The sequence below is a fragment of the Marmota flaviventris genome, chromosome 7, assembly GCF_047511675.1.
Source record: "Marmota flaviventris isolate mMarFla1 chromosome 7, mMarFla1.hap1, whole genome shotgun sequence".
NCBI lineage: Eukaryota > Metazoa > Chordata > Mammalia > Rodentia > Sciuridae > Marmota > Marmota flaviventris.
In genome coordinates this window covers 100,817,556-101,927,593 of record NC_092504.1, presented here as the reverse complement: position 1 = coordinate 101,927,593, position 1,110,038 = coordinate 100,817,556, and the positions used below count along the sequence as shown (strand labels likewise).

The 1,110,038-nt window shown below is 35.8% G+C and overlaps 3 protein-coding genes, 1 long non-coding RNA gene and 2 other non-coding genes across 17 annotated transcripts; 3 read left to right on the top strand and 3 right to left on the bottom strand.

The window, feature by feature from the left end:
- The first annotated feature begins 43,474 nt into the window (after positions 1–43,474).
- Pdlim5 (PDZ and LIM domain 5) lies at positions 43,475–256,045 on the top strand. 11 transcript variants are annotated; one of them, XM_071614537.1, is made up of 17 exons: positions 43,475–43,553; positions 47,167–47,304; positions 109,150–109,301; positions 156,426–156,468; positions 158,716–158,807; positions 167,980–167,997; positions 168,215–168,387; positions 168,719–168,755; positions 190,377–190,496; positions 193,307–193,450; positions 194,379–194,510; positions 200,752–200,939; positions 230,088–230,262; positions 247,761–247,941; positions 249,784–249,904; positions 253,577–253,692; positions 255,284–256,045. In XM_071614537.1, the coding sequence occupies exons 2-17, from the start codon at positions 47,209–47,211 to the stop codon at positions 255,371–255,373; spliced, it is 1,878 nt and encodes a 625-aa protein (XP_071470638.1). In that variant the 5' UTR covers positions 43,475–43,553; positions 47,167–47,208; the 3' UTR covers positions 255,374–256,045. The 11 variants fall into 11 exon arrangements, 10 of the variants coding, with proteins under 10 accessions (XP_071470638.1, XP_071470631.1, XP_071470630.1 ...); XR_011708012.1 differs by lacking the exons at positions 190,377–190,496; positions 193,307–193,450; positions 194,379–194,510 and adding an exon at positions 254,452–254,568 and having other exon boundaries at positions 158,389–158,807; positions 255,284–255,365; XM_071614530.1 differs by lacking the exons at positions 190,377–190,496; positions 193,307–193,450; positions 194,379–194,510.
- A 15,767-nt stretch (positions 256,046–271,812) lies between these two features.
- On the bottom strand, positions 271,813–276,231 carry LOC117794833 (uncharacterized). The gene is made up of 2 exons (XR_004618705.2): positions 276,149–276,231; positions 271,813–272,108 (listed from the first exon to the last, which is right to left on the bottom strand). It is a non-coding gene; the product is annotated as an uncharacterized lncRNA (long non-coding RNA).
- A 181,225-nt stretch (positions 276,232–457,456) lies between these two features.
- Positions 457,457–721,384, top strand: Bmpr1b (bone morphogenetic protein receptor type 1B). Of its 2 annotated transcripts, XM_027926643.2 has the most exons (12): positions 457,457–457,526; positions 585,110–585,204; positions 679,347–679,506; positions 690,217–690,319; positions 690,818–690,920; positions 698,293–698,389; positions 699,303–699,441; positions 706,813–707,005; positions 707,766–708,063; positions 715,869–716,044; positions 719,594–719,724; positions 721,259–721,384. In XM_027926643.2, the coding sequence occupies exons 3-12, from the start codon at positions 679,364–679,366 to the stop codon at positions 721,382–721,384; spliced, it is 1,509 nt and encodes a 502-aa protein (XP_027782444.1). In that variant the 5' UTR covers positions 457,457–457,526; positions 585,110–585,204; positions 679,347–679,363. The 2 variants fall into 2 exon arrangements, with proteins under 2 accessions (XP_027782444.1, XP_027782447.1); XM_027926646.1 differs by lacking the exons at positions 457,457–457,526; positions 585,110–585,204 and having other exon boundaries at positions 679,392–679,506; positions 690,222–690,319.
- A 12,291-nt stretch (positions 721,385–733,675) lies between these two features.
- Positions 733,676–1,090,050, bottom strand: Unc5c (unc-5 netrin receptor C). Its single transcript, XM_027926684.2, has 16 exons — positions 1,089,817–1,090,050; positions 881,305–881,526; positions 850,941–851,084; positions 831,204–831,307; positions 804,132–804,312; positions 800,163–800,330; positions 797,422–797,586; positions 779,719–779,910; positions 778,493–778,837; positions 775,633–775,720; positions 766,078–766,246; positions 763,777–764,010; positions 748,855–749,004; positions 746,583–746,747; positions 735,409–735,587; positions 733,676–734,637 (listed from the first exon to the last, which is right to left on the bottom strand). Exons 1-16 carry the CDS (start codon positions 1,089,938–1,089,940, stop codon positions 734,472–734,474), a joined length of 2,796 nt encoding a protein of 931 aa, XP_027782485.1. The 5' UTR covers positions 1,089,941–1,090,050; the 3' UTR covers positions 733,676–734,471.
- Positions 740,942–741,045, bottom strand: LOC114085620 (U6 spliceosomal RNA). The gene has a single exon (XR_003581509.1). It is a non-coding gene; the product is annotated as a U6 spliceosomal RNA (small nuclear RNA).
- Positions 996,146–996,277, top strand: LOC114085630 (small nucleolar RNA SNORA40). The gene has a single exon (XR_003581517.2). It is a non-coding gene; the product is annotated as a small nucleolar RNA SNORA40 (small nucleolar RNA).
- Positions 1,090,051–1,110,038: the final 19,988 nt, after the last annotated feature.

The following is a 1,110,038-nucleotide window of genomic DNA, read 5'->3' as shown; positions in this document are numbered from 1 at the left end:
TTTTGTACACAAACACAATAGTAAAGAAGTCAGGAATGTCAAAAAAATTTAACTGGGGTCACAGAGCTAAATTCCTGAGGATTCCATAGCTCAGTCTGTAGAGATAAGGGCTCTGAACATTTAGGAGGTCACTGAATGGTTCAAGTTTAAATTCTGGGCCTCCTACCCAAATAACTAACTTGCAGCAGTCCCTGTCCTCTTTTATGACTAATTAGTTGCAAAGTAAGTAACTTCACCCTGTAGTGAGACATCCTCTTAGAGTAGAATATAGGTCAGCACTATACTATTTTTAGAGAAATCATGTGTCCTTAGAATCTACTTGTAAATTTTGCATATGTTAGAAAATCTGGTAAGCTTGAAGAGTTCCAAGTTCATTTCTGGTCACTCAATCTACAGCATTAACTTAACACTATTGTATTTGTGTACAAACACACTAAAACTCACTAACCCTCCACCATGGACTAAAGAATAAATCTCTTTGCATAATGCATGATGACAGTGGAGTTGATGAAGGAACTGGCAGCTCATTCTTGGTGTCCAATAGACCTTTCACTTTGAATAATAGTGATCTACTGACCTAAATCTTTTATAAATGGATTGTATAAATTACTTGGTGATTAGTGGCTCTTACCTTTTTTTCTTGCTTTTCATTTTGAACAAAAGTTCTAAATGTACTGAAAAGTTACAATAGTACAATCATCTTTTACATTCTTACCTAAGATTCATTAGATTCTTAGCTTTTTATATATCTGTTTGCTTCTTAGTGATAGTTAGTACTAGTGTTTTTGCCAAATCGTTATTATATATAACCAGATGTGATTATAAAGTTCAGAAATGTTTACATTAATAAATGACTGTTATCTAATATATAGTACACATTCAGATCTTGCCAATTATCAAAAAATTATTGTTCTTTGTAGCAATTTTTTAAAAAATCTAGAATATACATATTATGAGTTTTTTAAAGAAAAAATATCCTACTTAAAATTTTAAAATGCAGATTATGTCATTGTGTTTAAAGATAGGTCATCTCACCTTCATGGTACCAATAAATAATACTAAAATTTTTAGAGGGAAAATTTAATCAAATTGTGCAGTGTCATTTATGTACCTAGAACTATCTAAATTTCTGAAGATTTTAGAAAGTTGTCAGGTTGAAGCAGATCAAAATCCAGGTTAACATTTGGCTGATAAATGTTACATCAGTTAGCATATCCTGTAATAAACACCACCCTTAAACTTAATGACTTAAGACAGTTATTTCTTTAGCTAGCAATTGTGTGAGCGGGCCAGTTTTCCTGCTGGTCTTCCTCAGATCAGGCATGCAGCTTCAATCTGCTAGTCTGGGTGGCCAGGACTTAGTGAATCTAGGACAGTTGTATTCAAATATCTGGCAATTGAAGCTGACTGTTGATTAGTGCTGACCCCGAACAGGGAAAGCGGGGATGAATGGGCCACCTGGTCTCCATCAGGGCAGCCTAAACTTTTCACATGAGTGTCTCAGGCTTCCCACAAGCTGCAAGAAAGAGAAAGCCCTAGTGCTTTTTCAAGTCTCTTTCTGCATCACATTTGCTTATTGTTTCTTCGGCCAAATTGTATCAAATGTCCAAGTCCAAAGTCACTGTGGAAGGGTCTGTTCAAGGGCATGAACAAGGATACAAGGAGGAATGAACAAACAGGGGACGTTACTGCAACAGTCTACCCCAACAGTGCCAAATATGACTAGAATGAGCAATGTCTAGGGCTGGAAATATAGCTCAGTTGGTAGAGTATTTGCCTAGCATGCCCAAGGCCCTGGGTTCAATCCCCAGCACCACCAAAAATAAATAAATAAATAAATAAGTGGTGTCATGAAATAAGTATTATTTTATAACTCAATCTTATTTTTAAAAAATCAAGCACTAAACGATATGGTATAGTCAAAATAGGCTGTAAGAATTGTGAGACAAAAACTACTATGGCTAAAATTTTTTATTCTCACCAGCACCAGGTAAAGACTGACAGAAATGCAGAAAACATATTATATGAAAATAAGGAATATAACAAATTTGAGACATTTTCTGTAGCAAATGATGGAGTTTTGAAACTATAGGTTCAACCTGTTTCAGCCCCCTTCCTTGTATATCATTTGAAAAGAGTGAAAGTATCTCTACATCTTTAGTACTTTAGAAGCAATGGCCTGGTTAGTTAAGTATTCTCTCTAAACATCCCATTATTGTCTCTGAACATTCTGTGGCTTGTTGGTATCAGTAAATCTGATCCCCAGAGTAGAGCAGTGTCTTCTCTGTGCCTGACCAGGGCACAGTACAGCCATGATCTGAACATCATATGCATGTTAATGAGGTTAGTGGTATATTTGTACATTATTTTTCCTTGTGATAGTACATAATCAGTTTATATTTATCCTATAAATTCCATTAGACTCCTCAGTAACTTTACAATGACATTCAAAGTCAGGTTATCTTCCAAATCAATTTGTCTTCAAATATGTGTACAAGTCATGCTCTGAAAACATTTAAATTTTAAAAATTTACTCTTATAAAAATTTAAGAGACTCATTCTAGACATGGACAAAATTTAAAAACTCTTTAGGGATATTTTTAAATCTGTACGAGTGACTTATTTTAGTATTAGCTATCATTCAGTCCTGAATGTGTGTGCAATCAAATGCCATATTCAGTATGAATTATGATTTTTTACTTGTATGATAAAAATTACTGAATGTGATAATAGAAAAACTCTAAAACCTATATCTCTGTTCTTAAACTCGAGCTTTAGAAAGCAAGGAATTTGGAGTCATGAGTTATAAATGCCCTGTAAACCCAGGCTTTTTCTGAACACCCATGCATATGACAATGTACTTACCAGTAAAAATAGCAGCACAATTAGTCCTGTAAGGCCGTTTAATGAACTAGAAAGCAGGGTGATGGCTTTCTAGCTTTTCATCTTACAAATAAGACAATGAACAAACATGGCAGTTGAAGAGCAGATATAAATAAGGGACACAGCTCAGACAGGAAGATCATCTCTAGTCTCCCCCATTACTCATCTATACATTCTACATTGTAACACCTCTAGCATTATAATTATCTTTCAAAATATTTGCTAAATACTGAAAATCATCTCATCTCAATGACCATGTAAGTACAAAGAATTATTGCTTTAGTAAATAAAATACATACACCTATTCTATAGTCTTATAGCAAAAAAAAAATTAACATAAATTTCATGTTTGTATGTATCATCACCGACATTAAAATCTCGTTCAGAAGAACTATCTCACTATCTTTTATATTTTGTTAAGTATAAAAACCTATGAGAGCAGCAAACTGAACCCAGAAAAAAGACTGTCCTGACTTTTGATAGTTGGACGTTCTGTTTTTATGGTGGCGTGAAAGTAATGTGCATTCAGCGTAAACTGTACTCCAAATTTTTAAATTTCTGCCGCCCCGCCCAGTGATAGTGATACCCACTCACAATGCTGGGCAGCTGAGTGAGTCATGGCTCCCAGTCAGCCACACTATTGCAAAGATCAACAACGGGTACTCTACAATGCACTGTGTTGGTGAGTTATAATGTTCAGTAGGAGAAGTATAGATAGTAAATACATTTTGACTTAGATGTTTTAATTTACAATGGGTTTATGGAGATAAACAAACATTTTAATTCAAGGTACTTCTGCATATAAAAATACAGCTAAAGTATGTACCTTTTACTAAGGGAAATGAAAACCTTTTATGACATGAAGATGAAACTACTGGCAATAGATGACAAAACAACTTTTTTAAGTGGTAGGAAACTTCCCAGGGCAATGTCTAAAGCACCTGAGTGGGAGACAGGGTACCGCTAGAGGGCGGTAGCCCTCTCACTTGCCATAATTAATTTCACTTAAGCATAACTTCCTATACTTCAGGCTGTTTAATATTTCTTCCAGCTAATAGTTTTCATTTGCCCTTCCTACAGTACATATCTGTTCTGTGCTTTCCAAGCTTTGAAATACCAGTAATTTAGAGGTATAATTACTGAGAGTGTGAGCTTGACAGAATATTTAGAATCTGTTTTGTTTTTATTATTTCAGTCAAATAATGGAGAAATAAGGTGACACTTGGGATTTGGTAATGAAATCATTTCTCACACCAAGTACTATGCTGACAAGTAAAATTAACTCTGTGGCCTGGCAAATGTTAGTTAAGGTTGCTTCTTCTCAAGGCACACTTTGCCCTTTATCCTAACAAACAGGCAGCTGCAGTGAGAGCCCCTTGACCCAAAATAGCTCTTCACCAGCCTGTCACGCCAATGAAATGTGTTAGGACGGTGGTTCCCAGCCTTTTCAAAGTGGGTCCTTTACAAGCAAAATTTCACAGACTCCTGTGTGATAATTCTTGAAATCTTAACAGCAATACATTAAACTGTGCGTGTAACTTCGGTAACACCTTTGAATGAATTAGTATTACATTAGCCATACTAGTATGTATTGGAAAAGTAGCAGTACATATATACAAAATAAATTAGTCAATAGTAAGGCTCAATGCAGGAGCTCATCACCTGAGGTCCTGCGGTAAACTCATGGTCTAACTCTTCTCCAAGGAGGGAATTACTCCACTTTTAAGATGGAAACATCTTATTTTCTGGTTAGATTTTTAAAAAACTTTCACAACATGGGAAATATACATGCATACATACACACATAATATATATGTATATTTATTTCTACATACAATTAAGAAAGGCCACAGTTCCCTGGCACTCATCAATTAGAACACCTGATACAAATTTAAATATAGCTGCTTACATATCATCTTCCTGTGAAGATTTTCCATGGTTAAAGTTTTTGAAATAACGAGAGTTTGATCTCCCAAAGACGTCAATTCCAAATACAATTTGTCTGTATGACCTGAATGTCTTTCTTTGGTGTCCTACTAAGTATGTAATGTGCATTCTTAGCTCAAATTTCTTGCAAGTTTTGACATCATAGATGAAATATCTCCTGGCACTATTAAGAGAGTATCTGGCATCATGTAGCTCTGAAGAGAGAAGAGAGCCAAGATTCCACAGCTCATGTGAGCTGACAGTGAAACTCTACCATGTAATTCTGGGAAAAGTCAAATAATTGCATCTTTTACAAAAATAACTTACTGTACACTCTTCTCCTTTTTCTCACTGGAATTTATGAACCAAAGAACAAAAATTTAAGTAAAATAATAACATATTCATTCTCTTATCAAGATAAAGCTCAAACTATAGTAAACAGCATATACAGTAGTAACCTGAAAAAAAAAACTTGTCAAAAGATAGCATTCAATTCCTATCAGATTATGAAATAATCATTTTATATGGGGAAAGTCAATTGATTTGACTTTTCTGTGCTTTAAAGTTATTTTACTATAAAATGGAAGTGGTTATTCTTTCTCTTGCCAAAATTCTTACCCTTGATAAAAATATAAGAAAGGTCTGAAGGTCACAGGATAACAGAGAGATAGAAAGAAGCTTGTGTCACCCATCCTTTTTAAGTACTGGGTCCTTGAACATCATAGCTCCACAACTTTTCACATATGATGGTAATCGGCAATTCTGGGTTTCTGGGTTAAATTTGCATTTGTTGGACCCTTGGCATCAAATTTTCTGGAGTTTGGGGTTTGTAGATTGAGAAATACTAATCTGGGCCAACCTTCATTTTCTGAGATCCAGAGAGAATAAGTAATTTATGCAAAATTATCAATTAACTTGGGCCAGCTAAAATATTACACTAAAAAGGCTAAACTACAAGCCTCTTCAAGGTTTATCTAATACAATTTTTACTATACAAAATTATAGATAAAAATACCTAAAATCATCAAGAGGATATTCCTCTGAATATTCAGAGAACTATATTATCAGGTAAATTTATCAGCTAAGGGCTGGGAACACTATGCTTTCTATCTGGAAACTCAGAAGGGTGCTCAGAAAACTTATAAATAGAATGGTTACAAATGGCTTGATGTCAGTCTTAAGGCATAAATAATGTTTAACAGGTGTCAAACCAAGGCCTGGTTCTGTTTGATATTTTCGCCAGTGACCTAGATAAGACACTGGTAACTATAGAGCCAAAATCTCTCAAAAGAATTTTACTTTGAAGGAAGCCTTCTAGTGTCTCCTGCCCATATCTTGCCACTCTTCTCTTTTCTCATAATCCAGTTTTGTTTCACTCTCATAGCTCAACTGGTGAACTATGGGAATGAGGACTTGTATTATTTAATTAATTGCCACTATGCTACCAGTCAGTAATATACAGGTCTTCTGAATATCTGAGAAACCATCCATTTTTGAAAATGAGTTTATTGAAAAGAATGCTATTTAGTGGATAGAGATAAGCATCTCTGTTTTCCTTGCCAACTAGACTATTTCCTCCAGCTGAGCAATAATTCCTTTATATTCATTAACATTTTTAAAAATTCTGGAAAACTTGAAATAACAGTATACTTCTTACTGTTATTTCTCTGAAATCTTTTCTATATGGTTTATCAAGCTGCCATTAGCAATTGAGCAACAAGAATTGATCCATACAAGAAATGAAGCATTTGTCATTTCTGATTATGTTGTGAATGTAAACATTATCACACATAAATTCAAATGCATTACCAGTTGTTATAATATTTGATAATCTTTCAAAAAATATATATATATAGAGAGAGAGAGAATGTGAGGTAGCCTCCAAAAGCTCATGTGTAAGACAAATGTTCAGAGATGAAATGATTAGGTTATGATAGTGGCTTAATCCACTGATATGGATTAATTGGGTGATAACTGTAGGCAGGTGGGGTATGGTTGGAGGAGGTAGGTTACTAAAAGCATGCCTTTGGGGAATCTATTTTGTCCCTGGTGAGTAAACAAAATAGATACCACAAATATTTTCTCTCTCTCTCTCTCTGCTTCCTATTGCCATGTCCTGAGCTGCTTTGTTCTGCCAGGCTCCTCCACCATGATATTCTGCCTCACGTGGGGTCTAAGGGTCAGAGCTAAAGGGTCAGTAGACCTTGGACTGAAACTCTGAAACTGTGAGCCAAAATAAACTTTCCTTCTCTGATTGTTCTTGTCAGGTCTTTGGTCACAGTGACAAAAAATATGACTAAAACATACATGTAATTCTTTTTTCTGTTCTCTCCTTTCTGATGAAGCTTAAAGAAAAAGAATATGTCAGCAGTTTCAGTTTTCTCAGAGATGGCTGGTCCTTCCATCAGGATCATGTAAATCTAAAAATTATTTTGGAAGTAACCAAAATGACTGCAGTGACATATGATGTAGAATTTTGTAAAGTGAAGTTTTAACCATTTGTAATCTGTTTTTATTGAATAGGGCACTCCTTTACTACTACTACTACTTCTTCTTCTTCTTCTTCTTCTTCTTCTTCTTCTTCTTCTTCTTCTTCTTCTTCTTCTTCTTCAGTAAAAATGACACCAATTGGAAAGAAAATTCCATAAGGGTTTACAAATGAGGTTACTTAGAAATAGCCACAAGTATCTGACAGGTCAAGAAAGTAGACTGTCTCAGGCAGACTTTGCTGTTAAAAATACTCAGTGATGTATTTTTATAGACAAGCGAGGGAAAATGTCCATAAATAGCTCTAGGAAGTTTGGCCAAGAACTTAAGTTGCCAGTAAAAATACTAAATAAACCACCATTAGAAATATTTCAAATTTGGTTAATACTTTAAAAGACAAAAATAAGAAGAAACTGGATTATAGCTATACATAAATTTATAGAATTTTTTTTGTATTTGCTATCTTCTGTAATTTTCTCATTGCTTTTTTAATATCATATGACTTTTTATTTCATTTTCATTCATCATCAGTTTAAATGTGTTATTTCTTTTTGCTGCTGAGTGTGGATTTTTTAACCTTATACCAGAAACTTTCCCTTCTGAATTTCAAATCATCACTCATAGTCACTTTCTTTTTAAGGAAAAACAATCTGAATGGATAGGCAGAGTTGGAAGGGGAAAACCCTTTCTGACAATACAAATTCATGTCAATACAGTGTCCTTCATCCTGATATAAGCTTCCTTGGATATTAAATATAGGCATTCAACCAAGAACTATGACTTGGCTGCTGAGGATACTAATCCTAACTCAGGTTCGTGAAGTTTCACAAATTTTTCCCTTGAGAACAGCCAATGCTGAGTTGGCACAATACCACAGACTCAGATCTTTGAAGAACACTCTGCCCAAGTCCATATAAGGAATATGGTACTTGGTTGTGGCAGTCGGAAAAGAATGCTCCACTCTTCTGAAAGTGACAGCCACCATGATGGAGAGATCGAGACTATGTAGCCTCTCTCTGACAGCCTTTTCTTGCACCAGTTTGAGAAGGAGAGCTAAGAAGAAAGGGAGATGCTAGTCGGCAACGTTTCAGAATGTTGGTCTGATTCATGGTACATTCTAACTGAATCAGATGATCTGATGTATGGTATCTTCTAACTTATTAAGAATGACAAATATGTACCTGTAAAGCCAATTAATTAGACAATTACTTAGCTGGTTATCAATTTAGAAATTGAAAATCTTCCTAAATCAGACTTACATGTTTTAACTCCTTCCTTGGATGAGAGTCTATCAGCTTTTAATTTATGCCAGAGTTAGGGGATGAGGCAGGGAGCCCGAAGAGAGGGTCTGGAGGACAGAAGCAGGATCAGCGGTGCTCTTGAATTGTCTTTCCAGTCTTCTGGATTTGGGGAGGTTATCTCTATTTTTACTTTAGCCACAGGCACTATTCTCCCCTGTTGTAAAGTGTATATGTTTATCCCCCACTGATATAAGTTTTATTTTTTAAATATAATTTTCAGTAGAGTTTTTTTGTTTTGTTTGTCTGTTTTTTGTTTTGTAATGGGAATTGACCCCAGAGGCAATTCCCAGCTCTGAGCCATATTCTCATCTCTTTTTATTTTTTATTTTGCTTAGGGCTTTGCTAAATTGCTGAGGCTGGCCTCAAATTTACAATCTGCTTGCCTCAGCCTTCTTAGCTGCTGGGATTACAGGCATGCAACATTGTACCCAGATTTTAATATTTTTAATATGGTAAACTTGTGAGTTCTCTCTTACATTCTAATTTTCTTTATACCTGTACTCTGACAGGTCTCTACTAGTTACTACAGTCGGGGTAATATTAGCAATTTTAGAGAATACATTAAGTTTTAACTAAAACCATCCTCAGAATTCTTTCACCAGATGATAGGAATCATTTCTTATGATACTGGGCCATTGAAATTTACAAAAGAGGTTAATTGTCAGCAAAAGCTTCCTTTTCCTGTTTTCCTCAGTTACTGCAGTTCCAAACTCTTGAGAATCTCACTGTAAACAAGAGTTTGCAAAGATTTTCATACCACGTTCCCTGAAACCTCTGAGCCTCATAAACATCTCTGGGATTATGTAGAGGTATGTAGAATGACCACAAATGGATTTAATTTGTTTTCCCCATTTCTTCTGTAGCTTAACTTAATAAGATTGAGGTTCAGGGACATGGAAAATTAGCTTCAGTTTCAGAAGGCCGTTTCATGACTCACTGACAAATATTTCAGGACACATTTGATAACTTAGAGTAGCTATGTTAGTCTTCAAAACAGAACAAGGAGAGGTTTCTGCTGAGCTTTTGGCAAAGCATATTCATCTTGTACAGATGACAAGAGGGAAAATAGTGAGGCTTTTCAGTGTTGCTCATGGGCTTTATGTTTGTCTTCAGCCAGTATATCAAAGGTAATAAAGCCCTTCGGAATTTTAATTTCCCAAACATTGTCACGCGTAAACTCAAATGCACTACCAGTTGATTATAAAATGGTTCTGTAGGGTGTGAATGAGGATGATTGCTGTGCATGCAGATAGTGTCCAGCATACAATACTGGGAACAGAGCCAAGAAATGTCATTTCCCTCACTTGGTACTTCCATAAAAAGTCTCCATCCCCAAACACTTTCCTCCATTCTGCTTTCTGAGTAATCTACCCACTCAAAATCTTTCCTGTTTACACTGTAAAAAGAATGGTATTTTAAAAATCCTTATCCCTTAGCAAATGTACCCAACATAGAGCCCTGCACATAGGGGCATGTAATAAATGTCATTTTGAAAATCTTTTAAATAGATGTCCTTTAATGAATTCACAAATTGTAAAATACAGTTGATTCTCCACTATAAAAGTACTACTGTCAGAGACTGCTGGAACCCAAGAGAAAGATTCAAATTCTTAAGGATTTTATCTTAACACACAGCCACAGGATCAATATCACTGTTTCATAAAAGTTGGTCCTGATTTGGCAGAACCTTTAATTTCTCGTAGCTTGTGAAATCCATCCTCCCCTTGACCTAGATTACTGAACTTTGTAAAAGACATCATTAGGCCTAAGCAAAAGTTTGCTTCTGGAAACTGAATAAAAAATAAACATGCAGTAACACAGTAGGTGATGACCCACGGTCATTTCCCTTATACTAACAAGCTGTGTTCAACTAAGAGGCCCAGAAGGATCTTTAAATGATATAACCTACAAAGGGCCAACTAGTTAGTTTGTTTTACTTTCTTCCCTTTGTGGGAATTTTAGAAACCATCATTATTTTTTTATTTTTATTTTTTGGCACTGGGGATTGAACCCAGGGATACTCTTCCACTGGAAAACATCCCCAGATTTTTTTAAATTTTTATTTTGAGGGATGGGGGTGTACAATGGTACAGTGCTTACCTAGCATTCATGAGGCACTGGATTTGATTCTCAGCGCTGCATATAAATAAATAAAATAAAGGTCCATTAACAAAAAATATTTTTAATTTTTTTTTTTTGAGAAAAGGTCTTGTTGAATTCCTGAGGCTTGTCTGTAACTTGCAATCCTTCTGCCTCCATCTCCTGAGTCACTGGAATTACAGAGGTGTACCTCCATGCCTGGCTCATAATTTTTTTTAAGACCCCCTGTAGGTCTCCATAAATCAGGAATTATTTTGGATGTCTCTTTAGATGCATTGCATTGAAGCAGTTACTTTGATTTCATCTTCCCTTGACTGAAGAAACACTAGAAAGATATTCAAATAAATATGCTTGTCTTTTTTAAATTTTTTATTGTCAGATGTAGTCCTAATTCTGCAAGATGTCACCGTGATTGAGTCAGACTGATGTGAAAAGTGTGAACTTTGCTCTATCAGTTTTAGTCTTTACCAAACTTACTGCTCTCTACCATCCCATTTGACAGTTATGTCATTGTCCTGCTATTACCTATTATAAAATTTCAGTCACTGTTGACAGGTCCTAGTTACATTTTGCCTTTTTTACCTTTGTGGCTACTGGGGCTTTCTGATTTTCTTCTTTAAAGGCCTTTCTCTTGTTACTCACCAGCTCTTATTCAGAGCAGTCCCTTTTATTAGTGTGATTTATTACTTGAGTTTTATAATCTTTTGTTCGCCAACTCCTTTCCCCTTGAATCATCCTAAATGTTCTTTGTTGAACTGTAATATATAAGAAAACAACCATAATCATAAGGCATAATCAACAAAAAAAATGTAAGTTAACATAACTGAACAACTTTTATAAGTAATGAACATCAATTAAGCTTTGTTCTTATTCTCTGACACACGATGTATCCAGGCCAGGGCATGGAAGGTGAGGCCTGGGTACTCAGTTCCCAGACCAGGCTGCTGGCCTAAGAGGGGTCGCATGAGGAAATCATCTCCAGTATCATACCAGAGATGGTTCACTTAGTAACACAGATCAGTGACTGTGCAGAGCCAGGATTCAGGGATTCAGCTGAAAGTCAATTCAAAGAAATGGGGGACAAATGCAAGCAGAACAGGGCATGAAAACATGAATCCAGGCTTCAGCAGAATCTAAGTGAGAAGGATAAAGCAGGAAAAGATGGCGTGAGTGTAAAGGAACAGGCCAGCTGCCTCCGTTAACATCCCTATGCTCCCTCACAGTTCCCATGAAACCTGTTCCACCACCACCCACTCACTCTGGACCCTCCTCAGCTCAAAGAATTTTGTTTTTCCTCTCCTGCTTCCTTCCTTTCTTCCTCTCCTTCCTCTTTATGTTGACCTGCCAAGTTATCTATTGTTTTTTCTTCTTTCTTTTCTTTTTTCTTTTTCTTTTTTTTGGCTTGGTTAGGTGGTTGATTTTGATTTGTTTCATTAACTTTCAGATTGCTTTACACATTCTCTCAACTTTGCATGAGCAAAACTCCAAATCTAGATTTGCAAATACGTAGCTCTTCTTAGATGGAGAGGAGAAGGGAAGGCTGGGATGCCTGGTTTCCATATAGGGGATTCTTGTTCACATTGTACTATCACACAACCATTCTCTAATAATTGTTTTTCAAATCCTATATATTCATTTGTTTCCTCAATTAGGCTGAAAATTGTTTGAGCAAATAAGATACTCATTTTATTCTTCTTATTTTCTCTGTATTCTTTTCATTATAGACTAATAATCATACAAAAATGCTTATTTACGTCTATATTATATTTGTATTATGAATGTGTCTGTCAAAATGTTTTGGGAGAATTTTATTATATGTGCTATTGTATATTTGGCAGAAAAAAACTGTTGAATAAAATGAAAAATGATGAGCTTCTTATGAAACTTAAAAGTCAAGTGTAAAAGAAGAACACATGAAGTGATGATTTTTTTTAAAAAAATTTATTTCAGTGAACTTTGTGTAATATAATGTATTATTGGGCAGTCTATGCCGTGTACTAATAGTGCTTTACATGTAATGTCTCATTTCCTCTTCACAATATTTATAGTATTATGAAGCAGGAACTGTTATTATCCATATCTTATTAACCAAGAATTAGTGGAGGTATCTCTTGCTTGATGAGTTTTAACTATTGGCCATCTGCAGTTCTATGGTGTCTGTCTGATCCCATCACCTCTTGGCATTATGGCTGCCCTCAGACCTCTCATGAAGCCCAAGATCATCAACAAGAAGACCAAGAAATTTATCTTGCACCATGCCAAAAGTCAGCATAACTGGTGGAAACCCAGAAGTATTGACCACAGAGTTGGGAAAAGACAGAGACGAGATCTTGATGCCCAGTGTTGGTTATGGAAGCAAGAAAGCAAAACACATGTCTGTCCAGTGGCTTCCATAAGTTCCTGATTCACAGCAGCAAAGAGGTAGAAGTGCTGCTGATGTGCAGCGAATCTTACTTGTACTGAGATTGCTCACGATGTTTCCTTCAAGAACCAGAGAGCCATGGTGGAAAGAGCAACCCAGCTGACCGTTGAAGTCACCAATCCCAAAGGAAGACTGCACAGGGAGGAAAATGAATATTAGCTTATGCTTAAATAAAACCATAAAATCTGAAGACTAAAAGAAGAAATCAGAAAGCATGTAGTAACCACTTGCCCACGGTCATCTAAGCACTAAGATATGGAAACAGCTTTCAGATATAGGCAGTTAAACACCTTAGCCCATGTTGAAATGTCCCTACCATGCTCCTGTTTCAATACAGAGGATACCCGAGGGGAGAAAGTGGGACCATTGATTTCAGGCATCATAGTTTTAATAATTAGTTTTGTGTATCAACCCAACTGGGCCATATACTTGGTCAAACATTACTTTTGGAATTTCTGTGAGGGTGTTTTGGATGAGATTAACATTTATGTTGCTGAATTGAGTAGAGCAGTTTGCCTCCTTAATGTGGATGGACCTCACCCAACCAGTTGAAGGCCCAGATGGAGCAAAAAGGCCAACCTTTCCCCTAGTAAGAGAATTCCATTTGCTTGACTGTCTTCAGAGTGAAACATCAGCTCTGCCTGGATCACCAGTCTGCCAGCCTCTGTACTGGAATTACACCATCAGCTTTCCAGGTTCCAAGGCTTCAAAGTCAACCTGGAAGTATACCGTCAACACTCTGCATCTCCAGCTTCCCATCTCGCTTTGCAGATCTTGAGACTTGCCAGCCTCCATAATCTTGTAAGTCAATTCCTTATAATAAATCTCTTTCTGAATGTATGTATATGTGTGTGTGTGTATATACACACACACACATATACATACATTTATATGTATATCCAAGTGGCTCTGTTTCTCTGGAGAACCCTGACTAATACTTCTTCTAAGTATGCCATGGAGAACAGAGGTTCTTTCTTGACATCCTTCAATTTTCTCATGAGGAGATTGAGGAGACTGCCACATCATCCCCTTCAAATATAAAGGCACTATTTACATTACATTATTCTATAACTTACCATCCTGAGATAAAGTTCTTAGATGTTTATAAAAATTTTTTTCTAGTGATCAACTTAAATACTTAGTAGCTCAGCAATTAGAGTTCATATCTCAGTTTAGTCGTGTGATAAACACTTTAGAAATACAATTTTAATACAGTTCTGTAACCTGTGCAAGTCTACTAAAATGTGGAAATAGTTGAGGATTTTTAGCTATCAGTTTCATACTATTGTCTTCTCTATTCTCTGACAAGATTAAATGGGCCATTGGGAACTTTAGTAATTCTCTGCATTTAGTCCATCTTAGATGACAAAGTTCTCATTTTCACTATCAACTATATTCTTCCTCTATAATACTTAATCTGTTTGTCTGTAATATGACTTTGTATTTAGTCTCAAGTGGGAATACTGCATTCAGTTTTTGCTCCTTAAGCAAGTCTCAACTATTCCCACATACTTTGCAGTTTTTACTTGTGGGTTTGATTGCCACATGAGCTTTTGTACTTGATTTTCAACTTGGAAATCTTACACTTGGGAGGTATTTATTCATGTAGTTAATTGATCAAATATATAATCTCACATTAAAATAGCATCTCCAGTTTCATTAACCTGTGATTTAGTTCCTTAAATAGTTATTTTAAGAAATTCCTTCTATTAATATGCAAGTTTTGACATGGAACTTGTTCTTTCATGATTAATGTTGCAAAGTGTAGATTACATAAAAATCTAGTTATTTCCTTTACTTTATGGCCTCTTAAAAATTAGCATTTGGTGCATGAAGACTAGATAAATATCAATGAAAAAAAAAAGCAACACTCCTCAGGAATATAAAATAATGTGTTGGGGCTGGGGTTGTGGATCAGCGGTAGAGCACTCGCCTAGCATGTACGAGGCCCTGAGTTCGATCCTCAGCACCACATAAAAATAAATAAACAAAATAAAGGTATTGTGTACAACTAAGAAATAAATATTTTAAAAAATAAAAAAAAATGTGTTTCTGGTTTCCTGAAGTTTTTATTCCTCTAATACAGTAAATACTTGTAAACTGGAGCCTCACTACTTCTGATAACTTTCAGCTTTGTCTTTTTAAAAATTAAATCATAGTCTTATATTTTTGAACATTTAGATTTCATCCTCTCTAAAACAAACAAACAAACAAAAGTTCAAAGCAAAAGGATTGCTCTAAAGCGAAAGAAGAAGTTAAAACAGTTGAAGTCAGTCAATAGAACTGTTTTGTCATTATAATGTCTGAAAAGATAAAACATAAAAAAAATCATTTTTATATGCCATGAAACAGTACCTTCTCTAAAGTTGGTTGGATTCACCATGGATTCCTGAGTTAAATCTTGTACTCATCTGTCTGAGCTTTCTTATAAAATTATAAACACATATAAGTGATTAAATAATAATTAAATATAGATACCTAGACTAATGAAATGTAACTATTACATTTAAAATCTCCTGTTTACTGATTTATTTGAATTATTCCTCCAATTATTTGGTATATCTCGATAAATCATAGTAGGCTTTTATTCAGCCATGCTAATTATTGTGTCCAACAAGTGAATCCAAATTTCATGATTTTTTAATTGTCATTAGTCAATTACTCTAGTATTTTAGTCTATATAGGAGTTATCCAGAATTTGTTTTCAGATCAAGAATATATACTTTAGCATGCCCTTATTTCCTCTGTCAAAGATTTTCAAAGATGTGATTTTTTTTCTTTTAATATTTTTTAGTTGTAGATGAACACAATATCTTTATTTTATTTGTTTATTTATATTTGATGCTGAGGATCGAACCCAGGGCCTCACATGTATGAGGCAAGGGCTCTACCACTAAGTCACAACCCCAGCCCAAGATGTTATTTCTTTATTATTCACTCATGTTCTTTCTCCCTTACTTCTCCCCCTGCCCCCTCTCCTTAAAAAATCCTAAACTTACCCTCCTCTTTAGAGTATATCTTTTTCAAATCAGCATTTTCTTTCTGGTGCAATTTGTTTCTTTAATTTGTGTAACTAAGTTGTTTTTTCATTTGCAAGTACCAAGTAATAGCTAGATGAAGACTTTATAGCAACATTTGAAAACATATACGCATGCATGTGTGTGCTAAGGAGACAGCTATAATTTTTTTAAGTTGTTTTTCATGGTTTAGTAGCCAAATAGGGAAGTAATTTAAATAATAATCCTGGTTTATTAACCTAGAATTAGATCCCTTTTCAGGTCACAGAGTAAGGGATCTGATATTAAAGGGCAACTATCACTTTGTGTTTATTAGGAACAAAATGATATGCTTGGTATTTCTACATTCTTTAAAAAAAAATGTAGAAATAGAGACTTCAACCCAGCTATGTTTACAGCTCAATTGGAGAAGCTTGATTATAATTTGGAGTTTTCAAACAGTCCTTTGGTCTTTAATCTTATAACCTGGCCATTTGACAAACAATTTGTAAGAAAAGGGACAGAAAAATTTTCCTCAGTCTGATTGTCTATTCTCTGACAAGATTAAGTGGCCATTGGGAACTTTAGTAATCCTCTGCATTGAACCACAAGTCAGATCGCAAACCATAAGGCTACAGATACATCTGAACTTTCCTCTTTATTTTAATCTTAATGGTACCTAGGAATTTGTAGGGAAAGAAGGATTTTATTTCCTTATTGTTAATGATTCATGTGAAATTAGCTACTGTAATTTTGTGTAGTAAATATTCTCATAATAGCTTCAGGAAAAAAGGATTAATAAAAAATTTAAAACTACAACTATTCTCCAGGGATAGAGCATCTGCGGTGTAATAGAACACTTCTTAAACTGTCAAGTAGATTGCATCAACAAAACATACAGGAGATGAAATAACATTATTTGCTGCTATTCATTCTTACTGTGTCAGGCACCCAGCAAAGCACTCCATATGGTGTCTTATATAAGCCTTATAACAACCTTGAAGGTAAGAATTAATATTCTGATTATAAAATATGAAAACTGTATCTTGATGCAGTTAGTAGATGGTTGGCTGATCAGGGATTCAAACCATGGTCTGATTGACTCTCAAGCCCACATCTATAACTTGCCCTGCACTGCCTTATTATATTAAATGTCCTCAACATCTGTCTCATAGTGAAATGTAAATAACAGCTATAAACCCTTTCAATTTTGAAATATATCTCATTTGTGACCATGGCTGGGAAAGAACTAGGAGTTGCAGGAGGGAAGGACTGAGTACTAAAACAGTATCAGCTCAAGTACCAGACAAATTCCAATGACAAATCAGTCATTGTAATAATGGTTTATGGTTTTCTTTTCTTGATCACTTTCAAAACAGCAATTTCTGGTAACTAGGCAGCCTCAGCACAAGTGGCAATTCAGCTCTTTCCTTCTCATGCCATCTTCAACATGTGCCTTTTATGGGTGTCCAAATAAATGGAAAAGCATAGTGCATTGGAGAACAGGAGGTTTTTATGGGCCGGGCTTAGTGGTGATACTTACCTCTTCTGTTTATTTTTGACATAAAAATTGAGTCACATCATTTGCCTAACTCCAATGAAGTCTGGAAAATTTTCTAGCTATGTATCATGATCTGAATGTCTCATCAAAATTCGTATGTTGAAATTTAATTGCCAATACAATAATATTAAGGGATAAGAGTTTTGGGAGGTGATTAGATTTTGAGGGTAGAACCCTCATGGATGGGATTAATGACCTTATTTTAAAAAAAAGATGTGAGGGTGAGGGGAATATTTATCTCTTTTGCCCCTTCTGCCATATGAAAACATGCAAGAAGACACAAGACCTCACCAGACATATATCCTCTGGCTCCTTCTCTTGGACATTCCATTCTCCAGAATTGTGAGAAATAGATTTCTGTTTTTTTTTTTTTTTTTTTTTTTTTTTAGAAATTACCTAATCCAAGGCATTTTGTTACAGCAGCAGGAATGGACTAAGATACTATGTGACCTACAAAAAAGATCCAGTTTGGTGCTATGGCTTGGTGTTTATTAGATAAGAGTTATAAAATGCAATGTGACAGTGATAAAGAAAAATTTTTGACTGCTTACATAGTTAAGCAACTTTTATCTTTAATTTCCTTCTCTTATTTTTTCTAATATTCTCCCTTCAGTCTTTAATTTATATATTAAAGCTATTGAGGGAGCCCCACAAAAGTTGTTTCAAAATAACAAAATGCTCAAAGACCATGTATATGTGTGCATGTTTGTGTATTTGAGTTTTTCAGTTCTCTAAATAGTATAAAGACCTGTTTTGTATTTTGATTATTGCAGGTTTTTTCTTTTCCACATGACTTATAAATATGCCACTGCAAATATATCAAATTATTATTTTACAGCAATGAAAAGGTTAATGAGCCTATGTTTCTGCTATAATAGAGTCATAGGGACCAAATTTGTGTTGCATGTTAAAACTGGGCCCTATATATGAAATGATGCCTTGGCAGACATGGACAGCACTCTTAGCCCAAGCTATTGTTTAGATCTGAAATGCACCCAAGGTATTCAAGGTTTGGTCTTCATTTTGGAGGTATTGGAAGCAGTGAAAGTTTTAAGAAGTGGGGCCTAGTGGGAGATCTTAGGTCCCTGTGGAGTATACTGTCAAGGAGATTATGGGATGCCAGTCCCCCCACCATATACACCTTTTCGCTTCCTGACTGTCATGAGGTGAGTAGGTGCCTCCACCAATGTACTCCCAAAGCAACAGGACCTACTGAGCTTGGACTGAAACCTTTGAACCTGTAAACCAAAATACACTTTTCTTCTTTTTAAGTTGTCTCAAGTATGTTGTTACAGCAAGGGAAGCTAACACATCCCTGATAGAAGAAAAACAAGATGAGCTATATAATGATCCCAACTTCATATCTGGAAGCATTTTCCAAACTATAGCATAGGAAGGTAAAACCTAAACAGAGCCCAGAGATGTTAATGTATTGAATAGATAGAGATCAGAATTTCAGGAGGTTAAGGCAGTTAACTTTGTAAGATAGGAGCCAACAACACAGAGGAATAGAGTACTCTAGAGATCTGCAGAACATTCTTCTGAACTTTTCAACTGAGTACTGATCTGCATATGTATGAGAGGAGCCTACTGAATCATAGCTTAAGAAAGAAAGAACCATCAGAAAAGTACTCTTTCAAACAATTCCTGATTGTTATACAAAGTTAAGAATAGCTTATGTTCCCACCAGCTAAAGTGGAAAAAATCTTTTATTATATAGGCATTTGACATAATCCTCAGAAAGATATCACCTTAATAGTGAAGATAACTTAGACCTAGAAAAAGGCTCCTCTGATCATATCCTAACAAAGTTAAAAGCAAGCTTGAAAGGATCAACTAATTTCATATAATTTAAATGTTTCAAAAAAATTCCGTACTCTTTAAAGGAATACAACAAATGTAGCACCTACTTATGTAAAATTCGTATTGTTTGGTAATCAGACCAAAAACTACTGTGGTATGCAAAGAAACAGGAAAATATGACCCATAACCAGGAGAACATTTATTCTGTAGAAACAGACCTAGAAATGACAGAGATGATGGAAGTAGGAGGGCCACTATAAATATGTTCTAAACACATACTCGGGAAGGTAAATGAAAACATGAATAGGATGCAAAAAGAAATGGAAAGAAAAAAATCCATACAGGATTTCTAGAGATTAGAAATATAATATCTGAAATAAAAGACACTCTGGATATGAGTAACAGCATATTAGATGCTGCAGAAAAGATAATTTGAAGGTACAGCTATAGAAATGACCCAAGATAAAAAACAGAAAAAATATTTTAAAAAATGAGCAGAGTATCACAACACGAAAGATGGTATCATGTATTATATCATGGATATAAGTGGAGTCCCAGAGTAGGAGAAGAAGCACAGGAAAACTATTTGTAGGACTTTTTTTGAGGGGGTGGGTAACCAGAAATTTGAACCCAGAGGCACTTAACCATAGAACCACATACTCAACTCTTCTTATTGTTTATTTTTTATTTGGAGACAGGGTCTCACTAAGTTGACTAGGATCTTGCTAAGAGATCTTTGATCTTTGCTGAGGCTGGCTTTGAACATCCGATCCTCCTGCCTCAGCTTCCCAAGCTGCAGGGATTACAGGTGTGCACCACTGTGCCCAGCTACTAATTCCAAATTTTAACAAATATAAATCCATGGACCAAGAACATCAACCAACTCCAAGCAAAATAAGTATAATCAGTCCAAAGCACATCATAAATGCATTGCTGAAAACTACTGATAAAGACAAAAATCTTAAAGGCAGCCTGGGGGGGTGGGAAATACAGGAATACAAAGGTAAAGATAACAACAGACTTCTTATCAGAAAGTATGCAAGCCACAGGATATGGAACAATGTCTTCAAAGTACTGAAGGGGAAAAATTAAACCTGACAACCCAGGACTGATATTTGCTGAAAATGTCTTTTAAAAGCCAAGGTGAGATAAAGACATTTTCTGAAATAAAAGCCAAGAAAATCATCTCTGGAAGATCTACCTTACAAAAAAATATTAAAGTTCATTAGGCAAAGAGAAATTGATATTGTATCCACATAAAGAATAGCCCTTCCACAGAAATGATCAAAAATGGGAAATTATAAAAGACATTTTTCTACCATTGTAAAATTCATTGAAAGATAATTGAGGGTGGGAGGTAGCTCAGTGGTAGAGCACTTGCCTAGCAGTTTGAAGGCCCATTCCATCCCCAGTACCATACACACAAAGATAATTGACTGTTTAGAGAAAAATAATAATAGTGTATTATGGAGTTTATGATATATGTAGAAGTAATTCACAGGACAAAAATAGCCCCAAGGAAGAGTGAGAATGAAAGAGTACAGTTGTTAGTTTCTTATATTACATGTGAAGTACTATTATGTTACTTGAATTAACACTGATAAATTTTTTAAAAGTCTACTGCAGGTCCTTTTAGAAACAGTAAAAAAATAAAGAACTAAAGCTAATAAGACAATAAAGGATATAAAACAGAATACTAAAAGTAATAAATTTGAAAGAATAAAGGGAAAGAGAATGGGAAAAAGAGTAGGACACAAATGGAACAAATAGAAGGCAAATAAGATGGTAGATTTAATCTTACTTCATGGTATGAAATGAAATGAAACATAGGACAAACAAAAAAACTGTAAGCAAATTGACATAATCTATAAACAACTCAAATGTGAATGTACAAATTGTGATATATATAATTTATTATTGGTATGTTATTGATATATGTATATATATATATATAATGAAATACAGCTATAAGAAACAATCTATTTTTATATGCAAAAATATAAATGAATCTCCAAAATTTAATGCTAAGAGAAAAAGAGCCACACTGTGTGTAACACTACATACTGTAGGATTCCATTGATATGTATTTTTAGGAAAGGGAAATTTGTAGCAACAGAAAGATCACTAGTTACCAAAAGAAAGTTTAGGGGTAGTGTTGGTGGTTACATAGCTGTATATATTTGTCAAGACATTTAATTGTATATCTAAAATTATCTCTCAATAAAGCTGACATTAGAATGAATTAATGATTTGAAAATCACATCTTTAAAAATAGCAAGTTGACATTATAAGTGAGCTAGTAAACACCCTTGAAATAATACCCCAGTGGGGGAAGAAGAATAACTCATTGGAAGAATGTGAGAGGAAAAGATTACTAGAGTAAACATGTCACAATGAAACTCATTGTTCTGTATAATTAGGTGCACTAATAACACACACACACACACACACACACACACACACGCAAAACAAAACAGAAAAACAATCCACAGACTAGCTCTATGTTCCAGGAATTCCAGGACTGTGTATTAATAGGGACCCTAATCCTTCTGTATAGGAATCTGTTAAAATGTTCCTGAGAGCTTTGGCTACTCTCTTATCTAAACAGAAAGAGTGACTTCATTCCAGCTCTTCGCTGATTTCATGTGGAAGGCACCAGGCAATATATGGCAAGTAAATACCCTTGTATTTGCTACCAAGCTCCACAGAGCAAACAAACAGGATTCATTTAGCTAATTGAGGCCAAATGGTTTTGGTCTTAAGCAGGCACTGGATTAGGGACAGATGACAAATGCTTTTGAGATAGATGTGTGTAAACCATTTTAGAGTCTGAGGCAAAGCATATCATGCTACAAGGGGTGCAGTGTAAGGTGGAGCTGGGAAAAGAACAAACTTTAAACTGAGGAACAAGTTAAAAATCACTGTCAAATGTAAAGGTAGAAGGAGCTGAAGATGAACCTGTCTGTAAGGCTCCTTAAAGGGTTTGGAGGTTGCATGATTTCAAAATCTCTTTAAGCAGGTAAATGCTATTGTCTTTTTATTTTATTGGCTGATATACAATCACTTGCTTAAATATTTCTTATAACCTTGTTATTGGTATTCTTTAAATATTTAAATAAGAATAATCCATGAACAAAAATTTAAAAAGCAAAACAAACAAACAAACAAACAAAAAACTGGACTGGAGCTATAGCTCAGTGTTAGAGTACTTGCTCTGCATGCATGAGGCCTTGGATTAGATTCCCAGTTCCAGAAGAATAAAAAAAGAAAAGAAAAAAGAAAGCCTGAATAAGTAGAGAAATGTATTAAAGAGAACTGAAATCATCTCTTCCTGATAACCACACCTCTTCCCCACTGGAATAATGAATAATATTAAAATCTCCTGACTTTGTATGTGTGTGTCTTCATGTTGTACCAGCTAAGATTTTGAGGTTTCTTATATCTAGTTCTTATACATAATTTATATCATTAAGTATCACTAATTTTCCCTTAAAAACTTTTACTTCTGCTTTTGTTCTGACTGTTATCTGCATCTCAGTAAATGGGACCCTATTAATTCATATGCTTATGGCAAAAATGTCAATTGCGTTCCTGATCCCTCTTTTAAGAAAAGTATAAACAAAGTTACACTCCATATTTGAGTCATCAGAAAATACTTTCAGATCAATTCCTCCAAAACCTGTGTCACTGCACTACTTTTTACTGTTTCTACTATCACTGTGTTAGTGACATGTCTCTTTAACTGGTCTGATTCCACTTTTATATGTGAAAGGATGTTCTGCCCCTGCTAAAAACTTTCCAATGACTTTTTTATACTGTAGTGAAATTCAATGACGTTTTCATGGCCCCTGACATCAACTGGTTTTATCTATTTCTCTGGTCTCATATCCAAACTCTTACTAGTTTGTTTCACTCCTTGTGTCTCTTTGCTATGTAAAAGCAATTGCATTTACTTCTCTCATGATATTTTTTGCTTGGGTTATATACTGCTTTTTATCAGTTTTTAAAAATAGGTTTTAATTTTTTAAAGTTAAAATGTGCATTCTAGGAAACAAAAAAACCCGAGCAAAAAACAAAGTCATCCAGTCATAAGCAGCTTAGATGTGTCGCTCCAGGTCGAGTGTATACATACGCAACATCCCATTTTGTGTGATTGAGATCATAATGAGTATCATGCTTTTCCACACCTCATGAATATTCATCAATTAAAAATCCAAAAGGTATATTTATTTTTTTCAAGGACGCTTAACCACTGAGTGATATCCCAGGCCCGCCCCCCCCCCCTTTTTTTTTAAGACAGGGTTTCACTAGGTTGCTTACAGCCTTGCTAAATTGCTGTGGCTGGCTTTGAACCTCTGATCCTCTGCCTCAGCCTCCCGAGTCTCTGGGATTAAAGGCATGGGCCATCATGCCCATTGACCCGAGTGTTCTTGATAACCAAGAATACACTATACCAACTCAATCTTTCAGAAAATGTTGTAATCATTTCCTAGGGACAAAAATTTCACTGAAGGCAGAATCAGGCCTCTAGATAAACATGTTGGCACAGTTACAACTAAAATAATGCATTCCATTAATTCACAATTTAAAATACAGCAAAATAACAGAATATACCAAACATGTTTCCAAGAAGGTTAATTATCACATGTCTATGACTAAAATATTAGTTCTGCTTTTTATTCTATCTGGAATGCTTTTCTTTCAGGTATTTGTGTGACTCATTCTGTAGTCAGTTTAAATAGCACCTCCTCAGAAGTCTCTTGTCTTGTAATATCACCCCATCTCCTTACACCATTATTCTCTATCCCCTTACCCTCACTATCAGTCATTATAGGATTTATCACCACTTGAAAACAATGTATGCTCATGTTTTATTGCCTCTGAGTCAGACCACAACATTAATTCCCTTAGGGCATGAACTTCATTTATCACCATGGTTGCATCCCTAAAACAATGCCTGTCATACAGCAGATTTGCAATAAATATTTTTTGAATGAATGAATAGACCTTCAGCATTTTTCACTAATTTAAAAAAAATTTTAGTGGTAGACAGACACAACACCCTTATTTTATTTATTTATTTTTATGTGGTGCTGAGGATTGAACCCAGTGCCTTACACATGCTAGGTAAGTGCTCTACCACTGAGCTACAACCCAGCCCCTCAATATCTAGTTTAATGAAGTACTTCCTACATTTAGTTCCCTGTATTCTTACTAGGCCTATTCTGTTTACTAAGCACCAATAAAATGAAGATATTCATTGTTTTGCTTTCTAAGAGGAGCAAAAAGAGTGCTAACCAAAAAGAACTGAATTAACTCCAGTACTGACTTTAAAAATATTGCCAACAATCTAACACACTAGAACGAGTGATTAATTATGTGTTGAAAATTTTGTCTCATAGTTAGTAATAAATAAAAACTAAAGAAAACAGTGTTAATATTTGTATACTTCAGAGAATATTTATCTCATCTCTTCTTTCTGGATGAACAATATCATTACTGACCATCTCCCAAAGGAAAGTTGGGTCCATCTGTGTTAACCACACATTCACATTAGTTTGCTGCAGACAATATTCTGGCTTTCTCAAGTCTTCAGGGCTGTAGTGTTCTATATTAAGCTGGACCACTTCAATCCAGCTGGTTCTGGCACACTGCCAAAACTGTGGACATCTTCAAAGGCCTTTTTAAAATTGCAGGGCGGAACTGTGTTCTCTCAGAGTTTATTTGTGTTCTTCATGATGCAGATGATGACCTTTTCTAACTTCGGACAGCAGTGCTAAAAGATGGTTTCAATCTCCTTACCTCTACAGGAACATACCACGGAACTAAGAAAGGTAAACTTGAACCACTTTTTACTTTCCTCAATTTAAGCCAAAGAGACATGAGTTTCAAAACACCCCCAAGGTATCCTGGCCAATGATTTAATCCAGTACTCATCTCCCATCCTTCATTTGACAAGATGATATTTAGTGTTAAGGGAATTTTTTCCCCCTGTGTTCGTGGTTTCCAAGGAAATACAGACAATTTTGAAAGAACTTAGGAATTTAGTCTAAAATATCTGTAAGATTGGATTAATGACAAATATCTTGATTTAGATGTTATTTGCAAGTCTTAAACAGTCAGGAGGTCCTTACTTACCAAGGAAAAGGAAACTCTCAAATATGCTGATTATTTAATCTAGTAATCACATCTTGACCTACAATACATAATAAATATTTTGAAACTCAAGCATATGGAGGGGCTAGGACAACAAAAATGAACAGAACAAATCTGAGTTGCAAACTTCGGCCTTGAGTTTGAAATGTTATGAAATATGTCTAAATTGGTATTGGCAATGGTACTAGAGGGAAGCAAAGGTGACATTGTGAGAATCCATGGGGATTTCTCAGAATAGGCTTAAAAGCCAACAAGAAAATACCAAACCATTTCTGGATATTATTGTTATATTTGGAGACTTGACAGTTGATCCATGTCAAATTTCGTGTAATAATAAGACTTAGCAAGTTCTGTTGAACTTATTCAGACCTCTTATTTGGTGTGAGGCCAGCTTGGATGTGTGCCTCTGTCCTTTCTCCTGATTGTGGCCTATGTAGACCTCTTTAACAGGAAAATGTATTTGGATCTTGCTGAAACAGAAACAAAACCAGGGGCTTCCCCCTGAGATAGGCACACAACAGACACTCCATGAATCCCATTTTCTTTCACTTTATATGTTGTCTTATTTCATCATTTTGAAATGATGCTTGAATTTAAGTTTGGATGCTCCATCATATATATGGTCTCATACTTGCTAGAAAGGGCTATGAAATAGAAAAACTTTTAACCCTGTCTATCTCTTATCACACATAGACGTTCCCTGACCATGATGGTTCACTTTGTGATTTTTCCACTTGAGGATGGTATGAAAGCAAATATCAATTCAATAGACACTGTACTTTGAATTTTAAATGTTGATCCTTTTCCTGGCTAGCAACATTGTAGGATAATCTCCTACAATGCTGGGCAGCAGCAGTGAGTACAGCACCCAGTCAGCTATGCCACCACCAGGGTGAACAATTGGTACCCCACTGTGTTGCTAATCTATTATGTTCAATAGGTTAGGTGGATTAAATGCATTTTCAACTTAAGATATTTTCAACTTATATTGGGTTTCTTGAGATCTGACCCATTGTAAGTCAAGGAGCATCTGCATATAATTTTCATTAAGAACTTGCGTATATTGGGCTGGGATTGTGGCTCAGCGGTAGAGCGCTAGCTTAGTATGGGCGGGACCCAGGTTCGATTCTCAGCACCACGTAAAAATAGAGGCATTGGGCTGGGGATGTGGCTCAAGCGGTAGCGCGCTTGCCTGGCATGCGCGAGGTGCTGGGTTCGATCCTCAGCACCACATACAAATAAAGATTTGTGTCCACCGAAAACTAAAAAAATAAATAAATATTTAAAAAAATAAAGGCATTGTGTTGTGTTCATCTACAAAAAAGATTCATATTCTCTCTCTCTCTCTCTCTCTCTCTCCTTTAAATAAAAGAACTTATGTATAACTTTCAAAGGGAAGATTACTCTGTGAGTAGTCAAGTGACAGAGTTATGGTGGAAAGATTCCTGGCAATGTTATTTTGAATAACAGTAATAATTCTATACTACGCCCCACCCCCTGCCCCACCGTCACATTTAGCCAAAAACAATAGCTGATTTCCACTACATACCACTTTGCCTCCTTTTCAATAAGGTTCTACTATTCTACTGTCAAGGGATCTCACAGTTTATAAAGTTCAAGCAGTGGCTGTCACTTGGAATTCTTGGCCAGGCCTCCAAAGGAGAAATCTGTCTGAAGAAAAAAAAAATATTTGGTTCAGTTGATCCGTGATTATATTTGTTCCCATTTATCTAAGGATGAATGGGAAAATATGAAAATGGCTTCTCTATGTGAGTAAATATAGTTTCACTGTATAGTAATTGTATTAAGTAATCACCATAGAACTCTTTTAAAAAAATTAAAGGAGGAGTAAATGAAGAGTTTTTAAATTGCTATAAAATTTTGGTTACACAAGATAAATAAGCTGAAAAGATACAGAATACAGGATGCAGCATATCACACAGTGCTTATAGTTGGAGTATACAGTGTGGTATGCACTTAAAATTTTAAGAGAGTAAATCTCACGTGAATTGTTCTTACCATAACAACAAAACACCAAAGGAATTCAAGAAACTTTTGGAAGTGATAAATATGTCTGTTACCCTGATTGTGGTAATAGTTTTATAGGTGTATTCCTGAAGAAAGCAAAAAAATATATATATATCAGTTTAAGTGATGGCTCAACATAACATTTTTAACTAAATAAATACATATTTATTGAATACAAACAATGTGGCAGATCCCCTTAAGACCTGAGGATATAAGAAGAGCAAATCCTTGTCCTTGTGGAGAGTACATTCTTGTCAGAGAATGATTTATCCTGGGTCTCACTCAAAAATGCTTAGTGACTCAACTACCAAAAGAATTTCTATGAATCTCATCAACCAAACTTGCATTTTAGCAATTTCTGATAATCAGGAATGAATGTATTTATACATTCACATTAGTGTGCAGATATAGCACAATTTAAGTGATTTAATGACATGATACACTCCTATTAGTCTTAGCCTCTTAAAACAGATTCCAGAAACAATTGTGCCAAATGATATGAAAACTGCAGATCTTTGTCCCAAGAGAAAGAATTAAGGACCAAGAATATGAGATAGGCCTGTCTATAAAATGGTTATTACCAGGAAAGAAATTTTATTGTTATATGGACCTCTTTATAAAATATTTATGAAAGACTCCTGGATTCTTAACTAATCTCAAAGTAGAAAGAAAAATGTAGAATTTTGACACAAACTATTTTTAAAAATGATGTTGGAGTCTGGTGCTCAGTGATGTAGCATATGCTTAGCATGCATGAGGCTCTGAATTCAATCCCTAACCCCCAACCCCTGCCTCTCCCAAAAAGAGTCTGCTTCGTGACAGAATATTGACATTCCGGAGTATAAGCAGAAATTACAGATATTTGTGCATTTGGATGTATTACTACTAAAAATACATAACATGCCAACCTGGGCGATGCATGTCTGTAATCCATTTACTATAGAGGCTGAGGCAGGAGAATCACATGTTGAAGGCTAGCCTGGGCAACTTAGTGAGACCCTAACTCAAAATAAAATTTTAAAAGTGTTGGGGATGTAGTTTAGTAGTAGAGTGCTTGGCTAGCTTGCATGAGTACCTGAATGGGATCCTCAGACACACACACATATACAAATAACAAACAAATAAATAAGTAAAACATGTAATGCTTTTATTCATTCCTAATTGCCTTCCCTGCTCTCCCTAGCACTTCATTCCATATTATTACTTCTTTCCTGCTTTTCTTTGCTCTCTTAGGAAGAACAAACAGCAGAAATATCATTTATTTTCTTGAATCCAGTATAAAGTTAGATACCATTTTATTTTAAAAGATAGGTAACTGGAGATAGAAATGGCTTTGACTTTAATCCATAGACATAAAGTTCAACATGCTACAGTCAGAATCTAACTCAGAAGACTCCAATACTGAACAATTATTAAGGAAAGTGGTGGTTTCCCCTTCCTTAACATAAAAAGAAGAAAGATTACTCTGTGAAAATACAAATAGTATAATATTTTCCTTGCATTTAAAAAGTTCCTATATTAGCTAAACTCCAGCCACTAGCCAGGTAACCTTGGACAGATTACTTAATCTATGAGAATACATATGTAAAACACTTAGCCTTGTGTACTGAATGTGGTATACAAAGAAATGGTCATTATTTTTCTTAAGCCAGATATGCAGAAATGTACATTTGCTTATTAAATATTTAATGAATACTTACTATGTGCTTGTCACTTGCTAAGTGATAAGGATATGTTAAATAACAAGACAAATTATTCCCTCATGGGGTTTATAGTCTAGAAGGCAAGAGTGACAGTAGACATTAATTACTGAAATTACTATATAATTAGTATCATAACTGGGGCTATGAAGGAAAAGTACAGGCGCTATAAAAGGATAAACACGGTGTGTGGAGGTGAATAATTTTCTCTGAAGAGTCAGAGAAGACTGCCACCAAAAATTTACCTTTAAACTAAGATCTAAAGTCAAGAAGACAGATAGATAGAGGGTGGTACTGATGGAATATAGTGAAATAATTCAAACGTGAAAATAAAACCACACAAAATATCTTATTTCAGCTGAAGATGGTTTTATTATTAAAAAAATGATAGACGTAAACTTTCTAAGTGCACTTAAAGTTTGAAACAATTATTGTAGGATATTACCAGGTTGTTAGGATCAATATAAAAGTTAAGAAAATTTTATTTAGCGGAATCCATTAAAATGGATTAAATTGTTACAAATTCAGATATCATGCTTAAAGAGTTAGAATTCTAAAAAATTATCCTTACCAAATTTCAGGCTTCTATGGCATACTTATGTGAAAATGGATAAGGTTTTATTTGCTTTGGAGAGTTTTTTATTTGTTTGTATTTTTAGGCATCGTTGTGAAATGGAAAGAACACTGAAGCTGACGTCAGGAGGTCTGGGATCTATTTCTGACGGCTGATCATTTGCTTGGGAGATCCATACCAAGGCATTTTGTAAAAGGGGATAGTGCTTACTTGAGTATCAGAAGCTTAATTGAGGACCACAGTTAGCTCAGGAGATGACGGCATGTATTGAGGTCAGAAGGATTCTCAGACACTACACATTACTCTTCTTTCACCTGAACATCTCTTTTCTTTTCTTTTTTGGCTTCATGACTTTTTTATTTTTTGTCTTATCAAGATTGAAAGGAAAGAAAGAGAAAGAAAAGACAAGTTTTTGGTGAGAATAATGGAACCAATAATTAATTGGAGCTAAAGTTAACTTTAGAGAAAGAGGATATGGTGGGAACTGAATATTTGGCACTCAAGTTACATGAGAGCCTTTCATCTTCTGAGCAGTGCTTGGGATTCTCCTGCCAATAACAACCAAACCCTATGAAAACCAACCAAACTTTCTCATTTTCTTAAAATTTAATTTCCTCTGTCTTGCTCTTCTTCCTAAGCAACTGTCTTCTCTTATCCTGATCTTACTTTTAGTTTCTGGTCCTTAGTTTTCCTTGTCTTTTTTTTTTTTTTTTTTTTTTGCTATTCTCCCTGCCATTCTACTTTCCTCTCTTGATTTCTTCATCCCACAAGAACACAATTGTTAATTTAAACCTTTAGTAAACAACCAAAGCACACATGTGTCATAATAAAAAAACCTCAAATATTATAATCAATTGTTATAACAATGCAGTAGAATGTAGTAAAATGGCAAATTTGCCAATAAAAAAACATTCAAAAGTCATTTCTCATGTCATCTAGTACTATTTGCAAGATTTCTAGTTGTAAGAAAGCAGTATCCTACCACGGACATGTTGGTATCTATAATTTTCTTAAGGGAAAAAGTATGAAGAATGATAAGCCTTGTATCTATGTTCAATATGTAGGCCACTCTGAGATAAATACACTGTTAGTTTAGGTTATATTGTCACTTTGTAGGTGGATATTTCAAAGAAATTACTTGTCAATCCACAATGGTTGCAAATATAAAGAAAAGACACATATAGGTAAACAAGTCTGAAGGATAAAGAAGATTGCTTAAGATTTTGTAGAATTAGCAAGGGAATTTTTTTTTAAACTCCCAAACTAAAAAGTGAATTAATCTTGGCAAAATTACTTACATCTAACGTTATATTTGCATATAAGATAAACAAATGTCATTATTTCAGAGATGTTACTAGTACATAAGCACTACAGCAAGAACATTTCTCAGCATCCCCACTATTTTATCACTATATTGTCCAGCGACCTTGGAATAGACTGGCAGAGGAGGAAATGAAACAAAATGTGTTGGCAACTAATGGGATGTAGTGAACTGCTCTCTAGTATTAATCTTTGGGTTGGAACTGATTATTTAATTGTAATTGATTCTTAAAGAATTTGTGTTAATAGATAGTGACAGAATTTGGAACTAGCTATCCCAAAATATGGTGCTTTGGTCTTTAAGGAAACTGCAGAAGCAGGAAGATCTCTCTGACCATCTCCCACCCTTCCCCCACTGAAACAGGCCATGAAAGAATTCCCTGGCCTTCCTACCAAGCAGGTTATAAGGTCATCCTTCTGTAACACCAGAGGAAAGGAATGATCTTTTCTCTGGAGTCACTGGGACACCCCCTTCCCCTCCACCAAAAAAAGAAAAACAACTCTTGCTAAATTTCTCCCCGCTTATTATCATTAGCTTGTACTCCTTCTGTGCAGTCTACACCTATCCACTTCATTGTCAAATTTAGCATAAAAATACACAGGTTTCCCTGTTTCTTGGCTCTTCATTTCTAAAGGCTATATCAGATAAAACTTATCTGTTTGTATGTTTTCTTCTTGGTAAGCTATCTTTTGTTGTGGGTGCCTCAGCCCTGACCCTAGCAATGGAGATGTTACTAGTACATAAACACTACAGCAAGAAAGTTTCTCAACATCCCCACCATTTTGTCACTACATAGTCTACCTTGGAATAGACTGAGGAGGAAATGAATCAAAATGTGTTGGCAACTAATAGGGTATGGACAAGAAATCTTGTCTTTTATGGATTGGCTAGGGTTAGGTTGGAAAAGAAGTCACTTAGAACAAATAAATGAAGTCATTAAAACTTTGGTTCTGCAGACTAAAGCTTCTCATTTACTGCTCTGTTAAGTTAGCATGAGAGAGAGCTAATGAAACAAATTATCACAATCTGAGAACTCTTCAAATTATTTTGATTTTCAACTTTTTAATAAACAAAAGCTAATATAGTAACCATAAATTGATAGCATGTGCATGTGTAAAGGGAAAAAGAATCTGTTTTAATAATTGTATGGAGAAACAAATATTAATAGATTCATTAAGCTTGCAAAAAAAAAAAAGAAGATTTTTTTTCTCTAGTATTCTATGGGAAACCATCCCATATAGAGATTGGGTTATGAACCAGTCTTTCTTAAACCATCTTGGAGAAAAGCCAGAGCCAGTCCTTTCTATGAAATCTGGAAAAACAGAAAAAAAATCTATATTTGTGTTTTTCCAGTGTTCAAGTCTAAATGACCTGAGACAGCATACAATCAATGGTTGCTTACTAGGTTGTGTCATGCAGTTCAGCAAGGGACCTGGAAGTTTCCCTCAAAATGGAAGACATTAATTTAAAATGATTTTCATGTAGATAAGCTATAAAGAAAATGTATGTCTTCATTATAGAGTATATTAATATTAGAAAGAAATGGAAACCGGGAAGGTCAAGAAGGAAGGGTTTGAAACAGCTCTCGGTAGTGCTCTCCAGCCCTGGCCTGGAGCATTGTAAGTCACTTACTGATGGAACACCCTACAAGGGAAAGGCCTATCTCATTACCCTAAAAGGATGAGGCTTCTCTTGAACTTCCTGCACTTCTTTTACTGTTTCTATATTTACTAAGTAAACGTCTTATCTAAATTTTATTTTCCAGTTAAACTTTCCTGGAAGTAAAAATGCCTTCTTTCACAAATATCCTATAAATGTAAATTAACAAATTAACTTCTGGGCTTTTCCTTAGATATGTCTAACAAGCTTTCTTATTAGCATATAATGAGTCCTGGAGAGTCTTCCTGTTTCCTAGTTTAGCTAATAAAAGTGAATCTCTGAACATGCTCAGTTTTAACTGATGCAGAACTCAAAACATTTATTTTTCCCGAGAATTTCAATCTGGAAAAGCATTCTCTTTACCACTCTTCAGCTACAATGGAAATGAACTAAAACTCATATTCCTTGATTTAACTTGAAAAAAGAATTTGTGATAACTTGTTATGTCTAATGGCCATACATATTACATATTTTTATTTAAAACTATGTATAAAAACTTATTTTAGCTTTTATCAATGATGGATAGATTCATCATTTTATCAGTGATGGATTGACACTGCAGTTGAGGCTGGGAAATGGACACTCATGAGAGTTTAATATAGTATTCTTTCTATTCCTTGTGTATTTGACAATTTCATAACAAAAATTAAAACCAAAATCAAACAAACAAGAAGGCCTAACAGGAGATTTAAAGTGCATCTTCAAAGTTCCCTAAAATTGAAGTATGTGATTTCTACTCTGCCTGAGTTTTCAGTTGTATTTGTTTCCACAACAAGCAAAATTTTTATCTCTAGTTGCTTGGGCAATGCTATCAGGTGTCCACCAGCCCTGCCTTCTGCTCCCTGCTGTTTCTTAGCTAGAGGCACTATATTTGGATCCTGTGTATAACAGTTGATACTTTGGCTCAAGTTGTAATGAACCAACTCATTTCTTTTAAAGTAAGGATTGATACTTGTTTATCCTTGCTGATCATATTGAAATTTCTGTGAAAAAGGATTTTGATTTTTCTGGAGGGTATTTCTGCCTTCTTAATAAAAGAATTAGAAGTTCTCCTGCATGCCAAGTCTTTATCTCTATGATGTGCCAAGGTGATCTTGTTCAAAACTTACGTATGTTCCTATCTTTGGGTCAGAAACACTTTAGGGTTGCACAGTCTAAATTCTGAAACGATAACACACTGATCTAATTGTCACTATATTTATTTATTTATATATGCATAAAATATAAAAGATTTCATATGTATAATATATATTTTATGCATTGAGTTTATAATCATATAGTTTGTATATACATATATACATCAGCAATATAAATTTATAAATAACACAAATTTATTAAATAATATAATTTATAAATAACAAAATTATACTAAATATAACAAGACTACAAGAATTTGTGAAGGAATCTGAACAGATAGATATAAAGAAAAATAAAGATGTCATTAGTTCTTTTCCCCTAAAGATTAAATCCTACACAGATTTATCAGCTTAGGAGGCTGAGGCAGGAGGATCATAAGTTCAAGGCCAGCCTTGGCAACTTAGTGAGACTCCATCTCAAAAAAAAAAATTTTTTTAAAAGGGATGGGGGGGTGTAGTGTTTACAGAAATAAACGAAGATGCTCACTTGATGTTAATTTGGAAAATGTGGTATTTGGGCTGTTTTTCACAGTATATCCAGCCCTCTATATCTTCAGGTTCCATATCCAAAGATACCACTGACCACACACTGAAAATATGATTAAAAATGGGCATCTTCACTGAACATATAAAGACTTTTTCTTCTTGTTGTTATTTCCTAGGTAATGCAGTGTAACAAATACTTACAAAGCATTTATATCACATCAGGTTCTCTAGTAATCTGGAGATGATTTAAAGTACATGGGAGGAGGTATGTAGGTTATATGTGAGGGTTACATTTTATATAAGAAATTTGAGCATCTGCAAATTTTGGTATCCATGAAAGGTACTGAAAGAAATCTTCAGAGACTGAGATAATTTTATCACTTTTTATATTACTTAGATTGTTCAAGGCATTTGTTTAAAAAATTACCAAAATTATTTTTAATGTTTAATAAAACTTTACACCTGCTCTATTTAGATTGATTGATGTAGGTATGACAATATTAAGTGATTGGGTTAAATTAAAAACAAAACAAATTACATATATTAAAATATCTAATAATTTGTCTACCTAGGCTGAATTTGTGAATATTTTATTTTCTAAATTTAATTTAGATGATTGTGTTGATAGAATAACCATATGCTGTATATTCTGGGCTGAATCCAACTTACATTAAAAGAAAATTCCAGAGATGCAGATTTCCATGATGTACACTTTGTACAAATAGCCATCTATTTTAGGTAAGTACATGTCATATAGTCAAATTTGCTGTGTTTAAAACCTGGCTCTGCCTATATGAGCCATCTGTACATTTTGGAGCAAGTTATATTAACTCCGTGACTGCATTTCCTTACCTAAGAACAACAATATCTAGCTGGTAGGGTTGTTGTGAGGATAAAAATAATACAATAATATACAGGAGAAAATTTACCTATTCAGCATTTAAATAATGATTGTTATTCAGAATGTCAGTGTGTTCCAAAGGTGCCTGTTGTATGTATGCACCAATTTATATAAAAATGAATGTGTATATAACAATGTTATGTGTTTTATATGTGCCAATAATATACTAATTATCAGTTTCTTATAAAAGTCAGATATTTTCATAGAAAATTCGAAAAGAACAAAAAGCAAATAGGGGTAGAATAAAATTATACCAAGCTTCACTATTCAGAGTCAACCATAAATAACATTTATAATCAGAATTTTTCTGAGTTTTAAAATATATATAATAAATATATATATAACCAAAATAGGATACATTTTGTTACTTATACATAGCAAAATTGCAGTTATTTGTTAATGTTTTTGGATTCTGAGAAGTAGTCATCTAAGTTTGGCTAAAGTATAGTTTAGAAAATATTGAAGATTCCAGTATCATATTGCATAGATCTAAAAAAAATTATTGCTTACTTTCTTCAGCAGTTAACCTTTCACAGTGGAAATAAAGTGGCTTTGAAGAATTTTACAGAATTAATTTTATGAAATTAAATATCAATAGATATGTGCATATTTTGCAATGTGGCAAAATTTGATGTGATGTGTAAATTAAACATTATTGGCAGAATTAATTCTGGTTTTGGTATATGTTATTGATTCATATCCATTTTTTTCATATTATGCCTCATTTTAAAAACAAATATATGTGTTAGTCAGATTTTGATGAATGGGTCCATCAGTCTTACCACTGCATCCCTTACATTTTGGCTAGGAATGGCATGCCTTAATGTATTCCACTGTAACTACAATGTGAATACCTTCCAACCAAAATATTAGTTTCCTTGCTTTTCCCAGAGTATATAAACGGAATCTAAAAACACTTAGTAGAGGTACTATCTTTTGGATGGAGAGATTTTACTGTAAATAAATCATGGTAAGATTAGATTTCCCCAAGGGATCTTTCCAATCCAACATACTACTTGTTAAGACCTTATTTGTACATTAGCCTTGTTAATAATTATGTCCTCATAGCCACACCCTTGATGGAGAGATGAATGGGAAAGCATGAGAAATTCTAAACTCAGATTATCTATCTAAGGGAGATTGTTTAATGGGTTAATAAGATTATGTAAGGGGTTTGGAACAAAAAACCATACTTAAAGATATTAAGATTTAAAAACTAACTAATTTAAAATTAATTTTGAGCTAATGAAATTTTATATTGTGACTTTACTTAATCCATGAAGTTAAAAATCTGTTGTTCTATTGTCATTATACATAATATATTCTCTAAAATATAAATATAGAAAATTATAAAGTACAAAATTAACAACCTCAAAATCTTATGTCCTAAAGATAACTACTATATGTACATACATTTTAAAAAATATACACACACAGGTAAGATCTAGAATAAGAAATGTTTTGGGCTGAGGTTGTGGCTCAGTGGTAGAGTGCTTGCCTAGCACGTGTGAGGTACTGGGTTCAACCCTAAGCATCACATAAAAATAAATAAACAAAATAAAGGTTTTATGTTCATCTACAAACTTAAAAAAAATAAAGAATTGTTTTATTTGTGGTTCAAAATAATCACATTTGTTACTAGCTCTTTAATTGGTTAGAAAGTTAATCATTTGGTAAAAAGAAAGATTTATTTTCAGATTCTAAGTGATAATGAGTTGTGTGCCATAACAATTTAATACAATAGAAATGCTTTTAAACACCCTACAATGCTTAACTTAAAAAACTCATTAATTTTAAAAGTCCAAAAAGCAAAAAATTCTAGTACTTAAAAAAAAAAAAAGAATTTGCTTTTAACATCTTTTATATCAACAGAGTTTGGGGCCTAGCAGATTCTCCCTAAGTAAGAATGCACAGAATTTTGTGAGGTATGCTAAGGTATTGATGGTAGAAAGAGTCACCGATGAGGGTCATCCAGTTATATAGTGAATTGCCATTGAGCCATTCTGACTCCCTTTCTCTGTCTCCCTTATTTATGAAATGTTTGGCCAAGGTTTGAGGGACAACCTGTGACTTCAAATTAACAGGAAAAGAACTGAGCCATTGGAAAATCAAATCTTTGTCCCTGGCCTTTTTAACATTTTGGGGCTAAGCAATGATGCAAAATTGGCCACAAAAGAAACCATATTAAAAGTTTCATATATACAATCCACTATTGTCTCCGGCTGAAACAATACACTCCAAGTGTTAAACTGAAAATCACTTAGTATAGCTCTGTTTATACTGGTGTGGGCAAGGCTTCCGCTCCAAAAATGACTGTACTGTATAAAATCTAAGTGAGCACTGGCACTGTGAGCCAGCATACTTAATCTTTTTTTTTTCTTCATATTTTCTTTACTCATTAGTAGAAATGTGCAAGACATGATGGAGAGTACCTAAAAGCTGAGAGTCATGACCATTATCTCTTTTTAGTTTCCTGTCCTGGTGCTTCACAACACTTTACATCAAAGCAAATATGGAAATAGGGAAAATGGATAAAATTTCTATTCTGGCCTGCCTCTTACTCCAAGGTTGAGAGGATTCTCAACTAGTTGAGAAGTTCTGCTCCAGGCCTGTTTCTTACTTTCTTCAAATAGTATCTTCTGTACACCGAGCCTTTTCAAGACTTACCACCAAAATCATTCACATGTTCTCTATCTCAACCACCCACCAGACTCCTTAAGGAATTTTACTTTCCCAGAGGAAATTATCAGGATGTGAGGGCAATCTGGCTGTGACAGCTGTCACCCCATTGATCGCCAGGGTTGATTCAGCTGCACTGGCTGGCTAGGCGGGTGTCCCCTTCCTCCCTCACTGCTCCTTGTGTGTCCCTCCAGAAGCTGCGTGCTCAGTCAAGAGGACGACCTTCCCTATAGAGGATAGAGGAGGACAGTTCTTAGGTCAAGGGTAGAGTAGCTGCGCTCCCCTGCTAGAACCTCCAAACAAGCTCTCAAGGTCCAGAGGAAATTTCCAGACTGGCGAAACCTTGATCTCATCATTAGGAATGTTCTTTGCCTTCTGAAATCTCAAATTTGAAGCTACCCAGTATTTTTCTCAGCATCCTTGCTTTCTGCCTTTTTACTCCACATTCGCCAATTGACTTTCTCCCTCGCCGCCCACCACCCTCTCCTAACTAGAGAGACAGTTCCTTCAAAACTTGCTCCTCTTAGCCAGGCATTGGTGGCACATGGCTGTAATCCCAGCTGTTGGGAAAGCGGAGGTTGGAGAATCACAAGTTTAAAGCCAGACTCAGCAATTTAGAGAGATCCTGTCTCAAAATAAAAGACAAAAAAAAAAAAAAAAAGGGCTGGGATATGGTTCAATGGTTAAGCACCACCTTGGTACCAGAGTTCAATCCATAAAACAAAAAACAAACAGAAAATTTGCTCCTCTTAAAAAGAAAAGTGTGTGAGAATCTAATGAAAATTGAAAGAAGTTCAGCAGAGTAGAAGAATGAGACCAGTGGGAAGGAGCAGGGGAGAGAAATGGGATATACTGGGGATAATATGGGTCAAAGATATTGTTATATTGCATGCATGTATGAATATGCAATAACGAATCCCACCATTTTGTACAATTATAATGCACTCATAAACAATATGGAAGAAAACACTTGCACCTCTTTCTTCAATAGCAGTTATGAAAACCACTCCCAAAGTTGAGACTTGAAGCAATTTAAACTTTGCCTTCTTCCTTAATTACACATTCACTATTAGTATACAGACTTCCTGGGTCTGTTCTTACCTCGTTCCCATCCTTTCCTGCCTTTCCATTCTGTTTTTGTGCTTGCTTTAATTCCACCTTTCTCCCAGGATTCCTTAGTAAGCTTTAGAATGACACTGTGCCTTCTGTTTCTCTCTAGATTGCTAAATGTCTCTTTAAGTATTAAAATAGTTAATGCTTCCTTTCCATTCTATATTTTAAATATTAAATATTCATACTTATGAGTGGTTTATTTCTTTTGAGGATTAGGACTGTAAGATAAATTAACTTAATGTTGGAAAAATTTTAAGGACTGGCCATCTATACTTATATTAGATAAAACTGTAAAAAGTCATCATTACCAGGCCATCTTGTAATTAAAAGTTTCTGTTATTTTTGAAGTACTGCAAAAGGTTCCAAATCCATATACTAGATAATAAAATAGTAAAGCAAACATTTATATACCTAAGTATATAAGTACATATACTTATATATTTAGGTGGAATGTTTAAGTGGAATATTCTAAAAACTCTTCCTGTCAAATCAGTTTATCTTTGATCTCTTTCTTTTTTACTTTTTTTGGGGGGGGGGTATTGAACTCAGGGCCACAGCCCCAGCCCTATTTTGTGTTTTATTTAGAGACAGGGTCTCACTGAATTGCTAAGTTGCCTTGCTAAATTGCTGAGGCTGGCTTTGAACTCATGATTCTCCTGCTTCAGCCTCCCGAGCTGCTGGGATTATAGGCATGTAACACACCCAGGACTCTTTCTTTTTTTCTACTCTCATGCTTTTCATGCATTGGTTTTGATGAAATGAAACTTAATGTGGTTTCTTTTGTGGCCAATGCATCATTGTTTAGCCCCAAAATGTTAAAAAGGCCAAGGACCGAGGTTTGATTTCCCAATGGCTCAGCTATTTTCCTGTTGATTTGAAGTCACAGGCTGTCCTTCAAACCTTGTCCAAACATTTCATAAATGAGAGAGACAGAGAAAGGGAGTCAGAATGCCTCAGTGGCAATTCACTATAAAACAAGTTAAGACACATATTCTACTGTAAAGGGTTAAAGAATTTCATCCTCTCTCTTGCACAAACAATTCAGTATTTATTTTATTTTCATCATGTGCTGCAAATTGTACCCTTATGATCCTCAACAGTTCTCCTTTCTTCGGATTTGCCTTAGTTCCTGAATCGACCAGGCAGTTATGACTCAGTAAACATTTTGTAAGTTCAAGATATCACAGAGGAAAAATACATTTAATACACTTAATCTACCTGATAGAACAGCTTACCAACATAGTATACTGTAGAGTATTGGTAGTTAACCCTTGTGATTGCATGCTCACTAGGAGCTATCTCTCTGCTGCTTGATGTCACCAGTCTGGGAAAAGGTCAAAATTCAAAATATGAATTATGTTTTCTACTGAATGCAAATCACTTTGGTGCTGCAATAGAGTTGAACCCCCATAAATCAGTGATTGTTTTTAATAGAAGTGTAAAAACTTTACTTAGTTCCCTGACCCCAAACTCATGGTCTTCCTGTAGTCTTTTTTTTTTTTTTTTTTTGTGGTGCTGGGGATTGAACCCAGGATTGAACCTGTGCATGCAAGGTGAGCACTCTACCTACTGAGCTATATATCCAGTCTAAGGTCTTCTGAAGGCCATGAAAAGTGAATTATACAACCAGGAGCTTAGGGGAGACAAGAAAGCATTATATTTATTTGGAAGATTGTCATGTTTTATTTAGACATTCATTCATATTCTTTCTCTAATCTTTAAGCTGGATGCTTACTGAATTTACCAAGAGGCAGTGTACACAAAAAGAACATGATTGATGGACTGTGACCCTTCGCTCTACTTCTATCACTAGTTATGATTAATTTTAAATTGGTAAATTCTCTTATTTAGTTGTTATTTGTTCTTTTTAGATATGTAGGACAGCATAATGTATTTTGACATATTATACATAGATGGAGTATAACTTGTTCTAATTAGGACCCATTCTTGTGATTGTATGATATGGAGTTACACTGGTGGTGTATTCATATATGAACACAGGAAATTATATCCGATTCATTCTGTCCTTCCTATTCCCTCCCCCTCTCCCTTCTCTTTATTCCCCTTTGTCTAATCCACTGAACTCTATTCTCCACCCCCCACCTTATTGTGTGCTAGCATCTGCATATCAGAGAGAATATTTGGCCTTTGGTTTTTTGGGATTGACTTATTTCACTTAGCATGATAATCTCCAGATCCATCCATCCATCCATTTACTGGCAAATGTCATAATTTCATTTCTCTTTATGGCTGAGTAATATTCCATTGTGTGTATACACCACACTTTCTTTATTCATTCATCTGCTGAAGGGCTCCTAGGTTGGTTCCATAGCTTAGCTATTGTGAATTGAGCTGTTACAAACATTGATGTGGCTGTGTCTAAATTGGTAAATTTCTTAATCTCCAAATTTGTTTCCTTGTGAGAAAAAAATATATACTTGATATTGTTCAAAGAAAGAATGAAATAAGATGATGTACATAAAATGTATTTTATGTACATCATCTTATATAAAATGTATTTTATGTACATCATCTTATTTCATTCTTTGAACAATATCAAGTATATATTGAAATTATGGCATTTGCCAATGAAAATATGGTGTGAGGCATGTATATAATGTTAAAATTTCCAGAATCCACATTTTAAAAAGGCAAAGTTGATTTTAATAATATAATATACTTAATTAAATATAAAATATAATTTCAGTATGTAATCAATATAAAAATTATTAGTATTTTTTTCATACTGTCTTTGAAACCCAGAATGCATCTTAAACTTCCAACATATCTCAGGTTGGGCGCTGTTAAGGTTTGGATCTGTAATATCCCCCAAAGTATCATGTGTTGAAAGCTTGGTTCCCAGTGCAGCAATGTCAAAGAAGGGGATTTGGGGAAGTGATTGGATGGTGAGGGCTCTGACCTCATCAATATATCAAACTACTGGTAGCTGACGGACTACTGGGAGAAGGTGGAAATGTTAGGCAGTTAGAGCCTGATTGGAAGAAGTAGGTGACTGAGGCATGCTTTTCTGGACTATTGTGTTGTGTTGTCCCATTTCCCTAACCCCCCTTTCCCAGTAGCCAGGAGCTGAGCAGTTTTTCTCTCTCACTTCCTTCTGCCATGATGTTTTGCCTCACACCTCAGGTCCAAAGCACAGAGCCAGCCTACTATGAACGGAAACTTCTGAAACTATGAGCCAAAATAAATCCTCCACAGATTTTTTTTCTCAGTTATTTATCATAGCAACAAAATTGACTAACACAGGTCCAAATTTCCGCAAGTAAAATGAATGTAGTCCTATCCAAAGTAGTGTTTAATAGAAATGTTATTCTGCCTGTTTTGAATTTTGAATTAATTAAAATTACATACAACAAAAAATTTCAGTGCCTCAGTCCCAGTACATCACAGTTCAACTGTTCAGTAGCCACATGCGGACTAGTAGCTACTGTTTTGGACAGAGTAGGTTTGAACCTTCTCTAAAATTTTGTTTATACTTCTAGGGGTTCACGGACTTCATGAGGTTTATTTTTGTTTTATATGCCCCTTTAACTAAGAATGGCCCTTTCACACTTTAAAAACAAATTTACCATGTAAAAGGTTCTACAGGTTCCTTTTCATATGTTCACTGAACAATATTCACGTTTGCTTATGAATAAATTCCTGAGGCTAAAGCAAGCAACTTTATGGAAGCAGGAGAGTGGGCTATTGATTTGGACTTGGAACAATAAGTTGCATCACTCTTTGGCCACTGCTTTCTATCACTGCGGTGTGATGATGGATTTAACTTCTTCGTATTTAGGCATTTTCAATTCCTGATAGGTAAATTTAGTGTTTGCACTTCTCAGAGTATGTATAAAGGTCAAAAAACCAGGCAATAGTCGCTGAACTTGCATAGACAGGGATTTATCCAAAACCCCTTTCTATTTTTAGCCAGAGTAACTGCTGGCCAATTTGTTTCCGGAGATAGAAATGTACCCAACTACAAAACCGACACGCGGAAGGCTAAACCTCCGCCAGGTACTGCGTGGAATCCCCTAAGACTACTCCCACCGAAATTCCATAAAGTTACTATTTTTCTGTTGCAGCTTCAGCCATCCACAGCAAGCCCCTGATCCTGGCTCTGCTACAACCTTCTCTGGGCGCACCAAGACTCAGCGCGGCTCGGGGGCGTGGTCGGGTGCGGAGGGGCGGGGCCGGCCCAGAGGCGGGGCCGGGGAGGGAGAGGGCGGAAGTTCCCCGCAGGCCTTGGGGAGGACGCGCGCACCGGGAGTCACTTGTCAGCGCTCTACTGAGGCGGAGGCATCGCGGTGCCGGTCCGGAGGTGAGTGGCCGTGGTGGTGCGCGAGCGTATCCGATTCCTCACAGGGAGCAAGGGAAAAGCTGCTGCCGCGCGCCACACGCGAGGAGGGAAGCCTATTTGAGAGGAGGAAGGGGCGCGCTTCGCACGCGGGTGGCTCCTCAGGTGCTTTCTGGGCGCGGAGCGGCGGAGGTGGGCGAGCGTCAGGGAGGAAGGAGTGCGGGTGAAAGGGCAGCGGGAGCCTGGGCGTGAAGCTGGAGGGCGAGCCTGGAAGTCTTCGCAGCTCTGGCTGGCCGGGACAAGAGCACCGGAGACCGGGGCGCGGGAGCGGGCGCCCAGGGGCTCCAGGGCGCAGCCGCACCGACCCGACTGGCCGGCTCCCTGCGTTGCTGGGCACCGCCTTGACATCGGGTGCACTCCCGTCCAGCGCAGACCTCTCAGGGGTGTTGGGAGGCAGCGGGACCAAACGGTCTTTAATTTTTGTTTGCTCTCAGGCTACTGAGAATCATTTATTTCCCCCTTAAGTATTCACAGTAGCGTAACCTGTTTGGGGAAAACTTCCGTGCGTCCAGAAATAAAACTGGCTTGGAAAACAAATCTGTCACGAACACCACATTTATTAATACTTGGCATATTTGATGGGGACTTTTGTAAGACTCTGCCTTCGGTACGTTTGACAATAAGTGGAAAAAGGAAGGGCGTATAGAACCGGTAAGAACTTGGAAAGAAAATTTGTGGCTGCGCAGGGCTGGGCAGGTTTAGGGTGTGAACGCCGGATCCTATCCCAAGTCCGCCTTCCTGACCGTGAGGACGTCTGAACCCGCCTGCCACGGAAACAGCCTGCTTGGGAGCCTTATTTGGCAAACGGGGTTAGGCGTGAACCTCAGCTGGAAAACTGTCTTGTCGACCGCTTTCATTCTGTTCCTGTAGCGTTAGTTCTTCAGCATTACCTGTATTATCAATAGTGTGTGTGGGGGAACCTCAAGATGTTTCTCTTTCATTTCAGGCCCCTCTTGTCACTCAGTAGTCCATCATGAGCTCTCTCCCCTCTCCCACCCACCATAGAAGTTGGGACACAAAGTGTGGGAAATACCAAGCTTCCCTTCTTAGTACCAAGCAAAGACTGTTTAGACTTTCCCTAAAAGAAAATCCAGAACTATACAGAAATTCCAACATTTTCTACGTGCTTGAAAACAGAATAGGCAGAATAGGCTGCTATTTCCTGTCTGCTTGGCATTCTACGAAGGGTTTTGGGCACTAATAACTGCATGAAGGAGACCTGGAAAAGGCCAATAAAAATATTGCCAATGCTTAGGGATCAGAATATTTTAAGCAAATGAATTCCAAGTGAAGCTAGCAGGAGAATCTAGAAAAGAAATGACACTGGTTTTCTTGTGTGGCTGTGACCTTGCCAATGATAGAAATTTTCATAACAAATGGGAGAAGTCAGGAAGGAAATCCCCAAGTAAAGAGAAGTTAATTATATACATAGGTTGGTACATACATGAAATACATTTTTCTTGTAGAGAAGACTGGGACCATAGGAAGTTTAGCCAAATTTTCATCTTTTTCCCTCTGTCACAAGTTAAAGGTTAAAAAAAAGAGGACAGAGGACAAAATAACAGTTGGATTTACGTAAATCTGATTTGTATTGTATGCCAACATCAAGACTTTTTATCTACTCATTTTAGGAAAATCTCTTTATAATGGGAAAGGAATTAAATTATGTGTAGTTTCTAATTAACTCCTAGCTATTCCCTTTTCACCTATGTGTAGAAATTTGACTTCTGCTGTGGCCTTTTGATTCTTTGTCAGTGGTCTGCATATATACTTCAGTCCTGAAATAACATGTTATTGCCTGGTGGTTAATCCACTACCATGCCCGTGGAAATGCTGGTGTATTTTCTAGGTAGATGCAGTACACATTATCCCTGAATGTTTTCTTTAAGAACCAGGCTTATTTTAAAGTATTGCCTCATTTTCCTTTTTTGAGAAGAAACCTGTTTATATATACCCACTGGTTTAAATATCTACATTTGCTAATATGAATTTGGTGTGACGGGATAGAAATTTTGAAAGGGTTAAAAAATGGAAGATATGTTTTAAGACAGATAATAGAAAAGGTGATGATTTGACTTAACAGCTCAGATTTTCTAAGGAAGTGTGTATCTTAGCTTAAAAAAGTATTTTTTTTTAAACTAGACCTCTGTTATATTTTTAAAAGAGAGACTTTTAATGTTTCTTTGTATTACATTAAAAATAATCTTCATTTCTCCTAGTATCTCCCACCACAGTAACAACCAATAGGAAACTCCACGTTAGACTTTTTAAAACAAATTATTTAAAGTAGAGTCATTATGAGCATACTTAAAGCAAAACAGAACAAAGAAGACACTAGTTCTTTCCTAACACTCAGATTCAATATCATACATTATAGTTAACCTTGTACTTCTATGTTTAATCAGAGTCTTATTTACTGGGTGGTAAATGCTTACTTTCTGCTTTGCCTGATGAGGTATGTGTATAAAACAAGAAGAAGGTTCTGACTAAAATATCAGTATTATCATTGTCTATCTGAAGGAAAAATAAATATTACTTTAAGTATGGAAAGTACCATGCCTCTATAAGAGGGAATATAAGTTGTAGTTCTTAATTGGAGAGAATAGTTTTGTGCTATGAAAAGACAACTTGTCATTTTAAGTAATTCAGTATTTAGAAGACATGATTTGCAGTCTCCTGGTTTGAAGTCCTTTCATATGTTAGGATAACTTAGATTTTTAGGTCAGTGAAATTGAAGGCTCTTGTCAACCACAGGCAGAAAAAATGCATGAGGTAGAGGGAAGGAGAAAATCATTTTGAATTAATTCTGAAATAAAATCTTGTTCTGGGCTGGAGGTGTAGCGTAGTGGTAGAGTGCTTGCCTAACATGCCTGAGGCCCTGGGTTGGATCTGCTGGTGTGCTGCAGAGAGAGAGAGAGAGAGAGAGAGAGAGAGAGAGAGAGAGAGGGAGGGGGGGGGAGGGAGGGACAGAGACACACACACATACCTTGTTCTTATATACATTAATAAATTGTTGTACAATACATTGAATTAAAGTTTGTATGCAAGAAGTCAGAAAAATGGATTGTAGCAAGTTATAAAACTGATGAAGTATCTATAGAAATATTCAGGTATGGAATTTTTAGACTATAGAAATTGTCATGAGTTTAAATGTATGTCAATTAACTAATAGTATTTTTTCTTTTTTTTTTTTTTCTTTTGGTACTGGTGGATTGAACCCAGGGGCAGTTAACCTCTGAGCCACATCCCTAGCCCTTTTTTATATTTTATTTAGATTCAGTATCTCTATGAGTTGCTTAGGGCCTCGCTAAGTTGTTGAGGCTGGCTTTGAACTGGTGATCCCTCTGCTCTGGCCTCCAGGACCACTGGAATTACAGTCATGCACCATGGTCCCTGGCAATTTTACTTTTTAAAAGGACTGAAATTAGTGAAGAACTTAATAGACTTATCCTCTATATTTCTTCACCTCCTCCCAAAAATACTGAACATAATTTAGTTGGCTTTTTATTAAATACATTTAGGTATGTAAAGGAATTTGAATAAACAGTTTTGTTAACCATCTAATTTTCTTTCACAGTTTCTTGCATTTTCTGGCCTTGGACTTTGAGCCATTAGAACCATGAGCAACTACAGTGTGTCCTTGGTTGGCCCAGCTCCTTGGGGTTTCCGGCTGCAAGGTGGCAAGGATTTCAACATGCCTCTGACAATCTCTAGTGTAAGCAAACTTTACAGATTTTATTACAGTTGTTCATTCAGTACTTAGTCCTGGAAACCCCAGGGCTGAGTTGTTGAATATCTCCATTGATCTCTACTATACTTATTATAATTGTTTGTGGGGTTTGTTCTCAGCAGATTTAGTTATCTAATAAAGACTGCTGGTGGGAAAGGGACTTAGCAAGGATAATTGATTTGGGTTTAGCTTATTTTCAGCTTTCCCCACATTAGCAAAAATAAAATGGAAAAGCATTTTGCTAGAGAGTAGATTCTTTTAAGTTTTTGAACTACATCAATTTGGGGAATTCTCTGGGCCTTAATTTCCTTCTATGTTACTTTATAAAGTTACCCTATGTTACTTTATAAAGTCACCCTATTTTAGTGGTCCTTTCCATCTCCAAAAAATGTTTTATTAAAAACAATTGATCAAGATTGATTAAAATGACTATTTTTGGTATTATTTCCTTAGCTCACTTTCTGGTGGAAGTGATAATCAACAATAAAATGTCCCGAAACTACTTACCTTTGAAAAGAAAATGAAAGGATTGGATCTCCAAGTAGTCAGCCTATGAATAATTGAGATTTTTGACCTCATTATAGATTTAGTTGAATGTATACTGTGTATGTGGGTATACACACACACACACACACACATATACATTTATATATATATATATATATATATATATATATATATATATATATATATATATATATATATTTAATTTATTTTTAGTTATACAGGGACACAATATCTTTGTTTATTTATTTTTATGTGGTGCTGAGGATTGAACCCAGTGCCTCACATGTGTGAGGCAAGCACTCTGCCACTGAGCCACAACCCCAGCCCTATATTTTAAGAATACATTTTCATGATAATTTTGATACTGACGAAGGGAATAATTACAGCTTCCATTTATTGAGGCTTGACTGTGTAAAGCACTGTTTCACTCATCATCAGTAGGTAATTATTATTATTAATAACTTGTAAAACTTTCTTAACAGGGTATTTTTTGTGTTCCTAGATAAAAATTAATTTCATTTTTAAAATTTTGATTTATTATATATGACAACAGAATGCATTACAATTCATATTACACATATAGAGCACAATTTTTCATATCTTTGGTTGCACGCAAAGTAGAGTCACATTCTTCGTGTCTTCTTACATGTACTTATAAATTTAAAAATGTACATGTTAATGGGGTACTCTGTAATACTTTGATAATGTGTACATTGTGTAATGTTTAAATCAGTTGAAAAATATTTATCTCCTCAAACATTTATCTTTTCTTGATGAAACTTTCAAAATCCTTTCTTCTGATACATGTGAATTTCTACTTTTCGTTTACTCAAATAATAGCTATGTACAGTTCCATATGTTGCTCTTTTCTTAACAATTTACCATGGAGAACTATCCTTATTAATATATAAGGAGGCTCTTTATTTTGGAAGTAACATTTACTTAATCATAATGCCTGAATGAAGGGCATTTATATTTCCAATATTACTATTACAGTATGCAGTGCTGTAGTGAATACCATGTAATATGTAATATTATATATAGGTCATTTTGATAAGTTGTGTCAATTTGCACCCCTATACCATGCATGAAAATACCTGTTCTGTTTTCCTTTTATTCCAGTCCTAATACTCCCAGAAAACTTTGAAGTTCTTGCAAAGTGCTATAAATGTATTATCTTATTTAATTTTATACCAGTCTGTGAAACACTGATACTATTTCCCACCATACAGCAATGCTGTGAGCATCTGGCTGGTGTGGAAAAGTTGGCTTTCATGTAGTTATTCTCTGCTCCCTCCCCAATAATTCACTTTATCATTTTTTAAAAATATTTTTTAGTTATTGCTGCACCTTTATTTATTTATTTATATGTGCTGAGGATCGAACTCAGTGCCTCAAACGTGCCAGGCAAGTGCTCTGCCACTAATTTACTTTATATTAAATTTAGTTAGGTTGTTTCTCTAACCAGATATTTAGAAGGTTATAATTTTATTTAATTATATGTATGTGTATATATGTATAAACATGTATATATACTCTGCATCTTACAGTATATATCCATACATATATGGATATATTTAAATGCAACTTGATTTTGAAAGATTAAAAATAAGTTGGGGTTGGGGTTGTGGCTCACCGGTAGAGTGCTTATCTAGCACGTGCAAGGCTCTGGGTTCGATTCTCAGCACAACATAAAAATAAATAAATAAAAGTAGTGTGTCCAGCTACAATTTAAAAATAACAAAAACTATACACACACACATATGTACACACACACACACACACACACACACACATATATGTTTATTACACCTATATATCCCTGTTAAAATATTACAAATTCCCTTTTACTGATCAAATTTTCATCATTTCTTGGCTGTGGATTCAAGTAGTTATTTTTAATGTATTACCAATTTCTCCTTGAATCTAATCAGATTTTATAAGAAAATATAAATCCAGCCTGCAGTTTTTTTTTCTTTTTTTTAAATTGCAGTGCTAGGGGTGGAACCCAGGGCTTCACGCATTGGGCAGGTGCTTTCTACCACTGAGCTAAGTTCCCAGTGCCAGCCTGCAAGTTTTAAGACTTGTGGTTGGGTGAAATTTTCAATGTAAAGTATCCATATGAAAATGTGTGTTGTGACTTATTCCTGAGTGAGGCAGTGTTTTTCTTCTATTGAAGATCTATTATGAGGACAAAATATTGTCTGGTTTTGTTTTGTTAATATTATTTTATATTATTAGTATCATATTTTGATTGATTAAAGCTATTGCTCAGTTTAAAATACTTCAGTTTTTGTGGAAAAAAAAAAAGTCCCCAAACAAACTGACATCTGAATGAAACAAGGTTCATCATTACTTTATTGTTTGGTAATTGGTATATAAATGGTATATGTAAATTATGTGGTACCATGCCTTTAAAAAGTTTTATGTGCTTCAGTTCCCTGGCAGACAGTTTGAGGTACTAGCTCCATGTTGTGTTGCTGATACAACGGAACACTGTGTACATACACATAGGTGCCCTCCCCTGGCACAGAGAAATGCCTTCCTTGTGTAGACAGAGTGCTAATTAAAGGATTTTGAACATACTGATTAAAAGAGACTATGGTAACAAAGCTGCTGAGTTATTTCTGTTCTCTTACAAAAGTCTTTGCCATCCACTGTGACCTTTTTGGGCCTTGTGCAGTGGGGCATGCAATTCATTCTGGATTGGAGAGGATCAGAAGGGGAGGGGGAGGAGAGAAGGGAATGTTGGCTCAACCCTGCTGCTGGGCTGTTGGCCTTTCATTATAGTTATTTTTAACCCCTTGTGTGGTTTAGTTTAAACATGCTAGTAACATTGCCTGATGAAGATTTGTGCCTAGTAACTAATTTATATTGTGGTAACATTATTAATGTTATAAAATTTTTACTTACTCTCATTGTAATTAGTGCTCTGATTATACTTATTCAGCTTTATTATGTAAGATTATTGGGATATTTTTCAGTGGTCATCAGGTTCTTTAATTGATGGTATCAAGAAGCAGTTAAAATTGAAACATGCCTTAAAACATGTAATTTAATGATTCCTTTATTTTAATGATGCATATGAAATTCTTAGCAGGGTTTGGCACACAGTATTCTCTCAATTGTTACCTTTTATAATAACATAAAATTAAAAGGAAAATTATTTAGTAACTTGTAACTTTAAATCCCTCATAGTTATATACTTTTTAATTTATAGTCTACTGAGATTAAAAAAGGAAAAAGTAAAAAGCCAGAAGTTTGTGCTTAGTTAGGAATCTGCATCTTTATTTTTAGAGTTCAAAAGTATATAATTTTTTCTTTGTTTAGATAATATTATGTTGAACTCTGGAGGGCCATTTACATTCTTTTTAACATTGGAGTGTCAAGTTGTGTTTTGAGATAAATAAGCCACTGGTGGTAACTTAAACAGTCTGTTTTTTTTTAGGTTTTATAGTACCAGCTTGTGAACATGTTGAATATGACTTGTTTCATGAAGAATAAAAACTATTAAATTTGAACACTTCAGTCAAGTTTGTTTATCCATCTGTATTGTATGAATTTTGTATGCTCTTTTGTAGGTGGATATCCAAGATTAGATTGGCAATTCCTGCTAACTTTTTAAAAAGAGCCTCAGATTCCAATAACTGTAGATCACATGTCATTGTCTTCAGTTTCTTATCCTTAAAATGGAGTGCTGGCTTACAGGAGTTAGCAGGCTGTCTTTTTATGACCCTGCATTTATGGGAATTGCCCTGAAGCCATGGAATGTGGGGATGGGTTTCATTGTAGCAGTGTGGGTTTGTTGGTCTTTGCCAATATATTTTATAAGAAGAAATAAGAGACTTGTTGCACAATTCAAGGCTATATTTTGGCAAGTTTTTTGGTGTTCCTCATGATAGAATTACAAGAATAATATTATATTTTTGAGTAATATCTTTTATGTTCAACATCCTTAAATTGAATACTCTGTTTTGTTTTCTTTTTAAATAATGCTATTAAAAGGAATAAATAAGTTTAATGAAGTTGCAAGATACAAGATCAATTTACAAAAATCAAGTTTATTTCTACATATCTGTCGTGTTTCATTTTCTTATATCTAACTTTAGAACTTTTTTCTTCACCATCAGTATTTGAATTTCTTAAAGAAGTTCTTCCAGTTCTTCCTAATGCATTTTAAACATTTCTGTAGCAGATAAGAATGAAGTCAGACTTTCTAATACTCAGATAATAATGACTTTAATTCCAAGAAGTTAGGGGATAAGCTTAGATAAAATTTTAGTTGGATTTTTTGAAAAACAGAATGAATTTACCATTGTTGAAGTATGGAGTCCAGTTGGGAATAGAACAGAGCGAGAGAGATTTGTGAAATATTGTGCTGTGAATTAGTTTATTCAGTAGTTATAGGAATACTTCCTAGAAGTCATTCAAGAAGATACAAAGGCCTGGGGAATGCAAAGGTTGGATAGTAAAGAAATAAGCACAATAGTACAATGTATAATGAAATGACAAAGACGCTGATAAGTATTTCTCAGTTTTAGTGGGCATAACTCGTGTATTTGTAGGGATTGACTTCCTTCAGAAGAAACTAATTGAACTGATGCTTTAAGGATGGAACTTGAATACCTTCAAGTCAGCATTTCCCTGTTACATTTTAGTGCATAGTGAAGATGAGGACTTTTCTTGCCATTGGTTGATTTCTAGTGAAACTGTGAATGTAGTTGAGTGATTCTCCAGACATGCCAGCTGCAGAGTTTCCCTCCTGAAGGAGGACAGAAAGACTTTCAGTCTTTCCAAGCTGAAATGGGAGAACTATCCTACCTTGAATAAATGGGCCCATTGTTAATTTTAAGCTGTTGAGTATTTTCTTTTACATTCCCTCCCAACTACCCTGTCATTATGCCAAGCTAGAAAGTTAATTTAGCTTATGTGACAACATAATGTATATTTCACATGTATATTCACTCTCTGCTTTTAAAATATTAATTGCCTTCTATGTGGGGTTCAGAGACCTGTTTTTTTCCTTGTGGCAGTTTTGTATCTTTTGTAATCACAAATGTTAAGAATCTGGAGATAATTCTGAATGTACTTTCCTGATTTATTGTTAGTATGTAAATAAAAATCTTATCAGTATGTTTTTATTGCAAATCAGAGGTTTTAGGAAAAAAGGGACTTGCATGTTTGATTTTAATACAAATAGGGCGTTTGGGGAAGTTGTTTTTTTGGGAGGGAGGATACCAGGGATTGAAGTCAGGGGCACTCAATCACAGAGCCACATCCCAGCCCTATTTTGTATTTTATTTAGAGACAGGGTCTCACTGAGTTGCTTAGCACCTGGCTTTTGTTGAGACTGGCTTTGAATTTGTGATCCTTCTGCCTCACCTCCTGAGCCATTACAGATGTGCGCCACTATGCCTGGCAAAGTTAATTTTTAAGAGGACTTTTACTAGTAGGCAGGACTTTTGTATCTGATGGAGGAAACAATATTGTGGGGTTTGGGTAAAGTAAAAATGGCACTTTAGACCTAAGTAAGGGTTTTCATGTAACCTGTTCACCTACTCATGATTTAAGTATAGTTTTACCTACTTAAATTGAGATTGTTGATTGAAGTCTGTGGACTGATTTTCAGTTATTTTTTAGAGCTTTTGAGGCAAAGAGCTTGTCTTTATGATAGTGGTTATTCAGGGTGCATGTGAATATACAGCTTACTGGTTGTTATTGTCCACAATACCCTGTTTGCAGTAGTTTTTACCCAGATTCCCATATCCTCAGGACCAGTCATGTTCTTTTCCTCTAATCAAAACTTCATGGAAGGGGCTGGGCTTGTGGCTCAGCAGTAGAGGGCTAGCCTTAGCACGTGTGAGGTGCTGAGTTCAATCCTCAGCATCACATAAAAATAAATAAGAAAAATAAAGGTATTGTGTCCAAATACAACTAAAAAATATATTAAAAAACTTATGGAAGAGTAGAAGCAAATATTGCTTTACCCAAAAAGGGGCTGTTCCTTTTGTGTCTTAAGGGATTGTTATGTTTCGGCTTAGGCCAGTGAGATTCTAGGCCTTTATTTCAGTTTCTGAGTTGCAAAACTATTGAGTGTGTATATAAAAATTGAAAAAACAAGACACTAGCATGTGAAATATCAATGTTGATGCATTTGTAAATAAATAACATAATGGAGATGAATAGAATTCAGTTACTAAAGAGCAGTGGCTGTGGTATCCACTGATTCTTTAGATAGTCTAGGTGCAGAGCCACTTCTTAGCCCTGGTTAGAAGGCGGGTTTGATTATATAGTGTTAAAACTGAATTTCTCAAATCTTATATTTACTTCCCCCATGTCTTCCCTCACTTTTTATTTCCTGTTGAAAAAAGTGTGGTCAACTACCTTTTTGTAAATCTTAGATTTCTTTCATAGCCGTTGTTTTGTCACTCATTTTGTGTGATAGTTACTGGAGTAAAGTTCATCAGCCTTGTTGGCATTTAGTAGTCTGGGAGGGCAAAGCACTTGTAGCCAATGTCCCTGATAGGCCTAAATGAAAGAAAGTGAAATGAACTTGAAGTTAACCGGAGAGAATGAAAAATAGATGTCTGGAAAAAAGCAAGAGGCAATTTTTGAAAGGTCACAATGGAAACAAATTTGGTACTTAAAAATTCTGCATAATTCGTCATCCCTTTCTGCTTACAAGTTTAATTTATGTATTTCTTTAGATAATACTTTTGTAGAGTTCAAAATTCAAAAGATATGGTAGGGCATAGAGAGAAGAGCTTCTTGTTGCTCTGTCATTCATTTCTTTCAGTTTTACCAGTTTCTTGTGTGTACTTCCAGAGATAATTCATATAAATATATGTTAATAGGTATATATCTTCATTCCATTCTCAATACAAATACTAGTATCCTTTAAAACATATTTATTTTTTAGCATTTTCCTTTTTCTCTCTTAACCCAACAACAGTAAATATATCTTAATTTTTTTTTAATTAAAATTATTTAGCTCTCTTTTACCTCTTTATTTTATTTATTTATATGTGGTGCTGAGAATCGAACCCAGTGTCTCACACATGCTAGGCAAGCACTCTTCCACTGAGCCACAATCTCAGGCATCTTTATTATTTTTTAATAGCTATATTGTGTTTGAATTTGTTATAATTTGCTTAACCAGTTCCTATTGATGAACAACTAGGTTCTTTCTAGACTTTTGTCTTCACTAATACTACAGTGTAAAACTTGTGCATACATGCATACAAGTTTGTGAGCTAAATTCCTAGAAATGGAATTGCTGAGTCAAAGTGTTGTGTACATTTGTCGTTTTGATTGATATTGTCAAATGTCTCTATAGAAATACTACTGTCCACAATAGTACAACCTGTGCTGGCATGAATTTCAGCAGACTTTGATCTTTTCTAATCAAATGGGCCAATTTCCACCTGTCTCCCTTTTATAAGTTTAATTACAAGTATTCTACTAAGGATTCTTCAAGTTTCAAAGTGGTTCATTGTTTTCCATTTTTCAAAAGAATTATGAAATAAAGATGTGGTACCCTTTTTTAAATGATGCCACTAATTTCTTTTTCTTTTATTAAAAAATATTTATTTAGTTGTAGTTGGATATAATACCTTTATTTTATTTATTTATATGTGGTGTTGAGGATTGAACCTGGGGCCTTGTGCGTGCCAGAGGAGTGCTGTACTGCTGAGCCACAACCCTAGCCCAATGCCACTGATTTCTTATGGGTGCTAATTTTTTCTAAACCCTTCATCCAGAGATTTATTAATGGTTATCTTTTTCATTTGTTTCCTATTTCTAAACAGATTTCCTCTCTATGTTAGCATATTATTCCCAATGATATGACAAAGATTTTTTTTGTGTGTGAAGTAATAGTTTTTGGCATGTAACTGTCATAGACCTTTTGAAAAATTAAGCAAGTCGCATTTAATAGATTCAAACTTGTTGCCTTTGGAATTTCTCCAATGGCCTAATATACTATCTGGTTTTTAATTCCACTCTTCCTTAGCTCCCTTTATATGATATGAGTAGGAATCTGACCATTATGAGGTGTTTGGTACAGTTGTGGGACACAGTAAATTCACTCTTATGAGACTATGTTTTTATTATCAACATTTATTAGCTAGTAGAGCTCAACTGAAGTCACCTAGGTTTATAGAGTATTCCATTGCCCAGTGAGTCAGGCAATGTGAAAGGAAAGCCTACTAATGTGTGGCATAATATTATGACTTCATTTTTGCCAAGTTTAAGTAGCAGAGTGTATGTGCTGATAACCATGGTGACAAAAAAAGAGTAAAGATACCACGGATATTTGTATTTTATGTGGTAAAGATGGGGAAAGAAGGAATTTCCATTAATGTGTTGCTGTAAGTTTTTAAAAGTGATGAAAACAGTTTGGAACTAGGTAGAATTTGCACCACTTCTCTGAATTGTAAAGTGTTTTTCCCCAAGGTCCAAAAATTGATTTAATAATGGCCACCATACTTCATGATAATTGCCCTAGGTAAATCTTGTTTTTACCAAAAGAGGAAGTAGTTATTTTAATGGCATTAACAGTTGAAAACCATTCACCACTGATTAGATCCAGGAATTTAAGTGTTGTGATTGATTTCTGTTGGGGATATGTGCTAGTCAGCTTTCTGTCACTGTAACATATAACTGAGACATTACTATGAAGAAAAGGTTAATTTTGACTCACAGTTTCCAGATGTTTCAACCCCTGATTAGACAGACCTATTGGTTTTAGGCCTATAGTTGTGAGTACTTCATGGTGAGAGCACACAGCATTGCAAAACCATCCTGTTCATGACCTGGATGCAGTAGAGAGGAGGAAAGGTGGGATCAGGGTCCTGATAGCCCTTCAAGGGCATACCCTCAGAGACTGAAGACATCCTGGTAGGCCCCACCTCTTAAAGTTTCCTCCTCTTTCAACAGTGCCAAGATGGGGAAAAAGTTTTCAGCACATGGGCCTTTGGAGGACATTTAAGATACAAACTATAGCAGGATCCAATTAAAATCCCACTATTTAAAGAATTATTTCTGAGATTTTAACTTACAGCTGTGGTAAAATTTAAAAAAAAAATTATCAGGAGGAGATTACAGATAGGTTTCACAAATAATTTCTTCTTGGAAAAAGCTAGTGTAGGACAAATGTCCTTAAGAGATGTTCTAGAGAAAGAAGTCTGTAAAAATACCATGAGTGTTACATAGTAATTTTCATGGTTTTGGCCATATCTCTATGCTACTGTCTTTCAGATATCCTACAACAATTTCTTTTGATCTTTTTATGCTAGGCCTTTATGTTTTGTTTATATGTAGCTCTTTCCATTTTAGAAGATTCTAGTAATTTAGTGCTCGATTCTCAAAGTGATACTTTGATATTGTAGCAGACAAGTGTGTTTCCAAAATCATGAATGGCTTATCTCTTCTTAGACTGGTTCCTTATCCTCAGGCCAGCATCTTGCCCAGGCAAGAATTTTAGAATCATACATTTAATATATTACTGCCTTATTTAAGAATTATAAGGATTTCTCATTATCTGTCAAATTATTGCTTAACTCCTCTGCCAGGCTGCACAGAAACGGACCTATTTAATGCAACCAACTTTATGATCTAGAATGCTACCTTTGAGCACTGAAGTCCTTGGTCTCATCATTGCTTGCACACTGACTGGTTTTGTTTCTTCTTGTCATCCCTAAAGCCCCACCTATTTTTCAAGGTACATTCATGTGCCTGGTGTTCTTTCAAATGTTTGACTATTCCAGCTCACTTTAGTCTTCTTTCTTTCCTGTATAATAGTAGTAGTAGTAGTAGTAGTAGTAGTAATCATATAGTAGAAATAATAATAGTAATAATAAAAAATCTGCTAACATTTATTGAGCTCTTATTGTTTGGTTCTGTTCTAGATGTTTTACACAAGTTTGATTATTTAATCTTCATAATAACCCATAAGGAAGTATGGTTCTGAGTCTTTAATTTATAGATGAAGAAACTGAGGGACATAGATTAAATAATAACTGGTTAGACTCAGGATTTGAAACCATTCAAAACACTCAGTTTGCACTCTATTTCCTTGAATAGACAGCAGCCTTTACTTGGGACAGCCAAGGGCGTGCATGCACGCATGTTTATTTCTTAAAGAATAGATGCTATAGAATCAAAGACTTCTGTGTTTTGGGAATAACTGAGATCAGTAAGAAAATTTTATGACTTGGTTCTAGACTAATTATCTGAATTGTCAATGAGATGTTTTATATCTTGATTCTAGGACTTTTCGTTTGTCTTTGAATTTAGGATGTTTAGGGATTCTGTATTATATACTTAAATACAGTTTCTAGTTATTTCTTGTGTACCTGTTAGGTTCCATTTTGTAATTTGATGTTTGGGAATCATAAATAGCTTTTTTTGGTTGTTTTTATTATAGAGATGGTGATACTTAAATCATTTCAGCAAAAAGGTTAGAGCTAAATTACTTGGAATCTGAACTGTCATGGGCTTGTGACAGGTCATGTTTTCTCTAATCGATGGTCTCTTAGTTTTTCAGAGTGTAGTTGCCATAGGTCAAGTCTTTTTTGGAAATAAATGGCAATATAATACAAAACATTAGACTTTAGTTATGTTATGATATTCTAAACATCTCTGTGACAAAAGATACGGAGGACTTTGGAGTTGGCATGCTACTTACAATATTTGAATACTTTAGAATGTAACAATTCAGAAAGAATCTTTGGAATATCAGGTTTTGTTATATACCTTATGATTACGCTATAGTGGACACATTAAATATAAAAAAAGTCTTAAGTACAGAGAGGTCAGTTCAAATTTTTGGTCTATTAAATTTGAAGTAGTATTTAAGTACATATAAATAAGGTATATACTTTGTTAAATCATGAGCCTTTTTCACCAGTTAGGAAACCTACTCTGAGTCTTTATTTTACCCAGATTACATTAGAATTCCAGCACATTATAAATAATCTCTGTTTAATGATAATAACAATAGACAAATGGGAAGCTGGGTTTTAATTATAATCTTTCCTTTTTGATTTGTTAATATATATGATTGATAGAATTAACTGATGAAACATTTTGATTTTCCTTGGTTTTAATCTTGGTTAGGGTTTTTCGAGGAAATGTCCCAGAAGTTAAATTATGTAAGAGCTACCTGTTTCCCAATGTACAGTCAGAATTTGTTTTCTGTATATTTGACACAATGGTTCTTCTCTTCTTTAGTGTCATGCACAGAAAACATGCAGGTTTGCACATTACAGCCTTTCAAAAGCTGAATGAGTTTTTTTTCCCTTTGAGTCTTTTGGTTATTCTGTAGGCAGCCAATTCTTCAAATATTTGTCTCATGATGATTTCCTCATCACACCCTTAGCATTTATTTGCCTTTAAAAATAGTTCAATTTTTAAATGTCTCTTTATGTTAGGTCCCAGAACTGAGTCCAATACATGACATATATTAAGATCAATGCAGAAATGTTGTTATATAAATTATATATATAACATATATGTATATACATACAAATGTACACATATATATGTATGTTTGTGTGTGTATATATATATATATACACACACACACACATGTATATAATAAAACTTGAGTTTGTGCAGCTGTATAGTGAGAAGGTTAAAAGCTGCTCTGAGCAATATCCTTGACAGAACTTTCACTGTTTTCTCTCTATGTTTTTGTACTGTTTGAAAATTTTATGGTATCTTTGTTTTTTGTTTAAAAAGAGAGAAAACTAGACCTGACCTATCCTTTGTATGTGCTCCAACACAGACTTGTCCAGACATACATGGAGGTTGGTAGGTGTGTTTTTATGTGTGTGTTCATGAAGGATCAAAGAGACTCAGGATAAGAAATTCAAGAAAAAGATACCAAGGTATATTCAAGCTTAGTCTTACTATTATTGCTTTATGTTTTAGGAGAGGTGGGAAAATTGGTACAGCAGGTTATCCCCTTGGAATGGTTTTCTGGTACTGTCCTTCTCTTGAATGACTCATGTCAGAGCTCTGAGAAGAAGGCAGTAACGTATAGTTGCTGATTTTTTATTATGTATTGGGTCATATATATATTAAGTGGTATTTCTTTCCTTATTTTTTTGCTTTGTTTTTTTCTTTGTAGTGAACCTAGGGCCTGCACATGCTGGGAAGGTGCTCTGCCACTGAGCTACATCTCCAGCTTTAGGGTGGTTGTTCATTTACTGACATAAGAGCACATGGAACATGATATAGAAATATGAAGGAACTTGGAAGTGGATGTCCAGTTGGTCTTCCATAGCTGTGGATTCTGTATTTGTGGATTTAACCCTTTAAAAAATTGCATTTGTACTGAACATGTACAACCTTTTTTCTATCATTATTTCCTAAACAATACAATATAACAACTGTTTACATTGCATTTATTAGATACTAGAAGTGCTCTAGAGATAATTTAAAGTATATAGGAAGATAGGCGTAGGCCAGTACTAGGCTACCATATTATATGAGGCATGTGGAGCTTTTGCTGATTTTGTTATTTATGAAGAGTCCTAAAACCATGGATACCCAGGGATGATTGTATATGTAACAGATCTAGGAAGAGAAAAGGCATATTTGTTGATCCTACAGCCTGTGTCAAGGTAGCAGGGAACTTCTAGACAAGGATTCATGAAATCCATTGAGAAGACACAGAAGTAACAGTGCTATACAGAATTTGCAATATCTGTGCTTGGGGATGGAGCCATTTATTCAATCAGTATCTTTATTGTGCATTGACCTTGTGATTGGTGCTGTTCTAGGCACTGAAAATATAGAGAAAAATAAAACAAGGTTATGAACCTTATATTCTTGTAAGTGGGGACTGATAATTCACAAGTGAATAGGTGAAGCAATATAAGGTGATTTGCTGGAGTGTAATTGGGGGAAGGTAATGGGTGTCTGGGGGTACAAGTTTAACTTTAGATTGGCAATCCAGTCAGGCCCTTATGACTAAGGAGGAAGCATTAGCTGAAGAATAAGAACCAATCATGGGAAAGGACAGGGGAACCACATTGCAGGCAAAGAGAAAGCAAGTGCAATGGCCTTGAGATAGGAAGGAGCTCAAAAACTAGAGACTAGTGTGGTGGGAATATAGTGAGCAAGGGTAAAAGTAAAGTGAGAGGAGGGAAAGGAGGAGGCATGTTTAGTGCCAGAATGAGAGAGAAGGAGGCTCCTGGTAACGACCAGAATAAGCCTGTGGATGAGAGTAGGGCAACTCCTGGGGATTTGAGATGGATTCTGATTCCTCTGGATTAGCGCTAAACCAGAAATAGTAGATTACTATTACTTTGATCTTACATGTCTATAGGCTGGTGTGTTTATTAATTATTATTATTATTTGTGGTACTGGGGATTGAACCCAGGGCTTTGCACTTGCTAAGCAAGCACTCTACCATAGAGCTACATTTCCAGCCTAGGCCAGTGTGGGGTGTTTTTTTTAATTTTTTTTTTTAGTTGCTGATGGACATTTATTTATTTAATTATGTATTTGTGGTGCTGGGAATTGAACCCAGTGCCTCACACATGCTAGGCAAGTGCTCTACCACTGAGTGACAGCCCCAGGCCCTAGGCCAGTGTGTTTTACAAATTGCTTTTAATAAAAATTCCATGGAAGAATTTCAATTTTTTCAAGCAAAGGAATAATTGTATAGCCTTCCAACATAACTATTATTTATATTATTTATAGGTATAAAACATCCATGATATTTTTTCATTGTTATTTGCACACTGATTACATGTTTTCTATTTTGTATTCTTTAAAATTTTTATTTTAAGAACAGTTGTTTCCCAGATGGCTTCTGTTTTCATTTCCTTGTGATGTTATGACCTTTTCTACTTTAATAAAGAAATGTTGTGTACACATTCAAGAGTTGTTTACAGATTATGCTGGTAGCACATTTGTTAAGAGTTTGCCTCAGAGACAAAGTGAGTGTTAGGATGCTTTTCCTAGGGCAGGTCTGTTGAGCTGAAAAAATGTTTTAAAATGTGTCTGTTTTTAAAAAGAATGTTTGAGTTTACTGGCTAATACACCCAGTGCCAAGAGTTATGTTTTCTGACCTTTTATTATTTCTAGTGGAGGGTGTTAATAAGATTTAGTAGGTTTTCCATTTCTGAACTTTCAGGTAGATTATTTGATTGTGGTTAATATCTAATAAAAGAAGGCTGATTGATAGTTGATAATGTCAATAAATTCAGATTTTTATTCCTTAAGCAAATTGTAATGGACAAAAGTATCATCAATATCATATGACTATATAGTTCTATAGTAGTAAATTATAATGTCTATTCTATGGAGTAGTAAATAATGTAACTTTGTACTTTATATTTAAGATCAGCTTTTTATAAATTCAGGGAAATAATAAATTTGTCTATGAGTTTTAGTGTATTTTTGCAAAATAATTCTTTATAAACCTACTTGTGAATTATCTGTGTTACATTAAATGTAAAATAATATGCTATATATAAAACATTACTTTTGTTTTTAGATGTCTTAATGATTTTATCTGAAGATTTAAAGTAATATAAGAGTAACTAATTTCTGGCCTTAAAAACAACCTTCAGGTACCTGTGATTTTATTTTATATATTTTATTTTCTTAGTACTAGGGATTGAACAGGGGGAATTCTACTGCTGTGTTATCTCCCCAGTCCTTTTCAATTTTTAATTTTGAGACAGGGTCTTGCTTCGTTGCTCCAACTGGCCTTGAACTTGTGATCCTCCTATCGTTATTGGAAGTGTGCACCAGCATGTCTGGCAGCTAAGATTTTATAATGACTAATGGCCAAATGTCTGTGAATATTATATTATAAAGCTAACGTATGAGTATTATAGTTTATACTGATTTTTTCACAGTGATCTTTAAGGATTTTTACTTTTTCCTAAACATTTCACATCAGAATTATATTTTTATCATACTGTGTTCTGTATACTGTTGAGTAGTTATAATGGGTGCCAGCTGTGGAGCAGAATGTGTGTGTATGACACCTGACCTTGTGCAGCTATAAATTATTTAGCTGTGCCCCAGGCTCCTTACCTATCACATAGGGATACAAATTGTATTTATATCATCATATTTTTGAGAGAATTAAATATAAATAAATTAACATATGTAAAGTTCTTAGGACAGTATCTGACACTAGGTAAGCACTCATGAAGGTTGCATCATGATATTTACTAATAATTTTGATATTTCAAAATCCTTCATTTATTAAATTATAACATCTTTAAAATTCAATTCTGGTTTTCTTTTTTGAAGGATGCATTAGAAGTGCCCTTTTCAACACACACACACACACACACACACGCAGGTGTGTGTACCTCCCCCGCTGCCCCACAAATGAACTACTTCATGAAGTATCTTTTTTATAGTACATGCATAATAAGTATTTGTTGAATAAGTGATCCATTGCCTTCTTCCATCTGTCGTGGTCTGGCAGAAACTCTCAAAGAGCTTTGAAAGAAGAGTTTGCACCATTAGTACCTCCAATTAGATATTCTTTCCACAGTGATTGCCATTCACTATAGTTTTGGTTTTTTATTCTTTTAAAGTAGCATAATACATTGTATTGCTGGTGAGAGGCAGTTGCTCCAGGAAATGTTTTTCTCCTCTAGAGAAGGATAAATTTGATAAGAGAACATATATAAGTGAACTGTAGACTAAACAAGTTAAGCAACCTATCTGCCATTTGTACTGTTTCTTTCCAGGGATGTTTGCAATATCAGTAGCCTTTGTATACAAGTCTTCATGCTCTTTATCTGCTGATTCAGCCCCAGTCAACTGGACAGGGGATGTGTGCCTGACCCCAAAGTAGCCATTTATAGACAAAATTAGGAGATCTGTATGTGATCCCACTAGTTGAAAAACTATGAATTTTATGAAGTATGAAGTTTAACAAGGCTGAATTTTAGTTATGCAAATAAATGTAAATCCTTTTTTGTTCATTCATTGATTTATTTATTTACTCATTCTACAAATATTTATTGAATATTTGTAATATGCTAGATTTTTTCTGAACTGGAGATACGGCACAAATAAAAGTCTATGCCCTTTCAGTTCGTATTTTTCAACTGCTTGGAACGTTATCTTGTAAAGAGTCTGTGCAATATAAATGTAAGTGATTTTTATTATTATGGATTGTATGCTTACTAATATTTTAAAAATATAGTTCAGATGATTTTAGGTGTTTAGTCCAAGCCTCCACACATAATCTTTCTCCAGCTCTCTATCTCAGGAGAGATTGTACATGATATTGTTTTATGTCTGTTGGATGGAGATGGAGTGAGAAGGGGAGGATGGTAGAAAGGACGTTTTGGGTTTCAGAGACCTAGGTAAGATTACTATTTGCAGTTATCCAGGCTTTTCTGGCCATATTGCCTTTGGCATGTCTTGGGTGGCCTTTGACTATAGCTGATCTGAGTAGAGCCAGCCCTGCTATATCCTGGAATCGAGGGAATAGTTTTAAAGGTTTTCAACACATGGCCAGTAAAAGGCAATTTAAGTTAATGTAAATTAGTGAATTTTGGCATGAAGTCTAACTTGGAGATGTACTCTATAACCTTACTGGTTATTTTTGATTTGTGTGTCTAAGTATTCTTAAAGCATTAAAAGTGGACTATAACTTCATTTTTTGGAAATGGCCTCTTTGAATTTTTTTTTTTTTAAATGAAATTTGGAGGAAAAGAGTTAGGCTGTGGCTTTAGATTTTCATTTTAAAGTGGCTTTAAAGCATAGTTAGAAATGGGTGACAAATAATTTAACATTTAAAAAAATTGACTTGAGATTATATATTTATAAAATTTATGTTAATATAGTCTTGGGGAATGTTGTGGTTTGGGTAAGTTTCCCCAAATATCTATATGTTAAGGTATTGGTCCTGAGCCCATTTCACTATTTGGAAATGGTGTACCTTTAAGAGGTGTAGGGGTTTAATTGGAGGTCTTTAGGTCATTGATAGCACCCTGAAGAGGATGATGGGACCTCTGCCCCTTCCTTTCTTGGCTCCCTGGACATAAGGCAAGTGGTTTTGCTCTGGCACACATTCACATCATTTGAAAAATATTTAATTTTGTGATTGCTGATTTTTATATTTATTTATATCACTTTTGATAGCAAGTCAGGCACATAAGTTATAGGATGCTACTGTGATCAGTAGAATGTGGTTTAATGCGTTATTACAAATATAGAGATCATGGTGAAAGTCAGGCTTTATTGAACTGTTAGGCTGTGAGCAGGAACATTAGACCACTGACTGAAATGTATAGGATCAGAGATTTCTAAAGACATTGGTGTCTTTTATTTTGAAATAAACATTCATTTAACATTTTCCTTAGTCAATTTCTTTCCTATTTTTGATTAGTCAAAATGGCCTGTTATGGGAAATTTGTAAGCAGTTCTTTGTATATTGAACTGTTTTCAAGACAAACCATGTTGAGAAACTAAGCCATCTTTATATTGTTGTCCTATTAATATATAAATATACAAATATTGATAAACTATTCTAATATTTGTGATGTTTTCACATTACAATCTGTTTATCTCTTTTTACCATATTGTCATAATTTTATATATTTGTCTTTGTTTTCATTCTGAGTTTTTAATCTTAGCTGAAATATACTGGCAGAAGTTGATGTGAGTGTAATTTTCAAGCTTCTGTGTTCCCCTCCTCTCTCGCCCCTGCTGTGCTGGGGATTGAACCCAGGGCCTCATGCATACTATAGACAAGTGCTTTACCACTGAGCTATTTTTCTAGCCTCTTTTACCACATTTTGATTTATTTTGCTCCTGGAAAATATCATTAGATTAAGGGGGAAAAGGAAAGGTTAAGGATTTAGAGGATGCTGTGATTAATGCTTATGGAATAGAGGTTCACTAAATCAGCAACCATCTTTTTATTTAATTTCTTTTAAAAAATGTGTTAAATTCTATCTTCTGTATTTCCCATGATCACTTTTTTAAGTAATTGTGGGCTACAGAGGAGGGATGGAGATAGTTAGATAGATTATTTATTTATTTACTTTAGTGTTAAATGATTCCAGATCATGAGTAATTTATACATCTCTTTTTTCTGTGTTTTAATGTTATTGGGTCATGTGTGTGTCGTCTCCCCCCCTTCCCCCACTGCCAAAGTAAGATATAGGAAGCATTATTTTGAATTATCTGCCTCTTCTCTTGAAACTTATCATTAAGATCTTGTTTTGGGAACTGAATAAGTTAGGGTCCTGTAAGGAAAATGGAAACAGTCTAGATATTTTAACCAGAAAATTTGGAGAAAATGGATTGGTAAAATAGGTTTTGATAGAGGAAAAAAGCCAAACGGTATATTGGTAGAGCAGTCTAGAGATAAGCAATAGCAGAGAACCACTGCCATTTGTAGGACCAAGAGAGATGATAAGATGTGATATTACCAGAGCCTGGATTCTAGGACTCCTGGGAGGGGTGAAAACTGCAGAGAGGGCACCAGTCCAGAGCTGGGACCATGGAGCCATGGGCCAGTTGATAAGAGAGCATCGGTACAGACGATGCAGAAAGGGGAAGAAATAGCGAGATTGTTCGTCTATCCTTCAGGCCTCTGCCCTTGTGTCTAGTTAATGGGACCTATCCAGAATCAAGAAAGCAAAGGATCCTGGGGAGTGTTCCACCCTCTTATACAGAGAGGGCAAAGGCAGGGAATGGGTCTGAGAGTAAAGAGGCATATGAGTAGCACAGGAAATATGAAAAATGCTGACTTTCTCCCTGTGGAAACTGATATTATTAGTATTTTTGTATTCTAAGATATTCCTCTTCCCCCTGTGCTCTGTATCCCTTGTATGTGAAGGAAATAATTATGATATATATATAATCTCAGTTTTCCTGAACCCTTTATGTTTAATAGTATTAACCTTATTTGTATTTGCTGTATATAGTTTTAATAGTCTCTTTAAATTTTTATTATTGTTACATTTTTGGCTATACAAATTTTCATTTGTTGACATCTTTTCATTTTTTTAACAAAATATTTTTTTAGGAAGTCATTTCCATTGAGATATTCAATAAATGTCCAGTCTTTTTTTCTAGGTTTTTGACACTTTTAAATTCAAATTCATCTGAAATTAGTTTTGATGTGGATTGATACATTATTTTATTGCTGGTTAAAATAGCTTATTTCAGTTCTGAAAATCTTGACTTTGTCTCCTTAAATTGCCTGATCTGTGCTGGATATATTTAATTTGGTATTGGCTTGTTATAGTATTCCAAATAATATTCGAAGTGTCCTTTTTAATTCAAAGGTATTTTACCTTCTATTTTAAAAATAAAAGGTCTAGGATATCATGGTGTAATTTGGGTTAATGTGAAGATCTTTTGATATTAATTAACAGATAGCTATGCATTCAGTGTTGATATGTGTGTCTCTATTAGTTGCTTTTTATGTGCCCCCAAAGACATGTTGGGATTTTCATTTTTTTTATTTAGTCAGTCTTGGGAAAGTATAAAGTGACTGTGTTGAATAGTAAATATCTAATAATGAGTTTTGGATTTGGTCTTTTGAAATCAGTTGCCATAATCATACTATTCTGTTAATTGTAGTATGGAGTATTGTCTAAATTTAGTAGACTTAGTAAAAGCCAAAGTGTCAAGGGAAAGAAAGGAAAGATTATTTAATTACTAACTCCTTATCTTTTTTCTTGATGAATTTATTCACTTGTTTGTAGCATTTTGAGAATTCTCAAATTATCTAAATACAGAAAGCATCAGTTTTTATTTTATTTGCTTCTAACACATAGTATATTTTGACAGAATGCATTTTTTAAAACTTGGATTGTGTGAGGGGGCTAATCGAGACAGAAGATTTTATATATATAGATTTTATATATATATATATATATATTTTAGAGAGAGAGAGAATTTTAATATTTTATTTTTTAGTTTTCAGTAAACACAATATCTTTGTATGTGGTGCTGAGGATTGAACCCGGGCTGCAAGCATGCCAGGAGAGCACGCTACTGCTTGAGCCACATCCCCAGCCCCAGAAGATATATTTTTAAATGCATTATTTATAAGAAGAGCTAGTCTTTTGTATTTAGTTTCATATTAAGAGACCTGTTATCGAGACTACTACAGGAAGTCAAGCCCGGTGGCCCAGACTCACCCACACTAGCCTGCGTGGGACCCAGGCTCACAGTAGGCCCAGGTTCATCCTTTCTGCCACTGGAGCCCAGCCTTCAACACAAGACCCCCTCTTCCAACCAGCAGACTACCACAGAAGGCCAGGCTGGGCCTAAATCCGCCCATACTAACTTGTGCAGGCCCCAGGTCCAGGGTAGGTCCGAATTCACTCCCCCACCACCAGCTTAAGCCTAACGCACTTGTATCTTGGGACATTTCAGTCACCACCATAGCCTTTTCCATACAATAGCCCCTAACCTTTTGACAAGGGACAGGGCCTAGAAGCAGTTGCATCTCAGAACAGCAGGCATCCCAAAGAGAGTGTGAGGCCCACCCTTACAGCCCCATTTCTGTAAGACATTGTTTCTATCTTGGGGCACATCAACTAAATTATCTTGAGTTACCTCAGCTATTGCTGCTACCACCTTTAGATGCAGTAGCATACATTTAGGGATACCAGCAGGGTCTGGAAGCCTAACATCAAGGTGAGGTACAGACAATCTGCATGGGTACTACAAGAATATAGGGTAGAAACTGTGATATCTCAGACCTATGCTGCAAGAAAGGAAGACACATAGACAACATGAAAAAACAAGGGAGGAAAGTGCCCCAAACAAACCAGGATACTATAATAACGGAACCCATGGAGTGAAGTTGATGAAATGTCAGAGAAAGAGTTCAGAAGGTTCATAATTAAAATGATCTGTGAATTAAAGAATGACCTAAATGAGCAAATACAGACAAAATTAATCACTCCAACAAAGAGATAAGAGCAAATATAGTTAGCAAAAGATTACTTCAAGAGAGAGAGACTCTGAAAAAAAAATCCTTGAAATGAAGAATACAACAAATCAAATAAAAAACTCAATAGAAGCATAACCAACAGACTAGATCAATTGGAAGAAAGAATGTCAGATAATGAAGACGAAGTATACAATCTGGAAAATAAAGTTGATCACACAGTGAAGATAGTAAGAAACCATTAACAGAACATCTAGGAATTATGGGACACCATCAAAAGACCAAATCTAAGAGTTATTGGGATAGAGGAAGGCACAGAGTTTCAAAACAAAGGAATGCACAATCTCTTTAATGAGATATCAGAAAATTTCCCAAGCATGAAAAATAAATTGGAAAACCAAATACAAGAAGCTTACAAGACACCAAATGTACAAAATTAGAACAGATCTACACCAACGCACATTAAAATGAAAATGCCTAGCATGCAGAATAAGGATAGAATCTTAAAAGCCGCAAGAGAGAGAAATCAGATTACATATAGAAGGAGACCAGTTCGTATCTCAGCAGATTTTTCAACCCAGACCCTCAAAGCCAGGAGATCGTGGAACAAATACCAATCTCTGAAAGAAAATGGATGCCAACCAAGAATCTTATATTCCACAAAACTAAGCTTTAGATTTGATGATGAAATAAATACCTTCCATGATAAACAAAAGTTAAAAGAATTTGCAATAAGAAAGCCTGTGCTACAGAACATCCTCAGCAAAATATTCCACGAAGAGGAAATGAAAAACAATGATGAAAATCAGCAGAGGGAGGTATTACACTAAAGGAAAATCTAATCAGAGGAAAAAACAAGTCACATTAAATACCAAAAATAAATAAAAATGGCTGGGAATACAAATCTTGTCTCAATAATAACTTTGAATCTTAATGGCCCAAACTTACCAGTCAAAAGACAGACTAGCAGATTGGATAAAATAAAATAAAAAAAAAAAAAGACCCAATAATATGCTGCCTCTGAGAGACTCATCTCATAGGAAAAGACATCCACAGACTGAAGGTGAAGGGTTGGGAAAAATCATACCACTCACATGGACTATGGAATCAAGCAGGGGTTTCCATCCGCATATCAAATAAAGTAGACTTCAAGCTAAAGTCAATCAAAAAGGATAACGAAGGACACTACATACTGATCAAGGGAACCATACACCAACAAGACTTACAATTATAAATATATGTGCCTCAAACAATGGAGCATCTACATTCATCAAACTCTTCTCAAGTTCAAGCGTCAAATAGACCACAACACAATCATTTTGGATGACTTTAAAACACCTCTTTTATCACTAGACAGATCTTACAAACAAAAGCTGAACAAAGAAACTATAGAACTCAATAATACTATCAATAAATTAGACTTAACTGACATATATAGAATATTTCATCCTTCAACAAGAGAATACACTTTCTTCTCAACAGCACATGGATCCTTCTCTAAAATAGACCATATATTATGCTACAAAGCAACTCTTAGCAAATGTAAAAAATTGGAGATACTGCCCTGCATTCTATCAGATCACAATGGAATGATTAAAATAAGAAATAAAAAGCTACTCCAACACCTGGAGACTAAATAATATGCTACTGAGTGAACAATGGGTTGCAGAAGACATCAAGGAGGAGATTGAAAAATTTTTAGAGGTGAACGAGAACACAGATACAACATGAACACAGATACAACATATCGAAATCTCTAGGACACTATGAAAGTAGTTCTAAGAGGAAAGTTCATTGCATGGCGTTCATTCCTTAAAAGACAAAAAAAGTCAACAAATAAATTACTTAACATTACATCTCAGAGCGCTAGAAAAAGAACAAATCAACACCAAAAGCAGTAGAAGATAGGAAATAATTAAAATCAGAGCTGAAATTAATGAATTCGAAACAAAAGAAAGAGTTGGAAAAAGTTGACAGAACAAAAAGTTGGTTCATACTCTGGGATTGGCTTATAAATTTCTTAAATGCATGTTAATCTGTAGATTCCTATTCCATAGCTCTTTATTTCTTATAATTTTTGTGTTAAAAAACTGGGTCAAATTTCCTATAAATTTTTTTGGAGGGATAGCTTTATTATAGAAAAGTAGAGATGATTGAACATCAGTGTTTTGTTATTTTTTTAATTTTTTTAATCATTCACATTTACAGAATCAGGGATTTGATATTTATCTTCAGTATATAACTATGAAGATAAAACTCTCATCCATGCACTAAAATCATCTTGAATACCACGTTAGGAAATTCTGCTTTAATAGTCATGCCTCTTCTCATTGCTTTCACTCTCCTCTTGTGTTGAAATCTGATCAGTTACCCCAGGAGGGATCAATTTGAAACCTTAGATACATTTCCTGCATGTCTTCAGAAACAAGGTACATTCTGTGCAAAGTATGGCTTTACTAGCACACTGTTGGGAGATGTGTTTCCAATCTAAGATCATGGTCTACCAAGCTCAGCATTTTTATCTATCAGGTTCAAATTCCATTACATGTAACATGTCATTTTACAGGAATAACAACAGGAACCTGCTTTTGGATTGTCATTGAACTCTGAAGTTTATTAATGATAAATGGAGTTAAGTGATGACTGAAAACATTTTTCATTCTGTGGAGTTAGTTTTTAGGGAAAGTTAATAGTGAAGATAACACAATTTAAAAGAAAGTAGTGATTTTACAAAGTCTTCTAAAATATGTGAGGATAGCATTTCAATTAAGTAATTTTTTTGAGATGGGAAATTTGGAGGGAAGTAGAATTTCTTAACTTACTTTGTATAGGTTGTTATTTTTAACTGTTATATGTATGTATTATCCATGTTTACATATGAAAATAAACATATTGTAAATCACTTAACAAAGCTGTCATGTTATTTTATAAGGAATGATCATCCTTATTTTACAAACTAGGAAGCTTAGGGATGCTGGAAAAATCATGTGACTTGTCCATGAATATAGAACATGGAAGAGACATGTTGGAAGAGACACTGGGAATCATGTAGAGACTTACCATAGTAAGAGGGCACTGGATTTGAAGTTAGATGTTGTAAACGTAGTGCTCTTTCCTTGCTGAGCTTTATAAGTTTGGACAGTTTATTTCAAAGCTCTGAACTTTACTTATTCTTGTGTATTGGGATTATTTGCTATAGATCTTTCTTGAGAATTAAATTAGATAATGGATTAGTGAAAACTATAAAAGATTTTCAGAAGTTTAATACATAAATTCTGTGAGTTCATATTAATGTTGTTTTGTCCATCCTAGTGATCTTTTAATAAATGCTTGAAATAAGAATTATGTTTTTAAAAAGTTTTCATGAAACTCTGTCATAAAACAGTATCTGGAAGTCATTCCTCTGTGTTTTTGAACACAGTGTAGTTTTTATGCAGTTTCTTTTGCTGAGAAATAAGTGTACATTTTATCCATTTGGTGAACTTTGATAAATTCTGGGGATGCAAAAATCAATAAGGTATATTTCATTTCCTTAAAGAAATACATATTACAGTCATATTGGGGAGATAAACTTTTAAAAATGTATTTCAGCAGAGCGTGGAAATGCTACAATGAAGGATAGAACAGGACTGTGAGATTTGAGTAAAAAAGTAGTCATAATTGTTTGACATCTATAAAATGAAGTCTATATTCCTAATAGTTATTTAGACATGGGGAACCCTCATATAGGATGTGTGGGTTTTAAATTGTCAAGATGGCTTTGTTGAAACCTTTTGTGATTAGTCATATGATTAGATAAAAGGGAGTTTAGTTTAGAGTTAATTGGAAATCCCTCCTCTGTGTGTGTGTGTGTGTGAGTGTGTGTGTGTAAGTGCTATTAAGAGAGGGGGTGTCATGAAGAAGGAAAGGGAAGGGGAATGAGATGCTAATGTTTTGAGAATAGAGTCATGGGGAAATGCATGCCTAATTGTTACTGGTAGGTACAAATGGGAATAATCTTTATAAAGATGGAAGAAAGTACAGATCTCTACTTTTTTTTCCATTTGACTTTAGCCAGATTCTTTCCAGTTTGTCCATTACTGCTATCCTCCAAATTTATTTCTCTTAGGTTTTCACCATTTCCTCATGTTAGGACTCCAGGATTCTGATGGCAATATATATCCCTTTATTATATTATGTTAGAGCTATTTCATTAAACAATACAATATTATTGTTCATAAATAAAAGTGTTTGTTTTACATACTACATGGCCTATGTAATATGTATGTAATTAGGAAAATTATGTGGTTGAAGTGAGTGAACCACAGAGTTCTATGTAGTTTATAAATAAGCTTTATACTTACGGAACATCATCACTTCCAGTGGCTCTTCTAGTTCTTAAAAACATAAAATTCTATGACATTAGTGTGGAAAAGGACAGTAGGCTATGAATTAGGACTAAGGAAGGATACCTAAGGCCCTTGTCAGAGACAGGTGAGCAGAACTGGGGAATCAGTGTATTTCTTTGAGATCCCTTAAATTCATCTGTTAGCAATCTTTTATGTCTAAATTCTGCCATCAGGAAAACTTGTTATAGTTCTTAAACTCTAACCACTTAGTTGAGATTTGTAGGTTATTGCTTGTGAATACCTAGCTTAGGACTATCATTTCTTTCCTGAAAATGGTTGTTAACTTTTTTTTTAACTTGGAAACTTAACCAAATAATAAAATACTATGTGATAAGGATATTTTAGCTTTTGATCAGTTGGCAAGGTTTTATTTGTATCCTCCAGATAAAAACGCCCTACTTATTTATAGAGTTAAGGCTCCAGGAGATGATCCTTTGTGAGAAGGAGGATATATTGAGGTATTAGACCATGTGTAGTAAACTCTGTAGACTGAAATGCTGAAGTGACATTTTTCATAAGAAAGTGTTGGGTGACAGACACTGCAGTTAGCCTATCAAGTGCATTTCATTTCCTCCTTTCCTTACTAGTAGTACTGTAACTTTTGGGGGTTGTGGGTAGCAGTGTGCTAGTCTAAGAGATTTGCCTTTGTAGACTCTGCAATGTGGTCTAATTGGTATATGCTGGGGAAGATTACAGTGATACCATTCCCTTTTGGTCTCTCTCTTCTTGTCTAGAAAGTGGATGTGATACTTGGAATTTCTTGCTACTATACAAGGCAATAAAAATGTAGATGAAATCTTAAGTACATGGATGGCTGAGGAGAAAGAATGGAGGCGCCTAGGATTATAATGCCATTGTGGAGCCTCCCTGGACTGCCCACCCTTGCATGCCTCTTTATATGAAGACTTTTCTTTTTTATTTTTTTTAAAAAAAAAAGACTAGAAGAATTTTTTGTTTTGTGCAAATTGCTATAACCCTATTTTGTTGCATAAGAAACACTTTTTTTTTTTTATATCATCTCATACCCAAACCCTTTGTTACTACAAGTTGTTAGTAACTCCCTCTCCCATTAGCCAGGTATAGATTTTGTCAGTGAACTTCTTTTGACCAGTGAAGAACTTAACCAGCTAAGATGAAGAAGTTTTGATAAAAAAGAAGAGACTTGCATTGTAATTTGAACATACTATATCATGAAGGACCAAGTGACTCAAACTACCATCCTCCTAAATAAACAGTAAGTTGGAGAAAACTTTGTATCCAGACATGTTCTTGCAGTTTACCTTCTATGTATTGTTTGAAGCTTTTGTACCTCTTGAAGCCTGGCCATTCTGTAAAAGATAGAAGGCACTGAGATGGCATATTGCATCGTATTAACAAAATTGCTATTTCTCCTTTCTGATGTTGGCTTACATTTTCTCCCCTTAAAATGTTCATTGTGTTTTTTTGGTCACATGCAGCAAATGTTCAGAAATTGCTTTATTGACTTTTTTTTTATAACATGGAGTCATTCTTATAGTGGTAATGGGAACATTAAAGCTTTATGGAGACTGCTTGTGGATGAGCCATCTGTGTTTCTTAAGAAATTTGAGAAGGTATAGTGGAGTCCGTGGACCTTGACTCACCTCTATCAGAATTACCTTGAACTCTTAATAAAAATAATTGTGCCTTACTGAAGACTTACTGAATTAGCATATCTAGGGAAGAAAGTGGGAATCTATATACTTAACAAGCAGCAATTTAAGGCCAGAAATATTTGAAAAATACCATTTTTGAACTTCCCTAGGTTCTTTAACCTCTGAGGACAATTCTTTGAGGTGTGTGTGAGAGAGAGAGAGAGAGGGAGGGAGGGAGAGAGAGAGAGGGAGGGAGGGAGGGAGGGAGAGAGAGAGAGAGAGAGAGAGATGATGCTGAGTTACTATGTTCCTTTTGGTGAGTGCATCCTTCCTGGTGTTACTGACACTGATATATTCTAGCTTGCTGAATGGTGCTTCTTTATGTGAAATTATCTTTTCGATTGATTTGCATGAGTGTTTAGTGTTTGAGGAAAGTGCTTTTCTTGGAGTAATTGATAGTATTCTTGAGTGGAAGCAATCTGGATTTCTCCAAGTGACCAGGGAATTACTTTTCATTTAGTGATGCTTTTCTGACTTGCAAGATTCATACTTGAGTTTTCTAAAAATCTTATTACTTTATTTTATTGGGAAAAGTCTTTTTTTTTCTTTTATAGGTGTTAACATTTTAGTCATTCTATCCCAAAGCTTTTATAAATGGAAATAGAATTTTTATGTTAAAAAATGTATACCATACTTAAAGTAACTTGTTTCTACTTTGATTAGTTTTCAAAAATATAGTGTTAATTCTATACCTGTCTTTGCCTTTAAATACATACCATAAGTAGCTATGAAACAAACATTGTTATATTTGATGCAAAATTTTACTTCCAAATAAAATTCATAAACATATGCCATTATATGAACCTGAATCTATACATATTTAAAATAGAACACCTGCACATTTTGAAGTGTTCTACTTTTTGAGTCAGTTTTTCAACAGTGCCAACTACAGTTTTGTTGTAGGTGTTTTTGAGGGCTCCTAGTTGAGCATATGGTTGCATTTCTTCTCACCACCTCTTTGTTTATTGGGCTGTTTTTTCGTCATAAAATGCTTTACTGTTTACTAAAGCAAATGCTATAAAGATTCTGCCTTAAGGGCAATTACTTTCCGATGAGTAAGGTAGAGTAAGAGAATTAAGGAAGTGAAGTAAACAGAGTACAGCTCATTTCCTTTTATGGAAAGTAATTTTGCATCCTTTTATGGAAAGCAGTTTTACAGGAAGAGTCAATTTGTCAGGTATTTCAGAAGATGCCCTTTTTGGAATGGTCATAAAGGTGTGTTTTGAAATGTGAGTTGCCCTGAAAGATTTGGCAATCCTCCACTATTAGGCATACGGGCTCTCTTTAGTTATAGGGCATAATAATGGTTGATTGAGATAAGTAGCTATCCTTACAACTGTAAACCAAACCTTTGTCAATCTGGGACACTGTCCCTGCTTCTGGAACTTTACAGGCCCTGAGCATGTCTTCTGAACCTCTTAGGTTACATAACATGAAGTTCCTGTGAATGTATATGCATATCTGTAATGTATACTTGGGATAGACACTTGTGTATAGAAACAAAGTTGCACATATACCGTGCAATTATTCTAGAGTTTGACTATCAGGTAGTTAACATTTGTTGCTTTATGGCTTGGATCATAATATGATCCTTCCTAGTTAGGCATAGAATATTCAGAATATTGACTAGTATCTTATAACATCTCAAATTTTAAAATATATATGTATACACACATATATAAAATATTAAAAATTAGAGCTTAATCATTTGTAAAGTATAAGATACATTTTCTTAGCCTCTTTCAACTTCCCTCCTCCCTAGTGTAATATTTCCAATGTTTTACTTTTCATTTCTATGCCCTTACATGTACCCTCCTCCCCAACAAATGTACATTGTTCTGCAGCTGTCCTTTTATTTGTTAATATATACTGTGGGTATATTTACAGGTAAGTATGTATAGACATTTATCATATTTATGTAACATATTTAATATATCAAAAGTTTATTGATATTTTTAATATCCCAAGATATTTTCAATGATTACTTGCTTTATTTTGGCCCAATACATTTTTTCCCCTCACATTTCCAATACATATCTTTATGTGAAAAAAAAAATCACATAAAAAGTGTGGGTAATTCTATTGAGTGTTATAATTCATATGCAGACTTCAGTTAAAATGAATAAACATTTGAAAAAGACCTAAACATTTTTGTCAGCAATAGCTAAAATATTGTAAATTGTTTGAGTATCTTTCTGTATACTTGATTTTGTATAAAATAGTATTCTAATGATTTTAGATTTCATTTAAAATATTTTAACCTTTGGCATCTGTAAATGTACTTTCCATTTTTTTTTCTCAGAATGAAAATAAGAACATTAATGTTTTATAAGTAAAATAGCTAGCATTACATTCTCATACACTATATATTATTTGTAACTAGTGAAAAATTCTGGCCATATTCTTTCACATAACAGTGAACTAAGAATTGGTTAGATGACTCAAAGGAATTGGTGGTCAATTTGGATATTGCATGTACTATATTTAAAAAATTCTCTTTAGCTTGATATTTATAATCTGATTTTAGGTAAGTTGATATGAAAAATAATTCAGAATTTCTGATAATTGTGCAAATGCTAATGGCCATATAAGCCAGTTTAGGATTAAACAAAAAATTTGGCTGGTTTGCCAATCACATAATCCATATGTGAAAAATTGTGAGATGTTCCAAGAAGTGATGATTCAGGAGGTTAAATGATACTTTATACTACCATCTTTATAAATAGCAATGTTCTGTGTTAAGTAATCCAATACAGTAATTTGGGTTCACTTAGAATGTCAGAGTAGATTCTTAAATATACTCCATGACTGGCTCTTGTTGTGTATGTGAATGTGAATTTTGTATTCTAATATAAGTGAATATATACCATTTTTCTTTTGTATAACTTTTGTCAAAAAATTCTTTATTCTTTGTCATAAGCAACACCTCTTTTCCAAGTGGGAATTTTTATATGCTGGTATAAATTTTGCTTGTAACCCTTGACATACTGATTTAGGGATATGGTCACTTTTTCATTGTGGAAACAGTTCAGTAAACATAAGCTTATTCAGAATAAAGCCAGAAACCAATTCTGACTGCTTAAATTGATTAAACTGGCAATCTAGTAGTTGCACTTGAAAAAGCAATTTAACCTTCTTCCAATTTCTTGAGGTATTCAGGTGTGTATTAAATCATTTGCTTGTAATATGGTATTAACTCTGATATTTTAGGATTAACATTCTCATATTACAGAACCTTTTACTATTTCCTGTTCATATTTAAATCCTGGAGCAGTTTCCTTCTTTTTTTGGAATGAGAACAAATTGGATGTTGAATAATGTTTGGAATGTATCTTCACTGCCTGGTTAACTTGCTGAATACATTGCTGGCATATTATATAGCTGTTCTTTCATGACTTGGAAGTTTTTAAAAACAACTGAGATTTACAAGCCTCAGAATGAGAAGTGTTAACTGTGTTTTATTCTTTTATAGTATTTATTATCTTATTTTCTTGGAATTAGAGATTTCTTGTGCTGTAATCAGAAAAAAGGGATATCACTTTAATAATGAGACTGAAATCTTTAACCTACTTTTGAAATGACTTGTTAATTTGTTAATATCTTGAATTGGTAATTCATAATTGGGGTACAGTGTGAATAGGTTGATACATGTAAACAACATGGCATGAGGAATCTAATCTTAACTAACATACCCATTACTTTTTTTTACAGCGAGACATTTGAATTTTGCTCTCAGTTAATTTGAAAGAGTTAATTCCGTTTTATAAAACTATTCACTCTGCTGTGCGATGAATCGAAAACTTCTGATTTTTGGTAGTTGTTGACCAGTAACTCACCATTCTCTCCCTTTACTACCAAACTATCCTTTTAAAAATAATTTATATAATTGTCATTGATATGCTTTTTCCAGCTTTACTATGATGAGCTAATTCCAGAGGAGCTGTTCAGTTTTAACAGTTTCTCTTTCCCCCCATTTCACATTGGTTAAAGAATGATTGAAAAGACTAACAAATTTTGAAGCAGCATATTCTTCATGTGTTTTCTAGCTTGAAAGATTCCACATCTTTATTATAACACAATTTATTGAAATTAACTGACTTTATGTTAAATTTGCTATTTTTTAAAAAAGGAACTAATTTATTGAATTTATTAGGTTCTACAACAACGTAATGCATTTTTTAAAATTGAGGTGAAATTCACATAATATGAAATTAATCATCTTCAAGTTGTATTTCAGTAATTCAGTGTTGCACAACCATCTCTATCTAGTTCCAAAACATTCTTATCGCCCCAAAGGAAATCCTGTACCCCTTAAGCAGTTGCTCTTCATTTCCCCCTCCCTCTGGTCCCTGGCAACCACCCATCTGTTTTCTATTTCTGCAGATTTATCTATTGTGGATATTTCATATATAAGGAATTATATAGTGTATACCTTTTTAGATCTGGTTTCCTTTACTTCCTATAATGTTTCTGAAGTCCATCTGTGTTATAACGTGTATTTTTACCTCATTCCTTATATGAAATAACAGTCGTTGCATGGATATAATACATTTATCCATCATCAACTTTTAATTGATAACAAATTTATCAGGTTGTTTCTGCTTTTCGCTATTGAGAATATGGCTACTATGAACATTCATGTATAAGATTTTATATAGGTGTATGTTTTCACTGGTGTTGTGTGTATACCTAGGAAAATAATTACTGGGTCATAAGGTAATTCTGTGTTTCACTGTTTGAGGAGCTGGGACAGTATTTTCTGAAGTGGCTGCATCATTTTACATTCCACCAGCAGTGAATGAGGACTCTATCTACACACCACTATTGTTTTTTAGTAGTAGTTGTTTGCATTTCCCTCCTAGCTAATGCTATGGAGCATTTTAAAACTGGGATATTTTATCTTTTTATTAAGTAAGAGTTTATACACATGTGCATATGCATGCGTAGGCACGTGCACACATATATACACAAATATCCTAGATAGAAGTCTCTTATCAGGTACATAATTTGAAAATATTTTTGCACATTCTTCAGTTGTTTCACTTTCTTGATGGTAACTTTTGAAGCACAAATATTTTAAGTTTTGATTAAGTTTTATTTTTTTTCTTTTGTTTGCTTGTGCTTTTGGTGCTGTATCTATGAAGGTCTTGTCTAACCAAAGTCTTGAAGACTGACTTCTGTATTTTCTTCGAAGAACTTTATAATTTTAGCTCTTACATTAAAGGTATTATATCTATTTTGAGTAAATTTTTGTGTATGGTATGATGAAGAGTTCTAATTTCATTCTTTTATATGTGAGTATTCAGTTGTCCCATCTTTGTAGAGGATTTTTGTTTGCTTTTTTTTTTTAAAAAATGAGGTGAGAGAAAAAAAAATGAGGTGAGTTCTCAGGGTATTCTCAGGCTGGCTCTGAACTCCTGTGCTCTCTTGTACCTCCAGCTGCAGCCTCCTGTATAACGGGGACTACAGACAGGCACTACAACACCTGGCTTATAGTTTTAATAACTAATGGTGTTGAACATCATTTCATTTGGTTATTTTCCATCTGTGGATTTTCATTAATTGTGTGTCTTCTGCTTTTCACTTAATATTCCATGGACTAAATATACTTATATACATATACTTAGTGACATGGAAGAAGATCTAATTCCATGACCCTTTTAATTACTGAATAATATTTAATTTGTTAATGTTTTGTAATTTCCTTCCTCCCTCCCTCCCTCCCTCCCTCCCTTCCTTCCTCTCTTATTTTCTTCCCCTCTCCTTCTCAGCGTCACTTTACTACTGACTTTCATCCCCAGCCCTTTTAATTTTCTATTTTGAGATCATTGCTCAGGCTGGCCTCCCATGTGTCATCCTCCTGCCTTTAGCCCCCTCCGTAGCTGGCATTCAGACTGTGTTCTATAATTTTTAAAACTTTGTACCAAAAATATGATTAATTACTATTATAAAAGTTGTTCTAAATATTCTCCACTCTTATTTTTTAATTTCCTTAAGGCAATATCTAGATAAGTGATTACAAGGTCCAAAAATTTTGTATTTTTAAGTGTTTGGATAATTGTTGCCATATTATCCTTGAAGAAGAGGTACTCCAAAGGTGGGACATTTGAGATGGTCATAAAAACTTACAGAAACATGCATTTATCATAGAACATTGTGATCTGCTTTCTCATTGTACACATTAGATATTGGTTATATACTATTCTTGACTTATGACTGTTTTCTATATACATTCATATCTTAAAGCTGATATAATTTTTCTCTCCCTCTAATACATATTCCTTATGTATTGTTAAGACTCATAGCTGCATTTCTTTGTGCTTTTTTTTGCATGTATACTATGAAATTCCTACACATTTTATAAGGCAGAAATTAATGTGCACCGTCCTTAATGAAATTTTTTTGAATTTCAACCTCAAAGTTCAAGTTTTCCCTGAGCCTGTGCAACATTTTATATATTCATAATTGAATTTTAGAACTTTCTACTGTGCCTGGCATGTAATAGTGCTTCTCTGTAATACTAGTTAATACTTGTATCAAACCAGGTTTCATATTAATATGTGTATTCAACTGTATGTCTTTCACAGTAATACTGTATTCAACTTGAAAGCTTATTAATATGATTATAACTACTGCAATTATTTAAAAGTCCTACTTGTTTTTATGAACATAGGAGAAATCAGTGCACATATTAAAATATTTTTTTGTTTTAGCATTTTATAATCTCAAATAGCATAACTATAAAGTATAGTATTGTTTTATTTTTTAAAATTATACAGTAAAGGATTTTGTTAAACTTTAGCTTAAAATTTTCTTAAGATTTCCCAGTGAAGTACAGTAATCTGTAAATATGTTTTGTATTTTGTAAGTTGGCCATAGCATTTCCTATAAGGTAGTAAAATAAAAATTAAAATGGAACTTAATTATTTAAAAATATCATAGTTATTTGTTGATCTATCCTAGGCTTGAAGTTTTTTAAAATTATACAGTGAAAATAAGACAATTTTCCATATAAACAACTGTCTAGGAAGTCTTAAACTATTGGAATCTTTTGAATGTTAAATTGAAATTAAGTGAATATTACTAGTTTTGCAGGTAAAAATAAAAATGATTATTCTTTTCCCAGTACTTAAATTCTTGTGGAATTCCTATTAATTGATGAATATACAAGAGGATTATTACAAGCTTTTCTTCTGCGAAATCTAGGGAAATGCTATTCTTGCAGTTTGAACAACACTAGGATGCACTAGATTGTTTCGATGCTGCTTTGACCGGTAGACTGATTTCTAGAAAATATCTGGGCTAATGACTTATTGGGTGTACATTTGACCTAAAGAAGAAGAAACCAACTGACAGTTCACTGCCAATGTTAGTTTCCATTTGACTTAATCCTGAAAACAAAAGCATCAAAAGATGGTAGGCTGAAAATGCAGTTCCAGAAAAGTCACTTTTTAAAAAATTATTTCTCTTGTTATAGTTAGTTTCTCTGTAAATTTTCAGTGATAGTAGTAAATAAAAAGAACTTAAACTTTAGTCCTTCTTATTTCAAAAGATATATACCAAGCAGGTGTGACATTATCAAGCTCATACCAGATGAATCAATTGTGATTTAAGAATCACTTAAGACTATATTTTAAGGCTACTTTATGTAGGATTCTTTGTCGTATGTATTACTTAACTCTAAGAAAGGGATTATAAATGGATTAATTGAATTAACAATTTTTCTTGGATGATTTTGTGTTTTTAGTGATCTTGGTTAGCATTATGAGGTCATTGTATTAACCAAAATATTTTATTGTCAATAAAATTTTCTTGGTATTTTAAAGTTGGAAATATAATTGATTTTTTTTATTCTACTGATACTGATTACTTTTTATTTGAAAGAATTGAAAATAACAATTTAGATGCTTTGGTATCATAATAGAGATAAAATGTTAGAGGAAGGACTTGTACTCATTGGCTTATATAAAATGATATAGTTACATAAAATATGGTCATGACAGAAATATGGTTATCAATTTTAATAAAGAGGTAAATGGACACTTATACACATTTGTTGAGATATCTTTTTGAGGCTTCCTTGATCTTGCTATTAGATAAATGGGGGAAGGGTCTTATGGAATTGTTCTGAAGTTCAGGCTTAAAGCCTATTTGTAGTGTGGCTTGTCTATATAACATCAAAAATGATTTATTATAAAGATCATGAAACATCTTCACTTAATAAAATAGAAATCTGTTTTGTATTAGCTACGTATGTTATTGCAACAAACAGGGTGTGTCTAGTAGACCGTCCTGCAGTTAACATTAAAGAAGATTTTGGGCCAGTGTTAACTACCAGCATTTCTCTCTACAACTGCCAGGTTGAGTATGTAGCTATATATTGGATAGCATATGACTGTATGAGGAGACTTTGGACTCTGAGAGAAGGAGCTGCAGAACCTGCTTGTGAGAGCAGATTTGCCACTTGCTCTGCGGCCTGAGAGGAAAAACTATTTTGTTATATCTGTTATTGGAAAATTCTTTGTGGGGATCTGAAAGAGCTACTTTCTTCTGCTTGGCTAAATCTAGATGTTTGGCCAGCATTCCAAATGAGGAAATACATGCGCTTTAGAAAGCAGGCTCAATTGGATTATATGTGTGGAGAGACACTAGTATGACATTTATTCCTCACTCAAATGTAGTGACTAAACTTAAAATTTGAGCACCTCCAAGAGTGAATTTAAAAAGTATTTAACCTGTAGTTAAAAATGAAAAATAAATATTTTTAACAGAAATATTTTTGTGTTTCCTTATATTTGATTGATTTAAAATATATTTTGCTATTGTAAGACATATTTCCAACTCAGGACCTTCACATATATGAATATTCTTTTTTAATAATATTTTTAGTTGTAGATGGACATAATACCTTTATTTTATTTATTTATTTTTTACGTGGTGCTGAGGATTGAACCCAATGCCTCATATGTGCCAGACAAGCACTCTACCACTGAGCTAGAACCTTGGCACCTGGATCTTCTTTTTGAAATTCTTTGTTCCTGACTAATACCCGGATGTCTGGTTGACTTTCAGACTGTGTAACTTATTCTCAAAATGCCCTATGTTTAAAAGAAAAAGCACATTCATGAGAATTGTGCTTAAATATTGCCGTTTTACAAAAAATCGGATTAGTCTCTTTTCTGTACTACACAAAGAGAATACATTTTTCTGTTCACTACTATATTGCCTATTTCCCATTGCCTCCTGTGTTTAGTGAACATTACAGAATTAATGCATGTATGTATATATCCATTGTAAGAAAAGGAAGGGGAAACTGAAGTAGAAGGAAAGTCTCTGAATAATACATAAAGTTTTGAAGTTTCGTACCTCTTACATCTGTTTTGGAAATAGGTTCTCCAATTCATCATGTGTAACAAAGCTATTAAGTTTTTGATTGAGCTTTTTACACTGAATTATTTAACTTCATAATTACAGTTGTCTGAAATTTTAATCTCATTTAACAGACAGCTTAAACAATATGTATAAAAGCTATTACTTCTATAAATTTAGCAATTGTAGATTATGTCATGAAATTCTTTAGGATTGGCATTGTCATCTATTTTAGTAGATAAAAGGAGCTCTACTCATGAATAAGCTTAACACTTAAAAAATAATTTGAGGTAAGAATAGATCAGATGTTCACTAGATATACGTTATATTGAAGCTTCTGGAAAAAGTTAAGTCTTATCTAAAAATAAAGGCTTTTTGTGTATGTGTTGTGCTGGGGATTGAACCCAGAGCCTTATGAAAGGCAAGTGCTTAGCCACTGACTAAACTTGGGGCTCAAGACATTACTCACAGTTGGTGGGGGGAAATGTGGTGTGTGTGTGTGTGTGTGTGTGTGTGTGTGTATAGCAGTGATCATAAGTGTTTATTCATTTATAAGAAATAGAAAGACAAAATGAAGGGGAAAAGTAATTATTTATTTTCTTCATTATTCCTTTCTTGAGAACAAGTTTAAACTTTTATTTATTGAATAAGGAATATGTTTACTTAAAAAAACTGTTTAACAAACATATAGTAGATAATCTGTCTGCTCCTTTGGTCCTCATCTTCCTAGCTCCAAATGAGTAACCTCTGATTTCAGTGTTCTGTTTGCCCATTCTCCAGTATCTTTGAGTATCCTTTTTGAAATGTTTTATGCATATGGAGGCACATGTAAATTTATGTTTATTTCTCATCTTCCTAATATGAATGGCAACATTTTGTACACTATTCTATCTATGCCTTGCTTTAAAAAATTAACAATTTGTATTATATAAAGAGCTTCTTAAATGTGTCCTTATTTTTTGTACAAATTGCAAATAATTTTAATGTTTAGATGTTGCATAATGTTATTGTCAACTATTGTAGACAATGTGACATACTATCAAGTTCTGTTATAGAGCTTGTTTTGAAAGCTTGACTGTTTTCCAGCATAATTTATATATTAGAGGATAATTTGAGTATAGTATGAATTTTACATTTGATTATATGTGATTTAGTCAGAAAGAAACCCTAGATGAATCCAGAAAACCATCCAGCTGAACTGAGGCACAGAGAAATACACAAAACACTCACCTCAAATATATAATCAGTTCATGGAATGTGTTTTGCCCCTCTATTCACATGATATTACAACTTTCCATCTGATTATTTTTTTATTTTTTTTCCATCTGATTTTAAACATCTCTCCTTCCATCACTTTACAGTTCCCAAACTACAACTCACTCCCACAGCATACTCCTGGTCTTTTTTCAAGGTGAAGTTGCAGAGTGTTTTGCCTCTAATCCAGTGGTTTTTATTGTAAAATTTTGCATGGTGCAGTGATTTTCAGGAATGCATATGTTGCATCTATAGCAGAACTGATTGTACATGATTTCACCCATATGTGGAGATGTTTGTAGGATAAATTCCCAGAGGTAGAATTGCTGCATTAGAGTACATATTCAAATTTGTCATTTTAATATATAGTCCCAAACTATCTGCCAGTAATGTATCCGAATGCCTGTTTCTCCAAATCTTGGCAATAGCCTGTTATCACATTTATATTTTATCTCTCTGGGTAGGTGAAAAATGGTATCTCTGTATTTAGATATTTTTCATATGTTCTAAGAATCTCATATATTTCTTTTTGTAGGAGAAACTCAATACAAAAACTTTATATGTGGTGAAGAACCAGAAATAATATTACTTTGACACTGGTGACTATTTATACCCTAATAACTCAGAGTATAATTTTATTCTGGATAAGTTACTTTGCCTGTTGGCAAAAGCATCCTCTTTTATAGCATCTGAACTTGTAAGAGTTTTGGAAAGGTGTGAACTTTATTAACATCTGTGAATTCTTTCATTAATTTTCAGCCAAAGGGACATGGATACTTGCTATTAACATTTAATTCCAAAAGTAGGGGATCAATATTTATAATATCCGATCTCAGGAAATTTTGCCAAAGCTTATTTTTTACACTGGGGAATTGAAGGCTGAGTAAAGAGAAGAACACAGAAGAAGCTCAAAAAAGGGACAGAAGAGGTATTTGGAAAAATAAACTGTAGCAACTAAAATGGTTTAAATTTTTTTTTAACTTTTAGCTTTTTTATTTACTTCTACTAATTCTTAAGATACAAAGTATAACAAAGACACTTTTGAAATTACCCATGTTTTTTAAAATTTCTGAATTCTTTTTAGCTGTTTCAAAATTCTTGATAAGGCACAAAAATGGTCTTTGATATTCTAACATGGCAGTGCTGTTTTTGGATTTATTGATAGCCTGGATTCAGAAATTAAGAGTGAGAATTTTGATTTTTTTAAAAATTTTAGAAATTTTATTACAATTTGCCAGCAATTTTATGTCTGTTGAATCTAATAATAAAAGTTTAGGATTTTTATTTTATTATTTTAAAAGTTAAATTTTTCTGATGACTTATTTTTTAATTGTATTTACTTAAAGTATTGATCTGAAACAGATTGGATATCTTAAAAGACCAGTTCTTCATAGATGTTTAGGGAAGTTGTGCTCAGTGTTTCATTAATCAAGGGTCTTTGAGTTCCTCCTTCACCCAAAAACCATCATCAGGGCATGCCAAGGAAGGTCCTCTTACAATAAAATGTTACAGGAAATGAGTGAAACCCCATAGTGGAAGGCATATCCTGAGCAGGATGACTTCTCTCTTTCCAGGGGAGCCTTTTAGTGGATCATGGAGTAAGATTGAGGACTACAGCAGAGACTTTAAAATAAAGGAGACTTGGGGGGATACTACCTCTTTTCTCTCTTCCTTCTCAGCTTCCTTATTTCTCTTCTGTGTTTCCTTTCCCTCCCCTTCACATTCTGTTTACTCCATCTCTCTTCCTTTTTGTTCCAGTTGGTTAGAAGTTTTGACTCCGGAAATATTTTTTGGAAACTCACACGATGTTTGGAAATATCTATGTTCCTCTTAGATGCTCAATGACACTTAAGAGTTAATCAGGGTAACAATTCAGAATTAGGTTTTAGAGGAGAGAGATTCCCCTTCTGATTTATCCAGCTTACTTTATCTAAGTAGAGAAACAGACAAAAAAACTGTTCAAGAGTCTTAAAATATGTGCCTTTGGCTGGAGTATGAAATGTGTTATCTCGGGAGGGAGAATGGTAGATGATGAGACAGGATGGGAGGGCAGTTCAATTGATGATCATGAGATGGCCTTTGGAATCACACTGCCTTGCCTGTGTCCCAGCCCCAGTGCTTTTGGCTCTGTGACCTTAGACTAGTAACTAAAGTTTTGTCTTATTTCCTTAATTATAACTTGGAATAATAGTGTCTATATTATAGACTTCTTGTGGGATTCAATGAGTTAATACTATCTAACTCTGGTTAGTTTCTCCTTTCTTCCTCTTCCTTTTTGTTAACATTGAGCCTCTTTCATGTTGAAATTAGGTATCAACATAGTAGTTGCTACTGTTGTGGGTACTAGCCACACATTTTACAGGGTGGGTGTTATGGGGTTTCTTCATTTCTAGTTTGTTATTTGAAAATTTTGCAGTTCTAAATCAGCAGACAGAATGTTTGATGGTGATTGTTTTTCTGTTTTCAAGTTTAAAGATATTTGGAGATATTGGATATTACTTAAATCATTTCCCATGTCCCCATGGAACTAATAGTCACAAGTCAGAGCCATAGAAAGGTAAATTATTAGAATGGCAAGACATTCTAAATTATATGGTCTAAAATACCTCTCCTGTCCCACCACTTTTTGGCTAAACTGCTGACCTAATAAGTTCAGGGCAGATAAGTTTCTTGAATATTATTAATTCAGCATTTAAAATTTATTATAAAAGGATTCCTTAACATGTCTGTAGCCAGTAGAATTTTTAATTGAGTAATTTGGGTATTTTTCACTAACCTCTCCAAAACTCATATTTACCAAAATAATATTGCCTTTTATTATGTAGGAGGAAGATGTTTTTGATAGTACAGTTTCACAATGGGACAAAATAAAATTAATGTTGTCTAGATCATATGTGAATTTATTTTAGAGATCTACCAAGTTTCTCCTCCTATGCGTTTGTATCTATCACTTGGCCACCAAAAGAATTTCTTTTATTACCCACTAAACCACTCAGTTTCTGATAATTGTCCTGTTTAAAGAGGCTCAGACATCCAATTACCTCTGTCAACTTGGATTATCTCAGACTTCAACAAGCAAGAAAGGTCATGACATAAAAACTGTGGTTGTAGCTCAGTGGTAGAGTGCTTGCCTAGCACGTGTGAGGCACTGGGTTTGATTCTCAGCACTGCATATAAATAAATAAAGAAAGAAAGAAAGAAAAGAAAAACTTGTGTTTAGCTCTTACAATGTTTTTAAAAAATTCCATTGTTTGGAATTATTACTGATACATCTTTATGAGATAATTTAAATATCCTGTGTAGAAGTAATTTACAGTTGGGTATGATGACTTATGCTTTTAATCCCAGTAGCTGGGGAGGCTGAGGCGGAGGATTAAGAATTCAAAAATAGCCATAGCAAATTAGCGAGGCTTTAAAGCAATTCAGTGAGACCCTGTTTCTAAAATAAAATACAAAAAAGGGCTGGGGATGTGGCTCAGTGGTTAAGTGCCCCTGGGTTCAGTTCCCAGTACAAAGAAAAAAAAAAAAAAAAGAAAGAAATAATTTAAAGTTCAAATTGTCAAAATATAACCAGATCTTTTCTCCTGTTTCTGTTAATTCCTGTTTCATCAGTCTAATAGGTATTTTAATGTTTTGAAACTATTTATTTATTTTAATAATATAAATTCAGTTGTTTTAAACTCTAGTTAGGTTGAAACACATTTTATTTCATAGAGCTTGCTACAAAATGGCAAAAATGTTTTCAATCTGGCTGAAGTGCCTGTGATGTATAATGAGAATCAGAACTTTATGGCTGTACTACTTCATGGAGAAAGTCCATTTTCAATATGTAACTAAAATTGTTTAATGATGTTCTCATGTCTTATTGTTTATTCACTAATAATTTATTGAGTATATACTTTATCTCTTTTTTAAATTCATATGTTCAGTATCCATGAGCTGTAGTTGTCTAACTCCTAGACATACCCTAGAATAGGAATCTCATTACTTTGTAAAGAGGTCCATTTTATTTCTGGAATGTTCTGAATGTTTCCAGGCTTTTACTGTTCTGTCCAAGCCTTTACTGTATTGAGAATTGAAGTCTTTCTTTCTGGAACTTGCACCCATGTGCTCTATTTCTTGCCTAGTGGATTATTAGATTCCTGGGGCCTCCCTTACCTTTCTAAACCTCTTATAAAGAGTCTCTTATCTGTATTTTATAAAAGTGCCCTGAGACATTTTAAAGAGATAAGGAGAAAAATGAGAATTCAAGTGTTTTTCCTATTCTCATACCACTCAGTGTACCACTTCTGACATTAGTTGTGTGGAATTATTTCTCCACACACCAAACAATCAGTTTTCCAGAGGAGTGTGGTTGGATGTCCTCCAATTCAATTCAGTTCTGTTGTTGTGTACTTGGAGATAGCATAAGATCCTGCAGATTTGGGGGTTAGTTCTACAAGACTGCCCCCACTTCAGAAGCCAGTTGCAGATAGTGAGTTGTCATCTGTCTCTGACTGACTAGCTGTAAATCCAGGGTTACCCCGATCCCTTCCTCAGGTTGGACTGGTTAATAGAGTGGCTCACAGAATTCAGAGAAACACTACTAATACTTATCCTTTATTTTAAAGTGTATTACAAAGGATACAGATGAACAGTCAGATGGAAGAAATGTGTAGGGGAAGGAATATGAGAAGGACACAGTTTCTGTGACCTCTCTGGGCATGTCACCTTCTGGGTACCTCCATATCTTCAGCTTTCTGGAATCTCTTCAGACCCAGTCCTTTGGGTTTTTACGGAGGCTTCATTATATAAGAGTGAGTGATTATGTCTTTGACCTTTGGTGGTCAACTGAAACTTCAGCCCTTTTTCATTCCTCCAGAGGTTGACAGTATGGGTTGAAAGTCCTAACCCTTTAATCATGCCTTGGTGTGTCCAGTGATCATCTCCCATCCAGAAGCTATTTGGGGGCTCCTGAGCTACCAGCCATCTCTTTAGCATACAAAAGATATTACTTCAGAGATTTCAAGGATTTTAGGAGCTGTATGCCAGAAAAAAGGGATGAAGAACAAATATGTATTGCATAATAGCACAGATTTCGATCAGCCCAGTGTGGAAATCACTGCTTTGTAAAACCCTGTGTAAAACACAGTAATTCTAGTTCATCATTATGTTGTACTCTCAGTCTTTCCCACACCATCTGTTTTTGAAGTAATTCCTAGTATGATATAATTTCTGGATTTTTTTTTTCACTGTTCTCATTGTGGTTGTTTTTCTGGCACCAAATTACACATAATATTCTTGATGTCTCAGCTGAATAACTGACAAAGTTCCTTAGACTGGGTAATTATAGACAACTGAAAAATTTCCTCACAGGTCTGGAGAGTGGGAAGACTAAGATCAAGGCCCTTGCAGATTCTGTGTCTGGAGAAGACTTACTTTCTGCTTCAAAGATGGCACCTTCTAGCTGAACCCCCATGTGGTGGAAGGGCACAGGGACTAACAGACACCCTCAGGCTTCCTATAAAGAAAGGTACTAGTCTCCATTTATGAGCTTTGGAGCCTTCAGATCTACTCACCTTCTAAAGGCCCAGCTCCTAATACTATTTTGGAGATTAAGTTTCAACATAGGAATAGGAGAGGAAAGGGAACAGAAGCATTCAGCTCATAGCAGCCACACTGACTCTCAAAATCCTTGTCCCCACATGTAGAATACATTCATTGTATCCCAGTCGCCTCCAAAGTCAACTTGTTCCAGTATCAACTCAAAAATTTAAGTCCAAAATCTTATCTAAATGAAATATGATTGATACTAAAGGTATAATTTATCTGAGGGAAATGCTTTCTAGCTGTGGACCTTTGAAATTAAATAAGTCATGTGCTTCCAAAATAGGATAGACATACAGAAGATAGACATTCACATTGTCAAAGGGAAAAATAGGAAGAAAGAAATAACTAGTTTCAAGTAAGTCTAAAATACAACAGGGGAAACAACACTAAATCTTAAGGCTTGAGAATCAATCATCTCTGTATTCACATGCTGCCTTCTGGACATACTGGGCATATTGGGTTTGGTACTTGCAGCTTGCCCAGGCAGGACTCACATGCCTGTGGCTTTGCTCTTCTGTGGCCCCAATCCTCTTGGCTCCACTAGGCATTGCTCTAGCGGAGACTCTTGGTACAAATGGCCTGAAGATAGGGGAGGGTTTTATACTTTCCCTCTTTCTACCAGTGTTCTGTTCATGGTCACTTAGATGATCTCCAGTAAGACTGAACCTGTCTCTGCAGCTGTGCTCTTCTGAGTCCTTCCTTACCAGAATCACCCTTAAAGCTTTCATTCACAGCAGGGTAGGGGGTCTTCAGATATGTACCTCCAAATTCTTTCAACCTCTAGCTATTACCCAGTTCCAAAGCTGCTTCCACATTTTTTGGTATTTATTAAGATAGTACCCCACTTCTTGGTACTACTATTGTCTTACTCTGTTCTGATTGCTGTAACAAAATACTTTAGCCTGGATAATTTACAGACAACAGATATTTATTGCTTGAAGTCTGAACGCTGGGAAGCCCTGATCAGGGCACCAGCATTTTCAGTGTCTAGTGAGAGCCCATTCCTCATAGGTGGTGCTGTGTCCTCCCATGGTAAAAGGGCAAGGTAACTCTTTGGTGCTTCTTTTATAAGGCCACTAGTCTCATTGGTAAGGGTGGAGCCCTTATGACCTAATCACCTACTGAAGAGCCCCGTCGTAAATAGCACATTGGAAATTAGATTTCAACATGAATTTGGGGAGGAGCAAGAACATTTAGACCATAGCGGTTTATGTGTTGCTGACACACACACAGTACAGTGGAACTAACACTTTCTCTAACATGAATAATGCTGCTGCTGTTATTTTTTTAAGTGCATCTTAAGGTTATATTACTATTTAAAAAATTACTGTCACACTGTGACTGATAAGGATAACGTAGCCTTCTCAGGCTTCCCTGAACTCCTTGCCAACATTTCAAATTATGCTAAATTTGAGTACTTCTTCTTATTCTTTCTTCTTTCTCCTCCTCCCCCTCCTCTTCCTCCCCCACCCCCTCCCCTCCCTCCTCCTCCCCCCTCCCCTCCCTCCCCCTCCCCCTCCCCTCCCCTCCCCCCTCCCCCACCCCTCCCCTCCCACTCCCCCACCCCCCCCTCCCCCTCTCCTCCCCCTCCCCTCCCCCACCCCCTCCTCCACCCCTCCCCCTCCCCCTCCTCCTCCCCCCCTCCTCCCCCTTCTTCTGGTGGTGCTGAGGATTGGAACTCAGGGTCTTGTGCATGCTTGGCAAGTACTCTACCAACTGAGCTGTTTCCCCTTGATTCTGATTTTGTTATAAATTTACCTTGGTGAATTTTGTATTATCTTCAAGTCAATGAAGAACTTCTGGGTCTTTTACACAGTCCAACATATTCTCTTTTCTGCCTTGTTTTTTGATAGCTACAAGTTGATAGGCACACCTCCTATGTCTACAAAACATTGCTGAAAACAAATATTGAATCAGTGCCAAGAAATGGAACTTGTGTTGTTGATTTCTTACCATGATGTTTTCAATGTGAGAGTTAGAAAAGGCAATTTCATATATTTCAAATCCCTAAATGTTGTTTTAAATTTTTGAATGAAGAAAATATACTGAAAACTCCATTTGAATTAGAGTTGGGTTATGTTTGCTAGATTTTTGTTTGTTTAGTTTCTATGTTGCTTTAAAGAGAGAAGATTTTGTTTGCAGTTGACTTTGGTGTAGTATAGTGTGTAGTATATCTCCTTTCTCCTTTGATTATTCCAATCAAAATAAAACAACACAAGAACAATGTTTATTTATTTTTAAAAAATTTACTCTTGAAACTTGCTTTCAGCTGCTATCATGTCTCAGAGAATACTTAGGAAAAATTTATGTTACAATTTCATGGTTTTGTGCCAGAACCAGTTCTAGTCCATGAAGTGTCCCAGTGTTTTAAAAACATGTAGAAAGGACATGATGGTCTCTATTTTAGTTCTGTAGTAATGAACAGTGTACTTAGAGAACTCATGGAATAGGTAGAGGCTTTTGCTCCTGGAATAAGAGTTTTCCAACTCAGATAATATTTTGATATTATATTCTTTTTTCCACCATATTTGGAAAGTGAGGAAATGGCTTTAAAAATTGCCATCAAAAGAATAATAACTAAGCTAACCAGGGAGTTGCTATGTAGATTTTTTTGGATATGTTTTCTTTGCATTTAATACATGTAAACATTGATCAATGTTTACATGTATTGAATAAATGTTAAAACACAGTGTTAAACTGTGAAATAGAAGGGCATAACTTTATAGAAACATAATTTTTTAGTTGCTATTTATTTATTTCTTGCCATCTTACATGTGGAAATATAATGTGAAAAGAGAGAGAGAAAGTGGAAAAGTGTCTAGTACAGTGCCTGGTATTAAGTGATTATTCTGTCAGTGGTAGACAAACATTTTATCTATTAATTGTGCATACTTTTAATAGTTAAAAAAGCACAACTCTATGTTACCTATTCCCTGTCCTACCACAAATGTATACTTATACATATAAATACCTTGTGTGCTGGTATGTGTAATATATACATTTACCATTTGCTGAAAGAATGGAGTTCCACATCAAACTGTTCTCACTCAGACTTCTAAGATTAGAAGCAAAATAATTGGTCTCCTAGCATTTAATAATGATCAACAGGGGTAGTAGTAATATTTTAGATGTATAAAAGGAAATCTTGATATAGATCCTAGATTTACCTGTAACCTCTATTTGTAAATTTTTGTTTTCTCTAACAGTAATGGCTTTAATCATATCCTTATATTTGAGTGACTATTCACGGCTACTCAGGACAGAGGTGATTTGATTTATCAAAGAGCTAATATAATGAGTGGGAAACAGGATGAAACAGTACACAGGCTGCTGTACCAGGACAACCAAAATCTTAGCCACCTGCACTGCCTCTCTCCCACCCACCCCTGTGCAGATTTGCACAATCTTAAGCAGTGACACAGTTGAATAGCCTTTCCCTGACTGCTATCAGTACTCTGCCCCCTGCCAAGTCCACTGTTACCCAGACCCCAGGAACACACGGTGTACTACTGCATCCGAACAAGACTCATTCAGCATTGCTCCAAATTATTTCACTCTTATTTAAAAGAAATAAAAGAGTGGGATTCACCTAAGAACCCTTCTTTCCATTTCTAGTTTCTGTTTGTGCTTGTTTCTTTGATTTCTATAAAGGGAAATAAAGCATAGAACAAATCAGTGCTTTGTGACCAAAGTCCTAGAGGCAGCCTACCAACATTTGATAAGAGACAACTGTGCAGGCTGGTTATTTGGTAGGTGATGAGGATCTGGGACTGTAAGGAAAAGTTTAGGAGACCCATAAGGCATAGTGATGATAGTTTTTATTTAAAGAAAGCTTCAAGGAAAAGGATTTCAACAGAGTCAGAAACTTGCCTGCTTAGCAACTCAGGAGGCTGAGGTAGGAGGATTTCAAGTTTAGGGGCAGCCTGGGAAACTTGGTGAGATTCTGTCTCAAGAAAATAAAAAGGGCTGGGAGATATAACTTAGAAGTAGAGCATCTCTAAAGGTTCAATCCTCAGTATGCCAAAAAACAAACAAACCAACAAAAAACCACTAAACAAACAACTTGGTGCTTGGATCAAATGTTGATGAGCCTTGGTCTTTAAAGATATATGAGGAAATCTGAAGCCATACTTTTGGGAGCAGGAATATCTGAAGACTTACCCATTTTCTCTAAGAAATAGGAGATCAGGCAATAGTAGATAGAGCATTAGAGGGAACCAGAAGTTGGCATGGATTTCTTAAAAACAATGTGGCATCTGGGAGTGGAAGCTGTGTAGTATAAGCAATCTGTTGTAAGGAATAGCTTATACAATTTGATTCTTTGGAAGTTTATTGCCACATATCTTGCCCCTCGTTGTATGACTTGATAGCTTTATTATTCTTGGCTTCCAGCCTTGTCACTTTTGGGATCCCTAGAAAACCTCACCTTCATTCTGTTCCTTGGAAATAGAACAGAAATGGAAATTATTTTTATGTCATTCTGTCTTTCACATTTTTTTAAAAATTCTAGAATACATGACTTCTCTCCTTTTATTGTGTTTGTAAATTCCAGTCCATATATCAGTACTCATAGCAGTTGTTATTATCTCTGAGATACCTTCATGCCATCAGGGTATATTAGTTGTCTAGTCTTAGTGTTTTTGATAACTTTTATGTATTTCTATCATTATTCTGTAGTAGTGCAGAGTATCCTTTCATTTTGCTGGTCCCTTTTTCTAGAACACTGTGGTTATCTGTGTCGTTCTGCTATTCGCTTTGTTCTGGTTTCAATTGAGATGTTACCTCTTAAGGAAGTCATCCCTGGCCTACCTAATTTAAAACATACCATTGCTTAGCACTTTTTGTACTCTTTCTCTACTCTATTTTTCTTTTGTAACATTTCTTATTTCCTGATATTTTATTACATCTGATATTGACATCTTTATACTTACTTGTTTTTGTGTTCCCTTTCTCCTGATTGATTGAATTTAAGTTTCTTGAGAGCCAGGACTTAATTTTGTTCACTGCTATATCACCCTGCCTACAGCAGCGTGACATGTAGTAGTCACATAGCAAGTGTTTGTTAAATGATAGAAAGAATGAATATGTGTTCCCACACTAGTCATCAACATCTGAATCTTCATGTATTCACTCAGTAAATGTATATTGAGAATGCATCCATAATTGAATATTAAATGCCAGTGGGCTCAGCTTCTGTCAGGGAAAAAAACATTCTTGTCCTTAAAAGAATTCATCCTAAAACAAAAATGAAGTCTGAAAAAGTAGAAAAGATAGATGTTCTCTTCTAGTAAGCTCTGAAACTCCAGCTTTTTGGGTTTATAATTTTGATGTGGGTTTAGGATTTTGCTGGAAGAGACAAGAGGAAACAGTGAATAAGATCTATCTAAATATATGCACAAAATATTTGTAAAAAATTATTTGCTTAATAGTATCCTAGACTTTTTTTTTTTTTTTGTCTGTCTTCCACATTTGGATTAGTTCCCTAGTCTCTGCGTTCTTAGTGATTTCTGAAGCTTTGTTTAGCTTGCTGTGCTATTTATATTTTTCCTGGGTATTTGATTAATATATCAAACCTCAGATCTTTTTAGTAACTTTCACTTTGACTTCTGGGTATTCATTGATGAGTAAGCTCATCTGTAATTTTAATTATTTTGTTGTTTTAATTGGTTTCACAGTGATCTTATCTTGCCCATCTTAGACCCAAAACTGGTTTTAACCATTTTATAGTAATTCTCTCAAATTTATAGGAATTCTCTCAAACAGTTCAATAGTTTTTATAATAGGGAAATACGATAACATATATGAAGCAATTGGAGAATAATAAAAATTTTAGTGCCCAAGTGGAAAATGTATACTAGTGGTAATGACTATTTAGATACATGAAAAATTGTAAACTCTGTGTAAGCATTTATTGTATATTAAGGTTGAAAGGAACCGTAGAAACATTTGATCCAACCATCTTGCACAACTGAGCAGATTAGGCCAAAGATGTAATTGACTTGCCCAAGGTCAAAGGATTTCTTTGTGGTTGAGCTGAATTGTCCCCAGGTGTCCTTTGTAATACTATGGGTTACAAGAGTATGGGCTAGCAGGCACTTTGATACACAGTTTGTGGAATTATGATTGACGACATATATTCTGATTGGCACTCTAGTGCTATAGAGCAAAAATTCAAATGTATATACCTGTTTAGAAACAATTTCTAGAGAAAAAAAACAAATAATTGTGCCAAAATAAAAGTACAATATTATTCATCACTTTATATGTAATACAGGAGCAAACTGAAATGGAAAATGACTTACATTACTAAATCATAACTAATTTATAAAATAACTGAATTTAAAATGGTAGTTTCTCAGACGTTTATTATGTATTATTTTTAAGTCAGTGCACAGTAGATCTAAAGAGAAATATAAAAGTCATTTTGAAGAAGGAACATGCTTCAAGTGTGGTCTGCAGGCCTGCAACACTGTTGGGTGAACTCCCCCCCCCCACATTATTTATTGATTGCATTGTAGTTGTAGATATGTTGGGATTTGTTATTTACATATTTGTACATGCATACAATATAATTTGACTAATATCACCCCCAGCTCTTCCCTCTTCTCTCCCCTCCTCAAACTCCTAGTTATTGGGTAAATTTGAAATAAAGTAAATACAGAAATGGGGAGTTAGTATCCAGAAACTTTGGGTAGTTTGACAGAATGATTTTTTTTATCTACTGTATCTGATAATAAATTTTGGGAGCAGATATTTTATATGGGTGATGTAAATTTAATTTTCCTAATAATTCATTAAAGTTTACAGAAGAATTGCCAGATGAGAAATTGAAGGGAAAGCTGGTCTTTCAACACAGACAGTTTGGGGAGCCTTAACTTATGAAACATGTGCATGTTGCTTTTCACACACATGAAAAGTGTAAGTAGTGTAAAACAGTATTTGAGGGAAAGGGCCATGCTTATTCTTATATCTCTTTTCAGAATTGGGGGTAGTGCCTTATTGGAATGGCCCTTCCTAACTGTTTGTTTCTGCTGTGAAGGTTATAGTTTTTCAAAACACAAATTTCTGTGTTTTCTTTTTTTAAGCTATGCTTATTTGCAATTAGCCTGTGAAATCATGATTTTGCACTACCTTAAAAATATTCATTCTACTTTGAGAGTTCATAAGTTTTCTGGATACTAATGGAGCTTTTGTTTTGCAACATCTTTGGTTTGTGGGTTGTGAAGGACCTGGATTTTCCCCTCTCTTGTAGAAGTATGCTGGTACATGTGGTTAGGAACCATACTTTGAAAAATTCTGTTCTACGGTTTCATTAAATCATAAGTTCTTAAATTTTTTTTCATCAAAGCTGCTTTTGAGAGCTTGAGGAAAGTTATAATCCCACTCAATAGAAAATACATGCGTGTTTACATACAATTTGCATACAAATTCAGAGGATTCATCTCATGTTTGAACAGATCCTAATGGGGTTAAAAATATGTATTTTTAACATATATTTTAATATATATTTCATGTGGTGCTGAGTTTCGAACCCAGTGCCTCACACATGCGAGGCAAGTGCTCTATCACTGAGCTAAAACCCCAGCCCAGACTCAGTTGCTTTTAACCTTTATAGTTTCCTGTGACTTATTTTATTATTATTACCATTTCCCTTACTATGGACTTACTAGTCCATAGAGTGAACTATATAGAAATGCTTGAATTATCTATATGTAACAAATTTATTTGATTTTGAGATGTTTGTGGATGTTGTCTTTTTACAAACCATCATACTTTTTACATTTTTGGTAGAATAATATCCACAAATTAACATATTTAATCTTAGAGTATAGACACATGGATTAGCTACAAAATGAAAATGTTAAGTAGCATGTCAATAGTGAATCACAGTTTAAGAAAACATATTTGTATTTTATTAGGACTTGGTAGAGTAGAATTAGATGGTATTTTTATAAATGATGGGAAATACAGTCTCCTAAAACAATATTAGCAGAAACCCTATGTTTGAACTAGATAGTTCAGTGGCTATGAAAGAAAAGAGGCTTAATCACCTTCTTCTGTTTGGTTTTGTAAGGCATAATGACACATACTTTGAGGTATTTTCCTCATCACCACCATATAAGGTATGTTCTCTAACTTTTGGGTAAAAGTTTGATTACAGTTTGACTCATAAACCAGAAAATAAAGAGTCCACAGTTAAAGTGTTCACGAGTCAGAATTTTATACATTTACTCACCGAGAGACTCAGTGATTGCTTGTCTTCCTACTATTCTAACATAAAACAGCTAAATCATTTATTTCACAGAGAAAGGTATTAAATCCAGAGTAAATACAAATTTTAACGAAGTATGTTTTATTAGACATCTATGGTAGTCTTTTTTTTGTTGTTGTTGTGATAAGATAATACTTGAGGCTGGGTATTTTATAAAGAAAAAGGTTGAATGGCTCAAGTTTTGGAGGCTAAAAATTTTAAATTGGGTGACCCCTTTGGATCAGCCTCTGTGCTATTGGCTAGATCGTCATATGGCTAATAGCATAAAGGTGTGAGTATATATGAAAAAGAGAGGTCATGAGGTAAGGGAGGAAGCCAGCAAGTGTAGGCAAGCCAGTTTTGCTCTTTTATAACAATCTACTCTTGTGGAAGTTAACTGATATCTTACAATAACTACATTAATTCCTTCCAAGGGTAGCGTATCCAAAGACCTAATAACTTCCCACACAGCTCCAGCTCTAAAAGGTTTCACAACTTCCTAACATTGCTACACTGAGTAGTAAGTTTCGGTACATGAATCTTTGGGGAACAAACCATATCCATAGCAACGTTCAAATAAGATTGGCATTTTAAATGTATTTTAGTAGCATTTGTAGAGTGTTTGAATTGCCAAAACTATATAATGATAAATAGTTGCAAGACATTAAATAGTTCAAGAATGACATTAAATGCTCACGTAATACTGTAGGGTAGATTAATAAGCCTTGGTGTGAGAGTAAACAAATTTGGATTTGAGAAAGCTTTAATGATACATATGTATATGTAAAATATACATTTTTAAAGCAGCTTTATGAATTTTCTTTTTAGTAAAAACCTCTGGGATTTTATTTATTTGTGATATTTGGTGGTGATAGAGTAGCACCTATCATTTTGCAGGAAAACAAGTTCTGTGTAAGTTCTCCTACAGACATAATACTTATACTTTCTTATTGGTTTTTGGGTGATGTTGATGCCACAAGTCATTCTTTGATACCCTGGGAGACTGATACCTAGAATCTCTTCAACCACAGGCTCATGAGTCTGAATTCAAATTTTTTATTCTAAAAATAGTACTGGAAAACAGATTGTTAAGCAAAATTAAAGATTGCTCACTCATTAGATTTTTTAAAAAATTATATTTTTCTTAGTGCTTTCTCTACCTCAAGAAAATTGTTTATCAGATTGATATAATTTTTTTAAGCAAATTTCTCCAAAGTTTGTAACAGCACTGTTATAAAAACAATAGCTTTTGTTTTCCCATGGTTTGGTTCCCATGGTTTTTTGACATGGGAAATTTCTGTTAGTGTTTCTTTCTGTAGCTATCGTATTTATTGTTCCTTTTTTACATTCACTAAGTCTGATGGCATTCCTGCCATACCCACAGTGTTGGGGTCATGTGTTTCCAAGCATTCCATATTTGTTGAAAATATGCAGAAGTTGAAAACTTGTATTTTGATAATAGCTTATAATATAGGTACATGTCTCCTACTTGTTACCCATAGTACCTTAAAGGATAATTACCAAAGTGAATTTCTTTTGAACTAGTATAAATTGCTTTCTTTAGTAAACATCTGACAATTATGTCTATTTTAGAACTGATTTCTCTGAAATGGACTTGAGCCTACCTATTTTTCAACAAATTATTTCTCTTGCTGTTACCTACTTTCTCTTCTTATTTATTATATATCTTCTCTAGCTTATTTCTAAGGCAAGGCAAATAGAGGCTTCTGTGTGTATATTGAACATTTCCTATAATTAGGAAGAATAAATTTTATTCATTATTTATTCTAAGACATTGTTGGAGCCACTGAAGTTGCTAAATATTTGTTATGGAAAAGCCAAGGGCAATATAGCATCTGTGCTAGACGATCATTTAAAAGAGGGATTTTAGGGGTTAGACTTATTAAAAATGGCGTCTGCTGTAATGGGTCATTATTTTTTAAAGTGAAAAGCTCCATTGATTTGTTTCTGTGATGGAGATGTTCCCAGGAGTTAGTAACTATGGGGAAAGGTTGGTGAATCGGGAATATTTTAAAAGTTTCAAGAAGAAATGCTGCTGGAATCACATATTTGTATGGAGGCTAATAAACATTTTGAGAAATTATTATAAATTTTATTTGAGAATAGTAAATTAATAACAAAAATTAGTGATACACATAAGTACCATCCTCTTCTTCTGATTCTGTAAGCCTGAACTTTCCCCTCATTTAACACAGAGATGAGCCTGCTATGGAAAAATGGCTCTAAATTTGACTTGCTGATTATAGCCATGTATGATATTTTTTCAATACAAATAAAAATGTAAAATCTTTTATATTATTAGTGACCTATATTCTGTTCTGTTAAATATTATTTTGCACGTGTGTTTATGGATGGACGTCCTGTGACAAGGCCTAGATTTGACCTTTTAACACCTGGGCTATCTCATGCTCCTTTCTTCCCTCTGGTCTTGATTCTACCTTCCATACTAATACTCTCCTTTGTTCTCCTGTGTGTCTTTAAGTTTTCTTTTCTTCCCAGCCTTCCCTGACCTCCATCTCAAGGTTTCTTCAACAAGATCCACTTACTGATTCTTATCATTTGGCCACTTGGTACAGTGGCAACACCCAATTCTGGGAAGTAGCAACATAAGGTCACCATTCCGTGGGAATGGAATTTGGAAAACCCATACTTGGATTGTGGTGAACACTGATGCTGTGAGTTAAGGCTCGGAATCTGTGGCAGGCTTATGTCTATTGTTAGATGAGGGGGAAGTTTAAGCTTAGAGAGCAAAAGGAAGAGGGAGAGTGAAGGAGGGGATGTTTGGCTATCCTATAAGAATGGAAGGGGAAAGCCCGAAGCAGTTCTGATTGCTCTATATAAAAAGCTGTCTTCTTTGCCCTATAAGTTGTCAAAGTGGGCTTCTAGTCCTTATGAATTTGTGGCTTAATAATAAACAAATAGTAGTGAACCTTTGCTGTGCATTTTTTGGTATGTGCTATGTGTTGTATTTAATCAGCTCAGCAGCTATATGAGGCATATTGAATTGTAGTCTGCATTTTCAGAGAGATATCTGAAGCTTAGAGAGGTCAAGGAACTTTAGGACATAAAACGGGCAAATTGCACAACATGAATATGAACTCATTTTTTCCTGACTTCAAAGTCTATGCTGACTAATGTAGCAAGTCATTTAACCAGTTTGAAGCTCCATTTCCGGCTCCCTGTAAAACACTAAAATAACCTCATAGTTGTGATAAATGATGGAACCTTCCCCACTCCTCCTCACTGCCCCTAGTCCTTGACTTATTGTTGGTGCTCAGTGAATAGTACTAGTTACTTTTTCCAAATTGTTTCTTTCCCCAGGCAGTAAAAGATATGTGAGGGGAGCTACTCTCCTAAAATGACTAAAGAAAATTTACCCTTGGATAGTTCTGTGAAAATAAGGTGAGCGAAGGTGAAGGCACTGGTACTTTTTTCCCTGGCATTGTTTCCTACTCCCCCAACTCCTTTCCCCTGCTTACTGAAGACTGACTTCCTTTTAAAGAGAAAACTTGTAATCCATAATTATAGATAAAAGGGTTGAAATGCAGCTATCCCCAGAGGGGAGTTTTACTGTGATTGATATTAGATTCTTTTCTAAGTTGATGGGGAGGCTCAATAAAGATATAATTTTCTCAAAGAGTATACATTTGTCTTGTATTACTGTCTTTTCAGCATGAGTGCACAGAACCGAACTTAAAGGTAGTTGCAGCTTGTGCACCATGTTTGCTTGCAACTTCAGAGAGACCAGAAGTTTTTTTAAAGTTATTTTCCATAAACATAACTGGAAGTCCTAGCACACCTGTGATCTACAGAGAATAATCTCCATGGTGATCAAGGTAGTCTTTTCCAGGGCTACAGTTTGAACAGCGAGAATGAATAACAGTTTGAATGTTCATGGAACCCTTCACAAGCTTAGATAGGAGGAAAGAAAGCAATGTTCATGAGTGCTGTTGATCAATATTTGATATTGGAAGAGCAATTTAAGATTTGATATTGGGATAGCAAATAAAGGGAACCATTTAGGGGCCCAAAGAGAGTCAAAGTAATTCAGACACTATGTATAGTTTTTATGTACCATCACATAACCAGTACAAGGCTGCCATCTCCACCAAGGCCGCATGTCTTAGTGTAACAGCACAGACCATGGTGCAGGAGACAGACAGGTTCCTGGGCAAGAGTTTTCCAGAGTATTAGAAATAGGGAACAATGTGTTGGGACTAAGACCAGAGACATGGGGCTGGGGATTTAGCTCGGTTTCGAAATGCTTGCCTATCCGAGTTACATCCCCAGCACTGCCAAAACTCTCCACTGTCTGTCCCCTGCGCCCCATCTCCACCCTCCCCCCCCAAAAAAAAAAAAAAAAAAAAAAACCAAGACCAGAGGTGAAGAGGGCCTAGAATTATGTGCACATGGCATGGGGTGAATATTGGAGAATTTCAGATGACGGGGGCTGAAGTGAGAAAGGTACAGAGGAAACTGGGCAGAGAGAGAAGGAGGGAAATATTCTATAAACTCTGTGTGGGACTCGCAACCTCAGGCAAAGAAAGGTAATGCTTTTTAAAGAAGTATACAGCTACAATTAAGTCCATGGAAAATTGGTCAGCAGTACTGAAAAATGCATTTAAAGATCAAAGGAGAAGCATTTCTTGTGGTTAGTTTGATTTATACTAATCTTGACCCAGGAGCCTCCTAAGACTGCTTCCTTCCTACACGTTGTGCATTTACAAAATCCACACACCTATGTCTACCATATAACATGTACAAGATATACTGCTGACAGAAAGTTAGTACTGCTTCAGACTGACATAAGTTATTCAGACTTGCAAGATCAGTAAAAGATGAACTATGTAAACAATAAGTGACCTTGGAGTCTTTCCTTGGCTGCTCACAATTCATAATAATGCTGCATACTACCTAATTAAGAGAAAAGAAACATTTGTCTTTCTGATGAGTGAACAGCTTGAGGAAGTTGTTCTGGGAATAAATGAAGCTTATGGGGAGTGTTCAGTGAGCTGTGTGCTCCCCTTTCACAAGTCGTGAATTTATTTCTATGCATCAGGCATTTCCCACTGCATAGTTCAGGCTCTTCATGCCCTTAAATTTAATTCAGGTGAGTAGGAATCCTTGCTAGAGACTAATGAAGATGGTTAGACATAAGAAAAGACTTCTTAGTATTGAAAACCAAGATGGTTAATATTACTATACTCAAAGAACTGTAAACAAAAAGTTTATGTGGCAGTTAAATCTGTAAAAGATTGTTCAGATGTCAGTGGGCGTTTGTTTCCATTTCCACTAATTGTTTGAATTATACTCTTCCTTATCTTTGTTAGATAAAGTTACCAAGGGAAATTGTGGCACCTCTTTAGAAGTCCTAGAAACCACACATTATCAACTGTCCAAAATAGATTTACTTTGTTCTATGTAACAAAATAAGGTTTGACTTTTGACCATACTTAGATCATTTCTACCTGATTTAAGATTCTGATTTTCAGATCAGAGCCTATTTTTTCTCCTTGTCCAATGAATTTAAGAGCATTTCTACTAGAATTTAGTGTATTAAACTGATGGACTTCCTTATTGATTTTTTTTTTTTTTTTTTAAAGGGGTGAGGTTCACTATTTGCCCAGACTGGCCTTAACTTCCTGGGCTCAGGTGACCCTCTTGCCACTGCTTCCTGAGTAGGTGAGCTGGGCCTATAGCCATACACAACTATACCCAGCTGATTTTTTTTTCTTACTTAATAAGATCTAATAAAATATTTTTCTAAAAAATTCAGTATAATACAATTCAATACAATATTCAAGGCTCTTTAAGAAGAGCAAACTATGAGCACAATCACTGACCCCCTCCCCTTTTTTTAGTTGTCAATGAACCTTTATTTTATTTATATGCAGTGCTGAGAATTGAACCCACACATGTACCTCACACATTGTACCTCACACATGCTAGGCAGGTGCTCTATCACTGCACTGCAACCCCAGCCCCAAGATCACTGAACTTAATGGAGCTTATTTTGAAATTAGAAACAGATTGATAAAAGATTATAGATGGCTTGTATTTCAGACTTTGGTTTTATTCTATATGGTATGAAGCAGAAGGCATTTGAAATTTTTCTACCCCCATTTTATAAATAGGGCATTGACATGAATAGAACTTTCTAGTCTTTTTGGTAGTGGGGCCATTGTATCAGGCCAATAACACAATTCAGCAAATTCAGGTGAATTATAAAAAGGTCTATTTTGGTTCACATTCTGGAGATCCAAGGTTGAGGGTCCATACCTGGTGATGGCCTTCTTGCTGCAGAGTCCCAAGATGCTGCAGGACCTTATCTAATTGAAATCACCTCCTAGAGGCCCTACCTCCAGACACCATAGTTGAGTTCATTTTCTACCCAATTAACGCCTCACAGTTGGGACTAGATATCAATACATGAACCCTTGGCAGATACACTCAAACCATATCTAAACTTTATCAGCCACCATTTTGGAAATGTGAAGATAGAGGAAAGGAAGAGGAATTTGTAAAGTTTGAAGTTAGAGAAGGTCTTTAGAAAACTCTCATGATGCCAGGTGTGGTGGTACACGCCTGCACTCCCAGCTACTTAGAAAGCTGAGTCAGGAGGATCACAAGTTCCGAGCCAGCCTGTGCAACCTAATGTAGACCCTATCTCAAAAAAAAAAAAAAAAAAAAAGGGCTAGGGCTATAGGTCAGTGTTAGAGTGCCCCTGGGTTCAATCCTAAGTTCAGGGGAAAAAATAGGAAGAAGAAAAAGAAAACTCTGATGGTAAGCAAGTAGGTAATAGGAAAAATCAGGGTAGGACTAGAAAAGAGGAATGGAAGGCTAAACAAAATTTACTACTTTTGCTAGATATGGGACCCAAGAAAGAGTTAGAGCTATATAGGATTTCTGTGCTCCATGGTCTGAAAATAAGGGTCACAGAAAAAAAATAGTCCTAGAAAAATAGATAATTCTGAGAAGTTAGTCTTTAACATGAGATGATATGATCTCAGTAGTAGACTACTGGAGCAAAAGACGTTAAAAAGTTTGGTTGAGGCATTGTCTTTGATGTGATTATTTTCTTTTTTTGAAGGGGGGGATACCAAGAATTGAACTTAGGGGCACTTAACCGCTGAGCCACACGCCTAGCCCTTTTTTTGTGTTTTATTTAGAGACAGGGTCTCACTGAGTTGCTTATTGCCTCACCATTGCTGAGGCTGGCTTTGAACTCAACATCCTCCTGCCTCAGTATCCCTAGCTACTGGGATTACAGTTATTTTCTTCCTACATTGTTTGTTACCTTTTTGTTACCCCCAGACTGGGAATATTTAAAATGTTTCTGTTTGGTACATTTAGAGCAAATGCCTATAGGCTTTAGTGTTTCTATTTTAAGACTTTTTCATGTGATGAGGTGAGATGATAGGGAGGTTGTAGTTGTTTCTGGTGTGTGTGTGTGGTGGGGGGGTCATATGTGTGCACTTGCCCTTCTGAATCATAAATCTAAGATAAATTATAAAATCTAAGATGAATTATGATGTTTTACTTTTCCTCTTATCAGGACTCCAGATTTTAATTTATTTCATCATTTTAGTATGGAATAGATGTTGCTTTGTCTCACCAACGAACTCTTTCAGACTTGACTCTTAATTTTAGAATTAGCTCACACAGAGACTTCTAAAGAAGGCAGGAACCTTCAAAGGCCTTTGAGATCATCTAGGACAGCTCCCATATTTCTCAGAATAGTAATCTGATGTTGAGGTAATGATAATAGTCAACATTTATTGAGCTATTATCTCATGAAATCATTATAACAGTCTATAATGTATGTGAAATGGCTTTCCTGCAGTCACGTGGAAAATGATAGCCATAGCTGACTTTTTAGGACTTGTTTTCCTTAAAAATATATTCACAATTTAAACAATTTAATTCTTTGTAGTAGAGAAAGGTAGTCTTTTGTATCAAGTCAAATATTTGAATATTTAAAATAATAAAATACTAATTATAACACTCCACTTATTATTTAATATAGTAAAATCATATAAGTCATCTAGTAAAATTCATGTATTTTGTGAAGGTCTGTAATGTGCAGAAGAAACACAGTCCTGGTACTTGTCTCCATGGGTCTAGCAATCAATACTATTTTCTTGATTTTTAGATCTAAATGCTTGTTCTTGTGTACTTGGATTGCTCTGCCTTAATGATGATGATGATCTATTTATTTATGGTAAGAGGGCAGGTTGAACCCAGGGATGTTTTATCACTGAGCTACATCCTTAGTACTTTTTATTTTTTATTTTGAGACAGGGTCTAAGTTACCAAGGGTCTTGCTGAGTTGCTGAGGCTGGTCTTAAACTTGCAGTGCTCCTGCCTCAGCCTTTGGAATTGCTGGGATTACAGACATGCACCAATGCACCCAGCTTGATCATTGTTTTTAAGAGAAGAATTAGACAGCTAAGGGTAGCAAAACCTACCTGAGCATTATGTGTGTTTTATTTATTGCTTTGCCTCCAGATTATGAAATTATTAAATTAATTTTCAGCACCTAGTTCTTGTTCAGTGAACTGAGGGTTGGTTTGTTTTGTGTTGTTTTTATTAGAAAGTAATTTTACTATTTTAATTAGAAAATAATTTTGCCGGGGCTGGGGCTGGGGTTGTGGCTGAGTGGTAGAGTGCTTGCCTAGCATGTGTGAGGCACTGGGTTCAATCCTCAGCACCACGTAAGAATAAATAAAACAAAGGTATTATGTTCATCTACAACTAAAAAAAAAATTAAAAGAATTTTGCTGTGTTTCTTAAAATTATTAGAGGTTCTTTTTAGAACTTATACACACACATATATAATATATCATAAATGTTAACTCCTTTAATCATTTTTAAGTGTACAGTTTAGTTGCATTAATTGAATTTATCATAGTGTTGTGCAGTCATCATCACTATTTATTTCTAGAACACTTTCATCATCCCAAACAGAAACTTTAGTTTCAAGTACTAGAGGAATACTGGTTACTTCCTTTCCTGGGCCTCATCTCATGTATCTTCTAGATTCAGTGTAATCTGTTTATACTTATTGAATACAGAGTTTGTCATTTGAATTAGAATAGTTTCTTTTGATCTGTATTTTTTTCATATTTCTAGGTATCTATGAAAACCACATCATTTTCCCTTTTATTTATACTTGCTGATTTGGAGCAATGAAATATATACACATGAAGTTTGAAAGGAGCTCAAGCTAAATGATGTAAATACATAGAAAAAAGATGGGGGATTTAGAACTGTGAAACACAAAGAAGTCTGAAAGTCTCAGATATGAGTTTCCTCCCACTTCTGCTGAAAGCCTGGAGCAGGAAGCACACCCAGTATAAAAGATATTTGGGCCTGTGATCTAAAAGAATTCAGTCCCCAAACACTGGATATGAACTGGACTCAACAGGAAGGACTGTTCAATAGATCCTCCCTCTGTGTTACTCTCTGTGCTCAAACAAAAATACAGCTGTTTAAAGAGTTTTTAGAAATTAGTTCTAAAAGAGTATAAAAAGTCCATTTAGATTACTCTTCTGCTAAAATGTGAAGTTTCCTTGACTACTTCTCTTCCTCATTCATAAAAATCGCCTATTACTGTTGCATAATAAAGAAATAGAGAAATTATCAGGAACCTTTCTCAGAAAATTATTTCACTTTTTTACAGAGTAAGAATTTAAGAAATATGTAAAAATCATTGGGCTTTTACCTGATAAGCAGTATAATTTTTTGTGTTATTTTAAAAGTATATTAACATATGTTTGATATAAGAAAAATATAATTTTTAATCTGCCTTTACTGTTATTTGTTTTTTTAAGATTGATGCTCCTAATGAAATCTGTTTATTACAGCTAAAAGATGGCGGCAAGGCCTTCCAGGCCAATGTAAGAATAGGCGATGTGGTCCTCAGCATTGATGGAATAAGCGCCCATGGAATGACTCATCTCGAGGCCCAGAACAAGATTAAAGGTTGTACCGGCTCTTTGAATATGACTCTGCAAAGGTAAATTGTTTTAAGTTTGGCTCTGAGAGAGAAAATGATACTCAAGAATTTGTGTGTGTGTGTTTCTCTCTCTCTCTTTCTCTGTGTGTGTGTGTATGTATGATTCATGCCATTAACTAAGAAGCAGTTTCTATTATCATTGTTTCAGGTAGATAAATAAAAAATGTAGTAACTATTCAGTTGGATAATTGAGCAGTATGAGAATTGCTGAAAGCTCTGGATTATTTCTCCACACAAAGGCATGTATTTGCACATTCATAAAAATTGTGTGTACAGTTTATAGTTTCAGAGAATTTAAGTATTCCTGAAATTTCTTATAAGGGCCAAGAATTCTTAATGTAGGGGAAAAAATTCTTTACCTTAATATTCTGAACAGTGTATTAGAGTGTATTCCTATTTAATTTAAAATATTTTAAAATTTAAAAATTTTTTAGTTGTCAGTGGACTTTTATTTTATTTTATTTATTTATATGTGGTGCTGAGAATGGAACTCAGGGCCTCGCACATGCTAGGCAGGCGCTCTACCACTGAGCCACCACCCTAGCCCCTTATGGGGTATTCTCTTACAGTGCAACTTTTCTTTTTTTTTTTTTTATTTTTTATTGTTGGTTGTTCAAAACATTACATAGTTCTTGATATATCATATTTCACACTTTGATTCAAGTGGGTTATGAACTCCCATTTTTACCCCGTATACAAATTGCAGAATCACATCAGTTACACATCCATTGATTTACATATTGCCATACTAGTGTCTGTTGTATTCTGCTGCCTTTCCTATCCTCTACTATCCCCCCTCCCCTCCCCTCCCCTCCCCTCCCCTCTTCTCTCTCTACCCCCTCTACTGTCATTCATTTCTCCCCCTTATATTATTTTCCCCTTTCCCCTCACTTCCTCTTGTATGAAATTTTGTATAACCCTGAGGGTCTCCTTCCATTTCCATGCAATTTCCCTTCTCTCTCCCTTTCCCTCCCACCTCTCATCCCAGTTTAATGTTAATCTTCTTCTCATGCTCTTCGTCCCTACTCTGTTCTTAGTTACTCTCCTTATATCAAAGAAGACATTTGGCATTTGTTTTTTAGGGATTGGCTAGCTTCACTTAGCATAATCTGCTCTAATGCCATCCATTTCCCTGCAAATTCTATAATTTTGTCATTTTTTAATGCAGAGTAATACTCCATTGTGTATAAATGCCACATTTTTTTTATCCATTCATCTATTGAAGGGCATCTAGGTTGGTTCCACAGTCTTGCTATTGTGAATTGTGCTGCTATGAACATCGATGTAGCAGTGTCCCTGTAGCATGCTCTTTTTAGGTCTTTAGGGAATAGACCTAGAAGGGGAATAGCTGGGTCAAATGGTGGCTCCATTCCCAGCTTTCCAAGAAATCTCCATACTGCTTTCCAAATTGGCTGCACCAATTTGCAGTCCCACCAGCAATGTACAAGTGTACCCTTTTCCCCACATCCTCGCCAGCACTTGTTGTTTGACTTCATAATGGCTGCCAATCTTACTGGAGTGAGATGGTATCTTAGGGTGGTTTTGATTTGCATTTCTCTGATTGCTAGAGATGGTGAGCATTTTTTCATGTACTTGTTGATTGATTGTATGTCCCCCTCTGAGAAGTGTGCAACTTTTCTTAGTTTATCATTTTCCCATGTTTTTCTTCCTGAATACATTTTTTTTGTACTAAGAATTGAACCCAGAGATGCTGTATCACTGAAATACATCCCACCCCTTTCAATTTTTTAATTTATTTTTTGAAATTTAATTTAATTTTTCCCCACATTTTTTATTGGTGCATTATAATTGTACATGCTGATATCAGGGTATTGCTACATTTTTGTACACATACACAATACACAATATAATTTGGCCAATATCACTCCCCAGCATTTCTCCCCTGCTTTTAATTTTTTATTTTGAGATAGGTCTCACTAAGTTCCTGAGGGCCTTGCTAAGTTGCTGAGTGTGACCTCAAACTTGTGATCCTCCTGCCTCAGCCTTCTGAGTTGCTGGATTTCAGGTGTGTAACACCTTACCTGGCCACAAATAATTTTTATATACTTGTTTGAAGGCTGGATTTTAAAAATTTATTATTTTTTACATTATTTTGAACTCACTTATAAAATAGTCATCTTTATATTAGGTATTAGAACATCCCAACATTAGGCCTGCATTGAAATCACCTGTAGTGTATGTTAAAAATACTGATTCCTGTGTTGAATCAGAATTTCTGAAGGTAAGCACCAAGAATTACATTTACATTCTACTTGATGCTAATGAATTATAAAGTTAGAATTATTGAAGTGTCCTGGGCTTAGTTTAAAGGAAGCGAGTAAGGGAATGGAGGGAGAGAGGGTGATTGAGTGATAGCTCAGAATCTTAGGTGTATAAGAAAGGAAGCTTGGTCATAGTTAGGGAGGGTTTTAAACAAGTCTTGTGTTTGATGATAATGGAAAGTGCACTGTATTCTGTCAAAACTGGAAAACACCGTCAAGACCCTCCCCAAACATCTCACAGTCTTCCATAAATTACCATGTTTATTGTGAACCTTTAAAAAGGTTCACAATAAACCATTATCTTTGGTTATGGAATCTTTTTTCTTGGAGCCTCTTGTGGGACTGGAGTTTTGTGGAATGCACTTTGGAAATGCTTCTCTGTTCTTTGCCACTGCTATCCTAGGTGTCCTAGGATTACTATTTAAAGGATTTATATGGAGTAAAATATATTTGCTTGTCTGGATGAGTACTAAGTTAGTTGAATAAAAATTTTTTTTTTTACATTTTGATTTTGACTTAGATCTACTTCAATGTATTATGACTTTCTAACTAGTTCTATCTTTGGGGTCCTTTTTTTGTGTGTGTTTTTGTTTTTATGGAAGAAATTCCTTCCAGTAGGATTGCTGAATTGATGTTTATATGTATTTTACATTTTGATGAATATCAGCTAGCATTTTAATAATAAAAAATAGTCAATGAGAAAAGTACTCTATTGCAAAAACAATTGTTTCAATATTATCCTTCTGTTCTATATATTGAGACATGTAATATAAAAGTTGTTACTAATTAAATGAAGTATTCATTTTTTATTTATAGGCATTTGTACCATGTATGAATCTTGAAAGGGAACCAAGAATGTAAGAAACTTAACTTATCTGAGATATCTCAAAAATAAAACAAATACAAATGATTATGGTCTGTTTCTCACATTCTAAAATCACATGTGTATATAATTGTTTAAGCTCTTTTTTTCTGGGCTATGTGTCATTTTTTTTTTTTTTTTCATACTAGCCTGCTTGTTTTCACATTGTGCTTCTTATTTTATAACCAGGACCTAGTATCTTATTTTCTATTGAAAACACTTTGGGCCTCATAAGAATAGATGAAAACCAGATGTTACTCTGTTTTTATGCATTTCCAACTTAAGCAGTCTGCTACTGACTCTAATAAAGATTCTTTTAAGCTGCTGAAGTATAAAATATAACAAATTAACTTACAAAACCCCCCCAACATTTGGTAATTCTACATAATCTTATCTTCATTTTCCTAAGTATAGATAGTCAGAGACCTAAAATAGGGAGAATTTTAGAGTCCTCTTCTCATTGTAATTCTCTTCATGTTTTTGAACATTTCATGTAAAATAATATCAGCCTTTTTCAATGTTGTCTGTATTTAGCAAAATTCATGGTATATCACTGACAATGTTAACTGAAGAAAGTTTTGCTTTGTAAGGAAGAAATACAACTTTAAAGAGTTATATTTGATTCTTTTCTATAGCAAGGCCATATTTTTCTTAAGTTCTTTCTGTTTGTTATAGCCAGTATTTCTGAATTTGAGCAGCATCTTATCTGGCCTCCAGTTACTCTTTTATCCCACCTCTCGCCAATCAGACTGTTCTGAATTCCCCTACAACAGTACTTTTCTCTGTGCAGTTCTTTTCTTTATAAATATAGTTTTCCTCATGAATATGTAGTATCTCCATGACAGACTTGTCTGACTTTGGTTTCCCTAGAGGCAGAACCTGAGATGGGGGTTGCTCTGCAAGTGATACATTAAGCATCTCCTTTCAGATGTTGCTTGTTGTTCATAGTGAACGAGTAAAGAAGGATTGAGGAGCAGGAGAAACTGAGATGAACAAAGATGTGATTTCTCATTTGAGAAATCAAATTTCCTCATTTTATCCATCAGGAAACTTGGGAACAAAACTGTACCATAGAGTTTTTCTTGCCTTGAAGCAAAGGAACTGGGTTATTTACCCCTCCCTTGCATTTGTTAGTTCTTGGCTACCAGCTGTCCTGCAAGAGCGAGAGCGAGAGCAAGTACCCGCAAGCCAGCCTACACTGCAGTAGGAGGGGGTTTCTGTTGCTTCTACAAAAAGTTTCTGGTGTGGACCTTTAGCAACAAAGCAAGGATCACCGGGGGCATGAGTATACCACATCCACAGAAAGGTTCCTGAGGATCCAGGCTGGGTGCAAGAGTGTACACTATGAGCTCTATTCAGACCTAAATGCTGTGCTTAGAAGATGATGTTCTCTGCCTGGATACTGAGTGCATGTCTATTTTTTTCTAGAAATGTAGGAGGCTGAGGCAGGAGAATTGCAAGTCCAAGGCCAACCTTGGCAACTTAATGACACCCTGTCTCATGGTTTAAAAAATGAAAGGGGCTGGGGATGTAGGTCAGTGATAAGGTACCCATGCCACCGGGTTCAATCCTAGTACAATACACACAAAAAATTGTGTTCTCTGTAACCTTATCCCACTCAAGTTGCTCTCTCCATGTCACCACTAATTCTTGTCAAATATCCTCCATTCCATTTAGAATAAGTTTCTCAGCATCTCTCACATGCCCCTATGGCCCTTTGTGAAATTTGCTTCATCTGCAATGCCTACCACCTGTTCACTGCCCTTGTGTGCCTTTATATCCACAAAACCTATATCAACCCTTGTCTTCTGCCTATCGTTCCTACTGCTGCAACTCATTCATGTTTTACCTCTCAGAACTTACATGAAAGAGTTTATGCCATTCATTTCAACATTTAATTATACAATAAGTATAATCAGAAATAACAAGATCCATTCTTTGAGTCATGTACAAATAAACATAATTGGTTAATAGTTATATCCAGTGCTATCTATATTATTAAGTAATTAACTTAATTAATCTTATTTCTCCAAATAGGCTCCTTGAAAGCAAAGACCATGTTTTTTTGCTCATTTTTATTTAGCAACATCTTGGATAATTTTGTGTTTTTGATATCTAATGAATAATTATTTGATACATAACCAGCATTATTTGCCAAACATGGAATTGTTTATTTCACAAATATTTATTGAACTTTCAGTATGTTCCAGGTATTATTATAGATGCTGGGAACATAAGACTGAACAAAACAGACAAAAATCCCTGCCCTCATAATACTGACATTTTAGTGGGCAGACAGGCAATAAACAGCAAAGGAGAATGTGTTGTATATAATGTGGTGTGCATTACTGGGAACATAAAGCACATAAGGGAGACAGGGAGTGCAGAGGTAGAGAATTGCAATTTGAAATGGAGTGGTGAAGAAAGCCCCAGTGAGGTTGTTGGCTGTCTGGGGCCTGACAGTGCCAAACAGAGAGATAAGCCAGTGCAGTGGCCCTTTGGTGCAGAGTGAGTGGATACAGACTAGTAAGAGGTGAGGTCAGAGAGGTAATATGAAAGGGGCAGAAGTGGAATAGAATTTGTCAGTCACTGCAAGGTTCCAATGTAAGTTTTCTTGGGCCTATGAAAAAATTGTTAGAAGGCTTTGGAAGGTTACAACTGCTTGGCCAGAGCTAGAGCAAGATTTGGGAGAAAATTGACTTCATTATTAGAAATGGAAGCTAGAGGAAAGAGCTGACCAACCCCATCCCTAGTTTATTAGGGAATGCACTACTGAGGCAGGAGAATTGCAAGTTCAAAGCCAACCCTCGAAAATTAATGAGACTCTGTCTCATGATGTAAAAAAATGAAAGGGGCTAGGGATATAGCTCAGTGATAAAGTACCAGTGCCACTGGGTTCAATCCTAGTACCACAAAAAACCTAACACTGTAGAAACACATGATGATGTGTGGTGTGGTGGTGTATACCTGTAGTCTAAGCTACTCAGGAGGCTGAGGCAAGAGGATCATAAGTTTGAGGTCAGCCTCTGCAACTTAGCAAGCCCCTGTCTCAAAAAAAAAAAAAAAAAAAAAGAAAGAAAGAAAAAAAAAAGGAACTAGGGAATGTAGCACAGTGGCAGGACATCCCTAAATTCAATATCCAGAATAAATAAAGAAAGAAAGAGAGGAAGGAAGGAGAGGAAGAAGGGGAAGAGACACCTGATGATTACCACTATTAGCAAATTCTTTTCTCCTTGGCCCAAGAATATAAGGGTGGAGAGAACCTAAGAAAGAAAGCCCAATGAAAATTACTAGCCATTTTGTTTTATGAATCTTTTATTAAATACTTTTATTACATATCCATTACTTTTTTAAAAAAACTGTTTGTTTTCAAATGTGTCAAACTTAATATCCTAAAATAGGGTGTCTAATGCATATAGAGCTATAGGAGACTTTAATTTGTATTCTATCCTTGAAAAGGATTGGAATTTTTTCCTCCTGCAACTGAAACTAATTCTAGGAGAACTAAAACTAGACTATGAAAAATTTATTAAAATTATTTTCCTTCTCAGAGAAATTGGTTAAATAGCAGTGTGCTTATTTTTAAATACCAAATCCATTTTGTGTATAATTTTTGATTTAAGTCAAAATAGATCATTTAAAAATTATATTATTTCAACTAATAAAAGAAGAACATTACCTTCAAAAGCTTTGATGTCTAATAACTATTAACTATACTAGAGTTGGCTTCTGTGGATAAGATTTTTAACTACTTTTGTTTATTCAATAAACATGTTCTATGTTTATGTACATAGAACAGATAAACTTGCTGTTAACTCACTGATTACTTGGGGAAACCAGCTTCTTGGCCTTAATTTTTTTGTCTAAAGAATGAGGACAGGAATGATTTCTAAATTCCCTTTTTGTAGTAAAAATCCTGGTTCTTGTTCTGTTTTTTCAACTGTAAATGGATAAATTCCCTAGAACTTGCTATTAGATCAAACCAACTTAGTTTGCTTATTTTGGCTGAGAGAATCAGGAAATGAGACTTTTTTTGTTGGTGCTGTCTTAAACTATGCCAGGTTAGCACAGTGACTTGTACACTACTCTGCTGACTTTAAGGTGAAAGGTAGGTCAGATAAGATACTCAAATGGCATTTCATCATCAAAAAAATACCATGTACTCTTATCCTTATTTCATATTTTTATATTAATTTTGTTGGAATCACAGAGAACATACATACAGCTTTTCAAATCTTCCATGTTTTTTACATTATTTATAATAGTATATCTATTGGTTCTTTTTTTGTTTTGTTTTTATTTTGTTCTTCAGACTTCATTTAGTTTGAAATTTGTTATGTCTGGAAATAAAAGATCTAGAACGGTTGAGTTTTGAAAAATATTGATGTACTTACTTTCTTCGTCCTCATTCTCATCCTTCAAACAACAGAAGAATTGTCAGAAATCCAATAACTACTGCTAATGAATGACAGATTGGAATAATTTAATAAGCACATTGAGTTACAAGAAAAAAGAAAAAGTAGCCATTGTACCAGACTGAAGCTATTAGCCATCTTTTGTTTCATTTTAACAGATTGCTTAATGTCCTACTACTGTTAGCTTTATGGGTTCAACTCCCTTTTACTTTCACTATAATAGCACAGAGGCAGGATTTTAGATTTTTTTTTTTAAATAATCCTGAAGTTTTTACTCTCTTGGATATTTCAGTTCAGGTGAATTAAAAGACATTTATTTGGATTCTCTTTTTAATAACTAAAGTCGTACTTCATTCTTTTAAAGTTATTTTTTTCTCTTTAGTATTTTACATGCTTGTCTAATGTCTGTTCTGTGATTTCGATTTTACTTTGTTTTGCTTGCATGTTGCTTTTGGTTTTTAATTCTTAGGTTGGAGGATGCTGCCTTTCAGAAGGAGTAAGTCTGACTCTCTCCCCCGCAAACCCACATCATTGAAATTAAAAGTGCTGCTTAGGAGAGGGGATGAGGACAAGCATGTGGATATCTGTTTTGTGCATGGCTTTTTACTTATGTCATTTAATCCTTGTATTAATCCATTGAGGAAGGAGTTAGCATACCCATTTTTCAGATGAGTACATAATAGTTTAGAGAGTATATGTGATTTGCCTAACAAAGTCAGGTAGCTTAAAATCTGTGGCTTCTTCACTTTCTTTGCTATAGCAAAGGACTTAGTGAGTAGATTTCGTATTTATTATCTATAAAACAGACTAAGTAGCACCATAACCATAACTTATCTTCTTCTTGTAGGCACCAACATTTCTGTTAAAAATTACTTTTTATTTTTATTCACATCTATCAGTATTCTATGGTAACAATTACAATGAATTATTTTGTGTTCTTAAAAAGACCCTACATATTACAATGAAGGGAAAAGGGTTAAATAGGTTTGAGTTATTAGATAGGAGCAAACATTCATTTGATTATTGACTTGTGTATATGGTTGCCCATTCTAAATCAGAATATTATTTTTTTTCCTAAGTTTATAAGACAGTTGACTGTCTTTTCTAATTTATTTTTATATTCAAGTTTGAAGACTTTTTTCTCCCTTTCTGGTGGTGGTTCTGTGTTTTTTGTTTGTTTTCTTAATACTAGGGAAAGCACACTACCACTGAGCCACAGTCCTAATTCAAACACTTAACTCTTTAGTAGGATTCTTTGTATGTATCAGGTATAACTAAGGCTTCAAGAATTTTAGAAGTTTTATGTCTTTAAGGACTGTGTGCTCACTAACACTAAAAAATAGATCGTAATTGTCAACAAAAAGTCTATAGATGAAAAAGTGTTTATCTTATATATTTCTTTTTCTTCAATAGGAATAAAGATAATTGAAATAGATTTGAAGGACCAACATAAGTTATCTTTCTTGAATAGTTTGTGGCAGTTTGACAGTAAGCAGATGTGGTAAATATGGGTCAGTCAAGATGTATTTTGAATTTTGGAAATTTTATACTTTTAGCTTTACATCTTGAAAATGTACAGTTATTTTTTAGTATGTAAAAGTCTTATGTTTATAAAGGAAAAAAAAGTATTTCAAATCTATAGGCCTTTGGGGAAAAATTATAGGAAACAGTTATTTTAAAGACCCGTTTAATTTCAACTATTTATTATAAATTTTTTTGGATCATACCTAAAATAGTCCTTGTGACAGAAAATTTTAATATGTAGAATTCTTTGTAGGGAGAATTTTAAAAGAAGGGGCATGAAATAAAGATATAAAATAAGGTGAATGGAAAGAACATTAACTATGAAATTAGGCAAATTTAGTGTACATCCTGGATATATCACTTCTTAGCTGTGTGCCCTTAGGCAAGTTATGTGAGTTTCTGTTCTTCATTTATAAATGGGCATAGTCTTACCTGTCTTGTCAGGCCATTAAAATAAATGAAATAGCATATGGAAAGAACCTAAGACATGATACAGAGAAGTTTTTTTTTTCCTTTCTTCTCTCCTCAATTGATAAATGAGTATTAATATGGTATCTATTATAAACTTACTTCTAGGAGATAATATTTGTTTTGTTTCTTAGCAACAAAATTGGGTGTGACTGGAGGAAAATAGGGAGAAAGTGAGAAAGGGAAGTCAGGTAGGTCATTATCTGAAAAAGTCAGAAAGATGCAAGTGCTTGAAGAAAGGATTCTTCAGTCCAATAAGTGGGTTTGGGTCATAAAATTGTAATTAAAGCTTTTTAAAAGTGTAATGGATACAAACATTATACTTATTGCTAACTACTGCTTTGGTTCAGAATTATTGTCTTAAGCAATAATTTATGGCCCATCTGGCAGGGAAAATAATATTGCAAAGAGAAACCAGTACACACCTAAGTTTTGTTTATTCTGCTAACTCCTCTTGTTCTCATTAGAGGACCAGGACAGTTGTAATTCTCTTTTAGTGTTGGTTAAGTCAGAAAGATAAACAGACTAAAAGGGTGAGGTTTTTTTTCTCTCATCCTCCCATCCAAATCCATGTATATTTCCTTTTAGTAATTTTCTGAGTAACATTAAAAATTTCTAACTTTCAGACTGTTTTTATTATACTTTCAGAATACATTTCTTTCATTAACACTATCATTAATTACTGAGGTATAGTTAAAATCTCATATACTCCTCAAACAAAAAAAAATTTGAATGTTTCCTTCAGAGCTACCTTATGACTAGTAGTTTAAGGGATAATAAAGAGTGATTTATAATCTTTACATTTAAGGAATTTATAATCTCTTTATTGGGATAAGAGACAGAATGTGTCACAGGGGTTTGAAGGAGGGAAAATCCATTCAAATGGGAAGGTTGCTTGGATCGGCTGAAACATGGGCCAGGCTTGAAGGTTGAGGAGGATCCTGCAGATGGAGGAAAGCACCCTGAAGTGGAGATTTTTAATCTCCACACATGTTAAATGAGTGTGTTACTCCAACTGGAAATAGATACGAATAGAAGGAAAGAGAAATTAGAACATTACTTTGCAGGGTCTAAGGTATTCAAAGTTTTAATCAGAAAAGTGACTTGAATGGACAATACATAGTGAGACAACTTGAAAGAAGATAGAGACACCAGAGCACAGAAACTAGACAAGGATTGCATTTACCTGAGTAAAGTGAGGACTTGAAATAGAAAGCAGAGGAGAAATGAGAGAAATTAAAACTTATAATTCTAAAAGCTGCAATGTCTCAGGATTTTAGCCTCCTTGGGCCCAGGCTAGGTGTTCTGCTCCTTTCACCTTCCTCTGTTCTTCTGCTCACTGTGGTCTGGTTTCTGCTTCATCATGTTACTGAAACTGCTTTTCACTTGAATGTCTCACAGATCCCTTCAGCCACAAGGTTAAAAAGAACTCTACTCCTTGTCTTACAAATTCACATCTCCTGCTCCTGCACTTACCTTGGCAAATGGCCCAGACACCCCATTACCCAGATCAAAAAGACTCATTCCTTCCCTGAACCTCCCACATTCATCTACAACCACCTGATAATTAGCCTTTAAATATGCCTCAAAACAGATTGCTTTGAATAGAGTAGAATAAACTAGTTTGGCATCACTGTGTGGTGGTGGGGAGAGGCTCAGCTCCTAGTTAAGTGCTGACATCTTATATTTGTTGAGTATATTACAAATAAATGCTTGCTGTGCTTACTGAGCTGATCACTGGACATAGAAAGGATGTCCTTATACCTGATCTCAGGGAGTTCAGGGGACAAGTTCAGGGTTTCTTTGTTTTTGCAGTGCTGGGGATTGAACCCAAGGGCCTCACACATGCTAGGCAAGGAGGCACTGGTTTCTAACCTTATGTAAGAACCTTCCTTTTTGTGTGTAAAACATTTATAGATATCCCTTTTTTCTCCCCATATTAAGGTGATAATTGCATTTTTTAGAAACTGCAGATTTTATAATTTTTAATTGCAGTTCTAAATGAAGATGTAATTTTTCTACATTTATGCCCAAGAATTTACAAATATACACATGATTTAGGCAGACTTTATTGATGGATAACTTGTGAAAAGAAAATGATGTGCCAGTTACTTCTAGCTGCCTCATGTGTGTCAGGTTGGGAACCACTGGCCAAAAATACTTCAAAACATCTGAATATAGACAGACAGGAAAGCAGAGGAGGTACAGCAAAAGGGTGGGGAGAAAGATGCAGATGGAAAGACACAGACCACAGGACTATTAAAGGTGTAGAATACCTTGAGAAGATCTCCTGCCAGCAACTGCTTATTGGCAGATTACAAGGAGGAGGATTCCACCAGATTAACCTAATCTGTTTTATTGTTTTAAACAAAAACAGATTAACCTAATCTGTTTTATTGTTTGAAACAAAAACAGCGAATTAGAGGCTTAAAGTGAGAATAAACAATATTTGCTCATATGAAAAGGGAAATCTAAATAAGACTCAGTATGTTTACTAAGTGGTAAGATCACACTCAGCTCTTCAAGATCAGAAACTACGTGTTTATTACATAATCAATACATATTTATTGCCTTGAATTGTAGATAATGTCTTATTGAAACAGAGTAATTTTTGCTACTTTTGCCTGATAAGTTTAGAAATCATGCATGAGAAGATATTAGTAGATAAAGAATGGCAGTCTAGTTTATGGTAGCAGTGTCCTTAGAATTCCAAATAAACATTTTTGTCCATAGCTTAAGAGCTTTCAAAAGGATTGAAATTCAGGTCATTCCCATCTGTTTTTCAGTGGCTGCTGTAGCTATTATTGTCTCAAAGACTGAAATAACTTAGGCTTTTTGTGAGTTGAAAAGTAAATGGGAGTGATTGTGTAAAACACATATGTGGCACACTATTTATACTGTCAACCTTTTTGTTTAATGTACTTAGCATTTTCACCAAAAATCAGCCTTATAAATAGGCTTCTAAATGTTGCTAAGCCCCTCCTAATAAATTCCTTTTACTCATCATGATCTCTTCTCATAGTCTTTGAAACTAAAGTGCCTATGAAAAAGTGTTATATTCATGTGTAAGTGTGTATGGATTTAATTTCTCTGGTAATACAGTCAGGGTCCATTTCTGCATTACAATAAAAGCCATAGTCCATAGTCTTGAATTAACATACCTTTCTCTCATTCCTCTGTCTTTACCTTGGCTTTTGTTGCTGAGGTTTGTAACATTGTTTTCCTGTGTAATTCATTCTATTACAGTGAATCTGAGGGACTTTCCAGAGTCTTTTGTTTTACTTGAATTATGTTATATAGGCTAAGCTTTGAAAGAATGAATACTTGTTAGTCCCAAATATTTGTGTTATTGTGAGAATATTTTTGACTACCAAATTATTCTCAAAACTAAGAATATTTTTATTTTTGAAATAAGCTAGTTAACTGCCTCTTTCAAAGTAGAATTTAAATCTCCTTACTAAAATATGGAATATTATCTCTTTTCCAGATTTCACGGGTTCTATAATGTTTGTGTAGACTTTATTTTCTAAAGAGAAGCCTCTTCCATTTCAGTGTTACTTGTCTTCAAGCAATTATGTGTGTTTTTCTAGTGGAACTTTTCTGTGATGTTTTTATGTTTGCATGTAATTTCTCTTGCTATGTGTTATGTTTACAGTTTAAATTACTTTAGTATTATGCAGGAAAGTTTTCCTTTTTATTCATTTGAAGAAGCTTATATCTACTATAACAAGATTCTTGCAAGAACTTTAGCTATTAATTTTTTTCTGAAACATGAAAAAAGTTTTTCTTAAAGTTGTAGGGAAGTAATGTCAATATTGTTTCTTAGTACACCGTAGGAATTTAGTAAGTAAAGCCTACTAAAGAAAAAGAAACTTGTACTTTAAATTCTTGTTCTTAACACGTCACTAATCTAACATCTTGATATCTTCCAGTCATTTAATCTTTTTTGGTGGGGGGTGGGTACTGGGGATTGAATTCAGGGGCACTCAACCACTGAGCCAGCCCTATTTTGTATTTTATTTAGAGACAAAGTCTCACTGAGTTGCTTAGCGCCTTGCTAAGTTGCTGAGGCTGGCTTTGAACTCAAAATCCTCTTGCCTCAGCTTTTAGAGCCACTGGGATTACAGGCATGTGCTACTGTGCCAGGCTCAGTCATTTAATCTTTTTTTAAAAAATTATTAATTAATTTAACTTTATTTTTTTACACAAATGGAGTTCAACTTTTCATTTCCCTGGTTGTACATGATGTAGAGTCACACCATTCGTGCAATCATACCCATACATAGGGGTAATAATGTCCATCTCATCCCCCTACCTCCAGTCATTTAATCTTAATATCAGCTTTTTATGGCAGGTGTCATCATCCTACTTTATAAGGATTTAAACAGATACTCTAGAGTCACACAGCTTGTAAGTAAATAAATTAGAATTCAATCTCTGGTCTGTTTCCTTCTTAATGTAATGATTTTTCTGTGTCATCCCACTGTCTCTTTAAAACATAGAAGTTATATTTGTTACTGCACAGTCACAATAAATGTTTCTGTCTGAAAGGTCATTTTGTTCTTCCAAATACAACACAATAAGGCATTTTGCCATTAAATGTATTTACTAGGAGCAGAAAAAGAGTCAGTTTTGGAGACATTTATGATATTCCAATAATTTCAGTTCCATGGGCAACATTAGCAAGGAGTCAGTGGTCTTTGAAAAATTTTGCTTTATTAGAAGCTTAGAAAATATTCCAGTGGCAGTAGTACTTCATTCATTCCCCTTGCATTCTGACATATGTATTCTCTGAATAAGTTGAAGCAGCTTTAATTCTGTCTTCATCTGTGAAAAAGTTTTTTAGTTGAATTAAAGTATGTGACTAAGTTTGAGTATAAAGAACACACTTCTTAGATTCATAGCATTTTACAGTTTGAAGCACCACCAGCCATCTGTCAGTTTATAGCCCTAGTCCACCAACTCCATTTGTCTCTATTTATACTCGAAAAAAATTTTTTTGGCCTGTCACAACTCTGTCGCAGTAGTAACGGTGGAATTAGAGTTATGCAGTGGAGGAGGGAAGGAAGAACAGACGGGCATTAGCCTATGATCTTAACCTTCCCACCCTGCATGCCTCTTGTCCTTGTTTTGGTCTGTTGCTTTTTCCATCCGTTTTGTGGTTCAATTTCAGTGTTCTTTTAACTGTCTCATCAGTATTTATGATGGGAATGGGAAATTCTGGATTTAGTAGCAAATTGGTTAATAGAAAATACCATAGCTATTAAGAAACCAACATGTTTCCCATTTTCTGTAACCTCTCCTCCCACTTTAAGTCGCTCATTTTCCTGCATTTCTTTCCTTCTTTGGAGTCACAAACTCCTTCCACTTGATTCTAAGGTGCTCAAATGTCTTTCTCCAACTGTATATTTTCTAGAATTTGAATAAACCAGATGTATTTGAAATATAGAAATTGGAAAGTTATTTACATAACTTTCAGTGGAAATAGAGACCTTAAAAAAAACCAAGAGCAGCCCCTTTTATGTGGGTTTGGGTGAATGATGATGTCAGAAAGGAGCAGAGTAGCATTGTTCTGTTGTCTCCTATTTGAGGTTCTGAAAAGAAAGAAATGGTGATAGTAGGAGGAAGGAGAATATTCTTTGTAGAGCTGAAAGCATAAGCAAAGCTGTGCTCAGTTCTGGGGACTACTAACATAGATCCTTATGGCCGAAATGCATTTTTCGAGGGGGTGGGTAGAGTGAGAGATGAGTGGAAGTTTGGGTGGGTTCAGTTAAAAGATCTTGGCTACTATAAGTAAAATTTTGAAGTTTGTTTCTTAGTTAATGGGAAACTATTGAAGAGGTTTTTTATAATATAATAATGAAAGATTTAATAATGATAATTGTTATTAAGCAGGTTCTATGTGTCAGATTCTTCTAAATGCTTTATGTATAACTCATTAAACTTTGCAAGAACTGTATGAGATATAGATGATATTATTTTCTTATTAAAGATGAGGAAAGGGAGGGGACCACTGCCTAACTAATTTGCCTGAGGTCTCAGAGCCAGGATTACAGCTATTCTGCTGTGTGATCTGAGTAGGTTGGAGAGGAAAGAGAGAGGTTAGGAACCTGTTTCACATGAGTAGGCGGGAATTGCTGAAGCCCCGGGCTGGGAGAGACTTGGGGTGGAGGAGCTAATATTCTTCTGATGAAGAGAGGTGAAAGTCCCAAACTGGTCGAGTAACTTTGTATTGAGCAACTGTGCAGATCCAGATCCCTTTGCCTTCTTTCTGTTGCTTATCTTCCTTTTAAAACTGTGTTCCATTTCTTTGGTTTAGGTCTTTTTTTCCTCTTCTGTCCTCCCATCAGTGATACTTATTCAAACAAATATTTGTCAGGTTTTTATTGAAGTGATCTACATTAATTGCTTTGTAGCTACAGAAAGAAAAAGAAAAGGGTCCCTGCTTTTCAGGAGTGTTCGATATTGTATAACTGGTAGAGTAAGTACAAGACCTGTACACAAATCATTGTGCCAGGCCATCAAAATGATACAAGCTTCTGGGAGAGCCATGTGTTTTTGTGTGTATAATTCATTGTCCCTTTGTATTTTAAAAAATATTTGAGATGAAACTGGGCTTCTGAGGTCTCCAGTTCTGTGGTTTCTCAAAGGTCATAGTTTGGCCTCTTAGTAGCATTAACATCCTCTCTCTATGGGTAAGGAATACTTCATATCCCTAACATACACCCCTTCCCAATTTCCTAACATTCTTGACCTTTGGAGGGAAAAAAAACAATCTCATCCATGTAGAACCTTATTCTCATCTGTCAGTGGACTTTGGTTCCCTAAAGGCAAAGGCCATTGCTGTCTTGTTTTCAGTGGTATGTTGACATTGTCCTGCAGTTACATATGCTGTGTGCTAGAATATTTGTTGAACTAAGCACTGCATTCAAGGGTGAAATTGTCCTAAAAGTGCTTTTATTGAGAATTAGGAAATTAAAGCACAGAAATGAATGAAATTAATGAACAGAAGTTTGATGCTGAAGGATAGTCACTGATGACCAAAGGCAGTTCTGTGAGGCAGAACCACATGCCTTTTCCCCCTTGGGGAGCCAGCACTTAACATTCTCATTTTTAGGGGATGTTATACACCCAATCCCTTGTTTTGTCCAGTACCAGCTCAGGAGTGAGGCATTCTTTCTCCTCTCCACTGCTACTGCTCATTGTCACAATAGGACTTTCATACACTTCTCTGCCCACCTGTAGGAGGCCAGTGGTGCTTACAACTTCAGTCTTCCAGATCAGCTCTCCCCTGAGAGTGTGTGGCAGATTGGTTCTCACTTGATCTTCACTTAATTGCCAATGGCTGGAGTGAACTGTGCCTTAACAAGGTCAGTTTCCAAGTTGACTTTGTAGCCTCCTGTCCTTGGGTGTGGCAGGTGCACTGGTCAGGGGAAAGATATGCTATTCTCCTAGTTTCACGAATGTGAACCATCTTTACATTCATCCCCAGGGCATTTCCAGACCTGTACTCAACACAGCTGAATATGTTTATTTTGAAAACTCTTTGTAGGAGTAGGAGTGAATTACAAGTGGCAGACATTCTCTCTCTCTCTCTCTCTCTCCCTGTTTCTTTTTTGTGTGTGTGTTTGTTTCTTTGTTTTGGTTGTTATTTGTTTGTTTTTACCTACTCATTCTATGAGTGAATGGAGTAGGGGGAATGGAAATTTAAAACAAGAGGCCTCTCTTTGCTCCAGTGTAAACCAAAAGCCCTACATTTGGGAACTTAAGGAGGGCTTGAATTTACTTAAGAGTTAACATTTATTTCTTATTTGCTTGTAGTGTTTGTAGGCCATGACCTGCAGAGAAGAAAGTTTTATGAAACATCTTATGTTTAAAGTGAGAGGAGGTTTAGGGTCCTCTAATCATTTTATTCCATCTAATTAGTAGGTTAGGAGCGAACCATACTTTGTATAAGGTTTCTTTGTAAATCTAAACTTTTGCATAAATTAGCAAAATAAATGAAAAATCATTAAGAGATTTTTTTGTCTTTACTAAAGGGAAAGCTTACACAATTGCTAATATAAAAATATTTCCTAGGGTGCCAAGTATATTTTTTGTAATTTATTTGACAATGGGGAGAGAAATGTGTAATATTTTCCACTCAAAGAAAATACAAATGCAGACTACATTTATATACAATAACGGTGCCTTGTATATGTTCTTTCATTAATAGTAATCACTAGTATTTATTGCATAATTATACCTCAAGAGGCTTCACATGCACTGTTTCATCAAATCTTTTCAGTATACTTTTTGGGGTGGTGGATTAGTTATGTAATTATTATGTGATTGCCATATAAATGACCACAAATGGAGAGGTTTGAAACAGCAGTAACTTATTCTGTCCTTTGGTTTTTGTGGGTATTTTTTCTTTCCTTTTTTCTTTTTCTTTTTGTAATGGGGATTGAACCCCGAGGTGCTTTATCACTGACCGGCATCCCCAGTCCTTTTTTTTTTTTTTTTTTTTTTTTAAGAGAGCCTCTTATTTTTTAATACCTTTATTTCACTTATTTATTTTTATGTGGTGCTGAGGATCCAACCCATGTCTTGCACATGCAAAGCGATCTCTCTACTGCTGAGCCATAACCCCAGCCCACCTTTTTTATTTTTTATTTTGAGACAGGGTCTCACTCAATTAGTTGCTAAGTGTCTCACCAAGTTGCTGAGGCTGGCCTTGAGCTTTTGATCCTCCTGCTGCAGCTTCCTGAGTTGCTGAGATTATAGGCATGCACCACTGTGCCTGGCTCTATCTCAGTTTTAGAGGCCAGAAGTTTGAAATCAAGTTGCTGGCAGGGCTGCTTTTCCTCTGGGAGAGTCCTTTCTTTCTTCTTCCAGTAACTGTTGGCACTCCTTTTTAAAAAATGTTAGCTTTTAATGTTTTGAATTGGCAAAATCATTTATATTGTATATGATATGATGTTTTGAAATTTTATACTAATATATTGTGGGATGGTGAGATCAAGCTAATTAACATATACATTATTTTACATACTAATCATTTTTTTGTAGTGTGATCATTTAAAATTTATTTTCTTAGCAATTTTGAGAAGGTATCATTAACTGTAATCACCATACTCTACAATTGATTGCTATATTCTTCATTATTTTCAAGAATATGGTACCTTGTTATCAACTATAATCATGTTACACAATAGGTCCTTTGAATTTATTGCCCCTAACTGCAATTTTATATCCTTGGACCAATGTCTCTCAAACCTCTCCATTACCCCTTCCCCTGTCCCTGACAACCACTATTCTGCTTTCTACTGCTTTGAGTTGAGTGTTTTTAGATTCCACATTTAAGTGAGAACATGTGATAGTTGTCTTTCTGTGCCTCACTCTTTTTACCCCCATTTTCAGGGAGACATTGAGTAAGTGATGAGTCTGGCACTGGTCCTGCATTATAAGTAGGAACTGTACCTCTCTGCCACCACACTGTGATGCTTGCTAATTTGTTCTACTCTTATATTTTTCTATATGATATCTAGTCCTTTAAATAAGGATGAATTTTTAGCTGGTCAGCTTTTGCTTCTGGTAGAATGACTTCTGTTTGGGGAAATATGCATAAGATTTATTGATGAATCTCTTAATAACAAAGACAGGTGTTATTTTGCCATGGTTAACTCCAGCAGAAGAAATGCAGCTCACTACTTAAACAACATAGACTTGTTTTTCTGGTTTAGTGAGACTAATCAGAAACATCAGACTTCTAACCCTGACTTCATCACTTACTGGCTATGAGCAAGTTGCTTCAATTCTTCGAACTTTAGTTTATTTACCCAGAAGATAGGAATCCTTCTTTTGTGGTTAGTTGAGTTTAAAAGTAAAGCTTGAGCATTTGATAAGTAGTTTGCCTAACTTAAGCATGTAAATATTTTAAAACTATAATTCCAATGTCTATGAATTTCTTCAGGCTGATTTAAATGCTTCTAACCTAGTAATGAAAGTTATACTTTCTAAACAGTTCTTTACATCACACATAATGGAACTTGCTGTTTAAAATTTTAAAATTGTAATAACATCAGCATCTTTCCTGAACCATGTACATATATGGTATCTTTTTAGCAGCCCCAGTAATATTTGCCTATTTGTGGTATTTCCCTCAACACACATTGGTTTTATTGTTTGTGTATATTCTTCCTCAAAAGGGGGGAAAAGATCATTCCTCTTTCCCAGTGCCTGACACATACCAAAAAGGGAAAAATTACAAGAAAGAATGTTGATCAGGTCACATCATTGGGCTGTTGCACTTTTGGCATTTAGTGAATGATAGCGCCTTCCTAAGAAGATATTCTTGTTAAGGTTGGAGGTCACTGTTTCTTTTTTAAGAGCACTGTGTTCCAAATTTGAATGATATTTCCAAGACAGGAAACATAATCATCTTTCTTTTTTATTGCCATTTTTAGTAGATGTTTGTTGAGAATGATGTCTGTTGAGAATGCCATGTTCTGGGTAAAACAAAGTGGCCTAGTCTAGTTGTTAGTACTTATTCTTTTTTTCATCTATTTTCTTATGAAAGGACTGGCTTTGTTTTCAATATATTATATTCTCTCATACTACTAAATGACTGATCATAGAAATTATCAAAAAACATTTTTTAGAAAAGTGTTTTTTGGAATGTGACTTATTTCTTGGCATCTTATAATAACTAAGTCTTAATCTGTCTTAAATGGAACTATTGATCATATAAATCAAAATCATGTGAAGTTGTAAGCTCATTTAAGTAGTATTTATGAATATTTGCTTTCTATTTTTGTACAGATGATACAAATAATGGATATAAAATTTGTTTTGACATTAGCATTTGTAAGCTTGCTGCAGGAGGAATATATTCTCATAGAACTGAATGCAGTGATGGATTTTTAAAATATTCTGACCCAATTGATGTCACATTACCATTCTGTTCCTGCTATTAATTTCCTCCTGAAGTAGAAAATGTTTTGTTTCCTGCCACAGACCATTTAAATATCACCTCCCCCACCATCTGTGAACTCACAGCCATGCTTCTGCTCCAAGCAGAATAGTTTTAAACTGGAAGTAGCAATGTAAGAAAAGAAGATAAATTTTGCCTGGAGAATTGTGTGTGTGTATTTCTTTCCTTTCATCAGCCTTCAAAATTGATGTCAAACAAAAGCTTTTGGCCAGTCTTTGGAATTTACTTTGAAGAGATTCCAGGCAGATTCTCTTTAATTATATTCTACTCTTTAGGGAAGAACATTAATGTGATATAATTGTTTATCTGATATTAAGTACACATTGAAGTTGCTATCATCAATAGAAGATGTTTTGAAGTAGATGTAGGTGTTCCTGCTTTACAACAGCCCATCTATAGCTTGAAGTGCTTTTGAAATTTAAATGTAAATTTAACTTATAGTGAGAGATACAATAACATCTAGAAGGGCTGGGGATATAGTTCACTGGTAGAGTCCTTGCCTTGCATGCACAAGGCCCTGGGTTCAATCCTCAGCACCCTCCCCCCAAAAAAAGTCAAGGATATTAAATTGCTTTTATTTTTTTTGTGTGTGTATGTGTATATATGTGTATGTGTGTGTGTGTGTGTGTGTGTGTGTGTGTGTAACTTACCATTTTTACTTATATATTCAACTCTAGCACTCATTTTGGTCATTCCTTTTTCTGTCCTACCTATTATTGGACTTAAAGTATTGGAAACATGTGGTTTATAATCTGGTTATATCAATTAGCATTTATTTGTTAATGATCTTACAACTTAAGAGGGGGTAAAAAAAATTATCTCAAGTTGATGGTAAAGCTTCAGTTATTCCAGAAACCTCAGGGCATGGATAAATCTGAATAATTGAATTTGCTAGATAAATTGACACCAAATTCCTCAAGTTTTAAAAATATTTACTGTAAAATTTTCATAAAGGTTTCTCAAAAATTATTTTTTGAGTATTAGTTTCCTGTTACTGTTATAACAAATTTTTTCAAACTTAGTCATGAAAAAACATCTCTCACATTTTATTATTTTTATAGTCTTGAAGGTCAGAAGTATACAGTGAACTTCACTGAGCTAGAATTATGGGGTTGGCAGGACTCTCTTTTCTCCTAAAAAAGGGAGAACCCACCCTCTTACTTTTCCATTTTCTGGACACTGCCTGCATTCCTTGGCTTGCATGTTTTTTTGTTTTTAAAGTGACATTGGCAAATTTGCCTGTCTTGAATGGCATCATTCTAATACTGATTCCTCACTCTTCTATATTTAAGGAACCTTGTAATTACTTTGGGTCCACTAGATAATCCAGGACTGTCTCCCCAGTTTAAGGTTATCTGATTAGCAGCTTTAATTCCATCTGGTACCCTAATTCCCTTTGTTGGTACTAAAGTATTCATTAATTCTGGGCATTACAAGTATCTTTAGGAGGTCATTATTTTGTCTGCCACACTTTGCCTTCTTATAGTGTTATACATTCTGAATTGACTATAATCTTGTAGATTACATGAGATAGGAAGACTGACAGATTTTTTTTTTTTTAAATCACCATCTGTTGTCCAGAGTGAAATTGAATTTCTTCTACTTCCCCTCAGATTGTTTTTTTGGCCTCCATGTGGCTTGCTGATATTTTATGTAGGCAACTGAATTTATACAAACATAATATAGATTTTCAAGGGCTATTATTAGGACATCCCTTCTCACTCCTGAGAAGTACAGTGCTATTAAGTAATCTTTTGGTTATTTGCTCTTATCATAAAAAAGTCTTTTTCTATCCTTATTTATCACTTCTCTCAACATTATTATAGCTGCTATGTCTCATTATTGAGAGTACCAGTGTTTGACACTTCTGATCTCCATGGGATTCTAGTTTTACTGTTTCTGTCTTACTGTCTGCTGTGTCCTTTGTTCTTTCATATTTTAGAGCACTTTTTTGGTTTCTTTTTTTTTTTTTTTTAAGATGAAGAAGTGGAAGCTTGGGTAACTTGTACAAAGTTACTCATCAGCAGCTGATTCAGAATTTGAATCCAGGTTGCTTAATCTAGGAAAGCCCATGCTTGCCCTTCAACTGAATACCAATCCAACATTCAAATCCAGAGACTTTACTTTTTAAATCGTTTGTCATTACATCTTTCTAAAGAGATGTTATGCAGCTAGAAGAAAAATTCTTACTTTGTACATAAACTTACTGGCAAGAAGGTAAGAATAAGATGGAATGATAGTTGCACTTTGCCTCACCCAGTTAGAGGACTACTATAGGAAATTGGATGGATATTACCGGTTTTAGTGGCTTGAGTAGATATAGCTTATTGCATCCAACTTTTAGTTTAGGAGAAGATAAAGAATTGGATTGTTTTCATGACATTTTTCTAAGGGAAGATGAGAAAGGAAATAAAAGGGTGAACCAAAAGACATCAGATATAAAGTGCCTGTTTACTCCCTGGGAGTGACTCACATGATTCTGTTTTAAAAACATGTTAGGAATTCATCTAATCTTCTTCAGGGCACACCCACTTCCCTCTAAGTCAATACAGTTCACAGATAAATTGGTCTTTCTTGGTTCACCACTTTTACTCAGCATTTACCATGCCAGTGGTGACTTGATGTCCTATGGATGACCAGACTTCCTATTTTGTCTCAATTTCTGCCTTATATAAATAAATATCTAACAAATATTTTACCTAATCCTAAGCTTTCCATTGCCTTGGCAATGTTTCTTTGAGTTGAGAAAGCTTTATTCAAGGTGCTAAGTATCTACATACTGATAGTTATCTTGTCCTATCATAGGTTCCTTTAATGGATTACTCTTCTTAGTTTCCTGTATTCTTGGTTCCCATAAGAAACTATTTGCAGGAAGCATCAGTTTTGTGTGTATTTGCTTTTGGTCCCAAAGTTTAGAACATTCTTTGCAGTATGAAAAGTTAATTGATCTTTACTTGCATGCCAGCACTCTGGGGCAACATAATACCCACAAGCTTCATATTCTTATAAACAGTGAGACGGATCTGTACAGATTATGTGATTAATTGCTAAATGACTTTTATACTCTTTTTCTCCCTCTATCTTAATACATGTATTTTTATTCTCCTGTTTGAGTGCCTATTTGTATGTGTTCCCAGAAAAGGCTTTTGATGGACATAACATCTGTAAGATCCATTCTCCTCTTAGGATGAAGAATAGACACATCCTCTGACCTACAGTTTCATTTCTAGAACTTTATCCCATAGATATTCTCACACATTTATGAAATAACACATGCTTAAAGTAATTCATTAAAACATTGTTAAGGGTAATTAAATGTTTATCAGTAGGAGACTCTCCATATATTTTGGTTCACCTGTATAATGAACTATATAGATCTTCTTTTTCAGATGAGCAAGTTTTTATTACTCTTATAGAAAGAACCCCAAGATAACCTGAAATTTTAAAAGCTAAAAAAGCAAGATGTCAGATAGTATTATAGTTATAGGTAGATATCATAGTGCTCTTTGGGTAAGTACTATCTGTGTTCAATTGACATTGTTTCTATTGGTCTCTTTTTTTCACTGCTAGTAGAGCTTATGACCTTCTAGTATTATTTTCCTTCTTTTAAAAACTTTTTATCTTATTGCCTCTTATTTATTGGTATTGTATAGAGGCTCTAAATCCCGTAGAGTGCCTCTCTCTTTTGGCATAATGAACTGTGTATTAACTTTTCTCAGTCATATTTATTTGCTTCTATTATAAGAAATTTACTTATTCTTTATTATTAAAGTAGAGATTTCCTCCAACTACTTTACTCATTTGTTCTTAAATATTTACTAAGCATCCCTGGTGCAGGTACAGCTTCTAGGACAATTGAGTTCAGAAAATTGTAACAAATCTTGGGACTTGGTGAGGTCTTGTACACATCACATTCTTATATCCTTTGTAAAGGGTCAGTAAAATGATGGTGATACCAGTATCTCATATTTGTTAGTGATTTTGCATAATATAAAGCTTTTTTTACCATACCAGTGACTCTTCCTTGAGAGTCACTGGTATGGTATCCAGTATGTACACATATTAATTATATGCAAATTTTATAATAGTGTAAGATTACATAATTAATAATCCAGTGGAATTTTCATCTATGTACATTACTGTTTATTTTTTAAGGTTTGGTTTAAGACATCTTTCTAGATTTAAATATTCTGTCCTGATCTATAATTGTATACAATTATATGCAATACATTTTATTCTCACATATTAGATTCAAAGTTAGCATGTTTCAGAAATATTTGTGCATTATTTATTTAGTAGAAACCTTTCAGTTATTTTCTAATTTTTAAGGATGAATTGAATCACAGATAAGAAATTTAAGACTTGTAAGCAAGCATTTAACTTGTGCCATTGTCCTTGTAAAATTTTTTTAAGCTCTGGATATTGCCACACATTGAAAGATGCAAGGAAACAATGTGGCTTTTGCTACATCTTATCATCACTTCTCAGAATAACTTTGGCATATTACCTCTAGTGGTATTTTAGCTTTGTTGACACAAGGTGGACATAAGTTTTGATGGCTTGAAGTTCCATAAATGTCTAGTTTTGAAAGTCTAAGAATTTGGAATTCTAAAATTCTAATTTTGAAATTCTGTAATGTCTATCAGAAATTCTCTGTACTTGAGGGACAAAAGAGACTAATTGTGATATTTGCAGTTAATGATGTTTTTATTATTTCTGTTATTAAAAATCACCACCCACAGTATTTTGGCCTCTTCTTTTGGCCAAAGTATGTAACTTTTCTTGGAAATAGACTCTACCTGGGATTAAGGTCCTGTGGGAATAAAATTAATTATAGAAAGAAAAAGAACTGAAAGAACAGGAAATGATAAACAAACAAAACAGAATAAAATCTTGAATTTAGTCTGCCAATTTGAAAATTCAAATGTGAAAGGACTAAAACCAAGAAAAATTTAGAAATTTTTGAAGATGAGGTAAGAGGATTGTACTGTCATATGTCAAAATATAAAGCTAAGGATACTGGGAAATCAGTAGTATGCAGCTACTGAAGTATTTAATGCTTCTGCTATGAAAGATCATTTCCTTCTCAGTTTTCTAACTAGTCTGGCTCTAGCTCAATTAAATCTACGTTTTTCTTCAGTGAAACTATTTAATCTATTAATGTTTTTAAAGTTTATCATATATCTGTTTTATGTCAATAATATCACCTAGTGCATAGGACAGGAAAATTAGTAGTCTGAAAACTGTTAGATTAACTCAGTGCACAGTATCCCTGCTCCATGCCCCACTTAAATTACTTGTGCAAACAAGAATTGGATTCCAATTACAATAAGTCATAATCCATGTTATGAATATGTATAATATGTCAAAATACACTCTACTAACATATATATCTAAAAAGAACAAGAAAAAATGGTATGCATCTTTTAATTTTTAATTTCAATAATTTTTTTTTTTAACAAGGGAGCATCTGTCAGCTCATGTCTGATTTTGAAAAGAAACCCATGGAGCAGAAGCATGTTTGTGAGTTTTTTCATATGCATTAACAGGTGTTTGTCTTGCTTTTAATAGCCTTTTTGGCTGTACTGTTCTTTCAGGTCTGTTGGTATATATTTAAATAGGCTGAATCAGTACTTATTGATCAGATTCAAGTTAATTTCTCTTTTTTATCCTCAATATATCCATTTAACCATCAAAAAAACCCATAATTTTTGCAGAAGCTGTACCCTAATGAATTTAAAGATGTATAGTAAATGAAAAGATATCCCTTAGCTTCTCTAAAATCAAGGCCCTGAAATTTTACTGAGCTTAAAAATTGAAGTGGATTACTGGATTCCACCCCCAGAAATTTTTTTTTTAATATTTGTTTTTTAGTTGTAGTTGTACATAATACCTTTTTTTTTTTTTTTTTTTATGTGATGCTGAGGATTGAACCCAGGGCCTCTCAGGTGCTAGGTGAGCAAGCACTCTACCAGTGAGCAGAGATTTTGATTCTAGAATCACATCTGTCTACTACACAGCCCAATATTTAATCACAGTCACACAGTACATGTTCATTTTATCTCCTTGAAATAAGTGTTAAGGTCCTTGAAAGGATTCATTTCTTTTTTTTTAATTGGTGCATATTAGTTATCCAGAATAGTGGGTTTTGTTGCCTTGTGTTCATACATGCATACAGCATAATTTGTTCAGTTTCACTTCTCAGTGCTTCCCTTCACCCTTTCTTCCTCCCTCCTCCTGGTCCCCTTCCTCTACTTGATGGTCTCCAGAGGATTCATTTCTTACGCCACTATGTGATGTTTCTTACAGTACCCATAACAAGAGTCTTGAAACACAGATGATGCTAAAATATGCAGAGACATAGGAATTCAATCAGGTCAACATAATGGTTGCCTAACCAGCTACTATTCCCAGTATATGACTATTAAAGGAAAAAGTGATAACAACTGAGGTCAGATCAGAAAGAAAAGTCTTCCTGTACAGCTGAGCCTAAATTGTTCTCTAGGAGGAAATGGAATGGAAGAGGCTTCCTTTCTTTCTTCTTTAGGAAATAACGTTATTCATCTCTACAGAAGAACTTGACTGGCATTTTTTCCCTATGAACTGATTATTTCTTAATGTATTAAATAGGCAGAGATTACATAATAAAGTTTATTCATAAGAACATAGAAATTTTGACTCTGCCTAAAGATTTTGAAGTTTAATCTTTGTTCTCAGTAGCCACCTAATACCTCACAAGTGCTTCTGTAGCTGAGATGACCTGTGAACATGTACACATTTTTATTACTTCAGTTGTAAAACAGACACTTTGATGACTTTTTAAATGTATCATTGCAGTTAACTCTTTTCAGAATCTGAGGAACTTATCTCCTAGAATAAGTTATATATTGTATTTACTGACAACTGTTTCTTGACAATGTAATATATAGTTAATTTTAAAATATTCATAAATTGTCATGACAAGTGCTGCAAGATTTGTTTAAAGAAATATGGCAACATTCTTGTGGTTGGAAAAAATGAGGGGAAATGAAAGTATTGTTTAAAAGCTGTTTTTAAAGCTTTTATTATGAAATGGATTATGTCTGAGATTTAGAGTCTTTTTAACATAAAAATGAAATAGATGGAATTCTAACTCTGTAAATCTTGTTGGTTCATATTTAGGAGTCCTGAAGAGATAGTATTAAAGTTAACTTCTGATTATGAATTATGTGACCAATTAAATAAAAATAGATATAAAAACCTATAGGTTAAAGTTGAATTTTAATATATACTTTTTTATATGAACACAAAGCCAGAATAGGAGATTTTCCATAAGAGAGACTCTAAGAAAAAGTAGTGAAGGAAAAAATCTTTTTTTCTCTTAGATTTTGCTTCATAAAATAGAAGTAAGTTGAAATTGGCTAATAAAGAGTGATCTTGTTTCATATGGTGGCAGTAGAAACACACATCAGGATTACATCAGACAAGTGTACAGTGGTCATAAGAAAGCTGAGAGGGCAGCTGAAATGGATGACTGAGTATTCTAGTCTGATTCATGCTTCTGATGCAGGAGGGAGATAACTAGAAATGTAGTAAAGATGGGTGTGTTGGTAGATGTTTTGGTGGGTTTCTTTGCTTTATTCTTATTCAGTTTTACTGAGTCTGAAACACTCTGGTGATGAAGCATTTTGATAGAGAATGCTCAACCTATAGTACATAGAGAGGGAAAACAAAAACCCAGTTATTCCCTGTGTGCATAAGTTTGTCAAATATTATTTCATTATAGAATTGTGATGTGGTAAAATATTAGTGTAGAAAAACCCACTTGCTTTAGCTTATAAATTTTTTCATTTCAGTCCTTAATTTCAGTCACTACATGCCAAAGTGGTAAGATTGTTAATAATGAATTTGCTCCTGAAACTTCTATACAGTGATTATAATGTTAAGTATATACATTTTATAAATACATTGAAATGATATAAAAACTCTAGTCTGTTTTATTAATCAGCTACAAGCTGCAGGTAAAGTGTGTGATAATTTACATGTATTGCCCCATTTAATCCACGAATTACCAGGTGAGGTTGGTGGTATTTATCTCTTTTACACATGAAGAAACTCAAGTAATTATATGGACAAACTGCTGACAAGGTGGTATTGAGACCTAAGTCTTACTTAGCTGCAAGTCAAATTTCTGCTTTTATTTTCTTGACATTTAGCTGTTTTCTCATAATGAAGTATAATGATGAGGTAGATGATTGGGAATGATTATACTTACTTTTCAAATAAGAAAATAGAGACCCAGAAAAGGCTAGCATTCAAGTGTAGTAGAAAGGGAACTTCTCAGCCTATTCTTTGAGACTTCAGTTTTCTTGTCTTTAAACTTGAGGACCCAGCTTTATCAAGCTCTTTCCTGAACTATCCTAGGTGGTACTACCAGGAGGCCAGTGGAAAACATTCTGAGTTTCCAGCCTGTGCTTGTACTTCAACGACAGAAGCTATACTTTTACTTGTTTTATACGTTGGACCTTAAAAATATTTCAAATGTAGTCAAGGATTATAACATCACCCTAATTTGGGAATAAAAATTTGGGCTTTTAGGTTTGGTTTGCTTCTTTTATTGTAGATGATGAGCTTATATGTAAATTAGCTCTCTTTTCCATTTTTCTGTGAAATTAGCTGACATTTCTGTGAAATTAGCTGACAATTTCCTGAGAGTAGTAAAAATTTTAACAAGTTACGTATGTGAATGTTGTTCTTGAGTGTTTTTTATAAGGCCATTCATTGGGTCACCTCTGCAAATAGTTATAATGAACTTTGTTGTTGTGTTTGTTATTTTGTCTAGAGCATTTCAGCAGTGGTATATTTGAGTCTATATAGATTTTCCTGCTCATTATTTTTGGTAAACTAAAGAAAATAAATTTATAGGATAAGGATTTTAATTGGACTAGTGGGAAATTGTGATAGTTTGACATAGAACAACAGTTTGTTAGCAGTTATGAAACCTAAAAAATTGAAAAAAGATCTAGTATGATTTTGATATTGATTCTGTAGAAGGTCAGTTTGGATGATCTGTCAATGATTAATCTCAAACCATCACTGAGTATTTTGTCAAATTTTAAAAACTGGCCTAGTTCTCTTATCTAACTTTATTAAACACAGACTCATCAGATATCTAGGTTATAGCAAATATTTTTTGATGGTTCTGAAAAGGAAAGTTGTAATTATCTGATCCAGACTGTTTTAGTCAGCCTTTTCACTGCTGTGACTAAAAGACCCAACTAGAACAACTTTAGAAGAAGAAAGGTTTATATGAGGGCTCATGATTTCAGAGGTCTAAGTCCATAGACAGCTGGCTGCATTCCTCAGGGCTCGAGGTGAGACTGAACAACATGGCAGAAGAGTGTGGTGGAGGGAAGCAGCTCACATGATGATCAAGAAGCAGAGAGAGAGACTCCACTCTCCAGATACAAAATATATACCCCATAGCTATGTCCCCAATGAACTATTTCCTCCTGCCATAACCCACCTGCCTCTAGTTAATCCCATCAGGGATTAATTCACCAATAGGGTTAAGATTATAACCCAATTATTTCTCCTCAAAACCTTCTTGTATTGTTTCATCTGTGAGCTTTTGGGGGACACCACATCTAAACCATAGCACAGACTTACTGTCTAATTCTGTTTATACCAACTGCTCTTTCTCTACAAATGTTCCTCTAAACAACTGGCTTCTTACAGCCATGCTCATCAGTATCCTAGCACATGTAACTGCTGTTCTCTTTCTTCTAAACTCACATGAGGCACGTAATTCACCAAGAGCAGTGAGTCATGCTGCATCTTGTTTTCATAGAAACACCAAAGCATAAGCATATGACAGCGTTCGTTTTTTTTTTTTTTTTTTTTTTTTTGTGGGGGGTAGTGTTCCCTAGAAAACAAGGAGATCAGTGAGATGCTAAATTGCAAATTTATGTGACAGACAGCTGAAAACAAGGCCATGGGTGAAAGCAGCCAAGCTCTTAGATGTTGTGCGTGTCAAAACGGGAACAAAGATTTTAATGCAAGCTCAATTTTATTCAAATATGGATCTCGTTATTAATTGAGGTATGCAGCTCACTAACAGGCTTGGGTGTGGTCCCTGAACACAGCTGCTACTTTGATCTTTAATTATTATATTTTATTGCCATGTATGACTGGGCTTTTAGGTATAACTAGTGATGCCAATAAAAGAAAGGGACATGTTGGATATATAGGAACATGTGTTTTGGGCAGAGTACAGTGATGCATGCCTATAATCCCAGCTACTTGGGGCGCTGAGGCAGAAGTATCACAAAACTTGTCTCAAAATTTAAAAAGAGTTGAGGACCTCAGTGGTAAAGTGCCTTTGAGTTCAATCCTTAGTCCTGCCTTCCCCCCACATCCTTGCCAACATTTATTGTTACTTGTGTTCTTGATAATTGTCATTCTGTCAAGGTTTATTTTTTGAGAAAAGAACACAGCATAGAACATAGTATTTTTTTTTCTGTAAACTAAGTTACTTGTGAAATTTCACATACTTCCACAAATTTTATAGAGAGGAAATTAATATGATTCCCTTGCCCTTCAAGGTGGCATCATTTTAGCACATGGATCATTAGAGCACATGTTAGGAAAAATATCAGATTAGAGGTGATGTTTTTCTTTTACGATAGAATCTAGTACATTTCAGATTATTGACCATAAGAGTTAGCCATCATATTTGACTTCTCTATATTTGCGTCCATTGTTAGGGGAAATCTCCATTATATAGTTCAGTTTTTGGGTTTTTCTTTGTTTGTTTATTTTGTTTTGGTATAGGGAATTGAACCCAGAGGCATTTTACTACTGAACTACATCCCCAGCCCCTTTTATTTTTTATTTTTGATACTAGGTCTCACTAAGTTGTTTAGGGCCTTGCTAAGTTTCTGAGGCTGGTCTTGAACTTGTGATCCTCCTGCCTCAGCTTCCCTAGTTGCTAGGATTACAGGTGTTTGCCACAATGCCTAGCTATAGTTCAGTTTCATAAGCAAATTCCTGTGGATGAGAGACATGTCCTGGCCAGATCCTTGTGTTAATTATTATTATTGTTTCTAGATCTGTTTATTTTATGCCTTTGAGGATATTATTGTATATGTCACTTTTCAAAAGTTAAACTAGAGGTCTGGGTTTATGGCTCAGCAGTAGAGTGCTTGCCTCACTTATGTGAGACACTCAGCATCATATAAAAATAAATAAATAAACAAACTAAAGGTATTGTGTTTATGTACAACTAAAAAATATATTTTAAAAAAGTAGTTTAGGTTGATTCCCAAGTATTTTATTTTTTTTGAGGATATTGTGAATGGAGTGTTTTTCCTCATTTCCGTTTCAGAGGTTTTGTCGCTGATATACAGAAATGCCTTTGATTTATGCGTGTTGATTTTATATCCTGCCACTTTGCTGAATTCATTTATTAGTTCTAGTAGTTTTTTTGTAGACCCTTTTGGGTCTGCTAGGTATAGAATCATGTCATCTGCAAATAGTGATAATTTAAGTTCTTCCTTTCCTATTTTTATGCCTTTAATTTCTTTCGTCTGTCTAATTGCTCTGGCCAGTGTTTCGAGAACTATATTGAATAGAAGTGGTGATAGAGGGCATCCCTGTCTTGTTCCAGATTTTAGGGGGAATGCCTTCAATTTTTCTCCATTGAGAATGATGCTAGCCTGAGGCTTAGCATAGATAGCTTTTACAATGTCGAGGTAAGTTCCTGTTATCCCTAGTTTTTCTAATGTTTTGAACATAAAGGGATGCTGTACTTTGTCGAATGCTTTTTCTGCGTCTATTGAGATGATCATATGGTTCTTATTTTTAAGTCTATTGATGTGGTGAATAACATTTATTGATTTCCGTATATTGAACCATCTACATATTGTAGGGTCGGGCTCCAAATTCCTTAATAGGACACCCATAGCACAAAAGTTGATAACAAGAATCAACAAATGGGACTTACTTAAACTGAAAAGTTTTCTCTCAGCAAGAGAAACAATAAAAGAGGTAAATAGGGAGCCTACATCATGGGAACAAATTTTTACTCCTCACACTTCAGATAGAGCCCTAATATCCAGAGTATACAAAGAACTCAAAAAATTAAACAATAAGAAAACAAATAACCCAATCAACAAATGGGCCAAAGACCTGAACAGACACTTCTCAGAGGAGGACATACAATCAATCAACAAGTACATGAAAAAATGCTCACCATCTCTAGCAGTCAGAGAAATGCAAATCAAAACCACCCTAAGATACCATCTCACTCCAGTAAGATTGGCAGCCATTATGAAGTCAAACAACAACAAGTGCTGGAGAGGATGTGGGGAAAAGGGTACTCTTGTTCATTGCTGGTGGGACTGCAAACTGGTGCGGCCAATCTGGAAAGCAGTATGGAGATTCCTGGGAAAGCTGGGAATGGAACCACCATTTGACCCAGCTATTGCCCTTCTTGGACTATTCCCTGAAGACCTTAAAAGAGCGTACTACAGGGATACTGCTACATCGATGTTCATAGCAGCACAATTCACAATAGCTAGACTGTGGAACCAACCCAGATGCCCTTCAATAGATGAATGGATAAAAAAAATGTGGCATTTATACACCATGGAGTACTACGCAGCACTAAAAAATGACAAAATCATAGAATTTGCAGGGAAATGGATGGCACTAGAGCAGATCATGCTTAGTGAAGCTAGCCAATCCCTAAAAAACAAATACCAAATGTCTTCTTTGATATAATGAGAGCAACTAAGAACAGAGCAGGGAGGAAGAGCAGGAAGAAAAGATTAACATTAAACAGATACATGAGGTGGAATGGAAAGGGAGAGAAAGGGAAATTGCATGGTAATGGAGGGAGACCCTCATTGTTATACAAAATTACTTATAAGAGGTTGTGAGGGGAATGGGAAAATAAACAAGGAGAGAAATGAATTACAGTGGATGGGGTAGTGAGAGAAGATGGGAGGGGAGGGAGGGGGGATAGTAGAGGATAGTAAAGGTAGCAGAATACAACAGTTACTAATAGGGCATTATGTAAAAATGTGGATGTGTAACCGATGTGATTCTGCAATCTGTATTTGGGGTAAAATTGGGAGTTCATAACCAACTTGAATCTATTGTATGAAATATGATATGTCAATAGCTTTATAATGTTTTGAACAACCAATAAAAAAATAAATAAAAAAGGTAGTTTAATGTTGTTTTACATATGGACTGTTTCAGTACAATTCAGTGAACATTTGTATATGACCACTCTTAGCCAGCCTTCCTGTTTATTAAATGATCTTTCTGAGTTCTCTGACTTTGAGTCCAGATTAGTGTTTATCATACTGAGGTTACACATTCAGTTTATAGGGTTAGGAGCAACACCCCAACTCCCCTATGCTGTTTCTTTTCTTTCTTTTTTTTTTTTTTTGTAAATGTATTGAACTAGAACAGAATATATTTTCACAGGTTGTATATAAAAATATGTATTTTATATGTTCAGATTTGTACTGGGTAGAGCGTGTTTAAAGTAGTTTTGTAGGGCATTGGCCCAGCCCTAGTCTGATGTTTGTTCCTGGTCTGGTCTTCAATGAGATAAGTACTAAAATTCAGAATAAGCATTTAGAAGCTTTGATAGCAGTTTGACGTTGCTAGTTTTTAAGCTTTTCGTAAAGGATTTATCCATTGAACAGGTGTAGAGACCAGTTAGGGTTTTGAAGTTCCATGGTGAGTCACATATATTATAAGTAGTGTAATACTAAGCGTTCTTTTAGGTCACTTCCTAATAGATTCAAATAGTGGTGGAGAGAAGGTACATTAATTTTCAGAGGATAAAGAATTTATCTTTTGGTGAATCAGGCATCATGTGTTCCTAATTTTCTGTAGTCTCAGATTTTCTATCTGTAATGTAGAAAAGGTATCAGAATGGACAATGTAATTTTTGTTTTATATGATTCCTTTATACAAAGAAAAGATACTAATACTTTGTTAATATTAAAAAGCTTTGGAATTTTAATTTATTCTGTATTTTATAAAATCCATTAAATTATCAACCAGATATATAAGCAATGCTAACTTCCTTTATAAATAAAATAATTTATATAAGAAAAATAAAGTTTCTTATGAAGTAAAAGAAACACTTGAATGAGGTTTGGGTTTTTTTTCTCTATAATGGTATAAATGTGAAGTAAATCACAAATAATAGAACTTCTAAAAATAAACACTTAAAAATTTACTTGATTTTTTTTATTGGATTTGTATATTATTATCACCTTTGAACTAATTTAAGATTCAGTAATGAGAGTAAGATTCTACTTACTAATCAATGAATGTGAAATTAAGGACTCATCTAGAAATTATTAAACAAGAACAAATCTAGCCTATCTATTGCTAGAATATCCACTTTTGATCGTTTATTTTTAAGTACTTTGAGTAAATAGATTTTTAAAAAGTCTAAAATTATCAAAAAATTTTAATGTTAAATTAACTGGGGAAAACTAAGTTGAGAGTTATGAATGAAAAGTTTTCATTTCATATGGTTCTCCACAAGAGATAGCAGACTAACTGTGTATTCCTAATAAGGCTATGTTGAATAATGGAATTTTATTGAAATACCTAAAAATACCCTCTTTATTAAAAAAAACCAAACACCTTGTAATTTAATGTTTTTAGCCAAGATATGAATAGAAAAAGAGAAGGATGCCTAGAAAAAGTTACTGGCAAAATTCTGCCTCCATTATTAGCATAATTCAGGGTGCATGCAAATATGAACCACAAAGACCATATCTCACACTTTAAAAAGAGCAAGAACAATTAGGTATTTTGTTAATTTCTATTTGCATTTTGTTTATTAAGATATATTATAAGTTGGCAATTTTAATCCTTTTCCTTTTCAGTTAATAAGCAGGTTTATACAGTTCAAAGTGTAAACAGGCGAATTTATTGTTCAGCACTGGGATTTAGTTTAACTTTCTTCTAATGAAGTATTGTGCTAAAAGAGATACTTTTGTGTTTCATTCATAAAGGAATACAAATCCTTATAAAGGTTTTATGTACCTTAATTGTTCTATCTCCCTGCTGTCGCTAGCTTTATCTCTTGCTGTTCCCCAGTTGAGATTCCTGGAACCATTTTAGTTCAAATGCCCCATTCCTGCTTGAGGGACTTGGCAAGGAGCAGGTGATGGAGAAGCTGCTCTCTTCATGATGACCAGGAAATCAAAAGAGAGGAGGAACTGGAGATCCCAGTATCTTCTTCAAGAACACACCCCTATTGCCTAACATCCTTCTTTTAGGCTCTACTTTTAAAAGTCACTCCACCTCCCAATAGTGCCACTAGTCATGGACTAAGCCTTGAATGAGCCTTTGGGGGCACATTTCATATCCAAACCATAACATACTCCATAGTACTTATCACCACATGACCTTTTTTCATCTTTTACATGGTGCTGGGAGTTAAACCCTGGGCGCTACATTCCCAGCCTACCACGTGACATATTTTGCTTGCTTGTTTTTTGTTTACCTCTCCCAAGTACAAGTGAGCACTTTCAAAGGAGGGATTTTGTGTTTTATTTTTACTATTGTCCAACTCCCTACAGCAGAGCCTGTTCCATCAGAGATTCAATAAATATTTGTGGAATGATTTAATAAATTCATGAAATTAATTTAGGAAAAAAAGATATAACACAGATGTTTTCTTTGAACTTAAATTGACTCTGGTATAATAAATATCACTCATGAATGATAAGGTACTTATTTAAATAATTATGGTAATATAGAAGGCCAATTCTAATCATGACAAATCTAGTGTTTAATAGGAACTAGAATCTGACCATAATATAAGGTTGTTTATGAAAATACAGCCTGATTAAAGAATAGTTACATCTTGTAACAAATGTATTATGCAGTGATTATGCACATATTGTGTGAATATGTGGTTAAAATCAAATTGTGCAGGAACCATTATGGTTATTTCAGTAATTATAAATGCTCAGTATACACCACTCCCTGCATCACTAGGCACACTAAAGTCAAAAAATTAATTAATTTTGAGTCATTGGTAGCAAATAGCCATTAATAGTTGTGATGGGGACTGTGATGTAAGTTCCTTTATTTGCTCAAGACTGTGAAGATGAGGAGGTATAAACATAGGATTTTAGATCCATACCCACAAGAAGATCATATGATGTACCTTGGGATCCACATGGCTTCTAATCTCAGAAGCTGGTTGCTGTTTCAAGCACATACACAGGTTGACATTACAGAAGATATTCACTAAGAAACTTCTAGTCCCATCCTGCTGCAAAATGAAGTCATTAGAGAATTTCAGTTGCTATGGATAAAAATATGTACAACTCTGGAAAAATAAGGAATGGGCTGAGACCTATCTATTTGTTTTTTAATCTTTTTATTAAGCTTCAGCTGGGAATTTTCTGAAAAACTTAAACACTTATTTAAATATTGTCCAAACTGTAAAATGTGCACTAGATACATAAACAGTCTATCCATTCACATGGATATGTATGTGTGTATATCATACAGTAACTTGTGTTTATATGAATTAAATCAAAGATGACATTTCATAAATTCATTTTTAGCTTATTCATTTTCAATCACATTATTACAGAAATTATTCTGTTTCAATCACAGTATTGTGATTGAAAATGAGTGGTTATAGTTAATTGAAAGTTAATAGTTATTCACTGTTTAAAATCATCACTCTCTCTACTCCTTTACCAGAGTTTAATTTTATGACTTTCACTTTGTTTGATGTTATTCCTTAAAAAGTAATAGCATCTGGAAGACTTGGGTTCAAATTGTGATTCTGCCACTATCAAATTCTAATTTGTGATCATATTACTTAGTCTGTTTGAAATTCTGCTTTCTCTATTTAAAATTAAAACAATGCTACTTCCTCAGGAAGAATAATTTATGTAATAAGCTAAGTGAAATTGGCATTGGTAAGTGCTCAATAATGATATTTTCTTGCTCATCTCTAGATGTTTTTGTTGTTGTTTTGAAATTTATCCTAGTAGATAATGTAATTGGAACAGTATATAATCAGGAACAGAACAATTTCCAGAGCTGCAGGGTCTAGTAGTCTACTTAGACAGTCTTCTACATCAACATTTGTCCCTGCTCACATTCTGCAAAGCAGTTCTGCAAGGGAGGCAGTACCATTATCATTATGCCAACCAGTACCTAATTTCTTTTGTTGGTAACATAAGCTTGCAATCTTCATTTAGCTATTTATCCCATTTCTCAAAGAATCACTCAGTATCAATGAAGAGCTTGATAAGAGAGAGCTTAGCAAGATCTTTTTGTCTCTTTAGGGTTCTAAGCTTTCCCTAAAACGATGAAAAAATTAAGAATATAGACTTCAGATTATGAATTGTCAGGAAAATACCACTTTTATCCTCTATATGATCTTTGCTAGCATTTGATTTTACCAAGGTTTTCCTGAAGCAGTTAACTTTATATTTGCTGCTGAATTATGCATAAATATAGTTATAGGTATCATTTATTATTGATATGTACTCTCCTAATATGAACCATATTTATTTCAGGGGCATTGTAGTAGTGTCTCAATAGAGCCAGTAAAATGTAGACATATAAATGGAACTCGGTTTCACAGGCAGATCATTTGCTTTTCAAGTTCTGTTATTTTCATATTGGTATTGAAGTACTATGTGAATAAAAATATTGCTTTTTTTTCCTACCTGATTACAACTAGAAGGGAAGATACATTAAGTGGAAGTTTGTACTTATCAGTGGTGCCTAAAGGAAGATGTGAAGCTAGTAGATTTTCAGGGAATATAACTCTGTTATACTTTGCTTGCTTTTGTCAGTTCTAAAGTTATTATAGCCTGTGGCTGATAAGAAATAAAGTGTAGAGTTTGATGGGAAAGAGGAGAATTATATTTGTCAGCCTCTTCTCTTTCATGATAATGCATGGTACAAGCCTGTCATGATGCATATCTGTAATTCTAGATATTCGGTAGGCTGAGGCAGGAGGATAACAAGTTTGAGGCCAGCCTTAGTAGATTAAAAATTAAAATGACTGGAAATATAACTGAATAATATAAAAACCCCTGGATTCACTCCCCAGTAAAGAGCGAGGAAGAAGGAAAAAGAAGGGGATGGGAAAGAGGGGGAGGAGAGAGATGAAAGAATGAAAAACATGGTAAATCTTACTTGTTCTTTTAGAATATTTTTAATTACATTACTAATAGTCCCATTTATAGTATATGGAATCAGAAGATAAGAGGTATTTAGTAATCTCTTAGCAAATAAACTGAGGTGCTGAGTAGCGGAGTTAAAAATAGGGCTTAAAATGTTATCCTAGTCCAATAATATCTGTCCCTTCAACTAAACTTTGGAATCAGCGCTGTGCAGTGTGAATTTCATTTGAATGGGTGATTTGGAAGTCTAGATGTTTCATTCATTTGCACTCAGTATAAAAGTTTGAAATAAAGTAGGACAGAGGAACTGAAAAGTGGTATCATATAACACAGAAGGAATAATGGAAATTTAACTCTTATTTCTGATGCTTATGGATGCCTGAATATGTTGGGCTTTTCATTGTTCAGGAATGGTTATGAGGCTTAGAAACCAAAGGAGCTGTGGTCATGTGAGTTTACTTTCTAGAACATTTGTTATAATCTAAATTATAAAATGATCTAAACCAGAGGTTGGCAAACTATTTCTTACAGGCCAAATCTTGCCTACCACCTGTTTTTATGAATGAAGTTTATTGGAATGCAGCCATCTCATTCATTTAGGTTTTATTTGCATCTTCTTTCTTTCCTCAGTGGCAGAGCTGAGTAGATGAATTAGAGATAATGTGGCTCACAAAGCTTAAAATATTTACTGTCTGGCCATTTACAATAAATTTTGTCATTTCTTTACAATGGGACATAATAAATTACATTCTTTATATAAAACCCTTTATTAAAATGATATTTTCACAATAATGGAATTGTATTAATAGTAAAACTGAATTATTCTGATCTTTGAAATTCCTTTTACTTAAACTTGAGCATGTCTATCATAGAATATTTTTAATATTCTTTTTTGACTTGAATATTTTTAAATACCAGCCAGAAAGTGCTGTTTTTCCTCTCAAGTTATTTTGAGTGTGGACATGAGGAACAATGGATAGATGGAATTTTTTTATCCTCATAAAATATTGTGGAGGGCTGGGGTTGTGGCTCAATGGTAGAACACTCACCTAGTACGTGGGAGGCCCTGGGTTCGATCCTCAGCACCACATAATAATAAATAAAATGAAGGTATTGTGTCCAACTACAACTGAAAAATAAATATAAAAAAAATATTGTGGAAATAAATGTAGAGTAAAAAAATGAATTTCTTCCCCCTGAAGTCAAGTAAATATTGTGAAATTTTGCACAAAATTTAAAGATAATTTTAAGATTTGCAGAAATAAATGAGAGACTATACAAAAATACTTATTATTAATGTGATAATTTTTAAAATAAATATACATAAAGACAACAATCGATACATCTTTTTTGGAATATTCTAGAAGATTTAGGCCTTGACCAAATCCGTTTATGTGGAATATCACAAGATCAATTTGAGGGTTGCCCCAGTTAATTTTTAAAAATCCCTCCCTTCATATTGAGTAGAATGATATTTTAGTTGATTCTCATTCTTCTATGAAACTAGTCTCTAATAATTTTGGATTCTTGTTACCTTTGAAGAGTACTTGTATCCATATATATTGGAGGTTTTTCTACAAAATAACCACATCCTTACTGAGAGGTTAGAAAAGAAGGAATCACTGGAAAGCCTTTTTGCTTGGGTTGATTCATATCTTTAAAATGGATGAAATTTGTTTTGTGTTGAAAAATGAAGTCTTTGAATAAGCCTTGGGATAATAAGTCTCCCACTCCTAACTAGATGGATGACTTTTAATTTTACCCTTTTATATTTCAATTTTTCATCTGTAAAGTAAGACACTAGCACTTATATTACAGGATTATTTGGAATAAAATTGTTTTTATAAATTTAAGGTAGCTCTTATTTAGTCTAGAGTTCCTCTTATACTGTTTAAATTAGCTTGAATTGCCACCTTGCAAAATAGTTTGTTTCTGAGAGATTTTTAAGTATTTAGGCATTAACTATTTAAACTTTGAAGTAACTAGTCAGGGTAATATCACTTACACTCTTGTTACTGTGATCGTTTTCTTAGCATGTATATCATAGGCAGCTATCTTATTATATTGACATGTCTGCTTCCTATGTTACATTGTAGATTCTAGCCTGAACTTTGACTTGTTTACCACTTTGTTTCCAATTTCTGGAACTGTTTTTAAAGCTCAATAACTATTTGATGGATGGACAGATGAAAAGATGATCTCAAGTGGGAGATGTCAAGTAACACAAAACTGTCACCAAAACTGGTTATTGAAGTTGATCAGTGTTCAGTCTTCAGTCACAGAAAATAAAGCAGTATACCATAAGTGGAAGAAATATTTATTAAAGAACTAGCATTGTTTGCTATGAGATTAATATTTAGGGAAAAACGTGGACATTGGTGTTAAACTTACTAATGATGAGAGTTATTTAACACTTCTAAGTTTTTCTTTTTGTAACCTAAACACCATATTATATATATATATATATATATATATATATATATATATATATATATATATGGCCTTTAATTCATTGTTGAGCCCAGTAAATGATAGTTGTATTGCTGACTTTTATGCTCTCATTATTTGTAATAATGGCAGATATTTATTTAACCTTTTAGAATTTAATCTAATGCTCTCCCTCCCCATTCTTTTCCTCCTTGAAACTGGTATACCCTTTTTGGATCAGGGAAGCTCAGTAGAACTAACTTACTTCCTCCTTTCTCCTTGTTCCTTTGCATCCATCCATCAGCTCCTTAGCTTGATTTATAACTGGTTGATGAAAATTTCTTGTCAAACCTTCATCGTCTGTTTTAGCCACCTGAAAAGGATCATTACAACAGAAACACTCATTCTTACCTAAGAAAGTACTTATCAAGTGGTAACTGTCATCGTGAATATGTATCAGAGCCTCACCTGATTTAAATGGAGCCACAAGCACAGGGTACCTCATGTACTCAGGTGGGCAAGAGCAGTTCCCCTGCTTGTGTCCTCTTTCCTTCTTTCTCTCTTCAGAAAGTCTGTCCAACTTTGGATTATTTCTTTCTCTCACTAGGGGGAACAATCTACTCTATTAGTTCTTGTAGTAAGATAGAGAAGATGCAAAAAGGCAGAGCAAAAGTGAGAGTATGTGTGTGGTGTGTGTGTGTGTGTGTGTGTGTGTGTGGTGAGCGCAGCCTTTGATAAGCTAAAAGCTGTTATAGTGTGCATGCACACTATAATCTTCATTTGTAGGAAATAAAATATTTACATATTTTTAAGTCATTTTGGATTAAAAAAATAAAACACTGGAACAGTGTGATCTAAATGTTTAGGGTTTGAGATTTGGGGATAGAAGATTGAATGAAAGAGCAATAAAGTTTGGAGAAATTGTTTAAAGAGACATCTCTGCACTCTATAGAGTGCTCACTTTTTCCCCCTGGAGTGTCTTTGTTATTGCAAATTGACAACTTTGCAATTAAAGTGATTAATGATGTGCCCTAGTGTTTTTGGGTCCTAAGGTCAGTGGGCCCAAAGATGGCCATGCTGTGGGAAACTTTGATAGAACTCATCTCATAGAAGATGAACCACACACCCTACTCTTTACTGTATGACTGTTTATGAGTTTAGTATATTAGATGTGATTGAAGGAGTCGCCAAGACAGTGAGCAGTGTGAATAATTTTATCAGTTTGGTTCTGTTGCCTAATTCCTCATTATTAAACACTAATATGAAAATTCATTCATGGCTATTTTATTAACTAAATAACATGTTATTTTGTGAAGCAGTTTAAAAAAATATATGCATTGGTTAAAAGCATAATTTAGGTATAGCATCATTTGTTGGGTGTTTGTAAGATGAAGTTTTGCTTGATTCTTTTGAATCTAATTCATTAATTTTTCCCCTATTTATTATTCTAACTAGGACATCACATTTCTAATTTTTAATAAATCTGTCATGAATCAGAACTCCTTTCAACTATTCAGAAACTCTGAATCTGGTTATAATGAATCAAGGATTTTTATTTTGGATACTGTTTTTATAAGAACCAATCAACTTTCAAATAGATTGTTTGAGCCACACTGACGGCTTTGTTCTTTGAATTCCACAAGCCAAGGGTGGGACTGAGCTAAGGCACTCATATCTCACCATCATGGCCTACTCCTGTACAGTGGCTTCACACCAAGGGGAGAGAGAACAATAAGCAAATTGTTGAGCCTGTGGCACCAAGCCATTGCCAGCTCTCCGGTGGTTTGAAACTCACACACTACATGAAAGTGACTTGTGATGATTACTGTGGTTCAAAGGGGAGATATATTATCCTATTATGAACGAAGAGAAAAATGCAAGAATAATTTTTTATAATTACTCCTCAGTTTTTAACCATTCATTTATTTAAATATCTTTGAAAAATAGTCTTTTTCATGGAACCGGTGCCATTTCTAAAAGAACACTTTCTTGACAATATTTGTCTAAAGGAAAAAAAAAAACCATAATTATGATTAATTTAATTTTGAAAAATGCTTTTTCTTCTTATTATGTTAGGACTTTCTCCCTGGACACTATTGAAAATAGATATTCCAGTTTAATGAAGAAATAGAATTTTCTTCCTTAAACTTTGGTTAAATTATGTTCATAGGCGTTGAGTATCTTATTAAACATAAAGTTCAAGAAAGCAGTAGTTTCATTAAAAAAGATAATTTGTATAATAAAAACTTTTTTGAGAATTTTAAGGACTGTAATATTTCTTTACTTTAAATTTAGCCACTGTGGGACTCAAGTAAACATTTCAGACTTTACAGACTTGTTCCTTGGTTATATATTAGTGTTTCCCAGAGGGCCACCCCTCCCAACTCCAATCTTGAGAAATGTTTCTTAAATAATGAGTTCTCCTTCAAAGTGTATGGGCAATAATCCATAGTCTGCTCTTCTTTTAGGCATTTAGAGTCTCTGAGAAGTTTAGCAGCTAAAGATATTGTGTAACTTTAACTCCATATTTTCCAGATATCTTTGATAACAGAACATGTTTGTGTGTGTATTTTGTTTTGGGGGAAGTCGTTTTCCATGAAATGTGCTTTGAGAAATAGTTTTCTAATTACAAAAAGTAGTGCATGTACATTGTATAAGATATCACTTAGAGAGACCCTCTTCTAAAATTTTTGTGTTTTCACCCATTTTTTTTCATATATTTATCATTACTATATATGCTTGGTATCATATAAAGGAAACATTTTATCATGCAATGAAAGATTCTTCTTTAAGAATATTTTAATTGTTTCATCTTTCATTGGTGGTTATATTCCAATTAGCCATTTTCTTGTTGTGTATTTAATATTTTGTTTCTAATTTTTTACTATTAAATACCAAAGTATTTCCCAAAAGAGTTACATAGATCTCCCAGTAACATATAAGTATTCTCACAAGTATTATATATTAATATATTTTTTTAAATCTTTATACTATTGTAAGGAAAAGGTGGTATATCTTTTTATTCTGTTCTTTGATGAATAGTAACTTTTGCTTTTTAAAACTAGTATCTTTGTTTTTTATGTTTTATAGGTTTCATTTGTAATGGATTATAAATTTCTTGAACTACAATACTTTTAGTGTTATAAAAATGTGTTAATTGTGGGGCTGGGGTTGTGGCTCAATGGTGCAGTGCTTGCCTGGCACTTGGGAGGCACTGGATTTGATCCTTAGCACCACATAAAAATAAATAAATACAACAAAGGTCATTGTGTCCATCTAGAACTAAAAAGTATTTTTTTTAAAAAAAAGTCTAATTATACTCATGTCTAAAATTTTTGTAGCCTACTGATCTTTTAAAATATAACTACTACAATACAGATTTTGGTACATGTTTTTAATGTGAATGACTTAACTTATCTTTACTCCAAAAAGTAAAGTAACACACTAAAATGTGTTATTTTACTTTTTGGAGTAAAGATAAGAGAATTTCAGCTAAGAAATTAAGAGATTTCTGCTAAGAGAAATTGTCTGAGTACCCATGGAAAGTTGTGCAACGGCACAGGGTAGAACCTATTGCTGTAACTGAATGTTAGCATCCATTTTAACTGAAGAGTTCAAAATTTTGCTGAAATTATAAACTTCTATAAATATTCATACAGAAGTATTAACAACCCCCTGATTGCCATGTAATAAAATAAGGAACCTGGGGCTGGGGACATAGCTCAGTTGATAGAGTGCTTGCTTTGCATGCATAAGGCCCTGGATTCAATCCCAAGCACCAAATAAATAAATAAATAAATAGTAAGGAATCTTTTCAGAATTTAATAATTCTGTGACTCATTTGGTGGTTAGTTTTTAAAACAAGAAAACTAATTTTTATTACATCTAGTGTTGACAATTTTATTTGACATTTAATTACATGCCTGTCTCTTTTCCCCTCCTCGAAAAGGGTGTTTGTGTAATGAGTTCAGTCCTAGGTTTTTGAAGGCATGTTGCCCTTTCTTTCCCTGTCTTAATTCACGTCATTGCACTTTTAAGACGTTTTTATCAGGACACAAATTGGGCCCATATTTAAATTGCAGATTTAAATTTTTTGTGTGCATTCAAAATTTCAAACTGTATTTCTGTAGAACTTTACATGGTAAATTATGTTAGGACTCATTCTGTTTGTTCAGAACAAAATACATTGATTGGATTCCAAATGTAATGAAACGAACCATTCTGGGGCATTGTTGTTGCTTATACTCTTTAAATTAGAGCTAACAGCTCTAAAAAACAAAGAAGTTTGTTTTTCTAGACATAGAATATATGTATTTTATCCCATGTTTAAAGATCTAGCAACTGTTAAATATCATGTTCTTTTTCACCAATTGTTTTTATGTTTTTAGAAGTGCTCCATGTATTTTAAAGTGTTCAGATGAAAAAGAATACTGGCTTCTATGCTTTGGCAAACTTTCAGTAATGTTTTGGGTGGTTTTAATAAGTAAACCCTTTGCAATTACATCGTATTGTGAAATTTCAATGAAAGGAAGATTCCACTGTTCTGTACTTGAACTTGTTTCCTTTGCTTGTTATAATAACCCTTTCAGCTAAGAGAAATTGTCTGAGTACCCATGGAAAGTTGTGCAACTGCACAGAGTAGAACCTATTGCTGTAATTGAATGTTAGCATCCATTGTGGCCTTCCATTAGGTTAGACAATTGTTCAGTTAGTGCCTGCCCTAGCGAACCAAATTAGTAGTTGTTGGAAAATTCAGTTGCTGCTGAATGTGTTGATCAGAGTTCATTGTTAGGTTATGCTCATGGAGATCCAATATCCTGTCCTAGTGTCTTTTAATTGTGATCTATTGTCTTTCTAAGTAAAACAATCTCTTGGTTTGTAGAATAAAATTATTATCACATAGTATTTACCTATTATGCTTACATTTCTTAAATTATGCACCTTATGGCTTATCCTCAGACTGTCTGATATGAGAGGAGTGTAATTGCTTCTGGCATATTAAGTGTAACCCGCACCTTAGCATTGAGTAAAGTATCCCTGGTTTTCTCAGTCATTGTGTTAGTTGAATACAGTTAGTACACAGTAATGTATAAAAACAGAGGGCTTCCATGCCTTCCAAAGCAGTTTACATGAACTTGAATTTTCTCATTTGAAAATGAGGACAATAATACTTTTTACTTTCATTATTGTCATGATTATATAATTCCTCCAAACCAGTTGTTGCTGTTTAGTTCACACTAACCAAAATGTATATAGTGCCAGAAAACATATGTTAAAAATAAAGTTTCACTTGGAATTTGTAAATATTCAATTTATATGCATGGATTTTTGTCTGTCTTTCCTCTCGCCTTCAACACTCATTACTGATGACCTATTACATGCCAGGCACTGTGCGAAGTTTTAAAGATGGCACATTCTCATTGCCTTTATTAAAAGTATAGCCTAGTGGAAGAAATTACTATTTATTTCTTAGAATAGTAAATACTTTAATTTGCATAAACACTTAAGAATATAAATACAAAATACTCATTCAGTGATTCAGTTCAACCTGAATCATCTTCACAGACCCAGCACCCTGTGGTTATGTTCATGGATATTAGGAGAAAAGGCAGTTACTGCTAAAGATTAAGATTCAACTTAGATGGTTGAGGAACCTCTCAAGGTTTAAGGTGTCATGTTTTTACCTTATGCTTTAAGAGGGGGAATAGCCTCAATTTAAAGATTGAAAAAGGGGTGTTAGCAAACAAGATTGATATTTATCTTTCCTCATTTGAGTTTATAGTGAACTGCTAATGAGTACTTTGTGTGTAAGGACGTTGGTTCTTGCAGTGTTTGACTTAATTATGAATAGACAAAACTAGGAATTATGAAAATATAAATTCTGGTGATATACCATAAATCGATATATTATAATAAACTATACACTAATAAGAAATTATAGGTTTGCAAAAATTCATGGCTTTTTTTTTTTTCTTTTTTCCCCCAGAGCATCTGCAACACCCAAGCCTGAACCAGCTTCTGTTCCAAAGGTGCGTTTCTAATCTAGCATCAGTAGGTTACCACATGATTGTTCCTCCTGAGTTTCTATAATTTCTATTTTGGTCTCAGGCCATACAGACATTTAATTTATAGTCTTACAATTCCCATCATTTTCTTTCTTAAAAATGAAGAGGAAGCTGGGCACAGTGGCACATGTCTGTAATCCCAACAACTCAGGAGGCTGAGGCAGGAGGATCACTAGTTCAAAGTCAGCCTCAGTAAATTAATAAGACCCTAAACAACTTAGTGAGATCCTTTCTTAAAATAAGAAATGAAAAAGGCTGGGGATGTGGTTCTGTGGTAAATCGCCCTTGTATTCAGTCCCTGGTACCAAAAAAATAAAAAAAGGAAGAAGGGGAAAATGGAAATCAACACACGCAGAATTATCATGTGTAATTGTACCTTTATTTTAAAACGTTATTTCTAAAGCCAATGTTATTAATAATTTATATCCAAATTTCTTCTTTTATATTTATTTTAAAATTTTCCATCTTTATTCATTTGTTTGCTAAGAAAAATAAGTGATTACTCAAAATGTGTATCATAATAAATCATTAATAACAACCAAAAATTACATTTCAGAATATTCTTGAATTAGGTTATTGGAAAGTACCCTTTTTTCTCAAATACATTCTCAAATTGTCCCAAACCATTATTCATCTACATTTGATTTATATTTTTTTTAAGTTTCTCTCTCTCTCTTTTTTTTTTTCCTTTTCATTGAATTACTTATTACATTGATTTACTTAGGCCTTAAGCTACTTATTTTTCTCAATTAGCTTTCTTGTTGTTAAGATTCATTTAGATTATTTTTTTCTTAAAATTAAACATATTGGGGTTATCATTGTATGTTTTCTTAAAATTTTTCTTTTGAGATGGTAAATAGAGATTTATTTTTGAATATTATATAGGCTTAATTTGATTTTTGAAAAACATTAGTAAATATGCTTTGGGATAAAGATTGATAAATTCTGTTAATCTTAGGAAGAATTGATCTTTCTTTTTTTAAAAAAATATTTTTTAGTTGTAGATGGACACAATATCTTTATTTATTTTTATGTGGTGCTGCGGATCAAACCCAGTGCCTCACACTTGCAAGGCAAGGACTCCACCACTGAGCTATAGCCCCAATCCCAAGAATTGATCTTTCTTACGAGTTATTTTTTTCTTTGGCTGATGATAATGAGGAAATATCTAAGATAATTTTTTCCTCTTGAAACTATTAAATATTTATTTTGGAAAAGGGAAAGAATTCTATCTCTGAATCATATCTTAAAACATTCAGAGAGAGAGAACACGTGGATTATAGGAGGAAAGACTTAGGTTTGTTTATCTGTTTAAGTTTTTAAAAAATTCTTTATTTAAGATAATTAGAATGTATATGTTTCTGAGTTAGATGAAAATTATTTCATCCTTCATTTTTAAATGGGAGAGTTTGAAATGTGCTGCTTCGGCATGAATCAAGTAATCGTACTGTAGAAAGAAATTAAACATGTTTGAAAGATGGAATTATAATTGAAGCTCTGGTTATTTTAAAAACATTTCAGTTAGCAATGTTTTGTTTATTATGGGGTATTTAAAAACTTCTCCTTTGTAATGTAGCTAAATTGATACTTAGATGGCCTTGATGCTTCTTGATGGTTTCCCTGCTGTTTACTAAATATTTTGGAATTCCTTTTATTTTTATAAATAAAAATATGCTTAGTATACACCTCCGTGTTATGCATGCTGGGACCAGTTAGTGTGCATGTTATGCTATATCAAATCATTGTTTTTACTGGAAATGTGTGATATTTGAGCTTCTAACATAATTGTGTTTGTCTTTTTAAAAATCAGCTGTGCATTCTTTTCAGTGACTATGTTTGCATGTATTGGCGTGTTTTGTGTATGTTTATTTTTATTTCACATAGGGAGAACCTAAAGAAGTAGTTAAACCTGTGCCCATTACATCTCCTGCTGTGTCCAAAGTCACTTCCACAACCAACATGGCCTACAATAAGGCACCACGGCCCTTTGGTTCTGTGTCTTCACCAAAAGTCACATCCATCCCATCACCATCGTCTGCCTTCACCCCAGCTCATGCAATCACTTCATCACATGCTTCTCCTCCACCTGTGACTGCTGTCACTCCTCCCCCATTCTCTGCATCTGGACTGCATGTTAACGCCAATCTTAGTGCTGACCAGTGTTCATCTGCACTGAGCACTGGTAAAACTGCAGTTAATGTCCCACGGCAGCCCACAGTCACCAGCGTGTGTTCCGAGACTGCTCACGAGCTAGCAGAGGGACAGAGAAGAGGATCCCAGGGTGACATTAAGCAACAAAATGGGTAGGTGACCAAGGGGGCTTTCTGTTCTTATCAGAATACTTCTTTTAGGTAATCTCCAAGAAACTCTTAATCTATCTTTCCCACATTCAGCTGTTACTTTAAGGAAGGTGGAGTTATGTTTGCTTCATTAACATGTGGCCTTATATTACATATATACAACATTGTCTGCCAAGCAATTATAAGTTAATCAAAACCTAATTCCACATTTTAATGTGTTATGAACTGTGTAACATGCTGTGTGACTCTTCTTCCACCTCCTGGCACAACATTGCGCAGCTGGCACTTATAATGCAAGGAAAATCTTGAATCTTTTTTCCTCAAATTTTCCATCCTTTTATTGCTCACCAAAAGCTTAAACAGTGTGATTATAATTGTTCTCAGCTTACGTATGTCACCCTATAGGAAGGGGAAATGAGGAGTTTTTAAGAAGCCCTATCTCCCACGAAGTAGTGTAGAAAATAGAAAACAAATCAGTTTTTGACACATGTCTATATGAAGTAATGCATGGACCAGTACTCTTTAAAAGCAAATCGTAGGGACAGAACAACAAGGGATGTTTAGATAGTGTCCAAAGCATTTTATACATTTTTTAAAAAATGAATGAAAAATTTAGTGGAAACTAGATATATAATGTTAGCAGAAGTTTTTGAAAATTTGTTATTTCCTTATAATTTTTCCTTGAGGATACACTTTGAAAAAGTCAAAGTTATTGACTCATTTGAGCCCCATAGTTGTAATTTCAGCAACCGTAATTTATATCATTTCATTTATTTAGGGATTCAATGAAGGCACCTTAAAGCAAAGCCATTTACACAAAATCATTTTGATTTTTATTTATTTGACAAAAATGTACATTAAAAGGAAAATAATTTGTACACATGATGGTTTTCTCCCATGTCAGTTCCCAGGGAGATATAATTAAAATGATTGTGTGGATAGATCCTTTCTGTTAGATGTAATCCCTTCCGAGAATGTTAATTCACATAATGAAGAAGCAATGCTTTCTGCAGCACTGCTGCCATGGTAACTTGGGAACTTGAAAGAGAAAATGGCAGGGTTCCAGGTTGCTGCTGAGAGTGCAGGAGCTCTGCAGGAACAGCTACTGGTCTGTACAGATGGCTTTATGGTTGTGAGTGGCTCAAAAGTTTTGATTTCTTCTTTAAAAGCAAACAGTAATGAAAAATAAGAGGGGGCCTTTTAGGTTGCATCAGAGGTATTATAAAGATTTTTGTAAAATAAATGAATTTAAACCCATGGACATTAAATATGAAATGATTAGCAGAAGATTTTGAAAATTCACTCCTCATTTTTCCTTTTTGGGTGTACACTTAAAAATGGTCTAAGTTACTAACTCATTTGAACCCCGTAGTTATAAAATTACATTTCAGTAAACTGTATGTTGAGAAAAACTAGTGTCTTTCAAATAATGTCATTTCTTCTTTCCTGTGAGGAAGAGGAACAGTACATGGGGTTGAGGTGTGTTTGGTTGTAAAATTTTTTTTTCCTGTGTGTCTATTTTAAGATAACAAATTTTGGAATAATCAGAGTAGATAACCTGAAAAGAAAGATGCTGCCTGTTAAATGCTAGCCTCACAAAGAAACTGAAACAGAAGTTTATTGTTTATTAAATTCCAGGTTCAGTAGGAAAAAAAAGCCCACTAAAGTCAAAAGTCTTTTCTCCTAACACATCTTGAAATGTATTAGAAAGTCTTCTTAATAGAAAATTGTAGACGTAAAAAGCAGATTGAGGTTTTAGATTGGATTTAAAACAAGTTTAAATTTTGTGCTTAATAAATTAACACAACTCTGATGGTTAAATTTGAAATGATTTAAAACATTATTTTTGAGCTAAAACAAGGAAGTGATGTAGTTTCAGGGCCTTATGGTAGCTTCTCAGTCATTCAACAGGTGTTCGTTAAGCACATGCCTGGCATTCAGCACTGTGCAAAATTTAGGAGAAAAGGGATTATTACATATTTTGCATCATTAACAAGCAAATTACTGCTTTGCCTTTGCAAACTGGATGTGTTTAAAAATAACTTGATCTCAAATGTTGTCCAGATGTTAGGACAAGGAAAACTTGATTATTCCGAAAACAAAAGTGTGTTATCTGTGAAATTCAAAGACAAATCTGTAATGCTCCTTCTCTCACTATGTTTAGAGAAATAAAAAATAAATCACATCCTTGATTAGTCATTGATTTGTCATCTTGGAGAGTAGATGTTTGGGGATATTGTCAAGTACTTTTTATACTTAAGTGTCGAAGTTTTTACTCTTCTATTTCCCAGATATTTATTATGTTGGCAGAATAAAATTCTTATAATATTGAGAGTTGTTGCTTTTTATTAATTATTTCTTATTTTAGAAATAATCCATACCCATGACCAAATAGTTAAAAATTCAGAAGGATATAGAGTTAAATGCCTGAGTTATCTTTTTCTTTAAGGCATCACGAAGACTGAGTTTTTGAAAGTGATTTAAAGTGGCTATCTAGTTTGCCTCCCAAATTTGCATGGGATTGATAAACAGTAGACACAAAAAAGAGTGTTTCAATTAAGCATCATTACTAAGAATTAATTAGCTAATAATTCATCTTGATATTATGAAATCTAGAAATTATATTGCTATTTATAGAATATTTCTTAATAATACTAGGTAATCACTCCTATTCCTTCTTACAAGTAATAATGATTAAGGCACTTCAGAAAGTTTAAATCTTTCTTCTACATGTACACATTATTGGTCATGGCATTCTGTTTTCTCTACTACTCTGCTTACTCTGAAGAGCAGAATGGGACTTTTTATTTTCCAGAGCAAAAGGAAAGCTGTTTTTTGTCAAGTAATTAACTAATTTCCCTTTTCATTTGTCCTTGCATTATAATGTGCCACTGCTTTCTGAAGGTAAGTCTCTCTGGTATCCTATATTAATTTCAATGTGGTTGGACTGCAGTTTCTTCTAACAGTTTTTATATGGTGTTTTGAAGAACCTGGCCTTGGAATATACAAAAAATAATGATGTAGTAGTAATATTTTTAAATGCTTTTATTTTTGCAGAAAACACACGTGACAAAGTTAGTATCCACATTACTGGAGAGGAAATATGGTGATTTATATATGAGTAAACAGCATGAATGCCCAATTTTTGCAAAATTAAATTATATTTTTGCAAAATTAAGTTAAATTTTGCAAAAGAGCTATAATTTAAAATAACCACATATAGTGTTTTGAATAAGTTTGGTTTGCATTGCTATGTTGTGGTGAATTGCTTTATAGTAATAAATAGTAGTGTTTAAGTTATGTCATTAAATATATGTGGAGTTTGCTGTGGAAAGGTTGAAAAGAGGCAGTGCTTGGGGGAATGTAATTTATATCAATCAAAACTGTTAGAAGATAAAGATAGAAGAAAAAGCATAAACATTTGTATCACTAGTAAACAGCATATGTAAAACTGAATTAATATTAAAAGTTAGTGTTTCCTAGATTAAGTTCTCCAAGAAATTTTTTGGTGTTTTTTTTTCTCTCGAAGTTTTAATTGAGTAAATGTTTCTAGAAGATATTGATATTTCTATGTGCAGTTATATGTGTGAATGATAGACAGCCAATACACTATTGAAATCAGTTGAGAGATAATTGCCATGTTTAATAAATGTCACTAAGAGTTAACATAGGCATTGGGAATCACTATGGTATAACTTTAAACCTTGTTTTTGTGCTGTTTTAATATTGACATAAAACTGGTTAGTAGTTAGCTAGCTTTAAAGCTAAGGAAAAATCACATGAGATAAGAACTTAAAATAATTTTGCACTAATCAAGTTATGATTATTCTGAGCATGTGTTGAAATTCTTAATCCATATTATAAAGTAAAATTGGAAATATGAGATATCTAACTTAGACATACCCAACAGAATTAACTTTTGAGTTATTAGAGAACTCCTTTCTAAACAGCTATGGTCTCATTGATTGTATAGTTTCATGTTATTTATGTATAGGAATATCACACACCAGTGTATAATAAAACATTATCAAACCCTGATTTATTGTCTTTTAAAAGTTAACTTCTTATAAACAACAACTTTTGCTAGTTCCTGGGTTCCAGTATAACAAAAACTTTGATTTGGAAAGGGGGGACAATGGAACTTGAAAAAAATAAATTTAAACCTACAGATTAAATATAATTTTTAAAAATTCAAGATTCAGAGTCATTAATTTGTTAGGTATTACTATGCATTGTGTATTAGGTATTCTATGCATTGTGCTGTGTGTCTCTGAATATATTATATGATCTAATTCTCATGAGAACTGAATATCAAGAGAGCACATAATTTTCTCAAGTCATGTGACTTGTAAGTGATTAGCTGAGATTTGAGCTTAGGTCATTTAAAGCCAAATTTTGATGTGCCTTCCACTATATCACCTGCTTTTGACTTGCTTTTTTTGTTAGTTTGAGTTAGTATTTGTTTTTATAATGACTATGGAGTTGAATCAAAAGCTTATAAGTGAATTGATGTTTTTTGTTTCTGTTTTTGTTTTGTTTTGTTTTTGAGTAATAGAGGCATCTATCCCAACAACAAATCAGTGTCTACATAGTTTTCAAAGTGCCTTCAAATATGTTAAAAATGAGTCCTCTTGGGGCTGGGATTATAGCTCAGTGACAGAGCGCTTCCCTAGCATGTGTGAGGCACTGGGTTCGATCCTCAGCACCACATAAAATAAATAAAAAATAAAAATATTGTGTCCATTTGCAACTACAAATATTTAAAAAAAAAAATGAATCCCCTTACAAAAAGTCTGAAGGAGGCCCAGTGTGGTGGCATATGCCTGTAATCCCAGCAGCTCCAGAGGATCCCAAATTCAAAGCCAGCCTCAGCAATTTACCGAGACCCTGTCTCAAAATTTAAAAATAAGGGTTGGGGATGTAGCTCAGTAGATAAGTACCCCTGGGTTTAATCTCTGATACCACCAAAAAAAAAAAAAAAAAAAAAGGACAGAAAATTTGTAGTTCATTTCATAATTGAGGAACACAGGTTTCTTTAGATTACAATTTTCCTAGAACAAGGTGAAGTGGGCAACACAACTAAGGCCAAGTTAACTGGCTGCTTTGGTGATAAGTTTGCCACTTCTCTGCACTATTCCATTTGAGTACATTTTTTTTTTTAACAATATGGAAATACTTGTTTGACATTAAAATTGGCATCTTTGGATTAAAATCAATCAACCCTCCATTTGATGTCCTTTACCACTAAAGTTTGCACTAATCAAGTTATGATTATTCTGAGCATGTGTTGAAATTCTTAATCTATATTATAAAGTAAAATTGGAAATATGCGATATCTAATATCTGCCTGCAACTTCATGTTGAGATAAAACATTTTCCCTCAGCTTTAAAATACTTAAATATATATATGCCTAAAATTGGTATCAGTTCAGAGAGATTATTTTGCAAAACTATTTTCCTGTTATTTAAAATAGCAAAAAAGAGAAGAGAATGCTTTACACTATGACTGGCAAAGAATATAGACAGGCAAACTGTTGAGATCAACTTACTCCTGTGTCCCACCCTCATTGAGTGGAACCTAACCCTGTGTGTTGAGTTTGTCAACTTAATTAAAAGTGGAATTATAGCCACACAGACCTTTTTAAACACTAAAGCTGACAGTCAGTTTTTCTCACTATGAATTTTTATTTATTCTGACTAAACGTAATTGGAGGATCCAAGAACACTACAAGGTGTTCTTTGATAAATAATACAAAGTTTATATTTTGTTTTCTATCCATAATGGAACGTAAATATATTTGTTTTTTAACAATTCTACCCTTAATAGGCTATGTGAATGAATTGTTTTGACCTTCTCTCTATTCAGGTATTATTAACCCATTTCCTTTAGCATATCAAATCAGATATACTTTTCTGGGAAGTAATTATGTCACTGATAATACAGAGCTGTGGAGTTCCCACACCAGTTCTGAAGTTACTGGGACTTACTTGCTCATGATTGAGGGAGGTGAGACTGAGAAACAGGGAAAAGTATGAAAATTGAGAGAGAGAGAGAGCCCATTATTCATGATTCTACATCTTCATCAGACATTTTACATTTAAGAAAAAAAAATTTTTCCAGTAGTGTAACATTCTCTGGCAGTGTATGATAGGGATAATGTATGTAAAGAGATTACACTGGTGGTTAGTATTATACTTCTCTGATATGAGACTGAAACATTTTTCTCTTTGTTGATTTTAAAAGTGATTGTAAGCAGAACTATTTCTTCATGTTTTATCAAACTGTTTTATTCTCTGCCTTTTGTTAGGAATACTATTAAGAATTTGAACTCATATTAAAGTGAATTTTATAAAAATCTGGATTTTTTTGTAGTGGATCTTTCTTGGTATTTAGTAACATGAAGACTTGAACTAGCATTAGTACATGCAATGATTTTCAGTGTTTAGGGGATAAAAAACATAGAACTGTTATCCTAGTAATAATAATAGGATGGAATTTTGACTAACATTTGTTCATTTTTGTCTACATTTGCATGATTATTTTGATGCATGGTATTTATATAACATCTTCTCTTAAATTCATTGCTTTGAATTTTGCTATTTCATTTTTTCTCTTACTATTCTTTTTTCTTCATCTCTGCTTGTGTTCCATCATCCTTGGAATATCAATCTCATCTTTATCACGTCTTTATTATGTGTATTATTCCTCCTTCAGTAATCCTGGCACTGTGTAAGTACTTATGGCTCATTTCATCATTGTGTGTCTGTAACTTTTCATCTTGCTCTCAACTTAACACCACCAGCAAATCTTATTAATATAAATTTCATTACAAGAAGTCTCAAAAATGTTAAGGAGCATAAGAATCATGGTTTTCATGACAGAGAACTTCTTTTTTTTAAATTTTTTTTTAATTGTAGGTGGACACAATATATTTATTTATTTTTATGTGGTGCTGAGGATTGAACCCAATGCCTCACATATATGAGACTGGCACTCTACAACTGAGCTATAGCTCCAGCCCCCCAGAGAACTTCTTATAAATCATTGGGTGTGTTTGGAACATCCACCCTTTAGCAGTGGAAAAACTTATAAGCTAACTATGTTCAGGGGGATGGGTAAATGTTCTGGACAGTGTACACTGAAGTTAGAGATATAGTTTGGATTTTTTTTAAAAAAAATTGAATGAACTTGCTAATTTTGAAAGCCCATATTTTGAAATGAATTACTTGCTCTTGAGAGTTAAGTTTATATTGTATCTCAAAATATTTTAAATTAAAATTATTGTTTTCCTTAATCATAGTCATCAGAGTCAGAGTCTCAGAACCAGAAAATGTTAAGTAAATGTTTAGAAAATTCATATCACTAATATGAGACTTTAGCCATGGTTAACAACAAAGTCTAAGATAAATTCTACTTTTTGCAAGTATGCTGTAGCTAAATACTACTTCAATTATGGCATTTTAGTATTTTAGTTCTTAGTATGACAACATTGTTTTGTATTTTTATAGACAAAACCTTTTTCAAAAGATAAAAAAAAGTCTTATACTTGAAATTGGCAATATTTGGGAGTAAACTACATTCACTAATTGTAGAGCAGTTTAAAACTATAATATTTAGAAGCTGAATGTAAACTTTTCAAGTACTTACATAAGAGCTATTTTATATGTGCCCAAGACAATGTGTTTATGGAATAATCTCTATTTCCTAGTTTCTAAAAATTTTGTCTATTTTAAAAAGGACTAGATTTTGTTGAGTATTAGTAAAGATCTTTTAAATATTTTACTGCAGGGATTATGAAATCTTACCATAAATTATAATATGTCTTTCCATTTAGCGCATGGATGTTTTTGATTCTGTTCTTTTTATATGCCGATGATCCATCATCTTAGAAGACATGTTGTGATTGTTTTTCTGATCATCATAAAATAACATGTGATGATGATCATTATTGGGGGCTAGAAACTGTAGAGAGCACTTTGTGTACATTTTGAATCTTATTTATTCCTCAGAATAACCTTTAAAGATTTAATTCACAAGTCTCATAGAAAACAGAGACTCAGAGAAGTGAACTAACTTGTAAGAAACACGCTGAGTGAAGGATTTAGTGTTGCAACTTGATCTGATTCTAAAGCCAATGTTACTGACTTTAATTTTATCATGTTCTTTGTGGGGAAAAGACTCCAGTGTACTTGGGCAGTTTTGATAGTGTTACTGTTATAAAATGATAGCAATCACCTGACACGCTGATCACACTGTGATGTTTCAGCAGTGAGTAAAACCTGGCAGATCCTGCCACCCACACCTGACCACATTGAGAGCACTTTTTCTACATAGACCTTTGGCCAGTAGTCTGCTAAGCAGACTACTTACTTTTCCTCTTCTGAAATTTTAAATGTTAAATTCACAACTCCAGCTGTTTGCATTTGTCCTATTTTGAAGAAAGAGAAACAAGGAGTGTTTATAATGTTCAGTAGAGCTTAAAGTATTAAAATAATATACATTGTAAATTCTTTAGTGTTTATGCTATGCTAATAGAAAACTGAATGTTCTTAGCAAAGCCGGAGTTCTCAAACTCTATAGTTTATACCTCTCTTTGATATAAATTATTACCTTGAATCCTCAGAACAATGTAATATTCTTGCTTTATCAGTGGAAAACACTGATACTCAGTGAAACTGATTTGACTAAAATCATGCACCGAAAAGTGATAGAGCTATACTTTCAATCCTTTTCTTTTCATAAATATCTCAGTGGTTTCTAATATTGCGCAATCATCATCAGTATACTAATCCTGCCCAATAGTTTTATTCAGGATAAAGAGATCTGTATATATAAATGAAGAAAATCAATTCTGACCCTTTTCAAAATTATGTTTGAAATTACTGATTTAGCCTGTACTAAACCAGTCTTGGTTCCTAGGCTTAGTGAAGAGGTGATCTAATTTTGGTAACTCCCAACACATTCTACAGCATATTGATATTAAACTGTGGTTAAATCATAGTTCATACCTTTGTCTTTTGTGGCATATGATGAATGATAGAAGTAATTTTCAGTTGTTTGATTTTGACTACTTTAGACTTTTCATTTTCTAGTTTCCTTTTTTCCTTATTATTTTCCTTTCCTTTTCTTCATGTTGGAAATCTTTCTTCTGCTGCCTTCTTCTGTCAATTAAAGGAAAACCCCACCTAAACGGTAATGTTTCTGTTGAATATGTTTTTATAATGTTAGTTTATATGCACCTGTTAAGTACATTGTTTTTAACTGATTAAAGAAAAGCTAAGCCTATTTTAGAAAGGTACTTTTTTTAAAAAAAAATTGAGACTGGGACAGTACTTGCATAAGCAAGCTATATAAAAGGAATATTGAGGATTAAATATTTAAATAATTTTAAAAAAAATCTTTTCCCTAGGCCACCAAGAAAACACATTGTGGAGCGTAATACAGAGTTTTATCACATACCCACTCATAGTGATGCCAGCAAGAAGAGACTGATTGAGGATACTGAAGACTGGCGCCCAAGGACTGGAACAACTCAGTCTCGTTCTTTCCGAATCCTTGCCCAGATCACTGGGACTGAACATAGTAAGTGATCTTCTAGGGATCCTAATGGATGATATTCTTTGCCCCAGAGAATAGTACTTAGACTAATTTGGCAGTTACTGGAAAACAACCCTAGGACACTGTACTTTTAAATTAGTTATGCATAATATGGGTACTGCAAATGAGATGTCAGTCTGGGAGAGTTACATAGAGAAGAGAAGGAGTATTGAATAGTTACAACCAATAGAACATGGTATAGAATTTTTCTTAGTGGCTCTGTGAAACTTGAGTGTTTGATATTGACACAGATAATTGCTTAAGAGATTTTGAAGTTAAAAAAGACAAAGTAATACTGCATATTTTCATATTTCAGTGAAAGAATCTGAAGCTGATAATGCAAAGAAGGCAAAGTAAGTTTCTTTATCTTTTTGTAAGTTGAATGCTTTTCTTTCATGAATGGTCTCAATTTGGTTTTTCAAATTTTCAAGTGTAATGAATGATATGGCATTTTGTCTTTGCAAATAGAAGCTAAGCATTTAACTGTGGTGCCTTTAGTGTGACCTAAATGTACAACTTAACAGCTTTTTAAAGTAGTATATATTGTCTGGATCTTGGCTAAGGCATATTCTCTTTAGTACTGAAGTAAGAGGTGGGCCAAACAGTGTAATTGGGAATGCTTTGCTAACAGAATATATCTCTCTGAATGAGTTCATGTGTTGTCTTGCAGTCACTTTATTTTGGGCATAAAAATTGATGTTTCCAGGAGGGCTCTGTAGATTAATTTCTGTATTTCTAAAACTGCTCTACCTTTAAAATCTTTGCTATTTAACAAAAAGCTATGTGAAATTAAGCTTTTATAAGGCATGTTTTCTGCATGATGGAATTAGTGTAGAATCTTTTCCTCTCTCTTTTTTATGACTCTTCTATCACTCTTTTTTTTTTTTTCTCTTATTTCCACAGGGAAAAGATACCCCTTCACGTCTTTAGTCCCAAATACACAAAATTACGTGACTGGCACCATGAAGTTTCAGCACGTGCTCTTAACGTACAGTGATTTATGAGCCTTGCCCCCCCAAGCAGTCAGCACATACCTTTTCATTCACTTTTTCTTTTTCAACTTGATAGCAAAATCTGTATTAAAATTGCCTGATGAAAAAAATAGAAACTTTTCTATACTTTTCTAACAATTTCCTGTTTTCATGAAAATAAGAAGATGAACATGTTTTGTGCTAGGTGGTAGCTCACAAATGTAAAACCAAATGAAAAAAAATGAAGGCACTAGATCTAATCAGAGGATTTACATCTGTTTCTATTGTTACTATGGTACAAACCTTGAAAAAAATTATTTTCATAAGTTGGGTTTGTTTGGTTAGTTGAAGCAGAGGCATATGAACAAGAATAATGTCCTTGTCTAATTTGGAAAATACTTCCTTTAAAATGTGATTGCTTTTCCTGAGATTACTTTTAAGTTCATTATTATGGAATGGTCAAAGTTGATTGTACATTATTCTAAGTACACAAATAGGAGGAGGAAAGATTAAACAGAGAGGACTTTGTTAGATAAGAGTCCATTGTAAATTTAGGAATCTTTTAAAACAGGCACTCTTCAGGGGGGTTGTATGAAGAAGAGGAAGCCAAGATTTGGCTTCTAAACATGGAAAGAAGATTCTACCCCTGTTTGCAATGGGGAGATACAGTGTTCTTTTGGGTTGGTTAGATTCAAAATCCTGTTTTCTACCAAGAAAATATATCTAAGCTGGTGGGTATTTTTATGGTATAGGAAATTTCTAGGTATTAAGTATTAAAACATATAAAGATAGTTTGCTTCACTTTTAAATCAGAGGAAAATAATAAAACACATTGTAATATGAACGATTCTGAGATTTCAGAGAAATATTTTACTTAGTGTTGTAAACTATTGTGTGTTGCTGCTATCCTTAGGAAGCAATGTTTTGGGCAGTACATGGAAGCTAAAAATCTATGAGAAATGCTTTCTGCCTTGTAATATAATGTATTATATAGTAGATCTAAATGCAGTAATAAATGCGTTTGAAGTTTGGAAAATTATTGTAATAAAGTTGCCTTTAACTTAGCTTTGTACTTGTTCTGTTTCCTTGAGGCTAGTAACCTTGCTGTTCAGAACATATTACAATATCACAGGGGTAAAATCACTAATTACCTTGATATTTCTTTTGGAAAATGTTTTTAATTTTGTGACATTACTAAATGTAAAACATGGCAAAGGCCCACTTTTGTTTTCTCTTGAACTGTTACATTATTTAACATAACATCATACGTGAATAACATATATGATCACTTAAACTATGATATGACATAAAATTATTCTTTGTGAATGATTACTGAAACTTCTTGCCTGCATTCAAGGATTCATTTTTATTTTTCCAGGATATCTACACTTGAATGTCACCCTAGTAGGATAATTGCCTAATAACATAGAAAAACTAACATTAACTTTAGTTAGTGATTGGTTCCTATTGAAAACTTCACCTAGTAAATGTATTTAGAAAGTAATTCTAGAATTTATTGTTGCTCATTTCCACTATACATCCAGATATAAGATGTCTTACTTTATTGCATCAGTTCTTCTTCAGACACCAAGCAGTTTTGCCCAGTTGGGCTTTTATGATCCTGACATCACTTCCAGTTATTACTCTGTCTCTGGCCTCTGTAAGAAAATCTACTTTCTTAGACTAGGCCTTTCTATACCTAATAATTCTTTTCTCAAAAAATAATGTTTGAAAAAAGTTTGAATTAAAGTCACATAAAAATAAATAATGTGAGAGCGTTAACATGGGATTTTCTACCAAGAACCAAGTTTCTAAAATAACTACAGAATTGATAGAAAGAACTACTAAAAAGAGTTTTAGGTAAATAAAAAATTTTTTTTTCCTAATACAGACAAGAGAGCATACATAGAATTATGTAACTCAAAATAGGGGCTATTGAAAATAAGAATTTAATACCATGTATAATTAAAATTTTTAATGTATCATCACAAGAACGGACTTAGATTAATGAAATGATTCATATTTGAGTAGAAGGACAAATTTTCAGCCAGGATCACAAAGGACATTCCATTTGACCCTGTCAGAAGTTAAATTCCTGAGCTCAATGGATCTTTTGGGACATCTTATATTCCTAGCTTTAAAGCTAGCCAAAAATTACAAAAATGTTATTGTAAGTTTAATGGCCTAATTTATGACTTATTTTTGTTTGTCTCTCTTATACAGATTTAGTCCTAAGCTTTTCTTAAATATAAAGTTGGGAAGTTACTCTTTAAGAATTTTGAACATTTTTTCCTTACAGTGTTTTACCAGTCAGAAGACGGAATGTGTCTTTTCTGTCACCTCAAAAAAAAAATTGTAGAAACAGAAACACTTATTTTGTACATTATATGCCATTTAGGAAGGCTCACATATATAAACATCTCAGAGTTTGTTGAATAGAAATTATGATATTGGGATACAAAATAGGAGTTTCATATACTATTCAGTATTATTCAAAAAATACAAAATGATATGGTTTTCCCCCTAGTTATTGTCATTCTGATGTGTATTTAAAATCATGAATCTTAAATATTCATTTATTGTCTGTGTTCATTCTTCCAAGTAATTACTACATACGTACATGCTAGACACTAGTCTATGTACTACAGATACAGTAGTGAATAACAGTTAAATATAAAAACAAGATGATCAGAGGCAATTTTGTTAGCAAGGTAATAAAATAGGCTAATAAGAAAGAAATTTGTCTTAGGCAGGGCAGGATTACTTTAGATTATGTGGAGATCGGAGGAGATGACTCTTTGGAGAAGAGAAGCCAGCTGAATGATGATTTTTGAGGACGGTGTTCCAGGCTGAGGAAGCAGTGTGGAAAGTACTGTGGCAAGTACTCAGATCAGAAAGTCAGTGTAGCTGAAACATTCAGGAGGGAAGCATGACATAAAACCATAGTTCTTAAGAATATGGGCAAATAGCATATTTCCATTTCTATCACAGCATTTCAAGTGGGAAATTATCCTGTCATTTCTCACTACTTTCAAGTAGAATTAGAAAAATGAAGAGTCACGGAGGTTTGTCAGTTTGCTGAATGAAGTGCACACCTAGTTAGTGCCAACCCTGATTTCTGATTTCTGATAGTCTTATTGAGATCCAGTGAAGACCTAAAAAGAGAAGGCATAAAGGTACTACATGTTCGTAACCTTAGTAGGGTACAGAAACACAGTGTCCTGTAAGCATGTATAAAGCCACACAAAAATGAAACCTGGACATCTGAAATTTTGATATTTCATATACTCTTCATAATTTAGTGATGAATTTGACATTTTAGTCCTCTCTATAAAAACCTAGCAAGAATTATTTGGACTGATTCCTTTTGTTTCTCCTTTTGAAGGAAATTCCTTAAGCTAAGTAATAGTTCCTGATCATTCTTCCAAAATAGGCTTTTTGATGTTGTTGTTAGAAATAGAGAGAAATAGGGAATGATAAATAATTGAGGGTATTAAATTCAAATTTGTGACTGACTGATTACTTTCTGCTCCTGAGTTTCCATTTCTTTAAAATACGAAGTTATAATCTGCATTGGACACTGTGCCCACTGATAACATAACTTGAGTGGACAACGCAGGCAGCCTTCCTGTAGCCCCTTCACCATCGCCTCAGCTGTCCATGTTCAGTGAGCTCATTGATCTTAGGTGCTAGGAAGGAAAGGTGAAGAGCCTTGCCATTTCACCCTATTTAGCAACAACTTGGGAGAAATCCTGTAGCTCCAGAGGTGCTATAGAGTCAGCTGAAGCTGTCCTAAGTTCTCAGTGGTAGCTCAACTTCTGCCCATTTCTGCTACCGGGCCCCCTTCACAGATCCTAATCCTAGAGGCACTTCTTAATGAACACCCTCCATGCTAAGTCTCCATGAAGTCTGCTCTTCGAAGACCCTTTTCTGCAAGAGAATCATAATCCTTTGAATCCCAATTTGGTCCTCAGTTGCATAGATTCCTTTTTATTCATCTCATCATTTCCAGTATCCTTGCAACTTCTTCATTTATTTATTTATTTTTTTGGTAGTTGCAGTTGGCACAATACCTTCATTTATCTATCTTTATGTGGTGCTGGGGATTGAACCCAAGGCCTTGCATGTGTGAGGCAAGCACTCTACACTGAGCCATAACCCCAGCCCCTCTTTGCCACTTCTTATCCCTTCTCCTAAACCTTTAGCCCAGATCACGATCATATAATTTAAGGGAGTCTATAAAGTAAAAGATCTGTTGAGATGCCTGGAAGTCAGGAAGAAGATGCCTTTGCTTTTTTTTTTTTTTTTTTTTTTTGTCTTAAGTAGAGTGTTTGTTGATAGCTTCAGAGACTACCCACGTAGGAGTAAAAAGTAAGTAAAGGTATTTAGAAATCAAATATACTCAATGAGCTGTATCAATGAAGCAAGGAAATAAAAAGCTTCAAAATGAAAATGAGACTGAATAAATATAATGAACACTTAAAATAGGAAAGCAGTGTTGAAAATATTATTATAATTTGCATGTGCAAATTTTAATTTTCTATATGTAGCATTTTAGAATCATACCTGTTACCTCTTTAATCAGTCACTTAATAATGAACAATCTGCTGGGTTTTTTAAAATATTTATTTTTTGGTTGTAGTTGGACACAACACCTTTAATTAATTTATTTATTTTTATGTGGTGCTGAGGATCAAACCCAGGGCCTCGCATGTTCTAGGCAAGTGCTCTACCACAGAGCCACAAACCCAGCCCACAATCTGCTTTTTTCCAATTTTACATTTTTATAAGTGTTCCTCAGTTCTCTCTTGGGGGAGATGCTGCTGCTGAGTAGCTTTTGGAAGTTTTGGTAATATGTAGATACCACAAAGTCAGGAGGGGGCTGCTAGAGTGCTAAATAAATAGCCCTCATCAACAAGAAATCATCCAGCACCAAATTCCAGTGTTGTACTACTGAGAATAATGGGCTGAGTGAAAATGCCATCTCTCTCAAGGTGTTTTTTGTTGTTGTTGTTGTTTTGCTTTTTTTTTTTTTAAATCATTCTCACATCACAACTCTAGCCACACATGCTTACCTACCTACACTCTCTCCACAACCAAAGCACAAATAATCTTACTTCTGAACTAACTGTACTCTCTTTTGACACCTCTTTTTCTAATTTATATTATGGATACGATGTATCCTAACTCTCTGACTAGAGTATGAGTTTGTCAAAGACAAGAGTCTTCCTATTATGTAAATTGGAACGAATGATAAGCATTGTATTTCTTCCTGGCTGCAACTATAACTGTGTAAGTAAAGGTCTGTATGTACAATGAAATGATTTCTCTTGAAGGTAGGTGTTAGGATTGCAGGATTCATCTCTGTCAGAGTATTCTTAAATTAGAAATACACCGTGTAATGCAGCTCTGTCACAGATTGGGTAGTTTAAATAGTAGAAATTAATTTTCTAATAGCTCTGGAGGCTGGAAGTCCCAGATCAAGGTACCAGCAGGGTTAGTTTGTAATGAAGCCTCTCTTCCCGGTTTGGACATGGTCATTCCTCTGGATGAGTTCACAGGAAAGCATAGTATAAAACAAGTGGCAGGTAAGGATATGTAGACACATTAATTCTCTTTTTGTCTTCTAAGGACATGGTCACACGAATTCGGGTTCCACCATTATGATCTCATTTAACCTTAATTGCCACCCCAAGGGACCTATATCCAAATTTATTCACACTGAGGATTAAATTAATTGGGGGTGGGTGGGAGATGACTCAATTCAGACCATGACATATACTTAAACTGATTTGACAGATTAACATTTAAGAAAAAGTTGTTCTTAAGTAGAACCACTGCCTTGGACCCAATAGAAAGCATTGTTGTTAACTTTCTTGTGGCACTTTCTTTTCTACTTTAGATAGGTATTTGTCTCCATGTCCTATGTCTCCAGCTAGAATATAAGTCCTTTAAATACAAGCATTTTAGTATTCCCTGCCATGTTTGGTACTAACAGTTCTGACAGTATGTAATTGCATATTTCTTCAGTTCTCTACTTATTGAACTCTTAAGAAAAAATTAATTACAGCATGGTATACAATATTTTAATTGCAGATTCAGTATAATGTCAAATTTTTATTAAAGTGTCAAGGTATTAATATCTATGTTGAAATGTTATACCATATCTAAGTTGCTGAAATAAGAATTATAGTGCTTTAGATAACCTGACTGCCAAAAGTTAACACTTTCTCCCTGGAATTATCTATTTATTAAAAAGCTGTGGAAAGTTTTTTATTCATTAAATGAACATTTATTTCTTAATCCTCCGTCTTTGGATTTTTGGAGTGTTTTAGCATGAAATAAATACATGGAGACTCCTGGGAGGAGAACATAACTAATTGTAGAAAAAGGAATATGAGACGCTTAGTTAATGCTCTAATTGGAGAACAAAACAACAGAAATAACTTTGTCTTAAATAAGCAAATGTTTAAAGTCAAGAATCTATTCTACAACATTTAAAAGAAGCCACAGAGCTGTTGGGGGATGCAACTCATTGTTAGTATGCATCCCTGGCACTGCAAATACAAATAAATAAATAAGGCAATAGCCATCTTATTATTAATATATTAATAATAGAAATAGTGATATTAATAAGTTTACTACCAGAACAGAGTCATTTGGGAGACCGTAGAAAATTTCACTTAAAAATAATTATCTTGGGGGTGGGGATGTGGCTCAAGTGGTAACACACTTGCCTGGCATGCGTGGGACACTGGGTTCGATCCTCCGCACCACGTAAAATAAAATAAAAGATGTTGTGTCCACCGAAAACTGAAAAATAAATATTAAAAATTCTCTCTCTCTCTCTATTAAAAAAAATTATCTTAAAAAACATGGGTATACTGGGTCGGGGATGTGGCTCAAGCAGTAGCGCGCTCGCCTGGCATGCATGTAGCCTAGGTTCGATCCTCAGCACCACATACAAAGATGTTGTGTCTGCTGAAAACTAAAAAATAAATATTTAAAAAAAATTCTCTCTCTCTCTCTCTCTCTCTTAAAAAAACAAAAACATGGGTATACTTAAAAAATATCATTTTATCAAACATAGTACAATAATTTTTAATTAAATAATTTTTTTCTTGATCTCATTTTTCAGTTTCTTCTCTATGGAAGTATTAATCTAATATGCAGTTTAATTTTTTAATATTTAAATTATCTATATAAATTATAGAGTAGCATTTTAGTTTAGCAAAACTTCATCTAAAAAATTGTTGTGATCAGAACATACTTCTATCAGCCTTTCTTTTATCTCCTTTGCTAAGGAATAGTAGATTCTAATTTTTCATGTATTATACTAAAAATAATAATACATGATCTGACTTCCCAGTTTTCAAAGAATTAAAATACTAAGGAAAGACTGATTGCTTCTTTCTTTGGTAGAAAATCAATTCAAACTCAGGCCACCAGTTAGTTACATTGCAAAAATTCAAAACAGTTATGGAAGGGAAATATACTCTTTTTTGGGAGGGGGATACTGGGGATTTAACTCAGGAGCACTTGGCCACTGTGCCACATTCCCAGCCTTATTTTGTATTTTATTTAGAGACAGGGTCTCACTGAGTGGCTTAGCACTTCACTCTCTGAGTCTGGCTCACAATCCTCCTATCTCAGCCTCCCAAGCTGCTGGGATTGCAGGTGTGTACCACAACACCTAGCAGAAATACACTCTTATAAGCTGTCCAATAGCACTAAATAATGTCCACATGGTTTCTAGCTGATGGGCATCAGAATGGAATTTTGGCACTCTAAGAATAAATCTTAAGTTACTTCTTAAACCAAAACCTATCAGCTTTTGTATATTCATTGGCAATTGAGAAAGGAGAAATTACGTAAACATTTCCAAGCGTACTGATTTATGAGTTTTATAAAATTTCAGTTTGTTCATAGATATTTATGACCCTTTTTATCTCTCCTTAGAGATAGATGAAGAAACACAATTTGCTGCCTGATTCTTTGTCTTCATTATTGTTGTGTTTCACAAACATCTTAAGTCACTTTTAAATATCCTTACTAAGACATATGTCAGTTGCATAGATAGTTATTTCCCAAAATTACTATTCTTCATATGCTATATAAGAAAAGTGGGAACCATTCCCTGGTCTTATATTTGCAAATATTTTTATGAGGTGAGAATTAACTATCACACTTGCTCCCAAAAGATAGGGTACTAATATTTCCACAGCATAGCCTAATTAAAAAAAAAAAAATGTAGATGGACACACAATATCTTTATTTTTATGTGGTGCTTGGGATCAAACTGAGTGCCTTACACATGCAAGGCAAGCGCTTTACCACTGAGTTACACAGTCCCAGCCCCTAGCCTAATTAAAAAAAAAAAAAATTAAAAAAATATAGCCCTTGAGAATCTCTTAGCTGATACCATCATAGACATTTCCACAAAATATGTTGGTCAACCTAGAAATAATATCACAGGTTAAAGAAAAATGAATATACAATCAAGTAATTTTTTTCAGTTGCAAAATATGGCACATCTGTATTTGATCTGCCTTCATTTTCTGGATTGTACTATTCAAGTTTTTATGGGTTGGTGACTGCAATATAAACATCGCCATCTATTGAACATAAGTACTTATTACACTTCAGTTTTTCCTGAGAATAGTACTTTCGTTGACATACTTAATTACTGTTGAAAAGTGTGAATTCACTTATTTGAACAGGATATGTTAGAACTAGGATAATACTGTGGAATTTCTGATTTAGTGTTACACACTCATTCTTTATATCAATAATTATATAATTCAAAATAAGAAAATTTTGAACATGAATTTCTGAACAACTTGAGTGGCTCTAGGAAGCTGTATATCATCATTGGTTAGACAGTGGGTGAATTTGAGGTTTTAATACAGAGATCCAACACTTTTAAACAAACTTGGTGGATTCAGACTTATCCTTAGAGTATATCAATGGTATCAAATATTTGTTAAAATAAGTGAAGCCCTTAGCAGGGATGTTGGAGCAGCGTCACATGATGTTGAGAAAATGCCCATCCACCACCAAAAGAAAAATTCTTCAAGTATGAAATATTAAACAACCAAGACAACATTAATTTAGGAAATAAAGAAAGTAAAAAACAGAAGTGGTGTTATCAATGGTGATGGTGAAACATCAATGGTCTTTTTTGAAAGACACAATCAAAATAACCCAAATTCAAGATGCAAATACTGAAACATTTTTGGTTGATTTGCATCTTGAGGGAATTGATGTCCTGATAGAAAGTAATTCTAAATAGTTCTTTTATTCAATGATTTGTAGTCCAGAATACTTAGAATAATTACAAATGAGATTCACTAAGTAACACTATGGGTTTTTTTTTCTTCTTTAATCCTAGAGAATGGGAAATAAAATGAATGTGAAGAGGCAAATATAGTACTGCTTTTCAAAAGGGGAAACAGGTTAATTTCTAAACCATAAACTAGTTTGAACTTGTGGTCACTTGAAAAAAAACATCTAGAAGGCATTCTTAAAAACACGGCTAGTGAGTACTGAGAAAAGGCAGAATTGCCAAGACCCAGAATTACATTCTAAAGAAGCTGATTATATTCAACTTATAATGAAATGAGGTCAATGATTATAAAGTTTTTAGATTCTTAATAAGTCAAAGGAGTTTAACCAAAGAATATTATTTGAAAGGTCAATTAGTGACTTGGATACATACCACTATAATCTGCTGCCTAATTTTGCAGGATGAGGCAAGAAGATATACAATACGTGCACTATAACCAAATCATCCTTCAAAAATATTTTGAGAATGTAAGAAAATGGATCAAATTTAGTGAAAAAAGGAAAAAATGAAATTTAGTATAATTATGTGTAGTTTGGCTCAAAACATTTTGTTATTCTGCAATAAGTGGGGAAGAAAAGGTAAGGTTAGCAGAGGCATTTAGGTGAATAATTGATATTAGCTGACATTATGAGCTGGTTCCTTAACCTAAACCCATAGTCATCTTTCCCCAAACAATTTTTCTTAGTTTCAGACCGCATAGTTTATCAGTGGTCCTTGCTCATGTTTAGTTGGGTTGGCCCTTCTATATCTGTGGGTTTCTCATTGAGAGATTCAGCCAACCAAAGATCTTTTTGTAAAAAGTCATCTGTATAGTGTATGTACAAACTTTTCTTTTCTCATTATTCCACAAACAGTATAGCATAACAACTATTTACATAGCATTTATATTGTACTAGGTATTATAAAGAATCTAGAGATGACTTGAAATACATGGGAAGGTGTGAATAAGTTTTGTGCAAATAGTATTGCATTTTATATGAGACTTGAGCATCCTCAGATTTTGGTATGTGTAGGATACCCAGGACTGGCTGTGTAGATTGTATGTAATAATTAAACCCAACAGTTGCTTACTTTTTGTTCCACTCACTGTTCTAGGTGCCACTTTACAGCAAAGTCAAGGTGTTATCATGGACTTGGTCTAGAAGACATGCATGAAAAAATAAGTTTTATTTGGTGTATTTTATAAAAAAAAAAAGAGGGCAACATGATGAATGTAATGAAGGGAGGATAATTCAACACTAGTTACGGAAAAAGCAGATATTTAAGCTGCAATGATCTGAAGGAGTCAGTCATGCAGCTATGGGACAGATAATTCTCCAGACAGAGGGAGCAGCAAGTGTCAGGAACATAAGATAGGCATCAGCTTGGTGTGCTTAAGGATCTTAAAGATGGCTTTTATGAATGGAGCATGACATATAAGAGAGAGAGAGAGTGATAAAAGATTGAGTGAAGAAGTAGCCTTTATTGTCTTGTAGGTTGTGTTAAGGAATTTAGAATCTTCTCCCAATTAAATGAGAAGCCTAAAACAGGATTATGATTACCAGAGTAGCATCTGACATGTTTCTAAAAGATTTCTGCGTATACTTTGGAAATTTATTTTTAAGGGAGGAATAATGGAAGCAGGAGACCATTAATGAGCATTCCTATACTTAAGGCAAGAAAATGACAGTGTCTTGAGCAATGGAGTTACTGATGAAGATTAAGACCATTAAATACATTTGAATTTTAGAAGAACTGACAGGATTGTAGGAATATTGGGGGATGATGAAGAGTAGAAAATTGATGTTATTGAATTTGATAAGAATTGATTCACTTGGTAAGGGTCAGTTTAGTTCAGTAAAGAAGCTAATAAAATAAAGAGGTAGAGAAGTGAATGAGGAAAGGACTAAGAAGGGTATTTAAGATCTAGATTTCAGATGTGTTGTACTTGTTTATGAAAAGTGAAGGTTATGAATTAGAGAGTACATGGCTGGAATGGTCCAGACCTAAGACTTAGCCTTCAGGGAAATAATATCATCAAAGTGAAGAAATCAAAGAATTTGGTAGGTTACTTGATGATTTAACATGATGACATTGAAGTCATCAAGAAAGATTGTAGGAATGAGGTAAAGAGGAAGGCAGGTGCTAAAGCAAACTGCATGAGACAGAGACAAGACAGTGAGGTGGGTCTTTAGTGGGTACTATAGAGAGATTGCATTAGCCTGTAAGAACTTAGGATTTTGGAGGATGGAAAGTGGCTGATGGTATTAAAAAAAATAATGAAGGGGACACTTGTTCCATCTCCATAAGAAAATGGAATATGAAAGAAAAGTCAACCTCTGTTGAAAAGACTGCAGAGAAGGTGAAGAAGAATAAAAAGTGGCAGGGTGCAGTGGATGCCTATAATCCTAGAGGCTGGGGAGGCTGAAGCAGCAAGGCACTAAGCAACTCAGTGAGACCCTGTTTCTAAATAAAATACAAAATGGGGGCATGGTGCTGGGGTTGTGGCTCAGTGGTTGAGTGCCTCTGAGTTCAATCCCTGGTACCCCAAAAAAGAAAAAGAAAAAGTATAGTAGAATAATAGAGGGTTAGAGGGGTGAGATATTGATTGGATTAGGAGATGCACAGAGTAGTAAAGAAAGAGTCTAGGAGATGATGGTTAATCCAAAGGATTGGCACATGTGGTTGTGGCAGGTAAACAGAGATGGAAAGCAGGACAGGATTCATCTTTAAGGTTCGTTACAGGAAGGTGAGCACTAAAATGCAAACTCTATGAGGGGAGGAATTTAAAGTGGGCCTAGAAGGTGTGAGGATGCCTGGCATAATGTGGGAATTCAGACACATTTTTGTTGTTGAATGAATGAATGAATGCCATGAATGATTGAATGGGAACATTTAGGACATCTGATCCACAAAGTTTATCTAGAAAGTATTGTACTCTAATGTTGGCAGGACACTGGTGAGGTACTGTGGTGACTTTCTCAAAAGACATGGATTCTTTTTTTTGTAAATTTTATTTTATCAATTATTCTTAGTAAGATCCAAAGGTTTGTTAAGGAGAAACCACCTAATCCCTTCCCTCTGTTGTGCAAAGAATTTAAGCTGATGAGACCCAAAATTTCAGCAGTTAATAACAGCAGTAAGAATAGAATCCTGACTTTAGATTTCTGTTTCTTGCAAGACATGGCTTCTTCATGGATTCATAGTAGGTGGGCTATTGAATGTGAGGCAGACAAATTCACTTATATTTTCAAATAACAAATTGATACAACACTATTAAATAGAATTATGCATCATTTATCCTTTTTATCCTGAATGTTACATAAATTCTTTTTATAATAGTATGTTAAAACTACAAAATAACAAATTTTTTGACTCATGTGAAATAAGCTATTTTTAGCAAGTAGAAATCTCTGAAAATGCTGATAGGAATGATCACGTGATCACAGAGTGAAAGGAGCTAAGGTTAGTGGTAAATAAGTACCCTGAAGTTACTAAAGGGGTTGTTCCAAATGAGTTTTAAGTTGCTATTCTACATTAAAATCTTCATATTATATTATTATACATACAGTTTAAAATCTTTACCTGCCCTTATCTTTCTAACGCATAGAACATTGTCTCTGTGGAGATGAAGGAGTAATATAGGTAACTAGAATTCACAAAATATTAAGACTGGATGCTTAATAATGGTAACTCCTTTAGGTAATACCTCAGAAATATGTAAGAGTTAAGATAGGAGAAAATGGAATATATCAAAAAAGAGAAAACTCTTCCCATAATACAGATGTCTTAGTTCAGGCTGTCATAACAAAAATATCATAGGCTGAATGGTTTAAAGACTAAACTTTTGTCTTTCACAGTTTGGAGGCAGGGAAGTCCAAGATCAAGACTCTGGTAGATTCAGTGATGGTTAAGGATCCACTTTGTGGTTCATAAATTGTCATTGTCTTCCCAGGAGTGCATAAGGGTAAGGGGGCAAAGAGCTCTCTGAGGTGTCTTTTTTAAGAGGACTAATCTGGGGATGTAGCTCAATGGTATAGCAGCTACTGAGCATGCTTGAGACCCTCAGTTGTGTCCCACGTACTCCAAAATAAAAAGCTCTAATCCCATTCATGAGGACTCTGCCCACATGATGTAATCACCCACTTCCTAATACTGTCACATAAGGATTTAGGACTTCAACATACAATTTTTGGAGGGACACAGACTTTAGTATGTAGTAACAAATTGGATATTCAGCAATATCCAATTTTGGCTTCCTGTCTTTGCTTTGGTTAGTGGGAAGCTCATAGGAAAATTATTTGGGGGACTAGGACTATTAGCTCAATAGTAGGTCATGTACCTGTTATGCTGGAGGACCTGGATTCAATCTCTGCACTGCCAAAAAAGAAAAAGAAAACACCAATTCATTGAATCTTTTTTCTTTTTCTTTCACAAAGTAAACCTCATTTAGGGTGGTATTTTTTCATGTCAGCTAACTTACTTCATACCCCTCTTTTAGCCCCTAACTCATAATCTCCTTGCACCTCAACAAGCAAAGCACAGAAGTCATTGAAATCAGTTAATAAATTCAGCTGTAGTTTAGAGTGCCAGAACTTTACACCTGAGTTTTAGTAGATTTTATTTTCCAGAAGGAAGATCATAGTTATGAGTGAACACACTCACCATATTTATTATGAGGAAGCTTGTAGAAGATACTCATTTTTTGAGATGACTGGCAATTTGCTTGGCTAAAGTAAATAGCTCTCCTGTGTCACTGAACCCCAAAAGAACAGACTTCAGCTATGACCCTGATATATTTTTAGTTTCTGCTTTAGCAATATTTCTGTGTGAAAGTTTGCTTTATGGAAGAGTGAAAATATTGAGGACAATTTATTCTTGTTCCCTTCTTTATCTGCTATAAAATACATATTTTAAGGTTTGTGAATTTTTTCCTTTTATTAAAAACTTGTCATGTGGGGATAGAACATAATTCCATTAAAATCCATTTGAGGCAAATTAAGGTATAGAAATTTTATTACTGATAAAAATGTTTCATATTCTGCAACCTAGTTTCTATTCTCTCCAATCCACTGAATCTATTCTTACCATGGTTACCAGTTTATTGGGTCTACCATACACTGAAGTAATCACTTTAGCAAATTACTGGGGACAATTCTAGTACCTACATTATGAGTTTATGGGAAGGATTATATGTGCCTTCTACATACTGAATGATAGGAAAATATTATCTTTCATTATTCAAATACAATTTCTATATATAAGTTAAACACTAAAATAAAATTAATACAATCATTACTAGTGAATAAGATCCTGAATTATGAAAAAACTTTGTTTAGGACATTGAAAAATTGATCTACTTGAATGGAGTTTAGTGAATAAAGGTAAGATTGATATAGAAAGATACTTGAGAAGTAGATCTTCAAGTCATTCTGGTATTTGGGATTTGTATAGCATGCTAAGGATTTTGGATATTATCTTAACTATAGTATGAATCTATTGCAAGGTTTTAATGAAAAGAGTGATATGGTAAAGTATACTTTTCTTTTTTCTTAGGGCACTATGGCTACACTAAGCCATACCAGATAGCACAGAAGCTGGATGGGGCAGGATTTGGCAAGAGGGAAAGCAAGAGACCAGATAGACAATTATTAAAACACAGGTATTAGTGAGTGCTTTGAATAGTCTAGATGAGAGAGAGTGGTGGCAATGATATGGAACAGACAGATGGATTCGAATTAAAATTTTGAGGTGGAATGATTGGGACATGATGATGAATAACTTTAGGGGGAGAGAAAGGTATTAGAGGTAAAAGGTTTCTTACCGGTTTTTAGGAATAGTAAATATGTCAATTGAAAGACTGTATTTCAGGAAAGGTCTTAGAAGTTTTTTGAGAAAATAATTCACTTATATGCTCTAAGACAGCTAATAAAATAATTAAAGAAGGAAATCCAAAATATGGGTGCTGCTTGTAGGAGAGAGGTAAGCTAGAGTTATAAACCTGGGACACTAGTAAATAAACAATGTTTAAGGCTATTAAAGAATACAATTGTTTGCTACCAGTGATAGCAGAATACAGAGAAAGCAGGTCAAGGACAGAAAACTCTGAGAATAAAGAATAGCTAGCAACTTATTGCTTAAAAAGGCAAGTGTATAGATCATGGCACAGAAGACAAAAATAAAAGGAGCAATCATTTAGGTCAGTTACTAAGACAGCAACGTGAGGAATGCACACAAAAAGACAAATACTGGATGGTTCCATTGTAATTACTGGATAGTTCCAGGGGAGGAAGGTAAAAGGAATTTGTTGTTTAATGGGTATGGTGTTTCAGAATTGCACAACGAAAATGTTTTGGAGTTCTCTTTCACAATAATGTGAACATATTTAATACTCCTGAACTATACACTTAAAATGGTTAAGATAGCAAATTTTGTGTCATGTGGTTTTTACTACAATTAAAAAAAAAAACGACAAAAACAAATTGTCAATCATATTTAGAGGCCATTAGTGACCTGTACAAGAATATGGTTTTGGGGGGCATGAGGTAGTTGAGGTGGTTGAAGTGTGACAGGTGGGTTAGTGTACTATTATTTCAGTTTGACTATTTTAGGGGAATAGGTAAATAGAAAGCAAAGGTAGTTTATTGTTGTTTTAAGAGAAACTGTAGCATTTTGGGATGAGGATATGGAACATCCAGTGCTGGAGAGAGAGGTCACTTGAGGCATGTGCTAGACAGCTTTATGTCACAGTGACCAAAATACCTGACAAGAACAGTTTAGAGAAGGAAAAATTTATTTTGGCTCACAGTTTCAGAGGATTCAGTCCATGTTCAGCTAGCTCCATTGATTTGTGCCTGAGGTGAGATAGAACATGGCAGAATATGCGTGAGGGCATGACAGAGGAAAAGTCGCCAACTCATGGCACCCAGGAAGCAGAAAGAGAGTAAGAGAGGCTGGGAAGAAGATAAATGCTTCTAAAGCATGCCTCCAGTGACCTACTTCCTCCAGCCTAGATCCCACCTCTCAGTAGTCTATTCAGCTGTCAGTGGATTGACCCATTTGATGGTGAGAGCCCTTATGATCCAATCATTGCCTGAAAGCCCTGCCTCTGAACCTTGCTGCATTGGGGACCATGCTTTCAACTGGACTTTGGGGGTCATCCCAGATACAAACCATAGCAAGACACTTGAGGATAATGGAAGAATGGAGTACATAGCATAAGGATGTTATAATTTAACAATTGTTAGGACTGGGGAATAGAAAGAATTCCACTCATTTGGTCCTGGAGGATGATAATAATGGTAAATGAATAGCCTCATGGCTGGTTTGCCTGAACACATTGTGAGTATGGGTCCATGTTTAAAAGAAAACAGTGCAGACAAAGACACAGCAAACAAATAATTTTTTGCTCATTTCTCCTAAGTCATTTTTCATTAGAAAAGCAGGCCAAAAGGCTGCAAGCCCAATTCTGCACACATGTCTGAGAAGGAGAAAGCCTGCATATTTCTCCCTGGTGAGAAATGAAAACTCACTTAAGCAATAGACAAAGCAGAAAGTTTGGCTGCTGCAGACATGTTATTAATCAGAGCTTCTTCTAACCCTAAAAGGAGTAAATATTAGGAAATGTCAGAATAAGAATAGATGTTGATGTCTGTTCCATATTAAATAAAGAAGTTTGAGATTTTGTCATAAGTCTAGTATTTTTAGAGACTGGCTAAGTAACAAATAGGTAATCAGTGTGCATAGCACATGGGAAACCTCCCAAGTACATTTGTTTAGAAACTTGGAAATCTGGCTTTAAAACTATTTCATGAAATATATGAACTCTGTTCTCAGGTAGTACTTAAATTTTTCCAATCATCATAGTTCATGGAAATATTGCAAGACTTAACTTTTTCAGCTTCCTTCTTTTAAAACTTCTCCTCTCCTCATTATTTGTCAATATGTAGATTTTGGTGATTATTTATAGTTTTTTTTTCCTAAAATATCAATGATTTTTAAATTTTTCTTTCTTTTTTGGGGCAGGGGGTATACCAGGGATTGAACTCAGGGGCATTCAACAACTGAGCCATATCCCCAGCCCTATTTTGCATTTTATTTAGAGACAGGTTTCACTGAGTTCCTTAGTGCCTCACCATTGTTGAGGCTGGCTTTGAACTCGTGATCCTCCTGTCTCAGCCTCCCAAGCTGCTGGGATTATCAGGACCACATAAAAATAAATAAAGTATGGGGCTGGGGATGTGGCTCAAGCGGTAGTGCGCTCGCCTGGCATGCACGTGGCACTGGGTTCGATCCTCAGCCCCACATACAAAAAATAAAGATGTTGTGTCCGCCGAAAACTAAAGAATAAAAAATATTTAAAAATTCTCTCTCTCTCTCTCTCTCTCTCTCTCTCTCAAAATAAATAAATAAATAAAGTGTACAATTTAATGTTTAAAAAAAGATTTTTTTTTATTTTCTAAGGGATATTGTTATTCATGTATTTTTTAATTCTGGTCATTTCGTTGGTTGATCACACATTCTCCCTTACTTAGACAATAATACAAGTTTAGTCTGTAGAGTGACATTCTAGAAGGTATAAATATGTTCTAAGAAAATATACAAATATCATGAGTTCTGTATTTGAAAACAATAAATTTCACTTATGCATTTAGTTAATATTTATTTGTTTTCTTTATGGTGAGCATTGTATTATATTTAATTTATATCAGTAAATATCATGACCCTTGACCTCAGGGAACCTCTAGTCTACAGAGGGAGTTTGAATTTAAATAGCCACACAAATTATATAATGACAATAATGACAAATTCTATCAAGAAAAGAACAGACAGAGTACCATGAAAGCATATGGCAGGGACAAATGTGGGTGATTTGGGGAATTGCAGAGGTACCTCATTGAAAAAGCAGCATTTGAACTGAGCCAGAGGATGCTTATGAATTGGTGCAGTGAAGGTGTGATAGAGAGAGGGGTTTTGAAAATGAGAAGTAGTAGACTCTGCAAAGACCTTGAGGTGGGAAGAAGTGTGGCCTGTTTTGAGAAGAGATGAAAGACCAGATGCACGGGAGCAAGAGAGAGGGAAAGAAAGAGCTCCGTGAATGAAGAACAAATGAAGAACAGGTAGCCGAAGATCATAGTTATCCATATAGCAGTACCAGAAGGTCTAAGGAACAGACACAACAAGATTTATATTTTAGAAGTTAACTCTGATAACTGTGTTGGGAAGTTGTTCTCTAGAACAAAGCTCAGCAACTTTCTTTTCTGTCAAGTTCCAGATAGTAAGCCATGTAATGTGCAGTAATCTCTGGGTAGTGTGAAATAGTCATAGGATTTTAAATAAAAGAGTACATCAGTGTTTCAAAAAAACTTTATTTATGCATGTTGAAATTTTAATGTCGGGGCTGGGGCTGGGGCTGGGGCTCAGCCATAGCACACTTGCCTGGCATGTGTGAGGCACTGGGTTTGATTCTCAGCACCACATATAAATAAAAGTCTATCAACAACTAAAAACTAAAACTAAAAAATTTAAAAAAAAAGAAATTTGAATGTCATATGTTGTTCATGTTGGAAATAATAGGACATGTTCTTTTTATTTTTTTTTAACCATTTTAAAATATGACAACCATTTTTAGCTCATAAGCCATACATAGACAGATGGTGGGCTGTATTTGGCTTTTAAGCCATTGTTTGCTGACTCATTTTGTAGATAATTCTTATTCTTTTAACTTTTTCTGTCTACCTCTTAAATGATACTTTAGTTCCACCATAACATTTTTCTTGAATTGCTTAAATTTTTCAACACTTAAGTAAAGGTAAGACCTATTATAAATGAAAAATTAGAATTTTTAGATCTTATGATCTCCTTTTCTATTTCTTTATCTTTGTGTTAGTTTTCCAATTTAAAAGTCAGTTTAATATGACTGGCCCATTCTATTTTTTTATTGATTTTTTAAAAATAAATGACAGCGAAATGCATTACAATTCTTGTTACACATATAGAGCACAATTTTTCATATCTCTGGTTGTATATAAAGTATGTTCACACCAATTTATGTCTTTATACATATACTTTGGATAATGATGTCCATCACATTCCACCACCCTTGCTAACCTCTGCCCCCTCCTTTCCCCTCCCATCCCTCTGCCCTATCTAGAGTTTCTCTATTCCTCCCTTGCTCCCCTTTCTACCCAACTATGAGTTAGTCACCTTATATCAGAGAAAACATTCGGCATTTGTTTTTGGGGGGGGGGCGGGGATTGGCTAACTTCACTTAGCATTATCTTCTCCAACACCATCTATTTACCTGCAAATGCCATGATTTTATTCTCTTTTATTGCTGAGTAATATTCCATTGTATGTATGTATGTATATATATATATATATATATATATATATATATATATATCACAATTTCTTTATCCATTCATGTACTGAAGGGCATCTAGATCTAGATTGGTTCCACAGTTTAGCTATTGTGAATTGTTCTGCTAATAAACATTGATGTGGCTGTGTCCTTGTAGTATGCTGTTTCTAAGTCCTTTGGGTATAGACCTAAGAGAGGGATAGCTGCGTCAAATGGAGGTTCCATTCCCAGTTTCCCAAGAAATCTCCATACTGCTTTCTATATTGGCTGTACCAATTTGCAGTCCCACTAGCAATGTACGAAGTGTACCTTTTTCCCTATGTCCTCTCCAACGCTTATTGTTGTTTGTCTTCATAATAGCTGCCATTCTGACTGGAGTGAAATGAAATCTTAGAGTAGTTTTGATTTGCATTTCTCTAATTGCTAGTGATGATGAACATTTTTTCATATATTTGTTTATTGACTATATGTCCTCTTCTGAGAAGTGTCTGTTCAGGTCCTTGGCCCATTTATTGATTGGGTTATTTGGTTTTTGTGGTGTTTAGCTTTTTGAGTTCTTTATATATCCTAGCATAAAAAGTTATTTTTTTCATATTTGATTTTCCCCCCAAATATTAAATTTGGTGCTTCCTTCCTTTGAATCTGATATTGAATTTTTCATCTTTTTTTTAGCTTAATTAGAGTTCTAAATTTTAATTCTGGCATTCTAAAGAAAAATTGGTACAGGTGTCAGACAAAGTTTAAAAAAAAAAAAAAAAAAAGCACCACAATTGCTTATGACCATTTGCTGTGTGACTGGATACAGTGCTTTGTTAACATCAAGACAAACAACATCCCTGTAATTTCAGGTCTGCAAAAACAACATTTTGACTTGAAAGGACACATGTCAGGCAGCTGCACCAAAAGATGCAGAAAGTGTTATGTAGTGGAAATAGTACAGGCAAATTTCATCTGACTATTACTGTATGAATGGCATTGGACAACTTAATTCATTTGTTGGACCCTAAGTTTTCTTAAAAGTATTCTCATTCAGCAAATAAGAATTACCGTCTTTTCTCCCTTTAAGCACTGTCTTTTATCAAGTGGAAGTTGCCATGTTAAAGGCTTTGGAAGGGGAATAGCCCATACTTTGTGTTGGAGGAGATGTTATTTTAGTTTTAACCTCTTGCAGAATAATGAAGTTTAAAAAAATCAGCAGTATTCTTAGGATTGAACATTATAGTATACTCTTAAGAGATACTACAGATGATGAATGCCTCCTGTATTGTTTGTTAATGTTTCCTTTGCTTTGTTTATTTTACTTTTGAAAACTTAGGTTTGACAGTTCTCTAGAAGATCTACCCAAGAGTGAACCCCACCCACCTGCAACTCCTCAGGTGTTAAATATTGGTAGACAAGTAGCCACCCTTCTTAAAGTAGCAACTACATGTCCTAGGTAGAGTCTTCCTTCTTGGCATGTCTAAATTTCAGTGCTGGTGGTGAACCTAAATACTAAAACTGTTTGACTGAAAAAGAAAAGGTGATCATCAATTGCAGAACTAACATCTTTAACATGTAGATAAGAACACTTGGCACTTGGCCTCAGAACACTGTTTCACCCTGATTTTATATTTTGCATATATATTGTGGTTTGGTTTTAACTTCTAATATATAATCTGGAAATTGGTGTCTTTTATTGCTTTACTTGGTGATTTGCAAGGGCAACTTTTGAGATTACCATAGGTCTGCTTTTCTGAATTAGAGATTTTAACTCTAAAAGAGAGAAAGAGAGGTTGTCATATGATCCCAAGCTCTCAGACATATTCTAAGTATATTTAGTTAAATAATAGTGCTTATAAGATACTGCCAGACTCCACTGAATAAATCATTTTATATTATTATTTGTGACACAATATGATGACGTAAATTCATAAGTTTCCTTTTTTCTTCCTGGAACAGGATAATTTAGCTGATTTTTTTTTTTAATTTTGTTTAGTTATAGTTAGACAACTATAAAAGAGTGAACCTCACCCACCTGTGACTCCTCAGGTGTTAAATATTGGTAGACAAGTAGCCACACTTCTTAAAGTAGCAACTACATGTCCTAGGTAGTTGCCTTTATTTTATTTATTATTATGTGGTGCTGAGGATCGAACCCAGCGCCTTGCATGTGCTAGGCGAGCATTCTACCGCTGAGCCACAAGCACAGCCCCCAGCTGATATATTTTTATATGACTTTTTATTAGCCCAAGTTTTTAGTTTTTATTATTCACCATTATTTTCCACACACAGGTAACCCTTGCCTCAAAGATGCAGAGTGATTCAAAAACTCAAAAGTTAAATCACGTGGCACAGTGTTGCACACCTGTAACCTAGCTACTCCAGAGGCCAAGGCAGAAAAATCACATATTCAAGGCCAGCCTGGGCAACTTAGGGGGGCCCTGTCTCAAAATAAAAAATGGGAAGGGTTGAGGATATAGCTCAGTGGGAGAGTGTCCCTGAGTTCAGTCCCCAGTTCATCAAAAAAGTTAATTAATTAATTAATTAAAAATTGCATCTCTTGGTAATGTCACTTAACATTCATATTACCTGACACTGCCATCGATAGCTTCTTTCCTTTCTCTCTTTTCTAGCCATTCATGACAGTTGTTAAAACCTAACCATACCTTCAGTTTAATGAATACATGCAAAAATTACACATGAATAATTCTGTATAAGTACCGTGCAGTTAACTGATAGTGCCACTGGGGCATCCAGACATGAACAGTTATGTATAATTTTTTTGGAAATAGATTGTTCCTTTAATTTTTCTTCCAATGGTTTGTAAAGTTGTATGGAACCAAGAACAACAGCTTTATAAAATATAGGGAGAAAAGATTTATGTCTGCCCTTTCAGTTTCTGATGTGTGAGCTTTCATTAACCTGTATTAAGTTTGGCATGTGCATGATTACTTTGTGTTGGATAACCACTGTCACAAACTTCTGAAAAAAGTGTTCACAGTATGGTGATGTTCTTCATTAATAAATTATACTTGAAAGAAGAGAGATAAGTTTTACACTGTGTAATTTAAATTCTCAATTGTGATTTTTTTAATATTTATTTTTTAGTTATAGGTGGACACAATATATTTTATTTCATGTGGTGCTAAGGATTGAACCCAGTGCTTCATGCATCCTAGGCGAGCACTATACCTCTGAGTCACAACCCCAGCCCTCAATTTTTATTACCAATTTTAAAACCATTGCAGTCCTAATGTTGAACGTTAATTCCTGCTCAGGTATATAACCTTGTCTAAGAGACCAAGGGAAAATAATTATTATTTTAAGTGATACAGGTTCTGAAGATGAAATTGTATACCAGTGTTTAAAAATCTTTTCAGAGCTAACTGAAAATATAAATGTGAAATTGCAGAAAAATTGATGTCTTGATCAAGTTCACTGTAACTACTGTTTATTTTTACAAAGGTGCCTGCCCTCCCTAAAGAATTCTGCTCCTGCCAGGCATGATGGCATATGCCAGTAATCCCAGCAGCTTGGAAGTCTGAGGCAGGAGGATCATGTATTCAAAGCCTAAACATCAGCAGCTTAGCATGGCCCTAAGCAATTTAGGGGACCCTATCTCTAAATAAAATATAAAAAAGGGCCGGGGATACGACTCAGTGGTTAAGCACCCCAGGGTTCAATCCTCAGTACCACACACAAAAAAAAAGGAACTCTGTTCCCAATACCTTAAACAGTTATTTCTTGTTTGTGAAATTGTATATTGATGCTTCTGAACAGGCAGCCAGGTGTACCTGTTTTTCCTGAAAACAGAGAAGTCTCTTTAAATTGTCATGTTATTGGTATGCATCTATAAGGTGATATTCCTGATATAAGGACTCTTTGGGAAAATCCACTTACCTTTCTCTCGCTGCTTATGGAAATTCAACTTTATGTTTAGGTTTATTTTCTACTTAGTTATTGCAAGTTAGTCTTCAATGTGTGTTAGATGGTTTTAATTTTAAATCAAACTAGAGACAGTAAACATTCAAGAGCATTCCTATGTCAAAAAACAGTTTAATGTAAGAATCTACCTGAGATTTTAATTTCTTAGATAAATCATGGCCACAGTAAATAAATGACTCAAGCTCCTATTACACCTCTGACTTTGTGTACTTTTATAATACCTAAATATTAATATAGTGCAGTTCCTATCTTGTGTTTATTCTGCTACCTCTTCTCACTTTATTTTTGTGTTCCTATCTTTTTTCTTTTCTTACTTATCAGTTTAAGCAGCTCCACAAGATATGTAGAAGGTTCTTTGGAAGGTTCTCGAAATTTTTCCTCCTTCTCCTCTCCTGCTAGATACAGTGCTGCAGCTCTGAGCAGTGCAGCTGCTACCGTGTCTGCTGTCATTGCTGCAAAAACCAGGTAGAACTAACTGCATGTGTAGTGTCTGTCTGATGTGGCCTCGTCTGCTTCAGAGAATTGTTCATTTGGAACAGCCACAGCTCTGCTCTGAGCTCTTCATGGTACAGTGGATGTTTTATCTGAGTTGTGGGTAAAGCCCATGGTATTTGTTAGCATTGTTTGAAAAAATCATCTTTTTATCTCTTTCCATTGCTACTGTTTATGTATGATATTTCTCACTTGTCATGTACTTGTTGACTTTAGGGTGTTTACAATTTTCATTTTTTATATTTGAAACAGAATGAAATGTGACATAAGTTTTTATTGATGTTTCTTCTCCCCAAACCATTGGGGGGTGAATGAAAGCCTAACAACTTTTCAAAGCACCCCTTCCTCCTCCCACCCTAAAAAGGTAAAAAATTTTTGTATGATTTTGTTATGTTCTATTTTTATATAATTTCTGTAGTCTTCATAGTGTAAATGCTTTCTAAAAGATTGTCTTGCCAGGTGTGGCGGCACACAATGGCTTGGAAGGCTAAGGCAGAAGGATCTCAAGTTCAAGGCCAGCCTCAGTAATTTATCGAGGCCCTAAGAAACTTAGTGAGACTCTGTCTCAAAATAAAAAAAATTAAAAGGGCTGGGATAAAAGGAGCTCAGGGTTTAAGTACCCTTGGAATCAATCCCGGATACCCCCTCAACTTTTTTTTAATAATAAAATAAAATATTGTTATGCTCGATTTTGGTGAAAACATATTTAATTTTATATTAATGAGTAAGAGCATTCATGGCCCTTCCTTTATGCTCTCACTGCTTAGTGCTTCCTTTCCCTCTTTCTCCTCCACTCACTTACTCTCAAAGGAAATATTTTAGATCATAGACCTAAAAAAACTACTTTTTGCTCTTGGTAGTGCAATTTTTTAACTTAAAAATCTTTCTAAATGCTTGCCAGGCTCTCCAGTCCTGAAAACTATTGCTCTCTGCTGGATGCACTTTGCATCAGCCCTGTTTTCAAGCCTCTAGCTTTTTCCCATCTCCAGTCCTGCAGGAGATCCACCAGCTCTGTCCATGTTAAGCAAACAAGGTACTGTGGGAGTGGATTTGGCAAGTGGTGTTTTGCTGGTAAAGACACTACTTTCCCCGACACTTAACCACCACATTAACAGACTAAATGAGAAAACCCCTGACCTGATTTGTAGCCAAATTTGAATTAACTGTAATTTCGATGTAGTGCTAATACACAGGCATGTTATTTTGTATGACTATTAACTCATCTTTTAATCGTTTGTGACATCTTTCATTAGTACACTTGATATTTGCTTATGAAATTATGAATAATTGTGACGGTACTTATATTATGGTGGAATCCTGTCTTTTATTGCATGGACATAACTGTATTAGAATAATCTAATGTTTAATAAGACATACCTTTTGGAAAAAAAAATAACAATTTGATTTTAATTGGCCACTATCTTATTAGTTCTTAAACATGAAGGTTTTCCTTGAAAAAGCAACTTAATTTTCACCATATCTGGGAAATGCTGTGTAAGTCAGTTTTACAGCTCTATGATAAGTATCTGAGATAAACACTTACTAGGAGAAGTTTATTTTATTTCATGGTCTCAGAGATTCTAGTTTATGGTGGGCTGGCTTCATGGAGTTTTGGCCTGTGGTGAGGCAGAACATCACAGTGGGATGTGCATGGCAATAGAAACTCCTCAACAAATGGCAGCAGGAAACTTGAGAGAAGAAAGAGAGAAAGGACTCACAGTGAACTAACTTCCTTCCACTCGGCCCCCCTACATGTTGTGCCACCTCCCAAAATGTTCTCAATTTGTAACTGAACTTATTTGTTGTAATAGTTAAACAAATATGAGAAAAGAATATAAACTCAAGATAAATCAGATTGCTGACACTGAAAGTTAACTTTTATTCCTTTTTCTTTTTTCCTCACTGGCTCAGTTTTGAAAAGAATCCTTTGCTTTCTCTATTAGTATATTTTTCTCCATTTTCAGTTTTGGAATCAAAAACTGTACTTTAGAACTCATATTAATTTATTATTTCATTTAAGTTTTTGATTTTTTGGCAGACTAGTTAAAATGACCATATTTAATTCTTAGTATCTGTGATATTAACCAAAAATATTTATGAAATTTATACTGATTTTCTTACTAGAATCCTTTAGAAAGAATTTTATTTTGCATAGAAGTTGGTGCACCTTAAATAATTTAAATTTTGAAAAAATATATTTGAATCATGAGTTCAGAAATAAGACAGCAATCTAGGTAACAATGCCATACTCCATTAACAAATTAGTTACTAAGTTTAGGCTGTTTTGCTACCAGTGGTTACTAACATTTGCCTCCCAAATAAAACAGTATTGCCAATACTGTCCTAATTATTCTTTCATCTATAGCACACCATACCTAATATTTATGTATTTTCTTTAAATAGCAGGCAGTAGTTAAAAATTAGAAAAAAGACATGGTAAATTTTTAAAGTGAGGCACCATATATTTAGATATGTGATGAGTGACAGATAAAGTCTAATATTAATAAAGACAAAGTCTAAGATTCATCCATTACTATGCTAAATGTTTTAAATAATTAGGGATCTGTTTCTCCAAAAGAAAGTCAGCCTCTCATTAATTGTGAATTTAAACATAAACTTTTTTGCTTATAACCTGTACTTTTATGGATTCTTTATAATCTACTTTAAGCCCTTTATAGCTAAAGAATATAGATTTAAACATCTCAGGCCTATTGGGAGAGAATATATACCAATTTATGTACAAAGGATATAACCAAAATTAAAATATTTTTAAGCTTATGTGATTACTTATCCCATGGGAATTTTAGAAAATATCATGTTATTTAAAATTGAATTGAGGAAGCAAAATTGTGTCTGGGATCAAGATCCTAGATTTAAAACTATCCACAGACTACATTTAGAAGCAGAATTGTTACATGAGGAGTGTTAATTTAGTAAATGTATTTATCACTAATCTTGTTACCACTGAACTAGACAGGTATTTCAGGATGTAGAAATAATAGTCCCTCATTTTTGGAGCATAGACTGTGCATTGGACATTGTGCCAATAAGCACTTGATGTTTATTATTTAGTATTTTATTTAATTACGGTAACCTTGGAATAAAGATAGTATTTTAATAACATTTTAAAGATGAGGAAATTTACTAGTATTAAGTAATATGCCCAAAGTCGCAAAAAAGCCCCTAACCTCAGGTAGTTTATAAGTAAGGGAGGAGACAAGATACATAAGGAAGTTATTGTTAATGATAATTTTTAAAACATCTTTTACAAATCAATGTAAAATTATATGTCATACGGTTAATAAATGCCATGAATTAAAAGGAGTGTCTCTACCTCTAGAAACTTGAGTGTTAAATAATACATTAATTGCTTAATATGGAGCACTTAATATAAGTGCAAGATGGGTGTTATTATTCTATTTATTATAAATAGAATTTCTATGGATACCGAGGGGTGGGAGAAGTACCTATTGTGTATAATGCCTGGAAAATGTAAAATTTGGGGCAGAGAATGGAGATGGCCAGAATACAGTTTCTGTGACAGAGAGATAGTTATAATTGGGCAGATCAATTGTCACTTTGCCTAGAAGGCTTTGAATGCCAAGCTGAGCTGTAACTTAGCCCTCTGCCTTCTTAATGGTCCATCTGTTCCTTTTTAATGGTTCCATGCTCTGCTTACATACTTTCTGGTGACAGGGCTTTCATGAAAGGCACCCTTAGGAACAAATGTTTTCCTTTGGGTAATTTTACATATTAGGAAGTACTTCCTTTTATCAAACCAAATCTATTCAACTGTAGATTTGACTCACTGGCATTAGGCAAAGAGAAGGTAGCTGCATAGAGTGAACCCACATGGTAGATACGAGGATTGTGCTCATGCTTCTCTTGAGTTTTTTTAATACCCTGGGCCAGTATTACCAATCCTCACAACCAGAATCCATTAGGCTTGGCTTTGAATTCCTGTTATCCTGGTTACTCTCTTCTAAGAAAGTTTGGCAACTCTCCTGGAATTAAATTCTGATTTCTTCATATAACATTAAAACTGTTATTTTCAGTTTGTAACTTTTGTTTCATTTATAATTTCTAGTATTGCTTGGTCATAAATTTTTTCCTTGGAACTATGACTATTTAGATTATTAGGGTTTTTTATTTTGTCAAATCCAAATGAATAATTTAATCCTAGAATGAAAATTACTTCTGTTGTATGTTTCAGAAATTATTTAGTTATGGTCTGGGGATGTAGCTGTGTGGTAGAATGTTTGCCTAGCAAGTATAAAGCCCTGAGTCAATCCAGCACCACACATACACATGTAAAATTATTTTATAAAAATATTGAAAATAAGTCTTAATTGTATTATTTGAATACATTAATTATCCTTTTCATGTGTTAATCCCACATTCTGTGCCTTAGAGGTGGCTAAATACTTTTATATAATTATCCCATTTAAGCCTCATGGAAATCTTTTTTAATGATTTTTGGTATACTATAATTACACATAATAGTGAGATTCATTGTGACTTATTTGTGCATGCAAATAACATGATTTGATCACTTTATTCCAAAGTACCTCCCCTTTTTCTCCCCTTTCTCCCCTGATCTCCTTCCTATACTCTGTTGGTCTCCCTTTCTTTCTTTTTTTTTTTTTAATTAGTGAACTGTAATTAAACATAAAAGTGGGATTCATTGTGGTAAATTTGTACATGGACAGCAAAGTCTCATGGGAATCTAGCCAGCAAGGTACTATCCTCATTTGAAGTGTACGAAACTGAGGCTTGGAGAAGAAAAATAATTTATCACAAAACTTTTAAAAGGTGTCAATTTAACAACTAATCAATGATGTTTTTGCTTCTTTCCATTAATGCTTTTTATGTTGCCTTTACTGATAATAGTGTTCAACATTCCCATTAAGAGTATAATTTTAGACTTTTTTTTTTTTAGAGAGAGAGAGAGAATTTTAATATTTATTTTTTAGTTTTCGGCGGACACAACATCCTTATTTGTATGTGGTGCTGAGGATCGAACCCAGCGCCGCACGCATGCCAGGCGAGCACGCTACTGCTTGAGCCACATCCCCAGCCCCAAAGACTTTTTATGTATGATAAAAATCAAAGTGCTAGGTGTAATGATGCATACCTATAATCTCAGCAACTAAGGAGGCTGAGGCAGGAGGATCACAAATTCAAGGCCAGCCTGAGCAGCTTAGCAAGATCCAGCCTCAAAATTTAAAAAAACATGAAAAAGAGCTGGAGATGTAGCTCAGTGGTAGAGTGTCACTGGGTTCAATCCCTAGTACAAAAAAAAAAAAAAAAAAGTACTGTAAGTTTTTCATTGTATAGTCTATTTTAACGGCAAGCATGTTCAAGTTTCTCATTAACCTGATCAGAAATAGTCAAAGATGATGGCTCTGACTCTGTTACACTAGAATTTGCAAGCACAAGAGTAAGCACAAGAGTTAAGGGTGGTGGGAAATGAGTTCAATGGAATTATGTTATGTCCATGTACAAATATGGCATAATGAATCCTGCTATTATGTATAATTATAATGCACCAATTAAAAAGAATACGGTACAATATTTCAAGAAAGTTAAAGTATCTTTAATATGATTTTTCAAAATTGTTTAATATCAGAAGTGCCCCTGGACTACCCCGGGTTTCATGTTTTACTAGAAGGACCTACACAACTCAGTATATAGTTAAACTCATGACTAAGATTTACTATAGCAAAAGAATACAAAACAAAATCAATAAAGGAAAAAGGTGCATGGGACACGCCTGTAAGAAATAAGGCTCAGGTTTCCAAGAGTCTTCTCCCAGTGGAGTCTTGTGGGACGTCCTTAATTCCTTCAATAAGGAGTTGTGGCAAACTGCACCAAGTGTTATCTACAAGATAAGCCGGTCAGAGTCTAAGTACCTAAGGTTTTTAGTAATTGCTTGTTATACGCATCAGAATTCCAAAGTCTCAGAAAGAAAGTATCTGTATGGTATAGATTGTTTTTAATTAAAAAAAAAAAAAAATGTTGAGGCATGGTAAGCCACTGTTGTCTTTGAGAGGAAGTTTTATTTCACTGTTGGGGACAGTTTACCAGTCAAGTTCCTATATGCCTAAGGTTAGGCAGTCACATATCTGCTGCATTAGGTGTCAGGAGAGATTCAAGAGGAATTGGGCAAATTAGATGCCAGAAGGGTTCATTTGGTAGTATAGTACACATAATTGAATTTGAAAATTCTTTTTATTGAAGTAATCTTTACTTAAATCTTTACTTATAATTTGAGGATATTTATTTTACTAAAGACATTAATATAGTACCTTATCTTTATAAGTCTTTTCTTCCAGCTATCAGTTTCAGTTAGTGAAGGAAGAGAGTTTCTGTGCATAGATTTATTTAAGCTACCAGTACTGAAAAGTTTAGCTGTAGGAAGTATTGTTTTGTTATTATTATTATTATATTTCATTTTAGAAAAATAACCACTATCATATTTTGTCATTTCAAAGCCTGTATTTTATAGTTTGGGCCACCTCAAATTGCTACTTCCTTTGGAGATGTTCTATGTAAAATTGTAAATAAAAAGTGATAATAAAAGTCATATGATTTTCTAAACCAAACCGGAACCAGCAGAGATAAGGTTTCTGTTAAGCATATAACTCTGGTTAAGAGAAAATAATGGTAGGCTAGAATCTTTTCTTCTTAGTGTTAGGAATCCAGAATACAGGACATATCATGTTAGGCAGGGTATGTTGCTTCTTGTTTATTCCTGTATGCATGGTGTAACATCTGGCAGTAGAGTAGGGTTTAGGTTTTACTGAATGAGTGAGCGTGCAAGTGAAAATAGTAACTGGTGAGGTATCAGGAAACAGTTCATAAAATACCAGAAGAATGTGCAGAAGGGGAAACATGGATGCCATTTCATAGAGCTTATGAGGGGCTCTCCAGTAATGTATTATTTTAATATAGATGGTTTTTCTGAAATGTTGAGATGGGCAATTCCTATCATTTAAAGAAATTGGTTCTATGTTTTTCAGTAGCCCACTCTCTCATGGTAAACCTTTTAAAGAGAGTTCCCAAAGGGAAAAAAAAAAAAAAAAAGCCACTTCTTTTTCTTTACATTTTTTTTTCTGTTTCAAAGAGAAGCAATCCCTGTTGTGATTTTAGAACTTTTTAAATTGATTAATATTTTGTTTTCCTTAAACATTCAATAGATTTGGAAAAGAAAGGGTCATTGCTCATTAGATTGCTATGCTCTCACCAAAACCGTTTCCTGCTTTCCTTTACAGTAATTCTCAGGAGCCTTCTCAGCAATTGGCTTCATCAGCAGCTTCAACTCGGAGCATGCCGGAGACTCTGGAAAGCCCAAGCTCCAGCAGGCCAGGGGTGGCCAGCCTCACAACTGCTGCTGCCTTCAAGCCCGTAGGATCCACCAGTGTCATCAAGTCACCAAGCTGGCAACGGCCAAACCAAGCAGGTATTTCAGAGAAATCTCTTCTTCCTTGCTTTTCTTAGTGAGTGTAATTAGAAAAATGTGTGCTGGGATCATGTTAAAATTTGCTAGTGAATCCTGTTCTCAACCATCTAAGCTTCAGAAAGGATAATAAAGAACAACTGTAGCTATTTGTTCTGTGAAGTGTCTCATAAATATTTTCTGTATAATAAACTTGCCCTTTGCTATTCATATTATAGAATTGGGCATTCTCTGTTTCCCAGATTACTCATGAAACATGTTTTGAATTGTAAATTTAGCATATTATTTGATAACCAGTTATATTGCTTAAAAATGTAGCATTTTGGTTTTAATGATATATACAAATAACAGAAGCATCAATAACTATGAAACAGTTATTGAAGAAAGGATCTTTTACTTCTTGTTCTCTGGATAATTATGAAGCAGAATAATTATGACATAATACTAGAAAGAGAATACTTGAATGGTAGGATGGAATACCTTGGGCACAACCTGGAAAGCTGAATTCTCATTTACTTCTACAGATGGTAGCTTTAAGTAAAATCATTTAATCTCTTAGACCCTCAGTTTTCTGATGTAAAAAGTGAAGGGACTCTAAAGCATTTCCTTTTCCTCACAAGACGAACAAAGTTTATCGTCATATATGCCTCCGTTAACAGGAAGTTGCAGTTCTGCTTGAAAGTTGCTAATCCCAACCCCAGCTTCATCTCTTTTCACTCTCCATGTTTATTTGTTATCTAGCTATTCATTGATGATTTGCCATCCTTTCTCTGCTGAACTCCATGTCCTCAAACCTATTTGCTGTCCCCTGGTGGCACCTTAAATGCCACATGTCTGAAACTATTATTTTCCATCTCAGTCACCAAAACTAGAACGTAAACTTGATAACTGCCTTCCACCCCATACTCGCAATAACTAATATCAAATGATTCTTTTTAATATTTCTCAAATTTTTTCTGTCATCAAAGCCTTGCCTTGTTTCAGAACCTTGTCATCATTATTTATACAGATTATTTCACAGTGGCATATGTTACATGTTGCCAATTTTACAAAGCTAGAGGTACAGTCATCCTTCAGTATCCAAGTTGTCCCTCAGTGTCCATGATTCCCTGACTCTTTGCAGATACCAAAATCTGCAGATACTCAGGTGCCTTATTTGAAATGACTTGGTATTCACATATTACCTTCTTACATTCTCCTGCATACTTAAATCATCTCTAACTTAATGACTGGAGGGGAAAAAGAAATACCTGTTTAGAAAACACAATTTTTTTCTTTCAAATATTTCCAGTCTGCTGTTGGTTGAACCCATCAGTGTGGAACTGCAGATATGGAGCTCTGAATATATTGGTGTTGGGGGAGAGAGACAGGATAAGACATTATGTAAGATCTAGACCATCTTAAAGAAAAGATTATTTTATTACATTTGAAAACATAAAATGTTCAGACTAGTATTATTTGCCTCTGAAATTTCTGAACTATCGAGATAGCAAGACCTATTGGGGAGAAAATGCTAGCAAAGCTCAGCCACTTTGAGTTATTTCCGTTTACTGAAAGCCTTTGTATGATGATGGAGATTCACTATAATTATTTTGTATGTGCATTTAATGTGAGAAGTAACTTTCAGAAAAATTCCTTTGGTATGTGTGGTATTTGAAAGCTACCAGAATAATGTTTTGTAAAACAGCAAGGAAAAGACCATATATCTGAGGTTGAACTGAAGGGAGGGCAGAAAGTTTTTGTGTACCACAGAACAGAAGTATATGTACTGCTTTTGGAATGAAATTATGGCATTTGCTGGTAAATGGATGGAAATGGAGAATACCATGCTAAGTGAAATATGCCAAATTCAAAGGTCGAATGTTTTTTTCTAATATGCAGAAGCTAGAGTATAATAAAAGAAAGGGAGACCGGAGAATAGGATAACATAAAGATAAAGGAAAGATCAGTAATGTAGGAGTTCAAGAGGCTGAGTGGAGGGATGGGTAAGGGGAGGAAAGAGGATTAATTTTTAGAAAATTATGTTGTATGCATGTATAAATGTATATCAGGTAACCTTGCCTCTATACATAGGTAAAAAGAACCAATCAAATATAAATTAATAGGCCAGTAAAAGGAAGTCTGGTAGAGTAGAGGAAAACGAATGGGAGAGGGGAGGGAGGACAAGAAGGAAAAGTGGGAGGGAAAATCTGGGGGTATCATGAACTGAAATAGAATTTGGTTCAATTTCATAAAAGAAAATATATGTACTGCTTTTGAAAGTTCAGGAATTTATGATCAAAATAACTGCTATGATTCTTTAAAAGAAATCTATTGATATGAAATTCCAGGGGAATACAGTACAACAAAATTACCACAAGAGGGCGACAGAATCCTTTCTTCTCTTAATCTAATTTAATTTTCTTTAATAATCAAAGCAGACAAATCACAGCAACTGCAATCATGATTCATAAGATTAGTATTTGAAATATTTTGCTTTTTTCCAGAAAACCTAAGTAAATTTAACGTGAGCAAAATTATAACAGTATAAAACATTATATATTATATAAGATTATGTAACAATTTTATGAAAAGAAAATGTTTCCCATTGTGAAGTCATAGTTGAATTACATCATAATCCTTAGCTCAAGTCAGAAAATATTTCTTGAGCTTCTTCTATTTATCTTGTTCTAGGTGCTGGAAATAGGTTCTTAATAAGTTGTTATATTAATTATTTGTATTATTTTGTAAAATATTTTTAAGGACACAAAATTCCCAGCCTCTCAAGCTCTTTTATTCTACCTACCCAGAAGTATACCATATTTTTAAAAATAAACAACACCTCAAAATCTATTCTGACTTAGCCTTTGCTAGTCTTAGAGCTTCCTAACACAAGTTTAAAGTTCTTTGATTTAGAGGAGGATCGCTGTCTCCTTGTGGGATCTTGTGCACCTCACAGTTCACCTCTGTAAAGGGTGCCAAGCAAAGGCTAAAAAAGTGAGTGACTGGGCTAGGGCAGGGCCAAATAAAGCAAGAAGGCAAGTGGCAAGTTTCTTTCACATGGAGAATGGCAGACTTCTTTCTTTCGCTAATTGATGGCTGTCCTCTAGTGTCAAGGAGAAAGGGAAAAAAGATCGGATTCTTTTCCCTGCCCCAACCCTGACAGATTACCAAAAACTATTACCACTGAATCATTTTAAGATAATTTCTACAAATTGGACACACACCTGTAATCCCAGGAACTCAGAAGGCTGAGGCAGGAGGATCATAAATTCAAGGCCAACCTTAGCAACTTAGCCAGGCCCTATCTCAAAATAGGAAATAAAAAGGACTGGGTGTGAAACTCAGAATAGAGCATCCTTGGATTCGATCCCTAGTACCAAAATAAATAAATTAATTAATTCCTCCAGGTGGATGGGAGAGAGGGGATCAAAAATTACTAATTATAGTCTGTGATCCACTTGGTTCATTGTAAAATCAGTTTAATGGATTGTTACCAGCATTCGTTTTTATTTTTTATTTTTATTGATACAAATATTTGTACATCTTTATGGGGTATACTGTGATGATTCAATACATGTATATAGTGTGTAATGATGAAATCAGGGTAATAAGCACTTCTGTCTCTTCAAACACTAATTATTTTTACGTGTTGGAAATTTTGTACTCTCCTATGTAGCCAGCGTTTTAAAAAAATAAAATAGCATGGAATAGAAAATACCAGAATATTTTAATGTATTATTTTTAACATTCTGAATTTATGAAAATCTGGTTTTAGTGTATTTACATAAACATGTGAATCCACACATGCACACACATACAGATATGTTTTGGGACAAAAAGTAAAGCATTTTTCTTACTGTGTTTTACATTTTAAAAAATAGTTTAAAGTTACCAGTTTTAAGAAGTATCTTAGTCATACTTTTGTTTATTGAGTGGTGACTTATATCATTTTGAAAACAATGAGACAAAACAAAAAAGACTGCGTTGAAAGGCTTGATTAAAATTTTAAGACCTAGGGGCTGGGATTGTGGCTCAGCGGTAGAGCGCTCGCCTAGCACAGGCAGGACCCCGGTTCGATCCTCAGCACCACATAAAAATAAAGGCATTGTGTTGTGTCCATCTACACCTAAAAAAATAAATATTAAAAAAAAATTAAGACCTACCACTGCATTATGAGCCTGTCGTAGGTTTCTGTTACATCCACAGAAATTCTGACTTTCAATCTTAGATCATTTCACTCATGGTGTTACATTGCCTGTGGTAGGCAGAAATCTTTCAAAAACACTGTAATGCTAAACCAGTTGATAACTAGAAACTAGGTGTGTATGGATCAGTATTGTAGTTTAGATTGGATGATCTGCTTTTTCTCAGGAGTATAGTTTAACATACACCTCCCCACCCCGACACAGACACAATCATGCTTACCAGTGACTCACAAAAAGCTAAATATTTTAGGATGCCAAGTGTTCAAAAATTCATAGTCTTGATGAAAATAGTAAGATATAGGAGAAGTAAGAATCCAAGCCTGAGCTTCATGTCAGCTAGGAAACTCCTACCTCTTTACCCTGTGTCTTTGGCAACACTACTAACGTGAACAAGATGTAATAGTCCCTTTAGAAACATTGACTTGAAACTAGAAAAATATATCAAAGGTGAGATTTTTCTTGTTACTTTTCAAAATTGAGCATTTGTACTTTTGTAAACATATTTAAATTTATTATATTTGTTTCTATTAAAATTTTATGTAAGAAAGCTTCATGTTGTATGTAGTTGTATATATGCTGTACATAGTTATTGAGAGGTTCAATATATTTTCAAAACCTTTGTAAATTTAGTGGTAAAATTTGAAAATATGTTTCTGTGTTTATATAGGTGAACTAACTTGCTCTGTAATGCTATTCCTAGAGTCTATGGATACCAGATTAGGTAAATTTAGATCATTGGATGTAAACATATATATAAAATATTACCAACATAGTCAAATGTTTTTCATAAATCCAGTCTTAGTCACAAAGAGCCACTATGTGTTGGAATACATTAATTTGCTAATTTTAATTTTATCATACACAAAATGAAAATTATTGCTTTGCTAGAAAATAAGCAGTGCCTTGTAAGATCAGCCCCATTGTTCATTGAACCTAGTTTTCTAACTGATGGTGGCTCTAAAGAACAGGAATGTGTGCCCTATGGGTTATGAATTTTAAAAGGCTAGAGTTTTTGAGCCTGCAGTTTCTTTATTAAAATAAGGATCTAAGAAAAGTTTCTTATAGCATTGTTGTGAAGACCAATGGTATACCATATCAAAGTGCCTAGGTACCTAGAGAATGCTCGAGAGGTTAAGTGTCTGCCCTGTATTCCTTTCTCCATAGCATTAATAGTTTTCACTGTTAACTATCCAGCAAAACAGTTGTCATGTGTCTTACTGCTTGACAACATTTTAAGTACTTTGCTGCCCAGGCGAACTGTTTGCCTTCATAATAGGGCTCTCTGTCACCTTGCAGCCTTGTGCCAATCTTCTTCAGCCTTATTTTGTAAGATTCTTCCTGTGTTTCCTATAGTCCAGTAATGCTGACTTCAGAATTCATACCACTGCTTGGTTCCACACCTCTGTGCTTTGTGCAAGTGGGTTTTTTGTTTGTTTGTTTGTTTGTTAATGCTTTTCTTTCCATCCTTGAGAAACTCCTGTTCACCCTTGAAGACCATTTATCACCTTCTTTATGAAGTTTACTTGAACCATTTAAGTTAACCTGTTCTTTCTCTATGCTCCTACAAAATTTTGGTAATGTCTTTATCATAACATTCATCGTGTTTATTTTAATTATTTACATATGTGTCTTTTTCCGCTATTTTTACATCCCTTGAAGAACAGGAAGCAAGTCTTACTAATTATAGCCCCTGAACAATACCTGGCACAGTTTTTGTGGGCCTTCAGTAAATGTCATTGAGAGAATAAGTGGATAAGTCAGTTTTTCTTATTTCAAAGATCTTCTTTATTCAATTTGAGGGGTACAGCATTCACTTTCTCTTACTAGACCTGAAATTCCTGTAACAGTCATTGAAGAAAGATGGAAGTACTGTCTGCCAAAGGCAGCTACTAAAAATACTAAATTTCTTGAGGAAGAGACTCCAATCTCATGAAGTATTGAACTCACATAAGAATTAAAGTTTGTGAGTATAAGCTGTATTGTAGTTAGTATTATATTACTTCCATTCAGTAATTTTTCAAAATACTAATAATTCTGAAGTCTTGTAATAGGAAAAAAATTATATTTTTTCCCTCAAAGAATATGGAAATTTACTGTACATAGGAACCAAACAATGGAGTGCAGAGGGAGAACCTTAGGGACATAGGCTCACTTGTTTCATCAAGGTGAACAAATTAAGTTTGGATACAAAGCACAAGTAATAACAGAGAAAAAAAAAGAGTTAAATCAGATTGCAAAACCCAAGACGGAGACATGGAGATCGATGGAAAGAGGAAAAGGAGACTTGGATAAAGTTTAAGGATACAGTCTTGGGGTAGAATATATATTTGTTTATAGTGAAATCTTATTGTATTCAGGAATGGGATTTCAGTGTTTGTGCCTAAAACAGAATCACACTTAGTCAACCACCTTAAACATTTTTAGCAATACATAATACATATAAGACTCTTGAGAGAACTTGGCTTCTTGAAGGAAAAACATGTAGTTCAGAAATTTCTATTGGCAAGAGGGAAAGTTGGATAGGTTATTGTAGGGCCTAGTCAGAAAGAGTTTTGACCATAAGAGAACGGACTCGATGCTGAAAGGAAGTTATTAAAAGATTTGTAAACTAGAGGTAGTGGGAAAATCGGATTTGCATTATTAAAAGATCATTATAGTGGTCATGTATTTAAGAGATCATTATGATTTCACTGTAGAAATTAAGATTGGAGTCCTGAATGCCATGCAAGAAGTGGTTGAAGTGATCTAGTACAGAAATGTGATAATGAATATTTCTGGGTGCTAGCAATAGATACGGCCAGAATTCTATGGGGACCATAACTGCTGGGTACTTAGAATATATCCCGACGGGAATGCAATGATTCCTGGTGGGATACTTAGCAGCATTTCTTTTAAAACACGGGTGTATGATTTTATTCATAGAGGAACCATACTGTCAGCTCCTTGTCTTGAGGTTTCTCCTGCGTGGATTCAGTCAATCTGAGATGGAAAATATTCCAAAAAAAATTGCATTTGCACTGAACATATACAGATATTTTTCTTGCTATTATTCCCTAAATATTATAGTATAACAACTATTTATATGGCATTTATGTTGTATTAGTTATTTTTAGTAATTTAGAGATGATTTAAAGTACCCAGGAGGATATGCTTAGGTTATATGCAAATACTATTGCCTATTTGAGCATGTGCAGGAATCCTAGAACCAATCCCCCATGTATTTCAAAGGAGTATTATACTTTGTTCTCAGCAATTCAGACCATGACAGAGAAAATTAGTTGAATATATATTTATATTTTTTATGTAATGTGTCACATTGCGACATACAAATCTGGATTGATTGCATCTTGTACTGTAGAAATAAGCGGAAGTTTACTTTTATAATCTATCTACTTTATTTATGAAGCTTTTCTTTGTGTGCGTATTTATTTCCCCTAATTAACATTTTCTTCTTTCTCAATTTCACAATTTATGAGATTTGTAATGCTGCTTAATAAATATATTAACACTGTATCTATAATAAATAAGTTATAACTTCTTGACCAAAAATCATTGAATTATGTATTTGCTCACACCCAATTATCATTTTCTATAGAAAACAGTGCTGCTTTATTTCATAGAGCCATTTAGAATAAAACACTTTGCTATGTTTTTTCCCCAGTATTTAGTTTTATCTAGCTGTGCTGAAAATGTTGTTTGCTGTTTTCATTAGCTCATCATACAGCATGTAATACCACTGTCATGCTTTTTCTAATTGTATGTACACACAGCTTCCAGTTGAGTCCTGTTTATTCTTTGTCCCCTGAGGTTGGCAAGAAATTAGTGGCCTTCTTGTATTTTTATTATTAAATGTATCCAAAGAGACAGGAATTTTGCCAAGGAAAATTAGTCGATATTATGGTGACATCCCCCATACACAGTAGTATTGTATCTCTTAATACTCAATATTCTTGACCTCTGATACTCCATATTGAACAAGTATCAGTTTCCCTGCTTTATTATTAAGGTGTCATTCCCTTTATATTAATCAGGTGATGTGTATATAAGCTTTTTATTAATGAACTGCTTTTTTTTTATAAAGCAGGAAGATATCATAATATGTGGTAAAGGCAAGGACTCTTAGCTGACATAAAACTTTTTTTTTAATGTAAGTTGTGTTTCAAAGAAACAATATGAACAATAAAATAAAGGTTTAGATCAGTTCAAGATCTTTGGGGGACAAAGGAAATTTCTTGGTCAAATGAAAAGGAAAAAAAGGCATGAACTCCCATTTCAAAATAAGTACCTAAGGGGCAGAGCCGCCCCCCACCCCCCGCGCCTGCCAGGTAGGCAGAACTGTGACCACCAACAGAAAAGGCCCAGTGGCCTGCAGAGGGGCAGAGCTTCCAATCACTCCTGCAAGGTAGGCGGGCCTGTGACCCACCGGCAGAAGAGGAGCAGCGGCCTGCTGAGACGCAGAGCCGCCCCCTCCCCCTGCGCCAGCAAGGTAGACGGAACTGTGACCACCCACAGAAGAGGACCAGCGGCCTGCTGAGGGGCAGAGCCGCCCCCCACCCCCCGCGCCTGCCAGGTAGGCGGAACTGTGACCATCGACAGAAAAGGCCCAGTGGCCCGCGGAGGGGCAGAGCTTCCAATCACTCCTGCAAGGTAGGCGGGCCTGCGACCCACCGGCAGAAGAGGACCAGCGGCCTGCTGAGAGGCAGAGCCGCCCCCTCCCCCTGCGCCGGCAAGGTAGACGGATCTATAACCACCCACAGAACAGGCCCAGCGGCCTGCTGAGGGGCAGAGCCGCCCCCCACCCCCCACGCCTGCCAGGTAGGCGGAACTGTGACCACCGACAGAAAAGGCCCAGTGGCCCGCGGAGGGGCAGAGCTGCCAACCACTCCTGCAAGGTAGGCAGGCCTGCGACCCACCGGCAGAACAGGCGCAGTGGCCTGCTGAGAGGCAGAGCCGCCCCCTCCCCCCGCGCCTACAAGGTAGACGGAACTGTGACCACCAACAGAACAGGCCAGACCTGCAACCGACAGACAGAACAGGCCCAGTGGCCTGAGGAAGGGTAGAGCCGCCCCCCCCCCCCCCCCGACGCCTGCAAGGTAGGCGGACCTGCGACCCACTGGCAGAACAGCCCCAGAGGCCTGCAGAGGGGCAGTGCTTCTGCCTGCGCCTGCAAAGTAGGCAGAACTGCGACCACCGACAGAACAAGCCTAGTGGCCCGCAGAGGGACAGAGCCGCCGCCCGCGCCTGCAAGATAGGCGGACCTGCTACCGACTGGCAGAGCAGGCCCAGCGGCCTGCCGGCATGGTAGGCACATTGCCCCAATTGGAGGAGGGGCAGAGCCGCCGCCCGCGCCTGCGAGGGAGACTTTGCAACTATACAAGACCAATATAAATATATAGGGGGAAAATTCAATAGCACAACAGTTTCACCAAGTAGAAAGGAACGCGAACAGTATGAAGAGACAAGGAAAGAAAGGACCACAAGCAATGCAGGTCAACTCAACGTTAGAAGAGGTAATAGCTGCAGCAGATGGAATGTCAGATAAAGAATTCAGGATATACATGCTTCAGATGATCTGGAGTCTCAAGGAAGACATCAGACAGCAAAATGAGACAATGAAAGATCACTTCAACAATGAATTACATAAACAAATCCAAGAAGCAAAAGATCAACTATACAGGGAGATAGAGGTTATAAAAAACAAACAAACAGAAATCCTAGAAATGCAGGAAGCAGTAAACCAACTTAAAAACTCAATTGAGAATACTACCAGCAGAGTGGAACACTTAGAAGATAGAACATCAGACAATGAAGATAAAGTATTTCAACTTGAAAAGAACATAGACAGCTCAGCAAGACTGTTAAGAAACCATGAGCAGAACATCCAGAAATATGGGATAACATCAAGAGACCAAATTTAAGAGTCATTGGGATACAGGAAGGGACAGAGTTTCAAACCAAAGGAATGAGCAATCTATTTAATGAAATAATACGAGAAAACTTCCCAGACTTGAAGAAAGAGACAGAATCCCAAATCCTAGAAGCCTACAGGACGCCGAATGTGCAAAATCATAAGAGACCCACACCTAGACACATTATAATGAAGATGCCCAACATACAGAATAAGGAGAGAATTTTAAAAGCTACAAGAGAAAGGAAGCAGATCACATTTAGGGGTAAGCCAATCAGGATAACAGCTGATCTTTCAACACAGACTCTGAAAGCTAGAAGATCCTGGAATAACATATTTCAAACACTGAAAGAAAATGGGTTCCAACCAAGAATTGTGTTTCCAGCGAAATTAAGCTTCAGGATGGAAGATGAAATTAAAACCTTCCACGATAAACAAAAGTTAAAAGAATTTGCAGCTAGAAAACCATCTCTTCAAAACATCCCTGGCAAAACATTACAGGAAGAGGAAATGGAAAATAACAGTGAAAACCAACAGTGGGAGGTAGGACAGTAAAGGGGGGAAAAATAATCAAAGAGGAAAACAAACCATGTTTAGTAACAGAAATAAACAAATATGGCTGGAAGAACAACCCATATCTCAATAATAACCCTAAATGTTAATGGCTTAAACTCACCAATTAAGAGACACAGGCTAGTAGAATGGATCACAAAACAAGACCCAACAATATGCTGCCTACAGGAGACGCATTTGATAGGAAAAGACATACATAGGCTGAAGGTGAAAGGTTGGGAAAAATCATATCACTCATATGGACTTCGGAAACAAGCAGGAGTGTCCATACTCATATCAAATAAAATAGATTTCAAGCCAAAGTTAATCAAAAGGCATAAAGAGGGACACTACATACTGCTCAAGGGAACCATACACCAACAAGACATAACAATCATAAATATATATGCCCCAAACAATGGTGCAGCTATGTTCATCAAACAAACTCTTCTCAAGTTCAAGAGTCTAATAGACCACCATACCATAATCATGGGAGACTTCAACACACCTCTCTCGCCACTGGACAGATCTTCCAAACAAAAGTTGAATAAGGAAACTATAGAACTCAATAACACAATTAATAACCTAGACTTAATTGACATATATAGAATATACCACCCAACATCAAGCAGTTACACTTTTTTCTCAGCAGCACATGGATCCTTCTCAAAAATAGATCATATATTATGTCACAGGGCAACTCTTAGACAACATAAAGGAGTAGAGATAATACCATGCATCCTATCTGATCATAATGGAATGGAACTGAAAATCAACGATAAAAGAAGGAAGGAAAAAGCATACATCACTTGGAGAATGAACAATAGGTTACTAAATGATCAATGGGTTATAGAAGACATCAAGGAGGAAATTAAAAAATTCTTAGAGATTAATGAAAACACAGACACAACATATCGGAATCTATGGAACACATTGAAAGCAGTTCTAAGAGGAAAATTCATTGCTTGGAGTTCATTCCTTAAAAAAAGAAAAAACCAACAAATAAATGATCTCATACTTCATCTCAAAATCCTAGAAAAAGAAGAGCAAAACAACAGCAAAAGAAGTAGAAGGCAAGAAATAATTAAAATCAGAGCTGAAATTAATGAAATCGAAACAAAAGAAATAATTGAAAAAATTGACAAAACTAAAAGTTGGTTCTTTGAAAAAATAAACAAAATCGACAGACCCTTAGCCATGCTAGCGAAGAGAAGAAGAGAGAGAACTCAAATTACTAGCATACGGGATGAAAAAGGCAATATCACAACAGACACTTCAGAAATACAGAAGATAATCAAAAATTATTTTGAATCCTTATACTCCAATAAATTAGAAGATAGTGAAGGCATAGATAAATTTCTTAAGTCATATGATCTGCCCAGATTGAGTCAGGAGGATATAGACAACCTAAACAGACCAATATCAATCGAGGAAATAGAAGAAACCATCAAAAGACTACCAACTAAGAAAAGCCCAGGACCGGATGGGTATACAGCAGAATTTTACAAAACCTTTAAAGAGGAACTAATACCAATACTTTTCAAGCTACTTCAGGAAATAGAAAAAGAGGGAGAACTTCCAAATTCATTCTACGAGGCCAACATCACCCTGATACCTAAACCAGACAAAGACACTTCAAAGAAAGAAAACTTCAGACCAATATCTCTAATGATCCTAGATGCAAAAATCCTCAATAAAATTCTGGTGAATCGGATACAAAAACATATCAAAAAAATTGTGCACCATGATCAAGTAGGATTCATCCCTGGGATGCAAGGCTGGTTCAATATACGGAAATCAATAAATGTTATTCACCACATCAATAGACTTAAAAATAAGAACCATATGATCATCTCGATAGATGCGGAAAAAGCATTCGACAAAGTACAGCATCCCTTTATGTTCAAAACTCTAGAAAAACTAGGGATAACAGGAACATACCTCAATATTGTAAAAGCAATCTATGCTAAGCCTCAGGCTAGCCTCATTCTGAATGGAGAAAAATTGAAGGCATTCCCTCTAAAATCTGGAACAAGACAGGGATGCCCTCTCTCACCACTTCTGTTCAACATAGTTCTCGAAACACTGGCCAGAGCAATTAGACAGACGAAAGAAATTAAAGGCATCAAAATAGGAAAAGAAGAACTTAAATTATCACTATTTGCAGATGATATGATTCTATACCTAGCAGACCCAAAAGGCTCTACAAAGAAACTATTAGAGCTAATAAATGAATTCAGCAAAGTGGCAGGATATAAAATCAACACGCATAAATCAAAGGCATTCCTGTATATCAGCGACAAATCCTCTGAAATGGAAATGAGGACAACCACTCCATTCACAATATCTTCAAAAAAAATAAAATACTTGGGAATCAACCTAACAAAAGAGGTGAAAGACTTATACAATGAAAACTACAGAACCCTAAAGAGAGAAATAGAAGAAGATCTTAGAAGATGGAAAAATATACCCTGTTCATGGATAGACAGAACTAACATCATCAAAATGGCGATATTACCAAAAGTTCTCTATAGGTTTAATGCAATGCCAATCAAAATCCCAACGGCATTTCTTGTAGAAATAGAGAAAGCAATCATGAAATTCATATGGAAAAATAAAAGACCCAGAATAGCAAAAACAATGCTAAGCAGGAAGTGTGAATCAGGCGGTATAGCGATACCAGACTTCAAACTATACTCCAGAGCAATAGTAACAAAAACAGCATGGTACTGGTACCAAAACAGGCGGGTGGACCAATGGTACAGAATAGAGGACACAGAAACCAATCCACAAAACTACAACTATCTTATATTTGATAAAGGGTCTAAAAGCATGCAATGGAGGAAGGATAGCATCTTCAACAAATGGTGCTGGGAAAACTGGAAATCCATATGCAACAAAATGAAACTGAATCCCTTTCTCTCGCCATGCACAAAAGTTAATTCAAAATGGATCAAGGAGCTTGATATCAAATCAGAGACACGCCGTCTGATAGAAGAAAAAGTTGGCTACGATCTACATACTGTGGGGTCGGGCTCCAAATTCCTCAATAGGACACCCATAGCACAAAAGTTAATAACTAGAATCAACAAATGGGACTTACTCAAACTAAAAAGTTTTTTGTCAGCAAAAGAAACAATAAGAGAGGTAAATAGAGAGCCTACATCCTGGGAACAAATCTTTACTCCTCACACTTCAGATAGAGCCCTAATATCCAGAGTATACAAAGAACTCAAAAAATTAGACAATAAGAGAACAAACAACCCAATCAACAAATGGGCCAAGGACCTGAACAGACACTTCTCAGAGGAGGACATACAATCAATCAACAAGTACATGAAAAAATGCTCACCATCTCTAGCAGTCAGAGAAATGCAAATCAAAACCACCCTAAGATACCATCTCACTCCAGTAAGATTGGCAGCCATTATGAAGTCAAACAACAACAAGTGCTGGCGAGGATGTGGGGAAAAGGGTACACTTGTACATTGCTGGTGGGACTGCAAATTGGTGCAGCCAATTTGGAAAGCAGTATGGAGATTTCTTGGAAAGCTGGGAATGGAGCCACCATTTGACCCAGCTATTCTCCTTCTCGGTCTATTCCCTAAAGACCTAAAAAGAGCATGCTACAGGGACACTGCTACATCGATGTTCATAGCAGCACAATTCACAATAGCAAGACTGTGGAACCAACCTAGATGCCCTTCAATAGATGAATGGATAAAAAAAATGTGGCATTTATACACAATGGAGTATTACTCTGCATTAAAAAATGACAAAATCATAGAATTTACAGGGAAATGGATGGCATTAGAGCAGATTATGCTAAGTGAAGCTAGCCAATCCCTAAAAAACAAATGCCAAATGTCTTCTTTGATATAAGGAGAGTAACTAAGAACAGAGTAGGGTCGAAGAGCATGAGAAGAAGATTAACATTAAACAGGGATGAGAGGTGGGAGGGAAAGGGAGAGAGAAGGGAAATTGCATGGAAATGGAAGGAGACCCTCAGAGTTATACACAAGTACATACAAGAGGAAGTGAGGGGAAAGGGAAAAATAATACAAGGGGGGCAAATGAATGTCAGTAGAGGGGGCAGAGAGAGAAGAGGGGAGGGGAGGGGAGGGGAGGGGGGATAGTAGACGATAGGAAAGGCAGCAGAACACAACAGACACTAGTATGGCAATGTGTAAATCAATGGATGTGTAACTGATGTGATTCTGCAATCTGTATATGGGGTAAAAATGGGAGCTCATAACCCACTTGAATCAAAGTGTGAAATATGATATATCAAGAACTATGTAATGTTTTGAACAGCCAACAATAAAAAATAAAAAATACAGGCCCAATCCATTACCATGTTATCAGAAGGACAGTTATGTAAAACCTTAGCCAAATATCAAATGTTCGGATGAATGGAAATTGCAGTGTCTCAAATTCAACTTTTGAAAGACTAAACCTGCAAATATAGAAAAATTTCTGCAAGTAATCATTTACTTAAAAAAAATTCAGTACTGGGGATTGGAGGTTGAATTCAGGGTCTAGCAAACGCTAAGCAAGCATTTTACCACTGAGCTACATACCCATCCTGAGTAAAAATTTCTTAAGGGTTTGTTTGATTTTTTAATTCAATGTATATTACTCTTGTTTATTTGCTTTGTTTTAAAATAGATTTTTGTTCAAAGAGATAAAATATACCAAAGTAAAAGTCAAAAAAAAAAAAAATAAGTACCTAGTTAACTTTAGCTCCTGTGGCACCCTGTCTGGAGGAACATTTACCATCCCCCATTTGGGGGTTTGGAACTCATGAATACAGTGTACAGCCCAGAAGGGAACAGACTACCTCATTTAACCATGAAATTCTGGGTATCCTTAACTGGGGTAGTAATAATTTTTTGTGATATTTTGAATTTCAAAAATTATCTTTATTCAGAGTACACATTAAGTAATATCATTACAATTAAAATACACATTATCTTACCAATGAGGAAACAGTTTTAGAGAAGTCAAAGGAATTGTGCAGAATCCTATAGTGAGATGATCCTAGTAATTTAGACTCGGAATAGTGTATTTTCCTGTAATAAAGATAATAACATCAGTGAATATATATTTAGATTTCTTTAGCAATAGAGATAGAATAGAAAAGATTCCATCCTTGGACAGATAAGATAAACTAGGTACTTGGCAACTGCTAAGATTTGTTTCAAGTAACATGTTCTTTGTATCTAAATTTCATTCTTGAAATTCAGACTGTTTAGCTATGAGATTCTAGTTCATTCTATGCTTAATCATACCATGTCTCTGGTATATGCTACATTTTAGCAATAAAGACAAGCTTATTTACTTCATTATGGACAGAGCTTTGGAGAGATCTGATATATTCTTTGTTTTCTGTTTTCAAGGAAGACTCAGATATATTTGTGAGATTTGATTAGATCAAAACTGAATGATGTGCATCTCAGTTATAAGTGGATATAAATTCTATCTTTTATTTGAAGTCTAAAGGAGATAGGGGTGAGAAAGGAAATTACTGTTTCTACAACCACCCCAAATTTCATTGTAGGCTTCGTGCTACACTAATAAATCGAGATAACTAGATTTGCTTAGCTAAGATGGATAGATTTATTGGTTCCATCTTAAAATTTTTATACGAATAAGTAAAATCATACCAGTTGCATGTATTTCATCTCTTCTAATAATGTTTTATTGCCATCTGCTCCCCTGCATTTTGATATCATTATATAGTCCACTTGCCATGAAGGTCTGAGTGGAGCCATTCATTTTCAAAATTGATGTGTGAAGCATCTAAATATTTTGTATCTTCTTATAAAATGAGTAGATTTTTGTTTAAAATTATTATGATTCTTAGGAAAAAAAGAAATGTAACAACCATTAACCACCTGCTTTCTTTCTTCTAAATGTTCTTTTATTGGGATATATTTTTATGTTGAAAGCTTCAAGTACACATCTGTGAAAGCTCTTCTTTCTCCCTGTTTTTCTTTTATCCTGACATTAATGAATTAAATCTTTTATAAAGAAAATATCTTGATTTGTCTATAAATGCTTTTCATAAAGAATTACTACATCTTATAAATTGCATATGCTTTAAGTCTGGCATTAGGTTAGGATAATATGGTTCTTGCTCACATCTAGCCCACCACTTATTTTTGTAAATGAAGTTTTATTGAAGCACAGCCATACATATTGTCTGTGGCTACTTTCATGCTGCAATGGCAGAGTTGAATACTTACAAAAGAGTTTGAAAGTCTCATAAAGTCGTAAATATTTACTCTCTGGCTCTTTACAGAAAGTATATAAACTCTAGGCTTAAACCATATGAATAAGAAAAATTTTGTGCTTGATAATTCTGCACAGGAGGTGAAAACTTTATTGGGGGGTGGTCTGTGAACACCCTTTTCAGCACTAATGTTGCGACACAGTGCATATTTGTTCGTCTATCTTACCCTCCCAAAGATAAACCATTTGGAGGCAGATATCATATCCCTGGATGAATCTTTCATACCAGAAGAATTCCTGGGTCTAAACATTGTATGTCTCTTAAGTACTTTATGAGTGAATGGATGTTTTATTTGTTAACCATGTAAGATCTTATGTCAAAGCATAATAATAACTGACATTTATGAAATATTTCTTAAAATTCAAGGAGCCATAAGTAAACATTTTACTTACATTGCCTCATTTTACTTTCTCACATTTTGAGGTAGTTATTATTGCTGTTTTACATACAAGGAAACATAAGACCCAGAATGATGACATTTCCAATGTCACAGCTAGAAAACAATAGAACTGTGAACCAAGTGTATCTTAACATTATGTCATTATGTTAGATATATTGCCTTACTCCAGCCTTAAAAGAGCTAAGTGACAGTTCTTTTTAAAAAAAGTGTGAAAAATGAAACATACTTTTGAATAGTGATAATAAAATTGTTTTTTTATAACTTCATTTTATTTATTTATTTTTATGTGGTGCTGAGGATCAAAACCCAGTGCCTCATACATGTAAGGCAAGCGCTCTGCCACTGAGCCACAATCCCAGCCCTAAAGTTTTTTTTGTTTTTTTTTTTTAATTTCAGAGATCTAATGACTTTAAATGAGAATTAGATCTTAAGAGAATAGTTATAAAGACATGAGGACATTTCCTGATTTTAAAATTTTACAGCCATATGTATTCATCATTAGAGACATTGTGAATCAATATTGTTTGACATGGGAAACCTCCCTAATTTTTTTCCTTTCTGCTTTAATTATTTTCCCCTACATGACGCATATTCTATTTGTATGAGTGATTTAAGCCATAGATACCACCTTCTTTTTTAAAAATTTTTTTAGTTGTCGATGGTCCTTTATTTTATTTATATGTGGTGCTGAGAATCGAACCCAGTGCCTCACACATGCTAGGCAAGTGTTCTACCACTGAGCCACAACCCCAGTCCCATGATACCACCTTCTTTTATCTTTGAGTTTAGGCTTCTTTTTCATTTATATGAGATTAACCTATTTTGGTTTCCTTACTTAGGAAACATGACATGCCAGAACTCTAGATTTATTGTGAGTATGACATAATTTTAATGTATGTTCTTACAAGTTTTTTCATCCAATATGAGCAAAATTCTACAAATTTAATATTTTAAATTAGTTTTTAGCTTACATAATCTATAAAACTTTGCCAGTGATCCTCTTTAGTATACCTGATGTAATGAATTATGCCTGTTTTTTTTTTAATATTTTCTTTGTCCCCCCCTTTGTTCTTTATGTCTTTTTAATTTTTAATGACACAAACCACATTGGCCTCTCACAATTAAAGTATGGACTTGTCTTCCCATTTTTAAATTACAATTGCAATGATATTGAGAATATTCAGAAAATTCTGCATTCATTGGATAGATAGATTTTTTTACTTTAATTGAATGATGGCAAAACCGGATACTTTAACATCTTGTTTCTTTGTTTGCAATGTACATGCTGGGTTTCTTTTACTTGTAACTCTGACCAAATGGAAGTCTTCTACATAACGTCAGTCAGTGTGGGAAAAAAGACAAGTCTATGTGTTCCCAATTTTTGATTACGTGTGATGTAAGAAATTAAAAAGAGAACTAAACCTAATCCAAGTCCCATGTTCACTTTAATTAAGACAGTCTCGATCTAGTTTAATCTGTGTTCTTAAAGTTGAAAGACTGGTTGCTAATGGAAGAAACTAACCTCCTGAAGTTGCGGAAATACTTGATACTTAGCCTTGGGTGCACCTGTTCCAGTTCTTTATGGCATACATACCAGCATTCTCTACTGCTTAGAAAAATGATAATAGTTTAATCTGTCCAATTTTGCTTTTAATCATTGAGTTTAAAAAAAATCCTTGATTCCATTTAATAAAAATTACATAAACCTCTTCATAATGCTCTCTGATCTTAGATCTTGGCTTAACTTTTTCCATTTCAGTTGGATATGATTTCATGCCCGGATTACGAAGAGTAGACTGCTGTTTATTCTTCCAAAGCAAGGCGCTTGACAGACAAAATGCACAGATCCTGTGCTTCTCTTGGCCACCATCTGTCTGGGATGGTTGGGGAAGGGGCAGAGAAGAAAGCACGGACTGTGTACAATAATATGAAAGCTTGCTGCCATCACTGCTGCCCAATTTAGTATGTGTAAAATTTCTGCCATACCTTTGAGGACATATTCTGAGATGCTGAATTATGATACTTTATCTCCCCCAAGAGTGCCAGAACGTCACTTTGATGTATCCCAGTTATTTATATAAGTATAGCATTAGCCTCCACGTTTTCAACAGGAACACCCCTTGCAATTCAGCCAGTTGTTTCTCACACCATAAACTCACGGATGACTTCTGCCTTGTGAACATTTGTCTTTTCTTTTTGCAGTGGGGGACATTTGTATTCATAGATACTTTCAATACAAACCTTAACTTCTAACAATGAGACTGAAATATTACAGGATTTTTAAATAAGGAATCAGAAATACTTTATGGTTATCCCTAGATTGATTCCCATAATTTTCTTTGTTGCTTTATCTTAATCCAAATGTAGTGGTTGAAGTATTTACAGCTCTATGGAGTTTGTACAACAAAATGGATTTAGTGGTTCTTTCCTGTTTGTCCATGGCAAAAGTATTAAATCTTCAATTATGTTTCTCTTATAAGATTTTTTAAAATTTAAACATGAAGTCTCAAACATTTTTCAAAACATGGATATTCAGCCTTATAGCCATATGTTTTATTTAAGGAACCTTGTATCCATTAATTATAATGATTAAAAAGCATAGGCAGCTAGGTTTAGGGAAAGAAAGAACTCTGTAGGAAATTAAACTTGTCATTTACAAATACATGAATGGCTTAAAGGTGATAATCTAAGCTGTTAAGGACACCAGGGTAAATAAAAAATAATGCTTTCATACATTATTCCTAAATTTATTCTTGTAGGCTCAGTAGGGAAATTAAAATAGCAAAAATTAATCATTTCAGTTATCACTAGCCTCTCCTCTGAACTGGCCTGGAAGTTAGTATTTTCAGGTTTAGATCAAATTGAGGAGATCTGCCTTCATATAATGTATCAAGGCAGTCACTGGCAAAGCCATACCTTGGCAAGAATTGATACATGATAAATGCTTGATGAATGAATACAATAGGGACGTAGCCTTTGGAGTCAAACAGACATGGTTCTGGGTTCAAGAGCCCGCATTCTCCCTTCATTGGCTTCCATGACATATTCTGCTGGTGTTTATCCTACCTATGTCCATCCCTAAAGTGTTTATTATTTGCTTTCTACCTAAGGAGCTTTTCTTCCTTCATGATGCACTTTTCCTAAACTACCTCACTCCCATGACTCAAATGTCATCAATATGCTGGTGACCCCTGTTCAGTTTTTCTAGTTTTGATATTTCTAATAAGTTCACATATTCAACAAACTGTCTGGGCTAAAATGAACCACAGGTGCCTCCAACTAAAAAAAAAAAATAAAAAGGCGGGGGGTGCACCCTTTGAGGGAAAAGACCAATCTTGCTCTTATCCTCTACTGTGCATTCATTCACATGTAGCAGAGTGCCTGCCACTGTATAGGATTTTGATATATAGTTGTTAAATGACTAAATATCTATACTAGTAAACGATTCCTCGCACTTATACAATACATTAGTTAGCTTTCTGTTAGTATAACAGAATACCTGGGATAATCCACTTAAAGAGTAAAGGTTTATTCTGGCTCGCAGTTTTGGAAGTTTCAGTCCATGGTCAATTGGCTCCTACTACATTTAGCCTGTGGCATCATTGCAGGAGTGCACAGTGAGGAAATCCAATCACCGCATGGCCAAGAATGAAAGAGAGGAAGAGACTGGGATCCACCAGTCCCTTCCAGGGCATGCCCCAATGATGTCCCACTAGGTCCCATCTCTTAAAGGTCCTACCACCTTCCACTAGCACCATGGTCTGGAGACACCAAGCTGTTAACATATGTGCCTTTGAGGGGCATTTCAGGTCCAAACTAGAGCATCTTCTATAACATAATTGATCTGTAACCTTCTTTAAACTCCATGGGGGCAGAAATTATGTCTGTCTTGTTCACAGTGGTAAAACCCAGCACATTGCTTGATTCATAGTAGTTGTTCAGAAAACATTTATTTTATTTCATTATTCGGCACATCCTTGGGCAAGTCATTTATCCTTTCTGAGCTTTATATTCTTGAGCTATAAAATAGTAATAATGGCAATTTATGGTGTCATTGTAAAAATGAAACAGTGTAGTTATCCTCTATTTCTTTTAACTCTAACATTAAAAAGTTCAAATATATATAAATGTGTATATATATATATATATATACATATATGTATATACATATGTATGTATATTAATAAAGACTTGGTTTCTTCTGCATATATGTTACAAAGGATGTAGTGATAGAGGGAATTATAGATTAGAAGGAATTTAAGAGACAAGTATAATATATGGACCTTATTTGGATCCTGTTTAATACTGCAGTGGGAGATATATGGTAGCTGTACATTTTCTAGTACACTGAACCTGTGAATATGTTGTGTTATGTGGCAGAGGAGAATTGAGGATACAAATGGAGTTAAAATTGCTCATCAGTCGACCTTAAGATGGGGGAGATTATCCTAGTGGAACTCAGTGTATATCATAAGGGTCTTCAGAAGTGGAACAGGGAAGAATGAAGAGAGGATCAGAGTGACACAATGTGAAAAGGGCTTTATCTTGTATTGCTGTCTTTGAAGATGGTGGACCTGGCCATAAACCAGAGACTTTGGGCAGTCTATAGAAACTAGGGAATAAATTTCCCTAAATCCTTCAGTAGAAAGAAACATCCTGCCAATACCTTGATTTTGATCCAGCAATATGTGTATAGGAAAACTATAAGAATATAAGCTTATGGGTTTTTTAATATTATTTTTTAGTTGTGGTTGAACACAATACCTTTATTTTACTTATTTTTATATGGTGCTGAGTATTGAACCCAGGGCCTCTTGTGTGCTAGGCAAGTGTTGTACCACTGAGCCACAACCCCAGCCCTGACTGTGTTGTTTTTAAGGCAAGATGTTTTGGTAATTTATTATAGTAGCAATAGGAAACTAATACAGTATATAATAAGAAAAAAATTAATTTGATTGTTTGATGATATTAAGGAATAATTTTAATTGTGATAAAAACATTATAATGTTTTTAGAAGAGTATTTTAGGTATACTGCAATATTATGGATTAAATGCTATATCTCGAATTTACTTAAAAATAATCTAAAAGATGACAGAGAAATAAGTAAGAAATCAAACATGATCAGTTATGAAGTCATAATGGTCAAAGCTTGATTCTTTGCCTTTGTTAAATTTTACTGGTTTTCAAAATAATGAATTGGTTCCTTACCATCCTGTAGAGATTATAAATGTGGGTTTTTTAAAACTCTAGAATCATTGTGGACTTAGAATTTGAACATACTAGATTATTTCAGTCCCATGTAATTATTAATAATGCTCAAACTGCCCTATCTGCTTCTTCCAATCCTTTTGATACAACCCCAGTAGCGTTGCCTGCTTTCTAATTTGAAACGATATTCTATACTATCACTGTTCATTTTTTGGCCCATCCTAGAATCACCAATTTCTCTAGAATCTTGTTCTCTTTAATATAGAAAGAATAATTTTGTATTGGAGTCCTTCTTCTGTAAGCAAACATTTATTGGGCAATAAGCCAGGGACTATTCTAGGTGCTAGGGAGAGACCAATGAACAAAGTAGACAGCACGCGTGGCCTCAAGGTATGGAGAGACAGCTGATTAACAATTTTTAAAAAGTGTATGATACATCAGATGGTGATGGGTGCAATGGCAAAAGATAAACCAGTTAAGGAATACAGGGAGTGCTGGCTTGGCGGGGGGTGTGTGTGGTTTTGCATAGGGCAGTCAAAAAAGCAACAATGACAATATGGGAAAGAGGGAATAGAAGGCACAGGGGGGCTCTGAATTAAAAGCATGCTAGTAATTTTAGAGGAATAATAAGGCCAACATGTTTGTTATATAGTGGACAAGGGATAGAGTGGCAAGAGAGCATGGTCAAAGAAGTGGCAGAGATCAACCCTATGAGATCTTTGGGTTTAGTGGTATGTTCAAAGGGAGTTATTGGAAGGTTGAAGTAGAGGAATAGAATGGTCTGACTTTATTTTTGCTGGCTTCTGTGCTAGTGGCAAGGGTAGAAGCAAGGAGAGCTGTAGGCGGACTCTGTGGTAGCCCAAACAAGAGATGTTGATGACCTAGACCAGGATAGGATGTACTGTGGAGAACTGAGGATGCAAATGGAGTTAAAATTGCTCATCAGTTGACCTTATCAGGTTATGTTTTTTGTACTGTCATGTTATCAGATTATGTTTTTTGTATTGTCATGGGCAATTCATCTTTGAACACCCAGCTTGCCCTCCTCCTAAGTGATGTGTTTAGCAATACAAAAACATTACATCCAGTAAGATGCCTTAGATGACATTGATAACATCTGTTATCACTAATGTTTGCTCTTTGTGATATTATTCCCCAATTGATTTATAGTATGTGTCCAAGTAAAGTCTGACATAATATAGTATTTTCTCACCTAGTATATGTCAGTAATAAGAATTTTTTTAACTGTTAATTGAATAATTTTATTTGAACCAAAGAATCAACTAATTCGTGTCATGCCTATTCAAGTATAGTTTGGCCAGGTGCTTAATATATGCATTGAAATCTTCACTGCTATTTTAAATGCATTGGTTTAGAGTTAACTGTCATTTAGGAACAGGAATCAAGAGCACAAATATTAAATAACCCATCTTATTCTTAATAGAGTTAGAATACATCCAGAGAAGTCACACATTATACTACCAAGAATTCTATTGCTCACAGAAAACTTTTTTATAATGTATACATCATATATACCTTTTAATGTATATGGCCTGTTAGTGCAGCAATTATTTGAATAAACTTGATAATCACCTGATTAGGAACTTGAAATGATTAGAAAAGAAAACTAGACCTCAGACCATTTAAAACTTGTGTTGAATATTTCACTAAATAATACAAACCTGAATCATCTAGCACATGCAGTAGCACAGGCCTGTAATCCCAGAGATATGGGGGCCAAGGCGGGTGGATCACAAGTTCAAGTCAGCCTCACCAATTTAGCAAAACCCTGCCTTAAAAAATAACAGGACTGAGAATGTAGCTCAGAAGCTGGGTTCAATTTCCAGTACCAAATGATTAAATTAAATTAAAAACCTGAATTATCTGCTCAGGAAAAAAAATGCAGTTAAGATCTTTCTAGATTGAAGAATTTTCACTTTATCTTGCCAAATGAAATACCATAAAGACTTGGTGAGTAACAGCAAATAAGTGTTCTATCAAATTAATTAATATTACATGGTTCAATTTTTTAAATTCTTTATCTCCAATTAATAGTCTGTAGTCCAAAGAGATGGTTTTTCTTTGTAGTAAATTAAACTTATATGTAGTAAGCCAGGGATTTGTTGGCTTTTTAAAAATTCTGATGTATCAACATGACAAATATTTTTAAAACTAGCAACTCAACATCATATTATACACTGAGTATATTTTACTTGGTTAACTTGACAGATTTCTTTAATAAGTACTGCAAAAGCATTCTAATACACTGCTAGGTTTCTCCCTCGGTTACTTTGTGTTGAATTCATTTAATGATAATCTTTGTAACCTTAGGTTTGACTATCATAGGGTCAAAAAACAAAAGAAAAAATAAGATGAGAATATATGCCATTCATAACCTTTAGAAGACTCATAAATAACAATTTTTTAAATTAATGAGTGAGATTGTCACCAGTACTGTTGACTTGAAGGGTAGCTATTGGGTTTGAATTTCTATGAGTTTTGTGGAGCTGAAATATATTTGATACAAATGAAAAGAAATTAATTTCCAAACAGGGTCCCAGTAGAGTAGGATTTGCCCACAAAAGAAGCTGAATTTAATGAAAGTTGCTCAAGATTAAGGTTGAAAAGGAAATCTGGAGTCAAGTTACTTCCTCTCAGTATTCTCATTGTGACACTTTACTGACTCATTATTCACTTTGAGTAAGTCACTAGACTTTTTGTGACTTAGATTCCTACATTATGATGTGGGGTTGATTCAGTGCTCCTATCTAATGATCTTAATAGAACTTCAAAGAAAAAAAATCTTCTTATTACAAATAAGTAGATAGTTATCTTCAAACTATCTCTAAAGAGATCAATTTTTTCTGCATACAAATAGAAGATTTTTATAATGGGTTTCATACATGAAGCATTTTGGTCACTGTGCTATGGAAAAATGGTTTTCTGTGTGTAGGAATGCAGTTGTCTACAAAATAATAATGGAAGCAGGGCTCCTTTTGTGGTGTTTCCCTTCTCCTGAGACCTCACCTTCTTACACCTCCCCCTCCTGTGAATAGAGGCCAGGGAGTTGGCACTTGACAGCTCAGAGGTTGCCCATTCCTGTGCTGGAGTAGTGAAAAATTCAGTCTGAAGAAATGAAACATCATTTATTCATATGGGAAATAACTGTTCTTTGGAAATGTTCAGGACTCAGTAATTAACAGGGCTTGTATGACTTTGTATGCGAGCCAATGAGCTAGCAATGCAGCAACAAACGGAGGTGTGAGAATTTCTCTTATATCCAAAGTAGTTAAAATGAGGCAGTAACAGAAGCAAGGCTTTTCTCTCCCCCCCCCAAAAAAAAGGAAAGCAGTAGAACCAAGAGCCTTCTTATGTTTTTAAGATATAGTCGCATGTTTCATGTGTAAGAATGAATGCTCATGTTAAATGAGTTTGTCCCTCATATACCTTCTGCTTCAGGCATGGGCCAGATGGATACGTCCCATTTTTACAATGACTGATGGAGAATTACTACACTCTTTTATTGCTAAAAATGTCTCAGTGTCTCAGCACTTTAGGGCTTATGCATAGATAATGTGATAATACAAAGGCACATGGTAGATGAAAGGGTTTGACTTGTCTTTGAGGTCTGATTTTCAGATTTTCCAGTCAGTAACTTTCTCATTATCACAAATCCTGAAAATCCTGGACCTAATCCACATTTTTAAAATACCTGTTTGTATAGTTTAAAGGCAAAAAACAAAAAGTGATTTGGAACCTTCTTTTCCATTTAATCGATTAAATATTAATTTTTCACCTTCTATTTGCAAGGCAATCTTGTGGTAATAGAAAAGAATATGCAGTTTATGCCTATTTCTAAGAGTTAATAATCGACTGAGGAAGAAAAGTATTAATAGGATATTAATAAATACCAAATAAATTATACAGGAGGGACTCTTCTAGCCATGATGCTCAGAGGAAACTTTAGAGAAGAAAATGGTACTCATATGAACCTTGCAGAATGGAAAAACTTAAGTAGCAGTGGAGAAAGGGGCATTTCATTGACTGGGGGATCATAGAGGCAGGGTCTGGTATGGCATACTCAAGGGACAGTAGTAAAATATAGCATAGTGTTTAAGAATACAGACTAGGAAGCCAGATTACCCAGTAACAAGATTGCCTTTTCTTGCTATATGACTTTGGGCAGGTTTCTTAACCTCTCTTTACTCAGATTCCTCATAAGCTAAAAAAGTGGTACTAATCATACTGAAATTACAGGACTTTTGGAAAAAAACATGAGAATAGTACCTTTAAATAGTATTTGCACAAGTTTATCATTAAACAAATGTAATTTAGTATGATGGTGATGGAAATGATATCTAGAGAAGAATAAAAAACAGTTATTAGGAAGATTGGAGTAGGCTCAGTGAGTGATGGGCTGCATACAGTTTGCAGGGAGGAGTCACAGTTTTATGAGCAAGACAATATGATCAGAGTAGTGTTTTTGAAAAAAAAAATGTAGCATAACAGGTTGAAGAAGAGACTGGCAGCAGATATAATGATTAGAAGACCTGTAATAATCCTGACTTAAGGAATTGAAGACCAGAACTCAAATGATAGAACATGGGTTTGAATTAGAAATGAGGGACCAGCTTGAGAACATGTTCTTTGAAACAGTTGCTAGGGCCTAGGGATGAAGCATCTGGGAAATTGGAAGCAGAGTCCTGTGCCTGCTTATGTGGTAGTATATGCAGGAATAGGAAAGTCCATTTACTGTCTTAAATTTAAAGACAATAACTGGGTTTGGCATTGGAAATATAAGCCTGGATTAGAAACTAAAGAGCCAGAGATGGGAGTTGCATTGTGAGAGTAAATGAGAAGGAGGAAGCTGTACTAAGTGAATATTGCAGTAATTCTCTTTTCCAGTTCTGTGAGAGAAAGTGAGAGCCTAAGATAATGGAAACATGTTCCTGGTCTAGCAGACTTCACTATAATTTATTTGGTATTTATTAATATCCTATTAATACTTTTCCTTTCTCAGTCGAGATCCTTGTCCTATAAAGTGCCATTTTACAGATGGAGTCTCAGGCCTAGCACCAAAGATGTGCTAAGTGTTCACAAATGCTGGGCTTCTGCATCTGTAATTGCACATCATAGCGAAACAGGCTTTATTCTTGTGAGAGAGGGGTGTCCATACAATTATTTTAATTAATCTTACCCCATTCCAACCACACTTTAATATAGATACTGTCAACTTGTGTTGGTATATATGTAAATATGTCCATCTATAAACACACATTCTGTTGTTCATTTGAAATGATTTTCATGTATTTTGTTGTTTATTTAAAACGATTTAGAATGTATCTTTTCGCTTCCATCATATTTTAGTGGCCTGTGGGTAAGAGGAAGGCCTTCTGCCGGTTTCACTCACTTCCAGTTTTCACATTTGTTCACTTATGTGTCAATCCCAGTTCATTCATTCATTTATTCATTTCAAACACTCTTGCAACTGCAAGAGTGATAAATAAGACAGTTCTTGGGAGCAAATTATCTAATTGGAGAAAAAGAGACACACACATATGCAGTAGAAGCAATAATAAAGACATTCACAGAAAATTATGGGAACATCAGAGAGAAACATTGGATCTAGAATGTGTAGAAAGGGCCATGTGCAGAGGTGGTTCAGGGAGGGTTTCTCAGAAGCTGACTTCTGGACTCAATCTTAAATAATAGGCAGTGGTTACTTTGCAAATAGGAAGGAGGGTAGAAAAATGACATTTTTAAGAGCAAACCTAGCCTGTGTGTAGATAGCACCATTCACAAGAAAAAGTGAGGCAGTTTAGTGTTGAAGCATTAAGTGAGAGGCAGCATAGGGGAATGATGAGGTTGTAGAGTAGGAGGGATTTGCATAGGGTGCTTAGAGGCCTGAACTCACTGGCCATGAACAGGAGGTCTTGAAAGGCTCTGCACAGAGTTGTGGTTGATTAAGATTTCAGTCTTAAGTGGCAGTTAGAAGGGTGAATTTTGGCAGATAATACAGAAGATACTGAGAACCTGAACCAGGACACTGTTGCAGAAATGGAGAAGAGGGAGCAAAATCAAGAATTGTGTGTGGTATACAATCAATCAGCAGGACCTGTTCTCACCAAACATGAGGAGGGGAAGGAACAAAGATGATTCTAGGTAGCCACCTTATATGCTTGGGTAACTGGTTGCATAATCTACTTAGCACAGATTGCAAGAGGGAATATAGTTTGTTTTTATCTTCAATACATTGAGGTTTTTAATGTGCCAATGATACATTTGGAATGAAGTCTAGTTAGTGGTTAGTAGAAATTTCTAGATAACTAGAAATATATTACCTTTGTTATTGACCTAGCCATAGCTCCTCTTGGAAGCAGAGCAAGCATCCAATGCATACATTTGTCATAACTCTTCTACTGTGTTATAATTATTTTCTTCTTTTATACTTGTCTGTATAACCAAAGCCCAGTATTTGGGTCATAACTTTACCACAAATATAAGACTGAGTAAAAGATAATTTTAAAGATTATTTGCTTCTTAGGAGAAGTTTTTATTTGACTAATTCTCATTCTGATTTATCTGTGTTTTAACTCCCAGCACCTTCCATTGGAAGAATCTCAAACAGTGGGACTCCCTCAGGAGCAGGAGCACCAGCCAACTCCACTGTGGGGCAGCCCCAGCCAAGTGACCAGGATACTTTAGTGCAGAGAGCTGAGCACATTCCTGCTGGGAAAAGAACTCCAATGTGTGCCCACTGTAATCAGGTCATCAGGTTGGTTATTTATTTTTGAAATTTTCTCCAAAGTCCTTGATGACAATGTTGTTGTTGTTTTAAAATATTCTATAATATTTGCAATTTTATTAGTAAAAATATTCTTGCCATAATTCTGTATAATAGTGTTGAAATAAATAAATGTAAATATATATTTTAATTAAACCTATTTTAATGAGAAGTAATTCTGGGCCTGGTAAAAATAAAACTAAAAATACCAATTGTTTCAGTTATTAATTCCTATCAGAACTAAGGAAAGATAGTGATTAATTTGGCCCTTCAGAGAATAATAAAATTTTAAGACTTAAAGGTACCCTGAAATCATTTATCTTAACTTTGTGTTTTACAGATTATAAAAGTGAGAACTTTCATTTAGATGAAAAATAAGTAGCAGTATAAAGAACTTTAAGCCCTAGAGAAAAGATTGGATTTTCAAATACCTAAGCATTGAAAGATAGATTTGTTCATAAATGCCCTAAATGTTAGGTTAGGTCATAACCTGCTTCTTTAAAATATTTTTTGCTCAAACCTATTTTACTGTTTCTTAAACTGCCAAGAAGGGAAAAATGTACAGATATCTTAAGTGAGTGTACTATTCTGGAACTTTTAAAATCTCTTAGCATTTTTAATAGGTGGCTTTTAAAATTTTATGAGGTGTAGGTCTAAGGGCCAATTTGCAAATATCTCATCTAAAGGAACTTGTTTCCTCTTTGTGAGTTGCCTTGTTGACAATAACAAATAATTGTTTGAAATTATTGCTCATTCTCTGTTCTTTTCTAAATCATCCTGTTTTGAAACTGTTGAAACAACGGCTTCCCTGAATGAAGTTAAGACTTTCTTAAAACATAATCCCCTCCTCTAGTACAAAAAAATTACTTGGCATAATATTAAAATGGAACCCAAGCCTCAGTACTTGAATAATTCTTTTCCTTAACCAACTATTAATTGAACAATGTTACAAGAATATAACACACTACAAAATTAAAAATAAAATAGCATTTTTTAAGTAGTCAGTGTTGGTAGTGATGTTTTAAAAATACAGGAAAGCAGACACCAAAAATCAAATTCACATATAATCCTGTCTCCCAAGATAACCATTATCAATATTTTAGTACAGACTTTTAAAACATAGTCAGATATCACTTTACAGAAATAGGATCATAATATGGTATTTTGTAAATTGTTACTTTTCACTTAAGTCGTATTATTCAGAGTTAATTCTGCTTCATAAGAATTAACCAGTTAGTAGTAATAGTAGTGATAGTGGTTATGAGGAGAAGGGACAAATCAGTACAAGTTTCCAAAGTCTAGCACAGTGTCCACATACAGAAAACACTCAGTGGCTTAACTGCACAGACTAGATAGGACTCTAGGCCAATTCCTACTTCAGTGAATTTGGTTAGAGTGTCAATTTGGTTACTCATTTTCTTAAAAAGTCTTCAACAGAGTTCTTGTCTTACAGGAAAAAAATAATATAAAATCTAATATGGTGCTGTTCTATCCCAATAAAAGAAACAATGTAATGTTTTTAAGTATTACCATTTGTTATATATTTGGTTTAATATTAACAAAATATAAAGGTAAATGCTGACTTATTACATAGTTACAAGTTTTTTAGTACTTTGGCTACCTGGACTGGTGTTTAGAGATACTACATTTTTTTTTTAATTAGTTGCTCAAGACAATTCAATGATTTTGACAGATCATATATTTTATTCAAATGGGGTATGAATTCTTTTTTTTTTTTTTTAAAGCCTCTATGGAAACAGAAATCAGTGCTGTTATTTATGTGCTATTGTAAACAAGTACTAGATGAGATAACAAAATGTTAAACGATATCAGTTGCTGATTCATGTTGTCTGATTATTAAATTCTGTAACATTCTACAATCCCTACTACTAGTACTTTTGAAAACTTACTTAATAGGGAGAAAGTGTGAAGATAAAAGTAGAAATTGCATTCGTCACCCCTACCTGCCTTTTTTTCAAATGGAGTGCCAGGCCAGGTTGCAGTTTTAATGCAGACATTCTATCATATGAACTAAATATATGGCCATCGCTTATTGCTCCTTCATCTACTAAATTTTATATTCTGTATTGTCCAGCACTTGTTATCACTTAAGCATTAAAGCTTCATTTACTGAGGAAGTTAATAGGATTGGGGATTAGTTCATGTCAAGATCATGTAACAATAATTAACATAACACATTTGCCTGGTGCTCAAGTACTAAAGCAGCTTGAATAGACTGTGGTCAGTTCAGAGACCTGGTCAAACCATAATTCTGGTTCCCAGCTTCAGTGTCAATATTACTTACCAAAGCAAAGAGGCATTAGATCAAGTGACATTCTCTTGGACACCTGTTTTTAAAATGAGCTGCAGTTGCAAGTTTAATATTTCAACACAGAATATTATACCCTAGCAAAATCACTGAGAAGCAAACGGTTTTAGAATTTGTATTGTTAGTTTTCCACCATATAATTTATATTTGTTTATAATCCATATTGTTTTGTTTTATATTTACTTTTTTAATATTTCTAATTTTCAAAAACATTTTTTATGTAAGGCAAACTAAGAAAAATTTTGTGTTTCATTACATTTGTTTTTTTGTTGTTGTTGTTTGTTTTGTTTTGTTTTTTAAGATAGTTGATAGTTCTGGGGAGATGCTTAAAACCAGAATGTTAATACTGAACTAGTTATCTTTGTAGAACATATTCAGTTTAAAATTCCTTAGATAATCTTATTTGGATCTAATGTTTAAATGTTTTTGACTTAATTGAATTTTGAAAAGTTTATGGATGTTTTACTTAAGCTATATTATGGAGACTTTATCTTGACTAGTTGCAAATGGATAGGGAGTTTTATTTTAGAAACTTTTACTGAAGCTTTAAGTTTGCTGTGGAATATTTCCAATCCAATTACGATAGAAGTCCCATTTCTTCAATTCTTATGCTTGTGAATAGATTGACTGTTAGAGGGCTGGTGTAATTGGGAGCAAAGGAAATCAGACTAATATATACAAAACCAGGTTTTAGTTTTCCCCGGGGAATGGGCTTATGAACATTCTAGCTTATTTCTTGAGTGTTACTTCTAGTGGCATTAAATCTGTTGGCCATTTGTATTACATTGAGTTAACTGAACCATTTATGTTTAGCTTCTTAACATCTTTGTGAAAGAAGTGAAGAATTTATAGTGCTTGAATTTGTTCCTTGATATGGAATGCTTTAAGAAATAGCCATATTGCTATGGCTCTTGTCTTTGTCTGCAGTGCAGCCCTGAAACAATCAAATTCAGGCAACCTGTTCTTTATCCCAGGGAGAGAAAGAATTTTAACATTGATGGATTTTTTTTGGGGGGGGGGGCTCAGTGATGTTCAAACTTTTCTCATAGGAGAGCCATCTCAGGTTACCCTAAAGAGAAGCAAGCAGAGCCCTTTGCCCATTTCATCATCCCTTTAAACCTCTAAGCACACCCTTATTTATGGCTCTTAATTATTGTCCCTTCTGGTTAAGGTTTTATTTAAAAATGTTTCCTGGCTTAACATGTTAGCCCCTGAATTTAAAGAAATAACTGAAGACACCAAGATTTCTGAGCAAGACATATACCAAGACTTTAGTATTTACTATAATGAAACATTGGAAGGAACATAAATATTTTACATCTCTGATAAAATATTGTGCTATCAATAAGATCACTGTATTCTTAGAATATTCCAAATGTTGTGTTAAGAATTTTATTATTATTTTTTTTTTTTTTTTACTTGTGGTTATATAGCTTTAATGATTTCCCCATTCTGCATATGGTAATGGTTATTTTTTTTTTTTTTATTGTTGGCTGTTCAAAACATTACATAGTTCTTGATATATCATATTTCACAATTTGATTCAAGTGGGTTATGAGCTCCCATTTTTACCCCATATACAGATTGCAGAATCACATCAGTTACACATCCATTGATTTACATATTGCCATACTAGTGTCTGTTGTATTCTGCTGTCTTTCCTATCCTCTACTATCCCCCCTCCCCTCCCCTCCCCTCCCCTCTTCTCTCTCTGCCCCCTTTACTGACATTCGTTTGTCCCCCTTGTATTATTTTTCCCCTTCCCCTCACTTCCTCTTGTATGTACTTTTGTATACCTCTGAGGGTCTCCTTCCATTTCCATGCATTTTCCCTTCTCTCTCCCTTTCCCTCCCACCTCTCATCCCTGTTTAATGTTAATCTTCTTCTCATGCTCTTCGACCCTACTCTGTTCTTAGCTACTCTCCTTATATCAAAGAAGACATTTGACATTTGTTTTTTAGGGATTGGCTAGCTTCACTTAGCATAATCTGCTCTAATGCCATCCATTTCCCTGTAAATTCTATGATTTTGTCATTTTTTAATGCAGAGTAATACTCCATTGTGTATAAATGCCACATTTTTTTTATCCATTCATCCATTGAAGGGCATCTAGGTTGGTTCCACAGTCTAGCTATTGTGAATTGTGCTGCTATGAACATCGATGTAGCAGTGTCCCTGTAGCATGCTCTTTTTAGGTCTTTAGGGAATAGACCGAGAAGGGGAATAGCTGGGTCAAATGGTGGCTCCATTCCCAGCTTTCCAAGAAATCTCCATACTGCTTTCCAAATTGGCTGCACCGATTTGCAGTCCCACCAGCAATGTACAAGTGTACCCTTTTCCCCACATCCTCGCCAGCACTTGTTGTTGTTTGACTTCATAATGGCTGCCAATCTAACTGGAGTGAGATGGTATCTTAGGGTGGTTTTGATTTGCATTTCTCTGACTGCTAGAGATGGTGAGCATTTTTTCATGTACTTGTTGATTGACTGTATGTCCTCCTCTGAGAAGTGTCTGTTCAGGTCCTTGGCCCATTTGTTGATTGGGTTGTTTGTTCTCTTATTGTCTAATTTTTTGAGCTCTTTGTATACTCTGGATATTAGGGCTCTATCTGAAGTGTGAGGAGTAAAGATTTGTTCCCAGGTTGTAGGCTCTCTATTTACCTCTCTTATTGTATCTTTTGCTGAGAAAAAACTTTTTAGTTTGAGTAAGTCCCATTTGTTGATTCTAGTTATTAACTTTTGTGCTATGGGTGTCCTATTGAGGAATTTGGAGCCCGACCCCACCGACTGTAGATCGTAGCCAACTTTTTCTTCTATCAGACGGCGCGTCTCTGATTTGATATCAAGCTCCTTGATCCATTTTGAATTAACTTTTGTGCATGGCGAGAGAAAGGGATTCAGTTTCATTTTGTTGCATATGGATTTCCAGTTTTCCCAGCACCATTTGTTGAAGATGCTATCCTTCCTCCATTGCATGCTTTTAGACCCTTTAAATTTTCATATCAATATAGTGAAACAGTTGCTATTTTTATCCCATTTCACAGATGAAAAATTTAAGGCGTGGAGAAGTTACATGTTTGCCCAAAGTTGGACAGAGAGTAACTGGTAGTACTTGAATTTAAGTGTTGATCTCACTTTCGTTTTTCTTCATGTTTTAAACTACCACAACATAAAAAAAATTATAATATTAAGATGGTAAAATATAAGAATTTTTTTAATTTTTAAGATATTTTTAAATAATATAAGAATTTTTTTAAAAATCTTTTTTAGTTGTCAGTGGACCTTTTTAAAAATATATTTATATGTGGGGCTGGGATTGTGGCTCAACGGTAGAGCGCTCGCCTAGCACAGGCGGGACCCAGGTTCGATCCTCAGCACCACATAAAAAAAAAATGCATTGTGTTGTGTCCATCTACACCTAATAAATAAATAAATAAAATATTTATATGTGGTACTGAGAATTGAACCCAGTGCCTCACATAAAAGCGCTTTACCACTGAGCCATAATCCCAGCCCACGATGCTAAAATATAGACTTTTAAAGTGTGATTCCAACCTTGTATAAAGAAAATACATACCAAGGTACATATTTAAGCATGATAATAAAAACAGCTACTCTTCATTGAATATGATTGGTGTCATGACAAGAATTTTTTTTTTCTTTTTTTGGTACTGGGGATTGAACTCAGGGACTCTTGACCACTGAACCCCAACTTCAGCCCTATTTTATATTTTATTTAGAGACAGGGTCTCAGTGAGTTGCTTACTGCTTTGCTTTTGCTGAGGCTGGCTTTGAACTCATGATCCTTCTGCCTCAGTCTCCTGAGCCACTGGGATTACAGGCCTGTGCCACTAGGCTCAGCTCATGACAAGAATTTGATCACTGTTACCTACTGGATCTTCAAATAATTCTATGAGGTTTATATTATTCTCATAAGTACTTTGTAGATGGGAAAACTGAGGTTTAGATTGATTTGGTCATAGTCACAAAGTTGATTAGTGATGCAGCCAGGACTAACACCAGTCTCTTTAATCATATAATACATTAATTAATTTATTCAACATTTAGTGTCCTACTAGTTGTAGGCATTGTTTTATCCCTTTATAATATAATATAAACAACACACACAGTCCTACTGCTTTAGAAAAAAACAAAAGGAATTATGCCTAAAAGTTATCCCTGTTTGACTTGATGTGATTTGTTTCCTTCTACATGGCATTTTGAACTTTCTAAGTTATTGCACAAGTGTATGTATGTGTTTGTGCTATGAATATGAATATATATGTGTGTGTGTGTATATATATATATATATATATATATACACACACACACACACACACACATACAGATACAGTCATATATATATTACTGTATTAAATCAGGAAAAATAGCATAATCTGGCCTGCCATTTCATAGGAGTATGGCAGGGTGCTTTATTCATAATGTTGAAATGTACAAATAAGAAAAAAATACATAGTAAATAGGTTGAACTGTTAAATAGTGTTACCTCCCCTTTAAAATGACTTTGTGTCACCTATACACATTCTTAAACTCATAATAGTGACCCAAGGCTACTCTTCAGTTTCTCAGTAATCCAGGATTGTGGTCATTCTACAAGTAGCGCTCACCTTAGATACCACTGAAAGATAAGTGGAAGATTCAGAGGACATTTAGTCTTTGGAGAGACAAAATTAGACTAGTGTGGGCCTTCATCCAGTATGACTGGTGTCATTATAAACAGATGAAGACACTGAAACACTGAGGGAAGATCATGTGAAAACAGAGAAGACAGCCACTTACCTGTACAGTCAAGGAGAGAAGTCTTAGAAGGAACTAACCCTGCCAACCTCTTGATTTTGGATTTCTAGCCTACATTGCCATAAGAAAATAAACTCTTGTTGTTTAAGCCATCTGGTCTGTTAAGGCAGCCCTAGCAAATTAATAGTTACACTCTAGTAAACAAAAAAACAAATAAACAACTAAATTAACATGGAAGTCTCATGGAGCTACGTCTAAGATTGTACTGGTACAAAGCAAAGCAAGGATCATCTAACTTCAACAAATCAGTTAATTTGAAAGGAACAGCAAGTAATAAGATTCAGTAGACTACTTATTAATACTTTTAAACAAAAAATGTCCATTGTAAACTTTTGTTCAAATTGCCATATTAGTACCACCGTATATACAGATTAAAAGGTATTCTCTGTCCTCATATATTTTATCATCTGAGAGAGTAGCTAAGACCCTGGCCCAAATGACCGTAATGTAAACTTAATACTCTTATTAGAGTAACATAAGTTATATACACAGATATCCATTTACCCTTATATCTATAATAAGGAGTTCTGTATCATGATATGTAGGGATAGTCATGAGATAGCTATGAGATTTTTAACTGTCACAGTTGTAAAGTTGAAAAATTAATCTTAATTCAAGAAGAACATTTATGGGAAACCACGTTGGTGATTTCTGTATGTGCCTATATGATTCCTTAATTTCATGGTCTCTCAATCCCTGATGTCCTCTACTCTAGTGATCTCTTTAGACAATGTCAGCCACCAGTCTTATCCTAGATTTTATCTTTACCAGTAATTATAGTTCCTCCCTAATGTCATTTCCACGCATCCTACTGCTTATAAATGTTTCCACCCCAACTCCAAAGGTCCTTTGAGCCACTGCTTATAAATGTTTCTTCCCCAATTCCAGAGATTCTCTGACATTCATTTTCCCCTTCCCACCTAGAAACACTAATCTATAGCTCCTAATTTCATACTTCCCTTTTTACCAAGTCAATTCCATAGTCAATTCTAATCCCTCCTTGCCATAAATTCTCAGTTCCTTTGTCCACTTTTACTTTGTCATTCACTTAACTGAACTACTAGCCTGAATAAAATCAGCTCTTGATCCACAGTGCCTACAGCTGAACTGGTATGTCTGGAAGGAAACCCATAACCACACAAACCAGTCTCACTTTAAATTCTTGACTAATAATCTCAGGTGTACTATTAATAGTAACAAAAGTCTACTGTATTTCTCTAGTATGTTTACTTCCTCCTCTCCCCCCAAAGCCATTTTATATTTTCTACTTTTTCTTTTAAAACCTTTACTGCCTCCTTTCCCATTCTATCAGCTAATAACCTTGATTCTTCTTTCATTGTACTCTTTCATGTAGAAAAGGAAACAGAAAAAAGACAGATTAGAGAAAACAAATAACAAAATTACACTCATAAATCCTTCCTTATCAGTAATCACATTAACTGTAAATAGATTAAACACTAATTAAAATACAGAGTATGCCAGTGTAGATAAAGTTGAATAAGTATATGCTGTCTGCAAGAGATGTAGTTTGAACTAAAATGATACAAATAGGTTATAAATAAAAGAATAGAAAAAGATCTATCATTGCATCAGTAAATAAAAGAGAGAGATAATAACTATACCAATATCAGATAAAACAGGCATTAAAACAGGAAGTGTTCTTAGAGACAAGAATATTTTATAATTATAAAAAGTTTAATCCATCAAAATTTATAATGATTATAAATATATCCTAACAATAGAGCCCCAAAATAAGTGAAGCCAAAATTAGCAGACTAGAAGCCAGGCATGGTGATACATGCTTTTTTAAAAAAAACATATTTTAGTTGTAGATGGACACAATACCTTTATTTTATTTATTTATTTTTGTGTGGTGCTGAGGATGGAACCCAGTGACTCAAACATACAAGACAAGCACTCCACCATTGAGCTACAATCCTGGCCCCTGGTGCATGCTTCTAATCCCAACTTCGTAGGAGACTGAGGCAGGAGGATCACAAGTTCAAGGTTGTCCTAGGTAACTTAGTGATACTCTATCTCAAAATAAAAAAATAAAATGTGCCGGGGTGTAGCTCAGTGGAAAAGTGCCCCCTGGGTTCAATCCCAGTGCCACCAAAAAAAAAAAAAAAAAAAAAGAACTACTATATTTAGGGATTTACATCTGTATAATCCTTTTTCTCATATAAAGTAATCTAATGTTATGAGGTACCTCCACACAAGGGGAGGAATTTTTTCTGGCCATATATACCAGTAGATGGATATCTTGGAGGTTGTACTAGAATTCTGCCTGTCACACCTTGTGTCTGTCTTCCTTTTCTTAGTAGGTGGCATCTCTCTTCTCTTAATTACTCAAACTTTATGTGATCCATATCAGCAAATCCATTTGGCTCTAACTTCTAAATACATCCAGAATCTGAACTCTTGTCATTGTTTCTACCCACTACCCTGATCTAAGATACTATCATCTCTTACCTGAGGTAATAGTTATTTTCTGACTCATTTACCCTGCCCCACACCTATTACCAGCACAGCTGCTTGAGAAATCCTGATAAACATAAATCAGATCATACACTCTTTGGCTCAAAACCCAAATGCCTCCACTTGTAATAGAAGAATCCTGACAATGACCTAAAAGGCTCTACACAAGTAGCCCTGCCCACCCCCACCTCATTATCTCTCCGACATTATTTGCCAGTTCCCCTCTTGTTTCCAGTACTCCACAAACATAGCCCTTCCTGCTGAATCTCAAACACCTCAGGGACCTAGATGTAGCTTCATGGCACAACCTTGCCTGGCATGTGCCAAGCTGCCCTGGGTACCCCAGTACCTCAAAAAAATAAATAAATAAAAAATAAAACACCTCAGACCCTTTATACTCGCTCTTTCCTTGGCCTGGATTCTCTTTCCTAGGCATTTCAGTGGTTCACTTTCTCCTCCTTTAGGTATTTACTCAAAAATCAGTGAGTGAGTCCCTGACCACCTTTTAAATTCTCCCACTTCAGGGGCTGGGGTTGTGGCTCAGAGGTAGAGTGCTCTGACCTAGCATGGGTAAGGCACTGGGTTCAATCCTTAGCACCACATAAAAATAAAGATATTGTGTTCACCCACAACTGAAAAATAAATGTTTTTTAAAAAATTCTCCCACTTCACCCCTATCCCCACATACATAGTCTCCCTCTCTTCTTCTCTGCTGTATTTTTCTCCTCAGCCCTCAATATCTAACATGCCATATATTTTATTTTTTGTCTTTCTTCCCCACATTAGGATGGACCTAAGTTTCATGCAAGCAGGGTTTTTCCCAGCTTTGTTTTCTGCCGTGTTCCTTGTTCTTGGAACAAAGCATTGCACATACTGCATTTAGTAAATTTTTGTTCAGTTAACGAATGAGCTTTTTTAGTAGGTTGTCTGTTAATATTGCTAAATTGAAACTATATCCCATTTGTCAAATCATAGTTCTCTTACTTTTCTAATTTTATAATAATCTCAACATAAATAATTGACTCTAGGGCCCGGGGTTGAGGCTCAGTGGTAGAGCATTTGCCTAGCATGTATGAGGCACTGGGTTCTATCCCTGGTACCACATAAAAATAAGCAAATAATGGGGCTGGGGTTGTGGCTCAGAGGAAGAGCACTTGCCTAGCATGCATGAGGCACTAGGTTCGATCCTCAGCACCACATAAAAATAAAATAAAAGTATTGTGTTCACCTACAACTAAAAAATAAATGTTTAAAAAAATAAGCAAATAAAATAAAGTTTAAAAAATAGACTTAAAAAAAAGAATTGACTCTAATTGTCTCCAGTATACTCTTGTAAAATTAGCAATTAAAATTACCTTCTTTAGAACTAGTTCTCTTTATTTACTATTATGTTTAAACTCATTATAACTTTGAGTTTATTCTTGAGGGAGCAAGTTATTTATGCCTTTAAAATATAAAACTATAGTTGGCCTCACAACTCTCTTAAAATGCAGTATTTTAAAGAGCTATAAATAAAAGATAATATTCAACAAAGGTGGAACTATATGTGTGTGTGTGTGTGTGTGTGTGTGTGTGTGTGTGTGTGTGTATGTATATATTTTTTTAATGTTCTAAATTGGAAACTCAGGGCATAATCCACTGAAACTGAAGAATTAAAGAGTGACAAATATGGTGTTTCCCGTCTTTAGGAAAGTTGATTATTCTTTCTAATTTAGTATTCTCTGGTTTGATTCTCTTTTAATCTTTTGCTAGGTGTGTCTTTGCATGTGTTATGAGTCTGTGTATGTGCAGTTTCTCCCAATTATCTTTTTTGTTTTCATTCTGTTTCTCTGCTTGTATTGTTCTTGGTCTCTTCACTCATGCTAGGTAGGCCCTTCCTAAAAGTTGGTCAGTTTACAGAAGATTAATATCTAGAATATATAAAGAATTCAAAAAAACTTAACACCAAAAAAAAAAAAAACACCAAATAACCCAGTTAATAAATGGGCAAATGACTTAAGCAAACACTTATCAAAAGAAGAAAAACAAATGGCTAGCAAATTCATGAGAAAATGTTCAACATTATTAGCAATTAGGGAAATGCAAATCAAAACTACACATGAGATTTCATTTCATGCCAGTCAGAATGGCAGTCATCAAGAACACAAACAATAATAAACAATGGAGAGGGTGTTGATAAGAAGTAACACTTTTACACTGTTGGTGGGATTGTAAATTAGTGCAGCCACTAGAAATCAGTATGGAGATTCCTCAAAAGACTAGGTGTGGAACACCACATGACCCAGCTATACCACTCCTTGATATTTATCCTAAAGAATTAAAAAGTCATCACGCTAGAGTAATACATGAATACACATGTTTATGGTAGCACAATTCACAATAGCCAAACTATGGAATCAGCCTACATGTCCCTCAACACATGAATGGGTAAAGAAAATGTGGGGTATGTGTGTATATGTGTGTGTGTGTATTTGCAATGGAGTTTTACTCAGCCATTAAAAGAAAATGAAATTATGTCATTTCCAAGAAAATGGATGACTTGAAATATGTTAAGTGAAATAAGCCAAACTCAGAAGGTCAAGAGTCGAATGCTTCTCATATGTGGAAACGAGAGAGGAAAAAGAAAAAAAAAGGTGGGGGGCAAGGATATCGTGAAAATCCAAGAAATATCAGTAGAGGAAAGGCACCCTGGGGGTGGGAAGAGCAAAGGGAGAGGGAAAGTGCTGGGGAGTGATATTGGCCAAACTATATTGTTATATTATGTGCATATATGAATATGTAACAACAATCCTATCGTATTTACAACTAAAAAAAATATGGAAAGAAAAAAGTTTTAATCACCTCCCAAAAAAGTTGGTCAAAATAAAAATGACATATATTTATATTCTTTTTATATCTAGTTAAGTGGAATTTGAGATTCTATTTTTGTTTTTGAGCACAGGTTTTTTAAATTTACTTTTTTTTTTCTTTTTAGTTACACATGACAGTAGAATGTATGTTGACATATTATACGTACATGGAGAACATCTTCCCATTCTTCTGGTGGTACATGATGTGGGATTACATTGGTCATGTATTCATATATGACCACAGGAAAGCTATGTCTGATTCATTCTACTGTCCTTCCCATTCCCATTCTCTCTCCCTTTCCCCCACCTCCTCCTGTCTAATCTGGTGAACTTCAACTCCCCAACCCATTGTGAATCAGCATCCATATATCAGAGAGGATATTTGGCCTTTGGTTTGTGGGGATTGGCTTATTTTACTTAACATGATGTTCTCTAGCTCCATCCATTTATCAGCAAATGCCATGATTTCATTTCTCTTTATGGCTGAGTAATATTCCATTGTGTATATATATTGTATTTTCTGTATCCATTCATGTGTTGAAGGGCACCTAGGTTGGTGGCATAGTTTAGCTATTGTGAATTGAGCTGCTATAAACATTGATGTGGGGTAGCATCACTGTAGTATGCTAATTTTGAGTCCTTTGGGTATATATCCAGGAGTGGGATAACTGGGTCAAATGGTGGTTTCATTCCAGGTTTTCTGAGAACTCTCCATACTGCTTTCCAGAGAGGTTGCACCAGTTTGCAGTCCCACCAGCAATGTATAATTGTACCTTTTCCTCCACATCCACGCCAACATTTATTGTTGCTTGTATTCTTGATTATTGCCATTCTGACTAGAGTGAGATGAAATTTCGGTGTAATTTTAACTTGCATTGCTCTAACTACTAGAGTTGTTGAACATTTTCTCATATATTTGTTGACTGATCATATTTCTTCTTCTGTGAAGTTTCAGTTCAGTTCCTCTGCACATATGTTGATTGGATTATTTAAGTGGTTTTTTGTTTGTTTTTTGTTTTGTTTTGTGTGTGTGTGTGTGTGTGTGTGTTAAGTTTTTTTGAGTTCTTTGTGTATCCTGGAGATTAATGCTGTAACTGAGGTGCAGGTGGTAAAGATTTATGCCCAGTCTGTAGGTTCTCTTTTCATGATCTTGATTGTTTCCTTTGCTGTGAAGAAGCTTTTTAGTTTGATACCATCCCATTTGTTGATTCTTGATTTTACTTCTTGCATTTTAGGAGTCTTGTTAAGGAAGTAGGTTCCTAAGCCGACAGGATGGAGATTTGGGCCTACTTTTTCTTCTGTTAGGCACAGGGTCTCTGTCTAATGCCTAGGTCCTGATGCACTTTGAGTTCAGTTTTGGAGCACAAGTTTTATCGTTGTTTTTTTTTTGTTTTTTTTTTAAGTGGCTTTGGTAGACTTTTGTTTTTAATTTCTTTTGATGCAGTAACATTAGTTGTTAATCTGTATGGCTAGACTTTGGAAGATTCGAGCTGTGTAATTCATCATTCACATGGTCTTAAGGAAAGTTGACTCACTTTTCTGATATTTTTCTTCATCTATATCATAGAATTAATTTCTGTCACTAAGGCTATTGTGAGAATTAAATAGCAAAGGGAAGCAAGAAGTATTTGTTTTTGAAGCTATATCCCTTTTACCTTGTGCCTATTGAAATTTGCAGTTCCTTTCACCTTTCTGTTTGTAAGCTTTTCTTTTTCTCTCAGTTCTTCCTTGGCATTCTTCCCTACCTTCCCTCCCCACTCTTTTTGGCATAAGTCACAGAAGATAAATAGGGTAAAGTTTCATACCATGCCTAGCTCCTCTCTTAACCAATCAAATGCCTTAACACTCTCTCCTCCTTTTCATTGTCAGTCAACATGTATTTAGTAAGTGCTGAGGGTGTGGAGTATTATAAGAGGTAGCTGAAGGTTTAATTCCAATTTGCAGTATCCGAGCCTGTCCTTCCGGTTCACAAATGGAAACCCAATCCTACCTGGAACAAGAAGAACTTTTTTAGTGTTAATCCTGTGTTAATGAATTTGTTAAATTAGTCTTTGCTGACACAGATAAGAAGACACTTTCTTATATATAAGAGATTTTATTGTCTAATCTATATATCACTCTTGTCAAGGGGATACCTGAGAAAGATGCTCTTTGAGTACAGCCAGGGGTATCAGGTTAGGCTGGTGTTTGTCCTGAGTGTGTTTAATTAAGGAAGGACATGTGGCAAGAGCAAGGGTCATATTTTAACTCATGTTTTAAAGGTACAGAGAAAATTTCTTTACTTTCTAGAATTCCTTTCACTATTCATATTTGGAAAGTACTAATAAAATAGTTTATAGTTCTTCTTTTACTAGACTATAATTTTAAATATTTATTAATAGAACGACATGTCAAAATTTTTAAAAGACTTTTTAGGAATACATGAAAATAAGATGACCTTTGAATTACCTAAGGAGGCAAAAGAATGAGAATCATGGATTGGACCATTAAAAATGAAGCTAGTGTTGAGACTGGGCATTATATACAATAATAACCTACAGATTTGCCTGTGACTTGGCTTTAAGCCTTCTAATGGTCTATCAAAAAAGAAAATTCATTTTGCAACCTATTTCATAATAAAATAAAAAGAAAACTTTTGCTAAGAAGCAAAAACTGTTTCTTATTGCAAAAATCTGATAGGAATTTTTTAAAGCAGTCCACATGAGAAGGACCCTGTGTGATCTAAGATCACTCTCAACCACAGCTTACAGGAAAAGCAAAGGTGACTTCCTTAGAGCTATTTCCTCTAATACCTGTCAGTATAAGCTTATGTATCTCACCAGGCACTGTTTATAAGAGGAATAATTCTGTGGAGCAGGTAAGGCCCAAATGCTTTGATTCAGATAACCCAGTTCTCTCCTGATTTGACGTGGTCCCAACACATATTTTATTTAGAAAATCTGGAAAATGGATTATATGTCCTTCAGAAAGTTTGTTGTTTTGAGATACTGGTGATTGAACTCAGGGTCTCATGCATGCATGATTTATCTTTGAAAGTGAACTACTTGCCAAATATATACTAAGAAAACCAAAGAAGGAACTTGTTGAATAGGACTCTTTTATAAACCAGTTAAAAATGGATGGGCAGGGGCTGGGGCTGTGCCTAAGTGGTAGAGTGCTTGCCAGCATACATGAGGAGCTGGGTTTGTTCCGATCCTCAGCACCACATGAAAAAATAAACAAATAAAATAAAGGTATTGTGTTCATTTACAAAGAATTGACCAATTGCATATTGTTATTGAATAGCAAGCCTTATGTCATTGTCAAAAATTTTAAAATGCTTCAGCTTTGTGATACTCATGGCTGTGACTTTTCCTATTATTAATCTGCCTAGAAGTCTGGTATCGGATGCTTACCGACAATTACCTTGTGCTCACTCAATGATGGTGTTGGATGGTAATGAGATTGAAGGCAGACTGTCAGTTGACTGAGTAATAACTAGAAATTAGGAAGTTCAGCTTCTGGCCTTGACTCAGTCAGTGATTTTGATATTTGTCATATCTTTTGAACATTCTGTATCTTAGCCACTCCATCTGTTAAACTGAGTTTGTAATAACTGCCCTGGTCTATCTCACAGGAATGTTGCATGGACAAATTAGATAAGTGTAAAAGTGCCTTGGAGGTAAAGCCACTCTATGAATAAAGATTAGTATGATGTATCTACTGAAAAGTGTGTTGCAGAGGCTAGAAAGGTTCATTTCTGCAGGCTTCATGACCAGATAAGGCTTCATAATGGATTCCTGTCAAACCAAGCTCATCTTATCAGTTCATGACTGTATAGTATTTAATGGAAAAAAAAAAATCTCTTTGCAAACATATGTTACCGTGATACAAATGTGCATTAAAAATTTGTCATGTTTAGGGAGATGGGGAGGGGAGAGTTGCTAAATAGTGGGTGTAAAATTTCAGCTATATAAGATGAATAAGATCTACACAGCTACTGTACAACAATATGCCCATGGTTAGCAATATTGTGTTGCGTACTTAAGAATCTGTTGAGTAGTTCTTACGTTAAATGTTCTTAAGAATCACAATAAAATAAAAATATTTTAAAATCAGTCTTATTTTAATTAGATAAAATCTTTCTACCAGTATGGTGGCACACACCTGTAACCCCAACTACTCAGGAGGCTGAGGAAGGAATATCACAAGTTCCAGGCCAACTTGGACAACTTAGTGAGACCCTGTCTCAAAATAAAAAATAAAAAGGGCTAAGGATGTAGCTAATTGATAAAGCCCCCCTGGATTCCACCAAAATAAAACAAAAACAAAAACTTTCCAAGTGGCTTCAAACAATCCATAATATACAGTTCACATTTCTGTAGTAATTTGGGGGGGGGGTATTTTAATTTGTAATAATTTTGGGGAGGTTATTAATTTGTAGAATATGTTGGGGCCCAAAAACATAATTTTGATATGTTTAATAATGTTAATATATATGTATATGATACAGTGTGTAAGCAAGAGAAATTCCCTAGAGTATTTTCTTTTCTCGGGGAATAAATACTACTGTTTTTAAGACTCTGACATTACCAAATTGGATTTTTTTCTTTTATTTTCTAGAAATGGCAAATTCTCATCTCTGCATAATGTAGATGAATAAGATCTACATTATGTTGTTTTTCTAGTTGTTTCATAGTCTGTCCCAGTTAGCATTCTCATTCTCAATCCTAATTGTGATGTAGACAGATTGATTCACTGCAGCTTATTAAAACATCCCTTGGAACCCCTGCAGACAGTAAAAGGAGGGAAGGGTGGCTTTTCTTGAAGGAATCCTTAAGGGCTCTTACTCCACTCCCTTTTTCTGTTTCCATAAATGCAGAGAGTTCCTATGGAAATTTACAGCACCCCTGTGTTTAGTCATTGAGAAGGAAAATAAGCAAGTATTTGATTGGACATTTCATAAAAGAGGTCCTATCTAGGCTAACTTTAGAAACTTTAATCCTTGAGCCAAGTTGATCTCTTTTCTTCTGGCAGGGGACCATTCCTAGTAGCACTGGGGAAATCTTGGCACCCAGAAGAATTTAACTGCGCTCACTGCAAAAATACGATGGCCTACATTGGATTTGTAGAGGAGAAGGGAGCACTGTATTGTGAGCTCTGCTATGAGAAATTCTTTGCTCCAGAATGTGGTCGATGCCAAAGGAAGATCCTTGGAGTAAGTATTGGAAACTGCTCTTTTATTCTTAGTGAGTTTTAAAGCAAAAAACACAATAGCTGTTTGTTGTAAAACTCTTCCATCGTTTTTGCTTTTTTTATTTTCTTCTTGCTTTATCAACCCTCTTTGATTTCATCACTATGTATTATTGTAAAGCAAAACTAAATAGACCTCTGGAGAAATATATCAGACTCATGGGGTTAGGTTGCCTTTGGTTTTGTCTTACTGAGTGCTGGTTTGTCTGGTGAAAGTCTAGCCACTGTAGGGGAAAAATAATTTACTGTGGGTGTGCTACCTCAACAGGACCCTGTTTGCTCAGGAATGAAGAGGTCACACAGGACCACACACATCAGAGTCCTCAGAACTGACACCTTCACTGTTTTAAATTAAATTCCATAGCTTTTATAAGAGCAGCATTTACCCACTTGTCAGGGTTCATGCACAGGACACTGACCTCGTGAAATATATAAAACATGAGACTTATAATTGAATATATTTTTCTTGAATGCATATAAAGTTTAAAAATGTAACTTCAGTTTTACGAGAGTACATGTGATAGAAAAATAATTTCAAACCATGGGCCTTTTTTTCCTTAAGAAAATAATTTAGGAGTAGCTACATAATGAAGAATGATGAATCAATGAATATCCTATTCTGGAATATCTAGTTTGCAGTTACAAGTAAGTGTCAGGCATTTCTTGAGAGTGACTAGAAGTTGTAATTTGATCTTAGAATAAATTAAGGTACCTGGCCTGATATAGAAGGAAATGGCTTTGTTGATTGGAAATGACTTTACTGAATTCCAACTAATACACTAATATGAAAATGAAACTCTAATTCACAGTGAGAGAAAGTTAGTGTGAATTATGAGTATACCTTGAAATGTGACTAAAACTATTGAAGACACTTTAAATTACAAATATGCTGCATGAAATATTAGTGTTATTAATTTGTAGAATATGTTGGGGCCCAAAGAGTAGAATGATTCAAACTGTACCTTCCCAAATGTTAATAAATAATTAGTAGGATATACATTAATACTGTTTTAGTGTATTAATGTCTTCTGTGGATTCAAGAATAGCTAATAAAACAAAAATGAAGTAAGTCTAATAAAGTTAGCAAAGGAATTAGAAAGAATACATTACCAAATAATTATTCTTCATAAATTATTTTAATGACTTCTTTTTCTCAATCTAAAGAGATAATTCCTTGCAAAACCAACTCCTCCAAACAAGTTTTACTAACTAATCCAGCCTAAATGGTTAGTACTTGGTATATTTAACCATAAAGCTACTGCCAACCAGAATCTAGGCTTTATGGTTCAAATCATAGACACTTGCTTAAGTACATAGCATAGTCATATCTGATTTTCAAAAAGCTGAACACACACTAAACTGATTGGATTATACTGATTACATTATTGCTTCAATAATGCACCAAAGTATAGGGTTTGTTTTAGTTTTTAAATGCTTCCCCCGCCCGGACATCTTTAAGATAAAAACTTTTGTAAATTAACATTTCCTGACACTTTTGAGAGAAAGCAGAACATAACTGTCAAAACACTTTATGAAATGTTCCCCTTAGTCACCATATATACCATATAGTGGTAATAATTCTTTAAATAAGTTCATTGATTTGTGTTTGTGAAAAATACAAATTAAAGTGCATAGGTTTCAATGACGTGTGAGTCTGTCCTTAAGTATCTCCTATTGCTTTAACGGAAAGATGAAGTCTGTGTCTGCTTTGGGTTACCTCGAACTTGTACAGGTACAGCTGTTAGAATAAGCATTAGTGTGTGCTCATTGTGATCTCTCTTTAAATCCAATTACCTTTCTGTAACAGGAAGTTATCAATGCTTTGAAGCAAACTTGGCATGTTTCCTGTTTTTTGTGTGTGGCCTGTGGAAAACCCATTCGTAATAATGTTTTTCACTTGGAGGATGGGGAGCCCTATTGTGAGACTGGTAAGATCAAGAGCCATTAGTTGCTTGAGTTTTGAATAAACCCCTTATATTACTATGAAGTGAAAAGAAAATACTAAGCTAAGTAGTTTTTCTTATTGTTTTTGAGGAATTTAACATTACCCTAAATATATAGCAAAAAATAAACTACTAAAACTTTTTTTGTGACTTTGTCAAAATAGACATTACAGACCTCATTATGAGAATTAAGAATGCAAGCAGTACTAGGGCTTGGGATGTAGCTCAGTGATAAAAGCATTTGCTTGGCATGTGTGGAGCCCCAGGTTTAATTCCTAGCACTACAAAAAATAAAAGAAAAGTAAGCAGTACTTAGTAGGAAGAATGTTTTTTTTTTTGAATCTCTAATAATTTATGGATACACATTCTACCAAATCATGTATCCTAAAGCCACTTCTTATAGTATAATAGTGAATTTTAAGTGATTATAAACATGAGAAATGTTTAGCTTTAGAATATGATAAAAATTTTACTGATTTGCTTTTTAAGACAACTGTCTTGGGCTGGGGTTGTGGCTCAGTGGTAGAGTGCTCGCCTAGCACACATGAGGCATTGGGTTCAAACCTCAGCAGCACCACATAAAAATGAAATAAAGATATTATGTCCACCTACAACTAAAAAATAAATACTAAAACAAAAGACAACTGTCTTGCAAATAAACTTGAAATCCTGTGTTACTTTTATTGAGTGGTAGGATAATACCTATTTGGACTGCTCCTTTGCTACAATTGCTTTAAACTAGGCTGTATGGACCTATCTCCTCCATTTGTCTTATTTTCTGATCTCTAAATGCGTTCTTTTCCTTTGCAGTGTCTATAAGTGAACCTTTCTAATACTTATTAATATTGCCCTTGATTAGATATTGCTACCACAGTACATATTAAAAATATGAAATATTTTTCTGATCTCATATCTCCACTCATTGTCATTACATTCCCACTACTGATTTTTTTTTTTACTTTTTTTTAGTTGTACATGGACACAATATCTTTATTTTATTTTTATTTATTTTTATGTGGTGCTAAAAATTGAACCCAGTGCCTCATACATGTAAGGCAAGCACTATACCACTGAGGTACAATTCCAGCCCCCCACTATTAAGTTTTATTTTTATTTTACCTTAAATCTAAAATGTGTTGCTAGAAGGGAATATTCTAGGGCAGTCAGAATTAATAGCACTCTACCTTCCTTGCCCACTCAATGTTCTCTCTCTCTCTTTTTTTTGTTTTAACCTTTTCTTTGTCTCCTTAATCAAGAACCACTTGGATCATCCATCAGAAAGTCCTAGAAATTCCAATAAACTATCCTGTGGGCAGTTTTGGTATAGGTGGGCTCCAGGCTGCCGACCCTATCCAACAAGAATATTTCACATTTTGTAATTCCACTTAATTTTCTGTTTTTTTATGCTTCTTGTTCAAGTCAGTTGGTATGATTTTTTTAGACACTTTGCAAGACATTCTAACTGAAAGATTGTTCTTCTCTAGTCAAAACATATAACTATCTAACCTTAATGTCATATTTAACATATTCCAAGAAGCAATATTTTAAAAACCCAAAGAATTGCTTATAGAAAGATAAAAATATTATTGAAGATCTATTTAAATGTTCCTTCAATTTGGTCCATTTTTTGTTCTGTCTTTTTCTTTAACCTCTCAAATCAGTTTTTTTAATATTTATTTTTATTTCACTTATTTATTTTTACGTGGTGCTGAGGATCGAACCTAGAGTCTTGCACATGCAAAGCGAGTGTTCTACCACTGAGCCACAACTCCAGCCCCTCAAATCAGTTTTTTACATAGTTCCCCATCCCAATAAATGGCCCCATTGTCCACTATCCAAAAACCTAGAGATGACTTTAGATTCTACCCTTTTCCCTATTCTTCCCACATCCAATCTAGTGAGTAAACCTTGGCAGTTCTCCCTCCACTCCCATCACCCAGCAGGATATTGTACTATTTGTTTCTCTCCATCTCAAGTATCACCACTAAACCCAACTTGTTCTTGCCCTTTGTTCAAAATTGTAATCACTAACTAAAGGGTGTATCTCCTCACCCCCAACCCCCAAATAGCAGCTACAGAGAAACCTCAGTAATGTTTTTAAAAATGTAAATAAGATTGCTTAAAACCCTTTAGTGACTTCCATATAAAATTATAATCCTTGCTACAGCCCGCTTTGCCAACCTCATCTACCACCTTATGTTCTATGTTACTAGATTTGGGCCATACCTGGCCCCTTTGCTATTTCTGAGCATGCTAAGATTCTTCCTGCATCAGAGCTTTTGTACTTATTATTTCTTCTAACTGGAGTGTTCTTGTCCAGGTTTTCTGTGGTGATTCTGCCTCAGTCTTCAAGTCTCTTCGAAACTACTATCTCCACTGAGAAGCCTTTCCTAACTTTCCTATGTAATGTAGTACAACCTCTACACTTATTATTCTGTATCATAACACTATTTTCTTTTCTTGAGGGCACTTATCAATCATGATCTGAAAACACACTGTTATCATTTATCTTTAAAATCCAAAAAATTATGGCATGCTGTTCTCAATGGGAACATAAAAGTCCCATAAGGAGAGCAAGTACATCTGTCTTCTCCACCACTGTACCTCTGCGGTATCTAGAACAATGCCTGGCACACAGTAGGGTGCTGTGGATATGTGTTGAGCATGGTGCCAGAGTATATTAAAGATCACTGAGAAAAGTGAATCAAGCTGCAAGTCTCAGCCTACTGCACCTCCAGCTCAGGTTGGATTGACTAGTGTCAGGGGCCAAAAGGTGAACCATGAGTCAACATAGTGGTGTGAGTCAATGCATAAAAGGAAATAAAAGTGCTGATAACATTCTAATTTGGTAATTGAGAAAGATCTTATCAAAACAGTTTCTTCAGAAAGAAATTCAACTATAACTAATCTGTGCCAGGTAGATAGTGGGTATCAGGCTAAGGTTCTTCTACATGAAGTCATAAAATTGAAAGAAAAATATAATAAAAGAAATTGTGCTCATATTGTGATACAGTCTAGCTAGAAGCTCAGTCATGGTCCTTATTCGTGGAAGTTTTCTATAACTTGTTTTCCTCACCAAGTCAGATACCCTATGAAAATCTGCCAATAGCAGATATTTATTTAGAATTTATGTTAATTAGTCTTACCATTGCTACTTATTAGAGGTCCTCTTGTATTTAAAAAAAAAATTTAGGTGTGAACAGACACAATACCTTTATTTTGTTTATTTATTTATTTTTTATGTGGTGCTCAGGATCAAACCCAGTGCTTCACAGCTACTAGGAAAGCACTCTGCCACTGAGCCACAACCCCAGCCCCTCTTGTATTTTTTTTGAAACAGTCAAGTCTACTGATAATTTCTCAGAATAGTATTTTTTTAACGTATTTGGGCATTTAAGTAGCTAGAGAGGGTTGAGAAGTATAATGTGGAAAAATATAAGAAAGAATGCTACCCTGTTTACCTGTTTACCAAGGGAAACCTGAAACGTGTTAAACATGTATCTCAAGCCAAATATTATGCCATCTTCTGAAATTTTTCTAATTACTAGTATCTTTAACTTCAAGATCTCATTTAACCTCAATTGTGTTGCTGTTTTCTATGAATTATCAATCTAAAGCTTCATCACGTTTAAATTATCTCTCCCCCACCCCAAACAGATTATTATGCCCTTTTTGGTACTATATGCCGTGGATGTGAATTTCCCATAGAAGCTGGTGACATGTTCCTGGAAGCTCTGGGCTATACCTGGCATGACACTTGCTTTGTATGCTCAGTAAGTAAACTCTAAGCTCCTAATTAAAGTGGTACAGTACAGCCAGTTCTAGCATAAGCACTTAAGGGAAATAATAGTTCTTGTATCTTTTAGTCCTTCAAACCTAAAGAAAAAAAATATTTTTTTCAATGATTTTTAAAAGTTGTTTATTAATTAAAATTTGGGGACATCTTGAAATTATTTGGTATACAATAAGCTCTTTACCCTTAAAGAAAATTCTATTTTTAATACATTTTTTCCCATAAGGAGAAGCTATGTATTTCTTAAAACAGTAAGGGTCTGTTATTTTTTTTCTGAAACTTCGTTTTATTGGATGTTTTTGGTAGGTTTTAGAAACATTAGGTACTTCTTAAAATAGAAATAAACAATTTTTAAAATCTATTATTGAATTAACACTGGGAATAAACTATGTGCTGATTCATTTCCTTCCTTAGCAGTCACCCATGAATGTTCTTTTTGAGACTATAATGTTTAATAAAATATTTACTAATTTCATTTGATATTTTAATATTTTTGGTTTTATTTTTAATAATTTGGATAGAGCTCCATCTAAAATACATATTGTTTTTAATTTAGAAAGTAAATGTTCAATAAAGGTGCTCTGTTCCAATGTTTGATTATTTTCTTAGATTTAATATATCTAATAGTGTCTTGATATCCATTGTATTTAGGGGAAAAAAAGTAATGTTGATTAAATTCAGATGATTTCTCCAAACATTGCCTTTGAACTCTTTCTTGTTTACCTCATTCATCTCTTAGACTTCATGAAGTCTATAAAAAGTAACAATTTCTAGAAGATTTATCTTGTGTTCTCTGGTGGAGCTGCTCATGAACATTGTAATTAGCCAAGGCAAGAGGAAAAACAAGAAGGCATAAGTGAGAAAAACTGATGATATAATCAGACATTGGGCAGATATTGACTAGGATTTTCTGATAAACATTAAATGTATTAACTCTTTCATGAATTTGGGCTGAGGATGTAGTTGTATAGTAGAACTTGTATCTAGCAATGTGTGAGTTCTGGGTTCAATCCCCAGTACTGCAAAAGATTTTTTTTTTTTAATCATTTCATGAATTGGTGATTTCATTAAAGAATGAAATTAAAGGAGTGAATTAAAAAGAAATCTCAATTATATGTCTCTCAATGTGTGTTTTGGGAACAGACTCAAGTTGGGCTTGGACATGTTTAGAAAAGCAATTGACTTGTGTTTTCTGTTTGAATGCTTTAGTTCTCTTCAGCAGGAAGCAGATTTAAAGCATTGATTAGAATTAATCTGGGGAGATAAAATATATTTAATGTGACCTCATTACATATTAATTTTTTCATTAGAACTAAGTACTTCCCACCCAATAAAAAAGTAATGATCAGTGATTTAAATAAATTAGAATATATTCCAAGAAAAAAGTCATTCTTCATTGCCTTTCAAAGATTACATGAAATGTCATAGTAATCATGAAATGTCAGGGTTTCTAACACAACCATCTAAAGTACTTTGTCATATTATCCCATTGGGGGAAAAAGTCACTTTCCCCTTCTCTGGCATGCTTGATTAAAATAATGACAGTCTCTTAATTAATACTTCTTTTTCAGGTCTGTTGTGAAAGTTTGGAAGGTCAGACATTTTTCTCCAAAAAGGACAAGCCACTTTGCAAGAAACATGCACATTCTGTGAATTTTTGAAAGTCAACAGTTCAGGGAAAGAGAAGAAATCGAAAAGAAAGAAGAGAATTGAAATTACCAATTAATCTTTAGATTCAATATTTATTTGGAGTTTTGAAAAATAATAGTGTCCCTGAAGGGATAAATTTCAGCATTAAAAATATTTGGCTTCATAAAGTAAAGAGATAGTTTGACATTTGTTATTACTTTTTCCTGTATTTTATGCCCATAAAATAACCTTTATAAAAATCAATTTCCTGGTTGACTATATCTTTGAGTAAATTAGCAAAGAATTAAATTTTAGATTAATAACTCCAATCTCTATGCTGAAATAATTATACTTTTCTTTCCTTGCTAGGTAGTTATGAGTAAACTGTAAAATGCAATGAAAATGCCTAAAAGTTTATTAATAAGAGAATTGTTCTTTTGAAAAATCTACTGTTTATCTTTAAAACAGTGAATGAGAGTTTAAACAGAACTTTTATCAGTAGGAGATGTCAGTTTAAAAAAAAAAAAAGTGTACTTTTTGTTGTTTGTTTATTCTTAGACAGTTGATCATTCCAGTCGGAAAAGCCAATGATATTTTGGATCAAAATGTGTCAAGCCTTTCTTCTCTTACCCCCCTCCAAAAAGCTGCCATATCTCTTATAAAATCTCAAATTTTTGCCTTGTATTAAAATGTGACTATTTCTACTCATTGTGTATGCTTCATCACCTGTATTAGCCAAACCCTGCTGTTTCCCTTCCCTCGTAGTGAGATAAAGAACATAGTTTTCTTTAAAGAGAAAACAGAAAAGACTATGGTTAGGAATTATGGCAGCTGAGAGGATCGGACCTAAAAAAGCAAACAAAAAAGCACTACTGCCCCCTTTTCAGAGTTGTACCACTGACTGAAGTTTTGAGAGCTGTCTTTGCAGAAGTTTATGTTTTGTTTTGTTTAATTTTAACTTAGAATTGGCTTGGGATAATAGTAAGCTCTAGATTTTTTTTTTCGTAGTTTTCTCTCAATAATAAGCAAACCACTTCAAATGTGATCACAAAAAGTGGAAAGCTTTTATTCACAGAGATTTGGTAGTATAGGAGAGGGAGGTGATTAATTACTCAGATTGACCTATTTGTTTTCCTCATTTGTGCAAAGAATCGTGTAGATACCACATGGAAACACAGAAACAATTGTAAAACTGTGGATCCTGTTGATATTTGCCCAGTGAGAAAACAGATTATGGCATTTGATAGTTTTTCTCTTTGTTTCTAGAATGGATGAAAGCCTATGAACCCACTGAGTTATAATTTAAATCTGTGTGAGGCAAGGTGCTTTTAAAGTCCAGACAGAGTCCCCAAGCCCTTCCTGCCCCATCACTCACTAATGACTTCAATTCCATTGTGTGTATGTTTGTTATAGAGGAGGTTTTAGGCTACACTATTTGTTTAACCTCCCTAAGAACTTTCAAGGCATCTGTCCTGAAAGCTGCTAATACATGGTCTAGCAGATTTATATTATATGCAGATAATAATTAACTGGGGATAAAAGAATAGGAGGGGGTGACACAAAGTGGCAAGCTGAATACTTCCCCAGTAGCAACTCCAAACTACCTCCTCACCCTGCATCTTGTAGGGAAGGGGAAGCTTCTTTTGAGATGAAGTGCTGGAGCTGAATTGTGCATTAGATCTCATTGCTGCTGAAGTTGCCTATGGGCAACTTGCTGGCTAATGTGCATCCTTACATATCTTAATGTCAGTCTTTGCTTTATACAATACAAAGTTGGTTGTTTTGTTTGGTATGATGGAGTATTTTTGTTGTTTAGTTTTGCCTTTATAGATTGAATGCCAAGATAGTATTTTATAAGTGAAAGGCATTGGGTTTTTTTCTTTAAAGAATTTTATTTGACCTGGATTTCTTATAAAGCTGTCTTTCTCTAAGGGTATCATTAGACTTTTCTACATATATTCTTCATGGAGCATAATGTTGCATGTCTCCAAATTTTAATGCCTAAAAAGATAGTTTGCTTTCTTTTTTCTTTTTTTTTTTGTGCTCTGTCTCTGGTGTTACAGAGCTTTTTATATGTTCCTAAGACAGTTAATCCTGTGAAATAAATATTGCCCAAAACCCAGAAGAATCTCTGTGTTTTACAGTGGGGAATGCCATGTTTAATTCACCAGCATTAATTTTCTAATAACTGGCTGAGCACTTTATTCTTCTGGTGAGCTTTCTGAATATTTATTTTTCTGATTATAAATATTCTGTGTCAGTAGCATTTTTATTATTACTTCTTCACTGTAGAGCATTGACTTTTCATCTCCCTAGATGTATATTTTGAAATGATATACTTGGTAAAACACAGATGAAAATCATATAGTACATGACTCTAAAAACTCCTCTACTTGAATCTCCCACTTTAAAATTTTAGTAATGGCTTAAGATTCATAATATTTCTCTAAACTTGCAAGGGATAAATATTGCCCACTGAAATAGCAATCTAAAAATGATCCCCTCTGCTTTAGGTTATAGTAACATATGTATTTCCTATTAAGGTTACATTTAGAGTTTTGGTTTTTGTTTGTTTTTCATGTTGTGCTAGGTATCAAACCTAGAGCCTCACACATGCTAAGTCAGCACTCTGCCTCTGAGATACATCCCCAGCTCTTTTTGTTTTTATTCTGAGACAGGATTCTCATTCAGGCTGTCTTAAACTTGAGGTCTTCCTGCCTCGGCCTCCCAAGTAGTTGGGATTACAGGTGTGTACAATATTTAGAGTTTAGAACTAAAACCTATTTATTTGGTCAAGAGTGTTAAAACAAATAGAACTAACAGTTTAAATCTGCAAAATACTAGTGTAGCCTTATGTTTAAAATTATCCACAACAAAAATATATGATTTTCAAGGAGTAGTATATTAGAAGCACTTTCATAGGAAATAATTTCTTCCTTCCCCTTGTTGAGTGTGAATCCAAAAACATATTGATATTTTGTGGCATTTGGAGTTTAGTCATTGAAGGGAAGAGGAAACATACTGAGTAGTTTTACACAAATCTAACCTGGCTTCAATTTGTCTCCCTCACCCCTAAATGTTGAAAGATGTCTGATTTGAATTCTTTATGTATTAATTATCTATTAATCTCTATCTTCTGTTTCTTTAAGTTTTAAAGTTTGTATATACGTGCTCTTTTGCTTTTGGATACATTTTCTAATTAAAAAATCACATGAGAAATATAATCAGTATAGTAATACTTTAATGTGCACATATTCAATAAATAAATGCCTTCAACGGTATACACAAGTTCTCCTTGTTGTTTTTGCATAGTAAGAGATTCCATTAAGTAATCATGGGGAAAAAAATCATGTTCCATATGCACAGGATAGGATGAAATGTAATAATTACCTTAAGAATAAAAGAGGAATTGGATATTTTGGATATCCAATTTGATTGGATATTTTGCCAATCAAAATATTCCAGAAACAGAACATTTAAAAATAGTGTCACATTTATTCTGTTTTTTATCCATTTTTATAGTTTTCATGTAGAACGTACACAATAAATGTTTGTAAATTTGTAGATAAGTCTGTCTTAAAAAAAATATTTATTACTGGGTTGGGAGTGTGGCTGGGTCACTGGTAGCATGCTTGCCTGGCATGCATAAGATCCTGTGTTTAATCCCAGCACCATAAATAAATTTAAATTTTTTAATGTTTATAGCTGAAATTATTTAATGGAATAACTTAACATATTAAACATTATATTGTTATCATAGATTGTAATCAAACAACATAAATTCTCATCTACATTTTCACATTTTGTATTAGCCAGGGCTCATTACTTCGTGTGTCACATCCAGATCTCGTTAGCTAACTGTACATTAGTAGGCAGGCTCACCTCGTCCTCGTTTGTTTATTGGCTTGAGTAAGATTTTTTTGCCAACTGTATAAAGTTAAGAGGAATGTTTCTGTTGCAAGCTGTATATTGGAAATAAGAGAGAAATTCAAGTCTATTTGCTCACAGTATATTAAACTCCAGAAGCCAAACTTTTAAGGGCATCAAGTCTGCATCTGACATTTTAATAGCTGCTGTTTGGTTTCTATCAATCACGTCATTGCACATTAAAATGCACCAACAAAATAAGAGATCTGTCATTCCTTCGTTAAGGAACAGTAATCCAGTACAAGATTTATAGGCTTACGACTCAACTGTGTGTTCACAATAAATCCCCATTCAGTGTTCAAACCAGAGCAAGCCTCCCTGTTCAGTGTTTTCTAGTCAAAATGTCCTCAATATAAGATTATCAAAGGTTTTCTTACAGAACTACATATAAAATCGTTTTTGCCAGCAAAAGCTTAATTTAGGTTGGCGGCTTCCCTTTTTGAGTACCTAGACAAGATCTTGGTTATATCAGAAACACATAGGTACTGCTGTATTATTAGCAGGCCTGGTGTTAATTAGGGAGAATTACCAGAAATAGTTTGCCTCGTGGAAATTTATTACAGAATCACACTTGACTGATGGCAGAATAGGAGTTGCTGAGAGAGAGCAGCTCCCACTCATAACCACTAATTAATAGGGTGCCAAAATTCCGCAGAGAAGGTTTCATCCCAAGTGTGGGAGCCTCACAGGGAAAATAGTTCTTGTGCATTATTTAAAAATTAACAGAGGAAAGTAGCTGGACACATGGGTACCTAACAGAACAGAAGTCTCAGATTGATGGGGTCTTAGGCTGTATGAATGAGAAGATTTAACTCAGCACCAAGCCCAAAAGTTACCTGTGTGTTTGTCATGCTAAGGACATATGCTTATTATGTTTAATGTGAAGCATCTGATTCCCAAACTTCATTTTATGAAGAGAATTTAGAACAATCATTTTATCTGGTCTGATAGTACTCTTGATTCCATCACTTAGAAGCCAAGTTGGTGGCAAGATCACATCAATGATTAACAAGAAAGGTGTGGCCTCTGCACCTTGAACATGGAGTTGGGGAAAGTGAGGTGCACTTAGTGATTGGCACTAATGGTAGAGCACTGGAGAGTCCTACTGGATGAAAGCTTGCCAAGAAGGAAGTTTCTTGTTTTTTTTTTTTTACCCCTGTCTGTAACTGCATGTAATTACACACAATAAAGCTTGGAGACGTTGTTGAATAAGAAGAATAAAACATTTTCATGTCAGAAAACCACTGATCGTTGACCTCAGGGAGAAAAATAAAACAATTTAGAATTCACAAAGAGTATAATTTTTCAATTTCTCAATTATGTCAAATAGCAATCCCAAGGAAAATGACTTCTTTGCCAGGCCCATGAATCAATTGTCCCAGTCTCTTATGCATCCAGGTTTCAAAGGACAGTTTCTGTCTTTTCTGCCAGAGTTCTCTAATTGGGTTTCAAATTAGTTTTTCATCTTCATAGTCTAAACTGTCACCTAGTTCAAATATAACTAGGTTTGTTTCTCAGACTTGTTTTTTCCCTTTCTGTTTCTTTTGCTTATAAAGCACGTGGCTGGTGCAATTCTAACTTAAAAGTCCCATTGTTTCTTTGTTTAAGGTATTTTTATTGGTGCATATTAATGACACAGACTGGTAGTTCTCATTTCATAGTCCTAGATCCATAAAACATAATTTGATCAATTTTGTTCCTTAATACCTGATCCCTCCTCTGACACCCTTGCTCTACCCTAAAGGCCTCTCCTCTGTTTTCATGGCATCCTGTTTTGAGGTTAGTTTTTGTTTTCCCTCTAGTTTCACATATGGGAGAAAACATGCAAAATTTTTTCAAGTCTGACTTGTTCTGCTCAAAATATCGTCTTCAGTTCCATTTTCCTGCAAATGACATAATTTCATTCATTTGTGGCTGAATAAAACTCCATTGTGTAGATATACCACATTTTCTTTATTTATTCATCCATTGACAGACACCTAGGCTGATTCTATAACTTGGCTCTTGTGAATTGTACTGTGGCAAAAAATGGGTATGCCTGTATCTCTAAGATATGCTAACCTTAATTCTTGGGGACAAATATCAAGGAGTGGTATAATTGTTAATATGGTAGGTAGTTCTATTTTTAGCTTTCTAAAGAAACTTCATACTGAGTTCCCTAGTGGTTGTAGAGATTATAATATCTTGAGGTGTGTCTTAATTTTTGACCCTAGTGTATCAGTAAAATGCCCAACCGTTCCCTTAGAAAGTGAAAAAGTAAATATAATTCCATTACTCTATTATTAGTTTTGCATAAATAAAAGTTGGTTTATATGTGACCCATATTGATGCCATCTGACCCCAGAAGCTTTCTGTATCCCTGTTTGCTTGAGTATCCTGACAATTTAATGGCCTCCATAGTTGCCTGAACAGAGCAAAAGAATCCATGGAGCTTTTCAAGCATGAACTTTGAAATATAAATTAAATTAGTTCTGGCTTCCTCATCTGAAACTTATCATTCTGCTCGGCTAAATTATTATGCTACTGCTAAATATTGAAAATGCTTTGAGTAAAACGGAACTTAACAAGCAGGTGGAGAGGCACAGAAGAGACCTCAGTACTTCTGCCCCCCATAAAAGATATAAATCAATGCACATCTATTATAATTTGCTTATTCCTAAATCTGGGAAGTACTTGATGCTCTTTAACAATATCAACATAGATTATAATAGCATAAATTAGGGCTAGGAAAAAAAGTTTGTTTTGTTATTCATGATCAGAGTCCAATCTGGACGGAAACCACAATAACTTAAAAGTTTCGCATAAAGAATTATTAAGGGACTGGGGTTGTGGCTCAGTGGTAGAGTGCTCACCTAGCATGCATGAGGCACTGGGTTCAATCCTCAGCACCACATAAAAAAAATAAATAAACAAAGGTTTAAAAGAAAAAAAGAATTATTAAGCTGTGATAGGATAGCTGAATAGGAAAATATAAAGAAAACTCTAAGGGATAACTTAAAGCTGAGAGAGAAGATTCAGCAAAAACAACCTCAGAGGCAGGTCTCTCCACGGCTAGGATTGAGAACTCTGAGAAAGTGGTTATCAGCCCACTGAATGCCAGGTTCTGAAGCCTGATCACGCTCTCAATAGCCAAACACAAGGAAACTGCTCTGGATGGCAGGCAAGCCAGAGATCATGGCTGGGGGCACAAAAGAAGTGGGGATGCTGCTGTGGGTGCTGGAATATATAGTACTGTGGCAAGAGGGTCAGAGCAAGGTGCTGATCAAGCCCAGGCTAGCTGTGCAAAATCTCTGAGGGACTGTGCACTTTGCATACACAGCTGGGGCAAAGAACCACCAGATGTCTCCAAACACATGCAGCATGATGGACCACACAGAAAAGCAAAACGTAGCACCTAGAACCAGAAAAAGAAGCCCCTCCCAGAATATTCTTTTGTCTACCTCATCTGACAAAACAACACCATGACCAGTACAAAGAGAAATGCTTGGAGAGTCCAGTTTGGACTGGCGTAGTGGTGCATGCCTGTACTCCCAGTGACTCAGGAGGCTGACACAGGAGGATCACAAGTTCAAAGCCAGCCTCAGCAACTTAGCCAGGTCTTAAGTGACTTGGCAAGACCCTGTCTCTAAATATAAAAAGGGCTGGGGATGTGGTTCAGTGGTTAAGCACCGTGGGTTCAATCCCCAGTACCAAAAAAAGAGAGAGAGAGAGAGAGAGAGAGAGAGAGAGAGAGAGTCTATTCTGGTATCACAGTGCAGGTACTGAAGGGTGAATTTGGAACAGAAAATCAATAAATTAATAATTGGCACACTCAGTTACAAATAAAAACTTTAGATTCTTGACTAAATAAAATCCCCACTATGCAGAACATCACTGTATATTCTTGGTGAGTTAGAAAGTCAAGAAATTCTTTGTTCTTTATTTCAAAAGCACTTTTATAATATACCTTCAGTATACAAATTAAACATGATGTATCGATGTTGTGTTCCAGGGTTTACCCACTCATCACTCATTGTAACGCTATAGTTCTGAATATTTAAGAGATTCAGTTGGATATATATACAAGGATATAACCAAAGTAGTTCTTTTAATGAGTTAATTTTTTACTGCAATACTTGTGCTACAGTTAAAATGAGTAAAACAGTCTTAGTTGAAGTTTTATGTTATTTAATAAGGATTTCAGTTTACAGAAGTTATTCTGTATAAACCTCAACCCCTATCATATACAAAAATCAGCCACTTTCATATTCAGCAAGGAGACTGACAATTTTCCTTTCACAATACACTAAATCATGAAAGGATCAAGCCTATCTGATCTGTAATAACAACTTGCATTTGTAATTTGTGTGGTACATGATCTCTCACACGGGGGTATGCCAGTACACTGCAAACTCATAATTGGAGAAACTGATAGTGGATGTTTTTAATCCACATTTTAGATATGAGAAAATGGAAATTCAGAGACATGATTTTCTAAAAACAGCTCTAACCTAGCAAATTTGAAGCTTGAACTTTCTGCTAGACTAGAGATAAAATATATTCTTTTCTCCACATTCCTTTTGAAGTCCTCTTATTAATAAAGAATAATTCTTGTATATTCAGTTAGTAAAGGTTGGTGTTAGGAATATTTAGTTTTGGTAGAATATGTGGAACCTGAGGGCTACATCTCTCTGGTGTGTGCAGTTGCCTGCCACACAGATGTCAATATTTGGGCGGTTTGCAATTGGACCATCTGTTCTTTGAGGGTATTTGTGATGCGATAGTCTTCTCTGCAATGTGCCATTTGCTGTTCTTTGTGTTTTCACTCCATTTCACAGTCCATACAGGACTGTGGGTATAAAACAAAAAACACAAGAAGAATGAGAGAAAGTTGGTTTGAAATGTGGGTAACACCAAATGTGATTATTAAACTAATTAGAAAACTGTAGGAAATGCAATTAAAATTACTTCCACACACAGAGCATAAGGCCTAGATGCTGGAAAATAAGTCAGGGTGGTTTGACACCCAGTAATGCTACCTTTTCAGTGTGATGAATTTAGATGCCAGCTGTGAGTCTGAAGACTGCAAGGTAGAACAAGGTAAGACCTGCATGAGAGTGGAGAGAACAACATATAAGTCTAATTATACAGACAACATTGCAGAAGATTCTGGGTTTTATGCAATTGAAATAAAACCTCGCTGTTATTTTGTAATGGCAGGCACCACTGCTAAGTCCACTGAAGCATAGCTGGAAAAATCCAACTGCCCTCACATCTGTTTTGCATGACCTTTCAATCATCGACGAATACTTCTGCCACTAGGAGTAGAAGGCGGGGAGGATATGGCTATGTGACTTTCTAAGCTATCGCTATGGAAAACATATTGAAACCAAATTCACGCATGCCATGGACTATGCCCAGAAATTATAGACTTGTCTGGGTGGTGTTAAGGATTTGACCTGCTGAGAGTGCTCACACCTGCTTCTTACATTCAAGCTGTTAATCCTTCGTTCAGAAAATGAGACATATGAAATATGTGAGTGGACTGCTCTGACTGAAATCTTAAGAGTATGGACCCTTAAACTGGTTTGAACAAAAGTGGCAGAATAAAGTATATTGTGGATTTTCATTACATTTATGATATATCAGACTTCCGAAGCCTGTGTGACTTGACTCTCATCTGAGATCTATGGCTTAAGCTACAGTGATTGCTTGAATTCCAAGCTGTAATGAAGTGTTCTGAGAAGGGTTGTTTATTCCAAATTTTTAAATATAAAGAAAATCACTAAAGAATCTCTTGAAAGGATTGTAACAAAGAATACTGTCATACTAATAAATTTCACTCTTACTCCAATAAGATGGAGAGCCACTGGAATAAGATCAAGAACTACAGTTTGGGCTGGGGTTGTAGCTCAGTGGTAGAGCACTTGCCTTGAATGTGTGAGGCACTGGGTTCAATTCTCAGCACCAAGTGTAAATAAACGATTAAAATAAAGGCCCATCCACAACTCAAAAAATATTTTTAAAAAAGAACTACAGTTTGTCTCAAAATCAACTTAAACTGTTGTCAAGGTGGAATCATTAGCTAATAATAACTGAATGTAGCAATTATATGTAAATATGAGTCAAGTGCTTGAAGGGCAAAGACCTTGTTTATGAAAAATACAAGCTCTGGCATTTAAGAGGCATTCTGAGCACGAATCTTGATTACACCCAGCTTGAATTTATGATGACTAATAATATGAATCCCCAGTAGTGTTGCTTTTTTAAATTACATATATATTGTTTTAGTTGTAGATGAATGCAATACCTTGATTTTATTTATTTATGTGGTGCTGAGGATAGAATCCAGTGCCTCACACATGCTAGGCAAGCCCTCTATCACTGGGCCCCAGCCCCAGCCCGGTAATGTTGCTTTTTAAAGAGTATTATTCAACATTTATGTAATGGGGGAAACTGAGCACCTTTGGGGGAGGAAGGAAGAAGTGGAGAATAAATGAATTCAGAGGAGGACCTCTTAAAATGCCCTGATCCACTCAGCAATGCCCCAAACTCAGCAGAACAGCCCTTAGCCAGGAGTTGTCTGCTGTTTTCTGAAATCTCTCTTGAGAGTTTCAATTCCTGCCTCTAAACTGCTTATCAAAGTGTCCCATTAGACTAAATGGTGTTCTTTCTGCAAGAATCTTGTGTTAGCCAGATTTTCGACAATGACTTAGAGGATGAAGGTTTATTTTGACTCATGGTTCCAGAGGTTCAGTCTCTAGTCAGCAGTTTCAAGACAGAAACATCATGGTGGAAGGGTGTGGTGGAGGAAAGCTTCCCAGCTCATGGCAGCCCAAATGTAGAAAGACAGAAGAAGAGGCCAGGGATAGATCCTAGACCCCAAGGCCATGCCCCACCCACCTTACAGTATTTAACCTCTTCCCCATTAGTCAATTCAAATTATTAATTCATCAAATTGATTAATAGGGTAAGAGCCCCTTGATCCAATCATTTCACCTCTGATCATTGCTGCATTATCTAATACATGAGCCTTTGGGAGACATTCCAGATCCAAATGATAACCACTCCAGTAAATTACAATTATTTCTATTTCCCAACATTTACAATGATGTTTTAGAGTTTCTCACACACTGGTGTCCTGGGCAATTGCATGCTAGGTCAACTTCTTTAACTGGCATTCCCTCATTTAGGAAATTTCTGACCTTGGAAAAGCTATAGAACTTGATTGAGCCTGTATTTCCTCACTAATGTGTCCCTTGATCCTCTTAGAGGATAGATCTCCTGTGTCTTGGAAAATTGTTATGACACTTAAATGAGATACTATCCCTACCAGACCTCCAAACAACTCACCCAGCCCTCTTTTCTAGGAGACATCAGAAGTACTACTCATGAAACAAATTCAAATTGCTACTCTTTTGTTCAGGAAATGAGATGTATCGTGGAATATATGAATGGACTGCTGTCCTTTAAATTTTAAATGATCCCACACAAATTTGAAGATTACCATCAGCTATCTCAGGGGTTCATAATGAATGCTTAAGCTGAGTGAATAGTCTTCCCATGAAAAATAAAAGTGGTAAAATAACTGTTGTAACTATGTGTTTTGAAATATAGTTGGCCAGGAACCCCTTTATTCAAAGAATACCTATTCTACATAACACACTTTAGGGTGAACATCCTGAGTGTTTCCCATCTTCACATTTTAGACCAATGTTTCTCAAACTTTAGAGTACCTCAGAATCTTCTGGAGGGTATCTTAACACTAGATTGGCCCACTGTCAGAGTTTTGATGTAGTAGGTCTGGAGCAAGATGAAAATCTGCATCTCTGACAGGTTCCCAGGTGAAGATGATCCCATCAGTATGGGGCCCACTCCCTGGGAAACGTCTTTCTCTAGACCACTGCTTCTCACCTTGAGGTGTAACAAGCATTTGTAACAAGCTTCTGGGTGACACTGAAGCATCTGATCCACAGAACACACCTTCCAGAGGGATCCTCTGGTTTAGACATCATGAAACAAAACACTGAGAGGATTTCCTACCTTAACAGGTAGATACTAACATATTCTCTCCCCATCTTGTGTCTAAAAATCAGAGAATCATGCTTAGGTTTCTGAAAACTAGAATCATAGAAAAAATCTGATCAACTCGGGAATTATGCAAGTATTTTCCACCATTTTTCCCAGGAGTTCTACAGTGCCGGTGAAGAGCAGAGCAGATTGGCCAGATCTGGCTCCAGGTGTTGACTGAGCCCTAAATACCAGCAGTGAACATGAGCCCCACCAGTGAGTTTGGAATTAGGTTAAATCTCAGATGATAGGGTTTGGTTTTGTTTTTCTTTTTCATCATTCCAGATTAGTAGTGTTAATTTTCCTAACCTTGAACAATAAACTTCATGGCCCTGTGTATTTGCCTTTCTGACAAATATTCTGGCCAGACCTTCCTTCTCTATAAAAATCAACTAAATCAGTGGTCTTCCCCCTTTGTTTTAGTGACTTTCTCTTGAAAACATCCTCTTCAGGACCTACTCGGGAAGCAGGCAGGAGGTAAGCAATGGGCACTTCAACATCTTAATTTTTTAGCCAAAGTTATTTCTCACTTGCAAAACTGCCAAAGGAACTGTGGATCCCATAGGCTCTCAGGGACAAGGGCCTCCTAAATTTCTTCCAATCTAACATGAAACCACCTGTGGGGGATCTAGACCTGTGCTATTAGAAACCCATCTATTCAAATTCCACACAATGACTCTGGCTTGTCCTGAAGAAGAGTTGTTTTTGTTTTTGTTTAAAATCATAGTCCATTCCTTAAGTGCTTGTCTCCCCTTAAAACTAACAAGCTGATTTTCCCCCCTTTTAAACTACTGAAAACTGCCTCCCTCTGGGAGGGGGAGGTAAGAGGAAAGGCTGTCTGCGGCCCTGTGGGGAGGTCTGGGAGTTGCTTTGTTTTCTTAGCTGTGCTGTGGAAATGAACTGAAGGTTTAACACTTAGGTGCTGTTTGAAGATATAATACAACAGAGCCCAGAGTAGGGAGTCTAGGAACCCCATGGCCCGCCTTGCTGAAGCCCCTGCTGTACAGCTGTTCTGAGCACTGCAAAGCTAAAATGTGTTGCCATGGCTTAGACCTAAACAAACCTGGGCCTGTTCTGGTATGTAGATTATGTTCCCCCAGGACAGCCCTGCTCACTCATTCCCTGTCCATCTGTGGGACCTATGGGTTTCAATCATTCCTCCACCATCTCCCATGCGAAAGCCACAGTTGGTTATATGATATAGTGCCTTGTCACTTAGCAGCAGACTCCACGGTGCTGGAATCGGCCGGTTCCTCCTGCTTTCCCCAGCTATACTGGAACCTCTGTCCTGAGGGACCTCGCTGTGGGACCACCTTGCAGGCGTTAATACTTTTCCCACTAAACCTCCTTGGACAGAGGCCAGCAGGAACGCTGCACTCAGCAGAGTAATGGGGATTCCAGGATGCCTTTTAGTGAGTGCAATATTCCTCCTCTTCCATCCATGGTAATCCTTCTCTTTTAATTTCTCACTTCACCCTAGAGAGGTGGCCATGCTCTGGGAGATCACTCTTTGTTTTTTTCCTAATACAATAACATTATTTGGTTCTATTTTTGAGTTTCTGCTATCTCTGAGGTCTCAGAAGCAATTTTAGGGTCTAGGTCTCCTAGGGAACAGTAAAATGGCATTACTTCTAATTCCATGCAACATATTAAAGAGGTAGAGAATGCACATACACTGCCATATCAACGTAAAGTATAACTAACAAGTGAAAAATCACAGGTAATTTAAATCAGAACTGCCTCCTGCGTGTGCACACACACACACACTCTTTCCATGACATAGTCCTACTGCAGTATTATTTTCCTGGGAGCAAAAGAGAAAAGTGTTATATGTTCTGCACAGTCAATTTTAAAAGATGTAAATAAGTGTTGCTCTAGAGAAATCTCCAAGCCCTACATTCTTGAAGGAAATTATTTTGTTGATCCTGCCACGAGAGATGTAGGGTAACCAAGTGGCCCATGTTCTCCGACTTGGAATGGGTAAGACCATCATTCCCATACAGCCATCATCTCTTTCCCAAGAGCAAGACTTTAACTTTCACCCCAGAATGCATTTCCCCAAGGGGAAGTGAACGGATATGATCCACACATGTTGATGCCTTAGTCACTTTTCACATTTTCATTTATTAAACAAAGATGTATACTCTGCCATGCACCATTTTAACCACTGGGGATCAAGCAGCGAACAAAGCAGAAGTCTTTAACCTGCTCAACTTCACATTGCTGTTAGGAGAGAGATGATAAACTAGCAGCTGAATAAAAAGAACATCAGGTGGTGAATGGAGTACCATAAATAAGGGTGAGGGAGAGGTAGCCATGTGGGAGACCAAAGGAAGGGAAGGCAGCCACGTGGATGTGTGGGAGAAGGTTGTTCCAGGCAAAAGAAAAAGCTTGGCATCTTCAAAGAACAGCCAAGAGCCAGAGTGGCTGGAGGCAGCCAGAGGAGACTGGGGAGGGGACTAGTGAGGCCGCCCAGGGCCTGGTAGGCTGTTTAAGGACTTTGGCTTTTACTCTAATGATCCATAGTTAAGGAGCTCTATAGGCTGATGGATGCTATTCATTCTCAGTGTCTCTCCACTGTTACCTCTGAGGCAGGTCTTTGGCAGCCACGCATCACATTCCGGTGTCTGAATGAATGACAGCCTGAGTGTGTCTGTAACATTACTAACCATCTTTGACTTTTACTGTGATTTGCTCACAGGGCAGGGCTTCCTGAACACTCTATTTTTGGCTCATAAGAAAAATTATGTAGTTCTCATCTTGATGAAATTTCACAAGTCTGGACTCCCTATAATTTCCGTAATACAAAATTTGGTAGTATTCAATTTCCCTTTTCTTATTTCTTGCTCTTTCTGTGTCTGAATGGAGCTCATTCTCACAGGGCTGGCCACATTATGAGATAGGACTTTGGCAATCCCTTGTTCAAACTGGCTCTCAGTCATGGGAAGGGGCTTTTCACAGAAGAATTCTGGTGGTAGCTTGAGTGGGGAGAAGATATGAAATGACCAGATATTAAGTATGTTGCTGACGGGCCCAGGAGATTAAGTAGATGTACCTGCAGCCACAAGTGAAGGGAATAATCTTGACCTTTCTTTCCAAGAAAGTTGTGGTGGAACTTGAAGTTAAAAAACTTGGGACTCTGGCTGGGGAGGCTGAGGCTAGAGGATCGCGAGTTCAAAAGTTCAAAGCCAACCTCAGCAGCTTAGCAAGACCCTATCTCTAAATAAAAATAAAACAAACAAAAAACAAAAGAAAAAAAATCGTGGAACTCTAGTATTTTGTTTATGCATTTGCTTAACTGTTTTGAAGTGATTCTCACCTGTTGCAAAGATCTGCAATGCTTTCGAGAAGTCACATTGTCATCCCCACTCCATCTATTTTTACCCTGGAAAAAAATACCTATCAAATAGGGCACAGTTTAAAGGCAAAAGGACATTTACTAATATATCATGGATGTGTTTCTCTTAAGAGAGCGTGAAAATGATAAAGACTTTGCCCTGGCATTGTGGACTTGCCTGGTAGAGATGAGGAGTGTGGTCTGATGACATGACTGTAACCCTCAGACCTCTTTGAAAGCCACCAGTGACAGGGCTTCCTCCGCTCTTTGCCTGGCTTGGTGAGTGACTGTCCAGCCAGACAACATTCACCTGGTTCTTCAAACAATTTTCTGGCCACATAACAAAAGATTTCAAAGCTTCACAGACCATTCCCTCTAAGCACACAGAGGATGTTTTTTACTGGGGATACTGTGTGTTCCTTCTGGACTTCAGGTACATCATACACATCGGCCCCTTCATATGGCTGGATTTTATGAGCTTCAAAAGGTTTGGAACAGTTGGGGGTTGATCCTGTATCCCAAGTAAGAAAGGCTGTCTTTGATCAATCATTTATCAGGATAATTCCCCCAAACACTTCTCTCTCATTCTGTTTCCAGATCACCACCTCTAGGTGACATCATGGGAACTTAGTGCAAATAAATCTCCAGAGAAACCTATGCCCGACAGATATTAAAATGGATTGCTGCAGAAAGGCATTACTTATCTGCTCAGAGAGCATGGTTTATCACGAAGGCAAGGCTTTGACAAGAAACACTCCTGAGGCTTGTGTACCTTAGTGAATCCAAAGCATCTCACCACTGAGTTTGGACACAGCCCAGAGCTGGATTAGAGCAGGATCTTATTAGCAGCTTAGAGCTGGGACCACACTTTGGGTACAAGAGGAAGCAGCTATGATATTACATGCTAGATGCTCTTAATTATTGATAGAGTTGTTGTTATTTAACCCAAAGAGTTAAAGGGATTCCTGGTGGTAGCTATTGAAATGGGTCTTGAAATAGTTGATATTTAGAAGGTAACCATCAAAGATACTCCCTTTTCCAAGTTTCTAAATTATCCTACGTGGAAGCTTTATATGGCTACAGGGGAATCATATGATCTTATGTGGGGACTGATGCTTAGGATCCATCAAAATTTGAAATGTAGAAAATTTCTGAGAGTATAATTTCACTCTAACTCATGTTGACTTGACAATGGGAATTGGTGGTTTTCAACACATTCTTTGAAATCCTGAAGGACACAAGGAATGAACAGACAGAAAGATTTTGGGTGGTGGCAAAAAAATAAATGCTTATGGAGGATAAAGCAGAGAAGTCACTCCTGGTGGAGGTGGTCTGGAAGGGCCACATGCAGGAGGGGAATTTGAGTGGGGCCTTAAATCTGCCATGAATCCTCTGGGCGTGGAGCAGGGAACAGTGGAGGCAGAGGACAAAGATAGGTCCAAGATGCTTCCAGCCTGGAAAGAGCAGAGAAAAGAGGGAAATTAACTTTATTTTAAATCTGGGGAACTGGAGGTTCCAAATAGTTAAATATCACCAGGTGAGGTGGCGCACACCTGTAATCCCAGTTGCTCAGGAGGCTGAGGCAAGAGGATCACAAGTTCAAAGCCAGCCTCAGTAACTTAAGGCCCCAAGCAACTTTGTGAGACCTTTTCTCTAAATAAAATATAAAAAGGACTGCAGATGTGGCTTAGTGTTTAATCCCCGGTTCAAAAAAAAAGTTAAGTATCTTTCAAAGGTAGCAAATGGCCAAATTGGAACTTATATTGAGAGCCATCTGAGCTGGGCATGGTAGCATAGGCTTGTTATTCTGGTGAGTAGGGAGGCTGAGGCAGGAGGATCACAAGTTTGAGGCCAGCCTGGGCACCTAAGCAAGACCCTATCTCAAAACATAGAAGTTTTTAAAAGGGCTGGTGATAAAGTGCCCCTGAATTTGATCCTAAGTACCAGAGGAGGAAGAGGAAGACAAGAGAGACAAAGAAGAGGAAGAAGAGAAAGAAAAGAAAAATCTATCTTCAAAGCCCATGTTCCATGCCCGTCTTCAGAGTGATGGACTAGATTGCTGGTTCCAAGAAGATAATGGGAAAAAATACATCAGGGCTACTTGGCAAGAGTCTTGCTTGTCATCTCAGAAATTGCAAACAAGCAGCCTGTCCACCTGCCCACTGTGATCTTTATGTAGCCACCAGGTTGAAAAAATTTACACATAGGCATCTGCTAAAATTCTAAAGATTATACAACTAAAAGGTCAAATTTTTGTTTCTCCTAAAAGGAGAGAGATGTGGCAACTGTGGGGCTTCCTGCTCACCCCATGGGCCTGGGGCTCAAGGCCCAGGGCCTTTTCCTGCCCAAGAGCAGGTCAGTTTGCCGGGAGGCCCTGCAACTGCTTCACTCAAGGTCAACACCTGCTTGGCCTAGCAGACGCTTGAGTTGGAGGCCCCTGATTTAATCATTGGAAAGGAATGAGGGGCTTTCTTCAATGTGGTGCCTACAGCACCTTATGCAATGCTAGCAAGCCACTCTATTCACTCACTTCCACTCAGATCTTCCCACTTAACAAGCTATTCTAGGGAGCAAAGTATTTCTTGTCAGCTAAAGTAGCCAGTAAGTGTGTAATGTTAGTGTTGGGAGGTATGTTAGCGACCGAGTCCAACACGCATTTCCTAGATGAGGACAGAAAACCCATCTAAGAAAAGCAAATTTACCCAAGGTTGGTTGCATGGCCGAGAGGCATTCTCTGTTGAATATGTGTTAGAATGTATTCGTTTGTAATGGTATCAAATAGCGTGAAGTATCAGAAAGTTTTGAAGTTCCTGATAGAATTATGCATTCCATAATAGACCTGATTTTTAATTTCCCCCCAACCCCACCCCCATTTCTTTTTCATGATTTTATTTATTTATTTATTTATTTTGGTACCAGGGATACTTAACCACTGAGCCACATCCTCAGCCTTTTTTATATATATTTTTTTGAAACAAGGTCTCACTAAGTTGCTTAGGGCCTCACTAAGTTGCTGAGGCTGGCTTTGAACTTTCAATCCTCCTGCCTCAGCCTCTCAAGTCTGTGGGATTATAGGCATGTGGCACTGCACCTGGCTTTTTCATGATTCTTGAACAGAAAATAATTGTATAACTCTCCTCTTGGGTTTCTAGGTGGTGAGTGTAGCTGTCCAGCAAACCTGTTTGTTTGCACTGAGATTATGTCTGAGAACATATCTGAGGTTTTGCCTCCTAACCTGTCCCATACACTGTCCTTTGTGAGGCCAGTGGATAGGAGGGTAGATCAGTGGCCTGAAAAATAGAACAGTCAATTTTTGGTTCTGAGGCTTTTAAATTTAATGTAGCATTAACATTTCAAAAACAATTTAGAGGCTGACAATTTTTAGACTTTCTACAAATTGACAACTATCATCTACTAGAGAAATCATTACATTTAAAAAGGACATTTCAACATCAATGCCAATGAAAGGACATAATCTCAGAATGATCGACAAGTTTTCCTTAGTAAATCTCATTGGCAGTCTAACCCTGATGTATATACATTTGTCTTTACAAGTATAAATGTTAACAATATGCCTAATTTGGTTCTGAATGAGGGAACACTTTAACATAGTCTAGCATTTATGAACATTTGTTCCAAACAGCCCTTAACTACAAACTGGGATATTTTTATTGTCACTGTAACTAAATTTTGATTATTACTTTGTTTTCATGTCAAACCATCTGCCAAGTTTTTTTGTTTTTTGTTTTGAAATCTGAAAGAGCCCACAAAAGGCACATTTATATGCTACCAGAAAGTGACTTTAGATATTTATAGTCTAATCTCTGCTACTTCTAAGTCCATTCCCAAAACCTTGCAGAAGAGGAGACATCTGCCCCACACTCTTTCATTCCTAGCGCCGTCTGTGGTTGTAGTTGGTTCCTTTTAACATAAGCTGTGCACCGTAGGTGACTTTTGCTTGCTGGTGGCCTTGGGTAAGGCAATTATGAAGTCTGACATTATTCTTGGAATGATTTTAAGCAAAATATCATAGTTCATCAAAACCTGTCTGCAAAACGCCAACAAGTTAATAGTCATTTATGTACAGAAGGAAAAAATTATGCCTGCCAGACCACCTTCATGTGGGAGATTTGGCCATAAATTTTAAATATCCATTGTGAGAATTATATTATGTGTAAGGAAATCAGCATCCTGCAGTTTTACAAGTGGGCCTTAGAAGGGCATAATGCACAAAGGCCCAGTATGAACACAGAGACTTAGAAATGGAAGCAGAACAGGCACATGAACAAGCATCTCTGAAACTTCTGGCGTCTCCCACAAGGCTTCTGGGAACAGACATAGTTTCTAAGGCATAGTTTTCTGAAAAACAAAATGGTGGTGTGAGGTCCTGAGTTTTTAAACACAACAAATTGCTACCAGTTCTCAGAATTTTCAGTGTGTGGTCTTATGTGGGTCATCTAATGTAAGCTTCAGAAGAACCCCCGGGGATGGAGATACTGATGAGGAAGCCAAAGTCAAGTGAGAGGCTGGTGACTTGCCCTGGGTCACAGTATGGCAGGGTGAAGGTTTCAAAATAGGAGTTTGGGAGGACCCAAGCATTTAGTTCATGCACTCCCTTGCAGCTCTGATGCATTATATCAGCTGCCCTAGTCACATGGGCAGTAAGAGCTGCATGACCCTAGAGGCAGATGCTTAGGTGCTACCCTCTAGATCCACCTGGTCTTACTCCTCTGTAGTAGCTCGGTGCAGCCCAGCAGGCTGGTATCTGTAGGATCCACGCAGAGGACCATAGCTGTATTTGTTCCTTGCTTTTCCCTCCCAAAGTGGTTCCATTTCCCCAGCCCATGAAGGCATTTAAATTCCCAGTGACCAAGACAACATGGAGCTAGCCTTCACAGACTCCATGCTATGGGAATATCATAATTCAAAAGAGAAATTCGATAAGCAGTTAGTGCACACAGTGGTAAATGCCTGTAGGAGGGACACAAAAGGGAGCTATACGCATACAGAGACGAGTCTTTCACCCAGACATGGCATCAGAAATGACTTCTGGAGGCAGTGGAGGCTAAATCAGTTCCTACTTGAAGGACAGAGGTGAGCTAATCAAGAGAAGGGTGGGAGCAGGAGGGTGCCACAGAGAGAAGATGAAGGTGGGTTAGGGAGGAAAGCAGGGGCCAAATCGCAAAGGCCCTCGTGGGCCACTTCAAGGGAATAGGACATTATCCTATCGCACAAGGACACCATTGAGTGGCTTGAAGCAGAAAATGACTCTTGGTTTATCTTTCAGAAATGTTCTGCTCTGTAAAATAATCATCCTAGGGGCGAGCTTGGTAGCATATCCCTGTGATTCCGGGGAGGCTGAGGCAGGAGGACAGCAAGTTTAAGGTCAGCCTCAGCAACTTCATGAGATCCTCAGTGTTTTCAGTCAGCTTTTTCGCTGCTGTGACCAAAGACCTGACAATTATATAAGAGGAAAAGATTATTTGGAACTCACAGTTGCATAGGTCTCAGTATACAGATGGACAGCTCTATTCCTCAGGTCCTAAGAACATCATGGTGGAAGTATGTAGTGGAGGAAAGCAGCCGGAGACGTGGCACCAGGAAACAGAGAGCTCTGCTCAACAAGGACAAAATATATATCCCAAAGGCTTGCCCCCTACAGACCCACCTCTTCCAGCCCCACCCTACCTGCCTACAGTTACCATCCAGTTTATCCCTTCCAGGGGATTAAGATTCTCATAACCCAATCATTTCACCTCTAAGCTTTCTTGCATTTTCTCACACATGAGCTTCTGGGGAATACCTCATTTCTAAACCATAAAACCCAGTAACTTAGTGAGACCCTGTCTCAAAATAAAACAAAAGAAAAAGGTCTGGGGAAATAGCTCAATGGTAAAGCATCCCTGGGTTCCATCCCTAGTACCAATAAAATAAAATCATACTGTTATGCCCATGCCATCATATTTTCACATGACTTTAAACTTTGTCTTTTCTTTAAAGTTACATTGTATAAAAAGATCTTACCTGTTTTTTTAATCATTTCTAAGCCATTTTCAAAACCATTTTTTAACCTTCCCTTCAAGACTTACTGTTTAACCATCTCCAGACTAGATTTGACCTAACACTGTCTTCCTCTGTCACAGCATTAACACGATAGTGACTGGTTTGCCTATTCTACAAACCTCTATGAGGACAGGAACCTTGTTTGTCTTGTTCACTCACATAATAATTGCTCAGTAAATATTTGTGGAAGAAGTGGATGAGTGTTCATGGCAAGTGGCCCTGCTACTCTTTGAGGTCTGGCTGTTCCCCAGCAGATAGCCTATGGGGAACAGGAACCTGAGGCATGACCTGTGAACTCCCTGCCACTAACCAAGAGTTTAGAGCAGGCTTTCAGGATGTGCACAGTTAAAATTATGTTGAATGCAGCCTTTCCAAGATTGGCATTACATTGTCACCAGAGTTCCTCTTAGGAAGTCTATTCCCATTGATGAATGGCCTCATTGTAAATAAAGCGGAAATTGTTGGGGATAGTTGAAAACTAGGGCTTTGACTGCTTGGCAGAGAGCTTTCCAACATCATTCTCAGTTTAGGAGGACACTTGCATTAAGTCTTCACAAACCCATAATATGTTTATGTTTCTTTTGTCTCATGTTTTTTTTTTTTTTTTTTTTTTGTGTGTGTGTGTGTGTGTGTGTGTGTGTTGGGGGTATTTGGTTCATTTGGGGTAATACTAGGATTGAAACCTGGGATATTCCCTACCCACCCCCACCTTTTTTTTTATTAACTTTCATTTTGAGATAGGGTCTCACTATGTTGCTCAGGCTGGCCTTGAACTTGCACTACTTCTGCCTAAACCTCCTGGGATACAGGTGTGTGCCACCATACCCAGCTTTATGTTTGGGGTTTACACTAGACCCTGTCATTCAATCCAACAAGGATTTGCTAAGTACTTGTATTTCTAAACATTAAATCTGATTATGAATCACTCAGGAGCATATCGTCACTCTTTGGCTATAATATGTGTTTCTATTTCTGCTGTCACAAATTACCACAAAGTTAGTGACTTAAATCATCATAATGAATACTAATATTTTTTTTAGTTCTGTAGATCAGAAATCCAGAATGGATCTTAGGCGGCCAAAGGAAGGTGTTGGTAGGCCCATGTCATCCTTCTGGAGCCTCCATAGAAGAATCCGTTTCTTGCCTTTTCCGGTTTCTGGATGTTACCCAGGTTCCATGGCTCATGGCCTCCTTCCTCCATCACATCACTGTGACCTTGGCATCCGATCAGCCTCTTTCTCTGACTCTCATGTTTGTGCTTCCTTGTTTGTGTTAAAGGACCCTGTAATTACACTCGGCCCAGATAATCCAGGCTAATCCTTTTATCTCAGAATTCTTAATTTAATCACATACCCAAAGTGCCTTTTGCACGCAGGTATTAGTTTCACATATTCTGAAAATTAGAAAGTAGATATCTAGGGCTGGTCGTGTAGCTTAGTGGTAGAGCGCTTGCCTAGCCTGCCCAAAGACCTGGGTTCAATCCCCAGCACTGAAAAGAAGAAAGGAAGTGGACGCATATTGGAAGGGGGGTCATTATCCGGTTACCTCAGCTACTCTTTGGTGCTTATATCCAAATTGCTTTTAAAAATGGTGTGGCTTTGAAATCAAGTCACACCTAATTGCAGATCCATCCCCATCACTCACTAGAAGTGCAACCTTAGGCAAGTTCCTTAATATATCTAAGCCTCAGTTTTCTTATCTGTCGAATGGGAAAGATACTCTTACTTTATCTCATGGGGTTTCAGAGTTTACAAATAATAGTACATGCCACTGCTTGTACCCAGTAAAATATTTTAAGATATTAGATATCATCATTATGAATTTATCTTTCTTGAGCAGGAAGCCCTGGTATCCATAATTCCCTTTGAGGGAGTTTTACATGGTACATTTTTATTTTCTTAACATAGTTTTGTTGTTAACTTGAAAATTTATAGTTTTCATAAAAGAAAATTACAAATACTCAAAGTTCAGAGAGACAGAGAGCGATACAAATTTCCAAAAATAGATTGTAATTCAAATAAGAGTTTTATTTACTTTAGGGACTGAGTGTGTTCTCAGAAAGACTTTTAAAGTACACCGTTCCAGTCTCAGTGGGTTCAAGGAGCCTGTCAGTCTTGGGTGCTGTGCTCATGGTCTTTGTGGAAATCTGCTTTCCTCTCTCTTTTGAATCTTGGCCAAAAAAAAAAAATGTATTTGGATTCTTACCTTGAAATCATAATGGTGTATTCGGGGCTAGCTTTGTGAATTAGACAGGGCACTCCCATCCTCCTCTCTAAAGCGAAATTCCCATAGAACAAGGCGCATTTCCTGCTGCTTCTTTTCCAGCTGACTTTTGTACAATCAACTTCCTATAAATTCAAAATGAGAGGCCAGTTTGCCATAAATATGTTTTAAAGGTCCTCAACAGCAGCCTGAACTTGCCTCAAGGCGAGGTTCTATTACATCTTTTCATTTCCTTTCTCCTTCTTATCAGGGAGCAGGCCTTCCTGCTGCAATAAGAGCCCTGCTCTCTGCTGAGGACAGACACTAGGTCTCTCAATACAGATGCTCAGGTCTATGTGCACATTTTGAAAAACTTGAACAGGAAAACAATAGAGAGTGAAAAATGCAGTTACTCCTTCTCCCTCCATCCTCAGTGTGCACACGCACATACATTTGCACACACACACACACACACACACACTCAGGCAAAGTATACATACACCTATGCACATTCAAGAATGTAGGGGAAAGAATCTCTTTCTGGAGCAAAAGTGAATTGCCAGGACAAAAAGAATAAAGCCATTATTGAGGCCATTCCTAAAAGCTCTGCGTTTTGGACAAGGAAAATTCTTGGCTTCTGTGCCTTTGTCCTGAGAGTTAATAATCTTAAGTATAATTGTTTTTTTTTTAAGTTGTTTTATTCTTTCTTTTTCTTCTTTTTCTAACAAATATCTATCTGTGTTAGAGTAGACAGATTTCAGGGAGTTCAGTTGTCCCATTCAATTCTTCCTGGATTTAAAAGGAATTTGTAAAAATACATAACATTCTCACATATGTACAATCAGGCATGAGTTATGTACATACACATTTGTTAGCTTTCTGCTACTGTGACCAAAATGCCTAACACAAACAACTTGGAGAAGGAAAGTATTATTTTGACCCACAGTTTCAGAAATTTCAGTTCATGGTTGGCTAATGCCATTGCTTTGGGCCTGAGGTGAGGCAGAAGATCTGGAGGAAGGCTATGATGGAGAAGAGCTGCCCAGCTCATGACAGCCAGGAACTAGAGAGAGATGGAGAGAGCAAGGAGCCAGGACAAGATATAACCCAGTCTCCAAAAGCACACCTACTTCTTCCACCTGTGCCCTACCTGTCTACATTAAGTACAATTCTTGAGTAATGAAGTTAATTCTAACAAACATGCCAGAATGTTTGCACACAATGATCATGGTTCATCTGTTCATTCGTTGCACTTAAATGTATCAGCTGATGTTATAAAATGATCAGAACTTTCAACATGAGAAGTAGATGTCACACCCTATGATCATAAAGTAAATGTTGTTTTATGCGTTTATTAAACAGTTTCTGAAGTATTATTCAAGTTTGACTTTTTAAAGCTTATATTGTTATTAATGCTTTAAAACATTTTTAGGCCTCCTTGCAATAAATCTTTTGCATAATCAATGTTTTAAAGCAGAAATCAAAATAACACTGACACAGGAATAGACAAACTGATCCATGGAAATAAAAAAAAAATGTTCCATTTAAAATCCTGAGCACAGAACAATTTGATTAAGAATCGGGATAGCATTGCAGATTAACTAGAGAAAATCAACTTTTCAAAGAATGATGCTGTTATTGTTGGATGTCCAGATAGGAGGATTGGATTTATAATTCACCTCACACATAAAAATTTATTTCAAGTGCATAAAGATGTAAATGTGGAAAATAAGCCTTCAGAAATGTTAGAATATAGTAAAATTTGTTACTTTGAGGTAACATGAGAGTTTTAAAATACCATATATGTGTGTGCATGTGCACACATGAAGATATTTGTAAATTCTTCCCCATTAAAGGTGAAACTAATATTCAAAGTTCATTTTTAAAAAGTGAAAAGATCAGACACAGTCTGGGAGAAGATACTTGCCAACTATAAATCTAGAAATCAACATTTTATGCATTATAAGTATGTAATAGAAAAGAAATATGCATATGATACTATAGAAATACAATTTTAAGGGCTAAGTATTCTAAAAGGAAATTATAAGTGTTAATTTTTTTCTATAAATTGATGTTTTATATATGCATTGAGTAAAAATTAAACCCTATCTCTTTTGTATGTGTGGAGGTGATACTTGAAATTGAACCTGAGGGTACTTTACCACAGAGCTACATCCTTAGCTCTTTTAAATTTGGCGGGGGGGGGGGGGGTACCAGGGATTGAACTAAGGGACACTCGACCATAAGCCACATCCCAGTCCTATTTTATATCACTTGACCACTGAGCCATGTCCCCAGCCCTATTTTGTATTTTATTTAGAGACAAGATATCACTGAGTTGCTTAATGCATCTCTTTTTCTGTGGCTGACTTAGAACTAGCAATCTTCCTGCCTCAGCCTCCCAGTAGCTGGGATTACAGGCGTGTGCCATGGCGCCTGATTCTGCTTCATTTTTGTTGATATATTCTGTTGTACATGAACCATGAATATTTTTGAATTGTGGTTATAAGAAACATTTTATACCAACCAAGATGTAATTCTAGTTGTTTTATCTATCTATATTCACAAATTTGGGGAGTCATTGTTTTAATGTTCATTCCTTTCAAAATACTTTCAAATTTGATTTCTCCTTTGACCCTTAAGTAATTTAGAAGTTAAATTCCTAGCACTGTGGAATTGTGGTTACCTTTTTGTTATCTATACTTAGCTTAATTGTTAGAGAGTTTGATTTGAGAATCTATATAATATCAATTCATTGAAATAATACTTGCTTTATCGTAAATTATACTTTGAATTTTCATATATTCTTTTTTGGGGGTGGAAAGTAGAGTACCAGGGATTGAACTCAGGAGCACTTGGCCACTGAGACCCTGTCACTGAGTTGTTTAGCACCTCACTTCTGTTGAGGCTGGCTTTGAACTTGCTTTCCTCCTGCCTCAGCTTCCCAAGCCTCAGGGATTAGAGGTGTGTACCACTGCACCTGCCTCTGTCATATATTCTTAAAAAATATATCTTCTGCAGTTGTTTTGTTCTTATGTATATATCCTTTATATATAAAAAGAGTTATAGATAGATGTAGCTCTTTAGGTCAAGTTTGTTCATCAGGTTGAATACATTTCAGCCTTTCTATCCATTTGTTCCATTAAATTACTCATAAAACTCTCATTTTGACATTATTTAGTTCTCCTTTTAATTGTATCATTTTGCTTTATGCCTTTAAGGCTACATTATTAGGTACGTACAAATTTAAAGTTGTTACATATTCCCAATGAATTAAATATTAAATATTTTATTATCAAGTTACTCTTTATTTCTTTTATAAAAATATTTTTAGTTATAGATGAACACAATACCCTTATTTTATTTTATTTTTGTTATGTGAAGGTAAGGATTGAACCTAGCCTCTAGGCAAGCACTCTACCACTGAGCTACAACCACAGCCCCTCTCTTTATTTCTAACAATTCCTTTTTGCCTTAATGTGTAATAGTTACACAGGCTTGGGACATTGCTGATATAATTTCCCCCAGATGACCCAGATAATATGAGCTTGGATTGAAATCCAGGCAAGGACTGTTTGCTTACAGTTTATCTTTTCCTGGGGACAGCTTATTGGCACCTTACTCTATTGCAAGGAAGATTTTCTATATATTATTCCCAGTTCTGTGTAACCCCAGGTTTCTGATTTATCTTCCATTTGCCCAGAAAAGCCATAAGGTAAGCATTTACAGGTATGAAGCTCTTCAAGGAAGAAGCTTCAGCCATATTATTAGAACTGTATAGATTTTGAAGTACTTTTTATTCTTCTAGGATATTTAAATAGTGAATTTTTCTGAAGCAGTTATAAGAATCGTAGGCAAAAGTAACAAATATGTGTTATGTTTTTCAATTACAGCTGAAAATAGTTTTTTTAATAAAAATAACATTTTTACACGACTAATAACATATGGTAAACTCGGGATTCAAAACCAGACAGACTGGCTCCAAAGCCTACTTAAGTGGACACAAAGCAAAGTTCATTGAAGACTTCGTTCTCCTGGGGGTGGAATCCAACTCTATTTCTATATACTATGTGCCTTTCTGAGAACACCTGTTAGAAAATTGAAATTCCACATCTTTCCTAACAAAATGGCCTTTTGATTTCTCTCTGAAATGCACAACTCTGCCTAACACAATTCACAAAAACTATTGAAACTTTCATATTCTCAATAAGTATTTGAACAAAATGATAATGTTCACTTAATATTACATAAATGATCACATGAATTCAATTTCTTTCTTGATTCACAAAGTACATTTATAATCTATACAACAGTCCACATTTGTAAATAAGTTAATCTTCTTGTCCAAATTGCTGTCCTTCATGAAGAAACCACAGTGTATTTGTGCCTCATTTTAGAACATAATTTGTGCACTGTTTCCACCTGTTTACAGCAATAAACTATACAGTATATTCTGAAGTTTCTGTATACTTAGGTGTCTATTAAGGAACTTGAAGTTTTCCCTAGTTCTTAATTTAATCCTGATTTAAAATGTCTTATTGTCAACCCTCATCTTCTTGAGATGATTATTTGCTTATGATGCACAACCCTACAAGTGGGTCTAATGTTTAGAGTACTAAATACATTCATTTTCTCATTCATGACTAAGCCACTTTAAAAATCATTTTTCATTAATTCTGTCTTTAGAGTTTTCTTCTCCCTCCTCCCTCTTTTTTTAATGTGGACCTTTGGTAGTATTGGCTCTGGATCTAATGCTTACAAGAGAATATTTAATGGGTTGGTGGCAGTTTTATTGTCCCTTAAACATTTAATAGGTTTTCTGCATAATTTCTTAATGTGCTCTTATTTGTTTACTTTTTATATTTTTAGTATAAAACTGAAAACTTGTGGTATTGAATTTTATGATGTTGGCACAATTTCTCCTCTAGAATTTGTAAAGTATACTTCTACTATGTTCTTATTTCCAGGGTGCAAAATAGAAATCTATGCATGCAACATGGTTTTGATACCTAAAGTTTGTAAAGTATACTTCTACTATGTTCTTATTTCCAGGGCGCAAAATAGAAATCTATGCATGCAACATGGTTTTGATACCTAAAGTTTATGTTTGGATCAGTATTACAAATTGTAAATGTTTTCTTTATTAAATAAATAAGATTGTACATACTGTTGATTCTTTTTTATATTGTTTGTCATAAATATTCTGGGTAAATCTGTAACTACATTTTATTGTAATTTGTAAAGTTTCAGCATCAGTTTGATCAGCTGCTTTACTGGTCTGATCATGTTCTGATGGGGCAAGAGTCAGGAAACTGAGATGCTAGATTTCACACTCCATGTAGGTGCTCTATGATCCTGGGTGTCAGTTTGGACTGGGTCAGAGGTTTCCAGAATTTTTTTTAGGGCTAACCCTGTATGTTTAAACAAACTCTTACCATGTGACAATCAAAACACATTATCTGGAAAATAGTGTGATACATTATTTTTATTGTTACTTTATAATCCTTGAACAATACAGTTGACTTGCTGAAGCAAATAAAGCTTTATGGGGGACTAGAGAGATACATTTCAATTGTGTGAAGTAACTATTTTGCTCTCTATGACTACTCAATTAATAAGCACAGAAATGATAAGATAAAGAAATGACCTATAAACAATTTCTGCAGATAGGTTTATTAAAACTTTCAATCAGTATGTGTACCACTGTACTCTCTAATGATGTGTATATTAATGGTTCAGTAAAAATAAAATCAATTCTAGGGCTGGGATTGTGGCTCAGCGGTAGAGAGCTACCCTAGCACGGGTGGCACCTGGGTTCGATCCTCAGTACCACATAAAAATAAAGGCATTGTGTTATATCCATCTACACTTAAAAAAGAAATATTTTTAAAAAATAAAATAAAATCAATTCTAAAGATGCAGTTTTTCAAATTCTGTACTTCAAACAGAATTCTCTTCAATGAAAATATTTTTAGGGGCTGGGGTTGTGGCTCAATGGTAGAGTGCATGCCTGGCATGTGTGAGGCACTGGGTTTGATCCTCAGCACCACATAAAAATAAATAAATAAAATAAAGGTCTATCAACAACACAACAACAAAAAAATTTTAAAAAAGAAAGGAAATATTTCTAAGAGGGCTTTTAATCTGGCATTTAAATTTTGCACAAAGTGAGTAAACATAAATATTTTTGTTTTCTTCTAAAATTCTACACATGAGAAAGTTCACTCCCATTTCTTCTTTTGTCCTTTGGTAAACGCTCTGAAAGAACCTGGTTGTGCATCACCACTGATTTTAGACAAGCCATTTCATGCATAATTCAGAACCCACTGTCAAGAGACAGAGTGGCATTCTTCTATGTTACGGACAAACCGAGTGTGACTACCTGTCTTATCACTTTATGCACACTCTGGAGTCCAGCTGTGACCAGACCCACTCCTGCCTTTGGGCACCTCCCCTTGCTGACCTGCCCCCACCCTCGACCCTCCTTCCTTCAAGGACCTGTGGCCACCCCATAACCCCATAACCGGTCCCAGCCTGGCGGGGGGGGGGGGGGGGGGGGAGCTGCCCTTTCTCCTGCAACAACTCTCTCTGCCTGCTCTGACACAGCCTGGAATCCTCTTCCTCTTCTCTCATGTCATCAGTTTCAAAGGAAAACTTATAAGTTCTGGTGCTGCTCCTGGCTCTCTACCTTGTTTTGCGTGTTACCCCACAAAGCGTCCTCGCCCAGGCCTTCCCACGACTTTTGCTCTTGAGCTGACCTGACAGAGCAGCCCCAACCCACCGGGCCCCTCCCTTCCTGGGATAGGCGTCCCCACCAACATCCAGGGTCCCACTCTGTCAGCACCGCTTGGAACTGGGGCTTTACTCCTTTGAGTGATTTGTAAATGATAGGTTGAATTTGTATTTTCAAGTCAATTGTGTTAGGTTTGAATTCTTTTAATCCGAAGAAGGACAAAGCACTACCCTCCCCCCAATTATTTTCTTCTTTTTCTGCCTGCTGATCTCCAAATCAGCTAAAATCTTTAAAAAGTCCTTTTTTTTCCCCCATGACCTTTTGGTTCAAATCCTCTTTGGAAGAACCAGACCAATGCTCACTTTGCAGTTTTAGACTCTGTTTTGTGGTACACTGAGTTCATTTGTACTTAATTTAATAATTTTATTCTTGCTGTTTTAATGAATAACTCATACACAGTGGTAGGAATTTGATTTACATAGGTGGGCAAACATCTGAAAACACTGAAGTAACTACTCAATTTATTTTTACATTGTTGGGTGAAATAATATTTATTATTTACTCTGTACAGGATTCCGTAAGAGGAACATTTATGATCTAATGAGCAGGTCTAAAAGCTCCTACAGATATGTATTTTTCTCTCCTCACATAGTTATCATATATGCTTGTGTTTGTCTTCTTGCAGAACGGACAGAATCCCTTTGAAATACACTGTTTTCACTAAGTTATGAAATGTGTTTTATGGTATAATTCCACATAAAAGCTTCAGTTCTTACACTGTAAAATACAGTATTATACCTTAAATCCTAAACATTCTTGCTTGTGAGCTGAAAATTAAGAATCGGGATCCAGTCAAGCCCTTCCAATTGCTTTTGGAACAGGTGCTGGGGCAAAGCTGTGAAAACAGAAAGCTGAGCGCCCAGAATTCCCATGGCCCTCAAGAGTGGAGCAGACAAAACCTAAGGGTGGTCCAGCAGCCACTGCCAAGTGACATAGCTCGCTCTAATCACTGTATATTTTGAGAGCAAATGCACTGGAATAACGAAACCAGTTTCCTTTATTTTTACATTTTGAAAAATAGGATCTCTGACAGAGATTGTGAGAATTTTCTGTTTTGGAAAGAAGAATATTAGGGAGGACTCTGAAGCTCCAATTTTTGATTAGGAAAGCAAAAGTTGGTCAGAGCTGTGCTGCTTTTAGTGCTGGGTCTCCCTGGACTCAGCTGTCCCATGTTTCTCCTGGGGCCCAGAGAGCATGGGGAAGGGTGTCCTAGTGTGCTCCTACACAGTCTGCTCCCCATGCCCATGCCGGGGACACTCAATTTTCTTGTCTAAACGCAGGATCAGTAAAATAGGCCCATGTACTTCACCGAGTCAAACAACAGAATGTATATAATATACTTCTAAATGCAAGCAACAGGATGAAGATAGGTATTTTGATTGACACTGGAAATTGCCAGCTGATACAATAGATGTGATTAAGAAGTTTGAGGGAGGTTTGGGTTGGGGAAAGAGGTACAAATTGAGTATCTCTTACCCCAAATTCTTGGGATAGAAGTTTTTCAGATTTCAGATTGGGGGAAGGTTGGTTACAATATATGGCTATAATATAATGAGATGTCTTGGGAATGGGACCCAAACATAAAATTCATTTATGTTTCATATATACTTGAAGATAGTGTTATACAAAGTTTTTGTGTGTGTGCCTGCATTTTGACTATGACCTGTTACATGAGGCCAGTGTGGTGCTCAAAAAGTTATGGGATTTAGCATTTCAGATTTTGAATTATCAGATTATGATGCACAACCTATTATCATGATAGAAACAATGTATTATGTAAGAAAGATAGCTGTAAAAAGAGATAAAACCAGAATAAGAGGAAATTTAGGAAAAAGATGGATGAGAATTGAGAAATGTGAGGCTTGAACTGCCTATGTACAGGTTGTCTGGCTCCAAAACAAAACCAAACTCTGATAGCTATGCAGGGTGTGTGAGGTCAGCAACAAGAGTAGGATTTACCAGTGATGTGTTGGGGACAGAAGTGTATCATGAACTCCTAACATAGGAAATAATTTACCTATTTATTTAGCCTTGTACAGAAATGAAAGTGTGAAACATGAATCCAGTTCAAGTTTTTATTTATCTTGCCAGGAATAAATTGAAGAGGAGAAATAGCTCAGAGATCTTCTTTTATTGCAATCTCTTGATTTCTTTTAATTCATTTAATCATTTTGAAATAATTTAAATTTGCAGAAAAGTTGCTCAAATGCTCACCTTCACCTCAAATTAACATCTAATAGAACCACAACAACACAATCAAAGGCAGGAATAATATTCATAAAATATTGTTAACTGCAGATCTTATTCAAGTTCATTCATTTCTCACTATGTTCTCCTATAGCATCAAATCCGGGATTCCACATTGTACTAATTATCATAATTCTTAGTCTCCTCCAGTCTGTGATGACTCCCCAGGCCTTCCTTGCCTTTCATGACCTGGATTTGAAGAGTATTATCAGTCATTTTATAGAATGTCCTCCAATTTCTATTCATCTGGAGTTTTGCAAGATTAGTTTGAGATTATGCATTTGGGGCCATGTGTATCATATCAGAGTTTAAATAATATCAACAGGTTTTCTAATGAGAGATGCAAAATTTGTTCATTTGGCTAATGTGCTATCTGCCAGGCTTTTTCACTGTGAAGTTACTCTTTTCCCTTTTGTTATTAGAAATCATTGGGGAAGGAGATACTTTCAGATAATACAAGTAATGTTTTTTTTTCTCATTGTATGTTCTTGCCGTAAGCAATGTTTGGCAAATGGTAATTTTCTTTTTGTCTTGGTCTTTTTCATTTATTAAGAACTCTATCATTTCTTAATCAATACTTAATCAAGGTAGTGATAATGATACCCATGTTACAGAAAACAATATTTTTACTAAAAACAATGAAAGTTGGATTATGGAAATCCAGGTTGAATTACTAAGGCTTTCTGTAGTTATTTGCTTCCAACTTGTATCTAATTTCTTAGTGGCAACATTTTTAGCTTCATTAAGTTCCATAAAAAAGTTATATAGAAACTTGGAAAATTAAAACTATTTTGTGACAATTAAAGACCTACATATCTCTCTCTGTACATGGCCTGTGATTGTGAAAATGATTCACTGCTCTCTAGACCCAGAAACCCCCACAAAATTATGTAAATCAAGATGTTCAAATATCTGTGTTCACTCTTTTTGCATATGGGGTAGGGGATGTACTGGGAATTGAACCCAGGGCCTTGCACATGCTAGGCAAGCACTCTACAACAGACCTACATCCACGGCCCTTTTAAGACATTTTTGAGACAGGGTCTCACTAAGTTGCCCAGGCTGACCTCAACTTTGCAATTCTCCTTCCTCAGCCTCCCCAGTAAATGAGATTACAGGTATAAACCACCATGCCCAGTTTGTGTTCTCTTTAAAAATACCACAAAGCTGGGCCTAGTGACCCAAGCACTGGTCATTCCAGCAAGGCTATGTCAGGAGGATTGCAAATTTGAGGCCAACCTGTTCCTGTCTCAAAATCACAATTAAAATAAGTGCTCAGGGTGCAGCTCAGTGATGGATCACCCCTGGATTCAATCCTTAGTATCACCCTCCAAAAAGAACACTAATGAGGGGGGGGGTGTAGCTCAATGGTGGAGCAAATGGCTAGAAAGGGTGGTGGGAAGAGAGGCCCTGGGTTCAACCCCCAGCACTCTAAAAGAAAGAACACTCATGAACCTTCCCAAGTCATCAAGGTTATGCATTTCCAAAAAGCCATCAAGTATCTGAAACACGTTACTTTGAAGAAGCAACCAGTTCCAGCCCTTCAGGCATTACAATGCTGGAGATGGTAGGTGTGCCCAGGACATAAAGCATGACTGGACACAGAGTTGGTGGCCCCAAAAGAATGCTGAATTTCTTTTATTTTTTTATTTTTTAGTTGTTGATGGTCCTATATTTTATTTATTTATTTATATGTGGTGCTGAAAATGGAACCAAGTGTCTCATGCATGCTAGGCAAGCGCTCTACCACTGAGTCACAACCCCAGCCAAAATGTGCCGAATTTTTGATGAAACATAATTAAAAATGCAGAGTAATGCTGTGCTTAAGGAGTTAATTGTAGACTCTCTGGTCATTGAACACATCCTGGTGAACAAAGTGCCCAAGATCATTGCTGCATATACAGAGTGCAGGTGGGATTAACCTTGAACTCCTCCTGCCACATTGGGATGAACCTCACTGAAAGGAACCAGAAGAGGAGTTTTCACAGAAGGAAATGATATCTCAGAAAAACAAACAAACAAACAAACCCAAAAACATGGCATGAGAGTAAATTCGGCATAAAATAAATCAGAATCAATTAAGTCAGATGATGCTTGTTAAAATAAGTTAATTATCCAGACTTGATTGACATAATGTGGGAGAAAGTATACTTAAAATATAGATAAAATAGCAAGAAAAAGGATATTGTCCCTTTAAGAAACCAGAGTCCCGATTGTAGGGATTGTTTTCCTGGAGGAAGTGGCTCTGGATGAGAGTGGGGAGAGCTCCACTCAGTGATTTGCCACCATTTTGATAAAAGCAGAAAGTGCACAGAGGCTCTGAGCTGTAGCCTCTAAGTCAGGAACAGCCCTGGGGGAGAGAAATTAAGAGCCTAGAGTAACCAGAAGGTGTTAAGGAGGCAATAAAACCTTTTCCTCTACATGGCAGCCAGGAACTGGCTGAAGGAGAAGGTGCCAGGGGCCATGAAAAGGTCCAATAACTTGAACCTATGGCATTATTTCAGATTGCAGAGTTTAGTTGGTATAACTGATAAAATGCTGTGTGAAGTGAATAAAATGTTCCTAATTTATAAGGTCATGGGGGAAATGAAATAAATATGTAACATTTAGCAGTGGCTGGCATTCAGTAAGCAGTGAATAAATTAGTATTCATTTTCCAAACAAACATCCATTGAGTTCTCATGGAGGGTTAGCTTTACACTTAGCCATTTGGGGCCTTCATTTTTATACTCATAAAAGCAATTGTACTAATGGCTTCTAAAGAGCCTTTTAACTCTGAAATACTATAACCATATGGCCATAGGTGGGGAATGTAAAACAAAAAGTACCTACTGGACTTTTATTAAGGTTGACTCAACTGCCTGCACTCATTTCTGTATTAAGCCCTGTATTTTTTTTCAATAGGCAGTAGGCTGAAGTCTAGAAATGTTAAAACTGAATAAACAATGCTTATTTCCTGAGTGCATTGGGCTCATGTTCTATTTTGACCAAAGATCATGCAAACAAACTATGAATATGTAATAATGGTAGAGGGGTAGAAGAAAAGTTTCTCCTTGAATGAATAAGGGCTCATCTCAGAGAAGATTCAAGACCTGATTCATAGAGAACAAGAAGAAATTTTCCAAGCAGAGAATAGTACTTACCTGGAAAGAGTTTGTTTGAACAAAGACACGGAAGTAAGAAAATGGACGGTAGTGTAGGGATGAGTTACTTTGGTGCATGGAAAAGAAAGGTTGAATGTGAATCAGGTTAAATTTTACCTCTTTGGGTAGCAGGGAGCCAGTGTGATAATTTTAAGTTAGAGAGTTACATGGTGGGTCAGTATTTTACAAAGTGTTTTTCAGTAGTGTAGAAATCGGGATGACTGGAGACTGAGAAAACAGTTTGAAAGAAATTCTTTTAATTGTTTTAATTAGTTATACATGACAGTAGAATGCACTTTGATACATTGTATATAATGGAGTATGATTTCTCATTCTTATGGTTGTACATATGTAGAATCCCACCTGTCTTATAGTTATATATGTACATAGGATAATAATGTCTGATTCATTCTGCTATCCTTCCTACTCCTATGCCCACTCCCCTCCCTTCACTCTCCTCCACCTAATCTAAACGAACTCTATTCTTCCCTAGTCCTACACCCATTGTGAATTAACATCGGAATATCAGAGAAAACATTCAGTTTTTGTTTTTTGGGGATTCGCTTATTTCACTTAGCATGAAATTCTCCAGCTCCATCCTTTTACCTGCAAATGCCATAATTTCATTCTTCTTTAAGGCTGAGTAATACTTTATCATATGTGTGTGTGTTTATCACATTTTTTTTATCCATTCATCTGTTGAAGGGCACCTAATTGGTTTCATAGTTTAGCTATTGTGAATTGAGCTGCTATAAATATTGATGTGGCTACATTACTATAATATGCTGATTTTAAATCCCTTGAGTATAAATCGAGAAGTGGGAAAGCAGGGTCAAATGGTGGCTCCATTCCAGGTTTTCTGAGGAATCTCCATATCACTTTCCACAATGGTTGCACCAATTTGCATTCCCACCAGCAATGTATGAGTGTATCTTTTCCCCCACATCCTCGCCAACATTTATTGTTGTTTGTATTCTTAATAATTGCCATTCTGGAACTATCTTAGAGTAGTTTTGTTTTGCATTTGTCTAATTGATAATGATGTTGAACATTTTTTTCATATATTTGTTGATCGATTGTATTTCTTCTTCTGAGAAGTGTCTGTTCAGTTCCTTAGCTTATTTATTGATTGGGTTATTTGGTTTTTTTGGTGATAAATTTTCTGAGTTCTTTTTATATTCTGGAGATTAATGCTCTGTCTGAGGTGCATGTGGTAAAGATTTTCTCCCATTCTATAGGCTCTCCCTTCATGTTATTGTGAATTGAGCTGCTATAAATAAAATTTTTAAAAAATTCCTTTGCTGAGAAGAAGCTTTTTAGTTTGAATCCATCCTGTTTGTTGATTCTTGATTTTACTTCTTGCACTTTAGGAGTCTTGTTAAGGAGGTCAGATCCTAAGCTGACATGGTAAAGACGTGGGCCTACTTTTTCTTCTAATAGGCGCAGGGTTTTTGTTCTAGTGCCTAAGTCTTTGATCCACTTTGAGTTGAGTTTCGTGCAGGGTGAGAGATAGGGGTTTAATTTCATTTTGTTGCATGTTGATTTCCAGTTTTCCCAACACCATTATTGAATAGGCTATCTTTTCTCCAGTGAATGTTTTTGGAGCCCTTGTCTAGTATGAGAGAACTGTATTTATGTGGGTTTGTCTCTGTGTCTTCTATTCTGTACCATTGGTCTAAATGTCTGTTTTGTTGCCAATACCAAGCCATCTTTGTTACTATGGCTCTGTAGTATAGTTTAAGATCTGGTATTGTGATTCCTCCCGCTTTTCACTCTTCTTGCTAAGGATTGCTTTGGCTATTCTGGGTTTTTTAATTTTTCCAAATGAATTTCATGATTGCTTCTTCTAGTTCTATGAAGAATGTCATTGGGATTTTAATTGGAATTACATTAAATCTGTATAACCCTTTTGGTAGTATGGCCACTTTGATAATATTAATTCTGTCTATCCAGAAGCATGGGAGGTCTTCTATGGTCTTCTTTAATTTCTTTCTATAATGTTCTGTAGTTTTCATTGTAGACGTCCTTTTACCTCTTTTGTTAAATTCAGTTCTGAGGGTTTTTTTTTTTTTGTTTGTTTTTTGTTTTTTTTTGAAGCTATTGCGAATGGGATAGTTTTCCTAATTTCTCTTTCAGTAGATTCGTCACTGATGTATAGCAACATGTTTGATATATGGATGTTGATTTTTAATTTGCTACTCTGCTGAATTCATATATGAGTTTTCAAGTTTCCTGGTGGAATTTTTTGGCTCTTCTAAATATAGAATCATGTCATCAGCAACTAGTGATAGTTTGAGTTTTTCTTTTCCTGTTCATATCCCTTTAATTCTGATATAATATTTTGAACAATTCAGATAGTAAGCAATGACTTTATCTAGGGCAGGAGTCATGGAATAGAAAGCAGGGGGAAGGGGTTGCATAAGTATTTTGAAAATATGGCAGCTTTTGTGAGTTCCGCAAGCTTACATACTAGAAGGCAGAAGGAAGTGCAGGAGTCTGGAGTCTATCGAATGAGAGAGAAAGTGGGAGAAGTTGAAGTCAAAGAAGTGAGTGGAGTCAGAACACAGAACTTCATTCTGTAAGGATTTGAGTATTATAAAAGTGTGAGAGGTGGTATAGTATTGACTAAAGTAAAAGAAAAGTTAAATATTTGAATGTGTGATTTGTAGTGGGTTTCAGGAGACAATCCTCTATAGGTCCTTCATATTTCTTCATGTCTTTCAAGCAGAGGTACTGATGGCTTTTGTTATAGACTATCTTTTCTGGATGATATCCCTCTACAGAGGAAACAGTCTTGGAAGACAGAGATGGTGCCTACCTCTTGAGCCAAGGGCTGGCATGCTTAGCAATCATTATAAATTATTTTTTAATTAACTAATTAGTGTATTTTAATTAGGTATATGTGACAACAGAATGCATTTGGATTCATTGTACACATTTGCAGCACAACTTTTCATTTCTCAGATTGTACATGATGTAGAGTCACACTATATGTGCAGTCATACATATACCTAGGGTAATGATGTCCATCTCATTCCACCATCTTTTCTGTGCCCATACTCCCTCCGCACCCTCCCTCCCCTTTGCCAAATCAAAGTTCCTCCTCTATAGGAGGAACTTTTTTCTCATGCCCCCCCCAACTATGGATCAACCTTCACTTACCAGAGAGAACATTCAGCCTTTGGTTTTGGGGGATTGGCTTACTTTGTTTAGCATGATATTCTACAACTCCATCCATTTACCTGTAAAAACTCAACTCAAAGTGGATCAAGGACCTAAGAATTAGACCAGAAACCCTGCATCTCATAGAGGAAAAAGTAGGCCCAAATCTTCATCATGTCAGATTAGGCCCCTACTTCTTTAACAAGACTCCTAAAGCACAAGAAATAAAATCAAGAATTAATAAATGGGATGGATGCAAACTAAAAAGCTTCTTCTCAGCAAAAGAAAAAAAATCAATGAGGTGAAGAGAGAGCCTACATTTGGGGAGCAAATTTTTGACATATGCACATCAGATAGAGCACTAATCTCCAGGATATAAAAATAACTCAAAAAACTAAACACCAAAAAACAAATAACCCAATCAATAAATGGGTTAAGGGCTGGGGATGTGGCTCAAGCGGTAGCGCGCTCACCTGGCATGTGTGCAGCCCGGGTTCGATCCTCAGCACCAAACAAAGATGTTGTGTCTGCTGAAAACTAAAAAATAAATATTAAAAATTCTCTCTCTCTCTCTCTAAAAAAAAAATGGGTTAAGGAGCTGAACAGAAACTTATTAGAAGAAGATGTACATTCAATCAACAAATATATGAAAAAATGTTCAACATCTCTAGCATTTAGAGAAATGCAAAACAAAACTACTCTAAGATTTCATCTCACTGCAGTCAGAATGGCATCTATTATGCATACAAACAACAATAAGTGTTGGCAAGGAGAAAAGGCACACTCATTCATTGCTGACTGCAAATGGTGCAACCAATCTGGAAAGCAGTATGGAGATTCCTTAGAAAACTTGGAATAGAACCACCATTTGACCCAGCTATTCCACTCCTTAGTCTATACCCAAAGGACTTAAAATCAGCATACTATATTAACGCAAACGATAAGCTGAACTATGGAACTAACCTAAATGTCCTTCAATGGATAAAGAAACTGTGGTATATACACAATGGAATATTACTCAGCATTAAAAGAGAGTAAAATTGTGGCATTATAAATGATTTGGCAAGGGCTGGAGATAGAGCTCAGTGGGTAGAGTGATTGCTTTGCATGCACAAGGCCCTGGGTTCAATCACCAGCACCACAAAACCTAAACATATTAATGATTTGGCCATTATGAATCAGTTTAGATGATTTCCCCTAGTCAAGGTCTGTCTTTGGCTAAGCAACCAACTCTGACAGCCTATCTTCCCTGCCTCTCCTTGATTGCTCTTTGGGAATTGGGACTTGAGGAAAAAATGAAAGAAAATGCCAATACTCTGGCCATAGCTATTGGCCAAACTCTTTTATTTTTAACTAAAAAAATCTTATTCTTTCACTAGCATGCATGAAACTGAGAAAGTCTAATATATTAGCTTGCAGATAGGGTCAAATCTCTGATCTTTGCAATTTCTGGCAAGAACTTAGACTGGTAAACTAGATAATGAATATTAGAAATGCAATAAGAAATGAGATGTTGCAGAAGGTGAATTCCTAGTAACAGAACCAAAGATGAGCATGTTGGAAATATATATATAGTATTTGATAAAGAGTAAAAAAAAAATTGGAGAGTCATAGAAGTATACTTGTTACACCTAGGAAGATGTGGGCACGAGCTCCAGCTTCAGCTAAATAAGGGAAGTTCTTCAGTACTTGAATTCACCCAAGAGGGAGGCAGATTTTAGCTCAGATTTCTCAAGTTCCTAAAGTCTACTTCAAATTTGAATTGTTCTTAGAACTAAGGATAAGAAATGGGCAGATCATGTGGAGTCAAGAAAGTCAGAGATATTGGAAGTAAAAGCAAGAGTCAAGACAGAACTGCTTTGGTGATTCTATCCTCTTGCATAAATGTTTTCATGTTTCTTAGTGTTGCATGTCACAATTTTTCCCAATTTGTTTCTCATTCCTACCTTTTTTTGTGTCAAACATTTGATTTATATGAGGACTGTGTCCTAAGACCTTTTTGCCCATTTTTAAGACATATTTCCCTTTTAAAACCTATTTTTTAAATATGTTATCAGGTAGTTATTTGTTTGAAACACTTTCAAGAGGAAGTAACAAATACCCACTAGCTGAGTCTTAAACAATTAAGACATTTGATTAGCTCAACAAGAAAAGAGAAGGTAGGCAGTTGCAGGTTTCATAAAGAAAGAGCAATGTCACCAAGGATCCTGGTCCTTTTTCCCTCTGTATCCTGCATCTCTTAATGTTATTAAGGCTTGTTTGTAGTCTCATGGTGGCAATTTTGCTGCCACTGCTTTTCCCTGAACTGATTCCAAGTAGGAAGAGAGGGTGGTGGTAAGAGGCCTTTGCCTCATGAGGCTCAGTCTCTTGTTTTTCAAAACTAATAAGCTATCTCCAACATCTCTTTGGCTAGAACTGGCTCTAGACCTGTTAGCTGCACCTGGTCATGTGCCTGTCCCAGACCTATGACTAACAAAAGAAAGGGCATTGCCATGATTGACATAGGCCAGCATGTCTCAGACAAGCACATTGAAGTTATCTGTGAGCTTTAAAAGCTACAGATGCCCAGGACTTACCTTCATATATTCTGAATGAAATTGTTCTGGGGTACAATGTGGGCATCAGATTTGTTTTTTGTATATGTCTCCTAGGTGATTCTAATGTGCAACGTTGACAACTACTACCTAAAAGAACAATTGTGATCCCTTGAGGCTGGCGAAGACTCTAACTTTGCAAACTCAGGAGTTCTCAGTTGCCAACTGATTGAAAGTAAAGTAGAAAAATGGCTATTGGTGGCTTCAGACTTACATCTTTTCAACTTAGTGAATCCAGTGGGAAAAGTCTTTTCTTTCCCAATATTTCCAGTATAAGTCCACAGTTGGTCTCATGGGTCTGTATTTGGGCCTGTGCCATCCTTGAACCAATCATTATGTCCAAAAAGATTAAAAAAATAATGGATCAGTCCTAGGTCATGTGCCAGGAAAGAACATTAGTCCAATAGAGCCAAGTATACTTTGAGTGGAAAAGGAGAGAGGGAATTGTTCCCTAGGGGAAAATATAGGTGCTGTTACTAGAAAAAGAGGAGAGAACAAACCCAGAGGCTTATTAGTGCCCAGCATATATTTGTTGAGTGAATGAGCCAAGGAATGAGTGATTTCTTATCTTTTCCACTTCTAAGTGAGCTAAGGGAATAACTACCACATTTTACTCTCATTTAATCTGACATCCATTCTTCAGAGGGTCTCCACTGATTCTCAAGACATGGGTCTTTGAAATACAATTTATTTCCTCTTTATATGTTTGGGATGACTATTTCTATCCTTTTCTTTTCATATCTTTATTTTATTTATTTATTTATTTTATATGGTGCTGAGAATCTAACCCAGTGCCTCACACATGCTCAGCAGGCGCTCTACCACTGAGCCACAACCCCAGCCCCGACTATTTCTATTCTTGGGCAGTGACCAACTGCTACTAAACACGTAAGAGGACAGTTGTGTGAAAAAGGCAGCTACATGGAGTAGGAAATAAAATGGAGTATTTTTGACCCAGTTTCACTTCTCTGATCATAACATTGCTGATTATACACCTGTAATTATTAACTATTCAATGTCAGAGAAGACCATGTCATCAAATGATCAATTTTTAGTAAGCAAAAGTACTTTTGCCTGAAGGTAAATTGTTATCTTCACAACCAAATTGAAGTATGAATTTATTGTTGATAGGTTTTTGTTTTTTTTTAAGAACGAATAAGCCACCTTATGGCTCTTCCCCTATCTTAGCCAAACCTGTGAGTACTAGCACAGCACCAAGATGACAACCTCAGCAGGTGTGCAGGAATGTGAACAACCCAAAGAATATTCAAGAAGAGATAGAAGTCAGGAAGCCAGAAGCAGTTCACTCAGTCTGTGTTCTGACTTTGTGACTCTCCACTTAGAGATGAAACATTAGCTTCAGGATTATTCCTCTGCCTGGTGATTATTTTCAAGCATATATAAAAATGATCATTTTCAGGGCGGGGGATGTTGCTCAAGTGGTAGCGCGCTGGCCTGGCATGCGCGAGGCACTGGGTTTGATCCTCAGCACCACATAAAAATAAATAAATAAAGATATTGTGTCCACCTAAAAAACAAAAAATAAGTTTTTTTTTTTAAATGATCGTTTTCATAGCAGCACCTTCTGTGATGATATTCCAGAAGAGAGAATGGAGGAAGAAAACCTGAACCTGATCTTCTCAATACCTTTTGTTGATTCTCAACCCCAAACCCGATGGCGGAGCAGAAATTCTCATGAGACTTCAATTCTTGTTTGGTAAGTTGGTTTATTTATGTCCTAGTTTTTAAGGTAATAGGAGAAACATGTTCTTGCTAGTTTGCATTGGTCTATTGACTCAGGGCAAACTACCAAGGAATCTGAGGTTTCATTGTCTTATTGGGTATCCAGGAAGGCAAGAATTCTCTCGGATCAGGTTTCAGTAGTTTCTAGAAGTATTTGTGGATGCCATGGAGAGCAGGGTGGTGATTAGAGCAGAGGCAACTACCTTGTCACATAGTAACAATCTAGAGGACATAGAACATGACAACTAAATTAGAAAGTCTTCAATCCCTGACATTCTAAAATATAATTAGTTAATGCCAACTAGCAAATTTTTACACATTATCCTCTGATTTTGAGTGTGAGTGAAAGAACCTCAGTTTCAACCTAAAAAGTAAAAACTTTTCATTTATTAGAAATTTAAAAGGGACAAAAGTACACAAAGAAGTGATAAGAAAATTTCTGAGATGCCCTCAATTTAACTACAAGGGTCAGAGGATGGAGGAGGGAAGAGATAAGGGAGAGAGTCAACAGTTAAAGACAAATCAACAAAAGAAGGACTCCACATGCCTGAACGTTAAGTTAAAACCTTGACTCAGATCCCAGGTGGCCAATCCCCGGTGCCACTGCATCCTGCTTAGAATTCCAACCAATCCAGAAACAACAGTTAATTTTCCATGTGAACTGCCCCCCCCCATCCCCAATCTTTCTCCTCTTGGATAGCCAACGTAGGTTCACTTCAAACAGCTATGCCTTTCTTCCCCAAATTTTCATTTAAAAAGTGCTCTTAGCTCTAGATCTAGTGTACGTATTTCAAGCCGTAGTCTGGCCCTGCCAGCACATAGCCGTGGGAATGTGTCCCGGGACTTGGTCCTTTCCTGGCTAGCATCCATTACAGCTAAATAAACCTTGAACATCAAGAGTCTTGATTTAACAGAATGTATTATTTCACACATCTACCACCCAGTACTAACCAGTTTTAATGTTTCCTTCCTTTCTTCATTCCTTCCTTTCTTCAGCTTAATCATTCTTCGTTCTTTAAAAATGATCCATATTGGGGCTGGGGTTGTAGCTCAGCGGTACAGTGCTCACTTAGCATGGGTGAGGCACTGGTTTTTATCCTCAGCACCACATAAAAATAATAAGATAAATAAAAATAAAGGTATTATGCCCATCTACAAGTAAAAAACAATTTTTTTTAAAATGATGCATATTGATTATAGCAAATTCCAACAATGGCCAGGCAGGCATGATATCACATGGCTATAATTCCAGCAACATGGGAGGCTAAGGCAGGAGGATGGCAAGTTTTAGGCCAGCCTGGGCAAGGTAGTGAGCCCCTGTTATAAAGTAAAACATAAAAAAGACTGGAACTGTAGCTCAGTGGTAGAGAATTGCTGTGTTCAAAAATCCCTAATATAGCAAAAATAAAATAAATAAATAATTCAAATAATGGATAAAAATATAATCATGAGAAAAAAAAAAAAGAGGCTCAAATCGCACACCCCTAAATACCATCATTAACATTAGATGAGCATGAATTGGAAGATTTGTCTGTGTATGTAGAAATAACTAGATAAATGAAACTACTTACATAAAACAGGGATCATTCTTTAAGTCCTGCTTTTAATGTAAAAGCATAGAAAATTTTTATTTGAACATGAGTAAAAAATAGCTGAAGTAGAAAAGAACAAATAATTGAATATGTACACACACACACACATAGCATACATACATACACACATACAAATTACACATAAATACATGCACACACATATTGAATATGTACACACACATATGGAGTTACACATACATACATACACACATACAAATTACACATACATACATATATATATACACATAATTGAATATATATACACACACATATGGAGTTACACATACAAGTTACAAATACATACATACACACAAATACAAATCAGGATATATTATTTCCTTCAACAAATATTTAGGCTAAAATATAATTTTAAAATATATATTTTTAATTTTTTTGCATTGCTGGGGATTAGACCTCAGGCCTTGAATATGCTAGGCAAACACTACCACTGAGCTATACCCTCAGTTCTTAAAATAGCTATTTAAAATTGGCTTGCCATAAGACATTTTATAAAATTTCTTTTAAACAATAGAATTTGATCCTTTTTACAATAATGGGTACTCATGTCAATACCTCTTTTTGCCTCCCTCACATCTGGGTTTTTATTATTTATATTATTGTTTTTATATTGCTTAGGCTTATAACATTTATATTCTGTTCTATAGAACACATTCCTGTTCTTATTAAGTCTATATTTGAACTCACTCGATGCTACTGTATTAGGTTTTATCACAGATTTCCTATTTCTGTATCCTGTATTTTCACAGGACTCTTAAGGGCTGGACTTACATTCTTTTTTTCTTTTCTTCTTTTTCTTCTTCTTCTCTGGAAGGCCTCATAGGGCCGTATTCATCAGTTCCTTATTTTTGAGAATTCTACCTGTTGCATTTATATTTGAACATCTTGGCTGGCTATAATAATTGTGGGTCATGCATGCCTTTCCCTCAGAACCTGGTGAACCTGGCTTTACTGATGACCGTTACACTTTGCTGTAATTAGATTAAGAGTCTAGACTGATTTTCCAAGTAGAAAATTTGCATTTTATTTATTCATTTATTGTCTGTAACCTGAAGTTCAATATCTTAACTGGGGTGTATATCAAGTTAAAGTGTATCAAATTTTACTAAAATACAGTTGTTATCCTGCAATCGCAGTTTTCCCCTTCATTTTAAGGGAATTTTCTTGCATACTTTACAATTGAAAATGTCTTCAATTATTTTTGTGCCATCTTGGTTTCAGAGGCCTTGTTTATCCTTATTTTGGTTTGATTTTATTTGTATTCTTGACCTCTTAACTTTGTTTCATTTTAACTGTCATATTCCTTTTCTTTTTTTTAACTTTTTTATATTTATTTTTTAGTTTTAGGTGGACACAATATCTTTATTTTATATTTATGTGGTGCTGAGGATGGAACCCAGTGCCTCATGCCTACTAGGTGAGCATTCTACCACTGAGCCACAACCCCATTCCTTCCTTTTATGCGTGCACTATTGGAGATTGAATCCAGAGGTGCTGTTTACCATTAAGCTGTATCTCTAGCCCATTTTGTAATGTTTTTGTAACTTTTTTAACTTGTTTTTTTAACAGTAGGGTGTATTTTGTATATTTTAGATGTACATGACAGTAGGGTAAATTTACATACCTGGAGTGCAATCCATTATAATTTTGATCCCATTCTTGTGTTTGAACATGATATGGACAACATGGGTCTGTATTTGGGCATGAGCCATCCTTGAACCAATCATTATGTCCAAAAAGATAAAAAATAAAAAATAATGGATCAATCCTAGGTCATGTGCAGGAAAGAACATTAGTCCAATAGAGCCAAGTATACTGTGAGTGGGGAAGGAGAGAGGGGATTTTTTTCCCAGGGGACAATATAGGTGCTGTTACTAGAAAAAGAGGAGAGAACAAACCCAGAGGCTCATTAATGCCCAACATACACTTATTGAATGAATGAGCCAAGGAATGAGTTCTGTAGTTTTCATTGTAGAAGTTTTTCACCTCTTTTGTTAGATTGATGTCCAGGTATTTTATTTTACTTTTTTGAGGCTCTCATAAATGAAATAGTTTTCCTCATTTCTCTTTCAGATGATTTGTCATTGATGTATAGGAGTGTAATTAATTTATGGGTGTTAATTTTATACCCTGGTACTTTGCCAAATTCGTTTATGAGTTCAAGAAGCTTTTTGGTTGAGTTTTTGGGTCTTCTAAATATAGAATCATGTCATTGGCAAATAGGGGTACTTTGAGCTCTTCTTTTCCTGTTTGTATCCTTTTAATTTCTTTCTTTTATCTAATTGCTCTGGCTAGGGTCTCAAGGATTGTGTTGAATAGAAGTGGTGAAAGAGGTCATCCCTGTCTTGTTCCAGATTTTAGAGGGAATGCTTTCATTTTTTTCCATTTAGAATGATGTTGGTCTGGGTTTAGCATATATAGTTTTTACAAAGTTGAGGTATGTTCCTACTATTCCTAGTTTTTCTAGTGTTTTGAACATGAAGAGATGCTGAATTTTGTCAAATGCTTTTTCTGCATCTATTGAGATAATCATGTGGTTCTTGTCTTTAAGTCTTTAAGTCTAATATGAATTACATTTATTGATTTCTGTATGTTGAACCAACCTTGCATCACTGGCATGAAGCCCACTCGATCATGATGCCCTATCTTTTGAATATGTTTTTGTATGTGGTTTTCCAGGATTTTATTAAGAATTTTTGTATCTATGTTTATCAGAGATATTGGTCTAAAGTTTTCTTTCCTTGATGTGTCTTTGTCTGGTTTTGGTATCAGGGTGATACTAGCTTCTTAGAATGAATTTGGAAGGGTTCCCTCCTTTCCTATTCCATGGAATTATTTGAAGAGGATTGGTGTTAATTCTTCTTTGAAGGTCTTGTTGAACTTGGCTGAGTTAAAACAGGGTCTCAACTAAGTTTCCCAGGCTGGCCTCAGACTTGTCATCCTCCCGAATCAGCCTCCTGGCTCACTGGATGTGTTCTACCATGCCTGGCTATAACATTTGTTTTATTGTTTGTTGTATAATCACATCTTTAAACTCCATTTTATTTTTAGGTTTGATGTCTTCAGGAGGAATCTCCTGTGTCTTGATTGTACTTTTCTTTATTTTTGTTGTTTTTGGTGTCTGGTACAGGGGATTAAACTTATTTTTTTTCTTTAATTTTTTTTTATTGGTTGTTCAAAACATTACAAAGCTCTTGACATATTTCATACATTAGATTCAAGTGGGTTATGAACTCCCATTTTTACCCCAAATACAGATTGCAGAATCACATCGGTTACACAACCACATTTTTACCTAATGCCATATTAGTAACTGTTGTATTCTGCTACCTTTCCTATCCTCTACTATCCCCCCTCCCCTCCCCTCCCATCTTCTCTCTCTACCCCATCTACTGTGATTCATTTCTCTTCTTGTTTTTTTTTTCCCATTCCCCTCACAACCTCTTATATGTAATTTTGTATAACAATGAGGGTCTCCTTCCATTTCCATGCAATTTCCCTTTTCTTTCTCTTTCCCTCCCACCTTGTGTCTCTGTTTAATGTTAATCTTTTCCTCATGCTCTTCCTCCCTGCTCTGTTCTTAGTTGCTCTCATTATATCAAATAAGACATTTGGCATTTGTTTTTTAGGGATTGGCTAGCTTCACTTAGCATAATCTGCTCTAGTGCCATCCATTTCCCTGCAAATTCCATGATTTTGTCATTTTTTAGTGCTGCATAGTACTCCATTGTGTATAAATGCCACATTTTTTTTTTTATCCATTCATCTATTGAAGGGCATCTGGGTTGGTTCCACAGTCTAGCTATTGTGAATTGTGCTGCTATGAACATCGATGTAGCAGTGTCCCTGTAGCATGCTCTTTTTAGGTCTTTAGGGAATAGACTGAGAAGGGGAATAGCTGGGTCAAATGGTGGTTCCATTCCCAGCTTTCCCAGGAATCTCCATACTGCTTTCCAAATTGGCCGCACCAATTTGCAGTCCCACCAGCAATGTACAAGAGTACCCTTTTCCCCACATCCTCACCAGCACTTGTTGTTGTTTGACTTCATAATGGCTGCCAATCTTACTGGAGTAAAATGATATCTTAGGGTGGTTTTGATTTGCATTTCTCTGACTGCTAGAGATGGTGAGCATTTTTTCATGTACTTGTTGATTGATTGTATGTCCTCCTCTGAGAAGTGTCTGTTCAGGTCCTTGGCCCATTTGTTGATTGGGTTATTTGTGATCTTATTGTTTAATTTAGGGGATTAAACTTATAAGGGGTGCTTTAGCACTGAAGCACATCCTCAGTTCTTATAGTTTTTTGATACAGGGTCTCACTAAGTTGCTAAGGCTGGCTTTTAACTAGTGGTCCTACTGCCTCAGCCTCCTGAGCTGCTGGAATCACAGACGTGTGTCATTATCCTGGCCTGGCTGTGTCTTTTCCTGGCTCAGGCAGTTTTGTTCTTTGGGTGGGTTGTTCCCGTTCCTTTGGTTTGTTTTGTTGGTGGGTGGTCTTTGCCTCCCACCTTGTTGTGGAGTTGCTGTGCTGTTTCTTTTATGTCTTATTCATGCCTGGGTGACTCCTCATGTCTGTTTGCTGTGACGATGTGGGAGTGATTGCTCAACTCTCTTCTCCTCACATCTGAAATCTAATTGTTGCTGTCATTGTTTTCACACCCCCTCTATAGCTGTATGTTTTATATGTTCTTAAGCTTTTTATTTGTACCTCAAGGGAACGACGAGGAACAGGAGTCGTGTGCAGGCTGTGTTAGATGACCTGGGTTCTGCACTTTTTCCTTGAGATTTCATTACCTATCCTGGGCAAGATTTTATGCCAACTAATTAGATCTCTGTACCATCCTCGCCGGGGAGCGCTCTTGGGCCTTGGATTGCTTTCTGTTTCACCCATCTCTCCCCTTGAGCCCTTTATTATTCCTTAGTCAGAAGGGGACTAAGGTAACAAAAACGAATTCATTTCATTTCCCCCCCATATTTGGAAGTTTCTGTGAGAATTCGCAAATTTTTGTGAACCTGTCACCATGGTTTCTGGAAATCCAAGGACTGGATTTTGAGCCAAGTCGTGTCTTTCAGTATTGCTTCATTCCAGAATCAGCTATTTCTTATTGCAGGAGAGTATGTCTCTTTCCTTATTTGGTGCTCGATGAACTTTCCTCTTTGTTGGCTTTCATATTTCTAAGAACTGCAGCAGACTGGATAAAGGTACAAACTCTGAAGCCAAGCTCACTGACTTCAGGTCTCTGTTACTTGCTCCGTAGGCCACTGGGGAGGGTTAGTAAGCTTCTATAATGTTAGTTTCCTGGACTGTGAAGTACTTTTCTTAAGGGGTAACTAGTAAGATAAAGTCAGTTAATATAGGGAAATCTTTGTGAACAGCCCCTGCATACAAAACGCAATTGAGTCTTTGTTTCAACCTTATCCAGTCTTTAGATCAATGTCTCCGATCTTTTTGAGTCTATTATACATATGTAGCTAAATAGCACAATGAGGCTTCCAAGAGATAATATCAATTTGTCCAAACCTCTGTTTACAAACTTCCCCCCTCTCATATAATCATTCTCCTTCTTTGTCATCTTATTCATTTCTCAAAAATAACAGCAACAATAACAACAAAAACTCTGTCAAATGCCATGAGTGAAGCTGGGGATGTAGCTTGGTGACAGAGTGCTATGCTTGTACATAAGGCCTTGCATTGCATCCCAGAACCACAAAAAAAAAAAAAAAAAAAAAAAATATATATATATATATATATATATATATATATATATATATATATATATATATACACACACACACACACACACACACACACACATGTACTTTTTGTGGTGTTGGGGATTGAACCCAGGGCCTTGTGCATGTGAGGCAAGCACTCTACCAACTGCACTATATCCCCAGCCCTGTATATGTATAATAATAATAATAAATGAAAAGTGGAAAAATCCATGACTTTGAGAAGTTTACTAAGCACTTAACAATATCTGCTGTATAACAGGCACCAGTCAATGTTTGCTGAATGAAGATAACTAATTGCTTCACATTTGTTGGAGTAGTTATGCCCCACTGAGGGTCATTTAAGAGTGTATCTATTCTTTTATGTATTGTGTGTCTTGAATTTAACTAGTCAAAGAGACCCCCTTTATTTCTGCACAAGTTAACATGATATCATTTAAGATATATTTAAAATATATGTATTTGGGCTCTATGTTTTTAAGTGTCTCCCTTATTCCAATGCTTCCCAAATATGGGGCCCTACAAGTGTGCCACAAATAGCTTACACATGGAAATGATATTGGTCCCTTCCAGCAGTTTGTTCGATGCTGAAAAGCTGGAATTCCCTGTCCTTTGTCCTTTCTTAGCCTCATAACAGTGATGGTCTTTGGTGTGTCATGATATGGAGTAGTTGGAAAAACTGAATTGCTTTGTGCAAAAAAAACAGTAAGTTATGCCAATAATTAGGAGCTCTCAAGTGGAGAGCCATGAACCATCAGTCTACAGGACAATTGATGGGCTTAAGAAGGTCCACAAAACCCTTAATATTGTATGTGAAGTTTATGAGTATGAGTGATTTTCGGAGGCAAGGATGTGTAGCTTTTACAAAATCTGGAAAACGGTATTGTTCAGTTGTAATTTGAGGGCTAGGGATGGAGCTCAGCAGTAGAAATCAAGCCCTGGGTTTAATCCCAAGTACTGCCAAAAAAAAAAAAAAAAGAGTGTAATTTGAGGTCTAGGATAATTTGAAAAGAATGTTGTTAAAATGCAGATTCCTAGAAGCCATCTTACTAAATATTAAATACTTTTAAATTACTAAAGTACTTGTGTCCAAAATGGTTTTTTAAAATTTGCTGTAGAAATAGCAATTATCTTTTTTATTAAGTGGAAGTTGGGGGTTATTTTTTTTTTGTCAAAATCAGGCAAAGAAAAGAATCAAATACATTTGATGGTAAATTTTGAATTTGCTGATAATATAAAGAAGCCACCAAAATTTCGTAAGATCTTGTGCTTTGTGGATAGGAGCTTTATATGTACAGTGAGAGAGATGAAATTTCCTTCAATTCTTCACAAACTGTTTTAGACATAGGGTTTGTTCCCACTTGGGCTTTGAAGGGAAATGTGAAAAAAATACTGTCAGCTCATCTAAAAGAACAACTTTCTCTCAGTTAAGGCTGACTAAAGAATGATTGGGTTGTTTTCAGGAACAATAAGTTTACATCTCATTAGAATTATTAGACATGAGGGGCAAGTTCACTTCTAGGAAACTGCAGAAGGAACCCAAATATCAGGCCTATTGGCATGCTGTTACTCTATTTAACTTGTCTTTCCACCCCAATTATTTATTTATTTATTTATTTATTTTTGGTACTAGAAATTGAACCAAGGGCCCTGCACATGCTATACTAATATTCTATCACTGAATTACATCCTCAACCTTTTTTATTTTATTTTGAGGCAGGGCTTACTAAGTTGCTTATGCTGGCTTTGAACTTGTGATCCTCCTGACTTGGCCTCCCCCTTTTTTTTTTTCCCCAGTATTAAGGATTATACCCAGGGATACTTTGCACTGAGCTATATCCCTAGACCTTTTTATTTTTTAATTTGAGGCAGGGTCACGCTAAGTTGCTTAGGACCTTGTTAAATTGTTGAGGCTATCCTTGAATTTGTGATCCTCCTACCTCAACCTCCAGAGTTGCTAGGATTATAGGTATGTTCCACCATGCCTAGCTTATTATTGTTATTATTTTTAATCTGGATAATGAAGTAAGTAGAAAGTTTGGAAAATATAGAACAGCAGGAGGGGAAAAATAACACTATCCCACCCATAGAAAATTGCTGCTAACATATTATTTTAGTCTCCTAATCTTTTTTTAAAATAAAATAAATTTTAGGCGTATTTTATATGATAGCATTACATTATACCTAATTGTTCATGAATTACTTTTTCACTTTCTATTAGTTTCTATGTTAACAAATCTTATTAGATTATCATTTTAGTGTCTCTATCTCTTATTCTATCTTAAATATAGTCATCAATTTCCAATATGAAATGTTTACACTTTTCTTACTCTTTACCACTGTAGACAATATGCAATAAATACCATGAAGTCAAAGTTTTCTACATATCTGTATTCATTGTCTATTTCTTTAAAAAAAATAGGTAATTAAAAAAAATCTAAATGGATACAATACCTTTATTTTATTTATTTATTTTTTATGTGGTGCTGAGGATTGAACCCAGTGCCTCACACATGTTTGGCAAATACTTTAACACTGAGCTACAATCCAGACCCCCTTATCTATTTCTGCATTAACAAATTGCCCCATGATTAATGGCTTAACACAACAGTAAGCATCTATTATTCTTGTATTTCCCATGGGTAAGGAATTAATAGAGATGATATATAGTTCAGACTTGGGCTCTCTTGTGACGGTGTAGTGAAGATGTCAGCTGGTCCTCTAGTTATCTGAAGTCTTGTTAGAGGCTAAAGGCCTGATCTCATGGCTAGCAAGTGAGTGCTGTTGGTTCCTGGCAGGAGGCCTCCATCCCTCCCATATGGGCCTCACCAAGACTTCTAGAGTTTTCATATAACATGGCAGCTGGCTTCCCTCCAGAGTGCGTGATCCTCAGAGAGAAAGCCAAACAGAAGCTGTTCCTTTAATGGTTTAGCTTTGGAATCCATTTAGCAGCACTTCCCCCAGACTGCATCCACCAGGAGTGAATCCTCATTAAGTCTGGTCCACATTCAAGAATTGGGCTCTATCTTTTGAAGGAAGGTATTAAAATAAGACACATTTTGAAAACTACCACAATTACTAATTTTAAAATAAATTCCTAAAGATGGGACTCAGAAGGACCAAAGGATATGGGACACATGAAGGCTTCTTATGCCTATTTCTGAATTTGTATTAATTCATAATCCTATTGTAGTGTATGCTAGTTTTTATTTCCCAGAGCCCTAGGGAACACTGAGCATTCTTTTTAAAGCAGGGACTCTGCTAGTCCAAAGGATGACTTTGTGAAAATTAGAAAAAGGAGCCCCTTCCTCTGGGCAGGAAGTTTCCCACCGAGGAATATGGCTTCGTAAGAGCAGTGCCAGCTGGATTTTAGACCCTCACCCCACTGCAGACTCCTAAGCTAGACACCCTGATGTAGGCCATAACCTGAGAGCAACCATACTGGGTGGCCCTATTCAAAGTTTTATGGTTCCCTGCCACCGCATGAACAACACTGAAGTACCAATTTGTCTTCTTCAATTCATTAAAGCAAGTTTGATTTTTCTTTCTATTCATATCACTAAAGAATAACCCTGTCTATCTGGTGATTTTAAATTTATTACATATACCTGGGAATAATAAAAATTTGCTTCCTTAAAAAATATTCTATACACATTTTTAAAGATTAAGCTGGGGGTTTTGTCTCTGTTTGCCTTGTCTCTGGCCACCTCTTCAGTAAGGATAGGGCTATATCACTAAATTAACACAAAATTGTCTATAGAAGTGGTTTATTTTTAATAATATAGGCAAGTGTGTAAGATGTTAGCCAGGAAAGTTGAGTGTGTACTTACAAGCATCCGTTGCCCTTGACCATATTTACAACTTCTTACCTCCACCACCACTTTCATTTCCTGTAAAGCGAGATGTGATAAACCATGAACTTAGCCATTTATCCTTCACCTGCTAAAACTTGCCACTTGGATCCTGGCATTCATGTTCCATTAAATATACAAGTGTATTTATGCCAGTGTACATAACAATACAACAGCCTATTCACGAGTTTTCTATTAGAATAGAACTATATAAATTATTATTTTTATGCTGTCTAAGCCAGGCTATTATCACTCATTTTATGTTCTTTTAAGATTGAAAAATGTTGTCATTTATTGGTTAAAGAAAGAGTCTGTAATTAAAGTTTGGGGACCCTTGACTTATGTAAATATGAATAATCCTGTAAAGCAACTTGACTGTTTTAACTGCTATGCCACAGTGTTTGTTTTTTGTATTAAACTTACCGTTCAGTTGAATCATAAATGGTATGGCTGTTCATGTGGTTAGCACAGTTGAAGCCAGATACATAGTCACTGTTTTCCACCTCAATTATTTGGGTTTGATATTGTCATATTTAGTCTTTCATTGAATCATTGCCTGGTGGTAAGTTAAGAAGCAGCAAGAGCTTGGGTTTAGCCAATCATGGGTTTGCATGCCTATAACGCCAGCAACTCTGGATGCTTAAGGCCAGCCTCAGCAATCTATCCGGGCTCTGTCTCAAAAAACCAGCAAACAAAAGAACTTGGTTTTATATTCCCAAATTTTGTGGGAGATATAACTGAAACATTTAAAACATAATTGCTTTTCTATCAGAAAATTTGAAACAGAGAGATTATTTTTCCAGATGTCAGATAAGTTTAAACAAAAAGAGTGGCAGAATCACAAACACGTATCACAATGTGTTCTTTATATTTTGGTTCATGGTTTTAGAGGTTGAGTGCGTGGTTGAACAAGTCCATAGCTCTGGGCCCCAGGCGAGGTAGAACATCACTGTAGAAGGGCGTGGTAGAGTAAGGCAGCTCAGAACACAACAACCTGGAAACAAAGAGCATTGCTCACCAGGGACAATCTATAAACCTTGAAGGCATGCCGCCATTGATCTACTCCTTCAGCCATAACCTACCTGTCTACAGTTACCACCCAGTTAATCCCTATCAATGGCTTAACCCACTGATTAGGTGACCTTTCTCATATCACTTCACCTCTGAAAATTCTTGGATTGTCTCACACATGAGTTTTTTGGTGATACCACATATTCAAACCATACCATTGTCTAGTAATTAAAAATGAATTCTACTATCTTAAATCCTACAAATTCATTCACCTAAAAAAGATGCATAGTTATCTAAATAAGTACATGAATTAAATAATTTTTATAAAGGTAAACGGATTCTAATATGACAAAAATGGAAAGCTTACTAATGGCTTAGAACCCATTCTGAAAGAGTCCCATGTGATCAATAGATCAAGCAGAATCAGTCATATGTAGGTTAACCATGGGATGTCTTGAAGCATGTTTTTCTGGACTATTGTGTCATTGTACGAACATCAGAGAGTGTACTTACACAAACCTAGATGGTGTAACTTGCTACATATTGAGACCATATATGCAGCCCATTGTTCACACAAATACTTTAATTTTAATGGAAATCTCAATTCTCAATATCATCTTTTTTTTAAATGATAGAGTAAGAAATATTTTTGCTTCTAAAATGCCACTGTACTTTCTTAGTTGTCAACCTGGACTTTACATCAGTACAGAGAACGACGTGTGAAAAGCTTTAAAAGTTTTGCTTAAATCAATTTCTGTTAAAGTGCTTTCTCATTTATCACCTCTGAAAGGACATTTAACAAAGGCCTTCTGGTGTAACTTTTGTCTGAGGACCAGGTGAATGCTGTGTGAACATTAGCTCAGTCTAGAGACTGAGTCCTGGGGAGGGAGGGGCAGGCATCCAACTTTAATCTCTATGAGGAAATGAATTTATTTTGTTAAGTTGTGAACTTCTTTTCCTAAAACAAAAACCTGTCACTTGGAGCTTAAGAGTCTCATGTACAGGGTGAGAATGAGCATGTGAAGCATGATCCAGGGTATTAAGATATCTAAAGGCTAAAGCCAAAAAACAACAACAACAAAAAACGATGGGTGGATCACTGGAAATATCCTTTCCAATGCAATAGTATAAAAGATTTTATGTGTACTATGAACCTGGAATATTTGGATCTTAAGGGGGGAAAGTTGACTTTTCTGGCACTTTCTTGATTTTTTTTCCCTTGTTTTTATATTGTGTTCGTTTGTAGGACTTAACTGGACTTCAAGATGGAGATTTTTATGTATGTGGAAGGTGGTTCATTTCTGTGAGATATTTTCAGAGATTTAGTTATAGTAGGAGATCAAGTCCAAGGGCAAAATAAGAAGAATCAAAAAAAATTTCGTATTATAGGTGGACACAATACCTTCATTTTATTTACTTACATGTGGTGCTGAGGTTCGAACCCAGGACCTCACACAAGCTAGGTGAGCACTCCACCGCTGAGCCACAACCCCAGCCCAAACAAGAAGATTTGAGAGGAGATGCCACCTGAAAGGAGATGACCTTAATACTTGAAAGTCGTTTCGAGAGTAAAGTATATCTATCTGCATAAGTCCTGGATTCCCAGCATCTCCATTTTGTCAGCAACAGTGAGTAGGTAGAGCAAATAAGAGGCAGGCAATATATGGGAACATAGAAGATCATGCCTCTACCCAAACTGGCCACAACGCCAATTTTATTGAAACCTTTTCTTTCTTTTTTTAATACCACTTGGAATTTGGAAGGAAAGTGAGAAAACCTTTTCTGTTTTATCACTTATGCTGGATGTAGAGTCAGAAAAAGAGCACCCATGGGGATTTTAGTATTTATTTAGTATTTCTGTTTAAATGAGAATATGACTAGAGCAAGAAAAACCTTGTGCATGAATATCTCCATACATAGCTGTTATTCAAAATAGGGAAAGCAGAGGACGGGATGCTGTAGAGAAGAGAATCTTTGACTACAAGCAAAGCTTCTAGGGAAAAGTGGATTGATTTTTTAGTTATTTCTTGAAAATACTTTTCAAAATATAGAACAGTACTCTGAGACATTAGATGTTCAATAATTGCTTTTGAATAAATTATAACCTAAGTTCCTCTAAGACCCCTGAACAGTTACACCAACAGCAATAACTCTCATTCCTTTTTCTACCAGCAGGACTTTGAGATCACATTAATATCCCACCCAGTTATTTCTGGTCCTTTGAAAGGAAAATCTTCTCTGTGCTGGAAAGCAGGTCTGCCACAGTCCCCACCAGAGTCCCTACTTCAGCTCTTCTTTTTAATGTGACTTGCTTTCTCCAAGATATAGCAAGTAGATGTGCTATGCATCTGGCTGATTTGAAACTGAGTAGGCGCTCATTCTGGCAATGATAATTTCTTTAATATCTCTGCCAAGTGTGCAGCCTTCTACTTTTCTAGGCTTGTTTTGGTATTGGGGATTGAACCCAGGGCCTTGAACATGCCCAGTAAGTGCTCCATCACTGAGCTACATCCCAGCCCTTTTAACTCTTTTTATTTTGAGGTGGAATTTTGCTAAGTTATCCAGGCTGGTTTCCAACTGGTGACCTTCTTGTCTCAGCCTCCTGTGTCACTGGTGACACAGGCATGCCTTTTGCTTTTCTATACGTGGCTGCTGGTGAGGCTCTGTAAGACTCCTGATGATGTGTGGCTAGTGCAGTAAGGCAGGGAGAGTACCCTTGTCCTCTCCACCATGGTTTCCTTTATGTCCTGTCCCTCTTGAAAACATCAGCATCGACTTCTGCATATTTCCTCTGAATGCACATGGCCTTATCACAACTGCAGTGAGATCAAGATTCAAGAAGATAGGCTTCTTTCTGCCTTCTCCTATGCCCAAATCCACATGCCCAAGAGAAGCTTTTGATCAACTCCTAGAGACCCAACATGCCTGTTATGTATGATTTCAAATTGGGAATCTAGCAAAGAAACTTGCTAGAATTTGAATAAGTGAGTAAATGGGTTTTGGCATCCATGCTTGTGTCTTTATTTATTAAACTTGGTTTACCACAGAGGGAAAAAAAAAAACACCCACATGTGGTATTAGTGTCAGAGTGGAGTTAATCTGAGCTCACTTTCCAAAACATCAATGTCTTTTGGAAAGTTCATTATTTCTATGTTTTTAAAAATTTATGTAGACCCTTTCTCTGTCTGATGAGTGCATGCAAAAAGCTTTGAGTTTGATATACAATCCCTACAAAAATTCCTAATAAACTGACATTGAATGGACAATATGAGATGGCCCAATGCGTCCTCTAGAGGAATTTGAATAATTTTTAGAGTTCTGCTTGGTTTGCTGTAAATGATGGAATACCTAATGGTCCCCAGGGCATCTTTAACATAAGTAATATACTTTTAATTTTAAAGCAAAATCCTGGTTACCTTTAAGCCACAGGGAGCACTGTGGTTTTCTAGTCTGGGATGGAATAACTTGCAAAGCAGCCTGTTGTTTCCAAAGACTAAAACAACCCAGAGCCTATGGCCAGTGGCTGATCTGCATCCCCATACCTAGTTGCCCAACGTCCTGCACCCAGAAGTCTGCAGATGCGGTTTATGAGGATAAAAAGGTCTTTCAGTCTCCTACATGGTTTCTTTTTAAGTCATAGTGATTCTAACTGGTCTCTACTAATTTAATACCTTGCAATTTACCATGGGATACAGAGACTGGATTGATTGAAAGCTTTGTTAAAGTCCTTTCTGTTATTGATACTCAAAAGCCTAAACTCCTCAACTTGTAACACGGCCCTTACCAGTGTGACCCCAACCTACCTTTCCAACTGTTTTCTAATATCTCAGGCTCTGTGCCCCAGCCAACACTAAACTAACTGCCATTGCCTATAGACATCATACATCACACTTCTGTGCCATCATGCCTGCTGTTCCTTCTACATAGAAGACTCTCCCTTTTCTTCTTTATATAGCATAGTCTCATTTGTCCTTAATAAAAAGCAATCTTTGGGGCTGTTTACAAATGATCCATTTCTCCGTTTTTTTGGGGGGCACTTGGGCTGAAGTTCCCCCTGCACTACCCCATTTTAAATGAGATGTGGTCATGCGACTTGCTTTCTCCAAGATGTAGCAAAAAAGTAGATGTGCTATGCATCTGGCAGAAATGTCCTGGCAGAAGTTTCTAGAGGAGTAAGAGTTGCTGAGTTCTCTTTCACAGGAGGATTCTACCTAGATAAAGTCTGTCACCTGGGCCTTCTGGGGACTACATTGATTCGTAGTCTTTTGCTACCCAGAATTGTATGTGTAATGTGAGTGAAGTATGAACTCTGTGCTTGTGCTAAGTTGCTAAGTCAACAGAGACTGTGGTGGGGCTTGTTACCATGGTGTAGTCTTGCTGACACTGACTGGTAGAATAACTTGACCTGATTCAAGAGTAACTTTGTCTAAGAAACCTGCTCCACACCTCTCCCCAAGAGGTACATACCTGCAGCTCTCTCTACATTTCCCTGGTGCTCCGTACATAGCTTCATTGTTTCTTATGCCACAGTGTGGTGGCTTCTGTTTACCTGACTCTTCCCCCTTTCAGACTTTGGCCCTCCCAGAAAAAGACTATACCTTAGACGTCATACTCACCCTCCCCTATTTTCTGGAACATTGATTGGCATGGTTAGCATTTAATGATAATTTTAACATCAATTAGGAAAAGTGCTGAGAGCCATAGCCAAGTAGGAATGACATGGCATTTTTGGTTGAAAGGTGACCCTGATCAGGGATTAGGGTGGCTCCAGGTTTAGGGTGGATCCTGCTGGATTAGGGTGGCTCCAGGTTTAGGGTGGATCCTGCTGGGAATAGGGCGTATCCTGCTGTCTCAGGCACCCGCTCCTTGAGTTCCCGTTGAGTTCTCGCGGGGTTCTGAGAGAACTGGTACGCAGAGCCTGGTGAAGGGAGTGGATTTTCCCAGAATGTGCGTGTAGAGGCAGGTGAGAGTTCGAGGAATAAAGAGTTGATGTTTGAATCTACAAGGCTTTTGTGGTGGCTCGGTTATTTTGTGCCCAGCCAGACTGCGGCAGAAAAGGACATCAGAGAACCCACTTCCCTCTTCTGGTTAAAAGAGGTTTTATTGTTGTTGTTTAATCATTTCTGTGTTCAAAGAGGGGAAATGATTTCATTGAGCAATCTGACCAGGATTTTGTATTGTGTTCATTTAAAATCAGCAATGTATTAAGTTTATTTAAATATCTATTTTGTTCTGAAATAATTTTAAAAAATGATAGTAAGCCATTTCATTGAGCACATATAAAATTGACACCCAAACCTGCATTTGTCATATGGTACCCCCAACTCATCTGCAGTTGTGCATCCATAGTTCTATGTATTAATAGTCAACCGTAGTCAGAAAAGTTTAAATGGAAAATTCCTGAAACAACGAATTCAGAAGTTTAAATAATTTTATTATCATGTTATAATCATTCTATTTATTATTTGTTAATATTTTATAATGTCTAATTTATAAATTAAACCTTACCCTAGTTAGGTATGTATAGGAAAAATATAGTGTGTGTGTATATATACACACACACACATAAATAGGGTTTGGTACTGTGATTTTAGGCATTTATAGAACATTAGAACTTCTTGGAACATATGCTCCATGGATAAGGGGCAACTACTATAATCAAACAATTCCTTACTTCCGGCACATTAAGTTATTCAACTATATTGTAGTTTCTTATGAATATTTCATTCACTCAGTAAGCTTCTTTTTCTGTCTATGCCATGTCCAGGGTTCTGCTAAGTGCTGGGGATACGGAGACAAGTAACACACAATCTCTGACACCAGAAAGCTTATAGCTTAAGGGGCAGAAGTAATAATTTATCATGATAATACGTTGTAATATAAGCAATGATGGGGACACTCACAAAGTATTGTTTAGTAACACAAATGGAGCAGGATTCCAGCTGAAGAGTTTACACTGGGAGGATAACATGATCACATCTATAATCCATGCACTTCACTCTCGCTGTGAGGTGGGTCTTTTCTGTCTGAGGACCTGGACTTGTGCAACAGAATAAAAACAAAACAAAAGAGTAAATCGGGTAATGATGTCCATCTTATTCCACCATCTTTCCTACCAACATGACCCCTCCCCACACCTCCCTTCCCTTTGCCCCATCAAAGTTCCTGCATTTTTCCCATGTCCCCCCATTATGGATCAGCATCCACTTATCAGAGAGAACATTCAGCCTTTGGTTTTTTGGAATTGTCTTACTTCACTTAGCATGATATTCTTCAACTCTATCCATTTACCCTACAAATGCCATAATTTTATTCTCTTTTAATGCTGAGTAATATTCCATTGTGTATATATACCACAGTTTCTTTATCCATTCATCTATTGATGGGCATCTAGGTTCCTTCCACAGTTGTGAATTGTGAATTGACCTGCTATGAACATTGATGCAGCTGCATTGCTATAGTATGCTGATTTTAAGTCCTTTGGGTATAGACTGAGGAGTGGGATAGCTGGGTCAAATGGTGGTTCTATTCCAAGTTTCTAAGGAATCTCCATACTGCTTTTCAGATTGGTTGTACCAATTTGCAGTCCCACCAGCAATGAATGAGTGTGGCTCTTCCCCCACATTCTCGCCAAAACTTACTGTTGTCTATATTCTTGAAAACTGCCATTGTGACTGACATGAGAGGAAATATTAAAGTAGTTTTGATTTGCATTTATTTAATTACTAGAGATCTTGAACATTTTAAAAATATATTTGTTGATTGAATGTATGACTGCACACATGGTGTGAGGCTACATTGTGTACAACCTTAGAAATGTAAAGTTGTGCTGAAATTGTGAAAAAGAATCAAAATGCACTCTGCTATCTAATACCTAATTAAAATAAAGAAAAAAAGGGTAAAATCAGAAGGTTTTAGTGATTGGTGTGAGGGGACCAGGGAGAAGACAAAAATGCTCCTAGGATGCTAGCTTGCATGAGTGAGTAGATGATGGTATTGCAGTTTAAGACAATGGAAACAGAAGAAGATTTAGTTAAAAGTGAGCAGAGTTATTTAGACATGTTGAATTTGGGGTATGAGTTATATTCAAGCTTGATATCCTTCAGAAAAATTGAAAGTGAAAGTCTAAGGATTAAGAAGGTATCTGCTTTAGAGATATGGATTTGTGTTTACTAGCAGACAACAGGAATCCCGAAGAACTAGCGTGAAAAATCATGCAAAGGAAACAAAAGAAATTCAAACATAATAGAGCTATGATTCTCATCAAGGCAGGTATTGCTTCAAAGGAGGGCATTTTTTTATCACAATGATTAAAGTGATATTGGCATTTCATATCCTACAATGAAGGGACATTTATGTACAATAAGGAATTATCTTTGCCCGTGACTTTTGACTATCATGCTGTATACTCATGTAGATAAAAACTTATTTAAATTTGACTTAATTTTATATATAAACAGAGGATTTTTCAGTTTAAATATACATTAATTTTTCTAACAATGTAATAACCCAATTAATAATTGCCCTGTTAATGTCTGGAACTTTACCAAGTGCTGATCATCATTTTGGAAAATTATGCAATTGAGAACAGCATCCATGATACTTGAATAATATAATTATATATATATATATATATATATATATATATATATATATATATATATATATATACACACACACACACACACACACAAACACACACACATATCCAACTACATTGTAATTTTCACAATTGGTAGAGATATAGGTTTGAGAATCTCATTATCTACTCCTTTTTTATTAAATATTTTTTAAAAATATTTTTTAGTTGTCAAGGGATCTGTATTTTATTTATTTATATATGTGCTGAGATTCAAACCCAGTGCCTCACACATGCTAGGCAAGTGCTCTACCACTGAGCCACAACCACAGCACCACTTATGTACTTTTTCTTATTTCAAATGTTTTTATTAGTGCATTAGAGTTATACATAATAGCTAGGTTCATTTGATATAATTATAAACCATGAAATATGATTTGCTCCATTTTGGTCTTTCTCTCCCCACCCCTTCTCCCTTACCCTGTTCCTCTTCCTCTACTCTACTAGTCTTTTATTCATTCATTCATTCATTCATTCATTGGTGCTATCTATCTGTACATGAAAATGAAATTCACTGTGGTATATTTATAAAAGACGTAGCATAATTTGGTCTTCCCTTTCCTGCCCCTCTCCCTCTATTCCCTTCCTCTACTACATTAATCTCCCTTCTATCATGATGGGATATACCCCATTCCCCCCGCCCCTTATTTTGATCTAGCTTCCTCATATGAGAGAAAACATTCAACCTTTGACTTTGAGTCTGGCTTATTTCACTTAGCATGATCCTCTCCAGTCCTATCCATTTATCTGCAAATGCTATAATTTCATTCTTCTTTATGGCTGAGTAAGACTCCATTGTGTATGTGCAACACATTTTTTTTTTATCTCTTCAGCTGTTGACAGGCAGTTGGGCTGCTTCCATAACTTTGTTCTTGTGAATTGTGCTTCTATAAACATTTTTGTACTTGTAACATTATAATATGCTGATTTTAACTCTTTTGGATAAGTACTAAGGGGTGGGACACCTGGGTCATATGGTGGTTCCATTCCTAGACTTTTGAGGAATAACTACACTGCTGTTCAAAGTGGTTGTACTAACTTTCAATTCCATCAACAATCTTTGAGTGTACCTTTCTCCCCACATCCTCACCAGCATTTACTATTGTTTGCATTCTTGATTATTGCTATTCTAACTGGAGTGAGATGAAATTTCCGTGTAGTTTTGATTTGCATTTCCCTGGTTGCTAGGGATGTTGAATATTTTTTCATATATTTATTAGCCATTTGTGTTTCTTCTTTTGAGAAATGTCTATTTAGTTCTTTTGCCCATTTATGATTAGGTTATTTTTAAAATTTTTTTAAACATTTTTTTATTACATGGCACTGAGGATCTAACCCACATTAGATCTAACCCAGGTGATACTGAGAATCAAACACATGTGAGGCAAGTACTCTTCCACTGAGCTATAAGCCCAGACCAGGTTATTTTTTTGGTGTTAAGTTTTTTATATATTCTTTATATATTCTGAATATTAATCCCCTATCAGAGGAGTAGCTGGCAAAATTTTTCTCCCATTCTGTAGGCTCTCTCTTAATACTCTTTGTTGTTTCCTTTGCTGTATACAATTTTTAATTTGATGCTATCTCCATTATTGATTCTTGGTTTTATTTCTTGAGCTTTAGAGATCTTGTTAAGCAAGTTGGTACCTGCAGCAATATGATGCAGTGTTCACCCTATGTTTTCTTCTAGCAGTTGCAAAGTTTCTGGTCTAATTCCTAAATCTTTGATTTGACTTGCGCAGTGAGAGAGATAGCGATCTAGTTTCATTCTTCTACATATAGAAATCCAGTTTTCCCAGCACTATTTGTTAAAAAGGCTATCTTTTCTCCAAAATGGGTTTTTGACACCTTTGTCAAGTATCAGATGACTATAAGTATGTGGGTTTGCCTCTGTGTCTTCTATTCTAGTCCATTGGTCTTCATGTCTATTTTGATACCAATTCCATGCTGATTGTTACTATAGCTTTGTAGTATGATTGTGATTGATAAGGTATTTTGATGCCTCCTGCATTGCTCTTTTTACCCAGGATTACTTTGGCTATTCTAGGTCTCTTATTGTTCCAAATGAATTTTAGGAGTGTTTCTTCTAGTTCTGTGAAGAATGACATTGATATTTTGATGGGGATTACATTGAATCTGTATAGTGCTTTGGGTAGTTATAGCTATTTTGATGCTATTAATTCTGTCTAACCAAGAACATGGGATGTCTTTCCATCTTCTCAGGTCTTCTTCAATGAATTTGTTCAGTATTTTAGAGTTTTCATTATACAGATCTTTTACTTCCTTATTAGATTTTTCCCAAGTACTTTTTAAAGTTAATGTGAATCAAATACTTTCCCTGATTTCTGTTTCAGCAGACTTATTATTGAAGTGTAGAAAAGTGATTGATTAATGTTGATTTTGTGTCCTGCTACTTTGATAATTTTGTTGATCAGTTAGTTCTAGAAGTCTGCTGGTGGCTGGTGGCTGTAGGATGTTCCTCTGTAAGCCCTTTTGTGAGGTATACAGTCATTGCGTATGCACTAAGGTTCTTTGCTGTCTGCTTGGGATTATCTTCAGAAATCGTCCTCTGTGGGTCTATGTGTGGAAATGAGAATTGAGTTAACCAGAAACTCTGCAGCTTGCCGCTGGAGGCCTGCCTAGAGGTGCTGGGGCACAGGAGCTACTTCCTTGGTTGCTATGGATTTCTCACCAGTGGGTTCTTACTTATCCCCAGGAGTCCAAGCCTATGTGCTTGAAGGGTGCTGTGTCTGCTGCACATTTTGTGGGGGGAGTATAGGGGGTCAGCATGCAGGGCTCAGGACTATTGTGAACTACTATGGAATCTAAGCACCTCCTTCCTTTGGCAGGGGCTTCTTTACAGCAGCATAGAGCTTGGTGGCTGTCTTCAAGTGGGGGCCTCTGAATATAGGCTACAGGTGGGTGGTCTGTGGCACAAAAGCCTGCATATGGCTGGTGTAGATCACTGGGCTTTCACCCATCACCATGACTGGGGTAGAGTGTGGTTGACTCCTACAGAGGCTATGGAGAGCCCTGGGTTGGGCTTAGCACTCCTCTAAAGTGATTAACTCTAGGGTCAGCTCCACCCCACTCCCCTTGTCTGCTGTGGCGGGGGTATGGGGGGGATGGGGGGATGTTCCAATAGTCCTCAGCTAATAGCCATCCCTCTTCAAGTTCCTTCTAGACAGATTTCTGAAACAACCCATTTCAGAGGCATTCCCTGTGGTTTTGTTTGCTACTATCTGTAGGTGGGGAGCAGCTGTATTGATTTAGTTTCTTCTAGGGAGTCTGGCTAGTTTTAGACTTTACAAAATGGTCCCTGCCCAGCACAGTTTCCAGCCTACAATTTGGGCTAAACTCTGTTCTCCTTCACTGTCTTTGCTGCTCCCATCCCATTTTATCTTGGTCTGCTGTTCTTTACAACTGTTGTTAAGCAAGTAAGCCCATGGGCTTTTCCTCTCCCTCTTTTCTCTCTTTGTTATTCTCCTGCCTCTCTGCCCTGACCCTGGTGAGAGTTCTGGGGTCAAGGAATTCTGTTCTTATTTTCTGCTCCAGTAACCAAAATCCATGTCTCTCCAAATCTCAGACTGTCTAGTGATGTTGAGTTTGGGAGCATTTACTCTGTCACCCATCTCTCTGGTCAGCTCTTCTTTCACTGCTTCATTTCTGGGCTGTGGAGGAGTTGAAGGTTGCTGCCTAGATCTGTCTGCCATCTTCCAATTCAGTCTTTAAATATAGTTGAACCAAAGAATTTACACACACACACACACACTAATTTATTATAAATTAGTTTCCTTTTCACATCAATTAGAACTCCTTGAGTATTTTTAAACGAGTTATCAATTTAATTTAATTTTAGGATCAATTTGATTAACTTTAGGATCCAAACTGGAGAATCATATGGCGTATATTATAAGAAAGGAGGATGGTGACTGGTAAGTTGTCCCCAAATCTGAAAAGGCTGATAAAGTGTTGTTCTTCTTTGTGGTGTCACATATGACATGCATCAAGTTGTCTTTTATTTTAGAGGTGGGTATCCTTAATGCTACAGGCTCCTGAACTTTTATAGGGATTATTTCCATCCTTTGGAATATATGTTTCCTGCAAGGCAGAAAGACTTCTGCTTCATCTTTAGGGAAAGTTAGGAGGGTAAGCCTTCAACAGACAGGAGTGGGTCCCTTCTGTAGGCTCTAAGTCTTCAACAGAATCTGAGATTTTGAAATTCTTGAAGTCATTGACCCTAATGTCCTCATCCCAAATCTCAATCATTCCCAACCAGGGCTCTGGTGCTATGGTGTTTAGACGTGAGATATTTCCCCAAAACTCATGTGTGGGACCATGCAGAATTTCAGATGTGAAATTATTAGATTATGAGAAATGTAACTTTATCAGTAGATTAATCCATTGATATGGATTAACTATAGGCAGGTAGGGTGTCCCTGGATGAGGTAGGTCTTTGGGGCATGCCTTTGGGGTTTACATTTAGTCTCTGGTGAGTGGAATTTCCCTGCTTCCTGGTGCCATGTCCTGAGCTGCTGTCCTTTGCCATGTCCTTCCACCACGATGTCCTGCCTCACCACAGGCCCAGAGCTAGGGAGTCAGCCAAGCATAGACTGAACCTCTGAAACTGGGAGCCAAAATAAACATTTTCTACTCTAAGATGTTCTTGTCAGGTCTTTTGGTCACCGCAATGAAAAAGCTGATTAAAACACTTGGAATCAAGTAGATGTGCTAGACGTGAGAGTGCAAAGTCCGAACTTCACTTCTTTTATGATTAAGTCTGATGTCTGATCCTTCTGATCCTGCATTTTTCCTGCCCTTTGGCTGCACATGCACCTCCTTTACATTTTTCCAAGGATAGTCTCCAACTTGCATCTTTTAAGTTGGTGATTAATAACCACTGTCTTTTTCAAATGTATCAATAAACCCAGCAACACACATCCAGTTCCATGGTCTTCATAGCCAGTATCTCCTCTATGTTTCTCAAATGCCTGTGACAAGAGCAGTTTTTACACAGTCGCTCCCACCAGTACCTTATGCTCCATCATTGCTGGTGAACAGTTGTGCTGCTACAGCCAGCCAGGCACTTCTGGTACTCCCCCAGTTAACCCCCCTTCCAAAGCCCTACTATGGAGTGTCTTCCCAGGACCTCTTAGAGGACCAAGTCCTGGGTTAGGTTTCCTGTGTAGCAGATTTCTTGGGACTGTCTTCTGGAGCTACACCTGTAAGGAAGAGAGAAAAGCATGACTGGGGAGAGGAGAGAAATCAGTTGCAACTGACACCTCAGCTGATCCCACAGTAAGCTCTGCTGGTCCTTCAGAATTGTCTCAGATTGAAGCAAGGGGGCCTAGAGCCTTTTAAAACCCCATTGTAATTGGTGATCAGATGTAAGCAGCTCCTAAAGCTCCTATCACCTTGGATGTGGCCGTTACCTTTGACCAACAGTAATTCAGAGAAGGTTGAAGTTGTGAGCCATAAGCAGCCTAATTATTAAATTGTAACTCCAGAATGCAAGAGGGGAGAGAAGAGAGGTGCCTTGGTCCTAAGGTGTGATCTGGATGGTGCTCCATAACATCATGACAGTTCGGGTTTTTTTTGAGGTGCTAGGAAGTGCTAGGAAGGGAAAGGGAGAAGATTTCAAGGAAGAATGGAAGATGAACAGATTCATGACTGTCTGTTATGGTTTGGATGGGAGGTGTCCCCCATAAGCTCACGTGTGAGACAGTGCAAGAAGGTTCAGAGAAGAAATGATTGGGTTGTGAGAGCCTTAACTCAATCAGTGAATTAATAACCTAATTGGATTAATTGAGTGGTAACTGAAGGCTGGGGTGTGGCTGGATTAGGTGGGCATTGGGGCCATGGCTTTGGGGTATATATTTGTATCTGGTGAATAGAGTGTCTCTCTTTCTCTGCTTTCTGATCACCATGTAAGCTGCTTCCCTGTGCCATCTCCTTCCTCCATGATGTTTCAGCCTTACCTTGAGCCCTGAGGAACGGAGTCTTCTGTCTATGGATTGAGACCTCTGAAATCAACTTTTCCTACTCTACATTTGTTCTGGTTGGGTCTTTCAGTCACAGCAGCCAAAAAAGCTGACTAAAACACTGTCCCTGCCCTCTTTTTACTGATACTTAATCAACCAATATGTGGAGTTTGACAGAACTGTTTTCAAATTAAAATTTGCAACTTGCTGAATGCATGACCCTACAAGGTATTTAAATATGTACTTCAGTTTTGCCATCTGTGAATTGAGGATAAATATACTTTCACATGGGGCTATCACAGGATTAATGAAAATCAGTAGTTGACAGTTACTGAGTTCTTCCTACATCTAGGCACTCTTCTCAGAGCTTCACCCATACAAACTCATTTATTTATACTAGATCTGTGAGGGAAGAACTCTTATGAGTTTCAAACTAAGCATAGAGATTGTGGACACTTGTTCGAGATTTCAAAACCAGTGAGTGGCAGAGTTAAGAATTTAATAATAGCCAAATGCAGCTTTAGCATTTGGCTATTATTCTATACTGCCACACATTATTTAAGTAAAATATGTAATTTAGAGAATGCATATACATAGAGTGCCACAAGGTAGGCATTAAAACATGTTAATATCCTTCCAGTTTCCTTTCCTGTGGATTTCTGGAACTGTGTAATCTAAGTTAGTCTTCTAGCCCCAGGTCTTGCTGGGCTCATTATCCTTCCTGTCTTGGTGCGGTCTAAGTTCTTTAACACATGTGATACTATTATTACCACAAGAACTAGAGACCAGAGCCTGTTTCATTCATGTATTATATTCATATATTGAATATGGTGTTACAAAATATTCTCAAAATATTTAACTGAAAAATAATGGATATTTAAAAAAATGATTTCTAGAAATGCTCTATAATATGATTGTGATGATACTTAACCTACTTTATACATTTGTCAAAATTAATTGCATTAGGCACTTCAATGAAAAAATTATATGAAAATTATTCTTCAATAAAGTTGATTTTAAAATAGCTTGAGCTCTTGGAGAAATAAAAAAGAAGCTTGCTATAATATATTTAATCACTATGGGACCAAGAGAAATGTTTTCTATCACTAACAAAGGATTCTAGTAGTAAATTAGGCCATCCATTGCAGAAAGATTAAGTTTCCAGCTCAACCAAGATAATGTAACAACTTGGGCTCAGTGTTTCTTTAATTGATTTACTGTTTCCTCTCTGGTGCTTCTGTTATTCTGAGAATACTTAGAGTAAGTTTTAATTTTAATTTTAAACATGACTTACTACATTTTCTAGGAAATTGAGCCTCAACAGCAAAGTCATATTGGCCATATCCATAAAGCGAAATGGACAGGAAACAGCATATTGTTTTACAGTTCAAAATAGGCACAATCAGCCACATTAACAGAGGCAGAAATCCACATTATTATAAAAGCCTGGCACAAGAAGATTCCTTCTGCTGCTTTTATCTTTTGTTTTCCAAGGGTTGGAGGTAAAGTGATTTCAATAAGTAAATATGCATGTTTATTTTCTTAAAACTGTCAACCTCTAAAAATTAACTTTACCATGTATGATTTGAATCATCCCATCCCATTTGGAAATATAAAATGGTTTCTAATTAAAAGAATCAACTATGAAGACAGACACATTGGCACACACCTGTATCCCCAGCTATTTGGGAGCCCAAAGCAGTGGCAGGAGAATCACTTAAGCCCAGTTATCAGAGGCAGCCCTGGCAACAAAGTAGGACCCCTTCTCTTTAAAAAACAAAAGATAAAAATCAAGAATGAGACAAAATCTTGAAAGTATTATGCAAGAGCAACCTAACTTGGTTTTCTAGAATATTAATTCCTTTTTGTATTTTATCTCATGCTAATAAATAGATAATATCCTATATTGGATCTTTCAGATTTATAGTAATAGGATTATAGATATAATTTTGTTAAACTTATATTGGGAAAAATGATGTTTTTGTGCTGGATTTCTGGTTTGTTGGTATCTCTCATAGTTTTGATTTGTTTTTAAGCAACAGAATTATATTGTTGGTTTTTCTTTTCTCAGCCTAACATTCAGTTTATTCAGCTTGCTCACTCAATTTGAGCAAAGCAAGCTATCAGGTGCTAGAGGTTGTTTCTGGAAAAGGCTTTAGAAATCTCAGTTCAACTTTACAGTTAACAGAAAACAAAACTGAGGTCCAGAGAGGTTGTGTTGATTTCTTTAACTTAGAATTTAGAACTGTATATTCTGGTTCCTTTGTCTTTCAACTACCTGATACTGGCCCCATGGATAATTAATCATCAGATAAGCATTTACTCATTCAGTAGTAAACAAATACTCATTATACTCCTAAGGTCAGATACTATCTGAAATATTGGAGATAAAATAACAAAGAGTCCATCTACCTTACACGCATGAAGCTTATTCTTAAGTAGGCGAAGCAAATATGAATTTATAAGTGGAGAAATTACTGAGTTTCACTCTATTATAAAAACAATTATAACAAAAATTTTCTAAAAATAAATTATTCAGTTAATCATTTACATTGAAGGCACTATGCTAATATCCATACAATCACCAAAAATTTCTAAGTAGTTACTATTATCCCCATTTTCAGGATGAGACAGAGAAGTTTCCCAAGGTAGGGTAAATTGCCAAAGCATTCAGCTCTTCAATGTCTTTCCCAGAGAATACAGGCCACAGGGCCAGCACTAGGAACCTGGGTGGGAGAAGGTGGTGGGATGTCTCTGCACTCAGAATATGAACATTTATTTGAGACCCTGATGCTAACTGTCCTTTGCCCTAGTTTATAGATTATTTGTTGTTTTTGCCCTTTTCTCAGGATGAATTTCTGTTTTTATTTTACTTTATTTTTTCTTTTTCACAATAGTAAGGAAGAAAGAGTTAAATAGATAAGTGGTTTTGGGGATGGAAACTGTGTGTCTGATTGCTTCCTTAAACATACTTCCAACCAGTCTTTAATATCTATTGCCAGAGGCAATAGTATACACATGGTAAATTGTGATCATTGCCATGTAAATATTTGGCTATGTCTAATTACTTTTATGATTAATTACTAAAAATTAATAAAATATTAATACACTATATATCATTAATATAAACAGAATTGCTAGACTAAAAAGGCATGAAAAATTTCAAGCTTATTATTCTGGATCACCAAAATATTCTGCAGAAAGGTTGGACAAATTTATATATTGATCTGTGCTCATAAACACTCATGTTCTCATGCTCTTAACAATATTATCATCACTTGGTATTTATGATACACACATTTATAAATATAATGTTGTTAATTGTTTATAATTATGTATTCTGTAAATCTATTTTTTTAATTGCAAAGATTGTATAGCAAAGTATGGGAGGGTGTGGGTTTTGGAGGTAGCCTGACTCAGTTTGAAATGTGTATCTATCACTTACTAGCTGTCTCCATACCCCAGGCTCCACATCTGTACAATCAATAGAGACTGCTGCTTAGGATTGTTGAGAGGGTTATATAAATAGATGACACATTTAAAATTTTAAGAAAAGTCTGGCACATAGCAGGCACTGAATATATTTTAGCAATTAATAGTATTACATTTATTTGACAGTTACATAAAATGTCTCATCTTAATTTGATTACTAGAAAGAATGTACTCTTTTGTATACTTAGTGGCCAGCTGTGTATCTTTGTTTCTGAATTGCTTTTTCATGGTGTGGGCTTCTGTCACTCTAACTCCCAGTCACCCACTGCCCTGTATTCATTCCCTAAAGATGAGAATTTATGCTCCAATCTCAACCATCAGCCCTTATGACTTCATGAATAATAGTGGTTTTCAAAGTGTGGTACAGCAGTCCTGGGTTCTCCGAGAACTTTTCTGGGGATCTGCAAAGTCAAAATTGTTTTCATAGTAAGTCTGAGGTGTTATTTGTCATTTTTGCAATCACATACTTATGAGCATACTGTGGAGTTTTCCAGAGGCTTTGTGATGTATGCAACCACAATGAATTGAATGGAGTAACAGGTATGGGACTCCAACTGTCTTCCAGTAAGCCAGATATTAAAAATTTATAAAAAAGAAAAACAATATTGTTTTGATCTCTATTTTTTTTTGTTTTGGAAAAGTTATTTTTCATAAAATGTGTAATTTATGTCAATATGTGAACGTCTATTGCTACTTTGGAGTGAATTAATACAAATGTTTTAAAATTCAAAATTTCTCAATTAAACTTCTCATATAGTAAATATACACAAATATATACATATATATAAATATGTAAATAGATAAAGTATGAACTCTTGAAATAGATGTCATTTAGTAAGCATGCATCATTTCCTCAAGACAATCCCATAAAGCGGATACTTGTATAACCATTGTTGTCCTCTTCTATCATAAAGACACTGAGGCACAGAGAGGCTAAGCAGTATGTCTGATTTGTCAGGGAAACAGATCCACTGTGAGCTAGGAGATAAAGAATTTATTACAGCATGCATATATTTATAGCATTAGGAGTTATGAGAGAAGGAGGGCCTAAAGAGAAAATTGGAGAGGTCATAGCCAGTCAATACAAAAAGTCAAGCAGATCTAGCCACCAAGTGGAACTGTGAGGTTGCTGGCAGGAAGTCTTTGCCTCTGTGGATCTGTAGTCAAGCATCTGTTGGTGATTCCAGGGCTGCTCCTGGTCAGAGGAGGCAGAGTTGAGAAGAGTTGGAAGTGGAACAGAGTAGAGTGAGAAGCCAGGATCCTCCAGGTACCCCTGTGTCTGTTCTTTACTCAAATGTGATGATTTCTGATAGTGGTGCCCACTGTTTCACATCAACCTCCTAAATCTTGTACAATTTTCTTATTTGGCCATTGCTAACAGAGACCTATTCATGGAAAGAGAATGTGAAATACAATTCCCAGGTGAGCCTGGTTGATAATAGAATAATTCAGCACCCCTACAGTTATCAAGACACAGCTTGTGGGAGTCTGACCAGGACTTGAACCCAGACAACCTGGTTCAGATTCCAGTAGAGTCCACCTCTTTGTGCCCTTTGTGGTCTGGTTCCTAATAACTCTGCATTTCTCTGTTTTCACAGGTTTCTCTTGTACTTCCCCTACTTCAGCCACCCAGGGCTACCTCAAGCGACCCGACTGTAGGATGCTCTTCTGACTTCTGGGCATGTATTCTCAGCTCAGCTGTCAGTGTCTCCAGAGCAACTTTTCTGTCCTTTAAAGTCTGATTGAAGTACCCACAGTGTGATAGAATCTAACGCTTGCTGCTCTCTTAGGACTTGGTACACCATTACCAGGGCAAAGGCCTGTAACTGGGAAAATCTTTAACATCCAGATAATCAATTAAATGTGTTCTCTACCGGTTAATGGGCAAAGACTTTGCATGAAAATTTACTTGGAATTCAATATTCTTCAGCTTAGATCATTAGATTCATTAATCACACTCTTTTATTCATCTTTCAGGCAGACTTACCAAGGTAAAATGATACCTAGAAATTCTGAGGTGTTTTTTTTTTTTTTTTCTGTTTTGTGACATTACAGTATAATTGACTTCTTAAAAGGATTCAAAGTTACCAAGTAATAAGTATGTGAATAAATTGTTGTTATTAGAGAATGAGAAAAAATTGACTTTGCAAATTCTTGCTGGTTATCCTGTTGGACTTGATTATTGTGAGAGATGCATTTAACAGTTCTGCTTGCTCACGATTTCTGATAAAGTCCAGGGAATGAAGGAATTATGGTACTCATTCACAAGGAGGCTGTAATCCAGATGTGGTATAAAGAAAGGGAGAGTTAGTATTGTGTTTTCTATGAAAATACACTGGTTTCTACAGGAAAACCAAAGTGAATGAATATGCCATGCTTTCAAATAAATCCTAATCTTATCCATCCCCATGTGTGAGGGAGCAAAAAAAAAAAAAAAAAAACAGAGGAGGAAATTACATGATCTAGAACACAATCTAGTGTAGTGGCTATATTACTGTGTCCCAGGTGGGGGTATAAAAACATTTTAAAGGTAAAATCAACAGTATCAGCCACCTAAACCAAACATTAGGAAAAGATAAGCCTTTGAGAGATAAAGGAGAAAGTTTTAAATAAATGATCAGCCTGTCATTAAGTTTTACTTAAGATTAAACAAAAATGTTAGTAAATGAGACCAGAGGTGTTAGTTGGAAAGTTTATGAATCACAGTTCCATTTGTATTTGCATTGAAAGGATAAGTATTTGTTAATGCAAGAGTTTAGTCCTTGACTAAGAGGATCAACAAATGCAAGTGTTGACTGAGCCTGAGAGAAATCGAGAAGCTTATAATCCACACACAAATGTGGAGACTGAGATGCAGAATTTTTTGTTTAAACAAATGATTAAGGTTAAAATAGGAGTATAAACAGAGTCATAATTCATGACACATCCAACTCTTTTTCTTGCTGCAGTCATTAGTTTTCTACCTTCACAGGAACACCCAACAGATCCTGACTCAAGGATTTGGTAAGATCTCGCTTTACAAGAAAACAAAAGCAAACAAGACATTAAGAAAAAGTCCTGTGCATTGCTGTTTGATGAAGAACTACATAGGTAGGCTATGGAGAATTCAATGGTCTGACTCTTCTTTCATTTCCAAGTCTGTGATATACATACAGGTCTATATTGTATAAATAAGAAGCAGGACTGTAATAATCCCCTGGCCGTTAGTTTTAGAGAAATGGAAATCTTGATATTAGGGCTTTCAACTGCTACTGTTCCAGGACCTACAGGATATACATGGTATATGGTGGAAAATAGTTCAGTCTGGTCATATATAAGCATATCCTTTAAAAAAGCATAATAAAACTTGGGAATTTGTAAATCAGAAATCTACTTTCCCATATGCATGCTGAAGTAATGCTTTCAGTTATTTCTTAATTGCAAAGTAAAGTGATAAAATAGAATGGCAAGGAATTCTGAGGTGCATGCCTTTTTGCTACAATAGTATTATAGTAAAGCTTGTAGGTAATTGGATTCCTAACCTTGACCTCTCCCTCTACCATACTCCCAAGGGGAAGTCATCCTGGAGAGGAAAGATCATTAAAACAAAAACACCAGCCATAAAACAATAGTTAGGTTATTGCCTTGGTTACCTGTATGCTATCTGCCTTCATGAATAGCAACACAAAGTTGCCAAGGTCCTAAATGTAGAAATTATGAATATTGGTAATTTTGAGATTATAATGAGTTATAATAATAATTCACGTGAGACATTCTGTTGAATGATTTGAAAGCCATTAAAAGCCCAGAAATAAGTGCCTGCATTTATAGTCAATTGATTTTGGTAAAGATGTCAAGAAGATGTGATGGGAGAAGAGAGTCTCTTCAATAAATGGAGCTGGCAATACTGGATGTCTAGGCAGAAAAATGAAATTGTACCTAACAGCACACAATAAATAAACTCAAATTGGATTAAAGACTTAGACATAAGACCTGAAACTGGGGCTGGGGTTATGGCTCAGCGGTAGAGCACTCACCTAGCATGTGCGAGGCCCTGGGTTCGAACCTCAGACCACATAAAAATAAAGGTATTGTGTCCAACTACAACTAAAAATAAAAAATATTTTTTTAAAAAAGACCTGAAACTGTATATTTGCTGGAAGGAAACAGGTGAGCTGGGTGTAATGGTGTAATGGCATACACCTGAAATCACCGAGGCAGGCGAATAGAAAGATAGAGATCAGTATCAGCAACTTAGCAAGATCTGTCTCAAATTTAAAAAAAAAAAAAAAATTGTAGCTCAGTGGTGAACCACTCCTGGGTCAAGCCCCAGCTACAGAAGAAAAAAAAAAAAAAAGAAGAAGAGAAGACAGGAGGAAAGCTCTGTGATATTAATCTGGGCAATATTTTAAAAAATGTTTTTTTGTGCTTGTAGATGGTCAGAATATCTTTGTTTATTTTTATGTGCTAAGGATCAAACCCAGTGCCTCACACATAGTAGGTGAGTGCTCTACCACTGAGCTACAACCCTAGCCCCTGGGCAAAAGTTTTTTTAGATATGACCCCCAAAGCATAGGCTGCTTAAAAATAAACAAATGACACTACATTAAACTAAAAACTTGGGACAAGGTTGTGGCTCAGTGGTACAGCATTTGCCTAGCATATATGAGACACAGGGTTCAATCCTCAGTACCACATAAAAATAAATAACTAAAATAAAGATATTGTGTCCACCCACAACTAAAAATATCAAGAAAACCAAAAACTTGTCCACAGCAAAGGAAACAAAAGAGTTAAGACAATCTACAAAATTAGAGAAAATATTTGCAAACCATACATCTGATAAACATTTACCATCTGGTAAGGAATAATATCCAAAACATATAATGAACTCAAACAACTTAATAGTAAGAAAACAAATAACTCATTTAAAAGTTGAGTAAAGTTCCTAAATAGACATTTTTTTAAAAGAAGACATAAAATATCTAACAGGTATATAAAAAAATGCTGAGCATCACTAATCAAGAAATTACAAATGAAAACCACAAAGAGTTATCACCTCACAGCTGTTGGAGTAGCTATGATAAAAAAGATAAAAAAACAAGAAGTTTGGGGGAAGATATAGTAACCCTTGTATGTGTGTGCTGCTGATGGGAATGTAAATTAAGTATAGCCCTTATGGAAAATAGTCTGGAAGTTCCTCAAAACATTAAAAATAGAATACCATAGGGTCCAGCAATCCCACTTCTGGGCATATATATAAAGAATATAAAATGAGTATGTAAAATAGATATCTGCATTTCCATGTTCATGAAATAATGCAGGGTGAATGCTTGGTGTGTGAAAAATCATCTCTCCTTATTTCCAGATTCATATTAAAGTGTTCACATGATTTACTTTTATTTATTCCTTGATTTTGACCTACATGTTATCAATATAGGTAATATGATTTATATATTCATTAAATATGTTTAATGTTGATTAACATTTGTCATTAGCATAAAGTTGCTAAGTGCTGGAGACATAAACATGCATAGATATAACCCCAATTTCAAAGAGTTCAGAAACTGGTAAAAGAGAAAAATAGAGTCTAAAATTCAATACAATTTCAATGCTTAAAACCTTCAACAGAAGGAAAGGAAGATGTTAAGTTAAAATATTTCCTCATGGATGCTGTGCATTTCTTCTTGAGGCACACACTGTAAATATACTGGAATTTCTTTCTTTATGTTGGATTTTCAGTCAAGCATAAAAACTATCTTTAATAAGAAAAGAAATGATAAGAAATGTCTGTAATATAACCGCACAATAGCTTTATCATTAACAGTTCACTATCTGTATTTGTTAATCATAGTTAAAAACAGTGAAGATCCAGGCACTGTAGCCCATGCCTGTAATCCCAGGGGCTTGGGAGGTTGAGGCAGGAGGATTTGAGTTCAAAGCCAGCCTCAGCAATTTAGCAAGACCCTAAGCAAATCAGTGAGACTCTGTTTCTAAATAGGATATAAAAAAAGGGTTTGGGGATGTGACTCAGTGGTTAAGTACCCCTGGGTCCAATCCCCAGTACCAAAAACAATAACAACAACAACAAAAACAAAACAAAAAACAAACCAGTGACGTAACCTTTAAGGGAGTGAAACAGATTATAAACCATCTTCAATCATTAACTGTTTTTCTCTTCTGTGGCACAATAAAACAATGTTCTAAGGTATGTCTGTGGTAGAAACATCTGTCACTAACAGCAAAAGGAGAAAAACGATAGATCTGGTTAGAAGTACATTAGTCCCAAATGGTGCTGGGAAAACTGGAAATCCATATGCAACAAAATGAAACTGAATCCCTTTCTCTCGCCATGCACAAAAGTTAACTCAAAATGGATCAAGGAGCTTGATATCAAATCAGAGAGACGGTGTCTGATAGAAGAAAAAGTTGGCTACGATCTATATACTGAGGGGTCAGGCTCCAAATTCCTCAATAGGACACCCATAGCACAAGAGTTAATAACTAGAATCAACAAATGGGACTTACTCAAACTAAAAAGTTTTTTCTCAGCAAAAAGATACAATAAGAGAGGTAAATAGGGAGCCTACATCCTGGGAACAAATCTTTACTCCTCACACTTCAGATAGAGCCCTAATATCCAGAGTATACAAAGAACTCAAAAAATTAGACAATAAGATAACAAATAACCCAATCAACAAATGGGCCAAGGACCTGCACAGACACTTCTCAGAGGAGGACATACAATCAATCAACAAGTACATGAAAAAATGCTCACCATCTCTAGCAGTCAGAGAAATGCAAATCAAAATCACCCTAAGATACCATCTCACTCCAGTAAGATTGGCAGCCATTATGAAGTCAAACAACAACAAGTGCTGATGAGGATGTGGGGAAAAGGGTACACTTGTACATTGCTGGTGGGACTGCAAATTGGTGCAGCCAATTTGGAAAGCAGTATGAAGATTTCTTGGAAAGCTGGGAATGGAACCACCATTTGACCCAGCTATTCCCCTTCTCGGTCTATTCCCTAAAGACCTAAAAAGAGCATGCTACAGGGACACTGCTACATCGATGTTCATAGCAGCACAATTCACAATAGCAAGACTGTGGAACCAACCTAGATGCCCTTCAATAGACAAATGGACAAAAAAAATGTGGCATTTATACACAATGGAGTATTACTCTGCATTAAAAAATGACAAAATCATAGAATTTGCAGGGAAATGGATGGCATTAGAGCAGATTATGCTAAGTGAAGCTAGCCAATCCCTAAAAAACAAATGCCAAATGTCTTCTTTGATATAAGGAGAGTAACTAAGAACAGAGTAGGGACGAAGAGCATGAGAAGAAGATTAAGATTAAACAGGGATGAGAGGTGGGAGGGAAAGGGAGAGAGAAGGGAAATTGCATGGAAATGGAAGGAGACCCTCAGGGTTATACAAAAGTACATACAAGAGGAAGTGAGGGGAAAGGGAAAAATAATACAAGGGGGAGAAATGAATGACAGTAGAGGGGGTAGAGAGAGAAGAGGGGAGGGGAGGGGAGGGGAGGGGAGGGGAGGGGGGATAGTAGAGGATAGGAAAGGCAGCAGAATACAACAGACACTAGTATGGCAATATGTAAATCAATGGATGTGTAACTGATGTGATTCTGCAATCTGTATACGGGGTAAAAATGGGAGTTCATAACCCACTTGAATCAAAGTGTGAAATATGATATATCAAGAACTATGTAATGTTTTGAACAACCAACAATAAAAAAAAAGAAAAAAAAAAAGAAGTACGTTAGTCCATCCATGGGTTAGTCTGTGTGGCTGGACTCAGGTCTAGGGGGCTGCTATGGCTAGCAATGTGAGCTCTATACCCTAAAACCCCCTGTATTTAAATCCTCACTCAGTTGTATGCTACCTGTTGGTAAACTACTTAATTTATTGAAATGTCATTTCCTTTTTCTGTAAGATGATTGTATTAATAGAATCCATGGTTAAATGAGGTAACAAAGTAAATGCTTCGTACCTGGCACACAGTAAGCAATGAACAAACCATAGACATGATTTCCATCATATTATTATTGTTTAGTTATTACTCCAGTTCATCCCAAATTTTATTTGTTTTTTATCCATAATAGGAATGTGTTTGAGAAGGGTCAGTCAATCCTTATTCTGCCTTAAGAGCGCACCATGGGTGATACAGCAGTGGTAGCAATTGATATAGTCACATTGCACTATTTGTCCTCATATGTCTATCAAATCCATCATTACAGGCCAAGGTGCCAGACCACTAATTCTGCATTTATGTCTTTCAGGAGCTTTCATTTGCATCGGAAAATATCTTGGAATACTTTGTGCTCAGATAAATGTTCTGAAAATCTGGGCTGGGGTTGAGGCTCAGTGGTAGAGTGCTTGCCTAGTATGCATGAGGTTTAATCCTCAGCACCACATAAAAATAAAAATAAAGATATTGTGTCTACCTAAAACTAAAAAATAAATTTTTTTTAATAAAAGGTTCTGAAAATCAGATAACATAACTCAGCAAGAAGTATTATGATTTGCTGACCATTTTCTACCAGTTGGAAATGACAGTCTGAATTCCTGAGTGAAGAATAAAGAAATTTTACCAGCCCTCTTCCTATCCCCCAGACAGTAACTGCCATGCCTGTCTAAACTGCCATCATCTGGGCGCTGTCTAACCCTAACCCAACTCAAATTACTGCTCATGTTGGTCTGGTGCCATTTTGTATTTGGCCATTGAATTCCCTGACCATTTTTCTTCTGTGTGTGTATTTTTTTTTAATTTAAAAGTTTTTAATTTTTAAAAATATGAAACGTATTCCACATTTCTTGCTGCCTACACAATCAATTTGTAGGAGATCAGTTGTTTCAAAAAACTCCTTGTGGGTGGCCAATACAGTTGAGAATCTATGGATGTTTGTGAAATTCTGTTTCATGATTCCAATGTAACTGTGACAGTCTGTCTTAATTCAGTAGCAAAGATGTGCTTAGCAATTATTATGTATGAGGCAGATGCCCTAGACATCATCTCTTCAGTGATTTTGTGACATGGAAATTGGTATGAATGTCTTCACAATGTATCTTTTCAAAGCATAGGCTGTTTTTATGATTAGGAATGCCCACAAGGAACTCCTAAATGTCTTCCTTTAATGTATTTATTTCAATATTATTTTGACACCACCAATAGTGTGTTAAAGCTGTCTGAATTTACATAATACACAATCTCTGGAGCAGAGGCTACATTTCTACTTTCAAACAATTACTTTAAGAAAGTATGATGGAGAGAATAGGTTTTTACTTAAAAAAAAAAAAAGATTTAAAACTTATCCTTTCCACATAGCTTAATCACAGACCTACTCTTCTTGCGTTTTTGTTCTCTAACTTCCGTGCTTTCTTTTGGGTACAGAAGGAAATAGTTGCTGTATATTTCTTCCTGAGGCACACACTGTAAATATACTGGGAGTCAGGGAAAACACTGAGAAGTTCCAAGGTTGGCAAATCATTTTAGAAGGAAAAAGTCATCAGGAACATGAGACTCTAAAGAAACAGATGTAAGAATTACTTTTATAAGTTTTGTTACCAAATTTTTCCCAATTTGCCAGTTTTAGAAATTATGTAGGTGTATGGTTTGGGATGTTTCAGAAAAAAAAAAGATGCTTAGTGTTCAGAGATTTAAAACAATTGAAAAAAGGTAATATTGAAATCACATTGTATTCAAATGTGATTTCACAGAGATTAATTTATGTCAGGTCTTACATAATTTGGCAGCATATAAATAGGTGGATTTTATATCTGCTTTTACTAAGAAAAATTGGAACAATGTTGATGCCAAAAGAAAGTAAAATAATTTTAGCATTTCTACTTCATATTTTTTTCATGGCTCATGATTTTGTTTCTGTTTAAACTGAAGAATTCTATTTTTCTTTCTCTCTCTCTCTCTCTTTTTGTATCAGGGATTGGATCCAGTGGTTCTTAACCACTGAGCCACATCCCTAGCTCTTTTTAACTTTTTTTTCTTATTTTGAGACAGTGTCTCACTAAGTTGATTAGAGCCTCCCTAAGTTGCTGAAGCTGGCCTCAAACTTGAGATCTTCCTGCCTTAGCCTTCTGAGTTGCTGGCATTACAGGTGTGCACCACTGTACCTGGCTCTGTTTTCCTTTAACTTACATATTAGACAAAATTAATTCATTGTAGAACTAGAAAATCTGTTATTTTCCCATATGCAGTTACAATTTTTTTTATATAAAATCAAATAAGGTCAGCAGAAAATAGAGAAGTTTTAGAATGTTTGGGAGTAGTTTGATGTGCTTAACTAATTAATTATTTTTTGAGATAGGATCTTGCTAATTTGCCCAGTCTGGCCTTGAACTTGTGATCTTCCAGTCTCAGCATTACTAGGAGCTAGAATTACAAGTGTGTACTGCCACACCCTCCTTGGTGTGTATTTTAATTTTGAGATTGTCTTTGACATATTATACCAGAGTGAATCATCAGAAATATACTCATTCATATTAGTATTTATTAAAGGTAATAATCATACTAATATAATTAACATTAGGATTATATAAATGAAATAGATATATTTATATTTACATTCAAGTTATTACTTAAAATATATCAAGGATGTGAAATACAGAATTATAAAGTGGAAAAGGGTCTTAGAGATTTTTTAATCCTTTCCCTCAATCCTATGTAGGAAATCTTTCCATAATATTCTATCTTAATCTAGGCTACGTACACCGGGGATGAGAATCTCACTACCTTCTGATGCAGTTTGTTATAAAACATGAAAAATATTTTGAACTAAAAGCACACATTTCTAGCTAGCAAAAGTGATTAAGTAAATAAACCACCAGAGGAGAGTAGTAAAAGACAGAGAAGGATCCTCAAGATCCTCAAGAAGCTTACAACTGGGGCTGGGGTTGTGGCTTGCCTAGCATGTGTGAGGCACTGGGTTCGATTCTCAGCACTACAAATAAATAACATAAAGGTCCATCAACAACTAAAAAATATTTTTAAAAAACCCAGAAGCTTACAACTTGGCTGAGGTCCTAGTCAAGAATATTAAACACTGGCCCAGAGAGGGATATCCTAAAAACCACTGTCCCCATTGCTTCCCAAGTCCCTGGCATCATCAGCTTCTGCCCTAGGACTTCAGGAAAAGTGTAAACAAGATATAGAGGACTCAGGTACCCTGCTTTTTCATCTTTTCCAGAATCAAACTCACATATTATCTTAGATTCAGGGACTTTAGGTATTTTTGTTTAGTGTTCATTGAATACTTAAAATATTCTATCTGAGTATTTTATCACATTGATCAAGACTGAGGTGCTGTAGCCAGGCTGTCTGGGCTCAAATTCTGCCCTTCTAATTTCTGGCATAGCCTTGGGAATGTTATCTAACTTTTTTGTGCCTTGGTTTATTTGTAAAATGGAAATAAAATAATACATTCTATGAGACCTCTACCTGAGAATGAATGTGATACAGTTAGTAGTGTGCCTGGAACATGATTTATCACTCAATAAATGTGGCTTTTGTTATAGAAGCTACACATTTCACCAGTAGTTATACATTCTCATATTAATAAGTGAGGATTTAGATATTCCAGTTCCTGAGAAGTTGAACCTCTTATTTGGTCTGTATAAAGTCAAGGCATTTTTGACGGGCAGTGTGACAAACACAGCAGAATAAACCAAGAGACAAGAAAATGAACTCTTTCTTCTGCTGAAATATTTTTCACCTGATTCCTAAAACTCACAAGAGTCAGCCTTTTATTCCATAAAGACAAATAATTTGAAAGCACACACTCTAGGATGTTACTTATGATAGTATGCCTTGGTTTATGATAAAATATTAATGGCTGTCAACCTTTTTTGTTTTAAAAAAATGGGGGGTGGAAAAGGGAAGGTGGTAGAATAGAAGGTATTAGTGGAGAGGAAGTAGGAGCAGGGGAGGTTGAAAGCCCAGAAGCAAGTTCACCATAGTCTTTTCTTCCCAGGTTTGTTCAACATCTGCATATGTGAATTCCCCAGATGGTTCAGTTCTAGTGTGCCTGGGAAAATGTCCATGTTAATGGGAAATATACCTGCAACTAGTTTCACAGTCTTTGCTTATAGAATCCCGGTGTCTTCATTTACAATTGGAAGGAGAAAAGAGATTGTGCCTTTGTTAAAATTTGGGGTGACACCAAATGAAGTCCCTCCCCTCTTCTCAGTATTCCTTCCCCAGTGATCTCTGTTGCCCTTAAAAGCACAGCCATCCCAGGCTGCAAAGCTGGAAGTCAGTACCTACCAGTCCCTTGAGCATCTTTCAAGGCTGCTGGTGATCTTGTAGGCCTGCCATTGTCTTGTTTGATCTTCATTCTTTACACAATGCTCTTAACTCATTGTGTGCTTCAGTTTCTCCCTCTCTGGGTACCTCTAAACGATCTGAAAATCCTAATCCACCCCTTTTAACTCTCTGGCTTAAAAATCTCCAATACTTCACCTTCACCTGAAAAGGGAAAGACTCTCTCCTTAACATATGCAAGAAGGTACTTTCTGAACACCTGCTTTGCTAAGAGCCCTTCTGCTGCACCTTCTCCACATCACATGGGCAGCAGCCTGGAACTACCAGCCATTCCCTGAACACAGTATTATACCATGGTGCTTTTTTCTCCAGGTCTGCCCGAATTCTGTGTATGTGAATTTGCCAAATGGTTCTAGTGTGCCTGGGAAAATGTTCTCCTTAACGTTTATCCTTTTTTTTTTTTTTTTTTTTAAATTTAAGCCTCCTTTGGGGTCTAAAGATTTTTCAGGATCCCTGTAAAACTTGCTCTATGAAGTTTTTCCTGACATCTCAGGCAGAAGAGTTCCTTTTTCTGTGTGCCAAGTCGTGTGCTCATTCATTAATGTACTTCTCATAAAATGTTCTAATTATTAAAATATCTTATCTCATATGGGTTTCAAGAAGGAAAGGACAGGATTTAAATTTCAAAATCAGTGCTTGGTAAGCCACAGCTTTCAGTAAGTGCTGATTGTGAATTGGCTTGGTCTCTAGACTCCCCACTCCTACTTCAGGGAATGCTATTTCTGAGGCACCCCTCAAACATAGGTTACTTTATGGAGCCTCCCCTATGCCCTTCTCTTCCACCCACTGTGCTTTTTCTCCCTTCTATTTCTGAAGACCTATAAATTGTTTTCCTCTGATTTGAATGTTTAAAATATCCTATAATGTCCAATTTATTTCACTGCAGTTTGAGAGGACTGAAATTCCAAGGGCAAATGTGCATCTGTAAAATAAACTGTATTAATTCACATAGCATATGGGAGAGAGCCAATTAGATTTCTTTGCTTTTTAAACGCAGTTAATGTAGGATGATGGAAATGATGATAAATTTGATTCAGGACCAGGTGGAAGTTAATTTAGGTGGTTAGATACTTTAAAGTTTTGAAAGAAGAGGTGGAAAGGGGGAAGGAGTGGGAGTTGGGCTATCAGGGAAGACATGAGGTTAAAGTAAAATTAATGAATTCTATCTTGGAATTCTTGGGGCAATAAGATGAGTACTAGCACTTGGAACTTAGGACAACAGGAGGTGTGATGACACCAAGAACTCTTACATATTTCAGAAAATTTCTATTGAACCTGTTCTAATCTCACATCAGGCACCATAATGCAGATACATTATGGGGCAAAGAGATTTTCCTGGGGACCCTAATGAAGCCAGATTTAAAATTAGGTAGTCGGTGTAAATTGGGTAAATTTGGGTCTAATATTGAGTGAAATGGGTAAATTGGGTCTAATATTGAGTGAAATCTAAAATGGAGGCCATGTTGAGAATGAATTCCCGGAAAAGTTGAGCAACTCTCAGAATGTTAATGAAGTCCAGGAAACAGCCCCCAACAGATTTGAGGATAGCCCATCCCAAAGAAATATTAATGAACAGCAAACTTGAAGATGCCACTCAGAAGTGCCCAGACTACTTCTTTGGCCCACCTGTGTCCCACCCCTCCGGCCTTCCCACCTACATTCCATCACCGAAAACCACTTCCATGGATTCCACCTCTTGGGTCCCCTTCTTCCTCCGGGAGAAGTCTTTCCTGCTGTCCTTTAATAAACTTCTAATTTCTACTCTGACCTTGCCTCGTTGTGCTTCTCCTGTGTTATTCTTCAACATTGGGGAAGCAAGGACTCACAGGGTCAACAGCGGTAACACTAATGTTGCCTCTGAGAAAAATGTGTTCACATTTTACACATCAATAAGGCTCAGTTTTCTTATTGACAAGTGAAAAGATTATATTTAATGTCTAATTTTAAAAGATTCAATAGGAGTACTTGGAGAAAATAAAGAGTTAAAATAAAGCAGGGTGATAATTGACTATAGATAATCGAAATATGAAGAAAAGAGGAAGAAAGCTACTTCAGAGTGAAATTGTGTTAAATTATTTCAACCCCAAACCTGATGGTGACCAGAGAGAGCTTATCAATCTATTCGGAAACAGAAAATTTTACAAAAGGAGGAAATAAATTATGCGAAGGATGGGCAGCTGAAAGGCATTAGGAGGAAAAGCTATTTGGAAGTCATGCGATATCTCCCTGGGAAATGGAGTTGGCAAAATGGCTGATTCTAAAGAGGTTAACTATTTGCTCCAAACCTTCTGAAAGACTCTGAACTCCCTTATTTCTGTTTACCCCTTGAAGTGTTTCAACACTTAAAAGACTTAGCAAGGAGACCGCAAAGTAGAGATGTTATATGCTTTTCCAAAGTAAACACCACTAATTGTGCAATTTCATCAGAAGCAAATGGAAAAGAATTTTTTTTTCTTTAGTTTTCGTTTGTTTACAGTTTCAAAATACCTGTAGAAAGAAACTATTTCATTTCCCTAAGAGGTCCTCCAATATGCTTCAAGGTCTCTGAAATCTCCACCGGCAACTGCAGGCAGAGTGTGATGTGTGCGTCTATATTTTTTTACGAGGTGTGTAACCAACATTTTAGTAACTTCTCCAAGTGTCCCTGGCTCTGGAAAGTTGAAATCCACTGCACTCTGCCTGGTCTGGGGGCTCCTTCCAGTTCTCAGCCAACAGTGCACTTTTAATCTTTGTTCCTCCAGCCTAAAAGATTCCTGGACACCTCTCATGAACTTGACCAAGGGAGGATCCAGGACTGAAGTCCAGGTGATGCTCTGAGAAGCGGACGAGGCTCTGGGCGCACGCCCCAGCCCCACACGGCTGACCCGCAGCGGGCAGCGCGGCCGCGCCTGTCCGCCCGCCGCTCCTCACACAGGCAGCGGCGCTGGGGCCGCTCCAAGTGCGTCGAGAAGTGTAATCCCTCCGCTAAGTACTTGGCTCTCAGTCTCCAATCACTAGTGGGAGCTGGAGAGGGCAAGTGAAAAAAAAATTCCAGAGGCAGCCGAGGAGCAAGAGGGAAAAAAAAAAAAAGTCCCGCGGCGGCGGCAGCGGCGGAGCGGCCGTGGCGGCCAGAAGTTGACGGCGCGGCCCGCGGAGTCGGCGGGGCGTGCACGGCGCGCCGGACGGTGCGGGACGGCGGCGTGGAGGACGAGAGTGCGGGAGCGCAGCGGCGGGTAAGGCGCGCGCGGTAGGGAGGGCGTGGCGGGGCCGCATCCCCGCGCTGGGGGTCGGGCAGCCGAGCTCCAGGGGGCTGCTGGACCCGCGTTAGTGGGGCGGGATGGAGCCCTGTGCGGCGCTCGGCGGCCGTTGACCGGGGCAAGACCGAGCGCGGGAAGCCGGGGACTGGAGCGGGCGGCGCGGCCATGGGGCGGCGGCGGGGAGGGGGTCAGGCGGTGGCCGCCGGGGCTTTGTGAACAGGCGCTCTGCCGGGACCCCGAGGCCTCGTGCCTGCGCCGGCGAGCAGCTGGGAGCGGGCAGCGGCGGGCGGGACACGTGCTGGTGGAACTGGGGAAGGAGGGACGCGCCGAGGCGGGGAGTCTGGAACTGCACGCGGAGGGATGGGGCAAGAGCAAAGTGCAGTCGCGGAATCCGGGAAATGGGAGGGAGCCCTGCTGGCCCGGGACGCCGGGCGGGAGGAGGCAGCACCCGCAGGCACCTAACTGGGTGCGGAGCCACCTGCCTCATCCCGAGACGCAGCCTCGCAGAGGGAGAAGGTCCTCTGCGGTGGGTCCTGAAGCTCGGACTCTGCTTCTGTTGTCTCTTTCCCTGTCTCTGGCTTCTCGCTCCGTCTCCACTTCCTCCCTCTTTTTTCTTCATTTCTGTGTTTTCCCTCTCTCCCTGTCCATCGATCTCCCCTTCTCTCCAGCCCAGCTCTGCTTCTCAGTCTCAACCAGTGTGTCCCTCTTTTCTTCTTCACTGTCTCCCCTAGCCTCTTGGTCTCTCTCTTTGGAGGCTGTCTTTCTGTTCCTTGTCTCACTGCTCTCCTTCCCTCCTTCTGTTCCTGGCTGCGCCCATCTCTGTCCATCTCTGTGTCTGTCCACGCTATTTCCATCTGTCCCTTGCAGTGATAGGATGTCAGAAACTAGCTAAGACCTCCGAAGAAGGTTGCGCGGTGCGGTGGGGGTCCTATTCTTTTAGAGCCCCGCCTTTGCAGCTGAGGACTGGGTCCTTGGTGTTTGTCCTGAATGGGAACGCTGAGTTTGCTTGAGTTGTTAGGAACTGCTCTTAGTCACCTTCCACCAAGGTGAGGTCAGTGACTGTGAGCAACCACAAACGTGCCAGTGAAAGAAAACAGAAGAAGCCAGCAGTTTAATTGCCTCCAACATATAAAGAGAATGTTCCAGACATATCTGTGTTGAAGCAGAACCACCTGAGAAAAGGTTCTTGAATTCTGGAAGGAGTCACAAAAGGCTCCACCAGTAATGAGAGGGTTCATCTGAAGAGTGTTTGAAAATAATTTGAAAAAGCACTTAATGGAAATCTTTTGCTATACTCAACTAATGTCGGTTAATCTGTTTTCTTACATATATTTTTAGGACCCCAGTGACAACTTTCCTAATAATTGTTTGGGAAAAGTTATGGGAAATACCTTGTGTCAACTGGGACATTTGTATTTAAGAAAATATTCTGTCTTTGTACTTTTATACCTCTTTACACTCTAGTGATCAAGAAGAATTATTTCTAACTGCAAAGAAAATAGGAAAGGATTTGTCAGTGATTTTTAAAGCATAAGACATTCCAGGGATCAATAATTTCTTTGGAAAACTCTCATTATAAGGATGTTTTGAAGGATATTACATCTTAGTGAAATATGCAAGTTATTACACACTTAGATCATTGTGCATGCAAAAAAGTTTGTGTGGTAAGCAAATCAGTAGTGATGGTTTTTATGGGAAACATAGCGGGGAAATTAATTGCTGTGATTTTCACTGTTTTCTTTAGTCATGCATAATGTACCTTTGTTTTTAGCAAAATATGGCCTAAGGCTACAAAACTTGATACAGTGTGTTATTTGTCCAATCTGAATTACCATTTAGAAAACCACCTTTTCCTTTTGGTCACATGATATAAGTTGATATGATCTCATTACTCATGTGCTAGGGGATGCTGATGAATTTTAATGGCACTGATTTGTGATTTTAAATCAAAATGTTAGTTTTTGGTGAGTTAAAAATCTTGATTTATGTCATGTTATTGAATCATCACTATTTATAGGGACTTTGCCACCTTGTCTGCCAGGTGCTGCCCAGCATTTAGTCCAGGCAGGGTTGTCCAAAACTCCCTGTTAGATTGACATTAAGTGACGTGCTACTACTCATGGTGTGTTCATATATGCGTCTCAAAATTTTCCAGTCATTAAATAATATTTATTAAAAGGAAATCGACTTAATTTTTCCCTCATAAACTTTGAAAACTGTGTGAGACAGCCTGATAAAGTATTTTATTACAGTAAATGCTGATTTTATTATTATTTGTTTAAAAATATGAGGCAGTTTAAAATGTGGTTAGCTTTTGGTAGGTATAGCAACTCTCCCCACTCTTCCTCAGCACCACTTATTTTTTGTCAGCTATCTCCAACCTAGTAAAACCTTTAATTTTTATAAGTCCGATCATCTTTCATGCTTCTGGGTGCTCACTTCTGTAGTATAACTACTTGCCTAGTTCTCCTCCTGAAACTATTATCTAATTAAAGTGAGCTAGTGTTCTTCTTTTTTTTTTTTTCTATTTTTTTTTTCTGAACTTCAGATGCTCAGCACAGTGCTTGACATATGATAGACACAAAGTCCTTGAAGGGCACTTGGTTCTCTTTAAGGTTCTCTTTCAATTTGTCTTGTAATTCTGATTCTTGGTACGTGAAATAGGTCAAGGGAAATATATTAGCATGCAATACCAGCAGGTCATCAACTTAGACATAAAAGAGTTTTCAAGAGCTTCTTGCCACACATTAATATTGAAAATGAAGAGGATGAGGGCTGAAGAGTTTGAAAACCATGCTCAGAAATACATGGAAGCCACAGTAGCTGTGGAATCAAGTCCTTGTGCTTCCTTTACCATACCAGTACTTCTCATTGCTGTCTTTCACTTCACTCTAAATGGGTGAATCGGTCTATAATTAGAAGCTAACAATTAAAATATAAACTCTGAAGATTTCATTCTAATCAATAAAAGCCATGAGTGAAATTTATCAGTTGTGGTAACTGATAATCACTTGTGGTACATATGCATGAAGGTAATATTTATCTTTCAGAACATTGACTTGAAGTTGCGTTTATGTGCTAGATATTGTTCTGGGTGCTGTGTCATCTTGGGCAGAAGAATTATTTCTACTTGAAAAGTTCTTTGAACTTAACTATTTTCCTCTATGGCTTTCTATATGTGGGTTGAAGGCAGGTAGAGAGAAGAGAAAAAAGTTCATATCAGATTAGTGGCTGGTTTTGAAGTTTTTTTTTTTCCCCCCTGGAGACCATTAATTTTACTTAGGAACAACTTCAAATTTATGAACCTTACATATCAGTCTTCCTTGTAAACTTATTTTAAGAAAACCTAAAAACTTTAAGAAAGCTTGATAACTATCTCACTTGATGTTCTCCAATCTATTTTCCAGTTTTTGAATTTCATAATCAAATATATTTAGCTTTTAAATATGGATTTTGGGGGCTGTAGCTGTAGCTCAGCAGTAGAGCACTTGCCTCGCACATGTGAGCCACTGGGCTCAATCCTCAGCACCACATAAAAATAAATAAATAAAGATATTGTGTTCACCTCAACTAAAAAAATATTTAAAAAAATAAATATGGGTTTTGGTTGCTGGTTGGTAAACATTAAGAGTAGAAAGAGAGGGCTGGGGATGTGGCTCAGTGGTAGAGCGCTTGCTTAGCATGTGTGAGGCACTGAGTTCAATTCTCAGCAGCGCATATAAATAAATTAATAAAGGCACATCAACATCTAAAAAAATTTTTTTAAAGCTTTTTAAAAAAAAGTAGGAAAAAAAAAAAAAACCAGTTGCAAAAGGCCACATGTTGTATTCTTCCATGTATGTGAAATATCCAGATCAGGAAATCCATAGAGGCAGAAGATGAATTAATGATACGAGGGAATGGGGAAGGGGAGAGAATGGAGATAGGGAGAGAGACATCTAATGAATATGCAGGGTTTAAGTTATGAAAATGTTCTGGAATGAGATGGTGATAATGGATGTACAACTTTGTAAATATAAATAAAACACCACTGACTTAAAAAAAAAAAAAAAAGGTAGGAGAAGAGATTGATTTTGCCTAAGAGAGGATTAGTTCAGGTTTCCACATGCTAAATTAGATGTGATTGTGGAAATTAAAATAAAAGTGTTGTGATATGTTAAGGTAAGCCAGAATTCAGGGAAGAGAGTGGCCAAGATTAGAAATGTAGATTTTAAATTCATTTCCATTGAACTAACAGTTAAAATTGTGGGAAAATAAAACTTTTTAGGGATAGAGATTGGAGAAAGAAATATATGAAGATTTAGGAGTGGATAAGAAAAACATTTTCTCTCTTTTTAAGTTCATATGTGTAAGGCAAAAAAAGATAATGTATAATTTCCAGAAGACAATAATTTATTTTCATGATTCTTAGGCTATTTGCTTATATCCTGGTTACGTTCATTTTTACTAAAATATTTGAGTACTCTTTGGTAGTTACCATTATATGCGGTAGAGAGATTGCATCTTTAAGTGACACAGGGTCCTGGCTGTCATGAACTTAAATTCTTGAGAATGGAAACAGTGAACTACAACCAACCATATGAATAAGATAATTTCCAAAAGTGAAAATTGCCATTAAGAAAATCAGGATATATGACTGTAAATGCTTTAAAGTACATAAGGTGGTAAGGAAAACCTCTCTAAGGATGTTCCTAAATAGCAAAAGCACTAGCCCATGAAGATCTAGGGGAACTTCCTGGCAGAAGCAGCTGCACACAAGCTGGCTGGGGTGGTTGGACTCGGGCAGTTAAGGCACATGGCTGGAATGATGTTAGAGACAGCCAGGCCCTAGGATGGGAAGTATGCATTTAACTCACAGTACATTTTATTGAATACCCTGGAGGATTGAAACAGAGAAGTGAAGAAAGATGACTTGGCATGTCTGTCTGTCTGTCTGGTGTGAGCAAGAGTGTCTGAAGTGAAATGATGTGGGAGGCTATGGAAATGATGCAGCTGGGAGTTTGGCCAAGGGTGGAACCTGGAGAGATTGATCAGACATTGTTCTTATCACTGAATAGGAGGTTCATTGAGTTGAATCACCCTCCCCACCCCCAACCTGATCTACACTGCAGCAACTCAATGGTTCATTAGTTGTTTTTACTTTTAAATGTTGGACCTCAGCATCTTCTTACAGTTCCCAGACTTAACTTTCTTATCTTCCTTCAGATACCTCCTGGACTATAAACTTCTTTCTGGGAGAGCCTGCAGAATGTCCTGAGAAGTGCTGTGGTTAAGTTCTTAGGGCTAGGGATGATCCCTGCACTACACTGCAGTGCTGGGCTCTTTGAGAAAAGTGGCCTAGAGGGCTAACTTAAGTAGTGTCTCTCCACTGGATTTTAGGTAAGGTTTGTGTCTAAGCACAAAGGAAAGTAGCAAGGGAGAATTCCTTGATTGTCTTTATTGTGTAAACCCGCAGCTTTGAAAAGCTTGGATGCTTCTTGAAGACTTCCCTGCCAAGTTCACATGTTTAGGTCTGGATATTACCACTGTTGAATGTCAGCCCGTGAAGAGTGCCAGTTTAGAGTAGGCATGCAGTAAATATTGTGGGATGCTGTTGGATGTTTAATTCAGTTGACTTTATTTTTCATGTCTTTCAACAAGTATATGGCTGGAGCTTTAAAAGATTTTAAGTAGCAAATTTGGAAATGATTTTTCTGGAGATTGTATTTACTAATTGGTTGAAGGAAAAAAGATAATTTAATGTGTATCTGTTAAATGCTTCTTGTGCCTGGCTTTCTTAAGGTAATGTTTTAGTCATTTTTATAGTAGTTAGATAGATAGGGGCTTAAGCAAGTACAGAAACATTTGTCACTGGTTAATTTGATGATTAATGAATCTGAAATGATTCCAAGGAAGTCTGTAATGATGGTGCCTTTGTCTAAATTAATCTTTTGATAGAAATCTGAGTTTTATCTAAGTAATACATTTTATAACCGTCTATAAATGATAAGTTATCTTCAATTCTTTTTCTGGAAACAAGCTACTATTTGATTGTCCAGTACACATGTAGCCATAATCACCTACATGGTGGGGGATTTTCCTACAATCCTTCCTCTAATTGCAGAATGTAGTGCAGCATTCTAATGGGGTTGCAAACATTGGGCCATCATCTTTTTTTGTATATAGTAATTTCCTTCCACTGCCCCCCATCCCCTGTTATACTGGAGATTTAATTCAGGAGCATTCTACCACTGAACAACATACTCATCCCTTTTTATTTTTTTAATTTTGAGATAGCCTTGCTGAATTGCCCAAGCTGGCTTCCAACTTGCAGTCTTCCTGCCTCAGCCTTCAGAGTAGCTGAGATGACAGGAGTACAACATCACACCTGGCTCTACTGTATCCTTTGATGCTTCAGCTAGTTAAGAGTCCTTTCTGGGTCTTTACCATCTCCCTTTCCCCCTTACTCCATTTTGCCAAAACTCTGTGCATTATTCCCATTGGCTTCCATGTCAGGTATCTTTGGTTGCCTCTCTAGGTCTTCTCTGAATCAATCTTTCTTACGCTTTCTTCCCAGGAAGATAACCTGATGAACCACCTGGAATACCAGATAGCACAGGTCACTGGGAAGCCTGGCAGAGTAGACGGAGGGTGGGGGAGAGAAGATGTTCCTTCTTTTGACTCCTTTTCTGCTAGATCAACTTGTGCTGCCTGTGTCCCTGCACTGAATGTCACTGTCCCTCTCAAGATAGCCTCTCTGTAAATTTCTTCTTCAGATTCCAGTCATCTCTGGAATAGCTCCTTTGCTTTTACGAGCCGATCCTTATAGTTCTTTTGCAGTCCTGCCCACAACTTATTAAATTGTTGTTTATAAATAAACTCTCCTCAGTTTATCAGGAGCTAAAACAGTTAAGGCTCCATTTTTTTGTTGATTCAGCTTCATAAAGCCTCTTTCTTTTGGAGTCTTCTTGGATTGGAGCAGTTGGCTTCTCTTAGCTCTGTTGGAAATCTGCTTTCCTTTCCAAACTGTGTGTTTTTATTGATGGGACAGTGGTCTGAACTCAAAGTTGTTATTATGTAGGTACTTTTTCAGTCAGTTTGTTGGTTTAATCTTTTTACTTGCTAGGCTGTATATCTTCTACATGGATACTGTTTCACTCACTCTTTCATTTATCCATTTATACAGTGCATATTATAGAGGCACTGTTTAAGACTAGGCAGTGTGGATACAAAAAGGCAGGTCTTTGTCCTTATTTGAAATGCCCTTTTTGGGCATAGTGAACAGGAAATACACAAACATAATGTTTACAGTCAGATTTTTGTTTAGAGCTAAAAAGAAAATAGGGTGCAGTAGAACAGAGAAATAGGTAGGATTATCATTTGGTTCAGATTACAAGCAACTCAGGAATGGGCATTATCTATTAACCTGTATCTTTTATGCAGGCTTTTAATATATAAACTTTAAAAGCTTTTCCCTATGACACATAGAATAAATCTTGCAGGAAAATTAGAAATTGCAAATAAACCTTAAGAAAATAAGTTGCTTTATACCATTGTAATGGTATAAACTAAAATTAATAGTGTATATCTACATATATATCCCTTAAGAATTTTCTTTTGCATTCTGTACTTTTACACAAAAGAGATCATATATATTTTGTGACTTGCGTTTTTCATGTCATCATGTATCGGTAATATCACATCAACAGATGCATTTTGAAACATTTAAGTATGATCTAGTACAAATCACAAGGATCCTCCTTTCCCTGCCAGATTTTAAAAAAATTATTATTTTTTAGGTTTTCAAAAAAAGAAGAAAGTTAAAATGACCTAAAATGCTACCACACAAATAATCTCTGGAAATTAGTAGACTTTTTGAATGCAGGTATAGAAATTGTGTCATACAGATTTTTATTTCATCTAAATTTTTTTGAATTATGATGTCTAATAAAATTAAATGACAGTTTAATCAAATCTCTTATTTAATCATTACACTCTGGAATTATTTTAGGCCTAACACCATTGCTAGTTATCACATATTAAGTGAAAAATTGGGGTTTGTGGTAATGAGCCATTTGACTAATCCAGATAAGCCATTTCCACATAAGTGTTTTACTTGGTTGCCTTTGCTTTCTCAGTGAGCTCCATGGAAAGGGCCTTCTATGGAAGTGTGCATCCCAGGAGGGACCCCACAGCCAACTGCAAACTGAGGGGCGTTGTAGGTGACTGGGTTGGAGTGTAAGCTGTCTCTCCCTGGCTCTGAGATCTCGGGAAAGTTCATGAACCTTTCATTCCCTGCTTCATTCTCTGTAAAATGGGAATGAAAACAATAGTGTTTCCCTCAGAGGGCTGTTTGAAGATGACAGTCAGTGTTTGTAAACAGTTGAGACCAATGGCAGGCTCGTGGTAAACCTAAGGAAGTGTCTGATAAGTGAGTTAATAAATGGTCAATCATGCCTAAGAATTGTTGATACTCTTACACTGCAAACTCTTCTGAGCTTTTATTATGCTGTCAGGGATTATGACAGTTCTCAAAAAGAGTATTTGACTGTGGGACTTGTGTTTTCCCCTGCGTGATCACTGGACCGATGCTTCTCTAAATACACGTTGGGGGAAAAGATGGTTCAAATAATTGACTAAACTTTTCCACTGGTTTGTTATCTCCTGAAGTGGAGAGACCATTTCTGTCGCTAAGACTTATTCTTACACCAGTTATATTTTGAGAAGGAACTTACCCAGTTCTTGTTTGTTTGTTTTTAACTTTTTCCTTTCAAAGATAAAAGTGTATGCTTTTCTTCTTCATCTGGAGAAAGAATCCAGCCACTGTACATGAATCTCTGCTGCTCATGAGCTCAGGATTTGCAGTGTATGATATTTTCTATAAAGGTACTGATGGTTATTTTCTAATTGTAAAGAATACATATTCATTGGAGTAAATTTCTCACAAAATCACTTACTCTTACCACACAGGGATAGCCACTGTTAACATTTGGGGTCTTCTTTCCTTTACAAAACTGGGAGTATAATATTTTGTGTCCCTTTTCATTTGACTTTGTTGATAAAAATATTCTCAATCCAAAACATGCAGTGATTTATGGCTTTCGTATGATTGGTAATCTACATTTCAAAAGAGCTTCCTTCCTTCCTTACCAAATTCTGAAGCCAGAGACAATATGAAAATAAAATGGTGTATGTAGAATAAGTTTCTCCCTCATTTAAAGTGTTCTCGGAAATTGGAACCACCTGGTAAGCAGTTGGCAATTCTGTTGAAAAGACCTGGAGTAGGTGACCTCAGGTTGCTTCATTTTTATGAGTCATTCCAGTGTTCAAGCCAACAGCCAGATGGACTCAGCACAGTCCAGACCAGGTTGTTTTGGAGGCTATACTTACTCATCTTGAGTGGCTTGATTGAACTTATATAATGTTGAGATTAACTAGGAAAAGGTATTCATGGGAACCTGAATTATTCCTACATAAATTTAATCTACTATTTAATTTTTAAGTGGTAAATCTGTTCCCTCCATTGCATGGTGGAGGTAGAATTCTAATATATTCATATAGGTAATAAAATGGTCTCTAAATGTCTGAGGTAATTTTCAGAAGGAAATAATATTGAATCGATGTGACAGTGCATAGTGTAAAGACTTTAAATATGCTAATTGTTACAAGTTTTTACTTTGTGTTCTTCATAAATGATAGATGCTGAAGTGGTTAAAATATACCTGCTGAATAAGCCATTTTTATTAGAAAGTCCTTATTCAACAACTTTGAATCTTCCTATCAGTCACTCCTGTAAATACTTTTTTTTTTTTTTTAAAACATCTGTAGCAAATGAAAATATTTTAACCCTCTCTGAAGAGGAAAACCATACTACACTGTTTAATTGAATTAAATTAGCTTTTCAGGGAAATTTACCTACGAGCTGTTTCTGGAACCAATTAGGAAAATGATCTTTGTATTCTGTGGCATTTATGTTTGATTATGTTTTTCTTAGTAATTCTCAATGGACTTGATTCACTCCTTGCTTCGGTCATCCAACCCTTGTGATTTTTGTAGGAAAATTAGGCATTTCCTACCCCATAATTATGCATATTTATGAAATAATGTATGCTTCCTCTTTGAATATAAATGGTATAATAAATTTTTAATTCTTTAACAATAAAATTGAGTTTTAACATTTTAACATTCTGTGTAATATGTTAAAGATGAGATAAACAGTCATATAAAAATTAATTTCATCCAAAAAAGGTTTTATATATTTAACTTTTAGCACCTTAACTGATAGAAGCAAGTGCTGCTGTTTGGAAAAATGGTAGATAATCCAAATTTTTTCATGGACATATTGCCTTGAAATATTCTTTATTCTAGGCCTGTTGAAGATTTGATGCACTATATTTTCTGCATTCTTTTTAAATTGCAGTCTGTTGTTTTACAAAGCCATAAGGAAATGAAATTGTGCTTGAAAAACTCAATATTTTCAAGTTTTTTAGCTGTAAGACTTTCTTTTGTGATGAGTAGTATGGGATACATTTTATATGCTTGGCACAAAGAGTAACTTAAGGACTTTATTTCTTGAATACTTCTGATTTAACAGTTTAAACAAAAAACTAACCTTCTTAAACAAACAAACAAACAAAAAAACCACTTTGCTTTCTGTGCCTCAATCTGAATCTCAGAATTGCTTCTGTTTTCCATGTAAATCCTAGAATATATAAATGCTCACTTGCATTCTTTTTTTACTATCGACCTTCCAACTACCCCCATCCACCTTCTCATAATCTTCTTTTTGTCTCTGTCACTTTTGCACTTGATTTGAAAATGCTGTTTTCTGTGACTCCTTTTCTCTGGGACAGCGAGAATTGAAGTGTACTAATTTCTGTTGTGAACACCCAGAGTGTTCCCTTGCTAGCTGTACTACTCCGGTCTGTGACTGACCGGAGCTCTGACTAAAGTAGCATAATTTGGAATGATGATTTGGCATTTTATAGGCATAATATTAAAATATTTTAATGTTATAAATGAATAACAGCAAGATGTTAATTTTGTGATGAAATCACTTATAATTTCACTCCAAATGTTTTTATGAATTGCCCATGTTTTAAACATTTAAAGAAAAGCATTACATGGCCAAAAAAACTAACAATGGAATGAACATACATTATATTAAATATTTTCTAGATATTATTTGTATCTGTAATTTTCGTTCTTTTACATAATCTCTTTGATATGTAAAAATTTATAATTATGTAGTACAGGTTTTCACAAAAACCTTTTTAGCTCCCATTTTATTTGAAATTTCATGCATTTATGCTTTTGGTTTGAAAGCTGTTATTTTGCATTCTTAAACATTTTTCTTCAAACTTACTAGCATGAACCTTGATTTAGCTATAAATTCCTTTTTTGGCTCATGTTTCTTAAACTTGGAAGGTATAATGCAGTTCAACAATAATATTTTACATCTTTAGCTTATGAACAATGTCTTTCTTACAAATGGAATTATTAAATATTTATGTGATGTGAATGAATTTGATTCCATACTGTAAATCAAAGCGTGTCAAAGAGATAATCAAGTCCTGTTCTAAAGGGAAAGATGTTTAAATTTACAGGTGAATAAAAGCATAAATAGACTGAATATGGAAAAGAAAATGAGAGAACATTTGCGAGAACATGTTGAGAACATTTATGAAGTGTCAAGTTGATTCAGTCTATTATTCTGTCTTTAGGTGATGTATTAGGGGATATGTTAGGGAAGAGTAGAATTGGTGTTCCATTATTTCACTTTTAAAAAATTAGTATTCTCTCCTCTTAAAATCTGTTTTCCTTAATCTAAACCACAGAAGTCTGCCATTAATGAAACTCTGTGCTCCATTCTTGGAAGTGATTAGTACTTTTAAGCTTGTTTGATTTCTTGGCTTTATATTTTGTTGGTCAACTGAAGTGAATATTCAGTTGAAGTACAGCAGCAGTGCCTCAGCTGTGTCTTTGCCTCTGGGCACTGTCCATCTTGTACAGCACGTGCACTCCTTACATCTGTTGGGTTTCATTGTAAACTTTACATTTCTACATGGAAAGCAAGCTGACCTTTGATTTTCTTCATATGGTTGTCCTGAGGTCCATGGATCATTTTATTTGCTTGGATTTTCCTGAGTTTCTGTTTTTTTTTTTTTTCTCCCTCCTCCTTTTTGGTGAAAGCAGGGTTATAATTTTTTTTTTTTTCCATTAAGAAGCAGATATTTTTGGAGTAGCTAGCCTGGGTTAGACCAGAGCTGCATGCACGTAGCATCTCAAATAATGATGAACTCCATTGTTGTTGCTTTTGCTTTTTTTTTTTTTTGTTTTTTCTGGAATTGAATGCATGGTCTTGCCTATGCAAGTCAAGCGCTGTACCACTGAGCTACATCCCCAGGCTGAACTCTGGTTTTAAATAAGATGAGAACCACATTTTCTGTTCTTAAGTGATGTTTGTGCCATTGTTAGCTCTTCTGGCTGCAGGAACATATTAATGCAGCATCCCAGAGGTGACTTTTAAGCCCCTTTTTATGATAACTAAGGCTCATTATCCTGAGAAGTACAGTAACCCTATAGCTTTCCAATTTGAGTCTTATTTGACGTTTTCCCCCTAGTAACTCATAAAGTTTTGGAAATCTTGTAGGTTATCCCACTGACTTGGCATTTCACATAGTGGAAAAACTTAGTATCTTTTGCAGACCTGGAAAATTTAATCTACATTTCCTCTTCTGCATCATTTTAAAAGATGTTAAATAAGACCACTTCCAGCACCTTCCCTATTTGTGGTTTTCCTGCCAAAGTAATGCCTTTTTTTTTTTTTTTCACTGTCTTTGTTTCTCCAGTAAAGGTTCATCTAATCCTATGATGATTCAGTTCTTAAACTTTTGTGGTAGTTCCTTGTCAAGGGCTGTTAAAAAAACCAAGTGGATTATATTGACTGATTTCTCCCTTGAGACTCAACAGTTTTTAATTTGCCAAGAGGTGATTACCTCTGAAAAGAATCAAAGCTAACTCCCCTCCATGATTATGTTTGCTAAATTCTTCAGTGATCTTATGCTTTAGCACATAAAGATCTCACAAATTTGCCAGATTTTTAAAAAGTAATTATAGCACTGAATTAGGGAAACTTCAAAGACTGGATAAAAGAGGTGAAACTCAGCATTAATATGAGTGGTCAAAATGCAATTATATATAAGCAGGAGGAAAAAAAAGAGGCTATAGTGTTTGTCTTTCCTACATTTCAGGCACTATGCTAAGCCCATTCCATTGAAGACACCAAGTATGATCTTCTCATTTTACAGTTGAAGGAATTTAAGGCACATTGAGATTCAGTAGGTGGTGGCCCTGGACAGTCATGTAGGAACCTCTGCTGCTAAATCTGTGCAAATGTTGGAGAGGCTTGCTAGAGCCCATGTTGGTTGGTTACTCATGATGCAGAGCTCTTTGGCACTCAGCCATGTGGTCCTGAGCTTGGAAACGTGCAGAGGCAAGGAAGAGACTTATGCATCAAGAACTGCATGAGATGGTAATTGTGTGTGGAAGGTGCTTTTAGAGAACAGAGTAAGGAGTGATCAGGAAAGAGACCTGGGTTGGGTATGGTGGTACACACCTGTAATCTCGGCCACTCAGGAGGCTGAGGCAGGAGGATCTCAATTTCAAGGTAAGCCTCCAAATTTAGGAGACCCTGTCTTAAAATATAAAAAATAAAAACAAAACTGGGAATACAACTAGCTGTATGATAGAGCTACTGTCCATCCCCTCCAAAAAAAAAAAAAAAAAAAAAAGACTTGTTGATCATATTCTGAGATAAATGATGGGTGAAGAAAGAAAATGTTTAAAATCTTGGTAAAAATTTATTTTGAACCTAAAATGATGTGGTTTCCCCACCCACCCCACTTATGTAACATTCTGTAATGTTCCTATACAGGGAATACTAGCAGTAATTTTTTTTTTTAAAATAGAAGACAATTACCACATCTTTATTATTAAAACTCACTTTTACATTTGATCCACGTGTTGTGTGTTGTGGGATGCCACCCGTGAATTATTTGAGCTTATTTGAGCTATTATTTGAGCTATTTTGTGGCTCCTTCCAGTCAATGGATTGCACAATGCACGTGACCTCTGTCTTTGCTCTGCTAGGGAGACTGCTCTCTTAGCTTTGGAGTGGGGTGTAACCCTTTGGAAACTGGCAGCCCACCTCGTATCTTATTTGGCAAAAGAACATTCTATGGAAAACCTTTGATGCTTCTCACATATAAGTAAACCAAACACAGGCTCTCACTCTCTTTCCAGTGTGGAAGCTCTACCCCTAAGGTCGAAGAGCAGTCCCATCCCCACTTTCTAAAATTACTTCCTGTGTTTTATGGTTTCTTCACCCTTTTCTCTTTCATAGCTTTGTTTTGCAGCCAGCCCCTTCCACACAGAGTCACCTCAAATTTCATTTCCCTGTGGGACAAGGGTGAGAGTGTGTGTGGTGTATGAGGGACATTTAACGTGGGTTAGCTATGACATTTTTAAATTTGGGAAATTAGATAGCTCAAGTAATTCTATAAGAATACAGGAGTGCAAGACAAAGAAAAAGTCATTTAATTGGTTTATCTGAAATTACATTTTTAAACTTATTTTGAAGGAAGCATCATGACTTATAACCTACATGTGTGGCTTCACAAAGGTTGATGTTGCATTGTTGAATGGGACCAGAAGATAATGTACTAAAAAAACAATAAAACCTTTAGGGAGAGTTTTTCATTTTGTAACTTTTACAGATTTTATGTGGTATTTGAATGATGGTAGATCATCTTTTGTAGTAGGACTGTCAGAGTGTACCAGAGGGAATGGAAATGAAATCACTGTAGCATCTTCCAGGCTGGCTTGCAACCTGTCAAAACTGTCATTGTCAGTCACTTTGCTTCCTATCTCCCCATGTCTTTTCCACAAAGAAACCTCCCTTTGTTTTAAGTATAGTACTGTTAACATTTTGCAGAGAAAAATGCAGTGGGGCATTTTTACTATGGCAGCAGAGTTTAGCTGAGGCAGAGTTACTGAATTAAAAAATAAATTTTTGTTTTCCAAAATGACTGGATTAAGCATGCATGTGGTGCTATGGGGAAAGAAAGTTTTTTTTTTTTTAAATAAATCTATTTATTTATCTATTTATTTGTTTATTTATAGATGGACACAATACCTTTATTTTATTTATTTATTTTTATGTGGCACTGAGGATCCAACCCAGTGCTGGGTGAGCACTCTACCAATGAGCCACACAACTCCAGCCTGAAAGCAAGGTTTAATGGATTTCAGCATTAAAAGTAAAATGGCTGTTTTGCTTTGTAATATTTTTATTTTAATATTTAAAATATGTAATATTGGATGAGGGATGTAGCTTTGTGTTAGAATACTTTCTTATCATGTGTGAAGACTTGGGTTCTATCCCCAGCACTAGAAAAAATAATTAAAGATACCATGTATATGTCAAATCAAAGCCTTTTTTTGGTAATTGAATAACCAACAGTTGATTTTCCAAAGGAGTATAAATATTATAGAAACACACCAAGTTATAATTTGTAACAAATAGAAAGCTTCCTACTGACTCCTTATATTCCAAAATATAATTTTTCCATTATGGAAAATTATATTCATGTCGAACATAAATAATCAGATATTTGCTTCACTAATGATCTAGCTTATTTTGAAATCATGTTACTGGATTTAACGATGTGACCTCTGTTCTGTGACCTTGTGTATTCTGGAGGCTTGTTATGCTTGTCAAGGGTATTTCCTTTTATTTGTTTTAATTTTACCTGCCATTTAAATCATCGAATGACCCTTTATAATTTTATTATGAAACCATATAATAAGGAAGGACTAGTTGATTATTTTTTGCTTTAACTTTCATAATCTCATATAATTCAGATCTTCTTTGTGTTCTCATTTCTCAGTTCAAATAATTCCAATTTCTTTTGTAATTTCTCATCACAATAATGGATGTTATAGAGTAACATGTTTTAATACATTCATTCTTACTTTAGCTTACTTTACCTCACCGGAGGAAGTCAGGTAGCATGTTAAAGAACACAGGACTGGGAGGCAGGAAGGGTCATAATTGGTTCTGGAACCTCAGGTTGACCACTGAAAATGAGGTCAGCCAGACCCTCTTAGCCATGCTGGCTCTGAAATACTATGATTCTGTAACCTGAATGGGCAAATCATAGCTTGCTAAAAATTGCAGAATGGCTTTTGTTTCTTTTAGAGCAAGCCATCTTGAACTGTTTGATCATTGTATCTTTTTTATTCTGGCAGTTTGGGGAGTTTCAGAAACCAAAGTGAGTGTTGATAACTTAAGTCCCTATCAAACCTAATCAACTCTAAGATTTTATACTTCTTTATAAGAGTCTGATACTTACAAATCAAATAATTACACTCTTTACCACTTACATGTTCTTATAGATAAACTCTCTCCTTGAGGTTAGCAAAGAATTTTGGTTAATGGGAAATAATTTTGTCACATCAGTTTTGTACGCCTCTCTTGGAATTATTTTCTAAGAACTTTAAAGCAATTGTTAAACATATTTTTTCAGGGGGCTGGGGTGGTGGCTCAGTGGTCGAGTGCTCGCCTATCATGCATGAGGCGCTGGGTTCGATCTTCGGCACTACATAAAAACAAACTAATGTATCCACCTAAAACTAAATATACATAAATAAATAAATATTAAAAAAAATTTGTTCAGAATTTGATTCAGTTTCATGTTGATTGAATTGGATGACAATGGCTAATTTTTGAGAGACAAAATATGTGCAACTTGACTTGCCCCAATATAATAAATTAGTTTCTATGATTGTAACTTTTCACTAATTTGTAAGGGATGACTTACCTTTAGGTGCCTTGTCTGTTCCTTTTATCCCTTTGTGTCTGCATGCTAAGTATTCTTTTTAAAACAAGACAAAGATTGACCTAGGTTTAAATGTTGTGCACTTAAACTGGCTTCCTTTTTTCAGAAGTTAATACCCATTTGGTTCTTTTCCTAATATTCTTTTTTCATATTATTGTAGGACTGGTTAAGTGTTCTGATGTCTTTACACACACACACACACACACACACACACACATACACACACATACACATTTTTTAAAAAAAAATTTTAAGTTGTTGATGGACCTTTATTTATTTGTATGTGGTGCTCAGAATCGAACCCAGTGCCTCATGCATGCTAGGCAAGTGCTCTACCACTGAGCCACAACCCCAGCCCCACACACATATTTTTTAGTTGTAGGTAGACACAATATCTTTATTTTTTATTTCCATGTGGTGCTGAGAATTGAACCCAGTGCCTCGCGCTTGCCAGGTAAGCACTACCACGTGAGCCGCCACTCCAGCCCCTGGAGTTTAAATATCTGGGAAACTTGATATCTTAATGTTTTCAAATCTATGGATAATTTCCTCTGAAGAGACTACATTTTCATACAGTAGTCAACTTTATTATTTTTATGTATGTGGGGATCTCATAGTGTTTTCTAGATTATCCATACCAAGTTTTTAATCCCAGCATGCTAATGTTCAACCTTTCCTTACAGTATGTCAGTACGTGCCAATGGGAAAATTACCCTTATCAATTTAACTGAAATGTAATTGAGAAGATAGATCATCAGAGTCCCTAAAAATTCATCCTAGAGCATTTGCTTTAATGGAAGGCGGGAAGCCTCTGATAAAGTGAGGTGGAAATTTGCATGAATGTTTTTTGCTTTTATATAAGAGTTAGGGGAGAAAAATTGGAATTCTTAGGAAACACTAAACATATTTTTATCCACAGAAAATGGGTTAGAGTTCGTGATACTAAAACTTTTGAATTAGAATGAGAAAATGGGAACCAGAAGAAGGTGGCTCTCATTTTGTAGACTGTTTTCCTGGCAGTTGGATTGAAAAGGAACAAAATAATCTGATAACTTATGCCCAAATGTCCAATTTTAGTCATGTGTTTTTTATAGTGTTTCTATTCTTCTTACTTGCCCAATTCATAATTCACTTTTAGAAAATATTGTGTTAATCACATTGTATTGGACTCAGTCCCTCCCTTTGTCTCCACCCCTCCTCTTCTTATGTACTCTGCACTCTATCAATTTGTAATTACTAGCGTCTTCAATGTTAAAGTACATCCATCCTTTCAGTTTGAGCTGTATTGAATACCAAAATCTGTTTCTGTTTTTCACAGTATGGAAAATGAAATCCAAAAGATGCTTGGTCAGTGTTGACTGATTTTAATGTGATTATAACCTTGATTTCTTGTAATTTTAGAAATTTTAATTTTGAAAATATGTGAAGAACCTTAGGATTAAAAAATGTATCATTGGTAATATTTGTTTTAAAAATGCATTCTCAGAGGGATTGGGGTTGTAGCTCGCTAAGCATGTGCAAGGCTCTGGATTCGATCCTCAGCCCCACATAAAAATAAATAAATAAAATAAAGGTAATGTGTTCAACTACAACTAAATTTTTTTTAAAATGCATTGTTTCAGATATGGAATAGGAAAGATTATTTTTTTGTTTTGGCTGAAGTTATATCAGACTTTGAAAGTTGATGCTAGGATTTGTATTCTGGCTCTTCCACCTCTAAAGTAAAAATAATAATACCTATTCAGTAAGGATGCTGTAGGAATTAAGTACCTGGAGTACTACCTAGCACATAGTAAATGTTCAATAAATGTTTCCTCTTTTGTTTTAAATATCTTTATGTGGCTTTGACACTCTTTCTACTGGGTTACTACATAAGATTTTCTTACTAAAATAGAAGAAGAAAATTTATGAAGTCAATTGATTAAGTGATTATTTTTTTACAAAATGTTTCCAACTGCAAACATTTTTAGCTCACAGATGTTCAAGAACTTTTTACATAGAAAGTTACTTCCTTCCCTGCTTATTCAATTTTGGATTCTTCCATGTCTATTTCAAATGCTTGCTTCTCAAGAAAAGTTTATGTAATGAAATAAGAAGCTGAATTGTATATTTTTATTAATTTGAATGACATTTTCCCTTGGATGAATTATGAAGTCTGGTTAACTTTAGCATTACTGGGCCTTGAAGAGATGCTAATATTAAGCCAGTATTTAGTTGCATGACATGATCAGTTTACACTGTTGTGGAGACTTAATTAAAGTTTTATTAAACTGTGTAAGCCATGATCCAGTTTGGATTTGAAAGTAGATAGACATCTGTTTCAAATATTATTACTACAACTGGAAATTAAGCCTTTTTCTTTGAAAGTCTGAAAGTTTCCCTTTTGAAACTTTTGTTTTTATCTCCTCACCTATTCTCTGTTGTATTAAAATAATTTTGAGGCATAGGTTTGTGTTTTTGTTTTCAGTACTAGGGATTGAACCCAGGAGTGCTCTACTGCTGAGCTACATCCTTAGTCCTTTTTATTTTTTGAGACCGGGCCTTGCTAAGTTGCTGAGCCAGGCCTGGAATCTGTATCCTCCTGCCTCAGCTTCCTGAATAGCTGGGATAATGGGTGTGTACCACTGCGTCTGGCTAGGTGAAGATTACTTTTAAAATCATTTTAATAATTTATATATTATCTATATGGAAGAAAGACAGAAAAGTCTTTGGAAGTATTAAATAGCTTTCATGCTGAGGACAATTGTGCCCCCTTTCCTCTCTGCCTGTCTTGATTTCTCCTTTAGGAAGTGAAAACTAACTCTAGGCAAGTTCTGGTATTATTTTGCTCACTTAACTGATAAACTTGAAGTACTTTAATTCTTTCTCTCTCTCTCTATCTCTTTTTTTTTTTTAAATTTCTTTGCCTCAATGATCTTAAAAGGTTCTTTAGAAAATGTAGCTCTTTAATTGATTTTTATTTTTTGTTCTGGAAAGGAATTTTGGTATCTCATTCATTTAAAATTATTTAATGAAATCTGGAGAAAAAAATTAAAATTAAAATTTTGTATTACATTACCGAAATGATGGAAAACAAAACTTGTAATACCCTAAAGTCCAGGATGCATTAATTTACCACTGGGTCTTGCTTCTGCAAGATTATTAAATGAGTACAAGTTTAGTGGAAACTTCTTAAAGGGGAAGAGGTCAAAAAAGAGAAAACAAACAAACCACTTGACAGTGTACCACTTGGAGCCTGTTGCTTTTTACCAATTTGGTGGTCCTTTAATGTTTTCTCAAGCATTCTTTCATATGTTAGCAAAAGTGGGAAATTACCACCTTGATTTTGTGTTTTGTTTTTTTGCTAGAAATTTTTCCTCATGATATTAAATATGCTTAAAATATTATTTTAATTAATGTCTGGAAGACATTGTGTACATTTTTATCATAAATAATGCCGTAGTGAACATATTTATGAAGAGATTTTTATCTGTTTTGTTTTAGGAATACTTATATGAAAACTTTCATATGTGGCAACACATTGCTTTCCAGTCAAGTCATTCTAATTTATAATTCTATTGAAAGGGTATATATTTAATTTTATTTGTTTGTAGATAAATTTGTTAATAAATAATATAGTTACAGCTGTGAAATCGACTGAAGAGAATAAGCACCCCACAAAAACCAAGAAACTAAAAAAAATCTAAAAAACAGAACAATGTGAAAGACCCAAAAGTTTAAGTAGTTTTGAGGAAGTGGATTTTTAAACTTTTTTTATTTACAACAGGAAAAAGAAAGAAAAATAGCTCTCTCTTCTGCTTTCATAAGATACCTTTCACCCTGTTTTTTCTAACTTCTACCTATGAGAGAAAATATATTCCCCTCAAATTTCTCAGTCTGGCTTATTTTGCTTAATATAATGCTGTTCAGTTCTAACCATTTTCCTGAAAATGACATAATTTCACTCTTCTTTATGACTGGATAAAACTCCATTGCTATAAAAAAAGAAAAAAATAGTTTTTGCTTCTTACAAATACTGATCATTACTACTGATAATTAATTTCATTAAATTTACAGAATATACTCAAGATATAGGAAAATCTGTAGTTTCTTATGATACTGACTTTCATCTTCCCTGATGTCTAATGTTGTCAAAAATCTTTTCATGTGTTTATTGGCCATTAATATGACTTATCTGGAGAAATGTCTATTCAGATCCTTTGCTTATTTTAAAAACTGGGTTATTCATCTCTAGCAATTAGAGAAATGTAAATCAACACTACACTGAAGGGCAACCTAGTTGCCCTTCAACAGATGAATTGATAAAGAAAATGTGGTATATATACACAATTACTTAGCCTTAAAGAGAATGAAATTATGGCACTTGATGGTAAATGGATGGAACTGGAGAATATTATGCTAAGTGAAATAAGCCAATCCCAAAGAACCAAAGGCCAAATATTTTGTCTGATATTCAGATACTAATTCACAATAAGCAGGAGTGCTAGGGAAGAAAAGAGGTACTTCAGATTGGGTGGAGGGTAGTGTACAGAGAGGAGGGGGTAAGGGGACAGGAATGATAGTAGAATTATGCATATATGATTACATGACCAGTGTAATAATACATCATGCACTACCAGAATAATGTGAAGTTATGCTCCTTTTATGTATGATATATCAAAATGCATTCTACTGTCATATGTAACTATCTAGAACAATAAAAATGTTTTTCATTATAGAATTATAAGTGTTCTTTATATATTCTAAATTTAAGTTACATTTCAGATACATGATTTGCAAATAAGTTCTCCCATTCTCTGGATTGTTTTATTTTCTTAATGTCGTCTTTGGAAGCAGACTCATTTTGAATTTCAACAATGCTCACCTCATCTATTTTTTTCTGTTATTTATACTTTGATATCATGTTTGTATCATGTATTAGGGTTCTCCTGAAGAACAGGACCAATAAAATATTTATAATTATAAGAGGGAATTTATTAGCTTGGCTTACATGATCAGAGGCTGAATGTTCCCACATGGCAGTCTGCAACTGAGAGAGTTGGGGAAACCAGTAGCTGCCCAGTCCAACAAGCTGGAAGCCATTTATCAATGATGTAGCCTCCATTCATGACTGAAAGTCTGGAAGCCCCCAGGTGAGTTGCTGGCACAAGTCCATATTTAAAGGCTGATGTTCACTAGCAATGGCAGCAGCAATAAAGTGTTGCTTCTCAAGAAGGATTAAATATGTACATACATGACCTTCTCCCTTCTGCTTTTTTTTCTTTCTGGCCCTCCAGAGTATTGGATGATGCTGGCTACATTCCAGGCAGGTCGTCTCACTCAGTTCACTGACCCATAGACTAGTGTCTCCGGAAACACCCTCTTAAGACACCCCTAGAAATGTGCTTTACCAATTTCCAATTTTCTTTCCCTTTTTTGGTACTGGGAATTGAATCCACAGGTGCTTTACCACTGAGCCACATTTCCAGTCCTTTTACTTTAAAAAAAAATTTTGAGATAGGATCTTGCTAAGTTGTTGAGGCTGGTCTTGAACTTTTTATCCTCCTGTCTCAGCTCTGTGAGTCACTGGCATTATAGGTGTGCTCCACTGGGCCTGGCAACTTTACCAATTTTTTTCTAGGTGTCTCTTAATCTAGTCAAGTTGGCAGTCTAGATTAACCATCACATATCATCATATCATATTGACAAAAAGGTTGCTTAATCCTTGGTAATAAAGTTTATACCTGGATTTTTATCTTTTTTTTTTTTTTGTACAGAGAATTGATCTTGTGGGTATTTAACAACTGAGCCACATCTCCAGCCCTTTTTATTTTTTAGAGAAAATAAAAAGAGAAAACAAACAAACCGCTTGACATTGTACACTTGGAGCCTGTTGCTTTTTACCAATTTGGTGGTCCTTTAATGTTTTCTCATGCATTCTTTCATATGTTGGAATACTTCGGAATACTTATATGAAAACTTTCATATGTGATGACACATTGCTTTCCTGTTGCTTTTTTACCAATTTGGTGGTCCTTTAATGTTTTTTCATGCATTCATGCATTCATTCTTTTCTCATTTCATTCTTCTTGCTTTGCTCAGGGCCTTTATAACTTGCTGAGGCTGGCCACGAACTGGTGATCCTTCTGCCTCAGCCTCTAAAGTTGTTGGGATTACAGGTGTGTCCCACCCCACCTGGAACTTAAATCTTATTTTTGAAAGATAACTTTGATGGTTATGAGACTCATGGTTGACAGTTCTTTTTCTTTTAGATTTTTTTTAGTATTATAAATTCAGTGCCTTCTGGCTTCTGTCATTTCTGATGAGAAATAATTCAACTGTTAATGCATATTTTTGTCTTTTAGTAATTTTAGTATGATGTATCTGGGTGTGGATCTCTGTGTATATTTTGCTAGAACTGAGAGCTTCCTGGATTATTGTTTTTAATTAGTATTGCAGCATTTATTTCTTTCAAATTTCTTTTTTTTATTTTAAAATTTGTTTTAATTAGTTATACATGACAGTAGAATGCATTCCAAATTTATTTTTGTTTCTTTTTCTCTCTCCTGTCTTTTTGGTCGTCCCATTTGGAATGTGTGGTGTATGGTGTTCCACCTCTGCTTATTTTTCTTCATTATTAAAACCTGCTCTTTAGGCTGTATAATCTGTTGACCTTCTTCTAGTTTATTTTCTTTTGCAGTTCAAAAAAAATAAAGGAAAACCCGTTTCTTATATCCTTTACTATGTTTTTATCTCCAGAATTTCCATTTTAAAATAGTTCCTCTCTTCTCTGATAGTCCCTAGGTGATGAGACCTTGTCATCACAACATCTTTCATTTAAGAGTGACTTCCTTTCATTGTTTGAACATGTTTATAGTGGCTACTTGGTAAACTCCAGGCTATCCCACAGGTAGTTTTTGGTGCTGCTTTTTTTTTTTTCCCTTGTGTAAGGGTCACACTTTACTCTTTCTATGTTTAAAAAATTTTTGTTGGGACTTGGACCTTTTAGGGAACATATTGCAGCAAATTTGGATCCAATTACTCCTGTCCCTGGTACTTATTTTTGTTATTTGCTTATTTGTTCAGTGACTTGACTGTTTCAGTTATTTTCTTTCAGCAAGGTGAAGTCTTTGGTGTCATGTCTCAGAGGTTGCAGCCTTGGGCATGTGCACAAGTTACCTTGGGGTGATAGTGGTTTTAGCAGAGCTTCCTCTGTTATCTCTTGGCTGTGCTCACCAGGAATTTAGCCATTGCAACTCAGAATTAAAAATAAGAGAAATATGGGTGCCTCTCCTACCTAGCAAGAGAGTTTACCCTGGGTAGGAGAGCTAAAGAAAGAAGGATCCACGTTGTCTTTGCCACATTGACAGGGAGTGAAGTTTCCCTCAGGTTAAGCTGTGGGGTAGGGTAGGTGTGGTGGATTGTGGCTAGAGGACCACAGATTCACTGGTCTTACCAAGTTAGTGTTTTTTCTGTGTGAGTGCTTCTTGCTTTGCCTAATGATCTTATGATAATTTCCAGAGGCTTTTTAAGTGTTTATTTTTTAAAAATTTTACTCATTATTGTTGCTTTGGCTAGGGAGTGGGTCAGTGGAAGTCCTTATACTGCTGTTGCAGAAGTGGATTTTGTGTAATTAGCTTTTAATTTTCTTGTTTCCTAATTTCCATGAGAGACTTAGGAATCAGGTGTTTTAACCTAATGAATGAGGTGGGGGAATGTAGTTTACTTTTCCATTTTTTGGATGAATTTATGTAAGATTAGAATATCATGTTCTTTGAAAGTTTGATAGAATTTTGTAAATTTATCTGAACATGTGGGATTAGTTTTAAGTTACTGATTAGGTTTATTTGTTAGAGTGGTTTTCAGGACTTCTTTTTCTCTTTAACCTGAGTTTTCAAAGTGTTTGCCCCCAGGATTTTTTTCTTTTGCCTAAATTTTAGTATATACTGCCATAGAATTTATATTTGGTTCAGTTTTTCTCTATCCTCAGATTCATTTCTTTGTCCTTAGAACTCAGTTGCTTATTATACTTCCTTTGTAGAGTAGTCCCAGCAGAAGCTCAGGACATCATGATTGTAAAGCCCTGTACGTTTTCACTGTAACTTTATCTTTGAAGCCAGAGGTCATCCTAGCTTCCTCCTATAAGCTTTGATGCATCTTACTTTCTTTCTTTTTTTTTTTTTAAATATGTTTTTTAGTTGTAGGTGGACACAATAACCTTTATTTTATTTTAATGTGTTTCTAAGGATCAAACCCAGTGCCTTACATGTGCTATGCAAGTGCTCTACCGCTAAGCCACAACCCCAGCCCTGGTGCATCTTTCATATGATCTCTGGGGTAGAAGCCACTGCAAATCTAAGTTGAGGTCTGACCCATCTGGACCTCCAGAACCTCAAACTTACCCTGCCTCTGCTTAGAGGAATCAGATGAAATAACATTGTAATTCCAGGAAGTTGTCATGCTGTGGCATAAAAACTGACCAGTGGGTGGTGGGGGATAGGAAGGAGCTGGGAGATAACCATCTCCATTTAGATTTTATGGAGATATTCTTTGTGGCTTGAAATCAACCATGTTTTCTTGTAAGGTTAAAGCTAATCCTTAATTGTTCTGCCTTACAGTTGTTTTCCCTTCTGTTCTGCCCCATCTCCTCTTTATTTTCACTTTGTCTTGCTGGTAGTCACCAAAAAAAAAAGGCATATAACTTGTTTCAAATCTGATTTCTAGGGAATTTAGGCAAAAATAATTTTAACTAATGATGTTCCTAGAAAATAGACATGTAGGATGAGGTTATATAAATGGATTGCTTTCTTCTCTGAAGGCCGTGATTACTGCTGGTTGTAAGGGAGCTAATGATAATGACATCACAGTGACTATAGTTTTCAACTATGATTATTTGGTGTGGTGTATGGGTGAAAGGCAAGACATGTGGCTGCTGCACCTGATTAAAAAAGGGGCATGAATAGCTAGGAGGATTTTGGTGCTTGGCAGCATTAGAGGCTTTAAGAAAAGAAAAGATGGACTCCGGGCAATTGGTAATGAACTTAAGGCACACTGTGAAAGCCAGAAGGCTGCTGTAATTGCTTTCAGAGAGACTTCATTGCTGCACGCACATAGAAGACTGTGCTGAAAATCAGTCTCAATATAATAATTATAAGGAGGATGTAAAGACTGTAAAGTTAGGCTAAACATACAATTTTGACAGATCATTTATGTTAAAGGCAGGGCTTTAGTAGTGAAAACATAAATGAGACCTGGAAATTTGGACGGATGTGCTTGATAATACTGAACTCTCAAATTTCCCTAAATCTTTTTACTAGGGGAATATAGCACTTTATTTTTTTGGATTCTATGCAGTGACCTTACCTGGAGGTGCTTTGTAAGATGATGCTTATTCTTCTCAATATTACCCACACTATTTCTCACAACTTCCAGACTGACTATCCTATTATAGGGCCTCAGCATTAGCTAACTGGGGATTTATGTTCCGCACTCTGGGAGAACTAGACTTATATGTCATAAAATAATTGAGGGCTAGTACATGTTTTCAGGGGTTGTAGGAACATTTGTGGGAGTAGATCTTGAGGATGATAAAGGGTGGCATATAGGCCTGTGATGGGGAAAATTCCTTATTATTTGGGTACCTAACTGTGCCTTTGGATTAAATATTCTGGCACGAGCACATGAACTGTCAGAACTTTCTAGGTATATTATTGAGGAATGGATCAAAATTACTAGTGGGAAGGAATATTAAGGGTACAGTTTCTAAAACTTGAGGACTAACCACTTATCTTTCCCAGTACATCCCTTCACTGAGGCAGCAAGGAGTACACTGCTAAGCCTGTGGCTGAATGTCCAACCTGCTAGCAGCTGGGAGTGACACTGAACCCTGGATATGATGCCACTCTTGTAGATTCTGGCCAGCCACCTGATGGCAGATGAGTTATCTTGTATGTCTTTGAAAGAGACGATTTAGTTTCTTTGTCAGAACTGATACACACACACACACACACACACACACACACACACACACACAACAGATAGAAGTTTTAATTTCCTTGCCTAAAGAGATCCAAAACCCTCTGAGAGTGTAATCCACTGATTACCTAATATATCAACTAATATATCAGGACACACTACCCAAAATATGATACCTTGAACATTTTAAACTGAAGGAATTTGTGAAGTGGCCGGGTGACTTTCTGACCTTTCTCACCTTTTTCTTCAAGTAGGTTTTAAGACACTTATGTTAGATGACCCCACCTCCCCAACAGAGGAGAATATCCCTATCTCTGAAGATGGAGGGATGTAAAGATGTTGAGAGGAAACTAGTTTGATTCTCCCAGTTTGTTATACATAGCTCACCTTGTCCTATCACATTTTTGTGCAAATTTTGACTGCTCACCAAGCCTAACACAAAAATGCTCAGGTTTAGCAATGACTATGCCTCTTCAGTTCCTTATGCATTGGCTCCTGAGCCATGTGAAAAATAAATCTGTGCTCTTTTCTCCTGTTAGTCTTTTGGTACAGGATCCTAGCTTCTTGAGAACTCAGGGGAGTAGAAGGAAAAGCGGTTTTTCCTCCCCTATAATGTCAGTGTGGTAGCCCACATGGTGTTTCCTTGAATCTATTTTACACTTGAGCTCCTGGTTACAGGTTTCATGGGTCTCACCATGTTTCCCAATGCCTGGAAGCATCTGGATAGAGGAGTTGAGTGTCCTGTGGAATGGAAGCAATGTTCAGTAAGGACAGCAGCTTGTGGTCAATTCTGTGGAGTTGAATGTACCACATGTGAATTGCTAACAGAATAAAAGAATTAAGACATCAAGGGGTGGAAGCTGGGTTTACTTTCTGTGCTCTGCCTTAGTTATCCACATGCAGGCTCTGTGTTTCTTGTTTCTGAAATTATAGGCTCTCCCACAGGTCCTGATTCCTGGAGGGTGGGGTGAGGAATACTTTAGCCAGAGGATGCAGTAAGAATTCTTGTGACTGGGAGTTGTGACTACCATGTGTGTGCTTTTGATGGTGCCCCAATAGGCATGAAAGAAGTGTTGGCTAGACCAATGAATCTTGAACACCAGAAGGAGTTGAGCTTACTATTGCACAGTGGGGATAGGGAGAAATCTCTGGCCAGCCGGGGTCACCGAGCCATCTCAGGTGTTTCTCTGCTTAGTGGTAACCAAACGGATAATGTGAATAAGTCTAGTTTGACAAAGGCAGGGCAATTACAGGCCCAGGCTCCTAGGGAGAAAAGGTCTGGGTGCTGGTCATACAAGATGGGAGATGGAGGAGGGAGATGATAAATACAAAGTTATAGGACCAGATGCAAAAGGCATAATTGTGTCTTGTTTTCCTGAATGTCTTTTTAGGCAAGTGCAAGTTATCACCATGGAAAATTACATTGCACCTCCTGTCTTGGAGAAGGGGGTGGGCATCCTTGTTTCTCACAGGAAGTCTGTATTTCATAAGGTCACAATTCATCAAGTTAAGTGGATTCCAATTTGTGTGCCCCCTAGATCTGAGATACACCTGCTGGTGCATTCCTTGTAAGCACAGATCCCGGATTTCTCCTGTCTCACCTGTGGGAGCCCGCTTCTGCCATCGCTTCATCTTCTCTCACTTCTCTCCTGGGGAAAAGAGGGCCCTGCTGTTGGCAGCTCTGGTCACCTGCACTGGAGCAGGAGTTGCAGTAGTTTGAGTGCTCAGGTAACACCTGAAAGGAATGGCAATGTTTTCCTTAGAAATGGAGGAGCAGAGCTCTGCAGGAGGCACAACCTGGAAGCATGAGGAAGTTAACACCCTGGAGTGACTAATAGACAGAAGGTGCTCATCCTTTGTTCCCCTCAGAGCAGGGTTCTGAGCTTCAGTGCTGCCATTCAGCATTTCTGTATTGTGAAGGAGGAGCTTGAACTCGGCTGCCTGGGCTGGGAGGGGTCTATGTTATTCCAGATGGAGCATAGCAGCCTCCCTGGTGCTATTAAAATTGGAAAAGCTATCCTTTAGTGAGGTACTGGAGCAGCTTGGTAAACTGAGATTTTAGGAGAAATGGGGAAAATAAAAAGAGATTTGAGTGGCAAAGTCCTGACCTTGAAGTTTAAAGTCTTAGATTTAGTGATTTCCAAAACGAAATGCTTATTCATTGATGTGTAGGAAGGAAGTAATAGAACCTCTATAAATACTTATCTTGTCCTTTATAGATTTGTTTTATGGAGATGATATGTAGTATCTTAGTCCTGTATAATTTATAAATAAATATTGGGGTATGAGGGGTCAGTGCTTAATTTTGATTGAAGGAAAAGTGGGATAAAATACTTGATGTGTGCCAGGCTGAGCTGGTGTGAGTTGTTACAGTTGTGACATGGTGGATTAGCCAGTTTTTGGAAGATGACTATTGTGTGTTGGGGATGGATTGGTGGGTGGAGTATTTGAGTTCTGGAGGTGGGAAGACGAGACAGCAGGCCTATGATTTCCATATCTGATGATCCATTTTTGCTGCTTTCTCCCTCTTTCTCTGTGCCCAGCCCTGGCCTGGATCTACCTGACTTTCTGCAGAGGGGCTGGTAAAGGGAGTGCGGGGCATTCTGTGGTTTTCTCTTGTCTGCATTCAGTCTCTTCACTTTCAGTTTGTTTAATCCAAAGTTATATCTTCCTGGAATTTATTGAGAAAGAGTAAATTTTTTTTTTATCTTGGCATCTTTTTAAAAAAGTGAGGAGATATTTTTAGAGCAGTTTTAGTTTTAATCTTGGTCACTTTTAAGCAAAAATACAAGGCACTTTTTAGTTTAGGTGGTTTTCTTCTTTTTTGTTTTTTTGGTCTCATTGATGAGACAGATGCTTGATGATGAATGCTGATTAGTAGTTTGGTTGTCCTCTGTTTTGTGAAATTTTCTATAATATTCCTTGACTGACATTCTTGCACTGCCTGTAGGAGCTTTTTAAAATAGTTTTACTGTGAAATTGTCAACTTTGAGATCTACCTTCCCAAGTAAATCTTTTTATTATTCAGTATTACCATGAAGATTTTTTTTTTTTTTTGGATGGGGGGAGTAGATCTGGGATTTTCATTTCCATGGAGTCTAGGAATGGTTACAAAATCCATATTTTTAGAGTGATGTTTTACCTTTTCTACAAATAGCCCTAAAAGAGTTATAAACTTATTTACTTAGGGAGAAGTTTTGTTTCAGTTGTGCTCTTGTGAAATTCTAAAACATGAACATGTACGTGTTGAGTCTTCCAATGGCTTGCAAAGATACTTGCTATCTGAATTAATTTATTTGACAAAGTGTGAACATAGGCCAATAAATAGAAATAAAATAGACGTCATTCTCCACTTTTTTTTTTTTTCCTATTGGCCACCACTTCAGTTTTGTATTGTGAAATGCCTTTTATTCCAAAGTCAATATGGTAGGAAGAGCTAACCAAAATCAGCTTGGGAGAGGTCTCACCTGTTTTAATAATTTGATTCTTTAACATTTAACTGTCCTACTCTTTCTCTCTCCTTTTTCTCTCTTCTCCCACTCACTCCTCAATCTAATTCCCCCACTCTTCTCCACCCCCCATTTATCTTCTGAAATGAATAAAGCTTCATTTTGTAATCCCATGTTTGCTCAGTATTGTTAAACTATCCTTTCCTCCTTTGATCAGTGGCCTAAGTCTTCCATTACTTGGCACTTAGGTGATTTACAATCTATTGTAAAAGATGTGTGAATTCTTCAAGAACCCCAAACCAAGTTGTTCCTCGTTTATCTGTCATATTTAAATAATGGAATATTCAAATCAAGATAATTTTTCAGATATTCAGCTTTACCTTTCTGACCATTAAATATTTAAATTTTAATTACTTATAAGATTGCTTTAAATGTATATTTTCTTGCCTGATACAACAGGTTGATAATTCAGTCTCTTGATCACTCACTCAGTCATTGTTATGGATATACCTTTAAAAACTCTCATAAGGATCTCTGATGTACATGTGCCAGTTTGTCCCTACTCGGAGTGTTCTTGGGGCTCCGTTCTTTTGTCTGTTTTGTGGCTTTGATTTTTGTCAGCTAATATATGGCTGCAGTATCTCTTTTTGTTTTTGGCCTATACTGAGTCCCCTTCTTTATTTCATTTTTATCACCCTCTTTTTTTCTGAAATACAACGTACATATCTCATTACCTCCCTTTCTCTCCCTCCTGTGCCCCATGTGTACACGCGTACACACACACACTCTCACACTCACACTCTTACTTTTTGCTGCTTCTACTGCTTTGAGTCCTTGGGGAAAAAAAATCAGATTTATACCCAAAATAAGTGCTTTAATCTGATGCCAAGAGACTCAAGTGTCTCAGCCTCAGTGTATGTGTTATCCGACATCTTTTATTGCTTTGGTAGCTTTGTTTAATTTGCTTTTCAGTCCTTGGCTGTGTTAGAGTTGAATTTTCCAATTAAACATTCTTTAGGTTAATTGACTCATTTCCCTACTACCCTGTGGTAGTGGGGATTGAACCCAGGGGTGTTCTACAACTAAGCTACACCCTCAGCCCTTTAAATTTTTAATTTTGAGACAGGATCTTGCTAAGTTGCCTCAGCTGGCCTTAAACTGTAATTCTCCTGCCTCAGATTCCCAAGGATCAGTTTCCCAAGTCACTGGAATTACAAGATTGTACCACTGCATCTGACTTCTTTAGGTTAATTGAGAAGATACTGCAAAAATGTAATTTTTAGCTAGTTACATAAGAATTTTGAAGCAGAATTGATTATGAAAGCATCCTGAAAATAACAACTTTCTTCTTTAAATAATGTTCATTAAACAACCATAGATACACAAAACTTACCTGAGAATTACCCAAAACATCAATCAATGGATTCTTTATAAAATAATTACTATCATGAAGCAACAGCATTATTTAAATAGTTCCAGAAAAGGGAACATGTGTTATAACCTTTTGTATGGAAGGATGTATAGCAAATCTCTTACTGAAACTCATTTCCAAAAATAGTTTAGCTCTAGGTTAATATTTAAAGGAAGCAAAATATTATACCATACCTGGGTACATTAATATGACTGCAGAGATGTAGAATAGCCTCAGACTTTGCTGTTTGAATTTTGTTTTGTAGATTCCTATTACATTTTTTTAAATATATGTATTTTTAGTTGTAGGTGGACACAGTATCTTTATTTTATTTTTATGTGGTGCTGAGGATAGAACCCAGTGCCTCATAGCATGCCAGGTGAGCACTCTACCACTGAGCCCTGGCCCCAACCCCAGCCCATCCTATCACATTTGTTTTTATTTATTTATTTATTTTAGAAAAAAGAAATTTTGTAAAGGTATTTACACATTTTTTCTTCTTTCATTTTTTTCTAATTTCCAAAGATATCTAATAGGATACATGAATAATGATGGCAACATGTGAATGTCTTTACTTTTAAAACTCATGGCATCCTTCTAAATATTAATAAACTCAGTAGAAAACTGCTAGGCACAGTTTCTACTGAATTGAAATGTAAGTAACAAGGTGTCGATGTTCAATTATTCAATTAAGTTAAATCTTGATTGCATGCTTGACATTAAATCACTGTTTTATAATCATCTTGTGATGATAAATGTAACCTTAACCCATGTTTTAATGACACTTGGAGAAAGTATATGTAATCATAAACAGATAAAATTATAGTGATTTTTTTTTAACTAGAAACATTATGTCTAACATAAATTGAAGGTGTGAAAGTGTCTTCTCATTATTAGGTATGAAAGCTAAAATGGTGGTGTCATCTCAGTGTTTCACAAAATCCTGAGGTAAAAGAGCCTAATCATTTATAATTGAAACTGTAAATAACTGTCGGTAATCTAAGGCATGAAATACTCTGAGACTTGCCAAGAGAGGTCTAAAAAGATATTACTTTAATCAAGTGTAAGAAAAACAATACCTACAATCTTCAACTTCTACCAACATTCGTAGAAAGTGAATGTTGAAAATGTCAAGAGGATAGTTCTAAGAACTGGTCTATCTCTGCATTCTTTTAAAATTTCCTTTTTCATGTAGTTTTTGCCTTATAATGAACAAATTGCAAGAAAAATACCACAATACAAATGCTTATTTCTATAAGTATTCTTTCATATAAATACATTTGTGAACCAGAAAGTACTTAGATAAACATGTGCACATCTATTACTGGTTTTATTCCATCCTGAAACTATTATTTTTTTTATCCTACTAGTGCACTATAAGAACTCCATAGGAGAGAGGATATCTTAATTATATCCCTAGGACCTTATACAATATGGTGCTCAATAATACTTGAACTAAACTGAGCCTCAAAATGTAGGCTTATTGCTATATTTCCCACTTCAAATTACATTATAATAACACTAGATCCCCAATGACATTATTTAAAATGAAAAGCAGTGGAAAAAGGCCTGTGAAGAGACTTTCTTTTTCCTCAACAGATCAATTTTCTCCTTCTTTCTTATTTATTTATTTAAATTAGGTATATGTGACAGCAGAATGCATTTTGATGCATTATATACAACTGCAGCACAACTTTCCATTTTTCTGTATATGATGTAGCGTCATACCATATGTGCAGTCATACTCCTATGGCATTTTAAAAAATGGTATTATTATTACTTGGCATATTTGAAGGTGGTCAGTAAATTAGGCAAGTTTACATGAGGCTTCAGAAATGCCATTTTGCTGGGTGTAGTGGCTTGTGCCTATAATCCCAGTAAATCAGGAGGCTGAGGCATGTGATGGTTAAGTTAGAGGACAGCTTCTGCAATTTAGGCCCTAAGAAATTTATTGAGACCCTGACTCAAAATAAAAACTAGAAAGGGTTGGGAACGTGGTTAATGCCCCTGGGTTGAATCCCCAGTATGGCCCTGCCCCACAAAAAATAAAAAATAAAAACAGAAACACACTTCATCTGCAGATGTGCTTAGTAATAGTTGTAACAGTATATTTGTAACAGTAGTTTGTAACAGTAGTATTTGTAACAGTAGTTTGGCTCCATTCTGTTGGACAGTAGGTTTGGTAAAATTGCAGAGTTGTGGCAAGTGTTTATGGCTTCATCCTGCTTTTGAGTAGCCTGGATAACCAAAAAGTTAAGTTTTAGGTCAAGACAGGACTGAATAAATGGAATAAGTGACATTTAAACATATCTCTTCATTGTTTTTCTCCTTAAAGGCAGACTTTAAGGTAACAGAAGTTTTGGCAGAAGAGGGTGTTCTTTATGTGTTCTCGGTTCCTGTGTTTTGCTCCTCTGCCTTTGTTAGGCTTCACCAAATTTCCATTGATTACATTTCCAGTATCAATCACAGTTGTGTGGATTATAGGGAAGCAACATCAGAAATCACCTCCAAAGTAATTTTTGAATTTCTGATCTGTAATTGTATCAGGATTAATAGGGTCTGCTTGTTTATTTAAATATTAATAGTGTTGTGTTGAAGGTTTTAAATAATTTGCCTTCTTTAGGAGTACTCAGAACTCAAGAGAGATGTATGTAAGAAATATAATTTAGTGAAGTCTTTATTTTCAGAATAGAGATTTACTTAAAATGGTAAGGGGACTTATTTGTGTGTGTGTGTGTGTGTGTGTATACACATACATACTCATTCCTTAAGTGTCTCTTGGGGTAAGCTGAAGTGGTATGGTGGTAGATGTGTTATTACAAAAGGAATGATTTAACTACATTTTAAATATGAATACTGAAGGGTTTGGGAGCTATTGAGGCAAAAATTGTGCCCAGCTTGTGTTTGGCAATTAAGAATGCAGTGGGATCATGTCCTAGGGGCCTGGACTACGTAGTGTTCCCGAGATCTGCCTAATGACAAGGCTTTCCTGGATGTAGTGTGTGTGGTGGGGTATTAGAAGCACATTTCTAAGTCCTTTCTGAAGGCATTCTGATTGAGTAAAGTTGGGGTGGAGCCCATGGATTTGTGTTTTTTTAACATGTGTTCCAGATGATTCTTATTCTTAAGTATGTTTGGAAAACACTGTCATGGAATAAACTAGCAAGTAGCTTTAAACCCCAGAACCATTGATGCAGCTGCCAAAGAGCCATACTTGAGCCATTTGACTGTCTTCCTCAGTGGTTAGAGGATGAGTTTGTTGAACGGATGCTCTACTTATATAATTGCATTGCTCCTTTATCATAATAGGTAGCATTTTATTTGGTACTTAAGATGCACCAGTTATTTTGTTTATCACATATTGTGATTGTGATTATTACTTTATTTATCTAATTTTAATCTCTTAAGTAGGATCAAATTTAATGAGTGGTGGAAGTATTTAAATCCAGGCAGACTATTGCCAGCATAAGCACTCTTAAGCAGAGTATGTTATATACTTTGATTTCCCCTTCCTTTGATAAGAGTTTATAATCCTAAAATTATTTATATTACACAGTAGCATCTCTGCTGTGGAATAATTTCTCATGAGAACGCAGTTCTGGCAAAAATTGGTGTTGGCTGTTGAGAGTTTTAGAAGGGGTTGCTACCATTCTCAATTAAATGTGTCCCACAGCTCTGGAATGCCTTAGTATAAAGAGACATAAAGTCGCCTACCATGGTCCTACAGGGTGCCCCACTCTCAGATATGGAACCGCCACATTGGGCGTGGGAGGTCCTAGAGAATGAAATTGATTAGTGAATATTGTGTGCATGAAGAATATGCTACCATGAAACCCACTCTTTTGTGTAAGTATTATGCACCAGTAAAAAATAAACAACTCTCCCCCCACACACACCAAAATGAAATCATAACAAGCCTTCCCCAAAATATTTTCTGGTTCCCACAGACATTATCTCAGAAGCCAAGCAGGAGCACCCTTCACTTATGTTTTTACTTATTGACAGACCTTTGGCAGGTTCAGCTGCCTCTGACCTCAGTGGTAATTTGTGACATTTGCCAGTCAGACCAGTGCTGCAGAGCGGAGTGTGTGATCAGGGTGCTGATGACCTGAGGTGTTGACGGTGTGAGAGGTTGAGAGGTACAGAGTGGGATTTACCCTCAGTCCTCAGAATTATAGGTTCTGAAGGTTTCTTTTCTGCAGTTCCCACCTATTGCTGTGTTTTAAATAGATTAATTAATTTGTCCTGAGAATCTGTTCATCCATACTGTTCTTCCAGAAAGCAGCATGCAGAGAGCAAAGTAGAAGAGGAGCAGTAGCCTCAGCAAGATATTTGGTTTATCTGTGTCTTGGTGGTGTTGTACCATCTCGTTGAGCATCCCAGAGTGTTTAGGTGTGTGTTTCTCTGAGACCCCTGAAGCTTTCCCTTCTAGTCAGTTTGAAACAAAAGAAGAACAATGCTGGTGCTCTTAGTGTACTAGCAGAGTATAATTTTTGAGTATAGCCCTTCCCCCAACCCCCTTTATACTAGATGAGGACTTTTTCTCTTGGTTGGCTGAAAAGATTCTATCTTTTCATGCTGAATAGAATTCACACCCACTTCACTGGGTAGTAATGCCGACCCATTCTTCAGACTCCAGGGAAAGAGTTCATTGAGAACACTTCCTCAGGCTCTTTTTTTTTTTTTTTTTAAAGAAGAATTGCATTTTCATGTAATTTAAAATGACTGGGTTTTTAATTCATGATTTCCCCTCTTGTTTGAGTGCATTTGAGTTTCAGTATCACTTTTCTAAATGGAATTCAATCAGAATATTGTAATATATGTGGCTGAAATCTGCTCTCGGTTAAATGGGGCTGCAGGATGACCCCATATTTCTCTCATTTGCCTCTTTGCCCTCGTTAGCAAAAGATGTTCTTTCATTGCTGTGTCTACAGAAAGAAATTCCAGACTATTATCAGGGCCTCACAGGCTAGACTAAGTCAGGAATTGCTCTTTTGGCAAGGTTTACAAACTTATAATCATAGATGCTTTGTGCAAGAAGAGCTTTTAGATTCATATGTGAGATTTTGCATTAGTTCAGAGTTTATGTTTGAAGAGTGGGTAGAAGATGATTTATTTTTCTGCTGTTTCAGGGGTTGGTAAATAACCCAATTATAGACATTTTCTTTAAGGATTATTTAGATATTTACTTGTGGTGGGAAGCACAACTATTTTGAGGTCTTTTAGTTGTTTTACCATTTTCTTTGGTTAGTGAACGACCTTTTGGTGCATAAGTCAGGGACTGCTAAGTACCTAATATGAGCCAAGCACTCTTCTCAAGTAAAGGAGCAGCTGTGAAGGAGAGAGTTGCCTTTGCCCTGCCTGCTATTGTGTTTGCCTCTGTCACTCATTAGTAGTGTGACTTCAGGCTGGTCCTTTCCATCTTTGGAGTTTGGTGTCCTCAGCTGTAAAATGGAAAGGATCCAATTTGGACATTTTGCCTTCTGAACTGGGTTGAGGATCCCCCCCCCCAAAAAAAAATGCCTTTTTAAATCTCTAAAACAATTATTTAAAAATTAATTGGCTGTATTTTTTAACTCTTATTTTTTTCATATAATTGCTGCTCTTGAAGAATTACAACTTGTGTGAATAGGATTTGTATGCAAACAAGTATACTGAGAGCAATGTAAAACACTGTACAGCCAAATGCAGTACTTTTTCATCATTTTGGAAGCTTTACAGGAAATCAGGCAAAGAGAAGGTGGATGTAGGTAGATGAGTTAGAGCAGGCTTGCAGGAGTAGGAGGAATTTTACAGTGTGTACCGGGCAGAGGGTGTGAAAAGACTTAGACCTAGAGCAGAGAGGTACGTGATAGTAAGAAGGGAGGTCAGCTGAGTGCCATGGAATTGAAAATTGTCTTCATATGCCCTGTGGGACCGAGACTCAGCCTTCCTAGCTTTTTCCCTGTGCGTGGAACAACTCAAGTTCCTGGAATTCTTTACCTCCTCCTTTCTCCTCTCAACCTAGAGTCATTATCTCATGACTGATCATCACCCATCATTAAGTTTGCTCCCTGTGTTCCTATGGTACCTTCTGGAAGATCCCTTTACTTACCACATTTGCATCATGTTAGATATGGTACTGTGTGGTATAAATATATCAGTTCCTTTTGTCATCGTAGCTTCAAGAATTAGTAATACTATTATCTTGTTTTCCTTTTTAAAAAAAATTTTTTTTAGTTGTCAATGGACCTTTATTTATTTATATGTGATGCTGAGGCTCGAACCCAGTGCTTCACACATGCTAGGCAAGTGGTCTACCACTGAGCCACAACCCCAGCTCCTTATCCTTGTTTTCTAAGTATTAACAAAAAACCCTGAGACTTTAGAAATTTACATCATCCAGCCAATAATAAGTATTGGACTTGAACTAAGTCTGTGTAACTGTTTTTCTCAATGATAGAGAAACTGGAAGATCATTTTAAATTATTTATTAAAAAATTTGGGAATTGAAAGATACTTTTACATTATCGATCAAAAAAAATTTTTTTTGCATACAAATATGAGAGAAGAAAATGAGACAAAAATACTTTCCCCATTATGCTTTTACCCTATTTTGCTGAGCAGCAGATAAAATGAATTTATGGATTAAATAAAGATGATATTTGACAGAGCTAAGAGTTAATGACAACTGACTCGGGTTTTAAATAATATATTTTCTTCATTGTGAAACTTTCTTTTTTAAAAAATAATATTTATTTTTATTTGTAGTTGGACACAGTGCCTTTATTTAATCTATTTTTAAATGTGGCACTGAGGATTGAACCCAGGACCTTGCACGTGCTAGGCAAGCATTCTACCCCTGAGCCACAACCCCAGCCCCTCTGTTGTGAAACTTTCTACTATGTAAGTCAAACTTTTAAAATTCTGATGATAGGATTCTGTTATTTCATAATTATCAATGAGTGAATATATATCAAAGCATGTTGGCTAAGCATTGGAAAATTATTTTTCTGGTTTTTAGCAGGGAGGGGGTGGGAGGTGTTTGTGTTTGGTTATGTGTGGTAGTTATATTCCATAATTGTAGTGAGATGGGTTCTGCAGACCTGGAGTGTACTGGATGTGTTTGGCCTCCTCCTTTCTTTGGTCATTGCTTCTGGCTGAACCACGCAGTGTGTTGAGGGTAGTATGGCCTCGGAGTGTGGCAGCAGGACCAATGGTGAGGGGCCGCAGGGCTGCTGAGGGCCCCCCTAGGCTGGCCCAGGAGCTTCCACGTTTCCCCAGGAATGAAGTAAGGGCTCTGACTCAGGAAAACTCCTCATGTTTTTTGTTTGTTATTAAGGGGTCTTTGTCATCCCAAAATCCAATCTAACCTTAAGTTACTTTTGTCCAAGGAGGTCACTGAAGAGAAAGATGACAGAGGTAAAAAATAGAGAAAGGTGAAAGTGGAATTTGAGCTGAATGTGAGGGGTGGTACATGTGCTGAATAGAGAACATGAGCAAAGACCTAGAACTGATACCACATTGAGGATCTTAGTGGAAGTCTTGATAGCACTAAAGGAAAATGTTTTTGAGGAATCCCAAATTATGTTACAACTTGGATGCACAGAGAAATTTGAGCTTTATTTTGTGTCTGATCTGGACTTTCTGATAAGGCTCATTTTTTTTCCTCATTGTTCAACAGGAAAAAAAATAACCCCTAAATCAATCTGGATTAAAAGTAGGTAGAATCTGTAATTTAAACAGTGTCTTTGAGTAAAACTACTACTTTCTAGGAAACATCTCTCAATATCTCGCCCTTTTTCCTAGCACTTCTACAAGATGGGGTAGTGGCTATGCTGGGTGGGGTTTGCAGATTTATTAATCTTGTGCCCACTGTCCCTTGTCCTTGTCTCTGGGGCATTACCTGTAGTGCGTAGTGCTCTATCAGTCTCCAGTGCTGACACTCGGAAATGATGAACTCGTGGTTTGTTCTTTTTCATTTCCCCCTGATGATCCAGGCTCCTCCTTGGCTCCTACTGGACCATAGGCCCCTCCAACATCTGGCTGCAACTCCTGAACACAGCTGCCCTGCAGGCTTTGTTCTAGAGCTGCTTCAGTTTATGGTAGTGTTCTCCCCCTGATGAACATCCTGGCCGGTTTTGTAGGTGTGGCTGTGTTCAGTTTGCCCTCACAGTAATCTGTCCCTATGCAGGAAGTGGAACCTCAGTGTTTCCTCCACCTGACTGCACTGCTTTACTTTGACTTGACCTCTCTCAAGTTGTTACAAGTAGCTCAAGACTCTCAAATGTCACTTGGCTAGTGAGCTGAGTGGAGGATAGACCTGTGGCTGCTTGTGTGTTTCCTTCCCCTCTTCCCTTCTTTCCCACAATTCTTCCAGAGGAATTGCCTACTTCCTCTTCCTTTCAGGTCTTCCTTATGTAGGACTTTAAATTTTAACTCAACAGGGATGGGAAAGAAAGAACAGAGGGCTTTATGCAACCTTTTTTGAAGATAATAACAATATGAAAGCTCTTGTTTTGAAGCAGATTCTTATTTTCTGAGTATCAGAAGTTGAATATTTCTTCTGTCTTGGACTTTGTACATGTGAATACATTTCTTCTGTGGATGAATCTCATTTTCCCAAGATGGACTCTCAGGCCACATTTGGGAAGAGGTCATGGCTTAAAAACTCAAAAGGTAAACCTGGGTTAATATTCCATAATACATGACAAGTAGTGAAGAAGTGTTTGTACAATTGCCTAATTTCTTTGAACTAGATTTTCCAAACTGTTTTCTATAGGAAGAGTTAATGGAAGTTTAAAATGATTCTTTCCAAAAAGGAATCTATGACCAAACAGATTATCTCTCTGGCTTTTAGAGAGTCACAACGAATACTAACTTATTAAAGCTTCTGAAAAGTCCTACAATTAAAAAAAATGTTAACTCTTGATCAGTAAGTTAAAAAAAACCCACAAAAACGTAAAATATGGACTGATTTCTAGTGGAAAACAGTTTTTAACTATGACTGTGCTTTCAGGGCAGGGTCATGGGCATGTCAGTCAAAGCCTAAAATCAAGGAGGAGTCAGAAATTTGAATGGCTGTTCATATAACTTGCATAAAATGATGCTTTCTTGCCAAGGACTATTAGCAGGCTATAACGAAGGTATTTTTCAAAGTAAATGTATAGATCAAACCTGTTCACCCAGTGTTTACCTTGAACTGAACTCTGGATAGAAATCATTTTCTTTGGGACCTATTTTTTGGTAAAGTAACTTTATGTGATGTGGAAACTATTTTGTAACACACATGCCCAAGCAGCGAGCCTTTTGTTAGATCCAATTAGAGTTTTCTCTTCTGATTAAATGTGAGATTGTAGTGTTTCTCTTGGCTGCAGGCACACTAACTCACTTGGGAACTCTTCTGCATCAGCTTTCTGCAGATGGAGAGTAAAATATTAATAATATTTATTTTTCCATAATTCTGGAATTCATTATAAACAGAAATGGCTAGGATGTATACTTGTCTGAACTAATGTACTAACTATTCATACTGATTTAAGAGTCCTTCTGTAATCTACAAAATGAATATGTTCTACCTGTAAGAGGGATGTAGTAAGTCTTAGAAGTATCTAACTGAAAAAGCATCTTAGAACTAGGAGAAATGAAGCCAGAGCCTTTCTGTACCATATGTGGGAGCACAAAAATGAAGCCAAACAAGTTTAATAATTTTAGGATCCTGTAGTGAGCTCTAAAATATAATTTTTCCTTTATTGGTAAACTGATCAATAGCACTTAAGTAGCATTTTTTTTTTTAATTTTTTATTGTTGGCTGTTCAAAACATTACATAGTTCTTGATATATCATATTTCACAATTTGATTCAAGTGGGTTATGAGCTCCCATTTTTACCCCATATACAGATTGCAGAATCACATCAGTTACACATCCATTGATTTACATATTGCCATACTAGTGTCTGTTGTATTCTGCTGCCTTTCCTATCCTCTACTATCCCCCCTCCCCTCCCCTCCCCTCCCCTCTTCTCTCTCTGCCCCCTCTACTGACATTCGTTTGTCCCCCTTGTATTATTTTTCCCCTTCCCCTCACTTCCTCTTGTATGTACTTTTGTATAACTCTGAGGGTCTCCTTCCGTTTCCATGCATTTTCCCTTCTCTCTCCCTTTCCCTCCCACCTCTCATCCCTGTTTAATGTTAATCTTCTTCTCATGCTCTTCAACCCTACTCTGTTCTTAGTTACTCTCCTTATATCAAAGAAGACATTTGGCATTTGTTTTTTAGGGATTGGCTAGCTTCACTTAGCATAATCTGCTCTAATGCCATCCATTTCCCTGTAAATTCTATGATTTTGTCATTTTTTAATGCAGAGTAATACTCCATTGTGTATAAATGCCACATTTTTTTTATCCATTCATCCATTGAAGGGCATCTAGGTTGGTTCCACAGTCTTGCTATTGTGAATTGTGCTGCTATGAACATCGATGTAGCAGTGTCCCTGTAGCATGCTCTTTTTAGGTCTTTAGGGAATAGACCGAGAAGGGGAATAGCTGGGTCAAATGGTGGCTCCATTCCCAGCTTTCCAAGAAATCTCCATACTGCTTTCCAAATTGGCTGCACCAATTTGCAGTCCCACCAGCAATGTACAAGTGTACCCTTTTCCCCACATCCTCGCCAGCACTTGTTGTTGTTTGACTTCATAATGGCTGCCAATCTAACTGGAGTGAGATGGTATCTTAGGGTGGTTTTGATTTGCATTTCTCTGACTGCTAGAGATGGTGAGCATTTTTTCATGTACTTGTTGATTGATTGTATGTCCTCCTCTGAGAAGTGTCTGTTCAGGTCCTTGGCCCATTTGTTGATTGGGTTGTTTGTTCTCTTATTGTCTAATTTTTTGAGTTCTTTGTATACTCTGGATATTAGGGCTCTATCTGAAGTGTGAGGAGTAAAGATTTGTTCCCAGGATGTAGGCTCTCTATTTACCTCTCTTATTGTATCTTTTGCTGAGAAAAAACTTTTTAGTTTGAGTAAGTCCCATTTGTTGATTCTAGTTATTAACTTTTGTGCTATGGGTGTCCTATTGAGGAATTTGGAGCCCGACCCCACAGTATGTAGATCGTAGCCAACTTTTTCTTCTATCAGACGGCGTGTCTCTGATTTGATATCAAGCTCCTTGATCCATTTTGAATTCACTTTTGTGCATGGCGAAAGAAAGGGATTCAGTTTCATTTTGTTGCATATGGATTTCCAGTTTTCCCAGCACCATTTGTTGAAGATGCTATCCTTCCTCCATTGCATGCTTTTAGACCCTTTATCAAATATAAGATAGTTGTAGTTTTGTGGATTGGTTTCTGTGTCCTCAATTCTGTACCATTGGTCCACCCGCCTGTTTTGGTACCAGTACCATGCTGTTTTTGTTACTATTGCTCTGTAGTATAGTTTGAAGTCTGGTATCGCTATACCGCCTGATTCACACTTCCTGCTTAGCATTGTTTTTGCTATTCTGGGTCTTTTATTTTTCCATATGAATTTCATGATTGCTTTCTCTATTTCTACAAGAAATGCCGTTGGGATTTTGATTGGCATTGCATTAAACCTATAGAGAACTTTTGGTAATATCGCCATTTTGATGATGTTAGTTCTGCCTATCCATGAACAGGGTATATTTTTCCATCTTCTAAGATCTTCTTCTATTTCTCTCTTTAGGGTTCTGTAGTTTTCATTGTATAAGTCTTTCACCTCTTTTGTTAGGTTGATTCCCAAGTATTTTATTTTTTTTGAAGATATTGTGAATGGAGTGGTTGTCCTCATTTCCATTTCAGAGGATTTGTCGCTGATATACAGGAATGCCTTTGATTTATGCGTGTTGATTTTATATCCTGCCACTTTGCTGAATTCATTTATTAGCTCTAATAGTTTCTTTGTAGACCCTTTTGGGTCTGCTAGGTATAGAATCATGTCATCTGCAAATAGTGATAATTTAAGTTCTTCTTTTCCTATTTTGATGCCTTTAATTTCTTTCGTCTGTCTAATTGCTCTGGCCAGTGTTTCGAGAACTATGTTGAACAGAAGTGGTGAGAGAGGGCATCCCTGTCTTGTTCCAGATTTTAGAGGGAATGCCTTCGATTTTTCTCCATTCAGAATGATGCTAGCCTGAGGCTTAGCATAGATTGGTTTTACAATATTGAGGTATGTTCCTGTTATCCCTAGTTTTTCTAGAGTTTTGAACATAAAGGGATGCTGTACTTTGTCGAATGCTTTTTCCGCATCTATCGAGATGATCATATGGTTCTTATTTTTAAGTCTATTGATGTGGTGAATAACATTTATTGATTTCCGTATATTGAACCAGCCTTGCATCCCAGGGATGAATCCTACTTGATCATGGTGCACAATTTTTTTGATATGTTTTTGTATCCGAGTGGCCAGAATTTTATTGAGGATTTTTGCATCTAGGTTCATTAGAGATATTGGTCTGTAGTTTTCTTTCTTTGAAGTGTCTTTGTCTGGTTTAGGTATCAGGGTGATGTTGGCCTCGTAGAATGAATTTGGAAGTTCTCCCTCTTTTTCTATTTCCCGAAGTAGCTTGAAAAGTATTGGTATTAGTTCCTCTTTAAAGGTTTTGTAAAACTCTGCTGTATACCCATCCGGTCCTGGGCTTTTCTTAGTTGGTAGTCTTTTGATGGTTTCTTCTATTTCCTCAATTGATATTGGTCTGTTTAGGTTGTCTATATCCTCCTGACTCAATCTGGGCAGATCATATGACTTAAGAAATTTATCTATGCCTTCACTATCTTCTAATTTATTGGAGTATAAGGATTCAAAATAATTTTTGATTATCTTCTGTATTTCTGAAGTGTCTGTTGTGATATTGCCTCTTTCATCCCGTATGTTAGTGATTTGAGTTCTCTCTCTTCTTCTCTTCGCTAGCATGGCTAAGGGTCTGTCGATTTTGTTTATTTTTTCAAAGAACCAACTTTTAGTTTTGTCAATTTTTTCAATTGTTTCTTTTGTTTCGATTTCATTAATTTCAGCTCTGATTTTAATTATTTCTTGCCTTCTACTTCTTTTGCTGTTGTTTTGCTCTTCTTTTTCTAGGATTTTGAGATGAAGTATGAGATCATTTATTTGTTGGTTTTTTCTTTTTTTAAGGAATGAACTCCAAGCAATGAATTTTCCTCTTAGAACTGCTTTCAATGTGTCCCATAGATTCCGATATGTTGTGTCTGTGTTTTCATTAATCTCTAAGAATTTTTTAATTTCCTCCTTGATGTCTTCTATAACCCATTGATCATTCAGTAACCTATTGTTCATTCTCCAAGTGATGTATTCTTTTTCCTTCCTTCTTTTATCGTTGATTTTCAGTTCCATTCCATTATGATCAGATAGGATGCATGGTATTATCTCTACTCCTTTGTATTGTCTAAGAGTTTCCCTGTGACATAATATATGATCTATTTTTGAGAAGGATCCATGTGCTGCTGAGAAAAAAGTGTAACTGCTTGATGTTGGGTGGTATATTCTATATATGTCAATTAAGTCTAGGTTATTAATTGTGTTATTGAGTTCTATAGCTTCCTTATTCAACTTTTGTTTGGAAGATCTGTCCAGTGGTGATAGAGGTGTGTTGAAGTCTCCCATGATTATTGTATGGTGGTCTATTAGACTCTTGAACTTGAGAAGAGTTTGTTTGATGAACATAGCTGCACCATTGTTTGGGGCATATATATTTATGATTGTTATGTCTTGTTGGTGTATGGTTCCCTTGAGCAGTATGTAGTGTCCCTCTTTATCCCTTTTGATTAACTTTGGCTTAAAATCTATTTTATTTGATATGAGTATGGATACTCCTGCTTGTTTCCGAAGTCCATATGAGTGATATGATTTTTCCCAACCTTTCACCTTCAGCCTATGTATGTCTTTTCCTATCAAATGCGTCTCCTGTAGGCAGCATATTGTTGGGTCTTGTTTTGTGATCCATTCTACTAGCCTGTGTCTCTTGATTGGTGAGTTTAAGCCATTAACATTTAGGGTTATTATTGAGATATGGGTTGTTCTTCCAGCCATATTTGTTTATTTATGTTACTAAACATGGTTTGTTTTCCACTTTGATTATTTTCCCCCCTTTAGTGTCCTACCTCCCACTGTTGGTTTTCATTGTTATTTTCCATTTCCTCTTCCTGTAATGTTTTGCCAAGGATGTTTTGAAGAGATGGTTTTCTAGCTGCAAATTCTTTTAACTTTTGTTTATTGTGGAAGGTTTTAATTTCATCTTCCATCCTGAAGCTTAATTTCGCTGGAAACACAATTCTTGGTTGGAACCCATTTTCTTTCAGTGTTTGAAATATGTTATTCCAGGATCTTTTAGCTTTCAGAGTCTGTGTTGAAAGATCAGCTGTTATCCTGATTGGCTTACCCCTAAATGTGATCTGCTTCCTTTCTCTTGTAGCTTTTAAAATTCTCTCCTTATTCTGTATGTTGGGCATCTTCATTATAATGTGTCTAGGTGTGGGTCTCTTATGATTTTGCACATTCGGCGTCCTGTAGGCTTCTAGGATTTGGGGTTCTGTCTCATTCTTCAAGTCTGGGAAGTTTTCTCGAATTATTTCATTGAATAGATTGCTCATTCCTTTGGTTTGAAACTCTGTTCCTTCCTGTATCCCAATGACTCTTAAATTTGGTCTCTTGATGTTATCCCATATTTCTTGGATGTTCTGCTCATGGTTTCTTAACAGTCTTGCTGAGCTGTCTATGTTCTTTTCAAGTTGAAATAAAAGGAATCTGATTTTTGTTTAAATACTCATTATGGTTGTTAAATAACCCCCATTGTCTCTATGAAATTGTTTGATTCATTGAAAGGAAGTATATTTGCAAAATTGACAAACGTGAAGAAATAGCCTTGATTTCTCATTTGTAATGAAAGGAAGAGAGTTTTGTAGTTGAAGAGCTGTTGCTTTGTTGCAGAAGACTTTTGTCTCTTAATTGTAATGGATTGAGTCCTGGAGCCACTGGGAACTGAATTTATAATGCAAATATAAATCTATTTATTTATTTACTTATTTATTTTTGGTACCAGGGATTGAACCCAGGAACACTTAACTACAGGGCCCACATCCCCAGCCCTTTTTCTAAATATTTTATTTAGAGACAGGTCTCATGAGGTGCTTAGGACTTCACTAAGTTGCTGAGACTGCCTTTGGACTCGCGATCCTCCTGCATCAGCCTTCTGAGCCACTGGGATTATAAGCATGCGCCATGGTGCCCGGTGCAAATATAAATCTTATTTACATTCTTGCTCCTTAAACTGGCAATGAGTTTTATTTACTTATTTTGGTACTGGGGATTGAACCTAGAGTGCTTTACCACTGAGCTACATCCCCAGTCCTTTTTATTTTTTATTTTGAAACATTTAGGTCCACTAAGTTGCTAAGGCTGACTTGGAAATTGTAATCCTCCTACCTCAGATTCCCAAGTTTCTGGGATCACAGGCATGTGCCCCCATGCCAAACTTGAAATGGATTTTTAAATATCAAAGTCCCAGAACAGTTATGTAATTCTGATGGGGATGGGAGAATGACCAGGGGGAGTAGTGTGAAAAGTGGGAAGGCAGTGTGGATGGAGAGTGTGGCCAAAATTTAGCTTTTTAAAAAAGTTCTTCTTAGTTATACATGACAGTAGTGTGTATTTTGACATATTATATATACATGGAATATAACTTTCTTTTTTTAAAAAATCCTTTTAAGAAATATTTTGTTTTAATTCTAGATGTATACAGTACCTTTATTTTATTAATTTTTTCATGTGGTGCTGAAGATCTAACCCAGTGCCTCACACATGCTAGGCAAGCGTTCTATCACTGAGCTACAACTCCAGCCCCAACTTCCCATTTTTGTGGTTGTGCACTATGTGGAGTTACATTGGTTGTGTAATCATATATGCATATAGGATAGTAATGTCCCATTCATTCATTGTCTTTCCTATTCCTGTTTCCATCCCCCTTTTATTCCCATTTTTCTAATCCAGTGAACTTCTATTCTTCCCTCTGCCCCCAACCCCTTAAAGTGAATCAGCATCTGCTTATCATAGAGCACATTTGGCCTTTGTCTTTTTGGGATTGGCTTATTTCATTTAGCATGAGAGTCTCCAGTTCCATCCATTTACTGGTAAATGCCATAATTTCATTCTTTTAGGCTGAGTAATATTCCACTATGTTTATGTACCACATTTTCTTTATCCATTCATCTATTGAAGGGCATCTAGGTTGGTTACATAGTTTAGCTATTTTGAATTGAGCTGCTATAAATTTTGACGTGGCTTCATCAGTGTAATATGTTGATTTTGAATCCTTTGGGTATATGCCAAGGAGTGGGATAACTGGGTCAAATGGTAGTTCCATTCCAAGTTTTCCTTGAAATCTCCATACTGCTTTCCAGAGTGGTTGAACAATTTTGCAGTCGCAGCAACAATGTGTGGGCATACCTTTTCCTCCATATCCTCACCAACATTTACTGTTGATTGTAGTCTTGATAATTGCCATTCTGACTGAATTGGAGATGAAATCTCAGTGTAGTTTTAATTTTCACTTCTCTAATTGCTAGAGAGGTGGAACATTTTTTTCGTATAGTTATTCTTCTGTGAAGTGCCTGCAAAGCAGCTTTTTAACCTGGGAATGGCTAAATCTGTTATGTTTTGTCCTAGGCTTTTTATTTTTTATATTGAAATTTCCACATCCTGAAACATAGCAGCAGCTAAAAAGTTATATATAGGATGAAGGATATGAGTGAATAAATATAGATCTAGAAAATTGTAGCCAATAGAAACAGTGTAACAGAGGAATGTTTTCCATACAATTTAGAAGTTCCCAGTTCCTGTACAGTACATTTGTTTGGTATTTTCATTGCCCAGATATTAACAGTAAACCATATATTTTGGGTTCCAGTGCAAGTCAACAAATACTTTTTGAAGCAGTATATTTTGTGAGATGACTTGTAAGTGTAGTTCAGTTTACTTGATTGATGAAAAACTGGCCTCTTTTTATTTAAAAGGGACTTTTTTTTCTTAATGTATAAGGTTGGTCATGAAGGAATGTGTGTAGAACTTAGGCTGAGTCAAGGCACCCCACGATATTCAGGGAATTCAGTCAGTGCTGACAGTTAATTTCATCATGTCAGGCCCCAAATCAATGTGCCTTCCATCAGGACTGGGGTCTGAACAGTATTACTTGGTTGGCGAGGTGATGGACTTTATAGTTCCCATTGTTTGGCAGACTTTTGGCTGCTGAACTTGAAACTAGTTACTCAGGCTCTCAAAGATGTTTCCTCAGTGGTATGAAGCCATGGTAAAATGAGCAGTGCCTCACAGGGTTTGGTGAGAATGAAGTGGGTCTTTTGATATGTCAACTGCTTAGCATAGCTCCCAAGGAGGTTGTTGTACTAGTCTCTGGTAATTCCTTCCTCACTTTCCCTCTGTATTATGTTACTGTGTTGTAGGTCAAAATGTAAATAAATGAGTTAATTATGTTTCTAGTGTGGTAGTTAATTCCTTCATTACATTCAGAGCTTCTAGGTAAAATAACAGACACCCAGTTAAATAATATGAATATGTCCCAAATATTGTGTGGGATAGACTTATAGGAAGAAATTATTCACTGTTTATCTGAAATTCAGATTTAATTGATTGTCTCATGTTCTTATTTGATGAATCTGGCAACTGTAATTTATTTTGAATTTACATTATTAGTAACTCATATTCCTTTTTCATATAAAAGACGTTATTACTAAATAAGCTCATAATGAATAATAAATATTGGGGGGTTGCTAGTTATTTATTTATTAAAATAATTAGAATGTAAGTAATCTATATTAAAATTTTCACATTTGATGTAAAAATTCTGTTATTTATATATAAATTTGCCTGTGTCTTAATTCTTGAATGAAAAAACTAGAAGTGGGGCAGGACAGGTATGTGAGAGAAAGATTGTGAACATCAACTAATGAAATGGATCATTCGTCAGTAATTAATAATGATTTAATTTAACTTGAAATAGTGAGATGTGATAGTAAATCTCATGAATGTGTCAGCCACACCCGAGACACTGAAGAGAACAATAGGTGATGTTTTGTAAACTGTAGAGGATAGAATGTACAGAAGCCCCCCCCTTATCCATGGGGCAGGAGTTCTAGCAGCCTGAGAGGATAACTGAAACTGCAGATAGAGAGTGTTTAAATTTTATGTCTTTCCATCTTAGCTATGTACTACGGCCAAAAATGATTATTTTTCTTAGTAAGTTGAGAATTTTCATATTAAAGAAACAGTTTTCATCTTCTCTTTCACATATCTGGATTATCAGCATCAGTATTCTTACACTTTGGAACCATTATTAAGCAGAACAAGGATTATTCGAACATAAACAATGTGATACCAATACCATGACAACTAATCTGAAGACCATCACTAGGTGACTAATGGGAGGGTAGAGTATAAACTGTGAATACACTGAACAAAAGGATGATTCATGTCCTGGGTAGGACAGAGTGGGATGGCATGAGATTTCATCACACTACTGAAAGCAGCACACAATTTAAAATTTATGAATTATTTTCACAATTTCCCACTTAGTATTTTTAGACCATGGTTATCTTGAAAATAAAACAATGAGTAAGGAGGGACTATTGTAAATTTAATCTGGATCCAGTATTATTTTTAACTGAATTTTTGGCACTTTAAATAGTAAAGAGTAATGAGAAGTTAAGAAATTTTTTTCTAGTGCAATGCTGTACCTGTAATATTCGTCAGTTGTAGGTTGCTATTTTGCAATTAATTGCAATTGTTGAGAGAATACCACATTTGTTCTTAATGTTCTTTAAAATTTTTTTTTTTTTCATATTTTGGTATACTTATTACTTTTTTTTCTAATTGAAGGACATAATATTCTTAATACTGAAAATTTGGATTTAGAGAAATTTAGACAAGAAAAATTATCCATGACCCCATTACCCAAAGAAAATCAACACTCTCTCTTAGATATTTTAGTTTTCATCCTTTTCTCTATGCATATTTTAGATTAATCATTATCATTGTATTACTATAATATATTCAAAATTATATAATTATAATTTTAGTGGTTATGTGATATCATGTCTTGCTTTATTTGTACAATAATTTACTTAGGCACTCCCACACTGCTAGATGTTTAGTTTGGTTGTAGGTTTTTTTTTTTTTTTTTTAATTAGTTATGCTGAGGTGGGCAATTTGAAGCATAACAGCTTTTTATATGGTCATGATTTAGCTTTAAGATAGTTACCAAAAGAAAAATTTTAATGATTCAAAGAAATATATACATTATAAAGCTTTTGCTATGCAGTTTCAGAAGTACTATTGTTGTCAAGTCTGGCAGTATGTTAAGAGTTCCTGTTTTATTTCATCATTGACTTTTCAGTTTCAGAAGTACTATCTGAAGGGATTGTGCTTATTTTTGTCAACATTGGCCGTATATAAGAGTTTCTGTTTTGTTTCATCATTGACTTTTCTTTTACTTCCAAAAAATTGCTAATTTTAAAAAACTGAGTTTTTTTTTTTTGCATTTCTTTGATTATTCTTACAGTTTAACCTTTATAAATATGGCATGCTTTTGGTCATTGTACTTTTTGTTTTTAATGTGGTGTCAGCTCAAATGTTACTCATTCTTTGTCGTTCTTGTTGTTTTTAGATATACATGACAGTAAAGTGTATTTTGACATACTTTTCTGATACTTATATTTTAAGGTAGCATGTAAGGTACATGAAGGGAGTTTAATAGATGCTTGTTATTTGAGTACTTGTATATAGGTAGAACATTATAAAAAACTGTGCCCATTGAACAGTTTCGGGACTGGGGTTGTGGCTCAGGGGTAGAGCAATTGCCTGGCATGTGTGAGGCCCTGAGTTTGATCCTCAGCACCACATATACATAAACAAAGTAAAAAAATCCATTGGCAACCATTGAACAGTTTCTTGTTTTGCCTCTGTTATACTACTGTAATTTTAGGATATCGTAAATGATCAACTGCTGAACTTAGCATACTCTGATTTCTTCCATTTTAACAAAATCACATAATCTCAATAAAATAAACACAAGCTTACTTACAAATGACGTTACTATTTCTGTGTGAAATGTATACAATACAGATTCAGATGATGCCACTTTGCCTTCTCTGAGGATCATGCTGACTGTAAGTTGGAAAGTGCAAGCAACAAACATGCACAGCTCTTATTCTCCAGTAGTAAATATTCTTCTAAGAGATGAATTTTGCATTCATGTATTTCCCTCTTCCTTTTGTATGTACTGTATATGTAGCTCCTCCCCACCAACTTGTAGAAGAGATAAAACACTTTTTGTATTTTTTTAATATAATTTTCTTTTAGTTGTAAATGGATCTTTTCTTTTATATAATTTATATGCAGTGCTGAGGGTCAAACCCAGGGCCTCACACATACCAGGCAAGTGCTCTACCCCTGAGCCACAACTCCAGCCCCTGTATTTTTTATCTTCTTCTTTCTAGAACTCATTTGTTTTACTCTTCAGAAATAGTGGCCACAGATCTGAAGGACTCAGGAATACCAATCAGCTTTCTGTAGCTTTGTACTGTAGGGAGTTTTGCATAAAGCAGCACATCTATCTAGTCTCTGCCAGTGTTCAATATTTGAAGAAAAAGAAGTGGCATCGTTTTCCTGAGGAGAGGGTGGGACTTGGGCACCAGCTGTGATCTCACTCTATAGAGTCTGAATTCCTAAAAGAAAGTATGTAGGCAGGTCAGTGCCACCTCACAGTTATTCAGCATTTGTCTAAAACCACAATGCAAGAGGTCTAATTTATAGCTTTTTTGACCGTAAACAGATTGGCCACAGACTAAGATCCAACAGGCAGTCCTTTTTCTTTATTTTATGCTTTAAAATGAAATTCTCAAAGGGGAGAGTGTTACACAGGATTACAGCTTTTGGAGGGGTATTTTCTTTGCATTTAAGGGTTGGCATTGTTTGTTTTCTAGCCCATCAAAGTATTTTTATTGTTTCGTGTTGTTAGAGACTTGGTGTAATTTGTTTAGCACCTGTTGGCCATATACTGTCTTTGATGAGTGCCATGTTGATTTTATAAACTTGGGAGACTAAGCAACGTGGAAATGTGAAAAACATCCAATTTACACAATATAAATAGTGTGCAGGCTGAATATCTCTTATCTGAAGGACCATAAGTATTTCAGATTAGGGACTTTTTTAAAATTTTGGAATATTTGCATAGATTTTGAAAATATCAGATTAGGATGTACAACTTGTGTAACCGAATAGTACCAATAGTTGATCATTTTTTGTTCTTGTCTCTTAGAGGAATGTCTAATCATTTTCTGGAATTAAAAAAATTAGTGTTGGACTAGGGCTGGGGCTCAGCCATAGAGCACTTGCCTGGCATGTGTGAGGCCCTGGGTTTGATTCTCAGCACCACATATAAATAAATAAAATAAAGGTCCGTTGACAACTAAAATAAAAAAAAAAAAAATTAGTGCAAGGCCAAGTGCGGTGATGCACGCCTGTAATCCCAACAGCTCAGGAGGCTGAAGCAGGAGGATCACGAGTTCAAAGCCAGCCTCAGGAAAAGCGAGGTGCTGAGCAACTCAATGAGACCCTGTCTCTAAATAAAATACAAAATAAGGCTGTGGATGTGGCTCAGTGGTTGAGTGCCTCTAAGTCTAATCCGCAGTACCTGACCCCCGGGGGGTGGGGAAAAATCAGTGCAAGGGGAGAAGGAATAAATTTGCTTTGTGAATGGGATCTTACAGTAAATTGGAGATATTTTCTGAAGAGCAGAATACAGGAAGATTGGGAATTAAACCCTCATGAAATGTTTTATTACACAGAAGGCAAATGCCATTTGATCTGTATTTTATATGACTAAGTAGAGCCAAATTAAATTTATAATTAAATTTATATTCTCCAAATATCTAAAATGTATTTCATACTTCATTCTTTGTTTATATAAGGCATAACCTAACCTGTGTTTCTTGAGGCTGTTGAATTCATGTAAAGCCAGAGGAACAAATACACCACATTGAAACCTTACCGGGATGCATGTATATTTAACCCTTGTGAGTTGGGTAGCTACCTTAGTGTCTGGCACATAATAGGTAATTAATTGATGCTGGTTAATTTGTATGATTCTTTAAATAAGTGTCAAGAATCTTTATTAGTAGTTATAAATATGATATATATATATATATATATATATATATATATATATATATATATGTATCATATTGCAATGCTATGAATATTGAACTGAAGATGTCCTAGGTATGAAGAAAATCTTGATGTTTACATAATTCTCTATGAAATTGGAACTAAGAAAAAGGTGGTATGATAAAGACACAAAAGGAAGCATAATACATAAATGAATAAATACTAATGAATTAAAGTTCTCAAATAGTTCAGTTAGTATATCTAATCATAATACTGTCTGTTGCATAACACAGTATCACAAAATGTGTGTTGCTTAACTATTAGAAGTGATAGAAATTCCAAAACAATGGATGGTTGTCTGATTAGTGAGTGTTTCGAGGACCCAGACCAATTTCATATTATGGTTCCATCATCTTCTTTGGATGGCTTTCATGGTGCTGATGTGCATTAAACCTATTGAAGGAAAAGAAAGAGCAGGGAAATGGGACCATGAAGGTTCTCATGGTCTGGGCCTGGAGGTGCTGCATGTACTTTTGTGCACATCCCGTTGGCTAGAACTCAGGCATAGGTCCTCACCTGACTGCAAGGGAGTACGATGGCAATTTTCCTGTGTGTCACAGTATAGGTAATCAGCTGCAACCAGTCTTAAGTCACTCTTGGCTTGTGAATAAAATGACTCCAATGTGATTATCATAGTCCTGTTTAGGATGTTTACTAAGAGAATTGATAGCTCCTTTAAAACATGAGGCATGTATTGAAAGCTTGGGTACAAAATTCTAGTTTAAGAACTGCTAAGCTTTGATATCTTGGTCATGACAACTTCAAATACCAAGGAGAGAACCTTCGAATCCAAATATTTTCTTTGTATAAAAGGCCCACCCACAATAACATTCATTTGCAGAAGGAAATGATTTATTGCTCTCTGTGGATGAGTGCCAAAAAAAAAAAAAAGTTTTCTCCTAAAATACAGTGCCCAGCGTTTCCATATAAACACAGTTTTACCATATTCAGAGATGTGGAAATTTATTTTTTCATAGAATTTATAGGTTTGGAGATGTAAAGGTCCTCATAGAGTCCTAGTGTTGTTAAAAGCTTGAAAGTATTTAACTTTTACAGTTTGAAAACTTGTGCTGTCGAAATGATAGAAACACTATCTAGAGGACATTTGCAGCTTTCCTTTTTCCAGCTTAGGTGGTCTGCTTGCCAAGGGGACACTGCTTCATGTTATCTTTCATTAAAGAAGCACTTACTGAGCATCACCTTGCTGTGTGATGAATACACACCTCATCCCTAGTTCTCCAGAACATGAAGCCACTTGGGGGGAAAGAAGCTCCTAATATATGGAGTCTAACACGGAGTCCATACCATGACGGAGGGAGGAGTGAAGGAGGCTAGTGTTTGTGAGGGAACTCTGTTAAGTTTTCACAAAAAGATAACATATTTTTTGGTCCTGAAAAATCAGCAGAGTTTTGCCGGGAATGGAAAAGAGGGTAATCAAGGCAAAGAACAACATGAACAAAAGTGCATGCATAATTGGAATCCTGTAAAGTAGAAGATTTGGGGGTGGAGATTGTGGGATGTGTACCTATCTCAGTAGGCTGGGCTCATTTTACAGCCAGTACTAAGCACTTTTGGATTTTTTTTTCCCCCTGTAGGTACCTGGGAAGCTATGGAAGATCTTAATTTGGACATGAGATGATAAGATCTGTACTTCAGAAAGATTGCCCTATTAGCTGTGCAAATGATGTGTTCATGTTGAAAAGAACAGAAGCAGGGAAAGGGGGATTGAGGGCAGTCCCTGGAGGTGCCAGCAGAAAATGCGTGAGGGGGAGAGAGCGTGCGCTAACAAGTAGAATTGCTAAAACGTGGTGATGAGTTCATTTTTGAACTTTTTTTTTTTTGTCATGAGAAATTGAAAAAATAACATGTACTATTGGGTAATGTATTTGACCCAAACTACAAGAAGTTTATTTTAAATATAATTTATGGGCTGTGTCATGTGCCAAGCCCAGGAAAACATAAAAGTTAAAACGCACAAGAAAGTTGCCACAACCTTTGATGTTGCTTATTGTGACAACATTTGCCGTTTTACTCTGGCTTGATCTCACGTAGTGATTTTAACCATTATTCTAACCCGCTTATTAATTAATTAAATATTTATAGAACACCCAAATGGGCTCAGAAATGATCTAGGTCATAAAGACAAAGTACAAAACTGTTGCCTGCATGGAGTTTATATTCTGTTAAGGGAGACAATAGTGTATCAGATAAACAAGAAAATATAAACAATGGCGGATGGTGATAAGAGTTATAGGGAAAAATAAAGCAGGGGAAGGGACAAGTGCTAACTTATGGCCCTGGTGTCACATAGAGGGGATTAAAGAAAAAGTGACATGAGAGGAGAACCTGAAGGTAGTGGGGAAACAAGCTGTGTGGATGCCTAGGCCATGGAGAGGAACAGCAGTGGCCACAACTGGGATGGCGCTGTGATTGAGGGGGTGTAGGTAAGGTCGGCCAAGAGGCAGAGGGCACATCACTGGAATCCTGTCCGGCTGTTGTCAAGATCCTGGCATTTTCTCTGAATTAAATGGGATGTTGAGTTTTTCTAGTAGAGATGTGACATCATGTAGGTTTTGAAATCACAGCTTTAGCTCCTGTGTTGAGAGTAGCCTACCGTGGCCCATGCAAGGAGGCAACGAAGAGGCTCCCTCAGCAGTTCAGTGAGGACCCAGACCAGGCCGGGGGTGCTGGTGATGAGAAGTGATGAAATCCAGATTCTGGGTGCTGACAGATTGGATATGTGGTGTGAGATACAGGAGTCAAGGATGACACCAAGGTGTTTGGTCTACACAACTGGAGGGATGGAGACAATTAACAGTGTCAAGATGGGGAGAGCAAAAACGTGGGTGGAAATATCAGGTATTCAGTTTTGTCCTCTTTGGTTGCTGCATCTAGGAGTTGTGCCAGGTGGAATCTCCAGGTAGGCAGTTGTATGTAGGAGTCTGAAGGTCAGGGTAAGAGTGCGTATGTTGTGATTATATTTGAAGAATAATATAGAATCAATTTAAAACTGGTATCAAATAACTCAAGTATCTATTCATAAGTACTTAAAAAAGGTAACATTTCAACATAAATAAGGGTATGACAAGAACACACTTTCTATAAAAGTTCTATTTTATTCATGTTATCTTAAAATTATTTTTAACAGATTATTTTTATCAGTATTAAAGGAGTACTTAAAAGGTGGCTTAATTTGAGGTTCAGAAAGCTTTCCTAAATGCATGCTGTGTTATTTTCATAATACACATTACACTTAATATGTTTACCTGTTTTTTTGCTTTTCAGCAACAAATTTTTGGAAGGGTCACACATTGAGTACCAGGGAGCAGAATTACTTTGTGTTAAAGAGCATGGGTTCTGAACACATCCTGGGTCTGCAATTTATTAGCTAGTGAACTTAGGCCAATTACTTACTATTCCCTGTCTCTCATTTTCCTTAATAATAAACTAGAGATAATCCAAATATAGATGGTTGCAAGAATAAATAAGTCAATGGAGATAATGTGCTTAGAGCAGTTCCGGGTACAGACAGTAAGCATAAATGTTAGTTGTTTCTATTGGCAATTAATTGTTTACTATATGTCAAAACTTATTCTGGGCACTTTGCATATATTATTATTCAATTTGAATCTATTATCATATAATTTCTTATAAATATGTATAATATGTATATTATACATATATATATTATATATATTTAGTTGTAGATGAACACAATACCTTTATTTTATCTATTTGTATGTGGTGCTAAGGATCGAACCTAGTGCCTCACACATGCTAGGCAAGTGCCCTACCACTGAGCCCCAGCCCCATAGTATATAATTTTAAGGTACATTTTTCTGACTAGAATATACTTACCACACTCATTAACAGCATTAATGGGAAACTAAATTTTAAAAAAATAATTTGAATTCTACCCCCTCAAATTAAATGACAAGTTCTCTTTCTCTGTCTTTTTAAAAATTAATCTCTCAGTCCTGTTTGCTATTTAGTCTGTTGTTTTGTCATTTTCGGTGTTGCAGGATGATCATGATCCTTATCTATCTATTTGTCTATTTAATTTATATTTATATGGTGTTGAGGATCGAATCCAGTGCCTCACATGTGCGAGGCAAGCGCTCTACCACTGAGCTAAAACCCCAGCTCCTCCTTATCTATTTTAATGTAACAAAAATTACTTGTTACATATCTCTGATGGATATTTGAACTTCCTAAATGATAAACAGTGCTGTTATATGCTCTTATGAAGTATGCATGTTTCCTGGCATATGACTCCCATTATTTTACTTATTTTCTGATGTTAAATCTTTAAAAGTAGAATTACTAGGAAAAGGAGTATATGTTTTTTGCTGTGGAAACATTTTGCCAAATTTCTTCCAAAATTGCAGCACACCCTCTTATTAATTATGTATAGTCACTACTGGTAATATATATTTTTATTTTGCTAACTTGGGATATGTGGGTAATATGCTGATAAGTTGGTATATCAGTAATATTTATTATTTTGCTGAGTCGAGGGGACATTGGGATGAAAAACGTGGGTGCTGAAATTAGGCTGACCGGGTTCAAAATCCATATCACACCTGGCTGAGTGTGTGATCTTGGAATATTACTTACCTACGCTCAGCATTGGTTTCCTGGAAGTATGAACAATTCTACAGCTGGGCTTGTGTGTTTATTGTTAAGGAATGAAAGAGGCATGTATGAAAATAGCATAGTTTCTGACATTTTACAAAATAGTTTTTACGTCCAGTTTTTCCTATCTGTACTTTTGGCTAATAGCATGATGAGTTATATTGAACAATTTGGATGCTTGCTCATATTTTCATTTTTTATGAGTTAACATTTCAGAGTTCATATTTTTTTCTAAGTAATTAATATATATTTTCATAGAATACAGTCCACATTATGGCTCTTTTTTTGTTATTTTGGCTTTGTGTAGTTCCCTGGTTTGTTGCTTTTCTGTTCTTTTAGTTATTTTGTTTAAGAAATATAGGATTCATTACAATATCTTTATATATTTGATAAATAGTTCTGTTTTATGGTGGTATTTATATGATTTGAACTATTTGAATGAAACTTTATCTGTTTAGTATAAAATACGAAGTGTGGATCTAAATAACTGCAGATGTGCCTAGAATTATGAAAGGGTATGGCCTGATAAACTTACTGTGTCAAGAATATTTTAAGTTGCAAATGCATTTAATATACCTAAGCTACTGAAATTCTTATCTTCCAACACAGTAGACTATAGAGTGTGGGTGGTTTACCCTTGTGATGGTGTGGCTCACTGGGACCTGTGGTTTGCTGCTCTCACATTGTGAGAGATTATTGTACTGTCTCTTGCTGGCCTGGGAAAAGATCAAAGTTCAAAGTTCAAGTATCCTTTCTAATTAATGCATACAGTGTTCACAACATCATAAAGTTGAACAATGGTTAGTGGAAGCATCTTATGTCAGGGACTGCATTTCTAAATTGTTGACCTTTATTCTTTGCTATGCTGTTGTTTTATAGTAGCTAAGGCTATTTTTCTTTATAAATAAATACAAAAAAAGAAGCTATAAAATGCCTCTTAATAAGAAGTCTAGCTACTGCATTGTTTGGTACTCTAAAAAGCTAATTTTACAGGAGTTATTTTACTATAACCTAAAAAAATCTCTATTATCAAGAAAAATGAAGTAATCCAGTTCTTATTAAAGTCTTTATTTGTAAAAGTATGATGAAAATAATATTTTTTTGTGTGTCTGTCTATGTAAAGATTGTGGGGTGGTCTGAATGTGTGCCCTAAAATTCATGAGTTGAAACTCAATGGCCAATGTGATAGCATTAAGAAAAGTGGGGCTTTCAAGCAGGTATTTGCACCATGAGGGCAAAGGGCCATAAAAGGGCTTGAGAGAGTGGGTTCATTCTTTGCTCTCCTGATTCATATGAAGACTCTCCTGCTATACAGTGTTTGTCCCATCCACATGACCCAGGAATAAGGTGCCACTTTAAAGCAGAGAGCAGCCCTCACCTGACATTGACCCTGTTGCCAGTGCCTTGGTCTAGGACTTCTCAGCCTCCAGACTGTGAGCAATAAATTTCTGTTGTTTATAAAATACCCAGACTCAGGTATTTTGTTAGAGCAGCACAAATGGACTATGTCAGATAGTAATTTCCTCTTTTTGAGAATTCTTGGCTGTTATAAGAAGTTTAGTTCTGAGAAGAATGTGCCATAGAATTTCTAGAAAATTTGTTTTCAGACACTGAACAATTTTTTCCCCCTAGTACTTGGAATTAAACCCAGGGACACTCTACCACTCAGTTAAGTCCCCAGTCCTTTGTATTTTTTATTTTGAATCAGGCTTTTGCTAAATTGTGCCCACGCTGTCCTCAAATTTAATGATACTCTTACCTCAGCCTCCTGAATTGCTGGGTTACAATCGTGTGCCACTAAGCCCTGTAGACGCCGAAGCTTTAAAAAATACCTTGGGTTATTTTTTCCTTCATAGTTTAAGAAATTTCCATTTTATGTTCTTTGGTCCAAATTCTGGATCTGTTGTTTTCTAGGGGTGTGGCCTCTGGCCTGTTAGCCTCAGGCCTCAGCTTTCTCTTCCTAGTCTGCAAAATAAGAATTGGAACCCCTCCCTTGAAGGCAGGGCTGATAATTAGCCATATGCTTCCGTTGCTGCCAGCTGGTGTCATTCTGATTGATCAGTGCCTGTGTCATAGTGGTTGCTAAATACATTTAAAGTTTCCTCTGCTTTCAGGGTTGCTGTGAGGATGGGAGATGGTGTCTGTTGTTTGCTTCAGGGTTAGGGCGGTGGTGATGAGATAGATGCTCCTCAGAAAAGCCATCAAGACATGCAGAGAAAGAGAACCTTTCTGATGGCCCTATGTTCCTCTTTCAGCCCCTTTCAGCAGAGTGTCTTGTACTGATGGAGTGTTTATGTGCCTTAACTGTGTTGGGGTGGAAAAGATTAGAAACCATCACTCTAGATAAGTGGTTCTTAACCATTACTTCACAGTAGGACCACTTGGGGAACTTTAATAAAAGTTAAAATCTGAAGTGGGGTGGGGTACTCAGTTCCCCTTCTCCCCCAGATGATGATTCTCTTGCTCATCTAGGTTTGAGAACTTGTGCTCTGGGGTTTTTCTGAGATGAAGCAGTGCTGCCCTTTGTGTTCTGTCCTGTATATTACTTTGTAGGGCTCTTTATACGTGTGCTTTTCAGGGCTCCTTGACTTACACTGAGGTTACATTCTGATCAATCCATTGTGATCTGGAGATACCATAAATTGAAAATGCATTTAATACCTTGATAAGCCTGTTAAACTTTGCAAAGTGGAAAATTCCTGAGTTCAACCCTCATTAGGTTGGGGAATGTCTGCACTCTATTTTAGTTCAGCCTTCTGGGACTCCTCATTTATTCAACAAATAATAATGTAAAATATTAATAGACTGATAACTTTGTGCCAGGGTTTCTTCTAAGTACCTTAGGTATCTAACTTAATTTTCATGACAAATATATGGGATAAGTACATGAGGAAACAGGTACAAAGAAGCCTAATATCTTGCTTCGGGTTACACTGTTAGTATGAGGTAGAGTTGTGCCTTGTGGGTATAGTCTCAGCATTTATCTTCCTGCCTGTGTAACTGAGTACTTACAGTGTGCCAGGGATACAGCGAACACGGAAGTGAACAGCACAGGTAGAAATGCTCTTATGGGTCATACATTCTAGTAGAAGTTCTAAGAATTTTGTCTTAAAATGCTCCTGAATTTTAATCAAGATATTGTGTGTCAGCAAATGTTCTACCACTGAGCTGTTGCCACTTCCTGTATATTTGTTTACAATTGTACATAACTTAAAAATATGTAGTATTCTTCCTTGAAGAAATGTTTTATCGATCTAGACTGATTTTGGGGAGCAGATGAATAAGTGAATGTTTATAGAAAAGAATTCTCCATGTATTCTCTAGACTTTCTCAAGGCTGTTTGGTTTTCTTTTCCAGGTTTAGATTTGGGTCAGAACGTTTACTTGTTAGTGCTTTTGCAGGCTTCTCATAGAGGGCTCTAATACTTCCTTTTTTTTTTTTTTCTTTGAAGTGGAAAAACTTGAGTGCTCAGACCTTTATTAACCCTCATTCACCTTTACAACCTCTCTTGTGGCATCCCTTTCTCCCAGAGCCCTGTTAAGCCATACACATTGCCAACAAACTAAAGCAATTCAAGCTAAAATATTATGGTTGGTGTTTGCTTCAGGAGCTACCTATTCTAATACCAGCTACGTTCTAGGAGAGCATCAGTGTGAGCTCCAAAGAAGGAGCTGTGTGGGAATTTCAGGCACTGGGGCACAGCCAGTGGAAGTATTTTTAGTCCGGGGCCCTTTCATCACCCCTCTAGTCACATCACTTAAACAGCTGCTTACTCTGTGTGTGTGTGTAAACAAGTTCTTCTCTCTCCTCCCCGAGGACTTAGATTTGAGACCCTTCTTCAGTCCCTCACAAATATAGCATTGGTTGTGACCTTTCACTCTAATCTGGACACTCTTGAGATTTTCAAGTACATGCTGACAGGCGTTTTGTGAGAATATGTGAGTATCTGCTTCAGGGTAAGAAACAAACCTTTGAGCAAGGAGCTCACCCAGGGCTGTGCACTTGGACACAGTTGGTCTAGTACCTTAAGAGTGTAGCTAAATGTGCCTAGCAGACATGTTTTTTGAAATGTTGGCTTGAAAACATTTTACTCATTTGTTGTTAGAAGAGAGCTTTCCTGCCAAAACGAACAGTTCCTAAAACAGTCTGTCATCCTGAGTGTGTGTTCTCCCCTGCTCATTCCCTCCAGCCCTCTCCAGCTTCTCATGATTGGGGAGTACGCATGGATGGAATTTGCCTGCATTTATTACCGGCTCTATCCACAAAACTGTACGATCCTTGGAGCTGGTTGTGCATCTTGTTCAGTGTATTCTTCCCATACCTCATTCCACAGTCCATTGAAACCTTCCGTATGTACCTGTGGAAGAGAATGAAAGGGAATTTTCCTAGGGTGCTAGACCTTGACTGTGGAGAGTTTTCATTTGGGGTGATCTGATGCCAAAGTTCATGGTTTATTTTTCACACACACAAAAAGTTGTTATTAAATGAATCAAATATGGCTACCAGAATAGAAGCCATCCACAAAAGTCTTTACTTCCCGGGAGAGCCTTACATAGCTGCAGATTCCCAAGCAGTCTGTCAATGGAAGCAGGCATCGCTCCTCTGTCTTCCCAGTGGGGCTGTGTGCTGGGAAGCAGGGGGGTGTGCTTGGCTTCTTGGTTATTCCCAGGACTATGCAGAGTGTTCCCTGAATAAGTGTTTTTGAACTGCCTAATACCCCGTTTTTAAGACAGGGTTTTCCTCATAAAAATGTGGTAATGATTTGCAACAACAGAAGCCTTTTCTCTGAGAAGTTAAGAGAGATCAGCACTTTTAAGAAGGACACTAACTTATTCTCAGAGAGCAATTGTATCTCAGGTTGTAAAATAAAAATAATGAAGTCTGAAATATAGATATGTTTTCAATTCTTACAGATGTTAACAAAAACACATACATATTTAATGGATACTCAGAAACTTCCTAAATTAAAAAGATGTACATTTAAACTGGTTGGGGGGAAAAAAACTGGACTCATGTTAGTTTTAGTGCTAACTTTAACCACATAACATGTTGCTAAAATTAGAGTTTTCAAAAATATAGTATTCACAATAATTAGAATAATGGACTCTAGGAGAGATCATTAGAGCTCGCAGTGTGCTTTAACTCTTACCAGCTGGGACAGGGCACGCCCTTACTATTCCTCAGATTTTGCCTAGAAACTTTAAAAGCATCTGTTTATAAACTGGAACCAATACTTAAGTGTCACTGGATTAACACTTCAGAATTTCATGTTTACACATATATTTCACAACTCTATTTAATATGCTCTAAAGCTGGCTGAGACTTATTTATGTGTTACACAGCTATACTCAGTTCCATAATCTATAGCTACTTTCTTTTGAAATTAAATTTATTGCCCCTGAAAATTGTGGTGAAAATAAAGCCAAAAGGTTTTGCAACCTACTAATTGAAAGCATGTATTCTATAGCTAGTGTGCATGAGTATGCACTTGAGAGGTCAGTTTTATTTAGATTTTTTTAAAGTTTAACACTAGCAAAAAAATTTAATATTGTTAGAGTTGGTCAGAAAATACTTTTAGTTAGAATTTAGCTACAGTGCATATGTTATATACACATAGATGTATATACACATATACACATATGTGTCATTTAAATTTATTTTTATTTTCCTTTATTTAAACCTAACCTCTAATCCCAAACAGAATTTATGCAAGATTATGAATCAAAATTAATAAGAGTTCAGTAAAACAACAGAGCATATAATCTATTAAATTCAGTTTCATAAAACATTTCTTGAACTCCTATTTGTTGGATTTGTGCCAGCAATATATATATATATATATATATATATATATATATATATATATATATATATATATGAGAATAAATGTGTTCTAGAAGTTTTCTGGTGGAGTTTTTTAGGTTTCCTAAATATAGGATCATGTCGTTGGCAAATACGAATAGTTTGAGTTCTTCTTTTCCTTTTCATATCCTTTTAGTTTCTTTCTTCTAATAGTTCTGGCTAGAGTTTCCAGGATTATATTGAATAGAAATGGTGAAAGAGGGCATCCTTGTCTTGTTCAGATTTTTAGAGGAAAGGCCTTCAGTTTTTCTCCATTTAGAATGATGTTGGCTTTGAGTTTAACATATAGTGTTCCTACTATTCCTAGTGTTGAGGTGTGTTCCTACTATTCCTAGGTTTTCTAGCGTTTTGAAGGTGAATGCTGTATTTTGTCAAATGCTTTTTCTGCATCTATTGAGATAATCATGTGATTCTGGTTTTGGTATCAGGGTGTGTTAATAGATTCATAGAACGAGTTTGGAAGTGTTCCTTCCTTTTCTATTTCATGGAATAATTAGTTCTTTATTGATGGTCTGGTAGGTCTTGGCTGAGAATCTGTCTGGTCTTGGGCTTTTCTTTGTTGGTAGGCTTTTGATGGCATCTTAATTGCTTGAAATTGATCTGTTTAAATTTTTTATGTCCTTCTCATTCAATTTTGTGTAAATCATATGTCTTTATAAATTTGTTGATGTCTTCAGGATTTTCTATTTATTGGAGTATACATTTTCAAAATAGTTTCTGATTGTTGTCTATTTCAGTAGTGTCTGTGATGATATTTCCTTTTTTAAAAAAAAAATTTATTAGTTGTTGGTGGGCCTGTATTTACTTATTTTTATGTGGTACTGAGAATCAAACCCAGTGCCTCACACATGCTAGGCAAGCTCTCTACCACTGAGCCACAACCCCAGCCCCATCAGTTTTATTTAATTTTTCAAAGAACCAACTTTTTGTTTTATTGATTCTTTTTCTTTGAATTTTTTTGACTTCCTATTCTTTTAAGTAATGATCTCAATGCAATGAACTTTCCTCTTAGAACAGCCTTCCCAGTGTCCCAGAGGTTTTGATATGTTGTATCACTATTCTCATTTACCTCTAAATATTTTTTTATTTCATCCTTGATTTCTTCTGCTATTATTTGGTCATTCAATAGCATATTATTTAGTTTTCAGGTGTTAGAATAGCTTCTATTTTTTTATTTTATTGCTGATTTCTAATTTTCTTCCATTATAATGTGATAGAATGCAAGACATTATCTCTCTTTTTCTTTAATATTTATTAAGAGTTGCTTTGTGGCTCAAGATAGATCTGTTTTAGAAAGTGATCATTGTACTGCTGAGAAGAATGTGTATTCAGTCATTAATGGATGAAATATTCTATATATGTCCAGTCTAAATTATGAATTGTATTTTTTTAGTTCTATAGAATGTGATACAAATGCTAAAAGTTGTATGGAGTTAATTTTATGTTTAATAAAGACAAGGTTTATAGATGTTTCTTGGTTTGTAGCCTGGGTTTACCTTTTGTCAGTAGCTAGTTTTTAAAGAAAAAATTGGTTGCTTTTGATAAATTCATATCTTTTGCTTCCCAATGAATCTTCCAGTTTTTCCTTTCCCCCTCCTATAGTTAATGGGATATTTCTAATGCTAGTACCAAGCTGTGTGTCACACTTACTTTACTGTGTGGTGATTTCTTATTGTCTTATTACTATTTGTGTTGCTATAACACAGTACCTGAGGCTGGATAATTTATAAAGGACAGAAATTTATTGGCTCACAGTTCTGGAGGCTGCAAAGTCCAGGATTAAGGTGCCAGTGTCTGTCTGAGGCCTTCTTGTCTTACCATTACATAGCAGATGTGTAAGAGTAAACAGACAAAAGGTGGCCAAACTTACTCTTTTGTAATAGCATTACTCATCTCCCACGGGCTCCACATCCTAACACACCACCGCCTTGGCAACTAAAATTCAACGGGAATTTTGTAGGGAACAAATACTCTAACTAGAGCACTCATTATATCTGTGGTTTTTGTTTGGTTTTTTAAACTTGGAGCACGACTTTCTAGAAAGTAGAGACCCTTTCTAATATTTGCTGTCCAGAGCTTCCTAACACATTGGATATATTTTACTGTGGTTGGATGTGCATGGATTATACATTGAAAGGAAAGGAGGAAAGTGGAAAACAGCAAAGAAAGAATGAGAACAAAAATGGACAGGGTTGAAGACAAAGAGAGGAGGAAATATAGGGAAGAATAGGAGATAGATAGCCATCTCTCTTTCCTGTTCTCTTCAGGTGAGACTAGATGTTACCCTAAGTCCCTGGGTGCTGGAGATAGTCATCTCTTAAACTCACCTGAATGCCCCCTGTCAGTGATAGCATTGCCTGAATGGCTTTGGCCTGAGAGGAGTCTCTCGGGCTTATTTAAATGTCACCATTGTAGCCCTAGTCCTTAGGTGAGTCATTTGGGTGCATTCCTAGGATGCACTCCAACCTAGGCATATGGGGACCTGCCAGCCCCTAGTTAGTCTCCTGAGGAGCAGTGTTACCTCTTATCTACTTACTGAACCAGGGCAAAGCTCACTGAGGAATTTTTAGTGTAATACTCTGTTCTTCCCACATGAAGTTATGCTGATTTTTTTTGTCAGCCAGTCATTGAGTGATGATTACATTTGAATGGGAAATGGCTATTCCTAAAATGTGTGCTTTAGATATATTTTTGACTCCTGGTTAAAAAGTATCAATGATGGGGAAAAAATGTTTTCAAGTTAATATTTGGTATCAATGTTTGGCAGCATTCCCACAGGCAGCCACTGTTTATGCTGTAGTATTAACTTTCCTATTAACCAGAAACACTTTTAAATGCTTAGTTGAAATATTTTGAAACCATTTGTTATTGAGGTTGTGGTGCCCTTGCTCAGCTCATATCCTAAATTAGCCTTACCAAGGAGCAAGAGAAGTGCTTACAGAATTCTAAGACAAAGCCAGTTCTCAAAATTTTGCTTAAAGCTAGAGTGGAGTGAGCCAAGGAAAGGGGTTCTTTGCTGTTGAGGGGCTGCTGAGAGAACTGACTTAATGGAAAATGGTTTTCCTTCTTGTACTCACTTCTCTCCTGGTGGGCTGCCAGGTTCCATGCATGGTCATGTGTGAGCTGTGGGTGAAAACTGATTTTTGGATCTGTGCTTTGGGGAGCTCTGCCCCCATCTTGGAGAACCAGTGGTTCTGGGAAACACCTAGCAGAGAAGGAAATAGTGTTCCCAGTTTGAATTAAAAAGCGGGGCAGGGAGAGTACGCATGTGCGCCAGGATTACACACTTTAATCCTGTGCTGCATACTCAGCTCAGCCTATCTCTATGGCCAAATACTGATTTTAAATTTACTTCCCAGGGCTATCATCTGCCTGAGATATGGCACAGAAAAGGTTGGTTGTGCCTATGAAAGCAGCGCACAGATTGAAAAATAATTGATGATAGCAACCTTTTAGTTTTTGGAATTTAAAGCAAATTTTCTTTAGCATTGTAGTGAAATAAAATTAAATGTTTAATTGAGCAGCCGGGTCAGTGTTTAAAAGTTTAAACCATTTTCATTTGAATTTTGATGTATTGATTTACCGAATAATTCTAATTAGTCTGTTCATTGCCAACCCTTTTCCATGCATCTACTGAGGTGAGAGCTAAGGGAATCTTCCTCACCAGAAAGGATTTCTTAACTTTTACTTACCCACAAATTCCTTAGTTGACCAAGTACTCCCTTTGTACTGGTACATCTCTCTGTGGTGCTACTAATTATATTGTATGGTGATTGTCTTTTCAGTATGATTTCTTTACTAGACTGTGGGCATATGAACAGAATAAGTATCTTTTAAAAAAATCGTTTATTTTTTATTTATATATGACAGTGGAATGCATTGCAATTCTTATTACACATATAGAGCATTATTATCCAGAATAAGTATCTTAATCACCTGTGAAACCACTTTATGGTTTCACCCCAAATGCAGAACCAACATAGTGTATCCACATAATGTTTGAACTGATTGGTTTTTAAACATCCTAGATATTTTGTAAATATCTCACTAGAATAAACAAATTATAAAATCAGTACTTTTTTTTTTAACTGTCTATGTGGCGTTTAGAGACTAAATATATGAAAGCAATGACTTATGAAAAAAGAAACAAACCCTATTTGAAATGTTTGGTTCACACACTCAAAAAACTTTCCTGTTAAATGAAGAAGTCAGTAGGGGAACTTTGCTGGTACATTTTTGAATAGAAACATTTTTATATTAGGTAAAATTTTTATTTTGGTCTGTGAATGTAGTAAATTTCTATATGATATTAAAATTACTGTCCAGTTTTTTTTCTGCAAAATTTTTGTTATAAACTGTCTAAAAGTTATCAATGTGACTGGAATCTTTGTCAGTTTATTAACCAATTTAAATGGACATTTTGTTCATTGCTGTGTTAGATGATTTTGGGTATAAACAGAAAATTCTAATCACAATGACCTGAACAAATAAAGAAGTATATAATCCTCTTCAATAGATGTCCCAATAGTTTGGGTGCCAGGGGTGATTGAAAAGAGGCTCAATAATGTCATTGCAGACTCAAGATTTTTTTTTGGGGGGGAGGGTATGGGGGGAAAGGTATATTTCTAGTCCCTGACATTGCATGTTGTCCCCATTCTCTGGCTGTTAACACCAGACATTGCCTTCAGATGCAAGGACATTTCCAGAGGGGGAACAGTGACATCTTGTATTATGCTTCTTTCTTCAAATGGAGGAAACTTTTCCCAGAAGTCTCACAGCAGAGTTGTTTTCTTGGCAACAACTGGGGCACTTTGGTTTCCCTAAACTTACGTCACTCAGAAGAGAAATGGATGACAGTGACTGGCTTAGACTTGTCAGATGTATTGAAACCGATATATTCCCCAGTATCTGAGTGGCTACTGTAATAGGCAAATTCTGCATATGTACAAGTATCAAGATGCTTTATTTACACAGTGTGGAAGCAAAATGGAATTCATTGCATGTGAATGAAGATAGGTTTATGAGAAAATTAAAGCACATAAATACACATTATATTTGTATGGAATTGAAAAAAAAAACATGACAAAGGATTTATTTTTCAGGTTTTCAGAGTGTTGGAGCCAGGCATACAATAACTTTTTATTTTATTTTAGTTTTTGCATTAAGGATATTGCTTTTTTTTTTCTTCTCCATGCCATTGATTACCAGAACAAAATGTGAATGTTTTTTATTTGGGGAGGGGGAGGAATTTTATTATAATTTCATGAGAAGAATATGAATTTGTGTTTTATTTCTTTTTATTTGATATGGCCAGTCAAAAATAAACAAACTGACAGAATGGTACCAAATATAGAACTTATATTTTTGGAGATACAGAGTGGAAGTGTAAATGAAACGTTGTTACTTCTTTAAATATGGACTAACTAGAGATCTTAGACCAAGAGGGTTTTGGCTGCGCTGTATTGGTAGTGGGCTGATAGCTTGTGAAGAAGGTTAAGGATTCCGCAAGGATTGGGGAATGTCGCAGATGTTATTCCTCTGTCAGGAGCAGACATTTGCACACCTGCAGCACTGGGGTCTTCTTTCAACTTGCTTAAAAGCTCACTTGGGGCCAGACTGCTTCCAGATTGACTTCCTGCCCACTCTGTTCTCTTTTCCACTGTGCTTTTCTTACTTTCATTTGTTTAGGCATTTTTGGAAGGAGTTGGTTTGTTCTTGCAGATTTTAGATTTCCTTATAATATTAAAAAATGGAATCATGGATATACATATTGTTTTTTCTTTCTATTCAATTACTGTTACCATTCTTAAAGTGATTATAAACAGAATCTAGTAAATGTATTCTTTGGGGAATACCAACCAAGCAGGAACATCTGGAAAGTTCTGTACAATAATAAAAAAAATGGAAACAGATGCATAATTGCTACTCTCCCTCCTGTCAGAAATCTCCGTTATTAGTAATTTAGGAAAAATTTCATTCTGCCTAACCACAAGAAAAGGTCAATATATACTTAAAATATTAAATTGTTGAAACTGAAATCAGTAGATTTCTGTTAGTCATAATTAATTTCAGTAAAAAATCCTACATTTCCAAGAGTAACAATTTTTTTTGCCAATAAAATGTAGACATTAAAATATAGTAACTGCCAAACAGATGTAAATTCTTTAATTAAAATTTATGATTAAAAATGCAACATGATACTTTACAAATATAATTATAAAAATAAGTTCCAAATACTGAATTCTAAAAAGAAATCTATAGGATGTTAAGGTAGTAATTTTTCTAATATGAAATATAATTTAATTTGGCTCATTAAAGGAATATTGTTCCCAAAATGGCATTCTGTGTAGTAGTAGTAGTTCTCTTTTTCTCATTCCTAATCCCTGTTTCTCTGATACAGTTGGTTGAAACTAGAGTAGCAAAGCTCCTCCCTTTGCAGAGTAAGAATTTTAAGTGATGATTCCTTTGTGTTTGACATTAGATAGTATGATTATGATATAAGGTCCATATCACCCTTTGAAAATTAAGTGTATATGAAGGATTAAGCTCTGTTTCTCAAACATATTATTTATGCTTCTGTCCTGTTTTCAAATTGCTGTCTCAGTCATTCTGTCATAGATTCAGTAAATACGTGGAATAGCTATATTACACCGGATGCTGGGTTAGACCCTTGAACAGACAGATTACCTCTTCTCTCAACTTACTTTTAAAAAAAAAAATCTTTATTTTTTTTTAAAAGTAAGTTCGAACCCAGTGCCTCACGTATGCCAGGCGAGCGCACTACCACTTGAGCCACATCCTCAGCCCCTCAACTTACTTTTAAAATTCTATTAAATATTCACTGATGCGTTTGTTCAGAATTAACTAGTCTTTTTATTCTTCTTGTAATTAATTCTTGCTCTTAGGACAGCCAGCAGGGCTTATCTTCTAATATAGGAGTATTTGGAAGCATCTTTCTGTACTATGATATGAAAGATTTATAATGTGCATTTATTTTCTCATGCAACTTTTGTGGTTAAAGGGGAGGAGAACAAGAAATGTCACTCCATAAAATGAACAGGAGGAGTATAGAGTTGTCATCGAGGCAGTTCTGTGGGATAGAGAGGTGACTGGAGTGTGAGTCAGAAGACATGTCATCACCTAGTTCCAGTGAATAGGTGACTCACTCTGCTGTTCCTTTTTTCAGTTGAACAACTCATGGTAGGAGAGAGCAGTGTTGCCCTATTAGCTTCACACCCCTTGTTTGTAAACATCAGATAAGATCACCCCTGAGAAAATGTTTTGGCCTGAACAAACTTAAGGTATCTCATTCTGTTTACTCTAGCATTTCATGAGTAAATGTGAGCAAATAAATATCAATTTGTGGCTTCCAGACATTCAAATTAAAATTGTGTTAAATTATGAATAATTTCTAATTAATTGGATTGAAGCACTGTGTAATTTTGATAGTGACTTCACACCCATAGCTACAAAATTTAGTATTGTAGGGAATAATACATGTGATGGGTAAACTGCCTGATCTGAAATTAAGGTGCTGTCATATAGTAAGAAGTTAGATTATTTCTATGGACAAAATTATTTTTTATTGAAATGCATTTTAAGGAAAAAAGAGAGGAATAAAGCTTAAAAGAGTTAAAAGTAAATTTTTTTCAAATGTGTTCTATAGGGCATGATAAGATATTACTGCTCTTTGATTAAAAGATTTCAGGGTCACATAATTTTGTCTGATAAGCAATTTAAGTCATGTTAATTTGTTGCAAAGCTTTTTAGAGTATTTCATATGCTAATGTGTATAATGAAATTTTTATGCAGCAATTTCCAATTCACACTCCAGAATGGATTTCCCCCCTCTACAAGTTCTGTTAACAGCACATGTGGTAGGGCACTTGTCTTCAGAGTGTGGCCTAGGAACCAGCAGCATCAGCACCACGTGGGTTCCAGTGCAAACCTACCGAATTGGACTCTCTGAAGGTGTGGTCCAGCAGAGTGTTTAACAAGCCTTCCAGGTGATTTTGATATGTGTAAGAATGGCTTACCAGGCTTTCCTGGAACATAGTTTGGAAAATACAGATCTAATGAATTTAAAATATTATATGCTTTTAAAAGAAAGGCATTCTATTCTGAGTAGTGATATTTTGATATCAAGGTTTTGTGCTGAGGTGTGTGTATGTGTGTGTGTGTGTGTGTCAGAGAGAGAGAGAGAGAGAGAGAGAGAGAGAAATCATCAAAGAAAAAGTAAAAGCACCTTGCCAAATAGAAAAAGTGTGGTAGAATGAAAAAGGTTTATGATTTATGATTTAGTAAAAGTGGAATTCCATTACCTTTCAATTACATATCTGATCTCACATACTACACCCTGACTATACTCCTAATTTATACTTCCTTAAGTCAAAGAAATGCATACTTCACAATTAATGAATCAGTAAAGTTTGTCAGGATTTTAATTTGCACAAAATAGTATGATTTTACCTTTTTCTTTAAGCTTCCTAACTCTACCAGTTTATTCCAGTAGGTCACAGTTCCTTATGCTACTGCTAAGTGCAGGATATACATTAGTAAACATAAACGGCACAGTAGCACACATCTACAGCACATAGCAAAGTAGAGCATGGAGCAGCTATTTGCTCAAGAGGGAGTATTCTGGTAAGGAAGCTCAAGGTGCCAACAGAAAAGGAGGGCATGTAATCTAGACCTTGGGGATTAGGAGAGGTTTTTCAGAGATAATGTAGAATAAAATATTTTTGATGTGATAGAGACAGTTTATTATTTTACACAGTGATTGGCTTGTAAAATATTGTGGGGGATATTACATTTCTAAAATTGAGAAGGAAAAATAGTACTTAGTTGGAAGGCATGTAGGATAAAATTCATGGTATCTTTTGTAGAAAAGAGTTTGAGAAAAGACAAAGACCATAATTATGCTGAATTTAATAAATTGGAAAGGAAATTTAATAAAATAAGTATATGGTGTGTGGTTATTTTAAACATGTTTTGATAAGTAATATTTGGGGGCCATCATAAGAAAAAATGTTATATTAACACTTGCATATATTTCTTAGAATGAATTTCTCTCAAAGTAAAAAATAAATTATTCATTTGGTTAGTTTTAAAAGGGAAAATTCCAAAATTAGGAAACATCATATTAGAGATGTTATTAGAACTTTTTTAACTTAAAAAGGAAAGTTAATGTGTTAGCACAATGTGAAATTATAGAATTCTTTCCATATATGTGTTTACATTTAAGTGCTTCAATATATTTTGCATTTGTAAATATAATTTTGTTTGACAAATAAGCCATTTATGGCAGTAAAAACAAATATTTATTTTAAAATTTCAGTACTTAATATATTTTTGAGTGACTTTCATTAAATACCTACTAATTATCAGCACCATAGGTAGGATTTGACATTACATAGTATATAATTTAAAATTCTCTCTCCCTCCTCCCTTTTAAACTCTTTCAGTAGTTGTTACTCTTGGGAAAATATACCTCTCTGTACTGTCACAATGTCTGAAATAAAGATGGGTGTTAATAAATATGTATTGTTTTTTAAATATTTACTGCTAAACGTATATAGTCTACTTCAGACACTATTATTACTGAAGTTTAACTGGAGTCCCCAAGGGTCCACAGAGGAAGGTTCATTTGAACAAAGGGGTGGCTGCCCTACTTGTTCCATCAGGCTGGTCATGTAAAAAGGGGGAATATAGATACTGTGGCCATACTCCTGGGTCAGATCCCCACTGCTTGCAAATTGAGCAAGTCATTGAACTTTTTATGCATTTCAGTTTCCTTGTTTTTAAAATGCAGTTATAAATAGTACCTACTTCATTGAGTTGTTATGATTAAAAAGGTTAATTGTTGCCAAGTTCCTAGAATAGGAACTGGCACATAGATGATTGGTAAATGTTAGTAATTGCCATGTTTCTTTTTGACCTTCAATAGCCTTTCATTACTCTTAAAATGAAGAACAATATTCTTAACAAGGTCATAAAATAGCCTCCCTGTATCTGGCCACTGCTCATGCTTCTCTTTTTTTTCTCTGAACCTTTCAAGATTCTTTCCATTTCGGGGGGCTTTTGTACTTCCTTTGTTAATGCTTCATCCTCCTTCCTTGACTGTTTTCTGAAGCAGATTTGAGCTCAAGTTCACATCCTTAGCACACCCTTCCCTGGTGTTCCTACCAGCTGTCAACATCACCCTCCCCGCCCAGACCAGATACTGTCCCCATGTTACCAGCTAACGTCCAGGTAGCATTTCAACAGTGTCATTATACCATTAGGTCATCTGTTATCTTTCTATAACAGAGAGTTTTATAGACCCAGAGTTGCTCTTAGCACACAGTAGGCACAGAATAAATATTTGAGTGAGGGATAAAGAGTGAATTGTGAGTAAATGAATTGCCTTTTGTAAAGTTGGATCATATGCATATTTCGGGATTATTGTACAGGTACCAGATAATCCTTACACATGAGGTTGGATTATTTTGTTATTCTTGAAAGTAGAAAGTAGATACTTCACTGGATGCAGTTATACTTGAGAATGACCCATACAGAGTGTAGTGTATTGCTTGGTTGATTCAGTGAATTTTTAATATTTGTGTATTGTGCTAAACAGATTAGAAGTATTACAGTACTTGAAATATGCTAATCACTGTATGAACATTGCCAGTCCTCTCCCATTATACCTGGGTATTTACATCTCTCTACTTTGAACATCTTTCCTGGCTGTGGAGGAGCACATCTGCAGGTGATCACCCTGAGGCTGTTGCCTGCAGGAAGCCACTGAGAACTGGGACGAGTTGGATGCCAAGGCTCCTGAACTAGCATTACAAGTACAGATTTGTTTGGGGGACAGATCAGTTCTGTTAGGTTGTACTTTCATCATGTGCTTATCTTCCTTGTTTTTTTCCTCTCCCCTTTCTTTTTATATTTGTTCTACTTTCTTTCCAACCCTTCTTGTTTCTCCTTTCTTCTTCCCTCCATGCTCTTGCGTACTTGCAAACATTTCTATTGTTCCTCTTTACCTCCTCTTTGATTTCAAGAGCCAGGGGAGTTTTTTCCCCTTCTAAACTTTTAAGATTCTTCTGTGACACCTCCTACATCTTTGACATAGGCGGTGAAAAACTGATCAAAATGAAGCCTATTCAAAGACATTTAAACTCCTGTTCCACGGGAAGATGAAGGTTTGGCATAGAAAATGAAACTCTATAGTTAGAGCCTTATGAACCATAACCAATAAAATGGTTCACCAGAATGCAAGTGTTTTATACTTTCTGGATCACTGGTTATCCAGAACAGCAAGTTCAGCGTCACCAGCACAAGCAGTAGTAGCTTTCCGCATCTTACTCTGAGATGGAAAGAGCAGTGCCAAATAATAAAGGGTACAGACTTTTTCCTCACTGAAGGAATCCAGTTCTTAAGAATGAGTCCATTGAGCTGGAGTCGTAGTTCAGTTGTAGAGTGCTTGCCTAGCATGTATAGGGAATTGGGTTCCATTCTCAGCACTGCATATAAATAAATAAAATAAGGATCCATTGACAACTAAAAGAAGTCAAAAAAATAATGAGTCTATCACTAAAATCTCAAAGGAATCTGAATATTGTGTAGTTTGTGCTGTTTTTTATTTTTTTTGAGGGGTAGTGGGAATTGAACTCTGGGGCACTCAACCACTGAGCCACATCCCCAGCCCTATTTTGTATTTTATTTGGAGACAGGGTCTCACTGAGTTGCTTAGTGCATCACTATTGCTGAGGCTGGCTTTGAACTTGCAATCCTCCTGCCTCAGCCGCCCAAGTTACTGGGATTACAGGTGTGTGTCACCACACCTGGCTAGTTTGTGCTTTTTTTTTTTTTGTGTGTGTGTGTGTGTGTAGGAAGTAGTCTATTTAAATTTTGGAATATTTGACACTCATTAACATTTGCACTTTCTGGGCCCTTTAAAATATATACAACTGGGTATAGTGATGCATGTCTGTAATCCCAGCTTTTTAGGAGGCTGAGGCAGGAGGATAGTCAGTTCAAGGTCAGCTTGTGCCCTTTGGTGAGACCCTGCCCCCAAATAGGAAAACAACAACAGCTGGGATTACAGATATGCATCACAATACCCAGTGGTATATCTTTTAAAGTGCTCAGAAACTGCAAATATTAATGTATGTCAAATATCCCAAAAAGGCTGGGGATGTAGCTCAGTAGTAGATTACCCCAGGGTTCAATCCCACCCTGGCAAAATAGAAACAGACATACAGAATGTTGATTGTGAGTCATTGTTGGTTGTATCAACAGTCAGAGAGAGAGCTAATTTTTCATTGAACAGTGTGGGTTATCCTTACAGTAATTAAAAAACATAAGACATGATTTATTGACCTTTTTGATAACACTATGGGTACAAATCTTCAACTACAAAGTCATTCCTTATACATGTTAACATTTTGTTTGAAATTATTTTCTTAAAGTAATGCCTTTTATAAATTGAATGACCTTATGGTAAAGTTAACAAGTGGTCAGGATTGTAATAAATTGTATCAGTTGGCAAAGCATTTTAAAACTGTCATAGCAACAATCTTTTTGGTAATAAATGTGGCTTGAAATTTGAAATAATATATTTTAGGTTCAAATTTATGTTGAAAATATTACCTATTAATTTTGTAAAACTCAATTATTTAAAGATTCTATCTCAAAACCATGCTAAATTTTATTCAAAAGTGAAATCACCAGCTACTTAGGATTCATCCCATTTCCACTGATGATAGTTAATCTGGTAATGATAGTGATGGAATATCTGTAAATGATATAATTTTCAGTAATGTTTTTTGGTATTCTAATCTTTGTGGGAAGTCTTCTCTATAAGCTACCTAAAGAAAATTATTGCTGGATGAGCTGAAGGACATTATTTTAAAAATAACTCTTTTGCATGTGGTGTTTCAGCATGCAAACATACTCTCATACAAGCTCTGTGCAACCAGAATAAAAGGTGTTTACTCAGTTTTACAGGGTAAGTAGATTTTTATGCACATGCTATGAAACTTAAAAGTTGCAATAGTGAGCTCTCTTTCTCCTCTTGTCTCGCATCTGCTCACATGTCTTTCCTAGAGGTAATTGCTGGCACCAGGTTTTTGTTATCTGTCCAGATATAGTATGTATGTGTAGAATTCTTATGTTTAAACACATGCTTGAGTATCTATATGCAGTTGTGTATCTAGCTTTTACTTATTGTACTTGGTAGTCTTTCCATCTTATTACATATAAAGCTGCATATAGTAGCAGGGTGAATATAGTGGAATTTACTCGTTTTTTTTCCAACTGTTTGCTATTTGTAGACTTGAGTGGATAGGTCTGTGGGAACATTTCCACAAGACAGAGGGTGAAGTTGTACACCACAGAGTATGTATCATTTCTATGCCCATGAATGATGGGTAGGAGTGCCTGATTCCCTGTACCCTATATGCTTACCTTGAACATTAAGAAACTTAAATTTTGCAAAGCTGGTAAAGAATAAAATATTATCTATTTGATATTTTATTTTTCATTTCTCTTATCATGGGAGCAGTTCAGCATTTTTTTAATTTACTTCAAACCCACTTGTTAGGATTTTTTTGAAGTATTTATATTGATTGCTTCTTGTAAATTGTTGGTTACTTATTTTTTTAAGGAGTTTATATATAGAAAATAGGCATTTGTGATCATTTGGAAATATTTTAATCAATTTATATCTTGACTGGATTTATTGCTGTTTTTGGATAGTACTTTGCCCTTTGTGCTAAGCACTTTCTAAAACCTTTTATCACCTTAATTTATTTGAGCTTCAAAAATTAAGAATAGTCACTATGAGGGGATAAATATTTTGCCCAGAGATGCAGAGCTAAACCTATCTTGGGTACTCTGACCTAGCACCCCACCTGCTTAGCTGCTAATCCTCTTTTCTTAAAAACCACAAATGTAATGATGATTTTTTAAAAAAAGTTCTAACTTATGCCATTTCTTTTTCTCCTTGATATGAACAATATGATAATTAGCAGGTACACATTTTTTTTCCCAAATATAGAAAGTAATTTAGTATTCATTTCGCAGTGAAATTGTTCTTATGGCTAGAAAAGCGTTTTTATACTAAGTTTTTAAAATCAGAAGCAAGGCACATTGGGTGTGGAAGAAAGGTGATATTTATACAGAATAATGCATTTTGGATTATCTTTTTCTGTCTGAAAAACCAAGTGCCTTTATTGATTGGATTTTAAGTGGAGTGTAAATGTTAGATTATTTAGGAATATTCTTGGCATTGCAGAATCCTAAGGCAGGGTGCATTGCAAAGACGTGGCGTCATGCTTTTTGCGATTCCCCTTTTTGGAAAGGTGGGCAAAAGACCAGCACTTGTCCAGGTCCTCGGTTATCTATTACTTGGATAAGCCTATTATTGAGCAAGACCTTTTGTGAGTAGTTGTTTTCTGTTTTATGTGTAGAAAAATTATTGTAAAAATACTGCTTATTGACATGTCTACAAATTTCTTAAAAATTGTTTTCTTAAGTCTACTTTAAAGGCTTATCTACAGTCAAGTTTTGTGGGTGCTGCGGTAAAAGTTAGTAAATTGTATGATGTCTCAAATAGTGAAGAGCAGACAGTCTTATGAGAGTGGGGGGAAGATAGCAGGGGGAGCAAGGCATTGTGGATGAGGGGCATCTGAACCCAACCTTGGAAGAGGAAGAGGGAGCAGTGGTTTTGACTGCAAGGGCACTGAGGAGATCTGTGTTTGTGGGTCTGCCAGGGATCCAGGAAAGAGAAGTCACACCAGAGCTGTGCAACAGACATATAATACAAGCCACATTTATGATTTAAAATTTTAGTAGATACATTACATACATTTAAAAATCAGGTTACATTGATTTTAATAATCTACTTTTGTCCAAACAGGATGGGAGCTGGGATAGATTATGTCATATGGGCTTTAAAAAAAATTGTTAAAGGAGAGACTTAATGCTTTAAGTTGTAAAAGGGGATTCAGAAGAATGAAAAAATTCAGAATATAGGAGACTAACTGGGGCAGTATGGATGGAGAGCTTGGTCTTGACTGGAGAAAGGAGAACTTTTTCTGAAACTAAGAGGGGGAGTGGAGGACTGATAAAAAAGAAGATTTGTGTCTCAATGTAGGCTTTATAAGTCTAGAAAAACTTTAAAATGTGTTTACAATTACAAATACAGCTTTTTATGAGGAAAGATTAAAATTTCTTAAAAAAATCCAAATTGTTCATAAAACAATAGAATTCTTATTATTTGTGTTCAATTTTCATTTTTGATAATAACATTAATTCACACTAAGAGATGGCTAGTGACAGAGGACTACAGAATATAGTTGACAAGAAATGTCACCAAAGGAGAGCTGCCGCTTCCTTTGGATTTTGGTAGGGGGATACGAGGCTGACTTGCTACAGAGAGGGTCATGGAAGTTTTAAGCTAATTCCTACAGAAAGAGATGGATGTCGATTGATGGGAATTCTTGATGTCAAGCACGAAGGAGTAGAGGGGGAGAGGAGGAAGGATGGTATGTGGAGAGAGAGCTGCATTCACTTGAGTTATAGAAGAGATCTGTGGATAAGAATATCTTTGCTCCTTGCCTCTAGCTATGTTTTTCTTTCAACATTTTTCTCAAAAATATCTGTGACATTACATAAAATGCATTTCAAACTCTCTTGAAGAAATATACTGGCGTACAGAATTGGAAAGTGCAACAGTAGCAGGTCAGACAAAGTTTGGTCCAGAGGCTCAGGATGCCCTTGAGATCCAGCTGATTTTCTGAGGTTGTCTCTACTCTCTCCTGCTTCATGTTTGTTCCTCTCCACGTGGGAAGTCCTCTTTGCCTTATATCTTCTTGGTATGTTCTGCAGAGGAAGAGCCAAGTGCATTGGGCCAGGAAGTCTAGGGAGTCGAGGGTCCCGAGACTTGGTCTGATCAGACTTCAGCTAGACTGCAAAATCCATGCAAGGGTCCAGGAATGGAGTTCGGTTCCCTGGATGACTCTGCCCTTGGGGGAAATAGGGCTTATTAGGAAGGTGGGGATGGTATAGTCCAAGTTCCCACAGTACCAGGGGAGGGGGAATGAACACCACCACGGATTTGGATAAGTATCCTGAAGTCAAATCTTTTGCTTTTTTTTTTTACATCTCTTGTTTTATTTTTTTATATTAATTATGATTTTAAATATATTCTGAAGTACATTTTAGTCTAAATCAAGAATTCCTTTTAAATATTTGAGTAAAATGAATGGTACAAATCTGTTGTTTAACCATGATTTCAGATATTACTTGGTACCAGGAGGTCAGTGTAAATAAGTCTTACACAATCTTAACCTACTCAATTGTTTAAATACACATTTGATGTTTAAAATACATTGAACACTGAAAGATATTTTATAAATACTGTATCATATAGTTTCTAGAAAACCATGATTTTCATAAATGTTGCCCATTTTAAGAGTGGGTTATCTACAATTCACTTTTATTTACAACTCTGTGAAGTCGTAGCAATTAGCTAGTTCTTAGATATTAATAGCCACAGTAAAAACATCTGAGGATACTTTATTTTTTAATGTGCTTTGTACCCAAGGTCATTAAATTTAGTCTGAGAATGTGTTTAGGAGCTGTAATTGTGCTGTGGGACAATTTAAAACTAGAATTGAACTCTTAACCCCAGGTTTCCTCTGAGGTAATTTTAGATGAAAAATAGTTAAGAGCAAATAAATCTATTTATCCTCATTAATAAAAATGCCTCACTGTACTGTTCAATACCTTTTAAATCTAATGATATTTTCATCTTACACACACACACACACACACTGATCTTAGAAAACAATTATTCATTTACTCTAATACCCAGATTTCCCATGAGATGTGGATCCTAAAGAAAAACTTTTTTAGTTATTTTTAAGCAGAAACAGAAATTAACTCTCTTTCAGCACTGTTTCAGTGTTCATAATCATGTTTAATACTTTAAAATTAACATTAAAAATCCAGATCCAATTAAGTGACTTTGGGCAACCTATTTATCTATTAAATAGCCACTGGAGAACCTAGGCCACCTGAGTCTGAGATCCAGGACCTTAACTACGCATAGTGTATTCCTGCTTATTCTGTTCGTGAGAAGTAAATCTTTGCCAGATAATTCTGTGGGAGTGCATCATCAGCATGGCTTGCGGTGATACGTTTCTTGGGCTTTCCCTGTTGGAAGGTGGACAGCCAGCCTGCGTTTGAGCTTTGGCATCAGAGCAGGCTGTTTCCCAGAAGCACATCTGTGCAGTGCCTTTTGAAGTCATGCTTCGCTGGGTCTTTGATGTGTTTCTTCTGCCCAGGTTCCTTTCAGGTGTCTAACTTCAAATGAATGGTAATGGTTCCATTCTTCAGCGATAACATAACAACATAATGGAGCTGGCCTTCTTTTATCCTTGTCCTTATGTTGGCCCTAAAACGCAGCATTTTTAGAGAGGTTTTATTTTTAGCCAATCAGCACAGTAAGTTTTAATATTTATTCTTTGGTTGTTGTTTTATATGTTTAGTCCAGTCAAATGGTAAATTAAATTAGAAACTTTTAGAAATGATTTTTGGAAACACTATTCCATTCAAAAGAAGCGTGGGAATGGATTTTTGTTTGTTTGTTTTTGTTCTGGTAAGTATCAACCCATGGAAGACTTTATAAAATTTCCTCTCCCCTCATTGAGATGCAGCTCACCTGCATCGACGACTTTACTTTGAGTTGTTAGTTACACCATGCTCCAGTTCAATAAGGCATTCCCTGTTTTGTAGGAATAATAAGGATGAGTTGGAGCTGCAGCACTAAACCAGAAACATAGGAGAAATGGTAAATGTACTTTTAAGATTGAATTTAGAGAAACAAAGAGTAGGATGGTGTTTATCAGGGGCTGGGGGAAACGGGCAGATGTTGGTCAGAGGGTACAAATTTTCAGTTTTGAGTTCTCCAGATAAAATGTCTAGCATGGTGACTAAAGTTAATAATGTAGACCTGAAATTTGCTAAGTGTAGATCATGTTCTTGTCATCCACAAAAACACTAAAACAAAACAAAACAAAACAAAACAAAACAAAAAAACCCCAAAGTCCAAAAACTTTCAACAGCATAACCTTTCTATTTTGAATCATGTTTTTAGTATGGACTGTCTACTTTTATTTTTCTTCCTTTTTGGCCCTCCCCTAACCCCAACTCCCTCTATGATAGACATAAGAAACAAAATTAATCTTAAGGAAAATAGATTGATTGGGAAGGTTCAGAGTGGTTAAAGGGGAAGGTTGAACACTGGGGTTTTAGAACTAGGGCCAGTGAGTTAGTTGCCTGTTTACCTGAGTGTCTAGTAGATATAAGTAGATGACTTACTTCAGGTTTCCTTCTCTACTTAAGATTACATAATCTGAGAGCAGGCAGGAGGATGCAATTCTGTTCCCCACATGAGCCCATCTCTGTGCCAGAGGGACATGTACTGTATGATGGGGCTTGATGCAGAGGACCATGTCTCTCCTGTTCTCTTTGTCTCTTCCTCTGCATTTCACACAGTCTGGGACATAGGCAGTCAAATTTGATACAGGATTTTGCTCTGGGGAAGAAAGACTTGCTGAAAAAGGAAACAACTAGTGGCTCTGGTTTCCAAATCAGTTTCATATTGATCGCTGGGTAATTCTCAGTGAGTCATGTTTTTCACTAATCAGTATGGCAAATTGGTAAGATTGATGAATGTGACTGAGAGCATAATAGTGAGCCAGAACACAGCAGCCATGTCTTCACCTGTGTCCTTCTCCAAGGAAAATCCAGAGGAAAGAGGAGGAGCAATTAGATTAATAGTGGTGCTGCTTGTTCTGGTTCTGCTTTTTGTAAGATTTCTCTTTCCAACTAGAAAGTGAGCCAAATAGAATATTAATACTAAGAATGATACAAAATTACATGTGGAAGCTAAACCACAATAAATGGGGGGTGCAGGGGAAGAAGAGAAGTTCAGTAGATTAGACAAAGGGTAATGAAAGGAAGGAAGAGGTTATAGGAATAGGAAAGACAGCAGAATAAATCTAACATGATTTTCCCGTGTACACATATGAAAATACCTGAGTGAACCTCACCATTGTGCCCACCCACAAGAATGGGGTCCTAATTAGAATAAGATATATCCTGTGTTTGTGTAATCTTATCAAAATGGATTCTAATGTCATGTATTATTAAGAAGAACCAATAAAATTAAATTACAAAGAAAAAAGGGGAAAAAAGAGACCTGAAAGGATCTAAATGGGTCTAAATAACTTAATTGCATCACAGAATAAGGCACAAGATTACTTTTAGAAATTCAACAAATATCCTGCATTTAAGTTAGTGTCTGGTTAAAACAATAAAATTCCTAGGCATGTAAAGAAGTAAGGAAGTACAACCCACAGTGGCCCACAAAGTGCATAGATTGTATAATTCGAGACTATTGGGTCGTTGACCACTTATAAATGAGAGGGATCATGAAGAATCGTGAGGAAATACTTGGTAGTGACAGATATGTTCATTACATTTATTGTACTGATGGTCACAGGTGTATACAGATGTTGGAAATTCTCAATTTGCATGCTTTGTATCTGTCCAGTTATAGTATATAAATTATGCCTTCATAAATCTGCTACAAAATGAAAAAGTAATTAAAAACAATGTTGATAATTAGAATTTTGTAAAATAATATACCACAGATGACCTATTTCATAGAGGACTTAATTACATAATGTGAAGAGCAGTTGGGCAAGAAAGTTATATGAAGTTTTTTTCCTAGGTTAAATTTATATTTTTAAAAATAAACTTTGAGTTCAGTTAAATTGCTGAATTTTTAGACAGTTCAAAACAAATTGTTGTGTTAGAAAAGGTAAAACTAAGGAAATTTTTATTTTAAGAAAAATCACTTTGAAATCTTAGAGCAACTCCGATTGGATTTATTCATAATCTGAAGTTTCTACCTTTTATAGCTTTTGTTTAAACTTGTTTTAAATTAAAATTCTGTCTATGTATAAGTATGAATATTAGTGTCTAGTGTTATTCACTTATAATCCTTTAAGAAGAAATATTAAGTCACTAAGTGTTATTATTTTGGCTTAACAGAAGATCAAGATGTATAGGGGAGGAATTTGGAAGAAATCCCCCCCCCCCCCGGGATTCCAAGTTAATCTTTCTTAAATTATCAAGAATATTAAAAGTATACTGTGAATTGCTGTGGAAGCAAGCATGAAAAATACCTGGTTTAATATAGTTGAAGTGTGGGTAAATAAATGCAATTGTAGTCTGTGATAATCTTAGGATTCTGTTAGGAATTAGAAAAAGGGAAACTATATTTTAACTAAGCTCTTTCATCTACTCTTTGAAGGCCATTTTTAGGAGGGGAATTAAAATTCATTGAACCATTATATGTAATAATTTTTCATAATTAATCCCCCAAAGTGTCCAACTGGGATACTTTTCATTCAGAGAAGTATAAAAAGGGAAAAAAGTTCTTGTGAAAAATTAATCACTGCAGTGATTTTCATGTGTTAGGAGTGGAGTACAGTTTATTTTGTGTTGTGAGGAGACCTTCCTAGCAGAATGAACAAATGCATGACCATGGCAACATGTGGCCAATGTGATTGAAGACCTGCCACAGTATGCCCTGTGTGGTATGATCCAAGAGGAAAATAATGAGTTCAGAGAGGTGACAGGCAACTAGATCATGATTGGTCTTGTAGGCAATTGGAAGAACTTTAGTTTTATCTTTAGTGATTTAAGAAACTCATTGGAATTTTTGAACCAAATGAATGAGTTGTCATTGACTTTATAGAGCCTGTTCTGGATTCTTTATGGGGAGGAATGTTAGGAATAAGGATAGAAGAAGTTAGACTAGCTAGAGATTCCTGAAGCATCCCAGGTGGGACCCTGGTGCAGAGGTGGAGCTGATGAGGAAAGGTAAAATTCAGGTTATATTTCAGAGAGAAACAGAAAGGATTTGAATTGGCAGTGGGTGACGAGTGAGAGAGAGAGGCATCAAGAATATTTCTAAGGATTTTTCCACAACAAAAGATGCAGTTCCCACTTTTGGGATTTGAGGAGACTGAGAGGTGAAGAAGTGAGTTCATTTTTAGACACATTGAGATGCCAATTAAAATGGATCTATGAGGCTGGAGTTCAGGGAGGAGCCTGGCTGGAGATTAGAATTTGGGTTTTGTTAGTACACAAGTTACCTAAAGCCACCAGACTGAATGAAATCTGTGTAGGAAGTGAGCACAGATAGAAGAGCAATATGAAGACTGAGCTCAGAGCACTCCGTGGTTTGGAATTGAGTAGAGAAGGAGGAATCACCTGTGTCCTACTACTTTCCTCCGGGAGTATTCACTCCAGGCATGCTGACCTCTTTGTCATGTAGTCAAAGTATTTCAAGGAGGAGGAATTGATAACTCCAGTTAGGTCCTGTTTAAAGTTCAGCAACATGATTTTCTTTTTAAAAATTAAAGTCAATACAGTATGGTAATGATCTGGTAGAGAGCATGAGAGAGGGGGACCTGCTGCAGTGCTGGACTCACATTGGAGGGAGGAGATGGGATCTAGTACAAAAAGGAGTGGTCTACTGTGCACAGATTGTCCAGTAAGGAGGAAGGAGATCTGTTCGTGGACACAGATGTAGGTTGGTAAGTAGGTGTGATAGGCATAATTGGAGTTGTTGTTTTTTTTGTGGTGTGTGTGTACTTTTTTTGTGTCAATTTTTGTGAGCTATCCTAAACAGAGGACTGAAAGGTGTGGAAAGGAGAGATAATTGAGCACTGGGAGAGAAGGCACTTTTAGAAATAAAGTGAAAAACTAGTGATCATTAGCTTTTTCGAATAGCTAATGTCTGTCCTAAGATGCATTATATTCTGACTCAGTTTGTTCCAGTCCTTCAGACAAAACCAACAGCACATAGAAGATAGCCCTCTGATGTCTGCCTTCCCTCTCTTTGCTTCTTTTTTAAAATATTTTTTATTTGTTTGTTTTTTTTAGTTTTATTGATTTTATTTTTTTAAATGCACGACAGCGGAATGCATTACAATTCTTATTACACATTTAGAGTGCAATTTTTCATATCTTTGTAATATAGAGTATGTTCACGCCAATTCATGCCTTTATACATGTACTTTGTTTTTTTTTTTGCATTACAATTCTTATTACACATATATGCCACAATTTTTCAAATCTCTGTTCATATATAAAGTATGTTGACACCCAATTTGAATCTTCATACATGTACTTTGGATAATAATGTCCATCACATTCCACCATCCTTGCTAATCCCCTGCCCCCTCCCTTTACCTCCTACCCCTCTTCCCTATCTAGAATTCATCTAATCCTCCCATGCTCCCGCTTCCTACCCTACTATGAGTCAGCCTCCTTATATCAGAGAAAACATTCAGAATTTGTTTTTTTTGGGATTGGCTAACTTCACTTAGCATTATCTTCTCCAGCGCTATCCATTTACCTGCAAATACCATGATTTTATTCTCTTTTATTGCTGAGTAAAATTCCATTGTGTATAAATACCACATTTTTTTTAACCATTCATCTACTGAAGGGCATCTAGATTGCCTCCACAGTTTAGCTATTGTGAATTGTGCTGCTATAAACATTGATGTGGCTGTGTCCCTGTAGTATGCTGTTTTTAAGTCCTTTGGGTATAGTCCGAGGAGAGGGATAGCTGGATCAAATGGTGGTTCCATTCCCAGATTTCCAAGGAATCTCCATACTGCTTTCCATATTGGCTGCACCAATTTGCAGTCCCACCAGCAATGTATGAGTGTACCTTTCCCCCCACATCTTTGCCAATACTTATTGTTGTTTGTCTTCATAATAGCTGCCATTCTGACTGGAGTGAGATGATATCTTAGAGTAGTTTAATTTGCATTTCTCTGATTGCTAAAGATGATGAGCATTTTTTCATATATTTGTTGATTGATTGTATATCCTCTTCTGAGTTGTGTCTGTTCAGGTCCTTGGCCCATTTGTTGATTGAATAACTTGTTTTTTCAGTGCTTAGCTTTTTGAGTTCTTTATATACCCTAGAGATTAGTGCTCTATCTGATGTGTGAGAGGTAAAAATTTGCTCCCAGGATGTGGGCTCTCTGTTCACCTCACAGATTGTTTCTTTTGCTGAGAAGAAACTTTTTAGTTTGATTCCATCCGGTTTATTGATTCTTGATTTTAATTCTTGCGCTATAGGAGTCTTATTAAGGAAGTTGAGGCCTAATTCTACATGATAAAGATTAGGGCCTTCTTTTTCTTCTATTAGACGCAGAGTCTCTGGTTTAATTCCTAGGTCCTTGGTACATTTTGAATTAAGTTTTCTGCATGGTGAGAGATAGGGGTTTAATCACTTAAACCCTGTTTATAGCAGTATAATTCATTTTGTTGCATATGGATTTCCAGTTTTCCCAGCACCATTTGTTGAAGATGCTATCTTTTTTCCAGTGCATGCTTTTGGTACCTTTGTCTAGTATAAGATAATTGTAATTTTGTGGGTTAGTCTCTGTGTCCTATAGTATTATGAAAGAAATCAATCAATGAAATACAGCTTTCAAAATATAAAAGGTGCAATTGTGATGTAATGTATGAGTCTTTATTATGTGTTAAAACAATAAACCACTAACAGATCTCATGACTGCTTTAATTTCAAAGTAGTAATGTAAATAATGTTTTAAGATAACAACTGAGATATCATATGAAAATGTGATTTCTACTTATGACAAGGTCACCAGCATTGGATAAATTGGACTTGTTGCTTATATTTATAATTAAAAGAAGTGCTAAATTTCAGTTAGCAGTTCATAAAAATAAGACAGTCTTTTTCTGATCCAAAAGCTGTCCTTCATTCTATGCATGAATCTATTGGGCAACTTAAGTTTGACCTCTGCCTCAGGTATCTCTGAGTACACCTCTCCTCTCCAAGGCCAATCCCTACTACCTGGAGTTTGGCTCCATACCTGACATTCCTGCGCATTTATTCTAAACAGACATCACAGATTGTTCTTATATTTTAACTCTGTCTCTTTCTCCATGGGTTACTTTCCTTCCTTCCTTTGAACATACTTGCATTTATTCTATTTTCCTGAGGGGCAGTAAATAGCCTTTACTTGCTTAGGTGTGGCCAGTGTGATGACTGGAATGTACTCTTTAAATGTGAACTATTGTAGAAGCTGCTCACAAATATTTATTAGATAAAAAAAGAGGTGCTTCTGTTTTCACTGGAAATTCATAGACTTTTGTCTAAATCAGAGAATGTGTTGTCCTCCTGCTGGTGAAGGGAAGATCTTTATAGGGTTGATGAGTATCATATAAGCTCTGGTAAGAGTGTAAAGTTCAGGCTGTGAAGGTTAATGTTCTCACAGACAGTTGTGCCAGATTTCCAAATTTAAGTAATTTAAAAAAAATATTTTTAGTTTTAAGTGGACACAATATCTTTATTTTGTTTTTCTGTGGTGTTGAGGATCAAACCCAGCGCCCCATGCATGCCAGGTGAGCGTATTACCTCTTGAGCCACATCCCCAGCACAAAGTAATTTTTTTAAATATATGTTTTTAGCTGTTGATGGATCTTTATTTATTTATTTATATATGGTGCTGAGAATCGAACCCAGTGCCTCACACATGGAAGGCAAGTGCTCTACCACTGAGCTACAACCCCAGCCCCCAAATTGAATTTTGATGAGAAAAATAGATTGACTATAAAAACCAGTTTATTGGTTTTTATAAATGTCTGACGGAGAAGATAATTTTGAATGATTTATAGCTTGCTAGACTTTAGAGTTAAAAAATGTGGTTAACTTAACATTTCTTTAAATCACATGTTTAAAAATATATTTCTGATTCAAAATTTGCAGAACATCAATATGGATACCATGTATCTTAATAGTGTTCTGGGGCAGGGGTTGTGGCTTTGTGGTAGGGGGCTTGCTTGCCAGGTGTGAGGCACTGGGTCTGATCCTCGGCGCCACATAAAAATAAAATAAAGATATTATGTCCACCTACAACTAAAATATATATATATATATATAAATATATATACTCATATATATAAATATATATATGTATATATTCATATATATATAAATAGAGTTCAATAGCAATAGATTTTAGATTGGGGAAGTATTCACTATTAGTATTGGAATATGTCTTTTGTTCTTTTTTTTTTTTTGTGGTACTGAGGATTGGACCCAGGGCCTTGTGCATGAGAGGCAAGCATTCTACCAACTGAGCTATATCCCCAGCCCTCTTTTATTCTTGATATTAAATTACTATAATTAGCTAAATTAATTTGTTTTCCCCATTCCAGTAACTGATATTCTTTGAATGCATCTTCTAATTTATATGGCTACTAATTTTTACTTGTAATATTTATTCTGTTCCTCTCTGTGTTGGTTAGCTTTTTGTAGTTGTAACCAAGATACCTGACAAGAATATCGGAGAAGGAGAAGTTTATTTTGGAGTTAAAGATTCAGAAGTCTCAGTTCATGGTGGGTCAAGATGAGGCAGACCATCACGGCAAAAGGGCGTGGGGGAAAAGGCTTTCAGTTGATGGCAGCCAGGAAACAGGGATAAAAATAAAGGCATGTCCCTAGTGACCTACTTCCTCCAGTTATATCTGCCTACAGTCACTACCCGTTAGAGTGATCCTTTCAAATTATTAACCCATCAAATGGATTAATCCACAGATTAATCTAATCATTCCACCTCTGAACATTGTCTCATGAACTTTTTGGGTACATCTCATATTCAAACTGTCACAGTTGTCATTTTCTATTTAATTATTGAATGAGGATTTGAATTCTCTATTTATGGAAACAAACGTGTCTATATTGAGTTGATTGTAAAGCTGTTATATTGGCACTTGCCACTTAATAAGCACTACACAAATAAAATATGAACTTACACACACGTATATGCAAAAATATTTTATTTACTCAAACTGTGTCATAAACCTTGCTGTAAACTCTGTGTGAGGGCCTTGTTCTGTACATCTTCTCATCCCCCATTCCTGGCACAGTGTCTGGCTCATAATATGTTATCAGTGTTTGTTGCGTGGAGGTGAGCCCCCAAGGAGTGCAAGTCATGTGTAGTGGAAAAGATATAGTAAGATATATATATCATTGAGGTTTCTCATGCTGAAAGTGAAACTATTTCCCCCTCTTTATCTATTTCTATCCATTTCTTACAAATACAAAATGAGTGTGTTTACTGCAGGTGGATGAGGTACAGGGAGGGACAGTATTTAGCTGGGATACTGGCATGGCTGTCCTGGTTCCTTATGGCCAATCTTCCCATCCACATCAGGTGAATAGCATTTTGAATATGATCTGTGGGTTCAAATGGATATTTGGAAGAAAAGTTATTCAATTAATAACTTTTATATATAGGAAAAAAATGTACTATTCACACACATATGGAGCTTACTTTATGTTTAGTTTTAAGCAATGATGGAAATTTTATCATATATTCAATATCAACCATTTATATATCAAAAAACCTATATAAATGGTTAATCTTAATAAAACTAAGATATTATTACATTTTAAGTGTTGCTTTTCCTAGTTAAAATTGGCAGTAATGGCAATGAAATGATTGGTTTCTTTCCATTTACATGCTTGCCAGTTCAGTAGGGGATTCAAGTATTTTACAGGGTCATGAAAATTAATCAGTAGCATTTTCTTGCCCCAATGGCAGACACTCATATTAAAATGATCACTTTCCACGTACTTTACTTTTTGATTATCATTGTCTTATTTCTCCTCTTTAACAAAAGCAGAGCAACTACTAGATTATATATAAATTTATTTTATACTTGCCAATTGATCTTCCCTTGGGGGCTACTGTAGATTTTATAAATAGCTTGCTGACTTCGAAGAAACATAGTTCTGTTCTTAGGAACTCATCTGGAAAGGGCATTTCTTTAGGGGATATGGAGGCCATGTGTGTGTGGAATTTCAGCTACAGGAAAAATTCCAGGATTTAGACAAAGAAATATTAGGAGGTTTAAAATCCAAAGTCAGTTTGTGAAAAATGAGTTTGCTCTTAATAGCCACATTTTGTTTTTAGAACCTAATATATTGTGGATTCATAGTCCCTAGACTAGAGTTCCCAGATTCCTAGGGAATTGTAAATCCAGATTGATACCACTGATTGTACTATCCTGGTCAAAAATATTGATTTTTTTGGAAATAGTATGTTTCTGACTTATTAATAGTGAGCAAATATTTATTATTCAAAAATTATACTTTCCTAAATTTTTATAACAATGCGTTCATGGCATAAAAATAAGAAGTTCCCTTGGGAAAGACTCATGCCAGTTCAAAGCTTGACCTATAGATCCATCAGATATGTGAGACTGCTACCTATAGAAATTTTAACTTATTGAGTAACTATATACATTTGGAAAACTAAAGACACAAATTACTTAACTGAACTTTATTTACAATGTGTATCAAAGTTTGAGCTACTTTTTCTCCAACATTAAAATTTTTGATGAAAGACTCTAGTAGTTTTATGATAGTTCCATGATATATGCACAGAGACTGTATATGTTACTTTGTTGCTTATATTACCTTAATGTGATGAATGGGTAATGCTAAATTCATATATTTAAAATACAGTCACTTTTATTGTGTTTGGATTAAGAGCTATTCAAACTAAGCTTTGCTGTTTTCAGGGCCAGTATTTCTCTCCCTCTTTTTTCTCTCTCTCTCTCTCTTTCTCTCTCTCTCTCTCCCCACCCCCTGTTTTTTTTTGGGGGGGGGAGAAGGAGAAAGTCAGGGTTAGACTAGCAGCACATGCCAACCTCAAATTTCAGCATTCGGTACATATTTCACACTCCATCCTGTTCCTCCAAATCATTGTAAATGCACTAAAACTCTTTCTGAAGAATGTGAATGAACATAGCATTTTGAAATTTTAAACATTTAATGAATAGTTACAGAGTTTTCCCAATTTACAGTTCAATTTAATTTTTAAGAAATTTGCTCATCTTATTCTTAAATGGCATAGAAATGTGAATTAGAAATAGCTCATTCTTGTGATTTATAGTATTTTTCTTTGGGATGGTATTTTAAATGCCTAATCTAAATTCTTTTTACTGCAAGTTATACTTACATTTTTTTCTTCCATCTATAATTGAAGGAAAGTTATTAAGTTATTTGCATTTCCTCTGGGCTGCCTTCATTTATTTGAGGAATACTATGAAGCTCTCTATTCTTGTTAGCACTCTATTCCTTTAAACCCCTAAATGCATTTATAACAACACAAGTATACTGAAATGATAAACAGTTGACATAATACTCTACTGTATTCCTAGTATAATATAAAGCAAAATTTGCATGAAAGTTATTTTTTATAAAAAAAATTAACACATTTTCAAGAATAATATAAATTTCCATATGGAAATATGTGGGCATGACTGCACCAGTAGTGATGTAGCTAGACACATGTGCATGTGTAGCATCATTATGAACACCATAGCTAAGTGGAGGCTAAAAAAGGTTTGTTCTATCAGTGACTCAGAAATGAGTATTATTTACATAATTATTGCTTTCTTGGAAAATTCAGTGTACATTAATAATCTTAACAATGGAATAAAAGTTTAGACTTAGATAAGCATAAACATTTTTTTCTCTTAAAAAAAGTTGTGATCCACTCAAGAAAATTATTTGGGATTCTCCCATGTAATAGGAGAAATTCGAAAGCCTATTCTCAGCCATGTAGTCACTGTGCAAGCCCAAAATGTGATTCAGAATTGAATGATTCCATTGAGAACCTTTGCTCCAGGTTAAGCTTTTAAGCTTAGGTTCTTTGTAAAGCATCAGTAGTTCTCCCCAACTCTTCTGTAGTTTAATCAAATTTTCATAATCTTAAATATGAGAAGAACAAAAGATTTGCTTTTCTTAATCTCAGAATATGCCTATGACATACTGTATATGTAAACATAATAATCTAGGTGTAAAATGAATTTTTAAGCAAATTATTAGTCATTAACAAATGATTATGGGTGATTACCAAAAAAGCTACTTTCATGTTCTTTGAACTGAATTCCAGTTCGCATTGAGAGTGTTTTATTTTAAAATGCATGTGGGATGATAACGGTTAAAAGTACTCATCAGACAGTTATTGTTACCTGACTTCTCTGATTTTTTAATGCCCAATAGCCATCTGACGAAGTAGGGATTACTGATATCTTTATTTCACACCAGGAAAATTGGAGCCATAGAGAGGTTAATTATCTTGCTTATTTTCACACGACTACTAAGTAGCAGAGCCAGGATTTACACCCAGGTTTTTCTGACTCTGAGCAGTTGCTCTGATTGTAGTGCTTTTCCTGTGACTCTTCAGAGATGGATTGTCACTGTAAATTACTAGATAGCATAGACATTAAGGAAAGGCCTCCCATCTCTTCTGATAGTATACTTATCTATGATTCCTCTTACTTTCCCACTTTTCTTTCTTTCAAGCCAGCCAGCCAGCCAGCCAGCCAGCCAGCCAACCAGCTAATATGGGATATAAAATGAATTATGCACAGAAATTCTGCTTGGTGTTATTTAAGAGACATTGATCGGGGCCAAGTACTTGGAACTTGCCAACATCATGATGCTCATCCGTGATAAGCAAGTGAACTTAGCCTTCCTGTGTGGTCTAGAATGATAGCAAATGCAAAAACACTGTCGTGTGTGTACTTAACAAAAACTGTATGAATAATAAAACTCAGAAGGCAGAGCTTAGTGCTTATTTTTTTGTTAATTACCTGTCCACTTCAGCTAATGGGAAAGCCTGTTTCTCAGTTCTTTTGGCACCAGCTATCACTGTGTTGCCCTTGGTGATACTCGTGACTTCTAGATAAACATTGCCTTCTAGTCTCCTGCATGTGCATTAATACATTTATTTGAAAGAAAGTTATGTGAGTGGGTCAGAAGAGTTCTTGTGCTTGGCAGTGAAGTAATCCAATTTCAACTTAGATGTATCATTTAGAAGGATCTGATTTGGTCTTTCCACAAAGTATAGATGTATCAAAACATCATATGTACCCCATAAATACATAGTTATTATTCCCCATTTAAATAAAACTCAGAGAAAATAGCATTTGACATGATCTCTTCCAGATTTTCTGCCAGAAGACCACTGATGACCCAGGAGGAAAAAACTCAAATGAAATAAAACAAAAACAATCAAACTCACAATAACGGTGGAAAGGATTGGCAATTGATAGAAATTTGATGTGTTTCTTCTGCCTCTAAGAACTGCATTGGGAAAAACAGGTTGTCTCATGAAACCAGTAACCCAGTTAGTCCAGTGTAGGAAACGTGGTTTTTTCCTTTGTAGCATATACTCTTGCTGGAGACCCATGATTTTGAACAGTTAAAAATCTGGGCAGCCTTCCAGCTGCTGTGTGGATGTCCTTTTTTCCTGTGGAAGCTAGAATACTATAGTCATCGTGGCTTCTTCTGGCCTCCTGTTTCCTGTATCCATGTTCTCTTCTTACCTCTGTCTACATCCATCCAGCACCAGAAACTCAGAGAAAGCAAGTATCTGAAGTTCTGGGAGAGGTAGAGCAGCTGACTGTGGCATCCTGATAGAGAGAGGTCTCTTCAGGCAAAGGGCTGAAGGTGGTTACAGAGAACTGAAAAGTTGGCATGTTCATCTTCAGGTGATCTTTTTCAATCTAGCAATATGCAAATGGAGAAGGTTCCTTTGTAGTCCAGAAGACAGGTTTAAATTAATGCCACTCCGTCAGTGAGAATTGGGCTAAGAACTCTTTGACAATATTTGCATTCTTGCTACAGGATTGAAAAAGTGTTTCGATAATCTTCCAAGGCACAATGGACCAGGCCAAACTCTCTGATGGAAGAGCCAGTAGAAAGATCCTGGCAACTTGGGACGTATTCAAAAGTTCTGTGCTTCAGAGTGAGTGCCAATCATCCTGAAGGTGCCCAAGTATATTTTTTGAAAGTCTTTATTGTAACTAGAAGAACATTTAGAGAACAGTTTAACATAGCAAAGGTCGAAGACGTGAGATCTATGAAACTGCAGCAGAGGGCTCCAGGAAGAAAACAAACTTTTAAGAAAGATTAGGAAAGATTCAAGTAACATGAAGACTCAGAGGGGAAGTCAAAGAGGAGTCTGTCTAGAGAAGGTAAGAAAGAATTCCTCTTTTGAAAAACTAAATGATGTGAAGAACTAACTCGAGAAGCTTCTTGGGATTTGAGAGAAGCATCAGGAGATAAAAGGTAATAAATGTGAAGGAAAGAGAACTGAAGTGATATGAAAAAAATGTAGCCTTATTCTTTTTTTTTAAATTATTTTATCTGTTTTAATTAGTTATACGGTAGAATGCACTTTGATACATCATATGTAATGGAGTATAATTTCTTCTTCTTCTGGATGTACGTGGTGTAGAATCACACCAGTCATATAGTTATATATGTGCATTCTTATACAAAGAAATAGAAATGAAAATAAAGGTGATTGATTGTCTCATTGTCTCTTTTGCCCCAAGTTAACAAATATTAGGCAATAATAACACATTTTTTTTTTTGGCATAAGGTCAGTGAAAAAGTACTGATGGAAACGAATAGTTATTTAGGCTGTTGGATAACATTTTATTTTAAAAAAGCACTTTATCTTAAATGAATAATCATATCGGTGTAATAATTTGGAAAACATACAGCAAACTCTGAGACATTTAAATGTTGTAATACTTTGTAGCCTTTAAATAGTCATAGTTTTGAAAAAATTTAAAGATAAGGAAAGATTCTACTATATGTGGTGTCTATGTTTCCCAAGATGGCTGTTAAGAGAGTAACAAGGAAAATATACTTAGTGGGAAATAAATTTGGGAAGCTGCTTGCTACCCAAGTTTATTATGACTTTCCATGTCATTTCTTATTATTTGAAAAAAATCATAAAAGATGTCTGTTCACTTTTTTTAAACCTTTTTATACCATTTGTTACCACAGAAAACATTTTAGTGGAAGAAATATTAATATATCACCTCCCAGATTATATGAGTTTGAGAAACAGTGTTATATTAAAAAAAAAGTAGATAAAATGGAAGTAAATACACAAAATAATTTAAAATCATCTCTGAACAGTGAAATTATTTTTGTTTGTATGTAAGTCCTAAGTTTTCTTCATCAGTCATTTCTTCAATAGTAATGCAATACTTTTATTATTATAAAAACATAGCAAATATATATTTGGAATTTTGGGAAACTGGTTATAAAACATTAGTGTATTTAAATGGAACCATCCTCCTGATGGAATTCTTATGATAATTTCTTCCTGTTACAGAATTTTGAATTAGGCGTTTATTTTAAAATGTGGTGAGAGAGATTTGACTAAATTTTTAATGATGCATATAGAACTAGCTCCTCATGAACTGTGAATAATGAGTTCAAATAGAGCAAAAAATTGAAGTGTTATCATAACCTTAGTGGAACTAGTTGTTGCTTTTCATTTATTTTGCTTTAATCAAAGAACTGAATACAACCTTTCTTATTTGTGTAAGAAAAATAGAATTGGAAGGTTAGCTACTGTTGATGTTGGAGTGTGGATGTGTCCACATATATGTGTGTTTAAGCTTTGTGACTTCTTCATTTTCTTAATTTTTAATACATCAAAGTGAAAGACACTGTAATCCTACCTCCTCAGCTTTTGTCCATTTCTTCCAAATCAATGTAAATTCTTCTAATTATTCACAGATGAGATTAAGTCCAAAGGAATTTTTGTTCATTTTGTTGTTCTGTTTTCTTTTTAATTTTTTTTTTAGTGAAGACTACGTTCTTTTTGCAACTATGTTAATAGATAATCATGTCAACATAGCTTACTGTTGCCATAATCATGTTATTTCATTAATGTAAGAATTTTAGACTAACAGGCAAATCTGGAAGTAATTTAGATCCTTGTTTTTTTTGAAGAATTTGAACTGTGGTCCCATCAGTCTGTCTAGAGCAAATTGGGTTGGGAGGTGAGAGAATTAAGCTGCAAGAGGCTAGTCCTTATGTTAGACTGGGGAGTAGTCATGGTAACTTGTAAAGTGAAATAAAAAGAAATGCATGTTCTAATCAATAATTCTTTTTATAAAACATAACTTTATATCTTTTCAGTTATCCAAATTAATTTTTTGTGTGATTTAAACTGAAAACCACAGCACACAAGATTAATACCCTTCCTACAGGGAATATTTGGATGCTGCAGAAGCAAACCATCCTTAAAATGTACTGGAGTGTGTAAAGTATCATAGTGTTTCCCCCATGTTAATTTATTAGGTAAGACATCAATTCAGAAGATCTTCTTGCACATATTTACTTTTAGAACAAAGATAGAAAGTACTGAAATCCTCATATGGTCAGCTCCTGTATTCTTGATTTCTTTGAACTCTTTGATCAGTGTAGTGTGGCAGTTTTGCAGCCAGATCTCAAACCAGGTGGCATAAAGATGAGGAACCTTACAAGCAACATTCAGTGATGAAGCTTTTTTTTAAGTGTTAATATGCAGTAATAACTAATAACTTAATATTTGAGAACTCCATAAAGATAACAAAATATTTTGAGTTATTTTGACCCAGATTGTGCACAAATCGCTTAATTGGATATTGATGACTAAAGGGTGATGTAGTAAAGATTTCAAAAGCAAAACATTTTCATTTCATTGCATTAAAAAATCTTCCTCTTTTGGGGTCTCCAGGAGCTCAGTTACTCATTTGCATCATGATCAGCAAAATTTTGGTGGTTTTTATCTATTTCTATTTGTTGTTGATTTGAAATTCTACCTCCGGGGAGAATCTTCCTCATTGAAATAAGGGAGGCCATTTTTCTGTCTAATTCTTCCTTCACAGATGATTTATTAACATTTTCCTAAGTTGGGTGGATATACTGCAGATGAGGGGAGAGGTTGAAGGTTGAAAGAATTTAACAAGTTAACAATACTCTTTCTGCATTTTGTGTCCTGATTTTCTCTTTCTTTTTGTTGTTGTTGTTAATGGGACATTCTCTGATCCTCTGATAGGAAATTAAGGATGAAAATTAGATGATATACACTACAAACTTGAAGAGCAAAAATTGTGACTATAGGAGCATTTAGAGATACATGAGTATCATTATGATGTTGAGTTAGTCCTTAGATGCTACAGAATCAGATAATAAACTCACAGAAGGAATCTCTTGACAAAAAGTGCTATTTCTCACTTAATTTTCAATACCTACACTTAAAAAAGCAATTTTTACATGAGGAGTGTGGTTAAATATCCATCCATAAAATTAAAAAATCAAGGCAGAAGAATTCAGTTGATATTCTTTAATTGAATTTGTCTCAGTCTTTGTAACCAGGTACATTCTTTTTCTTTTATTTTTGAAAGAAGATGTAGGTGTGACATATAATTTTTTAAAGTCTTTTGCTCTTTCCCTATATTAAAGCAGTAAGAATATAGGATAGTAAACACTGTTTTATAATGATAAAACCAGCTTTGGAACTTGGCCAATCTGAGTCTTCTTGATTCTAGATGTTTCTGCTGCTCGTCCATCTTACATGAAGTTCTTAAAGTCCACCTAAAAGTTGGCATTTATGTCTTTCCCACTCCATTCCTTTCTTTAGGCCTTTATATGTGTGTGTATATGTATGTTTTTGCCATGTCATGAGAGTTGTGGAGAGTGATTAAGATAAAGGATGCTGCAGCTTAACTGAATTTTACTCCTAGTTCTGCTGCTTACTAGGGTAAATTTTTTAACCCGTTTGTGTATCAGTTTCCTGAGGTGGAAAATTGCAATAATATCACTTGCCTTCCAGAACTGTTGTGAGGTTTAAATGTGGTAATACACATAAAGTACTTATAGCATTGTGTGGTGTGCATATAAACTCGGAATGTCTTTGAAGGCTAATTAGAACTCGACATTACCTGTTTCACCCAAAAGTTGTTCCTGACCCAGTATGATGTTTTTATTTCTATTGACCAAACATAAACTCTTCCCTTGCTATAGGCCATCCATACTCTGTGAGTTGTTAGAACATCTAGTACCCTGCTTCAGCTGTCTAAATTCTATTCTTGAAAGTCCAGGTGGACCCTCCTATTCCACCATTTTCTTATATCAATCAAAGTAAAGACATATTCTTTAGTAAGTATACAAAACACATATCACCAAACTAGATTGTAAGCTTTTTGAGTGTAGACACAGAAATTATCTTTTATGTATCCTTAAATGGTCCTTATCATAGGAAAAAGATTTGTCCTATAAACACATTATGCTTGTTGCTAATCCATTTTTCAAAAGAGATTTAGGTCAGAATAGAATTATGCTATGTATATATACTATACATGTAATTGAACAACAATTTCAGTTGTGAATTTTATTAATAGATTATTATAACAATCAGGTTGTTTCACATTGTGTATTACCTGAACATTGTTTGAATAAACTATGATAATTTGTATTTACTGCTTATCAATCTTTAATTATGAGGAAATTGTACATTTTAATGGACATAATAATAGTAACAACAGTAGTTAACATTATGTAATGCTTGCTATGTGCCATGTAGTATCTGTCTACCCACACCTAAAAAACCTTGAAAAAATAAAAATAAAAAGTTATGATGACTTGTGAGAGAGTCTAAATTCAAATATATATTTTGGAAACAAGTTTCTTCTTCTTTTTTTTTTTTTTTAAAACAAGTTTCTTAATGAAAGATTTTAGTTTAAGAGAGTATGTTTAATGGAAGTAGTGCCTCTAGAAAGTTCTCCAGGTTCTCTAGGCTACCTATGGCTCCTGAGGATACCAGTCAGTGGTGGTTGGCAGAAGGACTAATGTGAGGCAGTGGACACTGTAGCAACACAGAATGGGGAATAGCAGTACTAGGAATTTATTTTCCACTAAAAATCTGAGATCTTCAGTCTGTATAAAGTAAAAGTTGAAGAAAATAGTAGCACTCTGTATTTAGTTTGCAATTGCCATTTGGTTTCTAATTTAGGTTGTATATTTTCCTTTAATGTTTCATTTTGACATAGTATGTTTTAGAATGGACTTTTCTTGTGGATAAAATTTTATGATATGCTTTTTCTTAAGTTCTAGGCGACAATGTGGCTGTGTTTTATTTACTTGGAATCATTTGTGATAGGAACCAGACTCAAACTTATTTCAGAAATAGTGTTAATTATACAAATAGAGGCAGATATCTTTTTGAATCTTCTGCACAGTTCAGAGTTGCTCTTGTGGTGCATTCCTGAAACTGTGTTTAAATAATCACACATCATCTTCGAATGCAAGAGATATTTTATTCTTGCTCGTTGGAAGTTATATTTAATTAAATAATTACCCAATAATGTGTGGTCATGAGACAGAATAGCGTTCAGTACACCGGTAGCTAGTGTCTGGCAGTGAGATTAAAGGTAATGGAAGGTAGATTCTACTATAAATGATGAATTGCATATTTGTTTAATTATCATAGGTTTTAATTGGTCTCATTTTGATATTAATAAAACAAAAGAGAAAAAAAAATGTCTGTCAGGTTATGTACTGAGGTATAAGAATTCTGAGTGGGTACAATACAAGGAATATATAGTGCAAAGAAACAGTGGTTTGTGCCCCAAGCATGCCCATTGTAAGTCCTGGAGTCTGGTCTTCAGAAGGCCATTCTCTGTGCTGGAACCCAGAATAGATTCTAACCTTTACCATTTTTTTGTGTGTCTTTTTCATGGCAAGTGGAGATTGTTGGTGGCAGGCAAAGGGAGGTCAGGATAGAGATCAGAATTTAAAAAAACAACCTCCAATTATTAAAAGAATCAAAATCAAGTTAATATTCTGAAGAGTTTTTGGGGGGTGGGGAGATGGAGAGAAGATTGGTAAGTCAGTTGGGGTGTTAGGGTAACCTGAATTCCTTAGAAAGGAAATGTTTGTTAGCTACTCTTTCTGGGCCATATGTTTTTTTTTTTTTAATTTTAATTTGTTATATATGACAACAGAATGCATTACAATTCATATTACACATAGAGAGCACAATTTTTCATATCTCTGGTTGTACACCATATGGTTTTGTTTTATATTTCTTTTACAAAAGGATCTTTTGGTAAGGTTCAAAAATTTATTAAAATACTTAAATTGTATTTAAAGTGATCATTTCTTTGAATTTTGTGACTATAAAGAAAACTTGGTTGTATTACGTCATTGCATTTGTTAAAGGGGTTCAAACTCAAGGTACTTTATTTATGATTTGGAAATAAATTAGTACTATAGGCTAAAAGTCAACAAAAGATCAAAATTCCTTGATTGCCTTTTAATCAAGTTTATTTTAATCATATTTCATATAGCAATGAAGACCAAGATAGAAGACATCTTTAGCTTCTTTTCTTCTCAAATAGTTTTTGAATTACCTGAAAAAATATTTTTAATAGTTTAGTGGTAAATAGAAGCTTGTTTTATAGTTTACAAATGGTATACTTCAATGCAATATATTTATGAGATTTTAATATTCAATTTTTATTTATTCTAGATTCAGGAAAATGTAAAATGTTAGTTTTATTAAAATGAATCTGAGAATATAGTACCTAGTTCAAAATGTAAATCTCTTCCTATCAGTTTTTACTTAAAACTATTCAACAGTTCCAGTTGCCTTCAAGGTGGGGTCCAACATCTGTAGCCTAGAAATCTCATCTTTTTCACTTATTCACTTGCTGAGAGGGAGGAAGAGCAACATGCATTGAATGACAAGACTGATAAAAAAAATTTTTTTTGGAGATGACAGTAGAGCAGTGTAATGGTCTTATTAAGCATGTAAAATGTTTTTCTTTTTCTGATTTGTGTTAGGAGTTTTCAAATATATAGCATGAATATAAAAGACCACTTATTGTGTAACCTGCTGAAAAAAATGAGTACCCATCATGCAGTGTATGCTTAGGTGTAAATCTTTGGCAGTGAGGTGAATGCACAGGTCATCAATAGGTGATGCTATAAATTCTTGGTCTCTAGCGTTTTAGGCACTAATTGCAGCTGAGCAAATCTTCTGTTTGTCCCCAGTCTGATTCCTCTCCCATTTCTCATAGGGGTCATATTACTGTCATCTTCTTAAGCTCTCTCCATTTAATATATCTCTGTCTTTTTTCAGAGGATGACCATTTCTCTTCCCTCTATGAGAAAATACATGTCATCAAAAATGGCCGTCATTCTTCTGCCCATACTGGATTCCCCCCCCCCCCGCCCCCGCCATTCTCATAAATTCATGCTGCCTTCCTCTCTTTACAAGGTGTAAAGATTACATGCCCCCAACAATACTCTTACTCAATCATTTTCTCTGTTTCCTTCCTCCCTCTTCTCTTCCTTCCTTCCTTCCTCTTTCTTTCCCCCACCCCTCGTTTCTGCTGGCTCGTTTCTTAAAATCTTTTTGCCCTTACCAAAACCCTTCCTTGGTCCAATGTCAGTCTCTGACTGCAGCTCCCACTCTCTGTCTGGAAGAACACTGTGTTCCTTACCACCCATTCATTGTTTATTTCACTGTAATCTCTGGCTGGAAATGCTTTCACCAAGTCACTAATGTCCACTGACTTGCCAGGTCCTGTGGACTCTTATTTCAGGCATGTGCCTCCTCTGTACCAAATGGAGCCCCATATTGAACACATAATAAATATTAGTTAAATGAATGATGTCTTCCGTTTACATTATCTTACTTCCCCTCTTTTTACTTACATGACTCTTCTTTCTCTTGTGTCCTTGCTGACTCTTCTTTCTTCTTCCTAAATATTTATGTTCTCCGAGATTCCGAGAAACTGCTTTGTCTTTCACTCTAGAGGATTTATCCTTCTCTGGACTTCACAAGCTTGCCTCTAAAAGATGCATATATAGCGTATCTTCTCCTTGACCCTTATTAAAAGGCTGAAATATTTTGGGGGGTTTCATGGACTTCTCGATTTAAGTGTATTCAATTTTAAATTCATCATCAGTCTCAGTGTTCCTTTACATTATCACCTATGAATAACATCCCTGTGAGTGACATCACCAGATACACAATTAAACCAGAAATCCAGGCATAGATCTTGCTGCATGCAGTATCTTAATTCTAGATTCTTTCTCTCCTTTTAATGCCTGTCATGGAATACCAGTTCAATATCATCTCAGTTTTTAATTGGAGTACCTCAGTTTAGTTTTTTTTTGCCCGACTCTCTAGTTTGAGTTATCATTGTTTTGTTATTTTTGTTCTCTTTTTTATTTTATTTAATGACAAAACAAAAAATTGTGGAGTGCCCCTGGGTTGCGTGAATTTTGTTTTTCTGGAACGGAAATATTGATTTGTGAACCCTTGGGAGAACATGATTTTTCAGAAATTTCAAAATGTGATTGACATTCAATAAGTTTTTATGATTTAAATAATTGTTGAAATTTAGTTTTAGCTTTAGATTACAAATCACAGTTCACTTCCTTAAGTCAGCAAAAAAAGGGGGAATTCCCCCATTGGTACAGGAGTTAGTTTTGGGGAGATTAAATGGGATCATATTTCCCTGGATGGGGCCAAGAAGTGTCCTTGATTTCCAGTGTTGGGATAAGCAGGACTTTGTTAGATCTGAGGGAAAGGCCATGCTAGGCCTGGGGTAGGTAAATGCCAAACCTTGGTATCAAGAAAAGAAGCAGAGGGAAAAGAACCTTGGAACATTAACACTTTTGAATTTAGGATAATGTATTTGCCTTATTAATCAAAGGCATTAGATAGGAGGATGAGGATTTATAATCAACCAATTCACATTGTAACATATATTTTATCTGAGATTCCCAAATTAGTAGACTGAGGCAGGAAAGACTGAATGTCCCACTGTAATTTCTTCTGTAACCTCTAATTCCTTGTGCAGCACTCGCTGCTTGTTTGCTCTGTGGTAAGTATATGCAGAGTCATCATTCAGAAGATGTTAGAGTACTTGGAACAGGGTTAAAAAAATACACAGCCACATCAATGTTTATCGCAGCACAATTCATAATAGCTAAACTGTGGAACCAACCTAGATGCCCTTCAGTATGGATATGGATGCCCTTCAGTATGAATGGATAAAGAAAATATGGTATATATACATAATGGAATATTATTCAGCATTAAAAGACAATAAAATCATGGCATTTGCAGGTAAATGGATGGAGTTGGAGAATACTAAGTGAAGTAAGCCAGTCCCAAAAAACCAAATGCTGAATGTTTTCTCTGATTTAAGGATGCTGATTCATAATGTGGTTGGGGGTGGGGCAAGGGAGGAGTAGATGAACTCTAGATAGGGCATAGGGGAGGGAGGAGTAGAGGGGGCATAGGGGAAATGGACATCATTACCCTAATTACATGTATGAAGACAGAAATTATGTGACTCTACTTTGTGTACAACGAGAGATATGAAAAATTATGCTCTATATGTGTAATATGAATTGTAATGCATCCTGCTATCATATATAACAAATTAAAATCTAAAAATAAAAAAATCGAAGACTATATCTTAAATTTTTCTAAAATATATTTACAAAAAATAAAAACCCTGCACTTAAGTTCTTACCACCTTATACACACACACACACACACACACACACAGACACATATACACACACTTTTAAAAGGAGGAATGATAATTTGTGTTCTACTTGCTAGATAATTGGGGAATTTTAGTCTTTTTATATTGTAAAAGATGAAAACTCCCTGATCTTTGAAAATTGGAATTATTACTCATATATTGTATGAAAATAATTTTATACTTTTTTTTGTTCAGTGTTTTTTTCCTCTGTATTACTTAGCATCAGAAGAAAGTCAGACTTTTTTTTTTCGTGTGATACTAAAATTTCTTCCAGATCACCTGCTATAGTTTCTTTTCGTTTTTTTCTTTGAGGCTCTTCTTAAATGATCAAATACAGACTTTAAGTGTATATGGCCAGCCTGTTAGTCTCACCTACTTTGTCTAAGTTTATGCTATTCAGATAGCAGGTATTTTTAATATTCTTTTGCATATGGGATGTACTTTAACAGATAGTATGTATTTTTTTTCTTTAAGTTTTGACTGAATTAGAAGCATGTTCATCTGTGTTATATAGGGTCCAAAGACCTGCTCGACTTTGAAATACTCCTATTCATTCTAAAATAAAATGTGTATTTCTAAGTATGTATACTTTTTCATAGTTGACATTCTAATTTGTTATTTTTCCTTGAGATCATGTAAAGAGTTCTTTTAAAAATTTAGTTTTTATAAAATGGTTCATATTCCATCTATGCTTGCCCTTTATTTTTTTCTAAAGATGTGTAATTGAGTGGTTGTAAGGAGCAGGAATACCAACCATTTTCCCCTTTGAGGTCTGGTTAGTATTTATATGCAGCATAACAAGTATCTTTCAGATTGAATAAATCAAGCTTGATGAGGCTGAAGTTCATAGGTTTAAAATTAAGAGAAGAAATTTCTAAAGAAATTTAGATTTTAAGAAAAATTGGTTTTGGTTTCCTAAGTAGCCTTTTAAAATTCTATTTTTAATAAACTCTGATCTATCTAAAAATCCATATTATTTGCAATGTGAACTTAGTGCCATATTTGGCTATGTTTTGTGATTTTCCTTCTTCTGAAGCTTGGAATGCCATCTTGAAGAGTAATTTTTGGCTTTTGAAGGCCTTTGCAGTCACGTGCTGGTTCATCACTGTGTCTGTGGAGTATCGTACTATTGTGGCTCTCAGTGAAATATTTCCCCTTTTTTCTGTTTCCAGCTAAGATTTCTTTGGAATGTTTCAGTTAAAAAAGAATCTACATTTTTAACACTTGTGGTAGAGAACATCTTTACTTGGTTATTCTCTTTGCTGTGTGAGAGTTATGGAATTACAGCTATAATAGAAACTGTCAAATTTAAGTTATCAGTGCAGGCTTTGGAACAACAGAATCCTTAGCTTTTATTTTCTGCAGTCATTTTGCTCATTTCATTATACCTTTGGGAATGGAGAATGGGGAATAATAAGAAATGATTTAGTGTTCCATCATTTAATTTGACTTTTTTTTGGTATGTGCTAGAGTCAGCCTGAAATTTTTGGTTACAATGGGACTTTTGCATTATCTGTGGATTTAATAGTCTTCTGGCACAAATTATACTCTATTAGTACCATGAAATGATAATTGCTCCAGCATTATTCAGAGTCTGGTGTTGGACTCTGTCCTGAGATTGGAAGCAAAGATGATACAATGGTTAATGTGAGTTTGGATTGGGATTTCACATATCAACATGGGAAGGTGCCTTGTAGTAGCCTCTTGAAAGACAGATGTGAGCTGTGTAAATAGCCTTAGACAAGGAGTTGAGTACCTCCAGAGCTTAGGTGTGTGCTCTAAGATTTTGATTCCCGACAACCCCAGAAGTATCTAATGCTCCATACATGTTATCTTAGGCATTGTCTGCATTTTACAGATGAGGAATCCAAGAATTAGGGAAGTTAAGCAGCTAGCCAAGATCAAACAGAGAATTCGTACCCAGAAACTCTCTGGCTCAAAGACCTGGCTTTTCACAGCTCTGCTTTTTTCTTCCTTCCTTCCTTTCTTCTTTTTTTTTTTTTTTTTTTTAAAACATGTGCATCTTATGAAGATTACCTAGCTAATGTGTACATCCTTTGTGAGGCAAGCTATTAGTCTTGATATGGTAAAAATATGAACATGTTTGGAACTTGGAGCTGTTGTTAATCCCTCCTGCTATTTTAAGGCTTTACATTTACTTCCTAACTTTACATATAAATATTTTATATGTTCAAGATTGCTAATATTTTGCCTGTATCATGTTTCTTGATTTACAAAGTGCTCACATGTTTTTCTTCCCCCCCTCTAAATCCTTACTAAAAGAGAAGGGAATCTATATCCTCTCTCCCTCTGTATTCCATGGATTTATTTATTTATATTTAAAAAATATGGCAAGTTTACCTCAGACTCTTTTTCATTCCTTTCTGATTTCTAGATTTTAATAATTATCTCTGTTACTTATAATCTTATGCAAGAGAGTAGGATCTTTAACATTTCATTATTTTAAAAAATAGTCTGAAGTAAGCACTTATAAAAAAGTATTGATTTGCTTCAGTAAAGATACTGAATAGCCAAGAATTTTGAACTTTATTTACTATCTATATACACAAGCTAATTTGAGGGTTCCTGCATTACTGAAATACTTTTAGGCCTTCCTTAGTTTGTATACATTGCTGAAATACTCCAAGATCTGATTCTAGAATGTACAAAAAATTTAAATTGCAAGAGGAAAACAAATGAATGCTTACTCATGTTGTAACACTTTTCTGTAATTTACCTCAATTTCTGAGGTTGTCTTATGGTACCTTTTATTGAGGTTAGGAATAGATTTTAAGTACTCTTGATTCCAAGTAATTTGTTTAATTGTCCTAATGCTATCTTCATAATGATTTTAAGCTGTGGCGCTCTGTGAGCGAGTGCCCAGGGGCTGGGTAATTGACATCCTGGCAGAGAGGTCTGCTTTCTCTTACTGGCCCTGTGGCAGCCTCCGTGACTTCACAAGGGCGCTTTTTAAACGTTGTAGCTTCTAGCAGCTCTGAAGGCAAAGTTCTAGAATAGGGCTTGGGATTTAATAAATATGATAATTTAAGTAAATTTCAATATTTGTAGACAGAGCTCTCAAATCTAAATTGTGATTTTAAGTACCCAGTAAAAATATGAAAACATTGTTCAAGGTTATTTTTTGAACTCATAAGCAATACAGTTTATACTTTCCTTATCAATATTACCTATTTAGTGACCGTTTCAACTATTCATCTGAAATATAAAAGTGCTAATTCTGTCTTTCAGTTAAAGTAGTGTTATATGAATTTTTTAACCATCTGAGATGGGACATCAGAAAATTTCCCTTTATCTTTCATAAATAGTAAGAATTGAATCTACTGGATTTTTGTGATATTTTAGATTTACCTTTTATTAATAATTTCAAATATTTAGCATATTTCCCCATAAACTTCCATCAATAAAAAATGGCCATCAATTCCCCAATTACTTATGTGATGCTTTCTATGAGCATGAAACCCAATCTTTAAATGTGTAGGATGTCAAGAGATAATCTGCTTCTAAGAAGTTTCGAGAGAAGATATTTCAGTTTATCATAGTTCAAAGGTAGTAAAAGTCCACACTGGACTTGAAAGGTTTTCCAGGATGTGTCTTCATTTATGAGAAATCCAGCTGATCTGGCTGCCTGCGGGGGGCGGGGGGGTCCCAGGCCACCCTCCTGTGCACCTAGACTGTATCGAGAAATACTTCTCCTGAATTTTTTCTGCCTTAATGCTGACTTGTTGGGTCACTATTGAGAAGTCTGTAGCAGATGTTTCTGACTTCTTTCCCTCACCCTCTGGTCTGCCTGGCCAGAGCTTTGCTTGTTTTGTCACTTCAGAGACTGTCCCTTGAGTACTGACCACCTTACGCAGTGAACCTCAACCTGCTCTTCCAGTTTTATCTGGGCTGCACTTCTGTTATTTGCCTGTTAGCTTAAACTTTGCTGTTTTCCTCCAAATGACTTTTTGTAGATTCAGTCTTCTACCTGAACTTTCTACCCCGCTTTTCTAAATTTTATCTTTACTTAGAGGCTATGAATTCTCACTTTATAACTTCCAGTATGTTACCTATGCCTGATCACCTTTAAAAAAAATTGTGGTAGAAAACACATAACAAAATTTATCATCATAATCATTTAAAAGTGTATAGTTCACTAGTAATGAGAAGAGTCACATTGCTTTGTAGTGAATCTCCAGAACTTTTTGATCTTGCAAACCTGAAACTCTGTACACATTAAACCATAGCTACACATTTCCCATCCCCACCCCCAGTCCCTGGCAACCACCTTTCTTCTTCCCTTTTCTTAGAGTTTGACTACTTTAGCTGTATACAGTATTTATCTTTTTACGACTGGTTTATTTCTGTAGCATTATGTGACTATATCTCCTTTTTTCAAGACCGAGTAATATTCCATTGTTTATTACCATGTTTCACTTATCTGTTCATCTTTCAGTGGGCATTTGGATTCCTTCCACCTCTTGGTTATTTTGAATAATACTGCTATGAACATGACTGAACAAATAATATCTTCAAGTTCTTGCTTCCAATTCTTGGATATTGATCCTTGAAATCTGGGATATATACCTAGAAGGGAGATTGCTGGATCATATGCTAATTCTGTTTTCATCTTTTTGAGGAACTACCATACCGTTTTTTATAGTATCTGTACTATTTTATATTTCTACCAACAGTGTATAAGGTTTTGATTTCTCCATATCCCTTGGTCTTTTCTTTGGTATTTTTATTTTTATTTTTTTAAAATTTTGTCCTGCTAAGGGCCAGACCCAGGTCTTTTGATGTGCTAACTCTGTTCTCTCCTACTAAGTTACAATCCCAGTCCTCTTTTTTTTTTTTTGATGTGGACATCATAATTGGAGGTAAGGTGATATCTCATTGTGGCTTTTATTTGCATTTCTGTAGTGATCAACGTTTAGCTTTCCATCACTACAACAAGATATCCAGACAATAGGCTTATACAGAGGAAAGGCTTATTTGGGGTCACAGTATCGGAGGTCCAGCTCATGATCGGTTGGTCCTATTGCTTTGAGTGTGTGGTGAGGTAGTGGCTTATGAACCTCCCACATGGCCCCTTCCTCTCAAAGGGTCCAAGAGTTCCAGTAGCACTACCCTGGAGATATAGTCTTTAACTCACAGGATTTCAGGGGACATTCAAGTTCTGACCTATAGCAATTAGAGATGGGGAGCATCTTTTTATGTTTACAGGCCATTTGTGTATCATTTGTAGAGAAATGTTTACAGGTGTTCTTTGCCCATTTTTTAATCAGGTTATTTCTTGTAAATTGTGATTCTTTATGAACCAATTTGATATATAATTTGGAGGTGTCTTCTCCTATTCCTTAGCTTGGCTTTCATGCTGTGGATGAAGTTTGGTGTGGTCCCATCTTATTTGTCTAATTTTGCTCTTGTTGCCTATGCTTTGGGTGTCATTTTCAAGAAACAGTTGTCAAATTTAATGTCAGAAATCTTTTTCCCCCAGGTTTTCTCCTGGGAATCTTATAGTGTCAGGTCTTATCTTTAGGTCATCAATCCATTTGAATTAAATTTTGTATGTGGTGTTAGGTAAGAGTCAAAGTTCCTTCTTTGCAGGTGGTTGTCTACTTTCCCAAAACCATTTGTTGAAGAGATTGTCCTTTCCTCACTGAAAAATCTTATTCTCCTTGTGGAAGATTCTTTGATAATAGAAAAAGGAGTTTATTTTTGTGGTCCCTATTCTGTTCCCTTGGTCTCTACGTTTATCTTTATGCCAATACCACACCGTTTTGATTACTATAGCTTTAATGTGTTTTGAGATCATTAGAGTGGGTGAATTCTTTAGTCTTGTTATTCTTTTTTTTTTTTTTTTCAGAATTGTTTTGGCTATTTGGAGCATTGCCTTTTAAACACAAATACCATATATAGCTTATTCATGGTTGTCTTCTGGGCTTATTGCAATGTCTGGCTCACAATAGTTATTTAGAAAATAGCAGATAAATTAATGTTCCAGGCCACTTTTGCACTGAATTTATGAGTTCGATTCTTGGGTGAAGGGCCAAATAAGTGCTCAGCTGGCTGATCTTCCAGGGAAGTTGAATGATATAAAATCCATACTTCATATGTAATGGAATTAATGAAATACAGCTGAGTAGTAAAAATTAATTTTCATTAAAATGAGCAAGTTAAGCAAACTACAATGTCAGCAATCTTTACATGATAAAAAATAGAACCCTTAGAGATTTAGAGTTTTCAAAACTCCTTGAAGTAAGATGATAAAAACCGGCATAGGAGTTAAATTTGCTTGATTGCTTAAGCCATTTCAGATAAACTTCTCTCTCTCTCTCTCTCTCTCTCTCTCTCTCTCTTTAAATTAATGATCTAGATTCTACGTATAAGAACATAGTACATTTAAAAGTCTTACTTCATAAAGAATGTGTTGTTGAACATCTACCAAAGTCCTGATGAATGAGAGGAAACATGAGTACAGTATGTCATTGCTTTTTGCTGATTCCTCTAATTGAAGAGAATATTGCAGATTTTAAAATATTTGTGAATGGACAGCCAGATTATGTATTCTTATGCTCAGATTGTGTACTATGGTGTTCCTCCTCATTAGCTGATATCAAACCCAGATTCTTAGTGATTTGAAGTCCCCTGAATTATATATTTTTTAAATTCCTGATTTTATACCAGCATGGTTCCTGTTAGACATGTTCTTTTATGATATAATCCTAGAAATTGCCATAGAAATTGTATTGTCTTTTTTCTTTTTTTTTTAACCTGGGGATTGAACCCAGGGCCACTGAACCACTGAGTCACATTCTTCAACAACACCCCCTGCCTTTTTTTAAAAAATATTTTTTAGTTGTAGGTTGTAGATGGACACAATATCTTTATGTGGTGCTAAGGATCAAACCCAGTGCCTCACCCATGCTAGACATGTACTCTACCACTGAGCCACAACCCTGTCCTCATCCCCAGCCCTTTTTTATATTTTATTTAGAGACAAGGTCTTGTTAAGTTGCTTATAGCCTTGCTAAGTTGCTGAGGCCAGCTTTGAACTCATGATCCTCCTGCCTTAGCCTCCCAATCCTCTGGGATTACAGGCATGCACCACCATGCCTGCCAATTGTATTGCTTTTGACCTCATGTCAGTCCTAGGACTGTGATCATTCTCTCCCTTGGGGTTGAGGTATATTATCATTTGGGAGCAAGTGGTCGCCTCTGCAGACTGAGAGCTTATAGTAAGAACTGTGACTTCATCAGGTTGTCTACCCTGAAAAGATTCCTGGGTTCAAATAAGTCTTTGACCTAACAGTTTAACAGTCCTGCTGTCCTTCAGATTTGATTGACATTAGGTTTTGGCTGGTAATCCAAACTTGCATGCTCTCATGAGTCTAAGTTGATAGGAAAATGTCTGAAAGAGATTTGGGGCCTGGGTCTAAGTCACGTACTCTGTCTTTTCTTCATTTTGGAGAAGATTGCTAGCTTCTCATGTTCAAAATGCCGTTTGTTTCTGAATTTTGAGAGTCATAAGTAGTCCCTCTTTGAAAAAGAAATTGTTGTGAAAGGATAGAAAAATAAAGAAAATAATATTCTGCTTTTTGAAAGTTTTATCTTTGGATAATCTCAATCAAAATTTCTTTATAATGAATAAATAAAATTTGATTTAAACTAAATCTTAAAAATTATCTAATACACCACATTAATCATCCTGGTGGTAACATTTATCATGTCCTCATTGAGTATCACAACTTTTCTCAAAATATCATGACTTCACAAATGAGGAAATTGAAACATAGGAGATTCGGAACTCATCTAAGGCCCAGATGAGATACAATTTTTAATTCCTTGATCCTAATTACTTAATAAATATCTCCTATGTGTCAAGTCCACATTTCTAGGTGAATCTGTCTCCTGTAGACCTTTCAGGCAAGCTGCCCCTGTAGGAAACATTTCAGTATGATGCTCTTGTGGCGAGCTGTGACCTATGTTGGCCACACCATTGGTCATCAGTGTACTTTGTAATGCCAATGCTCTTAAACTTCAGTGTTCTTTACAACACAGGGTAAATGAATGAACCTATTAATTTCATATTTAGCGTTATATATATATACTTTTGTTTTTCAAGTTATTAAAATGTTCTCTTCATGAATCCAAAGTCTCTTCTGATTTTGGGTTAAATGCAGTTGTTTTCTGGCAAAAATCTCATTGTTATTTTGAACTGTATATGCAATAGATTTTGTATTGTTTTAATGTTATATCAATTTTATTTAACTGTACCAGTTTAATGCAGATATTAAGTTGTTTGTCAACTTAACCTAAAAGCAAGAGAATGGAGAGTGTTTATAGTTATATCTTATTTTAACATTGGCTTTACTGCATAGCCATACTGCTTTTTGAACTTTATTCCAGTTTCTCATTTACCTTTTGAAAAATACAGAAAAATTATTTCATACCTAATTAAGATTGAATTATGGTTTAAATAATTTATTGAAATAAGGTATTGGTGATGAGAGTATTAACATAAGGTTATAGAAATCTGATGTGTATACTTTTTTGTTTTCTATATTTTAGTCAGTAAACTGAGTGAGAAAAATATTTTGGATTAACATCTAGTTTATATATTTACTCCCCAAATCTATGGCTATTCTTTTATTTGAATAAAATTCTTGTATTAAATAAAATCTCCAAAGTGCCAAGTCTGCTAAGACTTAGTATTTGCTTCTTTTTGGAAACCTGCAAGAAAAACTTAATATGATGTCTGTTTTGTTATATTGGATAGTATCTGTTCTCTTATTTATAAGTTTGGAGCTCAAAAGTGAGAACTTTAAGGTGCTATGATATGTGTATATTTTTCAGTTCAATTTTGTATACCATCAGTTCTGCATTTGAACTGGTAAGTGATAATCCAGATTTTCCTCAAGCCAATAGATAAAAACAAATATTTTTTTTTCTTTTTGTTGACAAGGTGGAGTTCAGCTTACTCTTTCTTAGATGTGAGAGGAAGAGAAGGTCATTTCATGCCTTGCTGATAAAGGTAAGGTCATAGAAATTATTAAAGAGATTGGGATGTTTGGTAGGCATCATTATTATGCTTTGACATTTTGACTTTGTGGCATGCTGAAATCAAAAGAAAGATAGTGTATTTATACAGTGAATAGAATGAACAATTATTCCTTTAATTATCACTAAGAACACAGAAGATAAGAAATAGGTGTAAATCAACATGGCAAAGTGGATGTGGATTTACTGTGTAATGAGCAAGTAGCTTGTGGCTTTCATTTGAAATGTTGGCTTACACACTTAGTCTATTCCTCAAACATTTACACACTTAGTAATAACCTTTCTCAAATATTGATGATATCATTTTTCAGGTTAATGCAAACTAGATTGCAAAACCGTGCTGTTTTCAAGCAAATCCAATCTATTACCCTGTTCATGTTGATAGTTCTAGTTGGTTTTGTTGAGTTTGGAGGAAAATGTGAAATGGGTTGTATGGACTCCAGGGCCTACCTTTACGAAGGCTGCGCTGTGCATTGGTGACTGTTCACTAGGAGCCACTCTTCTAACCAATCTGTGGCGTGGCTGTTTTGTATAGAGTGCTACAGTTCTTGAAGCGCTGTAAAGAAGGCTTCACCCATGTATCTTTTTCACAGCACATCTGTAAGGACAGTTTTGTTTCCATTCCTGTTTTAAAGAAGTTAAAATTGACACATGGAAAGGTTAAGAAACTTGCCTCAGGTTACATGGGCAGTAAGGAGTAGGGCTAGAATTAAGTTGATACCTCCTGCTCTTTACTTCTGTGCTGTACTAAAAATCTGTACCAGGGTTTGAGCAGTGACCCTGTGGCAGAAGACCCTGCATTATCACACATCAACTCATGGGTTGAGGTACAAATGTAGACTTTTCGCCAAATTTTACTTTTAGGTAGGTTTCTATATTTCACGAATAGTTCTTAAATGGCCACTTGGTTTATTTTCATTAAAAAGCAAATGTATAAAAATAGCAGGGCATAGTGCCACACACCTGTGATCCCAGTGGCTTGGTAGGCTGAGACCAGAGGATTGCAAGTTCGAAGCCAGCTTCAGCAACTTAGCAAGCCCCTGTCTCAAAAAATAAAAAGGGGCTGGGGATGTGGCTCAGTGGTTAAGTGCCCCTGGGTTCAATCCCTGGTATCCCCTCCCCTCCCCTCTAAAAAAAATAATTTCTGTGAGAGTTACAATGTATTGACTATTTGATCTTCACAGTTCTGTCCATGTGTTTTTTAAAGATTAAAATTGTTATATTGAAAGGTGAAGGTAATATTAAATAAACCAATATCTATTTTTCACCTTTTGATTAGTAATTGAACATATTTTTTTTTACTTAAAAAGGGCTCTGGGTGGGAATTATTCATCATTTTATATTTTTTGAATATTTGATGAAAATCACAAGATTAATTGCACTTTCTATGAAAAGAAGTCACTACATTTTTCTTGGAAAACGACATATGTAGGGATGTGAATCAAAGACTTGTTGGAGTGAAGTTGTTCACATATTCTATGTGACTAGCTATAGAGGGAGGACATTGCTCAGAAGTTCTTTTCATTAGAAAGTTTAGGAGACCAAAGAGGGCTGAAAACCTTCCCAGGAGGGCTGTGTCATTTTCCAACTTGTTCCATATTGCTCTAGGTAAAGGCTCATGAAAGGGATGTCAGTAATTGTTTACTTACTAGATTTTTATTGTTTTCTGTAATGCAGACTCTGATGAAAGCATGCTCCCTTGTTTTTGTTCTTTTTGCATACATCGTGTCACCACACTGAACCCTGTCACTAACAAAGGGAGGAACTAAGAAGGTTTTTAAATGGTTTCAGACCTAAATCTCAGTTTTCAACCCACTACCTCTTTCATGAAGAAACACCTCTTCAATGTGGGACACTAAAAGAACAAGGAATATATCCGAACAGCTCTTGAGAATCTGAATGTCAGAGAATTCATGAGTCAGATTAGAGTGCTTGCTTGATCTGCTTTTAGGAATTAGACAGTAAAGGAAATCATAATGCAACTCAAAAAATGAATAAGAATTTTTTTCCCCCAGGTATTTCAGTGAGATTGTGCCAGCTCATTTTCAGTAAGAAGGAAATAAGCAAGAAAAGGTCAGGAAAGGGTTGTTTGACACTTGTTCCATGTGGACATGGCAGGGTGAACTGGTTCACAATAATCATAGGAAGATGTACTTATTTTTTCTCATATCTTTTCTCATAACAAATGAGCAAATGTAGGAAGAATAAAAATTATACTTGTTAATGTATTTGACTTTACTGCAGTGAAATTTTAAGCTTTTTTATACTCTTAAATCATTTTTTAAATATTTTTTTTAGTTGTAGATGGACACAATACCTTTATTTTATTTATTTTTATTTTTATGTGGTGCTGAGGATCAAACCCAGTGCCTCACATGCATGCCAGGAACGTGCTCTACCACTGAGCCCAACCTCAGCCTAAATCATTTTCAAAATACTCAATAAGGTTCTCAGAGGGTTACTTTTCCATATTTATGAAAGATTTTATTGCTTACTTAAAAATGCCCATTAAAAGATGGTGGCATAATTTTAAGATTGCAGACATAATGCAGTTGAGAGTATTGGTGTTCCTCCTTTGGGGCCTTAAATAGAATTCATTTTCCCCCTGGGTTGTGGTTTGGAGGGTAAATTTATGTTTTAGTTTTTAAAATATTTTTAAAAGTTTAAAAAATTTTAATGGACATATAATGGTCTGTAACTTATGGGTTAAAATATGATTTGTCAGTACATATATACAAGGTATAGTGATCAGATTAGGGTAATTTGCATATATATTACCTCAAACATTTATTATTTCTTTGTGCTAGGAACATTCAAAACTGAAGCTAAAATTTTAAAACTTAAGTTTTCACTTTGGCTGCTGCATTGTGCTACTGTGCTTCAAAACCATGCTGACTTGGTGTTGTGGTTTGGATGAGTGAACCCCAAAGGTTCATGTGTTGAAGGTTTGGTTTCCAAGGTGGTAATGGTGGGATGTGCTATGGTCTTTTAGGATGTGGAGACTTAAGGGAACTCCTTAGATGGTTGGGGATTGTGGGATCCTGCTTTTCCTCCATAATTTTGCATCCTGGCTCAGGGTGTTAAGTGGTTTGTTCCATCACATGTTCCCACTCTGAGATATTGCTTTCTTCAGGGTCCCAGAGTTGTGGGGCTTCCCAGCTAGGGACTGAAAGCTCTAAAACTGGGAGCTAAAATAACCCTTTTCTCTTTATAAAATAATTATCTCAGATGTTTTGTTATAGTGATATGGAATATCAAAGCCATCGAATTTTGTTTGTTAGAGGAAGGTGGTTGGGGACCAACCAGAAACAATGATTCTTGATCTGGCTACTGTCTCTTTCCAAAAGGTGGGATTTGGGGTTTGGGGCAGGTCATCAGGAACCTTCTACAGTGCCAGGGTAAGGGATTTGGAAAAGGTTTTTTTTTTTTTTTTTTTTTAAAATCTATGTTTGAATATTGTTACTAGTGAGATCAGAGTTTAACCCCAAAGGAAAATGGCCTTTTACTGGGACCTGGACTGAGGTTAGAGAACCAGTTAGATGAATTGGTGCAGCAGTTTTCATTGCTGTCCCATTTTAATTTGAAGTGTTTCAGGTTACATCTCTAGGATGTATTCCTGACAGTGGAAAAAGAATATTTTTAGACTTTTTAAACGTATTGCAGAATTACTTTCGGTAATGCTGTCTGACTTGTATTTCTTTCAGGAGTGTAGAGGGGACAGCTTTCACTGAAAGAATTGTCATAGAAATCTTTGTTAATTAGATACAGGGGGGATTTGTGTGTATTTTGTTGTTTTAATATGCTATTATTTGATTCCTTCTGAGGCTTCTGCTAAAAAATTTCATTTGACTTAGTTTAAAGATTAATTGACCTTTCTTAGTGATTTGTGAATAAGGCAGTATCCCTAAAAAATTTGAAAAGGTGCTCTGATGAGCTAAGTAGAAGAGGTTGTTGGCTTTGTAGGTAGAAAAGGGATGAAAAAACAAACGGAACAAAGAGCAGATCAGTCATTTCAAAGTTGCTTTTCTTATAGAGTTAGAAAGGAAGGGATTTGTCATTATGCTGGCACAGGTAAATTGGGTCCCTTCTGATTCGTTGCGTTGGATTTCCCAGTTTTGGAAAACTGGTTTGTTTCAAAGTTCAGTTTGATTGGTATCAACTAGGACTGGTGACTCTCTTCTCTTGGGCTTAGTTCAGGAGCTCATTCCAAAATAATGGCCTCCCTCAAATTTCATTTAAGAGGTTGTACTTTCTTAAACGTATGATACACTTATTAGACATCTGTATTTCATTGGCAGGTTTTCTGTGCATGTGTTTGTCAGCTTATCTTTTATAGTTTTAGTTTCTTAGCAATTTGTATGAAGTCCTTAGTAATTCAGATTAGCAATTTTTGACTGTCATTTATAGAAAATATTTTACAGTTCATTGCTTACCTTCTATTTTAATGAGTATATTGAAGTATAGAGGTTTCACAGTTTACATTCAGGTCCAATGAATTTTTCCTTATAATTTCCCTTAGATTCCAGATTTAAAAAGTCAAAAGTGACCAGTTAAACCATAATTATAGTTACAGGGTGGAGCATGGACATTGTTTCTGGATCTACTGTGTCACTCTTCCCAACAATCTTTGGTGTAGTTGCTGCTAAGTAGCTTACTTTACAGATGAAGAAACTAAGGAATAGTTGCATAAGGAACCTGTGTGAGGTAACTCAGTAGGCAACAGCTAGCATTTGAACTGGTCATGTGATCCCTGATCCTGTGTTCTTCACTACTCTGTCATATTTCCTCATAGAATAGAACCAACAGGGTACTTTCAAAATGATGAAGGTGTTATTACTGGAAAGCATCATAGAAAGTACTTGAATTCAGTTAATATTTTATTTTTCTAGTCTCCAGTAAATGTGTTTTTCTTGTTGATGATCCAGAAGATCTTTTTATCAATTTCTTTCATTATTATAGCATTATCTCCACATTTTAGGAAATTATTTGGCATAACCATATCTCAGTATATATTTCAGTGTCATTAAATCAGTGTGCAAATGGACAAGATGGTACTAGACTGTGAAAAATTGGTTAATACAAATTTTTATATTTCTTAAAAAATTTTGGAAAAAGATGGCGGCGAGGGGAGTGCATTGCCCCCGTGTGCTGCTTCACTGTGTGGGAGTATGACAAGTCAGGACGGCTAAAGGATATCTTGTTAGGAATTTCCAGCAATAGTGGGGTGCTCCGGAACCTGGAGGAAGGATTTCCATCGCACGAGGATCAGCTACGGGGACTCAAACGCGAGAGGTTTGTCGCACTGCTTATTCAGCAAATCGGCCCGAGGCTAGAATCTGCAGCGTGCGCTGGGATAGAGACGCAGGGTTACAGCGCTGCAGTTTCTGCCAGCCGCGCAAGCACCGTACTCAGGGCTGAATTCTGGGTTCGAGACGGGGGAAGGAAGCGGTCCATCTCGGTTCTCCACACCGGTCAGACCACAGAGGAGGCCAGCAGCCACCATGTTGGTAAACTGACGTCACCACCGCTGTTTTCGACTGACCGCAGCTCATTCAGCCATAGAACAGGTAATTTCAGGCTGCAATTCGCCCGCGGCTTGCAGACAGACTGCTAGGGCTCAGCGCCTGGGTGCTTCTTAGAAGCTGATCTTATCGGAGTGAATACCCAGCGCGGAGCGGCTGCTGAGCCCGCGGAGGCTGCTTCTTGGACCCTGCGCCTACCAGAGCATACAACAAGCACTAAGCAGCCGAATTACGGCTCCCGGAACTGAGCCCGCGGGGACTGCTTCTTGGAGCTTACATTTATAGGAGCTTACACCGAGCACGGAGTGGCCGAGTTCCGGCTCCCGGAACTTCCCTGGCCCGGGGCTAGGAGCCCGCGGAAACTGCTTCTCGGTCCGGGTCCTGCTGAGGGCCGGTCAGGACTCACCCGGTGCTTTGGTTGCCCGGCAAGGGGAACGAAATGCTGCCATTCGCATAGGATACCAACATGGCAGAGATCTGATGTCTGCAGAAAGCGGCGGAGGAGGGAACTTCATCAATACCAGTGGTGACATAAGCAGTTGGTCTCCTGGTAGGGGGGGTGAGGCACAGTCACCCGAGTCTCCTCAATTTGTCGTCGAGCCAGAGGGAAGGAGCCGGGCCGCCGCCAGCACCCGGAGCAGGCCCAGCGGCTTGCCAGCGTGGTGACCGCGTGACCCCAATTGGAGAGGGGGCGGAGCGGAGCCGCCACCCGCAACCGCAAGGTGGGCAGACCCGCGACCCAGTGGTACATGGGCGTGGTAGGAGGGGCAGGGCAGAGCCGCGGTTCGCGCTGTGACGAATGAGCGTGCAAGGTAAACAGACCTGTGACAGCCTGGCGGGTCAGGCCCAGTGGCCTGCCAGTGTGGTACACACGTCACCCCAACTGGAGTAGGGGCAGAGCAGATCCTTCTCCCACGCCCGGATCAGGCCCTGCCGGTGTGGTGGTCACGTGACCCCAATCGGGGGCGGAGCAGAACCGCCACCCGTGCCCGCAGGGTGAGCAGACCAGGGATCAACCTGTAGATCAGGCCCAGGGGTCCGCAGGCGTGGTAGGAGGGGCAGGGCAGATCCGCCGCCCGCGCCTCCAAGGTAGGCAGACCTACAACAGACCTACGGATCAGGCCCAGGAGCCTGCCGGCGTGGTACAAACACCACCCTAATTGGAGTAGTGGCAGAGCAGAGTCGCCGCCCGTGCCAGGAACAGGCCCAGTGTCCTGCAGGCGGGGTAGTCACGACACCCCAATTGGAGTAGGGGCAGAGCAGAGCCTCCACCCGTGCCCGAAAGGTGGGCAGATCTGCGACCGACCAGCGGGACAGGCCCAGTGGCCTGCCGGTACGACAGACAGGTCACCCCATTTGCAGTAGGGGCAGAGTAGAGCCGCCGCCCGCGCCTGCAGGGTAGGCAAACCTGCAACCGACCGGCGGATCAGGCCCAGTGGCCTGCCGGCGTGGTACACTCGTCACCCCAATTGGAGTAGGGGCAGAACAGAGCCGCCGCCAGCTCCCAGAACAGGCCCAGTGACCTGCCGGCGTGGTAGCCACGACACCCCAATTGGAATAAGAAGAGAGCAGAGCCGCCGCCCGCACCTGCAGGAAAGATACGCAAGCAGTATGAAAAGACAAGGAAAGAAAGGACCACAAGCAATGCAGGTCAACGCAACTTTAGAAGAGGTAACAGCTGCAGCAGATGGAATGTCAGATAAAGAATTCAGGATATACATGCTTCAGATGATCTGGAGTATCAAGGAAGACATTAAACAGCAAAATCAGACAATGAAAGATCACTTCGACAACGAATTACGCAAACAAATCCAGGAAGCAAAGGATCAACTATACAGGGAGATAGAGGTTATAAAAAACAAACAAACAGAAATCCTAGAAATGCAGGAAGCAATAAACCAACTTAAAAACTCAATGGAGAATACTACCAGCAGAGTAGAACACTTAGAAGATAGAACATCAGACAATGAAGACAAAGTATTTCAACTGGAAAAGAACATAGACAGCTCAGCAAGACTGTTAAGAAACCATGAGCAGAACATCCAAGAAATATGGGATAACATTAAGAGACCAAATTTAAGAGTCATTGGGATACAGGAAGGTACAGAGCTCCAAACCAAAGGAATGAGAAGTCTATTCAATGAAATAATACAAGAAAACTTCCCAGACTTGAAGAATGAGACAGAATCCCAAATCCTAGAAGCCTACAGGACGCCGAATGTGCAAAATCATAAGAGATCCACACCTAGACACATTATAATGAAGATGCCCAACATACAGAATAAGGAGAGAATTTTAAAAGCTACAAGAGAAAGGAAGCAGATTACATTTAGGGGTAAGCCAATCAGGATAACAGCTGATCTGTCAACACAGACTCTGAAAGCTAGAAGATCCTGGAATAACATATTTCAAACACTGAAAGAAAATGGGTTCCAACCAAGAATTGTGTATCCAGCGAAATTAAGCTTCAGGATGGAGGATGAAATTAAAACCTTCCACGATAAACAAAAGTTTAAAGAATTCGCAGCTAGAAAACCATCTCTTCAAAACATCCTCGCCAAAGCATTACAGGAAGAGGAAATGGAAAATAACAATGAAAACCAACAGTGGGAGGTAGGACAGTAAAGGGGGGGGGATAATCAAAGAGGAAAACAAACCATGTTTAGTAACAGAAATAAACAAATATGGCTGGAAGAACAACCCATATCTCAATAATAACCCTAAATGTTAATGGCTTAAACTCACCAATTAAGAGACACAGGCTAGTAGAATGGATCACAAAACAAGACCCAACAATATGCTGCCTACAGGAGACGCATTTGATAGGAAAGGACATACATAGGCTGAAGGTGAAAGGTTGGGAAAAATCATATCACTCATATGGACTTCGGAAACAAGCAGGAGTGTCCATACTCATATCAAATAAAATAGATTTCAAGCCAAAGTTAATCAAAAGAGATAAAGAGGGACACTACATACTGCTTAAGGGAACCATACACCAACAAGACATAACAATCATAAATATTTATGCCCCAAACAATGGTGCAGCTATATTCGTCAAACAAACTCTTCTCAAGTTCAAGAGTCTAATAGACCACCATACCATAATCATGGGAGACTTCAACACACCTCTCTCGCCACTGGACAGATCTTCCAAACAAAAGTTGAATAAGGAAACTATAGAACTCAATAACACTATTAATAACCTAGACCTAATTGACATATATAGAATATACCACCCAACATCAAGCAGTTACACTTTTTTCTCAGCAGCACATGGATCCTTCTCAAAAATAGATCATATATTATGTCACAGGGCAACTCTTAGACAATATAAAGGAGTAGAGATAATACCATGCATCTTATCTGATCATAATGGAATGAAACTGAAAATCAACGATAAAAGAAGGAAGGAAAAAGCATACATCACTTGGAGAATGAACAATAGGTTACTGAACGATCAATGGGTTATAGAAGACATCAAGAAGGAAATCAAAAAATTCTTAGAGATAAATGAAAACACAGACACAACATATCGGAATCTATGGGACACATTGAAAGCAGTTCTAAGAGGAAAATTCATTGCTTGGAGTTCATTCCTTAAAAAAAGAAAAAACCAACAAATAAATGATCTCATACTTCATCTCAAAATCCTGGAAAATGAAGAGCAAAACAACAGCAAAAGAAGTAGAAGGCAAGAAATAATTAAAATCAGAGCTGAAATTAATGAAATCGAAACAAAAGAAACAATTGAAAAAATTGACAAAACTAAAAGTTGGTTCTTTGAAAAAATAAACAAAATCGACAGACCCTTAGCGATGCTAGCGAAGAGAAGAAGAGAGAGAACTCAAATTACTAGCATACGGGATGAAAAAGGCAATATCACAACAGACACTTCAGAAATACAGAAGATAATCAAAAACTATTTTGAATCCTTATACTCCAATAAATTAGAAGATAGTGAAGGCATAGATAAATTTCTTAAGTCATATGATCTGCCCAGATTGAGTCAGGAGGATATAGAAAACCTAAACAGACCAATATCAATTGAGGAAATAGAAGAAACCATAAAAAGACTACCAACTAAGAAAAGCCCAGGTCCAGATGGGTATACAGCAGAATTTTACAAAACCTTTAAAGAAGAACTAATACCAATACTTTTCAAGCTACTTCAGGAAATAGAAAAGGAGGGAGAACTTCCAAATTCATTCTATGAGGCCAACATCACCCTGATACCTAAACCAGACAAAGACACTTCAAAGAAAGAAAACTACAGACCAATATCTCTAATGAACCTAGATGCAAAAATCCTCAATAAAATTCTGGCGAATCGGATACAAAAACATATCAAAAAAATTGTACACCATGATCAAGTAGGATTCATCCCTGGGATGCAAGGCTGGTTCAATATACGGAAATCAATAAATGTTATTCACCACATCAATAGACTTAAAAATAAGAACCATATGATCATCTCGATAGACGCGGAAAAAGCATTTGACAAAGTACAGCATCCCTTTATGTTCAAAACTCTAGAAAAACTAGGGATAACAGGAACATACCTCAATATTGTAAAAGCAATCTATGCTAAGCCTCAGGCTAGCATCATTCTGAATGGAGAAAAACTGAAGGCATTCCCTCTAAAATCTGGAACTAGACAGGGATGCCCTCTCTCTCCACTTCTGTTCAACATAGTTCTCGAAACACTGGCCAGAGCAATTAGACAGACGAAAGAAATTAAAGGCATAAAAATAGGAAAAGAAGAACTTAAATTATCACTATTTGCAGATGATATGATTCTATACCTAGCAGACCCAAAAGGCTCTACAAAGAAACTATTAGAGCTAATAAATGAATTCAGCAAAGTGGCAGGATATAAAATCAACACACATAAATCAAAGGCATTCCTGTATATCAGCGACAAATCCTCTGAATTGGAAATGAGGACAACCACTCCATTCAAAATATCTTCAAAAAAAATAAAATACTTGGGAATCAACCTAACAAAAGAGGTGAAAGACTTATACAATGAAAACTACAGAACCCTAAAGAGAGAAATAGAAGAAGATCTTAGAAGATGGAAAAATATACCCTGTTCATGGATAGGCAGAACTAACATCATCAAAATGGCGATATTACCAAAAGTTCTCTATAGGTTTAATGCAATGCCAATCAAAATCCCATCGGCATTTCTTGTAGAAATAGAGAAAGCAATCATGAAATTCATATGGAAAAATAAAAGACCCAGAATAGCAAAAACAATGCTAAGCAGGAAGTGTGAATCAGGCGGTATAGCGATACCAGACTTCAAACTATACTACAGAGCAATAGTAACAAAAACAGCATGGTACTGGTACCAAAACAGGCGGGTGGACCAATGGTACAGAATAGAGGACACAGAAACCAATCCACAAAACTACAACTATCTTATATTTGATAAAGGGGCTAAAAGCATGCAATGGAGGAAGGATAGCATCTTCAACAAATGGTGCTGGGAAAACTGGAAATCCATATGCAACAAAATGAAACTGAATCCCTTTCTCTCGCCATGCACAAAAGTGAATTCAAAATGGATCAAGGAGCTTGATATCAAATCAGAGACGCGCCGTCTGATAGAAGAAAAAGTTGGCTACGATCTACAGTCGGTGGGGTCGGGCTCCAAATTCCTCAATAGGACACCCATAGCACAAAAGTTAATAACTAGAATCAACAAATGGGACTTACTCAAACTAAAAAGTTTTTTCTCAGCAAAAGAAACAATAAGAGAGGTAAATAGGGAGCCTACACCCTGGGAACAAATCTTTACTCCTCACACTTCAGATAGAGCCCTAATATCCAGAGTATACAAAGAACTCAAAAAATTAGACAATAAGAAAACAAACAACCCAATCAACAAATGGGCCAAGGACCTGAACAGACACTTCTCAGAGGAGGACATACAGTCAATCAACAAGTACATGAAAAAATGCTCAACATCTCTAGCTGTCAGAGAAATGCAAATCAAAACCACCCTAAGATACCATCTCACTCCAGTAAGATTGGCAGCCATTAGGAAGTCAAACAACAACAAGTGCTGGCGAGGATGTGGGGGAAAGGGTACACTTGTACATTGCTGGTGGGACTGCAGATTGGTGCAGCCAATTTGGAAAGCAGTATGGAGATTTCTTGGAAAGCTGGGAATGGAGCCACCATTTGACCCAGCTATTCCCCTTCTTGGTCTATTCCCTAAAGACCTAAAAAGAGCATGCTACAGGGACACTGCTACATCGATGTTCATAGCAGCACAGTTCACAATAGCAAGACTGTGGAACCAACCTAGATGCCCTTCAATAGACGAATGGATAAAAAAAATGTGGCATTTATACACAATGGAGTATTACTCTGCATTAAAAAATGACAAAATCATAGAATTTACAGGGAAATGGATGGCATTAGAGCAGATTATGCTAAGTGAAGCTAGCCAATCCCTAAAAAACAAATGCCAAATGTCTTCTTTGATATAAGGAGAGTAACTAAGAACAGTGTAGGGACGAAGAACAGGAGAAGAAGATTAACATTTAACAGGGATGAGAGGTGGGAGGGAAAGGGAGAGAGAAGGGAAATTGCATGGTAATGGAAGGAGACCCTCAGGGTTATACAGTGGAGGAGGTAGAGAGAGAGGAGGGGAGGGGAGGGGAGAGGTGGGGAGGGGGGAGGGTGGAGGATGGGAAAGGCAGTGGAGCACAACAGACACTAGTATGGCAATTTGTAAATCAATGGATGTGTAACTGATGTGATTCTGCAATCTGTGTATGGGGTGAAGGTGGGAGTTCATAACCCACTTGAATCAAAGTGTGGAATATGATATGTCAAGAAATTTGTAATGTTTTGAACAACCCACAATAAAAAATTAAAAAAAAAAAAAAAAAAAAAAAAAAAAATTTTGTACCTTGAAAAAGCTGCACTTATACCAATCATATGGTCTAACATTCTTCCTAGATAAAATTTGAATTTAATTAGATTAATTTTTTGAGTTTTTTATCTAGTGTTTTAAGAGCAGTGAACACAACAAAAAATAGTATTTTGTGGAATGTTCTATTATGTAAAATGGCAAAACAATAATCATATACTATATAATTATTTTTAGTATTTTTAGACTTTTTAAAAGCATAAAATGCTACTGAAGTAGGTTTATTTATCATTTACTAAAACAGATTTTTCCTATAAGGCAAGTCCCTTTATCAAAGTAGATGAATGTTATTTATCTTTGATTGGTTCTTAAGAGTAGCAGAATTTCAGAATTCTTCTAACTCATGGTTGTTTCTATAAATTTAAGGCATAACAACTAATTAAAATAATCTACACTTAAAGACAGAAAAATCTCCTTTTTGTCTTTCAAAGGTTTATGTGTGTGTAAGATATAACAGGGATTTGGCAGTGATGGGAGGTGGGTTCGAGGTCTAGGCCTAGGGAAGTATTTTGCCTTGTATAGGTCACCTTTAGGTCAGCAGTACAATAAGCTGTTGATTTCACCTTAGATGACAGCCAGGGTGTCTTCCAGGTCTGAAAGTCATCTTGGTGAAGCAGGTGGAGATACCCTGGAGTAGGCCTCAAGCAAAAGGCAGGTAGGCAACTTCCTGTAAGGGTAAGACAGTGTCCCACCTGTGGCTGTGCACCTTATTAAACTTGGAGGCTTTGAAAAATTCTGATTCCCTTCTCTGAAAAATGACTCAATTCTAGACTCAGGATTGTCTATTATTGTAAAGCTGACTAGTGAATCTGATGGATAGTCAGGCTTGGAACTATTTGTATAAAAAGGCTCTTGAGTTCCTCTTCCTCACTTGTTTTTTCTTAAATGAAGGATGGAGGAGGGTGACATCTTTCTGTGGGCTGTTCAGTTTTTAAAAAAAACTTGTCTCTTTCCCATGGAGAGGGTGTTTTTAACAGCATTCAAAAGGAAACATGGTAGCCATTTGTGTCTTCTCTGTTTCTGGGTATAAGGACAATTCTCGCACCACATACATTTTGATTTCCTATTGAAACACGTATAGGAAAACAGATATATCTCATGGAAACAAGTACTTTCCTTGTTGGAGCTTAGCTTAGGGGTGGGCATTATGAGTAGAGATACAAATATTTTGATGAAGAATTGCCATTTTACCTTTCTATCCCACGATAATGTGTAGTTACATTTGCACTGTACTTGTCAGGTACTGTGCTAAAATCACTTGGTGCATATTTCATCTGGTTAATGACTCTGTAATGTAGAGAAAAGTTTGTAGTCTTCTTTTTATAAATGAGGAATATCAGAAGCACAGTCTTTATTTATCTGGTCCAGAATAACCCAGCTAGAATTGGTACAGTTGAGATTTGAGTTTAGGTGAGTCTGACTTGAAATATTTATGAAAGATAATGGTGTATGTGGTTTTCATATAGGGTCTTCACATCTCCTCCAAGGTCATGAGATAGAGGTGAATTAATTTAAATTTTTTTTATTATTTGTAGTTATACATGACAGTAGAATGTATTTTAACATCATACATACATGGAATATAGTTTCCCATTTTTTTTTGTTTTATGTGATGTGGAATTACATTGGTCATGTATTCATATATGAACATGGGAGAGTTACGTCTGATTCATTCTACTGTTTTTTTCCAGTTCCAATCCACCCTCCCTTCCCTTAATTCCCCTTTGTCTAATCCATTGAACTTCTATTCCCTTCTCCACTTATTGTGTTTAGCATCCACATATCAGAGAGAACATTCAGCCTTTGATTTTTTTGGGATTGGCTTATTTCACTTAGCATAATAGTCTCCAGTTCCATCTCCATTTATCAGCAAATGCCATAATTTTATTCTTCTTTAGGACTGAGTAATATTCCATCGTTGTATATATATCACATTTTCTTTATTCATTTCATTGACTGAAGGGCATTTAGGCTGGTTCTATATTTTAGCTATTGTGAATTGAGCTGCTATAAACATTGATATGGACCCATTATTCTAGTATGCTAATTTTAAGTCCTTTGGGTATATATATATACACCCAGGAGTGGAATAACTGGGTCAAATGTTGGTTCTATTCCAAGTTTTCTGAGGAATTTCCATACTCTTTTCCAGAGTGGGTGCACGAATTTGCAGTCCCACCAGCAATGTATGAGTGAACCTTTCCCCAACATCTTCACCAAAATTTATTGTTGCTTGTATTCTTGATAACTGCCATTCTGACTGGAGTGTGATGAAATCTCAGTGTAGTTTTAGTTTTCATTTGTCTAATTGCTAGTTATGCTGAACATTTTTTAATATATGTGTTGACTGTTTGTATTTCTTCTTCTGTGAAGTGTCTGTCGAGTTCCTTTGCCCAATTATTGATTGGGTTATTTGTTTTTTGGTGTTAAGTTTTTTGAGCTCTTTATGTATCGTGGAGGTTAATGCTCTATCTGAGGTTCAGGGGGCAAAGATTTTCTCCCATTCTTCAGGCTCTCTGTTCATGTTCTTGATTGTTTCCTTTGCTGTGAAGACATTTTTTAGTTTGATACCATTTCATTTATTGTTTCTTGATTTTACTTCTTGGGCTTTCAGAGTCTTGTTGAGGAATTTGGTTCCTAAACCGACATCATGGAGATTTGGGGCTACTTTTTCTTCTAGTAGGCTCTGGGTCTCTGGTTAATGCCTATGTCCTGATCCACTTTAAGTTGATTTTTTGTGCAGGCTGAGAGATAGGTGTCTAATTTCATTTTGTTACATATGGATTTCCAGTTTTCCCAGCACCATTTGTTGAAGAGGCTTTCTTTTCTCCCATGTGTGTTTATGACACCTTTGTCTTGTATGAGATAATTTATGTGGGTTTTTCTCTGTGTCTTCTATTCTGTACCATTGGTCTTCATGTCTCGTTTGGTGCCAATACCATGCTGTTTTTGTTACTAAAGCTCTGTAGTATAATTTAAGGCCTGGTACTGTGATGCCTTCTGCTTCACTTTTCTCATTGAGGATTGCTTTGGCTCTTATTTTATGCTGGGCCTTTTAATTTTCCAAATGGATTTCATGACTGCTTTTTCAAATTTTTAAGAAGAATGTCATTGGAACCTTGATAAGAATTGTATTAAATCTGTATAGTGCTTTTGATAGTATGGCCATTTTGACAATATTAATTCTATATATCCAAGAATGTGGGAAATCTTTCCATCTTCTAAGGTCTTATGCAATTTCTTTCTATAGTGTTCTGTAGTTTTCATTGTAGAGGTCTTTCACCTCTCTTGTTAGATTGATTCCCAAGTATTTTTTTTTTTTTTTGAGGCATTGTGAATGGGGTAGTTTTCCTAATTTCTCTGAAATTGGGTTTTTAAAGACCATTTATCTGATGTCATGTTTATAAAATGTGGGAATTCATAGTTTAAAAATATTATCCTTGCTGTGATTTTGTTGGCAGTACAAATTAAATGGATAACTTACCCTTAAAGTTGCTTATAGGTAGTATAAGAACTGGCCCCAGAAGAAATATGAGAAACATTGAGGTCTTTTTGCTCTGTCTTGTCTTTTCTTTCTTTCCTTCTGTGAGTTCCCATTTCATTTAATATACTTATTCAAAGAGTAGCTTCTAGCTAGAGGATTGAGGTCTGGTCGATACATAGAGGAAATAATCAAAGTACAGAATATAGGATGCATAGTTGGCTTGAATTTTTTCCTTTGTAAGTAATCTTCTCCTGATTGTCATGACTGTGCAAAGCTTAAATTTGTGACTGTTTGTCTAAGTGAGAGACTAGAAATTTCTGTGAGTTTTCAGGCTGTACCCAATTTTCAGTTCAGCATTCTTTCTCCTTCTCTGCCCTTCCTGTTGGCATCCCAGAGAAGCACTGAAATGTAACTGAGTTTACCTCCTTTATTACACTGGCGAGGGAGTGTTATCAGCTGGATTTCAGCCCAGAGACTTTTCTTTCACTAGGTGATTGTGCATTCAAGTAAGCTTTTTGGAAGAGGATATCTGTGAACAATGAACTACATACCAAATTTGTATATACGTACATTTTCTGGTCTACAACTTTTGTTTGTTACTAATAAGATACTACTGTGATTGCTCATTCCCCAAGGGTTTCATATTATTGACATACCTGCTCATTTATTTGTGGTTTACATCTTTCTTCTATTTTTACAAACTATTTAAGATTTTATATAAAACAAGCAGCTTATTAATAAAATAATTTTTTATCCAAAGGGAATATATTTCATAATCTTGTATATGTATTAATGAATATATTATATAAACATATCAATATCATAGTACTGGGCATTATAACATGATATATTCCTTAATTCATGTGATGTCACGTTATAAATGTCATATAATTACTTATGGTAAAATTACATAATCCTTAGTAAATTTCACAAGCATTTCATTTAATATACTTAATCAAAAAGTAGATTCTAGCCAGAGGATTCTTTATTGAGGTCTGGTCAATACATAGAAGAAATAATTAAAGTACAGAATATAGGATGCATAGTTGGCTTGGATTTTTTCATTTGCAAGTAAGTAATCTTCTCCTGATTGTCATGATTGTGCACAGTTTAAATTTGTGACTGTTTCTTTAAGTGAGAGACTGGAAATTTCAATTTATCTAATCCAGAGGGCTGATGGAGTAGGGTGGGTGGGAGCAAAATGATAGGGAATAGTTTGGACTGTGACAAAATAAGAAAGTAACTGCACTGCTTAGAGCATTTATATTCACAATGTAGAAAAACTCTGGTAGCTTAGTAAACATGGGCAAGGCCAGATGTATATGACTCCATTCCACATTCTGTGTAGAAGTAATGTCAACAAATGGGATATATTTGTGATTTATGATAGGATAAAGCAAATGACTTTCAATCATCCTTTAAGGAACATGTGATTTTAAAAAATTCATATCTCTTTTATTTTAAGCTAAAACTTCCATGAGTAGAATTCCCTACAACCTATAAGAATATTTGCTACATAAGAGGTGTGTTATACATTTAACAGTGTAGGCAGTTCCAACCCTAAACATCCCCTAAATTGGTCTATTCTCTTGAATTCCCACTGTCATTACCCTATTCTAGGACAGTATCATCTTTGGGCAAAAATATTGCGAAAACCTACAACCTACAAAATATTTTTTTTCTGATTCCATCCTACTATCTGTCTCGAAGTCAGAATGTTCCTCTAAGGATTCAAAAGTAATGATACAACTTTTTCAATTAAAAGCCTTTAATAGATTTCCATTGCCCTTGGGATAAAGTCTTTATGAGCTTCCTACTAGTCTGTCTGCTTTTGTATTAAAAAAAAAATTGGCCTCAAGTTAGTTAACTGGAAGATCCCATCGAATAGGGTAAGAGTTATGACTACCCCAGGGAAGTTAAGAAATTCTACATGGTCTTATTTAGATGTGATGGAATTTTCAGACACAAATAAAAAGATATATCATAAAATATTTACTGTAGACATAAGCTTCATTCCTATAGATTGTGGCTGATCAATTCCAAAAATGTCTCAAACTTCCCCTCTCCTTCTGTGTATACTCCTTGCAATATGACTTTATATAGGAAAATCGTCATTTGCTGAGTGCCATCCCACGTACCTGTAATCCCAGTGACTCGGGAGGCTGAGGTAGGAAGGTAGCGAGATCAAGGCCAACTTCAGCAACTTAGTGAGACCTTGTCTCAAAATAAAAAGGATTGGGGACTCAGCTTTGCCCCTAGGTTCAGTCACCATTACACTTGAGACATTTTGCCAGCATTAAAACAGTTAAAATTTTGTGGTGGTTATGATTTGGATTTGGAGTCCCTCAAAGGCTCCTGTGTTGAATGCTAGGTCCTCAGTGCATAAGTAGGTGGGCCTTTGGGAAGGTGATTGGATCATGGGCTGTAACCTCATTGCTGGACTACACCACTGACAGATTTATAATTTGATGGCTTTATTGGGAGGTGTCGAAATTGTAGGAAGTGGGACCTATTTGGAGGAAATAGGTCACTGAGGATGTGCACTAGAAGGATATGTCTTGTCCTTGTCCTGTCCTCTCCTTCCTCTTCTCTCTCTCTGTTCCTCTTGGCTGCCATGAGGTAAGCCATGACATCAGTAGGTTTTTTTCTGACCTGTCCCCTGCCATGATGTGACTGCCTTGCCACAGGCCTAAAAGCAATGGAACTTGCTGACTGTGGACTGAAAAGTCTGAAAGTGTGAGCCAAAATAACTCCTTTCTCCTTTAAGTTGTTTTTCTCAGGTGTTTTGTCAGAGGGACTAGAAGCTGATTAACCTAGTGGAACATAATTCTAAATTTAGATGGCATTTTTTTTTTTTTTTTGGTAAATAAGATATAGATTTCAGGAGTCTTATTTTTTCTTGTTTTAATAGTATACTAGAGCCCCAACCAAAAAGAAATCCATAATGTTCTTTTGGTATATCAGTACCACAAGCCTCTTGTATGGCATCCAAATTTCACCTGTTCCTAATGAATTTTTACTATAAGTAGTAGAGTGATGATGTCCCTAATGTATTATCTCAAAGGGAACATAACTGACTTTTAATGATGATATTTTATTTCTTTTCTTCCTATATTTTTGTTTAAATTTACTTGTGATTAAATTGTGAAACTTTTTGCAAAATTGTGTAAAATTTTTGTATATAATACACCATAACCTAAAATATCTATAATGAATTGACATTATATGTGATAGGCATTCTGAGCCAAATATTTCTAAGCTTTGGGACAACTTTATGCCATCTCCATTTCCCAGATGAAGAAATAGAGGCGCTAATTAGCAAAGTGAATACATTAAGATTAAAATCTTAATCTGTCTGCTTTTTTTGTTTCTCCTGCGGTTTTGCAGAGAATCCTTCCAGAGAGAATTACCATAATATACCATGGCTTTCATGGTCCCAAATAGGAGACCTGAGAAGGAGCCCCAGTCTTCCTCAGAGCAACAGATGGTTACTGTTTAAATGAGGGGAAACTCTGCTCCTCATCTATGAAGTGACTTTAGTTTTCTGTGGGATGGTTGGGTTTGGAGGTTAGGTCATGGGAATAAGCTAGGAACAAGATTTAGGAGGAAGAAGAAGTAAACAAACCAAATATCTGTAGCTTTTTTCACCCTTATATACTCTTTAATCACAGTCATGTGGCGGGTTGTATTTTTCTGCCCTCTGCTCCACCCCAAATAGAGGGGGAGGGATGAAGGGAGAGCAGTGCAGGCTGTTGGAATTTGTGGTGTGTTGGCATCTAGCAGTGCATTTTGCTGTGGGATAAGTCCTGTGGCTTGTTTTCTGCCTTCGTGAATAGAGCCTTTCCAACTTTGCCAAGCCTCCAGTTAATGCGGTCAAGGGATTTATTATGAAATGTACTAAATCTTGGCATGGAGCTAATTGCATATAACAAGAAGCGTGCTAGAGACTTGGACCTGAGAAGTGACACATGCAAAAAGCATTCTCTTTCTGATGCTGCTGAAAGAGGTTTTGTATAAGGGAATGTCTACATGTCTGCACTTATTGCTAATGAGGTAACTCCCCCACCCCCAAAGTATATTTCTGAGTTACTTGTTAAAATAAATGAAGAATTTTTTTCCCCCATTTTTGCATTTGTATGAACAACTGGCAGTTGAAGTATGAATATTTATTTACTATATCCACTTCTAAACTTCTTAACATATCATAAAAATATATTCATGACAGTTTAAACTACATGAACATAATTATGCCTAGAGTAATTCTTCTATAAAGATATAAAAAAGAAGTTGTCTTAATTGTCTTGGGTTGATACAATAATATACCACAGAGTGGGAAGTTTAAACAACAGAAATGAATTTTCTCACAGTCCTGGAAGAACAAGGTACTGGTTGGCTTTTGGTGAGGGCTTTCTTCCTAGCTTGCAGATTGCCACCTGCTTTTTGTGTGCCCACAGGGTTGAGAGGCAGAGCATATTCTGTGGTGTTTCTTCTTCTAGAGGGCAGTGATCCCATTCTCATGACTCCACCCTCATGATGTCATCTGAACCTGATTACCTCTCAGTGTTCCATCTCCAGGTACCCTCACATTGGTAGTTAGGGCTTTAACATATGCATTTGAGGGGGACACAGTTCTGTCCAGGGCATAAAATTTTAAAGGAAAGGGCAAATATTGCATCTTTTAGAGTCTGTTATGTATCCCCAAAACTTTATCTAAAAATGAAGCTTAAAAATAATAAAGAACTCTTTTTATCCTTTTCTGATTTTGGTACAATTTGTTGTCTGAATTTTCTCAAAGCTTTATTAGGATATTCATCTGTATATTCCTTCTAGGACCATAAGGTACAAAATGTGTGTAGTAGGTGCTTAATATTTGATTCATTTAGCACTTGATGACTTAACATGCTTGGTAACAATATCTTCTGCACTTTCCCTGTCTCCATGCCACTTGAATCTTATTATTAGATGTGTAGTGATAAGGCAATAAGACTTGGTTCAATGGAACAGTCACCACACTTCAGATATTATGATAAACATTCCTCTGCAAATAAGACGAGTGGATTCTGGTAACAATAGCCTGGTATATTTAGGGAATAAATGCAAAGTTTAATGGATTTCTTCCCAATTTAGTAATATTCCTGTGCTCGAAAAGCTAAGGGCCTGATACTTAATAACTTATTATAGTGGCTTCCACCATATGGTTAACAATGGTATTTCTGATTCTAGTGGTTTTTGAAATAGCAGTCATCCTGAGCTTAAGACACAGAGGTAGTGGTCATGAATTTCATCCTTGGCACAGCAAAAGGGAAATGTTGGAATGAAAGAGTATGTAGTATGGGGGAAAGAGATAACTTTCAAAACTACTTTTAATAATAGAGTATCAAAGAGTTTGTGCCCTCCATCTAGCATTGCAGGTTCATTTATATCTAGGGCTTATGAAATCTGTTAGAATAGAGATCAGATACCAGAAATAGGCATTAATTGGGGTGATTAAAACCTTATGATTTCCAGAGAAAGAATGGCTTGCTTGTTTGTTCATTCAGCATTTATTTACACAGGCTCTCCTGTATTGAGGCACCATGCCAAGGACCTAACAAAGAGAAAAATCAATGATAGATTTTACTGTCAAGTCCTTCATTTTTATTTACTTGCCTAATATTAAGTTGAGTTCCCCCTACATATAAAGCACTGTCTTGCCTCTTGGGATTGAATATACAAACCTCATTAAAAATGGTACTTTTCAAAAAAGCTTATTGTCTTATTTAGGGAAATTCACATAAACATGTAATTGCTCTTAGTTATTAAGTTTAATAACTTGAGGTTTGGTGCCAGGTCTAAATGGAAGTCAACATCTAAGAGGAATGTAACAACTTTCTAAACAATTAAATAAGTCTGGTACCCATATCCCAGTAGATTTAAGTCCCTTCTATCCAGAAGGTGGTCTGGTAACCAATTTCAGTGTCATCACCTGAGAGCTTATAAAATACAGAATCTCAGGTCCCACCTCAGACCTCCTGAATACAGTCTACCTTTTAATAAAATTTTCATGATTTATATGTGTACCAAAGTTTGAGAAGCTTAAATATAAGGTTTGTCTTGAATTCATAATTAAAGGACTTGAGATTTTTATCTCATTGTTGAGATGTTTTATTTGCATATGCATTATTTTTTAACAAGCTTTTGTTGAACACGAGGGTTTATTGAATGTACACTAGCTACTGACTGGGAATTGAGGTCAAAGAGAAAAGATAACCTTTAATCATAACTCAGTGAAATTCTATAACTCAATAAAGAAGTAATTATGTCGGTATGGAGAGGAGACATGATTCCTAAACTAGACCTTGAAAGATTCACATGGATTTGTTCAGGGGGAAGGGGAGAGCATGGATAGGTTGTTGAAAGTCTTAAAAATTATTATGTGAACTCAGTCAAGTTTTTATATTTTGGTGCATTTTGTCAATAGTGTACATTGTACTTTTGTTCAGGAAGAGTGGGATAATGAACTTTAGAGTTCCTTATGAGTGGTTTTATGTCCTGAATAGTTTCTTCATCTGTAAAGTGGGAATATTAGTCCTGTAAGATTTCAGTGAGGATGTTAGAAATATTTCAGCATTATGGAATCCAATTAAGTTTTAAGTGTTATTAATGATTATAAGAATAATTTTATTTTTTTCTGTGTGTAATGTTTCTAATTTACCAAAAAGAAAATATAACAATGTGATGTGCTTAAAAGAAAAGTCTTCCTCTGTAATATAAATGAATTGAAAACATGTAAGAATGAAAAATTATGAGTCAGAATACCCACAGACAGAAAAAATATTTTTACCTTCTCAAAGAGGAAAATTTGCAAGCCCAATATTCTCTTTTGGCTTTAGACTTTGCACTTAGTGTTTATAGTCAATCCCAGGACAGGCCCTCTCTGTCTATAGTAATGGGCCATTTCAGACCTTCTTAATGAGGCTTACCCCCATGCCTTTTAAATATTTGAATAGGAAATTTGTGTGAAGTGGACTCTTCACCATGTTGTGTGTGGGCTTCCGAAGAAGAAATAAATGCATACATTCTTAGATAAAAATCAGACTTCTCGTTCTTATTTTTTTTTTATTTCATAAATTCAGGAAATACATTTTGGTATCATGCTGATAAAGAACAACTGATTCTTTCTTGTATAAACAGAAATTGAAATTAGATTTTTCTAATCAGTGAGAAAGAAATGTTCTTTATTTGGTGCTCAGGAACTGGGTACGCTTGTTTTACGGCTGGAGTCTGACATGACTTCAGGCAAAATTTCTTGGTGCCTTTCTGTTCTTGTAAAATGGCATTCTGAGAGCTACCAGTAGAAGGCAGAATGTAAATGGGAGGTATTAATCTCAAACAAGGCAAGAATGGTGGAGAGAGTCCACTGCTGTGTGGCAGAATCTGAAATGGATACCATCATAAAGCGGGCTGAGGTACAAAATCTGAGTCTCACAGTGAAATGTGCTACTCAAGGTAAACAGTTCACTTTTGTTGTCTTTGGCAGTTCTTGAGAACCTTGTCATGTTAACGTAGTTATTGAAATTGAATTTGGAAATTGTAATGTTGCTCTCGTATTTCACTTAAAAACAGTGCTGCTGACTCCCACCTTGAAAGGAATCACATGTATCTCATGAGCAGGGTATTGCTAATATTTTTGTAAATCCATAAAAAGGGTAGTGAAATGAAGTACTGTTAAAAAAAAAAAAACACAACTAACTTGCATTTTCTTTTTCCAACTTGTTTGCAGGGAGATGCATAATATAAAAGTAGATTACTGCCCAGATTCTCTTAACAAATACACAAATGTTAGTCACTGTGTGTCAGAGAATGCCTGGGGTCTCTGTGACCTTGGCAACATTCCAGGGGTTACGTTTTCACATAGATAAACTGTTCTTGAACAGTTTCTCCAATGTATTGGCACAGGCCAGCTTTTCTTAAACACTAAGCATTTATACCTTCTTTCCCCACCTATTTTCTCTAACAAACTTAGCCATTATGGGGGCAAGTGTGGGGAGAGAAGAGAGCAGGCCCTAATTACCACTAATGTAGACATTTCCATATAGTCCAATGTTGTGATTCTTGATCTTGGTCTACATTTGCCCTATATTTTATTTTAGAGGATTAACTTTTTAAGGATTTCCTTTTTGACAATATTCTATTTTGTGTATTGGCCCCAAAAGAACAGTTAAAAGGTATTTATAAAACTTGATATGTAGTTTCCTTGACATATCTTTTGATATTTCTAGGAGTTGTTTATTTGACTTTTGGTTATTTTGGAATTATTTGAGGAAAGTACAATTATTATAGTTCTTCAAACATGGTAATCTTGGTCACTGGATACTGAGAGAGTGTGCTCTTTATACCAATTATTTTTCTTTTTTGTTCTTCTTTCACATTTTAGCCTACTCCTTAAAATGGTTGTATGATTAAAGTAAGTTCCTTTCATCATTATTGGAATCTCAGAATTGTTTTAAATTCATGATGAAGCTTGTAATTTCCCCTTTTGAGTTCTCTGAGTATTAGTCAAAACTTACTCTGCAAGTACCATGATAGAGAAGAATAATAAAATAAAATATTGAATATAGATGTCCCAAGATCCTTAGTGCACCTTTGTATGGGAGAGACTTGGTAGGATCATGTTCAACTTTTAATGTAAACAAGTATCACAAAATTCTTTTTTCCTGCTGGGTTTTACAGTTGTATAGCTAGTCCAAAGTCTAAAATGTGTTTGTTCTTGAAAGGAAAATGTCTCGCATTGCTTAGATTAATGGTGCTTTAAAACATGTTTATTCAAAAATGGCAGCAAAGAGGTGAATAGGCTAAATGCTCTGCATTAGAGATCACTGTGTCATATACAACAGATGCCGTCAGTGAACTGTTTATGTAGCTGCCATCAATTTTCTTTGATTTATTGTCTATGAGAAAATTGAAATGTTTCGTTTCTATTTTTTAAACAAATATGGAGATTTTAGACAAACATATTCATTAATTTTAAAAATCAATTCCTGAAGAAACTTTAGCCTGCTGCATGTCAGCTCTATTGTTAAATTATATATTAAGGTTCTTTCAAGAGTTACTCCATGGAGAAATTGAATCAAGAAAAACTATTTTGATTTTGGGTTCTTAGAGGCATACATTGGTTAAATTTGAAATATGGTACTTCAAAAGAATTATTAATAAATACTCTTATGTTTGAGATATTTGACATCTGTCATCTTTGAAGGGTTATAAAAAAATGTGCCCTATGTATATACACACAGTTAATATGTGAATTTTTTCCTAAGCCTTTGTTTTGTTTGTGTTCGGTTATTAGGAATCATTTTTAGAACATTTTAAAATATTCAAGAGTTTTGTACTATATGCTTTATTTAGTGCTAAAATGTTATACAAACACAAATCATAAGAGGAATGGATATTTGCAGCTATATGTAGTTCTAGAGAGCTTTTGGTTGGTATTGGACTTCCATTCTATTGGGGACACAAATATATCTTTCAGTATGTTCTTTGTGACAACTCTCACCAGTATCACCTTTTAGATGTTACTAGCAGGATAGCAGTAAAAACTTTCTACTTCCAGAGATTTATTTTTCATTCAATGACGTAGTCCTGGTTAAAAGCTCTTTGGGGATTTGTAAAAAATATATTTTTCTAATACCAACTCAAAGGATAAAAATGAATAATATCTTTCATTAAGGGTTTGAAAAAATTATTTATTCTCTTGTTGCTGTGTTGAAGTTGATGTGACTTCTCAAATTCGTGATATATTTGTCTGTGCATGTGTGCATTGCCCATGAGTATACATGATTTTAGACAGTTAAATCTAGGCTTGATTTTCAAAACATCTGTTCCAGTATAGAAAGAGGAAAGTTTGGGAATGAAGTTTTTAATTAACACTTGAGAGGTGATTTTTTTTTTTTTTGATGCCTTGAGATTGTTGAATCCAAATCTGAAAGTTGAAAATTAACTACAATTTGACCATGATCCATTTCTTCACCAGTTAATTATATAATTTCTTTGATTATGCTCTAATGTTAGGAACTTCTGAAGCTCAAAATTAATAAAAATTATTTTAAAAACTAGAATTAATTAGAAAAATAGAGTTTTAAGAATGTATTTACAAATATCAAATGCCAAATTGTTTTTAACATCCTAAATGAAAATATAAATTTTTTGAGGAAAAAAAACACTGTATAATTATTTAAATACATTTTTGTTTATTTTAGGTGAAGCTTATGGAATTTTGTGAGAGTTATTTTTCCTTTTGTCCCTACAAATAAAATTACAGCTATATCCAAGTGTTTCAGAATATATTTGGGTCTTAGAATACTAAAATATAAAATGGTTAAATGCCAAAACTAAAACTCTATCGTAAGGAGGGGCTTGGGCCAATAAGTTAATATAAACAATACACTGAATCACAAGTAAGTAAATAGAGGATGTTGATTTGAAAGGTTGAATATCTCCTGCAGTATTTCTGATTATGGGTAGTAAGGAATGTTCATAAAAAAGGACTAATTGGTTTATACCTTGGCTTATACATGAATCTGAAAGTATCATAGGGAAGGAAGTCTGAGACAGGTTTGCATGATAGGTTTTGCATGCTAGTCTGGCAATTGGAGTAGGTTTGGAGCCTTGACCTTGCCTTTCTGAAGCTTGCTGATAAGAAGAGCTGCCCACTCCCCAGCTAAGCCTGGCTCCTTGCTGCACCACTACCACAGGGAGGTGGATTAAAGCCCCAGGTTGGAATCACATGGCTTGGCTTTTGTCCCAGTTCTTCCTGCTTGTGTAGGATGACCTTGAGTGGACTCCAAAACTTCTTGTGCCTTGGGTGCTCCCAGTGTAAATAGGTGATAATAGTATCTATTCCTGCATGACTCACAGATATTCAGTCATTGTAGATAATGCGGTATATTTGAAGGCATTTGGGAGTTTTGGCTGGTAAGATGTTATTCTTCTGTCTTGCAATTACCCAGAAAACTAGAGCATTTGTAGCTGCCAGCTGCCCCCATTATACTGCCCCACAGCCTCTGGTTAGAATATCTGGGGCATTTTAGTAAAACTGTTAAAAGTGTTGAAAGAAAGAAAAAATCAGCTATAATGCTGCATATGTCTTTCTAGTATTTTTTCTAGGCAGTTAAAATAAGAAAGACAATAATGGATTTATTCTTTATATGTTGCTTTTTCCATGTAATATTATAACACAAAGGTGTTTTTTTTTTTTTTCTTTTAGCTCCAAAATCTTTGTAAACATTATTTTTGATAGGTGTTTTAAGACATTCAGCCAGGGAGACACACTGTGATTTGCTTGCTTCTTCTATACTTGGATGTCTAGATTGTTTCTAGTTTTTGATCGTATATGTAATATCATGCCATTGGGCACATCTTTATAACATTGATCTTATTTTGGCATGTCTTCTTAGTATTGATTCCTAGCAGTGGAATTACTGAACAGAGTAGTAAAAGTGCTTAAATGTTCTTCATAATTATTCAAATCATTTTTTGAAAGATTTTAAGGGTATTTTAAATTTGCCCTTTGGACTTGGCATTTTCTTGGCTTACAGACTTTAAACACACTTATTTTTTCTACTCCTTTCAAATATGCTCCTCAGACACCTCAGCACACTTAAGTAGAATCATCATTTTTCTCAGGTGTTTGTCCCCCACATTGATTAATACAACTTGAAAATCCAGGGTTTTTCTGAGGTGGGACTGATTAAATGTTAGTTTTCTGAGGCTGCTGCAACAAATTACTACACACTTATTGGCTTAAAACAACAGTTTTTTTTTTTTTATCTCTCACACAGTGGGAGGACAGAAGTTGAAAACAGTGTTCCTGAGCTGAAATCAAAGGGTCAGCAGGGCTGGGCTCCCTCCCAGTATTCTAGGAGAGAATTCATCTCTTTTCTTGTCCAGCTTCTAGTGGCTGCTGGCATTCTTTGAGTTGTGTCCTCCATCACTCCAGTCTCAGCCTCCCATCACATTGTCTTCTCCTGGTGTGTGTGTGTGTGCAGTCTCCCTCTGTCTCTCCCTCATAAGGGTACTTGTGATGGCATATAGGGTCCACTGGGTGTTCCAGGAATCTCCCTATCACAAAATCCCCAGTCTAATCACATCTGTAAAGAGCCTTTTCCCAATAAGGTTACATTCAAGGCTGTAATATTAGTTTTGTTCCTAAAATGAGTACTTTGAATGATGATTTGGATTTTCCTTTAAATCTTATATATTCATGGGAGCAAAATAACTGAGATGACTGGGAAATGATATAGTTAGTAAGATGAACATAAAGATGTAAAGACTTATAGTTGGAGTATTTCTACAAGTATTAAAATGACTTCATGTTAAATGTGGCATACTTATATTTATTGAGGTATTAAAAAAGAAGAATTCATAGTTATAGTCAATTTTTAGGAAACTTCATTAGAATATGAAATTTTCTACTTCAGACTCATGGAAAATCAAGAGAATTTATCATAGTCACAGAGTTAAGCAAGATATTAAAACCTTTCCCTTTGAAATGGGAGTGTCTGTACTGAAATTAAATTGAGCATGTTTTCTCTCTATAAACACTCTTGATGTCAACCAGTGTCTCTGTTCACCCACACATGGTGGGTTTCAGGTATATTTTTTGGACAGTCTATACCAGGCTCAGTGCTTGCTGTTCAAATTGCTACTGTACAGTTTCAGAAAATAGCAGGTTGTCACTTGTAGACTCCCAGGTGCGAGAGGAACTCAGGGAAGGTGGGAGAAAAGGCAAGGGTTAGAAATAACCTGCCAGTTCTAATCTTCAGAACCTTTGCATAAACAAGATTGGAATGAAAACAGTGTTTTTTTTTTTTTTAAATTTAGAAACCTGTAACTTATCCAATCATAACATTCCTTGCTGAGTGCATGCACACTTTTAGAAAGACACCACAGTGTAATGCTTGAGGTCCCCAAATCTCCTTCAGTGCTGGCTTTGTGTATAACTTGAACTTAAGACGTCAATTGGCTGCATGGTGTATTTTTATATTGCGTTCAGTAAGATGGAAAGAAAGGATAAAATAACTAGTAAAAAATAGTTAGCAGAGTGGTAATAAGTTTTAAGAGCATGTTACATGTTAATAAGAGTGTCTATTCCTATATGTCACATATTTTTAGTACCTAGCCTCAACTAGATACATTGGAAATGTGTTAGAAACAAGGGCTGAGGTCTCCGAAAAGTATAAAAGCAATCTAAAATAAGCCCAATGTCCTGCACCTGATTATTTTGTTTGAGTACAAATGTCTGTATTATTTGAGACAATAGTTGGGACAGCAAAGAAGCTGTCTGTATTATTATTTCAGTAAGAATATCAATCAGTAAGTTATTTGATTACTTCTTAAGGAATGAAATAATTTTGTAATTTTGTTATGGCAAATCTTGGGAACTCAAATGAGTTACAGACTAAAGTATGCTTCTAGGTATGTTCAAAATATACTTCTGGCTCACACATCTCTAAAATCTGAAATACAATTTATCAAACAACAGATCTTAAAGATGAATACTGCCCCCCTCAAATAGCTGAAAAAGCCCTTAAAATTTTACCTCCAGAGTGCCAGACATCCACAATTCTATATCTCATCTATAGGAAAGGTAGATAAAACTTTAACATTGAGTACTGAAAGCCTGGAGACTCTTGGACAAAGGGCACTTTAGATATGCCTGCTCTTAATACTTTGCAGAATAGGGAGGGACCCTCAGCCAGAAGTGGAAAAATAAAAAGAGAATTTTCTTCTCCTTAAGCAATTGAGCATAGAAGAGAGCCGGTATTTTCTAAACTGGGTGATATGATCCATTAATGGGATCATGACATCAACTAGCAGTTACACAGATGAAAATAACATAGAAAATATCATGTAGGGATAAGTATTGTGAAGACTTTTGTTTCTGTTCTGTAACAAGATGTAAGATCTAATACACTGTTCTGAGATCTGGCTCATTATTGGGGAAAGAGTGCCTAGTACACCACTGGTTCTTTGTGTTCAGGTCTTGGGAGGGTCTCAGATACCAGATGGCAGTTATTACTGCTGTAGATGATTGTAGGGGAGCAAACAGAGAATGACCTGGGCCTTTAGACTTTGTTTAACATGACTGAGAGATTTTCCTCTACATTCTTGACCAGCTGTTCACTTTCCTGAATTGTGGACTCAAATCATCTCCAAATATCTATAATCTAGGAAACAGCAGTGAAGCTGGGCACAGCAGTGCTCACGTGGAATCAGGAGAATCACAAGTTCAAGGTCAGCCTCAGCAACTTGGAGACACCCTGTCTCATATAAAAAATAAAAAGGGCTGGGTTTGTACTTCAGTGGTAGAGGACCTCCGAGTTCCTTCCTCAGTACTGCCCCCCAAAAAGCAAGAACACAGAAACAAACAAAAACCAGCAGTGAAATACCACTTTATAGTTACCACATTGGCAAAAAATGATATCCAATATCCCAACATTAATCTGAGTGTGGCAAAAGAGAAGTTATTTTTCTGCACTTTAGAACGCAATTTGACAATTCCTGGTAAAGTAGAGAAAATGGGTGTAGCCTCTGACCCAACACTTTTGTGACTGCAAGTTTGCCTGGAGGAGCTCACCTGCTTGTGTACAGCATTATACTAGGTGTGTTTATTCATACGTGAAGCAGAGTATGGTGGAGATCAGACATGTGTGTATTAATTCTGCTATAGCCTGCTTCATTTCAACAATAGAATGGGAACTATGCAAACTCTGTGTGTGTGTGTGTGTGTGTGTGTGTGTGTTGTATGTGTGTTTAATAGGCAGCAACTCAAGTTGAGGAATAATAACAAACTGATTTATTTATGCTATAAATATAGAAGTTGGAGCAAATGGATTATATTTTTACCTGCACCAGTGGAATACTTTTATAGCACACACACACACACACACACACACACACACCAAAAATAGGAAAAAATGCTGCAGAAGGATTTGTATCATATAGTGTGCTATTTATGCAAAACTTTGACCTACAAAACACAGTGGTATCTATTATGTCTAGGCATTCATACATATTAAAACGAAAATCCTGAATGGAAATAATAGTCTGATAATTATCTCTGCAGAGGGAGAGAGTAGGAAAGGATGGTGGGAAAGACTGGGTAATGATATTTTAGTTAACATCTGTAACATTCTGGTTTTGACAGAAATAAAGATTTTGAAGCAAAAAGAGCAAAATGTTAATTCTTAAAAATTCTTGATCTTTTCTGTTTAAAACAACTTAAAATGTCTAGTCTATCTTTAGAGGTAGAATAATTATTGAGTTATAGGTTGATAACTTTGTTGGAACTTATATCTCTTTGAATGCATTAAATTTAATATTTTAAAGGAAGAATGCATTGATATATCCCAACTGTTCCATTTGCTGATTTTTGCTGTACTCAGTTTCATTTCATTGATGAAATGGTTGAGTAACTTGAAATACTCAATTCTTTGCTTTTGCTGTTCTCAGTGAAGTCACTGTTGATTGCTGAATTCAGTTCTGATTTCTGTGTATGGTACGAGAACAGAAGCATTGGGAGGCTGGGATTTTGATCTTGATTTTATCAGAGGGTGGAATAGGAAATGCCTGACCCATAGCAATGTGTTTTAGTCAGATTTTTTGCTGGTGTCACTGAAGACCTGACAAGAACAATTTTAGAGGAGTGAAACTTTATTTGGGGTTATAGTTTCAGAGGTCTCAGTTCATAGATGGCTGGCTCCACTGCTTTGGGCCCAAGGTGAAGCAGAACATCACAGAAGAAAGAGTATGGAGGAGGAAAGCAACTTGTGATAGGGCAACAGGAAGCAGAGAGAGCTCTGCTCACCAGGTACAAAATATAAACCCCAAAGACATGCCCCTCAATGACCCATCTCTTGTAGTCACTCTCTACCTGCCTGCAGTTACCTCCCAGTTAATCCCTGCTAAGGAACTAATGCACTCATTGGGTTAAAGCTCTCATAAAGTTCACCTCTGAGCTTTTCTGCATTGTTTCCCACATGAACTTTAAGGACATAACCTCATCAAATATTTGGAAATATTTGTTGAATGAATGAACAAATGTATAAAGAATGAATCTGTAGCTACGAATGCTTTGCCACAGCCTGTTAGCATATGCATGTAGCATGACTGGAGCAAGTTACCTGCAAAGTTCAGTTATGGCAAAATACAATATGGGATGCTGCTTTGTCAATCTGTTTCTTACTTTTCTCCTAGAATGTAGATTGGGGCATGGTTTCTCTGGACTGACTAATCAGCTACCTAACTTCGAAAGATAGGAACTCAGTTTACTCCCATCCTTCCCTCTCTTTGGAACCCCTCTGTTTTGAGTTAATTCCGAGTTAAATCAGTGCCCAGGAGGACACAGTGAAATTAATTTGTGTATACCTCTGTGTATCATGTCTGATGGGTTCTGACTTGTCGTTTTTGTTACTTTATTAACCATGTTTCATAACCATGTAAACTTTCTCAAAAGTCTTGAAACAATTAGGAAAACTCATTTCCCTAGAAATTGCATTTGCTTTGTACGATTCATAACTGGATTCTGTTAAAAATATGGACTCCATGCACATTTTAAATGGTTCCATGTTGTTTTTTAGTGAGCCATGTGCAACAGGAATATCATTTTATGTGAAAGTAATTTGTCATGCTAAGCCTTTCAAAAGCCTGAACTTTAATAGATAGTAACATGCTATTTTATCTTCTGGAAATATGGAATCATGTACAAATGTAGAAGATAAGTCTTAGAATCTTTAAATAATTCATGTTTTTGGAAGGCACCATTAGGATTATTTTGAAAAAAGCATTTTAAAATGCATTTCAATTAAGTCATATTCTATCTGTCAACTACTTTACACACATTGTTCAGAGATGGTGAAATTTTGTCTTTAGTTTATGATAATTATATTTGTTAGAGTGTTTTGAATTTCTTACCTGACCAAGTAGCATGAGTTAGCTTGAACAACTTTTTTCACTCTTTGTATTAAGGAGACTTAAAATTTTCAGATTTGTATTTCATACATTAGTATTTATGTAATTGTCATACCACTTGTCATTAGATAGCAATATGACATCAATGGTTTGCTTTAACAGTGCCTTCCAGTACATGAGAATCTTATAGTGTATATATAGCCACATTTCTTACAGATGTATAGTTCTGTAGTAATAATTTGTATCTGTAATAGTGATTTTCAAGAACTCATGTTTCAGATACTTTGCTACTTTAGTTAGATTTAGTGTTAATTTTAGAATATTTTATGAAGTGGTCAGCAGTATTTATTAAATGGTATCAAACAGAGATTCAGAATATAAGATTAGCTCCTTGCTTAGGTTATTGGTAAGTATGATTCACCATATTGCCTTTGTAGTAACTAGCTGTGTGTGTGTTTTGCATTCAGCCAGCCTAAGTGATATGTGAATTATTAGTAAGAAATCACACTATAAAGCCTTTGATCAGCCTTTGTGCAGTATTCTTCTGCTTATTCTGAAATGAGAGATGTGATAATAATGTAGAACCTCATTTTCTCTGGGAACAAGTGTAGAGGTAATTCCTCTGAAGTTTTAAGGTGTATTAGATTGTGAAAAACCCATGCATGGAAAAGGTCAATTGTGAACTTACTTTTTAACATTGGCTTGCTTTATTCTATAGCATAGTAAAATAGTAAGTTGTATTATTGCATTCTTCTGTTTGCTTTTCTTCATCTCTTAAATTTCTATATGTAAATGCTACAAAAAATAAAAGCAGAATCTTATTTTATTTATTTATTTTTGGTACTGAGGATTGAACCCAGAGATGCTTTACATCTGAGCTATATCTTTATCCCTTTTTATTTTTTTATTTTGAGGCAGTCTTGCTTAGTTGCTGAGTGTCTCACTATGTTGCTGCGGCTGACCTCAAACTTGCTTCAGTCTCCCAAGTCACTAGGATTATAGGCATGCACACCAGCAAGAATGTAAAAGCAATGTTTTCTTTGAAGTAGTCTACCCTACATTCTAAATACTTATTTTTAAAATAACTCTGAGATTTAAAAGTCTTGAATTTTTAAATAATTCATTCTTTTGGCAGGCACAATGAGAATTATTTTGGATAAACTATTTTTTTTTGAGAATTCCTTTACATACATTGTTCAAAAGTGGTGAAATTTTCCCTTCAGTTTATGATTGTGATTGTTAGAGTCTTGAATTTCTCACCTGATCAAATAGAGTGAGTTAACGTAAATGACTTTTTTCCCATTCTTTGTTCATTAAAGATCAAATTATGTTTCATAATTCATTGGACTGCTTTCGTCAGACATGGCAAATTTCCTCATTTTAATTTGGTTTAGAATATATGGACTTTATTGCCATTCAGTATTGCTTCTCTAGAGGACAGCTGATGACTAAAGCAGAGTAATTGGTTAATAGTTTTAATAATCAGTTTGTGGTTTAGCAACTTTTTGATAACTATAAATATTGTTTTTACAGCTTAATGAAAATTAATAGAGATTGGATTTTCTGATAATCAGACCTCTTTTACCAATCAGATCTTATTCTTACATATTCCTTCTTCAGATATCCCCCTTTTGCTTAACTCCACTGCATACTGTATCCAAAAGGTGGTTCTTGTGACTGTGTTGCATGTTCTGCATTCCTTTGCTTGGCCAGTCAGCCTCAATGTTCAGAGCTCCTTACAAAAGGGGTGATTGCCGACCTCTGGCACTGTGGCTTCCCTCAAGACAGATTATGGTGGTAGTGCTTAGAGGGCAGGACAGTCTCCTCTCTCCCTTCGCCTTCTCTGAATTTACTTTTTTTTTTTTTCTGATGGAAAATTTGGAATTTTTACATTTATTATGATAACAGTGTTATATTTTACAATTTAAATAGTAGGAGTCTTTTTTTTCCTTGTCCCCCCAACCCCTTTTAAAAAATAACAGCAGAAACTTATTTCCCTTTGGGAAAGCAACAAGCTGCAAAGGAATGCACAGTAAGATGAACAGAGTAATTTTGGTGATTTTAAAGAAGTATTTCACAGCTAAGGTTTATTCTTGTCAAGGAAATAGTTTCTGTTCAGCCAAGATTTTTCTCTACTGAATAGTGTTTGTATGTAATTCATATTATCCACAGTGACTCTCCTTTTTCCTGGCTGCCTAGGCTAAATAACACCTTAGATTGATATTTTCTTTGTGTAGATATTTTGATAATTCAATCAGTTTAGAGTCAAGTCTAGTTGATTTGAGTCAAGTCTAGTTGAATTGAGAATCAAATTGTTTTAGAAACCAAATGGTCTCTAAAACTGCAAAAATGCCTTTGGAAACCAATTAAAATTAAAACAACTTTTTTTTTTTTGATTTGGTTGGTATATATTATTATTCTGTCAAAAATCACAGTTCAAATGTTGATACATTTCAGATTAAACATTTATTTGTGTATTATATGGGCAAAACCACAAAAAAAACCACCACTTGAGAGGTGAAAGGTCTAAAGTAAAATATTTAATGATCTACTAAGAGTCTTCATGACTGTTTAGCCAAGAAAGAGTCATCCTTTTGTTTTACATCTTTTTGGCCAGATCTCTTAGTGTTGAAGTAAACCTTTGAGGGTAAGTATATATCCTTTATTTTCAATTTTTAGGGGGTAGCTCACATTTTTGTCTCCATAATATAAACGTGTGGTTCCAGTTGTAATTTCATCAGTCCACGGATTTTGCAGAGTCATTCTTGGGTTATAGTCTCTGTCAGGATCTTTCCACCTATCTTTTTTTAAATTAATTTTTTAAACTTATATATGACAGTGGAATGCAGTACAGTTCATATTACGCACAAATTTTTCATATCGCTGGTTGCATACAAAATATATTGGATGGGCATCATTATCCAAAGTACATGCATGAAGACACGAATTGGTGTGAATATACTGTCCACCTATCTTTAGGCAGATATCGCAGAATGCTTCACTGCTCTGCTTTTTGAGTATCTCTTGGCCTAATGTTACACCATAGTCCCAAGCTTCAGATCAGCATCTCTGGGATGTGTGACAGCCAGGCAGGGAGGTTTTCCAGAATGCATGTCTGTGCTTTAGCCTAGATGTACTACTACTTTGGAATTTTGAAGGTGGTAGGGGGACTTGTACATTTTTGAACAGCTTCTCAGTATATTTTGATATGTTCCCTTAATGAAGAAACATTGATTATACCACATGAGTATACCATCATCCCTGGAGATATGTCATTGGCAATATTACCATTTTGCATGAGAGGAAGTCATCTTTGGTGGTTTCTGACCCAGAATGGAAGGAAATGCCTGTAACTAGTGAAAGAGAATCATGCTTTATTAAGAGAAAAAAAATTAATTCATCTGTCATTCTTTCAGTCATTTAGGGTACTAGTTAAGACTCAGTATTAAAGACTCAGCACCCAGGTGATCACCTATGCACATGCTTGATCCTTTCTCTCCAAAGTTCTTCTCTTCTTCATTTTTTGTTTCCCTAACTAGTGTGTTATGATGTAAATCAGACAGTGCCATCTGTCTCAGTGACACCCTTACCAGTACCTTTAGGTAGAATTGGAGGCCAACTCTGTAGTACTCTAGAATCCATGGATATTGCTCTTGTCTATGTGTCATTGTCTGTAAAAGTGTTCTCATTGCTTGTGGTGGCTTACTTGTGTATCCTTCAACAGACTGAATTCATTCAGGAAAGAGGTGGTGACTTGTGCCCTAGCATGGGAGATCTGTGTCTCCCCATGCCTTATACAGCACTGCTTTTTAATCTAGTGGTAAAGTTAATGGGAATGCATGTGTCTGAGGTTTTTATAAGTGCAAAGGTAAGAGATCTTGCAGAAGAATGGACTGTTCCAATAAATACAGGAAATCTTGCCTGTTCCTTTTGGCAGGAAATAAGATAGTTCCCCTCAGAGTCACACTTTTTATATTGAATTAGAAGGTTTGACAGTATTATCAGAGTTTCAGAATTTTGTAAAGGTAAATTTAACATTATGTGTCATACTTTACACACTACATTTAAAATTAACTTTTTGCTTCCTTATTAAGTCATTCATCAAGCATTATTTGAATTCCTCCTTCTGAATCCCTTACTCACTCATGGTTGCCATGGGCTCTTCTCTCCTGGTAATCTTTCAGCCCCTCATTCTCTTTTGCTTCTTAACACTTTATTTTTTCATGCAGGCTGTGATGTTCTTCTCTCCTAATTATCTTTCAATCTTAGTACCTCATTCTCCTTTGCTTGCTTTTCAAATTCTACATGGTAGAGTTTCTTAAGGTTTTATTCGGATCAACTTCTCTTTGTTTCCTTTTCCATTATCTGTAATGATATCAGCCTTTCTTAGGGCCTCTGTACCATCTGTATGTTGATAACCTCAACATTTTTATCTTTAGCTTCAATACGTTTATTATAGGTAGAAGTTCATTTCAAAAGTTCAGTCATGAGTAAAGGGTGGACTGATGGGTATCTGCAGCTGAAGACAGCAATTTTCATCAAATTCAATAGTGTTTCATTAATGAATTCTTGTCGGATATCTTTTCTCTTTAAAAAATTATGAAAAACTCATATTCTTTTCTTTATTAATTCTTCCATGTTTATAGTTCTCACCTGACTCTCTTGATCTTATTCTGTATCACAGTCCTAGGGCTGCATTAAGAAACTATCATCAATGTGGTAGCTTGAAACAATAGAAATTAATTTCCTCTTGGTTTTGGAGGCCAGAAGTCTGATATCAAGGAGTCAGTAGGGCTATGCTCGCTCCGAAGACCCTGAGAAAGAATCCCTTCTTGCTTTTTCCTAGCTTCTGATGGCTCCTGCCCATCCTTGATTTTCTTTGCTTTGTAGCTGAACATTTCAGACTCTGCCTCTGTCTTTACTAAGCCTTCTGTTTTATTTTTTCTCCCCCAGAACTGGGGATTGAACACAGGGCTCATACCTCTTGAGCTACACTCCCTTCTTAAGCCTTCTCTTGTGTGTAACTCAGTATCCTTTTCTTATAGAACCAGTCTTTAGATTTAAGACACAAGTGGTATGACTTCTTTTTAACTAATTATATCTGAATAATTCTGCATTTCCAGTGTTCTGGGTGGCATGAACTTTTGGGCAGTATACTCCTTAGGTTTATCCATGCAAAATGCCCTGTTGTAGTGCACAGCTAATGTAAAATTTGGAAAAACGGCTGCCAAACTCTGCTGCCTGTGGTTGTGTGGCCTTGGGCAAGTTACTTAATGCTGTGAACTTCAGCTTCCTTGTGTGTAAAATGGAGACAGTGATGCCTAACCTCATGGAATTGGTGTGAAAATCAAAACATTTGCATGTTAGTTAATAATTACTATTATAAATAATGTGTTTTTTTGTTGTATTTATGAAGGTGATTTCCTGAAAGTTTTCTCCATATTAATCTTCTCTGTCTTCTGATTTTATGTATTATTTGTTCTCTTTATTCTTGTAATCATCCATGAATTGCATCCATGCAAGGGTTCTGCTGTAGTAAAAGAGATGGCCTTATTTACCTTCAGAACAAGGTCAGTTCTGGACTGACCCACTTAGAAACCTGTGCATGGTTGAGTGGTTAGAGATTATGGGCCTATTGTGGCTCCAGGTGCCTGTGGTTACCTGGGATTCTTGGAATGTTAATTAATTTTCATATTTCCTTTAAGTTACCTCTGTGGCTTGAACAAAGCATTTCTGAGCAATGTCCCCAAATGTCATTCTCTTTACTGAACACCCTTAAAAGAGGCCATGCTTGAAACTTTCTTGTAATTTTTAGGAGCCTTTCAAATGCATTGTAGATCTGTAAAGTTTCTTTAAAATCTGCTCCCAGGTCCAGAAACTTTTGGTGATATCTTCACACCAAAGACTATGGTATAACTTTTAGATTATGTGCCTTGTAATAAACACTCTAGATTTATTGTAACTGAGAGACCCTGAGATAAGGGAACATAATCTCATCTCTCTTCTGAGAACTTTCTGGCTTCATTAGAAGTTATATTGCTTGAAAGTATGCCTCATTTTATATTATTCTCTGCTGCATTTTTTCTCTGAAAAGAAAAAAAAAAAAAAACCAATTTCCAAGGTGATAGTAGTACTCAGTGCCTTATTTGGGACTTGATATATCCATGGAAGTAAATTGAAGACTCTGGCATTCTTTTCTGCTCTTAGGGTTGAGTAGCAAAAAGCAAGATTCATTTAAGCTAAGTAGTACTTAAGCTTGTTTACTTTAAGTAAAAAAGTATATAAAAACACATTTATTTTTAGATTTAATTGTTTATTACTACTATATTAGCAAATGATTTCTTTAAAAATTTTTATCAGCTGGGCGTGGTTGTGCATGCCTGTAATCCTAGTGGTTCTGGGGGCCGAATTCAAAGCCACCCTCAGCAATTTAGCAAGGCACTAAGAAACTCAGTGAGACCTTTCTCTAAATAAAATACAAAATAGGGCTGGAGGTGTGGCTCAGTGGTTAAGTGCCCCTGAGTTCAATTCCTGATACCAAAAATAAATAAATAAAAGATAAATTATAATGATAATAAAAATTCTTACCATTGTTATATTGTGTGCAGGTATGAATATGTAACAACAAATACCACCACTGTGTACAACTATAATATACCAATAAAAATATGGAAAAAATTCTTACTAATAAAAATAGAATTTATTAAATTGATTCATTCCCTGTAATTATGTTAACCACATATACTGTACTTTTCACCACATGTATATATTTGATACATGTGAATATTCAAAACTAGTTTACTGTCTTTGTACAGTGGGATGAGCTGAGAAAATTGCCCACTATTTACTTATAAATGTTATTGTAAATATTATTGGCACAGTGTTAGACTCTTGAGTGTAGAGAGATGAATGAGACCCAAACGTTTGCTTAGTGAATCTGGAAGAGGAAATTGGTGTGTAAATCATTGAAGTCTAGTATGAAAAGGGCAAGAGAAAGAAATTAGCTTGATTTAGATATGAAGGTGGGGAGGAGTTTACTTACAGGAGGAAAGCTGAGCTGTACTTTGCAACATAAAGCTTGTTGGTTGATGTGAGCAAGAGCTTCTCAGGTATTATGGTGTTATAAAATATAGCATATTTAAGAATTATCTGCAGGGCTTGGGCTGTGGCTCAGTGATAGAGTGCTCATCTCACTTGTGTGAGGTAATGGGTTTGATCCTCAGCACTACATAAAAATAAATAAAATAAAGCTATTGTGTCCATCTGCAATTTAAAAAAATATTTAAAAAAAGAATTATTAGCAACTGGGTTTTGCTAGAGTTTATAGTACACAATTGTTCCGTTTGTAGGACTCCTCTAGTACTTGTCTATTTTTACCCCCTCCCCGCGAGTGGTGCTGGAGTTTGAACCCACAGCTACACGCATGCTAGACAAGTGCTCTATCACTGAGTTACATCTACAACCATGTATTGTGTCTTTGGGTAGTTGTGGATATTTGGGAAATTTTACTTGACCTCATGATACTTGTCAAATCATTTGAAGATGATGTAATATCAATAAGCATTTGCTCATGAGAGTGTAGACTAAACCTGGGAACTGATATCAAACTTAGAGATTTGAAATATTACAGTCAGCGAATTTTCAGTCTTCCTTCTGCTGTAGTGTATCTCAGGGTTCTAATAGTAATGGTGGCTTACCATGACAATGACTCTTTATCTTGGGCAGTTGGTTTGGGGTTATGCCCAATTGGGTGAAGCAGTTGCTAAGGCCAATCTAGAACTTATTATAGATATATCTTCAGGTATGGGTGGGTTAACATATTAAATATTTATTAAGTAAAATACAAAGTAAAAGTTTTTGACTGGTAGCAGGTATGAGATGAGTAGATATTAAATGGGAAGAGAGTGAGCTCCTGGTGGTTACTTGGGGTTCACAGTGATAGATGCTCCTCAATTTTCAGCATATAGCTTTACGAAGTTGCCTTGGGTGACCCCAGCCAGGTGGCATATGATGGGAGAGAATGGAAAAATCTCATATGCTTTTTATCTAGCTAAGCTCTGAAGTGACATACTTATCTTCTACTCATATTCCCCTGGTGAGAATAAGCATCAAAGCCCCTCTAAATGAAAGGAGGATGGGAAATGGAGTTCCCTGCTGCTGGACCACTGCTATCCAGCAAGCTGTATGGAAGGTGACTGTAGATGTCTGATGGACAGCCAGTTGTCTCTGCAGCCAGGATGTGTGAGAATCTGTAGCAGGGAATGCAGGTTATGAATGTAACAGGTGGACTAAGAAAGCTTCTTAGGCCATTTTGTTTTCTTCATTGAAGCGTTATGAACACTAGGCAATTCTCTTTCTAGGCAGATATGGATCTGAAAATTCAGGAAGGGTAAGTTTTACATGGTTTAATGTTAGATGTTGGTTCAGTATTTCACATACATCATTCTTGTTTTATTTTCTTAACAGTCATAGCTGTTTTTGGTTTCCATATAATTTTCAAAATCTATTTTTTTTAAAAAAATTGTTTAGAATTCTTAAAATCCCTGGAGTAAAATCATTTTAGAAAATACATTTTAAAAGTCAAATTTCTGCCAGGCATGCTGGTGAAGGCTCTGGAGGCTGAGGCAGGATCCCAAATTCAAAGCCAGCCTCAGCAACTTAGTGAGGCCCTAAGCAATTCAGCAAGACCCTGTCTCTAAATAAAATGTACAAAAGGGCTGGGGATGTGGCTCAGTGGTCAAGTACCCTTGGGTTTAATCCCTGGTACCAATAAACAAACAAACAAATAAATAAATAATACATTTTTAAAAAAGGTATTTCTTTTGGGCAAAATGACAGAATCCTTGAGTTGATGAAGATTTGATGTAATATTTTTATTTTAATGTAATTGTTAAAATTACACTATTTGAGTATAATTTTGGTTAATGAAGAGTCCATGAAGAAATAATTTTAAGTAGGCAACACATATATATTTTGTAACTCAGAACTAGAAGTTGTACTTTCTGATTTCCATCTCCATTTCAACAACAGGTGCTGTGAGATTTACATTATTAACTTATAAACTTATCTAAGGTGATAATAACTCTTAGAGTTAATAATAATTACAGAAACCCTTAGAATGATATTCAGAATTTCTGCCACTGCTGATAATTTCTTGGTTTTGAAACAGTCACATCCTTTTGTTAACCCATATAAGGATCAGATCTGCCATAATAAATGAGATGTTTAGTGTGACAACCTGACGTACAATTTTTTAGTCATCTTAGCATCATTTATTTTAAATCTGTAAACTTTAAATGTAACTTGGCTTCAGTTTCTTAAGAGCCTTTTTTTTTAAAGAATAGTAAAGAGATGAGCCAAACGACGACGTGTGGGATTTCAGAAGATGATTTATAGTCTTTGTTCCATTGTCTTTATATTCATTTCACTAGTTCTCCCTGTGTATGTATAGCTCTCCTGCAGTGTTTAAAGCTCTGTGATAATTGCCAGATGGAGAATAATGTGTAAAAAAGACAATAATCCTTGCCTCCTAGAGTTTATGCTTTAGTGTGGTATTGTTCCATAGAACTTCCCGCAATGACAGAAATGTGGCTCATTTGTATTATTCAAAGTGATAGTCACTGGACATGTGGCTGTTGACTAAAGCAAATGAATTCTTAATTTTAGTTAATTTAAACTTGAATACCTACATGTGGCTGATGACATCTTATTGGACAGTGCAATTCTAGCAGAAAGATTGTTATTTTCAAATAATCACACTACAAAAATATAAAATTTCAAGTGTGACATTTTGTACGAAGGAGATATATATGAACATTTGAGCTCCTGTGTAGGCTTATTTGTTTACACAAGCAGGTCATTAAAGGCTGAATTTTGGATGATAGGGATGAAGAGAAGTAGATAAATTTAAAGAATAAATAGTTCATAAAGTAGAGAAGATGTAGCAGTTGTTTGAAAAATGAGTCTGAAGTGCATGGTCTCAAAATTGACTTCTAGATTTATTGTTTGTAAAACTGAAGAGATAAGGCCATTAAGAGAGAGAAAACTGTGAAAAAGGACCCAATTGAAGGTAAAGCAAATGACTTCAGTTTTGTCATATTGGTTTGGAACTTAGAGGCCAAAACTCAGATGAAAGGTTTGGGCCAGACATAAGTACTTGACGGTTGAAGTGGTGAGCAGGACATGCTCTCTTTGCATGAACTGTGTTGATTAGAGGCCAGTCATGAGCTGCAGAACTTAATGCTGAGTAAGAATTATGGATTCTGAGAGAGTTGAGGAGTCAGTGAACTTGAGGTTCTAATGAAGACAGAGAATGAGCTTAGTGGATATAGTTGAATAAATAGGCTGGAGGACAGAGGCTGATGGTCTAAGATATTTGAAGAAGTGAATTTTGTTTCATCCAAAAGATGGAATTTTGGGGGTGATTATAATATTCAGGATCTGATTATGAGAATGGGTGACTAATATAAAATAGAGTCTGTGGTCATAGAAATGAAAGTCATGGAGTGTAAAAATTAAAGTGAAAATATATTCCATTTTGACAAAAAAGGCTGTCAGAACCACTGTCTCCCATTAGAATTGTAAGATATTTAAATGTATTTCATAATGTTCATGTACTTAAGTAAGGAGTACATTTTATGAATCTCATTTGTTATGGTGCATAATAAAACTAATGATCACATAATATTCCTTAGGAAGGTTTCAGTCATTTAAAATGTGAAGTTTTGCTCTAGAAGATCATTTGAAAATAACTAAAGAGGTTTTGCACCATTATTTTTAAAAAGTATATGACCTCCTCGACCTTGGCATGTACCAATAATAAAGTGCCTTGAATTTTGCATTTGTAGCTTTGAAGGGATTACTGTGATTGAATCATCAGTGCTCTGTAATCTTTAAAAATGAGTATTTGATCACTCATCTTTCATTACCATTGACTGTTTCTAGCTGCCCTTACATTTTTTTCTTCTTATTTTTTTTTTTTTTTATAATTAGCTGAAACCACAACGTGGAAAGAACATGAGTTATTTGAATCATGTTCTGAGAAAGCCAGTGAAGTTTTAATACCTACAGGAAAATAGATAGTTATCAAAATCATTATGACTTACTCTCTGTTAACTGACTCTTACCCATCCTTCTATGCAAAACACACATAACTTGACCTTTCTAGCTTGGGTCATGTTTCAAAATACTAAAATTGGGATAAAGAAAGATGGCGGCGAGGGGAGTGCATTGCCCCCGTGTGCTGCTTCACTGTGTGGGAGTATGACAAGTCAGGACGGCTAAAGGATATCTTGTTAGGAATTTCCAGCAATAGTGGGGTGCTCCGGAACCTGGAGGAAGGATTTCCATCGCACGAGGATCAGCTACGGGGACTCAAACGCGAGAGGTTTGTCGCGCTGCTTATTCAGCAAATCGGCCCGAGGCTAGAATCTGCAGCGTGCGCTGGGATAGAGACGCAGGGTTACAGCGCTGCAGTTTCTGCCAGGGCTGAATTCTGGGTTCAAGACGGGGGAAGGAAGCGGTCCATCTCGGTTCTCCACACCGGTCAGACCACAGAGGAGGCCAGCAGCCACCATGTTGGTAAACTGACGTCACCACCGCTGTTTTCGACTGACCGCAGCTCATTCAGCCATAGAACAGGTAATTTCAGGCTGCAATTCGCCTGCGGCTTGCAGACAGATTGCTAGGGCTCAGCGCCTGGGTGCTTCTTAGAACCTGATCTTATCAGCCGAGTTCCGGCTCCCGGAACCGCCCTGGCCCAGGGCTGCTGAGCCCGCAGAGGCTGCTTCTTGGACCCTGCGCCTACCAGAGCATACAACAAGCACTAAGCAGCCGAATTACGGCTCCCGGAACTGAGCCCGCGGGGACTGCTTCTTGGAGCTTACATTTATAGGAGCTTACACCGAGCACGGAGTGGCCGAGTTCCGGCTCCCGGAACTTCCCTGGCCTGGGGCTAGGAGCCCGCGGAAACTGCTTCTCGGTCTGGGTCCTGCTGAGGGCCGGTCAGGACTCACCCGGTGCTTTGGTTGCCCGGCAAGGGGAACGAAATGCTGCCATTCGCATAGGATACCAACATGGCAGAGATCTGATGTCTGCAGAAAGCGGCGGAGGAGGGAACTTCATCAATACCAGTGGTGACATAAGCAGTTGGTCTCCTGGTAGGGGGGGTGAGGCACAGTCACCCGAGTCTCCTCAATTTGTCGTCGAGCCAGAGGGAAGGAGCCGGGCCGCCGCCAGCGCCCGGAGCAGGCCCAGCAGCTCGCCAGCGTGGTGACCGCGTGACCCCAATTGGAGAGGGGGCGGAGCGGAGCCGCCACCCGCAACCGCAAGGTGGGCAGACCCGCGACCCAGTGGTACATGGGCGTGGTAGGAGGGGCAGGGCAGAGCCGCGGTTCGCGCTGTGACGAATGAGCGTGCAAGGTAAACAGACCTGTGACAGCCTGGCGGGTCAGGCCCAGTGGCCTGCCAGTGTGGTACACACGTCACCCCAACTGGAGTAGGGGCAGAGCAGATCCTTCTCCCATGCCCGGATCAGGCCCTGCCGGTGTGGTGGTCACGTGACCCCAATCGGGGGCGGAGCAGAACCGCCACCCGTGCCCGCAGAGTGAGCAGACCAGTGATCAACCTGTAGATCAGGCCCAGGGGTCCGCAGGCGTGGTAGGAGGGGCAGGGCAGATCCGCCGCCCGCGCCTCCAAGGTAGGCAGACCTACAACAGACCTGCGGATCAGGCCCAGGAGCCTGCCGGCGTGGTACAAACACCACCCTAATTGGAGTAGTGGCAGAGCAGAGTCGCCGCCCGTGCCAGGAACAGGCCCAGTGTCCTGCAGGCGGGGTAGTCACGACACCCCAATTGGAGTAGGGGCAGAGCAGAGCCTCCACCCGTGCCCGAAAGGTGGACAGATCTGCGACCGACCAGCGGGACAGGCCCAGTGGCCTGCCGGTACGATAGACACGTCACCCCATTTGCAGTAGGGGCAGAGTAGAGCCGCCGCCCGCGCCTGCAGGGTAGGCAAACCTGCAACCGACCGGCGGATCAGGCCCAGTGGCCTGCCGGCGTGGTACACTCGTCACCCCAATTGGAGTAGGGGCAGAACAGAGCCGCCGCCAGCTCCCAGAACAGGCCCAGTGACCTGCCGGCGTGGTAGCCACGACACCCCAATTGGAATAAGGAGAGAGCAGAGCCGCCGCCCACACCTGCAGGAAAGATACGCAAGCAGTATGAAAAGACAAGGAAAGAAAGGACCACAAGCAATGCAGGTCAACGCAACTTTAGAAGAGGTAACAGCTGCAGCAGATGGAATGTCAGATAAAGAATTCAGGATATACATGCTTCAGATGATCTGGAGTATCAAGGAAGACATTAAACAGCAAAATCAGACAATGAAAGATCACTTCGACAACGAATTACGCAAACAAATCCAGGAAGCAAAGGATCAACTATACAGGGAGATAGAGGTTATAAAAAACAAACAAACAGAAATCCTAGAAATGCAGGAAGCAATAAACCAACTTAAAAACTCAATGGAGAATACTACCAGCAGAGTAGAACACTTAGAAGATAGAACATCAGACAATGAAGACAAAGTATTTCAACTGGAAAAGAACATAGACAGCTCAGCAAGACAGTTAAGAAACCATGAGCAGAACATCCAAGAAATATGGGATAACATTAAGAGACCAAATTTAAGAGTCATTGGGATACAGGAAGGTACAGAGCTCCAAACCAAAGGAATGAGAAGTCTATTCAATGAAATAATACAAGAAAACTTCCCAGACTTGAAGAATGAGACAGAATCCCAAATCCTAGAAGCCTACAGGACGCCGAATGTGCAAAATCATAAGAGATCCACACCTAGACACATTATAATGAAGATGCCCAACATACAGAATAAGGAGAGAATTTTAAAAGCTACAAGAGAAAGGAAGCAGATTACATTTAGGGGTAAGCCAATCAGGATAACAGCTGATCTGTCAACACAGACTCTGAAAGCTAGACGATCCTGGAATAACATATTTCAAACACTGAAAGAAAATGGGTTCCAACCAAGAATTGTGTATCCAGCGAAATTAAGCTTCAGGATGGAGGATGAAATTAAAACCTTCCACGATAAACAAAAGTTTAAAAATAGATCATATATTATGTCACAGGGCAACTCTTAGACAATATAAAGGAGTAGAGATAATACCATGCATCTTATCTGATCATAATGGAATGAAACTGAAAATCAACGATAAAAGAAGGAAGGAAAAAGCATACATCACTTGGAGAATGAACAATAGGTTACTGAACGATCAATGGGTTATAGAAGACATCAAGAAGGAAATCAAAAAATTCTTAGAGATAAATGAAAACACAGACACAACATATCGGAATCTATGGGACACATTGAAAGCAGTTCTAAGAGGAAAATTCATTGCTTGGAGTTCATTCCTTAAAAAAAGAAAAAACCAACAAATAAATGATCTCATACTTCATCTCAAAATCCTTGAAAATGAAGAGCAAAACAACAGCAAAAGAAGTAGAAGGCAAGAAATAATTAAAATCAGAGCTGAAATTAATGAAATCGAAACAAAAGAAACAATTGAAAAAATTGACAAAACTAAAAGTTGGTTCTTTGAAAAAATAAACAAAATCGACAGACCCTTAGCGATGCTAGCGAAGAGAAGAAGAGAGAGAACTCAAATTACTAGCATACGGGATGAAAAAGGCAATATCACAACAGACACTTCAGAAATACAGAAGATAATCAAAAACTATTTTGAATCCTTATACTCCAATAAATTAGAAGATAGTGAAGGCATAGATAAATTTCTTAAGTCATATGATCTGCCCAGATTGAGTCAGGAGGATATAGAAAACCTAAACAGACCAATATCAATTGAGGAAATAGAAGAAACCATAAAAAGACTACCAACTAAGAAAAGCCCAGGTCCAGATGGGTATACAGCAGAATTTTACAAAACCTTTAAAGAAGAACTAATACCAATACTTTTCAAGCTACTTCAGGAAATAGAAAAGGAGGGAGAACTTCCAAATTCATTCTATGAGGCCAACATCACCCTGATACCTAAACCAGACAAAGACACTTCAAAGAAAGAAAACTACAGACCAATATCTCTAATGAACCTAGATGCAAAAATCCTCAATAAAATTCTGGCGAATCGGATACAAAAACATATCAAAAAAATTGTACACCATGATCAAGTAGGATTCATCCCTGGGATGCAAGGCTGGTTCAATATACGGAAATCAATAAATGTTATTCACCACATCAATAGACTTAAAAATAAGAACCATATGATCATCTCGATAGATGCGGAAAAAGCATTTGACAAAGTACAGCATCCCTTTATGTTCAAAACTCTAGAAAAACTAGGGATAACAGGAACATACCTCAATATTGTAAAAGCAATCTATGCTAAGCCTCAGGCTAGCATCATTCTGAATGGAGAAAAACTGAAGGCATTCCCTCTAAAATCTGGAACTAGACAGGGATGCCCTCTCTCTCCACTTCTGTTCAACATAGTTCTCGAAACACTGGCCAGAGCAATTAGACAGACGAAAGAAATTAAAGGCATAAAAATAGGAAAAGAAGAACTTAAATTATCACTATTTGCAGATGATATGATTCTATACCTAGCAGACCCAAAAGGCTCTACAAAGAAACTATTAGAGCTAATAAATGAATTCAGCAAAGTGGCAGGATATAAAATCAACACACATAAATCAAAGGCATTCCTGTATATCAGCGACAAATCCTCTGAATTGGAAATGAGGACAACCACTCCATTCATAATATCTTCAAAAAAAATAAAATACTTGGGAATCAACCTAACAAAAGAGGTGAAAGACTTATACAATGAAAACTACAGAACCCTAAAGAGAGAAATAGAAGAAGATCTTAGAAGATGGAAAAATATACCCTGTTCATGGATAGGCAGAACTAACATCATCAAAATGGCGATATTACCAAAAGTTCTCTATAGGTTTAATGCAATGCCAATCAAAATCCCAACGGCATTTCTTGTAGAAATAGAGAAAGCAATCATGAAATTCATATGGAAAAATAAAAGACCCAGAATAGCAAAAACAATGCTAAGCAGGAAGTGTGAATCAGGCGGTATAGCGATACCAGACTTCAAACTATACTACAGAGCAATAGTAACAAAAACAGCATGGTACTGGTACCAAAACAGGCGGGTGGACCAATGGTACAGAATAGAGGACACAGAAACCAATCCACAAAACTACAACTATCTTATATTTGATAAAGGGGCTAAAAGCATGCAATGGAGGAAGGATAGCATCTTCAACAAATGGTGCTGGGAAAACTGGAAATCCATATGCAACAAAATGAAACTGAATCCCTTTCTCTCGCCATGCACAAAAGTGAATTCAAAATGGATCAAGGAGCTTGATATCAAATCAGAGATGCGATGTCTGATAGAAGAAAAAGTTGGCTACGATCTACAGTCGGTGGGGTCGGGCTCCAAATTCCTCAATAGGACACCCATAGCACAAAAGTTAATAACTAGAATCAACAAATGGGACTTACTCAAACTAAAAAGTTTTTTCTCAGCAAAAGAAACAATAAGAGAGGTAAATTGGGAGCCTACACCCTGGGAACAAATCTTTACTCCTCACACTTCAGATAGAGCCCTAATATCCAGAGTATACAAAGAACTCAAAAAATTAGACAATAAGAAAACAAACAACCCAATCAACAAATGGGCCAAGGACCTGAACAGACACTTCTCAGAGGAGGACATACAGTCAATCAACAAGTACATGAAAAAATGCTCAACATCTCTAGCTGTCAGAGAAATGCAAATCAAAACCACCCTAAGATACCATCTCACTCCAGTAAGATTGGCAGCCATTAGGAAGTCAAACAACAACAAGTGCTGGCGAGGATGTGGTGAAAAGGGTACACTTGTACATTGCTGGTGGGACTGCAGATTGGTGCAGCCAATTTGGAAAGCAGTATGGAGATTTCTTGGAAAGCTGGGAATGGAGCCACCATTTGACCCAGCTATTCCCCTTCTTGGTCTATTCCCTAAAGACCTAAAAAGAGCATGCTACAGGGACACTGCTACATCGATGTTCATAGCAGCACAGTTCACAATAGCAAGACTGTGGAACCAACCTAGATGCCCTTCAATAGACGAATGGATAAAAAAAATGTGGCATTTATACACAATGGAGTATTACTCTGCATTAAAAAATGACAAAATCATAGAATTTACAGGGAAATGGATGGCATTAGAGCAGATTATGCTAAGTGAAGCTAGCCAATCCCTAAAAAACAAATGCCAAATGTCTTCTTTGATATAAGGAGAGTAACTAAGAACAGTGTAGGGACGAAGAACAGGAGAAGAAGATTAACATTTAACAGGGATGAGAGGTGGGAGGGAAAGGGAGAGAGAAGGGAAATTGCATGGTAATGGAAGGAGACCCTCAGGGTTATACAGTGGAGGAGGTAGAGAGAGAGGAGGGGAGGGGAGGGGAGAGGTGGGGAGGGGGGAGGGTGGAGGATGGGAAAGGCAGTGGAGCACAACAGACACTAGTATGGCAATTTGTAAATCAATGGATGTGTAACTGATGTGATTCTGCAATCTGTGTATGGGGTGAAGGTGGGAGTTCATAACCCACTTGAATCAAAGTGTGAAATATGATATGTCAAGAAATTTGTAATGTTTTGAACAACCCACAATAAAAAATTAAAAAAAAAACAAAAAAAAAAAAAAAAAAAAACCTAAGGCTCTGGAAGGGCAGCAGAATAGAATAGACAATATGAATGATGTATGTACATTCCATGTATGTATTATATGTCAAAATACATTCTGCTTTAATGTATGACTAAAAAAATAAATAAATAAATCGTAAAAAAAAAAAAATACTAAAATTATGTTTGAAAGCACAACATTTAGTTAACATAAAGAAGATATTAAAGTAATGATATAAATGAAAATTCCAGTTTTTAGGTGTGATTTATTTCTAGTATATGCACAATCATATTTGATCATCTTACCAACAACTCCATAAATAGCAATAACAAAAATATTTCTGTATGGAAAGTTCTTGTTTTCTCATTTTGTCCAGACTTAAGTCTTGAAGCAATTCTATTCAAGTTGCACAAATATACATACATCATAGTGCAACAGAAAGAAGTTAAGTTCTTTATTCTCATGAATAGCCTCATTTTAAATCGCAAAAATAGTAAAAGGGCAGTTTTATTTTTTATTTCTCATAAAGTAATGCAGTTTCTGTCTTTAATGAATTTAAACTTCCTTCTGAGCTCACTCTGCTTAATTTCTGGTTTTTAAAATTATAACTGACCAATTAACAGTATTTTAGCCTCTTCAGTATTAAGCCATTTTGGCAAACTAACTCTTTTGCTGTAAACAGTCAATCTTCTAATTTCTCTGAATCCTTCCTGTATTACTCTGTAACATGGCACCCTTACTTGTCCTGTGGAATTGGGTTCATTCAATGTTCTATCACTATAGGTTCTTTGCTGTTGGGAGTCTGGTTTGATATGAGCCTATTAATGTCAGCTGAGGAGTGACTGGTTCTTTATGATCTTTTGGGTCATTGTGAAGGTATGGTGCACTGAAGCCCACAATCCCAAATGTTCATCTTCAGTTTTGAAGACCTCAGATAATGTACCTCCTTTCTGCTCCTAGGCCTTGTTACCCACCACCTTGTCTGCATGGCTATAGCTCCCAGTAGGTTTTAATAGATTTTCTGAATCCTTCAAAGCCATTCCCAAGTCCTGGACACTCAGAAGGACCCTGTGTTAGGTACTCTGTTACTGCCTTCTTCCAAGCAGCATTCATATTTTCTTCTCCTGTAGGGTATGGAATTGAAATGTTCTTCTTCTAGAATAATTGTTTTAAAAACTGGCTATAAAGTGTGATAATGAACACATCTTAATTGAATTCATTGAGGATGTTCTTATACACAGACCTAATAGAAACAAATACTTAATCCTTGCTTCTTGAGATTATAGCTTGATATTTCTCTACTATTCTAACAAATGAAAAATACCTGGAAGTTTTGATCACTATCTCTTTGTTCCCCAAGAAAGGCTCAGGACACATAGTAGGGTTTTGTGAGGTCATTTGGATTTTATCTCCTACTGTTCATCTTTCTCCTACTCTCTCATGGCCACGGAGCAGACCTCTTCCTTCCCGCCCGCCAGGCCTTCCCTTTTCTTCACAGGCCAGTGCTTTCTCTATTATGGGTAAACTCACTGGTGCAGGCATCTAGCCCTTGACATGGGAATGGTGGACTACCAAAAAACACTAGTTACAAAAATTTTCTAACAGTGTCATCCTAATATATTGATTGGGATCATGCTGTTATATTAGGAGATTATCTGAGTCACTTTTTCTATTCTAAACAAAGTTGGTGAATACACGTGGAAATAGTGCCGCCGTCATTTTTTCTGTTATAATTTTCGAAAGTAATCATTGTTTATGCACATTAATAATTCCCATTTATAACTCTGGAGTACTGTGTTGGATTATGGTGCTGCTAGTGGAAAAAGTATTTCTTGCAAGTTTTCATTGTGTTTGTAATTTCCAGAAGATCCTTCAAGTACTATTTCATGTGAGGTTTAAAAACAGATACACCTCATGCGTATTGAAAAAGGAGGGTTATTGTTTTCTATATGACTTGAATGGCATTCTGACAGATAATTCTAAACAAACAATGGACCACTTTTGTCAGTATACAAGGAAGTCCTCTTTATAAAGAGCAATTTTTTTTTTTGTACAAGCATAAAATATTGTCCAGTTTTTAAGTTTTGTGTTGTTTTATGATCATTTTTATTGAAATGCTTATTGTCTCTTGTGAACCGGCTGTATTAATTATACGACCAGTGCCCAGTTTCTCAACCTTTTCCAGAAGAAGCCCCCAGTTTCCATTAAAGAGTTTTATGGGGGCTCCCCACATGTCAAATTTCATCCAGCCAGCTACACTGGCTTTTTATAAAGGTCTTTGAATGCAATGCCAAGGCCTCCCACTAATTGTTTTATGAGCGCAGTGTGGGATCTGCATCCCTGACTGGGGAAGCCCCAGGTTAGAGGGCTGTGGGAGTGAGGAGTTGTCAAACACACCAAGAGCAAGCACCAAAAAAGAAAAAAAAAAAATCCTGGTTAGCTGCAGTGTTGTTGCCAAGGAGCATAAGCAGAGTCACAAAACATGCCAAATGCTGACTGATTTTAAACAGTGACCCCTATTTCAGAGAATACTCACTTCATTACATTTTTGGGAGAAATTCAAATCACAAATAGCTGTATAATTAATTTGAGTGCTCACTTAAGGGTTGGCACTGGTAAATTATTGTTTCCTAAGTGGTTAAAAAAAACAAAAACAAACAACCAACCGAATGTTTTTTTGTGTTCTTTCAAGGAGAAAGAACTCATCCTGGTTATCTGTGAACATTTAGTACTGGAATAATGCATTCAAAGTTGTGTGCCTTGTTATCTTTTTCCCTCTGAGGAGGTTAAGGGAGTGTGTTTGTGCCCCTGTTAACCATTAAATAACCATTTTTTAGTGTCTGCACTAAAAAAAAGGTAAATTTTCTGGACTTTGAGAAAGAGTTGTGATAAAAATGAAACTTTTGCTTGTTCTCAGCCTCTAGTAGTATTTCTTTTAACATTTATTTTTTAGTTGTAGTTGGACACAATACCTTTATTTTACTTATTTACTTTTATGTGGTGCTGAGGATCAAACCCAGGGTCTCGCGTGTGTGCGACATTGAGCCACAATCCAGCCCTCAAGTAGTCTTTTTGGCATTTTGAAGCTGTCTTTTCTTTAGAAACCAAATCAGGGTATTTTCGAGGTAGAATATGACTTAAGAGAGTGCTGAGTGCTGTTGGCTTGGTTAATGTTGAAATGTGACCAGAATTATTGGAGTCACACTTGATTTGGTCTGGAATGGCAGTACTGTATTCTGTAGGAAGATAAGTACAACCTGTCTCCTCACAGCATGATAGCATTCAAACTAAATGATATATCTCAAAATTCACAAAAACATTAATACTTCTTTTAGAAGTTGAAAAAGAAAAATAAATATTTTTAGTAATCTAAATATGCTACTCTTAGAAAATATTCTAATATTTCAAGTAAAGCTTGGATTAACAATTCTTTTTTTTAAATATCTTTTATTTATTTCTATGCGGTTCTGAGAATTGATCCCAGTGCCTCACACATGCTAGGCAAGTGTTCCACCAATGAACCACCACCCTAGCCCCGGATTAACAATTCTTTATGAAAAGTTATAACTCTCCTTTTGATAGTTATATTCTTTTATGTGTGTAAAACATGTAGATATTTCTTATTGGGTGTGTGCAAGTGTGAGTATGTGTGTGATAAGTCTATATGCTGTTCTGTTATACTGTTAATACAAGAGCAGTATGTAAAGTGTAAAGCAAATCAGAGATAAAGCATGATGTATGTTAAGTGTAAATATTAGTTGAGTTTTGCAGACTATAGAAAATAATGTTAAATCTGTTAATATTTTATACACAGAACAATTATTTTGTTCTTTCAAAGTTGGTTATTAGATTGCAAAACTTAAGTCAGAGTGGAGATCTTAATGGTAATTTCTGTATCACTGTGATGTCAAGAATTTTTCCTCTCACTTATAATAATTTTGGACAGTATATCATTACTGTATAGAAAAGCCAGATTTTATATCTGGATGGCTTTTTTTTTTTTTTAAATCATAGCGTGGCCCTCTTCCTCCTCCTCCTTTTTTAAAATACCTTTATTTTATTTGTTTACTTTTATGTGGTGCTGAGGATAAAACCCAGGGCCTCACACATGCTAGGCAAGCAGTCTACCACAGAGCTATAAACCCAGCCCTGGATGGCTTCTTGATATGTCTTTATTTTGAATAAGAATCAACAGTTTAACCCCTAAAAGCAACTTTAATATTCTCTATTAAGGATAAATTTTAAATTATCTTTACAACTTATGTGGATTTAAATTGATAATTTCCTATTTGAACTCCAGAGTATGCAATCTTTTAACCATTGTCAATATTTCTTCGCAAGGCTGTTATAAAATTTGCCCCCTTTTTTCCTTCTTATCTCTTTCTAGCTCTTGCCTTGTGCATATGACATATCTCTTTACCTACCACACATTCCCCACAACCCTAAAAGAAATATGTTTGATAAGTGACTAACTTTGAGAGAGTAAATCATAGAGGTTCAAATCCTCTTATTTCTAGAACTATGGGACATGAACTTTTATCTTAAGAAATCAAAATTCTTTATGCTACCTAATATACCCTGTCCCACTGGTAAGATCAACTAAATAAAATATTGGACCCGTACCCTTCCTGCACTAATTAGTCCACTAACCTCCTCTCCTTCAGGGCCATTTGGATGGAGCGCTTACCACTGCTCTGTGCTGTCAGTAGCTTCATGTGTCCCAATGGAACTCACATCAAAAGTCCTGTTTCACTGACCCATTTTCCACTGTGGGCTCCTAAAATGTTACTTATCCTTATGTGTAATTATTTAATCTTTATACAACTTATTTTTCTTCATCAGACATTTTGCTTTAGAATTATTCTGTTGATTATCTTTCTGAACATTTTTTATATTCATGATAGTGACTTTTAATTGTTTTTTGTTTTGGGTACCAGAGATTGAACTCAGGGGCACTCAACCACTGAGCTACATCCCCAACCCTATTTTGTATTTTATTTAGAGACAGGGTCTCACTGAGTTGCTGAGTGCCATTGCTGAGGCTGGCTTTGAACTCGTGATCCTCCTGTCTCAGCCTCCCAAGCTGCTGGTGTTACAGGCATGCACCACTACGCTCAGCTGATAGTGACTTTTTAAAGTGAGGACAAAATTCTGCAGCCTCAGTAATACAATATAAAATAATGTTCTGAGTTATTTTCAATTAATATTATCAATTGGAAAATATCTTCTCAGTAATGTATACATATGTTACATGCATATTCATACAGTAAACTTATATATATAATCAGCAACTTTAACTGCTAATCTTTTAGCATAATGTTCTTCCTCTTTACAGACAATTGAGTTTTAGGAGAGTTTGGTACCTGTCCTGCAGTCACATGTCAGGTAAACAGAATTGGGATATGAATGTAGCAGGTTTATATGCTCTGACATTTTATTTTTGTGTCAGTATTGCAATTGAAGGTTCTACTTACATATTCTGATTCACTTGTTTCAATTGGTGTCTGAGTTAGACCACTCTAGGTAACCACTAATAATAGATGCACAATTTTTGTTGTTCTTGTTGTTGAATGACTTGAAGTGGCCTGGGTTCACATTCTGGCATTTTTTTTAGATAAACAATTGAACCTTCTTTGACTTAAGTATCTCAGATGGAATAATAATGAGTTTAGATTAATTATTCTTTTAACCATAAAGCTCTTTGTTCAAATAAAGTTATTTCCAGAAGCTGTTTTTGTAGAACAGATAAAATCAGATTTGTTCTTGTTGGAACTAGAGTGGTAGGAGAGGGCGTGATTATAACATGTTCTCAACCCCTAGGCACAGTTTGAAATATACTAGATTAGATGATCTTTCAGCTCAAGGGTGTTTTGGGTTCTAGATCTCTTTGTGATCTTCTGAAAGGTTTGGCTTGTGTGGATGTAGCCTTTGGAAAGTCCACAGTATGGAGCTAACTAATAGGATGAGTAAACTGCTCTTGAAGGGCTGCCTTTGGCACTGGGTTGCTTCCAGTTATTACGGGATCCTGTTTAAGATGTTATGTCTTGACTAGCATATGTTGTTTTGGGGACTGTGGTATTCACTTTCATTTTTGGAAGAAATCCCTGGCCTTTCTGAGAATGATTTTTCTTTTCCTCTCTGCCCTTAGGCATTAAAAACTTTTACTTGACATGTCTGTATTACTTCTATTTGGCAACTATAGTTGCTTTTCTTCACTTTTTCTGGGACAAGCAAGGTAAAGTTGGAACTTTAAAATTACTGAAACCACCCTATCAGCTAAACTATTTCCTTGTGTAGTGACTAAAACTTACTGTATTCTTAAAGAAACATAATATAAAGAACATTTTTGTCATTATATTTTATTTTCTTAACCTAACCTAGAAGAGGTGGTGAAGCTTGAGAACCTAGTAGAAGACATAGTCACTACCACCTTAATTAGGAATAGGGGCACTTGGGGAATATTTTGCTGCTTTTGATAGTAAATACATTCTTATATAGCCGACCACCACTTCTCAAAATAGGAACTATGAAAAAGGGCAGTGACACATGCCCTGTATATGGGCTCCGAATGTGCCCCAGACTTGCTTGGTGGGGTGCACTATTTGTCTGCCTTCCCATCTCCTATCAAGCTGTCCATGGTTCCCTTATGAGTGTCTATGAATTTTCAGAGGCTCTGACTTCACCGCCTGCATGTAACTTAGATCAAGACAGTCAGTGTATTTCATAGTTCTGTTGTGATGATGTATGCAAGATGGGTATGGGACCTAACCAGTTCACAGAGTGACTAACAGAAGTATGAGTATTTTGGAACAACAATGCTCTTTCTTGCATGTCAACAAGGGAAGTATTTAGCTTAAGGAACTGCTGGCTGCTGTGCTGGAATAATGAGCTAAAAGAGAATAGTGAAAAAGTGAAAAGGGACCGAGTCTTTGGTTATTTCACAGAACCCTTGAATCAAGTCTTACCTGAATCTTATACTGTTTCTTAACTTTTCAGTTGTGTGGGTCAAAATATCTCCTGTTTGAATAATTCATCGCCACTGAATGAACTTTGTATGCTACATCAAAAGCTTTGGTGTTTTTGCCTGCATCTTACTAATTTAGTTGACTTTCCTAGAACCAAAATCTCCTGTCCACTTAGAACTCAGTTTCCTCACCAATTCAGTGTACTCTGTAATGGGCTATACAGACTATCTGTTGGATCACTCTTTTCCTCTCTGCTTCTAAGACCTGGAACTCATGTCTTTTACATCAGAATTTTGTCAGCTTCTTTCCTCTCATTTAGCAAGACTGCCACCCAGACTCCAGTAATATTAGGAATGTGGATTCCTTCCATACCAACAGCATGAATGCCATATACTTTAAGTCAATTTCACAATCTGTGACTACTCCTCTCCTTTTTTTTAAACTCCAAAAATATAATTTTAAAATGTCGATTTTAAGAGATGGGCATAGGAATGCTGAAATGTTGTCATTTCCCCATTAATCTGTAATTCTGAAACAATTCACAATTATAGAGAAGCTAAGAATTAATGATGCCAAAGACAAGTGGTCTGCCTTGATGTGTCAGTGACTTTTATTGTTGTTTTCCTTAATAGCTCCCTAACCTTAGCCAGGCATATCCTAGGTGCTATCTGTAGTTAAAGGTAATTGTTTGAGAAAAGTTTCACAGGTCAGCCCAATCTTTCACCCAGTGTTAGTAAAGTAGCTTAGAGCAGATGCCTTAAAAATTCTAAGTCAATGTCAAATTCACATGTTAAAAAAAAAAAAAAATCACAGACATGCTTTGAATCTTGAACACGGGGCTGGAAGGGTTAAATGGGAGTTTGAGTATTTATAAGGACCTTAACCATCTATTAAAAAAAATAAGGCAAAAACGGAGTTGGTTTTTAAAGTTAAATGGATGGTGATGGTGATAGGGTATTGGTGGAAAATAACTTTTATTGGTTTGTGTCAGGTGGTAATTGAAAATAATTGGACTTTATAAGAATTCAGTGAATGTAATTAGTAGTAATCCAATTTCATGAAGCAAACAAAGATTACCTGAAAGGTACAAATTTCTTTTCTCTCTTTCTGAAAAGGACAGCTTTGATATGTGTGAGTCAGTGATGAATGAGTAGGAAATATTATTTATGAAAAATAGGTGTGCTTCTCCAAGCTGCACTGCAGAATACTTAGTGATTTTTTTCTCCTAAATAGATATTTTATAGGATCTCAAAATTTTATATCATACTCATTCCTGTGCATAAAGTAATAGTACATTGTCATATGTCAGCATTAGACTCCTCTAATTTTTGTTGCTTGATAGCCAGAATTAGGCAGAATTTCTCTGTGTTTTGAAGTTATTACTTAAATTAAAGATGTTTAAATTTTACAATTTTTATTTAAAGCCAATCACAATATTAGCTTAGAAAAGTTTGCCCTGGAGTTCAGATGCATCTGCCATTTTGAATGGGTGCTCTGGGGACCTGTCTTATTTTGTTTCTCTCAAGAACACCTTGTTAACTTCAGTGATCATGTCCAAAGTCAGCAATGCATGCTGAGTTTTGTGAGTTATTTGGCTATATATTAGGTTGCAATTTTCAAAGCTGTCACTATTTTCATTGAATCTTATAGTGTTATATTGATTTATATAGTGTCTCTCTGTGTGTGTATGTGTGTGTGAATTGTAAATGGCTACCTTTGCTTTTCACAGTTACAAAAATAGTACCTCTGAATGGTATTCATAGGTGAAAATCTAGTAGATAATATTAAGAAAACAAATGATCTCAAATTAACTTATGTATTGACCTTTATAAAAAAAAAACGTGATTTTGACTATTTCCATTTTAGTTTAAAAGAGTTATTTATTTATTTATTTATTTTTACCTTTGGGAGCATAATAGGAGTTACTAAAAATATATTTGCTTTCTCAAAATTGACTTGGTATTTACTTTGTTTGAAATTATTTGCATATAATCCATTCTTCCAAAATTCTTAAAGTTTCACTGCCTACAACTGGCAAACTCAGATTATGTGGATACAAATTCAGGACACAGGCTTGTGATACAAGGAAGGGAGAGTAAAACCTCTAGTGGATAGACCAGTTTGTCCATTCCTTGTGGGTCATTGATGAGTTGATTCTGCTCAAAACTTTCATTGTGTTGTTAATTTAACATTCAATTAAATTCAGTCAGTGCTGATAGTGTTGCTATGGTCAAATCATTAGTGTCCTCTAGGTGAGAAATAGCTGTGTTACATTTTCTCTCATGGAACCAATGGATTACTCAAGCATATGGCAGAAACAATGATAAATAATATTCAAGACATAATATCAGAACTATTCAAAGCACAGACATTCTATTGGGCTCAGAAGGGCAGGGTCAGAGATAGATGGGGAAAGATAAAATCATCATGAAGAATCAATGAGATTATGAAGGTACTCAGGTTTGTAATTATTATTGAAGAATCAAGCAGCCTTTAGGTGAGAGAAGATGCAGGGAAAGGTCATTCCACTGGCAGAAATGGCATGAATAAAGTTAGGGAGGTCAGACATTGGGGAAAGGTAGAGAAATGAATTTCCAGAATAGCAAGTTGTGCATGAGGAAAACTGCCATGTAGTGAGTCTGAAATGCCAGGCCAAAGAGCGTTCCCTTAGTTTGTCAGGCAAGGAGTAAAGCTGTGACTTGGATTACGCATTGTGGAGAGCAGTTAGGACTCTGCTTGGCATGACCTGGAACACACTCGGAAGTTGCACAGATAGATAGCAAAGGGTCTAAACACATTGTGGCAAAGGTGATGGAAGAAAGACAAATGTCTGGCACATTGAGTTCATGGAATCCATTGAATTTGGCAGCAAATTAGATATAGAGGGTGAGGGAGGCTGGAGTTCAGGATAACTCCACAAAGTTTTGAGGCTGTCTCAGGAATTTTAACAGAAATTGGAAAATGAGAAGAAGGAGCTGTTATGAAGAGGAAATGTAGGAATTTGATGAAAAATAGACTTTTAAACCCATAGCTCCAGTAGGCAAAATCTCATTTGATTATTAAATATGTGTGTGTTTAATATTAGTATCTTCAAGCCTTTCTCATGAACATGTAAAGTTCTTTTTAGGTTTCTTATGTTGTATTCAGAAGCCTGGGTTATTATGTATGAAGGCAGATATTTTAATCTTGAGGACAAGTTGGGATCTTGTTCTAATTTCTGATAGATTCTTTTGAAACAATTCTGGATTGATCCAACATATTGTCTTGTCAAGCAAATGAAGTGAAAGGTGTGAATTTTTTTCTGAGAGTTCTATTTTAAGACAAGAAAAAAATATTTTTGGGTGCAAAGGTAAGTAAAAAGGTGGCTGGGACTGTCTTTTTGCTTGAGATATTAAAACATGTTTAGGAAGACATGTAAAGTCTTACTTGCTCTTTAGTCTTTGGTTTATATCAGATATTTTACCTTTATAACTTTTTATATACTTTTATATACCAGTGTTGTCCACAAATAACATAGTTTTTTGATTCTTCTGTAATCCTAGCTATATCTTATTGAATGTTTAATGGGCTACCTAAGGAGACAGATAAACTCATAAGAAAATAAATCCTTCATTGCAATTAATATTTAATAAAGAATAATAAATTGTAACTTTATTAAGTCATTTATGTCATACAGAATCTATAACAATCAATTTTCATGTCATATTTTTATTTTTTAAGTTTTATACTTGACATACTTTCCAAATGTTTTAGATACAGAAAAATTGATTTTATTATTCTGACAAGACTCATTTAAAAAATAAAAGTATTTGTGATACATCTCATTTAAAAAATAAAAGTATTTGTGCCTCTTAACAATTCCATTTTGCCAGACAGTGGAACATGAAACATGAGGAAGGTATTGGCTTGAGAGATCCCTAAATGTTTTGACCCAATAGCTGTCCCAGAGCACTTTCTTTACCTCCCACTGAGGCTTTAGTCAAAGCCACTAAAGATTGGTATTATTTTTTGGAGGATTGTGGCATATCATAAAAACTTGACTAGGATGACATGCAGTGGAGAAGGTAACCTTCAATATTGGAACATTTAGTAAGTGCCAGGAACTCTGCTGAGGCCACTTTCTCTTTGTTCTTATAACATGCTGATTCTCATTGACTTTTGTCTCCCTTCTGTTATCATCTCTACTGAAACTCTGTAAAGGTCATGGATGATTTCTTTGGTTCTAAAATCTGTTGGTCTCTTTTTAGTCCTTTTGCCCTCTCTCAGGACGGCAAAATTAGAAATTCCCTTCTTAAAACTATTCTCTGTGCTCTTCTGACCACCATGCCACATCTCCTTCCCTTTGCAGGTTTCTCTACCTTACTCTGCTTCCCATGTTGGGGTTCCCAGGAATTCATTCTGAGGCGTTCTTGTCTAGGCCCTCTCCTGGCACACTCCGTCCACTTTCATGACTTCATTAAACAGTACAAGATGCTGATGGCTCTCATATCTGGTATCGCAGAACAAGTTTGTCTTTCTTATATTGGATCTGATAACTTCTGCATGTATAGACATTATAATTTTTAATTATAATTATGGGAATTACAGAAATACAATCCGGCATTTACAAAAGAATGATTTATAATTATAATTTCAGAAATTACATTCCACTTAGAAGGTAAACAGGAGCTTCAAGCTTGGCATGTCTCATGTCCCAAACAACATTCATCTTCCCTTCCCACATCAGTTTTGCTGCTCCTCCTTTGTTCCGTAATTACTAAATCTGAACCATTATTCTCCCTGTTGCCCAAGCAGAAACCTAGTACTGCTCATGAGTCCTTGCCTGCTGTATCGTCATCTCAGTTTTTAAGACCCACTTGCCCTCTCTCCTTAATATTTCTCAAGTATGTACACTATTCTCTGTGACTAAGCTGTTTAAGACTCTATCATTTGTCTTCCAAATTACCACAACTACTTCCTAACTGGCTTTCCTGCAACCAGTTTTGCCCCTCTAGTCTCTATTATATAGTCAAAGTGACTTTGCTAAAACTCATCCTTGATGGTTCCTCAGGGAAAAAAAAAAATGCAAAATCCTCAGTGTACCATTATCAGACTCTTGAATATGCATGGTACTACTTCAATCTCTTGTTGTGTTTCATCATTATATTTCATCACCTGTTCCATGGTTAACTCCAGTGTAGTGTGGATATGTGCTCTCCCTAATGAGCTCTATGACTTCTCTGTGCTCCTGTGGCACAGTGTGTTGAACTCTAAGACACTTGCACTAACTTGTTATATTTAATTTTTTTTGTGACCCTCTTAACATTTATGCGATAAGACTGTGACATTCCCCCCACCCCTTTATATGTACTATTTATAAATATTCAGCATAGGGTTAATAGGTGTATTTGTGAGAATGTTCAATGAATTAATGAGTAACCAAACTGAAATCAGCAAAGCCAGCATCCCACTCAAGCAACTCATCGCCTAGTGAAAAGAATTGTAAGTACAAATCATTTTTAAAAGCCATGAAAAGACAGTTACAATATAATGTGATAGGGGCTAGTAAAACTCATGATTAAATGCTAATATCTCAAGGAACTGTTTACATTTTCTTAAGAGAGTGTCTTTTGAAGAGAGATAATAGTATATAGAAATGTTCATGGTGTCCAGCCATGTTTCTTTGAAATGAGGCCATTTTGTGGCATTGGAGATATTTACAGTACTGTAAAAAACAATTTTACTGATTCTCTAAAACTCTATCTCATCTTTTGTCAGTTTTATGAGGATTCAAAAAAGTGAGACAGTATGTATTAAATTTTTGGGTGACTATTTGGCTGGCCATGAAGACCATTGTTTCTTTTCCTTTTCCTTCTGAAACGTAACAATTTCTGTTCTCTAGCAGAGTTTGATATGATTCTGGGCTCTGAGTTTAATTTCTATAGATAATTCACTAATAACTAATTACAAAAATATGTTCTTTTCCCCCATCTTCTGTCGAAAACAATTTGGTGTAGGACATATTGCATTTTTAAGAACTTGGGTCTGTTACTTTGGGAGCCCCCACATTTTAAATGCTGTTGATGAAGCTCTGCAGCCCTGTTATCTCCCCTTGTTTAGTCAGATCAGCTGCTTTTGTTATCTGTTGGAATTTTTTAAAAAATCATTTTAGAGGAAAATATCTTGAAAACCATTGGTTTCATGCAGGTATTCAAGGAGATTGCTTTGCTGACAATTGTGAGAACTCATGAAATTAGAAAATGTACACAGTATTTTCTTTCACTGACTACTCTTTTCACATGTCACTTCTTAGAGGCACCCTCAGAGACAGGGGCTGGGAAGTGCTGTGTGTTTCTAAGTGTTAAGCAGACAGAGTGTCCTGTCTCATCTGTTTTCCATCAAATATTCTTTTGAGTCCTGCATGATATTTCCATTGTCTGGTAGGAGAACCTATGAACTGGGGCCTGACAAGGGTGGAGTATGAGGAAGAAATTTTGGGGGATGATGAGAAGCAGAAGTTGAGTGCTTCTAAAGAGCCAGGGGAAAGGTGGACAGTGTTGCCAGCGTCATGGTGTTCACATCACAGTGCGGAGAGCTTTCATGCCAGGAAGCCCAGGTCAGGTCAGGGTTTTATAGATTCTGGCCAAAGTCTGTTTCAGATGGAAAGTAAGTGTTTAAAGGAGCTGACCATTGCCCTAACTTTCTCTCTCATTCTTTTAGTTCCTTACTTCTCTCCCCTGCCCCAAACAAGCTTATCCCAGATACAAAAATCCAGGTCGCTACCATGGTAACCATGCAAATAGAGCATAAAGGAGTGCTTATGTGCTTTAAATATCATGAAGATGGAAGGAAAGTTACACATGGAGATAACAGAGGATGGTTCAGGGAAGTGTCTCTAAGAGAGAGGCTTAGAATGGACTTTACCCAAGAAATAATTTGGATCTTAAAAAAGCAGATATAATGATTCTTTTTGACCTAGGGAGTAACTGTATCTCTTGAAACACTTTAAAAAGTTGGCAATGTTGATTCAAAAACACTGTTTTTCAAAAACTGACTTTCAAAATGATATTTTTTAGGGAAACTATAACTGTCATTTTGAAGGATGGGATTCTCTTCAGCAGAGCTTGTAAAAATATCTGTGGCCATATGTGAAACAGGTTTAGGGCAGTTTGTCATAAATAAATGAGTTTGTCAAATATGTACACACAAAACTTTTTTTTTTGCCTCAGAGGAAAAATTCCAGAGTCATAGGTAAAGAAATATTGGCATTTTTACAGCACATCTCACACATAAGTAACATAAGTAGACATTACATTGATATACATGTTACTAGGAAACAGTAGCTTAAGGACGGGGATTAATTATATCTGGGAGAAAGATAGTATTGGCTAGTCCAGATTTGGACGTGGTCAGGTCTGGGGTCTTAGTAAGAGCCTGAGAAGAACATAACCTTTTTTCTGCCAACGATTGCACAAGAAGCATGGTCTTTAATCATGGTAGCCTTACTTGGTTTAAATTCTTCTCGTGACTACAGTCCCTTCACTTCTAATTATGAAGACAACATTCATTCATAATAGGAATTGTGTTTAGTTCTACTACCTTTGTGAATACTTGTGGTCTTTTTTTGTTTTCTCTTTTTGCATGAGAATGCATATTTTAAAAATGCATGTATAGTACATTCTGACATACACATATTATTAAAATTGGAATCAAGCTATACATTTAATTTGTAAGCTGCATTTTTATTTCATTCATTTAACACTTCTTCATTATATACCTGCCATAATGTAGGGATTTTATATCTGTTACATATTCCCTAAAAGCATGGCTCTTCATATTCTGTGTTGTAATTTATTGAACTAATTTTTTATTCTTGGACACTTACGTTGTTTTAGATTTTTTTAAAATTTTAATATTTCTTTTTATTAGCTGTTGATGGACCTTTATTTTATTTACTTATTTCTGTGTGGTGCTGAGAATCGAACCCAGTGCCTCATGCATGCTAGGCAAGTGCTCTATCACTGAGCCACAAGCCCCGCCCTGTTTTAGGTTTTTGCTATTATAGTTAATGTTAGATCATTGTCTTTTTGCCACTTCAGTTCTTTTGTTGCAGTATTTTATTTTCTGAAAAATATTTTTAAGAAATATAATTATATTTTAATAATCCACAATTCAATGGTACTGAGTTTGGGGAAAGTTAGATGAACTTAAGTTTTTATAGAGCTCAAACAATAGAATATTCATGAGAAAATATAAGGCACAATTACTACAGCTTCCTTTTCAGTAACCCAGAATGCTGGGTGGATTTTAAATGGTTTAGAGTTTAGCATCCCACTTTATTGTTGGTGCGTCAAAGTTCTATCATTGTGAGATTGCCTGATAAGTCACAGGTATTTGTGGTGATATATAATGTCATTATGAACTGTTTTTTATTTCTCATTACTGTTCTCAGACACCTATCTAAGACCCTCTTAACCCTTGATTTGTAGGTGTATAGCAGTGTTTAGGTCCTAATCCTGTGTACATTTCTGAGTCAGTGATGCTAGAAAAACATTTCACCTTACTATGACCTTAGGGAACAAAAGAAAAGGAAGAATTTAAGAGAAAGGTCTTAATTAGTGCATAGATGTGTTTGGTTGTGTTGCATGACAGTCAGTGAACTGCTTTTATTGAATTTTGAACTATATGGCAAGTGGTTGTTTTAGATACACTCTGCAGCAACTGATGTCTGTAAGGTGAAAGATAACTGATAGTTTGCTTCCTTTTTCCCTCCCTCCCCCCCCTCCCCCCCGGCCTGGCTGTATACACAAACATGTGCACATACATTTCTTTTTTCAAACACGTGATTTGGTTCATGCCAGTAATTTGTAGCATCTACAGATATTTAGTCAAGTGTTTAATCTTCCCATGAAATGCCTCAGAGTTCGTCATATGAAGTCATTGGTTTCTCTTCAGTGCTAAGTCATAGCAAATTATCATCTTTCTTAGGTTGATTTTGTGGAGTGTTAAATACTATTTAAATTTCCTTAGATATGAAGCCATTTATTTTTCTCCTAATCACTTAAAATAGCACAAACCAATCAACTGGAGTTTTTCTCTCTTTTTTTTTTTTAATGAATCTACTGATCTACCTCTGACTCACGTGCATGTTTCTGCCTTTAGGTCAGTGGGAACTTTTCCCAGCCATGTTTTCTTTCTGTTTTTTTCTTTTTCTCCTTCTCCCCGCTTCATTCCTAATTTCTTTCAGGAACAAATGGCAGCATAGTTAAGCATTAGAAACTTGTTGCTGAAGGTGCTAACCTAAACATCAGTGCCAGGATACGACTGAGACTTAATAGACTAATTAATTTGTCTACTGCACCCTGACCTGGGAATTACATACAATGGGCTATACTTAGGAAACTGAGAGCCTGGAATCCAGAGTAGAGAAAATGCAACTTTTGTATGCTTTATATATCAACAGGCAATTAATACTGGTTTCTTTAAGAAAGTGGGTTTTGAAAGTGGAACCCTATTCCATCAGGTGTTTTTGAAAGTTGGATACTGTATGATTGTGTGTTCCTTTTTGTTTCAGTTTTTTTTTCTTTTACATTTTACAGTATTGCCAAATAAAACCCTCAGATCATTCGATCCAAATATAGATGTGCTGCTGACATCCAAAAAGGCAAAATTATATATCATACCACGGTTTCTCTATTATCTCTTCTAAAATAGTGTGTTCTCCTAACAAGTACAGTAACTCCTAGAAAAAAATATGAACTTGAAGCGTTAATAGCATTCTGAAACTTGTTTGTGGTATGAATTCCTCGCTATGGTATTCATACTTCTTTCAGCAAGAAGATTAGTTTTGTTTCCTTTTACTTCCTTTTCTCACTTTTCCATCTTAGAGGTAGTTTAAACACATTTCAGTGACAGCATTTGACCACTGAATTCATGGTGCTGAATAGAAGCTGAACTGAATAAACCTATTACTATTACTGTCAATCTAGGGGGTCTTGTGTACTCACAGAGGCACTAAATAGTCTTTTTCCTGTTAGGAGTTTATTTAAAACAAAGTTTTAATATTTTAATAGTTTCGTGAATTTGGAAGCATTCATTAGAGCACCAAATGTATGCAGAGCTCATGGGAAACACTCTTCTAGGCACTGCTGATTAAGTGGTAAACATGTCTGTCATTTCCCAGCTCTGCTGGAGCTTGCACAGAGGAAGTCATATGTCAAGTAAACACACAGAGTAATAATAGAGCTTAAGGCTGTGGTGCAAAAAGATGAAACAAAGGATAGAGAGTGATTGTGTATGTGTATGTGTGTGTTTATAGTACCCAAAGTATTTAGGGAATGGCTTTCAGGGAGGTGATCACAGAAGAACTAAACAGTGAACTGGTAGCCTTTAGGTACATGATGATCTCATTTAGTTATTAGTAGCCACTTTACTTGAAGAAATAGGCAAGATTTTATGTTTCTCAATATAAGTATAATGTGTGAGACATAGTAGATGCTCAGAGAATGTTAGCTGGATGAACAAAATAGATAAATATGGGTAATATTACTCAGGAGGTTTGATTTACCTTCTTAAGTTATAAAGTTGCCTCCTGTGGTGGAGTTAAAGGTTTTGGTTTTGTATGCAATTTCTTGTTGCTAAAATGCGATGCTACCTCACCTTAGCAGTGATTCATCATTTCTTTTATCTTATAGGTTTCAGAGTGGTCAAAAGTGTATATGTACTTGGATGACTCTTGTATAAATCCCAGTAAGAGAAGGCTGCTTTTATAACAGTGTCTTATGCTACAAATATCATTGTCATATGTACACGATTGGTCTTTTATATGAAACCAGATGGTCTTGATTGTATACCTCATAGAAATTATATCATTGATATTGACACACAAAATCATTTTATGATTTTCCTCTTAAGTTCCCTAAGGCCATTTGCCACGTGTCTAACCAGGTCACATAGATGTTACAGCAGTAATTTGAATTCTGAGGATCTCGTGGTCCAAATGAAGGTAAGAAGTCAAGTGGCACAAAAGCCAAATACAATGAGTGACAGTCTACTTGACTTTCTGCCTTCAGATGAATTTTTTATACCCATTTTAAAAAGCCAGATGAGCAGGCATGTTTGCAGCCTCTTCACTTTGACAGGCTTTTTGGAAGAGATGGGCAGGAGATGGAATTCTGTTATCTCTGAACACTTGGTGTTTGAAAGACATTCCAAGATCAGTAGGCAGATAAACGGTTTCCAGTTTAGTCTTTAAAATATTAAATCTTGACCTGTTTCTTCTTGTTTATACACCAAGAACTACAGTTTTAAAGATAGAAAGTACTTTTAATTTATTTTCAAGGTAAGAATGAATTCAATTTTCAGCAAAGATTCATGTTAAATGTTGCTCACAATTCTTTTCCTGACTCTCTTATTCCTTTGTTTTCATCCACACCTATGCTTTTTTGTTAAATATTATTTTTGGTTGTTGATGGACCTTTATTTTATTCATCTATTTATGGGTGGTGTTGAGAATCAAAACCAGTGCCTCACACATGCTGGGCAGGTGCTCTACCACTGAGCCACAACCTCACTCCGCACACCTTATGCTTTTAATGATCAGGGTTCCTTTCTCTGCATCCCTCAACTCAGCTTCTCATCATTTCTCTGTTAGACTCTAAAATAGTTTCTTATCTGTCCATTCTTCCTTCTTTTCAGACCTCCTATCATTTAATCTGCAGAATGGACATCTAATCTTGTCACTCTCCATAAAGTGACCTCCTGATGCCTTCAGGGTTGGAGGCATATACACTGTGGAATTAAGGCCCTTCAGCTTCCTTGAGTTCTTTCCTGCCATTCTCACCTTGTCACCTGTCACTAGCTTTTTCACACCCACACTGAGAACCTTTGCGTTTTTAAATAGTTCCTTACACATCTGCTTGCTCATCCACACACAGGCGTGTCTCTTTGCATTTGCTGTTCCTGCTTTCTTATCCTGCATTCTTACCTTTTGTCTTGTTTACTTGGCAAATTTTATTTACCCTTCATGATTCTGTTTAAAGGAAATCTATCTTTCTCTTTGATACCTTTCCTGGCAGAGTTGATTAAGCATATGTTGACTATTTTAGTTTGCAAAGGGATAAATCAGATAGGGGAAAGTAGAACAATGAATGATGATTGAGGTGGATATCAGTGATATGTTAGAGGGAGGTGAGTCACATACAGTGATAGTCAAGTGCTGACTGCAAACACCAAATGGAAAATGAGATGATTGACATTAGAAAAAAAAATTTAAATAGTAGATTTAATGAAGAGCAAATAGTACAGAAATACTATAGGGCAAAACAAATGGTCCAAAGGTAATAAATAAGCTGGTAATTTAACAAGTCCTGTTTTGTTCAGATACTTTTCTATATCCCTGTGTCTTCAGAGATGAGCATGCTCATTTCTTCCTGGATTAAGAAGAGCATTTCTCACATACATATCTTATGACCTACTCCATGAGAGGTTTAGATAATCCTTTGTAGGTTTTATGACCTGCTTTAGGGATGAGGGGTAGGAGCTAGGTCCAAGGGAACTTTTGCTTCTGGCATTTTCTCAGACTCCATCAGCTTACCATAATATGCCAAGTTCCATATTTAGGGAAGTGAGTCCTGAACCTTGTCAATTCCATGAAGGTGAAAACAGTGTTGATTTTGCTTTTTCATGTGTCTAGAAGAAGAATCTTATGTGACATAAGACCTATCCTTGGGTACTAAACAGTAGTTACAAACAGTATTTATGTTATGGTTAGAACATTGTTTATCCTTGTGGAGAAAACAAAGAAAAAACCAGAAATAAAAGCATGTAAGCAAAATGCCAGACTCATTAGGTTTCAAGAGAACAGTGAGAACAGTTTAATATGATTTCAACATGGCTGGGGGATGGAAACAGAACCATCTCCCTGGGGAATCAAAAAAGAGGAACCAGTGGGAATGCGCAGATGGCTTACAGACCTACCAAGTAATTAAGTAAGTGTGCAAGGTTGAAATCTATAGCCACAAGAAGCAGCTATAAAATTCTCACTTGCATAATAGTTCCCTGAGAGCATTGGGCTAATTCAGTGACACAGACATGAGACAGGAAGAAAATTTAGGGAACCCTTAGCCATGTTGTTCCCATTGGGTCCTGAGATCTCCAGTTAACCAGTGCCTCTCCACTTTTCAGTTTCCTTTGTGTTTATATACGATGACCAGGTACTGGCAGGGATAGAAAGATGTGCTCGTATGCATTAGCACTAGAATCACATTTTAAAAAGTTCCTGCTTGATCTTTGGAATTTGTTATTGGTAAAGTCCCTATTTGGTCCTTGGAATTTTTTATTAGTGCATGTTGAATTGATAGCACTTTGTAGATAGGAAAATAGCGTTCTCAATATGCTTTGGATTCTGAGGCACCATAGAAGATAACTGTAATAATAGTTTACACTTAATATATTCCAAATTCTCTCTAAAAGCACATTATAAATTGAACAGTATACTATTTCTGTGACAACCCTATGTGGAATGGAAATTAGGTCAAAGAGAGGTCTGTGAACTTTGCCTAAAATTCTAGACAGTTGAATTCCATAATCTGAACTCTGAATCACTGTGTCCCTTCTTGCCCTTAGGCAAATAAAAAATTGTTTTAGGGCTCTGATATCCTAAATGGGAATCACCAACTTTTAGCAAAGTATAATGGAGACTAATGATGGACCCAGATGCTTAAATTTATATATTCTTAAGGAAATCTGTATATGATTAAAAAAGAGCTACAACTACAAATTTAATTTTTAATCTTCATTTCTTCTTTGTTCTGTAATTCATTTTATAGCTTCTAAACTAGTATTATGAGATAAAACCAAAATAATAACTAAACTCTTCAACACAAATTTAATAGTTCTCAACAATATGGTGGTACGTGAGTTCATTAGGTCATTCTGACCTCTTAAAGACTTAAGTTTTAAAGTATGTTTAAGTGTCCATTGTGAGTGTGTACTTGGAAATTTTCCTAGACTAATCTAATGTGCTAGTTTGTGCTTGATTTCATCAGGCCTGTGAAGTTCCTAAACTTTGTTAAACCTGTTATATCCCTATGTTCTGTATTATAGAACATTTATAAAAATTTTAATTGAGCAATTTTATAAGTATCCTATGCAATTTTATGTTTATATAGGTATCCTATATATAGGATGATGGCACATAATAGATTTTAAAGACAGGTCCAAAGCAAACTGATAGCTGCCTAACATTTGATGTCTCACTGCAGCTTTCTGATTTTCTGTTAAATTCTTCACAGAAACAGTCAGAGGTAGCAGCTTGATAATATGTAGCAGAAAAAATTCTCATGTCATTTTATAAATTTTTACATTTTCTGATTTTTATGATTTGATCATAACTTTCTCCAGATATTTCCTAGGAAACTGTCACTTTTGGGGTGTGACATATTTTAAAGCTAGAAGCATATTGAGACTTCTTTACTACAAGTGAAGCAAACCAGCACTCATGAAATGACCTGTTGGACTTCTCCAGTATCCTATTCAGTCACTGTGGTCAGTGCTTTAAACTGAATTGTTGGCTGTGAACCAAATACTTTTACAAGTTAATACTCCTCCTTCCCCCATTTTTCTTTTTTGTCTAGGAACTAGGCCAGCAGCACCAATGCCTTTGGGGGTTATTATTATGTTGTGATAATCAAACATTTGTGAATATTTCACAAAACAAGGACTGACTGGCAGAATACAGTTAGACACTGAGTGTGGTTAGTCAGTCTGACTTCTTATAAATTGAGGCTTTTCCAAATTTGCTTATAGGCATTTCAATATGCCATAGTCCTTGGGGATAAAAATGTCATAGTTTTGTCAGAGCTTTATGTTCTTGAAAAAATTTTTGTGTCTTTTTCATAATTGTTTAACATGTGAAGAAATAGCATTTACTGAGTTGTAGGGTAGATATAGGCTGCATTCAAGTGAGGCCACTGGATTGCTAATTAGAACATAGCTTCTTACTGAATTAAGTGTCTCTTTATCTTATCCCCAGCTATGCACTAGGGCCATCATAACTGCACTGAATTTGCTTTTCATCTTTATGCTGAACTGAACATGATACCAAGCTTTATTACTTCTCCCATTTTTGGTCTCCAGAATTCACTCCTGAAGTTCATTCTCACTAACACAGCCATGCTCTTCAAGGCTTTCATCCTTGAGCTACTGAGTTTTGCACAGACTTTTAACTGATTTTTTTTTCTGCTTTTTATGTTTCTAACCCCTGAAGAATATTTTCTCTGATTTTTGAAGTGCATGGTAGTACATAAATTATATGTATGCAGTATGCTCATTGATTGGTTAGAAATTAGTTCTCAGAGGTAGTTGTAAAGCCTGTATCCTGGCCTTCCTATAGGTGTTTTATAAAAAAAGAAGTGCTGTTTTTGAATGAATAAACATTTAGTAGTTAAATATAAAGTTAAATTAATATTTTCTTTATAAAGATTTTCCATTTTTATTTATAAAATACATTTAGACATTTAGAAAGAAGAAGATAATGATGAAAGATTAGCAGTGGAATGGGAAAAGTAAACAAATGAAAGTGAATTAGCATATTTATAGAACATTTTCACAAAATATTGGGGTTGTTGAATTCGTAATTATCCGTTTTTCTGGGCTTATTTTCAGTTGTTTGGATCTATGTTTTCAAGATAAAATAGGGTTGGCGATGTGGCTCAGTGGTAGAGCACTTGCCTAGTATGTGCAAGGCCTGGGGTTCAGTCATCAGCACTGCACTCACACACACACACACACACACACACAGAGAGAGAGAGAGAGAGAGAGAGAGAGAGAGAGAGAGAGAGAAATCTGATTCTGGCCTTTTGCTTTTTCATCAAAGTTTTTTAGTAAAATTGTTGATGCTGAAACGTGTGCAGAGAAATTGTGTAAACATTCTCTTCTATTGTTTGGCTTCTCAAACATCACTCATCCATTTCCAACAGGTGTCCTGCCAGCTGTGTCCAAATGGTTCCAATGATTTAGAATCTGTTTCCAAACTTACCTTGTATTGTGGCTATTTACTGTAAAAGGAGTTCTCTGATTACAGAGTTCTTTGGCACAGGCAAAAAACCAGGAGATAGAAGAGCGAGTCTAATTTGAGGTTTACCTGCTTGTTGTTACTACTTGGAAGAGGGAAGAAGTGGGGGTGCTAAGATCACTTTGTGTGTAGTCCTGGCGCTGATAAATGGACTTTTCTTTTAATCTTGTGTACTTTGGCATGTATATTTATGTTGTGGCAAGGAAGAATTTAAATGGAGTCAGAATAACTTTATTTCCACAGCTGCATGAAGATACAATGAAAGACAGTTCCAGTTCTCAGAAATTCTAAAGCTATGTGGTCTATTAAAATGGAAAAGATCTCTTTCCCTTTACTTCTTTGATGAAGAAGTGAGCAGCATGTAATGTCCTTTCTATCTATAAAGCTATATGGTTAGTGATCATAAATAACTGGGAATAGATAGGAAATTTTATGGATATATCACCTTTTGGTCAAGATAATAAAAGCAAACTTAAGTACTTCTGGATACTTATATGTTTCACACTGCTGAGACTAAACTGTTCTTTGTTTGCTTGTTATTAATCAACCAAATAAATAAGACTCAATAGGCAGTACATTAAACAAAGCAGTTTCTCATGCTGATAAGAAGGTTTTGTTGTCAGCTATAAATAATCATGGTTGAAACATCTTATTCAAACTATAGTTATAGAATTAAACATGGTAACAGATACCATGTTTCAATGTCATGTTATAGTTTATATCAGTTTTAACTGTTGCTGTCACTTTATGGCATGCTACTTACTATTGGATTGAATTCTAGCCTTACAGTTGAATTCTAAATAAAAGCAAGTGTTAAGAAATGTTGCCTTGGAGTTGTAGGAACAGGATAGAGTATATCCAGGAAGATAAATATGGTCTCTTTTGTGACATTGCAAATATATTTGCTCTTTGTGGACAGAGTAAAATTTGTTAGAGCCTAGGGAATGATCCAAAACTTTGTTTGTATTTGTATATGTATATCCTATGTTATATATGTGTATCTATACTGTATTGTAGAACTGCTCTTCATGGCAGTGATCTCAAGGCTCTGAAGTGTCCTTTGTCATCAATCTGCCACTATGAAGTTTTGAACTTTCCCTTTAAGTACAAAATTAAAGCAACCAGACTGTTTTACTCTAAGAATAATCGAGTATAGGTTGATCATCCCAAATCCCGAAGTCCAACATCTAAAACTTCTGTTTGTGGTTCTGGGGGTGGAACCTAGGACCTTGCAAATACTAGGCAAGCAGTCTACCATTGAGCTACATCCACAGCCCCCAAATCTGAAACTTCTTAAGCATTATAAATAGGTAAAGAGTATGTAAATATTTCAGAATCTGAAAATCTCAAAAATCAGAAATCTTCTGGTCCCAGGCATTTTTTAAAAAGGATCCTTAATCTGTGTATGCACTGTAGTGTGGTATTAGACAAGCTGGCTATGGACTCAGGCAGCCTGAGTGTGAAGCCTTGCTCTTCTGCTCTCCACTCTGTGTGACACTGCATGAGCTATTAACATCCATTCCTCTGTGTGTCCAGCTCCAAGTGAGAATAATTATAATGGCTGGGCAGGCTGTGGCTGCAGCAGCAGTTCGCAAAGCAGCCCTAGCATGATGGAGAGGCCAAGGGTTGCCCCTCAGCTGTATTTGGGGCAGGTCCTGGAAGAAGTACGCAGGGCTTTGGCATAGGTTTGTTTGAAGGTTAAATTAATTAATATGTGCGCCATGCTTAGGACAGTGTCCTGCGTCAAGAAAAGCATTCCTGTGCTTGGTCCTTCCATCCTTGACAACTACAGCTTGAGAATTACTTTGGCAGAAAAGCAGGGCTTTAATTAGCCTCGTTTTTCATGCTCTTCACTTTGAAATTAAGGAAGTGGAATACCATAAGTAATTTCTTCAAGATTAGACAAGTAGTTAGTGTCACATTTGGCCTGAAATTTAGACACCCCCCATCTCTTTTCCCCAAGGCCACTCAACCACTGAGCCACATCCTCAGCCCCTTTTTAAAAGTCCCCCCCCCCCCTCCAGATATGATTTCACCCAGTTGCTTAGGGCCTGGCTAAATTGCTTAATCTGGCTTTGAACTTGTGTTCTTCCTGCCTCAGCCTTTTGAACTGTTGGGATTACAGGATGTCACCATACCCAGCTAGACCTTTTTCTTTTTCTTTGTTTTTTATTAAAATTGAGGGAAAATTCACATATCATAACTTAACCAATTTAAAGCATATAGACAATTCAGTTACATTTAGTACATTCACAGTGTTGTGCAACCATCATCTCTATCTGGTTCTAAAAGACTTCATTACTTCAAAGGAAATTTGTGAAGCAGTCATACCTCACTGCCCTTTCAGCCCCTATCCATTGACAACTACTTTTGATCTCTAAGGATTCCCCCACTCTGGATATTTCACATAAATGGAGTCATACAATGTGTGACCTTATGACAGACCTTTGTCCAATGTTCTGACTTTGTTCTGTTTTTTTTTTCTCCTCTCAAAAATATTTTAGAATTTTTATAGTTATCATTTAGACATTTGATTTTCAAAATTTCCCTTTTATTCTTATTTGGACTTTAAGATCATTAAAATAAAAATATCAGTATCATAAAAATACTGAAAATGTGTATAGTAGAAAATACTTAGTTCATATATTTTTAAAGTTATTTTAAAAATCCTCACTTGGACTACGGTTTGCATGCTTTGTTATGAAAGAACCTAAAATGAGGAAACCAGACTCTTCTACATTGGCATCTGACCCAGGATGAAACTACTAAGTATTCTCTGCCATATAAAATGGTAGCAAGTTTTTAAATACACAGGTGTAAGCTCTTAGAATTAATAAAGCATGATTGCCTTGCATTTCTCTGGAGACCATAATTTTTAATCCATTGTATATTCTGTAGATATATCACTAAAAGTGGCTTTATTTATTTAGAAGTTCTAATAATTATGCAATTTTTGCAAGCTCTGTGATCTCAAGCATTAAGGTATCAGTGAGATGATAATATTTGTACTTTTTGGGTACTTCTAGGGGTCAGGGAAGCTTACTAAAAGCAGAACTATAGAGAGGACTTAATTACTTGCCTTCAGTGTTTTTTTTTTTTTTTTTTTGATGAACTTATTGCCTTATTGTAATGCTACTATTAACATTTATGGTGCAACCTGTATACCTCCATTGACTGGAGAGATTGAATGGCTTGACTGTCTGGGATATGTAATAGATTCCAGCCTTTTTCCGTGACATCATTATTATAACAGACTTCTTTGAGAATATGTACAGCAGCTGTGCACTTTTGTGAGTTTTACATTATGAACCATAACAACTTTTCAGCTCTATACAAGTGATAGGGCAGCTTGATACTTAACAAATGAAGCCAAATTCTGAGCTGTGAAACTGTTAACAGATCTAGTAATGACATGGGCCCCACGTATGGAACATTTCATAACACAACAGGGGAAATGGGTGACGATCATTTAGCACATTGGCTAAAGGTTTTTCTTTACCTCTTGTTCAATGTAACTTCACAGAGTTAGTACAGAATTACAATTTGTGTGTCAATACCTTATCACAAATGTCCTCACATGAAGTAGCTTAAGTTTAATTTTATTTTGAAAGTTTAGTCAGATTTTTTCCAGCATATCAGTGCTCCATTTTCCATCCCTTAAGTTAAAAAAAAAAAATTTGAAGATAAAACACTCTTACCCTAAAAGTAATAATATGAAAGGAAACAAATCTTTTGGTTTAACATCCATGGATAACTTAGGTACAGGAAGAGATATATCTACTTCTAATCTGCTGAATAGTAAAGCAAAAATAAAACATCTTAATAGTAAAATTTATTTAGCTATTGAAGAACTCATTGTAAAATTCTTTACTTACCATGTTTGCCTCATCATTTTTCTTTTCTTGAATAATAATTAACACTGTGATTGGCAGTATAAACTATAGGACTTCCGTGTTTCTGTTTTCTGTAGTGAAAATATAGCTTAGTAATAACTTTGGAATATTTTGTTTTTCCCCGGATAGTTAAATCATGCAGAGTATTTTAAACAGATCAAAATTCCTGAGATGGGAACATTTTTAGAAGAACATTTTTTATAATTCCTTATTATAAATCTAGACTCTTGGAATAACAATGATCTCACAAATCTTTATGTATAAATCTTGTTAGAAGTAGTGTATATTGTTATGGAATGTTGGTGAGCATATTTGTTATCTCTTTCGACTCTTGGTAAAATTTTTAAATTTTTAGATTGATGTCACTTCTTTTTTTTTGAATGGGCATGACTTCTTCGTTGGCAACATTCAAGAATATCAAATATTCATTTTTCTTTTTTAGATTCCCATTGAAAATTGTGGGAAAATTATAACTTCTAAAGACATCAAATCTCACATTGTTAATGATTAGTTGTTCTTAACTCCTTATCAATTTTATCATTGTTTTCATACATCACTTAGTTTGAAGTGAGGATGTTATGGTTGAAACAATTAATACCTAGAGGAAAAAAATTGATCTGGAGAAAGGTCTTATAATAAAACTTCTTATAGAAGGCACTGGAATAAATTTTAAATAAACTGCATATAATTGAATTTTCAGTAATAAAAGTTGAAAGTATAGTACATATTGCTCAAACTAGCCCAAAATTATGAATCTACTCTTACAAATTTTAGCCTCAATTACTAACTTAGTTTACTCAGTCAAGCAAAAAATCCAGCATTAGGTAACTATAGTGTTCCTTTTTAAGTGCTCTACTTTGAAATTAGAACTCACAGTTAAAGCCATGATATTCAAAAGGGAAAAATTCAAGGAAAGGTCTTAACTTTAGCTGACGATGTGAGGTCATAATCAGTGCGTTTCTAAGGATTAAATTTAGGTTGAGTTATTATCACTCCAGGAATAAGGATTTAATGAGGTATATGCTGAATGAATCAGGAAAGAAATTCTAAATGCAATCATCCAGTGAATTCCTTTAACAAGTGGTATTTTTTAGTCAAGAGAATTCCAGATATACCTATTAGGTTGGCTTAATATCCTTTCCATGATTATCTCTTAGTGAACGTACTTTAAGGAACTGGATAAAGTGAAAGATTTGATAATGCAAGATTGCTTAGGAATATTTGTGTGCAATAGGCCCATCGTAAAAAACTGTCACTGTTCTTCCCAGATGCCAATCCTTTGAGCTCTTCAGTGGTCCTCATTAATGTATATTAATTTTATGTATTCTAAGGTTTTTGAGGGCTGGAGCATCTGTGCATGCATGCCTGGAGATGAGAAGCACAGTAAGTGCTTAATTTAAATGTTAGTTGAGGGCTGGGGATGTGGCTCAAGCGGTAGCGCGCTCACCTGGCATGCGTGCGGCCCGGGTTCGATCCTCAGCACCACATACAAAGATGTTGTGTCTGCCGAAAAACTAAAAAAAAAAAAAAAAAAATAATAATAATAATACAAATTAAAAAAAAATGTTAGTTGAAGTCATATGCTTGCCAAGGAACCAAGATTTCAACTTCAGGTCACAACCTTTGTGTGGTGGGACCCACTGGATAAGTAGCCCAAAACAGTAAAGATCAAGTTGTTCAGCTGCCTGGCTTGTCCTAGCTCCCTTTGCCCTAGTCCTTAGGGTTTCATACCAATGCTGACAGGGGGCCTTCTCCAGCCTGTGCCACCTCTGGCTGTCTCTAGCCTTAGTCCTGAACCACATTTATCTTAACAGGTTTCACTTTATTTTTTCACTACTCACAGGTTTAGGTCATATGATTGTTGCTACTACTTACTGCCCCTCCATCACCACTAGCCACCACCTGTTGATGGCCATTACGTGTTTAGTACTTGACTAAAGTGCTAATTTATTTAATTCTCACAATCCTGGGAGGTAAATAACATATTCAATGACACACACCATACCGATGGAGACAGGACACTCACCTAGAGCTGTCTGACTCTGGACCTCTACCCTGAACCTCTTCCTGGTCATAACTGTTGTCTACATGTCAGATAGTTGCATTAATCTAGCTTCAGCTGTGTACTTACAATTCAGACTTTTATTCATACCAGGTGGTTGATTCTACTGTAAAACCACCAGAATCACCCTGAGAGGTCGTAAAAGAACAAACATGTTGAGAAGCATGAAGGAGACCTGAAGTGAGGAAGACAGAGAGGGGCCAGGGTAGTGCGAGAGAGAGTAAGCTGACCTTCATAGTTCTGTGTATCTGTGATCAGAATTCACAGGCTCCCAAGCTAGATATATTGTAAGAATAAAGTCAACATTTCTTCCTGAAACCAAATGAAAGAGTAGAGCTTTGGAGGTGTCTGATCCTCATTTAAGTGGGAGCTAACAACAAGCCTAAAGGAAGGATAAGGTTTTGTAGTTCCTACCTTTGAGGAGCTTGGGTGCTTTCTTTTAAAGGGTTTGAGGGTCTGTGTAACCTGAGCTCCTCCTCTAACCATGCAGTGTTGGGCAACTTATGTAAATCTCAAGTTCAAGTTTCATCATTTGTAAGTTGGAGATTGTCATGGCAGATTCGGGCTGTAAAACCAAACCTCTTGGTTTCTTTCCCTCTTCTTTCTTTTTAAGCTACAGGTGTCTAGGAACAGTCCAAGTTTGCTAAATTACAGCCTGTGCCTGGGCTCGTGCGGAGGTCCGGAGATGAGACTGTGTGCGAGGCTGCAAAGTATGTTCTTCTTGGGAGTGTGGGCATGACTTTCTGGCTAATAGGGTAGCAGTCAAAGAGTTTTTAAGCAGTTTGTTAAGTGTTCTCTGACAGCAGTAACTGAACGTAGGCAAAGGGGTATGCCATCACAGAGGTAATTAAACCTGTCTTTATTTTTTGGAAATGTGTTAGTTGAACTAAACATGTTTGTCAATAAATTGTATTCTGAAAGGAAATAAAGGTGAAGCTAGTCAAGAGACTAACCTTCTTTGCAAGGATGGATTTATATTTCTACTTTGTCTGCAAGTAAAGGTTCATTCATGCTTTTAATTCATTCAGTAATGTTAATTGGTGTCTCTACCAGGTGCCAGACTCAAATATGTTACTTCCTCAAAGAAAATAATGCAATCTTATCGAGTTGCTGCCTCATGAGAAATAATTGAAATAGGTTATTGTGAGTCAAGGGAAGAAGGATAGCTCCTTGGGACTTTTAATTGGCCTGAAAAATGTGTTAATTATCTCTACTTCCCATTCATATGTACCTCTTAATTACTAACATTTAAAGGCAACAGATTTTTCAAAATCGCTCATACTAAGTTTTTAAAAGAAAAAACATTTGGTTTCACTAGCAAGTGCAGAAGAATGTGCCACAGACTGTTTATATCACCTCTGCCGTGTTTCTGCCTGGTCTCCAGTACTTTCTCTGTGTGTTTGGAATAGGTTGCATTTCTCTTCCAGATGTTTTATTATGGGGAACAAACAAGTCTCATTTAGACTTTGGTTTTAGTATTTGTCACTACATTCCATTCATTTCATTGCCATTAAAATATCAGCTGGGATTTCCTTTATGGAGCATATTTTTTGGCAGTAAAGTGGAGGCATCCAAAGCTAGTTCAGCTTTTACTAGCAGGTGATAGGAATAGAGTACCTGTTGAAAGCTTTCCTGTTAATTTCCTTTAGTGAGAGACAGGTAGAGCTCACAAGGGTGAACCTACCCACTCATGTTTGTGGAATTGTTACTGGATAGTTGCTCTTTAGAGGTCAAGAGATAGGGTGAGGAGGAAAAGCAGGTTGGGATTTGTGATCCTGACAGCAGGCCTACAAATTAGTGTACCACCATCAAGTTCCTTATAGAAGGATGAGGGCTCAACTTTCTCATTTATACAATGGATCTTTTAATTCCTATCTGATAAGGTCACTGGAGATAACATGTCCTTAGAAATAAGTATCTGACTTAATGTTAAGCCTTAAATGCTACTTTCTTCAAAGAAATGTTTCCATCCTCTAAATAGGAGCATGAAAGAGCATGTCACATATGCTTTTCATGAAACTCCCCCATGCAAAGGAAAAAAATCCTTGATAAGGTTATGTATTTGTATTTAATTCTTTTCTCCAAGTGAGCTAGAAAATTGTATTCTCATTTTTTTCTTCTCTGATATTGTAGATTTCACATTTTGTATTTGTAAGTGGGTTTTTTTTGTCCAGAATATTTTTATATCCATTAATGAATTCATTCCTAGGAATACCCTATTTCAAGCATTTTGCATATGGCTTTGACCCCATCCTTTTCTGTCACCTCTCTGACTTTGAACCTTCAGGGTTGTCTCTTTGTTGCTCTTCAGTTTTTTTTTATCTTACAGAAGGGAGAACTTTTCACGATTCATCCTTATGATACATTGCTGCCAGTAACAGGGCTTTGAAGTAGTGGTTATCTGTACTTTCCAGGACCTTGCTTTTGCTCTCACCCAGGGCATAGAGGTCATATGGGAGGTGAACTAAGGACCTTCAGTGTTTCTCACTATTCTCTATGATGAGCCGGTGGAGATGGGTTTGAACAGATCAAGGGCTGCTTTACTCCCTAGAGCCTAGAGCAAATCTGGCTCACTACCATACTTTGACTTTGCCGATTGCTTTTTCTCTGGCTAAAATTTTCTCAGCCTTTATTTTCTGCTCATATATTTAATGGCTGAGTGAAAAAGAGGAAGACTCTATTAAGATCTTGACTTACAAACTGTAGATTTGGCTAAATGATTAAACTTTATACCTATGCAGTTGCAGATTGATGTGGTTGCCATACTTGGCTGCTCAGATTGTGCACTACACAGTCTTGGGGGACTCTGTTCACCTAGATTGCAGTATGTGGAATACACAGTTGCCCTTACTGGGTTGTTATGAGAAGTATGTGGACCCATAGAGTAGTTAAACACACAATAAAGAGTCTGAGCTCAAGTGCTTGGGACCATAGCTCAGGCCTTCAGTCTAATAGCTATCTGATCTAGGACAAATTATTTATCCTTCCTGTGTCTCACATTTCTTATTTTTAAAATAGAGAAAACAGTGCCTATCTCAAAAGCGTATTTTGAATGTCAATTGCATTAGTATTTATAAAGTATGTAGAATAGTTTTGGCACATACTGAACACCCAATAATGGTTAGCAGTTTTTCCTACTTTATGAAAATCATTTTACTTATGACATGTTCCTTGGAATTCCTGTTGACATGTACGACTTATCATTCACGTTCATGGTTCTTCTCCTTTGGGCTTTCCTAACCTCCCTACATTTCAGCTGTTTTTTCAGCTATATTTTGAAATTTCTTGCAACAGCAATTACAGTCAGTATGGAATTTAGCTTAGAATTTATGCTGTGTACAGCATGCATGTTTCTGTCTCTGAAGTGGGAGGAACGTGAAGACCAGCACCATGATCTGTGCCTTTGTGGTGTTCTTAGCTTTACTCCCTTTTCTCCTCCTTGCCTGCCACCAGTTAGTTGAACACATCTAGTTTTGCCTTTTGCTTAAGGATTAAGGTTTGGGAATTGTAACAGACCACAGAAATTTTGTACTCAGTCTCTCTTTTAAAGATTTTGTGATCTACTTGATTGTTGAAAACTTACATACACAACAGTGAACAGTTGAAAGTGTAATTTAATTCCATGATATAAGACGAATTGAGAAGAGTGCCATGTCCCTAAGAGCCAAGTCAGTAGGATGAGGCTCTTGGTGGAGTTCCACTTACTGAAATTGTATGTGGATAGATGGAGGTGGGCTGGCCTTCAGCAACCTTGAAAATATGTAAATACTAGCAGCTAGTGCCCACATTAACTAAGGGCACACACCAACGAGGTGAATCCTATGCCAAGCATTTCTTTTGGTAATTTAGATATATTAGCACATTTAATTCTTACAATAATTCTCCATGGCAATAACTGCTATTGGCTGTTTTTTAAGTGCAGAATCTGATGTTGTTACTTAATTGTGATTACGACTACAAGTTTTACCTTCTTTCATAAGTTCACAATTAAATGAAAGCCTTTATGATTACTTGAGATAGCCAACATTTTGAAATTATGTTTCATTATATTTTTTAACCAATCATGTCCTGGAACTTTTTAAATAAAGGTTTAAGGTTTTAGGCAGTTTAAGGTCCATATGTTCTTTTTTAAGTGAAAGTTTTAACGATAATGCTCCATAAAGATATAATATGATTATCAACAATAACACAAAAATTATAAAAGGCTTTTCATGTTTTGGAATGTGGAGTAGCTCATTTTAACCTTTTTAAAAAATAATTTAGGTCAGCACCATTAGATTTTAATGGTTTTTTATTTGTGTGATTAAAAACAACTGGTAAAACTTGTCTCCAGTGAGAAAAAGGACAAAGTATTGAGTTTGCAAAAATATGTATTTGGAAAAGTTTTGTATTTAATTTCCATCCACTTGAGTGATAGTAGCAAACCAGAAACTGCTTTCTAACAATTTTGATAATGTGATCTTGTCAAACATTATAATATAAATTGTAGATCAGGGGCAAATTCCATCAGTATTTTTAGGTGGCCCTTTGGTAGAAATACACTTTTTTATTGTGTTATTTAAAGGAAAACGTAATTTAATATTTTTATACTCTTCAAAGAATCTGCCTCAGTTTCATTTTGATTCATTTCTAACTACATCTTTTTTCTGACATAGACTGAGTCCTGTGACATCAAGGAAAATTCCTTTTTTTCTAATAGAAATCAAAATTTTATTTAAGGGTCAGGTAAAGATGAACACTGACTATATTGTCATAAAAATTGACAGTCTTTTAAGTGGTGGATTACTGCTATTGTTCTTGGCTTATTCATTTGCCAGCATAACAGATAATCAATAGGGCAAGTGTGTGAGGCCTTTAATTGGGGCCATTTTTCTCCCTGGTGTTTGCCTGTCTTTTCCCTTCTCATTCACAGATCTTGCTGTGGATTAGTGTTAACAATCCTGTGTTTGAGCATGGCTGTGAAACCTGATGCCTCACCTGGAAGGCCTGCCCTCCATGGCGGTATATGAGGTGTGACTATGAAGTGTGAGACTGGTTTCTACTTTATGGATACGCTGTGTACACAGAGTCGGCCTCCTGTTTGGTGGTGTTTTCCTCTTACAGTGTGGGTGTGGAGGACTGTGTATAAGTATTCTCCGTGGCTCTTCCTTTTTAGCATTTTTCTTTCGAGACTGTGGGATATTTAAAAGGAGTTCTAGTACTTAGTCCACTATGCTTGCTCTTTCCTTTGCCTATTTTTCACTCTATTTTTCTCTCAGGGTCTTCTGCTCTGCACTTTTGGGTGAGAAGCAGTTTCCTTTGGCCCACCTATCCTACTATGTTCCTTTCACTAATCACAGTGATGTTGCATAGATGACATTGTGGTCATGCAGTTCTTAAGTCTACAAGGGAAACATAAAACTTCAGTTAGTGAATTCAAGTTTCATCAACTCTAAGATATGGGATACATTCTGATTGCCTAGGATCATGACAAATGTTCTGATTATAAGATGTGTCTTTTAAAAAAGACGTTAAAATGTAAAAAAATAGAATTGCAGGGCTTTGCATCAGTAAGTTATGTTAGCATTTTCATTAGAGGAAGTCATTCATGTTTGATATGAAAAGTAAAAAGCATTAGGATAGACAGACTCAAGATAGATATGTGTGCCAAACTTCATTATTTTTTTTTAATTGTAGTTGGACACAATACATTTGTTTATTTATTTATTTATTTATTTTTATGTGGTGCTGAGTATCGAACCCAGCACCTCGCACGTGCTAGGTGAGCACTCTACCACTGAGCCACAACCCCAGTCCCCACAAACTCCATTCTTTCAGAATTTCTGAAAACAACTCTTTTAAATAGGCCATTATTAATTTTGGACCTGACTATTACATATGTTCTTAAAAATCACAGAATAAAAGGAAAAAGAAAAAAGAAATTTTGTAATTTTCAATTCATTGGCTTGACATGATAGTTAATATCATGAGCTTTAGAGGAAAATAGATACAGGCTATAGTATCTGTGAGGTCCTGAGCAAATTACTTCATTTCAGGTTTTTTTTTTTTTTCCTTTTTTCAGATTATAAGCATACTTTCTACAGAGCAGTGTTAAGAAATAATCAGGTATATAAGAAAGAGAGCTGGCGTGTGGGTCAGTGGTATAGCCCTGGCCTAGCAGGCAGGTGCCTTAGATTTGATCCCCAGCACTGCGTGGGGGTGGGGGAGACACTACTTAGTGTCAGGACACGTGGCTAGTGTGTGTAAATTTGCCAAGGCTGCCATAACAAAACACCACAAGTTTGTGGTTTAAACAACAAAATTGATATTTACAGCTCTGGAGGCTGGGTCTTAACTGGATGATGAAGATGCTAGTGTGAGTTTAAGAAAAAAGATCACAGATCAGGAATTATAAATAATGTTTAAAATCTCAAATTTGGAATGGGTGTGGTACTGTTGGAAAAATGTGAGAAAGCTTATTTGGATGGAAAAGAGCTTGAAATTTGGAAATCTTGAGAGAGTAAGTTCTTGTGAGGGGTGTCAGTTTTAGAATTGCTTGAAGTACAGGCTTAGAATGTTTACCTCTAGGTCCTTAGTGATGGAGAGCATCTATTAAAGTTATTAAACCGGATAGTGACATAAGAACTTAGGAGAGCCATGTATGTGTTCTAGGTTCTAGTTCTACAAATTTCTGTGTATTTTTTTGGGGGGGGGGGAGTGGGTGGGTACAAGGGGTTGAACTCAGGGGCATTCAACCACTGAGCCATATCTCCAGCCCTATTTTGTAGTTTATTTAGAGACAGGGTCTCACTGAGTTGCTTGGGGCCTCGCTTTTACGGAGGCTGGCTTTGAACTTATGATCTTCCTGTCTCAGCCTCCTGAGCCACTGGGATTACAGGCATACGCCACTGTACCCAGCAAATTTCCGTGTATGTTTAATGTAAGAAACAAGAATACCATCACACATTATGCATGTAGTGAATAGAAATACCTCTTAAAGTATTTGAAGTGATTCTGTTAGTAGTTAATGATAATGATTAGGTAGTTGAGGTATTAGCAGTCTCATAAGACATGTGGAGTACCCTGAAATAGAGTGTTCAGGTGATTGCTTCAGGTGACCCCCTGCTCTCTGCTCTGTGACAACAGCATGAGGTCTGAGGACCCTTCCAAACTCAGTCTGACTGGACCCTCTGCAAAAGGCAGCATTTTATGGAGACTCCTGAAGTTGAGTACCGCTTTGGGTTGTTAAAATATTTCTTAGTTCTCGCATTTCTTTTAAATATTTTTACCATTATTATTGTCTGAGCCACATTGGCTATCTTTATAAGGACAGCATTCTTTCTTGAAATGTAATATAAAATTTCATTACAAAATATGTAGTTGGGTTCCATTTCATAAAGTTAATTTACTTCACAGAGGTTTGGAACTGCTTTGGCCATTGAGGTTTTTGATCTTTGATTAAAATGTCAGGTAATAAAAATATTATGTGAGTTGAGATATATCTGAAATAAAATCTAGGGTAGAGAGTATGACTGTAGAAGCAACTTGGAAAGTTTTGTGCATTATTTATTATTTTTGAAACCCCTTTAAAAATAAGAAAAAATAAAATGTCTGAGTGAGATATAATTTGAAAATTAATTTTTAAAGATTTAAATGTTCATTGAATTATCTGCATGTTTCCAATTTTAAAGTATAGTCTTTGAATTATTGCTTATATTGAGTGTTAGTATCCACACATAATTATTGCATGATCATAAGAATCAGTGACTTTTTTTTTCCCTCGTTAGAACTGTCTGGGATGCTAGATTTTTATTTCCTTTTATAAATATGAAGGGCCAGAAACATAGGGAATCTTCGTGTTTTAAGATGGAAGTTTAATCATTTATAAGCATAATTTCATGTATAAGTGTCGTATATACCAAACTCTTTAAGAGATCTTTATCATTGGACATTGTTATTTTTCCTACTCAGTGTGCCAAGGAACCATTTTCAGGGACAACCCAGAAACGGTGTGGTCACTTTCTTCTATAGCCGCATGTTTTTGGAATAGGTGACAGTAATGTTAGAACATAACAGAGAGGAAAAATAGTTGGCATTCTGAGGCAAATTAGATTTTAGGGTCTGCTTTAATTTTAAAAACAAAAGCTCTACTGTTTCTAGCCAGAAAACCAAATATCTTGGAGTTAAACATGGAAAATGTTTATAGTGTTGTATAGTTTTATTACTACAGACAGAAGGAAAACAGTTTATGGAGTACTTTTCAGCCAGTAAGAAATTTTATACAGGCCAACAATCAAGAGGTGTATGAATTCTTTTTTTTTTTTTGGTTTAGTGAGGAGGAATGATACAACTTAAGATATTGAGGCATTCATTTTGAATCCAGCACAATCCTTCCTGACTTTTATGTGGCAGCAGAAAGCTAGCTGAGTAGAAAGGTTTTGTGATTTGCAGAATTGTCCTTCAAGTGAGGGACATGTTTTTATTTTTATTTCTTTAGCCTATCTTTTTTCCTGCTGGCTGGAATACTAATTTAATGGCTAGAACTCAGGTATATACTTTGTATCATATATTATTTTTGTGTATTATTTTGTACCATATATCATATTGTTTGTATCATATATTATTGTATCAGTATTATTTGTATCATATATTAGTATAGTACCATATACTAAAAGTTATATGTAAAGGATGGTGACATGGGAGTATAGAAGGAGCCTGGGCCTTTCGGAATTATGGAGTTGCCATACCAGACCTTTCTGTTACCTTTCAATTCTCTTTAAAAAGCGAGGGAAATGAACTTCTGTCTGTAGTGTTATTTCATGTTTTCAGTCACAATAGTGACTGAGTTACCCCATTTTCCCAGCCATATCTAGTCCAGGAGTCACTAAACTATAGTCTGCGGGCTGAATCCAGCCAACTGCCTCTGTGAATGTGTGTGCACGTGTGTGTGTGTGTGTGTGCATATTTATGTTTGTCGTAGTTTAGATATGGAATGCCCACCAGAAGTGTACAGAAGTGAGGCATTTAGAGACTAATTGGATCATGAGGACTCTGACCTCATCAAATGGATTAATCTATTGATAGCTTAAAGTACTCCTGAGAGGTAGGACCTGTTCGGAGGAGGGCAGGTCACAGGGAGTAGGACCTGGTAGGGTTTATTTTCTCCCCAGCTCCTCTTCCTCTTTCTCATCCATGGGCCCCCCTCCTCCCCTCCCTCCCACACCTCTGCTTCCTGGTTGCCATGAAGTGAGCAGCCTTCCGCTACACCCTTCCACCATGATGTTCTGCCTCACCTCAGGCCTAGGTCAGTGGAGGTAGCTGACCATGCACTGAGACCTCTGAAACTGTGAGCCAGAGTAAATTTTTTGTTTTCTAAGTTGTTCTTGCCAGGTATTTAGGTCATGGTGATGAAACCCTGACTAATACAATTTCTTTATTTAAATTTTAACATTTATTTTTGTTCATTTGTGTACAGGCTGTTTGTGGTTGGCTGTGGCTATATTCTTGCTACAGTAGCAAATTTGTGTATCTTTGTCAGAGACCATGTAGCCTGTAAAGCCGGAAAGATTTGTGATCTGTTCTTTATAAACATTTTTTTTTCTTATTCTTTTTTCTGGAGAGGGGGTATCACTGTCTTGTCCAGGTTGGCCTTGAACTCCCTATCCTCAGGCCTTAGCCTCCAGAGCAGCTGTGACTATAGGCATTTGCCACTACTCCTCACTTAGAGAAAATTTTTCTGATCCTATTGACTGACTTTATTTATATTTTTTGAAAATGTCTCATCTTTTTTTCCTGAATTATTGTCAGACTCTTACCAGGGTAATTCTTTTCACCTCATGTCTAAACTATCTTTTTACCTTGCTCTTTAATTGTGTAATTTTATCACTTATCCATCCTAGTAGATAAACTGTAACATGGTAGGCTTTCTTCATTGGGTCTTATTATGTCCGTCCCATGATCAGAAATTTACAGTGACTTCCTATTTCTTACAGCATTAAGTTGTAGTATTTTTGCTTGCTTTTCATGATTCTTATGTTCTTGCCCCTACTCTACCATGTCAACATTATTTCTTTTTAGCAATTTATTTTTAAGATGCCAACATGTGCTAGGAAGTCAAAGACATATCTACAGTTCAGATTGTCCTTTGTGAGACAGCAGCTCCTGATGGGTCGCTTGCCTCCCCTATCTTGGTCTTTCTTCTTTGATGCTTCTTTGATGCTTTCTGGTCTCAGGTGCACTTTGATACAACCTTCAGTGACTCTAGATCATTTCCATGGAAGGCTCTTCAGCCTACATAGCTTGTTGGCATACCTTATAAGGTCTTGTGTGACACGGACCCTGTATCCTTCTGCCTCTCTCTCTCTCTCTCTCTCTCTCTCTCTCTCTCTCTCTCTCTCTATATATATATATATATATATATATATATATATATATATATATATAATTTTTTTTAGTTTGAGTAAACCACCTTTTACTCCGTCCTTGAAGGACTTGCCACTTCTGGAATTTCAACCCAGTTTCTGTTCCTTTTGCAGAGATAATGTTTCTATCTAAAATATCCATTTTTTTGTTCTCTTTTCCTGTCAATCCTTTTCTCCCGTAATGTGTCTCTATCAACCCTTCCTAGATTAGACACAAATGACGCTTTCATTGTGAGGTATTCCTGCTGCTTCCTCCTAGGTTCTTTGCTGTCTCCTGTGCCACCACATAGCCTTTGCATACCTATGACTTAATTGCTGTTGGATCATACAGTCACTCTTCCTCTCCTAGAGAGTGACTCCTGACACTGAAGTCTCCTGGTCATGTGCTATCTTCTTATCTTATAACTTTCCCTCATGCCATTTATCATGCATTTTAAAATTTGCGTTATCTGATTAATAGTTGATTAATATTAATAGTTGATTAATAACTTTCTAGTTTACTGTTACCTAATCCCAGACCAGACCTGTCTTTTTGCTCAATCAATGTATAGCTCAGTAACTAGAACAAAATATACCAGTATTTAATTGCTGAATAGGTCAATTAATTTGTTGAGAACAAAGATTTTTCTTTTTTATGTTGTACCTCTGTCATATAGCACTGAACTCAACAGTGTTGATTATAATCACTAATGATTATGGTTGCTTTCTTCTATAGCCACGTTTTTTTAAAAAGCATTTATTTTTATTTTTTTTAATCTTTATTTATTTATTTTTATGTGGTGTGGAGGATTGAGCCCAAGTGCCTCACAACATACTAGGCCACTGAATCACAGCCCCAGCTCCCCACGTTTTTTGAATAGGTGATGTTCATGTTAGAACATAACAGAAGACAAACATATTTGTCATTCCCAGGCTTTTAAAATGATAATGTACATTTCAAAATACAGAAGGATTTTTTAAAATTTATTTGTTCATTTTGGTACTGGGGATTGAACCCAGGGTGCTTAACCACTGAACCATATCCTAAACTCTTTTTATTCTTTTTTTTTTTTTCCAAATCTTTTTATTCTTTATTTAGAGACAGGTTCTCACTAAGTTATTTAGAGCCTCACTAAGTTCCTGAGGCTGGCCTTGAACTTGGGATTCTACTGCCTCAGCTGCCTGAGCTGCTGGGCTTACAGGTGTGTACCACTGTGCTCTTTAAGGATTCTTTCTTAATGTGGAAGGACTCCTTCCTCAAAAAAATTTTTATCAGAAGTCCTATAAATAAAAGGGATCAAATGCAGTATTTGAACATTATAACCCACTAGGCTTCTGAGGTAACTTCATAGAATCCCTGGGACCTCATGGGTTTAATGCATGTCGAGTAGAAATGCATTGGCTGTTTTGGGAGGTAAGCAGTGTTTTTCACCAAGCCCTGTCTGTGGCTTGGTGACTTTGAGCAAACCATCTAACCAGTCCAAAACCTGGTTTTCTTTTCTTTGAAATGAGAAGTTTGTCCTAAATGTTCTTAGCAATTTTTTTTAGCTACATATCTAATAATTCCAGGCTCATTCCAGCCCTTAGTCCTCACTGAAGCTATGTACTTAAAAAAATATATTCTTTTTAGATGTACAATACAGTAGAGTATATTTTGACATATTATACATGCACAGAGTATAACTTATTCTAATTAGGATCCCATTTTTGTGGTTATACATGATGTAGAGTTTCACTAGTTGAATCTACATATATAAACACAGGAAAGTTTATGTCTGATTTATTCTACTGTCTTTCCTATTCCCATTCCCTGTCCCTTGCCTTCATTCCCCTTTGTTTAATCTAGTGAGCTTCTGTTCTCTCCCCACACCCTTATTATGTGTCAGCATCCACATATCACAGAGAACATTCAGCCTTTACTTTTGGGGGATTGGTCTATTTCACTTAGAATGGTAGTCTCCAGTTCCATCCACTGGCAAATGCCATAATTTCATTCTTCTTTATGGGTGGGTAATATTACGTTGTGTATATGTACCACATTTTCTTTATACATTCATCTGTTGAAGGGCACCTAGGTTGTTTCCATAGCTTGGCTGTTGTGAATTGAGCTGCTATAAACCTTGATATGGCTGCATCACTGAAGCTAGGTACTCTTAATGGAATACACATGCCTCTACTTATCCTAATGCTAAATTTTCTCCAAGACCATGTCAACTTCTAATTCCTTAAGAAGTCTTTTGCTGTACCAGTGCTTATTGCTCCTATTGCATTCATTTTCTACATCATAGAAAGTAGAACCTGATATATAGAGCTTCCCAGAATAATCTACTATCATATATTAGTTGTCCAGGCATTATCCACTGCCAGTTTTGCTTATCCTACACATCCTAATATTATTTCAAAATATTAAGGTTCTTTTTATCTATCTATCTATCTATCTATATATGATTTACCATCTGAAAAATATTTAAGCTTTATTAGAACACTGTATTAGTGTCTTTTATTAATAATTTTGATTAGCCTATCTTCTTAACTACAGAGATATTTCTGTGTACCTCCTACCAATTACTCTTTACTTGTTAATTGATCAGTTGAAAGTTAAACGCCCATGTAGTTGCTAAAGTTAGAAGAGGAAGATATATTTTGAATATGGTTTTGTGTTAGTCAGCTTTTCATTACTGTGACCAAAATCCCTAACAAACACAACTTAGAGGAGGAAAACTTTTATTTTGACTTACAGTTTATGAGATTCAGTCCATATTGGGCCCAAGTTGAAGCAGAACTTCATGGTAGAAGGGCCCGATGGAGGAGTGTTAACTCCCTTCATGGCAGCCAAAAAGCAGAGAGAAAAAGGGAAAGGACCACAGGGAACATGAACCCTTCCAGGGAACAAGCTCAGTGACCTACCTCTCCCAGCCACACCCTGCCTGACTACTTTACCACTAGTCAGTCCATTCAAATTAGGATGGACTTATCAGGTTACAACTCTCATAATTCAATCATTTCACCTCTACATATTCCTGCATTAACACAGGAAAGTTGTGGGTCACCTCATATCCAAAACAACAGTTTGGTAAGACTGTAATTTCAAGCAGGTTGTTGAAAATCTATTCTACTTTTCTTTGTCCACTGTTTATTAGCTAAAAGAACAAAGCAGAAGAGAACCCTATTTTGGGAGTCAAACATCTGAATATGAGTCAGAGCTCTGTGTCACCTTTAGTCAAATTAAAACCTCTATGACTTTGATTCCTTATTTTAAAATGGCAGTAATGCCTCCTTTCTCAGGTTGTAGTGAGGATTGTTGAGCTAGCTAACATTCATACATCATATGTAAGTATATATGTATCTCTTTATAAATGTACATATACATGTACACATATATGTATTGTGTGTATATGTATATCAAAAGCCTGGCTCATTGTGGACCCTTCACCAAGGTTAATTACTTTATGTTATTAGCTTGGAATAATTGGAATAACCTGGTATCTAACTGGAATAACCTGAGGTGAGTGCTGCCTGGGTGGTGGTGGGGGGTTGTGGAAATTCAGGTATTCAGAGAGTCCGTGCAAATCCATTTTCTGGCCTGGGTTATGTAAAATATTACTTGTTGGGTATTTTCTTTTTCCCCCCCTACAAATTTTCTTCTAGTATAAACCATTGAAAGAAATTGGAGCAAATATGGAGATTTAGTAACTTTGGTTAAAGCTGGTCAAATTTTGTGTAGCTGACTTTTTTCCATCTGAATTTATCTGGTGCTACCCTGAAGAAATATTCTTCCTGGTGAATGTGTTTCAAAGAAAACATATTTTGATTTAGGTTTAAAGAGCAAAGTGTGTGTGTGGGTGTGGGTGTGTGTGTGTTCGTGTTCTCATGTTCATACATATTCACAGGAGTATCAATGTGATAAACACATCTCAAGGCACTCAGCAGCTCTGATCAGTATATAAAGCAGCAGCACTAAGCTCCAACAATGGAACATTTGTGGAATTAGAAAACACAAAGAAACATTGGAAAGCCAGTGCATTGGCACACAGGAAAAGCGTTAGCCAGCAAAGCACTTAGAATGGACGTACGACCACACTGTGGTAGAAAAAGGGTTTTGAATCTCTCAACACAAAGTCTTGGCTTTGGACTCCTTTAGTTTAAATATTGACTTTTGAAATGGGATGAAAGTTGATATATGCCATGTTGCAGTATCTTTCTCACCACATGTTAAGTGGCAGTAACACAACCTTGTTGGATAACTAGTACTGTGTTGTTTCTGATTTACAGCCCTGGTAATTTTTCTTGTTCTGGGAATACATTGCATGAGAACACATGTTGAAGCTAAAATTAGCTTCCAACCTACCTAAGTAAAAAGGAGAGTTCTCATATAACTGTAACTGATAAATGTTTAGATTTTAAAATGTTCCTTAAATGTATAGATTTAATTACCTTTCTCAGAAAAAAGAATCAGAAGAATAAAACAATATAATCATAGAAACAAAATTATCATCAGGACTAATTGCGGTGACTGATAGATAGTTCGGTTTTCAAAGAAAATAGTGTTGACTCTGTGTTCTTAAGAGAGCTCAGTGAGTAGGACAGGCACATCAAAGGGAGCTGGCAGGGGGGAGAAATAGAAGGTAAAGGGGAATGAGACTAATCAGATTAGGTTGTGTGCATGTACAAATATGGCATCATGAATCCAACTGTTATGTATAATTATGACACACCAGTTAAAGAAAAACAAAAACAAAAAAGTATCCATGAGAACAACCATAGTGTAAAATTTTTGCTACAAGAAAAACAGGCATATGTCTGCTTTTACAGAATATAAAGAATATACTATAAAGAAAATAATGCAACTTTTAAAATTGGTCACATTGTTTTCTTTTCAATGAGTAATACATTATATAATTAATGTTCTTTAAGTAATGAAATATTTATACTGAACTATATGAAAAATCTCCCAGTAACTGGGTAAGTCTGGAACCTTCACTTGGCCATGTGTATAGAACATAAATGTTCTCAGTAGAATTTATGACTTAACTTTAATGTCTGAAAAAATTGCATTTCATTAGTTTAATTAATTACACATAAAAGTTGAAAACCTAAAGTTTGGTGACTACCTTTACACTTTTTACAATTATTGGTAGGGTTCTAAATGGTAGATTTATACTGAAAGGCTTTCATGAACGAATCAGCTGTTCCCTTAGAGATATGATGGAGTCGTTAAGGGACAGATTCTGGGAGTTCCGTGAAGCCATTGAGGGCTCTGGAGAAATACTATTCAGCCTGTAGTGGCACAAATATTTTATCTTGGGAAGTGACAGAAGGAACCAGGAAACCCAATTGTCTGAAATATATTTATATATTTATTTATGTAGGAGGGATATGGGAATCTCTGGTGGAGTATCTCAAAATTTGTGTTGTATTCAAGCTCTGAGAGTTTACAGAGAAATGAAACTGTAGACATAAGAGATATATTTTTCACCAGGACCAACCAAGCCCTTTTAGAACTTTTGCTACTCAACTCTGCTAAGCAGAAATACAAACACCTTTAAAATCTTTCTTGTGGAAACAATTAATGGTATCTGAATTGAAAAATTACATTAAACTTGAGCCATTCAGAAAATTGAGCCTGTTCCAAATACAGCCCTGCTGTGATAGTGTCTATCAGCCATGTTTATTGCAAAGTTACTCTCTATGATCACATTTCATTTTTATTAAATTCTATTATAGCAATTTTCATTTGCAAGTGTTTTTTGCCATATGAAACAGATTTTTTCTATTAACTATTTAATGAAACAGTAAGTACACTCTATTCTGATCATAGTGCTCTAAGAGCTTAAAATCAGTCAGACTCAAATTTATTATAGAACGTGAGACAAAAACACATTCTGAAGAATGGCCATTTTCTTTATCTCACTTGGAAGTTATCTCTAAAAACATGATGACAATAACATCTTAGTAGTTTACTTTTCCCATTAGTAGTTTTGCAAAGTGTTAACTGTTTTTGTAACTTTACTTTCAGGGAGATTTTCCTTCTTGTCTTCTTTGAACTTTCCTGGAATCTCTCAGACATCATTATTTAATCATATTTGTGTGGTTTATTAGGCTTTATTTGCTCAGAAAGGACCAAAGCTAAAAGATCACAGAGGTTAGAACTTGCTAATTATGGTGGCTCCATCCTGCCTGGTTGCCCTTTCTTGTAAGGAGAAGATCTCACTGGGCCTCCACCTGGAGGAACATTATTAGACTCGGGACCTAGTGAGTAACTGGATTTTTTTTTTTTATTAAAAAATAAAATGGCAAGTTTATGAAAGCTACTTTATGGACTGCACTTTAACATTTTAAAGATGAAAATGATACATTGAATTCTGGGTAAAATGTGTTTATTTAAAAATTAGACACAATACTTTATCAGACTTAATGTCATTAAAAAAAATTTGCATTGCTTTAGCCACTAAAATGTTAGCCTGGGGGGAATATTGGAGAAGCAGCAAGCCCAAAGTGACTTTGTATTTCTTAATTCAGTTTTAGTTTTGATTCTCATGCTAAAACTTAAAGGCAGCCCCTAGAGTTGGGCAGGTGTTTAACCTACAGCCTGTGGGCCTCTGATGTTTGAGATAGCCTCCTGCTAACCCACTGATTTAAGATCCTCCTGAGTTTTACCCCTTGCCTTTATGTTCGTCTATGTCCCAACTAATTTTGCCATTTGTGAGGATTCTGCTCCACCAGTTTCTGCTGCCAGATTTCTCTGATGTTCTCTCTGGAGTTCCCAGCTTTACCTTGTGACTTTCTTTGTGGGTTTTCCAGCAGTTTTTCTGGGCAGGCATGTTGGTACTACTTCCTGGATCTCCTGGGTCTGCTGCATTCTGCCTATCTCTCTGACTACATTCTGATACTGAGACCCTTGTTTGGTCAACAGCCTGCAATTGCTAGGACACTACATTGGATTGTCCAATCCATTCTAACAGCTAAGGCCTTCTTTTTAACATTGAACAATGTCCTCAGAAAACTTGTAGCCCACTGGGGAGGCATGCCTGGCAAAGTCAGGGATTTAAAATATCCTGTTTGCATTTTAGGATTAAGAATCTATGTTCTTGCTGAAATAGAAAATATAACCCAAATCTTCCTTGTCTGTTTAATTTTCTTTTTAGTGCTTATCACTAACTACTATGCCATATATTTCACATTTGAATCATGTTTATTGTTTGTCTTCCCCACTAAAGTAAAGGTCTATTAGAGCAGGAAATATTGTCTGCTTTATTTCCCTCTGTATCTTTAGTTTTTGTTACGGTGCCTGACACGTAGTATGTGATCAATAGTATTTGTAGCTTGAAATATCCTTTGATAAATAATTATGTCTTCAGTTTTAGAAATCTTCCCAAGAGAATGGTGTTGATGTTTTGACTGCTTTGTGCTTTCTTACATGTAAAAAAGAATGTGATATTTTTATAAGTTTTTAGATGTTTATTATACATTTAAATGTTTCAATATTTTTTACATTTCAGAGTTATGATTTCTTTTTTTGTTTGTTTTAATTAGTTACACATGACAGTACAATGATCTTGACATATCATATATTTGAATCAAATGGGGTATAATTTCTTATTTTTCTGAGTGTACAGGTTGCAGAATCACATTAGTCATACAGTCATGTATATACACACAGCAATACTAGTGTCTAATTTATTCTGCTGTTCTGATTAGCTTCCTTGATACTTATAAGCCAGGATTATTTTGTTGTTATATATCCCACTTTGTATAGCCCCTTACATTTTCTTATGAACTCAGTAAATTCATTGAAATCAACTATACCATACTTAATTAATTTTAAGACACAGTCTTAACTCTTTTTTTCAGTTGCTAAATTTGTCATGTTTTAATGTCAACATTACATGACAGTTGCAGCATTTTTCTCAATACTACATAAAATTGGTACGGCAATATATGTAATGATATTTTATATTTTGTGAATTACTTTAGTTATGTTTCAAATTTTAGATAGTTTTTAGAATCATTAAAATTTGATTTTTAAGGTAATGTGTTCCCATTTGAACAAAAGAGTCACTGAAAACATTAACAAAAGATAGCCACCTTTTATATATTTTATATTCTGCAATTATTCTAACAGTAGTATTTTGGAGAGGGTTTGCTATTACTATTAAATGAGAGGGAGGATTTATTACCCAGCAGTGATTGCAAGGTACCACTTCTGAGCCAGCATGTAATGGAAACCTATCCTTTTGCAATTTGACAAATGAAACCAACTCCTTTGTAGGGCTTGAGAACTTTAGAACTCAACAAGGCTGGTTGTTGAATGTTTTGTCCTCTGTGGGCTTCTGTATTAAGGAGCCCTGATGCTGAGAGTGTGGACAGATTTGAACATCAATCCAGATGTTCCTTACATGTGACCTGCTCTGTAAGGTATGCTTTTCATCTGTAATAAACCACAGGTACCCTCTGGAGGCTTATTCAATTTTTGAAAGAATATTAGAATCATATGTTAAACAAAATGTTTGTGAGAATCTAGAATATTTCTCCCATGAAGGAAAATCACCCAGCCTCTTTGAGCTTCAGTTTTTCTTGTGAAATGAGAGAAATGGACCATGGAATCTGATAAGTAAAAGGAAATAAAAATTACTGCTTTTCTTCCAAGATTAGATGTGTTATAGAAGGGTTGTTTGACTTAAAATGTGTCTGCTTCTTGGAAAAAAGTGTTTAAAGTCAACGCATACATTGGTTGAATTAATTGTTACTGAAATCTTAATAAGGCAGCTTATTATTAAGTTAGTTATTTTAAGGAAAAATAATTACATTATAGCTTCTATCACACATGCCAGTTAGCTACAGTGCTTAAGTTTTATAAAACAATTAAAACATTTGTAAACAACAATTATTCTCATTGTATCTAGAGATATTACAGTTTCTGTCAGTAGCTCCCTATTTTTCTTCCCAGTCATACTGAGCTTAGCAACATATAATTCAGATCCATTTTCTATTTTATCTTTGCTTATTTATCAGTACAGTTGTTGCTTTCAATACTTAACAATAACATTTCAGATGGTTTAATAACAATTCAAGTTTTTAAAGCATCTAATATCTTCATAATTAAATTTTAATAACTAATATAAATTTTATTAGCAATAAAATATAATTTCATTAAATGTAATTCTTTTTTACCATGAAATGGGAAGTTCAGGAATAGTTTGTTTCTCATATAACCCTACAATTTTAAACTAATATTGGCAGTTTTTCTCCTTAAAATAGTTCCTCTCCTAGACAAAGTGCTATAAATCAGAGTAAAATGATGATCTTTTTTAAAAATAATGATGATGCTCCTAAATGATGTTAAGATCATTCAATTTTATTTGAAATTAATGGTATTTGTATGAATGAAATTTGAGATCATTTAGTATAAATTAGTCCTTAACATCAGTGAAGAAATTAGAGGAACTTACTATTCAAACTTAACAGTATCACTACAAATTATAGTATGTACAAAGGTACATTTATTTTTTGATATTTGTGTTATTTTTTCTACAATAAATGATAAAAACCATCAGTCAAGTAATGGTAACATGATGTCTTCTTCTTTTTTTTTTTTAGAGAGAGAGAGAATTTTTTAAATATTTATTTTTTTTAGTTTTCGGAGGACACAACATCCTTGTTTGTATGTGGTGCTGAGGATCGAACCCGGGCCGCACGCATGCCAGGCGAGCGCGCTACCGCTTGAGCCACATCCCCAGCCCCAATGTCTTCTTTAATTTATAAAGTGTTTTGGGAAGAACCAAGGTCACTATAAATATATAATTTGTATTCAACTTTTCTTAGCTAACTTCTCTTGGTAGCTGTAACTTTGCTTATTTATTGTGTCTTTAAAATGATAACTTTTTTATGACCTCTAAAGGAATTTATGTTCATTGTAAAACATTTGAAAAACATGGATGATACAAAGAAAAATGTAAATATTTATTAGTTTTATCCCCTGAGAACCACAGATAATGTTCTTGTCCATTTGTTTCCTTTGCCTTTCCTGGGTATACATGAATAAGTATTCAAATAAATAACTTGCATATATTTTTCATAGTTTGATTGTAATATTTTAATATATCTTGAGCATATCTTAATTTACTACATTTTACTTAAAATATATTTTAATAGTATCATGCAATGTTCCATAGTTAGTTGCTTTGTGTTTTTCTATTTCTTGGTCTCATAAATGCATCTAATAAGCAGTGAGCACAAAAACATAAAAGAGCACAAACTTTAGAGTCAGACACACGCAGGTTTCAATTGTAGGTTTAACTTTTTTTTCTGGATTTTAATTCTGTGCTACTTATTTTGTCTATTTATTATATGAAGATTTTGCTGATATGGAAGTATTAAATATCAAAAGTACTCTGGGGGCTAGGGATGTAGCTCAGTTGGTAGAGTGCTTGCCTTGCATGAACAAGATCTGGGTTCAATCCCCAGCACCACACACACACACACACACACACACACACACACACACAGTACTTTGGTAACAGCATTTTCATAAAACCTAGTTAATCATAGATGCTGAATGAATCAGTGTCATAATAATTGGTAATCTTTACTTTTTGACTATGCAGCTATGCTGTGTTTATTGAATACAAAATTGAAATTCATGCCTCTGACTTTTGATAGATTTCTATGAACTGAATCGTTAAGAATAAAGTATTTATAGTATTGATTATTTAAAGACTCCAGTCATATATTTATTGGTATTTTAAAGACTCTGGTCATAGATCCAAATTGCTTTCCAGAATGCTTGTATCATTTCATCATTGAAAAGTAGGATATATGTGCTTTTCTTTCCACATTCTTGCCACCCTTGCATACTATTATTAAAACTCATACAGATTCTCTTAACTGAAACTGTCATTGTTTTTTAATTTTTCATTTATTTTATCACCAATGAAGTTAAGATAATTTCCATGGTTAGGGTTCTGTTCTGTTCATTATATATTTTTAATCTATTAGTATTTTTCTTACCAACTTATATGTGTTCTTTATATATTGAAACTTTTAACTCTGTTGTATTTATAAAAATATATCATTCATAGTTTAGTATTTATCCTTAATTTTATAAATGAAAGATTTTAACATTCAATATTTATAGAAAAGTCATTTTAATACCACTTTTCCATGTTGAACTTAGGTCAGCTACCTTTACTGAGTCTCATTAGCCTTTGAAGACTAGCATTCAGGGCTCCCTATTCCTGATGTCCCTCATGCATACCTCATTTCTTTCCCAACTTTTTCCTCAAATCACTGATGCAGCCAGATAGACTTTGCTCCAGTCTGCCTCTTATAGATCATGTTTATGGATATCATGATATTATTTCTATATTCTGTAGTTTTTCCTTCAGAAACCTGTGATATTTGAGCATGGGCCTAGTGTCTGATTATACCACAGTTTAGCATTGGATTATTTTATAATTTGTTTTATGTTTCATAATTAGATTAGTCTCCCAGCTGCATTAAAACATGCTTCATAATAGAGCTCATACTTTATGCCTTTGTGTAGCCCCAGATCTCCTCACACAAGTAATAAACACCCATTGAATAGTAGTTTTGTTTTTTCTTTAATACCACAAAATTGTAATACCTGACCAAAAAGTTTTGTTTTATTCAATTATTTCACCTAAAGATTTGTAGACAATGTCATTGGGAAAAAAAAGAAAAACTTTTGACTTTGTGAAGTTTTATCAGAACATCTAATTCTATTTTTAGTAATTTCTGTAACATTTCCCACATATAATCAAAATGAGATGTAGATTGATCCTTTTGTGTGCCTATTATTCTAACTGTAATAGATTGTTCCAGTGTATAGTGGCTTAAAGCTACAACATCTGTTTTATATCTCAGTGATTCTGTGGGTCAGGAATTTGTGTAGACTTTGTTTGCTCTAGCTCAGGGTCTTTCAGGTGTTTGTAGTCAGCCAATGAACAGAGTTTGAACAGAGAGTGATGAAGTAGGGGGCTAGTTCGGCATCACTCTTTTCTTGTAGCTTCTATTGGACTCTGTAGTCTTTGTAAATGAGCTAATTTGTGTTTCGTGGAAGCATGGCAGCCATAGGTAATTGACTGCTAATATGGCAGCTTAATGTTTTAAGAAAGAGTTACAGTATTGTAATGAGCAAGGTGAAGACTGCGTAGCCTTTTATCACTTAGCTTCTGAAATCAGAAAGCTTTGCTTCACCAGGGGTCATAAATTCAAGATGAGGAAAAATAGATGGCAGGAGTGTCAGAGTTACCTCATAAGACAAGTAAGTGGGACGGGAGAGATTATTGTGGTCATCTTTGGAGAACGGTCTTCCACAGACCATCCTCTAACCGCAATCATTTACAGCTCTCTCATGTACAGTTACTCATTCCTGCCCTCAGAAACCCCAAGTCTCATTCCATTACTACATGAAATTGACATCCAGGTCTTGTCTTCAAGTCTTGGTGCAGAAATTAGGTAAGGCTTCTTTAGTACTGAAAACCTTTGAACTCAGGGTTCTTTTGAATAACTTTGAACTAAAGAGACAAGTTATCTGCCTTTTACACATTCAACATCCAATGGTGGGGCCAGCATCATGGGAAAATTCTATAGTTTTTTTTCTTTCAAATGGAGGTGTTGTTACATTTCCTAGTAGTTCTGAAGTGAATTGAGCATGTAGTCATTTGCTTAAGGAGAGCTCAGATCATTCCCTGGGAATTGTTCTTTGTGATTCATGGCTCTTCCCACTGTGCTCTAGTTTCCATGTTCTGAATCATCATTCTTTTCCCAAAAACTCGTCCTGGATTTAGAGCTGACAATTTTCTAAGCCTTATTTCTGAACATGGCAAATTTGGGTTCCAAAGACCACTTTTATTTTGTATCCTTTTAGTTCCAATTTGTAGAATTCTTTCAAAATCTTGGAGGATTTCTTTCATATTAATTCATAATCTATTCCAATAGCAAAAGTCACACCTCCAAATTTTTGAGATAATCTTATTGTTATTAAGTTTTTAACCAGGGATGCCCTGTGAGGCTGCTGAGGGATAATTCTTAAGATTATTAGTAATCCTTTTGTTTAGCAGAAAAAGTCAGTTATTATGCCCTCCAGATTCTTGGAAAGCCTGTATCTATCTTAAAATTAGACCTGTGAGGCATCATATCCCTAAGGTGTTAACAAACGGGATTTGTAGTTACCTCCTTACCTTTAATTTAGACCAGGTCTTCCTGATTGTACTAAGTATTTTATCTTCTCCAAGGCTCTCCCTTAGGGTCAGATTGCTTTACAATTTGGAGTGACAGGGAATGCAAAATAGTTTTATTTGTAAACATAGCAACTTTTGTCTTTTTAAAAAATAGTTCCTTTAAATTTTGCTGAAACCTGAAATTTTCTTCTTTTAACTTATCTACCTCTATCCATTTTTTTTCAAAATTTTATATTAATACATTATAGTTATATATAATATCAGGGTTCATTTTGACATAATTATACAGCATGGAATATAATTTGCTCCAATTCAATCGCCAATATTTTTCCTTTTCCTGTCTTTCTCCTCTGTTCCCTTTCATCTATTCTGTGAGTCTTTCTTCTATTTATTTATAGTTTTTTTTTAAATTAGTGCATTATATAGATACATAAATGTGAAATACACTGTGGTATTTTCATACATGTATGTAGGATATTTGATAAGTTTCATTCCACAGTTTATCCTATTTCCTATCTCTCCACTCTTGCCCTTGATCCCCTTCCTCTACTCTAGTTATCTCTTTTTCTATTTTAATAGGATTCATTGTCCCAAACCCTTTTTTTGCTTTATTTTGGTCTAGATTCCACATGAAAGAAAATATTCAATCTTTGCTTGACTTTCTGGGTCTGGTATATTTCACTTAGTATGATGTTGTTCACTTTCATTCATTTACTGGCAAAGGCCATAATTTCATTCTTCTTTATGACTGAGTAAAACTCCATTGAATATATATACCACATTTTTCTTTATTCATGTGTCTGTTGATGGGCAACTGGGCTGGTTTTATAACTTGGAGTGTGAATTTTGCTGCTGTAAACATTGGTGGACCTGTATCACTACAGTATGCTGATTTTAGTTCTTAGGGATAAATAACTGGGTCTTATGGTGATTCCATTCCTACTCTTTTTAGTAATCAACAAACTGCTTTCCAAAAGTGGTCATACTAATTTGCGGTCCTACCAACAATATATGAATGTACCCTTTTCCCCACATCCTTTTCAGCATTTATTATTTTTTGTATTCTTGATAATTGACATTCTGACTAGAGTGAGATGAAATCCCAGTGTAGTTTTGATTTGCTATGATTGCTATAGGTATTGAACATTTTTTTCATATATTTATAGGCTATTTGTATTTTTCTTTTAAGAAGTGACTGTTTTTTTGCCCTTTTATTAATTGGGTTTTTTTTTTAGTTCAGTTCTTTATAAATTTGGATATTAATTCTCTGTCTGAGGAGCAGGTGGCAAAGATCTCCTATTTTGTAGGTTTTTTTCTTTACATTCTTGTTTTCTTTGCTGTACAGAAACTTTTTAAATTTGATGCCACCCCCTTATTGATTCTTGGTTTTATTTCTTGTGATCTAGAAGTCTTGCTGAGGAAGTAAATGCCTGTGACAATGTGTTGGAGTGTTGGGCCTACATTTTCTTCTTGCAGTTGCAGAGTTTCTGGTCTAATTTTCAGGTCTTTGATCCTCTTTGAGTTGACAGAGAGGGATCAGTTTTCATTCTTCAGTTTTCCCAGGCCTGTTTGTTTAAAAGGCTATCTTTTCTTCAACATATTTTTATTACCTTTGTCAAGTATCAGGTGGCTATATCCATGGGGATTTGTCTCTGTGTCTTCTATTCTATTACACTGGTCTGGTACTAACACTATTGCTCTTTTTGTTACTCTACCTCTTTAGTATTATTTGAATTCTCTAATTGTGATGCCTTTAGTAATTTCCTTTCTTGTTCAGGATTGCCTTGGATATTCTGGGTCTCTTATTCTTCCAAATGGATTTTTTTTTTTATATAGTTCATGGAAGAATGCCATTGGTATTTTTTGATGGGGATTGCTTTAACTTTGTATAATGCTTTTGGTATATGGACATTTTGATAATATTAATTCTGCCTGTCCAGGAACATGGGATGTCTTTCTTTTTTTTTTCCTTCTAAGGTCTTTAATTTCTTTCTTCAGTGTTCTATAGACTCCATGGTAGAGGTCTTTTACCTCCTTGGTTAGATTTACTCCTAAGTATTTTATTTTTGAAATTGTTGTGAATGGGATAGTTTTCCTAATTTCTTTTTCAGCAAATCGTTTATTAAAATATAGGAAAGTCTATATTGATTTCTATATATGGACCTTGTATCCTGCTACTTTGCTAAATTTGTGTATCAGTTCTAAAAGTTTTCTGGTGGAGTTTTTTTTTTTTTTGGTGGGGAGGGGGTCTCCTAAATAGAAGATCATGTTGTCCGCAAAGAGAGATAATCTGGCTTCTTCTTTTCCTATTTGTATCCCATTAATTTCATTCTCTTGCCTGATTGCTCTGGCTAGAATTTCAAGAATTAGGTTGAATAGAAGTTGAAACAGTGGACATCTTTGTCTTGTTCCTGATTTTAGAGGACATGCTTAGTTTTCCTTTGTTCAGTATGATGTTGGTCTTGGGTTTGTCATATATAGTCTTTTTTTTTTTTTTGAGAGAGAGAGAGAGAGCTTTTTATTTATTTTTTAGTTTTCAGTGGACACATCTTTTTTTTAAATTTTTTTATTGGTTGTTCAAAACATTACAAAGCTCTTGACATATCATATTTCATACATTTGATTCAAGTGGGTTATGAACTCCCATTTTTACCCCGTATACAGATAGCAAAATCACATTGGTTACACATCCACGTTTTTACATATTGCCATACTAGTGACTGATGTATTCTGCTACCTTTCCTATCCTCTACTATCCCCCCTCCCCTCCCCTCCCATCCCATCTTCTCTCTCTGCCCTATCTACTGTAATTCATTTCTTTCCCTTGTTTTTTTCCCCTTTCCCCTCACATCCTCTTATATGTAATTTTGTATAACAATGAGGATCTCCTTCCATTTCCATGCAATTTCCCTTCTATCTCCCTTTCCCTCCCACCTCTTGTCCCTGTTTAATGTTAATCTTTTTCTCATGCTCTTCCTCCCTGCTCTGTTCTTAGTTGCTCTCCTTATATCAAAGAAGACATTTGGAATTTGTTTTTTAGGGATTGGCTAGCTTTACTTAGCATAATCTGCTCTAATGCCATCCATTTCCCTGCAAATGCCGTGATTTTGTCATTTTTTAGTGCTGAGTAATACTCCATTGTGTATAAATGCCACATTTTTAAAATCCATTCATCTATTGAAGGGCATCTAGGTTGGTTCCAGAGTCTAGCTATTGTGAATACAACATCTTTATTTTATTTTATTTTTTTATGTGGCGCTGAGGATCGAACCCAGCACCCCACGCATGCCAGGTGAGCGTGTTACCGCTTGAGCCACATCCCCAGCCCCTGTCATATATAGTCTTAACAATGTTGAGGTCAAGTTCCTTCTATTCCTACTTTCTCTGGTGTTTTAAACATGGATGGGTGCTGCCCTTTGTCAAATGTTTTTTTCTGCATCCATTGATAATCATGTGATTCTTTTTTAAAATTCTGTTTATGTGGAGAATCATGTTTATTGATTTATGTATGTTGGATCAACCTTGCATCCCTGGGATAAAACTAACTTGACAATGGTGCACTGTTTTCTTAATGCATTTTTAAAATGTGCTTTGCCAATATTTTATTAAGAATTTTTGCACTTATGTTCATCAAGGATATTGACCTGAAATTTTCTTTCCTTGATGTGTCTTAGTCAGATTTTGGTACCAGGGTGATAATGGCTTCATATAATGATTTTAGCTTTGTGCCCTCATTTTCTACTTCGTGAAATAATTTGAGGAGGATTGGCATTAGTTCTTTTGTAAAGGTCTGTTAGAACTCAGCTGAGGATCCTTCTGATACTGGGCTTTTCTTTGTTATAAGGCTTTTAATTGCTGTTTTAATTTCACTACTTGATATTCATCTGTTTTAAGTTTTCTACATCCTCATGGTTTAATATGAGTAAATCCTACATCTCTAGAAATTGGTCAGCATCTTCAAGGATTTCAAGTTTATTATAATATAAAATTTCAAAATATTTTCTGATGATCTTCTGGATTTTGGAAATACCTGCAAAGATATCTTCCTTTTCATCTCTAATTTTCTCTCTTTTGGTAATTTGGCTAAGGGTTTATCAATCTTATTTGTCATTTCAAAGAAACAACTCTTTGTTTTATTGATGTTTTTAAATTTTTTATTCTCAATTTCATTAATTTGGCTGTGATCTTAATTATCTCCTATCTTCTACTGATTTTAGTGTTAAGTTTTTTCTTTTGCTAGAGCCTTGAAGTGTAATGTTAGATTATTTATATGGTATCTTCCTGTTTTTTTTAATGCACAAACTCAGTGCTTTAAATTTTCCTCTTATACCTGCCTTCCTACTGGCCTAGAGATTTTGATATGTTGTATCTCTCTTGTTTGTTTCTAAGAATTTTTTTTTATTCTCTCCTGATTTTTTCTGTGATCTGTTCCTTATTCAAAAGTATATCATTTAATTTCCAGGTGTTAAAATGGTTTTTGTTTTTACCTTCTCCTTGTTTTCTAATTTCCTTTTATTATAATCCCAAAGAATACAAAAAATTATCTATTTTTTCACTTTTAAAATTTTTGCCCTAAAATATACTATTTTAGAGCAAATTTAACGAGACCCTGAGAAGAATGTGAATTCAGTTGTTGGTGGATAAAACATTTTATAGCTGTTCATTAGGTCCATTTGATTAATAGTACATTTTAGTTCTGAAGAGTCTTAGTTTCTGTTTGGATGATCTGTCTAATGGTGAGAGGTGTGCTGAGATCATCCAGTATTATTATATCATGGTCTATTTGATTCTTTTTATTGAGAAGGTTTTGTTTTATGTACACAGAAGCAACATTGTTTTTTGGAGCATAAATGCTTGCAATCATTATATCTTTTTGGTGGATGATTCCATTAACCAGTATGAAGTGACCTTTATCTCTTATTAATTTTGGCTTAAAGTGTACTTTGTCTGATATGGGAGGAACTACTATTTTCTTTTGGTTTCTATTTTCATGGTATATCTTTTCCCATCTTTTCATCTTCAGTCTGTGGGTGTATTTGCCTGTAAGGTGAGTCTAATGTCAACAGCATATGGTTAGGTCTTGTTTTTTAATCCATTCTGAAATCTTTGTCTTTTGATTGGAGAGTTTAGACCATTTTCATTCTGTGTTATTATTTTAGAGCAATGATTTTTATTTGCTGTTCTTTTCATTGATTTCTAATGCTGAATTCCAACTTGATTTTTACTTTTACTTTTCTAGTACAGGTCATCACTATGCTGGGTTTCATATTTTTTTTATTTCTTCAGCTTGTATATCATTAAGTACATTTTGTAGGGCAGGCTTAGTGGTTATGAATCCTCTTAGTTTCTGCTGACTATGGAAGGTTTTTATTTCATTGTCAATTCTTAAACATAGTTTTGCTGGATATAATAATCTTAGTTGGCACCAATTTTTCTTTCAGGGATTGGTATTTATAATTCTAAGCCCTCCAGCTTTTAGGAAATGGACTGAGAAGTCAGTTAAAATCCAAAGTAGTGGGCTGAGGTTGTGGCTTAGTGGTAGAATGCTTGCTTAGCACACATGAGGCACTGGATTCTATCTCTAGCACCACATAAAAATACTAAATAAAGGTACTGTGACCATCTACAACTAAAAAAATTAAAAAACAAAACAAAACAAATTGGCTTACCTGTTAATGTTACCTGCCTTTTTTTCTCTTAGGACTTTAAAAATTCTATCCTTATTCTATGTTTTAGGTATTTTAATTATAATCTGTCTTGGTAAGGATCTTTTTTGATGTTGCCTATTTGGTGTTCTATATGCCTCTTGTATTTGGATTTCCATCTTGTTCCTATGATTTGGAAATCCTTTTTGGTTATTTCTTTGAAAATATTGTGCATTTATTTAGTTTGTATTTTGGAGCCTTTTCTTCTAGTGATTCTTAAATTTGGCCTCTCTTTGTTATCTAAGATTTCTTGAATATTCTGGTTATGGTCTACTAAAAGTTTTTCTTTATTATCAAGCTTATTTCAAGATTATATACTTGATATTCAAGATCTAGGAATCTCTCTTTAAAGTAGTATCATCATTGTTGATACTTTCTATTAATATTTTAATTTGATTTGTTGAGTCTTCCATTCCCAGGATTTTTGTTTAATCCTTTTTCAGAATCTCTATCTCTTTATTGAAATGATCTTGCATTTCCTAGATTTCCTCCCTAAGCACATTCCTTATATATTCTTTTTGAACATTTAAACTATGAACTTTCTAAATTTTTTCTCTGGAATCTCCTCCACTGTGGTGTTAATGGGATCAATTTTTGAAGCAAAATCTTATAGATTGTGTTCTCCATAGTGCTTACAATCCAGGTGTAAACTTTTAGTAATGTTAGTTTTTGGCATCATGATGGCACCAGCCACAACTTGGAACACTTTCCTCTGTTTCTTTTCTAGCAAAAGTAACCCAGTTGTTCCTTTCATTGTTCTTAGAAATCTCTATAGCTGGATTCTTGGAGTTAATTGGTACATTTTCTGTTTTCAGCATCAGTGGGCTAAATTTATTGCTGAATTTTCTGCCACTGCGTAACAAGAATCTTTACCCTCTAGTAACATAGTCCTTATTTTTGTAAAGCCTTCAGTGTTACATTGACTGTCTGCTCCAGGCCCTTTTACCTTCTGTATGCTCTCTGGTACCAAGGTCAATACCACATGCTTTGAAATTATTTAATAGCATATCACCTCTTTTATCAAAATATCTTCTCTTTATCTATTGATTTTTAATAAAATAATTGTGTCACTTCTCATGGTTTCTATGGGTCAGGATTTTGGACTAAGCTCAACTGGGTGGTCTCTTAGGGTCTTTCATGGTGTTGGCAGTCTGGTGGTTTCTGGAGGTGGGACAAAGAGAGTTTGATGCAGCTGGGAGTTGTCCAGGTAGGTCTTCATTCATGTAATCTCAAGTTGTCCCTGGTTTCCCCACATTGGGTAGTTTGGTCATTCTAGTATAGTGTAATAGCCTATGGATGGTGAGACTTCTAAAATGGTAGCTGAAGGTTTTGAGAATATATGTTCTGATTAGTAAGGTGAGAAATGAAAAATTATATAATTTTGTTTGGAAATTATATAATGTCACAGTCTCCATGGTTTTACGTTCACCCAAATTCGAAGAGAAAGCATTTGGAGACCAGCTGTCAATGAGAGGTGTGCTTAAAATACATCATAAGAACATTTGTGATGGGAGAGATTGTTGTAGTGATCTTTGTGAAGTAAAATTTGCCATACATTTTTGTATCCAATCTTTATAGATTAATGCTAAAACTAATAGAAATTTGATATATAGTGTTTCATGTTTAAAAAAAAAAATCCCTTAACCTTAACACACTTGCTTTCACACTCCAGTTTTGCTATTTATACATCTAGTGAATTTCTATTTATAGCATTTAATGGTATTTAAATTTGATGATTTTCTCTTGGCAAAACCAAAATTATGATTGTGGGTGGTGCATGTTTTAAGTGATATCAATTTCTCAAACATGCAGAATTTATGAATGGTAATAGTTTTAACTGGCCAGCTACTGAAACCTTGTGTTTCTTTAAGAAAAGAGGAAAAATGTTCTTTAAAAATGAAGAATTACATTTCTTTCTAAATCCATGCATAAGTACTGACAGATTGTCCCAGCAGTTCTTAAAATTAATCTTTTAAAGTATCATGACCCATATGGTTGAACTTCATGAATATGAACAATGAAAACTTTATTGAAGGCGATGAATGTGCAGCTGCTGGCATCTCTTTGCTCTCAGCCATACCCATTTAGTTGATCTTCTGTCGCTACATATGTGGGCCATGTGTGCTTTGAAACCTTTTTGACTGTTTCGGATGTTTAGTCTGCATAAGCTGGACCCTGTCCACTGCATCGTATTACTTTGGATTCCTCTTTGCTTTCAGCAACAATACTGTCCAGCTAGTTTTTGTGAGAGAGCCAGGCATGCAGCTTGTGAGAATCAAGGACTAGAAAACTGCTACCTCTGTGAACATACCTCTGTATGTTCCATGGGCTGTCAAAGGACCAGGCTCCATATAGCCCTCTTAAAAGGATCAAATATAGAAAGATGAATGAGAAATACCATAAGTCATCACAGTTCACTGTAATTGTTGTGCCTAGGAAAGCATGTCACATTTTGGCAGTCAGCTTGGTCACTGATGATGAAATTTAAACCTTTGCAAAATTGAAGGCAGTGTTGCTTAGTGTGAGTAAGCTTACTAACCATAGTTTGAATGATGTTCTAAAATACAGGAAAAGTATAATATAGTAAGTTCTAGTATAGCATTGATTAATTTGTGTCATAGCCATAATTTTACCTCATAAATTCACCCTCAGGTAAATTCCTCTATCATGCAACATGAATCCTAGCAAGAAGTCCAGTGAATTTTTCAATTATGTTCTGATTTTTAAGACTATTGAAAGGTCTTTTGAACAAAGCTATTGAACAGTCTTTCAAATATTGCATAAATAGTAAACCTATAAAAACACATAAGGCAAAGATAATATGAAAAACATCAGAAACTGGATCATAACAAATTAGATTATAACTGGATTATAACAAATTATAACAAACTAGATTATAACAAACTGGATTATAACAAAATTAACATGAGGTGGGTAAATAATTGGAATATCACTTTTTGATAATAAGTATTTCCAGACAATTTTAATTTCCTTCTTTCAGCATTTCAGTTGTTATGAGATTATATACATAACAATTTATCATTGTTATTTGTAAAAATTGAACTTGTTATTCATTCAGATCTTTAATTTTTGATTGGTCAGTAACTCATTGATTATCAAGGTGTTACTTATATTAATTATATGAATTGTGTTCATCATATAAGCCAAATTTTATTAATACTTTGAACATAAGCCTTTTAGGTCTTTGAATTCCTTTTTTTTTTTTCCCCCTACTACAAATTGAACCTAGAGGCATTTAACCTCTGAGCCATGTCCTCAGTCCTTTTTATTTTTTGAGAGTGTCTTACTAAGTTGCTTAGGGCCTCACTAAGCTGCTGAGGCTGGCCTAGAACTTGTGATCTTCCTGCCTCAGCCTCCCAGGCCACTGAGATTACAGTCATGCACCACTACTCTTGGCTAGGCCTTTGTATTCTTTTGCTTGCCTCCTAAGAGGTTCACACCCCCAGCCTCTTCTGCATCCTCCACTTGGCTCCTCAAATCTTAGCACATCCCTCACTTTCTTAAAACTGCTCAGTGGTCTGCCTTTTGCTGGATGATACCTTTTCATGGCAGAGCAGACCTTCCATGATTAAGTAGGCCCTTCCTTTCTTGATTTATCTCCTGACATCCCTGTCCTGTAACTTCTCCTCCAAGCTGCAGAGACTTGCTTGTCATTGTTTCCCAAAACTACACAGTTTCTCACCGTTGTGCCTCTTTCTGGAATAAATCTGCTCTGCCTCTTCTAATGGACTAATTTTTATTGGTGCATATTAACTATGCTGGGTTTCATTGTGGTGTATTTATACATGCATAAAACATAATTTGATTAGTTTTACTCCCTATTATATCCCCTTATATTCCTCTCCTCTTTCCTGCTTATCCCTTTTTCTACCCCAGTTGTCTCACTTGTACTTTTATGATATTCCTTTTTTCTTATTTTCCCCTTCTACCTTTTACATGAGAGAGAAAATATGCATGCTTTTTTCCCTGAGTCTGGCTTGTTTTGCTTAACACAATACCATTCTCTCCATGTCCTACAAATGCTTTTCCTACAAACAGTGTGATTTTGTTCTTATTTATGATTGAATAAAACTCCTTTGTGTATATGTAATTACATTTTCTTTACTCATTTATCTGTTGACAGACACCTAGGCTGGTTCCATTACGTGGCTATTATGAATTGTGCTGTTACAAACATGGGTATGCATGTATTTTGACTTAAAGTCTTTTGGATAAATACTGAGGAGTGGTACAGCTAGATCTTATGATAGTTCCATTTTTGTTTTTTTTTTTTTAAAGAAACATCCATATTGATTTCCATAGTGTCTGCACTAATTTGTATTTTACCAACAATGTATTAAAGTTTCTTTTCCCCTGTATCCTTGCAAGCATTATTACTATTTGTAGTCTTGATGATTTTTGCCAGTGGAAAATGAAATCTCAATGTTGTTTTGACTTATATTTACCTGCTGGTCAAAGATGTTGAACATTTTTTTTTATATTGTTAGGCATTTGTATGTTTTACTTGAAATCTCTATTTCATTTGCCCATTTATTGAATGGCTTATTTGTTTGGGGGTTGATTCTTTTGTGTTCTTTATATATTCTAGATATTAATCCTCTGTTAGGAGTGGCTAGCAAAGATTTTTCTCTTATTCCATAGGTTATCTCTTCATTCTGTTAATTGTTTGCTGTGTAGAAGTTTGTTAACTTGATGACATCACATTTATTGATTCTTCGTTTTATTTCCAGAGCTATAGGAGTCCCATTCAAGAAGTCATTGCCTTTGCACATGTGTTGGAGTTATTTCTCCTCTGTTAGAGTAATTCTACTTATCCTGTGAAGACCTGGTTCTAGGATACCTTTTCTCCCCAATTAGGTACATTCAGATTTATCACCTCTGCATAGCTCTTTCATTGCTTTTATTACTCTGTATTACAGAGTTTGACAGCCGGTTGCAGGGAGGCAGGCGTTGTGTCTCATTTTTTTCTGTTCATACTGGGTACCTGGTATATATTAGACGCATTCAACATTATTCACTGATGGAATGAGTAAGTAAGTAAATTTATGACCCTATTTTATTTTCATTTGAGTCTGCAGTTTCTACTCAGCAAACTCTCATCTATTGGCTCTTCTTGTTTGGAACATAGTGGTACCACTCATTTAGATTTCCAAGTATTTTTCCTCTGTCTTTATTTTATCTAGTTGGGAGAGAATGGGAGCCAGAGCTTGGAAGTGGAAAAGTATATTTGCACAAGCTTACACTAGCATTCTGCTGCTTTGATATATCTTCCCTTTGACCATGGAAGGTTGTTAAGTCTTCATTATTCATTCATCAATTAGCTGGTTGTTTAACACAACAGAAGAAAGGAACTGTGATGTGCAGAAAGATATAAAACATAGCTCCTGATATCAGTATCCTCTACTAGGAAAGGGAAGATGGGTACTGAACACAAGTTGAGAATATTGTGGCTTTTAATAAAGGTCCCCAAATAATTGCAAAGGCTGTGATAGAGATTACCTTATCTGGATTCATCAGGTAGAATGTTGAGTAGAAGTTTTCATTTGTTTTATCTCATAGGTTGTGAATTCCATAACCAATGGACTATGGAGAAAACTTGTATACTGTCTTGAAATTTCTTTGAAGAAAAATTGGTGGTAGTAATTCATACATATGCAGTTTTTATATCTCCTGTTGAGTGGTTGAGCTTTTAATTAATTTCCCTCAAGTAGTTAGCATACTTTAATATGCTAATAGAAGCTTGAAGAGGTGGTCCACAGTGGAACCCTTAGTGCTATAGCACCACATCATAATGAAGTCAGATTTTTTCTGAATGTTTTTTCCCTTGGAATGTGACCAGTACTTGATTGCTACTGCTGTTTTTACAATTAACTAAGGTTTCTTGATTATGAACAATTATTAACTCTCAAAAAAAATAAGAACCTAAAATGATAGAGTTGGAAAATATGAGGTTTTAATATGATTAGGAGACTTTTTTCTCTACTAAATACACTCTGAAAAAAGATAATCCAGTGTGTTTATTTTAAAAATAGAAATGCCAACTGCACCTGATAAATGTATCTAAGTGTACATAAACTATCAGGTTCAAACAGTCTTAGTAAGTAACCACATTTTTTCTCAAATATTATTTCCCTGTTCAGTCATGCAGCTTTAGCCAGTGAACTCTTGTCAAAAGTACATGCTGCAAAATGATGTGTTGGGCCCTTTTAAAAAATGGGATCAAGTACACATAAGATTCACACATAGTTGGTTATGAATAATGGAAAAGAATAATGCCCTATGAGGGTGGTGCCTACAGCCACAGCTACTGGGAAGGCTGAGGCAGGAGGATCACTTGCACTCAATAATTTGGGGCCAGTCTGGGCAACAGTGAGACCTCTATTTCTTTAAAAGTAATAATAACGTAAACAAAATTTATCTCAGTTTTTGTATATATTTTCCTCAGAAGATATAAGGTTATTTAAAATTACAAGCAAATGCATTTTAAAATATACAGAGAATACATAAAAGCAATGAATTAGATGGATATGACTGCCTCAGGCACTTCCAAAAAATTGTTTTCAACTAAATTGCTTTAATTTTTAGAGGAAAGCATTTCAATAATTATTTTTGTTTTACATAGAGGGAATTTTCTTTAGAAAGGAAAGTATTTCTGAGGGACATTGCTCCTTTTTACCAAATATCCAGATAGAAATGAAATAATAGGTGCCGACCAGAAATTTCAGATGAAAATTTTACTTTTCAGTGACTGTTTTTATAATTGGACTAACATTTAAATTACAATGTCCTGAATTAATGCTTCTCAACTTTGGCTGCACATGAGAATCACATGGAGGACTTTAAAGAATATTGATGTCTGGTTCTTACTGTAATGATTCTAATTTTATTGAGTTTTGGATATGGCCTGGGCATCTGCATTTCTAAAAACATCCCAGATGATTTTAACATGTAGCCCATGTAAGAGCCGCTGACCTGAAGCTCCCACATCTTTCAGCCACCATTGACTTATCCCACATGATCATGTGCTTCCCCCTCTTTTGTGTCACTTGAACACCAGAGATTGTTCTTATCCAAGGGACTTTTCCTTTACCAGTTCCTTCTGTTTGGAACGCCCCTCCTACTCATTATTACATAGCCAACCTTTTTTTATCATTTAGGCCTCAGCTCCAAGGGCTCTGCTTCAAGCAAAGCTTTCCTTAAGCCAGTCCCATCTGAATCTTTCTTTTCCCCAACATCGCCACATTATTCTGTATTAGTTTTATTATTGTATTTGTTTTACCATGAGATAGTATCATATTCGTCTGTTAGTTTTTCCTTTCCTATGAGGGCAAGAGAACAGGAACATCTGGTTCCCCACAACATTCCCAAGACTTAAAACTAAGCCTCACACTGCAGTCGCTCAATAAATGTTTTCTGAATAACAAAGCAGATAGAAAAAATTATTGTGGTAATATACATAATTATATTTCTTTTATCCCTCCAAAAATACTACATGGGACCTCATTTTAAATATTAAAGACAGTAAAATGAGTAGAAATGTCAATAAAGAGTTAGAAGCAAACCTAGAAATGTGGCTAAGTACTGAAAACTTAGGGGCGGCAATACTAAACCTGGAATAGTTAATAGTTACTTCCATTAATAGTTACCTCCACTCAAATTTCTCTAAGGCCATGTTTTGATTCTTACCATCAGCCCTATAGTGCCCTATATTTGAAATCATTAAATACTTTTTGGTGAACTTACCCTATTTTAAGAACTCAGGCATCACCTCCCCCTCCTAAAATCCTTTTCTGAGCTGTGTATCTAGGAAGTTTATCTTTTCTGTTCTGCATGTTTGTATCATGGCCGTTGTCTCTTGTACTATTGGAATCTGGTTACTGATATGTCTCCCTCACCAGCTTTGGAGAATAGAGATGGTGACTGTAATGCCAGGCACATAACAGGTTCCTAGCAACTGTTTATTGAAGGAAAACATAAAAATAAATACAAAATATTCCAAAAGAAGCATTAGAAATGCTAATTAGAATTATAAAATGGATTTGTCAGGAATATAATGAAGTCAAAGTAGATTCAAATAGAAGAAAGCAAGCAAGGGTAGCATAAGCCACCTGGGGGTGTGTGATGTTATGCACACTTAGGAAATTAAGAAAACATTGTTGGTGCCAAAAAGTCTGAGCACTGCTTTCTAACTGATATGTGGCTTGTCATTTGAACAAGGTTTTCATCACTCACTCGGGACTTTTTATACATTATTTACTCTTTTGATAAACTTTTCAATAGCTGCTATTCAGATGGATGCATTTTCCAGTAACACCTGATATGCATTTTAAAATGTAGCTTTTAATTGATATCGATTGCCAGTAAATCTAATGATAACTTTCACCAGTATACTCCGAACTTGGTTGTTCTAACTAAAAGAAAATGCAGCAATCTTTAGGCACATAAATATTTAAAATTCTCTATGTAGATGCCCTGTTAGTTTCATGGGTTCTGTTGTCATAATGCGAGCACTTAAATATTACTTAGGATTCCTATAACAGATTGTATTTCTGCTTCAAAATCTCTGTGGCACCACCATACGTAATTTTACCCGAGAGCTAGATGACTAGGGTTTTTGAAAGGAACATCATCGTACAGTTGACACTCATATTTTCATTGCCTAATTTTTTTTTTATCACAGAGATTATTTAAAAATAAAGACGAGTGGGTGCTAAGGACAGAAATTCTGGTCAGATCTCATAAAATCATACTGAAATACACCATGTAGTCTCAATGGTGCTGCTGGAGGCATGGGATTTCCTTCAGTTTTCAGGAGGAAACCAGTGCACATCAAACAATTTGTTACATTTCTAAAGAGAAAGCCAGTCTTAATGTCAGAATTACAGCCCCCAAATAATTTTTCTTCTTTTAATTTGAATCTGCATGTCCATACATTTGAATCTAGTTCTTCACGAGCTTAAAATTTACTCTGTGGAAATAAAGGTGAACAGAATGCCATTCTGTGAAGAGGCACAGAGGTGTGGAAGTGCAGCACATGGCATTTCCAGAGAACATATGGTTTGGTGTGTTAGGAGAGTATATTGTGGGATTTACGTTATGGACAAAAGGGAAATGGAGCTGAAAGGGTAGGGCCAGGTCAAGATGTTGGAGAGGCCCATATTCCATGCCAAGAAGTCAGAACCCTGCGGTCAGCAAGAAAAGGTGTTGAAATTTTTTTTTTTTTTTAAGTATAGTCACAATATAGAAGATTGATGCAGGAAAGAGTAGAGTGGTGATGGAGAGACTTGATTATGATCACTTCGATATGTAAGGTTATATAAAAGCTAAATATGAATTTTTGATAGAAGTAGAGGGAGAGGAAAAGAGAAGACCAGACTCCAGAGATTTTTTGAAAGAGAGAATCTTGAGTATTTAGTTTCCAGTTGGAAATAAGGAAGAGCAGAAGTGGGTCACAAGGTTTTTAATGTGGCTGATTAAGTAATGGTCCTATCATTAACCAACAGTGGAGAAACTGAGATAAGAGCTCTCTCTCTCTCTCTCTGTGTGGCCATTATCAACAAAAACCTGCCCCAAATTGGAACATTTCATTCTGTTCCCTAAGAATTATTATTTTTTTTTCTCAAAGGAAAATAATTTCTACTGAGATATTTTCCTGGGGTGTTACTGAAAGACTGACTGATCAGGGCACAAGATTTCATGTGAGAGGACCTGAGAATTCCGTCTATCCTTTCCAACTTTGACATCATGTGTTGTTCTCTTACCTGATTTGAACTTCAGTTTCCTCGTATATAAAGTAGGGATGCTCTCATTACTTGCCCTGCAAGTCAGATGAGATGATATTGGAAAGAACACTTCTTAACAATATCAAATGCTATGTAAGTGTGAGTATTGGACTTGTACATATCATTTGGAATTGGGCAATAAGGCCCTGAGAACATGTTTTGAGGTACCTTTTCTGTACTTCCAAAATATTCTATCATATTCTCTGCTGACATTTTTAAAGTATGGTTTTCTGTTTGTATATGCTTTTCCAAACACAAATATTTATGCAAAATAATTATTTTGATTCAATGGTTCAATAAAAATTAAAGCAAAACAGAAACAGGTTGATATGCAATATGTTGATATTATTTGATCTCTTTAATTGGGTCATGAAAAAGAAGTGTATGGATGTTTTTTATTTTTATTTTTCCTGCATTTACCACCCCTCTGTCTTCAGCCGAGTTCCAACTCTGCCATTGCTCAATTTAAGGCTCATATCAGAATAATTAGAAGAAGGGAAATAATCTGCATCTCCCTACAGCTTTAACCTACTCTAAAGTAGTCTTGTGAAACTAAAGCTTTAGAAACTGGAAAGATAACGTCAATCCATATCAAAATCTAACTTAATTAACTCTTGGAAATGTGTTGTACATGACAGTATTCACATCTACTAAATTACAGAGTTAAAACAATGAGTTTTTTTATTGTTAGCTTTTTTTTTGGCATTAAACTTTAGTTATTTTTGACACCACATTTCAAGAAAATTTTAGGCTCTGTCAATCAGGACAGCTAGTAGAAACGACCACATTTTATATGTGAAACAAGCATGGTAATAGATGTTTCATTCATTTCTTGTTAAGATTAGTTTGCTTTGTTATTTTCTTCCTGTTTTCTCTTTTTTTTTTTTTAAAAAAAAAAACACCATATATTTTAATGGAAAAGATCTGGTATTAAAATGAATAATGATATTTTTCAGCTTTACAATTTAAATCCTCCATAGGAAAGCATATTTATCATGAAACAGTAAAATAAGCCAGTTGTTGTTTTATTTTCTTTGATGAATTATCAGACTTAGTTTACATTCCTGTTTTCACTACTTAAAGTTAGTCATTGAGTGATATTTTCACAAACTACTGGCATATAATTGCTAGATTAAAAACAAACACACATCTTAAATTTGGTAGACAAGCACTTCTCTCCCCCACTGAGGTCATTGAGTTGGTTTTTGTTGAATCTTTCCTGGCTGGGATTTCCCAGTCTCCATCCTAAAGCATGTATGGCTTTGGCTTATTATAGGAAATCCTGCAATGTTTGCTTCTTTCCTTTCACCTAATATAAATACCTATACGATGGATGGTTTCAGGATCACCTTTTTGACCCCTCTCCAGTGTTGGAAAAGACACTAACTAGTCTTATGATTCCAGTTGCATTTACTTAAAAACAAACAAAAAAATAACTGCAGCTTTTTTCTATTATATTATTCTATTATAACATTCTATTAAATTAATGACATATTGCTAATTATGTGCATTTGTATAAATGAAAATATATTCAAGTGAGTAAGTAAAAAAAAGAAAGTAAGTAACAGGTATTAAGAGCGCAACTACATCTTTTTGATGAAAGAGAACTCTTGCCTAAAATGTCAGGTAATGATTAGAACCACCCAGTGATGAATGGAATTAAAACTCTTATGCAGATTTTTACTGCCATTTAGACTCAATTTAATTTCGATTTTGGAGTGGTAGTAGAAAAATTTGAATTAGTGGGGATTAATTCAACAACTCTAAGAAATGTCAGCTGATTGCAGTGGAATACAACTATAATCCCAGCTACTTGGGAGGCTGAGGCACAAGGATTGTAAATCTGAGGCCAGCCTGGGCAGGTTAGTGAGATCCTGTCTTAAAATGAAAAGGTGTGGGGATTGTATAGACTACTTGCCTATCATGAGCAAGGCCCTGGGTTCAATTCCCAGCACTGAAAAAAAGAAAAGATAATTATTTAAAGTTAAATGATAATTTTAAGAATTGTTTTAAAAATAGGAAACTGTAATGCAAATATTATGTTAAAGAAAACTTTTGACATTGACTTCATAGTAATAAATATGTACAGTAGTAATAGGAGAAAAAAATGGAAATACTGATACATAGCTGGAAACTTAGGTATTTTTAATAAGCATGAAGAAAAATGAGATTTTGTCCATTAGCAACAACTAAAACATAAAAATAATGATATTTCTGATTTATTCACCATTATTAACTTATTTCATTAAGCATAATTGAATGTTATTGGTTCCTGCTTATGTGCATTCAGAACAATTTATGTTTATATTTGATAAGGTTTTTTAGTTTGGCATTAGTTTGGTGTGATATCAAATAAAAGTTTAAAAGGATACACATTCTTTGCTATGGTTTGCTTATTTAACATATTCCTTCTCAGTTTACATATAACATTATTCCAGTTGAGAAGAACAGATGGCCTATTTATTAATTGTGCAGTCAATACTTCTCAAACTAATAATGGATAAGTACTTACAATAAAGTGGCAGCAGTAAGGGTTAGTAGACTTATATATGTTTTTCCTGTGGAGTCCTGGGAACCCAAAGTATTTATTACCTGAGAACAAAGAACCTTAGAGTTAAAGGTAAGCAACTCTATCTGATATAACTAAATCTAGGCCTCTAAAGGAAGAAAAAGCAGAAAATGGTCTATGGTTTGCTCTTAACTAGGAGTCAGTTTTCTTTTTCCTCAGTCATTTATGATGAAAGTCACATATTACCTCAGGTGAAAAATGAGGACAAACTTGTATTACTAATATTTTGCTTATAGCTATTTGCCTCTGAGCAGTGTGTCATTCTTTATAGGGTTAGATAACTTTCTATTATTCCTATATGATTAAGTTGTTAACAGCATTTCTTAAAAAAAAATTCACTGCTTAGCTTTTTATTTTATCAACCTCTTACTTCAAGGAAGCATTAAAGCATTAATATAACTGATTACAGTTTCAGTTTCCTAACATTATCTGATGCTTAGCTTATTAAAATACAATATCAATATAGGTAGCAGTTATGACCACACTGAACAGAGAATTACTCTGTTTTCTCTATGATTGCTTTTTTTCCTTTCAAGGCTTTTTCTCATTAGTAAATATTCTATTGAGTCTGTATAGGAATTCAAATTTAGTTTAAAAACTGAAAGAATATGCTAGTAAATATTTCTAATTCTTTAATCTTTCATTTGTTTATTAATTTGTTCACTTATGAGTGAGTGGATATGTCTATACCAGGTACACCTCTTTTAAGCACTTTAAAATATACTTTAAGCTTTATTTGGTCTTAAGAGTTTTCTCAAATAACATTTACCAAAAGTCCAGAGTAAATACCTCAATGGCAAATAAGAACATGAAAATACGCTTAACATTATTAATCATTGGAGAAATGACAATAAGATTCTATTTCAAATATTCTCTTATCACTCTGAAGAGATGTTTATAGATATTTATTAATTACAGGTGTTTGTGGAGAACCTTCATGTGTTTGCTGGCAGGGATGTAAAATGGTACAGCCACTTTGGAAAGCAGTTTGACAGTTTTTTAAAAATGTTAAATTACCAGATTGCTTAGCAGTTTCATTCCTTGGTATTTACCCAAGAGTAATGAAAACATAAATTCAATCAAATCTTGTACATGAATGTTCATAATAGCATTATTCATAATGGCCCAAAGTAGAAACCAACCCAAATGTCCATCACCTGATGAATAAAACCTGGTGTATTCATCCTGTGAAACATTTTTACAATAAAATGAAGTATATACTGATTCTCAATGACACAAATACTACTATTGAACCCATTTTTATTAAGAAGAAATTAAGGCACATATGTAACTTATATTGTTAGTTTTTCTGAAAAGAACAACTTAGAAGAGGAAAGGTTTATTTTGGCTCATGGTTTCAGAGGATCCAGCCCATGTTTGGCTGGCTGTATTCCTTTGGGCCTGGGGTGGGGCAGAATATCATGGTGGTAGAGAAAAGTTCCTTAGCTCATGGAAGCTGGGAAAGTAGAGAGAGAGGAAGAGAAGAAGGAGCCAACAAGAGTCCCCAAGGCCATACCCCCAGCCACCTCTTCCTCCAGCTTTGTGCCACCTTCTTATAGGATTCACCATCCCAGTAAGTGTACTCATTACTAACCCATCAAATGGATTAAACCCAATGAGGTCAGAGCCCTTAGGAACCAATCATTGCCTGAAAGGCCCAGCTCCAGACCTTGCTGCATTAGGGAGCATGCTTTTAACACATGAGCCTTTGAGGGGGACGTTCCAGACCCAAACCATAGCACAGTCCAAGGAGAGAGAAAAGAAAACTCACATCACCATGACCTCAGAGCACTTACTTGACCTCTACATTGTAATGAGTTTTTGTTCCTGCTGTTTGAAATCATTGTCCCTGTCCTTCTTTCTCTTTTCTTCCTGACCAAACCTTTTGAGAGGGATTTTACTCTTATCCCACTTCACATGCTGATGTCCCCTCTCCAGTGGAGGCTGCTCAGGTACCCATGCTTGCTTTCTTCATAATTTCTTTGAAAGACATCATTCATAGGCCATACATTTAACAGTTTTAAAGTATATATTTCAGTGGTGGTAGTGTCACAATACATTCTGAATATTGTATGTAATTGGCTCTTTTCTGTCCTTTTCATGTTTGACCTTTTTGTGACATCTGGCATTGTTGACTTCTCACTCCTATACATACACCAGTCTCATTCATCCCTTTTCTTTCTTCCCCTGTTTACCTCATAGTTGTTTTCAGTCTTTGTGGGTCCCCCCTTTCCCAATCTGCCTTTAAAATTTTGATTTGGGGTTATTTTTCTCATTATACATGCTGCCCCTGAGAGAGTTCATGACTTCAAGAACCACTAATGTGTGTGACTCACCAATGTCTATTTCAGTCATTTACCCAATAAATATTTATTATGCATTTATCATATTCAAGGCTCAGTTTAGGTATTTGGAATCTGTGCTGTTATTGAACCTACTTTCTACTGGGAAGAGAAAAGCAATAACAATGAAGTAGTAAAGAAGGAAGTTTGCAGTTTTCAATTGCCAACGATAGGGTTTGCTGAGCAAGTACCTTTTGAATAGAGAATTGAAGGAGGCGAGAAGTCAGTACTGCCCCTGTTTTCAGGAAGATCATGCAAACATGGCAACAGCAAATAGAAGGATATTAATGACAAACTTGTTAGGCACATTTTAAAAAAAGGTATGGAGATAAGTGAGCTGGAGTTGAGGAGCGGGGTGGATGGATGTTGGTGCTGAGATACTGAGTGAGCAGGACAAGTAGAAATTTATGGATCATTATAAGGTCTTTGGCCTGTATGTAAAATGAGGTTGAAGTACAGGATTTTGTTGAGCAAATGAATATGATGGGCACGTCTGTCTTCTGTGTTCACCATAGACTCTATGGTGACAAAGTTTGGAGCAGGAAAATAAGAATAGAAGACTACTGAATTGGTGCAGTCTTCATTCTCCTGTATCATGGACCAGCACACTTAAATGTCCATCAAAAATACTTACTAGGGTGCCACACTTCTTAAGTTCATCGTCTCTAAAGCTGAAACCATCTCTTTTCCCAGCTGCCTGTTCTAATGTTTCTCCCTCCTTCTGTAACTTTTCTCTTGAGAAAGGCCCAAAGAGCCACCCTTGACTTTTCATGGGTTCCTTACTTTTCAACCAAATTGAAGATTAAAAATGTTTAAGTTCTTCATATGGCGTACACTACTTTACTTTCATCCAATGATTAGTTAATCCTGTATTTCTGCTGCCTTTCAGTAATTTATATTAAAATGACTTTGGTTTCTTAGATGTATGCAGGATAAGGCTCTCTCAGTTCTTTCTGACTTGTGGAAGAAACTGCTCTGTCTACTTCCCTGCCTGGCCTGGGCAGCCTCTACTTCTTATTTAAGTGACTGATATGAAGGTAGTATGTGCTGTAGTTGGGTTGTATTCCTGCTCTACAATTTATGAGTAACATGACTTTAATTACCACTTAATAATAATTCTAATAATTCTCATTTTCTTTCTCTTAAACAAGGCACAAGCATAACCATCTGTCTGGATTATTTTTTTGTGTGTGTGTTAGATATAATACTTCTAAAGCCTCTGCTAGATAGTAATGACTCAAGAATAATACTCTCTCTAGGGCACAAGCTTCAAGAAGACAGTAGAAGGGACTTAACTGAAAGTCATAATTGACATTAGGGCTTACTCTTTGTGTTGTATGATGCTGTGGATCTTGTCAAGTGCATCTGCCACCACATAAACATAGTATCATAGACTAGTTGCAGCGCCCTGAAATTCCTATTTCTTTCTATCCCCAAAGCACCCTTGGAAACCATGGAACTTTTTGCCATCTTTTCTGTTGCCTTTCCCAGGATGTGAAACAATGGGAATCATATGGTTTATAGCCTTTGCAGACTGTTTTCTTTCACTTAGCAATTGAATGGATAGTTTTAATGGAATCAGTGTCTAGGTTCTCTACTTCTACATATACTTTTTATTAATATTGATCTGGCTAAGAGCAATGCTTTAATAACAACAGTCTTTTTTCTTACTCTACAAAAGTAAGGCATCCTCATCCATGTCAAATCTTACTATGGTGCATTGCCTTGGAATCAGAAATTTTAATATTTTAACAATTTTAACTAATGCATTAAAGTTTTACTTTAGAGAAACATGACAGGGAGACCAGTGAAAGACTTCTAATTATAAAATATATTACACAAAAATTCTATGAAGAAGCGAGATGGAAGTAAAGGTCAAGAAAATAAAGTGTAAAATATAAGTATCAGCTATTAAAAGTAGCTATTTGTATATTTAAGGGGATAACGATTATACTAAATTGTTATGGATTTAGATTCTATTGAGTATATTTAAAATATATGATGTCTCATTTTGAAATGGCAGTATTTTCCAATGGAGTAGAAATTAAATTCTTTGAAGGCATACATTTACTTTAGGTGAAAATTGTAGATGTTAAGTTAGTAATAGGTGAGGGTTATATAATGTTTCAAAATTTCAAAAGTCAATGAAAAATGTTGAAGGTCTACCTACTCTATAAAACTTAAGTTTGTTAACCTGGCTTGTAAAATCCCTCCACACCTCTCCTTCTCTAGTCTTTTTTTTTTTTTTTTTTTTAATGTTTTAAAGTACCTTTTCTTTCTGTCTTTATTTTCCAGCAAGAATGAACTATTTGAATTTCCATGTGCATACCCCACTCTTTCCCGCCTGTCTTAATTGTGTTATTCTTCCTTTCTTTGCCTCACTAAACTGCTCATTCTTCAGGTCCGGAAGTCTCAAGTGAAGAACCACTTTCTGTATCCCCCCTCCTATTGGCTCAAGGCTCCTTTCCCTTGGTCTCTCAGTCTTCATCCTGGGACTTCACACACTGTCTTGCAGCCAACCCCCCAACCCCCCACTAAGACTATTAGCTCTTCCAGAGTAGGAACTGTGTTTTGTCTTTGCCTCCTCAGCATCTAGCTACTACATCTTCTGGCAAGGAGTTTATTTATTGGACGAAGATTAATTATTGAAGTAAGAAAGATAGATTTCATTTGTCTGAAAGTTAATTGTACAGCACTTTTGTTCTGTCAATTACTGTTTTGTTTTATGCTAATTTTCTGGCTGTTGTATTTGCATTTACTGGTAAGGTTTTCAGTAAACTTTCACATGAAGGTGGACCTGAAATTGAGTCTGAGGGTCACTGCCCAAGAAAGAGAAGGAACACAGTCTTTGAGCAATTAGGCAAGGATTCTAGTTTTGGCTCTGCTGCAGAGTTGCCACTTGACCCTGGGCACAGTAATAGCCTAGGTGGGGGTTGAATTTTTTCATTAGTAAAGTAAGTGACTAGATCATTTCAAATGCCTTCACCTTGAGAAAAATTAATAAGGTGAACAAATGATTACCCTTGACACAGAGAATAAAAATTACGGGCTTCAGTTATTTTCTTATCATTTATACTATGAGCATTATAGGTTTTATAGGTAGATGATAGAGATCTTATTCATATTAACTACAAACTATAAATTAAAGTAATTTGGGGTTAATACAGTATGTTGATTCACATAATTTCAGATTACATTTAGCTTTTTTCACCAAATACATCATTTACCTGATAAATATACTTTCTAGTGCATTTCTATCATCCTAGAAATGAACTTAATTATGTCAAAACATTTCTTTGTGCCCAATTACTGAGTCACTGTAGCCTTAGTTTAATGAGAAATAATATTAAAACAATTGCAAGAATGCTTTCCTATGTTTTTGGCCATTTTTAGTATGTAGTAATTAAGTTTTATAAAGCCTGATTGAATGACATTTAGGTCTTTTATAAAGGGTTTGAGATTGTGTTTGGCCAGAACAAAGGCAGTATTTCCTTTCTTGTCTTGCACTCCTCCCTGCCCCCCTCTTCTCCACCTGCTTGAGGAAAGCTGTATTTCTTCAGACAAACCTCATAATTGCCCTTCTGTGCCTGATTTGGGCCTCAGGAAAGGCCCATAGCATCTGTAAAGCTGGCAGCAAAATGGTATTTCCAGGCAGGCACAGGGTTGCTGGGTAGTGAGCCAATCCACAGCTTTGTCTGAGCAGCTGAGAACTTTGCCGGAGTATTACCACGGTGTTCAGTAACACAGACCTGTGCCATGAGCAAGTAAAGCACTGAGCAAGTGTGAGGGTCAATATTTATAGACCACTACGTAGCTGCCTTGCAGAAAGAGACGAGAGAGAAACACGCAGGCAGAGGGCAAGGAAAGAAAGACCAGAAAGACCGCAGTGGAGGAAACTTGAATTTTCAATGTTGTTTTTTTTTCTGAAAAAAATTCTTTTTAACTGTCAGGTTCAAACTTCTGCTGAATCATAACCATTTGGCGCTGAGCTATGACAAGAGAGGAAACAAAAAGTTAGAGGAGCAAGCCTGCCTTAAGTGAGAAGGTAAGTAATTAGCCAGTTCAGTCTCGCTTTTACTTGTAAACTCCATCTCCCTGTTGGCTGTTCTGATCAGTAAGCAGAGGACTGTGTGGCATGCTAAAGCTACTAAGGAGGGCTGTCTGCTGCTGAAGAGTGTTCTTGGTGGCAGTGTAGTTTTGTGTACTGCTTCCGAGAATGCTGTGTACATACATAATGCACTTGATGTGGGTGGTGGGAACAGCTGTCAAACACTAATTCCCTGTGTGTCCTATCAATAAAGTTTCTGTCTCTCCTTTCTGTCATTCTCAAAGTCTTCCAGTTGGTGAGTTCCTCTTTATTTTTTATATCAGTAATTAAAACATTAGTATCAGTTAAGTTTATAGTAGTGACAGGGCTAGGGGTGTATGGGAATTTTCAGATGAACACGTGAAGATGTAGTAGATAGTGTCAAAATGCAGAAGCTGGGAACATAGGCATCATGTTGGTTTTCTTTTCCTTTTTTAAAAATTTCAAACCAATGTCCATTTGATAGTGCACTGAAGTGAAACAGTCAGTGCCTTTGGGAACAGAGATAATCAGGAGTGACGAGGAGTAAGAATAGCCTTTTTTTTTTTTAATTTTCCTAACCAAATGCTCTTTATTTATACTACAGAATAATTTTATATGGCCTACTCTTAGTCATTTTTTTTCTTTTCTTTTTTTTATTGGTTGTTCAAAACATTACAAAGCTCTTGACATATCATATTTCATACATTAGATTCAAGTGGGTTATGAACTCCCATTTTTACCCCAAATACAGATTGCAGAATCACATCGGTTACACATCCACATTTTTACATAATGCCATATAGCCTTCTTAATCCAAGGTGCAAAAGACTTAGGCACTTAGGACACAGTCCTTGCTGGTCCAGGTGACTTGCTACTGGTTTCTTATAAAACATGACTTGCTATTAAACATTAAACTAAAACTAGTGCCTCTTGGTACACATTGTTTATTTTTCCTGTCACCACACATAGCACTTGTTTCTGTGTGTGTTCATAGTGCTGTAGTATGTTCGCTTATCAGTTTGTTTCTGAATATCCCAGATTATCATTGAAAGTAGTAGTGTTGAAGGAGACAGGAATAAATTATTTTCTGTGCGTTTTTGGATTTAGAACACTCACACAGTTTATATGTCTATTACCCACGGCTTAGAAAAATAAATATATTGCCTCTCTAAACTGTGGCAATAAATACATGATATTTATGTACTGACATAGTGAGAGTTTCCTTGTTTGGTGTTTTGGACTGTGGAACCATAAACAGTATGATATTTTGAATTTTTAGATTATACATGAGTTTATAGTTTCAAAGGGTTTTCTTACTACATATTTAAGTTAAAAACACAGATAATAGTAATGCTGCAGTACATATTAAATGATAGGCCAATAGAAGTAAAGAACAACTAATACTCTGGCACATATTTTGTTAGGGCTACTGTGCAGAAACCAGCTTATTCTAAAATAGGATTATACCAGGTCAAAGCAGCAGGTGGAATAGGTCTCAATTAACATAAATATCTTAAAATAAGGCCAGTAGCTGTGCAATATCACTTTTTTAAATGCATGTATAATTTTTTAAATGACAAAATATGCACAACATCAGATTTATTAACTCATAAATGCTTAAAAACTGATCTAATTGATATCTAAATTTGAAGTATTTTTAACACTTATTTAATGCATGTTTCGTCCTCTGAATCACTTTTTCAAGTTCTTCCTGTCAATTTATTAATGAGTTTGATTTAGATTTTTGACAGTGTTTATTTTGAAAATGCCATCATGGTTAATCCAGGATAGGTATTTCTCAGTTAAAGAAACTGAGTTCAGCAATAATGTTATTTTTTTTTTTTCCTGACAGATACTGTGTCATGGTCAAGAATATAATTTCAGTTTTTTTATTAAGATCTCTCTATTTTTTTATCTTGCATATACATCATAATGCTTCTTTACCGTTTTTATTTATTTATTTTTATTCCTTCTGGCATTTTGTTTCTGAAGTATGACTTTGAAACTTTGGGTAGAAAACAGGGCAAATAAATCACTACAACAAAGAAAAACCAAAGAAACTTTTTTCCTGTGAATAGAAGGAAAATAATAGAAAATTAATAGATTGGTGCATAATGTCTAAAGTGGGCTATATATTGCTTAAAGGTTTTTAAAACTTGAAAAACTTGTTCAACAATGTTTTTTGGATTATCGTTAATCCTGTATTGGTTATTTATCATATTTTAAAATAATATTTTATGCAGGCCATTATAAAAAATGAATGTGGGACCTTTTGTATTATGTGTTAAGTATCTATCAAAGCAAGGTGAGTTTTGAAATGTTAATGTCAGCTTCCTAAAGAACCTCACTGCCTCTATTCATGTGTTATGATACCAGTCCATCTGCTACATCACCGTTAGAATGATCAAATCTCCCACCCTGGTGAACACATTGCTTGTTGCAAAATCCTCCCATCTCTAGCTGCTGTTGCTCAGAGTAAAGGTCAAGCTTCTAGGTACTGTGAGACTCTTTATGATCTGGCTGCTACTTTTCTGTATTGCTCTTCTGCCATTCCTTCTAGGATATTAACTACATCTGTCCTACCCACCCATGAGATTGTTACCCATTTCCTCTTTTTCACGCTCCAGCAATATTCAATATCTTATATTTCTTGAAACCATCTATACAGTGTTGCTTCTCTCTGGGGTTGACACTGCCCTCTCTGTCTTGAAAGCCTTCTTCTACATCTTTGCCTGTCAGTCTTAGCCTCTCCTCCCAGGAACTCTTCTTGGTCCACTCTCAGCTTCTGTATAGGCCTTAGTTACAGCATTTGGCAAAGCTTTCTATAATTTTCTTGGGTTTATTTTTCCATGTGAGACTGTAAGCTACTTGTGGCCAGGTTTTAAAATGATTTCTTTTATGTTCCCCCAAGACCTACCATATAACAAATGTTCCAGAATTTGGAAAAAAAAAAAAAAAACAACAAAAAATTCAATTATTTATTTTAAACACCCACTTTTTAAATAGCTCTTTTAATATATTTTAAAACTGGTTAGATTGAAAGAAAGAAACTCAGGTAAATAATAAATGGATTGAGGACAGTAGTAATGATTTGTAAGATAATTATTTTGTCTTTCCAGCACCAATCACAGGAGTGTGCATCCTCATCCTCATCCATGCATGCAGATAGTTGTTGAAAATACAAAAAAAAATACATTGTTCAAAATACATTGTTTTGAAAATGTGTATTCAGGATATATATTTCCAAAGTGTTGTTTACTCAGTTAATTTGATGAAATATGTCAACATAATAAGCTAGTTGTGGCTGCCACATGGACTGCTGAGATAAATTGATACCTAAGCAAACTAGCCAGTGGCCCACCTTCCAAAAGGCCAAGAGAGAAATTCAGGAGGATCCATCCTCATGGATCCTAGAGAATTATAGCATGGAGTTATTCCCAAAGTTACTAACAAAGGTGTTTCTTCAGATTTTACTTTTGTTGCAGAGATATTTAGGGATTTAGGGAAATAATAGAAAATCATGGCTTAAAAATCCTCAAACCCAGGGACTGGGGATGTGGCTCAAGCGGTAGCATGCTCGTCTGGCATGCGTGCAGCCTGGGTTCGATCCTCAGCACCACATACAAAAACAAAGATGTTGTGTCCCCCGAGAACTAAAAAATAAATATTAAAATTCTCTCTCTCTCCCTCTCTCACTCTCTCTTTAAAAAAAAAAATCCTCAAACCCAAAAGGTGATACTCCATTTTAGACAGAAGAAGAATTTTCTTCTCAAAATAGAAATGTTGAAAGAAAAGGAAGTCGATGTTTAATAAAGTAGTTGAGAAATAGCAGCTGTTTCTTTTTGTTCTGATACTCAATAAAAATAAAATTTATTTTGTCTTTAATGGTTTTATTTACCCATCATAAAAAGTACTTACTTTATATATGAAATATTTTGTATACCAGAGACAACTATAAAGCTTCATGCATAATTTCGAGTAATTTACAGTTTTTCTCATTTTGATTACTTTGACTCCTTAGTGTACTCTACCAGCACTTTCCATTATTATTTAAGACTTATAAACCTTTTCCAGACGTTGAATATGACTCTTTTGTTTGTTTAACCTTGAATTGTATCTTTCTCAGGAATGAAAACAAGATTGGTATTTTCATAGGAAAATTTGTTAACCTTTTAATTGCTTGGAATGGACCATACTCAATTTGGAATTTCTTTTCAGATATATTTTGTCCCTGTAACTCTCCTATGGTAAAACTGATGTGAACTGGCATGTCAAATTACATATGTAATTTATAGAGGCTGGGAGGGTAGGGGTTTCACTGGTCATGGATGTAGAAATGTACCTAGTTCCCATTGGCCAGTAAGGACAGAAATCCAAGTTTCCCCCAGTACTGAAAGATTATATAGCAAAACCAAAAAGGCAAAACACCATCACCACTACCAAGTAAAGGTCAAAGAACTTTGTGGTTGGAATGAGGTATAAAGGATTTCACCAGAATAATAAAGTCTTATTTTATTATTGTTAGCAGCTTACCTTGCCAATGAAAACTTTTCTATAACTAAGCATGGCATAGAATTCATAGAACCCGAAAAAAATAATAAACCCGAAGTACCATCTTGAAGCTTTTCTTCTTCAACTCTTTCATGTTGTAGACAGGCATTTGTAGCACAAATGGGTAATGGAACTTTCCAAACACCAGCTTTTAAGGCATCTAGTTAAGACTTGGATTTAAAAGAAGAAATACATAATTACTGGGCCAGTATTTTATTAATATTCTTACCTGATTTTAATGGCTTTTAATTGATTTAAATATGCATACTCATTTAAAACAAATTTATTGTATTTTTGTATCATATTAGTCTTATTTCTTAATTTGTGAAAGTTAAAGCTAACAGTTATTGTCTGAAGTGAGATGATACTGTGCTTTTCCATTCATAACCAGATTTAAAGTATTTTTTTTTTTTTCCTTCTGATAGCTCTCCTTCCTGGGCCCCCTGGTTTTCCCTGTTCAGTTTGGTAGGGTGATCACATCTATGCCTCACAACCTTTTTCCTTTCAGCAGAACGTGGCAGGTAATCCTGAAGCAAAGACAAGAAACCACAGAGACAAGTTTTATGCTTTGATTGTATCTAAGGGATTCGAATAGGGAATACACAGTTATATTTTGTTTTCTAACTTTGTTTTTAAGATGATTATTTGTTCTGGTTTACAGCAGGAAAGAGCCTTGAATAAAACAAAAATCTAAGGATCAAGTGTGCTTTTCCAGACTATATTGATTTTCATCTAGAATTCTTTAAACACATGTAAATAATTAAAGAGGGAGAAAGGGGGCAAAACAGGGTTGTTTTGAATATGAATTCTTCTAGTAGGTCTTTATTCCTCCAGTCCTTTCTCTACCACTCACTCCCAAAGAAGTTGGGGGCTTGTTCCCTCCTTAATATTAAGGTTCCTGGTCAGAATGGTTTGCATACTTAAAGGTTAAGGAGTTTTTGAGCAAATAGTTAAAGGTTAATATCAGCTTCTTCCTGTGATTTCTGTACCTTCCTATGTCTTCCCTCACATCAAAATCAAAGTAATGTTCTTTCCACACTTCCCCAGTCAATGGAAAAAATATGATTACCCTTTAGTGAACATTTTCTATTAGATTGGTAATGTTTCACGTTGGATCTGTATCACCCGTTTTTTAAAATTCTTACCTGAAAAGAGATTTATAATTTTATGATCTTTTGAGGAAAGTGATATTTAACATGCTTTCAATTACTAGTGAACTTAAATCTGAGGGAATCACTAATAATTAGGATTTTATTCTTTATCATTTCTATTCATATGTTCATTATCTTTTCAGGGTTACATTTGTTTTTTTTTTTGGTTTAAAAAAGTTCTTTTTTTTTTTTAATTAAGTTGATTCTTTTTTTTTGAGTGTTCTACTTGTGAGCCACATCCATTTGAGTGTTCTGCTCCTGAGTGACACCCGCTAAGGTCTTGATTCTCTCTTTTTTTTTTTTGGTACCAGAGATTGAACTCAGGGGCACTCTACCACTGAGCCACTTCCCCAGCCCTATTTTGTATTTTGTTTAGAGTTGCTCAGCACCTCACTTTTGCCTAGGCTGGCTTTAAACTCACGATCCTCCTGCCTCCGAAGCCATTGGGATTACGGGCATGCACCACCATGCCCTCTTAAGGTCTTGATTCTTTAAAGACTTACTGCATCTGTTTTCCCAAACTTTTATTAACTTTTACTGTTGTATGTTTTGAAATATCTTTATTTTTATAGGTAATCAATATTTCCTTCATCTCTGTTGAAATTTAGAAAGCTTTTATGTCCAGAAATAGTAAAAATATTTTTCTACATTTTTTGTTTAATTTACTTAAGTGTTAATACTGGGATCCCCCTAGATCTTTTTCAGCACTTTTATTGAATCATTCTCCTTTTCCACTTTTTTTGTGAAATAATCTTTCTTTCATCTTCCTGTTGGTACCAATTTAAATCTTTGTGCTACCTCTCAACTCATATTACATTTAAAATTTTATCTGTTTGGAGAAATAAAGTTTGTTTTTTATTAAATGAGATTTAAGCATTGGCATATGTTAGGGTGGTGGTAGTGGTGTTGGATTTAACTTGACATACTTCTTGAAATTGTTGGGGATAGGAGGCCAGGGATATTTCTTATGTTAAAATAAAACCTAATGAGAATATGATCTGTGTGAGAAATTATGCATTAATAATAAGCACTGTTAATGAAGGATGTGTGCATGTGTGTGTTCCTCTAATCCTTGTAACAGGCCTTTGGTTGACTTATTCCTTTTTAGGATTAAGAAACTGATACCCCCAAATGTAAAGTAACTTGGTCAACCTGACATAGCTAAGTGATAGGGTCATAATTTAGTGTCAGATCTGGCCTAAATCCATCTTTCAAGGAAGTATTGCCAAATAGAACAAATATGCTTGTTACCCTAAGTATTGTAAATAAATGTGGGTCTATAGGGATCAGATGTCAGAAATACCAGCTTGAGTCCACCTGGGAAAAAGTGAGTTCAGGAGCAATGGCTTCCTAAAGTGTAGCCACCGATCAATGAAACTGGTGAAACATGGAGCTTTTCGTTATTTGGCATTAGCACTGAAGATGCCAGAATCTCAAAATAGAAGTAACCTTATCCCTTAAGTCATTTTGGAAGCAGTTAAAAAATTCCTTAACGTTCCTGTGTTTTAGGTCTGCTGTTGATTTAATCATTTTGTTCCATGTTTAATCCAACTTAGATTTCAGTTCTGCCTTGCGAGCTTGACAGAGCACCATTGCTTCCCCCATCCCATCCCCCACATGTCTCCTGATGACCTTAGCAGGAAAATTGGCAAGGAACTGCCAAGACCCAGACAGTGGCTGTTGCAGGTGGCTTACTGTTTCTTTACTGTCAGTTACACGAAGGGGAGAGATGAGTCTCACCACCTAGCTACCTTTGCTGTCATTTCTATTTTAAGATACTCATTTAAGAGACTCAAACTTGTACCCTATGTATCAAGCTTTGGTAGTCCAAGAAAGAAAAGAAATTCTGTATATTTTGATATCATTGAAACATATATTTATTGGTTACCTAGAATGATGTAAAATAGTGTAATCTGCTTATAAATGGACACACTTCATAAATATTGTTTATATGTATATATGTGGGGGTCCATATGATAAAGTTTATAAAAATCACTTGTAATCTTAATTTTTTTATGTTTTTGATCACCACTAAATAATTTGTTCAATTTTCCTCTTTAACTCAAGGCAAATATTTTTGCATAAGAGTAATAAAGGACTTTTACTCCTTGGATCATTCTTGTTGATACATTGGTATATCTTTGGAAGTAATCATTCTATACTTCATTGGGGTTTTGTTTTATTACCTTGCCCTGGAACATTTAAAAGTAAATTATAGGGCTGGGGCTGGGGCTCAGCAGTAGTGCATTTGCCCAGCATGTGTGAGGCACTGGGTTCAATACTCACCACCACATAAAAAAAAAGGTCTATTAAAAATTTTTAAAAATAAACGAAATCTTATAGTTTATAAACAAGTGGTTCTTATTATCTGGAAAATTATGCATCAGTATTTGTACTAATAAGAAGTCTTAAGATTTATAAATAACTTAGGTATAAAGAGATTACTGGTATTATTCGTCCTTTTTTCAGTCATGTTTAGTTTCCTCTTAAAAAGGTACAGAGAATTGTTACTCATTAAAACATATGATTCTGTATATTAATTCACTAGGTAAATATTTGCTTTTTCTTTATGTAAAACTCACCCCCACTTAAAAGTTTGTTTTCTACTTTCTCCATTCCAATTTTTACATCATCAATAAATTAAAATATTATTATTCCCAGTGCTAGTTTAGGTTACTAACCTTGAAATTTATTTCCATGTTTATTGTCAGAGTCTTATTGGCAAATTGAACTTGACAATAAAAGGGAAAGAAAGCATGGTGACCTAGGACACACCATTCTACTGAAGGAATTCACAGTTCTTTGAATGTGTAATTTTTTTTGTTTATTTGTTTTAAATGAACCAATATACAATTCATATAGTCTCTTGAGTTATTCATTAATACTCCACATGCATTTCTTTTAAATTATTATTGGTAGACATAGACAATGATTGAGTGTTTTTTTTTTTTCCTTGTGCTGTTACCATCTGAAGTAGATTGGTACAATTTCCAAAGTACAATATGAGTTTAAGATATAAACTGATGAAACCATCTATTCTTAACTTGGGGGACTGGTTTTGTGTGGATTATAAGCTGTTTAAATACTACATGCTTCTCCTATTAGAAAGGAAATCGGGTATCCATGCTAACATGAATTTCAGTTTCTTAATATACCAAACATGTACATAAGATTTGCAGAGATGAAGAATCAATTTTAAAATTTTGGTTGGATTTTAATGAAACATTTCTGTGACACATTTATATTTCTATTTATTAACTATGTTTCTAATGGTATTATAATTGATGCTGTTACAGACAAAAAGCATACATGAGACCACACAGTGGTTTACAAATGTTCATAAGATGTGGAATACACAGAAACTTCTGCACCAGATATACTGTATGTCTGCTCATTTCTTCATGTTGGGCAGCTCACAGTCTTCCTAGGGAGGAGCAGGTGGCCAGCTAAGAAGCATCCACCTAGCAGGAGCTATGCATGCTAGCTGTTTCTCTCTTCCTCCTGCCCTTGGTTACTCTTCTTTTTTTCCCCCTACTTCCTCCTCTAATTCCCTTCTACCTTTCTGATTATTTGCCCTTGTTCATGAATGGCTATTGTAGCTGGTTATATGTCATATCAAGTTGATACTAATTTTTTTAGCTTTAACTTTTCCTTTATCTTTTGTCTTCCATATATCACCCACTTCTATCAGAAAACTGTTCTTTTGTATTTTACAGTTTGAAGAAAATTTTCAAGCTTTAACAAACATTAAATGCCTGGAAGTCAAGAATTTTTTATCATAGAGTGTTAAAGTACAATTAGTATCTTTCCCAATTTCCCTAAAGTCATCTACTTTCTTATTTTATAATTAATGGCAACTTAGCCAAGATTATGCCATGGGTATTTGTATATAAGATAAGAGTCTCAATTAACTCTTATAATATTGCCACAGAATAGTTATTATCCCCCTTTTAAAGGTGAAGTATAAATTCAGAAAGGGTAAATAACAATGCTTAAGATCAAACAGCTTGGAAATTACAGGAGGTAGAAATGTAGTCTAATTCTTTTTGACTCTAAAAGCTTCACAGTGTAACAATGTGACTTTCTTTTAAAATAGGTAATTTCACTTTCCTTACTCCTGTACATGTCTAAAAGCTTGAGAAGCAGCAGAGTGCAGTATCTTTAGAGAAGAAAGCTTCTAAATGTAGCAGATGTCTACACCAGACATCTCCCCTCCCTGCAAGAAAGGCAAGGTTCTGTTGACACCAAGTGGAGAAATATATCTCAGTTTTAGTGTATTCTCATTTCAGTTTTCTAATTCTATCTGGGTTTCTTTATAAAAACAAACAGAAAACATACTTAAGAAAGCATTTTCTTTCAGATAAATTCAGGCTACCTCTTGAATTTTTTTTAATTAATTGTAGATGGACACAATACTGTTATTTTATTTTTATGTGGTGCTGAGGATCGAACCCAGTGCCTTCTACATGCAAGGCAAGTACTGTACCACTGAGCTACAGCCCTAGCCCTCTGGATTGTTTTTGAGGCAAATAAATTTATTTGTGATCCACACATTTCTTAATTTTAGTTAAATTCTAATAGTTTTTTGCATTAGTTTTATCACACCAGAGTGGCATAAATCATTAGATCACATCCTTATAAAAGGTGATTTTTGTTGTTGTTGTTATTTGGAGATAAGTTTTTCTGTTTATAGTTTAACATTTAATCTTCGCCTTGTTCTGCTTTTCAGGACCTTTACTAGAACTATGTGGTGTAGAAAATGACATCCAAAACAAATTTTATTTTCAGTCCATTTAAAAAATCTGTTTTTTTTTTCAAGACTTTTGGTTTTCCTGTGCTTATTATAGCACCATATTTATAGGATGTAATTTAAGGTTATTATAAATTAAAGTGCTTATGAAATATTTTTATTGTAACATCATTTTCATACAGTGTTTGTTTTCACACTCTTCCCCCAAATACTTTCAAGTAAGTATGTGACATGCATTTTAAGGATGGAAAAGTTAATGTGAATTGAGGGTGGGTGCAGATCCTAGAGTAAAAAACCAAGTGTTTCAACCTTCCCAGATTAGTTCTAAAACTTGATTAGCTTAATTGTAATATATGAAACTGTAAAGAAATAAATTTGTAATTATGTGTTAACTCATACCAGACTCTAGTAGAAATAATGAGTAGCAGGTGCAAGTAATTTAAGAAAAAAAATTATGAGTATTATCTAATATTGAGCAAATTGTATAAATTTAATTTAGTTGTTTCTGAAAACTTAGAAAAAAGTTTAATATGATCATAATGGCAGAACACCTGTATTGAGCTTGTGGAATTATGTGAGAATCTAGTTTGGGAGCCACTGAATTACTGTGAAAAATTTCTTAATCAGTATATAAGGTAGCAGTAATATTTTTCTAAGCAGTAAACTGGTATGTCAGTAAGAGTTTATAAGGAAAACAGTCCAGTTTAAATAAACTACCGAATATCTCATATAGCATGGGGTAAATTGATGACAGTGTGACTATGTACAGTTATTTAAGCTATATAAAAACTCTTTTTAAAAAGTTGAATGCAATAAATTTATCAGGGTGGTGTTTTCCCCCTTAGCTTCTCTTACTTCTTTTTCATGTAATGATATGCTGTGGACTTTAATGCCTCCATCTATGGCCTTCAACCCAGCACTTGTTCTGGTTAAATCCTGATGAGCCTTGAATCCAAGCTGCCACTATAATAATTGACTGGTTTTTCATATGGAAAATGAAAATTAATCCTTACCTCATTCCATAAATAGAAGCAAATTGTGTAAGAAAGAAGCACTTAACTATAAAAGATATTTGGAAATGAGTATGTTTATTATCTTCAGAATAAAGTAACAGTTTCTTTAATAAGAAATAGAATGAACAAACCATAAAGAAACAAGTTAAACGTTAAAATTAAAAAAAAATGTGTTCATCAAAGGACACTAAAACAGAGTAAAAAAAGGCCAAAACCGGTTTGGTATACAGAATATATTGAGGTTCCTGTGAATCAATAAAAAAGTAAAGAATAAAAATAGGGATTTCAAAAAGAATAAATCCATACTGTCAATAAAGAAATGAAAACTTGATGGGCTTCATTAATAATTAAAGAAATGAAAAGTGAAACTAGAGTGATACACTATTTTGTGTATACCATGTTGGTAAAAACATAAAAGTCTGAAAATAACAAATGTTGATGCAGATGAAAAGAATAAGAACTCTCATACTCTGCTTATGGGGGTGTAGATTGGGACAATTGAATTATAAACAGAAATTGAACATAAAAGTAATTTTTTTCAGCAGTTCAGCCCAAGGTGTCTATCCTATAGAAATTTTTACTCATGTTTCAGGAAATAGATATGAGGTTTTTACACACACACACACACACACACACACACAATAGCTTTGTACATAAGAGCAAAACATAATTCTGGAAATAGTCCAACAGAGAACAGAATGGATAAGTTGGCAAATATTTGTATACAGTAGTAGAATTAGCATAATTATGAAAATGAATGAACCCAGCTGTGTGTGTAAACCTGTATGAATTCTCAGAACTTAATGTTCAGTGAAAAAACCAAGTTCCTCCAAATACGTCACAATTTCAATTACACAAACTTTGCTCAGAGGCAAACCCAAGTAATATATTTTAATGGAACCACATGTATGAGATCAAACTATAAAGAAAATCAAAGGAAGAGGATGTTGAGTCCCTCTAGGGAGGGAAGGGTTGGATTCATAAAGGGCCAGAGAGCTTCGGTGCTACATAAATGAGTGATTGTCAAAAATATAAATATTCAAATTGTTATAATGACTATGTTATAGATATAAAAATGGATTTACGTTATAAGTAAAATTATAAATTATAAATAATTATTTGAAATATACATATATAAGTAATTCATAATGCAAAAAATATATAGGAAAGCATTTTCTCCCCTCATCATTCTGCAAAACACCTTTAAAATTTGAAGCTAATTTTCTTTAGAACATGCTTCTTGATTTTATGTGGGTGCTTATAAGTTTGAATTTTTGCACACTTTATGCCTACTATCCCTATTTTGCTAGTTATTCCTCAGATCCAGAGATTTTCCTTTAGTCGTTATATTTATTTCTTAGCCTGCCATGATTTTCTGTTTGTAGTAGTGTGGTCAAATGGTGCACGTGCCTCACTAGCTTTTTTGGTCATTACTATACTCAGATTTCTTTATTTAGCTCCCATGAGCTTGGCTGTAGTGTTCTGAATCTATCTGCCTTTTCTGGATTTTTTTTCCCTGCAGTATTTCTGGGAATCCTCAAGGGATTTCCACCTGGTTTCACATGCAGCCAGGTTGCCTCTGTGAGCCAACACTCTGGCCTTCTCCAGGCTGCCAGCATCCTAAGTAGTCACCATTTCTAGTGTCCTTCCTGCTCCCAGCAGAGGCATGCTCCTTCAGCTGGCCAGTGTTGCTGCTTTATATTGTTGTATGACTTTATGTCAGAGGGATTAGCTATGTTGTGGGTTTTTTTTTTTTTTTTCTGCTGCTGCTCTTGATAATGATAATCTATTCCTGACTGCTGGTGTATCTGCTTCTTCTAGACTCTGAGGCCTATATTCTTGTCCAGTGTCAATTAATCATCTTTTATGTTTAGCCTCTGATGGTGTACCTTCTCTTGCAAAGTGAGAAAGGTAATAGCTGCCTTCCTGCTGGTACTTTTATTTTGAGAACCTCCAGCATGTTTGCTTAGGTCCTAAAGTGTTGCAGGTTTTATAGAATATTGTTTTCTAGGCACACATGCCACCAAGGTACATGGATCAGAAAGGGTTACATGTATTTTTAAAGTTATAACTAGAAGCATTGGTTTCCTCTGAATCTCTGGTCCTGTTGCCAAGTCTGCCTTGCCAGGTCTGGCTCTTTCCTTAAGAATAAATTCTCTCTAAGAGGTCCTGGTTCCCCATTTTTTTACAATTCATTTATAGCTTCATCTGTAGAGACAAAAATAAGTCAATCAATGATGCTCAATCTGTCTTCCACTCTCTTTTTCACTTATACACACACATACCACCCAACCCTAGATTCTTAGATATCCAGTCATGCCTGCACAGGTGAAAACTCTTATTTTAGATTAGGTTGAATTATTTCTTAGAGGGTTCCTGAGTCCCCAAATAAATCTTGGGTGCACTAGATAGCTGGAGGGAATTGGTACTTTTAAAAGATATACAGCCATGTGTATCAGCAACTAAACTCCGAACCCAGCCAGTATTCCATTAATAATGATGACCAAAAAAAAAAAAGCAGTAGAAGTAGCAGCAACTACATTTCATGTTTTATATTGTTTAATCTCATTAAAATAAAACATATGAGGCAGGTTTTATCATCCCCATTTCACAAGTGATAAAACTGAGACTCAGCTTATAGAACTAACTCAAAACTAGATAGATAGTAAAAGTGGAACTAGGCTACATTATACATGATTATAAACTCTGTGCTTTTAACCTCAAAATGAGATGTAATCTTAAAATGCATTAAAATAATTGTATTAACATAACACTTTTATTTTTAAATTAATTTTAACTGATACACAAAAACATGAGAATCACACACACTTATGGGGTACCACTTGATATTTTGATAGTTGTTTATATTATATAATGTTTACATCAGGGTAAACCTGTTTCCTCATTTATCATTTCTTCATGGTGAAAACATAAAATCCATCCTTCTTGCTTTTTGAAATATACCGTACCATATCATTATCTATAGTCACCCTACGTACAGTGGCACATCAGAACTTACTTGTAACTGTAACTTAGTGCCCCTTGATCAGCCTTTTCCTAGCCCCTTTTCTCTCCCCATTTCTTAACAAAATTAATTTTAATACATTCTTTAAAATGTGATTTTAGAGTCTCTTACTAGTTTCTTACACTGAATATATCATCAAAATTGTGAAGTTTTCTTTAACAATATTATAATTATTTGTTTTAAAATGACAAAGTAATGGCACAACTTATTTTGTGTAAAATATTCAAGATTGGTGTGTTTAATTTAATTTGATGGGTCTTTGGATATGAGAATGCAACCTGTAAAAATTGAGTATCTCATCTACTAAACCAGGAGCTGCAGAGGCCACCATATTTCGTTGACCAGTAAAATCTCTTTAGTCAGCTTTTATTGCATTGTTATTAAGATTTGTTAAGCTTTCATTAATTATTACAATTAAATGTAGTATTTTAATAACATTTTCCTTGAATATATAGTTTTGAGAAATAAGTAGTTTCGGTTTTTGAATTTGGGTTGTCTTATAGAATGATTAAGGGTAGAATGAGAGTGATCAAAATTCTCTGTGAAAAAACATGTATATGAGTCTTCATTGTCACACTGTAAATGAAAAAAAAAGTCACTTAAATGTCGGTTCTTAGAATACATAAATAATTACATAAGTAACTTATTATACAATTAAATCATTTTTAATAGTTAATATCCTGGAGCAATGTTTACCAACATGGTTAAATCATTAAAACATAGTATTGAGCAAAATAATTTACTGCAGTGTTATGTTTGAGTAGGTGGTGACCCCCAAGAGCTACTGTGTTAATGTAGGAATGTTACAGGGGTGAAAATGATTAGATTATGAGAGCTGAAACCTGATAGTCTATTGTAATTTGAATGGAGTAATTGGTGGTAACTGTAGATAGATGAGGCATGGCTGGGAGAGGTGGGTCAGTGGGCAAGGGCCCTGGAAGAATTCATTTTCCCTGCAGCAGATTGCACACACTCTTTCTCTGCATCCCAGCCCCACCACAAGATAAGAAGCTTCCTTCCATTGTACCCTTCAGCTATGGTGCTTTTCCTCACCTGGGACCCAGAATAATGGAGTTGGCCCACCATGGACTAAATCTCTGAAACTGTGAGCCAAAGTAAACTTTACCTCTTCTAGATTGTTCTTGTCAGATACTTTTGTCACAGTGTTGAAAAATGATTGACACATGAAACGCAAATGGATTTACAGTATCATTTATAAAAAAATGTTTAATCATTCCACAAAATAATATATATAGTTTATGGACATGTGCATACATATACATATGTGTGTCGACCAATCAAATAATATTAAAATGTGCTTGATAAGAGTAAACAGAAATACCAAGAGAATAGGTTGCAGATACTAGGTCCTATTAGAAAGTTTTAGCGCCTTCTGCATGGTCCATAGTATATGTGTGTAATTGTTCATGTTCTGGATATATGCATTTTGTCCTTTAGGAATTGCATTTAGATGCAAGTAATGGAAATTGGAAATATTAGCACAATAAAACAGATTGTTTCTTAAAGTCCAGAGGTAAGCCACCAGGGATAGTGTGGGTTTTTCAGGATCCTCAGGGACCTAATATCTTTCTATTTTTTTTCTGCCCTCACCAGCCTAGCATGTGACTTCTATCTTTATTGATATGTTATGGTCCATAGTATCTGTTATTGTTTTGGCTGCCACATCTAATTTCTAAGTAGTAGGATAAAACATGAATGTGATGAATAGAACTTATGTTCAAGGATCCTGGTCAAGTACTTTCTTGTAAGCAGCAATTCAAAATATCCCATCTTGGTTACATTTCATTGGCCCATTTTTAATTAAAGAGCCATATCATAATTTTTAGCTGAGTATATTGCTACCCTGAAAAACAAAGATTCTATTGTCAAGGAAGAAGAGAAGAATGGATAATGAGTAATGGATAATGAGAACTTGTTTGTTCTGCCTCAGTTGTTCTACTTAAGATATGGATGGGAGTATTTCATAGACAAGAACAATGGACTTTTCTCTTAATTCATAAAACTTAAATGTGCTGATTCCCCATTCTGAAATGTCCCTGATGGAACCTTAAAGTTCATTTAGCCATTTAAAATAATGTTTTAAAAGTCTGTGCTGTTTTCCTCTTTTTGATACATTAGGTTAAAATGCATGCTTCCCTGAAGAGATTTGAATATCTTAGATAATTGGGGAACTATGGGATCTACTACAGACATCTCAGTCTGAATGCATAGATATGTCTAGAACCTTAGGTATGTTAGAGGGAAGGTGTATAATTCAGACAAAATGAAAACGTAAGGTAGTGATTTGTCTTAAGTTCACAGTGAATAAATTGTATATTGTTATTTTAGTAAGTTACAGTGTTACTAATTCAAGAGAAATTGATTTTTCATGTATTTGAATGATTCATTTCTAGTCTTAAGCATAAGTACTAAACTTCAACTTTATATACTTTGATATGATTGTACCTATGCCGCTTCTAATTAATATTGATTTGGAATTAATACGGGTATAGGGACAGTTATTTTGGGTGCTTTTCCAGCTATATAAATACCCCTATTGCATAAACAGACTAAATTTAATCACAGAATTTACTGTGCTAGCAGTATTTACAACTTCATTGTGAACCCAATGTTTTAAACATCTGTCTTTCATTTACTATATCTTAAATATAGACTTTTATAACACAGGCAGAGTTATAAGTATTTATACAAAGATGCTATAATGAAATCGTTCTTGGAGGAAGGAATAAAATTTCTAAGAGTTTTTTTTTTTTTTTTTTAACAAATAACACTTACTCGGCAATCCTGTCTCCCCTACAAAGAAATAGGTGTCTATCAAAAATAAGGATAAAGGTATTTTTTGAGAGAGATCCTGAGAATCAAAATTTTAAAATAACATTGAAGATGTTGAATGGAATATTTTTAAAGGAGTGATTTATGTTGTTTTCAAAACGTCTTTGTCATGTGTTAAACAAATTATGCAACTTTTTCATTAAATAGCTATTCTTTCAATGAAAAAAGTGTGGTCTTGAAAGAGAGTTTAGAAGGATGTACAAAGCTGAGAAACAGATCTTGTCTATATCATTTTCAAATATACTTGTTTCCCACCAAACAATGGCTTTATATCTGTCCAATTTGATTTTATAAAAGTAGAGTCTTATTTTTATAGTTAATTTTTCAGTTAGAGCCCTGCAAGGCTAGTTCCTTGTGTGTTTCTTCCAGCTGATTTTATTTTGGATAAAATTATTTTTATCTGATTTTCCTTTGAGAAAACATGGACACTTGCTTCTTTGGCTGACTTACAGGTATGAGTGAGTACTGAAAGACCCACATGAATAGACTTCACACAAGAGAGCCCACCCCCATGCAGAGGTGCTTTCCAGGCTAGTTTTTGTGTTCTGGAAAAGTCTGAATTACATGAGAAGACAGGTACTGAGACTGCTCTGTTTCTTGGACTTAAGCAGTCTTTTTTTTTTTTTTTCTATGTACATGGTAGCAGATAGCGTTCTTAAAGATGATAAGATTAGAAAATGTTAACTTCTAGAATAGTACTACTGATACATGAATTGGAAAAAACCTACAAGGTTAAAGAGGTGATGAATTAGAAAAAAATATGGAAGTCATCAGCCTACACTGAAGTACAAATGTCTGTTGCACTTATTATTTTACATTATAAAGCTAGCATTCTTTTGTACTATTTAATTACATAATTGCTTTATAAATGTATATATGTATTTTCACTAGATTCCAGTCTTTTGAGAAAACTTTATTTTTTATTTTATTTTATTTTTTGGTCTCGGGGATTGAACTTGGGCATTCAACCGCTGAGACACATTCCCAACCCTATTTTGTATTTTATTTGGAGACACGGTCTCACTGACTTGCTTAGCACCTTGCCATTGCTGAGACTGGCTTTGAACTTATGATCTTCCTGCCTCAGCCTCCTGAGCTGCTGGGATTACAGGCGTGCACCACCACTCCCAGCGAGAAAACTTCTTCAGAATTCCCTGTAGCATCTAGCATTACGTCAAATATTTCATATGCCTAAAATAAAGATGTTTAACTGGATCCAGATGACAATTGTGGTTGGTAGTTGTTTCTTGGTACAGGGTTTGAGGATTCCAGGCGAGGTTTTCGTTGTTAGAAAAAACATGGTGATAAATTAGGCGAAGGACTCTTGCTGGGGCCCTGCAGTCTGGCTGGGCACAATTCAGGAGCCACTTGTCAAAAGAAACTAACTTTATTTTTAGAACCACACACACCAAACAAAACAGCTCCTCAGGAAAACCTTCAGAGCCCAACTGCCCCTACCTGCTTCCCACAAGCCTCTCCACCTCCCCCACTCCTCCTGCTCTTGAGGCCGATTGGCTGGGTCGCATAGGCGGAGCCAAAAAAAAGTCCCCCAATGAGCAGCTCCATGGTCTGAAAGGGTGAGGAAACAGCCCAATGAGCATCACCACAGAGGAGCCAATCAGTTGGCAGATAGAAGTTGCTGGGGCCTATGTGAGCCAATCATCAGCTGGCAGCTGGAAGTTTGCTGGGGCCCCTTCAGCTGTGGCTCTCAACAGACTCTATTTTGTTTATTGAAGTATATCTGGTGCTCAGAATAGTGTCTGACAAGTTGTAGAATTAAATAATTATTCGTTGAAAGAATGAATAAATGATTCTGTAACAACTGAGGAAGCAAGTAAGTTACTAAACATTTTAGCCATCCTGTAACTAAACCAATTCTAAAGTTTTTTTTCTTCTAATCCTAATCTGTAATTAGTATAAATATTTGTTGATTCAGCAAATGTTCAATCATTATTCAAAATTAGAAGTTAGAATATCTTATTGATAGAATCCACTCAAGAAATGGAGACTCAGAATTACAAAAAATAATTAAATTTAGTAAAGACAATATTTTGTAGGATTCACCATCATGATTTAAGAAACAAGAAAAAATCTCTTCACCTGTTTAACTTGATGAATTGTGCAGTTGTACTATGTTATGTCAAACTCCAGCTAATGTTATATTAACTGAGTAGAATTACTCTTCAAATTATATTGGATTTGATATAGTGTGAAAGCCCATTAACCTGGTTTTTAAATAAGGTTTGGAAATGATTAAAATTTCTCTCTTAAGTAGGGAAAGATTATACTTGGAACTTTTATCTGATTTTATCATTATAACATCAAAATTCAAAAAGAGGTTTAATCTCTCTTTGATTTCCATCTTTTATATTGTAAGATGAATCCTTAGAAATTAAGTGATTAGATTTGTAGATTTTGACTACCGGGAATAAATTGCCACTGGAGTACTGAGTCAACTCTGGCTATTTTGAAATTTCATTATTCCAAATTGATTTTTTTTTCCACTAAATACTAAGGAAGACATTCTGTTAAGACCAAAATGATTCTGTTCTGTGCAGAGTGTCATCCATTAGTCACTTTGGACTCCTCAGTGTATGATGAGAAGAGGTAGCCATAACATTGGCCCTTTGTCAAAGTGTGGTCCTGGGGCCCCAGAGGTCTTCAGGAACTTTCAGGGTATCTATGAATTAAAAACTATTTTCATAATAATACTGAGATGTTATTTGCCTTTTTCACTGTGCTGATGTTTTCTCTGAAGGTTCAAAGCAATGGTAGTTAGGTGTTGGCACCTCAGCACCAAAGTTCTGGTAACAAACTATATTATTTGACATTGTGGTGGTCTCTGGCACACAAATGAAGGGAAATAAAGGAGAGGGAAAGGTGAGCTTTAAGTTTTAAAATGTCCTTAATAAAATGGTAAAAATTGTCAATTTTATTGCCATATTCATTTTAGATATTCTGTGGGATAAAATGGAAATTGGCTTCCTGCTGCATTCTGAAGGACAATGGTTTCACTCAATGAATTCCTGCTAACCTAGTTCCTTTTAAATAGAATATCACTTTTAATTGAAAACGCAACTAACAGACAAACATTAGAAATTCAGACTTGGATATGGGGTAGACATTTTCTTGAAAATGAGTGAAAAAAGCCTGTAACTTTAGGAAAATAATTGATGGTATTTGTGAGGGCAATAAAATTCAAGGTTTCAAGTAAAAATTCCAGTTTTGGAAAATGTGTAACTGCCATTATGACCTTGAAAACATGCAATATTAAATTATTAAAATCTTTTTGGTTATATGCTTGGTGGTATTACTAGATGTGATATTTTGTTCCTGAACAAGGGAATGTGCTACTTTTGGGAAGTTCCATATGACTCAAAGAACCAATATTTTCCAAGTGATCAATGCATGACATAAAATTATGCATGGATCAAAGATTGGTTTAAAATGCAAGATAGTAGATTGATTGTAATGTAACAGGGTATAAATATTTCCTTGATAATGGCTCAGATCTTGCATCCTAAATAAACTTCAAGAAACTAGTAGTTTTTGAACTTTGGAGTAGTATTAAGGAAGAATCCTCTGTAAATATTGAGGAAAATATCATCACTTAACTAAAATCAGTTTAAGTAAATTTTATTATATAAATTAAACTTTTTATTGATGAAATAATTATTAAAGAATGCATGTCAATCATGTATACATAAGGCTATAAAACTTGCATTTTGATTTTAGTTATAATTTGCTTTTGTAGTGCTTTTCTTCCCCCCAAATTTTATTTATTTTGTACCTTGGAGTTATACAAAATAGTGAAATTTGTTGTTGCATATTTGTTCATGCATACACTATAACAATACAATTTGGTTAATTTCATTTTTTAAGTGGTAATATTAGGTTTCAAGAATGATATTACTGTTAACAGTTATGAATTGAATTGGAGGTTGTATGGAAATTACCTATATTGTTTTTGGAAAGTCGTTTTTAAAAAGAGTGAATAGTCAAATTTTAAAAGTGACTAATAATAGTTCCATAAACCAAATAATGAAGCCATTTACTCTGCACTTTTTAGAAAGTGTGCTCTTAGTCCCATAAAGTGCTATTTAGTAGTTAGGGGGGTGCTAGTTACCAATAACCACACAGTACTCTAGTTGTTTCCCAGAGTTAATATTAACTACCACAGATTTCTAATTTATAATGTGAAAATATTTTAGTCACTGGATTACTGGGATTATTTAGTATTTTGTATTCCTGTGAATAGCCACTTGTTCGTGGAATGATATGACCTTTTCATGCTGCTATTTATGGGATTATTTCACCTAACTGAAATATCTTCCTAGTGATATGTATCTACTGTTTATCAAAACTTCTAGAGAAATAAGCCGAGGATTCAATTTTGGGTTGCACAGACAGATGCAGTATGGTTAAGAAATGGAATTTGAATGGGAAGAGTTAATCTTGAAGTTCAGCTGGAGCTCTGTTTACTGATCCTTTTCTGCTGCTGCTTGTTAATTGGCACCTCCATACTAATTAATGGAATAGCAAGGGGCAGGGGTGCCATTCTATTTTGATAATCCTTGTCAGCAATGTCTGTGTAATCTTCTTGTTTAATTGTAATGAATGTGCAATTGGGGTACATGAACTTTCAACATTTTTTTTTTTTCATTGGAAGTTCACTGGTCAAGGACAGTTTTTCAACTGTCACACATGGCTGCATATTCAAGTTTCAACACCACAGTTACTAATTCATACAAATGAAAATCACTACTGGAGGTAAAGTGTTTCTTTAAAACTAGACAAGTATAACTCAATTCAGAGGAATAAAAAAATTGCTTTAGCTGTGCCTTTTTTTTGAGTGAGAGTGAGAAATTTTGTTTAAATAGAGACATTTAATTTTAAGAGGACTTAATGGATGAAAATATTAGAGTAATGTTTTCTCTGGAAAGAAGAGCCTAGGCGGGAAGTCAAAATAAATGGAATTGCTTTACTTAAGAATTTGCAAGGTTTAGCTGTGAAATGACTAGATAAATGATTCCTTGGAAAGTTAGGTACCTACTATATGATGTGTATTTCACTCATTTCCATTTTAAGGATACTGTTATGCTTCCAAGTATAAAGGTGGATTTAGGTAAAATAAATTCACCATATTAGTAGTTTTTAAGTTGGGGGACTGGTCTTAAAATTGTAATCTATGCAGTGCATTATTTATTTGGGGGAAGTGGGAGAAAATGAGGGAGGAAAAAGTCGAAAAACACCTCTTTGGCTGTTAATACCTTGAAACTTAGTGGAAAGGAAATAACACCCAATTTATAAGAACTCCAATGTAAACAAACAGGAGCTATGATAGGAAATAGCACTAGGGCCAATTTATAAGACTTGGTACATGTTCATTTTTCAGATAAAACTTCCTGTACTTACCCCTAACCTTTTGGATCAGACCAAAACCAAAATAAATCTTCCTCAAATAGTGAAAAGAAACATTTAAATTGAATGATATTTTTGGAAAATCAGAAATAGTTACTTCTACGATTGGTACATTGATAAAATTTTAAAATATTATTGAATATCAAGTTTGTATGAAGTTAGATGTTACACACTTTACAGTTTATTACATAATAATGAAACTTTATCATAGCATATTTGTGTCTAACCAGAAATGCTTTCTCCAACTTAGTTTAAATTTATAATCTAAATCCAGTGCTTTAAGTCTGAGGTTCTCAATCCTGAGGGAGTTTTGCCCCCCAGAGCACATTTGGCAGCATTTAGAGACATTTTAAATTTTTACCATCAGGAGAGGAGCTGCTGGCATGAATGAGAAGAAGTAAGGGAATGCTATCTAGTATCCCACAAGTGGAAAAGGTCCTCCAAAAAGAATTTTTCAACTCAAAATGTTAATGTCACTGGGATTGAGAAACTTGACCTACCTCAGTGATGTCATCTTCTGATAAAATAGTGTCTTATTTATAATGAGTGGATTGTGATTACGTTGGAAACTTCTTGAAGAAGTGCTATTATATACACTGGAAGAAATATTCACATGTGGGTATGCATGTGTTGTGTTGTGTGTGGTTAACTAGAAATAGCAAGTTCCTAATTTTTATTAATTCATTTCCCTTATATATTATAAGTTGTCCTGCAGTAATAAAGTGATTCTTTGTGGGTAGGTGTCCAAAATATCATGGAAAATTGCGGTTACAAATTCTTTGTGGTTTTATCTATCACTCCACACTACATTTATATGCAAAATGGGGGAAAGTGCAGTACTTAGTTCACCTAGAAAGTATACAGTGAATGCAGTGACATGTCCTATTGCATACTTTTTAAGTTTACAAAATCTTGTGTCATTTGCTTGGTGTGAAGTAGCTGTATGTTAAAGATGTTTCAGAGTTTTAATCTGTAAGTAGTAGACAAAATTTAAACCACATACTTACTATAAAACCAGTAGATCGATTTGAACTTAAACACTTAAAATTTTAACTACTCATTATTTTTCTTTCATGATTAATGCAACTGAATAATGCTGATTAGGGTGTATCAGATACCCTTTTGGCATTTTGGTATATATCATCTATGTAAAGTCACTAAGTTGGTTCTTACTGGTTTCCATATATAATAGTACTATGCAAAAATTGTAAAAATTCTATATGTTACAAAATATATAAGGCCTATATAAGTTAGGAAGCATAAAAGTACTTCTCCCATTGCATCTGAGAAATTTTAAGTTAACATTCTTCATACTGTTTGCATATTGGCTGACATAGGTGGAGATATTTGCTCTTGGGCCTTGTCCATTCTCAGGGGTCCTTGGCAAAGCATGTTGTATCTGAAGAGCTGTGTGAGCAGGGTGAGGGGCTTCTCCTGTGTGTTTTCCTAGGAGATAGCTTGCTAAGTAAATGAAAAATAACTTGTTTGAGAAACAATTTATATATATATATAAATTGTTTTTATTTTCTGGGGGAGAAGACATAGGACATGCATCCTGGCTAGTGGAGCTGTATGTAGGGAACTCCTTAGATGGGGAGAGGCTTTGTGCACAGAAACACGGAGGCTCATTCAGCTCTGTGACTGTGGTATATTTTATAAGGAAACCTGTGTCTAAAAATAGATGCTGAATGAAACTTCTCTTAGAGAGCAGGGCCATATGGTTTTTAAAGGGATACTTTGTTTTACTGGACAGAAAATATGAAAACTCCTCATTTGGAAGCAAGTCTTAGTAATGGCGGTTAGAAAACATCTTTTGGGGCACTGTTACTAGGTAAGTGTTCCAAAACATGTTTTCTCACCATATTGTTTAAGTAACAAACTTGAACTGTCAATCTTTTTTGTAATTCTGTTACAGTTGCCTTCTTTTTGAATGATAGTAGAAATCATTTGGCATGGTCAGGTTTTTTTTCCCTGTAAATATTGGGAATGTTCAATATGTGGCATAAAATGTGAAATTGAAGCAAATTTTATCGAAGTTCTAGGTGACCTTGGATATTTATATTTACTTATTCATTTTCTTAAAAATTTACATGATATTCCTAGACAATAGTTTTAATGTTGTGTCTTATGGCTGGAAAATATGTTTTTAAGTGCATGTTATAAATAGAATCCATTTCTGTGGCATCAGTGAAATTTCTGAAATTTGGGTTTAGAAAAAACTAGGTGAATTGAGTTTTTAAATGAAACTCTATTAGAGTGATATTAAAATAGTATGTGTAGTGAAACTACTACTGCTAGTTTAAATCAATGAGAAAGATTTAATGTAAAATCTGTTTTCCTTCTGACAGAAGAAAAGAGGATGTGCTTTCCTGTTGCAGGAAGGACTCTGTGGTATCTTGGTGCTTAGGCTAGATGTGGGAAATGGGAACTACCCTGTGAGTAGGCCTTACTCTCAAGTTCCAGTTGAGAACTACCTCGGATGTTTTCTTTACCTACATAAGCACAGAGCAGTTTTAATATTGTTTACTCAAAATATGTGATATCAGAAGTATTTTAGATTTCAGATTTTAAAAAAATTTGGAATATTTGCATATACATAAGGACATATCTCAAGAATGGGACCTGGGTATAAACATGAAATTTATGTATGCTTCATATATGTCTTACACACATAGCCTAAAGGCAGTTTTATACAATATTTTTAGTACACCTGGTTTTGACTGCAACTGATCACATGAGGTCAGGTGTGGAATTTTCTGCTTGTGGTGTCATGTCAGAGCTCAGAAAGTTTTCAGTTTTAGAATGTTTGGGTTTTGGAATTTCAACTGAAAATCTTAATGTTCAACCTTAGAGATACTCAACCTGTATATATCATTTTTATAGAAAAATTACCAAGAATTTTATTCTCCTGAATGTGACAGTAATTCCCATTTGTAATGGGGAACTCATAGGACTCAAAATATGAAGTGTATTATGTTTCCAGTGTAAATACACATCCACTCAAAGCTTTTCTCCATACCTTTCTTCCCTCCTATTAGAGACCTCTGCCCTCTCCTGTACAGAACATGCTGCCAACAAAACTTATAGTATGGTAAAATGTTTTTAATTTATATGTTCTTTCCAACTATTATGTCAGAGACTCTTGTACTTACTTCAGATCTAGAAGCAATGATGGCAAGCCTTCAAGGCTCACTTCTTTTAAAAATGTGTTTACGTGCATTTATGTAATAAGTTTTTGGGTTCTTGCCTTTGAAGCATATGACCACAAGTGAAACAGACCTCTCATATCAAATGTAGTTTAATATATGCAAGTTTATGCACATGCATGAGAGTGTATAATACAACATGTTTTAACGTGAAGACTTTAATTTTGGGCAATCTCTTATACATTATAAGCTTTCACATATGATACATCATTTGTTCAATGTGAAGGTATTGTGAGCCATAAAGGAATTTTGATTTAATAGCAAGAACTGATGCGTAGAGGAATTAAGTGACCTACTCAGTATTGCAGTAGAGCTGTGACCCTTAGTCCAAGGTGCTTTTCAGCAGACCACACCAGTAATACATTTCAAAACCCAACAGTGTCACACTGCTTATTCATAGTACTATTGAATTCAGAATTACTGGGTCTGTAAATTAGCCATGAGGCCAAAATTCTGAGCCACTTTAGTGGTGATTCTTTTAGCTAATATATTGGAGTCTCTCTCTGCACAATGCATATTCATTATGTAACTTTAGCTTATCTTATTTTAGAAAACTGCCTTTCTGTCTCTCATGATTAAAAGAGATTAATGGTGATTTGGTCTAGGTATTTCACGTTAGGGGTTCAGTTTGAGATTTACTCTGGATATAGTGCTTCTAGGTATTGATAGAGTAGATTGGATATTAGATCTGAAAGAAAGGGAGGAGTCAAGAAAGAGATAATGGATATGTAAATAGAAAATATATCTTATTAGAGGCAAAAATGATACTGGATTATCAGTATATGTTTAGAAGTATGAAGTATCAATCACCTTAGTATTTTGTATTTGAATTGCTTTGTGATCATCTTTATCTGATCAAGTTCTCAGAAGTTGCTGCTTTAGTATGTTCTAGTACACAGTCACAGAAGGTGAATGGGACAAATTTTACACTTTAAGTATGAAAGTGATTTTCGGAAATATCTTCATTAGGAATAGGTATCTTTTTTTGAATATCTGTTGTAGAACTTTGATCATAATGTCAGTTTTCTAGAATTTTTTTTTCTGCTTATGAGAGGGTAGTATAGTTTTTTATCAAGATAAATAATATTATTTCAATTTGTGCTATAAATTTAAAAGATTTAATGCAGTTTTAATAACTTTAAGAGAGCAAATATAATTGTTAAACATTGGTTGTTTATTCTAGCTATCATAGGTTTATGATTGCGTACAGTACATCTTAGCCCACTTTATAGAAGTTGGAACCCAACTTTATTGTGTTATGTGGAGGCTTATGTTTGACTGTTTTTTTAAATTATAACATGTAGGTCACATATGTGATTTATATGATTCTGAAATCCTGGTTATAAATTCAACCCCAAATTATAATATTAGAACCAGTCCTAAAATTATAGAAAGGCATAGCTTCCAGAATACCATTGTGAAGCTCTACCTCCTATAAGATGATTTTCTTTCCTTATTGACTATCTATATTAAGCATAAATTGGTTCTCACCGTTGCTTTCTCCAAGTATTTAGGTTCTCCATTTCATTATTAGTGTTTTTCATTTGCCTGAAGAAAAAAATTTCTTCAATATTTATACAATTTTTAGAGACCATTAAAATTTTTCTCATAACGTTTATATTATTTTAGATCAAAATGGTAATTATGAGAATTATCCCAAAACTTGATTTTCTAAAATGTTGTTAAGTGTGCTAGCTAAATTTTTTTGAAGTCTGTACTTTTTATAACATTAAAGGCAGATTTTTCCTAACTACATATTTAAGGTTAACTATAGTCCAGGTTATTATTATTATTTTTTTTAAGCCTCATTAAAAGAGAAACAGCGCTCCTTTAGGGTCAGCAAAGCAGCTAGCTTTGTAGAACATGATGAAAAGAAATATTTGTTAACAAACCTTGAAGAACCTGTTTCCCAACTAACTATTTTTTTTCTTTTGTGTTTTATTAAAAAATAAAACACTAGAGTTAGAAGTACTGATTGTTTCATGGATTATTTCCTTAGCTTCTGAAATGCTAAACCAGTTATCTGAATTTATCTGATTAGAACATGAAGGAGAAAACCCAAATTTCTTCATTTCTTATCACCAAATCCTGCACGCTTTTGCCCCAGTATGTGATTTTGAGAGGGAACTAGGCTTGCTTTATTGTTCTTCTTTCCTTTTGAACTGGATGATAAATGCCGAGCCATCATGTCAAACCTATTCTGAAAATTTCCATAGTAACAATGAAGCCTTTGTGATGAAAATAGCCCAAGATGGCTATTTACTAAAGCTGAATTTATTTGTTATCCATATTCCAGTGCACTTTTGCACATAGACTTTCTTCAATTTATAGATAGGGAAGACATGAGTTAAATTATTCTAAACAGAATATAAATTGTTTAGCTTTCAGTCTTGTCCTTTAATCCCCAGACCACTCAGATGATTAAGCTGATAGATGAGATGACTGTTTTTGTGCATATTATTATTTGTCCAATAAGTTCTATAGTACTTCTTGGCGCTAATAGTGATCTTATATATTTGTATCATTTTTTAGTTGATCATTCCAACTATGTCAAAGATCATCTTGTAGAGATAAACTTTTCACAAGGGAAGAGCTCCTCAAGTAAAGGAGAACACACTATTATTCAAATGATTTAACTTAATGAAGATCATCTCTTCTGTGTAGATGCAACAGAGAGGCAGGGCCAAAAGCATTTGCCCCAGAAGGTTATATATAGTATGATTGGAGACATTCCTAAAGACAATGAGGCACTAGCATTTGTGCAAGAGGGAGGCTATTTCACTCTGAGCACTCATGCTGCAATTAACTGGTGTCATTTTGAAGGAGTGTTTTGCTAATTGGCATCTCCCAATTGTATATAATGCCAACACCTTTTTCTATTAATTATTTCCCACAAGCATAGCTCAGCCAGGTAAAATTGCCTGCAAACTTATAAAGATTTAAGTGGAACTGTTGCAATTTAATTAGTTTCCAAAAGCCCTCTGTGAACTTAACAGTTGGTTGGTATTATTTGTGTAATGTTTTGTTGTTTGACGTTGGAAGCATTATGTTCCTGTATTGTGGTGATGGCCTGCTGAGTAATTGCAAGGTTCATTATACTACCAGGACTGTCAAGGGGTGTTTATGGATATTCATGTGCAGTGAACCCTTGAACTTGAACTGGTCAGTCTTGTCTCCCATGGCTGGAATTGTGTTTACTCTAAATGGCAGCAGAAACTTTAATTATGGAACCAGAAAAGAAGCAAAATTATCTGTTTAAAATTGTAAAGGACTATTGAGATATGTACCTGCATCCTTCCCAATAGATACATGTCTTTACTCTCAAGAAAAGTTGTCATCATTATAAGCTTTAGAAATTTTAAAATATTTGTTGTTTTGTAGTAAATGTATGCTTCAAAAATTATGTATTTTTTTGTTTATAAAATGATATTAGAAATTTACTATTTTGACTGCAGGAATTCGGTATATTGACCAAACATTAGTCAAAAATAAAAAGGTTAATATGAAGTTTAAAATTGATCTGAGCATCAGTTAGAAAAATTTTAGAAGTATGGAAGAAAGTAAAATTTGAGAAATATACATGCACACACACGTGTGTGTGTGTGTGTGTGTGTGTAGATGTTTTGTGTATTTTCTCCCATTCTGAGGTTTGCCTATTCATTTTATTGACTGTATCCTTTGATGCACAGAAGTTTGAAATGTTGATGTAGTCTAATTTATCTGTTTGTTGTTGTTGGCAGTGATTTGGTCTCATAACCAAGAAATCATTGCCAAATGCAATGGCATGAAGCTTTCTTTTGATATATACATATCATGAACATGTAGTTTTGTGTTTAAGCTAAAGTATATCTTATAATACTTGGAAAGATCCCTTTATGAGTATGTCTCCCCAGTTGATTTTTAAGTTCTTGAGAACAGAAACATTTTCTCAATCTGTATGTCTTGTACTCTTTCCGTGCTCAATGCATAGTGCATATTCAATAAAATCCTGTGGAATTGAATTGAAGAGAACCAAGAGAGAAAATGGCATATCAGAGAGGATTGCTATGGAAAATAGAATGTTGTAACTGGAGCATGGGGTACATGAGAGATGGAATTTGGGAATTAGGCAGTGCAGATACTTTGTTCACAGCAGCTATGACTCCATACAGAGGATACAATGTAGAGGATGAAGATAAGAATGGGAATATGAAACCATCTCTGTTTTACCAGGCTGGCATATGGCATGCTGGAAGTCTGGGTTGAGCTAATGCCCCCTCCACCTCCTTTTTAAAAATATTAAAATTTTTGCAAATTGTGGTAAAATACAAAAAATAAAATTTATTGTAATGATTTTTATTAAAGTTCAGCAGTGTTGAGTATGTTCACATTAATGGCCAATCTCTAGAACTCTTCATTTTGCAAAGCTGAGCTCTGCTGATCTGTTTGTGTTGCTATAACAAACACCACAGACCATGTGGCTTAAACAGCAGATACACTTCTCACAGTTCTGGTGGATGGGAAGTACAAGGACCAGGTGCTGGCATATTTTGTTCCTAGTGAAAGCTGTCGTCTTCACATACTGCTGTGCCTTGCTGTCTCTTCACGTGGTAGAGAGAATGGGGAGTGAGAGCCAGTGCCTAAGCCTGTCTCTGGTTTTTCTTCCTCTTCTTATGAAGATATTAATCCCATCATGAGAAACCCACCTTTATAATGTTATCTAAACCTAATCCCCTCCCAAAGGGGCTCACCTTCAAATACCATGACACTGGGGTTAGACCTTCAGTATAGGAATTTTGTGGGGACACAAATATTCTTTCCATAATAATCTCTATATCCATAAACAACTCTTCCCTACCTTTCAGCTTCTGGCAACCACCATTGTACTTTCTCTCTCTATGAATTGAATTACCATAGATATTTCATGTAAGATAAATATTCATTTCTGTAAATTGGATTATTTATTGCATTCAGTGTAAGGTTCATCCATGTTATATCACGTTTCAGAATTTCCTTTCTTTATAAGATTGAATAATATTTCATTGTGTCTATGTACATGTATTACACTTTGTTTATCCACGCATTCATCAGTGGATGATTTGGTCTGTTTTGAATAATTTTGCTCTGAAAATGGGTGTACTCATGTGTCCTTGAGACCCTGCCTTCAGTTAATTCTTTGAGGAACTACCATATTGTTTTCCGCAGCTGCTATGGCATTTTATAGTCCTACACATGGAAAGCAGGACACAAGGGCTCCAGTTCTGTAGATCCTCATCAGTACTTGTTATTTTGTGATGTTGATAGTACTCATTCTATTGGGTATAAAGTGATATCTCATTGTGGTCTTGACTTCTATTTCCCTAGTGATTGAGTACCTTTGCATATGCTTGTTGACCAATTGTGTATCCTCATACAAATGTCAGCTCAAATAATTTGCCCATTTAAAAATAGAGTTGTTTGTTATTGAATCATAGGAGTTCTTTGTTTTATAGACATCGATCCCTCACCAGATGTTTGTTTTGTGTATTTTCTCCCATTCTGAGCATTGCCTATTCATTTTATTGGCTGTATCCTTTGATGCACAGAAGTTTGAAATGTTGATATAGTCTAATTTATCTATCTGTTGTCGTTGGCAGTGATTTGGTGTCATAACCAAGAAATCATTGCCAAATAGAATGGCATGAAGCTTTCTTTTGAAAATTTTATAATTTAAGCTCTTAAATTTAAGTTTTTGATCTATTTTGAGGTAATTTTTGTATGGGGTAAAAGTAAGAGTTCAACTGCATCATTTTGCATGTGGATATCTGGTTTTCCCTGTATTATTTGTTGAAAAAGTTATTCTTTCTCTTTTGAATGGTCTTGGCATATTTGATGCTCTGTATATTCAACTGGAGCAAGAGGCTTTTTTATTACATGGAAAGAGGGGGATGATGTTAGAGGCACAATCTTGGGGAGACACTAAAGACTTTCTAAATAGGTAAGTGGCTAATAAGTTAGTCACTGACAAGTTTGTCTAAATAAATTTGTCTAAAAGTGGGAACATTATTCAGAGATTATTGGGAAATAATCATGATCATTTATATTTTTGTGAATGGAAAGAGGAAAAACTTGGATGGGTAGGTTTTCATTTTGAAAACCAAAGGAAGAGCTTATAGTGATTGCTTAGTAAGTTGTAAATAACTTAGTTTAATTTCCAAGAGTGAACAATTTTTTTTTTATCCTGGGGCTGGGGTTGTGGCTCAGTGGTGGAGCACTTGCCTAGCATGTGTGAGGCACTGGGTTCGAGTCTCAAGACCACATATAAATAAAATAGATAAATAAAGGTCCATCAACATCTATAAATAATTTTTTTAGAAAAATTTTATCCATGGGCTGGGGATATAGCTCAGTTGGTAGGGTGCTTGCCTTGTATGCACAAAACCCTGGGTTCAATCCCCAGAACCACACACACACACACACACACACACACACACACACACTTATCTTAGAATTTATCCTCTATGATGGTATCTTGGCCAGGACACCCCAACTTGCACTGCTTAGGTTGACAATGCAAGATTTGTATGCTGCCACTGGAACTGCTGTTTTCTTTGGAAAATGAATATGGAAAAAGTAATTCCATGAATGGAATGGTAAAACCCTGTCAAATCAAAAGTGCAGAAGGCAGAGCTTAGTAGCTCCCTAAGCCAGAAAGAAGACACCTGCAGTTTTTTTTTTAAATTTGTTTTTTAAGGATATGTACAATGAACAAGGTGGGGGGAGGGTATTAAAACCAGGAAATACAAAATGTGGTAGAGGAGTTGGCATGCATAATTATAATACAGGGTAGAGTAATCAGATACATATCATAGAAGTAATACTGATTAAATGCCATGGAAGATTAGAAGAGGAAACAGTTATTTTTGCTGAGAGGACCCACTTGATTTTCCTGAAGATTTTATATATCTCTATCTCTATCTATATGCTTTTCCAGTTGAAATAACAGAAACTGACCATGATTAATTTATATGGAAAAGAAAAGTATTAAAAGTATATGCTTGATCATAGAATTTGTAGGAATAGAAGAGAATCAGTTTTAAAAGAGACACAGTCAAGAACATCACTTAAAATCCCTCCCCAGAATTTATTCTGTAAGGACACCATTGTCACTAGTGCTTAGCATGGCCACTCCAACTTACACTGTTCTTATTGTCCATGCTAAATTTGGATGGTGCCCCTGGCACTGGTGCTGTTGGGAAATAATTATGGCCTGTGTTTTTTTTTTTTTTTTTTCTGTAAAAGCCTAGTGCAGATATATATATGTCATGAAAATCAAAGGTAGAGCTTCTTTTGAGTATCTAAGTACATGGTTATTGTTCAGTTTACTTTTAAATCAGTGAAGCTCTTGAAGCAGTCACAGTACCCAGTGTTACCTAGGGCTGAAAAGCATGAAGACTAAGAAAAATCCATTTGATGACCTTTAGGGAAGATATTCATTAAAATGATAAAGATATAATACCAGAGGGCAAGTAGGGTTTATAAGGAAAATGTAATTAGGATGAGACTGATTACTGGCATCAAGGGTCAAGTACTTCAGGAAAGAGAGAGAATTTGCAAAAGAAATGCTTTTAAAGAAGGGACTTACTGAACACCTACTGTTACATAATCATTGCTTCAAGTGCTTAGAGTAGTTCAGTAAACAAAATGAGCAAAGATTAGTGTCCTTGAATTCTACAGGTTTGAACCCAGATTGACAATGAACCCTTGACATAGTAAATAAGTATATTATATATGTTAGGGACAAGAGCTATGGGGGAAAAAATAAACCTAAAGCTTTATAAGAGGCATTTAAGACTTAGGGTGAGGGTGGTTGTGGCAGTAGGGTAGGTTTCTTTGAGAAGGTGAGATTCAAACCAGGATCTTCTGGAGATGATGGAGAAAGCTGGCCATTATCTAAGGGAAGTGTGTTTTCAGAAGAACCAGAAAATGTATCTCTCTGAGCTAGAGCATGCATGATAATCTGAGCACGTGGAGAAGAAACAGGGTGAAAATTGGGAGAATAACCCAATGAGGTAGTTAGAAGCCACATCTCATAGGAACTTGGAAGGCTTGCAGGTAAGGACTTTGCAAGGACATACCACTTAGGTTGAAATGTTAGCTGTCTGATATTTTCTGTAGCCAGACATGAGGATAATGTAAAATTTCTTGTACAGGTCAGAAAGATTTCAAACTTAATTTCCATAGGCGATTGATGTTTGTAATAACTTCTGGAAAGTGGTAATGTAGAAAAACAAAGCAAAGCAAAATAAAACAAAAAAAACCCCACAAAGGCAGAGTAAGGCCGAATCCTCCATTTAAGAGAGAGGAGATGAACTTTGGTGAATAACTAACTCATGGTTGTTTTGCCTAAATTTTATATAGTGAAGTAAACATTTTTTTTTTTTTGTTCTGTGGTCAATTTCTAATTCTCCACATGTTTTAACAGACAATTGAAAATACTTCTTAAGGAAGTGATTCTAGAAAGCAGCTACTCCTTGAGAACTTCCTTGCTTTTCTTTTTTCTTGGGACATCCTTTGGTGGAGGTGCTAATGAAATGTGTTGAGGTCTTTGAAGTATTTCCACAATAAACATTTGTGAGACCTCAAAGTAGAAATTATGGTGACAGTTTAAATCACAGTGCCTGTCCTAATAGGCCTTAAATCATCTGGATAAATACAAGTTTTACTCATTTTGGTTAAGGTTGAATTTGAATGTTGCATTTGGCATAATTCTTAGGATAACTTACTGACTTTCTCTCTTTTTAGTGAGGAGTTTGGTGGTAGCAGACAGAGCCATACAGAGTGCTGACTGATTGTGAGGAGGGGTGTGGAGCAGGCTGATCAGATAAAGGAATGCTGCATAACCAGGCCCTTGCTTGACAAGAGTGCATTACGGTTGCATATCTTCCTATTGGACTAATAGAAAAAAAATTGTTTTTCTGTAAAAATATATCACTGGTTTTATCTGACAGCCTTATTACTTAAGTTTATCCTCTTTACCTCCATAATTTAAGCATCTCACTTCTGTCATTTCCTACACATTAAATATCTTCTGTTTTTGAGAAGACACAGAAAGAAGTACCATACCTGCATCTCTGTTCCAGTTTTACTAAGGCTAAAGTCTGGTTTCCTTGTACTGTAATGTTCTCAGATAGAAAAGTTCTATAAATGTGATTTTGTTTTACTTTTTTTTTCCCCCGCAAACTAATTTTGTAAACAACCAAATCAACCTTCAATTTTCTGAAAATTCTCCATGTATGAAATCAGTTAGAAAGGCTTTAATGAGATTACCAAGAACTGTTACTTCTTGTGATGAAAAAAAATCAGGCCACTAAGCAGCTGTGCTTTTGTATCTGAAGACAGACAAAGGAAGATAAGTGTGTGTGTGTGTGTGTGTGTGAGTGTGTGTGTATACACACAAGCACATACCTATTAAAGAGATATGTTTTCAGAGATCCTTTTCATATCAATTAGTGATTAGGAACATATTTCATTATACACAGTTTAAATGGGAGAATATGAAAAGGTTCAGTATATCATAGAATCTGAAGAAAGAATGATGGAGTTATTGCTTCTTTTATTTGGAAATACTTTTTTGTGTACATAGATATCAGTGTCACTTAAAAACACTGGCTTCCTCAAACCTTTGTATTTCTTCTAGCATTAATTTTTGAAGACCACTAAGAGCTAAGTCTACTAATGAATGTGTAAATCACATGCTGACATTTAGTAGTGCTTTAGTTGAGGCTTTCTATGGAAAAGCTAGTGTATGCTAAGTAAGAACAAAATGTCTTGCTATTAGTAATGTCTTCTGTTCTATTTTAAATAACATTTTTCCCTATAACTCTCATATTTAGGTATTTTTGAAAGAGTGGAAAACAGATCTTGGAGGAGCTGTCTTCATCTGGCATATGGAGTAGCAAGTTCAGCATGCCCTCCTCAGGGGTTTAAACAAGACCTATGCTGTGTGCACCTTCTTTATTACTAAAGCATATTCAAGGAAGCTACAGGGAAATGTACAAGATAAAATATAGCTTCTATGGATATTATCATTTCTATTAAATTTTTCATTTTCAATTTCCTTATATCAGTTCAAGTCAGATTTACATGAATGCCATACGCCATTGACTTTAGGATGAAATAAGCATGATAGTAATCCTCAGTAAGAAATTGGTTTTGATATGAAAGTTTGTTCAGCTTTTTATAAATGGCTATCACGAGAGGCATACAGATACTAGAGATTTTGATTTGCTGCTCAAGGATGCTATATCACTAATTTAATAAAGAAGATAATGATCTTAGAACCTCTTTAAAATAGAGCATCTGAACCCGGTGCAGTGGTACATGTCTGTAATCTCAGCAGCTACAGAGGCTGAGGCAGGAGGATCGCAAATTCAAGGCCAGCCTCAGCAACTTAGTGAGCCTCTAAGTAACTTAGTCAGACCCTGTCTCAAAAAAAAAAAAAATAATAATTAAAAGGGCTGGGATATAGCTCTATTGTAAAGTCCCCCCCCCCCGGGTTAAATCCCTAGTATCAAGGGGTAGGGGGAAACACACAAAGAGAAAAAAAAAATAGAGCATCTGGTAAGTCAGGTTAGTAAACTCAGGGTTTGCACAGTGTGGAATTTTAACTCTCTGGAATTCAGGTGCTAAAGTGTTAACATATGCACAACCAGCATGTCTGATGTTTTTCAAACAAATGACAAATGGCCTTTTCTCATTTAGTTCCTTCTAAGTGGGGCAAAGTAGACCTTCTAGAAAGTTTTCTCTTGGCGTGAAGAAGGAAGGCTCTTTTGTTGCAACAAACTCAGACTCATCTAGGGAGGGAAGAACTACTCACATGGTTCTGCAGACTTCATTCATCAACTTTTCTTCCTCCTCAGTCTGCAGTGCTGTCTCCCTGTACCCTCTAGAGCACAGGCCTGTTCCAAAGAAACAAATCTCTTTCCTCCATTCCAAGGCACCCCCTCATCTTAGTTGCTTCCCTTGTAAAATGGAGCCAGTGCACTGAGTGCCTGTGGGAAGGTTTAAAAGAATGTGTGCAAAACACTGCTTTAAGTTAATAATGACCTCTGTATTTGATTATTATGTCAATTATTTTATGAAAAATAATTAAAGGGGAGTCCTGCCTCTCAAAGCATTTGAAACCCCTGACTCTGGATATTCTGCTGTGGCTTCCACAGTGTTTGGTGTCATCTTCCTCTGATCCCTTCTGCTCCAGCCCTCAGAATCGCTGGCAGCCATGTTTCCTGAATGTTCATTCAGAGTCTCTGAGTCCCCTATCTACTGAACGGATTATTTTTGCCTTAGATGTTTCTTACAGAACGAAAGCAAATGGGTCCCTACCCAGTGAAGTAATGATGTCTGATCCTGTAACCAAGTGGTGGGACTCTTGAGGCACACTCAGTATTCTCATCTGTAAATGAGAATGGCCTTCCTTACCACACAGGGAGGCAGTGCAGACTAAATGTAACATTTTAGGGACATAGTGTGATATCTAACAAAGAGTAACAGCTTGCCACATGGTATATCTCAGTCATCTATCATTGTCATTGCCATTTTATATTTATTTGGAAATAACTGTGCTTGTCTTCTCTGGGTTCCTTGCTTCCTTACTCCTGCCTAGACATCTTCCTTCTATTCGGTTTCAGTTTTGACCTGAGATACTCCTGTTCACCAGGTGATGTGATTTGCCCTAGAGTGATTAACATACAGAAGAACCTCAAGTTTTATCTGTCACCTAGGTCCCTATTACTGGGGTACAACTTTGACTTTATATTCCTTTAGTGGAGTAACAATCAACTAAACATTATGTGCATGTATGAGACTTCTGGAGGTTAGTTGTTTTTAACTGCAGAGTTTATCTTACAAAGTGTATTGAGTTAATTTTCTTTGATAGTTTTAATCCTGTAAGTTGTCTTTAAATCTCTTCCTACTCTATTAATGTTCTTTGCTTTGTTTTCTCATAAATTATTGTTAAATGGTTGTGTGTCTGATCTTTCTTTGTGCACAGGTTATACATATAATTTTTATATTAATAGAATGAAAATAGTTTTTTTAAAAAAGAACTCTGTGTTTTCTAGGTAAATGATATTGCCATTGATTTAAGATAGCATTCTATCCCCATATTCCACAAAGCATCTTTCTTTGAAAGATTTGGTTTTGCTGATGATCAAATTATGCACTGTAAACACATACATAACATTGCAATGTCATAGAACACGGTGTGGGACTTTTTGTTCTTTCTCAAAAGTAGCCTCAAATTCCAGTGACAAGTTGTGGGGAGGAGCAGTAATAAGAGTCCAATCCTATAAAGAACATGTCATTATGTCTACTCCAGAATATTGGGCTCTTGCCTGCTAACAAAGATAATATTTATATTTGATGAAATATAGCTTAGGCTATTGACTGGTATTTAATTTATGTCAAGATATTCTCAGAGTATTTCATATCAAATATATTTCCTCCATCACTTACATAAATGCATCAGAAGAGATGCCCATTAAGTATAATTGTTATAAAAATTTTGTTTAATGTTTGAAATATATCCTTAATAAAATGTCTTCAGAAAAAAACAGCAAACTGAGATTTAGTTTATAGTAAGAGTTTTGAAATTTTAAAGCTGGAATGAAATCTGATTCTCTATTTGTGTGTGAATTTTTTTGTTGCTAGTGGTAACTCTAGAGAATTTTTTTAAAGGCACCCTTTTAATAACAATGGTCTCCCCAAATATACTGTGGCATTGCTTTAAACTTTATTAAGTCTGCCTTGGACTCCCCCTTCTTATTCCCGAGTAAAGGGAAGAAAAGTTTGGCAGGCTCCATGCTGTGCACTTGATTGATGTCCAGAACATCTGAAGGACTTTTGTGTCCTGCTTGCTCTCCATGAGTGCATAATGTGTGAATACTTAAGGAAGGTCAGCCCTTATCACATGTAATCTAGGCCTGAAAGCAGATCAGCAGTGACAGTCATATTCCGTAAGTAAGGACACAAATCATCCTCTACATGCTTTAGACAAGTTGTGGGATATTTTGTCTCTCTTTTTACCCCTTCCCACTCATGGGGGACCTTGGCAGAGCAATGAAAGCGGAGAGGAGACGTGCTCAGAATAATGTGTCACCCTTTCACGGGAGGAAGGGATTGTTTATTTGTAATGATGTGATGGTCTTTCACTGTGCAGCTGAGGGGAGCTCTGGGTTGTTAATGACTAGTGATGTGGAATGCTGCAAATTAGACCGGGGTTGGGAGGCAGCAAGCAGACTGAAAGCAGACCAAAGTTGTGGTCTTTATAAACTCCAAAGTCAGGGGGAAAGTTTTTATACCTTGAATTCTATTGTTTTTTTTTTTTTTTCCTTTTTGCCCTCATAATAGGGTAAGGGTTTTTGTTTTGTTTTGTTTTTTAAATGTCAGTGGTTAGTTGAAAATCAGAATAACAATATAAATTACCAGTAGAATTCTGAATGCTGTGTTCTGTTTTCGGCACAACACATGAAAGTTTGAAAAGTATTTTAGTGCAAGACCATGGAATGGTGAAGCCTGAAAATGCTATAACTTTCAATAGGAAGAAGGCAATAACTATTGTTTTTAATGCCTGTTTATTTGAACAGAAGTTTAATTAAAAGTTGATTTTATTCCAAACAATTTTAGCAAGGATGTGCAAGTAACAAAGAGAATAACTTATTATTTCCCATTAAGGAAAATTAAGAATTTTGTTGTGTTTTCTTGTATAAAAAGGAAAATATTTTCATATTATTCCTGAAACTTTACTGTTTAAATTCAGCTGCAAGAAGTAGTCTTTGCAGTCAGTTTATACAATAGAAAATAACCTATATAGATGCCTCCAGAAACAAGGAATTGCTTTCCCATGTCTGTAGGATAAAATCAGAACTTGTACTTAATGGGGTATGAGTCCTCTCCAACTGCTCCCAGTCTGCTCCTCCAGCCTAGTTCCTGCTCTGTAGACTGATCCAGTTTCTCATGTCCGCTACTCATAAATGTCTGTGCTGGCTTTTCTTTTTGTGTCGTATTTCTTGGCCCTCCCTTCACCCACTTATCTTTGAAGACCTGGTTCAAATGCTTCTCCCAGCGAGTTCAGCCCCCACCCTTGGGCAGAATTAATCCCTGCCATACTTTTCTGTTCCTTCAGCACAGGGGGCAGACACTTGACTGCATTGTCACTGTTTGTTTGCCTATATGTGTCTTTACCCATGACAAGGTAAGCTTTTTTCTAAAACCACGTGCTGGCTTTTTAATGTCCTCACATCTCATTCATTAGACACAGTCCCCCCAAATGTAGCAAAATGTGAATGTTTGTGAGAGAGTAAAAATCTACATATACATAAAACCAGGAGGTTTGAGTGATTTCTATGTGAAAAAGTCACAAATTGAAATTGGTAACAAGATAGTCTCATTTTAAAATGATTTTTATACTTCTCCAAATGCATGAAAATTTAATGAATTAAGTAAGAATAAATTGGCTAAAATATACTTTTAAATTTGAATACAATTTGAATTTTCTTAAAACTTAAGACATATTTTGATAAAAATAATAAGCAGTGATGACATGTCCTACTCATATTGTGTAATCTCCGTACTGCGCCTTTTTTTCTCTTCTTGCTTTTCTCTCAGGTTTGCATTTTCAAAGTAAGACCTTTTTTACAAAAATTTTCTCTTAGAGCTTTCATTGAGGCCTCAGTGTGTAAATTAACTTGTAGAATTAAGTTGGCTGTGCTAAAAGCTGAAGAACACCTCAGGCTTAGGCATGCTGTTCCCCTTTCCTGTATTTCTGCTTATAGATAAAACACGATTCATTGGAATAGAAAACGTTGGGCAGTTCAGGGAGGCAAGGGTGACAGTTCACCAGCAGGTACACAACCCCTGGCAGTGTTGGCTCTAGGTATAGAAGTCAGCTCCGCTCTTAGGAAACCAGGGTGCAGATTTAACTGCGATTATTGATCTGGTACACTTAGATGACTAATTAGATTGGATTTTAGAAATGGAAACATTAACTGTGGCTAAAATGGTATACAGTAGGGTGAGTGGATTAAATCCTATGCAAATCTGGAATGCATGTCTGGCCAGCTTTCTGATAAACACAACAAGAGATTTATTAGGGTTTTTGAGACCTGATTATTGTATGCATTTTAAAAGAATATCTACTTTATGACCAGCACCCACCAAACAATAGAGGATAAAAACCAATAGGGGTACATCTTGAATGTCTTCCAAGAAAGAAATCTATATTAGTGAAAAAAAAATTGATGGAGTAGAAACCTCTCCTTAAAGTTTTTATCTAATCTTCATTTCTCCCCATTCAGTTGGAAATTGTGTTCAGAGATTTATGCTACATGCTGAAGTTTTGAACCTTTTTTTAAAAATTTTAATTCATCAAGCCAGTCAGTTTCTCAAAAGCCTTTAGTTACTTGTTTATTATATAGTCTCTACTCTGTAACCTGTATTCAGAGTCCTGCACAATCTGGTTCCACTCTGTCTAGCTTTCTTTCCAACTTACAAATAGGAGCTGTCTGTTCCAGTAAGGTTTTTCTTCTCGTGCTGTTGCACTAATGAAATATTTATTCTTACATCTAAATCTTGCTCATTTCTCCTTCTCCACCTTCTGTGCTACTGTATACGTTGTTCAATACATCTTTCAGCAGCCAGCTTTCCCTTCAGTGTTTGGCCTAGGCTCATCTGTCCCCTACTCTGAATGTCCATGTATGTTCCTTTTGGAGGTACTTTATCTTAAAAGATGTAGCTTTTTTCTTAATTACTATATGATTTTTTTTTTCCTGTGATGTTTTATGTTTCTTGAGCGCATCTGCTTGAGCTAGCAAACAGTTAAATATCAGAACAAGTTGTTGACATAAGTTGGTTTGAACTGAATTGGGATTCTGGGGGTAGAGTAAGATTCTCTATGCTTTGAACCATTTATAGATATCCATATCGAGGACGTGGGAGCAGTGGGAGCTGTCCCACATTTCAGCCATTCACTCCTTGCGCTAACACTCAATGCTTGTTTCCAAACTGGCCGTGGAACCATGTTGTGAATGTGGCTCTGAGCCAGACAGAGATTTGAACAAATTCAGTTGTTTGATTTTTGTCTGTTTTTCCCCACTTATCACCCACCTCTCCTGATTAGCACTATTTATTTTACTATTTCAAAATCTCCTATCAAAGAGGGATACTCATAAATGACACTGAAAGACAACCCCTTTTCACTACTACCAACTGCCATTTTCCCAACAAATAGGTTGCATGGCTTCTGCAAAATGCGTGCTTCATTAAGTTCTGAATATTCAAAGATTTCTTAGGTGACTAAAAATACTATATTTCTGTTAAATTTTGTCTTATGAAAGTGTAAATTGAAATAGTGTTGGATTGATTGCAGTATTTGTAATATTAGAAAAAATAATTTGGGGGCTCCCTAAGGTGAAGGGTGATTTGAATGTCCCTTGTAGAGTAGTGCTTAGGGGTACAAGGTTAGGTGGAGGTGTGTGTGTGTGGGGTCTCTTTTAAAAGTGAGAAGAGAGTGGAGATATTTTTCCCCAAGAAAATGATTCCAAAAGTATCAAACATATCATCATGATATCTTAGATGTAATCATTGAAATATTTCTGCTTCTATATCCATAAATCCTGTATCAGGCAAGCTGATGAGGTTTAATAATTATTTCTTTTGTATCTGTATTGTAGTTTTCACACTTATGACAATTTAATTACAGTTCTTGTTCTCCTTATATTGGAAGTCCTCAGAGTAAAAGAAAAGAATATTTTTTTTTTAAAGACCCTTAGTGTTGAAAAGAATTATTTAACATTAAGGAAAATGAAACCTTCCAAAAATGTTCACAGTTTGCGTTGAAACATAGTTACAGTCGAAATCTAAAAAGTTGAATAACTTATATTGGTTTTATTATATAAGATTGATTAGATCCTCAACAGTTTGTTTTCTATTCAGGTAACTTAAAACTGTTATTATTTAGAATTAATTGATAAGTGAGAAGCATAACTCTGAAATATGTTAACTTGTAGTGCTCATCAGTGATGTCTTACAGCTGACCTTTTATCATTATCTGTGCACTCAATTCAAAAGTATTTGCTTCATTATTTAAATGTTGATGAGGAGTGTAAGAAAGCTGCTGAAACATGACACTTGGATGTGTTGCACTATTTGTCATTTCATCAAAGGGGAAAAAAAATTCTCCTTTCTGCATTTCTCAGTTACAATTCTCTGCTGAGGAAAAAAAAAATAGAAAGAAACAAGCTCTTTTCTGACAGTAAAGTGTAAGTGTGGTCTGCTGTGGATTCCCTCCTAGCTGCTCAAGAGATTTGGTGGACCAGGGTGTTGCCAGTGCAGGGTGAGGCCCCCTCCTGTGTTGGCCCTTGTGTGGGCAGCTGGGTCAGGCTCTTTTCTTAGGAAAACAATCCAGCTCGGGGGTCCTCACCGCCTTTTGTTGTCCTCCCCTCGAGGTGATCAGTTGAAGTCTCGGTGGTGACAGAACCAGTTTGTAACAGGCTTGTCTTTCAGGGTCCTGTCTCAGGCTTGCTGGCAGACTTGCCGGAAGATCTGACAAGAGTGGCAGCAGAGGAGTCTCAGTCAGAGAAGGCCAAGCAAGGAACAGGAGGCGTAAGCAGGCAGGTCACAGTGACTGCTCTCCTGCTGCAGTGGGTTGGCTTGAAGAACCAAACTGGCAGCTTCACATTTCCTTGCTCATTCTTCTCTCTGTGCATGCGAGGGGTAAGAAGATGAGTGCCACACCACAGTGCTGACAGGGAGCTGAGTTAGTATCTGATTTTGTGGCTTTTGTCACAGAAGGGAAAGTTCAGGGCAGAGGCTCCATGGCTAAAAATTTCCATCCCCTATCCTCCAACTGCTCTGTAATTTTTACAACTTTCTCTACTAGGGCAAAGCTTTCTAGGTAATCTATTAGAATAATTGTAAAGGGATTTAAAGTTTCTGTTTTCTCTAATAGGAATCAAATATGATCCAGTTTGAAGCTTTGAGAATGAAGTTAATTTTTAACAAATTGTGACAGTTTGTGTTTAAAGTGCTTAAGATAGTAACAATTCTAGCAAACTTTGTTGTGATTATGGTAATTTGAATACTGTTAGATTTTTATAAGTTAGCTAATTAACTTTTAACTTCATTGCAATTTTTATATCGATGCACTGAGTCAATCTGTAAGTTATAATGACAGTAATTATGGCTTGTGAATATATGAAATGTTTGTCAACATTTAAGAACAGGGGCTTGATTGGCAGTAATTTTGTCCAGAAAGATCATTTCTCATATCAAGTTAATAAAAGCAGTTTTTAAAAATCATTTTAAGTTTTTGAATAAAAGAAAGTTCAAGAGTAGTTGAACTGTTTTCAAATTAGAAAATAGGTAACTTAATGAATATGAAATGAATATGGTGTTAGTAATTGCAGTGAAAAAGTCATGATGTTAGATAGAAATTAAAAATGATGATTTTATAAAATTAAGCCAGATAAATAAAGGAATATATATGAGAATGAAATGCATTTGTAGTTGAACTTTTTATGTACTTCTGAATGTGTTTCATAGAACTAATTTGGCTATATTATTTATGCAGAAAGTATGTATTATTAGTTGGCATATACTTTTAATCGACACAGGATTAATATTTCCATAGTCTGCAAGTATTTTCTGTGACACTATGAAAGTGTATTTTATGACTTGGCTCTAGGGAAAAATGCTTTGAATTTCTAGTGTAGATAATTGTAACTCAAAGGAATTTTGTGCATTGATATGCAGGAATGATAGAAAGATCATTTACCTCATTTGCTAGTTTAATTCTTATCACCTCCTACCTTCTAGAAGAGCACTGAAGGATCTCAGAATTAAAATTAAATTATTTTTAAGAAAGTTCCAGGGAGCTCAAAGCATGATACACATAAGGTAAAATTCTTATTCCTTTCTTCTAGTTACTGTTACTACTACTCTATTGCCTGAAGGTAATTTTGAATTTTCTTTTGGAATTTTCCTCAAAACCCGTGAATTCCTTAATTTGCTACTGAATTAAGCCAATAAAAAGCAGAGGCCAGATGCTGCATACAGAATCTTTGATCATGTTTCTAGTCTCTTACAATATTACCTAAAATAATGTTGTAAAAAAAAAAATATATATATATATGTATGTATATATATATACATATATATATATATATTTTTTTTTTTTTTAAGTAATGAGGTTGAAGCCCAGAGACATTCCCTGCTTTCCTCTAGTTATGTAGTCTTAAAACAAAAACAAAACAAAACCAGAAAACTCCCTGTCCAGGACTCTTTTGTGTGTGTGTGTGTGTTTGTGTGTGCCCCAGTGTATACTGCTATTTATCTTGTAGCCTGGTGGTGAAGACTATGAATTCTGGACCCACGATGCCTGGGTTTAATTCTGCTCTGTTGGTTACTAGATGAGTGAACTAATACTGATGTCTTAAATTTCTCTACTGTAAAAAGGCAATGATAATTATATTTACCATAGAATTCATTTATTTTTAAATGAATAAACATACCTAAGTACTTAGAATAGTGTCTGGTGCATGTGTAATATTACCAGAGAGTTTGCAATCATAAATACAATCATTAATAATTATCTTATGCTCAAACTGAGAGGCAACAAAGTTGGAAATGTACATTGAAACAAGATTGTGAACAATCTGTTAGTTCACTTTAATGTGATTAGTAGCCTGAATCCCAATTGACATTTCAAACTTTGTCACCAATTAACTTTACCTTTTTTTTTTTTGAGGAATTTCCCTATCAATAAGGTTTTAGAAATGAACTTGGGTACTTGTGACTTTTTCCTGATGAATACAGAATGTGCTATAGAGATTTTGACTTGAACCTGTTAAGCATCTTTGACTACTGAAGTGCAGTATTCACTGACAACTTGTTACATGCTTTACAGTCATTAATTCTGCAGCCACTTCAGTGAGAATGATGATCGCAAAATCAAAATAAAACAAGAAAAAGGTGAATATGAAGCACAGGTAAATAAAATGGCCATGACACTTAAGCGGGTGACAAAGCTGAGATTAATATTCTTAGGCCTTAAATCCTTGTTTAGAGTAAATGTGTTTCAAAATAACAAGTAGAGATATTTGGAGAGAGTGAGCTTTGGGCTGATAGAAGTATTTCGTTAATCAAATGCATGGAGACCTAAACATTTTATGTGGAAGAAATCTGCATGGTACTGCAGCTCCACTCCAAATGTCGCAAAAGCTGCATACAGTCCCAAGTGGAGAGAACACTTTGTACTTGGGGTAGTAGTAATAGTAGACTGTGTATAGGGACACACATAGCCTAAATCTCATCACTGCCTAAATCTTATCTTGAATGTTAAGTAATGAGCAGTCACAGTCTTAGAAAAAAAGAAGCAAGAGTACATCTTGGTAGGGGTTTTGAATTTTATGTTTTTTGTTGGCATGCTGTGATTGCTTCAAGTATGCATTTTTAAAGCTAGAGATCCTTAAATGTGACATTATCTTTCTGAATGTGAAAATATGATCTGCAATGGTGAAAATCTGTAGTGCTCATTTTTACTTAAAATCAGTTATTTAAAAAAATTGAGCTACTTATACTACTCTGCCCCTTTATTTTCAAGGCATAGTAGAGAGCCTCTGAGTCCTAATGAATGTGATGCAATGTGTAAACAGCATTGAAATATTCTTTTGGTCACTACCATTATTCTTAAGTTCTGCTAAGGGAATTTAGTAGAGTTAGATAATGCTAAACTGATAAACCTAAAAAAGTGAATACGCTGTGTTTGTTGTTCTACACATTGGCAGATACAGTGTGCCCTTCCTGGCAAGAATGGGCCTCACGTTCTGGCATTTAGAAAGGTGAAATTTTTATTTGGCTATATTATATTGCTAAATGTACATGTGAAATTTCCTACAACCCCCTCCACAAATGAAAGTATGTTAATAGGTTATTATAGTGATACAATTAATATAAGAGTTAGCAGCCATCTTTTAATCTCTAGTTTAAGAATGGTTCTACATCATTGGAGATAGTTAACACCAAAAAATGGTGAGACAGGAAGTAGGAGTCAGCCCTCTTTGAATACAAAACAAACAGATTCCAATCTCCATGGCCTCTATAGTTTTATAGATTTTATATCCTGTCTGTCCATTGTCAGGTCATATCCCCATAGTTTTCCTTAATGTGTAATATTCATATCTGCCCTAGCTGACGCTAATTCAAAATTCAAAATTGCTGTTATAAAATACTTCAATAAAAAATAGTTCAAATAGGTAATCCAGTAACAGGAAGATAACAAACAGGGCTATGAATGCAGAGTTTCAAAATTACAGTGGTGATATTGCTATAGGGTGTCAATATTTGGTAATATTTTTTCAGTGAAAAATGATCCTTGTTACCATATGGCAAAATATAGTGAAAATCTGAACTGTTAGACCAACACAGCTGTTAAATGCATCAATGCAGTGTTGTGTTTAAAATGTTTTCTACTGCCTCTATTATTCGGCATTTCTAACAATTAATCTCAGGCTATTAATGGGCAGTAACTGCAAGTTGTGGTGAGCATCACAGATGTAAGAAATCTGATCTCTGTGGTAAGTTACCTAGGAGGAAAATGACTGAACTATAGCTTTCAACCTAAGTTCTATAGATTGGATAATAAACATTTATAGAACTATGTACTACAGACTCAAATCATATTTGATTTAACTTTTTTATGAGAAGTCATTCTTTAAAAAAGTGATGGAAATCACACATGTGGAAGTCTTATATACATATAAATATCTGTGTATATATAATTTAATCATATATTCATGAAGGCTATGAAAGAATAACTGTATTAGAAACATCATAGTAATATTAATTTTTTTCCTCTCTAAGCCAATTGAATTTGGAATGACATTCTAGAAATCTTCTATTGATTTATAACTGATAGGAACAAATCTATGGATATTTTTTTTCTAACTTTTCAAGTGCATATCTATTTTTATAATTCATACAAGAAATTGAGCAAAGACTCAAGAGAAAGTATCAACTATTATAGGAAAATGATCATAATCAGCTAAATTTTCTGTCACTACATTACTTATGCTACAGGTTAGATCCAGATGGACTCTGTTGGTCTTTTCTACTACTAAACTTTCTATACTTTTTTTTTCTTCTTAAAAACAAGTGATTTTGTGAGGTGGGTTTTTAGATTTTGGAGTGTGCACATAGAATAACCTCACTCTTACACTAGACCCCTCCACAATTTTAACTTTGAAGAAGCTGTGGCTTTTCAGTGAACTGATTTCTCTACTTAATACCATCTCCATCACATTTCTTTTATTATTAACTATTCATATAAAATCACATTATTAGTATGGATATTTTGGTTGTAGAGAGCAGAAGCTTTAGTAGAAAACAAAGTTGAATGTAGACATGAAGAAAAACTAAAGGAAACTTGGGCCTCCCGAGAAGGCCGAGAAGTGAGCTTCTACTCTGTGTATCGTTTTGAGGGCCTTCCTGGGCAGTCTCTCCTCTCATCCCCCGCCCCTCGTTTAATTGCTTCTTTTTAGTTATACATGACAGTAGAATCCATTTTGATGTAATTACAAAAGCATGGAATATATCCTGTTCTAATTCATTCTTCTCTTCTTGCTTATGTTCTGATTCCTACTTTTCTTTTGGTCTAATAAAATTCCTCAGACACTCCTTGGATTTAGGATATAATGCAGATCTTTATTTTGGTGGGGGAGGTGGGTATCAGAGGTTAAACTCAGGGGCACTCAACCACTGAGCAACATCCTCAGCCCTTTTTGTATTTTATTTAGAGACAGGGTCTCATTGAGTTGCTCAGGGCCTAGCTCAATTGCTGAGGCTGGCTTTGAATTTACAATCCTCCTGCCTCAGCCTCCTGAGCTGCTGGGATTATAGGCATGCACCACTGGGATTACAGGCATGCACCACAGTGCCTGGCTAAAATGCAAATCTTTGTATGGCCCACAGGGTTTGGTATCAGCTGCCTCTGACTTGCTTTGCATCTCATGTCACTTCTCATTAAGCAACAATTAGATACACCTTTTACTGTTTTTTTAAAAAAATCTAAAACTTTTTCTCACTCACATATTTCACATGTACTATTTCTACCATCTGGAAAGTTCTTTGCCTTTCTTCTTTGCTTATCCATAGGCTAAATGTCATTGAATTTAGTTTTCCTTAACAGTGCAAATTGAGATTCCCTTGATAGAATCACTCCCTGTAAATTTTATTTTTCTTTTGTAGTTCGCATCATGATTTATTATTATATAGGTCTCTCTCCTGACAGGAGCTTGCTTCTCAAAAGAAAAAGCTCTGTCCATTTTGTTTATAGCTGTCTCTGGAGTGTACAGCACAGGTGTTCCGTGTAGAGGAGTCTGCCTCCTGGATATCCTCAGTATTTCTTACATGACCATCAATAGTGAAAAGTCCCTGGTGTTCTGAGACCTTTTCACTTAGATCTCCAGAGTGCAGTTATAAATGTTTCATTGTTGTTTGTTTGTTTTGGAAGTGCTGGGGATCAAATCCAGAACCTCACACAGGCAAGAATTCTACCACTGAACTGTACCTCAACTTTTTATATTTCATTTTATTTAATTTTTTAAAATTTTTAGTTAGGGTCTCACTAAATAGCTGAGACTGTCTTGAACTTGTGATCTTCCTGGTTTAGCCCCCCAAATAGTGGGCATTATAGGCCTGTGCCATCATCATACGTGGCTGTTTCACTGTCAAAATATTTTCAAATTTTGAGAAAAGGATTTGATTGGCTGCTGACCCTTAGAATAATCATATGTAACCCAGCTGTACTATGTAATTGCCCAATACCAGGATGCCACTAGATGATAATAACCACTGTGGACATGTGCAGTTTTTCTGGAAGAAGTTTTGGATTAGGTTGATGATCAGAAACATTTAATATAACTACTACTGTTAGTTATAACAATATAAATATTCCTAGTATTCTCTTGTTTATGATTAAAGAAGCTACTATTGGTTACTAATTAATTATTTTGGCTGTTTAAAACATTTAAAAACACTTTAATATTTCTCACTCAAACTTAAGTATTTAGGAACTGTTATAACCAATTATTAAGATAATATATTTCTCCAGTTAGTATAGAATTATTTTATCAGTAAATGAAGGACTGATTAGTTTGCTCAAAGTGTGAAATATGATATATCAAGAACTATGTAATGTTTTGAACAACCAACAATAAAAATTAAAAAAATAATAAAAAGAAAAAAAAAAAAAAGAAAAAGGTGAAATTTAAGCCAGACATGTTGGCACACTCCTGTAATCCCAGCTATCAGGAGGCTGGGGCAGGAGGATCACAGTTTCCAAGCCAGCTTATGCAATTTAGTGAGACCCTGTCTCAAAATAAAAAGAGCTAGGTATGTACATCAGTGGTAGAGTGGAATGTCCCTGGATTCAATCCCCATTAAAAAATCATGTTATCAAGATGGTGGCAGAAATAATATTTGAAACAAGCAGAGTCCTGACTTGACAGATTTTAGTTCTGTAAAATTGTTAAGTATACTTTTCACTGTTTTATTAAAATAATGGTTGCAAACCTTGTGTCTCATAAAGAACGTCATGCATTTGGCATTCATAGTCCCTGAACAGGCCATGAATTTTAGGCTAGCCCTGTACATCATTTATTTGATCAGCTTCTCATAATGTAGTATGTGAAACTATGCTTCTGATCTCAAGAAAGTTAATGTGCATTTCTATCTCACTTTTTAAAAACTTTATGAATACATGTTGTAAAATGATTTTGGTTCATAGTTTTCTTTGCTCTACAGTACCCTGTGGTATATAATGTCTCCATGTTCATCTTGGTATCTTCATGATTTTCACGGGAGTTTTATATGTATGGAAATAGCAAATTAGAATACTTCTTCGTCAGTTGTGTAACTTCAGTGATGTGGGAACTAAATGGTTGAGAGGCGTCAGTCAAATTTGAGAAAGTTAAAAAAAACTTTTGCCCATTCCTGTTTACCTTAAAATATGAAAAAAATCAACATTTCAATTCAGTAGTCTTTAAATCTGAAAAAATAAAAACTTGCTGATTGGAGTTGAGTTTTAATGATTATGTGCTTTTTTTATGGGGCTAAATCTCAACTGAATGTTCATCTTGGTTAGCATTATTAGGCTCAAATGAGTATTGTTTTTAAATTTTATTACAGAGCAACAGTCTTTTTGTGTTTCTATTTTGGAGGAAAAAAAGGTTAATGTTGTAAGAATAACATGCTGTATTTATCCATGAAATGTTAGATCATTTGAGTAAGGGTATTTGCAGCAGCAGCTCCTCTGTGGAAGAATATTTGAGTAGCTCTCTGAATTTAACTTAGCCTCTGGAATCAGCTGATGCTATTGAGAACTGTGCAGTGACCCAGAAAACAACAACAAAAAGTGAGTTCCATCATGACATGGTCACAGAAGAAGGGTAGATGCTACTTAATTGAAATTGCTAAACAAATTGGCTTTTAACTTTGTACATTTTCTTATATATTATCCAGATCCATACAGATGTTTCTTATATATCTGTGTATATTTTATAGGATTATTACACTTTATTGAAATCAGACCATATCACTAAATATTTCCTACTTAATTTCCTATGTCCGAGTGAAATGTTCAAACTGGGGCATGGTTATAAAGGAAAAGGAGCCTCATGCTAAATCATGTGATTTGACAGACACATGACATTCTTTCAATGGGAGCATGTCTGGAGATTGGTTTTGGCTTTTATTTTATGCATCTATACCAAATGGTCATTTTTGACTTAAGTATTTAAGAGCTATTATGAATATTACTAATCCATACTATTAGCCTTTTCGAGTGAAAAATACAATTTTCTGTCCTTTTTAAAAAATAAGACTTAACGACAAATATCTTGCAAATTAGATTTTCATATATTTCATCTCTTTCTTATGCTCAATTTAATCTATCAAAGCCACACATTGTAGAAGACATCTGGTATTGAGCTTAAGCAGCTGGGTTTCATTTGTAAAGGTTTTGAGCAAATTTTGGTGCATGCCAACAATAATACAGCAGTTGGCCAGTGTGTTTTCTTTGTGGCAGCTTTGTGCAGTGTGGTAGAAGAGTCTGAGTTCAGGATCAGATGATTTTCTGCCTCTTTCTGGCCTGCCTGGTAGAATTGAGGGGTTTATCAGATATTCCCGGAACACTGACTGAGGGCTTATTGCAATGGCTATTGAGTAGAAACTAACTGGTGTGTGATATGCAGTCAGTGTTCATCAATTTAAGAAAGGTTGTCTCTAGTTCTCACATAATGGTTCAGTATTTCTGATATTAGAAACACTATAGGTCATTTTTAAGATATGGGTCCCAGTACCCCTAATCTGCTAAACCAAATATTTGAGACTTGAGTCCTGAAAGCTTAAACACAATACGGTTTTGTAAGGGATTTCCTGTACATTGGATCTGAGTTAATAATTCTAGTACATTCTTACAGACAGAACCTCTAAGCCCTCTCCCACCTTTCTGACCAGTAGAAGATGCTATTTTATTAATTAATAGGTAATAATTAATTATAGACTATATATAATTAATATAATTACATATTGTATGTAATCGTATATAATATGTAATTACATATAATTGATGAAGAAAATTGTTAGAATTTTTTCCAAAAGTAATTTACTCACATATCTAGTTTAGACATGCTTTTATAAAATATTGCACCTGCACGACCTATTGTTTAATAAAGTAATTGTTCTTGTACTATTAACACATTGTCTTCCATGAAGAATAAGAGATAAAATAAGTCTGAATTTATTTACAACAATTTAAGTATAATCTGAAAGATTTCTGGTAGAATAAAATGAAATGGGAATCACATATTTCCTGTATTTCTCTCTGATATACTTAAGCAAATAATTTCTGTTTTTAAATAGTCATTAAACACTTGTTTGGCTCCTGGAACTCTTCTCAGAATGTAGCTCTGTGAACTACCATCAGAAAGCACCATATTGTTGCTTGGTTGCTACTGAACCTGTCCTTACCCCCAATTATTTTAAATATATTATTCCCAATGAAAAAAATTATTTTTTGTGTGGCTGTCTAGTAGATCTGGGGACTGTTCTAGAAGGAAACCAAGCCTCTTTTTTTCTGCTTCTGTTGGAAAAGTTCTATGCCAGAATTCTTACTACCTTAGTTTAGTGTTATTTTGCTGGTTCTGAGTGCAGAATTAAGTTTTCCAGACAAACACTTTTAAGTTCCAGTGCAACATGGAAGCATACCCAAGGAATCTGTATTGATGTGAGGTTTGTCTCTTTGAAAGTTAAGAGGTAGTGACTTGTTAAAATGTCATTAACTAAAATGTCCTCCCCCCTTCTTTAAACTTATCTTACTTTGAAAATTAGCACTCAAGACAGTAATTTTCTGAGAGCTTCTGTGTTCCTGGGGAACTTGATTTAAAATAAACATGCACCACACACTCTTGCATGTGCACTCACACACCACTGATATTCACAGACAATATCCCAGTAAAGAAGGGTAAGAGAAGGGCAATCTAAGTGCTTGGGATTGTCTCTTTCCATGATCCATGTCATGCATGGGCTACATCTGCAGCTTTTTAAAGTTGCTGGAGGAAGCTCAGTAATGCAGCTGTCTCTAATGTACTGTGAACCTTGAAAAGGAATTTCCTTTCAAGTAAGAAAGGAAGTAGTTTGTGTGTGGGATGATGGAGCTGAAGGTTTCTTTTAACAGAAAATAAAGTGCTGTTGTGTACATAATCATCTACACCATCTAAAAACAAACCTAGTAGAACTACATATTGAAGGAATCTACATTTACATTTGGAAAAGACTTAATTGATTTTAATTGATCTATTTTTGTTGTCTCATTTTTTTCAAAGGAGGAAAATGAGGTGAGAAGTTGTTAGGTGGCTTGTCTGGAGTCTCACTGTTAAGTAGAACAGAATATGGGATCCAGAGTTTTAGTTCTAGTTCTTCAGGAATTACATTTGATTATAGAATTGCTACATAGGCAAATGTGCAGAGAGCTGAAGCAAGGTCTTTGCCACATAAACATTTTGTGTAAGAGACAGATTACAAAAAAGACACACCACCAGCAAGAATAAATTTCAGCTTATGAATATAACACAGCTGATAGCTTCTGTTTTGATTGTCCACTTTATTATAGTACATTCTGGTTTACTAAAAAAGACTCTATTCAGCCACATTTAGGCTATCATGATTAAGTACTTTCAGGAATGCAACTTACACACAGTTTGTTCTGAGCTGAAATACCTCAGTATCAGAAATGAGGAACTTGTTTGGATTCTAGGAAATAAATTTGCATCCCACACTGAAGAATGGAGCACTTTTTCCTTTTACCTCTTCCTAAAATATTAATCTAAAGAGCTTACTTGCAAAATATCCTGAGTTGTTCTGACATGCAAAGAAGAAATGTGATCTGTAGCTTTACACCTTGGGAGTGAATGCTAACACCTCTACAGATTTATTTCCTAATGCCAAAATTACATGGCTATTGTTCCTTTTCATTGTAGGATATCATTTGTACTGGGATCCTCTAGATTTACACATTGGATTTTATGGCTTTGGGCAGTTGCTGTCAAATGTTTTAGAATAATTGGTGAATTGTTTTCAGTAAGTAAAAATGCTGTAGTGTTTATCCTAATTTTTCTATCTCTCCATTGATTATTTCTTCATTTACTGTGAAACTAGGCTTTGGTTTTGCAAACTGAATGAAAATGCATAGTCTTTTGTTCTGTGACTCTGTTTTAATTCTTATATCTGATACTTAGGAGGGTTTAAAGACATGCTGAGGATATTGTATTATCTATTTGTATTTTACAAGATACATGGGCAAAATTACCCCCCAGAAGTTCTGTAATATTTTACTTCTTAGTCTAGATTATTTTATTTTTCCTGTACTTTTTAATGAATTATTAACTTATTATCTACAAAATGATCTAAAGGATCTAGGGAGAAAACAGAAAGCAGCATTCTTATAGTTACATTAAATATTAACAGCTTAATAGATGATAACTCATATATTTCATTTGGATTTTATAATTTACAAATTCAAGGGTACAAATGTCAACATTCTTTTTATCTTTTAATATAAAATGATTTGTATTTGTAGATGTTAATCACACAGCAAGGTAAGGATATTTGCCCTTCAACTTATTATGGTTTTGCAGTTTTATAGCTGTACTAATTAATGTGATTATGGCCTAAGGTAGACTGTGATGTAGGTGTTTTATTATCTTCATTATACTGAATGGGAAACAGGTTCAGAGTTGAATAACATGTTCAAGGTCACAAAGTTAACATGTAAGTAGTGTCTAGATTAAAATAAAGATGGTCTGGCTGTGTACATTCTATCTATACTAAAAAATATCAGGAGAATTTTCATAAGACTGAAAATCCAAAAAGATGAAGAAAAACACAAAATATAAAACATTTTAGAATTTGATGTTAGTAATGTTGGGTGTCATGGCACACGCCTATAATCCCAGCAGCTCTGGAGGCTGAGGCAAGAGGATCACAAATTCAAAGCCAGCCTCAGCAAAAGCAAGGTGCTAAGCAACTCAGTGAGACTCTGTCTCTAAATAAAATACAAAATAGGGCTGGCAATGTGGCTCAGTGGTCAAGTGCCTCTGAGTTCAATCCTCCGTAACAAAATGAAACAAACAAAAAATTGATATTATTAAGCTTAATCGTTCAACAAAACAAATAACAAATAAGTGAAAGGACAAGCCACACTGTTGGAAAGCATGCCTCGGCACATATAACTGAGAAATTTAATTGTCAATTATATAGTAAAGATTGTCTTCAAAAATGGTTCTAAATTAAAAAAAATGGCAGAAGACAGGAACAGGCAATTGACAGCAGGAAGGTATAGACATAGGAAAAGAAGCTAAATAAATGGAGAATTTTAAGTTAAAATAAAATGAGTCTAAGAATACTGATGTTTGGCAAGGATATGGAGAAGTGAGAACCACTAACTACTATTATTTGAAAGATAAATTATTTTAACTGTTTTGAAGAGTGATTTCTCATTTTATAGGTGAATATAGGGTTGATATAGAAATATTTATAGGCTTAGCAATGGTTTTTTTATATAACCCCAAAAGCATAATCAGTAATGAAAAATAATGGAGTCAGTCAATTAAAAAGTAATTTGTGTACTTCATAGTAACTTGTGTACATCACCAAGAATATCAGAATATTTGCAAATAACATGTGATAATGGGATTTAAGTCACATTATATAGAGAACTCTTACAAATCAGTAATGAAAAATAGTACAATTTAAAAATGGGTAAGAATCTGAACAGACATTTCTCCAAAGAATATATACAGATTCCTAGTAAATAAATAAATGCTTAACATTTTATTTATCAGGGACATTCCAATCAAAACCACAAAGAGATACTACTTCACTCCCATTAGAATGGTTGTAATCAACAAGGCAGATAATAAGAAGCACTAGTGTGGTTGTGCAGAAATTCAAACTCTCTTACACTTTTTTGGGAATGTAAAACGGTGGAACCACTTTACCAAACAGTCTGAAACTTCCTTCAAATATTAAATAAAGTTATCCTATGACCCAGAAGTTGACTCCAGTGCATATAGCCAAGAAAAATGGCACAAAAGTTCATAGTAGCATTATTCATAGTAACCCAAAAGTGAAAACCTAAATATCCATCAGCTCATAAAATGATAAACTAAAATTGTGTGTGTGTGTATATAGTAAAATATTTGGCAATAAAAATGAATGAAGGGGGCTGGGGCTGTAGCTCAGCTGTAGAGCGCTTGCCTAGCATGCGTGAGGCACTGGGTTTAATCCTCAGTACCACATAAAAATAAACAAATAAAGATATTCTGCCCATCTACAACTACAAAAAAAATTGAAAAAAAAAAAAAGGAATGATGCACTGACATTTGTTACCACACGGATAGCTTGAAAACGTGCTAAGAAGCAAGATGTAAACACTGATGTTGTTTTATTCTGTTTATTTGGAAATTCAGAATAAGCAGATCTGGACAGTCAGTCTGGGGCTGAGGACTGGTATCAGAAGTGACTGCTATCAGGTCTAAAGTTTGTTTTAGGGGGCTTGAAAATGTTATAAAATTAGATTTTTGATGGTTATTCATCTCTGTGTATACATTAAAAAGGATTGAATTATACATGCTCAATGAGTGAATTTTATGGTATGTGAGATTTATATCCAATAACAATCTTAAAAAATATTAATATGATAAGTAGCAAATTTATGATAGTGGGGAATATGGGAGAAGCAGGAACTGGTCTTCATTTGGCTTCATTTTATCCCTGAGAAAGAAAAATGTCCAAGATTTTATAAAAGTGAGTTGTGAGAATTCATGATTCTCTATTCTTTTTTTTTTTATTTGTACGATTTTGTGTAATAGAAAATAATTAGAAATCAAATCAAGTGTATGCCCATCCCCTTTCAGCCAGAAAACATTGTTTCTCCTTTACCCTGTTAACTGAAGACCTTGTTCTGGAAAATATTCTCTAAAATAAAACATTATGTTAGAGCTCCTAATGTTGTTTGTTAGTGAATGATGTTTGCTGTTTATAATATCAATTATAGTATTTTATCTCTAAAGTCAGAATTTTATTATTTGGTTTATAAGAAAAATTCTTTGTGATTAAGAGTTACCATTAGCTCTGGTTCAAATCAGGTCATTTTTTTCATTGCTAAAACCTTAGCAGAGTAGACAACCTGCAATCCTGCTTGCTCAGTAAGGGGAAATTTTATCTTCTTAGGAGCTGCTATTCATAATTCTGAGTCTGGCCTTGTGGGAAGCTATTAATTTGCCTCTGAACTTTTGTCACAGACTTTCCCTTCACAGATGAAAAGATTCTCTTGAGGACAGAGTCTAGGAAGGCTCATTCCCGAATCAGAGGTGCTCATCAATTTCCTTCTTGCTAATATAGCCCAAATACCTTTCCTGTCATAGGGGAGAATGAGGGGTTGGCAACTTGCCCACACTGACAGGCCTTTCTCTATAGACAGGGCTCATAGTCATAACAAAAACATATTTTCCTAGAATGTTGTTTTGGACTTTACCCACTTAGTGCTGTGGCCACTAGTAGGGAGAGAAATAGACCCTGAAGCCTTGAGGTTTGCATGGCAGAGTATTAATACCAAGCAAGGAAGCTGACTGGGTGGGTAGGGATATAGTTGTGGCAGCATTCAAATACAGTTACCTTGTAGAGTACAGGTTAAATTTTCTTTATTCTAACATACAGTCTATAAAAATAAGAGCACAATTAAAATAGTTAAACTAAATCAAAGAACTGAGAATGGTGTGGAGCTGGAAATTTGTGTAGGAGTGTGGAAGTGGGTCATAAAGGCTAGATAGTGACCAGATCTTACTTTCCCAATCATGGTTCCTGTGTGTCAGCATTACATGGGAACCTGTTAGAAAAGCAAATTCTTGGGTCTCAACCCCGATCTACTGAATCAAAAACCTCAGGGGATGAGCCCAGAAATCTGTTTGAACAAGGCCTGTGATTCCTGTTTGCTTGAAATTTTGAGAAGCGTTGAACAAGTTTATGTAGGTGAATAAGTTTGAACTTTATCTCACAGGCAACCAGGAAACATTTATGAGCAGAATTATGGAATGATTGGAATGATTAATAAATGATTACTAAAATGTTTTAGTTATTAGTCTTCTGCCTTATTTTTCTAGTGAAGGAATTTTAGGTAAGTTTAAAAAAATGCCACAATATCTAGTGATCTGATTTAACTTACACATTTATTTTTGTTTGTAATTTCTCCTAATTAAAAAAATTATTTAATGATTTAATTAAAACTTTGAAAGTTTCAAACTTAGGTGATTTTTATTTACTGTAAATTATTACTTCCCTTTGTATGTAATTTTGTTCCTTAAAAAACTTTACACATTTAATAGGACCTAGGTGTACTTTTAAACCCTGAAGATATTATGCAAATGATTTTAGAAAATGGCTAAGAGCATTCCTCAGGTCATTTCCTGTGTAATCTTTCCCAACTATGTTTTGCATTTTAAATATTTTCATTTTTTCTGTAATCTTGTTATGTATCAGTAACACATGATGTGTTGGCATCTTCTGGAATAACACATTTGTTCCAAGTGAAAATGACTAGACTCCAAAAACCTAGCTGGCCAAGATGTTTACCCAACAAAACCTATATTGCATCTAAAATTAATGTGTTCACATTTTCCATCAGAATGAAAATAATAAAAACCAAGAAAATACTCTGAAAAGTTTTCTAGTCTTTGCCTTGAATGAACAGCATTAACTAAATATATATAATTTAGTTCCATGGATAATATAAAACATGTTGGAAAAAACCCTTTTTATCTTTTACTTTTTTTTTTTTTTTAATTTGAGATGGAGCCTACCCTGTGTTGGTTAGGTTCAATGATCTTCGCACTTCAGTCTCCTGAGTAGCTGGATTTATAGGTACATGCCACCATATCCTGTGTAAGAAGATTTTTTAACAGTAAATCTGAGATGGGGGTGAGAATGTCTGATTTTATTATTCCTCTCCGTAAGAGTCATTTTGGGCCGGGTGTGTTGGCGCATGCCTGTAAGCCCAGCGAATCTGAAGACTGAGACAGAAGGATCATGAGTTCAAAGCCAACCTCAGCAAAAGCAAGGTGCTAAGCAACTCAGTGAGATCCTGTCTCTAAACAAAATACAGAATAGGGCTGGAGATGTATGAAAATAACAATTTTATTTTTCTTCTGGATGGCCTTATTTTTCTGTTTCAATAGAAAATGAGTATTAAAATGCAGTAGGTATTTTTGATCTTCGTTCTACCTAATTCTATAAAATATCCTAAAACATATTTAGATCTTGTCCAAGAGTTAACTGAGAAAAGGCAATAAGTAGCCTTTTTGGATGGACATGGGAAGACTTACACTTTTTCTCTGCAGTTAAATACTTAACATGACTTTGGATATCACCATTAAAATATCTTTTCTATATGATGGATGTACCCTTCATAATACTTCTAGTATGGATGAACTAGATAGCAACTTCATATTACAATTTTTCGTCTTCTCTATTTCACATCCCTACTCTTATACTCCAACATCCTGAGGTGACACTCCCAAATCCACTGTCTCTATGTATGTAAGTGTCTTGACCCTGCTTTCCTAGGAAGTCATGGTTAGTTTAGTACCTTCAAAATATATCTCTAGTGTGACTGCTCCTTAACACCCCTCCTACCACCACCACCCTTGTCCAAGCCACCATCCATGCTTGCCTTAATTGTTGCTGCAGCCTCCTAACTGGCTCTTTGCTTCTGTTTTTGCTCTCTCTTATCTATTCTTAGTATAACAATCAGAGGAAACGTGTCTGTCGGGGGTCTGATTCCCATTTCTTCTCTGATTTCACCTCCTACTGTGGTCCCTCTTGTTGGAAAAAAAACCTCCCCTGCTGCTCTGTAAAAATACCAGGTATGCTTCTGTCCCCAGGCTCTTGGTTGAAATCGCTCTGTCTAGAGTGTTCTTATGCTTTTTTTTTTTTTCTTTTCTTCAGTATCATCTTCACCTCTCCCTTCTCAAGGATGACTTTACAATAAGTAAATTCTAACCATCTTATATAAAATCACCACCATTCCTAGTAGGACCTATTCTATACCCCTACTTTATTTCTCACCATAGCACTTGGGGTAATTTATATATTTTCATGTTATTTGGTTGACTGTCTCCTTTTCTCCAATGATTCTGTGAGGGCATGGAATTGTTTCCACTTCTTTCCACTGGAACAAACCCTGGGGCCTAAAAGGTGCCTAAAAAATTCTTGCTTAGTAAATAAATGAAGGCATATTTTAGGCAATATAATTCTGGGATGTAGTGTGAAGATGATTAAAGGAAGGGAAGGATACAGAACAGAGATTGAAAGGTTTTTTGCTATGAATCAAATAAGAACTGTTGATGGCCTCATTTAGCATGTTTTGACAGGAACAATGAAGATGATGGATTATAAGAAAACACAGAAGACCAAAATGATTGTGGTGTAGATGGTATAGATATAAAGAATATGAGACAGGGCAATATCTAGGAAGACCCGAGGGTCTTGGCATTGACAGCTGGGTGGATGGTAGTTGTGATTATGAGAGAGAATACTGAAGAAAGCAGATATAGAATGGAAAGAAATAGGGTGAAGAGGCTTCAGGAAGGAGAGAAGATGACTGCAGATTTATTACATATGTTTAGTTTGAAAAATTCATCAGCAAGACTTCTGAGCATCAAATGGTAGCAGGGTAGATGTCAGATTAAGTATAGCTCTAGAGCTCAGGAAAGGGACTATAATGCCGACTGTCCCAGTAGGAAATGGTGCCTGGCAGTAGCAGGTAGCCCCTCAAAAACCGAATGGGAATCCCCATGCGGCTCTTTGAGTTCCTAGACTAACACAGGAGTTCTTAACTATTGTCACTATTTATTTTGACTATTTAAAAAGGAGAGAAAGAGAGAGAATTTTGAAAAAGAGAAAAAAATTCTCCTTGATTCATTTTGTTGGCATATTTGAAAGTATGAAAAAGGCATTTATCTGAAGATGAAGTGTCTAAGTACCTCTAGAGTGCAAGGAATTTACCTTTGGCTTGTCCTGGCTTTCAAAGTCATCTTCTTTGATTGAAAACATGTTGAAGCACTTTTTTTCCTTTAGTCACCGGAAATGAGTGAGTTCTTTAGTAAAACATTAAAAATACATGAAATAAAAAAAAATGTCTAAATGTTTCAAGTAAGATTTTTGGCATATCCATATGTGTACTATAAAATTCATATTATATTTAGTAGTATAAAATTCTTAATGGTTATGTTCATGAACACATTTTTCACTTATTTTGATGCTTAGTGTTTTGCCAATAGCTTTCATACCTCTGGTGATTTTTATTCCCTTATTTAGTATAGGAGAGTCAAGCGTCTTGAACTGGTCTTCAACCTAGAAATTTATTAAACAATTTGATTTCTCAAGGGAGCAATGCTGTGGGAAAGATTACTTTATACAAATCTCTGGGCCAGTAGGGGATATAGATAGGGAAAAAAATACCGCTGATGGAAATTTATAGGAATGAAAACAAATTCACTCTCTCTGATTAGTGATTTTCTCTTAGTTGGCAAGTACACCTAGGCTGTGAGTGAAATGTTACTTGAGTCTAATCCTTGCTGTTTAACCTTGTGGTAACTCTTTGCAGCATGCTACAGTGTTAATCATCTCCCAGTTTGGGCTTACATTGGATACTCCATACAGTGTTGAGGCATTAGGGTCTGCGTTTCCTGAATCGCTATTAATAGAGCATAGAGTATGATATATTACTTTTTTTTACTATTTATATACTTGTTTATTTATATATGACAGCAGAATGCATTACAATTCATAATACACATACAGAGCACAAATTTTTCATATCTCTGGTTGTATACAAAGTATATTCACACCAATTCGTGTCTTCATACAGGTACTTTGGATAATGATGTCCATCATATTCCATCATCATTTCTAACCCCATGCCCCCTCCCTTCCCCTCCTACCCCTCTGTCCTATCTAGAGTTCATCTATTCCTCCCATGTTCCCCCTCACTACTATAACTCTTAAACTATATTGTTGGCAGTGAAATTACAACTCTTGCTTTCTTGGATGGAAGAAATTGTGAGAATCATAATTTAAGGGCCTAAGACAGTTCATATTTAATTAAAATAACCTATTGTATTTGTTTAAAAGAAACTTGGTTATTTAGTAAGCCTTGTAAACTTATAATATGGGTATTAGGATTCTCCAGAGAAACAGCCAGAAGCATGGGTATACATGGTTAGAAAGAGATGTATTTATAAGGAGTTGCCTTATATGTTATGGTGACATGTCCCAAGATTTGCAGGTGGTAACCTGAGGACCCAGAAGATACTGATGGTATGATTGCTGTCAGAAGGTCTTGAAGTGTAAGACCAAGAAGTGCTGAGGCATCAGCTTGATTTCAAAGGCATGGGGAAAAAAACAAAACAACCAACCATGTCCCAAGTGGAAGGCAGTCAGCAGGAAGAGTTCCTCTTATTTGAGGGAGCGTCAGCCTATTTTGTTCTGTTCAGACCTTCAAATGACTGCTTCGGACTCACTTACATGAAGGCAATCTGCTTTACTAGGTCTACCCATTTAAATGTCAATCTTATCCAATGATCTTCATGTCTGTTTTGGTACCAGTAACATGATGTTTTTGTTACTATTGCTCTGTAGTATAATTTAAGGTCTAGTTTTGTGATTCCTCCTGCTTCATTTTGCTCACTAAAGATTGCTTTGTCTATTCTGGGCCCCTTATTTTTCCAGGTGAATTTCAGGACTGCTTTTCCTATTTGTATGAAGCACATAATTATAATTTTAATAGGAATTGCATTAAATCTATATAGTGCTTTTGTTAGTACAGCCATTCTGACAATATTAATTCTGCCTGTCCAAGAACATGGGAGATCTTTCTGTCTTCTAAGGTCTTCAATTTCTTCCTGTAGTGTTCTGTAGTTTTCATTGTAGTGGTCCTTCACCTATTTTTTTAGATGGATTCCCAAGGTTTTTTTTTTTTTTTTTTTTTTTTTTTTTTGAGGCTACTGTGAATGGGATAGTTTTCCTAACTTTTCTTTCAGTTGATTCATCATTGGTGTATAGGAACGCAACTGATTTACGGGTGTTAATTTTATATCCTGTTGCTTTGCTGAATTTGTTTATGAATTCTTAGAAGTCTTCTGGTGGAGTTTTTGGGGTCTTCTAAATATAAAATTATGTAATATTGGCAAATGAGGTAGTTTGAGCTCTTTTTTTCCTATTTTTATCTCTTTGATTTCTATTGTCTAAATGCTCTGGCTAGAGTTTCAAGGACTGTTTTGAATAGAAATGGTGAAAGAGGGCCTCCTTGTCTTGTTCCAGTTTTTAGATAGAACGCTTTCAGTTTTTTTTTTCCATTTAGAATGATGTTCTTGAGTTTTGAACATGAATGGATGTTGTATTTTGTCAAATGCTTTTGATGCATCGATTGAGATAATTGTGTGATTCTTGTCTTTAAGTCTATTGATGTGATGAATTACGTTTATTGATTTCTGCATGTCAAACCAATCTCACATCCTCGTAGAAACATCCAGGATGTTTTTTTCTCCTTAAACTTTTATTAATCACTCTCAAACTTCTCTGTCAGATATTTTAAAATCAAGTTGTTTCCATTAAAAATTACCGATTTTAAAAACAACTTAAAACTGCCACGTACACACAAAAACAAACGGTTCACAAAACATTCTCCTTTCCTTCTGAAGGTTTTACAATGTGTTGGTATCATTAACCAGACTTCTACTCTTAAATGGTAAGTTGAGACAAATAGTTCTGATACCTTTCTTTCACTGTTGATTAAGACTTGGGTGACAGATATTAGGGATAATATTCCTTTAGCCTTTTGAGCTTTCTGGGCAAACTTGGTGACTTTAGCTCCAGCAGCTTTCTTGTCCACTGCTTCACTGACACCCACAGCAACCCTCTGTCTTGTGTAATGATTAGCCAAAAGACCCAGAGGTGGATAATCGCTCAAGACACGAGTTACCAGGAACCATACCAATGAGGGCAGCATGACTAGATTTCAGGAATTTAGGACCATCTTCCAGCTTCTTACCAGAAATGGCAATCACCCCTCCCCACCCCCAACCCCAGTTTAGCAGACTTTCAAGCAATGTGAGCTGAGTGACAGTCAAGTTCAGGGGCATAGTCAGCAGTGGTTGGACCTGGATGGTTCAGGCAAATAATCACCTGAGCAGTAGTGCCAGCTGCTTTGTTGGTGAGTCACTTTTCCTGTCATCAGCAAGGCTGCCACATGAATATTCTTGAAGCCCATTGGAACATCAGTTGTTGACTCCAGGCTTCATGGTGCATTTCAACAGACTTTTTACTCTAGTTCTGATGATGATCACCACGCTGGGTTTGAGAACTCCAGTCTCCACATAGCCCTAGGACACTTGCAAGTCCATGAATTTTGTAGGCTTTTCCTGGATGGGAAGCCACAAAGGCTTGACAGTTGAATGAGTTAGTGGTAGGATTCAACCCAGATCTTTAAATGTTGTCGTTCTACAGTTACATATTTATGTGTGACTTTCTGTCTTAGGAGCTAGCACTTGGCTCCAGTATGTTGTCACTGTTCCAACCAGAAATTAGCACAGAAGCTACTGTATCGGGATTATAGCCAATTTTACTAATTCAGGTGTTGGCTTCCTTAATGATTTCCTTATATTTCTTTTGGCTATAGAGAGGCTCAGTGTTAATACTGTCAATTTGTTGTTTCAGACCCAAGGTCTGAGCCAGAAGAGCATGTTCATGGGCCTGGTCATTCTTGGCAGGATTCATAGCTTCACCATCACAGACATCATCAGCGACATTAGGACAGTACCCTCAGAATGCAGTGTGCCTCTAATCAGGTCTTTGAAAAGTCCCTGTATCCTGTATCATCCATAATGGTCACCTAATATATTCTGGTCTCAGTTTTCCACAGTATGTTCTGTGATGATACTGTGCTTATACTTGGCTATCCAGGCATCCTTGAAGGAGCCCTGTTCCCTCTTGGCAGCCTCCTTCTGATTTTTCAGTGGTACTTTGTTGAGCTGACCACATTTTTTAGATCAGATGGCTGGTGGTGGTGGACTTGCCCAAATCTACATGTTTGATTTAATGCTGGTTTTTATGATACCTTTTTTTTTTTCTTGCTGCAAACCTGCAAAAAAGGCAGAATAATGTTTGCGCTAATGTCTGGTGTCCCAATTTAATTGACATATTAAATTAACCATCAAATAACTTATTTTAAATTCATTCAAATTTATTTATTCAGTAAACATTTTAGATACATCTCTGGATTCAATACAGGGTTAGACATTTTAAGTATTGTAAAGAAGTAGAAGACAGTTGTCAGGTTACCTTTAATAGAGATCAAAATAAAACAGTAAAATCGGGAAAAATACAAGTTTTAATGTGGTTACATTCTTTACCAATATTTTTTTTTTTCATGTTCAGATATTCCCCAGTTTATGAGAGGGTTACATCCTAATAAACCCACTGTAAATTGAAAATATTATAAGTTGAAAGTGTGTTTGATACACCTAGCTTACCAAACACCTCAGCTTAGCTTACTCTACCTTAAAAACACTCAGAACGTTCACATTAGCTTGTAGTTGAGCAAAATCATTTAATGCAAAGCCTGTTTTAAAATAAAATGTTTAATACTTCATATAATTTATCTAATACTGCACTGAAAATAAAGAACAGAATGGTTGTATGGGGGTATTTTCACATCATTCAAAAGTAGAAAAATCTTAAGTCAAACCATCGTTAATCAAAGATCATCTATCTATTGAAGCTGACTATTTGGACTAAATTTATGTTTCTTATTCTGAACTTGAAATTGTTAAGCAGCCAGTAAGGACACCATAGACCTACTTTTTTCTTTTTCTTAACCCCTTTTTATTATTAATATAATAATACTTATCTGGAAGGTGGTAATATAATTGTCAAATGATGAACCCAGACAACTTAGTCTGTGTCTTAGTCTGTTTTATGTTGCGCAACAGAATATAACAGACTGGATAATTTATAAAGAAAAAAATCATTTCTCACCATTTTGGAAGCTGAATATTCAATATTCAAGTGCCAACATCTGGTGGAGCCTCCTTGTTGTGTGATAAGATGTCAGAGGGTATCATGTGTGAGGAGAGTAAGAGAAAGCTGAGTAAACTTTGCAGTAGATCCTCTTCCATAGGAACTCACCCGTTCTGGGGGTAATGGCCCCACTGTGTTCATGAGGATGGAGCCCTCATCACCTAATCACTGCTTGGAGGTCTGCTTTGAAGGTCCATTTCTCAGTACCCTCAAAAAGCCAATTGAATCTCAACATGAATTTTGGAGGGAATGTTCAAATCGTAGTAGGCTGTGTTTTAAAACATTACTATGCAAGTGGATACTGAAAATTCCTTAGCATTTTGTGACCTGAGTTGCCTCATTATATTCTTGTATCACATTTTGTGGCTTGCCATTTTGTGTTTCTGAATCCAGGCACTATAAAATGTTTCTGTGTTTACTGGTTGTAGTAGTTTTTATTTTTTTATTTGAAAGGTAATGTGAGTCCCTATAAATATGAAATAATTATTTAGTCACAAAGCAGAAGTGATTAAATAACCATTACAAATTTACCTCCATTTCTTTATTCCATCCTTACTCAGACCCACCGAAGCTTAAGAAACTGAGAGGTACAAGGCAAGAATATGGAAGTTGTATTTTTGGATTATTCTGATCAGTTTAGAATAAAAAAGAAAACAAAAATTATTTGATTAATCATTTTTTTAAAATTCAGAAACATTAACATGATATAAGTACTTTGAATTTAGTCATCTGAGAAATTATAAAAGTAGGACTACATTAAATAAACATTTTCATCTTGTCAATTTAATGGTCATCTCTTATTTTTTTTCCAATTGGACTGATATTTATCTTGTTTCTAATTCTATGAGAATGACAAGGTAGGGTCTTTGGCAGTTCAGCTTTTATGAAGTTACTCCATAGAAACCTGTCTTTGTTTCTTGGTTGAGGATGCAAAAGTTCTAATAGATAAAGGGAAAAAAAATTGTACATACAGAAAGAGCAAATGCATTTTTCTCTTTTTTCCAGATAAGTTTTCAACAGTGAATTAGGAGTGTGGGTTTGGGATAGATTTGCTCTTAGTTAATATTTGCCTTGCCAGGATGTTGCACTTCTGAGATTGGCCTCAGGAACTCTGGAGCTGCCACACTCTCTTGTGGGCATCTCCTCCCTTTTGGAGAAGCACTTAGGACTTTTAGCAGGAGACATTTATCTGGGTGGTGTTATCATCAGACTGTTGTTTAGGATTGATGTAAAACGCCACACTTTGGAACGCTTCCTGTGAAGACTTAAATGCAGCATGGTGCATTTACTTTTTTAACAATAGGACTTGCCTCATTGATTTAGACCAAAATATTTCCTCCCAAGATCATAGCCATTTTATTGTTTGGAGGCACAGAAGGTATTATAAAGAGTTGGTGACATATTCTGGATGATTTAAAATCGGATGAGATATAAAAAGAAAATATGGCCAACTGAGATGAAAATATTCTGTATTTTTTTTAAAAATTACCCAGTACGAAAATATCTTATTTTTGTCTTTCTGAATGTTCTGGCGATACCAATCATTGAGATAAACATCTAATACAAAAGCAAATGTTTACAGTTGCACTTCTTTGTGTGGGCTCCACTTTGGAGTCTTATTGTTTTTCTCTCTCTGCTTTCAGGGAAGGGAAAGAAGTTCTCTTAATGTCTAATGAATATTTATGAAGTCCTTTGACAATTAGGAACTCATTAAAATTCACTTCAAAAGAAAAGAGATAAAAAACACTTCTAAGATAAAACAGAATGTGGTGGTCAGTGGAAATTCCAGTTTCTTTTTGCTGGCTGCTTGTGACTTGTCAAGACAGAAACAGTGCAAATAAAATGGCTTTTAAAAATGATTCTAGGTAGTAGTTTGACTATAACAGACACATTTGACTATTACATGGTGACTTTAGTTTTGCATTGACTTTTGGCTTGGCAAGTGTTTGTCTCTGGAGATACTTGGGAATCCTGATTTAATCATATCATAGTGATTAGGAGATCAGGCTTTGGAGTCAAGACTTGTGTGTCTTTAAACCACAGTTTCAGCTTTTTCCAGTTCTGTGATCTTGAGCAAGTTCTCTGTGCTTCAGTTTCTGTATTGAAGTGTGGAAAAGATACACACTGCACATGCCTCAGGTCCGATTCCAAAAGGAAAGAGGCTTGCTTATTTAGATTTGCAGAAGTAAGCACAGACTTGGAAACAAACAAACAAAAAATGTTGTTCTATTGGTTAACATGTTCCTCTAGAGAGTTTGCCATCGTTTTTAAGTTATTTGCCAACTTACTTTATACATGATATGTCATAACATTGAATTTATCCTTGTAAAGTGATGAGTAGCTCTTATTTAACTCAAACTTTAAGATATGTCTCATAAATTTATGCTGATAAGTCATAGTTACCATTGGAATTTTTATTGTTTTCACCATCTGCTCTCTGCAGAGTCTGTATACAAGTTGTTGGATTTATTTCACAGGAACTAAGGAAACTTTTTCCTTCTAATTATTTTCTATTGGAAAATGATGCTATAATTATGATTTTCAAGCAGATAGTGAATCTGTGATTCAGTCTTCAGTTTTTTTAAATGCATCATAAGGAGACTTCATCACCACATCTATATGTGCATGACTTTAATAATATGATTCTGATGAAAGACTAGAAAATAATCCTTTTATCATGTAATGGCTACTGTATATTTATTTCCAGTTTTGATTGTTGTTAACTTTGCCTTTATAATTTTAACCCACTAGTCACTATTTTGGAGTGGACAACCTTTAGAGAATGTGGCCAGTTCTCTCCATATTTTCCAAGTAGACCATTAGCTACACTGGTGATGATCAGTGTGTTTTTGTTGTGTGTTATGTTAAGGCTTCTGTCTTCCAGCTCAGAGTGGTCTGTAGGTGGCCTCATCCAACCAGCCACTATCACAACTCTATGTCCGTTCTTGTTTTAGTTGAGCTGGGGGCTAAAGGATCAGAGTTTTTGGACCTTTTAAAGAGGGAAGGAAGAGAAAGGCCTTTGAAGCTAAACTATAAAATAAGGCTTAATTGTTTTGTGTTAATGGTAAAATGTTCAGAAAGCATTAAAAGAAAGTTCATAAATTGTGGCCAGAAATGAAAATATCCAGTTAATAAGTTTGTCTCCTCCCAAGAGTCCCACCTTGATTTACAACCTTCACTTCACTGTACAGTAAAGTTTTAGGATGGAATGATGCTGTGCTTGAAGGAATGAGCTTATTTCGTGCTTGGAAGGAATCTGTTTTAGTTAGCTTCATTAGTATTACACTCCAGAATGGTCTTATACCGTAGTTAGCTTTGTCTTTTAGACCTATTATGATAATGGATATATTTGTTGATATAAAACTACTTTGAAAAGTTATAAAGTAATCTAATTTGCTTTAAAAATTTTTTGTGCTTTAAAAACTTTAATGTCTGCTCAAAATTTTATGAAGGTTAAAATCAGAGTTGGATTCTTATGTGAGCCAGTTAACATCAAACAATGTAATTTTTGGTCACAGATTGCAGCTAATAATAGTATATAAATTGTGCCGACTCATATGGGGCAAGCTGTTCTAAGATGTTATTCTAAGCATTTTATGTGTATGAATAAATACTACTATTATCCTCATTTTTCATGAGGACATGAAAGTTCATGGAGGTTAAGTAACTTTTCTGAGGTCATGGTTAATTCAAATTAATAATCAAGTGGGTGACTTGTATATAAATAAACATAGTGCCTGCAATAAGTCATTCAATAGGTCGGGATATATATGTGCAGATACTATTTAAGATAGAGTAAAATATAGCATGGTAAAAATTCCATGGAAACATCAAAAACAAGCATGTACTTCCTACTGGAAAATGTAATATAGATGGCAAAGGAAGGATGTTGTAGGCTGCACAAATATTATGACATGAAAATATAAAAATTATAGTGTACATAAGAATAAGGTATAGCCAGGGAGCACACTATGATAGGAGATGAAGCTGGAAAAATAGTTTTAGTCAATTTACGGGGAACCTTGAATGCCTTCCTAAGAACCTGAGAACCATTAGATATTTTTGTTTATTTTGCTTGCTGTTTGGTTTTGCAAGGGCATGCATGTGTGTTGTTATTTTTAAGTCAGCAGTGCAAATAATGGATTATGGAAGTGGGAAAGAGATCAGAGAGTACTATAGTAGCACTGATTAGTGACAGGGATAAAGGGGATAGAAAACAAGGGCTCCAGCCAATAGCTTGTGTTTTGTCGTAAGGGAACATGGAAAACTTAGAAAAACCTTTCCTTGCTATTGGAAAAAATAGAAATCGAATTCTCACAAACCTGCTGATGATAACATATATTATTATTATTGTGTTTAGGTATTTTATTAAATATCAACCTTTGAGTAAATACCTTTTTTATACTGTCTGATGAATTATGAAACATATATAAGGAAATTCTTCAAAATACCAAAGAATAATGCTTGAGACTAATTCATGAAAAGAAATTGTTATTAGAAGGAATGACTGACAAACTATGGCATTGAAAATTGAGTATTTGCACACATATTCTCAAAAATGAGCAAAGTAAGCCTGCCACTCCTGGGATAGTAATTGCCAATGGTTTTTGCTAATGATAAAACTTAAACTTTCAAGCAAAAATTAGGATTTTGGAAAGCTTATATTCACACAATTTGTCTGCATAACTCAGTGAACCAATTTTTTTTTCCAGGTGACAAGGCATGGTGTTTTATATTTATGCATAGGTGAAAGATCCATTTAAAATACATGATTGGCAGCAGGTTTTGTAATTTATCAGAATATGAAAATTTCATTCATAGAGGTTTCAATCCTACATCGTAACTAACTTTTAAGAGAATGTCATTTGTATACTTCTAAAGTCTTAAAGAATTTCATTGTATTTAATGTTTTAATGTATTAAAGAATAACCACTATTATGTGGAAAGGCTATTAAAATATCCCCCTTTTCCATTACTTTGCCACTGGGCTGCATCTCTCTAGTTGAAAAAATTAGTTAATTTTGAAACAGGGTCTTACTAAGTTGCCCAGGCTGGCCTCAAACTTGTGATGCCCTTGCTTTAGCCTCCTGAGTTGCTGGGATTACAGGTATGTACTACCATGCTGGGTCTCAGCCCTTATATTCTATATATGTCAACCAAAGCAGCTTATTTTGACAGATTAAGTGCAGAAGCAGATATTCAGCTTCTTCTGTTGAGTTAGACATTAAAGAGATTTGCAAAAATGTAGATGTGCTACTATTTTTTGAAAATATGTTCAAGTATATGAATTTACTATTTAAAATACATGAAACGTGTTAAAACTGTTCGGTTTTAGTTTCTAAAATGCTAAATTGAAGATAGGTAAATGGTATATGTATACTCAGTATCATTCATATATATATATATATATATATATATATATATATATATATGGATATATGCACATATATATATATCTCTATATGTATCTATATCTATATCTATATCTATATCTATCTATCTATCTATCTATCTATATATATATATATATATATGATGTGTATGTATTATATGAATGATTTTCTGTGCTTATGGCCATGCAGGTTTAGTTTATTTTTATTTCTCCTGTCCTTGACTAGTTATAGTTTTAGACAAGGGCAGTTAGATGCACTTTCTCCAAATCCTTTATGAGGTAAGGGTAGAGTTGGAAGTAGAGGTGGTAGTCTTTTGATGTACTTTGAAGCTACCACTTCTTTCTGCATGTGATTCCTTTCTTTAGAAACATCCATTTTCACCCTTTGTTATCCATGCAGGGAATGTGGTCCTGTTTGTGTGGCAGTACCACATATGGTGTTGACTTGGGATCATTTCCTCACACTCGTTTCTAATCTTGACAGGTATGGTTAACTCTTTTCTAGTGATCTCATGAATTTGCTCAGTATTCCCTCAACAAATATATCCTGATGACCTGTGTTGACTATTTAAACTTTATTTGGTAAGTCGTCCCAGGTCTGGTTTTCCAAACAAGACATCGAGAAGATTTCCAAGTCAGTAATGTAACTGGGGATAGGAATCACGGTTCTGACACCTGTTTGGAGTCTAGTTATCTTGTTACACGTGTGACTTGGCCTATTGTAAGAGTTGGTGCCTGGTTACATGTTTTGTGTATAAGTTATTACATTTTGATATAACAGGCAAAGCATAAGCCTGTCAGGTTTCCTTTCAGGGATCTCTCACCCTTTCTTCCCAATACCCTCATTTTCTCTTTGTCCTAAAATGCCTCTTCAGTTGGGCTGATTGAGGCTGGGAAAACTGCCCTTTGAGCGTAAACCAGGAAAGGACATATGAGGCAAAAACCATCCTCTGTGAGAGGGACGGTGGCCCAAGCTGTGCATCTGGGTGTGTGAGAAGAGATGGCATCCGGCAACAAATGGCAGGGCAGTTCCCCTGAGGCAGCAAGCAGGGATGAAAGATGGTTCCCAGGAAGGAATTAGTGTTGAGTGGGGGGGGGCCACAGGGCCATTTCACACCTGGTGTTTCCTAGCTGCTCAGTGCAAGTGGCAGGGAAGAAAGGAGACACATGAATCTTGAAGAATATTTCAAAATTTTGAGAAAGTGTTAGGGGTTGGGAGACAAGAAATGACGGAGGAGGCAGAAGAGGATCTCAGATCCGAAAGGCATATCCTGCACATTACTCAATAGATTTCCCTTCCATCCGCCTTCCCACACACTGTGAAGGGTGAGTGAAGGCTTCTGAGGAGAAAAATCAAACTGAGAACGCTGGTGTGTGTAGGTATGAAGTGTTTAAGCAAAGTTATCAGCCACCATTGATACTGCTGCAGAAGCTTAGAGTGCTACCGCACACTCTGTCCTCACACTTAGTTCAGGGGCCTGAGTATTCAGGCACTGGTGATTTATTTAGAAAAAGGTAAAGGAAAACATTTTCTAGATTTTTGATCATTAGCTGCAGGGTTTGTCCAATAATAAGACATTTTTTGAAGCTTGTAAAATGGTAGGAATAATTGTCAAGTAGAGATAATTTTAAGGGAGTAACAATTTGTTACTTGTGGACCCTCACGGGACATATTTGTGGAGTATGAGTATAAAAAGGAAGGGTATATAAATACAAAATATTTTGAATGGGTGTTAATGTTTTTAATGATGATTTTAAAAAAAACAGTTTGTTTTAGTTGTAGTTGGACACAATGCCTTTATTTTATTTTTATGTGGTGCTGAGAATTGAACACAGCACCCTACAGTGCTAGGCGAGTGCTCTACCACTGAGCCACAACCACATCCCCAATGATGAATTTTTAAAGACTAAACTGATATGATTTTGGGGGGGGGTCATGAGTAAATAACAATAAGAAATCTAGGATTATTAAGTCATTCTACTGATGGGCAGAAATTTTCTGGACTTGACTGAGAACCTTGTCATCAAATAAGAATTACTTTCTTCCTGTCCTTTTTTTAAAAAAAAATTGAGAACATGTCACAATCTCTTTGTTTAGCAGAGATTTCAAAGGCCTAACAACACAGGGTTTTGGGTTTTTTTTGTTGTTGTTGTTGTTTTTAGCATAAATACGGGTATTTTCATCTCTCAAAACAGTACTCCTATTTTTCTGGGCCATGACTGTTAAACCAGAATCAAAATATATAATGCTTTCCTCAAGACCAGTGGCCATTAATGTGATTTTTAAAAAATGTTTGTTATTTATAACCTAACATTTATTTATTTTTCTTGTGGGTTGCCATAGTTTTTCATGATATTACAAAAACGCATATGTGTTGGTGTTGTATGTTTTATTGTTCAGCTTGTTGGATTGTTAGGAAAATGGAACAGAAGGGGTGATATTGGAGAAAACATTAAAGGTTTGCTAAGAGGTGGTAGTGAGTTTGATGTTATTAGCAGAGATGCTTTTGAACAATGCTGCTAAGGAATAGGTCTAATGAGATTTGGGATGTTTTTAAAAATTAGTCAGCATTAGTGTAATATTCCTTTAGGGAGCATTTGTAATGCCCACAAGAATGTGTTGGTAAAGGGATCAAATTCCAGGCTAACTTGCAGGTACTTTCAGTAGTTGACATAAAGCACACCTGTGTGTTCTCTTCTCTGACCTCAAAATTGTTTTGAAAAGCTTCTGACATCTGGAAGTGTGAAAAAGAGCAGATTTTCATTTGTTTTCTGACAAGTAGGAAAAATACATTCTAAATATAGTGTTGTGCCTCTATATGGTCCTTGCAGTAAAGGCCTGGGTTACATGCTTCTTTTTTAATTCTCAAAATGATTTGTCTAAAATTCTACACGCTTTGGTAAATGAAATTACATTTTTAGCAAATTTGCAAATAATTTTCCATTTGGCTCTCTAAAAATGAAATCTTGATTATTTAAGGATATACAAATAGAATTGCATTAATAGTGTCTGTAAGTCAACTTCTCTGTGAGAAATAAAGCTGTTTCTCAGAAAACTACTTTTTCATTGGTAAGTTTGCTTATTTCTTTTTTTTTAATTGGTTCTTTTTAGTTATATGTAACAATAGGATTCGTTTTGACATAATTTTAAAGCATGGAATAAAATTTGTTCTAATTCAGTCCCCTCCTCCCTCCCCAAGTTCCCTTCCAACTACTCTGCTTCTTATCACTTGTGGAATGAAGATTCTCCAAGTTTCCATGATATATTTAAATTTTATAGTATATTTTCTTGAAGCATTTTAAAGTACTTTAGATAAATAGATATGTATATGTAATATATACATATCCATTTATATATCCACATATATCCATATATATATATGCATTTACTATAAGGTATAGAACAGCACTCGTAGGGTTTTGTTTTTGTTTTTTATCTAGTCATTTAGAAATTCTCTCATAGTAAATTTTTTTGGATAGGAATAGTGGTCCGAAAGAAAGCTGACCCAGTTCAGTTTTACCTTTTACATAGTGATAGCTAAAGCTTTCCTTTATAACATGCATTTGCTCAATATCACTACTACCTTAAACGTCAAATTTCAGAAAATTTACTTCAAACTTCAAATTACTCTGCAGTAACTTCAGTAAGTGAATTGGTCTTTTAAAATATATCATATCTTGTAAAATGTTGAGTAATTTTACATTTTAGCATCATTGGCATCCCACATTGATTTTTATTATAGTTACAGATTTTTCTTTTCAAAATTAAGCTTCAGTTGGTTTGGCATCAACAGTGTGTTTCTTGTGATCTATTTAATTGAATAGTTCCTGGTGTTTATTCTAAAATGCAGATAAATGGCTTTCAGCACATTGTTTATAGTGGAATAGCTCCTGAAGTGGGTCGACATTATCAGCTAGAGTCTCCCTGTCATAACTAATGATCTCTCTGCTTATACTTTCCTGCTGGTGAGGAGACGCTGAACTCCAGAGGCAAGAGCCTGGCACAGCTGGGGTCAGTGGATTGTTTGCAATGGTTCCTATGGGACCAGGATTTTTTCCTTTACTGATTGCTGTGAAATGGGAATGGGAATATGTCCTGGACCATGATTTTAGCATGAACAAAAGCTGTGTCCTAAGAGCTGGAGTGAGGAATATGTAGGCAGGACCTGTTAGAGAGATTTGCTTTACTTCAGATTTATCTATTTAATAATTAGCACGTTTTCAAAACTTTTCATGCTTTTTGACTTAATGATAGAGGATAGAAGCCACTAGGAAATTTTCATGTTACTTCTAAGTACGTACCACGGTTTAAATGATGAACATAAATATTGTATTTCTCAAGATGGACAAAATAAAATAAGTAATTCTTAACTATTCACTTATCATAAATGGGGCCTTTACATTCTGAAAGATTACCATAGTCTTACTTAGAGGAAAAAAATCTCTTTTAGCAGGGGAGGGATCAACAGGCTTGATGACTGGGTTTTTACACAGAAAAATAGTGCATTCTGTAGGTTATTATAGGAAATAGTTTCTTTTTAGCTGAAATGCCAGCTAATTTTGGCAAAATATCTTGTTTGATCTTGTACATTATTTGTGAATATGGAAAACTTTCTGACTGAAGTGGCTATTGAAGATAACCACTGTCACTTGTGCCCCTTGCTAGTATAGTGATCGTTTGGGAGCATTTTGGATATTTAAAATAGAATGTACATGTATTTCCTCTCTTCTTACTCTGTTATTGAAATTTAGGATTATATACTCAATTTATCACAGTATTTCAGGATCAAAAGTGTGACATACACACATCTGCCTTATGACTCAAAATACAAAAATTTTGTGTTGGAAGGAGTTGTGAGGGGTAATTATTTTTCATATTGCATCTTAGAGTCAGTCTTTTAGTAGGTTTTGGTTTTTATTTTTATTTGGTTGTTGGTTATTTATTTTGAGAGTCCATGCTGATAATTATTTTAAAAAGTAATAAGGAAACATTATGATCTTACTATAGAAGGTGTGAATGAAAACATTATTGGCATGAATAAAGGAGTATAAAGAAAGAAAATGAAAGGCAAAATCTGTGAGACTTTTAGAGACTGGACTACAGAGGCTAGTAGGAGTTATACAGTTAAAAACCAAAGTGCTTTTGGAAAATGTTTTGAAAACTAAGCCATTTCTTTATCAAAAGAAGGACAGCTTGGGCAGCATCAGGCCAGAATGTTCCTGTGTGTGCCATACCCAGATTGAAGATAACACAATTGTTATAAAAACATATTTTCAATTCAGATTGCTCCTCGTTTCTCTTCTGCTCAGAACCCAACGTGATTGTCCTTTGGCCCTCTTCCTGCAAATGAGAGCAAAGTTGACGGTGATTCAGAGTTCAGCACCATTTTAATGGTAACTTAGTATAATTAAGGGAAAATGGTCAAAACTACGTATGGTAGTCTTACACATATCCATGACCTAATTCATTCACTTTATTTTACCTTGGATGTACAAACTGGATTAATGGGAAGAGTTAGGAGGAAACCAATGTAACATTTGTGGCATGCCTCCTAAATATTGGCCTTCCTTCAGTTGGTCTGAGAGTGTTACTTGGAACTCTAAATACAGTATTAGTTCTAACACTGGCATCTGAATGTAAGGTAAAACTATTAAAAACTTGTCAAATTCTGAAATTTCTTTTCACCCTATTTCTCCTAATATAAATCCTCTGTATATATTCAGATTTTTTTCCCCCTAATGAAAAGCCTTTAGACCCAGTTTGGTTTAGCAAGTACTATAATTAGTATCTGAGCAACAAAGCAAAAATAATAAATGTTAAACATATCCTTTAAGTATATTTAAATTATAGTTAACTTTCAAAATTGACAAAAATCTCTTCATTTCAAGCTCTTTTGTGTATAAAACAAACATTTGTTTTTGAACCATCTGCTATTAAGGAAAGGACATTTTTTTTTTTTCTTTTATAAATTTTAGGTAGTTTAAAGTGGCAGACTCTAGTGTTGGGGACAAATGGTTTTGCTTCTATATAGACCATAAGAGGAAACAGAGTTCAAGTTTGGTGTGAATGAGTAGTCAGCATCCTTCTTATGACAAAGGAGCAACAAAATTAGTTACTTCAGTGCTATTCTCCAAGTAAATTTTAAGCTTTGGGTGCATAGTGGCTATTTCTCCTCTCTTTGAGCCTGTGGTGCTTTTCAGGCAGCCTGTGCATGATAAGTATTTCTTAAATTGATTTAGACTTATTAACAATTTTATGATGGTTATAATAAACATTTCATTTTGGTTTATCCACACATCAAAAGGACAGTTGTACAGTATATAAAATTTTTAGTGAGTCAATCCAAATTATACATTAAATTTGATGAAAAGATTGAAGTAATGGCAATGATTTGGTATTCAATTTTCCCACCATTTTGAAAGGTTGCGAATTATAAAAGGAATTTGACATACATAGTAAAGGTAAACCTCTTTGAAGAAAGATGTTTAACTGCTTGTGTTGCTTATCAATTGTGAAATTGTGCTTAAAATAAGTTTAAGATACTGCATTTTGAAATACCATTCTGAAGGTCGAAAAGACATATAAAAATAGATTCTAGATGTTTAAGTGATAAATTCTGAGCTTTTTCCTGTCTTGCATATCATCAGAGGCAGCTTTTAACCATCTGGGAATGTTACATAATATACTCTGGTCAATGGCCTCTCTTTTTTGCTTTCTTCTCCTATTCCAAGTTTTCTTTTCTCTTTTACCTTTCCACTGTCATATGCCATGGATCCTGAACACAGTTCAATGCTTGACCGGAATAATCTGTCTTGCCAGCTTATAATCAAAGGAGTACTGAGAAAAACAGCTGAGCTGTATTAGGCAACCGCAGTCTGGACTGCATTTCCTAACTGCTGAATAACACATCACAGGTGCAGGATTAGTGCTGCCTACAGTGCTGGGCTTTTTAGTGGGAAGTCCTAGCAATTCTGTGCCTCCTCCTCATGTCTGTCTTCCCAGGGAACCTGGCAACGATATATCAAGCGTGCAGAAATCAAAAGTGAGTAGTGGGAGACGCTTACCATCTTAGAAACATAAGCAAGATCTGTAAAGCCAATTCTGGCACAAGAAAAAGCTTTTTGAACTTAGTCTTTCTTGGCATAGAGTGTGGAATATAACAATTCGGGGGCTTTACAAATTTTATGCACAAAAATCAGATGACAAGAAAATGCAGCTTAAAGGAACTGTTATGCCAACGCATATAATGTAGACTATGCTTAAACAAGTGAAGTTTTTTTTTTACATGTATTATTTTAACATCTGTATCATGGGTGTTGCATGACTGTGTTTGCCCCTGTGAATTTTCCAGCACTGTCATGGTTAAAATTGTTGTGGCTCTATCTAATTATTCTAGTGTTTTGACATTATAAAGTTCTTTGACTCTCTATGGCATTCAACTCTTAATTCATAGATTATTTAAGTCAAAGTTTCATGCTTTCAAATATGAGTTTTAAAAACTGTGAAATTATTTCTTAAAGTGTAAGATTTATTGGATCATATGAAGATTTTGAAAATATAGTGACTGAATCATTTACTTTTGATAAAGAAGGTTATAAAATTACATTAGCAAGATACAGCATATACTTGGAGAAATGATAGCAAGTGCATTTTAGTAATTATCATCATTTTGAGTATAGATCCTAGGAAACATGTCTGTGGAACATAACAAATACATAAACAACATCCAATGGATAGCGATGCAGGTTTTCAACAATTTTCTTTAGTTTCAAGCTTTCTCTTAAAATTCTGTAATGGCTTTCTGATATTCAAATTTTTAAAATTCATTGTTTCTGGAATCATTATTCCCTGATGTTTGAGCAGAGGTAGTCCTTTAAACTCATTGATGATGACAGTAGTTGACAATAGTATATTCAGAGTTTAGTTTAAAATGTATGTACACACAATTACACACTATATTTTAATAATGCAAATATTTAAACACTTTAAATAACAATATACGTTTTAGGTCAATGTGCAGCACATCTAAGGTGTCCTTCAGCAATTATCCTATTGAGCATACACTCAGGATTAGAAACAGAGATTCTAAATACTTTCCAGGTTTTTTTCTTTGGGGAAAAAGAATAGCTTGAACATGCTGCTTTAGCTTCTGATCTGTCTAGCTTTTTGTTACTTATCTTCTTTATATATGGATCTGTTCAAAGTAGTTTTACACATCATGGTGTCCTGAGAATGCTTTGCAAAGCTGCAGAGCAAATTTTGTTGTGGTGGCAAGTTGAACATCCACTTCGATTAGCTTCAGAACTCTGTGAAGCAGACCACTGATAGAAACGCCACCGAATAAAACCATAGCTCCTGGCTTGGAATTTTGCCAAGTTCTAGTTGATTCTTTGACAATGGGACCATGGTTCAGTTTCTTTCCAACAATGTGTACCTGAACTGACACATTAAATATTTTAAAATATAGAGACGTTTTAAAATTTTAATCATCCTATCAATTGCAATTATGTTGCCTTGTAGGTATGGATTCAGTTTGATTTTTAAGTATATTTTCAAACATCCTGATTACTTATAAGGTTTTTTTTTTCTATTTTAGAGTAGTTTTAGAAGTATTTTAGAGTAGTTTTAGAAGTATTTTAATTAAATAAACATTTTGGTCAAGCTTGTCTAAATTCAAAGGCATGATAAAAATTAAGGGAAAGGCTAGCTATTGTTTTAATTTTTTGAGAGTATGACTGTGATGTCCAAAACTTTAATTACTGCCATAATTAACTATGCTTAGCCAAGTTTAATATCTGTATGGGTTACCTGGAAAACAAATAAATATTAATGCATATATTATTTGTTGACATTTATCTAATATTTAATCTTTTCATGATTTGATTAAGCCATAATCTGGCATCACAAATAAAATAAAATACTGAGTGATTGAAGCTTTCATTTTTTTTTATCTAGATGTTTTGGGGTCTCTTGGCAGGATTTTATAGGAAAACATGATTATTCAGCATAATCTGAGGGATTTGGTAGCGTGGATGTGCATGGGGAAAAGAAACAATTGCCTCTGCCTAGAAACATGTATAAATATTTTATGATAAAAGCTCTACTTTTATAACAAAACCATCACATCTCTTCCATTTAAAAACAAATATGTTTTTCTTAGTCTATTCAGTGTTAACAGTCTAGTTGAAATGAAAAACTGGCAGTTTCCTTGGCTTTGGTGGTTATGTTTTCCATAAAATATATGAATTGATTTCTGCCGCCCAAAGTAATTTTCCCTCTTAGGCCATCCTATCTATGACTTAAACGTTTGATGATTAGATATGATGTTGTGACGTCTGTTTTATTGTTTTCACATACTACTTTTTGGTTTCTCTGCATAGTTAGTCTCACCATGTTCCACATGTAGCTGATTTGTCTTATCAGGGAGATTATTTCATTGAGGTCACTCTCAGGTATTCTGGACCATCATGTAATATAGATATATTTAGTTATTATTTTCTTAAAAAGTCAGCATACCACAGGAAGGAAAAAATTCAATGACAGTGTAATAGTCGTCCTTGAATAAACTTGAAATATTTCTTAAGTCAAAAAGCTTTATATTTATAGACACTTTGCTCACAGTGATGAATCTAGAGAGAAAGGGAGAGTAAAAGGAAGTGAAGTGAAATAAAAGAAAAGGGAATTGAAGAGGAAGATGAGAATCAGGAATAGGATAAGAAGAAGAGAAGCAGAAAGGAGATAAAGGAGTAGCAAAAAGGAGGGGGACATTAGGAAAAGAAGAAAAAGCTTGAAGAAAAGATAGCTAAATTTCAGCAGCAGAGAAAAGAACAATCATTGATTTTCACTCCCTCAAAGAACTCTAGTAGATGCTTTGCTTGGATTATCTTACCCAATACTCACTCAGCCAATGAATGCTGCCATTCTCCTCCTCTTTCTCAAGGAAGGGTAAGTTGCCTGCTGAGACCCATAGCAAGGAACTAGTTGAGCTGGAGTGTGAACCAGTTTGCTTCATTTACTCTGCATCCTGGCCAGGTCTGGCTCCACTACTTGAGGACCATACCTGACACTCCCTGTCATTTGACAGTTCACTGCTCCATAGCATGCCCAGGACTTACACCAGCTTCTTCCTTTGGCTGACTCTCCTCTGACTCTTGAAGTAAGAAAGTTCCTATGTGGGTAATACCACAGTTTCTATTCTATCCCTGCATGTGGTACTCTGGTATTGGAATCAAAATTATGTTAGTACTTCATACTTACCTGAAGATCTAAACATATATTCCCCAATTTTTATTAATGATGATTCCATGTTGTTTATTTGTATACATGTGTATATATATGTGCCTCTATTTGTATACACACAATATGTGTACATACATATACACACACGTACATATATATACATATATATTTTCTCACCTAAGTTTTTGCTGCCAACAACATAGAAAATCATTTATTTGAAAATGTATTAGTATAAGGAAAGAATTTTGAAATGAAAATGAAGGTCAGACCTTTTGAAATTTATCATTTAAATCTGAGCAAAATGAGTCAAGTTTGTTTATAAAAATCAATTACCTATATAAATTCACTATTGTATATCACTAAGCATTATTTTAAAAATTAGTATTTTTTAAAGCTCTGATTCTGGTTTTATCCCTGTATAAAATACTTTTAAATAAAATCAGTGTAGATATTTAAATCACATTTGATTGAGAAGGGAAATGAGCATTGATGACATTATTTGTTGTTGTAAGCATGTGCGTAGGGCTAGGATGGATCATTCCCAAAGTTCAACAATTCAACACTTTTTTTTTTTTTCTGCTGACCTCTTTACTCAAGAGAAAGTACAAACTTCTGTGATTGGAATTTCAATTTCTTTTCTTGCTCCTGCCTGCCCTCTAGTGTAGATGTCACTGAACAGTGGAAACAAACAAAATTTTGGAGTTTTAAAGCAGAGAATTTAAAAAAAAGTCAAAAGAAAAATAGATTATTAGGAAACCCTATGACAAAAATGATCACATGTCACTTTTCAATAAATTTTAAGAATGATATCCATTTTTTTTTAAAGAGAGAGTGAGAGAGGGATAGAGAGAGAGAAAGAATTTTAATATTTATTTTTTAGTTATCGGCGGACACAACATCTTTGTATGTGGTGCTGAGGATCGAACCCGGGCCGCATGCATGCCAGGCAAGCGCGCTACCGCCTGAGCCACATCCCAGCCCCATCCATCCATTTTTAAGTATAAATATATATTGAGATTTAATTTTACTTGGATTGTCTATATTATTCATAGAGATTATTCTCTCTATATTTTCATGTAAGAGTTCTGATATTTTCTTCACTGTGTATGACCTAAAGACAATCCTTTATATCACACATTTAAAATGTTTTATTTATTTTTAAGAATGTTACTGAGAACAAAATAATTAAAGCATGGCAAAAACATACTTTAGATTGTAATGGATGAATATTGAAAACAAAATTTGATTGTTTTAAAATTGTACCCATGATTTTTAATATTGTGAATTTTTCATTTACTTTTGTGTCTTCCAGTTTTTCTGTGAAAGTAATGTTTCATTTTTAATAAAAATCATATGGAAGAGTATATAATAGTATAAAATGATACAGAAATATTTTTAAGAACTGATTTATTAAGTATAGACATCAGTGAATGAATTTATTTTGCTTGTACAAAGCTTCTAGCTAGTCATTACCCATTTCCAAATTAACACTTTAAAGAACTTTATATATTTCTGCCTTATTTTTAGAAGAGATTCCATAGAAAATGTGTACATAACTGAAACTATGTATAAAACTAACATTTTAAAGAAATTATATGCAAAAAAATAGTTTAACTGTTGTAATTAAATGGAAGTCACAGTTAAATCTATGCTGATTATTAATGTTATTTCATGAACTTTGATGAATTTGACTAAAAATCTATTCTCTCTCTTATACAGGAGAATCATAAGGAATGTAACTTAATCATGATATACTAATACCAAACTTTATGTCATAAATTTGATTCTTCAGTTCAGTTGTACTCCTAAAATCTAGTGGTCCTCTCAAAATTGAGTACTAATTTTAGATTGATTTTCAAAAGCCTTTTATTATCATGGCAATTTGGATAGTTAGCTACCTGGTTTAACCACACTGTAACCCACTAAGCTAACCACATACTCAGAATGTCTAAATTCAAACTATTAAGTTAAATAGAGGTTACTATAAAGGGCTGGGGGATGGGCAGACAAGTGGGGGAAGAAAGGAAACAGAAGTAAAATGGGGTATAAAAGAATGATCTGTTTAGTGTAATATTTATTCCTATAAAATTTCTAGGCAGGCTGTGTATGAAAAAATAACTGGAATGTTATTGGGAAGAAATTTTGTTGGAATTTGCACAGCAGTTAGGCAGAAACTGTTCACTATCTAGCTTTCCTTGGTGAAAAAATTTTAAGATTTTTTGCTTGATTTAGTAAATACAGTATATTAAATTATACTCAATGTTTCTTTAAGATTTATGTATCTTCTACCTTTTCATCAATGGTTATTTTCTTTTACATACAACTTTAAAACAATCAAATAAAATGAGAATTAATAAAGGTGTTACCTTATATGAGCTATCTAAATCAAACTTTTAATTTTCTCTTTAGATTTTCTGCATTTCTTCTGTTTCTAAAAGAGGGATACTAGTGATAAAAAGTGACATACATTCTGATATGTGGTTTTCATAATCTCATGTTCATCTAGATGTTCATTTAATATAAGTACATATATTTTTTAAAAATTTATTATAATTTGTTATATATGACAGCAGAATGCAAATGCATTTTAATTCATAGTACACATATAAAGCACAATTTTTTATGACTCTGGCTGTGTTCAACGTAGAATCATACTGCTCGTGTCTTCATACATGTACTTGGGGTAATGATGTCTATCTCATTTCACCATCGTTCCTAACCCCATTTCCCCTCCCTTCTCCTCCCTCCCCTTTTCCCTATCTAAAGTTCCTCCCTTCCCCCATGCTCCCCTCCTCATCCCCATTATAGTTCAGCATCCTCATATTGGAGAAAACATTCGGCATTTGGTTTTTTGGGATTGGCTTACTTCACTTAGCACAATATTCTCCAACTTCATCCACTTACCTGCAAATGCCATGATTTTATTCTCTTTTAATGCTGAGTAATATTCCATTATGTATATATACCACAGTTTCTTTATCTGTTCATCTACTGAAGGGCATCTAGGTTGGTTCCACAATTTAGCTATTGTGAATTGTGCTGCTATAAACATTGATATGGCTGCGCCACTATAGTATGCTGTTTTTAAGTCCTTTGGGTATAAACTGAGGAGTGTGATAGCTGGCTCAAATGGTGGTTCCATTCCAAGTTTTCCAAGGAATCTCCATACTGCTTTCCATATTGCCTACACCAGTTTGTAGTCCCACCAGCAATGTATGAGTGTGCCTTTCTCCCCACATCTTTGCCAACACTAATTGTTGTTTGTATTCTTAATAGCTGCCATTCTTTCTGGAGTGAGACGAAATCTTAGAGTAGTTTTGATTTGCATTTCTCTCATTGCTTATCTTCTATTGATTTCAGCATCATGGACTAAATTTTTAATAAAATGATGATTCTTTATATATGTATACAGTTGCCTTTTTAATGTCTTGTTAATAGTCTAAAATGCCCATGAGACTGGACTTTGTACAAGTTCAGTAGAACTTGACATCTGTGTGGTATAAAGGTGTGTTAAGAATTGTCATGCAAAAAGAAAAAAATATATATAAGAGAGCTTATGTATAATGGCATAATTTGGCATGAGCATACTTTATATACAGAGTTATAAAAATTGTGCTGTGAATGGATAATTATGAATGTAATGCACTCCACTATTTTCATGCATGTAAGAAATAAATAAAAAAAGAGCTTGACATCAGCATGTGATCCTTCTGCAAGTCCCTTTCCATAGTTATGACATTAGATGAAACAGTGCAGTTTCCCATTGGCCCCTTTTTTCCAACATGGATAGACACTGGAACTTCTTTTTTTTTTTTTTTAAAGTCTTTCTTTTTTTTTTAGTGTTGTTAGTGTTTAAAATGAATCTAACTATGTCTGTTCACTTTGCTTTTTCTTCTTTTCCTTTTATCTGCTGCCTTCTGTCTCTTAACCTCCAGATTATCAGTTACTCTTATCTGGCAATTGGAAGTATTTTGATTTGTGTGATAGTGATTTTTATTCATAGGGAATTGACTACATGTAGATTAATAAACAACAATTGCTTGCTTATATGTGAATTATTTCCTTTATTTGATTTCTTTGACAAGAGCAAGTGAGGAGCTCTCTACTTTACCCATATTCATATTTTATATAAGGTTTAATGAAAAGCAGTCATCATCTCACAACTTTTCCTTGTTCGCTTCATTAGGATATTGTCTGTTAACCTCAGTTTATGGAAGTGGTGTCTCTTGTATGAGCCTGCAATAGCTTTACCCTTTTGTTCCTGTGAATGTGTTTCTGGCAAAATAGCATATAGTCTGCTTGCATATAAAAATGTTACTTATTTTTAGAAAGGCTAGAAATAATAAACATCTTCATCTTTATATGAAAGGTGGTTCTTACCTGATTTTCCAGCATTTGAAATGCAGCATTTTGCTTTAAAGGTTGCCTGAAGTTACCAAACTCAGGTGTTTTTCCTTAATAACTGAACGAGCTAACCTAGGATATTCTATAAAATAATACAGGTTGAATATACCTTATTCAAGATATTTGAGAATATAGAAGTGTTATGGATTTCACATTTTTTCAGATTTTGAAATAATTGCATATGACCCATAGCACAAAAGTTAATAACTAGAATCAACAAATGGGACTTACTCAAACTAAAAAGTTTTTTCTCAGCAAAAGATACAATAAGAGAGGTAAATAGAGAGCCTACATCCTGGGAACAAATCTTTACTCCTCACACTTCAGATAGAGCCCTAATATCCAGAGTATACAAAGAACTCAAAAAATTAGACAATAAGAGAACAAACAACCCAATCAACAAATGGGCCAAGGACCTGAACAGACACTTCTCAGAGGAGGACATACAATCAATCAACAAGTACATGAAAAAATGCTCACCATCTCTAGCAGTCAGAGAAATGCAAATCAAAACCACCCTAAGATACCATCTCACTCCAGTTAGATTGGCAGCCATTATGAAGTCAAACAACAACAAGTGCTGGCGAGGATGTGGGGAAAAGGGTACACTTGTACATTGCTGGTGGGACTGCAAATTGGTGCAGCCAATTTGGAAAGCAGTATGGAGATTTCTTGGAAAGCTGGGAATGGAGCCACCATTTGACCCAGCTATTCCCCTTCTCGGTCTATTCCCTAAAGACCTAAAAAGAGCATGCTACAGGGACACTGCTACATCGATGTTCATAGCAGCACAATTCACAATAGCTAGACTGTGGAACCAACCTAGATGCCCTTCAATGGATGAATGGATAAAAAAAATGTGGCATTTATACACAATGGAGTATTACTCTGCATTAAAAAATGACAAAATCATAGAATTTACAGGGAAATGGATGGCATTAGAGCAGATTATGCTAAGTGAAGCTAGCCAATCCCTAAAAAACAAATGCCAAATGTCTTCTTTGATATAAGGAGAGTAACTAAGAACAGAGTAGGGTCGAAGAGCATGAGAAGAAGATTAACATTAAACAGGGATGAGAGGTGGGAGGGAAAGGGAGAGAGAAGGGAAAATGCATGGAAATGGAAGGAGACCCTCAGAGTTATACAAAAGTACATACAAGAGGAAGTGAGGGGAAGGGGAAAAATAATACAAGGGGGACAAACGAATGTCAGTAGAGGGGGCAGAGAGAGAAGAGGGGAGGGGAGGGGAGGGGAGGGGGGATAGTAGAGGATAGGAAAGGCAGCAGAATACAACAGACACTAGTATGGCAATATGTAAATCAATGGATGTGTAACTGATGTGATTCTGCAGTCTGTATATGGGGTAAAAATGGGAGCTCATAACCCACTTGAATCAAATTGTGAAATATGATATATCAAGAACTATGTAATGTTTTGAACAGCCAACAATAAAAAATTAAAAAAAAAAATTCAACACTAAAAAAAAAAAAAAAGAATATCATACTAAGTAAAATAAGCTATCCCCCCAAAAACCAAAGGCCAAATGTTCTCTCGGATATGTGGATGCTAACCCACAACAAAGGAGCAAGGAAAAAATAGAAGTTCATTGGATTAGACAAGGAGGAATGGAGGGATCAGAAGGGGGATGGGAATAGAAAAGACCATAGAATGAAACTGACATAACTTTTCTTTGCTCATATATGAATACACAACCAGTCCAACTCCATATAATGTACAAGCACAAGAATGAGATCCTAATTGAAATGTGTTGTACTCCATGTATGTATAATATGTCAAAATACACTTTACTGTCATGTACATCTAAAAACAACAAATATCAAAAACACACAAAAAAATAAAACAGGTTTGTGAAAACTGAAAAAAAAAAAAAGAAATAATTGCATATGTACAATGAGATATCTTGGGGCTGGGACCCAAGTCTAAACACAAAATTCTTTTATGTTTCACTTATACCTTATACCTATAACCTGAAGGTAATGAAGTTTGTATACATTGAACCACCAGTCTTACGGCATCATATTGGCACTCAAAAAGTTTCAGGTGTTGGAGTGCTTTTGACTTTCAGATTAGGGATGTTCAACCTGTGTAAAATAGATCCTTGGTAATTAATAGAATGAGCTGCATGGATTTACTAACAATGATGCTCGGGTACATCCTGCATACAACGGGTAGTAAACCATTGGTGGATTTGGTATTACTATCAAGCCACACTCATTGGCAGGTGGTGACAAAGAAAAGCTGGACAAGTTCCTTCTTTTTGGCTTGGTGATCTTTTTTGGTATCTTGCTTTTTCAGTTGTCATTGATGTTCTTCATACCATATCAGAATATGAGACAAATATGTTCCCTGTTTTGAACTGATAGAGCAATTTAAATGCATTTTCAAATTGTCTAAGTGTTATTTGTTCAAATTTGCAAGTCCATAGATTTAGGCAGATATAGAAACAGGAGTTAAAGCCCCTTTGAATGCAAACTGAAATTTTCATGATGTAAAATGATCACAGAGCTAATTTTTCTGTAAGAAGTAGGACCTTTGTGTACTTTGTGATTATCTGTATAATGACATGAATCCTCCCCCCTCTAATACAGGCTTCAGTGAGCCTATATTAGATATGTTATTTCAAAATCTGTTTTGCTTGTTTTAACATAATTTAAACAGACTTATTATTTTTAAAAAATCATCCCAATCTCTCCCTCTCTAGTAGCAACTTCATCTATGACTCTTCTCATTTTGTCTTTTTTGTATTTTTCCTTATTATCTCTGAATTAATATGTGTACTGCTGCCTTTTAGCTATTTAATTTTAGGCTTAACCTTTGACTTTCACAATAAAGATGAGGGTTTAGTTCTTTTTTAAAATCATACTCACTGTATGTATATATATTTCTATTCTCTTCCACGTAGGGTAATATATTTATTTCTTTGGTGTCCTATGTTTCCATCAAAAATTAATTTCTGAACACTCGATTTGTATTTAAAATGCAAAGTTGATTCTGTTAATTTCAACAATGTGCAGATTGCCCTTCCAGAGTCTTTTGACCAGTTCTCAATGAGGCTTTGGGTCTTGTCTTATTATGCATGTGTACCATTATTTTGGGGGGTATGCTTCACCTTCCTCTTGGGTTGGATCTGTCATTAGCAGGAACCTATTAATTCATTAATTCTTCTTTTTTAAAATTCATGTTCTTATTTTGATGGGGCATCTCTTCATCATACTTAAATTAAATGTCTCATGTATGTGTCATTTTATTCTAGTTTTTGGTTTTACTGTGGGAAGTTCAGTGCCATGCTTAATCATTTTTTTATGGTAATGAAGATTGAACCCAAGGGTGCTCTACCTCTGAGCTATTTTCTCATCCATTTTTAGTTTTTAATTTTCAGACAGGTCTCACTGAGTTGCTAAGACTGGTCTCAAACTTGTAGATCCTCTTGTCTTAGTGTCCCAAGTACCTAGGATTATAGGCATGCCCCACCACATCCAGCTTGCCATACTTATCCTTTGTCTCTCTCCTTCTTACCCTTGCTTCTGTCTCTATAAAAACTTAGGCTTTCCTTTTGTTTCCAATGTTAGGGAAGTTTGCAATGGCACATTTGATGTGTCTATTCTTAAGCTTCATGGGTCTTTTCAAATTAGAAATTCATAGTTTTCATTTATGGGACTTTGCGTGATTTATGATACATATATAAGTCTTCTCTGTTTTCTCAAGTCTCAAGAGAGTTAATATTATTTATATGCTGTATCTCCTGAATTGATGCTCTAAGTTACTTAAACCTTTTCCTATATGTTTTGCTCTGTTAGATATTTTTTAGTATTTATTTTTTCACTCATCTGAGCTTTTGATTGACACAATAATTTTTTTTGGGGGGATGTTGCTGAGGATTGAACTCAGGGGCACTCAATCACTGAGCCACATCCCTATCCCTATTTTGCATTTTATTTAGAGACAGGGTTTTGCTCAGTTGCTTAGCACCTCACTGTTGCTGAGGCCAGCTTTGAACTTGAGATCCTTCTGCCTCAGTCTCCCGAGACTCTGAGATTATAGGCCACTATGCCTGGCAGATACAATCATATTTTTAAAGTTTCTTATTTGTTCTCCTTTTATCATAACTTGCCTTTTTGATAGATATATTTTAATAAGCTGAGATTACTAATTGTTTTTCTAAAGTTTTTCTTTTCTTTCTTTCAATGATCTATTTTTTCCAAGTGGAAGTAGATTTCTCTATGCTTTTGTTTTATTTTCAGTCTTTGATGTTTGAGTCATTCTTGAGATACTTAAGTGACTATGAATTAGTGGCTCATGCATAAGAGAGCAGAGCACTGGAAGATGTGTACATATATGTTACTAGAAGAGTTTCTTGGAAGCTCTTGTGCTTGTCACATGGTGGGGAGGAGGATGGAAGGCAGTAGTGTCTGGTACGTGCATGCGTGTAACCCACGAGCCTGCAATAAGGTGGGGTGCCTGCCCTTCTCTGTGCTTGGCTTCCCATAGTCCCTGACCTGCATGGTGGAAAAGGAAAATAAGGGAGGTGTCTCAATGATGTGACATACATGTTACCCTTCCAGTCGTCTGCAGGGGTGAGGAAGACAAATTACTAGCCTATAGGGAGTGGGGAGGAGTATCCAAGCTCTATGTAGAAAAATAGATTTTCAGCCTCCTGTTTTCATTATCTCCTTCACCTTCCTTTCTTACAGTGCCACTTCTAGACTCTTTGGGGAGTTGTCTGGTAAACTTATGCTGCTTCTCAGCTTCTCCCCACCTTTGTTGAAGGAATGTTTTCTTGGCTTTGTTGAATCAGCCATTGCTTGTCCTTTTGCTCCCCTTTCTTTTATTTCTGGTGTCTCCCCCTTCTTGATCTCTTTGATTTTGTAGGTTTCTGTCTAGCCCATTTTCCTCTTATTATTAGGGGGATTCCAAAACTAGAATACCCTATAATCTACCCTTTTCACCAAACATTATATTTTACCATTTTTTTTCTTGTCAATGAGTATATTTAATTCTATTTCAACATTTTAATGGCTACAAAGCCATCTCATTTCAGAGATGTAACTAATCCCTTACTGTGGTAAGCATGGATTGTGATAAGCAATACTACAAGGAATCTTCTAGCTAAATTTTATACCACTCTTTAAATAGATTGGTGATGTTAGAAAATTTTGAATCTTCTCTTAAACTGTTTCTCCCAAAATGATGTCTTATTTCCAATCAGATGAAGAGGTTTCCTTTTCTACTTTAGACCATTCCAGTGTCACACATTTCATTTAACAACTTTTCCCAGAAGATGGGAAATTCAGTGGATGCTGTATTTATCACAGTAACTCAGGTTGTGTCTGGGGAAGTGATAGGCATCCAATACATGTTCCTTAAGTAGATATCTGCATAATAAATAAATTTTTATTATTTTATTTTTTAAACTTCAAAGACAGCCTGGTACGGAAGGAAGTAGAATGCAGTTAGTTTTAAATACCCTGTTTTCATCACTTTATCCCTTCAGGCAATTCAGGTCATCAAGTTAGTAAGGTTGAGAACCAGATTTAAAAGAAAGGAGCCTTGGGACAGGGTAATATAGTGATATACCCACACACTACCTGGATCACAATCTTGCTGACATTCCTCCTGAACAAACTTGCAACAAATGGCTTGTAAAATGAAGTACTAACAGAAACTGTGTTTAACTTTTCTTTTCTCTATTGTACAGAAATAATATATACCTATTGAGATTAATGTGTGATTGGATTTAACAAATAGTCTTTGCTTAATCTAGCCTAGGGTTTCTCAAAATGGAGTCTGTACATCAGCTATCTCAAACTCAAATGGATCTTATTGAATATGCTCTTTCATTGACTCACCTGAGTTTCCAGAATCATAAGCACTGTGGACAGGGAAGGATTCTTTTTTTTATTATTATTAGTTCCTCATGACAATACAATGATCTTGACACATCATATATTTGAATCAAATGGGGTATAATTTCTCATTTTTCCAAGTGTACAGGTTGCAGAATCCCATTGGTTATATAGCCATGTTTATACATACAGCAATACTAGTGTCTATAAACGTTCAAAATACCTCACATGTCCACTGGTCAACATGCTTTACTAGACTAAGTTGGCAAATAAATGTTTGTTAGGTACACATAATGGAAGTTTGAAAAACGTAATGAAATATCAGAGTTAATAATGCTAGAAGGAGATTCTAATAAATGTCATTTTATTAATTTTTACTTCAACTACTAGTCTCTAAGAATTTGACTAATTAGCTTAGAAACTGAGGAATTCATCCTAGATTATTTTCCCCTAAATTTCTTATTCTGTGATGTAACTGGTGAAATTAATTCGTGATTCAAAAAAAATCACACTGTAGCTATTGCATATATGGCACTTCTTACACATAACTTCAATTAAAAAACAGAGCCCCACAGTATTTGGTTTAGATAATATTTTGTTGAAATTTGATTTATAGTCTAGTTAGATGTGTTATGAGAGACATTATAAATTGAACATTGGTTAAGGTGATAGTTATGGAGGGATATGGTGTATATGAGAGCACTTAACACAATTCCTGAAACACACATCAATTAATGCATTCTCCCTTTTATGTAACATATGTTTGCTAACCTTGACATCAAATGTAGGTGTTTATAATTATCTTCATTTTAAAGGATAAGCAAATGAAGTTCAGGAAGATCCCAACTTTAGTTGATTGTAAAACCGAGAAATTTTGTCTACAAAATCATATCTACTATATTGTCGTCCACCAAAGATAATAGGAACATCACTAAAGAGTATGTCAGCACCTTCACATATAAAAGCTGATGGGTAAGATGTATCTTTAAAAGTACATCTTGATATTTACTAAGTTTTTATTTTCCTACCTGATTTTTTTCAAGGAAATATTTCTGATAATTTCTTTTTTAAAAATACGTGATGTGTGTCAAATAGAGAAACCTTGTGATGTGGTAGAAAGACAGTTTTAGGTTTCAAGCAATCTGTATTTTAAATTCTAGATCCTTTATTTAAACTTTGTGAGTCTTGATTTTTCTCATCTGAAAAATGGATTTGATAATATTTAACCCTTGCATCAACATAAAGAGTAATCTTTAAACAGGGATTCATTGAGCAACTTGTACTCAGTTAAATACAAGTATTATAATTTGATACATAAAGCAGTATCCTGGGAGGATTCTGGGTATTTATTTGGGACATGTATAGAATATGAGACATACATAGAAGGTATATTTTTTAATATAAAGTGGAAAACCCTCTCTTTTCTGTTTAAACCTTAGTCATGAGTATTTCATTTCTTATTTACTCTTACATTATTCTTTGGAGAGAAGATTGTGGCAGGCTACCTTGCATTTGCTTTAACTCTCACTCTTTCTTCCTTTCAGCAAACTTCCATGATAACATGCTTTTGCGAAGTTCAGGAAAATTAAATGTGGGCACCAAGAAAGAGGATGGGGAGAGCACAGCCCCCACCCCTCGTCCAAAGGTCTTGCGTTGTAAATGCCACCACCATTGTCCAGAAGACTCGGTCAACAATATCTGCAGGTTGGTGATATAAATGATTTAAGCCTAGCTTTAACAAGTGGTCACACTTTTTTTTTTTTAATCGTAAGCCAGTATTTCCAAAGAATACATTTTGAAGAATAGTGCCTAACTACAATAATGCTTAGAGCTGTGCTGTACTTAGGGAAATACAGAATTGTGTTTTACCCTGACACAGCATTCTGAGATGTCTTCCTTCCTTCATATAGCACTCATGCACATAAACAGCACAGATCCCAGCCTTTCTGTCAAGGAGCAAAACTACTTATTATTTTTTTTTCAAAATACCAGCTCCCTGCAGTCAATTCAACAGCAGCAAGTGCCACATATGTGTAATGTTTTTTTGTTTTAAGAATTTATGGGAAAGAACACCTAAGCTATTGGAAATATTGACAAACTGGCTCTGGGAAGCAATATCATGTGGAGCATATGTGAGTCCTTTAGATGTCTTAGGAAAGACATTGTCAAAGAACTAGAAAAGTCAGCGTTGAACTTGATAATCGTGGTTTTATAAATGCTTTGTAACATTTGAAACTGAACGGTAGGCATTTTTCTTTCTTACATGTCCTTATGCACTCCCATCCATCTTGCTGATCACCATGGCTGTGTTTACTCTCTAGTGAGAACAGCAGTGAATAAAGAGCACAGTCTAATGAGGCCAGAATGTGCCAAGGGAGAAGTGGATAACTTAACCAGAGAAGTGTGGATCTCAGGAGTTAAAATGTCAGAGAAGCAGAACAGACTGTGTTATAGTTTGGATCTAGAAATATCCCCTGAAAAGCTCGTGCTTTTAAAACAAAATCCCCAATGCAGAAAGGTTCAGAGGTGGGGCTTTTAGGCAATGATGAGAGCTGTAACCTCATAAGTGTCTTAGTTCATTTGATGAATTAGTAATTTGAATGGACTATTAGGTGGTAACTGTAGGCAGGTGGGGCATGGCTGGAGGAAGTAGTTCATTGGAGGAGTGCCCTTGGGGATTTGATCTTGTCCCTGGCTTCTTGCCTATCCTCTCTCTTTGCTCCCCAGCTGCCATGAATTGAGCAGCTTTCCTCTGTCATACCTTCTGCCATGATGTTCTGCCTCACCCTAGGCCCAGAGCAACAGAGTCAGCCAGCCTTCAACTGAACCTCTGAAACTGAGCAAAATAAACCTCTGAAACAAAATAAACTTTTGCTCCTCTAATTCGTTCTTGTCAGGTATTTTGGTTAGTGACAAAACAAAACAAAACAAAACACCTGACTAACACACATCTGGGACTTTATCAGCCAAGAATGTATGGGAAACTGATTTGAGTCTTTTTTCATTTTCCTTTCAGAGAGTTTTTGTAAAGTTTCCTATGATGCAGAAAATCTAATATAGGTTGAGAATCTCTAAAAATTCAGAAATCCAAAATGCTCCAAAATCTGAAACTTTAGATTACAGAAATGATGTGCCATAAATTGAAACTTACAAACCTAACCTTGTGTGGCAGGTCATAGAATACAAGCTCATTACACACATTGTATGTTATCTTCAGGCTATGTGTATAAGATGTATGTGAAACCTAAATGAATTTTATTTTTAGATTAGTTCCTGGCCCTTAGATATCTCAGGAATATGCAGTTATTCTAAAATCTGAAAAATTCTCATGTCTGAAATACCTCCAGTATGGGTAAGGACTGCTCACCTTGATAAGCTTACTAGAATATCCTGAAGACCTATATAATTAACACAAGAAATAACATATTAACTGACTAACACAGAGAGAGAAGTTGTTGGGTGTATTCAAAGGCACATGTCTCATTTAATCAGCAGTACCATTCAGAAGGGAGGGGAATTGCATATTCTCATTTTAGACATGGGATTTGGGATCCAGGGTGGTCTGGCAACTTGGGTCTTTACTATAGAACAATGCAGAGATCACTGAGTTTTGTGCTATGGTAAAATAATTTCTAGTTGTTTTTCCTGGGAAACACTATCTCTTTACAATAAACAGAAGATTGTCAGGAAAATTAATTTGTTTTTCTGAATAAAGATAAATTAGCAGGAGGAAGCAAATTAAGGGGAGGTAGTTTACTGTTTTATCTAAGCCTGTGGTGTTCGTAATACATCTCTGTGTCATTTGAGCTATTGTCTTAGTAATCCTTTGTTTAGGATTTTCCATATCTATCTCAGTTTAAAATATTTGTCTTTTTTTTTTTTCATTAGCCACAGGAGTGTACTAAGTTGGCTTGGGAGAAAATGGCCAGGCAGGGGAATTCTCTGTTGTAAGAAGGGGACCTTATTGTGTTCAAAGAAGACTGGTTTTCTTAGAACAGAGGGAGTAGGAGATGTGATAGGAGCTGAGCATGGAGACAGGGGAAAGATAACTATGCCTGGTAGGCTGTCGTCAGCAAACCTAAGAGCCTTGGAAGCCATTGATAGAGGTGTTTAAGTGGTAGGGCCAGTGGAGAGTTACATGATCCTTTTTGTCTTTTTAAATTTGCTTTGCTGAAGTATATTAAATGGGTCAGAAGGAAACAAAAGTGAATTCAAGAAATACAGTTAGAGAACTTGGAAGGGGATTCAGTAAGAACAGTCCACGTGAGAAAAGGATCTGGAGCTAGTGTGGTGTTGGTGCAAGAGAGAATTGGATGCATTTGAGAAACATTCAGAAGGTTAAGTTGAATGTTAATGGATTGGATATTGGAGGGAGGAGGACAAAAGAATTTTACAAGGCTTAGGTTTAGATTTAAGTGCATAGTATAGCCTTTTATTGAAAGAAGACAGAGGCAAAGAACCAAGTTCCTGGCTCCAAACTGAGTTTGTTTGTTTGTTTTTGACATTTTCCAATAAATAAGTGAAACAGTCTGTACAGTGGGATATGGATCTGTGCTCAGAATAAAGATTGCTTTGACGTGGAGCATTGGTTAGTGTTTGCTGTAAAATACACAATCTCAAAGTCACAGAGGCTTACATGTAAAGACGTTTATTTTTTTCACATAGAGGTTGATAGATGGGTTGCAGTTGTGCTAGGCTCTGCTGGGATTGGGTGGGCTTGACTTCGGGCTGCCAATGGGGTATAGGCTTGCTCTATATTTCTTCATTTTTCTTGGACCAATGGTTGCCTGGGACATTTCTTTCTCATTTCATCACTGCCGTGGAGGAGTGATGTTTTAAAACCCCTTTCTGCATCATGTCCTCTGATATTCCATTAATCAAATCAAGTGATGCAGTTAAGCTCAAAGTCAAGGGGAAGCCATCGTGATGGAGAAGGATGAGGAATTGGGATCAATAGTAGAACAATCTACCACCACCTACCAGAGTAGGACTGAGCCTTGAGACATTTAATGCTTGAGTCAAGGACATATCCCAGGAGATTAAGAATTAGTGTCCCCAATGCTAATTTTACCAAGGGAAATATTAAGGCTGACTATCTTCAATGCAGTTTGAGGTCAAGTAGAAAAAGAACTGGAAAATGGCAATCAGGTCCAATGACATCAATAGGAGCAAGTTGGAAATATTTAAGGTAGTAGAGATGGAAGCCAGGTTGAGATGGGCTTTGAATTATATGTTTGCTAATCTTTGATTTTTGATAATGAAAGAAAGAAAATCACAGGAAGAAAAACAGCAATAACAAAAGAATCCCTCAAAAGAACATAGATACACTATTATGACCAGCATAGGTGGGTTAACTTGGAGAGGTCAACAGAAAACTAATATTTGCTGAAACTTTTATAAGTTTATAAGTTTAAAATAACTTTTATAAGTTTCAGTAGCATATTTATTTTACCTATCTTTAACTAATAAACATTTCTGTAGCATTATCTATATTTTCCAGGTAAGAAATCTGAGGCTATGGAAAGTTAAGTAATCAGTAGGTATGATGACATGATGAAAAATCGTGGCCACAATTCCAAAATCACGAATTCTTAGCCAAAAGCCAACCCTGACACTGGTTCTTAGAGGACTGAACATCCACTCTTTTTTTTCTTTTAAAGAGAGAGAGAGAGAGAGAGAGAGAGAAAGAGAGAATTTTTTAATATTTATTTTCTAGTTTTCGGCGGACACAACATCTTTGTATGTGGTGCTGAGGATCGAACCCGGGCTGCACGCATGCCAGGCGAGCGTGCTACTGTAGCTTGAGCCGCATCCCGAGCCCCAACATCCACTCTTGAGTAAAATGCACATGTATTTTTCTAATGAGATTTCAACTCCAATTGAGACTTCTGTGAGCTGAGATCAATAATGTGCAAATTACAGGGACTACTTTTGTTCCCTTGTCCTAAGACATAGAGTAAATCCTTGACTTTCCACCTTCATTTCTGTTAGCTCACACTGGATTCTTTGCCCTCCAAAGAGTAATTCTCTAGATTTCTCTGGTGAAAGATAGCCACCCCCTCTAAAAGTAAAATAAAAATGATTTATTAAAAAAATAATATAAACTTTGCAAATTACATGCCCCCTTTTTTCTATTTCTATCATTTAGACATGGATTTATACATTGAAATTGCTGTATGAGTTTCAATTTCTATATTAACTCCTTCACAGACCAGCAATAAGCAATTTTCTGTCCTACTGGGATGTAACTTAAGCAACGCTGCATTAAGTCTTGCACTCTGAAGTAAAGCAGTTTTCAAGGCAAAGGGGTGCTTTCTTATGCCTTATATAAGGGCTGGTCTAAGTTGTTTGGCCTGAGGCCTTGTACCAGGCAAATGTCAGTCCAACAGTGTGTCCCAGGAAGGCTTCATGTTCATCACATCCCAAAAGGGACCAGAAACGAGTACTATCTACTATAAAGAGATTCTGAAATACGTCACTGTGAGATTGTGAGATATGTTAATTCAGAGGATGTGTACAGTTCAGGGGTTCGTAAATTCTTCACTAGTACCATCAATTAATTGCTCTATCAACCAAGTTCCAAGGCCAAAGTCATGCCTGGATTGATCTCTATTAGCTGCACGTGTGTCTGCTACCCAGTTGCATGCCATTCCCATTGCTCATGGTTTTCATATTGGAGAATATAGTGCAAATATATCATGACTGAGTATCTATATATCTATAATCCAAAGTAAGTGTAAAACCATTTTACTTTTCCCCTCACGATGATGTCTGTCTTCTAAATGTTTTTCCAAGAGTAACTTTGCATTGTAATCCTTCCAATTCCTGATTCTATTCCTAGGACCATAGACCATCAATGCAAAGTCTTAAATAACTCTTCTTATGTGATTTTTCACTATGCAAATGTTCTGTATCATTTTCCTGTTCTAGCAAGTGTTATCTTAGACTTGTTTATTTTTCTGTATATAACTGAGTCTGGCTTTATATAGCCTTCCTGTTTTACTACTGTGATCTGTGATAGTCATATTTGTTCTCTCTCAACATCTCTTTCAGGTTTCTTCACGCCTTCATGAGTGTCTGTCTATTTCTAAAAATTATGTTACATTCTTTTTTCAGAGGTAATTTTTAGTATTGGACACTGAACATAAATTCTGCCCAAAAGTTTTCAGGTTTTAGAGAGATGATAAATTGAAATGTATGTTTGCACAAAAGTTATGCAAATGACATCAAGCTGCTTAAATTAGGAATTAGACAGGTCTCCCACTATATATCTTGAAGGTCATAGGGCCAAAAGGAAAATCTTAGGGGCTGCAAGTCTTTTTACAGGGTATATTAACTTGGGCCTTTTAAACCTCTTCCTGAGTCTTCAGAAAGGTGCTCCTGACCTGGTCTCAGAGGATTTAAAATAAGCGTGCTTACTTTGTGTGCTGAGTATCACTGTAAGCCATCCAGTTTTTGCCACTGTTGCCCAGGCCACCTAAACATTGAACTTTATGATTCTTTTCCAGGAGAGCATGCTGATTTCAAACTATCGCACTCAGAAGAATGGTGGGTCCCTCATTAGAAATTTATTTAGTTGAAAGAGTCTGTGATTTCAAATTTGCTGACAGAGCCTTTATAAAAGATAACTCTCCTTTTATGCCTCTCATTAAGCAGAAATGAGAATGTCAAATGAGGCCAGTTTGTTATTGGGCTTAATGAGAAGTCAATAGTGTAGGAGTCTTTAAAATGGTACATAGAGAACCATTGAAGGTTATTGATCAAAGCAAGAAAATGTACAATCTATCAGGCAATGCTGTGTGCAGTGGGTAAAGGGTTAAGAGAGGAGAGAAGTCCTTCAAAGAGACAGTGGGGATCTGCACAGGGTGGTGGAGGTAAAAATATATGAGCATTTGATGAGTGTATAAACTGAGACAGAGTGGAGAAGTCTTATATGTCAGAAAAAATAAACACAATACTAAGTCATTTAGTGTGTTGACCAGGGAGGAGGGGTGTATGCTAGTTACATGTTCTTGAGGACAGAATACAAAAAGGCAACCCCCACTGGGGCTTTGTCATTAATGCAACTGCACCTTCCAACTGCACAGCCCTCTCAGAGAAAAAGCCAGAGGAGGGCACAGTAGAGCCATATATATTTTATTCCATTCCTTTCCAGTTGTATGGGAATCTATCTAAGAAGTTAAGGAAGGGAAACAAATCTCTAGAATTCTGTTGCTTTGGTAATTATTACTGTTCATCTTTTTTTTTTAAACTTTCTAATTGGTAGAAAACACTTAGGTGGCTTGTGATTTCTATTCCCACTGCTCCATTGAATGCTGTTCTTTCTTTTAGGATTTGGTGGCCTGTATTAGTTACTCTAATGTCACTTAGCTCAAAATCAAAGGCCCCGTCGTTCTTGCCCTGACATTCTTGCCATAACTCAGCCAGAGTCATAGTATTCTCAACAAATATCAAATGAACCACCATTAACGAAAAGCTCTCTGCATTTCCAGCTGTTTAGTTAATGGACTGAAATGTGCATGATATAAATAGCAACTTGACAAGCTGTATACCTCTTTTGAGTTTACCTGTGACAGGAAATTTTGAAAACTTACTTTATTCCCTTGCATATGAAATTGATATTTTTGAAGATAGGATGCTCTCAAGCATTTGCTTACAAATGACCCAATATTAACCAGCCTTCAAAGATCCATTCTAACAATTACATTCAAACTAACTTTATGAATTCTAGTATTATAACTAAAAGAGAGAAGGATAAATACTGATTAGTCAAGAGAACTGTTATTTCTTTGGGTAGGTGATATTGAACCTATTGCACCCATTTATATAATTATTTTTTTGTAGAGACTAAATTTGAAATAATACTTTTAAATTTTCAGTCACTTGATTGAGCAAAGCAGATACACTTTTAGAAATTATTTCACAGCGACGTTAATCTTTATAAAGATTTAAACTAGTTAGAGGAAAAGTTTTACGATAGTGCCTTCTCAGCTTGGTGGCTGTGAGCAGCCCTTGGGTTTTCAAAAGAGAGACCTGAGGTCTTACTGGAAGAATAGAGTTGAAGGGACCAAGGCTTGGATGAGCCTTGTACACACTGTACTCATGTTAAATCACAATGCTGTCAGTGCAGTTTTAAATGATGTATGAAGTTTTTCACCATCTACAAAGCTCATGAATGAGGATTATAAACTGATGTGACCAGAAATGAGAGGAATTAAAAACCCTCAGTCTCTACTTGCATATCCACCTAAAAAGCATATCATTTAGTCCCTTGAAGCTTTAAAGCAGGTGCACTCCTTTCTTGTTGGTTTATGTTCACTTGGACACACTGAAAAATCTCTTAAAGTGATTACTCCCCTGATGATCTTTCTAGATGTTCCAGACACCCTTTTGCTCTTAGAATATTGGTCAAATTTAAGAAGCCTTAATCCTGCAGAACCTTCTGGAGAGTTGAGCTATATTTTCCCTGCTGTGACCTCATGTAACCTTTGAATTCTCACATTCTTTGCTTTTTTATGAATTTGGTGTTCCGTGAGGCATCCATCAGCAACACTCTGTATGCTCTCAAGTGCTATCCTGTTTCGTTGTGTACTTTTCTTTGCCTGTGACCCAGAGGGGGCAGAATTTTAAAAATGGTACATCTGTTGTTCTTCTATTTTTAAAAATTCATGATCACCACTCTCATCGTGATTCATCCTATATTAATGTATACATCTCACTACTTTTGATTTGGTTTTAAAATTATTTCTATTTTGATTTCCATTATGATTCTTCATTTCCTCTTCCTGTCACTATCAACACTGTATGAATGAGGCTGATAATCTACACACACAGAACTAAGTTTAAATAGGTCACCCAGGCAGTGTAACATCAATAAGCCAATGGGAGGAGTCAGTTGCCCTCTGTGACATCCAGCGACCAGCTCTTGATGGTGGGCAGAGTTGATCAGCTTTGACTCTGGAGCATAGGTTGGTTTAGATTTATGCTTGTTTGAGAATTGAAAGCTCTCCTGTGATTCTCAAGCTAGTTTCCAGTTAATGTTCCTTGCTAGACAGCAGTTTCAGTGAGGAATTTATAAATTACTTTAGCTTGCTGCAGATAATATGCCCCAAAATGGCTCTGTCACCTTCTTTCTTGTTCTTCAACTAATATTCCTTTCTGAATTTATATTGATGGCAAATGAATTCTTTTCTCCAGAGTCTTTCTCTCTTTCACCATCCTTTTATATATTTTTTGATTCCTCTCTTTGCAAACAAGGAGGTGTACATTTAAAGCTTGAGTTATTCTCCTTCAGTTTTGTATTTTCTAGGGCATTACAACAGTACTTGCCAACATCTTTATCTGATTTTTCTATTGCCTTTTTAATTCTTTTTTTTTTTTTTTGGCAATACTGGTGTAAAGAAAATAAGCATAGAGGTTTGCACCACCACTGAGTTGCATCCCCAGCCTTTTTTATTTTTTATTTTGAGATGGGGGCCTCCATAAGTTGCTTATGCTTGCCTCAAACTTGTGATCTTCCTGCCTCAGCCTCCTGAGTGACTGGGATTACAGGCATGTGCCACCAGGCACAGCACCCCTCTCCCCTTTTTTTACTCTTATAAATTTACAAGTCCTTATTTTCAGACTTTGATTAACAGGAACTCATGATTAAGGAGAAACTATTCTGTAGATTTAATATATTACATTGACTGCTATAGCCCCTATGAATTCCTAATGTCAGAAAATTAGGATGGCTTATTTCTGATAGTTCCTGAATCTAGATAAGAAATGTAGGTTATATATCATCTAAGTATGTAGGAAAAGAATTTTAAAAACCATATGAGTACTTTTCACTCAAATTGTTTAAATTTCTAAGGAACACTTATTTATTACCTTCAGCATCTATATGGTTTACATTTTCCTGGCAATTTTAGTGAACTGGCTAAAAAGCCCCAGAGAATTTAGAACATGGGCTATTGAGAGAATTTTTTTTCTTCTCAGTAATATTCATGCATTTGACCTTCGTCTGACAAAGGTATTTATCATTGACCCTTCCAAGCCATTCATTAGTATGTGTGAACTTTGCTCAGCTACTTCTTATAAACTGAGGCATGCTGGATTGCTTGAGGGTGATAAGCTGAGTAAACACTTCTAAAAATGTTGATGATAACTGAAGGGCTTATGTATGGCAGAATGCTGCTACCGCTAAGACAGAACAGACAAACTACAAATCACAGCTAATATATGCTCCAAGCTTCCTTCCCTGACCTTTCAGGACTATTGTCATCTCCATCTTGGACACTGAGCATGCATATGTGTAAGAAAATAATGGAGATATGTTTTAGTACTTTGATTCAGAAGACCTGCAGTAGTGGCTTATGGCTTACACTGGGAGTCTACTGGCATTTATTACCCAAACTTGTGAAGACAGTAATGTCTGTTTTCAAATAGTTATATTTTTACCAGTTCTTGTTTTTCATTTTAGTCCCAGGATAGCAAAAAATTATGCGGGAATTAAGTAAGAGAGCCTTTATCCAAACCCTGGTTTTGCAAATATTTATCTTTCAACCTTATATAAGTGTAGTATTCTCTCTATCTCCAATTTCTTCATCTGTAAAATAGAAGAAATATTACTATTTTCTCTCTTGTTCAAAAAAATATATGACATTAGTGAATTTTAACCTAGGAAAACATAGAAATTAAAAATTTGCTTTTTTTGATTGTTTTGTCAAAACCCCGTCTTTCTGTTGTCTGCCCTTATCCACTCCCAGCATAAGCCCAGACTGCTTAAGCCAAACTTCTGGCCAACCCAGAGACAGGGAACCCAATGGTGGAGTCTTTGCTACCTAAGTTGTGCCCTGCTGGACTGGCTCCTACCTGTCTGTAGTTGTCATACCTCATTGATAATAAGTTTACTTCACTACCTCAGGCCAAGGGGAGCCGGCCTAAATATTCACCTTCATGGGTTCCAACTCCTGCCTGCCTTCTCTCACTGACTGTATGACTCATGTTCTCTGAGCCTCAGTTTTCTCACATAAAAGGTGAGGATGGTATTACTTCCTCAGAGTTTTATGTCTTGATTTCTCCAGGCAAGTGGTATCTGTGAAGGGCCAAAGTTCATCAATGGTATATATGGATATCCATGTTAATTAATGATATGTGCTATTTGGACATTTTACATCCCGTTGCACAAATTTCTAGGTAGAGAAGATATTACTAAATGTTTCTATGATAATTAAATTTACTTTCATAAAAGGGAAGTTTTGAGATTCTCCAAAGTGTGTAACTTATAAAGATCATTGACTTTCTCCTTATTTATAATGAGGCAAATGATACATGTCATGTATTTTGCTTTCCCTGAACTCACAGACTCTCTCCCTCTGCCTCCCCACCTCTCTCTCTCTCTCTGTGTCTTTCTGCTGGTTTTGCTTTTAGCACAGACGGATATTGTTTCACAATGATAGAGGAAGACGACTCTGGGATGCCTGTGGTCACTTCTGGGTGCCTAGGACTAGAAGGTTCAGATTTTCAGTGTCGGGTAAGGAAGATAACCTGATTTCATTTGTAATTTTGCATTGGCTGTATTTCTACCAAGATTCAAGTAAGACAAAATAGTTATTTTTCATGGCTAGCCCATTTTTAGTAACCTAGAAAGTAATTAAAAATTCTCATTGGACCAATTCTCCTTTTTTTTTTGAAATGCCCTTTTTAGTTTTGTTAACTTCTTGTTAGTGTGTCATTAGTTCATATTCTTCAAAATCCATTTTATCTAATTGCATTAAACCAATACTTTTTCCTCAGTTTATGGACACTGATTATTACAAATATAGTGGTAATTTGATTGAAATGCAGAAGTTGCAATAATATACAATAATTTGAAATGAATTATCTGATACAAACTAACATTTTCAAGATGTTTGTATAAAATTATTGGATGTTTAAATGAGTTCTCTTAGTAATCGTTTCTTATATTTTAGATGAACTGAGTTTGAAATTTAGAGGAGACTCACTTAAAGCTGTTTGGGTTCAATTTTAGGACACTCCTATTCCTCATCAAAGAAGATCAATTGAATGCTGCACAGAAAGGAATGAATGTAATAAAGACCTCCACCCTACTTTGCCTCCACTGAAAAACAGAGGTAAGGCCAAGGTGACTTTCAGGCTGGCAAAGCTTGGGCACAGTAAAAATGAACATGGGAAGCATTTTTTCTTTTTCCAGCTCTTCTACCTGCAACATTTTCCAGAGCTGAAACGGAGGGCTGAGACAACATAACATAATGAACCTGTCACTCAGAGAGGCATGCAGACAGTTCTGGGGACAGTAGTTGCCTGTGATTCCACTTTTAGGATGTGTGTTGCTTTAACTTCTCCCCACTTCCCTCCCAGAGTCGTAGTTCCTAGAGCTTGCAGGGTGTCTCAGGAGAGCAGAGGGAGATGGTACTTCATGCTTACCCACAAAAGGTATTCAGAAGTTATATTTAACTTGAAAACTACCATTTGGCTTCCTTGATTTTAAAATAAAGACCTTATAAAAGACTAAATAAAAGATCACTTGCTATATGACATTTCATTTTATCAATGCTAGAGTAATTTTTAGTCATCGTATATCAATAGACTGATAAAATAGGGATGATGTTTATAAGTTTTAACTTTAAAACTTATACATTTAAGTTTTGCTCATTGAAAAAAAAGATATTAAATCCCCAAAGACTTTGTATTAAAAACAACTCCCATGTTTCCTTTCTCCTCTTTGTTCTCACACAAATAAATTATTTGTATTGTTGTGGTCTTGATTCCTAAGTATTATATAAGTGGGTTCAAGGGATCCTTCATGGTGGATTTTCTTTCTTTCTCCTTTTTTTTTTTTGTACTGGGGATTGAACTTAGGGAACACTTAACCACTGAGCCATACCCCCAGCCCTTTTTATTTTTTATTTTGAGACAGGGTCTCACTGAATTGCTGAGGACCTTGTTAAGTTGCTGAGACTGGCTTTGAACTTGTGATCCTCCTGCCTCAGACTCCCAAGTCACTGGGATTACAAGTGTGCTACATCACACCTGGCTGATTTTATTTCTTTTGTATTTTATTGGTTGTTCAAAACATTACAAAGCTCATGATATATCATCTTTCATACATTTGACTCAATTGGGTTATGAACTCCCATTTTTACCCCAAATACAAATTGCAGAATCACATCGGTTACACACTCACATTTTTACATAATGGCATATTAGTGACTGTTGTATTCTGCTACTTTTCCTATCCCCTACTATCCACCCTCCCCTCCCCTCCCATCTTCGCTCTCTACCTCATCTGCTGTTGTTCAATTCTCTCCCTTGTTACCCCCCCTTCCCCTCACAACCTCTTATATGTAATTTTGTGTAACATTGAGGGTCTCCTACCATTTCCATATGCTTTCCCTTCTCTCTCCCTTACTCTCCCCCCACTACACAATGGAGTATTACGCAGCACTAAAAAATGACAAAATCATAGAATTTGCAGGGAAATGGATGGCATTAGAGCAGATTATGCTAAGCGAAGCTAGCCAATCCTTAAAAAACAAATGCCAAATGTCTTCTTTGATATAAAGAGAGCAACTAAGAACAGAACAGGGAGGAAGAGCATGAGGAAATGATTTTATTTCTTAAAAAGAAAAAGAATTCACATCAAAAATTCACAATTAAAAAAAAATTCAAGCAATAAGATATATAGAAATAGATAAAGACAATTTTTGCTTTCCAAACTATACTTTAGAATTTGAGAAAGAAAATGTAAATAATTGACTTAGGTTTGGTGAAAATATTTCAATAATAGAGTTAGACAATAAAGTATGTTAGTTACATAAAAAAGTGAGTGGCTAGCTCTGGGGTGGAAGGATATCAAAATAGCCTTGTAGAAGTGACGCTTGAATAAGACTTTACAGATGAACAAGAATTACCTAAGTGTGAGGAAGGATAGGCTACATGGGTGAAATTTAAAAACTAAAATGACTAATGTAAACAAAGCATTGTGCTGAGTATTATGTGAACTGACCCAATTTATACCTTACAGCAACTCTACGAAGTACTTAGGACTGATGGTCCCATTTTAAAGACGAGGAAATTGCAATATACAAAAAGGTTAACTTCATCAAATTTACACAGCCTGTGTGTGACACAATTTGCTTTGCTTATTTTTCACTGCAGCACCAGCAAAGCAAAATACCTTAGGATAATATTCTTTCTCAAGAATGAGGAAATATGAAAAATAATTAGATCAACTTCAACACCTTCATCAAAAACAAAATATGACTCAGAAGCCTAGTAACACTGCAGCTGGTGGTAAGAATAGAAATGAGAAGAAATGTCTGTTCTGAAGTGAAGGAGGATGTGAAGAAGTCCCTCATCCCAAAATTACTTCTTAAGTCACATTGATTTATTTATTTGTTACCCAGGATTGAACTCAGGGCACTCGACAACTGAGCCACATCCCCAGCCCTATTCTGTATTTTATTTAGAGAGAGGGTCTCACTGAGTTGTTTAGTGCCTTACTTTTGCTGAGGCTGGCTTTGAACTTGTGATCCTCCTGCCTTAGCCTCCCAAGCCGCCAGTATTACAGGCATCTGCCAGCACACCCGGTTTATAGCAGCATTTGTTTATTTTTAATGAACACTTAAAGAAATGATAACAGTGTCAAAATGAAAATAAATAGAAGCTCTTGCTTTATTAAGTAAGATGCTGAGTTGGCTTTTGAAAAAACAAAATTTCTATAATTGAAGAAATTTGGTGTGGGTTTTAATGTTTAAATATTGAAATTACTCATATACTACATATAGACTTTATAGAAAATTTTTCAGAAATAACCTTCTGTTTTGGAATGTGATAATTTTAATGTAGTTTCAGTCAAATTATAATACAGAATTTCCAAAGTTGAAAGTTATTTTTCCATTTAATAAATATAATGTGAGCAGCTTACAGATTTATTTTAAAATGCTATCCCTGACATGCCAGAAATGGTGGTATACACCTATCTATAATCTCAGTGATTTGAGAGGATGAGGTGGGAGGATAACAAATTTAAGGCCAACCTGGGCAACTTAGGCCCTGTCTCAAAAAATAAAATAAAGCTGGGGATGTAGCTCAGTGGAAGAGCACCCCAAGTTAGATCCCTAGTACAAATAAATAAGCCAACAAGTAAGTAAATAAAATGCTGTCCTTTAGATATTGCCAATTATAAACTAAAGTCTGTAGGTAAAGGCATCTAACTAGTGAAACATCCATATTCTCCTCAACAGATCGAATGTATGCTAGTGTACAGCATGTGAAGGGGAGCCCAGAATAGACCTTCTGTTGTGTAGGTTGTGCCCTCAGTATTGTAGACCAGTATACGAGACTGAGCTCAGTTCCTTGCCAGGGAGTAGTGCTAACATTTCTTGCAATGCTTCGCTCCTTTGGTGCCCACTGTGTGTTCTTGCTGTGAATAAGCATAGGCTGTTGTGACTGGCACTGAAGAAGAGATGGCTCAGGAAAGCCGAGCAGATGTCCAAAGCCACTCAAACATGCAGGGGACCATGCTCATGATCTGTAACTAGAGAGATGCGCCACGGTCTGTGGACTGGCCCAGGACACCAAAGGCTACTCAACAGCCGGCCCCTTTAGTCCTGGTTTCTCACTCTGCATGGATCTCCTCCTGAGGTAGCTGCTGAGTGGCTCAACTCTTGTGGGAACCTGTATCTAGGAAGCTGTGGGCTGTGCAGAATTGGCATCAGGAGAGCAGGCTGATGAGAGGCCCAGTCCTTGAACTGTGGCCAAGGCAAGGAGAACTCCTCTACCCTGAGGCCATTCAGACTTGGAGGAGCTGCAAAAAGGGGCAATTGTTAAAGTGGGTAGAACTGCCTTCCAACTGGGCAGCTCTTGAGAATGACACATGACTGGGTTTTGTGCCAGCTATGTCTCTGTCTTTTCTTACCAGTGTACATAAGATATATTGGTATTTGTCCCCTCATGCCCCCCCCCAAAATATAATAAAATAAACACTCAATTCCTATCTGCGAAATTTGGATTAAATTTGTGTGTAAGACAGATGAAAGGAATTCAGAGGTAATTAACTTATCCCCCCCCATTCTCATACAGGAATTTGGATATAAAAGTTGTTTCTTAAATCTCCTTTATTATCAGGAGATACGATCCTAAACAGTTTTATATGTGAGAATAACTAGAATATTGTTTTTATTCTTAAGAAGAATTTAAATCTAGATTTAACTGTAAAAAGAAATCCCAATATATGATAAAAGTAAATATATAATGTTATTACTAACATTGTGTGTCAAGACTATTCTTTTTAAATTCTTTATACTGTATTGATTGGATGATATCTCCTATTTATCCATAATCATTAATACTTAGAGTGCTTGAAAAGATATCTTTGGGCAAGTGATTATTTTCCAAGATCCTTTCTAGCTGTATGATTTTTTTTCCTTTTTATTTCATGTTGCAAATATGAACCACCTTCCAGTCCTGTAAACACAGTCCTGTCAGCCTGAGGAGTTCCTAACTACTCCTCTGCTGGGTCATTAGTAGTGACAGGTGCAGTTTTGTTTTGTTTCGAAGTTGCTGATGATCCTTACTTGCCTCTTGGAATCAGTTAGACATCCCTGGAGACCTCTTGGTTCCATTTCCTGAGTAGTTGGAGTGACAGTACAGGTAGAAATAAGCTGCCCAGAGAGATCTGTGGGCTCTGCTCTTTTCCTGATGGGTATCTGGCCTTGTTGGCTTTGGAGACTCTGGCAGAGACTTGAATGTTTACATTTGTTAATGCTCTGAGCCCAGGTAATGGTAGATTAAAACATGACTGGTGTGACAAAAGGTGTATTGCTAAGGATCACCTGTTCATGAGGAGAGACAGGGGGATGGACAGGGAGGCTGCAGGCACTAGGGTATTGGGGCCAAAAAAAAAAAAAAAATGTGAAAAGGGAGGTAAAACTAGCCTTAGAGAAAGAGCTTATTAGTAAGGAGAGAACCTCTTAGAGCCTTTGTGGTCTCATTGTTTTCACAAACCAGAAAGATCATGAAATGAGAAGTAAATACAGTGTTATTGCAGTTTCGGGTGTATTCTGTACTCATCATTTACATGAAAATAAAAGACAAGGGAAGGTGAGAATTTTAGTAAAACTGCATCACTGGAATTAAAAAGAGTTTTGTGTCCTTATACTGAAAATGTGTTGTGATTATGTGAACCTCTGTAGTTTTAGTTGAGTAGCATTCTTTTTGAATTTCTGCAAAATCAAACTTTTCTTACTTTTAAAACTGGGAATACATTTTAACCTAAGTTTCTAGTTACAGTTTTTTTTTATTTATACATAGGAAATGGAGGAAAATTTTACTGAAATAATTTTTGTTCAAAATTTCAGCCTGCTAATTTTAAGAATCTACAAATTATTTTCAAGATTTGCTAAGTAGTGCATTTTAGACAATGCACTTGCTATTGCATATGTTCCACTGCTTTAAAGCTGGCGTGGCTTTTGCAGAGTACTTTAGTAGTTAAGTTCTGAACCCCTTTATCCTGGACTATTGGCAACATTTCTGAATTTATGAATATAAAACTACTTGTTTTTAATGTTCATCATCTAGTCTTTTGAGAAATAGACAACTTTCATAAATAGTCATATGGATCATAAATAATTATTAAACATATATTTTAGACTCTTAAGTAAATTATAACATTCATTTTAGAAGTATTTACAAGTGGATAGGAGTGTTATTCTGCAACTTTATATAGTTAAAAAATAATACAGACATACAAAATTAAATAAATACAAATGCAAATATATGTATACGTATGTGTGTATATACTGATACACACACGTATGGGACACTAATAGAGCAAGAGAATTATAAAACAAATATAAAATTTTAACAATGAGAATAATTAGCATATTGGAGTTGTTTATTCTCATAGATTCTCTGTAAGGCTGAAATCTTTTCAAAATAGTTAAAACATTCTTACATTGATAATGCAGTCTTTTTTTAAAGGATGTTTGACAATATGACTTGAAATATATGTCCTTTGACCTAATAATTATTATAGGAATTCCAAAGAAATAAGCATTGACATGTGCCAAGACATATGTGTTTACTTACTATAGGATTGTATTTATTATAATAAAGAAGTATTAAAGCAAAATCTTTGAAATCTCCTAAATAAACAAGAGAAGACTGGCTAATTAGGATGTCCCTACATATAATAATATGTAGTCTTTAAATCATGTTTCAGAAAAAAAACAAACACTTGTTGTTTTGGAAAATGTTCACAATATTATAAATGAAAATAATCTATAATGCAATATATTATACCATTTTTGAATGATTTTGCTTATGAATTTTTTTATTCATTACAATGATACCAAGATGGCATGTACTTAACTGTTGGCTATAAATTCTCCTGTGTGGTAATGAGGTAGTGATTTTGTTTTTAACTTTAGTTAATTGATGCTTTTTAGTTTTTCTTCATATAACATATACTTTTTTAATGGAAAAAAAGTAACATTGGGTGGGATAAGAACTTCATCCAAAGAAATTGTTTGGGTGGCCATATTTGTAAAGATACACAGTTGGAAAATCTCCACTTGTAATAAAAGACAATAATAACTCTTCTCAAGGTAAATGTTGCCCTTAACAAAAACAGTACTTATTCTGTTACTGTATGAGTACAGTGCACATGGCTTTAAGTCATTTTGCTCAAAATATGGCCCAGCAACCACTGCATAAAAATTACCTGGGTGTGGTGGCTCACACCAGTAATCCCAATGACTTGGGAGGCTAAGGCAGGAGGATTGCAGGTTTGAGGCCAGCCTCAGCAACTTAGCAAGACTGTATCTCAAAATAAAAAAGGCTAGGATGTAGCTCAGTGGTAAAGTGCTCTTGCCTTCAATCCCCAGTACCAACCAGCCAACAAACAAACAAAAACCCATACACACACAGTCATAAATGTAAATAAGCATTTGTATTGAATGTCTTTCTGTCATTCTTACTCATACAAAGTTTGAGAAAACAAGCATTAAGTAAATATGGTTTGTCAAGAATGAGAGTTAAGACAAAGTGAATATATTTAATGTATTTTTATATTATAACTTCTATATTATATATATTTAATAATATATAATATCATTTAAAAGTTTCACATATTCTTTGGCAAGAACACATTCATTCTTTTATAGTGTGTTTCCATTTGTAAAAAATTGTATTCATGAAGGACATCCATTTGCTCTTGTCCTGTTCTCTCCATGGGTTTATCCTGTGCCAAGTCCGTTCCTTCCAGAGAGGAAATATGTGCTGTTGAAATGTGTCTACGTGAAGGATGATTGACATAAGTCAAACATGTAGTTTTGAGTGTCTATATATTTTTAATCAATTGTCATGCTAAAGTGTTTTCATATCTTGGATATATTGCTTAGCAAGTACTTTTGAGAAAAAGTTATTTCCTCATTTTAAGTAAAAATATTCTCCATATCATGACTCTCTTTTTAATTTCAGATTTTGTTGATGGATCTATACACCACAAGGCCTTACTTATATCTGTGACTGTCTGTAGTTTGCTATTGGTCCTTATCATTTTATTTTGTTACTTCAGGTAAGTTTCTAACATGTAGATATGGAATTTGGCATTCATAGTACCTTTCATAAACTAATATTCTACCATTTTTTTCTATTGATCTTCTTCATTGAAGCTTTCCTTGGTCTAATTGGATTTTAGACTTAAAATATTTGAAACTATTGACAAATATTTATCCTAATGAAGTTATAAATAGGTACCCAACTCATTTCTACTTCAGACATCAAAACTATTCTTATAAATATTTCATCTCTAAGGAAATCAGAGGGAAGTTCCAGGACTGATTACTGCTCAGGTTGATTCTAAGTAAAGCAAGGACTACGCTGAACTTTGAGTAGTTCAATTTATTCCATATTTCTTGAGCTAAAAATTTCCCATATAAAAGATTTTAAATATAATTTATAGATTAAATGTTAAAATAAAAAGTTGTTATAATAAAGTATGACAGCTACAAACTATTTGCAGTCACCTAAGAACTTATTTTCTAGTTTATGAAATATGAAAGATCTTTATACCCATGTCATTTGTCTTTTGAGCAATTTAATATTCATTTATGATACTCTGCAAATGTGTCAATGAATTGATTCAAATAAATTCATGTTCTAATTGAAAACATTATAATTAAAAGGAAAATAACTTAGGGAATAAATATTGAAACTATGTGGAAATATTAACAGAATATAGAAGTGCAGTTGAAAGAAGCAGAAAAATTGTAAATGGTTGACACTGTGTAAAAAACATGAAGTTTATTTTTAAAAAATCAGTCAAATTTAAGATTTGTATTTTAGAAACCTTAACTAAGGGCAACATTTGATCTTGTCTTGCATTTTTGTGATAAAATCAAACCTGCTGTGACTAGTGTTTATCTGCAATGCTTTATCTGTGTCAGTACATTTCAGTTTCTAAAATTATCCCAATCGTCTATCCTTAGGTATAAAAGACAAGAAACCAGACCTCGGTACAGCATTGGGCTGGAACAGGATGGAACTTACATTCCTCCTGGAGAATCCCTGAGAGACTTAATTGAGCAGTCTCAAAGCTCAGGAAGTGGATCAGGCCTCCCTCTGCTGGTATGAGAAGAACATATCTTGAAAGGAAATGTCTTGTGAAAGGAAATGTCAATAAATATAGGGTTTCATTTTACTGAAATAGATAGGACAGTGGAGAAGGAGAACGCTTTAGGCAGTCGATTGGACATCAGATTTCAGATGCAGGGCTTCCTGATAACATTTTGACATATTGAGGGTAAGGTGATTGTTTTTTAATGAAAGTGTATGGTTACAACCTAGACCCTCAGACATCTTTCTGATACAGAGCAGATTAGAAAACATTAAACGTGGGACCATCTTCCCTCTGTTTTCATTGAGGATAGCATTACAGCACTTTGGCCTGGCTATTGAAGGCAAAAGTATTACAACCAATTGGGATCTGAGCACTTCTACAAAGGAAGAAGGCTGCATTTCAGCCACAGAGTTCATGTTTCAAGTTGAGATCTTAGCTTTTCCATTCAGGAGAGGTTTAATTTTCCAATGGTGAGTACTGCCAGCCTGGACAAGCATATATATATATATATATATATATATATATATATATATATATATATACACATACCAAATTCCAGGCACTTGCTTTAATGAGAAAAATATTTGATTCTTTTATGAACCATGAAGAAAGATAGTTGGGATTCATGATATAAATAATTCTCCTGAGGAATGATCTGGTTCTGACTTTGGATATCTTATTTACCTTACTCATCTGATGGCCTTTGATTTACTACTATGAGTAATAATTTTGAGACCAGGCAGAAAATAACTTATGGAGCTCTTTCAGCCTTCTAAAATCTTTGATCCTGCTAGGTTCTTTCCCTGGATATGACATTATAATACCCAGTGCTGCTCCTGGGTCTTCTTTCTTGGCTTGATACCCATTGCACCTAAGCTCAGCCTGCCTGCCCACCCTCTCCTACCTCCCTTCCCTAACTGCATCCTGAACTCTAACTTCACCTTTGAGTAATTTCTTTCTTTCTTTTTTTTTTTTTAAGAAAATTCTCTTTAATGGTCCAAGTTCAAAGTGGAAATTCTGGTATACATTATTATTACCACAAACAGAAACAGCCTATACACAGATATACACAGATTCATGGCACGTTTCAGTTACAAAAGAGGTGGAAGAATTTTATTGACAGTTCTTTATGTAATTCAAAGTAAATAAAATTAAAATTTTGCAAGCCACTACAAATATTATTGCAATTGGTATTTTAATTATCATGCATTTACTATACTAGAAAGGAAAAAACCCACTTTTACCCACTATCCAAAAAAAGAATTAAATAATTTTTTAAATGACTGTTCTACTCAAAATGGAATAGGAATAAAATGGTAAAGTAAAAAAAAAAAAAAAACAACTCCATTTCAGGATGGGGTGGTAGGTCAGTATTAGAGTGCTTGCCTGGCATGTGTGAGGCACTGGGTTTGATCCTCAGCTCCACATTAAAAAAAATGAATAAAATAAAGGTATTGTGTTCATCTACCAAAAAAAAAATTAAAAAGCTATTACATTTGTGCCAGTATCATCTAAATTAAGAGTGCAGTATCTTTCAGACATATCACTAATAAAAACAAACTACAGATATTTGAAAAGTTCTACTATCATGAACAAAATACTTCATAGACATTTTTAACCTTTGAGCAATGAAAATATTTCTTTTGTCCTCTCACATAAAAGGAGGAAATCTGTTAATAAAATAACTAATATTTCTATGTATATAGTGCTTTCAAAACCACCACATCATTTTTATATATATATATATATATATATATATATATATATATCATAGTGATATATATGTGTATATATGCCATTGTTTTAATATATATACATATACATATATATCATAATGATATATGTGTGTATACGTCATTATTAACTGAAATTTACAGATAAGAAAGCTGAGACCAGTGATCAGACATTCAGAATTTGGTGGAGCTGAAACCTGAATTAAGAACTTCCAGCTCTACATTTCATATAATTTCTACTACACCCAAAGAGAAAGAACATTTTTATTTGTTAGTATTTTATATATGAAAAATCTCTGCATTTAAGGAAGATAAACATCATCTTGCCACCCATGTAAATTCTCCATATATAAAGCAATATATTTTTATTTTTCTTTGACCTGTACTTGAAATTTGTTTTTGTCAATAACTATCATTTTTTTTTTTAACACAATGACCTTTCTGTAATTACTTCTTGAAAACCAGGTATGTCCACATCTTTACAAATGTAAGCTCTTTATGGAACATTCCTCCAACTTATGGCCAAGGCCTACTTCACATTTTAACTCACAACTTATCAGTTACCCAAGAATGAGCCAATTTATTTTGACTTTTATCATAATATTTTCCTTTTAATACTAATATGGCTGCTTAAAATAAGGTTACAATTAATGTTAATGTATCTGTGTGTTTTGGTGACCTGGGTCCTGTTTGAAGGTGGAGATTATATTTTATTCACTTTGAATCTCCAGTAGAATGTCTGATTCATTAAGGGGCTGCTCAGTCATTTGTTTTAGAAAGCTTTCGGTTCCTACTTTGGCAGTCTATAAGGATACTGTTTCTATAATCAAGATACCAGAATAATGACATTTTCCTTATATCATACAATTATTAGGCATACAAATCCTCAAGCCACATTGCCTGGGTTGTCTAGACAATGGCCTTTACATATATTCCAATTTAATCTTCATTCTAATCCTGTGATGTAATAGAGCTAAGTGTCACTTAATGACAGGGACAGATTGTGAGGAATGCATCACTAGATGATATCATTGTATGAACATTACAGAGTGTTCTTATACAAACTAAGCAAGCTCTTCCATCAGTAATCAAATTCATTGTCTTATGGAATCATCATTACATATGCAGTCTGTCATTGACCAAAACCTTGATAAACAGCACATGAATGTACTAGAAATATATCCTTGCATTTCACATCAGGGGATACAACAGAAATAGGCCAACTAATTGGTGTGTGAAAAAGTAAGGATTTAAACTCAGAATGATGGGACCCAGTCAGGATTTGAACCTAAAATCTGTGCTTTTAACCTTTGGAAGATAGGAAGCAAATGTTCAATAAGTCAAAGAAATGCATTTGATAGGAGAAATAAGGAAGGAGGGTTCTATAAAATCCTGTCAGTAAAAAAAGAATAAACAAATAAAGTCTCAGCATTACAACTTTAATATCTGGTTTTAGGATTTGGTTTTTCAGATTAAAATATGCTGAAGTATATGGTCTTTTCTCCATATATTATTGTGTAAATGAATATCTCACCTTAGTATAGATTTGTTGTTTATCTCATTAATGGAAGAAAAATTCATGCCTTAACACATATGTGGACCTAATGTTTACCAGATGACTTTATATCCTTTAATTTGGGGTCCTCTCCTTTTTTTAACATAAAATATCTATTTCTTTCTTCCTTAAAGAGAAGGAATATCAGAGTTGTTGAAAGAATTAAGATAGTGTATGTTTCTGTTCTCTGTGTGTGATGCACATGTATTCACACACACACACACATCACAATTCCTGGCATATTATTTAACATACATATAGTATGTATTTAATACGTAATAACTTATTGATACTTATATTCTATTTTTTTGATTTTGTAAAGAGCACAAGGTAATTTTTCTAACTGAACATTAAAGCTCTTTAGGGAGGAGTCTTGTGAAAATCTTTCCCATACATATTATTAACACAGCCTTATTAAGTGAAGTATTTTAAGCCACATATTTGTTTGTAGAGGGGTGGTGTGTGTGTGTGTGTGTTTGTGTGTGTGTTGCTCATTTAGAGACACAGGAGAGAGTAGGCAACATTATTAACAGATACGTATTTTTGGCCGTCCATATGGTACATGGATTTAAACATTAGACACTATCAGATCATTAAGTAAGATGCTAATCCTGGAATAGTTATAGCTCTTTACAAATCCTTATACATTCACTTGTATCCAGTGCACATGAAATAATTCTTCTTTAGAATCACAGTTACTCTCATTTATATGTAAGATGAAATCAACTTGTAAACAGAAAAGGTTTCTCTTGGTTCACATTTTAGAGATTTCAGTCAGTTAGCCCTGTTACTTCAGGCTTGTGGTAGCACATCATGACAGGAGTGCCTGAACTGCCCATCTCATGGTCAGGAAGTAAAAGAGAGAAAAGAAGAGTCCATGCTCCACAATCCCCTCTGAAGGCACACTTCCAATGATCTCAGTTCCTCTCAGTAGGCCTCATCGGTTAAAAGTTTCCACCTCCTCCCAAGAGCACCAAATTGACCTTTGAGGGGCACTTAAGATCTAAACTACAGCAAGATATTTTATCTGTACACCCAACTTTCAAATATTGATGTCTACCAATATAATATAGAATGAAAATGTAAGTACAAAAAGACCAGAAATATTTGCTAAATCAAATAAAAACTCAAATTAGTTTTTATTTCAAGTTATATTTTCATGCCCTTAGATGTTATAATCCCAAAATATAAGTGCATTTTAAATTCCTGAATGTTAATTTATTATCTTGAAGATAAGTTGGTCCTAGTTTATCAGGCTTTGCCAATGCTGTCAGTACTTTCATTAAAGAAGATGTATTATCACTAGAAAAGAAGCAGATGCAGAACTGTTTATGTTAGGGAATATTCACAGATTTACATAAGCAATGTTTTGTAACATCTATAAATCGAGTACAATCTCTCTTTAATAGATGTGGCAAGTTTCCTGTCAAGTGAGTAATTAAACTGCTTATGTATTTGGCTCCCAGCTGCTCAGTGCTCTTGAAGCTCCTGTCAAACGGTTTGGGGATGGAGGTATACCAAAGGTTTCCTTGCATAACACATTTGGCTGCTAAATGGAGGGCGACTGCTTGTGTGTACATACTTGCTTGCTTATTTCCATTTGGCTTCATGGCTTTATAGTATATCAGTAATTCTCTTATTTTAAATTCTTTTAAAGAAACAGACTTTTCCCAAAAAGCTTTCAGTTTGTTATCAGTGCCAATAACGGTTTGGGGAATGAATAACATTACCTTTTGAATTGATAAAATACCTTATGAAAAAAAAAAAAAAAAACACCAAGAACTGATCCCTGTTGTAGACATCTGTGGTAGGTGGAATAATGCCTCCCCCCATTTCCATACCCTAATCCTTAGGATCTGTTATGATAAAAGACAAAGGGGAATTAAGGCTGCTGATCTGCTGAATGTGAGGTGAGGTTATTTGGATTATTTGGGCTGTTCATTGTTATTGTACAGAGTTAAAACTGCAAAAACAAAATGGAAAACTTAGGGTTTTACTCAATATAAAACATATCTGTACATGAGTACATTGTAGTTTTCTGATCAGATTTTACTAGAGTTCTTTGGATTCTTTATGAATGTTTTATAGATTATGTAAATTACCAGAGATGTTTAGGCCTTCCAGTTATGGAACCATTAATATCAGTTTTCTTAAAATATCCTTTTTGTAAGTATCGATTGGAGAAAAATTATGTGTACAGGGACATTTAACTTTGATTTCACTTTTATTTTCTTTTTCTTTGCTCTACTGCATTCTTTAAAATTCTTCGGAGCTGTCTTACAGCTTGTTAAATAACTTTCTCTTCAGCTCGTTAGTTTTCTCTCATTAACGTTTCTCTTTAATCTGCTGCTTTGCCTGTCCATTTTGCATTTTTAATTGTGACAATTAACTATTCTATTTCAAAAGTGTAATTTTCAATAATCTCTTCTTGTTTGCTTATTTTTCATTTGTTGTTCTGTTTCTTAAACACTTCATTTAGTTAGTTGGAATTCTGTATCTGAAAATTATAATAGGTTAGCTGACTGAGTTAAATTCATTTGCTGTGTTAATATGGACTCACAGTGGCTGTTTCCTTTTGTCTTTTGTTTTAAGGAATTCATTCTGTTGGATCTTCTCTCCCTTTTCCTCTTCTCCTCTTTTTTTTTTCCTGTTGTTCTCTTCCTCCCCACCACCTTGGAAGTTTTCTCTATTGTGAGTCCAACAGTGTATTACAGTCAAGTTATGTGATCACAAGAGTTTCTTCAAAATACTATGATCCCACCATGACTGTGGAGTGAAAAGTATTCGGCATTTGATTTCCTCTAGAGAGGATTTATGTTCATTTTTCGCCAAGAGCCATGACATGTGCCCCACCTAGATCAAATTTAGTACTGCTCCATGGTTTTAGCTTAATGCCGAAGTCCTAGAATTGCCCTGGCACATGACTAAATGGGTCAGGGTCACTCCAGGAGAACTGGGCTGGCACAAAATAATGACACACAGACAGAGAATTACCTTTTTCTTTGGGTTCCGTGATGGCCCCTCTGATCAGCTCCCACTAAGGAGGCAAGGCAGGCAAGAGAGAGAGGGAGCACACCTCAAACCCAGATGTTATTAATGGAGGGAGCGAATCTATGGAACAGTCTATCCAAAAAAGGGCAGAAGGGTAGGATTACAACAAGCAGATGGGTGTAATTCAACCCCATCAGGTAATGCCCATTCCTAGAGCTACACCTTTATTATCAGAGTAGAGGTAAAGTCCAGTTGCATTGCAGGGTGCAATACCACTCCAGTACTTCTCTACTGAGGACTTAAGTAAAGATGTGTGCATAGCTCCTGAACAAGGTGGCCCCCGACACTAGAGTTAAGTCCCCTTAGTTTTAAAAAATGTTTGAGGTCTTATACTTTGTATACAATCAGAGATATGAAAAATTGTTCTCCCTATGTGTAATAAGAATTGTGATGCATTATGCTGTCATATATAAATAAATAAAATAACCTTAAAAAAAATCAGTGTTTAGATTCTGGATCCCAGCACTGGTATTATTCTCTGCCAGACAGCAGTCTGGCTCTTCTGTATGTTTAATGTGTATTGTTCCTTGCTTTGGTCTCAGTTCCCTCCCTTCTTTCTATTCCTTTTTCTTTCTTCCCTTTTTTCTTCCTTTTTTTTCCTCATGTGCCCAACAGTATAATTTTGTTTCATCTTAATGTATCTGTGATTGTTATACGTTGGCAAGAGTTCCTTCAGAGAAGCCAGGAACCCAGTATAGTGGGGAAGTCAAAATATTCTGTTTTACCATTAGCTGCGAACCCATTCACTTTTTTTTCCTCTGTAAACATTACAATAAGAGGAATGAAATATTTAATAATTTGGAGGCAATATGTTGAGCATTCAGAATCCATAACCATCTCAAATAGGTTTAAAAGGGAATAGTATAAATTAATAAATAAATACAAATAACTCTTCTATATCTCATCTATATAAAGAGAAATCCTGACTACATATATTTTCATGCACTAATCGTTTCTTCTCTGGAAGAAAAAAAAAAAAAACATTAAACAAATCTGTAGTGCCATGAATACACTAACAAGAGTGTTTTGGGATTTCACAGGTCCAAAGGACTATAGCTAAGCAGATTCAGATGGTGAAACAGATTGGAAAAGGTCGCTATGGGGAAGTTTGGATGGGAAAGTGGCGTGGCGAAAAGGTAGCTGTGAAAGTGTTCTTCACCACAGAGGAAGCCAGCTGGTTCAGAGAGACAGAAATCTATCAGACAGTGTTGATGAGGCATGAAAACATTTTGGGTAAGTCTATACAGCGGTGCTCAGGGTTTTCTGCTTCCCTTGGTCTTTCCGGCAACATCTGCCTATGAAAGTCTGTGTACATTTTCTATGAAATGTATAGATGAGTAGAGCTTGTCTTCTTGGCATTGGCCCAAGACCACAGCTTCTAGTGGGAGGCCTCACAGGCGGAATGACCAAGACACTCCTGTGAATGGATGGCAGGCTGAACTTGGAATGCTCTCAAATGTTTTTCCTTCAGAAACTGGAGATACAAACGCAACACCAGAATTTCTTAGGATTTGAAGGAGCATGTATTTTTTTAAATGTCAAAAATTATGGGCATTTTATCTGCAGGGTTTATTTATGTCAAGAATTTATGATAAGAATTGATTGACTTTCTATTAGGCCAGACATGGTCTGTCTGCATCACGGAAGGGTGAATGCAAACTGATCAGTGCGGTGTGTATCTTAACTCAAGATTGGGTTTTGTAAACAATGTTGTTCATGTCACTTTAACATCATAAAGGAATTTAAATGTCATCTACTGATCAGAAAGGAGTCATGTTTTCGACGTAAACTTTTAATCATTCTTCATCTCTACAATTTCAAGTGTGTCTGATTGTTATTTGTAATTTAATACCACCACAGACATGATCGAAAAACTTAGTGAAATGCTAAAAACAACGACATCTCTGGATAAAGAATCATATTTGAGACTGTGAATTATTCTAAATTTTATTGAGAAAACACCTCCAATCTTTTTTGTCTCTTTTCGTTTTAGGGTTCATTGCTGCAGATATCAAAGGGACTGGGTCCTGGACCCAGCTATACCTCATCACAGACTATCATGAAAACGGTTCCCTTTATGATTACCTAAAGTCCACCACCCTAGACACTAAATCCATGTTGAAGTTAGCCTACTCTTCTGTCAGTGGCTTATGTCATTTACACACAGAAATCTTCAGTACTCAAGGCAAACCAGCGATTGCACACCGAGATCTGAAAAGTAAGAACATCCTGGTGAAGAAAAATGGAACTTGCTGCATAGCTGACCTGGGCCTGGCTGTTAAATTTATTAGGTTAGTATCAATGTGAACAAATATGCTTTTTATGATTGTTTTCTATCATTTTAAAAGATTATTCACTCTGTAGCTCAGTGTTTGTAGGATATTTAGTAGGTGAGGCATTTCGTTAATACCAGCTTTTCTTTGAGGGCAAAAATATCACTCCTCATTTCTGTGCTTATCAGGGACCCGGCTTAGAAACTGTTGATGTTAGATTTGCAACTGTTGTAAACCTCTCTTCTGTGGAAAAGAGGTAGCTAATGCCTGGGAATCTGTTGTCAGAATTCTGTGTAACATTTGTAAATAGGAAAAAGTTTAAGGAAAGAGCTATCAGTTATATAATGAGAAAGGCCCTGTTTTGTTTTGATTTTTAATTTTTTTAATGGAGAATAGGAAGATAACTTGCATGAGTGTTTAAGAAGAAATATTAGAAACTTATATAATACACCCAGTATTCAGCACTATTCTACTGTAGTTTAAACGATGAATATAACACTTGGGCACATAAACCGGGGTGTATTAACAGTGGTTTTCAGACCCCCTTTTGGCTGGTTGGTCTACACAATGTAGAGCAGATGGGCCCAATTGGGACTTTATTTTAAGTGGAAAGGCTCCTTTTTTTTTCCAGGATGATTTAATTAGAAATGGTTCCTCTGTTCTGAAAACAAAACAGCCAAGATGAGTTTGGGTACCACTGGCGCAGAAGAACCATCATATACCTACCTGCCTTTTTGAAAGCTCAGTTTAGATTCGAGGGAAAGCCATGGAATGATGAAAATTTTGGAAAATAAAATTCACAAGAAAGGACGGATGAGTTGGTATTTCCACCTGGAAGTAAAGGCTGCAGTGTGATTTAATAATGAACCCCAAACATAGAAGGTCTTTACCATTTAAACATGACAAATTAAAGTTCCTGATCTTTAAAAACAAAGGAAATGCTTCGGGCTATAGATTTAAGTTAGAAATATGAATCTCCTGCCAATAAAGATTATTACATCCCCTCTTCCTTCTGAGTTCTTTTTAATGACCTGTAGCCCTTTTCAAGTCACACACACACATGCACACACCATGGCATTCTTCACATTACTAACCTTTCCCTCCTTCTTCTGTTAAATTTCTCCATAGAGGTACAAAGGGTAATCTGCTTTCCCAGCCTAGTAATTTTTAATGTCATATAATGTGGCTTCTGTTTCATCCCCTCCTGACACTTCTTTAGTGAGACAACCATTTGTCTTTGTCACCAGGTGGCCGCATCCCCTTCCCATCCCACGGTCCATAGCACCCAAGCCTTTCCCCTCCTCCTCTTTTCATGACACTTTTTACTGCATGTTCCCTCTTCTCTCTCCCACTGGGTCTTCTTACCTGGTTTTTAAATACTTTCCACCTCTGTGATTTCTTGTTCTTTCTTCTAGTTCTTAGTTTTGCCAAACCATCCTAAACCTAGGATATCTAACATCTTCTTTTGTTCCCAAACTTTTTGTTTTTCTAACAAATGAATTCTGTCTTCATGAAATTCCCACTTGTCCCTGGCCAGCTTTGGGCCCTCGACACCAATTTTCTAGACTCAGGAGTCAAGCATTTTGCAGTTATTTCCTCTTTGTCTTTCCACTATTCAATCTTTTATGCATGCTTGGAGTATAATTTTGGACATTATTTTCTTGGAGTATAATTTTGGACATTATCATAATTTCACAGTTTCCTGTGGCTTTGGGTTAATACGTAAAGTCCCTTGGTTACAGTGGCCTCTCTTTCTTTACTGATTCTGGACTATTGGTGAGTCCTGTTCATAGCACACTATTTACTTTTGCTGTCTTTGTTCTGAACCCTTTATATGTTCATATCCCAAGTTTATTTTTTTTTTAAATGCTTTTATTATCTGAATACTCATATCCCCTCCTCCATCAGAACTACTGCTGGTCTTCAGTTTCTTCCTTAGAGATATCTTCTGTTGCTATTCTCATACAAGTCTTATTTTTAGTTCATCTTCTTGTATACCTCCAGGGTGACCCTGCACCTGTTATGATACTTCTCACTCTGCTTTATAGTGATCGTTGACTATTTATCTGTCCCTCCCAATAGAGAGTAATCCCTTTGAAGAAAGATAACATATATTTTTTCAAATTTCTATCCAAGTACCTTCCATTATAAGGTGTTGCTTATAATTTTTATTTAATAGATAAATGAGTGATTCCATATGGACCACAGAATGAAGAAGAAACAAACACCTTTCTCTAGCTCCAGAGATCGTATACATTATGCATTAAATCCACCTTCCTGGTTTTATATTCTACAGACTCCAATTTATATACTTTTACAGAACTGAGTTGCTTGCAGTTTCTCCTTATAATTCCCCATGCTTACTACTGCCTGGTATTTGGTTACACATTCCCTGGCTTGAAATGACTCTGCTTCTCCATGTACTTTAATCTCAGAGGTGCCTCTAAGCTACTTTATTCACCCCCAGTTAGAAATAATGATGTTATCTTCTGTCCTCCTGTAGTAATTTCCTGGCCCTTGTCTGCCTGGTATTATAATTATTTTGTTACATGCCTCATCTCTCCCACTAGTCATTGGGCATCTTGAGAGCAGGATCTATGCCAAAATTTATTAATGTTTTTCCCATTTAATATGGTATAACACGTTACCCATTATTGTAAGTATTGTTATTTTGTTTTAAATCAATAAATGTAGGCAATAGCAAATTAACTGATACCTAATCTTCAAACAAACAGAGTATCTATTATGTTTCTGAAACTTAGTTTTGCTTAACATAAGGGGAATGAACTGAATGGTCTCTCAAATTTTATGTGGACCTTGATTGTAGGAAGTGGAGGGGAACTACTTTAAGGGACAATTCAGAGATTTATTTGGCATTTAGTGGCTAGTTCATCAAGGGAGCAGAGAGATGTGGCCCTGACTCAGATGTTACACAGATTCATATAGCTAAAGATTAGCGGGGCTCATTCACATTTCTAAACCTCAGTTTCTTCTTCCATTAATTGGAGCTTACATTTGATCATTTCAAAGGTCCTGTTCATATTATTTCCTACATCTCAAAGTTTGCACCTCCAGTTTGTGGCCTAAATTTTAAGCCTTTCTTTATATGTCCCTTTGGTTTCTATTGGGTTTTTTTTTTTTTTTTTACTTTTATATTTTGTGTATGTGTACATGTACAGATATTTAGAACATTTTATTGCAAATAGAGTCATAGCAAATCCAGCGCTGAATTTTCAGACTTCATATGCGAACTTCCTATGAAAACAATCTATATTCCAGTGTCTCCGTTATGGCAAGTGGTCTCTTAGTTTCTTCAATCATTTCTGGAGGTTCCCAGGAAAGTGGAGAGTCCAAAGAGAGCCGATGGTGCCTTACGACATTTCCTGCTCCTAGAACTGTTTTGCCCTGTGTTCAGTTCTTCCTGCACTCTTTTGACAATGACCTAAGTGCTGATGCATATCCTGCTCAACTCAGATTTAATTCAGGTGATGCCCTGGCAGATATCACCATTACCCTGGATCTCTCCTGGGGAGAGAAAACAATGAGACATGAAGGAATTTACACAGTTTTTAATGTTTTACTCTGGAGAATCAAGCATCCCCTCTGGTGCTTCCATGTCAGAATAAGATATTTTCTTAGCAGGAAAATAAATCCTGACTCAGGCCCTCTCAGGTATTAAATTTTAAATAGAAAATCTACAGTGAAGACTAGGCTGTCACACAGATATCTCTCAGCAGATGATTGTCAAGTTGTCCAAGTGTCAAAGAGATGGGTGGCCCAGCCCAGCAGGGACTGAATTTCCCGAGTCCTTCTGATGTCATTATTTTCTGCACTGCTTTGGTTTCTGTACTTACTAGGTTGTTTTTTAAAAAAGTGACATGGCTAAATGACTCGCAGATGTCACAGAACTAAACTCATTAGTGGCAGCCTTAGCACTCCTCCCCAGGTTTCTGCAGCCAGAGAATTTTTAGTTCCAAAGTTCTGTTTCTAAGAAACCCGGAGATTTCTCAGAATTTAATCACAGCAGCATTGAACCCAATGAAAAATGCTACGGAAAAGTCTCATTGGTGAGCATCAGAATGGGCAGAGTTTAAGTGAGCAAATCAGTTCCACGGCAATTGACAGGGTGCTTCGGGAAACATGAAGGAAAGAGCACAGCCCTGCTGTAAGCTTCTAAGACTCTTTCACACTTTGGGGGAGGGTATTTCTAGTAAGTCACACACAAGGTCTTCTCACCCAGCCTTGTTTCACATGTTCTTCTAAAGTTTTAGATTATTAAAGGTATACATTATTTACTTTTCCTGTCTTTCTCTATGACCTTCTTATCCCCCCAGTTCCCCTTTCCCCTCCCTGTTTCAGGTAAGGTATCATGAGGAGGAGCCTGCTCCTCCCAGCTAAGCACTCTGCTCCTGTGATGGCCTCTGTTGTCATGTGGGCTCTGCTTAAGACCTTCATGAAGCTCTTTCCTCAGGGAATGGTGCTATAGGGATGTGCTGTGTGCTGAACTGAGCAGAGGCGTCTCCCTTTATATAACACTTCTAATCTGGAAGTTTAATGAGAATCATTCAGTATAAAATACAACTCATACTGATGCTTTGTTCTTTTAAATTTCCCTTTATTCCCTGTCTCCAAACTCAAATCTTTGGCTTCCCTTTACCCAGGGCCTGGTGACTAAGCACCTAAGGCATGTCCTGTGGGTGCTCATGGTTTGTTCTCCCACCTGCTTAGGGTCCTGAGTGGCTGCTGCACTTCCAGGCTTTCTGCAGTCCCAGATGTCCCTCTGGCCATAACACCGACACCTGTGGTGACCATGCACCATAGCCCCCCTGTGCTGTGCTGGAGGTATGCTGGGCCAGTCACCAGGTGTAGGCATGAGAGAGTGCACTGCTGGGGTCATTCCCTTCCCTATGTCAGTCCCTTCTGTCCCTCCCAGAAGGAACCAATTCCTGTTTATCTTTCGGCTGTACAGATTTCTAATCTGACTACAAATGTGTGTGGCTACTAGAGTGCATAGAACTACTACTTTGTGGGTGTGTGGTTATTTTCTCTGCCTTTGTACCTCTTCTGTGATCAATGTCCTGCCATCCTGGTTTCTGACTGCTCCACACTCCTCTGTGGGAAAGGAGCTGGAGTGGGCTGAAGGCACCCTGGCCTTTTCTTTCCCCTGGGCCTTTTCTTCTGTCACACTATACTCTGTTAAATGTCTTACCCAAGCTGACTCTACTTTCTTTTTGTGTTCTTTTAATTCTTGATGCCCCCATATTAAATCATTTTAATTTCTAATTTTGGCCTTGAAAATTAATACAAGGTCACATTTTCTCTGCAATTATTTGAGAATAGGTAAAGTGATGTTACTGAAAAACCTAAGAAATGCAGTTTAATTACTTTCAAGCATAGATACATGCCTGAGGGAAGAAGGGCAGAGCTTTATGTCTTAGAGAGTCTGCTACTTCGTAATATCAGACATGAATTATTTAAAATTAACACGTTTGTTTAAATGTAGTGCTAAAGGCGTTTACCATGATGTCAGTAGTAATTCTCTACAAAATTAATTTGCTCAGTGAAATTCTATTTATTTTCCTGGATATTGATAACCTCTCATTTCATGGTCTTTGTATAGCCTTTCTTTTTAAATTATCCATAGCAAAGATGGCCATAAACAGGCCTTTTCCTTCTTTCATTTCAAGTATACTGTTTTCCTACATGTGCAAGAGACACCATGAGTGGAGGTGGACTGGGGCTACCTCCCCTCTTTAGGGAAGTACCAAATGATGATGACAGATATTGGGGGCTTGAAGGAATTCATAATCTTACATTGGAAATGATTATTTATTCAAATACTACCAGGGAAGATATTTATTTAGGGAGGATATTATTCAAATTCTATTTGGAAAAACACCAGGTATGGGGGAGGAAGAAGAGGAGGAATGGCCATGCTGAGATTTTGTGACTGGTGGAAGGAACTGGCTTTTATTGCATTTGACCAGAATTCTTAATTATATGTTTTTGCAGTGTTTGAAGGAAAAAAAAAAAAAGAGAGAGATAACTACATATAGTCTCACCATCACCCATCCTGATTCTTTCCCTAGGTAGAAGTTACTTTTCTGTTCTCCAGCAGATGTCTCCATATCACACTTTCCATTGCCACTTCCTGACTTCTCAAGTCCAAATAAACATGAAGGAGCTAAGAGTTGGAAGGGAGTGTAATTACCAAGATCTTTATCCACTGTGGTCAGAATATAACTTTGACCTTTGCAAATGCCTGCTTGAAGACTATTCTTAGATGGCTTTCTCAGGACATGTTCTGGTTTATATTAAAGCCTTTAACCATTTTCTTTTCATTTGCAAACCCCTGTTTATTTTCTCTGCTTGAACCCAGGTTTCCTTACCTAGGGCCACCATTCTAGTGATTAAAAGTGATAAATTATAATACATTCAGAAACATATTAATGAAATACCTGCTGTATGCTCACATGAGGGGTGTGGGCAGGTAGAGCCGGAGAGAAGGTCTTCTCCTGGTAACTGGGGGTGGAGCTGGTGCAGTGTCTTTTCAGCTGACATTTTCCCAGTTTGTCATTGTCTCCTCTTGGCACACTTTCCTCCCTTATTTACTATTTCGATACACAGACAAATTTTTCTTTAGTATTATGTTGTAACTACTGAATGTTAATGTTTTTATTGGTTCTTTTTAGTTATCCATGACAGTAGAATCCGTTTGGACATGATTATAAGAGCATGGAATATATCTTGTTCTAATTCAGCCCCCAGCACCTCTCCTTCCCCTCCTCCTGCTCCCTTCCTTCTACTGTACTCATCTGAAAATTAATGTTTTAGCATCTCTTCCTAGTCTTAGGAAAGAACCCAGTACATTAAGACCTGTTTGTCTTAAATGTAAGACAATGTAAGATGATAAGGGATACCTGCTGCTAAATAAATTTATATCTTAACTTTCATTTTATGAAGATAGGTTCTTTGTTACTCCTAGAAAACCATAAGAAATCTGGTGAGTATATTGGTGACGTATCTTTGGGAATAGTTTTTATCTTTTGGAATAGATTTTTATCTAGAAGTGAATTTCAGAAGGTTTATTAAAAACCTTTACAGTTATGTTTTAGTGAATGCAAACCATTTGAGAGCTACAGAGCGACATCTGCCGTACTTTACATTTTCCCAAATGATGCCACATGCTTTATGTTTTAGTAGATAATGAAGCAATAAGATCAAACCCAGGTGTTGTTGTTTTCCCCAAACCTGCTAGTGTTTCCGTAAGTTTGGTATTGATCATCTGTGACATCAAAAATCCTCATGACACCTGGCTTAAAAAAATAATAATTCTCTCAGACTGGAGGTGTGGCTCAGTGGGAGAGGGCTTACCCTAGCACGCAGAGCCCTGAGATCAAACCCTAGTACTACACTACACACACACACACACAACTGTCTTAAACAAACCAAGTTGTTATGTGCACATACCAATTATAATACAAAACTATTAAAATATAAAGTATTTTAAAAACTTTAATTATTAGATATTTAGCAGTGGGTTAGAGTCTAAATTTGATCTAGTGGTAATGCAGTTTTTTCTGTTATAGTTTCATGCTGATTTAGTCTCATCTGCATTGGGTTTTTACCTGTGAGCTTTGCTATAACTTCTGGCAAGAATTATTTTTCAAAGAAATATTTTTTATTCCCCAAAAGGTTTTCTTTTCCCACCAAGGTTTTCTTTTCTCACCATCTACTACAGCCCTATTTAAAACCATCACTTCAAACTGTCATTTGAGGGTCCTCTTTGCTATTGATAACACTCTGCTTTATTCTTTCCTTAGTGATACAAATGAAGTTGACATACCACCCAACACTCGTGTTGGCACCAAGCGCTACATGCCTCCAGAGGTGTTGGATGAGAGCTTGAATAGAAACCACTTTCAGTCTTACATCATGGCTGATATGTACAGTTTTGGACTCATCCTTTGGGAGGTTGCTCGGAGATGTGTTTCAGGAGGTAAGAAACCGTGATGTCTCTGAAAAACTACTATGAGAGTTACTGCAAATCCTTTCTTGCTGATCAGAAATCAAAGTCATATTGTCTACAGAATAAGGTTTTCTTTTATTTCCCTTTTTATAAAGAAGTTTATGTGTCACAATCTTACCAGGGAATGATATTTGACAGAGTAATCTTTGCCTCCTTCCCTCCATCTGCTGTTGAAGAATCTCTTCTAAACACTCTGTTAACTTCTCCTATCTTCTCAAAGAATGTCTTCTGCTGCTCTGTGTATTGTCTCATTTCTCTTTTGGGCTTTTCCTCCAGAAGTTCTCCTTCATGTCAATCCTCTTTCCTACCAGCCTTTTCTCACCTACCTGTCAGCTCCTTCCCCAACCCCAGTCTCCCATCTCCTGTGCTTCCTCTGCAGAGATTACTGTGGAGACATAACCTCCGGATGGGACACCCATTCATTAACTTCTCTATTTCTTTATTTTCTATAAAACTTCTTGTAAACTAATTTTTAAACATTGATTTTTAGCAAAAGAAAATTAAAGCATCAGAATATTGTTATTGTTTATGATAATTTTTCTACAAGCATAGGGATTCCCTAAAAGACCAACTATAGTTGATATCAAAAAGATATCCTTAAATATTCAGAAGTATTATTGGTTGTGCTGTTTTCGTTTACTGCTACCTTATCATCTTCTAGTAGATTCTGATTCCTTTTAGGTAACAGAGTATTATCCTCTTCTGGGTCAAGTACAAAATATACACTGTAAATTATTTTGCACATGGTTGTGCTCCTGAAAAAAGGTTGATGCTGCTGTGGTTCCTCTACATGGCCAATTTAAATGCTTCATGTAATCATGAACTTGCTCCAAGTTGTGAAAGTACATATAACTATTACTAGAAATTGTTCCTTTACCTGCTCTTTATTATCTGGGACATCTTGGGAAAGTTGCTAAACTTTTCTTTGATTCAGTGTTTTATTAAAAATGAGGCATATTATTATTGTATGTACCTCAGACAGTTGTGTTGTTTCAATGAATGTAAAGAGAATTAAAACCACCTGGCACATAAATGGCACTCTGTTAGCAATACATACTATTAATTTTCTTTTTGGTTGGTGGAGCCATAATATATGCAGATTTGTATTTAAATTAAATAAAAGCAAGAAGCAGTTAATGGATAAACATTCATACATATAGATGTAGAAAAATCACCTTCAATAATGCAGTGCCTTCTAATCACCTTGGGAATTCTGAGCCTTTTATAAGCAATTTGAAATAGAACACATTCCCTTTGAAATGAGAAAACTGTTTGTACAAAAGAAAGTGAATACAAGAAATTTACTATAACCAGCTATTGACTAAATCTCCTGTTGTAAGTATGAAGAAGAAGAGAAGTAGCCAAAACATAAATAGATTAATTGCTTTTGCCTTGATTTCATGTTGTGTAAGTAGGAGGGGAATTTATTTTTGAATAATCTGCTTGCACTGAACTAGAATAGTTTTATAGATGTTAAAGGTATAGTAGAGTACAAGATGACTTTCTACTTTTGTTTTCCTGAACATCTAAAGCAAATAGGTCTACAAACTAGAAGTCTAGGTTTGAAAAGCCTTATGTCAAATAGAGAAGAAATGATCCCCAGCTTTAGAAACAAACTAGTTTTATGTGCACAGCAGGGTCTTAATTGCTTTGCCTGGGTTGTCTTTGCAGGTAGAGGTTTGAGAAATATCCCTGCAGGAGATCAACTTGTTTCTCAGAGGAAAAAGTCCCTGCTCTGCCTCAGGCCAACTGCATGGCCTTGAGCAAGTTTTTTAAGCCCTAGGAACCAAGTTTCCTCTTTGTGTGTAGTAATCCTTTCTCATGAATGTGTTTGTGAGAATTTAATCAGATGAATTATACAGCATACCTACCTGCATGCTTGGTCTAAGTGGGCTCTCAAAAAATAATGTTTCTTTTCTCTTTTCCAGAGAGGCAAAGCACAGTAATTTTTGTTCTGTAACATTTTGAAGTTTTATAAAGATATTGGAAGACTGGGGAGTTTGTCTTTCTAGTTCAGGAAATCTGGGATGAAGGAGACATAATCAGATGTAGGCCTTTCAAACTTGAGAAGGAAGTAGTGGGGAAAGAGAAAATAAACCACAAAATTAAATGGCAGCTCACATGGAAATTTTGATAACTTGGTTACATGATAAAGAGAAAGAAGTAAGGTCTATGTTCAAAGTCAGAATTTGATTGACTCATAATTTTGTATGATTGGTTCTGCTGGTATCTATTGTAGTTTATATTCCTGCCTCACCATCCATCCATCTATCAATTCATCCAAGCAATGGCACCACCATTAGACACTGAGGGAAATGTGAGATGAAATCAAGTAGATCTGGTGGTTGCCCTCAAGATGTTTGCAGGACCGTTGTCTTCATAGTCATAAAGGGAGGAAAAATTGAAAAGAAGCTGATCTCCTATGTGTCTGACCCTGTGCTTTCATTATCTTTTATGCTGAGATGATAAAGAAGCACAGGGAAGGAAATAGAAACATAGTCAATGCATGTAAGAGGCTTAGTTGTCACAGCAGGGGGGGCACAAATGATGAACAAATGGTGGGTTGGAATGGTCTTTTATGATTTTGAATGGGTTTGATGTTACAAAAAAGAGCATAACACACACCCAGGTTTTGCCACAGTGAACCTCCAGTGGATTTTCTGATGTGGCGTAAAATCTGCCAACTTGATGGTTTCATCTTTGTCAGGTGAAAAGCAGTAGCATTTCTATAAAAGGTGATTTAGGATAGGGAGCAACGGTGCTCTGGAAAGATTTTTCAGAAGAGAATCCATTCATCCTCTGAGAACAGGAGCTGCTTAGCATTATTGTGAGGAGTTCATCAGATAACGTTAAAAGAAAGACACCACTAGCCTTTTTTAAAGGACAGATTGAAAAAAGTAAAAATTACTTATTAGGAAAGATCAAATAGACGAGTATATACAGAAAAAAATAAAGAGAAAATAAAAATTAGACAATCTTTAAACCTAAAAAATATTGTTAAGATTTTCAGTATACATACAACTTTCCAAATATTTAATGTGTAAAAAACTCCATTCTTATGATTAAGCAGAAAAAAATGTCTGACATTTTGCAACCAAACTTATGATATTCCTAATTTCAAATTACAGTAATAGAAACAGTCACATATTATGTAGTATGAATTCAAGATGTGTTTTTCAAATTTGCATTGATTTAATATAAATGTCTTAAAGATTTGGTCTTTATAAAATTGGAAATTTTGATATGTTCATTTCACTTAGCATTTGGAAGTTAGAAAAAAAATAGCAAAATAGCTTGAAGATCTATGAAAGTATTTTCTTCTGGGTGTTTTATTTTTTTGTAAGTTAGGCTGAGAACCATTTGGATAAGGTTTCTCCCCCCCACAAGATCTATTGTTGTTTGTTGGCCTAAACTTGTATTTAATATTGATAGTCATTTTCTTTGAGAACAGTTTGTCTGTTAAGAGTTTTTTTTCCCCCCACTTTACAGAAAATAATAGTACTGAAAACATATTTTCAGGTATAGTGGAAGAATACCAGCTTCCCTATCATGACCTGGTGCCCACTGACCCCTCTTACGAGGACATGAGAGAGATTGTGTGCATCAAGAAGTCACGACCCTCATTCCCCAATCGCTGGAGCAGTGATGAGGTAAGGCCTGAGGTCACGGTGTGTTCCATGGTCATCTCAATAGACTTTTCCTCTTTTGCCCTAATTCCAAGTATTCCCTTAGTGACATTCTTCTTTGTTTTGATGATGATGATAATGCTGTCTTACTGCAATAATTTATATGGAGCTATGTGTAGTGTGCTGAATCTTCTGTTCATTTCTTCCAATTTTATTTTGCCACTTTCAGAATATATTGGGTGGGTCAACATTGAGCCTACAAAATAGATAACATTATATCATTTATTTATGAAGTCTTGATATTTGCCTAAAGGCTATTATTTGTTTTTATGAATATACTTTAAGCATCGTGATTTTTCTTCATAACAAACCCAGATATAGCTTTCTGCCATTTGGATGAGAGAAAAAGGCAGGTATCTGAAGAGCTGAGCTTTCTGTACAATGAAGTGGTACAAGTGGTTCTAGTTGAGCTGCCTGACCGAGTGTCATTGTTAATAAGGATGATGAGATATGATCTGAACAAATCCATATTCAGTTTGGCTCCGAGGGCTTACTGGTAAAACCCAGATATTTCTGGAAAGGAGCTAACAGAAAGGACAAAGTGAATTGGGCAGGACATGCCTTTCAGACTCTGTTTCCTCTGCCCCTCGTGCTTCCTTCACTCACTGTGCCTTCGACTCGTCCAAGCCCTAGAGTTCTCCAGCATGCTGGAACATTGGAGATGAATTTGAAGTACACCCAGAGAAATAAAAGAGACTCTTATCAAAATTGAACCAAACCCAGTGCAATCAAGCAGGCAGAGTACTATCTATGAACTAATTGTTCAGTGTAAAATTCTTAGAAAAATAATCTTTGTTTTATTGGCTTTGCATGTAGTCACTGAAATGATAAATAATATGAATGTTTTCCAATGAACTGTGCAGAAAGCATTTTGAAATGCTGGAGTTACATTATTTCAAAGGTAGTTATGGGTGTCGATGTTATTTGGAATCCCTTCACTAAGTATTTCTGATGAAGTGAAATTGTGCTTTTCAATAAGAAGACCAATGATTGATGTAGCATGGGAGAACACAGGAGAAAGTTTTAGTGATGCTGTGCACAGGTCATTAATCTTGTTAAGTGGTACAGTGTGATGCTAATATCGTAGCAGGCAACTGTGGTTTAGGAATAACCATGTTTGTTTGAATATTATAAATTAGATGAAATATTTAAACTTATCAAGTTTATAAACAATCTGGGAGTGTGGGATAGAACACAGACTTCCTTGGTGTCTGTATATTTGCTTAATATTCAAAACTTCTTCAAATAGACCCTGTACCATCAGCAAAACATTTGCTTGCTCCTATTTCAAGAAAGACCTGAAAATCTTTTTGAGTTATTATCATTTTACATAAGAAGGAATTTTAATGGAATTTTGTTACTATGTAGTTTTAAGGGTACATCTAAAAATTATTTTCAGATTTTATGAACCCAAAACTGAAAGACAAATATCAAGTGCCAGCTTTGCAGATAATATATTTCTTAAACATTATTCCAACATTCCTCCTCTTTTTCACAGTGTCTAAGGCAGATGGGGAAACTCATGACAGAGTGCTGGGCTCACAATCCTGCATCAAGGCTGACAGCCCTGCGTGTTAAGAAGACACTTGCCAAAATGTCAGAGTCTCAGGACATTAAACTCTGATATGAGGGTAAAGGAAGCATCTCCGCCGAAGGCCAATAGATACTCGTCTGCTGTGGGCAGAGCAAAAGGTGTTAAAGAAGCATCTGCAGTCCAAGCCTCGAATGTTGTCCTGCTTCTTGGTGGGTTCAGACCTTACCTCTCAGGGAGCAGCCTGGACATAGACTAGAGAAGTTCCCAGAACCCCAGATTCCTCTGTGTCTGTTTGTAGGAGGGAGAAACCGCTTGGGTAACTTATTCAAGATACGATGCATGTTGCTTTCTAAGAAAGCCCTGTATGTTGGGATTGCCATTTTTTTAAAAAGATGCTTTAATTTTGCCAAAATAAAACAAATATTGTATATGTTTTAAGGTTTATACTATTATAGTTTAATGATAACGAAAGTTCTTCCCAGAAACTGTGTTGGAAGGTAAATTAAAATATATGTTTTTCCATTGGTAGAATGTGTTGCACTCTAACAAAAGACAGTCTGTGAAATTGGAGAACATAGAATGGAACTCATCTTAAGATGACCCCCAACCTGGCCTACTCCTACCACTTTGGCCAGCCCTGAATTTGGGGCTGCCACAACAATGTGAATGCATGTGGGCACAAGTTCTACCTTTCTGGGAACACGTTTTGGAATTCCTGCAGGTGGCCTTTTGCAGCTTCAGACAACATGGAACAAATGAAGGTTTTATGTGTCTGTAATAGAAGTGTTGATGGGTGTTCTTCAGAACCACTTCTGTCTCTGATTGTGTTCGGCTGTTCTTTCATGGTGAAATCCCTTCCTTTTCATTAAACACAAGCAAAGCTTTTTCTCATGTGCAGAGAATTGACCTGTGCATGCTTTTGATCTCTCAAATAGAAAGATCAATATTAAATAAAATGGCCATGAGTTGTGTTAAAGACAAGGTACTCTAAAATAATTTGCTATTGTGTTGTAAGAACATGTCAGTAAGGTAGGGAGGACACTGAGGGTGCAGATGACTTGTTTCTCATATGTGCAAAGGAGCCTATCTCAGAAGCACAAGGAAAGAAGTATGCACACCTTATTTTGTATGGTTAAGGATGGTTTATTTTTGTTCTTTTTTCTTATCTGAATTAAGAGATAGAGGGGAAGCATCTGTCTGGTTAATTTCATTAAACTTTAATTTAAAAATAGATAAATATAACCTTCAGATAGAATAGCAGAAGAGAGTTAGTGGAGACCACAAGATATTATGGCTGCTGTGATTTATTATGCTAGAATAAATATGGATCTAACATGGGCATCTTCAATGATCATTTCACATCTTAAGATCACTGGCTCACTTTATTCTTGTGATGTTCAATTCACTATTTAATTTATTATTGTTTTTCTGCTCTGTAATACTTGCATAAAATATTTCTCCATTTACACCATTCTACGGGATTTTAACTTTTGAGCAAAAGGAATAAAATCATCGACAGTGCCAATATTCCCTAGCAACAAGAATCTAATAGTTTTAAATTGTGCACACTGTTCTCAATTTTTTTTCCATTTCATTTCCTTACTGTGGTTTTCCTTTGCTTCTTTAGTAGTTAAAAAAAAAAATTGTCAGCACTTCCCCCTTGGTGTTTAAAAAAGACATTCCTTCCAGAATACTCCAGGGGGCAGTGTTTTCTAATGCATTTTCAGCGGGTGACTGAAGGATGGAAAACTTTTGAAAAATTGACAGCTGCATGAAAAATGAGAAAATATTTTTCTCACTTCTGAAGTAGACCTGCAGCTGGTGTCTTGTTCATCCAGAGAACACTCTGAAGCAATGAGTGCATGGGAGACTGCTTTCGGTTTAGGAAACTCATGAGAAATGCACTCTCCATTCTGCATTCTTTTCCCTGGGTTTCTTCATAGCAACGTTTTGTTTTTCACTCAGAACAATTTCTGAATCCTTGAGTTTGAAAAAAAACTTAGGAGTAAAAACAATTGGTACCAAATATAATTGTAGTCAGAAGGCTGCTTACTGATATTAAAGTAACCTCAATAGCAATGTAAAGGTTCGTGTCTGTTGTGTCAAATTATATTTTTTGTGATAGTTTAGAAGGAATACAAGGTTAGAACTAAGTGTGATGATCACCTGAGCCTTGGAGAGAAACTTTGGTGCCTCTAATCAGATCATCTACAAACAAGTAAGTAAGCATTTTTGCCAGTTAAGCAGAGCATAGTGTTTTTTTCTTGGATTTCCCTAAATGTAAGTGAGGTTGGGTTCACCTCTAGATAAAACTGTGTTGTCTTTTTCTTGAACATCAATAACTTCAAATGAGAAAATTTTGTGGAGAGGTTATGATTTAAAAGTAAACTAGATTTCTAGGGTTCCAGTGGATAGAAGGAAATTCAAATAGTGTCCAAATTTCTTCTTTGTTGTTCATTTGGTTGTTTTGGGGAAAACTGATAGCTTACTTTATAATCCTCAACCTGATTTATTTACTATGAAAATTTGAAAATGATTCCTGAAATATTTAAAAATACCCACATAGCTATGATAGTATTTCAGTGAAACAAGAATTTATTTATGAATAGATTTTTTTTCCTCTGTATCTTACCAAAATATACTTTTCTTAGGTAATACTAAGTTGTTCTTGAAGACTACCTACTCAGCTCCCAATAATCCTTTATAGTTTTAAAATTTCTAGCAGCTAAGTGAATTTTATTTTTATTATTATTATTTTGTTTTGTCTTTCAATTGAACGAGTGAGAACCTGACAGTCATGTAGTTGATTGCTTATTTTCTTCTAACCCCTCTGTCCCAAAGGAATCCTAAATTATTAGTTGTTAGATAAGCTTTGTATGCTAAGACATTCAGGTTTATAGCTTATGTATGTGTGTACATATTATTATAAATATAGATGTATATATAAATATTATGTTCAGCCTGGAGTCTGGCACAACTCCATTATGTGGATTAGAGAGTAAAATATTATGGATGATAAAGTACTAAATGAAACGTAATATTTATTTATGAAAGCATATAGATTGTTAACTCACCAGTGAAGTGCTCTGAGCATCATGTATGAGGAGATCGGCCTTTGACTTGGAAGCGCTGCTCAAAAGTCACTCATGATAATTCTTTTTATTCCCCAAAAGAAATCTTCTTAGAAAACATGCTGGGGTTTTATTTAAAGGGAATTTTTGGATTCTGCATTTCAATTGGTGTGTAGTCAAGTATAGCATGTACTTAATTAATGGCCGAATTGTGTGCTCCTAGTGTCATGCATTTTCTTTTGGAGTTTCATGTAGGGCCCATTCTGGCTCCTTGGAAGGCAGAGAGAGGAGAGTCTTCCACACTTGAGTTTGTTCAATCCTAATATCTCCTCAGGAAACTGTCCCATAGCAGTGGGAATGAAAGGAGTAGCATCAAAAGCGATTTAGTTTAGCAATTATTCCTCTCACAAAACAAACACAACAATGCCATGTTTGGGGGAGAAAAGTTGGGAATATATAGGGGTTTTGTTGTCTGTCTGTTTCAGAAGACTCATTTATGTTCTTTGGGGGGAACCAGTGCCTTACGGATTTGTATATACTGTAATTATTCAGGACTAGGGAACAAACAATTGTATTGTATTTGTTACAAATTGTATATGGCTTTGTTTTAACATTCCCTTAAATAAAATGGTTTCATTCTCCCCTTAGAGAAAACATGCCTGTTATCTCGTGATTGTGTCTTTTCTTGTTTTTGAAAATATCACATTGTAACAGGAGGAAAGCAAGGAAGACGGCAGATGCAGGTAAGTGTGAACATTTTGTGGAAAGAGAACAAGCAACATGGCCCAATGGCTTCCATTTTTCCCTGTAATTAGGAAACACAGTCATCTGCTGAGAATAAGGGAAAAGTCAGGGCCGTCAGTGGTTTGAGGAGAGTGAAGAAGGTTTAAAATTGCACTGTGGAGAATGATAGCTTCCCAGAGAAACAGCCAGCTAGGTATGGGCAAGACCAAGGGCCAGTGGAGGTAGGTCATGCTGGGTGACACCACAGCCCAGTCTCTGGGCCACCAGCCGGCCTGTATGTGAATCCAGGCTAAGTCATTCTCCCAACTCTGTGACACTAGGCATGTTCTGAACTTCTCAAAGACTCACCTTCTTCCCTGTACAGGTGAGAATAATATTAATAGCTACCATGTGGAGTTGTTCTGAACATGAAATAATCCTTGTACCAAGCATAGTTAAGCATCCAACTATTGCTGTTAGCTCTATTACAGATTCATAGTGCCCATTTTCTATGTGGCTTGTGATTTTTATTTTATTTTTTTCAGCAACCCAAAATACAGGCACAGAGACAGCAATGATTAGATTAATTTAGCACTGGGGTTTTTCAGTCACAGGCAGCAGCACATCATGGAAAATAAGAATTACTATCATCAAAGGGCCATGTGACATGGACTGTAGAAGAGGCTCCTAATAGACTGGAAGGAACTAGTCAGAGGAGGGAATCCTGGCGGAGTTGGAGCTGTATTGGTGGCTTCTGAAAGAGCTGCTGTGGTCAGAATCAAGATTTCAAAGGGGGACCAGTAAGACTAAGGACAGGCTGAGGGTGTGATCTCAGGAATGGATCTCAGGAATTTAGTGAGTGGACAGGATTATTGGTGATGAAAGAGGAACCCCAAGGCCTGGCTTTTAGATTTGCTGTCTCTGGATTTCAAAGAGCATATGAGGCAGAATTGTCCAAAGGCCTTGGAAAAAAGGGTGGGTAGTTTGTGGGGCCAGAAACTTGGAATGTGGAAGAACAAGGCTACTGCTGTGGCCTCAAAAACTTTCCCAGGGGAGGAGAAGATCCTCTGCCAAAGGGCAGCAAAAGTATTAGGGCTGTTTTTCCAAAGGTTTTGAACCTTGGAGAGCAGGTTGGGAAGTTTGATTTTGAGGGGGACCCATTGGAAATGGGATCAGGAGAGAGGAAGCACAGAATTGTTTGGAGTGGAGCATGTAGGAGGTTTTGCATCATGAACTGTAATCGGGGACTGAAAAGTCGGCCTGTGGCTGTCCATGTTGGCAGCTTCATTCCTGCCAACTGAAATGTGACTCACAGTTGGGGTTCAGACTGACCTGGCTCAAATCCCATCATGTTCATTTTCTGAGTCCTGCAGAAGTATACAACTTTGCACCCCCAACCTTCTCACCTATAAAATGGGATAAAAATCCCTATGTCTACCTTATAAGGCTCTTATGAGGAACATGAGATGACACATGAAGTGTGTGACAGCCCCATGCCAGGTGCATAATAGGTGCTCAAAACACCGCCTGACATTAGTTTCACCTGGAGATTTCCATTGGAACACCCCTCCCACCCTTTCTGCTCCCCACTTTATGCTGAGACAGGCATGCTTTTCTAGACTCACAGGCAGACAGTAAATCCCAGCCAAGGAAAAAGTTTCTTCTTTTGGGTCACTTTAGGGGCAGGCATGGTTGTCCCATCTGTCACAGTGGCAAAGTATAGATGCCCCCACTCTCAGGAGAACAGAAATGGTTGCTCGCTGATTCCTAACCACATTGGGATATAATCCAGCTGTCCTGTCTCTGGGCCTAGGCGAAGTTCTTTGCCTAACACCCACAGGCAGGCACAGAGGGATGGATGGAGAGCGTGGTCAGTTCTCAGAACTTTCCAGTGACCTCAACTTGGAGACAGGCTGGAGTTGGGGCCCCTAACTTGACCTTGAAAGCCTTTGTGTGCTCTCCTAGGAGCAGCAGCTTTCTCAGCGGGATTCCCAACTGCTGAAGCTCCAGAGGAGAGGTCAAAAATGGGCTGAGACAGTGCTACCAAGTGTTTTCTTTGTACAATTTTTGTTTACTTTTTAATTGAATTTTTATTCTTCCAACTACAGGCCTCCCATTGATTCTACCCAGGTTCCAGTTTACATAGTTTCATTATTTCCTTGGCCCTGAACAAACATTTGTGATGCCACCACTGAATCCATGGTAAGTCGCTGTCCTGAGGCCCATGGATGAGAGTTGCTCAACCCTGCTGCAGTTGCCTACACTGGCTAACCAAGCTGAGGACCCTTCTTGAAGTAGTTCTCTCAGGGAGGAAAGGGGGACCATTGCTCCCACTCCTCAGTCTCATAGCTGCTTTTCACCTCTCACCTGGAGCTTTCTGCTTGCTCCCTAAGGGGACAACTAGGAGATCTGTTCCCAGTGGAACACCTTTGCTGGTATTTTGCTCCAGCTCTAAGCTACGTCATGGGGTTTCTGTCAACCTTTCATTTCCTGTTAGTGTCATTGTTTATAAACTCCATTTATAATCAGATCTCTGAGGGTAGGACCTGACACCACTGGCAAGTTCTCCAGGAAAATTTTGACACAGATGGTCTAAGACACTCATTCTTAAGTGCTCACTGGCATCACCTGGGAACTTTCCAAACTCAGTACCCAGGCTGCAGCCAGACCAATTACACCAGAATCTCTTGAGGTAGGGCCTGGGCATTAGTTTCTGAGTCTGGGGTGATGCCAGTGTACAGCAATGTAGAAGAAGCACTGTCTTAGAATTTCATCCTGTGACTGAGGGAGGTTGTGACTACCATCCACACAAGATCCAGAGGTCTTTGGTCCTACCGAAGAAACATGATGATGCTTGATACGAAGGAATAATTTGTCATGAAGAAACCAGGGAGGCAGGCTCTCTGTTGCTTATAAATATAATTTATTACCTGTTTAAAAATTCTTTCTTACATTTTGTACATGTTGGCTGATGGAATAAATGCAGGCAATTTACAAACCAAGGGGACTGCAGGAAAAGTCAGGAGCGGCAGTAAGAGAGAGCAAAGAGGCACACCCAGAGCTGGTGTCCCTCACCTCTGCCACACAGCAGGGTGACAGACAGAGTGCCCAGAGAGCTCTCCTCTGTCACCAGGGAATTTTTTTTTTTTAGAAAAGGAATTGCATAGAAGATACAGCAAGAGGGAACTTCACAACAACAAAAGAGGTGTTCCATATCTGAGAAGCCAAGGTTGTATTGTTTTGCTTTAAAAAGAAAAATGACAAAGCACAAAACCTCAATCTGACATTTCTGCGGTTGAACTGTTCCAAAGAAGACAACAGGAGGACGAGCCAGCCGCTCCAACTCAGACCGCTGCCAGTTGTTCTCTGACAAACCCTGGTTGTCATCTTTAGAAAGAGCAAAGAGGAAGTCACCATGCTACAGCTCAACATTCAACACAGACGACACTGTGACATCCAACACACACACAATGATAATATTCCCTGCATCTGGGCCCAATGCCTTCTGTCTGGGCGAGGGCTTCACTGTCAACAGCAGGTCTAGGTAAGACTGAAGAAGGCAAGTCACCTGATGAGCTCGTCCTGATTCTTGCTCTTTTTTTTCTTTCCCAAGGCCTGGAGGACTATACAACTGAGGTCACACCCCTACATTTACAGATGTCATTGAGGACTTTAGGAATACAAAAGGGCAAAGGCATTTCCCACTGGCTGTAGATTTTTTATGCTATTTTAAAACAAGCCTTGCTTTAACATCTAGAACACACTCAAGCCATGATTTTTGATGTTGCCTTACCATAGTGCTGAGGATCCAAGGCCAAGAGCTGATCAACCTCTAGGGTGCAGATCAGTAAAAGCTGCACACAGTTCAGGTTCCAAAATCCACAACGGGGAGTGCTCCACCCCTGTTAGTGGCATCCAGCTCCACAGCAAGCCTGATAGTGCCTCCTCCAGTAGACCTCAAGGATGACCCATGATTTAGACTTATTTGTAAGGGAGCCTGAAGTGTTATGATCTGCACTTGATAACCTTGCTAAAGCACAAATTTGAAGTGGTATGATAAAATGCTGCTGTTGTAGGGTAACACAATGGCTGTTGGGCAGCTGATTTTACCTGGGGGCAGCTTCCTTGTTTTCTATTCAACTGGTGGGGCCACGACTGCCGGTGATGTTCTACAGGGATTTCCAGTTTAGGATTTTGAGAATTTCTGGAAAGATCGGTTTGAGTATGCAAGTGTGTGAGTACACAGAGGACTGGGGAACAGCCCCTGAGAATTGCTTGGTTTTGTGCGCTCATACATTTGTGGAGCCCTGTGGGTTTGTCCTGGTAATGCCTCCCCAACCACACTAAAACATGCCTGAGGCATACAATACACTTGGTTGAATGAGCCCATTAATGTCCCACCACAGATCAATACAGGCGGTGGCCAAGCCCACTGGAAAACCTAGGAGCCATGAACTCTTCTGACAACAGTAAAACGTGAACAGCCACATGGCCAGTGAGATGAAAGAACCAGGAGGGAAGTTCATTGTTAGACCTAGTCTGTAGAGAAAATCTACCCATGACATACAAGAGCATCTCCCCGCTTTTCAAAAATAGGTTTTCAGGCCAGAATTTTGGAAATAATTATGACTTCATTTGGCTTACTTATCCTATATGGACACAAGCTTAAATTAACATTGGTTACAATATACTTATTCCCCATATTCCTTATTTCATTAAAAAATCATTAGGGATGCAAAGGAAATCTTTCAAAGTGATCATTAAAGCCAGAGATTATACAAATAGATCTCTTAGGGTAGAGAAACAGTATTTCACTGCACAGAGGAAAAGTTCTAAGGATTTCAGTCACATCAGTTTAGTACATTTAAAAAATATAAAAATAATACAAAAACAAAGTATAATAGTTGGTCCTATGAGGCACTCGAAAGGTTAAAAAAATTATTAGCTTGAGATAATAATAAAAATATTCCTTATTGGATCTATAAAATCTAATGGTCATTGGCCACGGTCATCTTTACGAATAATTGGTTTTGAGCAATGGCATTTCTGATTTACAAAGGCTTCTCTCTTCTCAAAGAAGATGGCTGGAGCCTGATTTCAGTTCAGCTGTTTCTGTGGCACTCCCTTCATTCATTGGCCTTGGACTTGCACTGAGGTCTCCATATGAAACTTATGCCCTGTCCAGAACAACTGCTTATGAAAAGCTGAAACTCACATTCAGCTTGAAGACTGAGATTCAACAAGTAAACCTTTCCACCTTCATTATCCACTCTTGGAGGTTCTTACACAGGTTTATGTTTGGTCCTGGGGCAGGCCTTCTAGAAGCAAAGGCCTGTGGATTCTGGGGAGAACCCAGCTCCCCACTTCTTGTGTAGATTACAGAGCATGAATTACCCAGGAGCACAGCCGCTGTGTCCCTGACAGAGACACACAGGAGGAAACTCAGGGCAAGAGCCTGGTTTTCTCTTCTCCAGAAGAAAAGTCTAGAGTCTACCTACCTTCTGAATGATGGGTTATAAAGATAACCTCACTTACAGGAAAAGGCCCTTAAAGACCCTTTACTTCATGCCTGGTTTCCAGAGTGTCCTAAACTCAGGCCCCATGACTTTTCCCTAAAAAATGGCTCTGTTCTTTGATGGTCGAATATGAAAATGGCTAATTATGATGCATTTTAGTGTTGGGCACTTCACCCCACTGTGCTCTGCCCTCCAAGAGCTTGGACCACTCATGTAAGAAGGGGGTTCTGGCATCACAGGTGAGTGTCCATTTTGGAAAATGTCCATGAAAGGCTGTTAGCTGTGTGTTCTTTGGTGTCACACATACTTGCATCATGGTCTGCCCAGTTGCCAATATTGAATCCAACTTTATTCCTTCCAGATCACTTTAAGAAAATCTGAATTAGGGTTGTGAAAAGAAAATAAAACCAGGATGAAACCTCTGCCATTAGAATCCCAAATTCAGAAGAAAGGCTTCTTCTCGATCAACAGTCACAATTTCTCTTCCTTTAGACATAGTGTTCCTATTTGCATATATAAGACTTATTTCTTTCTAAGCAGATACTCTTACATTTCCAAAGATAAATATTAGGAGAGGAGATTTAAAATATACAAAGCCCAGTTAAAACCATAAATGTTAAAAATGACAACTTCCAAAGACTTTTATACAGATTTTATGTATTTCTGTTACAAGAAAGCAAATAATGATGCGTATGAATGACTTGATGATGTACTAGGCTCATAATGACATGTAATTTTGAGATGGATGATTGAAGTGAAACTGTGAGAAGAAGAAAATTACACATTTGAAGTGATAATATCCCCACATCTATTTGTTGAAAAGGTCCTGTTGAGTTGTACAGGTACACATTCCCTTTGTCAAACAACTTATATTAAACTCAGGGCAGATTGCATTCCACACCACTAGATGGCACCATGCACAAATGATAGTTCTCTCCCTCTATCCAAATGAAGGAAGCCGGCCTTCCCCAAACTGTGTAAGCAGGATGTGGCACATTGGATGGCTGATGAAGTGGCTCCCTATGAAATGAACTGTTCTGTCCAGACCTTCTAAGTTGGAAAGCAATCTAACAGCTATTACTTCACTCCCAAAGAGAAGGAAAGCAGAATTCTTAGTGAAAATTGACATATGGTGTGTTGTTTGGAAGGAAGTTGTTCTTCATCTGATAGGAAACATGAGCTCTGTGATAGAGGAGTAACTTGCAAGGAGTCAATCATTCTTCCCTCTTCTAGTGGTGAGGGGTTGGACCAAAAAACAAGCCTCTGAAGTGAACCCTAAGGGCCTTCAATGGCTTTAACAACACCATTCCTGCTTGCTCACTGTTTGTTGATATTTTTTTAATCAAAATTTTTCAGCAAAAGTTTTGGGATTGATTTCATATGTATAACTACATATTTTCTCCCCTCTATTTTTATGAGGTACAAAAGTTCCTTTGAATATCCAGATCAGATTTCTTGGTTTCTATAGATGATTCTGCAACACCAGTACTAAAGAACAATCTTGACAAGTTTATTTTAAGATGCAGCCATGGACAATAACTCCTGCTCTTTTAAAAAATATCTAAATTTTTTAATTTAGTAAAATCTCATTGGTACAGTCATTATCCACTGAACTTGTGTACTAGTGCAATCTCCCTCTTCCTGATCAGTGGAACAAATATTTTTATATATGGAAATTTGAATGCACAGGTTGGCTAGAGAGAGATTATACAATATGTATCTAAAACAAAAGATAAATAGTACAAAAGAGGCTCCATAACAAGGTACCAACTGTTCCTCAATCATGGGGCTGGAGAAATCTGAGAATATCAAGAGGTATCCAAAATGGGAGAGGAAATACATGTTATAAGATGGGATAAAATGTATAAAATGATTTCTAATTCAAATTCAGCCAGCATTCTGGATACCTCCAGCCTTAAAGTAAACCACAGTCATGTTTAGAATGTTCTTATTTAAGCACACTCAGTCTTGGTTTGGCTTCTGGCTTTGACTTTGTTCCCCACCAGCTGAATGAATGGATTCACTGTGTTAAATGAAGAGCCTGTGATGGTCCCAAGGAAACTTCCTTGTTGACACAAAGGAGTTTGTTGACTAACATTTTACAGGTTAAAAAAAAAATTGGGGGGGGGCTAATTAAGTAGCCTTTGTAAATGTTACTGAATATTATTAAAGCAAAGACTGGGGGGAATAAAACACATCAAGTTCCTACTGCAGGAAGAACTTGTAGGAATGATTTTGATATTAAGAAAACAAAACAATAACAAAGCAGAATTTACCACTAGTCAGGAAGGCAAGAAACCTAGGGGTCCCATGAGAGGAGAAGAACATGATACTAAAGGGATGCCGTCTCTCAGCGAGCAGCATAATGCAAGGATATAAAGAAAGGACTTTAAAGCTGAACAAATATATTGCAGGCTAGAATAATTCTCTGCCAAGTCAAAATGATTTGAAAGGCATAATGTAGTGTGTTGGGGGGAAGGCTAGCTGACTGAATGATCCAGGTCAGAGTCCGTTATCATCTTCAGACTGATGAATGAGACTGGAGGCCTAACAATGGAAGTCCAGCATTGTTGAACCTTGAAGGTGATCTGATCCCACCCCTTATGTTATAGGTAAGGAAGCTGAAATCCAATGAGTTTTAATGCCTTCCCCAAGGCAGTTCAGCTAGACAGAATTGGTTTTCTGATTTCTAGCTCTTTTCCCAACCACACTGCCCCTAAGGCAGACAGAGTACTATGGAGAGTCAACGTGGCACACACAACTACACTACTAAGTGAAATTCAGGGGGAACACTTCTCATAGTAAGACGCAAAGGAGAAAGACCCTGTCTGAGCAAGCTGAAAGAACTGATTGATAAGCCAGTGAGTGCTTACTACCTTTCCAGGGTAGAATGGTAGAAGAGGGTCAAAGGTCAAGGAAGCAATGCCTGTTGGACTAAGCTGGTCACCCCACCCACCTCTTATGTGAGGAAGTGAGGCAGGTCTAGTCAATACCAAATACTAACAGTACTGCTAACAAAAACAGAAGTTAAAAGAAAACCCTTTTTACTAAAATACTTGTAGATACTCATCAATAATAATAATGATACTTTTTTTAAAAAAAATCTTTAAATTTCATATTACAAACACGCCAAGAAGAAATGTTTTGAGCGTTTGAACATGAATCACTATCTTCCCTGCAATGCTACAGCTTTATTCCTAAAGCACACCAGGCAGGTGCACCCAAGGCATAAGGAATCTTAGTCATTTCTCCTTTACATTTAGATTCTCCCCTTCCCTGATACAAACAGTAACACTGGTTCTACAAGTTCTAGAAACAGAACATTGATTGGGAGGATTATCTGAGACACTGGATGTACGAGATTTGTAGCAAAAGTCTGACTTCTTTGTAAATTACTAATCTGAAATAGACACAACAAACCGTCCACAGCTTCAACTTCAAATGATTTGAACAAAAATAGAATGCGCCATGGACAGTGTCTGCATCCCTGTCCAATTTGATGTAAACAACATTTGTAGAAATTGGGTTTGTTAAGAAAGTTTATCCATATATCTGGATAGCAATAAAAAGCGTTTCCTAGGAAACTGTAAGATCCTGTACCATACAGCATACAGCCCAACTAAGAGGAAAATTAGGTTGACTTCTAAATTCAAGGTACACATTTACACAATTTTTCTTAACTCCTGTGATACTGTCCAAGTCAAGTGGGCATGTACATTGGTAGTCGTATCTGTTCTTCTCTCTCCCGCTGCCATCTTGCCTGTGAAGCTCATTGGTCTAGTTTGGATTTCCTCCTCAGCTGTGTTTTCCCTGGACGGCCACAGACTCCCTGTGCATTTTCCTCCTTCACCTTCATTTCCAGTGTGGTCAATACTGCCCTTCTGCTGCTAAAGACACTACTGTTTCATGTCTTCCCATTTCTTCCAAGACAGCTGCCAGCATGCTCAGGTTTCCATCTGGGAAGTTCTGTGCCTCCCAGAGATCCAGGATTACACCAGTGGGGCTTGATTTGGTGGCAAAGTAATTCAAGTACCTGTAATTGGGAATGGGAAAATGTGCTGAAAGGCAAGATTTATGGATCTATTTTCTCTTCTGTTGTTACAGGGCGGAACTTTTCTGTCTCTCCATCTGTCTTGAAGTATCTTGGCCCCACTGTGGTTTACAGTGAGCCATCCTAAATGACTAGCCCATACTTAATTAGATCAGCTCCAGACAGGAGACGTGATGTTTAACTTTGTTAACCTCAACTCTGAGTAAGATAATTTAAGAGACAAGATGTCTATGGGTCATATCCTAAACAGGAAATCAAGAGACTTATGTTTTCTTTCCAGCCCAGGATCTTTGACAGGTCGTGCCACATCCTTTGCCCGGTGGTGATGGCAACATTCTACAAAGTGGAGGCTCCTGAGGTCTCATTATAACTTAATATCAATGCTATGTTGGCATGATAATTATTCACCAAGCATTAGGTCCTGCTCCACTGGAGATGAGGAACAATAATTTAGTGAATGAATATAATATTTAGGAGCATTTAGCCTATCAACTTGGCAAAGTAGGTCACAAAACCCCACGCTTACAAATGTCAAACAAACCAAGAATATATCTGTGAATTAGGTTTGTAAGTCTGTATTGTGAGATGTAAAGAAGCAGCTTAATACAGGTTTGCAGAATGAAAAAGTAAATAGATGTATGGATGGGAAAGAAAACAAATGCTGCGTTATGTCTAATAGTTATCAGTCCTGGAGACCTGTGTCTAACAGAAAGTAACAGAAAGAAACCAGTCTTGGAGCCTGGCCACACCCACCTGTCCAGATTTAGCTTATGGGCCAGCATCCTCCAATCATGGCCTCTTGTCTGTGGGGCATCCAGGCTGCTGCAGAGCTTCTGCCTGATGGGAAGAGGGATGCTGAAAGCGCTCGGCCCTGTGACGGTGGTGATGGTGCTGGCAGGATCCAGCAAGGGCAAATCTATGCCAGTAGGTTCCTGCAGGAACAGCACAGCATTATTTCTGGACAAAAGCAATCCCTATTGAACTCATGAACATAATGCCTTGCTTTGAGTGATAAGAAGAGAATGGGTGCTGTTATTCTCCTCAGTAAGAATGGCTTCTTATAGACCTGAAAGTTAGGCCTCGCTGTAGGTAACTTGGCCTGGAGGTGGACAGAAGTACATTTTGAGCTAGTTTGCATAGCCTTGCCTCCTAGATCTATGGTAAGGATTAGGTAGATGAAAAGCTCTGTTGTGATTCAATCATGGTTTTTGTAATGGGATTCTCTAGGAGGAGAGAAGAGAGGGAATATCAGTAATCCTAAAGGTTGAAATTTCAAGAAGGGAAAATGTTCAAAAGGGCATTTCTTTTGAGAATGAACAGATTTGAGATTAGAGAGCTACTGGAAACCATCTGACCCTGAAGGAAATGCCCTGGACCAGTGCCTGAGTAAACTCTTTCTCTGACCCTGCAGAAGGTGGTTTGCTTCTTTCTTTTCTTGCTGGGTAAAATGGAACAAGTCTAAACGATATTAAATTAAGACAAACTTTTTTATAGAAAATGATAAACACAGTATATTGCCTTAGGGCGAGCTGCTAACAGCAGGCATCCTCCAATTGCTGCACATCCTTTTTTTAAAAAAAAAAAAAATCTAATTTTAGCAGAGAAAACTATAAATTGGCTCTTAAAATAGTTTCAGCTCATAAAACAGCACAAATGCAAAAATCGGAATTTCATCTGCAAGAGAAATTCTAATCATTTTCTGATCACTTCTGTTGGTTGGAAAAGCAAAAGCAAATGTTGCCTGGGAACTATTAAAGCAATAAAAGAAAATCTACTTAATCTATGTTAAATGTCATATCTCGTGTTCTCTCTCTCTCTCTCAAAGCAGGTTAGTTACTCCTTGGTATGCATAATTAGTTGCTGGAGGATAAACTAGCCACACAGAGTCTCAGCCATCATGAAGTTTCTGATGTCCTGCAGAGTGCTCAGCCCAGGAGGTCAATGCCACAGTTTCCCAGAGTCCCCTGTACCTGCTCTACACTGCTTAAGTGGCCTCTACAGATATGTGAGTGCTGGCACACTGGCAGGTAGGTGGGGTCTCAGCTATATGCATCCCAGTGTAACTGGCAGTGCACTCTGTATTCTGGGATCTGACTTCTAGTCAAATTGGCTGCTGACTTCTAGTTTTGTGAATTCCCACTGTACAGGGACCATCCAGGGATTTGTAGGGTATTGTTGAAGCAAAACTAATTAATTTTTTTTTTTTTGCTATAATGTGCACAGTGGTGTTGGCTGCAATCACAGTGTTTCGCCTCAAAATCCAAAGCTTGGCAAACAGATTCCCTTGGCTCCTTTGTGTTAGTTCCAGCACATACCAGGATTTAAAGGACTGTGGTATGAAACATAGAAGCATCCAATGTGAGCTGGAATACCTGAATGAATATCACAACCTGCTTCTCTTCTCCCCTCAGGCACAGAGGTCTTTCTGAAGAACAGGAGAGAGAGTTCCTGACCTCTAGGGAATAGAGTTTAAAGAAAGGTAACCAGAAGAGTGATCTGAGGATGCATGGCAGTGTTTATTAAAGGATTTATGTTTGTGATAGCTGAACACATATCCCAGTGCTCATATTGGACATAGAAGGAAGTATGGATGGGTTGGGGGGGGGGTGCAAGCAAAGAGGAATCCCATGCTATTCCTACAATATTGTGCCATCACCTGTGTAGAGTCCTGTTTTCTTCCTTTCTAGACAATAACGACAGGGCCAAGGGAAATCTACCATACTCCCTAATATACCACCACCTGATTGTCCCTGGGTGGCAGTGGAGATTAAAGTCTGCAAAGAGAGAAGTCAGACTTTTGAAGCTCTGACTTGTATCCCCTGAGACTCTCCTTATTACTGTCGGCCACAGAAACTCCCTACTGCTTACTGTGATCCATCCTGCACATCTGCCTGCAGGGTTCCAACGATGGGCATCACTATTTCTCTGTCTTTTCTCATTAAGAAGTGTTACATACCCCTCCTCCTGCATAAGTTCCAACTCATAAAATTTTTTATTAATAAGTATTAATTGTACATATTAATAAGGGTTCAGTGTGATCTTTCTATACATGGACACGAGAGGTCTTTCCATCTTCTAGTATCTTCTTTGATTTCTTTCTTTAGCGTTTTATAATTTCCACCTAGTTAGGTTTTTTCCCCCGGGTATTTTATTTTGAGGTCTTTATGAATAGAATTATTTTCCTAATTTCTTTTTCAGTGAGTTCATTATTGGTGTATAAAAAGTCACTGGATTTTGTATGTTGATTTTGTATCATACTACATTGCTCAATTTATCAGTTCTCAGAGTCATTTGGTAGAGTCTTCGATTCATATCACCTGCAGACAGGGGTAATTTGACTTCTTCCCTTCCTATTTATATCACTTTTTTTTTTCTTTCTCTTGCCCAATTGCTCTGGTTAACATTTGTAGTGCTACAATGAATAAAAGTGATGAAAGCAGATACTCTTGTCTCATTCCTGATTTTAGAGAAAATGCTTTCACTGTTTCCCAATTTAGTGTGATGTTGGCCACAGGGTTGTCATATATAACTTTTATCATGTTGAGGTATAATCCCTCAATACCTAGTGTCTTCAGAAATTTTATCACAAAGGGATACTGAATTTTATCAAAGGTTTTTTTTTTTATATTTATTGAGATGATCATGTGATTTTTGTTTTTGGTTCTATTTAGGTGCTGTTTTGTATGTATTGTTTTCTGTATGTTGACCCATCCTTGCATACCTGGAATGAAACCAACTTGATTGCGGTGTATGATATTTTTAATGCATCACTGAATTTGATTTACAAGTATATTATTGAGGATTTTTGCATCTGTGTCCATCAAGGATGTTGGTCTGAAGTTTTCTTCTGTTGTTATTGTTGTATCCTTATCAGGTTTTGGTGACAGGGTAATACTGGCTTCATAGGACAAGTGTAAAAAAGTTTTGTCTCTCTATATTATAAGATAGCTTGAGGAACATTGGTGTTATTTCTTCTTTAAGAGTCTTGTAAAAGTTGACAGTGTACCTGTCGAATCCTGGGCTTTGCTTTGTTGCAAAACTTTTTTATAAATGATTTAATCTCATTGCTTATTATTGATCCGCTTAGGCTTTAATATCCTCTTGGTTCAATTTTGTTAGGTTACACATGTCTAGAAATTTGTCTATATCTTCCAGAGATTTTCCATTTTATTGTAGTATAATTTTTAAAATAGTCTCTAATTATCATCTGGATTTCAGTGATAGCTACTGTAATATCTTTTTGTTTCTAATTTTATTTATTTCAGTATTCTCTCTTTCTTTTCATTAGTTTAGCTAAGGATCTGTCAGTCTTTTCACAGAACAAAGTCTTTGTTTCATTGATTTTTTTTTTCGTAGAGTTCTTTTAGTCTGTCTCTATTTCATTCAGTTCAGCTCTGATCTTTATTATTCTTTCCTCTACTGATTTTGGTTGCTTTATTCTTTTTTCTTAGGACATTGAGATAAATCATTATCTGAGGTCTGTTTTGTTTTGTTTTTAATGGAAACACTTATATCTATAAACTTCCCGCTTAGTGCTGTTCTTACTGTACCCCCATATTCTGATATGTTTTGTTTCCATTTTATTTCTTCTAGGAATTTATAAATTTCCCTCATGATTTCTTCATTGACATGTTTGTTCAAAAGTATATTGAACATTCTCTATGTGTTTGTATAGTTCCTCTTGCTGTTGATTTCTAGTTTTATTCCATCACAGTCTGATAAAATGCAAGAAATTGTCTTAACTTTTATGTGTTGAGATTTGCTTTATGGCCTAAAGTATGGCATATTTTGGAAAAAGTTCCAACAGCTGATGAAAAGAATGTATATTCTATAGCTTTTGGATAGACTATTATGTAGATGTCTATTAAGTATAGTTGATCTATAGTATAATTAAATTTGTGTTTCTTTATTGTTTTGGGGTCTCTCTGTAACTTTTATGTCCAGCTATGTTTATGATATTTGGGCCATACATACTTATAATCATTAAATTTTCTTGATGAACTGTTCCCTTTTTAAATATGTACTGATATTCTTTGTCTCTTTTGACTGCCTTTGGCTAGAAGTCTGTTTTGTTGGCTGTGAGTATAGCTACCCCTGATTGCTTCCAGATTCCATTTGCTTGAAACATCATTTTCTATATTCAATTTCAGTTCATTTATGTCTTTGTCAGTGAGGTGGATATCTTGCAGGTAGCAGATTTTTGGGTCTTGCTTTTTAATCCAATCAGATGGAATATATCTTTTAATTAGAGAAGTGAGACCATCTATATGTACCAATTATTTCATTTTCTCTTGTTTTTCTTTTGGTTGTTTAGAATAATATATGTTCATGTCTTTCTTAAAGGTTTGTTGGCTTATGGAATTAATAATGCTTGATTCATTACCAATTATTTGTTTACTCTTCTAGTGAGAATTAGTCTTTCCTATATTCTATGCTTGTGTTCATCTTGCTTTATTTTCTGTGTGTAGGATTCTTTAAGAATCTTTGTAAGACTTATTTAATTGTCATGAGTTCTTTCTGTTTATGCTTATCTTGGAAGGCCTTTATTTCTTCTTATTATATTAAGGATAATCTAGTTTGGCAGTTAGTTTCTCTCAGAACTTGAAATTTATCATTTCATGTCCTTCTGACATTTAGAGTTTCTGCTAAGAAATCTTATGATGTTCTTATGGGTTGAGTTTATAAATGACTTGTAACTTCTCTCTTGCAGATTTCAGAATCCTTTCTTTGTACTGTACTTTTGATAATTTAACTATATTATGACATGGAGAGTTTTTTTCTGATCATTTCTGGGGTCCTAAATGCATCCTGTATACCTTGATGTGCATATAAGATGTGATAATCTTCTGCTATTATTTCACAAATAGGTTTTCTATGCCTTTAGCCTGTATCTCTCTCCTTTGTCTACCCCTATGGTTTGCACCATTTATCTTATAATCATGTCCTATAGATCCTGCGTGTTTTATTCATTCTTATATTTTTCTTCATTACCATTTGAAGGTGATAATTTGTCAACCTTACCTTCAATATTATCTTCTTTATTAGGCTTGAGCTACTCATGATAAGGCTTTCAACATGATTTTTATTTGAGTTTTTGAGCTTTTTATTTCTAAGATTTGCTTGGTCATTTTTTAGAATCCATATTTCTTTATGAAATTGTTCTTTTACATACTTCATTCTCTTCCTTAATTCATTCAGATCTTTATTCTTATGGCCCTTGAATTCATTGATCATTTTTACATCAGACTTTTGAATTATTTGGTATTTCATTCACTTCAGTATCTTTGAAAATATGCAATGCTTCATTAATGTGTGTGCCATAATTGCACAGAGGCCATGCTAATCTCTGTATTGTTCTAGTTTTAGTATACGTGCTACCAAAGGAAGAACCAGCTTTTCTGTTTTTATTCAAGATTTCTTTGGCTATTTGTGTTTCCATTTGAATTTTAAGATTATTTTTCCTTCTTCAAAGAAGAAGGTAATTGGTATTTTGATGGGGATTGCATTGAATCTGCAGATCACTTTGGGTAGTATGGCCATTTTAATTAATATTAATTTTTCCATTTTTGTGTCTTCTTCAGTTTCTTTCATTAGTGTTTTTTTCATTTTCATTGTAGAAGTCTTTCACTTCCTAGATTGGTTTTCCTATGTATTTTATTTTTGAGGCTTTGTGAATGGAATTCATTTTTCTGATTTTTTTTCTTAGTTCATTATTGATATATCAAAAAGCTCCTGATTTTTTATTTTGCACCCTGCTACATTACTGAGCTTATCAGTTCTAATAGTCTAATAATGAAGCTTTAGGATTTTATATCTATAGGATTTTACCATGTGCAAAGAGGGATAACCTTATTTCTTCCCTCCATTTTCATTCTTTCTCTTATGAAATTGCTCTGCCTAAAACTTCTAGGAGTATAGTGGATAAGAGTGGTGAGAGTGGATACCCTTATCTTCTTCTTATCTCAGAGGAAATGCTTTCCATTTTTCCATATTGTTTGTGATGCTTGTTGTGGGTTTGTCATTATAGCTTTTATTATGTTGTGACATGATCCTTCTACACCTAATTTGTACCATGAAGAGATGTTAAATTTTCTTAAATGCTTTTTTCTGCATCTATTGAGATGATTGATTTATATCCCTCATTCTACTGATGTGATATATTATATTTAGTGATTTGCATATATTGAACCATCATTATATCCAGGGAATGAAACCTATTTGATTATGGTGAATGACTCTTTTGATATGTTGTTGAATTCTATTGGCTCATTTTTTTTTTCTTCTTTGCATCTATGTTCATCAGGGTATTGGTCTGTTTTCTCTTTTTGCTATGTCTTTCATTTTGGTATTAGGATGATATTGGTCTCATAAAATGTGTTTGGAAGGGTTCCCTCCTGTTAATTATGTGGAATGATTTGAGAAGAATGGTATTCGTTCTTCCTTAAAAGTTTAGTCCCAACTCTTCATTAAGCAGTGACAGATATTTTCATGAACTGTATCAGTGGCTCTTATCAGACCTCAGAGTTGGTGCATGTAAAGTGAAGAGCCTAGGTCCAACACAGAGTAAGAGCTTTCACAATTTCACAGTCTGACCCCAACCTTTCTCAGGTTGCCCCATCCTTGGTTTGACTTTATATGACTCATACTCTCAGAATAGACCACTCACTCTTCCTAGCACTATTTCCATGGGTGCCCTCTGACAGTTCTTCTGCCCTCTCACCTCTGTCTGGCATATCCCTCAAAGCATGGCTCAAATGGCATCCTCCTCCTTGGAGGCCTCCTAGGTCCCTTTCACAGTTCTTCTGCTTTCCTCCCATTCTGCCCTGTGCATTTTCTTGAACTTGTGTGTGACTCCTTTGATTTCTCAAATTTTGTGAAGGTGAAAGAATTTTTGTCATTCTTAGGACTGCTATGATCCCTAGCTTTGTGTTCTGAACATGGAACCCACTCAATATTTGTTGAAATGAGATAAAATATTTTTTTTTCCTGGTATAGGACATAGAATTCCACTCATGGAGTAGTGTGTTAATCTTTCTTCCAAATAAATGTGACTAGTGGGTTGATTCTTTTTTCATTTTTAGATCCTGAAGTTAAAGGGCAGTTAAAAATAGGCCTGGATCTCAGGATAGTCTGCTTCCATATTCATGTTGCTCCCCTTTTCTTGGTGAGTAAAGAACCATCACCATTTATGTAGGCGTTAACATCCTGAGCTCTCTAATCCTGGCTACTGTGTATATTTCTTTCTGTGTAGACAAAACAAGATCTATAGGGCATAATTTCTTGTCTCTCTTACCATATGGCTGACAATAGCCTTGGAGATAAAAAAAAAATACATGTACATTTACATTCAAATTTCATCTAGTAATTTCTTTTACTGTTAGTTTTTCTTTTACTTCCAGGTAAAAGTAGAGATCACTCTCATGGAATGCTTATTACAATAATTGTTTATGGTATTGGTACCATCTGTCTCTGATGTTATGATTCTCTTAAACATAAGATTTTTCAACATTAACCAAACAGCTGCTATGGGTGATGGCACATATTTCAGGGCCCCACAGGTTCTAAGCATATGCTGTACCACTGAGCCCAACCCTGAGCCAGACCTTGAATTCCCTAGGCCCAGGTAACCCTCCTGTCTCAGCCTCCCAGGTAGTTAGGACGATACTTGTGTACCAGTACACCTGACTTCTCTTTCTAAAATCACTTAGAAAAACTAAATTTTCCCAATTTTGAGGAGGTTATAGAAAAGCAGGTTCTAGAAAAGAGATTTAAATAGAATGGCTGTAGCAGAGTAATATTACATTGTACATTTTTAATATTTTTGTATATATGAAAGTGCTCTGGATCAGCTGTTCATAAAGATTTTAAGATCTAACAAATTTATCTGGAAAGCTGTTATTAGATAACTAACATCTTAAAACAATACTTTTCCATTGTCCAGAGTCATGAGATGAGCAACTTTGTGATAAACAAACTTGGGGACATATGCCATCTTTTCTTTTCTCTGGGAGCTAATTTGCGTTTGCTTGTATTTATTTGGTACTATGTAGAAACTGAGTCTCATAGAAAGGGAATCTGAAGCTAAGTTGATGAAGGATTCTGTAGATTTGGGTGGCAGAGTTAGTTTGAGAACTGGTTCCCCTAACAACAGTGAGAATGGTGGACATACCTTAAGCATGGGCTCTGGGCCAACTTTTGTCCACAGCATTTATTAACACCCACTCACCTAGTTTTCACAACATGCCCAACATATATATTACTATACAATTTAAGCATTAGGAAACTGAGGCCAGAAGGGGTCAATGCCCATATTCTTATAGAGCTATCTACCTGAGAATTTACTACAATGGGTCTTTGTCTATAGCTAAAACTGAGAAAAGGCCTTAAAAAAACTATAAGTTTCTTTCTGTATACCATTTATTGCCTTTGTGGTATTCTGGCTATTATTCACCCCACATCTGTCTAAAATAATTTTTTTTTTTTTTTTTACATTTTGGTATTTATTCATGCCCAATCTTTCAGACTTCTAGACATTTTCATTCTTTAACTTCATCTCTATATAATTAAAGTCAGGAATCTTTGGTACAGGAACCAGAGAGGTTCATGCTGTATGTCACCCACAGTCTAGTCTCCCAAGGTGCAACCTTGTGATAAACAAACTTGGGGACGTATGTCATCCATCTGCCAGTGAGGCCAAGGCCTATGTGCTTTATGGGAGTGCCCTTGGGTGGTGGAGGAGGGGTACTTGGGGGAGGGGCAACATATTCCTGACAAGGCAACTCATTCTTGGGAGGTAGGACATTGGAATTGGAGCACCAGTCCACCTGCCACCTTGCCCTGTGACCCTAGGAAGGAACAGAGTTCAGAAGAAAACAACTGCAACTGGAGCCTTTTCTCCATTTGTTTATGGTTTATCAGTCACAATGGACCCCTTCTCACAGTTTTTGGGTCTCAGGACTCCCCAGAGTCCTTTGTTCATCAGCTCAGGGCCTCAGGCTCCAACCTCAGTACAAGATCTCACACCCTCTTCTGTGTTCCCTGACCCTCATTCAAATGCTAAGCACAAGGTGGGACTGGTGACCCTGAAGGAGAGTCAGCAGAGTGCCTCTGAATCCCCAAGGTCATCCCCACTCTGGTCACTTCTTCCTTCCTCAGTTACATGCTCTTGTCTGTCTCACATGGGTAATTGCCTCCAAGGAGACTGCAGGGCTGGCCTCTGAGCTGACTGACACCCGGTTGCAAAAGAAATCATCTTTCCTCTATGTTGGCACAAGAAAGAAAGTCCTTAAATTGTGATCACACTATGCAAAAGTGTTCTTTCTCTGAGAGGAGATGGTGGGCCCGAGCAGGGGAGAGTGCTGAGCAGCTCTCTTTCATTTATGGCTGCATCTGATCCACCTTTTCAGCACACAGCAAATGTTCATGCTGAACAGAACGCAAGCATCAAAGGACCAGACCTCCTCACCCCCCTCCAAAATTCCTCAGCCTTTGTTGTCACTGGAGCTGGGTGGCTATTGAACTTTGCAGACCTGCTGGGCCTGGAAAGTGAAAACACCCTCCGGAGCCAGCAGGGGTGGTGCAGTGTGCCTGGGAGATAGGGCTGTGCATCCAAAGGCCCGGCGGTTGCCATGGCACCCTGACACCGAGATCATTCCTTATGAATGTCACTGGGGTCTGTGACTAAAGTTGTTTATGAGTCAAAAGTCTCATGGAACTACAGGAGGAAAGGATGACCGCATCATGGCAGGCTGTGGGAAAGAAGGATGCTCCCCCTCCTCTAGTTTGCTGAGCCTGATGGTCTTTAAATAGGACATGTGGAGCAAGGCGAGCCCAACAGGCTGACATTTCATTCGTCACTATGCATGAGACAGTGAGGGAGAAGTAGTATTTTAAATCATATACTGGCCTGCTGAAGATTTGAAATACGACAGTCCCGTGCTTTGTGGCTCAGCAAGCAGTGTGGACTCATCTCTGAGAGGCCCCTGAGAGGCTGCCTCCTGACCGCTTCCTTATTCTTTTTCCTTTGTTCCTCCAGCATGAAGGGTTACCAGTGTTCAAACTATCGCCTTTGGATCCAAGGGAACAGATAAGGTCACGGGCACCTCCTCTTTCCTTACAGAGAAGTTTTAAATAGCAGTGATCATTGTTACGGCCATCATATGGTTGTATAAAGATGCCCAACTGAAGTGTGTGAAAATCATAGCAAAGAAAGGCAAAAAAATGACAGCTACAAGGGGGAAGATATGTAGATTGGGCTATTATTTCTGAGACATTTCCCTACCCTGGGAAAAGAACATCCCTCTTGATACTTGGGGAATGATGTTATGAGAGATTTCTCCTTACAATATGAGGAAAGAGAAGGAAAAGAAATGGGGGTGCAGAGGCCTCACTCTTTTCCTCCCACTTAATGGGACATAAGGGCAAAGGTGTGTGTGTGTCGGGGGGGGGGTCCCTGAAAAAGAACCAGAAAGGGAAGAGGGACAGATGGAGGATGTGGGACACTTGGGGGAAAGTTACATGTGCACACTACTTAAACCTTGCACTTGAAATTCAGATCTGTTTTGAAAAGTTAGAACATGTTGCTTACATTCATGTCAGAAGAAATGCAACTTGTTTTTGAAAAAGAATTCCCTGTTATATACTTTTATGGATCTTGCTCCCCATGTGCATTGAAAATATTATCCTTTTAGCAAGGAAGACTTGTAGAAAGCTTTTGAGGACCATGGGAAGAAAGGATGACCACTCCCCAGCAGGCTGGGGGAGATGAGGATGGATTTTTCTGGGGCCCACGTGTTCCCCCTCCCCTGGTTTGCTAAGGAAGATGGTCTTCACTTTGGACATGTGGAGCAAGGCAAGCTGAATGGGCCCCACTCCGCCTCAAGGGTCCCTTCCACCCCCAATATGTGATATTGACAGAAGCTTCTTACCTCTGACACGGTGCAGTTCAGCTGGAAGATCTGCCCTTCTCCTTCCACCTGCCGTACACAGAGTTTGCAAACCAGCTCCACTGTGTTCAGGCTAAATCTTTCCAGAGTGAAGGTGCAGTGGAGGTTTCTTTGAGACCCACTCCAGATATGGTAAAAAGGAATTTCCTAAAGGATATGAAAGTGTTAATCACAAATGAGGGATAATTGTACCTATTAGACACTCTGCAGGCAGGTGCTCGTCTCAGTATTCCACAGAGTATCTCACTTAACCCTCATAATAGCCCTATGTGCAAGCATGTCCCCCTTTCACATGAAGAAACTGAGGCCCAGAGAGGTCAGATAATTCACTCACAGTCACACAGCTAGTAAGTGGCAGAGTTGAGATTTGATCCCAGGAAGTCATCCTTCAGAATCCCCATACCTGACCAGTCTGCCACAAGTCTCTCATTTACAAAAATATAAAGCCATTGTAAATGATATTTTTTTTAATGTTTAAAAAATTCCCAAAATAAAATCTACACACGCCATCATTGCTCATTAAAAGGAATCCCTGCCGTGACATTCTGGAGAAGAGCAAAGAAAGCCCAAAGGAGAACGTGCTGACACTGTTCTCTTTCATGCCTCTGTCCTTCCTCTGCGCAGGACAGGGGGCAGCCAAAATTCCCTACAGTTGAAAACTGTAGACTCATTTAGCTGTCCCAAAAAAGTCCCTGGCCTAAAAAGCACCAAATGTCTAACAGGTATTAATTCTCTAAAAGTTTGAGCACCTTAAAGAACCCATCTTAGAATCTTGTTTCAACAAAGTTGATTGATACATTAAAAATTGGAGAACATGGTGATTAAGGGCAGAGGTTCTGATGCCAAATCCAGTGTGATTGACAACATCCTGCCCTTGTTGACTTGATAATTTGGGGCCAGTTACTTAACCTTTTCACGCCCCAGTTTCCTCATCTGTAAAAGAGTGGGCAGAGGATTACTTAAGTCATGAACCTGCTAGGTTCACCGAAATAAGCCAAGTGCATAAGAGAGTGTTTGCAGGATAGTAAGTGTTTTCAGTTATGATTATACCAGGGAAATTGTTTATGAAAGGGAAGAATTGTGGAATTTTAAGAATGAAGAAAGTGAGCAAAGGAAGAGATGTTATGGGAAGTCAAAGTCTCATCTAACAGGGCTGAACTATGGGTAAGGGCGAAGTCTGCAACCCTCACCCATGCTCCTGTTTCTTAACAAAGAAGTAGATTTGCTTCTCTTAATCTATGTGTAAGTACTTGACATACGAAAGTAAGAAGGGAGAGAAAAGGAAATTCCAGTCCTTCTAGTTGTGTTCATTGACTTATTTCAGGAACTAGCCACCAGATCAGCAGCAACACTGGGGTTGGTTGGATTTGCATGTGTGCAGATGTGGATTCACAGCTTTTCTGACTGCGTCTGCATCTCATGGGCAGGGTTGAGGTCTGTGGTCCATCAGGGCATCAAGTCTCAGAGTGCACAGGCTGACTGACAGAGGAGGAGGTGAAAACCCCAGAGTTCTGCCATTTTTCCACGGGTACCTCCAATGAGATGAACCGGTATCTTTATGCCTGTGACTTAATAAAATCCTGACTAAGTTTTACTTTACATGCCATTTCAATTCCCAAATTGAGTTTCCTTCTAAGTTTTCAATGTAAGGGTACTGTCCTAGCAAGGCTGAAGACAAATTTGTGTCTCAAGGGGTATGATGTCCTCTATTATTCCTATGAGTGCCTTTGAAGTTGTTTTAATTCAATGAATTCCATATGAAAATTAATTGAAATAAAATTGAAGTGGTCTTATTTATTAAAAATACAACAAAGGTAATATAATTATAAGGATAATTGTTTTGAAAAGCATTCCTTCAAATATGCCTATCAGCTATTTTATGAAAATCCTGAATGATCCCAAACTCTTTTTTTTTTTTTTTTTTGGTACTAGGGATTGAATCCAAGGATGCTTAACCACTGAGCCACATCCCCAGCACTTTTTAATATTTTATTAGAGATAGGGTCTCGCTGAGTTGCTAAGTGCTTTGCTAAGTTGCTGAGGCTGGCTCTGAACTTACAATCCTCCTGCCTCAGCCTCCCAAGCCAATGGGATTACAGGTGTGTGCTATAGCACCCAGCAGATCCCAAACTCTTGATGAAACAAGTACTAACATAAAAGCATTTTCAAGAAAGGGGATTGGTTATGCCTACATAACTTCGGTTATTTTTCTTCTAGCTGTCTCCAAGCCTTTAGTTCAGCGTGGTGAACTTACCTGATATTTAGCCAGCAATTTGCTCTTCCAGAGGGAATGGGCAACGTCATGAATGGATAGGCGCAAATTGTGGGTACTTCCTTTAAAATGAAGTGCCTTGGGTTCCTCCAGAAGCTGTCCTCCCATCTGTCTCTCAAGTTGTAAAACTTCCTGCAACGACATGCCCCAAACCAAGTCGCATTGTAGAATTGTCTCACTTTTATCTGTCCTTTTATTAAAAGTGTGTTTCATCTTTGTGCCTCCTGAGCAGCAACCCTGGTTTAAGCAACAGCATGAGCAGCTAATTCTATAGCCCTGACCCTCACACTGAGGCCCATGCCATTTTGTATGGGACTGGGCCCTACTAACAAACTGTTTCTGCAATTTATGTCAAATTACTCAGAAGCAAATGCAGTTCAGTCTGCCTTTACCAACTGGCAAGTGGATTATTTAACTAAATAAATAAAAGGAAAAATACATAGAAAATATAGATAAGTAGATACAAAAAGTAGATTTCAATTAACTTTCAGGGAAATGGGAAAATAATTAAAACATGTGTTGGACTGATAAAAACCAATGAGCCAACAAAAATCTGGAATGTATTTTAGACGTTTAGTTTGAGTTCTTGTTTTCTTTATTGGTGCATATTAATTATGTAGAATAGTAAGTCTCAATGTGGCATAGTCACACATGCACAGAACAGTTGGATCAATTTCACTTGCCAGCACCTTCCTCTCCCCTCCCCTCCTCTTTCCCATTTCTTCCTTCTACCCTGTCTACCTTCTACTCTCATGACATCTTTTTCCTCCCTCATTCTTCTTTATGTACAGAAATAAAAAAAATTTTATTAAAATAATTCACTGCATAATTACCAAATTATCAAAAGTAAATAGAAGATATTTATTTTATGTTCTATTTGGAGAAATTTTGATACAAATTAGCAAGTTTTTTACTAATTACTCAGATTAAAGTTTACCCATTACTTAGATTCAAGTTTTAAAAGAACAACTCATTTTTTAAGAATTGTTCTGATGAATTAGCCTCCTTACATCAAAGAAAACATTTGACATTTGTTTTTTTGGGATTGGCTAACTTCACTTAGCATTATCTTCTCTAACTCTATCCATTTACCTGCAAGTAGACGAACTGTAGATAGGGCAGAGGGGTTGGAGGGAAAAGGTGGGGGGCATGGGGTTAGAAATGATGGTGGAATGTGATGATCATTATTATCCAAAGTACCTTTATGAACACACAAATTGGTGTGAATATACATTGTATACAACCAGAGATATGAAAAATTGTGCTCTATATGTGCAATAAGAATGGTAATGCATTCTGCTGTCATATATAAATAATAAATAAATTAATTAATTAAAAAAAGAATTGTACTGATGCAAAAATTTGCTCCATAGTTTACTTATGGTATAAAGATATAACTAGAAGACAAATTCTATATCTACTTCCATTTCTCAAGCTTGTTAATGGGAGTTAATGAAGCATTTCCAACAACAGCTGCAATTATCCACACAGCAGCATGCCATAAGTTACCAGTGAACAAAACATCCGGGTTCTCCCTTCCTGACCAAACGGTCCCCCTGAACTTTACTACTCTTAAAGTAGTAAAGTATGAGTTGAAGTCAGCCAAGAATAATCTTACATCTTAAAGGTTTTAGTGACAAAAGATGCATAATTTGTGTCCTTTTTTTTTTTAAAAAAATCAGGATCAAGGAAAACAATGGATTTTATGAAAAGTCAAAATATGATTTTTTCAGTGATATTTTAATAAAGAGGGAGTTCAAGAACACATGTGTTCAGTGAGAATACCTCCTGCATGTACTGGGAATCTATCAGGGTACAAAGTACATCAGATGGGTCACAGTAGAAGTTCCAGTAAGGAAACTAGACTGACAGCAGAAGCATATGTACTTTGCATTTGTCGAATGAATGGTAACCCACACACCGGCCCAGTAAATGCAATGCTTACCAACATCATTGATGAGATGCAAACAGCTCATTCAAGCTGCTGCTTTGTGGTGTAACCCTCCATCATCTTGGGACTAGGCCACTCACTATCCTGGACAATGCAAGCTGCTAAGGGTCCTATGGCGTAGGGAACACTAGGGTAGTGTGGAATGCGGTCTCCGACAGGGAGTCCTCTAATTAGTGTCTAACTGAAGCGATGAGGCAACAGCACCCTCGTGTTGAGAAGCGCGTGGTTCAGCTGCCTGACAATATTGACCTGCTCTTTTCTGTGGCTGGTGATGAGATGAGTAGCTATTACTTGTGACAGGAGACTGAGCAGTCATCCGGCCACCCTGACACATATGTTGTGTCACTGTGCCCTGACTCTGCTGTGTCTGCACTAGCAGGTCTCAAGGGTCCCCAGTAGGCCACACAGATCCACCCAGCTCAGAGTTACACATGGCCCACCAGAATGCCCTTCACAACACTGCACACCCCATTCCTTGACAAGAATCTGGCCATGTGGAAATCGAGAAGAAGAAGAAGAAAAGTGAGGGTTAATTGCAGTTTCTTCTGCTTCAGCAGGAAGGCATAATGAGCTTATGTTGATCATGTTTGGTGTCTAGTTAGCATAATAGAGAAAGCTGATGTTCCCAGTGAACCTGGCACCTGACAAATTCTAAAGCCAAAATGATGTTTGTTTATAAGCCATTAGAAGAAAAGAAACATAATTAGAAATCTTTGAGATTACAGTCATGCCAATCAATCAGTTCTAGCTTCTTTCCAGTATGCCCTAATTACCTCATCAAGACGTCTAAAGAGCAATCGATAGTAATTATCTGATTACTATAGATCTTCATTACATCCAAATTATCTCCCTGGGATGTCTAAAAGAAGATGCATTGTATTCTGGGAGGTAATTGTACCCAACAATGTATAATCCACACCCTATCCCTACAATCAACAAAGACTGCCAAAGGATACTAGGGCATCATCGGTTTTCTTGTCAGGGGGACCACTGAAAAAAACTCTTAACTGCCTATTGGCTATGACCTTGAAGTCAAGCAATCTAATACCAACACATTTTAAGTGCAAAGTATGAGTTGAAGTCAGCCAAGAATAAGGCGCATTCCCTGCTTTCTTGAGCCATAACTCAGAAGTCATGGTAAAGGCTTTTCCCTAGTAAAGACAGTCTGGCCTGGCTTGGAGAGCCCTTTTTGGAGAGAACAAACTAAATAAAGTGACAAAGAACCAAATTTAATGACAGTGGAGCCAGAGAATACACTCTCCATATTCCTAAGCTCTCTCTCTCCCCCTCAACCAGGAGAGACATCAAGTTGCTGCACAGAGCTGGGAGAAGCATGACTTTTCTCTTCCCTTCAGTTGGACATGAACTCTGTGACAGAAAACTGCCCATCTAGCTACCTCTATGCTAAGAGCAGAAGGCTCTAAGCATACTTGCTTGCATACCTCTACCAGTCATAAAATTGACTATGCATTTTATGTTATTTTCTTTATAAATTATAGACCTCTATTAATTCATCAGTTTGTCAATATGTTACATAATAAAATATACAGTTAAAACTGTGAGGTAAGGTAAATCAACAGAGAAGTACTAATATTGCCCCTTTTTGCTCTAATGGTTCATGGGCCAGGGTTTGTGAATTGCATTCTGGAGATAGCTCGTGCAGGCAGCTGTCCTCTCACTAGTACCTTGGGAGAAATCAGCCCAGGAGTGAATGATTCAGTAAAAAGAATCTTTACCAAACTTAAATTTAACACATTTTCCTAAAAAGTATCAACGGGTATCATTATATGCAGAATGTTCAACTTGAAGAAAACATCAAATACAGCAGAAGTCGAGAACTAAAGCATTACAGAAATTCAAAGAGAAATGAAAGATACCTCAATCAATAAGTAAAACTCCTTGGAAACTAAACTAACACCATACATGAGTCAGAGTTGACTTATCACATACAGCAAATCCCATGTGTGAGTTTTGTGTTAGGGGATAGAAGCCAGCCACAGGACAGGCTAATCAGGTTTTGGTTCCATATTGCTACAGTATTAAGTATAAAAATTTCAGATATGCTATAGCAGATTCCACTTAAAAAGACACTTTACCCTGTACTTCAAAAAACCCCTGATTTTCTGGATTCTTTCTGCATGAAATCATCTTGGCTAATACTTATGAGGTACAGATACGCAAGAGGACATAAAAAATGGCAGACACAAAAATCAATAAACTGTGGCTTTACAGTTAAATGTGTTCCTTTCTTTTATCTTCCTGGGAATGTTCATTTAACATCAATGAGAGGTGCAAGGCCTGGTAGGAGCCATGTTAGGGTCTAGAGCATGCAGGCAAGGGAGTCTCAGTCCAGCCTCCAACTGCTCCTGGTCCGTGGGGGAGACCGACATGTGAATACCTAAATACACTGTCATGTGCTCAGCTCTAAAGCAGCTCCTAGACATACTGATTCTGGATCACAAAGGTTAGTCTATTCCCCACACCTTTGGGGAGAACAAGTACCAAATATATTTAAGGTCAAAAGATTTAGGAAGACTTAAGAAAAATATTATGACCTTGAAAAGAAATGCCATCTAGGCTCTGCTTTTAGAAATATAAATATCACCTTCTTCTGTAGGAGTTGTCTTTCCAACTGGTAGCATCCCTCACCCCAGGTGCTGGGTCAGACTGAGGGCAATCCACTATTGCTCTGCTGAGCTTGCTATGCTAAATGAGAAGGAAATCCTTGCATGGTTCTATCTCCATCCCTCTCCCTTTACCTTGAAAAGGCACTCACAGAGTCAGTTATTCACAGAGGTGCCCCTAGCCCACCCTCCATGACAACATGCATGTCTACACCTGGGAACCCCAGCGGGAGTGCCACCAGGAGTCTGGTGTTTCTAGGGATCCAAGCAATCCTGTGGGATGGCACAGTGTAGTGGCAGCTTCCAGCATGAGCCTGAGTGAGGGCTGAATAGATTCCAGAAGCTGTGAGGGATTGCTCCAAAGGCGGCAACAGGGGATTCCACGGTAGAAACAAGCAGCTTGCACAATAACCAATTAAACCAAGACATTATCCAGGCCGAGCCATTAGCCTGGGCCACTTAAGAGCCCTAATAAATTCAAGCTGTTTTAAAGGCCTGTGCATGAAAAGGGAGTAGCTCTGGCCTGTGCCCAGAATGCTCCCGGCTCCTACATGATAGGATCTGCTGCACTGGGCCTGACAAAGAGAGGCAGGAAGGGGATGCCCCTGGAAGCCCTATGACTCCTCTGCTCCATTTTTTCTTTCTAATCCCATAACTTATCACTTCATGACTTTAGGGTGAGATTGCATCTGTTTTCTCTGCTTCTCTTGTCCTTCTTTTTCTTCCTGGTTCTTCCAAGCCTGGTAAAATTCCCTTCAGTGAAAGCTATTGCTTTTGGGGCCACATAGATGCTTGAGGACCATGTTTAAGAATGTAAGTTTCTGAGCCTAGTACAGTGGCACACACCTATAATCCAGTAACTCAGGAGGCTGAGGCTGGAGGATCCCAAATTTGAGGTCAGCCTCAGCAACTTAGTGAGACCCTGTCTCAAAAAATAAAAAAAGTCGGGGAATATAGCTCAGTGTAGAGTGCCTCTGGCTTCAGTCCCCATTATCAAATCAGAAAACAATACCAAAAAACCACAAAAGTCTGTCTACAGGGTCACAGGTTCCCGGTTGAAGCTGGTCATGCAAAGGGAAATACTGGTGACTTTGGCCAAGAAATTTGAGGGGCAGGGACTCCAGAGCAATTTTGGGAGACCTTTGCTTCTGGTGAGGGCTGTTCTTCTCAGGCTCTTACCTTGCCCTCCTCCTCCCTAACACCCTCTGCTCACCATTTCCCTGAACAATAACTTGCTCCTTCTCTGACTTCAGTCCTCCGAACTGCATCACCTTCATCCTCGGAGGCATCTCTTTTAGTTTCCAGGTTCTCAAGGGCTGTTTTTCCTTTTGGTGGATTATATAGACTTCAGTGTAGGTATGTCTCCCTCTCTTTCCTCTCGTTTTCTCCCCAATTGCTTTCCTATCATTTTTTTCCCTTTCTTATTAAAAACCTCATCCACCAGAGAAAGGGTAAAACAGATGATAAAACGTAAGTCTTATATAACCCATCGAAGAGAAGGTTGAAAGGAGGTTAAATCATGGTTTCACTTTGTCTTGCTTTGTTCTTGGTACCATTTCTAGATGTTATATTTCCAGCATCCTTATTCTCAAAAGAAACAGAATCATGGATTGGCTGTGCCTATTGTTGCAAAGGAGCTGGAGAATGGCATCAGGCCCATGAACAGATAGAGGGAGCTATTGTGGAGAAGACTCTGAGATCCTGCACAGAGACTACAATGAAGCAGCACCCAGCCTTGAACTACAGCTGTTCCCTTTGTGTTACATGGAACCCCTCCCCTATGCTCTGTCCATGGTGCTGGCCAAGCCCTGGGGGACCAGTAGTAGCGCTGCAAGCCCCACCTTTACCCAGCTTCTGCAACAGGGAGACACAGGGAATAGCTCAGCATGCCACATGGGTTAAACCTCAAAAGACCAACCTTCAATGATTGTGCTGACCGGTGTTGAAAAGAATCACATCTGCCAACAGATTTAGTGGAACCTGCTTCTATTGCTTCTATTCATTCTTTAATCCTGTGTTGAAACCTGCCCTGGTCATTGGGGATGAGAAATTTCTCTCTTTGCTACTGTGGCTGTCGCCACTGTCTCTGTCACAGCTGTGTGCCTGCACTCCACCAAAGCAGAGGCCAAAAACAGTGACCATCCTTCTCTCCTGTTCCCTGCCAGTTTTTCAGCAAGGCTGCTCTCTGCCCTGCATGTGCTGTCTCCTCCTCTGGCCTTCCGGCCTCAGGCTGCTGGGCCAGGCAGTGGGGAACATCTGACTGTCAGCTTGGCCTCTTCCACCTGCTCAGGTCATCCTCACTGGCACCCAGGCTCGAGTTGCTACTTTCCCTTCCTGTGTTCACGCTGGGGTGCTCTGCTCTCCCCCGGTGTTAGTCTGCCTTGCTTCATCCCTAATAATAACAAGGCTGGACTCTAGTGACCGTGTGCAAACATTTCCACATCAAGTCACTTCATTTCCAGGGCTCTGCCTGCTGTTCCCACAGCTGTTGCTGCCATGGATGCTTGGTCTGAGATGCCACTTCCAGCCTGCCGAGTCAGGGAAGTTTGTGACACTTTTAAAGCAAAGTGCCAAGGGGTAACATTCAAGGAAGTGGCCATGCCACTTGGATCCCCCTGGGCATACTCCTGTGGATTTTTTTCTCTCACATCTATGTATTGGGGATAGATTGCTTTAGGTCATTCTGGACTAACACTGCTGTTACAAATCGTCTGTATTAGTTTCCTATTGTTGACATAAGAAATTACTACAAACACATCACTTAAAATAACACAAATTTACAGTCTGTAACTGTCTTACAGTCAGAGAGGTCAGCAGTCCAGCATAGGCCTAACTGTCTATAATCAAGTTCTAATTGCCTTCCTTTCTGAAGCTTAAGGGAAAATTTTGATTTTTTTTGGTCTTTTCCACTTTCTGGAAGTTTCTCACATCCCTTGGCTCATGGTTTCCTTGCTGCATCTTCAAGTCTAGCAATAACACATATTTCTAGCTCTTTTTCCATGATCATGCCTCCCTATACCTACAGCTGGGAAAGGGCCTCCACATTGAAGAACCTACATAATGAGATTAGATCCACTCAGACTGTCCAGATTACAGCAAAGCAGATCTCAGATAGTTCATGACAGTGAAATCACCTTTTTTGTTGTTGTGTAATACATATTCACAGATTCTGAATATAAATGTGTAAGTATCTTGGGGGACATTATTCAATCTACCAAGACTTCTATTCTCCCTCTGTCTCTCAAATAAATTCAACATTGCAGGTCATTTCCAAGCTATAGGATTGGCCAGGGCCAAGGCTAAGTCTCCTGAGAAGACAATAAATAAAGGGTGAATTTTAAGGTACCAGAAAAGCTCCTTGTGATTAAATGGCTGAATGATCAAACTACCAACAAACCTAAAATGCGTCCCACAATTACATCAAAATTAAATGTAATATTTTCATTGAGCTATTATCTTTAAAATGCCATGACAGTCTAAATGTTCTCTGTGGGATGACTAAGAGATTCATATCTAGGTCCTATTTTGTTCCAGGAGATTTAATAATCTTGATCTCCTTGAATCTTCAAGGTATTCCTGAGGCAGACAAAGTCATTAGGAAACTTTAACACATTTTTCTTCTCGTTATGCAACACATGTGTCATATGCATGAATATATTAATTTAATTCCCAAAAGCAAGATTATGAAAGTATAAAACACAGGTTGGGGTCATTTTAAAGTTTGTATGAGGGCATGGAAAGGAAAGCTATGGCTAATGGGGCCCATTCTATGGAAGGCCAGCCTTCAAAGGCCTAGATGAAGTAGATTGAGGAGTTCTGGGTTCAGTAAGGGCACAGGTGGGCATAAAAGAAGCAACAGAAAGATGCCAGTGGAGGTGGTGACAGGTGGTAGGATGAAAATAAAACCACCTCCCCACTTAACCAGCTGCCTGTGACTGTCTCCAACATGGCCAAAGAAGGTAGCAAACAATTCTCAACTAGGCTTCATCCAAGAGATTTATTTTTCTCCACTTTTAAGTGTTTCTTTTTTAAAAATATTATATTATCTTTCACAGAGTTAGAGTATATTAGAATCTAGATTAGGGTGTGTGAAAATTGAATGAATCCAACAAAGACTCTTCAACATTCCAGGTGACTCCATAAAGCTATAATATGTCAATACACATTATTTGGTTCATATCATAAATACATTTGTCAGAAATTCAACGAAAATCTCACACTATCCACACTATATGAAAATAATGCCACTTTTATGTTCTGAATCTCAGGGTTTATATAAGCCCCTTTGTTATGAGCAGAGTCTCAGATATTTTACTCTTCATGTAGTGGGGCAGAAATTTCTTATTTTTATGTAGATGTACATTTCTCCTTGGGTGTTTAAAAACTTATTCCAAATATAACCTTGCTCTCTGTTAATTTCTGGTCTATTTATACTAGGATTTAAGTCTTTACAAATAATGAAAGGAAAACACCATTTTTATTACTTTAATCACCTGATGAGGAAGGAAAAAGAAAAGCTCTGATACTCCAAATACCATCTTTTCAATAAACTTGACCTCTCTATTTGAGTTGATTCCAAACTGCTCTCAAAATTCTTAGCATCTTTATGTCTTTATGTGAACTCAACCTGAGCATTGTTCCCACTGGTCCTTCAAACTCATGCATAGGAAAAACCCCTCCTGAAAGGTGTATAAAAGCATTCCACTGTTTCCCACCAGCCTTGACTTCTACTGCGTCAGTCACTCCTGGCATTCTGATTCCATACGAATGCTTCACAATTGCTAAATGCGGCTTTTAAGTTTCAGGTGACCATTTTGCCCCAAGGCTTAACAAAATACAGGAAAATTTGTTATAAGAGCTGCCAAACTCAAAGAAGTATATGTGAGATGAAAAAAGGTACCAGGGTTACTTGAGAATGACTGATATGGAAACTTTCTTTTTTTTCCCCATCCATAAATATGATAATATAACCAGAGATGATAAAATGTGATAGCATTCTTGACACACTCCTCTTTAGACATTGGGCCACCATCTTTTTCTAAAATCTTTCAAGGACTGTGCAGCTATGTCCCCTGAGAATGACTACTCCACAGGGTCTCCATATCTACCTCTTCTGATGTTTCTGTGAGTTTTTCTGTCATTCATAATGAATCCCAACTTATAATAGCAACTTTAAGAAATTATCAAGTCCTGAGAGGACCACCTTTGGGCGTTACTTGTTATGCTAAAGATGGAGGTGGCCAGGAGGAGTTGGGTTAGATCACTAACAAGGAAGCAGAGCTTCTTTTCATTGGAGTCCAAATTATGAAAGAAGAGATTGAAGTTAAGGATTTGGAATCAGAAAGGATGCATCCACTGGAAGGTGAGGTCATTCCTAAACATGGAGAGGCCTGCAGGACAACTGGGAATTTCAGGGGAGTGGAAGATACTTGGAAGAATGCTGCGTGAAATCCAAGAGTCTAGAAGAGAGAAATAAAAGTGTGTGAAGGAACAGGTGAGGTGTTGCTTAAACTCTATTGGAAATGTATGATTTTTTTTTTCATAGCAGTACAACAGAGTAGAACTGAAAGTTGTAGTAGAGCATATGTGTTCATTTGAGGTCATCATTGCTATGGAAATTCATAAAGCCTGCTCCAGCACAAGATGACAGGTGATTTCAGGTGGGAAGTGAGTTCCCTGTAGATATGGGTGAGAACAGAGGAATTTTCACAGACTTTTTATAGACCAGGAGACCAGGAAAGGTTGAGGAAGTATCTCCTTAAGAACCAAGGGCAGCTTCGGTGTGCAGCAAGGAAAGATGGTTGTAGTCATTAATTAAGCCTGTCACCATTGGAGGTCTTGGCAATGAGGATGAAAGCTATAGAACATTTACACTGGTAGGTAGATAATGTGGGATGATGGAATGATGGAATAGAGGACCTCTGGGCCAAGGGATTATGATTTAAGTGGCGACCCTAAATTTCAGAGAATTGTTGGAATAAAATGGGTAGAAAGAATGATGGAGGCAAGTCTTGCTAGGATGAGGATGTTGTCTGTGCTAAGGGAATTGAGACAGGTAATGAGCCACACAAGAAAGATCCAGCCCATGAAGTGGAGAGATGCCAGAGAAATAGTCATGGAGTATGAGAACTATTAGAATTTTCAACCTAGCTGGGTGTCCGCCTGTAATCCCAGCAACAACTTGGAAGGCTGAGGCAAGAGCATTGCAGACTCAAGGCCAGCCTCAATAACTTTATTGAAACTCTGTCTAAAAATAAAAAGTAAAATAAAAAGGGGTGAGGAATGTAGCTCAGTGGTAAAGCACCCCTATGTTTAATGCCCAGTACCACTCCCAGCCCGTCAAAGAATTTTCCTTTGGGCCTGTGATGAATTCAAGGGTGTGGACTTCATGGCAGGCATTGTTAACCTGGAAGATCTACCGGTAGTTAATGTGGTCAGGTAAAGAAATGGGGAAAGAACCATTTGAGGGTGTAGGGAAGTTTGTCCTTAAGAGAATCAAAGTTCCAAAAAGAGATGAAAATATTTAGGATGAGTTCACAAGAGAATAACACAGGTAGCTGTAAGAAAAAACTTCACTACCCAGACAAGTTAGATCAGAGCCTTTGGGGTAGAGCCCTGGAGTGAGTCTTTCAAAAGCTCGTCACTGAGTCCTATGTGTGTTGAGATAAAGAACTAGTGGGCTGGGAAGAACATGAAACAGGAGTGGGGTAGGCCTGAAGGAGGAAGAAGGACTTGGGAGGGGTGATGTACTATGGGTTAGAGCGACAAGAGAAGCAGGGACATCAGAGAGACTGGCCGGGAACATTAGCAAGCAGGGTGCCAAGAAGGCAAAGTTTCAGCATTGAAGGGCTTTTTCCAGCTAATCCACCCCTAGTCCACTCACAATTCAAGGGTGAATGTGAGGTCGTATAAATGTGACTAAACTATCTCTTTGGTATGTTGGACAGACCATTTACCTACAACTAGAATTTTGATATTTTTGTATTATTAAAAGTCCATGAGGTTTAGGAATGCCTCATCCATTATTCATGTTTTGGTTCAGGCTAAGTGCTGGATCCCCAGATGCTGAAAATTTATAAATGTCTATTTGGAAAGCATTGACCACAATACAAACTACTTTTGGGTTATTTTCACGGCAAAAAGCTGTTCATTGGTCTTTCTCAGTGTTGACCATTGGCATGGCTTTCTAATCAACATAATCAAATGTATTTTATAAAATATACATTTGCATTTTTTAATAGATCTCTATGTGTCTGTTGGGAAGACAGGACAAGAGTTTTCTGAGTATAACAATGTGTATGAATATAAACTACGTATACCAAACACTTTAGATATGATATGGGTCTTCTACGGTATGATTTTTGCAATAATTTTCCTGGAATTCTTTGAAAAGATTTGTGTTAATCAGATCCCAGGATCCCCAAACAAATACAACTTTCCCTAAGAAGAATTTAAGCCTTGCATGATTTCTATCTTAGAAATCACGATGCTTCTTAGTGTCTTAGAGGTATTGCATTTTCAAGGAGTCTAGAAATAATGTCCTGAAGCTTTACACTAGAGCTGTGTGTCCACATCATTTATTCCACATCAAAAAAAATCCTATAGGCTTGATCATCAAAAATACATTCAGCAACCCACCTGGTCTTATCCCCTCCCCTGGGAACCAGGCTGGTCAGATCCACCATGAGGAAGGATGATTGCAATTGGCTCCTCACTTGTCTCTCTGCTTCCATTTGTGTCCCTTGAGTCAATTTTGTTTTCATGACCCCAGAACTACCCTGTAGATGGAAACTCTATAGGAAACACCCTGACAGAAAAAAAAATTTCTTCCCTTGGCTTCCTGGACTTGTTTTTCCCCCTTCTCTTCTTCCTCTGGGTGCTCATCTTTCTTTAGCAACTTGGGCACCCTGCTGGCTGCCCTTCCTCCTCCTTGATCCCTGTCATCCAGGGTATGACTCTTCAGCAGCTCAACCTGACATCTACATGCAGATACAAAGCCTGACTTCTCCTCTTAGTAGCTGATGCAATCTAGAAAAACTGACTTAGTGCCATGTTTAGCATATCAGTCAAGTGGGGATAATGAGATTGATATAGAATTTCTGTGAGGATTAAATAAGTTAATAAAAAATACTTAGAATTTTGCCTGGTACATAGGAAACTCTCAAAAATACATTACTGTTTTGTTATTATTATTATTATTTTCTCTCTCTATTCTCTTTTAGTATTTTCCCTGGTCACCTCGGATGACAAATATCAATATTGTTGGTTCCTGAATATATATCTTGGGATCATCTCTCTGTCCGGACAGCCACACCCGTATTTCTTTTAAAAAGATCAGGTATGGCTTTTTAAACATTGTCTTAATTGACACACAATAGTTTTACACATTTATGAGGTACACTTTGATACCAGGCACAGAAAGACAAACACTGCATGAGCTCACTTATGTATGGAAACTAAAGAAGTTGATGTCACAGAAGTAGACAGCAGATAAGTAACTACCAGAGGTGGGCAGGACAGGGGTTGCAAGAGATTGGTACAAAGCCACACCTCTAATTCTAACCGTGCCCGGGTATCTCTGTCTGAATGCCCAATTTATGCTTCTAATCCAGTATTCTAAAAGAATAAGCACTGTTATAGATGGAATATTTGTATCCTCCAAAATTCATATTTTGTAATCCTAACCCCCAATGTGATGGTATTAAGAGGTAGGGCCTTCAGGGTGGGGTGAGGTGATTAGCGTGGAGCTCTCATGAATGGGACAAGTGTCCTTATAAAAGAGACCCTAGGGAAAACTCTAGTTATCTCTCTACCATGTGAGGACACAGTGAGAAGTTAGCAGTCTGCAACCAGGAAGAGGCTCTTAACAGAGCCCAGCCAAGCTGGCACCCTGATGTCAAGTCTCCAGCGTCCACAACTGTGAGAAAGAACTGTTGTTGAAGCCACCCCATCCTGGGTATTTTGTTATAGCAGCCTGAACTAAGGTTGTAACCACAAAGTTGCTTGTCCCCTGAGTTTACTACCATTGACTTAGAGATACAAGTCTGATCTCTTACTCCACCCACTGAGGTTAGTGACCAGGCCCGATAAAGGCTACTGAATAGGACCTTTTCCCTGTTCCCTTTATCACCCTCTTCTGTTATCATCCCAGCTCTATCCTGCTCTTCTTATTAACTGATTCTCTCTTCCCACTGAAGTCAAACTAATATTTCTTTTTTTAAAATATTTTTTTTTCTTAGGTGTAGATGAACACAACACAATACCTTTATTTTTATGTGGTGCTGAGGATCGAACCTGGGTCCCGCTCGCGTTAGGTGAGTGCTCTACCACTGAGCCACAATCCCAGCCCCTCAGACTAATATTTCTAATGTATATTTCTGATCATTCTTTCTTCTATTTAAACCTCTCTATCTCTATATTAACTCAACAGATTGAACCTCAACTCCTCTCACTGATAGTCAAGGTCTCTCTTCATGGGAGGAACCTGTCACTCTAGGCTTCCTGGAATAATATGCCTGCCTAGAGGCATCATTTGCTCTGTGTTTCTGCATGCTGTTTCCTCCACCTGGAAATATTGAATTTTTAGTCGAAACCCTACCTTCCACTTTGGTCAATTTCAAATGTTAGCTTCTTTTCATCTTTTCTCAAAATAACATGACGCCTCTGTCTCTTGAACTTGCATGAACTTTTGCATCTCGTCTGTGGCATTCATCACATTCTGACTTATCTCCTCATCCTTGCCATACTTCTTTTATTCTTCCTTCTAGATCATAACTTTTTCAAAGGTACTTATTATATCCCTTAAAGCTTCAAATGGGATAAAATGAATGGCAATAATCACACCAGGAATTAAGCTCATTTATTCTGCAAAGCAGCAGCCTGTTGTCAAATGCTAACCCTCTCCCTCACAGCCCTCGTAAAAAGAATGGGAAAGCATATAAATGAAGTAGCACACAAGAGGAACATACAGTGTGAGCAATTACGCCAATTTCTTTTATAGGAAGAACACAGCTGAGATAAACATGGAAGCAGATTATTTACCATCCACGGGTCTCCTTGCCAAACTCTTCTACATTTTTCATTAAAAGAAATCAAGGAAGGTAAACAAAAGTAGCCCTTGGGAGGAATTAGCATTAAGGAAACGGCTCATACGTCAGCACGGCCCCAGAGATTTGTCTGTTTCTTTAACTGTGTCCTTTGGGGCGGAATGCACGTGTTCACACACCTGGGTGCATGTGCACAGACAAATCTCCAGGTGTGTTCAGCCACACCAAACCTTGGCTTACAAGTGGAGTGAAGAAGAAGGAGTGCCGGGCAGGAGTCACTTACCTTGAGGGCATCCTGAGTGTCATCCAAACAGTAGACCCGGATGCTGTACTCCAGGGAGGAACAGCAGAGAGGCCCAAAGATGGCTAACTTCAGGCGTTTTGCTGCGGCTTTGGTGGTGGATTGCCCAACCAGGGTATACGTGCTGAGGTTCTCTGTGAGGATGTGGCAGGCCTCTGCATCCAGCTGAATGTAGCAGGGGGTAGTGAAGTTTTCCTCTCCAACCACTACTACATCCTGGAAGAGACAAGGGACAGGGCTTATAATATATATTTCTAAGCCATGGAGGATGCATGCTGGTCACTGTGGGTGGTGGTAGGCAGAGTAATCTCCTCTCCTGAGTGCTCATTTTTCTTTATCCTTTCCTATTCCTTTCTTTCTCAGGCCTTTTGATCCTACTACTTCCATTCTTCTTTTTTTTTCCTTTTTCTTTTTTTTTTTAGTTGTAGATGGACATAATGCCTTTATTTTGTTTATTTATTTTTATGTGGTGCTGAGGATTGAACCCAGTGCCTCCCACATGGTAGGCAAGCGCTCTACCACTGAGCCCCAGACCCAGACCTCTACTTCCATTCTTAATAATTATCTTCTTTACTACTCTTCCCTTTGCCACCTATATGCTGATAATGTTCTTTATGTAGAAGTCTTTTACACAGTGCATTTTTTTTTTTTTGGTACTGGGGATTGAACCCAGAGGAATTTAACCACTGAACCACATCCCCAACACTTTTTATATTTTATGGAGAGACAGGGTCTCACTGAGTTGCTGAGTCTGGCTTTGAATTTGCAATCCTCCTGCCTCAGCCTCCTGAGCCACTGGGATTATAGGCATGTGCCACCTTGCTTGGCTGTTTTTTTGATCTTCCTAGAATCTACATTACTGGAATCTACATGAAAATCCAAAAGACCTTCATAAGTTACCCTGACTTATGAAAATAAACCTTAGTTTATTTTCTGTTTCTGAGAACTGAATGATTTAATATATATTTCTTATTTAATCTAAAAGTATAATGTTTTGCTGTGCCATTATAGCATAGCAGTTTTTCCCTAAAAAACCCATATACTTGAAAAGGATTAGGAAAACTAAGGCCTTATGCCATGCCATCCAATTGCATTCTTTCAAAATTCACCTGCTAGTTACTTCCCAAAGCAGGACACTGCTTTTTTCAAACTCTCTTTCTTGCCACATTTCATGGAAGGCAAGATTTGGCAGGCTTGATGTCTTTAATATACTTTTCTTTGCTGAGTGCAGTGGTGCACAGGCCTATAATCCCAGCAATTTGGGAGGCTGAGGCAGGAGGATTGCAAGTTCAAGGCCAGTCTCAGAAATTTAGCAAGACCTCAATAAAAACAAACAAACAAACAAAAAACCCACAACAGACTGGGGATGTAGCTCAATGACAAACCATTCTGGGTACAATCATCATTATCTTCCCCCCCCCCCCCACCACACACACACACACAGAGCATGATCTCCTCATATGGCCAAGAGTAGCAGATATCCATAGAAAGAAAACTCTAATTAATTCCAAGATGCCCCCCTACTCTGCTAATTCTACATTCCTAAAATATTAGGGGTTTAAATCTTCAAATATATCTTTAAAAATTTGTTCCCTAAATGAAAAATACCATATGCAATCATGAAGTACATAATATATACTTTGCATATTATACATGTATATGACATACTTATGTGTGTATGTATGTAAATATATATATATATATATATAGTATAACATACTTTGTATATTACAACTTCATATTTCATAATTTTATAATATATATATATATATATATATTATATAATGGCATTATTTGATAAAGCATATTCCTCAGATACAGGTGCTAAGTGACAGGTTCTGATGTGAGAAGTGGGGCCCACTGAAGGCCCTGAAGTTATGATGGCAATAGATGTAGAAGGACAAGGTGTCCCAGATTCTCTTCATTCAAAGTAGAGCTTTGGAGACACTTACTTTCTGTTTTCTCAGGTTAAATTCACAGGTATATCTTAAATACTTCTCTGCAATTAAGTGCCTAACGTGCTCTAACCAAGGTACAATGTGCAACGACTCTCTAACTCCAAATTTAAATAAATTAAAAAAATAAGAGTGTATGTATGTATGTGTATGTATATGTGCATACACACACACACACACACACACACACTACTCAGAAACTAGTCTCTCATTTTGAGTACAACCTAAACTTCTCCCCACATGTTTTGCTTTAGAAATGAAGGCCTCCTATAGTTACTCCTACTGATGTGCATGAATCCCATCTCTACTCTGAAAGAAGCCCCCTCACCTCCCACTGTCCCTGTGCTGTCTGGTTTTTGAGCTGGATCTTCCAGTCTTCTGTATTGGGATCTGCACAGTGATGCAGAGTGAGGATGACGGGGCGGGTCAGCAGGGCTCCCGGAGGCCCACAGCTCACCACTGGGGTCAAGAGCGTCTGAGAGTCTTCCATGGGTGGCCTGGTAGGAGAGCAGAGAACTATGTCAGTGACATTTCATAGTAATTATGTACTGCGGACTTGTTGAGATCTGAGATCTAAAGTTGTACAAACAGTTCAAATAGTTTTCTCTTGGGTTTTTTTGGGGGGAGTGGGGGAGTGAGGCAGAAATAAATGTGAAGACATGCTCTTTATACCAAGGCTTTCATCTTTCAAGACTGGAGGTCTCTATGAAAACAGGGAATTTGCCATCATCTCTTTGATCCCCTCCCTCAGACACAGGTTGCCTTTGGTAGCTTCCTCTGAATATATGTGCTGATACTTTTCAGGATGGAATGAGAAAGAACAGAGTCCTTATGAAGTTATATAACTAGCTTTTCTGATAATACTTGCCATTGGTCTCACAGGGTTTTAAATACTTTTGTGTTTTTAGGACCTAACTTGAAAAATACTTCAAAAAAAAAATCACTTCAGAATGAGGACACCCTGGAGCTAAACTTAGTCCAAATGACTTTCAGGAATAATTCAGGCTAGTATGGCAGATTCATTCTTTCAAATATGACCAGAAACACTATAGAACTGTATTTCTATAGAAATTAAAATAAGTTCTCTTTATTTATATATCTCATATTCAGATCTGGGCAGAAAGAACTGCAAAGATCTAAATTCTTTTATTTTATTATTTTTTAAAGACTAACATATTGTTTCCCCAAAAAGATTTTAACCAACAATCAAATGGATAAGTTAACCTATCTTGATAGTTGAGTAGTCATCCCATAAGTGTTAAGTGGATGGTACAAAGTCTCACACCTTGTAAGTGCTGGTTAGCGCAGGGACTAAAACTCATGCCTTCCCAATAACAATGCTCAAGCCACTGTTAGAGTAGCCTGGCCTTAGAAAATGTGGATCCAAAGAATTTCACGATCCCTCAGGAGGCCACTGAACACCACCTTCTATCTAAAGCACAAACCTCTGACAACATGGCTGTGCTTTAGACACATCCACATTGACAGTCCATTGCTACCAAAGGGTCATCCTGTTTATTAAACACTCAAATTTCAAAAAGATCCTTAGCTGGGATGAACACAATCTAGTTTCCTAAAGTTTCTCTTCACCAATCTTTGACCTGTTTTCTAGCCCACTTTGTTTCATATATTTGGAGATTGTTACAACTCCAAAATCTTCATTTCACACCAAACATTCTCATCTTTTTTCAGCATCAACTGGCAAAATATGGTCTCCAGATCTCTTCATTTTCACATGGAAGTTTTACAGTGTCCACGATAGTTTGGGGAATCTTAAAGTGAACTCAATATTCAAATACTATGAGGTACTACTATTTCTTTGATTTGAAATGTGTAGTTATATTCATTCATCATAAAATTGTTCTCTTAGATTACTGATAATCAAGTAATTACTTATAAATATTATTGAGAAGGCTCCAGTTAGAAAGAAAGATGGAGATAGTATGGCTAAGTATCTCCTTTATAAAAAGAGGCAGTGAAGGCCCAAGGAAGTTAAGTAATTTGTTAAAACTAACCACTCTATGTGTTCCTTACATGAATGACTCTTAGGCATACTTTATATTGTTATGTGTTAGTAGTAATGGCTTTTGAATCTAGGTATGGCCATTTAAATTAAGCTTTTTGATTTTACCTTAATAGTCTCACAGTAAATTTCTTAATGTTACGTCTTTCTTCCAAATATTGGCTATATCTGCCAGTCTTTCATCCTTCATAAATCTCATATGCCTGCCATCTGTGCTTTCATCACAATCACTGATAACATTGTAACACAAGAATAAGGCAAGGACAGAAATCTTTTCAAGGACACCACTTGAAAACTCTCTCCCATCTAACATCAATATCTTTGAGTTATTTAGTTCAACCAAATAGAAACCCATTAAAATGTACATTGTCCAGTTGACATCCCCTTTATCTTATTCACATAGATATTAAAAAGGACATATCAAATTCCTTTATAATTGCAATGGCCACTTGAAATTGATTTTTCTCTATTCTTTATCTGTAGTTTATATATTATTTATTACAGCATCTAGAAGTTAGTTTATCTGGCTTACCTTCATTTAACACTCAATGAATGATAGTAGCTATTATTATTTTTAATATTGTTGGAAGACAATTCTCCATGGATTTCTCATATTACTGTGCAGTCTTTAATGTCTTTTCAAGGATGCTTGTAGAACAGTTGCCTTGGAATATAAAAATAGTGTCTGTTCTGGAGCAAATGGCAGGCAGTTCTCCTTCTCATTACAAAGACCCAGGTTTCCTAAGCTCAGAGGTCCTTTACTGGAATCCAACACTTAAGTGTGTAGATGTCATCTGATGCTCTTTGTATCACCCTTTGAGAACCTGGGCTCAGGAAACTGCACAAAAAGATAATATTCTAGATGACATGATTGCTAACAAACTGTCCTTTGTCTCTGACCCAGGAGTTTTGTATCTTCCATCAGTATCCACAAAACCAAAGTAGCTGACCTCACACCTCACAAGTAAGGTCACATCTTGGAGCAATCACAGATAACAATTATTATCAGTTCTAAAATCTGAATTAAAATTTGGCATTTATTATCCTTAAAAAGTCTTAGCTATCACTGCTTCCTCTCTAACTTTAAAATTGCATTCAGATCCACCAACCTATGTCTTTTTCTCTTCCTATTTAGAAACCCCAAACAAACATTACCTACTTTTAGTCTTTTAATATCATCTCCATTCTCTATGAATAACAACAAAGTTTTCTCTATTCAATCTGAAGTTTTCTAGGTACTTGGAAATGTACTTACACTGCACATCATAAGGTTATCAGCGGCAGCTTGAGACCTCATTACTATCCCCTTTTCCACTCTGATTTTCATTTTCTTTTAACCCAGTTTGTCCTCCTTCTTTCCAGTCTGAAATTCATTCTCTTACATGACTGAAGTTTTGCTTTCATTTTGTCATATTTAATATTACACTATCTGCCTTAGGCAGTGACTTTATTATTGCTTAATTCTACTTTTCCTTCCAAGGAGAAAAAAAAAATGCAATGATTGCATTTTCCAGAGCACTGCTCTTACCTTTTAGTTACAAGTGTACCTCAAGAAGTGAGTATTAAACTTTTGAGGAAGGAGCCTAAAGTGGAATCCATTTCAAGTGGCCCTTGCAATATAACTGGAGATTGGAAACATCTGTCTCTCAGTCTGGTGTCAGCAGCCAGTGCTTGAAGGCAGGAAGGATAGGAAGCAGGGGTTCTTCTTGTCATTGAATTGGAACAGAAGGGAGCAGAAGATTCCCTGCTGGGTTGGGGAGCTGTCAGACTGGTATTCTCCAAGCACACCACTGGCATGCAATATTGATGGGCACTGTTCTTGCAGGAGGGATAGCAAGGGAAGCGGGGAGGAAGGAGGGACAATGAGTGTCAAAAGAATTTATTAACCCAGTGAGGTGGGAGAATGTAATGAATAGGGAAGTGGTGAAGTGGAATTCATAACAGGGGATGAAAAACAAAGAAGAAATAATAAGACACTCAAATGCTTTCAAGATGAAAGAAATCGGCTTGAAATTGGAAACATTTCTGAGCATATACAGAAAGAGTGACTTAGATAAGATTTAACTTCGTGAAACCAAAGGTCAGAGTGTCTAAATTCACTTTTCCTTTATTTATATAAAGGTAGGATATTAAGCATACATAAAACAGTAGAAATTAAATATAACTCTGATTCATGTTTTGTAGAGAAGGGCCTCACTCCATCATGTCTCTTGTGTTATCCAAGCTATTCAAGCAGTCTGTAAATATTAATTGCAGATGAAATGGAGATGAACAGAGAGCAAAAATTAGCTGCAGAAGCAGCAATTAAGTAGAAATTCAGCAATGAACAATGATTAAATTTTAGAGACTTGTTAAAGACCAACAAAGACAATATCATGGTAAATGCTGGATGGGTCCTGAGGCCTCTAGGACAAAGTCCATAAGAGTTTGTTTCTTGTCAGAGATATTTTTCATTTCTTGCTTGCTATTATCAGTGAGGAGAACTTCTACACAGAAGTGCATAATTTACACAATTTCCACATGAACAATTGCATTTGCTGCTCATGGCACACCTGTAAGGTAAAGTGTTTATATTACATTTTTTTTCCAGTATGGTAAACTGATATCCAGAGCTGTTAACATGTTTGCCTAAGGACACAGAGCTAGGCATCAGCAAAGCGAGATTTCAAACACAAGTCATTTTTTTTTCTTTCACACAGTGGTGTATTTTGTGTTGCTTGTAATGGGTGTAAGGACTTTCTTGTCAGTTTTGTTAGAGCAAAACTCCTTAGAAAGAATAGGTCTCCATCGACCTCTGGGTGGACATGAGATGCACATCTCTTTTGTTAGGTCCCTTGGGATGACAGTCCCACCCTAGGCTCAGCTGCCTTTTCAAGCACACGCCTTCCCACATAACTGGCAACTTGAAATATTTGCACTCTAGGTACCTGACAGGGAATATCTAACTCACTTGCTATCAAAAGCTCAATTGAGCAAAAAACATATTTATGCAAGCCACTCTGAAGGGCATGCCACCATTTCCCCAGACAGGCAGAATCTATCCCAGGATGAAGCCAGAACAACTGAGCATTGTGCTCTGGATGGAATGGATGGGTCTTTGTGGAATTATTTCACTGAATGTGTGCTTGGGCCTTAGATAATCTGTTTCCACTGAAGGACACTAATAGAAGCAGACCTTGAAACTCATTGCTATTTTTATTATCAGAATGCTGTTGGTTGCATTATCAAAATGTCTTGTTTTTGAGGAATCAGGGAATGATAATTGAGCTTCTGGGCATATTTCACATTTTCCTTTTGAAAGCTTAGAAACAGTCAATTCATGATCTATTACCAGGGAATGTGCAGGGAATTATATCAAATCTATTATATTCCAGCTGCTCACCTGACTTTATCTTATCTTTAATAACCTTACTTTCCCCATTTTCTTATCTTTTTTGCATCCACTTCTTTAAGTTCATCCCTTCCATTGAGACCAAAAGAAAAGAATGTATTTTTTATAAACCACCTTGCAACATTTCTTTATAAGTAGGATTTCAATATATAAACATGGTTCAGAATCAGGAGAGAGTGACATTTACATATACCTGGTCTCCGTTGCCTCCACCCTTTAGTCTTTTTATAGCTATTGCTTCAATCATAGGAACTTGGGACTCATGAACGAGAAAGGAGTCTCTCTACCAAAAAGGAGAAATAACTCTAAGTGTCACCGAGAAATGTCAACTGCTATTTTATAAATTTCGAAACGGTAACATGTCAAAATAAACAAAAAGGAATTAGGCATGATTACTCACCTAAGGGAATTTTGGCCTTCCACTTTATCCTAACAAACACTTTACTATTTCTATTTAATATATATATATATATATATATATATATATATATATATATATATATATATATATATATATATATATAAGCTTTGGTGGCCTTCCTTAACTCACCTTAAACCATTCTGAAGTGATTTCTACAGGAATGTTGGGGGAAAAAATTCTAAACACTACCAATTCCTACAGGTGACAAACTGTATTTATTATTATTTTTGTCTAATTATTTATACATACACAATTGCATTGTACATACAAAATGTGTATTTTTCCTTGTTCTTCCTCTGTCTTTGCATTTTGTTTTAGCATCTGAACTGTTAACCACCTTGGCCATCTTGAAGCTCTCTTTCCCTTTGTTTTTTGAGATCCCCTTATACTGCAGTTGATTGATATATCCTTATACAAATATTCTTTCATTCAAAAATAATCACTGAGGAGCCCCTTCATGTCAAGTGCAGAGCTGCATGCAAACTCTTTATCTAGTTCCTTATCCTTACAAGTTCAATTTAGTTTCTCTCTTTACACCCAAACCTGAATGGGAATATTTCCCAAAGTTCTTTCTCCAGCTTTCTTCCTTCTGTCCCTACATTTTCTCTGTCACAGACTCATCCACTGCCACGACTGCCCTTGTGTGTCTCTAGTGGACTCCTTATCCCCACTTGCATTCGGAACACCTCTAGTTTGCAGTCCATGATTTCCCGCCTCCAGCCAGTTGCTGCTTCTGAGCTCTTTCTTCTGTTGCTCTGCACATTCTTACAGTGCCCAGGACTTGCATCCTAAATGGATTCTGTGCACTCCTTTTCAACACTGTGGATGAAATTCCTTCCCTTCCTCAATACATTTTACTTTCTGTCCTCTCAGACTCAGGCCTGACTCACTCTTCCCTCTCTCCTCACACCTAGTTTGATGCCACAGCAGAACCAAGCACCCAGCCTTCAGGAAGAGTCTTTGTTTCCTCTATCAATTCGATCACACTGTCGCCAAATCAATCTTTAAAAAGCACCACTATTCCCGTGTCACTTGGCTGCTCAGAAGCCTTCTGTGGCTCCCTACAGTTTACAAAAAAGAGTTCTATTTACTTTTATATTTGGAAATTCTAAATTGATTTTCTTTTCTTTTTGCTTGCCTTTTGATAAAGCCACTGGGAGAACACTAAGGAAAGGGGAAATTAACTTTTATATATATTTTTTCATTGCTGGGGATTGAACCCAGGGCCTCGGGCATGCTAGGCAAGCACTCTACTCTCAAATTGCTTTGCCATAAGAGCTGACAAAGGACAATGTTTCAATCTTAGACTAATTTAAAAAACTTGTTACTAGAAATAAGGTAAAAAGGGCCACATGGTCATGGAACTTGTATCCACAGGGGGAACAGGCTTTGCAACCTCTCTAGATCTATAAAGCAGGAGAGGCAGAAATGCTGGGTGCAGCCTTGGGGCTCCACACCCTCTTTGGTCAGAGCTGGCTTGTCGCATCTCTGGCTCTTGCAGCCTATCCAGCCTTAATGATAAGGTCCCTCTTGTCACATTCACTATGCCACATGCAATTAAGTTCACGCCTCCTGTCAGACAATTCACATCAGCAGATGACCAGCTGGATACCATCCAGCTGGAAACACACCCAATTTTTGATATTATGAAAAGAATCAGAAAGAGGGAGAATAAAGGCAAATATTCAGAATTTTCCTACACATGCCTTGAAATGATACCTATGCCTTCTGATCCTTACCACGTCTTCCTCCAAAGAAGTTCCATCTCCTATCATGTGAGGATGGAAAGGGTCTTTAGTGAGCAACAGACACTCTGTCCACAATGCAGGATCATAAGAAACAGAGGTTTGCTGAGTGCCAGTTCTATGCAGGAGGAATGAACCTAAGAACACCCAGGAGTCCTTGGGGTCAGACGAACCTGGGTTTGAATTCTGCCACCCTTAGTTGCTAACTGGGAAATCTTGACTATGTGACTTAATTTCCCTGAGCCATAGTTTCTTCATCTTCGAAGAGAAGCTTGAGGAATTAATGAAGAGTGTGCTGAAGACATTGCAACAAAGCTTTGCATTATTACTATATTAAAACACAATCTTGCCATTGTGATTTTACAAGAAAAAATGCATCTAGGTCACAATGGAACATGAGTGGAGAGAGGACTTCTCACTTATCTGAGACGACCATCTTCTTGTGTTTGTTCCTTGTTTCATGGTCTCTGGTCCATATTTTCTTTTGAGATCTTGAGCTTTGTCTAGCATCATCTTTATAAACAGGACTTCTTTGGTGCAACCCAAATTCAGTGAAGTGATTCCCTGTGCACCTAACCTTAGGTGGTAGGCACAGCAAGGAGTGATTTATTGTTTTCTTTTCTTTATAGTTAAAAGAAATGGAACCTAAAAGCAGAGTGTCTTGCTTTATCAATTTTATGATTTCTTTTTCCTTCATTTCAAATGCACAATTATCCTGGTTAGAATGCCAACTAAACTTTGGGAAGAAAAACCAGACGAGTTACACATTTTCAGCTTTAGCTGGTGCCTGCAATAGCCCCTTAAGGTCTGATCTTCAGCTGCAGATAATGGTAATCAGATGAACGTAGAGGCCATCAGCCCCTCATGGTTTCTCCAAAAGCACAAGCCAATACTCATTTCTACTTAAACAAATGTCCACGTGGGCAAAAGCCTTGATGGATGGACATATTTAATGCTAACTTTATCCCTGAACAAGAGAAAAAAATGAATAAAATAAAAGGATCTTGGAGTTTGCTAATTTTTTTTTCTCCTGCTGCAAAAGAAGGAGTTCTGAGGTCTGTGAATGTAGCTTTGCATTGGGAATGAAAAGAATAAATATTTGATGTAGGTAAATACAGGCCTTTAAGTGACTTTCGGTTGCTCAAATTTAAGGCACGAATAATGCTCAAAGAATTTTATTCTCCTCTTACTCTGGCTATTGTTTGCATAGGTGAAAGTACACCACCTGAGGAAAAAAATGTTCTGGGTCATACCGATTATAAATACCTATCTGTCCACCTGAGTGCATAATAAAGGAGCTCTTTCAGCTACTGAAGACTAAAAATGGATGTTTTTCTGAGGATGAGAGCAGGTTAGAGAAAAGGCATAATGCGTGATAATGATAACCTATTTCTCAATTTGTCACTCACTCTTTGTACTCTGAGCTCAGGACTGAGGAGCCCACACTATTCCCCTCAGGAAGAACAATGGTCATTACATGATGAGGGTCTTCCTTTTTAACAGCATCTTTTATATTAAGGCTTCTGTGTTCCTTAGAGGCCTATGAAGGACTGTTTAACACACACTTTATGTGGGAACAGATTGAGAAAGACTCCTAATGATTTGTTAAACTTCAAACTGAAAATTGATTTTAGAACTTCTAAACCCCTTGTGTTAATTTTACTTAAAATCATTTCATCTTTGTGATTAGGACCCATTCGAAACACAACCTTTTGATTCCATCTAGTTTTAACCAACCCTTGACCCACTTTGAAAGGCCTGAGTTTGAAATTTAAAAGTACTAAACGTAAGAAGGGGGCTGAAGACACATTGGAAGAGAATCACAAAAAATTCTGTGGGTAAATGTCTGTGCTAAACTGAGGTAGGAGCGGCAGGTCAGGGGTTATGGGTGTCCAATCCTTTGGGACCTTTAACCCTGTAATGGGAACAGGCTAGATTTCTGAATAGGGCCACACAAAGTCAATGTCTCTGTGTGGCCACACAAAGTCAATGTCTCTGTGTGAACTCACACATCTCTCTGGACATTCCAGGGATCACATTTTGACCACTTTTCCCCTGTTAATATGGCCACATGTCTACTTGGAACAAAGATCTTAGGCATTCCACCCATCCTCAAGATCTGCAAAAGTGTCAGAAGCTTCAAAGGTAAAAAGAAGTATAACTTGATCTTTTATGGGTCTAGAGAAAACTGTATGTCATTTAAGACAAAAATATGTTGGGTTTATTGTTTCTCTTGTACAATTCTCCTCCAAGTTAGACTGGTAAAGTCAAGTGCATCAGGGGGAAAAAAAAAGCATATTTACCTCATATTTTCTTTCCTGTGTACAGTCACATACATTTCGTAGACTCTCCCTTGGGGAATGGCCCCAGCGGGAATCAGCAAGCTTACTCCTGAGCAGCAAAAGAAAAAAGCAGTTGTATGAGACCTGTGAATCAAAAGGAAACTTCTAGAAAGAAATGCCTTTGCAGCAAGCAAAAAGTAATGAGGAAATTCTGTGATCACGCAGCACTAAGACTGCTGCTTTTTCTCCAAAGACATGTAAATACTCATAGCTGCCCTGCTTTCCTTCCTTATTGGCCTCTGTAGTTACCACAGTTCCCTCTGAACTGTTATGGAATTACTTAGAGGAATGATTTTTTAAACTCTGGTTTTATTTAAGGAAGAGACAGATGGTTCCACTGTTGTTTTCCTTGTAAAACAAGAGGAAAACCAAAAACTGCTATAAACTTTCAAACAGCAGTAATGATCCATTGTTTCTAATTAAAAAAAAAAATCTCCACAAGATTCAAAGACAACCTCAACCATATCAAAAAAGATTTATTTCTGAAATATCTGGTTAGCATCATGTATTCTACAATGGAATCAGAATTGTTGAGGTACTTTTGTTACACATAACTCAAAAAGGTGAACTGTGAGTTTAGTTAGAGCCAGTCAAAGCACTTCTACTTAGCTGCTAATTGGTGCCCTGTGGGAGCACTATTGGACTGAACTGTGCTCTAAGCTAACTGTGCACACAGCAATCCTTTGCCATTGAGTTTGCATCAGGATCACCTGGAGGGTTTGTTAGACCACAGATTAGGGGACCTTACTACAGAGTTTCTGATTGAAAATGTTGAGGCGGGGATGGGAGATTCTATAGATCAGATGAGTTGCCAGGTGATGCCCATGATGAAGGTCTGGGGCCCAGCCTGTAGGAACTGCTGAAGGGCACTACTGATCATCATCTTAAAGTGACTTGGGACCAGGATTGGGGGTCAGCATTGTGAGGATGTTTGGCTCCATCATTTCATTCCCATGAAATGCACTTTAATTCAGCTCAATAACGATGTATGGAGTATCTTTGTGAGAACAGTGTTTGGCACCATTGTGAATGCCAAGTAGGAAAAGGTAGTGTTCTTGTCCTTGAGTAACATATAGTTAACAAGGAAATGGTATATGTCAAATGAACATGATGCAACAAGAAAACTTGCCCCACTGCATTACAATAGCTTAAGAGTAAAGAACAGAGAGTCAAGGGAAAGTAGGGATACAAAGGCCTTTGCATAGCTCATGGAAGATGCTGAGTCAGGGCCCTCTTGAAAAGTAGAGTGATAAGGGAGCCCTGGTGGGACAGGAAGGGCAATGTCAGGCTGATATATAGAGAATGGTTGTGGGGGGCATGGAGGGAGAGCAGGAAGAACACACAAATCCATTAAGACTCAGCATTTTTTTTCCCCAATGAAAATCATAAAAATGTACCTTTGTCTTTGTTATGGGGATGAAAAAAAATTATAGATGTAAATTAGAAACAATAAGGCCTGACAAATATGAATGACTATGTTACTCTATTAAATGAAATGATGTTTTTGATCATTGTCTCATATATATTAAGTACTTAAAACATACTGGCTCCCACCCTTCCACTTAAGAAGCCTTTATATAATTCATATATGAATAAGTAGCAAAGAGCATACAAATATAATGAAATTGAGAAAAAGGCAAAAAAAAGCATTTAAAATAAAACATCTCAGCTATGTAAAATCTATAAAGGCAAAATGACATTCTATTAAATATTTCAACTATATTAAAATACTTCTTTAAAAGTATGCTATGAAAGGCATTGCAATGGGAGAATAAGAATCAGAGACAAGCCAGGTATGGTGGCGCATGCCTGTAATCCCAGCTGCTCAGGAGGCTGAGTCAGGAGGATCACTAGTTCAAAGCCAGCCTCAGCAAAAGCAAGGTGCTAAGCAACTCAGTGAATCTTTGTCTCCAAATAAAATTCAAAATAGGGTTGGGGATGTGGTTCCGTGTTTGAGCGCTCCTGAGTTCAATCCCCAGTACAAAAAAAAAAAAAGACAATTTCATATGCAGGTCTAGAGATCCTCCATAGGTCTGAATATTAATTGCATTTTTCATGTGACATTAACACATTAGGTCAATGAAGTTGCTTTCTATTCCTGTATTTAAAAATATTCACATTTTTTTTCCAAAGAGCGAAGATAGATTCAAAGAGGAAGTCATTAGCCCTCTTCTGGCCTATGGTTCCAAACCCATTACTATTACTGATTCATGAGTACCAATCTCTAATCCAACATTATGGGTCACTAACTTAAGGTCACCATGGAAATCCTTCTGAGGCTTTTTCTCTAGGTTGATATTATAGATGGATATATCCAAGGTCAGACTTAGGACCTTATAAATACTTTGTGGTTGAAGATTGTGGGATGAAGAGTTCAGTTAATAAAGAAAGACTCTGATGTCTATTATGATGTCTCTGATCATCAAAAAATTAGTGTTCTGAATCATCTCTTCCTTTAGTTAGCTGGAATTGAATCAACTGACATTTTTTTCTAATTAATTTGTCTTTTTATAATACAGTGACAATTGTGAGGGCTCCTGGTTTACTGCTGCCTCCCGAAGCTCTATTAAAAAGAAGGTCAATGACAGTTCTAAATTGTATCTCAGCAGAAAGTTGGGAGTCAAATATTTCTAGAGGAAGTGTTTCAGACTTGTTTGAGGGAAGATAAATGGTTTTGCTGATTTGGTCTGAGGTAATATTTGATTTATGCTGAAAGGAGATTTGGGTTAGATACACAGTTAACTTTTCAGTTTAATAAGAAAACAGAGATTTGGGGACAAAAATGTTTTCAAGTTGCATCTTTGCAACCTTTAGGCATTACCTGAATTGGGAACAATAAGGTGGCCCCCAAGGGAGTTGAAGGTGCCAAACGCTGTACAGGATGGGTCGGTCTGCCTGGCGAGACTCTGATTCTTCAGGTTGAGGGCCTCATTCTCCAGCAAGGACTGGGTCATCTGTGGGGACAGCTTGGCTGTAAACTCAGAGAGGTCATCTTGGGGAGTGACAGCACCCGAGGTGTTGTACACTTTGATTTTCAGGTTGGGCAGTGGATCCAGAATTGGAGAATTGGTCATTGGGATTTTGTCTGAGACGTCGTGTAGGGCGTAGACAGGTCCCCTGTACATGGCTGCAGCAGAAGTGAGGTCTGGGGGCACCGTCAGAAGATCTGAGTCAGAGAAAAGAGAATTCCATTGGCATTCTCCATTCAGGCCAGCCTACATAAGTCAGACACCCCCTCACACTTTCTGAGCCAAAAGCAAAGCAGCTCAGCTAATGTTAGAGATGGACAGACTCTCAGGCTCTGCAGAAAGCAGGGCAAGTGGTTAACTAGCATCCATTTTGTTACTGGCTCATTCTATATTTTCCTTTGAGGTCTATTCACTTTACCCAAAGGATCTGGCTGTTGCAACAGACTGGGTTGAAAAGTATGCCCCATGAGGTTCCCATCAGGTAACAGTGTCCCTTTTCTATATTAGATTTGGGTTCATTTGAAAACGACTGTAGTAATACAAGGTATCTTGTCAAAGAAGGTAAAGAAAGAGACTAGGAAGTCAGTCCACGAATCAATGTTCTTTTTGCCAAACAGAGGTTAAAAAGTATGACAGAGCAATGTGCCAGGGGGGTGGAAAATGATTTGTGAACATTGTCAACTTTTTTTTTTTTGGTACTTTGGATTGAACTAAGGGGCACTCAACTACTGATCCATATCCCCAGCCCTATTTTGTATTTTATTTAGAGACAGGGTCTCACTGAGTTGCTTAGTGCCTTGCTTTTGCTGAGGCTGGCTTTGAACTTGAGATCCTCCTGCCTCTGCCTCCTGAGCAGTTGAGATTATAGGCATGTGCCACCGCACCTGACATGGACAACTCTTAATTTGTTTTGTGGAATGACATCAATCCAGTAATGAATAAAATCAATAGTGTCATTGTCCTCAATGAGCTTACATTCCAACTGAACTAGAAGACTGAAACATCAGGATCTTGAAACCACCTAAAGAAACTTCATACATGCATGAGTAACAGGGTGTGAAGTGCAATGTCCACCAACCTTGTCTGGCGGCCTTGATGTTCACAGGCTGAAAGCCCCCGTTTAGGGCTGAAGAGTCAATAATATCAGACTCAAAGTCACGATGGTTCTTCCGATACACAAAGAGGGCCACGACAACAGAGATGGCCAGGCAAACAATCACTGCGATCACAATCCCAACATAGAGAGCAACATCATCCGAATCAGGAGCAGCTAGAGGGAAAGATGCAATGCTGGACTAACTGCTTAGAGAACTTTCTCACAGTACACATATGTATTGCTATAATTTTTTCAGACATTTATTGCCTTTTTTATAGGTTAATTTCAAAAGCTATATAAAATGACTGTGGCCTTTCAGTGGAAAATTATCTCTGATTTCTTTTTCTTTCTCTCTCTGCATCAATCCACCCACTAATCTATCTTATAATTGGGCAGGATAACAGACCATTTATTACTAGGCATATAAACTGAACTAAAACCAGCCCATTCCATGGGGGGAAGAGTTTATTATTCTTTCAGATAAAAAAAAAATGGAAGGATTTTTGAATTCATTGATAGTTCTTTAAGAAACATAAACACCTGGTGTGTTTGGAATCTGTATGTTTATTGAACCAGAATATTTTTCTAAGAATCATTCCAAGTCATAAAATTACTTTCCATAGTACTCTTCTTACTTTCCCTAAATCAATGAAGCGGTGGATGGGAATAGTGTAACTAAGAAAAGCAAGTATTAGGAAAAAAATATATTGAATAAGAAAGGTGTGCTTTTAGAAGGCCCAGACTTGGGGGCCAGAGGTCAATTCTGGTGACTTTTGCAAAGTCCAGGCTTTTGATACAGATACAGTATTATCTCTGAGAACCTTGAGCTTCTCGTGGGGCCTGTCAGAGATTTACATTTGAGCTTGACATTACAGGAATAAAATATAGCTCTATAATGTACTAAGTCAGATATACCTCTGGCTCAGTGATCATAAAGGCCATACTACCCCAGGGTAAACATCTGACCAATACAAGGTGCTGTCCCAGGGGATCTATGTTTGGAAGAAGCAAGAACAGAACTCCTATAAGTGTTGTATGTTCCTTGGTGGCATGAGACACGTTGTTTGATCTTACTGGAAAAGATGATAAAAACTGATAATTTAAGCCAAAATTAAACATTTGTTGAACTACTTTGACATTGTTAAGTCTCTGGTTTCGATTTTCTGTGACTCACGAGAAATGCTCAGCAAAGCTAATTAAAGTTGCTGCTCTGCTCTCTACAAAAGAGGTGTTTCAATTGATACTTCAGGTGGTCAAGGCAAACTCAAATTTTATGGTCAGTTTTATACACACATATTTTTGGGAGAAAGAATTTTCCAATTCGTAGGTTCTGTGACCTCCTAAAATTTGAGAAGCCACTGCTCTTTCCTAAGGCTCACAGCCACATGGTTTATATGGGGGACATAACTCATCCCTTCATTTGCCAGTGGATCATGTGATAACCCCACACTCTCTGGTCATGGTATTTTTTGTATGTTGGGAATATAAGTGAATTTGCTAGTGGAAATTGCTTCATCTCTTTTAGCATTTCATATTTAAATGTACTATGGAAGATTATGCTTTCTTCTTAAAAATACTGTCCATTCTAAAATTTGAAGAATATTTATTGTCCTGTCAATCAATCAGCATTGACATATTTTTTTTTCCAGACAACCAATGACATCCTAAATACTCCTGACTATATGAGCACTGCTCTCAGAGTGCTGACACCTCTTTGCTGCTGGGTTTTATCTAAGGCTTTGCAGGAAGATTCTGAAGTCCAGTTAGAATATTATATTGAAATCCTTAATGTTTTACTTTACCAGGCCATAATTACTTACTCAACATTCATGATTTCTAGCACAATAGGTCTGCATTTTCTCAACCTTTTCCCTTTTAATATTTGAACTCTGCCCTTTATTTATATCAGCATGGTACATGATATGTTTTCTCAGTTACCAGACTCAAGCTTTGAATGGTAGACTGACAGATTTTTAAATCAGGCAGAGACTTGAAATGACCCTTTCTTCTCTTCTGCATCAAAAATCTAATTTGTTTTTCATGTTAGAATATATTAGACTCCTATTTCCTGTGTGCACATCTGTGATCCAAAGAAAGGCAAATCTGAACTGGGGGCAATAATGTTAAATGATTATTCAGCAACATAAAATCCAAACATCAAACTTACAAGAAAATCCATATTCATTCTGGGTTCTCTGTTCAGTTGAAATAGGATAAATGAAACCTTGAAAAGAAAAAAAAAAATGAAACAAAAATGGGAACAAAATCAAATTAATGAAGGAAACAAAATGGGAAGCATGAAAAATGGTTTAATTAAAAGAAAAGGAAAAGAAACCTGTGGTCCTTTAAAATTCTGGTTCAGTACAGAATTATGATTTTTTGCATCCCCTGTCTGCTCTGGAGCCTCACTAAGAATTAATAAGGAGGCAGATTGAATTTCAGAGCAAAAACTGGTCTCGAGTCACTAACTTTGGAGTGCTTAAAATCTTTCTTTTATTGAGCATAAACTCTAATGGATCTAATTTATTTCAGACATCAAGGGTCATTAGCATAAGGAAAATCTTTTTTCCTTATCCCTGCCATATGTTTTAATTCCCAGGACATACTCAGTAAGGCTCTAAACAGTTTTTTTTTTTTCCTGTTTTATTTAATCATAACAGCTCACTCTTGGTCTAATAGAACTAAAGGAGACCTGTCGTCATTGGTCAAAGGTTAAGTATCCATTTACTGAGCTGAGTTGTGACCACCTCTCCCCACTACCTCAAATCCACTTTTTGTATTTTCTGTTGTTTCCTGTCTCTTTCATTTAATGGGAATCCAATAGGGATTGCCCAGGGATTGAGCAGTTTGTCAGTGCAATGGAAACTGAATGTTTTTTATTTGAAATCATTTGAAAATCAATAGGGCCTAAAGGTTATAAGGTTATTTATTTTAGGACTTCAAAAGAATGTTGTATATTGGGGGAAAATAACCTCATATCAGCTGAAAATACAGAAATAGCACTGTAAGGTTTTCTTTGTAATGGATTATGAAGTAGGAAACCAATAATTATAACAACATAATACTTAAAAATGGTAATAATGTGAAGTGGAAGAAAAGAGGAAAAAATGTACAACATGAAGTTCTTGAAATGAAAAATCTGTGGAAAACTTTTAAGTATAATTTATAACTGGCACCTACAGTTCCCCAAGATTCAATATTCTGCAGCATATGAATTAATCAAATAACATAGCACCATTTGGATTAATCAAATGAAGATGAACAGGAAGCATGCAAATTAAATATTCCTAGTAATACTCAAGGGCAAAAAATATAGGGAAACTGCAAGAATCACAATTAATTGGTTCAAAATGAAAGGTCTGTAAAGCTTTAATACTAAAAGCAACTCTAAATCATGCTTCAGGTAGCCCCTCTGCAGTTTGCAGAGCACTCAGTTCCTACGAGCTATTTACCTATTTGGGAACTCATTCTGGAGACACATGCAGCGCTACTTTAATGAAAGGAAGGCTTGCTGTAGCACAGATAGGTTTGCTATGAATTAATTTTTAATGCTTTATTTTAGAGCAATGATTGCAACCTCCTACTCAGTTTTATAAATATTATATTCCTTATTCTAGTTGTCTGAGTCCATGTATTAGGTTTGATTTTCATTTTTAAACATCTTTGCCTGGTAATAACCTTTTTCCATTTGTATTCTATGAACTCAATAAAAGGACATCTGGGACAGATAGAGGCTTTATTTTAGGAACCCAAAGACTTATGCCAAAACAAGTTCACTGCAAATGGGGGAGACCAGATAACAATGTCAGGGGTTTGGAAATGATGCTGCTATGTAGAAGGTAGTCAAAAGACTCACTTTTTACAGGTGAGAGGGCAAGGGCAGGAGCATAAACTAGGATATTTAGAAATGTTCTGATGCTCACCTGGAAAATTTTGGTAAGGACCCACAGGGGCATATTTGAGTAAGCAGAAGAGTAACTCTTACAAGAGGAGAAGTCTATGTCTAGAGATTAATGACATGGCCTGAAATTTTACCCCACCAAGCAGTTCTGAGTTTTCCATTGCTTATATCCTTATTTCCCCAACAGAATTACTGTTCTTAACAGGCAGATCAAATAATAATAGAAAAGAACTTTATAATTTTGATTTTAACTTCTACTTTCTCATATTTATTTAGATTTGGATCACTCAATAAATGTACTTGCACCTTATTTTATGAGACATATTTAATTCCAGGCACAACAGACTTAGAAGTAACTCATTCATTCAACAAATGCTCTTGAACCCTTCTGTATTCTGGTTTCTATTCTAGGCACCAGAGATACTTTCTTGCATTAATGGAGCTTATGTTCTAGTTTAATAGAAAATACAGAAGTAAAATAAGTTTGAGTATTGAAAAAGTCCTTTTAAAAATAAAGCACAAGAATGTTCTATGATTGGAAATAAAGGGATGGCCAACTTAGAGAAGAGGGAAAATTTTTTTTCTTATTCAGATGAAATTTGAGCTGTAAGTGAAATTTAAGTGATGATGAGGAACCAGCAGGATAAACATCAGGAGGCAATAAGGTTGCAGGAGAGTGACAGCAAGTGCAAAAGTCCTCACAAAGAAACAGAGTGGTTAGAGGGTAGGGAGTAAGGTGGGAAAAGGAGGGGTAGGGTCCAAGAGGTGGGTAGCAGCCAGATCATGTAGGCCTGGTGGCTCAGGAGGAAGAGTTTCAGTTGCATTCCAATGAAATGCAAATCCTGTGATTGAATTTAATTTTGAAAATAATCACTTTGGTAACTCTACAGAAAATGAATTGCAAAAGGAGGCAAGTGATAGACTTTTATGAACAATTCTATAATGTGTGGCTTGGGAGATGTACATCAATAGGTGTATCAATATATTTGATGAAGTATTTATGTTTCAGGTTGTTCTAAAATAAAATATATACATATATATATGTATATATATATACACACATATATATATGCATATATATATATATATGCAGATGTATATATATATATTTAAAACATCTCATCCACAACCAGTTATTCCTCATAAACAATTAGGACCAATCTAGCCAAACCATTATTTTCCAACATGGGGAAATTAAAAACAGAACAGTATGAAGTGTGCTCAGCAAAAGCTCAACACCCCAATTTACTCTGTTATGGAAACACTGATAAAGGGTTTTGGAAGACAACCCTATAAAAAATTTTCCATCCCTTTCAAAAAACTTCTGCAACTACAGAAGTAAAACATCACTTAGGAGACAAGAAATCAGAGAAGAAAGGGATTACTGTTCCATCCCCTAAACCAAGGGAACACAGAATCACTTTCCAGAGTTTGTTTTTATGCTTGTCCATCTGATCCGCATGTCTCTGAACAACAGGGGACATTTTCTTCAGCTAATGAGGTAACCCTGCTGAGAGTAGTCGTAGCAATAATGAAAAATAACATCTCTGGGAGAACACAGCACAAAATAATTGTTAGTGTCTCTCTGACAGGCAGGTTCCTAAGTTAGGGATTTCAGTTAACTTTTCTGCTACTTGAAAGTAAGGCAGACTGAAAAAGCACCAAGGCTGAAGGCCAAAGCAGTGGAACACATGTGAACTTTGAGTTTTTTCAGTCTCGTGAACTTCAGTTTGAATCCTAGCTCTACAAGTTCTTTAACTGTGAGAACTTGCTCAAACCAATTCCCTTCTCCAAGCATCAGTTGTCTAATCTGTGTAAAGGGCTATGAATACTTGCTTCCATTGTTGTGGAAAGGATAAATGAGATTTGGAAGGTGTTGGTATATTGCAGGCAATCAACAAATGACAAGCAATTATATCTATATCATTATGACGCATACTGCTAAGCTACACTAAGAATTCTTAAGAGATTTTATTTGTAGAGTTGATATATATATATAGCCTATTATTTAATGAGGAAACTTAGGAAGTTTTTGAATTTCAGTTTCCCTGGTTGTTGCAGAGACAAGGAGCAATATAATTTTAAGTCCTATGTACTCTTTAACCCTCTCTGCTCAAAGGGGTTTATACCTGGTCTTTGTCACTTCTGACAAAGGTATAGTGACATGGTTCAAGAGCAAATTTCCAGAGTCAGAGTGAAAGTTGGTTCTAACAGAGTATCTCTCAATCAGGAGCTACTACTTTTCTAGGAGATGTCTGGGAAGGGGCAGGGGCACTGGTTTTTTTTTTTTTTTTTTGATTGTATTAATAACAAGGTCTAGGGGGTTATTTTTGGTATTTAGTGAGGAGGGCCAAAGATATGTCCTGTAATGGGAGTCTTGCTATGGAAAAACTTTTGGTGACAAAATGCACCTCCATGGATGAGAACATTGTCACCTCTATTGGACTGATAGAAAAAACATAGGCCCACAGCTAGGGAAAGGACACTGCAGGCCAATCCAGGGCTGTGCTCCCCTGGAAAATTTGGGAAGATTTTCCTTATCTGGAGGACTAGGGGCTGGAAGTTTGTTTGTGGAGAGAAATATTAAAAAGTGAGTGAGGACACAAACAGTTGGAAAATGAGAGCAGGCATCCTAGACAGTTAGTGCAACAATCCTTTTGCTTTAAAGCCAGCTTAAAATTGCTCACAACATCATTTCAAGAGATTATCTTGTCCAATCTTTTTCAGAAGAGGAGACTGAATCCCAAAGGTGAGAAGTGATATTTTCAAAGTTGTACAAAGATTTAAAATTCAACCAACTGAAATTGGTTTCCGCTATCTCATCAGTAGCAGTGACCACCTGCAAGTTTTGCAAGTTCCTACACTGGGATGGCACCCTTCATCCACACTTGGCCATTTTTTGGCTGGTGGTGTTAAGGTAACTTGAGGAAGGACTTTTTCTAATTTGTCCTAGGACATTCATCTATTAAACTAGGAGCAGCATTGTCCATATTTTTCAGCTAGTGTCTAACTATTTTAAAAGATCAAAGCCCATGTCCAATTATTTTTTTAAAGGAAAGAAAACTTGTCTTGGATTTATATTGCAGTAACAACACATTATCTTTATGCACATGGATAATATCTAGTAATTGTTTAGTAATATGCCAGGAGTAGCCTATTTAGTGGGCTTATATTAGGGAATTTTCAGGAAAAAATGCCAGAAACTAAGTGTAAATCTCTCTTTTCCCATTAAACAGCAAGTACTTTTATTTTTCTAGTCTTTAAAAGGGTTTTCTTTTTAGGTGGTATATATAGTAGTTGATAACCAAAAATGATCATGGTTTCATGATTAAATTTTTTAAAAAAGGTAATACTGACTGTTTCTATGCCATGAGTAAAATGTTTATAGAAAAATTATCCAGCAAATATGCCAATGTAAAAAATGTCACAACTTCTAAGCATCACCAGCCAGGTTTAAATTCAAGGACAAGTGTATGCCTCTATCATCTTGGAATCATCACAGATCATAGACTAGAACTTCCTGTTTTAACACTTTTAAGCACAGAATGGTAAAGGGACTTGTCTAATATTTAAAGCTGGTGAAGCAGCAGAGCAAGGGTCAAATCTCAGCCCTCAGGCTTTAGCCCTGGACTATGTAAGTACTGGATTATGTAAACGTTAATTAGTAGATTTAAATTAGGAAGGATAAGGAGATTATAGAAAATGGCTTGATATTTTCCTGGCTTCATTTGGAATTCCATGTTTAAATGAGCTAATGTTAATGATTTAGACTGAAAAATATGTCTCCATTTGAAACATCTCTATTCTTGAAATTTAGAAAGGTGAAATAGAGAGGTTTTCTTCCTCAAATGAGACAACATCTTAGTAGTGTCTTTTGTCTCAAGAGTGGGGCAAGTAAACAGGTGCATCAAACTTTGGCCCAAGGTAATTGGAGAAGCTTGCTGGAACTATGTTGCTGTGGATATATAATAATCTTGTTAAATTTGTCAAAAAATCCTACATTAAAAAATATTTAAAGGAGAAACATCATTTCTTTCAAGAATGATATCATCAGGAGAAAAGGAATAAATATTAATAACTGGAAAGACTATACATCAGAGGAATTCTCATTTTAAAGCAATAAAATCTGGCAGCCATTTGTGTCCAGCATCCCAGAGCCTGCTTGAGAATAGCCTTAAACATGATACAGATTTGGGGTTACATGTTGGCTGTGGCACTTGCTTGTGGGCATTGGGTAGCTTGCTTCAATTCTATGCCTGAGTTTCTTCTTTGCAAAAGAGAACTATTAATAGGGGTTTATCAATAGCCCTGTCTATAAAGTTATTTTTTTCTTTCTTTAGGTGTTAATTAAGTTGAACTTGAAGTTGATTTTGTCTCAGGATGGCCATGCCTAATATAGAAGATTGAAGAAGCCACTTGGCAGGGCCTGACATCAGTACATTAAGGTGCAGAGTGAATAGAATTAAAGTTGAATCTGAAATTCCTTTGAGAACAAAATGTAAGATACAGTAATTTTTATGCCATCTAAAATTTGAGAACCACTTATGGAATACCTAAAAGGAGAGTCTATATGAAGTTATCTGTCTTTATATTAAGTACCAATCCCCTAGTCAAAATGGAGAGAGGTGAAGTTTTATAAGGCGTTCTATCTTGCCTTCAAGGTTTACTTGTTATAGTTCAATATAAAGCTGGTCTACATCCTTAATGCATATAATTTTAAGATGTAGGGAGGGTTAAAAAATTTAAAATATGCTCTGATTCATATTTTATACAGGGATGAATATGCAGGCTATGCATCTGATGTAACTGTAGTTTATAAGTACATTAACTATTTTCAATAAAAAATTATGTTTTAAAATGACCAAATATTGAGTTAGTTTTAGCCCTATTTACCTACTTCACTAGACAACCTCATAAGACTTTACGATCCTATCATTAGAAGGCTTTTCGTTCCCAATGGATTCCACCTTCTCCTTGACCTGCCTGCTTGGTCTTACTTTTTACTGGTAATTTTACACTAAGCCACAATGTGGAATTTTTCTCACCCCAATTACATTTCTTATGATGCAAATGTTCTTACTAAAACCTCAAGGGCCATTCAAAATAAACATGTCCAGATTCTCTTTTTTCCTTTCAGGTCAGTTCTTATCTTGCAAACCCATCAGGGTTGCACTAATGATGTCAAAGGTCAGGTCTGTCAAAGACACCCAGGGTCGTTTATTATAATTTACCACTCTTCTGAGGGTTTATGTATTGATGGGACTTAAGGAACTACAAATAAATGAATACATAAATTCTAGGACAAGACAATGCACACTGAAAAGAACATTTGCTTATCACTGTTGTCAGTAGCCTAACTTTGCCATTGTTAATCTGCTTTCCTGGCCTTCAGAGGTCAGTTGGCCATAGCCCTATTCCTGATGGTAACTAACCATACCCTTCTGAAAAGGAATAATATAGAATTAACATCCCAAGATGTAAACGTCTTATCATGACTCATAGTATGTACAACATAAATGTCTGAAACCCATCAGTTCAGTAAAATCATCCTCATACTTCAGCTCTTCAAGTGTTTTCATGTAGTAGACTCCATCCCCATCAACGTTTTTATTTTATTTTTTTAATATTTTAATATTTCTATTTGTTATCGATGGACCTATATTTATTTATTTACTTTTATATGGTGCTGAGAATTTAACCCAGCGCCTTACACATGCTACAACAGCCCCCCATCAACATTTTTAAAAAAGAACAATGCATTATTAAATCTAAAAGTAATGGTATCCCTATCCCTCCATAACAGGAAAAGTATCTGATAGAAAAAGTAAAATAATGGAAAAGCCTAAAGTAAAGTGGCTGAATCCCAGAATACATCATCCTATCTACTAGACTTATAGGCCAAAAGGAAAATGTAGCTAACACCCTTGTCCTGCCCCCATGTGCCCTCCTGCTTTGCTCTGTTGCTTGCACAGTGACCTTCCTGGGTCCCCTCAGAGCTCTGAAGACCTTGCTTTTGTCTCTTCACACTAACCTGTTTGGGGTTCTATAGGTGTTCATCAGGTTTCTATGGGCTGAAGTTTCTAACCACATCCCTGCTTTCAAAAGCAGGGAAATGTTTTAGCAGAAAGGAAAAAAGCAAACCACACTGATTATACCGGAGACTGTCAAGCACTGTGTGGGGCAGGCAGTCCATGTACAGAATATTTATTTGCCATCTGGGACACTATGCGTATCAAGAACTATACAAACACGGCGATGACATCAGCTTCTTCCAAACTACAGATAAAAGCACTCACTGTCTAACCCTCACAATTATGCTTTCCTATCAAACTGCTGGGCTGACAAGAATTTCACTGGGAACTGACTAGCACCTTCTCAAATCTTACGCTGGGTGGTTATAAACACATCATTCTGAAGTCAGGACATGACGGTTTGTAAGGTTAATTATTTCCCCACGTTAAATGCACCTGAGATTCTGGGGGCCCTCGTATGCAGCGTGTCCACACTGAAATTTACACATGGAGAGTTCTGCTACTTCCTCTGGTGAGAATTAATGGAAGAGCTGTGTGACATGTAAATGTTTTAATGAGTAGAAAGTGCTAAATTTGCAGAATGCATAACATTTTAATTTCCCAAAGTCAGGAAGTTCACTGATGCAGACACCATTCTAGGCAGTTCTTGTTTGTAAATTGCAATTTTTAATTTGTCTTCTGTGGCATAAGCTCTCTTCAGCAAGAAGGGAGTAATTCTAAAATCAGATTTGAACTCTTACATATGCCCATGTGAAACTTCAAACCTAAAATAGGATTAAAAGCTAAAATCCTTATGAATAGTTGCAGGAATGTAATAATCTAATCAAATGCATTCATAAATATAGATAAATCCCCATTTCTGGACCAACCCACATATACGGTCTTTAGATTGCTATTTTCAAAAGGAAAAGGTAAGCATGGGTTAAACTATTATATCCAACCATGAAAAAGTAGGTCTTATAATAAACTCATTATAAAGATTATCAAAGTTAAAAGTTATCAGATCTCTGTAATACGATTTTATTTGAACATAAAAGGTAAATGTATTTGTTGGCTTAGCATTTTTGAAGGTTTATTAAGGGTTTTCTTACTTTCCTTATCTCTATGTCCTATTCATTCATTCATTCATGCATTCATTAATTTTCTCTCCCTCCCTCTCCATCTTTACCTCCCTTTCTCTGTCTCATTAGAACTATTTCATGTAATCCTACTTTAAAAAAAAAAAAAACTGCAAATGGGGGGGGGGAGTGCTATTTTATTATCATTTTAGGGATGATAATAAAGAAATCCAAATATTTTAAAGGATAGATAGTTTATTGGGCTCTCCAATACGGCCTTCTGAATGAGATGCACTATTCTGTAGTACTATTTATTTACTATGAAATAAAAACAGTGAAATTTGCTGTTAATATTAAGTTTCCTTTTTCATACCAGAGTGATTAGACATGTGTTGTTATTTTCAATAATGTAAAACACCTCAGTCATTGCTCTTTCTAGTTCAATGCAGTCCTTGACATTTGATGTTCCAAAAGACTTTGGTTTTTAAATTTTTTTGTTTATTTTAAAAAATTAACAACGTGCCTATAAACCAAAAATGTTCAACTTCTTTCTGGGGCATAATGATTCTAAAGGTTTCTAATTATCTTTTAATAATAGCCTTTAGTTAAATTCTACCAATTTATGGAAGTTCATAATAAAGGTACTAAAGTGGAAACTACCTTTTTAGGCCAAAAGACTATAGAGCGTGTGTGTGTGTGTGTGTGTGTGTGTGTGTGTGTGTGTTTGTGTATAAAAACTATGTAAAATACAGAGTGATATATATGAAAGGTTGAAAAATTTAGTGGAACTTCTGAAATTGCTTAAAGATTGTGATCTTGTTTCATAAGTGAAATTACACAGAATCATGCATGGAATTTGATTTATCCAACAGTCTAAGAATAAGAGAGTTGCAAAGACAGAGTAATATGTATATGACAGGCAACTGGGAAATAATGCAAAACTATAATTCAATTCCAAACCCCCATGTCTTTAAAATACTTATTTACTGGCTATAAGTAGCTCTTGCCACCTAGGGTTTTATACAATGAGGGCTTTCTGCAGGTATTTTGTGAAACACTATTCTTGGTAATCTAATTTAAGCCAATGTGACCAAATTCTCAGAATAAGTCAGTGATATTGTTCAGCCTCGAATCCAGAGAACCCTGCTTCTAAGAGCTTACTGTTCTCTAGCCTATTGTCCACATTTCTTTTCAAAAATGTTATTTACAATTATAAACATAATCAAATACTAGATACAAAGAATGTTTAGAATATAGCATTTTTTATGTAGAAAACATTACACGCACTCTCATAAGCCCAGAAAATGCATAAATTTTATTGATCTTTTTCCAAAAAGCATACTTCTATGCAGTTATGACAGAAATATGTATACATCCATATTCTGCTTTTCTATGTGAAATATGAATATTTCAGTGGCAGTGTAAATGTTCTATTTTATAGGAGTACCATGTATTACTTAACCATTACCTTAACATTGGACTTTGGGTTTAAATTTTTATAATAATAGAAAACAAATACTATAGAAATATTTGAAATGTATGTTTTTAGGTATTTAGCAATTATATTAATTGTTTTAAAGTGTAGTCATTCAAGTAGGATTACTGTGTCAAAGGGTACCATTTACCAATTCTAAAGCTCTTGATTTACATTGTGAATAATTGCTTCCACAAATAATTATGAAAAGTTGTATTCCTATTAGTGAAGTATAGGAGTTTCCATCTAACTACACATGTCAACATTTCCATTATTATGTACTTAAAATACTAAATAATACTATAATTTATTTTCAAGAATGTTGATGAAAAATTTCAATTATTGTTATTTGAGGAAATACATGGGCTTCAAGATGTCTTACATGACATCAATAGGCTAGCAAACAATTTTGATAATTTTTGATTATTCAGTTGAAAATTAAACATTCTAAAAACTATAACTTCTAAGAAAAATAATACTATGAATTAGAACAATGAGCAAGAACAATATCTTATGTATGTTATTTAGTCACAACGTAAAATAGAATTGAACAAAGAAAGTCCAATTAGATGGTCAAGGCCATTAACTGAAAATTTAAAGATAAATACTGTTAGGTTCTATTTCCTAACTTTAACCTTTCTTCGTAATTATGATTTAAGTATACCACACACAATCAGTATAAAATTGGATTTTTTCTCTATAATTTTTAATTTCTTTTATAGGTGAGTTTAATTCATCTATACTCTGGTCCCCAAAATATGTATATTTATTTTTAGCATCTTATTTACTGTTGGCATTCACTATGTGTTTTCTCCTTTCTTTCTTTATTTTTGCTCCTTTTCAGCCCTTAAAATTTTTATTTTGAACTTATACATTCAACTTTTACATTTGTCTTAACATTTTAACTGGAACATTTGAGTCATTAAAATTTAGTGCAAATAACATTACTATTGTTTTCCTGAATAGTATGTGGAAACTGGAAAATTCTCATTTGAGACCTTTCCATGCGTGTGTGCATAGTTGCAAGCATTTTAAAGAGCCAGTTCTTATTTTTGGCAGTTTATTCAATGAGGGTAGTGGGTACTCTCTTATACAATTGTCTGAAAATCTTTTAAGTGTTGTTTTCTTGTGTAATAAATGTGCAACTTTTTTAAAATATATTTTTTTAGTTGTAAATGGACAAAATATCTTTATTTATTTATTTGTATGTGGTGCTGAGGATCAAAGCCAGTAACTCAAATGTGCAAGGCAGGAGCTCTACCACTGAGCTACAGCACCATCAACTTCTTACTCTGTCCTCCAATGGGTCTTAACAGTTCTTTTACATAATCATTTTTTTTTGTTTTTCTTCCCTGTATTGTAGGAAATTTCCTGAGATCTACATTCCAGTTAACTAATTTTCCCTTCAGCTTTATCTATAGCTATGTCTGATTTTTAGTCTGTCATTACATTTTAAATTTGTCATCATGCTTAATTTCTAGACTTTCATTTGATTTTCCCTCAAATGTGTCTGTTCTTTTAACAATATTCTCTTCTATCACTGTATTTATATTACATTTAAAACATAGTCTGTCTTTTCATTTTTACTTTGTATAGGGTCTTGATCAGATTGCTATGAGTATGTTCTTAAAATGCTAACTGTATATTTCAGACTCTCCTTTACAGTGAACTGTTTTCTTGGATGATTTGAAACTTAGTATTATAAGTTTATTTTCAGGGGTGAGCTATTTTTGTCATAGACCAATGCACTTCAATTGTACAAGGGACCCAGATGAGTGGCTTGCTGTTCTGCTAGTGCCCCAGAAGTTTTACTCAACACATTAATTACACATCTTTTGTTTTTGCTGCCTGTACTATATCCACACCAGAGCATGCCAGAGCTGGGTGTACTAATGTGGTTTTACTATAGGTTTTATTTAAGTGAAGACTTTGTTTTCCTCTGACCTACCATGAATTTTCCTGAGGTTTCCTTGGGCTGGTGGGTGAAAATATCCTAGTCATTTTTCATGGTGAGGCAGCTATTTATGAATTCAGTTTTATTCAAGGTTCTTGTTTTCAAGTCTCAGATCTTTGCTTTCACAAGGCCAGGGCTTCTGCCTCTCTGCCCAAACTAAACCCCTAACTCCTGGCCCTGAGACCTACCTACTCCCATGTCTACTGCTCCTGTTGGCTATCCTGCTGGCCCACACTTACCTCTCCCTTTGAATAGCAACTGCATTTCTGGAACTTGAGGATTTCCCTCCCTCCCTTTCTATGTATGTGTTTTATCCAATATTTCCACTATTTTGAACCGAAGTTATTTGTATTAAGGTAAGTGGTTAAGGAAGAAGTGTGTCTGAATTTGTTGTTTTGAATAAAATAATAAACATTGACAATCACATTTTCTCTATATTTCACATTGTATTACCAATTTAGCTTTTTAAAAAAATTGCTATACACTACCACCCATATCGAGGTAACTTAGTCCCACTCACATCCACTATAAACTATGATTACTCTTATCCAACAGTATACCTACATTTATATCAGAATTTTACATATATATATTGAGTAGATTCAGAGATTATATTTTATACCTGGCTCAATGGTAACTAGGCTAGTTTTATTTTGAGCTCTATTGCAGTATTGCTGCAATACATTAAGACACTAACTCTCCAAAAGTAAAATATTAAATGATAATTTCTAATTGGTAATGAAAATTTTCTGCCTGTTTTTTCTACTTTTGTTCTTTTTCCTACTATAAACCTCATCCCTCTTGTAAACCATGTAGTTTCATTGTTAAGAAAGTCTTTTGTTTTCCAAAGTAAAGGTCCCAAGTAATATTATTTCTTTGAAAGACTTTGGCCAGAAACACCAAGCTTATTGGTAAACAGAAACTATAGCTTTCACTGTAAAATACTGTAATTACACAGCACAGCAATATCTCTGTGGTTTTTATCACTGAGGAAATCAATAGTAGAATAGACTACAATTCTCTGTTGGACAACAGTAGATATAAGAGGGTAGATGAAAGGGTTTATTGACTTAGTAGGAGTGCTACGATAGCAAATCAGAGCTGCCCAAGGAAACAGCTTTTTAACTGAATGATTTTAATCCAAACATCAAAATGTTTCAGTCTAACAAAAGACTTGATAAAAATTAAACAAAACAAACAAACAAACCCCAAACCCCTCTTGTAGTCTCATGTCTTTTCCCTATTTACACACAAACTCCAGACAATAATTATTGGCAAATATCCAGTCACAAGAAAAAATTCTTTGACTGTGAATAAGGAATGATCTAGATGTTAAAGAGTTCCATGCCATGAAAGCCTTAGTTTGATTATTTCATATTTGTGTTTGACCAACTTAGTCCCACTCACATCCACCATGAACTATAAATTATCCAACAGTATACCTACATTTACATCAGAATTATATGCATATATACTTGAGTAGATTCAGAGATTATATTTTATACCTGGTTCAATGGTAACTAGGCTAGTTTTATTTTGAGATTTACTGCAGTATTGCTGATGAACTATTTATTAATACATTAAGACACTAATTCTCCAAAAGTAAAATATTAAATGATAATTTTTTCTACTTTTGTTCTTTTTCATAATTTAGAAAGACTCATTTTGTATAACTAAGAAATGATCCAATGTTCCAACTTGTAGCATTGCAATCATTGTTAAATAGGTTGTTGTGAGGATTATTAAATATGGATAGTAGAAACAATAGATATTAAAGCCTTCAAGGTTGAAATATTAAATTGAGAAAGGAAAAAAATGTGTAAGAGGGAAACAGTAAAAGTCTAAATATTGCTACTTTTCAACTACATAAAACAGTTTGTTCTATAGTAAAGGAGGAATCCCACATCATAAAATTGTTAAACAAAATAACTTGTGCATATTATGTTGTTATTTTATTTCTCAATTTAAACTCCAGCATAGGGGAGGAACCCTGTATCTCTGGATAAATGGTTGGTAAAACAGCTGTATTCTTCTCATTCTAGCATTTCTGATACAAACTTAGTGAGAAGCACAGTAGCAGGCCCCAATCATAATCAGAGGCTATACGCTGCACTCAGCAGCCTGTTCTCAAAGAATGCAATGTGTGGGGAACATAAAAATAGAGGCCGATTGAATTTTTACTGTGTGAGCAGCATAATTATTTATTTGCATTTTAAGTGAGATTTCCTTTTAAAGTTCCTTGAGTGTATAGATTCTGAAAGGTAAACAGAATTTCATATGTGTGGCGAAAACAAAATACTTTTCCTAAATAATAAATACAAATTGCTCTACACAAATACATTTGATTGCTTGAATTCTGCAAGCAATCTGTAATGCATTATAAGAAATGTCAACATTTGGCCACCATTAGTTCAGATCCAAATGCAACACTTTGATCCAATCATCTGAACAGGTGCAATTTCAGTACAATTCTTAGCACTTTCATTCATGGTCACAAAAAAGATGATAAACTGTGAACAGCTAAGGGCTCTCAGTAAAGGGGTAAGAGTATATAAGTATGGAAATCAAATTACCATGTCATTAAGAAAATCTAAATACAAAAAACATCTAAGAAACAAAGACATGAAAATGGAGGTTATGAAGTTTATATTACCCACTGTGCCACTCTTATGCATTCATTTTTAAAATTTATTTTATTAACATTATGTATTTTAAATATATTAAATCATACCCACATTATAATTTCTCACACAACCTCAATACTTTAAGAAATTGTGAGATATCCTTACTAAACAGATATTATGAATTGGTAAATCTACCTGCAGAAACGTTCACAATCCTTATATATTTTACACTTCATAGACATTGGCTTGGTGCATGGGTTATGAATAAATTGCTCACTTTTTGGAAGTCATGTCTTGATTCTATGAGGAGTTTAGGGTGCCCTTTTGTGCATGCTAATAAAACTGAGTAATGGTTCCTTGGTGTGGAAAGAATGACAGCCCCTGCACGGAAATGACTAACTCACTCCTTGCTCGTGGAAAGCAATGCTGCGTGTCATTTGTTCACTAGACATAGTTATTATTCATTCTGGTTCCTAGGAGATTAGCTTTTTCCAATTTTAAGAGAGAACTAGGATATTGCTACCTTATTGCATTTTTTATTGTTGTTCCAAGAGTTCTTAATTTCTAATATTTCCTTCAAAGATATCCAAATGGTTTAATCCCAGGCCCCTTAGCGTCTGTACTTTGCTCAAATCCACTTACTCTGCATGCAAAGCCCATCGGTGCAGTTCTTCGATTGCAAGACCAGGCCGTCGCAGTCCTTGCCCCCATTCTTAGGGGCTGGTGCTGTGCACTCCCTCCTGCGCCAGTGGGTACATTCAGTCCCACAAGTAGACCATTTGCTCCATGAGGTCCATCTGCCATCCACTGCCATAAGAAAACCAGCATCAGGTCAGAGGGAGAAGCAGCTACTCAAAGGGCCAAGGGGGCAGAGTTTGAGTATAACATAACAAAACACAAAATGGAGGAAAATACCCCACTGAGAAGTATTACATTAATTTCAAGCACCAGAAAGTTTATCTGATGTACTGTACACAGAGTTCTGTGAATAGTTTTGAATGTCATATGACTGTTTTCTCACTGAGGAGCCAAGGAAGGCCCACTGGGGCACATAGAAACCAAAGTTGTCACCAGGAACTGCGTAAATGCATGCTATAGTGCCACCCTTTTTTCTACTTGGGGGAGCTTCTGGATTTTGTATGGAGAATTAGGGTTCTCTTTTTGGATCCAAATTTCTCTCATTCATAGTAACATGTGAACAATGAAAGCAAACTTACGTGCAAGTTGGAAAAAAAGATTGGTATAGTAGGGAAGAAATCCATTCATTCATTTATTCATCTCTCATTCTTGCTCTGTCACTCCATCTGTCCATTCATCCATCCGTCCATCCATCCATCCAAATAATCAGTTCAGCTCCATCTATATTTTATATACTTGTAATTTTTCCTTTTTTTTTTTTATTCAGACTGCATGATTTAGCTGAAATCTTCTGCCAATGCCTTCTTTAAAAGGCTATTATTTGATGATTCCATTATTTGATGATGTATCCTTTTTTTTGTCGGGTAGAGTATTGCATTTCAGACACATGTTCTCACTGAGTTGCTTAGCAAGTCGCTTTTGCTGAGGCTGGCTTTGAACTAGTGATCCTCCTGCCTCAGCCTGCTAAGCTACTGGGATCCATTTCTATTTATTTAAAAAATAATATTTAGCTAAGTTTCTAATTTTTGCCATGATTGCATTATTTAGAATTGGCTCACTTTCTTCCTAATTTTGGTGGCTGACTTGTGATCAATTTCAATGATAATGAACTAAGATATCTCTTTTAAAAACATTCTACTTAAGTCCCAATTTGAAAAAATACATAATAAATTTAACTGGCTTACTTTAAAATGAATCTTTTAGTTTTTTCACAGAAATAGGTTAAAAATATTGTACTACAAGTTTTAAAAGGTTTGATTTTTTAGTGAAACACATGTTAATTAAGATTAGCTAGGTTTCTATGTATAATACTATCAAACATTATTTACTGAACATCTAAACCTCTAAAATCTGGATATTGATAAAAAGTTATAAAAATGTTAATAGTTTACATAGTTTGGGACATCTATATGATTCCATGGTCTAATAACTATGTAAATATACATACTGTGCATAAAGATATAAACACACTTGCAGGAAAAAAATGAGGATAGCATTATTATTTCTACCATACAGAGTTAGCTACAAAAGCAACTCCCACCATCTGAAGCAAAGACACTTGCTTTGACCTAGAACATCCTGGTGTACTGAAACACACACACACACACACATACACAACATGCCACACACACTTCTATTTTAACTCAAATTGATCTGTGCATTTTTAATTGCGAGAGTCAGCACCTAGAAAAATATAGGAGAGTGCAAGATAAAATTTGAAATTCTAAGTCTAGCTGAGTGTCAAAATTTGTTCCATAAATAAAAGCTCTCAAAGGTTTCAGTGTGGAAAACTATTTTGATAGTTGGAAATCGATGCATGAGAATGTAACATATAGATTTTATTTTTCACTCCTGTTTATTTCTCCATCCCGTTTTTGACAAATGTTCTATTAAGTATGGACAAAACAAAATTAGGTAAAGAGAAGTAAAGAGGTTATGTATCTAAATAATAAAATTGTCAACAAAATAACTACCCCAATGAAAATATTAAATTTATTGATTATTTCAAAATAATTGTAGCTTAACTTTGGGATACATTGTATAATGAGGCATTTTAATATATTTTGGTTTTGGCAAATAGTAACTTCAGTTTGCCTATGTGTATTAGCAATATGAAATAGTATTAAAAATGCTAACAGGCAGAGGGATGCAATTTTGCTTCAGGTACCACTGAAAATAACTCACAAAACAGATGACCAATATGTACAGATAAAAAAGAGCTGACTGCATTGTATTTTCAAAATCCATTAACTTATAAGTCACAAAGCCTTGACTTCCTTTTAATTCATTCCAAATATTTTATTTGCCTTTGCCCAAAAACTGACACCTTGTGCGGAAAAGAAAAACATTTCAATAAAATGTATTTTCTAAACTGCAATTTCAACTCATTTCCATGGTTTTCTGAAGACCAAGGGTTGTTATTTTTAAAATGTGTGGTTTTTCAATTCTCTTTAAATTCCTTGAATTTTAGAGCCTACAATCTTGGCTCTAGAAGTTTCATTGATATAAAGAGATTACGTTCACATGTTTCATTTCCTGTTTTCTAATATTTTATATGTTGAGATAGCAAAGTTATTCTTTTTGAGGAAGGTACTTGTTTTCTCAGTAATATAAATAATGAATACAGAATAGATTTAAACAATGTTTATCACAGATTTAGTTCAAAAGTAAGGCCTTTGTATTCATTTCTAAAACTCTTTCTAGAATTATGGGGACAATTGGAATATAAGGACTTGTTTGTTTACCTGGGCACAGTGTAGTACAGGCTATTTTCTGCACGCTCTGCCCCTCACAGAAGGCCCCGCCATTGAGTGGTGCTGGGTTGGTGCAGGTCCTTGTGCGTTTCTGATACCCTCGTCCACAGCGGCTATTACACACAGACCACTCTGTCCAGGTGGACCAGCCACCATTAACTGAAAAGAGGCAACAGTAAAAAATGGATTAAATGTGTTATGTACACACAGACACACAAACCACACACAACACACAAATAGAAAGTCATCTCCCAGTGACCATTGAAAAAAATCTAAATTTCAAAGCTAGAAGAGGGATTCTGGGCATCATTTCAAAGTTTTATTGCATAATTGAAGAATCTAAACAAAGGGATACACAAAATTATTTACCATAATTTACTTATACAGAAAAATAAATTATAATGTGCTCAGTTTTCCTTGGCTAATATTCTCTAAAAGTAAAATCTGTCCCCTTACCTAGTTGAGCTCCCAAAATTACTTTTGATAGTTTATCTCAAATAATAAATGTTTACATGTTTATGCGATGCCACAAGTGGATTTGTAAGATGGGAACTAAAATAAAAATCACTTAGCCTTTTGAAAGAAAAGGAACAGATGATTGGTTATTTTTCTTTAGCACTTGCAAACTTTATAAGCTCTTAAGAAATTTTAGTTTCACAAATTAAAAAGTAAACTTAGTTAAAAAATAAAATCTCATAGTGTTGGAGTTCTAAATTGACCAGCAATTTGAGTGAATTGGCAATTAGTTTACATAATTGAAATGGACTGGAGCTGTCAGTACATGTACGATTATAAAACCTACACCCTAACACTCCAGAGACTATTCACCTTCAGAGATCTCCTCCTAGAGAATACTTATAGTTTATGAGTATTTTGATAATGTGAGTTCACATAATTACTATGCCAAAGCAATTTCTAAGGAAAATTATTTGCTGTAGTTCAAATATGGTACAACTAGTATATACATTTGTCTTCTGATAGTAAAAAAGTGTATTAGCCATTGAAGTAATACAAACCATATATGTGTATCATTTGTTCAACTTCTTATTTGCTAGAAACCCATCCAATTGGGAATAAGCATGAGTTTGTTTACAAACAAAAGTTTTTTTTTTTCTTTCACAGCAGAGCTTTTTTAATATATAAAATAAAAAATTAAAACACTTGTAATGTTCAAAAACAGAAAGTGATAATATAAACTATACTATATTAGCTTGTGTGATAAGACTCCTGGGCAGCTATTAAAAATGATGCTGAAGAAGGCTATTCATATATTAAAGTATATGAATATTGCGATGTTATGTTTTAAGTAAAGATAATACATGTATATCCCTTATTTTAAAATCCAATACATGCATAGGAAATATCAGTGGTAAAATATATATATGTATATATATATATACATATATATAATTTTTTTTAAAAAAGTGTTTGTAGATGATAAGATGACAGGATTATAATTATTTTCCTCTTTGACCTTTTCTATGTTTTTTGAATTTCTTCTACTGGCTATATATTCGTAATCTAAAAATTGTACTAATAAAAATAGAACAGACTCAAAATAAGAAATACTGGTTAGATGTATGTTTTTCTATGGCCTTCTAGTGATCCCAGGCTATGAGCCTTGGACAACCTATTTCATGAAGCCATGAAAAGGATAAGTGTTCTAACGAGCAATTGAACCTGCTCAACTTAGCAACACTTCCCATGCCATGGAATTGTCTGTATAAAAGGCTTACTGGCCTATTGTCAAGCTATTGTTTAGGGCTGTAGGATACATGTACTACTCTACTCAAATTTTAATGAGAAATAAATAATCAGAAACTTTTAGAGACAGAAACATCTTTGCAAATCCAAGATTCTATCCTTCATTTTACAGAAAAGGAGACAAGGGCTCAGAGAATCTTGGTTTAAAAAGGACAGTTAGTAGAGGATCTAGTCCTAGAATACATGATCCCTGACCTTAGTTCTGACCTTATCTCAAAATGCTTAAGTTACTAATGTTTGTTCCTTCCTAAGACAATGTAATCATTACATTTATAGATATTGAAAGGATGTATGCATAGGAAGAGATTTGCATGTGTGTTAAATATCTATATAATACATCTATATATAGTCTGCCTTCATTAGTTATTTATGATTGGTACATGCAGTGATTGGACCCCATTTCTACTTTGCATTTCAAATGCTGTTAATCAAGTCTTTCAGGCAGCTTAGACAAAGATAAAAACTAGGAAACATTTTATTGTGATTTAAGAAACACAACTGCTTACGATTCAACATAGTCGTTTTCTGGACGAGGAAATTAAACCTCAGAGTAATCAGAGGATTAAAAAAATTGTATGCATCTGTCCTGTAATTAAAGTGACAGTTTTAAAGCATCACTACATTCAGCCTTTGGAACATCATAATGTTTCTGTTCTCATAACTCCTTACATCATAACCACACATCCACTGGGATGGCAGGAGAGGCAAAATTTTAATCTCAATATTTCTAGGTTTGTTTATTCATCTGGACCTGATTAAACTAAATAAGAGATAAAAACAGGAGGAAAGCATATAAATTTATTTAATACAATATATAAGAAATTTCGTAAAGAAATGAATACCCTAAAATGGCATTAGAATTAAATATTGTAGGCTGAATTGGACAAAGAGTGTTAAGTTTTGAAAAGGTAACAAAATTATGTGGTGAGGTTAAAGGATTTAGTGTTATTTTAATAAGATCAGTATAGACTTATCTCAGTCTCCAATTCCTATTTTTTAATGGTAAGGATGTTATTTCCCTTATAGGATATGGAAAACAGCTTTCATATGAGAATTTAATTTCCTGATTTTAAGAAAAAGAAGGAAGGTTAGAGTGATCTTTCTGTACATGCTGTTTTTCAAGTGTCTTTAATTCAAAAAAAAGGTTAATAATCCAGAATGGCATATTTTGAGGTGCTATATTCTTAACTACTTGAGCACTACCTGCAGTAAGTACCATGAACCATATACATGCCAGTGACTGTCCCTCTTTCAGTCCCTCAGACACCAAGTCCCCGGATATCATTTACCATGGAGGCAGGGATGCAATCTTTGTTATGCTCTGAGTGGTGTTGAGACCTGGGCATGTCATGCAAGAGGGAGCACCACCTCAAAATATTTCCCAGGGATGTGCAATTTTCTCTGGGACAATAAATCCACAATGCTATGAAGACTTATTGTAAGTCTAACATGGTGAGAAATATGTAAATACACATCCCAGTCTCACGGTCTACAAAAAAAGCTAAAAGCTTAGCAGGGGAGTTAAAACCACTTGAGAAATGACTAGAAGACAACCGAGAGCTAAACTGCACATGGAGATAAAAGCAGATATGCCACATTAAAATGTAGTGTGAAATTGGTTGGTACTTGAGTAGAAATGATAGGTTTAGAGATGAGCTGGATTAGAGTGGGGAAAAGCTTCCTGAAAACGTCCTCATGTGAGACTTTGCCAAGTCGTGAGAATGAGTGTCACTCGATCGTGGCTGCCTTTATCTCTGTGCCTCTATGGAGGGAGCAAAGCAAGTTCTATGGATGTCAAGTTGTTCTGTGATGTTTGGGAAACAGGTTAGCTCCAGTTTTCTTGAGGTTTCACAATCACAGGGCTGAGCTAGGACCACAGATGCATCAGTGGGCTGCTTAAACACCTCCACCTCTAGACTCAATCCAGACCTGGGTGGTGCAGGTCATGGACAGGTGAAAGCTTAGGGAAGCAGTGTGCCCTCATAGACATCCTTTACTGGTCTATGAACTGACTGACAAAGGACTAGCAATGGCCAAGCCTAGTTCTTCTTAAGAGGATCAGGGAAGCAGCTGTGGGAGACAGGACTGAATGGCAATAGGGACTGAGAAGTGTCCTTGACTCGAGACTCTAAAATAACAATGAGAAACTGCAGTTTGACATGATCTAGGTTGAGAACACCCAAATATGACACTCACCATAGACTATGACAGTAGCGGTTGTGCTTTTCCTCTTGGCAACAATGTTTTTGGCGACACAGGTATAATTTGCAGTATCTGAGAGGCGGGCCTGCTTTATGATTAGGTTGTGATCGATTGTGATATAAAAGTTTCGATCTTCAACAGGATCGATTATGTCTTCATTTTTCAACCATTCCACCTAAAGATGCAGACAAACAAACAAACAAACAAACACAAAAACAAAAACAAAAAAACCCAAACAGATAAATCCCCAGTGTGGATCCCTCGATGGCTGCCTATCTCCATTTGTATTTATATGTACAACATTGTTCCATGCTATGAACTTCTGCAAACCAGGGGGAAGTAACTTTCTGAGGTCATGTTAAGTATCACTCACCTGCCAAACATGCTGATTCTGTCTGTACTACATTATTCTCAAATGTCAATGAACCAATTGGGAAATACAGTGTTCAAATTGTTTTCACTTTGCCCTGCAGGCAGGAACCTGGAATGTGCACTGCCAAGTTCAGAGCCCAATCAAAAATAATAGGCTAAGCATTTCCAACTGAACTCAAACCTTTTGCTATTTGATTTGTTTACTCTTGGCAAACTTACCTGCTGCTTTTCAGAAAAGAATATAAGGACTATAAAAAAGGCATTTTCGACATTATGTAGCTCTAACAAAATAACATTTGGATGATTTAAGTGTAGCCTCACTGCAACATATGGATTAAATTTCCCTGAAAATGCTCAGACTTTAAAATGTAGCAAAAACACATATTTGGTGATGTATATAAGCCAAAATATTTGGGAAAAAAAGATTTTTCTACCAATCCTCAATATAATCAAAATAGCTCATAAGTCATACTCTGATTTCTCTTTTTCTACCTGTACTATTCAAATCTTTCACTCATGGTTTGCTTTTGGGGAACCTGACCTAAGACATGACTGTACAGAACTATTGAACTATTGTTTTTCTATGCAAATGATATCAATTTAGCAGCAGTGATGTTATCCTTGCTGAATAAAAGGAGGGAAGTAAACCTGTACAGGCTGTCCTTCCTGATGGTAAACTATATCATATTCTGGCTTTTTAAACGATGCATAGGTTTTTCCATAAAGCAAAAAACAACCTTGATATTTACCACACTTAAAGTTTCCTTTTGCATTAGAGTGGATGTGGATACAAGCAACCTTTAGTGGTAGGGAGTCAATATTGTTGCCATTTTCAAAATCTTAAAGAGCTTCTCTGGCACTGCAAGAGGTCTAAAAATTAATCTCTAAATCTGTCAGTGGGCTTGACACAGCACAGTTCTAAGTTATGTCTAATGCAGGGAGTCTCAAATAATGCTCCTCTAATCCTTACAAAAGGGGCCAACATTTTAAAGGGGAAAACAAAAGCCAATCACAATCCTGAAATGTAGGAGGGATGGGGATGCAGATTAGAGCAACTATTTGTAATAATGTAAATTTTGGAATAGTTAAACACTCTTGACATTTGTTCTAATGGTAGTGAGAAAGAGAATGGAATCCATATAAAACAGGAGATTTTTAAAGTGTGTGTTTTGTTTTCAAATATAGAATATACTCAGCTAGGAGCATGCTTGGATGTATCCGATATACATGCTCATACTCCCTGGACCTGGGTGGATTTTCTCAGAGTTTGGTCCAAGTACAATATTATGATCTTGATGGAAATACACAGGAGAAAGTAGCAAAATGGATCCAGTCTGAAATCTCCTTGAAGACAGTTGAAAGTAGACATTCATATATTTTGAATCTAGTCTTTAACTGGGTTATCTCTGCTACTATCCTTTCTATTTATAGAAGGCATTCTTGGGTTCCATTTCTATTGGTCTTGGATCCCTACTTTTTGTGTTAATATGCTTATTTCTCAAGGATCCATATCTCCTGTTCTTTGAGGGATATCCCTCAGACTCATGAACTCTCAGGCACTTGGAGAGTTCACAACTTCTCCCCACAGGTTTTCTGCTAACCATTGAGCAATGGGGGCAGAAATATGCCTACTGTCCAACTGGGTCAGAACTGAGTTGAAACTCCTCAGAGTTTGGTCAGTCGAAATGTTGTGACCGTGAGACCTTGACTGAATTTACCCTAGACATCTTCGCCTTTTATCTCCCACTTGCTCTGCTCATTTCATGAGCTCTACTGGGAGTACTTTCTTAAAAATCTACTTGCAGTTAAATGTTTGGCTCTTGGTTTTCTTCTGGAGAACTTAACTAAGTCATGGTTGTCCAAAACTCTGGTTTCTCTATGTAAATTGACATCAGTTTAACAACAGTTAAGTTATCCTAATCACAACTGACAAAAAGAAATCTCAAGGGATATTGATTGCATACTTGTTTATTGGAAGGGTTTATTACATGGAAGAAAGAGTTCAATATGCATGGTTGACAAAAGATTTAAAGAAACATACGTACTTGCTGGGTATATGATCTTTATGTTATCATACATAATGCCACATTTTACTTGGTTGTTTCTCACCAATTTTGGATCAGTGATTTTGTCCTGAGCCTCTGGAACCCCTAAAAGTCCCCCATCCCCTGCAATGCTGTGGAGGCTCCAGGGTCCTGTGCAGGGCACTGTTCTCCTCCGTAATGACCTCTTTAATTCAGAAGCTGTGCTTTTATCTTTTCCATATTTGGTTGGCTTACATACCTTCATTGGAAGAAACAGAGGGTTCTAAAGCTAGGAAATAGCCATAAGAATAAAGGGAGAGCTAAGGGTTCTTCCCCAGCTTCTGGCAAGTTCCCTCAGTTCCCCACAGTGCTCTGTACCACCAACTGTGCCATGGTCCTCTGCTTTGAGAACATCACCTCCAGGGGAGGCTCGGTTCAGGGCTGCAGGTCATCCCTTACCTCCTGCACTATATGATCCTTGGTTGTGCTACACATCTCCATTGCTCCAAATCTTGAAACCCTTCCATGCTGGCTTGATATCCGGCAGCAAAACCTCCCAAGTTTCAACCTCATTTTAGATTGTTTACTTCACCTTTTTCCTACTTAAGCCCAGCTCCTTTTGGATATTTCTTTTGGAGTCCTCTCAAGTGGTAGATGTTTGATTTCCAAAGTCCAACTAACCTGGGCCTGGCCATCAGGTAAGTGTCCTTGTTCCACACTGTCTATTTCAGTTCATTCTTTTTTGCTCCGAATCTCATGATGAAAAGCAGAACTTTTTTAGGATTAAGGGATTAAAGTCTCTCAGGGCAGGATGAGACAGGCAGCCTAGCTCTCAGTCTTATGTTATTAGTAGCCATCTAGGAAAACTAGGAGTTAAAAAGTGAGCTTGTCTTCAGGGCCATGAACAAGCCAGGAGACAGGAGGCTGAGAAGTCAGCTCAGCCCTCTGAGATTATGTAGTCAGCAGAAATGCCGAGAAGCTGGAGCCAGACAAAGCAAAATCACCACGTCAAGGCCCCTGAGACAGAACAACCGTCTGCCTGGTTCTGAAATAACGTTAGGAATTTTCTCAGATGATAAGGAGCAGCTCCAGGTGGTGAGAGACAAATTCATGTGAAGAATAGTCACTAAAGAAACTCAAGGTCACCTTTACCTTATTAGCATAGTAAAATATACAGCTCTAGGTGGAGATTTAAGAGGGTAATGAGACAGGGGACTCATGAATTAGCCTAAGAAGAAGATACATGCACAACCAAACCCCCACCTCTACATGTGATGACATCACAAAACTGGGTTCCTACCTGCCCCATAAATGCCCATAAAAGCTACATATCTTTGTCCTTTGCTTGTACCTGCCTACAACTCTGGGTCAGTGTCTTTTCCCTTCTCATTCATGCAGAACCCCTCCCCCAACAGTCTTGTTACACTGTGCCTCTGCCTGATTCTTCCAGTAGGGAGCACACAACCCAAGAGCCAGTGACAATGCCCTCAGATATCACCTAATATTTGTGTTTTTTTCCTATAGTCATCTACAGACTTCTGGGCTTATAGTTACTCCATCCAACAAAATTTCTGATTACTTTAACACCCTCAAAGATGACACTTTTAATGTCGTGGCCCTTCAGTTTCATGTCCCTTTCTCCCAGAACAATCTTGGCTATGAAGATCACACATTCTAGGCCAGAGGTTTTCAACCCTGGTTTTATGACAGAAAAACTTAGAGAGCATTTGTAATGTGTAAGTTCTAAACTCAATCCAGAGAAACTTCTGACCCATAGAAATTCTGATTCTCTAATCTGAAGAGGTCTAAAGTCAGTATTTTTAAATTTCCCCAGGGGGTGGTAATTTACCGCTAGATTATTGCCTTTCAAAGTGAGATCCCTGGACCAACACCCTGGGAGCTTGACAGAAATTGCAGAACTCAGACTCTGCCCACCTAGACTTACTGATACAAAATGTGCTCCCTAACAAGAATTTTGGTTGATTTATATACCCATTAAAGGTTGAGACATATTGGTTTGGCTCTTGTCCTTACCATTAATTACGAGCTCTCTGAAAATTCAATTTCAAACATGCCTTTTAACGTTTTCTGTCTTTCCTGCTCACTTTCCGTAGGATCTCTTGCTTAACAATCCTTCACCAAAACTTAAAAAAGCTACTTCACTTACCAATTTCATTTCTTACTCTCCTTTAGCTACCTATTCCTTTTTCCTTAAGCATAAATTCAATGTCTAATTTTATAAATAATCCTTACATTATATCCTCAGCTCACTCATCCTTCTTCTCTTACTTCTGGGAACTCACTGGTCACTATTCCCCTCTACCACCTCTGAATCCTTGAAGTGGAACATGGCTAGAAACAGCCATATTGGATGCTCTCATCCAAAATTCATGAAAACAGAACACAAGTGGGCTTTGGATTCTGCCAAAAAGTCATACTATATTTTCATCATCTGCTCACTCTCCCATTCTCCTAGACAAATGTTTCACACTTTGTCCTCTCTCCTCAAACACTACCTCCCCCTCGCTCCTCACTTTCAGCTGATGACCAACATGAATACATAACCGAGAAAACTGACAATCAGTTGAGATCTTCCAAAGCCCCCATCTTCTGCCTACCCACCCCTATTCTGCACCCTCTCCCTCAGCACTAGGAGAGCTCTCTGGGATCCTGTATGTCACCTCTGTGTTCCAATCTCAGGCTCCTATTCAAGGACAAGTCCCAGCAATTTCCTTTCTTCTAAATTGTTCAATTTTGCCTCAATTCAGAATAATTTTCATAAGCATCCTGACTTGCTGTTTTTTTTTTGTCAAGACAAAATCCTTCCTGCCCATTTTTTGCTTCTATTTACCCACACATTTCTCTGCTTGTGTTACAAGACTCTCTAGAAGAGTCTTTTCACTTTATGCTCAATTCTCACCCTCTTCATCACTGCACCCATTCGGATCTGTGTTTACTCCCACCACGTGTCCATGACTCCCTCTCCAAAACTCCCAAACTGTTAAGTGCCCTGCTGAGAACTTGGTGCTCCTTGCACTTTACTCAACAGCAGCACTTGACCCCCGATTCCTCCCTCCCTCCTCCTCACCTGACTTCTTTGCACTTTCCTGGCTTTTGTCCTATCTTATTTCATTCCCAACCCCCAACTTCCCTGGGCTAGTGTGTGTGTGCCCCTGTGGCTCAGTCCTTGGACTTCTATTTTCTCTTTTTTCTCCATATTAACTTTCTTAGTGAGCTCATTCAGGATCATGCACATGACTCCTAAATTTATCTCCAGTCCAGATTCCACCCCTGAACTCTAGACTCATATATCCACTGCCTTCTTGTGACTCTACTTGGTTGTCTAATAGTGACCTCCCAAGTAGCCTTTCCAAACCTGCTCCTCCCCCACCGGGCAGCCATCTCAGTTGAGGCCACCTCCAGTCTCCAGTTACTCAGCGTTCACTCCTTTCTTCCTCCCTTTTTGCCCATTCAAGAGTCTGACCATTTCTTATACCCTCATCACCATCTCCTTCTCAGTTTGACTCACAACCATTACTCTACTGGATTGTTTCAAGAACTTCTGCCTTATCCTCAGCACTCTGTTCTCAACACCACAATGAGGCTAACCCATAAACCCCAAGTCACAGAATGCTACATACACCACATCTCAAATCCTCTATGACTTCTTGGCACATTTAGTGTCAAAGCCAAAGTCCTTACAACTCCTGAGCCCTGAAACTCTGCACCTCTAGGACCCCTGGCTTCCCTGAGTTCACCTCCTTCACACTCTATTATCTTTTAGTGTGCTGGCCCCTTTGCTCATCCTTATCCATATCAGGGGTGCTTTCCTTCTTTGAGGATTTTGAATCTGCTGATGTCCCTGGAAGAAACAATCCTTCCCCATAGGCCTGTTTGCTATCTCCCTTCCTTCAGTCATTGTTCAAGTGTCACATTCTCTGTCATTTTTCTGGTCCTCTTTCTCTGCCTACATTCCAACCTGTCACCTTCCTTTCCTTTATTTTCTCTGTGTAGTTTTTATTATCTCATTTAATCTACGCTCCTTTTTTCAGTATTGGGGATTGAAACCAGGGCCTCATTGATGCTAAGTAATTCCTCTATCACTGAATTGTCTCCTCACCCCTTTGTATTTTATTTTGAATCAGTGTCTTGCTAAACTATTTAGGCTGACCTTGAACTTTCAGCTCTCCTGCCTCAGCCTCCTGAACAGCTGGGATTACTGGTGTGTACCACTGCACCTGACATTAATTACACTAGTTATTAATTTTCTCCACAATATAAACTCCAAGACTCGTCTTTTTCTTTCTTTCATTCATTTTTATATTCTCAGGGCTTGTAACTGGTCTACAGTAGATGCTTAGTTAGTATTTGCTCAAATGTTTGAGAAATGTAGCAGAGTCAAATCTATGGTATACACAATTAGTCCTATATGAGGTTTATGTTTTGATTGTTAACATTAATATTCAATGTATTTAGTGAGGGCCATTTCCAACATCTCATATAATTAATTCATTTGTCTATGGCTGTTCTGTTGGGGATTAAAAATAGAAATTCCCTTGCCTTTGAGGATAAGATGCTTTGGTGAAATCATGAGACAGAAGAGGCCTCCAGAATTATACTGGTAGACTTCCATTATTTCACTGCTAGTTAGTTGAACATGAGTCTACAGCTTCCTATGGTCAGTATGTCCCGCTGTGAAAGTGGCATGTCCCTCTAGTCCACATTATACCTAGATATCTGCTGGAGTATTAAAAAAATGTGTTTGGATAATTATTGTAAACTTTCATCTAGGGACACAGAATCTAAATGATCATAGTAAGCCTTCTCCTGAAGCAGTTTAAAAACTTTAATTTTTAATTATCAAAGAGGTAGACATCCTGTGATTGCAATTCAATTCTACAAACCCTGAGTACCTACTATGTGCCAGGCACTGAGTACAGGGTGTGCTTGTGGTGCTCTAGAGCTAGGAAGACAAACCTGTACTAATATAATCATGGTACAGACTGTGCTAAGATGTGGGTAAACTGAGGCTGGATTATGTCAGAGGAGGATGTGTGAGGAGAAAATATCTGAACTCCCTTCTGAGGATGGATTTCAACTTAGAGGGAAGACAAAGGAAGGACATGGGGGTGAGGAGGACACTTCAGAAAGAAGATAGCAGGTGCCTGGTTTCCCGCTGCTAAGCCCCTTAGTCTAAGCACTGGACAGCTAGGTATTAAGGGTATAGCCTGGTGGAGCGCAGAAAGGAGGGAGAAGTTTGCATTTGGGAATACTTGGACTCTAATGCACTGATGACATGTTTGGCCCAACCCATGGTTCCTGCAATCCAGTGAAGGGTTAAGATGTGAAGGGGCATGATGATACTTTGATTTAAGAAAGGTGTTTTAGGGTGAATTAGAAGGGGGCAATTTGGAAGCTGGAGAGCTGTTAACAGACTCTTACTACAGTCCAGGTGATAGACCATGAAGAGTGACTTGAAATGGGGCAAAGAAGATGCAGTAGATTCAGAAAGTAATTTAAAGGAACAAAGGACAGGGCTTATGAGTTGATTGTATGTGGAAAGGGGGACAGAAGCGGGACTTTTCTGCAGTTTCTGGCTCCGGACGGTGTGGAACAGGGATGGATAGAGGAGGCAGAGGGCTGATTTCCAGTTCAGACTGTCCTGATCTTACAAGGAATCCAGGTAGCACGGCATGATTTTGTCAATGGCTAAATTGCTCAAAATTCCCAATATTCCCATTATGAGAGGGGTGCTTTTCTCTTAAGTTCTGAAAACAAACCAACCCCAAAGACTTTTGCTTCTCTAGAGTCAGCTTTGTCCTATCATTAAGAACTGAAATTGAATATTGTTAAAAAGGATATCTGCAGGCAAAGTGGGCTGAAATAATATTTAATTACTATTTTGGCCATGACAAAAATAATGAAGCATTAATGAACACTTAAAAGTGCATGGAAAAGAAAGAAATGTGTGAGAATAGTTCTGTTTACCATGCTAAAGACTGAATCATTAAGAGAAATCAATTATAGAAGAGCCATAGCATATAATTTTTTTAAAAAATCATTTTTCATGCAATATTTCCAGAGCTAACACAATCAAATAAAATGACACTCTTTTGTCTGAAGCAATTCCCCAGTGAATCTCCTTGCATATACTGCATATAAAATTACAAGAAATAGTACAAATCTTTTGTTGTGCTAGAATTGTATTGTATTGAATAGTAAGTAGTTAGTTCAATTGTTGCAATGCTATCTATTTAGAATTCAATTTCCTTTAGTCAGGAGTCAGTACCTGTTCTGGCCTCTAAACTGTTCATATTTTGGTCATTTCCACGGTTTCCGTTGATTTCACCTTCAAATCTTCCCATCCCTCCCACTTAGCAAACTGATTTATATGAGAGAGAAGTCTTTGTGAGTTGGAAGTTATTTTTAGCTCTGTATAAAACATTCAGGATGAAAGAAAAATCAGTTGAAGTTCAGAAAACGATAAAAGGTTTCAACCATAAACCATGAGTGGTCGCCATGGCTGAAAGGAACAACACAAACTGGTGTTCAGCGTCTATCCTTGTGGCTCAGTAACCGCAGCCTCTTCAGCAATTTGGGGTATATTTGAAGTAATTTACTCAAGTGTTTAAAAAGATACATGATTTTATTAAGAGGTAATAAAAATAGTTAAAAGGCAATATCAGGATGACCTACTTCATATTCTGTTGTTATGTTTGATATTGATCAGTCCCATTGTGTAACTGAGTGTCTTACTTGAAGAAGCCTTTCTTAAAAGTCTCAGCTAAGAAGGCTGCTCTTGACTGCAGGGGTGCAAAAGCTAAAATGCCATTTTTGGGGTTATTTGTGCCTCTCTTGGGTGGGTTTTTTATTTTCCATATGCTTCAGGGTCCCTATTTATAAAAACAAGAATGACTCTAGAACTCATTTCACAAGGTTTGTAGGGACCAAATGAGTTAAATACATAACACTGCCTGGCATACAATAAATATTGTAGAATTATTAACATTTAATTAAGGATATATTAAAGGAGGTGAAAAAAAACAAACAACTCTAAAAACCAAAAAAATAGTGAGAATCTAAAACTAAAAATATTTTAATAACTGAGTTTCTTTAGCTTTCATTGACATTTCTACCAAATTCTACTCCAATCACATTACAACTGGAAGATTACATTAGAAGTAGACTGCATTCAATTGACTGATCTAGTTTGAATGCTAATCTGTATATATATTTCTACTTATACTCTGTGAATCTAAATTCTGGAAATAAAATTAGCATGCATTTTCTAAGTAGATATTAAAACATAACAATTTAATGAATCCATATGAATATTATTTTCTAATTAAATTATAAGAAATCATTACTACATAAATTTTTTAAAAGTCTAAGTAGAATAAATTTTGAATCAAAGATATTTTATTAGCCGGGTGTGGTGGCACACGCCTGTAATCCCAGCGGCTTGAGGCTGAGGCAGGAGGATTGCGAGTACAAAGCCAGCCTCAGCAAAAGTTATGTGTTAAGCAACTCAGTGAGACCCTACTCTAAATAAAATACAAAAAATAAAATAGAGCTGGGGATATTGTTCAGTGGTTGAGTGCCACTGATTCCCGCCACCCACCTCTATTATTAAGTCTAATAAAAAAGATTTTTTATTAGACTTAATCTGAGAAATACTCACAATTGTCTTTAGTAATAAAGCATGCAATAAGCAATTTATATTTTTACTGTTATCTAATTTAAACCATCTGTATTTTTCTAGTATTTATATTCCTCTAAGATTTGTGAGTTTTTCTGTTTTTTCCTTCGGGTACTTTAATTCTCATCACTTCTTCTTTTAATGGGAAGAGTCTCTATGCCACCCCACACCCATCCTATGGCACAAGTCTCATTAGCTTTAATACTTTATCTAGATTTCAGGAGATGGAATTTTCCCTCCAGTCACCTCTGTTCTCCCCAAAGCCCCTGAACTCAGGTGTGATTGTTCCCAGTTCTCTCCTTGCTTCTTTCTTCTGGTAGCAAGGATTCTACCAGTTGGGTTCTAATGGGAATGAAGAGGTAGGGTTTCTGGGACACACCCTATGGCTATTGAATAATTACCCTTTTGGGGTCAGGGGAAGTAGGGAGTGTGATCTGGAGGAGGAAAGGGCCCCCTATTCCCCAGTGTGAATCATGAGAATAGTGACTTGAATTAAGGGAGCAGAGAGTATTTAAAAGCTAAACATTTTCTCTATGCTGAGAAAGTGGAAGGAGGGGAGAGGAATGAAGAGTTTGGCCAAAGGGAGAGGAAGAGGAAAGCAGGAGATCACCTTGACAGTTCCAGACACTCAGTGAGGTCCTTTGCATATTTAATCTCTAGTCCTTACCACAGCACTCGGGAGGAGGTATTTATACACCTGTCTTTTTCAGATGAAGAGATGAGGTTCAGAGAGAACTTGCTCAAGTTTACAAAGTCTGTGCAGGAGCACAGATTTGAATTTAGAACTGCTGGACCTCCAGGCTCTTTTCTGTCTACTACGCACAGAATTCAGAGGGAGCAACTATAGTGACCCAGGCTTGAGCCTTGGCAGAGTGGACTCCAGGTAGAGGCTAAAGAAGTAGGACACTAAGACACTGGGACTTGAGCGAGCCTCTAGTTGGTGCTCCCAGAAAAGCAGAGAGGTCTTGAGGAGAGGCATTGGCTGTGCCCTCTCTTATCACCATGACCTTGACCACTCACATGGCCAGTGAGGTTTACTTTCAGGGCTGGCACCAGGCCTGGGTATGCTTTGACTTGAGTGATGCCAGGAAAGCCTCCTAACTTTCCAAAATTACCTCCCAAATTTTTGGCAGTGACTTGAAATGTCTTTAAGAGGGACAAGTGCAAGTTTTTAATACCATCATTTCCCTTCATGTGCAAATGACCTGAAGAAATAACATAAATGAAGCCATACAAAATACTAGAAACATGGAATATAAATGCTAATGGAACTCCTCATGGTTTAGATAAAGAGGAGTTTGAAGATAATATGATTTCAAAGTAGGATTTCAAAACTTGGATTGAAGCATCTGGCACTGTGCAAGAATTTCTAAGGGATACACAACAAAAATATTTTGAAGGGAATCAGTGTATCTTTAACTTCTACATGTAGTCCTTCAAAACTAATCCTTAAGAACCTTCCTGTAATTTTCAAGGATGGTGTCTCTTACATTAAATTGTACCATAACACATTGTCTGAGAGCACAGAAACCTTCAGGGTGCCAGATATGGAGAAATCAGGTATATGAGTGTCGGTACTTGAGAAAACAGTGGGACTGTAATAACTGGGTAACAAATCCTTCTACAAGCCAGGTGTTTTACAATCCTTAACTTTCATCAAAACTGGAGGAGGGACTAATATACTAGCTGGTGGAATGCTGGACATAAATTTTGATGATAGGTCACTACGTGATATTTGGCATATAAGTCAGAAGTTGTACAAGGAGTTGAGTGACATGTGAACAGCATAACGATGTATTCTTACTTATGTATGAGAAGAAGACTCTCAGAATTTGAATTTATTATAAATGACAGAAAGAAATAAAAATGATTTTATCCTGTCTCATTTCAGCCATAAGTAACATAAAAATGTGGCTGGATGAGCTCACTGGGGGAAGATGACAACCCTATTTCTACTATTAAAAGATATATTTTCTACAATAAAATTCTAGGATTTATGACAAATAATTACTTACTGCAATCTGTAGTAAGCTGGGTTTCTTTAGATCAATCATGTACTAATTATAATTAATATAATGACAATATAAAAGAAATTTTAAAACTAAAATTCTTATGGTCATAGAAAATAAAATGTAAATGTATATTTTTATTACAGAGAAGTATGTCATGGTGATCAATGATAAAATTTTATACCTAAAATGTATTCCATTAGGTTAAAAATCATGGAAGAAGTAGTATAGAAATACAAGTTAAAATAGAAAATGGAACATGATTAATCTCCCTTTTACTATTAAAGAACAGTTTATACTCAAGTTTTATTAATGGATGACATTGAGTAAGAAGTCATTATGATGTTGGCTTTCCATTGGATAACTTTAAATCATCTAACAGTTTTTTAAAAGATAACAAATATTTATAACCCAACTAGACCTAGCATCTTTTCCCAACATTTAATTCTAATTTTAGATACCTACTTAAAAATGTGTCAGGGGATATATACTTTTTGTTTGTTTGGTTGGTTGGTTCTGGGAATTGAACCCAGGGTACATAACTAGTGAGCCACATCCCCAGCCCTTTTTATTTTTATTTCTTAAATTTTGAGACAAGGTCACTAAGTTGCTTAGGACCTTGCTAAACTGCTGATGCTGGCTTTGAACTTGTAATGCTCCTTCTTCAGCCTCCCAGGTGCTAGAATTATAGATGTGGAGGGACATATACTTTTAAAATATTTAGGGAGAGTCAAGAAAAAAAGTTTGAAGATAACTGCTCTAGGGCATGGGAGGATGGTTGGTGGCTTTGATAACAAAAACAAAAAAAAGAAAGAAAGGGGGAATTTTACCAGGGGAGAATGAAGCAGGCTAAGATCCGGAAAGACCAAAGAACAGGGTGGTAAGAGTAGGAATTGTATTTCTCCTGGATATTTCTACAGTTATTTAAATCAATTCACTTTTATAAAAGGCCAATGAGCCCTTGCCAAAAGACTCAGACCCACCTGTGCCATTCCTTGATTCTATGATCTTAAGCAAGTTATATAACACCATTAAAGCTTATTTTTTTTATCTCTAAAACAAGCATATTCTACCTTCCTCATAAAATTCTTGTGAGGTACAAAAACTATAATACATCTGAAAGCACTTTTGATGACTACTATGCAATTTTAGGCTGAAGTTTTATTATGATTATGTCTTCACAGAGTAAATAATCCATTCTAGAGTCTTGAGACAGTATATTTAGCACTGTAAATGACTTTCATAAATCAAGATTTATAAATAAGGAAGAGAGATATAGATACCTAGCACAAAATGAAAGATCTTTAAAATATTTTTAATGGGTGCATATTTTACCCATGGTATCCCATTAAAGTCTGTCCTAAAGACATTTGCTGTTTCTTTTTTTGGTGTGGGGGTGTATACCAGAGGGATTAAACCTAGAGGTGTTTATTTACATCCCCAAACCTTTAAAAAAATTAATTTAGAGACAGAGTTTCACTGTTACTTAGGGACTTGCTACATTACTGAGGCTGGCTTTGATCTCGCAATCCTCCTGCCTCAGCTTCCCGAGCCCCTGGGATTACAGATGTGTGCCACTGTGTCCTGTGGACATTAGTTATATATACATATTCAGATACTTATAAGCCACCATTTTAATCTCACTGGCCATACTGTGGTTTGCTATTTCTTAGGTGACAAGGATACTGAGCAACAACAAGACATAGTTCTGTTAGGAGTAATCTTCACATTGTCCTTGTTCAATATTTAATTAAGGAAAATCAAACAAAAATGAAGTTATCCTACTCTAGCTGAAAGTGTCAGCACATTAGAAAGAGAGAAAGTGGCTCAGTGGTTATGTGCCCCTGGGTAAGGTGGTGCACACATGTAATCCCAGCAGCTCTGGAGACTGAGGCAGGAGGATTTTGAGTTCAAAGCCAGCTCAGCAAAAGTGAGGCACTAAGCAACTCAATGAAACCCTATCTCTAAATAAAATACAAAATAGGGCTGGGGATGTGGCTCAGTGGTCAAGTGCTCCTGAGTTTAATCCCCGATACCAAAAAGAAATAAAAAAGAAATTTAACCCAGAAGACACAAAACTGAAGGTTTACAAACCCCTCTCAACATTCCCAACTGCCTTGCTGACTCCTGTACTCAGAAATTGTGTCGGCTAGTGACTTCCTATTCTTTTACCTCTTGGGCTTTGTGAGGCCCTGGGTCTCCAAAAATTTAATAATTTTGTAATCTCCCTTATTCCCAGTGGATGAAGCATGCCTCTTTTTTTTCTTCCAACAGATTAAATAAGTCAAAAGATAAAAAACTCCTCCCAAAGGTCTTTGCTTTCTTTTGCATCTCCAGAAATTGTCACACATATGTGTCTCTTCCATCTTGATAGCAAGTCCACAATGAAATTATCACTCACCTCCCTAGTTGTGCTTTAGCCTTCTCTTTCCCTTAGCAGAATATTTTCCACCTCCATCCATTCATCTGCCCATTCACTCTTCAACTGACCATTGTCTGAGTTCACAGTCACTCCACTACTCAAACTTCACTTTGAAAGGTGACCAATGGCCTCCTAATTGCCAAGTCTAAAGCCATCTCCTCTTCATTGACCTCCCTAAAAATGTCCCTCTGAAAACCTTCCCTCTGGGTTGGGGTTGTGGCTCAGTGGTAGAGTGCTTGAGTGCTTGCCTAGCACATGTGACACCCTGGGTTCGATCCTCAATACCACATAAAAATAAATAAATAAAATAAAGTCATTGTGTCCATCTACAACTAAAGAAAAAATATTCAAACAAACAAACAAAATCTTCCCTCCCACTGCTGCTTTTTTTTTTTTTTTTGGCCCCCTGATTATCTGTGCTTTTGCAAAGCTTTCATTAGTCCATTTATTTTTATCTACCATTTTCTTATGGTCCTTCTTGGGGATGTTTCATTATTTCTCTCTTCCATTTTATATCAGTGGTTCTTAACTTTGTACATTGGAATCTTCTGGGAGCTTTCAAGAGCTCCTCCTATCTGGACCCTATTTGCAGAGGTTTTGATTTAATTGGTCATATCAGAGGCCCAGGCAAGATGTTTAAAACCTCCCTAGGTGATGTTCATCTGCAGCCAGGTTTGAGAACAACAGGCTTATGAGCATTGCTTGGGCGATCTTATTCACTCTCATGGCTGATAACTAAAAAATCATTAACTTCAGTTCCAATTTTTGTTAAGCTCCATCCATATTTCCAATTACTTTCTAGATAATTTCATCTAGATGCTCAACAAATATGAAAAGCATAACAAGTGCTGAATCGATCACAATATATCTTCACATTGATTTCTCCATAAACTAGGCTCTCCTAGTCTTCTTCTTAATGGAGTCAGGAATAGACCTTGAAGTTGAGTTTAATTTCTTTTTTATGTTCTAAAATTCTAAAATTTTTATTATTTCATGAAGTATGTGCCTATAATAACAACACACAACACAAAATCATGGGCTTAGTCTCAGAAAATTGATGAGCTGATATATCATATTTTAAATAAGTTAAATGAATCTTCCCCAAAGATATTTTTGTCTGGATATTATCTGATTAGCTTACAAAAATCAATCAAATAAGGCCACACACACAATCTGTGTCATTTTAATGGAACGAATTTCAAAGATGTACAGTCGATAAAACTTTTTGGTTGTAAAGGAAAAAATGGCTTTGGAGCGAGGCCTGATTGGCTCTGTATTCAGCCTCATCACTAATTGAGTTCACAGCCTTAAGTGGGCTGCAATCTCCCAGAATCATAATCTTTACCTGTACAATGGGAAGGACCATTGTTCATCTGCAGCCAGGTTTGAAAACAACAGGCTTATGAGCATTGCTTGGGTGATCTTATTCACTCTCATGGCTGATAACTCAAAAATCATTAACTTCAGTTCCAATTTTTGTTAAGCTCCATCCATATTTCCTCCAGGGGCTATTGGAGGTTTTAATGAGATATGGAAGAGAGAGAACCTGGAATTAGGAGGTAGTCAGTAAATTTAATTGCCTCTTCCTTAGTACTTAACTGTAACTCAGAGCTTTATCAACATAAATGTGTCTTAAATGCATTCAGTACCCCTCAGTGTCTCTATTAAGAAGGACATTATCTTTAAATTCATAATACCAATTAGGAAAAAACAAAGAAACAAACACCTGGGAGAAATCTGACTTTCAATTCACTGCTGCAAGAAGGTGGTTGGTTTAGGAATCCTCATCCAGAAAACTCATGGTGAGGAAAGTTTTCCATGGTTATGGTGACCAGTCCTTCCAGTGTAGGTAGCGGAAGAGATGGCACATTTCTAGCCTCCCCCATGTGAGGACTGATTTCCAGCTCTGGCAGTTGAAGGATAAGATGTCTAGAAGTCCCTCCAACAGTTAGGTCTCTCTTTCTATGGAAGCCTTTACTCTGTCACAGTGGTCTCAAAATACTAACATGATTTGATTAATGAAGATCAGGGATTCCCAGTTCAATTGTGAGTTTCAGGACTGAAGTATATTGAACCCATATTGTGTGTTCCCAGAAAAGGTGTATAAAACTGCCATCTCTGCTTGTGTGTGGTGTGATTTAAGGAACAACTTTTTTTTATGGTGCCGAGATTCATGGTTTTATAGTTTCACTGTTACTGGCATTTTATAAAAGTCAGAACTGTTGGCTGTGTAAGTTCTGTCAGGGAAAGAGAAGTTTTGTAGCAAAGCATGGGGATCATTTTTCAATGGCTCAAGCTTCTATAACTTCTTTTGAGTGGCTACTCCAGCATTCAACAACCTTCATATTTCAAAAAAAATCTCTATTCCTCTTCTCTAAGTGCTTTTTCCTTTAGTTTAAACTTCCATTTTGATTTATATTATCAGCAAAGAGAAAAATGTATTAACATTCCCAATGGGTTGTCCATTTTAAAGCTCATGATTAAATATGGGATAAATTATAATCCTCAGTTTAATCTTGATTTTCCATAGTCATTCTCTCACCTTTATTCACTCCCCTCCATCTTTCTAATTAAACATTGTACAAGTTAGGCTACCTAAGACAGATTTCCAATTTTCCAGTTGTGTTCTCATATTTAAGAGTTTATAAAGTAGGGGCCCCATTTAGGTAGTTTTAAAACTTTCATTTATTTCCAGTATTTTTTTATATAATTCACTAAAAGTTTGACACATAACCATGTTTATGCTTTACTATTAAAGACCAAAAGAGAAATATTTTGGGCAAAGTGATACAATTTTTAAAAAGTCAAAGCCACGGCCTTATTGATTCTTCATCCTTCCCAATTCCCTAGGCAAAAGGAATATATTCCAGGATGATTTTTTTTCCCTAGGAATACCAGACACCTGGGTTAGTAACCATAACTATTTTTAAATTCATTAAACATATTCTCTGAGTTATTTTAAAAGAAAAGCAAATTAATGTCATAGTAAGAACGTATAATTTGACATTTTGGTCTTAAATTCTGACCAACAGTTCCTAAAAAAACAAAAAGGATGATATATTTGAAACCATAATAATGACATAAAGGTTTCAAATAATAGTGGAGACATCATAATAACAAATGATGATGTTGAAACTTTACACAGTTGAATATTAAATATTAGAAATGCCAGCCACATTTGGTGGCAAGCATATTCTTTAAATTCTAAACAAAACAAAAAGCTTTTTCTAATGACATGCTTTGATCACCTACAGAAGACTAACGGATTGATTTCATAAGTCTTTCCACTTTTAGAATCGACACAAGGGAGGAGGCATCGCTTGTACCATGAGATAATCTGGCTACAACTCCATCTCTTAACACCCTGCCAAATACGTACTGCAAATTCCAATAAAATAACAATAGAAATAAAATCATTTTTCCCCTAATCAGAGGCTCTAAAGTTCAGATACATGGAAACAGAAACAGAAATAATAACATATTGATATATATGTGTATAATGTTCACTCTGATCTACAGGCTGGATTTTGTGATTTCTTTCATTGTAATCTTTTATAGCCATAAAACTGAATTCTTTTTGAGAGATTTAAATATTTCTACATAAGAATTTGTTGATTTCTGTAGTGCAAGGTAAGTAATATACCTGATTTTTACCAGTAGGGCCATATAATTTTGTTATTGTGAAAAAAGTAGACACTTAAATTCTTTTTTTTTTTAATCGCTTAAATTCTTTGCAGAGCTAGGTTAACCAGTTTGTTTTTGGTCAAGATCATGCTGACAATGAGAGGTGCACAGCCCCCCCCCCCAAGTAGCTATTGGCACTCCTTGCCCTTTTGATACATGAACTTGTTAACCTGGGATTGGTTAAGGAATTGTCTAATCATACATGTCAATAATAAAGAGCAAAGCACCTTACAGTTTTCTTTCCTATTCTACTCCCCTGTGAAAGACAGATGTGTTGTGTCTAATTATTCACTGATTGGTATCGGGAGAAACATTAACATAATTGGCACATTTGTCCTAATTAACCAAGGGAAACTGCCACATGCCACCCAAGATGAAGAGTGAGTCCTGCAACCATCAGCAAGAAAAATCCACGTCTATCAGAAAGGTTACTTTGTTAATCTTAAACGGAACCCATCAAGTCAGAACACTGGGGTTGAAAATGACACAGAGACTTGTGAAGTGTGTGCACACCTGTGAGAATGGAGGTTCAGCCTGGAATCGTTGTATACAGGTACATTAATCAAACAAATGGGAAAAGCAATTATGGGGCAATTATCGAAAGCACATTCAGCCAAGCTAAGCTTCTCCAAGGAGCATTAGCTAGACTCTGGGAGTCTGCCAAGTTTACCAACTGGTTTAGAAATGACAAGTTTGAAGTTTTCGAATATTTGTTAGTCATAACCTTGCCTTTTAGACCAGTACTTCTTAACACTTTGCTGCATTTTAGAATCATCTGGGAAGCTTTTTAAACACTCAGTGATCAGGTTACACGGCATTCCTACTAAATCAGTATCCCTAGGGTTGAACATAAGAGGTAGTAGTTTCTAGCCATTCCCAGGTGATTCCAATAAACCCTCAAGTGTGAGAACTAGTACAGCAGGCTGGTTCTGATTATCTTGCTAAAATGCAGATTCTGATTAGGTGGTTGATGGTGACGCCTGAGATTCTGCCTAAGAAACTTTCAGATCATGCAAATGTGGATAATCTATGTGACACAACCTGAATAACAAGGCCTTGAAAATTCTAAAACTATGTATAGCTAATACATCTTCTTTATACAGTCATAGATAAGGTTTGGCTCCAGCTGCTCCTAAAGTTGAAATACCAGAATTTTCTTGTTTCTCACACTTGCAAAAAGTGCCTAATGTCCCTTGTTGGGGCATCAAATCACCAAAAAGGTATTCTGCTATGGGGAACTGTGATAGATGCTCTCTCTTGCCAAGAATGGAAAGCCATTTGGGTATACAGCTACTTGCTTCTCAGATCTGGAATAAAATAAATATCTATTCTCTTCTGTATTGACCATTATGCAATATACATTGCAACTTTCAGAAGATTTGTAAAAGTATGCATATTTTTATGCTTTAAAATAATATTGGTCTTCAAGTAAGTTGAAATTATGTATTTCGACAATTGTTAAAAATAGACAAAGGATTAAAAACATACACACAAAATGGAAGCTGTCGTGATATTTTGCTCGGTTGTTGTAACTTCTGCAAAGGGAAGGAATTTGCCAAGAAGGGGAATGTGTTTTCCTGCTGGGAAAACACTCCTTAATCGCACATATGCCTGGCTCATTGCTTTTGAGAGCTGAACATACATAGACCATATCATGAAGAAAAACTTGTCTTGAAACCTAAAAACTTCTAAAACCTAAGTTAGAACAAGAGGAGATTAAAAGCATGTGGACAAATGAACTACGAGCAACAAAACATGGTACATAAATCACTAACTACACCAAACTTAAAACCAAAGGAGAATGACTTATATAAGAGCATCTTCCTACAGAAGATGATAGAGATAGAACTGACATGTCCTTAAAAGGCTAAATTCTTCAGGGTAAAAGGACTAAAAATTAGCAATTCCACAGCTTGTTCTTCAGCAGTGTTTACTACTAACTTGCCTTTCAGGATAAGCATCTTCCTGACTTTCTTCTTATTTACTGTTTGGGACTACTGCTAAATCTTTAGAGAAAGCAGGCTCTGGGCCTTCTATGACTGCCATCTTCCATCCATAATGAACTTAAGTATATAGAGAATCATCAAAAGAAATTCCAAATTAAGAGAACTCATCAAAGAAATAAGATACATTCTTTTTTTTTTAACAAATAAGGGCCTCAAAATAAAAGACCCCCCCTGTGTGTATGGACATTGGCCAGGTCCTTGCTGAAGCACCCTATAATAGAGACTGTATTTGAAAATAGCTGAGGTTTATTGACCACTGATTTTAGGTCATCTAAGAAAAGATCAGGGTATGGATCTGAGGAACTTTAGCATGGAAGATCTCACTTTCTCCTGAAAGAACAAATATTTTCAATATTTAGTACAATCAAATTTAAATGCCACACTTAGAGTCTTTAATTTCCATGGAAATTAAAATGTTTTGTATTTCTTCACTTTTCTCCCTCTCTTCTATTTTCCTGGGTGGAGGAAAGATTCCCTAAATGGTGTCCCTGCTTCTATTCTTGCATTTCTTAAAATTATTTTCCATGCAGCGGTGGGAATTATCTTTTAAAGACATATACCAGGTCTTGATAACTCCATACTTAAAATCTCCAGTGGCTTTTCATTCATTTAGAGATGATTCCAAACCATTGCCATATCTGTACATCTCTGATATCCACCTTCCCCCTCCACTAAATATCTTGCTCTGCTCTTTACTTCTAACTGGGTCTCAGACAAAGGACCTCCTTTATATGCCTGCAATCATGTCAGCTCCTTCTGAGGATATTCTTTCTCCTGCTCCCAGTCTTGGGAGTTTTCTGGCCCAGATCTTTTTAAGACTGGCTCCTTCCTCTCATTCAGATCTCATCTCAACTATTACCTGTTCAGATAGTCTTTCTTTGAACTCTAAAGTGACTCTCACACTGAACCAACATCACTCCCTCTCATAAGACCATGTCTTCCATCCTTTAACTTAGAGCATCTGAAAAAAAATTATATATATATATATATATATATATATATATATATATATATATATATATGATTCTTGCCTATTGTTTTTCTTCTGTAGGAAATTTGACTTGTTTTTCCAGCAATCACAAGAGTATGTGGCACAGATTCAGTCTATGATACAACATTTCTTAAATAAATGAATTAATAATAAAAAATAAAACCTGAATTTTGTACTATAGGCTTGAAGCAACCACTATGTATATGTAAAAAAAAAAGTTCCAAATCTTAGTCAGACAAGATTTATTATTTTATCTTTTGTTTTAAAATGTATTTTTATATTGCCAATTTTATTATGACTGGTTTTTTTTTGGGGGGGCGGTACCAGAGATTGAATCCAGGAGCAGTTAATTACTGAGTTGCAGCCTCATCCCTTTTAAAAATATTTTATTTAGATACAGGGTCTCACTGAGTTACTTAAGGCGCACTAAGTTGCTGAGGCTGGCTTTGAACTTGCGAACCTCCTGCCTAAATCTCCCCAGCCACTGGGATTTCCGGTGTGTACCACCATGCCCGTTTGCTTACTGTAACTTTTAATTTGCATGATTATATGGGTTTGGGTGAGCTCTGTATGTAAGTATTAGAGGTAGATCAGAAGGAAAATGAGTGATCATAATAAAGAGGTGATAGTAGTTGTTGATTAGACTATTGCAAAACTTGAAAACTAGTAGCCAAGAAACCTAATACTTATGAAAACTGTTTTCAAGGCTGATAATCATCTCATAATCCAAACCCCTTCTTGTTCTTACACACATGCTAGGAGAAAATTCCAACAGATATTACTGGGCACTGAAAGCAACGTCTCCCTTTAAATTAGTATTCTAACTCTTCTTTTCTCTCGGAATCTCTTTTGCCTGCAAAGAATATAAAACACAGCTTGGTCGACAATGCACCTGCATGGAAATTCATTGACATGAAGTTCCAGTTATGAGAGAATGACAGTGAAACACGAATCACTCTCATGAAACACAGTGTTGTGCAGCCATATTAATAATCAATTAGGTGGATAACCACCTGATGCTGCAATGTGGTGGCACCTCCAGCTGCCAGTGGTTTTATGCCTTGACAGTATCAGCTGAAAAAAAAAATCTGTTCCCTGTTTATCATGACTAAACTCAGCAAAATAATCCATTCTTCTGCACTTCACCCCATATTTTCCCACTTGATGATTAGAGATGCAAATGTTGATAAATAAGTTGACTGTTTTTAAGTACAACTGGGTCAATAAGTTGAACATTGTGCTCTGTTCCTCCAATTACACTCCTATGAGAAATAGCTCAATTATAATTAGGGAAGCAATTATCCCCTTGTTAAAGGTGAAACAAATCACAAGTTTTAGTGAAAAATTCAGTTTTGCTCCTTTTACCATGCCAACTAATCTTGTATCCATTGATGTTTTGATCCCAGTGCTCTCCAAAAGGGATAATCTGATGAAATAAAGCATCTCTGAGTGTATTTCTGGCCCACCATGTGATAGTAACATTTTCTAGGCATAAACTAAAATGAGCAAGAAGGGATTAATTTCATAGAGTGCTGCCATTATGCCACTGGAGCAACCCAGCACCCATCCGTGGGTTTATTAATTTTCTTGTTTCTTCAGGGAGATGGGAGGGAGGTTTGCCTACTGAAAGGGAGACAAATGTTGCATCAGAAATGTACGGAAGGAATTTTATTTTTGGTTTGGTCCTTTCAAAAGTGTTGTAAAAATACTGAGCAATATGATTTGAGAGTATTCTGGCAATGGGTTTTTCTTTATTTTACCCAGTCTGCCTTAAAATTTGAATGTGATTATTATTAATCTCCCCTATAATCCTTGAGTTAAAGTATATCTCAGTGGCCTTTTATTCCTGGTCCTAGTGGATTGGAACCTTGCTCTTAGGTTCAGGTTTATGGATTCTTCTTCCTCCTCTGCACTGAGTTCTCTCAATAGGGTTGTGTCTTCTTGGTGAAAAATACCTTTTTTTTTTTTTCCATTTGATCAAATGTGGGAACTTACTTAGAGACCCATAATCAGTTGGTGTTAGAGATAAACATGAACAAAAGAATCTTTTGCTTCTTATCTTGTCATGATGTAGTCAGAGGCAGAAGAGTAATCAGATAACATTTCAATGCAAGTTGTGGTCTGACTGTATAAAATTGTGACTATAGAGGCTGCCATTTAGCCAGTCACACTGATTCATCCATACCAAGTGTTAAGCACTGAAATAGTTCTGAATGTGTTGCTAAATAACTGAGTGCCTGCACCACATATCCTGCCTTGGAATTCCTGGACTAACCTATGGTTCGGCTGCTAAAGGGATTATATCAGATACAACAAAAGGCTTTCAGAGCTCTGTTCCTATGCTAATGGCAGTGTGAAGTTATTAAATATTTTTCATATTTGATGGCATTGCTGAAAAAAAAAAAAGAAAGGATGTAGGGAGACTAGAGAAGAAAGTAGCCAAGTCTAGAGCTGTGAAACCCTTGTTCTTCATCTCTAGGGTCCCCTCAACCTAGTTTTTCTTAATCAGTAATACTGGGAGGAATCAAAACTGTCACACGTGGAGAGATGGTGTATAAGGAATCCTGAGTTGGCCTCTTCTTCCTGTGAGACTTTGTTATTTCCTTGAGCTCTGAAAAGGAGATCCAACAACAATCATCTCTGCCCCAATTTCCTCTTTGGGAGAAATCATGAGGGCTGATCCACTATCTTGGGACCAGAAGGATCAAATGAATGAAAGTAACTTTAATGTTAAGAGTAAGCAGGGAAGCATATCATGACTTGCTGTAGGTGTTTACAGGGACAAGTCATTTGATGGCATTGCTGAAAGTACATTTCTTTGATTTAAAGTTCACAATGTTATCTTTCTTTGTAGCACTTATGAACTCAAACCAAAGCAAATGGCTAAAAGAATACCAGACAGCATCTTGATTCTTCTTCATAGAATAGAATTTCACAGTGCTGAGCAGTGGGCAATGTGCTCAACAGCTATTTTGAATTCAAGAGCCAAGTACCATTTTCTGTGAATAAGTGATAATATCATAATAGTACTAATAATATGTTATGTTCCTCAATTGTCTTTAGATATTTTCTAAGTGATATCCATGTATCATCTCATTTAAACTTCACTACCCCAGTGTGCTTTATTATCTCCCTTTTACAATGCAAGAAATTTAAGTGCAAATAATTTAAGTATCTTGTCCTAAGGTAAAGAGTTGGAAATAAAATGCTTGTATTAAGTTAACCATGAGTTCTAAAAGGAAATTAGGTTTAACATTCTACAAAGATGATTAAAGAAGGCCAAAGTAGAGAAATTAAATGTTATTATCTCAGTAATGCCTTTGCCATTATTTCCATCAAGTGCAGTGCTATCATAATTGAGATTCGAATTCTTGAAAAAATTGCTAATTTGGATAGGAAGAGAAAAAATTACTGCTTCCTGATATTCTGCAAAGAAAGCATCTCACTTCTTCCTCAGTGAAGCTAGACATATGCTGATAAAAACAAGAATCATTTGAGTTGATCAGCTACGTGTTCTTTGAATATTTACTGACTCTCTTTGAGAATCGTTTGCCTGGGTAACAAAGCACATATCCAGCCTGTTCTGATCTCCTAAGAACTGATCTAATTATTCTAAAACACATGTATTTTACCTGCTGGTTTCCATTTAAGATCAAAATTTCCTTTTATAGTATTTTTATACTTTAAATCTCCTTAAACAAATAAATGAAATTTAAATAATGAATGCATTTATATTTAAACTAAAATGCTCATATAATCCTTTAACTCCCCAAGTTACCTTTCATTCCTTCCTTTTTTATTTATCTATCCCTCATGAGCAAATGGCAGTTGTAAGGTGTCATGTTAAGGTGTTCATTAGCTTTCTGATCTTGGTGATTTTAACAGTGTTGAAAGAGTCTACACAGGAGTTTATTAACCTGCTCTTGAGCTTGTATGTTTGATCTCTCTTCTGACTTCAAAAAAATGAAAAAAGTAATATGCATTAAATATAGTTCTTTGAATGTCAAATGGGTATATGATTTTTGAGCTTGCCAAGTGTTAATTGGTCTCTTCCCCAGTGATGATACAAATAAAATTCACAGCCAATTAGTTTGCAGTCATGAATCTTTACTCCTTGACAAAGTGAACTACTTTGTTGAGGAGACTGAAAAAAATGAAGAGCACCAGAATCTCCTCACTGAAAGTCTTTGCAGGGATCAGTTACCTTTAAAGAATTTTGAGTGAAAACAAGGCAGGGAGAGTCATCTTAATCATATTGTTTTGGATTTCAAGGGGGTTTGATGAAAGAGGGTTGCATTAGAATTTAAGAACTACAATTAAGCAGACAGATATACTATTGTAATCACTAAGTGAAATATTGCATAGAGAAGAGTTTTCTTCTTTTTAGTCAAAGTAAATCACACTATGTCTTGGTGCTGGAAGATAAGGACATGATTTTGGATGAAATAGCTACAATCAAGCAGTCTTTGATTCAGTGCTAGAAAATGCCATGGGATGTCAACTACAGGGTAAAAAATTGCTCTCTTATTCCAAAGTAAAAGAGGAAATTTCATTAAAATTTCCTGTAAGACTTTTACATTGCCTCTTAGATATGTGAATAGCTGTAAAAGAAAAATGGAGTCATTTAGGCCCTAAATTTTTACTTAATTTAGTATTAATATTAGTTTGGAAAAAGGAATCAGGTTTGCTTTTGTTGTCACGGGACCAGCGGAATAAGCTGATTCCCACCTTTGCTTAAATCTCTAAAAGACTGAAAAACTGTGAGAGAGCAAATAGTAGAGGCCTTATTAATTATTTATGAGTCACTCACCACTTTTTGAACAATGTTTTAAATTTCACTGATAGATAAAATTTCAAATTTTTATATTATGAAACATCAGCTAACTCCTATGCATTGAATGCCAATAGATCCAAATCGCAACACCCAACATATACCTCTTAACACATACAAAATTTTTGAATGAATCAAATGTAGTATGGAGGCTAAGGAGAACCAGAAATTAGCACCTATGTCACTTGTCAAATTAAAATGTGCCTGGGTTTATAGGACTGAGCCAGCTAAGATAATCATCTTGGATGCATATCAGAAGAATGTCTCCTAATAATCCTGTGAAAAGTAAAGTTTTAGAATTTGTGATTATCTGTTAGTGAATTAAAGTCACTGTATTAGAGTTCCTCAACAGGATGCTCTAAGCTGGTGGTCAGTGTCCCCAGGAGAGCATGTAATCTCCCGTGAGTCATGCAGGCCTATTCCTTGGAGACAGGCATTTTCAAAGGGCATTGTATAGTTGGGTGCTGATGAAAATTTATGGTATAAATCTGATTCATAATACTTCATTAGCAATCAATAGGCTTTGTTTTATCAAACACACACAAAAAAGCTTATAGGATGAAACTAAATGACACATTACTCAAGCATGTTCAAGGCATGTGGATATGGCTTTTAGAGATGTCCATGATTACATCATATAATAGGAAATACACATGTAGAGTGTACAGACTCACAGACAGACATGGATTCACACACATCCTTCTCACACACTTTTTGCACATTATCAAGTGTCACGTTAAGTCATACCATCTCTCTCTATAAGTGCCAGATAAAACAGTATTTCTGATTCCTTGAAAGAGACAAAATTAAACCAAGCTGCCTGTGGCTTTGTCCAGTGGGGCATTCTAATTGACTCCCAAGTCATTAATCAGTTCCCAATCAATCTATTTTGCCAGCAGCAGGCAGTTAGGACTCCATTACCAGCCATTCATCATGCCATGCCCTAATTCACCGCACTATTAGCTATGGATTAGGCTTCTGTTAGAATAACTAAGTGCCAATTGCTAAATGCAAAGAATTTTTGTTACCTCAGCCACTGGGATCCCTTCAGGTGGTCGACACTGGAGTAAGACTTCCTGTTCCAGGGACACTTCCTTTCCCAGGGGTTCCTGCTCAAATGTCTTCCGCAGATCTATAAAGTACAGGTGATAAAATACACATCAAAACTAAGTGACATTTATGCATTTACAGAAAGTGCCAAAAAAGTTTAGCATTTTATGTCTTTGTATTCTTCAGCCACATGTTAATACTGTGCCATATTTAGATTTCCTCTGGTGGAAATTATGAAATTCAAAGGCTATGAATTATCCCTATTTTAAATTTCAACAGAAACCTCTGGGGATCCTCATTTTTAACCATTAGTAAAATTCATTAATTGTATTTCTTTATAATCAACTATGGGGATCACCTTTTTAATCAAAAGAAACTCTGTTCTTGTTATTCATATTAATATAGAGTCCCTTATGTACATATATATTTTCCTCTCACAATAGATACTATTAAAACTGTAGTAACTCTAGAATCTTTTGATCAATAAATCAAAAACAAGCTTCTGTTGCATGCCGGACACCAGAATGCTGGAGTCTTCAAAGAAAGAATACAATTTCTTGAAATGTCTCAAATATGAGGCAGGGAGAGAGTAACTATTGAGAAGAATCCAGAAATAACTCTAATTATAAGGCTATTCTTCAATTAGAAGATTAAATAGTCATTTCTGCTTACATATACCAAGTACATAATTATGTGCTTATTTGGTTATAGTTGTTACAGCAATATGCAGCCAAGTTTTAGAAACTATTATTATAAGATTAAAAAAAAATTAGAAACCAGCTTGTTATTGAAACGCATCAGAGGTACATACTTCAGGAAACAGGTTTAACTAAACTATCATGAAATGTCATGTGATTGTTTTATTTTAATATGTTGGCTTAAGCTCTCATTTCTAAAGTTAAGAAGGTAGTCAGTCATGGAGTTTTAAAGCAGCTTTTAAAAGAAAGCTCCCAAATTTTTATTTTATTTATTTGGGTCTCATAGATTGAATCCAGATTAACCACTGAGCAACTTCCACAGCCCTTTTTTAAATTTTTTACTTTGAGATAGAGTCTCACTAAGTGGCTTAGGGCCTCACTCAGTTGCTGAAATTGGCTTTGAACTTTTGATCTTCCTGCCTCAGCCTCCTGAGTTGCTGGGATTATAGGCATGTACCACCGTGTGCAGCCCAAAATTTTATTTTGTACATCTACACTTCAGTTATTTCCAAAAAAATTTATTGGAATTTTATCCAGTAGATTTCAATAAAAATTATTGCCTCTGTCCTTCCATCCTAATTCCCCATGAAGACAGAAGAATCAGAAGCACCATTATATCCTGTTGAAATAATAGGTGGAAACCTAAAGGCTCTAGAGACATGCCCCTAATGTCTCTTCCATAAAGCACCACTTAGAAAAAATGCATTGAGGAAAAAATATCCATTGTTACACATTTGCCTTTTTGTTGAATTTCTTGGCAGAAGAAAATCTGCAAGATTATAGTGGTTCTAAAAATTTCTGTCATCAGGGAACCTCTAATTTGGTTTTCAAGAAATTGAGTATAATGTGGAAATGAATATTTAGAATCCACAGTTACTATAACTTGAAAGGTCTCTAAACCATGCCTTTGTTTTGCATATGAAGAAAACGTGTACTGAGTTACCCAAAGCCTCACAGCAAAATACCTGATGCTGTATTTGAACCCATTGACCTGAGTTTACACAATTTGCCATTCCCTCTAACATCTCTTTTGGTTAATCTATACCCTCCCAACAGAAACATTGAAAATGTTTTCTTCTAATATGGTAGTTTCTGGGGATTTTTTTTATTTACATTGAGATAAAACTTTTGGCAAAACACCAGATAACAATAAAAAGACTAGCAATGAATAACTTCTAGGGGATTTAAGAGCTATAGATAAGGTATATCTTGTTTGCAGAAAATGACTTCAAAGAACTCCCATCCTGTGTGAAGTCGGGTGAAGACATAATGACTGGAATTAGTTCTCAAATTAAATAGCATACTGACTCACACTCCAATTAATCAGGAGCCTACAAAATGAGGTGAAGAACAAGAATAAGTGAGGCATATATGTATCCAAAGAGTCAAAGAAGCAGTATCATCAATATTTATTTTCTTCTTATGGTAGACATTTTATTGGGTATGTAAGAAGAAGATGTGTAAGATACAGAACCAAAACTGGAGAGGTAAGCTGAGGTTTATTTACAAAAATCCTTTCTACCATGGTAACAAATGCCAAACCCTCAAAGACTCCTAAGAAAACAGGGAGATCAGATGTCATATTGCCCCTAGAGTGGCAGATGGATTGAAGTGATGGTGAGTAGACAGAAGGTAGTTAGGGGCCCATTTGGATAGACCAGGAAGGATGATGGAGTCCTGAACTCAGCTAGTGATAGTGGACAGAAAGAGGAGGAAGCATATTCTAAAGCTAAGTAGATGAGCCTAGGTATTTGGAAAGTGCCAGGAGGTAAGGGTATTGCTATATTTTTCGCTACTGCATTAACTTGGTACTAACACTAAATAAAATGGCACCCAGCTGGACAGAGAAGTGGAGAGAAAGATAACTTTGTGTTGGTATGTGTTCAGTTTAGTGTATCTGTGGTATAATCAAATGGAAAACCCCAATAGGTCCAGTTCATGGTTTCTGAACTTCTACACTATTAATTTTGTGAACTAGATAATTTTATTTGTTGTGAGCTTGTCCTATCCATTGTAGGATGCTTAGTAACATTTCTGGTTTCTACTCACTGGATGCCAGAAGAACCCTCATAGCCATGACAAAATTATTGTTAGCTGACACTAAATGTCCCCTAGTAGAAAAAACCCTTTATCCCTCCATTGAGAAACACCAGTCTAGAGTTTGAGAAAGAAGTCCTGGTAGGACATCTTGTCTTCCTTGTCTAGGCAATGGCTGAAGTACTAGGAATAGATGACATCACCAGGGGAGAGACTGCAGCAAAAGGACAAGAGGGCTCCAACATTTAAGAAGTATGATTGCCAGCAAAAATGAGTGAACCAAGAGGCAGGAGAAAATCCAAAGAGAATTGTGTCAGAGAAGCCAGGAGAAAAAATATAAGCAATATGGAGATCAACAGGACAAATGCAGAATAGGCAAAGGGGAAAATTCATTGGTTTGAGAATTTCAGAGTGAGGGGAAGTAGAAGTCAAGTTATGTTGGGGAGTTCATGGGGATTGGAGGAATGACTGTTAGAAATACCTACTACCCTATTCCAAAATTTTATGGTGACAGAAGTCAGCAACACCACTAAAGGGCAATGGATTTGAGTGTAGCATGCTGTCATTGTTGATAGGATGTGGTGTAATTTTTGGCCCACTTTTCAAATTCCTGCACCATGAAGGCATATCTCATGCAGTCTTCATTTCCTAATTGAGATGGTGACAACCAGAGGCACCTACTTAAAGAGAAGGTTTAACTCAACCATCATTGAATACCATATCATTGTTTTGTTTTAATGGTTTGTTTTTCATGTCTATAGATTTTTTTTCTAATTTCTAAATATCTCACATTTAACCCCACACAAGACAATACTTCCTCCTGAAAAACGCTTGTAATTCCTGCCATAAAACCTCTCCTCCAGCTTTCGGGGTGTGTAATGAGCATAGAATATATTGTGGCTGAGCAGCGCAGCAGCTGCTCACTGCAGCCTCCACACTACTCTGCTGCAAGGGGAGGGTGGGAACATTTTCAGCATATCCTTTATCATTTGTAGAGATGTGATAGAAGGCAGGCCGGATGCCTTGCAGGCTGAGTGAGCACAAGGGTGACGAATGAATAAGCATGAAAAACGGACACTTGTCAGCTAGGAATTAGATGTAAAACAGAATGGTTCAGAATAATGTGAGCCTTCCTGTCAGAAAAAAAGAGATGAATTTTTGCCCTTGAAAGACCTTTAGGATTCTAGTTTTCTTTCCATTAATTCTAAGGTTGCCTTGAATAAGAAGCATTATAACTTAGATTACTTTTGCAAAGTCAACTTGGCCTGACTCCTGATTTAGCTATTGATTCTACCAATTAAAAGAAAAATCAGCTCTGTCATAAGCATGCATTCAGAGATGTTTACTCAAGACCATGAATATTGGCTTACTAAATCCATACACTGAAATCCAATTAACAGATGTCAAATCAGACTTGAAATGATATGAATTTCTATTGACCATTTATATTTAATCAAAGAATGCCTTTTTGAACATATACATGTGTGCACACAGTCTCATTTTTCATTGTAGAATTAAGATGCTTTTAATTATTATTTTCAATGCTAATAATGCTGTGGTTGAAAATTACCCATGATGTGGAATACACTAATTCATGGCATTCTGTAAGCATTAGCTCTGCTTTTGACAATGTAGTTAACAGAAAAGAAGGTTAACTGGGGCATGGAAGACTTTCTGTTCTTTTGTTTTCCTCATTTATAAAATGAAAATAAAGAACTGGAGATTGTTGAAAGACTCTTTTGCTATAAGGGCCTATGACTAAATAAGATTTTAAATATTCATTTTAGGAAAAAATATCCTATTCTTTGTGAAATAAAATAATTCTTGGTTGCAAGCAGTGTTTAAGAGAAATAATAGAAGAAATCATTTGTAAAGTGTCAGAGTTGATACATCTTAGAAAAGAACACCCAAAATATTCCCTTCAGACAACTTTCATGAACCTTTTTAATACTTTGATCTACAGGTATGGGTAAGGTAATTGAAAACTGGGGAGAAGGTTGGTTTCCAGAAGACCCAGTGTTAGAAATATTAGAAAATTCTGTACAAATTTCAGAGTTCTGTAATATATTTTACAAAGTTCTGATTAAAAATTAAAAGTTCTCATTATTATAAATATACTGAAAATTTTTCTGATAAAACTAATTTTTCAGTCTCCATCAGATAGAGAGGAGGGAAAAAGGAAATGCTTACTCCAATAACATGCAAGAAAGCCCCTCATGCTAATGTGCATATTTACAAAAGAGGCAGAACATGGTGCCTCTTCCTCAGTGACAATCTTGAACAGCTTTGCCTGATAATCTGGAAAGGGTAAATGTGGCCTCTAATAGGAAAGTTGAGGCAGAACAGGTCCCAGCTTTGAGAAAAACAGGCCACACCACCATCCATGCACCTGTGAGCCTTGCTGATTTGGGATGGAGACAGGAGAAAATGTTAGCAAAAAGATCCATCACCCAATAATTAAGCAGACAGGTTGCTAATACTATCATCTTTACAAAAGATAAACATGTTCTTGCTCCAAGTTTTAAAAAAATGATTTACACTTTTTAAAAATGTTCATTCCTTCAGCAATGCTACATCATTATTCAGAATGATTTACTATAATAAAATATGTTTTAGAGAACAAAATCCTGGCAATATAATAGACTAGTGTTATAAAGTCAACAATTCTCCAATAGTTTATACTTCAATGGACTACTCTAGTGAAATTCAAATCTTTAAATTCTATAGAATGATAAGATATAAATGAAATTTTACATTATTAACATTGGCTTTGCTTTTAGATCTCAAAGGGTATTATGAATACTAGGACACATCAAATTCAAAAAGGGTAGAAGATTGTAAAGCACAAAGCCCAAGTAATAAACTGTTAGAGCTACATTTATTATTACTCAGACAGTTTTGGAGTAAAAGACATGTATACTCATGTGTAAATTTTCAACATGTCCCTCTCTTACAGATTTTGACCATATGATCTATGAACTATAGTATCTAATAGTCCTTATTGTTTTGTGGAATTTCAGATTTATTGTTGTTTTTCAAACACTGTCATGACCCTTTGGAGGGCTATGAAATCTATTCAGTGTATTAAAAGCCAATATTAAGAAATTTGAAATTGAATAAACAGAAATTATTGAGATATACATATTATGTACACGTTTAAATGTGAGCATGTGTTTTTGCATGTATTTGTGTGTGAGAAGGTGGGTGTCCTGTCCATTGGATCAAGACATAAACAATATTTTTTTGTCGTTGTAAGTCACTGTAGGAAAAGACTGTAGGAAGGATAACATTGTGACTAAGAGAAGGATTTAGTGCAGACAAACCTGGGTTCAGGTCCTGACTTTACCACATCTGTGTATCCTTGCTTTAGTTTCTTCAGCTAAAAAATGGATATACTATAATAGTCAACTCAAATTGTCAATTAGATTGGATTAAGAAAGACTGATGATGAAGAGGCTTATGGGCCAATCGATGAGGGTGTGTCTAGGAATGATTGGCATGTGGGAAAGCCAACTGAAATGAAGACCCTCCCTAAGCATGGGCAGCAGTGACCAATAGGATGATGGCTTGGATGGAAAAAAAGTTGGAAGAATAAGGAAGCAGCAGCAGATGTAAGCTCTATTCTTCTTGAACAGGTTCTTTATTGCTGTGATTGTCTGAGGATATCGGATTCTTGCCTTTTGACTCTTCCAGAGAGGAGCCTGCCAGTGATTCTTCAGAAGCCTTTGATCTCAGACTAGGGTAGCACAAGTTGATCCCTCTTTAGGGGCCTCAGCCTCTTGGACTGCAGCTACTGTTTCTTCCAATTCTCCAGCCTGCAGGCGGTCATTGTGGACTATCCAGCTTCTGGTCACATAAGCCAACCTAATAAGACCCCTTTTTATAATTATACTTCCTGTTGATTCTTTTCCTCTAGAGAACACTAATACATACAGTAATAAGTATCTATTCCACAGGGATACAAAGGAAGGAGCTTCTATAAAATTCTTATGCCTGGAACACAGTGAGCCTCCAAAGATAGTAATCCCCACCTCCTATTTTTCCATAGTAATAGTGAATTTCAAAATGGCATACAAACATTTAGCATTATCTTTATTATTCATTGGTCAAACACAAATGAATGAGACAGAACAACTACAATATGGAAGGACTGATGATTGCAGGTAAGGTTTCATAAAGAGAAATCCAGGAGAACCATGCTGTGCTGGATAGTAATGCACAGTTCATACTCAGGTTGGGCCCTGAGAATCTAGATTTAACAAGCCCCGTAGGTTTCATGCACAGCACTAAAACCTGAGAACCACTGAGGGATGGATCAATTACTTGATGGACTGTGGACCACCACCATATGCATGGCACTGCTCAACACTGCAGGCAACCCAGGAAGCTGTGGGGAGCCAGGGAGACCTGCTCACACTGTAGCTCTCACCAATTGGTTTACCTTCAGTCCCTGCTAGTAATTACACAGCTTTGGCAGAGCTCACTTTTGTGCCCATGGAGAATTGACATTATCTATCAAAGGACTTGAACTTCACATGCACCTTCACATGAAGGTAACATAAATGGTACAAAGCTAGGAATAAGAATGTTTTTGTTTCCAGAATGCTCACCTGGGTTATCTGTTGGGTTCTAAATTTAAATAGGATGTGGGTAAAAAATAACAATAAACCAATCCATTTCCTCTTTACTCTTGCTACTCAGGTCTGGCTGCATGCTTTCCAGAAGAATGCAGCCTCTATGACCACAGATACACTTCTTTTGTAGCGAGCAGAAATTGGTAATATGAATTTCTGTGTAATTATTTTCTAATCATGTATATTTCCAACTACTCAAGAATTTATTGGAATCTTTGTTTGAGCAATATTTTGAGGGCTAAACAAAAATTTGTGGACCATGCTGGGCCTGTGGACTGCCATTTTGAGACTGTTGGTCTAGTAAGTTCAATGCTCAAAGTAATGGAAGTTAATATTTCTTATGGTCTTTTTCCATCTCTGAACAATTCCCTAAGCCTTCTCCCTATGGCTTCCCTGGTTTAAATTTCAGACACATTCCCCAAAAAGATGACCGAGAGATTTTGGTGGGTAAGGTTGGTTGTTAATAGGATTGCGTACATAACATTTTCTGAATTAGTATTTTGTAATTATTAATTTATATTCCCTTACCAACTTTGAGAAAGAATGTCAGGCAATCCAACTATGAACTTGAGAATATTAGTGACATTTTAAATAAACATAAGTCAGGAAAACAAAAAAAGTTCTTTGATGGCTGAAAAGACAATTATCATTTCTCTAATTCTTTTTTTTTTTTAACCATACGATTTATTTTTATCATTTCTCTAATTCTTGATGACTGTATAGGTTAAAAATGCCTCTACATTCTTTCCTGAACCAACATCATTGCTATGGTTGCTACATATAAAAACCTACAGCTCTTTCAGGTATAGCAGGAAACTGTCAAAAGTGATTTTGATCAGTGTTTAACTCTTGTTCTTCAGAGTAGGAAGGGCAAATATGTGGCACCACTGTATTCACTTCCAGCTTATATGTCCATAACTAAACAAGTAAACATTCTTTACCACAGAGTCTGAACATAGCCTCAGGATCCTCCTCAACACTGGCCTCCAGGAGGCTAAAACTAGGCAGGAGTTTGGAGTTAGTATGTGATGCATTTGTATCCCCAACATAGAGTCCACTGCACAAAATTTCCTGGTATGGAGCACGTGGGTACAATTACTGCCATCTTTTTATCAGATATATCACCAACCAATTGCATGCTAAATCTTGTTTTGTCTTCTTTTGTTTTTGGTACCAGGAATTGAAACCAGAAATGCTTTACCACTGAACTACATCCCCAGCCCTTTTTTATTTGAAACTTGGTTTTGCTAAATTACTGAGGCTGGTCTTGAACTTGTGATCTTCCTGTCCCAGTCTCCCAAGTCGCTGTGATTATAGGCATGCACCAGGCCTAGCTTGAATGCTAAAGTTTTAAATTGGGGGAAAATTTAAAATTAGACAAATTTGAGGACAAATATGTCTCCATGAATTCAGCATAGAAGTTCCTTAATAAATGCTGAATTTAATTGGTTTTCCAAAATAATCTGATAGTCTCCTCTATAATTTCTCTTATAGAGCAGAACTATAAAAGATCTTCCAACTTGAATAATCCAGTCGCCTCATTTTACAGATTATACAATAGGACGCGGAGAGGTTAAATCGCTTGTTCAAGTGGCCCAGCCATTTAGAGTAGGTGACTCTTTGTGTTAGGGGATGAGTGTTGCTTTGTGGTTGTATTCATGTCCTGTGGAAATGACCACAAATTTCCTGGCTTAAACCAACAGAAATGTATTCTCTCACTGTTCTAGAGGCCAGAAGTTTGAAATGTTTCACTGGATCACAACCATGGGCAGCAGGGCTCTGCCTTCTCTGGAGATTTTCAGAGATACTATTTGTTAGCTCCAGACTCTTGGTGGCTGCATCCCTCATATTCGCCTCCATGGTTACACTGCCTTCACTTCTGTGTTAAATTCACCTCTGCCTTTACCTTGTAAAACACTCTTGATTGCATTTAGAGTCCCTCTGGATAATTCAGGATGATCTCTTTATCTTAATCACATCTACAAACATCCTTTTTCCAAATAAAGTAACATTTACTATTTCAGAGATCACAGCCCTGCGCACTGTGGCCACAATTCAACATTTTATAAAAGCATGGACCCAAGCTTCATCCTGCCTGGGTTTAGCCCTGGTTCACTGCTTAGTGGTTTCTGTGCCTTCACTTCTGTGTACACAAAATGATGATTGTATTGCTTATGTTACTGTGAAGACTAAATAACAAACTTGGCGTGTGCAATGGTGCACGCCTGTGATCCCAGTAGCTCGAGAGGCTGAGGCAGGAGGATTGCAAGTTCAAAGCCAGCCTCAGCAATGGCAAGGCACTAAGCAACTCACTGAGACCCTGTCTCTAGATAAAATACAAAAAGGGCTGGGGATGTGGCTCAGTGTTTCAGTGTCCCTGAGTTCAATCTCTGATAACCCCACCCCCCAAAAAAAGAAAACCACCACCACCACCACCAACAACAAAAACCTCACTTGGGATAGTGCAGTTACATAAATAAATAAATAAATAAACAAATAAATAAATAAATAAAAATCCTCTCTGAATACCCAATTTATCCTGTCACCAAATTCAGTATAGCTGTCAAGTGTTTCCAGAGTTCATTTTGTACTGATATTTATTTATTTATTTACTTATTTCATGTTGACTTAAGAGGGCAAACACAAGTATCAGAATTAAGTTTCTTGCCTCCAAAATTTGAACCTATCTTACTAAAATAGCTCTAGATTTAGGAGAATTGTGTGCTTAGATGAGATCCATGTCACAGCATTCTGCTGCTGTCCATCTTACATACTTTCTGACACAGGCCTGACCTTGCATTAAGCAAATACAGCTGCTTTACTATGATTCATAGTTTCATACTTTCAAATTACTTTTCAATTAAATTTTTACGTGTTCAATAAACAGAGGTACAGAATACATTTTTAATTTTTTTAAAAAAAGTTTTAATGTATTTTCAAAGTGTTCCTCTAGTGAATAAAATAATTCCACAATCAGATAAAACATGAGTACCTGTGTTCTTACAGTGAAAAAAAAATGTACCTTTTCACTAATAATGATGGAAGGGACTAATTATGTTGTCATAGTAGAGTAGAATTTATGTTTAAATCACCCAATTTAGCTATTAATGGGAAATAACCGCTGTGAACCAACCAGTACTGCACATTTTGAGAAAACTAGATTAGTCTTTAGAGCTTTGAGTACTTATTAAAAGTGAAAAATACCTGGCTTAATGCCATAGAACCTTAAAATGTTCGACATGTTTTCTGTTCCAGGAATAGCATATCTGATTTTTTCTGGAATTTTTTTTTAGATGACAAAATATTATTATATTAATCAATTTTTATTGTATTTTTAAATGCAAGGGATACAAGGTACATAAAAATCAGATGGAATTTTCTTTTTCTATTTGCCTTTTGATCTCAAATATTATGGGTGATAAAATAAACAACAACCAACCAACCAACCAACCAACCAAGATGAACTACATGCAGTCACATCTTTGGTTAGATGGAAAAGTTTAAGAGTCATTTCTGCTATTCCGTGCAATGAACTAGACTGCAGAGAGAAGAATTTGCTTAAAATTCAGAGTTATCATTTCTCAATGATGACTTAGGCAAGTTACCTAATATCTCCATGCTTCTGCTTTGTTCTTTATCCAATAAGGGTAATAAGTGCCCACCTCACAGGCCTTTTGAGAGAATCACAACAGCTAATGTACAACAGGATCGCCAGTCAGGCACGCTGTGCACAAGCCAAGGTGCTGGCTACCCGGACACATAGAGCTTCTTAAGAAGAAAGGATGAAGATGATGGATTTTTGTTTTTCCTGTTACTTCATGATCTCATTTCCCTTCTGTAAAAGCTAAAGTTTTTTCCACTCTTAGAAATGTACCACAAAACCTTTCATAATGTCATAAGTCACATCCAGGGACAGAGGCCAGCATGTTGGCAGGAGGATCATGTTGGCAACATCCTCAGCTGAGCCCAGGTCTATCCCTCACTGCACTGAGATCTTTTAAACTCAGAAATCTCAAGTGAACACAGTCCCTGCAGGAGGGAAAAAGAGTTTCAGCCCTTCTTCTTTATTTCTTGACTTTGGGGTATTTATAGGACAAATATGTTTGTATTCAGATAGTCTTGCTAAAGGGTTTTTTAAAAAATAAATATTTTAGAGCTAGAACTCTAAATGACATCCATTACAGAGAAAAGGGAGGAAAAAAACACCCCGTATAAGTCACTCTTTTATATTCATACTGCATCTTTAGTTTCAGAAAAAAATGATTATATGTCATCACAATATTTTTAAGGTATGTCTTAGGGATAAATAATAAGGAACATGCCGACTTTATGGATGAGGAACCTGACATACCAAAAAGTTAAGGCTCTTTTCGCTGAGTACAAAGAAAGAATGCAATGACAGCAGACAAGATTTTTGCAAATAAGCATTTTAGCCATAAACTTCCCTTTTCGTGTGGCATAAAACATACTTTAATGACACATTTTAGTCCAGTGGGTTATCAGCCCTGCCTATAACATATTGATAGATGATTTCCTCCAAAATATAACTTTATGAGACAGAATTCTATGAGATGGTCCCCTGCATCTCAAAATAAAAATGGGTTATAAATGCCCATGGATTTGTGGGGTCTTCAGGAAACTCAGGAGCCTCTGCCCATATATAAAAGCAAATAAGTTTGGAAAAATATAGACTGACACAATCAGGTATTTGCTACAGTTCTAAATCTTGTAATAGAAATACCTTTACAAACTTCTTAATACCATACAACTATTGAGATCTATATAAAACAAGCAGAAACTTATTGTTAAATTTTCTCCCTTATCTAAAAAGTGCAATTAATTCTGATTCAAAATTCAGCCTCTATTATTTACAATGGGCATTAATGGGGGCTTAACAGTTGTGTAAGGGATTAGACTCAACTCAGACATGCACCTTAGCAAACAGGCCATTGATCCTAGTGTCAGGAAATCTGCTGAGTTTTAAGACACATGTATTCCCAGCTACTAGACACTGTTCATGGCATGACCTTTATCATAAATAAATTCAATATTTGGTTAAATCATATAATTAATCTTATTTTATGCCAAATATTTAGACAGGTATAAAATAGAAAAGTAACGTAAGGGTCACAACTTAGGATTTCTATATATATAAACCATCACAATAATTCAACACATACACACACACAAACACAAACACACTTAATTTGTGATACCTGAATATAGAAGTGCTGTTTCACCTACTCCTTTGGGATGTGCATTTGAGCACCTACACTGTGCCAAGCATCATTATAAACATTTTGAATTCATCATGAAAAAAATCGACACACATCTTTACCCACATGGAACTTAGTGTCTAAGTTGATGAGGAGAGAGGGAATACAAACCATGAACATAGTAAATATGTAATTGTACAATAGCTTAGACATTGATAAAGGCTAAGGTGTATATGAATAAGTACAAGAGGCGAAAGGGAGCTTGAGGAAGGGAGCACAGAGGCAATCTCTTGAGCTGATGTTCTTGAATTCCTTGAAAAAGTAACCATTTTATCAAATGAACAAAGGATTATCATTGTATAGCATCATCCCTTTGCCTCTTTATTTGCTTTCAGTTTTACTCCACTTGTTGCCACTTATTCATTGTCTTCATTGATTTAGCAACAGCCACTTGCAAGGCATTATTTTTAGACAATGGGGATATGATGAAGAAGAAAATAACATGCCTGTCCTCAGGAAGCTTGTATTCTTGTAGGGCAGATGGTCAATAAGAAAGTAAACAAATAATGTCAAGAAAAATAAAGCAGTTTTGGGATTAGGACAATGGTACGGTGGTCAACCCCTCTGAAGAGGTGATAGCTCAGCTGATAGCTGAATGAAAGGGGGAAGAGAACCCCAGGTTTAGTGTTGGAGAAGATCCTCTATTTCTGAATAGTTGCTTGCTTTCTAGAAATAAGGAAATGGTGTGTTTAGAGCAGACCAAGCAAAAGGAGAGAAGCAGGAAGCCAAGATCCTCTTGTACTTCTATACTGTAAATAGAAGTACTTCCTGTTACTTCATGACCTCATTTTCCTTCTTGTCCACTCTTAGAAATGTACCACAAAATGTTTTATAATGTCATAAGTCACTTCCAGGGATAGCCAGCATCCTTCTCCTGTCTTTGCACCCAGCGTGTTGGTTAAAAGCAGGGCTTGGCTCCTGGACTGACTCACTTCTCCATATTCCAGCCCTGTAACCTCAAGGTGGATTTATCATCTCTACTTGCTTTCAATTTCCTCCATCTACAAAACGGGATAATAACAGCATCCATCGCACAGTGTTGTTTCAAGGACTGGATAAGCTCACATGTAAGAAGTGACCAGAACAGTACTCCCATTGCCATTCTGATATTCTCGAGCCCATCTGTTTAACACCAGCCACATGTGGCTTTCAGCACCCAACCTGAGGCTCCTTTGAACTGAGAAGTCCTGTGAGTGTACATATACCGGATCTCAAAGACTGGTATGAAAAAAACAATATCAGCTATTTCATTAATGCTTATTTATATTGGTTATTTTGTTATAATGCTAGTTTAGATATTAAAATAAATGAAGTACATTATTAAAATTCATTTCACTTGTTTCTTTTTACTTTGTGAATCGTGGCTATTACAAGATTTTAGGCCACATGTGGCTGGCATTATATTTCTACTAGACACTGTTATTCTGAACAGCATACTAAATACTCTGGATTCACAAACATGATCAAGGCTGATCCCAACTCAGGTGGCTAACAAGGTGGTTCTGATCACAGAAAAAAGGCAGCATGAACTGTGAGAGGAGGGTAGCAAGGGCCACCTTGATTACCTTAATTCTTTCCAGGAGCTTTCTGACTGCCCTCTGTAGCCAGTGGCCTTTGTGATGCTTGCTGTGATTTATTGGTTTGCACACATGATAAATAGGAATCCTGAGGACCTCTCCCACCATTTCCAGGGAAATGAATTCTTGGTGCATATAAATCCCACTTTCACTCATGAATTTAGAAGGGTGACCATATGACCCGCTTTTCCATCCTCAGGCATGGGCAATCATTATATTCTAATGTTGTGTGAATCAGAAAAAATTCTCATCTCTAGGATTCACAGCCCAGGCTCAGGACATGAAGGGGGTAAAGGAAGAAGAGTGTTTTAATTTTTCAAGCTGGTTTAGCATAGAAAAGTTTCAAAATGAATATATCAGGTCACTTAAATTGTTATGTTTGTTATCATGAACATGTGTTATCATTTACTGTGTGCTGGCTTTTGTGTCCTGGCATTGTGCCATATGCTATACAAGTTTATCTCATTAAATCTTAAAATAGCTTTATCATTTTCATTTCATGGTTGATGAAACTAAGGCTCAGAGAGGTTAAGTAACTTGGTTGGCATCTCATCAGTCAGTGATGGAAGCTGGATCTGAACATAAGTCAACCTGGCCTGAGGCCAATGTGCCTCAGCTAAGTGCCATTCCACTTAGCTGCTTTTATCACCTCCCCTCCCTCTCCCCAGAAGACCACACCACTGCTTCATCAACACCAGCGACATCCACAGCAGCAGCAATATTGAAACCACAACGGTTCTTAAACAAAGTGTTTGCTCACACTTTGCCTATTCCATTCTCCTGCCTGCCTCACACCTTGAGATCCTCTCCTTGGCCCTTAGCAAGAAACACTTGAAGAAACAGACCCTCCACACTCACAGCGGTGCTGCCAGAAGAGCTCTACTTAGTCACTGCAGCATCCACTTGAGCTTTCTCAGCAGAAACCTCTCTCTGCCAGGGAAGCTAGAGCAGCCACCTGGGAAATCTGGAAGAGCATGTAGAGCAGTCCCACTATGTTCTCAGTGAATTCAAACTTTCCAATTTCCGTATTTTTCCTCTGCCCTGATTGTTTCACAAACTTATTTTTTAAAATAACTTTATTTTATTTACTTATTCAATTTTTATGTGCTGCTGAGGATCGAACCCAGGGTCTTGCACGTGCAAGGCGAGCACTCTACCGCTGAGCCATAACCCCAGCCCCACAAACTTATTTTTTCTCTCTCTCATATAGTTTGATGGTATGGAATATTCTTGGCAAACAAATACTAGTCAATGTTCACTTCTGCTTAATCAACTTCTGACAATAGAACTTTTTCAAGAAAGAATGATGGACCCAGTACAGTATACCTAATAAGCATAAATCTAATTAGGTGAGAAGTCATTGTACTTATTTAACCTTAGCATTGTGGCTATCTTCACCTGTGAATTAAATTTAAACTTTAATTGCACTTCATGTGATGGCCATCTGTCAAGTGTTACTAGGCAAAGCACACACGGCTCATTTGAGGCAATGAAGACTAGAAAATTGACATGCATGGATTAGCAAGGCCTGCTTGGTAGGGAGTAGCCTTGACAGAGAGCACCTGTAACCTCACCTGTTTTGTTTCTTCACATGATATATATCTATATGAACAAATCATCACATGTTGGGTGGTGTTCCCTGGCCACACACAGGAGTTCTGTTAATTATGAAGTTTTAGGTAAACCACTGTTAAGTATTCTTACAGGAGGGAAAAGATGCTATGGATCAATTAATCTCTTCCTAGAGTTTAGTTTCTTATAATTGGAAAATGTCAAATAACAATTAAAAGCCACGAATTAAGTAGCTAGGTTTGCAGAATATGTTGTATAGAAAGATGGGGTGGGGGTTTGTATTTATGTACCTAATTTTTACATGGAAAAATAGGATGTGTATACCAATAATATTTACATATATATGTAAAATTGGCACCACAATCTTCTCTAAAAATCAAATCAAATTGAAAGCTTATTAAATAGAAATCCAGCATTTGAAATTATGCAGCCCTTAAATTTCAGCTTTAGGCAAGTCAATAATTTAGTATAGAGAATAGACTCCAATTTTAAATATTTATTGTGCTTGATATACATAGAAATGAAAGATAAAGATAAACTTTTTTTATCATTGTGCCTCTTTTGATTATAATTCAAAGCTGATTTTGAATTCATTTAAATCTTCAATCAAAACAATTAGTTTTTTGTTTCTTTATAAAAATGATTAAAGACATATTTCTTTCTTATAACACAAATTCTTCAGAGATTTGTGTAAAAAGATTATAGGGGATGTGGTGATATTCCCCCTAGATCCCCTTTCAGGCCTGTCCCCTCCCTATTGGCAATGTTGGTGTTGCCAGCTCTCCATCTTTCTCTGGGAAGAAGGCTGCTTGGTCCTAGGTCACACTCGCTGTTGAGGTAGGCAGTACATGAGGAGCCCATATCCACTGACTAATCCATCTAAGGCCTCTGCCTCCAGGTGGGCCAATTCCACATGGCTGCTGGCGCTCCATACCTCCCCATAGGTTAGCCACTGTTGGATTTCCACTGAAGTTCAATTTCTCCTTCTGCCCAATCTTATTGACTCCATTCCTCCACTTAACATCCTGATATCCTTAGACTATTGTTCCTAAGAGTTCTCTTCAATACATTTTCTGCAAGTATGTCTCCGTCTCACAGTCTATTTCATGGAGAATCCACTTGAGACAAAGAGCAAATCTCTTTAGACATATTCGAAGAGGGAAGATTAATGTACAGCATTTCAATAAACTTCATAGGGAATTCCTTGTGGTTTATAGTGGTTTTATTTCAAAAACATTTATTAAGCATCTAGGGTTTTCTAGGCATTATTCTAAGACTTGAAGACATAAAGTAAAACGAAGACTTGATCTCAAGGAAGTCATTGGAATGAAATACAAACATTACAACAAATGAATATAATTAAAATGTGGCAATCCCTAGATTAAAATTATAACAAACTGCTCTGAAAATTTATAGAGAGGAATATCTGTCCTCCATGCATGGAACAGGAGTGCTTTCACCAGGGACACGTGATAGAAATTCTTCAAAAAGGCTCAGGTCTCTTGAACTATTCTTTCTTCTCTTCCTCTCACATCCTAACTCTCCACAAAAGCTCTTCCCTCTACATTAAATGTATCTAGAATCTTGCTCTCAGCACTCCATCCTTGCTTCTGTTCTGAGCCTGCCCAACATAGCTCCTAGCTGCAGCCCTCTTCCTTTCTACCCTTGCTGCCACTCCAGGTCTCTTCTCATCAGCCCTTAGGTAATTCTCCCAATGAAGTCAGATGCAGTTCCTCTGCAGAAAAGATTCTACACATTTATTCTAAAAACCAAGATGTCACAGCACCGAGTCCCACATCTCCACACATCCCTCTCTGTCTTTACCCTCCAGTCTTACCTGTCTCAGACCCTCAGGTCTCTCCCATCACACAGGCTGTTTTGGGCTCTATGGCCCAACCACACTGCCTGGATGATGCTGAGCATGTGCCTGCCTCAGAGGTCTGTAATCGAATCCCTTGCTGCTCGGTTGGACAGCTGAGTCCTCACCTGGTCCCTTTCCTGCAGGCAGATTGACTCAACCATCAGCTTATTCAGGAAACTTTCCCTGACCAGCTTCACCCTGACTACCCATTCCATTTTCCTGCTTTATTTTTCTTTACAGCACATACTAGCTGCTCCTTAACTGGTTATTATTTATTTTACACAGAGGTTTCATTTCCTCACCAGAAGACTAGTACCACAAGGGCAACCGTGATTATATGTTTTGCTTTCCCCACCATCCCTAATACCTATAATTGTCCCAGAACTGAGTAAATCCTCACTGAATGTTTGTCAAATACATTAATTTAAAAAAGTATAACAGGAACTAAGACGAGGGTGAAATCTTTAGGCATAAGCAACAGTCCAAAGGCATGGAGATTAAAACATTTGTAATCTGGTATGACTAACGTTTAGAAATCCTTTGTGGTCAGAGCTTGAAACATAGCATGGATATGGAAATCATGAAATGTGGTGGTTATGAGCTGAACTGTATCTCCCTGCTCCCAATGCTTACCTTGAATCTCTAACCATTAGTATCTCAGAATCTTATACTAAACCTCTTATACTAAAACCACTTTAACTTTGTCAAAGAATATATTTCATTTATTTGATTATAGAACCCTTTGATATTTGGAAATAAGGCCTTTAAAGAGGTGAGTTATTTAAAATAAAACAGTTATACTGGGCTTTAATCCAATCTGATGGCTATCATTATAAGGAAAGGAAATTTGGACACTCAGAGAGATACAAGGGATGTGTACACAGAGAGAGAGTGACCATGTGAGGACTCAGTGAAAAGGTGGCCGTCTGCAAACCCCAGAGAGGCCTCAGGAGAAAGCAAACCTGTTAACACCTTGATCTCCAGAATTGTGAGAAAGTTAATTTCTGATTTTTAAGGCACTGGTCTCTAATATTTTGATAAGAAATTTTGACTTTAAATGTCCCTGAAACATTTTAAGCAAGGGTAGAAGTGAGATTGAGTCCTAAGTTTAAGGAAGACTGTGTTCGTGGTAACATGGAAGAAGGACTAGAACAGGGAAAAGATTTAGCCATGGAGACTAAGGGGAAGTGTCTGCAATGGTCCAGATCCAGATCAAGTTGAATGAAGGGAAGCAAGAGATGAGCATCCACCTGAGAGCACATGAGTCAGCACCGATGTGACTTACTGACACAGCAGATGTATTATTGACATCTGCCACAACAGAGAATTCAGTAAGCTTTAGCCATTTAAAGAGGTTCAAAAAATAAAACATATGAATTTCAATGGACCTTAAGACGGTCTAGCAACACTCATGCTGCTCTAGCAGTAGAGTACTCAGGGAGAGAGGGTTCTGCAGGGGCTTGGTTTCTCTTGGGGAGAATGTGCTATTAGCATATCCACAAATCTGAGAAATTTTACAATGAATAAACCATTTAATTTTGTCAAAGAATATATTTCTCACATTTATTTGATTATAGAACCCCCCCTTTTTTTTCCTGAGGCACTTTTCCTGAACATGACTATTCTAGAAATGAACACAATTTGGAAAACAAGGCTGTGTTCTAAGGCACTATAACAGTTCCTAGATAAACAGAGAAGCTTGATCTGGGTAGTCTTTATTTCCAATAAGGACACTGCTCAATACAGTTTTAAATCAACTCATAAAAGGAATATACTTGGTTCTCCTATAGCCTAATTGCTACAAGATTAAAACAAAATAAGAATCTTTTGAAAGTAGGAAGACTTCTTTCACATCTCTAAAGGAAAACTACCCAGTGTCTTGAAAAAAAAAAAAAGATATCTCTGGGACTTCAGAGGGATGTATAGCTCAAATGAAGAAATCTGGAGCAATTTTTCACCAGGGATTTTGATCCCAGACTTTAGATCAGTTATGGTCTAAAGTTTCTGATATTTCCATAGTTTCTGAAACCCAGTGTGTGTGTGTCTGTGCAGCGACTCACATGCGATGCGCACATAAGCCTTCCGACTCTTCGTGGTGCCTGCTGAGCTCCAGGCCACACACTGGCACCAATAGTCTTCAGGGCCAAAGAGTTCTTCCACTTGCTGTCGTGAAATCTCAATGCTCACTTCCCGGACAATGAGACCTGAGAAGAGAAAGGGAGGTTCAAGTCAAGAAAAGACCTGTACCAATGAAATATGAAACACATATTTTCTCCCCAGTGATCCTTCTTGTTGCCATAGGTCAACATCCAGATGTTGTCTCTCATCTCTGGTTTTTCAGCTGGCTCCTGTCGCTTTATTTAACTACTTTTTCATTCTCTTATTTGCTATTTCAAATCTTCTGGATTCATCTGAAGATGAAAGTGGAGTGAATCCATCACCCTACAAAATAATGGATTTCCCCAGGGAGCTTGCTAAAATTCATCCCCCACCAAGTTATAGCCCTCTGTTTACTGAGGAGTGAACTCAGATTTCACATCGAAGGACTGTACCTCAATTAAAATGTGGCTAGGATTTCCAGGTGCTATACACAGTCTTCCAACTCCTCACAAGAAATGAGAGAGAACAACCTAAATCTATAATCTTTGTGGTGATAATTTAACAATTCAATTACTTTAATAGTTGTGTTTCAATTATAATAGCCCATTATTTTTTTTTGTGTGTGTGAAAGAAATACTTCAGTTAACATACCTCTAATATCCTAATCAAAGAATATATGACTTTAGGGTTTTCATGCAAGATATTTTGAAAGTCCACCTGATGCATTGTAATTGCAATGTAACTAAAATCTTGTTAAAGTCCTTCAGCCAAAATGCTGAAATAATTGCAATTTATTTCACAGCCTTATGTAATCTTGGATAACAAAACTTGAACTAAGAATCTGGGATTATCATTTCAAGGATATATATCTTTAGCTATCAAGATTGTTACAGAGAATCATTCTGCAATGCTCATTTTTGCAGTGAGTAAAAGGGATTATCTGAACATTGTATGTGGGGAACTTTCAGTTCTCCTGGAAATGGAATACACATATTTTCAGAATAGAGTGTCCATTTGAGATAACTAGCAGAATATCCAGGGAGTAGGATAACTTGTTTTGAGCCAAGTAAGGGCACACAATAAGAATGATTAAATAAATCACTTTGCACTATTTACCTTACATTTATTCATTCATTGAATAAGTATCTATTGTCAGTTACATAAAAGATATTGTACTGAGCACTTAGAGAAATTCTAATTACTCATATTAACAATGGGGTATACTATTTACTATTTAAGAATAATTGTTTTTAATGCTGCAAAGGCGAGCTATAGGGATGAGAGAAAGTAACAAAGAAGTTCAATCTAGCATGAAAGATAGAACCAATGTGAGCTATCTTGGTAGCATTATATGGTGAGAGCCCAGGGTGGGAGCACATACATATATACACATATACACACACACACACACGCACATATATATACATCTTATATGTATCATATGATACATATAAAATATATACATGTGTGTGAGTGCATGTGTATATTGTGATATTGTGCATGTGTGTATATGTATGTCAGTGGGTGTATATTTATTTATTCAATTTCTTGGAGTTTAACAAGTTCCAAAAAGTAATAATTTTTTTGTAATGTTGATTAAAAGTGACAGGAGAGAGTATGCCTTTGGGAAACCCCTAAAAAGGAATTCCAGAAATTTCTCTGTAACACCTAAGAAATACTCAAATGAGTGAGAGTACTCAGGAAATTAACAACCACCCAGTGGAAGCAGGTACTGTCCCCCAGAGGAGTGAACAATATTTTCTATTAAGAGCTGAGAGGGCTTGAGTCATGGGAACTAGTAGGCTCTTAGGTCCACTAAAGATCCTCTCTATTGGATTGAGGACCAGGAAAGTGGGTTTTAGAATCATAAGAAAGGATGAGATCCATTGTCAAAAGTTTACTGAGTATATTTAAAAATATCTTAAAGTTTTGAAAATTAGTAATTCTATCATGTTTATACAATGACCAGTTTAAAAAGAAATTTCAAGGAACTGCTATAATGCAACCCTTCAACCCTGTCTGAAAAGCCAATATATTATTTTAGCCAATGTCCAACTGATATAACAATCTTCACAGCAAAAATCCCAAACTATCAGTGAATAGCATTACTTTCCACCCTCTTTCCTGGCTTTGCTCAGGCCTCCTGTTTTTCTGATCTTACTATAATTTTTCTCATTTTTCTAATATCTAGAAATTTGTGTCTTTGGATAGATGGAATGCAACCTCTCTCCCAACCCCATCTCCTCCTGTTTTCTTCTTCCTCACTCTGGTGTTTAATGCTTTTGCCTGTTTTACTTCTTTATCCATTCCCTCCTCATGCAGAAATTCAGTTACTGGAAACACAGCTCTTCCAATTTACAGTTACCAAAGGGCTGATAAACCTGCTGTGTATATTTCCTTCAAACTATAATGGCTCTTTCTAAAATTCAGAGCATCAACAAATGGGCTCAGGATATTAAAACCACATACAAATATTTTGTGTCCCAAGAGGATACCTCAGGTTTCATTCCCCACTTTTACTTAAAGCAATTACAGGAAACCTAATTAAATGCTAGTGGAACTTCACTAGGTCCACTGTATCCTTTATCCCAAATAGGCTCATGGATGTTTCTACTGACCACAAATCTGAAGCCTTTTAAGAAGCCACAGACCGACCCTCCTGCTACAGGAGCTATTCATAGTATGAATGTTCTGAATTGTGTGGTCTGGGCTCCCTGTGGGCGCTGGAATCAAGCACACACCATTTTTTGTCTCAGCTCCACAGACACCCCATTCAGGAGGAGGTGGACTAATTACAGTTGTGTACAGTTATTCTGTTACATGTTCCAAAGTTTACATTCCAACTTTTGGTCAACAACACAAGAACAAGAAAGAATGGCACCATGAAGTATCTAAACACAGTTCAAAATTCCCTGGAATCGGCTGCAGTATTCAGACTCTGAGCTACAAGGTTACATACCATAGTTTCATTACCATAGATAAGTTCATTACCTATGACATTTTGCTCATCATCAAACCAGGGCTAGTGGTTTGGGTAAAAGCAGGTAATATCTTTTCTCTTTGAAAGTAAAATTTCAAATCTGCTTGAAGTCCTGAGATGGAAAAAGCAAGCTTCCTTGAAATATGAAATGCCATCAGCATTACTTCCAAGGCAGGCTGCTTTGAAGAGCATTTGGGAACTTGAAATTGGTTTCAGGTTATTTAAGGGTAGGGGAAATGCTTCAGTCTATAGGATTTACACAAATACAAATGTGTAGTTTCCATCACATCTGATAACATCAAAGATTCCCCATCATTATGTTTCCCTTAATAGTGGCATCTCAAAGACGCATGCTGTTTGAAGTTTTCAGTGATTTGCTTTCATAATATGATTCATTGTGGTTTGGGAGCTAGAGTGCAGGAAAGTAATTAGCATGTTATACCAAGAAGTCTTATAATGAGTCTGAGCATACACTTGTTAACAGGGAGTTTCAAATGAATATAGAAATCCAGATGCAAATGTCACCTTCTGAGTGGATCTTTGTGAGGCCATACATGAATATGGCAATAAAATCTACTAAATGACATTGATTATTTATCTTTAGTATACCTTTAATTTTATAATAGTGATCAGGCACCCACAAATAGTATTTTCCTAGAATATTATTCTAAACTAATCACCAATACATGATGAATTTCCTTGAATAATTATTCAAGACAATATCTGTATTCCCATTGAAATTGAATTTGTAGTGCCATCAAACACGTACTTATTAAAAATCATTAATGTCAGAGACTATGTTAAGTTGCAGAAATATAAAAATGGATCAAATGTTGTTTGGCTTCAGCTGTTTATTTACTGAATAAAAGTACCTTGTTTATTAGGTGATACTTAAAAATTATGCACCGTCTTAATACATTTTAAAAAGTGTGGTTACCAAACTGTACCTTCTGATAATTCATGAGTGTTTAACTGAAACCCACCTAAGCCAGCATCAGACTTGGGTGTTATGTGTGTCTGAGCTGTATTCCTCCTGCCTCCCAAGGACTTCATCTTCCCTTTGGCAAAGGGAGACAACACATTGCACAGGCCCAGCAATTTGCCTCCCAACCCCACCCCCATCTCTCTAATGGAGAAGAGCTGCAGAGCTCTCCCAAATCTCATTACAGGACATTCACAGTTAGGACAGGAGTTAGTGGGAAAGGCACAAAGTTGCAGGTAGGGATGTTCTGGAATATATTACGACATTTTATTGAATTAGTGTGGTCTCTTTCTTATGCTTTCATTGGGAGCCTAATCCTATTAGTCTTCACTAATATGATCTAAAATATGAAACATATCAGTTCTAGATGTCTTAATTTAAATTAAATCACAAAATACCCTGCCATTATTTAAAAGGATGTCATACCATAAAAACTGATAATCATTTTAGCAACCTATAACTGTGACTATAATAATCAAAATATGATAACTTGAAAGGCAGAACTTCACAATCAGGATGCTAGGTTATATTCCATGAGGTCATCTGACAATCTTTACAGCAGGTTATATTCCCTGAGGTCATTTGACAATCTGTACAGACACTGTAAACACATAATTTACCAACTCTGCTTTGCAATGGTTTTTCTTGAATTTTTAATGTAATTTTTAATATATGAATAGGCAATGAAAACTAAAATTATGTTGTGCAATTTGAAACTGAGACTTAGTGGTGTATTAGCATTATTGTTAATATAATTTTATTAGTTACATTACTGTATTTGTGATCGAGATGAATTTAAGAAACACAGTGCCTACAAAGACTGAATCATAACAAAATAGAAAATCTGAATAAATGATGAATAAGGAAATTTACTCAATAATGAAAAGTCTCCTATAAAAGAAAAGCAGAGGACTAGATGGCTTCACTGTTAAAATCTACCAAACACTTAAGGAAAGATCAAGAACAGTCCTTCTTAAACTCTTCCCAAAAAATCAAACTAGCATTATCCTCACATCAAAACCATACAAAGACATTATTAGAAAAGTAGGGGCCAATAATCCTGATGAATACAGTTGTAAAAGTCCTCAACAAAATATTATCAACCTGAATTTGAAAGCATATTAAAGTTCCACCATGCTCAAGTGGGACTTATTCCTGAGACAGAGGAACAGTTCAATATATGGAACAACATGATACATCACATTAACAGAATAAAGGACAAAAGTCATATGATCATCTCAGTATACACAGAAAAGGGATTTGACAATATTCAAAATCCTTTCATGATAAATATTCTCAAGTTAGGTGTAGAATGACTGTATCTCAATATAATGGAGAGTATATATGACAAGCCCACAGCTAACATAATGCTCAATGGTTAAAAGTTGAAAGCTTTTCCTAAAAGGTTTAGAATAACACAGGGATGCCCACTTTCAAAACAGAATGGGGGAAAACACTTGTAAACCATACATCTAATAAGGAGCTCAAACAACTCAATAGCAAGAAAACAACCTAATTAAAAACGAGCAAAGGACCTGAATAGATATTTCTAAAAAAAAAAAGACATACAAATGGCCAAGTATATTACCAAGTATATTAAAATATGCTCAACATCACTAATTATGTGAAATGATACACAGATTAAAATCACAAAGAACTATCACCTCATACCTGTTAGAATGACTATGATAAAAAAGACAAAGGATGAAAAGTGTTGGCAAGGGTATAGAGAAAAGGGAATCCTTGCACACTTTTGGTGAAAATATAAATTATTGCAGCCTTTATGGGAAAATGTGGAGGCACCTCAAAAATTTTAAAATAGATCTACCATAAGATCTAGTTATCCCACTAGTAGGTGTATTCAAAGGAAATAAAATCAATATGTTAAACAGACACCTGAACTCCCATGTTCATTGCAACACTTAATAATAGCCAAAATATGAACCCAACAGATGAATGGATAAAGAAAATGCAACACACACACACACACACACACACACACACACACACACGATGGGATACTATTCAGTATTAAAAACAAAAGAAAGGAATTTTGTCATTTGTGACAATATAGGTAAACCAGAAGTTTATTAATTCAAGTAAAATGAGCCAGGCACAGAAACACAAATACTGCAGTGTTTCACTTAAAAGTGGAATGAATCCACTTTTTTTTTTTTTTGAATCTAAAAAAGTCAAACTCATAGAAGCCGAGAGTACAGTGGTGGCTACTGAGAGCTGATTGGGGAGTTATTGGTCAAAGGATAGAAAATTTTAGGAAGACAAAAAGAATAACTGTAAGAGAACTATCATACAAGTGGTGAATATAGTTTAATTATAATGTATTATATTCTTGACAAAAACTAAGAAAGAAGATTTTGAGTATTGTTGCCACACACAGAGAAAAGCACCTGAGGTGATGCGTATGCTAAATAGCTTGGTTTAACCACTCTACAATGCAGGCATATTTGAAAATATCATGTTGCCTACCATAAACTTACCCAATTTTTATTTGACAATTAAGAATTTTAAAGGGATAAATTCACACAAAGTTTTAATAATACATGGCTGGGACTGAATGGTACAAGTGATTTGCTTAGAAGCTTTTCATACCTGTCATTGACTTTATTTCCTTTTCTGGTTATAGTTTTATAGTCAATTAATTCTATTAAGTGATACCAAATGTGTCAAATGAGGACCTGTGTTTTGTATAAAAGTCAAAAGAATATTCAATGGATTGTGACTCTGGGTTGAAGGATTCCTAGTGCCTCTGGAAAGCTCCATGATGAGTATAGTTCAATGCACTATTTCCCATCTTGAAACTTAAAATTTTAGTTACGATATTAAATAGAGTGACAAATGATTCTTACTCCAGCAATAACAACATTGTTTTTCTCTTTCTTTTGTGGGAGCATTAGGTTTCGAATTTCACAGGAGAAGCAGTCCTCCTGTTTTTTATTTGAGTTTTCAAATACATGGCACCTAGAGGGTCAGGTCTGAAGGATAATGGGAGTGATGGGTCTGAAAACATTTCTGTCTTGCATTCAAGGTTGTAATGAGTCAATAGAAATCAATATTACCAGCGTTGACCATCATTTAATTCTTATTCTTAACTTTGGTGATGAAAAAAAATCTATTGAATCGGTGCCAAGAACTATTCTGAGGCCAAACTGGAACTAAAATGCTTTCTTTAACCTCTGCCTTGTGTGAATTCTTTGGAATTCAATGAAGCAATTTTATAAAAACATGATGGCAATTTGTTTAATTCAGAAGGGCACATTCCCTTATGTTGGCAAATAGAACATTCTTCTATATATCTTTCCTAAAACATCAAACCTATCACTATATTTGAATATACACTCTCCACCACTTCTCTTTGACAGTTTAATTCTTATTATGACCTAAATCTGAATACATGCAGTTCTTGGCTTCCTCTTTTTATACATTTCATTAATTTCAATAAAATTTTTAAAAAGATTCCAGTCAATAGGGTGAATAATGAATTCCTGGAAATCTAGTTAACACTACTGTTATGAATTATAGGTTTTCCTATCCTTCTTGCTTGGTCATTCAGTATATACTTATTGAGGCTCTACTATGTGCCAAGCACTCTTTTTTTAAAATTTTAATGTTTAGTTGTAGTTGGACACAATACCTTTATTTTATTTATTTATTTATTTTCATGTGGTGCTAGGATCAAACCCAGGGCCTCACATGTGCTAGGCGAGCACTGTACTGCTGAGCCACAACCCCAGCCCCTACCAAGCACTCTTCTATATGCTCAGGACACATTGATAAAGATTGCAGAGAAAGTCTCATCCTGTTATGTTCTGCCATGAAGATAATCCTTGAGCATCTGTTTTGTGCTTGGTGGTTGTGTCCTAGGAAGTCATAAAGATGAATCACTTATGGTTACTTCATTCAAAAGAAATGAAAGTAGGCATGCATTGAGTATAGGGACTCTGTCATTTGGTTATAATCCATGGAGTAATTGTCAAAAATATTTGTCCAGTTAATGTATGTTAAATGAATTGTTTGTATCTAAACAGCTATAATGCAAAGGAAAAGGTTTAATCACAGATATGAATTTAATTGTAGCTCAGAAGAGTAAAGATAACTAGTATCCTGCGAAAGGAAACATAACAAATTATGCTGTGTTCATGCATTATCATACCACTATGATTGCTGCCTTTATATATGATTATAACACACTAATGAAAATATTAATAACAACAATAGAAGGGAGATCAGTACAGTAGAGCAAGCAGATCAGAGGGAGGTAGGACAAGAGGAAAAAGCAATATACCGGGGAGTGTGATTGTTCAATTTATGTCATAGCATGTACAAATATGGCACAATGAATCCCACTACTATGAATAATTATCATGCACCAATAAAATATTTTTAAAAGATAACCAGTGTCTACCATGTGTCTTAGTTAATCTGCATATTAATGATTATGAATTAGTATTATTATACCTGTCATACAGGGAAATAGCAGAGATCAGAATTTAAACAATGATTCATACAGCCAATGTGTACTGAAAAAAGGAATCAGATACATATTTGTCTGAATTCAATATTCTTATTCTTTCCACTACATTATTATTTCTCAAACTGTTTCTCAAAAAAAGGGTTCCATAGTTAAACATCTTCAAGATTTCTGTTTAACATACCTTCCTTTAAGAAACTCAGAATGCCCATCAGTAAATTGCAGACATTGGTCTGAAGTTCTGCCATCAAAGTTGGTGTAATGTGGATTAGCACCATTTCCCCTAATATATTAATCCACAGAACTTTAGGCAACACTGACACAGCCCCATCTCACCATGGCTTTCAATGTAGTTTTGTTTGGCATTCTCCATGTTGGTCTGTTCAAAGTAATTCACAGTTTGGGAAATCCTGGAAACTCCACGAAGAAAGCTGTAGTGATGTAGTTTAAGACAGAGCGATCAGGAAAACATGGGCAAGTACAATATTTGAGATTGACACAGATGCATGGTTTGGGTTTAAAGAGTGACAGGAAAATCAAAGACACTTCATGAAGAAAGCGTAACAGTCAAGTCAAAGAGCAGAGATTCAACAACAATCACAACCACCACCACAGAACATTGCAAGGAAAAATAGTTCACATAAAAATGTTGAGTGTGAAGAGAGATTCATGGAGAACCTTGAATGGCAACTACAGACATTTGTTCTTTGGAGCAGGGAAACTCAATATTGTAAATTGGTGAAATGACATTTTAAAAAATGATGTATTCTTTAGGAAGATTAATCTGTCTCTGCTAGTAAACAAGGCTAATTTGACTTAGAATTCTAATAATTTTAATTGTTATTACAAAATTGTTTCAGAGCTATGTTCTTATATCAAGTCATTAATCACAAGTGTTAAGAGCACTATTTTTGGTAATCTTCTGAAAACACTCTGACAATGGCAGCAAGATCTATGTGTCCACAATAATAAATACTTCCAGGCGTGGTGGTACACACCTGTAATCCCAGGGGCCCAGGAGGCTGAGGCAGGAGGATCTCAAGTTCAAAGCCAGCCTCAGCAAAAGTGAGGCTCTAAGCAACTCAGTGAGACCCTCTCTCTAATAAAATACAAAATAGGGTTGGGGATGTGGCTCAGTGGCCAAGTGCCCCTGCGTTCAATCCCCAGTACCCCTCCAGCCACAGTTGGGCCTCTTTTTGCACTTACTCCAAATAATTCAAAAACAAGCATTAAGAGCAATCACTTCTGAGAGAAGGCCACTTAAATAGTTTACACATAGTATAGTCTATTGGGGACAGCTATTTGATTATCTTAAAAATAGTAAGTTCCAGGGTTTGGGCTGTAGCTCAGTGGTAGAATGCTTGCCTAGCATGGGTGAGGTACTAGGTTCGAACCTCAGTACCACATAAAAAATAAATAAATAAACAAAGTTATAATTTTTTTAAAAAATAGTAAGTTCCAAATTCCCAGTGAGATTTTTCAAATAAAAATGTAAGTATTTATATTTTAACAAATTGTACTCATCCAGGAAAATTGTTATAACAACTGGTGGATAGAAAAAGTATTCATCTAACATATAACAACCAAGTGATTTATTCAGATAGGAAAATAAATTCCCGCTCTGTATTATTCTTTGACTTTTGGCAAGCCTAAATTCATCAAGCTTTTATTTCCCAATTTTAAAACAAAGCTTTTTTTTTGTGTGTGTGTGTGTGTGTATGTATGTGTGTGTGGCGGGGGGAGGAGTTGCTGGGTTGTGAGAAAAGAAATGAAGGAATAGTTATAAAAGTACTTTAAATCTGTAAAATTCCCTTTATATATACTGTTAATATTTTGACAGTAAAGTATATAATCATTTCAGGTAATGAATAGACTTAGGAGATGAGAGGAGCCCTACTGGTTGGATATTATCTTAGGTAGACACTAAGATGAGAAAGATGTGGTAGTTGGTTTTGGAAATTTTCAGTGGAGTTAGGTGAGCTGGGTTAAGTGGGGACTTTCATTGTTCAGGGCCATGAATATGAATCCAGGATAGTAAGAAATGGAGTTTGAACACCTGAATGAGTTCAAGAGATTTGCTTTTGTTATTTTGCCTTTTAGCCAAGTCACCTGGGATTTTACTAATCCCCCAGATCTCTACTGCATATTGTTTTGTAGACAGATTGGAGCTACCCTGACAGAGTGGGTGGCAGTGTGTAACCCTAATTATATTGGCTATAGAATGCTTGTGCAGCTCCTTTATTTGGCCTTCCTGATGCTCCTGTTTAGTAGTAACAGGTAAGACCAAGACATTCAGCAACTATATGGAAATCACCAAGTAGGCTAATTTTGAACAGGATAAGAAGATGTCAATATTTAAGTGAAGATATAACATGGACGTATACAATCTCATGCCCTCTTGGGTCTTTACATTTTCCAACTAGAATATGAGCTCCATCAGGGTAGAGATTGTTGGCTGTGATGTATAGTTGCCAAGGACTTGAATCATGGCCGACACATATTGCAGGCATACAATAAATGTTTGTGGAATGAATCAAAGAATATTGTCCTAGAATACTACTATACACTTATTTTAAAGATATGTGATTATGTGCACTCTATATAATGTAGAGGAAAGGGACTTTCAGTCAAGAGAGGAGTTGTATCTTCTACCCTAGCCAGAAAGACATCATAAAAACCACTTTGATTCAAATTTGAGCATGCTGGGCATTCACACTAAAAATAGGGGAAAATTGAAGTTTTCATGCCTTTTAGATCTTCCAAAATTATCTATAATAGCTGAGTAAATACAGATCAAGTACCACTGAAAAGATTTCTTTTTATTCTCCTTTTTAAAGACCAGTATGATATACAAAAATGACTCACTAATGTACATACAACAAGGAAAATTTTTGTGGAATTTCAAGTGGAGATGAAAATGTTAGCATTACATATGGTCAAGGTAAGAGCATGTATTTTTTTTATTGGTTGTTCAAAACATTACAAAGCTCTTGACATATCATATTTCATACATTAGATTCAAGTGGGTTATGAACTCCCATTTTTACCCCAATTACAGACTGCAGAATCACATCGGTTACACATCCACATTTTTACATGATGCCATATTCGTGACTATTGTATTCTGCTACCTTTCCTATCCTCTATTATACCCCCTCCCCTCCCCTCCCATCTTCTCTCTCTACCCCATCTACTACAATTCATTTCTCTCCTTGTTTTTTTTCCCCATTCCCCTCACAACCTCTTATATGTAATTTTGTGTAACAATGAGGGTCTCCTTCCATTTCCATGCAATTTCCCTTTTCTCTCTCTTTCCCTCCCACCTCATGTCTCTGTTTAATGTTAGTCTTTTCCTCCTGCTCTTCCTCCCTGCTCTGTTAAGAGCATGTATTTTGAACTTGTGCTAAAATATCAGTTTTCAAATTTAATGTTGTATAGGGATTGATAAATAATTATGTATTCTCATATTTCCAAAATATTTCTATACATTCCTGAAATCCTAATATCAAATCATTCTTTTATCATTCAAGAGGGAGAAATAATTTAATAAAATGCCCAGATATAATGAATTTTCTAAATTTTTGTTACCTTTTTTAACAAAGAAAATCTCTTTGCCCTTCTGCTGACTCTATTACATATACTTACTTTTTCCCCTTTGCACTTAGTTTTTGATAGCATAGGGCTTTACATAGAATTGCAGACTGCCAAAGTTATGCTAGTAAAACCTTATTTTAAATTACTCCTTGGCAGTTGATTTAACTAAGAGTATGATCTTTGGAAAAGGATCTGGTTGAAATTCTGGTTCTTCTTTAACTAAATGTATGATCTTGAAAAAAACTTCTTCATTTAATCTAACTTTCCTCAACAGAGCAATGGAATTAAGATTCCTAACTCAATGGATTGTTGTAAGGATTCAATGAGGCAATGCACATAAAATTCTTGGCAGGATAATCCCATAATATGAGTTAGCTAACATGATTTTAGAAGCTGGAGTAGTTTATGCTATCCTGTGTCCTAATTTTTGTTCTGTGTCCTCCCCTAATTTTTCAACATCATAAAGACATCTTCCAGAACCAGCCATGTCTTTTTCATCAGGGTGTATGCCTAATACATCATATGCCTGTTCATGTCTTCAGGCAAAGTTTTGTTCTACTTCCTTTTTTTAAACATATTCTCTTCAAAGGATACATAGCTCCTCTAAATTTTCAGCATCACAAAAGGACTCCACGGAAGCTGTCCTTCATGAGATTTCTAGGAGATCTACCCTTCTAACCATGGTTTTAGAGTCTCCAAGAGAGAACAGAGGACTCACACTTGCTCTCAAGTGTCTTAGCTGGGAAGTGGCAGCATAATTGTCAGTTGCAGTCATTTGGCAACAAATGATCACTCCACCCAGGTGAACTTTCAGGAAAGGAGGCTGGAACTTAGAGTATTCCTACGTACCTAGGCAGCAGAGGTCCTATCACAATGTAATTGGGGAAAAAAAGATGCTTAGGAAAAGAGAAGAAATTTAATTTCTAAAAAATCACAATGCCATTGAAATACTAACAGTCATCAAATAAAAATGAAATTTGGATTATTGTTTTCTGCAGAATGAAATCTTTAGTGACAGAGAAAACTAAATATGGAAAAATAGAACATTAAAATGAAAGGAAAAAAACCTGATTTTTGATCCTGGATTGGCTACTATCATAAGTAAATTTAAGCATGGCACTAAATTTCTCATTTTCTTAAACTTTAAATTGATAAAAATAGTTTTTTTTTTCTCAGTGCACTTCACAGAACTGCAATGAGATCACAAGAAATCTTGAAAAGGGACTACTTTTATAGACAGATGGCATGGCAGAGACTGCCAGCTCCTTACATCTTCCCATGGACACAATTTGACCATATTTTCTAGCTTGCTTAGTTTCAGATGTGGTCACAAAGCAATGCTGGTCAACAGAATGTGAGCAGAAGCCACATGTACCTTTTATAGGTTAGGCTTTTGGAGAAGCTGCTGGGTCTCACTGTATTTCCCCTGCTACTGCTGGCTGGATGCAAAATAAAGTAAGACCTCAGAGGATGGTAGAGAGACAGTTGGGAGGAGCCTAAGTCCATGCCCCAGTAAGGGAAGCAGTGCTGCACCAGACAAGGTCACCTTCCTAGGACTGTTACATAAACAGGTGTGTTGTTGCATCATGCTTGAGCTATCAGTCTTGGGCAGGGAGGTCTAAATGTTCCTGCAGCTTCATACAGTACTGACTAAAATGATATTGACTATAACATGAATGGCACACAGTAGTTTTCAGTTAGTGCCTATTGGATAAATGGATGAAGAAAATACTTATAAATCCCATGCACTTTGGCGATGTTTTTTGACCATAATTCAATGCTGAGCTCAAATTAATATCTTTTTTTTAAAAAAACTGACACCGTCTGATTTAACACATAGATAGAAATTTGTATTAATTCTAAGTGTTTTCAAATATCTGAATGTTTAATTTTGATATTTATGCTTAAAATATTATAAAATTTAGAGGAATTTATTTATCATATAAAATTACTTCCAAAATGTTATGTGTGCAGTGCTTTCAAAATATCATTTCAATATTGAACAAATTAAATTGAAATACTAGGTCATAGTGTTTAATTGTCATTATCACTTTTTTGCAAACAAATTTTGATGTTTTTGCAAGAGATAAATAAGCTTAAGCCAGAAATGACTGAAGAATGATACCTGATTCTGAATATTGTTTGTAACTGATGATGTCTTCTTGTCCATTCTCCTCTAGCATCATAAAGAAAAATGACTGTTTCTCACCAGGACTCCAATTCCCCAAGATATTTATATACCTGTATAATATTGCCAACTGAACAAACTGAACAAACGGCTTCCTTCATATGTCTGTTCATATCTCCTGGCAAAGTTTTATCATTTTTCCTTTTTTTATATGAAATATATTCCCTTCCAAAGATACATACTTTAGTGGATAAACAACTTTCATGGGGAGAACATGAAAGACAACTATTTAACAAGTAGAGTTGGAGTCATGAGGTGTGGAATCATAGTAAAAAATATTTTGCAATGATACCAACACTAATAAAGGTCATGCCATTTTCATGATTAGCTATGTTTTTTGTAAAGGGAAATTAATGGATGGTACTATTCAGTCTAAATGATGTATACAACATGCTGACAGACAAAATTGGTTTTCTGCCTAAAGTGGATATATTACACAGACAGTATACTCATGTGCCTAACATCTCTGTGTACATTTTTATGCATGTTATTCATCTAGTATTTTCTTCGTACCTACAAGTTGGAATGCACTCACTTCATATCCTATTATAACCCTTTTTAGTTGCATTTCTGTCAGGTTCCACTTACTTATGCACTGTTGAATAAATCAGTGGTTAATAAATGTTCTTGGAAATGTGTCTTGAGATAAATAATGAACGGCACTATCTAACCATAAATGTACATCAAATACACATTTTTACTCTCAGAATCCTAAAAAGAAAGACAGTCTCACCTATTATGTACATACATGGGAAAAAAAGAGAAATAATTACAGAGCAATCATGTAAAAGGAGACTGACTAGTTTATTATTCTTGAATGGATAGAGTGAACCTTTCTATCATAAGTGCATTTTGTCACAACTCCAAGGCCTTGGGGTGTGAGCCCAGGCCCACAGCATGTAAAGCTGCAGGACTCAGGACTCCAGCCCTTCTGGGCCACCCTCTCGCAGATAGTACTGGAGCTGACCACACATTTTTAATTTGCAGTAAGATGGTCTGACAAGCAGATTGTGAAGATGGTAGAGGTGAAAGTACAGATCAAATGCTGATTAAAAATATATTCACCTTGAAAAATACAAAGAAGACATATTTAACAATATACAGGGATTATCTATTGAATGATGAGAAGCATATTATTGCTTCCTTCTTGGTAATTTTCACAGTCCCCTTTAGATTCTATTCCAAATTTTCCATAATCCAGTATTTATATAAATCTTACATCTAAAATACTTTATACAGCACTTATCTTATAAGTGTCAGCCTCTCACCTCTCAAAACTTCTTGCTATGCAGCAGGTTTTCGGGTTTGTTTTAAAAATCTCTCCTGCAGGTGATCCTTTAGCAATACTTTAAAGTATCATCCCTATTAAAAGTGAAGAGGGTTCTGGGGTCTTGAGAAACAATGAGACAGAATGGCTATTATTTTGCATGTTTCTGATAGAAAGCTAACTGTTTAAAAATTAAAAATATTAGAACACATGTGCCAAAGTAGAACCAAAAAAAAAAAAAAGCACAAATAAAATTTGAGAAGTAAAAGGGGCCATGTAAAGTCTTGCTAAAGGTCCGTGTTTTACATAAAGCTGCAGTTGAGACTTCACAAAGGAAATCTCTGCACTTTTTATTTCTGGTTCAGAGGATTTACATGCTCTTTCTAATGATCTGGGCCTTCAGTACTGGGTAATGTCTCCCAGTCCCCAGCTTAGCACTCATGCAAAATTGAAGCACTTTGGAGGCAGTTTAGTAGCTGCAGATGAATCTCAATGTGCAGGAAAAGGCATAATGGCTGTTTAGCACTTGCTAGGAGAAGCTGAGGAAATCAGGGGGAAAAATCTATTGAACTTAAGCCATCTGGGAAGCTAACTGAGAGCGGCTGCATTAACAACGTGTTTACATTCCCATTGTGTTGCTAGGCCAAGCAAAAATAAGTGTGTGAATGTGTGTGTGTGTGTGTGTGTGTGTGGGTGGGTGGGTGTGTGCTCATGCACTCACATAGGCACTCACATGCGCACAGGCGTGGGCAGAGGAAATCATGAAGTGCAGCCCTTTGATTGTGTTAGCTCTTCTGGTTTGGCTCTGGCAACTATGTGGGGAAAGAATTTGTATGTGAAATGTGGCCCTGAGAGTTTTCCCGTCTCCACGAGACAGGATGATGGTTACAGTGCAGGGGTTGGCAAGGACACGGTGGGCATGAGGAAAATGAGCTGTACACAGAGCCTGGCTGAGTAGTTCTTTTCCTGTCTCTGGCTTGGAGTGCGACACAGCAGATTGGGGGAAGCTTCAGAAAGCTGGTAAAGAACACCAGGGAATGCTTTCATTGCCTGCTACATTGATATTTAACTTAGAAATACCGAACAAATGAGGAAAAGCAGCCAGGTAAACAAATGCGTTTCATTTTAACCCTCACCAATCCTACTCACTGTCTTCACCAGCATGTCCCTTTCGTCTTGTCACATTAAGGGATGTTTTCTTTTCTTTTTTTTTTGGTACTGGGGATAGAATCCAGGGGTGCTTTGACACTGAACTAAGTCCCCAGCCCCCTTTTATATTTTATTTTGAGACAAGGTCATGCTAAGTGGCTGAGGGCCTCCCTAAATTGCTGAGGCTGGCTTTGAACTTGTGATCCTTCTGCCTCAGCCTCCTGAGTTATTGGAATTACAGAGGGGTGCCACCATACCTGGATAAGTAACATTTTTCTTGTAGATGCTTGGGGACACAAGTGGGCTAAATGGTGGTCCCCTAAAAGACGTCCACATATGAATCCTTAGGATCTATGAATGTTACCTTGTTTGGTAAAAAGGTCTTGGCAGTGGTCATCAAGTTAAAGATTTTAACTTGGGATAAGAAGACTATCCTGGAAGATCCAGGTGAGCCCTAAGCCTAACAGTAAATGTTGTTGTAAAAGACCCACAAAGAAGACAAACATGGAGTATGGGACAATGTGAAGATGGAGGCAGCCACCAGAATCAGAAACAAACAAGGAATGGGTTTTATCCTGGAGTCACTAAGAGAGGGAGTATGTGTGACTCTGCGGAACTTCAGACTTCTGGTCCCCAGAATTGTGAGAAAATTTCCATTGTTTTAAGCCACCACATCTGTGCTAATTTATTGTGGCAGGTCTAGGAAACAAACACAGTGACTAAGGGCATTTACTGTCTGTCTCCACATTCAAAGAGTGGCCTCAAGAATCTGACAGAGGAAAAAGGTGAGGAAAATCTGTCTGCCATGCAGTGTTTTTCTGGTTTCACAAATGCTCCCAGAATGGGTGTGGGGAGGCAGCCTTCTAGTCACTGACATCACCTCATACAGAGGGCTTCATTGTCAGGACCATCCGGGCTGGAGTTATACAGAGGCTTGACATTCAGTCCCTGCCATCCCTGGACTAGCCTTCGACAGAAGATCTTTTGGGTGTTTCCAACTTTATTTTCACTCACTAAAGCTCCGGGGTACCCCCACTTCCCTCAGAAGGCTGCAATCCCTCAGTCTGAGCAGTTTAATAGGCAGAGACAAGGGGAAGGATACTGAAGAAAGCAGGGGCTCTGTAACATGTAACTCCACACCACAGAATTTCCAGGGGTGGAGATGTTCGTGTACTTGTTTATTCTCAGAATAAGAGGAGAATCAAGCAAATGGTAAAGCAGACCTTTTTCTTCTAACTTCTCCTTGGCCTCTTTTGCTCACTCTAGATGGGGCTCTCCTGTAGTGCAGTCATCTCCTTGGTGATGTCTATGCTTACAGCACCAAGCCAAGTGGCTGGGTCATGGTTTTTGAACACAATGTCTAGGTCCTCCCTGTACCCTACTTTTACAACACAGTGTCTCTCTCATGCCCTGTTTGTCAAGCCTGGTGGTACCTTAGCATTACTAGAGAGTTTAAAGCAAACAAACAAACCAATCAACCGACAAAGGAAATGCTATGCTCTGTTCCCGATTAAATCATTACCTTTAGGGTTGGAGCCAGGACATAGGTGTTTGCAAACCTCTCCCCTGGTGATTGTCAAGTGCAGCCAGGGTTGACAGTTCCCTGCCCTAATAGTTTCTTGTTGCTCTTGCCTTCATATCCTGGGGAATGTCTTCCAGAACAGAATTTTTATAATCAGGTTTAACCTCAATAAAATTAGGAACGAGTCCAAAATTTCTCAATTCTGAATTGTTCTTCATTGCTAGATGTTATACTTCCCATGTGCTATGCTTACATTTTTTGCCAGATACCCTGATATTTGGCAAATTGTAGTGTTCATGTAATACATGCTGATTTTGTGTCTCCAAATGTGCTTTTTCAGAGGATCTGGCAAGAATGGATATTTCAACAGGCATCCCAAGAGGGCTCTGAGAATCACTAGCTAACGGATGACTCAGAATTGATGGTATGTTGCAGAGAAGATGAAAGGATCCAGGACTAGTCAAGTTCTCCCCCCTCAAAGTTTAACATTATATTATTCATGGATTGTAGGGTTTTAAAACTCAAACAATACTCTATTGTGTCTTTAAAGATGTGAAAATATCTTGGAGTGAGGAGAGAGAAAATAGTATTAGGATTTTGAGCAAATTATTGATAGAATAATGGGTATTAAGATTCAGTGATGGGGGCTGGGGTTGTGGTTCAGTGGTAGAGCTCTCGCCTAGCACTTGTGAGGTGCTGGGTTTGATCCTTAGCACCACATAAAAATAAATAAAATAAAATGTATCGTGTCCAACTACAACTAAAAAATATTAAAAAAGAAAAAAGATTCAGTGATATACAACCAGAGAAGTGAAAAATTATGCTCCATTTGTGTACAATGAATTGAAGAGATTTCTACTGTCATGTATAACTGATTAGACCTAATTTAAAAAAAAGATTTGATGATCCAAAAAATCAAATCAAATGGATAAGAGTTTGTGACATCACAGAGTAGAAAAGGATAACAGTCTACATTGTACTTTGCATATGAGGTGTTCCCCAAAGCCTCCTGTCAGTGCAGGAATATTCAGAGGCAAAATGATTAGATTATGAGAGCTGTAACTGAATCTGTCCATCCTTGTTTGAAATGGACTGACTGGGTGGTAATGTAGGCAGGTGGGACATGACTGAGGGAAGTGAGTTTCTCAGGATGTGCCTGGATGGGTTGTTCTTCCCTCATTCCCTTCCTTTCTCTTTGTTCCTGACTCCCATGAGCTGAGCATCTTTGTTCCTCTGGGCCCTTCTGCTATAATATGCTGCCTCACCTTGGGCCCAGAGCAATGAAGCTCACCATCTGTGGACTGAGACCTCTGAAAACATGAAGCCCAAATAAACTTTGTTGTTCTTTTTAGGCATTTTGGTCAGAGCTATGATGAAGCTACTAAAACAGCCATTCTCTCATCATGAGCTACCAAGTTTATTTACACATTAACACTATTGTTCCAGACACCTAAAAAAGAATAAAGTTGAGGACAAAAGATAAGCTCTTTAGGAGGGTAAACTGCCATTTAAGCTGAAATTGTTTCATAAAACAACCTCTATAAACATGATGCTCAATCTGTTTCACATATAATTCAAAATTCTCTTAAAGGGCTGGGGTTGTGGCTCAGTGGCAGAGTGCCTGCCTAGCATGTGTGAGGCACTGGGTTTGATTCTCAGCACTGCATAAATTAATAAAATAAATTGACAACTAAAAAAATTTTTTAAAAAACTCTGTTAAATACGTCTTTTCTCCCCCATGAAAATAAAGTAGGAGAGATCCTTCTTAAATCCTTCTCATATTTTTTCCAAAGGTTAGATTTAAAAAAAAAATACACCATGGCTTTTTAACAATTGTGCTATTCTCACTTTGAAGTGGGCACTTTAAAACTCTAAGCCACAGCGTATGCACGGTTGCTGGGCACACGGCATAATTGCCATAGCAACACAATTACTAGTGTTGCTCTGAAATGCCCTGTTTGGGCAGCAAGTAATCTAGATGAAGAATGTCCTTGGACACCTGCTTCTTATTGTAGCCTCTGTATTGGCTTGAGGGTGGTCAGACTTGGTTCTCTCTTTTTCTGAATTTGGGGACACACACACACACACACACGCGCTTACATATTTACTCACATGCATATTCTTGACTAAATTGTATTAATCAATGCTTTCATTGATTTCATTGTGGCAAAAGGAGGAGAAACACATTACAAATAACCTTGCCCTGCGTGTTGATTGAAAGGGGGGGGGGTTCTTTTGTGTTCATTATGTTCAAACTCTAGCTATTTGTAATTTTAGACAATTTCGGCTTTCCCCTAATAAAATCTAGCTTGCTAAAATAGCACTGAATAGTGTAACATTTTCTTATCTTTACTTTTCATTCATGTTCTAGGCCATATCTGTTCAATAAGTACATACTATTAAAATTTTCTATCCAGTATTCAACGTAGATATTTAAAATATTCCTCATGAGGTTGGGCATGGTATTGCACACCTGTAATCCCAGTGGCTCGGGAGGCTGAATCATGAGTTCAAAGCTAGCTGCATCAACTTAGTGAGACCTTGTCTCAAATTAAAAAATGAAAAAAGGGCTGAGGATGTTGCTTAGTGGTTAAGTACTCTTGGGTTCAATCCCTAATGACAGCAACAACAAAAAAATCTGAAAGAGATATAAAGATATAATTAAATTAAAATTAAATTGTTCTGTAAATACAATGTAATTAGGGTGTTTAGGCATATGTGCAAGCTCTATAATATTGATATTTGCAAATATTGGGACTGCCAGAAATGAACAAATGCCAAAAACAAATATTCACAGCATAGTAGATTGGCAACTAAAGAAACTCAAGTGTGTAGCCTAAAACATTCCAAATACTTACTTCTGTTCACAAGTTAGGAAATGAATGGAGATCTTTAAAGTCAGGTTTATACACAATAAGTGAACCCAAATCACTCAACCTAGCAGAGACCCATCTTCCTGATAGGACAGAAGTAAAAGCACTGTTAAGTTTAAGTTCTGAAACTCTGACGCCACTGTGATTCATAATTGCAGCTGAAGTTATGGCAGCCACATCAGCCCATGCATTTCAAGACAGCATCACTGTGAAATGAGGACGAGCCCATTGCGAACACTACACAATGAAGAATAAGAAACAGTTATGACTATCTGGCAACTACTCTCTTGTGAAGTTATCAGATTGACTCAGTAGAAAAGCCTTTGTGTACTGCATGGATCCTTATCAATTTTCTATTTTTATTTACTCAGCCCTGAGACCAACCTTATATTGAAAAGAAAAATGTTCGTTTCTGGTATTGAAATGAGTACCTCTGAGAAGGAAATCAAATAAATAATTGATTTATATTCCAGAACCATTTATCTTCATTGGCAGACAACTATATTACAGATATAAACCTCCATTTTTACAAAGTCAATATGCCTACTGACTTAAATAAAAAAATATGGAATGAAGTTCAAACACACTTCCTACATTTTATGCATCATTTACTCAAATTTAAACAAAACCCATGTAACTTCCTTTGGAACATATTCACTCTGTTAAAGAGAGCTGAGTTCAAGATGATTATATTACAAGGAGAATAATGAATGGTATGATGTGTATACTGAATGTAGAAAATAACTCTTCTTACAGAAGATTAAGCTATCTTTATGTATTCCTCAAATCACCTATTCATGAAATATTCCAAGTAAACACATCATTGGTACATCTCACTAAATTTCAGTTACTTAAATTTAGTAGGATGAGTAGCTGTAATCTCACAAAACAAATGTTCATTGATCATTTCCTGTGCTTAGTGCCTTGTATTGTAAATTTCAAATAAGACAATGCTTTACACAATTTGAGCCATACCATGTCATTCTAATCTTGCTGAAGATACAAAGATCATAGATAAAATGTACATGTTTATGAATAGATCTGTGTATAGATGACTATAACTTTCATAAATAACATGATAAACATAAATTTATAAGAAATTATGAGTTGTGCACCTAAAATTGTCAAATTGTTGAGATTTTCAGGTGGATTAACATAAAATATACATACAAATAATATATCTGAATGTAATGAAATGGGAGTATAAGTAGGAGAAATAAGGATATGTTTGCTTATGACTTGGGGTTTTATAGAAATATTCCTCTACAGCACTGCATTTAAGATACTTCTTTAAGAATGAGTAGGACTTTAACAGAGATAGGATGGAGGGAACTATAGAATGAAGAATAATTCATTCAATATGTATTTGTTGAACACCTACTATGTGCAACACCAAGTTAAGCATGGACCTGGAACAGAGAAAAAGACAGGCATAACTGCTGATCTCCTGGTGCTTACCCTCCAATGTACAGTGTTTAAGCTGAAGAGGAGAGATAAGTTGTGAAAGGAGATATGATAACTGTCTCTTTTATGTATTAAAGATTAATAAGATGTTAGCATGTGACCAGACCTATTTTGTAAGTAACTTTATGACATAAGTAGATTCATAAAGTCAAGATAACAAAAAAGTGGTTACATTCAATTTAATGAAAAGCTTGCCAACAATTCATCAAGTTTAACTTAAATGATTGTCTCAAAATTTCTATATTTCTTAGACACAAAAGTGTAAAAGACAAGAGCATATGCACCAATTAATAAAATTTATATAAATCCTCCCTTATTTCCCTTCAAAATGTACAAGCAGCATTTCTAAATCATCTCCTTGTGTGACAGTAAGTGTCATGATATTTTAGTAGAGGTTCTGTGAAAAATAGTTTAGTTACCTAATAGTAAAAAAGGCTGTTCGACAGCAGAACTTTCTTAAGACTTCCTCATGCTAGTACACAACTGATATGGCCTGTATATTTATGTCATCCAAAATTCATATGTTGAAATCCTTACTTTCGAAATTGGAACAACTGAAATTTAGTGAGATATACCAACAATGTGCTTACTTGGAATATTTCATGAATAGGTGATTTGAGGAATATGTAAAGATAGCTTAATCTTCTGTAAGAAGAATTGTTTTTCACATTTAGTATAGATATCATACCATTCATTATTCTCCTTATAATATAATCATGTTAAACTCAGTTGAAATTCTCACTTTCTAGGCGATGGTGTTAGGAGGTGGGGGCCTTTAAATGATTGGATCATGGAGGTGGTCCTCATGAATGGTATTAGTGCCCTTATAAATGAGGTAAGGTACAACCTCTTTCTTTTCTACTGTACAAGGACACAGTAAGAGGAGCAGACCCTCACCAGACACCTAATGTTGTGGCACCTTGATCTATGACTTCCTGATCTTTAGATCTATGAGAAATAAATTTCTGCTATTTATAAGCTACCCAGTCTAATATATTTTCCTAAAGCCAGCCCAAATGGATTAAGACAAATTCATATTTTTTTCCAAAATGGGAATATAGTTATTTGTAGTGTTTTATAAATTATTTGACCAGAAAGCTTTTGTTTTCTTGTTTTCCAAAGTAACATCTATTAAGAACTTAAAAGACACCAGTAATTCATTGAACACAGATAAGAAGAAAAATCCAATTGGTCTATCATATACAGCATGTGGCAGAGAAACTATTAGAATGATCTAGAATGTTTGATAAGGAACTAATTATACTGAAGAGTTTAAAGTCTTCCAAAGAGGATGTCCTTTATTCCAGGGACAAAGGGAAGCCATCCTAGAATTTAAAGAAGTAGAATGACATCACTTGGAGCTGTGCTGAAGACCCATAAATACCTGGGTAGTGGAAAACCTAGAGAAAGGCCAAGACCAACAATGTACATGGAGCACCTTAGTCTAGTAAAGACCTAAACTGGGGAACAGAAATAAGAATAAAAAACAAAATGATGATTTGAGAAGGTATTGGCAGCAAGTGATAATCACTGTTTGGCGGAGTGAAGGGTTAAAATGAAATGTCTATTTCTTGGTACTGGGATGGAGAAAAGAGGTATTCGAAATAGGAATACAAAATGAGAATAAATTTCATTGTTCCACTCCTGCAAAAATTGAGGATTTGACTGACAGTGTATCTGTGAAGGCTCCATGGCGAGGTATGGTGTAGAAGCCATTCACTTAAATTCATGCCCAATTATAGTTCTTCTTCTCATCAACTTTTTTTTTCTCTGCTAAGGCCCACCTTTTGCTAAGTGACCAAATATTAAAGACTTTCAAGAACAAAGGAATCAAATCCTAAGCACTGGCTTAAGACATTACGTTCAGGAATCACAAAGGCCTACGTGTAGAAAACTAACACAAGACAAAGAAGGCATAAAACAGCAGTAAAGATACAGAATTAGTTGGCATTTTGAACCAGGCTTTCTATTCCTGAGAAAAGGATGATTGTCCTTTTTTAGATTAACTCTTCTGTGTTTAGCAATTGTGGCAGAATTTAGGGAGATACTGGGCACAGGGCCAACAGCAAAGGTTTTGGAAACAGGGAGTCCTGGGTTCATATCCTAGTTCTAATCACCTCCTCTATATGTGATTTGGGGAGAATTAGTTTATTTATCTTGTTGAGCTTCAACAAGATAAATCCCCCAAATCCCAAAAATCATTTCATAGGATTTTTGTGATGTCTAAAGGACATCATACATGTAAGGTGTTCTGTATGTGTCTTGGAACTCTCTTTATCATTATTGTGTTGGTCTTATTGACATTTTCTGCTAATTTGAGAATAATTAAAGATGAAAGGAGAAAATCTCAGGGATTATTAAAATTTCAAAACGACTGTGGCTTTCCAAACTCCCTTGCTTGTTTACAGAGGAAAAATATTTGCTTTTAGATGGGGGATCTTAGGTACCATGGAAACAAGAGTTGAAAAGACTTCAAGTAAATAGAAAGCAAGCTGCTGAGCCTGAGTTTTTCTTAAAAATATAACCATAAAATTTTGAGCAGATCAAGATTTGTATGGAATTTTGAAGGCCACATAGGTATGTATTACTCTATTACCAAATCAAGAGCTTGTATTGAACATTTCTAAACCACCTAATAAATGCTGCTTTCCCTTTACTGTTTCTTATATTATGCATATGCAAGAAATTTTGCAAGTACAGTTTAAATGATGGAAAGGCAAACAGTAACCATAATGAATGCTCTTTAATCAGTGCATTTCGTTATGATCAATGGTAGAACTTTGCTTAGTACAAATAACCATTTGTTTCATTCTTTAGAGTCAGAGAGATTTTTTTTTAACAGCTTGACAATTTAAAAGGAAGAATTTTTAAAAAATGACATTTTTAGTTTCGCTTTTTTAGTTTTGCTTTCCCAGTTTTGTGATTTTTTTTTTCAGTGTAAAGGTATGTTTGATAGAGATTTTAGTGAATGTAACTGATTTTTCTTCATCACAAGGCAATGTCTCTGATGGACACTAAATATGCTTCCAAGTGGTATTTCTAAGGGCAGAGGTATCTGTAAAAATGAACTTGTTTGCAATATTTTTTTTATCTGTCCTATCATCTGAGACCAAACCTGATTTTTTAAATGCCCAGAAAATTTCTCTAATTTGTAATATATTTCAACACTGAATGTATTCTAATATTTCTTAATATTAAAATCACCAAGGCCCCAATAATACTATAGTCAGATTGTGTTAAGTGGAGAGCTGAGGATCAAAATTGTAGGTGAATTCAGTTTTATGCAAAAACTATTTAGATGCTATTCACAATATTTCTGATATCACAGAAAGATAAAAAACTTTAATACCAGAGACCTACAAATTTCCCCACAATATTTGTCCAGATTAGAGATTGATGAGAGCAGGAAAAGAGATGCAATAAAGTGGTATGGGCTGATTTTCAGGTTTCATTATTTATTCTGAAAATAATATATTCTCAGTACTTAAAAAAATCAAACAATAAAAGTCTCTCTATCACCAGGATTCTAAGCTGTCAAGTGTTTGTTGCACATTTCTCTAGAAAATTTCAATGCATATATAAATACATTGTATAGCTTCTTTCTTTGCAAAATGGGAGCATATCACAAGAAATGCTCTGTGCATTGGTTTTCCTGCAAAATTTTATCTGAGAATTTCCCACAGCTTCACATGTGTAGCAACTTCAATGTTTCAACCAGCATCACAGTATTCCATCCTAAGGAAAAACAGTACCTGATATGCTACTGCAGTGGACAACTTGCAAGGACAAGCCTTTGTACAAATTTGGAATTTTATTGTTAGATGGTTCCTAGACTGGAAATTACTCAGTGAAATGGTATGTATGTATTTCAATACTGGATGTATCTTTAAATTGGCTTTCAAAAAGATTGTATCAATTTACAACCCCATCAACAAAATATGCCTGTAATCAACTCTGTATACTAACAAATGTTTTAATCATGATAACATCTCTTTAGATGCTTAGTTGCTATTGGCATCTCTGTTCCTATATCTCCATGTTCCAACTCTCCTGAATCTTCCCTTGAGTTGCTGGTATTGTGTTATAGTTTAAAAAATGGCTATATGTTAACTAAATTAGCCCTTTGACTAATATACATCCACAGATATTAATAACTGTTTTTTTAACCTGTATCTTGGTTTTGCTTGAAGTATTCTTGCTTTGGATATTCAAGTTAAGTAATTAATGCATTCCTATACGACTTCTAGATTTTGTTGCCTTAATAAAAAAGGTTTGGAATACCACTGTTATGATTTAGATATGAGGTATCTCTCAAAAGCTCATGTGTAAAATAATTCAAGAATTTTCAGAGGTGAAATGATCAGATTTTGAGAGGTGTGATTTAATCAATGGATTAATCCATTTATGTGATTAACTGGGTGGTAACTGTAGGCAAGTAGGGAATGGCTGGAGCAGGTGGGTCACTGAAGGTATGCCTTTGGGGTTTACATTTTGTCTCTGGTGAGAGGAAACTCTCTCTTTCTATTTCCTGGCCGTCATGTCCTGAGCTGCGTTCCTCTGCCTTGCTCTTCCCCTATAATGTTCTGCCTCATCTTGGGCCCAGAAATATAGATTTTGGTGAACCATGGACTGTACCTCTGAAACCATGAACCAAAATAAACTTTCTTCTTTAAGTTGTTCTTGTCAGATATTTTGGTCACAGTGATGAAAAAGTTGATTAAAACGATCACTGAAACCAACCGACCAATCAACAAATAGTCAAAAATTTCTCCTAGTTATGATGGTGATGATGATGATGATGACAATGACAATGATGACTTTAAGTCCTAATATCTAGAATCTATTTTAAAAAATAAGATAGAATACAAGCTTGCTTGCTTGCTTGATATTTTTATTTTTCTGCTTTCTGTTTCCTAACCTTGTCTCATCCATGCATTGAATAAACTCTTTTCCTCAGTGGCTGCAAATATATCTTTATCACATTCTGAAAGGCTTTAGGCATTTGAGAATTTTATCTAATTGATTTTAATCCATTAATATGTGTGTTTTGTCTTCTGCTAAGATCAAACTCACTTAACATCTTCAGATTTATAATATAATGATAAAAACCTGGGGTACCCTGATGACTCTACTATTTCAGAATTTCCCCAATTTTTTTGTGTGAATTATTTTTCATACAATGTTAATGACCTTAAAGATTCATTTATAAATAGCAGAAATTTTAAAAATATTAATGATTTCTACTCAAGTACAATGTATATCTATTTATTTGAGTCATAATATTTTTTATTTTTTAATTTTTGGCTTCTGTGCAGAAAGAACTTAAAACTTTTCTTTTAGGCCCAGGATGTAACTCAGTATTAGAGTGCTTGATTGTGAGCACGTGTGAGTTCCTAGGTTTGGTCCCAAGCACTAAGAGAAAAAAAACAAAACAAATCAAAATGAAAAACTGTTTTTCTTTCCAAAATTTGACAAATGTCTGAACTTTATTCCAAGTAATATGTTTTATTACATTTTAGTTTGAACTGGCTCTCTGTACAAAGAAAAATTAATAGGTTATGTACATTTTTTATCAGCTACTTTTCTGTATTTCTGATGTTTTTCCTTTGAAATTAGACAACTTTTCCAGATAGGAAACCATACCGCTTGTCATACATGATAATTTCTCACTTTTAAAATAATTTAGTCTCCTTAATTACTTGTGTTGTCTAATAACACTGGTTAGTAAGTTAGAATAATACCAAATAAGATAGGCATCTGCAGACATCTTTGTCTTTTTCCCAATTTTAGACCTAGGATGTGTCTAGAATATTAATTTTAGGATGGATGCTGGCATTCTCATAGAGTTTCAAATGGAAACGAAACCCAACAGAAAACCATATTGCATTAGACTCCACCCCTGACATCTTCAGAAAACTGTGTTAAAGCTCCCAAATCTCTTCTTCCTTCTCATCTATCCATCCTGAATTTGATTAGAAACATGTCATCTATTTTAGTTTATAGTAACTTTAAAAGGTAGTTTCAATCATTGGATACATGTAGTAATAATTACTTTTGTGTAGAAACATAGAAAACAAATGTTTTATGGAAAGAAACCCCGTGTATGTTTGTATATGTGTTACCTACATAGCATGAAGTTGGCAGAAGTGCTGAATATCAAAGAAGTTTTATTATTATTTTTAATCTTTCTAAATAGGCATTTTCATTAATTTGGCAAAGACAAGTGTATAAAATATGTTGTGAGCCTCATGTTAGCTTTTGTGATATCTTATCTTTCTCCTATCATTAAAAGCTTAGGTATCCAAAATCTTTACAAATAAATGAGCTGAAACAAATAAAACTCAATCCACTTGAGAATTTGTAGACATCTGGTGGAGTTATTTTCTGAGTAATTAGACCAAGAGGTGGGGCAATTCCCTGAAGTAAGCTACCCTACAATTGGATACCCAGCTATTCCTGCAGTCAGCAGCTTACATACAGTGAACATATTGATTCACAAATAGACAAGCAATTATGAAGAGTTGCCACCTGATTTCCAAAGACCCATTATGTTATATGAGTTTATGTTCCATATAAGTTGCCTTTTCTTAATTATCTCATAGTGAATTTTATTTCTTTATGTCCTATTAATTCAACATACTAGTTTTGCTGTTAGTGATATTGAATGTAGATCCCCTTCATGCACCGGTCTGTACTTGTCTTTGGATAATCCAACTCTCAGGCACAAACATGACTTATTTACCATTTGGTTTTTGAAAACATCAATCCATTTTGGTACATAGAGATATCTATGAAGGACAAGATGATATTTAAATGCTTCCACTTTTTTACCATAAAGGTAACTACTTAGCTTAGAAATGTTGGTGGATGGAGTCTTAATACTTAAAATATATGTCTTGGTACTAAAAAATCCTAGATATCGAAGGGATCTGAAAGGGATTTCCAAGGGATAGTCTCCCTACCGGAGAGCAAAACCACTCTAAATCATGGGGAATATATATACATATATCTTTTCAATTTAAGAACTGCAGGAGATTCCACAACTATCCTAAATTACTCGTTGTTTAGTAAAAAAACAAAACAAAACAAAAAACTGCTACTAAGAAAGTTTCCTTTATAGCCAATGTAAACTCGAGTTATTAAAATTGACTTTGTCCTTTCTATACCTTTAATATTTTATCTTTAAGGGCAATATTTATAGAACAGCAGAATCAGGAGTTTTAATCATTCCAGGATCCAAGTTTCTCTGATCAAGACCCACTCAGAAGGTAGCTCCTGCTCCTGGATCTCTCACTATGCCTGTTCTGTCACCCTCAATGTAACAACAGATAAGAATTATGGAGTCAGGATAAGTTCGTGTAAGTTATGGAGACAACATATTTTGATTCTACAACACTGACAGATTCTTTTAAAAATATAAGGGGACATTGCTTATGGATTAACACTTTCAGTGATGTCAGTAAAGTTGAACATGAGACTCAGGACCTTTAGATCTGACTACCACACAAGTAAAATTGAAAGACATCTTTTAATAGGGCATCCACATTAATTCAGTCTATTTATTCACATTATTTATCTCCTCAAGCATGAATAATGCTATAATTACATGCAGTCCAACAGGAATCGAGTCAAGATATATTCATCACAGTTTATTTTGTAATCCTTGGAATGAGATCACCAAATCTTAACCAAACCGACTCAAAACTTCTTCCAAGGGATAAAAACTCCATTTTTAATTTCACTAACTGAAATAACAGTATGACAACAGGCCAGCGTAGGATCTTGCACTGCCGTCCAAATGCCAGTGAAAACTCACCAGAGGTTTCGTCCACTCGTTCGTCTACTATGTGGTCCTTCTGATGAACCCACTCGCTATTGCACTTGAAGTAGATCTGGGTGGCAGGGCTGGCTTTACAGTACAGGTTCACAGGCTTATTCTTCACAATATAGGCTTCTTCTGGCTCAATGAGGAAATGTGGCAGAGGCTCAGGTGGATCTGATGGAAACGTTTCTGGGAGTTCATGAAAAAAGTCGTCGTCTGTTAAGAAGAAAGTGGAAAATGGTCATAACATTCAGATAAATTGTCTTTTATTTTGCTATTCACTTTAAAATACTGACTTATAAATAATTACATGATTTGAAAATCTACTACATGCCAGATATATCAATAGACTAGATGCTCAATTAAGGAGCTGCATTATTATACTCATAGCAAAACACATCATCAGGGAGAATAAACACCTTTCCCTCAAACCACAGACAGTAATTAGTAGAACTGGAATTGGGATTCAAGGCTGTCTAACACCAACACTGTGCTCTTCCCAATATATTACTACACTTCCCAGTATACAGTGTTACTCTCAATGAGAGTTGATAAAAGCTAAATGAACTTCATAAGAAAAATTTGTTTGAAAAGCACAAGGCTCAAATGAAAATCTTAAATCCTTCGCAAGGCATTGAATAGACATACTAGAGACACAAACTAAGGATCTTTAGATTCAGTTTAAATCTATCACTATTTTCAAAAAATTCCACAGTGTGAAACATTATTCAGCCAACATATATTAATTAAACTCATAATTTACAAAGCATTGGAAATAGTAATGATAACATCAATTCAGAGGCACAGTACAGCCTAGAGTCTAGAAATGCTTTTTGGTCTTATTTTAAAATTACACTTCAGACCTTATATGGTGTTATGTGACTGGGAAAACCTGTTCTCATTGGATTACTGAGGATTTTTTGTTTTAAAGAAGAACAACACACTAATTTTTATGGCACTGAAAATTATCAAACATATTGTTCCTGCCCTGATGTTCCAACACCATTGAATAAACACAACTTAAAAATCCCTTGAGATATTTGTTCACTTTGAGTTTTTTTTTAAACTTGGATTCTGCATGATTCTAAATAAAAAAATCATAAAAGTGATTTTTTAAATAAAATCTATCACATTTCACAAAAGTCAAGGTAAAAAGAGTCTTTTCAATACATTATAAATAAATTAAGCTTGATAATTATCTTTTTTTTTTTTTTTTGGTACCAGGGATTGAACTCAGGGGCACTCAATCACTGAGCCACATCCCCAGCCCTTTTTTGTATTTTATTTAGAGACAGGATCTCAATGAATTGTTTAGTGCCTTGCTCTTGCTGAGGCTGGCTCTGAACTCCATCATCCTGCCTCAGCCTCCAGAGCCGCTGGGATTACAGGCCTGCACCACCATGCCCGACTGATAATTATCTTTTTTATAAGAAACAGAGAAAAACAAAACTATTTTTATTTTCCTAAACATGCTAATCTGTAGAGGGACAAAACTCTCAGATCAAAATTTAAAAATAAATTTAAAAATTTTTAAAAATCCTTAGCACTATATATATTCAGTAGCAAAGACAAAATATGGTTCTGGTACTTAAAGACTGGTTGCTTAGATGTTACCTTGAAACTCTTTTTTTGTCATTCAGTTGTTGCCCCATTTTGGGAGATGGCCATTGGTGAAGTGAACATCTGTCTCCTAAGAACCTGGTCGGGGACATTTTTCATCTAGATCATGGGATAGCTGTCAAATAGTAATGACATCCAGTTTCTGCTAATGTCTTTTGCAGTAAAAGTTGGCTTCACTTGCATCATGGGCAGAAGGAGTTTTCAAAGTAGCTCTGGCGTGTAAGTGATGTTTCCTATAGTTTTCTTTCTTTCTTACTTTACCTCCTTTTGTTTTTTCTACTGTTGAACAACAAGGAGCCAAATTGTCAGCTTACTAAAGAATATCCTTGTTTCTATCAATTAAGCTCCTTTAGTCAATATGTAGGAACAATCAAGACTGCTTAAATAAACGTAGCTCAGAAAGGCAAAAGGATGAGGAACTGAGCTATTGACGGATCCATCACCACAAAACTATTGTCCTGAAGGCCCTATTTTTCTTCAGCTGAAGCACTTCCTGTTGTATATGATGACTGACAGGGCTGATAATCAATAAAGCACTGCAAAATATAAAACTCAAATTCTACACAAGGTTGGCTTTTGTTTTTAATTATTATTCATGGAGACAGATGGTAAACTAGACTTCATTCTTTTTTTTTTTTTTACTGTTAGTATGTATTTGTATACACAAAACATGTGAAAGCATTTAATAATTATGTATTTAAGTATGCAAATTATAAAAAGGCTTTCAGCTGTGGTTTTAAATTAGTCTTATTCCTTTAAAAGGAATTATAAGATATCAGAGGATCATGTATTACATTACTTTATTTAATAATGTAACAAAGTATTTATAGGTTCATATTCTATGGAAAGACTTTATAGAGACACTAAAAATTGATTTCTATGCCCTGCTAAAAATGTGTATCTTTTTTATTCTGATTATTTTATTGTAAACTACTGAGAAAACTAATGAAGATAAGAAAATCACACATATATTTTCAAGTAACAAGAGGCTCTGTTAAATGTGATGGGGGGGGAATAAAGATTTAATAATATCATTATAAAACATATGATCAAACTAACTTTGCATTTCCTTAATATTTAGTTTTAAGATGATTGTGATAAGAAGAAATAAATCTATGTCTTGGTTTGAGGCTTCCCACAGTATTGATTTTCCAAAGCACTTTTCAACACTTAAAGTGAAGGTTACTAAAAAATGATTTTTATCATTAGAAATGTTTTCTTCGTGTGACAAATTTAATGTTTTCTTTTTTTACATATTATTCTAGATTCTACAGAACCCACCTCTTAATATTGCTCTAGAGAGCTGCTCTCGCCAATAATAGCATAATAGTCTATTAATATTTTCTACAAAATTTATTCAATAAGCTACAGCCTTGGATTAAGTAACATTAAGTGATATGGTATGCCACTTCTAGTACTCAATTTAGGTTATAGAAATAACATTAGTAAATAATATTCAAGACAGTAGATACGGATAGTGGGATAAATATGACAAAATACAAATGGGACGATTACTAATGAGCTCACAAGCTATTGTGAATATTCATTTTGGAGCTTATTTGGTATTTCCAAGTTTTTTATAGTGATTGACTATTTTGTAGAAAACATGGTCTTGCAGATGCCCATCCATGGAAATGATCCAAAACAAGTAAATCCCTATCTGCTGAGGCTAACTCTTCCAGGCCACTAGAGGACTGTTAAATACGTGGCGATCAGAAAGTTTGAGATTCTACCTTGAGCTGATTTACTGAAATCACTTCCTAGCATGCAATTCATTTTACTATACCAGCAAACCAGCTTTCTGAAACTAATAAGGTCATGCTGCAAAAGTTGAAGCTATAAAAGAACAATTTTGATATTTCTCCACAGGGAGATCAGTGAGTGAATCTTCTTACCACTTTATTTCTTAATATAAATATCTGAAAAAGGGATCAGTGTGACAATAGGAACCCAATTTTCAAACAGCAACTTCAGACTGTGAACTTATTTCTAGTGACATATTATAGTTACCCTAAATTATTTTATTTTATAAAAATGTATACTCTGCTGCCGATATTAATTGCATTACTCTATTTAGGCAAAATGATTTTTTAATAGTAAGATTGCTAAAACGTTTTCTACATTTAGTTCATTCAAACTAACAAAGGAAAAATCTCTGAAGTTGCTTTGGTTCTGTACACTGAATTCAGTATCAACTCAAAGCTATAATTTCCTTTTTTTTGATGGAGATATAACATTATTATGAATTTTGCTATCCCCTACCATTTGACTTATTTTTCACTTTCTACTATTAGTTAATAATGACATTGCAACAGTAGTGCCATTCTTATCTTGATATCAGTAAATCCCAGTATTTCCTTTTCTGTTATCTCATAGGGGCATTTGATTTTTCATTTATATACAAGAAGAGAAAGCTTTGCACCATGTATTATTTTTATAGACTTTCATTCCACCTAATTCTTGACAGGAAAATATTATGCTATGAACATCAATCTAGGAAGCTTTAGGTTGCTGGTTTTATTGCTATATATCAAGCTTTAATTTTCATCAACTTAATACATAAGTTTCTGTATTTCTGAATCATAAGACTTAAACTATTATTGCTTATATCATAAAATATAGGACCATTATCTCTTTGTCTGAGACTTGAAGCGTATTCGTCTGAAATGGAATTTACTTCCAAATGATTCAAGAGCAATTTAAAATGAATGACTGCAAAGCTAATTTTATCTGCATTTGGCTACCCATCCATCAGAGAGATAATTCATGATATATTACCACAAAAGGCAGCTGGAATTAACTATCTGAATGAGACTCAGCTTATTTTTAATATTTTGATTAAAATATCCTTTGGAAGACAAAGACTATGGTCTATATTTCAAGAAACATATTACTGAATTCATCATTTAAATTCAAGTACTTGAATATATAATGCCTTAAATGTATTGCACAATTTGGAAGTACTGAATGATTTTTAACTTCAAAGAAAAAATCTTTATTTTTTGCTTTTAAAGAAATATTTGGCAAATGATGTCAATATATTACCAATTATCACTATTAATAATCTAGTGATAAAAAGTTAACATGCCATTCGACATATAGTTGCTCTGGAATAGATACCTCCTTCTGGCCCAATATAAGCCTTCATGATATTTGACCTTTTATTTATTTATTTTTTCAATACTGAGGATCAAACCCAGGGCCTCATGCATGCTCTGCAGGCACTCTACCACTGAGCTATATCCCCAGCCCCACATGATCTCTGACTTTTACTAATATAGAATCTTCCTGTTCTCTCAATTATCATCTTTATTTCTGCCATGTAGTAGTACTGTGTTTAGAGGAAATTTTCAAAAACACTTTTGTTTTCTTTTCAAATAACAGTAAATGTAATGTAAAGCAAGAAGATAAGTTTATTTTCCTTAACAGATTAACTTAAAATATTGAATGATAAGGAAATGTGCTTTTGCATATTCTGGCTAGTATATAAATGGGTATTACATTAGAGAGAAATTGACAATATAAGTAATAATTAAATCTCTACATTCTTCCAAATTGGCTATCTCACTTCTTAGAATCCACATTATAGACAAAATGACATTACATCAAATGTAAACATATATGTACAAAGATGTTTGCTACAACATTACTTATTGAAAAACACAGAATACGTTACAACACAAGGCAGAAAAAAATTATTTGAATGAGACTGAGAGCAATTGATCTTCAACAGGAATGGTTAAATAATTTCTTTCTTTAGGTTCCAGGGATTGAACCCAGGGGTGCTTAAACACTGAGCCACATCCCCAGTCTTTAATATATTGTATTTAGAGACAGAGTCTTGCTGAATTGCTCAGGGCCTCACTAAATTGCTGAGGCTGGTTTTGAACTCACCATGATCCTGCCTCAGTCTCCCAAGCTGCTGGAATCACAGGCGTGCGCCACCTAAGGATGTTATATAATTTCTGATAGAGGCTGATTTGTGTCTTAGTCTCAAAGAACCTCCATTATTTAGTACATAAATAAAGCAGATTTGGGGCCACTTTTTATATAATTATGTCCTTTTTTATTGAGAATGACAGAATGCTTGTGCACAGGTGACTATACCAACAGATCACAGGATATGTCAGGTGAAACACTGAAGGTGATACACATAAATATTAGTCGTCATTGTTTCTAGGTAGAAGAATTGGGGGTTATTTTTACCTTTTATTTGGAGATTTTTTCAAATCCTACATTGTAGATGATTTATATTTTAATGTGTTTTTGAGATTTTATTTAAATTAAGAGAGAAAATAATTCCCATGTGCAACCTACTGTTTCTGCCTACAACAATCACTACAAGTTTCTTCACTAAATTCAACCTTTCTAAATCAATAACACTGACTGCATTAAACATTATTCAATGTCTCCATGAAAGCTGTGTTTAACAGTCCAAGTTACTTGTAAATATATAGCTTTCATTTAATTCTGCCTGGATTCATCACTTTTTTCTCTCATTTCCCATTGTCTTAATTTCCTCATTTCTGTGACCTCTGACCTTGAACTCACATAGTTTACTATCTTCTTCACATTTTGTTCATATGTCGATATCTGTTGATCACCTTCTGTATGCTAGGACTCTCCCAGCTGTTGTGGCTGAAGTTGTACTTTATCTTTAATAAAGTAAGTCTTTTACTTATAAAAAGAAATCATGAAATGGAAGATAATAAATTTATGAAAGTTTTAATTTATAATAGAAATTAGTCTGCTTATATAAATATCAAGCTTATAATTAATTTATAATCTATTAGTACTTGACTTTCATTTTTAAGCACTTAATTTTAAGAAATCAGAAATGTTTGCTAATATGTTTAAAGCCTTACATAGTCAATTATGGAAAATTTCTGCCATTTTCTTAATCCCTATTGGGTTACAGTTACAAATACTGAACTATTATTATGAACCTCAAAAATTCAAAGAGTAAAAAAAATCAGAAGGGGGCTGCGGATGTGGCTCAAGTGGTAGTGCACTCACCTATCATGTGCAGGGCGCTGGGTTTGATCCTCAGCACCACATACAAATAAATTAAAGATGTTGTGTCCACCGAAAACTAAATATATATATATATTTATATATTTATAAATATATATATATATATATATATATATATATATATATTTCTCTCTCTCTTTAAAAAAATCACAAGGAATAAAATTATAAAAATTAAACAATTATTGGCAGATAAATAAGGCAATATCAACTTATTGCTGACCCTTATGTTAATAAGTAAGAATGATAGCTAGAAGAGTCTATCAAAGATTTGAACATTCAGTATTATCATATATTCACGTGATGGACAATATTGTGTGTTAACTTGGCCAGGCTATATAGTTCGCAGGTATTCAATAAAACATTAATCTAGATGGTGCCGTGAAGGTATTTTTGAATGTGATTAAATCCATAATTAGTAACCATAAGTAAGGGAGATTATCATAGATAACATGTGTATTCTTCCTTCAATTAGTTGAAAGCCCTCAAAAGACGAAATGAATTTTTCCTTAGAAACAGTAAATTATGGTTCAGCTGAGCTACCAGAAACTGTAGCTTGACCAGCCAACACCATCAGCCTCTCCCCCAAGTTCACCCTGATCCTCTTTAGCAACCTACTCATTCTTCAGACACACTTTTAAACAGCCGTCCTGTGAAGCCCCTCTGAACATAAGCCCTGGTATTCTCTCCCATCTTTGCTGCTCTTTCCTCGTTCACATTTATTCTCTATTAGATGGCAAGCTCAAGAGTGAAGGGTAATGCTTATGTTACTCAGTTCAGCGCAACCATTATCTAGTCCATTCTCTGTTAATGACTTCAAAGTCTATTATTTTTCTCGCAATTTGTATTGTTGTTTCTAAAGTAGTTCCATAGAATGAAAGAGAAATGTACAGAAATTACTCAATTAACTGATCTTTGTACAAAATAAAACATAAATTTACATATTCTGCTGTATATCTTTAGTGTTTTTAAGTATGGACCCATTTCCAACATTAAAAAAAAAATTATACCTTCCTACTATTTGAGTTCTAATGCCACCTATAATGATATGTACATAGCCTTGGGCTAAATGTATTCTCTCACTAAATAATCAAAGTTGAATCTAAAATGACCTGAGTGGAGAATAATACAATACCCATGATCATAGTGTCTCTTCAACCTCTTGGCCTCCTCTGACACCTGACTTCATTGCACCACTGTCTCCTTTTGGAAACTTCCCCCTCTCTTGGGGACTATGCATTAGTGCTATATTGCTTTCTATCCTACCTCTTCGACCTTTCTCTTTTTTCTTTGCTGTCTGGATACAGTTTGGTATGTTTCAAGGTTTGTCCTTCAGTCTGTCCCTTGGGCATGTTATCAGAAAAGTGGCTTCAATTATCAGATCATGTCACACACACAGCCTTCTACTCCATTCCCCTGCTTCTGGAAACTCTGGATGCCTTTGCATTGACTGAGAGTGAAATCAGACCTTTTTCCAAAGCCAATGGACCTGCCAGGTCTGATATTGCTGCCAGCCCCTAGGTCTCTTTTCTGATCCTCCTATCCTGGTGTCATCTGGCTGGAGACAGTCAGCTTGCTATTTGCATCTTTATACCTTCCAAACTCAGTCTTAGCCTGGGGGCATTTGCACTTGCCCTTCATTCTCTAGGAAAGTTACTGTTTCCTTCTTGCCATCTGGGTTTCAACTCAAGGTGTCTCCTGGAAAAATGAGATCCTTCCCCCCCCCCCCAATTTCAGGTTAATGCCTCCTTCAAAGAACACATCATCCTGTTTGATTTCTTCTTATCATTTATCATCAGGTCAAATGAACTTGCTTACTAAATTACTTTGTGTATTTTTCCCCCTTCCATAAAATTTCCAGTGTGGTGGGATCAGACTTTGTCCATTTTGTTCACTGCTTTAACCTCAACATCAATCAGACAAACTCATCTTCCCTCTAAAATTCAAGTTTTAACTGGCTCCCCATTTCTAACTATAAGATGGTTCTTACAGTCTAAATGAGGCCCTTATCATTTTTGTTTGAATAAGAGCCTTGAGAGTGATTTGAGATGCCCCAGACTTTCCTCTCTCAATTCCACCTATACCACATCACTAGTATCAGTATTCTCAAGTACACATGGAAATACAATATTCTAAAAGATTAAAATTCATGAACACAGAAAAGTTCAAAATTGCAAAATCTTAAACTCTCATAGGATTGTCCCAAATTAGAAATCTAAGAATCATCTTTGGCTCTTTCTTCTCTCTCACTTCCAACATTTAAAAACAAAAACACAACAAGTACTATTCATTATAGAAAGGACATAGCCCTTAAATTTCTCTGCCTCTGTTTTGGATTCTACTGCCACCATTGTTTTTTGCCAGAACATCTTCAAAGTATCATAACTGGTGTTCTTTGCCTCCTCTCTAAAGGCAAGATCTTAGATCATCATTTTGTTTAAAATCCTATAGCTCTTCCTTCCTAGAAGAAAAATCAAGCTTGTCAGAATGATATACAAACTCATCCCTAATCTGAAGTTTGCATATCCATTCTATCCCCCCAATTCCTGCTTCCAGTTCACCTGATAGTGTATTTGCTACCTTACTTAATTTTGAGCTAATCTATGAACTATTGCTTTCTTTAATGCTGTTACTTTTTTGTTTAAATTGTAATGCTAAAATATGTTAATGGCTAAATATCTAAAATAAGAAGTTTAAGCATGTGTATAAATATGTGTTGAATACACATACAGCATTACAAAAATACAAAAGGGATCATACTGAACATGTTGTTTATACTTTGGCTACTGTTTTATAGCACATACTTGGCCTCCCTGGAACCATGACTTAACAAGTAAGTTGCTATTCTCATCAATATACTATATACCAAGTAGTGTCCTACAAAGTTTGGTATAAATTTACATCATCTAATTTAAAAAAAAAAGCAACAGTATACATTCATGGTTTGGGTAATGTTTACATGACACAGAACTTTCAGCAGATGTTTTATAATAAAAATAAACAAGCATCACAACCTATATTAATGTTAGTAGTTGAATTGTGGATCTATGTGTGTTTCCCTTTTTAAAATTGTGGTTTTCATGTGGCATGTGATATAAATTCATATTTCATGTCTCTGTGAGGGGGATTAATTCTGGGGGCTGAGCAAGGATGTTGCAAGGAACCAATACCTTCACATCTTATCCTTTTTGATGGAACAAATAACATTCTTCCAGAATGTATTGTTGTGAAGGTTAGCATACCCAATACACTGAAGAAGATGCTAAGGGTATGAATCACCTCCAGCAAAGGGCAGGGCTAGTTAATGTTTCACATTTTCACCTCCCCTGCCACAAGGCTTGACACCAGGTCACAAAATTATTAAAGCTTCAAGCAGCAACACTTCCTTCTCCATGTGAGGCCTCACTTCTCCTTGACACTTTATTCCTGAAACCCCTTCAGGCTCCTGGCCTTTTCTCCTTCCCCTTAACCCCCATAACTAATTAAATCTGGACAAGTCTTTGCTGAAAATAGTTTCCTTCAAAGTTATTCATTCAAAGTTCCCCTCTAGGCAATCTTTGTCACTTCATCCCAGCTTGCCATCTTTACATGAAGTTGAAAAGAGGTGAGCTATTTTTATGACATAAAAAATCTTTCAAGACTTAAATCTACCTTTGATGCTTCAGATAAGTAATAGATTGTGAAATATGACAAATGCTTTGGCAGCCATGAAATTGTTATTTCTAGTAGTTTTTAGGTAAACAAAAGGTTCCAAGGACTCTGGTCTTACTCAAAGGCAGTTAAAACCTTTAATATTTTTATTTGAAGGTACTTTTATTTGGGTTCTAATTAAATTCTACATCAAAAAAAAAAAAGGACTAACCAGTACAGTAGAATTTTCCTCCAATAAGTGTGTGTGAGGAATCATAATGGACCTCAACATTAAGCAACACTTTTTTTAAGAGAGAGAGAGAGAGAGAGAGAATTTTTTTAATATTTATTTTTTAGTTTTCGGTGGACACAACATCTTTATTTTATTTTTATGTGGTGTTGAGGATTGAACCCAGCGCCCCGCGCATGCCAGGCGATCCCGCTACGGCTTGAGCCACATCTCCTGCCCTAAGCAACATTTTTAATGTTGTTATCTATTTATGAGAAGGCAGAAGTGTAGATTGAAGGAAATATGGAATTAATTCTAGAAGATGGTACTACTGCCGAAGTATTTGTCAGTTGAGATAAAATGAGTAAGTTGACAATTGCTTTATATGTACTTTTACATTTTACAAATAAAAGGAAAATAATGTTTGAAACTTCTTTGGTTGGTCTAGGAAGTTCAGCTCTGAGGCAAAACATGGGATGAGATTTAGTGATGGGTTCCTGTACGCCTTGCTAAAGCCAGAAAAATGCTCTCTCAGTTTAGTCAGTGCTACATACACTGTTTCAAGATGTGAGAGTAATTTTCTTTTCTTTTCTTTTTTGGTACCAGGGATTGAATCAGGGGCACTCAACCCTTTTGCCACATCTGCAGCCCATTTTTGTATTTTATTTGGAGACAGAGTCTCATTGAGTTGCTTAGTTTCTTGCTAAGTTGCTGAGGCAGGCTTTGAACTTGCCATCCTCCTGCCTCAGCCTCCCAAGCTGCTGGGAGTAGTTTTCTTTATGGCAAATTTTTTTCTGTATTTATTTAACAATACTATCTCCTTATTTTTCAGCTGTGCTGTAGCATGTGACTTTCTAAAGCTCTTTGTTTTTCATTGATGAAAACTCAGGTTTTGAAAGTGTGCATGTGTTTCCCAAGACTATCCATATGTTTAATGGAAGAGCTAGAAAAGGAATCTAGATTCTCCCGACTTTGTGAACCTGACTCCTTTATAGGACACTGTCTACTACAGCCTGAACTTCTATCTAAGAAGACAATTCTTTATAGTGCTATGTTAGGCAACAATATCAAAACAAAAAGAATAACACAAAATGCCAGGTACCCCACAAAGGACTTTAGATATATTCCCCCATTTAATTCTCATAACAGCCCGACAGGTATATCATTACCTCTAGTCTAAAGATGAAAAAACTGGCACTGAAAATAAAAGTCAATTAACTTGCTGAAGTTTACATAGCTAATAAAACAGAAAATTACTTTGACTACTGTTCAAAACATAGACTTAGAGAAACACGTGAGGAATAATCACTGTGCGGAGATTTTTATGGAGATATTGACATCTAATTTGCTAGCTTGTCAAAATGAGAAATATACAAATACTAGCTTTTCAACATATAAGTTTATACATAGTGTGTGTATTTATTTTTTGTTGAGGAAATTGCACTTCAGGCCCTCTGCCAATTATGCATGTCCTTGACCGCTGAGCCACACCTTGAGCCTCTACATACTATATTTACTGGTCTCCTCACAGATCCCCACAATACATTCTTATGGCTCTTTTGTTTGCATTACTTTCTAATTCAACCAACATATTTATAAAAATTGCTTTCGATTGCTTATTAAAGCAATTTTGAAAGTTAAAAGAAAAAGACTTAGCAAATCATTGTCCACATTAAGGACAGGAACAATAAAACACAAGTGGCACAGAAAAACCAATCTGGAAATTGTTTACTGCTCCACTGAGTAGGGTATGAGCATTCTTAAAATTATTGTCAAATAAACAATAGCACCCGGAGACAGTTTGCAAAAAGAGTAGAAGGGGAAAAAAATTCAAAGTAAGCAGTACAATTCATCTGTAATATGTGATCATCTTTCACTGTTACTCATAGGCTAGAAGTTTTAACTTGCAGTTTATTCAACTATTATGTGTTTTTTTTCCCCCAGAAGATCTTTAATATAAAGCAATGGTTATAAACCAATATAAACTGAGGCAGAGTAGGGTGATTTGTGTGGCAAGATGGGGTCAGAGGTCGCAACTATGGCTTTTTGTGTTAGAGGAGGTAGGTTTCTCAGACCACCATCCATTGCCTTTTATCTGTTTTATCCAAGCTCCAAGAAGGAAATAGGAATTGATCATTTCTGCAAATACAAAGAGGCAAACGATTTGTGGAAAGGAAGAATAACACAGTGCCCTCATATTAAGAAGCCATTCTATCAGAAATGCACTCGTGTTTAGAAAATACAGGTCTTTGAGCATATGTGGTTATTTCCAGAGAGGCATATCCTTTCTGTCTTCCACTTCAATAAACTCGAGGAGTGAAAACACATTCTGAGTGAAGCTAGTTCATTGACATTAGCAGCATATCATTTTCCCAAAGTTTGGGAGCAATGGATTGATTTCAAGGTTCACAGTGGGGCAGGATGAGACAGCATGGCTCACATGTCTTTCGGAAACAATATAAATTCATAGAGCTATTTCAAGGTTTCATGAAGATGTGATAAACTACTGGATTTGGTTACATGTTTCCTCCTGCAGGGACTATTTTATCCACTCCTCTTAGATAAGTCAGGCTGATTTGTTGTTTTCATGCTCTGTTTTCCTTCAAATCTACTTCAATAAACAGGTTGATTCCAGGGCAGGTCTCCTAACTCCCTCTTCCTCTGCTTGGGTTCAACTCAAGTTCTCATGAAATCATTATCCTTTTGAACCTTCAGGATGGACTGCCACACAAAAAAAATGAATTACAGAGAAAACAAAACTAAGTAAAACATGGTCATTAAAGACATGTTTTTTTTTTTTCCTCTCTGTACAGATGTGGACATGGAATTATACAGCATTTATCAAAATGTCTCCTGTGCAGCGTGGGCTGCTGGCAGATTGAATGTCTGTGACTCTCTAAAGTAGATCCAGTCCAAGAAGCCAAAGTGCCACTTCACTCTCACCAAAACCAGAACCACAAAGCAAAGCAAATAAAATCCTCTCAATCGTTAGGAGAGGGGCTGGGGTTGCAGCTCAGTGGTTGAGCGCTTGCCTCACATATGTGAGGCACTGGGTTCAATCCTCAGCACCACATTAAAAAAAATAATAAAACAAAGATTATATATATATGTGTGTGTGTGTATATATATATATATATATATATATATATATATATATATATATATATATATCACTTCCCCCCCCCACACACATATAAAATAGTTAGGAGAGCAGAGAAACAAAGCAGTCTTTGGATTTGGTTGTTGCTGTTGAAATCGCTGCCAAACCTTCAGGAATAGCTTCTACGTGTAGGAACTGTCAGGAAATCAATTCCCATTTTTTATAAATTGGGTAATCAAGCTGAATCCTGATGAAACCAAAGACTAAAAAAAAAAAAATCCTCTCATGATTTTCATTTCAGTTTATCTGGTGGTGCTCTGGTCCTTCAGTGTTCTCAGAGAACTATGTTAGTTGGCCTGAAACAAACCAACTAACACAACCCTATATTGCTAATTACCTATAAACTGATACCACCCAGGAATGAATGAGAGGGAGTAGAAAGAAAAACACACTGGGTTCAGTGTGGGAGACCCACATCATCATGACATGCATCTTCTCTGAGAAGCCTATCAGTGTTAACACCTGTTAAATGGGGCATAATGGAATGGACACGGGTTGTTTTTCTTTTCCCATCATCTGTTTCTGATTTTGTAACAGAAACATGCCCCACACTCTCAGGCCAGGAGGTTCAGGTTCTCACTCACTTCCTCTCCACCCATGGCAGCGTTCCCATCCTAAGACCACAATTATTGGTTCAGGATGAGCACATGGTAGTGTAATTAGAATGAACTCTGGCATGTTGTTGTCATGGAAAGGAGATGACTGCTGGAGGCACTCTTGCTAGCGGGTATGCTGGAGGCCATCTTGACATGGGATGGGAAGAGCAGTTGCAAGAAGCAACATAAGGAGGCAGTACAGAGTAACGAGTTTGTTGTTCAGATCATCATTAAGGGCAATGGATCCAACTGTGACTGAAGCCAGATGGATCTAACTCTAGAACTTTCTGTTATCTGAACCAATAATGCATTCTTTTCTTTTGACTTAAATCTATTTGATTTAGGCTTCTTGTAGCCAGAAGATTCCTAACTACTACAATTAAGTTGACCTACCAATATGAATAATATTTTTGAAACATAAAACCTAAAATCTTTGACTTTCAAAATACATTTGCATTTTTATTTAAGTCAATGAGGACATTTAAAAAATACTTTTCCTCTGTCATAGGCCCTCAAGGACGCGAGAACATCAAAATCAACAAAATAAGTCAAGTTACAACAGAGGTTATAGGCAAGTAGGGCCACAGACATGTATTAAACAGTAATAGGATACGCTGCAAAGGGTCAAAACTGTGGACTCTACAAAATGCAGAGATATCGGGTAACACAACTCAAGAGGGCATTATTAATACTGTAGTTTATGTAAATGTCACACAGGAAAACCCTAGTCTAGCTACAACTCTGCCAGCTGGTGGAAGGGTCAGCGAAACCAACACTTGCCCTAGTAAGTGTTTTCAATCACGATAATGGTTCTTGGCTGTTTTATTTTTTAATAAACTGATTACTGCCCATTGTATTTGAGTTTTTAGGCGGAGTTTCTGGCAGAGAGCAGGTACCACAGGTTTATCATGACAGAAAACAGACACAAATAATACTGGTGTTGCTTGGTTATGGTACCATTTGTTAGTGATCAACCAGCTTAGGCACCATTAAATCAAGTATCTGCAAGCACAAAATATTGCATCTGAGGATTATAGATATCTTTGGGCAGTGGGATGTTCATTGAAAATCAGATTAATGATTTGGCAAAACAAGTGGAGTTTTTAGGACTCAAAGGTCATTTATAACAACATATTTTAACATTGTTGCCTCAGTGATCATACTTCTTTTTAAGTGGCAAACTGAAATTATAAGTAAATTAATGTCCAAATTAAACCAATAGCTGTGTGTTTTGATTGCGATTAATATGTACTATATAAAAGAGGATTTGCTTCTCTTTTGTTCCATCACAAAATAGAGAGGGAACAAAAATTCTTGGATGTAATGTTTCTTCTGAAATAGTGCCACAGTATCATTGTTAGTTACAAAAAGTGCTAGACTACTGCTCCTCTTCTCTGGTGGAGTAAAAGCTACAGCTCCCTGTGACAGTTAGGGAAACTTGCTTCAGGCCTCCCTGTGGAGGCAAATTCAGACCAGGTCACCTCTTTCTCCTTCAAAAGACAAAGCAGCTTCAGCCCTGGGCTTGGGTGGATTGGCTTATTATAGTTCCATGTTGAATTTCACTCTTCTGGGGAAGCAATTGTAATATAGTATTTGCATCACACTGGGCAAGTTCTTTAACATGGTGCTGTGACGGCCAAACTGACACACTTTCACGTTCATATTTCCCCGAATAGTAAGATTTGCCCCTTGGCTACATGTTCAAGATCACCCATGACAATAATAACTAGTTTCACCAGCATAGAGTACACTATGCATACACTAGTCATCATATCATCAATTTATTCTCTTCAGGGCCTCAGTGAGGATCCTGCCCTGCCAGTTTCCTCAATGATTTTTCTTATTCTGTGTGTGTGTGTGTGTGTGTGTGTGTGTGTGTGTGTAATTTTCTAAGGATTCTCAAATTCTTTATCAAGCTCAGTATGGCATAGACAAAACAAAAGTGAAATAAAACATTTTAAGTGATACATTATTCCAACTTTTCTAAAGAATTATAGACCCCTTTTTGCTCTTATAAACAATCTTGGTGAAGATTTTATTTCATAATGCTACTTCTATTAGCTTATACCTTTTCAAATGTGTTGTTTTCAACACCTAAATTGTGTGCTGTCAATTGATTTTTATTCATCTTTTCCAATGCAGATCAATTTCTAATATACATAGAGTTAAAACTAGACATGCCCTGAATATCAAGACGTTTGAAAAATTATTGAGCATAAACAACATAAAAGGTAAGCACAGTAACAAGACCTGGGCTATCTGAATGACTGACCATTTTCAGAGATCTGAACACAGGCATTCATCTATGAGGCAATATTTTTCTTATTATCTAGGGGTTAGCTGCCCTGTACCAAGTGACTTTTCCCCAAGGATTTTTCTGTTCTAAAGAATTTCCTGAGAATCAAGTTTTTATTTTTTTAAAATCCAAATTATAAGATAAGATGCACTGTTTTTTCTTCGATTTGAAGTGGAATTAAATTTGTTTTTTTTTGGGATATCCTGGAGCTAAGGTACTGCCAATTCACTATTGGATCTTGTCACAAACATCCTAGAATTACCTTTCAAGAGAGAAAGGTACAAGTTTATGACATTTTAGGAAATAAAGTCAGGATAAGCATTATTTTCTATTAATAAAATATCTCTGATGTTGAAATCACTAACTTAAAAATTATGTCTCATACAGAATTTATTCTGAGATGAGTCACAATAACCTTTACCCTAAACTTCTCTAGGAACTCTACCTCATATATCCAACAAAATTAAAGTCCCCATTGCTTTCTTGAACTCCTCTTAAGACTTGAGATATTGCTTCATACTCCAAAACCTCTTATTAGAATAAAATATTAAATCTAGTCATAAGGTTCATGTTGTAACACGGTGTTACCCAGTGATAGAGTTGGTGCTTAGCATGTGCATACAAATCCAGACCTTACTCATCTCAATACAATCCATTTGCTGGCATTTATCGACACAGAGGTTTACAATCCTAAATGCATATTTCTTGCAGCTCAGAAGTCTCTCCAGACCTGAGAGTCGTCAAAAGAAGACAACTTCAAGTCTCTAAGACCTGCCTACACTTTTGCCTACATTATTTTTCAGAGACTTCAAGGCTGTTTTTCTTTTTTTAATTAAAAAAATTTAGTTTTGTGGGACTAGGTATTGAACCCAGGGGTGCTATATCACTGGCTTACATCCCCAGCCCTTTTTATATTTAGTTTGGAGACAGGGTATTGCTAAGTTGCTGAGGCTGGCTTCAAACCTCTGATACTCTTGCCTCAGCCTCTGGAGTTGCTAGGATTACAGGCATGTGCTACTGTGCCTGGCTCAAGGCTGTGTGTGTGTGTGTGTTTTCCCACAATATCTTTATTTTATTTCATTTAAAAAATTTTTATGTGATGCCAGCGATCGAACCCATTATGTCATGTATGCTAGGCAAGTGCTCTACCACTGAGCCACAACCCTGGCCCTTCAAGGTTGTTTTTGATGAGACCACCAACTCAAGATTTGGGCCTGTACAGGGGTCCTATAAATGACCTTTTTGATATCAGGAGGTTGAAATCTCTATCCTTAGACCACATTATTATTTCCACGTGTCCCATGAACTGCCATTAGGTTCGACGATGCCTGCAGCTACAACTAATAAATTCACCTCCAATCACCTTTCCCCTAACTTAAGTCATTCAGCTTCTCTATCCTTAAATACCTCCAGATCCTGTCCACAGGGAGGCAGTCTTGGGACTTGGGATACCTCCCTATATCCTTAGTTGCCTTGCAAATGAACTCTTTTGCAAAACTTGTCTCAGTGATTGGCATACTGTGGGGCAAGACAAAACAGGCCTGGTTGGGTAATATGGAAGAGACTCTGGGTTGGATGCCCAACACCTAAAAAATTAAATTTATATAGAACATTTAATATAAAATGTAAGTAGGAAATCCAAGTGCAAAATAATTTTCAAAAGCAGTGTTTCAAGATTATAGCCATTAGAGGTTTTCTGATTAAGTCCAAGCAAACCTAACTTTGTATTTTATCTCTTTTTAAATTTTTATTCAGCTTTTTGTCTCATTAAAACAACAGAGCTAAATATTGAGGCTGTTATTTTAAAATAACATTACTTTTTCTTTTGCGTAGTGAGTTTATAACACCAAAATCTTTCTATTTCTGCCCAAATGGAATTTGCAATATCAAGTCTAGAGGCAGCTAATGAAAGCAGAGGGACATTATAAGCCTTAAAAGGAATTAGAGGGTTAATTCATAATAACTGAAGTTGACTAGTCATTTGAAGTTCAGAAAAACCCTTCACAACCCTATCTCATTTCATCTTCACTCATAGCTCAGGCAGAGCAGGATTGATTAATCCCCAGTTTATATATAATGAGATCAAGACCCAGAAAACTTAATAACATATCTCCAAATCCTACCACTGTCAATGATGGGTCAGATCTAGAATCTTGTTTTTTATGTGAGGCTTTCTTGCCACTTTATGTGGATATTCTAAATATTCTACATATTCAATATTCTGCACTTACCCTCTAACATGTAATCATTTCTTCTTTCAAACCTTATTGGTCTCACAGAATACACTAAGAATAGTGGATCCAGACTTTTGGATATTATTATTATGGTACAGTTTTTACCCTTACCTTTCTTGGTTCTGATGTGTATAGATTAATTTGCATGATTCCTATAAATTTCCATTGTTTCAAGGAAGTGGATTACATTGTGTACCCCTTAGCCCATAGTAGGTGCTTAGAAAGCTCTTATGAATTGATCAGCTTCTAAGGAGAATTTTATAGATTGTGTTAGCAATGGAATAATAATAGTATCTCTGGGAAATTATTTTACATTATCTCTCCTAGCAGTGGCTGACAAATTCCTTCTGATGAAAGACAGATAAGGTGCAGTGAATAGATGCTTTCACAGGGGCATTGCGGGCGGTGAGTGTAACCCAGACAGTCTAAATTAGCCTCTAGTGTGCTGACAGCCTGTTAGCATAGCATATGAATGCCCCTTTCAGGATTTAAAAACATTTGGACGTCTAAAATAACATTAAGTCTAGTTATCTGTGATGTATGAAATTATAATATATCATGAATGAGCAGTTCAATTGAACATTGAGGTACTTAGAAGATCAAATTCAATAAGCTAATAAGTCTAAGTTGTTTCTCTCTACCCATAGAATCTAAGTAAAATAACTGATGTTTTAAAAATAACTTTTTAAAACTATTAATTTAAAAATGCTACAAATTATAGGCTTTCTGCTACATTTCAGATCCCATTGTGGCATCGGGAAAAATTATGAATTCACTTTAAAATGTAAAAAAAAAAAAAGAAACAAAAAGCCAAAACCAAACAAACAAAAAAGGGAAAAAGCATTTCACAGAGCAATACATTGTAAGGTGGGCTAGCTCTGAGGACACTTGTTTATTTATGATGTCCTTCATTAAAACTCTGTGACTATGTTAAGGGGACACCTGTAAACCAGTTATGATTTATAGGTTTTAGGAATGCGTTCTACTCTCTGCCATTACTCTCTAAACCAAGTGTTTGAGACATTCCCAAAACCCAGGTGACAATAAGGAGCTAAGCCAGAAAACTGTCTTAACATAAATATAATGCAAACGACATACGTGCTTTAAAATATTCCAATCACCACATTAAAAAAAGTAAAAGAAACAGGTGAAATTGTTTTAATGACTTTTTAACTAAATAATCCAAAATATTGCTATCACAACATGCATTCAGCATAAACATTTATTTATATTTTATATTATTCTTCTTGCATCAAGTGTGTGAAATCCAGTGTACAATGTATATATCTCTATATATCTATCTATATACCTATATGTATACACATGTGTGTGCGCACGTGCACACACACACGCACACACATATATTTAGCAATTTCAATTTGAGTGCTAAATGTTTGCTGAATGGGCCTGATTAGAAATTGGTTTTCATGAATTTTGTAATTTGAAAAGTAGATCCCCCTACCTATTTAGAAATGTCTCAATAACTGAATCCAGTATCAAGTTTAAATTTAATAAAAATTAGATAAAATTAATAAGTCATACTTGTTGTGTTTGAATTCCTCAATGACCCAGTGTAGGTAGTTATCTAGGGCTACAAAATTAGGGCACACAGATCTAAACAAAATTAACTGTCAAAAAAATTTCAACTACAGCATTAGTTAAAATATCAGGGAATGAGAAGAAAGACATTCTACAGGAAGAAAAGTAGTTGAAATGGCCACTGTGGAGAAGGCTGCCTTTGTTAAGTATGATTATATTAAAAGTAATTCCAAGATTATTCTTTCATTTTGCAGCTTTTAGAACAACTTTGCCATCTATTAATTCATTGTCTACAAGAGAACATAGGACACAGCTTTAGGACTAGAAAGGAACTTCTTCTCAACAAGTAGTTTGCTCTAGAGCTGGGACTCCAGTACATTAACTACTAGCCACATGTATCTATTGGACAAGGGAAATATGGCCAGTCCAAATTCAGAAGTGGTGTCCGTGCAAGATGCATATGAAATTTCAAAGACTTAGCACACAGTAAAAATAATTCATTAATAATATTTTAATAATGGATGCATTTTAAAATGATGATATTTTCAATATGTTGGTCTATAGAGTTATGTAACTAAAATTAATTTTACTTCTTTGTTTAAATGCAGCTACTAGAAAATTTAAAATTACCCATGTGGTCATTTTATATTTCTATCAGTGCTATAAAGGTAGCTTGCATGTGCTTCTGTCTCAGAGTTGACACCTGAGGCTGCAATGTCTGTATGTGTGAATTTATTTATGTTTTTATTTTTATTTTTTATTTTTTTGGCACCAGAGATTGACCCAGGGGTGCTTAACTACAGAGCCACATTCCCAGCCTTTTTCTTTTTCTTTTTTTTTTTTTTTTGAGATAGGGTCTTCCTAAGTGGCATAGGGGCTCACTAAATTGCTTAGGCTGGCTTTGAATTTGCTATCCTCTTGCCTCAGTTGCCTGAGCTGAGGGGATTACAGGCATGTGCCACCACAACCGGTGGACATGTGATTTTTGATATTTACAGAACTCTTCTTCACCAATGTGCTTCCAAACAAAGGCTGCACGTTCCTGGCCACAGTAGGGACTTATGACCTGGTTTCCCGTTGCTGGCTTTTGCAAGCCAACTTAGGGTATACTCCAGGGCCTCCATGAAAAAGAAGGTTTATTTGTACTCATTTGCAGCTAATTGCTGTTTTGTTCTGTTAACCTTCTCTTGCTCACTTATATTTGGCAGCTTGATTTGTGCTTTTCATTCTTCAGGAGTTGCCAAAGTAGCAAACTGCAACCACCCATTGTGGGTGACTCCAGGCAATTATGGCATGCAGTTTTACATTTTATCACAGTAAGACAAAGGCACTGAAAAAAAAAGCACTATATGAATGATTGTATGAATAAAATAATCACTGGGTTGTACAAAAGAGTATGTAATTCAAAGGAATATGCAGTTCTAAGTGGTTCTTCATTTTCTTAATAGGCAAGCAGTCCGTAGAAAGAAAGCAGTGGTTTTATTTAAGCTTCTGTCTTTACATTGTCTGTCTGGTTATCATAGACATAGTGTGGTCCTAAGGTGGTTAGACAAGCTGAAAGGATGTTGAATTACTCATGCTTCTGGCTTGCTCCACCCTTGTTGGGCAGGGAGGAGGGTAAAAATAGCATCACAGTGATGTACCAAGAAATGCTAAATGATTGTGAAACTGAATTGCATATATTGTCAGCATGTATATTGATGGGGCATCTAGAAATTTCGGTGTGGAGAACTTACATAGTGGTATTATTGCATCAAGTCTTTTGGGATTTTTCTCTGCATAAATGAGTCAATCATATTTGGTCAAAGCACTCAGTTTTAGCTCATGACGCTGTCACCAATTCCTCAAAGTGACACAGAAGGTATATCGCTCATTCTGCTGAGGTGCTGACACTGTGTTGAAGGCTAATGGACCTTCCTCAAGTTTCCCCGTATTATCAGGGACACAGAAAAGTTGCTTCTGTACCACAAACTCTGTGCTTGGCTCTTGAAGGAATTTTGCCTGTAGCTCCGGGACGCTAATGCAACACACTCTTGCATGGCCCAGATAATGAGGAGCAGATTTCTACTCTGCCTTGTAACACTGTGGTAATATGCCTCTAAGGATCCCACAAAGGCAGCCCTTAGAATATGAAATAGTCAAACCTCATTAAAAATACACCATTTAATAACACAATTTACAAGCACTGCTTTTCAACAGGAAACATAAAAGGACAAAGCTATACAGAATGATTGCCTGCTGGAGGTCTATCAACTCCAGTACTTTCTTTGAAAGGGTTGATAAGGTTGCCTGAATGTCTGAAACAGAAAATAGCTGCTAGAACTCACCCTTTCAAAGGTTAAACTTGCTGAAGACAAGATGTTGATGGGCAGTTTAGGTAAACTCTGACTTTAGCACCCCATGTGGGTATTTGTGTGTGTTTCAAATGCCTAGAACAATACATTCTCTACTTTTAAGAAATAGTTGTTTTAATTAATAGTTGTTTTTATAATTACTAATTTACTGATCCAGGTAAATTTTGGAAAGAGTCAAGCTGAGATATTAATTACAGAAGATCTGCTTTTTTCTCTCAGAATTATTGACCTAAAATTTCAATTAAATAAAAGAGGCATATCCTTAGAAACAGAATATTCAAAGGCAATGGGGTTTTGATATATTTTTCTTAATAAAAATGTCACAAGTGTTAGTAGAGATTGACAGGAAAAGAAGGGGGTTATCCCTAATATTTGTCAATTAATTTATGGCTTGACTTATATAGAACTGACATCATTAAATAGTCTGCTATTCCTTCTTTGGCATTTTTGCTAATATTTATCATCTGTCTTTCATTAGACTGGCACTCCTTTTTGAAAAAGAACTTTTACATTTGTTGATAGCCTACTGTGTGCAGGCCTGACACATGGCATTTATACACATACCTGCTTGATCCTTATGACAATCAGTTCAAAAGAGAACCCATACATGGGGAAGCCAAGGGTGAGTAAAGCAGTTTCAGTAAGGCCACATGACTTCATGTGACTTGCACAGAATAAGGCAGTCTGATCTGACCCTAGAGCTTGGGGTGGTCTACAAAGCTAACTTCTACTGTGAAAGCAGTCTTACAGCAACACAGGGACATTTTAGGACTATTTTACTCCTTGTTGCTGGTGGGTGAAATTTAGGAATTCTGCCTACTGAATCTCCAGGCAATTGTTTTCTGGTAATGGAAAATAATATCAAACCTCTTCTAATGATAGACAAAGTACCTTTGTCTCAATCATCCTTTCCAGAATCCACAAGATCAAGAATTACAGACATGATTCTAAGACTGATTTAAGTTTTTATTGACCTTACTTCTATAACTAAGCTTAACTCTCACTTTCTTTCATATATATATGAAAGAAACTGATATACATATATATGATATATAAAACTGATATATATATATATATATATATATATATATATATATATATATATATATATATATATATATCAGTTTTACCTGAATTACTACCTGTTCTTGTCTGGAATGGAAAATCACAATATATTTCATTGTTTTTCTAAAATGCAATCTAATCACATTATCAACTTTCTTCAAAATTCTTTAATGTTTCCCAGTTATCTCTGGTTTTAAAATCACTCGATTTTTATTCAAAATCCTTTTTATAATATGGCCCAGGTCCACTTTTTGAATTGATTCTAACATCTTTCCAATCTGCTCTGATCATATAGAATTTTGATTTGGGGCTTTAATCTAATTGTTGAGCTTCATTGTTATTTCTTGGTTTTTTATTTGCATCTTTAATCTTCATTCAACTTAAGAAAATTGTAACCCTCTCTCCCCCATCCACCTCTTCCATTTCTTCTTGCTCTGTTGTTCCCCCAACAGCATCTGTGAGCTTCTAACCTATGAACAATTTACTTATTTTGCTGTTATTTATTGTCAGTTCTAACTTACTAGAATTCAGACTCCACCAGAATAGAACTTCAATCTGTTTTGCTTCTCAATGGGGTTATAATGGCAAATGACCATAGTACTTTCTAAAACATAGTATCTGTTCAATAAATATCGGTGGAGAAATGAGTAAAACCCTTGATGACATCGTTCTGTCTTGTTTCCAAAGCACCCCCATCTTTTGCCTGCTTACCCATTTTTAAGTAGAAACAAATCTCACCTATCCTTAAACTTGTACATATAAAATTGCTTCTTTTTGAGAGAGGCTTCATTTCTCAGGTGGGACATTAATCAATTCTCCTTCTATGCTTCCACAGCACTTAATCTAGCCTCACTCAGAATATGGTTTGCAGTCTCTGTTATCAAACTGAGATCAATATAACTGTTCATCTGTCCAAACTTGCACAAAGTAGGACTTAGAAACATGTTCAGTAAATAGATTGTTTAGAGCTTTAAGATGGGAGAGAAATTGAGGAAATAAGAAATGAGTTTATTAGATGGAATCACGATAAGGCTACTATTGTAGATAAAACCAAGCACAATGGGAGACAATGTATAATTTCCTAAATGTCTATCAACTCTTCATGCAAAAAGGAGTAGGAAAGAGTGAACTGGCTGTGTTAAGCCAACAACAGCAACTTTAAAAAAATGGTTTGCTGTTGTTGTAGATGGACACAATATTTTTTTTACTTCATTTATTTTAATGTGGTGCTGCTGAGGATTGAACCCAGTGCTTCACACATGCCACACAAGCGCTCTGCCACCGAACTACAACCCCAATCCCCCAAACAGGGACTTTGGACACTCATTCGTTATCATTTGGCTGACATTATTACTTTTGTAAATTCATAAATGGACAAATACCATCTATGAAAACAAAAATAAGAGAACATTAAAATAGTCCTTGATGTTTTTGCAAGTCACTTTGTCTAACACAGCTCAGTTTAAGAGATCTAACAAAAATCACAGCAGTGGAATTGCTTTGGGCCACCGGTGAATTCTGTGTGCTCGGAGACACTACACAGTATGTCAAATGTTAATTAGACAATGAAATAAACCAGAGTTGGCATTAGAAAATAGGCAAGCATTGATTTTCTTTTCACTTTTTATTTATTAAAATGCTATAGAGGAAACAGATAAACTTTCTTGGCTCAATATTTATGACCAATTTCCTTCTTTTAAATGGGAAGTGCCTTTAAACATGGATCGAAAGCCTGTCTGTTTTCAGTAACGCTTCAGTTAGGTAGCTTTTCTCCAGCAAAAATAGGCTCCTCACCACAATGCTGTTTGGTACCATTTTCCCATAGGTTAAATCTTGACAGAAACAGTGTCATTAAAAAACAAACAAACAAAGAAATTTAAAAGTTGAGGGAAATCCATACTGCTTATGAAAATATGGTGAACTTGCTTTACATAAAGACAGACCTGTCATAGCACTTCAACATCTGTGGAACCTACAGTTATAATAAGAAAGACATAAAAACACTTAAGATATTGTTTTTGTCTTTTGGCAAAATCAAATGGGATTGTGATTAGAACTGGAAAAGACCAAGGCCTTTGGATACTCTCAAGATAAGGCAGATGCAACATCATGTTCATTCAGAGCCAAGTCTCTGCATCTGCAAACATCATATGAATTCACCATTCAATATCTGTGTGAGTAAGTTACTTAACCTCTCTGTGCCTCCTTCATTCATTTAAGAAATAGTGATGTGGGGCTGGGGTTGTGGCTCAGAGGAAGAGTGGTCACCTAACATGTGTGAGGCACAGGGTTCGATCCTCAGCACCACATAAAAATTATAAAATAAAGGTATTATGTCCACCTACAACTAAAAAAAATGTTAAAAAAGAAATAATAAATTAAAATAATAGTGATGATTTATTATGTACTTTAAAGTATTGTTATGTAGATTACATAAGTTAGTACGTGGTATGAAGCACTAGGAATCCAAGAAATGTATGTGTGTGTTCAATGAATAGCCCTTCACAAAAGGAATCGGGCTCAAAACCTCACAGCATATAGCATAGAGAATGTTGAGAAGCCATAAATCAGACGAGTATTTAATTCAAATTTTCAACCAGTAAACATCTGTTCTCTCCCAAATCATAACATTAAAATGCAATAATCCTTACTAACCTTTGGCAATTTATTTATAAAGACCATGTTCTGCATTTTGGTAAAGGTTTTCAAGTCATAAGTCTTTCTAGTTTCTAGATTATAATTGCAACTAGCACAAGATCCAGGACAATTACACTGTTTTCTATCAATTGCCTCTTCAATGCAATGCCTCCTGAAACCATTTGCTAAAACTTGTAACAATCCTATCACATAATTGTGTAAAACCCAAGACACCCATGTCTGTTGTTTAATGCTAATTTCTTTGAGCTTCCTAAGAGGAATTGCTATTGACTACTTTCATTAGGAAACTATTGACCCTTCTCCAGTGGAGCATCCTGAGAAGAAATTCTCTAAATATGCCCATATTTCATCTTTTGAATATCAAGGTGCAATAGGCATGCTGAAGGATATGGCTTATTTAATCCAAAATTAAAATTTTATAGGCTACATTACCTAAAGTAAATTGCTTAATACATTTAGAAGAACAGCAGCTTTCTAAGTGTTTGGCATCTATGTATTTGAAGCCTAAATTAGGTGAACCCACGAGCACTAGTGCAGACATAATGGTCTCCATGATATTTCAGCTGTTGTATCTGGTGTCCACCCCTCCATCCTGCACACAGGAAAGCAATTTTCAAAGAGGAAAGAGTTGTTTTGCTGGATACAACTAATTCCAAAGAGATTTCTTAATTCTTCCTCTTGCTTTATTTATTCCATGAAATTGAGAAAGTCAAAATATTTTATAAGAATTAAGTCTGAATTTTTAGTTTCTTTAGCCTGGTTTGGCTAATATTACAATTTTATTAAAGATCTGTATTCCACATTGAAAATTAGATCAGAGGCATCTTACAATAGAAATGGATATAAACTATAGTACATAAAATAAAGCCCCAGCTAATGTGTGCTTGGTGGTTTGTGAACACAGGAGGGATTTTCTGGTTCTGCTTCTAAACAAAGGATATAGAAATCATCCTAGAGTGCTGGGGGGGGGGGGTGCAGCTATAACACAAGAATACAATCTAAATTTCTGAAGTTGGGTGTAAGCAGTGAAACCAAACTCCTGACTCTGCTCAGAAAGAATCCTCAGGAAGCTAACCATATCACATGGGAGAAAACTGAGGAGTAAATTCTGCCAGCGTGCCTTGAAGTTAGGTGTAAGAACTGACCAGTTCTGTAAGACCAAATATACCCCCAAATCAATTATGTTCTAGGGAGTCCTCTGCTACCTGCAGAGTCAAAATCACCATGAGCTCTTGTCTTGGACTACCATAAATGCCTCCTCCTAAGCCTCCCTGCTTCAACATAAAACCCCTAAACATAACTATCTCCTCAAAACCAGAGCCATGCTTTATACACATAAATATACACATGCCAAGCTTTCCCCCTCCTGGCTTCATCTTACCATGGCCCAGACTGCCTAGATCTATATGAGCTGTCACTACCTTCAAATCCCATTTCTTACCATTTCTTCCTGACCTACTCTGTTCAGGCCATTTGCATGTTCTTGGTATTCTTATACCTGACAAAGGATCTTCTTATGAGTCTCCATACCCTCCTTCTGGCTATTTCCTGTCTCCACTCATCCAGGAACCTTCTCTACCTTCACTTGTCCAAAGACTCCTCTCTGACCACCCCCTGCTTCCTCCTTCCTAACTGCTTTATGCTTCTTTATGGTCTTTATCTCTGCCAGACATTATGGCCTATATTGATTTATTAATATGATTTTTTCTGATTCCTCTCAAATATTCTAAAAGTGTGTTCTGTGGCTATACCTCAGCACCAGCACAATGACTGGTATAAAGTAGGCACACAATAAATAGCTACTGATAAGTGAATAAACATCTAGTTTATAGAACATGAGTAGTTGGCTGCTTGAATATTGAATAGAGAACGAAAGACAGTGATTCTTTTTATAAATCTAGGAAAGGGTGGCATGCTTACATGAACTCCCCTTTGTTAAACTGTTTGGCTTCAAGATAAGGAGGTAAGAGTAAACACATTGCTTCATCTTAATTGGTAAGCAGTTCTTAACAGAAAGAAGTGTTTGGATGACGATCTCTAATTGAATTACTAGAGATGAGACCTGATTTCCAGTTGGTTTCCAACTGGTATTCTTTCTTTGAATCTGAAGGATGGATCTGAAAGAGCCCTTCAAGTATTTTATAAGCAGATCTATAACCCAAGACTAAACTAAGGAATTGTGCACTCTGACATTAAGAAAACAAGAAAGCCATGTCAAAACTGCAGCCCTCAAGGACTAATTTCAAATGGATTAGGAAAATAATTCAAGAAAGCAAAGGAAATTAATATTTCAACCCAGACATCTCCCCAATCATTTGCAGGGCTCAGGACAAGATTGTACACGGAAACCTGTATACCATCTGCCTAAATATTTCAAAGATATAAATCAAGCTAACAAACTACTAAATAAAATATATTTGTTATCCTCCAATTTTGACAAATATACCTTCCAGGGATTTACTGTAAGGTTGTGTTCTAAATTATCATCCCTTAAGTGCTTTGGGTTCCATTAGGTCATAGGAAGAACTAATATATTCTGCTTCTACCCCCAGATCCCTTCAATGCCATGAGCAGCCCTGCACATACCTATCAGTCATAGATGATCATCCCAGTTCAACACACAAGCTCTGACCCACACTCCTTGCAAACAATTTTCTTGGCCACTCCTCAGACCTAGGGATTTATTTATACACTGGACAGCAATATTTATCTCTGGGAGGACAGACATCAGGAAATGGCTCATGGAGGACCTGAAAGCAAGTCAGAATCAATTGAGCATAGAATTCTAGGTTCTTGGTTACACACAACATAATCCAAAACAGGAAGCAGGTGAGGAGAGACATAGTTGGGAGAAGACCAGGATGGGGACAGTCTAGAGTAGGAGGTCCAGCAGAGCAGACCCTATAACCCTAGTCTGGTGCAGTTAGTCTCCTTCACAAGAGGAGACAAAGGAAGTAGAAAAATATTGGAAATTTCCTATAGTACATACGTAAAGAAAGCATAGACCTTAAGAAAAACCTTATTACTAATTTTTCGTAAGTTTAAAATATCATGGTTGCTCAATGAGAATAACATAATAGGCTGAATTGAATACTGAATATTTATTTAGGTAACCATGTTAAGCATTCAATAGTTGAATCGATGCAGAAAACAACAGGGAAGCACAGGCTGAGCATGGGAAGTGGGTATTTTGTCATATTCATCTTTCTTTCATCCCCCTTGACCAGAGGCCTGCATGTACCAGATGCTCAATAAACATTTGAGGAAGAGGAATAATAATTTAAAAAAAACTAAATTAAGAAATGATTGGAGAAAAAGAGGATAAGTAATAGTCCTGAATCACCATAAAAATGCATTAAATTGCTTATGAAAAGCATAATTGCAGAAAGTATTTTAAGACTTAGGTAAAATTAACAAAGAAGAATATCAAAGTACATTCTCTAAAGATTCTTTAATTTCATAGAAAAGTATACTTTCTATACGTTCAAACATGGTGAAAATATAACAATGGATCATTTTAAAAGAAATCATTTTCAAGAAATATGCCAATGTTTCTTCTACAACAAAGAAGAAACAAAAGTGGGAATGCAAAGATGATTGTGATAAAGAAAAAGCTAATAAAAATGGTAATCTGAAAAACCAAACATCATATAATTAATTTAAGGCAATAATGTTTTTGATCACATTTAACACTCCTGCTTAATAAAACCACTGAAAACAAGATTAGAAGGAGAATTTTCTAAGAGCAAAGTATCTATCTTAAAATGAAAAACAATATTCTCCATGACAAGATTCTTGAGAAAGTTTCTTTAAAATGCAGGAATAAAAGAAGCATGCTCAGTGTTTAATATTATTGTGAAAACTATTTCTCATTTTTTCCCTCAAATTTCTCAAATGATTTCTTGATTTTTTTATTAGTTGCTCAAGACAATACAATGATCTTGACATATCATACATTTGATTCAAATAGGGTATGAATTCTCATTTTTCCACGTGTACAGATTGCAGGATCACATTGGTTATACATCCATGTGTGTAACCAATTTTTATTGTTTTGTGAGGCTGGGAATCAAACTCAAGTCCTTGTGCAATTCTAGTGAGCCATATCTCCAGTCCCCCCAAATGTTTTTTGTTATTAATATTTTTTGGCAGTATGGAAATCAAACCCAGGGTTTCATGTGTGCTAGACAAGCACTGTACCACTGAGCTGTATCCTCAGTGTCCCCAAAATACTTCTAAATCAGGAAATAAACTGTAGGTGAACATCTATAGAATAGATGTGTGATTTTTTGAAACATTTTTTAAATTTCATTGTTGAGATACTATAACTACAGAGAGATATATACATATATCTGACATAAAAATGTTTGTAGATAAATTTGAGTGCATACATATATACCTATATATGTGTATACATGTGTATGCATACATACATACAAATCTCTATTTGTTTTTAGTGAAATATGTTTATTATACATTGTATACTTCTGCATTATAACGTGATCTATAGTTTCTATTCTGAAAAGCAAGTTATGTAATATTAGAAACTAAAAAAGGGAATCCTTTTAAATATTAAAAATGCTTTCAAATTCTATGTGAAGTAGTAGAAATATAAGTGCTGTGCTGGTATATCAATATTTATGTTGGTTTATAACAGGATCAGCTTGAGAACCAGCAATCAACTCAGATCTTAAGGAGTTTCTTTTCTTTTCTATGAAAAAAAAAGACTTTTTTCTTCCAATTTATAACAGAACTTTTTGAAACGCTCAAATGCTTCTGCAAAATATTTTGTTATGATAAAGACTTATGAGTATATCATTTTGATTAAAAATATAGACTTTGACATGAGGTGGAGCTTACCTTGAAATAAGAATAGACTGCATTATAGATCCCTTTCTTGATTAAATGTTTTCAAATTACTTTTAAAATAAAGTATCAATATTATCTGTAGTGTAGTCTACACCCATCCTGTACTTTGTTCCTAAAAGTTCAAATGTGGCCATTTAAAAACGTTAAGTAATTTTCTTCATATAAATTCTTATAAATTGCATGAGGACAGTATAATCCATGAGTTTTCTCCTGTGCCCCTCCACAGTGGTCTACCTTTTCTGTTTGTTTGTTTGTTTGTTTTTAGGCCAGTGAAATGCTAATAATCTACATCTATAGGCCTCAATTCTGCAGATTTCCTGAAAATTTGACACAACTGGGATAAGTAAATCACTATTCAATAACATTCACGAAATGTAATCAGTGGTGTGATTATGTTTTGGGATGTAAGAGCACTGAAGGAAAAGAAATCCAAATAATGACAAAAAAAGCAGGTAACTTGCTTATTTGGTAGGGGAGGTTGTGTTTGATATTATTTTAAATTCATACTTTTCAATTTTCCATTTTATAATGAACTACAGCCAATTACTTCCATTCAACACTGATAAAAAGAGCTGTCCAACTGTTCAACATTTGCTTTAGTAATTGAATGATCAATTATTCAAATAAATGATTCTCCTTATCAAGCTCCAGGAAAACCTAGGTGGTTGTTTCAGCTCCAGTCTAACACAGAGCAACAAAGGGACCAAATCCAGATAGAATTCTGAAATGTTAACAGAAATCCCTCTAATTGGGTGAAGATTTATGGCAACTGAAAAGGCTTTGGCATCTCCATGCATTCTGATCTTTTTCCGAGGCTGCTAATCTCACCTTCTCATAGTCTATTTTACTGATTAATTCATTGGCTAGTATCACTGTATTCCTTAAGAACATGCACTTTGTTAGGTAATGGGTTTTAATGATTAGTCTAAATGCACTCGCTCCTTGCTAGCAAAGAAAGACCTCTCCCTAAGTTATCTTAGCCCCAAGAGGACTTTGCAGGGAGTGGGGTCGGGTGGTGGCAGGGGAATTCTCAGCTGACAGATGGCAGATGTGTTCTGTATTCACGCCCTACATTTAGATGGATTAATAGTAGCTGAAGGTCATTCTGTGGATTTGCTCTTTTAAAGACAAAATAACTTTTAAAAGAGTCAGACTGCATGTATAAGCAGATACTATCCATAGTGTTCATATTATTCAGGGATGCCTTCTCAGTAAGTGCCTTGCTCTGAATAGACCCACAGGCCTCCAAGCAAGAGGAGCTCCCACCAACAGAAACAGGTTCCCTCCCTGCCTCATCTTCTAATGATTATTTTCACACCCAGAATCTGAATAGAAGTACTTTGAATGACTTCCTTTCATGCCTTACCTTAGACAGAAGCCTGTATTCTTTTTTTTTCCTCATTACTTTTGCCAATGTCTAAAAGCCCCCTGTTAAATAGAAACCTAGGGTTCAGCAGTTTATGTAAAGATTGGTCCAATTTTCATTGGTAGGTCATGCTCTTTCCCCCAAAATAAGTTGATGGGAATGGGAATTATAGGTTTAACAAACCAGCTGAGTTTGCACTTGAAATCGCCAACGTCAAAAGTTTACATTAAATGCATAATGCAACCGACTTTCAAAATAAGGACTACAAATCAGATTCTCAGATAAGTTTTAATCTGTTAATGGGAAGTACATTTACTAAACTGGACAGAATATTATCTCAAATCAGGCTAGATTAAAGTACTTATGAAAGTCTGTGTAATTGTAGCTATTTTTATGATATACTAAGGCTATTATGACTGATGGATTTCAGAAGCACAAATAAACAAGTAAAGCCAAACTTTTGGAATTTTCAAACAAGCATGGTGTATGGAAATTCTAATTACTAAGACCTTCCATAAAGCTTACAATAGACCACTGGAATAGAAGCATTATAAGAAGTGGGTACTTTGTCCCAGTTCCTGGTGCATCATATGTCCCTAATAGATATTTATTTAATGAATGAATGAATAACTCCAGGTAGTTTTAACTATTTCAAGCTTCACTTAAGTGTTCTTTCCTTATAAATATGAGAAAAAAGCAAGCATGTGATTTTAAAATTTTGATAAAATTAGATTAAAAATTAAAAGTTAAAATTTGGCAATAGTTGCTTCCTAATGATATAATAAAAAATGATTTAGGGTTATTTTAAGGTTGCTTAGAAGTAGTTGGATTACTGATTTTGAGATATGTGATGGGAGAAATCACTAAGTTTTCTTCAGAAAGCTTAGAAACTTCAGCTAATGTGTAACTAGTATTTTGTTTTAGGACCTCATGGGATTGGCCACATGGTTATTCTGGTTTGAGAATGATGCAATTATTACTTGTTTTGAAAGTAGGAACTAAATGCTCAAATGGAGACCGTTTATTAGTTCTGATACATATAATTTAAAGACTATTGGTGAAGGAGAGGAAGGATAACTGGGGCAAGTACAGAGACAATAAAGAAATAGTATGATCAATAATAAATAGGATACTAAGAAATACCCCAGAGACTCCATGCCTCCAAGTTCACTTAGGTCTTAACGTACTTTACATTTCAAATCATATCTCACAAAACAAGTGATAGGATTACACTGCTAAATCCATAAGCATTGATTTTTGTCTCAGTCACAGATGCGTGTTGTGCACTATTGGAAAATTTGCTAAAATAGGTTTATACCACACAGTGACTACCGTGCAGCCAACACTATTCCTATACACTTGCTGAAGTCTTTAACAAGCAATTATCCAAGCTTTAGAAAACAGCAACAACATTAAATTATGCAAAAACCTCTCTGAACACGCTCATGAATCTTCCCCACTTCTACCATTCTTCATTGCTGCAGAGCTTGTCCAATTCCCCAAGCGGAGTATCCCGCTCTCTGAAAATCACAGCACACATGTGTGAGCTTTCAGAGTGTTTTTAGGAAATCTCCCCAGGGGACTCTGGAGAGCTTGCCTTCCGGTCAGAGAAAGAAGAAGCGCTCAAATGGGCTATTATTTTCACTGATAGGTTGACCCCATTCCTTGTGGAATTTTGGGTTTAGTTTCACATGATTTAGTTTCACAGGCTGTGACTGGTGCTCAGCAGCCATCAGAGTAACAACAAGGCCTTGGCACTTCTGAGGCACCCTGAGGAATCGCAGAGAGCATTGGCCCCAAGATAGTGCGATAGCAAGATGGCAGGGCCCACTTGCCTCTTGGTTCTGTGACTCCTAGAACGGGTTGTGAGATTGGGCTTGTAGATGGGATCAGAACAACAAAAGGTCACTGAAAGACATGTGGCTGGAGCACATAAGATGACACCATTATTATAGCATTTGTTTCATTTATCACTTTGCTCCCTCTCCACTAGAAGCTTTCTGAAGCATCTTCTTTAAAGTTTCTGCTTTGAAAATTCCCTTTATACTCCCTTTATTTTCATGTCCTCTATGTTGACTTGACTTCTTTGCTCACTTTGATGGGAATCAATCATAGTTTGTCCCATTTTTCTCATGCTCTAATTTTTGTTTTAGCTAGGTTCTCATCATGTACTTCAAACGAATTTACAATTTTTGTTAGTTTAATGCTTAAAATAATATAGAAAATTTAAATGTACTTAAAAAACGAAAGTCATCAATTGGTACCTTATGTTTCCTTAATGTGGTAAAATTTAGAGTATAAGTAATATAAAGAAACCTCAGGATCATTAAGACAATTTTTTCTTATGTCTAATAAACTTCATATTTTTAAGTGACTATTAAAAAAATCTTCTTAAAAACACTGCCCCTCTCCCAAATCCCTATAAACTAAATCTTGGATTTTCTGTAATGCTATTTTCTTATCTTTCTCTGTGTGACAACTGCATTTTGTGAACATTCTAGAGTAAAATCACACTGTTTAGTCAGAATTCATTAAATGATCTCTAATTTCTATGACTAAACATTTAGCTTCATATTTTACATGTAGATAGTAACACTGAGCCCCCTTCAATTAGCTTCATTAAAGAAAGCCTCTCTTTTAAGGACCGCAGGAGAAGTGCAAATGGGAAGTTTGTATTTTGTTTGATTTTAAAATTCAGTTTAAAAGTTCAATTGTGATAAATGTTTGTTAAGTGTATAATTTAAAGAATTTTACTCAGCTCCTAGGAAAAATAGGAGTTAATTTCTTTTAAAATTCAAATACCTAACTTAATCATTGTTTATAAGATATTCTTCATGAGCTTTCATATTGGAGTCATGTGTAAAATATTTTACTACACTATTACCAAACAATAAGAAACAACTTGAATTTCTTACAGGTGCAGAATGAGATGGATGCTTTGCTTCTAAGTGTGAACACTCATCGTTACTGAACATCCATAGTGCATCTAAGAGAGCCATTTTGAAAAACTACATCATGGAGCTGGATGTGTTGATTGTAGATTTCTGTGAAATTATTCATGAAGGTGCTAAATGGCTTGAAGTTCATGGCAGATCTACTGTGAAAGAAAAATGTGTGTATGTGGGGGGGGCATGTCATGCTGCTAGGAAAAAAAACAAGTGGGAGGAGCAACTATTACTATTCTTATGTCTTCTTATTTTATTTTAAAAATAAATATGACATTTCTAACTTCTCCTCCAAGAAAAAACACCAAACCAACACCTCTACCAACACTTTAGCTTGAGAGACAGTAATCTTGAGTAGTATTAACTTTAATAAAAAAAATTAAATTTTAAAGAATATGTCTAGGCTCAGATGCTAGAATACCACATTAAATTATATAGCTTAATTATGTGATAGATTTACTTTTTGAGTGTTTATTGCCAATGAGGGAAATCTGGAGATAATGCAGAAAGTATTTCCATCCATTCACCAACTATCCAAATGGTAACATAAATGTGTGTGTGTACATGCCCAAACCAAAAAAGCAAACCTGCTAAAACATTAAATCAGAACCACAGATCCTCCTGGCTATTGAGATATTAAGATAATTGGGCTCTCATGCTGGTATGGTATCAGTTTAAGAGTGATTGGCTATTGACTGCAATCCTGGAATGTGGGGAAAGTGTGTGTGTGTGTGTTGTGGGGGAAGCTGGCTGGTTATAGGTCTTAGCGGAAGAAAAGAGGAAAACCCCAAATCTAGGATTACTAAAGCATCCACCTTCAACCTCAGGAGCCCTAGACAAAGCTGAGGTGCATCTGTTCTCCAGCCCAGCAAGGCTGCAATTTTGCTGCAGAGTGTGTTCACATCAGTGTGGCCTATTCCCAGTCCAATGTGAGCACTTGACAAACAACATCCTTTCTACCAGGATCATTATCTCTGACTTTGCAAACATATCCAAGTTTCGTGGGATCTGAAGCTCAACAAATTTGAGAATCTTCATTAAGAATATCTAAAAAATCATGTTAAAATAAGCAGATCTATAAATTTAGACACCTTGAATGTTTTATTTAGAATGAAAAAAGAAGTAATAAGTGAAAAAAAATTGACAAGTACCACAAAATTCAGAAAAGTAACAATTTTTCCTTAACTGCTTGGCATACTTCTACAATATTTTTTTTTCTTATTACATTTGTTTTGTGCCCGCTCTTTGATGCCTTTCACTGTGACAAAGATTTCAAATTCAGTACATATTAATCTGTCTGGTCTCATTTTCCTGATAAGAACATTTTCTAATTTCAAGCTTGTAGCTCATTGTCATGGTGGCCTTTGAAACATTTTCTAATGCTGTTTCCTATTGTTTCTGACTCCTAAGTGCAGACATTTTCTCCACTTTTGATGGCATGCCAACACTGGTCTGTTCAGTGCACTGATTACAGCAAATTCATTTTCTCTGTCATACTGACGAGCAGATATGCCAATGAGTTTGGTTTCATGATGCCACTGGGTTCTCCCTATCACAGCTTCTCTGACCTTTCCTCCCAGAAAGTTGGGGAGTGGAGTGGAATGGAGTGGGAATCTTGAACCTGAAATATTGTTTTTTTGTTTAGGTACAAAATAGCAGGCAAAGAACCACTAGGGAGGCTACTCATCCTGGATTAAAAATCTTTTTTAAATGGTCTTTCCATATTGTCCATTGGCATAGCTGTGGGGCAAGTGAAATAACTCTGTGTACTCTTGTTAATAAAGAACACTAAAAATTCATATTGCTCTTCCAGTTTGAGACTTGGAAGTGTCTTCCTTGCTTTTTAATCCTTTAACACTTTCTAGCCATTCATATGACTTTTCTATATGAAAACAACCTATACATATTCTCCAAAGCTCTGGTTTTCTTTGAAGTCTTGAATATCATCTTGCATATTTTTATTACCCCTATGCCTTGCACAAGAGACAACTAGAACTACCTTGTGTCACTTTGCATAAATCAATCTGTTGGGACCAGATTACAGCTTAGCTTTTAATCATGATTATTAATAGATGAGCAAACTGGCACTCAAGAGGAACACAGAGTTATAAGTGACCTACCCCCCTCCTTTGGGTAAATTCATAGTCTAGAGTCCTCAGGTAGAGAAAGCTACAATTTGCCCGTATCCTCTTTTGGCAATGGGATAAATAGCCTTGCCATTTTTTGATTCTAAATTGATTTCCTATTTAGCCATTGCTTTATCAATGCTTGGCTGAATATAAAGCCAGAAGTGAGCAACTTCCTCAGGGTGTGCTGCTTTTGATGGGTTAGCTGTCAAATGCTCCATTGTCCAAATTACACTGCTACTGTAGATTTTCCTGCTAAGAAACAATTTACGGCAGTATTGGGCTATCAGTCTTGTGGGCTGTGTTAGTTTTGGGGTATCTGAATCTGATTAACTTACTGCAGATACACAGCAGCTTCCACTGTTGCTTTCGCTAAATTTCCATTTATGACATTGTTAGCAAGATATGATAACAGAGGTTCTGTATAGGAAGCGCCCCTAGAATAAAGAGTATGCAGTGAAGCCAGAGCCTGATGCAATATCAAAGCCAATGATAAGCATGGACAGAATGAATGAAAAGAGGGAAAACGAAACTGAATTGTCAACACTTACATTTCTTCTTCTAACAAAGGGTATGCAAACATGCACACACCATACGCACCACACACAAACACAGACACACACACATGTTTATATATGAATATATATACATATAAACAAATGAACACAGGAACACACACACGTTCTATCTTTAGGCAGCTATTGTTTCCAAATTGATGTGAACATTTAGTTAGTTATAAAGGAGTAAACACTCCAAACAATATGTTTGTGGGTTTTGTTTATTATTGTTGTTAAATGCATAGAAATAGATAGAGGTTGAAAATAAATCTCTTCTATTGGTTAAATGTTTTCTTCTTTTTGCAAACTCTTCCCAAAATAGCCATTCTTAGGATTTCTATTTTGGTATGTTAAGACTCAATTATATACAATTCAATATAACAACTTAATGATGAATTTGTTTACCTTTTACTACCTAGTTATTGACATAAATACCTTACATCAGCATTCCAAGGAGCTTTCTGTGACAAGGAAAATAGCAGGCTGTTTACTCTTCATTCAGTATGAGGGAGTAGAATACTAGACTTAATTGAATCATCACATTTAAGATAGCACCAAGCATCAGTTCTAATACTGCATTAATGATAATACTGTTATCATGTTTGCTAACTTAATTGAAGCATGACAACTTAATTTTAACATAAACTTCCCTATTTCTAACAAGTGGAGACAGGGCTTTTCTCATGACACTACACTGCACCCGTTACAGTAAGTGCACATGCGACCTCTACCTTCATTCCTAGTAAGACCTGCTGGTTTCTGCTTCACATCAGGTGGCTCAAGTTTGACTCTTTCATTTAAAAAAGAAGACTAGATTCTCTCAAAATGGTTCTTGACTTCAGTATACTAAACACTTGCAAATAGAATTAACTAATTTATTTCATAAAGAGCTATGCATTAAATTCACAGAAGAGTGTTCAAAACTGATTTAATCTAACAGAAAATGATAACTGGAACAGTATGTTCCAAATGCACATATTTTCTTTCTTTCTTTCTTTTCTTTTTTTTTTTTTTTTGGTACTGGGGATTGAATTTAGGGATGTCTTTCCACTGAGCTGTATTACCTGAACTTTTAATTTTGAGGCAGAGTGTCCCTAAGTTACTTAGGTTGACTTAAATCTTGTAATCTTCCTCCTTCAATCTTACAAGTAGTTGGGATCGCAGTTGTGTACCATTGTTTCTTACTCCCATATATATACACACATATATACATGTAAATATATATGTGTGTGTATATATATCTCCCAAATATGTATATAATGTATATTTCAACAGGATACATATAAAAGCTTGCCAGTGGGCATCATTAAGGTGAGAACCAAACATCATGTCAGCATTAAGTCCATATCTGCCTATATTCTTAACTGAACTTCAGGTGAGAACTATTTCTTGATTAACTATGATGTACTACTTTCTGTGTTTGGTCTTATGAATACAAAGTGCTTATGAATACTCTTTCCTTAACACATTAAGTCCCACGTTTTAAATTCTGTGAATATTTCAACAAAATTGACATAGGTGCATTAAAATGGGTTGAAAATTATATTCTAGTGCTTATGTATCCTTCATATAAATATAAAATTTTTCATATATGTATGGTAATATAAGTATTTTTTAAATGTTCTAATCATTTACCTATTACTTTTCTTTAAAGACTAGAACTCTAAAATCAATATTTATTTCATTGTGACCAGAAGTGGTTTATTTGTTGCTCAATTCAAGGTTTTCATAGATGGCCCACATCTGGAATGATGGGACAAAATGGGTTCAAGTGCTCATAATGGAGAGAGAGGAAGAGAGCGGGAGAGGGGTTGAAAAATGATCACAAATTCAGGAACAGGAGATAAAAGTACGTGGAAAAATGAGAGTTCATACCCCATTTGAATCAAATGTATGATATGTCAAGATCATTGTATTGTCACGAGCAACTAATTAAAAAAAAAAGTATGAAGCAAGGGAACAGATTGGGCCTTCAGGGGATGAGATTGGAGGAGATAATGTCTTAGCAGAATCTTGAAAGATGACCCAGTTACGTGGGTTGCCATGTTACAGGGTGGGGCTAAGCAGAGCAGGAGTGAAGGACCACAGGGAGTTTGGTGGAGCTGGAAAGCAGACTGCATATGCATGCATGTGGATAAAGGCTGGAAAACAGGTATAAGGGCCTGGTATGGTGAAATGAGAAGTGTGAATGGTGTCCTGGAGGCCATTAAGGACTTTTTCAAGTGAGAGACACACATCCAGATTTTCATTTTAAAATGATGACCCTGGTGACTGTGTAGAAGAGAAATTTGATGTGTGGATGTGGAAATGGGGATGAGTAAGCAGAAGAACATTTCACAGCCAGTGAGGGACTATGTGCCAAAACAGTAGCTCTAAGGGATGTTATTCAGTGGTAGAGCACTTGCCTTGAATATGGGAGTCCCTGGGTTTGATCCTGCACAAGAAATAATATATAAAATACTAACTTTGGAGAAGAAAATTTAAAAAGATATTTAAAAGTTGAATTTAAAAGATTAGATCTCTGGTTGCATATGGGTACTGAAGGGAAAAAATAATGTAAGAATGAAGTATCTAGCTTGGCAATCTGGTGCTACCAATAATTTAGATGGAGAATGTTAAGAATAGGGTAGACTGTAAAAGGATGAGAGGGACCTGAGTTCTGTCACATTGCATTTGTGCCTAGAGGGAGGACTGGAGCTAATTTGGAAGTGGAAGTGGGGAATATTCCAGAGTGAGGTGAGGTGTTCTCAATCACTGGAATAATTATAGGCTCCCTGTTTCTATTGTCCATTCCCAGTGCTTTATAGACTTGCAATTAAAGAGGGAAAAAAAAAAAAACCTATCAATGGTTTGTTCATAAACTTCCTTTAATTTTAAATATGTTCAGAGAACACAACTGCACTATGTATGATTTTCCTTTATTACATAGATATATTGGATTGATCATTATCTTATAAAAATGGCAGATTAGTATTTGCAGAAAGATGGAAGAACGTAGAATGTGATAGTGTTCAATTACATGTGGTTCTTGAAAGAAAAATTAGAGTTTCATTCAAATTCATCTTTTTCATCACTAAACAAGGAAGAACTAAATCCAAATGGTTTCTGATGATGCTTTCTAGAGCTGTAGAGTGTAGAAAGAGGACTTTATTGTCATACTGCATAATTTTAAGCTTCACAGTTTAAAATACCAAAAGTTTCCATTGCTATCATGGAGATAATACTCACCTTAAGAAGAGAAAACAAAATGTGCTTATAAACTACCACGAAAGGACCCTTGTAAATCTTTCTGATCTTAAATGAAAACTACTATTTTTGCTGATGGTTTATCCAAACTTATCTCCAGTACTTGTCATAGCTGAAGCTCCAACCCCATGAAGATGTCTCTAGTAAACAGCCTACCTGGCTATCCTCCTAGAACATCAAATTACACATGATTAAGAATACACCTCCCCTGTCTTGTTTTTTATTTAATATCTTTTTTTAGTTCTAATAATTACAGAATTCTTCTTTTTGGTCGTACTTTCACAATAACCTGAGAAAAAATTAGGCTCTGGTATAGCATGCCAATTGTTGCATAAGCCAAGTCTCAGTCTTCTCCAAACCACTTTCTCTTAATGTTCTCTCTATCCAAAGTGTCTGTTAAGGTACCACAATTCTTACTGGTACCCTGAATCTTGTGTTGACCCATTTCTGATCAGCCATTATCACCTGTGGTGTCTCTCCCTGTATTTTTTAAAAAATATTTCTCCCATTGCCTTCTCCAGTCTCTTTAACTCACCCTTGTGTTGCTGCCACCAATTTCTAACATCCTTTTGATACTACTTTTGTGCTCAGATATACTTTTTGCATTTGCTGTTGGTTCCACAATTTTTTTCAATCTTTATCTCTCTCTCTCTCTCTCTCTCTCTCTCTCTTTTACTGTAGCACTGATCTTTTGATCTATACAAATATTTCTTCCTTCTGAGCACTCTTAGCCTAGTTGCAAAGTTTGGGCATGAATGGCTTTGATCACACTGCTGTCTTTATCAGAAGCCCTCTGTTCTTTTGTCTAATGCTTGTGTGTTCCTTTGAGATGCAGATGGTCTCTCACTGTCTGTGATGTTCTCCCTAGCCAGCATGGACAAACTTGTGAAGAGGCAGTGACTTGCTAGTCTCTCTGGGGCAAGAAGGTTGACAGCAGGAGACAATGTGGCCATGTTCAGAAGGGAAGATGCTGGAGCTGTTCTCACTTCTCACCCAAGAGGCCCTCGTCTTATGCTTCTCTCATGCTTAATTTAATGTGGCAAAACCTTTTTTTTAAAATTTTTTAATCCATGAGGATCTTCTTGTGGATCTTAATGGACATTTGTATGAATTATCAGATTGGAAACATAAATATGATGCCAACAAAACACAGGGTGTATAAAGGCTTAGACCTTTTTTGCAATGTTCAAAGTAATGGAGACGCTAGCCTTCAAGAGACACTCCTCTTTCACTCTTCATATAAATAAAATGTGAGACTTAAAGAATATTGATTTAAATTCTAGAAGGAAAAGAAAACACATTCTAAATCACGAGGAGGTAACATTATAAAAACATATTCATGTTTCAATAGCTGGTGCCCTATCCATTTGAATTTAATATATTTTAGAATAAGCAGCCATACGTCAAAAATAAATATCCTGACATTTCTAATTTTGCGTCACTTTCTGCCCTAGTTCCACTTTTAAAATGTAAAAACAAGTGCTCTGAAACTCCGCCATGTGCAAAGCTAACAGTTTGATATTAAAGGATTTAAAAATAATGCCCAGTACTCTAAAACCCTGTGTATTTGCCATTGCAGTCTTGTCTATGAACTGTTGTTACTAACCCTGTCAAAGAGGAAAGCATTTTTATTCATTTATTTTTTTCCTGTGATAATGCATCCAAAACATCAGTCCAATGTAGTTTTTCATGTTAGCTGGCAGAGATCAACTTCCTAAAATATTTTTACTTGTAATAACCTGATTATTTCATGGAGTTTGCTGTTCAGTGGAAACTGTCTAAATGATTGACTGCTCCCCAAAAGCATGGGAATGATTTCCAAGCTATGTTTTCAAGGCAGTTAGGCAGATAAGTAAAACCCATAAGAATTCTGTTCAAGAGATGGATAGTTCTACATTTGTTCCAGAGGGATATTTTTCATATTCAATGAGTAAGCACATTTGCGTTAACACTGAAAACTACCTACCAGGAATGATCTATTTTTATGCAAACACTATAAACATTAAACATGGCACATTAATAATAATAATACAGAAAAGGATCCTGAGAAATAGGAGTCTAAGAACAGGAAGGATGATGTAAATTAAAAAAACAGCCACCAACAACAATAATAGGACAGCTTAAAAGTACAGTAATTTACCAATCTGGCACTAAATAAAATAGCAAATGTACTACATGATGTTTATCTTTGCTATAATTTTCAGAACATAAAACTGTACCTTGATTAAAAGTCTGATCTATTATTCATAGACTGATTTTCAGAGAATTTGTTCATAAATTCTTGTTTCAAAACAGATGCAAACTGGTCATCTTGGAACAGATAGGGAAAACGTCTCAGAGTGAAACAGCTGATCAATTCCTTTTGGGGGCTCTTGACAGAAAGACCTTACGCAATAATTAAAAACAACAAATATCAAAGAAATTGGAGATGAGGTGTTTTTAACACACACACTTTTCAGGGTTTATGCACTTTGAATTACTGTACCATGGTTATGGACAAAACATGCCTTATCCCCTTTGGAGATGGGTTCAAAGTGTGACCATGAGTGTCGCTCTGGTAATTGTGTAGAGTAATAATTTATATTCTGAGCACTTTTTCTGTGCCAGGTATAGGGACAAGGACCTATTCTCAATTAATACTCTAACAACCCTAATAAGTAGGTCCTATTTCTATGTCCATTCTAGAATGAGGAACTGAGGCTAGGAAAGGGGACTAACTTTGAACAAATTCGTACCATTTATAAATGGTGGCATCATGATAAAAACACAGTTGCTCAACTCCAGATCCGTGCTTTCAGTTTCTTTACTATACTGTCTCTTTATATGGCCCCAGAAGCCTGATTTTTTAAAAGATAATTGTTATAACTTGGATCTGGAATGTCCCCCCAAGGCTCTTGTGTCGAAGACTCCCTCTCCATTGCAGCCATGTTCATAGGTGGGGCTTTGGGGAAGTGATAAGCTCATGAGGGCTCTGACCTCATCGATGAATTAATAATTTGATGCTAGTATGGGGAGGTGATGGAAACTGTGGGAGTGGGACCTAGTTGAAGGAGTTGGTCCTTGTGGACATACCCTTGGGGACTATATCTTTTTCCTAGAACTGACTGCCCCTCCCTTCCTGGCTGACTAAAGTTGAGCAGCTCTCCTCTGTTACAGTCTTCCTACATGATGTTCTGCATCTTTTTAGGCCCAAACCAATGGAGCCAGCTGACCACAGGCTAACACCTTCGACACCATGAGGCAAAATAAATCTTTCCTTCTTTAAGTTGTTTTCCTTAGGAAATTGTTGCAGTAACACAAAACTGACTAACACAGTAACAGCAATTAATAAGCCCATATATTCTATACTGAAGTTAAGAATCCATGATGCTACTGAGCTTTGTTTTCCTGGAAAATTCTTTTCCAGATACAGTAAGCATTGCATAAAGCTGCTGTATGTATATTCCCTGAAACTCTCCCTGGCAATTGGACAAGCCTGTTGTTATTCAAAAACACTTGTCTTCACCATACTAGAGCAATCAAGTGAAACAAAGCAGGTTACACTGAAAGCATTTATAAAGCAGGGCACATGCTTATATGAACCCACAAGTCTTTGTTAAGGAAATCTGATTGATTCCAGCACTACCCACCACAGTTAAGGCCATTTCCCAACTTTAGCTTCCCATCAGTCATTAAATTACTTAGTATGAAAAAGAAAAGTCTAAGTACTACAGAAAGTATGTGGGAAATGTTTGCATTATGAAAGAAAGCATTAGTAAATGAAATAAGGTAGAATATATGGAAAGATAGATTTTGTCCCTTTTGCTTCTCACATATGTGGGAATATGGTAAAATAGGAACACTGCATATATTCTAGAACTGTATTTTTTTTTTTCATGGCCAATGGTTACACGTAGTTATTGAGTAATAAAAATGTGGCTAAATGTAACTGGTGAGCTGAATTTTTAACTTTAATTAAATTTTAAATTAATGACTGATACTTAATTCAATCATGGGAATGATTTTTAAGTCTGTTTGGAACAACTTGCATATGCAAATTTACTTTTTCAAATGCAAATTTTATAAAATCAAATACAGATCATGTATTTCTGATGGAAATTTGGCATCTGAATTGGTGAGAATAAAAACACACTTTATTTCAAAGATGTTAAAGAGAATATGAAATATTTTATTAATACTTCTAAAATATTTATTACATATTCAAATATTTTAGATATATTGAATTAAAATAATGTTATTCAGATTAATTTCAACTGCTTTTTACTTTTTAGTGTAACTACTTGAAAACTGAAAATTACATATGTAGTTCCATTGGACAACCCAGTTCTAGAAAAGTAAGACTCATCTTAAAAATTGTTTAATAGTGTGTCCCCAAACTTGCTTCAATGATGTTATTTCTCAATCATAGTCTCATTTTAGTTGTTATAGTAAAAAAGTTTCCTTCCGATTCCTTAGTATGGAGACTCAGTAAGAAATAAATCAACTCCAATTTATTAAGGGGAGCTGCAAGGGTTCATATAATATCTAACTTATTCCATTACTGCTGATATCACTGGTGTTATAGCCAGGATCTGGCAAAATAGTTGCTTAGCTTGAAAGTAGACAGATGACCTGCACAAGCTACATTTCCAACATGATCAAAATCAAGCATACTTGCTAGTACTTCTAAATAGGCAAGCATGCAACTTAAGAAATTTCTATAGTATTCTCATTCTTGACTTCTACATTTTCCAAAGGGATTACACGTTACTATTGTATGCTTCTTAATAATCCCAACCACATTCTAACCTTTAGGCTATATGCTAAAAGTAAAGATAATCAAAAGAACAACAATGAAACAAACCAGAAATGATAAGCAGGTGAGCCAAGGTCATGGCTCAGTATGCTCAGAGGTCTGATCTGAGGTTCAAGTCCTGCAACTATCACGATCTTCCTGGGCCTTTCCCCTTATTTTCAAAATACAACCAGGGAGGCTCACTACTTCTAAAGGCATCTTCTGCTGGGTTGGTGTCTCTCAGTGAATTCTAAGTTCATACTAAAACACTGCTTTACATTTTCCATCATGCTTTCACAATCTTAATTCCCAATAACAGGCTTTTTAATCCCCTTTGTCCAGAAGAAAAGCATGAGACTCCAAGAGCTAAATGTCCTCCCATTGACATCTTTTTAGAACCAGAGGAGCCTGGGATTGCAGTGAATCTAAATCATTTTCTAGTATATTATATTGATTGTCATGTTCTGACAATCACAAAAATTATGCTGAGCAATTTTCACACACTAAATCATTGACAGGAGATGGGCTAGACAATCAGTTATCAGTAGTTTCTTTCTAATATATTATGCACTCTTTCTCTTCTCTCCTGCTCTCAATTGCACCTTTTTACACATAAACTCTTAGAACTCAGTGTTTATTTTTATCTATTAAGTTTAGATATTAGCAATTGAGAAGACAGTATCATATCTATTTTAAGGTTGATAAATTCTTAAATTGTTTCAACTACCATGTTATACAAACTATGAAGCAAGCCACGTTCTTTACAGGGAAAAGAAAGTACCTTTAGAAAGGTACTCATGGTGCATGCCTGTAATCCCAGCAGCTCAGGAGGCTGAGGCAGGAGGATTGAGAGTTCAAAGACAGCCTCAGCAACTTAGGCAGGCCCTAAGAAACTTGGTGAGAGCTTGTTTTTAAATAAAAAAAAAAAAAAAGGCTTGTGATGTGGCTCAGTGGTTAAGTGCCCCTGGGTTCAATCTCCAGTACCAAAATAATAATGAATAAATAAAATACTCATGATATTTTGTTAATATAAGTTGAAAAATAAGTGAATATTTCTTACAGACATAAAAAATTACCCAGGATCTTTTCCTGATCCTGGTTCATTATTTTCTAATTATATAGTTACTTCTAACATCTTCTGTGAGTCAATAGAAAGTACTTACGTAACTGAGACCATTTTTAGGCTAAGAGAAAACATTAGCGTTAAAACAATTAGTCATTAATTAATTTAGAAATGGCACACATTTTTATAATTTAAACACTTGGCAGAGCAATTTTTCAGAGTCTGAATTATCTAAACATTTTTGCAATAATTTCTTCTAATACAGAAATGTTATAACTGTAAGGTGCTTAAAACATCTGAAGACCAAAAAGAGAATTTTAATTTATCAGGTATTTTATAAGCCAATTCAGTAAACTAAACATATATTATTGGTTTAGAAGGACCGAGGTCGTATTGATTTATCTGTAAGTGTCTAAAAGTAAAAATCTCCCATGAGACTATAAATAAGATATATACATCTCACATTCCCCCAGGGAAATTCCTTCAGATCAGCATGCACAGTATTGAATGTCCACAAATGTACCCTTTAACCTGGAAACAAAAGAGAAAAGAAACAGAAGGGATTTCTATCCTGGGGGAAATGGAGTAAGTCAGTGGCCTAGATTTATTAGGCTGCACTTCTATTATGTGTCACTTCATGATAAAATGCAAGGTGGGAGTTAGGACAGATGGAAGAGTTAGATGGCTCAGAAAGAGTCTAAATGTCACGCCTGTTGACTGAAGTTTTACTCCCTTCTCCAATATATTAGAAATTATTGTTTTACAGACATCAAATAGTGAAATATAAAATGTTGATTGAATGTAAGTAATTTGAATTTTCTAAGATGAAACTTCTGGGACGTGAACATTCTAGCTGACAGTAGGACACTATCAGAGGAAAGGAGGGGAATCGTCATAGAAGGGGGACAGGACGTTTCCTTCAAGATGCCTAAAACACATATAATACGTGAGATGGAGTTATGACCCCCTGGGACACTTGCTATATTTTAAGGTTCTTCTGGAGTATTTTTTAAGCTAGAGTAATTCCAATTAACACTCTGGACTTGATTAGGAAGTTCCACCGAGAACCATTAACATTTTCAAATACTTAATTTTTTGTGGCTTCTAAATATTGAATGAGGGTATTATTTCTGAAGGCTAATTATCCACCTCATCTTGAATTATGGACATGAGTGTAGTTTTACTAGATTTATGTGGAGAATATTTAGCATGCTGATATTTTTTTCCTGTGAACATTTATTCATTTGAAATTAAAAATCTACATTGATAATTTTCCAGATGTTTTCTTATAGCCAGCTGTTCCAAAAATTTGGGTTGATTTTTTTTTTTTACAAAAACGATGAACACAAATATCAATTTCTATACAATCTGCTTTACAAAAAAGAAAAAAAAAGTAAGAAAAGGAAAAGAGAAGTATAAGTCTCACCTTGAGTCACCAATCCCAGATAACAATTTTGAATTTAAGCAAAATTCAAGTTATGATACTGACACTCATTGTGAAAAACTACGAATATTTTCATTAAGAAATAGAAGAAGAAATGAAGATGTGTTGCTGGGTGGCTAAGGACTCTATCGAGTCAACCTGTACTAAGTATTGTAATGCACTGCTGTTAGAGGTTCTTTTAAAGCTCACACTGATATTGTGAAAACTTCTCTTTTCTGTGGTATTGTTGCTCCATTCCCCATTCAAGTTAGCTCTTTGCATTCTATAAACAACTGTTTTCTAGATGTTTAAGACTTTTGTACACACGAAAGCTTTATGAATCAACTTGCAAAAGCAACAGTCTCACTAAAGCCATTTTTGAAAAGAGGAGATGGAATCTTACACACTAGGGGCAGCTCGTCACATAGTTAGACAACTTTCACAGTATGAAAAATTTTATAATTGGAAAACTTGTTTTGGGAAAACAAGGATGGACTTTTTCCCTATCTTTAGTAACAAAGAAAGAAGACTGGGAGAAGTAAACAGAATTCACTTTAACAGCAACAATATAAACATTTCACAGTGATTTCTAGGTATAGGGCAGATGTTGGGCTACAAAATCTAGTGTTGGGACAAATATCTCCTAACATCAATTGCTGTATAAATCTGAATAATAAAAAAATATAATCACTATTCTGTCATCTGCTTTGAAAAGGCATTTGCTATATGTTTTTTTTTTCCTCATTTGTTATTATCCGGGATTATTTTTATCCTTTGTTAGTGTTATCCCGCTGTTTGCCAGAAAGTACTCTCTGCTGCAAGACGCTGTTAAAAGTAATTCAGCAGCACAAGCTGCGCTAGAAGGATTGATGAAAAAGAAATCGGAATAAGAAACAAAAAACATAACCTCACTCTCCTCTGCTCCCAACACTGAAAACAACAGGCCTCGAAAATGGTTTCATTAAAAAATAACAAGCCCCTGCTCACCAGGGGATAGATTGGGGCAAACTGAATCAAAAATTCTTCAATCATTGCTCAAATAGGTCAACCAGAATTAATTCAAAGGGCAAAGATGCAGAGTGAGCTCCCCATTCTCGCCGGTCTGCTTCAGAGCCCCCCCAGTTTGTCCAGGAGGTCAGTGTTTGGAGGTACCCTTGGTAGTGGGCAGGTCAGTTGGCCATACTTCTCTTCACATCATTAAAAACGTGGGCCCATTTCTTGTGTAGTATGATTTAGCTCTGCTAGTTGTCTAGTTTAAAGTGCTAGGACTGCTAATTGAATCCAAAGTTGTTTTTTAGTAATGTATTTCTGTCACTTTATGTTGCCATCTTGCTTTTCCAACAAGCAGCATACAGCCATTAATCTAGCTGTATGGTCAGAGTGTTGCTCAACATTACAGAGGAGGTATTTTTCTTTTGTACATGGTCTAATACAGCATGATTAAATTTATTCCTGTATGTAGAATTATATTCCTTCAAAAAAATAGGACAAAGCCCTTATAAACATCCTGAGAGGCATTAGTCCAGGATAAACCTATAGAGTTCCCAATCTTAGTGTCATCCTCTAAGAGCTCTGGGTAAAGCTGTCTCATGGCAGGTCTTTTTCCTTATACTGTCATATCATAGCTAACAAGCCTCCTTAAATAAACTGCAACAGGTTGTTCTAATGAAATTATTTCTTTCATTTATACTATTAATTGGGGCTTTACAGTGCTAAGCTTTGCTATTAAAACATAGTGGTTTCTACCATGCAAAAATCAGATCTGAAGTTCCCTGAGAGTCCAGGGATTTATCACAAAGATCCAATAATGCTATACAGAATTGGTCAAATAATTTGTGAGACCCAAAGAAAAAGTATAATGTTGGATTCCTTACTCAAAAACATTTAGAATTTCAAGTCAGAGTAGCAGGGTATTGAACCACGCATGGTGCCTTGGGACCTTCGGGTCCCAGGACATAAGCCCCACCTGTCTTCATCATAAAGCAACTTCTGTATTTCTCTGACTCAGCTTATATGTTAAGAGCCCTCTGAAATACCTTGCAGGCTATTAGAAACAGATAACTTATAATTAGAGCCAGAGGTTTAGCAAAAAAAAAAAAAAAAAAAAAAAAAAAAACCTACAGCATACTACATGGGGAACTTGTATCTAACCATTTGGATAGCTACAGGGGAAGAGAGAAATTTGCTGTGTAAAAACCATGTGCCAACCCCACAGGTATCAGAAAAATTGGATACAGGATCTGTTACTCTTTAACCAGCTGTGATCTGAAGTAAGATATCCCAATTCCCCGGATTTCCTTTTTCTTACTTATAAAGTAAAGGTGTTGGATATATGATTCAAGGGTCTGTGAAATCTTGATTAAGGGTCATGAGATTAGAAGAAATAGAAATGACTGCCTTTTCTTTTCTGAAAGAGAGAAACATCTTTATGTTTAATGGGCATTTAATTTTGTAAAAGGATAATAATAATGAAAATAAAGATGATGCTATGTGCCAAGCACTGCTTAAATGCTTTACATTATAACTGAACTAATTTAGTTCAGATTTAGTTCATTTAATATTTCATAAATACTTTATGAGGTAGGTATTATCCTTATACCTACTTTACAAGTAAGGGAATCCAAACCTAAAAAGCTTAGGGATACTGACATTTTTTAAGCTGGAAGAACATTCTCAGTTCTATGGCAGAGCCTCCAGGTTCAAAATATTCAAAGTTCTGGAAGTCAAGAAGTCAGGAACAGAGACTAGTCAAGAAGATGAAGGTTGCATATTCCTGAGTAGGTTATCTAGTTTCCTGAGGATCATAAAATAGTTTCAACTCGTGGTTCTGAGAAATACAGTAAACACAAAGCAAGAAAGTCTAACAAATTCCAAGGTTAATAAATTGATGCATTTGCATCTGTATCAATGTGTTATATTTTCAACTAAACAACTATGTATAAGAGAACTCACATTCTACCAATGAGTTTTAAATACTAACATTAGAGAAAAGTTAGAAAATGTGTGGTACCTAAAGGATATACTTTGGTAAATAACTTCTTTTCTTTATGTTATAATCCCCTAATTTCCCATTAGATACACTAACAATTTCCAAATATATACTGAGTATATTTTTCCAAAAGTTTATTAAATGGAATAAACTGCAAATAGAAACTTATATAACTTGTGTCATGGATTTTATATATTTGTGTCATTTGGGGCACAGAACAAGAATGTACATGATGTGGGCAGTAGAATCCTTAAAGTTCTGTCCTTTGGACAAATTTCCATATACTCAAAAAATAATATCTGAGTTTTAGTGCTGTTCAACTTTTTAACACTCACTTCCTGGAATAAAGCACATCTAAATGAACTGTAAAACAGTGTAGATCATCTTAGCGTACAACATTGAGACAACTATCAAAAACATTTCTTTAAGAGTCTCATCTATATTTTAGAGCAGTAGCATTATTAATCGTTTGCATTCTGCTCCATCTTCATAATTCAATGTGTCCAGTTGTACATCTGTTCCATAAAACTGGCATATTTATTGCACCCTTGGGATACAATTTCCCAAGAACCAGCTAAATGCAGTTTTTTCTTGTGTGTGTGCTACCTATGTAAAATGCTACATTCAGTAACATATATCCTTGCTCCTGAAAGGGAAAGGAAAAAAATTCTACTACCAACTATAAGCAAATTAAAATGAAGGATCCAATAAAAACCATTTATTAAGTCATCGAAGCTACATAGGTCATCAAATGAATGTTATGGAAGGATATTTTCTACTGTTTAGTAATTGAATCTTTTTTTTTCATGTTACCAAAGTTACAACCAAGAAATCATCATCCCTGATTGTGACCCCGGTCCTGCCTAATAATTCAGGTGGCCAGATTCTGCAAATTACCTGCAAAACTAGTGAGACACCAGCTGCAATCCACCAGTCTTACCTCATCTAGTCACCAGTTATTCATTCATTTAACAACTGAGAATCTACTAAGCCTAAGGCAGTACTTAAAGTACTACCGTAGTAGACAATTCTCCATGTTTTCTAAATTTTTAGTTGTTCTTTTTAGTTATACATGACACAGCAGAGTTTATTTTGACATATTTATACAAATATGGAGTATATCTTATTTTAATTAGGACCCCAGTCTTGGGGATGTACACCATGTTGAAATTCACTGTACCATATTCTTATATAGTACACAGGAAAGTTATATCAGATTCATTCTACTATGTTTCCTATACTATCTCCCTCTCCCTTCCTTTTATTCTCCTTTGTCTAATTCAGTGCACAATGAATAATTTGAATCATTCTAAGCCATTGTGACTTGCTAATACTAACCATTTGAAAATAAAAACTTGCATTTTAATTACTTGCTTTGACAAAGTGATAAAGATATACCTCCTGTTTCTTGTTTTGGTTGTAAATTATATTTTTCTAGAAGACAACAGGTCACTGATTTTCAACCACAAGTAAACAAGGCATCTGGACTTTGTCTTAATGAGATAAAGTTTAGTCTGTGCTTTCTCAGTGGGATGATTTTTGCTATTTAATTGGTAGCAAAAAACTTCAGTAGCATGTCCTTTTTCTGCCAACAGTGAATTCTATGTGGGAATGAAGTTCCTGCAGAGGACCTTCAGATAGCATTTCTATGCTGTCTTAGAACTAATTAGATAAAAATCATAGGAAAAAATATTGTTTATTACTTGAGAGGCAACATGGAAACATTATTTTACTCCATGAATTCCTTGAATAATAGAGGAAAAAAGCAGAATTTAGGTTCCATGTTTCTCAACTGAAATCTTTCAGAATAAGGTCAATTTATGTTAACCAAGCTATTTATATCACTGAGGTCTTTGTAAGATCTTAGACAAAATTGGGATAACAAATATGAACAGAACTGTGTTGCCTGCAAAGTCCGTGTTCCTAAAATAAAATTGTGATCACAATAGAATAAGAAAGAAAGAAAGGAGAAAATAAAGGAATTATCATGCCAAAAGCAGCTTTCTAAAAATGTTAACTCAGACATGATTAAGTACCAATTATTTTAATTTAAGCAGGGCCTTCCCTGGAGACTACCTAGGAAATCTTGTCAACAATGCCACAAAAAAGCATCACACCATATACAACAGGCAGGATTCCTTTCAAGTTAATGAGGATTTTAAAAAATGCAAAATATTTTTCTCCTGTAGTATTTTTCAAACTGGGTCATATCCCTTCCTTGCTGAATCCCTTCAATGGATTCCCACCGCACTTAAGAAATGTGAAATCCTTATCATGGCCTGCAGCCCCTTCCTACCTCCGAACCTTAATCTCTCCACAATGCATCTCCTCTAGTGACACTGGTCTTCTTCCAGCTTCTCAGACAGATGTAGCTTTTCCTGCCTGTGGGCCTTTGTGTTATTGCCACCGAAAGTTTTCTTTCCTTCCTTGTGAAAAACTTTGGGCATTCTTTAGTTGGGTCAGAAACTTCTTTAGAAAAACATGCCCTGATTGCTATATCCAGAACACTTTTTCTTATTACTCATTCTCTCTCATAGCACCCAAGTTAATCCTCATTAATCTTTTTGTTAGAACCCTGTTCTTTTCCTTCTCAGCACTTATTGTAAACTATTTATACATGGGAGTAGGATTTTTGTTTGTCTGTAATGTGAGTCTTGCCCATTAGATTATGCATTTCACAGCTAAAGCAACTGTGTCTCCATTGTTTACCCCTAAATGAGCACAGTGCCTGAGTATGTTTACACATACATTTCTTGAAATACAGGTCAACTTAGTCATTGGACTTGGTTTCTACCACTTCTGTAGACCGTACCAGACAAAACTGTTGTGGTGGACCCATCCTGAATTGATCCCACTGTGTTACGTGATCTCCTCTGTGAGCACAAGAGGGACTGTGACTTGCCTCTATCTAATAGAAGATGGCAAATGTGATGGAGTATCTTTCCCAGGACTGGGTTCCATTATATTAGACTCTGTTTTTGCAGAGAAAGACTTGTCTTGTTGAGAAGTCAGACACCAGAAGTAAGGTGATGTGTTCTAAGAGGGGGAAAAGGCAAGGAACTATGGGCACCCTGTGGAGCTGAGAACAGACCTTCCAATTGCTAGCAAGAAAACATGGTCCTTGGTCCAATAGCCACAAGGAGATGGATTCTGCCAACACAGAGGTGGCCTAGAAGTAGAACAATGCCTTTCCTCCCAGGTCAAGCCTCTAATGAGAATGTGGCCCTGGCTGACACCTGCATTGCAGCTTGGTGAGACCCTTAACAGAGAACCCATGTAAAGCCTGCCTGGACTGCTACCCCACAGGGACTGTGAGATAATAAAAGAGTGCTGTTTTAAGCTGCTAGTTCTGTGGTAATTGTTATGAAGCAGTAGGAAACTAATTTGACTGCCAAACTGAATCACATCCAAAGCAAAATTGCCATTAAATGCCTTCTTTCTTATTTCATACTCTAACTTTATTTTCTGTTATTTTAACAACTGAGTTTTTGGATAGTAGGGTGTTTTACTTTCCTTCTTTTTAGATGATTTTCTCACTAAAAAATATTTTCTTCTTTGAGATATAACACTAGATGCATTTTTATTTTCAATATATTTTATAATTTGAGGGCTTTAAATTTATTCAGAATGAAGTACTTACTATGTGCACTGTTGAACGCATAAGTTAGGGTGCACTTTTAGGTGTTATTGGAGCTATCGAGCAAAATATAGTCCAATGATATAACAGAGGACTGCATAATTATACTAAGAACTCAATATAGATGTTCAGTGCCTCTTAATGACATTTTGATTCTAGTCTTCAATGCAGCGAGGTTGAGGTAAAGGCCCTGTTGGGGCTGGGAACAGAACAAGTGGCAGAGGGCCTGAAGAAGCAAAGCTGGGTGGATCCATGCACAGAGTTGTCTGATATTCTCCCCTTCCTAGGAGGCCAGGAGCAATATTTTACTCCCCTGCGTATTCCATAGTTGCACAGTTGATATTAAAAACATTGATTTTTTTTTTTAAATTGAATGCTCAAGAGACATCTGAGAGAAATGGTTTGTGTCAAGACACCTTCTTGAAAATGGTGTCTTACCTGAAGAAGTGGATATGGTCATTGGTGGAGAGACTGGAGAAATGTCGTTTCTCCTGTCTTCATACAATTTCACATAGAGTTTATCTATCTAGTTTTTCCCTGCAACCTGTTTCTAAAGAGGCATCATCTGTAGTTCTATTCATTTTGTGAAATGTAATGCTCCTCATACGTTATCTTCATTTAATTCTACTGCTAAATGATTGAAGTTTTTAAAAGAGTACCTTCTAATCAATGCTATTTCACAAGGTACAGATGTCACCTATGCTCCACTCTGCTGGCTCTAATCTTTAAATGGCACTGTCTGCTAGTGTGTAACATCCCTCAGACGAACATTTACAGTTCCTCTCTCCAGCCTGTGCCCATGGTCCTGGGCTGCTGGAAGCATTGATGTGGAAGAGAGAGCTCTGGACATAGACAAAAGAGGCCCTCTGTGTAAGTCTGGGCTCTGTAATCAAGCATACTTCTCTCAAGGACTTATTTTGTATAATAGGTATAATCATTCTCCATTTACTTATTTCTTAAGAAAATGCTTGGTTTTGAGAGAAATAAACGTGCATAATAATGGTTCCCCCTGTTTTTGATCACACAAATAGTGAAGAATAAACAGATAATCCCAGAAGGCTTTACATGATTATAGTACCCAAGTGTTACAGGGTGGTATTTGAGGACAAATACAGTGCATACAAAAATAATTTACAAGCTATACAAACTCTCTAGCACTATATAAATATGCTATGACAAATATTTGCCATTTCTCCCTTGCCTGGATGCTATACTTTTGAGGGTAATTTGTGCTATTTCTTAAATTATCTTCACTTAACTAAATCTTTTTAAAACCTGTTTGAAATCCTGGTTCCTTGGAAGCAATGTCTTTAGATTCCCTCAGTCAAAAGAGATTTTTCTTTTATCTAAGTTGAGAAACTAAAGTAACATTTCTTTGAAATATTTGCCCTGTGGTCCTAATGGTGATTTGAAGTTTCGATGATTTACTTTTTCATGTATTAGATACCAATTCTTGGATAGTAGAGGATAGGAAAGGCAGCAGAATACAACAGACACTAGTATGGCAACATGTAAATCAATGGATGTGTAACTGATGTGATTCTGCAATCTGTATACGGCGTAAAAATGGGAGTTCATAACCCACTTGAATCAAAGTGTGAAATATGATATATCAAGAACTATATAATGTTTTGAACAACCAACAATAAAAAATTAGATACCAATTCTTAAAGGAAAAAAATTGTAAGTTATTTAAGCTATTTTTAAAATTTGATAAGTGTAAATTAATTTTATGTTCCAGAATGTGTCAAGAACATCATAGCCTTGAGGGGACAAAAGAGAGAGAATAACATGTGTACCAATAATTACTAAGCAAAACACAGGAGTAAGCACAGCAGGTACTGAAAATTTTAAAAAGGAGCCAGGCTCAATGGTGCACAACTGTCATCCCAGCAATTTGGGAGGCTAACACAGGAGGATTGCTAGTTTGAGGCTAGCTTTAGCAACTTGGCAAAGCCCTGTCTCAAAATAAAAAAATAAAAAGTACTGGGGATATAGCTCAGTGCCCCTAGCCCCAACTGCCAGTACAAATAATAATAAAATAATAATAAAAAAAGAAACTTGGGGAATCTGAGGGAAGGAGAATATTTGAGGAAATAGCCTGAGGAAACATTTTGGAAGAACAACCTTGAACCTGGAAGTCAGAGTAGCTGGAATCTGGATGTGGTTCAGAGCTAGGATTCACAAGTGGGAATCAGCTCAGAGTGGAGGTGAACAAAACATACTTAATTTGACAGCAAGAAGCCATTGAAAGTTTCTGGGCAGGGAAGTCAACAGTATTCAATAAATATTTGGTGATATTTTAATTTTATTTCTACCACTGGGGGGGAAAAACTTATTCCCCTTTGGGAGCCAGTGAGAACATTTTAAACATAATGCCTTTATTATGGAAATAAAATAGATACTTTTCATATTCAGAGTCAGCTGCAGACAGATCACAATTTCACCAGTACACCTGTTCTGGTCTAAGTTCCCTCTCTTCCCAGTTTTCCCCATTCCTATGCCACCCATCCCTCTTTTCTGATGTGCTCTATGAATCTTTTTTCAAGTCCCCATTTCAGGGACATGCCTCAGGTTATAATGAAAGAAGAAACACTGGTATGCTATGTTTCTTCAATCATCTTTTAAAGTTCTTTCTAGTAATCAATAGGAGGATATTTCTAAAGAGGCCAGAGCGGCTCACAGATGGATCGCTCCCCAGCAATAGAAAACTACCTTGGGGGAAGGAAACTACTTAGCCTCCTGTGTGGCAAGTACATTAGACATCTATAACACAATAATTAAATTGATAAAAAGTCGATGGACTCCAAAGGTCTGGAAGGAAAGAAGCAAAAAGTGCATAAACATTCTCTTCCATCATTTTTCTTTAAGAACTACTTTATTTCACCAATAAGAAAAATAGAAATTAATAATGCACCTGTGTACAGTTCTGAAGTATTTTACAATGTATGCAAATCTTCATAATATTCTCTCGGAGGGAATCTGATTATACCCTATATTTTGGTTAGTTCTAATCACCAAATGGAAACAGAAGATACTTGGACAAAATTATTCAATGTGTGCCCACAAAAAATAGTGGTCTCAGGTTATATCTATTAGTTCTGGTATTGATGAAAGTAGCTACGTGATTGTTAGATTTCCCACCCGACTGAACCATACTTCATTTCTGAATGTGTTGAATGCAAGACGTTTCCACATGCCACATGCCTGTGTGACCTTCACTACTTCCTATAAGCATAATAAAGTCAGGTCTTTATTATGATATAATTTTAATCATAAGACTATAGTGATATAATATGAAGAGGAATGAAGTGGATCCAGGGTTCTAGGCTCAGGACCAAGTATCTAAGTAGTTCTTTGTCTCTATTTGCTTGTATGATAATGGGCCATATAAGTTTTTTTTTTTTTCTGGGACACTTTACTCATTTATTAAACAAGTGTTGGCAGGGAGAGTTAGTCTTCATGACCTGTAGGTTTGGTGTCAATTCTAAAACTCCATTCAATGGTGAGTCTGCTCTTCCATCACCCCCATGTCCCTCTGTGGGATGTTATAGATGGTTGCCATCAGCCACTTTATGGTCTCTGCAGCATTCCTAATTACATCAAATCAAAAAACATATCCACATACCAAGTGCATAGTCTATTAAAGATCCTTGAAATCACAAATTTTCAGATAAGCAGATTATTGAGGAATTTGGTTCAACTATATAAGGTAAGGAGAAGTTAAATGACAGGTCCATGTCATACATTTGCCACAGAAAGAACCAAAGTCTTGGTAGGCCTCTTCTTGCCTCAAGCCTGAGTTTCCCCAAAGCTGTGTGTGAACCATATTCATATTTTGATATATTTGCTTAATGCCTTTACTATTACTTATGAATATTTTAACTTGATTTTATTGAAATTTATTTATTATAAGGCAAAGCTATGAATCATTAGAAATGATCATCAACTCCCATTAACAGGTTATCAAAATATATAAAGTAAACAAAAAATGAACATCATTTACTTAGATTCTTTTAATTGTGACAGACCTGAGGACTAAGGCTGGCTCTTTTTAAAAATAAAGATTAGAAAATGTTAGGAAATGCCAGTCATGCTAGCAAAAAATAAAGTGGAGATCACTTTTTTTGAAATATATATGAAGGCAGAGTTTTTTCTTTATATGTGTATGTGATTCCAATATATCTTGACTTCCAATATCTTCATCTTTAACTCCACCCTTTCATGGAAAAATAGTTTACTAGTTTGGTTCCTCCATCCTCTGCCTTCCCTGCTCTGCTTCCCATTTGTAGGAAGGTCATCTGTACTCTTGTTAAGATGGGTGAGAAGCTCCCCCTGCCTCAAGTTCACGTGGTGCATTATATAATATGGGCTTCTTGGAGACAGCTTATGGTCCACAGATACTGCGGTAGGATTTTCAAAGACCTTGAGATCATTGGAAAAGTCATTGTTTGATTCCATTAGGGCCAGCCCTGCTCTCATTTCTCCAAAATGAAACCTGACAACTCTAGTTTAGGCATGGCTTATATGTGATGCAACTAGGGCAGACTTGATTCATAGTCCAAATTTATCAGGACGTGGCAAAAAAAAATAGGTTATATAACAAAAATAGGTCATAACCCCTGATTTTTTTTACTGTCAGTTTCTTAAAGCCACCCCACCTCATTAACAACTGTTATTCATTCCCTGTTTCTATGCTTAAATTTCTGAATATAATTTATATGGCAACTGAGAAATAAAGTGTGTCATGTGTTTTGGGGAGAAATCAAGTAAAATTAAAAACTTAAGGCTTTGAAGTATTAAGTAAAAGCAAGTTATATTTTTTCCCCAAAGCTGGCTTACTTCAAACTATATTTTCAACAATTTCATTATTGCTTTGGAAATCATAGTTCAGTGGTTATAGGTGGTAAGTTTAACAGAGACATATAGTAAATAGATATATTTTAGAGGTTTTATGAAGAAGGTATCAGTTACTGATTATGCACAAATGACAGTAGTTGTTTCTGAAACCCTCAATTCCAGCAAAGAAATAGAAAAGACGTAACCACGCTAGAACAAAGAGAATGGGAGAGTAGACAATAGCAGATAAAGGTTGTCAAAAAACTAGATGATGAATAATTAAAATTTAAGGTTTAGATAATAAAGTTCTTTCTGGAATTTTATATGCAGCACAGTATCAATGACTATATGAAGAGAATAAAGGTATTTTTTGATAAACAAGGGCACTGAAATGTTACTTTCCACAATTATTCATTCTGAGGAAGATAGAATGTTCTACCAACACTGGCAAGTCAAACTCCAATGGGGTGTGAGGTATTTCAAGAGGCAGGGTTCTAGAAAAAGTGAAGGGCAGCAGGTATTTATTTTCAGGACAGTGGGCACAGAATGCTTAGGGAAACACCTCACCTGTGTGGGAAGCCTGGAGGAGAACAGGTAAAGCTGGAGCTGGAACAAAGGGCAGAGGCTCCAAAGAGATTGGACCCAAAGAATAAGAGATTAGATTACATGAAGTGCTTAGCTTTTCTGGGAATAGTTTTAGAATTCTTTGGAAGCATTTGGAGAGGGTGAGGGAGACAGAGAGATACAGAGTTGCAGAGAGGCAAATTATTACATTAAAACAAAGAGTTGTACACAAAAGAAAATTCATATGATGATTCACCTTTGAATAATATTTACACAGTCACAAGGCTGTAAATACTAAATAAATACTAAACACTAATCAAATCAAAATGTGTTGTATTACTGTGTTGGAGAAATGGGAAAGGAACTTGAGGAGTGGAAATAGAAATCATAACAGAGCTAAATTGCAATTTGCAATAGTTAAAAGTCAATCGTGGATGACTAAAAATGTTAAGAATAACAGGAAAAAAAGAGCTCACTTAGTAGTTAATAGGTAAAAACTAGAAGAAATAATTGGAATCGAAAGTGGTTGGCTCAGAGGTTAGAGAGCAGTGAGTAAGAAATTATTTGACTTTTAAAAATGTCATGTTTTACTATTGTGGTAAAAATGTATTAACATTTAATTAATCTGTAAATTAAAATTAATGCTTCTACCTTGTTGATGTATTGTTAAATACATTTGCTTTAAAATAAATTGTTAAACATTTTCTATAAATACTTCAAAGTAGATTTTTATAGCATTGAATATGAAATGTAGCAAGAATATTTCATTACATGGAATATGCATATTCCTTTAATCTGTTAGGTGTTTTAAATGTTCAAACTATTTTGGAGTCTTCCATAGAATAAAAATGCTTCTGGTTGGTTAGCTGAAATTCTAAAATCTATCTTATAAGACCGCAAGGATTTCCACCTGCAACCTTTTTTTTTCTGTCCTTTATCACATAAATGTATTCAACCAGTTTTAAATTAGTGCTTTTGCCTTTGGAGTGACTCACTCTTAACCAAAAGTATTAAAAGATATTATGATCTATAGAATCTGTTTTGAATTGCTGATCTTCTGTAAGTTAGAGTTCTAAATGGAAATCTTGCCTCTCTCAATAGCAAAGCATTTGTTAGCAAATATAAAAAGCTGTGGAGATAATATTTTTTTTTGAAATATACTAACTGAAAACCAGACTGCTTAACAAGAAGGGGAATCAGATTTGGCTATTTAGCACAGTAAAATATTAATGCTTAGGGCACTGAGATATTTCTAATACTAAAAAATTGTGCACAGATGTCTGAGATTACATTATTCACAAAGGAGGAGAGAATAAATACAAGGACTATAGAAAGGAGATGAAAAAAAAAAGAGAGAGAGAAACATTCCCAGTCCTTCAAATATGGAGACTTCACTCATCTTCATGGGGTACCTCCTTGAAGATTAGAGAGCTAAGGATAAGCACCCCTTTTTCATGTAGATCAACTCACACATCATTTAGGCAATGGAAATGACTTAGGTGGCTGATGTCTGTAGATTCTAGTGATCTTAATTCAGGAAGAGGTAGGTGAAGTAAACAGCATGACAAATTAGGTTTTTTAAACAACTGAGTTGTATTCTATATTATTGGAAATCTTTATTTCAAGCTACTATTAAACACTTTATGTAGTTCTAAACACTTTGAAAAAACCTTTTCTTCTGCCAGATTAGTTCAACCTCAGACAATCATTAGGAGGCTAACTAAATAACAGACATTACTATCTTCATTCCAATAATGAGAAAACAGACTCATAAAAGTTAAGTGCCATCTTCATTTTCTGTTTCCTTTTGAAAAAGGAGAAAATAGGGCTAAGAGCTCCTTTTTTCCTTGTCTAATTTTCTTTGCACTCTATCAGTGAATCCCAACCTGTTAGACTCAAACAGCTATTCTCTATCCCAGGCCCCTTTTGTATTCATAGCACTTCCCACATTCCCAAGCACTCTATCTATCTATCTATCTATCTATCTATCTATCTATCTATCTATCTATCTATCTTCTTTGGGGTCTGCTCTGTCCAATCCCTCAACTGCCACTAGAGGGCGCTGTCCTGTCCACTGTTTGCACCAAAGATTAGCCTTGTAAAAAAGTCAGCTATGTTGACTTACTATTGAACATATTTGCATATCCAATCTCCTATCTGGTCATGTCTCTACCCTATTAGGGAAGATGATCACCGTGTAAGCAGAAAAACAACTATGTCAAAGGTTGACAACAGTGTCTACTAATGGTTTGGGGTGCTTAGCATGAACCATCTAGGTACCCCATCTATGTACTATATTTGCACTCTGGCCTGTGAGGTGAAGATTACTGCCTATATTGGCAGATGGCACAGTCGATTCTCAGAGAACTGAGCCTGAGCTGATGTACCTCTGACTACATCTATATGCTCCTAAGCACTGTCTTAATGCACTAAGACATATTGTCCCTGTACCATTCCAAATGCACGGCACCTTCTACTGAGCCAAAGTATTGTTAAGAATAAGGAGAAGACCAACAGATTCTATCCAAAATGCTACCTGTCTTCTCTCACTGCTGTGCATTCATTAGACTCAATCCCTTCTTTAGCATTCAACAGATGTTTCAGTGTTAACCAACCACCCCCACTTATTTTTCAACTCCAGGAGGAGGGGAGGAAAGAGGGAGAAGTACTGACATGTTCACAAAGGGAAGTCTGTGATGCTGAATCAGCCTCAGAGCTGAAGCACAGGCTGAACGATGCTGCTACCACCCAGAGCAGAATGAAAGAGCCACTTTGTTAGTAATGGGAGAGGGTGTTAGGGGATGCAAGGTTTAGCAAGAAGAAAGTCAAGCCTCAGGCAGAAATCAGGGCAATTATTGAACGGATCTGGGGGCATCACATTTACTCTGAACACTAGAGATGATGGCCTTCTGCTCAGAGGCAAATGACAGCATTCAAATGTATATCCCACCCCAGTCCAGCCCCCACCCCTTCAGCCAGTGCACTGAATCAAAGGGTGTTCTAAGCTCAGCCGGGCTCTGCCTCCGGTTGACAAATGTGAGATCAGCCCCTCCTCATCACCACCTGGCTCCCTCTGGACCTTCTAATGGTTGGGAGGGCAGAGGAATAATGCAATTTGTCAGGAAAGGGACAAATGCTGCAATAACAATGTCCACCTAAACTGAGCAAAAGCTTGGTTTAATTGTCTCTACCAGTCAACCTAGCAGGAGTTCAGTGGGGAAAGCTGATGATCCAAAAGAAATTATTTTCTTATCTTTTATTGAAAATTTCAAGGAAAACACATGCCACAGCCCCTAGGGACGAACCAGAGAATCACTGGGACAGGGAAGATGGATGTCTTCTAATGTCTTGGCACATCTAACTTTAAGATATTGAGGATACTATCATAACTTTCTGCCTTAAATGCTTTTATTAGAGAAACAAGATTTATGTTTTTGGTCTAGGGGGCAAAAGACACTTGGATGTCCATAAAGGGTTCTCTGGCAGTCACTCAGCCTGACTGATTAGGGGCACATGTGGCGGAATTTTAGAGAAAGTTATCTTCTTTTGGGTGGCCAGGTTTCCCTTCTTTGCAATTTACTTTTATTCATTCCCTTGTGCTTTCTGGCACATGATATTACTTTTTGGTTTCTGGTATAAGTTCCTGCAGGAAATAGTAACTCTCTAGTTTCCTGATTTTCAAGAATGAATGTGCACATATGTTTAGCATCAGGCTTTCTTGTATCCAACCATAAATCTGTACACTACAGGAAAAGTGCATATATTTTAAATAATTCACATATTGCAGTATGAACTCGTGTTGCACTGGAGGAAATTAGGTACACTAAAAATTCACAATTAAATTGGATTTCAATTTCTTCTATGTATTTGTAAGCTTCATATCCTCACAGTTGGCTCAGCCATGTCTGGGAGAATTCAGCTGGTTAGCTGGTTATTAACTTGGAGCTTCTAATGGTTTTCAGCGGGGCAATTGAGGATTGAAGACTAGTCATTACTTTCCCTCCAACTGGTCCCCTCCTGCCTGCATCTACTGCTATTGCCTTCATTAAGGGCCTTGCCATTTCTTGCCTAACAACTCCAAGAGTCTCCTAACTGGCTTCCCCTGGTCTCTTATCTTCACTCCCTCCCAACAGTTCTCCATAGTGGTGTGGAAAAAAAATTTTTTTAACACAATTATTATCATACCATTGCCTCACTTTATTTATTTATTGGTACCAGGGACTGAACTCAGGGGACACTTAAGCACTGAGCTACACTCCAGTCCTTTTTGTATTTTATTTAAAGACAGGGTGTCACAGAGCTGCTTAGGGTCTGGCTAAGTTGCTGAGGCTGGCTTTGAACTCTCAATCCTCCTGCTTCAGCCTCCCAAGCCCCTGGGATTATAGGCATGCACCCCTGCACGCAGCTAGAACCTTCTTTATGTTCATATACACGTCTCCCTCTTCATCCAACGTTCTACTCAGTCCTCTTGGCCACATTATGTTTTCCATAAAGGCTTTCCTGAGCACGTTCTCTGCACCATAGCTGTCCTATCACAGGTTCACACTGGACTTGCTTTTCTTCTCTAGCACTTTTCTGTAATCTGACATTATTAACTCCTCTTTTCCCTTTCCTGACTGTTAGCTCCTTGAAGGAATGAACCTTTGCCTTGTAGTTGTATTCTCAAGTATTAAGAGTTTTGCCAGGCACAAATTTGTGGCCCCTTGAGAAATGTTTTGTGGGATGAATGAATATATTAAGAGTGTATTGATTTACAAGTCACCCTATTTGGTATCTGATGAGAAACTGTGAAAAGTTAAATGTCTCCCTCCCCCCAGAATTTGCTGATGTCTCAAAATCTGCCATTCATGATTTATTCCATAAATGATTTAATTGCCTTAGTCCTAGGAGACTATTAAAATATAAATACACTTTTGAGAATTAGCAAAATGAGTCACCACCACCTGCCTTCACTGTCACCAGACAGAGCAGAGCACATAGAACTGACTACAAGATAGAGGAGGTAAAAGAAAGGGCAGGTAGCAAGAGGGTGGGGCTGAAGTTACAGGCAACAGAGGAGAATAAAAATGTGCTTATCAGCTTTGGAATTGTTCCTAGTAATAGCTCTTGCTCTCCATCTACATACCCAGGATTTTCCCAATTTTGTTCACTTATGGGAATCTAACAAAAGAAAGCAGGGCAGTGTTTCTTTCACAGATGGAACCCATTTTAGGTCAACAAAGAATGAAAGAATGTCATGTGACCACTGATAAGACCACCTTCTCTCTTTTCTACACTCAATTCCCAAAACCCAACTACAATGCCCTTGTCATTTTCCTGGTCTTATAGCTTCCTTGCTTTCTGGAGTTATTACTTGCTTTAATACTCCCACTCAATTTTTTTTGCAGTGGTCTCTTCTCCTCTGCTTCCAATATCTCCCATAACACCACTATTGCAACCCCAGCAGTCTTCCTCTTGCTCTCTGAAGAGACCTGCAAAATTGTTCACTGGAATTTGCCTGCTGCCTGCTCAGCCCTGCTTCTCAAGGGCCACCCATGGTGGGGCCTGACTTCCAACATTTTCCCACAGAGGGCCCCTTTCCAGAATTGCCATTTATCAACCCCATCATTCAGATTTGACCTAACATCTAATTATTCTGATTACACCACATTTGTGTGGAGGGTCTTATTACCTTTGTACTTTATTGAGGATAATGTGATTCAGAACAATCGACTGAAATCATTCTCCCAATGGTGGGGATGAAGGTTGAATAGCCATGTAGATTGAGGAATGTGTTTTCTAGCACTGTTACACACCTCATTTTTGTTCCTTTTATAACAATAATAATAATATTATTCATTAAAAACATGTTTCTCCCAAAGAGTTGAGAACTTTTCCACACAGCCTATTTATGAGCCTATGCAACAGCCAAGGAAGCTGCAGATCATAAATTTCCTTTAATAGCTACCTGAGTCATCAGGCTACACAGCTCCCCACTGCAAACCCTGCAAATGTACAGGTGTTAAATTAGCTGCAGAATGGATCCCTGGTTGTCCTTTTAAAACAAGAGACACACTCTGCAAACGGGAAGAATGAGCCCTCATCTGCAAAGAAAAGCTGTTTCCTAATTTGCACTCAGACCCAAAGGCCAGCTCAAATTTCTCAGGATCTTTTTAAATAGTGGAAGCCCATCAGACCAATACCAATTTCTTTTGGTCAGATCTGTGTATCATCCCAAATGGCACAGCAACTGCATTCACTTAACAGCTCAAATGGTTGGTAAAAAATTCTGGAATTAAGGAGAGATTCCTTAATCAGTTCTTTAGAACCTCCTCAAATTCCCTATAGCTTCACTTTCCATACTCTTTCTTCCCTTCAGAATATGGGTCTAGTAGAGAGAGAACGTTAGCAATAAAAGGGTCAGATAAGCTAAAAGAAGATGGAGACAAAGAAATCATGCGAGTGCATAGAAGTCCACCTTACCTATAAAGATTACGCTGTCCCTCTTCCCTGGTTTCTGAACAGTTCCCTGAGACACAATTGAGCATGGAACTCAACTGGCTTTGCAATGAAGATTGTTAGTGCAGATTTTCATTCTGTTAACCAATAAGCAGTCTTACCTGAAGCTACTGGCAGATGATAGCTGATACAGAACTTAAAGAAAATACCTAGCAACTAAAGAACCTCATGTTAAATAGGAAAATGTTTGGGGAGAGCTTATCACTGTGTGACCACATGCTTATGAACATTTGTGTTATTTCAGCTTTCTCTATCTATTACATTCTCTTCTAATAAAATATACATGTACATGCAAAAGATAAAGTAAATTTTTCTCTCAATGAAGATATTAATGACTTTATCCACATAATGTAAATGGGCAGGCAGAAACCCATAACCTAATATTTCAAGGTAATTTATTCAGGTTCAATAAACTGCCTTTGAACTTAAACACAATTTCTTCAAGTAGGTTATACAGTGCTGTGAAGGAGAAAAATTGATCTGGATAATTATGCTGAAAAGATATAGAAAAGAATTTTGGAGATTATTGTGACCTTTCTTTTACAAGTGGGAAATAAGATAAAGTCCAAATCTTCAGTACAATAATATTTACTCATCATATTAAATTCTTATAACCTTAAGCCTCTCCTTTGATTATAAATCTGAGCCCAAGCCATCACAGCCAAGAATTTCTTTCTTCTCTTATCTTGTTGATACTTTAGCTAGCCTGAGTTGTCACAGATTCTTTTAACTCTTAAAGGAAGTGCCAGAGCCATGAATGTAAAGAAAATAAAAAAAAATAAATCATGTTCTAATGTACTAAGCATCCAAAAATTTCATTAACCATGAATTTTTGTCCCAGATTAGTCTACATTTAATGGTACACTACATTCTTCTTCTGTTGACAAAAAAACTTTTGCTTTTCCAAACTTTAGTCATGCTCCTGAATCTTCTGCTAGACCCTTCTGTTTATTTCCTTGTAAAATCCAATTTTAGTAGAGGACCCTGCTAAGTCAGTTTAGCTAGAATCTCTGGACCTCATATCTGATCACCTTTATCCTCTACCATCCCCAGGGGATAGCTATCACCCTGGCCTGTCTTTAATGAGAATTCTGCTAGGTTGGTTTGACTAGACCCCCCCTTACTCCTGAGGTTTCCTCTCAGTAATTTTCAATGAATGTATTCCTACCTGCTCCTTGACTATAAATTCCCACTTGTATTGAAAGTTGAACCCAATCTCTCCCACTGCAAGACCTTATTTCAGTAGTCCCTAAACTCATCACAAAGGTGATCAAGAAAATCTATCTAGTGCTTTAACAAGTGTCATTGAATACTTTTCCCTTTGACAGTAGTCACATTTCTTTACTTCAAAGTTTCCAAATACATTAGGACAGTGATCCTCAAATTACTAGGTGAAAGGAATCATCAACATGTATAGCTTCCTGGCCTAACTTGATTTTGTGAAATTAGATCTCAGAGGAAGGGGCTGGGAAAACAGATGCTTCATAGCAAACACTGAGCACCGCCTCCCAACACAAATTTCTTAAAAAATCAACAAAGATAACAAAACAACCAAGTAGATGAAAAATAAAATTCCTATGCTCAGGTAATCATTTGTTGGTTGAGTTGGTGTTTATTGAGTGTTCTTTATGCTCTGGTCACTTTTCTAGTCTCTGAGCATGATGTGCACACTATTCATGAGGTCAACTGTCTGGTTTTAATAAGCTTGATGTCTCATTTTCATTAAGGCAACTTTAAAATAAAGTTATCATATGCATCATTTTTCAAGCAATTCTGATAGGAGTCTATGAAAAGGAATTATAAAGTGGGAGATGGAGTAGATTTATTGCTTGAGTTCAGGAAAAACAAGTATTAAAAGGCAACTCCAAGAATAGCCCACTCACTTTGAAAATGTGCCTCTTTTTTCACTTGAGCAATAAGAGATAATAGTGTCCCTGTTTCCTCATCCCTAACTTTGGACCTAATAAGATTAAATAAAAATACATATGGAAATGACATGTTAAGAATAAAATCAGAGAAAATAAGTGAGGGAGAGAGGTCTTGAGAACAAACATATTTGTGACTGTTTATAGGCAGACATAGAACTAATAAATGGAAGATAGAAAATTTTAGGTCAATACAAGAAACTTCAGGCACTTATTTCATGAGACAGACTGATTTCTCAACAGAGTGGAGGGAATTATCTATTAGGGTGTAGAAAGATTACTGGCTAAATATTAGTTCTTACAATGAGAAAACCTGAAATGGAGACATGCACTGAAACTTCCCTGAAGAATGACAAAGTTCCGTTCAAGGAAGGTTCATTCCTCAGTTCACCCTTGAGCTGTGTTTGCCTTTAAAAACCAAGTTGAAAACCAGTAATGAAAGTATATCTTGGAGACAGTGATCAGCATGATTAAGTCCCCCTCCCCCAACAAAAATAAAAAGGGAGAAGGGTGTGGGCATGATGCCAATTCTGTGACATCACACATAAGTCCTATCCAAATTCTCTGGCTAAGGCATGGAAAGAATATGAATGTGTGAAAGTTAAAAATAGATATAATTTGATTCAACCCAAATTGGCATTTTCTGGCAATCAGGATAGTTAGGTCCAGTTAGGATAACTATCAGGATAGTTAGTCCAGGATAGTTAGGTCCATGAATATGCCTTTATCAGCATTATAAAAATGTGCTTTTGTTTTTCAAAATGTCTGGGTTATCAACAAGAAAATGTTTGTCTGCAACATTCAAATCACAAGTCAACAGGATAAAATACCTGACATAATTAAATAGCTTATGCTTCTTGGAAATATAAGCATTTAATAGTGTGTTCAATGTAAAGCTATCTGGGAGGACCCATCATCTAGCAGGATGTCCATTCTGCTACAAAGGAAAAGCTCAATACAAATTTATGGAATGCAGAGATCAGAACTAGATGAACACTTTTGATAGCTCCCACTTCTGTTCCAGGAACTTTAAGAACAATAAATCTATTGTCTCATTTAATTCCTTGGAATAGCCTTATGAGGTAGATTCTATGACAACACTTTTACTGATAAGAAACCGAGGCCGCAGAATTTGCCCAAAGGAAGTGCCAGAAACAAGATTTAGACGAGTATTCTGTTTTAATATCAAAACCCACACACTTCCCCACTGTTCTACCTGGCCGGAGTGACCTTCATACACTTCTCCCCTGACATGTTTTTCTTTATACATTTCAGAATAAACACCATTAGGACCAGGGCAGGAGAAAGATATCCTATGGCACACAGAAAAATGAATTGCATATGGAGATGATTTTGCCTGGTGGAGACTTCATAAATCTTTTTACATAAATTAGCACCAGCAAGTCCTGAATGTGCATTAAGTTTAATCATTTGTTTTAAATGTGTCTCCCCACACATGAAGCTCTTTGACCTATGTTCTGTTATTTTCATTATTAATGAACTTCCAGTGTTTGACATCATGCACTTGTTGCATAGTGATTTTCACATTTGGTGAGCAGGAAAAATCATCTTCTTGATGACCATTTTGTAATTCTCCCTCAAAATGTTTCCTTGGGATGTTGTTCAGATTGATTAAAACTAATTAAAAGTAAAAAAAGAGGCAAGTATCTTCAGTTCCTAAGCTAATTAGGCTCATATAAAGTCTCTGTAATTGACATAACATTTCGTAGTTGTATTTCATCATTCATATGATGATTATTCATGAAGTGCAGCCAAAGCAGGAAGGAAATGTGGGCAAGCACAAAGGGAATGAGTAGGTGAATGTGCACATACAGGACTGAGTATGTGCTTCTGGCAGCAGGCCAAGTCCAAATAAAAATGTGGTCGCTATTTGATGTTTTGTCACAATCACACTGAGTCTTTCCTCTCCCCTGATCTGTTACCTGGAACAATTTAAACAACTATATATGAACACAGGAAATGCAAAGCAAATGAGAAAGAAGGGGAGAGAAAGAAATTTTGTGTATGAAAAATTTGTACACAATTGGCACTTTGAGAAAAGCAGTACTTTTCTCTCTCCCTTAATACCAACTGCAAAACATTACAGATATACATCTAAATATTCTCTAAATAATGATGGTTTATTCATGGATTTAGCTACACACTTTATGGGTCTGTTTATATTTTTAGCTTTGTCTCAAGACAGTCATAATCTTTCGTTGAACTTAGTATTTCATGTCATTTGACCAAAGAGCCTTTCCTCCCTACTTCCCAGAATATTTCCAAATTTTGAGATGTGGCAAAATGGACTTATTTGCTTGCTCTGGGGTCAGTTCTTGGAGAAAGTATAAGCAATTAGAATTTGTGTTTCTGCATCTTTATTTTTCTCCTTATGAGCAACAGGTAGTAATCTCTTGTAGCTTTTTCTCCCAAAGAAAATGACTTGCTGATAAATTATTGATCTCGTAAAGTGACTGGAAACTTCATGATTACCCCCTTCTTTAGCTGGAAGAAGAAGTAGCCTAGGAATGAGCAAAAGTTCAGTGGGGAAATGTTTCTAGAATGGGTTGCTTCTTCAAGGACATTTCCTCCACCTCAGTGGGGAGCCATTGAAGACCCAGCCTGTTGCCCCATGATATTAGTTGATAATAGCTCTGTAGCCTTATTTTCTCTAGGGAATAATTTGTTCTGCAAAAACAATTGCATCCTTCTTTGAAATATCAGTCTGTATTTATTGTTCAGTTTCAATATTTGATTCTGAAACTAGTCAAGTCTGATTTAAAATGCCATGGCCATGGATTTTCACTCAGATTGATGATAGTTTTGGGAAACTAATAAGAGTTTTATGTTACCTTTTAGGCAAAATTTGAATAAACGTGGTGAGGAATTTTAAGAAACACAAAACTAAGGAAGAAATGATGAGAGAAAAATGTGTTACCAGCAATCATGCTGTGATCCAAAATACACATTTAAATAGGGATACCTTGCTGGTGGATGAAAAGTATTCATAGTAACATGAGACCTGTCTTTTGCTATAAAAACATGAATATCATTTACTGAACAAGCACCAGCTGCCATGGCTCTCTGACTCCTGACCATTTATAAAAAGAAAAGGTATTTTCAAATGCTTCTAGCCATTATAGAGGGGAGCAACGCTTTCAGAGGCAACAAAGAGAAAAATCTAACCTTCTTTAGAAGGATGAAAATAAACAGTTACAGAACAGTCCCCATTCTTCATCATGGTCAGAAGCCAACACGAATGTTTCATAGCAGGTGTGCAGAGGAATGCGTGAGACCAACTGTGTTCTGCCTCCTCTCATGGCCCATGGTCCCACTCTGCCCCCATGGCTTCAGAGTGGCTTTTTGCTGCTCACTTTCTGTATCACTGCCTTTAGTTTGTTTCTGGAAGATCAATCTCATTAAGTGAGACACAATAATCTTCATATTTTGTACATCTCTTGTTTTCCCTGTAGACTGATATTTGGAATTGAAATAATATAAACAAAAAGACAGACTTCCTTATGTTTGCTAAAGTCAATATTCCAACAGCTGGAACATTATGATATCAAATTTGTGAAAATGATTGATGGAGATGGAGAAAGATTATATCCAAAGTGATTCTTTGGTTGTTCTCTAAATATACCCTCAGGCTCACTCAGTTTTATATCAGGAAAATTATGATGCCTAGGTAACCCTGCCATCACGTATACAAGGAGAAAGTCATTATTAATTTCTTTAAGAAGATGAGAATCATTGGGAACTCTGTAACAGTTGTAAGAAAATTAGTATTTTACTCCATTTGCTCTTTTTTGTCCATAGGTTCTTTATGACATAAAATTTGTTTTCTATTACACCATTTTACAAGAGATAAGAGATTACAATTGATCTTATGGCTTGACTCTCTTCTTTGAACAAACGTGGATACTAAAAAGAGGCTGCCTTCCTTCCAGCTCCAGCGAGAATAAGCTATGGTTCTCAGCAGCCTAATGTAACTGGCGGCCAGCAAAGGATTTCTGGTAAATGCTATTTATGCCCACTCAATTAAAGTAAACAGATATTTATTGAGCGCCGCCATACACAGGACAGAAGTGTAGCAATAACGTAGTCACTGCCTCACTAACCTGTAGACCCTCAAACTTCTTTAGAGCTCTGCACCAGGGAATTCATTCCTAGAGTGGTGCTTTTCTGGTTCATTTTGAACATTTATAAAACACCAGTTATTCTTGATGCCATATTGAATAAATTGGATACTATAAAATACCCCCAAACAAAGAATCCTTGCCTTCTACAATTTAACTTCTACAATACAAGTTCAGGATAGCTCAAATGTTCTTATAGAAACAGGTACCATGGATCTTGCTCACATGAGCTAATATGTAAAGAAGACTTTGATATGCAGTAATATTTTCATTCTTTTGATGGTCTGTCCTTTTATGTAGAGATGATGTTTTCCATATTTCCCTTTGAGGGAAGTCCTAAGTACAAATATCAGTAATCACATGAGAGGTCCTAAAATCTGAGTATAGATATCCATAATCAGGTGTGAAAACAAAGAATTAGTAAGCATTTAGTGTTTGTTAACTTATTCTGCATGTACTGTGTGTCTCAAAATAAAAACATCAGGTTCAATAATGAATATCAGAAGATATTATGGATTTGTACCCTCCAAAATATGATTAAAACTCATTAAAAAACTATCAAACTGTATCCTTAGGTTTCAGTTTCTGCTATTCTTCATTGTTATATTACAGTGCTGTCTGATATACAACCCAGGGAGGTTTAGGCTACTTTGTAAGCAGTTTCATTGAGAATGTCAGATATATTTGTGTCAACTGGGACATATAACAAAAAAAAAAAATCAATATTTTCATAAGTCTAAAGATTCAGCAAATCTAATTTGTTCTGCCTATTAGCACTTGCACTTTTTATTTTTTATAAAGGAATTGATAACTATATTCCAATAAAACTGTATATGACTGTTTTATTAATGTGTATGCTAAAGTACATAAAATAATTTTTAGAATTCTAAACTGATCTAAACTCATTTATTTGTTCATCTTGTTGTCCTTTCTCTACCATGGGATTCCCTTTTAGATTTTACTACAATGAGCTGTAATCATCAAAAATTTCAACAGAACATTGGCTTCAAAACAAGGTAGAAAGCATTCTCTTATCTTCATAGGAGGCGTCTGTAGCTGAATACACTGTCACTGTGGGTGACATGGAAAAGATACAAGAGACTCAAAGAGGACCAGAAAAGGGAAATGTAAATAATCCAGGTTACACTTTAAACAGAGCTTCATTTTATGTGAAAAAAAATTCTCCAGTAAAGACGACAAAAGCTACTTTGATCAAATTCTGAAAAAATCATGTGATTAACATTTGAGATTAGGAAACCTAACACCAAGGCCATGCTGTAATTTAATTCCAGATCTGCCACCTATTATTTTATGTTAAGATTTGAGACCAGTTCTCTGAGAGATCTGTTTTCAATCCTTATAATAGTCCAGCTTAGCCTTTCTTTCCATCTGCACAAAAATAAGCAACACTTTTAATTATCAGACATATGTCCCCCACCTAAAAACCTCGCTCCACTCATTTCTATCTAAACAGATTACTCTGCCTCCTCAGAACTTTATATCAAAATCACTTGCATGAGATCTTTTCCAGGCTTTCCTAACTCCAATAACCTTAGATGTCTCTTTACTCTTGAGTAGCATTTTATAACTGTAGTTCATTCCTTTTAAAGGTCAAGAAAGACCTGCTAAAGATAATAGAATGAATCAAACATTACTATCCCATGTGCATATATGATTACACAACCAATTTAATTCTACATTATGTAAAACCAGAAGAATGAGACATTATATTCCATATATGTATAATATATCAAAACACATTCTATTATCATGTATAACTAATTAGAACAAATAACAATAAAGAAAGACCTGCTAAATAATATAGGATGATATCAGAACCAATGGCCCTGTGGACAGACAATATGAGAGAGAATTAGTGGGGGGGTCCCCATGATCCCACCTTTCCTTGCCCCTTATCTTCACCCCATCTCCATTTCTGGAATACATCTATTTCTTAACAAGGTTAGAAAAAAATAAAAATAAATTTGACACCTTATGGCACGTCTCTTTGAATGTTTGGTGCTATTCCAAGTACCGTGGGAGATTTAAAAACAAAAAGATTTTTTGGTGTTTCTGTTCTGTTCTATTGTTTGATATTTGATCCAGAACAAGAGTCAGAGTTAAAAACAAAATTTTTTCATGCTTACTTTCATTACTACTCTTCTCTATACGCGCATGCACACCCGCACATACAATGTTAATTGTTAACACAATAGTTTTTATCAGACTATGAAATACAATCATGTTTGGCAAACAAATGTTTATGAATAATTTAATGGAACTATTTCAGGCCCCTAAAGTAACACTCTTGGTACTGTGTTTTCCAAAGCTCTCAGTCAGCTAATTGTGCTGCATGGCAGAGTCCCCATCACATCTTCTATTATGGATTTTATGGTTCATTTTGCTGAAATACTTTTCTCCTTCTTTATTATCTAGGACTTGGCTGCTTTTTTCCTCTAATACTTCACAATCAAGACAGGAAATCAGGTTGATAATGTCCTATGGATCATAACAAGTTCATCTATTTGCACTAGTGAAAGATCTGTGGCAATAGCAAGGGCCAACTGAGCACAACATGTCAGATGTGCTGACTGGTCCCAAGACAGCAGGCAACAAGAAACAAAAAAGCCGAGTTCAAGACCTCTCTGACGACAACAAGCTGCAGCAACAGCTTCCCAGCTGAGTGACACCAAGCCCATAATGGAAACATTACTCGTTTAGGTAGGCACACATGAAATATTAATTTCCTGGATTGCCTGCATTTGCATAGTAATAATAAGTTCATCTTCTTGGCTTGTTCTGGCCTCAATTAGCAATTCTATTGTCATACCTGAGATTTGGGAAAGGAAGGAAAAAGAGGAGGCTGTAGAAAATTTCCCTCTGGAAACAGCAACACTAATGGAGCTTATCACTACCATCATTAATTTAATCAAAAACCTGGAGGCAGAGGGCTAGAGCAATCTGTTAAGAAAACATTTTCTAAAATGAGAATGCTTCCCATTTCAATTAAGGTCTTGCTCTTTTTTTCTCTTAGAGACATTTTATTTCTCTCTGTCCTCTCGCCCACCTCCCCCTACACACCACTGATTATATCTGCAAGTGGGGGCTGTATTTTTACTAAAGAAAGTCTTCTTGCAAATTGACCATTTTGCAACAACATCCTTCTCCTCTAACCTTCTTCCCTGACTTCTTTTTTTTTATGACATCTCAATTAGTTCAGACCCACTGTGCCAAAGATAAAGTCCTTGTATTTCAATGAGAGAATACTCTAGAGAGAATGGAGTGTGCTTTACAGTGTGTATGTTAATACGCTCTTCTCTTTAATTAGTTTTCCAGATATGGCCGCCAGTGGATAATTCTGCTGTATTTGTATGTGTATGTGTACACATGTGGGGTTATTTGTCTTTCCTCTCCCAGATGCAGAAAAAAGCAAAAACAAACAAAAAAGATAAGGACTACGAGGAAGGATACTGAGAATAAAATTCATGAAAGTAGAATATCAAAGAGAACTATAAGCATAATACATATAACATATATGTACCAACCACAATTTCAGAATTTTAACTGTGTTGATTTTTGAAAGTTCAGGAATGACATCATTATTAAATATACATAAAGAAGTGGTGACTTCTGTTCAACAATGACACTTCTTCCTACCACTACAGGGAGTACCTTTATTAATGCAGACAAATCCCTTGACAAGCCCCAAAGATGACACTTTGTATTTGAAAGAATCAACTTCTCCAGAGAGAATTCCCTGAGCAAAAATCATGTGTATCCTAAAAGGAAATTCTTTCTGAGAAATGGAAGAAACCAACCACATTTTGGATCTTTTTGACATGAAAGACAACAGTGGTGTAGCCATGCTCCCTGGAATACATAGATCCTCCTCCACTTGTGCTCACTCAAAGCTTTTGCTATTGGGCCCTAGTGTATGGCAGGAGAGAACAAGTTGCCTGCTCCAGGCTCACCTTTCCCAATGCAGGTATATTTTAGAAATTTAAATAATTGCAGCAACAGCTTCCCAATTCCATGAGAACATGGAATTGCATGTAAGGGGTTCTATGCAAGGAACACTAAAAGATGTCCAAAAGTTGTCATAATGAATACATTCACAGGTCAAAAGTTTTTGTACCTGTAAGCATTTGTATTGTTGTAACAAAGAGCCTGGGACTGTTCTTTAACACCTCAGTGATCTTGTAAAGTCAAGGACACAAACAACAGTGAATCAAGCATTTTAGTACAGTTATTATTTCTAGAACTAATAGAAATATGCTTAGAGTCTAAACTAGAAGGTCTTAACAAATATGTAATAATATGTAATATATTATTACATATTTGTTAAGATATGTAATATGTAACAAAATAATCAGTGTTCACAAATGTCAAATACTAAATAAAAAGGCCAATATTAACTCACAAATAAGAGGTGACACCCTTTAAATGAGGGGAAAATTGTGAAGGGCTCAATATTTTTTTCTTTCTCTAATTAATGAAATTTTTAGTAAGTCATATTTGAAGATGAGAAAATGGGTGAGTGACTTCTGCAGGTATAAAGGTATCATTAAAAGTAAATAAACTGGATTCACTTTTGACATTCTCCTCCCTTCACATACCCCTATCCACAGAAGAGAAGGCAGGACTGATGTCACAAATGTGCTGATTGATGAAAATGTCTTAAAGCGCTCAGTGCTCTCAGCAACCTTACAGGTAAGACTATCCTTTTACTAATGATGTTTTTCAACATAATAGGCCTTCAAATATTTTCTTTTATGGGTAAGAAATTGAGGTGCACAGATGTCCAGAAAGGATAAATAATTGAACTGGAATCCAGATGTAGGTACTTAGAAGCATGGAACTATTCTTTCTCTACAGGAGGGGAAAGAACTGGCCTCATACAGGAAGTGTGAGTCAGCAGCTTTCTTGCCTACCATTAAGACTCCAGACCTCCATTTTTTCTTTTCAAATATGTCTAACTGGAGGTCGTGGAACTCTATATCCCTTTTAGCTCCAATCTCCATTGTGTTTCCAGTTGTAAATTGCTTTCTTGTCTTGCCCCACTGGTACCAGTGTTGAAAGGGATTTGTGATTCCCCAATCCAGGCTCCCTCTCTCTCGTAAGGAAACTTATTCTATAATAAATCTGCTTTATGGTGATTTTTCTGCCATAATTCTTCCAATGAAGGAGATAGCCCAAAGGTTATAAGATATTGCTAAAAATACAATTGCTAGAAATATTTTCTTTTTCTTAACTTTATCACTAGATATGGTCTAAATAATTTATTCATTTGGTTTTTGTATCTATTGTTTATATAAATTTTTACAAAGAAAATAAGATCAATTTGTAAAGTTTTGAAAAATACAGGGATAATACAAATAAATAAAAAAATCATTAATTCAACCCTCAAAGAGATTAATTAAAAGTGATTTCTTAATACTTATTTTAGTAAATATATTTAATTTTCAAGGTTAAGCTTTGGGGCTGGCGGGTAGCTTGACTGTGGAGCACTGCCTCTGTTTTCTTTCATAATTTTTATGATTTCTTCCTATTTTCCCATATGTATCTCTTTAATCCCTCTGTGATTTATTCTGATGTGTGGTTGGAGGAAGTATAACTTGCCTGAAATCTCACAAAGGGTATTTTTCTATATAATTGTCCTTCAGATATCTGAAATGTCATGTCTTTGGTTTATCTTCTATCCAAATTATCATCAGTCTTATCTTCTCTATGTTTAACATGACTATTGCCTTTTTTTCCCCCTTGAGGGGCTTAAAAAATTGTTTCTTTCATATGTTCTCGAATTTGCCAATTTTATCCAGAGGTGTGATATTCACAACTGGATACAATTTTAAAAATGTGTAATTGGCATCCATGCATCCTAGGGCAGAAAATCATAATTCTATAAATGCAACCAAGATTAAATTGGTTTGTTGGCCACCACATCATAACCTTGGCACTCATTCAACTTGTACTTAACTAGAATCTCCCAGATCTTTTTCACATGAACCATTGCTGTCAAGCCCCATTTTCTGAAAATGCTGGCAATTAATCTGCAAGCCTTTCATCTACATAGCAGCATATAGGCTTTTGATACACATTTTGCCTTCGAATGGTGATTGTGTTTCTTATTTAAATAAGATTATGCAATTACCCAGAAACATAGAAGGGGGCTCAATGAATGCCTTTGATAGGAGTGATAATGTAGAGTGTACAGATGCTAGAGGCCCTATTCAGTAATCCTTTCTCATAAACACTTAGTTTCACTGCTGCCCAGGACACATGATGGCCATATAGTGAGCAACACCTTCCTTTAAAACGCATGCCTACAGAATGATAATAGGTATTTCACCAGGATCCCCTGAAGAATACCAAGAAACAAACTTAGAATGCCCCAGAATAAATTTAAAAAAAAAAGGAGTTTCAGGCAACCAAAAGAACTGAGCAGACCACTTTTTTGCAAAGCCCTTTGTGATCTTCTTAAGCCCATCTATTCAGAGTAAAGGTCAAGTGGGCAAACCCGGCAATTCTGTCTTCCCACAAAGCTGCTACAGTTTTCAGTCTCCTGACAGCCATCACTAGGAGTCTATTATCTACCATTCTGTTTCCAGCACCACCCAGATCCTTAACTGGAAACCCACTAAACAGCTCCTTTCTTTCATGGGCTGACTTTCAGCTTCTTGTAATGGCTTCATGTTATACATCTAAAAGCTTTCTCCCCTTGCTCTGTTTGTTTAAGGAGGGCAATTTGAGAAAGCAGAACCCACCCCAAACAAGCTTTGCACTACTCTGGAGACCCAATGCAAGCAAATTTGCTGATCAAGACCTCTTCTAGTTCATTAGGTAGCACTTTAAAAGTAGCTATCAGTTGTCACGCCTAAAACTGTTTTTAAAGACTATCTTCAGGATTTGATTTCTACTTGCTGGAGTATTTTACATCTTACCTTTAAATAACAGTTAGTGATTCTTTAGGTAAACAACTACTCAGGGTTTTTGAACTAATGCTCCGGACCACAGATTATGTCTGTGCTACCAAGACCTCCTGGAGTAAAAGGTTTTTTCTTGCCCCAATTCCTGTTTAGAGTGGTTTCCACTTTCTCGTTCAGGGTCTTAATCCAGATCAAGAAATCAAATGCAAGGAAAGAAAATCTAGTTGTTCTGAGTTGACAGATACTTGGCAGGTCAAAAAATCAAATCCTCCTACTTTCAAAGTAATGGAGAAAAAGAAGAACATAAAAGAAGTCTCCTCCTGGCAGGCTTTAAGCTTTCCTCTTAAAGGTGTTTGTGCACCAATGTGAGTCAGAGTGGGCCAAAGAGGCAAGCCAGCAGCAGTGCAGTCAACACATCAAAGTAAAACTCAAGTTAGCAGTTTTTTGCATCTCTCACATTTTGGTATACATTTTCTTGCCATTTCTTAACTGGCAATTTTTGGGGGAGGTAGGGGCGGGTACTGGGATTTGAACCCAAGGCGCTTTTGCCACTAAACTACATCCCCAGCCCTATTCTATTTTTATTTTCAGACAGGGTCTTGGTAAATTGCACAGGCTGATCTCAAATTTGTAACCTTCCTCTGCCTCAGCCTCCTGAGTCACTAGGAGTATAGCCGTGTGCCTCTGCCACCCAGCACTTGAACATTCACATATTCTTCACCAAGAAGAGAAAACTAGTAAAGGGAGCTTACTGAAACATTAGTGGCAAATGAGCTATCAGACTTTGAAAAGATATGGAAGAAACTTAGATGTATATTACTAAGTGAAAGAAGTTTAAAGTGACTTACTAAGAGACACAGTTTAAAGCTGAGTGGTGTTAGGGTTTGGAGGCTGGTGAAGCAGCAGACCACAGAGGAATTTGAGGGTAATGCCAATACTTATATGATTTTATAATATTGGCTACATGCCATTGTACATTTTTCAAAACCTATAGAACAGATAACAAACACCAAGAGCAGACCCTATGGAAAACTTTCGATTTGAGGTGACAAATGTACTCCTCTGGTGTGGGATGTGGATAATGGGGGAGACTGTGCGTGTGAGGTGCGTATGGGAAGTCTCGGCCTTCCTCTGAATGTTGGTGTGAAACAAAAATTGCTCTACAAGAAATAAAGTCTTTGAAAAAATTTTCAACTCTTCATATAAGTTTCATCTCCTTAATATTAGGATAAATTTTAATGTATATCTTAATATTAATTTGTGGGATGGGGTAGGGATATTTACTTACTTAAATTTTAAATAAAATGTATTAAAAATAAATGATTTAAAAATGACTGGTTTACCTTCTGTTACCTGGAAGGAAAGAAAGACATTTAAAAATACAGGCCACATGACCTCCACGGTAGCACACTAGTCCAGTTCTCGCTTTCCATCTTTGTCAGATTGTTTTGGCACAGTACTGTTGTTCTCTCCCCAATATTTATGACTCAATGAAGGGAGCAGTTTGAGTTATTAGGTTGCAGCTATCTTCAAATAAAATATTTTTTATTCACTTGTCTCTCTTTATCCAGACACATCTATTTGTGGACTCTACTACCTTGTCGGTTTAGGTTCCCCCACTGTGTAGGTTCAGAGCATCCTGTACTCACCCCTATTAATACAGTAATAGTACAAAAAGCAGATTTTTCAAAAACTCTACTGCCAAGAATCATGCATTGAAATCACCCCAAAGGCTTGTGAAAACATATTTCTGGGTCCCACAATGGTCTTAACTGAATCTAACTATCCAGGGACAAAGCATCCAAGGTAATATGTGTGTGTCCACGACAGATGAAAATTTATTCTTTGGAGGGGCAGAAATACAGATTACATCTACTTTTGCTTCCCTAAAATACCAAGGGAAGTTAGGCACAGTGGTGCATATCTGTAATCCAGTGATTTGGGAAGCTGAGGCAGGAGGATTGTAAATTAAAGGCTAGCCTCAGAAACTGAGAACCTATCTTAAAAAAAAAAATAGAAAGGCCTGAGGATATAGTGCTCATAGCAAAGCACACCTATGTTCAAAGCCCAGTACCAAACAAATAAAAAAATCAAAAACAAACAACACCAAAAAATCCACCAACTCAAGCAAGTAAGGGGTGAAGACCTCAAAATATGAGAATTTAAAAGTGAAATATAGTTTTGACAAGGGGGTAGAACCATATGTTTATCTGAAAGCCACATTTCTCTAGAATTCCTTTCCTATCTAAAAAAAATAATAATAAAGCAAACCCTCCACATATTCATTCCATTCCTCCCTGCAAGAAAAAGAATGATTCCTCTGAAAAAGAGAAGAAAATGTGTGTGTGTGTGTGTGTGCACGCATGCTCAAGAGAAGTACTTTTAAAGGAGACATTTTAATTAACCCCAATTTAGTAGACAATGGTGAAACACAGGGGACTTAAGACATTCCTGACCTATAGCTTTTTAGTGATAATGATGATGATAAATGAGGCTACATTCTCCAGTCTAGCAATACTTGCCACAGGCAGGATTTCTGAACAACTTGCTTCCCTCATTTCTCAATGCCCCATATCAAGTAATAATGATGTCAAACACAAGAATAGAAACCAGGGGAACCAAATGAAAGAGATGTAAAAGGAAATGAATATAACTGAGGGTGATACAGCTCCAAAGACATTTAAAGAAAATAAAATTCCAAAGAAGATTGTCAAAATGACCCTCCAGGTTGGTTCAGCAATCAGCAGTCTGGTTTCCTGAACAATTCTGGTCTTGATTCTCAGGTTTTAATTAGCAGTGATGCCACCCTAACTGGATTCCCAGCAATTTCTCATAGACTCCGGGCCATTTGCTCTCATTATGAAAGTCTGCTTTCATCGTTCCCGCCGTATCATTGATCTTAGCACAGTTGCTAATGCCAACAATCATCTAATTATTTTCTGTGTAACCTGGAGAATAAAAATAAATCCCTCTGTAAAAACCTAAGACATATTTTATTTTTAAAATGTCTGATGCCTTTTCAGAAAAAAAATGGGATAGCCAGATAGTTTTATAAATGCTGAACTATTTCTCTATGTGAGTCAAAAACATTGATTTTGGCATTTTGCCTACACCAAGAAAATCAGGGCTTTGAAGGCAATAAGAGACTGTCTACTTCCATGCAGCCTGTTATAATCTCTCACCCCCTACCTTCTTAGAAAAGCAGAATTCACAGTGGTTGGTCAAAACCCTGTTTGGGGTTGGAATAGGGAGAGACCACTGAGAAGTTTCTAGAGCCAATTAAATACCCATGATTTACAGATTTAATAAAGAAACCCTGTCTTCTGACCTCAGAGGGTCAACAAGAGCAAACATCAATAAAAGGGAAATGTTTTCACTGAAAACATGGGGAGATCAAGCGTGAGATTTCTGATGTGGTGATTCTGTGATGCTCTCATTTATCGGTGAAATGCTCAGGGTGGGTAACAGCTCATCAAGGGAAAGCACGGTGGGTTCTGTAGGCTTTACATGAGGATGCTTACATTTTTACAGAGACAGGTTAGAAGCTAAACTACTGAGTACATGGAGACTCTTGGGCGCACGTAGCTAACTTTCAAAGAAACAATGGATCTCTCTTTTATGTCATTATGTCTACCACAAACCTGAAAAAAAAAAATTAAAGTAGAACCTTCTGACTGCTGATCACACTGGACTTCAGTGTGTTCCCATCACTTCCTTTCTGCTACTCTGCCAGGCACTGGGTGGACAGTTTGCGATTGATGAGGTCTAGCCTAACAGATTTATCTTTATACCTAGTCCAAGAAGTGTCTCATCAAGAGATTTGATAGTTTAAATGATGTGAAATGATGCAAATAATTTGACTTAATTTTTGAAGCTATAGGTTATCTGTATAAAAACAGGTGCCATAAGAATAAAAAATCACGGAAAACCAATCTAATGGTATGCTAGAATCATTTTTCTTTTGGTTGTGGGACTTTTTCATTATCATCATATCTTTTCTGATTTTCATTTCTGAGCATCTCCTTTTTCCCAATATTCTGTTATGCATGTCTTCAAACACACAACAAATGCAAAGGAGTTTTACTATGAACTTCTGTGTATCGAATGCCTAGATTTTATTGGTAACTTTACTATATTTGTTTCTTATCATACTTCTATACATATAATCCATTATTCTATCAATCTTATCTTTTGATATAATTGAAAGCAAATTACCAACCCCAGGACCCTTTGCCCTAAACATTTAAGCTTGCATTCCATTAACCCATGTCTCACCTTTTCATCTATGAACCACTCAAAAAATGTAATTCAAGCAACAAATACACCACTTAGGTTAATTCTGAAATAGATATATTTTAAAGTTCTATCAAGAAAAATAATTAGTGAGTGATTAGTGATAATATTCATATTATTAGTGATACTAAATTATATAATAAGATCTAGATTATGATTTTCAACTTATTTTATTGCAGCTGTGTCAGTTCATTGAAAAATTCACAGAATTGAAAACTTGGGACTTATGGGGTTAACCAGAGTTAAACATTTGTTTAGTGTTTTAATGTAATATTTACACAGAACAGAATTCACAAATGTTAAGTTTAAACTCACTAGGTTTTGATGATGACAATCTTGATTAAAATCCACCCCTTCTATGAAGTTGATCAGGCTCCAGTTGTTTCTCTACCCACAACTCCAGTCTCTCAAGCCTGGCTGGCTCATCTCCAGTTCAACCAACAATTTTTCTCCCACAATCTAAGCTCCTTATCTCTTCATAGCCTGTGCATGGGTCATTCCTTCTTTCTGGTTGTCCTCATTTTTGATCATTCACTTTTAAGTATCCTCTCCTTAAAAATATCTTCACTGGCTGCCCATGTGGATTATAACTACTCAGTTGTGCCTTATAATCATTCTTATTCAAGCTTGAGTTATACGTTGGTTTGTTTCCTTTTTTTAAAATTTTTTTTTAAATTGTAGATGGACACAACACCTTTATTTTCTTTGTTTCTATTTTTATGTGGTGCCAGGGATCAAACCCAGTGCCTCACGCATGCTAGGCAAGTGTTCTACTACTAGGCCACCAGCCCTGGTTTATGTTTTCTTTACTCAACGTCTGGTACTTCACTAGACTAGAAAATCCATGATTGTAGGGACTATATATTTTCTAATTTGCTAGTTCATCTTCTGCAGTGGCATACTGTAGAAGACTCTCCATGGAATGCAGTATAGTCCTCTTTGAGCTCTTCTTTCCTGGACATTATTTGTTCATTCTACAATAATTCATTGTATTATTTCTTAACAAATTTGGATATTTTATCTCTGTGGCTGGTAAGTTTTTGAGTTCCAAAGCTTGTTTACTCTTTCATGCATCTTTTTCAGTACCTACTCTGCACCAGACAATTAACTGAATACAGGGGATTTGGGATGGAAATATTTCTGTCCTCATCACACAACAGACAAATATGAGACCGCCTGACATGTGCTTTGGAAATGCAAAAAAAGTTACTTAGCTTTGATCAGAGGTGTAGGAAAGACTTGCCATTGAAAGTGGTCTCCAAAGCTGAGGCTTGGAGCAGATCTTAGCCTTACTCTACTTCCTTTACACACTAAATTCAGACCACCTTCCCTCTTATGTGTGAACTCCCTTCCACTTTTATCAATATGGACTGTGGAGCACTTTTCCCTATACAGAGAAAGAACCGGTAATAATAAGGTGTCAGAATGACTCTCTTGGTCTCTAGCAAGTAAAATCCAGGAAAAGTTCAAAGCTATGACTATATTATCTTTCTCCCCATTGGTCTCCTTCTTGAATATCCCACAGTGACTATGAAGTTTCAGCTCAAAGAACTTATTATTTTTCTACTCTGTGTAGTGGAGACTTGCTCCAGAATATGAAAGTATAACAGCGAAGGACCACAGAAGCACTGAAGTCTGTCAAAGTCCATTTCCTACCAATATTTGTTAACTTCTCTCAGAGTACAAAAACACATCACAGGAGATTTTTGTTCTTGCAGAAAAAAAAATGTACAAAGAGAAATAGGATAGGATGAATAAATTCTGCATGTCCCACCCTTTCACCTTCTCTTTTAAATTCATTCATTCTTGGAAGGTGCAGAGAGACCCATGGTCACTTATACTTGCTGCATGATAAGCACATATTCCAGAGATAGAATACAAGAAAGCAGGCAAATGAGAGATTTTCAAATGTCACATGATTACTCATTTCACATTCTCACATCCCTTGTTACCTCTCAATGCTAAACCAAGTTTGAATGAGTGATTCAAGATTTGCATAACAGTAGATGAAAAAATCAAAATATGGCCATTAAAATGTAATGATGTTGGGGGCAATATTAAATAGCCAGGTGGTACTCATCATGATTAATTAGAAAGTTAGAGTGCCCATAATTTTTCTATAATTCTTGTTTTGAAAATACAAATTGCCAATAGGGAATGATTTGAGCAGGACACATATCTCTCATTTAATTATGTGTTGTTTTGCTTAAGAGAAACAAATTTATTGTGTCACCCAATGAACCAAACTCTGTAGGAATACACAAAATGTGCTGATACATCCTTAAACTTGTATCCATGATCTTTTGCCACATGTGTTAGGAGCCACACTCACTTGGCATTACAATTTTCTGTTAGTTTCCAATAACCCTCCATCCATATCTTCACAATTACTCTTGAGCTACAGCTCGTTTGATATCCTCTTCCACAAGCAAGACATCAGGTGTCTTTCAAGGTAAGTCCATGTTACCAGCAGTATTTCTTTTTCTTTTCATATACTTTTTTGTTTGTTTTTTGGTGGTGCTGAGGATCAAACTTTAGAGCCTCACTCATACTATGCAAGCGCTCTACTGCTGAGCTATATTTCCAACCCCCATTATTTCTTTCTTTTTTTTTTTATTTTTTATTGTGGGTTGTTCAAAACATTACAAATTTCTTGACATATCATATTCCACACTTTGCTTCAAGTGGGTTATGAACTCCCACCTTCACCCCATACATTATTTATTTCTTAATCGTTTACATGTGTAAAACTAGTTTACTTTTTTTATAAAGTTTCTCTTTATGTGTCTAATTCAAATTTTTTGTGTTATTCTCCAGCCTCATTTTCTCCATAAGCTCTGGCAATTTTTATTTCACGATTTTGTACAGTAAGACGGACTTTTAAAACATAAGTGTCATGTTATAGCAGAACTTATTGTATCATTTTCCTTTGCCATTTGCATGATTTTTATGAAACTGTCGTCTATAATTTATAAGTGTCCTATATTGGTGATGCAAACTTAAACAAATTTGTTCTAATAATTTCTTAAGTCTATCCATTTGTTGTGTTATTAATAACTAGGGAGATAAGAAATCATAATTTTTCTGATGAAAGAAGAAATCCCAAAAGATCAATTACTGGAGCAATCACTAACCTGTAGATTAAAAACAATAATCCACAATGCATAGTCTGTAGTCTCCCCTCTTCTGAGGGGAGAAAATGCCCCTCAAATTATATGATAGTATTTTCCATGACTTATTTTCTTGAAATTGGATTCTCCATCTTGGTTGGAGATAGAAAGGGCTCCTCAATATGAAAAAGAATGAAAGAAACTATAATTATTAAATTAAAGGCAAATTGTTACCATGGCAATTGTCCAAATATTACATTGTGAATAGTGCAAAGATATACTGTACAATTAACTACAGAAAAGATCTATGGATGAATAGTCCAATTCTTGCTTTATCATTTTATGAGATAGTTGTCTTGCTAAAAATGTGAAGCCTAGTCACTCATGACAAAGGACCCAAGATTGTTTCCATTAATTAACTCTAAGAATAATTCAGAGTTAAATTAATACTATCAAGCCTCTATTAGCATTGTGCTACTAACCTTCAATGGTGCTATATATATTAGCACAGTGCTAATTGACCAATAGTTAATAGAAATGCAGAATAAGTTAGCAAACCAGTTGAGGAAGGGTGTGTGTGAGGTTTTCGCATGACATTATGTTTTATTTTTCTAGAACATAGGTACTGTTTTTATCTTAGAAATAATCTTTAACCAAATTTTATGGATTTTATTTACTTGTATTTATTTTCTGTGACAGATGTGTCATGAGATCTTTACAATGCATTAATGAAGTCAGGAAACATTTTTTGAAGTGCTCCTAAACTCTGAAAAAAGTGCTTTTTGCTGAACTTAGATTTTTGCTTGCCTTTTTCTTTCTTGTAAAAGAAAAGAGAGAACTAATATAAAACAGCAGGTCTGCAACTTTCTCACTAAGGAAATAAAGCGGGGGGAAAAACCTGACAGAGCAAATCCAAACCAATTAGGCGAACAGAAACCATTTTAAAGTGAATAAAAGCATAGCTGAACATCAAATATAGGTCTAATATTGATGTGAATAAATTATGCAGCTCTAATTGTGAGATTTACATAAGTGTATCATGTCAATTCTAATATATTCATTATATTTTATTAAAAATATTATTAAAAATTCATATTTAGACAGTCCTGAATACTTGAATTAATGTTGTTATACTACCATGGTTCTGTTTTCATGTACTACCTAAAATTCTCAAGGATTAAAAAATACATATGATTTTAAATTGAGATCAACATTTTCATTGATTGAAGATTCATAAATCATAGTATCATTTGAATAAGAAAATAAAAGCCATTCTTTATTTCTGTGGCATATTGTATAAAGAACTAAGGAACCAGGAAAAAATATATAGAATCATATAATATATGGTAAAAATTTTCAATTAAAGAAAGGAAATAGACTTTAAGCTACCAAAATCTTTTGGTTACTATAGTTCTCCCATATTTTGCATTAGGTTAAGTAGATAATAAGGTAAGTGCTATGTAGAACTATAATTAATTTTCCTTCATCTCTACAATTGTGCACAGAAGTTGAATAAGCTGGAGCTGGGCATGGTGGTGTATACTTGTAATCCCAGCAGCTCAGGAGACTGAGGCAGGAGGATTGCAAATTGGAGGCCAGCCTAAGCAACTTAGTGAGACCCTAAACAACTTAGCAAGACCTGCCTCAAAAAAAAAAAAAATATATATATATATATATATATATATATATATATGAATGATTGGGGATGTGGTCAAGCACCTCTTGGTTTAATGCCTGATACCCAAAATAATAAAATAAAGAGGGGCTGGGGATGTGGCTCAAGCGGTAATGCATTTGCCTGGCATGCGCAGGGCACTGGGTTTGATCCTCAGCACCACATAAAAATAAAATAAAGATGTTGTGTCCACTGAAAGCTGAAAAATAAATATTAAAAAATTCTCTCTCTCTCTCTCTCTTTAAAAAAAAAAGAAGTTGAATAAGCTGGAACTTATCACTGGAATAAAGTTCCATTGTAATGATAAGGCACTCACCTTATGATTCTGTAAAAAAAAAAAAAAAGCAAAGCCCAACTAAGAATACTTTTATTATTTGTAGCATCAAGAGAAATAAAATAGAGTGGGGGATGCTTATCAGAATACAGGACTTCAGTATGATTAATTCTACGTTAGTTGTTGCTTACGTGGGTGGTAGAGATAATGGCAGGGCCACAGGGAAGCTTTGCACATTAATACTTCAAAATTCATTAGTGGTCTGTATGAATTTTCTTCTCCATCACTGTAACAAAACCAATGGTAAAAGAAACTTTGCTTGATAGGAACCCCATCTACATATGTTTGTACCATACTGCTAAATCAGTGTTTTACAGAAGACTATGGACATAACCAAGAAATGATTTCTTTCTTTTGCCAGGAATCACTCTAGCTTTATTTTAATTTTTGGTAGTGACAGAGATTGAAGCAAGGGCCTTGCACAGAGTAGACAAGTGATCTCCCACACAGCTACATCTCCAGCCCTCACACTAGTTTGGATAAGACATTTTTCAAAAAGATAGTGAGTATCCTGAACCTGAATTTGCATATTTCATGAGTACATCAAAGCAAAATTGAAATAATACCAGAGAAAATTTTAAAAAATATTATTTCTTCTTCTATTCCACTAAAACAAAGCTCTCAACCATATATCAATATTTAGCAGTACAGATTAGAAGAATGAATTAGGGTGGCTTGGGACCCAAAATGAACCCTCTGGGAATAGGTACTCTTACTTGATAATTCAACATGTGGAAATGTCCTTTTGAAAATATTCCATAAATGAAATGATTCCAAAATACACTAAGAAATATAGCACGAGGCAAACATAAATTCTGAAAAAATATATATACTTATAATTGTGAAAATGATTTTTTAACTTTTCATTGATAAATAATGATAACAAGAATATAGCTATCACTCAATCATCCATAAGAGTTATGGTATATTCTTATTATCCACATTCTATTGTGAAGAATCTAAGCACACATTATCTGAGATAAAATATAAAATGCTTATCCTATGTGTAACTTCTGAAATAGCTCCTTTTATTGATTAACTTATTTGTGAATTTTGTGAAAAGCACTGCTGATCTCTGAATATCTTTAGTTTTCCAGAAATGAGTCATGAGATACTTTCTCCTCTTCCTGTTGTTTCTAACCAGTGAGGAAACTCAGCAATAAACTGAGGACCACTAGACAGTACCAGACCATTCCTAAATGCTAAGCATCTTTCCTCCTCCCCAAGTAAAGATATACAAGATCACTTTGTTTTTAATCTCTAAATCTCCAAAAACTCTTATCAGTGATATTTAGTCTCTGTCTGTCCTGTCATGGAGCAAAAAGATTTACACCCCGGATGCCTATTCGGGTTCATAGGCCAAGTTCAACTGATTTTTCTTTTATAGGCCCTTGCAATAAGCAGTTCATTACAAACAGTCCTCTTCAGCAAGGCCAACAAATACAGATAAATAATAAAACTTCACAAGCTTCTAAAATGTAAAAGATTTATAAATAGGGCTGGCATGGTCCCTGTGAAGAAGGGCTCAGAGGCCATTTGAGCATATACTTAGGAGGAAAAATTGGAATCATTTAGCAAAAAGAAGATTGTTACATGAGTTTTTGTTGCCTCCTGTTTTTGTGTTTTAAAGGCAAGTTTATTTGACACAAAACATAAGCATCCCCTTATTTATTGGATATGGTTAGGGTCATAGATATACTTTAGATCCACAAAAGAGAAATGCTCTCAGAAATAAAGCAATTTTTAATTGAACTCTTTTTGAAAGGAACCAAAAACATATCACAGACTTCCTTGTTAACATGATATGTTGTAATCGAAACTTTTTTGATTATTTAAAACATCATTCCCTAAAGTGCATTCTATGGAAGACTAGTTTCAGAAGCAAGATGTTAATGGTGTTTTGGGGGGAAAAACATTCTGAGGTCAAATGAATTTGGGAGATACTCATGTCAACTTGATTGTTTAAAACAATGTACACTCCCATTTTAGCTGGCTAATTGGATGGGAAACATAAACCCACAAGTCAGCGGGTGTAGTGACCCCACACAAGCAGTAAGAAATGGAATGTTAAAGTAAAGGAAATGACTAAAAGTGTAAAGAGGGAGCCTACAGAATGGGAAAAAATCTTGGCCAGCTACACCTCCAATAGGGAATTAACAGAATATACAAAAACATCAAAAAATTGAAATCCCAAACTAACAAGTGAGTAAAAGAACTAAACAGAAACTCTCAAAAGAAGAAACATAAATGGCCGAAAAATATATGAAAAAAATGTCCAACATCTCCAGCATCAGGGAAATGGAAATCAAAACTACACTGAGATTTCATCTCACTCCAGTCAGAATGGCAATCAAGAACACAAACAATAATAACTGCTGGCAAGGTTGTGGGGGAAAAAGTACATGTCTACGTTTTGGTGGCACTGCAGACTAGTAGAAGCACACTGGAAACAAGAGAGGATATTCCTAAAACGTGTATGTATGAAATCACTATAATGACCCAGTTGTCCTACTCATTGGCATTTTCCTAAAAGATCTAAAATCAGAATACTGCAGTGATACAGCCACCCCAATGTTCATAGCAGCACAATTCACAATAGCTAATTTATGGAATCAACACTGATGCCTGTCAATAGATTAATGGATTAAGAAATTGTAATATATACACACACAAAAAAAAATGGAGTTCTACTCAGACTTAAAAATGAATAAAATTATGGCATTTACCAGTAAATGGATGGAAATGGAGAATATCATGGTAAGTGAAATTAGCCGAACTCAGAGGTCAAATGTTTTCTTTCATATGTGGAAGCTAGAGTAAAACAAAGGAAAGGGGAAGGGGAGCGTAGGATAATATAAAAGGGAAGATCAGTCGTGTAGAAAAAGCAGATCAAGAGGCAGAGTGGAGGGATGGGTAAGAGGAGGTAATGCAGAATGAATTCTTTAAAAATCATGTTGTGTGTGTGTGTGTGTGTGTGTACACACACTACAGGGAACTTCACCTCTATGCATAGACAGTAAGAACCAATCAAATATAAATTAATAGATGAACAAAAGAATGTCCATTAGAGTAGAAGAAGGAGAATGGGAGAGGGGAGGTAGAACAAGAGGGAAAAGTGGAAATTGAATTCCATCCATGTGTGAGTTTGTCAGGATGAATCCAACTACTATGTATAACTATAAAGCTTTAGTAAAGAAGAACAAGGGGGAGGAGGAGGAGGAGGTGAAGGAGGAGGAGGAGGAGGAGGAGGAGGAGGAGGAGGAGGAGGAGGAGGAGGAGGAGGAGGAGGAGGAGGGAGAATTGGAACATCAGTTCTCTTGTGATTTCATGGTACTACTAAAAAAGAGGCAGAGGAGAAGGGGCTGGAAGAGAGAAAATCTAAGAGCTTCTGCACCTGATAAAGCTATTGGGTTCTTTTCCTTTATTTACTAGGAAACATTTCCCTCCCATCTTTTGTGTAAACTCAGCCAACCATTGCTCTTTCTGCTTTGCTTCAGCAGTGCTGCCATTTCTGTCTCCTGTTTGGCAATGCAGCTACCCTGGAGACTTTCGCTGGTGTTCTTCCATGGAGATGGTAACATCATGGGTAGGCTTATTGTAATTCTGCATGGATGGAGATGCCAGAAGTATATGTAATGGATGAAGGGAGACACCAGGTTACTTTCAGGGTGAAGTGACTTACCTGTGTTTGCTGGCTGTTTTGTTTATTTCCCTATGCATTAATATTAAAGAGGGAGTGAAATGAAAAGAGACTGCCTAGAAGAATTTAGTCATATCTTTAAAAATATTTTTTTGCTCTCTACATATGAGAAATTCAACTAAAATTGACCATTTTTTCATAACCTTCATTAATAGTAATTTAGTAGTAATAATTCATATCATTTACCATTAAGAGAGGATGTTAGCTTCTCTCCAATTCAATACTCTCATAATTATTTCAAATATTGGAATGACTTTTAATTAATAAAGTATGAGGGGAAGACTGCTGATTTCTTTATGGTAAAAAAATACCAATACTGTATATATAGCTAACCTTACATAAAATTTTAAGGGGCTATAAGTTTTTAGATGATAATAATGTTGATGATTAAGAAGGAAAAAAACACAGGATTCCTAGGATCTGGCACTTAGGAAAACAAAACCTCCTAAAAGGAGAGAAGATTCCAGTAGTGCTTGAATAATACTTGGCTATGCCCCAGTGAACTTCTGGAAGGAGCTCAGTGAAATGAAATTTAAGAAGCATTCATCAGCTAATGGGCTCCAACATCATATTCTTCAATAAATAAAACTTTACACTTAGTGCTTACATCACATTGTTCATCTTCAAGGTACTTTCTAAATGTGAAGTAACTTTTATAATTTATATTTGCTCATTTGAAGAATCCAACAGGACTTCACAAATATTAAATTTAAGCCACACTCAATTGATTTTCAAAAGGCAACAAAATCTGGTCAGGCAATGGAAAACAGATTTGATATACTACTAGAATTAAGAATTTCTGATTGCTAAATTTGGTTCTGACTATTTGAAAGTGTTCCTACATGGCAGTTACTCAAATTCAAAAATGTTTAAGAAACTGGTTTAAAAAATTAATATAAGGACTAATTGCAGTTTAGAGACACCAAACTCCCATTTTGCATCTTGGTTCTATTCACTTCCTGATTAATCAAGCATGGCTGTCTCCTCAGGGTCCTGCTTAATGAAAAGGAGTGCTGGCACTGCTAATGCAAGATGTGGTACAAACATCACCCAGAATGGACTTTAGAGGAATTTGTTACTCTCTTTGTGGTAAATTTAAATGTCAAAATTGTATGTTTCTAAAGATAATATTGACCTTATCTTACATTTAATTAATAGTGAAGAAGTACACCATGATTAGTGACGAAAATCTGCCTAGAGTATTTAAATGAAAATTTGATTATAAAAGAAACTGGTAAATTTATTTGGCCAGGTGTTATTTGTTTAATATACATTAGTTCTCAATTTCTTTTTTAGATTTATTGTTAAAATTAGGTATAGTTAATCTTTTCTTTATATACAATACATACATATACTGACATATATATATATATATATATATATATATATATATAGAGAGAGAGAGAGAGAGAGAGAGAGTTACACATAATATAACTAATTATAAATTCCTTAAACCTCATAGCAAAAGATGGGTATTGCTGTCACTGTTTTATGAGATATAGTGATATTAGTCACCTAGCCAAGGTGATATAGCTAGTCAATGGTGTGGTCAGGAGACTCTTTCAAGAGCCTAGGGTCTTAAGTGATGCTTCAGAATAAGGTGCTTATATGAAAACAAACAGCAGAGTAAAACTACCAAGACTAATAGAAAAGGAAGCATGGTTTCCATTGATGAGCCTAATTGTATATTCTACTACTGGACCTGGATAGTCTGTCTATTCAACATGTGACCCTGTGTACTAGGTCAATTTTTGGGGGTCTCTTTTATTTTAATAGTATAACAGGAGTGGAGAGAGTTAAATATCACAGTCCTTAAGGCCCTTACTGTTTTTAATAATAGAAACCTTCTGTTTCTATTATTCACAGTTGGAAAAAAATCTGGAGAGGTAGAAAAATAGTTGTCTTACATAGAATCAATTAGTAATGTATGTTAATGTAACCATTAGTATGCTGAATAATTAGTAGTATAGAGATGTGTCATTTTTTTTCTTAGAAGTTCCTTGTGTATGCACAAACATATGTAAACACACATGCATAAATTCCTACAAATATATACTACATCATGCTTCCAGTATCATTTATTATGCTAATAATCCAGACAGGTGTTTCTTAGGTTTGAGGACATCATCAGGAATCCTTCTTTGCTCTCAAAGAATTTACATTCTAGTTGAGGGAATATGTAAGTAAAGTGTGTGTAGAATGCTAGGGACATTTTAGCCAGCTTGATTGGGGCAGGACCAGATGAAAGGTGTTTTATCAGCTTTTCTCGCTGCTGTGGCTAAATGACCCAACCAGAACCATTGTACAGGGGGAAAAGTTTATTTAAGGGCTCATGGTTTCAGAGGTCTCAATCCATAGACAGTAGGCTCTATTCCTCAGGGCTCAAGGTGAGGCAGGACATCATGGTGGGAGAGTGTGACAGAGGGAAACAGCTCATATGATAATCAGAGAGCAGAGAGAGAGAGGTCTCCACTTTACAGATACAAATATATACCCCATAGCCATGCCCCTATTGAACAACTTCCTCCAGTCATACCTGCTGCCTCCAGTTACCAACCAGTTGATCCCATCAGGGATTAATCCACTGATTAGGTTAAGGCTATGACCCAATCATTTCTCCTCCAAACCTTGCATTGTCTTACATGTGAGCTTCTGGGGGACACCAGGCATCCAAATCATAACCATGGGACTACAGATGCATTACAAAATCTGCTAGAAAAACATCTTAAAGAGAGGGAACAAGGGCTGGGGATGTGGCTCAAGCGGTAGCGCGCTCGCCTGGCATGCATGTCGCCCGGGTTCTATCCTCAGCACCACATACAAACAAAGATGTTGTGTCCACCGAAAACTAAAAAAATAAATATTAAAAAATTCTCTCTCTCTCTCTCTCTTTAAAAAAAAAAAGAGAGGGAACAAGAAGAAAGGTAACAAGAAGATTGATGTGACATAGAGAAGAAAATATGACCAGCTGTATATGACCAGATCAGAGGTGACATGGCCTGGCACAAGCCACCTGGAAAGATCAGGGAGGGTCTTGAGATCTTTGTTTTCGTTCTTAGTGTTCCAGTGTAATTGAAAGTCACTGGAACACATTAAGCTACCTATTTTTACTACTCACAATATGAATTAGTATTTTAAATACCATTTCTTTAATATTTCAGAATTTTCAAAAGGTTCCTTGGGATGACCCAATGGTATCTGCTACCCTAAACATATTTTGATTTATATGAACAATCAAAGCAATTTGCCAGTCATCTGTGCCTCTACTAGAACTCAGAGCAATCTAGAGTTAATAATTCCTCCATTTGGAACTCACAAAAAAACTGATTTTAAATAATACTTCCCTTTTATTGTCTTATTTTCAGTTTGTACTTTATAGATACCACATGAAAATTGATGTTTCTAGATAGAATTTTACCTACAGCAAGGGATATAAGCAAAGTTTATTTGACCTAGGTAATTGTCTCTTTTTAAATTTTTGTTCTTTACTAAGTTTCTGTGAGGTTACTAAATTTCATGTCTAAGTACTGGTAGGATTTGTCCCTTCCTGTATGATATAAACATTCCATCGCTCACTAAATGTAAAAATCAAGCTAAGTTTACAAAAATTTTAAATTAGGTGATGAATATTTTATTTTATATACATAATCACATATTGATACATGAAGAGTCCCTCATCCTTTTTGAAAATTGATAGAAAGAATTCATTAGTCTGTCACATAGATAGCTATTAAAATAACATTCCCATATACATTTAATAGATTACTGTTTATCCTTTGAGAATATAAAACTTTCTCCATATAATATATTGGAAGTAGACAGAAGGGAAGAAGACAGGGTTCCCCTTGTTAACATGGGATTCTGTAATAAGAACAGCAGTGTAGATGGAGACCTGCTTTTCATTAGCCTTCTCTTCCTTTTTGCACTGTGGAATCTTGGAAGTTCACCATGGGCCTTAGTAATCCTGCTGATCAAATGGGGATGCTTATCGAACAAGTAGGCAGCAGAACACTGCTTTTTGAAGTGCTTTAGAAACCTGTATGATTAGACAGGGCCATTAAATGTACCCTAGGTATAAGAAGAACAGTCTTCAAAGCTGGAACCACGGATCAATAATTTTTTCCTCTACTGACTATTGGCATCAAAGTCTCTAGTATGGCTGACATTCATGTGTATGGGGGTATCCCCACCACTATGCACATCTAAGACTCTGCTTCCACTAAAAATTAACTGGGATATTATATTGAAATGGTTTTCAATTATATTTAGAAATGTAGAGAGAAGCATATAAATAGCCATTCCTGGTAGATTTGTTCTACTGGAGCCTTCATTGCAGGGTTTAATAATGTTGGAGTTGACTAAATTGACAGCTGTGGAGGCTCAGCCCAAGTGCGTCATTCCGGAAGGGAAGGAGAGGGTGAATCCAATTAAAAAAATGACAAAGCTGTCACCTCACTCAACTTATTTTCATTATTAGTCGCATTTTGCTCTTCTATTTTCTGCAAAGGAGAGGGTGTAAGACAATTCACATATCAAATATGCTCGGTAAATTAAAACACCACAGTTTACTTTTTTCCCTCTTGCAAGTATATATCATTTTCATTCTTAGCTTTTTCTCCTTAATTTCATCTCTCCTCTTTTTTAGATACATTAATTCAAGGAATGCATTTTTTTTCCTTTTAGGAATAACTGCAAAAAATGAGGCAAGTGGAGCAGAATGTAATTAGGTCTCTGTTCCACCAAAGCTGGATTTTATTTGGTGTTTTCTTCTATTGCCCTTTGATAGTATCAGAAAAAAAAAAAAAAAAAAAAAAAAAAAAAAACCATAGGGGTGTTCTGCTTGCCTCCCTCCCTCTTTCTTTCCCTCATAATTCTTTCCTACCTTCCTTCTTTTTTTTTTCTTTTTCACCTTGTGGATAGAATCAGCAACATGGAACATACTGAATTTGTAAGATAATGACTCTGTTAGTAATGTTGCCTATGCAATCTAATCAAGCAGTCAATCCATAAGTATGTATAGGTTTAGCCACAATATAAGATGAAAGGAAGCATTTTGAGGAAGAAGGAGTAAGTTTTTCACTATTTTGTTGCCAAGATAAAACCTAACATTACTGTAAAATGGTGAGTATGTGATAAAGCAATGAATGAGTTTTCTGAGCAATGTGAGTCCCAGAAATCATGGTCAATTGAAATCATTGAGATACATTCTTGAAGAAGACAGTCATAAGCTAAACAGGAGAGGACAGGTGTTCACCACTGGAGTGGAGGAGAGGGGAAGCCTGGGATGTGACTCCTTGTTATTATCAAGATAGAAAAGTAACCAGAAGTCACTTATCAAGTAACTTCTTCAAGTTACTTAGCAAGATTCTGGAAGATAACAAGAACCTGCAAAGAAGTGTCAGGGAATCCTCTTGGAATGCAAAGCTCTGAATTGTTTTATCTCCAGAACTTCTTCAAGCTGACAATGGAAACTAAAAACTACCCTCTGTAAGGGGACTCCAAGCAAGCTGAACTGTGACACATTCTCTAGCTAGCACGGCCTAGCTAAATCTACATATGTATATCTCCTGGATTTTGTTTCTATAAATTGTAATCACTTTTGTAGGACTGATGAAGAAACAAACAACCCAATCCACCTGCTTCTCCCCATTTTGATCAAACAGTATTAAATTCATTTTTGCTTTATGCCTCGTTTGCTGATTTCTTATGTGGATGGGCAGCTAAATCTGATCAAAGGGAATCTCGGCAGGGTCGCTAGATTAGCTGCCCAATAACAGAAGGAAGTGCTTTTTCCTAAAAGTAGATTTTATAAAACACCTAAGGTGAAAGAAGGGCACTTTTCTTTTCAAGAGAGTGCCTAAAAGGAACAGGCCATCATTCAGAACATCTACAAGTTATTTAATCTGCTACAAATAAAGAATAAAGATGACAGCACAGCAAGTGACCAGAGGACAAACTGAAAGCACGTTGTAAAGACAGAAGGAAAAGACCAAATCAATAAAATAGAAGAATTCAAAAACAGTTGTGTGAATCCTTTTAGGAAAAATTAGCACTCTGTATGATGATACATTCTGAAGGACCATTTAGAATAAGAATACAGATTCTTAGAGTAATTACTCAGTTCTCAATAAGCCGTGCTTATAATGATGACTACTTAGGAAAATCTTACATGATACTTAATATTATTAAGTCAGGGTAAATCTAGAACTATTCAATTAAAAATTCAGTGTGAGAAAACCTGTTTCTCTTTAATAAAATCCCTCCAAGAAATAGTACAAAACACCATATGACCTGAAATTCCATTCCTATTTACCCCAAAGAAATGAAAACTTATGTTCACACAAAGCCTGTGTGAACAAAAATGCTTATTTTGGATTTATTGATAACTATTGAAAGCTATAATCAACTCAAATGCCCTTCAACTTGTAGATGGATAAACAAACCATAGAACAGCCATGCAAAGGAATGAGAAGGAATTATCTATGGACACATGTGAAACACAGCTGAATCTCAATGGCTGTAAATGAAAGAAACCAGAGAAAAAGGATCCATGCTATGTGGTTACAGTTATATGACATTTTGGGAAAGAGAATCTGTAGGAAAAGGAAAAAGTAAATGGGAGCAGGGGTAGGGACTGACAGTGGACATGAAAACACACTCTAATGAGGCCAATGGGCAAATGGCATGCAGACAGTGAAAGAGGCAGATTGACCACCCATGATAGGGCACACCTGTAATCTCAGTGGCTTGGGAGGCTGAGGCAGAAGGATCACAAGTTCAAAGCCAGTCTCAGCATCTTAGAGAGGCCTTAAACAATTTAGAAAGCCCTGTCTCAAAATAAAATAAAATAAAATAAAATAAAATGGGCTGGGAATGTGGCTCAGTGCCTAAGCACCCCTGGGTTTAATCTTTCGTACCAAACACACACACACACACACACACACACACACACACACACATACAAACCAAAAATGTGGCAGATTGTTTTGTTTACACAATTGCCGAGTCATACAACTGAATGTATTTCAAAACTCAGAACTGTACACTAAAAAGGTATATTTTACTCAATGTAAATTATAGCTCCAATTTAAAACACCAGCTCATTTTCTGTGATTATCTGGTGGTGGAGCATTGAATGTCTAGTGTCTGTCATATCTTGGCTATCCATAGATGGTCTTTACTGTTTCTCTCTATTATTCCCTCTTCACAGCCCAGTATCATTGCCATTATCTGTGCTTACATTCTTTCCTCTGTTTGTCCTAAATAAGGTTGACTATATATAAAAATTATTTCTGACATATTCGTAATATCTCAGGCCATGCAATCAAGATAGAGTTCTTTTCTAGCATATTTATAATGTTGTCTTTTCTCTAAATACATTTGCTTAGATCTGAATTTTGTGAAATAATAGTCGAACACTTGGAGATTAGATATAGATTTAGATACTACTACAAAACCAAATTCAATATCCAATTACTATGCTAGATTCATAGGAAAAATGAATATTTGGATTAAACTAGTGAAACACACAAAACCAAAATAATAACTCCAATTTTTTGAGCACTTAATCTGTACCACACATACATGTTTTAGACTTCTAAAACATACATGTTTTAGACTAGCAGGTAAGTGCTTTTATTTCCAGACATGAAAAGCTATATTAGAAAAAATAATACAACTTGCCCAAGGATACACATAGCTAGTTAAAGTGGCAGTTTGAGAATTAAAATTCAAGCTTATCTAATTCTAGATTCATTGAGACACAATGAGAGAAACATTTTATTAAGTATCCACAAGCAGGCTGTGAAGAATATGATAACAGAGGAAAAGGAACTGTAAGAAAAGGGATTTTCTTCCAGGAAGAAGGGATTGGGGCTGGCAGAGTAGGATGGAGAAATCTGTCACAGAATCAGTAAGAAGGGCTTTGCCTGCAGTGGGAACAACCATTTCCCTGCCAATGCTTTTCTAGTTAATGTCCAGTTGAGAGTGTGATTTCTGCTACCTTCTGTTCACTCATAAAAAAGACAGAGAATGAGAGAGATGGACCCAAACCTGATTAATAGAAACTGGGTTTTCACTTCTGTGGGTAGAACAAAAGACGGTCTATCCCCATAAGCAACATTCAAAGATCTCACCATGGGGTACAAAACCATATATCCTAGCTTGTTCTCAGCTTCCTCATCTAAGAAAGTTAAATAACAATATGATCCATATTTTCTACCATTTAGGATGATTTCAAGGATCAAATTATATGTATATGATATACATCTCAAATTCCATTGATGGTATGGAATTTGAAAAAATTAAATGAAACAATTTAAAGAAAGACAAAAAGGTAAACAAACAAACAAACAAACAAACAAAACCCCAGAAAACAAAAAACAAAACTATATCTGCTTTTCTGGCCTGGATTTCCTGACATACGTACACAGAGCTGCTCTAACTCAGGATGGGGCTGAGCGAAAATGTTGGCAATGAATGAAGACAAGTTACAAGTTTTCATAATGTTCTGTTCTGTGCGAACATATAAAGTGATGGCATTTTCTACATATTTTCCTTTGATAAATCAAATTACAACTACCAATAAGGTCTGTAGATTTTTAACATGAAAGTATATGCTAATGTTATAGCACCTGGAAAATATATTTTTGTACAGAAAAGCAACCAGTAACAGATATACTATGTTTTGAGATGAACATTTAATATCATTTTATGATTCATTATATTTGGATACTTCAATTGTTTTCATGTGATTTCTGCCTAACTTAACTAGTTTCCTACTGTTCTAAGATGGCCCCCTGCGGGAGTCAGGCTGGGGAGAATCCTCAATGTAGGTAGACTCTTCTAATGTTATGAGGACATTTGATTCATGGACAGGCCAGATGAGGTCCAATATCCATTGTTTCCTTTCCTCCTACCACCTCCCAGTTCTCACTGCTATTTGTACAATCTTACTCCTACTAAACAAAATCAAATTATGTAAAAAAAATACACTTTATTGATACTTTGTTCAAGACTGGCAAGACTCAGAGGGCCTATCTACATTTAGAAACAACAGAAAAATTCACAGTGGCCCACTTCTAAGCAGCAAACTAAGCCCTCAACTCAATACAGTGTCTCTCTCTCAAATTCTATTTATGTTTTAGATACCCCAAAGCAAAGAGAGGACTGTCACCTTGTTATCAAGAACAGATCTCCAGGTCTTTCGGAAAACCAGACCATTTAAAGATAATTACTGACACTTTTGGATCAAACACTTCACTTTTAATTATATGAGATATGTAAGTGAGAAAATTTCTACATTTTTTTATAATACTGAGAAAATAATATCATATACATACAGAGAGAGGTATTATATATGTATGTTTTATATGCACAATACATATATAATGTTTTATATGTTCAGTATATACACACATTATTGTCTTCATTCTTTCTTTTTATTTGTTCTAATTAGTTATACATGACACATTGTACACAAATGGAGCACATCTTCCTTCTCTAGCTGTATATGGTGCAGAGTCACACGATAGTGTCATCATACATGTATATAGGGTAATAATGTCCGTCTAATTTCACCTCTCTTCATTCTTCTTTTATTTTTTTTTAAATTTTTTATTGTTGGTTGTTCAAAACATTACAAATTTCTTGACATATCATATTCCACACTTTGATTCAAGTGGGTTATGAACTCCCACCTTCACCCCATACACAGATTGCAGAATCACATCAGTTACACATCCATTGATTTACATACTGCCATACTAGTGTCTGTTGTGCTCCGCTGCCTTTCCCATCCTCCACCCTCCCCCCTCCCCACCTCTCCCCTCCCCTCCCCTCCTCTCTCTCTACCCCCTCCACTGTATAACCCTGAGGGTCTCCTTCCATTTCCATGCTATTTCCCTTCTCTCTCCCTTTCCCTCCCACCTCTCATCCCTGTTAAATGCTAATCTTCTTAACCTGCTCTTCGTCCCTACTCTGATCTTAGTTACTCTCCTTATATCAAAGAAGACATTTGGCATTTGTTTTTTAGGGATTGGCTAGCTTCACTTAGCATAATCTGCTCTAATGCCATCCATTTCCCTGCAAATTCTATGATTTTGTCATTTTTTAATGCAGAGTAATACTCCATTGTGTATAAATGCCACATTTTTTTTATCCATTCGTCTATTGAAGGGCATCTAGGTTGGTTCCACAGTCTTGCTATTGTGAATTGTGCTGCTATTAACATCGATGTAGCAGTGTCCCTGTAGCATGCTCTTTTTAGGTCTTTAGGGAATAGACCAAGAAGGGGAATAGATGGGTCAAATGGTGGCTCCATTCCCAGCTTTCCAAGAAATCTCTATACTGCTTTCCAAATTGGCTGCACCAATCTGCAGTCCCACCAGCAATGTACAAGTGTACCCTTTTCCCCACATCCTCGCCAGCACTTGTTGTTGTTTGACTTCTTAATGGCTGCCAATCTTACTGGAGTGAGATGGTATCTTAGGGTGGTTTTGATTTGCATTTCTCTGACTGCTAGAGATGGTGAGCATTTTTTCATGTACTTATTTATTGATTGTATGTCCTCCTCTGAGAAGTGTCTGTTCAGGTCCTTGGCCCATTTGTTGATTGGGTTGTTATTTTATTGTCTAATTTTTTGAGTTCTTTGTATACTCTGGATATTAGGGCTCTATCTGAAATGTGAGGAGTAAAGATTTGTTCCCAGGATGTAGGCTCCCTATTTACCTCTCTTATTGTTTCTTTTGCTGAGAAAAAACTTTTTAGTTTGAGTAAGTCCCATTTGTTGATTCTAGTTATTAACTTTTGTGCTATGGGTGTCCTATTGAGGAATTTGGAGCCTGACCCCACAGTATGTAGATCGTAGCCAACTTTTTCTTCTGTCAGACGGCGTGTCTCTGATTTGATATCAAGCTCCTTGATCCATTTTGAATTCACTTTTGTGCATGGCGAGAGAAAGGGATTCAGTTTCATTTTGTTGCATATGGATTTCCAGTTTTCCCAGCACCATTTGTTGAAGATGCTATCCTTCCTCCATTGCATGCTTTTAGCCCCTTTATCAAATATAAGAAAGTTGTAGTTTTGTGGATTGGTTTCTGTGTCCTCTATTCTGTACCATTGGTCCACCCGCCTGTTTTGGTACCAGTACCATGCTGTTTTTGTTACTATTGCTCTGTAGTATAGTTTGAAGTCTGGTATCGCTATACCGCCTGATTCACACTTCCTGCTTAGCATTGTTTTTACTATTCTGGGTCTTTTATTTTTCCATATGAATTTCATGATTGCTTTCTCTATTTCTACAAGAAATGCCGTTGGGATTTTGATTGGCATTGCATTAAACCTATAGAGAACTTTTGGTAATATCGCCATTTTGATGATGTTAGTTCTGCCTATCCATGAACAGGGTATATTTTTCCATCGTCTAAGATCTTCTTCTATTTCTCTCTTTAGGGTTCTGTAGTTTTCATTGTATAAGTCTTTCACCTCTTTTGTTAGGTTGATTCCCAAGTATTTTAATTTTTTTGAAGATATTGTGAATGGAGTGGTTGTCCTCATTTCCATTTCAGAGGATTTGTCACTGATATACAGGAATGCCTTTGATTTATGTGTGTTGATTTTATATCCTGCTACTTTACTGAATTCATTTATTAGCTCTAATAGTTTCTTTGTAGAGCCTTTTGGGTCTGCTAGGTATAGAATCATATCATCTGCAAATAGTGATAATTTAAGTTCTTCTTTTCCTATTTTTATGCCTTTAATTTCTTTCATCTGTCTAATTGCTCTGGCCAGTGTTTCGAGAACTATGTTGAACAGAAGTGGAGAGAGAGGGCATCCCTGTCTTGTTCCAGATTTTAGAGGGAATGCCTTCAGTTTTTCTCCATTCAGAATGATGCTAGACTGAGGCTTAGCATAGATTGCTTTTACAATATTGAGGTATGTTCCTGTTATCCCTAGTTTTTCTAGAGTTTTGAACATAAAGGGATGCTGTACTTTGTCGAATGCTTTTTCCGCATGTATCGAGATGATCATATGGTTCTTATTTTTAAGTCTATTGATGTGGTGAATAACATTTATTGATTTCCGTATATTGAACCAGCCTTGCATCCCAGGGATGAATCCTACTTGATCATGGTGCACAATTTTTTTGATATGTTTTTGTATCCGATTCGCCAGAATTTTATTGAGGATTTTTGCATCTAGGTTCATTAGAGATATTGGTCTGTAGTTTTCTTTCTTTGAAGTGTCTTTGTCTGGTTTAGGTATCAGGGTGATGTTGGCCTCATAGAATGAATTTGGAAGTTCTCCCTCTTTTTCTATTTCCTGAAGTAGCTTGAAAAGTATTGGTATTAGTTCTTCTTTAAAGGTTTTGTAAAATTCTGCTGTATACCCATCCGGTCCTGGGCTTTTCTTAGTTGGTATTCTTTTTATGGTTTCTTCTATTTCCTCAATTGATATTGGTCTGTTTAGGTTGTCTATATCCTCCTGACTCAATCTGGGCAGATCATATGACTTAAGAAATTTATCTATACCTTCACTATCTTCTAATTTATTGGAGTATAAGGATTCAAAATAGTTTTTGATTATCTTCTGTATTTCTGAAGTGTCTGTTGTGATATTGCCTTTTTCATCCCGTATGCTAGTAATTTGAGTTCTCTCTCTTCTTCTCTTCGCTAGCATGGCTAAGGGTCTGTCGATTTTGTTTATTTTTTAAAAGAACCAACTTTTAGTTTTGTCAATTTTTTCAATTGTTTCTTTTGTTTCGATTTCATTAATTTCAGCTCTGATTTTAATTATTTCTTGCCTTCTACTTCTTTTGCTGTTGTTTTGCTCTTCTTTTTCAAGGATTTTGAGATGAAGTATGAGATCATTTATTTGTTGGTTTTTTCTTTTTTTAAGGAATGAACTCCAAGCAATGAATTTTCCTCTTAGAACTGCTTTCAATGTGTCCCATAGATTCCGATATGTTGTGTCTGTGTTTTCATTTATCTCTAAGAATTTTTTAATTTCCTCCTTGATGTCTTCTATAACCCATTGATCATTCAGTAACCTATTGTTCATTCTCCAAGTGATGTATGCTTTTTCCTTCCTTCTTTTATCGTTGATTTTCAGTTTCATTCCATTATGATCAGATAAGATGCATGGTATTATCTCTACTCCTTTATATTGTCTAAGAGTTGCCCTGTGACATAATATATGATCTATTTTTGAGAAGGATCCATGTGCTGCTGAGAAAAAAGTGTAACTGCTTGATGTTGGGTGGTATACTCTATATATGTCAATTAAGTCTAGATTATTAATTGTGTTATTGAGTTCTATAGTTTCCTTATTCAACTTTTGTTTGGAAGATCTGTCCAGTGGCGAGAGAGGTGTGTTGAAGTCTCCCATGATTATGGTATGGTGGTCTATTAGACTCTTGAACTTGAGAAGAGTTTGTTTGGCGAACATAGCTGCACCATTGTTTGGGGCATAAATATTTATGATTGTTATGTCTTGTTGGTGTATGGTTCCCTTAAGCAGTATGTAGTGTCCCTCTTTATCCCTTTTGATTAACTTTGGCTTGAAATCTATTTTATTTGATATGAGTATGGACACTCCTGCTTGTTTCCGAAGTCCATATGAGTGATATGATTTTTCCCAACCTTTCGCCTTCAGCATATGTATGTCTTTTCCTATCAAATGCGTCTCCTGTAGGCAGCATATTGTTGGGTCTTGTTTTGTGATCCATTCTACTAGCCTGTGTCTCTTAATTGGTGAGTTTAAGCCATTAACATTTAGGGTTATTATTGAGATATGGGTTGTTCTTCCAGCCATATTTGTTTATTTCTGTTACTAAACATGGTTTGTTTTCCTCTTTGATTATTTCCCCCCCCCCTTTACTGTCCTAACTCCCACTGTTGGTTTTCATTGTTATTTTCCATTTCCTCTTCCTGTAATGTTTTGGCGAGGATGTTTTGAAGAGATTGTTTTCTAGCTGCGAATTCTTTAAACTTTTGTTTATCGTGGAAGGTTTTAATTTCATCTTCCATCCTGAAGCTTAATTTCGCTGGATACACAATTCTTGGTTGGAACCCATTTTCTTTCAGTGTTTGAAATATGTTATTCCAGGATCTTCTAGCTTTCAGAGTCTGTGTTGAAAGATCAGCTGTTATCCTGATTGGCTTACCCCTAAATGTAATCTGCTTCCTTTCTCTTGTAGCTTTTAAAATTCTCTCCTTATTCTGTATGTTGGGCATCTTCATTATAATGTGTCTAGGTGTGGATCTCTTATGATTTTGCACATTCGGCGTCCTGTAGGCTTCTAGGATTTGGGATTCTGTCTCATTCTTCAAGTCTGGGAAGTTTTCTCGTATTATTTCATTGAATAGACTGCTCATTCCTTTGGTTTGGAGCTCTGTACCTTCCTGTATCCCAATGACTCTTAAGTTTGGTCTCTTGATGTTATCCCATATTTGTTGGATGTTCTGCTCATGGTTTCTTAACAATCTTGCTGAGCTGTCTATGTTCTTTTCCAGTTGAAATACTTTGTCTTCATTGTCTGATGTTCTATCTTCTAAGTGTTCTACTCTGCTGGTAGTATTCTCCATTGAGTTTTTAAGTTGGTTTATTGCTTCCTGCATTTCTAGGATTTCTGTTTGTTTGTTTTTTATAACCTCTATCTCCCTGTATAGTTGATCTTTGCTTCCTGGATTTGTTTGCGTAATTCATTGTCGAAGTGTTGTTTCATTGTCTGATTTTGCTGTCTAATGTCTTCCTTGATACTCCAGATCATCTGAAGCATGTATATCCTGAATTCTTTATCTGACATTCCATCTGCTGCAGCTGTTACGTCTTCTAAAGTTGCGTTGACCTGCATTGCTTGTGGTCCTTTCTTTCCTTGTCTTTTCATACTGCTTGCGTTTCTTTCCTGCAGGCGCGGGCGGCGGCTCTGCTCTCTCCTTATTCCAATTGGGGTGTCGTGGCTACCACGCCGGCAGGTCACTGGGCCTGTTCTGGGCGCTGGCGGCGGCTGTGTTCTGCCCCTACTCCAATTGGGGTGACGAGTGTACCACGCTGGCAGGCCACCGGGCCTGATCCGCCGGTCGGTTGCAGGTTTGCCTACCCTGCAGGCGCGGGAGGCGGCTCTACTCTGCCCTTACTCCAAATGGGGTGACGTGTCTGTCGTACCGGCAGGCCACTGGGCCTGTCCCGCTGGTCGGTCACAGATCTGCCCACCTTTCGGGCACGGGTGGAGGCTCTGCTCTGCCCCTACTCCAATTGGGGTGTTGTGACTACCCCGCCTGCAGGTCGCTGGGCCTGTTCCTGGCATGGGCGGCGACTCTGCTCTGCCCCTACTCCAATTAGGGTGGTGTGTGTACCACGCCGGCAGGCTCCTGGGCCTGAGCCTGGTCCGCCGGTCTGTCGTAGGTCTGCCTACCTTGTAGGCACAGGTGGCGGATCTGCCCTGCCCCTCCTACCATGCCTGTGGACCCCTGGGCCTGATCTGCAGGTTGGTCACAGGTCTGCTCACCCTGCGGGCATGGGTGGCGGTTCCGCTCCATCCCCACTCCAATTGGGGTCACGTGGCCACCACACCGGCAGGGCCTGATCCGGGCGTGGGAGAAGGATCTGCTCTGCCCCTACTCCAGTTGGGGTGACGTGTGTACCACGCTGGCAGGCCACTGGGCCTGACCCGCCAGTCTGTCACAGGTCTATTTACCTTGCAAGTGCGGGCGGCGGCTCTGCCCTGCCCCTCCTACCACGCCCATGTACCACTGGTTCGCGGGTCTGCCCACCTTGTGGGTGCGGGTGGCGGCTCCGCTCCACCCCCTCTCCAATTGGGGTCACGTGGTCACCACGCTGGCGAGTCGCTGGGCCTGCTCCGGGCGCTGGCGGCGGCCCGGCTCCTCCCCTCTGGCTCGACGACAAATCGAGGAGACTCGGGTGTCTGTGCCTCACCCCCCCTACCAGGAGACCAACTGTTTCTGTCACCACTGGTATTGATGAAGTTCTCTCCTCCGCCGCTTTCTGATGACATCAGATCTCTGCCATGTTGGTATCCTATGCGAATGGCAGCATTTCGTTCCCCTTGCCGGGCAACCAAAGCAACGGGTGAGTCCTGACCGGCTCTCAGCAGGATCCGGACCGAGAAGCAGTTTCCGCGGGCTCCTAGCCCTGGGCCAGCAAAATTTCTACATTTTTAACTGTGAATTTTTACATTCTGTACACAGTGTATGGTGGCATATATCATCCACATCTGAACCCAGTTGGTTTCTTCCTGTTCATGAAATAATAGAAATTGTTTTCTTTTCTCATTTGAAACTGTTTCCCAGAAGAATGCCAACTCCTTAGGCCATCAATAGACATGTGGAAATGTGAAGACATCTAAGGAAGGGGTTCCTGTTCTTAGAAAGAAGTATATATGAAGAGTGAAATGCAATATTCTGCAGTGTTTCAAATCTGTAATTGAACAGATCCATACATGAACACTGGACAGAAACTGTTTTAGTGAAGGTGTCAAATAAAATGTATACTAATGCCTTTATTAATAATTTTAACCTGATATTTATGGAAACAGTAAGTCATTGAAATTTTTAGTTATATTTTATCATCCTAGTGAAAATTCTAGGCTCTAATTGTGTTTAAAGTCAGAAGTGTTTGTCAAACACTGGAGACACGCCTTTCATTACATCAAGGCCTTCAGATGACAATGGAGAACTTGGCTTATACCCAAGTCTCTTACTTTCATCTGACACAAACAACCCTGAACTATTTACATTTTATTTACTCCTTTTGGTTTGTTTCCAGCAGAAAGGAGAGTTTGATTTTATAAGAATCTGTTTCTTTCCTCCGTACATTTAAATTGGACAGAACAGATAATAAATCTACCCTTTCTACTGTGTGAGTGTTGCCCCTGATCATTGTGGGTGATTTGGTATTATTTAAGCCAGAAGGCGGTTTTGTATTAATGATCTGATGTTGTTGAATCCCACTGTGAAAAACGACTTTGTGGTAACATTCCTTTAGGTTCCTTTCTCAATTTCTGTTTCCCTTGGTAAGAAAAATATATTTCTTACTTACCTATTTTTTACAGTGTTATTTAAATAACCATGAGTTTGTATTGTCATGTGCTTCTACATGCTATACAGTGCATGCCCTACAGTAATCTAAATAGTCAACTACTCAACTACATAGTATATATTTTATTTTCTAAAATGCTTATTTGAAAGAGATGAACTAAAATGTGTATATAGCTATTCTAGTTATCATGTCTTGACATAAATAAAGTAACGCCTCAAATATTTATCAAGGTTCTATCAATTTCCAGGAATTAGTGAGGCTTGGGGCTAACAACGACCAAGGTAATTATCTATTTTGCCATAAGCTTCAAAGCCCTAAAAGACTAATGGAGTACAGAGAATGTATGTAAAAGTGCCTAAAATTTTGCTTGACACATGAGAGTCAATAAATGTCTGTGATGAAAGCTAATGATATTAATATTGATTCCATATAATATAAGGATGATATTTGTGTCATAAAAATGTGAGAAATACATAATTTAAGGAGCAATTAGTTGAGTATCACTGGTAGGGTGTTTTTTATATTCAGAATTCTCTTGAAGTCACAACTTAGAAGTCTTGTTACTCTGACCTTGTAAGTGGCAGATGAATCAAATGACACATCTAAATAAACCGATATACAGAGAATTTATTCCAAATGGCAGGCATTGCTGATTTAAATGAGGTTTGAAGTCCACTATAGCAACTGGAAACTTTTCCTACTCATAGCTTAGTAAAGTTGTGTTCATTTCCAGAAAAGAAACACTGACGGAAACATATGAGAGAAAAGGAGGTTGTCATTTCTGAGAAGCTATTGAGAAGCTACTGGTTTTATTCCTTCATCTCCAAATGGCTCCAAATGTAAAACCTAGACATGTTGATCATCAGACAACAGTGATATAGTAATGTCACTAAAGTTTACTCTTTAGTAAAGTAGGTAAATTAGAAATTCCTGTCATAAATATACATTATGGAAATGCAGGCAGACCTTAGCATTTGCTACACTTTGAATCATATTTAGTCTTGTATTACTAAGAAAGAATATTACCTTGCTATTTTGTCTAAGATAAGATTGATGAAAAATAATAAAATACTATTAGGAAAAGGGCACTGTATTATTTCACATCTTAGTCAAAAGAGAAAGCAACTATATTTTTCAAGACAGAGTTCTTTTGACAAGCATCTCTTTAGTTCAATTATAGCCATTGTAAAACATTGAGATAAATGCTAAATTATTAATATAACTATTTTGAAAGCTACATTTGTTTTCTCCCTTACCCTATTATATTTAAAAACTTAAAAAACTCCAAGAGTGAATTTTTGTTTTCAAAATCAATGTGGCAATTACAGCTCTGGAAACATTATTCTAAGTTGCAAGTCAGAAAAGAATATGTTGGTGGTAAAATTAAAACTCATACACACAACCAAAAAAACTGGAAGATAATCTTTTTAAAGCAAGTATGTGTGATTCCATAGACATAGCACGTCAATTAAAAGAAAGTGATAATCCATATGGTACATTATTTTTAAACTGTCTGTTCTAAAACTTTGCTTCAGTGCTGGATTTACCTTGTTTTCACATATCAATTTTTCACACAGGAGTTTTTTTTTTTTTTCCTTTAAACCTCTAGTGAGAAGTATTGGTTAACACAAAATGAATATGCTGTAATACTTTCTCTGAAGCCCTGCAGTCAACCCTTTGCATATAACTTTCCAATAGAAAAAGCAAATCCCACATACTTCATTTTTCCCTAAAGAGCAGCATGAGATTTCCAATTCTTTGCTCGAACACATAAAATATTAAGAGCCAATTTTCAGCTGCACCTCTGTCACTTCCATTATCATTCTACACGTCCAGAGGTGATAATGGACTCTGTAAATTGCAGTCTTTCTCCATCCCAGACCACTGAGGCTTTCACCGGGGGATGGTTCCACACAAAGGGTGGCCCAGATGTATGTTAATGGCACTGAGCAGGAAGCAGCAGACACTACCACACAGGATAATGTGATGTGCTACCCAGAGGACAGACAAAATGAGCAGAAAACAATTTTCTTAGATATTCAGTAAAAACAAAGACCTGTTTGTCCCTACAAATCCAACGTGTAGCACCATCTTTATAGAGCCTTGGGAAAAGATTAAAACACACTCCTAATGCCCCACCTGTGACAGAATTGTCTCCCTAAGGTAACACAGAATGAGACTTCGTGGACACTGAAGTTTAAAGAATTATGGACAAGGCTGTTATTTCTTATTGCTTTTCACACATACTGCATAGATCTGCCAGCATTAGTGGAATGATCTTCCAACATAAAGTGAAAAGAAAACAGAGAGACTGAAAGAGAAAAGGGGTGGGGGAGAGAAAGAGAGAATAAGGTAAAGAATAATCCTTTTCTTATCCATTGCTGAAGTGAATGCTCACTACTCGTTGTGGTAGGCACTTCGTGTACCAGAAGCAAGCTGTTTAGTAGGATATTGGATGAGGTTGATATTAGGTTATTAGGTTTTCAAAAGTTTTTTTTTTTTTTTTTTTTTTTTTACTGTGCCATGCAAAATAATTGAACATTAGGGAAATATACAGGAAGAAGGAAGAGATTAGAAACTACACTGGCTTTTCCATAGGCACTCATGGTAGTTGTCCCATTCTAACACTGGCTAAATGTTCAATGACCAAACCACCAGACTGCTCTGGGGCTGGGGCTGAGAGTGGGTCAAAAAACAGGGTTGTATAAGAGGAAGGAATACCTAGGGACTGAAAAGAGGCAGAACAAAATCAGATTGTGTCACCCTTGTCATTAAATGTAGTTCTTTTACATGTTAGACAATAATACCAATGAGATGTCCTCCTTGCTTAATATGCTAATGAAGTTCAATAAAACTAAGTAAGATCAATTTTAATTCCAAAAGTATATCTTGGGAACAATTTTCCATTTCTCAAAGTAATTTCAGGAAAAGCTAGAAAGGATAAAGAAAGAAAATTGAATGAAGAAAGAAAAAAGTAAAATCATTTCTCTATTAATTTAGGATCAAATATTATCAGTGAGCTCTTCTTCTCTTTTTCCTCCCCTTTCCATTCCCTTCATCAAACACAAAGCACCCAGATATATAAAGGCACTGTGCTAAGCACAAGGGTGAAAGGGGAAACACATCCACCAGTGATTAGGGTCTTAAAGAAAGACAAGGAGCACATCATTATCATACAACATGATCCTTGCTCTGGGAGGTATCAGAAGGCTGCTTTGGATGATACTTCACCATCCTGTCAGAGTTTCCAGAACTTAGGATTTCACATCCTTTTCTTCCACGTCTCTTAACCAAGAAAAATGGGGAATTAAATCAATATGCATTGATTATGCATTTAATATGCATACACAGAATTTGTAATTTATACATATGTTTCAAATGAAAACATTTGAAATATGACAAAAGGCAAGTCCACAGAGACCCTCGGAGGAATGGAGGAGGCAGAAATGGGGAGTGATTATTTAAAAGCTGGGGAGATGTTTTCCTGGGTGATGATAAATATTTGAAAGTAAATAGAAGTGGTAGTTGCAGAACACTGTCAATATACAGAATAGTCCTGAACTGCATACTTTAAAACTGCTGTTTATATATTACATGAAGCTTAACTGAAAATATAATTGAAGTACTTTAGATATTTTGTGGCCATTTGAAATAGGAATTCTGAAGAATCACAGAAATTAGGAAAATCAACTAGTCTCTTCTGTTTCTTGCTAACTCTACATGCAGAAAACTGTGATATTATTTAAAAAAAAATCAGAAACGTCTGATGTAATTGGATAACCAAAGCAAGGTTACCACCTTTGGTTTTCCAGAGCAAGGTTAACATCTTTGAGAGAATCTTTAAAGTTCACAAGATTGTACAGTAGCATAATAGGAGGTTCCATATGACAGAATATGCCAGGATTCTCAAAAACTTTATTTTCTATGAATTTTTAATGATGCAAGTAATTTTTCAAGGTCATTGAGCAAGCAATCAGTTATTCAGACATTAAATTTGTTCACAGTTTCTTGGCAGCTTTGCAAGAAAACAAGCAAGTGGGATTTGTGGGGGAGGGGAAATGATACACTGAAGAAGAGGTGAATTAGAAGTACTGTATAATTAGCTGTAGGTAGAGTTGATTCACTCTTCAAGTTGGCAAGCTGAATGTTCTTCACTAGGTGTTCTAGAAAGTAGAATGAAGCATTATAATTAGTCATTTTCTGGCTGCAAGTCTGGTTAATAGCATACATATGCATATATTTTTAAAATGTCTATATCTATAAAACTAATTTTCTCGTGATTGGACTAATTCAGTACCAAATATCTGAATGTTTCTAATTTTCCAATTAAGTTCATAGGAAGGACATTAAGAAATATACACTTAGATTACTTGTGTATATTTTTTTGTTTAACTTGTGGATAAAGATTTAGAGAAATGTGCAAAAACTAAATCCTCTTCCACAACCCACATCTCATTGTTTAGAATGAGTTTTGATAAGAAGAAATGTTTTGGGACAGGGATGTAGCTCAGTTGTGGAGTGCTTGCCTAATGTGTGTGAGGCCCTGGGTTCAATCCCCTGTATCACACAAATAAAACAAAACAAAAAACCAAAACAAACCAAAAAAAAAAAAAAAAAAAAGGAATATCATAATGCAAAGACAGTGTAAAGTAATGAGGTACTTATAACCATAAAGTTGGTTCCAGGATTGAAGATTTTAAAATTAAAAAGCAGAAGATATAATGGAGATCTTAGACATATTGATTTAGTACTACAGTTTTCATATTGACATGACACATCCAAGATGGCCTTAAAATACTCATTTTGGTAACATGTCCCAAATATTCTAGGTGGGAAATTTGAATTGTCATAAGTATGTCCATAATTTAAGTGGAGAGAAAAGAAGCTCAAAGAAAAAAATGTGCAAAGCTCTCCTGAGGATAAATCATTACTCAGGCTTCAGAGAAACAGAAGTAAACTTGATGGCAGTGGAAGGAATCACATATGGAATTCCTTCAATGAAAATTTATTGACTTTAAATAAATAAAATATATACTTATTAATACTTGCATCCCCGAATAAGATATCCTTCAGAAACTTTAAAAAAATCAAGAAATTATATTGTTCTCTAAATGTTAAATTATAAAAAAACATAATAGAGCAAGAGAGGGGTATGAAGATGTAGATATATCATAAAATAGTGTCCCAATCCCCAGAGAAAACTACTGATCATGTGGAATCATATTAAAAAGGGAATCACAGAAATCAATATTCAAAGTACCTTTTAAATATTTTTCAGGACAGTGTGAACTTTGGGCAATAAACTGCAATAATTCTCTCCCTTGGAAAAGTCATGTTTAAGCCAGAAATAAGTGTAAGAGATTGTATTGTTCCCTCCCCGTTAGCCAAACCTTCTCTTCTGCATTTGGTGCTCATTTGTAATGGCCCAAAGTCACAAAACATGATTTAGCTAAATCTTCTTAGCAAGCAACATTTACTACCTATGTGTCCATTTGCATCCACCCACCAAGAGAACCAAGAGAAAATATTCACTCATACAGACCTTAATATTCTTGTCCTAGAGATACTAGATCTTACTGTAAACTTGACATTCTATATGATTCAACTTTTAGGTTATGTCCACCATGTCCATTGGGGTATTACATTCCATATAACAACTATGATTTTTATTTTAAATTGAGGTTTTGGGAGGGCATATCAGTGTACCCATGAAATAGAATTGCATCCACCAGTGACTAAAACCATAAGTCAAAGAGCCATCCAGGTGGGAGCTGATTAGCCAAAGTAATGACTGCTACCCAGAGAGGCCTATGGGTAAGAGCTGGGGCTTGCTTGGGTGAGAAACACACAACCCAGTGGCTACTTAGTGGCTGCATGTAGAAGTACTCTATTTCCTTAATTTTAACTGCTGTGCAAACAATGGCAATGAGCATAATAAGGGGATGAATACCTTTATAAAGGAACAGACCACCAACTATCTAATAGAGATTAAAAACTGAGAAAAGTAAAGTAAAATGTTCAAGTAAAATCAAACAAAAGGGTAAGTTAATTTCATATGTAAATCTTCCACATATGAGGAGGACATACAAGTTGTAGGATATGGGGGCAGGAGATGGAGAGCTCATGGAGTTGAAGGAATATATAATTAAAATTGTGTCACATGAAATAAATAGAATAAATTCATGAAATTTAAATACAACTAAAAGGAGCCGCCACCCGCACCCGCAAGGTGGGCAGACCCGCGACCCAGTGGTACATGGGCGTGGTAGGAGGGGCAGGGCAGAGCCGCCGTTTGCGCTTGCAAGGTAAACAGACCTGTGACAGCCTGGCGGGTCAGGCCCAGTGGCCTGCCAGTGTGGTACACACATCACCCCAACTGGAGTAGGGGCAGAGGAGATCCTTTTCCCACGCCCGGATTAGGCCCTGCTGGTGTGGTGGTCACGTGACCCCAATTGGAGTGGGGGCGGAGAGGAACCGCCACCTGTGCCCGCAGGGTGAGCAGACCAGTGATCAACCTGCAGATCAGGCCCAGGGGTCCTCAGGCGTGGTAGGAGGGGCAGGGCAGATCCACCGCCCGCGCCTCCAAGGTAGGCAGACCTACAACAGACCGGCGGATCAGGCCCAGGAGCCTGCCGGCGTGGTACAAACACCACCCTAATTGGAGTAGTGGCAGAGCAGAGTCGCCGCCCGTGCCAGGAACAGGCCCAGCGTCCTGCAGGCGGGGTAGTCACGACACCCCAATTGGAGTAGGGGCAGAGCAAAGCCTCCACCCGTGCCCGAAAGGTGGGCAGATCTGTGACCGACCAGCGGGACAGGCCCAGTGGCCTGCCGGTACGACAGACACGTCACCCCATTTGGAGTAGGGGCAGAGTAGAGCTGCCTCCCGCGCCTGCAGGGTAGGCAAACCTGCAACTGACCGGCGGATCAGGCCCGGTGGCCTGCCGGCGTGGTACACTCGTCACCCCAATTGATGTAGGGGCAGAACAGAGCCGCCGCCAGCTCCCAGAACAGGCCCAGTGACCTGCCGGCGTGGTAGCCACGACACCCCAATTGGAATAAGGAGAGAGCAGAGCCGCCGCCCGCACCTGCAGGAAAGATACGCAAGCAGTATGAAAAGACAAGGAAAGAAAGGACCACAAGCAATGCAGGTCAACGCAACTTTAGAAGACGTAACAGCTGCAGCAGATGGAATGTCAGATAAAGAATTCAGGATATACATACTTCAGATGATCTGGAGTATCAAGGAAGACATTAAACAGCAAAATCAGACAATGAAAGATCACTTCGACAACGAATTACGCAAACAAATCCAGGAAGCAAAGGATCAACTATACAGGGAGATAAAGGTTATAAAAAACAAACAAACAGAAATCCTAGAAATGCAGGAAGCAATAAACCAACTTAAAAACTCAATGGAGAATACTACCAGCAGAGTAGAACACTTAGAAGATAGAACATCAGACAATGAAGACAAAGTATTTCAACTGGAAAAGAACATAGACAGCTCAGCAAGACTGTTAAGAAACCATGAGCAGAACATCCAAGAAATATGGGATAACATTAAGAGACCAAACTTAAGAGTCATTGGGATACAGGAAGGTACAGAGCTCCAAACCAAAGGAATGAGAAGTCTATTTAATGAAATAATACAAGAAAACTTCCCAGACTTGAAGAATGAGACAGAATCCCAAATCCTAGAAGCCTACAGGACGCCGAATGTGCAAAATCATAAGAGATCCACACCTAGACACATTATAATGAAGATGCCCAACATACAGAATAAGGAGAGAATTTTAAAAGCTACAAGAGAAAGGAAGCAGATTACATTTAGGGGTAAGCCAATCAGGATAACAGCTGATCTTTCAACACAGACTCTGAAAGCTAGAAGATCCTGGAATAACATATTTCAAACACTGAAAGAAAATGGGTTCCAACCAAGAATTGTGTATCCAGCGAAATTAAGCTTCAGGATGGAGGATGAAATTAAAACCTTCCACGATAAACAAAAGTTTAAAGAATTCGCAGCTAGAAAACCATCTCTTCAAAACATCCTCGCCAAAGCATTACAGGAAGAGGAAATGGAAAATAACAATGAAAACCAACAGTGGGAGGTAGGACAGTAAAGGGCGGGGGAATAATCAAAGAGGAAAACAAACCATGTTTAGTAACAGAAATAAACAAATATGGCTAGAAGAACAACCTATATCTCAATAATAACCCTAAATGTTAATGGCTTAAACTCACCAATTAAGAGACACAGGCTAGTAGAATGGATCACAAAACAAGACCCAACAATATGCTGCCTACAGGAGACACATTTGATAGGAAAAGACATACATATGCTGAAGGCGAAAGGTTGGGAAAAATCATATCACTCATATGGACTTCTGAAACAAGCAGGAGTGTCCATACTCATATCAAATAAAATAGATTTCAAGCCAAAGTTAATCAAAAGAGATAAAGAGGGACACTACATACTGCTTAAGAGAACCATACACCAACAAGACATAACAATCATAAATATTTATGCCCCAAACAATGGTGCAGCTATGTTCGTCAAACAAACTCTTCTCAAGTTCAAGAGTCTAATAGACCACCATACCATAATCATGGGAGACTTCAACACACCTCTCTCGCCACTGGACAGATCTTCCAAACAAAAGTTGAATAAGGAAACTATAGAACTCAATAACACAATTAATAACCTAGACCTAATTGACATATATAGAGTATACCACCCAACATCAAGCTGTTACACTTTTTTCTCAGCAGCACATGGATCCTTCTCAAAAATAGATCATATATTATGTCACAGGGCAACTCTTAGACAATATAAAGGAGTAGAGATAATACCATGCATCTTATCTGATCATAATGGAATGAAACTGAAAATCAACGATAAAAGAAGGAAGGAAAAAGCATACATCACTTGGAGAATGAACAATAGGTTACTGAATGATCAATGGGTTATAGAAGACATCAAGGAGGAAATTAAAAAATTCTTAGAGATAAATGAAAACACAGACACAACATATCGGAATCTATGGGACACATTGAAAGCAGTTCTAAGAGGAAAATTCATTGCTTGGAGTTCATTCCTTAAAAAAAGAAAAAACCAACAAATAAATGATCTCATACTTCATCTCAAAATCCTTGAAAAAGAAGAGCAAAACAATAGCAAAAGAAGTAGAAGGCAAGAAATAATTAAAATCAGAGCTGAAATTAATGAAATCGAAACAAAAGAAACAATTGAAAAAATTGACAAAACTAAAAGTTGGTTCTTTGAAAAAATAAACAAAATTGACAGACCCTTAGCCATGCTAGCGAAAAGAAGAAGAGAACTCAAATTACTAGCATACGGGATGAAAAAGCCAATATCACAACAGACACTTCAGAAATACAGAAGATAATCAAAAACTATTTTGAATCCTTATACTCCAATAAATTAGAAGATAGTGAAGGCATAGATAAATTTCTTAAGTCATATGATCTGCCCAGATTGAGTCAGGAGGATATAGACAACCTAAACAGACCAATATCAATTGAGGAAATAGAAGAAACCATAAAAAGAATACCAACTAAGAAAAGCCCAGGACCGGATGGGTATACAGCAGAATTTTACAAAACCTTTAAAGAAGAACTAATACCAATACTTTTCAAGCTACTTCAGGAAATAGAAAAAGAGGGAGAACTTCCAAATTCATTCTATGAGGCCAACATCACCCTGATACCTAAACCAGACAAAGACACTTCAAAGAAAGAAAACTACAGACCAATATCTCTAATGAACCTAGATGCAAAAATCCTCAATAAAATTCTGGCGAATCGGATACAAAAACATATCAAAAAAATTGTACACCATGATCAAGTAGGATTCATCCCTGGGATGCAAGGCTGGTTCAATATACGGAAATCAATAAATGTTATTCACCACATCAATAGACTTAAAAATAAGAACCATATGATCATCTCGATAGATGCGGAAAAAGCATTCGACAAAGTACAGCATCCCTTTATGTTCAAAACTCTAGAAAAACTAGGGATAACAGGAACATACCTCAATATTGTAAAAGCAATCTATGCTAAGCCTCAGTCTAGCATCATTCTGAATGGAGAAAAACTGAAGGCATTCCCTCTAAAATCTGGAACAAGACAGGGATGCCCTCTCTCTCCACTTCTGTTCAACATAGTTCTCGAAACATTGGCCAGAGCAATTAGACAGACGAAAGAAATTAAAGGCATAAAAATAGGAAAAGTAGAACTTAAATTATCACTATTTGCAGATGATATGATTCTATACCTAGCAGACCCAAAAGGCTCTACAAAGAAACTATTAGAGCTAATAAATGAATTCAGCAAAGTGGCAGGATATAAAATCAACACGCATAAATCAAAGGCATTCCTGTATATCAGCGACAAATCCTCTGAAACGGAAATGAGGACAACCACTCCATTCAAAATATCTTCAAAAAAAATAAAATACTTGGGAATCAACCTAACAAAAGAGGTGAAAGACTTATACAATGAAAACTACAGAACCCTAAAGAGAGAAATAGAAGAAGATCTTAGACGATGGAAAAATATACCCTGTTCATGGATAGGCAGAACTAACATCATCAAAATGGCGATATTACCAAAAGTTCTCTATAGGTTTAATGCAATGCCAATCAAAATCCCAACGGCATTTCTTGTAGAAATAGAGAAAGCAATCATGAAATTCATATGGAAAAATAAAAGACCCAGAATAGCAAAAACAATGCTAAGCAGGAAGTGTGAATCAGGCAGTATAGCGATACCAGACTTCAAACTATACTACAGAGCAATAGTAACAAAAACAGCATGGTACTGGTACCAAAACAGGCGGGTGGACCAATGGTACAGAATAGAGGACACAGAAACCAATCCACAAAACTACAACTTTCTTATATTTGATAAAGGGGCTAAAAGCATGCAATGGAGGAAGGATAGCATCTTCAACAAATGGTGCTGGGAAAACTGGAAATCCATATGCAACAAAATGAAACTGAATCCCTTTCTCTCGCCATGCACAAAAGTGAATTCAAAATGGATCAAGGAGCTTGATATCAAATCAGAGACGCGCCGTCTGATAGAAGAAAAAGTTGGCTACGATCTACAGTCGGTGGGGTCGGGCTCCAAATTCCTCAATAGGACACCCATAGCACAAAAGTTAATAACTAGAATCAACAAATGGGACTTACTCAAACTAAAATGTTTTTTCTCAGCAAAAGAAACAATAAGAGAGGTAAATAGGGAGCCTACACCCTGGGAACAAATCTTTACTCCTCATACTTCAGATAGAGCCCTAATATCCAGAGTATACAAAGAAGTCAAAAAATTAGACAATAAGAGAACAAACAACCCAATCAACAAATGGGCCAAGGACCTGAACAGACACTTCTCAGAGGAGGACATACAGTCAATCAACAAGTACATGAAAAAATGCTCAACATCTCTAGCTGTCAGAGAAATGCAAATCAAAACCACCCTAAGATACCATCTCACTCCAGTAAGATTGGCAGCCATTAAGAAGTCAAACAACAACAAGTGCTGGCGAGGATGTGGGGAAAAGGGTACACTTGTACATTGCTGGTGGGACTGCAGATTGGTGCAGCCAATTTGGAAAGCAGTATGGAGATTTCTTGGAAAGCTGGGAATGGAGCCACCATTTGACCCAGCTATTCCCCTTCTTGGTCTATTCCCTAAAGACCTAAAAAGAGCATGCTACAGGGATACTGCTACATCGATGTTCATAGCAGCACAGTTCACAATAGCAAGACTGTGGAACCAACCTAGATGCCCTTCAATAGACGAATGGATAAAAAAATATGGCATTTATACACAATGGAGTATTACTCTGCATTAAAAAATGACAAAATCATAGAATTTACAGGGAAATGGATGGCATTAGAGCAGATTATGCTAAGTGAAGCTAGCCAATCCCTAAAAAACAAATGCCAAATGTCTTCTTTGATATAAGGAGAGTAACTAAGAACAGAGTAGGGACGAAGAGCAGGAGAAGAAGATTAACATTTAACAGGGATGAGAGGTGGGAGGGAAAGGGAGAGAGAAGGGAAATTGCATGGTAATGGAAGGAGACCCTCAGGGTTATACAGTGGAGGAGGTAGAGAGAGAGGAGGGGAGGGGAGGGGAGAGGTGGGGAGGGGGGAGGGTGGAGGATGGGAAAGGCAGCGGAGCACAACAGACACTAGTATGGCAATTTGTAAATCAATGGATGTGTAACTGATGTGATTCTGCAATCTGTGTATGGGGTGAAGGTGGGAGTTCATAACCCACTTGAATCAAAGTGTGGAATATGATATGTCAAGAAATTTGTAATGTTTTGAACAACCCACAATAAAAAATTAAAAAAAAATAAATAAATACAACTAAAAGATTGTTTCCTATGCAAATATAAATAAAGAATTATTTGTTTAGAAAATTAAAAGCTAATAAGAGTATTTTCTAAGACTATAACTTCTTCAGATAGAAGAAATGACTTTTAATATCATGAATAACATGAACAACAAATATTTTGTTAATCTGTATGTTCAATGTTCCCAGAAAATTCTATGCATTTTCAATTCTTTATTAGCTATTCTTAAATGAATTAGAAATCAATTGACATAATTTTAAATGAGCAAATTAAAAGCAAATTAGAAATTTTCACCAGCCTTTATCTAATACTTATACACATATTTAAGAAATATTTCATATCACACTTTTCAATACTGCTTTTTATAGTTGATTTTAACTTGAGTTAAGAAACATCAGTTATACATCTATTTTATTATTTTCCTTTTTTGAGACATTTTATGTATACTGATTGTAAATAAATATTCTTTAAAATGTGGAAAAGGGAATCATTTTTCATATAGAATACAGATTTGTCCAGGGTTTTAATAAAAAATGTTTCTTAAAAAGCAAATATGAACAAGAACACTTTCCCTGTCTTCTCTATCCATCTGCCAAATTTCGCTTTCAAAGAATTGTGGTGACAGTATCAAATACTCTTGCCATCCTTGTCACTTTTCGTTTGTTTGAGAAAGGCACAAGAAATTCTCCTCTAAGGAACTAGAGAGAGAGAGAGAGAGAAACAGCTGAAAGTCTTCTGGTCTACCTCCACATTTCCTATTTGCCTGCATTTCATGCTGTTAATATTTTAGCAGCTGTAGTACCAGGGTCCAACTTAAGTTTTTAACTATTTAATTCTGAAACCTCAGTCATAGGCTGGAGAAAAATAGCTACAACTGGAACCAGAGATAACAGAGGTAGATGTAGAGGGACAGATTGATTCACTTTTTAAGAAAAAACATACAACAAAGAAACAGAGACCTCAGTCTTACAAACAAAACGGACTTTATTCTGTCAGCAATGGAGGGCTTGGAGGAGGACCTGCACTCAGAAGAGATGGCAGCCCTAGCCCACACCTTGATTTCAGACAGAGTATTGAGCAGAATGCTTTGCTAACCTATGCCTGGGTTCTTCTCCTATGGAACTCTGTGAAATGTGAACAGTTTTCTTTCTAGTGCTAAAGACTAGGAGAATCAATTTATTCTTAAAAGCAAGTCCAAAATTTCCAATCTAAGATAGATTTGGTTGCTTCATAAGGAATGGGAAGAAAAAAACTAAATAGCATATAATATTTGATATAGCATCTGATGCCTAGGAATACATATTATAGAGATAGCTGTGTTTTTATCAACATTTCCTTTGTTCCCATTTCTGTTTGGACATAAATGGTTTATGTGTGTATGTACATTTTACCCCTCACTTATAGTTTTCTTATTACATTGCTTCAATGCAGCTTTCAAGGAAATGAGCCTTTGAGGAACCCGCTAATAACCAAGGGCCAGAATTTTCTTAGGGCTTTAGAAACTTCCAATGAACCAGAGTGGTACCTCCTGTTGGAAAGAGCAGGACTGTATCTTCCAGTATTACATTTATATTCCTGTTTTGGCTGGAAAATAGGAGTCACTGAGATAAAAATGTGGTTCAGGGATGTCTACATCACATCTTTCTACCAACAGGATTTTGTGCTGAATAAAGTTTTTCCATCATGTAAAAATGATTGGAAAAAAACTTCTATTCTTCCCTATAGATACATTTCTCTTTTCATAGAAGCTGACAAATTTGTAGTTTGTCTTTTATACTTCTTCATTTTTTTCCCTAAAGCTACAAATTCTTTTTCTTACTTCTTTCCTTTGAACCACAAAATTTGTAGCCCCTAAGTAGAGCTAACTGAAGAAAGGAAGAACTTCAGTTAGATCTCTTCTCAGGTCTTTCAGGATTAAAATTCATTTTCCCAGAGTGGGTTGATTATTAAAATATATATTATCTCTGTCAGATAATAGGTACTAATTGAAATCGGGTTTAAAGGGATAAATGAACAATAATGATTAAATTGTATTGAGTAAATTTTGTAGCTTTGTATGCTAATTCCTTTAATCCCCATAATAATTCAATGAATGAGTAATGTTATTAACAACATTTAATAAAATACTGAAGTATTCAGTGATCCCCAAATTCAGATGTTATGGCAGGAATTTCTATCCATCAGTTTAATTTTTATCACAATATTTTATAATTTATGTAAATGATAAATGAGTTATAATTTCTTTTGGCTGCTCTGAAAAGATCTAGTTTCTCTTGCAATTTCAGACATGTTAGGTGGACATTGCTACCACCTTTTCATTTGCAGCTACGCACTACTGTTCTATGCATTTTCTGGGTTATTTGCTCACTAAAACTATTTTTAAAAAGAACAAAATTTAAAACAATCTTGAATACTATTTTAAATTTTCTTTAGTTAGTGGCAAAAGTACTCCAAAGTTTCAAAGTTGAATCAACTTCTACATTTTTCTTTAGATCTTTATACCTTTCCTACATTGATAATAGTAAAATAATACTGAAATTCAAGTCCCTTCACATTTCATTGTTTCTTTCAGCTCAAAAATCTGACTGGTTTGTACCTAGAGAGTAAATATAAATAAAATACATAATTATGTGTATAAATATATGTATAAATATGTATAAATATATAATATACAGGTATGTATTTAATATAAAAGCTATTAAATATCTATACATAATATATAAGTATATTATATTTATATAATAATATAAATATGTATAGATATATACATATAAACATATCTATACATAAATAAATAAGCTGAGCATGATGGTGCATAACTATATTCCCAGCTACTTGGGAAATTGGGACAGGAGGATCGCCAAGTTTGAGACTAGCCTGGAAAACACAGTGAGAACCTATCTCAAAATAAAAAAAATAAAAAGTTCTGGGAATGTAGCTCAGTGGTACAGTGTCCCTGGATTCAATCCCTAGTACCAGAATGTAAGAATACACACACAGACACACAGACACACACACACACACACACACACACACACTCTCACACGTATATATACATGTATATATAACATTGTACAAAATCCTTCAGAATATTGACATCATATTATTCTGGTAATCAGTGTACTGAAAGGCTCCAAATGCCCATTAAGGCATCAGACTGTACAGGCTCCAGACCTGACATTGTCTATTTTGGTTCAATAATGATTATGCACATGTAATTGACTGAGAATGTATCAGACCAATAAGTCACATTGTAAATGGAAAAAAAGGCAATAAATGTATACAAATAGATTGTAATTACAAGCCAGTTCAATAAAACGGATTTGATAAACTTCCTTATAAGTTATAAATATTCTAACAACCTTGTGTAACAACCTTGTGAATGACTGCCCACAGTTTTATCAAGGGTTATATAGTTAGAAGCAGAGCAGGTAGTGTGTGTTCTAGCCTTTTTAGAAGTGAGACTTGAATGTGGCTTAAACTCCTTTCACATTGCAATAGTGACTGAACATGTGATTCCAGAAGGGCCTAAAAAACTTCCCTTAAAAGACTCTAATTATCAGGGCTGAGATTGTGGCTCATATATAAGTATATTATATTTATATAATAATATAAATATGTATAGATATATACATATACACATATCTATACATAAATAAATAAGCTGAGCACGATGGTGCATAACTATATTCCCAGAGCGTTTGCCTAGCACGTGTGAGGCACTGGGTTCAATACTTAGCAGTGTATAAAATATATATAAACAAATATAATAAAGGCATGCTGTCCATCTACAACTACAAAAAAGACCCTAATTATCAAATAGCAGTCATTGTGTTTCCATCATTATAGTGTTTGAGACAAGTATTTTTTTCAAATTTTCTAACTATGCAACACATTTATCACTTTTTTAGGAATTGCTTGAGTTATAATTCTTACAATATTTAACACCTTATTCATTATTTTAAATGATAACAGAGGTTTTTCTCATGAGTCAATAAATCAAATAATACTCAGACAGGCCCTTAATTCAGATTCCATTTATTTCTTCCAAAAATTAATTTTTCTCTGGGTCAACCATAAGAAAAGTATATTTAGAAAATGAATAAGAGTAAGAAGTTCTCAGAGGGTCTTCCATTAAAACCAATCTCTGGGTAGTTTTGCTTTACAAGCCTGTCTATACATGAACTGCCCACATGGATGGATCAAAATTCAAAACTTTTTGGTATTTCTCATGTTTCCTCATAAAACTTGCTTTTTCAAGAAGTCCATCCATTTATAAATAAATATTCGTAAAACATTAAATTTAATAAATTATCATAATAATTTTATCTTGTGGAATAATTTAAACAGCAAAGTGTTATCTCCCTTTTGTTTAGCATGATGTTAACTGCTTACAGACCTTGATTACATCTACAAAGTCTCCTTTGCCAAACAATACAACAAATACTTGGGAGATGTCCCGTCACATTCATAGGTCCACCACTTCATGGGAGAGATTTTGTCAAGTGTGCACATTAGGGAGTAGTCATTGAGCCATACTAAGATGCTACTTGCCACACATACAGACAAAAGATGACTATTATCTGCAAAATTACAAATAGTGTAATAATTTCTACATATGCACAGTGGATGGCTTAAGATATGTCAGATATTTTCTGATATTTTGGCATATTACATATTCTACAAATCTACCTTTTATTGTTATAGAAAAAATTCATAAATCCTAATTTTATGTTACAGCATTCACAATGACAACAGTTCTGTTTAGCTAAGTACTGTGATGATATAAACAGATCTTCTGTTTATTCTTTCAGAAGGATTTCAAGGGAAAACTTTTTAGTGCAAAATATATTTTTCCTTCAAGGGATTTATAATTCACTTACTGATAGATTGATTCTTCTTTATAAGATCAAGATGTGATACAGCCTTTTCCAGAATGAAGCAGAGAACAGAAATGAATTGAATAGATTTCAGAAGACAGAAACTAGAGAAAGAAATTGTCACTCTCTGTAACTGAAATACTATATTATAAACATATTCTAATCAAATATAAGTAGACAAATATTGCCCTGGGAAAAATTATAAATTAATACTGGCCCATCCAAAATATTCATAATCTAAATAAGAGAATCAAGCACTCAGGTTAATCTAAGTACCATTTTAATTTTACTCCAAAAACATTATATCAAGCTGATAAATAGTATAAACTATGATGATTAAAAACTATACATTTTCTCTGTTTTATGGCTGGTTAAATTGCTTTCTCTTATATTACCTTAAGTCTTTTTCTAAGAAACAACACCAAGGGCAACAACTCTTAATCTTTAATTTGGCAAGTCCACTGTCAGCATGCTGGTGCACAGCTCAAATCCTGTGCTTTCCAATCCCTTGCCTAACCCTGTACCTGTTGTGAAGGAGGATGTCAATCAGAATTGATGCCTGGTGATGATATTTCAGAACCTTGCAATACTCTTTATTGGTAAAGTCAGATTGCTTTCTCAGCTACCCCCAAGATATCTTTTTAAATGCGGAAATTTTGGCAAATAAGAGGAAACATTTGTTTGCTTCTTTTGATTTTCTTATTTTTATCTTGTGGTTATGTGATTGGCTGTTGAAACTATTTATTGACCTTTTATCTGTTTACTCATTCCCACAGTTCTTTCCTCAATCAACTTGATAGAGCCTTGGGGTTTTTAGGTGAGTGAGTAGAAAGAAAATTATATGCTGAAATACCATAAAATATAACCACATTTGAAAGTAGCCATTGTTGCCTTTTAACTGTTATTGCATGGGCAAAATATTTCCTCGAAACTCACTTTCTGTCCCCAGCTCCATATAACCTTCAGTTTGACATATGCAGATCATACCTAAGTGGATACGTAGCAAATGCATAGTTGTAAATGTAGGTGACAAAAATCAGAACATTCAAGTCGGTCACAGTGTAATGGAGCGATGTACAATATGGATTTATTTATAAATTCAAAAAATATTTATTGAGTGATAAACATGTTCCAGGTTCTATATTAGGCTTTAGGGATAAAATCATAAAGAAGACCTATTCCATGCCCATAAAGGCCCTTATCAGCCTAAAAGCATTCTAGTAGAGAATATAGTCAAGTTAACCCTACTATAAAAATGAAATCCTCAGGAGTAATTCCTAGTTCAAGGGTAAGTTCTTGTAATAAGGCAACACACAGGAGGTAATTCAGTCTAAAAGAGAGTCAGAAAAAGCTTTCTGAGTAGAATAAGTGAGAGTTAACCCCTGTAATGCCTTAGGCTTTTCCAAAAAAAAAAAAAAAAACAACCATCATTAACATGTATCCTGAGTTTATGTGGCAAATTTTAAAACAACTGATGCAGAGGAATTTCTCCCAAGATATTCAAATAATTAATGAGTGGCCCTCTTCTTGTTGATATTCAAGAAGGCATATTGAAGTGCTATTTGATTTTCCAGGTTCTTTGATTAAGGCAGACAGTCAAATCACATAGTGCAAAGTCACCAAAAACACCATGAGCAGTTAGGGGTCATGAAGGGGTGACGGCCTTGTGGCTGCTCTGCTAGTCTTCAAATCTTTGAGGGTGACAGTGTCTTTGATCTGTGTGCCTTTTAAACAAGGAAACCTGGAAATATCTCAGATGATCATTTGATCTGTTTCTGGTGGGGAAGTTGGTGCTCCAGCTGCCACCAGCAAACATGCTGTGCTCTCCCCCACTGGCTAAACCCCAGGCTTTTATGTTGGAGAAAAACCAGGCTTCCAGCCACATAGAGAGCTAAAGAAAGGGCTGATGAATAAGGCCAGTGATTGGAGTGGCAGGCAGGCTGCAGTACCCAGCCGCAACATACACACGGAGACAAGTGGCCCCAGGACCTGCAGAGCAGCGAAATGTGTAGAAGCATTCATAACAAGGGAGAACAAGGCAGCTACTGCCATGGGAGGGAGGGTGCTCAGGAAGAGTCTGGCCAGGAAAGGTCTCCGTTTAGAAAAACACCAGGCTCTCTAATTTAAATGGCAAGAAGCCTAGTCATGCCACAGTGGTAATTGTAGAATGAGGCACAAGCAGAGGATCTGGAGACAATCCTTTGGGCAGAAGGATTCACTAACCCATGGGAAATGGGAAGTGGAGCCTGGAGCAGAGGCCAGATCTGGGAGAAATGGAAAAGTCCTCCTGGTGAAATCTATGGATAATCCACACGATCTACATGACTTGTGACACAACAGGGAGGGAGGGAGGAAAATGGTTTATGAAGACAGTGGGATAGCATGATTCTCAGATTACTGTAAATCACAAGAGCTTGTAAATCTCAGCATATGCCTTATGGGAACATTCGCATCCATTTAAACATTTACTTAGCAGATCCACAGTGGACTCCTTATTTACAAACCACTGTAGTGGGTCCTCCATCTACAAAGATGAATAAGAAGCAGATCCTGCTACGTGGGGATGGTCTGGAGAGGAGAAGAGATATGTTAACATAACGCATTATTAAACTCCACTATCAATTATTAAATTATTAGAATTCAGCTGAAACAAAGCATCCTCATAAAATGATTGCTAATCCTTTCTGTAAACCAGCTCTCTCAGGAAATTCAAGATGAAATACAACAGCATAAGTGCTTTTCTATAAGCTCAAAGTATGTGTTTATGTTGAGAACAGCACATTTTATTATTCTCAGGGTACCACGGTTATCACATCTCAGAACAGTGTTGGACATGTGTATAGAGGGAAACATCTCTTTTTATTGACCTAATAAAAATCTATTTGGAAACTATTGATATTGAGCCATACCATAAGGTTTACATAAAAAGCTCTGCATTGGTTTACTCTTAAAGGAAAAATATTTGGAGAAGACTAAGTTGGCTTGCAGGGAGGAGATGGAACAACGGGCATCATTGGCAGACTGCATAACAATGAATTGGTTCCTGCAAAAATAAAATTGTTACTGTTCGTTTTTGTCATTTACAATTGATTCATGTGCTGCATCTGGCATTTTAATCTTAGCATTTGAGAGCTATTCCATCTTTCTTTAAGACATGAGAATTAGTCAAAGACAGTTAAAGAGGACAAGTATCGAACACAGCATCATTAAGAAGAATCTGATTAGAGAAGTTTGAAGCCTTAGGAATTGTTATTTGACAGTATCCTGTGTGTTGTATGAAAGACTTTCTGAAGCCAGAAAAGAAAGAGGATCTAAAATAGTGCTGCTTTAAATTCTTTAACTTATGAACATAATCACATATGCTTATGCATTATGGACAAGAATGTGTAATTAGAGGGTTACATTTTACTAATGATATTTCCAAATGTCATAGATGCATTTCTTAATTATAGGTAAAGTCATATCATTTTGGAATTGGAATGATTTATAGAGTTATTTGTATAAATTTATTTTAGGAATCACGATCTTTCGTACCATGAAAATGAAAAAAAAAAAAAAAAAAAAAAAAGAAAAATCCTAGTAGGCTTTTGTTTCAACCCAAATCTTTTGAGGGTATCTTCCCAGCTATCCCTCAGGCAAGTTCTGAAAATGGAAAAAAAAATTTTTTTAAATTTCATATTCAAAACTTCGAACGTGGACTAGTTTTCAGAATGGGGTTAAGTGCTGTGCTTCAATTTTTAACCAATTAAGCAAACGTGAAGAGCTCAAATGCTAATCATACACACACACACACACACACACACAATTGGGTATTTAATAATAAAAAAGAAATTCTTTTGGAGCTTTACAAAGAGGGATGATGTGGGCTGAATGTTTGTCCCCAGTGATGGTAAAAACCGTGTGACTTCTACCTGACATCTTCAGGGTGTTATAAAAACCTTACTAAGGCATATAATTCCAAATGAAAATTGTACGGGTCACTTGCAGGCTATGTTAAGTAAACAATAAAAAAATTAAAACAAACAGCCCCAAAGACTTAGGAACACTCAGGAAGGGAAGTGGATGAGTTATTTTTGAAGAGACTTTACATTATCCATCCTTGTCAGGGGATAGACTCTCAAGCCATATAAAAGCTAGTAACTTGCATTTCTGAAGTTGAAACAAAGAGGTTCAATTGTAAAAACTGTCATATTAACACACTGAGGTGGGAAATTATCTAAATTATCTAATGTTAGAAAAGGAGATTAAAAGACCTACTCTCAGAGTCTTACTTTAAATTCTACAATCATTTGAATTATTGTGTTATACTATACACCATTGCATGGGGTTCCCAAAAAAGTTTTAGCTCCTCCATATCTATTTTCTTTTCTCCCTTGTAGGAAGAAAGCCAAATAATCTTTCTCTCAAAGCCTTGCTTTCTGAACAGACTTGGTGGATCTTTAAGGTGGATCTGTACCATCATTTTGGGTAACATGTGGGATGAATAAAGAATATTCAATAGTTTATTTTAGAATCTATAGCAATATACATTCCAGAAATTAGAAAACCTAATGGTGGATATATAAATGGATATGAAGGATTCAGGTTTTAGAAAAAGAGTTTAGATTTGCACATGTTATTTCTAATTTCAGGACCAAATTTACACATAAGCAATTTCTCCCATAATTTTCTTCTTCTTTGCAACCTAGATCAGGTCCTGGCATGTGTTTTCTATCTTCAATATTCAGGGCTTTCCTTTGCTATACTTTGTATAACTTCAGTGCCCCATCTCTCACACTACATGTTCCAAGGTGCCAACAGCCAACACACTAAACACTAGGTCATTCTGATGGGACTATTTCTTGGCAATATCAGTAAGTGTATGTTTCAGTAAAGGTTTTTTTTTTAGAATTTAGCTTTAATGAATGTCACATTTTTTTAATCTTTATTTTGTTTATGTAGTTTTTTTCTTTTCTACTTCTCCTTTTTTTTTTTTTAAGCCTCATGCATGCTAGGCAAGCACTCTACCACTGAGCTACAACCCCAGCCCTCAATAAAGGGTTTTAAAAAATGAACTCTTTCTTTTTTTGTACTGGGTATTGAATCCAAGGGTACATAACCACTGATCCACATCCCCAGTCCTTTTTCTAATATATTATTTAGAGACAGGGTCTCGCTGAGTTTTTTTAGGGCCTCACAAAATTGCTGAGGCTGGCTTTGAATTCACCATCCTCCTGCCTTACTTAGACTCCCAAACCACTGGGGTTACAGGCTTGTGCCACTGTGCCTGGCCAAATAAATTCTTTAATACTGAAAACTTTAGCCCAAAGAGGATAGGTATTTTGACGATCACTGAATAGATTTAACTATACATAACTGTCTAAGTGAAATTCTTATAAACGACAATTTAAGGTTCTGACTTATTTAGCTTAGTGAAAAATATTCTTTTAATTATTAAAAATATATTCTTTTAACATCTACACAGTGTTTATGCTATGTCAGACAATGTTATAATCCAGGGATATAATCCAGGGATGCTGCTTTGCAAAAGATAGACAAAAATTATGACCTTTATGAAGCTTAAATCTAGTGATGACAATAACAGAAAATAAACAAGATGTATAGAGCAGATAATTAACATATAATAAAAGATAATACATTGGAGAGTAATAAGGAGATAAATTGGGATTCTTACAACTTTTAAAACTAATCCTTAAAATTCAAAGGAATAAACACACTTAATCCCATTTCCTCCCATTTCCCAATTATTGGAAATAGAGCAAGAAGAATAAAATGCTGGCAATAAAACTTTAAGTGGGGGAGGGAGAGGGAAGAGAGAGGAGAAGTACTTGGGGGCTGAATTAGAACAAGATATATTCCATGCTTTTATAATTATTTCAAAATGGATTCTACTATTATGCATAACTAAAAATTACCAGTAAATTTTTTTTTCAAATGTTTAGAAAACATATCCCAGCATTTGGAGTCAATAATAAATTAATTTTATAGTTATTCTGAACCAACTACTTTCTTCCAGATTCTATGCTTGAGTTGAGTTATAGATACAAGGATGCATTAAAAAATAGCCTTCAAAACAAACTCATACTGTTTTGTTTTTAGAGTAATTCACAAATCTCATTATAGAGTTATTGTGTTGACTAGATTTTTTTTTCTTAATAAGGATAGCATTTTAAAAATATGCCCACAAATTCTTTGATATTATTTACTTCAAGAGGTGGAGCCTCAGTCCATTCCCACTGTGTGGGGTCTGGTTCAGTGACTCACTTCAAATGAACAGAATAAAGAGGAAGTGATGGTGAGCAAGTTTAGGGAGTAGATCATAAAAGGTACAGTGGCTCCTTACTTACCCCCTTGTTCTCCATACATCATATGCTCTGTTAAGGTCAGCTATCATTTAGGCGGAACACTCAAGCCTCCTGAGAAACTGAGGCCTCCTGCCAACAGCCATATGAGTGAGTCAAGCTGGCAGCTGGTGTAGTTCTACTCAAGCTTGCAGATGACTCTGGTCATTGCTGATAGTTTGACTGCTACCTTATTGAGATCTTGAGTCAGAAGAACCCAACTCCCAGATTCCTGACACTCAGGTTCCACATGAAGGTAATCAATGTTTTTGTTTTAATTTGCTCCATTTGGGGGTAATTAACATTATGCAGCAATAGGTAATGAATGCAATCACTTTTTTTTTTTGGAGAGTAGGTAAGTAACAGGATAATCAGTATGTGTGTAGACAAAGAAAAAGAAATATGTATAATATTTATAAATAGAGATAGAAGAAAGTGGGGGCAAGCAGAACTTTTGCAGTACTCACATTTTTTTTTTTAAGATTGTCACTAGAATTTAGAATCATTATATAGCAACATTTCCCATAGATAACCAAAATTGTTACAGGATTTTAAAGATGAGTTTGGAAGAGCCATGAAATTATGTGAAAGTTAAAAGAGTCCCATGGGTTGGTATATTCACTACATGAAAGTACTGTTTCAAGGAAGGTCTCTTAGGAAGGATCAATGTTTTAGAGGATGAATGGGCAAAGTAACATGGACCCATTCATCAGTTTAACTTGGATTACCTGGTCAAGAGGACAGACTACACCATGAGTATGTTGCAGCATCTGGGAAAGAATTGAGTGCTGTGTTTTTGAATGAGATGCCACCTTGGAAGGGATAGCCCACTGTGGTGACTTCAGTGTAGAAGATGAGGGGCAGGTGGTGGATAACAGAGGGCAGAGAAGGGCCAGGAAAAAAAAAGTAATACATCATGGCAATAAATTATAAGACTATACAAAGTGAGTACTCAAAGTAAGGCCATTTCATGATAGTTTTTGAGGTGGGTCAGATATTTATCAAATTTTATGCTCAACAAACATAACTAGAGCAGGAAAATAAACAACATTTTGATTTGACAAATATATTAAGAAGGTGATAAAGAACACCCATATCTGGCAAATCCAAATTACCCTTATGGTCTATTTGCTTAGCGAAGCAGAAACTGCTAATTATTCTTTTTAAATTGCAAGGGCCTGCCTTGTTTAAAAGAAAAGTATGAAATATTTGATCTTTCGACAAGACAGATTAATGATACTAAAGAAGTTCTAGGTATGGTGAATGTCAGGAAATATTTTTTAATTTTTTTTATCCTATCAAAAAAAGATCCAGTGATAGAAATCTTTGGATATCCAAGCAAAATGTATCTAAATTAGGAAATTTGGAAATATCCTTTATGCAACTTTTTAAACTCAAATATAGGAAGATTTGCTGTAACTTAAAACCCCTTATTTCTATGTGGGAGGGCCAGGGTGTTAAGCTGGTAGTGAGGAGGCTGAAATTAAAAATAGAAAAAAAAGATTTTCCTTGGGAATGTTGATTTTACTTTGAAATTGAATGAATAAAAATAATATGAATAAATTATTTTATAAATATAATAATGATCTATGTGGATAAGACTTCATGGGTGATGTACTTCATGTAAACATACCAATGAGTAATTTATAACACCTTACAATCTACAAGGTATAGAAAGATGAAGCACTCAAAAATCTTAGAAACATCAAGTGATTTAATGTAGAAACTACTTTGATAAGAAAGAGTGTCACAGCAGAGGAAATTGGCCACTGAATACAGTATTTTAAAGACAAGAAATTATTCCTGGTAGCTTGCAGCCTACTTGAACACTTGTCCCCTGCTGACAGGCAGACCCTCACTCAAGACACACTGCCTATAATTAATGACCTTCAGATTCGTCTATTACTATGCATCTTATTGGAGGACATTTTTTTCCCCTAATACCATTTTATTTTCTAGATTTTTATGTCAAATCTCCTTTCATTCACAGGTATATATGCCTGCCTCATCTTAATGCTTATTTATTTTCGTTACAGATATTAGGAGCACTCTATGTAAAAATGAATACTATGCACTGTCAAAAAGTTTTACTTTGTGTGGAGTTCAGATAAAAAACAAAAAGCAAAAATTCTAGTTGGGTTTGATGACACATGCCTGTAATCCCAGGGACTTGAGGGTGCTGAGACAAAAGGATTGCCAGTTCAAACCCAGCCTCAGCAATTTAGCAAAATCCTCAGCAACTTAGTGAGACCCTGTCTTAAAATAAAAAACAATAATAGCTTGGAGATATGGCTCAAGGGTAAAGTGCCCCTGAGTTCAATCCCCAGTACCAAAAGAAAAAAATAAATAAATAATTAGAAAAAAAGTCTGATTTTTTCCTTTAAAATTGCAACTAGCCTTAAAAATTTAGACTAAAACCAGGTAAGTTAAAGATAGTTAAGGCCCAAAGTGTCTCTGTTAAGTCTGAAAATAGATCTAGCTCTGCAGAAAGAAGGAATTGCATTCAGAGCACATGTTCTCTTTTTTTGAATAGTGTACAACCAGTTATTTACAAAATTTTTCAAAATTTCCAAAATCCTTGATCTTTGAAAGCACAGATATGCATTAAAATTTGACCAAATTATGTGCATTACTAATATGCAACAGCAAATCCTACTATTCTGTATAATTATAATGTACCAACAAAAATCTGATGAAGGAGTATCAAATTAAATTTATTAAAAAGACCAAAGTGAAAAATATTTTGTAACTTGCACTTGATGGCTTTGCTATAAGAATCTATCTTCAATGTATTATTAAAGACAAAAAGTAAGCTTTCCATTGTAAAGTATTTTAATTAATCTGTACAAGTACAAATTAAATTCTTCTCATGAAAAATTGAGAAGCCTTCCATTTCACATTTCCAACAAGAGTTTTACATTTCTAATTAAAGTTTCCAAAATATTCTTATATGAAATAGGTTTCAAAGTATGTAATCTATGTATTTTTTTTTTTTTTTTGGTCAAGTTTCCCCAGGTATGGACACCAGGAGCGGGTAGATGATGGCTCACTTTTTCATTCTCTAACTTTTAAGCCATCAATGAAATTCAGAGTTGTGTTTTCTTTTTTTTTAGGCAGTAGTGATATATCATTACTTTCCATATATTTAAATATCATACATCTTTAAAGTGAGCACATAAAGACCAAAGTATGGAAATCCAAAATGAATGGTTCATTTTATCCTTTGAAGCATCATTTCACTGCAGCCTGTTCCCTGTGCTGAGCCCCATGGTACAAATATAAATTCACCTTTCAATCATTTGTGTGGGTTAATGACACTGAGTAATAGCACATTAGCAAAGTGCCATTCCAGACACCAGCCAGGCATGCCAAACAGATAATCTGACAATCGTTTCAGATTCATTTTCCAGGAACAGAAACACTGTTCAGGCTTATTAACTAGCAAATCTGCATAAGGCATAACGTACAGCACAGAGCCTCCATTAAAAGTAGCAATCTATCTCATTAATGTAATTTACAAGGATATTTGGCCCATTCTATTGTTGTAAAATCTAAAAAAAAATATGTTCCTGTTCAACAAAGCTGTCGTTTATTTGTAGCAATTTTTTATCGTGTCTTTTACACTCCTTTGAAATGAACGGATCATAAATTGATTAATAATGAAACTGTTACTCAAATATCTTATATTTTGCTGCCAACAGTACAGAGCATTTAGAATTTAACTCCTTAATGTGTTCCTCAAAATTTAATCTGATGATTGACTAAACCAGTGGTCATTCATGCCAATTCCTCTTCTTTTATGTTTTGATTTTCTACTCACAAATTGTGTCAAAACTTCCTGTTGAAACATGTGACCAGGGATGGTTGTACTGAATATCTGCAACCTGATTCTAAAAAAAGCTACACTGGCTTAAGATTTCTACCATCTCTCAATTCATGCCAACCCCGGGTCTAGTCTTATTTTTATATCTACAATTGGAAAGCTGAAGCTTTCATTTTATTGTTTGACAATATATTTAATTTCTGTCTCTTGAAAGCTTGTTACTTCTTTGTGTTCTATCCTTCTTCAGATTTTGTAATATGAGCAAATTACATTTAGAATTCATCTTTTACAATGGTTTAATTTTCCTTCACATTCTCCTGATACAGGTATAACTCATGTAAAATTAAGGTGACCTGTTCCTGAGTGCTCATTTTTCAAGAAAGCTATCAAATGATAAAGTCTTATTAGATAGAAATGGTCACATACAGGCAGATTATCAAAGACAGTGACCTCTGCTGAATTACTCAGAAACATTAAAATGTCTCCACTCCTGTGTGCCATTCTCCAAGTCTAACGTCACTTGCATTGAAAACTTCTAGATGAAGGAAGACAGTAGCTGTCAATGACTTAATTAGAGCATGAGGTCACCAAAGTCTCAGAATTTTGGAAGGGCAGTGTTTGTTAGGATAATAGTTCCCACCTGAAGATCTGTTTCTTTTCAAGGTCCCACTTCCTGAAACAGAGCACAGGGTTTTTCAACCCCAGTAGGCTGCAATCACAAAGTGCATCTTTCTTCACCCTTCAATTTTCCCTGCATTGAAGACAGTGATATTCATATAATCAAATTCCTTGCTTATGCCACCTAAACTTTCAATGGTAAACTCTTCCTTCAATGTTTTGTATTTGATATTTTTCTTTCGTTCAAAAATCATTAGTATTGTCATTTATCCCCAATTTTTTTATTTATATTTTTTAATTAGCTACACATGACATTACAGTGATCTTGGCAACTCATACATTTTAATCAATTGGGGTATAATTTCTCATTTTTCTGATTGTACAGATTGCAGAATCACACTGGTCATAGAGTCACTTATATACATACAGCAATCATAATGTCTATTCTATTCTGCTGCCCTTCCTATCCCCTCCTTCACCTCCCCCACTCCCATCCCGATTTTTTATATTGCAAAAACACTTGACTCCATTTCTCAGAGTTGATTTGCCTTCCATGTTTGTCCCATTGCCATGGAGTTGAGGTAGGGTCAAACTGGGCTGGATATATGCAATTGGCCCTCTCTACTGAGGATTCTGCTTTTATGGATTCAACCAATTGTGGATTGAAAATGTTTGAAAACATATTCTCATCTGTACTTTTTTACATTATTCCCTATATATTACATGTAACAACTACTTACATAACATGTATATTGTATTACATATTATAAGTAATCTAGTAATTATTTAAAGAGTGTCAGAGGATGCAAGGAGATTATGTGCAAACATTAGGCTACTTTTTAAGAGAAACTTAGGCATCTGTAGTTTTTTGGCATCCTTGGAGGGTTTTGGAGTTAACCCCCCACAGACCCTAAAGGATAATTGGCAGCATGAGTGTGTTTGTTTTATACATTGTCATGTATAGTTAAAAAGGCACTGATCAAGAGAGAAACTAACATATTAAGGACCAGATAATGTAGAAAACAAAAATATAATAGAATAAAAATGAAAGTGTAAGATAAACATTGATATGGTTTTGATAGGAGGTGTCCCCTAAATGCTCATGTGTGAGAGAAGGCAAGAAGGTGTAGAGAAATTATTGGGTTATGAAAGCCTTAACCTAGTCAGTGCATTAATTCCCTGATAGGGATAAACTGCAGGCAGGTAAGGTGTGGCTGGAGGAGGTGGGTCTTTGGGGGTAGGCCTTTGAGGTTTGTATTTTGTTCCGGGTGAGTGGAGCTATTTCTCTCTGCTGCCTGTCATGCCCTGAACTGCTTTGCTCCAGCATACCCTTCTATTCTGATGTTCTGCCTTATCTCAGGCACAGAGCAATGGCGTTAGCTGTCTATGGACCAAGACTCTGAAACTGTGAGTGCCAAATAAACTTTTCCTTCTCTAAAATTGTTCTTGTTGGGTCTTTGAGTCTCAGCAGAGAAAAAGCTGACTGAAAAAAAAAAATCATAATGGATGATAAAAGAAAAATCTGAGATACCAGAATTGTACATGGAGCCCAATACATTTCACAAATGGTGCACTTTTCTGTCTATCCCCAAGCCTTCCTTCTGCTGTCTTCCAGGCACACTTATCACCCCAAGCAAAAACCACTCCTCTAACTTCTAACTTTTCCCAGAATTTTGAACTTTTTATGTTTACTCTACCATGCCTTGTTATTAAATATGGTCAGGCACATTTATGTTGACCTTCTCCCCTTGCCATGCTCCATGAGGGTGTTTCCAGCTTCTTGTCTTCACCAGAGCCTGCTGTCCTAGATTTCTTTCTCTTCTCTATTCATATTCAGTTTAGGTCAAATATCCCAGCTTTCCCATGATGAAGGCATAATTTCGTCTTAAATGAAGACATGTCTTTATACCCTCTCTTTTTAAGGATGACATGACGTTTCAGGACCCCATGAAGGATCCATGTGATTGAAGTGAAGACACAAGAACATGGAATCTGAATCTAAGACTCTTTGTGAGCAGGGTACCATGGTGCATGCTTATAATCCCAGCTGCTCAGGAGGTTGAGGCAGGAGGATCTCAAATTTATAAGTCTGAGGACAGCCCAGGCAATATAGTGAGACCATGTCTCAATAAAAGGGGGTGAGGTGTGGCTTAATAGTGGAGGGCTGATCCAACATTCATGAAGCCCTAGGTTCTATCCCCAATGTCATACTTGCGGAGAAATCTTGATAAACCATTCCCTGCCTCACTTATGCCTCAATCTTCCAATTTATAAAGGGAAGATAATAGTAAAAACTGATCTGAGCAATTGCTGGATGAACTAAATGGTGGCACATATTAAAAATGAATACTGCTACTAATGAATATTTGGTTGATAAGTTCTTTGTTATGTGACATTCAGAACATGATATATTAATATGAGATGATACCCCAAATAAAAAACATTTTGCATGATTGGGGCAAGTAAATTCACTACCCCTTTCAACTGACAAAAGGAATTTAGAAGTTATTCCATAGTAAAATATACAGCTACCCACCTTGGGAGACCATAGTATTTAACTATTAGCTTCCTTATATCTGCTTTCTTATCTTTGCAACATAATTTTTTCTTGCTTCACTCTGAGTCAAAACCACTACCAATTCATTCATTTTCTAAGACCTATAATGATATCTAGGATACTTGTCCACATTCCTAGTCAAATTAAGTAAATACTTTTGAATGCAGACAATATAATGCATTTGAATAAATTATCAAGTCCTATTTTATTCATTTTTATTGCTATACAGTCAAGTCAATTTATCCATCTCTGTTCTAAGTTCATTTCTTGGCCCTTCTTTTAAGATCAGTCCTTTGTGGAAAGCAGTACTGTTATGGTTTGGGTAGGAAGTGTCCCTCAAAAACTTTTTTGTTAATACAGTAATATTCAGAGGTGAAATGACTGGATTGTGAGAGCTGTAGACTAATCAGTTCTCCTAGTTTGAATGGAATAACTGGGTGGTTTCTGTAGGCAAGTGGGGCATGGTTAGAGGAGGTAGGTCACTGGGGACATGTCCTAGAAGGGTGCATCTTCCCTGTGACTCCTTCCCTTAGTCTCTCTCCTTTCTGGCTGCTGTGAATAGAACAGCACTCCTCTACCATGTCCTTGCACCATGGTGTCTTGGGCCTAGAGCAATGGAGACAGCCCACCACAGATTGAATCTCTGAAACCACAGGCCAAAATGAACTTTTCTGTTTCTAAGTTGATCTTGTTGGGTATTTAGATCACAGCAATGAAAAGCTGACTAACACAGGGGTCTTCCCTCTGGGCTTACTGTAGATTGCCCCAGCAATGAGCACTAGTTTCACCTGTTGGTCACAAGCTCCTCAGTCACTGACCAATGGATAAGCTTTTTAGTAAGCATTTTTGTCTGGAAGATGCTGGCTAACAGGTTTTTAAAGACTAAAAGGTTTGGCCTCACAAGGTACTTTGTCGTCCTAAGAGGAACATCATAATTTGGGGACAACAATGAGCTATGGGAAAAATTACACATATTACATAAAATTTCATGTAACAAATAAAATATATTTTAGAACAAGGGTATTCCTTAGTTTTTCCAGAGAATGTTTTCATTATCTCTAATTACGTTCCTAAATTCAAAAAACACAAATTTACATTTTGCTATAGTTTTCAAAATATAATAATTTCTTCATATTCTTTGAAGAACTATACATCTCACATTAACTATAAATCCTCTCAAAATTCTGTATAAAATGAAAATTGCTCAGGCTGAGTGCTGCCTAGGTTGGGACTTAAAGGCTGGGCCAGAGTTCCAAGTCCTCAGACTTCGCTGGTTTTGGGAACTTGGGCAAGTTTCTCATGTTCTCTGAGATATCGTTTCCTCATTCACAGAACAAAACAGTAAGAACTGAACTGTAATTTGTCATGAAGATTTAGTTATGACTTAATTAATCTGTGCTTTATATGTATTAACTTGTGTAACATGACACAGATTAAGCACATGTTGAAAGTAAACTACCATTTGCAACCGAATCAGGACTTTGAAACTCTTAGAACTGTGTATGGCTATGAAAACAACCCCTACGTAATAATGGTATGAGATGACGTCTTGTTCAGATCACATTAGGGCACAGATGTGTGCTTTGTTAGAATTATCCTGATATAGGGCCCAAGTCATCTTTGAAAAAAAAACAAAAAAACAATGCTGCTTTGAAGGAAAGCACAAAACTAAAGCACACTTGCAGTAAGGATTTTTCTATATTTTCTCATTGAATTATAACCCTCTGAGGTATACACTATTCTTATTCTTAGCTGACACACAAGAAAACAGAGGCTAGAAGAGAATAAGTAACTCTTTGGGATCACCCATGACTTTCAGCCCAGTCTAACTGCCTTCTTTTCCTTACGTGGGGAAAAGCAATTTCACTCCCAATTCATTTATTTGGACATACCTGGAATATAAATTATGACAGTTTGTGACCCATGAACATATAACAGGCACATATGTGAGTGAAACAGCAAGAAAAATAGAATGCCGATTTAACTAGAATAAAAATGTCTAAAGCCAACTTTTAGACTGATCATATATTTTGGGAAGGAGAAGATATGTGTAAGGATGCATGGAGCTGAATTCTAAGACACTGGAGAGCAATTTTGTCTACAGGCTGTGACATACATTAGGTTCCTTCTTGCTTCCCTTTAACTAAGTGATTTTCTTGTTCTTTTTGTTTCATAAACATAGACCACAATTTGGAAATGAATTTGCATTACTGAGGGATAAACTATGAAATCACTTTCTGTAAGATCACTTAATAACCTTTCCTTTTTAAATACTTGCACTACCTGACATCTGCTTTCCTTAATCAACTACTGAGATCCTAGATACTGTCACACCTCTTTAAAGGGTTCAGGATTGTTTCCAATTCACTGAATTTCCCTCTTGTCAGCTTTAGGGACAATAGTCCTAATATGGATGATCCTTCTAATATCTGAGTGGTCATTTCTATAGATGAGAAGAAAGACAAATCTTGACATCAGTACCAAAATATTCCTGATTCTCAAGCCAAAGGCTTAAACCTTTCATATTGATGGTATTAACATATCAAAGAAAAAAATGAAAGGGAAAGTTCTGAGACACTGAAGCTGGTGGAGCCATTCTAAGCACTGCTCACAGTAGAGGGTGTGGAGGTCTCTAAAACAATATTATTTCCTGGAGACAGAGAAGGCAGCCTGCTGGAGCTGGATGCCTCTGGAACCCACATTCCCTAGAAGGCTTCTGGGGTGTGGGAGGGATCACTTGGGAGACAGTATACACTATTTTTTTCACCAAATACCTGTTAATTCTTAACTTTCCTAAATTTGGAATAATAAAATCTTTGTAAAAAGAATGATTTTCATTAATACCCATTTAGACACAGACACCTTTAGTAGTCATATCAGGAGTCCAAACTTACACATAAGAGCACAGGCTTTGGAGCTGGATCACCTGGGTTGGAATTCCAATTCTAGTGTTTATTAATCGTGGGGCTCTTACCATATTATGTAGACTCTCTCTGGGACCAATAGTAATCCCTATTTTATGGGTAGATATGCAAATTAAGTTCATATATGTAAAGTGTTTTAGAAGAGTGTATGATATATAGTAAGTTCTTATTACTTTTAACTATAATTATTATGGCTACTATAAGTTATTTCTAGATTTTTAGCTCAGTCCTACCACCTCTAAGCTCAATTCCAACTCTTTATTCAGTCCTCACATCACGCCCTCTCTATATTGACAACTTCCCTTACAGTTTGTATTCCTCAAGCTCCTCCTACCATTCCATTCATTCTAGCACTATTTTTCTTTTTCTCTAGCAACACTTAAAAATGAAAGCTGGACTTTCTTCTCTGTGCCTTTCAATAACCTTCCTGACTCACAGGACAAAGATAAGAGACTGTCATTTTTCTTGTTTCCCACTACCACTTTCTGCCAGACAACTCAACAACCTTTCTTCTTCTGATCTTTGCACTACCTGACATCTGCTTTCCTTAATCAGTTAATGAGATCCTATGCACTCACACCTATTTCAGTGATTCAGGGCCACTTCAATTTCATCATACATCCTTCTTGTCAGCTTTAGGGACAATTGTATTGATACTGATGATGATCCTTCTAATGTCTGAGTGGTCATTTCTATTCTTTGCCCTTGTTGCAAATTAAACTGATGTGTATGTTCTTCCAAAAGCAGTTCAGTTAGCCTAGATTTGCATTAATGATTCTTTATTCAATCTGTATTTTGTCATCTAATTCTGTCGATAGTAGGCACATGGATTCTTACAGCCAAAATCCAAGGTAACACAGTTGGTTTGAACTTCTACCTTTAGGAATTGTGGTATTAGTCCTGTTCTTTTAGGTTGATTTATATGCAATCCTATATGAATTTTTACTTTTTGGATAATTCTTTTTTATTATTAGTTACACATTACAGTACAATGATCTTGACATATTATATATTTGAATCAAATGGGGTATAATTTCTCATTTTTCTGAGTGTACAGGTTGCAGAATTACATTTGTTATACAGTCACATATATACATACAGCAATACTAGTGTCTATTTTATAATAGTCTCTCCCATTACCTTCTCTCTCTCTCTCTCTTTTTTTTTTTTGGATTGGTATTGAACTCAGGGGCACCTAGCCACTGAGCCACATCCCCAGCTCTTTTTTGAGTTTTATTTAGAGACAGAGTCTCACTGACTTATGTAGGGCCTTGCTAAATTGTTGAGGCTAGCTTTGAACTCATGATCCTTCTGCCTCAGCCTCCCAAGCCACTGGGATTATAGGTGTGTGCCACAGTGTACAGCCTCTTTCATTACCTTTATATGTACATTTCCCTGTCATGTGTCCATTTTTAGTTTAAAAAATATTGTAATCACTGTTCCCATGTGGGCTTAGATGATGTGGAATTTAGACCACTGAATAGGACCCTGGGTGCAAGACTGAAGATTGTGGCCAGAAGCAAGAAATGGGATCCACTGGATGATGCTAACATACAGCCACAACTGAGATCTTTTTTTCTCCTTATGTTTTTTGTAATTAATTTTTTGTTTTAATTAATTATACATGACAGTAGAATGCATTTATGCACTTTGATATATCATACATAGATGTGATATAATTTCTCATTTTTCTGAGTGTACATGTTGCAGAACCATATTGGTCATGCAGTCACATATATACATAAAGTAATAATGTCTGTTGATTCTACTATCTTTCCTATCCCCACATCCCTTCCCCTCCCCTCTATCACTTCCCTCTACCTAATCTAAGGTAACACTATTCATCTCTAGTGCCCCCAATCTTGTTGTGAATTAGAATCTGCATATTGGAGAAAACATTCAGCCTTTGGTTTTGTGGTATTGGCTTTTTTCACTTAGCATGATACTCTCCAACTCCATCCATTTACTAGCAAATGCCATAATTTCACTCTTCTTTAAAGCTGAGTAATATTCCATTGAGTATATATACCACATTTTTTTTATCCATTCATCTATTGACAGATACCTAGGTTGGTTCCATAGTTTAGCTATTGTGAATTGAATTGCTATAAACATTGACGTGGCTACATTACTGTAGTATGTTGATTTTAAGTCTTTTGTATATAAACTGGGGAGTGCATAACTGAGACCTTATAGAATATATTACAATGGAGGAGAGAAACTGAATATTCACATTTAAGTAGACAATATTGCCACTTGGCTACCTAAATGAACATGTACAACAATAGGGTGGTTCTGAACCTAATCAATGTCCAATGGAAGACCCAAAATGACAAATTAACTGTCTTTTGCAGAAACAAAAGTTCTCAAAGAAGAGCTTAGCTTCCTAAAGGACTCATAAAAGTCACTATATTTTTCACCCAGAAAAACTTCTTCCTCCTGAAAAAGTAACTAAGTTTTCATAGGTATGATGGTTAATCTTAATAAATAAATCTTAATCTATAATAAATCTCTTTATAAAGTATATACATACATGCAAATATAAATATGCTCGTGTGTGTATCCTATTAGTTAAGTTTCTTGGGAAATATGAGATTGATACAATAGGTTTTAGTTTGTTACTTCTGGAATACTTATTACTTTAAGAATCAGTTGCCTAAAACACTAGTTCTTATGTTTTCAGAAACGAGTAATAGATGCTATCATTTGCATGTACATATGATGGAATCTGGTTGAGAATTTTCCAAAGACCACCAACTGTCATTTTTCTGCCATTGTACACAGCCTACTTGTTATGTTTAGGATGGGAAAAGAAGGGGGCATGTTTAAATGACAACAATGGAATTCACTGGAACAGCAGCAGGGGTTCTAGCAGTTCCCACAAGACAGGCTTTTATGAGCACCAGCCTATTGCTACCTTGTTTTCAAGACCTCCTGCTAATAGTAAATGCCTGGGTTTGGGTTCTGGTATATTAGACTGTCCTCTGGCCAGGAACTCAAGTTCCATTCAGGCATAATAAATCATCGGTCTCACACTAGCAAATAACTCACTCAGACTCCCTTCTGTCTTCCCTTTGACAGTTCATCTCCTGTCAAGTGAACTAAAAAGGGTATTAATGTTCTTTATTTTGCAACTGTTAAAGTCAAGTCAGCACTTTTCATATTATCTTTAACTCTTTCTATTTTACAAATACGCACTCTTTAACTCTTTCCATTTTACAAATACATATTCTTTAACTCTACCAATACACATGTACATATGTATATAAACATATATGTGAATTTTTATCTACTCGTCATACTAATAAGACAACTACCCACCAAAAAGCTTATATGCATTATAATTTTAAGTTGGTAGACTATGACCTGAGTACATAAAACGGCAGCCTAATAAGCTTTACTCATTTCAGACATCAAACATAAATAATTAAGCTTAAAAAAGACCCATTTATGATTCTGTTTTCATGAATTTAATTCACAGAAGCCATCCTAAAGAATCACCTCAATCAGGCCTCTTCTGACTTGGGTTCCCACTTCTCTATACAATTTGTCAGTAGAGTAGCTATGCCCCAAGGTTGGCTATGACCTCTAATTTTTTTGGGGGGGTTTCAATCTAGATCCCATTAAACATGGGACAAGTCTTGCATGACTCATTTTAGAGCACCCTCAAGAAACAAGGAATAAAAGAGAAGAAGGAGTTAAAATAAAGTACATTTCTTGCAAAACAGCACATGACAAACAAGCTAACTATACAAAGGAAATGAGAACTCATAACAGTTATTAGAACATTCTATTTATTCTTTAATTAATTAATTCACATTCTAACATGTTAGGCACCATTCTAGACACTGGAGTTTGTGTGGTGAACTAAATGGTGTCCTTGCTCTATTGTGGCTTACCTTTGAGTAAGAAGAAATTGTCAATAAATAGTCAAAACCAAAAATATATGCCAGAGTAGCAAGTGCTATAGAGAAAAATAAAACAGGGTAATGAAGAAGGGCCTATCTACTGAGACCAAAGGAAGCCTGGGAATGAGCCACATGGGCAGACATGTGTTCGCCTTCGTGTTTCATAGTAATGACTGTTTGTTCATCAGAGTGAAATATGAAGCCATTCAATGATTTCAAGCAGGAGAATGATAGAATCTGACACACTGAAATGATGATTTTTGGCTGCTCTGTTGAGATTGTCTTGTAGCAAGGAAAGGAGTGGATCTTTCCAATCAGTATGAGAGACACTGTTAGTCCTCAGCAACATACAGTCTCTTTTGTCTGTCCTGGATAAGAGGGTGCATTTCCCAGCACCTTCTCAGTTAGGTGAGAGTCACTTGTCTGGTGTTGGGCAATGAATTGTAGGCAATAGTGGCATGTGTCACTTTTATGTGGATGATTCAGGATTGTCTACTCTCTTTCTTCCCCTACTGCTTCAACTGGAAATCTTGTGAATGGTGTAGTTTCTGTTAGCTTGGATCCCTGAGATGATCATAAGAAACCCCTTCACCCTTTGCAAGATATTGAAGATCTTCATTAACATGATATCTATATCTATATTTATACACTATATATCTAAAATCTCAACACAGTTCTTACAACATTTTATTCATTCATTCACTCATTCATTCACATTCTAATACATCAGGCAACATTCACTGAGGTTTAGGTTGTTGATAATTATTGCTGCTAAAGTCTAATCTGTTGACAAAATCAACCAGTTATGAGATGATTACAGAATCTCAATTCAGAGATGACAGTAGTTCAGATCAAGGTTAAAGCAACAGAGGTGATGAGATTCTGTATAAATTTTGAAGGTAAATTCAAACCACTTAACAAATTCCTATTATTTTTAAAAGAAGTTATTTTTAAACTCAAGAACAACTTCTGTACATTTTTCCTAGGTTAAAAAAATGTTTAACAATAAAAAATACAATCCATTCTAGTTTATATAATGTCATGAGGATGATTTAACATAATTACTATAAGGAATCTCAAAAACATACATTGGTGAATATTTGACATTTATATTCTGCCTTTCTTTAGTGTGATAATTCATTTGAAAAATGTAAATTTCCGCTTAGTAGAAACTAGTATCATATTAATTACATGTTCGGACATCAATTTCCAACAAGAAGACATATAATTTTTAAAAACTCATTGCACTAAACTGCACTGAATATTACTAGATATCTTATACTAAGGCAGATGTGACAGCTTCCAGTATTTTAGTTATACCAAATGAACTTGTGATAAGTCCTTGAGACATGATTACATAAATAAATTATTGATTTTATAGGGTCAGTGCCCTAAGTGAAGCACTTCATAGTGTTTTTAAGAACAAGGTACATATGGACATTCTGGTGAGACCAAAGGGATTTACCATTTACAATATATAAGATAGTCACCTCCTCACAAATTAGTGGAATACTTCAGTTTTGTTCTGTGTGTCTTATAAAATAAGCATGTGAAAATTGAATAGTTATCATATTGATGAAATAATGTTGCCCTAAATGAATGCTGGACAGATGTGTGATATATCTTGATATTTTGTTATCATTTTTAAAGGGGAAAGGAAATGAAATATCATTTCGAACAAGTCTTGTTATTTTCTCCTATAATTTCTTTTGCCATTAAACACTGGCTATGATTTTAAAAGGGTCAAGACTGTCAGGTAGGGTTCTGTAAACTACATTTATGCTGTACCAGGTGGCCACTTTATGAGTATTACTAGTAACATACCATCAACAAGTCTAACCATGCTTTTAATTATGCAACCTTAATCTTTCCATTAAGAATTGAGAACATTGTGATATGCAAGAAAATGTTACATAGTATGGAGTAAATTTATAAATTCGTGTTGGGAAAAAACTATGAAAACTATTTTTTTTGAAAAATATTGGATTACCTAAGGGGCAACCTTTTGCTGAAATACTTTTATCTGATTCAATCAGCTTTGATTTTTTTAAAAAAAATATTAGCAGACTTATCTTTTTAGTTTCTGATTTGTTCAAGTTCAAAATGTCAAATATACATAACATAAAATAAAATGTATATTTTCAGAATTTATAACCATTACAGAACTTTTTATTATATTAACCTTAAGGTATAAAATGTTTCTAAAATTACTCTGGACTCACCATTGACAATATGAAAGTCTGTATTCCCTTTGTCTAAATTTTAGATATATGCAAGCATCACTGTCTGGATTTTTGTTTCCCAACTTATAAAACAGGCATTCACTATCAACAGTCCTTTCCCTTCCAAATATTCTTCAACTCCAAACTGTTGCTATGTTAATACTCTTTTATCCCTCCTTGACATTCTTCTTATAACTGACTTAATTTAGGCTCTTATCCCAAATTTGAACGACGCAGTGGTCTTCCAAGTTTAAGGTATTCTTATTTCCAGTCTGGACTCCTTCCTACCAGCCTCCAAACTGCTACCAGAATTATCATTTCCAAATGCAAATCCAATCACTTAAGTTACCCCTTGGCTTAAAACATCTTTAATGTATTTCTTCTTCCAGAAATACATCCTGGATCCATCATTTGATTTAGATGTCCCTCCAAGTCCCTGGCACCCAGAACATTTCTTTTATAGAACTTACCACAATGTACTGTGTTGATCTATATATTGTCATCTTCCCTTTAGGCTCTTTGAGAGTAAGCAAAACATTTGATTTGTCTCCCTGATATTTCACACATTGCTTTGTACCTAGTAGTAAATACTACATGCTTGTTGAATAAGATGAGGACTGATGAATAGCCATATCTCATACCTGAATGCAAGGTTTTATTAAAAGACTGACATAGCACATTCTCTATAACCCTATACCTATTTATTCCCATTTGCATATATGCCAATAAATCTCTACCACATATTTTGCCATAAGAGATATAAAAGGATATAACTATATAAACACTAAACTCTGCATTTTACTTTTTAATACTCATATATAAAATTGTTATACAGAGTAAAACATTGTGGTTTTTTTCCCAATTTATTTAGGCGAAGAAACCAGTTTGGTTAGATTTAGGAGCTGGTTAGATGTGCCATGTATTGATTTTTGTTTTAAGAAACTACAAATGTTATTAGATAATTCCCTCCTACCCCATTCTAGCTATTGTAAATGGAAACTAAATTTGGTTCTAACTCAAGAGAATATATGTAAGTTTCACACAGCATAATTTAGAACAGGAAGGTACCCTGGTAACCATATATAAGTTGGCAAGCAGTAAGAGAAACCATAGCCTTAGGTTCTCATAAAGAAACAGAAAGTATATTTTATGACCTTGAATTTGTTATTGGTTAACTTTTTTTTCCTGGGCTATGTAATTATAATTTTAGGGTTGTCTTTTTCATTTAAGTTAACGTTTACAAGTAGGTTGAATAGAATGTTAGTAAATCTCATCCCGTTTTTCCAAAACTTTGCTGATGTTTTATATTAGGACTAACAAGGGCAATACTATTTCTGCTTTCCTTGGTTAATACACTGATCTAATCCATAAAGAAATCCACCTTCCTTCAAACTATAGTAAGCTCAAATGAACTTTTAAACATCCTGGAAAAGTTGTGGAAACAACCATAAAGTCAATAGCAGGAATTTTGATGTTAAAATTATTTATTTAATTCCTGTGATCATAAATAACTTTGAAAAATAAAGTGCCATCTATGCAATATATTACCACTTTTTACTCTTGACAATTAAACAGAAACACAATGCTCTAAAGAGAATTTTGTGTTAATTTACTTGATACAAATGCAAGAAAAGAAAAAAAGACAAATGAGTCACACATTATATACTCCTTGGCAACAATAATTCAATTCTCCCAATTTTGTTTTAGCAGATTAAAAAAAAAATTCCTGATGATCAAACAGTATAATTCTTTTATAGCTTCTGAAAATTATTTCTTTGTTAAGAGGAACACCTAACATGTTTTAAAGAACTTTCATGTCAGTTCTTTGGTATCTGTAATTCTTAGAAACCAGTACTCTAATTATTGTATATGATTTAAGGAGAAAAAGCACACTCAGGCAAATTCTACCATTAACAACAGGAACTCATAACACAAATTAATGGTAGCACATGCCCCTTAGTGGTTAATATAACATTTACAAAAGCTTTTTGTTAACTGTAGCAATATGCTGAAACTTCAGGGCCATCTGGAAATAATTCTATTCACAGTCTCAGGAGGAGACAAGAGTTGTTAGCACAGAGTATTTCAAATATTTAGATAACTTTAGATAAAGATAATGTCAGATAAAGCAACAGCTCACTCTCCTATAAGCATGCATGCCCCCCAGATTCAGAGGTATCCCCAGAAAACATCAGTTCAAAAATTATAATGTGATTAAGCCATGCAATCTGGCAGATATTTATTCTTTGCTACATTAAATTGTATTACTCAGCATGGGGATGAAGTTATAATGATGTAACAAAATTAAAGAATTTAGAAAGAAAGGGGGAAGGGAAGGAAAAACAAGAAATGTGATTCTCAAGATGGAAGAGGTTTAAGGTAGGGACGGTGCAATGTAAATGTCAGTAAGAAAGCATAGGTGGTTCACCTTCTGGGATGCAGGACTGTGAGCAGAGGAACCCAAGGTCCCTAAGTGGAAAGAGACAGCATGAAGGGCAGTGGAACCCTGGGTGAGTGTGGCAGAGGATGTGATCTGAGATGTACAGAGAAGCCAGATGTCACAGGGCCTTGTAGACCACAATAAGTAGTGATTATTCTATTCTGTGTGTAGGGAGGAAGCATTAGGAAATCACATGAAATGAAGTCACTGACCTGGTATGGATTTTAAGAGTCAATCTTGAATCTTTGTGCAGAATGTGTTCTGGGGAGACAGGAATTGAAGCAGGAGAAGTAGAAAACTACCATCCTTTAGGTTAGAGTCTTACACAGGAAGGAAGCAGATAAGACAGAGAGAAGTATGGATAGTAGACTGCTAGTAGCTGGATTCAAAGTATGTTAAGGAATCGGTCTCAAGCCATGCGGATAACTGTAGTACACAGTGAGAAAATGAGGAATGGGGATGGGATGTGAAATATAAGTTTTGGGATGAGAGATCTAGGGGGATAAATCAAGAATTCTGTTTCCAAAAGGATTGCATGTGAGAAGCCTATTCCAGGAGTAGAGATTGAATATACATTTAATTTAATGAGCCAGGATGTCAGTGGGAGACTCAAGGCTGGCATTGTGAATTTAGAATTCAACAGCATACAGATAAAACTTCAGTCCAGAGAACTAAATGAGATTGCCTACAAAGATACTCGGAGGCATGGAACACAGCTCAAACACACATATGCATGCATAGAGAAGAAAATGGGACCCAGAACAGAGTTCTGAGACTGTGGCACATAAGAGTTGTCGAAAAGAGAAAATGCCAGAAAAGGAGACTGAGAAGCATAGACCTAACAAGTAGAAGGAACAAGGATAGGATTTCATGGAAGTAAAGAGAAGTACTTCAAGATGGAAGGGGGGGTGCACTGGTCAAATTCAAATTGTGCAAGTTATCACAAGTCTTTAAAGAAATAGCTAAAAAGCAAATAGGGCATTAAAACATAACCTCTCTAAAATGTTTGAATTTCTCAAAATATATTTACGGATAAAACTGAAGTTCATTGCTTATCTGAAGTACAAATACCACTGTGAACTTTTAATTAATATGCGAATCCCTTTATTAATTTGTTATTATTATAAAATAATTAACACCTCGGCTATGACTCAGATTCTACATGCCTATATCTATGAAATAAAGCATAATTAACACACATTAGATTCATCTTCACTTAGTTAATGACCTTATTGCTTCAACAAAACCTTATTAGAATATCAGCATAACCACAAATATAAATGCAAAAGAAAAATCACATTGAGTAGTTATCATAGCAAAATCTTTCCTGCAAAGGGGAAAATTTTGTTTCTGAATACATTTACTTATTTAGTCATATTGACTTAGAGAACATCTTAAAGAGGTCTGTTAAGTCTCTGAAGTTTTTGATTTGTGTTAAAGGATAAATAGCAAGATGCTTAAACTGTAAAATATTCTGCAAATATAATGTTTTAAATTGAACAACTCTTGAATTATATATCCAAGCATTTCTCATTTCACTGCACTAGATTAAGCACAGAATATAATTTATTCATTTGATTTTTATATCATACCTGTTTTTCTGTTAGATGAAAGAATCCATATGGCAGGGACTGAGTTTACCTAATTACCTAATGCTGCATGGAATAGACCAGGAACTGAATGTAAATTTTCAGAAAGAACAAATGAATGGAAAGGTGATTGTACATGATAGAGGAAACACACAAAATTGGCCCTTTCCAAAATTTAAATAAGTTCAATTAAAACATTTTTTTGGTGACTGGTCATAAAAGCAGATGTACGTTAAAAATTTACTTGTAATTAGGAAGCAAATGAATATAAATTATTTAACTGGTGATTGGCAAAAAGAATCACAAGCACAAATAGCAAATCTCCCCATTCTAGTACTGTCTTGCTGTTTTAAAGATGAAAAAGGTACAGTGCTTTGTAGTGGTTATTATATTCACACACTGTTGGCAAAAGAAAAAAATGCAGAATTTAGGATAAGAAACACTTGGTTTTAGGCAAAGAGGCAAAATACATTCTTTTAATGAACATTTTCAAGACATGTATATGAAAAACAAAACAAAAAAACCAGAAACTTCCTATCTATCAGACAAGTCTATAGAACAGTCATTATATTTTCTGGGATACTTCATTAGTTTATTGTACAGAGATAATACAGAAAATCCTAGCTACTCAAGAGGCTGAAGCAGGAGGCATAACAACTTTGAGGCCAGCCTGAGCAACTTAGTGAGACTGTTTCAAACATGATATCCAAAAGGTACTGTGGGTATAAGTCAGAGGTAGTGTTTGACTAGAAAGTGCAAGGCCCTGGGCTTGATTCCCAGTGCTGCAAACCAAACAAATAAACCAAGTGAACTAAAATCCTGATTCATTCACTCATGAGCAAACCTGTTTAGGCTTAGATGTGATAATTACCATATATGATCCACAGATCAAATGAGATAATTTGAAACTACTATAAAAATTATAAATCAATATTGAAATTTGTTCTGTTCCAAATAATAAATAATGATTTTATTTCTGCATTTTGTCTTATTAATATTTTGTTTTTACTAAGGCATTACCAAAAAATTTACTGATTTGTTCTCTTTTTAAACAGAAATTGCCATTTGAATATCTATATGTGTCTGAACACTGTAAGGTCACTGTAACTGGCATTGTTTAGCTAACATCAAGGTTAGCCAGAAAATTTTGGTTTAGATCAAAATGTATGTGTAAAATAAAGGAGATAATCTGAAGGACTTGAGAAGTATATTAGTTACATATGCATTTGTAATATGTATTAGTTGTATAGTATGTAATATAGTATATTAGTTATCTATATCATATATCTATTATTAATTTTGAAAAATTATCTAATATTTAACTATTTAATTACTATTGGTGATACAAAATTTTATAGGAAAGTTTTCTTGTGTATGTGTATGAGGGAAAAAATGTACCCATGAGTGAAAAAATAAAAGGAGGGTGATAGAAATAAATTTCTATTGTAAAATGAGATGTATTTCTTATGCTATTTAAATAGGAATGTAGTGTGGGGGAGGAATTGTACTTTTTATGCTACTTTATAGTTTTCTTTGTACTATCTAAATAGCCTAGATTATGGTGGTTCATAACTATTTGTGTTTTTGTGTCTATTATGTCTTTTCTACCATGTAATTGTTGACTTAAAAAATCAGAATAACCATTTTGCAAAATGTTGTTGTATAGTTTTTAAAAAATGTTTCTGCCTTCTGTTAAAATTAATATGGAATTGACTTAACAAAAACCATTCACAGTTACTGGGCTGCTCTCTTCCGTCATTAGAAAACTGAATTATCATCTGCCCTTTGTTTTTATGATAACCACATTCAAAATATACACTAAAAAGCTTAAATGTTTGTCTTTGTTACCTAATGCATAAACATGAACTTTTTCACTCAAAGCAAAACATAAAAATAAAAGTGTTAATCCATGTTATTTCAAAAAGAGAATCTCAACTTTACCTTTAATGGAAATTAAGTTATTAGTGGAGACTCTTGTGGTGACATTACTATTTCTCTAAGACAAAGTTATTACCTAATGAGGTCATCAGAGTAAATTCTTACAAATACAATGTTTAACTCAACAAAACAAACTTTTCAGATCTGATTTTTAGGCTTATCTTACCTCACTCTCATCTATGTTTTAATTATGGCAGTGGTTCAAGGACTCCTTATTGTTAATATTTGATAGCTAAGCATGTTTATTAGTAAATAATCACTCTTGTCAGGTTAAATTATATAATTCTAATTTGGCTTACTCAGACTACTCTCTTCAATTACAGAATAGCTCACACTATTTATCAAACACCCATTGTATGATGGGATATCTGGTGTAGAAAACTTAAAGAACATAATAAATTTAAGACAGATAAAGGTAATCAACATTATTATAAGTAGTTTTTATCCCAAATTAGAATAAAGCTAATAAGTAAAATAACACGTTCAAGGATGAGGTTATTATATCATATTGGAATGTATGTAAGGTGTCTGGAATTCCAGCAGAGAGAAGGATATAACTTTGAAGCAGGAATTACAAGACTTCTTTGGAAAACTGGGAGCACACTAATCTATTTATAATGCAGAATTCATGGTTGGAAAGACAGTCGAAAATATAGATTTGGAAAAGACTATTAAACACTGAATTTCAAACTAAGGTTTTATTGTGTGCATTCTGTTTTTAAAAAGAGTTTTCTAATATCTTTATCTAACAATGCACTTTTTACTCAGTGGATGGTGAGCTTCATTAAACATGAACATTTTTTAACCTGGGAGAAAAAATCAATAATATTACAAAAGGTGAAAAATAAGCACACTATATATTTCTCAATAAATCTTCCTTTTTAATTTTCAAACTGTGCCTATGTATTCAGTTCCAACTATATACTACTGGGCAAAAGTGGTCTAGGTTTTTAAGGCAACCAGAAACCAGGTCAGGGACTTAAAAACTATTGCCAAAAGCTTGCTACACATTCCTGCTTGTTTCATAAAGCTTTGCAGACAATCATTAATTTGCTAACTCAAAGTTATAGATGCCTAGTTGATCAAAAATATTCTGACCTAACAGCCAAGCCTGTTATTAATAAACAATATGAAGGCAAATGATAGATTGGAAATCTCTACTACTATTTACAGTTAATATTCTATTTCAATTATAATGCCATCCTTTTAGTTTTAAAAAATTGAATCTGCCAAAGATGCCAAATAGATGGTACATGTCATGATTAAATCAAAACTATGATATCAAAATTCAATAAAGAAATATTAAAACTGCAAGAGCCAGTTATTTTAACTTATGCTAAGGTTCTTAAAAAAATGTTCCCCAGATTGAAAAGGGCAAGAAAGAAAAATCACTCATATGATTGGTAAGTAAAAAGAAAATATGACTAGCTGAATATAATTTAATCTACCGGACAGTCTTGAGGAGAGGTGCTATTTGGTAAATGTAAAGTGTGAATCAAATGCAATTTAAATCTATTTATATTTGAGAGAAGAACAAGCCTTTTATAATTTAGTAACAGTGTCCAGGTGGGTCCCTATGCTTTGTCATTCACCTGGAATGATAATAATAGCAACTCATGATTCATTCAAAGATGTCAAGACCTTTAAAAAAATACTACTGATAAAATCTGCAAAGGTTTTTGCTGCAAGAAAATTAAACCAAGGTGTTCCCAGAATTTGTTTAGGGCATTAGAGATCATTTTTTTTTTTTTCAGATTTGTTGTCTTCCCCACGTCCTTAGCAAAGCTAACAGAATTTAACGTTGTTATTAAAAGAAAGTGCATGGAATGCAACTCATGGACATGTGTCTGTTTAGCTGGGCTTTCCACATTCAACAGAGTTCCAAAATTGGAGAAGTAAAGTTTAGGTAAGAAAAAGCAAATTTAATGGAGAAAGGAGAGATGTCTTCTGCTTCTAAGAGGCAATGCTAAAATTAAACTTATTTTAAAATAAAATTTAAAAATGAAGAAGTTCACATAATGTCTTAATGTGCTCTCAAAATTTAGAATTGATGCAAAATTTTTAAAGTCACTGTTTATTGTGAAAGTCTTCATTGATCTGACTACCCAGAATTAACCTTATTATTGCCTTTCTTTCAATTTGACTGAAAAACTTAACTGAAGAAAAACTGATGTCATATTTCATGTTAAGATTTATGGCCACCATATACAGAGAATATTTGGAATTAGGATATATGTGATGTTTCTGCAAATGAAGCCAAAGTGACACAATTATGTGCAGTTGTGAATGCTAATAATACTGGCATTTCTAATTATTTTTATGTAAGTCAGCTGGTCATTAAGTTGGAAAGAGTCTATTTATTTTCCTCCAGTGCCCCTTATCCATTTTCATTTTGCTGATTTTTAAGGGGAAATTATAGTTCTCTATTTTTCTTTTCTTATTTATTTATTTTGCAATACTGGTGATTGAATCTAGGGCCTTGCATATACTAGGCAGTCTACCATTGAGCTACATCTCCAGCCCTTCAGTATTTTCTTTTCCTACATAATTTCTTATTTTTTAAAAAATTTAAGTGTAAAGGAGACTATAACATATTTCCCTCTCATCTCTTTTGGGAAAGTTCTTAATAATAGGATATTCCTCTTATCATCTATAACTTTGCCAATTGTCAGTTAAATTATACCCAGTACAGAGGTCAGGTTTTGTTGATCTTTAATGCAATGGCTGCCCTGAAATTGGGAAAACCAGTGCCTCCAAAGCCAGAGGGGAAGAATATATGAATTCAAAGACCAAATTAAGCATTTATCCCTTTTCTGTAGTCATGAAACTCCTGAAGAAACTAGTGACATTTGGAATTAGGATGCATATATGATAATAAAAATATAATAACTGATGTGTACTTAACATCAAAAGATCAAATTAGTTCCACATAGACTATCTCTCTGGACCATCACAAGGATCTCAGTGAGTAAATTAGGAGAGGGGTGAAAAATCCATACTTTATGGACAGAGAGTTAAGGCTCTAGCAAGTTAAATGGTTACCCAAATTTGATGAACAGCTATTAGTAAGCGGATCCAGAGTTTAAAATCCCTTTTCTGCTTCTGGAGCTCATGTTCTTTCAGTGGTCAAGTTTGACAATCTTATTTTTAATTCATGAATTTAATGGAAATCTCTGTTTCAACCAGAGAGCAACAACAATATAAAGGATGAAAAAGGATGAGCAACTTCAAAGGTTTACTAAATTTTAATGAATGACAGAGGATCTAGGCTTCAAACATTATTTTCACATGGAGAAATTAGAAATTATTCAGGAACATAAATTGATATTAATAGCAATACTTTTCATTTATATCCAACTTTGCAATTTTCAAGACATTTTACATAAATTATCCCATTTACATTGCACATAGGAGTAGTTCAATAAATGCTAGTTAAATAAATTATTTTTAATGGCAGAACGACTGCAATTGGAAAACTGAACATCTAAGGACTGGAGGACTATTTTATTCGGAAGCAAAACAGTATTAGCCATTCTATGTAAATTAGTTTGCATATACTCTTGCACACAAACTTAGCAACAGTCAGAAGGGCATCCTCTTTTGACAGTGTATATGCTATTTATTTTACTTCTCTCCTTATTTTCAGAGCATTTTTTTCTCAGCCTCAGAAATTAGGACTTAACCAAAAGTGTCACATAACTATTTCTCATTTTTAAACTACTGAATCACCCAGATTGGTCAAGAAAAGGTATATTAGTGTCTGATTAAAAAACAAAAGCAAAACTATGTACTTAACACTGCAACCATACCTAAATCTGTAGTGTTATTTATGTCAAGAATATAGAAGGGGACATAACTATAAGTTGTTATTTTTTTTTAAATTAGGAAATTGTGAACTGGCCATCCTTAATCATTAGTAAACTTTAACCTTAAAATATTTTAAAGTATGCTAGTAAACTGGGTGTGGTGGTGCAAGCCTATAATCCCAGCAGTCCAGGAGGCTGAGGCAGGAGGTTGCAAGTTCAAAGCTAGCCTTAGCAACTTAGTGAGGCCCTAAGAAACTTACTGAGCCCCATCTCAAAATAAAATAATAGTAATAGTAATAATAATAATAATAATAATAATAATAATAATAATAATAATAATAATGGCTGTGGATGTGGTTCAGTGATTTAGTACCCCTAAGTTCAATCCCTTATACAAAAAAATAGGAAAAAAAAGTATGCTACTAACAGAAGAATCACTAGAATCACTTTAGGGATGGGGAGTGTAATTCAGTGGGAAAGTGCATGCTTAGAATGCTTGAAGCCCTTTATTCAATTCCTAGCACCCAAAAGAAAGAAAGAATCCTTTTAGTTACCTTAGGTTTAAAACATGTACAGACATTATTTGTATTGAAGATACAAATAAGTTGACCAAGTGACATAAATTCTGGACACTAAATGACAATAGCAATGAAGACACATGTAACAAGAAATTCATATGGGTACTTATTTTTAAAATACAAATTCATATTGGTAGATATAACGTAAGCCATTTAAGAGGAATTAATTTATCTCTGCTTACTTGGTAAATTATTTATTATTAATAAGCTATGGAATGACCTGTGTTCATTCAGTGTTTCTTAACCTGCGATTTATTCAGTGAGTAGATGGGCCAATCACTGTGCTGGTACTGAATTATATAGATAAAGAGGACATGGGCCATACTCATGTAGAGATCACTAGAGGTTTCCTGGGAGTATATAGAAATGATAAGACAATGTACTAAGTATAATACTCATGGTTGAAAAGCCACACAGATCAAACAAATTATTGATATTTTCCACCTAATCCTTTAATACTCAACCACTTGATTCATTTATCTTTGAAAACAGGTATTTATTAGCAGTATAATCATATTATTAATTAAAATTAAAATGCAGCCAAGAGAACAAAGCTATACTAAAACCATTTTTTTTTCTTTCCTGTTTTTTACCAGGTTTTTAATTATACATTTTATTGTGACTCCAATTTGTATTTACTTCTACTCCTATAGAATTATTTGGTAAATTACAAACATTCCATATAGTGATCAGATAAAATGGTATAAAGAAAAGGTCACAGGGTTCTAAATTGAGACCTGGGTTTAGATGTAGAAACTTAGTTTACTCTTTCACTTCTCTATTTTCTCATCTGTAAATTGGGGATGATAATAATAAATACTGTCAGGCTGTTCAAGTGATTATTAATTTATGAAGCACATATCACAGACTCTGAAACTTAGAATTAAGAAACAACAACTGTAGGTTATAATTCTTGTAGTATTGTGGAATTTGATTACAGTGCTTGGAATAATTATTCATTTGGTTTATTTAATTCAACTTGACCCAAAATTTTGCTGATAATTCATGATGATCCTTTATTTTACAACTCAAATCAGAAATATATTGTATTGTTTATGTTGGCAAAAAGAAAAGCCATTCAGGAAGCCATAGGCAGAGGAAGGCAAGAGGCTATACTTAAAAACATTTCCCCTGACTAGTTGACAATGATACATGACGAAACCATTCCCTTTTCTCTGCAAACATCAGATACTATTTGTAAAAGTATTTAAAAATTGAACAGTGAATACAAATATTAGCTGATACTAACACATAACTGTAAGATTCTTTTCTTCACTGATTGTACCCTAAACTTTCAGCCAATATTTACATATTTGTGAAATTAGCTAAGGGGAAAACTATTATGTTATTTCTTTGAAACTATTTTCAGAATAGAAAAAAATATTTTTCCAGGGGTCCTTTGATATTATAACTGAATTCAGATTTTTCCCTTAAACATTTTATTTTGGAGTTGATTTACATCAAGTCACACATCAAACTCCATAAGGACTCTAAGGCTGGGCAAACCACACAGAATCATCACCTCAATTGCTGACTTGGCTCTCTTATGCTGAAGAAAATCTGTTTTATCAATCAAAAAAAAAAGTACTGCTTAGAGAACAAAAAGAAAAAATAAGAAATTAACATTCTCTATTGCTAGAGTCTTTTAATAATGAAAACTCTTTGTGCTTGTGGAAATGGAGGAAAATGAAAGTTTATCAAGAAACTGGTAAAATGCAGATTCAAAGAAGTATTTTAAGGCATAGTTTTAAAATATACTTCTTATTCTAAGACAGATCTCATTCATTATGGTATTTCCAATTTGGGGGGAAAAATCCAAATCCCTGGGATTCTCAGAGTCTAAGGGTATAGATGAAAACTTGACTTGATATCATTACAAGTTTTGAAGAGCAATAGCCTAGTCAACTGCTGTTTTCTCTTTATAATACTTTTCACAGGCTACAGAGGAAGCCTCCACATTGCTTCCTGCCTTATTATGGCTATTTGAAAGTGTTCTAAGGTCCTGCTCTAGTACAAGTAGCCTCTACCACTGTGGGAAACCCCTGTGATTGACTAGGAGCAGAGGCCAGGACAGGTGGCAGGACTATTCTTTACTCTGGAAACCTCATTCTTGTGTACTTTTCATGCAATCAATCATGAAGGAAAGGTCGATGGACAGCTTCGGATAACTGATTCACTAACTACTGACATTGATATGGTCAGAGAAGTGAAGTTGTGTGGGGATGAAGGGAGGGGCAGAAAAGCCAATCAGGAAACCTAAAACCAGTTACCTCTTCTAAGGAAGCTAAACAACACTGCAATAAGCTCTCTTGCCTCAGTCACAGACATTAGCCAAAGCTATTAAGGTAAGTGTATAGTGATGTCCAATTAGAAGTGGGTGGGATGTGTGTGCACACACAGAAGGTGAGGGCACTGGGGAATTCACAACAGGAGTGAATGGACAGTCTTTGCTGTGGAGATTAACATCATGAGACAGAACCCTGTTTCAGAAAGGTTAACTGGCTCTGTCCTAGATCATTAAATGTAGCTCTGAGTTTCTGAAAACAGAAAGCGTATGAGGATGAATCCTTCCATCCCTTGAATACTTCATATGTCTTTAGTGTCTAGCATAATGGTAGATGGACTAAAGGTAGTCTATAAACCTAGTTAAGATGAAAACTCAATAGAAATGACATAAACTTTGGTGATTTGTTTTGTTATGAGAGTACCCAGTCCTTTAACACTTAGTTCACAGAAGTGTTGAAGGATTTACTTTTTAATAAAAAATAAATTTAAAGTTCATCTTCGTTTCTTTCTTGGCACCTTGACAGGCTACAAAGAATGTCAGTGAGAAGCCCTCCAGTTTCAAATGAGTTGAGTCCTATAAGACTTACTCTATACAATCAGTGTTGTTCAGACAACACACTTCCTGAGAACAGGGACCTGAGTGTTCTGCTCACCAGGATGGTCCTTCTGCTTACAGCACAATGACTGTACCAAATTAAGACCTAAATAAAAGGCTGGGTAATAAATGGAATGGGTTCCCAAGGAACTCAGCCTAACAGAGCCATACTAACAAGGTATTTTCCTAAACTTTCTATGGGTATTTCATTGGTCATGTTTATGTGGGTTTCCCCCCCCTTGATTTGGCATAGAAATAATAAAATGAGAACCCTTGATCCAAAGTTTCTCAGCTGGATAAACAACAACTTGCTCTTATTTTGATTAAGCAGAGCCATTATATGTTCTTCCTAAAGCTATTAGTCTGCTAGGAACATGCTGTAATTTATAAGCCCTATCAAAACTTTCCCTGTAATGAAGTGAATAGGAAATTAATGCAGTCAGGCAGAAAGCTCTTTTAGCTAATAGTTTTTAGTATGTTCTTTTCTGAAATACTAGAGAGCAATTTTCATTTACTGGTTATATAAGGAGGAAAAATTCAGTCTCACTGATATCACCTTGATTGGGTTTATGAATTATGGTATATTCTTTCCCTTGGGCAAATCATATGCTATAACATGGAAAAAATAAATGTTTCAGCTTCCTAACTTCAATTGGTACTTTAAATAGTACTATATAACCATTGGTGGAAAAACTCTGAGAATAAAACTATTTCCTATGTCTTAATAAAAATTTGTAGAATTTAGGTATTTAGGGAGTTCAGATACTGTACTCATGGGCACTGGAAGAGTTGCAGCTCCAATTTTGCATTGAAAAGGAGTATAAATTAACATCCTTAGTTTTGTTTTTGGAAAGTGCTTTATGGTTATAAGATTGAAATAGATGATAGTGAAATCAGATTTTACTTTTTAGCTATATCTATACAGCTAGCCCTCTGGTCTATGTAGGCTTATGCTCTTTAAAAGAAAGACTAGCTAGAGGCTCAGGAATCTGAAAATTACACTACAATTTTGTTGCTTTTGGTACAATAAAAATGTCTATTTTCACTATTGATAATGATAACATGGCAACCAAGTGCTTTTTTAGGGGTGGTGTCAATGGCTCAGAACTCTGAAAACCATACTATGATTTAGGGCTTTTATTGTCAGCAAAAAGGATAATTTTATAAATACTAAATTGACATATAGTTTCACTATTTAATTAAGAAAGTTGAAAGAAGTCTATGTTCTAAGAATGGTAACCATTCCCATTTGCAATTTTTTTTTGGTAACTAATTAGTTTAACAAACCCTTTCACAGAACAAAGGTCATTTTCCACCTAACAAATATTATTATTATCACATGCTAATGAGCCCAGAAATTTCAATCACTGTTGTTAAATTAATAAGTTATTTCATGCTTGCTAATACATATGTATGGATCAGATGCTAAAGTGTGTTAATTTTGAAGTAAAATAACTTTAAAAATAACAAACTATAACTTGTACAAATATTATAAAGGCAAATTAAAGACTCCTAGGTACATGAATAGGAACAAGGATTGTCTATTATAGTCTCTCTTTAAGGATTCATCTTCAAGGCAATTTTGAATTTCACATCTGATAAAAATATTCTCTCTTTGATGAATGACCTTTTCCATGTAAAATAGCATGTGTGTGTAAATATGTATATTTATAAATTTATAAATAAACATATATATATATATTTACTAACATATATATACATATATATTATATATATGTGTGTGTGAAGTGTGTGTGTGTGTGTGTGTGTGTTTGTGTTTATTTACTAAAGCTTCTTTTTCCTTTTCTCTTTGGGAGGAAATGTTTATTCTTTGATTGGAAGGCTGTAGTGATGCAGCCACAGAAAAAGATTTATTTTCCCTTAATATTATGTTAACAAATCAGAACACTAATAATTGGCCACTGTTTCATTTCTTAAAGGTGCATGGGCTGTTAATTGAGTAATATTTATGTTTTCACTTTCTTATCATAATAGTGTGTTAATACTTCTTCCTTTCTAGTTTTGACAGAAGCAGCAATAAGCATTTATACTTGAACCTTTAATAAAGAACATTATTTCCCCTGGTTTGATTGGTTGTTTTACTAAAATTGATTGGACTCAGCCCAATTGCCTTGTAAGTACTGAATTCAAAACTTTTATTAGTAATGTAAAAATAATAATTTGCATATAAACATCTTTAGACATGCATAATTACAAACGCTTTGTTCTAGACTTGTGTTGAAACAGAACAGTTAAGTGGCAATGTGTGATGCACGGGACTGACACTGTACCTAAAAAGTGTTCAGTATATGTTGATTACCATGTTTATCTTTATTAACAATAGTAGCAGACATTTCCATTACATAAAAAACTTAATAAAATCACCCCCCTCCCAAATTGCCTATTAGAGAAAAGCATAGATTTTACTTCAGGTTATTCTCAGTATTTATAATGACATTAATTATTATCAGAATCTTTAAAATTTCTGTCCTGCAAAGACACCCACACTTGTCATATCAGAATTTTTAAATGATGTTATTCTGGATTCTGACAAGCCTTACATTCCTTCTTTCTTCATTAAAACCATTGCTCTTTTGATTTTTATTTATATTCAGTAAATGTATTCCACATCTTCCTATTCAGAAAAAAATTTTGGCTCATATTTTCCCTATTCAAATTTGTAATTATTAGACAATATAGCTAATTCTTTTCCTTTTGTAACATTAATAGGTTGACCTTCATTTTATTTTGATTGTAACTTATTGTCCTTTAGAGTTAATTGACATATTCTTCTAATGCAACAAATTTAGTTCATTCTTCTAAATATTGTTTGGCTGCCACAAGGACATAGAACTTCTGAAGATTATTGAAGAGTAGAAGCCAAATGAAATTTTAAAATTGAACAACTTTTTAAAAGAGGTGCCGAAACAGAGCAACCATGGGATTTATGTCGTTTTACTTGAAGAATATGCAAAACCATCTAATGGACTTTAGAATTGCGTCAGATGCCATGACCTCTTTCCATTCCACCAAATTTTTTATTCTTGTCATTTATTTAACATTGTTCCCACCCTCTGCCGCCCCACTTAGCTTATACTCTGTGGACAGTTATCACTAGTGTCCTTAATGCAACAAAGTAAATTTGGTTTCTGAAACCAATGTCATTTTCTTCTCTTTCATCAGAATCCCTAATTATCATTTCACATCAACCTAAGAGGAACTTCAAATTTATGTCATTAATCAATCACCACTATCTAATATCACTAACAATTCTGTAAAGCTATTTCCTACTGTTATCTTTACATTATACAATAAAATACGTCTTCTGTTCTGTAAGCCTCACTGATGCTTTCCAGGAAAAACAGTGAACATTCAATGATGGTAATATAAGATGGCACTCCCTGGTCCTCTGGTCCTTGGTAAAGGCTTCCCATTTCTCTCTTTGAACACATTGGCCTCTTCCCCTTCTTTACTGCAAATAGACTTTCTCTTTGGACAAGTTTACCTATCACTAGTTCTAACACAGCTGGAAAATAATCTGGACACTAAGGATTTCTTTAACCTCTGTCTTCAAATCCCCAGTTGCCCATTCGGGGCATCTCTCATTTCCTCTTGACCTAAGTCTATGGCAAACATATAAAGAACCTATACACTCATCATATGAATCATATCTTTATAAAGCACTCTCAAGAGCACTTTAGGAAATAAAAACCCTAGTTCGAATTATAATCATGACCATGGTATTAAATAATTTAGGGGATACTCCACTGCTGATTTTGTCCATTTTTTAAAGGCAAGTAGGAAATTTTTTTAAAATTTGGGAAAAAGCACACATTGCTTCAATTCTATAACAAAATTAAACTGTGGTTTCAAAAAAGTGTTGCCACATTAGAAGGGGTAGTGAAAAATTAGCCCTTTAGCCAAAAACCTATTAAAAGTCCTGTTAGAAAGTCTTTTAAAAGAAAGATTATATATGCACGTATGTGTACATATCCTCACTTACATGAATGATCAATTAACGCCTTTTCCTTATGATGTCACATAGTCCAGTTTAAATTTATGGGTGGTTTGTTTTATAATTTTTATGATCTTTTCTTATGATATTACCTAATTTTCATTTTTCATATAATTACTTTAATAAAGGATTTCTATATATTTTTTTAATTTTTCAAATTCAACCAGTGTAAATGTCAGAGGCTTAGCTTAATTGACTAAATATTCTTCCCCAAAATAAAAATGACAATGATAGGTATGACAGGGAATCAAAAAGAAAAATCAACAAGCTTTTACTTCTTAATTTCAGAATTTTGTTTCCTACTTTAACTGGTTTATTATCAGAATTTGATTTTAATTATTCATTAACAGAGAACAATTTCTTGATTAAGAACAGTAGCAAATGAGCAATTTACGGTCCTCAAAGTGTAACTACCCTGGTACAGGTCAATAGAAGTAGGCAAACAAGAGGCCAATTCAAAAGTTCCTGCCCAATTTCCTTCCACAGCCAGGTCTTTATGAGCAAGCAGTCATGGAAAAGTTCCTAGAAAAATAAACTGTGGAAACATTTCAGCAACTTAATTGAGATTTTGCAAGGCTCTCAAAGCCTGCATTGTTGTAGCCCACTCTCATCAAAGACCATGATTCAGCTGTAGGAATGGTGCTATTCAAACCCATTAACCATATATCTTAGGAATTTACTTCCTAATTATGCAGTATGGCTTATAAACACTTTTTTTTTTCCTGTCACTGGGTGACATAATGTTTTAAGTAAGTAAAGCAAATTGGCCTGATCATTATTTTGAAAATTTCTTTCTCAACACTTGTCAGATTTAGATTTGGGGAACACATTGCATTTTTGTTCTAGAAACTCTAATGATCTCCTAATGAATTTATCACTTGCTACAGACTGAGAAAAAAATGGGTATATTTATAGCCTTATATCTGACAGTGAAAGTACTAACCCTCCATTTTAAATATAGGAGGTGTCGAAATGGCAAATACTACAGTATTGGCCAGAAGTGGGCAACTCTATATGCTAGAAAGAATACCAGTAAGGACACGATTTTGATTTTGTTATTTCTGAGGAAGTCCAAGAACTGATCCAAAGAACACAAGACCCACCTTATTAGAGTGAAGAATAACTCTAAAACACATTTTTCTTGGAAGTTAACAAAGTAGACAAGATTCTATGCTATATGACAATGATAGAAAGGAATTTGGAAGTAAAATCACTGGGTAGTGGCAACATATTCAACTCTCACACAGTTAAGTTTAGAGCAATAGTGCTACAACAATATTTTTATTTAGGATGTTGTTTTTATCTGGCTCAGGTGAATAGTCGTCATAAATTACCACATTTGAATGATGCTCAATAGTGCAGCACATTCCAGTCAAAATATGTCACCAAGCTACCAACATTCATGATGGTTTTTGGCCCTACGTGATAGTGATGTTAAGCATAATACTCAGTAGTAATTTACCCTGTCACTCACAGATTTTAAAGTTGCTATTTTGAATGGTATTTACTGTAATAACATATTACATGTCACTTTACTTTAAAAAAATCCAGTATATTGAGTAAGACTCATTACTACAGAGGGAAAATAGACCTAGCAAAATGACTATGTAGTTGGCTGGGAGAAATGGTATATCTGGAAAAAAATCAATCAGTAACTCCCTCAGCAAACTGGAGCTGTTAATATCTAGCTATACTATATTAAGAAGGATAAAATGCTTTCTTAGGTATAAAGCAATGATAATGTCCAGGATATATCTGATTTTCTTCCCAGTTACTGTGTTCTAAATACCTTCACAACTTGATTTTGAAAGTACATTCATAAATACAATACAAGCAAGGTATGAATGATATGAAATAAATGATGTATCTGTATAAACGGATACACAAAAACACACATATATTACATGATTAGAAATTGTCCTTCAAACCACCTGAAAATCATTGCAATTTTATTTTTGAGTCAGAATAGGAACTCAATAAAACTTGGAGACAATAAATGTGATGCATTTTTCAGTTTTCAAAGTTTTTACTCTCATGAATTTGAGACTATTATACATACTTCTTTATAAGATTAGAAAATAATCATTTTCATTTCTTCTCTAATATAATATCTTACTGAGTAAAATAATTGACGGATACAAAGGAAAGTGATTATCTGTTTAAACTTACCAGAAAAAAAATGAGCTCATGATGCACCATTAGATAATTGAGATAGATAAATGACAGCTGGTAACTCTGGAATGACTTACCCAGTTCTTTCTAATGACAGCTGAACAGTCCAAAACCCCATGAATTAGTATAACTACTACATCCTCTTCCCAGTATTCTTTACTTTTGTCCTCTTTACCAAAATGTTGGGTGTCATCACTTTAAATGTTTCTCTACATATTTTGGCAACACTGTAATTTCTTCTAAAAATTCTTGGTTCACTTCTCTGATTTTCCTTCCTCCACATACTTGAACACGGAGCATATCCCACAACCCATTCTCTAGCCTCAGCTCTTCCTATGTCATTGTCAGCTTTAAAAATTCATATTCTCTCCTGATCTCAAGTATCATATTGGTGATGACACTAACTCCCTGTCGACCACTATTCCTTCCTCCCAATACACAGTTACATAATTCTAGAATGCTGATATCATTTCCAAATGATGGTCTTTAAAATTCAGACTCATCATCTTCTCCTGTGATTGTATCTTCTATATGAGTTCCTCAGCTTTGTCAATAATATCATAATTTCTCCATTATCTTGTTCAAAATGCCACCATCAGCTATAACTGATAAGGGCACTCCGCTTCCCTGGATCAATGTGAAGTCATCAGTTAAGTCAAAGGGGTAGCCATAATGTTTCCATAGAATCTCTAAGTTTCACCCTTTCCTTCCCATTCCTCTGCCATTGAATGATCTAGTTTAAGGATCTCATACTTGGTTTATTGCCAAGAGCCTTCTGACTAACCAATTTTTATTCCAGTCTATTTCCTCTCAGATCCATTTTTTCACATGGTTTCAGATTAATGTCCCTAGCCAAGATTTTCTTTATACCACAGTGCAGAGTTTCAGGGCAAATGTTCTGGAATTATACTGCTTGTGAATACATGCATGCCAACTCCAACATTCATTGGTCTTGGAAAAGTTATTCCTCATTTTGTTGCCTTAATCCCTGCCTACAACACAGGGTTGCTGAGAAAAAATAGATGTGTTGATACATGTAAAATACTCAGAGAAGTTCCTCAGGCAAGTGCTCAATAAATGCTGGTCACTGTTATTATCATCTTCTTCATTAACTACTTCTAACAGCTTTGTGTACACCGTAGGATAAAGCTCAATCCCTTAACCTGGCAATTAGGCTCAGTACAGTCTGGTCCCATGTAAATGACCCAGATTCAATGAATTGTATTTGCTAATATGAGTTCTATGCTCCAGGCAGAGTGAACTAAATCAAATACACTTGGAAATGATGTTTTCATTCTTGCTGTGACTCATCATGTTCCTCTCTTCCTCAGTGTGTTTTCTTTTCTCTCCACATTTATCATACTACTTATTTTTGACTTATTTTAATGAGTTGCTCAAGTCTTGTTTATTCCCAAAGAGGAAATACCAGATCAACATTTCATGTGGCTCAAAGTTTTTAGAAGAAGTGTTCCTCAAACTTGGAAAGAGCTGCATGTTATAACCAATCTTGGAGATTAGTATTGTACATTAATATTTAATGAATTTTGAGATGTCCGACAGTAAAGAATTTAACACACTGTCCCAAAATTCTTTGAAGATGAAACACTTTATTTTCCTTTAGAAACTACTAGAAATGTGGACACAAATATTCCAGAGAGTCAAACTGAAAACTCTTTCTGTTTTGAAACTGTACTATAGTCACAACTTCCCATTGTAATTTTAAATTTTGAAAGTGTGTTCAAAATTAGAAAAATGTGTGAAAAAGTTAGATTCTATCGAGTAATAAGTTCAACTTATACTAAAAGTAGAATAACAAAAATGCAATTAAGTTTATTCTTGTTTAATGTTACTGTATCCATTAAAAACTCTGAAAGTCCAGAGACTTTTTGATAGTTTTTATTTATTAACTATAAAAAATTGCAGTCTTTTATAGTATTTTTCAATGTATTGATGTTGTATCTAATGGCAATAAGACAAAGAAGTATAACCCAATGCTGATTAAAGCTTTATTTAAAATTTCTGTGTCTGTGGGTTGATTCTTTTACTGGCTCAGTCTATAATTCTATGGTTTTGTCCCCCACACATTTCACCCTTCCATTCCTAATATTTAGGCCTTGACTTATAGCTAGAAAAATCCCATCTTTAGTTCTATTAAACTATAAACTAAAAGAAATAAGAGGACATGCTGAAATATCAGAACAAATAAGAGGAATAAATTTAATTAAAAACCTGAAGATTGACATCCAGTTTTTTAAATAACTGATTGAACCACTGCTGCTTAAAATTGCATTTAAGATGTCTATGCCATTATTAATTTGATTAAAAAATAATTATAACTAATACAGATTGAAGATAATTATATAGTGAGTTGTGGAGGGAAAACACTCCTTGAAATGTAAGTTTTATGTAAGTTTATTTAAATTTATTCTCAAGTATAATAATCTATATTATACTAGATGATAAATTTGCAGGTAATTTTAATCCAAATAATTGTTTGCATAATAACCAAACATGAGCAATAGGAATAATATAATATAAAATAAAAACTAAATATTAATCAACCACAATTGTCACTAGTTTTCTAAGTAGTTACAATTAGAATATTCCAACAGTACAGTATGCTTTTTTTTGATGTCACAATGCTGTTAGACAGATTTTTTACTTTTTATCTGTGAAATACTTGAAACTTAGAAGACAGGAAAAACAGTTTAAACTTATTTTTTATTCAAATCACAAAAAATGGAAGTATAACTAAGATATAATACTATTAGACTTAGAATACCAATGTCACACAAAATATTTTCATTTGGCTAAAGGGAAAAGTCTTTTAGGTATTTATTTAGTTTTGTATCCATAGTTCTCCTTGACATCTTTCACTACAGAAGTTTTAACATGGGCAAAGGAAAGCTTTATTAGACATATATTTATTAAAAATGAAAATTCCCTTACTATCTGTTTATAAATACTATTATCAAGTAAGTACTCATTTTTCAAAAGCCAGGATTAAAGTTCATTAAAACAGACCACTAGAGGGCAAGCGACACTCTGAGCTCAGTTATAAATAAGTGAAAGGATACAGCTATTTAAGCCAATAGTTCTATTTCATACTCATTGTTTCCTTCCTTCCTTTTTTATTCCTCCACTCAAAACTATTTTTTCAGTGCCCACTGTGTGCCAGCCACACTGAATAGAGAATTAAAGTCAGTCTTTAGCCTTGAATCTCTTCACATATTCATGTGCATGTATATTTGAAAAATGGTTTTAATACTTTCCTTAAATAGTTTTTAATCCTTCCAAGCTCATCTTTAAAATTTCATCATAAGTAGAGTGTGATGTGGTAAAATCAGACACCCAGACTTAACCAGACAAGTTGTAGTCAAATAATTTGGACATCTCTAACACTGAAAATCAAGGGGCCGCTTTGGGGCATAAAATATATTAATGAATAAAATCCTATAGAGTGGGATTTTAATAAAAGTCTGTGGAATATTCTACAACATTGTCCAAAATTTGCCTCAGCATTTTTCTGTTTGTCTTTTTTTTTTTTTTTAACTAGGCGCATAAGCACTGACATACAAAGATAAAAAGTGGTTGAGTTGTTGTCAAAGACAATCAAAGTCTTCTTCAGGTCCCCATTAGCCAGTGCCCCAGAAAGGGGTGGAATGATTTCATAATTTCTGTTGAATAGAAAAGGACACTGATACCCTGGGGATATTGATTTGGAGAGACAGAAAGAATAGCTGGGAAGCTCTTTCAGTGATGGAGAAGATAATGATTTTGTGATTCATCCAAGAGAAACGCCCTACAACCTTTGATAATTGCAAGGCAGATAGTGAGGCTGCTGACCCTGTCAAATTAGCAGAAGCTAATAACACTGTGGTAGAAGTCAAACCCAAGCACCAGGAAGGAGAGTTTAGCAACACCCACATATTTTAACCATATTTGCATTTGTGTGTGTATATAGAGGGGGAGAGGTCATGTCTCTAAAAGAGAGATTGCTTTTAATCCTTGTTAATCTCACATCCAAACCATTTTTCTAACCTCAGTACTTTAAGGCATGTTAGATACACCAGAAATGCTCAACCAAAATATTAAGGAAAACAGAAGCTGACTCTTCTCCATGTGCCCAAAATAAAACACACAGCACTAGTGCTGTGTTACATGTTCAACATAATTAAATTACATAGAGGAAGAAAAACCTAGTAAGATGTAGAAATGGATACAGTATTGTTTAACCACCAGGCAATGACCTACATCTTTTTAGTTAATGGCTTCTTCCCTTAGTTAAATTGATGGATTCATTTGGAATATGTTTGCAGAGCTCCTATTTAGGCTCCAAGGACACAGCAGAACCAGATCTGTTCTCTGGTAACTTACTTTCCAGTGAGGTTCCTCTGCTAGACCCATTAAGAGCTGATCAACACTCCCTTCTTGAAGTGTTCCCTTAAATGTGGGGAAAAGAAATAGGAATTCAGAACCATGCAATAGGAAAGTCAATAAAAATAGAAATATGTACCAATGGCTGTGACAGCAAAAAGGTGGAAATTTTCCGAGAAACTGGAAGAAGGGGCTACATCCTGAGCATTTTTTGAAAGAAGATGCAAAGAGAAGAAGGTCAGTTTGCCAATATCATCTTGTTTGGAAAGAAAATTGAAGGAAAATTGAAGAATCCTTGTTATATGAGGAGGAAGCAGCATGTCAAGCACATGGCACCGAATGGTTTGTAAAATGGAATACGGAAATAAAAACGGGGCTGGAGAGGTGAAGGGCTGATACATTGCATGTCTACAGGAAACTGTGACTTCCTCTAGTTGATGATATGTGAGCATTCAAATGTTCAAGTTTGCTTTTGATGGGGAAGCATTTGAAAAACATGAAAAAAATTATTTTTGCATTGCACATGCATGCACATGCATGAAGGTATAAAGAATGGATTGAAGTCAGGCAATTATTCTTACACTTACAGATCAGAATATTGACAGAGAAACTGGATGAACTATTTTGATCAAATAATAGGGAAAGTTTCTCATGTATGACTAACAATTATTTAATCCTTTTCTCCCAGAATAATGTACTATGGGAAACTGGGCATGGTTCTGAAAAGACCATTGCTGTATAATAAAGCAATGAGAGGACTTCACCTGTCATTCTTTTAACCCTAGGGCACTCAAGTCATCCCAGGGAAGAAAAGTACCATATAAATACCATATAAGTACCTTATAAACTGAATGATTTAAGTATGAATTGCTCTGTTTTTATGCAAAATCAAATCTCTTAAAAATTACCATCTTTCACATTTCAATGGGGTTCAAAGATTCTATAAAATTATATTTGTTTTGTTAATTACTCTGATAAATTAAATTTTCAAGTGCTCTTGCCAGGTTCATGGAAATAAGCTTACATATTTGCTACCACTCAGTATAAGTAAATTTTTTGTTGTTTAATGTGAGATTAATTGGCAAAATGTTAAAACAAAAAATCCATTTCCAAGTACAAAAATCATTTCTCAGAAATGTTGACTCAGTAATATAGTCGATATTTTTGAGGACATAAAAATCCTTTACAAATTAATAAATGTGTCCTACACATGCTGTGTTTTTTTATATGCTTTACCCCTTGGCAAAGGTATCTCTCTGTAGAGGAAAAAAAAACCGGAAAGAAAAAACACAACAATTACTATTTTTGACAGAGGTTAACATGGCAACCTCCACAAGTGGTTTGACAAACCTAGTTCTTGTCATGGTGCTAAATATGTAAATTACACTGAATGACCGAGGCTAAAAGCAAAGTGACAGTTGACTGTGACTGCCATTAACCGTGGATCACATCCCGGCATGTAATGCAATTATATGGCAGGAAACAACTAATGTGGGCTGCTCTGGTGGGAGAGGGGAGAAAATATTGAATTTTTCTTTGTAATCTATTTACATCTTGCAATGGGGGCATTAGCTAGATTAAGGTTCAGCTTGCCAGGCACACTCCCGCCCAGTGTGCTAAGTGGTGCCTCCATTCATAACGCGATAAGAAGGTAATGGTTAGAGAAACAAATACATTAAAATCCCACTGAGTAGGGGGGCAATTTTCTCTCATAAACTTCCCTTTCTCTTATGCCATCTCATGATGTAGACTGAAATCTTTTAGAAATTTAAAGATCTGCCAGCGTTAGTCATCTGATGGTGACTTCTCCTTTACTCTCATAAGTAGACAAAACCCATTGAAAATTTGATAACAATTCATATGAACTTCCTCACAAAGACCAAGCTTAATATACACGATGAAGACACAGGAACAGAGCACATTAAACTGTACATCTAATTTTTCCCTCAGCCTCCCAAGTCCCTGGGATGACAGGCAGGTATGAGCCACTGTGCCTGGTCATTTTTTTTTTCTTCTTATATACAGTGTTAAAAGCAGTGAGAAGGGAGACACCACTTGCACCCCTGGTATCTGATCAGGTTCTTCAGCCTCAACCATGCCCCAGGTGATGCTTCTGGTGGGTATCCCCTTCTTTTGGCAGAGAATCCTGATTCTATTCAGTCATTTAAACCAGAATCCACCCTTACCCCCAACTCCCACCCCAACCCATGTCCCCAATTATTTTATTTCTATTGTTGAATATAGGTAGGAAAATAGAAAAACATACCAAATTTGAGAAAGAAACAGTTCAATGGGGGTAGGCATTTAGGACAAATACCTTTTGAATATTCTAGAAGTTTGAAAATTTGAACTTAAGTCTATTTTTCTCAAATGCTCATATACTGTCAGCCATCATGATAAATACATTAAGTGTGTGCCTATCTTTGGACTATTCATTTGTTTTCCAAATACATGGATTTTAATATTAGAACTAAAAAAATTCTATATCTGAGCTTTAAACTTTATATTATATAACTTGAATAATTTGGGGTTCTGTAAAATACATGTTCTGGGCAGATACTATACTTCAGAATATCAAAATTGCTAATGTAACCGCAAATAAACCCCCTTTTCCCAAAGCAGCTTTCTTAGAATACAAGTTTTGCTCTTACTAGTAATACTTTCCTACTTTTCCAAGTTGTTTTCCCAAATGTGTTTATACTAGATAAAAATTCAAAAATTATCAATTGTATATAATAACCCAGGACCAAATCTGTTATAGAAAAGCTTAAAGATTAACTCAGCTAGCAAAATTGTCATTTATATCTAAATATCTATATTTAATTTGTGTATCTAAATTAAGGTAGGCCAGAAAAATTCCCTACTCCTTATTAAGTACAAACATAAAATAAACTCAGATATTTTAAAAATGTATGTGATCTTAATTCTAATGAAACTTTATGGTCCTATTATCTCTCAGTAGTGGATTGGAATTCTCTTTATGCCAGGTTAATTCTTATGAATACTCTAGAAGTCAAATAATCTCCGTTGAGAAGTTTTCCTTGGCAATATCTACAGGTTGTCATATATTTCTAAAATTTATTGTTACTTTCCTTCATGGAACTTATCATAATTTCAACTACATAGTTCTTTACATCACTTTTCACTGTTTATCTCTTAAATTAGCCTGTGTCTTCTACATGGACAGAAACCACACATTTGATTTATTTACACTGAAGCTTTAGATACAAGAAAGGTGCCTGGCAAACAGTTGGTACATATAAATATATGAATGGAATTCATTCTTTGATATTTCTCCATTTCTCTAACATACTAACTTTACTATGCCTTATCTGCATAGTAAAACTAGAAAATTATAATACATAAGTAATAAGATAGAAGACAACTGCTTGTAACAGAAAATGATGATACAGAAATTGCATCAAGAATATCTTCTTAAACAATTCACGCTTATACTACTATGTATAATTAATTTATGTATTATAACCCAATTTCTAATTCTAGGGCATTTATAGAAAATATTACTTTCATATATATCCTCTCCATAAATCTTTACAAGAGTCTTTCGGAGAACATTGCTGCCTCAATTCTACAGATGGACAAACTGAGGCTCAAACTATTAAGGTTCTGCCTAAATTTGGACCCTCAGTAGGCAATACTGACAGAATTGAATCTTCAAAGTCATATAGTCTAAATAAAATTCTAATGACAGAAGTCTTAAAAAATATTCAATAGCTTGCCCTCTAAAATAAGGTATTTATGCTTAACATATTAGGTTTTCCTCAGTGAGTCTGTTTTTGCTAAATGAGTAAAATGGATAATTGAAAGCATTGAAATTTCCCTTTATGGTAGAGAAAGAAGTGAATGTTAAGCATGAATAATGCAGTTAAATAGCTGTAATCATCTACGATGCATAGCCAATAGTCAACAGATGTTCAACACAGATCTAAGGGAACAAACACCTAACACATCTAATAGAATTTTATTTGAAATAACACATCTTAAAACAAAGGACAACTTTGACACACACACAAAAATCATTTTTCATCATTTCTTACTTGTAGAGATCACATTTTCCTATTCTAGGGCTGTATGGTAGCTTCAGCCAAAGTGAAACTCAGCAATCTTGAAGAACAGATATATATGTTGTAAAATTTTTGTAAGCATTAGCCAAACAATCCTTAAGCTATGTGGTATTATGTATGTATACATATATTAATTCTATATGTTTATATTTGTAAACACATATTAAATCTCACATTTAAACTTATAAATTATACCTACATAATTTGAGTCAAGTTAATTAAATATATGTTTTTGGACAGGATCACCCATGCAAGAAAATCTTCACTATTTTCCCCCCTCAATACTGTGGTAGCAATATTTACTTATATTTTCAAAGTGAATACTTAAAATATAATTCTATGATAACAAATCATCTTATTTAAATAAAATATACAGATTAGCACATATTTGATATATAAATAAAATATGATATCTTGAATTGACCCAATATATGGATGCTCGCAGAAAATTCTTGAATATACAGTAAAGCTAAATGCTTAAATGTTAAACAAATGAAAATAGTATTTACTGTGATGGAATATTCTGTGGTTTTAATATCCTTCATTCACTGAACCAAAACGTATTAAGCACTGGGTATCAGATGAAGAATAAACATACACATGATCCTCACTTATAGCAAAACTACTGGAAGCTAGACTGAATTTTTAGATTGTTCTTGTTCTCCCAGACATTTCATTTGGCTGGCACATGGTGAAAGCGTGTGTGTGTGTGTGTGTGTGTGAACACCCAGTGGTGGTCAGCTGCCCTCTTAGGAGTGGGCATACTAGCCTTTGGAGGGGAGAGAGTAATGGATTTGCAAATCTCCTGCTGCTTCCAAAGCTTTCCCAAGCCCTGCCCCTAAGTCCACTGCTCTTCTAATCAAAGTAACATGCTCATCAGCCTGGATAATCGTTGTCACATCAATGTCTGCATCTGGTGTTTATCATCTTGGAGAGCCAAGCAACAGAAGGCTCCATTTCAACCACGCATTTTAAAATCTCTTCTTGGAATGGCACTTCCTGTGTGCCCTAAAGGACCTATAGTGAGTGCCAAGTGACTGTTTCCTGCAGCAGACACACAGGAGAACACTATGAAAAGAGAACTGAAGTCCCCTGGATAGAGCTTATAGACAGCACCATGTCATGAAAGAGCTCAGGAGGGGAAGGATGTGTTCATAGCTCAGCCACCTACAGATCTGTTTTCTCCTCTGGCAATTGAAGGATACTTTCAATATCTATTTCTTCTTCTTCAAAGACTAGTTACAAAGGTTAAATGTCAGAACATATGCACCTTGCTTTATAAATCATAAAGCTAGATGCAAACAGCCATTAAATAATGATGATAATGATAAAACACTAATGTTAAACAAATATAAGAGACTGTTGTCCTTAAACTCAATTCAGAAAACTCATGCTTTCTGCAAAATATAGCTCTTACTTCTTTGAAACTTACATCTTGTTGTTCTTTTCTGTTTTAAGCTATGAATTAGAGAATTTCCAAGCCCTGGTGACCTTATGTTGGAATCATGCTTACTCTGCAAAAATGTCTCACACTCAGAGGTAGGATGCCTCAAATACAATCAAAAGGAAAAAGACAACATTCCAGCTATCTTATAAACACACAACTAATATTGAAAAAACACAGAAACTTGAAAGGAAAAAAAAAAGGACATACAGTTTAAAGTACTCCTAAAAATATCACAATAAAGTACTCCTAAAAATATCACGATAAAGTACCAATCCTGAGGATTAAACTAGTAACCCAAACCTACAAAGATAAACCCTTAACAGGTCAAGATTATACTATTTCCAACCCTTCATTGGAAAAGGAAAATATTTTGTGGTCTTGAAAAGTTGAAACTGAGGCACCGCATCTAAAAAAAAGCATACCGTTAAAAAGAGACATCTGGTCATTTTGGCATGATCACATTTCTGTTACAGAGCGCAAATACATACTTTATGAGACTATGCCATTGATTACATACTCTGCATTTTAGCACTGTTTCTAAACATACTGAAAATTATGTTAAGTAACCATTGAGTCTCTGATTTAGTTTTTTTTTTCCTCAAGCAGAAAGATAATGTTTTCTCCACAAAAGAATAAACCAGTAGACAAATCACATTTATAAACTCTGCAAGTGACATGAGTGACGTTAAAACATCTGGGAGATGTTAGAGACTGCATTAACTCTAATCGTGTATCACATTATGGCAGAACTTTTTTTCCTTAATGAGGAGGAAAGACTGAGATAGTGAATGTGTTATTCAACATAACCCTGCAGTTCTTGTCCAAAAACTGATAAAGCACCAGAGAGAAGGCCTTGCCCTTCCAGATTTCCAGAACTAGAGCTACACAATCTCCTTTATGTTTGACCAATGTGTCACTGGTGACAGTGCCTGAGAAAACAAGGCCCACTTTCTCACTCCAAATAAATCACAGCACCCAATATTTACATTTAACAAGGAGCCTGTCCTTGTTCCCTTTCTTCTAGCAACACTCTATTCATCTGTGAATTTAGAAACTTAAATAGGTCTTTAAAGACAAGACTCCAAATATAATGGTAAGATTCAAACGCTATAAAACTAACATATTTGGTAAAACCTGATTTGGTAATTATGCTATAAAATTAAGTTAAAATATTTTAATATTTGATTTTATGTATGCCTATCTTTAGGGAAAACTATACGGAAACCTAATATAAGGCATATAAATATGAAAGGCCTAGGAAATCAACTGCGACTACAGTAGCTCACCTTGGAAATATTTATTTATCATTTTCAATATGCAAGAGAAGTGCTTTCCAGCAATTTAACATTTAGTCATTATATTTTTATTTCATTTATAGAAAAGCAATCAAACAATTTACTTTGGAGTTTGAGCTCAAAGTATAATTAAATAAAATATTAACAGCCCTTTGATTAAGAGGTTGTTTTTTAAAAATTTAAGTCTTAAATAAGCTTGCACAATATTTTTCTTTTTTTGTAAATGAGGTTCTAATTAAAAATCCATCGATTTGGGTGTATTGGTATGCAAGAGTTGGAGGGATTGGTTTCAAATAATATTTCCCAAAGTATCTATTTTTCTGAAACTGAGTAAAAGACAGAGGTAGAGAAATTTATATTGATAATTTTGTATTATCTTTTAGAACTAGTCTTGGGTCACTTCTCTTCAAGGTTAAATCACCTTTTGAGAAATGCTACTTCAGGACACTGAGAAAAAGGAGTTAGAGAATTTATGATGATTCTTGGGTAGGCTGCTAAACTTTAAGCAGCTGGTTAAGAAATAACACATTCTAGAAGAGTAATTGACACTGAAGCCCCTCAGCAGTAGGCCTGGGTTCCTGTTGGTTAGACAAGGCCAACATGGGTTGAACCCCCCAAAGGAGAATGCAACCATTTGGAGGCAGAAACCAGAGATCCCTCATTAGGATAGCACACCACCCTGATCTTTCCAGTGTGATTACATGACTTTCTTCCTTTATAGACCACAGATTATTTCATCATTAATATCATCACCATTACTTAAGCTCAATGGTCCAAATATTGTTTCACTTACAAACTCAAAAAAAAAAAAAAAAACACAAACACAAATCAAATACAAACACATAGATACCCACTCACATATCTATGCACACACTTTTTTCTTAAAAAAAAAAATTCATCCTTCAAATGATTACTGGGGAGATATTTTGACTAGAACTCCTTGCACTAAACTAAAATCAACTCCTTGTCTAACTGCTTCCCAGCAAACACTTTTCTGTCAATAAAAGCGATAGAATTAATTGTGGTAGTATTTATTAACTGTTTTAATTGTCCAGAGTGTATAAGGGAACAGAGAAAGGAGACTTTTTATAGATTTCCCATTTCTTCCACTGTCTGCCCTACTTACCTTCAAACCTAAATTGCAAACATAGCTGAAGGTATTTTTGTCTTGCATAACTGCAAATGCTTGCATGTTTAACATAGATGATTTATAAAGAGGTTTTGGAACATGCTGACTTCATAATGAAGAAGTTCTATTCCCAGAAGAGTCATTAACCCAGACATCACCAGTGCCTGAACCACTGGGAATTACACAAAACCATTCTGTGAACAACGCTAAGATGGATTCTTATTTTTCAGATAGACTGACTTACATAGGAATGTCTATTAACCCTCCAAAAACTTTGAATGAATAAAGAAATTGGAGACTTTAAAGAGATAAAATGACTTTCACAAGAGCCTATCGAGTCTCTTGATAACCAAATTTGTCAGAGATTTCTACACTTTTTACAGATCACACTACCCCCATATACAGAAACATATCTGTAGGTGTGTGAGTGTTTTTCCAAGAAATTCCTATCAATTTTAAAAGATGAGCATAATCTCTAGAAACATTTAAACATTAAGAGTAAAAATCAAGACTCACTGTTTTATTTTTTATGATTGAATCATTGTGTGTTCTGTTTATTTTACTTACTGAAAAAATGCCAAAATTCATAGTGGTACTAATATGATAAAAAGTTTACATCTGGACTCTGATGTATATACTCTCATTTAAAGAGAGAGTCATTGTTATTCTGAATGAATGACCAAAAATGGACCATGAAACTGAGATTTCATGAACCATCAGGAAGCTGCATTTAAAATTTATTTAGAAAATTTTCAAGTATATGATGTTTATTCATAACCTTGGTACCTCCTGCTCCTATGTAGTCCTGTATAGAGATAATTCCACTCTCTGTCTTAGAACCTGTCATAGAAACTGTTTCATCAGCTTTGGCTGCTAAAACAAATTACCCTAAACAAGGTGGCTTAAATGCAACTATTTCTTTCTCCAGGAGGCTAAGTCTATGATCAGGAGATCAGTATGACTGGACCCTTGGTGAAGGCCCTCTGCCTGGTTATATCCTCAAATGGCCTTTATGGAGTGCTCAAAGTAAAGAAGAGAGCTAGAGCCGCTTCCTCTCTCTGTAGGGTATTCATCTCATCCCGAGGATTCCACCCTTTAACTGGATGGCATCCTAGCTAGCTCTCCAATACCCCACCTGCACATGCCATCACACTGAATATTAGAATCTCAACATATGAATTTGAGGTGAGGGGACTTCAGCTCATAAAAAATATCATGAGAAAAATGTGAGAAAGTACACAAATCAACATAAATTTTCCAAACTACTTGCTTAAAAATGCAGACTCTAGACAGAAATAATCATATATTTTAAAAAGTTTGTATCTATTTTTATATATCACAGAATGCAGGGGAAAATAAAATGGGCCAAACTATGAAAAATAAACATAATTTTCTATTTAATTTTATCATTTGGTTTTGTCTTGGTGAATGAGAAAACTGGCAGTTACAAATCATGTAATTCAACTTAATAAATATCAAACTGATAGTAAATCTCAGAAATGTGCATTTTTTTTTCCTGAGGGGGAAAAATGACCAAATTTCCTCCAGTAATTCATTTCTGGGTTAATTTAATTGTATGTACTATATCATATTCAATTTTCTAAGATCCTCTACAAATTAGTCTCTGATGGAACAGCTGCATGTGAAAAAAATGACATTATTTAAACTTGGATATAGTTTATATATTTGATTTTCAATATAATTAAAACAATGTTTTGAATTAATAAATATATGCAAAACAATGTTTTGAAAATAACCTTTCTTTAAGAGAATTAAAAACAAAAAGCTCTCAATAGGTCATATATGAACACCTTAAAAATGGCCAGGAGCTATAATCATTTTAAAGTGCAATGCTAATGTGTCTTTCAAAAACAGACTAAATCACCAAAGATGTAATTTAAATTCCAGAAATTATTATAGTCTTTGCTTAAAATAATTATTAGTTTATATGCCTGACTTGTTCACCAAGCCAAATATGCTTTATACATGTCACCCTTCATCTTCACAGTACAAAAGCCATTCTGAAGAAGGTATGAGAGAAAAGGTATCTCATGTGAGAGAGATTGGAGAGAGGGAGGAGGGGAGAGAGAGGAGACAGAATGAGAGGCTTTGTTAAAGTTTTAACAATTTAATCTTTATGAAGAAGTTAACTTGAAAAACAATCCACCGAAAACTATTGTGATTTGTTTTTAATCTTTGGAGAAAAGAAAGTGTTCTGTATTTTCAATTAGTCTTTAAAGGTTTCAGAGTTGAAAGTTAACCTCCAAAATCACAGTGGATTCTACTATCACCATTAACCTTCAATACAAAGGGCTATTGTAATCCCCAGCAGAATTATTGAAATCATTATAGTATTTCAATCTCAACCTCTTTCTTTTTCTCCTATTAGTGAATTTTTATCTATATTAGCAACAGGGAGCAGGGGGCGGGTGGTGGGTGGTGGGTGGGAATTGCCTGTATTCCAAACCATATGTTCTCATAATTGTTCTATTCAAAGACCTTATAGTCTTTCATGGTTTTTGGTTTTGCACAATACCAGGGAACAGAGTGAAGAACAAGAAATGAAAGGGTCCCTCACATGTAGGCACATTCTCCAACAAATTACAGTGTGTTTCAGCAACACCAGTGGATACCCTGGTGTCTATCATTGCCTGAGTTCCCTAAAAGAAGAGCTCAAGAAAGGAATTTTGTGCAGGCGACTCACTGAGGCCCAGCCTCCAGCAAAACAGAGTAAGGGAATCAGGGTAGGGCAGGGGAAGAGTCAAGTATGAAAGTAGTGGCAGCTGGAGTTAAGTGGTGGCCTCATCAATAAGGAGCACTGAAACATGAATTGCCCCACAGAATTGTTCTCACCTTGAGGAAACTGATCAGCAATGGCTGCTCCAGGTTCAGCCACAGACAATTCTTTGGAGAAGAAAGAAGAGGGCAGCTGTGAGACTTTAGTCCGCCAACATCACAGCAGCTGGGGGATGCGTGCATTGGGCCAGCAAAGGAGATCAGGACAGGGAAGCAATAGCTTCCACTGTGGTATCCATTCCTTAGAGATTTCCCATCACCTTTCTTTTAATGTAACTGATCATCTCTGCATGTAGCAGAAACAGACGTTAGGACAGATGAAACATCATGAATGCAGATGGAATGAAGGGTGACTATGTGTTTAGGGGTATAACTTATGAAAGAATACATTTCTGCTCTGTAGAACCAGAGAGATAAAATAATAAAATATTAGAAATTAATTTTCAAAAATTAGTCTACTAGTCTCACTAAAGCAACAATGCTATATTCAATTTTTATAATTACAATTAAAACAACTTACTATTTAAAAACATGTAAACTTAGATTTCCAATTTTCAAATACATAATAAATCAAATTGAACCAATCTTACCCTTAGGAATAAATGTCAAAAGTATCAATCCCCTAATACGGTTTTCAAAAGCTTTAATTTCATCTCTATTAAATGTGTACAAATAATTTATTGATTTTTTTTCAGAATAAATGTAAGAGGAAATGTGTCAACCCAACTAGAAGCCAACTAAATAAGCAGTTAGAATTTTATTACACCAGAGAGGTGATTTAAATTCTAGAAATTATTACAGGCCATGCTTAAAATAATTGTTAGTTTATATGCCTGGCTTGTTCACTGAATCAAATATCATGCTTTATACAATGCCACCCCTTCATCTTCAGAGTATAACAATATTTTTACATGGTGGCAATTCAATACATGTTTGAAAACATTTGAAAGGTGAACTGTTATGGACTTTGGAAGATGCTACAGATTCCCCAATAGCTCTACTTCAACCAGCAGTGGCTGAACCATCATAGAAGCTAAAGAGTATTAGCATAGGATTAAAATCTACTGGTTCAGACATGATCCTTCAGTCCTAGACCTGTGTTTGGTTGTAGGACTTTGGCAAATCACTTCAAATTGTACAGTCTCAGTGTCCTCATCTTTAACACTTCCTGGGTTCTAAGGATGAAAAGAGATGATGCATACGTTTTGCATACATGTTTTAATGAACAGGGGCTATTATTATATACATGCAATTAAGTGGCAGTGCTGGCAAATGTCCACCTGTATGTATGCTTTCTTTGGCCTGTCCTGCACAAGAAATTTCAAACAAAAAACAAGATTGGCTTTTCCTAAAAATCTAGATGCTATCACCATATTGGGCCTATATTCCTGCAAAGAGGGCCTGAAGTCTTTTGTGTTAAAAACAGAATGTATGCTCTTCAGTTTGCCATGGTCCCCAGCAATATCTGTCATCCTACACTCAGCCCACTTACTCATGGAACCCCACTAGTTCCAGTGGGCACTGGATCTTGTGACACAGGGTTTGCCAAGGAAGAACAAATTCTGAGGCATGGGATATAATTCTGCATGGGGGCAGTTGAGGATGCAGTGCTGCATGGTGGAAATCAGCTGGAACTGGGAGCCATAGGACATGAATTTTAGTCCTAGGTATATATTAGCACCTGTGTGAACTCTGAGCACTAGAAGGGTCTGTTTCCTCATCTGTAAAATATATATTGGGTAGGTCAAGTTTCTGAACACAAGACAAGTCAGTTCCCCATCTGGGTTTCAGTTTTCCACGTGTTCATTTTTTAAAAATGATGCCAAATTAGAGGGTCACTAAAGCCTGGCTGAATTTGAGAAAGCCCTCCCTCCACAGGCCCCTGTCAAAAAAAGACACATTGCACACAAAGTTGATGGAATACATTTGGAAGCTCAAATGCCAGAAGGAGGTTTAACATGCACTTGAGTAGCAATTTTGAGAATGCCCTTTCCTGAGTTCCTGGCCTTATGCATTAGTTCTAAATGAGTAAAGAGAATTAATTGTCCCCCCCCCCCCAGTTTATTCTTCCCAAAATACATGTGAAGGTTCAAATACTAGCATAAATTAGATCTGCTTTATAATTCTTGAGCAAAATTCCAATCTTCTTATAATTTTGCATAACTACTTTTTGTAACTTACAACTGAGTGTTTAATCATTGTTCTTTTTACTCAATCATTATTTTTTTCTTGTGAGTTTCATTCTAGAAATTTTTAATCAAATGACTTTTGTAAATTCCACAAGATAAAAGAAGTGAAACATGTTTAACTCAAAATGTATCATGAAATGTTTCAACCAAGATTATATAAAAAAAATTCACTGCATGCAATTCTCATCAATGTGCTAAAGCTATTTCTAAAAACAGAGACATGTATACGCATATGCCCTTTAACAAAGGAATAAGTACTCAAAAATGAATCATTAGGCTATCTTGTCACTGTGCAAACATCAGAGCATACCTGATGAATTAAGACTTCCAAAGTCACTAGACAATATAGTCTTGTAGGGACCATCATTATATATGCAGTCTATCACTAATTCAAATGTCATTATGCAATGTATGATTGCATAGATAATATATTGCTTATGTCAATGATACCTGTTTGGAAGTATTACTTCTTTTTGATCCAAAAATTCATTTTGGCTCCTTCAGTTGAATTTCAATATATTTTGAAGTAGAAATCAACTAAGACAAGTAAATCAATTTACAGAAGGTCACTGTCAAGGTTTTGTATTTTTTTTTGTTGTTGAATAGAGTAGCTAACTACTTGTAGATGATGGTCATTTGACAATAATTCCCAATCTGTGAAATGATAGATAATAAGGTAAAAGGGGACAAAATATATTCCAAGCTTATTTTGTGTGTGTGTATTGTTAAACAAATCTTGATTTCATAAAAAACTAGATTCTCAATTTCTATGGGGCAATATTAGTTATTTGAAATAGTGTAGTAGGTTTCAACCTCTATCTTTCTTCACAGACTTCAAATTGGTATGTATAGAGATGCCAATGCATTTTTTGTATATATGCATTTAACATAGAATCTGTGAAATACTTTCACAATTGCTATTTCATATACTTTGGGAAAAATGAATTGCTGATTTTTAGAATTATACTGTTCCAAATAAGAATAGAATTTAAGAATTATGCAAACTTCATTTGAGAGAAATTCAGGGTGATTTTGTTTTTAATCTAAATATGAAGCGCTTTTATAGGCATTTTTAATCCAATGAATTGGGAAGCTTTTATTTGAGCCTACCACGTGCACGGCTGTGCCACTATACTGCAAAATCACTTTACACTCTTCTCCCACATTCTTCCCACATTTTTGTTTTTAACATTCACTTTTCTAAAACTGGAAAATACCAGCTCTAGAAAAATACCAATCTCAGAGACAGTCATTGGCATTGTATATTCTGTTTACTCCAGCAATACATAAAAAAAAAAAGTTAAAAAGCCTTTATTAGATGACTATGGAGTAAGGAAATTACAACTCTAAAATTATTAATTACTATATTATCAAATTTAAAATTAATATCTATTAACTGCATTTTGAAACTTATATGTGAAAGATGTTAGGCAAAAAAAGTCTTATGTTTTAAATTTAAAATCTATATTTCAGAGTCATTCATATAAATCCCCCTGGCCCTTTCAATTTAAAGTTCCCTGAAGAATTTTACTAATTATAAAAGTTTCTACAACTGACTTTGAAGTAGTTCTACAGGTGGCTTACGCCTAACTATCAATTTTCCCACCCATGGAGATTCATGTTCCAGGTCCCCTTCCCTTCAATGAGAAGGAGAAATATCTCAAAAGCCAACCATCCTCTACCTTCAAGCTCTGACATCATTTTATAAATATCAGAGCGCCAAAGAGACCATTACTCAAAATCCAAACAAGTATTAAAAGATGTAAAACTGTATTTAAAAGGAGACGACAAACCTGCACCACTTGACAAACTCAAACTCTGTTGCTGAGGGATGTGGTCATGTCTGGCCTAAGTGGCTTAGCTACAACATGTGTAATAAAACAGCTAAATTTGGATTGGAGACTCATTTTACTCTGCAGAAATGGAATGCAACCCTGGGAGAGAGTAAAGGCAGAGAGTAGCTCTAGAAATCAGAGACCAGGCCTCTGTTCGACTCCTCTGTTCAACAAAAAGACAAGAGCTGTTAATAGAAGCCTGAAGGAAGAATTGCTCTCAAAACTTAAAGGGGAAGAAAATGGAAAGAGGTCAAGAGAGGATATTGTCCTTCACAGTTGTACAAAACATTTTCAGTAGCCTCTCTACGGTAAGTGAGAGTGGTACTCATTATTAAAGGCAATGAACAGTTTTGTTTCAGTCCTTTCTCTAAATCAGCTGAGTTTATCCCAGCAGAATGTTCTAGCACCAAAGCACATTTATCTGTTCTTTCATCTCCTCTAAAATATTTTGATTATTTTGTCATGCCCAGTCTACCATATTGTGGTTTTACAAATTTTACCTGTAATACTTGATCTTCCTAACAAGTTTCTTAAAAGATATGTTTTATTATTCCATCTCATTTATGTCTATGGGATATAGTAATTAATATTTCCTGAGTTAAATTAATCTCAGATGTACTGTATTTTTTTCCTCCATAAACAAAAAGCTTAACTGAACCTGGTCTGAGAGAACATACAACATATTAAAATACATGGATATAGTCTAACTTCCATATCTTTACTTCTAATCACATCTTTATCCTCACGTAAATTTAAAATGCAGCTACTGGGAATTCAGACAATTACTTGGCTGTGTTGTTACACCTATATAAACTATTGCCCTACTGTCTGGATTAGTTTATTTACTTGACAATATGAAGAATAAGAATCCCAAATAAGTATGCAGGTAAATTACAAATCATAAAAATATTATTTCCTTCTAGTTTTTCTCCATCTGGCTTTTTAGGTGATTCTCGACTCTTCCTTCCTTATTTGGTATTCACACTGAATAAGACCGAGACCCTCTGAAACTTACACATTTTTCGATGGAGTTATCTTAAGCGTAATGCGTCAAGTGTGACTTAAGTTTATTTTAATTTAGCTACAGAGATCTTTTACTTCGCATTTTTGAGGGCTGGTCTGCTCTGGTAAATTTCCAGAATAACTTTTATGTCTTCCTTTTAAGTAGGGCAGGATTTTGACATACAACTACTGTGGGAGCTGAAGGCATTTCTGGCAAGTACAGTGAATGATTGACGTCTTCACTGTTTTCATAATAATAAATACACAGTTAGCATTAGGCAGGAAAACAAATATTCCCCAAAATATGTGCTAAGCACATCTGAGAATGAATGGGGTCATACAGACTTATCATCACTCTTTTCTCCATCAGAAAGAGTTCAATTCCATGAGCTTTATTTACCCCCACAACATAAAAACAACTAAAGTTTATCTTACTTGGGGAAGAGGGGAGAAAGCAAGAGAGAGAGAGAGAGAGAGAGAGAGAGAGAGAGAGAGAGAGAGAGAGAGAGAATGAATTAGTTCTCCATTTAAAAATGCAGAAAACTACCAGGCAATTAAGTTTTGTTGGTTTTCTTTTATATATTCCTCATATAACAGAATTTCCTGTAAGTAATATAAGCCACAGTAGTATACAGTTTAAAATAAAAAGATAAAAGGAAATACTGGAATATACTGCATTATTGAAGTAACTTGGTTAAGTACATTTCTAAAAGTGGTGCTGGTTATCACTTGAATATTTCTTTTATACCTTACCTACAAAGTGTTATCAAATATATCTTACTATATGATTCATTATTCTTCAGGACTTCTTAGAGAAGTTAATGTTTTATTTCTTTTAGAGGAAAAAAAAAAGCTGAAATTAAAAACTGTTATCACTGAAAAGTGTCATTTTGTGCAGCAATTGACAAAAAATTTTGGTCCTTCAGGATGATGACATCAAGATTTGGTGTCCTTTGAAGCCTTGAAAAGTAGGTTCAAAAAGAAATGAAAGTGCTGTTTGCCCAATTTATTCATATGGTACTTATTAAAATAAATAGCAATGCTTTTGTTTACATCATAAATAAACCTTTTAACAACCAAAAAATGTCAAATGATAAATCATCCGTTTTCTGAAAGTGGCATCCATTTTTGTTTTAGACTCCATATCTTGATCATATAGAACTGTGTATATGGAAGAGGTTAATTTACATTAAAGGAATTTATTATATTTTCCTTTGTTTCCAAAGAAGTATTCTTCTAATATAGCTCCCAAGCCAGTTTTTACTTTAAATGCCTTTTGGTCTAAATTGACAGTCTTGAAGTTTTTCCTAAAGTAATATTTGCCTCTTTAAAGATCTCTCTGGCATTCCATTATGGGCACCTGCTGCTGATAATTACAGGTCTGTCTCCTAACCACTTCCTCTGCTTTATGTCAAGGCAAGATTCAGGCTGCTTGATTACAAACAACTACCAGTTAAAGACCACTGCATAGCTCTCTGTGGTAATTATTCAGGGCGAGTTAGGGCTGTGTTTACTGAAGTCTTAAGAAAAAAGTAGCAGTTACTTGTTATAATTTCCTCTGTGCTAGCAGCATAGCATAATCCATAACATATTTTGGTCACCTTAAAAGTGCCTATGAGAATATTTGATTCAATAATGGTTCATAATGATACATTTCAGTATACTATTTCCTAATCCAAAAATCAAAATATCCTGCCCAAAGATAATAGGCTGTGGTCCTATAAAAATACAAAAACCAAAACCAAAATAACCCTTTCAAACAATAATCAACTACAGGGAAACAATTGGGTGAATATCTAGTCCAAAACAGATTTATTGTTCTTGACTCTTGGCCATTCTGCCTCTACCCCTACAGCTACGTTTATACAACCCACCTCACATCAAACTATCATAACCTGAAGAGACTTATTTACTTTATTGTGGAAATAGGAAAAAAATAGTCCATAGTATTTGGCACAACAATAATCCAAATATAAAAGAAAAATTTATCACCCATCTGGAGAGTCAATTTATATTATTAATATTCCACATGATAGAATTCTACAACTGAATAGCTAGAAAAATTTTGTGGGAATATTGTGGTATTGCTTGACTTGAAAACCTCCATAACTCTTACTTCTGTATGACCAAACCAGTTAGAGCCCAATTGTGCTCACATTGATTAGCCATCAATTATTTAGGGTTTCTTCATTCCTTAATAGCTCCAAATTACAGGATAGAAAATCGGAAGTTAGGAATGAATTTTTAAAGCTAAAGAGATTGCCCTATTTAGTTAGTGCTTGAGCTTTTCATTACTGTGACAAAATACTTGAGATAATCAACTCAAAAGGAGAAAAGATTCATTGTGGCTTATAGTTTCAGAAGTTTCAGTCCATGGTCAGCTGGCCATGTGGCTTTTAGGCCTACAGAGAAAGGAGGACATCATAGTGGAGAGTGCCATACTGGAGCAACACTGCTCATCTTATGGTGGCCAGGAAGCTAAAGAGAGAGAAGAAGGAGCCAGAGTTCCTATATCTCTTTTAAGGGCATGCCCCCAATGATATAATTTCCTTCTACTCAGTCTCACCTCCTAAATGTTCCAACACCTCCTGATAGCACCACGGGCTGGACACCAAGCTATGATCTTTTGAGGGACATTTCAAATTTAAACTATAGCACATAGTATCAAAGAGATGGTAAACATTCACTCCTAAGACAGTTTTGATTTCCACCTACAACTTCACATTTACCACCCTAGGTCCAGGAGCTCTCAAATTAGTGATGAGAAGAACCTGGAAAGTTTCCACTAATTCCACCACCATGGGTCATCACAAAAATCCCCTCTAATTTATACATTGTTATTGTTAAATATTTTGTTATTTATACATGAACAAAATTTGCACTCATCTGATACCGTTCAAAGGATGTCTATTAGATGATGACTGTGTGCCAAACACTGTGCCACATGCTGGTGATACCATGGTGAATAGGGTTCCTGTATTCATCATGATGACATGTGGGCTGGGGACACAGATAAAGAAGAGTGATCCAGTTGGATAAGAAAGGTAGTTTTATGAAGGAATGGACATCTAAACTGACGTAAAGATGCTAGGATTAAGCCAGGAATAAGGTGTAGAATATGAGAACATACACTTTTTTTCTGGAAAGGAAGAAGCACAAGTGAAATCTGGTAATGAATGAGCATGGCGGCTTGCTAGAAAACCTTGAAGTATTCCCCCATATTGGAGCTGCACCAGAACAATCTGATCCAGATCTGCAGAAGGTGCAAAGTCTTAGGAGACTATAACCAGAGAGGAGTATCCAGGAGTATAGTTAGAAGGATAAACACACATAGCCTTGTCGATCTCATTAAGAAGTTTAGATCTTGTATTTAAGGTAATAGTTTTGAGAAAGAGAGCGCTATTGATGAATTTTGTTAGATTTTCCTGGCTTTAGTGTGGAGGATAGAGGAAGGTGGGGAAGGACAGGGAGCAGGAAAAAACTTCTTCAGTGTATCAGTTCAAAGATATCAACATATTTATGAAATATGCAGATAACATACATCATCTTTTCTAATATAACACCATTGATGCTTGAATATCTTTAAATTTTTCCAAACCTATATAAGACCACAAGAAATATTTTTTTTCCAATTTCTTTAACAACTGGACTTTTTGAATTGCTCTTCTATCCTGTCAAATAATAGCAAATAATCATGCATTCCAGAAAAAAATATAGATATTGTTCAATCAATTTAAAAGAAAGGCCAAGCTCAATGGCACATGTCTGTAATCACACTGAGGCTGGAGGATCACCAAGTTCAGGGCCAGCCTCAAAAACTTAGCAAAGCCCTATTTCCAAAACAACAACAAGAACAACAACAAAAGGTTGGCTGTCCCTGAGATTCAATGGTAGAGTGCCCTAGGGTTCAATCCTCATCCCCAGTGCTGCAATAAAAGAAAACAACAAAACATTGAAACAAACCAAAATAAACTTTCCAAAGTCACCTAATAGTATTTCCTAAGACAGTTTAATTTTTAGAACATCAACATTTTGAGAAGTTTGACTTTAAAACAAAACAGGTATATTCTAGAAGTTATCAAAGTTACCTTCTCATCTTCTTAGTCATTGTCGTTTCTTTGCCCCTGGAAATTATCCAAAAAAACTACTAAAAACTAAATGTTATATGCAGCATAAACCTCAATTAAGCAGTTTACTCAGTCATTAAAAGTATTCTAAGTTGTTTTTGTTGGCTCTGTGAAAGGAGTAAGATCCTATAAAGATAAGATTTTCATAATTATGTAGGTAGTAAACCACACTGTTGATTACTTAGATCCTACTAATATTGCCTTTAAAAGGTGGAATGTACCTTATAGCACAGCACTTGGAGAATTGGGGGAGGAGTATATTAGAGTTTAAGAAATAAAAGAATACTGAACTTTGACTTTTGGCCAAAAAAAAATTACAAATGAAATAGTGTTCCATGAACATATTTAAAGTGATTCCTAAGTTAGTATTATTTTGATGTGGTGGATGAACTGTCCTTATTTATTTAGTTAATGCATCTATTATGTTATTGCATTAAAGTTTGGGTTACAAACATTTTTGATTAGGTGTGTTCTTCCAATCAAATTGATGAATTTAAAAAAAATTGAATGTTTTGTCTTATTTAAATTTTATAAGAATATAAAACAATAGAAAAGAGAGATTATAAATGTCATAGTGATTCAAATATCAAATGTGTATGTATATGTACATATACACATGTATATTATACATGTGAATATTCTTTGTAACTAAGGGTTTTTATTTGTTCAGATTTTTTAAAAAAAGTTGTTATTTAATTTCTCATACACCTTCTGCTTATAAGTATACACTATAGACTTTTTCTTTCCAGATACAACTATGTTTTTGGAAAGTCTCTCCTCACCTGTATATCACAAATATAATACAAGTATGCCTGTGAACTACAGAGTTCAGCTAGTCTGTGCATTAAATAATCCTGTCCAAAATATATTTTATTAAGTGAAGTTCTTACACTGGGTATCTAATTAATATCTCCTTGGCTTTTATTGTTATATGGCCCCTGACACATATAGAACTTTGGCCTTGCTTAGAAATTTCAGTTTAATTAATTTTTGCTTTTATCACTTCAATAAATGCTTTGTTGTGTTAAAATTTCTGACATAAGTGAAGAAGGTTAATTGTTTCAATTTCTCTCGGAAAAGTTTAACTACCAGTAGAATGTAAAGAATTTGATAATTGTTTTTTCTTACTCTTTAATTTATATTGTACAAATACAGCAATGTATAGTAGAAACACATAAACCAAATTTCTTCCTGAAGCTTATCAGGTAGTAGTTTTACTGGGATGTATTCTAGACTCAGAACCTGGTATAGGAAACAAAAAAAAAAAAAAAAAAAAAAAAATCACTTAAGCCTTCTTGTCCCTAAAATGAAACAAACATGTAACTTTCCAATGGATTTTAATGTAAAAATTAAAATCTCGTGACTTAAGTGGATATAGTAAGAGTGACTTTAAAGTCTACCAATTTTTTTAAAAAAATTTGACCTCTGATAATATGCCTTTTCTGGTCCAAGTGACATTCTTCCACCTGATGATACCCCAACTGAACATATTCTCTCATTCTTTTGATACCCCAATTATTTTTATATTAATATCAAATACAAATGAAAATTGCAATATAGTATAGACTTCTGTGACAAGAATAAAAAGGTTGCAGAATACAACAGTTACTAATAGGGCATTATGTAAAAATGTGGATGTGTAACTGATGTGATTCTGCAATCTGTATTTGGGGTAAAATTGGGAGTTCATAACCAACTTGAATCTAATGTATGAAATATGATATGTCAAGAGCTTTGTAATGTTTTGAACAACCAATAAAAAAAGAATAAAATAGCAAGAGCAGCAACAAATATCAGTGTGCATTCAGGGCTTATCTGGTGCCAGGAACTGCTCCAGGTCTTCTCTTTCGATCACCCTATTAATCCTCACAGTTCTATGGCATAAATACGATGATTACTCTCATCTTCTACTCTCCAGAGTGAAGTGAAACTAAGAGATTTTTAACTTGTATGGAATTGCAAGCAAAGAGTTAGCAGTCTGTTCACCTTTACCAAGGGACTTATTGATAGGCTTGCATGATCATTTGCCCATGACCAGTTGTCACAGGATTACTCCTGGTTACGCATTAATATTTTCTCAATAAATTTCAATACATTTCTATATTATGAAATTATCAGACCCCAATACACACACAAACACACACACAAACACATACAGACACACACAGAGACATATATCCAATATATTTTTTTTCCCCAGTAGTCAAAGCATAGAAATTTTAAAGGGTGGGGCGGGGGAGAAAAGAAGGAAAAAAAAGACAAATCTAAAACTACTAGCTCATTTTACTACAGTTGATACATTATTAAAAAATATGAAACATTACTAAAGACATTCTTAAAGACTATTTAAAAAAACTGTTTTTATAATGTATAAATGAACAAATTCAAGTGACAGAAAAATACTCTTGTTGTATTTACTTAAGATTTTTAAAAAGGTAATTCATACAAAAAGGACACACTGTTGAGAAGCTATTTAGAAAGTAACGGTATATTAACATTGCAGAGCATTTTTTCTAAAACTATTAAAAACTTTAATGTAATAATTGTCCTATTTAAGTCAATCTTGCATTATCTTGTTACTTTCAACATAATTCAATGCCATAATACTGGTTCATAGATGTGTACAAATTCATTACGTGACCAAACACAATGGCATTCTTTTTTCATATTGCAATATAATTAATATTTATGCAATACAAAAGGAAAAACCATACGGAAAATGGTGACTTTAAAAAGATGCTTTGGTCTGAAAAAAAATGAAGTAGGTTTAGAATTAAAAATCAAAGCCCAATGGTTGAACTGAGGCATATTTCCATCTGTTATTAATGTTTGAGTTACATACTAAAGACGAGATTGTTCATCAAGTCTCTCATGTAATATGTTAGTAAATGGGATTTTGGTTAGTAATTTAATTGCAAAAACTCTATTCATGTAAGCTCCCAATTCATTTAAAATGAGCATTTACAGTGGTCTGAGATGAATTAAAACAGTTAACAACACCGAGGAGTATTTCTTTATTTTATTAGGAAGTGCTTATATGAAAATTTATTAACATAAAATGGAAATCTCTTCTACTCCATTGTGGGCAAACGTAAGCCTTTTTGTTTTGTTTTGTTTTGTTTTTTCTTTGCCACTTTCTTTTTTACAATATTCTTTTCAAGAAATGCAGAGTTATTTTTATTGTGCTACTAAGAAATAATTTTAAATTATTTTATATTTAATATATAAATAAAAGATGTGATGTCTGTAGCTAGGGAATGGAATAAAGAATTCTGAGTATTATAAAGTGTGATGGAAATTCCAGTGACCATTGTGAAAATGCTCACAAAGCTTATGCAGAAGCTACTGGGGTCATATGCTCTCACAGGGCTCCACCACGGTTACTTGTACTGGGTTTCACTAATGGCCTGATAATAGGGGAGGGGGAGGTGGGCCTGGAAGTTCTCCTAATACTTCATAGTGGTGTGCGTGCGACAGCCACTGATTAATTACTGACTTGTTCTCAACTCACACACTAGACTACTGAGCAGCCCCGTTTGTCTCCACAATTGTTTTATAGTTACAGAACACTGGCTTAGAGAATACTTTAAAGATGTTCTAAAAGATTTTTAGATTCTAGTATAATTTTCAGTAATACTTGTCTTAGACAATTGAAATGTTGATTGTAAAATATTACAAAGATGAAAAAACACAGATTTAGAGAACTCTTCCGAGGATAATATGAACATTTCACCTTCAATTTCATTTCAGACAGCAAAAATACACCATATTGCTTTCAAAACTATAATCATAGTAATCACCTTAAAATATTAGTACATATTAAGTTATACCTATGTTTTCATTTGCTCCCTTTGCTATCTTCTCACCCTCTTTCCCATTTACACACATAAGTGTCTAAGGAGGAGGCCTCCTGTAATTTCAAATACATGGAAAAACTACTGCAACTATTAGCAAAAAAAAAAAATCATTTCACTTTATATGAATATCTCAAAGTACTTCATGTGCTTCTATGGAAACAACTCTTTCTGAATGTCAGCTTAAGCTTCTGCAGATGATTTTTCTCAAAGTCTCCCTTTTAAAATCATCATGCCATTTATTATCTTCTTGTTATATAGACTGTTACTTTTGTTTCATCACAAACCTCTGCCTGTTTATTAGCAGCCCTGCTACTACTATCAGATGACATTTGTTTTACTTAATGTACATAGTTTTAGAAAAAAAAATGTAGAACTGCTATTACTGCATTATATGAAAAAATTCCAATGTACATTTAGCTGACACTGCATCAGCTGCTATTTAAACTGGGCTTAGCTAATGGACTTTTAATGTCAGCGGGGTTATGTGCAGTTACTGGCTATTAGCAGAAATGGCTCCTTTCTATAAAAATCACTTTTCCTCAAGTGTGTTGTTTGAACATTCCTTTCCCTAATTTAGTGACTGTCACTGAATGCAAAACAAACTCAAGTACTCTGGAGTTCACTGTTATCTTTAAGACCCTCTTTTAACCTTGCAATTCAGCATTAAACGGCAACGTCTCTCATTAACATTTAGATTTGCAATCACAAAACTTTGAGAGGAATTATTATTTACTTTGCTATTCTTAACAGTAGACTATATATTTTGCTATGAAATCCCTATGTTATATGTGTCTGATAAAGAATATTCAAAATACTTTTCTGAATCCTAGGATTTATTTGCATGGCTTAAAACGCCTAGCTCAAAAATGCCAAGTGATATGAAAACATGACAATAGATACTATATATCTATATAAATTGGTATATCATGTAAAATTTGTACATTAATATTATAATATTGAATATAAACAAGGAGGCATATCATCACCATATCCTCAAAGAAATTCTGCATATTCTTTCCTTAGTAACAACCTCACTCCCTCCCCTTTCAATTAACTTTCTTCATCCATTTAAATAGAGCTTTTAAATGGACATAATGGATAATCCTGGAAATAAAACCACCAATATGGCATCTGAGGGAGTCCAAAAAAATCAAGCATAACTCCATTTGATTAAGAGGTTAAAACCAACCATCACTGGATTCTGGTCAGGGAAGAATAACACAGCTGACCTCTTCTTCGATCAGCCCATACAGGAGGTCATTTCACATAGGGTGCTTACTAAGAGAATGTTGTCCCTCCGAGGGAGCATCCAGAAAGAGAAAGAGAGTCATGAAGTGAATAAAGGATTTTACCCCTGCATGCATGAAAGTGGACATTCTCCCTTGGTCAATGAGTTATAGTCCACCATAGAACTATCAGAAAAGAACAGAAGTTCTCCACACATTTGAAACAAGTCAGTGGAAGTGGAGATCACTTGGATGACAGGAGAAAAACTTGTTTCTATCATATAAGCCACTTCACTTATGAGGTAGAGGCATCCCTATTGTACACCAGGGAAATGACTTAGCAATGCATCAAGAGAAAGGTAACTTTTTGCAGAAACATAAGATAATTTTTTCATAAGAAACATAAGATAATTGAAAATGGATGATTAAATCTGATTTTCTATTCATGAATTTGTTTTATAAGTTAAAAAAGTATGTTTTCATTTGTTTGATAGGTTCATTTTTTATTTTGAGGATATTGCCAAATCTGCTTGAAAATGAACTTTCACTCTTAAAACATTCCAAAAGGTACACACACATGTGCGTGCGCACACACACACACACACACACAGAAATTGGCACAATCACATCTGCTCACAGAGAATTACTCCTTGCAATTCTTTGCTTCACTAAGACATGGCCTAAAAATACCACCCTAGAAAAAAATTTCATAGTTACTTAATTCATTTCAAAATGACATGTAAATCATATCTAGTAAATCCAGTAAAATGACCTCTTCTCCTTTCCACTGGGAAAACATATCCACTGTTAAAATTTTCCCAACCACTTCTCTACTCTTTTTCATATAAGTAAAATATAAAATTTTTCACTGTGGTCCTTTTAAATCTATGTAGAAATATTGCATGTTTAACTGTAAACAAAAAATAAATAAATAAATAAATAAATATATATATATATATATATATATATATATATATATATGTTTTAATCAATACATAAAAAAGACAGTAATACCATTTTTATATGTATTATAATTCTCTTAAAAGATAAACTACACTTATGCAAATCCTTTTCAGGGGAATGAATGTCTCTAAGAACATTCTAAGGAAACATTACTCAATTTCTTATGAGCAGGTGAGATTTAAAAAATAACATTGGCATTGTTATTAATGACAATGTTTAAGAGAGTAGCTCAGCAAGTGGCAGTGCACTTCACAAAGACCACTGAAGGATATCAGTATACCATGGATTTAATTCTAGATATTTCCAACACATACACCCTGTCAAACTGGTTCAAGAATATCCAAGTTCACTTCATGTAAATAATTAACTTCTTAAACATATAGGCCTTTAAAATACTTTCCAAATTATTTTGCTATGTTAATTGAAATAAGTGCAAATCAAGACTTATTTAGATAAGTCTCGAGTCAGATAATATTAAGTGTCAAATAATATTAAGATGAAGAATTGATCTTAGATCTCTGTCCTGGATAGCACAAATAATGAATCATTCGAACATGTCTGTTTCCCCTCAGATTCTGAGTTGTTTTCCACCACTCTGCATGTTCTGTGAGTGACTGCTCTGATAGGCAGGGAGAAAAAAGTCTTAACTTCCTTCAATTCTTAAATTTGATCCCTACCTAACAAATTTTTAAGTTTTAAGTCTTTCATCATCTCATGGAGATCCAGAGTGAAAAAGGAAAGTTGCTTAAAAAAAAAAAAAAAAACATAATTACTGTTTTATTTAGAATGATTTCAAGATTGCTACTTGCTAAACTTGAATACTTCCACTGGGTGGCTACAATGTATATATTTGGGCAAGCTTTTTATTTAATGAAGATATATCATGTTGCTTTTACCCAAAGCTAAATCTCAATGCTAACATATATCACCCAGAAGTGAAATTGCCCTTATTTATTTCATTTTTGCACTCCAAGCTTTGGTTGTGATACTGGTAGTAATTTTTTGTTTGTTTGCTTTGATTAGAGATAACACAGGTCTCTGGAAATCATGTATAATAAAACAACAACAACAAAAAAAGCTGTGCTGTTGTCACAGACTATCATTTTTAGTATGTGTAAAAAGTTAGAGAATACCATCTGTTAAGGAGTATTCTTTGATCTTGTTCTTAAAAGAACTTTTTAGACTCTTAAAATTCTAAAAACTGATGTTATAACTTAAAATATCAAATTTAAATACAAGTAAAAAATTAAAATTCATATGGAATAGAATTTTAGAATTTGCTCCCTTTAAATTTAATCCCATACATGAATTTTCTTTGCTATAATTATAAGTGGATATTATTACACCATGCACCCTAATATATTGTAGTAAACTTGCACTGAGAATGTTTATTATAATTAATTTTAAAGAATTAGCTTTCTACACAATTATAGAAGGATACCAACTAGTTCGATATACTTCTATGCTAAACTATTATGTTATTACACATATTAATTTTCTTAAGTTTGGGAGGGAAAACTACATTTTTATTCATGGAAATATTTTACCTTATAATGGACTGCAGATACATTTTAATATGAAAGCACTGGTCTGTTTTTATTGGAAAGGAATGTTTCTATATAAGGTTTTTCTTCTCAATAGTGAAAAAAAAAGATAATGAATTATACTCAAGTTGAGGCAGTCCATGATTAAATAATCAATTAAGACATTGACTGAAAATGAGAAATGTTAGCATTCATCAATAAGCTCGTTAAACTGTTGCAGAGCTTCCGTTGTTTAACATCCTTAGTTAGAAGAGGACATAATATGTGTTCATTTACATGAGGCATTTTTATAGCTTTCATAATTGCTGAGAAATGAAACTAGCCACAGAATTCACATGACAAAATGATTAATGAAGGTAAAGCCCCCTATCCACACAACATTTTTTAAATAAATAGGATTGGTAACTCTGGAGTTAAATTTGATTAATCAATATCATCTGTTAACATGATTATTTTGAACACTGATATTTAAAATGAGAAGTGTAACAGGCTTGTCAATATAATTCAGTTTCCTGGGGTTCTCCGCATTCTCCCATCACTGTGCAGTGGTGGCAATGGGAAGCAGTTGGTTATTTAATTTACAGAGGGCACTCTCCACACGTAGGCGATTTCAGATGTTACGTTTCACTTTTACAAGACAACACACTTTTGAGTCACTGCTCAATGCTAATAAAAGGCACACTGGTGTAAGCACAAGTAGCTGCATATTTGGCACTTTGGAAGCTTTAGCTCACTTTCTAAATTACAACTTCAGTTTAAGTAATGTCATGGTAACTTTAGTACTATGGACTCTGTGCAGAAGGTTAGATGTGTTTTAAGTACCTATAAAAATCTGTTACATTTATCTGTGTATCTGAAAATATCATTATATAGTCCTGAAGGAGCAACTTTATGAAGAATGTCAATGTTCAAAATGAGAATCCATGTTACAAATTCAATCCAAAACGTTTTTATTTATTTCTCAAATTATAGCTCAATATTTTGTAATATTTTGTTTATAAATGTCCCAAAACTTGCAGTATGATATATTTTAAGTTTTCATGAAAAGGCAGAAATTATTCTAATAGCTCCAAACAAGTAAAGAAGATTTTTTTTAATTTTCTATTTTTGATCTAATTATAAAAGTATTAGTATAAAATGTTATCAATTAAAATCTCTATAAATTTTGAGGTAAATACTTACAACAATAAAAACAGTAAATTACCCAGTTACTAGATTTCTATTTGAGAACTGGAAAAAAGGAAACACTAGTGTTTTGATATTGTTCAAGGCAAATTTATTCTGTGTCAAAGAATTACCATAAAAAATAGCATTGAGTTTCTGTGAATAAAACATTCTTGAACTTAATAATACTAAAACAATATCCAAATCTCAGATTCATGCAGCCCTCCTACACAAATACATAAGCAATAACAAATACAAATAAGTAATGAAATCAAAGAGTCCATACATAGATTTAAGGAATCAGAGGGAGGAAGAGAGGGAAGAGGAGAGGGGGAAAAGGAGGGAAAGAAAGAAAGAGGGGAAGTGAGTGAAGGGGACAGGAGAAGTGAGGAAAGATTTAGGGCTAAACGCAGAACCAAGCTATCAATAATTTAGAGCAGAACGTTAATTCTGTATAAGAAAAATCTGCCTTAATAATGCTAAGTAACATAGAAAGCCCTGCAAATCCCTAGTTTTACCTTAAAAATTTGCCAGAAAGTAGTGTGCAAAGAAATAACAATAGTTGTTTATTGTTTATATTTAATACAATTATAAGTAATTAAATATGTTTTAAAACATATATTGCATATATTAATGTTACCTCTGCTGTCATAAATTCTACCAAATTTTCTATTGCAAATATAGTATGAATAAATGAAAATTCTGGTGAATTTAAATGATAAACATTTGTACTATTAAACAATTTGATTATGTTCTTAGACTGTGTACTTTCATCCATTTCATTTTAAAGAAAAACTGTTGACATATATTTGCACAAAGGGCTCATTTTCTAGGAACCCTTATCAGAAAGCCTGTATATGACATTTTGTTTTGTTTTCTGTAGAAGTCTTTTTTATAGATTTATTGAAGACTCGTCTTAAATATTTCTTGTAAAGATACAAAGTCAAGGGTAGAGACTGTTGCCAGGACTTAACTGGCAGTGACATGACATGTGCTTGTTTAGAACTGCTAGTGGGTTCATTTTTCCCAGAGAATATAGAAAGGAAGAAAAGAGGCTAAGAAATAGAGTGAGACACCCACAGGTTGTCCAAAGAATTTGATCCTGTTTAGAAGTCTGCAGTGATCTATTTTGGAGTGTCTCCTTAGACAACCCCATTTCTTACTTTTGGAAAAGCAGCTCCCACAGTTATTCTCATTTTAAGTTTCAAAATTATTGGTCTTTAATTCCTTTAACATCTTGGGCTTTGCTGGTGTTTTAGAGTTGGAAGCCAAGGAATCATATTTACTTTCTGTGAGTTAAACACTGCTCTAGCTGCTTCATATGTATCAATTCATTCAATCCTAGTCTGACCGATAGCATATATGGTTCTCATTCTACATGTGAGGAAACTAAAGCACAGAGAGGCTAAATATCTGATCCATGGTCACACAGCTAGGAAGCTTAGAAGCAGGATTATAAAGCACTGGTAACCACTTTGCTAACTAATAAAATGGGTATACACTACACATAGCCCTTAGCTGGTCCCTCCCCAAAGCAGGACAAAATACATATGAAATCTAAGGAACATACTGTTAAGATGTAAACAACTTTAAGAAAATTGCTTCCATCTAAATCACCCCCTTGAGTTTCTCTAAGTAGAAACTTTGGAATTCCCACCACCAATCAAATCAGAATCCTGGCCTAACCTATGTTTACTATCTCAGATGTCTAAATCCAGAAAATACTATGCCTGTGACTACTGTTATATTTCAGAAAGTGAATTATTCTTGCAAGTGAATTGTACTATATATTTGTAAGCCCATCTTCTTGAGGTCTCATTCAACTCTATGTTCCTAAGGAACAGCACATTGTCTGGGAGAAAAGTGTTATGAGAAGTACCTCTTATACTATATTCAAGTCAAAGGAGCTAATAAGTTTTTAATGTGTGGGAACATGTGAATGGGATTGTTTTTAACTGCCACAAGTACAAAAGTCAAACTAAAAAAAGATGTAGGCCAAAGCTGCAAGGCAGGAGCACTGGCTCAGTCTCCACTCCCACCATTTTCCCTACTCTTCTCCGGAAGTGGTTGCAGCCTGTAATGTTAATGTTTCTTCTGAGAGTGACTCCCTCTGCTGCTCCAGCAAAGCCATGACCTGAATCAGAGAAGTGCTAAATGCAGTTAAGGCCTAATAGAGCATACTCTTGCTGTTTGCACTAATTGGAGACACTAGCATACATTAGATAACAGTTATATTTAAGTCTCAACAATAATTCTAAATAAGCTAACAGGGTTTGCCTAATAGAGCTGATGCCTCCTTCCTATCATTAAGGGTTTGCTAAAACTAGATCAGTATAAATTTTGATTAAAAGCAGTTCCCAAAGTCCAATAGTAGATACTACAAAGAACCTGTCTTGTTTAAATTCAAATCCTCTATATCCAGAAAACAGAAGACCAGGGCATGCACATGTCTATTATGATCTAATGATTTCTCATTTATTGCAAATGCTTAAAAAGTTTGTTCCCTGAAGACAGTTAAGCACTTTCTAAGCCATAACACATAAAATTATTTTTCTAAACAAAGATAAACTAACATACTTTCTCTTATTGAAAATTTCCAAAGTGAATTCATGAATCTGCCCCTAGAATGGAAAAATATATGGTAGAATTGTAATGAAACTCAGTTGTTTTCAACACCAGTTGTCAATTTGTTCCACACCAATATGCATAAAAGCATGAAAGTATTCTTTCATTGGAAGAAGTGTAATATTTGTGGGTTTTTAAAAACACCATAAATTAAGATAACAGAGAATTATTCCAATCTGTTTTGAATCTTTAGTAATTTTCAATTCTGAGTTCGGAGGTGTTAACACTCCGAACATAACACTAGTTGGTGCTAGATAAGCAGCACATCAATACTGTGTAGCCTAGATAAAATGCATTTATACAACAGGAGGGCACTAATTCAGAATTACACAAATCAGAAACACACACACACACACACACACACACACACATCCATACTTTCACTCACTGGGCTGCCTTTACTAGTAAAATCTTTCATTCTTGGAATCAGAAGCACGGGCAAATTCCCTGGAGCTAGGAGTTCCCAGCAATCCTGAATGAAACAATTAGAGCATAGCAGGAAAGAAGAAAGTTGTTGCCTAAAGCCTAGAGAATTTCCCAAGGACCTGTTTAAAATGACTGCTGTTGGTCTTTAAACCACAGTTACAAACTCAGTGCACTCACAAATAACATCCACTCTGTTTTGCTCTGAAAGACCTGTTTTTTCCTTGGCTATCTCCAAAGAGACATATATTTTCCAAAGCTTCTAATTTTTTCCAGCACTTCTACAACAATGGATCAAAAATATAATGTTTTTTGGTAAAGTACTTAAATGAACTGTTCTATTTTAATTGCACATTCATAAAAATACTCCACTCCAGTCTTTAACTCATAGAACAAGGAAATCATAGCTTGAGGGCATGGGCTGTTCTAATGCAAAATGAGTAGACCTGAGAAATATTGAAGGAAATGGATGTCTGACTGCCAGCCTACTGTAAATATGTGATTCTGAAAGGAAAGTGTTAATGATGGTTCAACATTAAATTGGCTGGGATAATAGGTAGCAGTGATGGGGACTGTAGCTTATGGAAGAGTTTGGTGCTTTCTGTTTCTTTTGATACCTAACAGAACACAGGAAGAGCTGATGTCCTGGAACATGGAGAATAACAATCATAAAAGTGGTTGTGGAAGCATTTCACAGGACACATAATTTAAGAAAAAAAAGTCACTGGAAACTGAAAGAATTAAATGAAGTAAATGGAGAACTGTGCATAGAAATGTATACACACCACAGAATACACTTTCTTTTTCGAGTTAAGATCAAAATAACTCTTGAATTGCCTGGTCTATAAGAAGAAAAAGTGCAAGAGGAAAACACTCAAGTGTATCTTGAGTGTCTTTTCTTTTAATCTCTTCTCCTTTCTTCTTTCAATATCAATCCATTTACTATGTCCTGTTTGATTATCTTTATTGATCCCTTTTCTTCCCAGTCTTTTTAATTGGACTGTTGTAAGCTCTCAGCAGGCATCCTATCTCCTTTTGGCATCTTTGGAGACTTTAACTTGTCCTTTCCCCAAATAGTTCTCTCACCATGTCCCATGCCTGGCCACCCCCATGGCTCAGTCCTTTGTGCGCCCAATAACAGCAGGCGAATTCCATAGGGAGTCACGCGGTTGATTCCACATCTATTCATCAGGTTGCTCACTTAAGCTTCCAAATACCTTCCTCTAAGTATCCTGGGCTACCGCCCTGAGAACTTCTTACCAATTTCAAGAAATCTATAACAAGAACCATATGATTCCCAATGGAGATTCCATGGTAAAATAGATAGATGAGCTCTGGAGGTATGCATAAGAAAACCCGAGCAGAACCTCAGGGATGGGAGGCATCTGGCGAGAAAAGGAAGGAAGGATTTATGAGCCTGGCCACTTAGCAGGGCAGCAGGAAAATTTACACCCGAAGTAGCTATCTCTAATTCACAAAGCCTTGCTAATCACTTACCTCCCCACCCGGACCACACTCGCCTTGCCTAGGCACTCCACTCCACCACTACCTTCCCCCTCCTTTGCCCCCAGCTCCTCTTGCTTCTCACAGATCAGATGGAATGCAGACGGGAAAATCCAGTGTCTGAGCATCACCAGGGAATAGGGGCTACCTCCTTGATTTCTCCAGCTCTCCAAATTTGGAAAAAAGTATAACCAAGATGTGTATGAGTGGTGTGTGTGTGTGTGTGTGTGTGTGTGTGTGTGTGTGTGTAGGGGAGATCCCTGAATTGCCTCTGAATGCTGAATAGGCTTCCTTCCACATCACCACCACCCGCTTTCAGAAAAAGCTGCTCTGCTTCTCCAAAGCCAGCTATCACCACCCAACTGGGCGAAAAGATCTAAGTGGACTATGTTGGAGTGTAGGTTAGGGGCCCAGATGACCTGAGAGACTTTGGTAAAGGCAACTTTGGCTCCTTCTTCTCCTTAAGGCTGGGAGCTGTCGCCACCACTTCAAACTCCGGGAACAAGAAGGGAGTGAAGGGACCAGTCCCGGGGTCTCCGCTCTTCCCTTATCCACCCACAACTTCCAACCACTGTCCTTCCAGCCTGGCTTTGCCCAAGGCTCCGGACACTTATTTTAAATCTCACACGCATTAAATTAAAATGTCGCGAGTTATGAACTGGTTGGCTACCCCGGGGAGTTGCAGATTTGGATTCAACAACCAGCCTATTCCCCCAGAGCTCAGAGGTTTTAAGTTTCTCTGGCGCCTTGTGGGAAGGAGATACGAAAGGGTAAGAGTGCAGAGGCAGGCACACTAGTGGCCTGCCTCTGGCTGGGAACGCAAGTCCGGCCGGGCTGTGTTTCTCCACAGCGCCCCAAGCAGCAGCCAAGGGGCACCAGCGCTTTTGGGTCCTCAGCGGTAATGGACACATTTCCTTAGCTGAGATGCAGTGAAGGCTGTGCAACCCCAGCTACCGCACAGCGCGGGGAGCCTCTGCCCACCATTCGCATCAGGGTGCATCTATGTCAAACCACACAGCCACCCGTACCGAGAGTCTCTTCAAACCTCTGTGTGTACACTATGCAACAACGTGCGCGTGCGGAGCTGGAAGTGCAAAATACCCCAGGCTCTCACATGCACAGAGACGGATGCGTTGTCCAAACCCTGTGCGTCCCTGGTCCATCTTTGCCCCTTTCGGAAGACAGATTAAAAATCGCAATAATCAAAGCTTCTTGACTAGTTGGGAAAGTGGAATATAAAGTGGTCTCCAGTTGAGAGCAACGAGGTAGACTGAGGAAGCCAGAAGAACTAGGGAAGAGGAGATGTAGAAGGAGGGAAGGAAGAAGCGAAGGGAGGTGGCCGCTTAGCCTGGCGGACCCCCTTACCTTGAGCGGCTGAGCCGGTGCCGCTGGCGCTGAGCAGGGCCAGGGCAGGTAGCACGAGCATTTGCAGCACGTATCCTAGTCCCAGTCCGCAGCGGGCCGCTGTCGCCCGCAGACCTTTCCTCATCGTCGATAGAGGTGTGCCGGAGGGAACAACACCGAGAGACGCGCAAACAGCGGAGAGCCCCACTGGGCAGCCGCTGAATCCGTGCACGGCGAAGCAGTCCCAAGAAATAACGACAGCCAAACGCCACACTCCACTTTCTTCAAGGGCAGGGGCCAAAGGGGGTGGAGAGGAGACGCCGAGGAGGAGTTTGAAGGTTCCTGTTTCCCTGTGCCTTTCCAACTGACGTCTCCCGCGAGCGACTGCTCTGCCCCCACTTGGGAAGTCCAGGGAGGCGCAAGACCGCCACCTTCTCGGCTCCCCTCAGCAGCAGAAGCAGCCGCAGCTCCGCCGTGCGTCGAGCATGGACTGCTCTCCGGGTCCCTTAGCCTGTGAGGAACACACACAGGCACCAGAGGGTGGGGGAATGTGGGGAAAGTGGGAGGAGAAGGGAGCGGACGGAAGAAGCTTGGGCACGGTGAGGCGCTCCCGTCTCCAATCTCAGTGGTCTCGAGCAAGAGAAGAGACGCCCCGATTGCCGGTGCTGGGTGGCCAAAGAGTCACCTCCTAGAGTGGGACGCACGGGTACTCGGAGGCGCTTGCCGCGCCAAGAAGGCGTGGAGGGCACAGCCCAACTCTGCTGGGGGTAAGCGGCAGCGGGAGCGCGCCCGCCCGCCTTATGTAAGCAAGGATGGAAGGAGAGATGCACGCCTAGTTGAGAAGGCGGAGACCGCTGTTGGTTTACTCACTGGAACCAGGGCAAGAGACACCTGGGGGCAGAAGCGGCCGCGGCTAGGGGGAGCGCTCCTGCCTCCTGCGGTGCGCCAGACTTGGACTCTGAGAGCGCAGCGGGCGCGCCCCGGGCCACTAGGCTGTGTCCAGTGGAGCTCAGCCTGCCGCCTGCCAGCTTCTCCACCACGCCGGCAAACCCCGAGCCAGACTTCCTGGGACTGGACGCGCCCTGGGACTTCGCGTCTTAAGGTTGATTAGGTCGGCTGCTGGCTCGAACTTGTCCTCAGCAATGGAGAAGAAGGCAAGAAGCTTTCTGCAGTGTTCTAGCCCACCCTTTGGGTTGTCAGCTGCACTCAGACTGTTTTATGCTCTGAAAGCTTATGACCTCTTTGCAGTGGAACAGAAACTAAAAAGCTCAACGAAAACTCCTTCAATAGTGCTTTCTTTGCGTGCATCTTGGTGGCTGGCAAGGTGGAGTATGTAAAAGGTGGTGAGGCAATATCAGGAGGAGCTCTCCCAGAAAAAAAGGCAGAAGCAAATTTGTGAATATTCACTTAAAGCGATTTGGAACCTATGACATATTTTCCAAATTCCTAACAGCATGTGTAAGGACTAAAACTGCTATGATTCAGAAAGAATTAGTAGTTAGGTTGTGAATTCCTGTTGTAAAGGTGAAGGAGGAATGAAAGAATGGGTGGGTAAAATAAGGAAAGGTTAGACAAAAGGAAAGTGAATGGATTAATAAATCAATTACACTGGTGTAGCCAACACTCTGGGAAGAAGAAAATATCTTCTCAAGATTAGTTCATTTTTAAACTAATAAATACTATACAGGGAAATGTTAAGTTCTGGATGCCAATGGGGGCCATGTGTAAACACACACACGCTTGCACACACACACATGCTTACACTTGCGCGCGTGCGCGCGCGCGCGCGCGCACACACACACACACACACACACACACTGGAAACTTGAGCTCTAATTTTCACTATGGTCCTAACTGTTATCATGGGCAGGTCAGATAATCTTTGCATGCCTTGGTTTCTTCATCCATATAATACATCAGTTCTTTTCAGTTCTAACACTCTGGAATTCTGCATGTCTGACTCCATTTAAACCTCTGGTCCATAAGACCTATTTTGGATAAATTTCATAGACATAAAAAGGTCATACTTGCCAAAGATATTGACAAAAATATCCACTTCTTATTTCTATAGAGGCTCTGCCTGTCAGAGTAAAATCTCTTCTTCATTCTCTTCAGTGTCCCACACCAAGACGTTATGATACTTTGTTAAGAAGATAGACTCTACTGTCAGACTGTGGGTTCATTTCTTAGTGTTTTGCTACCTGAATGATATTGAGCAATAAGATTAGACATCTCTTTTTCCTAATCTGTAAAATGGGTCTAGTAGCAGTATTTACATTTTTGTGGGGATTAAATAAGTCAAATACACACACACAAACACACACACACACACACACACACACACCTACATATATGTATATAATGTCTCACACATAAAATTATTGTCAATTACTATTATCATGAATGGAAGATTTCCATCATCTTCATGCTATCTAGACCAGTACTGTTCAACAGGACTTTCTGTAGGAAGAAACATGTGTGTATCTATATTCTTCAAAATGACAGTCATTAAACATATATGGTTATTGAGCCCTTATACTGTGGCTAGTGTGGAATGGGAATTTTAACTTTTGTCCAATTAATTCATTTAAATTTAAATAGCCACATGTAAACAGTGCCTACCATGCAGCTAGGCCATTAATAACCTTTTGAGAATGACATCATAATTATATTTCATTTATTCCTGTACCAATTTTTCCAAGGAGGTTATATTTTAAATAGTATGGAAGAAATCCCTGTGCATACTCACTACCATATTAACAACATCCAAAAGTTGTAAAATTTTTCATTTTTAAATTGACAACTTACTTGTAAAAGAGTTTATTTAACTCTTTTAAAGTAGGCACTTTATCTTGTTCATCATTTTATCTCCAGCTCCTAATGTAGAATCTGATGTATAATTGGTATTCAATGAATAGTAGTTAATTGGTTGTCAAAAAGACTCAATGGGGAAGAATCCTCAAAGTCTAGTTAAAGAAGGTTGAATTATCACATAGTTTGGTCTGGGGCATTACAGGGCTCAATAGCAAATGCTGCATGAAATTAATTCCTTGAAAGAATGAGTAAGAGAAAAGAAAGGAAAACATAGTTCAGTACTGGAATTCAGCCTAAAGAGGGCAGGAGAATGTCTTGAGAGATGATATATAGAGAAGAGGTAGAAAAGGGAGGGGAGACTGGAAAACTCAAGAACAAGGAGAAGGCAGGCTCTAACCAGCAGATCAGCTGCACAGACAGGCAAGTTTTCTGCTCTTGTTGGTTACAGATGGGACTTGCCTGTGTATCAATATTCTGCCTAGTTTTCTTGTCTGTCACACTTTTTTTTTTTTCATGAAAGAGATAAAGTATCATTTATAGGTTCCTGAGTATAGACTTCTTAACATCACTTGGATCTGGACTCAAATATCACTGCCTAGGGATGACTTTTCTGACCCATTTACCTAAAATAGAAACAACACATTGCTTCAATTGTATTCACCTACTATGATTTTCCATATAGCACTTAGTTTATATCTCTATACATGTATCTACCTGTATACATGTATGCATACCTACAGGTATATGTACAAATATTCTCCAGTAAAATACATGCTTCTCAAGGGGAGGTTTTTTTTTTTTTTTTTTTTGTAGTGAGTTCAGCATGCTGTACCCATAAATCTAGAACATAGCCTAGCACATGATAGATGGTCAATAAACATTTATTGAATATTGAATTACATGAGTAAGAGTCAGTGGATTTTAAAACTGAGCTAAGTCCTTGATTACTATCAACCTCCAATATGTTTTCAAATTATGAGTAGTCTTTTTTTTTTGATTGTTGAATAAAATCAAGTTTGGATGAATTTCCACCAAAATTTTATTTGAATATGAATGTTTAGGGTTGGAATAATGCAGATGTTTAAGAAACTGACGTAAAATTCATCTCATTTTGAAAACTAAAAAGCTTTATTTAAATCCATACAAGGGCTTCCTTTTTCTTGGCTGCAGTGAGTGGAGAATTAACTCTGGGATAATAAATCCCAGTGACAGGTGCTAATGGGAATTAAGCATGCAAATCCCTTGCATATCCCTCCAGAAATCTACACCAAGAAAAGTATGCTATTTAGCATGGGCTGCTTAGTAATAATAGTATTTACTCTAAACTGGTATGGAAAAAGTTTCCAGCTTAAGGCTTAAATAAAAAGGAACTGAATATTAATTTTAATTACAGAAATATTTTCCTTTATTTTTATCTCTGTCCTTATGTTTGACTCCTTCCTTACAGTTTATATTTTTATGTATTTTTAAAAAATAAGCTTTATAGCAGTAAGCAGAAATATTATTAACTGGCAACATAGAAGAAGGAGAATTTTAGTAAATAAATAGAAGTAGTAGTGAGGAAAACTCTTCCTAACTAGGAGTTGGGGGATCAGAGACCTTAGATAACATTGCAGATAGACATCAACTAAGGAGGACCAGATGGTCCTGTTCGGCTGATTCAATTCCTCTTCTCTGCCCCAGCCTAGGAAAAGAGACTTGATCTGTTATAAACCTATATACACTGGAGCTCTATGCTTTCTATTAGTTGTATTAAACAAGACTCATTTGGTTGCAAGTGAAAGAAATCCAACTTAAACCAATTTGAGCAAAAAGAGTCTTTAGACTGTATATAAGTCAAAAGCCACGGGTAAAAATTGTCTGCATTAATTATGACTAACATTTATTGATCAGTCACTAGTGAAAGGTACTGTTCTAAGCTCTTTTATGTGGCTGTCTCATTTAGTCCTCACATTAAGGATCAAATTAAAGTAACATTATTGCTTTAGTTCATTCGTACTGTTATAATAGAATATTACAGAATGGGTAATTTATAAAAATAAAACTTATTTTCTTATAGTTCAAAAGACAGGGAAGTTTAAGATTGAGGGGCTGACAACCTGTGAGCACCTTCTTGCTGTGTCTTTCATTGGTGAAAGAGAAGGTGAGAGAAAGCAAGGGGGACTGAGCTGTTGACCTTTTAATAGGAACCTACTTTTGCAATAATGAATCCACTCCAATGATAATGGCATTAATCCCCTTACAAGAAAGAGCAGTGCCCGAAGGACCCATACCTCCAATTAGGCTACCATTTCCCAAAACTACAGCATTAGAAACCAAATTTCTAACACCTGAACTTTGGGGAACACATTCAAATCCAGTGATTATTATCCCCTCTCTACATAGGAAGCTGAGTAGTTAAGTAACTTTGCCAAAGTTCACACACAGCATTTATTAGTACCAGTCTAATTTTAGGGATCATGTTCTAAACCCACAAATTTAAATGCAACTTATTGGACTTAGTCTCTCCCATCCCCATCCTGATTATGCTCTCCTCTGTTGAGACTTCATCCACAGACTTGTGCTCTCAATGCTGGGATTCCTAGAGGCTCTGGGTTTACACTGTCTTTACCATTATGGATATCAACACCAACAGCATATCTATTCTCAACTGGTCAACAAAATCCCAGATGTCCGTGGTCTATCATGGGTCACATACCCATGACTGAGCCATCATCATAAGCAGATGGTTGGAATATACTGAAAGGCAAGGTCTGGGTCATGTGCTAATTTTGGCAACTGTAAACTTGAATTGAGAGTGGGGATAAGAGGTTCTCTCCAAAGAGAATCAATATACTGAGAAGGAAGAATAACTGCCAAGAGAATAGAAGTAGGGCCAACGAAACAGCAGATCCCTATTCTGTGGTGCGTGGGGCAGAGTTCTCTAAGGCTGAGTTTAGTGCCCTAGCATATCACTGTAGCAAATCAAGAGCACTGCTTAAAAAGGGCTGATGAACAGCCTGGTCCTTGTATATTGCTTTTTCCATTAATTGACTGGCAGAATTGAATCCAATTCAATTGAATATAGAAACTTTCACTCTCCCCCCACTCTAGTGAGGCTCCATTCTAAGATGACTGAAAAAGAATACTCATGAGTAGTAGTCCTTGTGCACCAAGGGATTAAAATCTAACAGATAATATAACAGAATAAACAAAAGGGTTCTAAATAAAGACAAAAATGTTGTGGAAATATAAGAGTTTAAGAAAATTTCCACCAAAGAAGTCTGGGAAGAAATATAACTAGAAGTCAGACTTAAACAAATATATTGGTAATGTTATTCTCTGACAATGAGTATATTTGTCTCTAATAATAAGAAATTTGAAAGAAGGCAGTCCAAGGCCACTCTGAGAATTCAGTTGTATCTTTTTTTATGGGTTGGCTCAATGTTCCACCCACAATGTGTGACTTTTGTTCTTGCAGTTGTTGATGGCTTTTCCACCTCTAGGCAAAGAGTCCACTTTCCAGGAAGGAAGAAGAAGGAGAAGGTCTATAGGGATGCAGCCATCTTAGGCGCCTTCCAAACTGCTTTTCTAGAAACATGCAGCTAAAGCAGTTTCCATTTTTTGATGCTCTTTCAAAGCAGCACCTCCGACCAATCACAAGTGGTGAATAGTGCAGGGTATTGTGAATGCTGGCTGAATTATATATGTTGGACACTACTTTACTATAAAGGAGGAACAAGGAGAAGGCACAGATAGTAAAGACCTTAGTGTATATTTCGAGAATTGTATGTAGATGGGAAGTTGCTCTATAATCCGTTGATCCAAAAGGGTGGGTGTGTTTTTATATGAAATTAGGAGATGAAAAGGATGACATTACTATGTCCACTAGAATGTAGGTATTTGAACTTTGGGGAAGTGTATTGCATTGAGGTAGGGTTTCATGGAGTTTGGAGTTGGATTGTGTGGAGATAACATTTACAAGAAAGGGAAAAAAAGCAGGAAAGATGACAGGAAAGCTTGGGAAGGGAGAAAGGAAAGAAGGAGAGAAGTAAGGCTATAAGTAAGGAAGGAAGAAAAAAGGAAAAGAAGATAGAATAAAGCTAGGTGTGGTGGCTCATGCTTGTGATCCCAGATGCTCAGGAGGCTGAAGCAGGGGGATTGAAAATTAAATGCCAGTTTCAGCAACTTAATAAGGCCCTAAGTAACTTAGCCAGAGGTTTTTCTCAAAATAAAATATAAAAAGGACTGGGGATGTGGCTCAAAGGTTAAGCAACCCTGGGTTGAATCCCTGGTATCAAAAAAAAGAAAAGAAAGAAATAAGTAAAAGCCAGTGAGCCAGCATGATTTCTGCATTTGCCTAACATGCTTTAATTAGTATAAGAAAGAAAATCCACTAAGAAGTTCAACAAAAATGAAAAGAAAAATAGAACACAGTTTATAAGAAAATTTCTGGGGATAGATCATTGCCTACTAGACTTTTTCAAATGCTTCATTTGACTTTAAATTTATATGGCAAATTGGACCATAGTTGCTTTTCTTGTTTTATCAATTGAAGAAATAAGCTACTTAATGGAATGGTGGGAAGACCCTGGATCAGGAAATATGGATTTAAGTTTCCATTTATCTAACTTATTTGCTCAGAAATCCCTTTAACTTCTTTGCACTTTAACATCTTTATTATGAGAAATAGTCACAGTATCAACATATTAAGTTGCTGTGAAGATGGAATGCATATGAAAGTGCTTTGTGATGTGTCCATACTTAAGACATTATAAGATGTTCTATGTTGCCTGCTGTCCTTATTTTACAGAATTATCTGAAGAAGAGTATTATTGACTTAGATTTCTATACATGAATGAGACCATGCTAATGCAAACTTTGCAACTATTCTTGGTATCTGGCTCTTTATCTACTTTTTATCACCTATTTGATTATTGAATTTATCCAATTTTCCTACTTAAAAAGGGCTGTAGAACCTCTCTCATCATCTCCAGTTCCACGGCCATATTGTATTTGCACGTTCCATGTGGTTTTGTTATTGCTTCCTCGTACCTGGTCTGCCCTCATGTTTTAATTCATCTCTCCATAATTTCCAGAATGACCTTCTAAAATGTAAAGTATGTCATTTTAACTGTTTTCAAATCCCATTTGATGATTCCTCATTGTCATAGACCTACTTTCCCAAAGTTCATTACAGGGACCTCCTGTCCTTACAAAAAGGGTTCTAAAGTGAACTAATGTGGTAGATAGCACTCTTTCTGCTTCTTTATTCCTTCTTTATTACTAGAATTACTCAGCCACCCTTTACCTTTTGTCTCTGCAATTTCTTCCATTGAACTGTGGGTGGGATGGACTTCCCTGCCTCATGGACGGTGCCTTAGCCAGGAGACTTGCTTTTTGGAAAGTTGCTGTAGTATGCCAGTTGCTCCCATTGAATACCTCTGCTTATTTTCTCATGCTCCTGCCATTAACCCTGAGACATTAGAGTAGCCACCAGTTCAAGTTGCATGAAAGAAACATGGAAAGACATGAGGCTCGGAGCGTGAAGCCTGGTGCCTGTCATCTGGAGCTCCAGAGCCTGAGACTGGGACAGCTTAATCCAGTTGCCTCAGACCCAGTGACACACACAAGCAAGAAAAATAACAAAAGCTTGTTGTGTTCAGCTACTGAATTCTGGGGTGATTTTTTTTTTTTATGCAGCATTGTTATAGCAAGTGCCTTATATGCTTTATGTGAGAAACCATGTCCTCAGATTGAGTACAAGGAAAATCAGATGATAATCTCTGGCAGTGCTAATAAGACAGTATAAAATAAGACTACAGAACTAATTAGCATGACTCTGAGAAGCTTAGTGAGAGAGGTAAGATACACATTCAGGGAGGTGAGAGGACAGTGCACTTGCTTCAAATTAAGGATCAATAGAGTCTTAAATGAGAGCACAATATGTCTGGGTCTTGAAGGACAAATAGAATTTGTATCTGCTGAGTTGGAGAGGAAAGCATTCCAAGCTGAAGAAACAATGACATTGAAGGTGGGAAAGAAGAGGAAGGCATACATGGCAAATACTGATGGTATTTGGAGCCCAGAAACCATTACACTTAATACTATAATAATTTTAATATTAATATTGATTTTTTTAAAGAGAGAGAGAGAATTTTTTTAATAATTATTTTTCAGTTTTCGGTGGACACAACATCTTTATTTTATTTTTATGTGGTGCTGAGGATCGAACCCAGCGCCCCGCGCATGCCAGGCGAGCGTGTTACCACTTGAGCCACATCCCCAGCCCCAAATATTGATATTTTAATATTGTAATTTTAATAATCATTAGTTAACATTTTCGAATATTCAAACACATTGTTAAATGTATGTGTGTATTTTCTTTCTATATATGTATTCATATTCATTTAATATATACAATAATACTACATAAGAGGTGGATTCATTATCATCTTCATTTTAACCCTGAGGAAACTGAGGGGTAGAGGAGTTAAGTAAATTTCCAACATTAAATTAGTATTGGATTGGGATCTGGACTTGAATGCACCTGGATGCAAGCATGTACCATGAGGTATTTCATGAGGATTCTAGGCTTGCTCTTCAGTTGGTTTTGCATGATGCAATATTGGAAAGCTACCAAAGCTCTGAGAATGCGGAAGTGATATCATAACCATGTTGCAGCCCAGTGTAGGATGGATTAATGTGGGAAGAAAAATCACAGTTTCCATTTAGAAGTATATGCTAATAATCAAGATGAAAAGCAGTGAGGATCTGAAGGTGTATAAGTAGTAATAAGCAGAAAGATGAATAAAGGGAGGGCTGGGGGTATAGCTGGGTGGTAGAGCACTTGCCCAGCATGCTGAAGGGCCTGAGTTAAGTCCCTAGCAGAGGATATATGAAAGATGTCCATCAGAGATGGTGGTTACTACTTCCAGAACTCAGGATAAAAAAATTTTATTATTAAATATTCATGATATAATTAAAAATAAGCTAGGTAACACTGAGAAGCTACTTGCAACAGTAAAGTACCCTCATCTTAATTAAAGGCATTAAAGGATTAAAAATAAGATTCAAAGGGTGAGAGGAACACAACAATTTCTTAGGACTACTAGTGTTCACTGGGACTTGAAATAGTTTATTCATACAATGTTGTAATGAATCACCAACATCTATTACCATGCTATTTGTTTTTTATAGTCCTTAATGTTCTGCCTGGCACAGAAAAATAATATATATTTGCAAAATAAACAAACATTTTAATGTATGAGATACTTCTATAATATATAGGCTAAATCAACTATATGTGTTAGAAATCTTTTACTTTTAAATTTTCCCCTAAGTTTATTTATGAGTTCACTGTTAGAAATGTGTTCTGTTTTATCTCATAGAAACATGTCATAAATTATGGTCTGGAATTCAGCCCACACAATCCTGTTAATCATGTGTCATTATATGGAAAACAATGCTATTACAGCATATATAATCCAATCAAAACACAACTTATAATTAAATAAAATGAAAGGCAACATGCGATCGTTGTGCTCATGGTACAAATAAAGAAGAATGAGGAAGAAAATGTAAGATTTTATAGATTTTCAAGTTTATTTCATGATATTTCTAACAACTCTCAAAAATGGAACAATTCTTTGATTTCTTTTCCAATCTCAACTGGAAATAGACTTTATTATCTTTAACAAAAGTGTAGCACTAGTGCTAACTCGCCTTATGTTGATCTTGGTTGTGTTTTTGTTTGTGGTAGGTTAAAAAATTGTATCAAGAAGAAAGAAGAAAGTAAAGAAACAAAAAAGAAAATAACTTTTTTCTTATAAGATTGAGAAAAACAAATGAAAATATAAGGAAAGAAAGAAAAAGTAAAGTAATTCAAGTGAAAATTTTCCAAAGCTAATTTATACATAATTATGTGAAACAAAAGACAAAAAGAGATGAAGTTAAATATTGAGGAAACTGTGGTTCAGATAATCACTCACCTGATCCACCAGATGGCCCCACTGGCCAAGAACAGCCTGGTGCCAGGATTCAGTGTGCAACCAAACATCAGTGAGAATCTTAATAAGTTGGGTATTTAAAGATAAAGGCTATTATTTGCTTGCTCAGAGTTTTGCTACACTATACTAATATTTGAATCATCATCATTGCCCCTACTCCAGGGACTTAATGCTTAGAAAATCCTAAGAGTGATGCATAATAAATAAATGAGTAAATTATATAATCAGTTTATGTGCATTTTAATTTAATCAATGCTATTTTTTGTTGCCCTTTGCAATTTTATTTCTTGTTAGGACCACAAAAACTTTTGATCATTATTATTCTCAAAGGTAAATTTCATCTTGCATTTCTGTCACTGGTAAGGTCAAAGAGAACTTCACCATTTAATACTTTCCTTTGTCTGCTGTTGTGTTACTCTGAAAAACCCATGGGGACCATTACATGTAGCAGATTGCCTTTCATCTAGTTGACCATCCAACCAAGGACTACAAGTGACACGGTTATAGATTGGGGGAGCTCTGTTGAACGCATTTATGATTGTAGGGAACAAGGTCAAATAATGTGAAGAGCCAGGCGTGGAGGCACAGGCCTGCAATCCCAGCGACTAGGGAGGTTGAGGCAGTAATATTGCAAGTTCAAAGCCAGCCTCAGCAAAAAGTGAGGTGCTAAGGAACTCAGTGAGACCCTGTCTCTAAATAAAATACAAAATAGGATTGGGGATGTGGCTCAGTGGTTGAGTGCCCCTGAGTTCAATCTCCCATTACTAACCCCACCCTCGAAAAAAGTGAAGGAATCTATTTGAATAATGGAGGAAGATAAATGCTCCCAACAATAAGTAAAATGAGTTATTTTAGGAGGAGTGTTGGAGTACTGAGATACATTGAACTGACCTCTGCCTCCACGTTCTCATCATAGCCAACTTCCCTTCTCCTAGGTTGTTGTTGGTCACTGTTTCCTGGGACATTGAAAATTTCAAGTTTCTTTGCCTTTGTTCATTTACTTTACCAGAAATTTCTTTCCACATAAGTAGTCCAACCATCCTTCAAAATCTAGTTTCAATGTTAGCCCATGGATAAAGATTTCCTTCAGTCCCATATCTGCTGGTGCTCAGGTCTCCTCTGTGGTTCACATGCTTTTATAGCACTTTCTATTGATATCTCTGTAAATTCAATAATTTCCTTCTGTTTCTTTATATAACATGTATGATTTGAGTCTGGGCCTCAGATACCTTGAACTCTTTGTGTGCTAATAAGCTCTGTTCTTTTGCCTTTGCCTGAACAGAATAGTCCTCTCATTTATTTTAAAACACTCATCTACCTGTGGAAGAGGGGAATGCCCCAGAAATGGAATATATCTTTGATTAGAAGAGAAATGCATAATGGAAATACTTCATGTTTAGTTTCTGAATTTCAAATAGATTTTTATGCAGTCTAACAATGGATTGAAATATTAGTTTCCATAGTGTAGAGAAGATGCTTCTTACATTTAAGACTCAGGCCATTAAACTTGCTGATTTAAAGAATGTAATATGGAAAAGTGAAAATCTCCTATATCCAAATCTCTCTCTGTCTGCAGCTATTGGGGTTAAAAGCACTTAACAAAGCAAGAGTGATGAAACAGCTTGTTTCTCCTCATTCTGCACATAGTACAGTTAAGAAAGAGAACAGTATGGAAACTTCTAGCTAAGTTAAGGGAAATTTTATAGGTTAAGAAGAGGAGATAGTAAGATTACCTTACATTGACATGATAATGGGCTTCCATGGAAAAAATTAGAAAGAGGGGCTATTTAGCATTCTGAATCTTTGATGGCAATTTTGCATCAGAGACATACACAGAAGGTGATTAATGCAAAAGGATACAAGGGTAGCACTGATTTAGTATCATGGTAACTTCCATGATACCACTGGGCAGAAGTCAAGGGCATGGGTGAGAATCATATTCTTTTGAGCTGACAGGACCACACATGAGAATGCACCATAGAACACTAATGCAGCCCAACTCTCACCAAGTGTTTCTGAGTTTGAATTCTGAAACAAAAGTTCCTGGATTCTAATTCTTGCTGTTTAGAAACTTTCAGAAGATGTTCATACTCTTCTTGTCTGTAAATTGGGATAGTAATGTTGTTTGTTATATGAGGCAAACAAATTCATTTACACAATGTGTGTATAATCATGCTTGGGATAAAGTGAACATTAAAAAATAATAGCTACTTAAAAATGTTAATATTATTATAGTTCAGAGGTTAAGTATCTATGAAAACTACTCAGAAATCTTTTATAGATGTAAATGCTTGTTGTATCAAATATTGGTATCATTTTCATATTTTAATCCCCATCAATTTAAAGTGTCACATCCACTCACATAAATATTTTTATTTTTCAAGATTGAGAGTAATTTATGAGAATTGAATTTAAAATACTAAATTTATTCAATATTCCAAATAAATTGGCAATGGCATGCTTGAATAAAATGATTCAATTATGTGATTATAACATAAAATGTGAGCAGCATGTGTATTTATGTTTGTACCTTATGTTCACAAATTCAAGATAACACTTGCAGTAAAGGAAGCCTAGGAGGTCATTTCTGTGGAAAATAGAACAATATTTTTGACAGGGAAAAAACTCTAAAGGCAGTGTGACACAGTGGTCTTAGGATTGTAAGTGCTGACTCTCAGAGTTTCTTATGGTGCAATTGATACTATGCTTTTCTAATAGCAGTAGTTGACTGGAGCTAAGTCTCTTTTTCTTAATTGTACAAAAGCTTGTATTTATGAAAATATCCCACAATGAAGCCTGAATATGCAGGAAATCCTCAGAATATAGCTTTCTGACCTATATGACTATTTAAAATAGCAATTTGTACCTCGTTAGTACAAGGGGCTAACCAACTGAATATATCACACAGAAAATATTATAGACATATCCATTTTTTAACATGTCAGCATTCAGTTGAAAGATGATGTCATTGATGTATGTTTCAGGGTTTCCCCTCCCCCTACCATACATGTGAGAGGCTCATGTGCAGAAACCTGCCCTTTTGGAGATAAAAATGCCTATTTGTAAGTGAACAGATGGTGTTCCTCAAGTTCAGAGACACATCTTAGACAGGATCTCAGGGGGAGGAGGGACCGCTGGTAGAGGAGGGCTGGTGTAGTTTGAAAAGGCTTCCTGGGTGATTCTGATATCCTCTCGCCTCGCCCCCACTGTGCAGCACTGATTTAGAGCTTAAAGATATATAAATGTCATGTAGACGCTGATTCGAGCTGCAGAGTAAAAAACGAGCTCTTTGCCTGGTAGAAACTTGTCTGATTACATTTCTTCACATTTTATAGCATAATTTTCAAAGCCTGAACATCCCAACAATATCTTAAAGTTGGCTCATTTAAAACCTTCTGATTAGTTCAAATACTATATTATTTCCATTTGTGTAGTGGCACTGACTTGCAGGTCCAATGTGGTCATTCAAAGATAATTTTTATTTCCTCATTTGTGTATAATATATATTATTTGTGAGTGTGGTTGCTAAAATCATAATGGTGTGTGTGTGTGTGTGTGTGTGTGTGTGTGTGTGTGTGAATACTTAAAATAATTACAACTGAAATTATCTTTGAAATCCTTTAAATCAACCATGAAGAACAGTCTGTGTTTTGTGCATATAAACGTGTCCAGTGATTCTGATGCATGATAAAATTTAAAATACTCTTGTTAACCTAAAGAAAGAGGAAAAAAATTATTTGCAGATGTCTGAACATTCAACCTGGTATGAATTTCAGGTAGTATTTAATTCCAAGAAATGAGGGATTCCAGGCAGAAGTGCCAGGAAGTTACCCTGGTTTTCCTTGGGCAGTAAATAGACTTTACCACACTAAAAAGAAAGTTAGTTGTGTTTCCCTGGAAGCACTGAAGATTTCTATCCCTGGGAGGGTAGACAAACTATTCCATTTCCTTTGTTTAGATAGTGCTGTAATCAGATGATTTTAGGGTATCTAAAGAGACAATGTTCTCAGAATTGAATACATTTTCTGTATACTAAGGAAAAGATTCTATTTTATGTTGTGCTTTGATATGACAGTGGATGTCAGAGTCCTTCCGGCCCAGTTCTGAACTCAAGAGTTTTCTAGAGGGAAATGTGAAGAGAGAAGAGCAGCAAGCAAATGAGAATCCTGCTAGAATCCGTGATGATCCTGGGGATGGTAAACCTAGTTTATTGCCATGGGTTCACCCAATCACCAGACCAAATGTCACTTAGCTAATAATAGTGTCTGCATTTTGTGTTTTCCTTATAAGACAACCTGCTCTGATTTCTAAAATTAATAGATGGCTTGTGATGGTATGTGATGTGTATGTGTTTAGGGAGGAAGAGGAGAGAATGAGATAGAGATAGAAAAATGGGAGAGAGAGAGAATGAGAATGAGAATATATGCTAACTAGCTCTTTCTTTTTGGAATTCAAACAAATACTTCTCTATCATTAGTTTTTCCAGTATTTCCAGGTAATTCTGGAGAGATGGTACATGCATGTATGTACACACACACACACACACACACACACACACAATCTGTACATAATACAAGTCAGACACCTCTGAGTCTGCATCCATGAGTTCAGTTAACCACAGATCTAAAATATTTGAACAAAAAAATATCTGTATTGAACATGTCATGTGAATATTTTTCCTTTCACTATTCCCTAAATAATAGAGTCTAAGAACTATTTCCATAGTATTTATGTTATATCAGATATTATAAGTAATCTAGAGATAACAAAGTATATGGGAAGATGTGCATAGGCTATATGGGAATATTAAGCAATTTTGGAGAAATTCCTTGAGCATCAATGGATTTTGGTATCTGTGGAGAGTCCTGGAACCAATTCCTCACAATTGTTTACTTATCTTTAGGTAGGAAATGATAAATGTGAATAAATAGAGTTGTTAATGAAACATCACTGTGATGGACAAAAAATGATCTAACACAGTGCATAGAATATAGTAAGCATAAATTGAATGGAATCTTCACACTAATAGTTTTTATTTTATGTTGTCAATTGCCTTGCAATCTCCCTTTTAATTTATGCATTTCTCTGGTGCCAAGTTAAGTGTCTCCATTCAGGCTTCAGTGGTTAAAGAACTCTTTTCAAAATCTGTTAATGATATCTTGAGTGATAGGGTAGTTTGCTGTCTAAAGTTCTCCTGTTGAAGGGTTCTATGCTGGCAGGCCTTACATTGGCATGCTAAAGTAACCCAGGGTTGCAGAGGCTTCCATTCCTGCAAGAGGTGGGAGGCGAACTCTCCACAGGACTTGACCGTTGCCTATACCATCATTACAGCAACTCCATGGTCTCTGGCATAAAACACCAGCTTAGAAGGTGGCCCACAGATATTTATGAAATGCATAAAAGAATTACTGATTGAGTAAATACATAGATCCTTGCTTCCCTGATTGAAGAGGACCAAGAGCAAGAGCTTCTGTGCTAGAAACACTGTAGTATACCTGGTTATGTACTCGCTGGCCTGCCTTGTAGGACCATGAAACAGCAGGCTCTTTTTGTGCCATCTTAAATCCACTTCTCTTTTGATTCTGTTTACCTTATAGAAGAAAGGCCAAGATAACAAGGTTTAATCAATTCTCTATAGTTGTGCTCTCACTAAAGAGCAGAGGACAGGGTGATGTTTTTGGGGGGGACATTTCTTAATACCTAGACCTGAACTTTCCACTCCCTACTCCCAGCCACCACATACAGCTGGTCTACTTCCTTTCCAGGTGTTTCTTCATCTTGCTATTCATACTGTCTCCCAGGTTGGACATCCTGACCTAGGTGTGGACTGCAGCCCATTTCCCTCAAAGCAGCTGAGATGATATGACATTTTCAAAAGTTGCTTTTTAGCATCATAAGGAAGTACAAAATATAATAAAAACAGCAGCTAAATAATCATGCTTTGAAGTTCCAAGAGTTACTTCTTCTGAGTGGTGCTACTTTGGCTTTGAAGTCAACTCACTTGCCTGCATGCCTTTCTGGGTCTCTGATGGATTCATTTGATGTAATCTTTGCCTCTGACATACATAGGGACACCTGGGGCAGTTCCTTTACTTGAAGTTTAAGTGAAGAGAACTTTATGACAAATTTGTGTCTTCTTTACAAATCTCCAGTTGCAAAATTATGTCTTCCACAATCAATGGTCAGACGGTGAGGGCTGAAGCAGTAGTTGACCTCATTCTGTATTCTTTAGGTTATCTGTTCCACTTAGTTCTAGATAGTTTACTGATTTACTGCTTAAGACACCTTTTTAGCTCACAGGAGCTTCAGAAAACTTGTTAATGTCCACTTGTTAAGAGTCCTCCTTTTACAAAATCCTGTCACATTGGTTTAATTTTTGTCTATAAAATTATCACTGACACCTCCAAGAAAGAAAGAGAATCGCTCCCTGACCTGGGCATGTGAATTTGCCTGCATGTGCCCATGCAGGCAAAAAGTCTTTAGCAAAAAGACTCAGAGAATACCAGTCTGTTTTAGTGCCAATACCATGCTGTTTTTGTTACTATTGCTCTGTAGTGTAGTTTAAGTTCTGGTATAGTGATGCCACCTGCTTCACTCTTCGTGCTAAGAATTGCTTTAGCTATTCTAGGTCAGTTATTTTTCCAGATAAATTTCATGATTGCTTTTTCTATTTCTATGAGGAATGTCATTGGGATTTTGATTGGAATTGCATTAAATCTGTATAGTGCTTTTGGTAGTATGGTCATTCTGATAATATTAATTCTGCCTATCCAAGAGCAAGGTAGATCTTTTCATCTTCTAAGGTCTTCTTTGATTTCTTTCTTTAGGGTTCTGTAATTTTTATTAAATAGGTCTTTTACCTCTAAAGAGGTAAAAGTTAAGTTGATTCTCAAGTATCTTATTTTTTTTTGAGGTTATTGTGAATGGGGTAGTTTTCCTCATTTCCTTTTCAGAGGATTTGTCACTGATATACAGAAATGCCTTCGATTTATGGGTGTTGATTTTATATTCTGCTACTTTGCTGAATTCATTTACTAGTTCTAGTAGTTTTCTGGTGGAGTTTTTTAGGTCTTCTAGGTATAGAATCATATTGTCAGCAAATAGTGCTAATTTAAGTTCTTCTTTTCCTATACATATCTCTTTAATTTCTTTCATCTCTCTAATTGCTCTGGCCAGTATTTCAAGAACTATGTTGAATAGAAGTGGTGAAAGATGGGATCCCTGTCTTGTTCCAGTTTTTAGAGGACATGCCTTCAATTTTCTCCATTTAGAATGATGTTGGGCTGGGGCTTAGCATAGATAGCCTTTATGATGTAGAGGTATGTTCCTGTTATCCCTAATTTTTCTAGTATTTTGAACATGAATGCATGCCGTATTTTGTCAAATGCTTTTTCTGCATCTATTGAGATGATCATAGACCAATGGTACAGAATAGAGGACACAGAGACTAGCCCACAAAACTACAATTATCTTATATTAGACAAAGGTGCCAAAAACATGCATTGGAGAAAAGATAGCTTCTTCAACAAATGGTGCTGGAAAAATTAGAAATCCATATGCAACAAAATGAAATTAAACCCCTATCTCTCACCATGCACAAAACTCAACTCAAAATGGATCAAGGACCTGGGAATACAACCAAAGACTCTGAGTCTAATAGAAGAAAAAGTAGGCCCTAATCTCCATCATGTGGAATTAGGCCCCAACTTCCTTAATAAGACTCCTGTGGTGCAAGAATTAAAATCAAGAATCAATAAATAAGATGGACTCAAACTAAAAAGTTTCTTCTCAACAAAAGAAACAATCTGTGAGGTGAATAGAGAGCCTACATCTTGGGAGCAAATCTTTACCCATGACACATCAAATAGAGCACTAATCTCTAGGGTATATAAAAAAATCAAAAAGCTAGGCACCAAAAAAAAAAAAAAAAATAGCCCAATCAATAAATGGGCCAAGGACCTGAACAGACTACTTCTCAGAAGATGATATACAATCAAATATATGAAAAAAAAGTTTATCATCGCTAGCAATTATAGAAATGCAAATCAAAACTACTTTAAGATTTCATCTCACTCCAGTCAGAATGGGAGCTATTATGAATACAAACAACAGTAAGTGTTGGTGAGAATGTGGGGAAAAAAGTACACTCATATACTGCTGGTAGGGTTGCAAATTGGTGCAGCCAATATGGAAAGCAGTATGGAGATTTCTTGGAAAATTGGGAATGGAACCACCATTTTACCCAGCTATCCCTCTCCTTGGTCTATACCCAAAGGACTTTAAAACAGTATACTACCAAAACACAGCCACATCAATGTTTATAGCAGCACAATTCACAATAACTAAACTGTGGATCCAACATAGATGCCCTTCAATAGATGAATGAATAAAAAATGTGGCATATATATACAATAGAATATTACTCAGCAATAAAAGAGAATAAAATCATGGCATTTGCAGATAAATGGATGGATTTAGAGAAGATAATGCTAAGTGAAGTTAGCCAATCCCCAAAACCAAATGCCAAATGTTTTCTTTGATATAAGGAGGCTGATTCATAGTGGGCTAGGGAGGGAGGAATAGAGGAACTCTAGATAGGGTAGAGAGGTGGGAGGGGATGGGAGGGTGTATGGGGTTAGAAATGATAATGGAATGGGACGGACATTATTATCCAAAGTACATGTATGAAGACACAAATTGGTGTGAATATACTTTCTATACAACCCAAGATAAAAAAATCTGCTCTATATGTGAATTAAGAATTGTAATGCATTCTGCTGTCATATATAAATTAAAAAATAATAAAAAAAAACAAAAAATGAAGCAAATTTTAAATGTCAGAAACAGATTTAAAAAATACTTAGAGAATAGCTTCCCTGGCTTTGAACTTTGTATACTTAGGTTCTATCACAGTTTCTCTCAGAGTAGGGTCCTTCCCTGTTGGAGTCTGTAAACAAGTCAAAGTAACACCTGGAATTTTGCCAGGGGAATGTTAGAGTTCGTAAACAAGTCTGGATGGTGCCTGGCAAAATGTCAGAGGGAGTGGTTTGAGAAGTAACAAAAACAAGCCATTAACTGTGGAGATTCCTTATTGGTTGACTGATGTATCTAGTTTATGCTAATTAGATAAGCTGTGTGGAATGTATAAATACTGCTCCTGTCCTGCAATAAACGGCTCCTACTCCTGCTGTATCAACGTACGTACACAAGTTATTCGTCACCCCCCGGTTATTTTGCTGCAGCCGGACTGCGGCAGATGGTGGCCCGTTACGGGGAGCCCCGGGACACTCGGGGGTAAGTGACAAAAAAAAAAAGCTGCCCGTCCATAGATAGGACGGGGGCAATCTGCTCGTCCCTAGGCAGATAGGGCGAGAGGAAAAATGACCATTTCGAGAAAATGGAGAAGATTGATACAGTATGTTTGTGTCTTGTTTTGTCTAA

Coding starts and splice junctions, on each gene's coding strand:
- Bmpr1b (XM_027926643.2), top strand. CDS start 679,364: ATGCTTTTGCGAAGTTCAGGAAAATTAAATGTGGGCACCAAGAAAGAG. Junction 716,045..719,593: donor TCGGAGATGTGTTTCAGGAG/GTAAGAAACCGT, acceptor ACATATTTTCAG/GTATAGTGGAAGAATACCAG. Junction 719,725..721,258: donor ATCGCTGGAGCAGTGATGAG/GTAAGGCCTGAG, acceptor TCTTTTTCACAG/TGTCTAAGGCAGATGGGGAA.
- Pdlim5 (XM_071614537.1), top strand. CDS start 47,209: ATGAGCAACTACAGTGTGTCCTTGGTTGGCCCAGCTCCTTGGGGTTTC. Junction 190,497..193,306: donor GTAGCAACTACATGTCCTAG/GTAGAGTCTTCC, acceptor CTTACTTATCAG/TTTAAGCAGCTCCACAAGAT. Junction 200,940..230,087: donor GCAACGGCCAAACCAAGCAG/GTATTTCAGAGA, acceptor TTTAACTCCCAG/CACCTTCCATTGGAAGAATC.
- Unc5c (XM_027926684.2), bottom strand. CDS start 1,089,940: ATGAGGAAAGGTCTGCGGGCGACAGCGGCCCGCTGCGGACTGGGACTA. Junction 881,527..1,089,816: donor CACCGGCTCAGCCGCTCAAG/GTAAGGGGGTCC, acceptor TCTTCTTAACAG/ACGACGACTTTTTTCATGAA. Junction 749,005..763,776: donor ACACTCAGGATGCCCTCAAG/GTAAGTGACTCC, acceptor ATGTCGTTGCAG/GAAGTTTTACAACTTGAGAG.